The following is a 1,153,433-nucleotide window of genomic DNA, read 5'->3' as shown; positions in this document are numbered from 1 at the left end:
AAAGTAAAACTGGAAGAGTGAACTTCCACAGTATTGAGAGACTTTAATTGTATTAGCTGCTGACACGAGGATAATATTTTTAAGTAACATAAAATCAGCTCACTGATTGACAGAGCACATGTACAATAAAGTAAATGTAAGAGAAAATCAAAGTTTAGGAAGTCATAACATTCAAGCATGCTAAAAAGAATTTTTTTTTTTTTCTGAATAATCATCAAAAATACAGTCAACTAGAAGGCTAAAAAGCAAAACTATAGCAAGGAAAGCACTATGGAACATATTTTAATGGGGATTTTTTTTCATCTCTTCATTCTTTTCATTGGTAGTATCAGAGTTATCCTTAAGACTTTCTCCCCTAGGAGAAAAGGAATAGAAGTATTCTATTTTCTGTCAGTTTGTCTCGCTTTGTCCTCACAGGAGGTAACAAGTATGAATGGCCAATAACTTGTAATCTTTGTTTCAGAAATAGATTTAGTTTCAATATAGTTCTGAAATACATGCCTTGTGCTCATAAGCATATCAGACCCCCAAAAGTATAAGGCTACCTTGAAATTATATAGTGCAGGAATATTTTTGCTTTTCTTATTTGCCATCTCTTTTTTTCAGCCTCTAAAACTGAAATCTGGAAAGATAATTACATGTAAATGAAAGAAAAACTAAAATGTCATTATGATCACAAATCTGTAGGTCATAAATACAATGCCAGGTGTCGCCAACCTAATTAAAATTGAGAGAGTTGAAAGTTCTGATTTAAAGCAGTCAAAGCAACAACATATTTTGTCATTTTTAACCAAGAAAAGCTTCCTCCTTGAACTGGATGCTTAAGAAGGATTCCCCCAGTCATTATGGTACACTAATCCAAAGGCTATTTACAGTCTGTATCAGCTCAATAAAATGCTGAAATTGCGTTTTCTATGCATAGAACTGAAGTTTCCATTCAGGATGATCAGCTCAGCAGGCTGAGAGTGGTGCATCCTGCAGCATCTTAGGAATGGCAATATCCATGCTTTTCCTTTGTCTATGTTGCTTTCTGTATGCACTTCAGCACACAGAGCAGGGTTGAATTCATAGAAATGAACTGGTGCAGGTAATTTCCCAAGCAACATAAGAATAGGGTTTTGTTAGGGGAACACTTTCACTTACTGAAGATAATATGATTTGTGTATTGCCTTTGTCTATCTTTTGGCCTCATTTAATATAACAAACAATGTTATACACTGACATAGTAAAGTGGAATATGGAGACTAGATTTGTGAACAAGAGCTTAACAGTTTTGGTACAGAGAAATGATGTTGGACAGTACTGTGAGGAGATACTGACTCAGGCCATGAACATCTGGCCTGACTGCAGCTGGAACAGCTGGATGACTGCAGAAGCCCACGCCAGCTCACGAAGTTTAATGTAGGTTTTCAGCTTCCAGGTTTGAAGTCTGCTAAAATAAGCCCATGGACAAGTGGAGACAAAAGGGAAGAGTACAGCCTTAAACTAGGGAGAGTATTTTCAATATTTTTATAGTACAAGCCAGCAGTTGGGATTTTTTTTTGTGCCAGTGCATATGATTTCTTGACCAAGAAAAAGGAGAATTCTTTACGCCCTGTGTCTGAGAGACCCTGACCCTGACCCTGAGCAAGTCACAAAACTTGAAATTTCAAGGGACTAATCTGTTTACTTAACTCCTACTTTTGCTTGTCCTGGCTTAGGTAAATCATACTTGTACTACTTCAGTTGTATTTGGAAAGGGCAAAAATGACTAGGAACTGTAGAAAATGCCTATCCCATTCTCTCAAATCAATACAAACACTTTGGTAAAGAGCAGGGATTGGTAGTTTACATTAGGTCACTGGAACCTTGCTGACTTTTTTGGAATTTAAGCAGTTTCAAGAAACTGTTGGTTAAAATAAAGCAATATTATAGATCTTGCTTGTGTGACACTTCATGGCCATGAATGGAGAACTGGGATTAAAATAGTTTCCACACTGAGTCAGCCCTAAAATAAGTGGGAACCTTTCAACAAATTGATTTGGGGTTGCCAATAATTCTCCTTAGTCCATTCTATTTTTGCAACTATATGTGTTTGAATAAGACCTTTTCCAGCACAGATTTTGCTTTGACTTTATCCTCCTTGATCCTTCCACACACTATATTGATTAGCATAGCTTTTTCAGCCTCTGCTTTGCACTGCTGTTTTTGTGCATCTTGTTACCTTAGCATATACTTTTGACAGTACTTCGAATTAGTTTATCTATCTCTTGCTTTTTACTTTGTATCGAAAAAGTTATCATTTACCTTATGATTAGTTTTGGACACAGTGTTCATAGGAATGCATTGACTAGAAATAAATAACTGACATTTCTGTTTCTTAAGAATCTGCATTTCCTTATTTACCGTGTTATTTTAAGGTATTTTCAGAAGCCAGTGATTTTTTTCATATATTGTTTTGGTTCATAGAGCATAGCATTTGGCGGAACTGGATGAGAAGAGAAAGCTATTTGACTTCTTAAGTTTCCAAAAGGAATTGTACATGACTTTTTATTCTGTGTAAGCATAGTTTGCTAGTCTCTGGGGAAATATTTTTTGGGTGTGTGCTCTTGAAAATTGTTGCTATCTTGATTGTGATTCATCATATAAGCTCCTACTGTTTCTGCTTTCTTAAGCAGCTTTGACTTCCTTCCTTGGCTGGAAGGTGCTTGCCACCTTTACTTCAAGGTGTGGACATACTTGGTGGATGCCATTCCTAGGCAGTCAGGGAAGACAACATCTCTGTGCTAAAGTATCTCCTATTGATTGCAGATATGAATTCTCAAACAAAAAGATCAAAAAACAAGACTTTCACAGTTACAGAGAAAAAGAATTTTACTTATAATTTTAAATGTGTAATGCAAAGAGGAAATAAAAAACAGTTAAGTGCAGCCGAGGCATGAAGAGTGAGTTGCAGTTTCAGATTAAGATATCCATATTTATTGTGTATGTGTTGACATGTGAATAGGGTAACTGATGCCACTTTGTACTATCTTGACCAAATGTGCTATGGCAAAAGAGAACATTGTACGACACGTAGCCAACAGTGACCTGGGTTACTGGGGGTGGGGGGTGGGGGAGGGAGGAGGAGAAATTAAAAAACCAAAAATTTAAGTGATTTGATAGAGTCTTTCATGAAATGAATGCAGTCTGTTTTCTCGGGATGGCATATAAGTGCATTAACGAAGAAACCATCCCTTTTGCTCCTGCAATTTGCTCTCTCTTTTATTTACTCATATGCCTCTGCTTCTGCTCCAAATGAAGTATGAGTCCAACAGATTCCTTCCCTTTGTAATCCTGATTAAGCCTCAGGATAAACTGGGAGATTGCTGGATGTAGTGGAACAGTTAAGTAACGGACTCCATACATAGCACCTTCATGCATAGTATGAGAAGGAAGAGATGAAAGGGATAGGGATTAAGGTTGTATGTATAACATTATTTCTGGTATTCTGTACATGCTGTATCCTCACTAGTATTTTAACTTAGTTTGGCTCATTGCAGTTAATCAGTGGAAAAAAATACACTGTGAAACAGTACTCTGCAATATGTGAGTGGCAGCAAAATATCCACACGAGGTTAGCAGAAGATCCCTTGCCAGATCCCTGCCACTTCAAATAAATTAGTAGCAACAGCAGCAGGATGTCACCTACTACATGAGTCAGGCTTTTCTTGGGCTCTACAGGTGGTTGTTACTCGTGGAGGAAGTAAAGAAAGGCAGAAATCATTGGGTTTGTTCCTGACTCTTGAATGAATGTGATTTTGTTGACAAAGACACTTCTGTCCATTCTCTTCAAGCTTGATCCTTTCTTTGTGTATGCCTTTTACTTGTCTAGATACCACCGGGTCTTTCTTATATCATGAGCCCTTGGGTGTTTCCCTAGTTTCTTTTCCAGTTATTACATACCTGTCTCACATTTATTTCCATTTTTATCCCCAGTTGTTTTACTTCTGGTTCTACTGATGCCTTCATTTTGCCATTTCTTTTTCTCCTGACTGTCCCTTTTAGTTTATTTGCTGTCAGGCTCATTCTGCCCTACAATCTGATTTGTCTTCAGAGCTGTCTTTGCATCTCCATATTTTCCCTGCTCTACTCCATTCTGGTCCATTTTCAAATCTCGTTCAGTTCTCATCATTCCCACCTGATTATTGTCAATCACTGCGCTGTTTATCTTATTCCATATCACGTCCTTGGGATCACAAAGCCCCAGTTTCCACTTCCTTATGCAGCCTTTTTTCTCCATAGTCATTTGCAACACCTCCAGGTACTTTTATAACATACCTTTGGTTTTCTCACATGTCTTTTCCCACTGCCATTTTGTCATTGTGTCTCTGCCCTTCAGGTACGGTCTTGTTCCATCTGTTCCATTTCCACTTAATAACAAAGTTTATTTTTTGTTATTTAAGCAAAGCAAATCAGTGCCACTTTGCTTCAAATAATGTCAACATTGGAAGACCACAAAAAACATCACCACCATGTTGCAATAAGAATAAATCAACCTATTTTCTGAAGCCTCATTCATTGGAATAGTTGTTTCAGCTGACACTTTCAGACAGAGATAATATTCAGAGGAAAATTTAAGATAAAATTGCATGTTTGGCAAAGTTATAAGCAAACTTTTTTTTTTTTAACTAGGTAAAGCAGACTTACATGTAAAAGTTATAATTTCTTCCACATTTGCTCAGTCATATATTTCCCAGGGGTTCTTTACCCGCATAGTGTAGGGGTCCTGACCCCAGCTCCATCATCACAACACTGAGAAGTGATGAGTTCCCAGCAGGACGCTGTCAGCTTTCTTGTGTTCCACAGCGCATCATGACAGATGTGGGAATCTGGAGAAGAAATCGCAGTAATGTGGTAAGGGAGACACTGTAGTAACAGTGTGGTTATGCCTGTGCTTGAAGTAGTTGCAGAAAAAAAGGACAGCTCTGGATATAATAAAATAAAGTATGAGTGTTAATAGTAAGCAGCAAATATGAAATATTTTATTCACTGATTAAGTTTTCTTATCTTAGAGAAGGTTGTTATACTAATGCCACTGTATCATTTCCATGGAATCTGTACACAGTGTGATTCTTGGATATGTATCTTTGGTTAAGTTTGTTTTGCAGCACTTGGTTTTATTTTATTTCAGAGGTTTTATTTGAATGTGTTTGTTAGTACCTTATACTACACTAACAGATGTTATGAGACATTGTTTTTCACCATCTCTTTCATTAGAATTAAGCAGACTCTTCTTTGTTTCTGCAATTTCAGTTAATCCTGTACAGTTTCTGTGGATAAACTAGCAATATAATAATATCTGTGTATGAGTGCTATACAAGCGACAGTGTCTCTCCAGAATCCTCATCTGTTACTCATTTTCTTTTTGCATCTCAACACTTCACTGCTGGTAGGTGGGCCACCTTCTTTGTATCTCTGGTGGACTGGAAAAACCTTCTACTCCTTTTAGCTTATTTTTCCCTCTGCTTTTCAAATATAAATTGGAAATAAAGTTTTCTTCTTTCCTGTACTTATATTTTCATTCCCTTAATTCTGACAGTGGACATGGTAATTGTCTTATTACCTCAGGGATGCTTTTGGTTTTTGGGGGTTTTTTGGGGTTTGGGTTTCGGTTGGGGTTTATTTTGGTCAGGTTTTTTCTATGAAACCCAAAGAGAGAGAAGAAACGGTTACTGTAATAACAATATTAAAATTTTATATCCAATGACTGGAGACTTTTCTTAACAGCTGTGCTACTATATCCAGGTTTTTGATTAACTGCTCTGTTTTTTTTAATTCATCTGCCTCCATATTTCATAAAAATAATTTGCAAGGTTCTATTGACTCTCCCCACAGTGTCCATGAGCACTCTGTCCATGAGAAAATTATTCTCAGCTTGATCTTCTGCTCTGTTTTTGTTTATCCCTCAGAAGCAAGCTTCATACACAACAGAATGGCAGATAGAGCATGTGGCAGACAGCTAATGACTCATAATGACAGACTCATAAACAAGCTAATGCATGCTAGGGACGGGTTTTTTTCTTCCAGAACACCCTACCAGAGGCATGCCCTTCCCTGTCCTTTTTGTTTTGTTGGGGTTATGTGTACAAAGTAGAGGAAAGATACTTTCACGGTTACTTAGTTTTTGAAATGTTTCCTTCAATTTTAAATTAACATGATACCTGGCATATTTGATCAAGAAAACAAAAAAGCGCTTTTGAGGTGTGAAGCCTCCCCTCCATCTGGAGTTTTGGTTGGTGGTGGAATAAACCAGCAGGAGAAATGGATCTCAGCCCTGCACAGACAGATCTGTGACAACCGCAGACTCCCTTTGAATCTCTTTTGGAAAGAAGAGCATAGCTGCAAGAACACCTCACAGCTGTTGCACAAATATACATTATAGAATGATCTGCAGCTAACAAGTCCCAGTAATTCATGGACCTATAGATGCACTGAACCAGCACTGCTCTGCATAGTGGATGGAAGAACTGCTGAATATGTTTGTTTTCCAGGCACTGACTATATCATTATATATCATGAAGTATTAAATAGTTTGTGGCTGAGCACCAGGCAGGAAGGCTGCCTCTTTGCTTTGTTGTGCCTGCTGCAATCTGGAGTCCTCAGGAGGAAGGAAAAATTGCACCTCCCTAGGGTGTGATCACTTTGGTACAAGCTGAACGGGCACTGGAAAGCAGCAGCAGAGGAAAAAGTGTGCCCAGCACAGGTAGAGTCATTAGCAAGAGAGATTTGTTTTCTTTTCTTTTAATCTGTCTCCTCAGCAGAATTGATTGCTCCGTCTTTAAAGGCTTACTTTATTCTTTTGTGCTTGTGTTCTAGTAAAACATAAGTTGAGATATTGAGAAGATGATTTTGTTAGCTTTAGTGTGTTCACTTTAATGAGAAACTGCAGGTATATCCACCTCAAAGCTTTGGCTCATTCAGGGTCCTCTCAAAGAAAGTTGTCTGGGTACCAAGAGCGGGGAAGCTTTTAATCAGTGATACAGGGACTTGTTTTTTCTGATAAAGAAAAGTGTTAGATACTGATAACTGGATCGATGGGCTTTCTTGGCATGTTGTTTCCTTCAGTAGAGCTAATATCTGTAGCTGTCATTCAAAGGAACAGATGGAAGTTTGAGGATGATATTGGAATTAAAACCCTCACTAAATTAATCACGTTGAGACTTAACATCAAGTAACATAAATTCATGAGATTTGAGGTGAAAACATCCATGATTATACAAAAATATAACTTAATAAAGAGAACCAAATGGCACAAATGATTAATATAACTGTGCCCAAATACCTTTTTATCTCTTTGAACAAGAGGTATTATAGAATACACAGCCAGCTTTCCAATTCTTTGTATGTGGAATATACAAGAGAGAGCCAGATGCTTTATCATGTTCTTTTGCTGAGAGCCAAAGCTTTACAGAATTAAGCATTCAATGTCATGACAATAACCTTTGAGCTACTCTTTTTTTTTTTTTTTTTTTTTTTTTTTCTGAATGGAGCAGTTGATCCTGCCTAAATAGTATCAGTTCTGTCTTCCTTCGTTGGTGTTCTGACTGCAAATAAAAGATACTGAACTTCCTAGCAAAAGCCTTGAAGATTAAAATGTGCTAAGCTAGTGAAAAAAACAATTTGGAAGAATAAGAAAATTGAATGAGGGCTACAGACAAGGGGAAAGAGGATGTTGTTTCTGGCTAAGCATGCAGGGAAGTCAAATTCATTGGAGATGAATGTGAAAGACAGTAGAGGAAGAAGGAAGAGCTGTATAGGGGATAGAGGACTGTAATAGAAAATGGGAGAGGAAACAACTGTGCATAGTGCTGTTCAGCAGAGAAGGAATGTGTGGGCAGAAATTAAAAGTAGAAAAAAACAGCGGAAATGGGAGACAAATATCCTAAAACCTACAGCCAAAATTATGATCCAGGTAGCATCAGAAAAAGAGCAGGCTTGGTAAGGAACGTTAGCTGAAGAGACAAGCAAAAGTACCAAAATATTTGGAGGCCACAAGACAGGAGGGAACAAGACAGAATGTGGTGATGGTGGGCATGTGATGGCCATTTTAGACACATAAAGAAAAAAGGAGAGGAAGGACAGAGACATGGGGATGAGGTTCTGAGTCGTGAAGAGAGGGAGGAGGTAATATGACGTGTGTGGATGATACACAGGATGGGGAAAGAACAGAGCATCACAGTTGTGACAGATGTCACCAGAAGTATGAAAAGGATGTCAGACTTGTTTATGGAAGTCAAAATGTGTGTGCATGGGGTGGGGAGAAAGGGGCTAGACCTGGGAAAGTAAGAAAGCAAAGCTGGAAACAGTCCAACATGGAAGAGCAAACAATCAAGTTAGACAGTAGGAAGGAAGGAAGTATAAGGATACATGCAGAAAAGAGTTGTGCTGAGTGGCAAGTGACATGAGATGGAAAACCAAAGGAAGTATGTGAAAAGTGCTGTGAAAATACAGCTGTAGAGCTTTGCCACACAAGCTTGCACTATCTCAACCTGCCATGGACAGGGAAAAAGATGACAAGTTAAGTTGGAGAACAGGAACATGGGCAGGGGTGTGCCCTGCTGCTCTCTCAGTTACCACCACACAACTCAAGAGACAAACAAATCCCATTCCACCATCTCAGCTACCAATATCCTTAATCTCAGAGGACATTTCATGGTTGAATGGCCTTATTTGCCTTAGAAAAGCCAATATAGAAGTCAATAAGTATGGCAAGACTTTTTCTGCCAGTGATGGACAGATTTTTCCTTCGTGTCAGTTTGCATTTTTAAAAGAATAGGAGACATTAAGCCTCTGTCTACTTGTTTTTCTGTAAAGAGAAAAATGATGTGCTTTAAAAGGACACCTTAGAACACCACACATTTGAACTCCCATCTGTGTTTTGAAGTAGGTATTTGCAACCCTCACTCTTCCACCTACCCTACCTCTGTCGCTTTCCGCTCAATCATATTAGCATTTTAACAATGTACATTGACATTTAGAAAAATGCAGCTTTCATGCTGCTCTTTAATTTACACAGAGCGGACAGGGACAGGGATTAAACTGCAGTATGCATTCTCACACAGTTTTCTTTCCGATGAAACAGTCTACACAGGAAGCAATACAAATCAAACCCCCAATAAACCAGAAAACCATCTTTGGAGTTGGTAGTGCTATTCTCTCCCAGGGCTTACTTGATTAGTGCTAATATCTGGGTATGTCTGGGTGTAGCTATAAAAATACCTATATATCACAACCTCTATGATATATTTTAAAGAAAGAATTAGCATAGCACTGGCCTCATATTGTATACAAATCAGCACACTGTGAGACTAAGTATCACCTTATATTATCTTGATTACTCTGTAGGATCTAAAGTCAGAAAAATAAGCACCAGCAAATGTGATTAAACATAAAATATTATCGCTATCCTCACTTTATTTAAAACTCCGTTTGCATAGCAGATCAGGTGAAACATAGTGTAAAGTCAGATCCAAATAGCATGTGTTCAGCATGTAGAAGGATCAGAACCACCCACATTACCCTAGTGAAATCCTGAATAAAAATATTTTTCACCATTAAGCTAAACACACAATATTAAATAAATATAAAGACAGAAGAAAAAATTAGACCTGTCTAGCTATTCAAATTCTGCTTGCTATTACACTGAAAATCTAAATACTGTCTCTTAGGAAACAGTCCCACAGTTTTCCATTTATGAGCATAAAACTGCTTTAGCAAGTTCGTTGCTTATTCAGAATTTGAGGCTGCTGAGGCAGCAGGGGCTTGTGCACCTGGGGAGGCAGTTCTGCGGGATATTAGTCAAGTCTGTTACTACCTGTGACAATAGCACTATGTGAAGTGAGGCAGGGAGACTGCCTTTTCTGTACTTTTGGTGTATGCACCCATACCTCTAACAAACAGAGATGAGAGGAACCTTCTTTCTCCCACAGAATAATAGGATTTGAAAAACATTCAGAACAAAAAAACTTCTAAGGAACGGCAAGCTCAGGCTTTGAAATACTGGTTTCCTTGTGAACATGCATGTGCTGACATTCTCTACCTGTGTTTATGGGTGAATGACCCAAACATATAGACTGTTTCAGATACAGAAACATCAGGGTTTCCTTAGTTCAATCTAAGCATGTATTAGCAAGTCCTAAAGCAGATCAGGTGTGAGTTTGAGCACAGTCACTTTGTAAGTATTAATAATGCTATTACCATTAAGTTATACAACCAAAGATGAAAAAAGCCATACGCACACAAAAGAACCAACACAAGCCCCTTAGTGGATTTAGATTATCCTCTCAGAAACAACTGAAATCTTTGAATTAATTCTCAGGAATTGAAGCCTGATACTCATATACCATTTTGTCCAAAACTTTGTCTAGTTCAAGGATAAAAGAGCTCATTAGAACACATGAGACTTTTGCATTGGCTTTGGATTGGTTCCAAGGAATGAATTTTGTTGTCCTGGGCTATTTATGTGCAGCTGTTCACAAATGCTAGATATGGTTAAAAAAGCTATGCCTAAACAAGGATATCACAGAATCACAGAATCACAGGAAGGTATGGGTTGGAAGGGACCTCTGGAGATCATCTAGTCCAACCCCCCTGCCAAAGGAGGTTCACCTAAAGCAGGTTGCACAGGATTGTGTCCTGGTTGGTTTTTAATATCTCCAGAGAAGGAGACTCCACAACCTCTCTGGGCAGCCTGTTCCAGTGCTCTGCCACACTCAAAGTAAGGAATTTTTTCCTCATGTTCAGACAGAATTTCCTGTGTTCCAGTTTGTGCCCATTGCCCCTTGTCCTGTTGCTGGACATTTCTGAAAAGAGTCTGGCCCCATCCTCTTGACATCCTCCCGTTAGACATTTATAAGCATTGATGAGATCCCCTCTTGGTCTTCTCTTCTCCAGGCTAAAGAGACCCAGGTCTCTCAGCTTTTCCTCATAAGCAAAATGCTCCTGTCCCTTGATCATCTGCTGGACACTCTCCAGTAGTTCCTTGTCTTTCTTGGACTGGGTAGCCCAGAATTGGACACAATACTCCAGATGCAGCCTCACCAGGGCAGAGTAGAGGGGGAGGATGACCTTCCTTGAAGTGCTGGCCACACTTGTTTTAGTGCACCCCAGGAGACCATTGGCCTTCATGGCAACAAGGGTGCATTGCTGCCTCATGATCAACTTGTTGTCCACCAGGACTCCCATGTCCTTCTCTGCAGAGCGTCTTTCCAGCAGGTCAACCCCTAACCTTTACTGATGCATGGGGTTATTCCTCCCCACGTGCAGGACCCTACACTTGCCCTTATCGAACCTCATTATTTACCTCCCTGCCCAACTCTCCAGCCTGTCCAGGTCTTGTTGAATGGCAGCACAGCCTTCTGGTGTGTCGGCCACTCCTCCCAGCTTTGTTTCACCAGCAAACTTGCTGAGGGTATACTGTGTCCCCCCATCCAGGTTGCTGATGAATATGTTGAACACGACTGGGCCCAGTACTGACCCCTGGGGAGCACCACTAGTTACAGGCCTCCAGCTAGACTCTGTGCTGCTGATTACAACCGTCTGAGCTCTGCCATTCAGCCAGCTCTCAATCCACCTCACTGTCCAGTCATCTAGCCCACACTTCCTAAGCTTACCTATAAGAATGTTATGGGAGACAATGTCAAAAGCCTTTCTGAAATCAAGGTAGACAACATCCACTGCTCTCCTCTCATCTACCCAGCCAGTCATGCCATCACAGAAGGTTATCAGATTGGCCAAGCATGATTTCCCCTTGGTGAATCCATGTTGATCGCTCCCAATAACCTTCTTTTCCTCTACATGCTTAGAGATGACATCCAGAATGAACTGTTCCATCACCTTTCCAGGGATGGATGTGAAGCTGACTGGTTTGTAGTTTCCTGGGTCCTCGTTCTTGCTCTTTTAAAGCCTGGAGTGACATTGGCTTTCCTCCAGTCCTCAGGCACCTCTCCTGTTCTCCATGACCTTTCAAAGATGATGGAGAGTGGCTTAGCAATAACACCTCCAAGACCCTCAGCACTTCTGGGCGTGTCCCATTGGTACCCATAGATTTGTGGGTGTTGAGTTTGCCTAAATGATTTCTAACCAAATCCTCCTCAACCGAGGGAAAGACTTCCTTTCTCCAGACTTTTTCTCTTACCTCCAGAGTCTGTGATTCCTGAGGGCTGGCCTTAGCAGTAGACTGAAGCAAAGAAGGCATTGGTTAACCCCACCTTATCTGCATCCTCCATCACCAGGGCACCCACTTCATTCAGCAGCGGGCCCACATTTTCCATAGTCTTCTTTTCTCTACTGATGTACTTGAAGAAGCTCCTCTTGCCCTTGACATCCCTTGCCAGATTTAATTCCAAGTGGCCCTTAACCCTCGCTGTTGTGTTCCTGCATACTCAGACTTTCTTATGCTCCTCCCAAGTGGCCAGTCCCTTTTTGCACATTCTATAAACTTCTTTCTTCCATTTTAATTTTTCCAGAAGCTCCTTGCTCATCCATGCACGTCTCCTGCTTTCTTTGCTTGTTTTCATACTTATAGGGGTACACCAACCGAGCTTGGAGGAGGTGGTGCTCGAATATTAACCAGCTGTCTTGAACCCCACTACCTTCTAGACCCCTAACCCATGGGATTCCTCCAGGCAGGTCTTTGAAGAGCCTCAGTGCCCTTTAACAGTCACCCACTCCTAGTATTCATCTTTTCTTTTTACGGTTCCCACTGACTGGAAAAGGGGAAACATAACCCCCATTTTTGAAAACAGGAAAAAATAAGACCCAGGGAACAACAGGTTGATCAGTCTCACAAATTGTGCCTGACAGCTTTGGTGGCCTTCTATGACAGTGTTATAGCGTTAGTGGATAAGGGTAGAGCAACAAACATCATCTAACTCGACTTGTGCAAAACATTTGACATTGTTCCACATGACATCCTGGTCTCTAAATTGGAGACACATGAATATGACCAATGGACCACTCAGTAGATAAGGAACTGGCTGGATGATTGTGCTGAAAGAGCTACAGTCAATGGCTCCATGTCCAAGTGGCAATCACTGACAAGTAGTGTTCCTCCGGAGTTGGTACTGAGACCGGTCCTATTTAACATCTTTCTTGGCGACATGGATGTTGGGATTGAGTGCACCTTCAGCAAGTTCGCTGACCATACCAAACTGTATGGAGAGCTCAACATGCTGGAGGGAAGGGATAGGGATTCCATCCAGAGGGACCTGGACAGGCTTGAGAGGTAGGACTATGAAAACCTAATGAAGTTCAACAAAGCCAAGTGCAAGGTCCTGCACATGGGTCAGGGAAATCTGAAGCACAAATACAGGCTGGGCAGAGAATTGATTGAGAACAGCCCTGAGGAGAAGGACTTGGGGTGTTGAAGGATGAGAAGCTCAACATGAGCTGGCAGTGTATGCTCACAGCCCAGAAGGTTAATCACATCCTGGGCTGCATCAAAAGAAGCGTGGCCAGCAGGTCAAGAGAGGTGATTCTCTCCCTCCACTCTGCTCTGGTGAGACCCCACCTGGAATATTGCATCCAGCTCTGGACTCTTCAACATAAGAAAGACATGGACCTGTTGGAGCAAGTCCAGAGGAGGGCCACAAAGATGATCAGAGGGCTGGAGCACCTCTCCTATGAAGACAGGCTGACAGAGTTGGGATGTTTCAGCCTGGAGAAGAGAAGGCTCTCGGGGAGACCTTATAGCAGCTTTCCAGTATCTGAAGGGCACCTACAAGAAAGCTGGAGAGGGACTTTTTACAAGGGCATGTAGTGATAGGATGGGGGGTAATGGTTTGAAACTGGAAGAGCGCAGATATAGAACAGGTAATAGGAAGAAATTTTTTGCTCTGAGGGTGATGAGGCACTGGCAGAGGTTACCCAGAGAAGTAGTGGAGGCCCCCTCCCTGGAAGTGTTCAAGGCCAGGCTGGATGGGGCTTTGAGCAACCTGGTCTAGTGGGAGATGTCCCCGCCCATGTCACGGGGTTGGAACTCCATGATCTTTAAGGTCCCTTCCAACCTAAACCATTCTATGATTCTATGATTCTATTCACTGTGTGCTCTTGGCACAGTTTCCCCTTGCAGATCTTGCTTGTGGACGTCTATAGCTGTTAAAACTTCCTATCTGTTTTTGGCTGTGATGCTGGAGGGTGGAGACTAAAGCGGATTCCTGCTTTTGTGGGTCACCAGGGTCCAAGGTGTCTCATTCTTTGTGGTGTCTGCTATAGGAACATGGTTATGAAACCACATATCTATCTCTGTTCTGTGTAGTGGAATCCAGCTGGTAGCCAGGCCTGAACCAATTCCTTTGTCTTTTTTTCTTTCCATATCTGCCACTGGTCATGGTGTCATAGCTGTTACTCTTTTTTTTTATTATTATTGTTTTTTTCATATCTTACTCACTTGATGTTTGTAGTAGAGCTCAAGCAAAACAGGTGCAGTTCATGGAAAAAAAATGAGGTTTCAGCATTTGTTTTCATTCTACACTGGAGGAAAAAACTTCTGGACCTTTTTAAATTTTTCCTGCTAAGGGGGATCTAGTCTATCTCAGAGTAGCTAATAACTTCATAGCTGGGGAATCACTTGTCTTGCTGACTCACAGCATTCTCTGATACTGAACAGAGATATAAACCTCATTTTTTTTTTCTGTAAAGCACTCATCAAATGGCTAATTTCAGTAGATTTTGTCCTTGACCAGAACTCTCATCTTTGACTTCAGAAGCCTGATGAAAGAATCTTTCAACAATATCAACGGTTTTCCAAGAAACGTTCCTATTTCAATCAATTGTAATTTCCAATTTCATGGGGGAAAAATAAAGAGGGTTTTCCTACAAGACATGATGCAGAAGTAAAGAAGGTTTTGCTAGGGATAAAATGTAAGAAGTATTGCATTATTCTTTAAAATCTTATTCAAGATTTTAATAGTACTCCATCCTTCAATACACTGAGCCTTTGAAAGAATATAAAATGTTACTTTACATTCTTCATTTGTTCTTCTAATAAAATGCATAGTTGCATAGCAAGATATTTCAGCTTCAAAATACTTGCCTGAATTTTTCATGAACTTTTCTACTGATGCAACCTCAACAGCAACTTCCTTGTCATATTCCTTTGCGTTCAGCAGCCTCCTCTCCAGTTTAGTTTTGCCTTCAGCCCTATACCTCTTACCCATCTTTGGTTGTTCTTAAATATACCTCCATCGCATTTAAACTGTTTTCCCAAAGGATAAATTTCAGGTTCTGAATATTTCCTCTTTGTATATGAACTTGTTAGATAACTCTAATCTTTTCACAGCTTTCATCTCTAACCGTGTTTTTTCCTTCTCTTTCTGCTTGTCTCTTTTATCGTTACCTTTTCCCTGTGAAAGGCCGTCATTCTATACAGTATTCCAGGGGTGCCTTAGCAGTGCTGAAAGCAGATGGCTTCAAACACATCTAATCTCACATTCAGTACTTTTCTTTAGATTATTTTTCTTGTCATCACTATATGCTAAAACCCAAAGGACCAAAACCTTAGTGGGTGCAAAGTGGACATTGAAATGAATGTAGCTTTATGAATTACACTAGCTGTAGCACTATTGCCGTGTCATTGCCGTTTTGCTGAATAGAGTTAAAAGCCCAATATTCATAACTAATGGGAAATTGTATCTAAGAATATGAGCTCAGTTAATGCAGAGTGGTGTCATCAATATTTTTTATCTGCTGAGAGACTGACCCTCAGCTAACAGAAAGTGTGTGATGTAGAGAATTTAGGGCTTTCACATGGTTGTTCATTGAAAACTTATTCCTGTGAAGTGTCCTGAGTGAAGGGGACACTTGTTGATGGGGCATGTTGAGATCCTGATCAATAACTCTGCTGTATGAAGGTAAATGAAGAAGCTGCTGAAGGTAACTTCACAGCTTTGAGAATGAGGAGATAGGATTACAACTCAAAGGCACATTCTGCTTAATAGGACAATGACAAAAGAATGAATTAAAGGATTTTTGCAGCTTTTGTGCTAGAAACAGTCTACAAAGTGACTGAATTTCCAGAAATTTAAAGCTTTTCCAGAAATTTAAAGCTGCTCCGGAATATTTTGTGCTGAGCAAGTCTTTCACTCTTTACACGTTGTGACCTATCAAAGTGCAGAAGTTAAAAGGAACAAAATTTGAGAACTTCTATTTTTTGCATTGCAGCTGCAGCACTATCAAAAGGCAAATTGTGGGTGATACAGGCAAGAAATTAATAGCATGTTTGTATTGCATGGATTCTCACACTACTGCATTCTGTCTGTCTCTGGCTCTCTCTCCCTTATGTATCATGAGAAAAATCTCCTCGATACATCAGCTATTACACTTCATAACCATGCAGAAACTGACAGTAAAAGGGTCAGCAGCATTTTCTCCAGGTACTCTAAAAACAAAGGGAAAATCGGAGTGAAAATACTCCCCGTTTTCTTTGAATTGTTGACATAGTATAACAAAGAGCTTTCAAGCTGTGCAGCCAAATGCTTGATACTGAGAAAAATAACGCAGGAGTGAGCCTAGGTACTGACTGGATTTTGCACCTTATGACTGACAGCTTTCCTGTAATACTCGTACTAATCACTCAGCTTGTTGCCTTTTGTATTTGAATAAGTCAGTGGTAATGCTCTAAAAGAAATATTCAAGTAATACCTTGCAAACGTTCCCATCAAAAGTGTCCAAACTTTTTCAAAGGTTAGAAATAAGCTGAATGTTAGAAACTCATAAAATACAAAAGCTGTAATTCAGTGTAAGAGTGAGAATGAACTGAGTTCACTCAGTGTGGAATTTTTATCAATACTATTTTCCTTTCTAGGAGATTTTTTTTCTTTAAGGCTTTTTAACTATCAAAGAACAAAAAGCTTCAAATTGGTTATCCTTGAACGAACATGGTTGGATCTAAATATACCTTTCAAACAAAATCCACAAAAACACCCCCAGGCCACTTGAAGCAGTCATGGTCTGCATCTTTAGAACTCAGTATTCTTGGAACTCTCCTGAATCCTCATAAAAAATGGAATATGATGGCCAAATTTCAAGCTGTAGGAGCACAGATACTAGAAGATCATTATTCTCCAAAACTTTAGTGTCAGGCTGCTGCAACACTTTGTGAGATTTTTAGAACCTCTGGGTTTTATCAGCAGCAGTGGAGTATCTCCCATGGCTTCTTCCAAAATGTACCTGAGTGATTAGGCATCCTGGAGAAAAGAAAGATCAGAGAAAGAAAATTTGCCCTCCAGAAGAAGGTGCAATGTAAGATCCATGGCGTTATGGATCTGTTGCATAAACCATGAAGGAAACCGAGGAACTGAGTTGGTTCAAGGGAGATATAAAAGAACTAATGGGCTTGCAGGATATGAAATAGGGTTGAACCCCTGTAATACTTCACACCTAAAGAAATCACAGTGTTCAGAAACATCCATTCATGTCCACACGTAGGAAACCTGTTAATATATGTTATCTGAGAAATAATTGGATCTGAGTAGGACACAACTAAGATCACATTTATCTTAGAAACAAGTATCTGAAAATCTTTTAATCCTTAAGGTATTCTTGGTCCCAATATCCTTTTCACAAGGGATAGCCAATGTTTCATACTTGATTTTGTAAAGTAAATGAGAGAGGGGGAGATTATAGCCTAAAACAAGCTTGCTGAACTATACCTATTTTAAATTTAATTTGTAGTTTTAGAACTGACTTTCACTTTCATCAAGTCAGTGAAAAGTGACTATTTTAAGAAGGTATGAATTATGCTCTACATTTAGCTATCCATCTCTTGAACTGTAGGCAGAGCCAAGATGGTCCCTCTAGCTTGGATGGGATATCTAACTTTTAGACAAACTAAAGTTAAGTGACATGACTCAAAACCATAGCTGATTTACTCGTGGTCATAAAAGAAGTCTGAAATTGAGCTCTCTCCCACAGCCATAAAAATGTTTCCTAAGCATAAGATCATTTTTCTCCCTAACAACTCAAGAAAATGTTATCTCTGGCATTACCTGAAGTTTGAGAGCTTAACCTGAAGTTAACATCTCTCTTACAATAAATGTTGCGTAGGATTTTGCATGCATTTAAAGACAGAAAAAAGAAACACCAAACAAAAAAAGGTGGATCTGTACTCCCCAGGATCTGAAGCTTTTCTAGCTTTTGCAGCTCCTTAAGAGGAAGGATCCTTAGGAGGGATCCATTCTTTGAAGTTCCGAAGAAACTGTGAAGGTAGCCCTCCCAAAGCCTTTGTAGAGTAGAGAATTCATGCTATATTTTGCACTACAAAGCTGAGATAGACCACACACCGTATACTCTAGCCTTCTCTGTGATTACCTCATATATTTTTAGTCTCATATAGCCATACCATTCACTATGCATTTGCTATACCTGTGGAAAAAAAAAAAAAAAAAAAGCTATCTTAGGCCAATTTCTTTCATGGGAATATTTTTGAGATGTCATGCACGTTCAAGTCCCTTTCTTGTGGTGTAGTACATTGACTCTAAGGATTTGTACAAATCTCCAGTGGAGAGAAACCTTACCACAAATTTAACAACTGGAACAAAGACATGTATTCTAGATAATTAAACAGAGCGTTCTGTATGTTTTTGAGACGTGTTATCTTTCTGTGCAAAAATGAAAACCAAGAAAGTTTTGTTTGTTTTGCTGGCTGTTTTAAATATTTATTTTTTTACATATAATTTTTTTTTCCTCTCCACCTCTACCTAAAATGTATGGAAAATGTTTTTCATTACCTTTCTGCAAGAAATTTCTTGCATATACTATGTGCTTATAATCAATCAAACAGATTATTTTTCTAGAATGGTCCTTTTTTAAGATTATATTGAATTAATCTTCAAAAGAAAATAAATCATTTTTGTCAGAGACAAGATCTGTAATGATGAAACTTGGTATGTGCTCTAACTGCTAAATTGATTCAGAAAGAGTTATGCTGTTTCAGTTATAACTATTGCAATCTTTCCTGCCGTACAGCAATTAACAATTGACAAATCTTTCCTGAAGAAAGTTGAATGTCTTTATTTCTATCTTAGAGTCGAGGAGGTAAATCCAAAGATGCACAGCAAGTTTTGCATGGTGAGGAAAAGGACTAAAATATTACGAGGCCATGTCCTGTTTTTCATCGCTAGACTATCCCTAAAAAGGAAACAATTATAAACAGTAATATTAATTCTCTCTCTGGACATACTTTGAAGACGGAAAAAGGGGCCAGATCCAGAATGCAAGGGCAATGGAGGCATTATGCAAAGGGCAGTGGGTCATGGCTCAAGACCCCAATGGAGAGGGTGGTCCTGTGCAGAGGTAGAGGAGTGTTTAGTGGCTCTGTCTGTGTTCCTGAGCTCAGATGTGCCAGAACTGATTTGTTTTACCAGCAAAACAGATCATTCTCATTCTGTGGTAGCTGAAATTTTTAATAGACAAACATGCTTTCAGCATCTTCAGTTCTAATCCGAAGAGATTGTGATGAATTTTCACTATACTTTGCAAACTCCAGGGAGGAGATGGGGACGTGCTAAGAGTTTAGGAACTCAGATATTCAACAGGTGTCTGTAACTCTCACTTAACATTTGTACATTCATTTTTTAATTACACGTGTCTTAGAGATAAACAAAAGAATTCTAAGATACAACATCTGTCTGCTTAGACTTTAACTTTATGATGAATGAGCCTACCTGGAATCTAACAGTTAGGTGAAATTTTATTGAAAAATAAGTCTTTATCAGAACCTGTCATGTGATCGCCCCAGTGGATTTGAGTAGTAATAGGATAAATCCCTTTGCAACTAAATCTGTTAGCATTACCTTACTGGTTTGATCCCTTTCATTACCAGTGCTGTGTCTGACTCTCCGTCACAGCTGAGGTAAACCAGAAACAATTGTATTTACATCATCAAAGTAATTAAGCATCAACCCATGCCAATGGAATGAAACGGGCTTTCTTTTTTTTAAAAAAAAGGCCTTTGAACTTTAAGAAAAAACACTTTTGCTTTGAAAATCTTTTGGTTTACTCATTGATTCATAGAATTTTCTTTACATCGTAGAAGTGATTCCAGCACTGCTGCAGGATACGTTGTGAATGAGCAGTGGTGGATATATTTGTCCCAAATGAGTCATCTGTCTTCTTTGCCTCACATTGGCAGAAGGCTGTTCTGTCTTGACTTACTCTGTACTAGGGCTTACTCTTTCCCTTGATTCTTCAGTTGGAAAAGATGCATGATAAAAGTGAATCAGACCTACAAAGTCATGTCATCCTACGGATGGACAATCAGTTGTAGTGAGGTTTTGTGCTGCTTCTGCCCTGGCAGCTGTATCTGTATGGTTTTCATTTAATATAGATATACTAGGAAAAAAACTGCTAGAATTCACTGGATCTTTCTCATTTCTCTCTTCTCAGAGAAAACCTGAATGTCTAAGGAAAACCCCACAATCTTTTAGTTCCAGGGAAAACCAAACCTCTGTCTTACACTGTCAGCATTCATTAGGAGAAAACCATCAAATCTGCTGCGCTGTGAAACACTTTTCACTGTCTCCTTCTTAAGGATCCTGTTGTGATCTTTTCTTTCCTCATTAAAATGATACCATCTCCTTTCTTAAGTGTGACCCGTTTCAATCTTGCAAATGTTGCTCGTATTGATCTATTTCTGTCTTGGAGATAATAAGGCTTTTGCATCCAATCTTGTGAGATTTTGAAAGCATCCTGCAAATTTTGATCTTCAGCTGGAGTTGAGTGACCTCTGCCTGTACTGCTGTTTCTCCCAAGTGTTTTTGTCAATTGCTGCTTTCAGACACTTTCACTGCTTTTAAGAAGTCCCTTTAGTTTATTGGTACTTTATTCCTAATTATATGACCAAGCTGTATACCTTTGCTTTTAAAGCACATATATTGGCATCCTGTCAGGCAACACAATGATATTTATACTTGAATTGCTTAGTTTAATGTATGACTTGGCCTTGACTCCAGTTATCTAGAAGAAATATTGATTCCTTTTGAACCCCATTTTACTCTGCAGTCTTCAGATACAAGCCTGTTAACTGCCCCATATCTTAGATCAACAACTTTGACAGAATTTGCCTTAGGGGAAAAAGGAGGGTGTTACAATCCTCATGTCTTGAACATGGTGCCTTTGCAGGTTACAGAAGCCTTGATGGTAGTACTAGCTGTTTCTAAATTGCTGTAAAGACAGCTCGGTTCACTGACATACTGAGTTGTATTAAGAAAAAAAGAAAGCAAATCTCTGCATTACCTTGGATAATTGCAGTATGTTTTTTCTGATCTTTACTGCATTAGTTACTGGGGATCATACCTATAATCAAACAATACCAGATCAAGTATTTCAATCTGTTCTGCCTAAATCAAAGTTATTTCAGGCTTTGCACTACAGAGTCATTCTTTTTCAGCTCTGATGGTTCCCCCAGTAGGTTCTGTAAGACTATTCAGGACCTGTAAAGGATGGAGAAGGTGAGAGTGTCTGCTCCACTAAGATGATCTGATGGGGACCTTTCCAATGCAAATGCAGATAATAATTAAGGGGGAAGCAACAAAAAAATCACACAGACACAGAGACCTGACAGAAAAAATAACAACGACAAAGACAAGACCAAAACCTCATCAGTCACACTAATTGATGGGCTATCAAGAAACTGCAGGCAAACTAAGGATTTGTGACCAATAAGGTTGCAAACCTGAGGGTCCGGGATGTTGGAGGTTGGAGGGTGGTGTTCAGTGGGACTAAGCAAACTGATGAAGGAACGTGCAGGGGAAAATAACAGCAGGAACAAAGGAGGAATAGACAGAAAAGGTTTTTTAAAAGGGCCCATTGCATGTAAAACAGATCCAGTCAGTATGCTTGTCTAGCTGAGCCCTGTGCCTGATCACCGTAGTCTGTCCTGTTTTACTAAATCTTTTAACTCTGTGTAATCTCACTGTCTATTCTATGTGTGTGAGTGCTGCAAGGACTAGTGCCAGCTACTGGGGGGACCAATGTGAATGAACTGCGTGCCAACAACTGGAGTCAGATCAGGGATGTTGAGTGAGTGAGGCAAATGAGGGGCTCAGCGCCGGTGGCTGGAGCAGGACCATGTGTCACACAGCCCATGTGGCCAGGGCCAGCTGCGGGGAGAGGAAGTGTCTATATCTTCCCCAAACCATGTGCGCCCGGGTTTGTGTGTGTGTCATTCACCAACAAACTTCAGGCTGGACCAGCTGGTGAGTAGGTTACCCGTGGCACAGCTAAGAGGGCTTGGGATCTGTGCAGGGGTATCAGACTGGCTGAGGGGACTTCCCAATACTCAGAGGACCACAAATGTCCATCTGAACCAGGAGAGTGTCATGTGTGTGCCTTCACTAGGGAACTTCATTCCTGATCAGCTGAAAATGAGGAGGGAACTTGGCTATCTATGTTTATATTTTGTGTGAGTCCTGTATGTAGGTGCTGTTGAAGGCAGCTCTGTGCCTACGTTTGTGTCCGTGTGTGTCTGGGATATGTGCTCAGCTGGTTCAACCTGCAAATGGGAAAGCAGCAGCCACATCCCTCAGCCTGGGACAAGACTTCAGGCCCCTAGGTGCCCCAGGCTGGGCTCCAGTGTCTGGCCAGGAGTAGCACTGGTCACCAGAGCTACTGGAAGTGGCATCCCACCCCTTAACGGGAACTGTATAGGAACGAGATCCCATTCTTGTGCATTTGTTTAGTAAGGAAAAAACTCTCCAACCATTGCTATGCTGCTGTTAACAATGAACCGCAGAATTTTCTGAATCCATGGACTTATTTTTTGTTTTGCATGTTTGAGTTCCCTATTTTAGTGTCATTTTAATGTTATATAAAAAATAGAGCCTGAAAGCTCAGATAATGTACAAGGTACTGTAAGTCTACATGCAAATTTACATTATTCTGAACAGGTCCATGAATATATATTATACTGTCATAAACTACAAGATATTAGCCAAAGATTGATTATTTTCCATGTTTCCACTCCTGTGATTTTTGGCAGATCCACCTTCTAACTGTACAGGATTGTTGAATGTCAGGGTTGTTGAACCAGTAACACTATAAAATTGGCAGACTCTCAGCTGTGCTTTAAAAATATACATATGTTACAAACTCACATTCAAGGATGTATAGAGGTCTTGATTTTTGAAGGGTTTCTCTTGAATCATCATTATTTTAATGCTTTCTTGGATATGGCAATTTATTTTTTAATACATTGATCCTAGTAAAGCATGCTAAATTCTTTGTAGTTGCCAGATGATTGTCATTTCAGAGAAGGAGGAAAAAGAATAATAGGCAAATCTCTCTAAAAATGCCACTTGAGAAGAAGATATTGTCTTTGTGTAAAAAGAGAGCTGTACAAGAGAGGATAAGCATGAAGGTGAGAGATAATTGGAAATCACTGGCAGTTATTTCTCTGCTGCCCATTACCTGTTTCTACTCTGTCTTGTTTACTCTTTGCAAGAATTAAATACACTTATTATCCTCTAGTTTCTTTTCCTCAACTAGGATTTTCTACATAGAATCATAGAATGGTTTAGGTTGGAAGGGACCTTAAAGATCATCGAGTTCCAACCCCCGTGACATGGGCGGGGACATCTCCCACTAGACCAGGTTTCTCAAAGCCCCATCCAGCCTGGCCTTGAACACTTCCAGGGAGGGGGCCTCCACTACTTCTCTGGGTAACCTGTGCCAGTGCCTCATCACCCTCAGAGCAAAAAATTTCTTCCTATTACCTGTTCTATATCTGCGCTCTTCCAGTTTCAAACCATTACCCCCCATCCTATCACTACATGCCCTTGTAAAAAGTCCCTCTCCAGCTTTCTTGTAGGTGCCCTTCAGATACTGGAAAGCTGCTATAAGGTCTCCCCGAGAGCCTTCTCTTCTCCAGGCTGAAACATCCCAACTCTGTCAGCCTGTCTTCATAGGAGAGGTGCTCCAGTCCTCTGATCATCTTTGTGGCCCTCCTCTGGACTTGCTCCAACAGGTCTGTGTCCTTCTTATGTTGAAGGCTCCAGAGCTGGACGCAGTATTCCACATGTATGCTTAATTAAAAGGTTATTACAATGAAATGAACACATTAAGATCAGATTCTGGCCATGCATGCCCAGTGATATGTGTACTGTAAAGCACATTTCCAGTACAGAAGCAAGGAACAAGGGTGAACTGTTTCATTGACCAGCATGAGAACACCAAATGAATATTCCAGTTATATTTATTATACTGTTCTGTCTTAGAAAAAATAGATAGTTGCTACCAGAGGACAGGATAAATATCTTACACTGAAGCAGACATATTAACAGTAATGTTCATTTAGCCAAAATGGATTTTACTTGTGAATTGCAAATTGACATTTTAAAACTTAGTCTTCATGCCTTTTTACAGGTTAAATACTAAGGCCGGGAACTGGCACAGTCCAGTTTGTGCAAAACACCCACTGAAGTTTCTATGTGACTTTAATAGAGACAAAAAATACATGTTATAAATACAGTCTTGACCATGGATAATTTGAAGGGAATTCTCTGGGTTGTTGGGAAAAGCCAGGATTTTCTCTGTCTGCACCTGAATTGCAAGACTCATGGGAAGAGATTGGCATCAGAAGGAAAACAGTCTTCCTCATTCTGAAAATATGTGGGAAATTAAAGTTTTTGGCAGACCCAGAACTCTCTAGCTAGCAGTTAGGCACCTGGAGGGGCAGGCAATATTTGAGAACCAGTATATTGTATGATGGTGATGCTGAAGTTCCAGGTTAAGTGAGATTTAGATTTTCCAGATCCTGTCCTAGTTTCCATCACCTTTTTTCTGCTTTTTTATTTTGTAGCTGAATTTCATAGAAGTCCTTTTCTGCATTCAAACATGTAGATGCAACATCTACAGAATTTTGAACATATTTAAATAAAAATAGACACTTGTTAAATGTCTACAAGTGCCACATGCAATGTCAGTGTGATAATAGTCTGATATAGTACTGAAAATTGGGAATATATGTTGGAATTTGAAGCAGATAAAGAGTGAGAACATGATAGCAAGGCAGCAAATATATTCTGAATTCTGGCTGGGAAGATTAAGCAGGAAGACTGGGGGAATGAACAGCAGTGGATAAAATAGTATGCTTCTAGACGTGAGAAAAATACTTATGGTAGCGATCTGGTATGTGGGAGTATGAGCGAAGTTATTTCTGCAATACCTCTGGGATTATGGACAAAGGGATCATTAGCTGAGAAATATCCTAGCATTACGTTATGATGAAATATAATATTTGAGAGAGGTAAACTAAGTAATTAGGCTCATATGGCTAACATTAGAATAGAGCTTCCAGTTTTTCTTTTGTCAAGAAAATCTCAAGAAAATGACTGCTGCTTCACTGCTATGAGATGTTGAGGCCTAAATTTCAAATTTGGTTTATATATTTTTTATATCTCTCTCCTATTTTATAGCATAATCCTGTGGCTTGATCTTTACAATTCCAACAAACCTAATTTAAAATTATCTTGTTTGAAAAAGAAATTCAGGGAACTGATTTCATTTTGAATACATGTTTTCATAAAATACAAAGAGAGCAAAGGTGAGACAAGTTCTAAAGGCCAATTGTATTAGAGTAAAATTAATAACCATATTCCTATTGACTTTAGTGATGTAGAATCAACTACAGTTGACTAAAGTGATATTATTTTGTTTTTATTTTTTATCTATTTCTAGATTTAAAATAATCTTTTTAGTCTGTAAATGGAAATAACAGAAGCATCAGTGACAAACTACATAGAGAATAAGTTGTTAGTCTGCAGAAGGAAGTGTTGTCAACACTGTCTATGAAAGCAACGTAGGTCAAGTCATTCTCTCCCCTCTTCCACAGGGAGTTATCTAACAATTTTACACAGGAAAGTGTTTCTGGCTCACTTTTGTTACATTGCAGATAAAGCAGGAAACTATTAAGAAAGAAGTTGAGGAATTTACTTTATTTGCAAAAAGTAATAAAAAAGGAGTTTGAAGGAAAAAGACATGATCTTCTGAAGACTGAAGAGATATAGTGTCCTCCATAGTGCGTCAATGATTGGTTGCTATAGGCGCAGGGTAAGCAAAATGACCTTTGATGGAATGAGAGAACGATGGTACCTGCAAGAATGAACCATCTCGCTAAGAGGATTGGCGCTGATAACTGCAGGTGAATTTCTGGTCTCAGTCAAAAAAAATACTGTCTCAGTTTAGCCAGAATTTCAGCCAGTGGCATTCCACTCAAGTATTTGCAAATTTTCTTCTCAAACTGTCTCTCAGGCAAAGATACAATCTTAAACCTCTAGGCTGTGTGATTATTTTGGGATGAGGGACAGCTCTATCTTGAGGATATGAAAATGGGAAAAGATATAACTGTCATTGTGTAATTAACAGTACAGCTACAGACTTTCTGTCACTGCAGACTCTAGGCAAGGTAGGACAGAAAAATTTCAATCATCACCTTTAAGGTCCTTCCCAGCCCAGCTGTTTTTCATGTACAGAGGTCTTGTAGGTGTGTTCTATCTTCATATAATAAGGCATATTACATTTTTGTATATGTTAACTAGAAAGAAAACTGTTAGACATTATTAATCTGTTAACACGTTTTCTCTGAGATTTAGAAATATCTTTTTGCCACTGTGTTACCAACTACTTAAAAGAGTAGAAATAATTGCTCAAATGTTGAATGTAATTGACAAGGCAAATTATCAGTGAGAGGAAATATCATAAATACATAGAAATATAATTGATTTTTTATTACTTAACCATGCACAGTCATTAATTAGAGGCATAAAATTGTTTGTAGGACATGTAATGGCAATAGCATTTTGAAGTAAGGCATTTTCAAGATGAAAGAAAATAAAAGTGTCATCAAAACAGAGAAAGAAAACAATAACGCATATAAAACATGAAAAGAAAGTTTTAAGAAACTGAAAATAAGGTAGAAATTGAGAAATAAGATAAAGAGAAGAGAAAAGGTGTAGGACCGCTCTGTATTTCACGTTTACTGATGGCTTATTCATCAATAAAAGATAGGGCCTAAGTTTCACATTTGGATTCCAGTGATACTAATTCCCCCCAACCCACAGCTGATCTATAGCATCCTATGGCTCATCTGATGTCTTTAAATTACATTAAAAAATATTTTTTTATAGTCTTAATTTTTTCCCATAGTCTCAGGCCCTTGATCATTCTTTTCAATTTTTTTTTTTTTTTTTTAAATTTAATTCAAGACAAACATTCAAAGAATGAGTGTGTTACTGCCTTTAGCTGTGCATCTTTCATCCCAAATGACATTGAAGTACTCTCCAAATTGTGTTTAGAGGGTTGAAATTACAGTACAGTTCAACATTTTGGAGTTGAATATGGGAATTTTCTCAACAGTTTGGGTAAAGAGGAATACTGTATTTCCCTTGCAACCAGGTATACTCACCATTTGCTCACCTTTCCACAAATAGACATTCTGGACCTATGGCAGCCAGAGTGCAATGGTGTGTAGGAAGCGTTCCTGGAAATCATCCCTCAAGCCCTACAGGATGAGCAGGGTAACTCTGCTAAGGGACTCTTATCTTCTCCAGGAAGAAGTCTTTATTGTGCCCAGACATAATGCTTAGTGCAGCCGATGTCCAGGCCACCTGAATAACTAGGTGCTTATTGACACCTTGCTCAGTCACAAGGGCTTTGATTTTGAAGATCAGATGGAAGATTGAATTTGTGCTTCTCATACCACTAAACAGTTCCCAAGAAGAGAGGAAAAGTATAACTCCTGAATCCTGTTAGCTACTGTGTTACAACACAGACTGTGCCATGAAGAAACTGCCCGAATAAATCCTAACTCCTCCCTCTTTCTGTTCATCAAGATATTTATAGCTGTCGTGTAAAACAATTGAAATGTCAGCTGACAATATCTGCTGATGACAGTAAGATATTCAGTGTAGAGTACATCAGGGGTCACTGTAAAGAGTAGTGGAAAGTTTGTACAAGCAATAAAATGAAAGCTACAATTCAGTATAAATAAATGTGATATATGTGAAAACATGCTAACTTTACTCCTATTATGTACACAATGATGGGCAAGTCATCTTAGAAAAGAAAAAGGAAAAAAAACAATCACTATGTTGCTCTATAAATTCATTGAGGGATTGCATCTTGAATGTTCTGTCTAAAACAAAAAGGGCATAGAAGAAATAGAAAAGGTATAGAGAAGAGCAGGAAGGACAACTGTAATTAGGGATGAACAGTCTTCAGTCTGCAGAGGAGAAAATGAAGAGGATCATTGGTAGCAGCATTTAGAAACAGAAGGGTTTTGAGGCAATCGGCTTCAGCTGTTCACTGTCTCGTGCGGTACAGAATAAGGAGCTCCAGTGAAACTAGCAGGTCACGGACAAAACACAAACTTCTTTCTATGTAGCCAAGTTGGAACTTCTTTGCACAGGATGCTGCAGAGGTCAAATGATTACATGAATTCAAAAAGAACTGGGTAAATTTGTGTAAGAAAAATCCTACCAACAGTTGTTAAATACCATCAAGCCCTCTGAGCGCAAAGAGCCGCTGAACATTAAATCGTGGGAAGTGAAGTGAGTGTTTTGGGGACATATGACTATAGTATTGCATTGTTCATATTTGCTTTTTTAAGTATTTGTCACTAGACAATGTTGGAATAGGTTGACCTTTGATTTGACCCCCTATGGTCCTTATTATAGTCTTATGTTCAAGCTATTACTTTTATCAACTGGAGATAAAGATATTTCCACGACCATAAAGAAACAAAACGGAGTTGATCAGTGAGAACAGCTGAGGCTGTGTTATGGTGACAAACTGAAAACACATCAGAAGAAATTAAAGCACTTTATCCTAATTGAGTTTACAAATATATCCAGTTCTTAAGCATAAGTCTCATATTCTGGATAGCTGAGGTCTAATTCAATTGGAAAAGTTCTTTTTTGCAAGTTCTCGTTCTGAATTTCTACAGTGATTAAAACTTGCATAGATTGACATATTAAAAAAACCCCAAACAACAGAATCTACATGTCAACATGCCTTTAAAATTCTTTATCTCATGGATAGTTTAATGGCCAGCAATATAGGAAGAATTGAATACATAATGATACAATGAACAAAACATGAAGAAGGCAAAGGACAAATACTTCCTCGGACCAGTACAGCTGTTGGGTAATACCCATTTTATGGTGCTGCACTGTAGTTCACCAAATTCTTCACAAACAAAACTTTTAGTTCCTGCCTAGTAAAAAATTGCTAGGACATATTAATCAACTAACACTCATATCTTAAACTTCAGTTTAGGATTTTTCCCTCCAAAACTGGATAGACTATTGCAATAGTAGTGTACACTTTTCAGATTTACAAATGATTATCAAATACAAACACATAAATCTCCTCCAAAATATTAATAAAAGTGCTGTAAACACCTACAAAACCTGTCAAAACTCATTTAAACTTTCATAAATGTTTTGGTGCTCCCTTGAAATGTATGACCTTGAGTTAGTTGTAGCAATAAATAAAATGTACTGAACCAACTTCCACCTTAAAATATCTTCAGAAGATACTTTCAGATTATATTTTTCATTAGGCTCATAAATATGTGGTGCACATGTGGCTAATGATTATATATTTTTTGCCTCAGTCTTCACCAGCAAGGGCTCTAGCCACACCGCCCATGCTGCAGAGGGAGAATGAGGAACCACCCATTGTAGGAGAAGATCAGGTTTGAGACCATCTAAGGAACGTGAAGGTGCCTGATGAGATGCATCTGCGGGTCCTGAGGGAACTGGCGGATGAGGTTGCCAAGCCACTATCCATTGTATTTGAGAAGCCATGGCAGTCCACGAAAAGAAACCCTTCTTTCTTTTGATCACATTTCAGATAAAACTGAGGAAGTTAAAAAAAATGAAAGAATATGTCTCGTGCTTCTTTATAGCCTTACACCATTTCACAGGGAGATACATGTTTTTATAAAGGTTTATTGGGTTTATATGGCCAGCCACTGGCAGTGGAGGCTGTGGGGCAGCCACTGTGAGGAGGGACTGGGGTTGTCCCATGCCAGACACAGCCAGTTCCAGCCGGATCCAACTGACCCACCCCAGGGCACAGCTGAGCCCCCCACAAAAGATGGTGGCTCCTCTGGGAAAAGATTTAAGTAAGGGCAAAAATGCCCGACAGAGAGGAGGAGAGAACAGAAAGGAGTGAGAAACAGCCCTGCAGACTGCCAGGTCAGTGAAGAAGGGAGGAAGTGCTCCAGATGCCAGAGCAGACATTCCCCTGCCGATCATGGTGAAGATCGTGGTGAAACCAGTTGTCCCTCTGTAGCCCATGGAGGATCACACAGGAGCAGGCTCCTGGCAGGAGCTGTGGCCTGTGGGGGATCCATGCTGGAGCAGTCTGCTCCTGAAGGACTGCACCCCACGGGAGGGACACCGTGCTGGGGCAGGGGAACAGCATGAGGAGGAAGGAGAACCAGAGACAAAGAGCTATGGACTGACCACAACCCCAGTGTCCCATCCCCCTGTGCCGCTTGAAGGAGGAGAAGGTGGAGGAGTCAGAAACGAAGGAGTGACGTTGAGCCTGGGAAGAAGGGAAAAGGTTTGGTTTTTTTTTTTTTTTGTTTGTTTTGTTTTCCTCTAGTTTTAGGTTGCTTATTATCCTACTCTATTTTTAATTGGCAATAAATTAATTTTCCCTGTTGAGTCTGTTTTGCCCATGACAGCAATTGGTAACTAATGTCCCTGTCTTCATCTTGACCCATGTGCTTTTCCATTTTATTTTCTCCCCCATCCTGTGGAGGAGAGGGAATGAGAGAGTGGCTGGATGAGGGTCTGGCAGGCAGCCAAAGCCAGCCCACCACACAAGTGTAACCATAAATTGGAAACTTTAGCCTTCATTCCCCAGGAAGATACGATTTGCAGCGGTTATCTTTACTTCCAGAGAAAATTTATAGAGATGTTGGAGCAAATATAGTGTGATTTTCATTTCACTTTTCATGGGCTCACATTGAGTTTTCGCAAGAAACCTCTAGTAAAATACTTGGAGCGCTGCAAATGTGAAAGAGTAAAATGTCATTCTGGAAATAAGTGTGAGAATGCCAAGTTTTCCTGTATTCCCATTGTGTAAGGTGCCCAAGTAAGTTTTTAATTCTTGCTATCCTGTGAAGAGAGCCAGGAAGCATGTGGGTGTGTGGGTGTGTACAGTATCATAAAAGGCCTGATTCATCTAAAACACTCAAGGGAGAGTTATGAGCTTTTGCTCTGCACCTTTTCAAAGGGATTAAGTTAAAACGATGTGTTACATGGATGCTGACCAGGAGCTGGACTTGTCAAGTACACAATTCTGCACATTCAGCAATGAAGGCAAAGGGAACTTTTCTACTACTGATTACATATACATGATTTTTACCTTACTAATAAAATAATAAAATAGTTGTTTGAAGTAGCTTGAATGTTATTAACAATGCTACAACTAGTGGCACAACAGAAAATAGAATATTAAAATGAAACATTTTTTTTTGCATTACTGATGTTTTCCGCTTGCAAATATTGGTATAAAAAGCAGACAAGGCAATATATGCATTATAGTTATTCAAACATGGATTGCAAATAAATTTAGATACTATTAGGAAACTCTAAGATGGATTCTTTATTCATTGTATTAGCCAGTATGCAGTGGGTGTGAAGAATGTAGTGATTACAAAGCAAGTACTTTTATTGCTGTGAAATAACATATAGCTGTTTTAAGCACAGGGAGATATTATACTATGTCCCATTGTACGTTATAAAGTTTTTTCTATAGTAGTTATCTTGATTAAATAAGCAACCAGGAATACAAAGGAAATGTATCCTACGCTATCTTAAAATGTTCCTTACTGACAGCTATTCAGGGTGACCAATGCTTTAATACCATTCCATTCAGCAGTCATGAGGTGGTTGAGTGCAAAGTAGCAGTGCTTTAAATAGTAGCAAAATCTATAAATGTAAGGATGAGTTGAAAATCAGGCCAAGGAAAAGACTGTTCTGGGAGGTTAGAACAGAATGATAGATTTTCCAGTACCAGTGTTTTAAGATCTGATGTTTTATTGAATAGTGCCACTTGCCCTAGTAAAAATGGTGCTTATTTTCGATGTGAGTAATACTAGGTCACTGGGCAGGCCCTCCTCACATGGAAAAAATTTGCATAGCATTGTCAAACCTGTCAAATGAAATATTTTTTTTTTCCTAGAGCTATGAAAATCTGTGTGTTGACAAAACTCACGTCTCAGAATTAGAAACATACTAACCTTTGTGCATAATCTTAAGGAAGAAATTTAAACTTGAACAGAAACAGGGCCATTATTTATCGAAAATGTGATATATTCATCTGAGGATGCTTTGGCTCTGTTGGTCTCCCTGTATATTAAAGGGAAGGTGTGGGTGTGGCACTTGGAGGTGCATATTACAGGTTGCTTTAGCCGGCAACTACAGCAGCTCCGGACATGGTGTCAAAGAATTCAGCAGACTAAAGCAACACAGAACCATGAATACTTTCTCTGATTATTGGCACGAAATGAAGCATGTGATGCTGCACCTTCACTGCGTTTACTATTTGTGACACTGTGTTAAAGATGTGCCAAACTACTGGAGGGACGAAACAAGTATAAAAATATTTGTACAAAAAGAAAACAAAACTTTTAAATGTTTCCATTATTTACAGGATGACCAAGAATTGTAGAGCATTGCATTTTTATTCTAAAATGTCAAGTTAAATTAGCAATATATACCTTTAAGCAATTAAATTCAGAGAATCATAGAATGGTTTAGGTTGGAAGGGATCTTAAAGATCATCGAGTTCCAATGCCCCTGACATGGGCAGGGACACCTCCCACTAGATCAGGTTGCTCAAAGCCCCATCCAGCCTGGCCTTGAACACCTCCAGAGATGGGGCCTCCACTACTTCTCTGGGTAACCTGTGCCAGTGCCTCACCACCCTCAGAGCAAAAAATTTCTTCCTATTACCTGTTCTATATCTGCGCTCTTCCAGTTTCAAACCATTACCCCCCACCCTATCACTACATGCCCTTGTAAAAAGTCCCTCTCCAGCTTTCTTGTAGGTGCCCTTCAGATACTGGAAAGCTGCTATAAGGTCTCCCCGAGAGCCTTCTCTTCTCCAGGCTGAAACATCCCAACTCTGTCAGCCTGTCTTCATAGGAGAGGTGCTCCAGCCCTCTGATCATCTTTGTGGCCCTCCTCTGGACTCGCTCCAACAGGTCCATGTCCTTATGTTGAGGGCTCCAGAGACGGACACAGTACTCCAGGTGGGGTCTCACCAGAGCATAGTGGAGGGGGAGAATCACCTCTCTTGACCTGCTGGCCACGCTTCTTTTGATGCAGCCCAGGATGCAATTAGCCTTCTGGGCTGTGAGCATACATTGCTGGCTCATATTGAGCTTCTCACCCCTCAACACCTCCAAGTCCTTCTCCTCAGGGCTGTTCTCAATCCATTCTCTGCCCAGCCTGTATTTGTGCTTCAGATTTCCCTGACCCATGTGCAGGACCTTGCACTTGGCCTTGTTGAACTAAATTAGGCTTGCATAGGCCTACCTCTCAAGCCTGTCAATGTCCCTCTGAAATTCTTTAGAGGTAATTAAAAGAGCACATTAGTGTAAAACATCCAGTACTAAGACATTTTCTACAAAGGTATAAATATGCAAAATTTCTTTTCTTGAGGCAAGTGACCAGTTTAACAACATTATAAAGGCACTTATAAAATCCCTTTATAAATCAGTGAATCAAACTTCCAGTCTTTTTCCAGACAGGGTAAATATTTGATTTCATAGAAATTTTGTTTGATTAAGTGGCATAGGATTGGAGCGCATTTCATTGACTGTTTCATGCAAAGAGTAGTTAAAGAGATGTTAAACACTGATGCAAGCTGAAATCACTGAAGACATGACTCTGCAATTGACTGAAGAAATTAATGTATCTAATCTTAAGTGCAGATCAACCTTTCTATGGATTTACTAGTAATATGAATTTAACAATACACAAACCAAGTTCAACACTAGTTGGCTGATAACCATGATTCATTTTCATGCATATTGAGTAACATCTTCCATATTATTTATTGATCTTATTTTACATATTATTTTATTGCAGAAAGAATTTTTATTAGAGACTTTTCCTGATCTACCGCTAGCAAATTAATATATTCACAGTACAGCACCCAGTTTGTCAATCTTTGTTTTTGTTTCTAGTGATAAATTATTTAGTTCAAGCAAATCATTGACACCATTCATGCTTGAAATCGGGGCATAAACTACATCTACAGATTTTAGAGAACCATAATAAATCACTATATTATCTGTATAAATCTCCACTAATGATCTGGTATGTAGAGATGGCAGGTCATTCATACAAATTAGAAATAAAAACTGAGTCCAGTCAAGGGCTCATAAAATTCGTAATCATTATTTAGAGCATCAAAGTCATTATAGATTATAGTATTTAATCTACACATATTTAAATTACATCACTGTCTAAAATGTAATAGTCAAAACAGAAGTAACTTCTTATACAATGAGCTTTTATCAGCATTTTTTACTATTATTCAAATTTATTATTCACTCTTTCTCTGATTAGAAAGAAAATGTTAAGTGATTTTTTTAACAATGTACTTGTTTGGAAGTTGTTATACCTCTGGACAGGAGTGACTAAAATTGCTACAGACGATATCTGTAAGAACTGATGAGAAATGGAAAGCACTGCAAAGCACAAGGCATGGACAAGGAAGTGGGAGGAAAATCAATGGATCAGTCTCTGCTCCGATTTATACCCTGTGCAATCACACGATGCTGGATTTCAATGGTTATAAATCATTATGTCTCTATTGGAACCAATGGAACGATCCATGTTTAGGCTATTGGAAAGTCTGTCCAACATCTAGAAGTAGAGAGTGTCAAGAACTAGTGGACAGAGACGAATTTGGCTCTCTCTATTTTATTGAAGGCCCTGGACATTAACGGAAGTACTGCCTGAAAAAAAACAAGCCTATGTTTATTTTTATTCCTTTTCGTTGATGACCATAAGTGGATGTAAATGAAAGGCTTGTCTTTTTTCTCCCAGGGGTTTAATATTACCTTATTTGTAAACTCTAGTGTAGTCACTCACAGTAGAAATAGAAATTAATTGCTTAATACCATTTGTTCATGGACAATGTTAATTCTGCTCTGTCAGCAGTCTCCTTCATTCAATATGTACTAGCCAATACATAATGTCACCCCCTTTCTTAAAAACTGGAAGGATTAAAAATAAAAGAGGAAAACAAGAAGTTATCACTACAGGGTGACAGTTCGGAGCTGTCCCCATCAATAGCAGACATTGTCTCTTTGGTTCATTGCTGTTTTACATCTTTTCTATTACTTTGCAACACAAACATCTCTCCCACTGGAAAGGTTAGAAAGGTTTCTTTTCTTCTTTCTACATCTCTATGGTGAAAATAGGGAAAATAGCATGTTTTCGGATTCTGACTGAATAGCAATTTGTTCTGGAGAACTGTGATCAAGCTACAAACTGAAGCGAGGGCGGGCTTTTCTTTGCAGGATGTGGCAGTCCATGTAAAGAATGCTGATGCTTTAACACAGTGGCAGCCTAAAGGAAGAGACCTGTATGCGAGGCCTGAAGGAGAACCTGTGATTTCTAAGGCGATTCAAATCTAGGGTTCAGAGGCGGCTTTAGGAGCAATACATACTGAGATCTTTTAGGCTAAATACAGTAACAACAGAAGTTCATACCCTCAGGGAAAGACACTGAGCTGATCGGGGGTCATGCAAAAATCCTCATCTGCAGATTCCTGGCTTAATTTAGTTTTCTTCTTGTAAAACATAATCAAAAAGCCAATAGGTAGCATTTTTTGTGACAATAGTGTTGTATGTTCTGGTCTCCCCTCATAGGAACCAGTATTTTACCTAGGGCAGATTAAAGGCCAAATAAACAAGCAGTGTTTGTGGGCTGCTCCTTGTTTTGGGAGTATTCAGACAAAAAGTCCACCCTGAACTACACTAAGAAGGGAACAGCAAAAGAATATACAGGTGTTACAGACAGCAAAGGAATAGTAATGCAAATGCAGCTGGCCAACCCTGACTAGTGGCTAAACAAAGATGACAGCAACATGAGAAATGGCAGAAATGAAAAACTATGTATAAAGAGAGGCATTACCTTACAGAACTGCTGACCAAGGTAGATTTTTCCAGGGCAACCACATCATGAATAACAAATAAGTGTGAAAAGTCAGCAAAACTGAGACCCCTGGGGAAACAGTAAATAGGACTAGCTGGCTTATTTTGGAGGGGATGGCAGTGGTAAAGATGAAGAAACTGGACTGTGAAAAGAGCTGTAGAAGGGGTAATAAATCATGTGATTAGGTCTGATCAGGAATACATGTCACACAGTCCAGTGCTTGATCATCACAGTTTGGAGCAGGACACTGGAACCGCTCTTTACACTGTACTTACGTCTGACTTACCTCCATGACCAGGAGGAACACGGGGTGATTTTCCCTATCACCAGTGAGGGAATATCAGGAGATCTCTTCCTAACATCAACAAGGGGATGCCGGGATGGTACCACTTACCAAAGCGTTTTCCTTCCCATAGCACTCTTAACTGAGTGTCCCATTACAACGTGGTTTTTTTATTATTTATTTTTTTTTAATGACTCAATATTATAAACTGTAGAGGTGAAGAATCCCCCTCCTTCCACCATTCTCGTGCTGTCTTTACTTTGGGGAGGGTGTTCATCCTCAATGTGAGACCAATAATTCAAATCTGTTTATACAGAGAAAACTAACTGCCAGGTTACAGGGTTTATCTTTAAAAAGTCTCTATGTATTTTGCCATGGAAATGGCAGTGATCAGTGAGCTGTGTACTGTATTTAAAGCCCTTCTTGATAATTTCTAAATCATGATAGAGATATTTGAAATTCTTTGTATGTCCTTGTCCTCTAATGCAGACTGTTTACATTTTTTTTTAATAAAGGTGTTCTTTATTCTCGGCCATAGGAGAGGATCACTCTCCTATTGCTCTTACAGATAAAACCTGATGGTCCAAGCAGAGGAGCTGAAGAGAAAATTCTGGGGGGAAAAAAAGCAAACTGTGTTTTTAAATGTGGTAATGATGTAGCAAAGGGAATTTAAGTGGTCGAATCCAACAGTTTAGCTTGGAATGTGTAACATCAATAGTTGAATGTTATTTTTTTAACCTGTCATTTTAAAATATGCTTGTTCGCACTCTGACATATTGTAGCATCTAAAAAAAGCTGGGTATTTTTCAGATTAACAGCATACATCTTTAATTATGCTCTCTTTAGTTTATAGTTTTGAGAATTTGGCTGTATTAAAGAGCTCTAGCCCATCAAAAAGGTTTTCCTGAGCTTCTCTGACTCTACATCATAGCAGACACCAATGTCACACCAGTCGCCAGGGGATTCTCAGATGCATATACCCTAAATGTCCTCCCACAGACATTTAAAGAATTACTGCTTAGTACTTACATTCAAGCTTTGTTCTCCATGTAAAATATTCAGCTCTGTACTACTCTGTGTGGCTGTACATCAGTTGATGGCCAGCAGGGCTAGGGTTTCAGATTAAATAGTATTATCTCTGATTAAAAGCAGCAGTATCCAGAAGAAGTAATTGCTATCAAAGCTGAGCTTCAAATAAATTTCTCTCTATAACTAACTATTGTTCATACCATGATAACCATGCTTTATTGCTAAGGTTCTCCATTATCAAGTGATAATAAATTCAAAAGCTATAAAAAAAGAAAACAAAACACGAGATTAATCCTTGTTCCACATCAGACAATAAAGACAGAGAAACACATTTATCTTCTCCTAATAGTGCTAGGCAGAAGAAAGGTCAGAAGTTGCATACAACATGTTTATTCATTTCTGCTGTTCTCACCATTTCTTGACATACCCACATACATTCAGAGACTTTAAGAATAAGCTCTTTGCTCACCAGGTACACACATGGAGGCATGGCCAAAAATCACAAGTACGAGATGGCAGACAGTTTGCTAATTGAAGCTGGACTTTGGGGTCTCAGCGTTCAAGAATGACCTTGGCAATTCAGAACAGATTCCGGATGGGGATTAGGTTTGTTTTATGATTTGGGGTGGAAGGGATTTCTAAGGTACTCCAATTCAAACACCTACTGAAAGCAGGCATAAGTGAAGCTAGATCAGGCTGCTCATGGCATGTCTTGCTAAGTTTTTAAAATCTCCATTAATGCAGATTCTATAATCTTCATGGGCATATTTTATCAATGCTTCTAGTGCTTATAATGATTAACACTTTTTTTCCCCTAATATGTTGTCAAAAATTCTGTTGCAGCAGTTTGTGACTGTTCCTCTCATTCTTTCAACATGCAGCTGTGATAACAGTCTGGCTCCTATTCTTTACAGATCCCTTAGGCTATTGAAGACATCAATAAAACCCTCTCTTTTCCAACTCTTCTCCAAGTGAACAAACCGAGCTTCCTCAGCTTTTCCTCGTATGTTGGCTTTTGAGGTATACCACTTTAAAGAAGCTGACCATTAGACTTACAGCTGTGACTTCCATTCACAGGTCAAGCCAGATTTTCAATGACCTTTAAGATTGTCCATTCAGTCCATATCTTCTTAATTCAGCTACAAGGATGCCAGCAGAGTTCAAGTATTCTGCCCTCACCCAAAGATCTAGTCATCATGAAACTGCTGATTAGGCACAATTTTAACCTTGGCACATCTGTGCTGGCTGTTCCCTGTCACCTTCTTGCCCTTTATGCATCTGGACATGTCTTCCAAGAGCATTCAATTCATAGAATTGCCTGGTAGTAGGGTGAAGCAGAGAACCCACAGCTCCCCAGCCTTCCTCCTTGCCTTTTTGAAGATGGAAATGGTATTTGCTTTTTCCCAGTCACCAGGAATGTCTTCATCAGGGACCTCCCCCAAGTACTATCACTTTTCAAAGGTGAGAGTGGCTCTGCAAAAACATTGTCCATCCTGGATATTAACCAACTTTCCCTTCCCCTTCCCTTCCCTTCCCTTCCCTTCCCTTCCCTTCCCTTCCCTTCCCTTCCCTCCCTTCCCTTCCCTTCCCTTCCCTTCCCTTCCCTTCCCTTCCCTTCCCTTCCTTCCCTTCCCTTCCCTTCCCTTCCCTTCCCTTCCCTTCCCTTCCCTTCCCTTCCCTTCCCTTCCCTTCCCTTCCCTTCCCTTCCCTTCCCTTCCCTTCCCTTCCCTTCCCTTCCCTTCCCTTCCCTTCCCTTCCCTTCCCTTCCCTTCCCTTCCCTTCCCTTCCCTTCCCTTCCCTTCCCTTCCCTTCCCTTCCCTTCCCTTCCCTTCCCTTCCCTTCCCTTCCCTTCCCTTCCTTCCCTTCCCTTCCCTTCCCTTCCCTTCCCTTCCCTTCCCTTTCCCTTTTCTAAAGTCTACTAAAGCAGTGAAGAGGAGATTCATTTTTATACTTAAAAAGATGGAAAGAAGCCATAGAATTTGCCAGCCTAGTTGCTGAAATAAAGATTTTCTATTATCACCACAGATGTTAGATAAAGTTTGCCACAACTGACCTCTTTTAACTCTGTATAATACAGACAGAAAACTTAAAAGTCATCTACTTAGAAATGAAGGCATTTGTTCACTTGTACCAGGTACCTTTGCCGTTTATGTCATCATTAATTGTACCACTGTTATCCTAAGCAGATGTCTATTTTTATGTGCATGTGTTTGAAGACCATAGAAACCATTCTTTCTCAAATGTTGACCGCTGATATAATGATTCACTTCTGTCCAAAAATGCGTGCACTATAATGAGCTGCAGAACCGAGGCATGCAGTAGACCTGCATAATTGGATCTCATCTTGATAATTTGGCATAAAATGCCAGTGACAAAAAATGTGATCATAATTATCTGGTTAACCGACATGCTGGTCAACTGGTGAAATGGATGGGTACTTGTGTTATAATAAATATTTTATGTATCAAAGTGTAAAAAAAAAAGGTTGATGAGATTTTTATTATATCTTACAGTAGAAGTTTCATACTGCAGTAATTCTACTGTACTGTATACCATACTGCATTGCATTTGTCTAAAAAAACCCAAACAAACCAACCGGAAATTTTTCCAGGCTGACATTAAACGATACCAGAACAATGGAAAGCAAGATTCAAAATCAGTGTGCAATGTGAAGTATGTTGTCATCCCCATATGAGAGCTTTCAATAGATTCCAGTTTACTCCATTAAAAAAAAACCCAAACATTTCTATTCATATTCTTTATATTCAAGTGGCTATATTTTTTAACTTGTCTTGTAAATCAATAAACTAACATGATAAAGACCAATCCTGGTTCTATTGATGTCAATTGAAAAAATTCTCTTGGCTTCATTACCAACAACTGCACTTTACACATATCTTAATATGAAATAAATCAGCTGCACACTATGTTGATAAACAAGAGAAGTATGACCAAAAACAATTAAGAGGCCACAAGGTCCATGTTCTGAAGCTTGTACTTGACATTTTAGGTGAGCAAACACAGGGTTACTTTTTTGTGGGAGATACATAATCATCAAAGAGATAATTCACTCACTGAAAAACAGTTCAACGTTTGTACAATGCAGTATTTCATTTTCTGAGAGCAGAAGGTAAACATGAGTGAGTCCCAATAGAAAAATCACAGTTCTTAGTTAAACTCTTGAAAAGTCCTCTGCATGTTGCAAGTCCTAAGCTTTTTCTCAATGAGGTATGAATTAGTTAGAAGGAAGATATAACCTGCACAGTTTTTTGTCTTTGAGAAAGCAAATCTGCAAACATGAATAGTTTGGTAAACTTAGCTTTATGCAGAAAGTAGCCGGTTTATGGCTGGACCATAATGCAGAGACACTGCAGAGCTATGGGATTCCCAAATGGACTGGAGGATGCATGCTTACAGCCTGCCTGCCTGTACTCTCTGAAGGATGACCAAGCCAGTATAAGTGAAATCAGGTGCTTTGGACCAAATTTCTGGAGCAGGAAAGCCACTACTTTATTCGGGAGTGAATTGTAAGACATGATGCTCCTTCCTTTTCATGACTTACACGAGTCTGATAGACCAGGCAGCTGACAAGGAAGTATATAGGGTTGATTGCATATATGTTGCGCTTACTGGCAAGGTGTACTACGCCCAGATTCAACGCTTTGTTATCATGCCTCTGTTGACAACAACATATAATTGGGACAATGATTAATGGGATGAAATTTAACAAAACCAAATGCCGGATTCTGCACCTAGGACAGAGTAATGCCAGGCACACGTATAGATTGGGAGGGAAGTGGCTGGAGAACAACCCCACAGAAAAGGATCAGCTATCAACAGGGGAAGGGATCGGCTTGTCATCAGCAGGCTCACTATGAGTCAGCAGTGTGCCCTGGCAGCCAAGAGGGCAAACCATGTCCTGGGGTGCATCAAAGACAGTGTAACCAGCTGGTCAAAAGAGGTGATTGTCCCGCTGTATTCAGGATTGGTGTGGCCTCACCTTGAGTGCTGTGTGCAGTTCTGGGCACCTTAATTTAGGAAGGATGTGAAGGTCCTTGAATGCATCCAGAGGAGGGCAACATAGCTGGTGAAAGGGCTGGAAGGCATATCCTATGAGGAGCAGTTGAGGACTTTGAGCTTGTCTAGTTTGGAGAAAAACAACGCTGACGAGCGACCTCATTGCTCTCTACAGCTTCCTGAGGAGGGGAAGGGAGACGGAGGTGCTGAACTCTTCTCCCTGGTATCCAGTGATAGGATGCGTGGGAATGGTTCAAAGCTGTGCCAGGGGAGGTTTAGACTGGACATTAGGAAGCATTCTTTACCAAGAGGGTGGTCAAACACTGGAACAGGCTTCTTAGAGAGGTGGTTGATGCCCCAAGCCTGTCAATGTTGAAGAGGCATTTGGACAATGCTCTTAACATGCTTTAACTTTTGGTTAGTCCTGAAGTGGCCAGGCAGTTGGACTACATGATCATTGCAGGTCCCTTCCAACTGAACATATTCCATTCCATTCCGTTCCATTCCGTTCCGTTCTATTCCATTCGCTCCATTCAGTTCTGTTCCATTTCTGTTCCATTCCATTCTGTTCTGTTCTATTTTATTATAGAATATAGAATTCTGTTCTGTTCAATCCTCTCCTCTCCTCTCCTCTCCTCTCCTCTCCTCTCCTCTCCTCTCCTCTCCTCTCTCCTCTCCTCTCCTCTCCTCTCCTCTCCTCTCCTCTCCTCTCCTCTCCTCTCCTCTCCTCTCCTCTCCTCTCCTCTCCTCTCCTCTCCTCTCCTCTCCTCTCCTCTCCTCTCTCTCCTCTCCTCTCCTCTCCTCTCCTCTCCTCTCCTCTCCTCTCCTCTCCTCTCCTCTCCTCTCCTCTCTCTCCTCTCCTCTCCTCTTCTCTCCTCTCCTCTCCTCTCCTCTTCTCTCCTCTCCTCTCCTCTCCTCTCCTCCTTAAGTATATGAAACCAAAAACACAAGTGAGTTTTATCTGTTTTGGCAAGGTTGTTTTGTCTTCCTGTTGGATCTCAGTTCCAGTAGTGTCTTCCATAACAGGAAAGCAATGAATAATTTCTCTGGACTCAGGGAAGTGCTGCATGTGCCACCAGGGGTCTTAAAACAAGCAAGTGTATGCTCAGTCTTTTTTACTATTTTCTGTTAGTGAAGTGCCACACTGTTAAGCAGAATATATACCATTGGTTCTTCAAATCATTATCATAAGTCAGTATATTTGGTGTAGACTAAATAAAATTGCATTGATGACATAAATACTCGCAGAACCTTGCTTTATTTGTATGAATAGACTATCACAGTTTACAAAATACTGCCCAGCTTATTCAACATAACAAACTGAACTATACCCATCTCTGTCTAGGAGAGCTATAGGCAGTTAGACTTGGATAATATAGACTTGGATATTACATTGCACTGAGAAGAAGAGGCAACTCTGTGGTGATGCTAATACTAATCCTGATTCTTAAGAGGGTTGTGCAGGGTAAGAAAATATGATTAAATGATATGTGAAGCCAATGGAAGCCTGTTACTAAATTTGGTGCAGGCAGGAGTTCACTTTGATGTTTTAGGTCTTTTAAACTAGTGCACAAATTAAACTGCAGTAACTACTACAGCTGTTCAATGATGAGCAGCTAGCAATCAGCTTTTAGATTTGAACAGAATAGTAGATTTTTTAAAAATCTAATATTTACTTCACTAGCCAAACTTATTCAGAAAGCCAAAGGGTTCCAATGACACTTTGTGCACTTTCTTTAAAAAAAAACCCCCAAACCAACCAAACAATAATCTTCCCCTAGAAAAAAATTAGCCAAATTCTGCTTCATTCTTTTATTTTCATTGTAGCTTCTGCTACACAAACTTCATCCCTCTTGCTCCAAGCTCACTGAGAATATCAGTGGGATAAACTGTGGTTGTGTGTTTATGTCTGGTTTACCACCTCTAAAGTGCTGCTCTTGCTTCTCGCACCTAATATTTTCAAAGTGCTGTGAATACAGTAAGGGGTAGACTGCTGCCTCCTGTTCCGGTTGTGTAGTGTTACTCAGACGATGGAAATTCTTTCGTAATTAATATGTTCAGACGTGTAGAAGATGTGAACAGATTTACAGCTGATATAAAAGTCAAGCATAAACAACTTCTATCTTGTAGGTTTTCTAAATAGCCCCTAGTAGTGGGGATTCGGACATGGGATACAGTCCTCTGTGGAGTGAATCAGCTTATTTTGCAGAACAGAGTTTTAACACATTTTGCAAGGTTGGTTAAGAGCTATTTTGTTATCAGCATATTATTCTGCTGATATTGCAGGTTATTCAACAAAGGGACACTATCATGCTCCAGCGAAGCCAAAGGCTACTTCTTAGAACACAAGTCTACCTCTATGGAATATCCAGCAGAACGAAGGCTTCAGACCTTATTCCTCAATAAATTGGAAACTGCTCAGCAGAATTCTCCATGCAGACTGAATCTGTACCTTTGTTCTGTCTCATTCCTGACTGATCATAAAGATGAATATATCCTTACACAGCAACAATGTGAGCTTTGCCCGCTTAAGAATGACCTCATAAAACCCAAAAAAGAATCCTTTATATTATGGAAATTTTTAGGATAATACTACCTCTATTAATATACCACATAGTTACTTCTTACATCTATAATTTCACTTCCTTTAAATATAATATTCTGATGTCATAAAATCTAGTGTATTGTTTAAAACGGTAATAAATTCTAATGATTTTAAGTATTTTTTAAATTAATTATTAACATTTTAAAAATATATAATTGGAATTATCTTTAATTTGAAGATTATAGTAGATATCAGTAAGTAGCAAGTTTCTCTAATTTGTCCAGATCTGTTTACACACACAAAAAATATTTTTTTCTTTGCTGTTTCTGAGATGGGAACAAGCATAAATTCTAAAACTGTCAAGAAATTTAGCCAACCAGGATTTCAAGACCTAATACAAGACTCCTGATGTGTGTGTGTACAATCTGTTAAATCTTTGACTACACAGTGTTTCAGCTAAGAATTTATACTTCATCTATTTTCATTTCCATAAATGGTTGCCATTTCCCTTTTTTGGACTACCTAACTCAATAGGTTAAGTTGCTTCTGTTAGCTGACATTATCACAGAATCACAGAATCACAGAATTTTCAGAGTTGGAAGGGACCTCTAGAGATCATCTAGTCCAACTCCCCTACCAAAGCAGGATTGTCCAGAGCACATTACTCAGGACTGCATCCAGGCGGGTCTCGAAAATCTCCAGGGAAGGGGACTCCACAACCCCCCTGGGCAGCCTGTGCCACTGCTCTGCCACCCTCACCGTAAAGAAGTGTTTCCGTGTATTTGAACGGAACTTCCTGTGTTCTAACTTGTGCCCATTGCCCCTCGTCCTGTCACTGGGAACTACTGAAAAGAGCCTGGCTCCATCCTCCTTCAACCCACCCTTTAGATACTTGTACGCCATAATAAGGTCTCCCCTCAGCCTTCTCTTCTCCAGGCTCAAGAGTCCCAGCTCTCTCAGCCTTTCCTCATAAGGGAGATGACCTCCCTTGACCTACTGGCCACACTCTTCCCTATGCAGCCCAGGATTCCATTGGCCTTTTTGGCAACAAGGGCACATTGCTGGGCCATGGATAATTTACTGTCTACCACCACCCCCAGATCCTTCTCCTCCGAGCTACTTCCCAGCAGGTCCGCCCCTAACCTGTACTGGTGCCTAGCATTCTTCCTCCCCAGGTGCAGGACCTTGCACTTGCTTTTGTTGAACCTCATTAGGTTCTTCTCTGCCCAGCTCTCCAGCCTGTCCAGGTCACGCTGGATGGCAGCACGGCCCTCTGGGGTGTCAGCCACCCCACCCAGTTTGGTATCATCAGCAAACTTGCTGAGGATACACTCTGTCCCCTCATCCAGGTCATTAATGAATATATTAAACAAGATTGGACCAAGTATTGACCCCTGGGGGACACCACTGGTTACAGGCCTCCAACTAGACTCTGTGCCGCTGATCACAACCCTCTGAGTTCTGTCCCGCAGCCAACTCTCAATCCACCTCACTGTCACCTCATCTAGCCCATACTTCCTCAGCTTCCTAATGAGGATGTCATGGGAGACAGTGTCAAAAGCCTTGCCTGTCAAGGTAGATGACATCCACGACTTTCCCCTCATCCAGCCAACCAGTTATAACATCATAGAAAGCTATCAGATTGGTCAAGCACGATTTACCCTTGGTAAATCCATGTTGACCACTTCCAATAACTTCCTGTTCCTCAACGTGTTTGGAGATGACATCCAGAATGAGTCGCTCCATTACCTTCCCAGGGACAGAGGTGAGACTAACCGGTCTGTAGTTCCCTGGGTCCTCCTTCTTGCCTTTTTTGAAGATCGGAGTGATGTCGGCCTTCCTCCAGTCCTCAGGCACCTCTCCTGTTCTCCATGACCGTTCAAAGACGATGGAGAGTGGTCTAGCAATAACATCCGCCAGCTCTCTCAGCACTCACGGATGCATGCCATCAGGGCCCATGGACTTGTGAATGTCCAGCTTGGCCAAGTGTTCTCTGACACGGTCCTCCTCAACTGAGGGAAAGTCTTCCTCTCTCCAGACCTTCCCCTTTGCCTTCAGAGGGTGGGATTCATGAGGGACAGCTTTAGCAGTGAAGACCGAAGAAAAGAAGGCATTCAGTAACTCTGCCTTCTCTGTGTCTTCCACCACTAGGGCACCTGTCTCATTCACCAGTGGGCCTACATTTTCCCTAGTCTTTCCCTAGTCTGATTTCAAATCAGGCATTTGAAATCTAATGCATTTCACAGAATGAAATTCCTTTTGACATATTTTGTTCGTCATGATGCAATTTTATGACCAAGAATTGTACCAAATTCTTTCTTTGTATATTAATATGCACCAATGCACCATGTCACAAACATCAGCACATGCAAAACCAGATTGTTATAAAGACTACATCAAGAAAAACTACTTGTGAAAAAATATTAGTATTTCATCATTATGAGGATGACTCCAACATTCCTAACCTTATCATACATATCACAAAAAAAGCAATTATGTAATTCTGATTAATGTAACTAAAAGTAATTTCTATAACTAAATAATATTTTAAGATCCTTGCAACTGGAGAATATTGAGGTAGCTATCTTATGGGGGCATGCCTGACCATTTCCATGTATTCACATCTGACAAATTAAATCTCTCCTGTAATTCTAAAACTTTTTTGGCAAATGAATAATAGTGATCAGTGACTTGTGTCTGCAAGATTAAATTATGGCTCACCTAAAGCTTACTTTTCGGTATTATGCAGTATATGAACTGGATAATTAACTGGAAATGTATTTATTCTCATTTCCCATTAATTTGGGGATAGAATTATGTCTCCCAAGTTTAGCAGCAGAGTTATCATCCACAAATAATGACACTTCATCGATGTTTAAATCATTTGACTGCAGTATACTTCCTATATTTTCAGAGTTCCAGCACTGCTTCATTACTGCCTTGAAAATCATCAAGCAAAGAATGGACTATTACACTTCCAAGTGGGCAGTGATTAAGAAACTTTTAAACATTTTGATATTTGCATGTATTTAAAGCATCAGTGGTTACAGAGACAATGATGTCCTTTTCATCTAAGTTTTAGTCTAAAAAGATGACCATTTCAACTAAGAGCTTATACATTGTTGGCAATACAGGATACTCTAGTCCTGTCAAGGTGTATCATTTCAGCAATGGGCAAATCTTAGAACATGACAGCACCATTAAGTGATTCATGTGAATGTCTATGGGTGATATTGCAGTAAGTTTTTCCTCCATTTTATGCCACCAGTTTGCCTTTTCTTTTTGGTATTTTGGTGATTTTTTAGAAATACAAAATATTTCAGTAATTTTGTTCTCAGAAGCTATGCTAGAATTATTTTAATAGTCCTATCCATTTACATGCTGTCTTGCGTCTGACAGTCCATTATAAGTAGTTGAGTAACTTCTACTTCATAAACTATAGCTTATAATAATTATTTCTATTGTTACTGAGCCGTGCAAAATAATTTTTCTACTTATTCCAGGAATTTCCTCCTCCTTTAGCAACACTGCCATGACAGTCTCTTTCAGGGGCACAGTGTATGTGGGATGCAATCAATCAACTAAAAGCACACAAATGATATTATATGCAACCCTTGATCGGGATCATTTTCCTGCTTCCCATCCTGTGTTTATTGTATTGAAAGGCTATAGTCACTGCATCTTTTTTAGTCTTTCATCAGTATACTGTAAAAATAATCAGAATATTGAAAGAGTGATCATAAAAATGAACTTGGCTCAAATACTTTAGGACAAATTTGAGCTGTTCTGGAAATATATTTCAAAATTGTATGTTTATTTCAATGATGGTTAATTTTTTTTATAAGTGAAACTGTAAAGATATTTGATATGTCGGTTATACATTCTTATTTGTAAAAGATTTTTCTTGAAATTGAGTGTACGGGACTTTACAAAGAAACAGGTACGTGGGAAATAAATGCCTTCAGCAAAGACACCACAGATTCACATAAGAGGATTTGCAGTTTCTGTCTTGGTCATTCCCAGTTCTTTGCTTGACTAACAAATTTCATGCAGACGTCTCAGTGTATGATTCGATAAGTTTGGGGGAATTTGTTTGTCTTCATTTCAGATCTCTTTTGAAACTCTCATCAAGTTGAGGTACTAAACTCAGTACTACGAAGTCCACCTTCCATAATCTCATAGGAGTACAAAGCGCCCACGTTACACAGTGTAATGGAAGTCTATGAGAAGGCAGCTCTCATCCATATGTGTGTTGTCGCATCTGGATAAATAGTTCTGGAGAGCTGTCGAAGTCCTTCCCACACTGTGTCTGAAGAAGCTGGTGAGACACTATTATTTAAAGCCCAACCCTACATAAGTATTTAACAAGTCTTTCCAATAAAGCATATTAGTGTTCATAAAAGCCAAGCTTTTATTATTCACATTTATGTACCTTTCCAGCTGGAAATTACTATAATAATTACCATATTTTACTTTCTTATCTAGCTTTACAGTACAAAACGAGAAGTATTGGATTTTAATAGAAAAACTCTCTGTTACAAAGCTACATCCGTGGTTTTTATTTCAGATATGCTATGCAGAACAATTTTAGGACAACATGAAGACTGGGTTATTTTTTTGGACTCTATGGCTAGTTTTCATCTAAATATTAAATACATCTAAATATGTATTATAAGATATGTGGCATTATGAAATGAAACACTCTAAACTTGGACATTCTTACCTTCAGTTAATGAGTCTTTCACAAAGTTTATGATGTTCAATTTAGAAAGCTTTGGAGGGGGTTGATAATTTTTTGGTCTTCTAAATCTTACAAGCCTTTTCAAATTCAAAGAGAGAAGTTATGTCACTCATCTCAATTTAGTAACCTTCAGCAGATTGTGGCAAAATCAGGATGTTTTAGTTAAAACGTTGTTGCTCTTTATTTCAACAGCTTCTGAAAAGCATAATAATATTTTTTTCTAGGTAACTGAGCAGCATCTGGGATGCTCACTATAAGCAGGTAGGTTGAAACAGAAACAAAAATAAATCAAGACAAAACTTTTCCTGCGGGTCATGAAGTGTAAGTGGAGATTCTGTACCTCTTTAGTAGCAGCTATTTTTCCTCTGTACAAAACATAATGGCTTTTAAAGTGACATTTATTTCTCTGCTACCTTTTCCCTGAATAATTCTATCCATTTTTTTGCTCATCCTAAGAAGCCTTATGTTGTTGTGCTCTGTTCTCATTGGAGAATGAACTGGCAGTGCAGGTCCAGTTAATCTCCACAGCTGCCAGATGATATCAGTTTCATCACATCAATGGCACTTCATTCACACAGGTCAGCTTTGGCTTTTGGTTAATGACCCTTCTTAAATTACATGAGGATTTTCATGGACTATTGAAATACTGACTTTGGAAAAAGAAAAAGAAAGATGCTGGTTGTTTGCAAACATTTTCCATTCATTGATTGTGATGCCAAAATACTTGTAAGATTGCAGTCTCCGTAGAAGACCTGTGATTAAAGGACAAAATAATAACAATTTCTCAAGAAGCTGAAACCTTTAATCTTCAAATGGCTACTTCTAGAGTCTTGCCAAGAGTCATCTGGAAGGGATAAAGTTAAAAATATAATTACAGGAAAAAGCAATCTTAGGACTGTTTTACTGTTAATAGACAACACGATGTTAAGCTGTGTTACCAGTCAGAGTGAAGATGTGGCAGCTTGGGGATCAGCTGGTTTAACAAATGAGGAAAATTGTTTATCTCAAAGAACAGGATTAAAGAATGTGAGCTTTGAAGTGGGAATCCAAGTCTCAAACTCAAGCCTTTGACGGTATTTATATGCAGTAATAAAAGGTACATGAAGTGGTTCTCAATCTACAGTCTGGTGACTAACTACTAGGCAGGTACTAGTAGTACCTTAGTGGTGAGCCAGTATTCTGCACCCAAAATATGGCCTCATAAACTAGTTCTAGAAAATTTTTCTTTGGGTCATTGGAGTAGGTGTCTCATGTTTTTTAATGTAGAAATGAATAGTCACCTGTGGGTATTGTATCCGTGGTGTGAAAACACTGGACTAAAAAATAGTTCCATACTTCTTATTTAGAAAAATGTTCATAGAACAAGATTGATTTGGTGCAACTGGAGCTTAGATATGTCAGAGAGAATTAAAGTAAAAAAGAGTGGTAGAAGATCAGAGGAATATTAATATGCCTTCGGGAAGTTACTGTCCCACACTCAAAGATTGCTCATATTCATTTGAGCTGCAGTAACGCCTCCTGTTCACATCTTAGCTTGCTGCAAATGCAAAGCAAAATGGAGTTGTTTAAAAAACAGTTGTTTCCATTCACATATGAAGGTGCAAATACAAGGTCCCTCACTGTGGCTTAGCTAAGGACTAAAGCTTCCAGTAAAAGATCTATAACCTCTTAAGGACACCTTAACCTGAACAAGCCCTACCTTATGATCATGCCCATCTGTTCAAAATTTTGGCAATTTTGAACTTTGAAGCTTTACTTGAGAACTGTTTTTTCGTTCCTAGAAGTCTCAAGATAGGGAGCGCTGTGAGTATATGTCCTTCCATGACAGGGAAGTGTATTCATAAAATAAGCAAGATTTACCATATCAAGAAGCAGATTGGATAAGTAATCTTAATTGCTTTTCAGCATTCACATTTGTGATGATTAGTACAGTGAGAAGACAAATATATTAAAACAAAGGCAAAGAGTGAGTCTTCAAAACAGAGCCAGGCCTATTTGCAGAGAGCATTAAAACTGGAACAAATTACTAATTTGTGAGGGCTGAAGGGAAAGGGGGACAACATCCTGGAAAGAATGGCTTAAATCCTGAGAGCAGCCTGTTAAAAAAATAACTTGTTTTCCTGGATGTAATTGTTGTATCTGTTACTGTTACAAGATCAGTTAATGAGATTGGATAAAAAGCCATCTACTTCATTGGTTATTGTTATCTACATATAATTTCTAGAAAACCTAGACATTTCAAATGAGGCCTAGAACTCTTGACTTAAATACAAATGATCACAGTATGTATTTTGGTAAGGAAAGCCGCTTTAGTTCTTGCAGGCACAAACACTACTGAGAACATTAAAGACAGACATTTCCTATTTTTACTTTAGTGACTCCAAACTTAACAGGAAAAAAATGAGACTTGCATTTATTTTCATCGAATAGATTAATATAAACACACAAATAATAATAAAACATTGTAACCAGAAATGGAACTGGCAATATTTAATAGCACTACACATTCTCAAATTTTGTTTGTGGCTTGACAACCCTATTATTTGCATGCATGGTCTATTTCCACATAAAATGATTTTCTGAAAAATTAAAATAATTATTTCAGGTAAAATAAAATATTGTTCACAAATTATGTATAATAACCTGAGTAAAAATGAAAATAAAGCAAAACACCCCAGATCAGTCAATTCAACTAAATCTGAAATAAAAGATGTCCTTGGTTTCTCTTCAAGTTCTCAACAAACCTTTCTTTTCCCTCTCCTTCAGCTCCCATACATGCTTCTCTCAGCTCTGGTGTAGTGATTTCCTTGACAGGATTTCCTTAGAATATGGAGAAAAAGTAAGAAAGAAGTAAGCATCAGTATGAACAGTGGAAAATTAAAATCTGGGAAAAAGGAAAAGCGAAGACAGAGACAACACCGACTCTTGAAAGTAACCTCTTTTGAACACCTTTCAAAAATATTTGACATTATCTTGATCAGTATTTTGCAAGTCATATCAGCAGTGATAAAATTACATTTGATTTTAATATGAATGAACTGCATTCATTGGCAAGAGGCTGGAATCTTGCTTAAAAAGACAGCTCATGAAATTACAGTGTTTCAGTTCTGCTTTAGTCTGATCAAGGACTGCATTTGGGCTCTTCAGTTATTTAATAAATGCAGCCGTTATTATTGACTGAGCGGATTTAGGAAGACAGCTTCTATAAATCTTGCATGCAAAGATGATAAATTAAGGAAGTGTTTGAATATGAAGGTAATTACTATTTTACCATTTTTTATACTGTAACTATGTGCATATATATTACCTGACTTTTGTTGTGATATTTGAAATGAATACGCACTACAAAGCCACAGAATAAGTGGTTCTAGAAATTGCTGAAGAAAAACATATACAAAGCAGCTCATTTTAGCACTGTTCCTTTTTGTGAATAACAAGGACCATGATGTTGCAAAGGTTCATTTCAAATCCTCAAGTCACATAAAATACTAATCATGACTGTGATCAAGTCTCACCTGATGAAATATATATTTGGAAAACTTTACATGAGTTACAAGTGAAGAAACAGTTCTCTTTTTAAAAAAAAAAAAAGAAATTTGTATGTTTTATTCCTTATTTTCTAATGTTTCGTGAGTTTTAAAAGATAGTCTTATAATTTTATACTATTTTAAACCTGGTAGCTGTAGTTCATATTTCTTCTTGCTCTTGAAGTAATGTGGGGTTACTGATGTTGATCCTGGAAGCTCTACACCTAGCTCAGATTTCTGCTTATAACAAAGTCTGTTCTGCAATCATATGTGGAACAATCTGTGCTGATTTCTCTTCCCAAGGGAGGCAGCTATAACTGTGACTAGAGTTCATGGGCTCTCCTCTGAGTAAAAGACTTTTTAGAGCCATACCACTCCCCCACCATTTTACTGTGTGCTGTACCTACTGCCCACACATACTCAGAAGACATTGTAAGATCAGTTTTTCTCATAAAATGGTTTTCTTAGTGAATTTTGACCAGTGATCTCTGATATTTTCATGCACTGCTAGCTCTATCTCCTTTTCCTTCTACATTCATTGAGAAACAACCATGGTCAAATAGGTTTTACGTTATTTGAATTTCTATTCTTTTTGGATGAATTGTTTTGACAGGAAGGAATAATACCATCCTAGGACAACTGACACTGAAAAGATATACAATCATTCCTCGTTTTACAAACAGCCTATTTTATGAAAAAAATGATGATATCAATAAGATGTGTATTTATGGGTTACCATATATTTTGTTTCCACTAAAAATCTGATTAGAGAAGTTAACTAGCGTTGGACAGAATGTTCAATTTTACAGAATAATAGAAAGAGCTTAGTGAAATAGTCCTCTACAAAGGAATGGACTATATAGAACTGTGAGTCTAAAACCCCATTCTGCTGAGGTGAAAATATTGTTTGTGTTTTGATCAATATAAACCAACATGTTGTTTAACTGGCTTATTTTATTTTCATCCTAGACAGATTCTTGTACTTGAACCACATAACTGCCAATTAACTGATAGAGTGATTGTCAATGTCTGTATTTGTAGGACATGAACTTCATAAAAGCAGCATCAAAGCAGTTTTAGTTTAGGGATAACCTGTAATGCAGTAATTTGTCCTTCACTGCACCAGCCCGGAGAAGGAGCTTCACTTCTTCTAGCTGTGACAGCTCCCAGTTGCAAACATCTGTTCTGAAAAGCTGCAGCACAAACAGAATGGTGACAGCAGATGAAGAGGTTGTAGGCTTCTTTGAAAAACTTTAGAGGCATTAAAAGAAACAGCAGAGAGAGCCAGAGAGCATGTAAACCCAGCTATATTGATTTAGGTCAAAGATACATGTGGCTTGTCTGTATGAGCAGCTAAAAAATGACAAAGGTAGGAGACTGGATTCAGCACGTACAGTCATTTTCATGCACAGTCAATCCACAACCATTTATGTCTTGGAGGCTTTCTGAGCTATATACCTCTTCTTTGTATCATTGGAGTTTTCGTCCTTAAACACATCTGGTCCATTCTTGAACTAGTTTAAACTCTTGGCTTTCCAGAGTGGCAAAGCACTCCGAATCATTACTGCATGTTGTAGGAGGAATGATTACTTTTTACTTTTTATTTTCAGTTATGTCTGATAATGTCATTTGATGCTCTTACTTTTTTCCACTTTGTTCAACCTTCTGCAACCCCCTTGACTTTGTAGACCATGTATCATATCTCCCTTGACTGCTTTTTTTTCCCAGACTAAATATCCTAGTTTATTTAGATGTTTCCTGGATGCAAGAAGGTGCATCCTTGTGACCGATGTAAAGACCTTCTTGAACCTTACCTTTCAACCTGCCATTATATCCCTGAGATAGGGAACCAATATTTAAGTAGCAGATGAACCATAAATTTATTCAATGACACAGTAATTTTCTATGTTTTGCACTTCATTTCTTTCCTAATAATTCCTGACATATAATTTACATTTTTGTTTTACTTAATTTGCTTTCTCTAGGACCACTTGAGGAAAGGTTGAAAAAGACTAAAGTTACTGAAAAAAATGTGGAAGAGAAGAGAAGAGAATAAAGTCTTTGTTGCCTAACAAAGTTATCTTTATCTGGAAGACAGTGAGATGTATAAATCTATAATGTTTAGGCGTCCTGGCAGAAAAGGAACTGGTGGTTCTGAACACATCACATCATATTTGAGCTTCCAGATTATGGGTTGTAACTATGTTGCATATTGCTGTAGAAATGATGAGTTGCTGCAGCATTTGAGTCTAGAAACAAAAAGGCTGCTGTATCTGGCCTGACCATGGGTCAGTTGTAGATCAGGACCTTTAATGTTTTCTTGCTATATGCTGTTATTGCTTCAGAAGCTGTCCCACACTAACAAATTAGAAAGTAGTCTAGTCACAATACTGAAATGCCATTGCATTCTACGGAGTTCAAGCCTGTTGACAACCTGATGTTATCCAAACTTTGGAGCTGAGTCAGTAGTAATCCACTGTCTTAAAAACGATGCTGCAGTATTTATACCAGTCGTTTTGAAAAATGCTCCAACAAGTCATTATAGTAGTTAAGCTTCAACCGATAATTACAGGTAGTTCCCTTCCCTCTCCAGTAAAGAGGGCGCATGACTTAATAATCTTTTGTTCAATAGATTATAAATGCTCTTTTCTTGCCTTAAAATTGATCAGCCAATGTAAGCAAAATTTAAAATGTTGTCCCTGGAATACAGTGTTTCTAACGCTGTTGGTCTTGGGACAATTGTCTGAAGCTTGCTGTATAGAGCTCTCTCCACTGGTATTGCTCCTAAGGTAAGTCTCAGTAGATGGCCAAAAAGGTACCTGAAAAATGCATGGATTGAGAAACGTGATGCATAAGACAATACTAAAGCAAGAGTTCAAGTAGTTTACCGTGCTGGTTCTGTTACCATAACTTCTGCAGATCTGAAAATTCAATTTAAAGTATGATCTGGTAATGACTAATAACTTAGCCCTGACTGCTGGAGAACGGGTATTATTTAGGGTCTTCTTGTCAGTGTATTACACATCTGTAGACCCAACCGGACTTGGTTACAAGAACTGCCTATACAAAGTTGACTGTAGAAGTCAAGCGGTACTTAGAAACTCAGCCCCTGGGTTTGTGTAGGTACTTAACACACAATGACTGTTTGTGTCAAATTATATATACACTGCTTTGGAACTCCTCTAATGCAGTACTATATGGCCTGAGTGCAGCATTTTGCCTTTGTACACTTCCAATCACCGATTAAAAAGGTACGTTGGCAATAGACAGTAAAAAAAAATAATCTCTAAAGGGATTCAAAGAAGCACTAGAAGATTTTCGTCTTCTAAAAATTTGAAGTGTTATTGTTTCTTAAATTATTGCAAACAAATATGATTGGAGAAATACTGATCAAAACATTTTGTTATGGCTTCTGCTTAAGTAAACTTTTTGGTATATATTGCCTTCATGATGTTGTTTGAGGGGGTTAATAATGTCAGAAGATTCAGATGAAGTTGGATAGTTCAAGGTAGTTTTTTTAGTCCTACATTAGGAGTTGTATTCTGGGTACTTAGAATTCTGGGAAGGTCAGGCAGTGGGGATGTCTGACATGAACCTGCCTGTGAAAGAAGGGACTGTCTTCATGGGGGCACCAGCCGTTTGAGCTGATGACAAATTCATGTGAATGAACTACAGTAAATGGATACGCCACTGGCTCTCCCCAGGAGCAATCTGACTTGATTAGCTGGAATACTGAACACAGGACTCTCTGCTTCTTTCAGAGCTATGTGTGGTAGACTACTCCCAGGTCAATCAGAAGGGCACTGAGCCTGGTGGGGAGCTTTCAGAAGAGTCATCTTTCTACATGGTAAATTGCTTTTTTGAGGGAAATAATTAATAGCAATCACTTCAACAACATTGGAAAATTACTTTTAAAAACCTGATTTGTTTAGAATTATATTTTATTTAGCCTTATGAGGTTGGGAAACCATTTATAATTTGATATGAAAATCAGGGTTCTTTGGGGAGAGGGAGAAATAAGGATTTTTTTCAGACTACAACTTAACATTTAGCTCCTGCTGCTGTTTTGTATTTTGTTAGGCTCTCTGGGAAACTGATGTATGAGAAAATACTTTAGCATTTCACATTTAAACAAACATTACTTCACAGAACATTCAGACATTATGCATTTGTAGGATTTTTCCCCCTTCCTTATTTCTCAGTCTGCCCTGGGAGAGGATATCAGTGTCTGTTAATAAAATAACCATGCTAAGTAGAATACACAGTTGACACTGGCATCAGATTGTTTTTCTTATTGGCACTACAGAGGTATTCTCGTATAACAGAAATATTTTAAAATAGGAAGGGTTATATTACTGAAGTGCTCTAGTTTTCTTTTATCCTAGTGAGAATTTCATTGGTGTTCCCTGGGACTGTAGAGGCAATTATTTATTCAAGGTGTCATAAACTAGGTATTGCTGATCCAAACGAAATAATTTGTGACTTGGCTTTACACAGGGAATTGTGCAAAAGCTTCACTGCTGCTGCCACCCCATTTTGAGGAATGAAATTGGGGCTGTGTACACAGTATCTAACACATACTCATTATCTGGGTTCGTATACTGAGGATTTTGAGGAACTGTCTAGCTCTATACATTGACCTGTGTTAGTAATCACAGCAACTTTTGGTGTAATCTTTTTACTAGTATTTTCACAATTATCTTCTAAACCAGCTCAAAAGATTCAGAACAATGGGAATTCAGGCCCTTTAGCTAAGAAGAAGTGAGCTCAACACGGAATTATTTGGGATTAATACACCTTCCTAATTAGCTCAGCAGAGGATCTATTTTAAACTAGCATACTTCATCAAAAGAAAAGACAAGCTTGGTGGCTATGGTATTATAAACAATGCACAGTCTTTAGCTGAGCTTGTTAGTGGCATGAAACAAAACTTCTGCTTTGCAAAAATATTAACCAACTAAGCCTCACAACCCTGTTATTTGACTTTGTTGGGAAAATAGAAACTAATACAGTCATCAATCTAGAACAATTAAAACGATTTCTCTTAAAAGCAACTGCCACTACTTACACTATTTTGAAATACGCTATGAGAGTGAAGCTGTGTGTGATGATTTGCGTAGTTTTGATTAAATTACATTAAGATACTGGAATCAACAGCTACTAGTATTTGCTGTGAAGTCCTGCACTTTGTGAGAGACATTCATTCCCACAGTAGAAGGTTCAACACCGTGTAGCTCTGTAGGAATTGTGCTGTTCCCATTGTTATTAACAGGCCACAACCTTGTAGTAGCTATGCTGTATAAGGCCTAAGGACTGGCCTGGCCTTGTCTAGACTTGTCCATTCTTATTTCAGCCGAATCTTATTTCTTAGCTGAAACAGAGAATTGTGCAATAGTTAGGTGACTAGAGTTTAACTTGCTTTAACTAGCCTTACTTTAGCTGGAAATCACTAGATATTTTTAGCCTGAAGAAATTATACCATATACTGAAATATCGAAAAAGGCCAAAGTTTTGAGTCTAAAACCCGTTAGACACAGCCTTCAGAATGGCCATCACAGTTCTTCTCTGAGCAGATACCTTTGAGCCAACAGATATTTCTCCTGTACACAGGAATAACTTTGCTTTACAGGACAGTTTGCTGGGAAAGGTGCACAGTTGAAGCTGTTGTGATGGTCGAATTTTTCCAGAGCACATGTGCTCACCAGATATGGTTGATAATGCTTGAAACCGTGAATGTTGCTGAAATAAAATTGCAAAACTGCACAGCTGCTGATGTGTCCTGCCAAAAACACCGCAGAGTGGGAACAGTGGGTCTTCTGGGCAGATCTTCTGACTTTTTTGGCTCCAATCCCTCCTCTTCCTCACCTGATCTTTGAGGCATTTTTTTTTCTGTGTTTTTGAGGCAGCTGCTAGTGGCTAAACATACTGGAATTCCCTGATACTGGAGAGAGAAATAGAGGAAGACAGGGTTCCTGTGGGAGAAGGGCAGGTGTCAATGGGCAAAGCTAGAGTTTACTTTAATAGATTTTCACAGCCATGAAGGACTGAGTGGGAGAGAAGGAAATAATTGCCTTTGCTCAGAGCAGATGGGTTAAATCACATTGCCTTGCTCCCACATTTCTCAGACAGGAAAACAAAATCCTGGGTAGCACTGACAGCCTTGTAGTGCCAGCTCCAGCCAAAACACACACTGAGGGATATTTGCTGCATGCACAGGAGCGCACTGTGCCCGGAGCAAAATACATCCATCCCCCCTGCCCCAGGCACACCCAGCAATGACTCTCTTCTGGTGAGATGTAAGAGGAAGGAGTGGTGAGGGAGGACACCTGAGGCAGATTAAATGGCAGAGCAGGAAGGAGGTTATAGGCATATTCTGACCTCTTTTCTTAAAAAAAATAAATAAACAAACCACACTTATTTTGAACAAGGTTATTTCAGCTTTCATGCGATTTCCCTGCACAGCTCTCCCCAAAGCACTGTAAGCCAGCCAGTAATCCAGGACTGACACAGATGTGTTGGCAAGCAACCTGAGCTAGTAGACCAGACATTCTCATGCAGGCTCCTTCCTCTACCCTTGGACAGCTGTTACCCACATCAGGCAATCCTGTACCACTGCTGCAGCCTGAAAAGTGAACAGCTGCCTGCACTCTGGCTGCAGAGGACTTGGGAGAAGCCAGCTGTCCCCTTTAGTTCTCATTAATTCTTGGTTCATAACAAATTGATAAGGAATGTAAATAAAACAGGTGTAGAACAGACTGTCCACCAAGAGATCGGTTTTGCAGTGTCTGAGAACTTCACCTGCAGACAAGGTTCCCTATCTTTCGGTCATCAGAGAGACAAATACATGTTACATCTTTTATTTGTTTTTTTCCTGACTTAATTCATTTAAGAGATGCACATTACACCACTCATTCAGGACAGGTTACCTACATCACAGAATCATAGAATTGTCTAGGTTGGAAGGGACCTTTAAGATCATCAAGTCCAACCATCAACCTAACACTGCCAAAACCACCACTAAACCATATCTCTAAGCAATACGTCCACCTGTCTTTTAAATACCTCCAGAAATGGCAATTCCACCACTTTCCTGGGCAGCCCGTTCCAATGTTTGATAAACCTTTTGGTGAACAAGTTTTTACTAATATCCAATCTAAACCTCCCATGGCACAACTTGAGGCTATTTCCTCTTATACCACTTGTTACTTGGGAGAAGAGACCAACCCCCACCTCTCTACAACTTCTTGTCAGGTAGTTGCAGAGAGCTATAAGGTCTCCCCTCAGCCTCCTTTTCTCCAGGCTGAACAACCCCAGTTCCCTCAGCCGCTCCTCATAACACTTGTGCTCGAGACCCCTCACTAGACTCATTGCCCTTCTTTGGACACCCTTCAGAATCTCAATGTCTTTCCTGTAGTGAGGGGAGCAAAACTGAACACAGTATTCAAGGTGCAGCCTCACCAGTGCCGAGTACAGGGAGACAATCACTTCCCTAGTCCTGCTCAACACATTTCTCCTGATACAGTTCAAGAAGCTATTGTCCTTCTTGACTAATTGGGCACACTGGTGGCTCATATTCAGCTGGCTGCCAGCCAGCACCCTCAGGTCCTTTTCATCCAGGCAGCTTTCCAGCCATTCTCCACATCTGTAGTGCTGCATGACCCAAGTTCAGGACCGGCCACTTGGCCGTGTTGAACCTCATACCATTGGCCTCAGCCAATCAATCCAGCCTGTCCAGATTCCTCTGAAGAGCCTTCCTTCCCTCAAGTAGATCAAGACTCCTGCCTAATATGGTGTGATCTGCAAATTTACTAAGGGTGCACTCAATCCTCTCGTCTAGGTTGTTGATAAAGGTATTAAAGAGAACAGGCCCCAATACTGAGCCCTGGGGAACACCGTTTGTGACCAGCTGTCAACTGGATTTAACTCCCTTCACCACCACTGTCTGGGCATGGCCATCCAGACAGTTTTTTATGCAGTGAAGAGTATACCCATCCAGGCCATGAGCAGCCAGTTTCTCCAGGAGAATGCTGTGGGAAATGGTGTTGAAGGCTTTACTGAAGTCCAGCTAAACCACATCCACAGCCTTTCCCTCATCGACTAAGCAGGTCACCTTGTCACTGAAGGAGATCAGGTTTGTGAAGCAGGACCTGCCTTTCAGGAACCCTGTTGACTGGGCCTGATCACCTGATTGTTCTGCATGTGACGCAGAATGGCACCCAGGATGACCTGCTTCATAACTTTCCCCAGCACTGGGGTCAGACTGACAGCCTTGTAGCTCCCCACAGATCCTTCTTCTGGCTCTTCTTGTAGATAGGCATCACATTTGCTAACCTCCACGCTACTGGGACCTCCTCGGTTAGCCAGGACTGCTGATAAATGATGGAAAGTGGCTTGGTGAGCACTTCTGCCAACTCCTTCAGTACCCCCAGGTAGATCCCATTTGGCCCCATAGACTTGTGTGTGTCTAAGTGCTGTAGCAGGTCCCCCACTATTTCCCTTGGATTATGGGGGCTTTGTTCTGCTCCCCACTCCTATCTACTAGCTCAGGGGGCTGGGTACTCGGGGAACAACTGCTCTTATTGTTAAAGACTGAGGCAAAGAAGGCATTAAGTACCTCAGTTTTTTCCTCATCCTTTGTCACAACATTTCTGCCCCCGTCTACTAGAGGACAGAGATTATCCTTAGTCCTCCTTTTATTGTTAATGTATTTATAGAAACTTTTTTTTGCTGTCCTTAACAGCAGTAGCCAGGTTAAGTTCTAGTTGTGCTTTGACCCTTCCATATTTCTGCTTATGTAGCCTCACTACATCTTTGAAGTTCTCATGAGTGGCCTGCCCTTTCTTCCACAGGTCATAAATTCTCCCTTTTTTCCCTGAGTTGCAACCATAGCTCTCTGTCCAGACAGAATGGTCTTGTTCCGTGGCAGCTCATTTTTCAGCACATGGGGATGGCCTGCTCCTGCACCTTCAAGACTTCCTTCTTGAGAAACATCCAGCCTTCCTGGACTCTTTTGCCCTTCAGGATGACTTCCCAAGGGACTCTGTCGACCAGGCTCATAAAAAGACCAAAGTCCACCTTCTGGAAGTCCAAGGTAGCGGTTCTGTTGACCCTCCTCCTTGCTTCTCCAAGAATCGAAAACTCTATCATTTCATGATTGTTATGCCCAAGACGGCCTCAAACCTTCACATCCCCCACATGTCCTCCTCTGTTTACAAAAAACAGGTCCAGCGAGACACCTTCCCTAGTCAGCTCCCTCACCAGGAGTGTCAGGAATTTATCCACAACACACTCCAGAAGCCCCGTAGGCTGTTGTTTCTCTGCTCTTTTGTATTCCCAGCAGATATCTGGTAAGTTGAAGTCCCCCATGAAGACAAGGGCCAGCGATCTGGAGACTTCTCCCAGCTGTTTATAGAATATTTCATCTGCCTCTTCATCCTGGTTGGGCGGTCTGTAACGGATTCTGCCTCTTCATCCTGGTTGGGCAGTCTGTAACGGATATCTGCCTTGTTGGCCCTCCCCCTGATTCTTACCTACAAACACTCAACTCTACTGTCACCATCATTAAGTTCTAGGCATGCATAACACTCCCTAACATACAGGGCCACCCCACCACCTCTCTCTCCTTGTCTATCCCTTCTGAAGAGTTTATAGCGATCCATTACAGCATTCCAGTCTTGTGAGTTGTCCCACCATGTTTCTGTGATGGTGACTACATCATAGTTTTTCTGCTGCACAATGGCTTCCAGCTCCTCTTGTTTGTTGCCCATGCTGCTTGCATCAGTATAGCAGCACTTCAGTTGGGCTATTGGTCCTACCACCTTTTTACTAGGAGAAGCCCGAATAGCTTCTAACCCATCAATGACCCTCACATCTCTGCTGCTGCCTGAATCTCCATCCCCTACCTTCACATCTCCCTGAAGCACAAGGATACAGAGTATTTGGACCCTGTCCTAGCTATAGCAGGGCTTTAAGGAAGTGCAGCATCTCACAAAGTATATCACAGGCCAGGTCTTCAAATCTGCAGAAACCATCTCCTTTGGCAGGAACAACTCACCAGTTCTTTCAAATTATATTTCTGGCCTTAATAATGGATAACTGGATATCCCACAATAAGTTGATGGCGTCTTGTTTTGTAGAGAAGAGTTTTCTTAGACTTTTTCCATTTTAAGAATTGATCTCAAACAGTAATTGCCATTAACCACTAACATATGGACCCCTTCCTATTTCCTTCTATATCTTGCATTCTGAAAAAAACAAAAACAAAACCAAACCCAAAAAAAAACAACAAAAGAAAAACTTGTAGTAAAATTTTTTATCATTTACCTTGATACTTTCTTTCTGTCTTTGTAATGTAATGAACAGCACGGGAACTCTAGCACTGAGAGACAGGTGATTTCTCTAGCTTTACAGAACTGAACTCTGCCCCAGTGTGGTGAGCAGGTAACAAAACCCTCCAGGACCTGCAGCTACAACATTGGGGCTTTTACACAATTCTCAACCTTATCTTTAGGAAGTCTGTTTTACCCCTTGTACTTCTGCATGAGGCCTTTCGATCAAGGTGAGCCATGATTCAAAGCTATCCAGTTCACAGTAGGGCATCCTGGGACAATGCCTGTATGTGGCTGTCTTGTGGTATATTGTCATGAGATAAAGAACCACTCAAACCACATTTTCTTGACACCAGTAAATTTATGGCTATGACTACATCTCCCTTTATGTTCTTTCATTAGGTGAGCTGTGAAGATAAAGCATATTACAGGTAGAACAGGTATCTTCAGCTTTCTCACCAGACAAGTGAACCTGGGAGTACATAAGTGGTGGACAGTATCTATAAGTTTTGCATGCCAAGCATCTCAGAAGACATCCTTCTGTTAAGTATATTCGAACCTGACTTTAAATTGACTGTAGGAGCTGTGAATTAAGCTCTTACTTGTTCTGGCTATGTCATCTCTTCACATAATCAGAAGCTTATGTGAACTGCCCTGAAAGAATGCCTAAACTGAAATGGGTAATGACAGTCAGGAACTTTGACACACAACTCGTACATAAGCTGGTAGTTTGGGGATGATCTTACCTGAGGAGGTCCTTTTTACAAAATTCTTTAAAAATAATACACTTTCATGATCTCAAGCCTTGTTATTCTCATCTGTAGTGTTTTTTACGATGCAGAATGCACATCCCAGTAATACTAGTTTCAACGAATCATTCTTATCTTTTGTTTCCTGACAACAGGGAGGAAAGGACTCCTACAGAAATCAACAGTTTTAGGATGGTGAATATGATTGTCTATACGTGGTCCCAAAGTATGGACCATGGTTTTGAACTTTGTTGTGGTGTAGAAAGAAAACCTTTCAAAACCACTGGAACTACTTTTGAAAATGCAGCTTGGTTATGAGAGCAACTGAAAAACTCTTAAACTATCAAAGCAGTATTTTTTCTGTGATAAGAAGTGCATAGAGGTACCCTGGATACACTTGGAGTTTGATTTGAGTAAAGGGTAGCAAAGGCATTCCTTTCTCCTCTGGGAAGGAAACAAACTACGTCTATCTGCCACAGAAGTAACACAGCATTGACCTGCGTTTTGCGCTGTTTCTGTCAGCAGCTGAGTCTCTTTTCCTGTTGCTGGAGTTGTTTCTTGTCTCCTTTCCTAATATCAATTATAGTAACTTCCTGCACTCCAACATGTTGTCAAATTGCCTAATGCTTTTCTGAGTAGCTGCCCAGTAGAGATACCTATTTTGAACATCTTAGATCCTAAAGTTCTCTGAATCACTCTCAAAATGAAGATGGACTTGGTAGCCTTGCTATTGTCCTAAATAAAGACATTGGAATAGAATGCAATCTGAAATGTATGTGAGTGAACAAAAGAAGATAAGGTGAAATTCTCCAGATACTCATACTGCACAGGCTGTATTAGATTACATGTATGCTGTGAATTACAATATTTACATGCATATCACACTAAATTAAAATATTCAGCTTTCATAATTTTAAGTGTTTGTTTCTGCCATGAAGAAAAACAGTAGACAAATATGAAAAGACTTTAATTTCATTTAGAAGTGTCATCGTTCTCTTGATGTGTATGTGGCAATAAACCAGAACTTATTCCGATGGCATTATCAGCCGTAAGCATTACAAATTGACACATTTCCTAGTACGCTCAGCATTTTAATGAACTTTAACGTACTGCACATTGACATTCAACCACCACAAGAATACTTCCATTACAGGACATTTTGTTGTGCCTTCAGTCAAGTAGAAATCTAACAAAGAACAATTTACAGGCTTAGGTTTTATTTTGAAATGTCAGTTTCTATTCATAATCATCAGTAAAATGTGTTTGTCCCAATAGCATTTGGAGGCAACAGAAAAATAAGCCAATCTGCTTCAGGATGTTATCATCAAGAAATGATTACTTAAAGAACACACTGAACACACTATATACTGTAGGTTTGCTCTTTATTTTAAGAGATGCTTAGTATACTTTGAGCCCAACTCTTGATGGTTCTCAAAACTCATAAAAATTGTTCAAATAAAAAAAAATATATTGCATTATTTAGGTTCTTTGATATAGCAAAGCTCTAAGCAGACCTCACAGTCTTGGTTTTATTTCCCCTCATGTAATAAAGAGTCCTGTTTCATCTTTCACGATGGCATGGTAAGTTCAGTTTTTATAAACTTTATGGTGGAAGAAGAGTTTGGAAACAAAACAGAGATTTCTTTGTTCAGTCTTAATGGTGGGTTTTATTCTACAGCCAGATGTCTTGAACTGGTGTAGTAACAAGCTGAGCTGTGTAGGGAGTTTATGCCCTAAATACAAGGCTTTTTTGAAACAATGGGCTGATGACTATGTCTAAGTTTGACACTTACTAAAGTAATAACTGTTGTTAAATTGAACGACTTTTTTTTTTATTATTTATTAGTTGATCCTCTAAAATAAGCTTGAAGTTTAACCAAGATAAAATAAGAGTAACCATTTTACATAGCCACCTTCTTGATAACACTAACAACTGACAAGTACAATCAAATTCCCTGAAATAGAAGGGGTTTGCCTTTAAAAATTTTTAATTACTACTTACAAACAAACACTGATTTCGCAGACATCTAGAAGGTTATGTCAAGAATACAGATCATGAAATTATTGTACTAGCACAACGTACAGTGAGAAATTGAACAACATGATGTTAACCAGAAGACTGTCCTGTAACAAACCTCTGTAAAGAACCAGGTTCCTGTGTAGGGAATGTGCATGAAAGTAAGAACCGGGACAGTAGTTCAGCTGAGTAGGCCAGAAAGAATTGTGCTGAGAGTGAATATGTGGAGGACAGAAACAAAGAGGAATGGGTTTAGCACTGTATCTTCTCTAAATCATTATTCTTTTACTGTCAACAGTTTGTTTCAAAGCACCTCCTTTTCTCATGCTGCTGCTTCAAAGGGAGATGCTAAAGATCTACTGCTGTTACCTGTTCCTATAGTTCAGACAGCAGAAATCCCTGCAATGGGTCACAAGCAGAGAGAATTTTTAGCAATAAAAAGAGTGCCTCATATGGGGCTAACCCTTGCAGCATCTAAATGTATTAATAGAACCAGAAGCAGAATCCCTGACGCCCAGTGGGCTGTCTTCACTACAGACACACATATTTTTGCTTGCTTGTCTAGCCCCAGTAGTTCTGTAAATGTTTCTCTCTGAGACATAGAGTAGAAGGTACTGTGATAACTTCATGATGAAGATATTCTGCTGGCTTGGGAGACATACAAGTTTGAAATCCCACAAGATAAAGAAGGCCAAGAGCTGAAGTCTGCCTGAATGCCAAGCTCCTTTATAAATAATAGACAGCACTGTTGTCTTTATCACCATTTTCACTACAAAGGATTTGGTGCTGCTCAAATCCATCCAAGAATATTAGTCTTTCCCTGCCTTCAGGACATGATGAAGAGGAACCTCGACAGACTGACAGATCTCCCTCACATTCCTGCTGGAGGCAGGAAGAAAGCTGGAAGTTAAGCCAGACCACCATATTAATCCTTTTTTTTTTTTTTTTTTTTTAATTGCTTTTATGATCATGGGAGTTTTAGCATTTTTTTTCCAGATGCTTAGTTCTGTGTCCACTGTGGGGGAAGTTCAGGATTTGAACCCTGAGCCTAGATTCCTGTGTGAAAGTCATGCTGGGTTCCTTAGACTGAGGTTTTGTAGTGCCTTACTTAGCACTAAATGCCCAGTAAAGCTCCTAAATAGATAACTTTCAAAGAATATTAGAATTAAACAATTTTGCGTGCTAAGAAGAGACATAGAAATCTACTACAATAAAGGAAAACTACATAGATATTAATAAAATAGTTACAATGAAAGTTAGAAAGAAACTGAGGAGAGTTAATATGACTAAACTCTCTCAGGCAGGCAGTACAGAAAATTAAGAACCAAATGTGAGGCAAAGTGTCTGTATAATATCTATCTAAAAGGCTAAAAAGAGCTAATGAAGAGCTAAGCATAGGGAATTGTTTAAAAAAAAAAAAGTCATTCAAAAGACAAAAGTTGGGTCCAAATGAAGAAAGTAGGGGAAAAGAGGATATATGCTGGTGAGTTAAACATTGCAGGTTTGAAAAAGTGTTTAGGAGTGACTTACTAACAGCATTAAAACTTCTAACAGTTTTTTTTAAGCACAGTGAAGTCAGGAAGACTGTCAAAGAATTGACAAGGGTCCAAAGATGATGCAGGTGCTAAAGAAACCCTTAAGGAAGAAATGACCATAGTACAATAGCTAAAAATGTATTCCATTTGTGTTCTCCTAATGCATCTCCATAATGTGTTGGTTTATTTTTTTTCTTTAATGAAGGAAAAAGTCTACGGAACTGTCTCAAATTGAAGTGTCAGTAAATGACTATTAAGATAAACCAATAAAGAGATTAATAAGAAATTGACATGAAGGGATTATATTCAGCCAGAAACTCTAAAGGTAATCAAATATGAAATTGCTAAAATAAGAAGGATGGAAAGGATCAAATAGGACATTAATTTTAAAAATAGTCTAGGAGAGAACTAGAAAATGAACTGGTAAATCTGATCTAACTTCAGGCAAACTGTAGAGATTGGAACTGGCAGAGGGAAAAGAAAAGAGAGAGAAAAAGAGAGAGAGAGGGGAAAGGAGGAAGAATCAGTGCAGACTCTATAGAGAGCAGTCTTTCCATCCAAAATCAATACAGTACTGCAAAAAAGTCAATGGCTACTTTGGGAATATTCCCAGGTAGTGGAACTTGATTTTCTTTACCAATAAACTAAGAGAATACTCTATGGTAGGCTTTTGACTCATGCCAACTGTCATTGTCCTGCTTACAATTTAGGAGCTAATGCAGTCCAGAGATGATTCTCAACATGAAGCCACCTGTTTTGGAGAATATGAAACATAGAGTGGGCCTTGCTGGTGACTTCAAGTGCCAGAGAACTGTTGTAGGCACATTAAATGTTTTGGTATTCATGCATCCTTAGAGTTTGAGGATAATGAAGATCCAATTGCTGGAATGTACATGCATTTCCAGGGTTTTAATAAGACCTACCATCAAAGGTACCTAAAGAAATGGAGCCATTTTAGGGGAATCCAAAAATGAAAATCTGCGCATGGAGGCAGTAGAAAGGATGGGAGAAGGGAACTGATCCTAGCTGTACATATATGCTGACAGAATTTCACTGCAGTTGATGTAGAAAATATTTGATGTTGTTGGGCACAGTTTAATGGGAGAAAATAAATTCTTAGTCCCTGAGAGCAGCCAAGAATGCAGGAAAATGCTTTGGTGTTACTGTAAACCATAGAATCATAGAATCATTTATGTTGGAAAAGACCCTTAAAATCATTGAGTCCAACTATCAATGTAAAACTGCCAAAACCACCACTAAACTATGTTCCTAAGCACCACATCTACACATCTTTTAAATACCTCCAGGGAAGGCAATTCCACCAGTTTCCTGGGCAGCCTATTCCAATGTTTGATAACCCTTTTGGTGGTTGTGTTTTACAAGCTACCAGAAAGTACTTTATAGATATGTCAGGATAATTCAGAATGAAGCTAAAATAGTGACACCCTTTTACCTCATAATAGTAACAAGAGAAATGAGGCAAAATCACTAAGTTTTCATAATCATGGCCAGCAGGACTAGAGAAGTGATTGTCCCTCTCTGTACTCAGCACTGTTGAGGCCCTACCTCAAATACTGTGTTCAATTTTGGCCTTCTCTCTACAAGAAAGACATTGAGGTGCTGGAGCGTGTTCAGAGAAGGGCATCAAAACTAGTGGGCAGTCTGAAGAACATGTCTTATGAGGAGCGGCTGAGCGAAGCGGGGTTGTTTATCCTGGAGAAAAGAAGGCTCAGGGGAGACCTTATTGCTCTCTATAACTACCTAAAAGGAAGTTGTATCAAGGTGGGGGTCGGTCTCTTCTCCCAAGTAACAAGTGGTATAAGAGGAAATAGCCTCAAGTTGCGCCATGGGAGGTTTAGATTGGATATTAGGAAAAACTTCTTCACTAAAAGGGTTGTCAAGCATTGGAACAGGCTGCCCAGGGAAGTGGTTGAGTCACCATCCCTGGAGGTATTTAAAAGATGTGTAGATGTGGTGTTTAGGCACATGGTTTAGTGGTGGACTTGACAGTGTTAAGTTTACTGTTGGACTCGATGATCTTAAGGGTCTTTTCCAACCTAAATGATTCTACGATTCTATGACTCTATAATTGGTTTTCTGTGACGATAGTAGCAGTCATACAAAATATGCCTAGTTTCTTTAAAAAAGTTATCAACATATATTGTCCTGGCTTAATTAAAAGCACAAACACCAGATAATTGTTTATTTTGCTGCTTTTTAAAATAAGAAATCTAGTGTCAGACCCACGCAGCCAGTTGCGTTCCCTTACTTACCTGATCTATCAGCCACTTTTTGCGTAGGTGCGTAGGAATATTTTAATCTTTATAATTTCTGTCACCCTTCAGATGATGAGCAAAATGTCACAGTCAGTGCTGGAGGTTAATAACCCCAGGATAGAAAAAAATTCATTTGTAACACTTACACAAATAGTATTTTGTTTTCCTGTTTCCTTTTATCACTTTTCTGAACCCAAGGGTAGTTTCATTGACTTCCTTCCTTCTGTTTTCATCTTACTGCAACTATGACTTTCTTGCTTCACTACTGCATCTTTAACTGATCAGAGCATAGCGAATCTTTAATCCAATTCAAAAGTGAGGCTTGATCTCAGTAATATTTTATCATCATTAGACCTTTTGTCTAATTAGTTGATGGTAGCACTCCTCCTCCTCCAGCACATAAGTTGCCTTCACTTCATTGTCCTGGAAACAGCTTCTGACTTTTATCCAGTATGGCACCGAAATAAAGGAAAAGTGGTTTCAAAAAATCAGAGGTAAAAGTGAGAAAAATGGAAACTAAATAAACTAAATGGTAACATCTCTCAAGCATGAAAGACAATGCAAGACTTGTCTAAGGGTGTATTTCACATCATTACCTTCATCTCACCATATCCATCTGTCACGTGTTCCTCAAGAATTCACTTTAAAGCTTTCAAATATTAACAATTCAACTTAGTCTTTAATGATACGCAATGAAATTGCCTGAAACTATTTCACAGCTAAGAAGCTTTGGGCCAATATCCTCTCTACTAATAACTTCTGCCTTCTGGAGACATTGCATAAATATCATATTTGGCACATTCTGGTTTTCTTGTCCTGGACACGACACCTATAATTTTACTAGAATTCAGTGAATCTAGCTAAGGCACCTACAAACTGCCTTGTAACAACAGCTCTTATAATGAGAATAGGAACATATTTTGCAGTGATAAAAAATGACAGACCAATTACAGTAAGCCTTAAATGTTATAGGTAAATTATACACAACAGATTTTATTAGTTCTAAACTAATGATTATTATCACCTGGTACTTTTATTATCTCATGTCTGCTAAACTAGCATTCTTCAGTTGATTAACACATCCCAACTTTCATAGACAACTATATATAAAGCATAACAGCAGTAACAGCAATTGTACTATAAATGCAAATCTAGTACTAATACAAGATGCTAAACTCATTACTTATACAATGTTTCAGTATTGAGGGAAACAAAGACTCTATGGTACAATAAATTACTAGAGCAAATGTTATTTTATTGCTGATGTAATAGTAAATTAAGCTTATAAATTATTTCATAGGTCACAAAGTCCAACGTCTGGCAATGAAATATTGTTTTCCACAGGAAATTAGAATCATAGAATCATAGAATCATGGAATGGTTAGAGCTGGAAGGGACCTTAAAGATCATCTAGTTCCAACCCCCATGCCATGGCCAGGGACACACACCACTACATCAAAGCCCTGTCCAACCTGGCCTTGAACACTTCCAGGGATGGAGCCTTGTCCTGGTGTGTGTAGATTTGATAGATAAAAGTAAGTGATCTGAGCAAGATGCAAATGGTGTGGAATAAGGAGTGGAATGTCCTGGTTTGAGGTAAAATGGAATCTGCAGTCCCTAACCAAGTGTAGTTCAACTGGGAATAAGAAAATATTCATTCTCTAGTAATGCTTCATTTGGCTCAGTTCAAAAAGACCACTAAATATCAAGATCACAGAATCAAAGAATAGTTGAGGTTGGAAGATGCATCTGTACACCATGTAGTCCAACTCCTTTGCTCAGAGTAGGATCAACTAAAGCAGGTTGCCCAGGTCTGTGTCCTCTCAGGTTCTTAATATCTTGAGACATGCAAGGTCCACAACCTCTGTAGGCAACTTCCAGTGTTTGACTGTTTTTTCAATTTATGCCCATTGCCTCTTGTTCTGTCAGTGGGCATCTCTGAGAAGAATCTGGCTCCCATTTCTTCATTCCCTACCATCACATATTTATAAACATCACATATTTATTGCTAAGACCTGCACCCCCTTGCCAGGCCCTTGAACCTTCTCTTCTCCAGACTGAACTGTCCCAGCTCTCTCAGACTCTCCTTGTATGAAAGGTGCTCCAGTCCCTTAATCATCTTTGTGGTCCTAGACTGGACTCTCTCCAGTATGTTCATGACGCTTTTGTGCTGCAGAGCCCAGAACTGGACATGCTCATTAGTGCTGAGCAGAGAAGAATCACTTCCCTCAACCTGCTGGCAATATTTTTCTTATTGCTGCCTAGGATGTTGTTGCCCTTCTTTCCTGTTGTGGTACACTTCTGGTTCATGGTCAAATTGTTGTCCACCAGGACCACTAGATTCTTTTTTGCAAAGCTGCTTTACTGACAGTCAGCCTCCAGCATTTACTGGTGTGCGGGTTTATTCCTCTCCAGGTACAGGACTTGGTATTTCCCATTATTTAACTTCATAAAGTTCCTCTTGGGTCATTTCGTCAGCCTGTTCAGGTCCTTCTAAATGGCAGCACAACCCTTTGGTCTTTTAGCCACTCCTTGCCATTTTGTATTATCTGTAAACTTGCTGAAGCTAAATAAAAAGATAGATTTTTGAAAATGAGGAACACTTAGTTATTTACAAAGGGCCTGCTGAAAGTTTACACTCTTTTTGATTTAAGTCTTAATGGGGTAGGCATGATTTGAGCATATCTGTTCCTGGGGGCCTAGATCTTTGGATAACTGTAATCAAAATGATCCACTGCTTAACAAAGATCAGGACGTAACTTTAAACTCCTACTAATACAACTTCATGTGCACAGAGGAATCTATCCTAAAAGTAGTATTCAGTTTCCCAGACAAATATTCATCTCCCATTTTCAGATCTCCAATTGTCCAACATGTTCTCATAGGACTGGCAGATATGATATGCAATATGAGCTGCAAGACAGCAGTACGCTTCTAGAAAGGCAAAAAAGTCAATTGGGACACTCTAAAATGGCACTAAATAGAAATACACAGGCAATAAAATCCCATTTCAGGCATCCAAAGTATCTCAGACTCCATGGTAGGTTAGCTGGTGTTTTCTCAAATCAGTCTTGAACTAAGTTTCTAAGCTCTGCTCAACTGATTTGATGAATGCCAGTCTTGTATTTTGGAATGGAGTCTAAAACCCCTACATTTCCTGTAGAAAAGATAAAATAAATTTAGGAATCTCAACATGTCGTTGAGGATTCTTCAATGAATACAACCTTCAGCATGGAAAAAAGGCTCTGAGTTCTAATCTCCAAATATCTTCAGGTAAAATGGATTACACAGAAACTAGTTGAGTTCTTCAGTTACTGGGTTGTAGAGGCATGTTACCTTTTGTGATTTGTCTCTTACTCAGTGAATCCCAAATTCTGTTCTGGGACCCTGGTGTAAGACGAAATAGATAAGTATTGAGTGCTCTGAATCAAATTTGTTTGTATGGTTGTACACAAGACTTCTAGGAAGTTAAACATGTAAACAGAGCTTCCTTTATGGTAAGGAAGATATTAAAGCCAAGTCTGTCCCACTCTCTGGATAAATGTATGTGACTAGAAATGCAAGGCCTAGGGCTTTCTGAAGGAGAACGAGGGAGCTTTCCTTTGTGTGGTGGGTTGTTCCTGGCTTGCCACTAGGTGTCCACTAAGCTGCTCTAGCAGTCCTCCTCGATCAACAGGACTGGGGGAAAAGATACAATTATAAGCTCGTGGGTTGAGATACCAGTTACTGTCATGGGCAAAACAAATCTGACTTGGGAAAATGAATTTAATTTATTGCTACTTATTTGTAAACAGAGTATAATAGTGAGAAACAAGAACAAAACTAAAAACACCTTCCCATCATCCTTCCCCTTTTCCTGAGCTCATCTTCATTCCTAACTCTTCTACCTCCTTACCCTGAGCAGTGCAGGGGATTGGGAAAAGGGGGTTGTGGTCAGTTCATAACACTTTGTCTCTTCTGCTCCTTCCTCCTAATGTTTTTCCCTTGCTCCAACATGGGGCATCTCCCACAGGATAAAGTCCTGCATGAACTGCTCCAACATTGGTCCTTTTTCAAGAACAGCCCCAGCACGGGTCCTTCCCATGGGGTACAGTCCTTCAGGAACAAACTGCTCCAGTGTGAGTCCCTCTCAGGACACAGGTCCTGCCAGAAAACCTGCTCCTGCGTGGGCTCCTCTCCACGGGCCACAGTTCCTACCATGAGTCTACTCTGGCATGGACTCTCCACGGGGTCACAGCCTTCTTCAGGTGCATCCACCTGTTCCAGCGTGGTGTCCTCTGTGGGCTGCAGGGTGACAACCTGCCTCACCATGGTCTTCACCACAGGCTGCAGGGGAATCTCTGCTCCAGTACCTGGAGCACCTCCTCCTTCTTCACTGACTTGGGTGTCTGCAGGGCTGTTTCTCTCACATATTCTCAATTCTCTCTCTCAGCTGCTGTGCAACGTATTTTACCCTTTCTTAAGTATGTTAGCACAGAGGAACTACCAACGTCACTAATAGGCTCAGCTTTGGCCAGCAGTGGGTCCGTCTTGGAGCCAGCTGGAGCTGTGTCTGTCCGACAAGTGGGGCAGCTTCTGGTGTCTTCTCAGAGAAGCTACCCCTTCAACCTGTCCTGCTACCAAAACCTTGTCACGTAAACCCGATACACTTTGTTTATTCAAGTCCCTATGCAGAAGTGGGTGCCTGCTTGTATATTAAAGATCTTAAAACACTCCGGTTAAGAAAATAGTAGTAATTTTCATAGTATAGGTCATATATTTAGCCTAACCTACACCTTCCTCTAATGCCCTTGTAGGAACAGAAATTCAGCTTTTGACATAAATTAGGCCCAAATGTATCTGATCTTACCAAAGTAATAGAATTTTGTTAGCACTGGCAAAGAAACATTGAATCAAGTGAGATGAGTCCTATGATACAAGCTTGGACAGTGTTCATAAATGAATACTTGCCCCTAGGGCAAATTATCTATTGATTTTCACTGGGAAACAAACCATATTTGAAGACAGATGAGCCTCAGCGTTCTAGTCTTATACAAGCTATCTCCTCTGTTCATACAGAGCCCGTTCTTCCTCATACCTTGCAAGCTGCAGGACGTGGTCTGTCATATTTATTACACACCTCAACAATAAAAATGTTTGTTATTAAAGCAAACCATAAAGCAGATGTATGAAGCCTAGAGAGAGAGCAAGCACATTTTATGGTATTACTTTGAACACATTCTCTGCCAATGAATCAAGTTGGAAAGCCATTTGAATACTGTTCATACTAAGTCTCTAAACCAGCAACATGAAAATGCATCTTATTTTCATTTCAGTTGTAATAGCTTCAGTGTAATTCTGTTAACCTTGCTGTATTTCAGGATAACTACATTAGAAGTTCATTTATGTACATAATTAATTTGTTTATATTTGAATACTGGTCTTGTCACATTATATATTAATGAAATAGTAAGCTAGGCAGGAGCTTAAGGATTTTGCCGACTGTACACATTTCTTGCAGAGCAAAAAATTGCCTTATTAATACTATGTGTGTATCAGAGCCATATGTTTACCTTAGTTTGAAATTCAGCCCTGGTAGTCTCCAAACCTTGAGGGAAACCATGTTTGAGTGGTAACCATAAGCAAAGTGTCAGGACAATTGCAAATGCAAGTGCAGCTGCAAATATGTCTAGTTAAAATGTCTGAAGTTCTAATGTGTTTTTGCTTACGTGATACATGTCTTCTAGCTATATACCTTAATAGAATATTTCTGAATTTTACTTGCATGAGGTCAATTGAAGAAATAAATTTCTGTCCTTGAGTTCAAAGCGAATGAGATTTAAACCTGAATATAGGAGTAGAGGGACCAGCAGTATAAAACGTCGGGAACAGAACACCTTTTTGCCCCAGAAAGGGACATGAAATCCTCAGGCCATTTACCCATGTCTGAGCTTAGAAATAAACAAGGCAGAAAGGTGAACAGAACAGATCCAGCTAACACCTGCTGTGCAGTTGCTTTGTCAGTGACGTGATGATGACAAAGAAATTACACAGAAGTAAATTAAATAGAATTTTATTGTTTCTTGGACATAGCCACTGCTTGTGGAAGTAGTCAGATGTGATTAGTCACTCCATCAAAGAGGCAATTAAATGAGCCAAATAGAGACTTGACTGGTCATTTACAATCAGGACGCCTTTAACGATACTAAAACCCACCCAAATAAAAACCCTCATACAATCAGAAGCCAAATTACGCAACCAGTGAAGATAAAAAGCAAGATATTTGATTGAAACCATTTGCCTTACATATGGTGATGGAAGTATTGAATGTACGTGAAGAGTTCACTCAGAATGGAAATTAACTGAGTCAGAGGAAGAAGAGGAAGAATTAATATTCATATTTACAACCCTTTGGAGCTAAAAAGAGCACTGCTTCTGCTTTTGTTGTCTCTTGTGGACTGAAAAATGCCTCCCAAACCTGGTCAGAGGATCTCTTTAACAATATACACGAGTTCTGCTTTGGAGATTCCAAACACTATCGAAGCTACAATCTTCACTGACACGCTATATCAGCATCAATTATCTTCACTACTAGGAATTATCTCCTTTAAAATTGAATTTTCTATAATTCCCTTTCCAACTACTGACTTTTTATTCCTTTCTCAGTAATGTCGAAAGTCTTCCTCTTTCCATCTTAGCTTTTGCTCCACATTCAAGGTCTCACAGTCTTTGATCCAGTCAACTTCTTCAATCTTTTTTCTCATAAATTACTCTATTAGCTTGTTAAGCTATGAAGCAAAAGTCTTTCTTGCAGCTCCCTGATTTGTTGAGGAGTGGATACCATAAGAGTACATGATATTCCACCAAAAGGCTTACACTGTGGAGCAAGATAATTTCACTTTTGTAGGATTTTCAGTGGCAAATTTTACCAAGCATTGCACTAAGATTACACAGTAAGACAATCATCTGGCATAATCACTAAATCCTTCTTTGATTCACTCCTTTTCAAGACTAAACATCCAGTTATGTAAATATACACTCTTTTATTTGCTCCCAGGTACAACGTAACAGGGCACTCTTTAATAGAAAGGGAAGTAACCATTTCTTCAAGATCTTCAAGCGCTTTTGTAGCTGTGTTGCACCTTATTATTTATTGAACCTGCAATCTGTTATCTATACATTTGACTATAATGATTTCAGTATCATTGTCTAGTTTATTTATGAAAAAAAATTCATTGAATATAGTAGAGGGCACTTAACTGGAAGTACTTATGAAAAGCTCCCTTGTAACACCTGCAGCTTTAGATCCTTCAGTAAGTCATTTTAAAGCTATATTATTTATATCCTCTTAATTTCGAATACTGTAAGGACTGGAGGAAGGCTGACATCAGTCCAATCTTCAAAAAAGGCAAGAAGGAGGACCCAGGGAACTACAGACCGGTTAGTCCCACCTCTGTTCCTGGGAAGGTAATGGAGCGACTCATTCTGGATGTCATCTCCAAACACGTTGAGGAACAGGAAGTTATTGGAAGTGGTCAACATGGATTTACCAAGGGTAAATCATGCTTGACCAATCTGATAGCTTTCTATGATGTTATAACTGGTTGGCTGGATGAGGGGAAAGTCGTGGATGTCATCTACCTTGACTTCAGCAAGGCTTTTGACACTGTCTCCCATGACATCCTCATTAGGAAGCTGAGGAAGTATGGGCTAGATGAGGTGACAGTGAGGTGGATTGAGAGTTGGCTGCGGGACAGAACTCAGAGGGTTGTGATCAGCAGCACAGAGTCTAGTTGGAGGCCTGTAACCAGTGGTGTCCCCCAGGGGTCAATACTTGGTCCAATCTTGTTTAATATATTCATTAATGACCTGGATGAGGGGACAGAGTGTATCCTCAGCAAGTTTGCTGATGATACCAAACTGGGTGGGGTGGCTGACACCCCAGAGGGCCGTGCTGCCATCCAGCGTGACCTGGACAGGCTGGAGAGCTGGGCAGAGAAGAACCTAATGAGGTTCAACAAAAGCAAGTGCAAGGTCCTGCACCTGGGGAGGAAGAATGCTAGGCACCAGTACAGGTTAGGGGCGGACCTGCTGGGAAGTAGCTCGGAGGAGAAGGATCTGGGGGTTGTGGTAGATAGTAAATTATCCATGGCCCAGCAATGTGCCCTTGTCACCAAAAAAGCCAATGGAATCCTGGGCTGCATAGGGAAGAGTGTGGCCAGTAGGTCGAGGGAGGTCATTCTCCCCCTCTACTCTGTACTGGTGAGGCCACAACTGGAATACTGTGTCCAGTTTTGGGCTCCCCAGTTCAAGAGGGACAGGGAACTGCTGGAGCGAGTCCAACGAAGAGCAACTAAGATGATTAAGGGATTGGAGCATCTGCCTTATGAGGAAAGGCTGCGAGAGCTGGGACTCTTTAGCCTGGAGAAGAGGAGGTTGAGGGGAGACCTTATTATGGTGTACAAGTATCTAAAGGGTGGGTTGAAGGAGGATGGAGCCAGGCTCTTTTCAATGGTTCCCAGTGACAGGACGAGGGGCAATGGGCACAAGTTAGAACACAGGAAGTTCCGTTCAAATACACGGAAACACTTCTTTACGGTGAGGGTGACAGAGCACTGGCACAGGCTGCCCAGGGGGGTTGTGGAGTCCCCTTCCCTGGAGATTTTCGAGACCCGCCTGGATGCAGTCCTGAGTAATGTGCTCTGGGCAATCCTGCTTTGGCAGGGGAGTTGGACTAGATGATCTCTAGAGGTCCCTTCCAACTCTGAAAATTCCGTGATGCCGTGATTCCGTGAAATCCAGTGCTATTTTGTGCTAGGTCAGAAGCTCTACAGATGCTGAAATATTCTACACCAGAATAGCAGCCTTTATTAACCAGACCTATATTGCTTAGAAAATAGACAGCAAATATCTTGGATGGTGTTTAAACCTTCCAGAAATTGCAGAGTAGATGGTAATTTTAATCTCTAGATATTTTTGGCAGAGCTTCAGATTAATCATCATGAAATTCCTTGGGCTTGACATCAGGCTATCCCCACTCTTTAATTAACGTTGTTTCCAATATTTTTTCAATACTGGAGAAACTTACTAGTGCCCTAATCCTTTGAATTTCTCTTTGTTTTTTTTTTTTTCAAGTCTTAACAAAACCAATAAAAATTATTTGAATAATTTCCAGGCTAAAACTTTTAGGACTTTGGGGAATACATTTTCTGGGATCACTAAATTTTAAAATTATTGTAATGTGGCTGTGTTCCCTTACACTCTTTTTTTCAAGGTACAATACTTTGAGGTAGGCTTCTGCAGCCCAGGAAGTTCAATATTTTCTAAAGTACCTTATCTTGATTATTTGATCCTCTATGATTTACACCTGGAAAAAACCTTGAAAAATCCAATGGTGTTGATAATCAAACATGAATTAACGTGTAACAGTATGGATTCCAGATGTGATGAACTCAAAGAAAAAAAAAACAAAAAAAAAAAAAACAAAAAAAACCCCAATAAAACGTCCTGATACTGTCTCATACTGCAAACTCACCACAGGATGTTCTCATTGGTGGAAACTTATGCTCCAAAATCACCTTTAATCAGAGAATATGTTTTCTTCTTATTCTGGAGCATTATAAATTATTGGTTTTGAGCTCTGGATTTTTTGGGTCCTTTTTCCAAGAGGCCCAACCTGAAGACTATCTCTTGAAATTATGTCTTGTTTGACTTCAGAGCCCTCTTCTGCCATAGTGCTTGTCATAGGGAAAAGTAGATTAAAGGAGGGAAGAAAGAAACCAGTGTGGTGGTCAATGTCATGGGTTTGTCTTTGCAAGCTAGCTGCTGCCTGAAGCAGCATAATTACATAGACTGCACTTCCAGCTCCCTGGTTTTTGGTTTCAAGCTCGTGTGCATTTCTGACCCCTGCCTGCTTTGCAGAGGAAACAACATACTGTAATCCAGCTGCTTTTCTCTTGTGAGAGGATACAAGGGGAGACAGGGAGAAAAGCGACAACAGTCATATCACTTCAGGGTAGAGAGAGGCAAAACCAAGAGTGAAGTTCCCAGCTGCTGCAAGTATGTTCCTTGCTCCAGTAACTTCAGGGGTGAGCAAGCAATTCAGACAAGTTATTACACTTTAATGAATTGTATGAGCTGCAGGAGTCATCCATGCATGCTGCTATCTTATCCTACTTGTGAAGTGAAATGTATGAGCTTAGGCTACCCTCACCATGTTTCAAAAGGTGTTAAAGGCTGGAGTCAACTCATGCACTATAGTTTATCAGGCCAGGAATACATGCATGATCAATGGATTGAGAAAAACTCAGTCTTTGGGTCATGTGAACATGCTTTTCAAAAAGCAGCATTTTTAAACGGTAGTGAAACATTTCACTATTTCAGAAGCATCTACTCTTTCGATACCTCTATACTGTACCTGATGTACAAGTACCCCCCCAGGGGGATGGGAACAGTCTTTTTTCAGTGGTGCCCAGTGATAGGACAAGAGGTAACGGGCACAAACTGGAACATAGGAAGTTCCATCTTAACATGAGGAGGAACTTCTTTACTTTGAGGGTGGCAAAGCACTGGAACAGGCTGCCCAGAGAAGTGGTGGAGTCTCCCACTCTGGAGACATTCAAAACCCGCCTGGACACCATCCTGGGAAACCTGCTGTAGGTGACCCTGCTCGGGCAGGGGGGTTGGACTAGATGATCTCCAGAGGTTTTTTCCAACACTGACCATTCTGTGATTCTGTGATTCTGTAATGGGAAGACTTCAGTTTTGCTGTGAGTGAGAGGGTGTTGTACATATTTGGCTTCCATTATATCTTTTCTCTACAACCTAAACTAAGGTTGCCAGAAATCCCTTTTGCCCTTAAGACAGCAAACATTTTAAGTCGTCTTAGGAAGAACCTGAGGGCACCTTGAAGGAATAACCTGCAGACTCTTTTCTTTTTTCCCTACTTGATGTCACTGAAATGGCAAATCGAATAGCTGAAGGCTACACAAAAACGTTGTTGCCTATGGATCGGGTACATTGCAAATTCCCGTTACCATCCAGGAATACCAGCAGGTTTGCCCCAGAGCTAGCCTTTGGGGCGATTCAACAAGCAAACAAGGTAGATGGGCAGCTCTGCTGGCCTCGAGGCTACCCTGAGGGTTGCTCTACATAGTAACATAGACACAGCAGCTGGGACTCTGCACGCAATCACTGAAGCAGCCTGTACTTTCAGAGTCGATGCTTCAGGCTCTTGGCACACAACTTATGACTTGCTAAACAGTCAGTTCACACTTTCAAAGTCTTTAGAAACTGTATACCAATAAGCCTGTTCAGTTATGAGCTATAATGGAGACGTGAATGTGTTGGGTGCAAGTGGGATAGGATTGATGAGTATTTTAAAGAAAAAAACCCAAAACACTAATGCAGTGACAGCATTTGGGAGGCTTTGCCACAGAGTATAAGGCTAAATGGGAAAGGGTCTGATCCCCTTGTCCTGTACCAGTGCTATGAATACCTGGCATTGTCTTTGATTTTGACTTGTACTTTTTTTGTGTTCTTTTACTTCCTAACCATTAGAAGGAGATGTCCAGTTTATTCAGGTCTTAAACAGCACAACTAGTGTCTCAATATTTTTCTTACATATTTAACTTTAAGAAGATACGGAAATGAAAAAAATAATTATTGTTTTGTCCCAGTAGATATCACCATTTAATAACATCTTCTCTAGTTGGTCTTATTTGCATGCAATATATGTAAAAGAAAAGTACGGCTATACTAGCTTACGGACTTATAAGTACAGCATCATTTGTTGGATAGTGCTGGAGAACAAGTTTATCAGCTCATTAAAATCTTGCCAATATAAACTGCAGTTAGTGAAAGAGAAGGCATTGTATTATACACCTCGTCATTCAGCTAAAGGTTTCTACCCATTTGCAATAATTTAAAATGCCACATTACAGGAGTTTAATTAGTTTAATTGTAGTTCTTGGTGTTCTAGATGAGTTCAGACTTGGATAGTACTCTGAATACTTAAAATTCTCCTGAAGTTTGTCTCATCACAAGTTGGATGGCATCAAGTTGCTGCTGGAAAGCGAGAAGGAGTAACAATGTTATGCAGTGGCACATGATGGGAGATTTAAAAAATCAGAGAAAGTAACACCCACACACTTTAAATTAAAAATTCACGTTTGGCAAATCTCAGAGCAGGATCTCTTGAATAACATTTCCCATTAATCCACTATGAAGGGTCACAGAAGTGTATTAGGCTAAATCATTTCCCATATAATTATCCTGTTTAAACAAGACTATTGTTTAAAATCCTTGGCAGGTATATAATATCATAAATACAAACCCCCTTTGAATTCTGTGTTAGGGTTTATGAATTTGTGAAGCAAAACAATTAAATTCTTAGGGCCTATCAGGCCATACAGAAGCACGAGACACAAATGCAAGGATGACTAGAAAGCATCAGACCACAACTTTTAAATATCTAACTTAATAGGAGTGAACACTACCTTCCCTAGCCTCACGTCACAATACCATATCTATACAAGATATCACATAGCCTTATTCCAAAAAGCTAGTATTAATGGCTGGTTTCTTTCAGTCTAAACACTGGATTCTATGTGCTTGTGAGTTCTAATCTTTCTCACCTGTGAAGAATAACAAGTTTACACAGGAACTTACTTCAATTTGTGAAGCCTGAAAGTCTTCTCTTCCTCTTGCAGATTTGTTTACTACTGAATCTTGTTCCTACCTATACTAAAGAGTTAGACATAGTAAGTATTTTTTTTTTCAATTTGTATCCAATCAGAAACTCTTTTTTTTTTCTTTTTTCTTTTTTTGGAAAAAGAATGCTCCATGTAAATCTGTTTCCTCCCTAATAGGACTGTTGAAATACAAGTTACAACAATGAAGTAATGAATTGGGATTGATTATGGTGAGTAATTTCAAATATTGTATGCATTCAAACAGTTTTATGATCTGTGAGGAGATCACAGAAAGCAATATATTGTCAGTTAGATTGTTATATTTAGCTGTAATTAGTAAATTTTTTTTCTCCAGAACAAAAAGCAACCGGTATCCTACAGAAAACAAACACATATTTCCTTTTCCTAAGGGTATTTTATACAATTTAAAAGCAAGCTGACTTTTTTAGTACTACAATACCTAGAAAATTCTGTTGCTATCAACTGTTAAGTTGATATTGCCTATAGCTCAAGTAAGTCTAGTCTTTATTCTGAGAAAAATGCTTGGAGTCACATGTGAGATTTTTAAGTTCATATGAAATAGACATTTTTCTTTTCTCACTGTCTGCAATAAAGCCTGTGTAAATTAATGAATTTCTAACCGATGAGTGTGTTTCATTTTTTAATATCTTTGACTCATGTGTCAAGATCTTTCTTCAAAATGCTGATCTCTGACTTTTTGTAACAAAGTGAATAGCGAAATGAGAAACAGAAGGAAATTGAAAGGATAAAGTGAAAGAGAGTTACATTTTTGAATAAGGAGGTAGATCTTTAAACTATCAGTGGTGTAAGTTCAGACAAAAGTGATGAGTGGGTAGAAGGGACTTATATGGACTTTTTAGTGCAGTTTGACAGGAAATTAAGCACCTTTTTATCTGCTCATCTATCATGCATTCACCTTTATCTCATGGCATGTCCTTAGTAAATGGTGACATTTGCAAACGGTTCAATTAAAGTAACTGTGTTCCGGGTAATGCTGCAATCTCTGTGTATGAAATAAATAACAGTTAAATTACATTGCATGAGTATCACTTCTTCTCAAACAGCAAGTAATATCATAGCGATGGGTGTGTACAACAAAGTTGAATGAATACTGATTAGTCACTTATTTTACAATTTTTCTATGGTCAAAAGTCACTGTAATTTTGCAATTCAAGACTCATAAAATGTATGTCTATATTAGAAAGAAGACTGGAAAGATTAAACTTTTCTGTTTCCTGAAATCTGTTGAGAGCAAAATGAATACATGCTTTTCTCAGTTTAATCTCTTCGCTAAAGGCAGAATTTTTCTTTCTTTGTTTTAGTGTTAATATTTTTAAAGGTAAAGTCTATCCTAGGGGAAAGTGTTCCACTCCCTTTTCCTCCTTTTTTCCAAATCTGGCCTTTAAAATATAATTAGAGCAATAGTGGAGGAGGAGGGAATTTTTAGATGTTAGTATTAGTAAGTGCATTCTACTCCTCCACCTGATTTCCTTTCCTGTGATATAGGTAAGGTCTTGGCACCTGTTACACTCTATGAAGAGAAAACACGGAAGAGCATTATAGACAGTAGTCTGACTAAGGGAGTGAAACAGAAATTAAAACATGAGGCACATCATACTAAAAGTCCAAGGAGACACAGCGATGGAGTTTCTACATCAAACTATTAGTTTTCAGTTCTTTATAAAAGACTTGGAAAGCCTTCCCTGGGGGAGAGGAGGGGGGAAAGAGAGAGATAGAAACTTTCTTTAAGATATTAAAAAGTGGGAAGCAACATTTTCAAACTGGCTTACACTGTAAGAATGCATGCAAATACATGAACAAGACTTTATTTTGTTTTTTTTTAATATTCTTCAGGGGACACATAACAAGATATTTTAGTAAAAGAGGAGTCCATAGTATAGGATTGCTGGTATATTTATTGCAGAATCTTTATAACTTTCTCTGACGTGCTTGATTCTTGAAGAAGCTTCCGGTCAGATCAAAACCACTAAATTAAGAGAGATTTTGAACTGAGTTATGTATTCTGTGAGAAAACAATACTAAAAAGATGATTTTTATCACAGTCTGTAAAACTACTTTTGAAAAAGACCAAGGTGTAGTAAAGTAGACAAATCTCTGCCATTGAGAGAGTGAGAGCGAGTGAGCTGACCGTCAGGGTCGCACCTCCTCCACTACAAAAAACAAGAACTGTCCAGTGACTGGTACTGACTACATCATTGCAGCAACTGAGTGCATTGAACGCTGAGTGTAAGGGATTACACTCACAAAATCTTGCTACATTTTCTACGTCTTTGTAATAGATTTAGTAAACCATCTGTGTCCCAGTACCTGTCCTTGTGGCCAGCTTTTGCTCTGGTAGTATGATGATGCCCATTGTAGTGCTTCTTATCAATGCAGTAAATAATAGAAAGCTATTAATTAGAAAAAAGGACAATACATTTTTATGGGTTTGTGTATGTTTTCAGTAAGGGTTTCTTATTAAGCTGGTTTTGCCATTTGTTAAGGAATTCAAACTAAGATAAACAACCAGTATTTTTCCCTGTATGGCTTCTGTATGGCATGTTCCTTCCTTAGTATGTCTCCTTATACACACATCAGATTGCTTTTCAAGTGAACGGTTTTTGTGAAGATATGTAAGTAGGGACTGATAGGTTGTTATTTTGGATAACTGCCCAAAAGGGAGCGAAATGCCAATTTGGGATGCCATAAAAATGTGGATGAAGATAATACAGAGGGCACTTTTTTAACCTTCAGCCTGGAGGAAAGTATTTGGAAGGTAAACTACAACAAAACCTGTGAGCAGATTTCTTACAGGAGAATTTCAAACCATGGGTCTTTTCATTTTTTAATATTAGTGTAACATTTTTCCTCACTCACTCCTTCAGTTCTCATAACTTGCAGTGAGGTTAAAATTAGACTATCTTCTGAAGTCAGAGAAAGTGTCATTGCATTTGATCTACAAAGCATCCAGCATGCTTCAGAGTGCTGTATAAATAACACGGAGGTCTAATTCTGTGCTCAACCTTTTGAGAGGTGTCAGAAGGAGGAGAAAGATGATTTTAAAGTTATTTTTATCCTGCACAGATTTTGCTTTGACTGAGAACAAATGACATGCTGTAACTATTTTTTCTAATATGGCGAATGTCTACATGTTTGAAAGTTTATGGTAAATCTCCTTGCTGTACTCTACATGAAGGCGTGCTATAGAAAGAACTGTGGAAGTACAGAGTAGTTTCTTCACCAGGTGAATCCTCTGCTGCGGTGTTAAAACATCTGTACTCCACCAGAAAGATTTACACAGGGAAGACGATAAGAGGCCAGGTAGTCCTTTAAAGACCCAGAAGGGCAGCCGGCCCTGTTTGCCAAGACAAATAGGTGCCAGAGATGAGAAACCACATGGGAGCCTGTTTTCCAGTTGGCAGATTTAAAAAGCTTTCAGCTCAGACAGAGGACTCATGCAGAGAGTAGCTTATTAGCTAAAGGACTAAGAGACTAGCTGCCTGATTTGAAAGATTCTAGAAATGGTTTCCTTTTTCCCTTCTCTAGAGTGGATGGGATTGCTCTCTGTGTTAGCTTGATGGCTAACAAAAGTCATGCGTGAATTCTGCAGCTGAATTTCTCTGGTAGTCATATCAGGCTTTCACCAGTGAACAAACACTACACCACAAAGTTTTGAATCAATATGTTTTAACTCAAAAGAGATTAGTGACAGAGGCCATTTTTTTTGGTTCTCTACTCTCACCGTTTTCTTCACAGTCAACAGAGAAACAATGCCTCTTCCAGGCAGGGCTTAGAATATCAATGTTAGGCTGGTATAGCCACCCCTGAAGGACTTTCTTTTTTTTTCTAAAGGAGGTAATTAGATGTCTTGTCACCTTCAGCAGAAATATGTCCTTTTCAATAGTTTTCTCTGTGTAAACTGCTCTAACAAATGTGATGCTAAATATTCGGTCAAGATTAAAAGGGTCATTGAAGCAAAATGCTGTGTGCTAAGCTTAGGCCTTCCAAACTGCTGTCTGTATCTTTGTGTTCAAATGCTTAGAAAATCTTCAATTTTGCTAAAGAAAAATAGAATGTAAACGAATCAACAGCATCCAGTGTAGGATTATGAATATGAAAAGGAATATCTACAGTCTTGAGAGACTAGTTCTTGTGTGCTTGAATTGCTTTCAGCAGGCTTTTCCAGAGACCCATAAAAGTCAATGCATGACCATCTGAACTTCTGCATGTTTTTTGTATGTTTGTATAATTGGTTTCAGCGGAATTCATTGCCCCCAACCACTAAAAATCTATGGTGTATGCCTCTATGCATACTTCACTCTACTAAACTTCTGCATTGAAGAAGTGCATTTGAACACATGAACTTCACTCTTTTCACTCATTTCAATAGGAATCTGCCAGGGATGATAGTTCCGATGTGAAATATGTCATTAGCATTGTCTTCTAGCATTTGAACCAAAGTTTTGTAAAAGAGAATACTGTCTGAGAGCCATTTTGTTCTGACTGAACTGTTCTCTTCTCAGATACCATATGACAGACAGCAACACTCTTCTGTTCCCTGAATTTGCTTTGGCAATATTCCTTTTGATTTTCTTCCTTTGTGGTCACACGTCTGCTGCTTCCTATCTGCGTGGAGCTCAATTATCTCTCATCTCTTTCTCATTCTGTCTGCAAATGATTCTGTCTTTTGATCTTTCCTTACTATGCTCTGATTCCTTATTGTCTCCATTATCTCTTTTCTCCACTGGGCTTTTGTTGTTTTGGGGTTTTTTTCTTTTCTTTTTTTTTTTTTTTTCTAGTCACATCACTTCAGTCCAGCAAATTTGCTCTTGAACTGTTAGTCTTGTAACTATCTCTTCCTCTGTTATGCATTCATGGTCAATATCTAAGTTCAAAAGTCTGTGCTCTAGACATTTTTCTGCAGCCTCGTATCCTGTATATCTTTAAATATCAATGAGGTCCACAATCATTTTTAGTTTAATCTTTACTTCCTGAAACTTTACTTTGCTAAGCTCTGCCAGATGATACTAAAAATACCAAAAGCTTATATGTTGTCTCTGAATAGAAACTGTAATATCATGCTGATTTTTTTTACATCAATGCATTTCTGTTGCTTTTTCTCCCTCCTTAGGTCATTGCTAGCCTTGCCTGTGGACATCATCACCTTCTGTTTCTAGCAGATATCTTTGAAGAAGAAAGATACCAATTTGAAAAACTATCCTCTAACTCCCTGTTTGAAGTACTTTTTTCACCACTTCACATACCTGTATAACTGCACTGTTGTACTAAAGCAGAAATTTTCTTCTTAACTTTACTTGTAGACATTTGATGGTCAAAACTCTGAGCTAAATTCTTTTTATGTGAGCAATTTTAATTGCTTGTATTCATCTTATTCACCAAAAAATATTTATGAAAACTCAAAGTAACTTTAAAAAAAAATATCCTGAGGGTTTCACTATTCTTCACCTAAAGAGTTCTAATGCAGTAATTTTGACATATAATTTGAGGTCAATGGTGCGGAATCAGTGGAAGAGGTTTCACACACCAACTTTTAGGACTGCAGTCTTATTTTTCTATGTATCCAGCTTAGTTTAAACACCTTAGAAAAATTTAGTTTCAGAGCTTTAGCCATCTTTTTTTTTTTTTTTTTTTCCATTTGATTAACCTTCAAACATGGTAGATATCTTGCAAAATAAGTAAGAGTCCAGCAACCAACAGTTTTTGTCCACAATGCTAATATTAGGAGCATTCTCCTAATGCTCCTAATACATGGCATTCTCCAATGTGTTATTTATAATGTTCTGTTAATATTGGCAGTTCTGATTAATGAACAAACTTTTAACAATGGTACACAAAGCATTACAAATGAAGTTCAATACAAATGAAATCATTGTACATACATAAATATATGTATATATATGTACTTATGCATATTTTTATATACGTAAGAGACATTTGTTTCTCTGTGGTGGGTTTTTGGTCAGCAAAATTTCAGTAACACTTGGGATGTGTTAAAAAACTAATCTCATTTATGTAAAATGTAAAAGAGGGAGAAATTGAAATCACTGAAAATATTACACTTACTAAGAATGTTAATAGATTGGGGTTTGAGTTTTTATCAGTTTTCCTCTCTTTCAAAAAAATCTGTCTGGGATGTCATCCTTTTCGAAGAGGAGGAGTAGACTAATTGGGTGATAAAAACCCAATTTTTTTTCTTTTATAAAGAATGTGTTATATACAAAGGGCCACATCCCAAATCTACTAAATCAAAGTGTATATTTCCATTGATCTTCCACTTGCTGAAGTGTTACTAGGTATCCACAGTAGAGGACGTAAGATATCAAAATAAAAACACAGAATGCTTTCTTTTTTTTTTCTGTTACTTAAGTGCAACATGCAACATTTACAGGTATAAAGCTTTTCTGGGGAGGGGAAGATAGTGCTGAAGTTGTCAGAGGCACTTTAATCTCAGCTGCTCCTCTTGCTTTTCCCTTACGATAGTTCTAAAAACATTAATAAAATCTGAGAAAAATGTCATACATTTATAGAAAGAAAATAGTTCTCAGTGAAGGCAATTTTCAGTAGGAATACAGTTATGAGAGATTATACTTCGAAATAACTCTCAGAAGCGTTGGAACTCAAGCATGACTTAGTTCAGGTAAGTTCTGCTTTTGAAGAGCTAATTTTGAAGCAAGTATGCTGTACGCTACTAACCCAATATATTCAGGTACAATCAGTGAAGCAAGACTACTTCCTGTCTTGTAATTAATCTGGTTTTACCTTTTGACTCCTTCTTATTCTGATGGAAAGTAAACAGAAACAGAAATCTGATTAACAGATTGTTTATACAGAACTATATTTTACATTTGATCTAATACCTGTGAAGACCTATTAATTTCAGAAGCATTATGCAAGGCTGTAACTCACCTCAGGATCCGATTCATACATTCTCTAGCCTTCGGTGTATGTCTTGTTATGCTAGTTAGAAACAAGATAGAAATATTTGGAAGTCTTTTTGGAAATTTGAAGAACTCATTCTCAACAAACGTGCTTAGAAGAATCAGTAAGCAGCTTTCTGTACGATATTTAATTAGAAATTATTCTTCCACACCAGAAGAATATGTTAAGTAAGGAATCCTGTTTCAGACTTTTTTTTGCCAGTGACACTGAAATCTTTTGGCATGAAAAGCTACAATAGTTTTACCTCTCCTCTCAGACACACACTGTTATTTCCTTTGCAATTACAGTGTGCTTGGCCTCATTGTTCAGTAGCAACTCTCTTAGCTCATGCTGAGGTGAAAGAGGACTGACATCACAGGAAAGACGCCAAACAGTGTGCCAGAGTTCAGTGATATTCACATGCTAGTACTCACCTGAGTTGTTAAACGGAGTTGTTAAAGTTGTTAAATCCTCAAATATAGAAAAAACAAAAAATCCCCAAATTAGTTAAAATTTGAGAAATAACAGCACTTCATACTGAGAATCATCATGCCACTTTTCACAAACAGTGTGTTTAACGTTTTTATTTGTCTGTGCAACTCCTTTGGCAGCATATGTTTTCCAACACTTTCATGTCCATTGGTCTGTTCTGTTCTAAGAGCACATTCATACCAACACAGAGCAAAGTTGAGGACAAAAAGACATACCATAACACCAAATCAGACATCTTGACTACCACCAAGTGGTTTAGTACCTGTAATAACAGCCTGAAAACAGACCTTCTGAACATGGAAATAGAGCAAAGAATTACTATTTTACAGGCTGTCAAGCAAAAAAAAAAAAAAAAGATTTTAAAAATTATTGCCTTTGTATCTATTTCAGCTGGAGAGCCTCATCTGAGTTTCATTAACTGTCCTAGACAAAGTCATCCCAAAAAGTCAAAGATCCAACTTTCTGCCTGATTTGGAGCTAAAAAACCACCCATATTTTCACATGGTATTTGCTTAACATTTTTTCAAATGTTCTTTCTTCCACTGAGAGAGAAGGTCAGAGCTGAAATGTTGAGATGGATTTGTTAAAACTTTCATGGAGGAAACCTTGGTCCTATGCAAGGTCAAAATCAGAATTTCATTTGCAAAATCCTAGTGAACCTAGGCAAAACTGTGGGGTTTGAAGAGATATCTATGAAATGTCTTATTATTGATGTACAAGAGAACTTTAATCCTGTCTGATTTGGACAACGAGTTTATTGACCTGATATTAACTTTACAAAATACCAAATGAAAAAATTCCAGTGTTGTAATTAAGGAAACAGCACTGTAGCCCTGCTCGTCTCACTATAGAAGGAAAGCAAGATTTGTAAGCAAACTGACAAAAGATTTGTCCAAACAATGAAAGCAGAATACTAAAATCTCAAATTACATAATAGGTCTTTAAATACAACTGCAGAAAATGTCACTTCTTTATCATAGACTTCACTATAGGGCAAATCCCATCTACATCTAAACTCGCCTCGAAAAATTTTGTCTTTTCTGTGCTATAAAAAAACAATTCCATGGGATTAAGTATGATTAAGAAGCATATAAGTAAATCTGACTCAATCTTGAGTCTAATATCATATTTAAATTGTTCATTGGGAAAAGCCCAGGAGAGAAAATTAGGAAAAAAAAAACAAACCAAACAACTTTTTAAACTTTGATTTAGTAATTAAGTCAGTTTCCTATAGACTAGACTATCATGAACCTGATTCTCACAGGACTTCTCAAACAATCTAAAAATTTGTTTGCTGTATCATCTCACAGGAACCACGATCCTCCTGTCAGCATCTTGTTTTCTTATCACTGTCTGTGAAGAATAATGCATTATTATCGCCCATCCATAAGAAGGGCCGGAAGGAGGATCCAGGGAACTACAGGCCAGTCAGTCTGACATCGGTGCCTGGGAAGGTCATGGAGCAGATCATCCTCAGTGCCATCACACGGCACATGCAAGAGAACAGGGTGATCAGGCCCAGTCAGCATGGCTTTGTGAAAGGCAGGTCATGCCTGTCAAACCTGATCTCCTTCTATGACAAGGTGACCCACTTGCTGGACAAGGGAAAAGCTGTGGATGTTGTCTACCTGGATTTTTGCAAGGCTTTTGACACCGTTTCCCATAGCATTCTCCTGGAGAAACTGGCTGCTCATGGCCTGGACAGGTATACTCTTCGTTGGGTAAAAAACTGGCTGGATGGCCGTGTCCAGAGAGTGGTGGTAAATGGAGTTAAATCCAGTTGGTGTCCAGTGACGAGTGGTGTCCCCCAGGGATCGGTGCTGGGGCCCGTTCTCTTTAATATCTTTATCAACGATCTGGATGAGGGGATCGAGTGCTCCCTCAGTAAGTTCGCAGACGACACTAAACTGGGGGGGCGTGTTGATCTGCTTGAGGGTAGATTGGCTCTGCAGAGGGATCTGGACAGGCTGGACAGATGGGCTGAGGCCAATGGTATGAGGTTCAACAAGGCCAAGTGTCGGGTCCTGCACTTGGGTCACAACAACCCCATGCAGCGCTACAGACTGGGGGCGGAGTGGCTCGAAAGCTGCCTGGCAGAAAAGGACCTGGGGGTGTTGGTGGACAACCGGCTGAGCATGAGCCAGCAGTGTGCCCAGGCAGCCAAGAAGGCCAACACCATCCTGGCCTGCATCAGGAATAGTGTGGTGAGCCGGACTAGGGAAGTAATCATCCCCCTGTACTCGGCACTGGTGAGGCCTCACCTCGAGTACTGTGTTCAGTTTTGGGCCCCTCACTACAAGAAGGACATTGAGGTGTTGGAGCGTGTCCAGAGAAGGGCTACAAAGCTGGTGAAGGGTCTGGAGGACAAACCTTATGAGGAACGACTGAGGGATCTGGGGTTGTTTAGCCTGGAGAAGAGGAGGCTGAGGGGAGACCTTATCACCCTCTACAACTACCTGAAAGGAGGTTTTAGAGAGATGGGAGCTGACCTCTTCTCCCTGGCGACAAGTGATAGGACAAGAGGAAATGGGTTCAAGTTATGTCAGGGCAGGTTTAGATTAGATGTTAGGAAGCATTTTTTCACTGAAAGGGTTATTAAACATTGGAATAAGCTGCCCAGAGAGGTGGTGGATTCACCATCCCTGGAGGTGTTTAAGAAAAGGATAGATGAGGTGCTTAGGGACATGGTTTAGGAGTGGTGGTGTTTTTATCAGGGTAGGTTAATGGTTGGACTTGATGATCTTAAAGGTCCCTTCCAACCTCACTGATTCTATGATTCTATGATTCTATGATTATTTTCTTAGTGAAGATTCCACACCACCTAATTGTAGGTTTTTACATTGTAGAGTAGCTGTGGACTAATTTCCCAAAATTCCTATTAAAAAAGGGATTCCTGCTGCAAAGGAGTATTTTGAGGTCATAAATTAGGTTCCTCTGGGAGACCGTCTTTTATTTTGTTACCTCTATAAGACAATAAACCTAGGTTAAGACATGCTGTGCCTGTTGGTAGAAAGTATAAGTACCTCTCCTAACACTATGGGTGCATAAAACCAAAAATTGCCATAGGCCCCCCCTGGACTCTCAGGTCCAGCTCTTTCCCATCAGTTGCAACCATGTCATGCAATGCTTTTGATATAATGATCAGCTCCATTTTATAACTAATTTGTATTTTGACTTTGTTACTTATAGAACCTCACTACTAAAATGGTAAGAAACCTTTTTTCTTACTTCCAGAACAAGTTTAAGGCATTGAAAATGTGGAAAAACTGACTGGTAGACAGCAAAAGAAAAATATACCTCATCTAAAACATTCATGGAGCGAGTGTTGAGACATGTGGAAAGTAGAACACTAAAGCTGTAGGGAAAGGTTCTCCTTCATGTAACAAACCATTGACAGAAGGTAACATTTATTGAGCAATCTGATAGAGCATTCTCCTTACTGGGATGGGACTCTGTTCAGCTAACTTTAGCCACCTAAAAATCAGACATTTAATCTAAACTAGCCAGTATGTTCCTTGAGTGGCTACAAAAGTTAGGTACAGCAGAGTTAGGTTGCATTTTTGTCTTTCTTTTAAACATCTCCCTCAGAATGTGCTTATATGGAAAGTTTCACTCTATAAAAGAACATTGATGCACCATCCCTGGAAACATTCAAGGTCAGGTTGGATGGGGCTCTGAGCGACCTGATCTAGTTGAAGATGTCCCCGCTTAGTGCAGGGGAGGTTGGACTAGACGGCCTTTAAAGGTCCCTTCCAACACAAACTGTTCTGTGATATATCTCTCTATATAACAGATATGCAGAGGGTCTTGTAGGCTCTCTGAGACTTGAAAACTTCTTTCAAACAGTTTCAGATAGACAAAATTAATCCTATTATCATATATACACAAGGCAGCTTGTGGTGGAGGAAAGAGAGGCAAATATAACGTATCTATCCATGGTAAAGAGATTTCTCACCACAGCTACTATTCTGCTACATAGGTTCCCATAGAAAGCAGAAATTTGGTCCTATCTTCTGGAGGCCAACTAATTACTCCATGACACATAATTTCAATTAATTCCAATGTTTCTTTAGATTTCAAAACCTCTAGAAGTTTATCAATGAGTGTTGCTATATATAATTGAGTATTGCTCCAGTATACCAGAGCCAGAACTCCCCTCTTTAGGTGTATATATACATTTATATACATTAAGGTTTGAGGTGTCAGGGCTTTGAGAGCACCAAGAGGCCCCAGTGACCCTGATCAGACTCCCTTGGACACCCCCACCCACACCTTTTCCCAGCAAGGGCTGCTGGCTACCAACTCACCTACCCACAAGGGGCTGCCCCTGTGCCCTACCCCTGGGATCCTAAAATATTGATTTCTTTTGCTTGTTTCTCCGAAATATTTGGGTAAAACACTTTAAATGGGTAAGTTCTGTGGCCAGACTGTGTTTATTTATATGATACTCATTTCCTTAGTCTAGAGTAAAATGTAGCATTCCTGTAGTCACCAAGATGTTTTGAGATTTAAATCGCCCACGAGCGTCACTCTACTCTGAACTCCGTTCTGCACCTGAATCCCTTGGACAGTAGTATAATATCTCACAGAATTGTTTTATTTCTTTGCTTCTTAATATAGAAGTACTTAGTAATGTAAGGTAGATATAAACGCCTTTGTGGTGAAAAGTCCATAAAATGTCCCTGGCTGCTTAATAATGATTACAATTGGAAAAAAAAAGGCTGAATTGGGGATGGTGTGGCAGGTGGCAAGGGCCTTATGAGCTTCACCTTGCATCTGGCTACCGTTTTCATTCTGCAAGGGCATGTGAGTGAGAATGCGTGCTCCTGGGAACCCTGCGTAATGAAATAATCCTCCACAGAAATGAACGAAGTGTAATGAGGCTAGCCACTGGCAGCTGAAGTACCAGGGGCTGGCTGATAGTCTGGGAGTTCACCTGCCAAGATCATTCACCGGTTTTGGACCTCCATGATGCCCAGTAAATAGGGTTATGGAAGAATTCCCTTCTGTATCACATTTCCTTACCTAAAGACATTCCTGTCTCAGGATACACAGATCTCTGCTTGCTTGTCAGTCCCTACTGACTTCACTGAAGCCACATAAAAACAGTACATAGTGAAGCAGCATCAGACTCTGTGCAAGCAGAAATAAGTAAATGCTTTAGCTGGTGTCAGGCCATATGCACATCGGTTTAAGATGCATTAGTGATCACAAACAGTCCTGAAGGGCTACATCTATGTTAGTGAATAAAATATGATGAGTCTTTGACACTAGAACAAGGAGCAGCACACATCCCATGTCTATGTCATTAAAATCTCATAACCTACAGCGCAGAATGGTCATGTGCAAAAGAGCCTCATCAGTGGTAATTCCTGAACAGTGCTGAGGAACTGTGCAGAAACATGCAAGTTAGCCTGAATCAGAGCTATTCTGGAGGTAATCCTAAGAAAATCCAAATGGTAAATAAGCAGCCTATTGGAAGAGGTGCTCCTAGTCAGGAACAAGATGCGAAAGTAGCTCTGTCAGTTGCATCATTCATTAGTTGTAGAAAGTGAGAGTGAGCTTGTGGGTGGGTGTGGATTAAAAGGAAGAGCGGAGGACTTGACCCTGTGAAATGGCACATATCAACACATCCTAATTCATGGCCATGGCCTGGAAAGGCAGTTCTGCAGCGGTTCCTGTCCAATGACCTATGACTATATGCTCATTTCTTAAGGTGGACCACCAGAGCATGTGTGAACTCTGCTGGCATAGGTACTACTAGTGTTACTGAGATTTTCATGACAGCTGCCAAATATCAAGAGGTAACATCTGCAGCACTACTATGAGTTCAGGAGGTGATATTACACCTATTGACGGGGCCAGTTAAACATCAAAATGGCAAGTTCCCATGGGTTTTCCTAGGTTACAAAGCATTTGGGAATAAATTTCCACTCATTTTCATGCAGTGACCATTAAAATCCATTTTTTCATGAAATACAGAGTAAATATTTTCAAAACTGTAAAGATATGTTTAAAATGCTTTATTTTGTATTTCTTCCATGTACAGATTTTTTACTAAATTGTTTATTTTTTAATTATTTCAATATGTTCCTTGAATTATCAGACTTTTTAAGATCTCTCTGTTTTTTTTTTTTTAATTAACGGCAGTAAACTAACCACTCTAAGTAGAACATTTTTCACCTTTCTCTCCAGTGAGGGCAAACAATACAGCAAGTAATTAAATTTCCTTTTCTACAATATACTATTATCTGCAAATTCAGTATGTGGGTTACTTCTACCCAGTAATTGAGAAGGGATAAATTCTTTTTTGATTTTATGGATGAAGTTAAAAATCCCAGAATTTACGGTGAGAAATTGCAATTACTTCAAAAGAAATAAAGATTAGCTTTCATCTCTTTAAGAATGTGTAATATGGACTATTTGCTAGAACCCAATCTTGTACATGAGTCTTGACTTACTACATTATTTCCAATAAAAATGCTAATCACTTAATATATGTAGTTTTCAGATACTGAAGATTATTGGGATTTTAAACAAGAAATAAAAATGCAATATTTATACCCTTAGAGGAGAAAAATAGAACCAATTTGTCATCCCCTTAATTTACAAATTGTATACCTGACTTCTAGCAAGACTGTTCAATTACTTCTAATTTATTTAAACATTATTCTGAACTGATTATATGTTAGTTACTAAACAAATATAAGTTAGGTTTAATTGAATAAAAAAGCAAATTCTGTGTGGAATTTGGTTTCTTTTCAACAAATGTCATTTTTACCACCATTGAAACAATAGTTCTCTCGCACTAATATTTCATAGGTGGAATTTAAACTTAAGATGTTAACATAAGATTTAGTCTTCCACCTTGCTGAAATCAGTTACAAGGTTCCCAATGAATCCCGGGGCTTATGCTTCAGGCCTAAGTCTCATACAAGCATAAAATTGGTTTATCTTGTGGGATATGACCTCTGATTATCTCAGTTTTCTTTCAACATAACAAGAAGAGGCAACATTGTCTCTTTGGTATGCTTTATCTAGCTATCTAGATCCTAAATCTCATCCATATTCTTTCCTTGAGATCAACTATAATCAAACAAACCTTGAGCACAGAGCTAAGGCTGGGTTGAGTCACCTTTATGCTATTCTGAAAACACTGACTGTATTTAAAGCTGCGTCTTTTTTCATGAATGATTCGCTTGTCCTCTACCAGCTCCCTGCGTAACACTCGGAGGAATGCACAGCCGGAGAAGCAGGAAAGTAATTTGGATTGTGCTTGTGAACCAGACAATAGCAGCGCTGTGGTATAAGTATCAATCACGTTTTCTATTTAGTGATCTCCGTAGAAATTAATTTAAGATTATTAAACAACAGAACATGGGTCACAGTCAAAATTCTTCCCTATTCCATGCTGTGCAAGGTGCTGTGCAAACACAGAAGCAGACATAATTCCTGATCTGGAGATCTTGTTTCACTGAGAGAGACTTTTTAATTTATTTTTGTATAATGATGTAAATTACACTATAGACAAAGCAAATTATATCATCAATTGACAGTACATTTTTTGTGAAATACCAAACTGTCAACCTGCACCTAGGGAGGAATATCCCCATGCACCGGTACAGGTTAGGGGTTGACCTGCTGCAAAGCAGCTCGGCTGAGAGGGACCCGGGAATGCTGGTGGACAACGAGTTGACCATGACCCAGCAATGTGCCCTTGTGGCCAAGAAAGCCAATGGTCTCCTGGGGTGGATTAAAAAGAGCATGGGCAGCAGGATGAGGGAAGTCATCCTCCCCCTCTACTCTGCCCTGGTGAGGCCGCATCTGGAGTATGGTGTCCAGTTCTGGGCCCCCCAGTTCAAGAAAGACAGGGAACTACTGGAAAGAGTCCAGCAGAAGGCTATGAAGATGATCAAGGGAATGGAGTACCTCTCTTATAAGGAAAGGCTGAGAGACCTCAGTCTGTTTAGCCTGAAGAAGAGAAGATTGAGAGGGGATCTCATCAATGCTTGTAAATATCTAAAGGGTGAGCGTCAAGAGGATGGCACCAGACTCTTTTCGGTGGCACCCAGTGACAACACAAGAGGCAACGGGCACAAACTGGAACACAGGAAATTCCGTCTGAACATGAGGAAAAACTTCTTTACTTTGAGTGTGGCAGAGCCTGGAACAGGCTGCCCAGAGAGGTTGTGGAGTCTCCTTCTCCGGAGATATTAAAAACCTTCCTGGATGCATTCCTGTCCAACCTGCTTTGGCAGGGGGTTTGGACTAGATGATCTCCAGAGGTCCCTTCCAACCGCTGCCTTTCTGTGATTCTGTGATTGTATGTGATTTGCTGCTGGTTTTCCTGGATGTTTTTATATGTTTTGGTTAGCACAAAATGGAAAGGCATTTTCTGTGTACAAAACATGTTCTTCAAAATGATGCCTATGCCCATCTGTATCCTTTGGCGCTTTCTAATACCTTTGGTGAATAAATTCAGTATGGGCACAGAATTTTGGTACGAAATTCTAAGTAACCATAAAGTGTAGTTTAAAGCTGAGCAGAAATTTTCTGCCAAACCCTAATTTTTCAAAAAATACTAATTAACCCTAAAATGTATTCTTTAAAAGAGTGATCTGGGCAGACGCCTGAAAGAACCACCATAGACTCTGTACTGGATCTGAGGAACCTAAAATCTGCAATGAAGCCTTGGGCCAGCAGTAAATCAGGTTGATACATGAAAGCCCAGAAGTATCCAGCCCCAGGAGAGACCGGACTGGCTGCTTTTGCAGGTCATGGGGATCCTGGACATTGTGACTCGATGAGCTGGATAGCCAACCTTTCTTCAGCCATCAGTGATATTTGGAAATTCACAGGGAAATCAAATCAAAACAAAACAAAACAAAACAAAACAAAACAAAAAGGAGTTTGTTTGATCAAGTTTGGTTTAAAATCAACAACTGGAGGAGATGGTCTTTTCATCTATTTTTTTTCCTGTTTTGATGTTATTAACACAGAATTTAACCTTATAACAAAAGGCCTACTTCGTGGTAGTGTTTTAACTTGTATGATGATACCACCTGGAAAAACTAACAAAAAATTAGTTTGCACTGTGCTGTTTAGCACAAACACAGGATGCAGCTCATGCTCTTCACGATAGATAGACAGGCATAGTGATCAGGAGGAAAAAATACTCTAGGAAGTTATATTACACTCACACTTTAGTAAGTAATTGTGTGGAGTTAAGCTGAGCTAAGAGTTACACACAAGTCAATGACTGCTCACAGTTCTTTTTATGTTATTATGTACAGCAGCATGTGTGAGAGACTATTGGAAGCCTCTTATACTTCTTGAGATATATCACGACTTCATTGAATCTCTAGCTATCAGTAGTAAGTACTAGCAAACTTTCTTGCAAAACTTTTGAGAATCAACATGTAGGGTTTTACAAGACTGATGTACTTCATACATTTTGAATTTGTGAATTGTTTCACATCAACTTCTAGTAGGCATTTCTTGATATGCCATGGGCACAAAAGCAGCTGCCAGACACAATATATGATGTTTAACTTGTCATTAATGAATGCAAAATTATTATAGACATCTAATGCAGGGCATGCACTCCCATTGCCCAGGTTTGAGGTAAAACAGAACCAATTTTGTTCAGTAACTTCGCTTCTTAGCTGGGCCTCTTCTAACTACGGAAATTAACTGCACATTGTGCAGACAGTGTTCACTCTCTCAGAGTGATAAGACCAATGTTTATAGCTGATGCCCAGGCATGGGATGCAGAGAGGCTCCTGCTTACACTTATTGCCATAACAGCCAAAGGCAACCAACTTTGCTATTTGCCCCGTTGGAGGGTTGGAAGCAGAAAAGCATAGTGGGGTCCCACCTGCAGGGAGGAGCAGACAGGACAGGTGACCCAAAACTGACCAACATGGTATTCCATCCCATCTGCCTCATGCTCAATATAAAAGCTGAGGGATCAAAGGGTCAGCTCTCTTCCTTCAATGGCCAACGTCTGAGGAGGACTCCGTTCGCCTGCCTGTGATCCCGATCCTTAATCCAGATCTGGAATCCAGTTCCCATCTGTCACTGAATCCAGCCTGGGACTGCCCCAGTGCCAGCTGGTGTCGTGATTGTCATCTTGGGAGCTTGATGCGGTTTTGTATATTTTTTTCATGATTTCTTTTTATTTTATTATTAATATTTCATTAAAGTAGTTTAGTTCGTTCTAAACTCATAAGTCTCTTTTTCCTCCTCTGCCTCTCTCTTTGAAGAGGGGTAGAGGGGAGCATCTGTTGGTCCCATCTGGGGTCCCCCAGGTCCCCAGTAGCGGATTTCGGCCTAAACCACAACACCCATCCAGGTGACAGTCACCTAAAGTTAGGTGTTACAATGTTAAATTTTAAGGAGGCCAAGTCCTGTACTGGAGCATGTCCTAAAGGATCTTTGACATTTTAATATTTAACTGAGCTTACCAGCCTAGGATCCAACTCACCCTGTGCATGAGATAGGCTTCAAGTCACTTTTAGTACAATTAAAACCAAGAGATCTTTGGCATGTTTCCACAATCTTGGTGAGTTTTGGCCTGCTGGTAACTTAGGAATTTCATGTCTGGAGATAATTAGGTGTACTCAACATAAGCAGTAGTTTTCAAGGGTATTGACTGCAGATACAAGCACTTAATGTTGCAGCTGGGCTCCTAATATGTATAGATCCGATTTTAATTTGGGCATCTAGTCTTAAACTGTTGCTGGAAGAGGTTTGGTAAATTCTATAATAACCAAGAAGAAGTAGACTTTCAAAATGAAGAGCTTTCTCATTGCTCCAAAATCAAACCAATTACTATGTTTCACTGTGTGGTCCTGAAGTAAAGTTCCATTGAATATTCATGTGCTTGTTTGAAATTAAAAATATTAAAAAACCCTAACATATAGTAATTATTTTTTCTCCACATGAACTTATAGCAACCACTTTTGAATTATCTTTTTTAGTTATCAGAACTGTTTAACTGCTATAACTTCCAATCTGCAGGTCAAAATATAGCTACATAAGGCACTAATTTAGTATTTATAGTCCTATATATATGTAAATTCCAAATAGCACTGAAATTAGAAAAATGTTAGGAGGGTCTTAATTTGAGTATACCCCCTTTCAAAGGGTATTCTATATTTCCACCAAGTTAAATATCTATCTTCCTTTTAAAACTTCCCCCAAATTACTTTCCTTGGTTTAGTGTAGTTAGAAAATGCATAATACAATTAAAATAAATACAGATATAATTTATTTATCTTTTTACGGTATCAGTATGCTTTGGATTGATGGCTTGAGGAGAGTTTAGGGAGGTGGAGGAAAAAGTTCTAACTCGATGAAGTTATTTATGCAGGCAATTAGGATTTGGTCTTAAGTCTATACTTTCCTTAACCACATTCTCGAATTCTGAGCTTTCTAAAAGATGACATTAACTTTTTCCCTGACCTACATCTCTGTCAAAAATTAATTTGATTGTAACATTGCTTTTGTGCATAGCTAAACCCAATGATTGTCCTAAATTGTATCCTGTTATACCCTTCTTGCTTGCTTGCCTTTGTGCCATACTGGAGGAAGTTTCTCTGTGACTGTCAGCTTTGTTGATAAATTATTCTTATAGATTTTACCTCCAAGGAGTAAAACAAACTAAACCAGCACAGGTATCACCATGGTCACAGTAATAAAGAAATATTCTCGAAATACCTTGAAACATCAAAAATGTGTAATCCAGATTTTTTTCCTAACATTATAAAGAAAATGTAGTACAAGAAGCTTTTTCAAATTTTTTATTGCTGTATTTATAGCAATCTACATATGAATCTTCCCATTTGTTGATGAGTATTCTGATAATTCAAGAGACTAAATTCTATGCACTTTATTGCTCTGTTAATGAGAAGCCTACAAATAAATTCATTGTTCCAGTCACAATTATCCTAGACTATTTAGAAGGAACAATTGATATTTTTTTTTTTGCAAAGTAATCCAACCACTTATGGAACTTAATATCGCATTGTGGGTTTTATTGTTTATTCTTGACATTTTACAGTAAAAACAAAAGTTTAATTTAATGTAAGTTTAAATGCTACTGACAGGAATGATTTCCAGGGTTCCCTTTCTTACTGAAAATATCTTTCTAATTAGCTTTCCCTTGTGTCAGCTTTTGATTTTCCTGAAGTCAGTCTTTCCTGTCTGATTCATGAGCATGTTTTCAACATCTTTTCTCACTTTTTATGCTCATCTGTCATTGTTAGGTCTCCCACTGTAATGTTGTTTAAGCTTATGTGCTGTAGGGTGTATACTCCTTTACTTAAAATTAAAAAAAAAAAAAAAAAAGAAATTATACTGGAAAGATGTGGAGACATGGAATGGACCATACTTACCATCTGGCACCTCCTTTGATTCCAGTGCATGCATTAGGGGACAAGGTGCAGAGATGCTCCCTATATTGCAACCTATACCATGTTCTCCTGCATTACTGAGTAGTGGACCATCTTTTGTAATATTCTCTCTGTTGGCATCGAAGGATGTTCTGCCTCATTTGCAGGAGTAAATCTTATCTCTTAAACCACAGTTCATCATGAAGTGGGAAGTAGCTCTTTTGCTCTAATGAATGTCACTGAAGTCCACAAAGAAGATACTAAGTTCTATCTTTGGAGGCAGAACAGGAATATACGTACAATGTTCAGCAACTCTAAGAGTTGGACATCTTAGCCAGGACGCTGCAGAGCCCAGAATGACATATAAGATCTTCTAAGGTTGTATTTTTTCACTGGCCGCTATGTAGACCCAGCTCTGCATTAGATTTGCATTATACTTGAAAATTGAACTCTTCTACTAGTAAAAAAAGATATATCTAAATCTGAAGATATCCAAGTTTACCAATTTGCAACCAACCTGCTTCTTAATGTTCATTTGTGCTCAGGGGAAGTCTACTTCAAATGTATGAAAGACGTGTATATGAACATATTTATTTTTGCATGTCCAGTTTGTGAGATCATGTGTGTTGGTAGGAGTACGAAAATGCAATAATAAGTTTGAGCTACTGTGTGGGAGTGGAAAGGGAAATTATCAGTAAAACGTTGCTCTCTTTGCCCTTCCACTCAAATATGTATTTCTGTATCACTTATAATTTCATGTTAGGAACTATATCACTGTTTCTGTCTTTGAATTAAAAAGACTTTTCTAAATGTAGTGTAGTAAATGGACTCTGAAAAGACCTGAAAAAATACAGTTAGAAAAAAAAAAACAACAAAACCACCTCTCCGACATCTGTCTTGTTTTCTGCTGTGACGGTGCACATTTCTGTTTGGACCAGAAAAATGTCATGTTAAGGAGCATTTCCATGTAACGTTTATTTATGCTATTTGGAAACTAGCCCCAATTGACCCAATCAGAAGATTAATACCAAAAAAGCATTACTCCTGTCGTGGTCCTCAAACCAGGACAACTCCCAACACTTATGAATGTGCAGGGCTGGGCAAAGAATATGTTGGAATGATTATTTGTGAAGAATACATGTTTGAAAAACAGTCTATAATCTTTCCCACTCCTCCACCCCAAACCTTGCTAATTCAAACCCCTTAATTTTGTTTGCCAAACAGCAGTGTCAACAAAGAGCCTAAAAGCAGATAGAGTAAATTCCTTCCTTTTAAGGAATGCTTCTAAGACTTTAAGTCTTAAAGACTTTTAAGTCTTTATCAGAAGCTGCATGCTGTGGGTCAGCTGTGAGCATGCTGAACTGCAGTCCAAAAACACTCACAGCACTCGGCTGGTTTCTGTTGTATGCTACACTGCAAACATCTGACAGGAAGTCAAACTAAGTATGTTTAAATAAACCAGAAGGAATGTCTCAAAAACCGGCATGCACGTTAAACCAAAACAGCTGGTTGTCCAAATTATCGCTAATTCACTTTTCATAATGACTCTCTTTTTTTGTCAACTGAAACATTTTTTTAATAATGCTTATATAGAACCACAGGGGAGATAGAGGAATTGTATATTGTGGAAAATTCTATTACCATACCCAGTCCACTTCTGTTATGCTGTTCCCTCTAGAAAACAACAAAATGCTTTCTTGTGTTATAATTTTCTTCTCTTTTACAGTAAAAATTAGATGCTTATCTGGAGAAATAAGATTATAGTGTAAGTTTCATATTTTTTAAAAAAGCATATCTTAATCCTGCTGATGACAAATGCTCTGCTGTTCTGGAGGAAGGAAATCAGTATGAAAGCATTATCACCCAGTTTTCTGATTAGTTGAATATCAGAGATGATGCTCTTATCAACTATAAGCTTTATTTTGAAAGCATCAGTAAGTGAGCTGGTTGAATACAAACAGATAGAACGGCACCTGCCTGTCAGATAAGGATGAAAGGTAAGCTTGATTATCACAGGGCATGAGGGGTGCTTTGTTGCACCCAGTTCACTGGCTTGTGTGTTAATGCAAAGACTGGTGACAAATTCCTAAGACTAAATAGCCTTTCACCCAAAGCCATGCATGGGACTGTGTTTAGAGAAGATATCTTCTCCAGTATGACTAGAGACTGTTCTTCCTGCAAATGTTCTGTCTTTCCCTCCCTAATTTTGTTAATATAGACATTTAGAATTGCACACCAAACACCATGCCCTCCCTTTTCTATTGTCGATTCTACTAATATTTCTATAATCATTCCCCAGCCATGGACCCACTCTGCTCACCTGTGGGTAGTGTAGTGGAGAAGATGAGTGATTTTGTCTTCTTTCCAGACTATTTTGACCAAGTACCAGTGCAATTCTCTGCTACAGTGGTACAGATAGATCATGAATAGCTGTCCCCTGATCTCCTGAGCATTTCTGACCAATACAATGGGTCTAAAGTTGGTCAAGAGACACATTGGTTGGAAATGGGGGTACAGTTGATTCACTGAGTCTATGTCTACCAGAATAACTTTTGCAGTTGTAGGTATCTAACCCTGATTTGCCTTGTTGGACAGAATGGGTTCCCAGCCCGCACCAGGATGAGGCAGGCACAAATGTAGCATTTGGCTACATAAGTACCTCATGGCCATTGGACTTATACCAAACAAGACACCTGGAAGACCTCTATTCTTTGGGACATCACTCCCAGAAAGGGGAGCAGTACACAACAAGGAAGCATATTCCAAACCAATCCAGACTTCTTTCTTCTTCCTTCCTGAAGGACTACTAGGTAGGCATACTCTGGAATGCACCATTTTTAAAAAAAACAATCTTCCTCAGAAAAAAAGAAAAACAGAATAAAGGAAGAAAAAAATGCATCATTGCTGATGCCAGTCTCATATCAGTAAAATATATAAGCATGTGCTCGATATCGTCTCTGTTCAGAAATTTGCCCTCACCTACATGCTTCCCCTGAAAGGAGTGTGGTTCTGTTTCATCGTTCACCTGTGTTTTTTCCTAGTTAAGGATGAGTCACTGAACTGGCGTTTCAGAGACAACAGTATGAAGGAAGGTGATTATCTGGAGCAAAAACGAGGACTCTAAAGAGAGAAACTATTCAAACATCTCTGCATAATGTCAGTGCAGTACATTACCGGGAAAATTCCTTACGCTGGCCAAGACTCAATTCAGCATGACAAGCAATAAACCCTATGTAATATTTGAGCTCTAACCTTCTGCTAAAGCCCCCTTCTAATTACCTAGATATGTCAGGTGGTAAATCTTGCCACTCTGAATAAATCTGACATCAACAGATTTCTCCTCCTAATTTTTATTTTAATAAGTAAGCCATACAGCAGCTGTGAAGTTACTGATAATGAATGTTAGGAAATAGGATTACTCAAGTGAGTTAAATCCTTCTGCCTTTTCATTATACACTATATAATACTCAAAACTCATGTCCTGAATAGACAGAGAACAAGTAACGGGAACAAACATATTTGATCCCTATGCCTCTAGCTGAGTCACTAAACAATTCTCAGGCAGTATGGGCTTTCCAAGAGCCATGTTCACGAGAAAACCTGGGACAGCAGTATCTAAATGTGTTCATCTGCATTGCTGTGTTCAGAAACTCTCCAGCAGGTTGTGGGTGTTTGTGTGTGTACGTGTTTGTGTGTGTAAGATTATTAAGGGTATGCTGATCTTGTTTTGACTTGAGGTAGGTTATTTTTTAGTATCTAGTCACCAATAGTTTGGCACTTAAAAATCCATGAGACATTTTTGGCTACAGTCCTGCAGAATTTTCATGGGGCCACTTCATACACTTTCTGAACTGCCAAGGTGGCTGACCTGTGGCTCTGGCATACTTTCTCCTGTTAGAGATATGCTGCTATTGGCCTTTTCTTCCCAAATCTGTTTGACAATGACACTGGACTGGATCCACGACAACTTCACTTCAATTTTGACTGCACAGATAAATGAATTTACATTTACATTTACAAAATCTTGTTCTAGTAACACCAGTAACCTCTTTTCCCTGTTAAGTTCTACGGAGTTAAGTTATCTTTTTATCAACAAAGAGATCAGACAAATATGATGCAAAGTCTGCAGTCTTATCAGTAACTAAAAGTAGAGTAGACATTCAACAAATTACACTGGATTCTGTTTCATAACAATTCCAGTGTTATTTATTTATTTATTATCAATAATAAAGCTCAGGCTGGTAAAAATTTCTGCCTTGATAAAGTGATCTTTGATTTAGTATCGCATCATGTCTTAATTAAAACCTTGTAGCAAATTAACATAGCACATAACAAATGGCTTAAAACAGCTTATAGACTGACTGTACAGGGTGTTTTTAGGTGGATAGAGAGCAGTAAGTGGTGCTGTTTCTACTGGCCTTCCATACACAGAACATTTTTATTAATTGCCTATATTAGACAATGTTATGAACCCTATGATAGATATATTTGGAGTGGAATTGTAACTAATGAGGAGGACAAGTGATTGGCTATCTGAATTACTCTGAAACAAATAGTTACAACCTAACAAAAAGTATTTTAACACACTTCAGTAAGGGCAACACCAAAGGGAACAAAGAACTACATCTATATCTACAGAGGAGACTACTGAGGAGACTACCTCATAAAACAGTGATTCAGAAAATGACTTGAAATCATCACAGAACCTCCTTAGTGTGACCTTTCAGTCTCATACTGGAGTAAAAGGGCCAATACTGTCCATGAATGCATAAAAGAAGACTGTCAAGTTAAAGTAGGGAAATGATTTTGACTTAGTATGCAAGAAACAGAAAGACCTCTGCAAAGATGTGTCTACTTCCCGTGTCCACATCCAGAGCAATATGGAAATACCGAAGATAGTTCAAAGGGACACAACAATGCTCTGGGAGTCAGAAACCCCATCTTATTATTTGAGGCTTAAAGAGCTCAATCAACCCAGCATATCTGCAGAGACGGTTAAAAGGTGATTTAGTCAGAATACAGGAGCTCATTCAAGTAAGAGAGATGTGAGTGGGGTTGCTCAGTCTTGCAGACAAAGACATAAAAATCTCCAACACATAGAAGCTGAACTTGGATGAATTCAAGCTTGGAAAAGAAATGAATTTAAAATCAGTAAGAGTAATTAATATAAAAATAGATGTGAGTGAGACACAGTCCAGCACATGGCATCCAGCTTCTAGGAAAACTGAGCAAGAGAACTTACTCATGACAGTGTTTTTCCTTCCTGGGTTTTAAATCTAAGGTACTTCATTACTACTAAAGGAAAGGGGAGAAAGTCTGTATTTTGTAAGAGATACAGGCCAAAAAATGCAGCATTTTGACAACTTGTTTCTTTAAAATATACTTAATTTAAAAAAAAAAAAAAAGAGAGAGAAAAATTCTTCTTTCTAATATTGATGCTGAGTCAAGGGAAAATATGGGCTGTTTGAAGTAAGAATATTCTCCTTGTACTTCAGTCACAGATCTCAGGGGAGAAGAGGAAGTGGCTATCCACCTTCTACAGTGCATTTTATCACCATCTAGAAATGTCAAGCTTACATTTAAGAATCTAGTTCACTGTTTCTGTTCAATTCCACATTCCAGCCCTGGGAATTGGGAAGGCAACCTCCTAAACATGAAGTGAGTATGAACTGATGCTGTGTTCAGTCTGCTGAAAGTAACCACACAGCAGTAAGAGATGAAAGATCATGCTGGGGTGTTAACTCTTGAAATGTTTTCAATGGCAGACAACTGAAATGTCACCTCTTTGTTTCAGAGCATGGTTTATATATCATTGTTACCAACAGAGTTTTTTCCATGCAGAGTTTCATGTGGGAGAAGCAGACAGATAGTCTTCGGTCTGACACAGGAATTTGTAACTTTCCTTAAGCTTCACATTTACTGGAATTTTTAGCTCTGATTTGATTTATTTTATTTGCTATTTCACTCAAAAAGACTGATGTGAGTTTGCCCACTTTGTTAGTAGACTTAGGATACTCCAGAGTTAGGTGAGTTCTCATGAGGAAGCAGTGATGCAATTGAGAGAAATATGGGTTAGCAGAATTTATGTAACTTGAGCATTTACCCATGTCCCTTATGTACAAAACAGATGATTTTATCTGGTTTACTTTATTTGCATTACACTCCAGTTTTTATGATATGGGACAAATTATTTTGTTGTATAAATCAAATATGGCCACAGGTCATTAGACTTCCCTTAGATATCTCCAAATTCTCTCAATGTAAAGAAGCAATATCCAGCAATGAATAATGGAAAAACAAAAGTAGGGGAAAAAGTAAAGTCTGGGAAAAAAGTTTGTTCTTGGTTAAAAAAGAACCATAGGGAGAAAAAGTATCTCCTGAGACTGTTGAACTCCTCAACCTTTAGTAGGAGGTAGTTCTTATACTCCTATATGTCATTGCAGAAGAAGATGAAGACCAACTCTAGTTCCTCCTGTTTCTCAAGCAGAACTCAGCTTGAAAAAGGTAATTGTTCCATTTCTCTGACATCCCATCTCTGCAGACTCCTGAAGGCATATATGTTCTTTCTTGAAGAGTTTCTCACTCATGTGAAAAACCATATGTGAAATACCATGTACTTAGCTGGATCCTGCTATGTATCTGATTCTCATCTGATGAATCACTATTACTACCACAGTAAAGCCACACAGCCCTCTGGTTATCAGTCTGGTAAAAGAAGCTTCAAGACAACCTACTGACTATTATAATCTCCAGAAAGACCTGTTTTGTTGAAGCATATTTGGAAACTTTTTTTGTTCTTCCTGGACAGAAGCTAAGCCAGAATCTTTTTTTTCCTTGTACATCTTTCCTGTGGAAAAAGATAAGCAATTTTTGGGTTGGGATTTTTTTTTTTCCAGTTGGTTATTAAACAGCAGAGGCAGGTAACAAGCGTCAAAGGTGACCACTAACTCAAAGAAAGAGTGAAAAATTTAAGCACAAGATCACGCGATAAAACTAAAAAATGCAGTAAAATAAATGATCTCCTGATCTCCAAGAAGTTTGATTTCCAGCACTGCTGTGGCTTATGATTGAATGGAACAGACTGGTATCTGGTATGGGAGTGTTTCCCTTTGCTGAAGAATTTATCCTGTATATGGATTCTGTCATGCTGAAGAGGGTACAAAATCTTCCTGTGGGTACAAAATCTTTGTACCCTCTTGAAGAGAGTACAAAATCTTTGTCGGTCTTAGTTGCTGTTCTCTATCCCTCTATTCCTTTTGGTTGAAATGTGCAAAAGTTTTCAGTGGTTATTGTTGAAGGTTAGGACACATTAAAAGGGATGGTAGGAGAAAGAATTAGAACACAACAATATTTTCAGGTTTTTTAGAGACTGTGTTGACAGCAATCTAAGAAAAAGGTTTTGCTCTCACCATGTTTACCGAAGTCTTTATTATATCTTCAATTTGTGGTTGCATTACTCCTGTAGCAAAATGACAGATTTGGAGCTTACAATAAAATTGTACCCAGTTTTATTGCTGTGCTGACAGTGTATTTCAGCTATGTCAACTCCAGTAGGTTGAATAATAATTTAAGAATTATTTACCTTATTTAGTTATGATAAACATTAGATTTTTGTTGAATATCTGCAACAGAGAAGATACTGGCAAGAAAAGTAAATTTACAGTTACACCGTTATTGAAACTAACTATTGCTCATCTGAAAATTAGAGGCCTTCTCCAGCAACTGAGGATTATCTAAATGATCTTGCTGTTAATGTTTATTGATTTAAATTGAACCCAACACTAACAGTTGGATAGAAATTAAAGTTGGCTTCTCTATGCAACAGCAGATATCTCACCTATTGTCTGCTTAAAGTATTACAATTACAATTTTGGAATTCTTCCAAAAGACAGTTAATTAACATTACTTCCATTTACATAATGTTGCTTTCTGTCGTATTGCTTGCTTACACTGCTCTGTTATAACTGCAAAACTCTACCTGAATGTATTCAACTTCTGCCTTTTAGCATATGAATTCTGGCCAACCGTTTGCTTCAGTCATTTACTGCTCATTTTTCATACGATGTGGTTAGTCACGTGACTCACATGATGTTGTTTCTGCTTAGTAACTCAGGGAATTTTTCAGAACACTGAATTATGGATTTTTACTACAGGATTTTCATAAGAAAAGCTACCATATTTTCCAAATTAATGAATAATTTTAGAATCACCTGGTTAGGTATCCAAGGAATTAGAGAGCATGACTGACAATTCCAGGAATATAATACATGCTAAGTTTTAATTCACAGATATATATTTATACTATGATTAACTTATTCATACATCATAAGCTTAGTAAATGCAACAACTTATTCATCAGTAAAAGATTAACCTGAAAAGCTTTTTAAATTCACACAGTACTAGACACAATCCTTTATGCTTTGCCTAGACAACATTTGGGAAATGCCTAGCTGAGATCCTCTTGTTTTTCTTTACAGGGGCAAGAAGGTGTTAAAGACTGAATGACATTCTTCTTTTTGTACTGCACTTGCAGTTCATTTATTTCTTTTAACCATGAAAAGCAATTATGAGTTCCAAGTATTAAAACTGTGCAGATCTACAGTAATTACTGTCAGTGGGTCTAAGTTCTTTAGAAAGATCAAAGTGACAATATGTAATTTCCTGATTAAAAAAAAATCATTTCTGCTTTCAGTGAAAATAAACATTGTGTTAGTGCCAAATGAGTATTGAAATAATTATTCATAAAGGAAGCATTTTAAAAGAGTTCAGACTCAGTGAAGAAAACTAGCATTTTTCCTGAAAATTCAAAACCAATCTCACACAAACAGGTGAAAAAGAAAATAATACACTTTTAAATTCATGCTTTTTTTACCTTGACATTGTGTATGCTAGAAATTATAATAGTGAGTTATGAAATATGTGTATATTCCTCCCTTCAAAAGCATTAATTTTACTCCAATGTACATTCAAATGAATCTCTGGGAATTGAAATTGTCCCAATAGACCACTGAGCCTTTCAAAAATAATTGTAAAGGAAAGGTGTTTCAGAACATGTTAACATGTTCTACTTCTGCTCTCAAATATTCAACAGGTTGATGCAAACTATTGTTGCAAGACAAATATTTATATATATAGATATTTTTTGCAGCAAAGATGAGTCAAGATCAAAATGCATTTCTAGCTGTGCAGCTATATACTTGCAAAAAATAAGAGAAAAGTTAGTGTCCAGTACTAAGATTCTGATTTGTTAGCATTTTATGTCAGTTTAAGATAAGGCCAAAAAATTAAGTCACAGTCAGAGAATATTGGACCCAATGCCAAATTTAGTTGGTACACGTACATTTTTTATGTACATAACCTGAAAGAGTTGTGTATTTATAAATAAAACTGGATGCTGAGCTGCTAAATATAGCCTCTAGAGAAGTGAAGGAGGAAAATAAGTTTCCTTAGAGATATAAGCTGGTCCAACATAGAATAAGATTTTACAAGATTACCCGCTGTTACATGTCACATCTTTTTTCTGAAAAATGTGACATTGTAAAGATTAATTTTAGAATCCAAAGAAAATAAGGGTTATGCAGCTGTAATTATTATGTATCGGAATACAAAGATGCATTCCTATCCATTTGCTCCCTTCCTTTTCTCACCTCCAGATTTTGGAATGCTATTGAACATTTACCAGATTTGTCAGAGGAGGACATCTGGAAAAATATTAAATTTCCACAGAAAGCCTGTACAGGGCCACAGTCCTTGGTTTGACAAACCAGCAGCTGAAAGGTGAAGTGTTTTGGAGGGTTCACAAAGAGGCCAAGAGCAGAGGTCAGACAGGCAATCAGCACTTCCTATTAAGTGGCCAAATGAGTACGTGCAAAACTGGCAGAATCCCAGAAAGGACTGCAGAAGAAAGTTTAAAATGCTGTAATAGGAGAATATAGAAAACTTGACAGAGGAAAATGTAACATCACAGTTCAGATATTAAATGCTCAGCCAAACGAAGCCATGCTTCATTAGTGTTTCTATTGAAAAACTTTCTTGTTCAGGTTACAAACCCTTGGAATACAGGAAAGTTACATATGAAAAGCTTTTCTGTCAGCTATCAGTGTTTAGAAAAAGAGGCATCTTTCTGGATCTTTATAACATTACTTATTCCTAAAACTACAATAAACTGTTTAACAGTCGGTTGTGACTTAATATTTGTAAAGAAATGATTATATGAGAGATGTTTAAAGTGGAGTTTTAGCCATAAAGAGAGACAGAAAAGTATGAGGCAGCTAATACAGAAGAATGTGAATGCAACTTGTGCAGATTCTGTCCAACACTGACATACTTTTCAATAACAGTCAAAAAGACCTCCTTGGAACTACGCGGTAGCACAATGAGGTAACGATTGGAAGGAATCAGGTTTGAGAGGAAAGATAATATGTAGATAAGAAAGTTCAATGAGAACAGCTCTGCCTTAAGGAAGATTTCATGGCGATTAATCACCATAAATTTTACTTTTCCACTTAGTGTGCTATCATCAGAAGAACATTCTGTAGAGGTGGAAATGGAGTTCCCTGTTTGATGAATGTGTTGTTTATATAGTCATTTTTCTAATCAAGAAATTACTTGCTCTCTTCTATCCTGCTTGCCCGAGCTCAAAACTGCAGAAGAGCAATACAATTAATTAGGATTTAAATGTTGTCTGAAAAAAATGCAGATTCTTTTTTTTCAGCCTTTGGAATATGAAAAAGGCAAGACAACACTCAGCATATTGACTTCTTTCTGTATGAAAGTAGAGTTCAGTTATTATATTTAAGAGAAATATCTTTGTCAAAAGCAGCTCATGGCCTTGTGTAGTCATTCTACTGACCTCGGTTTAGGCTGAAAGTTCAGGAATTTGAGACACCATACTCTATTTAGTAGTATAATGAATAGGGTGAGAGATATAGATGACCATTGAAAGAAGAAAATTTCTTTCAGGCTTGATGAAAGGGGGCCTGGATGTAATCCCATAAGACAGCCACGCTGGGTATGGGGCTTCTAAGTTTGAAGAAACAATCACTTATAGATTAAAAAAAAAAAAAAAGTAATTACCTTTATTTCAAAAGGTTCTTATCTGTAGATATCAAGAGATCTGATATGCTGAATCAGCAGTTAGAAAGTCAGCATTCTGAATAGTATTTTATGAAAGCAATCCCTTTTCAGCTAAACCAGAAGCTAACTCTACAAATCTGGAAAAGGAGTTGATGTTTGGGCAGAGGCAATCTTTATCCGCTACTGTCTATTCCTTTGAATAGCTATTTGGGCTCCAAAACATTTTGTGTGATTTTATATCATTTGTTCTCAATTGATAGATCTGATGATCAAACACATTCTGGAGTTTAAGAAAAACAATCCTGAACTAACTGAAATACGAGGCGAAACAACTTTGACCTTAAGAAAGAGGAATCAGTTCCTATGTGTGACATGAAATTGAGGTGTTCATGTGAGGTTGTTTGCACATGGGCTCACTGTTCAAACTCTCTCTACATTAGGGAGAGACCTAGGAACTTAATTTACCTGTTGTCATCTAAAGATATGTGAAATGCCCTACGATATCTGAGTTACTCACGCAGGACTGGTGGAAGAAGGACAGGACCTCTGGCAGGCCCACGCCTTTATGGAAAGACTGTTACAGGCCAGACTCATGTGAAGGCAACAGATTTGAGCCTACATTTCCATTTACTGAAATGGGAACTTTGACATATTGCCCTGTAGAGTGAGCCAAAATTAGGTAATTTAATCTGGGGCTGGATCCCACTCTGCTTGTTTACAGAAGAAGGAGTTGCTCTGTCTCAAAAAAACGTAAATATTCAAATTTGGCTTCTCTTGAGTTAAGAAAATATGAAGCACATATAAAACAGGTAAACACCAGCAAGATAAAGGTAAACTGAGTGCAGTTTAATTGATTGTTCTGATTTCAATGTGACAAAGCCAGCACTGGATTTTCATTAAAATTTACAAAAGAATGGCAAAGGTTGAAACAGTTCAGAGCAATAATACACCCTCATTACCAAATTCCTTTTATATGTCTAACCATATTCATTTAGCATTCAGTTAAAAAGAACTGCAGGGTTCTCTTGAACCTGTCACTAGTGATTTATTAAGTTCATTTTATATTCATTTGTTTATAGATCAAACATGGGAAAGAAAGGCTCAGCAGTATTGAACACATTTAACATAAAACAGGAGGACTGGGTATTTAACTTTGCATCGTGCTAGGTTATACATTTTTAGGAGGAAGACAATAATTAAATTTAAGCAACTGGTTTGATCAAGGATAAATGCTCTCTGCCTTTTAAATGCCTCTGAAATCAATATGCCTATTCAGAGTGAGATAATAGCTCCTGAAAAAACATGGCATCGTCTTGGTGGTGGACTGAGGTTTCACTGTGTGTGGCTTGCAGTAGTGAAAAGTTGAAATCAGTTCTGTTGCAAACTTATTTCCTACACGCAGGTTACACACATCAGTGAATCAGACATTGTGCATGCTGGAATCATCCCTTGGCTAAAAAAACACAAAGTAGAGCCTAGAAATGTTGAGTCTCGCAGCTACTACCAAAGCACTTTCTCTTACCGGAATTATTCTTCACTTCAGAGCAGCAACTGGAAAAATTCCTAAACTACCATTTAAACACCAACAGCAAACCTTATGAAAATTCATTAAAAGATTTTCTCAATTTTACAAAGATTTGCATGGTAATGAAAAATACAGTTCTTGAGGAATTTCAGATTTTCATGATTATGAAAGTATTTTCAGTTGGAAAAATATTTTCAGCTTAAAAGAACCTATAGATTTTTATTTGAAATGTTGTAAAATCTGGACATTGTATAAACTTTTCATAAGAAAAAATATTTAAGATTTTTTTTTTTTTTCATTTTCTCATATGCCCAGTTTCCCAGTGCTGCATCTGATAATGACTCCTGGAGGGAAAATGAACTTACAGCTACAAAGAACCAACCCCTCCAGAAGGAAAAGTTGACAATGTGGACACACCATTACAGAAACATGCCTGTGAACATTTCAATTTAACAATTGGATACTAACACACTGTATTTCTTTTCCTGGTCATGGGTAAATTTTGGGTTCTTTGGTTTGATCTTGGATATATTCTTCCTGGTAAACTGGGACAATAACGACAATAGGACATCAGAGCAGGTGTTGGCATTATGAGATTATTGTGCCTGTTTGGACTATGCATACAGTTTTCACATGATGTATCCTCTGAGACATTATAGAAAAGCAATACTTTCAGCAATGACCGAAGAACACTTTAAAATAAATACTATTTGTAAGCTAGATAGTTTTAACATATTGCCTTTATTATTGTTCCGTCTTTACTACTGCATAGATTTAATCCTGTATTCAATTAGAAAATAAGTAGGTATTCTGGTATTAATATATGGATATTATAAAACTAATATAATAATATGCTTCATAATAGGCTGAATTAAAATGTGAGCATGTGGGAACCTTGTTAAAAAAAATACAACCTATTTTTGGTTGGAGGCAAGATTTGACATGGGGGTAAACCAACCATTTCCTGGCTAGCAAAAGTGATCTTCAGGCTATATGTAGGAAACTCAAAATATGGTTACAAATTCATATTAAGATATTAGAGAAAGAATATCTTTGAACTAACTGGAAAGAAAACACTGCATTAATTTAACAATGGATACCAGTATATAGCTAGACTTTTCTCCTGTATCATGTAATATAACAGTGAGAGAGCAAAATCACCTTGGAGTCAGTCTCTAAAAGAAATTCCAGATCACTGATACACGATTGTCTAGCGTATCCTCATGAAACTTTGGATATTATTACTAACCCACTAACACACATCTCCTCTACCCCTCCTGAAAACTTCCCCTCCCTTTACAGCAATACTGAAACTAATGTTAAATACCTAACCTTGATGTTTTTTTCTCTCTCCGTCATCCCGAATGAGAGAAAAGCAAAAAAGAAAACATCCTTTCCGGCTTCCACAATTCTGGACAACAATTTACAGCAGCACGTGCTTGGGAGTGTGGCTTTATTTTAAAGAATAGTCTGAGTCACCATGTTGCTATCTCAAATACACTTTAAGTTGTTTCTAGAATTTTTCATATATGTCCTTGTTTGAATGTATACCTGTGGCTTTTATCTCTCTATTTCAGTGGGACTCATAGCTCACAGTACAGTCATATGTAGTGTAATGCTTTATTAGTGTCATTGATTTTACAAACGGGAAAACACTTCAAAGGGCAACTGCTAACAGCACAGAAGTATAAAAAAATATTATATGTTCTTGCTGTTTATCTCAGTTTGAATCGCACTGTGACAGAAAAGAACATTCAGTGATTAATTTGAACAGAACGAGACCTGCTAGGGAAAATATATTTTACTCACCCAATGGCAAAATGTAAAAAATAAAAAAAAAGAAGAATGTGAAAGTAAATACAAATGTAAAATATATGCTCTTCAAAATATACAAAAATACATTGTGCAATGTTGTGAAAGCATAAAAGCATTTTAAAAAAGAGATCATAAGAACAAGTGCTCGCTTCATGAAAAATGAACAATGGATGCATCATTTCGTAACAGCTCATTTAAATAAAGGCTCAAGTTAAACACAGAGAGAATGGAGAATATGCTCTTATTACAGGCATTATGCAGTTCAGTCATTAGAAATAACATCAGCAACAACAGATTATAAACTCAAACCCAACAGGGAGTAGTCACATAAGAACCAAGGTAAGACTAGTTAAAAATTTAAAATATAAAGAAACATGAGATTCGCATCTGGTGTCTGAATGAAATGAGGAGCATGGTTACAGCTTCTTGGACTGTCACGTATAAAGGATGTATGGAACTTGGAAGGTTAGAAAAATCTTTTGTCATTTTTAAGGATGCTGCTGAAGTCAGTCAAATGATGTGTTCATCAGCTTCTGAAAAAGAAGATTAAAAGTTTCAGGGTAACAGCATTGGTCTTTACACCTCTCGCTGATGGAGAGGTGCCAGTGGTGGAACAGACACCTTCATATTCAGCAAGTTTTGTTTGACTTCTCACAGTACTTATAGCAAAGTTTCTTTTACTTGAGGAGTTCATAGTTTTTGGTTAATACTTCAGCAGCTTCTGACCACACAGTCATAAACAATTATCTTTGAAATATGACTTAACTCCCATAATGATATTTCCCATGGTGCACAGTCCCCTTCCATACTTTCTAAATTGTCAATGGGTAGTTAGTAAAATTTGGGATTGCATTAATTTGCCTTCTTTATTTTAATAACTAAGCATTAATGATGGGATAATGTTGAGAGAAATTTCAGCTAAAATCTTCAAGACTGTGCATGGTTTATAATAATTTGTTTCACCCAAGGAATTCTCTGTTTCTTTGAATGTGTCATTGTATATTTTGGGAAGTTTTGTCCATCCAATTTAAATTGCTATCTTAGAAATATTTATGACAGTTAAAAATGGGAAGCCAGACCTCTGCTCAGTTTCAAGCTTGCATTTATGCAGTAGGATTTAGCCTGAACAGTTTAGCAACTGTTAATTATATTTTGTTAATGATTTTATGTTACCTACACTCAACTTCATTGCATAGGTAGTCTGGGTCATCGACACTTGACACTGAAATGCAGAATAGCTTAACTCCTGACCAAACATTCCTGTAAGAAACCATATTATTAGGTTGTCTTCTGTAATTATGCACTCAACATCCATTTTTCACTTGTGCTGAGGTGTTCTTCATTGCCATTGTTGTGTGAACAAGTTTAGAATTCTGCCAGTTCTTAGGTGAATTTGCTTTTGTCTTTGCATTCAAAAAGTTAAATTCTAGCCCAAATTAAACAGTGTATAGATGCAAAATGATATACCCAACATGTTAATCTTGTTTGAACTTGAAATAAACCCAAAATCAGACTCAGGGGATTTAAAAAAAAAAAAACAACAAAACCACAAAACAACCAAACAACAACCAAACAACCAAACAAAAAGTTCCAAACCATTTGGTCTCTGTCCTAAATGACAGCTTAACTATACATTGAAAGGTAAGTTCTGTTCAAAATATTGGCTAATTCATGCTGTCCTCAAATTTTCTAACCCAGTCTACGTGAGGTCTAATCTCTCTCTCCTTCCTCACATCCCTGCATAAATAATGAGATCTTGCCATTTCATGTGGGCAGAAGAAAAATAGCTGGTTCTTCTCATTCCCCTTTTTCCTTTTTTTTTTTTTTTTCCTCTCAAGAAAGAAAATTTCAGAAGCCCAGCAAAGAGAAACTCAAGTCTTTTCCCTTCTTAATTGGAGATAACTGAGGTCGGACAACATATGGACCATAGTACATAAAACAATGAACAGTACTAAAATTGTGTTACCTGCTGCTAACCTGATGCCAGTAGTGGCCAGGCACTCTCTGCTTAATGAACAGATTTATTTGGAATTCATGCCTGTAGCATTAGGAAACCTTCATTCCTTTTTCCAAAGCATTAACCAAGATAACAAGGACAGAGGTAGTACAGAGTGTCATTAAAAAGAGGCATGGACATAGATGAATAGATGATGGCTTACGTGGAACCTAATCTGCTGATTTTCTAAATTACTTTCGGAATTTGTCACCCATTTCTTGGGTTATTTTTAGTTTGTCTGCAAAAATGCTTTTCAGTTATAATATCACAGAGTCATTCTGGTTGGAAGGCAACACAGGAGCTCTCTAGTACAACCTCTTGATCAAATCAGGATGACCATTGAATTCAGACCAGATTGCTTAGGACTTTCTCTAGCCAGGTTTTGAAAACCCCCACGGACAGTTACCACACAACCTCCCAGGGCACTCTGCTACAACACTTAATTAACCTCAGAGAGATATTCTTTTTTTTTTTTTTTTTTTTTTTTTAATAGACAGTTGGAACCTTTTCTGTTGTAATTTATGATCAGTGTTTTGTTTCTCTGCTTCACTAGGTCTGTGGTGTCTGGTCCTGCCTTCTTAATAAGGTCCCCATGCGTGCTGGCAGACTGCTGTCATGTAACCCTGAAGCTGCCTCTTTCCATGCTGAGCAGGACTAAATCTCAGCCTCTCCTCTCTGGGTGAATGCTCCAGCTCCCAAACAGCTTGGGGGCCTCCACTAAAATTGCTCTAGTTTGTTGGTATCTTTCACGGAATCACGGAATTTTCAGAGTTGGAAGGGACCTCTAGAGATCATCTAGTCCAACTCCCCTGCCAAAGCAGGATTGCCCAGAGCACATTACTCAGGACTGCATCCAGGCGGGGCTTGAAAATCTCCACAGAAGGGGACTCCACAACCTCCCTGGGCAGCCTGTGCCACTGCTCTGTCACCCTCACCATAAAGAAGTTTTTCCATGTATTTGAACGGAACTTCCTATGTTCTAACTTGTGCCCATTGCCCCTCGTCCTGTTACTGGGAACCATTGAAAAGAGCCTGGCTCCATCCTCCTTCAACCCACCCTTTAGATACTTGTACGCCATAATAAGGTCTCTTTCTTGAATTTTTGGGCCCCAAGCTGGAGACAATATTCCAGATGTAAGTGTCAAGTAAAGTGTCAAGTAATTAGCATCAAGCCCGTCCTGCTTCCACCTCCTCTATACTGCCTCTTTCCATCAGACTTTGGTCACTTATTTTCCTGAGCATCAAGGTGGACAGTATCTGTGCTTGGAGGAGTTTGCTCTTTAAGATCTATCTGTTGTGTTGAGCTCCTTTGTCCCTCAGAGCTGCCACCACATGACTACACCTGTCAGTTCCTTGAGAAAACTGAGGTCTGACACCATCCTGGCAAGTAGAAACGGCTCTCCAACTTATCCAATCTACTGTTTGGGGAATCTGTTAAATACTTATGTCAAAAAAGTGACATACTTCCTTTGTGAAAGTATTTTAAATATTTATTGGCTTTAAAGAAGTCTTGAGTCATGAAGCATTTAAGCCGTGAGGTTTATCCTTCTGATCATCTAAGTTACTCATAGCTGGATATGCAGGAATGTGTATGCAACTGAGACCGATCTCCTCAGGCAAGACAAGATAGTGTGGAGTTCATGACTGGCACAGCAAGATCCTCCTCCCACCTCCACTATGAAAATCAAACTCCATTCACAGGTCATTTAATATCTGTGTGCAGAGATAAATATATTTTAAGCATCACTGAGCCAAAATCTTAAGTAACAAAATTTCCTTTCCATTTCAGACAGCCTCAATCTCTTGAAACTTGCATTATGCACATTTTATTCTGGTTAATAACTGCAGCTGCAGGTCACAAACGATTAAAATAAGCCTCAGTAACTTCCAGTTCATTAAGGCAACCAAAGTACCAGAAAAATATTTGGCTTCTTCACAAGGCTTAGACATTCCTATTTTTTTTTTTTTTTGCTTTGAACTCCAGTTAGTATTAAGAAACTGTAAAATAACCCTGTTTATTGTTCATTACTGTGTTTTAAATAATAAAATATGCATATATGTTCTGAAATATATGTATACACATGGACACAAACACACACATTTATCTTGGTAACCCTCTTTTTAATTGAACAGCTGGTCGATTGGAAGACAGGTTTCCTTGTAATCTGTTATTTGAATTTCTAGAAGAAGGGATCTCTTTTTAGCATTTAAGTAATCAAACAGTGCTGTAGGAAAAAAGACAGTAATATGATGTTGCGCGCTGTATTTTGGTCTACTGCTAATTAATGCTGATCAGTATCCTTCATTAAGAAGTTTGCAACCTGTAATGGAAAGAACAGAAACTGTTCTGAAGTACTCATAGTAATGTTAGAACTTGCAGCACTATGAAAATTAAGGTGCTAGAACAAGCAACACTTTCTTTTTATGTCCCATAAAAGATGAGTTTTCATATTTAGAAATGATCAGATTACCATCAGATGGTCCCAGTACACACACGCACAAGACGTCTGCTGCTTGGGTTTTGTACTGTAGCGAAAAATAGAACACAAATTTCAAGTTACATTTTTTACTAGACTTTTAAAATATTAGAAGAATTGTTGAATGCAGTATTCTTTTTATTCTTATAATGAATATAAAAGTTGCTTCAGTTGCACATTGTTCAGTAGTCTTTTTGTTGAACACAAGTCGAGTAGTTAGGTGCATCCACACTACATTAAAGCCTTCTTCAGCTGTAGCTTCAGGCTTCCTAGGGTTATCCTAGCAAGGGTAATGATGTTTTATTTCCCTGTTTAACTTCTTCTTGTGTATTATAGATCTTTCACCTATTTTCTCACTTCTTTATTTATTATCTTAAAACATTTTCAGAAGCTTACAAGCCAAGTGTCTCTCTCTCCCTGTCTCTCTCTTTTTTGAGAAATGTTATGTAGCAACAGAAGCCTAAAAAAGCTATTTAACGGGGTGTTTCTATATAACCGAATGACAGTATGTCTCTCTACACCAGACAGGATGTTCATCTTTGAGTGAATTTGTTAAGTTAAATGCAATTTCCAGCTCTACTAACATTTATCAAACCAGGCATGTTTATCGAATCTGGATCTCCTAAGTAACTGGACAGCTGCACTAAGTACTTTGTCTGAATCAGACCTGAATCTGGTGGTTGAGGAAAGGGCTAAGAGGGCTTTACCCTTCCCCATCCACCGCCATCTGCTGCTTCCCTGCTGCGGCACTGTGAACTCATGCGTTCTCCATACAGTGTGCGGCTGCTAGCCAACTCCTTAGCGCTGTCTGCTGTTGACAGACTAAGAGAAAAGATGTGGCACTGTGCAGCACACACTTCATCCCCTTTGTAGCTCTGTCAGACAACGGGACAACAGTTCTTTCATTCTGCTGCATGCAGCCACCTTGGTACTGAACACCTGGCAACTGGAACACCTAGCTACATTTTTGTCATCAGTCTCTTTTGTTATGTCATTAAAACACTCATTTTTAGTAAAACACTCATTTTTAGTCTGTGCATTTTTTGAATGGTTCTTTTTACTTTCGGAATGATTTTCCTTTTTCCAAGACCCCCTTTTTATCTCTAGATGAGAAATTAGTTCTCTGTCTTTTCTCACTTTAATTTCTCCTTCAGATAAAATTGCTGGAAGATTGTTAATAACATATAATAATAAATAACTAATAATGATTGACTTTTAATAATAACACAGTGTTTTCCAGTAACTTAAAATGTCCAGTTTATCCAATGCGTATTTTCTTTAGTTGTGTTATGGAGTGATTTTTCAGGTATTCTTTATCTCCACTAAAGTTCATTGTGAGCTACGTGTACTGGTGTGTATATTCTTGTTTCCTGAATAATCACCAACCTTCTCATCCTGTAAGCTGCAGTTGTCATGTGTATCTTCTCTGTGGTCCACCACCTTTACTCGTGGCAGCTGTGGTGGGGAAGGCAATAGTAGCTGGCACTCACACATAGGCAGAACCCTACAGTTTGTGAGACCCTCTGTTAGGGACCCTCTGATTTGATGACAAGTGTATCATGGCTGATAGGCTACTTAAACTTCTTTTACTAGTTTGATTAGAAAAATTTTATTCTCTCTTTTTTTTTTCAAAAGTGGCTGATACTAAACTATTTGTTTTAACTGTAAGAGGGAAAATGTGATCTCCTTTCTCTTCCCTTAAGTTTTATCATACATTTAAATAGACTTCCAAAGTCCTACAATTTGAATTTTCATTGTGCTAATAATAATAAAAATAATAATGAAAATAATAAAAGAAATAGAAACTCAGTAATGTAGTGTTAATTTTTGTGGAATTAATGGTTAATCTGACAAAAGATTCAAAGCAGTAGGTTACATTTTGAAGAAAAATCTAAATTTTTATGAAAAAAAAAAAAAATCTCGATGCCGGAAATAGGTTTTCAGTTATAGATGTTTCATTTTTGCAGCAATCTTCATATACAGTGAGGTTTGTCAAAATAGTAAGATTAATAAAACACCCTGCGATGTCTCTTCAAGTTTTTTCTATTCCAAAGTAAAACAATTTCCTCAGAACTGTCACTGAACAACAGGAACGAGCTATGCTGCATGTCAAAAGGAGTAAAAGATTTTGTTCTAATGTCATCCAGTAGAAACCTTGGCCCATATGTTTTCATTTGAACACACTGTGAATTAAATTCTGCACACAGCAGTAAGCATGTATAGCAACCATCATTAATAGTTTCTATGTGATTGTAAAATATTGTAAATTGTATATGTAAATACTAGTAGATTGAATACATAAATTGTATTTCGTCTTAGAGGTAAACTGTCCTGATATTTTAATGTACGCTATATGGCATGTTTTCTAGGTTTAATACTCATCTTATGCTACTCTATACCATGGCAATAACACTTTAGGAGAGATTTCTGGCTTAATGTGACCTTGAGCTTAGATCAGAGGAAAATCAGAACCAGTCTAAATACTAAACATATGTTTTTTCAATGTATTGGACAGAAGGAAACAGATATTTACAAACTGAGTACTTCTGAGGTCAAACAATGCCTTTATAAATCAATTAAATCATTGTAGCTTACTTGTTTCTTATATGTTTTCTTTCCAAGCTTAGTCCAATATTCTTTTAAATTTCCTAAAACAGTCCTGTGTCCATCAGTCTTTTTTTCTCTACCAATGGTTGACAGATTTCATGATTTATTACTGCTATTGCTTTTATCATGGATTGCTCTGCCAATGACACGTATCAGTCTAGAGCACAATGTGAAGGTTCGTATTTTTACTTTTTTTGGAAACAAAGTGTGAAAGAAAATTAAGGTTGCTTTTTGTCCACAAAATATGTTTAAGTTTTGAAATTTGTACAGTCATCATAAATCTTAGATTAATAAATTCTTCTGCCTGTTGTCTCTTTCTCCAGATAAAAAAAGATTATAAAATCTTAACTCTGGTGGTTTGGGCTTTCTAATAGGAATTTAGCTAAGAACTTTAAAAAAACTTAATTTTAACCTTCCCTCAAAATTATGAACAGGCCCAAGTTCAGTGTTAATTTCAGCTACACTGTAATTTCTTTTTATCAGTTGTAAAAATCTGAAAATATAAATATTGTCTGTTAGAGGAAAGAACCTGGACAATCTAATTGCCTAACATATCCTAGAAATGTAATCCATACTTCATTTCTATGGTGACATTTATGATGCTAGCTTTCATCTCACTGCAGTACACCTCATTTAAAAAAAAAAAAAAATCAACCCAAATAAAGATATCACCCATTAAAACAAAGGAGCAAAGCACTTATTCATTCAATTATACACAGAAGCAAGTTAAAAATGCTTGAACACACTTCTTCAACAGGACCTGGAGCACTGCATAAGCAAGTCACGAGCAGAAGTAAATCTAACCTTATTTTATAATTTACAGCATTTTTGAGATATTTGCTTACAACCTTCTCTGGGGCCTCCCTCCACCTCTGCCCATAGTCCAGAACCCCATTTCAGTCCAGGCTGGGGCCATCAGTCCCTGTCTGTGGGTGGACAGGGCAGATCCTCCTGTCCCACCACCCCCCCGACCCAGCCAAGGAGGACCTGCCTTGCCCACCCCACAGGCAGCCCCCATCCTGAGAATTCACTGATTATTTCAGGAGTATTTTTAAATATTGAAGACATTCAAATCTCATTAAAGATTTAACTGCCACATACCAGAAGTATTCAGCGTGTGTATTTCTGCCTGACAAATCAATACGATTAAACTGTGGACTTCTGACAGAAGCACGGTTGTAGGAGTTATATCACGAGTCAGCAATGAGATGAAAAAGGGAACACGGAGTTCTCCTGTTAAAAGATTTGACCTTCTAATTGTGCGATCCTTTTGTCATAAGGGCTAGATTTGGCAGTGACGAAGGCAATCTAGGCAAGAAGGTCTTGTAAGATTTCCAGCATAAAATTCCTTAAGGGTAAAAAGACAAAATATGTAATGTGATGTGGTAAAACAAACAATCTGTTTCTTATGGTAAGCGGAATAGCCAGGAGGTTTCTATATGCTGCTTACTGCCACTGCATCCAGACTATTTTCTGTGGCTTGTTGTGATGTTGTTTAACCTGTAGCAGGGTGCTGGAGGCACCATTCTATCAAATTAAATACAAAAAGGAAGAAAAGCAGAAAAGCACTGTCACCTTCTTTTAGTCTTGCACCAAGCTAGATAGAGGTCCAGAAATTATATTCTTTCTCTTCTTCTCTTTTCACTGTGAAGGTGTTCTTCGAAACATGCATCAGGAATGACCACCAAGAAATATGCATCAGGATTAATGTGAGATTTGAGATGAACACGTAGGTACATAAAGCTTAACATCTGTATCCAGGGTATTGAGAAATTTCCCCGTTAGGTAAATGAGATGGATAGGCAAGAATGCATCTTTCTCCAAATCTTGAGTCTGATTTATAGGTGAAAGAAGAAAAAAAATAATCAAAAAGATCACAACTGGCACTTTAAGTACTTCACCTCACTGTAGATGAACCTGTGCATTAGTGACAAAAGGGTCTTCCTCTTGAATAGGTAACACGCACTTTCTAGCGTGCAAGTTTCTCTCTACATCCCTCCCTGTAACCCTTGGTAAGAGGAAAACCTGAAAAGCTGGCAAAGGCCAAGCTGCTGCTGCCCACCCAATGGCTCTTTTCTGTGTTCACCCCATTTCATTCCAGGAAGAGCTGTGTGGGCCCACCCAAAACCCACGCTTGAAATAGGTGAAGACCAAATATATAGCAGACAGTTTTCACACTGTATTCCTAAGTGAGAAATAAGAAAATGAATAAGCCCAAACCTTAAGGGGAAGCAAGCGATTAAAAACTGAAATCCTGAACTACAGTCAGAACTGGGAAGCAGTCTCCAGGTTTAATCAGGGATTAATCAAAGAATCTGAACACTTGCACAGCTGTTCAAAATCCAGATCCAAATGCCATGGTCAGTCCCAGCTGATTATTATATACGGTGGCTGGTCTGCCCACCTTCTTGCAAACTTTATGAGCTAAAATATTGGTCGGAACAATAGTCATTGCCAATCCCATCTCATGAAAATACCAAGAGCATAAATATCTTTACGCCCTTTTATTTGCAGTCTATAAAACCAAAGAGCATTATAATACAAATGAAAATTAATTGCACAATTACCTTTCTCCTGGGTATGTTCCAAAAAAAAAAAAAAAAAAAAAGCCCAAGAAAAAACATACAACAACAACAACAAAGCCCTAATGTCATTTAAATGTTTTTCTCTCAGGTTCTGTATTGCCTTTCTGCTTGCCTCATAGCCAAGTTGGATGAAAACAAAAGATGTAGCAAAACCTTTTCTTTCCAATTCACGTTGCCAGTAGTCCCTTCTGAATCTCACCACTGAGATTTCTCAGCCAACCTTATTTTTCTTGTGACAAAATTTGCCTGAAATCTTCTGTAAACAATAATAGTAACAAAGGTGTGGTCCAAAGACTTCCGTTTACTCTTGTAAAAGTCATAAGCTTTATAGGTATATACTAGCTGCGGCTGTTTCTTTCACCTTGAAAAAGTTAGTATGTCCTGCAAATTTCATTTTCTTTACTTTTCAAAGAAAAATAATAATAATAAAAAATACTATTTCAGTGATGTTGTGTCAGGGAGCAGCAAGGGAAGGCTGCTCCATACAACCTTCCTCAGAGAGCGAGGCTGGCAGGGGCAGTGCTGCACTAACCAGGGTGCAGTCGCAGAGCACGCAAAGCAGCAGGGCACAGCCAGCCCAGGGGTCTCCTGGCAGGTCTGGGGTCATGCTGGGAAGTCAGGTCAACAGGTCAGGTCCAGATCAGCAGGTAGCCAGGTAGGCACATGCACAGTTATATCACAGCTGACACAAGGACTAGTATTCAAAGCAGCTCCCGAGCAACGGTGGGGAGTCTGTGCCTCCCACAGCTCTTTCTCATGAAAGATCCAAGATCATAGAGCTGCATCATTTGTTTATCTACGACATTGTGGTTCCGAGTGCACCTTTTTTAAAATCTCCACCTTCTGTAAATGTACTCAACAGAAGTTGAAGTTTATGTATATTGAATATTTTCAGCACCATAAACCATCACTTGTCCACTTATTTTCACTGGTTTCTCTAAATATGTTTGTTTTGGGGGAGATAGAGCTTACTTTGAAACCTTGTGTATCATAGGGTTCTGTATTTACTGGAAAAGTTGCTGAAAGATCTAGAAAGATTATGTTGCATATCTATTACTTGTTCTTACCTAACAGATAACATTTAAAGTATAAGCTGAACAATCTATAAATGTATTGACATTTGCATGACCAGTTTCATGGAAACGAAGTCACACTGCATTGCAATAGTTTTACCTCCCACTAAAAGAATTATGTGCTTATTTTTTGCATGTTTACTTGTACTTTGTGGCTGTGTGTAGCACTTAAAAACAATGGTAAAACTATAAAACAAACCCAGCTGGTTCTTAGGGCTTAAAACCACCCAGTAATAATATTATCAAAGATTAATTCCATCAACATAGTCACTGGAATTCCTGGAAACTTCATGAAACAGATATGTACCAGGGCCAGTCTTAAGATGGGGTCTTAAAGTTCACTTTTAGTGGTAATATAAAGAGGAACAATACAGCATTATTAAAGCATTAAAGCTTTTACATAGCTATTAGGCTCAGTGTAAACATCCTTCACCCAGCTGGGGCCAAAAGATGAACAAGGATTTAGAGTGAGTAGCAAATGGGATGGAAAATAATATAGACAATTTTTTTTATTTGAATCAGCATGCCATTTTTATAAGTATGAAATACGTAAACTATTACATGATATATAGAACATAAAATTCTCCATGAATACTGGAGAAACTGCTGGGGGGTGAAACTGCTGGGGAGAGAAACTGAACTTTAAAAAAATATAGGAAGAGTCGTGTTAAATGTATGCAAAATAATTATATGGAGAACAAAAAGTATTTTTGTTCATCCCAGGTGCTTCAAACAAAATCAGGGATAGGAAAATTAGAAATATGTATTAATAAAGCATTTCTTCACATAGTAGATAACATTCCTTTGCCTGACGGAGATGTTATGCCATTTTAAATGGCTGAGTGCATTTTGTCTACCCTCTAGTTATTTCTCCAGAAGAGTGCACCCCTTTTGTGGATCCCAGTCCCAAATGTTTGTCTTCAGTACACTAAGGTGCTAGAAATGTCATTAAACACCTGAGACCCATGTTTCCCAGGTCACAGCAAGTGGTAATCAGGGGAAAGTCTAAAAAAAATATTGAAAGAATTGAAAATAATGAAATAAAGCCAACTAAACCTCCTATTCAGTATTCAGTCCTATTTTTTATCTTTAGATACAAGGTTATCACTAAGAATTGTAGTCAATTTTTACTTATAAAACTGTTGCTTTTTTTTTTATAACTTCCCTTGAGGTGTTGGAACACACAGCTAGATGGAGCTCAGATCAGATCCAGTGCAAACATTTCCATATTCAGGTCCTGTTTTCTGCTTCCACTCCTCAAAATGTGTTTTCTAATTCCTTAGGCTATGATTGCAAGCAAAAGATCTTACTTACCATCAGGGAGGGAGTTAACAGAAGTAGTTCTTCATCTTTCCAGATGACAGCAGAGAAGACTGGAGAAAAATTCTACGTCTGGGCTTGGAATCTGATACAGGCAGTATACCCCTACGCTGAGTATCCAGCTGAAGAGTGACATTAATCATGTGCACTCTTATCTAAACTCGGCCAAATCTCTGGAAAGTCTCTCATGGATGTCAGTAGCTAAAACAAGATTTACTCCAGTGAGAACAAAAAGATGTATAGAATGACTTGGGAAAAATACTTTTTTTCAGCTTCTTTTTCTGTTACAATTGGTCACGTGCTTTGAAATGATATACCAGCATAAACTTCATTATATCTGTTGGGGAAAAGCAGAGCTAGATAAAGAATACAATCAATCATTTTAAAATGCCATATTACTTTGCTCTAAGAATACCCTTTATATTGAAATGTTGTCAATTCCCAGCACAAAATACCCTGGAATTTGCATCAGAATGGTGCTCTATGATATTTTCCGGTAAATTGCCCTACGATGTGGATAAATTGCTGCCTCTAAGATTAAATCACGAGATATCTTAGGATATTCTGCACCTTTATTTCTTGTAGCAACCTCAGAAGTGATAATCCTATTGGACCTCAAGTAAACCTATGCCCACAGGTCTCATTCAATGATTTTTCCGTTATGCTATATTCACATGCTGCTGAATTGGTTTTCCAAGAGGAAGGGTCTCAGGTACCAACTGACTGGCTGTTTTTATTTACAGAAATCATTTGATTAGCAATACATCATCTCCACATGATCTACTGTAATGCCTTGTAGATAATCTGAATGTGAGTGGTTTTTTGATATGTACCTTTTATTAGTTTCTTCCCATAAATATATTACATACAGTGGAAAGGGACTAATGTGTGCACTTTTAAAGATAACACATTTTCTGTTATTGTCAAGTCTCCTTTTTTATTCTATACTATTCCATGGGTAGAAACTGTACTCCTAAGAAACTATATATATATTCCATCTTTCAGGATCATCCAAGAGAACACCCTTTACTGTATCGAAGCACAAGAAATTAGCAAACCCTTGCTTTCAGAGCATGTCTTAATAGTAACATGAAGCATAAAAAAAGAATTTTTATGCAGTGTCCTATTTCTATATTGACAGCTTGATAAAATCAGCTACTATTTATTTCAGTTCTGTTTTACTGTTTTGGAGTTTACTATCTGTAGTGACATTCTCATTCTAGATCTCTCACCATTTATATATCACTTTCTGTATTTGACTTTTCCAAGCAGTGATCTGCAAAGTCTGTCCAGATTCCACCGAGAGAAAGCAATCAGGTATTTGCTGGCTTTCCTTGAACGTAGGTTTGTGTGTTCAAACACTGATACGAAAGAGCGTGCAGTGTCAAGGTGAATTATGTCAAAATAATTTAAAGTTTATTTATGTGAAACCAACATTTAGATGAATAGATACTGACATTAATTATGTTAGTTGTCAAAGAGATATGAAACATTTTATCTAGCATAGAGATGTTGACTTGTACTTTAGGATACTATCAAACGGAATGGTATTGTTGCATTATTTAACAAGTAACTATTCATAACAGAAACAGAAAGTTCTCATGGTAGAGTTTTTAAATAGCCTTTATTGAGTAGGACTGCATAGGTGAAATCCATTGGAACACATGTGTATATACGTACATACGTAATACCAGTATCTTAGTCTGAACTAGTCACTGACGGTTCCCTTTAGAAGCAGCAGAGAGGTATGAACACTTATCAGGTACAATACATCTCATTATAAAACTACAGTTTAAAACACGCGAGACGAATTGCCAATACATTTTTATACTTCAGGACTGAAAAGGATGAGTAGCTCAAATGTAGGTAAGTATTGCAGGTCAGCAGTTGGTGAGGGGAATTGCAGTTGTACTGATTTACTGATTTGCAGCCCTTCTGGGGAGGCTACAGATATTGGCATGGAAAAATTATGTTAAATGAACCCAAAACCCATTCCACATGCTTGACTTTTCATGTAAGTGCAGTCAGTTGGAGTCACTAAGATCACTTGTGCATAAAATTAGGGAGATGTTGCAGAAGTTAGTAGCCCGGTAACGTACATTGTAGCATAAGATTCATTTATAAAGAGGGAAAGTATTAACTTTGTTGTATCAGGTTAAACATTGTAAGTTTGTTCCTAGACAAATTTCTAGACACAAAAAGACAAAGACGTGCTAGATCATAGAATGATTAGAGTTGGAAGGGACCTTGAAGATAATCTAGTTCCAACCCTCCTGACATGGCCAGGGAGACCTTCCACTGTACTAGGCTGCTCAAAGCCCCATCCAGCCTGGCCTTGAACACCTCCAGGGATGGGACATCAATAACTTCCCTGGGCAACCTGTTCCAGTGTCTCAACACCCTCACAGTAGAGAATTTCTTCCTAGTATCTAATCTAAATCCACCCTCTTCCAGTTTAAAACCATTACCCTTCGTCTTATCACTACAATCCCTGATAAAAAGTACCTCTCCAGCTTTCCTGTAGGCCCCCTTTAGGTACTGGAAGGTCACTATAAGGTCTCCCTGGAGCTTTCTCTTCTCCAGGTTGAACAATGCCAACTCTCTCGGCCTGTCCTCATAGGAGAGGTGCTCCAGCCCTCTGATCATCTTTGTGGCCTTCCTCTGGACTCACTCCAACAGGTCTATGTCCTTGTTATGTTGGAGGACCCAGACCTCGACTCAGTACTCCAGGTGGGGTCTCATGAGAGTGTAGTAGAGGGGCAGAATCACCTCCCTTGACCTGTTGGCCATGCTTCTTTCAATGCAGCCCAGGACACGGTTGGATTTCTGGGCTGTGAGTACATGTTGCTGCATGAGGTTGAACTTCTCATCAACCAACATTCCCAAGTCCTTCTGCTTAGGGCTGCTGTCAATCCATTCTCTGCTCAGCCTGTGTTTGTGCTCGGGATTGCCCCGACCCATGTGCAGCACCTTGCATTTGGCCTTGTTGAACTTCACGAAGTTCACCTGGGCCCACCTCTCAAGCCTGTCCAGGTGCATCTGGATGGCAAAGTTTTGAAGTCTAGATGTTTTGTTTTGTTCTGGTTTTACGCACTGCATCACAAGGAACATGAGTTAGATACAGCTGTGACAAAAGTTCAGTATCTTTTTCACACCTCTCCTTATACAAGTCATCCATTCTTAATATGAATTCTGTCTTAAAATGCATCAGATAAAGTATGTTTTCTGTCACATAACATTAAACTCACAGGTGTTCAAATCCACAGCAGATTCTGAAATCTAAAAATATTACACATACAGTTTCAAAATCTAGTTTCCAGAATCTGAGAAAGTGATGTGCGATGGGATTCAGTTTAAGATTCTGACATCTAAACTTTCACATCTAAATTTGAGTGTCTAGGAGTAAGTTAGGTGACAACACACTCCTGTAATAGTCAGTGATGATACATTCAGTGAAACATTGAGAGATGCTGAGTTGACTGGTCACCAGGTGTTTCCTTTAGGATGACGTAAATCTTAGCTGAATTGATGGCATTGACTAAGGAAGCAATTTGGCTGCCTAAGATAGACGTCTAGCAATTTTTAAGATTACATGATATATTCTTCCCAGCCTTCAGCTGCCATATCAGAAAACCACAAGTCTCCTTTTAGTCCTGTTTCCTATCTGCCAACTCCATGCAGATATCTGTGGAGGCCTATATTCATGAAAACAAGAGATGTTCTAGATCTCCACTGACCACAATAGGAATTTAGACACTACTTCATATGTTGACATCTACAATACAACTAAGTTGACTAGATATAGGTAATTAACAATATCTAATACATCGTCAGATATCTGAGACACCTAACTGTAGCTGTCAAATATGACAAAAGACCTAAAAAAAGAGCTCTACTATTCTGTAGTGGTTGGTAGAGGCCAGATACGATGCTCTGAAGATTCTCAAGTGCCACTAGATACTGATAGCTACATGAGAACTTACTCGTGTTCTCAGGTTTAGATAACTTAAATTTGTATTTCATTGTATCTTTCTTTAGAGTAACTGTTTTTCACCTCTAAATGTCCAGTAAAGTCAGTCAGTCAGTCAGTCATTTCAGGATTGAGATGACATGAGATGGTACAAACTATACCAGCATTGTTTCAATTATGAATCACACAAATCTGGATAATATAGTAAGAGGAGGAGGGAACACACTGCCCAAACAGTTGTGACCAAGGATAAACTACAATTGAAAACACAGCTTCAAATGCTGGAGATCCACTAAGCATAAATATGACTAACTAAATATATAGGATCTGCAGTAATAAGATGAAATCTTCTCCACTGTTTTGTTATATTCTTAGCTTAACAGATGTCAGCTGTAATTCCAGCCTGAGAGTCCTGTATGGCCACAAACAAATGTAATACCACATATTAGAAAATGAGATATCATATCAAGAGTGATAGGATTGCCATGATGATTGGATATGAAACAATGGTTCATAAGGTATATAACTGGGCAAACAAAGGCATCTTAGGATGGGGACATGAAAGAAGAAGGAAAGCCAGATGGAAAAGAAGAAGACCTACAATAATCTGGCACTACCAGTTACTCCATTCTGATATCATGGGCACCAGCTGAAATGGTAAAGGTATAAGCCTGGCCAGCTTTGTAGTAATTATCTCTTCACGTTATTCCAACCTATCACCTGTTCACAACAAAGCACACTAACCCAAAATATCTGATATGCTATAATATTTTCTTCTGTCAAAAAACAGTGAATCAAGTTTTCTGAAAGTCAAGGCCATAATAGAGTCTGTGGGAGTACCAAGAAACATGCTACAACTTGAGTATTTACACCTACAACTTCACTCTTTCACTCAACGCAAACCTCTCACAAAAAAACAGGGAAGTTTGTGGTTTTACTGATTTAGGATTCAGAATTCTCAAGTGAAACAGAAAACATCATAGCATCTTAGGTGTGTGTGTATATTACAAGTAAGCTAGTATGTAGGTGGTTGCATAGCTTGCTTACTTTACTGAATAAAAGCTCAGAAGGTAAAATTCCCACTAGCAATAGATTTCAGTGATACCAAAAACTTCTTCACACAAAAAAGAACTGCAGCTTCTCAGGGAGTTACAGTACAAATTGTGTGGTTACTCATAGCCCTGGAAATTATAAAGTCAAACGAGAAATTGACACAGATGCAGAGCTAACAGTTGGTCAAGAAACAATATATTAGAAAACTAAAGTTAATTCTCTTTAGAATTCAATCAGGAAAATTTGAAGCTTTTGCAGAATATATTAGAGGTAGAACTGTTCATAAATGCCTTTAAAGCAAAGGAGATTTTTTAAATAAGATAAGACGCATATGTTGTATAAAAACTCTGCCAGACATTCTTGGTTATTCTGGCAATGAAGAGCTAGCCTTTATCCCTGGGGTGGAAGTCATTGGCTTACAGAAAAATCAAAGATTTTGTTCCAAAAAATCTTCAAGAATTTATAAAGAAGAGATGAGGGAATACAAACAAACAATAGCCAGATGCCAAGCCATATGCCAGAAATACTCCCTGGAAGATCTCAATCCCATATACTCATAAGAGGTGAAAAGTATAACTGATCTGGAAGATATGAACTGATACTGTTTAAAAAAGAGGAAAAGACGGTCTTCAGTGATGTCCTTAATCCTTAATATTGATTAACATTGAAGAAAAATTATATTCACAGAAAATCATGCTATTACTAATATATTGATATAATTTCTTTCCCAAGTGTACTCCCTACTGTATCGGTTAATTGATACATTTAACTTAAGTTACCTCCTAATTAAAATACAATATCTGTTATTTGATTCTGACAACTAGAAATTACTGACTCTGTTCAGGTTTGCAACTGAAGAGAAGAATGCAGTCCATTGTTCTGATGCTGGTATTATTCCTGATATTTACATAATCTCAAAATATGTTAGGAAAAAAATATTCTATAACAAGATAATACTCTTTTTTTACTGTTTTAGGAGTACATATTTGAAGAGTATTGTGGCTGTTATACATTTGTAACTTTATACTAACCAATTCAAAACTACTTAGGCAAAATTCACACTGATTTATAATATTTAATTTGTATTTTCGTTGTTCCTGTCAGTGGAACTCAGCTCCTCTCAGGTTAAAATGTATAAGCTTTACAGTTCTAATCAAGGGAAGTAGCAATTTTTGTTGAATAGTCTAGTTTATGGTTAGTAGTGCATTCACTGAAATTGTAGTTTTAGTCAATTCAAAATAATTTGCAAATGTGGATGAAATTCAGAAAAGATTTTAGCTAAAAAAAAAAATAATTAAAATTCTGTGGTAAGTAAGTAGCTTATTTTTTCCTTTCCTTTTTTTGCTCTTCCCCCATCTCCCTCCCAACTTCAAGGAAAACTGAGAAAAGTAGAAGAGGTATCACTTCTGCACCAGGTACAGGTTACATCATAAGCCACACTTAGGCAGAATGTACGAGATCAAAGGTCAAAACCCCTACGTTGTTAGGGAAAGGGAATAACAAATTATCTCACTTCCCAGGAGAATTTTCTATGCTTCAGGGTGTGTAGAGGTGGTTTTCATTCCTATGTTGTTGGCTTCCATTTAAAATAATTAAATACTATGTGGAGAAGGGATGGGAATCAAAATATGCCACTTATCAGCAGATTGGTTATGGAAGAATTAAATTTTCTTCTTTCCAGTCTGGCAAAGATGAAGGTATTCTGAATTACGTAGTAGTATTTATTTAGTATTTATTTAGCAAGGATTTGTTTCCCCTAGTATTTATTTAGTAAGCAAGTAATAAAGTATTTCAACATCTCTGACTGGTAATTCTTATCCCAGAACATTAGTCTTTGGCTTGTATACCTTTTTGGATAAAGACAATTCAATTCTATTTCTGCCTTAACTGATGGAAAATAGAGGGTCTTGACCCTGAATTTTGCTAAGAGCTTGTTTCAGTTCAGTTGTTCCCACTGCAAGGGAAACAGCTTTGTTTTTCGTTTGAGGAAGCCAGCAGGAAAGAAATCAGTTCTCTGTGATAATTCATTTCAAAGCAGAAGAGAGAGGCATTTACAACCGGGCTAGCAATGTTAATTTCTGTACAAGGTATTAGTGTCTTCAAAGTTTATAGAACCTTTTAATAAATGCCTGACTGACAGATAAATGGGAAATCCATTGAAAATTGTTGTTATTCATACTCCAAGCCTTAATGCAACTGTGTTTGTACAGCATCTTTAGACTGGAAGATTGTATCCACATGTTAAAGGTGAGTTCCTAAAAAAAGAGCTCAGGGATTTATAAATTATTTTGAGGAAAGTACATTCTCAAAGATACAACCTAAACATTTTCAAAAGTCCTGATTTTCAATAAGTGATGAGAATTTTCTTCAACATTCATCATTTGAGCACCAGAAATCTCAGGGAGGCCCTTAAGTTTTTCACACAGGGTACAGAAAACACAACTGAACTGCTTATAAGAGATTAAGTTTTCAGCATTTTTTTTTAAATTACAGATGATACTACACTTGTCCAAAAATGCTACAAGGAACACAGAACTGGACAGGATCTCCTGGGTCAGCCAGTCTTTTGCTTTTACATGAAGTTATATCATTTTGTCACGATCCATTTAAAAATCAGATAATTTCCTCGCTTACTTTTTTGGTTGAAAAGCTATTCCAGTATTTTGTGCTCTGACAGAGCTTTGCCACAGATAAAGAAGGAACTATTTGTAGAAAGCACTGGGTATTGTGAATGACAGGAAAGCAACCCTCATTTGACTGCTGCTTTTCTTATCAGGTGTGACAACTTTCAGCTTGTCTTAACTTAAAAGTTTATTTTATTGTATACCTTCAAAAGACCTAGAAATCTAATGGCTTGTTTTCTATGAACATCTGCAAGAAAAAAAGATAAACTGGCTAACTGAAGCATTTTAATAAAACTTACCAGGGGGTGAAGAAGGTTGTTGCTGTTTTGGATAGTGTCAAATGTAATAATATCCGATTAACAAAATGGATTATGCTTTTATGTTAAGACATTGGAAAACACTTTAAATTTAAACTTCTGTGTTTCCTGGTTAGAAGGTTGTGAAGCTTATTTTGCTGTTATTACTCTTGTATTTAGATCTCTGTCCTTGACAACAAAATAAGATTATTCTTTGATGCTTAAGAAAACAAACACAAAAAAACCCACTCTGCAGAATCTGAGTCCAACAAAAATGTGGGGCAGGAACAACTTAGAGTATAGTCCAAGAAACAAATCCCTTAAAATATCTTGTTTGTAATTAAAGACTGAGAACCATGGAAAAAAAAAATCTCTAAAAATTTACATAAATTCAACTTTGTTTGTGTTAAGCCTGGATAAATGGAAAATTCATATGATATTAATGTTTTGAGAAAGAGTTATCTTCTATTCTGGCATCAGTGAAAATGAGAAATTCAGTAAGGCAAAAGATAGTGTATGCCTTTACTGTTGGTTTTACCAGGCAGAGTGACCCTGGCACTGTGCTTCTTTGAGGTGAGTTGCTTTGGCAGATTGAAGCCCAGTGAAACAGGAAAGACTACACTGGGGTAGATCATGCCGCAGGTTCTCAGGGCTGTCATACTCAGATTTGGCTGTTGAACCATAAAAACGTGCAGAGAGACCATAAAAGGAAGTCTGTGACCAACAGTATTCCATCATTTACAAATTTTTAAAAGTCTTTAATGTAAAAAAATGTTGTATAATTTCATTTGTATGCCATTAAGAACTAGGGATTGGGTTTTCTCTGTTACAGACTTGAGATATTACAGAAATAAAAATGAAAAAATAAAAATAGTTATAGCTGAATTTTCAGAACAGCTATACCAGAGCTGATGATGTAACAAGGGCGTGCCTACTCTAATATAAACATAAGAAATAATAAATATTTATTTCGCTGTAGTGATATTAAAATGTACAAATCCTATAGTCATAAGGGCTAGAAAAGATATATTGTGTTGTCATCATAGATGCTGCCTGAGAAGCTGCAAAGGAAAATATGCCTTTTAATTTCTATAATGGCAGTATAATATTGTCGGCAGTGCTTTCTATTCATTTCCCAATAAATCCTAGCATTTTCTTTCTTCTTTTTGACAGACATTGTGCATTAAGCAGTCATTTTCACTGTGCTAACTAAATGACACTCATTTCTTTCTCCTCACAGGTTGCAATGCATTTATTTCAGCATTTATTCTATTTATATATGGTGAGACTTCTTCTGATGAAACCACGTATAATCAGAAAATGCCAATTCATTCAGCCAAATTTTAAGCACAAATACTATCGCTAAGGTCCATGGGAGTTAAGTAAATGCTTAATAAAAATAGTATTATCCATACATTTAATTTCCCTGCCAAAACAGGACTTCTCAAGTGCTTTTTCTTTGAAGTTCATATTCCTATATTTATTATTTGAAAAATGCAATGGATCATCATATTAGAAGTTCCAATTAAATATTCAGCCAAAGCAGTAATATAGTTTCCCTTAATTGTTTTTATTCTACTTAGCTGTTGGGTTTTTTTCATACCTGAATCTTTCACATAAGTGTGTGTCTGTGTCTGTGTCCATATATGTAATAGTTGTTCTCTTTTGACAACAGCTAAATATATTAAATTCTATTAAGTCCAGTTGACCCACCTCCTACAGTCCTGAGTAGGACTATCACAATTATGCCTTTGAAAGCAGATTTATTTCTCTTCTTCTGTGTTTTCCTTTTCCTCTTTTTCTATAGTACATAATTTATGTTATTTTCTTTTTCTTTTTTTTTTTTTTTCACAAGGTTGTGCATTTTGTTTCCTGAAAAATACTTCTTTGGCATGTCACACTAAACCGATTGCAGTTCTGAAGGTGCATAAGAAGATTGAAGAAATTATTGATAATCTAATAACAATTCTTAGTCCAATTAAACTGATGCTAATACCAGTAGTCTAAAATATAAATTTATTACAGCTAATTCACATTAATAAGTAGCTAATTATTATAACTGATTTTATTCTCACTCTTCCAGTGTGTTGATAAAGCCAAACGCCAGTGTGCAAGTACAAAAAGATAATGGAAGGTTTGGACTTGCCTTTGCTTTTGGGTCCACATGCAACTATTTTTATGTGCTTGCCAAAACCATCAGCTTACTTGTTTTTTCTACACTTGTCCTCAATTGTATTATGTAATTATTAGTTATTTTCTGTTGAATATTTCTTCTTTGTTCTCTTTGATCTCCTAAAGCTGGCTTTACCAGCTGCTAAGTGACAGGCGGTTGACTGTTTGTGATTAGCGTCTACAGTCGAGGGCCTGGGCCTGCACTTTGAAGGCCCCTGTGGTTACCCCGTGGCTCCACCCCTCTATGCTTCCATCCTTTCCTAGTGTCATAGATAGCTCTTTCCTCTGCACACCATAGCTACTAGGTATTTTTAGCTTTGTGCTGACTTTGCCTGGGACATAGTAGCCTGTTGGGGCTATGTTTTGGAATTGTGACCAAAACAGCATTGATAACACAGAGATGTTTTAGCTATTGCTGAGCAGCACTTATACAGTGTCAAGGCCTTTTCTGCTCCTAACACCACCTCGACGGTGAGTAAGCTGGAGGTGGGCAAGAAGCTGGGAGGGGACACAGCTGGGACAGCTGACTCCAACTGACCAAAGGGATATCACAGAACACAGCAATAAAAGCTGTGGGGAAGAAGGAGAAAGGGTGGACATTTGGAGTTATGGTGTTTGTCTTCCCAAGTAACCGTTACCCACGATGGAGCCCTGCTTTCCTGGAGATGGCTGAGGACCTTGCCTGCCTATTGGAAGCAGTGAATAAATTCCTTATTTTGCTTTGCTTTTATGCACGGCTTTTGTTTTACCTATTAAACTGTCTTTATATCAACCCATGAGTTTCTTCTCACTTTTACTTGTCTGATTCTCTCCCCTGTCCCACCTCAGGGGGAAGTGAGCAAACGGCTGCATGGGGCTGAGCTGCCCACAGGGGTTAAACTGCAACAAGCCATTATTTACACAAATATATCAACACTATGGTAACGGTAGGCATCACCCCATACCATTGGACAAAGGTGATCTAAACCTAAACTAAATATCTAATGACCATCTGGTCATTCTCCAAGTGGATCAAAGAGTGCCGAGAAAACCTGATAGGTCCTGAGGCCTTTGCTGTTTATACAAAGACTGTGACCTCATACTAGGCGTTGCAAGACCATGTTTACTGGGTTATGGGGCTACAAATGCTTCTAGAGCTTTGTGACGTTATTATCGATTTCAAAGTTCCTTTTTCTTTGGAGTTGAGATGTTTTATGGGACTATGTTATGGCATTTAGTTCAATTATCAATCTTCTTATTATATCAATTTTGATTTTAGGATATTATGAAATAATTTTCTTTGATTTTTCTTCCAGTTTCTAGAACTTTCATACATAATTGGCCGTAGTACCTGGGCAGGTAATGCAGTTCCCTATAAAACTCACATTTAATTTTTGTTTATACTTGGATTTAATAGTAAACCCATTACCAGTTCTAAGGCTCTTAAATATTATGCTGATCACTGCCAATTGTAGTCCTAGGGACATACTTACATAGCAGGTGGAGAGATGCCTGGGTTTATTTTGTGTACTATGGCCAAAAGCAAATTCAAACTGACTCCTTAGGCTGTAAAAGCAATGCAAAGGTCTCACATTCTCCTTGGACACGATTACACTGTTAAAATGTTTAAAGACCTCTCAGATAAAAGAGAAATTTGAAATAAGCCCGAGAGATGCATGGAATCAGGATAAGCCTAGTACAATATGTAACTATAAAATGCATTGAGAAAATAGAAAGTATCATTGGCGTTTAGGAAACATTTTTGAAATAAGTTCCTGAAGAAATATGAAAGTAAAAATATATTTATAAGAAGTCTGGAAGACAGTGTATTTCAGTTATACAAAAGATTAATAAAACCCAGAAAACTTTACTGGAAGCATATCCTTCTATGAAAACATACATGATGCAGGTCTTTTTATTACCCACTATAGTTTGGCACATCAGAAACACCAGATTGTCTTATTAGGCATTTACTAATATGTCAAATTACACAATTTTATCCTTTCAACACATGAAAAATGTAATAGGAAGAGGACAAAGGGATCATTAAAATAGCTAATATTGCTAAAAGGAACTGAAACATGTTCATATAAGCAGTGATGACAAAATACTATATTGCACTTCAAACAAAAAAGTGCACAGTAACATGCAACTTTTGACCACTTTGTCATCTTGAATTCATTGGTTATAAATGCAGTGCTTAGTGGAACCTGTTCATGTTAAACGTGATTTCTGATTAATTTTTTTGATGTTACCATTAGCATGTAATGGATCAACAATCCATTAATGGCAGGCATTACACACCTGTGGCTATATTAGACTAATCAAAATTAATTAATTTTGGAAAACATTTCCTAGCTGGATATGATGAAAAACAATAGAAAATTTAACACTGTCAAACTTCAAGGACAATGCAGATGCCCCAAAAGAAAAAGAGGAAAAAAAAAACATGGTAGAATCTGTTGTTAAAAATTTGCTGTCTGTGCTCAAGAGAACCTCTTCAGTTCCAGGTTTGAATAATCCAAATTGAGCTGGTCACAGTTCTAAGCAGAGAGAACCAAAGAGGTAAGCAGAAGAGAATAGGTTTTAGAGGTCCTAAAAGATCTAATAAAACTCTAAACAGTTCTTAGATCAATAATTACGCTCCAGAGGTATATTGGGATTTTTTTTTCTTTTTCTTTTTTATTTGGATCTATAAATATCTTTTTTTTTTTTTATGAATAAAGAGTTTTACTTTATAAATTTACTTTCTTGTATGTAGACATTCCTTAACACACTTGCCATGAGAAACTTGAAGCTTTGGTAGCCAAAAAGGTGGAATAATGGCAACGTAAGTTCTGCAGCTCTCAGTGGCACTTTTGAAAGCGTATTTCATGTTTACATGCTGTTGGATCTCAGGATATTATTTCATTAAAGGACTGGTATACAAGTAGTGTGATTTATTTTGCAAAATTTCAGAGGTCCACAACATAGGTATGGAATCTTAAGCTAATTACTTCCACCTCCTACTCTAACCAATTGACCAAAGTAGACACCTCTAGATAATGATTCATCAAAATTAGACAAATATCTAAGAACTGAAAGGGATCACATTTGTAGGTGTTTCATTCTCTCTATTTAATAAAAAAAGGGCATCTGGGGATTTTTAGTTGCTTGAAAATAGAGAAGTAAATTAATTCTATCAAAAGACCTCTTTCTGAAGGGCCAAATTCTATATCTGGTTGTCGTGCTTTTCAGATTCAGTCGCACACCTTCAATGTTTATCTCCAAACACAAGACATTTTCCTGAGACACTGCTAACAACTTGTCTGTTTCTGGTTCCACACAGAAACACAAAACCATTTTTCTGCTCTCCTTTAGCTATACCAAAACTTAACATTGCTGAAGCTCTTTGTATGGCCTGGAAGATGAGGGGACTCTCTGGCCACAGCCATACAGCTGAATTATCTTATCATCTGAAGAAGGGTGGCCTACTTCCAGGTTGCCTATTGAAATGAACCCAGTCACAGTCACTCAGGCCGTAACTTCCAACACTCACAAGCCAACAGCGTGATGGAGCACATTGTCCCGTCAACCATCCCAGGAAGATTTTTTACAAATCAGCAGGAGGACTCTTTCTGGTGTTGTCTCTTCCTTGGACCTCAAGTATTGTAGTCTTGTCTTTGGTCCTGTCTCAGGCATCATCTCCTTTCTGCTCATCTGTGGAGTCCTTGGATGGACCCCAGACATGGTTCATCTGTTGCTGTGGCTTTGACTGTTAACGGATTCCACTACCACCACAGGGTTCAGACAGTGTCTTTTGGTCAAGGCATCACCTATGCTGGGGTCATCCTTGATTTCTAGCTTGTCCCCATGCATGAAGCAACCTTGTTCTTGCTGCTGCCTGATGTTTGATGTCTGTATCAACTTGACTACTGTGAAAATGGATTAAATAGATGAACTGGGAATGATACTAAAGTGATGAACTGGTGTTTTTAAGGAACAAGTCTTCTCAGAAGTAGAATCTAGGCTTTATTACTTCTCTCTAGGGTAGTAATTCTCATGTGCGCCTACAGTGATAATTTTCATGTTCTCTTTGCCTACATGACAAAAGTAGATGACTCAGTGTATCATTGATTTGATGAGTATGTAAACAGGTTAAGTTATGGGAATATTGACCTGTTTTCCTTTTGCTTCTAGTGAATTCTTTCATAGATAATTGGGCTGCTTTAGAGAGAACATAAATTACCGAGGAACTTCTATATCCATGAAGCTTGCTTATCTTTTCTTTTAAAATTGATTCCCAAGTAAAAATTAGTCTAGTTTTGCATTCCCATATATTTCTTTTGATCAAAGGAGGATGCATTGTTTTAAGTCAGAAGAGTGTTGCTGCCAGCAACTCAAAAATAAGGATCACCCTACATTCAAAGTTCCACAGGTGATATTGATGCTTGCAGGGGAGGCAGTCTTAAGTGTTAAGTCTCTTATGGTGAACAGCTTTCTTTTATTACGGCAAGTCCTCATCTTGTTTCAGCAAGAAACTTCATGATCTCTTCAAAGAGGTGTTTCTTCAGCCAAAGACTGGAAACAAAACTGTTAGATGTAAATTAAAAAAAAAAAAAAAAAAAAAATAAAGACAAGCCCTCCTATACTTCTGTCATAATGAAACTTTAACCATATGAGGTTTTCTTCCTTTGGCACTGTCACTGACACTAGACAGAACATTTCTAAAGATCAAGTTAATCAGAACAGAGAGAGTTTGTGGATGCCTTTAACCCTAATCCATCAATTTGACAGCATTTAGCATGCCTGTCAATCACATTTATTCTGCAAAAGTCACAATATAATGTTCAAGGAAATAAAAAGTAGTATAAAAAGCAACTTGACAATTAAAGCATTTGGGAAGCTTTGGCTCACCTGAACAATTTTTATATGTATGTACATATCTATAGATTTATAAAAGTCTATGCATTGATTAACGGAGAAATTATTGAATGTGTTTTTTTTTTTTTTAATTTTGTGATATCTAAATATTTTGTGTTATCTAAATATTTTAAAGGTGAACTTTCTAAAGAACAATCATACTTACTTATCTGAATTATAAGTCTGGATTTCCGATACTGACCAGTGCTTTCATATGTAAATATCACCAAAAGACAAAAAACTTCTCTCTTGCAAAAGTCTGCAAATACCAGAGTTTGTGCTAAAATGTAAGGTGAAAACGTACATGTTCAATCACTGATAGCTCACCATGCGTGAGCACCTCAGTTTAAAAGAGGAAGACATACAGAAAGTTTATTTTCCCCAAGGCTGCTTTGGCTTCCTGTGCACACACCTTAATCTGTTCACTCAAACAATACTGTTTCATATTTAGGGGATACAGAAAGACACCTATGTCTGTAGGTCTTGAAAATGGGCTTACTGTTCTGTAATTGGAGGAGTTGTACAATATGCCCAAACAATGAAAACTGCATTGAAATTAAGAGTTTATTTATGATTGGTAAATTTCTGTTGCAGGACTTCTTTTACTAGTGTTCTAGTATTTTTAAATTTGGTTTGACATATAAGTCTCATGACATGAGTTATTGTTCTAATTTTGGCTCTGCCATTATTCAAATCAGAAGAAATAAAGGAAAAATCAGAAAACAATTTTGCATTATCTTGAGGGAGGATTTTGTGAAAGCATCCTTATTGTGAGATAGAAAATTGTGCAAGATTCTACAGATACAGCATAAAACATTTGAAAAACTCTTATCTAAAAACTGTCTCTGTTTTATAAAAGATTCCTTACCTAAATAAAATATTGTCACTACATGCTTTGATGTAGCTATTGGCTTGTGTTCCAGTTTCTGAGAAAAACGAGGGCTTTTTGTTTTCTGTTGTATTTGGATGCAAAAAAGTAACATAGTCTTGAAACTAATAGCAAATTATTTTTGCACTCATACTTGAAAGACATGCTGATATTGTGAATATAATATTATTAAGATTCATTATGAAATTACCATGACAATTAAAGTCAGCTGTGAAACACCAGTTCAGGAGTAACTCTCTCATTTTAAAATAATATCATTAGTCCTTGTCATGCAGAGAAATGTAATTAATGTAAATTTAATTTGCATATTCCCTGCTTAATTTCTTTTCTTTCTTTAATCTTGTAATCACCGCAAGTAGTTTTTCAAAAAGGTGACCTTACTAAGTGATTAACATTTTTCTTAAACTCAACCTAACAATTGCTATTTTATTATTATTAGTGTTACTGTAAACAAACAAAAAAGAGATGCTCAAAAGAGCAGAGAACCTTGAGATAATGGTAAAAGGTGCATTCTTTCATTTAGAAGAGTTGAGATAATAATAAACACATCAGAACATATATATGTGCAAATACAGCCACACAGTTCACACCTACTGTGAACCTCCTTAAATGGTTCTCATTGACCAACAATTACTATCATGCTGCCTTAGATAATTTTTCTAAGCAGGCAGAAAACTTTCAGTCTGGGATCAATTATTTGTAATAGACATATGGGCTAATTTATCTTCCTTCTTCTGTATGAATTATTCACAATTGTATTTTTCAAATATAGTAATTATTCAAAGATTATTTTCTGCAGGCATTGGTGAATTGCACATTCACAAAATATTTATTGTGAGTGTATTTTAAAGGTAAAATCTCTGTTCTGTTCTAATTTCCATGGGTACAAATCCACAGAAATACATCTCCTTACATCAGTGAATAGAAGACCAAAGCAACTGAAGCAATTGGAACACACTAGGAGTTCTCTGAAATACAAAGAATTTGCAGGGCCAGAGGAAACCCAGTCTCGAAAGCATAAATATTTAAAGTTGCTGAATTCATTATTCATTTTATTTGAATATTCTGTGATTGCTGTAGAAAATTATTCTCATTGGCACATCTTCCTTCCAACAACTCATTCGCTAGAATATTCACAAAAAGGAGAACATAAAGCAGTGAGTACAAGTGAAAGGATTCATCGAAAAGTGAATATTCACAGGGAATTATTTGCCCAGCTGGCAGAAACAACCGTGGCAGCTAGAAGTAATTATTGGATATCTGGACTGCATAGTTTTAGCCAAGACCCAAAAGCTTTTCTCTGCAAAAGGGAATCATGGAGCTTGGGATATTTTAAATGAGCTTTTGATATTTCTTCAGTCATAGGTACATGTGACATGTGGCTCCATTGCTAAAATAAAAGAAAAATTCACTGTCTGGATCTGATTCTGCTCTGAGATACATTAACATTGAATTCATCAATGTAGTACAGTACAATCACAAGTAGCTACTAATCATAGAATCATAGAATCATAGAATCATAGAATCATAGAATCATAGAATGGTTTAGGTTGGAAAGGACCTTGAAGATCATTGAGTTCCAACCCCCCTGCCATAGGCAGGGACACCTCCTACTAATGTTGACATCACTCCCAGGTACTGTATTTCAATAAGAAATATTAATACACTTGAGACGTCTGAAATCAAATGCTGCAGTCATGAATTTATACTTTGGTCATAATTTTTTAAAATTTATGATGTGATACATGATGTCAATAATTTGCTAGTAAGAAGTTAGGTTTAACTAACCTATGCAAGTTAGGTTTAACTAACTAAGCAAGCTTCATCATACTCATAGTCAGTGTAAGTAAGGGGTTATTTTTGACTTTCTAAAGTGTCATAAATATTTTCTTGTTTGATTCCTTTTTTTCCCCAAAAGATCTAGGATGTTTCTTGTAGTCTTTCATGCTGTGGATTTGGACTTTAACGTTCTAAAGTTGTATGATCCTCCTATAGCATTCCTCTCAAATTGCATGACTATTCTAAGGTTGTTTTAACTTGTTCAGGCAGATTTCAATAACAAGACTTACAATTATTCAGTGGCAACCTGTTTTCTGCAACAGCATCAGGTCATTTCATAACAAAATTAGCTGAAGCATTAACAAAAAAAAATGAGCAAAAGTTTTTGAATGGTTTGGCACAAATTACTTTAATGGAAAAGTAAAAAGCAACTGTTTCCATGTTTTATAATGAGACTTTAGAATCATTATATTATATCCAGCACATTAAATTAAGAAATGTAAGGTTTTCTTTTGTCTCATGTTCCTATCTTTCAAAATGTCATTCTGTAATCATGTCAACATTGCTTTACCATTTTACAGAACCTGCCTATCTACACAAAAATTGGTTCTTATCAGCCAGTACTGCAGGTAGGTCATGTTTAAAACAACAACAACAAAATAATTGGAGTAATATGACTTGTTTAAATTGATACTCAGTTGAAGAAGACTGTCCCACAGCTCCTGCTGGTTTAGTGTAACAGATGTTACTAAGTTGCCTCCGACTCAAACAGGTAAAGACTTACCTACTGATTTGCCCAGTACCTAGACACTTTTTTCCTGAGTTTTTAAATCAGGATTTGATATCTTCTAGAAGACGGTCTTTAAACTAATGAGAAGGGAACAATTCTGGCATTAAGGCATAAGATCTGTGTTATTCAAGATATCACAGTTTAGAGAACCAAAACAGTTATATTTAGTCATAGGCAAGATAAGTAAAATATTTCATTCTGAACTTGAAGTAAGTCAATCTGAAGCTCTTTTAAGTGCTGAGGTATTCAATTCTCAATCCACTAATGTTTTTTCAGTGTTATAACAAAATACATTGTTTACTAAAAATACTTGACACAGCTACCAAGGGCTCTGTATACACATTTCCTTCTTCCTATTTAAATGCAGTCCTGTGCCTTTTGTATCAGATGTAGTTGATGGGTACAATGACCCATAAGTAATTTTGCAATAAGGTCTGTAATAAGATCTGGTTCTGTAATATGCTTATGGGTAATATCTTGATCAGGCATCTCTCTGGGAAATAAAAAGGAAAGGCAATATTAATGGTTGTTGCCAGTTATGTTTTGTATGTCTAGTCAAAAGTCTAACAGTGAGAAAGAGGTAAGTGAAAGTCAGATAGATGCGGGGAGAAGAGGGTGACCTTACTTAAGAAGGAAAGAAATCAGTTTGAAAAGCTTGAGTAATTCAGACTAGTAAGAGTTTATCAGTTCTTTCCTTTATCACTATTTTTATTTTGAAATCTTGTCGACAGAAGAATCTTAATTGTCATCCAGATGACATTGGTTAATTGACTGTTATTTCCAGTATTTATGTAATGACATCACTGGGTGTCATACATAAAGGCCTCTACAGGCATTTGAGAAACAGTTTCTCTTAAGTGTATTAGCAGAAAAAGAGAGATTAATTATCTTAACCAAGGTGAGTGCTAGAGAGAGGTAAGCTACTGCATGCTACCTACCTTAATGCTCTGGCTGATGCAAAGCTGCCTACTATGAAAACGACGTTTCCCTTGAAATTGAAAATGTGATGACATGCTCTTAACCAAAATAAATTAGGTACAAGACGCTATGTGTGATGCTTCTCATAAGGTGGGGGGAAATAAGCTAGACAAATTCTAACTATGAATGCTGTGAAATTTCCAATTTCTTGGTGTGATTCCACACTGTGGAGCTGGGCTTTAAAGTTCTATTTCTATATTATAATCTTATTTTTGTTGTCTACCCTCCATAACTAAATGGCCCACTGGCCAGTTCATGCCTTAAATACAGAACCTGTGACAGAAGTTCACTCACAGCTAAGGAAAAAGTCATAATAACATAAACTGTTATCAACACATCAGGTACTCTATTGTGTTCACCCCAGAATTCACAGAGGAATTCTTTCTCTCCAGTTTAACCAGCAGCAGGATCAGTCCTCAGCCTCTGTGAAATATGTTTGAGCATTTACTAGACAACCTCACTGTTTATTAGAAGGTAAGCTTCTGCCTCAAAGCAGTTTTTTTTTTTTTTTTTTTTTTTTAAGAATTGTAACTGCAAAGTATGAGAATTTCCCTGATACATATTTTAGTAATAGTACTTACAGGACAAATTTCTAAACTTATTGAGCGAGATTTTTATTCCTGTCTACAGAGGACACTGTCAGTTTTTATGTAGAAAACTGTAAAAAATCTACTTTACTTTCAACTAATTCAACATGGTTAATGATTAATAGCTGTGAATAATATAATTTTTTTCGTTATGTTTCAGTACACAAGCACATTAAGCATTTAAGAAAATGATTCTTTACTCTTCTAAAAGAACAGAAGTTCTTTTTCATGTTCACATTTCATTTTCACCTGACACTGTACAAGCTGTATTAAGAAGCATCATTGAAAAATTATTCTTTCTGCAATGATCAGGTATCTCAGATACAGATTCAGCCATATGTTCACTAATGAAGCAGTTAACTAATCACAATTTGAAATGAGTTCTGGTGTTTTGGGAGGAAGAAGGGAAGGGAAGGGAAGGGAAGGGAAGGGAAGGGAAGGGAAGGGAAGGGAAGGGAAGGGAAGGGAAGGGAAGGGAAGGGAAGGGAAGGGAAGGGAAGGGAAGGGAAGGGAAGGGAAGGGAAGGGAAGGGAAGGGAAGGGAAGGGAAGGGAAGGGAAGGGAAGGGAAGGGAAGGGAAGGGAAGGGAAGGGAAGGGAAGGGAAGGGAAGGGAAGGGAAGGGAAGGGAAGGGAAGGGAAGGGAAGGGAAGGGAAGGGAAGGGACAAAATATTCAATAATCAAAATAATACAGAACTTTAATGTCACTAGGTTCTCAGAACAACAACAATGCTTCAATATTCCAGACTTTCAGTGAAGTATTTCATATACGGCTGTCAAATGTAGGCTGTCAGGATGCTGTTACATTTTGGTATGAGTAGTCTGAGTTGCCAGGCAAGTCAGGAGCCTTTCCTCAGGCTCAAATTTACACTAGAAGTTGTAAAAGGAACAGTAATAACAATACAGTACATAAGACCCCAAACTATTCCACTCATACAGAATATACCGATTTATTGCCAAACTAAAAAAAAAAAAAAAAAGAAACAACAGTAAAAACCCAATTAGATTTTACATTTAGATTTTACATTCCATTAGATATGGAATGAGTAGGTTCTTGTCCATTACTTCACTGCCCAGGTTTCCTGCTGCAAGGCCAGAGGACTTCTGTAGCTTACAAAAGAGTCTAGTTCCCACTTTGCCTACCCTCCACCTCTGTTTTATGTATCCATACTATGCTTCCGTTTACATGGACCTGACTGTATTTAAATGTCCTGTCATACATTAACCTGAATAAATCCAGTACCTGTTTACTTTTTAACTTGTTACCCAAGGAATTTTACATCTGCCATGCCTTTGACTCATTTTTCATAGTATCAGTTACGTCTTTCTCTTATACTGTCTCACACCAATTGGGGTACAATATCACATCCATGATGATCAAGCATCTGAGCTTGATCTGAACAATACATCTCTTTGTATTGCTATTGCAGAGTAAGAAAGAAATAAAGAAGATGCAATCCATGTCCTAGTCATTTAAGTAAAATACATGCATAACCAACATTATTTCTCCCATAGTCTGGCTCGAAGAAATTACTGTTTCCTTACAGGTGTAGAAAGTAGCTTTATAGATATGTGCCAATCTCATATTCAATTTCAAATGTTAGCAGATAAAAGTTTGAAGCTGAGGATTCCTGAGAGAAAATTCAGGGATTCCTTTATCACTAGTTATAAGGAGATTCATATTATTCCTTTTGTTCCTCTCTTGGAACAAGGTCTGTTGATGTAGATACACGTAAACTCCTTTGTCTCCTACATATTATGCATGCAGTGATTGGTCACTCCCAATGGTTCATTTTGTGGAAATTTTAGCAGATTCACTATAAAAAAAAATTTCCAAGAAACTCAGACATGATGTAGAAGAGCATTGTATAAAAAGCTAGAGGGAGCTGAGTCTACAAAATGTATATTAAGATATCATTTATCACTTCCCTTGTTCTTCATTTTACTTTATATCTGCTATGCTGCAACTATATTACTATTCCAGGCTGTGGCTATGTTCCTGCATTCTTAATGGTATATCAACATTTGTTTGCATTTTCAGGTAGTTATTTTTTGGGTGATTAATTTGGGTGTCAAAAACCAAACTGCCGTCTTCCAGATACTATTCTGATCAGATTAACTGTGTCATTATCTACAGGTATGAGATATTTCAATTCGAGCCCATTGCTCAGTCTAGATAATTAAGTTGTCACTCCTTTAAGCAATTTATTACAATATAGTATGCAACTGTTTTATTATACATGAAAGCCTGTAAAGGGCAGGTTCCCATCAGTGGTTTGCAACTTGATTATGTGCATGAGTGTCCAAAAAACAAAATAAAATGCATGTCACTAGGAAAAAGGAATGAGAAGAAAAAGTTACAAAACAATGTTTTATAGTATTTCCAGGGTTTTTTTTTTTATGTTTTCTTGGAATTACAAAGTCTTCAAATAATCCAATTTACAAAGATTTGTTAATTTACCTCTGAGCAGGTAATTCTACACAATAATTGTGTACTTAATAAGTTAACATGTATTGATTAAATAAACAATGAATGATAGAATATTCAAAACCACATCTATTTGTATTGAGATCTCCTTCCTTCGGCTAATCATGCATAAGAGAAGAAAGAGACAGAAGTTTTGCATGACAGAAACCATTGTCTGAACATACTGAATTCAAGAATTCAAGATTGTCTTTTTCATTAAGTATGTGAGCAAAGAACACTTTGGATCCTATCACTGGTCTAAACACGCATTCAGTTGCATTTGACTGTCATCTCCTTCGACTTCTTTGGCCAGTGGTATTTTAGTATGATCTAGACATTTTTCTAGCTGGCTTTCTGGAAGATAATTTTATAGCTGCCAATTTCAGAGTTGTGGGTTTTTTTTTTTCCTTAGAGCAGATGCATGTTGTCATTGCTGCAGTCAAAATGTTAGCCACTTCAGTTCTAACCTCTTTACTTTGTAAAGCTATGTTAAAGTGTTTTTTGATTCGTTGGGTGAGCAGGTGCATGGGTTCTTTTGTGCAAGACTGCAAGTAATTTTTTTATTACAAGAAACATTAAAGAATGCTTTATTGTGCCTAGGAATTCAAAGATAATCAGTTTAATGGATTACTTCAAATCCTATCACAAAAGCATATTTGTGTATGTTAGACTGTTTCCTAAGTTTTCTGGCACTATCACCCACATAAAGGGTGACATTCATTTATATCACTTCAGAGGTTAATCCCTGTCCTACATAATGGTCTCCAACACCTGCACAGCTTTTCAATGGGAGAGAACATCAAGGATGAAATACTTGAAATGTGCACTACTTTACTGACCTAAGTACTCCACTATGTCTACCAGGAATAGACTCACATGTTTTGAATAAATATTTGGTACAATATAAATCTGTGTACCTATGCCACTCTGTATATGTATGATACAGATAAACACGCACCGTATTTGTCATAGCACCCACCTAGAACTGTGACCTTTGGATGACCTCCAGAGTCTCAAAAAGCTTTTAAATCAGTAAGGAGTCATATAAAAGTGGAGAGAAGTAGCGAATGCACCAGAAAAGAGTGCAGTCTGAAAAGACAAAATCAAAAGAGGCCAGGAATGAAAACAAGTTAAAACTACCATGGGACCAAATAAAGCGACATATTTAGTTCCACGTCCACATTGGAACTAAGAGGAAGGCTAAGAGTTCTTAGTGTTATTATTTGTTTATTTGTTTATTTGTTTAAGGGAAAAATAAACATAATAGACGGTGCAGGGAAAGCTGCAGGGAAAGCTGAAGTAGTCAATGCTGTCTCACTTCACTCTTCCAAAAAAGAAAAAGAAAAGAAGACAAAAAAAGATTTATTGTAACCAGACTACAAGGAAAATTAATTTTAACATGGAGACAGGCATAGGCAGAATGTGTAAAAAATAGCTATAAAAGTGTACATAGATCAGACACATTCAAATCTACAGGCTCAGGTAAAATTATCCCCTAAGTACTTAAAGAACTAGCTAATACAATCTTGTAATCATTAGTCATTCTCTTTAAGAAACTATTGAGCATGTGGAAAGTCCCAGGATATTGAATAAGGCCAAACGTAGTATTTATTCTTAAAAGGAAGGTGAAAGAAGAACCAGGAAATTATAGATATCAGTCTGATTTCAGTACATGAAAAGAGTCTGATTTTTTTTGAACAAAATATTTTGTAAGCTCGTAGAAAATAATAAGATCTGAAACAAACAGCCAGCATAGTTATGTCAATAACTATATAATTTTCTTCTTTATCAGAGTGACTGCTCCGGTAGAAAATGGGAAATAGCACATGATTTATTGTTTGACTTTTTACATATAGATCATATAGGATATTCTCATAAGAAAATGAGGAAAACAGTTTAAATGAAAAGAAACTATTTCTGGAAAAAAACAGGGCTTTTCCTCAATCTTTACTAGCAGCAAGTTGATCCAAAAGGAATCTTATATGGGGCTGTTTCAGCATGGTTTTATTTCATACTTACACTAACTTAGATAAGGGAATAAAGAGTATGTGCATGAAAATTGTTAGTCACCCCAAAACAGGAGAAATCGAAAATATCCTTGGAGTGAGGATCAGACTTCAGGATGACCTATGTATACTGGAGCTATAGCAAAAATCACCAGAAGGAAATTCAGTCAAGAAAAGTGTAAAGTACCATTCACAGGAAGAAAAAAATCAAAGTCATCAATGCAGCATAGAGACAAACCAGCTACAGTCAGTCGTATGGCAGGAAAAGGTTATGTAGGACAAAGCTAATAGGAGTTAAGGCTATCGTACAGTTTTGGAATTATTCTCTGAGAAGTATTCTGTATAAAACTCAAGAAATTATTCCTCTCAGTGCTGGAAAAGCTTCATCTACAGTAATATAACCAATTTTGGGAATGACACTGATGCAGACACTGAAGACAGTAGATAGAAATTTAGAAGATATGGTCTAAGATATGTTTTGCACAGATTTTTAAATTCTAAAACAGGAGGCTGTGTAGAGAACTTGGTAATTGCCTTTTGCTTTGTTGTATGAACAAGATTATGATGAAGGGTTTTCCACGTATACTTGGGCAAGGACAAAAGAATGAACTATTTCATTAACAGTAAAAAGATATCGCTGGATGTCACAAAAATCTTTGTAATACTGTGACAAGCACTGAAATTGACAAACTAGGGGAAATTTTGGAAATTTACTTCTTTGAAGATTTTTAGCAGAGGCTTAAGGGATATATCATTGTTTAACCCCAACCCTCTTACTCTCCCATGGCAGGATGGGGAAAATAATCAGAAGAGTAAAAGGGAGAAGAAACTCATGGGTTGAGATAAGTCCAGTTTAATATGTAAAGTAAAAGCTACATGTGCAAGCAAAGCAAACCAAGAAATTCACTCACTGCTCCCCATTGGCAGGCAAGTGTTCAGCCATCTCCAGGAAAGCAGGACTCCATCACTTGTAATGATTGTTTGGGAAGACAAATGCCATAGCTCAGAATGTCCCCCCTTTCCTTCTTCTTCCTCCAGCTTTATATACTGAGCATGATGTCATGTGGTATGGAAAATGCCTTTGGTCAGTTGGGGTCAGCTGTCCTGGCTGTGTCCCCTCCCGATTTCTTGTGCCCTCCCAGCCTACATGTTGGTAGGGTGGTGTGAGGAGCAGAGAAGGCCTTGACTGCTTAGCAACAACCAAAACCATTAGTGCGCTATCAACAGCATTCCCATCCCAAATCCAAAACACAGCACTACACCAGCTGCTAGCAAGAAAGTCAACTTCATCCCAGCCGAAACCATGACAAGATATAAGAGCATAAGCATGGCTGAAACAGGTTACTCAACAGCTACAGCTATCCAGGACTTCAAGGGAGACAGCACGATCAGTTAGATGGTTTTCCTGGGGTGAGTGGGGCCCTGTTTTCCTACTGTCCCAGAGGCGTAGGGGAAAGTGAGCGTGTGACAGTGGGTATAAGTGTCTCCTCTAGAATACACACTGAGCCTCCAGTAATTTTTGACTCAGAAAATCATAAACCAGGACAATTTTGCTTGTGTTTAATAGTCTTAGATTTTTGTTCTCTGGATTTTTCTTTTGAACCCATTTAAATTTTTTATTTTGTACAACATCCAGTACAAACACTTTTCACAGCTTTATGTGAACTATCTCCTAACAATCATTTTAAGCCTTCCACCCAGCACCTCCATTTAATGCCTATAGGTTATTCTCCTGAAAAAGGCAGTGAACTATGTTTCCTTATTCACCATCCCAGTGCCAGTCTCAGTCCTCTCTTAACATCACCTCTTAGTCATTTCTTTAGCCTGAAAAGGCCGATCACGTTGAATAAATGTTTGCTAAGGGTAGCCTAAGTTGCAGTGAAACATCTCACAGGGCAGAAGGTTACAGTAGATGGATGAGCTGCCTGAAACCCCTTTAAATATCATGAAATAGACTGATGACCTGTATAATTATTGTCGAAATTTCATGCATGTTCTCCTTTCTGCAATCCAAACAATCTCTTAACTGGGATGTAAATAATCGGTTTACTAGGATGTGATTAATAAAACTAGAGTGTTACAGAGCAGCAAAATAGTGTAAATGGCCCACAAATGCCTATATTTTAATCAAACGCATAAGGATTACATTTTTTTGGACAGTCATCCAGTTTTCCATTCTGCAGAAAATAACCTCAGTTTGAGATATGATTTTATAGTAAGTTGGCAAAAAAATCACATATCATTTCAACAAGAGTTTTGATTTTTTTTGACAGATATTAAATTTTCCTTTCTAGTTTTTCCATCAAATATTTTCTTAGAAATCCTTTTATACTAAAAACCACTGAACTTCAAACAAAGCTTCTGAGTTATTACCAAATTTCAAGGGGTCTTGTAAATTGCCACCTAGAAGGTGAATGTAAGCAAAGGGTTGCTTTCGCATAGAAAAATATCTTGTTCAGCCTGTATTTCCTGCTTGTGGGTTTGCAATAGCAACTGTTATGCATCTGAAGTTGAGTATTCTTAACTGTTTAATAAGATATATGACACTAGAACCCTCTTTTTCTCCTTTTTCCATGTTCTTTTATTGCTAAGATGCAGGTTTTACACACAATACATGTAATGAATTCTGACATATGTCATTATAGTAACCTTTATTCAATTATATTAATGGCTTTTGAACAGGTTATTGTCAATAGTAGAATGATAGTACTACTTTTTTGTCTTAGGAAGTGCAGAAAAAAAATGAAACACTAAAGTACAAGGCTGAGCAAGAAAACCCCTCTATTAATAATTTATCTAGGAAGTAATTGGTCTTAGCTGGTATAATGTAGATTTGACAATAACATTGAGAGTGTCCAATTGGTCTTCAAAAGACCCAACACATAACATGTTTTTCTCTTGAAGAAAATAATGTAAATCATGGATCAGCCCCAGAAAGTCTTTCCTATGACCTGTGAATCTTGTGATTCCAGAAAAAGTAATGTCGTCTTGTTAGAAGCCTTTAGTTCACAGACATGGAGAGAGGTACAGAAGCAAAGCCTGTAAGCGCTACGTACTCAAAACTGGGCTACAGTGATTTTCATCTGAGCTTTGAAGCCATATGAGTATCTATGGACAAAGCTATACTTAAGGAGAATGCTAAAGGATAAGTGTTTTTATTATTATAACATCGGACATCAGTGAGGTTAAGGCAACACTGCAGATCAGGTTGTTCATGCTTTCACACAAAAAAAAAAAAACAGAAAAAAATGAAAGAAATGTTCCTCAATAAACAGGTTTCAAAATAGTTGCTACCTTCTTAAAAAGCAAAGCTTGCTTTCTGTAAAAACAAACAATTTTTATATAGTCTTTAAAAATTTCACAGGTCCTTTATATCCCTAGAGACAAAACATCGCAACTTGTCTCATTAACTCTTCAGCAGGTCTGGAGTATTGCTGCAATGATTTTGATGCGTCATTCATTTGTTAAATTTACTGCATGTTTTATTGTGCATTTGTGAGAGAAATCATAAGGCTTACATACAGGGATTGAACTTTGTTGCTGATAGTCTGAATTAGTTTTTACTAGGTCTATCCTTTTATACTTTTCCTTTAGTAGCATCTTAATAGTCTTCTAATAAACTATTTAAAAAAATACTTTAAAAGTATTTAAAAAAATACTTTAAAAGACTAAGCACCTCATAGTCATTAGATTTTTAGTAACACACCTATTTGCTAGCATATCAAATCATAATAAAAGTTAATTTACATGAATCTGCAATAAGAATTATTTTTAAAACCCTGTTAGGAAAATGTGTGCAATAATTTTAATTCCTTCCATTGCATTCATTATTTAAATTACAGATATAAATGTTTGTTTTTATTGGAAAACTGTATTCCTGCAAACTGAGAATGAATTTTAAACACTTTTTCTCTCTTGCTGTTTCTCTTTTAAGAAATTCAGCCGGTTTGCCATTTATATTTTCATTTAAGCAATTCTATTCTCATTTATTTTGTGTGAAACCTCAGCTTTGAAACAATGTAAATGAGATCAGAATGTGACCCAGTGAAAATGGTTTGCCATCAAAGGATTTGCACTTCAAGCTGTGTTATGTAGCTTTCCAAAAGTGACATCTGGCCTCTTGGCAGGTTCCTCAGGCAGCTGTGCTGGTGGCTCAGAAATCGCTGATGGGTCTGCCATATGCAGTACCTGCAGTTTGGCTGCTTCAGGCTTGCTCCGATTCATTGCCCTACTGAATAAAATTTGCTTTGAATTATCTTCTATCTGAAAGTATTGGCATACTGTTCCTTTTTTTTTTTTTTTTTTTTTTTTTAATCAGTGATGTGGTGCTACATTAGCTTAGCTAGAGAAAACAACTCTGTGATCTAAGAATACCCCCACAGTGCCAGATGCTATTAAACAGGTCTCCAGAACCTGACCAACAGGTCTGCATAACTCACCTAGTGCTCTTGACTATCCAGATTAATGTGTTGATCTGTACAGCCTATATAGCTCTGGAGTGGCCTGGAATCAGCTAATTTTGTTTCCTACGATAGAATTTGGTGTATCTATTCATTATTTCATGAAACTTTGAAAGTGATGAAATGTCAATAACGCTGACAGTATTTATAAACATGGGTTGCATTCAGAGAATATTTGACTGTTTGGGATGTTAATAAGATGAAAAAAGGGACAAAAGTTCCAAAGACTGACAGGCTTGAGACCACACAAAAAGGTTTGTGTTCCTTAATGCTTTTCCTTGATGCTTTAATCAAACTCTTTTTCCTCTTTGTCTGCACATTTGTACACAGAAACATTATTTAACAGTTGTATTGCCTGAGCACCTAGAGACCCATAATTATATTAAGGCATCAGTTGTGCTAAACTCTGTACACTCGTAGAAATGAATAATAACAGCAGTGCCTGGCAACAGTTTGCAGTGTGTTAAGATCCTCTCCCCTCCTGCTCCACTTTAAGAACTAGATACCATACCCAGATTAGCACAGCAGAGGCACAGGAAGCAATATGCAACTGCTTTGCAACTGTTCTCAAAGTCAGTAGTATAAACTCTGAAATAATCTTTCTAATCATCAAGTTCTTGAAAGATTTTACTCGCTATTATAAATCTAGCAGTAAACGTATGAAACACAAAACCACAGAGAGAGATTGCTTTCAAAAATGATTTTAAAGTCAGCATGTACTCAGATACACACTTTTTGGAAATATCCATAAAGCAGAGTAGCTAAGCACACATGAGCCAGGAAACAAAAAAATTTAGATCATATATAAATTATAAGCTCTGCCACTCTGAATGAGGATGACAGTACAGGCTATTACAAGTAAGCCATGCAACACAATGCTTTCCATGCATCAGTGTGACGGATGGAGTGTAGTGCTTTGACCCTGGCTCGCAGCTGAGCCCCCACTCAGGCACTCGTTCACTCTCCCCTAGTGGGATGGGGGGAGACCTGGAAGGACAAAACCAAGAAAAGCTTGTGGGTTCAGATAAAGATAGTTTAATAAGTAAAGGGGAAAAAAAAAGAAAAGAGATACAAAGACAATCACTCAACACCTCCCACCAGCAGACTGATGCCCACCCATTCTCTAAGCAATGGCTACCTTGGAGAAGTTAGCACAAATTTACAATGGTCATGCCTGACCAACCTGATTACCTTAATTGGATCTGAAGATTGGGAAAGACAGAGGATGTTTGACTCCTGATTTTAGCAATGCTTTTAAGATGATCTACTTGTATTCTTGCATTCAAGTTGGAGGGTTACAGTATAGATGGGTGCACAAGTAGGTGGCTGAAAAACTGGTTTGGTGATTGAGTTCAGAAGTTACTAATTAATGAAATTTACTGTACTCAGAGACAAGCAGTGTACTGCAAGAGTCTATCCTGGGATCTGTCCTGTTTAATGTCTTTGTCAATGATCTGGAGGAGGTAAGAGAGTGCACACTCATCAGGGCTGCAGATGACAACAAATTGAAGAGTGCAGTTAATATGCTTGAGGGCAGGATTGATAATCCGTGCTGGAACAAGACACCTTCCCAGCAGGGCTGCCCTCGGGTTATTGCTAGGGGTCCTGCCTCTATCCCTGAGCTAGTGGGGGGACACGCTCAGCTTTTTCAACACCTAAACCCATCCAGCTGTTCATCCCCAGCAGTTATAAATGCACATGCAGCCATGCAGCCCCCACCGCAGCCACCAAGTGTGGTGGTGGGAAGGATGTTGGGCACAGGAAAGCAGTTCAGTAAATCCTTCAGATCAAGCCACGTACCAGGGCAAGTAAGGACTGACTGATGCCAAAATACAGCTGTGCTCCTGGAAAGTCCCTGCCTCTGCAGGGTAAAATTTAATACAAGTTTTGGGTTGGTTTGGTTGGTTTTTTTCTATGAAGGTAGTGAAACCTGACTGCATTGAGAGTTGTTAGATGACCTTCACAATCACATCTTCTACCTGAAAGGAGGTTGTAGCGAGGTGGGGGTCTGTCTCTTCTCCCAAGTAACAAGTGATAGGACAAGAGGAAGTGTCCTCAAGTTGGCACCAGTGGCAGTGTTTGGTTAACAGTTGGACTTGATGATCTTAAAGGCCTTTTTCAACCTAAGCGATTCTATGATTCTATAAATTATCCAACAGAGACCCATTTTGAAAATCAGCAAAGGCAAATTCAAATTCCTACCTCCAATATGGACTAATCCCCCACAACAGTACAGGATAAGGACTGACTGACTGACTGAGGAGCAGCTCTGCTGAAAAGGACCTGGGATCCTGGTGGGGAGTGAACTGAATGTGAGCCAGAGGTGTGCACTGGCAGTGGAAAAGGCCAACAGCCTCCTGTGCTGTATGAAGGGGAGTACAGCCAGTAGACTGGGGAAGATGACTATCCCCTTTTACTCAGCACTTGTTACAATGCATCTAGAGTACTATGCCCAGTTTTGTGTCTCTAGTATGAGAAAGACATTGATAACCCGGAGTGAGTACAGCAGAGGGCCTCTGAGCTGGTTGGGGCTGGAGCACCTGCCCTTTGAGGAGGTGCTGAGGGAGGTGGGCTTGTTCAGCCTGGAAGAGAGGTGGCTTTGGGTGTGACCTGGCAGATGCCTCCCCAGTACCTATGGGGAAGTTAGCAAGAAGACAGAGGTTTGGTGCATGGAGGGATGATGAGAGGTAAGGGACATATTTTGAAATGAGACATTCAGACTGGATGTAAGGAGAAATGGTTTGCCATGAGGAGAGTCAGGCAGTGGAACAGGCTGCCCATGGCGGTCTCTGTCCTTGGAGATTGCCAAGACCTGACTGCATAAAACTCTGAGCAACCTGGTAATTAACCCTGTTCTGAGCAGGAAGTCGGACTTGAGATCTCCTGAGGCCCTTTCCAGCCTGAATTATCTGGTGAACTTGTTATTCTCTACAGACTGTCACAACTGAAGGAGCCATTGAAAGTTACTGTATAGAAAAGCAAAACAACCAGCAAAAGCTCAGTGGATTAGAAGGGACATACCTCTCCTTTTAACTTTTCTTACTTACTAAACCTGAGTCTTCTCTTTAAAAACTCTTTTTTTCCTATTTTATGTTACAGTAGAATTTACCATTAATGACAGAACACCCTTTTGATGGTTTTGGTGTGATCATTTCAAGAAATCACAGGTAGATCCACCTCAAGGAACTGAATGTGAACAGGTTCTACAACATCCTGACAGAGGTATAATTACTTACAATATTTTTCATTCCTGTATGTTAATGAGGGTCAGTTACAGGGAGCTTGAGTCCTCCGTTCTGCTCCTGCAATTGTGCAAGGCAATTATTACCAATAAAATGTTCCTTTACAAAACAGCTATGAGATTGCCTATGCCAAAGAGGGGAGAACACACCATTTTCCTGAAACTGAGAGTGAAAGACAGAAGCTTTCTTGTAGTTTCACCGGTTCAATACACACGCCCATTAGCGTACTAGTCTTGCCAGGAATGAAACTGTGCATCAGAGCTTGTTATTTTCCTTCACGTACCCAAGCAGACCGTTTGTCTTACATTTCACTTTTTGTGTAAGGTCCTCTGAGTGTTTAAATTAACTTTTTCTATCTGCAGAGACTTATTATGCATTTTATTTTTACTGATAATACAGCTTTCTCTTAGTACAATACAGGAGATGACGAGAACCTTAATACATGTATCCGTGGGACTGTATAACCTGATTGCTTGTGATTACAGGGAACTGGACCTAATGGATCTGACAGCCCCTAGCAGCATTATGGTCTGTGTTCTTGCTTCCTCACCTCAATGACATACACACTACATGCATGCCTAAAACATAATCTTTTTTCCTTAAGTCACAGGCAGCCTATAGGACAAAACTTTCTGTTGGATAAGGTAATAATACATTTCATTATATTTTATTTTATATTACTCAGAGTTAAAATACTACTCATGTTATTGGTAAAATATATCCATTTTAAATATGTGTAGGTAAAATGCACACTGTGGATAAACTTTCATATGACTGCCTTTCCTGTTCGCAGTTTGCTCCGATATCATGCCACAGTATTCAGCATCTGAATATGTTATGCTTTTATCTAATGATCTGGAAAAATGATGAGCTAATACATTATTTTGAATTATTTATTAGTAATAACTGTTATGCAAAAAATGTGAATCTAAATGTGTATCCTTGTTATTAATACATAACACATGTAAGAGAGTTTCCCTTTGTGTTTAACTCACTCTTGTCCCATTCAAGATAATAGGCTTAGGTTTTGCTGGAGTTATCACAGAATCATAGATTCAGTCACGTAATTATGCAGCTAGTATAAGTAGTCAAAAAGGCTCAAACTGCAGTAATGGGAGAGCAGGAGATAGGAAGAAAATTGTTAATTAATTTAATTATTTATCAGTTTATATAATGTGTAAGATATATAACCAATAAAAATATACATTATGCTATGTTTTATATATTCTGTATCTTACATTGTATATAATGTGTATATATAGTTGCATATGTATGTGTGGATATGCAGCAATACGGACAGGAAGAGACAGTATGTTGTCTGGAACACCCTCACATTAACTCCCTATCTGCAGAGAAGATGGTTTGCCTCCTCAAGGGGACTACCTCACCAGCCATTGTCTCATTGACTATAAAGAAAACCTGTATGCCTAACTTGTACAAGATGAACCTCAACATTATTATTCTGCTTATTCACATGCAACGTTTGTTTTCTAGGAGGTCTGCCTTAAGGAGTGGAAATTCATACTTCTGACTGAAGTGATCATTTGCTCTGGCCGTAACCTGGTGCCAATGTAGAGGCACAATTGATTGTCTCAGTGTGAAGTATAACATATGATGGATATACAGAACTGTTCTTTCTTTAAATGATAAATTTCTAGTTTGCAAGCAACATCTCAGAAGCAAACGTGACAGATGGTAATAAATGTAAGTAGCCACTCTGAACCTGGAGTCTCATTATTTTTAAACTAATCTAGCAATGGCATACTGAGGAACTGTTTTAAGGCAGCTCTTGCAATACAAGAGAAAACCAAGTTCTTAAGACAGAAGAATTCTTTCTTAGCTATGAACTTTGCATTTGTTACTGAGATTTTTTAGTTTTCTTTCCTGAAGAAGCTGATCCCACACTGAAGAACAACTGTCTGTCAACAGAAGTATGATAACTTGAGCTTTCTGATGACCCTTCTGGATGCTAGTAAACACCTATGTTTCAGGAAGAGTTTTCAATTACAGTAAACATGTCTTTGGCCCAGAATATTGTTGCCAAAATTAAACAGTTCTCATGGACAATTATCAAACATTTTACAGAAAGCACAGTGGATTTTATTATTTTGTTTGGTTCCATGGATCAACTGCAAACCTCTTACGATAACCCTGACTACTCAATAGTCTTTTCTTTCTCTCTATAACTTCCCTGAAGCAAATACTCATATCAAGTTAATATAACTGGTTAATACTGACAGCAAAGAGAAAGCTGCTCTGGGGTCATATTTTGTCAGCCAAGACCTAACCAACACATCCTAACCATAGCTATAGCCACATCAGTCATACATGAAACTTTTCTGTGAGACAGTGTTATCATTAGCTGAGCACCCTGAGGATAAAAATGGTATTGAATAATCTTATATTGGATTTTACAGAACAGACTAACGAGATAACTATGTAAATACTGAAGATGTAAAATGATGGAATAACACTACAGACCCACAACCCTGCTCATGAATACCACCCCTCATTAATTTTTACTTTCTTGTGAGGTTGGTTCAAGTCTCATAATAGACTTTAAGTTCTTACTTGAAAAAAAAAAAAAAAAAACCAAAAAAAAACAGGATAAAGAAAGCTTTACAGAACTCCCAAGGAAGCTGCTCTAGCCACCTGAGGCAACTCTGCAAAAGAGCTTCCAGTTCAAGAGACTAAATTGGAAAATGGGAAGAGAAAGATAGGGGCCTGGGCTTTAGCCAGTGAGTTGTACCCACACTGCACTCTTGATATTGCATAGAATTGTAGAATAATATAATGTTTGCTTTGGAAGGGACTTTAAAGGTCATCCAGTCCAACCTCCTGTGAGCAACAAGGACATCTTCAATTAAATCAGGTTGCTCAGAGCCCAGTCCAACCTGATCTTGAATGTTTCCAGGGATGGGGCATTTACTACCTCTCTGGGCAGTGCTTCACCACCCTCATTGTAAAATAATTTTTTCATATATCTAGCCTGAATCTACCTTCTTTTAGTTTAAAATCATTACCCCTTGTCCTATCATTACAGACCCTGGTAAAAAATCCCCATCTTTCTTGTAAGCCCCTTTTAAGTACTGAGAGGCCACAATAAGTTCTCCCTGGAGCCTTCTGTTCTCCAGGCTGAACAACCCCAGGTCTCTCAGACTTTCCTCATAGGAGAGGTGCTCCAGCCCTCTGATCATTTTTGTGGCCCTCCTCTGGACCTGTTCCAACAATTCCATGTCTTTCTTGCACTGAGAACTCCAGAGTTGGACACAGTACTCCAGGTGGGATCTCACCAGAGTGGAGTTGATGGGCAGAATTACATCCCTTGACCTGCTGGACATACTTTTCATTCAGCCCAGGATACAACTGGCTTTCTGTGTTGCAAGAGCTCATTGCCGGCTCACATCCAGCTTTTCATCCACCATTACCCCCAAGCCCTTCTCCACATAGCTGCTTTCAATCCCTTCATCCCCCAGCCTGTATTGATACCCAGCGTTGCCCCAACAAATGGGCCCACTTCTCAAGCTTGTCCAGGATGGCATCCTGTCCCTCACATGTGTCAACCACACCGCTCAGCTTGGTATCACCCTCAAATTTTTGAGGGTGCACTCAATCCCGCTGTGCATGTTGTCGAACTCTACTGGTCCTAATATGGCCCCCTGAGGGACACCCCTTGTCACTGATCTCCATCCGAACATCAGGCCACTGACCACTACTCTCTGGATGTGACCATCCAGCCAGTTCTTTATCCACCAAACAGTCTGTCCATGAAATCCATATCTTTCCAATTTAGAGATAAATAGCACCTCCCATTCAGCCTGGAGAGAAACATTTCATACCAGAACCAGTGTACCTATATTTCCTAGAAAAGAGTATCAGATATCTTGCTTGTCATCTTAGTCAGCTTTCTCTGACAAAGAGTTTCAACTGCTATTCCCATATTAGGCAATCATATGCACAATATATTCTGCCTTTATGAAGTAGCTAAACGGTATGCCATCTCTTTGCAGATCTCCTATCTGAGATGTCTGAAATAGTGATGAGGCTATCTGTTTTCTCTAACCTTACCTTAAAAGATCTGGTTTTTTCTTCAGTGTACTTGCAATGGAGAAGTTATATTCAAGCTACAGTGTTCTGTGATACCAAAATCCTACTATAATCTAATAGGAATTGGACAAAGGAATCCTTTACAGTATTTTATGTATGCCATCCATGTATATATTTGCTGCCTCAATATCTCCTCATTTGCTACTATTACTTTTATATTCCCTCCCAATACAATTGTACATTGGGTTCACATTTTTCCTTGTTAAGAAAACATGTAAAAATTTCAACTCATTACTCTGTACTAGCACATTTAAATCATATGATACTTCTCTGATAAAAACACTACACTGAATCTTCAGCCAGGGTAATTCAGTATAACTCTATAAAATCAGAGGGAAGTTACAGTGATTGAGATATTTTCAGAATCTGGACAGCTATTCATTTATCTTCAGACTTTTCTTTGAGAACATGCAATATTGAATGCTGATAAATAATCTCCAAAATATTTCAGTTATAATATATTTGATTTAAAATGTAATATTATTGTATAAGTTACTGGATATATTAAGGTTTAGATTCTAGTATAATTCTCATGAGGCAAGGAAAATTAGAACAAATATTATATTCTTTATTTTAACTTTGGTGTGTATACTTCCTTTACATTTGCACAAATTATTAGAAACATTTTTTTAAAAAGGGTTAGTTGTCCCAGTATAGACTTACATGGATTGTTGTTAACTCCTGTATAGCTGCAAATTCTAAAATATAAGCTTTCATAAAAATTATTTGTCATTTCCCTTCTCCTTTTCACAAGTCGGAAAAGAAGCATAGCAATATCTCATTCCTTCCTACAGAAAATAAACATGAGTGAATCAGAAATATTAAGCAAATACTGGAAAACTTACGATCTACGTGTCAGATAACAAACAATGAATGACTAATGCGAACGCACTGGAGAAAAGAGACTGGCAATGGCTAGTAGGAATGAGAAATTAAAAAACAATCAACCAACCAAACCAAACCAAACCAAACCAAACCAAACCAAACCAAACCAAACCAAACCAAAAAGCTACAAAAAAAAACCCCAAAGCCTGACTTTAGATTAGGAAGTGGTGCAGATGCTGATACCATCAGGCCTACAAGATGGTGACACCAGTGTGCTCAATCCACCAGTCCAGGATCCCTCCATCCCACCACCGCTGTCTTCTTGACTACAGAAGTGAGTTCATCTCATATGGTATGATCAGAAAAAAAGGCTGTTTTTTTCCCCTGGTTTAGGCTTCAGTGATCAAGACAGTTTCTTGACTGCTTTTCACCCTTCCTTTCTTTGCCCTGTTGATCCCCATTTTTACATCTGTTCCAAAATTTTATGTTTCTGTTCCAGTTATCCTCTGTAATGTGAGATAATGTCACTGATAATGTTATCTAGGTTGAGTTGGTCTTGCAAGATTTTACTCTTCAGAAAGCACCCAGTATGCCCCTCCAATCATCCATGAAGTTCAGCCATTTATCATGTAGCTCCCTCTTAATCATCCCAGTAGTTTTTCACAGCCTTTTCAGTTAGGTTAACCTCAGACCAGGTCCTAGTCATTGGCCTGGACAATTTCTTGCAGCCCTGACAGTATTAAGAGAACAGAAAATATCTTTCAAGACAGCTTGAGGATGTTTAAATTCAGCAGTGACACTGCAGTTTCCTTCAACAAGTTATCGTGTTTCTTCCATGCAAAGCATCATCCTGGAAAAAACTAACAGTGGGTGGATAACAGTTATCAAGCCTGGACATGGAAAAGAAGTAGTATGAATAGGACTCAGATAGAGTCTGATATTATATTTCATGTCACACCCAGAGCTGAAGAGGCATTGATTCTTCAGATATGGCATCACCGTTCCTAGGACTACCTTAAGTCAGAAAATGAGACTATATGATCCAGAAACTGTAAACTATGAATCTTGGAGAGTACGAATGTGACAAGCCTGTTTTCCTAAATGGCTTCCATTCTTATTGCTAACACACCTGTTACCCAAAGTAAATCTTAGTCAGGATGTGCATGCACACATAATGACTTTAATTTCTATGGTAGCCGAGTGTCCTTTTTCAGCCCAATTTCAGGAAAAGAGAAATACTACAAAGTTTAGGCTCCGTGGAAAGGAGATAATAAAAAACTAATGACACATTAGATCAAAAAGGATGTTTCTAATTTCTATGAATTGATATAGAGAGAGGCCCAAGGAGACAGTAATACCATGAGAGAGATTAATTTCTGTAGCTTCCAATAACTTCTGAAAAATTAACATTCCTAAATATAGAACCATGAACATCAAAGAAGAATCTTTCATCCTTTCAACTGTGAGAAAAAAAAAATAAATTAAAAATAGACATCTGAGTGCCAAGAGAAAAAAATAAGAATCAAATAGTTACAGTGCATGTACACACCTCCATGTTTGATATACAAGTGCTTTCAGATAGGTGCAAAATTCTATTTTTAATAAAGATGTTTATAGTGACGTTAATTGGGAGATTTTCTTTCCAAGAGTTGTACAGTTATTGCAACAAAAATCTACAAGCTGAGGTCTGTTTGAAAACGTTGTGGCAGCCACTTTTAACCTGATTTAAGGCTCTTTAATATAAGACTAGTTGTAATATCTTCTACCGATCTGAACAAATACTCTCACACAAGCAGTCTAGTCATTGATAAACTTCAAATTGCTAATTCTAGCAAGAACTAGAACACACAATTTACCATACATATGATGAAAAAATATACGCCTTTGAACATCTGAAATTTTGGTTGGCGCCAAAAAAAAGGAAGTAACTGAGCTCCATTGAGCACTCCAGGCAGTGCACAGAAACATACAGCAGTAAGGTATCATAGTGCCACATCACTTATTTTGTTTACCCGGTGACTGTTCCCGTTGGTACAATCAAGAGACAGAAAGGATGCTCAAGCTGTGCAGTACGCATGTCTCTTTCAGGAACAGCAAGAAGGATCTACCTCACCAATCTTGCCCTCACAGGTGCGTTACCCGAAAGCCTTCATATATGAAAGGATCTTCCAGTTCTTCCCCACCTCATGTTTCTTCCCTTCTCTTTTCCTTCTCACTGCCTCAACAGGAGGAAGATTTGGTCCCTGTGGGTGACTCTGGATCCCAGGATGGCAAATGGTGTTGTTGACCTGGAGAAAATGAGGGGCGAGAGGCACCCAAGAAAATTGTCAGAAACAACTGCCTTTCCCCTGATCTCCAAATGCCCTGATCACAAGCCATCAGAGAAAATCCTCCATAGATGTCAGTCTCCAGTCTGGAGAAGCATTTGAGTTCAAATCTCATCTTCTAGACAGGTGCACCTATCGTGACTTTTAAATTGGAAAGGAGTAACAGCAAAACCACTGCTTGTTCTTCATCTAGACAATGGGACCCTCCATACCAGCTATCACCCCTAAGATGATTGACTCCTTATTCTTCATAGACAGGACTTCTAACATGTAGTTCTGAACGAGGCATGTCAGTCCCAGGGAAGGATGCTACTGTTCTCTCTCACTCATTCTCAAAACACATCACAGAAGATGTGTTTTTTTCTGCATTGTTCTTCAGGGGTACCTTTCTTTCTGCATTGACTGCAGTCAGATGTATTAAAAAATGTTTTTATATTTTCACCCTTTAACAAGCTTTTCTCCAAATCTTTTTTTTTTTTTTTTTTCTCTGCATTTATACTGGTTTTGTGATTACCTTGCCAGGATACCTGCTCTATCATGTTTTCTTCATTTGAGCACAACTTCCATTTGTTGAAGGATGTCTTTTTGCCTCTATTAACCTCTTTTACTGAGACATTTAATCATTCTGACTGTTTATTTGTCCCTTTTGGACCTTTGGCATTTGATGATTTCTGCTTGCTAATATTACCTTTATTTTAAGCAGTCTCCAGTGCACATATGTTGCCAGTTCAACTTACCCTTTACATTTCCTTTTAACTAGCCTCCTCATTTATGTGTAGTCCCCATTTTCTACAGTTCAAAGAAATAGTAAAGGTTGTTCCCTCCTGTAATGGTTTTTGAAATTGAATAAATCTGCATTAAGACTAAGTCTATTGTTGACTTTTTTGGTTCTCAGAAATGTTCAGTCTGGAAACAACATATTGGAGAAGGGTATGTAAATGATTCAAAGTCCTTTAAAATGCAGAGTTTTAGCAACAAGTCTTTTCATATTACTTTAAACTTTATTGTTCCACTCTTCCTGTTTAAACGTAGGAATTTGACTGTGGTGCCTAGAGTAGAATATGGTTTCCTCTGCAAGCCACAGTTTCCTCTGTGATCAATAGACACCAAGTGCCAGCTTCTGAGAAAATTAACATCTTAAGTGGGCTGCATAGTCTTCTGAAGATGGTAAGGCTTTTTTGTTGACTGTGTAAGGACACTAGAGAGAGGATGTTCTTAATTTAGTCACTATGGTTAAGTATATAAGCTTATGTGGCATGAATCCAGGCCTAAGACAGCAGATTTTAGATAGATAAAAAGCAAACACAGAAAGTGGCTCCAGCTGCCAAAAGTATTTTATTAATTTTAGCCATTTTAAACTATTAGTTTGAACATATAACATAACCAAAATACAAATAAGTTAGAATAATATGTAAACTAGATTTCGATATAATTTATGTTAGTACTTTTACAGTCAAATGATCAGTGTTTAGGTGATGCATATTAAATTTATTTAGTCACATTTAATATCATAATCCTTTTCTGTATTTATTTAAGATATACCATGACAGTTCAAGTAAGGTTCAAAATACTGCAACAATAACACCTTCTGAATCAACCCTATATATAGCTTGAATAGATTTGTGGAACATTCTGTTCAGAAAAATAGTTTTACATTAAAAAATATTGAACTTGTCAGACATAAAATATTACAAAAAAAAATGTAGCAGTTGTGATGAAATGGCAGAATGAACAATGAAAAATTTTCATACCTGAGGAAAATTGCTGAAGGAAGTAGGTACTGTTGCACAAGTCCTACCTGCCTGTAATTATTACATTTATTGCATCACTACTTGTAGTCAGTTTGGAATCAATAAGAGCACGTTTCCAGATATTGGGTTTTCTTTAGATTTATTTTCATGCCTCTTTAGAGAAGCACAGGTAGAAAAAAGATGCTAAATATTTGCTATGGAAAGTCCAGCTCACAAAACATTTTGACACAAGGCAAAACACTTCAGGATGTTCAGATCCTATTTTGCAAAAAATAAGAAAGATTATGTTCAGGTTGGCTTGATGTTCCAAAAGATAGATGGAGAGCAAGCTGGATGAATTTTCACTAGAAGGAAGCCCAGCTAGAAGACTGCAATTTGTTTTAAACCACTTTGAACTTTTATAGGTTGTTCATGGCTTATCCTGCTCAATGCAGAATGGAATAGCACTGAACATAGTGGGTCTGCACTGGTGCTCTCAAAATGTGTTCGCTCCTGGCAGGTCCATGGTGGAAGTTACACACTGAGAAGCCACCAAGACAACCCCAAACACAGCCCCTGTGTCAGGCCCTCAGCAGTTACTCCCCAAAGCATGTGCAGTGCATGCTTAGTGCCAGGAACAGCTGTGAGCTTGCTTACTAGCAAATACGAAATGTACACCCATGGCCCTGAGACCACACAGGAGCACAATAATTAAACCCCAGTTCTTTCTTCTTTACAACCGGACTGATCACCAGCATTGAGTCAACTGCAAGACTTTCTTCTTGCTGCAGTGTTTTGAAGTATAAATACTAGCGGACTGAATTTATTGTTAATTTTTCAAATAGAGATGTATGCATAATTTAATGTCAAGGTCTTTGTCTTAATATTTAACATTGCTTTCTCTGTCTTTTAACATTTTCTTTTTCATTAATTCTTGGAGCAAGTGGAGATCTCCAAAAAGAAAGGGAATTTTTTTATTTAGTCCTCAGTAGTTCACATTTCATTATTTCAGAATAGTCACTTTATAATAGAGTAATCACAGTGTAAATGTCAACAGAGAAACTGTTTAAACATTTCAAGATGGAGGACACATTTCAAGTTGGAGGACAAGGACAAAGATGTACAATTACACAAAGATTTGCAAAGGTTCAACAAAAAAATCCAGCACAGATAAAAATATAGACTAAAACACGCAAATACAATTTAAAAGAAATAAAAAATATTTAAAAAAACTTTCACTATTCAAACAAGAAAAATAGGAATTACTGTGCAATCTAGGGCAAATGAAATACTAGAACATGTCAAAAATTCTTTAGGGAGCAACTAAAAGCAAAAGGTTACCCACTACACTTTTAAAATAAAATACAGTTTAAAACACACTGATTAAGGGGAAAAAGGAGATCCTAAGGAAAAGTCAGCTGTAAGTCCTCTTTTTCTTCTTTTCTTAACTGAAGTATTTGTAAATCGTAGAATCATAGAATTATATAACGGTTTGGGTTGGAAGTGACCTTAAAGATCATCTAGTTCCAACACACCTGACACGGCCAGGGACACCTCCCACTAGACCAGGTTGCTCAAAGTCCCATCCAGCCTGGCCTTGAACACCTCCAGGGATGGGGCATCCACAGCTTCTCTGGGCAGCCTGTTCCAGTGTCTCAACACCCTCACAGTTCTTTAGACGGTCTTGAACCTGATCTTCTACAGTGGGTGGTTCTTCTTTCTCACAGCCCCTGCTTTTGCCTTCTGCAACTTGGGTGGTGTGGTTAGAGCCCTTACTGGTGAAGAATGAGGCAAAGAAGTCATTGAGTACCCCAGACTTCTCCATATCCTAGGTATCCATATCCATATCCATATCTCCATAATGCAGCTTTCTCCATATCTGTTGTCATCAGAGAGGACGCACATCTTCCCTAGTCTTCCTTTTATCACTGACATACGTATTGAAGTGTTTTCTTGTTTGTTTCCTGTGATATGCCTGGCCAGATTTAACTCTATCTGGTCTTTAGTTTTCCTAACCTCATCTCTGTCTGCTTCCACCCTCTGTAGGCATCCTTTTTGGTTTTGAGTGTGTCCAGGAGCTCCTTGTTCATTCTTGCAGGCCTCCTGGCTTTTTTGCCTGACTTTTTCTTTGTTGGGATGTATCACTCCTGAGCTTGGAGGTGATCCTTGAAGATTATTAGCCAGCTTCCTTGAACCCCTCTTCCCTCCAGGGCTTTGTACTATGGTACTCCACCAAACAGATCCCTGCAGAGGCAAAATTCTGCTCTCCTGAAGTCCAGGGTAGTGAGCTTGCTGTGTGCACTCACATATGGTTTTTAAGTCCTCCATGAGGACTTGTGAATATGAGCCTGCTCCATTGTGTCTATAGTAGGCATCATCCACCTTTTTTTTTATACAGAAATTGCCATTCTTGTATGCAGAAAAATCAGGCTAAATGGACCTTTAACCAGGCCCATTGTGGTATTTTTGAAACTTACAGCTGGATTATATCTATATGTGGCAAAGTTCTTACGACAGACTGAAATCTCTGCACCAGGAAAAAAGCTAGATCTCTATTTCTCATCTGAATCAAGAAAAACAAAGCAAGCAAACAGAAACCTCAGAATAGAGTGTCTCAATGTTAATAAGCTTAGTGAAAACAAACAAAAAAAAAGAAAATAAAAGAAAAAGATGTACTAATCAGAGTGAGAAACAGGCGAATTGGAGGGCTGTGCATCCCAGCACCAGCTTGAGCACCCAGCAAACCAAATCACCCTAACTCAGAGAAGTGGCTCTGGCCTTGCAACATCTTAATAACTTTACTGAGAGCACAACAAATTGTGTTTATAGCACAACAGAGCCAGCCAGCAAAACATTTTCTGGAGTTCCTCAGTGAGGAACTAGCCTTTATCATCATACAGTTGTTAAATCGATCTCCAAGTCAAAAAGCGCATTTGCTTAAGAAACCAGTTTGCGTGCATTATCATAAAAACAATGCCTCTGCTTCTAGAATATGCTCATTTTGACTGAGGAGTTGAATGGCTCAAAGGGTTTTGAATACTTAACTGAATGAATATTTCATACAAATTCCCTGTGGTACAATAATTTTCCCTGATAGCTACCAAATCTCCAAAGCAAATGCTCAGTTTTTACAGATGTGAAGAGCAGGTAAAATACACTATTGATATGTTTTAAAAAATGTTTACCTCATGCCTCTTTCAGGACTTCTCTTTATTACTTCTTCATATAAAATGCTTTCAGATAATCTGATTAAACACATTGATTATTGCATATTGAGTATTTTTTTCTGCTAAAACATGCTTTTGTGTAAGAATTCTGGTTTAGAATAATCATTAAAACTTTACACCTATTGGAATCATTCAGATATCCAATCCATTAAATTCATCACAGTTGTTATGGTAATCTATTTTTTTAAGGAAGCAGTGAGTATAGTAGAGTTTAAACATTATGTACATTAAATTGATAAAAAGCACTGAGATGAGTTCCTTATCTTATGTTGCAGAAAACATGACCTTTTATCTCATTTGGTCAAGTTCTTATTGCAGCAGTTAGCAGACTATGTGTTTGACATTGCTCCTTTAAGCAAAAGCACACTTTTAAGTTTTATTTCAGGCCCTTTATGCTCAAATATGTACATTTATACATGTTTGTGAGTTCACTGAAGCTATCACTTACCTCTTCTTCTGCCAAATAAGGGCAATATAGAACATATTTGGTAAACCAGTATCATCATCTTGATACATTGTAACACCCACTGCACTGTTTCAGACTATTCTCATGAAAAGTTAAATGCCACATTTCAATTTTGTTCCTTAATCAGTTCTGGAAACAGTTAATGGCAGTACAATTCATTGCTATAAATAATGTATTCACATTTACATTAATACAAGAGAAATTTGTTGAGGTTTACTTATGTCATACGAAGATATCAGTACCAAGATTACGTTCAGAAATTGTTTTCATGTGAACGTTGTGTTTCCAAAAGCTCAGGTGTTAGAAAGGTGTAGTGGAAGCTAAGTTCAGGAACTCAGATAGAAATTAGGTGTTATCTAGTTATGTTTTTCATAGTTCTTTTTCAGTGAAATTGATTAGGGTTGTGCAGTATTTGTCAGGACAGTGCTGGTTCTTGGAGCTGACATAGAAAACAAATGTTTTGATCACAACACGTGACTGTAGTACAGTTAGTGCCAAAGGAAATCATGGATTGACATAGAGAGTGTGGTTTTAGGAAACCAAGAACAAGAAGCTTCCAGGATCAGCGATCTGACATCCTTGGCTCTTCTGTTTGAGGTAATTGAATGTTGTACGTCGACTTCTTCAACAGCATTTTCTTCATGGAGGTTTCTGTCTATCAGAGAGGGAAGTGTTTCTGGGATGTAACCAAATCTGTGCTCTGTCACTTTGGGTAAGATGTGCTAGCATACTTCTCTGTCTTTTAAATACTGGTGAATTCAAGCCCTCATCAAAGTAAAAGAGTGTGAATGCACAGAAATTTCATCTGTATTTTCACTGTATTTTATACAAGAAAATATGGGAAAAGTGAGGAGACGAAGTTAATGTATGTATTTGCATGCTTGTATATCCATATATATGTGTGTTTGATTGTGTAACTTGCTTATACAAATCAAAGTTACCTTTTTTCTCACTTGAACATAACCTTCATTTAAAGGGCATTCTGTCTTTTAAACTTACAAATGTTCTTACATGCTATGAAGACACTTAGCTGTAAAAAAACCAAACAACCATAAATGAAAGAAATTGTCTTTTTGGTGCATCAGATTTCAGCTTTAATCTGATGGTTTAAGCTTTAAGATTTAAAGGAAATATGAAATAAAACTTTTGACGAGGTCAGAGTGTTTGACAGGGAATGTAGTACACTTAAACTAAAGATGTAAGTTGGAGCAAGATATAATAATACAACCACCTTCATTTAGGAAGCCAAAGAAATGAAAGTGTATATAAAATAGCTAAACATCTGAAAAAAGATTTGAAATCTGCAGTCCAGCTAAGAACTGAGCTTAAACTGTTGATGACATTATGTAGAGGCTGAAAATAGTGACAATGCTATAGAGCTTCTCTGAATTCCTGTCACAAAAGGATTGCCTGATAAGACTGGAGCAGGGAGATAAGTGCATGAAACTGAATAAGACATGGCAGTGACAGAAAAGCAGAAACTAGAACTTAGTAGTTAATGCCTGAGGGACAGTGCAATCGTTATTTGGATTTGTCCTTACCTACAAGGAAGGGCTAGAGGGGAATGTCAAGCTTAAGGGTATCCGTGGCCTCAGTGATCGTGAAACGGTAGACTTCAAAATCCTTAGGGTAGTGAGGAGGGTGCACAGCAAGCTCACTATCATGAACTTCAGGAGAACAGAATTTGGCCTCCTAGAGCATCTGCTTGGTAAGGTACCATGGTATAAAGCCCTGGAGGGGAGAGGGGCTCAAGGAAGCTCAAGGACCACCTCCTCCAAACTCAGGAGTGATGCATCCCAACAAAGAAAAAGTCAGGCAAAAAAGCCAGGAGGCCTGCATGAATGAACAAGGAGCTCCTGGACACACTCAAAACCAAAAAGGATGCCTACAGAGGGTGGAAGCAAGGAAGGTAGCCTAAGAGGGATACAGAGAATCTGTCTAAGCAGCCAGGGATGAGGTTAGGAAAGTCAAAGATCAGATAGAGTTAAATCTGGCCAGCCACATCAAGGGCAACAAGAAAACTTCAATAAGTATGTCAGTGATAAAAGGAAGACTAGGGAAGATGTAGGTCCTCTCTGGAAGGAAACAGGGGATCTGGTTACCTGGGATATGGAGAAGGCTGAGGTACTCAACGACTTTTTTGCCTCATTCTTCACCAGCAAGGGCTCTAACCACACCACCCAAGTTGCAGAAGGCAAAAGCAGGGGCTGTGAGAATGAAGAACCACCCACTGTAGGAGAAGATCAAGTATGAGACCATCTAAGGAACCATAAGGTACACAAGTCCATGGGGCCAGATGAGGTACATCCATGGGTCCTGAGGGAACAGGTGGATGAAGTTGCTAAGCCACTAGCCATCATATTTGGAAAGCAGTGGCAGTCTGGTAGAGTTCCCCCTGACTGGAAAGGCGGAAAAATAACCCTCATTTTTAAAAAGGGAAAAAAAGGAAGACCCAGGGAACTACAGGCTAGTCAGTCTCAGCTCTTTGCCTGGCAAGATGATGGAGCATATCATCCTGGAAACTCTGCTAAGGCACATGGAAAATAAGGAGGTGATTGGTGACAGCCAACATGGCTTCACCGAACGCAAATTGTGTCTAATGAATTTGGTGGCCTTCTATGATGGGTTTACAGCGTTGGTGGATATGGGAAGAACAACTGATATCATCTACCTGAACTTGTGGTCAACGGCTCGAATTCCACGTGGAGACCGAGTGGTGAACGAGTGTCATTCCTCAGGGGTCGGTATTGGGACTGGTGCTGTTCAACATCTTTGTCGGTGACATAGACAGTGGGGCTGAGTGCACATTCAGCAAGTTTGCTGATGACACCAAGCTGTGTGACACGGTCCACACACTGGAGGGAAGGGATGCCATCCAGAGGGACCAGGACAGGCTGGAGAGGTGGGCCCATGCCAACCTCATGAAGTTCAACAAAGCCAAGTGCAAGGTTGGGGCAATCCCATGCACACATACAGGCTGTGCAGAAAATGGATTAAGAGCGGCCCTGAGGAGAAGGACTTGGGGGTGCTGGTTGATGAGAAGCTCAACATCAGCCGGCAATGCGTGCATGCAGCCCAGAAGGCCAACCACATTATGGGCTGCATCAAAAGAAGTGTGGCCAGCAGGTCGAGGAAGGTGGTTCTGTCTCTCTACTCCAGTCTCATGAGACCCCACCTGGAGTACTGTGTCCAGCTTTGAAGTCCTCAGCACAAGAAGGACATGGACCTGTTGGAGCGAGTCCAGAGGAGGGCCAGAAAAATGATCAGAGAGCTTGAGTACCTCTCCTATGAAGACAGGCTGAGAGATTTGGGGTTGTTGAGACTGGAGAAGAGAAAGCTCCAGGGAGACCTTATAGCAACTTTCCAGTATCTAAAGGGGGCATTCAGGAAAGCCAGGGTGGGAGTTTTTACAAGGACAGGTAGTGATAGGATGAGAGGCAACGGCTTCAAACTGAAAGAGGGTAGGTTTAGATTTGATATTAGCAAGAAATTTTTCACTCTGAGGATGGTAAAGTGCTGGAACTGGTTTCCCAGATAAGTTGTGGCTGCCCCATCCCTGGAAGTGTGTAAGGCCAGGCTGGAATGTGCTTTGAGCAACCTAGTCTAGTGGGAAGTGTCCCTGGCCATGTCAGGGGTTTGTAACTATATGATCTTCAAGGTCCCTTCCAGCCTAAACCATTCTATGATTAATTATCTGAAGAGAAAGACTGAATGAGTATGCAGACACCCCAAAGCAGGCACTAACAAAGAAGAAAGAGCGAGAAGGTAGTGCCACACTGATCAGCTTTGTAGAAGAGGGTTCCCTGTGTAAGAAAGTTTCAAGAAAATAAGTAAATTTAATTTGTATGAAATACTGTTGTGCACTTTTTTCTCCACATCCTCATGACTGTTTTACAGAACAACATTTAAGTGCCCAGCAAAGATTTTTTCATTGCATTCATGGTGCAGTTCTAAGGCATTCCTTGTGTGGTACTAAGTGACAATAGGTATCACCACAAACCTCTATGTGGCAGAAGCAAGCAGATGGGTGTTAATAGCAGCATATCAGCATCTGATCTGTAATGAGAAGTTCCCTTGTGTACCCACTTCCCAGCACTGTAAATGCAGCAATTTGCATGTCGCTCAATTAATATGTCATTCCTTATTTATGTTTGCAGGCTTTACTTATTTTACATCCATGACTGATGATGTAGATACAACAGCACAATAAACACATTAGAAATACCAGATGGGTGGGTGGATGAAATTAGATTACTGTTGCTGTCATCGCCATCACAGATCAACCAGATACAGCCTGATCAAACAAGAAATCCACTTCCACTTAATTAGCATATTCTCACTGTTCTATAGTTTATTGGGAGGTACTGTCCCCTGGCACAATTTATTAAGATTGAATGCTACGATGAAACACTATGAGAGCAGGCTTCTACTCTCTCTTAGTATGCTTCCTAGAACAGTCAGCCAGACATCAGTAATGTTTTTTGTTTGTCCCCACAATCTGTGTCTGAATCAAAATCCATCAAACTCCTGATCTGCCTCAGTGATTGCTTCCATCAATAGAACGTCCCCCCCCAAAAAACAACCCATAAAACCACACCAATCCAAAAACTAAATAGGCAAACACACTCTAGGTTCATCTAAGACACTTAGAGATGTGAAAGCCCTTTCTTGGCCCATTAGAAGGAAGACTTCAACATTTAAGTTGTATAGTGTCTTTCTGGCAGAGATAATGACTCAAGCTTTGCATGATTATGTTAGGTAGCACGTTAAATATTTTTTTGGGTCCTACAAAGAAGCCAGTAATTTTGGTACCTGTGCTTCTCGTTATAAAGAAAGTGTCTTCTGCTAGCTTCCTGCTGGATGACTAACCAGATCAAAGGAGAGCATGTTAACATGCAACGCTGTGTATGAAAGCCTTAATAAAATCATATCAGGCTCTAGCACCAGGGTATGCCATACTTGCTAACCTAAATCTTGCAAATGTTCTGAAAAATTGGCCATAATATACAATCATTTCTTAGGATATGTCATAATTTTTTCCCCGTGCAACCTGCTTGTTTGTTTTGTTGGGGTTTTTTTGGTTTGTGTTTTTTTTTTTTTACTCTCTGGCTAGTGGTATAAGCTAGACATAGAGATTTCTTTAATAGAGATTTATGTGGTTTCTCTAATGCTTTAATGTTTGCTTCCATGGTTTCCTCTCTATCACATCTTCCCGTTAGAAACCTGTCAACCCACCTCATTAATTTCATTCTCACATTGCCTATGATGTGCTATGATCCTATGTATGTTTAATAAATTGGATGTATGGGAGTGAGATATCTCCTCAGAAGGGTTTGAAGAGAGCTTTCCTATCAGGCAGAGGATTATTTCTGTCTCTCTCTGTGGTTACAAATATATACCCTCAATTTTCTACTAGTACATCTCGGTAATGTATCTGGTTCATACTAAATGATGCAGTAAATTTTCCTCAAATATTCCAAGAAACATTCCAATTTTGTCCCTTTCCCTTTCTATCATAAATATTGATGTATTAACTTGTGTAAACCACAGACCTACCTTGAGCTAAAATTGTCAGCCCACGTGAGTCCATTTAATTGAGGATTTCTGCATCAAGAGGTGTAATTTTTTGCTTTGTACTTGTTCTGTGGTTATTATTATGCTTTTAATACTGTGTGTGTATTTGAGTAAATACATTGTTTAGATATATTTCAGAACTGTCTACCTCTTCACCAGACATCTATATATGACCCATTTTTCTGTTAGCAAATATTGAGAAGGTGAGGGGTTGATTCTTTGAACACTGACCATGTGCCAAGCTAGCAATTTAATGCTAGGTGCAGTGGACTCAACCAGAGCATCAGCTGTATGCTATTCAACTGATTAAGCAGAGGTTGCACCCGTCTCACAAGAAATCAATAGAGAGAACAATGTGTGGAGAAAGGCAGCACTATTATGTCCGTAGCAATGTGAAATGTACAGGGAAACATCACTAGAAAAAGCAATCATATTTTTAACTTTATAGGGAAAATACTTTCTTTTTGCTGTAGTTCTAGAGCACTGAAGGTGTTGAGGCTCTAATAAAAAAGTAGAGCTTTTAGGTTTTCTAGGAAAGATGTAGTGCCAAAATATCTTCAATATTTTCATCAGCAAAGCCAGCAAGAGAGCTCTACTGTAAAACTATTTCAGGTAACTTTTCCACTGTGCACACAACTGCTCATAGGCTTAAAGAGACAGATGTGTAACTACCATGTGTTAAAGCTGTTACAAGTGACCGCTAATAAAATAAATATCAGCTCCTACAAAGTAAAGTAAGTTCCTGCTGTAGTTACAAAACAAAAGTATACTTATACTTACTGAGTAAAGGTACTTCTTCAGCAGTTCAGCATAATACGCCTTGGCTTTGCTAAGTACAGAAACCTCCTAAGGCTGCTGAGTGAAGTGACATGACACTCCTTAGCACTGCTGAAAGGGGACCGAAGGGGTAATTAGCAGTTCCACCTACACACTACATTGATGGCGCTTGCCTAGTCCAGGACATGTGTTTATTCCCCTAACTGGATGCCCAATTTTCAAAACTCAGATGTAATAAGATCTGATTTTTCTTCCTGTGAGATCTAGACACCTGAGGGTTTGAGAAAAAGTTGAGGATGCGAGCTAGAAAAATGTGTCTTCTGTTTCTCCCTAATGCATTTTCAGTCATACTCAGGTATCCAGTCCTCTTTTCACCCACAGCAATTGGTAACTGTTGTGCTACGGCTCATATTTTAGTTAAGTTAGTAGGTTGAGAGCCTCAGGTTTCTTCAATATAAATATTGATTAGAAGCTGAGATAACCACATATAATAAGGTTTGGAGCCTTTCTAGAACTTCTTCATTACTGAAAAAAAAAAAAAAATAGTACCAGCTACAACTCAAGACAATAAACTACAGCTTTTCTGTGTCTCTGTCTTTCCAAGTTAATGGTTCTGCTTTCCCGGCATCTTTTGGTCAGTTGTGCAAATATGTCTTTTTCTTAGATTTTCCATGGTAGTTTTTACAATAAATACGTGAAACTACCGCAGTGAAGTCCTCTTTTTCTCGCTTTCTTTTCACAGATACTTTTTTTCTCACCCAATGCAGACAATAAACGTAGGAAAACATGTACTGAATGTGTTGTCTCTCTTTTCTCATTCCAAAATGCAAAAAGTATGGAATAAAATTAGGCTATGAATTCCTTTTAATGCTCTTTTTTGGTTACACATTTCCTTCAGATAAATCTTTTTCTCCATGCCAACTATATACAAGTGTATAAAATTTTTAACAGATTTGATAACGACCTTAATTTCAATAACATAAATAAATATATTCATGATAAGGCAGCAGATACTACCCTACCACTTGCTAACTCAGCATAGAAAAATGCAATCATAGATAAGAAACCAAACTTTATCCTATCCACAGTGGCACACTACACAAATGCTCATTAAATAAATAAATAAATAAATAACCCCTCTTAACAAAATAGACTAGAAATAATCTCTCTGAATTCCACAAATGCTTTTCTGGAGTTATTAGAAAGTAATATACACTGCATGAAGATAACACACTTATCTCACTTTCTCCCCAAACTCCTGCTTTTTGAGTAAATCTTTCAACTAGATGACATAAGCTGGGTTTCAAACAGGAGACTCATAAGTTTTTCTGGGAATAAAATCTACTAATTTTGAACATAAGATGATGAGAGCAGTATATTTAATTGCATTTATTTTGAAAATTATAAGTGAGCTGTTAGAACAGTACTGGAGTTTAAATCCAGCAATCTGTCATAAGCTTTAGTGAGATGGTTATGGGGGTTGTATTGCTTTTTTTTTTTTTATACACAATGTCCTGAATTGTAGGGAGTATTAAATTACTTTTCTTAGCTGTACCTCTCCCATCCTCATTTCATGCTGGATTTATATGCTTTCACCTTACAAAAAGGTGAGCTAAAAGCTCCTGTCTTTATTTGTTAGTTGCAGTCCAAAAAGATTCAAAACATTTTGAATTCTTAGTTTCCTTTAAGATAAATCCCTGTAAACCATCTTCAACATTACAACAAAAGAACAGTGTGACGAAATACATCAGAGCACTTCTACTGCACTTTGTGCCCAGTTTGTAGGGACAGTGCACTAAGTCAAAAGGCAGAGAATTGGGCTGTTCAACATGGGTAATAACATTGGACCCAGGCTATGATTTTGCCATCTTGACCCCCAGCATAAGCAAGTAATTACAGAACACAATCAGAAGTGGCAGTATTAGGTTTTTAATGTCTGTAGACCTCTTTGAAGATGTGTTCACCATGGCTGATTGCAAGAGTCCTATTAAAGCACAACCAGAGATTGAAAACAGTTTGGGCGTTATTGCCTCTGGTTAAGTAGTGCAATAGTGCTGAGGAGAGAAATGTCTAATGTCTTTCAAATATTAGCCTGGAAGTAGTAGCACTTCCGTTAACTTATTCATTTTATTAGTTAAGCGTGGGCTTTCCACAACTCAGTAAGACAGACTTTTTGCATAGTGTTTAAAATAAAGATCTGCCTGCAACTCCTCATGTAGAGAATTGATTTTTCAAGTTGGAATTCTCACTAATACTCTGTAAACATATTTCTCTCATCCTCCCACTTTCCCAGCTGTTTCATCTGCAAGTAGAAGTCCATGATTCCCAGCAGCAGCACTTGGACAGCAAGCTGATTTAACAGCTTGACACTACCTAGACCAGGAGATTTTACTCTTTCTCCTCCTTTTTTCCTCCCTTTTCTTCTCTCTGTTCCACACCCCCGGTCTTATTTTATGAGTCTTGTGCTTGACAGACTCCTCTAAGACCTAATCTATTGAAAAAGGGAAGAAGGGAAGGCGAGGGGCCAGAGATGAATAAGGTCATGGAGGCTTCTAGTACTTTTGAAGTTGACTTCAGGGAGCTGACAGGACAGCATGAAAGCAACTTGTTGGGGTGCAGGAAGGAAGGGCTTGTGAACAGAAAAGATGCAAAATCTCCCCTCTTGGTGGCAGAGTCGTTACGTTGTTTTGGCTGTTTGTGAAAACACAGCTTTTGATTTCTATGACCTATTTCTGCGGCCTGACGCAACCCCCTTCCTGCGAATGGGGAAATTTCTAAATATCTCTATAACAGGCATGTATTCAGCCAGACACTGACCTATAGTAAAAGTATGCTTTTTCCAGCTTTCTAACTATGATAGAATAAATATACGGTCTTTCATAGAAACATGTATGCACCTAGGTATAAGTCTTTTTACGCCAATACAAACACTTTGTCAATCCACAGTTCTGGCTCTTAGGACCAAAAAAAGAAAAATTCCTTGCTTACCATATAATTAGTTGTCTTTTGGAACCTACAAGTCATTGAAGTCAATGATAAGACTAAATCAAACTCATGTCCTCCATTTGGGAGTCAGACATCGGATGTGTCATGACAGCTAGGTCATTATTCTCCCTCTGTATTAAATGGGATGAAGTGTCTTCAGACTATGATTTGTTCTCTGAGTCTTTGGGAAAAAATACTCTGTGAAAAAGCTCATCACTTCCCAATCAACACAGAAGAATTCTACATGGTATGTTCAGGTAAGATGTCTAGTTTTTACAAAACTGAGGTAATTATATGTGGCTTCCCCAACTTCTTAGGGCAACTAAGATGATTAAGGGATTGGAGCATCTGCCTTATGAGGAAAGGCTGAGAGAGCTGGGACTCTTTAGCCTGGAGAAGAGAAGGCTGAGGGGAGACCTTATTATGGCGTACAAGTATCTAAAGGGTGGGTTGAAGGAGGATGGAGCCAGGCTCTTTTCAATGGTTCCAAGTAACAGGACGAGGGGCAATGGGCACAAGTTAGAACACAGGAAGTTCTGTTCAAATACACGGAAAAACTTCTTTACGGTGAGGGTGACAGAGTAGTGGCACAGGCTGCCCAGGGGGGTTGTGGAGTCCCCTTCTCTGGAGATTTTCAAGCCCCGCCTGGATGCAGTCCTGAGTAATGTGCTCTGGGCAATTCTGCTTTGGCAGGGGAGTTGGACTAGATGATCTCTAGAGGTCCCTTCCAACTCTGAAAATTCTGTGATTCTGTGATTCCTGTCTATCTCAGATTCCCTGTGTGATATTCAAATGACTTCAACATCTTCAACATTTTCTTAATATTAGCTGGAATCCATAAGCAAAAAACTGACATTTCCTCAAATTTCCACACCTTACTCCAATTCTCCAGCCTTTCTCACGCTCACTAACCACTACAGACTTTGGGTCAGGCCCAGAAAATAAGATATGATTGGAGTAAACATGAATGAGTCTCTAATGATGAAAGATAAAAATATCTTCCTTGAAAAAGACTTTTACTAAAGGTTTATATGTGTGCCAATAACTGTTACTTTCTTTTATTTACATTATTTTCCTTTCCTTGCTTTTGTTTTATTTCAGAGACTATATCAAAATAAATCGCTTGGCATCAAGTGTCTTCATTGTGTGTGTATCTTTTCTTTCCGTTTAAGAACTATATGGCAAAGTGACTGTTCACATTAAAGAGTGTGTGTCATAAACCTCAAACACTACTGCATATCAATTCATACTAAACACAAATGTTAAAAAAGTACTTTGAATGATATTGTCAAAGTTTTTAGCTGAAACATGGGCTACAGGACACATTTAAAGAATACAAGATGCTGGCAAATACAGCGGAAACCTGGAAGTTCCCAATGATTTAGGATTTAAGTAAAGCTCTAGTGTGTGCTTTAGGACAATTAACATTATGCAGCAGTAGAAACAAATATATCTGACACATTAAAATAAAAGTGGTTTATGCTCCAAGGGGTATTTGAAAGTTATCTACACATGGTTTCTCAACTCTCTTTCTGTATTTCTGAAAAGGTAAATAATTAATTAAACATAATGGTAAACAAGACCAATAACTGATATTATTATGTAGTGGCTAGTAAGGTGTGATTAAAATTATAGATTCCAAGTTTCAGTTCTTGGCTAGGTCACTAACTTTGTATGAGATGTTGTTTGCTTTGGTCCTGCTTATTTAACCCTAAAGCAGGATAATAATGGTTCCCAGGGCATAGTGCTTCAGAGCACAGTTTGGAGAATTAACTAATTGACATGTGTGTGGTGTGTTGCACTCATTGAAAGTGTACAACGTGCTGTTAATGTGATATATTATTATTCTACTGAGAGATTCTATTGACTGATGGCAGGATGCACAGCCATTGAGAGCTCTTCAAATCAGTGTCTCTCCTGAGCAATTAAGTGTCAGCAGTGATCATAAATATCTTTTTTTTAATCACCATTTGGCAAAATAATTATGCATTTTCTTTTTGCATGTAGATCAAATCATTACGATTGAGGTCTTTATTATTTTTAGAGTGGGTGGCTCCAAAAGATATGGTATAATAGGCAAAGTCAGCACTGTGGTGTTCAGCACGCAGGAGAGCAGAGACTGATTATGAGAATGTTCAACTTGTCCCCTGAATTACAGTCAAGAATATTAAGATCAAGTAAAATTTTAGGCATGTAGACAGTCTGCTACTTTAAAAAATGTACTTAATACTATGGTACAAAGTCTATTAATAAAATCCTAATATTAACTTTCAATAGCTGTTTACTTATAATTTTCAATATTATGATGTTATGCTGAATGTAACCCTTCATACTCTAACCAGGTAGATGGCCTCATTTTTCAACACGGGAGCCCTTTTATTAATTCATCTCATTTCAATTGAAGAGGAGAAATAAAAAAAAAAATCTCTATTATTCATTTCCTACGTAATCACAGCTTTGCACAGGCCATTTCAAAGCCACATTGGCCAGAGTCAAAAGAAAATGTTTGGGTTAAGGACAGGACTCCTACAAAACCGAGATAAGTCCATTCACACTGTGAGCCTGAGAACCTCCCAGCTGCGGCGTGCCTCCAGATTCTGTTGTATTACATCCTGAGGGGACTCAGTCATCACCTTCTCTTTACCATCACTGCTCCACCTTCTGGACTGTAGTCTACCCTTTCTGTCCTTCCAGTGCCACGTTGTTTGAAAATGCCCAAGGCTACCAGAGAGTAATAACATTTTTCTAAGGTAGCAAAGTAATGGAGTCAGGTTTGCTATCCACACACATTCTCTCTTCTTTGCCTAATGGGATACAGAGTACTTTCAGCACACCAGCTAGAGCAAGAAGGACAAAGGGCACTCCCTGCTTTCCCCAGAAAAGCCTGGAAGAAAGGACACAGCAGAACCAACGTGCAGATGTGCAGGTGCCAAAAGGGGTCAGTACCTGAGAACTCCTCAGCAGGAGACCATCCCACCAATGGGTGCACAATTGATTTAAGGATGTGTGTTTCACTTCTTTACATTACAGCAAGAGTGCAGAGGCTGAGAAAACGATGTTTGGTCCTTTCAAAAGGTGACCATCACAGAGGCTTTTATGCATTCATAATTATCGTACCTCTAGGAGAGAGAAAAAAAAATGAAAACTCAAGTTTTCCCATTGCACTTTAAATTTACCTCATTCAGGACACAGGCCAATGTCATACATACTTGTTACTTCTTCTGTATTATTGTTGCAGTTACTTTACTTACATGATTTTACTGAAATAGGAGGTAACATGCACAGAATATGAGTGTGAGATGCGGTCCACAGATTAAATTAAGATTTTTTTTCTTAAAGAAACCACTTCCCTGTTAACAAGTCTGTTATGGTTGCTTTATACTAGGGGGAGAGGGGGAACAGAAAATATTTGAAAAGTATTATTTTTTTAAAAAAGACATGTATACACAGGAAAAAACTTTTGGCATGAAGTTTTATCCAAAAATCTACGAAATTGGCAGGGATTTTCTCATTGATTTCCCTGGTCATTGGTTCAGGCCCTGGATGAACAAATAACAGAATTAAAAAAAAAAATAAATTGAGAGGAATCAATCTAAATAACAAGACACAGACTTACAGTTCTAACCACATAATGCGGCTACCGTTTCTTACCATCATTATGTTTATATGTAATACTGATGCAAAACATAATTAAAAGAATGCTTTGATCTGTAAAGAAAAACATAAAAATTAGCTTACCGCTTATTCAACTACTTACTAAAAATATCAGAGAGAAGGGCTTTTAGACAATTCATCTCTAGAAAATTGGCTGTCAGTGAATGCAATAATCTCTTTCAACAAGAACAATGTACTTATTAAAAAGTGTAAATTGCTTCTACATCATGCAATTTTATCCATGTCGGTTTGAAAATACTAATGTTTCATGAGCACTTTTCTAACAATTACAAAATTACCTTTACATAATATATTCAAGAATATAAAGACTTTTAAAAGAAGCATTTTAGAATTTTTTTTTAATTGAAAATATATATTGAACTTATAGAAGACAGTATTTCCTCCAAGATGTAGAACTCACAACATGCATTAATCCTTTCTGTCTGTGGTCCCTGCCTTCTGATTTGCAAGATCTTTACTTAATTATTCAAAATCTGCATGAAAACAAAATTACCTGTATAAAATGGTAATCTCTTCCAGTGTAAATTGACTCCCAGGAGGAAAATAAGATTCCACTTCAAAAGGCAGAAAGACACAAAATAATAAAAATTCCCCCTTCACATTTTCCCCTAGTCCTACGGGGTAGGAAAGGCCGACTCTAGCACAGATGAAGCCAGCACTTAGGAGTGGGGAGATGGTCTCCAGTGGTGGATGAAACTAACAGGAGCAGCAGGGATGATCCAGACTCATCTGGGATCCTATGCTCCCTCCACAGCTGCCACCCACAAACGAAAGCAGTAGCTTGTTGTTGGCAACTGAATCTGCAAATTAGTTTCCTTCCACTGCTTTCTTACCACGTCCCAATTCCTCCTTCACCTCCTTGATTAGTCTGTCCCTTCCTTAGGATGGCCTTTGTGTTGCTCCCTATTGCATGCATAATTAGTTGTGATTCACAAAGCATTCATAAGATACTCCACTCCTACCCCAGAGATAAAACCACTTCTGAAGTAGAGGTACAGTCTTGCCATATATCTCTTTGTAAAGAAAAAAATAGCTTTTAATTGCAGCTGTAGTTAAGACTGATTGTGTTTATAGTTCATGGACCCGGTTGGGACGCAAGGATCTGGCATGATGCTAAGCTGCTCACTCCATGGTATCTCCTTTTTTTGGGGGCAGTCTAATCTTTCCAGTAGTGGTACCTCTAGTAAGACGGTACTAGTTATAGCTCTGTACAGCACCTGTTCCTAGGGTAGATCTGCACTTCCCTGGGCAGACTACTATGGCCCTTACAATTTCTGCTTTTGTCAGTGAAACCCCTTGTACCCACACAGATAAATTAAGGTTTGGTCACTATATATTCATCGCATTATCTTGTCTTCCATCTTTTGGCTTCTTTCTTATCATGCTAAATTTGAACTTTTAGTATTATGTTCATGTGCTTAATAGCCAGCACATTACGTGAGATTTCTATGCACTACAAGAATAAAAATGAAAGTGAAAGGAATATTCTACAATCCTGTACAGAAACCTTTATGTTCTTTAAGATTCATGACCATTCGAAGTCAGATGTCTGGTTCCCTTAGGCACATCTGGAAATCCTTGTCTTAAAGGATTTCTGGATCAAAGGACCTTGCTTGGCAAGCAGCTAAATGTATACCCTGAGCAAGCTATTGATAAGAAACTGGTAATTAAACAGTACGGGTGAAACAAAATGATTATGTAAAACATTTAGTGGTTGATCAGACTTCAAACTAATGTGTTCAATTTGCATTAAACCCCACACTTCTAATAGTTTTAGCTTCAAGTTCCAAGCTTATTTCACCTTAAAAGATTTGCTGGCAAGATTCCCACTTTGGTTTTAAGTTAATGTGCTTGTGTCAAACGAAAAAAAAAAAAAAGAAAAAAAAAAAGAGGAGGCAATTTGACAGGGCTTTACAAACCAGTTTTACACAGGAACTTAGCAAAGGACTGGATCACGGTGCTCCTTCCTTAGAATTGCTAAGTAACTTTCTGTTTTGGGGAGTATTTTTGTGTGATGACTGAGATAATGCAATAATTTTAATGGAAAAGATGCTCGAGCCTCTTAGTCCTTGCGTTGGCTGCTTCCCAGCAGGGTTCATTCAGGTACTGTTGTAGTAATTTCTTGATGTTGTCTGAAGCTCTGTGCGACTTAAATCTTAAATTTTGCATCTAAATTACAGGAGCATTTTAGATTGAGGAAGTCTCCTATTGCTCTTTGCTGAATGTACGTATGTGATGAAGAAGTTGATCTTTTACAGAAAAAAAGGCTGGAATCCCTTCTGTAGATTACTAGCAAACTAAAACTGGTGAATAGTATAGTAATATCAAATGAAAGAAGCAGATATAATCTGCTTCAGGAAGACTGAAGTGTGCTAAAATCTACAAGTTGAGAAGAGAAAGTAAAGAAAAATATTGCCACTCTTTCTCAAGGTCCTGCCCAAAACTATGGAAAGACTGGTGTCATAATTTGGTTTTGTTTCAAAGCCTGCGAACGGTCAGTGTCACAACTTCACAATGAAGTGCAAAATTGAGGCTTTTGCTTGTAGTACTATTTTTCTACAAGGTTTAACTTGAGTCGTGTCCTGCTACTGCAAACACCATGACAGGAAGGGCGTTTCTGAAGAATTTTGCCACGTCAGGTCCTTGAGCCGCATGAAAGACATTGCACAGAACCCGTATTGCCGTTTTGCGTCTTTGCACATCCAAATGGTCTAAAAGAAGGTGAGAAGAGGGAACAGACTAACAAGTTAGGTGCATGGAGATCAAGTCTTGCAGACAGTTGCCCATTGTTTCCCTCAAGCATTGTTTCCCAGAGGATTTAGAGGGGTAGTATTTGGAGGGAGTCTGGACTCTCCCTCTTTTTGCATTCCTTTACAACGTTCTGTGATCCCACGGCTACCCCTGTGTGTCAGCTGCCTCAGTGAAAGCTATGTAAAATTCTGGTCAACCAGAAAGAGAAATCTGAACTGGAACAGACATTAAATAGAGTTATTAAGATGATCAAGGGACCAAAAAGCCCCCTGAGGGAAGCCAAAAGAATGGTTTGTTTACTTTAGCCAAATATGGAGAGACATAAAGTATGTTATACATATTTGAGTGTGATCACTATGTAAATTAAACAACAGGGCAGAAAGCTGGGAGCAGAATGACCATATGCAATTTAAAAGAAAGGTTCTAAACCTCAGAGGAAAGTGGTTTTCCTTTGAAAGAACCTAACAGTAGTAGCAAAGGGAACAAAAAGAAAACCACGTGAGGGATTTTAAGGTGGAGTTTGTGACCAGGTCATTAAAATGCCTCTGATACTAGAAGACTGCTTTTGCCAGTCCTGATCTAATCCTCTGCCTCATGTTCCATTCATCCTAAGAAAAAGGTTTCACAGAGACTGGAGGAGACCACGATGCAAAGAGCTGCTCTCACTGCAATCAGAAAGTCTACCTGGCACTGTCTCTGCTACGGAGAAGAAAAGTATTGGTGGCACTGAGGGACTGCTCAGTCACCAGGTCAGGCGAAGTGAGCACACAGGCTCAGGTAATTGGCAATAATGGACATGGCAAAAGCACCTCTCCTCCTCCCTTAGAGATTATAGGCTCCATGGCATTTTTAAGAAGCAACAAGAAATTCCAGTTACTTAACATTTCATCAAATGAAGGGAGACTTTTTTTTTTAAAATAGATACACTTTTAAAGTGCTGGCTGTGTATAATAGTCCACACATCAGAGGTAGCAACTTGTTAGCACAGCCAACAGCAGACTAATCGCTTTCTGGTAGTAAAGGGAAAGCAAAAGCCCTTCAAACAGACCTTTCATGAGAAGACTTAATACGGTAATCAATAAAGACAGAAGAAAATATAGCAAATTAGACAGTAACTTTTAAGTGTAAACATGTGCAAATTGGAAGTCTTTTGCTCTGCTCTAAAAAGCTCCCAGCAAATGTACATTTCTACTGGCTAGGAGGGATGAATCTTAAGGGATAATCAGGCTTATATGAGATCCAGATTCCCAGTAAAGTAGGTGATAGAAATTTCTGGTTATTGTAAAGAAAAAGGGTACAAGGGGAAGGTTCCTTTTGTGGAAATCATGCGTCTTACTCTCTCTTCATAGTCTTTCATTATTAGTCACTCTTGGTATTAGGTCATTTAACAAGGTGGAACCAGTCTCACTGTATATGGATCAATTACATAAATTATTAAGTAAAAAGCTATATAATTAATAAATTGTAAAAATTATGGACAATTTTTCAAGACATATTTTCTGAAGCATCCTGGGCATTCAAAAGTGTATTTTTCTATGGTCTTGTTTCTGTTTTGTTTTGAATGCGGTTGTTACAGATTTTCAGTCCCAGGTGGAGGCAGCTCCAGCTTCTAAATCGACATTTGCCTAGATTTCCCAGTCTTTACTCATTGTCCCCTTATTGTTCTCTGTTTTACACTGATAATTCTGTTTTGAAAGTTATCTTTGTCTGCATTTAATGTGCCTGCACTGCAGGGAGTACTTATCGTATTTATCATACAACTGGAATCAAAGATTATAAGGGTAAATGCCTGTAAGGGACATGTTAGGATTTAAATGTTGACTGTCCTGTTATTTCATGCCAAGCTTAGGAGCATCGTGTGCTGCCTTGCTTAGGTGCCTTAATCATCCCTGTTCTAACAATGTGAAACTGCCTCCTAAATAGGCATAAACTGTTCCCACTTGGAGGCTTCTCTTTACAGTCATCCAAATCAGTGCCAAAGTCTAGTAGATTCAGGGGAATACAAATACAACCTTGAATTTTTTTGTGAAGATTGAAAGCGGAAATAATAAATATCCAGTAGATGCAAACACGCATAAATTAAAACAGAAGAAAGTATTTGCAGTTCTCAGAAAGATAACAGAAGCCTAGAGTCAATCTGGTATTAAGGACTAGGAAGCCCTTAGACTTTGCCCTACAGCTGGAACATATAAGCCATCCTGATGGCTCTGACTGGTTCATGTGGAATAATTTTCAATTAAGATTTTTTATCCTTATCACAATGGAGCCACTTACCCTGCTACGTGCTTTTACTGAAATACAAAACCAAACATTTATTTTGAAAACTAATGTAAACTTTTGCAAAATTATTTTTTCTGAATAGAAAAACAGATTAATTCAATGTTTCTAAAAACATATTCAGACAATATAATTAAAGGAAGCTATTCAGAGTAAGAGTGGGAACTGGAGATGAAGGGTGGCCCATGACATACTGCACAAAAAATGAAACACAAAACTTTTTCAAGTTTCAATTTTCCTCACAATGCAACATAATTGAGTCCTGCAAGATTTTCCAAGCTGTAGTCTACTGGGTGTTGCTATCTGCCACTTGCTGAAATATTTCAATAGAAGTACTTCAGGAAAGCTTTTTCAATAAGTATTAAATTGTAACATGAGGGTACCTGGACATATTGCCATCAGCAAAATGTTTTTTAGTTTATTAAAAAATATAATGGGCTGCAAACACAACAAATTTCAGTGATGCCTTTAATTTTGGACTTCGCTGTTATGGACTCTCTCAGACTTTCAGTCTGTCACTGAAAATAATGTAAAGTCTATTATTTTTGTCTGAGAAATGCAGCAGTAACTGAAATCTGACATTCATAAGTCAGACCACCAGAAAAACATTGGGAACTTTGTTGATTTTCTTTGTTGAAAAACACAAAACAGACCAAAATCGAATTACAAAAATGTATTACTAACCATACTGTTTTTTAAAAAACTGTCTCATTTAAAAAAATCTCATTTAAATAAAAAAATTCTAGAGTGAAGATTTGTTCTTCTAAAAGTGAAAAAAATCTATCTTTAGTTTACAGGAAGGACACTTAAAGGAACACATGAAAAAGAAACATTTTGCTGCTGAAAAATGACAGTCAATAGTTTCTTCTGCACGTGCAATAGGCTCTGCATGTTTGATTTGTTGTCTTGCACTGGCAGTGCATGCATTTGCACCTGCTTAAGGAGGATGTTAGACTATAACCTTGCACAGGAGAGAATTTCTACAGTCATAGTAGCTATTTGGCAATATCAGGAAAATGACATCTTAGTCTTTCTCACATTGTGTACAGCGTTTCCATCTCCTTTTGGGTTCCAAACAGCGTCAATCCTTTGGGCACTGTCCCTTGCTCCAGCAATCATCAGTTCCTTCCTATTTCTGCTAACACCACCACTTCTGCTGGCAGATTGTCACAGTTAGCAGAAATCCAGCAGACTTCCAGACATCTAGGAATCCCAGGCAAATGGCCAGGACACACATTCCTGCCAATGCTGGCAGCTGTATGTACCCCTTCCCCGCATTCCTCGGGCTTCCAAGGACTGGAGTCCTAAAGATTCTGCTGCTATGAGAAAGCCATTTCTTCCTTTTAGGCACAAGGCCACATCTTCTCTTATTTGTACATACTTTTTAACTTTTTCTATGTTCCCCTCTCTCTTCCTGCTGCCCGCCTCCCCAGGCGCATTGGGAATTAATTATGTGAACTGGAGGTGTTCCCACCTTAGTTTTCATTCTCCTTGCAGTCTAAGCATAACTGGTCAGGGAGCAGAAGTGCTGATGCAACCTATGCTCGCTTGGAAAGGGAGAGAGCAGCCAAGTGTTTCAGTCCGTGTTAGCTGCAAAGAGGCACTGGAGCTACTCAGCAGCCAAAATTTGAGGGAACAGCTAGCCATGAGGGGAAAAGCAAATTAACCAAACGTGTCTTGTGTACTGCTCCCCCCCCCCCCCCCCCCCCCCAAAAAAAAAAAAAAGAAAAAGAAAGAAATAGCCTCTCTAATGGCAAACTAGAGACATTACACAGTCAGTCCTCCAAGCCTAAATATTTCTTTAGCTATTCAGAATTACAAAGCAACTCAAGGAAAACAACAGATAATTTGTTCTTTCACCAAGAATTACCCTCTTTTTTTTTTCTTTTTTTTTTTCTCTTACCTTTATTCTCTTTGTTAACCTGCAACTATATATTTGCAGACTGTTCCATTCTCCTTTTCTATTCCTTTATTTTATGTCCTGACAATCCCAGGTGCCCAAAGAGATGTCAGTACTGTAATGCTCAGAATCCAACCCCTAAGCCTTAGGCACCCAAATGCTGCGGGGGAACATACAGGGTCCATATATGAGTTGTGTATCTGAGAACAGGGTTAAAAAACCCCTGTATCGTGGATACAGAGGGGCCTAAATGAACACATCACAATACTGAGAACATTAGCATGGCTTAAATCCCGCCCATCTCTAAAGCTTAGGTAGTGAAAGTACTGTCCCTTTCCTTCAACATTTTCCATCCCAAAGCCTCTAGAAAAGAAGGCTCTGCTCCATATGACCTTGTGGTTTTTTTTTTTTTCAAAACATGAGCAGATCTTGCTTCTGACTTTCAAAAGGACAGAAAAAAAGTCCCCAGTGCCTGATGCATTATTTGACGTATTTGGTCCAAGTTTAGAGCAGTCCTTCAGGAACATTTCATTTCTGCTTTTATTTAGGACTGAATGTATTTCAGTCTTCCTCATTGCCATGTAAACACTTGTAAGTGTGTTTGGGGTTTTCTCAGTCACCACTGCTGGAGGTGGTTACTCTTGCTGGTGCAAGTAGGGGAAAGATGAAGGAGAGAAGAATAAAAGATGTATGTATATATCTAGGGGAGAAAGGATATTGTTTCAGGTGCAGAACAGCTTTTCTGCAGCCCTGCTGCCAAGGCAAAATATCCACTGGAGCAAGACTATTTCCTGGTGGCTAGGACGCTTACTTTGGGGTAGATAAACCTGTAGTCTAGTCTCAATTCAATGATTCAACGGTCATGTCTGCATTTCACAAGACTTAGATTAAATTTAAGATTAAGCATCATGGACATTAGAGGCAGAGGAGACTATGTTACAAAATTCTTACGTGTTGTGAGATAAAGGTGACATTTCTCTGCTTGGGTGGTTTTGAGCAAATCAAATACATATCTTCAGGTAAATAGCAAAAAAATGGGTTGCTATGGAATTTAAATTCTTCAGGGAATATATGTGAGCTGTGCAAAACTTTTGAGAATCACCTTTTCAAATTAGATACCTGATGGAGATGTTAGGTAGAGTCTAACCTTGTCCCCATGCATGGATCACACCTTTTTCATCCTTTCTCTTTGTTAGAGCTGTTTTTTCCCATCTCCCACGGCTGTTTTTCTACAGGAGCTGGTTTAGAAGGAGGAATCAGATAATGGTTCCACTCCCACCAGAAACTGATGAAAATGGCTGCTGTGAGAACCATTGACTAGGGCTGTTCCATCCTTTTTTTTGATGTCTATTGTCCATAGATACCCTGGTTTCCTGTCAAAAAAACAAGAAACAAGGATTATTCAGCATGATACGAGTAATTAAGCTTTCTCCTACCATATGACAGGCATCTCAGTTCTAAATCTAGATCTCTTACAACGTGTATGAGAAATCCTAATTTTCTCACTAAGCCAATCTTCCATTAAAAAAATACCCTAAACCATTCTATAGTAATAAATTACATTCCCGAAAAAAAACCCAAACAACCGCTATCTGAAATGAAGCTGGACAAAAATACATCTATCAATATTTAATGTGTGTGGGGAGGTGCAAGAAATAAATGTTATATCGCTTCATTTGTGATAGGCAAACAAAACTAAGGTTAAATCAAACTGCCAAGAATTAAAACCCTCCTAAAAGATGCTTGTATGCATCCTTTATACTGTCAACATCTAAGTGGGATTTCACCTCTTCTGTGTAAGAAGAAAAAGAGAGGAACAAACCCAGCAAACTACCAATTTAACGATTGCTTTTATGTAAATATATCAGCATGTGCACTCATGCACAAGAACGTACACACACTGGGTGATAACAGCATCTATGCCTGTCACATAAACAAAGATGGTGTCATTACTATCCATCTGCACTTAAATGCATTTTCCATTAATACATAGAAGCTCCCCCAGGACTGACAGTTACAGTACAGCCCTTCCAACAACACTCTGATTATGTCTAAAGGTTTATAAGAAGCCAGGCCTCGTAGGAAGTTGTGTTCACAATTTCTGATTTTTTAAAATCTTCCTATAATTAAGGCTATCTTGTGAACTTAAAAGAGGTAAAAGTGTGTTTGGTTAAAGTAGTATTATTTACAGTCTTGTTTAAGTTTTATTTCTGAGTATCACCTAGATCTGATAGGATTCTTTTTTTTTAATCTTCAGTGGTGTTAGGGAGTTTAATAAGGATTCAAGAAAAGATTGTCTAAATCCCAATGAATTTGACAGGAGCAAGCTGAGACATCCTATTGCTTCTTGATATTCACCACTTTGTCTTCATATATTTCAAACCAATAATTGTAGGTGAAAAAAAAAATATAATAATTGCAAACCAAAGTCAGGAGAGTTATTGTAAACGTAAATGTTATATCATATTAAGTCAATTTACATGGCAAAAGGTATACAGGAACTATCACAAAGTCAGAAGTAGGGCTCTAAATATTACAAAATGTTATCTCTGAATATTAATTGATTTTTAAAATTAATCCACAGAGTTTCATATCTTTTTCAAGTATTCTTCCCATTAATATTCTAGCAATGATGTTTGCTGCAGGTTAGAAACTCTTTGTTTCCTATTCAAGGTCTGAATAAATAAATTATACTGGGTGAAATATTCATGGGCAGACTTTCAGGATTCTATTATAAAAATCAGAGTTTTTAATTCTGAACAGTCATAGAGGAAAATCTAGATCTCAAACTTTTATTGTTATGCCGATCACCCTATACCATTCAACCTATATAAATGTAGTGAACAGACAGTGCTGAATTGCAAAAGCGTAACATCCAGGAACATCACTATTGATGCATCCACCTGCAGATTTTTTTTTTTTTCCACCTGAGGAAGTGCAGCCATCACACAGGCTCTGAGTGAATCCCCATGACAGTACCCAAAAGCCCACCCACCTGGACAAAGGAGACCTCACTGCATGTTCCCAGCTGGAACTGAATACCTGAATGCATTAGGAGCTAGATAATAAGTTAACACCTAATTCAGAAGTCAATAAATATCTGCCTTCAGGAGGAACATGATGCTTAGACCTCCAACACTTCATAGAAGCTGCAGTTTGAGGAGAGGAATCGACATGTGTAGGATCTGAGTTGTCGGCCACAGTCACAGTGAGCCTCCCCTTCCCAGGGATCATCTGGACTGGCTGTGTAAACTGCACCAGCGGGGCTGAGCTGTGATTTGTGTGAGGTCTCTGTTTGCAGGCCAGGCACCACTGTCCACCTGCTGTATTTATCCTGCCAAGCAAATCAACTTCAGGTTTTGTGTCAGTGACTGCTCTTATTCTGCTTGAGCAGCTACCATGCCAGTCTGTCCATGAGATCCAGAAAAGTATTTCATGGCTGAAGAGCAGGTAAAACACAGATGAGACCTGCAATTTCTGGAGTCACTGACTCAGTCCACAAGACTTAGGAGAGCTTTCTCGCTCCTGAGTCAATAGAGACCCAGAGCCAAGACACTGGAAGATCCCAGGAGGGATCTTCTCATAGGAGAAGGGATCTGCTCATAGGAGACTGAACATAGGAGACTGAAACCAAGACTAAGGAGTCACGGGGGACCTAATCCAACACTACAATGTATTACATGTTGCTTAATTGACAGTGTCTCCCTTAGTTACTTTAGAAAATATGTGGCCTCAAACTTGTCATGTAGCACAAGCACTCAGGAAATCCAGTCTTACAACCTTGCTCAACTACATGCTCTGAACAGTTTTTGGCATTTCAATTGAGGTAAATGCCCAAAACAACAGCTTAGGTGCCCAAACCTTGTCTATCTTCCCCTGTAGGCCCATCAGTTCAGACCTCGGTATCCTTAACAGCCCAGCTTAACTGGTGAGGACTTTGTCAGACTACAACTAGGTATTTACACATTAATTGTCCACATCTGAGCTAGTCCCCTTTACAATCACTGGAAAGAAACAGAGTGAAGTAGACATCTTCTTTTGGTCCAGTGAAGCATGTTTTGAAAGTGTCTATTTCCCCTCGGTGACTACCATAGGATGTCTAACTAACTGAGGCCAATAAGCCCTGGTAAACAGCTAAGTTACAAGCACTAAAATCTCTTAATGTTTCTACTGGCCGCTTTAAGTGGCTTTCTGTTGAATATGCATCTGTTGAAAACGTTGTTCTTTAGTGCCAAGCAAACTACAAAGGCAGGCAACAAATGCTGAATGTGGGGTTGAAGATGACAAACTAGCTCTGTATCATAAAGGCAGGTGTTAAAACATTGCTGCTGAAATGTTTAGGTTTGCCTCTTTGTCTCTATACTCCTCAGTTCCTGATCTGTAAAACAGTGACAATGCACTCCTCTACCTTTCAGGAAACTTGTGAGTATAAATATTATATAAACCCTCAGCAAGTTTGCCAATGATACCAAGTTGTGTGGCAAGGTAGACATGCTGGAGGGGAGGGAATGCCATCCAGAGGGACCTGGACAGGCTGGAGAGGTGGGCCCGAGCCAACCTCACACAGTTCAACAAGGCCAAGTGCAAGGTCCTACATCTGGGTCGGGGCAATCCCAAGCACAAATAGAGGCTCGGTGGGGAATGGCTGGAGAGCAGCTCTGAGGAGAAGGACCTGGGTGTGCTGATTGACAAGAAGCTCAACATGAGCTGGCAAAGTGCAATCACAGCCCAGAAGGCCAACCATGTCCTGGGCTGCATCAGAAGAAGTGTGGCCAGCAGGTCAAGGGAGGTGATTCTGCCCCTTTACTCCGCTCTTGTGAGACCCCACCTGGAGTACTGCGTCCAGTTTTGAAGTCCTCAGCACAGGAAGGACATAGAGCTGTTGGAATCAGTCCAGAGGAGGGCTACGAAGACGATCAGAGGGACAGAGCACCTCTCCTAGGAAGGCAGGCTGAGAGAGTTGGGGTTGTTCAGCATGGAGGAGAGAAGGCTCTGGGGATACCGTATAGGGGTATTACAGTACCTAAAGGGGGCCTACAGGAGACTTGGGGAAGGACTTTTTAAAAGGACATGTAGTGGTAGGACAAGGGGGAATGGCTTCAAACTGGAAGATTTAGATTTGATGTTAGGAAGAAATGCACTGGCACAGGTTGCCTAGAGAAGTTGTGGAAGCTCCATCTCTGGAAGTGTTCAAAGCCAGGCTGGATGGGGCTTTGAGCAACATGGTCTGGTGGAAGGTGTCCCGGTACATGGCAGAGGGGTTGGAACTAGATGATCTTCCAGGTTCCCCTAAAACATTCTATGATGATTCTATGATTATAAAGAGACAAAAATCAAATATTGTTAAGACAGTAAAAATGCAAGAAAAACTCCACTACTAAGTACAGATAGAGTGATGGTAACAAGCCATTCTCTATTGATAAGTCTGTCTTGTTTTTTTATAAATTAAAATCAAAACTCCTTTCAGTCTTCAGTACTTAGAATGGTCTTTAAGAGGATGACAAAACAGATATTTTTTTTATTTTTTTTTGCTATATTTTCACTATAATGAGTTAAATCTGAAAAAGCATTCCACCCCAGATCCTCAGAGGTATTGAGATGCATAATAAGTCCCGAATTCAGCCAGAGTTTCCTTTGTAGATCCAGGTCCAAGGTATTTTTTAGACATGTTCAGCAGAAAAGCAAATGAATAATTAGTAATGCTTGACTTATCTCACTGAAATGCACCGAAAACAAGAAAATGTTTGCCATTTTGCAGTTCACCATTTTCCTGTGTGTGATTAGATTCACTGATATGATTGTATTAAATGATGCAAAGTATTCATATTTACCAAGTCCACATGTACCCATACTTTCAAGGGTTGCTGCAACATTAGTTATGTAATGCTCCCAACATCTTCTCCAAAGCCTGTAATAGAGATAGAGAGACAGAGCGATCTGCCCAAGGTCATAGCGCAGAATTTCTACTTTGGGTTCTTACGCCACCATATTTTTTTAAGAGGCACAAAGGCAGTTTTCTTGAAATACACATTATTTTCCCAATTTGGTAGCAATGTGTCAGAAATCACAATCAAATGAACAAATTTTGCCTAATTGTAAAAAATGACTAAAGGAAATGAAGATGATGTGTTACCCAGGAACTGAGTAGCTGTGTGGCACTGTGGGCATAGGAAGGGAGAAGACTCGAGCCACAGAGATCAGGTCAGTAGCTAGTGCCAGGGAGAGAGAAGGGAAGAACTCAGGACAAGGGTGAGAGCATGCTGCCACCAAAGAAGATCACATCTCAGGCAACAGGAGGATAAGACCTACATCTGTGTGTGAGTCTAGTCTTAATGGAGAGAATGGAGAGCCCAGAAGGCCAACCATATAGCCCAGAAGGCCAACCGCATCCTGGGCTGCATCAAAAGTGTGGCCAGCAGGTCAAAGGAGGTGATTCTGCCCTTCTACTCCACTCTCGTGAGACCCCACCTGGAGTACTGCATCCAGCTCTGGAGTCCCCAACATAAGAAGGACATGGACCTGCTGGAGTGGGTCCAGAGGAGAGCCACGAGGATGATCTGAGGGCTGGAGCACCTCTCCTATGAGGAGAGGCTGAAAGAGTTGGGGCTGTTCAGCCTGGAGAAGAGAAGGCTCTGGGGAGATCTTATTACACCCTTTCAGTACCTAAAGGGGGCCTACAGGAGAGCTGGGGAAGGACTTTTTACTGGGGCATGTAGTGATAGGACAAGGGGGAATGGCTTTAAACTAGAAGAGGGCAGGTTCAGATTGGACATTAGGAAGAAGTTTTTCACTTTAAGGGTGGCAAGGCACTGGAACAGGCTGCCTAGAGAAGTTGTTGAGGCCCCATCCCTGGAGGTGTTCAAGGCCAGGCTGGATGCGGCCTTGGGTAACCTGGTCTAGTGAGAGGTGTCCCTGCCTATGGCAGGGGGGTTGGAACTCGATGATCTTCAAGGTCCTTTCCAACCTAAACCATTCTATGATTCTATGAATAACAGTATACACTCTGTTTTTTCCCCCTTAAATTTCCAGCACTCTTTCAGCAAGAGCATCTTGGATCTACAAGTTTTCGAGATGTTGTCTTCCTACCTACTCTCAATTGCCCTGTTAATTTCAAGTTCTAGGGGTGATTTCACTGTCTGGCATTTATGTTTCCTTTTCAGAAGACTTCTGGAATATAACCTGTCCTCTGGAGCTACCAGCACAGCAGACTTCAAAGGAAAAGGTGAGTGCCTCTGACCCTCTCCAGAATAAGATCAAACACAGCTTGTCTAAGAAAAAAGCAAAGAGAAAACTTCAAGAGAGAAAGAAGCAAGGCAAAATAAATTCAGAAAACGATTTGCATATTTTGCAGAACTTCACAAATAATTCAGAAATTTCTACAGTCACAAGGAGTTCTGATTCACCTGAAGCATTGTGGCAAGTTCTCTTAAATTTATGGGTTTTAATTTTGCACCAATTTTCTCCAGGATTCTGGTAAATTTACTACCTTATAGATTTAAGAAATGAAAAGGCCTTTCTGTGCTTTTGAGGTCTTTCTCTCCTCTGTGTCTCAAAGAGAATTGGGAGTACCAGTATTTTTCAACTTTTTCTCAGAGGTTTCCTTGACTTGACAGGGATAATGGATTGGCCTCACAGGTCAACTTCATTCTCACCCACAGTTTAGGAACCCTGAAGACTGAAGATAATAAGAAAAAGAAAAACAGCACTCTTTAATCCTGTGGTATCACACAGAAATCACAGTTTCATGTTCAGACATAACTAGGTCATTTTCTTCCAAAAGAAAGATAGGTTTGGCATACCGTACTTTCCAAAATAAGTCCACTGCTTTATCCACTAGTAACTGTCCTTTTTGTTTTATTATTGGCAGTCACAAGGTCAAATGATTTCAAAAGTGACCAAGCACCAATGCGTTAGCAGAAAACACAGGATGGCCTCTTCATTTGGTCCAAATGCAAAAGGTCTGCTTTGAAATGGCATTACTTTTACAACTTCTTCAATAAAGGAAATTGAAACCAGCTTGTAATGTATCCATTACATTTACCAGCAATTCCTGTCCTAAATTACTTCCTTTCAATCTCGGTTACATTCTAACTCACGACATTAAGTCAGTTATAATGCTAACCCGAGATTCTTGCTTTCAATAGTGCAATTGATTCTGCAAAACATTGGAAAGCTCTCCAAAAACTCCTAAGATCTTTTCTGGCAGCTGTACCTACTGCAGCAAATGACTCTTGACCCTTTTATAAATACACTGCATGTGTGTGTGTGTGTGTGTGTGTGTGTGTGTGTGTGTGTGTGTGTGTTTGTTGTAAATTCCCCTTTTCATGGTAGGGAAATAAGTTGGGGGGATATACAGATGGTAGTAATATTTATTGTAATATATTTTATTAGGCTGTTATTATTAAAGGAATCAATCCATTATTATTAAAAGCCGGTAATAATTTGCACGGTACATTTGCTTATTCCCGAGGGATTATTCCTGGGGTTTCTGCAGCAACAAGTGCAGTCCTGGTACCTCTGCCGGCGCACAGATGCCTCTGCCACCTCAGATGTGGTCTGAGTTGCACAGTCCTTCATTGGTGCTAGCGTGTGCGTGCGGGTAGCCTTATACATGCTCAGCAGACCGAGTCTTCTTTCATTTCTTCAAAATGCAACAGGGCTACAAGTCTCCAGAGCTGGTCAGCATTTGGGACACTTTCACACATTTCCTCTCAGCTCATGCTTTTCCTCCCTTCAGCCTGCTCTGTTCTCAGCCATGGGTGTAGGTAGGACCCATTCACACCCACTTGTGCAGAAGATGCCTTTATGACACATGAACGCGTGTTTGAGTCCTGACTTCAATCTACTCTCGTCCACCTATCAGAACAATCCCACCAAAGAAGCTGTGTCTCTGGTGGACCCTGTTAATATATTGAAACAGAACACCTAACATGGATGAATTATACTTTGGGGGTTGGAGGGTGGTGGGGCAGGACTGGCAGACTTACTCTTATTCACACCTGAAAGACATGTCGGTAAATAAACCCCAAAACGTTGGTGGCAAGTATTGTATTGTAACAGACACAAAAATGTCTCTATTGCTACATACAGAGCCAATTGCACTGTTTGTGATTAAGAAAAACTGAGCCCAAGCCCCAGCTGGTGTTTGACACAGTTGCCAAAGTGGAGTGTCTGGCGCATTGAAAAATAAATATTGCTTATAGGTCCCCATACAGTAATCTGAAATTATTGCCCTGAAAATTGTGGAGTTGCTAATGTGAAATGAGCAAAATTGCTTGGCTGAAACCAAGACAGAGTGCATTTTCTTGGGAGGGGATGTGAGAAAAGGGGCCACAGCTCTGTTCTTTAATCTGACGACACCTAGACACTTGGTATGGTCACAGCCAAGCTGGGTCCTCAGTCTTTTCCTTCTCTCTCCCCTTCCCACCCATGTAACTTGTAGAGTTTCATATCCAGAGAAGTAGATTGGAGAATGAGCAATGAAATGAGTAATATAATTTGGTGCTTATTGTCACAGAAGAGACAGCATGGTGTTGGCTTCTTCCATGTTGACAGCAAACAAAATTCAATTACTGTTTGGGTATGATCAATTATTGCCAAACTACCTGCCAAGTCTATTTGCTCTGTTGGCACAAAAAGAGCAGCTCCTCCAGAAAGGATGTCAAGTATTCCCGTGGTAAAGAGAGAAGGCAGGGAGAGGAGAAACAGAACATAAAGAAGAGGTACTGAATGACAATAAGACCATTTTGTGTCGTAGTTTTGCTCTGTAAAGCCCCTAAAGTGTGACAAGGAAAGTAGTGTCAGAACAGATCCCAGATGGAGCTGAGAAGGCTATCAGCTGCACTTCACAGGCGCTCCACAGTGCCTGGAGAAAAAAAAATGCCTTGCAGCTGGTCAGTGGAAAAAATCACTGCCATGCTCAGTGTAAAAATGTCACTGATATTCTATCACTACCACCACAATTTGCAGACACAACAAACTTTCTCTGAGCCTTTTCAATTAAACCTGAGAAGAAAAGCCAACTGCCTGTGGAAAAAGGTATTCATGTGTACTGATGTTTTTTAGCATCTGACTAGTTGTTTGTTCAAACAGGGCTGCGAGACTACTCTACTTACCTATGCAAATATGTTTACTCTTTATTTGTTAATTGACGTAAAGTAACAAATATCCAGTATGTTATAAATGGTTATATTTTAGTAATTTTGCAAGTGGTGATTGCCATGTAGACTCTGAACTCTGGAAGTTTGAGGTAATTACTTTGTTATGGGAATGATGAATCAAGAAAATAGTGAGACTCCAGAAAAAGATGGAAAAAATCAGGTGCTTGTCACTTTCTTAATTTGAGAACGGAGAAGGGATTGGATTGTATATTATTTAAGGGTAATAAAACCTGGAATACATAGGCAAATCTATACTTAGTTCCGTCATTATATGCAAGCGCATCATACTAGAAGGTCTCAATTTTGAGAATGTTTTTTGAAAGTTACTGCAGTTGATACTCACCTTCGTTTTCTGTGTGCATACTGAGGATGGGCGCATATGAAAATTGTAGGTGTATGAGCATACTACTTTATCTGACTTCAACCTATATAACATGTGAATTTTAGAAAGTGACAAGGGTTGTAACTCAGAATCCAGAAAAAAAAAAATTATTTACTGTAATGAAATTCTGCAGAGAGCAATGCTAGAAAAATGAGCTGAAGGCATCATTAAGCAAGTGGTAAATAAAAAGGCAATTTAGCAAGATCATTTATTTAACAAGTGGAAGTAGACCTACTGTTCCCTCCACTTTCTTCTTCCCATCGGCCTCAAAGAGGTTTTTCCTGAATACTTAACTATTTACTTCTATTAGGCAATTATTGGGAAGATACTGATGCTGCCAGAACTCAAACAGGCATTGATGCAGTGATATCGGGTCGCATGATCTATCAAGTCCAGGTTTTCTCTTGCAAGCCAGGGACACCATTTTCATTCTCCTGATTGCAGAAACAGGTTTGACACTCCTGGTGTGGCCATAGCAGCAGGTTGATTTATTTTCCTAATTTAGGCTGCAGTGGCCAAAAGTACAGTACCCGCAAACAGTACCAATTACGTGACGTGCAAACCTTGTTCTCTCTTTTCCTGTTTTTTCACCGCCTTTGTACTTTCCTTTTTCCACCCCCAGTCCAAAAAACAAACCACTCGCTGATGATTAGTTTATCCCCCTTTGGTTCCAGTTTCGGTATGCCTGTTTCCTAGGCAATGTCTGCTTATGTGTTATCACTGATACCTTTACACTAGGTGCTGCTGGGCTTTGAGGATTTTAATCTCCAAAAGATCACTGGACCACCATTACCTGTGAAGTCTGGCCATCTCTCCCACAACTCTCTCTTTAACACCCGTGGACACAGACAGCCTCGTAGCACTACCATAATTTTTTCAACTCTTTGCCATGCTGCTGCCACATCCAGTGGTTTCGCACATTGTGTCCAGTGATTTTCTGCATTCCATTCAGTTACCTCAGCCATTAGGCCCAGCCAGTGGCCTAATCTGCAACCCCAGTGTCTTCAAGCAGTAGGTACAGAATTACCTGTGAATGATGTATAGTCTGTATTGTGTTGCATATACATACTGCATAACACATTTCTATCTGCAGAGGACCTCAAACTCCCGTGTGGAGCAATGAACTCCTTGCTGCTATTAAACTTCTAGGTTGGGCTTTACATCAGCGACAAGAAAATATAGGATATTTCAGAATACAGGGGCTACTGAGATTTCATTCAATTGTACAGAAGTTTATGCTTTTGCCAAGAAAGTTTGGACTAGATGATCCAACTGGTATTCGATGAGTCTATGATTCCACGGTATCTTTGTCCACCAATGTTACTATGACTATAGTACATGAGTTAATTATATTCATATAAGGTAATAAAGAAAACAAGCTAATGTTCTAAAAAAGAAATTGCTTTTAAGGAAACATGCTTCAGAGAACCACACTCCACTGCAAATCTTGTAAGGGTGAAATAATTCCATTTCTACTGCCTTACCTTGCAAAAGAAAATGGCAGTACATGACAATGTAACGCACTTACCAAGACAGCAGAACATCCATGCTGGGCCAGACTGAAAATCTGTTCAGACCAGTTTTTTAATAGTAGACAAATGATGGCTGCTTTTGCAAAATAAGTAAGAAAACAGCACAAACAAATGACAATTCCAGTGTACTGTCCTCATTTTCAGCAATTTAAAGCTTAGGGACTTCCTGGGTCCAAGCTTGTATCTTTGTTGCTGTGTATGTTTATATCAAGTGGCACTGATGGATTCTTTTTTTCCCCCATGAAATAGCTCTTTAGGGGGTGGAATCAAATACAATCACCATTCCAGCCTATGCAAAATATGATAATGTCATGTTTCCGAACTTCTGCAGAGAGTAAAGTGATCCTAAAATAATGATACTTCGTAAATGAATCAGGGGAAAAATGGTAAGAATCTCCTGCATATAGTAAGTCATTTTAAAAGAAAAGGCTTTAGAACAATACCACCAGGGAAGGTTTTTTTTTTCAATTGCCGTTTTTTATTCCCAAACCTTTGTTTGCTGAATTTTAGTTGTATAACTGAATACACACAATGTAATGTATAATTTTGTGCTACTTACACAATATAACAACTCTTTTCATTATCTTTATTAATACAACATACCGTGACAAAAGGAAAAAAAATATTAATTTGAAGTTATTTTTAAAATTATTACAGTGATAGTAGTAATTTCCCCCCAACAACCCAAGAGTGTATTGAGCATACTCACAAAATGAAAAATTCTTATCCCAGAGATTTTAGATTTGAAAATAAATATGCACATAAATAGCACAGAAGAAGAGAACAGATCCTTTGATAGTATAGAAAAGAGGAACAGAAAATAAGTGAACAGGAGATATTGGGCCCCATCTTGATGACAGAGATATAATCCCATGATTTATGGGTCAAAGGTCATTATATACACTCATCCCCCTACTCCCTGCACACATGCAAAGATGTATATAGAGAGAGATGCTGAAATAATGTTATTAAGATTATAAAGGCAAACACTCAGATATGAAGATATTTAGAATATTACGAAGAGTTTTACTTTGCTTGCATGTCTTGTTTTTCTGAAATAATAGAAAAAAAAATCTCTGGAGATGAATCAGAGCTAAATGTGTATTTGTAGGATCCTTACCTGCTCATCACAAAATGATAACTGTGCAGTTAGAAAGGCAGCGGCCTGTACTGTAGTGATAAGAAAGATCTCTCCACAATTATGGCAGCTGAATAGCTCTTGCTAAACTTTTAGCAGGTAGACAGTAATTATCAAGTCCTCTTTTCAGGTTTGACTTGAAAATTGGATCCAAAGTGCTCAGGTATCACAACTGTGACAAAGTCAATGGTAACCCTGCTCTGTGTGAAGAGCTCAGACGAGCCAGGTCCAATTTGGTATCCGAGATGACTTGCTTAGAGAAGAGCTTGATGTTGCCCTGTGCACAACAGCAAAGCTGGTTAATTGAGGTCCCTGACCTACCCTCTCTTTGGCTGTTTGAAACCTCCCCCATAACACATTTTACTACCCACTCAGTTAAGCTGATTCAACTGTGTATGTGTATTCATGCTGTGAGCCAGACCAATGAAATCATCAGTATTAAAAAATAATAATACCTTTTTGGCGGGTATTCAGTATATTCTATTTGTTTCTCAGCCTCCTAATTCCCAGGGGCTGCCTTGCAGCACAGCTTCACAAGCAGCTGAGGGTGTGACAAACTCGGTCGGGGGCTAGGAACGACTGATTGCGTCGGGAAGGGAGGCAAGCTGGTGTAATAATAGTTTAGCCACTAGAGAAACTGCGCAGCATGGCTACACCTTACAGGCTGGCAGGGCTGGTGTCGACACTGAAGCCAATTAGCCCTGCTGAGCTCCGAGCAGTCAGATGTGGAGCTGGGTCAGTCACTTCTCCATTGAACCTACCGGTGCCCCACTTCCAAGGAAAGAGTGCAAAAGCACCTGTGCTGACAGATCGCACCGCTCGCACGGGTACCGTGGGGTCGACTTTCGTGGCTTTCGCTGCTTGCAAGAGCAGCTGTGCTGCTGAGCCTGAGCTAGCCTTGGAGTCAGCACTGGCTGGGGAGTGCTCTGCCTGCCCCAAAGTCCATCTGGACCCACGCTGGCTCTGCACAGGGTTAGTTTACGCATCTGTACATCCCTGCCACACTTAATCTGCAACCCAGATAATCCACCTGTGGAGAACTGAGAGCTGACAGTTACTCAATTCATTTTTTTGACGCATTTAGTAAGATTGTACAGATGGATGCCATGAAAAACTCAAGAGGAAATTAATGGTTCCGTCTTCAGAGCATAATTTGTATGTTTTGCTGTAAACAAGATGTCCAAACATGTAGGAGAAAACACAGTGGTGGGGACTTACTCTTTTAGTTAGTACTCTGTCCTGTGCTCTGAATGAGGCAGGTGGAAAAAAAACAAACAATCAAACAATCAAACCCCCCATATTAATTAAGATTATTTACTTTTCTATGGCATGGGAACAAACCAAGGCAAGTATATATTTGCAAGCAACCTTAATTGCAGCATCCTTTAACTTTTAAGGCATTACCATGGCAACCATGATGAAGTTCTTTATATATGCTGCTTCCTGTTTTTTATATGTTCATATAGACGGCCTCAGATTCTGCCACGATCCTGTCATTATGTGTGTAGCTACCTGGCTAAGACTGTGTTATCGAGAAGAATTTTGAAGCATGGAAGATTGTGGTCTGCCACCCTAGAAGTAAATTAAAGAGTCATAGAATGGTCAGGGTTGGAAGGAACCTCTGGAGATCATCTAGTCCAAACCCCCTGCCTGAGCAGGGTCACCTACAGCAGGTTGCACAGGACAGTGTCCAGGTGGGTTTTGAGTGTCTCCAGAGTCAGAGACTCCACAACCACTCTTAGCAGTCTGTTCCAGTGCTCTGCCACCCTCAGAGTAAAGAAGTTCCTCCTCCTTAAAGTTAAGAAAGAGTTACAAAAGCAATATGGAAGAGAAAACAGAAATCTTTATTTACAGTGTGCATGAAGAGCATGTTAGGGTGCTTTGTGCTAGCTGAACAGAGAATGAGTGAAACATTAAAAGAAAGCATTTCTAAGCACATAAGGACAGAAATATATGGCCTTGAATAAATCATATGATGGGGATGACTTAAGTCATAATGACAGATAAAAAAGATATTCGCCCTGAAGGACATGTACTCTGCTAATAAGGAGATGGCAGAAGGGCAAGATATAAGGACTTCGTTAAAAATTTAAGGTCATAGAGAAAACATGAGAATGTTTTGAGGCAGAGACAGGAGGATTTGGCAATGGGTCACTTTTGAAGGGGACAACGGTATACACCCATGAGACAGTGAGATCAGCAAAAGAGAACAGGACAGCAGAATTGGTGAGGCTGGCAGTTTCTAAACTAGCTTACTCAAATTTAGCTATTGTGCCTCTAAGTAGCCTTTTAAATCAAAACAGCCTGATACTGGAAGGTAGTGAGCAGCTGGCGTTCCTACTGATTCTGAATGAATGAATGGGTATCTGTAATTTTGGAATCTCGGGGCTAGGACGGGAACTTAGAAAAAAATCAGTTGATATAGCCTTCAAAGCAGTAGTCTGAAAGACAGACAGTGAGCTAGAAAAGGAAGCCAGTGTGGTTTGTAGACTTGCATCCAATAGACACTAGAGGGAGAGGAATGAGTCTCCTCCACTGTGATTTCTGTGTCAGAATATTACCCTAACAATAAGAAGTACAAAAAAAGAGGGGTATGACATACAAAAAGCACAAGAAAAGGGGGAGAGAGGGCTTCCAATATGATGTAACATAGCAAAGATCAGTCAGGAGTACAGCTAAGCACTTTTATGAAATTAGGATGTGAAGCTTCATGCTGTATTTATATGAGGATAAAAGAATTAAATCTTGTTTTTTCCTTACCTTTAGTGAGTGTGCTAACTTCCAAAATAGCTCAAGTGTTACACTATCATTTCTTTCAATCAATGTTTACTGAGAGAAAAAACTTTCCACCACCCTTGGGGGGAAAGTTGTACCGGTGGCTGGCCACTGTGCTCCACCCTGATCCCAGCTCAGCCCAGTTAATAATCAAAGGATGATAAGCTCAGCATCAGAGGTCCTGAAAATGGCTAAGGCCAGTGAATCCTGATGAAAGTGGTTTTTTTTTTTCCTGGTAGTTTGAAGTAAGATCCATACATACTCCTCCTTTGTAACTTGCATAGTTCTTTATTTTGACTACTGTTTTTTGCAGATGCTGCTCCTGGGTACCACAGTTTACCTGTGACTGACTCGTTGTTGTCAAGGATTTTGAAGCCTTCCTCAGATTTACATGTATTTGTTGCTAAGCTTTAGTCATGTTTGCTTGTAGAAAATTTTCTGGTTTATGACAGGTTCTGCTATACGGTAGGCAGCCAGCACTTCTCTTTCCAGTAACTATTTCCAGTACAGTGCCTATATTTATGATTTTTATAACTATAATAAGTTCATCAGCTGTTGTGCCACATGTTAAAAACTATGGGTTACCATTACCAGGAGATATGTTATTCTTGCACTTAAGTATCCTGTCAACCAACCAGTGTATATCTGGTATATCTTTTCTTGGATATCTGTTTTAAATCTGCTTAAAGTTAATTTAGTGTTGTACTTTGAAAAAAGATACAAGTTACTGAATGATTAAATGGTACTATCACCTGAAATAATGAAGTATTGTGCTAAGTACTTCCGAAATGCCCCACAATATATTCTGGTCCCATGTACATTCACCCTACCATCACTGGCACAAAAAGTCATCATATATGATGAGTCGTTGTAAGTCTGTGATCACAGAGAACATTTTCTACAGATATTCAATAACCTTCCAAATTACATATTTCACAGAAGTAGGTCAAATTAAGCAGTGATTGAAGACTAACATTTCTGCAAGTACCCAGTTATTCAGATTTTATCAAGATAATATCAGAGAGAAGTGCTCTGCATATTAAGAATGGGTTATCCTTTTGTAAAAGAGATCTAAAACTGCTGCGGGTAATGTAAAGGTCTTTTTTTTTCGTGCCCTCTTTTTAAGTTTCTGCTCTTCGTCTCTTCAGATGCTATTAACTCATGTTGTACAAGATCAGGGTAAGATCTTCTGAGTCACTGAAGATGTTCCTCAGTTCTGCATTAGGGTGAGAGGAAAACAGTGGGAGCGCTGAACACAGAGACTCCTGTGCATGTGGAATCTTCTGCACATGTCACAGAAATGTACTGACATTACACAGCTAGGCAGTATCAAAGAGTCTACTAGTGCATGTCTTTGGATAACAGATCGGCATCTAGTCTGTATTTCTTAGTTCTCTTAAGGGACTTAATTTTCAGACTGTTTTTTCCCAGTGCACGAGATCACAGGAATGCATACTGTAGATTTAAATTGCCCTTTACAGTATTTGTCGGCCATTTCATTCCACAATTCTGTTTCCTTCTAGAGCTAAACAGGTCAATAGTTGCCACCTGAACCACAGTGCTTATGCCAGCAGAAGCCTGTAGAGTAAATACTGTTAACAACAGACCTCAACTGGATGCACCCACCTTGGGATGATGATGCTTCTGTCTCCAAACAGATGTCACTGACCAACAGTGACATCTTATGTCTGAAAAAGAATTTGGTATCACAAGAAGATATAGCTGTGGCCACCATTGCTTGACTGAGACACAGCAATTGCAGACAAAGTCTCTGGTGTGTGAAAAGCTATATACTAAAAAAATAAAACAAACGAAAATCCCTGTGAGCTTTCCGTAAGAATGCCATACAAGGAGAAAGAGAGGATCTAAAACAGTACAGCAGAATGATCACAAGGTAACAATATGGCACTGCTATTCAGCAAAAGAAGGAGAAATTACACATTAGCCACTGAACCATTACCATATTTTTTGTAGGCATATTAGAGGTGTTCAAGAAGAGAATTCCCATTCTGTATGAATTTCTGACATTTTGGAATCTGTTCTTATTATGATTAAAATGAAAAATCCAAATGTCAACATTTTCTAAGATACAGTCCCAGGGAAATTTGGTTTTGGAAATGTCAGAATTTCAGTACAAGTTTCTTGTTAAGAATGTTGAATCATTAAACTATAAGAGATTGTATTTGTGTATCTATATCTGCTATTACTTACGACACATGAAATAGTAAAACATTATTGAGAACAATCAAAATAAAACTGTGATCCACAGTATAAATGAAAGATGATGAAATCATAATGAGATAGTCTTATCATACTGAAGTGAGAAGTCTTCCTGTGACAATACTTCAACTAGTTTCAGTAATTATGATAAACATAATAATATTACGTTTAACAGTATTGTCATTATTGTCATGACAATTATTGTCACGACAATTATTGTCACGATGGTTCAAATTTGTCAGTCCATTTTATACAAACAAGACCACAAGCACAATGATTGCCTTATGTTATTTATTGTTAACTTTATGGCATTCAGATTGTTTCATAATCAGTGTTTCATAACGCACCCAGATATGTTTTGCATTAAAAAAGCCAGCAATTTGTCTATTGACAGGTGCTCGGCTAGCAATGAAAATAAGTTTTGATTCCAATACAATAACCTCGCAACTTAAATGGAATTACTGTCAAATTAATTACAATTTTATTACAAAAGTGATTACACACTTGTTTTTATATGTTCTTGCATTTTAATTTTCACAGCTGCGCTTACACGAATTTAGCTATACAACTCTCATGACTACAGTGAAAATTTATTCCTTGGTGTATTATTTTGTAGTCTTCCATAAATAACAACCCTGAGGTTTATGGGTTAAGTATATTTTTTTTTTTGTCAGCTATGTATCCGGGTTTCTTTGGCTGCTGGGAATTAATTTATAAAAGAAACATTCATAGACAATTCTTCTTGTGCCCTGTAGCATGCTTAGATGTTGAAAGAGTCTTTTACTGTGGATTTCATTGCTTCGGTGGGTTTTAAAAAGTGTTTATTAAATTTGCTGTTTCATTGAAGGAAAATCACAAGACACAAGAGACAGAAATCTCACTCCCCTAAAAAGCTGATCAGTATAATTTGTTAAGGTCCCCCAGTGCCCTCACCAGGGATTTTCCCTGATCTGATAAAGTGGGGAGGATCCATCAGACTCCAGAGGAATTGGTTTAGAGCAGTGTGTGTGTGTGTGTGTACGTGGGGGGATATAATTTACTCTATTGCTGGGTGCTGGGCAGTGCCCTCGTTGGGTCTGTGCATGACCAGCATCCCACAGGCAAGCCTTCACACAGTCTGGGACACCTGGATGTAAGGTCTCAGGCACAGTCCTTGGATATTATGGCCTCATGTGGACAGTCTGCTGTTTATTCAGAAAAGAAAAAAAATACACTCAAGGCTTCAGTTAAATTCAATATAGAAATGAATAAAATCGTCAACACAGCAGCCTCCACAGTATTTGTTTTGTTAATAAATTCCATTTATTTTATTCCATTCCTCTCATTTTTAGCTATGGTATAGCACTGACTGCCATTTGTTAGGTCGCACTTGTGACCTCACCCATTTAATTTCCTGAATAAGCCACCAAATGAGATGCCTCGGGCAGCTAACCCCATGAGATCTATTTTTACCAGCCTGTCTAGAGATGCCCACACACGCACACAGGGAGCGCTGCCCAAGTTACGTTCCAGTGGCAATTTCAGAAATTTTTTTTGAAACAGAAAGGCCATGTGTAATTCAATTTTAAAAAGACTTCTGAACACCGATCGTGTCATGAGCATCCAAGACGCAGGCAAGTGTCTCTTGTAACTACACCTTGAGCCAGCTCGGCTTCCTTCGTACCTGTCTCACCTGTTTTTTCCTTGTAGTGCTTCTTTGGATCTCTGGAAAGGAACTCCGTTGTAAATCCGTCACTGAATCCCCCTTCTCCTCTCCATGCCGAACGATGAGGAGAAGCAGCCAGGCTGTGCCTGCCCCTACTTGTGGCCTTTTCTCTCTCCTGTCTCTGCTCTGACCTCTCAGCCTCCTCCGTGTACTTCAGCACTGGCCCTCGCATTTACATGCGTGTTTCACGGCAGCTCGGTATAACCCTTACGTTTCTCCCGGTTGCAGAGCACAAACATTTACATTGAGGCTCTTGTCCTCCACACGGGTTCAGGTATTCCTCGTTAGAGTCAGGGAGGTAATAAAGCTCCCGCTGGTTCCCTGTCCCGCACAAATACGTGCTTACCTTGATACTGTCATACACTGTTTGGTGCAGTAAATTTTCTCCACAGTTCTCTTGAAAATGTGTTTCCATTGATTGATTTTAGCCAGTTATATGACACATTTTTACAGATTTTCTCAGTCAAGGCTTACCTGAGAGCAGAAGTCCTGTCCTAACTGTTCCTACTACTAGTCCCGATTGTTTTATGATAAGTAAACAATATAGTACTAAATTAATCTTTTGGGTCAGTATCTCCATTTTCCTGAAATCCTACTTAGTGCAGCCTGGATAATAAAATCAGTTTATGCTACTGCACAATTCAGTACTGCAACATTTAATAAGCCCAGATATTAATTTGACTATTGTAATACTAGATATCAGTAATTACACCTGAATTTTTAAAGTCTTTTTTTTTTTTTCAGACAACGTAATTATTTTCAGGTTATTACACAGCACAGAGGATTTGTCTTTGTCAAATACATTTTTTATTTGCTAGCTTTAACCAATCTCGATAGATCTGACTGTTACCATACAGAAAAGTGGAAAAAAGTAGATAAGTGAATGAATTTCCATTTCATCCTAAGCTTGAAAATTCTTCAGGCAAAGCTATTTAAAGTACAGATAAATTAAAATGTAATTTACTCTTTTCTTACACTTCAGAAATTAATGCCTGTGTTCTTTGTTTAGCCCCTATTATTCATATAATGGCAAGTTCTAGGTCACTGAATACAGGCAGCTGATATTTAGCAACTGATCGTAGTGGGGCTTAATTGGTTTTCTTGTGACAATTGTATATTTCCTAAATAAAGATCAAAATGCATTCCTACTAGCAAACCCTTGTTTTCCAGAAAAAGATCTATGAAGGAGCACTTCAACAAACAACTGCTATGAACACTGGTATTGTTTCCGAGTTTAATTTTTCTCCAGCTGTAATCCAAGTTTTATTAGAAATTATGGAAATGGCTGCTGTGGATTTCAGGGCTAAGTGCATAAAATCTTGTTCCTTTATTTGGAATTTATTTGTCAGAATTCTTTTTACAGAGTTAGGACCTCTATCACAATGTGATCATTTCAAGATTTCAGTGTAAAACTGGTACGACAAAGAGACAAAATTTCTATACAAAGCAGAGGGTGGTTTAATTGCAAAAAGCTAGCATAAAAATGTTTAAATATTCATCTACCCTGATACCATCTTCTGGAATGTGTCTGGATAGTGGCTTCATAAGTTAGTCTTTTTGAAGCGGGCAGAGGGGTACTATTCATTTCTCCACTTTCTCTTTTTTTGTCCAGACCATAATATTAGAGATGTCTCCAACTTTATTTTAGAAATGTCTAACCATTATAGCTAAATTGACTTATTTCATTTCTATTGAAAAATATTTCTTGTTACTTCTTTATTGAGAACTGCAGGTCAGGATCCTCACCCTGTATATCATCTTTGGCTGAAACCATTCTCTCATTCTATATAAAGGATTTTCTTAAGACCTGGAGCCTGAATGACAGATCTAAGAGACAGCCTGTCCTGTCCATTCACAAAGATAAAACTCTCACTACCTTGCATCCCAGCAGTTGAAAGGATTATTTATTTTTTTTTTTTAATTCCAGATTAGAAAAGACAGTCCTCCCTACTAATAACCATAGAGACGCTGCTACAAAGATTTTGTTTCTGGTCCATCGAATCTTAAACATTATCCGTCTCTTCCTTTATTTTCCCTCTGTCTCCCCTTCAGTATTGTGTTCAATATATTTCTATTCTCTGCATCCAGTCTGCATCCAGTCTTGCCAGTACTTTGTCCTTGACTCGACCACAATTATATTCTCTGTCACCAACCTGGGAAAATTTTCAAGCAAACACCTCTGTGCTTGACACTCCCCTGTGCCACTTGGGAGGAGCTACTTGTACTTGTACTTGTATTTGTCTTTTAGTAAGTCCATTTTTTTATTAAATTGCCTGGGGGAAAAAAAATGGCGAAAGTTGGGCAACAGAGAAGGTAACAGGACTGCCTGTCATATTGACGTGCATGGTCTTTATTTGGAGCTTGTACCTATCTGATGTTTCATCTTTCACATTTAGAATGCTGATTCTTTGCAGAAGAGACCTTTTGTTATTTTTATTAGCTTCTAATACAGTGGCATGCTAGCCCCTGAGAAAGACTGATGCTAATATAGATGATGACTATAACAACATCAGCAAGTTACTCTGGGAAAGGATCGTGCACAGATTGCTCTTATGACTGAAGAACTGCAAAAAATGAACTTTTTGCTCTCTTTTCCTTTACAGTGAACTCCAACCTGTCATCAGTTTGTAACTTATGCACCACAAAATTAGTTAAGATTCTGGTCCAGTGCAAGGTATTACATGCTGCCTACAGTCACTTTATGAAAATTTTAACATTTAACTTTCTGCCATTTACTCTAATGCAATGAAACCAGTATGAGTTACGTACAGTCTTTGGGCATTCTCTGATGAGAATCTCTCACACTGATCTTGTGTACAGTAACGAGACACTGCCACCGGTCACCTGTGCTGTGACTGAATGATGAGCTGATGAGCCTTTACACTACAACGCAAACTACAGCAAAAAATACATAGCTCCAGAGGAATAGTATGCCACAAGGAGCAGCCAATGGACTCTTAGTGTATGCCTGGAATTATTTCAGATGACTCTAAAGTAATGTGAAATGTGTCATTTGTCACATAACAAGGTGCAAGCATGACAGTGAAGTGCTTCTGTATGGTGTGTTTGTTACCACTTTTACTTATGGCATTGGTGCATCTGACTGTGAACAAAGTAATAAGAATGAGGGAAATCTGTAGTCCCAGGTTGATTTCTGGGATTGTTAAACCCAGGACAGGAAGAAGGTGTTAGATCCGCGAGGTGGACTAAAATCATAAATTTAACTTAAGCACCGAGGTGCTTGAGGCAGGCAAAGATTTAGAAACGTAGGCAGCATTGAACTTCTAGAAATACAAAGAGCATTTTACCACATAAAGCTCCCTTTTAATATGGGCAAATTTCATATTTTTAAAATGTTAATTTTAACCAGAAGGACAACCTTCAAGAAGCTACTCTTATTTCACATTCAACTTATGTTGAAGAATGCAAGCAGTGAGATAAGCAGGCCATTTAAGGGTTAGATTTTACCTTCAGTGAGATTTGCAATATATATTTTTTTTTTCCACGTCCCATAGAATATAGTTCAATTCCTTCTCTCAATATAATGAAGACAGTGAATTTTAAATCAAGGTATGGGAGGGCTTCCAAAACCCATTTTCTCACAGTGTCACCACTCTCCATTGCTTAGTATAAGGTTTCTCAGGAGCAATTCCCCTATAGTCTTTAATGGCAAGTTATAAAAAAAAGAATTGCAATATCTACAGTACATTTCAAGTAGAATTTAGAAACCTAAATCCAAAGGAGACATCTGAAAGAACATTGATTAACCTAAGAACTGCTTAAATCTCCACAAGACTATATGGGATTCATGATCTAGATACCTAGATATCTACAGTGTCCATAAGGGTTTCATCTCACTTAATTTAGATCCATAGTGTCAGCATTTAAGTCTGAGCTGGTCTTACAAACCTGTATAATAAATGACCAAAAATACAAAGGGTACCATTCAGTCCTACTATTTTAGGCATTAACATTAACATGGATCTATTACACCACAGAAGTATCCACTTCACTGACCACAAGAAGAGTCTACTTTGTATGCATACATATCTGCTCAGATGACTCAGAGTCTGATGGGTCTACATTTTTATTACGAAACTTAATTTGATGCCTACTGCATATGCCCAGATTCACCTTCATGGAGTGGTTCAAGAGCAGCTTTTAAGTGCCTCACTTGTACATAAGACTGTTTCTAATTCATCACTAGACCTAGATCTCTTGAGGTGAGGAATCTAATAGGCATTGTCTGAAACTATCTATGCCAGAGTGACAACAAAGAGCAGATTGCTGAGGATAGGAATCTGTGTTGGATAATGCAAATTCCAAGACATGAATGAAGTACATAAGAAGACAAAACTGGTTTAGACTGAAATTTTGTGAAACATACGAAAAAATTTCCTGCAGGATCAGAGGATTGCTTCTTCAGCATGAGGACTGATGTAAACACCCTCTGGACCACTGCATTTATTCTGGATAATCACATATTTCATGCTGACTTGTGACTTCCGTACCCTGAGCCTGGCATAAAGGGTTGGTAATATTTAGATCAATACCTGTTGTGGCTTTTACAGCTTAAATCTCAGAGCTTGATGTTTCGTGAAGGGAGGGTTCATCTACTACAAACAAACCCACTCCTGTTCAGAACAGATGAAATTCTTTAAGAGAGGAGAAAGACCTTGATGTGAAACTAGCATAAGGCTGTACACTTCTTGGACCTATTAGAAAAAGAAAAATCTGTGGTGTCATGTGCCCATACGTCTATAAATACATAAATACATCTGTGTAGATTTATCTTTGTTTTGAAATCATTTGTCTGACAGAATGGTTCCTATTCCGATAAGCCCACCTTCTCTCTCTGGAGTCCCATGGCTGTAGTACTTACTTGGCATAATGGTTTGAAACTACAGATGTTCTAATAGCAACAATATACTTCTGGGACAACAGAAAGTGGATACAAAGCCAAACATGAAGGGATACATTTCCTTTTTAAAACTGAAATTGTCTCCTGTGAAAATTAGAAGAATTTTAATGTATTTGAAATTATTTTTTAAATATCTCAACAATAGAGAGATAATAGGACAGACACTACAACCACAAAGCAAACAACATGTATCTTATCTCTAGGAGTGCAAATATATGTAGTATTTACGTTCCCACTTTCTGAGGCAACTTTTGACTGAGAGATGTTTTCAATTATTTTAGCTGTACCAGCTCCAAGGATCTAAACTAAAATGAGAATAGGGGTAGCATAAGAAAGAAGTCTATACTACTTCTTCCTGTGCCAGCAATGGTAGTGTGGTAATACTTATGGTATTGTTAATTCTAAACACTTTCTTGGCACCACTAACTGGTTTTCTATGAAATGACCGTGAAAGATACATTTCTCTTTATCATCACATTTCATCAACACAAATAAATATCAACAGATCATTCTGCCTAGGGAAATACTCATCGTTATCATTTACTTGCTTGAATTTTTTTTTCCATTTAGAGGAATGTGAAATAACCCGCTCATGTTCACTTTTCAAAAAACTGGATCAAACATTTGGAGGTGTATAGAGTATGTCGTTCACTATATCTCACCTGTTGTTTTAGGATCTGATCATTCCCCTAGTGAATTAATGTTACTTTACAGAGTGGAATCTCAAAGATAACGTTCAACGTTTCCCTGGGAAATTTCTACTCTAAGAGCGATACTTTCTCCTGGTCAATTGAAATATAAATTCCAGTGGGAAAATGATGTCAAAAATGAAGCCTCTACATTGCCTATCCAAAATATCAGATTGCTATTAAGCTACAGGGGAAAAAGAACCCTGAAAAAAAAAAAGACTTTGGAATCAAAAATAAAGAAGGGAAACTAGGGACAGGGGCTGGCCAAATCATCTAAGACACTCCTTCTGTCACTGTGCTTTGCAGACACAAAATGGTCCATGATGTCCAGGTGTACCCATGAAGTTGCTCAGGAAATATTTAGTTACTCCACAGTCCAAAATTTCTGTGGAGGATATTCCATGCTGGGGAGGTTTTGGATCATGCTATGAATGTAAAATAGAAAGAAAAAAAAAAAAAAAAAAAAAACAACAAACAAACAACAAAACAACCAAACAACCAAAACCAAAACAGACAAGGAGAAATATAAAACTGAGCAGAAGATTGACTGTGGAGATGTGATCATTTGAGAAGAAGTGAAAATTCAAAAGCTGCTAGATACTCCCCATTACAACAAACTTGCAAGCGTCCTCCACCTACCACAAAATTCCCAAGGAAAACATCTCGTTATAGCATATACTCATTGATTTTCCCCTCCACACAGGATTATCAGACTAAATCAGACCAATTTCTTAGTGGCACAGTGAACTGGCTAATGAAGGAAGAATCTCATTAATCACTAGGGAAATACTCTTCAGCAAGGTGATTTTCTAAATCATTCATTTAGGTGAAAGTACTGAAAAATTTAGATTGAAAGCCTGTCAAAACACAATCATGGTTTATCTGGGAATATTACTAAAAAAGTTGTCTACAAAAAGAATGGGGGAGGGGGGTGAGGAGGAATTAACTGTATTTGTGCCTTTGTTCATTTCTGTGGGATATTCAATAGATCTTACTGTTTAGTCATTTTATCACCTCACAATGGTCTTCCTTAAGACATTTGGTCTTCTCTAGTTTTGCCAGAGGAGAAGTTGACATTTATGTCTGGAGACCTGGATGATCACGTCTCTGATGCTTACCATTTATTCTCACAGCCAGAACAACTATTTTCTGAATGCATTTTTTCACTTTTTTTTTAACTCACTTGACACTTGCATATATATGGTCTCTGACATGGAGGTGGGCTGTGTGGTCCCTGTCATTCGTTTTCAGCTGAAAGAAATAAATGAAATAGAGCAATGAATTCTGTAATAGACTCTCTGACAGCTATAATCTAATTTCAGCAGCTCATAGCCTTTGCATTTTACTCACAAGGTCCTATTTGAATTCTCTAGTGAACAGTCATGCATTGAAGTATAATTTGTTGTCTAAGACATATAATTTCTTGAAGCTCCTACTGAGATCATTTTCTATTCTGGTAGACCTCAGAGGGTATAACGTCTGGATGGGAAGCTTGCCTTAAGAACGACATTGTGCTTATGCCCACAGGAAACAAATATTGCAAGTTGTTCTCTGAACTGAATAGCTAGGGTACAGTCCTGCTTTTCACTACAAAATCTTGACTTTTAATGTTTAAAAATTTCTGTCTTATATGCATCTGTTCACTGTATGCGGGGATTCAGCCATAGAGTCATCCTGTCCTTCAATAGTCGTTTTCCAAAAAGCTCAGTAACAACGACAGGCAGGAAACATTAAAAAAAAAAATAATATTCTATTACAAAGATTGAATTTAGTTCAGACTAGGAAGAGCTGGGTGATGCACAGTTTCAAATGTTTAACATCCAGAATCCTATAATATCCTAAAATCCCGCATTTTATATGTACCTGGAGTGTATATCAATATGAACCTCTTGGATCGTTCAGTTCAGTAATGTACTACTGCAGACAATTATGTCATGCCATATACTCTAGTTATCTAAATGCAACATGACATTACTGCATCCATTAGGGATGCAAAATCCAGGGGCTATTTTAGATTTGCCCATTAGGAAGTTATCCTGAAATGGTAAATTGCAGCTCAGCTGTACTCTGCTCAGAGGCCACTTGCAGCTGATCCGCTGATGCTCTGCAGTAAATGAGAGGCAGCTAACCCCTCTTCCACTAAATGAAAAGCTGTCTCACTTTATCTTGATTCTACCGAGGGAGTGACCCTACATGTGGGCAGGCAATGTGAGTGAGTGAGCGAGCGAGTGAATGACCGACCGACCTAATGTATAAGTGGGGTGATAAAAACTTAGTTACTTTCCGTGGAAGTAGAGAAAATTAGCTTACATTTACCACTGGAAAGGAGGAGCTTATTATCACAGTAAGTGTATCCATGCTTTTATACCTCATTAACTTAGAATGATTCAAAGTAGCTTATTCTTAACTTATTTAAAATACTTTAACTAACCTGACTTTTTGAATTTTAGCTTTGTGTCCTTTTCAGTTGGCTTAAACACAATAGTAAGACATCTACCTTAAAATAGTGATATGTTTTCCTTTATGGGGAAGTCCTTTCAGAAACCAACTCTCTGAGGGTTAGACATTTGTTTTTGAATTTCCACTTAAATTTATTCATGATGAGTTATCCTTGTTTGTTCTTGGGCTAGCATTTCCCTTCAGTTTATGTAACATTTATTCCACAGTGCTTTTACAGATAGTAGTCTTGTCCCTTCACAACTTCGGGTTTGCTAAATAAGATGAAGCTCATTTGTCTCACCCTGTGTGTTAGATTCCCTTCTCTGATACGCTTTCTTCACTTCTGCATTCCAAATTCATCTGCCTTGAGCATGTGTACAGTGAGTACATTGTTACTAGTGAGGTGTCAATGGGGTCTTTTAAAAAAGAATTATGATTCTCATGTGCAAGAATATCCTTCCTAAAGCAACTTCTGATAAATTAAGTTTTTCTGAATCACATTATATTAGTAATTAATAAGTATCTTGTGAATATCCAGTACACTTCTGTGACTGTCTCCCTGTGTTGCTTCTCCTTACTGATCTCACAGCTCAATGCAAAAAGTCAAGGGCTATAATTTTTCCTTTTGAATTTCTGCTAATTTCTATTATCTCAAGAATATCTAACTTCTGCCATACAGCACCCCAGTCCTTCTATATTGGCAATGTCTTTGCACTTGTGCCATTTTCAAAAGTCAGTAACACAAACCAGTTTTCATGCCAACATCATGAGCTGAGGAATGCACTACTCACACTTTCCCACTTTATATCATAACCTGTTACCTTCTTGTCTTTAACTAGTTTCATACTCATTCAGCAATTTTTCTATATCATCTGTAATTTAACTGTTTTTCCACAACACTGCAAAATTTATGGTTGTGTTTGTTGTTTTTTTGTTTTGTTTTGTTTTTTAATCCTGTAAGACCAGGTGCTTTATCAAAGAAATATAGATTAGTTTGGCATTCCTACCCTGGGATTTTAACTGCTCTTATTAACCCATTTTCCATTATGGAATGGCTTTAGTAAATTCCTCCTTCAATACCTGTTCTGTAGCCTGGCACAGTATAACATCATACTAATGAAGCTGTGTCCTTCATGGCCATATCTGGTGACAATAAGATCTTTTTTTTTCTTGAAGGTGTAATGCTTGTTTATATATATTTTCCTATTTATAAATGATAAGAAAATGGAGTTTGGTCTCTTGGCTTTGCAAGAATATCATATTAAATGTCTCAAAAATGTTTGGAATCTTTCTTTACCTGAAGAAGCTCCATTGTTGACATTTTAACAAAGATTTAATGTCAGACAAGTGTGTGTAGAGTACTAGAACTAAATAGATGTTAACTAAACTCCAAACAGTTTAGTCAATATGACTTTTCCTTTCTCAGTCATGCAGGACCCTTTTGTCTCGTGATTAGAAAGATAACTCCAAGACTTACAAGATCTGAATATATAACAAGAAAAAATCCAATAAAATTGATTACATCTGGGCTGTATACCCATTTATAGTGCATAAAAAAAAATCTACTGTATCTTTTTCATATCACCTGTAGTAATAAATCTGAACAATACATAATGAGATAATATTAGGTATCAACATAAATGATTCCTTCATAAATTCCATGACCAGTCAAGCAATACTGTGACAACATTCCATCTAAGTACTCTAGGATTCATTAGATCTTTTAAACTTTGGAGACGCATTTGCGATAACAGGTCTATTTTAAATTCATAAACCATATTTTTAAAGTGAGGTAAATAATTACAAAATACTTGGATGGCCTGACTTGTTATCTAACAGAAACCAGTTATAGTCATTGGTCTAACTCCATCAGGCTATACTTGGTTTCTACACTCACATGCAGAATCAAAATCAGACTCAGGCAAGGCCACTCCACCAGTGCTGAATGGCCCAGGTGGTTTTAAGGATAAAATGAAATCACAAGGGGTCAAGAAATCACTCAGTGAAAAGCAAAGTGTAGAAGAGCCTGGAAAAAAGATAAAGATGAGGATCTGTGCTTTATCTTTTTGCTGATTGGACGTATTAAACGCGAACTTAGTGTCTATGATAAAAGCTATGGTGATACCACTGGTAGAAACCGATGAGGCAACTTTAAAGAGTGTTTTAAAGGAATAGGCTGAGTTTACACTGTGTGCTACAATTCAAAGAAATGAAGTAACTTCACATCTATTATAGAAAAACCTCTAATGGGGTCATGGCAACAAAATCATCATTTCTTTTGTCATATGAATCCCACAGACTGTCACAAAAGATATTGACTCCGATCAGCCTCTTCATTTAACTTGGTTTGCATCAGGTCAGTAAAGCAAAGAATTTTAGTGTTAACCTGCTCAGCACAATCTGTTCAGCCCCAAGTGGAGGCTGCTTATTGCTTGTACAGAGCTACTTTAGTATTACTGACATCGAGAATATAAACAAGAAGGCAGATATGCCAGGAAAGCTGCTGTATGCTTCATTTGTCCCCAGAAAATGGAGCAATGTTTCAGTATCAGTCCGAGATGCCCTATAAACTGTGGAGCAGCCATGATCTTCCTCCAGCCACATTATCAGGCTGATGTCCTGTCTTTGCTCTGTCTTCCCATGCGGCATGTCCTGCTTTCACTCTGTGCCCCTTGGCTACGCCATGTCAGAGAATATCTTTGCAGCGTTTTCATACATCAAGCAAAAGGTTATTTATGAACTTCCGTTAGGTCGTTTCCCTTTATAAGTAAATGACCACAATGTTTTGTAGGCCAAATGGTATATTTTATACAGTCCTCAACAGCATCCCAGGAAAAGCTTTTGTCAGTTAAAGGAGCCAAAGTACCCAGTACAGATAAATACTTCAATTTCTTGAAAGTTATATATCAGAAAATATTTTCCAGAAGAATAAAAACATCATTCTCGAGGCAGATAGAAAAGAAATAAGATCATTTCCTTTCCATCAAATAATAAGAGTATAAAAATGCATTAAATTATTTATGTCTGGAAAGACATTTCAATATAAAAAATTTACCCATTTTGGAAAATCTATAGGCGTGGAATATATGAAACACGAAAGAATTACACTGTCTTGAACATCAAATTTAACTTTCCATTAGCTTATGTTGATGATTAAATTATGCTGATGTGAGGGTTATTGTGCCCTTGAGCCAAAGTTTAACAGTCCACTTACAGTTTAGTAATAGAGATTATAAGGAATGATGATTCTGTCATACTGCTGGTGTTATAACTGATATATTTGGATGGCTGTTCACATAGAAATGTATTTAAATGAAACGAGCATCACATCAATCATGATATGCAACACATCTTGGATTTTTTCTGGCACTTTATCTATTTAAGTTACATATAAATTACAAATACTGTGAATATCAGCAGTTAAAGTAATATTAGCCTAACAACAAAGGAGATAGATAGCAGAAATATTTTGTTACTTCACTGTGACCTACAACATCATTGCCTTTTGTGAGATTATTTCCAGAACTTGCCTCACCATTTTCACTTTGTAGAGACTTCTGCATCATTCTTAAAACTCATTATACTGTAGAAGCACAGACCTTTGTTGAGAGATGACATATCACGTGCCTCAAAATGTATACTTACTGACTGCATGGTCTATAAGGCCCTGAAATAAGGTGTTCAATGTTAATAATTGCCATATAATAATAATAATAATAATAATCCAATTTTAACATTACAAAGCTTTTAAATGTTTTTTTTTTTTAACGTCACAGACGAGAGGTATTTCGTTCACTCCATTTGGTTTGAGACCTTACCTCTTGTATCCTACCCTAGTGATGTGTCCTTAAACAAATTTTTCTGTGGCAAAGTGGATGACTAAACTTCAAAACTATATCCAGTAGCAGGTATATGCCTTGAAATAAAAGCTCCTCTTTTCCTAGGGATGTTTTCTGCTTTTTCCTATTTCCAAAATCATGACAAAAAAGAAAAAAAAAGTCCATCAAATCACAAAGTCTTTATTATCAAAAGCTGTAGATAAGTAAAAACAATTCTGGAAGCTTCTGGAAAATCTGCCAGACTAAATATAAGTGTTTCAGCATAAGAAAAATTGCAAAGTTTTTGGAGTAAGCCAAGCTCTTCCTCTTATAAAGTATAACATGATCTGTGCAACTCTGCAGGGCCAATTGCATATTCTAGGTGTGTTGAACGACAAAGAATACCCATGGAAAACAGTATATGTGGGTCTTACTTGCACATGTCCCTGATCTGAGAATAAATACATGTATGGAAGGATAGCTGTGGGTCCCAAAGCCCAGCAATTAGTTAAAACAACCATAGGAGCACAAGAGCAAAATATCAGTCTGTCTCAATATTCTCCCTCCACCAGAGGCTAAAAGAGGGTTCCTCAGGAAGAGTACAGGAAGCATGACCTGTACAAAGTGATCGTTTCTAGAAAAGAGTAATTTAGTACCTTGAGACAGAGGTTATGGTTGAACCATAACGTTAACTGTTCTCCAATGGAGCTCAACTTTATGAATTTATTTTTGAACCCGTTTATACTTTGACCTCCGTGAGACCTGTGGCAATGAGATCCACAGTTTAATAATGGAGAAATAGTGACAAAGTGTTCCCAGTTTACCTTCTCCACACTGTATATGCTTTTATGAACTTCCATTGTCTTTCCCTTCAGCTGTCTCTTTCCAGTCTGAAGACTCATAGGCTGTTCTGTCTTTACACTTTTGCTTTTACAGCACCCTGTGGCAATGAGTTACACAGTTAAATAAACGAGGAAACGAAATAAAATAATTCCTGTCTCTCTTCTCCACACTATTTACAATGGTACAAACCCTTCTGTTATCTTTCTTTAAATTGCCTTTTTGAATCTGAAAGGTTCGGGTCCATTTTGTAGGTAAGATTCACTTTTTAATAGGAGGTTGCTTTAAATCTTTCATAATCTTTGCTACACGTCTCTGCGCCTTTCTTAGTTCTTTGATTCTTTTTGATAAAGGAAGACTAGAACTTGCAGAACTTTTTAAGTTAAAGGTACGGCATGGATTCTTAGTAGCATAATGATTGGTCTATTTACTTTTCATTCCTTTTCAAATAATCCTAAACAGTCTATTTGCTTTTCTGACCATTGTGGAGCATGTGATGAGCTTTTCAGAGAACTATCTAATAAGATCTTTTTTTCTGAGTGTTTTTAAGCAATTTCAAGTCTCTCATTATGCATATTTTTTATATACATTTTAATGTACATTATATACATTTTAATGTGCATTGCTTTTCACTTACTGAATTTCTTTTGTCATTTTTCCACTGAATCATTCAGTATTGTGAGACTGTGGTGTCTTTATAGTTTCAGTTGTAGTTTCTACTATAAGAATATTGTTTCAGAGGCAGATAACAAAGGTAAATCACACAGACCTGTTGTCGTGTGAGAGAAGCTAGTTACTGTCTTTTCTGACCTGTATTCGAGAACCAATGACTAGGTAACTACGTTTATCCACTTTAGATCTTTATATGTTTCTTCATGGCCAAACTGATATAAAATACAGATTGATATAAACCATACATTTTTAACACTTTATAAGGAAATGTACACAGTGAGTTAACAAAGCCAGGGTGAGGAGGGAGGATTGACTTCTCACTAAGGCAAAAGTTGTTTATTAGCTAGCAAAGTAGACAAAATGACATCTGATTTAACAAAGACACATTAGCATTTCCAAGGATGTGGATTAATCCACTTCTTTGGATTAAGAGACATGACAAGATGTCTGTCTCTTGCAGAAGGAAGACATAAAAAATTTTGGGGGAAAGAGATTATAAATCTGGAATCTTAGAGGATTTCAAAGGAGAGATTGGCTATAAAAGCCAACGTACCTCACCAAGACAGGGTGCTCTCTAATAATGCAACATGAGGAGTGTGATAAGCAAAAATAGAAAATCCCTGACAATGACCTTGTCTGGACAACTTATCACACATCAACTAAATACGAGAAAAAGGAAGAAAAATATAGCTGTTTCTCACCTTAACGTTGAAGCAAGCAAGTCAAGCATAGTTTTTTCCCTCCCACCCCGTTCTTTCTTTTGTAAACTTTTGTAGCTGTTTTTCCTCTTATGTATGTTGTAAACAAAATAATTTATTCTGCATTTTACTTACCATGGTTTGAGTTAGAGGTATGGTAGAGCAAAATACTACTGGTTAGTGAGTAACAATAAGGCATTCCTCACACAAAAGTGAAATAAATCTGTTAAATAACTTCCTAAGATGTCCATGGCAGAACTCAGACTCCCAGGATATTATTCAGAGTATCCAAAGCATAAAAGGGTGTGCCCATTTGCATCTACCTAATGCAGATAGAGGAGTGGCAACCAGCGGGAGGGGCAGGGCGATCAGGAGAGTGATTAGTGTTTCCTGTAACTACTGGGAATCAGGATGGTTTTCTACACTGGGGATTCTGAGTGGACCCTGTAAATGCCTTGTAAGTTTTCTTCAGCTGCTCTTTATGATAAGATATGTGAATTTTTGACTTCATTATTCTTCACCTTTGTGACTATTTAATGAGGTACTGAACAGCAGAGACCTAAGCACAAATTCTCGGATGATAACCGAGAAAAATGTTCCCCTATCCCCATCTTATGTTTCTTATTCTTCAGTTATTTTCTAATCCTTACAAAGAGGACCTTCCTTCCCTCTTATGCTTTTTGAGGTTTGTTTAGACCCAAGTTGAGTATCTCACATGCATCTATTGCCCACACACTCACTGATTCCTTCTGGTACACCTGTGTAATGCATCTTACTTCCAAGTCACCTGTTCCACAGTGTAGATCATTTTTCCATGTGTTTATTCATCCTGTTCTTTATTATAGTTTTTAACAAGCTGCCTGATATGGATTATGGTCTATAATCCTGAATTAATTCTCCAAACTCTTTTTGAGTTTTAAATCCTATTTTTCTCCTCCATTCCTTGAATCAGATTTGTTATAACTAGTAGATTATACCCCAATTAGAAATTTATCAGCTTCATTTTTGAGTGTCTCATGAACTTTTGGGTAAATGTAATTAAATCCATCTTTCTCTATTTCTGTTTTCATCAGCTTCATGGAGTCTTAAACATCCAAGACAACAGTCACAATGCTGGTCAGAGTAGAGATCTAATGACCTTTCATTTTGACCACATCTTTCAGGCTAGTTCCTGGCTAGATGCATTCAGTAACCAGAATATTTTTGTGCTGAAGTATATTTTATATTATACACCACTTCACATGAATAAACCACAAATCTTTTCAAATGAATTAAAATTTTATCTTAGTATAAATTAAAGGAACCTCCCTTTTAAGCTAAGTGGAGAGTAGAAAGTAAAGAGAAAAAATCTTGATCAAGAGCAGAGGTGAATTAAATTCTTCACTAACTGTTTCTATATATTCATTATTCAAAGTTGTTAAATCAACCACTGGCCACCTAAGCAACAAGCTTAGAGTGCTGTACTCTCTCATGTTCTAAAGCATCACCAAAAGATGATCAGCCAAAAATTTGAATTCACAAAAATATCAGCCTCCATTCTGAAAGCCTAGCAAGTTTTATCATTTTGTCTTTTGCTACAGAAAGATATAGATGCTTCTGTATGGTAAGTCATTCTTTTTCTTGCTGTAGTATGTCTGTTTCCTGTGAGAGGACATAGTCCTCTAATTTCTGCATCTTTTTATTGCTATCCTGAGGTGAGACAGTGGGGTTGTTTGTGAAATTCAAGGAAAGGGTTAATTTTGCTCCAAGCTTGAATACTGAAGAATATTTTTGTTTCACCATGTCTCAGTCTTCCTAGACAGCAGAGAAGACTTTGACATTCTTTTACTTTAGTCAGAATGACAGAGTTACAAAAAAATAATGTGGTTTGGAGATAAGTATATGAGGGTGAGACACCTTTCCTGAAATGGATGTCTCTGATGAATCAAGCTTTGGAGGTCTATATCTCTCCAGTGAGAGCTACGTTCTCTTGAAGAAGTCCTCAACTGGCTTTGTCCAGTCACTGAACTTCTGACTGAAGTGAGATGTATGGAGTTCTACTCACACAGTGCTGATGGATAAAATGACCACTTTTTCACTTTAACTCCTCTAAAGTATACAACAAGAGAATTCTCTTCTGGCCATACTTCTTACCTCCAAAAAATAATTTAAAGACAGATAAGGTGAACTGTAGATTGCATAGATGTCTCTCTATTGACTCATAGAAAAAGAAATCGTAATATATTCATGAAGATTTGATGACATTTTTACAAAATTAATTCAAACATTAATCCTTTCACTGATTGCTAACCATGGATAGTGGCATAAACTGAAAGAGATTTTAGAATTAGTATAAAGAGAACATTTGTATATCAGCTTCTTGCCAGGTAAATGGGGAGAAGTAAAATGGCACAGCAAATTGGCAAAGAAACAGGCAGATTAACTGTGAAAATTAAAGCTTTGTAGAACAGTCCTTAGAAGAGAAGTTATTTTCTCTTTTTTATGAAAAATGTTAATGAATTTCTAAGCATTTGCGTAAAATACAAATATAATGATTAAATACACAAAGCAACCCCTCAGATTAAAAGCATTTTAGCAGCCAGCTGAGACAGCTATAAACAGAGGCATTATAACCACTGATGTACTGAAGAAAAAAGTATTCAGTTTCTACTTTTAAGAAGGTTATATGATGACATACAAAGCTGGTTGATGTGGTGCATAGGAAGCAATGTATCATCCTTCTAAGCAGAAGGATTTTTAAGCATGTTCATGTGTTATTTTACAACACAATCCATCCAGAGCCATTGCAATACTAATTTCTGTATGAATTTTTTACTGTAAGGTCTCACATAATTTTCTGGAAATTGAAAATTATCTGAGTAAATAATTTCTAGCTGATCTTCCTCTCATCTCAAAATTCAAAGGGCAGTTACTATACTAGTGGAGTTTTGGGTTTTTTTCTTATGTGAAAGAGATAAAATAGAAAAAAATAGGAACCAGTATGGACATAAGGTAGCATTCCTTGCTATAATGTCTGTATGTAATACAACTGGATCCAAGCTAGTAACGTTGCTGGTCAAGGAGAGAAACAGGAATTATCAGGGAGCAATTCTCTTGGCTGAGGTGGGTGTCTGACAAAGGGCAGCTCAATCTCACTTTGTGGTATCCATTTCTCTCCAACAATTATACCGGTAGCCCAAGGAAATTACCTGTATCTAGCTTTTAGATATCTGAATTTAGGTGAGATGAAGCATGTCTTTATTGACTGTTACAAAAAGCCATTGTAGTTAAATGAAGCAAAGAGATGAAAGTGGGTCAATGGGGACAGAGAAGATAACAAGAGTCTCTAATTCTTTCTAGGGTCATTTTACAAATTAAAGCACACCAAAAAAAGCACCAATGACTACACTCCCATCACGGGATCATGTTCCCCTCTACACATTTCGCACCCATACACTTCATGGTCTGCTTTGGTATTACTGGCATTGCGCTATGACAAAAGCATGCTGCCCTTCCCTTTTCCCCATCAGCAGGTGAACAGTAACCTCTTCATGCAGAGATTATGTGTTGCCTGTATTGTACTGGGTATGTGTTTTTAGCACTGACTGCCCTCCCAGGTCACAAGCAGGGAAGTAACAGTGCTTGCTTACGGCACATCATCACTGCTTTGCTTCTTGGTGGAGAATGTTATTTATCATTGCACCCTCAGAACAAATTTCTGTAACATGGGGAATATTACAAAGCAATTTCTTTATAAAATAACCTTCCTGTCTCTTCTCATGTAATTGCATACTTCCTCTCTCTAAAGAAGAAATTGTGTATAAATAGATACTACTGGTTTAGCCACTGATCTTCATTTTACCCAACACCATGCGAATCTCATTCTTCCAGCTGCAAAGCTGCCCTTTTCTTTTGATCCTTGCACTTTGTCTTTGGTCACTTATCTCCAGAAGCTTGCCCCCTCTGCCCTCCCAGGTTCCCTCAATCTCTTACCATTACAGCTGCAAAGAGATGGAGACTGCAGATGGAGAGGGGATAGGAACACAGATTTATACTAAACATTCAGTACAACTGGTATTTAGACACAGAATTTGCCTGCAGCCAAGTAGGAGAATGAGGTAAATTAAATTGGTTTGATGTTGTAAAGTGAATGACATTTTTATATTTTAATTAAGTGAGACTAGCAACTAGGAGAAGATAGGAATGCAAGAGCAGAGAGGAGAGAAAAAAGAAAGGAAATAAAAAAGCAGCTTGCAGGAAAATATGAATAAGTAAGATTACTTTTAGATTCTGTATTCTAAAGCAGGGGATTATAACAAGATGGATATGAGAATTTGAAGCTAACAGGAAACGTAAGCAGGACTTCAATTATAATATGTTTTAAATGACCCTTTTATCCTAAAGTTTGTGACAGAGAATAATCTGTCAATCAACAAAGCTAATATTAAAAGGATATACTGGGTATTACTGTTATTTAATGTACCTTGTTTAATATCCTGGTTTTTCACCAGAAGTGATATATCATGGGTCAGATTCCATTTCGCTGCACATGCTGAGTAGTCATTCCTACTCATTGAGTAGTCACAGTGATTTCAAGGAGACAATTTAGCAAGTAAGATGTTACTCAGTAAAGCTCAGACCCTGGGTTTTTGCACATCCGTCCAGTCAAGGTATTAAATGCAATACAGGAAAATATTTATGAATTATGCCCCAAAACCTTCCAGTACTCTGGCTGTTTTATAGAAAGAGGCACTGGTCTACTTTGAGGCTAAATCATTGAGATCATAGACCAGATAATTTCTAACCAGATTTGGACATGTAAAGGAGATCATTGAGCAAAAAACTCTAAACAACCAGAGCTTCTACATTACTCATGGAGGGATGAAGGTTTCAAAAGACGCTGATTCAGATCCAGTGTAGTTGGACCTCTCCATTTTTTTCAGCATAATAGTACAAGTTACCAACTATGCCAAACGGTGTCTTTTAAACGTTCACAAAGGTAAATTCTTTCTTTTTAGTGTATTACGGTTCTGTGTTCCTTTTAATATAAACTTTTCTCAAATATCTTTGACATTTTTAATATCATAAGCTAATGCTAAACTTTATCCATTAAGTATCCATAACATTAATGTGGAAATATTCTAGTTACCTAACTAGTTTGTTAAAAGAAGATCTACTACATTGAATTGATATTATTAGAATACTCTCCACCCAGAAAGTATGAAAGAAAAAATTACCTTCCAGAAGTGCCTGTCACTTTCACTACTTGAAGAATAAACTTAGATGACTCATTTAAATTAAGTACCTAACCTGCTGAAGTTTAAGTGTGCATTGAGTCTTGCGTTACAAGGGTTTTGAAGCATTTGACTTTGACAGCCATACTGAAGAAGCAAACGTATACAACATTTAATAATATCTGACAGATTTGTCAGTGGACCTACCTACAACACGGAAGCTTGGGAACTTGTGTAACGTGGAATGCACTGTTTGCAAGAACGGACAACTTCTACTCTTTATTTCATGCCTTTTTACCAATGTCAATGCAAAGACAAATTAATTTAACCAAAGAGGTACTGCAAGTGCCAACCTTGCACTTTAACTGATCTGCCTTTTGTCACTCCTTCTTCTTCTCTAAAATGCGTTTACATTCTGTAATTCTTATTGCAAGTCATATCTCCAAATGATTTCTTGTGGTTGGAATCTAAAATTCAGACATTATTCTTTAGTCAGAAGGTGTGTTAACTTTGACTCAAAGTGAAATTATCATCGTGTTTTCAATTTAAGCACCACTAGCTAGACCGTAAACACCACAAACTTTTCTTTGTACCTTTATTGTCTATGTTAGGTGCAGAGACAGAAAGTAATCTTTATTTTGCAATGCTCAAGTGTTTCAAGGACTTTTTATCTGAATACTTTCTGCAGCCAGAATAGGCATTCTTATTAACAAGATTACCAGTCCTTCTTCTACAAATGATCTTTAATATTAGTGTCTGGAGGTAAAAGAAATGGCAAATGTGCAGGTGCAACTATTTATCATGCCCTACCACTACATGTTTGAAAATTTCTCAGCTAGCAAATCAACATAGATTAAACTATATAAAGCAGAGTGTATTTATGAAGACTTGACCTTGACACATTGATTCCAGTTTCCTAAGGCAATGAAACATAATACTGTTTTAATGGACTTAAATAAAGACATAGAGCGGATGTTCATATGTGTAAAAGAATTTGTGACAACTGACTAATGGTGGCAATATTTTTCAAGCTAACATTGTTCATTTCCCTAGCTAGTGTATTTTTATTTTTGTAATCTTCTCAGTCACATATTTTGTCTGTGTGCCTGTCTTGTCCTCACAAGCAGATTTCTGTAGAAATCAGACAGTGTGAAGTGCTAGTGGCTTTCCGATTGACTGGACTTGTTTGAAACGAACTTTTGAAGTAATAGTGTTCTTCCACCTCTGTAAGGTAGCATTAGTGCTTTTTGCTGGGTCAAAAGCATGTGATTATCTCAATATTTCTCAGTAAATTTGTAAGCTCTTTGTTCCAGAATTGTCCTTCTTTGTTTGTGTATATCTGCACAAACAAGCAAATCATCATAGCCATTTGTTATGGAGGGTTTTTTTCCCCACACTCTTTTCTAATTACAAAGTGATGGCAATTGGTTTTGAGTGGTGAAACGTATTAGTTCAAGTAGCAGCAATAACAAAGGTGTTAAAAGTATTCTTCTGTATGCTCAAATGGGGGTAAAGCATAATGTTTTACGACTCTGTAGGGAGTTATAACAAGTGTTTTAAATGTAAAGCTGCATCGAGCAGTTTAGCAACTATCTGAACTCTGGAGAACAATAAAGTGCTTGTAAACTCACTTGAATAAGTTCACAATCTAAAGGGAAATAGCGAAAGCAAGAAAAAATTTTGAAACATTACTCCAATTATTACAATTCCTAAATGCTCACAGATGTTACTCGTGTTTAGAAAGTCAGTTCACCTTACCCATGCCATCTAATACACTTTCTAGCCCTTTACTTTTAGAATCAAATGAATGCAGACAAATGTTTGCAAACACTTGCACAATTGGAAATGTAATTTGATACATCATGTTACAATCCTCTGGGAGAATTCAGTGATAGAAAAGTCCTACTACAGTGCATAACCTGACCGGTTTTCCCCTTCCGATCAATGTGTTTCCACCTGTGTTCACATATAGGACAAGAAATAATTGTGTTGTGCAGGCATGCAGAGAGTTTGTTAAAAACTAAAAAACTAATTGCTATGGGTTAACTCCAGTAGGCAACCAAACACCACAGTCTGACTATGTCTTTCTTGAATTGTGGGTACCAGAGCTGGACAAGTACTCCAGGTGTGGCCTGACAAGCACTGAGTAGAGTGAGATGATCACATGTCTCTCTCTGCTAGTAATGCCCCTGTGGATACAGCCCAGCATTCAATTTGCCTTTATAGCTGCAGCAGCACACTGCTGACATATGTTCGCCTCGTTGCCCACCAGGACCCCCCAGCCACACATATCCCAGCCTGTACTGGGCTCTTTGGTTATGCTGACTCAGGTGCAGGACCTTGCACTTGTCTTTGCTGCACTTCATACAGTTCTTGCTTTTCCGCTCTTCCAAGCTGTCCAGGTCTCTCTGTAAGATGGCTTTCCCTTCTTTATACATCCACCTCACCACTCAGTTTAGTGTCATCAGTAAACTTGCCACACATCTCCAGTGGCCAGTTGGGCCTAAACCACGACACTTGGTGAGGGCTCAACTTGGTGAGGGTTTCAACTCGTAGTAGAACTGCCCTCCAGTGGTATCATCTACAAACTCATTAACATCCCATCTTCCAGGCCACTAACAAACATATTAAATAACATCAAATACAATATCAACCCTTGAGGGATGCCACTCATCGTGACCAGGTGGACTTCGGATCCCCTATCTCAATGTTTTGATCCCAGAAGTCCAACCAGTTTTCCACCCTGTTATCCAGTCAATATTTCATCAATATGGCTCCAAAGATACAGTGGGAGAACATGTTGAATGCCTTGCTAAATGCAAGGTAAACAGCATCCACTGCTCTCCCCATGTCCAGCCACCTATTTTGTCACAGAAAGCTGTCATCTTCATCAAGCTTGTTCTGCTCCTTGAAAAGCCACAAATCCACAAAACCACAAAGAAGTCTTCTGTTATATCTTAGAACTAATTTTCCCGTGTTCTTCAAACTGATAGGCAAAATCTGATGGAAAAAACACTAATTTCTTTTAGTTTCCAGTCACTTTGTTTTAGTTAATTGCCTTTTTATGCATAGGCTTCTACTATGATATCGGCAATTATGTGATTAGAAAGATGTAAGTAAATTATAATATGTGAACTATTTATTTAAAGCTCCTAATTGAAAAATATTGCCATTATTTCTACTAATTACAAAACATGCAATTAATCCTGTAAAACTGATTAGTACTACACCAAGAAAGATTAATATCTTGCAGTATTGAAACAGATGTGACATTCCTATATTCAGCAAATTTAGTTAAATACTTGCTACCATCTTGGAAATAGTTCACACCAACCATTATTGTGTTATCACACTTTAATGGATAAAACAACTTTAGTTTTTCTGTCTCTGTGTGCAATAGCATATTCTCATCTTTTCATTAAGTTTTTAATCAATTGTAAAAAGCTAGTTTTGGAAGTCTGGACTATTATTCAACCAACGGGATTAAAATTGAAAAGCTTCCACTATACCTCCATTAAGAGAAAAAGGCTTTTGTAAATAGTCACCTTGCTAAATGTTATCTTGGACAGCCCAATGTCTTATAATTTGCATTGCCTAGTGTAAGAAAAAATGCATAGGTGTGTCTTGGAAAGACAGCCAACCAGGCAACTGACAAATGGCTAATGGCAGCCTTTGTTAATTTCCCGTAATTTGTTTGAAAACTTGCAGCAGTGTTGTCTGATAACTTCAGTAATGTCACAGGTCACTGTAACAGTTTTCCTTACATATATTTTATATAGCATAGATTTAAAAATCCCACTATCAGTTATTTGAAACTCTGAAGATACATTCAACATCTACTGCTTTTATTTTCCATTAATTTGTGTTGTCATAGGTATATGTCCAGTTTTGTGGTTTATAAATCACGTCCAACGCACAAAATTTCTCATTCATATGATGTCTCTAAAAGCCTACAAGATCTTTTTGATTGAAAGTTTTGCCATTTTCTGAAAATTAGATTTTGGTAACAGCTCACTGTAGTGTACAAATGTTTAACACATTTACTATAGAGTTGTAGAATTTCTTTCACAGTAGATAAATTTGCTGTTATTGTTCTTTCTCTCCTTCACAGAATGAAAGTTATATTCCTCAAACCAGGACACAGCCATACAGAATTCCTTATCTTTATATACAGGACACCTGTTCTTTGATGTAGAAGTTGATTTTCATCTCACAGCTACTTCTTATTTAATCTGTTGCACTTTACAGAGCTCTTAAAAAATGTGTTTCTGACCCATGTTATACATTTTCAGGTGAAATTATTTTTCACCTACCGGCTATGAGAATTCATAAAAGAGAGAGAGCTTCGTAATGCCATAAATCCATAAATACATGTACATGGTTTAGCTGTTCAGATTGCTTGAAAGGAACAGGCAAAAGCTATTGTTTGCTGGGCAAAGATGGAAGAGGTTAAAGCACATCACATTTCATTGAGGAAACAGATGTGTTTGCAAACACATTTACACTAATGATGGAACCAGGTTTTGAGAATTTTTGTGTACACTTGAACTTTACGAGCTTGAGATTTCCTAAAGGAGTTTAACTACAAAGGCCCGAAATACATCAACAGTAGGTTCTTTTTAGCTCTGTAGTGGTACTCAGTGAACACCAGGGGGATAGGAGAGCAAAGGCAAAAAGGGAAAACTTGTAAACAGAGTAAATTTCTGTTCTTACATATTTGTTCAAAATAATTCTATAGATTTGTATGGAATAACTGTTTATGAGGTGAACACTAGTAAGCTCTTTTAAAAATTTCCTCCCCTTTCATAATATTTTTCCTAACATTTCTGCCTCTAAATTTTGTATACATAGTTAAAAGAGAAAATATGCACACTCATTCTTTCTCTCTAAATGCACATACAGACACACACACTCACAAATAGAATATATATATACACATACACGTGTGTGTGCAGAGAGATAATCAGGGAGAGCCAGACAAAAACTATATTGAGTTATAAGTGAAATTAGTAAAACCACCTATTATCAGAATTGCTCAGCTTTCTGCAATATGATCTGAATCAGTGTACAGCTTTTAGCAGGGCCAAAATTTAACCCTCAAGGTAAATTTTCACAATAAGCCAGGAGTTTTGCTTAAGTTTCTTTATTTTACTTTTGATCATGAAACTGGACTTTTCAAAGAATCTAGGGGAAATATGCATTTTTATACTGTAAAAAAAAAAACCTTGAGAGTTTTACTCAACCTTATTTTCTACTCAGTTTGAAGAAACAACTTGAAGATGAAAGGATAGTTTTGTTATTGGGGATGTTGTGTCTTTTGTTTATTCTGTGAAAATATTCTCCAGGCTGGTTAAACATGAGGACTTCACTATATACTACATGACCATCCAAACCAGAAATCCATTTTGGAAAAATAGGGCAACCTTCCTCGATCTTTGTTTATCTAAAATGTTGTTATCTAAAAATTTTTACAGAATATTCTGACGACTATTTATTGTCCATCATTCCACAGATACAACAGTCTGTGACTTCCAAGTATCCATGTTGTTAAAGAAAAGGCACCAATCATACATGATTTTGTAGCATCAGAAGGAATTGATAACAGCACTCTCTGAGGTACCTAGTTAATTATCCTTCTACATTTCTAACTGATTCTGTTACAAGAACTTGCATCTTTAGCTCCAAACCAGTTCCACTTTATTCCCAGGTGGCAAGATTATCTGCTATGGGGAACTATAAACTTTGCCCTTTATTTCTTCTTCCTGATGATTTTATTTGAGGAAAAAGAATTAAAAAAAAAAAAAAGGAAAGAAAAAAAAAAGGAAAAAACCTAAAAAACCTACAAAGAACAACAATTAATGAACATTGCATGTCAAATATTGAGAAGTTTAAATTAGTTTTGGACAGGACAGTATCTCACACTGATACACGTAAACTACTTTAAAAAGTGTTTTCCAGAAATACATATCAATATACATCAAAGATCTTTAGTAATTATATTTCTTTAAAGATTATTATTGTTGTGGCTTTCCATTTCTACCAAAACAAGTGTCTGTAATGGATAGTTCCCAATAAAATACACCTATTTGGAGTCACCTGTACTTCTTACAAAAAAATTAGCAGATAAGGAAAAAATTACTCTCCTCAAGCAAATAAATTCAAATGTCTACTGGTAAATGCTCATTATGTACCCCATATCCCAGATGGACTCTCCAGTTCCTTCTCTGTTTCCAGCAGCATATTTCCATAAACTATGACTTTAACTGTACTTGATTTTTACAGTCTTCTAGGAAATATGATAGCTTAACGACCTCTAATTTTCCACTGTTGGGAATAAGAAGACAGTAAATTCAGAATAGGAGATCTAAATTTAGATATCCCTGTCGGGTGTCCTATAGAGACAATAGAGGTTTAAGATCCCATTATAATCAGCGATGATCTAGTCAATATATTTAGTAGAGCCTAAAGGTTCAGTTCCTGCTAAGACGTCTATAGTGTGAAAAAATAAAGACATCTAGTGATGTCTGAGATATCCCAACACAACTGAGGCACCCACAAGATACCTACATCCTTCTGGCACATCAGCTGGCAGGCAGGCAGGGTGCCCTGAGCCATAACAAAGGAAGCCAGAGACCTGCATTTGGTCAGTTGAACCCAATCTCACTGGCTGATAGGATCTATCCATTTTCTAGAGTCTCTATTCAGTGGCCTAAACATTGGTAGGATTCAGTTCTCTAAACACACAGCCATGTTGGTTTCCCTAGGTTATCCTACTTGGCTTACAGTTGTGTCTCTAGAAGCACCACGTGTCACCCATAAATCCATTATTATATCTACCAATCCAATGTGGTTCTTTCAGTCAACATGGGGTCTCAAAAATGTTTCTGCTTAGTGAAATTTATCTCGTCTCCCAGCTTGTTTGTAGACCTTTTATTTCTTAATATATTTCTATGTTTAGTTTAGAAGTCACCCTCACATAGGCATCTAGAGACAGTATATTCTTATGAGACATTTACACGGAGCATACAGGAGACCTGTGCCACTATGGACAGTAGCTGAAGACCAGGTAAAATTTTATAGAGTATGAAAAATGACACTAAATTTGTATCTATGAGCAAATGAATTTTGCTCATGGGGAATTATACCCAAGAAGATTATTCATCTCACCTACATTAGTCTCCTGCTCTGAATACTCCATGTTGGCAAAACATGGAAATTAAATGACTATATATGTCCTCCACTGACCACTGGGAGACCTCAAATTCTTTTAAGTGGCTCTAACTAGATGATGCAGACAGTATTAATCCATCCTCAATAAATGGAATGCGTATTTTGGGCCAGCAACTATGTCATGCTAGGGCTCCACTGTATATAACATTGGGGTTCAGAATAGTTCTCCTGTTGCAAATGCGGAGTTTCTCCCAGTTCTGTGTGGAAAACATGGTAACAGCATTGATATTGTGGGCTGATTTCTAAGTAACCATTACCAAACACCCAGGAGAAATATCCTGGAGGTACTAGTCCCATCCTCATTACTGTCTGTTTTGGTGATGTGGAAAGATATCCAGCTAAGTTAAAACTCTTTTTATCTACCATATATTTTTCTCCCTCAGTAATCAAGAGCAACAAAAAAGCTCAGAAAACTCAAAATGATACATCTTTTATATTAACTAACTGATGTTTTAGATCAGTCATACAACTTCTCACTCTTGCTCCAATGAGATGATAGTCAGGAGTCTACTTTATGTCAAGGTACATACTGTTTGATATCTAGAGTCCTATAATAATCAATAAGCGTATATCAGCCATGGAAACTGCAAGATATTATCATCTGGATTTTTTGTTTCTATATTTTGTTTCTTATTCCTATATTCGATCATTTATTCTATAATAATATTTGGTTTGTTGAGCTGATAGTGTTACTGATGTTTTTCTGTAAACCACAATAATCAATAAAAAGATACAAGGAGACAACTGAGACTTTGGCAAACTCAGAAAAATCTAAAGGGCAAAATAAGTATTATATAAGAAAGATAAATTCTTTGAAGTTGTCATACATATACATATACACATACCAGAGTTTTGTACATGAAAGATAACACTGCAAAGAAAAGTTAAATTATACTAATAACATAGCTTTACTGTAAGCTAAGAGTTATTTGGGGAAAAAAAGCCATAAAAATATTGATTAGTTTTCTAGGCATGTTTTGATACGGATCCTCTTCAGTCTGCTTTCTATTGAGTTACAGCACTTTCGAAAGATGGGAAGATACATGAAGAAATGCAATACCATTGACACTGAGCATCAGCAGAGTTAGAACACTGATCGGGGACTTAAGTTATCATCTATGGGATTGACTGAGTCACTAACTGTAGTATCATTAAGTGTAGGATGTGCTTCTAGAAGTACCAAAAATCTCTTCGTGCTGGCTGAAGAGACTTAGATGTCTAGCAGTCACACTTGGCAATGCAAACTAAACATAACTTGAATGACAAAAAGAAAGGTATCTTTTCATTTTGGAAGTGTGAAATGCAATATACTACTAGGTACAGTGCACTAGCAGGCACATTTGTGTGAGTTTTGTACTGCTCCTGAGATGTAGACTAAAAATGCATCTAAGGAATGTATTAAGTATGTAGAAAAAATATTAAAAGACCATTACTTAACTTCTACGCAACTTCTACTCAAGGTCATTCAAAGCATATGCTGAGATATTCAACTGTCTCAAAGACTTCTTTGAAATCAGCCCTTGATTATGCTATAAACACTTCTTTTACTATCAAAGTTATGTTAGAAAGTAGAAAATCTAATGAAGAAATTTGTTTCTTCATTTAGAATATTCTTCTCAGAGGGTCCGAGATTAAAGACAAATTGTGCGCTCTTTTGTCTCTATAATACACTTTCCACAAAACCAATACATGCAGTGCAAGCTTCAGTATCATTTGTAGGGTGTTTGTGTGTAATATATTTTATTTTTGCCAAATAATGCTTTAACATTTGAAAAGAGTAAGTATTTTTCAAGTTCTTTGAGTTGCTGAATGTATCTGAAGGATTCTTTGGGAAAATAGTCCCTCCTTCTCATGCCACGCAGCAATAAAATTCATTGGAGAAAACCAAACACATTGATGTTGTAATGAAATGCGAATGCTGTGTGAGCCACATGAGGAAGCAGTCTTGAAAATACATTCTGAATTATCCTATGTAGCACTCATACAGTTGCATAGTCCATCAGGAGAATTTATCTGGGAAAGACAGGAGCTGAAGATATTAAAATTTAAAAGGCACATTTGCAGAGAATGTGTAATGAGTTCAGGAAAGATGATTGCAGTCAACTATTGTACAGAACACGTGTAATGAAAAAATCAGAACATATTTCAGGAAGAGACAGAAAGAGTAAAATCTTTATTAATACTCATAAAATCTAAGTGTCAGAAAGCAGCATAGAAATCAATGAGATTAAGCAAAAGTCAAAAGGCAGATGTCAGGGATTTCAAATGCAGATATTACAGCATAAATGGAAGAATGTCCAGATTTTTTAAAGCAAGCAGAGCAAGTGAAGCAAAAATGTGTATAGTGAGAATAGTTGGCAGTTGTAAGTTCACAAGGACAGGAAGAAAAGAACTAAATACTGTTCTTCCCACACGTAAACTAATTAAGAACTTCTTATAGGGATTAACTTTGGAATAAGGGGTAGGAAAAACATTGAGGTAATTAATAAAAAGATATATTTAAATAGAAATAAAAATTAAATAAATTTCTAAAATGAGGAGCAAATTTCTACAGTAGACTTAATGTATTAAACTAGACCTTTAGTATGGCAATGTAGTTCTACTACCTACAGGACCTAGGCCCTGATATGGAAACAGTGTGGCTGAAGAAAATAAGCAGCTCTCTCCCCACGAAGTGATGTACAGCACCTGCCAATGTGCAGTACAGGTATAGAATGACTTTTCCATTTCCCTCTCTTTAAATTCCTATCTGAAAAGATGTATTGCTTATATCTAAGGATCTATTCAAAATAGAAAATCTTGAAAATAATAAAAGGAAGATCATTTCCTTTGCATATGCAAAAAGATTTCTGGCAGAACATTAAAAACAAAACAAAACAAAATCAATAAAAAATGATCCAGATAGTAATGTCAGGAAAAGCAAATTCTTCCTTGTCCAGAATTGGCAAGAACAGACTAAATAACATCAGCTTTAAGATTCTTTACCTAATATATAGCATAGAGAAACTCAAAATTTTACCTCAAAGTACAAAGATTTGAGAAAGGGAAGAATTTTAGAGGGCCAATGTTAATATATGTAAATATAAACTTATTATAAAGAACACTATATTAAAAAGAATACTGTATTAAAAAAGAATACTGTATTAAAAAAGAAAACAGCAAATACATGAAAAAAAAAAAATGTTACAAATCAATATCAGTGGATAATACTGCTTTTGACCAGGAAAATATCCCAAGGGCTCTGCCTAGTCATAAATACTTCAGCTACTTTTGTTTTGTATGATACTTGATACAGCAGAATAAGTGCATTGGCTGCATGCTGTTCAACGGTAACAACATAGGCAATCCATAATATTCATCCAGAGGACCTGTCAGACCATATACTCAAGGGTAGATTTTAAGTATGGACAGGCAAGCTAGGCCCTCCATTTTACTATGGATATTTGTGCAAGTGATAGACTGGCTCAGACCCTGTTTTAATGAAATGAAAGGATAAAAGTCCCTAGTGTTTAATAGACATGAGATCAGGTTTCATAGAATCATAGAATCATAGAATTGTCTAGGTTGGAAGAGACCCTTGGGATCATCAAGTCCAACCATCTACCCTACTCTACAAAGTTCTCCCCTACACCATATCCCCCAAGACCACATCTAAACGTCTCTTAAACACATCCAGAGATGGTGACTCAACCACCTCCCTGGGCAGCCTATTCCAATGCCTGACCACCCTTTCTGTGAAAAATTCTTTCCTAATGTTCAGTCTAAACCTACCCTGTTGGAGCTTGAAGCCATTCCCTCTTGTTCTGTCATTAATTACCTGTGAGAAGAGACCAGCACCAACCTCTCTACAGTGTCCTTTCAAATAGTTGTAGAGAGTGATGAGGTCTCCCTTCAGCCTCCTCCTCCTCAAACTAAACAGTCCCAGCTCCTTTAACTGCTCTTCATATGATTTGTCTGCTAGGCCCTTCACCAGCTTCGTTCCCCTCCTCTGCACTGGCTCCAGCACCTCGATATCTCTCTTGTATTGAGGTGCCCAAAACTGGACACAATACTCGAGGTGTGGCCTCACCAGTGCTGAGTACAGGGGCACAATCACCTCCCTACTTCTGCTGGCCACGCTGTTTCTAATACAAGCCAGGATGCTGTTGGCTTTCTTGGCCACCTGCGCACACTGCCGGCTCATATTCAGCTGCTTATCAATTAGAACCCCCAGGTCTCTTTCTGCCAGGCAGCTTTCCAGCCACACCTCCCGAAGCCTGTAGCGCTGCATGGGGTTATTGTGGCCCAAGCGCAGAACCTGGCACTTGCCCTTGTTGAAACTCATACCATTGATGTTGGCCCAATGATCCAATCTATCTAAGTCTCTCTATAGAGCTTCCCTATCCTCCTGGGAATCAATATTCCTGCTTAACTTGGTTTCATCTGCAAACTTGCTGATGATACACCCTGTGTCCTTATCAAGATCATCAATAAAGACATTGAACAGAAATGGTCCCAACACTGAGCCCTGAGGCACACCACTTGTGACCGGCCGCCAGCTGGATTTAAATCCATTGAGCACCACTCTTTGGGACCTTCCAGTCAGCCAGTGCTTGATCCAGTGGATCGTATGCTCATCCAGGCCGTGCGAAGCCAGTTTTTCCAGGAGAATTGTATGGGGGACGGTATCGAATGCTTTTCAAAAGTCCAGGTATACAATATCAATAGCCTTTCCCTTGTCCAATATTCTGGTTATCTTGTCATAGAAGGAGATCAGGTTCATCTGGCAGGACCTGCCTTCCATAAACCCATGCTGACTAGGCCTGATCCCCTGGTTGCCCATTATGTGGGTTTTGATGGCACTCAAGATGACCTGCTCCACGACCTTCCCTGGTATCGAGGTTAGACTGACAGGTCTATAGTTACCTGGATCCTCCTTTTTGCCTTTCTTGTAGATGGGTGTTACATTTGCCACCCTCAAGTCCATTGGGACCTCCCCAGTTAGCCATGATTTCCTGTAAATGATGGAAAGCGCTTTGGCAAGCACGTCTGCCAACTCTTTCAGCACTCTTGGGTGTAGCCCATCCGGTCCCATAGACTTGTGTGCATCCAAATGGCATAGCAGGTCACTGATCTCTTCCTCTTTAATCGTGATGCTCTCATTCTGCTTCCCCTCCCTGTCTCCTAGCTCTTGAGGCTGGGTGTCCAGGGAACAGCTGGTTCCACTGCTAAAGACTGACGCAAAGTAGGCATTGAGCACCTCATCCTTTTCCTCATCCTTTGTAACTATGTTTCGCTCAGCATCCAATAAAGGAGGAAGATTTTCCCTAATCCTCTTTTTGTTATTAATGAATTTATAGAAACATTTTTTATTATCCTTAACAGCTGCAGCTAGGTTGAGCTCTAGCTGCGCTTTGGCTCTCCTTATTTTCTCCCTGCATAGCTTCACTACATCTTTATAGTCTTCATGAGAGACTTGCCCCCTCTTCCAAAGGTCATAGACTCTCTTTTCTTTTTTGAGATCCAGCAAGAGATCCCTATTTAGCCAGGCTGGCCTCCTTCCCTGCCTACGTGTTTTTCGGCACATGGGAACAGCCTGCTCCTGTGCCTTTAAGACTTCTTTCTTGAAGTATGTCCATCCTTCCTGGACTCCTGTATCCATAAGGGCATCCTCCCAAGTGATTCTGTCTAGCAGTCTTCTGAACAGATTAAAATTTGCCCTCCGGAAGTCTAAGGTGGCAGTTTTGGTAACCCTTCTCCTTGTTTCTCCAAGGATCGAGAACTCAATCATCTCATGATCACTGCTCCCTAGAGGGCCTCCAACCTTTACTTCCCCCACAAGTTCTTCCCTGTTCACAAGGAGCAGGTCTAGGAGGGCACTTTCCCTGGTCAGCTCACTTATCAGCTGCATGAGGAAGTTATCCTCCACACATTCCAGGAACCTCCTGGATTGTTCCCTGTCTGCCGTGTTGTATTCCCAGCAGATATCGGGGAGGTTAAAGTCCCCCACAAGTACAATGGCAAACGACTGCGATATTTCTCCCAGATGCTTATAGAAGGCTTCATCCACCTCACTGCTTTGGTTGGGAGGTCTATAGCAGACTCCCACAATGATATCACCTTTATTTACCCTTATCCTAATCCAAACACTCTCGACCTTGTTATCACTATACTTAATTTCTGAGCTCTCATAGCATTCTCTGACATACACAGCCACTCCACCTCTTCTCCTTTCCTGTCTATCCCTCCTGAAGAGTTTGTAGCCTTCAGTTGTGGCACTCCAGTCATGTGAGGCATCCCACCACACTTCCCTGATAGCCACTATGTCAGTTTTCCTGGTGCATCATGGCTTCAAGCTCCCCCTGTTTGTTGTTCATACTGCCTGCATTGGTATAGATGTACTTCAGACGAGCTAATGGTTTGAACATCTTTTTGTGAGTGTGGGCCCCACACTCAGCAAACTCACAGGTTTGCTGATCAGAAGAGCCACGAAGATCAGCATATGAGTCTTTTCTGTAGAAAGTGTACTGCTGAAAAATGGTGTCACACAAAGTTCTCCAGTTCACAGCTTCCCCACCAAAGACTGCTCTCTGTCTATATCAGTGATATGATGCCAAGGAATGAAGGACATGACTATGTCTTTTGAAAACATATTTCCAAAAACATCAAGATGAATGCATAAAGATCACCTTTAGATCTGCTTAGAAAGGGCACTGGAAGGAGAAGATCAGCTTGAATTTATCCCATTATCATACTGGCAGCATCATAGGGAATGCCACTCAGTAGAGAGGCGATGTGGAAGCAGTAAATTCACACTTGTAAGTCACTTCAGGATCTAATACTGTAAGACTAAGAGATAACGTAAATTGTTGAGTTTCACTAAGTTCAGGGCTGCAGAAAAGGAAATTTTAAAAAAGTATGCTCTGACCCAAATGGTATTTTGATTTTAACATATTCTGAGTTTCTTGTTTCAGTGGGAGGTGAGCTGCCTAATATCATAAGAAACTGAGATCTGGGGAAACAAAGTGAACGCATGGCTTGACTTGGTTTGAGTGAAATAAAATTCATGTAGCCGTTTTTAGAGAATAAAAGGCTCATTTCCAAAATCTTGGTGTATGGAGATAATCTTTAATAGAATGGAATTCTATTAGCTCCGAAATGTCTGCTCACTTTAGTAACAGCCTGTCATCAGCTTTCCCTCAGAGATTAAAATCAATGGAAAAAGCTCAGGCTTTGGTGCCCAGCCTATAGGGGTAAAGATTGCAAAGGTTGCAGGCCTTCACCTTTTTCCTTCACCTTTTTTTTTTTTTTTTTTTTGGTGAATTTAATTTTTAGTTGGAAGATAACTTCACTGATATGTTTTGGTTCTTTCATGCTTCTGCAGTGACACAAAGCAACTTTGAAATCATCTGCATTGACAAACAGCCATGAACTTAGTTTAAGTGGCAAGTTGTGTGTCCTGGTTTGAGGCCTAAACCACGACATTGTGGCAGGCTCGCAGCTGCTTTTGTACTGCTGAAGGACAGTGCTAAACCTGCCCCTGTGTTTCCAGTCATTGTGTCAGCCCCAGGAATTGTATAACGAAGGCTGAAGTGTATATATCCAACTATACCACAACCTATTAGATTGTGATAAATGTCAGAAATAAGAGAATCTGAAAAAAGAAAAAAGTAATCGTGTTTCTGAAAAGCATAAAGAAATATTCTTTCTATTTATTATGAAACATGCACAGACTTTCCTCCTTGCTTCTCCAGTTTTATCAGCACAGCTACCTGATGAGTTTCTGTTTCTTCAGAATGTAAGCTAAGTGGTAAAAAAATATGCTCCACGAAACTGGCAATGGGGATAATTCTTATCCTGATGTCTTTCACAGGAAAACCTATCAGAAATTTTAAATTTTTTTTCTATGAATCAGCGCTACTTCATCAATAAATGAAGAAGGTGCTGCTCAGTAGCAACTTGTAAAGTACCTTTTTCATTATGATTCCTTAAACTAAGATAACATTTATAAGCATTGCATTAATAACAATTCCTAAATGTAGGCTTCTGAATAAATTGCCTCTGTTATAACATGTTGCAGAGAAAATGACTCTGAAATACTCAATAAATTATTTAGTGGCAACCTTTAACAATGTGTTTGAAGTAATGACTTTTAAACAGTTTTCAATCAGGAAAAATTCCTTTGAAAGAGGAAATGCCATCTTTTGCAAAGATCCAGCCTTTGCCTATAGGTTTACGGTATATATTGTGGGTGTGCACAACTAACATCTGCACACGCTCAAAGCTGGAAAAAAAGTGGTCTACCCAGGCTAGCGTGGCACCATGCCCGCACCAGCTGAGACCAGATGCAGTGCCATATTACTGCCATATGAACAAGTTTTTCAAACCCAAGTGCTGTCAGGCTGAACTAATACATCTCTACTACATAGAATAAAAAATATGCATTTTGTTAAACAGAAACCATATGAGATATGCTACTACATATCCCTACTACTTTTTTTTAGTATTATTTAAAAGCATACCCATTAATTAGTGTATGATTTAAAACCAATTAAAACTTGGGGCCTTTTAAGAATTTTAGCATGTGTCAGTCCTTATTTTGTCCCAAATTATCACAGAAATGGAATAAAACAGATGTTTAGAATTTCTGTCGTTAACACTCATTGAAATTTTGTGCATAAGCTATATTTGAGGAAATTAGGTTGTAATTTAGCTTCTCTGTAATTGTTATGATTACCTAAACTATAGACAGGTCAGGCTAACAGCACATGTAACTCATCAGTGTGACTACTGCGACAACAGAGGTAGTAGCTAGTCAACCTTACCCTCTCTTAAAACTAATTTGCATGAAGTAATTCAATTTGCTTCAATGAATGACTGCTATTAATGTGCCAAGAATTCTGATTTGTAGGCTTTTCATTCAACTGTTGCTGCTTTTTACAGGTTCTGCGGCCAATTGCTTTTTGGGCACTTGGGCATGAATAACACTTTACAGCACCGCTGCCTTGTCAATACTGCTTAAATTACTCGACATCAGGGAAGAAACTAAAACAGGAACACAGGGGAAATCCTTCAGTGCAGGAGACAATAAAACTGTCTGCAGAGACATTAGAACTCTCTTTGCCCTCTCTTTAGACTACTGATTACCCTAAAAGCCTGGAGAAATAATACAAGAACAATTAAAATGAAAAATCAGATTAATCCCACTTGGGACTACAAACAGTAAAATAAATTGGTGGCTTTTTTTGCCAGTACCACAGGAATTAGTTAAGTGAGGACTTCCAGCTTATAACATGCTCGATTTCTGCTAAAGGTCATTAGGTTTGACATAATCATTAAATTTATGATGACCATTTCCATTCTAAACCAAATCTTTATTAAGTTTTGTTTCTTGAATGATATAGAGTAACAAAGTATGTTAGATTCACCATGCTACACGATTTCATATTATTTTGTGTTTTTTTCATGAAATACTCGTTTTATATATAGACTTATGCATTATATATAGCCATTTCTATTATGCATGTGTGAATCCATATATAATATTTATATATTAGGTAAATTCAAGCTGCAGACAAAAAAATAGTTTAAGATTCGTCTTTTATTCAGTATATATATATTTTCTTTGAGGAAATTTTTACATGTAATTACATTTTGAAAACTTAGAGTTAATGAAAAAGCTATCTGGGAGACTCAGATGAAAAGGCTGATGATTATATAGTTGTTACTGCTTGATAGTCCAGATGGTACTATTAATTATTATTAACTATCTATATAGGACTATGAACAAGTGCCATTGTATGAAAGATAATTTCTCTGTGCTGTGGAGATCACAATAACAAGCCACACAAAAGAAACAAAGACAAAGCATAGGACGCGTGGGAAACTGTGGAGAGAGAATAGTGATGAGTAATATAGGGAAGACTGCCTAGAAAAACGAGTTCTCGGAAAGGGTTTGAAGAAAGAGATGAAGGTATATGGTCTGTTCATAGGGCTGCCAGAGACCTCTTGGGTCAGCTCCCTGCAGACAAATCAAACATGAAATCACTTTCATAAACTCTCCAAGTTCTGTCTTTAAAGCTTTGGGGGTGAATTGCCCTCAGTACTTGTGCCTGGAAGACTGACCCAGAACTGTGCTCTGAGAGTTAGAACCCGTCTTCTCATTCCAGCTTCAACTTACCATAGCCAGTTGATAGCCACCTCTTCCCATGCCAGGCTGATCTTTTATCTTAAAAAATAGTTCTCTCTCACATGCTTGCCCCCATGACATACTCATATACAGTAACAATATCTTCACTCATGTTTCATTTTGCTGGATTAATCTCTTAAAGTCTTTTCCTGAGAGATATGCTCTTCATTCCCCTAAAAAATCCTACATCCCTTCTCTGCAGCTGTTGTGATTCAGTTCATCTTTCCTTAATATGTTGACCAAAGTGGAACATGATAGTAGAGTTGAGATCTCATCAGGGCCTTTAAAATGACAGAGAGGTTTCACCTCGTCAGTTCAGCTCCTGGGAGCCCCTCTCTAGATACTCTATAGAATCATCACTGGATTTTCATGGTCATTTCTCTGTGCTAGGAGATAGCCATTCTGTAATCCTGTCACCAGCTAGTACAACCAGTCATTTCCCAGAGGAAGTATCTCCTAGCACAAATTCTTGTAGTTACTCCATACATCAGGATGCTTCAGCAAGCAGACAAAATCAGCCTACAAGAATGCTGTCAGATGCCAGTGAGGCCATAGTCCCCCAAAACGCCCTAAGATCTGGCTGACTCCTCTACGTACTGCACACAACTGCAAGAAGATGGATGATTCTGCTACCTTGTCCAAAAACATCATTGTCAAAAGGCAATAGGAACTCAGAACTAAAAAGAAGAATCGTCATATGCAAATTTCTGTTAGCACGATACAATACTGATCTGGTTTTCCTGACATTTTAGTGTTAAGTTTTCGTTGTTTGCTGGGGTCGAAGCATTGCTTTCACCAACATGAGTCCTGCCTTTCCATTGCAGGACTCTTTACTTTCTCTTCTTTCTTAAAGAAATGTTTATTTCCTCTACTGGATCTGCATTCCTTCTTTACAAAGTTGTTGCTCCTATTCCTTAAAGAAAGAGGCTCACATATCCCTTATCCAGTTCACTTCAATAACCAGTTTCCCTCGGTGTATCATCTCTGTTTAATATTGAATCTCAGTTACTGGCATGCTCCTCTGAGTCTTTCATTTGATTTGCACTCAAATCCGAATCTCATTGTAGGTGCTTTTAGCAGTCACAGCTTTATCACAGTAAAACCTCTATTAGATTTTTACACTGGTTATTTCCACTGCTGGTTTCTCAGATTTTAAGCCTGTTACCTAAATCAGCTCAGTTGCCTTGTTCAAGGGCAGCAGTTAACTGCTGCCTGCACTCCCTCACACACTTAACTGCTGCTGTGCTACTCACAGCACGGGATCCATAAAGGCCTCGGTAAGCTCTGAGCTACAGCCACACTATCCTTGCTAAACACAACCAAGTCCTTGAGTCTCATCCTTACAATGGAAGACAGAGGAAGAGACTGGACACAGAGAGCAAAGGTGTGTATAAAGTTCATCACAGTTCCATGTTCATACATCAAGTTGCTAATGACGTTGTCACCTACACGAAATAAAGGAAGGAAATGAGATTGGGAGGGGAAATTCTGTGTGGCTAAAGAAAACATATCTAAGAGAACACCTAGAGAAATAAAACTGGAAACAATTTGAAGATCCCACACAGAATGTGGTCCTTGCACATAAAATTCAAACTGTGATAAGAAGTAAAATGATATGGAGTATGTCTGTTTATAACTATCAGCGATCACTACCTTACCATCTTGTCTAGTCTGTCATTACGTACATATCTAAGAGGTGCTTACATGTGCAAATATAGAATCCATCTATAAATAAATTATTAACCCTCTAACAAGGTTTTGATTTAGGCAGAACATCGCAGGAAGTCATTCCAAGAAACCTCATAGTTGTAAGCTACCTTTACACTTATTTATCGAGCTTCATCTCTGGTGTATCAGAGCATTTCTCAAACATTAATCAACTAACTTTTTATTGTAAAGACTCTCAGGTCCAGCACAGTGCCTTAACCACAAAGCCTTCCATAAATCAGGTTGGATTATGAAGAGCTCTCTCAGTCATAGAATCATAGAATAGTTTGGGCTGGAAGGGACCTTTAAATGTCATCTATTCCACCCCCTTCCATTGAGCAGGAACATCTTCAACTAGACCAGGTTGCTCAGAGCCCCATCCAACCTGACCTTAAATGTTTCCAGGGATGGGGCATCTACCACCTCTCTGGGCAACCTGTGCCAGTGCTTCATCACCCTCATTGTAAAAAATCACTTCCTTCTATCTAGTCTAAATCTACTGTCTTTCAGTTTAAAACCATTACCACTTGTCCTATCATAACAGGCTCTGTTAAAATGTTTGTCCCCATCTTTCCTGTAGGCCCCCTTTGAAGTACTAAAAGGCTGCAATAAGGTCTCCCTGGAGCCTTCTCTTCTCCAGGCTGAAGCACCTCAACTCTCTCAGCCTGTCCTCGTAGAATAGGTGCTCCATCCCTTTGATCATTCTTGTGGCCCTCCTCTGGACCGTCTCCAACAGGTCCATGTCCTTCTCGTGCTGCTGGCTCTAGAGCTGGACGTAGTACTCCAGGTGGGATCTCACAAGAGTGGAGTAGAGGGGCAGAATCACCTCCCTCAACCTGCTGGACATGCTTTATTTGATGCAGCCCAGGATATGGTTGGCTTTCTGGGCTGTGAGCACACATCGTCAGCTCATGTCCAGCTTTTCATCCAGCAAACCCCTTTCACCAACCCTTTGATTACAATTCAAATTAAATGGGTCATTTAAAAAGCATAAAAAATATCAGTTAATTTAAATGCTTGATTCTTTGTTTTCTTGTTTCAATTAAGGTCAAAACCAGAAGCATCAAATTCCCGAAAGAAACTGATATTTTAGTCATTATTTGATTATTTAATAAGTTCCTGACATGCTATGTATATAGTGTTCAGTGTTTCCTATTAGAAACAAGCTAGTGGTATATGCAGATGCTGCTACCGATTTTAAAGGCTAACCCTTGCTATTAGATTTATCTGTGGCTTCCACTGTGCCATCTAAAAGTTATAGCTATATCTTTCAGAAATTTCTACTGGCCATCTTTGAGACCAGTGCAGTAAGATGCTCTAAATTTCTGCTTTACGAACAGAACAGTACCAAATATTGGCTCCAAAAAACTGGCTTTGTTTTAAAAGTGTGAAACTGATATGGAAGAGTATTTCTTTTCCTTACCAATCACAAATGTATGTGCGTGTATATATCTCTCTCTATATATACCTACTTTCATAACTAGATCATACTGGCGCGACTCTAGACAGTGGAGAAATTAAATTAGGCCTCTCTCTAAGGACCAGTCAAGGGACACTAGTAGGGAACCTGCTCTCTGAAGAATGCCTTGGTCTATCAGTTCTTGTTTATCTTTAAGGCAAGAGATTTATTCTTCCAGAGTATTTGGGAAGAAGACAAGCTTATTGTTTAGACCACTGTATGCAGAAATTTGGTCTGCTTTGCATTTGTTTATTTCACCTTGTCATGTGTACTTCTTTAAAAGTAGCTTGTGTTTGATCCTTACTAAGACAAGCAGGAGCTAAAATACAACCGCTTCTATGAAGATTATGCTTTCATTCATTCATGAAGATTGGGCTTTGTTTGATTCTATATTCATGGTACTGAGACAAATGTAGAGATTATGTTGTCTCTGCTTCCTCCATGGAGTGAAATGTCAGGTATTAGCATGGATCACTGGCAATAATCCTTCTGTACCTAATCTTAGCTGTTATGCACAGTAGTCCAAGGAAGTAGCAATACAGCTGTTAAAGCAAATCAACATGCTTTTAGCGTTATGGCCCAGAAATCTGCAAACTTCTAAATTTTTTGTGTGTTTTAGCATTGGTGAAAATGTTAATGAAATTCTCCTGGCGGAAGAGAAATACCATAGATAGTACAGCTAAAGCATCACCAATACTGACCTAAGAGTTTGGTGCGGCTTGGCCTTTATGTTTGAGGGCTTTCCTGGTCTAGCAGCTAGTGATCTGTGTTTCCATAGAAAGCAGAAGAAATGTTGCCACTGTGAATAACATGGCTGTAAACGAATGCCAGTAAAACCTTTATCACATCAGCTTGTATTTTCTTTCTCTTTGTTTTGAAATACATAAATACATTTGGATGGGTGCATATAGTCATGCAATTTTAAAACCTTAAAAGAAATGTTTACACTCTCAATAAAGGCAAAAAGTGTGGTATTAATTAAATTCCTTGTTGCTATGTTACAAAAACTGGACTATTTTTATCATGGTGTTAATACATAGCATCGTGGTGTTACAGTGGCTTACATATAGTTATCAGGTATTAATTGCCATCTGTGTAAAAGTAATTTTATTTTGTAGAAAAAAACAGTTAGTGTATCATGTCACACCCTGTTTTCATTTCTGCAATACATCGTTGCCACCAACTTTCAAGCTGAAATAAAAGTTCAGTAGGAATTTTCTGTACCTCAGAAGTAGTGATGACCTTGCATTGTTCAACATCAAGTTATTAGGATTCAGCTATCCAGATGAACTGGAGGTTTCAGTTTGGAGACATGTTCGGGAGTAGTCACACAACATATATTGGTATTACAATAAACCAACATCAGTATGACTTTGTAACTCAAAAATGAGTGCACAGTCCATGAACTTCACAGCCATGCAGGTGCTATATGATCATAATAAAAATGTAATTACTTCTTCTAGAAATGGTGTGTTGTTATACATTTTTACAGTAGGATTTTAAGAAAAAAAAATACTGTATCTATTATACAGTACCATTCAGTATAAAAATGACTCTCAAAATTTATAGTTATATTTTATCATCAATAGTTAAAAATGAAAAAAATGAATATATTTTTTGTCTGTAGAAATAGAACACAATGTTTTCCTACTCTTACTCTTTCCTCACCATCATTTTTCACATAAGACCTGCCGTTTTTAAATCAAGCTCTGTAATAGAATGGCTTTACATTTGACATAAAACTGCTTTTCATGATTTTACACTTTTTTTTTTTTTTTTTTTTTGAGAAAAGGACAAAGCAGGTTAAAGCTCAACAGTCGGAAATTCATTTTGTCATTGTAACTTAAACAAAGAAAGTCATCAGATGTTACCAAAATAGTGCAGGTAAAATTTGCATTCCAGTACTATGTTCTTCATACATTCATGGTCATAATTATTAAGCAAGGTTTTAGAGATGTCTGGACTTCACCTCGATGTCTGTGTTTGTCCAAATAACTATATTACACAGGGATGCCACCCAACGTTTTCAGTAACTCCGGTCAAAGCAGCTGTGTATAAAATGTCAAACTGTTTTGTACGTGCACAGGTTAACAGTACATGTATGATTTATCTGCATGTGGGCAGTAACCCTTCTTGGTGCATTTCTCATGTTGGACAAAACCTCCAAATTTAGCTATATAGGAGAGGAAATACCATACCATTCAGGGTATTTAGCAATTGTAGCACCAGCTGGGAATCTTGGGGATCTAGAACATCAAATTTGACCTATAAGTAGAAAGTATCATATTCAGTACCATAAAATGTCATGCTGAAATTCAGACCCTTTCATTCAACTTAACCCATTTACCTTTCTCAAATTTCTCCCTCCCTCAATGCATTTTTCAAATTTTCATGTAAGACGTTTACTAGGGGGAAAAAAGTGGCAAAGATGAAGCTTTTGGCTTGAAGACAAATTAGCAGGTTCTATAATTTGCTGACCTAAAAGCAATTTTTTTTTTTTTTGATCATACAATTGCACTTTGGTGAAGTTCCTTGTTGTTATGTCCTAAAATGGAAATTCAGCTTGTATGAGTTAAATTTCTTACTTTTTTCCAGACTTCCTGTGCAAATCATTGAATTTGAGTAATCTTCTGTCAAATCTTTAATATATGTATTTGAAAGTTGGGACATTAAGGTTTGCACATTTTTGTACTGATAGATACTAAATATTGCAGATATGAATGTAGGAACCTAACATAAAACTAACATTTTATGCTTCTTGCTATTTTCTATTAGCTGTGACAGTTATTTTTCAGTAAAGAAATGTATTGATTCAAAATTGCCATCTTTCTCTAAATCATTTTTCTTCTAAAGGAGATGCCTGTTTTGAATCACATCCTTCCATCATCCCTCACTTCCCTGTTACTGTAAAACAAAAATAATATGAGATTGGGGAACAAACCAACCAAGGATCCTTTGCACCACAGCCCTTCCAAGCAACACTGGAGGGTGACCAAAGAAATTTTGATAAGGCTGTGTTCCAGGCTGCTTGATCTCTCAATTCAAACAAACAAAAATATAGGTCGTTTTCAGACAAAACAGTAGCCCAAATTTTTTTCACCGCCATTTAGGACTGCTCTGTGGACCTGTTTGTATGGAGTGGTGCAGCCTGATTCAAGATAACCCAGTAAACTGCCCGTGAAACTGCTGTGGGAACAGGTCCACGTTTGCGTGACATAAGCCTGCTCAGGCTCACGGTGGTGCAGCTACATGAGGTACGCCACAGCCAATAAGCCCTCCTCAGAACAGTGTTTTCCTTGTTCACTTAAGGGCCCTCTCAAGAAGAACAGATCTTTCTCAATAACCATGTGTGTTAAAATTAATTTTTGGAGTAATATTTTTACTTTTGGAATTCTATTTTACAATAATGTCATTACTTATGCAATTTCCAAGTTGGCAAGAAGAGAAAACATTCCTTCTGTAGGAATGATTGTTCAGCTGATGTAAATGGTATTTCTCCACTGCTTCAAAGAAACTGCATCGGTTTACAACAGTAACACTCTACCTGGTATGGTCAGCCACTTCTGCCCATTTCCTTTCTTTATTTGCATACTTCTAATTGCAACTAATCAATGTGTCTTCATTATTTCTCCAGGCAGTTCAAATTATAAATTTCACTGGTCCTGAAGCCTTTCTTTTAACTACAACTTGGCTGTATTCCTCTTTATTTTTAGCCTATACCTTTCAGTCTGATCATAATAATTCTTAAATTTATGATTTTTACACAATGATGTTCTGTACGACTTTTTGGTTCAGTTTGATCTAAAGACAACAAACATAGTTTCCACCCAATGAAAAAATACCTTTCTTGGCATCCCTTGTGTTAAATTATTTAATAAAAATGCGGTTTTAAATACAATCTTTTGAGAATTATTCTAATTTTTTCTTGTGTCCCTGCAAGTGTTTGTACAAATCAGACCCTCTATAGTTTGTAACATTATTTAGAGTGGAAAATGGCTAACATCTGCATTTTTACCTCATTTTCACTGAGAAATATCTTCAGTCCCTCAGAAACAAATGAAAAAATTATGGTTAATGTAGATCATTAACCATAAAACTGATTCTTCAGAAAAGCCATGTGCTTTCAAAGTCAAGCCACTAAAATGTTTTATCAGCCAATGTCTCCTGTCCAAGTTGTCTGAGTAATAATTTTGCTAAGTACACTGCTGCTCCTCCTCCACAAGGCTTCAAAGCCTCCTTCCATGAACCCCATGGGGGCAATCGGGACATTTTATTGGTGGCTACCAAAGAGCAAGGCCCTATTGCTTCATTCTTTGTGGGATCGCACCAGAACTTCTGAATTCCTCAATTCTTTAGATACAATTTTATTACAATGGGAACTGAACAAATCAAGGGACCCCACACTATCTAAAAATCCAATGAATTTTAAAGTGGTCTGAGCTTTCCCCGGATATGTCCTGGTCCTCCTAGAACTCAATGATGGGTACAGCCCACTTCTCTAAACACTGTAAACTTTCCATCCTCATGATCTCTTGCAAACCAAAGCAGTTTACAATACAATCACAAAGATGAAGCCCATTATATAAGATAGCAAAGCTGGAAAAAATTATCAAATTTACACTATTTCTACTTAGTATCAGTACAACAGCCCTGCATCTGTTCATTGCTTGTCTGATGAAAAAATGACTATGTTTTCTTGAATGCTTTTCTCTAAAGAGATCCATAATGCTCAGACCGCACTTTTGTTTGGAGCATTTTCCAGCAAATCAATTTCATCTTCATCGTTAGTGATTTTCTTGTTGCATCTTCAGATCCAATTAAACCAATCATGCCTTTTCAATTAACTACAATTACCTTAATTAGATGTGAATAACAACAAGAAAGAAAGGAAAACAACTTCCAAAGTTAATCAAGTTAGTGTATCCTTATTTACAGACTGCAATCAAGCCTCTGCATGTTTCAGTCCAGTTTCCATCTTCAGCACAAACCAACCTCAAAGAGCTTTAAAAGAACAGTAGCAATATACAGTCAGCTCAACTCAGAGAGGGAAATCATGTGGCTTTTCTTAAACTGAGAAACGAAATAGTGTTCCCTGACAGGCAGATGTAAAGCAGGTAGCCTTCCCTACCCAGTCAGTGACAAGTACCCAACTCCAGAGCTACGGTCTAGTCTCTGGAACCTGCTATTTATCCCTTTGGTGAAGGTGAATGGCATATCCAGGAGGATGCCTCATACCATTTTAGGCTCAGGTTAAAGTTACTTAAGTCCTCTGCAACCATGAGAATAAAACTTATTTTAAATGAAAGACAAGAAGTCAATCACACTCAAACCCTCCCATATCTTGGTTGTTTTCTCCAAGATTATAACTTGCATCACACAAGTCTTCTGTCAACCTTGCTCTGTGAACCTGCCACTTCCTTCCCCCTTTTTTTTGCTTTCTAGAGTGCATGACTCTCTCATTCATATCCCAGTATTCTTTCATGTAAAATACGGCAATTTTCTGAGATGTCTTTTCTTTCTGCTTTTCAAAAACCCAAAGCACTCTTTTGGCTTCTCTTGATAACAGCTTCCCATGGAATATATTATCTGTCTTCTACTGAGTTTCCCAGATCAAGTTCCCTGGAGCAAAAATTGCTTCCTAAACATCTTCCATGACTGCTATTGATGACTCCTGTGTTTTGTAACAATAAAAAAAAATTAACACAGAGAGAATTTGCCACAGTAGAAGACAGAATCACAAGATATACTACACTCATACAGGCAGTACATAAATTCATGCAAGATAAAAAACTGCAGGCTTTCCAGCCCCTCTCTTACTACATCTATGTAGGAACTCTGTGAACTTTTACCACTGAGAAGACACTTCTCTGCAGTTTGAGACAGAAGTAAGATGGGTGTGAATTTCTATGAAAACTGAAAAGTTCTTTGATGCTGATGAAAATGATTCAGAAGAAAGACACTGTAACAAAGATATCAGAGACAGACAAGTGCAGCTAATATAAAGGAAAACATTCACTGTTCTTTCAAAGATAGGCAGTACACTTTAAATGAGAAATCTGGATTCTCTGAGCAAGTCAAATATCTCTAACACTTAAGCTAGCATGTTAAAAAAAGATTAAGCAAGGACAAACTGATGGTTTTGTATAAAATTTAACATTTACATGTGTTGTTATAAATTGGTATTGTATGATTTTAATCTTTATTTTAAAAATAGAATTGGACTCTTTTTCCCTTTATAGGTTTCACATTACTGTGAACTCACTGAGACAATGGAAAATAATGGGTACTTTGTAATTTTGGAAAACCTGTACAGTTTTGATAGAATAAGACTAAAGAACCAATATTGATCCTGATAGCAATATAAAATATACAAGGATTATACTCAGCCAATTCTGTCCGTGGAAAGATGTGCACTCCCAGCAGTGGACAGCAAATGTGGGACACTGCGAGCGCTACAGCTTCAGGAGGAAGGGAAGGCACTGGAGGTCCAGCACCAGGGCAAGAACTCCTCAGGATCACAGCCATCATAGAAGATGGTAAACTCCTCAGCAAACTTTCTAATTTATATTGAATGTGACTTTCATTGAATGAAATAATTCTGTTGGCCAGGTTGGGTCAAGTGCCCGGGTCTCACTCCTCCTCGTCCCCACACCTGGCTCGAGAACGCTGAGACCTTGAAACCCGCATACCATAGCTGGCTATAAAGTAAATATTTTCACATATTCAGACATTAGAGTCTTCTAAAAATGCATGTTGGTCTAGCATTAGAAGAGACCTTACTGAAAAGTAAAATTACTGAAAGATAAATTAATCCTGTGTCACTCAAACCAGGACAACCTGCAACATATTGCTGTGGCAATGATGAGGTGTACTGATGTTTGTACGTATCATCTTCTTTCAGATTACCCAATTCTCATGTGTGGCCTTTGTTTCTTTTCTTTCCTGGAGAACATAAGCAATTTCCTTTGCCGGCACTGAAGCTGCCTGAAATCAAACCGACAATGTTTCTCCACATCTTTTCACCCAGGATCATGTTGTTACAGCATGTTCCATTAACCAGTATTGGGCAGATTTTATAGCACAGCTGGTAGGATAATAAAGCTGCAGAATTTTCAAAAGATTAATTTGTTACACTTGAAATTAAAACAATTGACTTCATACTACTACAGGCCCAACTAATATCCTGCAAGCATGTAATTTCCCTCCATCAAACATAATTCTTGACAAAAAAGTGGATGCAAGATTAAAAATATATGCATACCTTTATGAACACTACTAAGTGGCGAGAATGCCTATGAAAAATGTGTTCTGTATTCCTGAAATACTTCCTTCATTTGTGTGTGTAGAGAAGTTTTACCTGCCTTTCAAACATCTATAGCTCACTACCAATGTATAGCAATTTATAGCCCAATACTAAGCACCAATTTTTTAAATAACTCAAATTAAATACAGTTATGTTCAGGAATTTCTACCACATTAGTGTATGCTTTACTTGTAGGCATTGCTTGTAGAATGGGAGGAGGAGGATGAAAATTGGTCCCTAGCCTGATTTGAAGCAATTTAAAGCAATTTCAAGAAGCCCGTTCTTTATAACTTTCTTAGAGCTAGCTTATTGGAATTACTTTTATGCACTTATACTTCATTGAAGGAAGAAACTTCATTAACTTTCAGGCAATTTTTACTTTTCTATGTAGCTAGGACTCCTTACAAGAATGGCTAGGAGCTCATTTACCAACTCACCACTCCCACAACATAAATATAGGTAAAATGAAGATCTGGGGAGGGGGGGTGGGAAAGGAAAATTGACGTAGATACCTGTATTCTAGGAATGGAAGGAACGAATTTCTAGATACTTTCTGACCTACAAGGGTGGATGCTAAACCAAATTTATTTTGCAATTTTTTTTTTTTTCATTATTTTTTCTTCAGTTCAGGTTATTCTATTAAACATGACAATGAAGAATTAATAGCACTAGCTAAAGTCATTGTAAAATTCATGCCCAAATCTCTGCCACCAGCATTCAACACTGAATTGTTTTTCATTTTTATTTTAGTTCTTGGCTTCATCTGAGCAAAGATGAGTAAACTCTGCCAAATTTTATGTCGATATTGGATGGAAGGCAGATGTTCATGGGAAACTAAGTTGAGACTTCCAGATTTATTTCAATAGAGAATAAATTTCATTTTCATTGTTTCCCTAGAATAATGGTGCACTGCAAGAGTTCATTCTATAAGGCTTCCCTTTCTGTTTTATAAAATATAGCTCTTGATGGTGATACTTCAATATAGAAGTATAAAATATACCTTAGTGATGACTCACACCATCAAAACTGAGTAAAGAAATTTGGACTAAGCTACATATCAAGTAGGTATGCATGTTTATCTGACAGCATAGTTTATCACAGAGCTGTGGAAGTGAACTTGATTTTCCCAGTTTATTTACAGCCTCTAAGAAAAGAGAATGTACCACATTGGTTGGTTGGTTGGTTGGTTGGTTGGTTGGTTTTCTCCAAATACACTGCTTCCATAGATCTATTTTGTGATACCACATGCCTTGCGTTGCATTAGTGGAACCTATTTTAAATACATTGAAGGAGCACAGAATCACTTTATCTTCTGTTGCCCAGTAAGCAGCAGTGTAAAATCCCCTGACCTGTGAATGCTACTTCCATAGCATCTATCTAAATTCTCAGACCATAAAACAAATGCTCATTCCTCATACTGATTCCAAAAGCAGAGGTCAAAAACCTGAACTATTTTTTTTTTGTCTATCAAAATAGAGGAACCCACACAGTGAGGCAAGCATTTGAGCAAAATAAACAAGGAAAAATAATTAAATGCCCAATGCCATGAAAAAGACTTATCTACAATTTGTGTAGTACAGGTTTGTGTACTTTACATATTATCATTATGTCAGCTATTATATAGCTATATTAATATTACATAGCTATTATTATATTACGCTTTGTGTAGTACACATTTGTGCACTGCACAAAGACTAGTGGAATGAAGGAAAAGTGTAAGTTCTAAATAATACAGGAACACACTCAAATATTTTTATGTAAAAAAATATTGGGTTTCCAATATAATCCCTGGTGAAGTTTTACATTCCCACATCCATTTAAGCTGACAGAAACAGACAGCTCAAAAAAGAGGGAGACACTATGATTTCAGGTTAGGACATACATATGTAAATGCAAAAACACATCTCTCAAACTAATAAGCAGTGTGACTTCTCATCAACAACAACAGGAATCAGAGGAATACTTCCCCACTGCGTATGTGCTTTAAAAGGTAACAAAACCTCCCAGGTGCCTATAAGAGTCTGGACAGAAAGAATCAGTAACTCAGAGATTTGGCAGAATTAGCTCCTTGCATCTGCAAAGCAATGAGTTATTGATCACTCAAAATTAATGCCCTCCTTTCCACTCATCCTTAGTTAGATCTGAAACAAAGAGGTCCAGTAAGTGCCTCAGTGAAGGAAAAGAGCCAATGAGATCACCAATTCTAGTTTTTGGCTCAGTCAGACACGCTATCTGAAAAATGTCTCTGCCTCTAGGTAGATTTAATAATTCTAGTATGTACACTTTTCTTTTCTTTCCCCGTATAGATGAAATGCATGGACTATTTTCCTCCGAGGACATGCATATCATAGTTTCCATGGCACTGTTTGTTTAAAGTATAAAATGCATTTGGCCACACTTCAAACATGTCATGTATTTCATCTTTCAACCATTCTGAAAAATGAAGTGCACGAGGTCTGGTAATGATGAGGATGTTTTTGTATATCACTCATTCAGGTGAAAACTGAAAAGGTGCAATCAAGTGTACAGCGATTAGGAAATGCTGCAGTGAGTAGATGTAATCAGGCTGACAAAATGTCACACCTCAGACCTGGTTTTGGGTCATTTAGAGATCAAAGAATGGTCCAGTGCAAGACGTGACAGATAATAAACTAAAGCACTTTGACCAGTTTTGACTGGTTTGCAATAGCTAAAGATTAGAAATCAATTTGTCATTGTATTCTCTTTTCTTTTAATTCTAATATTTTTTTTCTCAGCGTCTGCTGTTTAATGCAGGCTGTGTGCCAAAACCATCTTAGAAAGTCTGCTGTGCCAGATGTCACCCTTTTGCCCTTTTGCTCCGTCTGCAGATTTTCTTTTAACAGCATTTGAAACTAAGTTAGTGAGCATACATTTTCCAGTAAAAGAGGCATTATGAATAACACCTTTTGTGTTTCTGAATAACACCCACAAAGTGCAGAACACATTATACATCAACTACATCAACTATAACCTAAAAAAAATGTTATTCTTAACTCTTAGCTATATGGAGCGTATCTTAATGCTGTCATTCTTTTAAATATATATAACAGCTATGATGGAAGCTAATAAGAAGGGTTAATAAAACCCCATAGAAATGGACTTTACAACATTAATTTGACCGGTGCAGGGTAAAGATGAGCTATTTCATTTTCCATACTTCTTGTAAGTTTTTGAGCTTCTTGTATGCAAGAGGTCTATTCTATTATTTCCAAATGAGAAAACCGTTCTTGATTTAATTCCTTATATAGGAATCAGACTGATTTTCTAAGGTCTTGGCCCTCAAATTGTGAATTTCTAGAAAGCAGAAGCGTCCACTGCTTCTCAACTTGCAGGCATCAATAAAAATGTTTTATTTTCATTAAAAGAAAACGAGTCACATATAAGCTCTCATTTTCTCAGGCCTCTCCCATTCTTCAAGTACCAAATATTAATCAAAGAGTTAAAGACTCTCTAAAGATTGGGGAGGGGTGGGTGAGTGGGGTGGTGTCTCTCTTTCTAGAAGAGAGAATTCTAAGATTTTGTTTGAATTCTTAAAAAATCTCTAAATATTACTGTGTGTCTGTTTACAAAGTAGACCCAAACTTGGTCTGGCCACTGGAGATGACCGTTATGTGTTGTCATGAGGAAATGCGGGGGGTATTTTTGATTCTTTTTTTTTTTTTTTTCAGTAAAGTTTAGGCAGAGTTTGAGTGCTGTGGGTCACTCCTTCTTTACAATTAACCATGCAACAAACCAAAATGAAACAAACCAACACAAACAAACAAACAAACAAAATCACACCACCCTGCCAACATATCTACAGGCTGGCTCACAAAGATGAAGGGACTTTAATTTTAATAAAATATTGGTGAACAAGAGGCTGGAGATCACCCCCTGGAGATCTGAGAGTTTGGGTTGATGGCAAGTTGAATAGGAGGCAACAGTGTGCTCTGGCAGTCAAAAGGGCCAACTGTGTCTTCAGGTGCATCAAGCACAGCAGAGTTAGCCAGTCGAGAGAGGTGATAGTCCCACTTGATACTGCACTGGTGTGGCCCCATCTTGAGTACTGTGTGCAGTTTCAGGCATCTCCGTATAAGAATCAAAGAATGGTTTAGGCTGGAAAGGACCTTGAAGATCATCAAGTTCCAACCCCCTGCCATAGGCAGGGACACCTCTCACCAGACCAGGTTGCCCAAGGCCACGTCCAGCCTGGCCTTGAACACCTCCAGGGATGGGGCCTCAACAACTTCTCTGTTGTACATCAAGCTATTAGAGTGTCTCCAAAGGAGGGCAACCAAGATGGCGAAAGGTCTCAAGGGCAAGACTTGTAAGTGGCTGATGTTATTTGGCTTGTTCAGCTTGTATAAGTTGAGGGGTGACATCATCACCGTCTTCTCCTTGCTCAAGGGGGGCAGTGGAGGAGGAGGTGTTGATCTCCTCTCTCTGGTGAAGGGAGTTAGGACACAGGAAGTGGAAGGAAGCTGCGTCGGAGTAAGTTCAGATTGCACATTAGGAAAAGGTTCTTCACTGTGAGGGTGGCCAGTCACTGGAACAGGCTCCCCAGGCAAGTGGTCATGGCACCAACCCTATCAGAGTCCAAGGAGTATCTGGATGACACTCTTTGTGATATGATTTAGTTTTAGGCAGTCCTGTGAGGACCAGGGAGCTGTACTCAATGATTCTTATGGGTCCCTTCCAACTCAAGATATTCTATGTTTTTATGAAAATATTGGAATACTTAGATAAATTAAGGTCACTGAACTGTAACTATGGTATCATTCACACCACGTTATGGAACCAGGAGTCTGAGCTAGCTGTCCAGGCTCCCTTTACACTCACTAGGGAGAAATAGACACTTTAAGGACATGCATTATCTTATCTTAAAATCATGTTAAAAGACAGAGAGAAAAAATTATTTGTAAACCTGTTTATGTCTGTTGACTAAAATGAAACCTATCCTGGCTAGTTCAGATGAAGCCATCTACATGGTAAGGTCCAAAGCTACGTGTGAAGACATTCATTTCTGCCCTGGGAATCCCATCAGGGGAGCACAAGTCAGGACCACCATTGACACATTCACCAATATCAGAATTGAGGTACAAGGGAAACACATATATGTACCTGGGGAATTTAGGACACCAGAGGGTTAAAAATGGTTTTGCACAGGTAAATTTCTGGGTAAGTGCTGGAAAAAACAAATCACCACCTATTCCTCTCTATGGAAACAATATCTATTACCCTCCATTGACATAAAAAGGTGACTTTCCACTGACTAATTTCAGACAGAACCATCTATACTGCAGGTGTCTATAGATTAGATGACTCCAACACTTGATCGAGTTAAACACAATGAACTACCTCAGGAAATCTTTCTGTATTGACAAAAGCAGGAACTTTATTCTACTGAATAATAAGATGTGTGCTGTTCAACCCCTGTTAAAGAAATAAGAACTAGTGCAGAACGATGTCCAATGTAAGGCCCTCCAGAGTATAACTGTAAGGTTTCCATACATGCATATGCAACTCTCATGTTGTTATTTCTGTTATTTTGATATATTTAATTTTTTTTCTATATGGATTTAAGAGAGCAGCGACAAATAGAATAGATATGAAAAAATATGTAATTTACACAAGGTTTAAAGACTGGGCCTACTTCAGGGAAATAAAGCCAAATTTAAGTTCTAAATAGACAGAATGCCAATGTTATTATGTAAACTAAAAGGACATGTTATCAATGAAATTAGCTGTAAAACAGTTTCCTTTCTACAACAACCTATGATAAAACTTATCCTTAAGTAAACATGTAGAATCACTGACAGGTAAATTTGTATTTGTCTGTATATCAGTGCTCTGTTTTCATAGCCACATGCACCCTTCTTCATCTTGAAATTGTTCAAAAATGTCTGTGAAAAGCTTTTGAAAGTTTTCAGTGAACACTGCTTTGAAAATAGATGTGATAATTAGCTCTTGGAATTCATGTTTAGGATCGTGAAAAGCAGTTTAATAGAGCAACAAGTAGTTAAAAACATTTTTTGAAATGTCAGATGATTTCCATGTCTGCTTTGTCTTTCTTTTTGCAAGGATAGCCTAAAAAATGAAAGACATTCAAACATTATTTACCTTGCTAAGAATAAATGTCAAAGTCATATCTAAAGGAAGAACACTAAACTTTTTACTGAAGACCAGCTGCTAAAATGCAAATTAACACCTACAAAGAAATATTGGACAATTCCTTTTAATAGTAACAAGACAAATATGAACTTAAAGGTTGATGTCACACGGAATATTCATTAATATAAGCTGATAGGTGTTACGTGGTAGGGCACAGAATTTTGATTTTGATCTTCATGAATGGGAAAATTGTCCCTTGCGACTCTTAGTGTTATTCATTTCTTTTAACACTTTACTAAGTTTTAACACCAGTGCTTTGTTTTCTGTAAACCTGTCATATTCTAGACATCTAATACCGGCCAGCTGCCAGAATGCAAATTAACACCTGCAAAGAAAGATTGGATAATTTCTTCTTCCCTTGTAATTTTGCATTATCACTATTGAACAATGTTGAATTTTTGTCTGTCCATTAAATTTCAGGTCATTATTCTGAAAGATTGTTTTCAACACAGTCCTTTCCACATATCTTTCAGGATTTTTTTCCACATCAGCTGTAAGTGAAAACATACTATTATATCATTTTAAGGATTAAGACTTTTACACATGTATAAAAATCTTGTTCTCTTACAAACTCAATAACAGATTAAGAAACACTACTCTCTAATTATGACTGAAAAGAATTATGTCTGAACCCAATCTTGCTTGAAAAATGTAGTCATTCCCAAAGTTCAGACAATTTAAAAATCTTTCTCAGGTTTATAACCACAGTAGTTTAATTTGTGGTTTCTTGTGAGAGTTAGTGAAGGAGGCTATCTTTAAAATGCAATCAAATTTTGTGGTTCCAATGGGTACTTGTGTGACATGCTCTGCTGCAGAATGGAAGATGGTTCCCTTTGATAACCAAATCTCTTAGTTCAGTATATTACGGCCTTACCAAAAAGCTAGCAAAAAGAGAAAAGCATAAGTACTAACATTGGAGTGCAGTTTAGCAGAGACATACCCATGTGAAGTCATGGAGCTAATCATTCCACGTGTTACTGGGATGTGTCTGAAAAGAAATTCAGTGATTATTTCATGGGATAATTTAATTGTTTTGATACTTTTTTTTTTCTTTTCAGTCAGTAAAATTTAACTGCAAGCATTGAATTACCTAAACTTGTATTTTTGTCATATAATAAGTAAATCTGGTATAGGCTGTGTTTTCTTTTTTTTTTCCTTGTTGTTTAAAAGCACCTGTGATATTAAATTCCTTGTAATAGGGAAGATCACACTAAACTTTCATAGACAGGGTAGCATCCTCACAAGGCCTGCTTTATATCTTTTATCCATTACTATTAGTCTCAGTCAAAAATCTGTAATTTGGCAGTCAGTTAGAATTTCTTTCTATCCAGTCCATACAAAAGAAAAATATCTGAATATTTAAATCTTTTTTTTTTTTGGGGGGGGGGGGTGGGGGGTGGGGGGGTGACTGGTGAATTGATGCTACATTTTTAAAATTCATTATTTTAATTACCAAAAAAGGTTTAATTCTGAATTATTTTTTTAGGGCCCTGATGTATAGATGCATTTCAAGGAAGCAAGTATCAGAATTTAGCTCACCTAAGACTATATTTCAGGAAAATTCTTATTGTACCTACTAAAATAAAGTTGTATTGTCACACCATTCCTTATTTCTCATTATGTTATCACCTTTGTATATAACATTAATAATTTTTAGCCTAAAATATTGTTCCAATTTTAGAAAACCGTAACTGAAGTTTAATTAAGGTTATGCCTCCCCTATAATATGACACAAATAGAAAATAAAACGCACACATGCAAAAAAAACCCTACAGCAGTTGTGAAGTGAAAGAGAAGTAGGTGCCTTGGGAGATTTGGAGGAAAATAAACTTATTCAGCCATTTGACTATTTGATTAATTATTTAATAGTCAGCTCCAGTACATTAAATTTATAGTGTTTTCACAGTATGATGTATCCAGTTATACATAATTAAAAAAAAAAAAACAACAACAAAAAAAACACCCGAAACAAACCTCTTAAAATTGACTGAAGACAATAAGATTAATTATAAGACTAGAATGTAATGTAATCAAGCATTGGTTTATGAGGGAAATGTAAAAGGGTTACTTTAACATTACACATATACACAAACACCTATTCAAGCACACACAGCTGAAAGATACCAAAAAATACTATTCTCCAAATAAAAATAAAAGCTGAAATTAAGAACGTTTCATCATACTGTGTTGTTGTTTTGGTTTTTTTTTTGCCAAAGCTGCAGATGCAGCATTTAGGCTGAAGCTTGTCAGTGATCCACCTTCAGTATATGAGTTTTTAAGCTTAATCTCTATGAGATGTCATAGCATTACAGAAGCAATCTAAATTAGAACACAAGCCATCAGGACATTGACTGATTGGCAGGCTAAAAGTATGATAATCTCACTCCATAAGAAAAGGTTCTAAAGTTTCAATGTTAGTAAAAAATTAGCACTGTGAAGCAGAGTTGAAAGCCAACTGCAATTCTTTTGCATTCAGAGACACAATTTGTTCTGCACATTCTTTTGTTTTCCTTTTGGCTTTCTTTATCTCTCTTTTTCTTCTTCTTTCTTTTTTCCTTTTTCTTCTTTTTTTTTTTTCTTTATTTCTCTTTTCTTTTTTCTTTTTTCTTTTTTCTTTTTTCTTTTTTCTTTTTTCTTTTTTCTTTTTTCTTTGGTCTTTTGTCTTTTTTCTTTTGTCTATTGTCTTTTTTTCCTTTTTTCTTCTTTCTTCTTTCTTTTTTCCCTTTTCCTTTTTTTCTTTTTTCTCTTTTTTTTCTCTTTTTTCTTTATAGCCATATCTGGTAAAATTCCAGGCATCTAATTGGACAGTAAATACAAATACTAAGAAGATATCTCTTCCAGAGTACCAACTAATATGTTGAAGCTAGGTTTAACAATGTTTTCTAAAATTCTTTCAGATGGAATGACTAGCAGAATGTGAAAGATGAGATTAATTATTTAACAAATCAGTGGGCGTTCTTTATTAATTAACTTCTGGACATCTACCAAAGTCTTCATTTCCAACCTATACTCCCATAATACATATGTTCATTTGCATAAAACACTGCAAAGAAACAAAAGCTACCCCAAATAATAACCTTGCATTTGTTATTCATGTTGTTATTGAAGAAATCATGTTATGGAAAGTTATAATCACATCAGTGACTTTTGACATCAGTGACTTTTGACATCAGTGATATTCTCAAACTCCCTGCCTCATTTTGTAGATATCTACTCTTCCATTTGAAAATTCCTACAGAATTTATAGGTCTCACAAATGAACTCTATCCCATCATCCCAACTGCACTCACCTGCTGAGCACTCGTCTTCTGCCGAACCGTCTATAGTATAATGAAGGGCTTCATTTACTCATATCACTTCCTGGCAGAAATCACTGGAACACATATCTAGAAAAGGTGGAGTTGGCAGTGGTACCTGCGATGCTCCAATCTCCCTTAATCCATGAATGTAAAGTTTATAGAACTCATCACAAATGTGTCCAAATCACCGCTGTCAAAGAACTCCAGTCCAAGGAATGGCCTCATCAGCAACCATGTGACCTGCATAAGCAGGACTCCTTCTGTCCTTCTTGTTGTGGGTGTTCCACTTTACAAGGAGGATACATCAAAATACAAGGAGACATCATGAAAGAATGATTTCATAGCTTGGTGGTAATAGCTTTTCTGGGAAGAACAGACCTAACTCAAAGTCACTGCATTGGTCAATATGGTGTATGTCATTCCAAACCGCCAGCTGGCTGCATTTCCCTATGCAATAAAAGTATCTTGGCTTGAGTCACATCATTTTCCTTGTCACTTCCAACCAGTTAATTCCTCTCAACATAACAGTTTTTGAGAATTTTCTGCACTTACTGCAGACCTAAAAACCTAAAGACCTAACTTTTCTACTGTCAGCATAAAGGAAATATAAATTCCTAACACTATGGGATAAAAACAGTTGAATGAATTTAAAATATTTTCATTCATAAATTTTTATGTTGGTTAAATACACCACACTAAACCAAATGAGTTTTACCTAGCAGATGTGTTCTATTTATAGTATAAAGATGAATATTTCTGATACATTTAGACTTTTAAAAATATTTTTACTTCTACATTTTATGTTAAATATCATCATCAATATCACTAATGTGATAGAGGTTGCTCATTACAAGCATTCATATATTCCTTTGGTAAATATCAACAACAGTTATGGGAGATATTAACAGAAATTTAAAGAGGAACTACAATATTTATTGTATGCCTACCAGTGAATAAATCTGACTGCAACACTGAGCTCTGGGCAGGCTACCCTGCCGTCTGTCCCACCTCAAACGCTGTGTTCAGTTTTGGGCCCCTCACTACAAGAAAGACATAGAGGTGCTGGAGCCTGTCCAAGGAAGAGCAAGGAAGCTGGCGAAGGGTCTAGACCACAAGTCTTATGAGGAGCAGCTGAGAGAACTGGGGTTGTTTAGCCCAGAGGAAAGGAGGCTGAAGGGAAACGCTATTGCTCTCCACAGCCACTTGAAAGGAGGTTGTTGCGGGGTGGCTGTCAGTCTCTTCTACCAAGTAACAAGGAGGAAATGGCCTCAGGTCGTGCTACAGGAGATTTAGCTTGGATATTAGGAAAAATTTCTTCACCAAAAGGATTGTAAAGCATTGGAACAGGCTGCTCAGGGAAGTGGTTGAGTCACCATCCCTTGGAGGTATTTAAAAGATGTGTATATGGTACTTGGGAACATGGTTTAGTGGTAGACTTGGCAGCACTAGGTTAACAGTTGGACTCAACCTTAAAGATCCTTTCCACTAGAAAACAGCTTTGGCTCTCTCTTCATAATAAACATGGATTTACTCAATCACAATCTTCTTGTCAGTAATCGGAACTCAGACTGAGTTCAGGCAGCCTGAAAATCCCAGATACAAACTAATGTCCAGGGCGTTTTTTAGGAAGGAGCTAGTAAAGTTGGGAATCCTCTGAAAGAGTTATAGCTGGCTTTTCTGCCTGACTTGGACTTTGCCATTCGGTTAAGTGAGCTTCACAGAAGGAGCTAAGCCAGGCTCAAAGTGATTGATGCAATCTTCAAGTGCAGATAACGTCATGCCAGAAATTCTCTCTCCTCTCCTCTGGCATTACTAGTGAATTCATCTTCAGACCAACACTGAAGGTTTGCCAACATGGTGTGCAGTTGGATTAATTTATCACTGAACATGGTCCGAAAGCAATTCTTATGCTATGTTATACCTAAAAGATGAAAAAGCAGCAGCATCTGTCATCACTGGAGATGCAGAGGTTTTCAGAGAACTGCATGTCAGGAGGGAATTAAGAAAATCCAAGATTTCCCATGAGATACACTGCAGAAGACTGCAAGCTATTCGTTTATAACTGTAATATGAGATCAAAGGTGAATTGGAGTGTAGCTGTGATGGATTTTAAACTGCTTACTAACTATAACCAAGGAAATCAGACCAAATTTATTCAGAGTAAATGCATTAATGACTTCAAATGCCAAGAACATGTTAAATGGAGTAGTCAAATAAATATGTGGACAAAAGTGGGACTATTGTATCCAGACAGTAAGAATCTTCCAGGAATCAAAATTGCTGATGGCATTTTTGTTATAATAGAAACAGAAGTCAAGGAAGAAGCAATACAGAACCACAATAACAAACTGAAATGACTACTAAGCATGTTCCAGTAACAGCCTGCATGCTGACAAGCTGAAAGTGAGGACACCCGAACTCTTCTGTTTTGGTTATATTGACACCTACAGAAACTGAAAGACTGAGGGCTGAGACACGTCACAAGAAATAAATACAATTCAATTACTTACCGGAATGGTAAATTATTTTTCCACGGTTTGCCTATCCATCATATTAAAAAGCACCAGGATAAAGCCACTCAGCCTGCAACGATACAATGAAAAGGTAAGTCAAAGAAAAGTGTTGTGAACAGACGGCGCTTTGCTGACCAAAACACAAGCACTTTCCAAACAGCAGTTCTGTAGCACAGGACACAAGATTTATCCATGTGGAACAGTTGCTGTGTGTCCCTCCAGAAGGCCTCAAACAACCCAAAAAGACTTCTATGTGAAGCTGCTCCATCCGTTAAAATAATACATACTCTAGAATTTAGGATCCAAGGCTAAAGGCAGTTATCATGTACTGACAGCTTATTTGCGGATGAGCTGTGAATGCAAGATAGCCCTAACCAGTAATGTAGGAGCTGATAGTGAGTCCAGCAAATGTTTCATACTTAATGTAAAGCAATACGCACAGAGCAAGCCAAAAGTCATGACTACAGGCCATGAATTTGTTGAACACGTATACTGAACAGCACGAAATGCACAACTGTTCAGACAATCATAAAACTCTCCAACCTCATTAAATCACAACTTGGTGCTGAAATGACTAAGGCAGATATCATTTTTACAAGCAGGAGTTCCACTATATTTTTAGTAAACTCTCTCATTCCTAAAAGGTTCTTGTGGACTCCAAGTTGGGAACCGATTGAGAAACGTCAGGCACATTTTTCAAGTTTTTGGCATAGACATCAACAACAGAAGGAAACAGAAATTTGTAGCCACCATGTGTGCTTTGAGATAGCCACACAAGCACTCCCACAAAGCAATGATGAAAGATTAATCCTGGCCATATAATATAACTAGAACTCAGGGCAGCAGAAATGAAATCAAGTCTGCCTGCAGAGCAAAGGCTAGCCAAAAGCCAGAGTGAAGTCAGCGATTATAGCTCAAACAGCAAGTTTTAGGAAATAACAGTAAGTTGTTCAGTAAATACAAAGAACTGGTGGGCATGCCAAAATGGGCTGCTGATAAAGGCCATGACCATACGATACCATATTTATGAATCACTTCTTGCCCCATCAAAAGTCAGGCAACACAGAACATACAAGGCAACTACAGACATTGCTAAAATGAGGAGTAGCTAACTGTATGTAACTGGAAGAAGGAATCCAGGATGAAAGGCAGCACCAAGGAATTAGCCTTGTATGCACATAGCCTGAGTGGTACCTGGAGTTTTCACCTCTCTGTGGAAGGTTCTTTTATAAAGCGCATATCTAATTGTAAAAATAGCGTAGAAACATGAGGCAGGAGACAGGTTAGTACTGACTGTCTGTTAAGAAGTAAACAAACAAACAAACAAAAAAACCCCAAATAAACCCCAAACCTTAAAGGAATTCTGAATATATTCTGATAAATGATATGAATATAAACACAACATGAATCAAGCTTAACTCAGTTTGTAGGTAAGCTATTATTGCAGCATAATAAACATTGCTATTTATTGTTATGCCACAAAAATACTTACTGATTCCTGTGGAGATCAGAGAAAGGAACCGCATCATTCCCAGAATGTTGAAATTTACACGGTCTAACAGCAAAGTATTTTAACATGCATTTCAGGTAAAGTCAGCAACTAGTCCCCGCTTTTATATTTCTACATTAGGCACAGTCATAGGGGAGGATTACATCATCTGTGACCAAAACTGTTACTGTAATCAATGAGCATTTGGATATTCCCTGGCATCTGCACTGTGCATGTCTCAAGACACTCCCATTTGTTTAAGATAATGTGTGTGAAATTACGGTGAGGAGATAGTCATGCTTAAATTTTCCTTTTTAAGCGAGGTTCATTAAGGATTGAGTAGACGAATGTGAAAGTATAAACTTGTGGGTGTTAGACAATAAAAATTATTTGCAGTCTCTCAGCAGCAGCTTGGAAATGACAATTTCTGCAATACCAAGTCATGTCAAATAATCTACCATCCATAAAAGACACAGCACTGAATGCAAACTAATGAGGAATGCTGAATCTGGGAACAATTAAACCTGTCAACTAAACCTCACACCGCAGACATGAAACGTACAATGCTCTCCAACACAGAGAAAATGGTCTGTAGCTTTTAATGTGCTCCCTCCAGATGGATTTGGTCAATTAAGTAGAAGAAATGGTCAAAGGCTTTCACAAATTTTATTGGTTCCTGGAATGTAGCCTTCCCAGTGAAAAGTTCAAATAGTCACTGTTTGCTACTTGTTCATCAGATAACTGAGCCCTATAAAAGTGCCTTTGTCAACAAAACATGCTTAAATCTGGCAGCAGTCCCTGGGTCTAGGAAATGGAAGTGAAGAAAAAAACAGTTCTGAGTAACCATGTCTAGAAACCATGCCTCAACATGTGGAGAGGATGACCACCAGCTGGACAGAAAAGGTTCACAAGGATTTAGCAAGACTTATTTAAAACCTTATGTAAGGTCCTAATGAATCTCCTACGGATTTCCACAACTGCACAGTAAAAGAACCGTTCTTTTTGAAGAAGGTATTATTTTCACTATGTTACCAGGCTAAATGGGCTGCTTATCAGCTCTAATCAAGTTTATTTGACAAGGAAAAATGTTTATGAGGTTGTAAGCTACCGAGAAATTTTCTACTGGAAAGAATGTTTCTGAAAGGGTGTACCTGTAGCTTATGGAAATAATAGGTTACCTGCTAGTTTATAATAGCAGGAGTCTAGAAAAAACAACCCAGAGGAAACTTTGAAAGCCTAAAATCTGTTTTCCTATTTTGCCTGACTCTACACAATGTTCCCCATGGGAACAAATGTGATTTGAAGACACAGAGGCTGGCTGAGAGCTGGGAAAGAAGTTATTCTCTCTGGCTTTGTCTCTTTACACAAAGAATTCATTCCTAAAGAAGAATTGTATGAGGGAGTATCAAATCATGCCCTGCATTTTCAGAATAAGCCATAGCACAGTTTAAAACAAAATATATATAAAATATATATAACCTACCTTGGGCCTGTTCCCTTCCTAAAAAATTCCTACATGCATGAAAATGGAGGATTTTTGGAAAATTGTCATCTGCTCCTCCTTTGCCTAGGCAAGAATAATGAGAAGATGAATATTCAAAGCCTGTCCTTGTCTAAGCCTATGAGTGTCATTGTGAATGGGTACAACTTGAGCCTTTCTAACTACATCAGACAGCAAAGCAACCCGAGGCAAGCAGATCTGGCTCTCCCAGCTTGTGCTGAGGGGAGGCTGCAGCACTGAAGAAGCCAGATATGCCAGTAGAAAGATGCGTCCTTATTGGAATGGAATTAGTTGATTGGCCCTGTTAAGCCCGTTCAAAGCCATTTCCAATTGCAGTGTTTTAACCACTTTGTGTAATGAAGGAAATAACAAACATTTCTGCCTAGCCCCTGGACTGAATCAAGCCATTCTTCTGTGAGTCTTTCAGATCTACAGAGCAACTTCATCTCATGCACAAGAACATTATTAAAATTGCTTTCACATAGCCTTTTCATTTCTGGGAGTGGAGAGTAGGTTAGGAAAACACTATGAGAAAGGCTGCGTGTAAGGTCCGTCTTGATTTTACCAGAGGAAGGAAGTATTCCAAAACAGGCAAAACCAGACCTCTGTTGAGTTTTCCTAGTTTTGCATATTACCATTGAACTCAGATCGTCGTGTCCTGTGATGCAAAAGATACAGAATTCAATCAAATAAGCATGAAAGGAATTAACTAGCTTCAATCTCGCATGGCTATACTGTGGTGATTTCTGCCTACTGAGCTTCCCAGTTGAGGAACAGTCAGCTGTTTGATGCCCTCAAGGAGGCTTGGCAATCGTGGATCATACATTAGGCTATGTTATGGAGATGAGAGTGGCACGTTTCAAATAAATGCCTGTGTGCTTAACTGCTGCTCAGACTACTATGAAATGCTTGCAATACAAATGAAGTCATTAAAACTTCTGGGTTCCTTAAGGAAGGGCATGACCTGTAGAAAACTTATTTATTGTTTATAATTTTGAGTGAACTTAGAACAATTCATTTTCATCCATTGACAGCATTTGATATGTGTAGTTTCACACCATTCTGTTACGAAGCTGGATAGTACCTGACTGAGGTGATTTTCAAAATTTTCCTTCCATTTAAATAAGAGCACCTGAAGGACATGAATTGATGTGGGAGAATACTGATACCAGGGAAGAGTAATATAAACCCTTGGAAGGCAAAACCGCTGGCTCTCTCCCTGCTCAACATCTTGATCAGCTTGAAATGATGCTTTGAAGATAACGCATCGGTCATGTTAAGATTTAGTTAGATTTATGAAATTCAAGCTTTCTTTATTCCACAAGAATAAATTCCCTTTTCTTAACATTTGAGATGCAGAATTATTGTACAAGCTCTAAAACTTCATTTCTATTTAGGAGAACCACGATAGCATTTAGCATGGCATGAAAACATCATTTATGGTAGACTAAAAGGTATTACATCACAGATGTGTTAGTGCCAATGAAACAACATAATAGAACTTGGCAAAATGAACACAGTCATAACACACATCTTCCACAACAGTTTCCAGGTAACAGAAGAAATAAATCTACTTTAGGAGCCTTACTAAACACATATACTAAGTAGGTAAATAAAATAAGCAAGAGTAAATTTTTTCCGGAGGCAATGTCTTCATGTATTCAAAGGAAACACTGCATAGGATACTACAGTGAAGAAAGAGAAATAAGACAGGTGTGGAAACAAGCCATGAGAACCTCATATTATTAACATTTATGGCTAGGAAAAACATTTCTAAAGGACAGCTTTACTTAATCAGCTACCTGTATATCTTTTCATGCTGCACATAACATTTCCACCAGAAAGACGCATCAGGACAAGTCAGGAAAACATCCTGAGAACTATCACAGATAACATTTCCTGAACAGCTCTAATCCTTTTTGTTTTATGCAGAAAGAGTTCTCAGCAACCTTAGGACCACTGCAAATATTATACAGGGTACAATGTAAAGAGGCAATATGCAAGGGATCTATTTCAATTAGATCCCGATTATTACAGTCTAAGTACTATCAGGAATGAGTCTTCATTTAAATGATTCTTTTATTTGCATTCATCTGAAGTGCCCTCTGTTGATGTTGTCTTAGCATTTTCCCATTCATACATTTACTTTATCCAAGGTATCCATGACTGTCCGATGCAAAGGGGAACCCTGCAAAGTGATCTTATTGATGCTGTATGTTTAATTTTATCACTTCTACAACTCAAACTCTAACAGCCCTTCAGTTTCAACTGAGACCTAAGTGAAGGCTGTACTCGTGTTCACCAGCCCCCACTCTAATTTCTGGGTTTTGATCCAAATTTCCCATTTATTAGCCATTTTTAATGGCTAAATAGGTATATTTTCTAATAGAAAATCAAAAGGGCTGGAGAACCTGCCCTATGAAGTTAGGTCCCTTCTTCCTGGAGAAGAGAAGGCTTATCACAGTATTCCAGTACTTGAAGGACAGTTAGAAAGAGGACAGAGGCTCTTTCATCACAAGACCTACATGGAGAAGACAAGGGGTGACAGGTACAAATTGTACCAGGAGAGGTTTCATCTCGATATAAGGAAGATATTTTTAACAGTGAAAACAATCATTCCCTGGAACAGCCTGCACAGGGACATGGTAGAGTCCCCATTACTGGAGGTTTTCAACGTGTGATTGGACCAGGTGGTAGACAATCTCATCCAGGCTCCCTTTCCCACAAAAGGTTGGACCAGATAATCTTTTGAGGTCCCTTCCAACCTGGGTTCTTCTGTGATCCTGTGATTCTACGGTCTTCAATACAGGTTTAAAATGGAATGAGTTTTTGAAAACACAGGAAGAGTAACAGACACTTTATACTAATACCACAAGTAAATATTATTGCTTTAGGCTTCTTATGTTAAAAAAAAACCACCAACATATTTTGTTTGTGGTATGGGAGGTCCCTTTCCTTTCCTTAGTGTTTCACAACTAAACAATAACATTAAGGGCATCATGTAGCACTGAATCACTTCAGAAGAAAACTCACAACAAGTATGGTAATTCCTAAATGTAATGGAGGTAGCAGAATTTTTTCAAGCAGTTCTGTAAGATCACAATTTAATCCATCATCTTCTTAGATGACAATAAGTGACAATTAATGCCATCATTTTCACTAAATAGTTTTAAAACATATGCATAGACATTCTATTGCCAATTTAGAAAAAACAACTTCACAGTTCACTCAATATTTTCTGCCTTTTTTTTTTTTTTCTTACATTTTGTAACTTGTAAAATGCATGTGATGGCCTTCCAAAAGTTTCCATCTGTTACTGATGGGAAGGTTTTTCGTATATATCTGAATATATATACATTATTCAGCAGATAATTTAATACATAATTATTTTAAATTTAAAGAAGGAAAAGCTCAACAAGAACAAGAAAATAGATTTTTGTCAGACGTCTGTTATAAATGTCTGTAAGTCTACAGTATGGGATAAACAGTAGAGGAGACCAACTTCAAACAGAATAGGTGCACTATTATAGGATTTATAAGTGACAGAGAGTGATGAAACATAATACTTTTTCCCCAAACCAGCTACAAATCACCTTATAAAAGATAAAAACATCTTCTGACTTTTGCAATTTAGGTTGCATTTTTTATAACTCTGATGAGTTATTTCAATGTGTTTGTATAATTCACCGTACAGTTAATGGAGTTCACATATAATTTAATAATAATAAAAAAAAGTACATGTAAGACATTGGAGAAAATGAACTACAAAGGAAATTTTGACAAGAATTTCGGGAGTTGCTGCCTTTGGGACAGAATAAAAGAAATTCCTGGCGATATTAATATCGGAATTGGCAGCATAATTCTGCAATATGGAAGTTATTAAGCAACCTTTCGAAGGCTTGTTTTTTTCACTGGAAGCTGCATGAAAATCCACAAAGTAAGCCTAGCAAAGAGCAAGAAGAGAATATAATCTAATTTGAGTGAATAGATCTCAATGAAAGCTGAAGGAAATCAGCATGGACTACATGACAGTTAACAATGAATATTAACATCACCTTGATTTTCAAAAGGAACATGACATAAACAACTTTGGGATAGATTAATATACTCACAATGTATTTTATATCCTTGTGTTTTGAAACCTTCTATAATACTACATACTTTAGCCAATGGGAAAATACAACCAAAATATAAGACAATCTGATTCAAGGGAGAGACCAGACTGAGTGTATGTCATTTCTATATAATAGTATCCCATGGACCATGAAAATGCTTCAGGAGGTCTAATTTAGATGACACAACTGGTTTCACATCAGGAAACAAGATATCAAGTAAAAACAAAAAGTTAACTCTATTGCTAACATAATTCATATATAAAAATTGTAAGAGTAGAGTAATGGACATTGTTGAAACTACATAAACAGGACATATTGAACAATCATTTATCAGCATTTTTTCACTAAAATAAACAGTAACAACAGCCTCAGACAATATGTTTTAACAGACAAACTTAGTACTCAGGAGATGTCACCAATTTCAAAGGTTAGCCAGAAAGAAGTAAAGATTAAAAGAGGGAAGAAATGTATTGCACATGGAATTTTAGAGATTATAAATCATAGTGAATGGGGTTCTCCTTGTTCTTTGCTTATCAGATGTCAATCAACTACCAGGTCAGACTGTGTAAATGCATACAGAACGATAAGAATAAGGCTATAAGTTGTCTTCTTCAAATAAGGTAGCTATTGCAAGAAAGGGAGAATTTGCATCTTATATTATATTCAATAACACCTGCAAACTCAGAAAGGACCACAAAAACTGTATTTTCTTAAGAATCAGGTCCCACAGGCTTGTACTTTATCAGTGTCTTTAATCGTTCCGCAGCCTGAGCCTTCCTCTGTCATGGGTAAGGCTTTCTTTCTCCACACTTTCCATCTAGTCTCAGGGACCTGGGATTTCTGAAAACAAATCATGCTAGTAAAGACTGAGTAGAAGAAAGCATTGAGTAACTCAGCCTTTTCCATGTCCTTTCTTACCAGATCCTATGCAGCACTGTGCTCCCATTTCCCTGTGACTTCATTTTCTGCTTATACACCCAAAGAAGTCCTTCTTATTTATCTTCATGTCTGTCACCATATTCAATTCTAGATGAGCTTTCGCTTTGCTAACTCCATCCCTTCTCTCTTGGACAGTATCTCTATATACCTGGGGTACCTGACCCTTCCACTTCTCATATGGTGCTACTTGATAGTAGGAGATGTCAAAGAAAACGTTGGGTCTAGGATTTCTACTTCCAAGGCAAAGATTAAAATATTCCCTCTAGTAAGGCTTCACAACCCTGAGTGAGGAATCAAATGGGATGCTTATTCCATGAAAAAAAATATGGTGTAAAGGCCCTTGAGCTAGTTCTAGTTAGGCTGGCATGAATATATGGTGGAGTGCAATGCCATACAGAGATAACAGCTTGAGTCCCAAGAGCATCATAAACAATTAAAGTCGCAGCAAATGAAAGCTTGAAAACCCTGCTTCTAAATACAATTAAGTAGCTCAGGTGCCACATTACCTTCATCTGCATATATTGTTTCAACTTTGGGAACTAGCTCCATTGGCGCTAGCTTTGCACATATGCTGTGTTTTGGTATAAATATAATATAAGGCAATAACTTATTTTTTTTTCCTTACATAAAACAAAAGCAGAATTCTCTCTGCTTAGAGAATTCATTTGGGAAAAACTCAAGCTCAAAACTTCTGACTTAAGTGATTTGGAATGAGAATTTGATCCCACATCCTTTTAGCATGCCCTAAATGCTAGATTCAAAGAGACAACAGCGTTGGGGTTTTTTCTAAGTTTTTCAGCTACTGCTATGTCAGAAGAAAAAGAAGTAGCTCAAGCCTGGTTTTGAGGGTCTTCTAATATCACATCAGATCACTTTAAACAGCTTGAAATCTGGCCGCTGAAAAAGTGGTCCCATAATAAAAATCCATGTTAAATTCTGCTTTCCTGATGCTTCTGTTCTCCTCCCACTTATCATACCACTGTGTGAGTGTCTGACCAAGGAAAAAGTAGAATACTGCTTTTAAGGACAGACAGTTCCATCATTAAACCCACTGTCTACGCATAGTTACAGTCACTGCAATCTGGCATAAATCGATCCTTCTGCCAAGTATAGACATAGAATCATAGAATCAAAGAATGGTTTAGGTTAGAAAGGACCTTGAAGATCATCGAGTTCCAACCCCCCTGCCACAGGCAGGGACACCTCCCACTAGACCAGGTTGCCCAAGGCCGCATCCAGCCTGGCCTTAAACACCTCCAGGGATGGGGCCTCAACAACCTCTCTGGGCAACCTGTTCCAGTGCCTTACGACCCTTAAAGTGAAAAACTTCTTCCTAATGTTCAATCTGAACCTGCCCTCTTCCAGTTTAAAGCCATTCCCCCTCATCCTATCACTACATGCCATAGTAAAAAGTCCTTCCCCAGCTCTCCTGTAGGCCCCCGCTAGGTACTGGAAGGGCACAAGAAGATCTCCTCGGAGCCTTCTCTTCTCCAGGCTGAACAGCCCCAACTCTTTCAGCCTCTCCTCATAGGATAGGTGCTCCAGCCCTCGGATCATCGTCAAGGCTCTCCTCTGGAGAGGAGGCTCTCCTCCTGCTTCAGCAGGTCCTTGTCCTTCTTATGTTGGGGACTCCAGAGCTGGATGCAGTACTCCAGGTGGGGTCTCATGAGAGTGGATAGAGGGGCAGAATCACCTCCTTTGGCCTGCTGGCCACACTTCTTCTGATGCAGCCCAGGATACGGTTGGCCTTCTAGGCTGCAATCATACATTGCTGGCTCATGTTGAGCTTCTTGTCAATCAGCACTCCCAGGTCATTCTCCTCAGGGCTGCTCTCCAGCCATTCCCCACCGAGCCTCTATTTGTGCTTGGGATTGACCCGACCCAGTTGTAGGACCTTGCACTTGGACCTGTTGAACTGGATGAGGTTGGCTTGGGCCCACCTCTCCAGCCTGTCCAGGTCCCTCTGGATGGCATCCCTCCACCCCAGCGGGTCTACCTCGCCAAACAGCTTGGTATCATCGGCAAACTTGCTGAGGGTGCACTCAACCCCACTGTCCATGTCGCCGACAAAGATGTCGAACAGTACAGGCCCCAGTACCAATCCCTGAGGAATGCCACTCGTCACTACTCTCCACTTGGACATTGAGCCATTGACCACAACTCTTTGAGTGCGACCGTCCAGCCAGTTCTTTATCCACCGAGTGGTCCATCTATCGAATCCGTGTGTCTTCAATTTAGAGACCAGGATTTTGTGTGGGACAGTGTCAATCGCTTTGCACAAGTGCAAGTAGAGGACATCAGTTGGTCTTCCCTTGTCCACTGTCACTGTAACCCCTTCATAGAAGGCTACCAAATTTGTCAGGCATGACTTGCCCTTGGGGAAGCTATGCTGGGTGTCACCAATCACCTCCTTGATTTCTACGTGCCTCAGCAGAGTTTCCAGGAGGATCTGCTCCATAATCTTGCCAGACACAGAGGTGAGACTGACTGGCCTGTAGTTCCCTGGGTCTTCCTTGTTTCCCTTTCTGAAAATAGGGGTTATGTTTCCCCTTTTCCAGTCAGCAGGAACCTTGCCAGATCACCACAACTTCTCAAATATGATGGCTAGTAGCTTAGCGACTTGATCTGCCAGTTCCCTCAGGACCTGCGGATGTATCTCATCAGGTCCCACGGACTTGTGCACCTTCAGATTCCTCAGGTGGTCTCGCACTTGATCTTCACCTACAGTAGGCAGTTGTCCATTTTCCCAGTCCTCGCCTTTGTATTCTGCGTCATGGGCAGTGCGGCTGCAGTCCTTGTCAGTGAAGACTGAGGCAAAAAAGTCATTGAGTACCTCAGCTCTGTCTCTGTCCTGGGTAACCAGGTCTTGCGTTTCCTTCTGGAGAGGGCCCACATTTTCCCTAATCTTTCTTTTCTCGCTGACATACTTAAAGAAGGATTTTTTTGTTTATCTTGGTGTCCCTGGCCAGATTTAGTTCTATCTGGGCTTTAGCTTGTCTAACCCGATCCCTGGCTGCTCGAACTATTCCTCTGTATTCCTCCCAGGCTCCCCGCCTCTGTTTCCACTCCCTATAGGCCTCCTTTTTCCTTTTGGTCATGTCCAGGAGCTGCTTATTCATCCATGCAGGCCTCCTGGCTTTTCTGCCTGCCTTCCTCTTTGTAGGGATGCATCGCTCCTGAGCTTGGAGGAGGTCATCCTTGAATATTAACCAACTTTCTTGGGCCCCTCTTCCCTCCAGCACCTCATCCCATGGCACCATACCAAGCAGATTCTTCAAGAGGCCAAAGTCAGACAATCCCAGCATGGTCTTATGTAGCTGTTGCAGCCAAGACAAGGAGGAACTAACACAGAACATCTACTAGGGTGACACCACAGTGTGTATGTTTTTTTATCTTCCATGGGATAGTCAGACTTTCAGCTGACTATCAGGAAGAGGACTACAGACTAGAACATACCCTGCCTCACAGTGAATGGAAAAGAAATCCACAGTCTCACCCACACGAAGGGAACAGGAACTCAGGAAACCAACATGGGCAGCTGCTCCTGAACTAACAGCAAGTTAGATTTACATAGAAAGCTCACAAACCTAAGCACTTCTTATTGGCTTAAGACCAATGTTCAAGACCTTGGCAAAGCATCCTTTGCACATCCTAATTTGATGGTTGTCCACATTCCTCTGTTGTATTGCCTCCATGTAATTTCTGCTGCTGCCCATTCACCTACATATCATTAACCAGCTAGACACGTAGCTTACTTGAAATGTGAATCCATGGGCTTGGATTTTTTTCTCCCTTCCTCTTTTAAGTCTGCAGGGTCTGATCTGGTAACTCCACAAAATATATTATGAGGGGAGGGAAACTCATTCATATACAAAGTAAACACCATTGAGGGATTCAGCTGAAAGCGAAAGGCTTTCAACCTGCTCCAACAGGTATTTAATACTCATGTGTGAAGCAGAACTTCAACAGACGAGATCCATATTGATATGCTTCACCTACACAATACTCGCTAGTTAGATGGAAAACCTGGAGTCTAAACGTTGCTACAAAACAAATAGAGCAGGGAGTTGCACTGGGTCCTCTGCATTTCATGGTACTCTAACCACAAGGAAGAAAATATGCTCTATAAATACATGCAGTTGCTAGTTCTGTGTGTGAAAGATAAAATATAGCTTTAAAACAGTTTTGTAAGCACTTCTAATGCAAACACTCTCACTGGAATTTTTTACTGCTTTGCTCTCCATGAACATTTGTTGGAGCACACATTTACCTCCCTAAATGATTGCAAATAAAAGTGGTAGTGAACACCACCTCCAGCAAAGCAAATTACCAGCCTGCATGTGGAAGAATCACTCCGCTGTTGCATTTCCCAGCCCTCTTCCCCTTCTGCTTTTAAAGACATCACTGTTCTCACTCTGCTGGCAATAAGATATTATTGTAGACTGTACACCATAGTGAGGAGGACTGCTTGAGTAGAAAGTGCTGGAGAGCAGAACTTACCAACAGGCAGCTGTGACTGTGCCAGTTACCTGACCGCTTTTGAAGTCTGTTAATCTTTTCATGTAATGGGAAAAAATGTTAGCAAAGTACTGATAGTGCATATACACAATTTCCTTCTCTTTCTCAGTCTCAGTCAGCCACATACAGGTGTGCATGCATATGTGCACACACACATAGCATTCCTTTCCACGTTCAGCTTTGATTAATACAGCTCCCAGATGAAATTCTCCAAAGTATTTTTCCAGTTAAAGTCTTTTCAGGAGGAATTTCATTTGTATGGGCTGAAAACTGGCAGAAACTTGTCAGTTGACATCCACAGAGTTTCCTGATCTTATATTATTCATTTTTAAGTGAATCAGTTAAAGGGCTTTGAAATGGAAAATCCCAGTCTTTACAGTTCTTCACTAGTTTTTATCTAGTCATTGGTCTCATCGGCATTTTCTACTTAGAAATAAATGCTTTCATTAAGAGGGAATAGAATTTTTTAGCTGACTAGAATCTTTCAGACAGTAATTTTAATGTACACCTTTATTCTAAGAAATGAGTTTCTTAAATAACGTCTATTTGCTCTCTGAAAGCATGCTAACAGTCTTATACAACACATTCTATTAGCATGGAAATGGATTTTTTGTGTGTAATTTACTTTTCTACCACTGTATTACATTATAGCTGCAGTTATCAAAAAGAGACTGGAAAACTCTTGTTGTACTTTAAAGTGTGTAAGATTCCAGCTGTTTTTTTATTGTACTTCTAACGTGTGCTCTAACAACATACTTTGTAATAAATATAAGTGTATATGTATATCAATAGACAAATATATTTAATTTTTTCACATTTTAGAAACATTTTCAGAAATATAAAGTCAAAATTTTGCAAGCAGCATGTAAATATACGAACACATCTGACATATTCATTAGCATAACATGTAAACATTAAGAATTAATGTTCCAGGAATGATGACAGAGTAAAACAAGAGTAGGTAGGAATAAGAACATCATTGTGTTCACCTGGAGCTATTTATTACTAATATGAGTCTTTAAAAATATACATCATAGGAAACAATTGGCAGTAAGTATATAGCTACATGACTGAAGGAGGTTGCTGAAAATAATTCCTAATGCAAATGAAACTTCATATTGCACAATACTTGGTTCTAACCCAAGCAAAGAATCACACTAAACTGGAAAAAAGCAAATGTGTTGAGGAAAAAAGCACTGAACAACTGAGCTTTTCTAGCACTGACCCTTGATACTATGATAAAATTCTAAAAGCTAAAGGTGACTTAGAAGCAGTTTTGGACACTCTAGAGCTTTCAGAACAGAGCAGCATTCCAATTCAGTCCTTTTTGTGGCAGTTTTTCTATGTCACAGACATCAGATAAGTCTACCATGGCTTGATGACATCAAAGGAGTTCCTACCTATCGTATTATTCCACTTCAAGGCTTATACAATCAGCCTTGCTGGGACCTTATTGAGGCCCAGGAGTCATAGAGATAAACTGGACATATTCAGAAAGCCAACCAGATCATGAATTTATATGCAGAGCATTCACTATATGTCTAAACAAAACAAAACATGTTTCTACTACTGAAAAAAAAAAATAAATAAAAAGGATGATTTTTTCCCCACAGTGCTGGTTGAATCAGCTTAATGCTCTTTGGGCATGAATAAGGTTTATTGCACCGGGCCCTCAGTAGGCAAAATGTGTGACTATACCAGGATTCATGAGCAAAAAGCACCTGGGTTTCTGCTCTCCTGTGATGACAGCACATCCAGGTGCTGGAAGTTGCAAATGATGTTCAATCACTTTCTTCCCAGTCTATACTGCCACGTGGTGCATGCTCTGCTCCAGGTGCCGAGTTCTACGTTTCTCCCCACTGACTTTCCTGGTGCTATTGTTGGCTGTCCTCAGATTTATAGAGGCACCTCTAAACTACAGCTATTCTCTATGTCAATGACTGTCTCTAATTTAGAACCACCTACAAATTTGCTGATGTTTGCTTGATGTCGCTTGACGTTGTTTGATGTTATCAAACTGGTCATCAATGAAGATACTGAACAACATGGGGCCCAGCACTGACCTCAAGCTGCAGTGCTCATTCACAGCTATGGGGTGGTTGATTGGAATGTCCAAGCCCTTTTGAGCCTGTGTACAATATTCAAGCCACTTAAGAGTTTATTCTTCTAGTCCAGTACATTGCTTCCAGCTTAGCCATTCTAGCCCAGTTTCCATGCCATCCTTATATTGCTTTTTCAGATTTAAGCATCTAAATTTCACACCTACGTGTGTAAACATTATTTTGGATTTTACTAACACAGTCAACTTGCTTTTTAGGACTTTCAAATTCTTATGCCATTTCTCTCTGACTCATAGTAATCTCTGATCCTTAAATTTGTGACAGAAAATTGAGGTTATGGGATGTCCATGTGAAATACTGTCGAAATAACTGTAGAAAAAAAATATTGTATCCCTATTCTAAGACATTACCCTCACTGAAGAGCTATGGGTATAAACAGTTTACTGCTTTAACCTGCCTTGAACTAAGGGGGGCATACCTACCACACTTCATGCAGCAATTATGGTAAAATACGTTGCTTCTGATTTTACAGTAGCTAAGGCATTAGATAGACATATGAGGACTAAAGTTCATGAGATACATCTACTACCTGCGGATGTGTGAAATAAAAAAATACCTAAGACAGAAGAGACTTCCAAGTATCTTGTCTAACTGTAAACAAATATTTCAGTGTTGGGGTTTCTTACAGTAAACAAGGCTTCAAGAATTTCCCCACTCTTCACCTTTAAGGAGGACAAGGTACTGCATAATGTCTGCTGAGAACTTTGCATAGGATTTAATAAAAGCAGAGTCAGGCTTCATCTGTATGAAATGTTCAGCGGCTGGTAGGAGGAACATGTTCCAGAATGGTCTCCTTTTGTTGACATTCCTGATATTTCTATTTCTGATACTTATAAAGTTGCTATGTATACATCATGTTCGTGCCACAAGCACTCGTAGGAGATGGAGCCAGAAGCACACTCTCAAGTTTCATATGCCAAGATGAGAAAAATCAACTCACTTGCCAGCACCTTGTAAAGCTGCCAAGGTCAGGAAGACCTCGAGTTATATGCTGCTGTAAGTGACAGTTGCATACGTTAAAGGCATTTGTTATGGCAATACATATTTTTCATTTTCTGTTCATAGAGAATAGATTGTTCATATAAACAGAAGGTGAAAACATATTAAGTTAGCATTCCTACTGATCAATATTTTTCTTTGCCGCTTCTGCACCTTTAAAATTTAATTACCCCTGAGCTTGTTCACTTTCAACCATACGCAAATTAATAAGGGACAGAGGCAAATGTAACTATTGTTTGTTGTTCTCTAACCAGTGCAGAGTTGTGTACAAGCCATGGCACACACCTTTTCAGTTCAATTCTCTATGCAGCTGCAGACTCCTCAGTGCAATGTGTTTTGAGACTTAGAAGCAGAATAAATATTATTTTCAGTGGAGCATCCCCTTTAGCAACTTCAGAGAGTGGGAGCTCTGTTAAAAAGGAGAATGTGAGTTTTCTTCTGATGTAGACGAAGAGCAGAAACATCATCCCAAGAAAAGTCAGAAGTCGGGGTTTGGGTGGGATGAAGTTATCTTTATCAACAGGTCAAAAAAAAAAAAAAAAAGAAAACAGAGAATGTCTCAAACTCCTCTGGATCCAATTGCCTCATCCCTGTTTCCTCTCCTTCCAGCTCCAAGGTGGGTCTCTTCTCCTGTGTCTCTACCCCTATTGAGACAGCCTGGAAGGGCTCAGTATCTTGGGTTCAGCTTTTCATGTGTGCTGCTTTGTCTTATCACATAGCTCATTGCAAGCCTCTGCTTTAGGCAGCAGTGATTCACCCCCAGAGACACCAACTTCTGCCCCACCAGCACAGTCCCAGCCAGAATCCAGAGCAGACCCATGCCTGTGCACATGGGTCTCATGAGTGGGTTTGTGAGTGAGAAGCTCAGTAGGAGTTCGGGAAGAGCCATCCCTCATCCACGCCTTTTCTCTGGAGGTTAGACGCTGCAGAATCAAAAGGCAGAATCTCTTCAGCCTTTCGGCATACTCTCCATACCATGTCCCAAAGGTGGAGCTGTGCAGCCTGTTTAGAAAAGGGTTGCAAACAGACCCATAAAGTTGAGGCACTTCACAACCCAACCCAAAGATACTGAGACTTTTCTTGAATATAACCTTACAGGCTAACTGTAAGGGTGGCTGCAATGATTAAAACACATCTTTACTGTTTCAGTGTACGGCACTGTAGTACTCTACAAATTCTAATATGGCTTCAAAGACTTTTTTTGCCACGTACTCCTTTGACTGAGTCCTGTGATATGCCTGACAAAGGCAAAAGGCTTCACCTTGCAGTTCATGCCAGACCTGAGTTTGTGTTTACAGCACAGTCTTGCCCAGGGACTGAGGAGCCAGGCGACAGCAGCCTTTTGGCAAAGGCAGAAATTCACAGCAAGCAATGGAAGAAACCTCCAGCCTGGAAGGCGGTGACCTTCTCAGTGGTGAAGTGGTGACAGTCAAAGAAGGTACGGAGACTCACGCTTTGGAAATGCTACTGCAGAAAGACATGTAGCAAAGAGAGAAAAAAACTAATTTGTAACATAAAGACTTCATAAGTAGATGAAGACAATATCAGCAAAAAGAGCGCATTCATTTGCGAAAGGCTTGAGGGCCAGGTCTCTCGCTTCTTTAAATCAGCACGTCTAAACAGATTTCAATGAAACGACATTGATTTACCTCTGTTGGGTACCTAGTTATTTCTACAGTAGAAGAAAGGCTTAATAAATATTATGGATTGTATTCTCACCCTGTATAAATTGTTACAGTTCCCTTGATATCAGTGGAACTACACTGGATTACAAAAGACAAAGGTCAGGCTCAACTATACCAGAGAACATTCACTGAGTGCTTACTGAGCTTTTGTGGTTCGGTTTCCCTGCGTAGGCACTCTCACTGTGTAAAGTGCTTTGAGGAGCTGGGGTCCCTACATGAAAAGGGGCTAAGGTAGTCTGCAAAAGGCATTTCAGCATCTTTATGGAAGTTTGATGCAGAATAGATGTTGTCATTTACACATGCAAATGTAAACGTATCTGTTCCAAGTAGAACAACCTGATGACTGAAAAAGACATTATTTGCATTTAGTCCATTGTGCCTGATGTAGAATTAAAGAAAAGAAAAAAGGTAACATCCAGTTTGTGAAAGTCAAACTTGGTTACAGCTGTCAAAGTTTGTAAGCTACATCACCTGCTCAGTTTGAAAAAGCAGCAAATGGCTATTTGCAGATGTGCCTGCACTCAAGCATTCATCCTTTCTGACCTTACGTGAGCCTGAACTGTACTGACACAATAACATTTCTCCATCTCACTTCACAGATACATCTGTAAGAGTTAGGATCATTTTTCTAAACTTATGAAAACTGTGTGTTCTGCCTTGAGATATTACTTGAGGAAGTCACTCGTATATCGATACCTCATGTTGCTGGTTTTAGCAAGATAAGACTTCTAATCCATCTGCTGAATGCCAAAGATTAAACAGCTTTCATGCCCAGACCCCCAAAATTAAAATAGAGAAAATAGAGGAAAAAGAAAAAAAAAGATTAGTGTGTTGATGGATTAAGGAAGGTCTATTTTCAGAAATACGCGAAGAGACACAAGAAGTCCTGTTTTCTATGACAGTGCCAACTTCTGAAACTTTAAAGACCTCTTCTGTCTACAAAGAACAGAATGGAAAAAACCCAAGTGTGTGGCATCACTACCTATAAGACCAGCAAAATTTCACTGAAAAGAAGAGCTTTATGCACTCTGCTCAGAGGTGCAGGCTGTTAGCCTACTATCCTTATCCTCCTCTGTTCTGAAAACAAGAATGCTACTGTGAATTTGAAAGTTCAGTTTGCTCTAACTAACAGCTGTGAAAATCCAGAATGGTCTCTGAGAACAGTGAGGTTGGGTCAGCCTGAAACTAGTATCAGTAAGCACAATTTTGCTTGTTCTTTCAAAAGGCACTGAAGAAAGGAATGTATTTTAGAAGGGACAGTGGGATCTCAGGAAGAGAAGAAAAAGGCAAAAGTGTTGCTTGGGAACCTGGGAAAAGTAAGAAAACATCTTCAGCAAGGAATGTCAGAAATTTAAAGGATCCAAGGTAGGGAAGAATGCTCATTATCTTTGTCATATTTGTTAGTTTCCTCAGTGATTATGGAATGAAAAGTAATGTTATCAGATTTCTCCATCTAATTAAGTAAGCAGCTGAAATGACCTTGTATGATTAATTTGCAGTAACGGATATTTATATACATAATACACTAATATGTGTTTTATGCACATAGATTTCTTGTTTGCTTACACTAGTTGGACAGAAGTGAAATAAAAACTGCATGATTGGTGAAAATGACAATTATACACAATATATAAAATAAAGAAATACAAAATATCTGGAGTTTCACATCTGTTTTAAAACATTGAAGCCCTTTATCTTCCTTGGTCACAAGTACTTGTAACTATTGATATTTAGAGATATAAACTTTGCCATTTAAATACAACTGGCTTCATTTATAACAAAAGTATATGTGCCCAGAAATCATAGAATCAAAGAATCAGAGAACCAGAGAATCATGGAATGGTTTAGGTTGGAAGGGACCTTGAAGATCATCTAGTTCTAACCCCCCTGCCATAGACAGGGACACCTCCCACTAGACCAGGTTGCTCAGACCCCCATCCAACCTGGCCTTGAACACCTCCAGGGATGGAGCTTCCACAACTTCTCTGGGCAACCTGTGCCAGTGCCTTACCACCCTCAGAGTGAAAAATTTCTTCCTAATATGTAATCTAAATCTTCCCGCTTCCAGTTTGAAGCCATTCCCACTCATCCTATCACCACATGCCCTTGTAAAATGTCCCTCCCCAGCTTTCCTGTAGGTCCCCTTTAGGTGCTGGAAGGCCGCAATAAGGTGGGATGGATCCATATTGTGTGTGCATGAGAAGCCTAGCAAGGTCTTCCAAAACTTAAAATGGGTATTGCTAACCCATTCTAGCCTTTTCCTCACTTTGTTTTTTGACTTGTAAGACATTCTGAAACTGGTATTTTCTTGGTATCAAAGTCTGATCAATCATAGAAATTCTGATCTAAACTAAGATATTACTGTGGATTCAGGGGAAGGACCAGCATTTCTCCTGTTTCTGAGGATATCTCAATTATTAATGGGCTTTTACATCCATATTTTACCCTGGGTCAGTAAGGAAATATTTCACAAAGTTTGACACTAAGACAGTAAATTGAGGAGCTTGTTCAAAAAAAATATCTGAGTGAAGCGAATCCAAGTGTCCTGATCATCTGGCCAATGTCCAGTGCATTATCTGGGTGCTACCTCCTAGATTCCAGAAGTAGATTTGCCATCTGAATACTGAACAAAACTTAAGGAATTTCAGGCCGAGATGGAGCTTTGATTGTTTTATAAGACCACAGTCTGAGAAATAGCACCTTTAGCCTCCAGGATCAGACACTGAAGAATAGAAAAGAAATGCATTTATTACATCTATGTTTTATTTCAAAGATATATGTTCCATTTTCTACAAGTTCTTCTGGGTATAAAAGAAATAGTAGTTAACAGGATATGTGAGCATAAGTAGCTATGCGATTATACATTAATGTTTTAGAAAGACTGTATGTGAAGTCATTGCAGTAATAACATCATTTAACCTGAACATGTTTCATTCTCCTACTTTAACCTTCAGATGTGTAGATTTAATACATCCAACTTTTTCAACTATCTCTGAGGTCCTACTATAGGTTTCTTGTAGACACTGGGGAAATTGTTATGACCCCTTTCAGTCATAAGATAATTTTCTTCAGACCAGATTATGCTGAACAAATTATTCTCTGTTTTAACATGAATAAGTTTAATAATTTCAGTGGTACTGCACTGAAACTAGAGTGTAGCTTTTAAAATTTAAACTACAATTACAATTTCTTTAACATAAACTGAGATAAAATCCAAGGAAAGGTGAAATCCTTACGTCTTTTGATTTTTACTTTTTTCCCCATTGGTTCAAGCCTAGGGGAACACTTCAGACAGTAATTATTTTGTAGGGCACTTAAACGTTTCTATTGCTTGAAAAGACAGCAACTCATCTTTCCTAACTATAGAAAGCAATGCTGTAGTTTGCGTTAATTAAAGACTGCTGTAGTTATGCATTTTATAATTAGCTGTATTATGGTTCATAGAGTTTAAATTTCCAGGTTTTGTTCTGAATCCAAATGTAAAAAGCTCTCAAATAACACAATACTCTAGTAAATTCTCTTTAGATACTATCATCCGCTTGCCAACAAACTAAATCTGGCCTTAACCACATTCATATTCAAAGCAAGTAGACAATGAACAAACAACAGACAATACACCCTCTGGAGCAGTCAAGAGTGATCTAAGAGGGACTTGTGGCAAACGCCCTATTTCATACTATTTGTCATGGTTTTGGCTGGGATGGGGTTGACTTTCTTGCTAGCAGTTGGTGTAGTGCTATATTTTGGGTTTGGGATGGGAATACAGTAGACAGTGTGTTAATGTTTTTGGTTGTTGCTAAGCAGTCAAGGCCTTTTCTGCTCCTCATACCGCCCCACCAGCGAGTAGGCTGGGACTACACAAAAATTTGGGAGATGACACAGCCAGGACAGGTGACCACAACTGACCAAAGGGATATTCCACGCCATGTGATGTCATGCTTAGCAATATAAAGCTGGGGGAAGAAGAAGGAAGGCGGGGACGTTCAGAATTACGGCATTTGTCTTCCCAAGTAACCATTATGTGTGATGGAGCCCTGCTTTCCTGGAGATGGCTGAACAACTGCCTGCTGATGGGAAGCAGTGAACGAATTCCTTGGTTTGCGTTGCTTGTGTACACAGCTTTTGCTCTACCTTTCATACTGTCTGTATCTCAACCCATGAGTTTCTTCTCACTTTTTTTTTCCCCCATCCCGGCTTGGGGGAGTGAGTGAATAGCTGCATGGTCCTAGTTGCTGCCTGGAGTTAAACCACAACACTCTTACAGGGGAAAAAACTTTCACTTGTCATCAACAAATGAAAACCTGCCCCAGTCTTCCAAAGTTCACTTGTGGATTCTAGGATGAGTCCAGTGTGAAGGCACAGTAGCCTGTGGATTTGTCACAGGCAAAACCTGAGACAGCCTGAAGGCATATGTGAATTGTATGTTTTCTGATCTTATTTTTTTGTTGTGTTCTTATTTTCTTCTGCTCCACACTGAGGATTTTTAAGCTCAGTGTACAAGCAGCAATATATATGTCCATCAGGTTCATTAGAATTACAGAAATTATTGACATCAAAGTTTGTCTTGAGCTATAAGTTTACTTTACATGGTTTAAGATTAGCTTTGAGATCATCTTCCTAATATTTCAGCCAACCAGATCTGCACCGTTGTCTTTCTATCAGAAAAAAACAGGATGCTCCCCACAGGCACATGAACTACATGACTTTGCTGTCTCATCTGAGATATGATAATTGCAGTGTCAGTGTCAGTACTTTTCCAGACCTACAAAGCTTCAGTACTAGTTATCATATTTTGCCACTTGACACTAGGTATTTGCTGAAAACAGCATAGGTGGAAATGAATGAGGCATTTACATAGCAATCTGTCCAAATCTTGAAGCCGTAAAACTATGACAACAGCAGCATAATATTCCCATTCAAAAACTAATTTTGAGTTCAGTCAGTGGCTGGCAACGTAATTTACTGAAGTATTGCTACCCGTGCTGATATACTTTGTGATATCATCAGCAATCACCGCATTTCATTACCAAGATAACAAAACATGTTGGCAACCTGAGTCACACATTATCAGTGGACACTAAGGGGACTGTTGCAAAGCTATCCTGTCCTGTGGGAAGCATAAATTCAGGGCCTTGGGGTTTTGTGACAGACCATGAAATCACTACGCTTTGTAGCAAAGCAATCAGTGGTCAATAGGATATCTACAGGACACGGGCCATGGTTTTGCATTTACAGGCTTTGAGAGTATGCTGATAGCTGTCCTTAAATTTGGCCATCAACACTGCATCACACACAGTGCTGATATGAAGTTAATTTAACTTTTTTGAAGAAGAAATAAAGATTTCAGAAAACATCTTTGCTTAATAAGATAAAACTTTCTTTCTCATATAACGGAACCGGATAATGTTGATCTAATTAGGGCAGCCAAGTGGACTGTCCACAAATCAGAACAACTCATAGCATCAAAGGCTTTAGAAGGATTATGAAAATCACGTAAAAGTTTTGGTTTTCCTCAAGGTGCTTCATTTGAAAGAACCATGTAGCAAAAAAAGTCTGTCATGGCTGTTAGAATGGAATCCATAGTGACTTCTACATATCTTTTGACTTCTCTGCAAATTCACTAAGCAAACAATTTATCAGAACTGGCATGCATCATTCCAGCAGCTGCTGAATTCTACCACTCATCTGAGACTGATAATCTCCCTTTTTCATAAGCCAACCAGCTGGATAGACCCTTTTTTGGAAAAGGTCAAGGAAGGGACAGAATGGGCATCTGTTTATTCATTCCAGACTAGTCCAGTTTAATTTCTGTCAAAACAGTGGCTTTATTTTGCTACCAGTGTTCCAAAATGTGTCACGAGCTGGTGTATTTACAGGGCCTAGATCCTTTGTTTAGAGTCATACTGCCCTTAGTCTTGAGTCATCTGTACTGTAATGTGAGAGGCCATTAATCTATCATATTTGTATAAAAACAAACACATATAGATTAAAAGCTACAAGATCAATATATTCAGATCGTTTCAAAAGTAAAGGGATATTTGCAAAAGCTATTGTTTGCAAGCCTTCTATCAAATTAACAGATTTGAAATCAGAAAATGAAGTAGACACTGAGCCTACAGAGTCATCTGACCTGGTGGAAATCTGTCTGGATTGGGGTCTCTTCTGGTAGGTTGTAAGCAAGCCATGGCTTCATGACCACTTGCAGGGCACTGATTAACAAGACTCCAATGGGAAGCCAGCTATATATACCCAGCATCAATGTTCAGAACTGCTATTTCTACAAAGAATGGGGAAAAAACAGGTTTCTGGGTTGGGGTTTGTAACAGCTATAATAGTGGAAAACACATGAGAGAGTAAATAGAAACCCCGGACCTTTTCTGCAGAACGTTGGCTTTTAGGCTTTTACTTCCAAATTTTGTAAAACTGGGGTACAGAGTCTGATACTCTCTTTATGGCTAAGGCAAGAAAAAAGCACAAAAGAAGAACTTTGATTAATTTTACAGAATTTTACATCAAATGTTCACTAGGTATAAATCTGAAATAATTTACAGAGCAAATCCCTACGATTCCTGTTTTGGAACTGAGTCTTCTGCAGACAGTCTGCAAATTTTTTGTTCCTCTTGGTCCTGTCCAAAATTCTAACTCAAAATTCTAATTTTATGTTCTTGGCTAAATGGTAGGCTAATGAAAAGGGTTGTTATCTTACTTTGAATATCTTATAGTCTGGTACGAATGCAACAGTCTTGATGCAGAAAGAAGTCAGGTCACCCCCTACCATTTCTATTGAGCTTTCTGAGCTTTTTAGCTTTCTGAGCCAAGAGTTATATTTATTATAATAAGTAGCACAGGTTTAGGTACCTAGGAAAATCATTGCTTGAAATATCAAGCAGTGAATGTGTCTCAAACACCTAGGCATTTTAGGCATGATTTTCCTGCATTGCTCTCATCCTAATTTTCATCTGTCAACTCCAAGATCCTTGGGATTTTCTTGAATAAGTCTCCTGAGCTCCCTATTATCATCTTTATAAAAGATGTCAGTAAGCAACTTTAAAAGATAGTTAAGCTTATGGTGATCGTATTTATCTAGAAATGAAAATAAAAGTGTCCTAATATTAAAGGATGAAAGAACTGCTCACTGGAAAACCAAGACTTATCTAAAAAGTCTCTGCAGCCTCATTTGAAAAGATGGTAAATTCAATCATATTTACTTCTTAAGCCTACTATGAAATATAAGTTTGAGAACAGCACACTTGTTCAGCCTGGAGAAGAGAAGGCTCCAGGGACACCTTATTGCAGCCTTTCAATACTCAAAGGGGGCTTATAAGAAAGATGGAGAGAGACTTTTTACCAGAACCCATAGCAGTAAGGCAAAGAGTAATCGTTTTAAACTAAAAAAGGGTAGATTTAGATTACGTACAAGGAAGATATTCTTTACTAGGAGGGTGGTGAGACACTGGAACAAGTTTCCCAGAGAGGCTGTAGATGCCCCATCCTTGGAAGTGTTCAAGGTCAGGTTGGACGATGCTTTGAACAGTCTGATCTAGTGGAAGGTGTTCCCGCACATGGCAGGGATGTTGGACTAGATGATCTTTAAAGGTCCCTTCCAATCCAAACTATTCTATGAATCTATGATTTAGCTTTATCCTATAGGATTCAAGCACTAGAACTAAAGGAATGATTTCCTGTTCTGCTGAAATAGGGTGAAATGGTGTTCAGAGGAAGATCACCGTGCCTTAATCACATTCTGGACATGATGTTTTTTCTCCCTGTGCATGAACGTCAATGGGACTGTAAGCTTACAGTTTCTTGTGTTCTAAGTAAAACGCCGTTGTATAACAGAGTGCTTTCAGAAAGCTACTTAATTTAAAAAATATACATTTCACTTTAAAATAAATATGTCATTAATAACTTTTTTTTGGCTTTTAATCTCACAGCAAGGCAAACATTTTCAAACGATTAATGTTAAAATGTGGAAATTACAGGCTCACAGTTTTGTTTCTAAAACCAGTGCCATAGGGTAGTGACAGTTCAATTTAAGGAGACAGCTGTAGTGACATACTGTAGGAGGAAACAGCTCTAGCACACTTACTTGATAAGCAAATTTTATATTGTTTATATTTATATTTATAGATCATTTCACTTTATTTGACCAAAAGTGCTCTAGGGCAATAGAGATTCGGTAAACTAAAAACCATAATAGACAAGTGCTTTGCTTATTTTTCTTAATCTTGTGCTTGTCTATTCTTATATCAACTCACCATCCAAGTCTGTAAATCCCAGATAAGCACTAGTAGCAGATGTTCAACATCTTGCAGGTCAAATTCCCAATACAGGAAGAAATATTGACAGGGTTTCAGTATTTTTTCATGTGTAACCCTTTTATAAAAGTCCTGGAACAGAGGTGGAAAGAAACAGCACTCAAGTAATCCTTTTTCACAAATCAAAGCAAAACACTTCTAGCTGACTTGGCCTCAATGGACAAATTATGGCTTGGGAACAGGCTCTACCTAGCAATCAAAGTACAGTGCAAACTCTTACACTGATCATACAGTTTCCTCTATTCAGAAATTTGTATGATTCTAGTAACAAGAACACAACATGTCTATAAAGGGTGTACACACCTACAAATACCAACTCAGACACCATCTTGTAATGTCTCCCAGAACATGTATTTTCACAATGTTTCCTAAGAATGAATTGGGTGAACTGCAGTTTCTTGGGGAAATAAATATGGATACACATTCTGAGTATCTGTTACTCTCTTTTGACGTGTAATACAGGAATCCCAACAAAATTTGAATATGGACATTCAGCTGGTAGTTGCATGATGAGCTCTGGAATAAAAGGATTCACAGATGTTTGCAAATAGTTTGGTTATTTTGCCTAATGGCTCTGTATCTAAACCATTAGACTTCATACAGTCTAAATGAAAAAAAAAAAAAAAAAAGAATCCTGAAGCATTGCAAAGGAAAAGAAAAAGCCATACGTCTTTTATGTACTAGTATTCTTCCAGATAAACATTAATATGAGCAGTCCCTTTACTCATAGTAATAAAAGAATCATTTAAGCAAATACTGGTTAGTAGAGTCTGACTGAAGAAGAAAATATGTATTGATAAAAATTTATTTCTACATGCAGTTAATCAAGGGGTACATCCATTTGCTTATGCAGATATATTGCCTGTTCATTAACCTCCATCTCCGCTTCTCTGAACTTTAGCCTGCAGGGACTCCATATAGAAATCATTCTCAACATTGTTTTTGTGAGAAGTTCCTGTATAGAGTGGTCTCTGGGACATAACTCTGCTTGTGCATTGTTTACCTGCAAATATTTGCATATGCCTAACTTAGCTAGGCTTTTTTTTTTTTTTTCCTGAATGCTTATTTCATGGAATGATCCTGAATAATAAGATAATTTTTTTTTTTTAATTTCAATAATTATTCTTCAGTAGAATTTGTAACTCATAAAATAGTCATTCCATATGCAGAGTTGCTTTCTTATAGCTTTCTTTAAATACACTAATACATACAGAAATATCATTGTTCAATATACCAGATATAATTTCTCCATAGAGACATTTCTAAAATAAATACACATAGGTTTCCAGTTATTCATGTTGACAATCCAGTGACATTTCAGTGACAAAGGAAGTTAACATCATGAATATTTTTTGTATGCCTCGCAATATTGTCCACCATCCGTAATAGAACACTGAGCATTGATTTTGAGCACTTGTAGCCCAGGGATACATATTTTTCAAAGAAACTACTTGGTCATGTTGAATAATTTCCATTCTACCTACAATATCTGATTTGCTTTAGAGGCACTTACAGCTCTGTCAGTAAAACTGAGATTGATTAGGACCACAGCATAGGAATACGTAAGGCATAAAACCATGTAATATACTAAGTCTTAACCCTTTTATCCTTTAGATTGTTTTCTTTCACTTAATTTGTTTTCATCTAGACAAAAATCAAACCAATCCATACAAGACCTCTCTTAACCTCAAAATCTCATTCTGCCCTCCAATTAATTCCGTCTTTAACAATTTATCCAGTTGACTTGTCAGTTAATTTAAACTTCCTGTTAGAGTTCAAATCTTTGACACGTCCCATGTTTCAACAATGCATTTATAGACTGGCTTACAGGTCAATGTCCTATTTAACTACATTCTATGACCTTTTAGTTCTGACCTAGTCACTGAATCGAACTCTGCTTTTCTGACCAGTCTGTTCTCTTACTCTCAGAATTTAAAACATTTTATGACATTCCAATTAGCCACTGTTTAATTCTAACCATTAGGGCAAAATCTGTCAAACAAGATAATTTACCTCCAAACAATACCCCAAACCTGATGCAGTTTTTGCAATTTTCTTGAATCATTTTGGCAAGGAAAGGGCAAAAAATGGTGACATTTTTTAAAAGCAAAAATTCCTTAGTAGATACGCTTAAAGACACAGTTTACCATGTTTATGTGAGGTATTCATCAATGGATTTGTTTCCCCCCCATCATGTTCTAGCTGTGCTCTAAATGTCACCTTGCTTTGCTGCAAGTACCACGTGGCTTATAACTTTGCAGCATTTGACTTTACAATACATTAATATTGAGATGAATGATGTCAGGTTAGATCCATCATGTAACTAGATAATTATGTTTTCTTACATGGATACACAAAAATTAAATTTAAAAATTCAGTAATATCCAAAGGTACCGACATTGTGAGAGAAAAGAAAAGGAAACAATGCTTTATATTTTTATTTTGTTAATGAAGTTTATTATTATTTTCCAAAAGCTGAATTGCATAATAACATTCTTGGGAAACTCAAAAAAATGTTTTGAAGACTATGAAAAAACCACTCATGGAAAAGGAAATAATCTGGATGAGTAGCTACGGAACAGAGTGAAAACTAGGAACACTGAGAATAAAATCTAAAAAAAAGTGAGAAAGGATTTTTCACCAGTGCCGCTGAGAGGGAAAGTTTATCATGATCAAACTGATCAGTAAGGTGAAAATAAGAATTATGGACTGTGACTAATAAAGAAAAACTAGCAGAAAGATTACTAAAATAAAACAAGTAGAAGGTAAATATGGGTAAGGAGTTCATAAACTTTAAGTTGTTGAAAAGCATTTACTGATTGAATTGCCATGTTGTTTTGTTTCCAAATAGGTGATAGAATTATTTAAAATATGTATTCCAAATAATCATAGATGAACCAGTCATAATAAAAGTCACTCTCACAACTCTCATGCTTCTTGGCACACTTCCACAAACTCTTTCCTTACCAATTTTCACAAGATGAACTTGTTCCGTCTGAATTAAAATGAAGTGTTCCCACCTGAATTGAGAACCACTTCCATCCATAACTGCTGCCTCAGCTCTGGTTCCCCAAGCTTAGGGAAGGTGCCAGGTACTATTACCAGTTTAAATTTGTATTGTGCAGTGTCAGCCTTGCTTATTTGCATTTTTTGTTTCCATTCTGCAGGGAATCATAGCTCTCCAACAACCTGTCCTCAGTCAAGTGAGCAGCCAGATGAGCGAGAGTAGCTGAAGTCCAGCTTGGCTGAAGAGTTAGCTTCTGACTGAGCCTGAAGGCAAAAACAAAGTATAGATAATATGGAAGTGGGACTAGGCTATGCACAAAACCATAAATTATTCTACCTCTTCTTTTGCTGGGGTTTTTTTGGTCCTCCTACTTATTACTTGTATCAGTATTCATTAACTGTGTTTTTCAGAAATTTCCCCATTCCTGTCCACATGGACAACTGCAGCTTCCTTTGCCTACATCCTCAAATCCTGGCTATTTTTAAGTCTTAATTTTATTTTGTTTTTAATGTCAAACCACTCTATACTGGACCCAGAACTGCATCCTATGTCTTTACTAGTCTAGTTGAAATCAAATTTTGTTAAATGCAGATGGGACCTGTGCTCAGTGAAATACGATTTCTCATATGCCATAATTAATTTAACTCTTCTAATCATTGTTAACTAGAATTTTACCTGAAGTTAGCAAAAGCTGTTTCCCTGTGAATTGTCAACATGATAATATTTGGAAAATCAGAGAAAAGCTAAAAAAATGAAGTCCATCAAAACTAATTAACTTAAATAAAATTATAAATATCCATTTATGCAATTTTCTTTTTTCTTCTGAATGACCTAAGTTTCAAAATTTAATAACCTGTGTTTTCCCTTCAAAAATATTTTTGTCTGAAATCCTCAATGAAAAAATAACACCAGAATGGCTTTTCTATTAACTGCTTCAGTGTCTGGGTTTGTTTGACCTGAGCAGAGGAAAGGCTTCCATACTGTTCTCTGAGCTTGGGTATTAACCTATTCTTATTGATTCCATTTTCAAGAAAAGGCACTTCAGAATTGAAGGCCAAATAAAAAAATGTTATTTATTAATTTAGCAGCTGCTCTGCACTGTCAGGTACCCTACATTTAGCATTACAATCATGCATGCTAGGGATAAAACTTGTTCATAATCTTTATCTACGCTTCTCTCAGATTCTATTTCAGTATCTAGAATTTGTTTTTCCTTTACAGTTCTCTTGAAATGTCACATAGCATAATGTAAAACTCAGCCTTAATTCAGCAAGATAAACTGAATATAAAGAAAATAATCTTAAAAACAACAGCAACATTGTGTAACACTTAATCAAGATCAATACTGCAAACTGTGTCTGCTATTACAGACAGACAATCCTTCAGCTTTATGTAATCCACTGTCTATTCTTTTTTTGGTTTTTTTTTTTTTGTTGTTGTTTTTTTGTTTGTTTGTTTGTTTTGTTTTGTTTTTTTTGTAAGCTATTAGCATGGCAAAATTCCAGAAAGTCCATTTCTTGTTGCAGATGCTTCATGTCACTTTCTCTTCATACTTGATTTACATTTACAATACCTTCATCTGCTGTACAGGCTTCTCTGTTACTATTGTGAGTTACTATATCCACTGCTATTTCTTTCTATTGCAACATTTATCAAGATAGAATTTTATGGGAACTAAATTTTGCTCTCCAACATTCCACAGTAATTTTCTCCTGGCTCACCCACTTCCTAAAACTAGCCTTCAGTATAGATGGAATATTTTGTCTCTTTCAAGTTAATCTGTCCAAGCATTTACGTTTGTCAAGACTATAAAGTTTTCTGAGACCCACTGGAACAGGAGATATACATTCACTCCTGAACTGTTGTACAATATGCCCAAATGAAAAGGAGATAAGGGATCTGGATATCTCTTCATTATTTTCTCTCTTTTTTCCTGCTGATTTCTTATGTACTTCTTTTACACAGTGGTGGGATTTAAAATTGCTTTTCTTTTAAACATGAGATATGCTTCTGTCTTGAAGAGTGATGGCTACAGTAGGAATATGAAAAATATGACAAATGAAGGACAGGGAACCTAATACAAAACAACATATCTGATATGTCGATATACCACAGTCCACTATGTAACTGTCCCAGTTTGAGGCAAAACAGAACCAATTTTCTGATCAGTAATTTGACTTTGCAGCTAAGATGCTTCTAACTACTGAAATTAGCAGCATATTTTACAGACACTGTTCACTCTCAGATGGATAAGACCTATGTTTATAGCTGATGCCCAGGCATGGTATGCAGAGAGGCTCTTGCTTATACTTATTGCAATAACAGCCAAGGGCAACCAACTTTGTTATTTGCCCCGTTGGAGGGTCAGAAGCAAAAAAACATAGAGGGGTCACACCTGCGGGGAGGAACTGACAGGACAGGTGACCCAACAGGGTATTCCATCCCATCTGCCTCATGGTCAGTATAAAAGCTGAGGGAACAAAGGGTCAGCCTCTTTCTTCAATGGCTGACATCCGAGGAGGACCCTGTCGTTCATCTGCTTTTGATCCCGATCCGTGCACCCTGAATCCAGGTCTGGAAACCCGTTCCTGTCTTCCACTGAGTCCAGTCTGGGACTTCCCCAGAGCCAGCCGGTGATGTGATCGTCATCCCGGGAGTTTGAGTTGGTTTTCTACATATTTTATTATTTTATTATTATTATTTTATTATTAATATCTCATTAGAGTAGTTCAGTTCCTTCTAAACTCATAAGTCTCTTTTCTCTCTCTCCCTCCTCTTTGTGGAGAGAGAGGTGGGGGAGACCATGTGTCGTTTCGCCTCAGTGGCCAGTCTGGCCTAAACCACAACAGTTACAAAGACAGAGACATCATAGTAGAAAGTTAATGAGCTAACAAGTGCATCTTGTATTGGCATCTCAAACAAAAGCGTTAGTTTGAATCAAACTTTTCTCCTAAGGTTTTAAGGAAATAAACTTTAAGTGCAGTTTTCTGTGAGAGCATTAATTCTTCCAGAATGAACTATCTTTTTTTCCACAGATTTAAGCAAGGGCTGGGATCTGACCAATAAAATATTAACATTCCTTATAAAAGGATGGGTTTACAGGTAATTAAAACTAATAAATTCATATTATTTCTCAAATATATTTCAGTGGGATCATATTAGATATAATATGTGGAACAGAACAGAAGAAAATAATGTGTAGTACATTAGTTAGCCAGGGACATGCCTGAACTTGAAAACCTGTTGACTTCGATGATATTCAATAGCATGTTTGCCAGTGGTGAAAATTGACAGCACATAGCCAGTCTAAAAATGCAGAAAACAGCTCACTCAAAAAAGTTGCTATGAAAAATCAGAAACAACAGCTATCAAACATTGACTGAGTATTACAGACTCAGAAATTAGTGTTTCACAGTCTTCTGAGCTTTTCTTTCCCACTAGGCACCCTGCAGATCTGATGGAAGATGATCTCTTCATTTCTAATTTGTAACCTTTCCTCTCCGTGTTTCTAATTGCAATAAAACTCTGCAGTCTTTTGCAGAAGAATAAACTTCAAGTATTTGTATACGATTACATTCATTTGTTAGAATTTTCTCTCTACTCTATTAATTATGTGATTAAAAAAATAAGGTGGGTTTCAGTGGATAAAAAGACATTGTTAAATGACCCCCATCATTTTCTTGGCTAAATAATAGACATACAAATTAGGGGGGTTGTAACATTTCATTTATTCAGACTCTCACAGCTCTTTCTAAATAGAATTTTACAAAATACTTAGTTTTATATATTCCCAAACAAATCCTTGGAGAAAATTTAATTGCTCAAAGTCATTAACGATTTGAAAATAGGACTCAAATTAAGTAATAAACCAGAACAAAGTAAACAGAGGGCAAACTTTTATTAAGAAATATGTGTCTATAGTTTTCAGAAAATTCATATATAAAATGCATTCTGCCAGGTAATATCGCAATACCATCCTGAGCAAGAGAACTTTTTATATGTAACTTGTTACATTAGAGTTATGAGCTATGGGACTGTCAACATCTTTACATAATTGATCATGCGAGCTGTGCTTGGGTTCCCAGTGACTATCTGTTAAGTTTTTTCCTTCAACACTGTGATGTGGAGAAAGTTAAAAATGACAGCAGAAGACACAGTTGCTTTAGGGTGAAAGATTTGAGAAGCAACAGGATAAATTTTTCTTGAAGTTAGAGATGAGCATATAAAAGAATTGTTTTTCTTACATTATCATTGTACTGTATAATTTTCATTTCACTGATCACTTGTATAGAAAAAATTAAATAATATGTCAATAGAATTAGATAGTTTAGATTTGCGTTTGGAAAATGGCTCGTACTTTTCAAAATATATTTTAAAAGATTTCATTATCATCACAAAAGCTACAACTCAAACCCCTTATCAGAGTTATTTCACATGAGCAGACTGGGATAACATTATTTGTTTAACTGGTTTGCGCTGGTTGTTTCTTCAGCTGGAATAATGAGATCAGGGCAGTGGGAAATGTTATCATCCACCCGATCTCACCTCTTTCAGTTGTTATTGCATTGAAATTTGGACTCTCTTGCCACCAAGGCTGCAATATCCAAATTTAAAATCAGACCTAATGCAGATTGTTAGGTTGTTTTTGCAAATGTAAATGTGTATTCAACAAAGGTTGGACTGAGATAACAATGTGATTTGTCCTGTCATTCACAAAGTGCCATAGCAAAGTTTAAATCAAGATTTAGCACTAATTTAACTTTCTGTGTCCTGTGAACCCCTGTGAGAAGACAGATTTGGTAGTGAAGACGGTAGTAAACACATAATTTCCAAAATCACTGTTAAATACAAAGAAAAAGGAATAGTTGGAGGAACACATGCAAAAAGCATAAAATTTTAAGACGTTGCCTGTAGTTTACATGGTAGATATAGCTAATTATTGCCAGAGGTTACAGACTGGTAAAATTACAGAAGAGATACGGTAAATGGAGAAGACAAAATGAGAAGCTGTACGTTGGTAATGAAGAGACAGTGGTAAGCCAAGCCAAGGGATGAGGCAGTGAAACAACTCCCCTCCTACACACGAACTTCAGCTGCTCTGGGAGGTAAGTCATTCTTCTTGACATGTTATTACTGTTGCCAACAAGTAAAAGAAACCTTCTGTGTGTATCTACCCTCCAAGTGCATCATATACTGCCCTGGGCAAGGGGGTAGTGCTGGGTGAGGACAGGGGCACGGGGCCTCGGGGGCAGTTACTCACCCCCTACGGGCCATGAACAAGCTTCAAGCAGAAGCGGTGAGGATTTTTATTTATTTCTGGGGGTTTTTGCAAGCAGCCATAGCTCCCCTTATGATTCCAGGAAGTTTAAAAGGTTTTTACATTTTCAAGACACTTCCATTGAACAAGGTGCGCTATTCGCCAGCCCGTGCTTCTAATACTGCACTTATCCTGCCCCTAAACATTTCAACATAACAGGACAAGGCAGTCATCATGTTCAGTAAATAGCAAGTATTTAGATGAGTTACCTAAATACGACTGCATTTGTAGTACTATTACCTTATGATAAAGTTAAATGAGCTAAATATATGAAATTTCTACTGTTTATCTCCCTGGGGGATATAGACATAGGAATATCTAAATGAAATTCAAAATAAACATGAATTCTTACCTGGTTTATATTTTGTGGCTACGAAATAATGCTTTCTTGAATATGCATAAGAGAATTCCTAAGAATTCTGTAACGCTGGAATCTTTAAAACTAAATACTGAAATTAGGTCAAAAGACATGTCTGTGACTTGTCATAAATATCTATATTTTCTTTATGTCAGGAAAAGAAAGCTTCTCTTTTCTATGATTGCAGCATTTTCTCTCTAAATAGAATACTAACTATCTGCATTAATTAAAGGAATTATTCTATTCCTCTTCAAGCATTGGCTGCTCTTGTAATATGTTAAACCTTTGATGAGGCCCATCAGTTTTGATTGCCATGTAACAGTGTAGATTTTCCCTTGGTAACTAATTAGTTTTATTCATATAGACACCTTTCATCCATGCAGAGAGAAATGAGTAAAATGTGTATTTGAACCCATTCATAGGCTCAAGGGCAGATTATTGTAAATAAACACTGCTCATCAGTTCAGTTTCTTCGATTTCCTTAATTGGCTGATGTTTAAAGAGCTGGAGCAGCATCAGTGCTGAACATGTGCTTTCTTAATTAATTATCTATAATTTTAAACTTTGCTGTCTAGAATTAAAGAGTTTAAATCTATATGCTAATTTAAATTACATATATTTTTATATTTCTATTCTTAAAGGATGTGTTTATGTTTCAGACATCAACTAGGCAGCACACAATAAGTTGTAGGAAACCTTATATAAAAAATTAGGAATGCCTAAACACTGACATGTTTCATACAGTATTTACTTCAGGGAGATGCCCCCCAAAAAGCATGGCAAGCCTTCCACCATGGAGCACTGTCAAGGAACAAAGGACTCTGATCTGTTACTCAGGTACCAGCAATTCACCAATCTGTGGGACAGATGAGTCTTGCATTTCACCAGCACCCACTGGAAAAATGTGGCATTGCTCCCTTGGCCAAGGAAAAGATTCTCCCAGCAGGTCAGCAAAACCTGCAAACACGGATCAGAGAGTAGAAATGACTTTGCCTTTGCAAACCTGAGGAAGGACTTTCTGAAAGGAAGTTGTGCAGAAAAAGTAAGGACAATGTCAAAGAATCTCTGAGGAAATACTCATGGGAAAATATTCCATATTGATTTGTAGAAGTGCCGAGATTAAGGAGATTCTCAGAAAAAGATACTTTTATTAAATAACAGAGGGGCAAGACATTGCAAGGACAAAAAAGGTGGTATGAAGAAGACAGGATCAAATGCTCAGATCATCTAGATCAAGATCCAAGAGCCCTGTGAAAGCCATAAAGAAAGTTTCTGCTAAAATGCAAAATCCTTCCTGTGGAGCAGATACTGTCTTTTCTGCAAACTAGACAAAGAATCTAACAAAGGAAAACTGGAGTAGGAGGAGGAAGCATGGAAAATAGATGTGTTTAGCAACTAATTCCAGCAGACAGTGCAACAGAGAGGTGTCTACATCCCAAAAGAGCAATGGCTACCAGCTGCCTTATGTTATACATATATACGTAAATGAAGTGTGTCTAGGACCATTCATTCTCTGGCATTGATACCAATGGCCTACATTCACACTATAAAATAAGTTATTATTCTCCAAAGTAGGGTCACGGCATTCAAACTGTCTATAAGAATAGTCACAGGCCCATGTAAACTCCTGAACTCTGGGTGTTGTTTGAATAAGTAGTAATTTTCCTGAAACAAGACTATGCCTGAGACTCTTCCCTAGGCTCTTTTAATTTACTAGGATTGATGTGATCATAGACACTAACTTTCCTGCCTTTGGACAATTTGGACATCTCCTTGTTCAGCACACTTTGGCAATCTCCTTCTTCGATAGTCAATTCTTCTTCCCTTATTTGTTGTATAGGGAGCCTGGGTATTCAGATTGAAGATGTTAATTAACTAAAGTAGTGTAGCACCTGAAACCTTTGGTCACTGTAGCTTTTTGTACTTTAGAAAGGATTAAGTAACATCTGTGATTGTGTAAGAGAGAGAGAGAAGAAGAGAGAAACAAATATGCAGCAGAGACTAGACTCACTGTTCCTAAATTATAGCCCAAAAAACCTGTGCTGACTGCTAAATGCCTGAATTACTCTTTGGATTTATCCCAAAATGACTGAGGGTAAAAAGTTCCATTACCTTTCAATAAAGGTAATGCATTTACTTGTGTTAGTATTTTTAGAAAATCCCATCAGAAGTTTTCAGTGTTTTTTAAAAACTTTCATATGCTTATATCTGAAAAGGGTCTGTTTCATGTACAGCTTATTAATAGAGAAAAGGTAGAGGAAATTTCTTTTTTTATCGTTAGTAAAAGAGCAAATATGTTCAAACTTAGGATCACATCCTTGCAGTGATTTTCACTGGTGGTTAGTGATTTGGCAAGTCAGTCATTTCATTTCAGATGCCTTAAAAGGAGAAAAACCTGATTTTCAAAAAGAATTAAAAAGCCAGCCCCCCAATAACAGACCCTTTTGTTCTTGGCACCCAGTTATTGAGGACTCAATGTCAAATTTGGAGTTGGGGCACAAGGCAATCCAAATAAATTTAACCAACTGAGAAACCTATTTTTGTTGAACTTGCTAGGTACTACTGTCTTTAGCACGGATTAAAAAAGACTTCACTTACTTATATAATTAATTTTGGATTTAGTTGCTAAGATCTAGAAAAAAAAACTATTTTTTTCTGTGAACATTAAAAAAATTAGAAAAATACATATTGTTCCATTTGCTCACAAAAAACTCCCTTTAATTTCAAGAGTAGGCAACATGAATGGGATGTCTTAATGAAAAGCTAACAGTAAGCTACAAAAGAGTTAACACAAAGCACAAGTTGCCTGGACTGGGAACTTTTTAACACAGCTGTAGAGTGATGTTACTCAGATGTTTTCCTTGTGTGAAATCGGATGTAATCAACAGAATTCTGTATAATCCTGCTGATACATGTGAGTTAAAGCAAAACATTTCTGTGAAAAAAATAGAATTTGTTTTGGTGGAAATCATTTTTTAAAATCTCAAAGACATTGCTGTGAACAATCTATCAAGAAAGAAATCAGCACCTGGGGAAACCTGCATCTACATAATTTTGTGGGATCAAAGGGAAGTTCAAGATTAGTCTGTGTAATAAAATTCAAGCAGAACTTGGAGATAATTTGGCCTTGATTTTGACTTATCTAAGTTTTTTAATAGCAATCTGCTCAGCAAAGAATTAAAACATATAAAAAAATCCAGGCTTAGATTCATGGAACTTAACTGAGGCAACCAAAAGCTCTTTTAGAGTCACTGAAAAGAGACTAACACCTTCAGAGGGTGACTGACTCAACCCCCAAAAGTCCTCTGGCATGCTCTGAAGGGACCTCTTTAAAAGTCTCTTAAGCAGGGCCCTGAGTATGAGTACAGCCTCGTTAAATGGCTGACGTTTGGTACGTGAATCTGGGCTTAGAATTTCTATGGAGGATTTGGTATTCCTTCTTCATGAAGTACCCCTAAAAAGTCCTTTTAGATTCTGAATCCTACTGTAAGCACTGAGGTCTTTCCTGTTTGTAGGGTAGAACCATCTCCAAGGGACAATTATTGTTACTTTTCAGTAGAGGAAACACACATTTTTATTGTCAGAGAGTGTTAGTCTGCTGTTTACTCAACACTTTATGTCAGCTAACACCTGATATGGATCGTTAAAAGAAAAGCAAAGAAAAAATGAGAGATGAAAAATTAATTTTATCCCAACTGTTGTCCAAACTTCAGGCTCACAAGATATCTTTTTATCATTATTATAACAGTACTACACATGGTTTTCATGAAGACGTACTTGAAAGATCGTGATATAGCTTTTCCATTTACCCTCTATCACTCTAGACCTCTGGCAGGAGGAAAAAAACATCCTGATACTTGCTGAAATAAAGTCCAAGGCATTTTGTTTAAAGCCTAAAATTGGAGGTTTCCATCTTAGTCATAATTTTTGTCAGTACTTGTGAGCTTCTCTATTTCAAGCTTCACCTTGCTTCTATTTTTAGGCATAATTGTTCTTTGCCTTTGGAGACTTAACAACCTTCTTTTCACTGAAAATAAAGCCTCAAGAATCAGCTGGCCTCACTTGTAGGAATCTGCTGTTACAGATTCTGCCAGGCATTTACAGAAATTAATTACCCATTGTGGATATTCTTTAAAAATGTTTATATCTTATCTTGGTCACAAGTTAAAAGATTCTGAAGTTGAGAGTTCCGTGGCAAAAGATATTTCACCTTTCCTCTAGGACTTTGTTCCTCACAGTTTTGTATTTCCCTGAATATTCTTTCTGTGTACAATATCCAGTGCTCTTCCCTTATCTACCAAATCAGTCATTTCTTTGCAGAAGGTCAGCCAGTTGGGGTCGGCTCTTCAGGCTGAGGAAAGCCTTGAGCCTGAACGCTGCTATTTTGTAGGTGAAGATATTACCCATTCAGCTCTCATGTAGAAGATGGTCAGTCTCAGCACCTTTCTCTCAAGATGTGTTTTAAAATGAAACACATCCTTGGGAGCCAGGCGACAGATTCCAGTCAGCGGTCCTTCCTGGAACTGTTGTAACCCCACAGAAAGTTGCAGGTGTGGTTTCAATTTTGTCTCTGTGGGCTTAAGCACAATAATTAAATATTGCTTTTCTCAGCCTGCCCCTGTGTTGTCTGGCACTCCAGAGCATGAGTCTTCCTGTGCCCCTTTCCAGGAGTCTGGCTGGCATAGATGACTGAGACTATTTCAGAGCCCAAGCACCCTAAACATTAGGTCTTCATGTATGTTGACCATAGTCACTAACTTTGTACACACATGTACACAATCTGCCACCTAAATCTTTGTAATCTTTAACAGTGATGCTCATGAAGTGTAAAACAACATACTAATAAATGTTAACATTGATATCAGTATTAATAGGTACTTCTTACAGTGTTTTATGAGGGTAATGGTTTTTTTTCCTCTTTAGAGTAAGAAAACTGAAAGAAAAACATTTCCATGTACCAGATTTTTCCAACAGATACTGTGGGCCAAGCATCCCACAGACAGAAGTAGCCAGCAAAGAAATAAGTGCTCCCAGCCTAACATAGCAGATAGCAAAAGTAATCAGAAGTTAAGGCTAAAAATTTCAGACTTTAGTTAGCTGTTTGTTGTTTACAAACGGAGACTTTTCAGATGTTGCTGTTGAAGTGAGCATTAAATATTTGTATAAATAATAAGAACATTCAGTTACATTAGAAAGAATGTAAGATAAGTAAGGCATTTAAACTTCCATGCCTCAGGGCATAACACTAACATTAATTGCCTGGGGTTAGAAAGTAATTTCCCTCATGGCAGGTTATTCCAAGCTCTTCATTATAGGAAGTATAATTTACTGACCCCTGTCAGGAGCAGGTTACTGGACATATGGACTACTTATCTGAGCCCTGAAGATATTTCATGTCAGATTCAGAACTATACATTCACAATGAGGGGAGAATGTAGGAGAATAAAGGAAATTAATTTCTTTAATTGCAGGCTCACCAAAAGCAGGCTAAAAAGTTAAGTACTATAGCCCGATCTTAGTTCCTGATGCATCACAGTCCTGCAGAAAACTCAGGATCATTTGTATGATTACCCCTCGTAATCAAATGGGTAAAACCATAGGGAGTCCTAAAAAAATGCCATTATATGTTTCATTTATTAATTGAAAAGTGTACAAGAAAAAATATGAGGGTGGTACATTTTAGTTCCCAAAGGATGTAAAATTTAATTTTGACATTTAATAGAAGGATATGAGAAAAGGTTAGATGTTAAATAAAATGCTGAGACATTTGTGAGTGGGATGAGGAAGATAGTACATGATGTGGTGGGTTAATATAGTTCCAACAAGTTATCACAAATTAAACGTTTTTTTAAATTAAAGTTTTTGTCTGTGTGATCAGGATAACCTGATATTCAGATATAGCTGCTGCATTTTTTAAATATTCTACACCTTCAGGTTTTTAGTTAATAAATCATCCAAAGGTCAGCTACTCATCCAATAACACTTTTAATAAATTCCAATCAAGAAGATATTTGGATGGTGACATAATTTGAGTATTGGCAATATTTTCAGTGTAATGTTCTGCTTAAAAGAGGTGCAGCTACATAAACCAGCTTCTCGCTTATCTTTTATTTCACAAATGAAAAAACAAACAAATAAACCCACAGCAAAACAGATAATGCTAGAACTTCCACAATACACTACACAATATTTTTTTAAATTTAAAAATACCCGAAAGTTTGTAGTTGTGGAACCAGATTTAATAATCTGCTCATTTACTTCACACAAATTATTGAAAAGGAGTACAGACGCAGAGATGAGGACTTCAGCTCTGCTATCTCTGGGGTTCCCAATCTATCCCCCAAGCCACCACCATGTGGTTTTCTTGCAGCCTTTGTCCTTTAGTTTTCTTCAAGAACTTTAATTTATGTCGGCGAAAAAGCATAGCTTCAATAGGGTGGTTAGAAGGTGCTGCTACATGTCATCTACACAAATCCAGCCTCTTTGGGTGAAATTAGATATTTATGGAAGAAGGACATTTTCTACAGTATTTGCCATTAGTATGGCCTCATTACATTATTTACAAGCCTAAACGGCCACAGGAAGCCATAGCTCTAAAAAGACTCACCTTTCCTTTCAGTTCCTTTCAGAACTCAGCTTGGCCACTGCAGTTAAAGACAATAAGAAGAGATTCTTTCAGTACATCAATAGAAAAAGGAAGACTAGGGAAAATGTAGGCCCACTGGTGAATGAGACAGGTGCCCTAGTGGTGGAGGACACAGAGAAGGCAGAGTTACTAAATGCTTTCTTTTCTTCAGTCTTCACTGCTAAAGCTGTCCCTCATGAATCCCATACTCTGGAGGCAAAGGGGAAGGTCTGGAGAGAGGAAGATTTTCCCTCAGTTGAGGAGGACCGGTTAAGAGACCACTTGGCCAAGCTGGACATTCATAAGTCCACGGGCCCTGATGGCATGCACCTGTGAGTGCTGAGAGAGCTGGCGGATGTTATTGCTAGACCACTCTCCATCGTCTTTGAACGGTCATGGAGAACAGGAGAGGTGCCTGAGGACTGGAGGAAGGCTGACATCACTCCGATCTTCAAAAAAGGCAAGAAGGAGGACCCAGGGAACTACAGACCGGTTAGTCTCACCTCTGTCCCTGGGAAGGTAATGGAGCGACTCATTCTGGATGTCATCTCCAAACACGTTAAGGAACAGGAAGTTATTGGAAGTGGTCAACATGGATTTACCAAGGGTAAATCGTGCTTGACCAATCTGATAGCTTTCTATGATGTTATAACTGGTTGGCTGGATGAGGGGAGAGTCGTGGGTGTCATCTACCTTGACTTTAGCAAGGCTTTTGAGACTGTCTCCCATGACATCCTCATTAGGAAGCTGAGGAAGTATGGGCTAGATGAGGTGACAGTGAGGTGGATTGAGAGTTGGCTGCGGGACAGAACTCAGAGGGTTGTGATCAGTGGCACAGAGTCTAGTTGGAGGCCTGTAACCAGTGGTGTCCCCCAGGGGTCAATACTTGGTCCAATTTTGTTTAATATATTCATTAAGGACCTGGATGAGGGGACAGAGTGTATCCTCAGCAAGTTTGCTGATAATACCAAACTGGGTGGGGTGGCTGACACCCCAGAGGGCCGTGCTGCCATCCAGCATGACCTGGACAGGCTGGAGAGCTGGGCAGAGAAGAACCTAATGAGGTTCAACAAAAGCAAGTGCAAGGTCCTGCACCTGGGGAGGAAGAATGCAAAGCACCAGTACAGGTTAGGGGCGGACCTGCTGGGAAGTAGCTCAGAGGAGAAGGATCTGGGGGTCCTAGTAGACAGTAAATTATCCATGGCCCAGCAATGTGCCCTTGTTGCCAAAAAGGCCAATGGAATCCTGTGCTGCATAGGGAAGAGTGCGGCCAGTAGGTCGAGGGAGGTCATTCTCCCCCTCTACTCTGCACTGGTGAGGCCACAACTGGAATACTGTGTCCAGTTTTGGGCTCCCCAGTTCAAGAGGGACAGGGAACTGCTGGAGCGAGTCCAGCAAAGGGCAACTAAGATGATTAAGGGCTTGGAGCATCTGCCTTATGAGGAAAGGCTGCGAGAGCTGGGACTCTTTAGCCTGGAGAAGAGGAGGCTGAGGGGAGACCTTATTATGGCGTACAAGTATCTAAAGGGTGGGTTGAAGGAGGATGGAGCCAGGCTCTTTTCAATGGTTCCCAGTGACAGGACGAGGGGTAATGGGCACAAGTTAGAACACAGGAAGTTCCCTTCAAATACACGGAAAAACTTCTTTACGGTGAGGGTGACAGAGCAGTGGCACAGGCTGCCCAGGGAGGTTGTGGAGTCCCTTTCTCTGGAGACCAGCCTGGATGCAGTCCTGAGTGATGTGCTCTAGGCAATCCTGTTTTGGCAGGGGAGTTGGACTAGTTGATCTCTAGAGGTCCCTTCCAACTCTGAAGATTCCGTGATTCCGTGATTCCGTTATTCCTTCTCACCATACAATGATGGATGGATAAGCTGTCTACTGGGAATTTTGGTTTTCATTGATCTTTTTCTTTCATTTAGATTTGTATTTTATATCACAAATGGTTCATTTGTGCATTAATTGTGCAAGACAATGAATGACAGTGAACGGCACGGTCTTGCCACTGAAAAGGGAGACTTCTTGAAGGAGAAATCCTGTTTTTTTTTGAAACTTCTCACGATTATTTTATATGACCTTGAACAAGATGCTTAATAGCCCATGATAAGAATAGACCATGTTGGTGTGGGGATGAAGAAAGTAATAATTTTCTTGATCATAATAGTAATGATAGTAAAATATTCCAAAGAGAGAGGATTATTCCATATTATAGCAAAATACCAAAGGATCACCAAAGTTGCCCAAAAGCATGAAGGTTCATCAGCTGCTAGACTCCTGAGCAATATGCCTACAGAATGATGCCTCTGACAGCTATTTTACTTGTAATATGCTAAAAGCATTCAGACCTCTTTCTGATTTTAATGTCGTGAACAAATCTAAAGAAATGAAAAAAAAAATGTGAAAATCAAAATTCTGCATAGCAAGAGCTGATATATGTCATCACTTGAATTTATGATGTTACTTTGAGTTTGTATGTGATCTTTGACTTCCAGTAAGTGTTATTTCATTAGTATTAATACTTAAGGAGCCAGGTAGTGTAAATGTTTACTAAAGCACAATCTATTTCCTTGGGTTTACCTTCTTTTCTTTGAATAGTTATGCACTAAATTATCCATTTTGTAATGGCTTCAGACCTGAACAGCTAGTGCTTTGTGCATGCCATGACAGATTGCTAGTCTTCACGTTGCATCATCTAGGTACTTTATCCTAAAGGATTGAATAGTTGTAAGAAATGAAACTCAGCACATCTCCTGCTGCTGTGTCTCCTTATCACAGGGAACACTGAACACCTAAGTGAGGATCCTCATATGCATCAGATGACCATTCATTCTTTGCAACAGCTTTCCACTTTCTCAACTGGCATTTTGGTTTTCTGTAAGAGGCTGTGATGCTTAGACATTGCTGAGGTACATAGCTTTGCTCTGTCACTCTCTCAGATGCAGCTGCTGATGTCTGGTAAGAGTACCAATTCCTGATCAACTTGCAACATCTCTCCTCGCTCTACAAGCACAGTCTGGCATCCACCTAAGATAATTCTATGTCTTTGGGCTATAAGAAAGGTATTTATGTGACTCATCATACATAAAAAAATCAAGGTTTAAAATATTCTATCATCCTTTTCTCAATGTCCTACGTCTCGCTTGTGCTTATTCTAATTTAACTCCCCTGAAACCAATTCCTTATTGCATTGCCGATGTGAGCCAGCACCAAAACACCAGCAGGCCTGTGGTTGGAGAGGAAGGTGCTGACTTAGAAAGCTAATCATGATAGCTTGAGTCCATGAGAATTTTGCCACTGATTTCATTACAGCCAGAACAGGCTTCTCATTATGTGTTTCACATCTGAAGGCTGAAAATCAAATATATTATTATATCAACAAAATAATAACAGCTTTAAATATGCGGTTGTGTGTTATTGCTGCTGCTTGCTCCTTTCTGATTTGGCAATGTGGGTTTGCTTTTCATGCTCTGCACACCGAATGATCCATTACGTTATCTTACTCAAACGCTTATTATGATCTCACTGAGCTATTTCCATTCACTAAGCTATGTGATGATGTAAAATGTTATGCACATTAATCTGATGACAACATGTAGCAAAATAGCTTCTTTTACAGGAATTGGGTTCCTTAGATGCTTATTACAAGAAAGTAGCACATAAAGCTACTGTAATACTGTTAGGCTTGCATATAATGAATCTTGTAAGTCTAAAGGAAGTAGATACTGATGTAACTGCCTCCTAGCCCAGCATCAAAGGCAACACCAAGTTTACCAATCACAGAATACCTAGCCAGAGAACGTATAAAACAGCTGATGTGGATCTCCAGGTCTAGCCAATCCATGCTCCTATCTCAAAGTATAAACAGGCCCAAGAAAAAATTTTAAAACCTTGCAATGAAAAATAATCTATTCCAACGTTTCATTATTTTTAAAATTTTAATTTCTCTTTCTCCATGCCTAACCTAAAAGTCTTATTGTTGCGTCGTAAGTCTGTTAGTTCTCCTCCTGTACACGATGGACTTGGAGAACCAATGATTCTTTTTACTTCACAGCAACTTTTCATGATTTTGAAGACCGTGCCTCAGACTCTCCAGACTAAATGGTAAACCCAAGTTCTTCCGACATTTCTCATAGGTCATGTTTTTCCGGTTTCTCTTCTTTTTTGTTGTTTCTCTCTAAAGACTCCAGTTGTCCCTCATTTTTTTTTTTTCTGAATCTGGTGCCTAAATTCATACCTCTGAATGATGAATGAAGCAGGAATATAGTTTTCGGTGTTCTGTCTGTACTGCTGTTCACAAAGTGTGGTATTTTTCTTATTCACAACAGCATATTTTTGTTCAGTTTAGACTACAATCCACTTTAATCTCCAAATTTTCTTTTAACTTAATCCAGCATGTGTATGGGTAATTATTCCACCAGACTCTCTCCTCATCATTATTGAATTAAGGTCACAGCAGTCTAATACCATTCTTCAAAATGATGGCAATCTTTACAACCATTGTAACGTCTTCAAACTTAATAGGCGTATTCTCTAGTCTATCATTCCATCATGTATATTTATATACATAAATATTTATAAATATATGTATGCAAATATAGATGTATAAATATTTCCTGAGCCATATCACAGTTGAATACTTGGGACATTTAAACGTTCATAGTTTTTATAAGGTTGTGTGATAAAATCTGAACTAGTGGAAAGAAGGGAAATGAAGACCTGAACAACCAAAAGAAATAAAGCTGATCTAATCTGGGGTTTTTTTTCCACTTCTTTTTATGTTTGTCTCTTTCTTTCCCCTTTCCTTGATGTGTGTTTGTATCTTTGTCACCAAAATTAATTATGACTGCAGTAAATTTCTTGAACTCATTTCAGTTTTCTTAATTAATTTGAAGAAAAAAGATTGCAAAATACTGTTTTCAATCACCCTATGCCAATCAAAATAATTGTGAATTTACTGCAATTAACACCCAGACAAACTGCATTAGTTTTAACTAAGGTGAGTTCAGAAACCTATGCAACAGCTTTTTGGAACAAGGAAAGATCATGGCACACACAGACAGTACAGTGTTCAGAGCGCCTACAGAGCTGAAGCACTTAAGAAGAAGGTTAGATGGTAATAGAGACTTTTCATGGTGATTGAACCTACCGTCTCACTGATACACAGATGTGTGTCTTCAAAGAACTATAGGCATATTTTCATCTTGCCTGAAGTTCTGATAATTGCATGATTTTAGCTGACATGTTTAAAAATCTTTTGTGTGATATGTTAAATTTTTAAAGTACTATTCTATATCTGAAGTAAAATTCAATAAATATGAAAATAAGCTGGCTCATATTAATCTGCAGCTGAAATGTGTCATTTTTCAAGTTCTTTTTTCTTACAATGTGTGCAGAAGATTTATTTCATATTCACAGTGTATTTATAATATTAATTATATATTTATAGCATTAATTGTATACTGTCTATAATTTAATTACATACTTTGAAAGAAATGTGGCAATCAATACTAACAATGATTTACTATACTTGAGAAATGAAAGAAACATTGCTTTCATATACTGCAATATAATTTGTATATTTTGACTGAATATCTACTTCAGCAAGACATACAAGGAATGTTTATATAAAACACTCCTGAAAGAGAAATTAAAAATAAGTAATAAGTACTCGGTTCAATAATAAACACAAGCTGCATTAAAAGAAAAAACTCTCATTAGCTTTTTGAAAAAAAATTATGACATGTATTATTAAGTTTTCAGCTACAGAAGTAATGATTCTTCAGTATTAGGAATTATAGGACAATCCAAAGCATATTATGTGTTTGTTTCTTTTTTTCATATGCAGTCGATGATAATAATAAAGGTTCCATTTAGTTACTAAAGAAACAAGGTGAATGTAAAAGATTAAAATATTTTATTGAAGGTTTTAATAATTTCTTATCCAGGGAAGCACAGGTACAGACATAACAAGTCAAGCATTTTACTGCTCACAGAAAAATTGAACATTCCAACCTTATACAACCAATTATTTCAAAGCAAAATAATGCACTATGCGCTGCGCTGCTGTTTGAGATTTAAAAAACAAACAAACAAACAAAAACCGCCAAACAAGAAAACAAACAAAAAAAACCACAAAAAATTTACACTTAAAGTGGCATTTTAACATGAAGACGTCGCATGTATTTGCTGATGTACCTGATGTTAAAGCACACTTGGCAAAGTTCTTACAGGTGATGGTATAATCACTGCAACTCTTCCTGGTTAAACTTCACTTCAGTGTTTTTCCATCTGAACAGGCAGATCACTCTTGCTCTCTCTGGAGTGGTTTGCGCTCCGGCGGTAGCATTGGCTGTAACTTCTGCCAGCGCTGCGGAGGCCAGAGGATATGAGTAGCTCGAGCATGCAAAAGTCCAAGAGAAACCTATAACCAAAATATAAACCCGAGAGATTATTAAATGCTGCAAATAAAATAACATGTGGAAAGTACAAAGTACGTGATGATTTGTAACAACAACGAGAGAATACAAAGCAGAGAACTTTGCGTGCATGAGGAGTGTCTCATGCATGTGGTGAGAGGAAAAGTAAAACTGCTTCAGTGACAATTTGGGTTTTGTTGATAAAACTCAAACAGCTTGCTGAAATGCACTGGCTGTGACAAACGTGAACAAGGAACATTTTTTCAGATTCAAGAAAAACAGTTGATTAAATCAGGTGAGACATTCTCTAATCCACCAAAACCTTTGGTTATTAGTTATTCTGGGTACAGCAGAACAAGGTTCAAGTATCCATTCTGAATATGTTAAACAGAAGCTGTGTCTCGGATTTGAGCTATGTACACTAACCACACCAGGATAGTTGCCTTTTGAAACTTGCTGTGCTTTCTATTTAGCATTGTCCTTCAAAATTTCATTTTTTCTCCAACCAGAAATGGAAATTACTGTCAGTCATAAATATTTGCACGAGGATGAAAATGTATTTCTGATAGAATTATTTGAAACACATCTACAGAGCACATATCTTTGAAGTTCTAGGACTACTTACACTTCATTCATATGTTTTGTAAACATGTTTTAGCATCTTATTATTTATTATTGTTTGGTTTTACTTCAATAATTTTACTTTATTAATGTTTTACTTCAATAAATCAAAACAATAGTCAATCCTGATATTCCTTACAGATGAAGCGCTTCTAGGTGTCATGGTTTAGATAACTGTACTGCTTAGATAACCTTAAGAAAATTACAAACAAGGCTTTTTTCCAAATATGGTATGAAATGGCTAGACTAAGAAGAACTGAGACTAGAACAGTCACATTTTCAGACTGAGATAACAAGACAGGCCTTCAATGTCTGCACATAACATTGAAATTAAGTAATTCGGTATGTAGTTAATCTCACTTCATTTGAAAAACTGCAGGATAGACTGCTGCATCTTAAACTATTTGTTTAGACTTCTGGAGATGATAGCAAGTTATAAGCTTCCCACCAACTATAAAGAATCCAATACCAATAAAAAAGTTGCAACCAGGACAAAACCATGGTTAGAAATACTAAAATATGTGGGAAAAGATTAAATAATTCAGACTTCTAAAGAGACAACAGGGTCAGAAGTCTATAAAATTATGAACAAGATGGATAAAGAACACATAGGTTTTATGTGCCTATTATGTCATCATTTCTCATAAGAATGAGGAAACATCAGATGACATTATCTTCAAAAAACTTTAAAGCCAACAAAAAGGAAATGCTTCTTCAGAATATGCATGATTACATCATACTTGCATACATTATACAGGACACTGAAGACACCAGAAAAGACTAACAAACTGGTTCAGAACATAATAATAAAAGCAAAATCCATTACACATAATTGAACATAAACAAAGTAACAGTGTAGTCTCTATACTCTGCATCAGGAAACGCTGAGGGAAAAATTATATACTTGTTTGTTATTATGCTGTAATGATCTGGTATTGGCTATTGTCAGAGACAGGACTTAAATGTATTTCTGGTTTGAACCCGTCCATTCCTGCTTAAATTTTTATGTAAACTCTGTTCTTCAGTTCCATTACTCATCACAACAAAAGTGATTTCAGTAAGCAGGTAATTCAGCTTTTTATGCAAATAGACACCAAATAGGCCCCTAGGAATATCTTCAGCTAATTTTCTTGATTTAATTTCATAGGATTAATGTATATTCACCAGTCTCTCTCTACTACATAATCAAATCAGTGAAGCTGAAGTGGTCTATATCTAATTCCATATTCTGTACCTTGATGAAGCAGGTGCTGAATTGAATATAATTTGGTTACTTAATAACCCACAATATGTAAAAGAATCTGAAGTAGATCACTGAAATTGCAGTCTAGCGGCATATTTCACTTCCTCGATCCCTTGCAGGGATCACTTGTTTCCCTGATCCATTGCAGCTTTTTTCCTACGTTTAAGCAAAGGACAGGCTGTAAGTGACAACTCCGTTTTGATAGGATTTAGCTACATTTTTTTAAGTTTTTACATACTTCCGTGTAGTTTGTTGGCTATTTATGGAATTCATAATATCTTTTATCTTAATTATCCCATAAAGGGGTCTGCAAATGTAGTATTGCCACGCGGATTTGTTCCCTGAGGATACAGCATGATGGTACACACATTACAGGCTGGTGCCAAAACATAAAACCACAGCGAACCCCACCACTGCATATAAAATGTGACAGCATTAGTACAGAGAAAAATGTTAAGATACTCTTCTCAAAGACAAATAACATCCCATTTTCAAAGCTCTGTGTTTTTCTCAGTGCATTGCTTGTTACTGATGTCAGTAGGAGGTCTGCACGCAGACTGAGAATATCATAAATGAATCAAAACTTGTTTGAAGCTAAGGCTGGGAATAATTTTGCCCAGAGGATTACTTCTACTGACCATCATCTGACTTGAAACTAATAAAGAAATATCCTTCCTATAAACCTGATTTACAGGACAACATGACTAGTGTTAAAAAGGAAAAACGGGTATTGTTGAGGGATAGAAGTCTCTGCTAAATAACAAATGACACCGATGCTACAGGGCTTCTTTTATAATAACTTAAAGGCTCACTTTAAAAGCACCTTGATGTTTGACTTCTGCAAACAACCTCAATAACTTTGCCCGTTGCCTATTATTATTCTGTAGTTACCGCAGCAGCCATGAATTTCACTGAGGAAGAACAGAATTGTTTGCAGAGAATAACCTGCCCTTGTTAATGGGTTTACCCTCATCAAGGTTAGATAAGGACAAAGGGTGAACGGAGAGGCTACACCTTCTGTTGCAACAGTGAAATGCTGAAATAATCTATTAGAAAAGAGTCTAATCAATTCCCTTACAGACATTATTTACTCTCTTTACTTAAGAAAATAAGTTTACCCCCTGTAAACACTATCTTAACCATAAGAAAAATCAGTATTTTACAGGCACAAATTCTTTGAGGAACATACTTCATTTACCGACATGAGTAAGAGATGCCAGCAATCTAAATAGTTGTTTTTTATTTCTACATTATGTTCTATTTATTATTCTTGCTGTAGCAACAACAGACGCTATGTTGAATTGAATCCACATTATTCTCCCTAACCTAAGCTGTTTAGGAATTAATTCTTTTTTTTTTTTTTTAATCTTTGAATATTTAATTGAACAACTGAGAAGTCATTCTGTTGACGTAGCAATTTTATCTGCAAAATAAGTTTTGAATGAATAATACTGTTTTGACACTGTTACTGTGATAAAAGCATATTCCCTCAGAGTCTGCTCGTTGTTAGTATGTTAGTTGTATGGAGACTGATTAGTTTTGGCACTGCATTAGGGAAAGATAAGCCTAAGCTTGATAGTGCTATCTGCAGTGGTATTTACAACCATCTATCTTGCTCATTCCGTCCTAACAGACTGGGGTAAATGCACCTTTATTAGTATAGAGACTTATATTACTCTTGCTTCTCCTGGTTCCAAAATATGTCATTTTAAAATACTCATCGATTTACAGACTGTACTCCCCACCTCTTCTTGTCTGTTTGCCATTTGACACCTTCACTGTCTCTTACCATGATGCCTTTTCTAATCCCAGATCACAGTGGTAAAAGCAGCATTCAGACTGTGCAAGAATCCAGTACGGATGTAGCCTGCAGGGGTGCACACCAAAATTTCTATGGAAATCCAAGTCTTCAGTTTGGATTTCAAGAAAAGGAAAAGTCCAGATAAGGATGCAACCCTAACAAGGCTATTCTCTGCTTTCTCAGGATATGTAAAGTCTACCCAACCTGCTAAATTCAGGTACCGCTGCTCCCAGTTGTGAGTTCACTTTACTTTAGGTGCATTCCCCACAGATCCCTCTTTGCTTCTTTTTTCCTTGAAACTTTGGTGATTTTGCTCTAGCTTAAACAGCCAAGACTTCAAATTCTGTAGCAACATCAAAACAAGAAAGTACAGCACCACTGAATATAACCTGAAAAACCGCAATGAAGAAGCAAAAAAAACCCAAGCCTTTACAACCTTCTCTAACGCTAGACTTCCTAACTAGTCAATTTGCCAATTAGAAGTAATAATAAGACAAAGAGACAAAAACCAATGCAAAGATGTTTGTTCAGCTGTTATTGTAGCCCTGTAAGCTGGTATTGCCATTGCTAGTAACAAGCTGTAGACCTTGTACCATCTCTGCAAGGCATCAAGATTAATTTCTCAGGCTTTGTCTGAATTTTCTTCGCCTGCCTGGAGTTTTGATTTAGCTTCTTTAGCTGCAACATTTTTTCTAATGATCAGGTGCCTATTGCCTAATTTGTTACAGTTTTCCTTATATCCCTTATGTTTGTTTATATTTGCATAATCTTATGGTATAATCGAAGTTCTTACATATACAGTAAAAAGCAATTATTCTGTGTAGAGTGATATATTTATGACTTTAACATAATAATGTGGTTTACAAGACTATAGAAAAGGGATAATGAAGACTGCAGGCCTATAAGCAACTTAGCAATGGTCATTAAAAAAACAAAAAAACAACTGGCTGGGGAGTTGGACGAAAAGATTTTAAGGCTAACACAGAGAAAAAAAGTTCAGAAGAACACAGTATGTACTAACATACATAAAACAAAATATGTAATAAATACAGATAAAAAGTTATGTTGTCAATCAACGAACAAAAAATAAGGAAAAAAGTATGTTAGGATATGTACTAAATTAGCCTCAAGCAGAACTTGAGAACTCACTAAACCACCCGTTTCCCTTCTTTTTGAGGAGGACGGGTGCTGACAACCTTAGGACCTAAAGGAGCAGCATAAACACTGAGAAAAGGGTAGATACTTGAAAGTGTGTGACAGTTTAAAACTATACTATTACTGAGACTTGTTGTGCATTAATTTGATAATTTGGAGTGTGAATAGTAATATCATTGTAACTGGACTAACCATATTAACAATCTAAGTAAAATACAGTTAAGAGTCACAATCTTAATGCAACTAACCATGAATTGGTGGCTTTCTGTATTAGGTGTGTTCGCCTTTTTGCTCTTAACATACTTTTGACTTTAACATTACTTTACTACTGGTCTTCTAATTAAGACTACATAAATTCTCATTACGTGGTGCAAAATACAGAAAGATTGTCTTATTTTTCCTTACTCAGTATTTCTTTTCTTGATTTTCCTAAACAAAAATGGCAATTTTGATGAAATCTTAATAAACATACTTTGGATTCACTATTTCTTCTGCCTCAAAAAAAAAATAAAATTCAAAATCAGAAAAAGAAAATTAAATAGACTATTTTTATTATTTTCTAACAATGTATTTGGATTGAGCAGCATTGTGACTGAAATTTAACTTAGTTATTTCAATAAAAACATGAAATATACGTGAAACATTTACATCTTTGTGACAGAAGGTCCTGTAATAATCATATTACAAAGTATAAAATAACATAAGGAATCTGGGAATATCTCAGCGACAGAAGATAATAATAAGCAAAGGTAACAGAAAGATAATAATAAAGCACAGCAGTAATCAACATCGGCTCAAAACAACGATCCTCTCTGAAGGTGTACTTGAGTAAGTGCTTGAATACAAATATACTTCTTCTGAAGAAGAAATACTAAAATATACTATCTAAAGAATTATCTTGTTTCATCATGTTTAAGTCTAGAAGAATTTCAATATTAATTTGTATTTTGCCTCCTGGTCTCATTAACGCATATTCAAATTGTGCAAATCCCCTAAAATACCACTGGAAGAGTACAATAATAGCTAGCGTACAAACTAGAAACAGAACTACACTACAAGTGCCACAGATTATAACCTGTGTACCTGAGAAATTCCATTGAGAGACAGAAAATCACCATTTTAAAGGCATGTATCAGCCTCTGGTTTTGAAGAGTCACTGTTGCTTTATTCTCCTAAGCTGAGTTATATTCTAGCAATATTGCACAGGCCTTCCAAATGCCATGGCCAATGATAAACACGTAAACACAAAAGATTAAAATTCTCTCAAATCAAAAAGAGATAAAACAATACGAACAATCACAATGTTTCAAATTACGCTTTCTTTTCTTTGAAGCAATATATTCTCATTATATGTTTTTTGTTCATATGCAGTTTAGTAAATCACAGAATCACAGAATGGTCAGAGTTGGAAGGGACCTCTGGAAACCATCTAGTCCAACCCCCCTGCCCGAGCAGGGTCGCCTACAGCAGGTTGCACAGGACGGCATCCAGGTGGGGTTTGAATGTCTCCAGAGTGGAAGACTCCACAACCTCTCTGGGCAGCCTGTTTCAGTGCTCTGCCACCCTCAGAGTAAACAAGTTCCTCCTTCTTAATGTTAAGATGGAACTTCCTACGCTCAAGTTTGTACCCGTTACCTCTTGTCCTGTCACCGGGCACCAGTGAAAAAAGACTGTTCCCATCTACCTGGCACCCTCCCTTTAAGTATTTATAAGTATTGATAAGATCCCCCTCATTCTTCTTTTCTCTAGAGTAAAAAGACCCAAATGCCTAAGCCTTTCCTCGTAAGAAAGATGCTCCAATCCCCTAATCAACTTAGCAGCCCTTTGCTGGACCCTCTCCAGCAGTTCCCTGTCCTTCTTGAACCAGGAAGCTTTATTTACAGCCTTTCACATGCTCAGCACTATGGAATACCAGCTGTATTCCAAATTTTCCTCTCAAATTTTCTATTTCATAACACAAAGTCATTGGGGATGGTGGGGAGTAATTCTGTAGCAGTAGAGGTCTATTCAGACTATATTTTGCTGGCTGGATACTTGCTACTCCCCACAGAGTTTCTGAAAGGTGCCAATACATTAGGTGAAAACCCCCCTAATATGGAGAAATCTTGGGTGATTTATAGATGGCACCATTTGAGCAGACATATGTCTTTAATGAATTTTTCCAGAACTGGTAGTTCACATCTCTGTTACCTATATCCTAGCTGTAGTTTGACTATACTGAAATTATGGAAGATTGGGAATGCCAAATTTGTGTGGAAGTTGAAAAGTGTGTGTAAAGGGAGCAGGCTAATGAGAGAGGAGAGAAAAAAGTTCTAGAATATTTCAGCCCCCAAAATCTCAAAGAAAAGCTCAGGATAGAAACACTTAGACAACTATGTAGTACTTCAGCTATAATACTAACAAAAATATATAGCCTGGGACAGCTAGCTGTGTCAAATTAGATTGCTTGTCTTTAAGAAAGGTTGTTGCACTGGGTTTTGATATTAGATTGTAGGTGTAAAATGGTCTCACAGAGAATTCTCCCAGTAAATTAGTCTCTTCAAAAAATCCATACTTTAATAGAAAGTAAACATGATTGCTATTACATTTCATTTTCTGTACATGGTTGAACTTTGAAACAACTACTATCAAGTGCAGTTGCAGGAAAAAGGCTCAATAAAAATAAAATCCTGTGGATTACAGTAAAATCCCAAAGAAACCACTTCCTCTAGTAGAAATATCTGGGATAATGAACAATGGCAGAAGAAACAAATATCCTTGACCTCCTTCTTGTATGAATGTAAGAATAACACAAAGATAAGAATCAATAAATTATTTTGTAAACAAAACCATACCACAACAGATGTTCTTTAACTCACTGAAAGCTGGCATAACAAGATGTTAACTAGCTCACGAATACAAAAAAGTGATAGATTCCTTTCAACAGCACAGCAAAATACTAGTGTCTTCATCATTCCTTCCTCTCCTCCTTGAACAAATCAGACCTAATGGAGCCATACAGATCTCGTGACAAAGAAAAGAATGCAGCCCATTAATTTTGTTAGTAAGTGTTCCATTACGGTTCCATTAGTCTGATAGCTGAAGCAGCAGCTCCAGATAAAACATCCATATGTGTTTTCTTTCACAGAGCTACTTTATAATCCATAAAGGTCCTTATTAAAGTTATCAAATTCAGAAATATTAATTTAGATAGAAAATATATTATAAAAAAATCTGAAAACTTATAAATGACATTTTATTTTAAGAAAGCTTTAAACAGTGAAAGTAGACACTCGAGGGATGCACATATACTAAACATATACGCACAGACATAATCACAAATTAAGATGTAAAACAAAGAAATATATTTCAAATGCAATGGATGATTCCCAGAATGAATAAAATTTGCATGTTAGCATTAGAGTAGCTGTCTGAAATTAGTATAACAATTGTGACTGCTCCAATCCAATATGGTTTTGCAATTTAAGCTATTCATATCAGAAGAGGTGAGCACAGCCGCTGCATTGTAATAAAAACTCAGGTTATTGATTGAATTGAAAAAATGTAATGTACTAAATGTCAAAATAATTGGGCTGCATTCTCTTTTGTTCTATCATATCTACATGTCTATGTTAAACCTGAAGTTACAAAAGAGGTAAACGAAGGAAATAGTCACTGAAAACTGAATATATTTCACATATGAGATTTTTCTACTGTTAGATGTGCAGACAGAGACGAGTTGACGTTGAAGTATAATTTACATTCATAAAAGTAGTGCAGATTTAAAGCAATTCAGTATAAAGTAGTGTATTGTTCATTCAGTTCATGAAGAAATCTGCTGTCATTGCCAGTGGCTAAATTAAACACTGTAACAAGCTTGGTATAAGTATTCTATGAGCTGAATGCATTTTCTTGAAATTATCAAGGATACATTATTGAAATGGACACTATAGCTAATTAACTTCTTCCCTCCTTCCCAGTTTCTTCTTCTATGTCTTCTAAAGACATCTTTTTAAAATCGAGGTTAACATATATAGCATTACTACTCTTTTATCTTCAGGAAGCTTGGCATTCTTAGAAATTATGTTTTGTTGCTTACAATTAACAGAACCATTATGCTAAATAGGCCTACAAAAAGATTTACAAACCAATCTATTATTTATTTTGGATTTCTAGTAATAAAAATGGTGAAATAATTTGTTTAGTGCACAGTATGATGTGCTTTGCATGATGCATATACATAAATATCATTTAATAGTTAAAAGCTTTTTAATATTTCACTGGGTGATGCACAAAATTCCTAGACTAAATAGGATTGTCACCAAGTCATGTAACTCAACAGAAGAACAAAATCTACTAATAGCTTTCATGAAAGAGCCCTACATTAAAAAGCAGTAATATATTTGCAATTCAGTATTTTAAGAATTAATAAATCAAGTGGCAGGAAACAATTATTAAAAATCATTCATTATCTTCACCTAGATAGTATCCCAAATCCATGCATATTAATTATTCAGGAATACATAAAAGCCTCCAGTGTGAATTCCTGTTCAGCAACGTATTGTGCCAGTGCCAACAGAGTCAGAAGAATGTCAGGCTTAGTGACATTTTTCAGCTTACTACACTGATATTGATTATGTGCATTGTCTTTCTTGGCTTAGGCCACTATGCAGAAATGCTGTACGTTACAAATTAAGTTGATTTCCGTCTTTGCTCTGTTGCATGTCATTCATTAATTGAGAGTTTCATTCTAAGGCTTTGGCAAACACAGCGGTACAGTGCAATGAATACAGGGGAAGGAGTCACAAGAGTAGCTCCGAGAGCTCGTGCACTGCCCAGGGATCGCACTCATCCTCTCTCTACGCCGCTCCTCCGCACACCCAATTCATCCCCACAGACTGGTACTGAAGCAGATGGAACCATGCCCTCCGCTTCGTCACCCCTCTCTGCGGTGCTCTGTGCTTCCAGGAGCGCTGGACAGAGGGATCCTGCCACCGCTCTGGCCGTGGAGATTTACTGCAACGGAGGAGAGCCCTGGCGTATTCCTGCCCTGCTTCCACCGCACATTCACAGATAAAGCAAGCCCCAATGATGAGCGGCTGGGACTGCAAAGCTGAGCAAACAAGCCAGGAAGATAGGGCAAATTCCACAAAATTTCCAGAAGTATGACTGTGCCAGAGATCATACGCAGGTAAGCTGGGAGAGATGACATTTCAGATTAATTCAGGATAAACAAAAGGAAAGGAAGAAGTCCTACTGCCAGAAGGAAACAGTAAGCTTTGCTTCCTGGATACACTGAAATTCTTCAAGACAAGTGATGTGAAAAAACCCCACATACTAGCTACCTCTTGCATCTAATTTATATTCTTCATACGTTTTCCAAAAGCTCAGAAAAGTACCTGATCTCATAGGTTAAAAATCAGGGCTATTTATGAACTTAGAGAAGTGTCGACACTAAGGGATGTCATGGAGAACATCCCATCCTGCTGCTGCTTCATCTGCTCTTTTAGGAGCAGCTCCAGGCTGAGTGGCTCCATCAGTGAGCACTATGATGGGACAGCACTGGGAGCAGCAGACCCCAGACGTCTGGGAAAGTTCATTAACTTAAATTTTACTTGGCAGATATGTGGCAGTCAGGCCAGATCACGTTACAGTAATTATCAAACGCTGAAGTAAGGAAAAAAAAAAAAAAAGACAAAGTAAAGAAGGCCAGCAGTAGCAAGAAAAGTTAATTCAAAAGAACAGGTGAGAAAATACCTCTTAATTAATGCAGAATGGTGCAACACCTTATGATATTACACCTGTGATTGGGCAAAGTAATCCTTTTCTTAAGCTAGGAGAACTGTTCAGAAATTTTCAGTGACAATTGCTTGTATGTTCAGCAAATAGACCTGTCAACCTACTCACAGCTTCTCCATTCTTCTATCACACATTTCAACAGTTTTAGTCTGATACAAATGAGGTTGTTGCACTACTGCTATTAAAATAATTTTTATTTTCTCTTACGTTAAAAAGACAAGTGTTCAACAGACTATTCCACTTAACTAAATATTTCAAAAAATCCTACTGTGAGGCTTGCTTATATTTTTTTCTAAAACGGCATACAGAAACAGTTTGACTTACAGAAAACATGCTGTTGGCAATACGAGCTATGAAAAGCAATGGGGAGTAAATATTCAATGAGCAGCTAGGATATCAAAATGTCATTAAATAGCTGCATGATATGTTATTAAAATTATAAAAGACTTTTTAATAGAGGTCTTTGTGTGAGGATGGCTAGAGCTCATCTAAACCAGTAAATTTCATCAAGTTAATTGTGTATATGTAATCTCCCCAAGCTGATTTACCAGAAAAAAACCCACATAAATACTTTAAATATATACAAATATTTTTCTCTCCCTTATAGCTATAATAATAGCTATGCATTTAAGAATGCTCAAATATTTCTTCTCGTCTTTATCTGATTTATTCTGTATTTTTGTTAAAACTATGGAGAAGAGATTAAATGTACTAAACGCAGCTTTTACATTACTTGGAAAATCTTTTTTTCCCTAGTCAATCTCACTGTTATTTTGCATTCTGTGATTTTATGATACTGTGACATTTGTCAAAATACAAGGTTTCTTGGTATAATTCAAATCATATAGCTATCCTTTCACTTTGTAACAGAAATTATCATTAAATAATTGACACTATATTGTTATGAATATAATTTCCACATCCTACATAACTAATTGTCATGGTTTAGGCCAAACCGGCTACTGGGGACCTGGGGGACCCCAGATGGGACCGACAGATGCTCCCCTCTACCCCTCTTCAAAGAGAGAGGCAGAGGAGGAAAAAGAGACTTATGAGTTTAGAAGGAACTAAACTACTTTAATGAAATATTAATAATAAAATAAAAAGAAATAATGAAATATATACAGAAATGTATCAAGCTCCTGAGATGACAATCATGACACCGGCTGGCACTGGGGCAGTCCCAGGCTGGACTCAGTGACGGACGGGAACTGGATCCTGGATCTGGATTCAGGATCGGGATCACAGGCAGACAAACAGAGTCCTCCTCAGACGTCGGCCATTGAAGGAAGAGAGCTGACCCTTTGATCCCTCAGCTTTTATACTGAGCATGTGGCAGATGGGATGGAATACCCTGTTGGTCAGTTTTGGGCCACCTGTCCTGTCCGCTCCTCCCCGCAGGTGGGACCCCACTATGCTTTTCCGCTTCCGACCCTCCAACGGGGCAAATAACAAAGTTGGTTGGCCTTGGGGGTTATGGCAATAAGTATAAGCAAGAGCCTCTCTGCATCCCATGCCTGGGCATCAGCTATAAACATTGGCCTTATCACTCTGAGAGAGTGAACACTGTCTGCACAATATGCAGTTAATTTCAGTAGTTAGAGGAGGCCCAGCTAAGAAGCGAAGTTACTGAATAAAATTGGTCCTGTTTTACCTCAAACCAGGACACTAATCCTCCTCATATTCATATTTTTTTCTTTAGTTCACTCCTGATCAGTGTAAGAAAATGGCATAACAGGTTTTGCTGAGGAAAAAAGCTTAAAAAAAAATCAGAAATATAATAAGATTAGTATCCTTAATCAAATACAGTTCTTCTATGCAATCCTGAGTCTACAAGGTTGGATCTCACATGTGAGAAGATTGTTTAATTCTCCACAGAAAAATCCCTCAGTGAGGAAGGATGCATGTTTATGGAGAAGGCAATTTTATAGAGAAGTGGCATGATGGGTGGAGTCTCCAGGCCTGGCCTGTGTGCCTGCAGCCCAGGCAGAGCCGACTGATCCAGAGGAGGGGCATGGGACAGCAGTCAGGGTGATGCCAGCTCCCCATCATTATGGGGACATCAAAAAAACTAGAAAGGACAGGAGAAGCCCACATATGAACTTCCTGACTATGACATTAGAGATCCAGTTAATCAGCCTAAATGGAGGTACCTTCTGCCATTGGAGATGTCCCAGGAAACCTCTACTGGCCACAGTGCCTCCTCATTCAGAAGGGCACAGGCTTCTTCATAGTCCTGTGCTATATCTTCCAAAAGCATATAAATGTCCCAGATTCACTAGGACACAGGAAAAACAGTTTGTAGGCAGCCAGTTCTCCCATTGCTCTCTTCAAAAGCTTTGTTATTCTTCTTGGTAAAAACTCCCCATTTTTTTTTTTCTGTTTTTCCCTTGCTCTCTAGCCTTCTTTAACGTACCCTTACATAATGAGACAGGATACGATAAACCAAATAACTGAGTCACAGACCGCATACTTTCAAAATAAAAAGTTACCTTCCTCATTAGCCAAATACAGTAACCAGATTTAATCCACTACTTTACTTTACCATCAAAAGCTATATTTATATCAAGGAAATATTGACTTGCTCTTAAGCTATACAGCATGAGCAAGAAAGTAGTGGAAGACTAATGAATTCAGTTGTCTGCATATTTAATAAAATATTCTCTCATAGTCGTAATCAAGCCATAGTTCAGCAAACCGTATGCTGAACTTAAAATATTCAAGTAAAACACTTGAGCACATCATTAAAATTAAGTAAAATAAAACAAAATTAATACAATTTCCAGTGCGCTGATGATCCAGATTTATTAACTCTTTAAATTACTCGAATTTTCAGATTACATGTAGCTATTAATTAGGCTATTTTAGCAACCTGTAACCACACAGGACTGCCAGGTCATCAGTACAGGAAAAGGACTAGCACATTAGGATGTGAAAGATCTAAATGTTAAAACTTAACACCACTGAAACTAATTCATTCCATGGAGCTTTTTCATTCCCAGTAAGAAAATTAGCGAAAATAGAATTCCATTAAGCGCTTACCTTTATAACATAACCTCATTCAAAATATGCTGTAAATCCAACATTTTGTACCTTTGTGTTTTGGGGGACAGAAATCGCACTTTTGGTCAGCAGCAGACTGCGTATCCGTCATTATTGCTACAATGCCTGGAGATCCAAGTACTGTCTCTGAAATTAGCTGAGGAGACAGCAGCAGTGACATGTGCAGACAGCACAATCTGATACGTTTTCATCAGTCTGCTCTGCAGAAAATATAGTTCTGTATGTTTACCGAGTTGTTTTTTTCTGCTTCAGGATCTTAGCACTCAAAGCAGGTGAAAAAAGTGATCCATATTTTAATGAGACCATTATGAATAGTTCATCTTCTAGCTTGCTTTAGACTACTGAATTTCTGTCAGCTATAGGTAAAGGCTACCGAAAGATAGCTGTTGCAATTGCTTTGCAATAGAGGTCTGGCAACCTCCCTGTATCGTCTTTGTTCTCCCGCTACTGTACAGCTTAAGCAACCCAGGCTGAGCTTGGTAAGGACGATACAGTATTGTTTCCAAAATGATATTTCGTGTACTTTCTTGTTCAATGCCTCTAACGCTTATTATTATTGAATAGACAAACGCCACCCCAAAATCTGCAAAGAAAGGCTTCCACGCTTTGTTCCAAATTTCCCACAGTAACCTAAGTCCCCATGCTGTCTGGAGTCACATACAGCCAGAGGCGAATCTGAAGCTGCCTTGTCCTCAGAAGTCTCACCATCTGTTGGTATGCACCATTTACCCATTTGAAGAGTGAATCAATCTCAAACTGGAGGATGCCACACTGCATGTTTGTAGGCATGAGGATGGCATTTTAACCATGAGTCAAATACATATCATGAGTCAAAATCATGATACTCTAAGTGCAGCAAGTAAGAAGATGGAAGTTACTAACTAATGGTAAGGCAAAGTGCGGTTCTTATTAAAAGTGAACAAATACAGGACCAGGTTCTCAAGGGAATTGGGAAAAACAACAAAAAAAGGAACATGGAGATAGCACTGAAACATCGGATGGGAATTTACAGTTGCTTGAAGGACATGCATCCTGAAATTAGAAGAAAGACTTTGTCCCTAAGCTTCAGTAATGTTTCAGATTCAGTGAACGTTAGCTGCAACTGGAAAACATTCCCAGTTAGTACTAACACATTAAGAGGGAAAAAGTTTCAAACTTCTACTGAGAAAGAATAACGTTTAGCTTTCATTGCAACAGGAGAGCCCAATGCAGCACTTTCTATGTTCTACGGCAAGGCAGCTCTTACTGCAATCTCAGAATACTTTTACATCACACTTCTTCATAGTCTCTGCCAGATCTCTGCAGAAATTAATTCACAGCTATTGCATAGCACTCTAATACACATCTGTGTAAGGAACTTCTTATATACAGATCATATCTGGATAGGATCCTGATGCTTTCTTCCCTGATAAGTCTGGCTACAACTCCTGAATTACTTCTCCTTTTATGCTGTTCTGGCAGTCCTGTTACCCTCCCCATGTGTATGCCAAGAAATGGAGAAATGCCCAGCTGCGTTTAATTATTCATCTTCAAAGCTTCCTAGTTGCTGGCTGGTAGCATTCCCCAGACAGAAGATCCCACCAACCTTCCTCCACTGCTGGGCAGAGCAGCACCCAGCTCTGGTTCCCAGACTCTGCTGCTTAGCTCCGTTATACGCCATAAATCCCCAAACACTGTTTTATGAGGAAGACTAGAGAGCTGGGTGACAAACGACACAGAAATAATTTCCAAGACAGATTAATTTCCAAGTTCAGCCAAAAGGTGAATTCTCCAACAAAAAAGCTAAATTCTATGGCACCTGAACAAATATTTAATTCTCTGGCCACAGAACACCACCCTAGATTAAACCTTGATTGAGATGAATGGGGCATGTCCTATCTCCCTTATAACTTTTTTAAACCTCATCTAGATTCAGGAAAGCCATCTCACCTGTCCGATTGCAGTGAAAGCAAATTGCTATGGTCATCTTTTCAAAGCTTTTTAAAAAGAACTTGCGATTCTCCTCAAAAGCGAGATGAAATAAACACGGAACTTGTAGAATATATATTGTATACGCTACAGTAACTATCCGGAATATATATCAGAAAATAGAAAATAATAAAAGTGGTTTACTCTCAGGGGTAATATTTCAGCTGGCCTCAGTTATTAGCTTTAGTGCTTAAAGAAGCTTTAACGCTTCTTTGGTTTTCAAATGTTGAGGCTATAATACATTCAATTTCTGCTAAGTAAAACTTACTCTTGCCTTGCCCCTATGACTGTGTTCATTTAGTTCTTACTACCCGGTACTATGTATGGCTTTACTATCAACACTTCTTAATCACTAACATTCATTTCTGAAAATGCTAAACCAAGCCCTTGAGCAGGTGAAAATGCTAGACAGGGTTTACATCGAAATGTATGTACACAGAAATCAACGCTTTCTTTTAAAAGTCAACATCTCCTCAAAGCTATGACAATCAAAAAAAAGTTCATTCTCCACTTACCATTCTTTAGCACGTTATGCATACTCATTTGCATTAGTACAAAACACATAAAATGTTCCTTTTGTTGAGCCTTATAGACACGGAGCTACTAAGAAAGAGATATCAGAATATCTATTGTGTCAAAGTGCATCTTACTTTAACTAAATGTATTGCTGCAACACAAACAAGGTTGAGCCTATTTGATGATCATCATCTGAGATTTCTTACTTAGAACCACGTCAAAATTAATCCCTATTTAATGAGGTTTTTTGAAAGGGTTTTAAAATATCAAAATTCTGAAGCATGCTTATTAGAACTATTTGTAAGTAATTAAAAATGATAGCTTATAAATAAGTTGCCATTGGATCCTAAAGCCATGTCAGAAATAGTACTCAGACGACAGCTTGTCAGATAATTTTATGCTTGATATATGGGCCCTGTGACATTTTTATTATTCTCTTGAAAAACGAAAGTTAAAATTTCTGCCATCACAGCTACTTTTTCCTTCCTTTTCTGTCCTAGATCATGACACGTTGACATCATGCACCTGAACACTAGAAAATCATTAATTACTCTGTGTCCCGCAACTTCTTCATTAGCAAATGAGAAATAAATTGAACAGAAAAGGTAACCAACATGCTCATGAAGCCTTAATTTCTTTCTTTGACAGAGATGCTAACATGATGAGCTATGGCATTTCTGTGTAAAATTCTTTTTGGTTTTGGAGCGTGTCACATTGTATCAGTCAGGAGTCAACAAGTTTCTCGTGACATCTCACCCATAGGGAAAGCTTGGGTGTTAGTTTTGTTTTGATTTGCTATTTTAAGAGCATGGCAAGGATTACAGTAAAGGTTCTGAAAACTCCTCAGACTTAAAAGTGTAGTATAAAAACTGCCTTCAAAATAGTTGTTCAGAAATACGAAGTGCCCTTTATTTTTCATAAGCCACTTAAAGCACGCAGTGTTTAAAAATATGCTTGCTAACAAAAACATCAAGTTATTTTTGTTAATAATATTTATTTGTAATTCTACAAAAAGTCAATTAGACGACAATAAAACAAATCAATATAAAATGTCAAAATAAAAATAAGAGTATCTTTGTTAAACAAACCAGGGACAGTGATAGAAAAATAAACAAATAAAACCTGGTAGTTTTTTCATAATTTCTTGACAATGTTTATAATGTTAAGGCTTTTTAACAGACTAATTCTTGACATTGGTGTTTCCTAGAGAAAAGCAAGCTACCCAAAGCTGATAATATATATCTCTGTTCTTTTTAAATAATGATACATGTTGCATATAAATAGCCACCCTGAGCTGTGAATTTCTTAATGTCTTAGTTTCATATGTAATTTGAACATTGACTGGAGTCTGGAACCTTTCCTCAAACTGATTAGCAACTTATTTGAAAGCTAGTTGCAGTAAATTTGAGAAGACCGTTCCTGTAAACCAGTGCTATTCTTCATGTATTAGGACACATGAATCTGACCCTAAGATTTATTTCATTTCCTCTGTAAAATGAGAGATTTAAAAAAACCCAAACATATTTACAGAAGATTGTAAAATATGTATATGCCAACCTTCACCTCTTGAATCTTCCTGGTTTCAACTATTAATTTATAGAGCAGTGGGAGCAGCAAGGCTTAACAGTATTATTACTCTTACATAAGTAGATGACAGCCTAGTATTGCACTGCATTTTGCTTTTGATGAGGACTATTATTTCCAATAGGCATAATATGTAACAATACCACAGCTTGTCATGACTTACCTGAGAAACATGAGAGCTTGCAGCAAATACATGAGATTTATGAATGTCACTAGTACACAGGCACTGTTTTTAATGGTACTTACTGAAGTGCTAGGTAAACATACTCCTTTCCATAGGAAAAAAATGTAGAAGGAAAATATTTAGTGGAATTCTAGGTCTTCCAAGGAAAAAAAAAAAAAAAGACAACAACAAAACCCTTCAAATATTTTGATTTCTGTTACAGAAAAGTGAATGCCACTAAAAATTCTTTTCAGCATTAAGAAGTGTTGATGACCTGAGGGACTTGTTTAGAGAGCTTGTTTATCTACCAGAACAAAGCCTTATGCAAACGAGGAGGAACATTTGTTCCCTCTGAAATTTCTGAATCTCCTGTCCATTTATATAAGATAAGATATGAGTAGTGAGCAGCCAATTGCCTCACAGGCATTAGACTCAGACAGCTATTAGAATATAGTGCAGACTACTGTAAAATTTACAAGCCTGACACAGAGCTTATTGGATTTAAGGGATATAATTTCATTTGTTTCAGTGGACACTGGATTTAACCCTATTGGTATGATCCAATGTCTGCTGAAGCATATGGAAAAATACCCACAAAATTAATCATGTGCAGTCCCTATTCAGAGCTCTTTGGGTGGATGAAGAGAAAGATTCAAAGATTTTCCTTACCGTTATCCTTGGCTTGTACTGTTTTATTTTTTCCTAATTCAAGGATACTTGGTTTTACACAGGAAAAGTTCCCTAGCAATCACCGGAGAACAATTTCAAATAATTTCTCTGTATTTGGAACGCATGTTGCAATCTCGCCTTCTTTAGAGAGACTGCCTACATTAACATCTCTTTGACCCAAAAAAAAGGGTGCTTGCATGCTTCAGGGACAATAAATCGAATACTTTAGGGTTTTTGATAGCCCAAAATTAACATAATTCAAGTTCTGAAGTGAGACATAAGAAAAAGACTGATTTAACTTGGCAATTAATACTTTGTGCTAAAGTGCTCTGATTTCCAAAACACAAATGCGAGACAGCAGTGATTACTGATCAAGGTATTAACATTATTTGGAGAAGATTAAAATACGTATTAAATTTAGGAAATTAAGGTTAGAAAATTGACTTTGAGAAAACATCTAGGTGCAAGATTTGAGGTTAAATGAAGACTGATTGAATTTTGTTTACCAGACCCTCCCTCTACATGCTCTTGAAATCCTGGGAGAAATTCAGCAAGCTTGGATTCTCCCACCTAACTCAATAGCCTAAACTGAAAAACACGTAGACGACCAGTGCAAAGAGAGGACCTTGACATAGTGATGTAGACCTGTAGTAAGTTGTATTAGTCTTCCCCATTTGTCTCCATTGACTGCAGAAGGAGGCTATGCAACTGTGCTATTAAATTGGGTGTCTCTGTTCAAGGCTTACAATTAGATTAAAGGAATCTGGGCTTTTATATTGACTTAAAAATCATGTAATGTTCTCCATTAAAATCCATCTGTTCAAAAGATATGCTCGAAATAACTGCAAGACATCATCTGACATTAAATTAGCTTCCTAAATGACTTGATACTAAAATTAGAGAGGACAATGGCAAAGTTCCCTTTGGACTTCACTGACCCAGAACCAGTATACGGTAACTGATATTGCTTTTCCCAGTTTCATGAACCATTTGTGATTTGTTTTTTTTTTTCTCAGAAAATTCTCAGAAGTCATTCTTTTTATACTGCAGTGTTAAAGGAGGGCAGTAATAACTGCAGGTGGATTACTGAGCATAGGTTATGGGGTTCAAAATCTTAGTGACCTTGAGTAGAATCAGTTTCCAAATGCAATTCGTTAAATACCATTATATTACATGACAGCCCTGGGAGTGAGGGAATATGAGAATAGTAAAGCCAAAGTCCCTTGGGGTAGTTAGATAAAATGTAGTAGAACCTGTCTAAATAACACATTTGTTATATCTAGTTTTGTTGCTTCAAAATGCTTTGCTCAGAAAGCTGCTAAGCTCAGTGGAAGAAATCACCTCATCTCAGCCATCACAAAGGCATTGTTATATACTGCCTCTGTTCTAATCATGGCAACATACTGCCACCAAAAATATAAATTAAAAAAAAAAAATAAAAATCAGTGATGCAAAGCTAGATTAAAAATACTAATTTCAGAATTAAAACAGCACATTAAAAAAAAAAAAAGAGTTCTTGACTGTCATTAAATCACCCATTTTTCTCTTTTTTAAAAATGTCCATTTAACCTCAGTTCCCAGGTTTTCTTCTTTAGATTCCATTTCCAGTGCAGTAGAGATGCCATTTTTTCTCTATGGGACCACATCTGAAATGAGTCAGTCACTCTATACTACTCACAGTCAAAAGAACTTCATCTAAAAGTACTTTAAGATTGGATCTTTTGTGTGAAGCCCAAGCAATCTGCAGCCAGTGAAGAATAAAAACATTGAGGATTCACTGCCAGAGATGCAATCGTGAGATGCAGAAATAATTGCTGGAAAATACCAGAAGTTGGTGTGCCAGGGAAAGTTTGGGTTTCTTCTGCCTTTAGAGGATTCTGTGTCCAGCCTACATACTAATTTTATATGCCAGGGTACATAGATGGTAAAAAAGTATCATACACAAAATTCATCAAGAACTGTTCCAACATAAGAAATGGCTGATTTTAGATGAACAAAAGCAGGGCTAATAAAGATATATTTTTATTTCATTTTTAGATACACAAAAAAGACACTGTTGACTTCCTAGTTGACAATGGAGCCCAGTTTTACTCCAGAGATTCATCAACACGTAATGCTTGCAGTCATCTACAGTTATAATAGCTATTTGTTGTTATATTAAGCTAATAGGGGCTCTAAGTTTCATTTTTCATAGTATTTGTTAGGTTTAAGTAAACTAGAGGTTTCTATTTTCAGTTTGAAATAGGAAAAAAAAACAACAAACAAGAAAAACTTAGGAAAAAGAAGTGGTTATACTTAAAGATTTATGCTGGAACTCTGTTTCTGCAGGTAGTGCATGAATATTTTCTCTGAAATGAAGTGTCCTTGATATACTCTTCTTGCACTTTGTACTGTTCTATGAATTATAGAAGAATCCACACTGTCTGTGTATATTATTTTGGAACAGTCACAACTCTCCTTAGAAGCAGTCTGAATCATCCTATCAGTAGTCAGCTGGTACCATCACAGACTTGCCCAAGGGAAAAACGAAAGTTCAACTTGAAAATTATCTTGAGAAATAAGCCTTCAGAAAAAGATGTTAAGCCAGGTTAAAAAGGATCAGCACACTATTTCTATGAAAACAACAATGATCAAGCAGACCAACAACTGAGACTTTTACAGCTAATTGGAACAAGTGACAAAGATACAGTTCCTAGAATACTGTAGCCTTTCCAACTGAAGATCAAAGAAAGGCTTGTGTGGGCATGTACTAAAAGTAGCTTCAGATTTTCAGATGATTTACTATTTTTTCACTAAGTCATCAATGTACCCTAAAATTCACCCACCCCCAAAAAAGAGCCAATTAAAAAGAACCAGTAGGCCACTAACCCTGATATCTACATGAGTCATAATGTTTTTAAAAGAGTAGTAAGAGCTAAGAACTTAAAGACTGTAGAAAGGCCTGCACTGTCCAGAGGATCCAGCGCAGATCCTCAGAGTTCCTCAGCTGGGGAGGCCTCAACTTTCTGCAAAGAGCAGACTGCACAGCAAGGCAGCTATCACGTCTCATCCATCAGGGAGTTCTCTGTTTAACAGTGCTGCTCATGCCTTCAAGGAGGCACTAATTTTAGGATAATTTGGAAATGCTGTTCCACCTGCAAATTAAATTGCGCTTCCTATTTCACAAATACCAAGAACTAAGTAGAAGTCACCTTCACTTTTTCTCATTCTATTTAACGTTACTTTTGCTGCAAGAGGCACAAAATCCACAGCTTTCTTGTTGTGCCTGACTGTTTTTATTCTTGATCCTTTTTAATACACTGTAATAATCAGTCTATAAAAACCAATTTCTTAGGGTAAAGATGACTGGCATCTCTAGACTTAAGAAACCTCAGCCTAATGAATTGCATGACTGCAAACTCTGTCATTTCCTACGTACCTCCATGTCTCCCACTTTCACGTTGTCCCAGCTTGTGTCTTCATTGGGAACACAGCTTTGCTCTTTTACAGAAGAATATGTAACAATAAATTCAGTAGCACATGAATGTATGAATCATTGCATCCATAGTGAAATAGAAGTGGATGTAATCTGCTGTCTGGGGAAAAATATGATTAAATACTTTTAGCTATCATTTCTCCAAGAACAATCTTGGGAACTATTGTGTCTCTCTGGACTAAACAAACCTTCAGTTTCACAGAAATTCCCAATGTCCCTGGAGACCCTAATAAAAATCATCTTTTCTACTAAGCAAAGACAAGGCTTAAGTGATATCATTCCTTAAGATAAAAACTAAAGCTAGAATTAAAAAAGAAAATTACTGGATTCTCCTTTTGTCTAATCTAGTGGTTTTCTTTGAGTTATTGAACTATGCACCCTTCCAAACCAATTTTAAGTTTTAAAATTAAAGCACTGTTTCAGTAGATTTGCTACATTCAGAGTCAATGCTTTTACGGCAAGGTGATGAAGAAGGTCTATGTGTAAAAAGAGGTTCCATTAGAAAATTTTTCTTACAAACATTTAGAATATTACATCTCACATGTCTATACCTAGAGGGAAGAAACAATAGCCAATACAATGGCTAAGTCATAAAGTATTATGAAATGTACTATATTAAGAACTATAGCAAACATTAATAATTTCTTTTTTATTTTAAACTATCATGCAAAGTTAAAAGCTCGTTTTTTTTTTTTCTGAAGTGCAAGAGGGAAACCTTTCCCTTGTCAAAGCAAAGCTCCTTTAAATAGTAGTGTAATATTGAAATCCTAATGCCAGTGTTGCTAGTTTATATGCAACTGGTGGCCATCTGACTGCTCATATGAAGGCAGTTGCAATATGCCTAATAAGGACTGACCAAAGTTCATTACAGTTTCCTGAATTATTTTTATAGAAACTGCAGAAAAAGAAAGTATTAAAGATAAATTTCCAGAATATCTGAAAACATTAATAATATGTTTAAAAAAAACAACACCACAAAGGCATGCAATAGGTCCAATACATCCAACACCCTCTCATTTGTTTTATTCCACATAGGATACAGCAAATAAATAAAATTGCTTCTAAAAAGCCATTTTCCATTGTTATCATTTACGCCTTGAGGAAAAGAATCTTAAAAGTCCTTTAGCTTATGAGCAAACCCACTTACTCTCATCCATTCCTCCCTGTTCTCATTCTTCACAACAAATTCAACAAATTTTTGTGATGTCACAGGTGTTCTAAAGAAAAGTAGTATTAACAGGCTTATTGTGACACACATTTAGATGTTTAAGATGCTTTAATTCATTAAAGCTGGGGCATTTGGACAACAATACAATAGCTATTTCTCCTAGTTGGGGGCATACTTTCTTGTCCTGTTCAATTTGGAAATAAGTCCTGTGGATCCTGGAAAGCAGGATCAATTCAAAAGCATTTAAAAAAAACCTTGGAAGTTATTTAAAATGTAAACAATTAGCAACTCGTATATAATTCAAATGATATAAGGTTAATCAGCAGAATCCAAATGTAGAGCTATTTCCAGAGCGACTCATTGCATGCTAATTAACAAGGTTGAATATTTGGTATTTTATTTTAGGAGCATCACAACAAAGCATAAGCAGTGCAACCTGGCACAACAGTCTAAATCCAATTAAAGCATTCAGGAATATAGTTTTATAATATGACAAAAATAAATACAAGAATGAGTGTGTGTTGTAGCTAACTCTAGGCACTAACCACTTGGTCTTGACTCCCTTTACTGTTAATTGCGGCAGAGATTAGGACCTCTTTCTCTTTTTCCATTGACCATGCACCCTAAAGAGATTATCCTAAAGTTAGCCTTTGGGAATACCCACCAATGACTTTCTTAGCCAATTTTCCAAGCAGGTGATTACAGCCAGAGCTTCAGGTGTTCCTGACATTGTTATGCAAATGTAGAAAAGATAAAAATATATGTATTGCTGAAAGATAAGGTAGACAACTGCCTAAAAAATGTACTATTCCTAAAGACTGGCTATGGTCATAAGGGAGTAGATATCCAGTAGTAAGTAAAGCAGACCCGCTGATTTCAGAACAAATTATGTTACTGTTTGATGACTGCAGCTATTCAGAAACGAAATTGTTGATCTTAATCTACTTATGGTTAATATACATCCCCACAAACCCTCTGTGAAGGTTCTGCTACATTCAGTCGTTCTTCTTTGTCAGTTTTCCCTAAAGCTGATTATTTCCCAAGTATTGTTCACATACTCTTCTATATCTGGCTATTATCATTAACCATGTTTAAGCCAGTTCTTGAAGATCATTCAGAAGCTAAAACATGCAGAAACCATACATGACCCTTATACATAGCAGTAGACTACTCTGAAGTAAGTACATGCTATTTTCATCCTGCGTTATCCTTGGGATCCTATTCATCTATCAGTGCAGTTAAAAGTCTGGGTTAGTGTTCATAAACCTAGAAACGATCTTGGGGTGCAGCAATTTTAGCTGCCGCCTCTTCCTGCACTTCTCACAACTGTTGCAATTCATTGATGATTTTACCATCTGCCTCAAAAACTAAAATACTTGGTTTAAATATATAAAAGCCAGACAGGCAACTCCGTTATTACATGCAAAGGCATCTCTAGCACTGTAAACACAAGCTTAAAATTTCCCACCGCCTTTACAGTTCTACCTGTGTTACAATTGTGACACTAGAACACTCTTGGCACCAGAATAGCTTAACCCAGGCTTTGCCATGGCAGTGCAAATTCCTACAAAATGCCTCCTGGACTATGTTAAGGTGCTTTCCAAAGGAACTGCCTTGCTGGTTGGTACATCCCATTGAGACATTTTAAAGAAAAGCTGGGAATTAAATCCTCAGCTGCTATCCACTTACTGCTGATTAATCTTTGGCTGAAATAAAAAAAAAGGTTCTGTATATGTGAACCTCTTTGCTGCTGTCCCATCTGTGTAGGGATTTGTCTTGTTAATCCAGTCCTGCAGGTTCCTTAAGTTAAATGAGCCCTTATCATTACATTCTTATTCCTATATGTTGTAGACAAGATTTGGTCAGCACAATACCTTACAGCCAATTTATATACTGAATTTCTTTACTACTGGATACTTCAGATAAAGTCAGTTTATCCTTTGTTCCTCCTCCTTTTCTTTTTTGGTGGTGCCATTTCATTTTCTGCTATAATGTTCATCATTCCCAAATTTTATCCCTAATTCCTTTAATTCAGTTAGTTATAAATATTAAGGAATAGGCATATTGAATTTGATTACATTAGCACATTTAACTGTATTGTGTTGTCTGTGTGACTCCGACATATTTAATTCTTCTCTATTATCTAAAACATGACTATCATGCTTTAAGTCAGGTAAGTATAATCAGAAAAAAAATCAAAGGAACGTGCTAAGCTGCAAGACCCCTGATATATCATTTCTCTTAACGACTCTCTTGTACGGATTTTCAGTGTAACACTAATCATTAAAGCATACATAACTTTTATAAATCATATTACCACATGATGGGTAGTTGTTATGTAGTATGCCAAAAAAGGAGGGATAACACTGTGTAGAAAATGTCTGTAGCATTTTTTAGCGATCTTGTTCTAGCAGCGCAGAAATGCAATCTAAACTCCTACATCACAACTTGACAAAAATATATTCAATTCAATTTTAGACCAAATTGTTTCTGGAATAAGATTATCTGCCACATTTCAGCTCAGAAACATTTCTTGATATCCAAATTCCACCTTTTCACAAACAGGCATTCTGAGTAAGTTTGGCAGGCTTTTAATTACAGAAGCACAGATATACCTCTAAAATAAAAGTTTTCAGTATTCAAACTTTGCAGGGACCACTTCATTTAAGACTCTGAGGGCGATATCAAATCTGAAATGACAGTTATGATTTTCAGGCATATTTCCCTCTATAACACATACATTCTTCACACTTTAAAAAGATGAAGGCAGAGTTACAGCTGCTGCCTACTGATCTGTGTGCATTGAGCAGCACATCAACATATTCAGCTTATCGGAACCGTTTGCAAGAGCATGTTTGTCAAGCAAAACTATCTCAGAGCATTAGGGAACTGACGTCTCAGTTGGATTACTTCACTAACTCTTCTGTAATAGCGTAGAAGGGTTATTTTAACTGAGACTATGCAAACAAAACCAAAAAAATTCTCACAGATTGTTAAGCAACTCAGAAACCTCAACACTGTGAAACCTAAAATCGTTTCAGGCTTGAGGTTCAATATGCAAATAAAATCCAGAGCTAGTCAGAATACAACAGCAGGAACAAAATTGTAAGCTTTGATACTGGCTTGTTTCCAAAGTACAGGCCATATCTCATACTACAAATGGGCATTTTAATGCAGCATAAATACAATAAACTACTAATAATTCCTATGTTTTTACAGTGATATTCCTCAGTGAGTCACAGCAAACTTCATAAGATGGCATCATTATGCTCACGTTGTAGGTGTGGAAATGGGCACAACAGAGCTCTCCAAAGCTTTAAGCAAATGCATCTAATAATCAGAAAACACTGATTGTCATGTAGAGACCGGGTCTGTTCATTTGTCACACTAGCTTGGCTCCAGACAACGATGTCTCCTCATATACGGCTTTCAGCTTGAGGGCAGCGAGAGAACAAATACATTATAACAGTGATCTCTCTGTTGGTCAACCTTTTAGACCTCTGATGCCTGAACCTACAATCCAGTGTGCTAAGGGCTCTGCTTGCCTAAGGAAAAGACAACTTTTCCTGAATTGCTTTGAAATGTCATATAAGCACAAGCAAAACCAATAGACTGGTAATTTCACTTTTTACTGTGCATTGTTAAATGAACTTAAAGCATTTCCATGGTCTGCACAAGAAAAGAACGAGTGACGCATCTATGAAATGTTTTATATTAGGCTTGTCTAGCCCTTCCTGACTAAGCTCTGTCTAGCGGATCAACTCCTTTCCTCAAATTCAGTAGTCAAGCAAGATTATGAGACCTTGAGAAAACAAGATGAGACATCCAGAAAAATAAAAATAGATTATTGGAAGTAGAGAATCTAATACACTTGGCAATTATATGATCATAAAATTCATCGTTGTACACTGGAATATTCCTAGCACATTGCACAATGCAATGCATTATAAATATATTTGTATACAATGCATTATATTTATGTTTATATATAAATATATGTAAGTGATATATAATCAGATCTTTATCATAGAGCAAACCAAGGACAGAAAGCTTCTCAGAATGCTTTATTAAAAGCACAGCAGTGTGAATACTTTTTCCTGTGGTGTTTGCGGAAAAACTGAGCAATTTCAGTAAGGCCAGAGTTTTGCCAAGGTTCAGAGGAGACAATTGTTGTGACTGGGCTGTGACCGAGTAAAGAGTCTTGCTAACTTGTATGGCACCAGCCAATTTTATGAGGGGTAAAGCAATTGACATCACCCATTTAAGGAATATAAAATGTGAGGACAAGGACCCATATGAGTTCACCTTTTTCCATGACTGCCAAGTTATTCTGATCAGAAGGTATCTCAGCAAAAGCTTCTGCATTTTTTTAAGTATTTGAAGCCCCTCAGCTGTGGCTCTGGTTGGCCTTCACTTAGCACAAATTACTCAAACTGTTGTACTGCCATGTAGAAAAGATTGGCTCCAAATTAGTCTCTTCTGACACGAGATACCAGCAAAATCAATTGCTCAGTGCATTCATAATGCCCTCCCACTCCTTTGAGCTTTAAAATTCCAAAACTGCCATGAATACCTGAAGGGTTTTTACATACATAAAGAATGCATTCAACTATCCCATCACACACATACATAATTCCCAGTCAAATTGGAGAATTGTATCATGCGTGTTATTAAGAAAATAATCTCACGAATATTTCAAAGGGCCTGATTCTCTTCTCAGAGTAGGCAGCAAATCAAGATAGCCACCAGAAATCGCTAAGCCCAGGAGCCCCTGTACCCCTGTAGTAATGAGAGACCTACATATATGGGGAGAAACTCAGACAGCTGACGTCATAAATAAAGATACCTAAAAAGAGATGAAGAGAGCCGAATAGACATGCCTTGTACATAACCTCTGTGCATGATGAGAGCACTGGCCTGGGAAGCAAGATGCCTCCACGCAGTCAGAGGAGATTCAAGCTGCATCAAGCACTTCTGGAGACACTTTCTCCAAAGGGCTACAACTGCACTGTGCTAACCCACTGAAAGTGAGCATCATAGGTTCCCATGGCCACAGGAAGAAGGTCCTGTGACCCTGCCGCTGAAAAAGAGACAGTTAACTGAAGATTGGCTACACAAAGCAGAAATATTGCGTAAAGCAGAATGCAGCAGCCAGGCTTATGTGGGAGCTCTGAGTCACCAGGTTATGTACAGGCATGCAGATGGGAACATCCACATGCCCCCCCTCCCCCCCCAGCCCCCAAGAAGTTTTTGGAAGAAATCTGCTACAGCTATCTCTGACACAGAGTCTGACCCTGTGGAACATGTCTACCACGTGATATTCTTGATCCGTGTTGTGGATTCCAAGAGGACTTGAGCTGAGTGGTGGCACTGAACTTCCTAAAGCAGAGTACTCATAAGATCACTTACAAGTGGCAGGGCAGGAAACTAGGGACTTTTGGTGTCAGAAGGGGAGACTCTTTGAAAGCTTAGGGACTTGGAGAGTTAGGTAAGCATTAGCCAGTTGTTTTTAAATTAAAATTTGAGTTTTAGATGCCTGAAGGTCATTTAATTTTCACCTTAGGGATCTTTTTTAGGATCTGTACCGCAACGAGTGTACACATTTTGCACTTGCTGTGCATCTGATAAATACACAGCAATTTCATTTTCCCAATAAAATTATCAGCTGGGAAAAAGAAAAAAAAAAAAAAGAAATTGTTTCTGAATTTTTTAACTAAAACCAGGAAACAACAGTGTGATTTGTGCAGATCTGCACCAATTTCACTAGGGCTTTCCATAGCAGCAGTTATCCTCCTGCTTAGGGTAAACCACAGAGCCAAGGTCTAACAGTCTAAATAACTTCACAGATTACACACACATTGCAAGCATAAGCACAAACAAAAAAGTGGGAGAAAATAAGCTACCTATTTTTTTTCCTACTAATCTTAAGGACAGACTACGACTAGCATTTTCAGGGAGAGATTTCATTTCCAGACTATAGTGAGCTATTAATGAAGTTTCCATAATGATTTTAGGCAGCTCTTTTCCAATTCACATCATATAATAATGTGGACTATAAATGCTTTTATTAACAAGCAGATGAGCCTGTCATTCCCATGCCAAGTAAGGATACTCTCATAATTAGAAATTGCACGTTCCCTAGAAGCAAAACTCTTACTGAATATGCAGCTGCAGGGAGCCTCTGTTGTGGCTGCACCCTGCTTCCCTCAGAAGAGGTCCCCACGGTGTGGAAATTATTTCCAGCAGTGTTATAGAAATAAATGCAGAGTGGATTTTAAATATATTTCTCACTTTTATTTTGAAACAAGTTATGTACTGAGAGTGCGGTTACAAACAGATTCCACCCATCCCTTCTTCTTTGGCCCTAAGTTTATCAGCAGCATGTGCGATTGAAACTTAAAGGGGCAATTGATGGAAAAAAATGAACAAAGCATAAAACAATGAAAACATGTTTGAATTAAAGTGGATGCAAAGCACTTTCAAGGACAAGGATAAGTTTTGTAAAAGATATCTCAGCGTACAGCAATGGCCTTATAATTAATGGAAGGACCTCAGGCAAAAGCAGCCCTCCCTTCAGGAGGGTTCTCCTGAACTTTCTGTCCTCCCCCTCTACCAAACCTAGCAATAACTCTTTCATAATGTCTGCTTAAACAAATTCCCTTGTATGTGTCTTATCTAACAAGAGCTACAGTTTCTTTTTTTTTTTTTTTTGCTTTTGCTTTTTTTAATACAACCTTGCTCCCAAACTGGTATGCAAAGGGGGCTTAATAGCCCACAAACATTGCAACAACTTTTGGGGCAAATGGTCTGCCTAAACTCTTCTAATATGCTTCAGGCCAGACAGACCACCCTGGCTTGTAGCTAGAGATTTCTGCTTTTTGCACCCTTCCGTGTTTGCAGCTCTCCAACACCTTATCCAACTCCCACTCAGCCAAGTGGCAACAAAATGCTCCATGTTGAGACAATCTGGAGATTTTCCCTTGCTTGTCACAAAGTTTTTTTTGAATTTTAAAGTGTAAATCCTTCTTTCCAAACACTTGGGAAACTCATCTGATTTGCTGCCCACTAGGGTCTATCTCATTATACACAAATGTCTATTTCTAGAATCTAATGTGAGCACATTTGCAAGGTAACATGTGAATCACACAGAATCTACAGCTATACTTTTCTATTCACAATGCTGTCAACTTGGGGTTTATATCAAGGAAGCATGCTGTGAATACGATCAAGAAGGTCATCCGAGGGCTGTTCTAACATTTATTTTAAGGCTAACAGAATTTGGGGTAGTGCGCAAAGAAAAAGATAAAGACAGACAAACTAGTAGCTTAAAACTAGTAGTTTATTTACCTAGATATTTAGCTCCCAAGTGCTTTTTTCAGAATGCACAGCGTTGATTCATAATCTTTGTTAAAGATAGTTTGGTCTTATATATTACCTTCTCCAGAACATGTCACTCTGAGGAGTAGAGTAATCCTTTTCGTATCAGCAGACCAGGATAGGCAAATGAAAACTTCTAAACTATCATGTACTCAATTTTTCCTCAAAAATTGCTCGGCTTTTTACATCCAAATCAATTTTCCTGTAACAAGTAATGCTGGCCCAAACACCAAGGTTATCATCTGCCTTCTGAATCTGTCGTGGCAACAACCGCTTCTACCTGTACTGTCATCAGTGGCTGCAAAGGTTTCTCACACAAGTCTTCCTTTAGAGTTCTATTAGATAAAGGAAATGTTTTCTTCTGAAAATGCTGAGAAACAATCCTCAAGTTTTTTGCAGGCACAGATGGTCAGTGAATAGAAATATCTGGGTGAAACGCTACTATATTTTACTCTAATATTTGAAGTAGAGGTGCAGTTCTAAACACTGGGAATATCTTGATTCTTCACTGAATGTCATAATGAATGCCTATGATAAAATTACACCTACAAAGGTAGTTTATGAATATCATTTGTATTGACTAGGTTAAGATACCTGATTAACATTTATAATTTTATTCAAATAGTTTATACAGACCTTTTTCTCTAAAACTCTTTATAGAAACTTAAAAAAAAATCAGTTGACTCATAGCATCCCACATTTTTGCAGACTCCAGTGGGTACACTTCCATTTTCAATACAGACAGCTACATATTCAGCAGTAAGAATGAAAATTTAAGAAATGACTGAAAATTAAAACCTCTCTTTTTCAGTGGTATTAGAAAACAAACTACCATCAAGGAAGGAAGTTTGATTTACAGCTAGAACACAAACACATGGCAGTTGTAGGCTTTCACTCTATCCAAACAAAAGGCTGAAAAGCTGTGAGTAACATAATTAATGGAGCTTAGCAGCAAGTGAGAATTCTGGACTCTCTTTGGCGTCTATTGGTATTCTTGTCAGCACGTTAGTTAGATATATACAGTTTTGTTGTGACATGCTGACAGATTTGGACTGTATATATCGCTCCCAGTGGTTATGGGCTCAGTTTGCTGAACATATGCCTTCACAAACTGGGTTTCCTCTAAGGAATAAATGAAGGGCATCCAGTATACACTGTTGTCATTATTTCATTACTTTTCCAGTCGTCCTAGTACTCATAACAGTTACTCAAACGTTATTACTGTAAACATATAAAGCAAAAGATGGAGAATTCCTGGCAAAAGGGATTCTTTTTTTCCAGGATGTATGAAGGATTCCAGTAGTAAGTATTCAATCAATAAGAGATTCAATTATAAGGACCTTCTACATGTAGTCGTCATCATTCTAGCAACCTTCTACCATGTTTTTCTTTGGGTTTCTATCAAGGACAGCCATGTGTGCTTCTCTCGGTGACAATTCTGCACTTTCTGACCTCCTGCAGCATGGCCATGGAACATTTCCCAACTGCAGTATTTTGGAGGGCTCACAAGAGCTGACCCACGGTCCTGATAAGTCTAGGACACACCAACATTACATGAAAGGTGAAAAGAATTCAAAGAAACTACTGAAAATATTCAAAAGCATTTAATCTTGATTTATGTAGCAAGCTCAATTCAGTCCTTTCAAGACACTTTGTTTATCTCACCTGTCTTTTATACTGAAAGACAGTCAAAGCAAGGAATATTTTATGGCCTGATTCAACAAGATATTTAAGAATATAAATTGTCACACTTGCATGAGGGTTTTTTTTTAATACTTTCTGAATCACAGTGTATTTGTCTTTTACAGTGCTGAGAAAGACATTGGAGTTTTCTTCAATAATAATAATGATTCAAAATGACAAAAGATCAGTCCTGTAGAGCTGGACATAGATTTATAACATAGTGTGCTTGCAAGTATACACTTAAGACCACTATGTAGTACTAAAAAAATAATTGAAAATTGCGTGCCAACAAAATCAACTACCAATTAAACTGAAAGGAGCATTCTGAAAAGTGTGTTTAAAAATACACAAAATACATGTCAGATTCTGTAAGTAAAATAATTCTGAAAACAATTTTTTTCCTCCTATCTCAAATATGAAGCAAAATCACTTTGAGTCTCATACTTTCCAGGTCCATTTGCCAGGTGCTATACAATGGTAGTAGAAATATAATCTTAAATATAGTCTAGTAGTCAGACTGCTATAAATCTGTGTTGGATCATTATTTATTTAGCTACTCAATTAAGATTATTTCATTCTAAATCCAGTAAAAAGTATCTTTCCTACAATAAAGAACAATGAAAGAGAAGAAATCTAAAGCAGAACATTTGAACAATTACGTGACCAAAGATTATTTTATTAGCTAAATCATATTTGATTTTCTTCTATTTTTCCCTTCCAATTATTGGATATGAAGATTTTTTTGCAACCATTTTAATCAACACTCTTATCCTACTTGATTGTATGCAATGGAGCAACCATCCTGTGTGTATGGCAATATCTCCATGGTAACAGGTTATAAAACATAAGCACAGGATTGTGATCACTATTTAGAAAAGAAGGTGGTTGAACATGAGGAAATTACACTCCCAAGTAATTTCATTTCCTTGGGACTTCAGCAACGACACTCAAGGATTGGAATGCACTGGCAATTCCCAAGTTTCAATTAAAAGAATATTAATTAGGCAATCTATATAAATTTATACTATAGAAATAAACCAGAAAGTATCATACTCGTTATTCTGTCTTTGAGGTAAGAACAACCTTACTTATGTTTCACTTTGAACAAAATTATGCAAATAATTTACTATTCCCATTGATGTCAACTTGTCTGCGGGATAATTTATGCTCTTAAGGGGCAGCACCTATTCCACAGGACATATGCCTTTAAAGTGTGCTGCATATTGTATTTTTGATCTAAAGTATAGCCACACAAAAGAAAGCTGCAGAGGTACCTGAATCCACTTAGCTTTTTAAGAATGCATGATCAAGGAAAAGGAGACGATCAGACATTCTCTTAGTTACAGTTATGAGCTATTAATAGGATGAGACCAAGCACAATATGACTTCATTGGACTTATAGGAAAATTGCCTTTATGTATTTTACTTAGCTCTTTGGAGCATACTTAAGCAGGAAGAAAGAAAGGTGTCAAAGACTTCAATTCATTGCCTCTCATCTTCTCCTGTGAGGAAAGGACCTACCATCTTTTCCTACCTACACACTAAAAAACTGGCGATGTTTTGATCAGTGATATCTAGTCCCCTTGATCCTGCAGAGAACAGATTACAAGAATTACAAAAGGAATTATTTAGACGGGTTCGCAGGAGGAACCTATGTGTTATGGCAGTTCAGTTGACTTTTAGGCAAAACGTATTTAGATATATTATTTACATTGAATGAAATCGTCTGAGTGAGAAGTTTAGACTAAATACCTAACTTTTAGATGCATACGGCCAGATGAGAGACTTTGTCATCAGAAGTCAATTCGTACTGTTCCAGGATGTGTCCAAGGGAAGTGGGATGATTTACCTTCAGGAGTGACTATTTCCCTCCACTGGCTGTAGAGGGAGCCGACACAACGAGCTCACTCTACAAAGCTTCGAGTTACGTGACATAAATTCCAGCCCCGATTGCACTCTAGTGTTTTAGTTATTTACAAACCGAAGGGACTAGCTTGCAGAAGATGCATTCCTCTCTCAGCACTTTGTGACTGAATGAGTTTGTATCTAAATATCTGCTATTTTGTTCCTGCTCTATCTGCTTCCCCACAGACCCAGAAGTATATGATCATTGACCAAAGAGCAGACAGCCCACCTACATTACATTTTTCTTGCTGTAGCCTGCTTGAATTAGAAGCAGTATGAAAGATGCACCGTTTCAAAAGGTAGTTTATTTGCATTATTCGTGAAAGTCCTCCAGCTAAATTTCCACACAGCACGCTGATTATGTCCATGCAAGTGTGTCTGTGGAGCTTTTAAGCTTATTGAGACAAATAGTGAAAGTAACAGACAGCGAGAGCTTCCTGTACTGTGCAGAACTAGATTTCCATCTTAGCTTATTCTGAGCTCCCTCAGTCAATGATCCTTTTAGCCATTTTCATATCATCCTAAAATCCATGTGTCAAAGGCTGGAGGGCATCACTGCACTGCTTTAAAAGCTCTAGTTACCAAAAAAAAGGCCAACATTTTAATTACACTTCTTGTAAAATTATATTATCAGTTGTAATCTTAGAATGAGGAATGCTTTGAGCTCAACAAACAGTAGAAACGTTACCACAATCTGCATTGTGTACATGTCGCGTTTTCCATATAATGACATAACTTTTCTTCTCTCTAAAAAGCATCTCTGATCTAGGAAATAACCTATCTAAATGAAAAAAAGATTCTCGGGCAAAATTCTATGGACTTCATTACTCGAGAGATCAGACTAAATGATCCAATGACCCCTTCTGCCTCCATGGAACTTACAGAAACTATATGACCTTAATGAATGAAAGCGTACATATTTAAAACTCTTTAATAGATTCACAGATTTTAAATATCATTATGATAATCTGCTATGACCTTCTACAGTAACCACTTCTCAAAACATTAATGATCAAAAGTAATTTCCTATGAGGCACAGAAAAATTCCTTACTAAAAGACAATATTGATTTTAAGACACTCGCCAGTGATAAGAATCCAGTACCATCCGGCAAGCTGTGCTGGAGGTTACTGCCCTTCATCATCATTAATTTTCTTTACTTTTTTATTTTAATTTTCCCAAATTCAGCTTCCCATCACTTGATCTCATTAAGCCATGTTTGTTAAACCCTCTCTTTTATCAAAAACCTGTAAATAAAAATCTATTGTAAACAAAACCCTTCCACATTCATATTGTTTAATGAGATTACACACTAATATTTTGCTACTAGACAGTAATTCCTCAGTCTTCCACTACAAACGAAACCCAAATCATGCCTGGTATTTTTCTGAAAAAATCCAAGTCAACATGGTTCTTCTTAAAAACAAAGTTACTAATTCAACTCACTATTCACGGGGTGTTTCTATTTGCAATGGTTCATTCATTTACATAGGTGAGTTTCCTTTTACTTTGTTCTATACACCATGAACACGCATACAGATACAATATATATGTGCATGCATACATATATATACTTGTACATATTCTGCTTGCAGGGTCTCTTTACATACATTTAAAGATGTGTAAATAAATAAATCCAAAAAGGGGCCACGTGATTACTTTCAGATGAAAATAAACTGCAAGATGTATCTAAAGTTCTCCAGCTGCGAACGGTCTGTGGGATCAGACTAGAGATAATTCTGAGATAAAAACCACTGCAGTGTGTATGGTGTGAGTAACAGACCATTTAGGGCTTTCTGTGTCACTGTTCAGATCAGCTCCTGTTGGTCCACATTACTTTCTAAAGTAGACATAGTAACTAATTCCACCATAACCAACATTGTTCATAAACCTCCCAAAGTCTAGCTGAAGACCTTTTGGTTTCCCAGATTACATGCATTGTTGTTTTTCAGACACACTGGGAGGTTTACAATGTTCCGCTGTCTTATTACGTTGGCTGCCTTTACTCTTACATCTCTCACAAAGGAAAATTACTTTTGAAATTGTACTGATATCCTATGGATCTAACATATATTTCTTTTTGCAAGATCCATTAAAATACATTTTGTTAATATTCACGGTCATCAATTAGCCCATATTGCAACTTAATCCCATCTTGTCATCCTTTGCCTCCATGAATAGGATTACACCTTCACAGGCTAGGTGACGGGAAGATAGAGCAGAGACCTCAGCAACTCAGAGTGGTTCTTGTACTGTGTAAGATCTCGAAGCTGTAACAAAAAGTTCTTTCACTTTCAGGTTTTGTAGAGCTGAGTACATAAAAGCATATTTTTCCTGGAGGCTGTTGCTTGTTTTAAATATTTCAAAGACCTTTACTTTTGTATTTTTTCATTCACAACAGAAAACTACTCTACTTGTTTGACACGTTACGTCAATTACCACCAAAAGGTGAGTTATGGCTCAAATTCGGGAATGAGCAGTACAAATATGGAAAAGTCACCACATCACTGATCAGGAGGAAACCAAAACTGTTGTTTCTCCACTAGGCTTTTGAGGTACTAAGTGACAACAGCTTAAATTCAGGCTTACTTGTAAGGAAGATTTATTTTAGTTTTCCTCTTTATTTCTCATTCTCTTTATAACAACTACTTCCCACCTTTAGATTGTTATCAAAGCTGCCCACACAAGGAAACTCGCTGTCGGTCTCTCTTCAAATTCAAACATCCATCTGGGCTGAGCGATGCACTGTAAAAAGAATCTGGCATTGCTTCGTTACTTTTTTGCTTTGTTTTTAAATAAAAAGCTTGACAGAATTGAAGGTTTCGAAGCTGGGTGATATACCTTTTAAGGAAAACTTTATGCTTTGCTTTTGAAGCAAAAGCTATGCAGACTCCCAAGTGCAGAGGATCACATCGCTAAAAAGTCTCATTGTACTGTCACTATCTGCAGCCATACAAGAAATAGGTGATGCATCCAGATTGGCAAAAAGAGACAAAGAAGAAGAAGAGACCAATAATGAAAAGAAACAAAGTGTTGATAAAATAAGAGCTTTTTACTATTGGGAAAGTGGGAATCCTTACTAGCTGTATTCATTTTCAAAGATGGTATGTGTAAGTGCAGATAAAGCTTCTGGCCACTGCTAATTAGCAAGGAGAAGAAACAAAATGTAATTTGCATCTGTAAACACAGGAACATAGAAGTTGCCATGCTAAGTCAGTCTTGAGGTCTGTTTAGGTTCAACTGTCTGTGAGGGTGTCTCAGATACTTGAAAGGAGGAGGATGCTTACTGTGTACTGATCGGGAGCTGTGCTGACTGCGGACCTCTGAGACCAGCTACAGATGAAGAAAAATCTATAATGAATAACTTTGCATGGGTAGTTGCAATACAGGGAATCAAAACCTTTATTATGTGGCCTCATTTCCTAGTAGAAGCATTGTTCACATACTTTTCCAGCACATCTGAGTGCAGCAGTTAACAGGAGTCAGGCCTGGTTAGCATAACTGTCAGCGTAACCCCGTGAACTTTAGCCAGCTTTTAGTTTCAATAAAAGCAGAAAAATTTAGGAAATATGTTGTGTAAGTAAAAGTAGATCAATCACCTGTCCCAAATAACAGCTTGCACCTTGAATAGTTTTTGTGTGCGCAAGTAAGTGGATAGCCAAAGTATGCCAACAGTCTGCTGACCATCAAGAAGTGCAAAAGCACAAAAGAAATGTCCAGATTGTGAACACCACCAAATCACAAAACAACAGCACAATTTGAACAGATAAATCCCCAACAAGTTATTCTCTACTCAGTCCTATAACTAAGAACACTTAGTTGGGGAATGTCGAGGTTAGACAAGTTTCTCAAAAGACTCCAGGGAGGGAAAACCTCATGACCTTGCGCCAGCATCTGGGACCACCGGGGAACAAAGAAGAGCCCAGGCGACCCCACAGCTAGGTCCCAGGACCGTGCACAGCCTGACTGGCACTACTCACATACCGGCTGCTCTGCAGGACTGCAACGTCTCTCCTGTGGAACGGGGAAGTCGTGTACAAAACCGCTCCGCAAACTCGGCCAACTTCTCGGCCTCACTGCACCACCTCCCTCACGGCACAGGGAAGTTGTGCAATTTGTAAAATTGCATACACCTGTGATTAAAGTGCTGTGGTAACAAAATCCATTTAGCCTCCACTTTTTCATTTGGTCTTCAACCACGACACTATGATGGCAGATCAAAATATTTTCCTCCTAAAGCTCCAAACCTCTTGTTTATTTTTTGTAATTCTAATAACAATATATGAACAGGGGCATATTGGCTTGACTTTAAAAGTCATGTGTGCTCCTATATCACACAAATCTAAAGACCTTGTCATTATACATATATTTATGCACATTGATGAGAACCAGTGTTATCTTTTCTCATTTCCCTAATACTTCATGGGAGGGCACCGGCATTTATGTAAACTCATTACTGAATGAACACATTCCTTCAAGTGCAATATGTCCCTCAAAGTAGTGCCACTTGTTACTGCATATGCAAATACTCCTATGAATGTTAATGTCATTGAGGATAATTAGGGGCTTTTTTGTAATTGAAAACAACAGTGGTAAAATATTTAACATGTGAATCAAGTTCATAATTTTTTTCATAAACAATCTGGTGCTATCATAATACTCTGCTGCTTACACAATAGGGATAATCAAAATTACAAGTGAAGGACTGTATTAAAAAAGAGAGTGAAAACTTACTACCCAGTGTTGTCTAAAAATTAGCAATACCTATTATTTTTTGCTAGATAGGCGACCAAAGTTTTCCAATTTGCATAAGCTTTTGAAAAATCCAGCTGTATCCAACACAATCAACATTTCACACCAATAACAAAATTAATAAAATATTCAGTAAAAGAAAATTATCTCAAGTTCAGATAAATAGGTATACACATCTCTATATACACCTACCTATGTAGAATGAGCTTGATTTCAACCAAGCAAAATCAACGCTGTCTGGAAACAACCAATTAATTTTTAAGTAAGATGATTTAGGCTATGTCTGTTACCAGAACTAAAGTTGCATCCCAGTTTCATTTCAGGTCTGTGTGTACACCTGGTCATCTCCTGACTTCTTTGTAAGGTAAGATCTAACCAACCATCAGTCTTGCCCCTACCCTGGAAGACCTTGACAAGGTAATCTTGATGCAGCAGGAAATGGTTCTGAAACTTTCTAATTGTACGTATGTGTCATTTTAGAGTATACTCAGCTCCAATTTTAACATCTTCTATAACTAAAATGTTTCAGTAGTTTTGGGGGTTTGTTTATCTTTTTTCCTGAACAATTACTTTCAGTGCAGTGGGCTGAGATTTCTTCGCTGATCAATCAGAATGGATAAGAACCAGGACCCACGCTGCTGGAGGGCAACACAACAGTGATTCAAAACACCTCACTGACCTCAGCTTAGAAAAAGTTGTTTGGGAGCACAGGATGATAGAGCGTATTCTGAACATGGGGAGCTAGCCCACAGCACTGCAACATTTGTTAAAAAACATGTTTGGGGGCTTTGTCTGTCCCAAATAAAAAGTTTGGTTTCTTATCAAATTAAATGTTTCATGTTGACCTAAATTACATTGCTGTATTTTTACTATAATGAAAACAAATATAAAAACTTAAATTATATTCATTTTTCCTACGTAATTTTTTGGTTCATCAGCTGAACTAAAAATCAGTTATTCATACAGTCCTACTTGCAAGTTCATTAAAAATATTGGATTCCATGAAATCCATTATATTTTGAATAATCCCCAAATGACTGGCATTATTTTAGGCAGACTAGTTTAAGTCTTTGTTTATCAAGTTTTGAATTGCTATTCCATTATTTTGACTGGGATCAAAGTTAGGCCGATGGGACTAGGTTTAATGGAAGTAGCAAGGTATACTGAGTAGTGCTGTATTTGGTTTTTTAATCAAGTTTATTTTTTACTTCATTTGATGCTAAAATAAATAAAAATACATGAATATAGCATTTTTCAGTGAAACCAAGGATAAAATTGTAGACAATTCAGATGAATTGGGAATAAAAAGGACAACATTTCTATGCAAGATTTGGTAGCCTACCATTGGGAATTTGGTAAAACTCTTAGAAAATCTGAGGACTTTGTTTAGGCTGGAAGGGACCTTAAAGATCATCTAGTTCCAACCCCCCTGCCATGGCCAGGGACACCTCCCACTAGACCAGGTTGCTCAAAGCCCCATCCAGCCTGGCCTTGAACACCTCCAGGGATGGAGCTTCCATAGCTTCCTGGGGCAACCTGTTCCAGTGCCCCACCACCCCCAGCGTGACAAATTTCTTCCTAATATCTAATCTAAATCTACCTGCTTCCAGTTTGAAGCCATTCCCCCTCATCCTATCACTATATGCCCTTGTAAAAAGTCCCTCCCCAGCTTTCCTGTAGGCCCCCTTTAGGCACTGGAAGGCTGCTATAAGGTCTCCCTGGAGCCTTCTCTTCTTCAGGCTGAAAAACTCCAACTCTCTCAGCCTGAAATGAATTAAGTTATGCTTAATGATTCTACTCATCCATCATTTTATTGTTTAAAAGTTGGACTTAAAGGACTGAGACACATATTTCTGGCTTCCTTTCTAGTTACTCAGCCAAACCAAAAGTTATTTTATCCTCAAACGTGTCATTCCGCTCCCAATATGAATTTTCACGTAGGATGCCTCTCTTCCTCATTGATTGTACAGACAGCCTTCCGCCACTAACTGACATACATGTCTGATTTTTAGGTAAGATTAAACTTAACCTAGGAGCTTACTTTTTTTTTTATTTTTCCCTAAACTAATTTACAACTTTATTTGTTCCGGTCCAAAGAAAAAGAAGGGCATTCAGGCCAGCATGCCTACAAGAAACACACATGATCATGGAATCACGGAATTTTCAGAGTTGGAAGGGACCTCTAGAGATCATCTAGTCCAACTCCCCTGCCAAAACAGGATTGCCCAGAGCACATTACTCAGGACTGCATCCAGGCGGGTCTTGAAAATCTCCAGAGAAGGGGACTCCACAACCTCCCTGGGCAGCCTGTGCCAGTGCTCTGTCACCCTCACCGTAAAGAAGTTTTTCCGTGTATTTGAACGGAACTTCCTGTGTTCTAACTTGTGCCCATTACCCCTCGTCCTGTCACTGGGAACCATTGACAAGAGCCTGGCTCCATCCTCCTTTAACCCACCCTTTAGATACTTGTATGCCATAATAAGGTCTCCCCTCAGCCTCCTCTTCTCCAGGCTAAAGAGTCCCAGCTCTTGCAGCCTTTCCTCATAAGGGAGGTGCTCCAATCCCTTAATCATCTTAGTTGCTCTTCGCTGGACTCGCTCCAGCAGTTCCCTGTCCCTCTTGAACTGGGGAGCCCAAAACTGGACACAGTATTCCAGTTGTGGCCTCACCAGTGCAGGGTAGAGGGGGAGAATGACCTCCCTCGACCTACTGGCCACACTGTTCCCTATGCAGCCCAGGATTCCATTGGCCTTTTTGGCGACAAGGGCACATTGCTGGGCCATGGATAATTTACTGTCTACATGATGATGATGTCCAAAATTTTATCAGTTTACATATTATACTGTTTGTGCAATAACGGTTTTGAAAATATAGATTCCAAATGCAATCCTTTAGGTATTGTTTGCAGTTTTGCATCTCTTTATGGAAAACTGCAGACAATTTTATGTAAATGTATTACCTGTAACATTAATAAGAATAAGCCAGAAAGACTGATTTTTCCATAGTAATGTATTTCATTTTATATTCCTAAGCCAATCAAGGAATACATTTACTAAATTGACAGCTAAAGAAAAAAAAAAATCACAGATCCCTTTTTCTAAGAGCATAGGACTTCTATATTCATTTGAAGTATCAATGTGGGTGAAAATTCTTTGCATACTCTCATGTATGTTTCTTCAATGTTTAGGCATTATTAAATTTTAAGTGTACAATGTGTTCCTTACCAGTTTTTTCAAAAAATATAAAAGCTTACTTACTACATCAGACTACAAATTCTGAACGTATTCATATTGATTTTTGCCTTTGAGACATGTTTGAAAATAATGAAAAGAAGGGCAAAAAAATATTCTGTGAGGTTATGTGCATTAAAGGTAGTTTATATGTAATACTGCTCCTGCAAAGGGAACTTCTTGCAAACATCCTACTTGTACATATCTATTTAATGAAAACTCTGGTCTTTTTAAAGGAAAAGTGAAAAACGTAGTTGGCAGAGCAGATTGATTTGCGATATTGGAAATCAGGGTTCAAAACTGAGTTGCCTGTATATAATACTATTATTTTTCTTAATTACGTATGCTTAAAATAAAGTAAAAAGGGGAAGACTTACAAGAGCAGCTTTTACTTAAAGAGCTATACAGTGGTATGTGTTAACACAAGCAAATAATGGGAGAAACAATACTCCTTACACCCCTCAGAAGTTCATTGAACCTTGTATATGGGCAGAGAGGTGCGTATAAATCAGTATCCTTGGAGGGTCATTTTCACATTAATGACAAGTAACAACAGCAAGTTTGTAGCTGTGTAATTGCAATCTCACAACAATGAACTGTGGAATCAAAGCTGAACGCTGCCAGTAAACACACCTCTTGGGGGATGGGGTGGTAAAAAATGGTCATTATATACTTATAATCCACTTTCCATAGGAATAATTCTTTTACATTTAATTAAAATACTGCTTTCAGTTCTTCCATCTTTTTCCTTCTTTGCTTCTTTTTCTCCGCCTGGCATTTTTTTCCTAAAATTGTTCTGTTTCTGTATTCCACCTTCCTTTCATCTGAGCTCTGCTTATTTGTGTCTCAAATAAACAAAACAGAAGAAGATCAAAGAAATCAGCAAAGTTCTTAGCAAAGCTGGAAAAATTAATTTATAAGAGAGAGATTCAGTTTCAAAAGCATACAACCAGCAGGATTTGGAGATAAGAGTTAACAGTGCATGAATTTTTAAACAGGAAACACTAAAGAATTAAGGAGTAAGACTCAGCAAGCACATGGATACGTGAAGCATGACTACAGCTAGCACAGAGCTCAGGAAGACAATCTTTTTGGAGAACAGAATAAAGGGGATCTGCTCGGTATCATGCTCTGTATTCTAGTCTAGCTGTTCCTCCCCTTCCACTCACAGACTGTTCCACTTCTTAACCGCATCTAGTTCATGCTTCCATTCAGGCCAGACTGTGTGAGCCACTATTCCATCCTTCTGTCAGTTTACTATCTGTCGACAGCAGTAATCTCGCTGCCATTTCTTTCACCTAAGGCTGACTTTTTCACACTCAAAGTTAAGAGAACGAAGGAGGTAGCTCTGAGCAAAATTCTGGAAAGCTTTGGCATCACTGTCTTTTTTCGATGTAGTGCAATAAGGATGGCACGTATAAGGGAAGAAATTGGGGCATGATGACGGAAAATTCTTTATGACAGTGATAGGGTTGGATATGAAAAGGTTTCAAAAAAAGATCATAGATGACTTTGAAACAAATTATTTCACGGGTTTCGTGCTTGAAAAGAAATGTGTCAAATCATTTTCAAAGTATATAGCTTGTGTATCAATGAAAAGACAGTAGGAGTCAGCCTACATTCAAAAACAAGACAATGATTTTAAGTACTTCAGTTCTAAACTGCTCAGCAATAAAGGGAATTGCATTCAAGTAAACACTAAACATCGAAACATTGAGCTACAATTACTTTATATTCTTTAATTGGGTTTTCAAAAACAGAAATACCAAAACTCAGTTACTTCCTGGAATACCGTCTAAAGTTTACGTAAAAATATAAGATCTAATGTCCTAAATGCATATATGAGCTTTACTCATATTTTTTTTTTTACATCATTACTATTATGTGTAAATATAACTCTTCAGAAAGCAACTATTGTCATGGTTTAACCCCAGCCAGCAGCTCGGGCCACGCAGCAGCTCACAGAGTTCTCCCTCTTTCCCCCAGAAGGGCAGAGTGAAGAGGGAGAAAAGGAGGGGAAAGGGAAAAGGAAAAAAACCCTCCTGGGCTGAGATAAAGACTGTTTAATAGAAACAATAACAGAAAAGGAAAATAACAATGCTAATAACAATAATAACTGTAATAATAATGACACCGGTCACTCCCCTCACCTGGTGAACTAGCACCGTCCCAAGCAGTGATCATGAGTACCCGCCCCCTGGCCAATCCCTGTTTATATACTGAGCATGACAGCCTTGGTACAGAATATTCCATTGGCCATTCCATCATTCTGTCTGTGCTCCTTCTCAGCTTCTACTGGAAGCTGAAACAAGTCCTTGAAAAAATATAAACATCACCTGGCCACAACTAAAACAATACACATTATTGACATTCCTTTCATACCAAATCTGAAACACAGCAACCACTAGAAAGGAAATTAACTCTGTCCCAGCTGAAACAGAATCACAGAATCACAGAATGGTCAGGGTTATAAGGGACCTCTGGAGACCATCTAGTCCAACCCCCCTGCCCGAGCAGGGTCACCTACAGCAGGTTGCACAGGACAGCATCCAGGCGGGTTTTGAATGTCTCCAGAGAGGAAGACTCCATCACCTCTGTGGGCAGCCTGTTCCAGTGCTCTGCCACCCTCAGAGTAAAGAAGTCCCTCCTCCTTAATGTTAAGATGGAACTTCCTATGTTCAAGTTTGTGCCTGTTACCTCTTGTCCTATCACTGGGCACCACTGAAAAAAGACTGTTCCCATCTACCTGGCACCCTCCCTTTAAGTATTTATAAGTACTGATAAGATCCCTCCTTAGTCTTCTTTACTCTAGACTAAAAAGACCCAAGTCCTTCAGCCCTTCCTCGTAAGAAAGATGCTCCTGTCCCCTAATCATCTTTGTAGCCCTTTGCTGGACCTTCTCCAGCAGTTCCCTGTCCTTTCTGAACCGGGGAGCCCAGAACTGCACACAATACTCCAGACATGGCCTCTCCAGGGCAGAGTAGAGGGGGAGGATGACCTCCCTCAACCTGCTGGCCACGGTCTTCTTGATGCACCCCAGGATGCCATTGGCCTTCTTGGCCACCAGGACACATTGCTGGCTCATGGACAGCCAGGACAACTATTACATAACTAAAGCTTGTAATTAATTTTTCTTAAACTTTGTTAGGTTTTTTTAATGTATTTAACTATAAAGCTGATGAGTTGTAATGAAACTGTAGGGCTGTTTTTAGTTCAACATTATTTGCCTGATATGTATCTTGTAAGTTAACTTAGATCTTAATATGGGCTGATAATGAAAAAATGGATCACAATAATAATTACAGGAAAGTCATTATGATAACATTAATTATTATAATCATCATGTCTGTCAGTATTAAAATCATGCAATGGTATTAAAGTGCTACCATATTAAGGTCAGCTTTATTCTCTTGTAGAAGTCTTCGTAACATGAAATTTAAAGTGGCAGAAAGAAAGTAACAGTGAAAGAGCATGTCTTGTGCACATAAAATGTTTGTCAACTATCGGGGAGCTGGAGATGAAAAAGCATCTGATACATATTTCCTGAGAATTTTAATACTTATTTAATTACTCTACAAAAGAAAATGTAAGAGAGAAACTCTTCCAAGCTGCAGTTGTCCTGTCCAGAGTCTCTGAGATGCTCAGATTAATTTAAGTGTCATTATGCAACATATTTGTTTAGGAAATAAGAGTACTAAGGTGCTCTTTAAACTAATTGCTTTTACAGAACACAGAAATTTTCTCTGAGTAACATAATGAAGCTTTATGAGGTAAATCAAACCGAGACAGCAACAGAGGAAAAAAAACCTAGTTACGAGAAATGTCAGAGGGAACTGGTTGAAGTGGTAGGCATGATCTAAACTGCTCCAAATGGAAATGTTGCAGCATTACCTGAATGTCTGGAACAGGATAAAGAGAGGAGAGCACGTAACTTGACTCTCACTATGGCTTTTGAGCCAAACTACTTTCTACGTGTTGTTGTTACTATTTCTTTTCCTAAATAGCCCTCTAACAGGTCAGTTCTAGTTCAAGCAAATCTATACAGAGCACAAAAGCAAGTAGGCGTTCAACCTGGAACTAAAATTTCTTCCTTTTTGGATGCTGGGTGCCGTATCAGAGTCAGTATCAGAATCCTTCCCAATCCTGGGCCCTTCATTTTGTAGGCAATGGAATCCATGCATTCCTCGAGTTTATTAGACCTATAGATGATGGAGACATAACATCGGTATACATCTTTTTCCCTTCAATATGAACCGATGGAGCTGATGGGGTGCAAAGGAGAGAGCATACTATGTCCTTCCTGGGGGTCCTCAAATACAACTGCCATGTGGAGATTCACCAGTAAGCCACAGGTGAGCCCCTGCTGAATGTAGTTAGAGTAAAAATGTGACTTTGAAAGATTTTTTTTTTTTAAAAAGGTTTTTTTTTTGCCACCTAACGATTCAGTAACCACTAGATACTCACAGTGCAATAACGAATTCAACTTTTAGCATATACATGTAGTATAATTACCATTTACACAATATTATGAAAAAAAGCTACATAGTATATGAGTAAGGTATATAAATTTTCACATTTCACATAGGTTAACAGTACAACAAAAGCAAAGTGGTCGTAAAATAATACTACAAATTAGCAATCTGTGAAGATCTCTCCTTTAAGTCTCAGCTTAAAGAAACAGAAGATATTGCTTTCTTATTCCAGTTAAAAAGGACACAGTATTGCTCTAAGATTTTTTGTTATGAAATGATTCTGGTCCTTTATTGCTTTTAGTTAAACTCAGTGTTAAGTACAATTTAAATATATGATGTTCCATTGTACTTGCATTACAGTACGCAAATATAAATAAAATTAGCACAAATTGGTGAACAATTAATGAGATTCATTTCAGGGAGCTTTCATCACTAAATGCTGTTTCCCTGCCAACCTAGACATGAAGTATTTAATTCTAAATGACACCACCTGCTCCTACCTATAAGTGAAATGAAAGAGCTGCCAAGGAGCATGTTGGGAATTAACTTGCAGCCTTCCCTTTAATCAGGCATTCCTCCATAACATTGGAAGCCAGCAATCTCATGGAATGAAAAATACGATTGTAGTATATGTCTGCAATTCAATTTTGAACCCTCATTGCGACGTCTGACTTAACACATTTTTTCTTTACTATTTTTCTTTAGCTGCCAGGTGGGTCACCATCTACTTGAAGCAAAGACATACTAGATAAATGCCAACACCCCATTCTGACAAGGACAGTACAGTTAAACAAACATTTATAAATGAAGGCTTCTCTGATTTTAGCCATTTCTAATTTCAAGGCCTATACTCAAACTTTCCCTTTCAGAAATATGAGACTGCAGGGACACCAATGAAAGAGGAAAGACATTTTAAGAGTTAAAAAAAAAATACAGTTCAAAAAAAAACAACATAGGAACTTTCTCATGCAAATGACTTCTGCTATGCATGGCAAATGTAGCTTTGGGCAACGATGTGTAAGGCTGGTTTTGGGGGACATTTGTGTTATCCTAGTGCTTGGATGTTCCCTTTTCCTCTATCAAACTGCTAATAAAGAAGTACAACCCAGTACATTGTCGTACGTTTTTTTCTGTGTCCTTAATGTCACATTTGACAGAGTAAGTTTTATCATCATATATAGAACTGACTTAGCAAATGAAAAAGTCATCATACGAGCATTTTGCGTGATAGAAAATAGCAAGATAACAACACATTCACCTTATGATTACTGGCAAGAAAAGTCATAGTGATGTTTTGCAATACGCCTTCAAAGCCTATTTCAATCTGGCTCTCCTCCCTAAGGTGGCTACGAATACTTTAACAGCTACAACAAAGTCATTTGCACTGCTAAAGTTCCTCATCCAAACAACCGCAACGAGTTTAGCAGGTGTGCTGCATGTTCAACCAGCACGCAACCCAGGTTTTATGCCCAGTATTTGTTCATGTACACAGTATGTGTTTCTGATATACTCATACCCCTTTGTGTCATAAACATCACGCTGTTCTGCACTGAAGTGAAAGGGAAGAAGGGCAAAAAGTGTTACCCACTGAGGAATTAGAAGAACGGGAATACAACCTTCCTCTTTGCCTGAAACAAAACACAGTCTCCTCTGCGAAGGTTGGGTTCGCTCCCTACGCATGCTGTGTTTTCAAATTCCTGCCACTAAAAGTGTGATCTGCTAGCTCAGCACAGTCTCCCGATAAAATATTTGCTAAAGTCAACGGCTGTTTTCCCCAAGAGCACTAGTAGTAGACAGAGTCAAACAGTCTTAAACCTCACCATTTAGATGCTGCACAATGTTATCCTATGTGAATATCTCCATAGTTAGACAGACTGCTCAGTTGGGTATATAGCAATGATCCTTTCTTTTGCTGCTCTGTAACTGAAAACTAATAAAAGGCCAAATTCTGGATATCTCAGTGCTTATTCAGAAAACATTATGCATAACAAAGTAGTAACAAAAGTGGGACAAACAATTTCACTTTGCAACTGCACTCCAAAACCATCGGATTGTTTTTTCATGTATATGCAGGCATTCATAAATACGACTTAAATGCATAGGGCTCTCCCAGCAGAATTCACAGTACTGACTCACTCACCTCAAGTACCTCCGAAAGATACAGAAGAGAGATGGGTTCCGAGACTGTGATTCCCAAGGGTCAACATGCTGAGCACAGAAAGTCTAAATCACAAGCATGAAAAGGAAAAGAAGGTATGCTGGGAGTTCTGCCTCCTGCATGAAATAGGGCAGCCATTCCACGGTCGCACGTCTCAGACTCCACACCTGAATTCCTCTGTTCTAAAGCTCAATTTTAACCCGCTTCCCATACTTTAATGCCAACTTTAACTTTTCCGGCTGCACAGAGGCCCAGCTTCAACAGGTGGTGGGAGCCTTTGCCCAGAGAAGCTCATAGCGCAGCCATTAAGATGCTCACAAGGTGTGGAAACGAAGTATTCATATCTACCCAGGCTGAAGAGAGCCTCAAAACCATTGATAAGTGTTTATCCTAAGTTAGACATGCTCTGAGCATTTAGAATATCAGGAAAATCAGAAATTCTTGAAGCCCTAGATGAAGGGAGCACAGCTCTGTGTATCCAAGGAAGCTGTTGCCTGAAAAAAACAGGAACCAGTAGTGTCTTAGGCATCCAAGCAATTTAATGACAAGTCTCTTAAATCTTCCTCCTCCACTCTTATGGCATCTAAACACACTGAATATCTGGTGATGTCTAGAAAATATCCCCAGGAAAAGCCTAATGTTCACCGTTGTGTCACACAAACAGTAAATGATTTTAGCATTCAGCTTGTCAAGGGGACAGATGCTGCTATAAACAAATAAGCACTGAAGTGCCACCACAATTGTAGAACATATTGGGATTAGGAATAATTCAGGGATTTTCACTGGTAGAAACATTCTATCATTAAGCAGAAGTTGCATGGTCTCTTGAGATGGTGCATATGCATTGACTATATCACTCCCTTAACAATCACTGACAAAGAATGTGTGCTGGTGCCTTATATAGAGCTCATCTACAGTAGCAAGAGGCAAAAAAAGCACAAGGAAGTCAAATACTGAAATCACAGAAAAATGGTATTAGGTTTGAAGATGTGGGGGAGTTGAAAACTGATAGCTCATAATTCAGGGTCAAGCACTTCTTATTTTTAACCTACAGGCTGAAATTCTACTTTATGTCATGGAAAAGATGAATAGTTCCTTCAGGGGGTACCTAAAAATTGTTTACTGTTCTCATCACTTTGCCACAGTTAATACAGCACATAATATATTACCTAGCAGTCTAGAATTATTGCTTTGCAGCAATTTCATAGTGCTTACTTCAAAAGAAAACATGATACATGCCACATAGAGAATGAATGATGACAACGACAAATAGAAGATATATTAGCGGTATTTTGAATTGCAAGAAGTTGGAGTCTACTCTCTTTCGTCCTGCACTTGTCAATAATATATTAAGGACACTTTAGTAATTTCTATTTCTAACTATAGAAAGTATTTAAAAGGACCTCTCACCATACTTTAAAGCATTTCAATATTTTAAATATACTTATGCTGAAGACGTGAGAAATGGACATATAGACCCATAAACTGACCTTCCAATGGTCAAGTAGAGAATCTGTAACAAACCAGGACACCGAGTGCAGCTTTTCCAACTCCTATTTTGGAGCTTTCTTTCATCTAGCTTTACTGTTTGTTACTTGTCTCATTTTCTCACTTCTTACATTTCAGCTTAGAATTTACCTTTCTCCAAAAGCAATTATAAAAAGATGCAATTGCATGAAATGATTGCAACCAGCTTCACAACTTAGAAATTCAAATACTGAAGTTCTCCCAGTGAACTTGACACACTAAAAGGTACCTGCAACACTTAATACTAAAACTCTGTTTAGAAGAGCTGAAGTCTTTTATCTCTCTCAACTCTTTTTTTAAAAGAGCAGTCAAAAAGCAGCCAAAATTCAATGTCTTACCAAATTTGAATCTTCATCAACATGCTATGGCATGCTTTGTGCAAAATAACACTTCATAGAAAGAATTTCATGTTGATATTAAGAAAAGAAAAGCAATTAATCATCCCCTGTATGAAACGTTCTGCAGTCACTGTCATATGCAATTTTATCAGCTGTACTGAAGCCAAAGTACATTCTAAATTTCATACTTCAGGGCAGGAAATGGAGAACCTATAGGGCTGTCTGGATTGCGATGAGCTGTATTCTGATCCTTTGTGTTCCAGTAAAGGTTTTAAAACCAATATATTTTTATAATCCAATTATTCCTGATTATCAGTTTCATCAATTATTGCAATTTCAAACATGTGTGTTGACAAAGTACTGGAAAATCTGGAAGGGGATTTTCTGATGGCAGGTATAGTCAGATTTCCCACCTTTCTGATACCTGTAGTTTATAGGCTCAGTTTCCATTAGGAACAACATCCAGAAACTGCAAATAAGTAGGGTAGGATATTTTCAGACTTGACAGGAAAATCCATATAATGTCAGATAACCTACAGGCCGTGTTAACCAATATCTCTGAATCACCACTTTTTACATATCTTCTGTCGTAGGTGTTATATAAGAATAGGCTTAAATAACATTTGAACAAGTGAAAACTATATAGATAAGTATAGCTAAAGCACATGCTCAGATGTCCTGTTAAGACTCTTTTTTTTTTGTTTCTAAGTAGAAAAAGAGTTCATTGTATTAACTCTTTTTTTTTTCCTGAAAGACATATACAGACCTGTGAACAGAAATGGCCAGCTTTTTAAAATATCTATCGGTTCATGAGCCTAAATGAAACACCATCATCTAAAGTAACTGCATTGCTGTGAGTACACCAAGTTCGTTAGCTAATTCACAGTTAGAAAACTCCAGTAGAAAGCTGTGCTTGGAAACCGGGAGTTCACAACAGACAGAAAAATTATTGATTTTTTAGGAACTAAAGGCTTAATTTAGGGATACAATATTCAGGGAAATAAGGAGTCAAACCTTACCTTCATTCAAGTAATTTACACAGACTTAAACTCCTACACTGCCTGTCCGAGAGGGGTATTGAAAACATACTACCCAGCCAAGAGAAGGTGGCAAAATACCCCTGAAACAGAGGTCATGGAGCTGAGAGTGAGAGGACATACTGGTTTGACAGCATTGAAAGGAGATTTTGACTACAGCTGTGATAAGACAGGCAGGCAGGAGAGACACCACAAGTGGGACAGGTCTCCCAGGACTGTAATTACATCAAGGACCTCAGAGTAACTTGGGACTGGGGAATATGAAATGTCTTAGAACTTGTCATTTCCTAAAGCCTTGTATTTTGTGTTGTGCCTTCTAGTTCTGCAGTACAAATTTCTGCCTGCCTGTTTCATGCAGGCAATTATACTGTATATGAAGAATTTGCATCCAGAGATGCACAATCCATATGCATGTATTTCACAGAGACAACTTTAACAAAATATCTGATTATGAACTAAAACTGTTTTTGAAGTATGCTGGGAAGACAGACAGCATTCACAGTGAGAGGTTTTTCCCCAAAATATTGGGGTTGGCCCTACTTTGCCAACTACTTTGCTGTTGCTTTCTTAGTAGCCACAGTGCAACCACTGGTCCTTACAAAATACTAAAGACACTTCATGAATGCGGCCATTGTAGATGCTTGGAAGTCCCAGGTTTTACAGTGGCAAAGGAGATCGGGGGACTGGACTTGGAGAAGACCGTGACTTCTTTCTAGCCCATTTGCCACGCTTTTTTTCTACAGAAGACAGGGTAGGAGGGCTGAGGATGATGTACGGGCAGATCTCATCCAAACATCCTGTTGGGATGTGGCTGGGCACGTGCCCAACCCTATGATCTGGAAAGAGCTGGCACCCCACATTCATTAAGCGACGGACAGCATTCAGCCCTTCTGTTGCCTAAACCTGTCCAGATTATATGTGTCTCACATGGTGTTTAAAATGCCAGTGGCATCAGGAGTGAGGATATGCTGGTGCTAATTCTAGTGAGCTGCTTCAGAACTATGGACAATATGAAACTGAGAATGATTAGGAAGATTAGGAAAAGAAAAATAAGGGTAGGTGAACAAGAAGCACGGTGACAGATAAAATTCAATTTCGACACAGGCACAATATTGCCCATTAGAAGGAACAATGTAAACTACTTATATATAGTGCCTAGTTCTAGCAACTGTAATTACTCACAGAAAAGACAATACAATTGTAATGTAATAAAAAAGTAAAAAAATCGGCCTGCTGAACTCTTTGTACTGACAAGGACATAGAACCAAACCAACCTCTATGTCCTCAGAGAATAGTCTAAGTCACTGTACTAAGAAATAAACTATATTTTTAATGTACTAGGTGAATGTATTTGATTTCAAAATCACTATACAGCAACAAGTACAAAAAGACACAATTTTACAGGTCTATATCTACACCACAATAAAATCTGCCCTTAGCTCAAGTATCAGCTAATCCATGTTGAAATGTTACTGGTGTAAGTTATAAAAATAATTGCATTGTGAAAGGATGAATCCTGCCTAATTTAGAACGGTGTCATCTCCTGTCTGCTCTGCTTACCAGGTAGCCACCATTTCCATTTAAGTACAATGACGTTATGAAAGACTAGGAAAGGGCCTATTGATTTCCAAAAAATAGGATAATGATAATCTACTGGGAGATGCGTGGTTTTATTCAGTAATTAAAGTTAAAATGAAGATAGATACATAATTACATACCTGCTGAGAATGAAAAATTGCTCATAGGATTAACAAAATCACCTGTCAGTTGTAAAGAAGTAAAAAAAAAAAGAAAAACAACACAAGAAGGCAGGAAACCAGTAGCGTATCATTTTCATAATGCTTTCAAAATCTATTTCCTTTGTCTCATAGATACTTCTGACTAGGTTTTAAAATAACATCCGCATGTCCTAAGCAAAACATTCTGAATACACATTACATGTTTTGGACGTACTTTTTATCAAAACTTATCTAAGCACCTTTTCTGCCTCTGGGCTAGGTCTGAAATAAAGAGATGTTACAGGACCTTCTTCTTATATAACGTTTTCAACTTACTATAACATTTTTTTGTTTTCTAATAGAGGAAAAAATATTGGTAAAGTCCACAGGGCACTTCCTAAATCCAAACTACTACACTCCCAAATCCCCAGTGAAATTACACAGCTTCTAGAGCGAGACATATCTTTCATCTAACAAATGCAAGTTTGCCGAATGTGCAGTCATAAAATCTGAAGATGTGCAGAGTTTCTGTGCACTACCGTAGACTACCTATAAATTTCATCATTTTTTTCAAGCTTAATCACTCTTCTAGACTTGTGACTCTGTTTATGCATTTCTTCAAACATTATTCTCCTTTTAATCTCTTTAATTGAGACAATATTTGATTATTTCATACTCTTTCATATAGCTAACTGCTAGTCATCCAGGCAAAAATATTTCACTACCTATTTCCCATGAGCTGTTATAGGAGCATAAGATGCCATGTCACTGTAATTGCTATTAAAACACAGTAGAGCGCACTCTGATAGAAAAAAATGACAACAAGAACAACAATAACAACAAAGGTTTATTAACTTAAGCACGACTTCCTGCTCAATATTGCAGGGACATCAGTGTGTAGTGTTTTCCTGCAGCCAGATAAATATAAGCAAGGAATCCTCAGCTGTGCCTGGACAACATAACTATGGCAGAAAAATCTATTCCACTGTGTTCAGCAGGGTGTACTATAAGAAAGAATTTGAAATAGGAAAAATTCCGATTTTAGAGGTTTGGATTGTGTCACATGCGTATACAAGTTCAGTGCTGCCCTGAAACTTAACCAATTAAATGAGTCTATGGAACCTACTTCTGGAGTGGAAATTTCACAAGGACAGGTAGCTTTTCAAGGCTGTATGAGTTGGCTTCTTGCAGTACAGCCATAAAAGCTGGGAACAGTCTCTCAAGCAGGACACTTTAGAACTTTTGGTATTAGTTAGAACTGAGACTGTGAATCAGAAAATGTGAAAAAAAATAATTTGAATGCTTCTGAACTCTATTCGGCTACACAGAAGATTCCTTGAAATTTTATTTTGCATTTGGGGAAAGTTTCATGTAGTTGCTGTTCTCAACATATTGGTATATACTTGGAGAACTAAATTTCAGTTTTGGAATAAATTCTGACAAACAAAACTGAGTTTTTAGATCTATTGTACATTAGTAGTAGTGGTTAATAAATATCTTTCATTTATTCAACAGTCTAAAACCCAAATCTTTCTATCTTTGTGATTTCTAACTCTCACTTAATGCAACAAGAATTCTATATTGATGAGAATACAAAATGCTCTTGTGAAATTGAAAGATTACAGCAATTCCAGCCTGACTATGACAGTATTGCCAACATGCCCAAAACTCATGATTCAGATCCTGAAAATCAATTATTAGTTCTTATATAACATAGTACTTTGTATTTGCCTTCTGGCTTTTCAACTGTATTTCCAACTCCTTCATTGTAATTATGAGTGCTATAGCTTTGCTCTTGATAAATTTTATTGCAGATCTGTGAATCCCTTCTTATTTGTCAATATCTCTCTAGTAATATATAGACTGAAGTAAAGAAAACAGTATTAAAGTAATATAGATTAGGTTATATGATGTTGTACATAGTATATGTAGCCTCAAAATGAAAATTAGTCTGTGGTAATAAATTGGATACTATATTCAACAAAAAATGCAGACCTATTTTGTTTATCAGCTTCACTTCTAATTCTTTTCCTATAACTTCTATTTGACATATTTATATCTGGCAATGTATATTTACTCAATGGTTATATATCCTTTTCTGCTTCCATTTTACAATTGAGTTTAATTTTTCATTTTCTGACTATTATTCATCTACCTTTGCAGTTTGTCTTTCGTGATGCAATTTTGGGGAACCAAGTATCTTCTGCAGTGTAATTGATGCCCCCTATAATTTCACTCCCATACATTTAATGAAGTAAACAGAAATAGTTTGGGGGTGGGGGGATGGTGTTTCAAGTCTTGTTTTCTTCAAAATCTTGTTACCTTTTAGAAATGCAATAAAGAAATACATGACAGGATCTAGAACACTGATTAAATGAAAACTTTGACAAAATTACGTATCGGAAGCTTATTTTTTCCTTTCAATCTCTATTTAATCCTTTACCATTCACTTAGTAGTTTTATGTGGATTCTACACAGTACAGCGATGTCAGCAACACAGACCATTTCAATGAATCTCCCTAAATGCCCTGTAACTATGAGCTATTTCCAGTTTTAAATTGCAATGCACTCTCAGGATGTGCCTGTTATTATATTCAAGTACAGGTCTCTTTAGCAGCCCCTCAAAGGTCAGTTCTCATGCCCATGGAAACAAATTAAATGAAAATATTAAAATGAATTAATATGTATTAATTTTAATGGGTAAGCCTACTGTTAAAAATCAGAATTGTTACATTGCCTATGCTTTTTGAAAGTTATTATCTGTGAATTATATTTCTTTATGGCATTTCCCTTTATGACACTGATACTTTTTTGCCATTTGTGGATATAGTTCACTATTTTCTGTCAGCTAATACTTTGAGGTAACCATCAGAAATTGATGGGAAAAAAATATCTGGAACGTGAGAAGTTGTGTGGCTACATGTTTTGAACCCCACAGTGCTGAGACAATGAAAAGCAGTAACAGAGAGGGGACAATGATCCAGCTACACCATGAGAAATAATTACAGTTAGCCTAGAGTCACATAGCATTCTATCTTTAAGAAATGTGGCTATGTCAATCCCCAGTGGATGACTAAGAATATCCTATACTAAAGAATATTCTTCCTGGACAATGGGACTAAGAAAAAAAATCATTAAAAGACAAGACGGAACATATCAAGGCAATGACTCCTGACCCTCTTTGGACTACAAAATTCAGGCCTTCGGTATTTTCGTTTGTGGTAAATGAGTTTTATCACACAGATTCTGTTGGCTCTATATAAAATTACTTTGCCAATAATAAACCACAGGTTGTTGCTAACATTTGAATAGAAATGTTCTAGGTTGCTATGTAGTCTTCAGTTATACAGAGTGTAAAGTACAAAATTTCTTTGACATGCTATATTAGTTGTCTTAGTAAGTCCCTACGTATAGGAAGTAGATGATTGAGTGGCCCCTTGCAAGTGTATGAGAAGTATTTGCAGGACCTAAAATGTGGAGTTCAGCAAAAGCACTAGGATTACAACACAGGTTAAACACCTGACACTTTCAAGATGTGTGTATATGGCTGCATGTCGTCTTGAATTAGGCTATCCTCCTGGCATCTGCGGCTAATTCAGGCCTTCTTGGGTTGTTTCAGAAATATCTATAAAAAGTATCCTTACTGATGTGGTGATTGAGAAGATAATCTCTTCCAGTGTCCTAACTGGGATGGGTATATCAGGATCGACTCCTCACACAGAACACATGCTATGAGAAGCACACAGATTTCAAACATATTTGTTTGCGTCTCAGACAAAGCCAATAGTCCCAGGTGCATTTATTTCACTCTGGTGGCATCTGATCTTAGGCCACTTGCAAAAAACTGGAGAAAAGCTGTTTCATACCAGGCGGGCTCCTGCCAGCTGGGTATTGACCATACGTCCAGTTAAGCAGCTGCCATGCTGGGGGAACTATTATATGTAGTTCACGTATGTCCTTGTAATTGTCACTGAGATAATAGAAAGGAGGCAATGTGAAGCTATCTCAGTCTTCTTTCAAGACTGATTCAGGTAGACATTGACTCCTTCATTCACCAAAAGTGGTGACAACACTGCCATGCCACTATTCATAGGCATCCATCAGCTGGCTTCTTCTACAAGTTGGCTGAATAACTCAAGGTTGGAATGCAAGTCCTGCAACTCAACAGCCATAAAACTCTTGAGGAGATTGTTTACAGATGCAACATTGAAGAAAATTGCCATCATTTTCTATCTGAAACAGATCTTTATTAAGACTCTTTCAGGGCTCCCCTTATTGTTAAGAATAAAGAAATCACTGAGAATAAAGAAACCTCTTCCCCTGAAGTTTAATAAAATCTCTTCTATCAAACCTAAAGGAAAAACAACATTCACATCTTTAAAAGGCTTTCATGAAAGCAAAGATGATGTCAGATGTAGTGAGATAAAGAGCATTGCTGGGTTGCTACCATACATAACTTTGGCTATTCCATCTAAGCACTGATTGAAATGTACTCAGCTCTTTTGACCCCTATTTCATTTCCTCAGTAAAGCCCCTTAAGCTCTACTTTGCTCAAAAAAAGGTATTATAAGCTTCAATATGATGGAGGTCTGGAGGACTGGCCCATTGCTAGATGGGCAGAGCTTAAAACAGGCAGAACACAGCAGTAAGATCCATGTTGAAAGGGGACTTTTAGCTAAAAGCATTCATTTCAAAGAGCTGGAACTTTCGATTGTGACTAACATACAAAGAAGAAGTTGTGATTTTTTTTTTTCTTTGATGCGTTAAGGCTTAGCTTCAATTAACGTTCTTAATGTGCAGGGCAATTAACATTACACTGCCACATAAACAAATAAGAAACTAATGTTTCCATTACTGTATTGATAAATGGATCCAGTTTTAGATCTTAACACCAGCTCTCAGATCAAGTTAAAAATTTAATTTTCTTGAAATCAAAATAATTTTAATAAGACTTCTTTTAAAGTTTTTAGTTTTCAAGAAAAGTTCCAGGATCTGACCAGAAAATTACACTTCAATAAATACTGCAAGAAACACATGACTGATTTTAAAACATTCAAAAGAAGCACAGCTACTAGATATTGAACCGTATTCCCCCTGATTATTTTAACCAAAGCATCTATTCCATACACGAGTTTTGTTTTCCAAAATGCAAACAACCCTCCCTGTGCTACTCATAGCTGTCTAAGAGTCTAATTTTCAATTTGTCATTTGATAAGATGCAGTTGTTCATTTTCACTTTAACAATTTACAACCTTTTGGAGGTTAAACCAAAGGCAGTATAAAATGTTCTATTTCAGTTAAATATCAAGTGATATTACGCTCATTCAATTATGATGATATTCAGCAGAGCCTTCTGTTTGTCTGGATCTTCAGTATGCTGCACTGCAATGACACGGATTCAAAGGACCTTCATAAATTCAGCTGCAACCGGGCAAGTCACACAAAGGGGCTGATGGAAGGGGAATCCTGCTCTATATCACTCTGTGTGTCTGTCCTAAAAGTGTTAACTAGTTGCAATACTGAATACGGACAGGAAGCTCTTCCTTGGGAGAGAAAGCAAATAAGGTGCATTGGTATTCTGAAATGGTTTGTGACACAGAGCCTGTTCAGACACCTCAGAAGATCAGGTTCACACTGGGAATGCTCTCAGTCTTCAAGAAACCAGTCACTCCAGTACAGTTCTTGTTCCTCTCAAAAGCAATAAATGCATGCGTCTTCTTATTAGTAAAGTTATACTGCAGTAAATGATGTCTTTCAAAACTATTGGCTTTTACCTTAAAGGTTATGCTCACCTGTTTGCTTGATATCTTTTATATTAATAGTTCTATGCAGTCAGCACAGGATAGCTGAAATCCCAATAAACAAGAGTGGTGACCTTTCGTTACTTGTAAACATAAGGCAAACTCTATCAAATATTCAACAAATTCTCTTACAATAGCACCTGTTTTCTAAGCCCAAGAGGGAATTTCAGAGCAAGCAGATGGATGAGGTACTCATATCAAAATACAATCCCAAGAAAGAGATCAGTGCAGAAATGCCAACTGAGATTTTATTTACTGTTCACTCAGTGAGATGCACAGAGAATAGGAAATTGAAAATACAGATGTGATGGGAATTATACATGAAAGCATCCAGTAAAATGCAATATGTGATGTACTCAATACCACTTCTGTGTATGCTTATAATATACTGAGGTATCAGCAACTTCAGCTTTCTTAAGATACTCTGCCTATCAAGGATGGCTTATACATTGGCTTCATCATCAGACCTCCTCTTTGAAAATGTCTCTTTTCCAATAAAACAAGGTAGAACTGATGTAGCCATATCTGCAAGCAGTAGTGTTTTCATTCTCTTGGCCGCCTGTCATTCTAAACCATTCTAAATGGAGAGAAGTAAGAAACTTCCTCTAAGGTTCCTTTTCAAGCTCCTGAATTTTACCAGGGACCTTCTGAACTAAAATGGGTATGGTTGATTTTGGGTAGCATATTTATAGGCCTTTATCAAGAACAGAATTAAGAAAGAGCAACCTTTTAAAATACATTGTTTTACTGGAAAACCTCCTCTGCCTTTGCGCTTCAAGTCTTGCTCTAGACAGCTCCTGCGTGGTAGATGCCTCAGGATTTTTTCACAGCCAGTTGCGGAACACTGAGAATCCAGCAGCCACTGGAGTTAAAAACAGCCTCATCGAATTTGATATCAATCAGAGTTTGTGCATGCAAATACAGGTTTTTTCCTTAGACATTAACTACATAAAAAAAAAAAAAAAGGTGCCTTGTGATAAGGAAAAAAAAATATAAAACTTTCCATCTAATAATTATATTTGATTCCTTGTCTGCTAATCAATGTCTTCAAAGAACAAAGGCAGACAAAAAAGGTTTTAAAAGAAACCCCATTCAAGAAAAAAGAAGTTTACAAACAAAAATTTCACAACATTAGAATGACAGCTCCAATGTATTTTAAGTTTCTTATATTAATTCTAAAATATTGTTTCATTTTCTTCTGAAGCATTATGGGCAAACTCACTTTTAGAACCATGTAGTCAAGAGACTACACGGGTTTCTGTCCTAACTCCGGTGATTATGGTGAAACTTGTAACTGGAAAAAATTTTATATGAGTAATTTTTGCTTTTGCATTTCTCTAGATACACCTTTAGAAAATATTTTGATGTACTAAGATGCTTCTCATATCTGAACATAAAGAAGAGGTTGAGGCCCTGTGGGGGAAACCTCATAATTTATACAGTGCATATAAATAAATACTTTCTTATAACAGGCTCGAGAAGATCATGCGACATTCTGTCTGTTTTGTTCACTTAATGTGATGAAGAGCATCTTCAATTTGGCAATTTTAATTAACAGCTCAATCCTGAAGATATTTTCTACTTTAAGAACCCTCACTAAAGACAGTGGAAACACCTGAGATAATTTCAATACTTCCTGGAGATTAATACTTGTGGGGAAAAAAAAACCAAACACCACCACCATCCCCCCCAAAAACAGTGCTTTCTCACAACAACTCCAACATTTCTGATAAATGTTGGTTATAATACTCCATTAGCATTAACATAGCATAAAGTGAAGTACATTTATAATATTTTGGGGCTGCTAAACATTCTCCAGTACTTTTGTAATGTGTAACTGATCTTTCAATTATTAGCAGAGATGCAATCACGAAGGCAGAAGATGGAGAGAGGATTAAAGCCAGCACAGAACTTACATTCTTGAGTTGTTTCACTTAAATAAAGTGCAGATTTTATAACTTCTGCTTTTCTTAGCACTCATCAAACCCTAAATCATTACAAAAGAAGGAAAAAGATAAATACACAGATACATTAGATTTCCTGATGGAGAGCAAATGTAAAGGCAGTGTCATTGCAGCTGCAGTACAGTGCTTTTTCTTACACTATTTTACTGAATACTAAACAGATACTCAAAATGTTTGAAAGCATAGTAAACAAACAACTGAGTCTAAAAACCCTCTGCATTTATCAGACAGACACATTCAGAATATCTGGATGCCTACCAGATTTAAATGTCGAAAAAACAATAAAGCTATAGTCAGGAAAAGACTGAAAATAATGAATTTGAAATTACACATAATTACATATTTACATTCTTACTATGATTAATAAAAAAGGCAAGAGTCTGGTGGAAACCACTGGGGGAGAAAAATGGAAAGAACACAATCACTTGTATATACTAGTAAAAGAGTTTCCTAGACTGTGCAGAACAAAACGAAACAGGGAACCTACCTTCAAAAATGGGCAAGTCTTGTATTTACTCATATGTCAGAGAGAAAAGAACTTACATCAGAATTCACACTAGAATAAACAGATTTAACTGGTGTGAATAGTTTGATGAGAGCTCATCGTCTGAGCTAGGACTGTGGTATCTCCTTCCTCCAGTTAGCATCAATGCTTCCAAAAAGTGGAAAGTTTGCAATTTAAGTGGCCTATCATTTGGACAACAGTTAGGTATGGCATCAGACTTACTCAGTTACAGATCTTTAACATGGTGTGATACTGCGACTCGAAGGCAGCACATGGAGGCATACAAAAATGCAATGGGGTGACATATGCTCTTTTGACTTCTCATGACCTTTTAAAGCTTTTCAAGTACACCGACATCCGGTTACAAGCATTCACTTATAACAAAAACCTGATCCAAATTCCACTCGGCCCACTGCGGCTGTCAGAAAGAACGGACTATGGAACCACAAGTTACTCAAAATTTCTCATTCAAACTCAGCACATACGACATGACAGAAACTCGCAACAAAGTGTATATTAACAAGTGTGGTTCTATGCTCCTGGCGTACCAGCATCTACAACACTACACATGGTAGCTCAGGCATGACAATTAGTTATCTTGTAATGCATTTCAGCTTTTCAAATTTAACTCTTTCTTGAACTTTACTTTTCAATGTTCAGAAGCAATCAAATCATGCTGCATTTTATCAGATGTAAATGATTTCCGTTGAAGGAAAAAATATTCTCTCTCTCAATAAATTAGTGGATTGTTAGTTATCCCTGTAAATAGTTTTGGTTTTCTTTAATGCTACTTTGATATAATTTCTTCAAATAATAGTTGTAGTTACTATATTTTTAAACAATCTTCTGATGTATTATTCCTTCTTTTCCCTGGGAAATTATGCATTTTATGCACATGGATTATCTTAAAGTATTTAGAATCTTTTAGCCACTAAGGTAAGGAAGCTTTAATTTCTTTTGGGATTCTAACTCTCACAAGGAGTTGCAACTCCAGAGCAAATTGAACGGGCATAATTTCTTGTCATGGGAATTAATGACCATCCCGTTCTTGAACAGTGCTGGCATCTTGCTGGTGCTTTGATAGAAGACAGATTGCTTTTTTACTGCTCCTTGTTCTTAAAGGCTTTGCACAGCTAACAGCCTTTCACTTGCAGCCAGTGTTAGGGGCACAGGAAAGTCTGAAGATTATTATCACAACCCTGTTCCACATTTTGTAAACAACTGCTAGAAAACTCACAGTGCCTCTACTGTCTTCTTAAAAATATGGCTTTAAGCCTGCAGAGGAGGGCAGATTTTTCCATGGGCATAAATTTACACAGAAAAGAAAAATGTAAAATTTGCCAGATAAACTTGTAAATAATTTTCTATTCTGAAAAATGTTTATCATGAGCCATATAGATAAAATACAGAAGAATCTAAGGACAAGGAGCCAGCCTAAGTAGAAATGAAAAAACTTGAGTAAAAGGGAGTGGGCAGCCACTCTGTCCCAGAGCAGATTAGGAATCAAAGATTGACAAAGGGAAACCCTTTAATGCCTCTTACCCCTGGCATCAAGGCAGATTTAACCTGCCTCAACCCTGTACTAAATAGAATTTACTTCCCTCTCTGTTCTATCGTGGTTATACTCACAGTTGCCCTGAACAAGGCTGAACCAGGTTCACACACGGTCTACGCATCTGCACGAGAAGATTACCTGATACCAGAGGGACTCCTGAACTACTACTGACTATGAATGAAGCATCCAGTACAGCAAAGTTAAAAGGCCCTAATCAACACTGACTTTCCTGTACAGGCAGAAAATGGCCTTCAAATGTACCCAAGGTCATGGGTGATGCTGCAGAGGCCTTTTTCTCTGAAACATCTTTCCAAAAGCAGTGCTCTGGCAGATCTCAGGTGTGCTCATGATATATATTCCATCTGCTAATAATACGTGGAGCCCTTTTACTCCTATTACTTTCATTCATACTGTATAAATAACTAGGAAATATGCTTGAGGAAATAATTGTATAATAAAAAGGGAAAGAATATCTGCAGTTGTTCCTTTTCTAATCCCTAAATTATTTTAAATTATCACGACCTTTACATTTTATCTACATATTTCCCTTTCACATTTCTGTTCAAACAAGACTTCTCTTTTCTTGAACGTGGAGCATCCTTATACACTGTTAACAACTAGGGACAGGAAAAAATGAGCTTCACAGCATGACATAATAACTAAAATTACTCACTTCAGATATGTGAATTGCACAGTGTTTCTAAAATACAGAGGAAAATACTAGAAATTCTCCCTGGACCTTCTACAAATGCAGTAAGGCTCTGTAAACATCAATTGTCATTTTGCAAATATTGGAATGGCCTTAATGGCTAATAAAGAAAGTGTCACAGAAAAACCTGGAACTTGACTCTACAGGGTTTAATTGTGAAGTATTATATTTTTGTGAGAGATGTGGTAGAGCATAATATATTCATAAATTAAACTAAGAGGTAACAAATTGTAAGAAACAGTTTTTTGCCGTTTTAAGCAGAGTTTTCTTTCACTGTTTACTGCAACACTTGACCTTGTTTGCTTACTTCTGTAGAACTGCAATGTATGTTGTTTTTTATTTGCTGTGGTATTTTTACTTGCTTTTACTACTTTTAAAAATTTACAAGAATACAATTTACATATAAACCACTAGAGCATTCTACCATGATTTGAGAGTAGTCTTGGCATTAGCATTACTTTGAAGCCCTACAAATTGGCTGAGTGGCGTAAATGGTCCTTCACATACTCAGACTCAAAACAGTTGAAGAATTTCTTTACATTACTATTTATTTACAAAAAGAAATCTTCAAATGCAGAAGACATTCATCACCTTATAGGAGAATGTTGTTATTTAAAGACAGAAAGAAGCTACAAAACTTATAGAATTAAAAACGAAACTGGTAATTTTTTTCATTATTTCAATTTTGCGAATAATAAAGGAGACTTTAAGCAAAGCCCATATAATTCAATTAAGATCCTCAAAAGGCCCTTTCTCCTCCCTGAAGATCCAAGAAAATATGAAGAAGCACAATAAGCAGGTTGCATCCTTACTAGCTATTATGAGTTGCATTACACTAGACCTGGACTGAAGGCACCCACACTGAGCAATCATTTCCTCTCTGTGCCCAAAACAAAACTGAAACCTACCAGTTACCCCTGAGGTTTTCAAATTCCAAACATGCATGTAAAATTATGTCCCTTTAAACTACTATTCCATGTTTTTCCTCTCTCTATTCAGCTTAATAAGTCTCTTATTAGCTCTAACAGAATAAAAAAATAATTGGGGAGATTTCCATGAAGTAAATTATTTCAAAATTCTCCCAATATTTCACATCTGTCCATGTTTTTGAGGCAACTGCACTACAAGAGAAATATACAACCAAAGAACAGTTGGGGTAGAGACAGACTTATGCAGAAGCTGAAGCAATTTCTGAAAAATGAGTCCTTGACAATGTGATCAGGACTGCCTGCGTTGCATCGGCAAGTCATGTGTCTATCTGGACAGATAAGCTGTGGCCTGCCTTAGGATACTCCAATCATCCAGATCATGCAATTAACTCTTGGAGAGCGATATAAATCCCATTTTGTGTGTATGCTTCAGATTTTTTTCTATAAATGACACGGAGGGAAAGGAATCTGAACCTCACCTTAATACAATGCTTTTGTATTGTACAGCCAAGGTATATTCCTTGACCTAAGAACTGGAAAGTAGTCCAGGGCTCCATCATTTACCAGGACTGAAATAATTTTCAGGACTTCATGTCATTGATTTTCAAACAATAGGTAAAGGCTACAGCAATGACATTATCACCTTGTATAAAATCTCGTACTCTGAAGTCTTTTAGAATATCAAAGTTGAGTGCATTCGTAGTTGTCATTGTTTCTCATAAAAAGCACTAGTAAATGGAAGTCCCAGTTGTTTTGAAATAGCCTGTCTTGAACTCTACCTCCACACACTTTTGAAGCCCATCAGGTTTGCGTATGTTGCTAGGGAGGAAAAGGAAGGAAAATTCAATGCTCAAAGTGTTTTATTTTATATAATTCTGAAAGAAGAATATCTACAGGATAAATATGACATCCACCATCACCAATGCTACAGGAGTAAGTATCAATTAGAATATTCTGTTCCCTTTCAATTTTGATCACTAACTAGCTGAAATTCAAGATAATGGAATTACTTGTGAATTCCCTCTAAGCAATAATTTTCTGGTTAAAGTATAGGACTGTATCTCCTAAAATCTAAGTAGTAGTCAGGCAAAACCTGTAGGTCACAGCAGCTCCAAGTTTCAAAATAAGATGAGGGTAGCAAAGCTGTCGTGTTCCAAAGCACTACTGTGCACAACCTACATCCTTGTTTTGAAAGTCATGGTAAAGAAGACAATGCCCTATGAGTATTTATAATAAATTACTAAATATATCATCAATTATTTTTCTTTCCAATGGAAGTTATTTTATAAATGTGTACATAAGAAGCCTAGTATTCCCTGGAATTTTATAAAAGTTAGAAATTATGAGTTGTTTCTAAAACTGGAAAAGATAATTTAAAGAATTCTAGTTAAAAATGTTAGTGCAAATGTCTGTACTCTCCAACCATTGTGTGAACTCTGGCAAATATTCCCTCTTCTAGTTTAAAAAAGCAAGCCACTGAGAGAAAGTTTTGGCTGTAATTTTACACACAAAGAATCAAACTCAAGCCAACAAGACTTAAGAAAGACGAGCCTGATAATCCTGTCACCCTGAACTAATTTGACATTTATCTTAAGCTTTTTTATATATGTCTACAGGAACAGTATTTTTAGCCTACTTTTTTTTTTTTAATTATGGGTTTGCTTACTGTTGTTTTGATTGATAATAAAAGATCACTGCTTTACACCTAGACTGCTGTGTATTTGTAATGCCCTCCCCCACAAAACACAATAAGAAGAGAAAGAAAGAGTTTTGTTCTTCCCTTTAATAGTAGTCACACAAAGATAAGCCCACAAATTTGTACTGAACTTCATAAAGCCCTGGAAATAGAACTTTTTTACCACATCTATTGTTTCAAACAATCATGCTTTCTATATTACAGGGAGAGGGATTCTGTGACTTCTCTTCTATAACATACCTTACAGATCTTTTCTTTGTCTCTTGTATTTTCTCTGCTCATTAGACAAGAGTATGAGTGACCCAGTGAGGCAGTATAATAATTAGGGTACGGTCTAAAAAGGCAAGCGCAACCCAGGGACACTCCACTTGTCCTACTGCAAGAATACAAGCAGCTTCTGATGCAGCCCAATATCATCATTCTTCCAGTCACTGCAACAATTGATTGTTTCCCTTTGGCGACTAGATTAATTCATTTGTTCACATATTATCAATTAACTTTATGTCATCCTCCATTACTTATCTTTCCCTCCTGTGTTCACCTATTTTATTTTTTTCTCCTTGCCTGTGCCTTGCTTTTCAGGTGCCCAGGAGTACTCAACAGTCTTCTATGTTATCTATTTTCCTCCTGCTGACATCTTGCACTTCTTTTTTCTACCTTGAATTTACACTTCAAAAATGTACCCACATAGTACAAACAAAGGGCCTGAAAACAGGATACAAGCTATATTTTTATAGGCAGACTTTTAAAAAATAGAATGATTATGAAAGTTGAGATAGCCAAACCATGTAATTACAAGGCACTATCGTTGCATATTTCCTTCGCCTATTCACCCTGCACGAACTTATGCTGTCACAAGTAAAATCAGACTGCCAGCTGTCCCTTTTTTTTTTTTTTTTGCCTGAGAAGAGCCCAGTGACTATATCTGGTGCTGTATAAATGCAAACAATTAAAAAGATAGGATGTCTGCCTTGAAGATTATACAGCAAGGAATAGAAAAGAACAGAAATGAAAGCAAGACGAGGGGTAAGAGGAGGCAAAACAAGCATTAAACACAAAATATGGGACACGTCTTAGTAGCAGCTGAATAGTACTGATAGTACTTTGAAACTAGAACAAATGGGGGAGTAAATAAGACTGAGCTGGAAGTGTGCACTAGAAAGAGAGAAAAGGAAGCGGATTTTGCAGGAAGAGATTGATGATGTTCTAAGTGTTTTATGAGTATGGACTATGAAGTTTAAAGAGGATTTTCTACAATAACATAACTCCCAGCTGGACCAATTTTCTAAATTCATGAAGGACATTCCTGTCAGTTTGACTGTGTTGGTCTCAATGAAAGCTTATTTCATCAAAGCATCCCCCACTACACTGTGTGTCGCCCCCCCCCCCCCCCTCAAACCATGACCACTAAAAAAAGGCTATGAATATTTCAAAGAAATAAATAAATGGCATGGATGGATTAATATTTTAATTCGAGTTATGCTTGCCTTTTATCGAGATGTAACTTTGAACATAATAAATTCTGTTTAAAGCACCAAAGGCTTTCATATTCTATATTTTGCATCCTTTTTAATTATTTATTTTAAGTTCTTTATAAACACTGGAATGTTTATGGACATAGCCAATGGCATGCCAAAACAAGAGAATAAAACTACGATTGTATCCAGCCTACTCCTCTGATAAATTTTCAATCTAAAACAAAGAAGAAATGTTTTCCATTGCCTACTGTAAACACTTGTGCCATAACTTTCTTAACTTCAATTGACAGATCCACAAAAAGAGCACTGTACAGTATTTACCACAAAAAAATGCGAAGAACTATTTTTTGAGATTGGCTGCAGGCGATAGCAGAATTATAGCAGTCTGGCCAGTGGATGCTACTGGGAGCGTTCACAAGACTAGAATTCAACAGGACTGAGTGATTCACTCACCTCTTTGATCACATTTATTTCAAGGAACTCATTGATAATAAAGTGCAGGCATGCCATCATATAAAAACATAACAAATGTAAAAGGTTACCGGCCAACAAAGACTTTGGACTTCAAATCAGTTTGGATACACAGCTAAAATCTCCTAAACTTAACAAAGGCATAATTGAACTACAGGGGCACGAATTTTGCATTCCTATCTCAGAAAGTTAATATTTCTGATAATAACCTTCAGATAATTTCTCAATACTTTTCTCAATTAGTAACTCTTTCAGTTTTTATTGGGTTCAATTCATTACATCGTATTAGATTCAGTTCATTCAATTCATTCATTGGTTACCTGGGCTGCATTAGACCAGTATTGCCAGCATGTCAAGGGAGGTGATGCTTTCCCTGTACTCAGCACTAGTGAGACATGTGGAGTGCTGGGCCCACTGCTGGGCTCCTCAGTACAAGAGAGATATTGACATACTGGAAAGGGTCAAATGAAGGGCCAAGAGTATGATTAAGGGGCCAGGGCATCTCTCCTATGAGGAAAGGCTGACAGAGCTGGGACTGTTTGGCCTGGAGAAGAGAAGGCTCAGGGGGAATCCATCAATGTATATAAATACCTGAAGGGAGGGTGCAAAGAGGACAGTGCCAGGCTCTTTTCAGTGGTACCCACTGACGGGACCAGAAGCAATGAGTACAAGATGAAACACAGGAGGTTCCCTCAGAACACTTTCACTGTGAGGGTGACCGAGCACTGGCATAGGTTGCCCAGGAGACTGTGGAGTCTCCGTCCTCAGAGATATTCAAAAGCCATGTGGACAGCATCCTGGGAAACTGGCTGTAGGAGGCCCTGCTTGTTGGACCAGATGAACTCCACAGGTTCCTTCCAACCTCAACCATTCTGTGATTCTGGGACTACTTCCTTTACCAGTGGTACCAACCTAATCCCACTTATCCAAAAATCATTTGGTATTTCCTATACTTTCCCACCTATGCCTTTCTATCCTTCTCTACATGGCTACACACACTCACATCAAATGCCCTCTCATAAGGCAATGCCCATAATGTAATATCTACAGAAAACTGAGGGTTAGCATTCAGCAGTTAACAAAGGTTAGCGTTCAAGCAAGCAAAGACTTTATCTTTTCTTTCTTCAAGCAAAAAAAAATTAATTCTTCTTTCTCGCCTGTCATTTTTCTTGTACTTCCAATCTGTGAGCCTCTCAAGGTAGAGAGGATGCACCTTGAGGGTACATCTCTATTTGATTTGAGCAATGGTTAGTATTTTGGCAACCTCCCATAGTTTAGACACTACTGTGTCAAAGAGTTTTCAGAATATGCTAAAGGAAAGCTATCAGCAGTCATGTTGGTTTTGTTTTTTTTTTTTTCATTTTTTAAAAATCACATTATACTAGCAATATGAAATACACACTGTCTCATGCTAATGAGAGCTACGGTGAAATTGGGGCCTTGCTGGTTATAACTTGGAAAGTAGAGCAAAGCAAAATAGTTCAGCTAACAATAGAATCTGTCCCAAACTCTTGGCCTGTCTCTGAAGCTGAAATAATAGTAAGCTTATAATAAAACAGCAATATTCTTTTAGTATTCAGGATTGCTATTGAGGCAGGATATTCTAAAGTGGCTGTTGTAAATATTGCATCTGTGCTCAAGCAGGGCTACCTAGAGCCAGTTGCCCAGGACTGTGTCCGGATGTTTTTCGGATATCTCCAGGGATGGCGACTCTGCAGCCTCCCTGGGCAACCTCTTGCTCCCTTTGGAAGCACACCAGCAAACCTCGTAAATGTCCAGACTTAGTTTCTACTCTCCCACGTTATATACTTTCCCCCTTTAGTTAAGTTGCAATGTTCTCTAAAAACTAGGTATTTTTTTGTCTTTCAACCCAAATTCTTACATCAGGTAGAGGTAATGACGAGACAAATGTGAAGCAGCACAGACTTCAATAGGGCTGTGGAGATTTGTCGGCAAAGAAGTTTCTGATCATACTTTTGAGACCAAGTATTATACTATCACAACATTGTATTTCATCTTCTCCTCAGCTCTTTTTAACTGTGAAGTCCATGTTGGAAATACTACTTTTTGTTGTTTTTTTTTATATATTTCCAAGCTAATTTGATACATAAAACCTCCTGTATTAAAGAAGATATATCAATGACTTCTTGTTTGCAACAGTGAATAATAGATATTTAAAAGTAATAGATATTTTTAAAGTACTTTTAAAATAAAAAGAGAGAAAAAAAGATAACCTATTTTATTTTACAATGGTAGATTTCTATGCTTATATGTCATATATGCTTGTACACACTTAGAAACGTAAATTGTAACTGATTCATTTATCCTTTGTCTTTTCATATTTCTTTGCATAGCAACAGAAACAGACATTCTGGCTTTGCTAGTTATCATGGTTCTGTTCCACAAAGTATAAAAAAATCCATTTAAGACACCACTGTGTTTCAGCAGTCTGAGAAACTGAGTTTAGGTACTTGCTACACGGTATGAATTAGTGCAGTAAGGTGGGTTGCAATTTGGTTTTAGTTTCTTCTGTCTTCCTTTTGTTTTGCTCAGGCCTCACAAGTCATCAGACTCACAGAATAAAATGTCTTGAATAACTGGGTCCATGACAGACACATCTACACATCGGCATGTGCAGCAATATGCCCCAGTTGTGCCAAACTGTATGACAGAAGAGCTTTTATAGTATTTGAGGCTTTCAGGGAATATGCTATCACAAGACATATTCCCCAGCTTCAGTGCATTGTTGCCGCCTTCTTCCTACTCTGGTGTAGTCCTCTGATGAAAACTATGGGTAGGACCTACAGTGGGAGTAAAAGTATGCATCTCATACCTCAGTTAGCTTTAGAAATCAGAAAGATTTTAAGATCCCCATTTTGTTTTGCTGTTATTTAGAAGTAGAAGCAGCACTTTCTCCCATTAAACTTTATTCAAGCTGATTGTAAATTCCATCTTTCTAAATACAAAGTAGCAATATAACCATTAATATCTACTATTTCTGTGAAATACCTTGCCACTGGATTGCTCACAGGGCACAATGCTGACTAACTCTTCTATTACAGCTCTTAATCATAAACTATTGTCTGAAGAACAGACTAAAAGTAAAAAGTTATGTTCTCATGTTTCCCCTTCTGTTATACTTCTTCCTGCACTAATCAGATATTTAGAATCATAAAATCATAAAATAGTTTAGGTTGGAAAAGACCTTTAAGATTATCAAGTCCAACTGTTAATCTAGAACTGTGAAGTCCACCACTAAACCAAGTCCCTAAGCATCACATCTACATATCCTTTAAATACCTCCAGGGATGGTGACTCCACCGCTTCCCTGGGCAGCATGTTCCAATGTTTGATAACCCTTTTGGTGAACAAATTTTTCCTAATATCCAAGCCAAACCTCCCCTGGCACAACTTGAGGCCGTTTCTTTCTTGTTACTTGAAACAACAGCCACCTCTCTACAACCTCCTTTCAGGTAGTTGTAGAGAGCAATAAGGTCTCCCCTCAGCCTCCTCTTCTCCAGGCTAAACAACCCCAGTTCCCTCAGTGCTCCGCATAAGACTTGCGCTCTCAACCCTTCAGCCAGCTTCCTTGCTCTTCTTTGGACATGCTCCAGCATGTCAATGTCTTTCTTGTAGTGAGGGGCCCAAAACTGTATGCAGTATTCGAGGTGCAGCCTCATCAGTGACAAGTACAGCAGACAATCACTTCTCTAGTCCTACTGGCCACACTATTTCTAATACAAGCCAGGATGCTATTGGCCTTCTTGGCCACCTAGGCACACTGCCGGATCATATTCAGCTGGCTGCCGACCAACACCCTCAGGTCCTTTTCCTCCAGGCAGCTTTCCAGTCATGCTTTCCTTTGTTACTGTAGTGCTGTATAGGGTTGTTTTGACCTAAGTACAGGACCCAGCACTTGGCCTCGTTGAACCTCATGCCATTGGCCTCGGCCTATCAATCCAGCCTGTCCAGATCCCTCTGTAGAGCCTTCCTTCCCTCGAGCAGATCAACACTCCCACCCAATATGGTGTCATCTGCAAACTTACTGAGAGTGTACTCAATCCCCTCATCCACATCATTGATAAAAATATTAAACAGAACTGGCCCAAATACTGAGCCCTGGGGAACACCACTTATGACCAGCTGCCAACTGGACTTAACTCCATTCACCACCACTCTTTAGGCCCAACCATCCAGACGGTTTTTACCCACCAAAGAGTAAGCCTGTTCAAGCCATGAGGAGCCAGTTTCTCCAGGAGAATGCTGTCAAAAGCTTTATTAAAGTCTAGGTAGACGACATCCACAGCCTTTTCCTCATTCACTGAGTGGGTGACCTTGTCACAGAAAGACATCAGGTTTGTCAAGCAGGACCTACCTTTCGTAAATCCATGTTGACTGTTCCTGATTGCCCAGTTGTTCTGTACATGCCGTGTAATGGCATTTAAGGTGATTTGCTCCATAACCTTCCCTGGCACTGAGGTCAGACTGACAGGCCTGTAGTTCCCCAGATCGTCCTTCTGGCCCTTCTTGTGGATGGGCATCACATTTGCTAACCTCCAGTCAACTGGGACCTCCCTGGTTAGCCAGGACTGCTGATAAATGATGAATAGTGCACTTCTGCCAGCTCCCTCAGTACCGTTTGGTGGATCCCATCTGGCCTCATAAACTTGTGTGTGTCTAAGTGATGAGCAGCCCACTAACTGTTCCCTCTTGGATTACAGGGGGAGTTCATTCTGCTCCCCATCCCTGTCTTCCAGCTCAGGGGGTTGGGTACCTGGAGGACACCTGGTCTGACTATTCCAGGCTGAGGCAAAGAAGGTATTAAGTACCTCAGCCTTTGTCACGGTGTTTCCTCCCACATCCAATAAAGGATGGAGATTCTCCTTAGCCCTCCTTTTGATGTTTATGTATTTACAGAAACCTTTTTTATTGTCTTTTACAGCAGTAGCCAGATTAAGTTCTAGTTAAGTTTTGGCCCTTCTAATTTTCTCCCTGCATAAACCTATGACCTCCTTGTAGTCTTCCCGAGGTGCCTGCCCCTTCTTCCAAAGGTCATAGTCTCTCCGTTTTTATCCTGAGTTCCAGCCAAAGCTGTGTTCAGCCAGGCCGGTCTTCTCCACCAACTAGTGTTTTAGCACATGGCAACAGCCTGCTCCTGTGCCTTTAGGATTTCCTTCTTGAAGAATGTCCAGCCTTCCTGGACTCCTTTGCCCTTCAGGACTGCTTCCCAAGCAACTCTGTCATCAAGTCTCCTAAACAGGCCAAGGTCTGCCCTTCAGAAGTCCAAGGTAGCAGTTCTGCTGAACCCCCTCCTTTACTTCTCCGAGAATCGAAAACTCCATCATTTCATGATCGTTATGCCCAAGACAATCTCCAACTGCCACATCACATACAAGTCCTTTTCTGTTCACAGACCAACAGGTCCAGCGAGGCGCCTTCCCTACTATGCTACTGAAAGGTCATTTGGGATTAGTACCGTACTTGGAAATAGCTCCTCAGCTACTTCAGCTTATGCAGAATTGGGCATGATCTCAGGCAGTCATGGCCAGACTCCTGCCAACCCTGTTTTCGCCCCCATCAGGAGCCCAGTGCAAAGGACACTTCCACACCCTTCAGTGTGGAATCACTGCACAAGTATTGCTTAGATGCCAAAAGAAGGAGAGCTTAGCTTAAGTATCAGTTGGTCACAGCTGTTGTATGTTTATTTCAACAAACTTAATTAAATAATTAATATTGTTTACTACTTGTATACAAATCTTTCTCACCATATTTCAAACAAACACAGGGTGCATTAGCTTCTCCCACAGTCATTTGAAAACAGGTGAGCAATAACTGCACTTGAAAGTGGACCGTGGAAACAAGTTTGAGAAGCACAAGGCTTAACACTAGGTTTTCAGGTTTATCTCAATTAAATAGCTAAGCTGTGTTTAAAATTAAACACAAAATGTACAAAACATTTCAGATTTTCTTGTGCTTTGCTAATTTAGAATAAATAAATGAATACAATAAATTTAAAATATTATTGGAGTGCAGCCCTCATTCATATTTCAGATGTAGCACATGAAATATCAGGTAAAATGGGAAAACCCTGTATTTTTATCTGCATTACAAGTATTTCCTCCATATTCATCAGAGATCTTTCCTGCATAGTCTGAACTTAAATGATAGACATGTCTTTAATGTACATGGACATGTACATTAAAGTTGACTTTTCAAGAAAAAATCATTAAAATCCCCAGGAAAGGGTCTGAGGGTGGCAGTCATCGATAAGTTAACACTGTAACACTTACAAAACACCAGATCTCATTCTTGTCTGTTTTAAAAATGGAATTGTGTGTGAAACACAGAAGACAGGAATTTTTCTCTACGCAGCATTCATGAGGCTTCTCCTGGAGAAGGGTGCATGGTTATGTGTGATTCTAAGAAAGAAGGACATCAGTTGGGAAGCAAGTATAGAGTAGATGACCACAAATGATAATTTCTTCAGGACTTATGAGGAAGTTTTGAAGGAACCGTGTTTGTTCAATTTAGGAAAAAAAAAAAAAAAAAAAAAGAAATCAAGAAACTTGAGGGAAATGTAGCAATTCTCTTTTAGTAAGTAAAATCACACACAAAAAGGCAATGATTAACTGTCCATCTCCACTAGAGGAAGGATTAGAAGAAATCAGAACTGCAACAAACATGATGTCGGTTTGTAAAGAAAATCTAACTCTAAAAATAGTGAGGGTCTTGAAAAGACAAGGAAATTGTTAGATCTTCACATAACAGGTTAGACAAGTGTTCAAGGAGGTCTGGGTATACTTGGTCCTGTCTCCATGCAGGCAGTGGCCCAGGTTGTCACTGAGCTTTCAAACAGCCCTGCATCTCTGCGCTTCTTTGATATCACAAATTCAAAGCGGAAATATATACCCACACTTCAGCTTTTTAAAGAGAACTACATATTGGTTGGGAAAGAAGAAAAAGGAACTTATCAGAAACAAAATATTAGAAATTGTAACACAAACAGCAACTTCAGCTCAAAGAAGTAATAAACTTTGACTCACAAATATAAATTCTGTTTTGCAGTATGCAATTTTATCTGTGGTATTTCTAAAAGAACACATTAGCCTTGTGTAGTTTGATTTGAAAAGAAAGAAAAATAAAAATTTATAGAGCAAACAAGCATTTGTGTAGAGTATTTACAAAAATAGCAAATGAACTGTTTTACCTGGGAAACTCACTATGAAACCTCACAGCCAAAACTGAAACTCAACCACTACAGGACTACATTAAAGCACTTGCTGTGAAATCCTCTGTAAATGAACCATACCCAAGATATTATGAGTTCTTGCCCATCTAAAATCCCCAAAGGATATATGGAGAAATCAGTTATGCTGTATGTGCTAAATAGTCTTTTCAATGCTTTTCAAACCACTCTTTATGCACATTGTCCTATATCTTTGAATCAGTTGAATAGGGACTTGCTGGAGAAAATATTTCCACAATTAATTTCTTGTTTGTTTGGGTATAATAGCATGTCATGAAACACTCGCTGAACATAATTAGCTCCTTTACACTACTAATTCAAACCTTTTTGGATGAAAAACTGGCTTGCCAGATGGTGAGAAACAGCAGGATATCTCACCAACTGGGAAATTTGAGTTCAGGTTCGCAGGCCACGGGACAGCGATGGCTGTGTATGACGGAATGGATGCAGGAAGCCCCCAAGGGTAGGGAGTGAAGACTGCCAGTTAGATGGTTTTTGCTAAACAAGATGCAGTTCTTGCCTCTTTCACAGTAAAGAGGTATAACAACATGAAGAGTGCAGTCAAGTCAGAGACAAAGGCATCCTGTAAAAGGAGAGGGTCAGATTAAACTTTTCTCAGCTCACAAAAGTGATCACTAGGAGACTACCACAAGTTGCTTATCCTTGACTTTTTCCTCTTCCCCACTCTTCCTTCCCTCCCTTCGCTCCCCATCTGTCCTCTGCCTAGTCCACCTCACTGGTGCTACCATGGACAACCAAGAGAATAAGCAATAAATGAAGAACTGTTCACCTAGATGTACACAAAACAAAACACACACACACAAAAAAAAAAAAACAAACCCAAAAGACGCAGAGAATTCCCACTAGACTAAAATGGCAATGATCAACAGAAGAATATATATTGCACTGCATATTTGTTCATTTTGAATTTTGCACTAGGCTTTTTAAACAAAGGAAAAACTTTCTGTGAGTCGTTTCATTGTTGTGCAGTTTCATAGCTGAGGTTCTATGCAGTGCTTAAGGGAAGGCAGCTTTAACTGAGGCAGGTGGGGGAACAAAACTATAACTGAAAATCATTATGTTCATCCTGAAAATGAAAACTCCTGGCCAAAGCAGGACACTGAACTTCAGATGTCTTAACCAGATTCTGCAGCCAGAAATTAGAAAATCTAAACCAGAAGGGCTGAGTCAGATTGCAACTTTCTCTGACAATCCTTCTACCAATATTTTCTGTTTCTGTATTATCTGCATGTTATTTTTTAATTCCGGTAGGAATAAAACCGCTTCTTTAAGAAAGGCAAGACAGCTCTGTGAGGGAACGGAGATGCTGGCTGCTTCCAAAGGGCAGGTGAGCTGGAAGCCAAGGAAGGCAGCACTGTTTGGCAGGGAGCTCTGGTGAGGGTGCTCTGGGCCAGTAAGTGCATTCAGGGAACTGGCAAACCCAAAAATATAAATGCCAGCATAAGACCTACATATGCCACCCCATTTAAACACAACTTTAATCACAGATGGAAACCAGCAAACATATTGTTTCAAGTCATTGCAAGTCCTTTCAGACAACTAGAAAAAGAGATCTCAAAGGGTTTCTTTTTATCAATATAATCTAAAAAAATAAGTTCAGAAAAACTGGTGGTGCAATGAGCTACCAAAATTCTGAACAGAAAGTCTGCATAGCTCCTGGCCCAGGCCCAGTTCTGGTGTCCCCTATGAGATGATGAAGTCCAGGTCTGCACCACAGTCCACACAGATGCACCTTTGCATCCTTGACTACAGGTCTACTGCCCAATACTGGCACTCCCAATGGTGGGCACCTGTCATAATCCTGGACCAAATCACGGCCTTACTATTTCTGTCTGTGAAGGGCTTATTACAACTTGTGGTACTATAATCATAAGAACAATAACAACAACAATAATAATAAAAATATGGTTTTCTATAGGCCAATCTTTGTTTTATCTATCATAAAACTTCAAAACTCTTGCTAGAGCATTACATTTTGCTAGTAGACAGCAGTATTTCATCTGTTTTCTACACAGTGACACCGTTTAACTCACTTCCACATTTAATCCTTTATCTTTTCCTACTATTTTGTATTCTCTCACTGAAAATGTTTTTTCTCCAGCAAACCTGTGGTCAAGAAGAATGTAAATTCTGCAGCAGCAGTAGCAGCAGCAAGTAAATTAAAACTTGGAAAGTTTTATGAATTAAATATGAAACTGGCTAATGCAATCAGTTCTGTACTATGTACATTATTTATTTTATTAAATTAATTTGACTCTAGCTCAGTTTCCAGGGTGCTAAGGTTTTCATATCAAAGACACAGTAGGGCACTGTAAGAGAAATGGGAGAGAAGCTGATGGCTTTGGAGCTGAGCAGAGTGCCTTTGGGAATCTCACAAAGGAGACTGCTTGGAATTTTGGGATACACACACTCTGGAAATTTTGGCTACTTTGATAAGCAGAACGATAGTTTACAGTGTTGACATTTAATCTGTGAGCATTGGGCTACAAAACTAACACCTCAGAGAAGAGGAGGAGCAATTCACACTTTCTCATGTCAGGATTTCAGTCTTTCTGTGAACTAAGACACCATTGCAATGGTCACAGAGCATTTTCATTTTGAAATCTCCTTTTGATGTATTATCCCCAAGGGATACTGTAACAGATGGCTATTCAACAAACGTGCAGTCTTCCAAACCATATGCCTTTATCCCCAGCTATACTTCAGAAACCAGTAAGGGAAAGTGTAAAAAATTACTGTCAGTCCTACACCAGCAAAGGTTGTAAAATTCTGCTCCTAAATTAATACAAAACCCCTTCAAGTTATTTTTAAAAGCATTATACTCCGTATATACGCATTGCTTTTTCAAGATTATCTTGCAGCTGATATTATTCTGTTCTTTGGAGACCGGCTATTTCTAAAAAAGCTACTTACATAATTAATCTGCTGCCTGTCTATCCATCCTTCTCCCCCAAACATGAGCTTTTCAAAGCGTATTATACAGAAAATATAAAAGTCCTGTTTCCTGTTAAATAAGTGTTGCTAATAGGTTGTTCATATTTCTTGTAAGGATTAATGGGACTATCACAGCATTTCTCCTTCCAAACAGAGGTCAGCTTCTTTTAGCAATTTTCAAGGAATTGTAATCAGGATAAAAGGTTTCCCAGCAGGAAACAGACTGGCACAGAAATATTTGAAAAGAACTCCACTGTGGGGAATAGAAGCTAAAGAATAGATGGACGCAAATTGGTACATTTTTAATGTGTAATATATATGAATGCACTTATTTCTAAAGAATAAGGATCCTTTTGGGTTACCACAGCATGCAGAGTATTTGAACACTCTTCAGAGAAATGCATCAACGACGTTAAATTTTCTGGGATTCTGGATAGCTATTTATGGAGATTTGGATAAGTTTATCCCAATATATGATATAGAAGTGTATTTCTTTTACAATCAATTAAATAGAAATTGTCTTGAAGAGGACAATGATTTTCTTTATATTTTTACAGCATGTAGTATAGCAATGACATAAACATACGTTGCTCAATACGACAGAATTAAAAGCGGGTGGATAAAGTGAAAGAGCTAGCCCTAAGATGGTCGCAAACCATGAAAACAGCATACTAAAACTATTTCAGTTTGTCTTAAAAACATGACTTGAAATCTGTCTGAAAAATCACAGACAAACTGTATTATTTGATGGCAGCATGTCCCAGTAGGGGAGCCAGGAGAAGCTTCTGCGGGACAGTTCTCCGGCTCCTGCTGCTGGGAGCTTCAGTGAAATTTTTGTGTGAGAACTGAGCACCTCTGCCTTGTACACCGACTGCCATTCTATTTACATTTACAATCCTTCATTTTTAATAACATCATCTGTAATTGCTTGTTTGTGTATAATTTATGTACTTCTATAATAATTCCTTAATAAACAATAACAATAACTATTCAGCAAAAATAAATCATGTCCCAGGTTAGAACATTCCTCCAAAATAACAGCTAAGATTCTTACCAAGGAGGAGCCCCTCAGCTGGCTGCTGAGAATATGGAAAATTATCAAACCTGAGATCAAAGGACATCTGATCTTTTAAAAGGTCTGCCCTTCAAAGGGAAAAGGGGAAGCTGTCAGCCGCAACCGGCAGGCACAGGCTGAAAAAAGCATCTGCATACAGTGAAGAAATGGAGAGCACTTGGAAATTACTGAGAAATCCTAAGCACGGTTAGAGCAGGATTCATGCATGTCTTTGTTGTTTGACTGCTGTGGCTGTAATAGTAAAAACTGACAAATTGTTACTAATAAATCCTAGCTAGTTAAGAAGAAGCTGTTTCTGTGTCCCCACACTGCTATCAATCACATGCCAAACAATAGGAGTGAACTCAAGGGACTGAAAGATAATTTTGAGTCTATGTCTCAGCTGGGCGACCTGGGGACTTTCCAACCTACTGTTTCAAGGCGAGTCTAAGATACGCAACAGCCCATTCTTATGGCCATGGGTGTATAGACCTCAAGGAAACTGCAACACATCCACACCAGATGATCAGGAGACCAGGAGTACTGGGATGTCCCAAATTCCAGCACCAACCTCAGGTTACAGCACATCTAAAAGCCTGAAGAGTCATGCGTAAAATCAGCTCTCAAACTATTTTGTGCTTTATTGATTATAAAGAATTCCCAAGTGTGGTCGCTGCTTATAAAAGATGGCAGAGGCCTCGAACCAAAGTTCTGTCATCCAAACTACATGCTGGTATTAGAATTCATGCCTAATATCAGTTATTTTAAGTTTTATAAAGTATAGAAGATGTATAGAGTTCATAAAAGATGCCATCATCTTAATTTTTTTGTTTTCTATTTTGTTCTTTCCTAGTCAAAAAACCATGCTGTTTTTTTGTAAGGCTGAGCATAAGATAACATAATCTGATCAGGAGTCTGAACAGGCAAGGCAAAGATTTTGCCAGAGTGAAAAGAAATCCAAGGCAGAAAAGAAGGCATAGCAGTACCTAGGAATAAACAAAATCAAAGACTGGAGCTGCACAACTGTGAAAAGCAGAGTTAGCTAAAGCTCAGCAGCATGCAGCAAGAGCAGAGCCTGTACAGAGAGTTTTGCACTGGAAGATGAGGAGTCCTGTCTTGACAAAGGGAAAAACACATACAAGTAGAGATCAAGAGTATTCACTACATGTGATGTAGGCTTCAGTTATTATTTTGTAATATTTGTTAAACCACAGCAGTGGTTTAACCAGACTCAGGATAAGATATTTGTCCTGACCTTTGACATCTGCAATTACAGAAAAGGTTAACTGTTGTCGAGACTGCAAACGATATTAACTGCATGAGTTCAGCTAAGTTTTGCAAGGGCAAATGGATAGTTCAGAGCCCTGCATAACCTAGGAAAATGGGGCAAATACAAGAAAATGTGAAATCAGCCTTAAAAGTGTATCACATTTCCTTTGAAAAATACTTCCTGAGAATAATCAGGAGAGTGGTAATATAGAAAGGAATCTAGAATTTGTTTCTGTTAGCAAATTATATTGGGTTTATCTGCAATGCAACAATGCCAATACTATTTATGTGTACATAAATATCCACTTTTGCAGCACTTAACAGGGAGGTTATTTCCTGCCTTACTTCGCTGTAGTATAAGAACTGCTAGAAAACTGTTTGCAGGTGTAAACAACTTGCCAGTGGAAAGGCTGAAAGTGCCACAGAGACTGGATCCCTCTCATCTGACAGGAGCTGTCTACCCCATGTTAGTCACTGAGTGTCCTGTTCATGGCGCTTCTGGAGGATGATTCAGCCATCCATCTAAAATCCCTGCTTTTCGATGGGATGAATCACCGTCTAGAGGTGTCATACATTAAAAGGGGATCCTAGACACCTAGTTGAAATTAGTGCCCAGCCTTTAAACAGCCAAAGTAATGTAGACAAAGCCTGACACCTAAAAATTATAAAATATAAAAAATAAACTAGGATATAATTAATATCCTTTGCCTTGAACCCAAAAGTAATCCAACTAAAATAGTGTAGCCAGCAACAGCATATAAAACTTTTGTGACTCTGAGAACGCATAGCCAGAAACAATGTGCACACATTTCACATCAGTATGTGAGCAATGTGGCTATCAAAGGGGCAAACAGTGGACACAGGACATAGGAGATACCCAAGTGATGCTAGACAGAACAAAACAAGAGCAAAGGACTGCAACCAGGCATCCAGCTAAACACACAAGAAAGATGAACGGCAAAATCAAAAGTAAGACAAGCCTGATGGAATCTCCCTTTTGGGAGCAGGACAAATGTTTCATGCAAGGAGAAAGGCAAAAAATTATTAAAAATAGTGTTAATATTTACTTGGACTAATAGAATGTTGTGCAACATCACCTGAATTAAAATCAAGATTGTAATTAGAATAGAATAGAATAGAATAGAATAGAATAGAATAGAATAGAATAGAATAGAATATTTCAGTTGGAAGGGACCTAAACCATCATCTAGTCCAACTGCCTAACCAATTCAGGGCTGACCAAAAGTTAAAGTATGTTGTTAAGGGCCTTGCTCAAATGCCTATTCAACATTGACAGGCTTGGGGCATTGACCACCTCTCTAGCAAGCCTGTTCCAGTGTTTGACCACCCTCTTGCTTAAGAAATGCTTCCTAATGTCCAGTCTAAACCTCCCCTGGCACAGCTTTGAACCATTCCCACACATCCTATCACTGGAAACCAGGGAGAAGAGCTCAGCACCTCCCTCTCCACTTCCCTCTTCTGGAAGCTGTAGAGAGCAATGAGGTCACCCCCCAGCTTTCTTTTCTCCAAACTAGACAAGCTCAAAGTCCTCAACCACTCCTTGTAGGACATGCCTTCCAGCCCTTTCACCAGCTTTGTTGCCCTCCCCCCTTGATGCATTCAAGGACCTTTACATCCTTCTTAAATTGTGGTGCCCAGAACTGCGTACAGCACTCGAGGTGAGGCCACACCAATGCTGAATACAGTGGGACAGTCACCTCTTTTGACCAGCTGTCAAAATGCACCTCAGGATGCAGTTTGCCCTCTTGGCTGCCAGGGCACACGGCTGTCTCATAGTGAGCCTGTTGTCAACCAGCACCCCCAGATGCCTTTCTGTGGGGCTGCTCTCCAGCCACTCCTCTCCCAAATTATACTTGTGCCCGTCATTATTGCATCCTAGGTGCAGAACCTGGCATTTTGACTTGTTAAATTTCATCGCATTAATCATTGCCGACTCCTCCAATCTATCTAGATCCCTCTGCAAGGCAACTTGTCCCTCAAGAGAGTCACCAGCACCTCCCAGTTTGGTATCACCAGCAAACTTGCTACTGGTGCATTCAATTCCTGCATCCAGATTGTTGATAAATGTAGTGAACAGAACTGTCCGCAGAATTCAACCCTGAGGAACACCACTGATGACCAGTCGCCAGCCAGATGTAGACCCCAAATAGCATAAAAGCATCAAGCATAAGGAGGAAAGATGGTGAAGAAGGAAGATAAGCCCACTAAGTAAGTGTAAGTATATATACTAACAGTTTTGTATACTTAGTGCTGATGATTAATAATGTATAAACATGAACAATTAGCATGAAGTGTGATGTTAATGAATGAGTTTAGTAAAGTTTTGGTTTAGAGTTTAAAATTGGCCTGATGTGTCAGTCTTAAAAATACAGCAACCTCTAATGCCCTCAAAAATATAGAGACACATACCTATACTTGACTCTGGACACATATTCAGTTGTAGCAGTAATGTGCATAATGCTAGATGACTAACTAAACTAAACACTCCAGTTCTTCTCAGCAAAAGTTGCACACAGGCTTACCTTACTGAAGGACTTGATATTTTTAAAAATATCAATGTATCACTATAAGTATCCAAAACACTTTCAAACTCACAGTCTAAGATATCACACCTTCCTTACCTTTGTAATTTTTATACAGTAGGAATTGTAGCAGTCAGATTAGATCAGTGTACAAAATTTCACTGTTTGCCAAAAAAACCTCCATAGAATCATAGAACATTCTCAGTTGGAAGGGACCCACGAAGATCATTGAGTCCAACTCCTGACTCCACAAAAGGCAATGTCAAAGTTAAACCATATATCAAAGAGCATTATCCAAACACTTCTTCAACACTGACAGGACTTGGAGCCATGACCACTTTCTTTGGGTGAGTGTTCCAGTGCTTGACCACCCTCCTAGTGAAGAACTTTTCCCTAATACCCAATCTGAACTTCACTTGATGCAGCATTAAGCCATTCCCTCACATCCTATCACTGAACACCACAGACGGGAGATCAGCATCCCCGTCTGCTCCCCATCACGAGGTAGTTGTAGACACCAATGACATCACCCCTCAATCTCCTCTTCTCTAAGGTGAAGAAACCAAGTATCATCAGCTGCTCCTCAGAAGTTATGTCCTCTAGTCCTTTCACCGTCTTTGTTGCTCTCCTTTGGACACATTCTAATATCTTTATAACCTCCTTATATTATCGAGCCCAAAACTGCACACAGTAGTCGAGGTGATGCCGTACCAATGCTGCATAAATTAACTTTGCTATGAATTTGTAAATATAAGAAAATGTTAAGGTTTGAAAAACATGACCAAAATTATTACTAAGGTAGATAATTTTTACAAGACTGTATCTCCCATCTCCTCTTTTTCCAGTGCGTACTATTGAGTATTTTTATTTGTGCTTGGAAGCTTGCTAAACAGAATGGAGAAAATGAGGTATGGTACACTTCTCCTTTGAAATCTCATCTTACTCAAAGGTCTAAGCAAATCTAGACAAAATTGTTTATTTGCAAACATCTGCGAACTCTATTGAATTTGGAAAAATCTCAAAAAAATCTCAGAAGAGATTCACACGCTCCTAGATAAAATGTCTTTTCTATCAGAACTTACTTATTCTGATATATATAGCTAAAATATACGTAAATTAACAATATTGTAATACAATTTACAACACTGTTATAAGATCTTTCTTTTTAAAATTTTAAAAGATAAACAAAAAACAAGAAGTTGGAAATTTAACATTTGATATTTTACTAAAATGTGACTACTACATATCTCCAAATAACAGAATTTTTGCAAAGCTTCTTAATATTTATATCAAGAAACATTGCCTCTCATGTTTTCATTCTGCTAGAAAACACACTTTTTAATTCTAAACGGAATTTAAATAGGACACATTTTCCAATATATGCAAATCCAGCATTATCACACTGTGCCTTGTTAAACAATGTTTGAGTAGATCTTGTAAAACTGCAGCAATGGCAGTATAAACCTCTTCTATACAACCAAGATAAATAAATCTCTGGAGAAGGCAGAATATTCTTTTCTATTGCTGTAAATATGGAAGTGTATTAAACTTCTGAACTGAGATTTGGTTTAGGAAAATACTAAGCGCTTACTTTCACTATCAGCTGAGATAAAGGTTTAGTATGAATCATGTGCACTTTAAACAGTACTGACAAGAACAATGTATTATTAAGCATTGAACTCTGCCACGGCAAATAATATTTATCTGACAAAATATAACTAGTGACTGACATTTTCTATATTAATGTCATGTTTCATCATTTTAGAAAATGTATTTTCTTAATTCCTACAGAGTGCTCAAGGTGTATGAAGCTTTAGCAGATGTGTGAACATACACTCTCTGTTCCGAATATCTCACAGACTGACTCACATTGGAGAACATAACATTTAGGCAGTCAAATGTAAGTGATGATACAAAAAAGGGGAAATGAAAAAGTAGTAAATACCTGTAATGTAAAGTCACAATGTAAAGCCAAAAAAGTTACTCTTGATAGAGAATTTAGTGGAACAAACTGAGAACCATAGGCAATATTTGAAAATTAGTCCACAACCTCTAACAGCCCAAATTGAATTCCTAATCTCAAGGTCTGAAAACTCATACTTCCATTAGGAAGAACGAGAAATGTTCCTCAAGGGACAGTTAGACAACTGAGTTCCCTTTCTTCCTGTGGTTCAAGACATGTGACTGATAACTGGCTGTACTTCCATTTCAGCAATTCAAAGTATTGGGGGGGGGAATAAAATGGCTGGTGGATTCAGAAAGCTGCTTACTGATTAAAAAGTCAACTAATGCAATTCATATGATTTAACAAAATAAAACAAGATCCATCTCTGTTAAGAAGATAAGAAATACATGAAGTTCCTTGTAAAGAAATGCATTTTGTTTTGTACTCGGAAAAAAAGGCAGGGAGAAAAAAGTGAAGGGAAGGAGACAGAAAGACAGGGAAAAAAAATATAAAATGGGTTAGGTTTTTTTATGAATGCAGGACTTAAGACTAAGTCTTAGGTTCAGAGTTCACCAGACTTCAATAAATGTCCTGATTTTCTTTGGAAGATGCATCAATGAAAAGAAACAGGTGTGCAGCCTTACTGAAAGTTAGACCTCTTAAGTGCTTTCTTATAAATATAAATTTAAATGAACACCTTACCTTATTATATACTGTTATTTATAAAATCTTTTTTCACAATATTTTTTTGAAATGGCGTTTTTCAGCTTTTGGGTAAGCATTCTCAAGCATTTTTAGTTTAGCAAGATTTCCATCCCTACTACTAAAATAGTACATATACATTTCAGATGCACTGATGACCACCGTGCTTGCCTTGGGACAGTCTATTAGCCTGCACTTGAAAGCAAACATTAGGAATTTGACAAACGTGTCAGAAAAAACAAGAGTGAAAGCATTAAATGTATAGTTAGCCATATATTTAATGCAAGATTAATGCAGAGGAAAGGTGCTAATTTGACAGCTGACAAGTGTCAGCTCCACAAAAAGGGAGAGAACGCGCATTAGCAATGCCAAATCTATATGGAGCTTATACTCTATAGAGCATACAGAAATTGCCACATTCAGTAGTGAAAAACAGTTCAATATCTGCAGTGCTTTACTTCATTGTCTTCTCTGCTGAGATGGCTAAGAGAAAAACATGGTACTAGTTTTATATTTTCAGTGATCTTAAAAGTTTTGAACAAAGTTGAGAGAGCAGGGGTTATTTAAACAAGAAAATGTCTTAAGCACGAAACATCTTGCTATCATATAATCTTTTACATCTTTTATACATGAGGAAAATGTTTTAAAACATGATACGTCTCTCACATAGTTTTTGATGGTTTTGTCTGTTTGCTTGTTTTCCCACAGTGAAATCCTTTGCACATGTTTTCACAATCCTTTCAACATACCTTCTATCGTTACACTCGCTGAAATGTCTTTGTGCTGCTACTAAATATGCAGTCCTGAAGGGCTGCTGCAGCTGCCTACTCACACACTGCACCAGCATTGAACTCAGTCAGGATGTTTTTTCAAGTGCTTTGAAACTCCTTGAAATAGAGAAGGTATTATAGAAAAGCAAACTCTTTTCTATTTCATCCATGTAAACAGAAATCTATAGTGTCTTCTGCTGTGAACTAACAAAGGCTGCTGGGTGTGAGAGATGAAATGCCTTTCGGGAGACCCATCACGAGAGTGAAACCTTTCAAATGTAGCTAGGGTTGCTCAGATGCTCGGAAAAAAAAATGTGGCCATGAGTATTCATACAGCTTATTTCAAAAAAAAAAAGAAGAAAGCTAGGATAAGACATCAAACTAGATGAGATCGCACATAGCCTGAAAGACACTTTTTTACTTAATATCAAATGATTCTGTAATCCTTACCTCAGCCTGTGACTAAGTGTGAAAGAGTGTATACTGATAGGATTGAATTAGGAGTAAAAATATAAAAGAAAGCCATAATCAAGCTGAAAAAATTTATAATGGATTTTTTTTTTTAATAATGACAAATAAACTTTTGAAAATAAAAAATAAAAAACCCCTTTATTCTAAGAGGCTCTCCGTGCGTTTTATTCAGGTAGCCTAATATAAGCTGTTACTATTAGCAAATATTTTTTCCCTTTATATAGCTGCATTAGCAATGCCACACTAAGTGTATTTCTGATTAATTACCCAGAACCCTAAGGGACTTTCAGTTTACTGTTTCATGGTTGATATTGTACCTATAATCAACCAAACCAACACCAAATGTATTTGCAATTTGCCGTTTGTTTTCATTTTTTAGCTTGCCATTCTCAGAGGCCATGTGATATAACAAACAGTTCAGAAACTACAAGCATCAGTGACATACGCAGCTGAAAGGATGCTAGGGAATGTATGCCATTTGTGGTATGTAATCCTTTTTCGTACTGTAAAAACACATGCAATCAATTGTGAGTCTTAGAATGAGCCCTAAGTACTGGGAGATGTTCCTCACTGGCAAAGTGCTACCTCTGACTATGGTAGTTTGTTCTTACTATACAAACAGGAAGATTACCTCTTCATCTATGTGTTTAGCACTTATGTGCCCCAAATCAACCTCAGAATAAAACAGGAAATCTTTAAATATCGAGCAAGAACAAGATTCTTCTGGTGCACGATTGTGTGACAAAGATACGATCTCTTTCTCCGCAGACCGTGCCAGCCCTGGGCAGATGGAGCGTGGCAGGGGCTGGAGGAAGGCATGGCAGGGTGAGCTGCGTGCCATCCCTTGCCGGGGACAGTTTGCGGTGATATAAGCCTGCAGCACAGCGTCAGCAGGTAAAACCTGCTGGGGGATGAAGTCCTGACCTCGCCGAGTTCTCTGGCAAAACTCCCAGTTAGTCTGACAGAGGTAAGATTTTGCCCAAGTTTTCACTACTTTAACATGCTGTACAAACCAGACACAAGATCAACCCATTCTAGCTTACAAAAGGATTTTTGTTTTCCTGACTTAGGTAATAAAGCTATTGTAAATGTCCCAGACCTCGGCGGAGGTAATAAATTATTTTAAAAGTGGAATATATCTTTATATTGATATAGGATAGAAAAATGCAATGCAAAAATCTAAGAGTTTGCTCAATGTCATGAATATGCTGTCACTGAAAGTTCATTTAATGCTGGAGCTTAATTTGCACTTTTACTGAAACTTCAAGACAATGACAATACTGTGAAAAGGGCGTATCTTTTGTTCAGTTCCAAACAAATCCTGAGTTTTCCTTTGGTTGCAGATAAGACATGAGATCTAAAGCTACCAGTCGTTAATGCTATGTAACACTTATTCTATGAAAAGTTTAAATTAGTCTCCAGAAAGCTGGCACCATTCCATTTTAAAGACATCATTTAATTTTTTATTTCAAAACCTATAAGCAGCATCTCTGTATTCTTTTTTTTTCATATAAAACTTTGATAGTTTTAGTCCCTTATGAATCTCATTTTAAAATACATGCATTTAAATGCCGATAGGGACTTTCTCTAGAGGGCTAGGAAGAAAGGCTTTAAAGTGGAATTTTGATAGAAGAATACACTTAATTTTTTTATTCCCAAGATACCTGAATGTTTTCCAGATATTACTGGTATCTGCTACTGTCTGTACTGGTAGACAGAACTACTTCTCCTCAGATTATATAGTTTTCTTTTCAGAAAAAGCACCTACCTCTTCTGACAAAAAAAAAAAAGTCTCTGAAAAATAATCAAAACCATTTTTATCAAATGCATCAATGCTTTGTTTCACCTAAAGGTGTTATACTATTGTTAGTTTTGTATCATTACTGTTTGTTTCTGCAGCAAGACACTATCAAGAACACAAGATCAAAATGATCAATAATGAAACCATCATGTGCTACAGAAGGCAGTATATTACTAAGTTCTGCTGAAAAAAGGAACATAATTTGAATTAGACACAGATTTATAATGTTGATGTTTGCTAAGTTTATTTTACTTAGATATTTGTCATTAGTTGGAAGAATTTGTTCACTGTTTTTTTTAGATGGTAAGTATACTAGTTCTTTAATTGTGCATAATAAAGTCAAGTCAGATTTTCAGCAGATCAGTCACCCCCTTTGAATCTTGGATTCTGTTAAAATAAGATGTCTGCTCTGATCTCACATATTTTGACAAGAAACGCAAAAAATCAAGATTTTCAAAAGTAGAAGAGATTGTATTTTTTCTTTCTGAGCTTACAAATAAGAGTTACTTTAACACTGGACCAACCTGGATGTAACAGTACTCAAGGAACATTTGCTATTTTTTTAACAACTACTTTATAACGTTATCACCTGTCTAGCTCAGGTCAGCTCAACTTTTCTGTCTCTGTAGAACTCATGACAGGAAAAGATTCAAAATTCCAATTATTTTCTGATTTATTTTTTTCTTTTTTCAAAATCTTTGTGCAAAACCTCATTGAATAAGGTAAGTGGATGTCCTCTTTTCCTGTGTAACCCTGGGAACATGTTAGATTCCTTCAGAGTACTGAGAAGATATCCTCTTAAGAAACACAGATTTATGCTAGTAGGATAAAAGATAGCTGTAGAGGTTAAGTTTGGTTTCATAGGATTTGTCTCAGGTTACAATTTCAATGGTCCAGTGTGCTGTTTGGGCCAGAGCTCCTTTTGATGGATAAAACCTTAATAACTTGAGACATGGCAACAAGGGTAAAGCTAAGGTTACTGTGCTGTTCTAGTTCAGGTAGTGTGAGATTCACTAAAAATTTGCAAGTCAGGGAGGATGTGAAGGCTCGGCTGGCAGTCGATAATTTCTTTTTTTTTCTTCTCTGTGAAGTATGCAGGTTTTTTCTATATATAAGCAATCTATTGCAATGTGATGAAGAGCTAAGATTTCACACACTTAAAGACAAGAAGTGATAAATTGAAATGACATGGTTCTGTTGCTAGTTTACTGCTGAAGTAATCCAAATACCTTCTTAGGTTTTGTTACTGTCAAATTAATTTGTGTAAAATGTGCCAGAAGAGAACTCTGAAAGCAAAACAGGGAAGATAGAGATCCTATTATATTTTTCTACTTTTTTAGTGCATTACTTATTTCAGGCTGCTGCATTTCCTAAAACTTCAAACTAAAAAACGGATGTGAAATAAGGCTTTCCATACAACCCACGCTGCATGTAAATGCAAATATAAATGATCAAAACAATATCTTTATTATTTCCTTTTTTTAAAGATATAGTTCAAGCGTGAGATGAATACTACAACAGAAATGCAAGCTTTGCTTCTGCTATCATGTGAACTGTACCTTATTCTACTTGATGAATTTAACTTCAAAAAACAATTTTTGATTTGGCATAAAGAATAATGCTAGAATCTTTCTTGAAATTAGTGTCTAGTTTTCTTAGCCACAGCAATCCTTTCCTATCAACATGAATAAAATCGTTCTTTGGTATAACGAGGAAAGGAATTATAATGACTTCTGTGTTTATGGGTATGTGAGAACGTCAGTTTATCAGTTCAATGCCATCCTGGATGAATTGTTTGTTCTAAAACTCAAACAGAGGAAAACAGAGAATGAGACTGTGATAACGAGAACTATCCAGGAGAGTGAACATATCCTCAAATCCGTAGTAAATATGTCTGGGATACCAAAGGAGCTTTTCCAGGTCCTGGTCTTCCACAAAAAAACAGCCTTAGAAATCATAAGGCCCACACAGAGTTAAAGATACTGCCTACAGGAGGATATACAGAAGGACCCTGATAGTCCATTGGCAGCAGCATCTCTGAAAGAGAAAGGTGGCCGAAAAGCCTACTGATACAGCGCAATCTGCTTTGGCCTATGAGCAGTGGAAAGTAATTCAGAAATACTTACACGCACAATGGAATTATAAAAACGGAGCTTTACACTGATGCAGTAGGGTAACAGATTTTGGAAATCTTGCTGGAATATTAAACGGATTACAAGGCCACAAATTCTAGCTCTGAGAGCGCAGACTCCAAATGTCACAGCCATGGAGACGCTAGGGCCCAGCCTGGGCAAGCGCTGAGTACCATCCCTCCTGAGGCTCACAGCCTCGGACTGTGGTCAGCATGACAAGGAAGGTGATTTTTTACCTGGCAGATATGACTTGCATTGTTTAAGAACATTAAAAAAAAGGCTTTACTTTAAAGTTAGGCTTGTTTCTGATTAGACCGTTACAGAACTTTATTTCTAGCTTACACACTAACATCCATTTCTTGGACAAGAAGGTTCTATTGTACAAACATAACTGGTTTGCGTTGGTACATATACAACTTAATGGGGCTAACAGTGTTGCTGACTTCAATGATACCAGTAACTCTTAGGACTCAGCAGTATAAGGAAAGAATGAACTACAGATTTTAAATAAACACATTTACCAGTGCTGCTACTTGAAAGTGAGATACTGTGACTTATGAAATATTCACAGTAGATGGTACACAGAAAGATGCAAGACAGTCCTGAGTGGGATCCAAAGATGTATAAAAGACATTTTTTCCTAACTTGCATCATTCAATGTGAGTATGAAGAATGAATTCCTCATTAGTATTTTTTGTCTTGTTTAATCTAAATATTTGTCATTTAACAGTTAAGTGCTTCATAATAATACCAAACTCGAACTTAATTCAAAATACAATAGATACTTTGAAAATTTATATGAACAAAAATTCATTCTGATAGTACAAACATTTTAATAGTTATCAATAACTAGGAAGAGTAGAATTACTCTCTACATGACTCCCTTTCCTAACTATAATCAGATCTTATGTTAATTAGGGAACGTTTTGAGTTGTGACCTTACATCTTCGTTGAAACAAAATTGTGAGGGCCTCCAAAATTAACTGACAATAAGTAACAGCTAAAAATGTATAAAAGCAAGCAGCATATTTAAGTACAGATCTCATTTAGATGAAGCAGTTTCTCAAGTCTGGTATTAAAGGACTTATCAAAAAACAACACATATCTGAGTGACAACATCCTTTGAGCTTGGCAAAGGGGGGGTGTTTCATTTGTTTGCAGTTTGAGGATACAGAGAACAGAGCGGCTGCAATGATATCAGGAACCTTTGGGGGAGTGTGTATACTTTCACTCCAAAGTGCATGTCCATTTTGGTACTATTCAGTCTGGAAGAGTAATGCAGGAATGTCTGTTTTATCCTATATGTGGAAACCTACTTTAGCAACATTTTAAAGAACAAGTTTGAATCAGTGGCCCGTGGTTGTGACACCATTATAAGAATCCTAAAAAAAACAACAAAACAAAAAAAGGGATTCTGGAATGCCTCTATCTAATCAATAGAATTGTAAAAAACACCCTCTGGTGTGTTCTTTCTTCCTGTCAAAGTCTCTGAAACGTAAAGGTAGCTATTCCACAACAGGTGGAGCCATAACCTGTCAAGCAGCAGTCACGGAGAATTTTGTAGGCAGTTACTTCTTCTGATCCCTCTCCCTTTTCAGCATAGTACACCTGGGTTTGGTCATAGGCATCCCCTGGCTTTCATTAGATATAGCGTGTATATGGCCAAAATTCAGTGTTGGATACCAGTTTCACATCTGTTACGGAGTAGTCCAAGAGTCTGGTATTTTGGCTTCTAAATTATAGAAGTCCTGGTTTTTAATAAGTTGCAAATTAAACCTGAATTTTATTTTGTATAATAGGAAAATATGTGAACATAAGCAGGCATAATACAGAAAACATTAAACTGCTGGCAAGTTAGGTTTTTTAGACTTTGTGTTATTTCTTTTGTGCATTTTTAGTGATAGGAAGTTGAGCTTCTGGATTTAGAACTTCTGACTGGCTTAACCACAAAAAAAACCCTGAGGGCTTAACCACAAAAAAAACTGAGTCCCACTAGGGTGATCCAAAAGTAAAATTGGGAAGGAATGTAGCTCTTCAGTTTCCTCTCTTTGTGAACCAAGTCAAAGCTATATTCTACAAACAATAGCTCTGGCAACATTGACTAAAAGTTTAAATAAGTTCTAATAATGTGCAATATTGCATAAGTTCCACTTAATATTTATTAATACAACGTCTGTAAAGCAGTGATCGGAACGCTTACTATGCTCTTAAGAAACACAATGGAGTGTCTCTTTAAGAAAATAGCCAACAACTCACTTTACCATCATAAAACCTGAAAGATATTTTTTCTCATTTGTTTGACTGATGCTGCACACATTTTCATTATTAAAATTGCATGACTTCCACCAGAAGTGAAAGTGTTATTTTGTGGAACAGTAGATTTTTCTTTCTTTTTTCCTCTTTCTTTCTGATTATTGATTCATTATTGATCCAAGATCCATGCTTGTAAAATGCAAATTATTCATCATCTTCAGATTTCTAGCTTTGGTAGGAAAGAAATACCAGACCTAACTATCATGTCATGTTAACCACTACCTTGGTTCCCTTCCACCCTTATATCAGCAACCGATATCTCCCAAATGTTAGGCTTACAAGTTAACATTTCCTAAAACTTGTAATCTGATCTCTCAGTTTCACGAAGATATATTTCAAAGAAGAAGAGAGAACATTGGTATATGCTGTAATACATACAAGTTTTAGAAGAGGATTCATTAAAATCATATTGGGATAGATGCACTGGGGGGAAAAAGGCAATTCTGCAATTAGAAAATGTGATATTGAGTTACAGATCTTGCAGCTTGCAGGTATTGTTATGTATCAGTGGTTTTCAAAGGTTTACACAGGACTTGTCCTCATAACCACAGAGACCTGCTGGTCACCTGATGGGAGATTCCTGTTCTACATCAAATGTAGTTAAACATATTTTCAATAATTACTTGAGAACAATTATCATAGTTATATAAATGCTACATAAGTATAAGTGGAAGAGGAAGTAGTATATATTAAATAACTACAGAGGAAGTACCACGGAGTTATAGCTATTTCATGCTGTTACTAATATCAGTTTTCATATTATATACAACTTTTTTCAAAGAAGTTTACAAGAGAAGAATTAAAACAATTGTACTGGTTCTTAGATCCGACATTGAGTTGCAGTAGCTCTTAATTGAAACCAACATAAAATTTCAAACCTTAATAAAAACTAATCTGCAGTGCCCAAATCCTCAGAGCAAGTAAATTAAAATAACTATACCCAACTTTAATTAAGTGACATTGTCTCAAATAACAATCAAGGGAAAAGGAATATATTCTACAATTTATTTTGTAAACATATTTACTCTTCTGTTAGTTGGAATTATTCGTCTCAGTAAATGTAACATTCTGTGGGATTTACCTCTCAAGAATTATTCTTACTTGTCTCTCCTGCAGCAAAATGGAGAACAACTAACTTTAAAATTCCACTCTGGGGAGACCCCACCTGGAATACTGTGTCCGGCTCTGGAGCCCCCAACATAGGAAAGACATGGACCTGTCGGAGCGGGTCCAGAGGAGGGTCACAAAGATGGTCAGAGGGTTGGAGCACCCCTCCTATGAGGACATGATGACAGAGTTGGGGTTATTCAGCCTGGAGAAGAGAAGGCTCCGGGGAGACCTTACAGTACCTTTCCTGTATCTGAAAGGCGCCTATAAGAAAGCTTGAGAGGGGCTCTTTACAAGGGCATGTAGTAATAGGACGAGGGGGAATGGCTTCAAACTGAAAAAGGGGAGATTTAGAATAGATATTAAGGAGAAATTTTTCACTATGAGGGTTGTGAGGCACTGGAACAGGTTGCTCAGGGAAGCTGTGGAGGCCCCATCCCTGGAGGTGTTCAAGGCCAGGCTGGATGGGGCTTTGAGCAACCTGGTCTAGTGGGAGGTGTCCCTGTCCATGGCAGGGGGGTTGGAACTCGATGACCTTCAAGGTCCCTTCCAACCTAAACCATTCTATGATTCTATGAAAATTCTGCTATCAATCTGAAAGTTCTTCTTGTCAATACCATGATTATTTTTATCAGAAAACTATTTCTATACTATTATAGTCTGACTTCTTTAAAAAAAAAAAAACAAAACCAAACATAAATAAATTTTTCCATTCTGTGCTATTTTTATAAGAAAATATACAGTTTGGAAAATGCTTTGATAAGAATGAGGAACATGGTTATTGCCACAAAAAGTTATGACTATTTAAAAATTTAAGATATTACTGAACTAGCTTTCATCCTAATGAACTAGCAAAATCAGTAAAATTATTCAGTTTAAACTAGGATGCTTTATTCATTAAGTATTTCAAAATCAGAGAGAAAGAAAAGAAACAAAGTAAACAAAAAGGAGCAATATGAATCATGCAGTCCCTCGACTTTAGTAAGAAGTACTTGTAGACTTAAAACTATATATACAGACATTTGCAAGATCAGGATCCTACTGATTTAGCTCTAATTAAATATTTCTATTTGAAATTTGAAGTGCTGCTTCCAAAAAAAAAAAAGTGTGTGCTGTTAATATATTAATATAGTATTTGAGGAAAATCTTTCTTCTTTGCCCAGGCTGAACTTTAAACATGGCCAAGTTAAGAAGATTCATGCTAACTAGTATACTTTCCAAACTAATCCTTTTAGAACAGTGAGAATACTGATAAAGGTTTGCAAAAAATGTTTGCACAATCTGAAATTAAATTTTATACACTTTGTAATCCTGTGAGAGAACGCAATGGTAGAAAAGTAGTACTATAGTAGATAAATTTACCACTTTTCCTCTCTTGATAAATGTGGCTCTGTCAGTGTTAACACACAGGACAGTAAACTGACAAAAGTTTGCTGTCCTATGTCCTAAATAGGACAGTATGCTGACAAAATAAAAATTGCTTTCATAGACGCACAGAATCATATATGTAGGAAGGTCATCCAGTCCAACCTCCAATGCTGAGCATGGCCAACGCAGGTTGCTCAGGGACTTGTCCAGTCAGATGTTTTTTACTATTTCCAAGAACAGAGCTCTTACAAGCTTTCTGGGCAATGAACACATGACTTCCACCAAAATAATGAAAAAAAAAAAAAGATATCCTAATACCTATTCAGAATTTCCCATGTTGTGACTTGGGTCTATCGTCTCTTGTCCTACTACTCTGCATATCTGAGAAGAGCCTGGCCCTGCCTTCCCTGTACGCTGTACTGTGGCTGAGGACAGCCATGAGCTCTCCTCGCAGCACTTTCTGCTCAAGGCTGAACCAGCCCTGTTCTTGAAGCCTCTTCTCTACGTCGTGTGCTAGAGCTCTGTCGCGGGGCGCCTTTCATGGGTCTCATTTCCCTACATCATTGCAAGTCTTGTGCAGAGAACCCCCAAAGCACAGTGCTTCTGATCACACATGCGCCAAGAAGATGGAAAAAATCACTCGCCTCAAATAATTTACAGAAGTATTGGTATTTCTATTAGTATTACTCATCATATTTCAATAACATTTTGCTCCTAAAATAAATAAACATACACTTGTAAATAAATAAATGTGTATGGGTTTGCACCTTTACTACCATACAAATATACCTTTCTAACCTCCCAATATGATGTGCAATCATGTAAACAAGGTGCTACAGTGCAATAGTCTCATTTTAGGATTGGGAGATCTAATGACATGAGTATTTATTACACCAATGCATTTATATTATCCAAAAATGGAATCAGGTAGATAACAATTTCCTTTAATTCTGAAAACTAAAATTTAGAACTTTATTTTGATAATCAGTGACTCAGCTTTGACAATGTTCCATGTCCAAGGAAGTAAAAATAGAAAGAAACAAAAACATTCAATGGATTAAAAAAAAAAAAATCTTAATATGAATGCCAGCACGAATCAAAATTCCCCATACAGTTAAACCATAGAAAAGTCACCAAAGATTCCTTTGTGCCTCATTTCCATTAAAACAAGTAATTGATGAGATCCTATGTAGGGAATATAATGCTATAAATTCTGCAGAGTGGTTATCCAATATAAGGGTATTTCAACCTGAGAGAAACAGAATTGTAAGGAAACTGATGAAGAGGTATACAGGGTTCAGCAAAAGATTATATTGGAATGCAAATGTTTCAAATTAGTTAATTACAAATGATGGTATGAATCTGACAGCTCTCTGGTCTCTTCTAATGTTTCATTAAATCAATCTACTATTGTTTCGACTTCCTTTTTTACTGGTTTATTTCAATGCAAGTGATGTCAAAACCAGGTGTAGGCCGTTCAGCCTACCATTCTTTCCAATGTGGTTGGAAAATCCTTTAAAGGTACTTGCATTTAGAAATATTGACCAAATATTTGGATTAATAATTTATTGTGCTTGAGTTTATTCCATAAAACCTGTTCTGTAAGCAGGATGACTGACGCTTTATTAATGTTAAATAACAGCAACACCTCCAAGTACAGTAATAGAGAAAATTAGCTAGAATGCAGAGAATGATTAAGATTTGACATATCTACGACAAAAAAACCCAAACTTTCTGCTGCTTTACAAGTCCTCATGAGCATTCCATTGCTAAGAAGTAGAGTAGACTTGAGAGCTTTTAGTCACGTGATGATAGCCAGGCTGCTTGAAAGATTCATTTTTATGCATTGGTTTGGACTACAGTCAGGCTAAATATTTTACTTTCCAAAAGAATTAGGACAGCCACAGAGGACTTTTTATTCTCTATGCTGCAAATTCAGTTAGTCATGATAATTTAATGGACAGTGAGGCCACACAACCTCATAATCAAGGCTCCCCTTCAGCAGCTCCTGGAGTGAATTGTCATTCTCAATAGACAAGCCACCATCCCAATCTGCATCTCACATACAATATTCTCTCAAAAGAGACAAGCATATTTACCCTTCGAGGTTTATTTATCATCAGCCATAACACATAATATCCTATCTGTTTTATTCATCATAGACTTTTACAAGTTCAAGCTGTGCATGCATGCTATTTACTACCAGAAACTTCATCATCCATATTTTTCTGATTGTAAACAATTTTACCTATTTCATTTTTGCCAGTGGCCAGGGATAAATAATATGGAATGCCATTGATTGCATATTTGCATTGCACATCCTGTTTAAGCACAGCTTCATTTCTTCTTTAATACCCAAGAGAAAAAGTAGAAATGTCACCGATCCCATAAGAGTCGTGCCACTCTCCAAGGCTACTTTCGTACAGCAACGTGGAGATGCAAGTACTGTCACAGCAGTAGCAAAAAGAAAGCGGAAGAAACTGCAATACCAGCTAGAAAATGGATGCACCCAAGCCCCCATGCTTCACTGACTACATTGCCATCCCTGTTATCCTCACCTACATTAACTTTGTAAGCACAGACAGGTGTTTTCTTGCTAAAATCACAGTTTCGTTTCACGGCGTTTGACCATCTCCTCTTGACTTCAGTCTAAACTAAGAAAAAAAGGGTTGCTATTGAAACTATTTGTCTTAAGTCTCTCCGGATGGCTGGTTGGAGTACAGGGACACAAACGGTGTCACCGGGTATTTTGAGACCTGGCAGAAGTCTCTGTGGGAAGAGTGAGCCCTGCCTACATACCCTTACTGTGCAATTTTAACATGGTGCTGCTCAGCGCACAGCTGCGAGCTGTTAAAGTTTTCCCACCGTTTGCCTTAGAGGCTGCTCCGTTTCAGGGGCATATGTGACTCTTGTACTACTTTATAGTTCAGAAATGAAAGCTTCAGCAGATGGCAAGATCATCATCAAGATGATGTGCACTTGTAGGACACGTGGCATTCTTTGTTTGCTATTACACAAGAAATCCAGAACCGCAGAAAGATATCTGCTTCTTCCTTCAACCGTCCTCCGAACCTCTCTTAGAAGAAGACAGAGCGTATGAAGCAGGGCTGTTCTCACAGACTCAGACCTCTTGGCTCAAATATTTTCTTTACCATTGGACATGCGCTGCACTTCACTACAAGCGTCTTATTTCATTTCACCTTACTGTCTAACAAACTTTTCATATTGTCTGGTTTTGTCTACTTGTATTCACTAACAGTAGTTACAGAGAGGAATACTGGATCAGTTTAAGAAAATAATTATGATAGGCCACGCTCCGTTACTGTTATTAATTGAATTTGCCCATTGAGGGTTAACAGTTAAACCATTTCTATCTTATATCTGACAGAGATGATGATAGCCTTTGAAAAGCAAATTAAAATAACTAACAAACTCAGCATATTCACTTATTTTGAATGTCATTCCAGTGTATAGAGCTTTCTAGTCACAGTCTACAGCTTTGGGCTGCTGAACGAAAAAATAGTTAAAGAGTCAAAAATGTTTTTCAGATAGTTTGTTGCATGAACTTACAGTACAGAATTGCTTACATGGACAAGCATAAATATGGCCTCTACAGGAACGCTAACTAAAAGCAATTTACTCATTTGAAGCTTACGAATGTAAAACTTCTGTTAAACAAAACGCCAGGCTCAGGTTCAACAGGATTCAGTTTTGAGAGTAAACACTTTAAAAGACAGATGCATTTTTAGTAAGAGGACTAGGATAGGGCCCTGGCTGAGCCAAAAAGTTGTTTTATGGCAAGGTACTCAACCTACCTGTGTCTCAGGTTTCCCAGGAAGATAAGGAAGATAATAGCCTTTTTGCCCTTAACACTGGATTGTGAGGCTTAACTCATAAAGAGTCTTATCCAAAGCCATTAAAGCCAATAGAAAACTCTTATTGACTTTAATGAGCTTTTGTTCAGCCCCTTTACAAGACAGCTGAAAGACTGCCATTGACTTCAAGCCCTAATTTTATAAAGCTCTTTCATATCCTCAGCTTGGAGGCATTTGGAAACATACAAATGTAGTAATAAGAGTATTATATTTACCAAACAAATCCTCATAAGATAAAATTGAACTTTTTTTTTTTTAACTCTGAGAGTGCTATTCAGTGCATGCGTATATGTATATACTCCTATATATATATATATATCAGTTATTGCTTGCACTTGTTAATAACTGTTTCTCCGATACCCTTACATATTGGTTGCATAATCATGTCTGCGCTGCTGGAAACTAACTCTACACATTTGATCTGGACGAACTACAGTTTATAACGACTTTTTCCTTGATTTAGCCAGACTGTCGGATCCAGAATATAAACTGCCACTTTGTTTTTATGCTGGTATTATCCTGGCTGTGTAAACAGACAATAACTGATCTGGCATAAAGTTAACCATAAAGTTAACCCTTTAAAATCTTCAAGAAATTTGAAGCAGCTGAGTCTTATGCTTGACTTATAATGTGTCTCCTGCATTTCTGACCTAAGAAAGAAGCAGCATTGCCAGGAACAGTAATGTTATCTATCCTGTGCTGTCAAAGTACATAGCATAAAGGCCCCCCAAAACAGGAAAATTACCAGAATCGAAAACAAAAAGGAAAAACTTTAAAAAGTGGTATCATAATTATATAAGCTATTCATTATTGTATTCCTGTAGTACGCCAATTAAGGAATGCTAAGCTAATATCACAAGAGCTTGACGTCATTCTATAAGAATCTGAAAACAGTAACAGCTAATTGAGTAGAAATCTCTATTCTAGTCCAGGTAATTGAAATAAATTTCCAGCGATATGCAATTTTTTATCCCCTTAAATAATAGTAAAAAGATACAAGTTCTCTGAATATTTATTGGCATCTATTCAAAACACCTTCTTTCAGCATTATGAATGGCTGACATGACATATTTCCAAACCTGAAGCACAGCGGTATCAAAGCAATAGCGTTATATAACACCTGCCATTCTGTATTGCACAAAGTAGGGTTTTTTTTTTAAAGATAACGTACAATAACCACACACTACTTCATGTAGTCTAATACGCTGGAAAGAAAATTAATATTTAAATTTTGATCATATAGAGACTTAACAGCCTTTCTAATTCAGCACTACCCACAGATGTTCTGTTATTTTTGTTATATCAGTTAAGGTACTAATTTTATTCAAAGACACAACTAGGCAGAAAGAAAATAGTAAATCTTTACAAATTATAGTTAAAACATTTTCATCTTATTTACACATTTCAGGAAAATGTCTCTCTATGCCTTAACATTCCAATTTCAGTCCTATAAAAACCATGCAATAACAAGAGATAATATAATTTATTTTATAATATTTTTATGAACTAAGTAAAGATAATTAAATCTGCCAAGGTTTTAAATTTTAGAAATTCATATTTCTCCAAAGGTGCATCTAATTTAGAACTTAATTGGTACCAGGGTTTTTGCTTTATCAACCTAACCCATTAGGCCATTACACATATTGTTATTCTCCAAGAGAAAAAATGATTCTAACATCTGTTCTCAATCTGTTTTTCCATAATTTCCTTTTATGCCCCATGTAACTCATTAAGCTCATCTACGAAACATTACTGTGTCTGACTGTCTACACTATATATGCCTTTGTACTACAAGATTGCATGAAAATTGAGAAAATGGTAGCCTACAACAAAATCCACTTTAAAGATACACTATTTTTCCTGAATCTTTTGATCTAAGAAAATATATCTGGTTTTACAAGTAAGAATTGTGACACACATAACATTTAACCTAATCTCTTAAGTGACCTATATTCTAACAAAATGAGAAAAAGGGGTTAATGTCTTACCATTGTGCAGTCTCTTCTTTGTGACTGCCGCAGTCTTATGAGACCAAAAGTGTTTAAGTTAAGAACATACCTTCTGGTTTGAAGAGAGTGAAGAGAGTGATTTCAGTATTTTAATTCACTTGTGCAAGTGATTTCAAGAGTACAGCAGACAGAGGGACAGAAAGCATCCCAGTAACCTAAAATCTTACATGTGTGTAAAATGGAAAAGAACCTGGAGTCCAGCGGGTCATTCTAAATATACTTTCCATTTTCTTTTGCAGATGAAGATTTTCAGTATTTTATTATTAGCAAGCTAGTTTCCAGCCCTGTGATCTCTTCTGCCCCCTTTTGCCCTTACTCAATCATTGCTGCTCTAATTTAATTTCAGAGGAAAATACCTCTTTACACCTGACCCGCCCATAATGTATTCATCAGCACAATACAAAAGTCATTCTTCCTGCAGAAGCTAAAGAATTCACTGTCAAAAACTGTCTTACTAGCTCTCAGAAAGGGCCACTTCCGTAAGAAAAGTGACATACAATTCGATGTTAGCTAGCAGCTGATGACTAATGTGAAGTCAAAGCCTCGTGAAGGTGATTTTCTACTATTTATAAACATCAGTGAATCGAGTAAAAAACTGATTTACCCCAACACGCTGTCTTGTATGAAAGCTGCATGGTGCCAACCTTGAGGATTTTACCTGGTATCAATTTCTGCGTGAGCTGCTGTAAATCTGAAACCAATGCCCAACTGCCAAAGTTCCCTTATGCTCTGAGTCTGCATTGGCAATATATTTGTAAGTGAAAAGAAGATTAGTGGCTTTATGACTAAGATTTACCTTGGGAACAGAGAGTGAGACAGAAAAGTCTTCTAAGGGACTAAAGATATACCTGCACAGGACAGACTGAATTAAATCCTGCTGGAAAGAACCTCTAAAACTAGATGTTAGGAACCTTTAGAAGATAGTAGCAGGAAAATAATAATGAAAAAATGCAAGAAATACAAGCACAAAAAAAGGGAGACAAAGCAAAAGAGAGGCAATGGCATCACATACTCTAAACCAGACAATAGGCCTTTTTTTTTGCATTTTTTACTAAGAACAAATTATTTCAAGTTAATAACTGGTCTAAACTTCCAGGAGGCAGATAAACTCATAAGGTCCTTGCTGTCATTGATTCAATGAGTCAGTGGGGCAACTTCTATATGAAGTAGATATGAAATCTGTAAGGGTAGAAAAATCTATCCTCGACAACTTCCTTGTAACAACCAGAGGGTTTTTGATAATATTAGAAGAGCATTCTTTCTTAAAGACACATGTCAAAAAACTGCATATGGAATAGGGCAAAAAGGATTTGTATTTGCACAGCAGGATGCACAGCTTATACAATTATTTGCTGCATGCTAGATTAAGTTAAAACAAGAACAGGAGTCCGCACAAAGTGTAGCAAAACCAAAACAGAACCAAAACTGGAGTGCAGAGATAGTGTTTACTGTCTTCCTGATGAACAGATGCACACTTTTACCAGTCAAGAAGCAGATGTTTCAGGTTACATTTTCTCATTATTCAATGTGAAAATGGCCCTATATAAAGAAAGTGTAAAAATTTTGGGGGGAAAGTTTTGAAATATCCCTACTGCCGTCCACAGACCAATTTAACAGCACAGTTATGGCTTCCTAATTCTTTATCCCAGCACTGGCTCTAAAGCAAGACCGAGCTCCTCGGAGGGAACCATTCCAAATTACATCAGCTGGCAACGTGTCCTCAGGGAGCATCTGTCAGCTACAGGGAGTTGGCTCGCCCTCCGGCTACTCCTCCAGTACATCCCTCCAAATTTAAAATCTCCACCACTTCTCCTTCCATGTGGGGGAATTAAAAGGAGTCTTTATTCTTTTTATAACAGCTAAGAGCAAACTCAATCTCTGCTGACCAAGATATTTTATAAAATCTAATCATTCTCACAAAAATAATAAAAATACAATCACAATCAATTCATACTTGCTGTGTTGCACAAATGACCCAGGATACGTGTGCTGCTTTTTAGTTGCAAAGTGTAAATGATACACAGTGAACTGACTTACCGGGCCAAAAGCATTGCTGTCAAAGCTGTGTCCATGGTGGTCACCTTCCACCCAAATATGCCCATGTGGAACTTTCACGTACTTCTTTTTGTATCCGATGGTTCTGCAAAGAATTGCAAAAATGGCTAATCAGTTAAAAAAAAAAAATCTACAATGTTTTGTTAGGAAAATTCACATTGTTTTGGAATTTGGCCATCCAACACTTGGTTAAAAAAATGCACTGAAGTCCTTTAGACTTCACAAAGCTACTCAAGTGAAAATACACGACAATTTTGTATGAGTTAGTTGCACTATCAGGGCAAGATTACTATGTTATTTTGGCACAAATCACATGACAACAGGGAACAAGAGACCTTTTAGCTAAATATAATTAAGGGATTCTTATTTCCATCTCTGTGGTAAAAATTCTTTGAACCAGCAGATTTTATCTTGGGTAAACGCCAGTGGACATGAATGCAGGTAAATGCAGTCACATAAAGACACTGTACTGAGAATGCTTTTCTTCTGGGGAAGTGTTAGGTGCTCATCAAAAATAGCCTGGCATATCTGAACTGGCCTCAGATTCAGAGCTTGGATTCCTGTAATGCTTAAGTCCTGGGGGTAGGATTTCTTCAGCTGTAACAAGCCAAAAAGGATAAACTTAAAGGAAACCCCTAAGAGAAGGCCAAGTACTGCAAAAAATGACACTGATGATTCAAGCCATTCTCCACAGAAATTCCCACTGAAGCGGTGCCTCAGCATGCCCTGATATTACAAAAATTTCAAACTACAGATGAGTCCTAAAGCTGAGGTGCACGGTATGCAAAATTCCTGTATTTAGTTGCTGAGTAGCTGTCTTTTTCACAATTCCAGTCTGCCTTCTACTATACAGTTTTGCTTTCTTTCAGGTGGGATCTGTTACTCTGCAATCATTCATGCAGAGAGGTGATTTTATCACGCACAACAAATTATTACCATGATGAAGCATTTACAGACGGGATTACAGATAGTGATACCTCTTATTTTGTTTTGGATAACCAAGTCTGTCCATAGACAAAAAGAGACTTTTGATCTATCTTGTTGCCTCCAGCTGCTCATCACTTTTCACCATCTGGAAGACATGTTCCGAAAACAGGAGGCAGAAGGAGACTAAGGAAACTAAGGAAAACCAACTGAAGAGAGAAAATCACCTTCACCAGGATATTCAGCTGAACTGTGCAACAGCACTGATCAGGGATGTTCACAAGTCAAGACGGGAAAATTGTTTTTGGTGAGGTTTGTTTGGCTTGGGGGGTGTGTGGATGTGAGGCTGTTATAAGGACAAGCTAATTAATCTGTAGTACATGAAATATTAGATGAATAATGAATCCTCAAAAGTGCATTTTATTAACTTTATTTGACTTTGTTAGTCAAATAAAATTAATAATTATTTAATTTCCAAGTCACAAACCAACCAGAGCTTTTTCAAACAGCTTTAGGGGCAGCTGAAAGGATGAGGGTGCAAGAATTATATTCTAATGGAAGTTCTACCTGTGTTTTCATTGGAAGCAGAAAAAAAGACTCTGATTTTCATCTTTCTTTAGAAAAGTTTCATATCACATGGTATTCAAGGCTGAGTTTCTAAACCATTCCGAACAAAAATGCAAAACTGACCTGAGCTGGTAAATATATGATTTCTTAAACACAAATAATATATAATTTCTGTAATAATTTAATTATGCTAAAAGAGCAATTTATTACTATGCAATTCCTTTGTCTTTTTCTTTTTTTTAGAAACATGGCATACAGTTGGGCAAATACAATTATTTATGGTTTGAGATTCCATAATGCTTTGTCTCACTGATAATTTCTTTTATAAAGTACCATCTGAGACTACATTTTACTAGGCACATGTTTTAAGATATAGGTTCAGAGAAGCTGGCCATTAATTCTGTTCTGCCTGATTAGACACTCTGAAAATTATTAAATTAATATCTTCCATCAGTGATAAAGGCAAACAATAGCTCAAAAAATATTTAATTTTCTCTTCCATTCATCTTCCTGAATATAGAAGAGTAGATTGTCATAAAGTTTTGTACCTTTACAGACTTCATGCCGAAGACTGAATTTCACCCAGAAGGGTGAAAGGATTTGAAAGTTAATTCCGCTGACATGTTTACCTCATAAATGTCAGGAAAATAATATGGCAAATGTCAGTCAGTGACTTCATCTCAGACCAGACACAATCTCCTACCCCTAAATAATCTCCTCCTTTATTATGATTAGGAAATCACTAACAGGAAGGAAAAAAAAAAAAAAAAAAAAGAAGCTTTTGTAGTAAGTACTTGGAAAAAAAAAAAAAAACAACAGAAAGAATTTGGTCTGCACAGACAATTTTTACAGTGGTTTGCAGAGACCATGTGAATATAGAAAGGCTTAACACAGGTGTATAGTGTGTTTTTTAAGGGCTAGCAACAAGAAGATTACAGAGCGCAGTAGTTATCATTGATTCTTTTTATTATTTCTACAACATAGGAAAATTCATATTTCTTTTCTCCTCTTGAAATAACTATCATAAACCAGAAAAATTTGCTGCAATTATGCAAAAAAAAAAAAGTATCTTACAGTGATTAAAGAACAATTATGTACAAATTCTCCTATTGAAAAAAGCAGATGACTGTACACAAGAATTTCTGACTTAGAGGAAATAGACTTAAAATGGATGATGCTAATAAATGTATTAAGGGAATAGGGGAGAGAAAAAGAAATGGGAAAGAAACAGAAGCAGCAGTTGTAATTATCTACTTTAGTAGATAGGACTGATACTGCAGGAATAAATCCCTCTGTAAGCTCAGTAGATAAATGTAAAACTTTCTGCCATTTCATGTAAGTGGTATATAAATAATCAGATTTTTCCCACATGTAGGTCCAATAGAAAATAAAACAAGTTGTATTGTAAACAATAAGTACCAATAAATATCTGTGAACAAAGGAGAGGCAAGAGATTATATTTTTCTAAGACAATTCCTTCAAAATGTTAGGGTAGTATTTACATCGGACAGTACGTAGGGACTTTGCATCACTTTCACAAACCTTCTGCAAAATCTGTCCTGTGGAACGCAGGTGAAATTTGAAAACAAAGTTTTACTTGAGGTTTTCACTGCATGAATTAGTAACAAAGTGTGGCAATAAGCTCATGTTACAGTAAATTGGATCATCCATTACTTAATATTGTTTTTAATTTTCAAGATAATTTCATTGTTGAATTACTCCACAACAGATCAATAAACCATGCATGCAAGCAAACCAGGCTACAGGCTTCAGAAAGTCATATTCGGTTAATGACAGTAGGTTATTTTTAATTACTGTTGCAAAGACTATGCTGACTTTTTTAAGAACAAACTCCCCAAACCTGTAGTTTCCTCTCCTATGAAGAAAGCACAAATTGTTTCATAATCAAAATTAGTCAGTTAGTAACACTGCCCCTCTCTCACATGAATCTTGCAGAAATTAAACACTTTAATCTCTGGCCTAAATTGCAAGGAGGAGACCATGTGCGTGCGCTACATTGACAACATGGCTCTTGCTTTAAATGGACAAACTACCATTCATTCATTACACTAGCTAACCGTTTTAGATAGATGTGCTCAAAGAAAACTATTACCCATCTTTTTGTGCAATCCTCCAAGGCCAAATCACTAACTCCAATTGGAAAACAACATTCTGAGAAGAAGTGTTGACTCAACCCTTTTTCTTAAGGATAGCTTTGCAGGCAACTGGCATCCAATTTTCAGATTCAGGACCATGTAAATAAATAACAATTATATCGATCAATATTTCTTTGAAAAAATAATACACTATAAAGTGAAAAATTACTTTGGAATGCTTCTAGCACCCTTCAACAACAACAGAAACAAAACCTAAAATCCTCAGGCCAAATATCAATTAAAAGCACAATTAGCTCGTCAGGAATTTTACATCAAGTCTTTGTGAGAGGCCTTTGCTACAAAAGAAATGCAGTCAATAAAGTACTGCATATTTTGAAAGTAACGTAAAAACCTATTTTTCTTTCTTAGTTGAGTATTCTTAGTAGTATCATTTCTCTGACTTCACCTGTAATCTTGACCTCTCTGTTAGCTCTCATACATGAAGTATTTAATTAAATTTTGACGATGTCTGAATGAATTCTTAGGAGAACAATTGGTGTAACTAATAATTAACTTAGTATTTGTTAATTTCATATCCAGTTCATTAGCATGAGTTATAATTACTGAACGATCTTTTAAAATCAGAAAACCTCTACTAATAAAGAGTAGTCTTTCACTTTCAGAAATCTACTATCTATGAAATAAATATAAATAAAGACTGTTTAAAACCTCATAGCCTTCCCATTTTAAAGGTTTACTTTAGGAATAGCACAGGCAAAGATATTAAAATACCCAGATTTTGGTACAGAATATTCAAGCATCTGTTAAAAACCATACTCATGTGTGCAAAAAAAAATACTTCAGGTTTTACTGAAGTCTTTGACAGGTTGGTAATAACCACCTATGCTACTGTTGCTCAAACTGTAGATATACTCTCACTGGCTTAAGAAGAGTCTGTGAGAGCTGCTGTAATTTTCTTGATCACAATGTAATGGAATAACATTTATCTTTTTAGTCATTTTTACAGAAAACGGTCTGGAATTCTGACTTTTTTTCCTTACATCTGAGGTACATTTTGAACCTTTGCAAAGGTTTTTTCTCCATGATTTAATAGTTAACAGATGTACTTATATCTATCCTTGGCTGAGAAATAATTTCAATCTTGACAGTCAAAAATGAGCTCTATATGGTATTCTAACCACCTGCCCACAAGCAAGAAAAATCTGCTTTTTTCGGATGTGGTACCAGTGCCAAAGCAAGCAACTTGGCTCAGCTAAGCTGGATGAGGAATGATTGCCTTCAGTTTGATTTGACCTTGAGAAATCAGAAGGTCTCAGCAATCTGCATAACTTTGGGTGTCATCAGGGAACAGACACTGTAGACGATTTCCTCTCTTTCCACAGGAGATAATAAACAGACACAAACTCTTTTGTAAAATTGGTAGCCTCCATCTTACTTAAGAGCAACTTTTTCCAAACAACATAAATTGCTGTATACGGAAGTTTTCCACATACATCCATCTTCATCAAATGCACAGAATGAAAAAAATAGTAAGACAGTCAATTTCAGGTGACACCCAGATCCCAAGACACGAACCTTATTGTAATATATCTTGAAATCGTACTAGTATCACCACAGGGAATCTTCCACATGACACTAAACACCTTCCAGCTCCTAAGAAATCTTTTTCCCTTCCAACACACACCTACAGCCATCTGTGTCTTTTTATTTTAACCCTTCCCTTATACGTACTATATTCCTTTGACCACAAGCTGTTACTTAAGACAGGGTTATGTGTGTGAAGCAACAAAATATTTTTTTTCTGAAGGCCAGGTTACCAGACTATGAACGAGAGTATGCCAATAGGTTAGGGAATATTCTCTGGTTGTGTGCAGCTATTAACCTTTGCCTCAGAGCTGCAATGTGTTTTCCTTAAAAGCTGCAGATCAGTCAGTTATTGAGAGTCCTGACTTTAAAATGTGGATCCAAGCTGAGAACTGGGAAAGCGCTGGAGGAGACCCCCTGCTTGGGATACTGCTTCTGGACAATTGCCAGATCTGCTATATTGAGATGGGAACCCCCAAAAGAAGACACGCCCCAATGACAGAAACGACAGAATCTGAAACAAGAGACTCTGATTTGGTGGGATTGGGAGCAGCCATTAAGGAGCCTGAAATTTCTTTGCCTATACTTGGGCAAATTTTTGAGTGTCTAAACCCTCTAGGTTTCACCTTTTGCAATGAAAGATTTTGAAGTTTCAAGAAAAATGAAGCCTAATTTACTGGTTTCCTCATTCGGAACAGAAATATGATAAAACCACAACCTTTTGTAATAAATAAGCTAAGTAGTTAAAGCAAGCAAGATGCTGAACCGCAAATGGGATCTCTTTTCTTCCCAGCTAAAGCATCCCTACCAAAGTGATGCACCAGTGCAGGTTCCTATGACTCAGCAGTGCTAAGAATAAGTAGAAATCTGATACGTAAAGTACGCGAGATGCTTGTAGCTGTTTTATTAATTAGATAATTTCTCACAAAGCATATCGTTCTAAACAAAATAATTATTTAGCCATTACTTTCTTCACCAGCTTCTTCAAAATAGCAGTTAATCACTTTTAAAATATACACTATTCATAAAAATTGCTGGATTTCAACTTAAAAAGCAGTTTAATTAGATACTGATATTTACTCTTTTTGCCAATTACCTGCTGTGCGAAAGTTAGTTAAATTTTCAAATGGGTGCATCGTGTATTGCATCAGATAGCTTTTAAAATGTTTTTGTATCAGATGGCTATACCACACTGAGTGAGGTATACAAACACGATTATAACACTACGTTGCAGGAAAGTGCTATGCAGCCAATTAGAGAATAACATTTCGAAACCAGAACAAATGTAGTCATGCAAAATTTTGTATTACTACTGCAGCTGTCCTTTATATGGGTTAATAGAACTAAGATCTCATTTTCACCAGGGCTTTCTTTATACTATATTGGAAGAGCAATGAGAACTGGGGATATTAATTCTAAGGGCAGAGGATACCAATGTGATAACCCAGTTTGAAATCCGCATAAGTACAACCCTCCGACTTTCAGGCAGTAATTCATGCAGTGATTATTGAATAACTCACTACTAATTGATATCTTAAGCATGCACTGTTATTTCCATTATTGTATGTCAAGATGTGCTTTATAAATAATACTTGCATGACAAAATAGTTTATATTTTTATTATGTATTATAACTAGGGAAATAATAATTATATAATAAGAAACATGGCATACGGTTGGGCATATGTATATATGGGCGTATGTATATATAATGTATATACATATATAATGTATATATATATAATGTATATATAATATAGGGAAAGTTAGAAAAATACAAAAATATATCCTGTACATCCATTTGTATATTAACAGATTTTGCTTTACATATGACCTGATGAACCACTTATTCTCTGCAAGCTTTATTCTGACCCGTCTATTTTTCAACTACCTATTTTATACATACAGTTAAATAGATATATGGAAATACACGACCCACATCACATATACATCAAAATAAAATCCGGTTTCTTAAGCCATATTACTTTAACTTCTGACCCCTGGCCCCATATATTCTTCCTCAAGGCACTCCTCTGCTACCTTAAAATCTGTCTGGTTATTATGAACACTAGTTTGGTCATCTCACTTTTTCTTAAGGCACACAAAACTACCGCTCAATTAATCCACAACAAATAGATTAAACATGTTTGTCTGAACAGCAACTAGCTATAGAAACAAAAATTGAATGAAAAAAACTTCTAAACACTTTATACAATAAAGTTGATAGTTCGTATAACAATATTTTTAAGTCAACGCTATTTACAAGTCCAGACCACATCATATTATTTATACTTGTTTCATTTTTCAGTATATGGCAGCATTGTTGTTACCGTATTTGGATGAAAGTACTGCAAATAATACAGATGAATATACAAGACTGCCTACAAAACCTTCTATTTAATTAAAGAGATTCATCAGATATTGCCCTCAAGTCTTTCTGTAACTGAGGATTTATTCTATTGTAAAATAACCGGTCTTTTGTCATTCCTAAATATGTCAACAATGTTAAAGGGTTTTCTACAAAATTTCTTCCACTTATTCTAGCAGTCTAATCAAATAAATGTACTGTTGTGCATATTTATCTAAAGTGATAAAATGGTTGAAAGGACATAAAATGATTGAAAGGACAATGAACAGGACAGCTCATCCGGTAGAGATATTGGCCTCACTACAGGCCTGAAGTTCACTTGATAACACCCCATTTTGTACCAGACAGGCACTGTAACAGAGAAGAGACTAGAAATAATTATGAGAGAAAAGATAAGAGAACATTGCTTATGAGAATCACAGAATTTATGGGATCATTGCTATGAGCAAAGGTATCCTTGACAGATCAGTTTCCCAGCAAAGGATGGTAATCATACTCCTGAATCCAGATATATTTGACCAAAACATATGAAAGACTTTGACTGCAAAAAGGAGGAATCATTGTCTCTATTTGTCTTAACATCACATAATTTCCCAGATAATTGCTCAAATTTCTGTTCAAGGCTAATTTCAATGCCATTTTTTTTTCCGGTTTTGTTTCTTTCTTCCTTTCTTTCGTGGATTTTCAAAATATCCTCAAAACATTCTTAAGCTTTTTAATGAGCAAGCAGCTATGGAGCTGCTGTTTTCTATGTTGTCCTGGTTTGAGCAACACAAGACTAATTTCTCTTCTAATACTTGGGAAAACTGCACTTTTAGAAGACTCTAGCATCTGAATTTGTGAAAATATTTACTTTATATATGTGTGGGTTTCAAGGTCTCAGTGGCCAGGTGCAGGGGTGAGGAGGAGCGAGGCATGAGCACTTGACCCAAGCTGGCCAACAGGATTATTTCATGCCATCAGTGTCATATTCCCTATAAATTAGAAAGTTTGCTGTGAAGTTGGCTCCCTCCCTTGATGGCTGCCATCCTGAGAACTTTGTGCCCAGTGCCAGAACCCTGAGTCCTTCCCTTCCTCTTGAAGCCGTAGCGCTCGCAGTGTCCGACGCTTACTGTCCGCTGCTGGGAGTGCACAGCTTCCTGTGGATAGAATTGGCTGAGTATAATCTTTGCATATTCTGTATTGGTATTGCAATCAGTGTTGGTTCTTTAGTGGTATCAATGTTAATTATCTAATCTTATTCTATTAAATCTGCTTATACTTGAGCCTCTGGTTTCCTTGGTTTTTTCCCGATTCCCCTTCCCAGGTGGGGAGGGGTCATCGGGTGACAGAATGATTGTCTAAATAAATTGTTATGGGTTTCTCAAACTATAACATATACGATCAATGTTCCCGACACAATATAACCTTTATCTCAATGCCCTTCTCCTTCATGTATCTCTTTCCAGAGAAGTTTTTCACAATTTCCACCACTCACTAAGAATTCTTCCCACAGCTATAATTTCATTTAATCTTGGACGATAACTATATGAGTTGATAACATTTCTGCATTGTATTTTATTTTCTGTACACATTCTACTCTGTCCTTTAAAGACATGCTGCATTTCTAGGGCCTAGATTTTGCCCCAATCGATACTTTTATCAATATGCATCACAATGGTCTGTTCCATAGGTGCTGGCAAGCACTCTGGGCATTGATTTAGGAGAGCTACAGCTACAACAAGTTGTTTTCTAGGTCTTGTGAACAGTAGAGCTGTCTGTAGCAGCAGTGTCAACCAGCAATGCCAGGGGATCTGGATTTTAAGGGAATAATTTGTCCTTGGGTAAAATTTCTTAGAATTCATTTGCAGTGACTTTTCATGATTCTCATTTCCAGCCTCACATTGCCTTTCTGTATTTTTTTCAACACATCCTACCTTCCTTCAGAAACTATGTACAAGACCACTGCAGGTCACCATGCACGTAACAGTTAGCAGCACAGGAACTTGTATCTGTTTCTGAGAGTTTTGCTTACATAGTCAGGAGGCATAATATTGCTTGTCCTGCAAAGCAGAGCTCATTTTGCTCCCACTGCTAAGAACGATCGACTAACAGTAGCTTCCCTCCCACAGATGGCTTTATCCCTTTTTCCTGTAACATCTGTGTGTGGTTTTGTTCTCGTGCCTTCTACACTATTGCCTTCATATGCTGTGCCACTTTCTTTTCCCTGCGTGTGTTTCATCTGTTCTAGCACTAATAGGATTCTCATTTTAAGATCCCTTCCGCAGCAGCTCTCCTCAACCCTTTCAGGAAAGTATAATTTTGGTGAATTTTTAATTAAAATATGGATGATTTCTGCTAACCTGTATTTGAAATCACACAGATGAGCTCAGAATCTTTTTTTGTTGTTGTTTTTTTCCAAATTAATTAAACCTATAGCAAAATACTGCTGAGGCGATGCTGTGGAATACCTGCACAAGGACCATATTCCTTTCAAGGTCCATATATAACTTGCATTACCACCTCCAACTGTATTGAGCATATTATTATTTAAAATGAGCATTAGAAAATTCCATATTTGATATCAATATGTATTTTGCAATTTGTTCAACATTGGATACTATCTAAAGATAACTGCATATACTATATGTATGTGAATATAAATATTCCTACACACTCTTACACAAATCTGTCACTCCCATTTGTGTTACTTAAACTACTTCATTCTTCTGCTCAGCACATTCTTTTAATCAGAACCATAACTACTTTCAGGACAAATTAAAACAAAAACAAAACAGTAATTTTGTGTTGAAAAAAAGACTAACATTGCATCTGTTTCATTCACTTCATTTAAATGGCTAACCAGCTTACTGATTCAGCAAAAAGAAAACATACAATATCTCATTTTTCCCTACTACAGTCTTTCACTTGTGAATCTGATTCCAACTGCCAACTCTGTGCCCTTTCAAGTTGGTTATGAAAATTATTCAGTTTGTTTCTTTTGATAAAAGTCCCGTTAACAAAATCAGTGTATCATTTCATTACCTTCTCACATTTCTCTACTAAATTATATTGATAATTAACATGACAGATATTTGTTAATATCATTAACAGCTATTAACAATATCATATTATATCATATATTTGACAGGAATCATTTGTTAGATTCATTGTCATTAGCTTCATCATTTTACCAAGATAAAAACTTACTAGTTATTCTAGGTCATCTAAGTAAAATTATCAAACCCTATCATCGCTGTCAAATTGGAAATTTTATACCTGTAAGAATGGGAGGATAAATAGAGACTAAAAAAAAAGGTACTGCTATCAAAAAGATTAATTCTTGCACACCACATCCACTTTTTATTAATATTGAATCATCTGGGAAAATCGCTGGATAAAATTTTAGCTTCAGACACATTTGAAGGAATTGAAGACAATTGTTTTGAAGTACATAGTTAAGATTTACAGTACTGTAAGCAAGACCAAGATTTCACCTGATACAAACTTAATGGTTTGGACTTAATGACATACTGCTGCAATACCTTCCTTCTTCTCTCCTTCAATAACAGATGTAGAAATCTTCCTCTACATAATGCCTATGCCAACCTAAGAAAAGAGATGGTCCAACTTTTTTTTTTCTAAATTAAAAGTTGTGGAATTTAAAAGTTGACTCAGCAGTTAACTTCCAGCCTGTAGAATCTGCAACTCTTAAATAAAGCTCTCTATAGAGCTCTTCTTGCCTGAAGTCACTTTTTCTCCTCACCCAACTCCTCTCCCTTAGCAGTTCTTCTGTCATTTCTACTGCCACAGCAACTGTCAAGGTAGAGGCTGTAGCCTGATCTTTAGCTACCTGTCCTGTGTCCTCCTCAGGGTGGAGGTTGCTGGCCATGCCAGCGTTCCAACAAATGTGCTCTGTAAGAGGAGGAGGTGAGGAAACAAAAAAAGTTTTAAAAAAATCTTCATAAGCCAGAAGGGGAAATCTTGGCATCCACTGCCTTGGACAACCCCAGTGGTCTATTCCTCTTCTGAGGAACTGGCACTTGGCCTTGTTGAACCTCATGCCATTGCCCTTGGCCCATCAATCCAGCCCGATGGGCTCGCTGCAGTCAAGGAGAAAAAAACTTTCTTGCATAGAGGTGTCATTCCAGATTTCTGATGTAAGTATCCCTTTTATAATATGATATTACTGCATTAAAACACAGACAAACCATTCTGGGTGATCATAAATCAGGTCTTTTCTCCTCTCAGAAAGAGCGGACAAACAACTGGACTAGAACCAGTCTCTCTGTTGCCTGCTCTCTTTTTGAATTTCTTCCAATTAAATTTCAACCAGCTCTTTCAATCCTTGATTCACCTCCTGGAGGTTGGCATGGGAACACAAAATCACCACGAGCATGCTTATTGCTTGGTGATTATGGCATTCTCCAGCAATAAGAGTGCGGTCAAACCAGATTTTACAAGATGTTAGTTGTGCTCTTGATTGCATCTAATTTGGTGTCTAGGCGTTGTCTGTCCATGTGTAGCTGCTTGTAACAAAGTACCAAGGAACCACTGGAGTACCCAACCTCTGTATGGGCCAGATGTGGGACTGATGGCAGCAAGTCTGCGTTTAGCTGAGATTCAGATGGTCTGGATTTTACTAAACCCGTGGAGCCTGAAACAGGGCATACAAATGAAAGTTATACAAATGAAAGTACTATTGAAGCACCAGATGTATATATTTAACATTGAGCACAATCTAACCAGTCCTTCTGAGGATGACAACATACTTGCTCACTGATGTAAAAGGGCCTTTCAAAATATCTTTTTAAGTTATCTACTCCACAAAGACTCTAGAACAACTTACTCAGGACTGAGAAAAAGTAAGATACATGACTCTGCAGAGCTTAATTAATAAACAGTGAAGAGAGATTCTGCAGAGCTTCTCATGTCAGAATAGCATTTGCAACTGCTAAAAGAAGTTTTAACACATCACAAAAAACAATATCCCATCTGGTTTTTTGGAACCTTGTAAGAACAGCAGCATTGTGAATAGCTGTCTCAGTTAAAATCAAATTCCTGTAGACCTGGAACTTCTAAAAGAGTCAGGCAATATCTCTGACTAGCTCCCACTGTAAGAAATAATCCCCCACCCACACACCTCTCACACAGAAGCTAATTGTTATACTTTCTTTATTGCTTAGCACTAACTAAAGGCATTCAAATTTCCTAATCTGCTTTAGGCAGCACATACAAAATGTGGAACCTCAATAAGTGCCTTCAAGTGGTATTTTTTTTTATTTATGGAAAGGGGAGAGTTCTTATTCTCTGCACAACGGAAGCCTGAAACTTTACGTGTTTCCTTCTATTAATATTTGTTAGGAAAAAATATGAAAAGATGACTTTTATTACTTTTCCTTTGAAAGTGTATTTTCTTTTGTAAAGGACAATACTATCAAAAAGATAATTGAGAAGCTTGCCAGTAAGCCATAAAATATATTAACTCTGTATTATTAAATACATGTATATTTTTATGACACAACTTATGATTATGAGTTTTAAAACTCCCAAATATTTCAATCATGTTAAAAATCATAATGATGCTTTTTGCAGAGAAAAAATCTGAAATAACTGATCTAAAATTAAGGAAAAAAAGTTACACAGTGACACTGGTCATAATTTGGGAAAAATAATGGAATCTTAGAACATCTTGAAATTTCACATAACATTCATCACCAGCTTTCCTGACATTTCAAAAATAGACTAAATGCAAGAAAGACGTGGGTTAATTTTTTTTTTTTTCCAATCTTTATCTCCTTCAAGAAAAGCTGTTTTCATAAAAGCTTGGTTTGGATTTAGACTTGCCTGATTTTAACCTGAAAACCTTGCTGCAAAAAAATCTAAAACCCAACATATGGCTTTTGTTAAAAGATATGAGCACATATATGTAGAACAGACTCCAGAAGACACCTACATTTGAACTGGTGATGCGCCTTAAGATTGAATATTCAAATTATAGTTTTGAAAGATTCTCCATCCTTTGAGGTTTCCCATCCCTTCTATATACACAATGAAATTCAACCTAGGCTTATACATCAACTGTATTTTAAAGGATATTTATATTCATGGAAAGTTCAAGTGACCTATAACATAATCTGCAATTGCCAACAAATATTTTTAAAAAGAAATTTCCAGGTGTAAATTTTTTTGAACATTATTAGTGTGTAATGTAGATTACTACTACTGAAATGCCTTGAAACATGGTGAAAGTAGTGCAAATCAATATGCAAACAAAAACCAAAAAACCCCGAACTATAATAAACCAGTTGTGATACAGACTTCTCTGAATCAGCGTTTGAATAATTCTGAAGCAAGCTTTCAGTAGAAAAAATGTGTCACTTTCAGGAGCCTTTATCAGGGAACACTTCTCCAAAATTGCATTTTGGTTTGTATAATATTTCAGTTATTTTTTTTTATTGACCAGCCGTATAAAATCATGTGATTGGAGATAGGTTTCCTTTTCATTTTCATTGGGAAACATCCAGTGAAAGTTACAGATTACTTTATAAAATATGAAGAATGTTTAGCATCTTCTCCATCACAGCTACATTAACTGAATTTTAAAAAAAAATAATTCTGAACTGTATGATACAAGAAAATGTATGTAACCAGGGATGGATTACTGCCTGTCCATAATATGAGCTGAAAATACGTAATTGTTGCTGGACTAAATATTATAAAGCAACGTAATCGGTTCCCATCCATCTTGTCTTCAGCTCACCGTGTTACCTGACATAGATCCCTGTGTCCCTACTGACACTTCACAGTGCCTCAGGTTCTCACTGAAAATGCCCACAGAGCGCGTGGCAGACTGACCTTGACTTCCTGGACATCTTACTTGCCCTTGGGTAGGGAGCCTCCGAACCTCCCAAGAAGGATCGCAGAACCACATAGCAAAAAGCCGAAGTTAGATAATAACACCTATCTGGGTTCCAGTATGCCCACCTTGCTCACATCTTGCATGCAGATGTGTACCTGGGCCCACCTGGAGAGCAGTGAGGCACTGTATTTTCTTTCCCTATTGTCCCCAAACGTCACTGCAGTGTCACATCCCAGGTAGTTTTGGTCTAGAATAAAAAACTATTACCCTCGACAAATTGAAGCATTGAAGGATTCATGTATTCAAGAATTATCCAAGTTGGATTCAAAGTGTGTCTATTCAAGACATTTTGTTCAAAAGTTCAAGCAAGGCAAGTTGGATAAAAGAGTTTTGCTTGAAATGAAACTCTGTCAATTTTTTTGTGTCTGGTACACACTGCTCCAAAGAGACCCCTGAAATAATTTCATGCAGTAGACATAAATTACTGAATAAAAGGACTGAAATCATACCAGTAACTTCAGTTTTCGATTTTTAAAAAGAGGTATCTCTAAACACTTTTTTATAACTAAAGTCACAGGTGCCTAATTCCATGATTTCTTCACAATTCTAATTAAACTCATTAAATAAATTATGTTGGTGCCTTCATGCCTGACAGTTAGTACAAGCAAAGATTGTAGAGATCATAGCACACAACAGCTGGTTTTAATTTCTAGCCAACTGTCTAAATATTAACGCAAGATTCAGGTTCTTCCCCCTATTTTTAATCTTAGCTGAAATAGAAAAATGTGAGAAAAAAAAACTTTTTCATATTTCAAGATATTTCAACTTAAGTACAGCTGTGCGCATGAACATCTGAACATATACACGTTTATTCAGAGGGCAAGCAGAGCCACCTTGAGCAATCTATGTGCTGGATAATTTTTCTCATATTTCCTTCCACTGAAGAATATTCTTGTCTCACACTGCAATCCTGTAAAGCACTCAGCAACTGAGTAATCAGCCAGAGTGACTGGTGATTTCTCTCCCTTACTGCAACCATATATTTACTTTGAGGGAAAAAAAGCGATAAGCATGAATGAAACAAATAGTCAAGATTTTTATTCTTAAAAGGAGACATTTTCTAGGAGGTTTCTACAAAGAATTATTACTACAGAAATAAACAAATATAATTTGAAGTAAGCACCATGCAAACTCTTTTCCTCATATTAGATCTATATCTAAACATAGATACTAATATTTCTTGATATTTATGATTCCAGTATATCCAAAAAGCATACTCATCATTAATCTTTTATGAAAAGTATAAGAAATGCCTTATTTTGGAGTCTGAGCAGCAGTCCATGTAGCCCTATAGTCTGTCTCCAAACAATTGCAAAAGCAGACAGTGCCCAGGAAAAGCATCTTAGCCTGGCTACTCTCCATGAGCATTGAGATTTACTGTATCAGAGATATTTGATCATACATCGTTGTCTACTTCTTTTAGTATCCGCTTATTGATCTGTTATCCATGAATTTGTCTAACCCGTTTTTGAACCTGCTAATACTGTCTGCCTCCACAGTCTGCTGGGGCAACAAATTCCAGAGGTTCACTATCTGTTGTGTAAAGAAATACTTTCTTTTGTCTGTTATAGACCAATCTCCCACCAGTCTCGTCAAGTGCCCCCAGCTTCTGTATTGTGGGATTTGATGTACAATTCAGTCCATGCACTGCCTTCGCAATTTTTTAGACCTTTTGTATTTCTCCCCTCAGCCTCTGCAAACTGAAGATTTCTTGTGTTTTCAGTTGCCAATGTTAGGCAACTGCTCCATCAACATTGTTTTTGTTGTTTTTTCTCTTTAACCTCTCTCTACGTCCGTCTTTAAAATCATGTCTCAAGAAGCAAGAATTGACAGTATCCTTTAGGGGGTTTATATTCCTAGCCTGTTAAGGCAGACGTATATTTGCTGAATATTTTGTTAGGTTTTCAGCCTTGGTATTACAATTCAGACCAACAGTGGAAACCTAATAAACAGAAACGATCAATTTAGGAATAGTGTAGTATTTTTTAGAGCAGCCTACTGTTTGCCACATGCGCCCATCTTCAAATATTTTTTCTGAAAGAGCTCAATTACACATAGTCCAGTATTGGACAATAGTGAAGAAGTGCTTCATGGAGCCTAAAAAGATTTAGAAAGCTGATCTTTGCTCTTAGGACTAGATGTTAATAATAGCTTCTTTTTTTTCTCACAACACTGGAATTTCATATTGCTTTGTTAACAGGAAAACCCTGCAAAGCAGTAAAAATTTCAAACCAAAGATCCTCAAAGAAATAATCTGAATCACCTACAAAAGGAAAGGGCATTGTCCTCATTAATACTTCCACAGCATTCGGTAACCTCACAGCACTGAGTCAACTGATGTCTCATTTAACTGGTGTATTTCTTCCATTCTTCTTCTCCCCAAGTATGTTTTCCCATTTCATGTTACTAAAACAAGAAAATGTTCATTCAATATTAATTCTTGAAAAACCTTTCAGAATTATTCTTTGACCATTTTAAATACCAACAGAGAACCTAATCTTGTGTCTGATCATAGCAGCAACTTCTTTGTCATTGCCTTGTATGTTAGCAGGAACACAAGTATGCTGAACACTTTATTGAGCCATGTATCATTAAGAAATACTTGGCAAGTAGGAGAATTTTTGTATTTCTTTTTGAGCCACAAAGTGTTACACAGGAAGTATTTCTGATTTTGCTTTACATAATCTTGCAATATCAGAGTAGGAAAAAAATAGATATTTTTTTTGTAACAATGGAGAATCTCAGCATGTTGGTATTTCTGGAAAAAAAAAAAGTGCTATCAGCATGATCAAATGGTTCCAAAGAAGTGAGAGTACAGTGACAGGAAGCTACAGAAAAGACTTCTAATCACAATAGCCTGTGACAGACACAAAACTGCAAATTCTTATTTACAAACCACAGAAAAGAAGAAAAAAAAAAAATCAATCAAAATCAAAACCGTTTCTATTTATGATGGCCAGAAGAAATGCATAATTTAGGATCAAAACACAACAAAGTATATGTTCCTAAACATACTTTGAAATGATGGATATCAGGCTCTGCCTGCTTTACCAAAGTGTGAACAGTCAGTCATCACCAAAAGCTGAATCTGAGGTACGTGAAAGAAGAAAAAAGGATCAACATGGAATGTATCACTCCTTGAACATTACTTTGAACATTGACATTACCTTTGTCAATATACACGTTAAAATTGAAATCATGAAAAGCAAAAGGTTCATGAATAAGACTTCCAGTCTAATGACTTGTAGAATTAATCTATTTAAAGATTACAAATTTCAATTTTAGATTGTTAACATCCGATTCCACAGTTTGGTGACTCAACCCAGTGGAAAATGTTTTCAAGTACCCCCAGAAATTCTACTATTTCAATTGCCTTCCTATTTGCATAAGGATGAAACAGATGTCTTTCACCACACTGAGAGAGGAGAACGTTAGCCATGAATAACACGCATAATTAAAATTTCAACAAAGACAATATATATTTTTACGAGCAAATCATGTAGAAAGTTTGCATTTTCTGATTAAAAAAAATATATATCCAAAAATAGCCTGAGTACCCCCAGTGATTTCAGACGGGAAAAAAAATGGAGACCCAGCAGTCTGAATAGTCTGCACTTCAAAAGGATATTTTTTTGAATAAAAAAAATTGCCTGGGACAAGAAAAAATGTTTCCTCCTGATAAGTTTCTAGGCTTATTCAGGGAGAGACTTTGAACCACTTATTTTGGACTAGCACTGTGCCAATCAATCACGATCGAGTGGAAAAAAGTGACATTACAAAAAGGACTCATGACCTGAACCAGTTCTTGCGTTCAGAGAAAATGTCCATCAGCCACAAACACCTACAAGGTAAAGGTGACAGACAAGAATAAACATATTAGCTATAAAGGGAGATGTAAAACTAGTACTGATAAAGCAGTGAGTTCAGTAAGTCACAGCTGCCCATTACACTATTCTGTGTATTTCCCCTGGCACTTTTCTTGGAAAGCATTTGAAAGGGCCTTGATGTGAAATAGGAAAATCACTTGAAGGTTTGGGTTACTCCTTCTTTTCATTCTGCATGTGGCAAGAATGGTAATGCTTGTTCGCTTTACAGAGTGAAGTGGTCTTAACCAAAATGACGGTCCTCATACGCTTGTCATTTTCTTCTGGAAACAATATATTTAGTCTTCTGCATAGAAGACTTTACTATCCATATAGAGAAACTCGCAAAAGGTAAGGAAGAACGAGCATTATTATTCACATTTAAGAGTCTGATCTGAAACAAAGAATCTGTGGTTTGTGCAAGGCTGTTCAACAAATCTCAAATTTCCTAAGTGTGAGACAAGACCCTATCTTCCTTATTTGACCACTTGTATGGTCCTATTTATAAAGATAGTTTTGAACTGTAATTTTTCTCTTGAGTTTTTCCATCAGTAGTTGTAACTATAATACATTAAGAGAAAATAGTTTGTATACACTCTTCTAATAACTTAGCTGTACAATGCCCAGTCCCTTCTGTCCATGTTTGTTCTTAAACACTGGGAAAAAATCAGTTTTGTCAGAACCAGGGGCAATGGACCCAAACAGAAATACTATTATTAACATATTTCCATAGGCTTCTTTCTTCAAGGCCATAGACGAGTTGGATTTGCAGGGGTTTCTCCCACAAGAATGAAGGTACATCACAACAGAACAGGAGGTAGGAGAATAATTCTGTGGTTTTGGTGCCACGCACACCACCCATCAGCAACAAGATCTTCTGTCTCGGATGTTGGCCCTTGCTCTTCTCTCCATTGCCCAGACAGAGATGCATAATGACCACTGGGAATGGATCTGTGTGAAGGACAAAGCTATGACATATACCAGAGGAGCCATCAAGGGTCTGCATATGTTGCTGGAGGGTAGGGCTGGGATGGGAAGACTCCTATCCCAGTTGCCATTTAAAAACACATACCTCCACTCCCCAGCAGTGCAAAGAGAGCCAAGGGAACCAACCTTCCCTGCCTTTCCTTCAGATGAGCTGCTCCAGCACAACTCCCCATCAGTCATAATCTGTCACTTCCCCTGAGCATTAAGACTATAATTAATTCCTCATGCCTAGCTATGCAAGGAAGTGGCACTGTATAATTCCCCAGCGAGTCATTCTCCCTGTCATAGCACGGAATCTTTACAAGAGAAAGAGAAATAATCTGACAGACACGTGACAGCTCAAAAAACCCTGTAAACATTTGCTTCAAAGCAGAAAAGTGCACATGTGAATTTCTTTAGAGGACAGCTTTAGAGCTCTATTATATTGCACGGGTGTCCTGGTTTGAGGTAAAGCAGGATCAATTTTCTGTTCAGTAACTTCACTTTTTAGCTAAGCCTCTTCTAACTGCTGAAATTAAGAGCATATTGTGCAGAAACTGTTCGCTCTCAGAGTGATAAGGCCAATTGTTTATAGCTGATGCCCAGGCATGGTATGCAGAGAAGCTCTTGCTTATACTTGTTATAACAGCCAAGGGCAGCTCACTTTGTTATGTGCCCCGTCGGAGGGTCGGAAGCAGAAAAGCGTAGAGGGGTCCCACCTGTGGGGAGGAGCGGACAGGACAGGTGACCCAAAACTGACCAACAGGGTATTCCATCCCATCTGCCTCATGCTCAGTATAAAAGCTGAGAGATCAAAGGGTCAGCGCTCTTCCTTCAATGGCCGATGTCTGAGGACTCTGTCTGTTCACCTGCCTGTGATCCCGATCTTGAATCCAGATCCAGAATCCAGTTCTCAACCATCACTAAGTTCAGTCTGGGACTGCCCCAGTGCCAGCCGGTGATGTGATTGTTATCCTGGGAGCTTGATACGGTTTCGTATATATTTCATTATTTCCTTTTTATTTTATTATTCATATTTCATTAGTTTAGTTCCTTCTAAACTCATAACTCCTTCTCTCTCTCCTGCCTCTCTTCGGAAAGAGGTAGGGGAAAGCATCTGTTATTCTGCTTGAGTGGCCAATCCGGCCCCAACCACTACTATGGGCCTTTGAGAGAGAGCAATCAGTGAAGCTTTGCATAGGAAGGTGTAACAGAGTACCAGGTAATTGCCACCTCTTCTTCCTATTCAATTAATTAGTTTATATCTATTTTAGGACAGGGACAATCATACTTTGTTACCTCCCACTGAGAAAACTCCTAAGACATAAAAGCACGTTATGTGCCTTTCTCCTGCAGTGCATACCCAGTTCATCCTTCAGCTTCTTACCTCATGAGCTGCAACAAGCACCTCACCACGGAAAGCCAGTAGAAAGCAATGAGCACCAACACTGGTATGTCTGAAATAATCCTCATATCTAAAAACTACCTGCTATATAACTGTGGAAATATTACAGCACTTGCTGTACGAAGGAAAGGCAAAGTATTAGCAACATCAAAAGCACCTAACAGGGGAGCTACTGAGGAGGAAGAAGGAAGCGGGATTTCTGCTGCTAGTGCAAAGGGGTTTCCCAGTTATACCAATAACAGCTTTAAAACAGCTGTTGGGAAACCTGGAAATAAACCAGATCAAATTCACAGCAGTCAAACCAGTCATTTCTATTTCAGACCTTTGTTGCCTTTCAGGTATGCCATAGTGCTTTCTTCTTTATTTTCTTTCTTTTTTTTTTCCTTTCTATTTTTCTTATTTTCCTCCAGGCCTTGATATTTCCTTTCATATGCTTCTCCCCTTCCCTTGCACCTCCTTAAGAGAAAGGCTAATAAATGTTAGACCTGTTCCACAATGGCTTTTAGGTTTCTCAACAACCCTAAGAAATACCTTTAGAGACAGTATGCACCTACTAAGGGTTGAGTGGTGCCATTTCAATAAATTCTTAGTGCCCATTCAGATCGAACACACCAAAAAACCTTGTGCGCTGTTTCCCTGTGATATAGCCCTTCTGTAGAGCCATACTCTTAAGTTCCATGTCATCTCTTCTCTCTTCATCAGGTGTCATTTAGTCACAAAAGCCAGCAAAAGATTCCTCCATACCTCAGAGATGCAGCCATTCCATACACTGGGTTGCAAAGATTTGCTTTGTGAAAAGCACATTAAAGAATGTTCTTTATCTGCAAATTCCTGTCAACACAGCTCTCTACTGCTCTGCATACCTGTTTCTGTGGAACGACAACCTTGCAAATAATAAATATAGTGGATCTGAGAGGACATTAGTAGAGGGACCAACAACGAAAAGGCAGGTGATAAGCCATAAAATTGTCAAGAGCATTGGATTTTTCAGGCTGAAGATATTAGGAAAATGGAAATTTTGGGCAGGAAGGTATAACTCCAGACTTGCTTGATATTTCTGTGGTCAGAGACTATTAGGAAACAATACATAAATGTGCATGACACACATATCATAAGTAGACTTAAACTGGAAAGAAATGGATGGCAGCTTTTGAACACTGTGATCAAAATAATGAAAACACTATTAAAAGTCCAGAATGGGTAATTCACAGCATAAGCTACCAGTAAAGGAACATTTGCTGTGTGCATCACATTAGCATTAGCATTTATTACCACCACTATATCACATAAAAAAAAGAAAGTACAAAACATAAGGAAGGCAGACAGCAGCAAAGAAAACCAAGTACGTCAGAGTGAACTTTCTAACTCTAGATTAATTGTAAGGGACGTGATATTTTATAGACTGGTCAATAATAGGAATGGACAAATAGATAATGTTCTGATGTACAGAACATTCAGTTGATACTTAGATGATACACAAGGTACAATTATAATTCTTAGTTTTCTGTAGATTTCCGTGGGATCAAGTTTCTTAATATAATGAATCACCTCAGTGTCATATTTCAATTTAAATCATTTACGGCATTTATGAAACTCAGTACTCAGTCTGTGAGTCTGACTGCTGCAGGTTTTGAAGATGGATCACATAAAAGTCTTCAGCTCCTATTCAGGAAATACAACAAATGGAATGAAGACTATACATTGCTTTAGCTTTGCAAAAAATGTGGAATTAAAAGAAGGGGAAAATAATTTGCTCCATAACAACCAGGAAGTATTTGGGAACTATTTACCTCCGTCCCTTATGAACCAGCAAGCAAACAAACAAACTGCTCTGTTGTATACTGCTGCTACAGGAGTCCCAAGAGGTGCATTCCTATGAACCATGGTGTTATTACAGCTATCCCTTTATGAACAAATTCGAAGTTCAACAACACTGAATTCCGTAAGAAGTTTTCCTCTCTTATCAAATTTCTAGCATGTGACAATGTTTCCTGTAAGTTTTTGGAAGTCCAGATAAGGGTTCTTCAGGATTTGGTTTGACCCACTAACCTGCCAGAAGCAGAAGTGGCAGAGCTAAAGAAGAATATCTCATTAGTCTTTGTGTGTTTTCTGCACAGATAACACTTCACTAAAAAAAAAAATCAGACAAATATTTGACTAGTCTGATTATTAATAGTTAATAAATCTTCGGTGAGAAAACCTCAAGAAAAGTCTGATTTTCATATTTCATCACCTCTCATACCAGCTCTACATTTTTAAGCCTGTTTGATGCATATTATTAATCAAAGGATTATAAGAGAGAAATGACAGAAAAAGGTAAAAATATAAACTGAAGAAATACCAAGAATATAAACAGCACAGTCACATGTTCAACGAGATATCATATTTATTTTCAGTATTGTCATTACAGCTCAGCAATGTACAGATATGAAGACAATACCCTTACCGCAAAGGGCTTAAATCTTGTACAATAATGTAACTTCCTTGCAAAGTTGGATGGCTCAGAATAGAGAATCTTCTCCTTTCTAAATCACTGATTCATATTCTTCCTGACTTTACAGATTTAAATCTGGTCTACTATCTGGTCAGAAAATATTTTTGGATATTTTGTTCTCCTCAAAAACGTCACTACCATGAGATGCACTCTTATCAAATCCTTATCAGCTACCAAAACCTGAATATGCATAAAGCCTAAAACATTCTTCAGATTATTGTTTTACCTTCAGGGCACTAATGGTCATGGGATACGGGATATGAAATGTAAATAAGAGAGTGATTACTCAACCTTAAGAAAAATATTTAAATACACTTAAGGATTTAAATACACCAAAATAAAGAAATTCAAAGTTATAGACCACATGGCTCCTTCTTCTAATACATCATATGTTGAATACTTTTTTATTGCGTTACATGCTTATAAAGAACTGACACCTTATTAGAAACGTGCAATGTGGCACAGTTATTGTTGCTATGGGAACTATAATATTAAACTTTCTGATTTATGTACATACATTCTCAGAATGCTGCTTTCATGTAATATTTTGTAATAAATTTTCTCTTTCCCAACAGTCTTCTATGGACCACTTCCTCACAAGAGTAAATTGCTCTCCCTGGGTGAACTTTTGCCTTTTTTTAATCCAATGGGAGTTCTACTGTCAGCTTCAGTGGGGGCCATCATTTCATCCTAAACCGCAGCACCAAACACAGCTGCTTAGGAATACGCCCTGAAGATCTGATTCTGATTTCACTTATGCTGAACAGAAAAGGAGAGAGAGAGAAACAGAAAAAGCATGAACACAAGAAAGCAAGACAAAGCAAGAAAGCAAGAGAGAGCCACAAAGCAAGCAGCCAAGCAAGTCTTCTGTTCCATTTCAGATTTATATTCTTTATATGATTTCTTTGGCGATTTTCCCATCATTCAGCTTAACAATATAAATCCAAATGTAATACAATCAGCACAGTTCTTATGTCTCAAGAACTAACTGGCCTGGTCTCTGTCAATGACCCCTTGTCTGTTCTTTTTAAAAACGAAGTCAGACATTTATTAAAGCTCTAAATATAAATTCAGATGTGATGTGATAGCTGGGCATATCTAGAGGAAATAGTGTCCAACGAGAGAGCATTAATGGCAAACATTTTGACATCAAAATTTATGGGCCTGTCTGCTTTATTTTGCCATTTACAGACTCTGACATGGAATTTCTCTACTTCAACTGAGCATTTTAAGGGGCTTAGTCACCTTCCAATTATCTGTGAGTGCTGTACAAATGCAGTTGCACTCAAGCTTCATGAAGGCCTGCTTAGGTCTGATAGAAATGCTCTATCTAGCCCTATAAATGTGCGCGCACCCATATATTCCTGTATATGCACTCCTGTGTGAGATGCACAAGAATTATCTACTCCTTGGCTATCACAGTCCCAAATAAGCCCAACCGACAGATAGTTCCCTACACATTAAGAAAGGAGACAGAGGTCTCCAAATTTGGTAGGATTTAAAAAAAAAAACAGTGATTTTTCAACGTGAATTAATAAGAATATTCAATGCTTAAATGCCTGTGAATGACTCTCAGAAGACTTGACTATGCCTACTTTGCAATCAGCCGGAGCTCTAGATATTCATCACCTTTGAAAATTGAAGGCTATGCCACTCTCCAAATGTCAGGCTTCTTTTTCATTTATTTGTTTTTTATATACCTTTTAAGAGGAGGAAGATGAGTGTTAGGGTTAAAGTAATGGATAAATGAGAATGATAAAACTCCTACACTCTCAGCCTTATCTGACATACATAAGAAATAGCCTTTCAGTAAACAACCTCCTGCAAGACTGGTGTGCCTGCAAAACACAAAGTGGAGCAGAGGACCTTAGGCGGTAAACTCTTTGGTGAACTCTCCAACATATAATTGAGCAAGTATCTGGTGAAAGAGATACTTTTAATATAATCAGTGGAACGCATACAATAAAAGAATAAGAATAAAACTAGGATGGTTTCAAGGAAATAAGTTTAAACATGATATTGATTTTATTCTCCCATAATGTTTGCAATACTTAAAACCTTTAGAAAACAAAAAGCAGATGAGAAACACTGAAAATTTAAAAATTGAACCTGTTGTAAAATCTATAATGCAAGTCATCTTTTTTTTAACTTTGTGCCTTCTAACAATACAAATCTTTCAGCCTTCAAATATCCACTCCTTTTACACATAAATCACTAAAATTTAAACTGCTTGAAAACAGATAAACACATCAAAGGCTCAAAAAGTTGACAAGACTACATTATCTAATGTATGTCATACTTACTGGTATTTTAAAATCTCAGTGTCTGCAGTTTCTATTGTACACTCAATAAACTGGTCAAATACAGCTTTTAGCACAGTTCCAGCTGACACTTTTGTTAGATCATGCTGCTTTCTAAATAAACCCAGATGATTCTTTATTAAAATTCCTTAAATTTTACTTTTAAAACTCAAGTATTTTAACTGCCTTTTTTTTGTTATCCACTTAAGCATTTACTCCTGATGTACAGTAATGGATTCTTTCTTCATTTGCCTGACCTCTCTGTGTCCGTGTCTGACTTTTGTGTCTGAACCACATGGTATGGTTTTCTTTTGATTATATGCATATGATATTTAACACATCTCTAGGTCAACATTCTAAGAACTAATTAAGATCTAGTATACAACAGTGAGATATACTTGCACGTAAGCAAATTACAGCATATCAACACCCCACTGTACTGATACATTAAATTCATTCTCACCATTACTTTACCCTTCATAACCATTAAACGTGAGATTTTTCTTTCCTTTTTTGTGTATGAGTTTGGCCCCCATACCTCATCTCATCACCATTACAGATACATACGTATACAGCTTTCACAGACCCAAACTCCCCCTTATTGCACAATCTATGCCTACTCATCCAGACCACCGAAGTCCTTGTATTTTATGCACCAGCAAAGCAAACGCTGAGCTGCCTCCCACCAGGCAGCGTCACGGAGCCTGTGCTGGACCTCTCTGCTGAGCTTTGACCCTGCACCTGTTTTGTTCCTCTGCCAGATAGTAAGACAAAAGGGAACAGACAAAAGATTTTTACTGGTACTTCTTGAGTCCCTTCAGCCACCCATACCACCCTGCGGACTTCAAATCCCCACCTAGGATAAGTTGATCTTCTCCTCCCTTTGCTGGAAGAGAGATTGGGTCCTACAGCAGGGAGAACTGGTTTGGTTCTTGAACCCAGTTTATGAGCCACTGGATGAAGGTTCATAGTACAGCTTTCAGTAGAAACAGATTTGTGCATAGCTTGTGTCTGAATTAGAAAGTTTTTGCAATTAGAGAGTCAATGTTTAATTGTGTAACACTGGTTAGGGATTTGTATACAGCCATTAGAAATCCTGTAGGTATCCAGACTACTATTTTCTGCACACCGCTGAAGTTTACTATAAGAAAGTGCACTGGTGATCTCTGTCTACATTCAAATTTTTGCAAACTAATGACCTCCTCTGAATTTATATTGTGTCTTGAAAAACTGGGAGATAAGTGGTGTAGGCTGACTGCAGATGTACATCTCCGCCGATACAATTTATTCTATTATGGTCCAGCTCATCTTGTCACATTGCAACAGTATCTCTGATTTTTGCAGCACATGCCTGGCTCTTTCTCAGACGTTATCGCACTTCATATGCCAGCAAATTTTGTAACAACTGACTGAAAGGTGAATAGTATGTATTTGGCATGTACAAAATATATGCTAACACGTTTACTTTTCGTTACACCACGAGGCTTAACATGCATTTTATTTAATCAAAATCCACAATCATTAATTTTTTTTTAAATTCTTTTCTGTATTTAGTCAGGGTTATTTCCTTCATTGTATTCATAGTATTAGTAGTAGCATCAATTGCTAGCCAGCAGATCAAATACTAACGGAATCTTTTCCCATTGCTATGTATTTTATAAAGATTATAGCCTTACAGTACATTTTTAAACCTTTAATTTTTTTAAAAAGGCTTATGTAAATATTCTCCCCAAAAACCTTTATTATTGCAGAGATTATTATTAGGTAGCATCTTACAGGAAGGGTCATCACCCTCACAGTGATTAGATTCCACTGTGATTACTTTAAACTTATTGTACTATGAAATTAAATAAGGCTATATTTTAAATAGCTGTATGAAAGAGGAATTTTCCTTCTAAGATTATAAATGGTGATATCTTTTACCAATTATCTGCTCAGACCCACAGTCGATGACCCTTAAACCCAAGATTTTCTATCCACTGTATGTTAAAATAAAATTTATGCATTTTACAATTCTTGTTCTCTAAGATGTTTAAAGCAGCAATCAAGATTGGAGTCCCATTGTTAGATACTATATAAGCCCATTAACTGGGATTCCACTTAGCTAAGTTTAAAGGTTACAAACCTATTCTAAACTCATTGCTATCAAAGGAGACACATTCAGATGAATTATCATTCATTGCCTCTATCTTAGCAACCTATTTTATGCAATATTATTTTACATATCAAAAACAGGAGGCAGACTTGTGATTTTTAGAAGCAACTCTCAATAGAAAGCACAATTGGAACAGGAAATTTTAACTCCTCAGTCAATGTTTATGACAGGAACAGGGTATCTCACACACATTCTACCAAAGTCTCAGAATATATTTTTTTTTTCTCTGCATAGAAGAAATTAGGAAGGGAGCACAACACTTCATTTAATTCTGCCTTTCAAGGAGCAACTCATGGTAAAATTGAAAATGAAATGTGCCTCTATGAAAGCAATCAAAAAAACAACAGAAGATGCTTTAAAGATGGGGGGAAAGCATCCCTTTTTTACAGAAAGTGGAAAAAAAGGTGTAGAAAAAAGAATAATTACAAAGGAATAGCATAAACTTGTAGGCTTAAAATCAGTAAAGGTAAAGAAGTAAATGAGCTGAAAGAAGAAAGGAGCCTAAAAGGCATAAGGAAATAGTCCAATTTAAAAATGGGGAAAGAAAGCAAAGGAAAGAGTACTTCAGTTACTTAACAGTATACTTACATAGAAAAAAAAAAAAAAAAAGCTATGATTTTTTGTCATACGACAGAGAGAAGGCTGAAGGGCTCAATACCTTATTTGCACCGGCCTTCACAAGAAAGGATAATTCATGACCAAATGCTTAATTAAAGACATCTTAATTATGGGCTAGGGCGGCAAACCAGAATACAGGAAGGACATTATATAAGATATATTGACAGAGCACTGGAACAGGCTGCCCAGGGAGGTTGTGGAGTCTCCTTCTCTGGAGACATTCAAAACTCGCCTGGACGCTTTCCTGTGCAACCTCATCTAGGTGTTCCTGCTCCGACAGGGGGATTGGACTAGATGATCTTTTGAGGTCCCTTCCAATCCCTAGCATACTGTGATACTGTGTGATACTGTGATACTGTGATATAGATGGTGGATGTGTGCAAGAAGGTAATGTAGAATGAAGTTCCCTTAGACTAATCAAGACAGTCTGTGAACCAACAGTGACTATCTTCATGAACTCATTCATACAGGGCAGAAGAAATCTCAGTAGCCTAAGAAAAGTAAGCATACACCTATGTTTATATCTGATAAAAAGAAGGATCCAGCAATTGTTGAGCACTTGGTCTAATTTCCACAGCCAAAATAATGCCAGAGGAAATTATGATAGATTCACTTTGAAACCATCTATACAATGATAAACATCTAGCTGGGATTTTAAAGAGTAAATTTTGTTAGATTGATCCATGTGGGGTTTTTTTTTGACAAAATGCCTGACCTACCAGCCATGGGAAAAGTAACAGAAGTGTTATATCTTCATTTTATTGAGGTTTTTGATGCACTCTCAAAAACAGTCTCATAATGCTCAGCTAGGAAATACAGTCTACATCAACGATATCTGATTGGCATCCCATGAGTCAGATGCATTTTCCCAAAGCAATGTATCCATTCATCAGCAGGTTTTCTAAGGAACGTGTGATTTTGGGGTTTGGGGTTGTTTTTTTTTGCAGGCATGAGAATAAATCTGCCACATTGATGTGTAGCAGGAATGCAGCAGTACTTAGGTCAGTTTATTACAGCACACCATATCATGGCATACACTTTTTTAGATTCTGTGAGGGGCAAGAAAAATGGGGCCGCACTGGGATTACTAACCCTTCCAGAGCACCAAAGAATACGGTTTATATTCCCTGGGGTGGCTCTGCAGAAATTAGCCTCCACTGGAGCAGCTTAGTGCCAACTGGATGATCACTAAGTTGTAGGAAGACCCAGAGATATTGTCCGGTTGTATAAAGCTCCCTAATGCATTCCATAGTATCTGGGTTACCTGTTGTTCCAGTATCTTTAATATTTCAGCTAATGTAAAGTGCTCTTTGGAGTTATTCTCAGCCCATAGGAAAACTGGATGGGTAAAAGACTCTGAGTGCTGGCTTAGTTCTTAGCATTTTTACTCTGAAAACAGGAGAAGGAATAGAGAGCACTCTAATGACATTTGCTGAGGAAACAAAATTGTGATGGGTTGTAAACACTTTGAAGAGAAATATCAGAATTTTAAATTATTCTATTAAATTTTAAAGATGGTCTAAAAAACATCACCATGAGATTTACTGAAAAATACTGTCTTTAGGAAGGAGTACTTGAATAACATTTCTGCAACCATTTTGCAGCAAAGATTTCGGTCATATAGCCGATCACAAACAAACCATAAGATAATGTTGATCAAAAAAAAGACAAATGTATTTGAGAGACGTAATACAGAGATGTGTTAAGCGATAGGAAACGGAAAAATCATTTCTTCTTCTATCAGTTGCTGAGGTCCCAGCTGTAGTATCACATCGAACTGAAGAAAAAGAGAAATCTCCTCGAGAGAATCCGTGAAAGAGCAAACAAGTGATAGTAGCTTTCAAAAACAGATGTAGATCTCAGTGCAGGTAAAGCAATGCTGCTGGGAGAGGGAAAAAAACACGACAACCTGTCCTAATTTTATGCACATGAGGATGGGCTCCGATCTAACTGTAACCTCACAATAAAGGTATAATTGCGAAAATTATTGGTAGTTTGCACAAAGGTCAGCTCAATGTCTATTAGCAGTCAAATCCAATGTCGCTTATTGTAAGGAATAGAGGAGAAAAAACAGGAATAGTCATTCAGTTATTATATAAAACTGTGGTGTATCTCCTCTTGAATACTTTGTGCAGTTTTAATATAGTTGCCTAATACGACAGAACTTGATAGAGAATGAAAATTGTACAGTAAAACTGACAAAGGTTTCGAGAAAAGCAATACATTTGTTAAGCAGACTTGGATTATTCAGCCTGGGAAAGAGATAATTGGGCAGAAGAGTGTGATGAAGAGCAAAAAATTATGAACAGAACAGAGAAGAGAAATAGGGAACTACTTTTCCAATGGACAATGTAAGAAACATCAAATAAAAAGTGATTGGTAAGTTCAAAACTAACCAGTTCTTTAAACAGTGCACGAGGAAGCTTCAGAACTGCTTTCACAGGGTGTTGCGGATGCTACAAGTTTCAGTGGGTTTGAAAAGTGATAAAACTCACGGAAGAAAAGTCTAGTGAAAAACATATTCAAAGACATCATCAAACTCAAGATGCTGCTCAAGCTAAGAGAATATTCTGGAGAAGTGTCCCTATGCACCTGTCTTCTCTTCAGATTCCCCTCTGATGTGGTAGAGTAATCCTGTGATAAATAAGATCTGTCAAGAAAAATAGAAGGCCTTTAGCTTTTTTAGTCTGGAAAAATTAGACATAAAAAGTGCAGTACTGTATGAAGTTCTTTAGAAGGAACAATGATCAATTTTTCCAATAACTTTAGAAGCAAAAGAAAATAATTGCTTAATTTTCAGTAACATAATTTACTATAATGAATTATTATGACAAATATTCTGGCCATATAGATAGCAAGACACTGGAATAGTTTTTCTAGAGAGGTTGTAGGATAGCTTTCAGCAAGGCTTAGAAGAATAAGACAGACAAACACTTGTAAGAATATAGTTGATTTTTCTTCTTGGCAGGAAAACTGATTAGACCATTCGCTTCATTTCTACAATTTCCACCAGAGTAGACAAAAAAATTAAAGATGTATTTCAAGAAAAGGTGCCCCTTTAACGAAAAAACAATTTGAAGTTAATTAAATTAATTAAGTAAAGGTTTAAGACAACACATAATTGTGCTTCATTCTTTCAAAGGATGTGATGAACCTAAGTTTTATAAGTAACATCTGGCAGTTTTTTATTATTTAAAATCTATTAGACAGGAAGAGAAAGGTAGCCTGAGTGATGGAAAATTAAATATGAGCATAAAACTGTGCCTTAATGGATGAGTATTAGCAGAAGGTCACCTCTCGAATAAAGAGAGAATAAGCCCATATATAAACTCCTGTTAACTTAAACAAAGTCCATTTTGTGAATAAATATAGCATGCCTCAGGTTCCAAGACTACTCAGGCAGTGCTTTTCACTCAACAAGAACTCCAAACAACACCAAAAAAATTAACCAAGAAAGCATTTTCGGCATTAATCTAGTCTAATTTTTTAATGGGAGAAAACAAAGAAATACCAGTTTTGTTAATCAAGATGCTAAGCTCAAAGCCTTCCACTTTGTTTAGAATAAAGCTTCAAAACATGAGGCTATGTGAGGTCCCTCCAGAAGTACTGTTCTTTTTTCAGAGTGGGAACAGATGCACTTCCAACAACTTCCTGCTATAACCCAATTGTTATCGGAAGGTTTGTCCATTAACTGAATCCCTCTTTATCTTCCTTTTTTATCTGACTTTGTCTTCTCTGTATGGAGTGGGATGAGGGATAAATAGCTGGCTGCTGCTGTAGCAGACTAGTGAAGCACGATGCCAGGGTATGTTAAACCACTACTTTTATCCTGTTTATCCTTGGATAACTGTTTTCAAAAAGGATGCAGTGCAAAGGAAAAAATGTACAAAAATAACTTTTACAAAGAGTAATTCTCTTTCTCATCATCGCTGGGTTGGTCTTACAAGTTTTCAAATCACTAAATTAGAAGTAGAGCTTGGTGAGAGCTAAAACACATACACACACAAAAGGTAACTGAGTAGATTAACCTGTACAGCAATGAAATCGAGGTCAGGCTTAATAACCTTCAAACTGCAGCTGACACAATGAATATTAAGCTAGTCAACCATGAGAAATGCCTTCATAAAGCCAAAACAATTCAGTTTTTTGAGAAGATACATTACAACACAGTGACATTTATGTGATCTTTCCCTGTACAAATGTGTTTTACTGTTTCTAGCCGACTTGTTACAGATAATTAACAGTTGCTCTCTAGCAGCAATACTTGTAAATACTAAAATAATCTATCAAGAAGGCCTAAGTTAGGTATTTTTTCCAGCACAGATTTTTACCAAAAGATGAGGAGAGGAGGAATGAAAGGAAGGAAGGTAATTGCTTTTCCTCTAAAATGTAATCGGAAGAAGACTTCTAGTAAACTGAGAGTTAAAGAGAATTATCTTCTGAAAGTACTATTGAGTAAAATTTCCCACAGAAAACAGTAATCAAGGAACGGTCTTCATTAACTATTTCTAAATTCAACACATTTTAATCATGTTTTCTTTATCCTATGTAGACAATATATGTAACATAGGTACACAGTACTCCTTACAAAAAAGTAAAATAAAAAGGAGCACTGAACTTTTTCTGGGAGGAGAACTGGCTTGACAATCTGTGGTTTACACAGTTCAGTCATACCATGCCAAGAAATTTGTTGGAAAAAGACGCAGAAAGATGATGACTATTCTCTCTGCTGGCACCTTGTATAATAAATATTCAAGAAATATAACACCTGAGAAAAAGTTGCTTCACATAAAATTGCTTCAAACAGTAACTACTTAAACCCAGATAAATGAGCCTTGGGGGGGGGGGGAGGGGGGCAGTCCATCCTCCCCACCCCCTCATAACACATCACACTCTGGGATTTCTACTTTGGATTTCATACCCCAACAGACTGTGCCCACCTGATAATTTTTGTAGAGATTTCATAGAATTATTCATTCTCACAGGATACTGCGACTGCTCCACAAATATTTCTCTGCTCCACAAATATTTCTCTACCTGCTGTAGCTGACCCTGCTTGGGCAGGGAAGCTGGACTAGATGATCTCCACAGATCCCTTCCAACCTCACGCATCATTGTGATCCTCTGATAATTCGGTTCTATGAGGTCGTGAATAGGCTCAGAAGAGATTTATTAAAAATATTCAGATTTTAAAAAATGTCCCAATCTTTGGTTCCCTTAAAGACCAGACAGAAGACATGCTATTTTTCTAACCATACTCCCTCTTCTCCTCCCCTAGGAATTTTAGGAAAAGGAAATTATATTAAACAAAACAAGAACAACAAAAAAATCCACTGTTCAAAATGGATTAAAGCCTCATTAAGTAGCATCCGGGACTGATGATTTCAGTCAGAATGATTTATGAATTTTGTTTGCTTTGTGCTGTACACCAGCAAACAAAAGAACTGCTCTGGAGCCATTCCCTGTGGCAAAAAATGTATGCAGAATGAATTCAATTTTAAGACTCTCAGGCTGCATTTAACAACAAAACTATGTAAAAATATTAGTTAATTTTCATTGCATCTTAATTGAAATAGTATGATGTAGTTATTCATACTTACTGAAGTATGTATGTTCTGCCCAACATTATCTTCACTAGTGTTTGATGTTTTGCCAGACTGATAAATTTGAAAGCAAAGAATTTTCAGAAAGCTCGTTAACTAAGCAAGTGGTTTCATAAATAAATCTGGGTTTTACATACAGGGATATGCATCAGATCTATCTGATGTCTACTATTCCAGCATTGCCTGTGAATTGATAAAGGTAATGCTAGCTCTTTAAATATTTTTACGCTTTTTATATAGAAGGAGTTCTTATGTCATCCAGAAACCAACTTCAAAATCAAAATATTGTCCTCAGCTTCTCTCCTACATGCAATGCTAAAATAAACAAAGTGCTAAAGGAGTACTTGTCTTAATTGTAAAAAATACCACCTACTCTACAAAGAATCAGTACTGTGTATCTTAACAAAAATAATTCACACGTGAATATGCACTTCTTAAAAGTCTATACTTTTACTTGAACACCACAAGTATGTTCTGTTAATGTGAACAACGTGCATGATGTGCAAGTATACAGAAATCTCTTTTGGAAGACTGATCAAAGAAATGGCTATCCAAAGGGATATTTGCTATTTAGAATCCAATTTATCTGGTCATTAATATACAAAAATTCAGCTTAAAAACATCCCTGAAGCAACCTTTAATTCTGATTGTTCTGATAACTCTAATATTCTTTACCAGAAGTCTCATGTCTTATAAGCCAACAATTAAATACAAAAACAATGGTATTGTTATCATCTCATGCAAAATGTACCTACTCATTTGAAAAAGGTCTAAGAAACTGGTGACATGATTCATATACATATGCTGGTGACATGATTCATCGCGTTCTACCTTTTGCAATTAGACTGGATCTACATTGTTTCAGAGATAATTGTCTATCCCCTTTCTTAAAAACCTCTAAGTATTCCTGTTATGGGGAGGTTAAACTTCTTTCTATAAATGATTACCTTGAAAGACTGTATGAGTTTGGAACCAGGTTTAAAGAGGTAGCTGAAAGAGTAATTATAAAAGTACTAACTAGATATCTGCTAGGCATTATACAAGGAAACACAGTTTCTATTCTGTTGTTTATAGTGAGGAAAGTTTTTGGTTTTTTTTTGTTAAGAAATGCTGCAATAATAAACACTTCTGTATAGTGTTTGATGGACAGCTTTTCTGGGAAGTAGACGAATGCACCTTAAATTAATATAAAGATTTTATATTTTGCATATGTAAACATCACAATTATATGTCTAATTAGGCATGCAACCATGCTTTTAAACTATAACAGGTGATACCGAACAGCAATAGAATAGTTGCATACTTAAATAACACCCTAAAGAGAACTGGATGAGCCAGAGGCATCGGCATCTATTTAAATATGCTATGCCGTTTTCGACATAATTAGTTATCTAATTGCAAACACAAACTTAGTCATTGCATTTGCACATGTAATTAATTACAGTTTGTTTAAAAGCACTTCATTGGTAGTGCTTTATTTTCATTTCCTGCAAATCACATTACCAATGGATAGATTTGATTTTCAAAAACAACAGAGAGAAATATATAAAGTGAAGAAAAGCATTAAATATAACAAGGCACTATAGGGTAATATACCATTAGTGCTATCTAAAACTTCAGAAACGCACTTTTTTTTTCTGAAACTATTTTAACTATTTCAAGCTGCAATACATCTAAATGCTAACAGTTATTTGTTAAAAGACTCTTTAAGCTTTCTATGTAAACAGAGCATCAATTATACAGGTCACACTGACATTGTAAACTTAGAATCATAGAATCATAGAATCATAGAATCATAGAATCAGTGAGGTTGGAAGGGACCTTTAAGATCATCAAGTCCAACCATTAACCTACCCTGATAAAAACACCACCACTCCTAAACCATGTCCCTAAGCACCTCATCTACCCTTTTCTTAAACACCTCCAGGGATGGTGAATCCACCACCTCTCTGGGCAGCTTATTCCAATGTTTAATAACCCTTTCAGTGAAAAAATGTTTCCTAACATCTAATCTAAACCTGCCCTGACATAACTTGAACCCATTTCCTCTTGTCCTATCACTTGTCACCAGGGAGAAGAGGTCAGCTCCCATCTCTCTAAAACCTCCTTTCAGGTAGTTGTAGAGGGTGATAAGGTCTCCCCTCAGCCTCCTCTTCTCCAGGCTAAACAACCCCAGATCCCTCAGTCGTTCCTCATAAGGTTTGTCCTCCAGACCCTTCACCAGCTTTGTAGCCCTTCTCTGGACACGAACTTCATGCAGGCAGGTAATCCTGACCAAATAAAACCCTTATTTATTGGTATTTATTATTTGTGTCATACTAGCATCCAGAATCTCTACCAGCAGATCTGGAATTACTATGATAGTTTTTCTATCATTATGTCCCAGGAGGTTTACAATCAAAGTATAAAAGTTGCACTGGATGCAAATCAGTATGCAGGCATACAAAGAAACAAGGAGTAATACAAAAGTATCTTCTGTAGAGTTGCAAATATTATAAAGATTGTCACAAGTGGATAAGCAAATGGATTTACAGAGGTTTATCTTTTTTCTTTCTTTTTTTTTTTTTTTGTGGGAAACATCAAAGCAACTAGACAGTATTTACTCGAATTATTAAATAACTGGTCAGGGAAATTCTTCCTTAGGCTGAGAAGAGGCAGAAGCCAAGTTCTGTGTACTACAAAACAATGCAGAAAATAATAAATGACTGAAAACGAAGAAAGAACTGAGTCTTGAGAATGATCATTTGCAACCTGTGCATGACAAGACGATTTATGGGTGGACCCAAAGAAATGGAGATGACAAAATAAATCTATAAGCAAGAAGAGTCCAAGCCCCCTCTCTAAGAAGCCCCCAAGAAAAAGTGTATTTGAGTTTGTAAAGACCAGAGAAGTCAGAGCTACAGTAGTCAAGTCTAAAGCCTTTACTAGACTTCTGAAGAGACACAGAACCCAGACACACATTGTAGAGCTATGAAATATCTTTTGTGATGAGAGCCTAGAAGGCATAACTGTAGCCTGATATGAGGACTGACAAAATCATGCAGTGGATTTTGGCACATTGACCTGAGTGAGATGAAACACTAGCAGAGACAGTGTGAAAGGAAAGGAAACTGCGAGATCAGTCTGAATGTAGGGCAAATAAGAGCCCTGGAATCACAGAATCACACAATGGTTGGGGTTGGAAGGGACCTCTGGAGATCATCTAGTCCAACCCCCCTGCCAGAGCAGGTTCACCTATAGCAGGTCGCACATGATGGCATGCAGGTGGGTTTTGAATGTCTCCAGAGCCAGAGATTCTGTGAATAGATGTCAAATCTTGAATTGGTATTAAAAGAGAGCTGCTCATTACACAACCGCAAGAAGGTGACAGGGAGGCAGAACAAGATTTTACTTTGGGCAGTTGGAAGAAGATCTAGAATACAGAAAACTCTGTCCTGAAACGATGCAAATGACCTCATCTTAGCTAAACTTAATGATGGCAACAGCACAATATATACCCAGAACCCCGGATAAATGTTTAAGAAAACTTACTTACGAAGAGCATCAGGTCACAACTTAAAGCTGATTCAGTGATGGGGGGACACCCACAAAACGCTCAAAAAACTTGGATTTTATACTAGACATAAGCTTTGAATGCATGGAAGAAAATAAACTGCAGCTGATAGATCAAGGAAGATAAGAACAGAATAATGGTCTTGAAATTTGGCTAGGGAGACTTTGGTGAGAAAAGTTGCAGGTAAATGGGCAAATCAAACCGAGGAGTGCCTATGACAGAAGTGTAGGCCAGGAACATGAGACACTGATCATAAAAAAAAAAAAAAGTTCAGTTGTTTTATAGGTCCAAAAAGAGATTAAGCAAAATGAGACATGTTAAAAAGACAATTGGGATCAAGGACAAGTTTCTTTAAGACAGACAAGAATAATGAGTCAGACTGAGGGTAAAGAGCCAGGTAAACAGGATTAAAAATTCAGAAGATTAAATAAAAGAGGATGAAGAATAAAAATTCATGAAAGAGCAAAGACAACAGAGAAATACAATTGACAAAAAAACCTGTTGCACCTGTGACTAGAGGAAGAAGGAGAAAAAGTTGTAGGAGAAGAATAGGAGGTAGTAAGAGGGAAAAGGAGGGAACCAGGAATCACCTTTATCCCGTGGAAACCACTGTATTTGCACAAAAACTAAGAGAGTTGAGAGAAGAATCATATACATGTATAGAATTAATGGAAATGTTTATATTTTATTTTGTGAAACCTTAAAAGACAGAAAAATCTTGAAATGTGTTTATCTTCTGATGGTTTATCATTGTCTCTTTTATAAGTGGTGTAGAGACTGGGGGGAGTGTAGAGCTGCTAGGAGCTACTAACAGCATAAAAGAAGGGATATTACGAGACAGATGTGATGCGATTGCATGGTCAATTAGACCTTGTGTTCAGTGCACAACGTGCCCTTTCCCATTAACACTATTACTTATTACAACGATTATTGTCCAGAAGGAATTTTCCCTGAGCTCCTTCTCCAACAGCACCCAGGACAAAGGAAGAAAAGTGGCAGTGCCCAGTGAAACAATTGGCACACAAAATCTCTAGGGAAACAGGGAAAGTAAGAGATACACAGGTTCAGAAAATGTTCAAATAGCTTAAATTTTTCTCTTTTCTCCCTAGCCTGGAGAAGTGCTTTTCATGTATGCATGTAAAAGCACTGAAACTCTTCTAAATAGCTGTGCTCCCTCCTCCTCCTCCTCCCAGGTAGGAAGAGAAAATAAAATTTATTGGCTGCAGCAGACTTTAATTCCATTCTATCTTGTCGTTTTCACTGTAAGAGTTGCTGCAGCTTTGTCTTCAGTGAGACTGGACTCCTTTTGAACTCTCCTTAAAATGGCAGTTACGGCAGCAGATAACCCTGCTCTTCCAGCCATGGGTACCACCAGGCAACCGTGAACACAATTTTATGTACATATATATACACTTATATATAAAATTACACACATGTAATTACATACATATAAAAGCTTATCTAATAATAAAATATATATTATATATTTTATATTTACACATAGAATATACGCCTCTGTGTATATACATATGCTTTTATACAACAAAAACTCCATATATTTGGGGGACAAAATAAATAAGGGAAATTTAAGTTAGTAACTTGCTTCCCAAGATTATATCTAGACCCTCTTCAAATGGCTATCTCTGCACTGCCAACTGCAATCACTGAAAACTGATGAAAATGACTTTAAATACCATGACATTGTGAAAGTCTGTGATTGTGGAAAGAAATTACCTTATACTTGAGCCTTCTGGTCTCACTTTATTACCTTACTATGGGAGCTTATAACTGATGCAGCTCTGTATCCCCAAGTTTCAGTTTCCTCTGTGGTACATAGTATTTTAAGTTTTGGGCTTCTAACTACCCCATTAGTCTATTAAAATGAGATTCAGCCCAGTGCCAAACTATAGGTCTCAGGAACACTTCTTAGCTTCCAGATCACCCCTGGTCCATCCTAGTCCTATGTTAGTACAAGACTCACAAGTATATCCTACCATCTCCTTCCCTTCTTACCTTGGAAAAGAAAACCGAGTATACAGAGGCTGGAAAGGAAGCACAGCAGAAACTACGCAGAATCAAAGACAAGGGGTGCATTATGGTACATGCATGCCAGGTACATTAGACACCATTTCGTTTCTAACTCTATATGCATTTCCGGAGCTCTGATCATTTTAATGGAGTCATGAGTTTCTTTCTAGAGAATAATTGTTAGGTCAAGCCATCTTGAAAATACAGTCACAAGCAACATATCCATATTTTTTCTTGCCCAAAACCAGCACAGGATGGGACTAATCTCTCCACGTTAAACATCTATGCTATGGGCATTCACATTTAATCTAACAAACAAAAGTCTAATGAAATTTAATCATGTCTTCAAAAGTTTGTTTAACCTGTTATTGCAGTCTTCCAGTGGCAGAAATACCACAACCTTCTTGCATAAAACAATATGTAGTACATAACAATCATTTAGTTATCAAAATATTCCTAATATTTAATGCATAACCTTTAACAGTTTAACCCAATCATTTCTTCTAATCTCATGTCTTCTAAAGCTATGGGAAGTTGTTAATCATATCAATTTACATATTGAAAATTGTTATCAGATGTCCTCTATCAAGCTTGTATTTTCTAAATGTTCCTGTTCCTTCAGCCTTCGCTCATCTATCCAGTTTGTGTGCACCTTTCAGGTGCACTCAATCAACCTGCTGTTCTGGCTGAGGCTTCTCCATTTCTTACTGAGCAGAATAATTATCTACTATGTTCTAAAATCATGGTTTTGTTAAGTAATTAAATTTAGTTTCTGCAGAGCTATCACATTCCTGCTTGTTATTCACTTTATGTTGCACAAATTCCCCCCACTACAATCTCTTTTCTTTTCTTACAACTCCTAGCCAATTATCTTATACCTTACGATTTTCATGAAAAATGTGAAGTAAAAAGCACATGACAAACTATCTTATCATCTCCGATAGGCTACCTATATTGGTGCCTCAGTACAGGAAAGACTTGGTCTACTCTAAATTTGTATTTCTTTATTTGTTTATTTTAAGTGAAGCTGGATTCTTTGACTGGATATTTTTTTAGGGAGGTTCCTTGGAGAAAAGATTTGCCCCATTCCATACAACATACTGGGGAAAAAAATTATATTCGTACTTTTTGTATTGTCAGATTCTGTTATACTTTGTTTTGTTTTGAATACCAAGTCAGTGAGATGATATTGAATTTAGCATCTCCAGCTCCAGGAGGATTACTGATAACCGCACTGCAAGGAAAAAAAGCTTTGTCTTATACAGATGTCAGTGCCATACATTCATCAGCTTACTGACAAGAAGTCCCCTAGTTTGAGGATCAAATCTATTTAATGTTCCCAGTGCAAAATCTTGCATCTGGATCTTTCATGTCGACAAACAATGCGTGAAATCACATACAGATTGGCAGTTCCCTATTGAACTAACATCTGGGAAGACTGATTTAAAATGATTATACCAACAAATATATGGAATATATCACAGTCATATAAATTAAGTGATTATCTAGTTCTTAACAGGATACAGGTGGTTGAGAGATGTGTGGAACTAAAAACTTTTCCAATACATTTGGTCAAATGTTCTTATAGTTATTGTCATAGGCTATAGCATATTAGACATTAATAACGACATTAATTCACTTCTAGAAGTCAGTAGAAGCTGGTGCAAGAGCAATCTCAGACAGATATTACTACTAGCCTCTCAAACATACATTTTATCTCCCAGCACAATGCAGTATAAATCTCAGGAAAAAAAAAACATAGTTCTAAATGAAGTGAAATAAACATAAATTAACTACTTAACATATACTTCCCCCAGGCTAGAAACCCTAGAACTCTCTGGTTTAATTTATTTTTGTGCAGTTCCACTGTAATAAAATAGACAAGACGTGTAAAAAAATTACTTAACTTGAATATTATATCAGGGAAGAGTCGCTGATGTATCTGCAGATTTGTTACCAGGTTTTTCAAGATTACTGCTCAACATTTTTTTAAAGCAATGACCACAGAAAGTAGAAGGTATTAAACCAGCTATGAATTATTTACAGCCATATTAACTGTCTATTATACAATCATATATTCAGTAACATATCAAAATCCTGAAACTACTATTTCATAATATCTATATAAATCAAAGTATGTTGTCAAGACTCTCGAGAAAATTGTATTTGCTATTGCTTCTGCTACAGGCATTGCCCAAAACATGTCATACAGTGGTTGTGGAGATGCTCCATACTGTGACAAATCCCCAGAGCCTCTTCCAAAGAAGAGCAGAAAAATTACATCTGCACCTATTATTTTTAGTGAGTTGTGGAAATGTGTCAGGTTTTCAGTCCCTTATACTCTCACTGTTGTTGAGCTTTTCCATTTTCACAAGGACAAAATTACAAGTACTGTTCCTGGAGCAGAGAAGAAACTGTGTTTGCAGCAGGACTGAGACAACACCAGCAGAGTTTTTTCACTTAAATTTTACTGACTGGATGTAGTACTTGCTTAAATTTCTGTGTCTCAGAATAGCCTTATGTCAGTATAATACATGTCATCATTTCTAAGATAACTGGGCCATAATTTTTAAAAGGTAAAAGTGAGATTTTTCAAACCTGTACTGACATATCCTGATCAAATAACCTATGAAAGCCAATGACACCTCTCATCCAGGTGCCTATTCAGTAAGTGTCATTCAGAAATTCCAGTGCATTCAGTAATACAGAAATCTGATCCACAATTCACTCAACACAATGGAAAGACTTCCATTGATGTCATTTCAGATCAGTTTTTGATTAATATTTATATCAATAGCACTGAGAGATATCCTTAGAAATGTTACGCTCACTCCTTGGCTTCCCATGATCTGTGCATAACCCCATTTTTAGTTACGTGGAGATTCTTTTCAGAAAATATACTGATGACAATGGCACTGACGAGCTTGAAAGAATTTTGTAAGGTGTTTTGTTTTCCAGAGCTGACAAATAAAAGGAAGAGTTAATTATTTCTTTGCTGAAATGAGGAGAAACTGTCTTCTGCAAAACTAGACAGCTTATTTGCTTTCCTAAATTTGTGGGCCAGAGCATTTGTTATACAAAACCCTGACTGGGTGATCAGAAATCCACTGAAGGTTTTAAAATTAAAAAAAAAAACAAACAAACAAACAAAAAAAAAAAAACCAAAAACCAACAGACAACCACCTACTACATCATGTGTTCATCGAAAATCAGTGTGATTGTTACTATTAAATAGCTTGGAGAAAATTACAAAACACAAGGTTATTAATTTGGGGACTTAAGAGCTTTCCTAATTTTCTATCAGCCAATGTTCTCAGGAATTCTATTAGCATCAAGCGCATTAAATATTGCAACTTAAGGATAATTTCTTGGTATTTATGTCTGTATATATTTGGTTTTCTTTAATTTTTGGTGATGGGTCCCCTTCTTCCTTTTGACAGTCTGAATGTCTGGGTTACAGCACAGACAGACAGAGCTTCATGATAATGTAGTTCTTAACTGGATTTTGCATGTCTGAAGTCAGCTGGTTTTAAACTCACCCAGGGCCTTGATCTGCTGTCGCCAATAATGCGGTACTAACGGGATTCTGATATTATGCTGATGTGAGCGCGGTGCGGTGACTCATGTAGTCAAGACTTAAGGAAACTTTTAAAACAACATTAAAAGTAACTGACGGTGATTTGGTTAAAAACTGAGACTCATTTTATTTTAAATATCCAAAGATGAGGATAATCAGAACACAGCTGAGATGGAGCGGAGACACATGTGTGTGAAACTGGAACTCCATTCTATTTTGCAAACATGATTTCTTTTGTGAAGCTCCAGTTTGTACCACAGCTTTTATTTTGGAATTAGAGATTCACAGTGTATTGTGTCTTTCTTTGGGGACTAGACACCATTCGGTAGTAAGATCTTTATACCTAACTTAATTACAGTATCTGAAATGCTGACAGGGAATAAACATGACTAATGATTCTGATTATCCCTCAACTGCTGACCTATCCAACAATCTCTCTGCACAGCACCTTGCAGGGTGATCGCAATTGATGATGTTTACATGTCTGACATTAGAAATAACTATTGTAGAAAATCACACTTGTACCTGTGCAATACTTGAAAATTGAGGTAAAAACTGAAAATAAAATAACTATGTCCAATTTAATCTGAATTTCATGGGCAATTTCTGTGAAATGTCCCATTTTCAGAATAAGTGACACATTTCATTCTTTCTGCAGATCTTGAGGGATGCAAATCCTGTTTTCAGAAATGTCCTGTTCATGACAGTACCTTTGTTGTATAATTTTACCAAACAAAGCCCAACAAGAGTGAAAGCAAAACAACTCGAGTTGTTCAACTTAATTTGGTTTCAAATTTGCATTCATTGCCAGCCGCTGTGACTGTCAGATAGAGAGTTTCAGGTACTTCAGAACACCAGCTTAGCAATCTCTCCTTGTTTTGAGAGACACGAAGTTTATCTGGTTCTATTTAATATAAGCAGAATTTGTCTCCAGTGAGTAACGGATGTTTTGAATTTCTTGTAATTAAAGTCAATGTGTTTAAGCATATATTATACACTTAATTTATATTTAGACTCAAAGCTTCAGTTGCCTGTAAAGTGACAACACAGAATCTAAGTTGGAATAGCTGAATCATGATTCATTTCAATGTATTTTTCAGTTCTGTTCCTCACAGACCTATCTTATACCTCTTGATTCTTGACAAATTTGGCAGGGTTTTTTTTCTCATTCATATATACAACACTTTTACACATATACATAAAAACATTTATATGAGTAGATAAGTCTTTATATGTATATATGTATGAGTAGATATGTCTTTATATGTATTCTCTATCCAAATTGAAAATCCATGTACACTATATAAAATATTTAGAAGGGCTTATAAATTTAGCAAAAACAGAGCCTTCACAGTTTCTGTCCTTACTGTAGACTGTCACAGCCAGTGTTCTATACACATTACTTTTCCAGAGCAAAGCAGCTCTCCCAGCATCACATGTTAAATAATGTCTACAAGACAATTATACTGGAAGCTGGCCACACACCTCGACATCAGGGATACTCTTCGACCATTAACCATTCTTCAAATATCAACTGGTAAGGATATTTAGGTGACAAGGAATAATTCAAATAGGTAATAAGGAATAATTCAAATATAAATAGCTGTTAAAAGGTGTACTCCTTACACTCTGAAGATGTACACCATCCTTAAGCTAATTTCACATACATACAAGAAAATTCAAAGAACAATTTGTATACAGTAAATGATTCAAAGATTTAAACCCCCAAAGATTGCTGGATGTTTGCCAGAACTTCAGCATGATATCCTTAATTGCTGCTTATGAACCAGCTAATTTGTTATGAAGAGTGACTCGTGTGCCCACACATAAGTGACTGGTGCTATTTTAGGTAGTCTACTGAGACATCCTCATGACAAGTTCAAGACAACTGTGCCTTTCTGAAACTGTAGCTTATAAGACCAGACAGGATAACTAGGACATCTAAAATGCCACTAGACAGGTATGTTTAAGCAACTGAATCTATAAAGCCTGTAAAACTTACAGTTTTCCTTTGGAAATTAAAGGTTGTACAGAATGGCTTTTTTAATTCATCACTCAACTTCAATGGTCTAGTATAGAAGACCTTGGATTCAAAAATTTCAAATACAAATTACATTATTTTCTTTCAGCACTGAATACACAACATGGAAAGTGCTCATAGCAGGAAACACTTTATTTCAACACCTAAAGAAATAGCCACTAAGAGAAGAAGGAAAAAACATCCTTCGGCAACATATGCTAATCTCTTGCCCTTGTCCTGGCAACAAGTCAGCATCTAACAGTTCAGTACAGCAGAAAACAATTGAGCAGCTAAAAGATGAAGCTTGACAGAAATTTCTTAAATTCTGGTAAAAGACAACCTTGGGCCAAAGAGTAGATGTCTAACATATTTTGGCATGTTCAAAATGATCTTCACATGCCTGTGTATGAAGGGGTAGTGTATACAGATCTGTAAATATTTCTAAAAGACTCCTCAAAATCTGTTATGTACCTCAAAGGATACACAGGAACAGAACACAATTACCTATGCAGAGGCTCTTACAGACTGACTTTAGCACTGGTACAAAGATGTATAGAGGATACATGAGCATGGGGGGGTGAGGGCCAGCAGGAGAGAACAGAAACATAATTTCCTAAAACATTTCCTAAAAATCAGAAGAAAAGAAGGGGGGTTACAGGATGAGTTACACTATACTGCACTATACTAGCTGATTAACTGTTGATGCAGGTATTTCTACTGTAAATGGTTAGTTCTGTCCATGCAAAATTTTTAAGTCTTCACGCTAAATAATGAGTCCCAAATAACCTACGCAATGGTCTGGCTTTTCTTTTTCATCGCCATCATAAAAATTCACATTAGCCACGGAGAAATGAAAGGTACAGATGTTGCCCTGTGTTTTAAGGTTTGTAACACGGGGCTTTCCCTTTACAGTCCTGTAACCTTTCACTTGTCGCACTGAAGTCTGCTTTTGACTCTTGTCTTTCACTTACATGCCCCAAGGCTGCTGTGGCAATACTTTTACCTTGTTCTCCCAAATGTTCTTGTCCTCATGGCCTCGTGTCACTGAATTGCAAGACTTTGATATGTCTCTGATTTTGGGTTTCTCATGGGAACAGATTATGACTGATGTTTAAGTCACCCTTTCTCCTCCTGCCCCTCTTTAACCTCTCACTTCGTATCTTTTGGTTTATAACTTTGTGGTCAGGAATATGCAGAGTTTAGTAGATAACATCAGTACATAATTATTATTTAAATAGCCCAGAAGCTATATCCAGAAATACACATGCACAGAGCTTCACAACCAATTAAAGGAGTGCAACATCTGCACCCAATCAGTGTGCTGCAGTCAGCACCATCAGTGGTAACGTGTACGAGAAACCATCAGGGAGACCAAGGTGGTCCCACTGTAACTGTATAGTCACTGTGGGAAGTGTTCAGGGGAATAACTTTGGCGCCGGAGAAAATGATGGGAAGAGGAGTCTTGCCTGGAGATATCCCAGTCTCTTCCTTTCCAGCTGGCCACTGGTGCAGCTTTCTCTTCTCTTTCTTTTTCTCACTCTCGTTTTTATTTCTTTTTTCTTTTTAATTTCAAAGAAAGTTATTTTTTTTCATTAGGAGTATGTATACCATCAGGTATGGACCTCACAGCTAAGTCTGTCTGCTTAGCCTTTGAGCAACAGAGAGAATAATCCAGATGTTAAGAAGCCTTTTACAAAAATCTCTACACGTTTGCAACACTTGATATATCTGCAGTTTTTGCCTATGTTTGGACAATCTCAAGCATGAATGATGGAAAGAAGATTAAGGATGCTACTGTCAAACAGTTTAAGTCTATATGGCCCAGCCAGAAGGAAAGTAATTATGAAAAATTCAATATCAACTATACTTTTATATTCTCTGAAAAAAGGAGTATTTGAATTGACTGAGGGAAACAGTTTGGTTTAAAAGTCATCAGGCATTTGTAATTACTTCAAAAATTGACTCAAATTTTCAGATTCTGTGTAGCTGAGATCCCAAGAGAACATATCTAAAGCTGATCTAACTGAACCTGTTCAAACATCATCAAAATTTCCCAGCAGAAGACAATATTTAGTGATCTCTCAGTAATCTGTCAGGAAACTAAAGCTTTCTTTAGTTTAGGAAATACAGAAACTCAACCAAAGAAGCAACTTCCTAACAGGTTTATCACATCTCTCAAATAATTCAAAATGTTCAAGATTTTCTAGATAAATAGTTTGAGGAAACGTAGAAGCGAAAACAAACACTGCAGCCACACATCAGAAAGTGCTTTCAACTAACTATCAAAATCTGACAATGTAAAAACATGTCGTTGAATTTTGTCTTCATATGGAAGGAAATATAGCAGCTCAGTAATTCCCATAATTGCTTTCCATACAAAGACAAAATTGAGTCCTCTTCTATCCCATGTGAGAGAGCACTTGATAGAGTCCAGCAAGCACTCCATATTAACCTCTGTCTCCTTGCAAAGAAACTAGAATTAACACCAGCTGCATAAAACTTACAGGAGTGAAAAATATTCTGGTACCTAAAAATTCCTTTCTGTCATTTTTGCCCTTTTCTTTTCATAAATTGGGCTCAAAGAGTTAACTGTGCTGAAATAAACATTAGCATAATGCCGAAGGACACAATTTTTTACCTGGCTATGGAGTGTTGGCAGCATACATGCTGAACCTAAACTGTAGAATAACTCATTAGGAAATATGCAATAGCTGTGGCAAGATTTACTACAAATATGCTTGAAGTGTTTTTAAAAATTAATATTATGCTGCTATGCTTGGCTTAATTAGCTTTCTTCTTCAGTTACAAAGCATATCTGTCTGGTTTATGAACTTAGTCTCTATTCCCCATTCTTGAAAACCTGTTTAATTAAAGTTTTAACTACTGCATAAGCTTTAGAAACAGTAGAAGGACTTTCATTACTAGAAATCTAAATCCTTCTTTTAAATATGGTCATACCTACATATACTATATCGGAAATATGACAAGACACGCTCCATAATATTCCTGAATAGACCCATGATACTGCTACTTTTAATTATACATGCCATCCATTTCCACAAGGTTGCATGTAGGCAATTTTGGGCTTTTTGCACAGAAAGTTGCACTAGCAGTGGAACTGTGATTAATTTAGCCAATCACCAAGTCAGTCCCCTGAAATCCATTAAAGGTCACCTTTCTTTTTTAGGTACGTACCTATTTCTAATCTGTTCATTGATTTCCTCATCCATTATTCTATTCTATCTCTTTTAGAGGTCCATCACTTATTAGACTCCCACTTCTACTAGTAGGGCACTGTGCTTTGGTTTTCAATTACAGGAAATCCTATCAGAATCTTTTTCAGCATTTATCACTTGCTCCCATTCATGTTATAATAAATGATTAAATAGTAATTTATTTTTGCTATATATACAAAATTGAAAACTAGTCATTAGAAATGCTATCTGGGATATACCTGAAGTTCTAGAAATACATGACATACAGTTTATCATAATACATTTTTGGCTGCATATTAAAAAGCTTGTGGCATAATGGTCAGCAAGCAGAAATTATTTGTGCAATCACTGCCAACAAACCACAGTAAAGCAGAAAATATTTTTGGCTCCCCTATGCACAGATGCTGGAGACCCCTCTTAATGATTTGTTACCCATTATACCCAAAATACACTACAGTTTCATCACACAATTTACTTCACAGAAGCAGAATGTCAACAATAGTCAGTTCTATAATAATGAAAAAAGATAATAGTCATTTTCCCTCCTATTCTCATTTGAATCTCATAACCACTGGAGTGATCAATTTCCAAACCTTATTAGTTCTGCTACTGTGAACTATTCAGGCCCTCATTTCAAGATCAGTTTGCAGTGCACAACTACGCAGGCAATCTTTTTAAATGAGCAACTTACAATTAATATTTCTGCCAACATATATTTGCAAGCTTTACATAATAGCAAGCACAATAATTTCAAAATTTTCAAATTAAAACACGGGCAGTTATTGCTTATGGCTGACAGACAGTGCTATAAAATATGCACTGGCACTAAAGAACTTTGTCAGGCTGTAAACCTAGTGAGGAAAAGCAGGAAACAAATAGGAAACTTTACACTATTTTTCTAAATAAATAAATAAATAAATACATAAAACATCATCCGTTCATCCTATATATATTTTTTTATCCATTACTCCACTCGACAGAAAAATATGACATGTATAAAATCAACTACAAATCTTTGAAGAGGTGACATTTTTTTCTATTCTTTACATATGTTCTTATTCCAAAAAGTGTTTTAACCAGATATGTATTTAGACGAAATTGGCCTATTTCCTTTAATGTTAACAGAGCTAAGATGATCCTATGAGAGTACGTTCAGATGATCGCAAATGGCAGTGGCGGTGCGTTTTAAGAAGTTACTGTGCTTCAGCAGGAGTTGGTAAGCAGACACGTGGGCCCTGTCCGCTCACCGCACTGCCAAGTACATGGTGTTCATTTAAGCTGCCTTCAGCAGTTCCAAAAGGGAGCCCAGGTGAAAGCATTGGCAAGATGAGCATTTAGGAAGAGCGCTTTGGAGGCCGGCTATGCTTTTTTTCATATACAGCATCAAAAACGATGCGACTGCTGTTGTTTCCTTACACGTGAGTGCAGATGGAAATTATTCTTCTTCATTAGACTGGAGTAGTATCATGCATGTGGTCAGTTTAATTGAATCACATGAGGGAGCAGCATCTCCAGCTGTGGGGGATGGAAGGAAGGAGGGACGAGTGCACGTGTGTGTAGGAATGGAAGGAGAGCAGAGAAAAGTAATACCTTTAAAAACCACCAACTCAGTTCCTTGCAGTTACCTGACCATTACTTGATTTGAAACGAACAGAGAGACTGCTTAATTCTTCATTCAAAGGAGACAAAGGAATACAGGGGAAAATAATAAAAAAATAAAATAAAAAAAAAAAAGTAATCATTTGGAACTCCGAAGCCAGGATAATGATGCAGGTAATGAAACAACCCCATACTGAGTCTAGTTCGCAAGATAGTTTTCTACTTATTATTGGTAGGTGGATACAACTCTTTCACTGTGTCATCAGCTGACTGCAGCACCCTATATATATTCAATTAAGATAGAGAGAGGACACTTGCACTGCTGTAAAATAAAATGACCAGTAAGATTTATTTACATTATTCACAGTAGACCCTTCTGATTCAGTATGCGTTCCTTCAATTTGCAAACATAACGATATCCCTGATCCTAATACTGCTCAAGCCAATAAAACTTGTCCTTTCAGTATACAGGAGGAAAGCGCACAGAATTACTGGGTCCTGAACCTTGTTTGCCTTCCAGTACATCTATAAAAATACGCTGCTGACAACCACATGAACTTATTGTTCATTTTCTGAGAAAAGGAACGCAGGGAGTTCAGTTAATGGCTGTCCCACACAGTTCTTATATGAGCATAACCCTACGACATAGTCTTTCATCCTGACTTCCTCTTCTATAAAATGGGTTTAATACCATATCCTTCCTCCTACCCCCATCTTTCTTCTTGTCATACTGAGCTTTTAATGCAATACATACAGATGAGCATCAGAGTTCACATGCAGCTCAACTTCTATGCAGAAACTACTTAAGCAGCCATCTAAACATTGAGAAGATGAAGTCCTAAACTGCTCAAACTGCTCAGGACAAAGACCATTTTTACTAAATACATCTTTTTATTCCTAAGTATGGATTTCAGTGCCAAATTTCAGGCCACCAATGACATTTGTATCCATAGCTTAGAAAGGAAAAAGTCTGTGAAAATTAAAATACATGAAAGCACTTTATTAACTATTGGATTTTTCAAGTGTTAGTGCATTTTATTTACTTGCTGCTCACTTATTTTTAAAATCTTCATAAAGACAACCTATTGAGCTTCCCATTGAGATGATTATATTGTATGCATGTCTTTTCTAACCATCTGATGTCTTGGCAGCAAATCAACTTCCAGTGAAACAGAAATCAAATGTGTTTCTTTAAAGAAAAATGCCTACAAAAGACATTCTCTCTTAAATGAGATGAATACACGGCATTCGTTTAAGCTTCTAACAAAGACAACATTCCTCTGAATGTGGCGTAACGCATTTGAAATTCTGTATCAGATTGTCCTGGTTTCAGCTAAAACAGAACCAATTTTCTTTTCAGTAATTTTACTTTTCAGTAAAGCCTCTTCTAACCCTCTGAAATTAATGGCATATTCATAGAATCATAGCATAATTCAGGTTGGAAGGGCCCTCAGTGGGTCTCTAGTCCAACCTCCTGCTGAAACCAGGGTTAGATACATGACCAAGTGAGGTTGTTGAGGGGTTTATCCGGTCAGGCCTTGAACACCTCCAAGGATGGAGACCACCACTTCTCTGGCAACTGCCCCACAGCCTGACCATCCTCATGGAGAAAATTCTTCTGAGGTCTGAACCTCTCTTGTTTCAAGTTATGCCCACTGCACCACTATGCTTGGTTCCACCTTCTTGCTAACTTCCCCATAGGTACTGGGGGTTTGCTGTTAGGTGACCTCAAAGCGTCCTCTTCTCCAGGCTGAACAAGTCCCATTTCCCCAGCCCCTCCTGACCGGGCAAGTGCTGCAGCCCCTGACCAGCCTGAGGGCTTGGGGCCCCCCGCTGAACTTGTTCCAGATTACTGATGTCTTTCCTGCCCAAAACTGGACACAGAAGTCTATGTGTGGTCTATGACACAACGGTATTTTTCTTTTCCTAAAACAGCATTTGTGTGTATCACAGCCCTGTTCATAATGTTTGTGTTCAAAACCTATCAAAAGGCCTCAACATCCTAGAATATAATTTCATAGAAAAAAAAAGACCTGCCTATTAGTAGTATTATCCATTCTTGCATTGGTCTCTACTCAGCGTCTGGCACATGGAAGCCAGTCAGAAGCGAACTGGTGACCGCAAGTCTGCTGGATATTTGCACTGCAAAAGTCACGTGCTCTCAGGTGCTGGAGTAAGCACAGTCCAGACGGGCCATGGTAATTCAACAGTACTTTTCCCGACTCCTCTCCCAGATTTCTCTTCTCCACCCTTGTAGTTTTCAATGATAAAGACATAAAGTGCATCTGCCTCTTTTCTCTTAATTCTATAATATATATTAGCACAAGATAGAACGGTACTTCACACAGTTACAGCTAATGCTGGCAATAAGTGTCTGCAGATAGACTTCCTGCATATACTGGTGTATACTTCATGATAACCATGGGCTGTGTGAGCACAGGGATCTACTGAACGCCATGAGAAATGTTACTCCAAGGTGCCTACAGAGCATTTTAAAAACCTCCCCACTGTTTATTACACTGGCAGATTAAAATAGTCTTTGAACACTACTGAGACTCGTTATGCACAGTGTTCACAGATATGCCATCTTAAAAGACATGCTGCTTTTTGCATTTTAGAGTGCCGCTTCTCTAATTAAAGCAAAAATAAAAAAAAAAAAAGAAGAAAAAAATGAAGAAATAATAACCCCCCCCTTTCTCCCTACTGTAGATGCAGCTGTCATTTGTGTCTTGGTTCAGATGCATACTAGTAGAGAGTAGTCGAGTATGTATTGCAATTGCAATTACATATTCAATTTTTAGTTCTTTTGGGTTTAGTCTGAATAGTAACTGTGAAAACTACTGTTATTGATGGTCCCTCTTTTATTGTCTCTTTGTGTTGTGCAAATCAAACCTCTTCGCTTCAGAGGTAATACGGTAAGTTGTTTCTTTTTTCGACAAGCCAACACTGCAAATTCTGTACAATCTCAGAGAATCGTATTACATTGTCTTTTTTCCTTTATTATTAAGAGTTGCAGAGGTCACACTGGGTCTACATTATAACTCCATTCTTTTCAGTGAATTTGGACAGATGAAACCAACTGAAATATCAAAGAAATGGTATTGAACTACGCGACCTTTTAGCAATCTTACTGTTGCTATCTGTACTCTTAAGAAGAAAATAGGTCTTTAAAATCTTATGGATATTAAAGGAATTAAGACATTACTGCATGGAACAATAAGTAAATACTGCTATAATATTAACATTCACACTTTCCAATGTGGGGAAAAAAAAGTAAAAAAATTAGTCTGGAAAACCATGTCTTTTAACTTTTTGCATTTTCCTATCTTTTGCCTTCATGAAAAATTATTTTACCCTATATTTTCTGAAAAGATAGCACGTTTGTACATTTTTTCCTGAAATTCAACTATCTATTCTTATTCTTTCTGTCTCTTCATGCACCTTCCTCAAATATTAGGCAACCAAAATCTAATGCAAAGCAAAAACGTTTCTCCATATTTTGTAATGAGAATGAAGAATGCCCAGTTTTAGAAATCCAGCTTTGCAGACCTTCACTACTGGGCCTAAAGATCTACAGAACCTTAGAAATTCATTATGGATACAGAAAATCTTCATCCTGGGTTTGTCAGATTGTTTTTATAGCTTAAAGACTCTGTACCAATATACATTCCCATCATTTGCATTTACAGAAATGGAGTCCAGTCATGCAAAGATTCTGCATGTGGAAATGGAATCAAAATCAATGGAAACTCTATTTAGGAGACTGGAAAGGATACGGTCAATGCTGAAGAGTCATGATAGAGCAGTATAACTGTAACCTAACAAAAGGCTTCATTGGCTTAATAAAATCCCATGTGTACCCAACAAAAAGTAGTAAATAGCCTAACAATGTCCTTGGACAAAACTTCTTAAAATTACTTTTCCAAGGGGTCACAAATCATTCTTAAATCAGGTACAGTATTAAGAAGCAAACAATTAGATGAAAGAAATAGAATTATCACACCAAGCTCCTGCAGACCTGTGCAACTGTGACAGACAAAAGGAAAACAAATTAGTTCGGCAAGTTACTGAACAGACTTAATTTTAAATATTACTACTTTAATCCCAATTTTGGTTTACTTTGCATAAACCTTCATTTATTTGTGTTACTGAAAACATACCATAACTCATCTGTGATAGATTACTATAGATTTTTGAATTTCCACTCGTGCATTTAAGATAAATGAGTTTTTATAAGTTTAATTTCAAGTTATTCAAAGTGTTTTATAATACCAACATTATTTTTTAACAAATTAGATTATATTGACTTTAACAGAAGGCCTCTTTTGGAAGAATTATAATTTAAACAGTCTTCACAAACCGTTGTAATGATTTCTTACTTAAAGCTAATTCTCCTGTGAATCCATGGAAGACAAAACAAAACCTGATCTACAGGAGCTACACTTTGCAATATTGTCTATATACATGTTGACCTACAGATTCATTCTCCAGGGCTAAATGGTGATTTTCTGTCTATTCTTTAAATCCTTTTGAGGAGGACATTTTACTAGCTTCTCCAAATTAAATTGCCTGTTATAGGTTTGTGGAATGTACTACATGCTTCCAGGGATTTACAAGACACTACCAAAATCACTTCACCAGGACCACCACCTAGACTGGAAACAATAACAGAAAGTTGAAATGCCAGAATTTTTATTCAGTGAGTTCGTAGCGTTTTTCAATCCCTCAAAGCATATTTTAAAAGGTGAAGTACTGTGTAGTCTATAATGTCTGACCTGAAAAATGCAAAATAAAAGGTTGAAATGGACCCATTATAGATCTCTCACCTACATTCCTTTTCACAAATTAGAAGTCAGTCATTATTATTTTCAAAAGTCACAATTTTTATCTTATTTAATGCTTTTAGAAATGAAGAACTGAAAACCAGGATTTTGCTGCTGTGGAGCCATAACACCTGAACTCAATTCAAAATATAAGGAACGTTTCCTGTGGTACTAATGGCTCTGCCTATTTGATCTTTCATTACCTTCGGTAATTAATAAATAGTAAAATGCTAACTAAGTTATTTTAATTGATAACATGAGAAAACACAGCAGTCTTGTGACTAATCATCCCTAATCATGCAGCAAATAGATCGACTAAAGATAACTCATTCATCTGTGAAAGCATAACTACAGCTCGCAGATCATATCGTCTATGACCTATCTCATGGAGCACTCAATGAAAATACCTTCCAGCCCACAATTATTTGCAAACCTTTCTTCACAACAGAAACTGGAGGACTCACCATTGAAAGCATGTATGAATTAATTCTGCCACATGACATGGAGCAAAATTTGCAGAGCAACAGATAGACTTTGTACATGGCACTGATCTTCCAGATAAAATGTTCAACACAACACAGCTCTCTGTATAACCACCACCTCTCCGCAAAACCACTCTACCCACAAACAGCCCCGTAAGTGCTAGAACCCCACCATATCTAACTCATGACTCCCACTTTTCTGTACCCTGGAACTGAAATAACTGCTCTGTAGTGCAACCGGATCTTTTCTCAGCAAGAAGGAAGTCTTATTGATCTATGGAGCAGCAAAGGCTTAAAGAAGTGGGGGGTTTAGCATACAGGCATATATACTCCGCTTCAAAGACTTGATATTAGGAATGAGGATGTTCAAATGTTCCTTAAAGGTCAGTGTATATTAGCTTTGCATCATGTTTCACCTATACCAAAAAAGAGTCAGAACAATAGGGAAGTGTCCCACACTTTCAGATGCATTGTTGTACATGACCCGTGTTACTTTCAATGTAATTTAGAGCATCATTGTATGCTGATCAGGAATAATTCAATATATAGAAATATACAGACATAAAACCTTAAGATATCAAAACCGATTCTTTTTGGCTTGTAATAAAGACCGTCTTCAGACATCAAGCAGGAGTCAAATCTTCTATTTATGTTTTCTATACATGCTTTCAGTTACCAGTTGTCTGTTTCAGTCACAAATATCCCAATCACATACCTGCTTGCAGGTAAAAAAATCTTGCCAACTTTGCTGGTTTATCTTATTATCTAAGCTTTTGCTTTACCCTCGTGCTATCTCCTATACAGACACAACTAAGGGACAATAATATGTAATAAAAACTTAACAAGTTATAAGAGTCCAATAATCTATTCTTTAGCTAAAAACTACTTTCTACAGTTAAAACAAATGGCTCTGGGACAATTTTCATGTGTTCAAATAGAAAAAAATGCACATCTGAATTACTGAGATTAATATTTCTATCAATAAATTAATCTAACCTGTTTTACTAAAGACAAATGAGGATCACTGTACAGTCTTCTGTACCCATGAGTGATTCACTAACCTACAGGCTCATCAGTATTCTGCACACACTCTCACAGCTATTATGCCCCACACCTTCGTCCATTTGCCCAAGAACACCCACAGAAGTTAATGAAAATTTCAAAGTCTTAAGGCATTTGAATGTATAGCATAATTAATTTCCTACAGCTGGAATTTAAGTTATTAAATGTCTTTCATATTATCAAAAACTACATCCAGTTTCAAAAATTCAGACAAATATGATAATAATATAGAACAGTGAAAAGTAGCCCTTGAAGTTGCCTTATATTGCTGTCTCTTTTTGACATTGCTACAGAAATGAGTGAGAAATACTGAATCATGAACATTAGTCTTATCACTTATATGAATTACAGCACTAATATCAACTATAACAAGGAATAAGTACCTTCTTAAGGATGTAGATCTATAAAAGGAATAACTCAGTAGCACACACTACTCCTATGTTTTTAGTTCTTTAAAGTGATAGCTAGTTTTAGCTGTAGATGTCCACAGTTTTTGGCCATCAAATTATCTTCTTCATGACTGTTATTTTGCTTCAACAGAAAATTCAGAATTTATTTTCATTTCTCAAACTGAGATGATTTGGAATTTTTCAGTAAAACAGAATTTATATCAACTGCAAGAGCAAAAAGAAAAAAAGACAGAGACATATTCCATAGTGCCCAAAAGCCCACGAGTGCTGCTCTTAACTAGGGCTTACTGAGACCACACTCAAATCCTTGATTTGAATTGCAGCTGCCAAGAACTTCTTCTGTATTCACTACACCAGAGCAAGAATCATTATCTAAATGAATTGAGCCTCAGTCTGCCATATTGTCTGAGAGCTCCCAGGGTCATTCATATCTTAGCGTGGGAAACTGGGGATTTACCCTCCCGGCTCTATGCCAATTCCATTCTGTACCTGGGAAAAAGAAACCCTTTCAAACAAGCATTTTCATCAAAATGCGTTCCAACAAAAACTTTTGATTTACATCTACTAGTGATTTATTTCCAACCAGCCCCAGAAGGAAGGTCTATCTGTCAGAATAAACCAAGTCTTGAAGCACTCTAGAGTCTGTTCTTGCTACAATTTTATTTTTTTTTTAGAATAATTTACTCCAAATCAGTTCCACCATATTCCCTTCAGAGTCCTATACACTGCAATGAACACAGTCATCTGAGGGTTCTTTGTCTCAAAAATAAATAAAATAAAATAGAATAAAATAAAATAAAGTTTTAAAATCCCCCAAATCTGAAACAAATTTTAAAAACTCAACCTCTAAAACACTCCTACTTTTATTTGCCAACCACAGTATGAAACAGCAGCTGGACTCCCTAAATGAAAACTCACAGCCCTATATTCGTATATAAAATATCCTGTACAATTACCTGCCTTGATGCATGAAAGAGATATTCTAAGAAACAAGCATTATTTGCACCCATGTACCTTTCATGAGAGAGTGAGCAGTTTTGTGTAGCATTTCTCCTCTCATTAAAAAGGAGACAAGTACAATGCTGACATCCCTGTTAAGAATAGATAGAAAGAAAATACTAGAAAGTTCTCGTTGTCTAGGATACTGATTTAAAATCCACTGAAATGCTGCACTATTCTTATAAAGACTCAGAGACTAAGGCTTAAAATACTTACTTGATAATGTCTCCTTCAAGAGCAATCACTCGTTTAATGATCTTCTGTTCAGGGTTTCTAGGAGACCTGAGACAGGGGATAAGGTTATACAGTCAGTAATGTTCCCGTTGTTTTAAGAAAATGAAAAGAAATTCCAGAAAGAAATAGACACTATTAAAGTCATTAGGAGATTCCATGTTCTCCTTGACATAGCATCAATCATGATGTTCCACCCTGATGTGAAGCTACTGTAATCATTCTTATTGCAAACCATCATTGAAAAGCAGATGCTGAAAAACAACCTGCTTACAAACACCACAATAATCAACATACCTTTCATGAAAAATACACTCCACAACTTTCAAAGTAGAATGTCCCACTACCAATGAAAAGGGTACCTTTGCAAATAGATTAATGTATTAAAACCTGAATTCCCCATCAAACTTATCATATTGTGTTTAAACATTTATGTCATTCACTCACTTTGTGAAAAAAAAAAATCTCCCTACGCTATATTAATATCTGTCACTAATTTAGGTAAATCTTGCCTAGGGAATTGTGAAAGTTTAAAAAAAGTTGTAAACTTTTCTGAAAGTTTCAGCTTTATCCAAAGCTTCTTAATGCAATATTATTATATGTTCTTTTCCTATAGGCATGTTTTATTGAGTGGATTCTGATCATGCATTACATAGTATTATGAGAAAGTAAAGGTGAACTTGCATATCTAGCCTGAGTACTCTAATTTCCTGGATGCATATTAATAGATAGGATGATTAGAAGTGTTATTCTACCACAGTTTTCACTGGTTAATGTAGACACGTGCACCATAAAATTTCATTCCTTTCTATATATTTTACTGCTTTTTTTTTTTCATTCTTCACTTTTAGTCAATTAACTATGCTAACTTAGTAGAGTGTTTTCACATCATTTAAAAAATATTTTTATTTGCTGTTTGTATATAGGAAAGTCAGTGAATGAACAAATAGTTTTGATTTTCTGCTGATGCTGGGTTCTGTATATTAGACTCCAAGTACAGACTGCTAGACACGCAATAGCAAAAGCTTTGGATTACAGTTTTCATGCCTAAAAACGTCAGCCATGCCATCCTCAAAACAGAGCAGTACCTTTGAGCTCATCTCTGGTCAACTGGTAGCACACCAGGATTACATTTCCTTAAAAAGCAAAGCTGAGATGAGTCTGGATGAAAAACTTCGCAGTGCTGCATGACTAAAGGCATTTGCAGTTCACTTTCAGTTCCAAAAGTTAAAAAGAAAAATAGTTCCAGGCTTATTCAATATTTTTTTTAATATGAAGCCAAAAAAAGTATTCCAAACATTTTAAAATTGCTTTGGGCTTTTTTGTGTGGTACAATATATTTTGAAAATGTTGCTATTTCAATGTAATGAAACAAAATTCAAGAACCATAATTGTGAATTTAAAAATATCAAATAGTTTCACTTTGCAGATTACCAAACCTGAGAATCCTCTTTTCACAAAGCGGTGTAGAGCAGTGAACATCAACAAGGACCATACTTTGATTCCTTAGTCATCACTGGAATTTTCAAATCATCATCTCATTCACAGTAATAATTTATTTAGCGTTAATTTTACCCAAAGAGTTGCACAATCCAGTTCAGGCTTGTCTTTCATGCTCTTTATCAGGCTGAGAATGCACATTTTTATAATATTTACATGTCAGTCTTGGGAGGAAATAATCGAGTTTTAGATGCTCATATGATTCAAATATCCAGACTATCCACAGCACTTTCTGATGCTGCTCCCTAGCAGACTTCAATGCACACTCAGTCGAACACTGACCACCTCTCTTTCTCAATCAGAGCACAGTCTAAGAAAGAACAACATGCCCTAATCATTACAAGCCATTATAAATAAAAAAAATTTGCAAAAATTACTTTACTGTTAATCGATTTCATTTTGAATTCATTTAGGCTCGGATTGCAATATTTTCATGTAAAATTTGAGTCACGGAAATACTAATATGCAATGTATGTGACAAACTGCATTTCTCAAAGACTGAATGAAAACAAATTTTAAGTTTACTCTTTCAAAATTGTGTTCTGGTTTAACACCTTACTTTCAAAGGTTTCTTTGAAATTCCCCATGTAAGCAAATTTGCACTTGATTAGTGTGTATACCTTGTAATGTAATTACTGACCTCTCCCTTAATTTGCCCTCCTTGTGAAAAAACCTCTAATGACCTCGACTAAATATCGCTCTAAATCTGAAAGATGAGTATTTGTTCTAAGAGTGGTTTCTTTTCTACCAATAAGGACATATTTTACCTAAATACCTAATTTAGCAGAAAGACGTCAAGGAAACCCTTATAGATAGTTATCATAAATATATTATAAATATATTTTGAATGTTTGAAGCCAGAATAGTTTAAAAATAAACTTTATCCTAATGTTCTGATTGTAATTCATGAAAATGGCAAAGGACTGGTAAGAGAGGGAGCAGCAGACTCAAACTGGCCAATAACACGGGCAATTTTAAAACAAGGATTTTCAAGAGAAGAGCAGAATGATTCATTCAAGAGCCACAGTGACTGAATAGGAGGTAAGAGACTAGTTCTGAAGTGAGGGATAGTGATGCCTTCTTGAAAGGTTTTTAGTGTAACACTGGGATTTCATCGATTATGGAAATCACAAAACCACACAGATATAGGCAATTTCTGTCTTTGAAATTTTGCAGCAGGTATAGAACAAATTAAACAATGAAGGACAAAAAAAACCCCAAAACATTGTAACCAGTAATTGTTTAGTACTTCTCTCTCCCTGATATCAGTGAGGGAACAAACGATAATCTTTGAAAATGGGATTTGCTCAAAACAGGACGAAAAAGAAAAACAAAAGAAACTGTTGATTTAACAGTTTGCACCTCTCCTAAATTACACTGTGTTTTTTCACTCTCCTTTTATGAAAGGTCCTATTCAGGCATGTCAATTTTAAGTGCTATTGTGTGGGAAAAGATGAGATTTCTTACACACAATGAAAATATTTTGTCTTCCAAAGATGTCACTCAGAAAATATAAAGATCATTAATATGAATTAATAATAACCATCTATACATTTGCCAGCTGGACCCATATCTGATGTTTCGTAGGGCATCCACCAGTCTGACGATTTTCTAAATTGGCCTCTCAAAAAGTTAAGATTACATTTTGCTCAGTAAAAATACCTTCTTGCCTACATACAACCGTTTTTCACTATGCATGAATTAGAGACATCAGTGCAAGTAGAAACAGAATGACTACGAAAATCTCAAGCACATTACAAATATTAATGCACAAGTAGCAGCTAGCAGCACATCAGGAACGCATTAGGAAAAACATCTCTGGGAAATAAATCCACTTCTTAAATGCAGACTGAATTCTACTCCACTCGTAGTCATTTTTCCTTTTTCCATGAAGAAAAATGGAGAACACACAAATCTAGCAGTGCGTCCCTCAAGCCATCAAGTTTGAGGATAACTCATTGTTACCAATTTCTCTTTAAACAGCAGTATTCTTTGTTCAAGCACCTCGGGAGAATGACCATTGTATAATACAAAAAGCAATGGCCTGTGTAGCATCCAAAACTGATAAATATTTTTGATTTTATCTGTCAAAACAATTCTTTAAACTTCACCTACAGATCACTTGATGGCTGGCTGAACAAAAGAGCAATTTCCTCTCCGTCTGAAATAACTTCTGATAATGGGACATTTCACTCTGCCTTAGCAACAATTTCTAATTTGTTCCAAAATTTAAGCTTATGCACAGTGCAATGCAGAAATCCCAGCCTCACATACAAAGACATGAATTATGTCGTTGAAATCCAGATTCAGAGTTTTAAGACAAACAACTTACAAAGGGAAAATTAGACATTTGGTATGTATTTGTTTGTGGCTTTCCAGATGCAGCCTTAGCAACTCAGCATAAGCAACCTGCCACAATTAGCTGCTGGTTCCTTCTCCAAAACCTATATGTTTGTCTTATTCTCTATTGACTTTCAGCTCTCTAGTCCTCATCCACACACAGCTGTCATTAAAAAACAGTGAGCAATTCAACCACAGTAAAAGAAGAGAAACAAATGCTTGTATTATCAGGACATCGTTAACTTTGGATTAAAGCCTCTCACGTTTGGTCATTTGTTGGAAAAGGAATCGAGACAGTTAGGTTAAGTAGAGGTGAAGGTATGGGATTGCAGTACTACAAAACATGTTTGCCAGGAAAGACAGGAGGAACCAGCCAGCCAGCAGGAAAATCCACTGTTTAGCAAGTTACTGTCAGATAAAAATGGTGACAATTCTCTGAAGGCTCTCTCCTTTGTTAAGCAAACGAGTCACAATATTGCTCCTAAACTTTTCCATCATTTCAATTATTTATTTACTCTAATGGATATTGCTTAGCACAGTTTTAGATAACTGCTCCATATGCTAACTACCATTTGATCGATCATGAAATTTTCATATTATTCCCAATTGTTTTTATGTGTGATTTGACCCTTCTTTCATTTTTGAGTTGTCTAACTGTATTCTGCTCAAGAGTGCCCACCGCAAATCATGCTTAAGAGCTTGAAACTGAAGATTCTACAGGCTTTTCTAGAGAGAGAGGGCTTTTTAGGCTATATCCTAAGATCCCAGCAGGATAAGTGAAGGAAGACAGTTGATTCTCCAACAGGATATATTAACATGCATCCCCAAACGCTATGCGATATCATTCCCTGCTGAGCACACAGTCTCTATAATAAATAAAAAAAAAGTAACCTACCGATCCTGGATAATGATCAAACAAATGTTTGATGCTCAGACACACAGCAGACACACCAAAAGCAATTATATTTTTCAACAGATATTATCACAATAGCTATCACGAAAAGAAGAAAGAAATTAGACCTGAATAACAGTGAAGTCCAACTAAATAAACACTGCAACATATAATAATTTTTATTTTCTTTTTCCTTGCATGAGCACTCAGATTTTCTGGGTGCATGCATTAGAGAAAGACGGTAAGACCTTACACTGTGAACTCATAATGAATAAGCCACTAATATGTTTCAAACAGATAGCTTGAATTAGATACTTTGATGATCTACATAGCTTAATGCTATCCATCCATTATCCTAGTCAACCTGCATGGGCTTTGTGCTCACTTTTGAAAATTACTGCAATTTTGATACTAACCGAGCATTTTCTGGAACAGGACAAATACAAATAATAAGCTGCAGTGAAAAGTGCAAGCGAAAAGTTTTCACTGTTTATATGTATATATCTATATATACTGTATATATAGTACATTACTGCTTGCACAGAGCTTCACTTTTCATGAGACAGAAGCAAGATGTTTAGGCGCAGCTGGAAGTTTGCATTCAGATTATTCTCAGTTTACTTCAGATTGGGTTTTCTGCGATTCGATGGTCACCTACAACTGCAGCAATGAACACTGTTGTTACAGCATGAACAGACTGAAATAATGAAGGCCATCTTTTTTACAAACATTATTTCTGCTTTTATTTATGCTGTTAATGCCAGATACTGAGGATTTAGCTCCATAAAACAAGATAAGGGGGAGCTTCTGAGATCTTAGTCTAACACTATGATCCAAAGCCATTCAATCAGTGACCTCTTCATTTCCCGAAACTAATTTCTGTCTGATCGAAAATTACAATGTAGTTACGTAGTTACAGTTTACACTTCTGGGAATTCCCAGAATTGCTACAGGATGAAAAATTAGTTGTTTATCTCCTTCTTGAGCCTTTTGGGGATCCAGAAAATAGCCACAGCAGTAACTAAAATGTAGATGGAGTCCAGAATAAATGGCATTAATATACCTACAGAATTGGGAAGGTCAAAGTACAGTTTTGGTGGCTTTACTTTTAAAACATTCTTGGAGGAAGAGGAAACAGAGAGGCAATGGAGATATCTCATCCTTATTTTCTGCCTTGCCTTATCAGATAAACAAGGAGTTTTACATGGCTGCATCATACACCAGATAAAGATGTTGACCCTCAAAAAAAGTTTTGTGCCCTTGGCCTATGATGAAGGAGCTTCCTGTTGCCAGCATAGTAGTTGATGCTCAAACTCTGTACAGTGGGAGCTATGTAGCAATATCCATTCTTTCCCCCCTCCCAGTACTATAGCTATAGTAAAACAGATCCAATATATCCAACTCTAAATGTTGTACAAGAATGCAAATTTACTTAATATACGCATGCATTTTCTAAACCAAACCATTTTTAATCTGTTCATTTCACCTTTTTCTCAGTCCATAATTTCTATCTAAATCCCACACTTCTGTATGCAGAAAATGAATCTCATAGTAAACATAACATTTATCTAATCACATCACAGGTTCCGAGACAATTTCTATGATGTTGTGGAAAATAACTCACAATATAATAGTGGAGGAAAAAAAAATGACCACACTTATTTTATTCTTTTTTGCTGTCATTGCTGTTGTAAATTTCTATTGTATAGAATTTCTGCATTAAATGTATCCAGTAACCAGGTCCATTATTTGTGTTCATTTTGGATCCACCAGTACAAGAAAGGTATTTACAATTGGAAAAAAATGATGGACCACTAAAATAATAGTAACAGAAGAGTAACGTAACAGAAGTGGCTAAGGAAAGTGGGTTTGTGCAGATAAGAGATGAGACAAAGACTTCAATTGCTATTCTTATCTAACTGGTGATTAGGGATTCAGACTTTTCAGAGAGGTGCACAGCAGAAGGAGGGAAGGAAAAAGCATCAGTTGCAGTAAGAGAAACTCCACTTGGATACCAGAAATATTTTCAAACTGCATGAGGTTAAGCAGTGGTGCAGATTGCCCAGAAAGACTGGGAATCACAGAAATACTCAAAGCTCAACTGGACAAGGCTCTGAGCAGCCTAACCCCACTTCAGAGTTGACCCTGCCTTGAGTTGAGTGCTCGGTAGGACTAAATAATCACCAGAGGTGCCTTACAACTTAAATTATTTTTCACTTCTAACTACGCACAGCCTTTAGTCTTATTGAGATATATGAAGAATTATGATCTTGATACCTTAAAAACAACATATTTCATCTGGGATGCAGGCTCCGATGCCAGAAGAGACCGTACTGTTCACCTTAATTAAATGCTGCAGCCCACAGATATTTTTTTTTTTCTTTTCATTCTGAGTGACAATGAGTCTAAGATCCGGAGAAATTACTCCAAAGTTTAATTATCCTTGCTATTAGGAATGCATCTGCATTCAAAATTGAATTTAACCAACTTCAATTTCATGCCTTCTCCTCCAAGGCAGAAAAACTCTCAACGTCTTATTTCTTCTTCATGCAGAAATATTTAGACACAACAGTTCTTCTTAAATTTCTCTTGGATTCATCAGCCAGAAGTCCTTAAACTTCTCACTGTACAGTTAGTTTTCCAATTCCAGGTCCACTTTTGTGACCTTACTTCAAACTTCCTCCAATGCTTCCATTTTCTTCTTGGCACAAAGACATGCGAAACCAGTACTATTCAGCTTGGATTATCATTACACTTAATAATAAATTAAGTAGAGTAACCTGGTATTATTACGGTGGCTTAATGCAAAATCTCTTTCCTATTTCCCAATATTCCATTTATTTTATATATTCAGGCAAAACCCTCATCCTTTTCATCCTAGGAGCTGATGTTGAAAGGATACAAAAAGTGACATCTAAACTGTTACTCTGAGTAAACTGCTTGCTAAAACAGTCGACCAATATAGTTTTGACTACTACTTGAACTTCACTTTCTGTAAAGCATGTTTTTGGACAGTAACCATGTGATTCAGGTCATGCTGTAATGACTTGGCCACCTTATTATTTATTGCCCTGTCTATCTCTGTCTTGTTTGCAAGCTTAACAAACGATTATGAAGGCAATTGACAAAATCCAAATTGCTTTGGATTACAAAGCAATCTGCTGGAAATATTACCATTCACAGATGTCTCTCCAACCATATCTACATCTTGACCGTTGAAATGAACTGTTTATAATCTGTCCCACATTAATTCCATAACAGGCAAGTTTCTAGGTCAGGATATTATGTGGCAGCAAAAAGAATTCTTGAGGAAACAAAATATGCTATATTATGGCCTTTATCAAAATTATATTGATACAGTTGTTTTGTAATTTTATTGATAAAACCTACCAGAGTTGCCTCACAAAACCTATTTTTGAATTGATTGACCTTAACCATATTTTAGCTTCTACTGACAGAATGAGAAATAAACTATGTGATCATTTTGCTCAGATAAGACGTTCCTAAGGCCTTTCTCTTTGTTTTAAATCCTGGAAATTTATTCCAAGTCTTGAAGTAATTTGCATTTTCTCCTTTGTCTTTCTTCCCCTTCAACTACTACAGGCATTTTCCAAATGGTATTCCGTACTGCAAAACCTGTTTGACTCCATGCTCGCCTGTCAATAGCAATGTTTGACCCAGTTTTGAACCTTAAATAGTGTTATAACTTTAAAGAAAGTGGCATAGATTAGCTCTTGTTGTTTTTCTTTTCAAACAGAAATATTATGCAGAAATTATATGTAATTATTATAATGTTAGCAGATAATGAGAGCAACAGAAAACATTCTTCAGTTGCTCCTGGATTCCCTCTGGGCTACGTTTGAGGAAGCAGGCCTCGGTCCTAATACTGGTTTAGTGAACCATTCTGAACATTCACCATTTTTCATCCATAATTTACAAAATAAGTACTTGAAGACAGCAGTTGCACCAACTGGTTAGGCATAAGTTCCAGTGATGCTTGATTTGCTCAGCAGCGCCAGTGGAAAATATGTACAAAGATATAATTAAACATATGAGGAAAACAGTATTTCTAATAACATCCTGTAATTCTTAATTTAACTCCACATTACATTAGCATTTCTTAGTGATACCTCTGTTAAAAAGCAAAATCACGCACTGCCAAAAAACTTCTTTGTTTTTACTGAAAGTAGTGTTTTATAATAATTACAGATTGTGAGCATGCACTGCTGGAAAGGTAGTATTTTATTTTTATTAAATTTTAAACTGTTTGCGCATAACCTGAAACAATGCTTCGCTTAAACTTAAAGGGGAATTCTATACAAAAATAACAATCTGAATATATCACCTGCATAAAACCTCAGTAAGAGTCTTACACTTTGCTATATAGACATCGAATAATTAGAACATGTAAACAGTTTTCTCAAACTCTGCAATTCTTGGATATCCGTGCTTGTTCCTTCTCTCCCTTTCTCATAGGCCACCATTCCTTTGCTCTGCTCTACATTCTCATTTAGTGGAGTTTTCAAACAGAGCAGGAACATATCTCTCCAGGATAACACGTTCAGAAAAAAAAAAACCTAGCTTCCATGGTAAATACCCATCCATAATGTATCTGCTGGTACCAGATGCTATTTAGCAGAGATCTCCTACACAAAGATGAAGGAGTTGAAGCAAAAATAAAGATCTGCATACTTTCAAAGCAACTGAGCTTTCCCTGGTCTATTTACAGCATGCTATATAGTTGCAGCCTCTTTGTTAGATGAAACATCAGTAGTAGCAGATTTTCGGCATTTTTCACAGATGTTGAAAGGTTATCGCAAATAATTTGGATCTTTGTCAGTGGGTAACTATGGACTCTCCACAGTGGAAACTAGATGTATGATCCCTGTGGGAAAAAATTAAGCAAGCCTTTCTAGACTTTGGAATCACCAATTAAAATTGTGCATCTGAAAAAATTTCAGAATTACATACAAGACAAAGTCAAGAAAAAGACAAAAAGAAAAAAAAAAAAAGCAAAACACAAATATATCTCCATAAGAAGAATTTTAAAATTTCAGCCAATTAGCTAAAGTGAGGCAAAGAAAAAATAATTTTTTTTTAAAAAAGAGGAAAATTGAAAACTCTAATTAAAATGTTTCACTGTAGTAAAACTAATTGGTACTGCAAAAATGTATTTCAAGTCACCCTGAAAAACCTCAAAATGCTATAGTAACTCACAAGCACAACTACTATTTTGAAGTAAAATCTCATTTAATTGGTTCTCAGCCTTCCAATCTAACCACTTTGAGGTTAAACGACTCAGCCGCTTGTAATGCAGACTGTGTAATCACAATAGTTATGTGCACTTGACCTTCTTCCTGTTAACAGAGAGACTCAATTAATTACTTGCTGTTTTAACTGGCCATTTCACCTTATCTTCACCTTTTCCAAAAGGGTTGAAACACTCTATACCTTAACCTTTGACTTTGAAAGCATACATAGAAATACTTATCTAGTATCTGGGCTTCTATGCTTAAGTCAACAACAGTAACATATTCACTGTCTCATTAACCATTATGCTGTAGCGTAGGAACCATATTTCATCTTTACTATAGCTGCCCAAATATTCTACTCTGTAATGGAAATAAAATATGATTGACTTCTGTTGCAACAGACAACAGAGGGAAAGGCACAGAAAACTGCAAAATGTAGTCAAATGCTTGAAAATCATTCTCAGGTTGCCATATGGAATACTAGATGATAGAAATAATCTACTTAATATGTTAGTATGATTCTTAAAATTATGCTTATTTTTGAAAGAATCTTACATGCTGCAAGATGCACTTCTATACGTTCTTTGATTCTGGGATTAGACCTGTGTTCAGTGGCAACTCCTCTAAGCATACAAAATTAAATAATCAGTTGCTGTCCTAAGATCCTAAATGTGACTACACACTGCACATTGTGCAGCAATTTTCAATCATTTTACCTTTCTGATGGGGTTCCAGAAAACTTTTCCAGTTATATGACACTACCACAATTATTGAAAACGTATTGATTGCATATTCAGATGTTAAAAATATCAGTGTCTTTGGAACCAAAATATTATCTCAAAAGAAATTTAGAAGTTAAGAAGCCTGAGACTCACATTGTCTCTATTGGAGACCAAGTTTAGCATCTCAGACAGGAACACCATAATATTTATGAAACAAAATTGTGAATCAGAAGATTCCAAAGTATTTGTCTATCTTTGAAACCACCTAAACTCTGTAAGCATATTGGGGTTTATTTTTTTCTAAATGCTACTTCAAGCACATCTTGAGAAAAATCTCTTTTTTAGTATTTCTGAGTAGCTTGATACTTTCTCAAATTTAACCTCTACTACGGTCAAGAACCTCAGCCTTCTGGAGGAGTTAAGTCTTTTATAGTCAGTGCAGAGAAGGTAACAGAAAATTAAAGTGGGATGAATGACCTTTTGGAGGAGAATCTCTCTCCTCCTTGACTACAAAGGAAGCCAGACATCAGCTTAGTCTAGCCATCTTAATAATAAATGATTAAAGACAAACTGCTTAAAGATATTGTTTCGTCTACCTTATAATTGTCTGTAGCAGGATTTTTTAAATAATGCAGGAAAGCAAGTAAAGTACTAATGGTGAGGTAAAGGGCAGAGGAATAACAATATAATGTATGCTTTTAAAATCTTTGTAGTGCACTCTTAGTAAAAAATTATTTAAGAATAGAGACATTATGTCAATGTAAATTCACAGAAAAACAAACCAACCAACCATTTAAAAGATCTCTACAGAGGCCAAGAGAAGTCTTGGCTTCAGGATTATTTTTAATTATTTTTATAAAACAGTGTCACATGTAATAGAAATACTTTTTCCATGTTTACGACATAGAAAATGAAAACAACTATCTTTCAACTAATAAAAGGTAAAGACAGAGGCTCAACTAAGAAACAATTTTGCATCTCTATTCATGGCTATTAAAAAAAACTGTCCATAGGTCATAATCCTAAAGATCTCTATGTGTTCAGTAAGCCCATAAAGAAATAAATTATTCCCAGACTGTATAACATTAAATTCACCGGACCTTGTATACAGTTATATGATAAAATAACTTTTCAGAAATAGAGAGTAATGCTAAAGAGAACTTACTTATGTAGTTTAAAACTTAGTATTTGTTATCATAGAGTACAGAAAAAAACTGAGAACTAACATTAGCAAAACAAAAAATGGGAAAGTTACCCACATGTTTTAAACTGACGGTTACGAAATGCCATTTGCAAAAGTTATGAGATACGATTAAAAAAAAGAACAGCCATAAGACAATTGGACACAGCTAAAAACTCTCACAATGAAAAGAAACCAACCTAAGTAGTTGGGGTTTTTTTCTTCACAACTTCTGCTTTTAGCTTAGATAGCATTTGGGGGAAAATGCCGATAATTAACTGCAGGTGTCCACCCTGCAGAGGAAGTCAAGCTGAATTAACCATAGACTGGCTATTGTAACAGAAATCCTTGTAATAATAGGAGTTATGACCTGCTTATGAGGATTTGGCAAAGAGCAGCAAAGGGAAATTTAATAGGGAGTATTTTTCCACATGATATTCTTTCTCAAAACCCGATCATCTATGTCAGCAGGTCATCAAGCATTGTGCTCCATTTGATACTAATTGCATTATCCTCTACTTGTGTGCTTTCACAGACAGCAGAAGGGACCCTGCACAACAACTGAGGATATTGCTCTAAGAGACTTTGATCACTTGAGCAGGCGTGAAAGAACTTTGAGGAGTTTGTCAAGAATAAAATGGTGTCCCATGTTGGGTTTTGCCATGAGATTTTTAGGATTCTGAGCTGCAAGACACTTCCTCTCTTGTATGATGACAAATATATTTGTTTAAAAAATTAAAAAGGGAAGATGAAATAAATCAGAAGTGTCACCAACAGTGAACAGCATGAATGAGTAAAATAGCTATACTTACAGATGATTTTTCCCTTCACACAAAGCAGTTTACAAGCTTTTTAGGTAGTGTTCCCCTTCTCTGTGAAGACCAATCTGCTCTCCCTTTCTTCCCCAACTGCATACACAGCCTCAGGGTTTGGTCTGCACACTTGCTTCCCAGCTCTTCCCACGCTACAGTCCGCTCTGGTTATTCCACTCAAAATGAATTCCTCAGTCTCAGGCAGCAGCAAAACCATCCTTAGCCCCATCCAGCTTGTCAAACCCAATCCTGTATGACAGTTTCCCCCAGAAGGTCCCTGTCACCTTTTTCTCCAAGTAAATGATATGCTGCTCAGAATATTGCTAGAAAAGGGAGAGACTGGCAGAAGAGGTGAGAAGGGAGGGGAAAAGGCTGAGTTAAACTTTACAGACACTTTTTACATATTCCGAGGATGCATTCCTCACTCTCCTCCCTCTATCCACAAGGCAAAAGTTCAAACAAGTTAGTTATGATTTTTGTATCTTTGTGTTTTGTTTTTTTTTTTTTCAGAGTGGATCCATGTTAGAACAAAAGGAATTCTAGATTTATTATATCTCAAAATGTTTGTGCCAGTCTTATGTTACTTTTAACCCATCGATCCATTATTTTATTTTTAAAAAGCTTTTTTTCTGAAAATTTTCCAGAAAAAAAAATAAATAAGAAAGTCCTCTCACACAAAAAAGTCAGCAGGACAGCAAAAAGAAAAGGCAAGCCAGAAGGATCGATGTGTTCAGTTTTGGGTGCCGCAGCATAAGAAGGACATTGAGGTGCTGGAGAGGGTCCAGAGAAGGGCAATGAAAATTGTCTTGAGAATATATCTTATGAGGAGTGGCTGAGGGACTTGGGGTTGTTTAGTCTGAAGAAAATGAGGCTGAGGGGAAACCTTATTGCTCTCTACAACTACCTGAAAGGAGACTGTAGAAAGGTCGGTCTCTTCTCACAAGTTACAACCGATAGGACAAGAGAAAATGGCTTCAAGTTGCACCAGGGGAGGTTTGGGTTAGACATTAGGACAAACTTCTACACTGAAAAGGTTATCAAAGACTGGAACAGGCTGCCCAGGGAAGTGGTTGAATCACCATCCTTGCATGTATTTAAAAGCCATCTAGATATGGTGCTCAGGGACTTGGTTTAGAAGTGGGCCTGGTAGAGTTAGATAACGGTTGGACTTGATGATCTTAAAGGTCTTTTCCAGCCATAACGATTCTAGGATTCTACGATACAGGCTTGTGTCAGAAACTAATATGGAAGAAAGCAATTCTTTACTTTTTAGTGGCTGGAAATGTTTGCAGCGTTAGCAGCATGAAAACCTGGAATGAAGAAATGCAAGATACTGAGTTGGATTAGAAAACTTTTAAGAAATTCTACTGGCTTTACTATTGAATCTTTTAAATATGTGGTTCACATATTATTCTGTATATTTTGGGCAGTACTGACAAATTCTGAAATGTGTTGACACTCACTGTATGTACAGGGCCTTGTTGACACACAATATCGATTAGAAGCACAGAAAGATTAACTCAGCTCAGTCAAATTTGGCATTATTGTCTGTGCCATTCTAAACTTAAGCCTTTATATTTTCATGAGAAATGCACATCTGAAACAGGTTTGAAACACAAACTTTAATGCAGCTGGGTTTGAGAGAAACACTTTCACACCTTTACCTTAAGAAAACAAGAGCAATACTGCAAATGACTGTGATTATGAAGAGCTGAATATCAAGAGCAAAAATTGTGGGAAGTCATACAGATCTTTGCAACACTGCTGCCTACTGCATCACAAATTTAATTACTTAGAACAATCTAACCTTTTCATTTTGATTCTCTTATTAATATTCTACTATCCATTCCTGATAGCTATTTATGGCAGACAAAGGTCATAGGATATATACTGGTACATATTTAAGATGTATGGTGTATTGTTTTGAGATACTAACTGTATACTTCCGGCTTAAAATCTAAAGATAACTTTTGCATATACACTCCAAATGACGCATCACTACAGAAACGGTTACGAACACAGTTCCTTAAAACTCAAAGCTGTTCAGTAAGTGGTATGGTAGTAGGGCTGTTGGAGTCATGATGGTGCATGTACTTCTCTTAAAGAAAATGTACAAGATTATAAAAAGTTGTCTATAAGTTTTTGTTAAAGGATTAGGCTGTTTCTTTTTAACCAAAAAATAGCAATACTAAGACTTAGCACTTCTGTAACTCTGTACATTTAAAGCACTGGGTGACAATACTACTAACATTTCTGATTTATAGCATTTGATAGAAAGCTACCAGTGTACTCGTCTCTGCTATTCAAGTCTGCTGTGCAGACAGCATGCAATGGGACTAGTCTTTACAAATGGATAATTGGAATGTAATCAAAATGTTATTTAAAATAAAAATAGTTGTCACATTTGGAAGAGAAGATGTTTCCCTGCTTTAAGTTGTGATCAGTTCAAGTTGGCAACATGAGTCACCAGCAGCAAAACAACCAGCGACAGGCAAGGAGTGCTCAGCAGGCAAGGATGTTTGTGATATAAATGTGTTGTATAGGAACAAACTGGGAATCCCTCAAATTCCTGCCTGTTTATCTGCTCGGAAGAGGGAAAAAAAAAAAAAAAAAAAAAAGCTGTTCTTCCTTTAGATTTTCGCAAGCTTGTCTTTGATAGGATTAACTCTTTGGACACAGTGAATAGCAAGTACCCCTGACCCCTAACGCCCCGCAAGAGGCATTCCAATTCTTTCACAAGGGCGAGGAAGGTCTGCACTGCTGGTACACTCACAGATGTGGTGGTACACTCACAGATGTCTCTCCACAAAGGGCAGCACCTGCTACCACAACAGCTGGGTTAGTCCAGCCAACACATCCACTATCTGAAATAATAAATATTTTTTTTGAACTTTCTTTTTTATACTTTGATTTCATAAAGAAAATATGGGGAAATATACATAAAGGGAATAATTGAAATCCCTCCCCGATATCATTATATGTTGTCTTCAATTGAGAGAGGAATGTACATTACACAACATTTTATACAGACCTCTTTAACCCATTGATAATTAGTTTATACATTAACTATGAGTGCCACAAAATCATTGCTGGTTGAAAAACCTTGGGAATGCTGAGGCTAATCTGTGCTCTTTTGCATTTCCTACGTTTTATAAAGATAACTCTGCATCATTTCAGGAAGGATTTTCTTTATGTGGTCTCTACCATGAAAAAAATATAGCCTGCGTACCTGTCCTGAATCTGAAGGCAAGAATCTAAAGTAGATTCAAGGTTAGGCATCTCAGAGACACTTGACACAGTCCAGACTCAGCTTCTGTGATGCAAGCAAGCTTTTAGTGGCTAAACTTCCACCTTATGAAAATACATAGGCCATTGTCTTGGCACATTTGGGTGAATTCATCGCTTATTCACCAGAATTCGTTCTTTGTTTGTTTTATATGCTTTATGGTCAATAAGAAAGGGAAATAATCTTGAGTCTGACTTTTTACACGTGCCAAGGTTCATGTATACATGCTAGCAATGCCATCATCACCAGAAGTTTCTCCTTACAGCTCTACAAAACTGCAAGATATGCTAGCTGGTTGATGGTAATTATCCTCATGATTGCTACTAGTCAGCACCAAATACAAGACAAAGTTACTCCAACTTCCAGTAAAAGAAGGATCAAATTATTTTTTCTCTGTCACGAGCTAAAAAGGAAAACATGGGCAGCTGCCATGAAACAATTATGTTTGGTAGGGCACCTCTAGGCCTGACACTTCAGGTCACAACGTTTCACTCTGTCATACAAAAGACTTTTCAACAGCACATGACCCAAATAAACAATAAAGCTTATAAAGTAAAAAAAGCATAAACCAAGAACTATTAATTCATTTGAACAGTCATAAGAAAGAAAACACATAAAAGAAGTTTTCAGACCCCTAACATTTCACTCACTTCAGCTCGTAACATTTCACAACTTGATATTGAGCCTAATAAGTTGCGTTTGACTAAATCACAACTTGGCATTCGACCTTCATTTGAAGGTTCTAATGAACGGTCGCTTTCTCTTGCTTGCTTTTTTTTTACCGTTGTTTAATCACAATTATCCTTAAAGTGTAAATATTATTTTCACATTTGAAGTTGTCCAACAGCTTTTAAACTTTTCCTTCAGACCAAGTTCGATGTACAGAATAGGGCCAAATGGAAAAACTTCCACTGCCCATATTTAAGCATGACTAATTGTTGGTATAACTGTGGAAGAGCTTCCCTCTCTCAAGACATGGATGACAAACACTTAAATTCATTTTACATCCTTAGAGTCATTAGCTAATCCAAAGACAGATGCAAGATCTTTTTTCTTTTATACGCTTGCATACTGCTGTCACCATGACTACTTTCTGAATAATTTAATGCTGTCTATTTGAAAAAAAATTGAACAGGGGAAAAAAACCCTTGCACTCCCCTCACATCATCTCCAGTAGTCATTCTTCATTTCTTTAAACTTTCTCCCCGCTTCTGCTCCACTAGCTTACATTTGCTGGTCTAGACCATGGATGAACTGGAAGAAGTGGTTGTTTTTTAACAGGAAAACCTGACTTAAAAAAAAAAAAGAAAAAAAAAGTGTAAAAAAAACTAGAAGAGTTCTGTAACTATTGTTTGTGTTAGTGAGAGTGTGAAATTAGGAAATTAATAACAGATTTCTCTCTTATTGACTTTCTTATTGTGGTGCATTGAAATCATTAACTTGTTTGAATTTAAAAGATAGGAGTCTAAGTAAAAAGTTTTAAAAAGGTCAGATAGACTACCAGGAAGCCTGTTTAACAGCATATGACACAAATAAACAATGCAGCTTATGAAGTAAAAAAAGCATAAACCAAGAACTATGAATTCATTTGAACAGGCACAAGAAAGAAAACGCATTAAAAGTTTTCAGACCCCTAATAGGTCAGTGCTGGTCCATCCAGAGGACAGTTGGCTGAGTAAACAAACTTCTACAAACACCTCAGTTTGTAGATCTCAGATCACATTTGTTCTTTTAAATATTTTCTCAACTTTGACAAGATGGTCTGTAGTCCGGTCTTTGCAAAAGTCAATAGAGTGGTAACTATACTCATGAAAGTAAAAAATATTTCACAGCTTATGGAAAATCCCAACCTACCTTGATAAAATGCTAAATATAAATAAGTAGAAAGTATATGGGTTACATTTAACAGTACTTGGAACAGTATTCACTCAAGAACAAGTTTCTAAGCTACAGTAACAGTGCATAATCATATTATGAACATAAATGTATTTTTTCTTTTCTTAAAATATTAACGACATCAAGAGATTGGTTTTGTAGGTAAGGTGGAAAGAGAGAATAAAACCTTGTATAAACTAGAATTTTTACTGCCAAGTTCAGTCGTGAATAAATGAGTTTTAGATTGCTGGCAGCAGTTCACTGAGACATCACGTACCTTCCAGAAAAAATTTTAGACCGTAAGTATCTTAATGAGACAGATGCAGTCTTCTCCACAACTGCTGAATCACAATTTCATCATTCATGTAGTGGAGCAGAAAATGTAAGAATGAAATTATAAAGACCTTCTCCATTTCAATACAAATCCTAAAAAGCGTAATAAATTTTGGAAAGAAAATTAGCTATACAAACATTAGTGCATACTGTGTATTTAATGTTTTCTATTATGTGTGGAAATGCAGCTCTGTACTCAACTGATCAGGTTATAATCATACGTAGTTTAGAAAGTACTACATAGTTCAAATGAAATTTTATAAAATGAGCAGTGGTACTGGATGCCCAACTTAAGACACCTGAGGGCCTCATTATTTCCTTGGTTGAAAGCTTCTTTTCTACTTAGTTTAAAGTGGGTACAAAAGTCATTAAGTATATAGAAATAATTTGAGCTTGTCAACCAATATCTGAAGGAGCCTTAACGGTGAGCCATACATAAGCTGCAGGTGCTTATATCACTCAGTCTTGCATTTGTGAATTGGCATGATCTGTGAATGTGCGCGTTTAGCAGCAAAGACAAGGATGAGATAATTATTACATCTCTGATTAGCCAGAGATATCATCTCCTTTGCCCTCAGGAAATGCTGTAGGACCATTTTAGAATGCTTTACAGGCAAATACATTATTTTCTTTCTTATGTTGCTAGTCCTGACCCACAAATTTGACTCCCTGGCTTGACCTTGTACCTGCCTCACCCCTGGAGACTGGTCTGGCAAGCTGGACTCTCAGTTGCCCCAACCACATCCCTGGCCTGGTCTCACACTGCTTTTCATAGAATCATAGAGTATCTCAAGTTAGAAGGGACCCATGAGGATCATTGAGTCCAACTCCCTGCTCCTTACAGGACTACCTAAAATTAAATCATATGACTAAGAGTGTTGTCCAGATGCTTCTTGTATTCTGACAGGGTTGGTGCCGTGACCACTTGCCTAGGGAGCCCGTTCCAGTGACTGACCACCCTCTCAGTGAAGAACCTTTTCCTCACGTGCAATCTGAACTCACCCTGGTGCAGCTCCATTCCATTTCCTCATGTCCCGTCCCTGCTCACCAGAGAGAGGAGATAAGCACCTCCCCCTCTGCTGCTGCCCCTGAGGAAGACTGCCATGAGGTCATGCCTCAGCCTTCTCTTCTTCAGGCTGAACAAACCAAGTGATATTATCCACTTCCCATGTCTTGCCCTCGAGGCTTTTCACCATCTTGGCTGCCCTCTTCTGGACACATCCTAATAGTTCAATGTCCTTTTTATATTGAGGCACTCAAAACTGCACACAGTAGTCAAGCTGGGGCCACACCAATGCAGTGTCGAGTGGGACAATCACCTCCCTCGACCGGCTAGCTATGCTGCACTTGATGCACCCCACGATAGTTGGTCCTTTTGGCTGCCAGGGCACACTGTTGACTCTTGTTCAACTTGCCGTCAACCCAAAACCCCAGATCTCTTTTCAGGGGCTGCTCTGTTTGTACATATAACCAGGACTACCCCATCCCAGGTGGAGGATCTGGCACTTGCTCTTGTTAAATTTCATACGTTTGGTGATTGCCCAGCTTTCTAGTCTATCCAGATCTTTCTATAAGGCCTCTGTTCCCTCAAGGGTGTCCAAAGCTCTTCCATGTTGCAGTACAACATATTCACATACAGGAAACGCATGCACTCGTTTGAGGGGACAGAGCAGGGCCTCACATACTCTTTTCAAAGGACTATTTATGACACAAAATATTTTTTTCCAGGGGCTGTGGGCCTGTCCCCCGGGGGGACTCTGCCCTGCCACCTCGCTGCCTCTGGCTCCCTGTGCCCCTTCTCTTCTTGCCTGCTCCTGTTACTCCCTGAGGGTTTTCAGTTGTGACTCTGAGCAGTCAGGCCACCCACTAAGCCAGAACGCCTTTGTCTTAATTCATATAGCACTAAAGCACTACAAGGACCTAATTAGCATTGACAAAGTGGCTTCAACATAACTAAAATAATTTTTTAATTACTTTAATTAAACAAATGCAAATTCCCAAATGTAGATGAGTTTAAACCAGTTTAACAAAGCTCCGGTTCATTTCCATGCACGTTCTTGATTCTTCGCTGTGTCACAGAAACAGGTATCCCTTGAGGATGGCAAATAAATGAAAGCTTCTGGGTGCTGAGTAAAACAATTGCATCTGCCAGCTGGTAAGATTATTCCAAAAACTAGATGAGCAACTCAGGGCAAGAAAGGAAATTGCTACTTTGAGCAGGAAAGAGGAAGCTTCACCGATTTTGACTCCTGTGCTGGACAATGAGCAACATGCTGAAAACTGTACAATCCTGTGGCAGGAAACTAAGCTTCACTAAACTGTGGGATGGAACAGATGGACAAACAGGACTGAAAGGCAGAACTCGTTTTATCTTGCAGAAACTGGCAATGCTGGCATGGGTAGACAATTACAACTGGGGTTTGAGAAGTCACCAAACTTCAGGAGAATCTACCAGCTTTGGCTGGAAGTCAGTAATTAACAGCACTCAAAAAACTAGACTCAAAAGTGGGGCGCTTTTTTTGTTTTGTTTTGAGCAGTTTTTTTTCATTAACATTGAGAACAGCAACTTCTGTAGAGTGATGGTAACTTTTTTAATTACTGTAACTCAATTCCTTGTAACGTCCTGATTGCATTCAGTCAAACACAGTCCTTGGTTAAGTCGCTTTAAGCAAACCTGAGGTTTGGTTTACTCGAGTTGGTAAGCAAAGTTAAAAGTGAACAACTTGACTAAAAAACAGAGCCTGTTATCTACCAAGTGTAGTTTCCCATTTGGCCATCGTGAGGCATGATAATTACGGTAACAGCAGGGGAAGGAATGGGTCCTGATAGCCTCCTGCATCGATGCCTCTGTGTTCATCATCATTTGTGTAGAGCTTAACAACACTCTGTCTCAGATCACCAACCCACTCACTCACCCAGCTACATTCCTGCTATTTTCAAGTACTTTGCTTCATTAAACCTTAAAAGGACTGTGATTGCAGGCCACAGTTGGGAAGTGGTTATGCACTTTTTTCTTCTCTGTAATTAATACAAGGAAGTCTTTAGAGTCTTACTCTCACACTTCCAAAGTAGTTTCATTTCAGTTTACTGTCTTCTGTGAGGAAGGGCAACTCTTGCTTTCTCTAACTTGGGTAGAGGTTTGGACTAACAGTTCTCTCTGCCCTTAAATGTAGGAGTGGGGATATTTTTACATTATTTACTGTAACAATAAATGGCCAGTGTGGCCATAGGTGATTTAGCAGACTACACCAGGCAATGAGACACTTCTAAATAGATTTTCTCCCTTTGAATAATACTTAATACTTGCTGAAGTCGAAACCTGTAGGAATAAACAGATTTGACAGATAACGTATATATAATATGCTAGTGCACAAACCTATTGTCTACACACATAACTTCATATTGGATTTTTTGACAGTTGAAAAATCGCGTAAAGATATTTACTGTTTTCAAGTTTTTGTAAAATAGAGAATATCAAGCTGCATTTAAATGCTTAAGGAAACAAAGTAATCACACCATTAAAATTTTTACATAAATTATCGAGTAAAAGTGAGGGTTAGCATAATAGTAGATTTCATTGAAATGGAAATTTCAGAGATCTCTGCAATTAACCACTATTTATATATAAGCTCACTTGTCAAAGTCACTCGCTAGGTATTATGGACCAAATACACTTTTCACTATGAATTCAACTGTGCAAGTGCTAGTAACTCTGCCTCTTTTCCAGTAAAGGTAGAATCACACAAATAGGCCCACTGACATCTAGGGCCAAGGAATGACCTCCATATTTAAGAATAATTTATCTGCCCAGCCCTGTTCCCCGTGCACAAAAGGCAGCAGAAATGATTCTGTCCTGCCAGCTGTCTTTCTGGGAATTTCCCACGTGACCCCTAAATCAAAGCAGAAAGCTGGAGTACAAGCACACAGTATCACAGTATCACAGTATGCTAGGGATTGGAAGGGACCTCAAAAGATCATCTAGTCCAATCCCCCTGTCGGAGCAGGAACACCTAGATGAGGTTGCACAGGAAGGCGTCCAGGCGAGTTTTGAATGTCTCCAGAGAAGGAGACTCCACAACCTCCCTGGGCAGCCTGTTCCAGTGCTCTGTCACCCTCACTGAGAAGAAGTTTCTTCTCAAATTTAAGTGGAACCTCTTGTGTTCCAGCTTGAATCCATTACCCCTTGTCCTATCACACCAACCCACTCCGCCTCTGGAGCGAGGAAAGAGCTCAAATGCAATATGTTCTCTGCCTCAGGTGGAAGGCAATCTCTATAGGCCTCCTATCAGTACACACATACCACCTCCAAAGATAGGCAAAAAGTAGGGAGGATGTTAGCGGGAGCTATATCTTCTCTTCATCAAGTAGAACCTCATGTACATGGAATATGACCACATATTTTATATCTTCTAACATAAAAAGAGTAGAGGAAGGATTCTGTTCTCTCTTGTTCTTATTTTATTCCCGACAAAAGATACTATTCAAAACTACTTATTTACTCACAGATAGTATTCTGCTGAATACTATCTCCCAAAAATATCAGTTGTGATTCCTTTCAGAAGTCTCTCTCTGCTAATTCCTTCACCATCTTCTTCAGTACCCCAGGCTGTTTGGTAAAATTTAATATCAAGCATTTTAGCAAGAGCTGCACAAAAATTAATTGCAACTGAAAATGGGCATGTGATTTATAAATGAAATTCTTGTTAAATAATAGCAGCTTGACTGCATTGAATCTGCACTGCAGATAGAGCGCAGTATTTTCACATACTCAAAGTAAGTAAGTCTTTAAAGTGAAAGGATGAAATGATCTCTCAAAAGAAGTCATACTACCTAACCTTGCTTGAATCATTTAAGACTGTACTTTCTCACCAGGATTTATCACAAGGCTGCTGATGAAAATATTTTCTTTTGCAATGTAATTTTTCTTGCCTTTGTTTCAGTGAATATCTTTTTTTCCTCATATGACCAACTGCCTGTACTTTTACCTCTTCTAAAGATGCTACTTACTGAGAACTTGCATTCAAATCAGCTTGTTTCTAATTTTGAGGTACGGTGGGATTCTGCTAGGTAGAGTGTGAAACAAAAGGACATGCTAGAAACTGACAGACACAGAAAAAATTATTTTGTAATACCGAAAATATTTGAAATTGAATTTGCAACTTGAAAAGCTTTTCAACAGCATATGAGATCAGCAGAATGCACAGAAAAACCTAATTAGCAATGATACAAAGAAAAATGAATAAGTCTTTTGTTTTGCTAATTATAAAGGGATCAGAGAAGACTGACAATGGGAATGATGCCTCTATTCCTGAGAAATTATCTCCTCTTTAAGAAATAGAAGTCAAACAACATGAAATTACACAGGCCCATTACACATGTGAACTTCATCTCTTCAACTCCAAATAAGCAGGTTTTTACTGTTAATGGTAAAAGTCGAGGTCAATTTGCTTGCTTCTGCAAAAAATCAAACCATTCTTTGGTATTCATTACTTGGTATTTGGTATATCAAACCATTTCTACGGTATTCTTTTCTAGGATATATCAAGCTAATACAAACTAAGTTAAAGTACTTGGATTATCTCCCATAGAAATAAATGGTAGAAAAGCTTCCCCTGACAAAGCTAAGCCAACACCATGACTGTAACTCTCATTTGAAATCCTTACACTAGAATAAGGAAACTTGTAAATAACTATTGAACTATAACCTATAACCTTTTCTTCAAATGCAGCTCAAGATTTAAAGTTTAACCAACCAACTCAAATTTTAAAGAGTATGGTATAGTCTTTTTTTCTCCTAGGATGCTTACCTTTCCATTCAGAAACTGAAAGACAATTTTCAAGGCAAACTTTGACAAAAATAAATCATATGAGTCCTGAAGCAGACTTCTTTGAAAGGAAATAAAGATACTTTTAATTGCTGCCTTTTCCAAAGAAGAGAGTTTTAGACCTCCTGGGGATTTACCTGAGCAATCCACAGACAAGCAAATGACACTTGATTAATTTTGGCAACAGAATGGGAATACAGCAATATGTTAAAGTATTTGAAACCACAGACTTGCCAGTTGGTAATAAGCAGGGGAAATATTCTTTCACTATTATTTCAAGTATGACACAGATGTTTTATTCTCATCCAACAACAAACCGCAGTAAAGCATCTTTAAGGCAACCAGCCACCACCAATGCCTTTAAGAATGAAATCTGAATAAAACAAATATATTGTTGTTCTGTGAAAATAACTTCTGTCATTACACTTTTACTTAATTGCATTTCTAAATGTCTTGGCAATAATTTCATAGTATACAGCAGATTCATTAGGCAGCTTTAATAAGATCATTAAAGCATTTGTTCATATTAAAAGTTCATCCAAAAGCATCAAAATTCTAAGCCAATATCAGGATACTTATGATTAAGGCATACACGCAGGCATATTACTAGGTTTTATATTTATTCAGATTGCCAACTTCACAGTGAATACACTAATGTTGTCCTTGTATGTCACTTGCATTCAATCCCTGGAGTTAAACTAATTTGGCCAACATCCAGCTACAAATCACTTACTTAAAATTATCATTCTCTTGGTGAATATTCATTGGATCAGAAAGTAAATATAAAATGAAAGATGATTACAGGCAACTTGTCGCTACTTGAGCTTTAACCTAACCTTGTTGTTATCCACAAATGACTGGTTATTTTCCATTCATGGGCAATAATCTCTGCACTATTAGTAATTAATATATACATAAACATTCTACATAAACCAAACAACTACTGAATGATACTTTGCAGGCCACACCCACTAATAGCTGTGAGTGAATGAATTTTAAAAGCAATCAAAAAAATAGCTGAAAACACTGTGACTAGCAAGGAGAAAGTGAGGAGGAAGTAACAGGCTCTCGTAAAACCCTCAAGGAAAACAAAAAACATTTTTAGTAAATACTTCATCCATTAAATGTGTAATCTATGTAATAGCAACTGAAGAAAACCACTGTAAACTCTGTTAGCCCACTCTGTTCTTAACTCAAATTGTTGAAGTGTCTTCATGTCTGAACTTACTAAATCATGTATTCTATTGTGCTCAGAAAGGACAAATATTAGTGACATTCAGGCAGGGGAGTACAAGAAATTTAGCTTCATATTTGTCCTTTGGATGCCCCTGAGAGTGAGTACATTGCAGAGGCAATGTGCTAGATCTCTGAATATAACAATGTCAAATATACTGTCTATTTCAGATAAAATTGCAGGAATGGGTGGGATGGAATACTACCATCACTACTGGTAAGATGTTTGATTCTTGCAACATATTAATGCAAGGCTTCTTCACATCCAGGCTTAAAACCATCTCCTAGATAATACATCCCAATAAAGGAGACTGTTATCAACTTTTAAAAAGTTTTAGCTACATTTAAACTTCTTAGACAAAGGGTTCAGAAACATTTTTTATCCTGAAAAAAGTCTGATTACTTTTACATGCAGCACTATTCTGGTGAAAGACATTTAAGGGGCTGCTATGAACAATAGCTAGAAATAAGAAACAGTGCCAGTGTATGTTTCACCAACTTTAAGAGATCATCTTTAGCACACAAAAACTCTATAGATATATTCCTTTATTGATTATAGTTACTACTTGTGTGTTGTTGCTTGTGGTTTTTTTTTTTTTACTTTTTGTTATTTTAATAACAATGTATATTTCTGAAGGATTGAGGAAAATATATGACTTCTTTAGTTTACACATGTAATTTCTGATAATGAATTTAATGTAGGTCTCTGTACTGATCATACTGGTGATTTTGGATTAAAGACTTAAAGATAATAAATAAAGAAAACAAATCTAAATCTTTCACTACAGGGTAGATAACATGTCTGGATAAGTTTTCAAAGGTTTGTATTTAATACAGTGAAAATAAGTGAAAAAACAAAATGGCAGTATCTATTCACAGCTCCAACATCTTCATCAAAACAGGTCAGTGATGACTCAAGGATTAACTCCCACACAATTTAATTCAATTTGATCAAGCAATTACATCTAGGTAATATTCTTCCCCTTCCCTTTCTCAGCATCTCTTTTCCTTCCAAAAGAAGAGGAAAAGCTTATGTCCTAAATACTACCTCTGTAAGTGTTGTGAGTGATCTAAAAAGATTAGCAAAACGTGGAAAACAATTAGCATGACAGTGAATTCAGATCTTTGCCAAAGGAAGGTATTATGTGGGTTACAAAGGTGATAAGGATAAGACAAACCTGTCAAAATTAGCAAAGCTAAAATTCTATGGCTCTAGCAGAATCTGGTTAATACACAGATTAAATCCCACAGTTTTGAACTTTTCTGCCCTTCTTGCAAGCCATTATTGGATAGATATTCTGGATGGGACATTATTAAGTGTTACATCAATAAATGCTTGCAAGCAGCAACTTGATATACATTGAAAAGTTTCCAAAAAGCATTAGATTTGTCATTTCAAAACACTAACATTTTAATTAGAAAATCAGACAGCCCATCCTTGTAATATGGAGATGTTCAAGAGAACAAAGATGTTGTCTGAACATGTTTTGTCATAAGCATTTCTAACAATAAAGATCTACTTGGCTTGAGACTCAGCATTTATCATTATTATAATTTTGTAAAGGAAGAATTATTGTGACTCTTTTCATCTTGCTTTCCTCATTTATTATTTTTTCTTCCATTTGTGACTCTTTAGTGACTTTTATCATTAATACCATCTTTCTATGTTAGCTATTACAATGTCATTTATTGCCTGAACTGCTCACCACAATAAGTAAACACATCATTTCACAATGGCAGCATTGACCTACTCCAATTCTGATATAGGCTTATCATTTAATACTACACATTTCATACGGTAGAACCGTCAAATCACAGGCCACTCAGAAGTGGAAATCACACAGTTCACAAAGTGATTCTAGCAGTACTATTTAGGCTGTAGCCTTCATAAGGAGAGTCCAAATATACCACAATGTATCTATTTATAACAATTTTGGGGGTTTAACATTTGCTAAGTATAACTCTGTCATTTAGAGGTGATTACAGGTTTAAATATATTTTTGTTAATTTCTCTGATGGTTAATTAAAGAAATGGAGTTGGTCACATCTCATTTGGGTTCAATCAGTTTGGCTTCACGTCTTACTGAGTCTTCAGTCTATTTATTTACATAGAAATTGCATTTTATTCCAGTATCTAAAATCTTCTTGTCTAACTCTTCCATTCTAGCTTCTTATGCGACTGAAGGCGTATCTCATGTGGATACAGCCATCTGTCTTTTCCATGCCACCTGCAGGGCGAGGAGCTAGCCTGAGTGCCCACTTGAATCTCTGTCAGAGAGGGGGCAGAAGTTACAATATACTGATTTATAACACAAAAAATAACATTTTTTTTACATAATTCCATGGAAATGCCACCTTCTACTTAAATCCTGTTGATCAGAATTAAATTACTCTGCTTGTGCTGCTAACAAAATTATGATGGAGGAGAATCTTCCATCTTATTCTCCACCATACCCTGATTGCTACATATTTCTCAGGATATATATATTTTGAGAAGAATGAAAATTGAAAGATGGAGGCATTCATAAATGTTTTGACCCACTAACTTGTTATAGATCTTGCTCTTGCAGGGCTTTGCAAAAGTATCATGAATGAATACAAAAGAATAACACTTAATACTGACCAAAGGTAAGAATGCAATTATAAAACCAGGAATATTGCAAATAGGTTTGCTTAAAATAAAGCAAGCTTTATTTTCAGTTTTGGAAAACTTTATTCAGAGGACTTGACTTCTTAAGGAATTTGCCCAAACTAGTTTGAATATCTATTGTCTTTAGCAAAAACGACTTATTTCCAGGGCTCAAAATAAAGGCAGTTTTCATAGGGCAATGGAAAAGGTTCACATAATTAAAACCAATCAATGCATAGCTCCCAACTTACATGTTTTTCAAACCTTACATTATTATGTTCAATCATGTATGAAAATATGATGAAATATCACTGCTTTCTGGAAACTTCTAAATATCCACAGGTTTATTGTTAAACAACAGAAAATATACCTCCTCACCAACAGCACTCACCACACGCCTTTGCTGATGCTTACTTTGCTCTCACTTTCTCCTTTATGCTCTCCTTTCTCCCCACTCACCCCGTTTCTCCCTAAAATACCTTCGTAAGTCCAGAGTTTCCACTTTTCTAATCCTCTTCATCCTGATCCATTCTCTTAATCTTCTTTCAGAACACAGCTAGATCTCTTATTGTCCTTCAAACTCCATTAATATCTGCTCCAAAACTGCCTTTCTGCTCCAAACCTTTTCCTGATACAATGTCTACTCTTGACAATACCCCTACTCTGGTTGTGCCAGCTGATAGCCACCTAAAGACTCTATAAACTTCATTCTTTCCAAATTCTTGCCCATGCCAGACACCTGGACCTTTCAGCATGATACAACCAATTTACTTGCCTTAGCTTATAGAGGCCTCCCTCCTGAAACAGACCTGATCTGTTGAGTTTCTCCTTCTCCAAATCAGCTCTTGCCTCCATTATCTCTTCCTTCTGGAACTACCCAGCAAACAGTGATTTCCCTTTCTTTTCCTCTCTGTCTCTGCCATGTACTTATGTTCAACTGTTCGCTACGAGCTTCCTCTTGTTTTCAGTTCTTCTTTTTACATATTCTTCTTCTCATGTCTTTTCTAACTTTAATTTCTACGGTAATGAATCATTTTCTCCCTAACATCCCTTGCGGACCCACTTCAGCTCTTCTCCAAATACCCGACTTCCCCATAAAAAGTTCAACATACTTGATCTTCTCAAAACGCTGTTCATTCTCCAGTTATTCTGCTGCTGTACCCTGGTTGCTTGCTTCCACACAAACTCTTACACCTTACATGGCCCTTACATTACCTCCTTCACCACTAAATAGGATAAAGTTTGGGTCTCTTCTTCAAAAACCTTCTTTTAAGAGGTGGTTGGTTGTTTTTTTTCCTCTTCTTTATTTCTGTTACCTCTAGAAACTCCCGACTGCACACTCAGCATCGCATGTCTCATTTGCTGCAACATCAGTTTCTCTGCCCTTAGCAAATGCAATCTTGTTCCACTCATACCCACTCAGAATGCTGCTACAAAAATGATTCTCCTAATTTGTCGCTTAGATCATGTCAATACTGCCCCTGCTGTATCGCATCAAGCAAGCTATTACTCTACATTTTACAGGTCCCCAAAAGAGATACAAGAACTACATGTTTTCAGTTTAGCATGTATGCTAAACTAAGGGATATGGATGGACAGCAGGGGAAAAAAATGCTGGTTTTGGTGCTGCACACTGACTCAGTTTGAACTCCCTGGAAGGAGAAGGTTTTCTCTCCCTAAAAACAACTGGGTATGAGAGGAGAGAGAAATCTCTGAAGTGCTGGAAGAGGTCCTTCCTGCAGCAGGTCTCTCCTCAGCACAGACCTCAGGTGTGAAAAATAACAGATTACGCTTTTTAAAGATACATGACAATGGGAGATGCAAGTCTTTTGTGAAACCTCGGGGCCTAACTGCGGTAGGGGAGGGGGAACAGATGGGGAGAGAGAGAGGAGTGTGCGCTGCAGACTGTTTTAAGAAGCCCGTGCGAGGTGACGGTGAAAGGCAGGCCTATTTTTGATAGACCAGAAGCACTATTCCAGGGTCTACATTTCATCCGAAAATTATAAAATGCTTGTAAATTTTTAAAAAGCAGGAAATGACCGAGCTAACCAATTGCAAGATGAGCGTTACGGGTTCCAGGACACGTGCAACCAGCACATGGAGATGTGTTACTTAAGCTACTTAAGAGCCTAACAGGGTCCGAATGAACATTAAAAGGCAAATAGCATTGTTCAGCGAGTCAAGTAAACAGCATAAATAAGTTAAGGAAAATCTATTTTACATACATATAAGACCCGCAGTGCAAATTGAAAATTACGTGGTTTGTGAGCAATGCAACAGGCACTGAAGAGAAATTAAAAATAAGTCCTGAACTTCATTTGTGTCCTGTGTCACTGCTTTAAGGCAACACTTATTTTTTAAAAATATTCTTTCACTTGCATAGGAAATTAAGAAATAAAATCTCTATATCATCATGCCCTTTATTAAACCAACCTAGCCATAGGCTGACTGGCAATTTACCTCTAATTGGACAGGTACAGATTGAACCGTATCATCATGTCTCCAGCTTCCGTAGATAAGTATTCAAGACATTTGCCACAGTTGTGAGTGGCAAAAAGAGAGAGGAACTATATGTATTTTTGATGAAGGCTAGATCCAGCACAGCATAAAATATCTCAATTCATATAAAAACAGAAGCCTACCACAAAATCATACAATTACTGTTCCTTAGTTTATTAACAGCTCTTTCAACAGAACAAAAAAAAATCTTACAGGTGTGCTTTTAAGGATTTTTCAATAGAAAAATTACTACCCTTAAAAGTCCACACTGTTAAAAAAGACGTACCTAATAATAGTAGACAAGTTATAAAAAATGTTGGTTTTAAAAACTCACCAGTAACCACCGGTCTGTTTGCAGTTAGAGACTCACAGGCTTTTTTATTACAGTTTATGAATTAACATGTTTATAGTCTTATCCTATAAAACACAGCAAAGAAACAAAATTCTTACTTTCATACCTATGCAGGATAAACATACATCCCAAAAGTACAAAACAGCAGAAGAATAAAACGTGGCATAATTGTCTGTCACGGTGATCACAAGGCGTCACCACGATGCAGCTGGGAAAGAGACCCGGGTAACCTATACGCAGTAAAGAACAGAAAGCATCACTTTGATACCAAATACAGTCCCAGTCACCCATTCTGAGGCAATTCAGAACACAGGACGAGGAGAGGTAACAGTGAGACCAGAAGTCACGCTATTTCACAAAAATTACAAACGGAATTTGGTTTGACTGACAAAGCAAAGACAGAAGACTATACCATATTTCTCTATATATACTAGGGGGCAGAAATTGGAGCAAAAAGTGGAAAGAAATGTTTATTAATCTTTTTAAATACTACGAGGATAGAAAATGTTGACACAGGACCGATGACCATAAAGTTACCACGAATAAACTTATCCTGGGATTAAACAAATGCTATAATGATTCCCAAAGAAAAGCCCCCAGAAAGCAAAAGAAGACTAATAATAATAAGGACAAAACTTGAGATTTTTTTTAAAGTATATGATATTGATGCAGGAGATAGCCAGAGGCAGATCTTCACGAAGCAAAGGGTCTATTTTAGCCTCCTTTTCCCAAATGTGCAGGGAGATAACTTTGTACTATTGCCCTGGAAATGCCAGTACATTACTGATCAACACACTTTGTGATAGTACCAAATTGCATTCATTCGCGTCACTTCCTTGGAAATGCAGATACTATGTTATTTGATGAGCACGATTTCAGCTTCCCTAAATGCTCTATTCAGACAGGAACTTAAGGAAGAATATCCAGTTATTTCATCAAATAGTAGTTCTTCTGCTGGATTCTCAGATAAGCGAAAATCAGCTGAAATATTCTCCATTTTAAGAAATGGAAGCAAGTTTTGTACAGCTGGCATCTCACGTAGCAAACACACAAATAATGAACTAGATACAACTGTCACTCCTGAGTCACCACTGTACACTTCCCACATATTTTTAGACACCGCTGATTTACGACAGAGTAGACTAACATACTTGCAAGTCACAGAGGTAGCTGTAGTATCTTCCTGTAATCTAATCACATTGGCAAACTGCAAAACCTTTATCAGTGTTGATGAGCAATTATACTTGTCTGCCCAGTGAAATCAATCTCCTCCGAGAATAAAGACTCGCCAGGAGCATGAGCACTGTACAGCTGAACGTAGTGCTGCAACTGCAGTACTAATCTGTCACATGCTTTTGAGCAAACAGCAATATAACATAGCTCTCTAATCATGTTCATCAAACTCTCCACGTTTTTTCCTCTTTTTTTTTTTTTTCCCCCTTTAATTAACATCAACTAAAGAAAAAAAAGAAAAACATATGGTGTGTGACAACAGTGGTGCTCTTCTGGTCCTGACTTTGAACCTAAGATTTTTGGGGAAAAAATAGTATCTAGTAGTACGTATTGTGAAAACAGATTGTTGACCCACTACTTTCATTATTGAACATTTCCTCTCCCGAGCAGTCATTTTTAAATATGTGAGAGCATCCCTGGGAGTTTACCAAGGGAAGTCATGATTCCTACTTGTTTCTTGGCAAGTAAGCATGTATGATTAATACGGCCCTACAAAAGGAAACCAGTAACATTGTTTAAAATAATGCTTTTTAGGAGCTTAACAGAGGTAATTTCTACACAAAAATGACCTTGATGTTAACAGTTTGTTTTTACTGATACCATCTTCAGTATGATTTGACTGGATATTGAAGTTGTTACTTTTCAATATTTATGCTGAAACGTCCATATTTTATCATCTGCCATTTCAGTTTTCAATCTGAAGGAAATGGACATGAATTATACAAACGCAATATATGCAGACATCAATCTCGCAACACAGATTGTTTATTTTAATCAGTGTCACCGAGTGATATGCCCACACTTGTCAGCGTGGCTCTTTTTTACCTGCTTCAACCCTACTCCAGCCACCTCTTGATTACATCCTTGCTCTTTTCCTACAGTATATACCCTGATTAGCACCATTTTGTTTCCAGGGTTAGGAACATGTAGCATATGTCATATGGGGTCACGCATGAGGAATAACTGGTGCTACAACAGGTCAGCTATTTTAATTCAGTCTATCACGAATGAATGAATGTGACATGCAAGACTGACAGCAATTTTATTCCTCGGCCACAGTCACACAAGGGTTACAAAAGCTTAAATCCCACGACAGTGGGATGACACGTGAACACTATGTCTGCTATTACGGTCACTTTGGCAAGTCATTACTAACAGAAAGATGTCTACTGATAGCATAAGGGAGTAAAGTCAATATTTATTCATACAGTTCCTCTACGACAAGTTCATATAACAAAGCAGTATTTGGTGCTCTTTGCTCTATCAGAGAGGCTACCAATAAAGTACTTGCAAAAACTAAACCACCCTCAAGGATGGACCCAATCATCAAGGCCAACATACGCCCAGTCCAGCATTAGCGATGCTGTAAATAGAGTAATACAGCTTCCAGTAACGTCAATTTTCTTTTACAAATTTTACATTTACATACACACGGAAATTATGAAAAAATGCATATATAGATAGTCAAAGTGCACAATCTGAGTTACTCCTTTCAACTAGACTAATGCAAGAAATTGAAGGGCTAGCCAACCTCAACATATAAAAGTGACTACAATTATTACAAGACTACTTTGCATCAGAATATAAAATAAGAGACAACCTTTCCCACTTATAGATTTAATTTATTTTTACGCTTGTCAGATTCAAGTTTGATCAAAATTGCCGCAAACAAAAGACTAGTAAATCCATGCTCCATTGGACAGTTATTGAAATGTCAATTTATTTCACTTGCTTAGTTCTATTAATTACATTCACAATACTAATGAGGAACACTAAGCTCTTTTCCTGGGATAACTCTTTATGTATTTCTAAGTGAATGCCTATGCAAGATAAAAATAAAATCACCTCATTTAAACTTATTTAAATTTTCCTACATTTTAAAGAAAGAGAAATAAAAAAACCTGACACATCTACATGTGAACTACTCTTCCCAAAGCTTTAGGAAATATGGATAAAGCGTAATATTACCCCATAGCATCATTATAGCACTACAATAATTTTAGTAGCTTGAAGCATTAAGGTAAAAATAACATATTCCAGTGGTGATGGCATTTGAGTTGTTTCCAGGATGATTCCTCTATTTATAAACATATCTTGTCGAGGACTTGCAGGACTTTTTATTTGACATGATAGACTCGATACGTAACTATACTTAAATCAATGGTTCTCTGTCGCATTCCCCTTTTCTCTAAACATTCACGAAGTCATGGATCCAGCTTGCTCTCTGATATAAGAGGTCAACCTATCTGCTTTTGTAACCTACAGAGATTTCTAAGTGGGCCTTTAGATGCCAATTAGCAAAAAAAAAAGCAGCATGCTGGTGCTCTCTGGTCAGCTCTTAACAGACTTCCTTTGCTAAGAGAAAGGGAGAAATGATACCGGTCTCATCTCTCTGGAAGGTTATCTCTGGCCTCGGTGAATTCTGAGCTGCCCTCTTTATCCAACTTTAAGCTGCGCTGTGCAAAACCAGAGTGAGCTGAGACATATAACCCACTATCACTACAATTGGTCAGTAAACGTGTTCACGCTGTTTTACATTTATATATATATATATACACACATTACATTAATTTTAAGAAATATATAGATACAGAGATAATGACTATTGCATTTCAGAGTTTCTGTGTGATTTCCTTGTGAGATGGCAAACTTGCATATGAAAGAAGCTGCTGCTCAGGCTTATGTAAAGCTCCTATTAAATCTTAAAATCTAAACTGAATAGCTTGCATGTAAACGAAAATACATAATACTCTAAGCTTAAAGATGCTTTGAGAGTCTCACATGACAAGGAAAAGGAAAGGGAAAGGGAAAAAAGAAGAAAGAAAAAAAAAGAAAAAGAAGAAAAAAGAAAAAAGAAAAAAGGAAAGAAAATTGGGAATTTGCTGCAGACATGTAAACAGACTACCAGATGAAAAGCTGATGATTCACGAAGACCAGCTCATGCAAGTGTTGAGCCAAACAAGAGATGACAACTAACTTCAAATCTCACTAGGCCAAAATTGGTGGGCTTTTTTCCTCTCATCTTAGTTATGAATAAGAGTTAAGTTTTAAAATCCTAATAATAATTTATAATAAAAGCATCATAGCTGGTGACTGTTTTGCTTGACTTTAATTGCAGTGTTCCCAAGACATATCAAAGACTTCATAAGACTAAAATAGAAGAAATCTTATTCATCAGAGAGCTTGAAAATAAATTATTAAGATTTGGTTTCTATCACTTCTGTGGTTTATAATTTTGTTATCTTTAAACTACCTACATATTTTTACTTCTTTAGTATTATTCTAAAGAAAAAAATCATTTGCTTCTCTTTACTCTGACAGACCCTTTCTAAATTTTCTCTATTTGAATGACATACATCCAGTTAGCCACTCCTGTATTGCCAATGTAAAATGAAATTACCCCCACAATCCATTCGTTTCGTGCATTGTACAGTTAGTCCTTATTTGTAACTTTTGCCAATACTGTATAAACCATTCAACGCACACAAGAAAAGGCTTTTTCTTGCTCGAAGGGCTTGTAGTCTCAGAAGAAACTGGGATGATTTGAGTAAGAAGAAACTAGGATGATTTGACTAAGAAGAAACTAGGATGATTTGACTATGAAGGCCATTAAAGGAAAACTGAACAATGATTAATACCACCAGCACCCCAACACAGACATACACACACACACACACTTCTTGCGGACATTACAAAAACAATTTTTTTTAGTGCCACTGAAGTAGAAAAAGGACAGACTTTTCTTTTACTTAAAGATACCGCTGGGAAAATACTTTCTGCCTCAGGCAGAGTAGCTACGCCTACTCCAATACAGGATTGCAGACAATGCTGGAAGATGTAATCAAGGGCATCTTTGAGCATATGAATCTGCTTTCTTTTTTCCTAAAATCAGGCAGGGAAACAATCTTCTCAGCCTACACTACAGATGTAGATCCATATGTATCTTTCTTCAGTATTTGGGGAGTTTATTATTATTATCAGACACTGAGACAGGCATATTTGGCATGCTCGTTATGCCTTCCGGTGTTCTGATCAAGACTGACAGGCCTTGACCTCCAGGTCTAGAGCAGGAGAGGTGCCCTCCGCAATGGTCCTGAAGTTCGGGTCTCCTGGTCGTCTACAGCTGTTGACACGCGGATGTCCCCTCCGGCACAGTCACCCAGGTTTCCTTTCCAGGAAAATCAGGACATGTCTAAAATAGAACGGGGATGTGGCTGGGGTGCACTCCTGTGTTTCACAGTTGGAGATAGTCCCCATGACTCTACTTTAAGAACAAGATCGGACTAAGCAGCACAGCGCATTGAAAGTAGAACAGATTGTGACTATGCAAATAGTAAGCTGTTGAGTCTTCAGCAAGAAATCAATGTTGGAGGATGATTTTGGCCCTGAGAAAAATTGTGCTTATTGGCATTAAGAGTGGCACAGGACAGAAACTGTGGCAAATGAAAGGGTAAAAATATTTCACTAGGAAGAAGAAGAAAATATTTCCATGTGGTGAAGGCTTCTAAAGATAGTTTTATGGGTTTGCTTGCATTGTAACATTCAAGGCACCAAATGCATTTATTTTAAGGCACTAATGAAAACATTTATTTCAGCACACTGAAAGAGCAATCTCATACTATTACTGTACTGTAGTAAAGTTTAATCCATACCATCCTCAGCTGTGGCAGTTCCGATAATACATAGAAGTATGTTATCAATGCCTGGAAAACGGCAGGGAAGCAGCTAGTCAAAATAAAGCATGTCAGTTCTGCAGTTTACATACAAATATGATTGAATTTCTTTTCCTATGTTATCATAACTGCTCTGCTACAGCAATTGCTTGGGTCTCATAATGACGACATGGGCAAGAAAAATGAAAAGAAAATTAAATAATAGCAGGATGACCTGGTAACAAGAAACATAAACCTCCTTCTCCCTGTGAATAAAAGATGATATTTAATCAACAACCATGTGCTTTGAATTTGAGTCAAACTACCTCAAAAGGCCATTGACCAAAGACAATTACAGCTAGTGAATGGCAGTTATTTTATGCAGTTTAGTATTTTCAAATTTGAATCACTCTTTTCTATTCATGTAGAGTCCAATAACTCTATATTAAAATAAAGTGGTACTAATATCATGTCAAGTACACTGGGTTAGGGCCAGAGAAGTTCAAGAGTAAGAAAACTTGCTGCCTCCTATTTACCTGGCACTTCAGTTTAAAGCTCTGCATTGTGCACGCTATTCATCTCAGACAACATATTACAACTGTACGCTAAACTAAAATTTTGTTCTGAAGTACCACTAAAATTCTCTGCTATAAAGAGGTTCAAAATTCTCCCATGAAAATATAGTCCTTGGGAGGTACTGGGTCTCATCTCAAGAACGGATATTTTGATTTTTTCCACAGGAAGTATCTGAGGAAGAAATTAAAAAAAACATCTCTGAAAACACAAAGTGAACTTAGCAGTGACTTGAAGAACGTTGGTCTGACAAAGGAGCCCTCGGTGTGGTGCAGAACCTTCACTCACTCCAAGCACTCGCTGGGAGGTGGCTGGAGTCCCTGACAGCAGCAGCAGCCTTGGCTCCTGCCCAGTGCAGTTACAGAGCCCCAACAACACGTCTGCACGGCAGTACAGATGGATTCCCTTCAAGCATATGTCCCTAATGTGAAAGGCTGCAGTCCTTTTACACTCTAACATAAGCTTTCCACATCCTGTTCCGTTCTACAAAGAGGAACCAGATTTATTTTGCTTCCTTCTGCCATATGTGCTTCAGTAGAGAAAAGAGGATTTGTCCTAGTAAATGTGCACATCATACAAAAGGAAAAATATTAGTCTCATTTCTCTCTCTGTCTCTCAGACACAGACTTGACAGAGAAAAAAAAAATCATTAAATATCAAGTGTTTAATGTGGAATCCTGCTTCTGATTTTTTTAATACATACTCATGCTTAAACTTCCAAAGCATTTAACACAATCAATAGGATTTTGTAATGTTTTGGGTTTTTTTTGTCCATTTTCTAGATGTCTTAGAAAACACAGTGAAGGAAAAGCAAAATATTTCCGATCCATGTTCCAAAGCCATGTTCTTGCAGCTTTTTCTCCAAGGTACCATTTGAAGCCACGTTGTCATTTCTGTTTAAGGTTTATCAAGCATTGCAAGTCCCCCTTTGGAACATAAACATTGTTGGAGAATAAGCAATTACAGAAAATGGCTCCAACTGCTGCTGTAACGAACAAAATTTTCCTAGTCAGAATAATGTTTTCAAGTTTGCATTAGTAAATAATTGCATATGAACTGCTGCTATAATGAAGCATCTTTGAGACAAGTGATTTTGATAGATTCTCATAACAATCCCACCGCAATAATCTGTATGTAAACTCAAGTTATTTCCTTACTTTTTTGTAGAAAGGGTAGGCTAAAATGTGAATGCACTGAAATGCACAAAATTATCTTTGCCTTATCTTCATCTGCCCATGCTTGAAGGCAGCTTTAATTTATCTTGTATTACAAAAGTACCCAAAGTCAAAATTGGTGTCAAAGAGCACTTTCTAGTCTTCTTCATGGCACTGCTTTCTCATTAAATGAAGAATAGTGACAATGTCAGGGCAACAAGTTGGCTTTATACTATGGGAAAATCACTTCTTCACCTAAAAGAAGTCTGTTTGGACTGATTAAACTAGCTTTAAGGCCAGATTGTACAGGTGTTTGGCACAAAACAGCTACTCCACAGGATCTAGCTAAGAAAGGCTTCTGTGGGAGAAAGAACAGAAGGTAGTTACCAGATTGATGACAGAATAGAAAAATGTCTCCCATGGATAAAAGTCTAGTGAAATTTTGGCTGTGCACTATTCAGAGAGGACCGCGCATGCTTCTGCGTTTGAAACGCCAAGCATCTATCTAGCCTCCAGACTTTTGTGCAGTCTCTCTGACTGCCAAATCTGACACAATTTGTTTCACAAGTACAGGAGCTGGAATGTGAAACACCAATTACCAGAACAGGAAGATACCCTTGGGAGCAGTTATTAAATATGCATGTATATTCATGAATACTTCACACTTCTCCACTGACCACACTACATGAACATTCACTAAAATATGTAAGAGTTCATGAAAACTGCATGAATGACAATGAACATCAAATGAGACATTTTGTATCACTTTTTGATATGTGACATCTAGACCTTCAGGGATATTATCTCACTGTCAGACTCTTCAATATCTAGCTTAGAAGCTCTGAAATAGCCTCTCCAGGAATCTGCATTGTGCCTTAAGAGGCTGTAGAGACAACATGCAACACCTAAGTTACAAGCTTGCAATACGTTAACATAAACACACGTGAATCTACGTGCACCAGCACGAGGTATCATCCTTGCAGTCAATGTTCAGGCGATCATTTCTCCAAAAACTTCCCATTCTTCCCCATGCTTTTTTCATCAAAGAATACTCTCAATATATTCTGGGCAAAACTCAACTTTCCCACTTTTCAAAATGTATGTACGGCTCTGCTGTTAACAGTAACATGGCATTTCCAGCCTGTTATAGCATATACACGAAGTGCTTACTCATAACTCTGCCTCTTCCTTGCTGCTGGCTTCGCAGACTGCTCTTGGAGCTCCTCTCTCAACCCAGCACTCCCTGCTCTTAGGACACCGAAAGGCACCAAATCCACTAACAGTTCTAAAAGAGAGTTCTTGGACATGACCCGTAAAATGACTTGAAGTGACTCAACAAAATGTCTCTTTGCATGGTACCATCTGGAAATACAGTTCTCCTTAACTGGTCTACTTTTATGTCTATTCTGAGACCTGAAATTGTTTTCTTGTTACATCAATCTTTCCTCCATCTGCCCTCTCGAAGTCATTTTTCAGGCCTTCTACACCCAATGCTCTTCCTGGAGGAATATAATTGTCTAGTCCATAACTTCCCAACTGTACATACAAAATCGCACTGCAGTTATCTATAGATAAATCACACAAATTGTGTGGACAGGCAACTGACCACATTGTAAACTTATTTGCTATAGATCAGTTGCAATAGATTCAAATGCGTACATGGAGAAACTTGTACGGTCCTAACTAAATTGATTGAAACATCAATGTAATTGATCAGCATCACTTCTTTTTGAGGGAGGGCCTTAAATAAGCATTTCTTCCCATTCAATGTAGGCATTCCCTGGATGTAACATATGACTTTCCTGTTTATAGCAGCACAAATATTCTTTACATAGGTTTGATTTAACTCCACCAAAGCGGGTGAAAGCTCTCCGCTGACTCTGAATAGCTTTGAACTAGCTTTGTGGTGGAAGATATGCCATTATAAACTAAATACAAAAATATTACATTGCAAAGTTATTTCTCTGTCTGATGTACAATATACTGTTCTTGGTCTCTCATCTCAAACAAATCCCAATTATCTTTCTTTCCTCTTCCTATGCCTGTTTGAAGCAAACAATTTAAATCCTTTCTTTCTTTGCATTTAAAAGCTTATTTTCTGCTCCCTACTCAGTTGTTGGGCCATATCTAACACTGTGTGCTATTAAAAAGTAGCTGTATTTAATCCTCAAAACAAAGTTTCTCTTCTTCTCTATTATTACATCGGAAAGCGATGTTGACAGATGGATCAAACTGTCTGCCCCCAAATGCCATTATGAGTGGATAATGAAGAAAAAAATGTGCAACTTAGATTAGATTACTAGGCTGAAAGCAGGCTATTCTAGCAGCAATTACAGAAAACTTACTTATTTACATATAAATAGCTAAGAAATTTCAACACAAAATGTACCTTAAGACATAAAATACGAAGTTCAGTAAAACAAGGCTTAGGTGCATCTCAGTGCTTGGTGAGGTGGTTACAACTACCATGTATCTCACAAATAAAAGATAGATCAAAAGCCACTATAAAGTCTTTATTGGAAGAGAAAGAACCATGGATTATTTTTTTTTTTTTAAATGTACTCCCACAACAATCAGAGCTCCAATATCATGAATGCCTGACTTTTCATTCAACTATTTTTGGAAAGGTTCAGTTCTAGTATCAGCCAATCATGCTTATACAGAGAACAATATTGAGAATATAGTTTGAACACACTGTATCTCTACTTCTGCCTAGAAAGACTTTAATTACAGCCCAAGGCTCAGTCAGCTGGGTACCTGCGAGTTAAGTTAGCAGTCCCTAGCTTTTTGTAGACTCGCTTGAGAAAGATGGCAATCATCTGAGTCTCAGAAGTTCAGCTTCTTCGCTCTGTCGAGACAGTTGCTTCTGCCACCGCGGCTCCTGTCCACCCCAACCTGAGGAGCACAGTGCACAGAGCCAGGGTAGATCTGGCAGTGTTTATACATATGGATTCCATGCTGTTTTGTGCATTTATTCCATGCCATTGAGATGACCTCACCAATTACAAATTACTGAGGTAAGCTGTATGTACTGTATGTAAATACTAAACATATTTAACGACGCTACGTAAGGCAGGGCAAAGAGATGATATGTTGCTCTGCATATGACAGGTAACAAAGATATTCATCTCAATCAGAAATAAAACACTAATGCTGCCATTATGGTATTTCTGTTTGCCTATTTTCTTTTAATTTTATTAAAACTGGACTAATTTTTCAAGATAGAAATTGTATTATTCCTTTTGTTTTGTTTGGTAAGTCCTTAGATTTGTGGTTTAAGAAATAAAACTACTGCCTTCCTTTAAGAAATATTCCCAAAATGCTTTTTCCTTGTCTTGGGCCTATGTTCTGTGAACACCTGGATTGAACATTTCCTTTCAAAACCAGTAAGAAAATATTTTCAAGGTGAGTGAATTTGGAGAAAACACTTCATATCCTGCCCTTCAGTTTCATACAGTTCGTAATTCTACCATGGCTATTAGTGGAATAACATCACTCGTATTGTTCCTGAAGCCATTGTGGTAGCAATAGGAAAATAGGAAAAAAGGTACTGAAAGGTCCTGCAACATCCCACTATATCTGGATGTCTTTAACCAACTTCTGGAATGCATAAAATAGCAACAACTCTTATGCACATGTTATTTTCTGTTACATCTTGCTGTCAAAAGAAACAAGTCCTATTGGCAATAGGGAATAATGTCATCAAAAATGCTATCCTTTAGCAGCAAGGATTTGATCAACAGTTACCTATACTAAATCATTCCCTCACTCACTGATCAAGAGCACTCGGTTGTCAGAGATGTACGTGGGCTTTGCGGACAACCCAGACTGCAGACATGACCAGATGCCAACTCATACCTGTTGTTCAGTTACTTTGAACAAGAGTCTTTAAAGGATGCTGAATTCTGTCTTCTTCAGGACTGGGGTGACCTGTCTTTGGAAGGCATAAATACACTAACAGTGACTTGACAAAATAATCTAAAAATTAATAACAACAGAGGAGGTCACAAATGTAAAGAAGTGGAACATAAGGAAGAAAAAGAAAGGTTGAGTCCCTTGAAAGAAAAGGTTTCTACAACTAAACTGCCTAAAAAGAAAGTCAGAAAAGAAACAGAAAAAAAAGATTTTCTGGAAATGTAAGGTATTTTTATTCACTGTAACTAAACTCTAGGGAGATCTATCTAGATGAGCTTCTCAGAGTGCCAGGCTAGATATGCTATGCAAAACATTTCTTCTAATCTTGAGCAGCTTCTGTGCTGTTAATAAATCCTGTTTTTAATTAGACCACTTGAGTCTCAGACTTTTATGAAGAAAATTTCATACAGGTTGTCCCAGAGAGACAAAACTTTCCGTCACTAAAAGGTAGTGGAAGAAAAGTGGCCGACAGGGATTCCCAGTCAAAGAGAACAATTTTGCACTTCTTTTAGAGAGGTATATGACTGCTACAGGCCTAAGGTCATAGGCATTCTTCTTCCACTGACCAAGAACAAGAAGCAAATTCAAAAGAAACAGTGAAGAACAGAACATTTATACCCTTTTTTCTTTCCCCAAACTTTAAATAGCTAGGCAGACAAAAGGAATGGTAAGTACTTGCACCACTACCAAATGACAAAATCCTAATACAAGATTGCAATTTCAGAGCCTAGAATTGCAAAGAATTTCAAATGCAACTTCTGATTTCATGAGCCATTTTTTTTTGTCCCAATATGAAATGAATTAAAGGAATAAGCTTTTTTGAAAGCATTGAGAATGCTTATTTAGATTATATTAAAATTAACAGTGTCAGTTCAAATAACAGACCTGCAACAAATAGGAAAAGTACAGAGAGATCTGCAGTCTATAGAATGGTTAAAAACATCTGCTTTAATAGCCGATCAAATTTAAAGAAAAAAAAAAAAACAAACTTGAAAGGTCAGGAATTTTAAAACTTTGACAAAATGTGTGACAAGTAGCTAGAAAGCTGATGAAAGTATTCTGTACATCCACTCTCTAATCTCCTACAATCTTCTTTACTGCATAATTGTACAAGACTCCCAAAGGAAAAAAAATGTTTAATATTGTTTGATAATAAATTACTGAATGCGACTCTTGAAGTACATCTTGTAAACACACAAAAAAATACTTTGCCAGCTATAATACATGTGTTATTTCTACTATTATAATAGTTGCTTTCTAGTCAGTCCCTATTTGCCTACAGTTCTGAAATAACAAACACTTGCAGCAAGTAATATTACAGCAAGCAAACTGTCACAATATTTTTAGGACATATTTGATCTGCAAATTCCACAAACTATCTGTTGCAATCAGCATAGAGGCATTGCAGCTGTCACCACCTTTGAATCTGCTTAATAACTATCCTTGAAAGAATACACAAATAAACCAATGCTGGTAATTAACCACAAAATCCCCATGCAAAGAGAGAATTTCAAAATTCGTCTACAGTATTCTGCATTGCTGTAACTACTGACTGCATAGAGTGTCTTCCGAAAGGAAAAAAGCATTAAATACTTATCTCAAATTTCCCACATGCATCTCATTCTCTTAGGAAATCTTCCTCAGCTTTTTTTTTTTCCTTTGTAAGATTGTAAGATCATGTGTATCATTAATATAATTCTTTCTTTTTCTCAATTTAGAAATATCTTTTTTCTTTACTTCTGTACTGTACCTGTTATTTGACACACTGCTGTGGCAAAAGCTGTGCAGAGAAAGGTTGTAAAAAGCATGCCCAACATGAAAGACAAAGAATGGCCTAAAATGGGAAGTCAATGACAATAGCGTGACTCAGTAAAAAATAACTTGGGGTTGAGGCGGGGAAGGATGGAGGAAAATCAAAGCTTTTCATGTATTTTTCTCTTGACCTGAGAAAGAACAGGTGGGACGCTTAAAGAATCTTATTATAGCTAATGAAGACCTCCATGAAGACTCAGGTTCAACGGAAATAGCAATCTGCTTGAAAAAAAAAAGGATTTGTGCCCGTTTTTCCCCATTCTATACATACTATGCAGATCTGAATACTCTTTCTTCTGTACCTGTTTAACCAGGAAAGAATTATATGTAAAATATATTCAGCAAGTGATAATGCAGAAACTAAAAAGAAAAAGTAGGGTATGATGTTACAGAGATATCATATCACAACTTTAGATCAGAAAATGACTGAGGTTATGAACTGAAAGTCATTGACGTGCTCATGATATTCTGGCAAATTTCAACATTTCAAAGGGAATTATGTAGAAAAGTTTAAATTATCTTACCTGACAGTTTCAGGGTCTAGCCCAACATATTTTTTTTAAATTCAGTAATGTATGTGAGAGAGAGTCCACGTGCAATGAATACATAGCTTGAAAAAACACTGACACAGTAAATGTCAATATTCAAATAATAATGCCTCCAGCTACTCAGGCAATACACCTCTAAAATAGAAGTGTTAATCATGTGTGAAAATACCCGAATTCACAGGTAAGACTACTAGTTTGAAGTTATGATTTTGCGCCCATATGAACATTATTTGTCATAGAAATAAACGAGATTTGAGTGGTTTTATTTTCACATTTGAACACCTATGATAGCTATGTTTTTTATATATTTACCATGTATTTGATTATTCTTTTTGATACCATGAGGCTTACCACACAATATGATTCCACTAAAGATTTCCACTGTATTAAATCAGCCACTTCATTACTTATAGAGACCAAACCACTTTATTTTTCTATTTGTACTGCAACATCAAACATTTAAAGTGTATTTTCAATTGTGTTTATATTATGAGACATACAAAGCACATGAGGAAATACATTGTAAATAAATTATTATTACGTTACTAGATAGCCATAAAGGTTGAAGGCATGGAAGAAAAAACAAAAAGCGCATTACTCTCTGATGGTGAGACTGCAGCAAACGGCAAACTGCTTAATCTACAGAGACAGGACAAATGTCAAAGTAAATTCCTGAGCAGGACTATAAAGCTCCAGGGAAAGATAATGGCACACCGTCAGCTTCTAGGTCACAGCCTGGCACCAGGCTCAGATCATTCCTCTTTTATGCAATGATCCACCACTTGCACACGCAGACATCAGAGTTGTTGGTTACAGGCACGTGAGGAACACTGGTAATAAAACTCACCACTTTCCTTTCTCATAGCATTGTTGGTAACTCACGGGGCCAGCCAAATGGTTTCTATCGTGTTTGAAAAGCAACCACTAGCTAATGGTACGGGCACAAACTATAAAGTTTTGAGCAGGTATGAAACCGCTACCGAAGAGAGGAATGCAGATTCACCCAGGACACCTGATGGCTGTCTAGTGGCCCATGTGAAATGAGCACTTGACATACTTTTTCCTGGTTCCCGGTGGACAGATAAGAAGTAATACCCATGGAAATCAGTAACCTTGGCAGTAAAGCCAAAAAGAATGAAATATTCTGTCTTTCTCATAGCACCTAAGACTTGAAACATGTTATTGAATACAGAATAGAAACATGCACTATCGCCAAAGACAACGCTATCGCGATATCCCAACTTCAATCAGTGGATGCGACAGGCACACCACCTTCACATTCAAATTAGAGGGGGGAAGCTGCTCATTTTTGCTGCTGCTTAAAGTACAGCTCAGTACCAAGAATTTTCACAAAAGCGTCTACTGATTTCAACACTAAAGTATGCTCCTGAGAGGCACTACAAAGAAGTATTTATCTGCTAGCGAGACCTCTACAAAATATGTTATATACGCCAATGAAAATAACTTTTCCGCAACTATCAAAATTCTTGAAAGATCATTTCTGGTAGTTTCTAAACACAGTTATACTGGCCAGAGTTTCATAAAATAGGAATCATGACCCAACACCTGACAGCTGTCATTACCACCGCTGCTGCTAAGGCTGTTAACTGCTGTCATTTTCAATGGTGGTAAATCCGTAATTAGGAGAATCCCTGATAGGAAACTGTATAGGCCTGATCTCAGGACACAGCAATAGACTTTGAACAAGTCATGATAGTAAAAATTAAAAAAAGAAATGAGCATGAGCACTGGTGTAATGAAGTGGAGGAAGATTTCTGCCAGCCAGCAAACCAAGCAAACCACAAGATTTGGTGGAAAGGACACGTGCTAACTAACAGGCCAGATGTTGGGAAAGGAACACAGGAAAAGACATGTAGGCCAGCACAGTCTTCAAAACCATCGGTGGCTTCGAAAAACTACTATATATTTTTTCAGGACTATATAGTATCACATATATTTTGTATCTATAGCTGAATAAAGCTAGAAAAAAGGAACTGGAAGAAGGGATCCTCTAGATGTTAACCCCAAGGAACAAGCTGGTTGAGAACGTGGTGGTGGGTGAAAAGCAACTTGGATGAGACTGATGATTAATTTACAGAATTCACATTTCTTTAAAAGGGGGGAGAGAAACAGCAAAATAAAACAATGAACTTCAAGAAGGCAAACAAATTTGGATGAATCAGTGGAAAGACAGAACAAAGAAGTTAAGAGAAGGTCAAAGAGTAATTTTTCCCAATGGAGACAAAGGCTGGAATTCCACTAAATCAGAGTTTTCACTGATCTTAAAGAATAATAAAGTAAGACAAGTAGAAAAGAACATACAGTGACAAAATAAGAAAAGCCAACACACATTATTGGAATACAAATAAGAAAAACAAACAAGATTAACACAAGAAAAAATCCACCCTGTAAATACACTAGCAGGGAGAGAAGACAAAGAATATCGACCTGTCGTTCAATAGAGAAGAAAGGCTATTGAAAGAGAGAGTGCTGCAAAAGGGCCACAGTATTTAATAACCTTTTCGGCCAGTTGTCACTAAAACAGTCAATCGCAAGCCAATGGCCAACTCAGTTTCCACGAAGGAAAAAAAGAGAGCTCAACTCTTATCACTGGTCAAGTTGATCTGAAGATGTGGGCTAGAATCATGACTGTCTTGACAACCTTTGCAATTGTTCAACATCCTAAGAAAGGAAGCTTAGGAATATAAAGCCTATTGGTAAATTTGAAACTGAGAATTGAGTGGGAAGTGCAATTGGGATTTGAGTGTGAATATTTGCGGAGACCTTTTTTTTTGCTTTACGTAGTAGGGTATAAACAATCTTTATTAATAAGAGACCAGTGTCCAAAACAAGAATAAGGCAGTGAAGAAGAGTTGAGCCATTCTAAAACTTCAGTGAGGAACATCTGTTTACAAAAAAAAAACCCCATATTTGCTATTACAGAAGCTGCCAACTGAACTGAACCAGATTAATCTAACCTATAATTTAAAAAAAAAAAAACAAAACCACACTTTCAAAACGGTTATGTTTCTTCTCATCAGAACCCAGTAGATGCTATAATGAAAGAAAAAAAAAATATTATTTATCTCCCTCAAATCCATAATGTAAGCAGAAAAATTCTTTATGGAGCAATCATTCAGATTCACTATTTAATTTTTACCACCATTTCTCTTCCTTGTTCCTTCATGGTTCTTTATCACAGGTTGTCCATATACAAATTAGTGGTGATAACACAACTGACATAGTCAAGACAAAATTAAATCAATCTTAAGATAACAGGGATCATGGGATCTGCTGAATAAATAATACTCCAAGTAGAGGTCTAAATCTTCACTTCTTTTTTACTCTTCAGTGAAAAAAATATTGCGGGGAGAAGACATGCAACACATGACTTCAGAGGTAAACATACACCCAACTAAACACAAGAGTTCAGACCTGATTCTGAAATCTGACAGAATAATAAAGCCTGAGGACTCTAACTCCAGGACAACAAGAGCTCTGTCTCCTCAGGAAGAAGCTACAAACATGAACACTGCACACATGAGATTTGCCAGGAATTCTTAAATGAAAAAAATGCCTTTATGTTATGACGTCATAATCAGAGATCTATCATGTTGGAAGCTGCAAACTGTTTGTTTGCATAGTGAATGAAATTACACTATAAATATCACCCTCATTTTTTTTTAATTACTGAAAATAATAAATTTTAAATCAGAAGAAACAGAACATTTTTCCATAAATTTAATAATGAATAAAGTTAAAAAAATAAACTTGTGATGAATTTACAATCTATATAAATGAACAGTCTGCTGTATACATTACTTACATCATTCTCAGATCAGAAATACACTGTGTGGATTTTGCAGTTAGAAAGAAACACCCATTTCTAAATTTTACTTGTGTGACACAGTGTTTTGCGGTAGATAAAGTATGCATGTAGACTAAGTAAAAGGGACCGTTAATGAGTACTTACAGGTAGGAAGACAGTATTTAGCTTTCAGCTAATAGCACTGTTGTCCAGGTTGAGTCAGACTGAAAATGATTTTTATTTTTTTTTTAACATTGGAAGGTTTAATTAATATTTTGCAGTCATTACACTGTTCTGCTGTAAGTTGGTTTTCTTGATCAAGCTGTTAGTTGCTTTAAAAGACTAAGATATCCTCAACTACTACACACAGCACAGAACATTAATCACATTCCTGACATTTTCAAATCTGGGTGGGTCTGTTTTGTTTTGTAAATATGCGCTGTATCAGATGCATGTGATTCAGATTGATTTAGAATATCACCAGAAGGATACTGAAAAATCGCAGAAGAAAGAAAAGGAAAACCATACGAAATTGGAGAATCATAAGATGTAATTGAGGCCAAAAGCAGAAGCCATTAATTTCACAAGAGAGCCTTGGATGGTATAAAAAAAACACTTCAGATGCATTAGTTGGATATCATTTTCTGTTTCAGTAAGGGTAAGATCAAATCAAGGCAGCTTCATAGTAAAAGGAATCCTACAGTTACACTCTGCAAAGAGGGGTCATTTTAATTTCAGGGTCTTTTATTACACAGCAAGATAACTGACTGAACTGTGAAATAACGTTTACAGCATAAATAAATTCTGATGTCCTCTCTTTAATGCATTTAGAAACTACAGAAGTATTTTTGTATTTGCAGAAATTATGATGAGTCTTCAATTACTTTTGCATAACTTCAAACTATTTATATGAAGACTGTACTATTGCTAAATTTTCTGCCACTGCTAAATTTTGCACTAATTGTCAAATTAACTTTATTAAGGTCTGTGATGATTTAATAGTTTCAGGGGTTCAAAGCTCTTGACCAAGAATGAACTTATTTGCAATAAACCCATTGCTTTTTTCTGACCTCTAGAAGCCTTTTTCTGGAACAAAATATTGTTGGAATTTGAAGGAAGCGAGTGAAATATGACAGGCATTTCTATTACAGTAAAAATTATGCAAAATAGGAAACTATACTTCTTCCAACCTTCAGAGGATCAACTGTCAACAGAAAGACAGTTTGATACCTGCAGAAGAATAGTGTTTCCAAAAATCAGGCAAGCAGCTTTGACTTAACATGCAACTTGTACTAATACATCTACAACGGTGGTTTCAGTAAGCACAGACGTTTTAGCGTTTATAATATGTAAAGATTCTGAAGAGCTGAAGCTCAGATGTTTTTTGAATGCACATTCCTTTAACAGAAGATGCTACTTTTTCAGTTAAATTTTCAGAGTTCCCTTTTTGCCAAGGACATAAAATTTAACTAATAGATGGCAAATGTTTCAAGGGCAACAGGTACTTGTATTATTTCTATTCTAAATACACAAAACCACTCTTTTTAAAAATAACAAATGCAAGAGCCTACTTAAACTGGTGAAGAAAGACAATACCACCAGGAAAATTTCAGACTTAAATGACAAATAATCAGCATCATCTGTGCTTTCTTCTCCTTACGGGCTGGTTGAAATCCTGTTCCTATCAGCTATAAACCCATTGGGTATTAGCTATCCGTCTGATTAACCAAGGCCTAAGTTTTTAAAAAAATGTTTTCTTTAGACAGATACCTTAAAAATAAAATGACAAATCAAGTTACACCTAGTGTAAATCAGCATCTCTCAGCATCTCCGCGATGTTGCTGACTTGGCAGGTCTGTATTAATATACATCAGTGGACATCTAGCCTAAATAGTATAATTTTACTAAAATAGTTTAATTTTTTTTTTCCAAAATAGTAAAATTTTACGGAGCTACATAAACTGTTAACAAGGTTAGCTAAATTGTATATTAGCACACAGCTTGTAAATTAATTAAACTGTAAATTAAAACACAGCTTCAGTTCAACTAAACTAGCATTCATTCAGAGAAAATCTGAAGTGTGTGTTGATGATACTCTCATTCTGGCTTAATTGTGTATTACATCCAGGCCCTTTTATGAAATTTTTGGGAAGATGAGACTGCATAGGCAAGTGATATTTATTCATACTCAAGGAAGATGAAACTGAATTGCTTTTATCCCAAGACATGAGTTCCTGCCTGTAAATTTATAACTCACCTGAAGACAATACACAGGATTTTTTTTGGATGGAAAAACTCCCAAGTTTGTCTGACGATCGTAACGATAGACATCAGTGTGTACTATAATGTTTTAGCGTTAGTGAGACTTCATCCCTCCCCAGCTACACCCCCACTAGTCTGCGCTAGAATACTGATCCCAGATATTTTTGGCAGGTATTACACTTTTTTTAGAAACTTTGCTAAAAACCTCAATGCATAAGACAGACTCTGTCGGTTTTATTTTAAGGTCTTAGTCAAGTACGTGGAACACCTCTCACAAAAGATTATCTATCAATTCATGAATATCTGCTGAAATACTACACTGTACGCCAGCAGCTTAACAGTCTTGAATGTACTTAGCCAGAAACGTCTTGACACTTTTATTTACATGCTACCAAAAATACCTTCAGGAAAATACATAAACATTAAATGAAATGCAAATTTGGCATCTGTCAGTTCAGACTTACCCACTGCAACTTTGAGTCACATGAGTTGGCTGAACTGAATATTCCGAATCCAAGTAACCTCATCTTTAGTCATAGACTCATTCACACCTCACCCTCAGTGCCAAACCACCACTGACTAAGGGACAGATTTGTCTACCAGAAGAACAGCAGATTGTAGGAATGAGGTTAAATATATTTTGCTGTTACCATAAGTACTTACAACTTACAACTTACTAACAGAACAAGGAATACATTTATTTTGCAGTTGAGAGGAGTATTTCTGCACTATAGCAGTCAGTTACTATCCAGGTGAGTGAAGTAAAAGTAAAATACTGTGAACACAAGAGTTAGTAGATAAATTATTTTTAATTTGGCAAAGAAGACCAAAAAGGCGCTTCAAAACTTTCAGTGCAGACATAACGCTGCAGTATGTAGATCAGGTATTGTGTTTCAGTCACAAGACTAGCAATAATCGTAAATATGTTTAGATTTTAATCAAACTTTGCATAGACCTGAGCATATATCACTAACAGTATTTAAATTTCTTAAGACTCATAATATTTATACATCTTCACCACTCTTCCTTAAAGCCATAACGAACTATGTATAAACAGTGCTTTTCCCCCAAGGAAAGAACTATCTGTATTATAAACCACTTTGATTATATTCCACATATAATTACCATCTACCCTTCAAGATTCCTGTGGCCAGTCTGGATCAAATTATTAACCTCCTCGAGCTCTGAAGTCTTTATTAACTTCAAACTTATTACCAAACTTTGAAAAAAGAATTCCGGTTTCCTGCTTTAACACAACTTGTTTTCGTCATGTTTCTGTAGTAATACTCATATGTCTTAATTTGAAATTGCCCAATTATATTTTAACATTACCCTAAGGACTCTTTAATCTTTTCAGTTCTCTGGGTGATGATTAACTATTTCACTGGGTTATAATATTTTTCCAATGTTTTCACTGTAGATTTTTAAGTGAAAATGCTACTCTAGTCCAGTTTTAATTCTCGTGTAGAAATAAGTACTCCTTCAATAACACCCAAATAACAGAAAGAACTATTTATGTTTTTATATTATATTTTTAAGATAATGCATCCATTATCTTTAAAAAAAACTCCCTCTTATCAGGAGCACTACACTCTTCTTTTCTAGTGTTTTTATCTCAGGATCACCTAGCTATGCATGCCCAGAAATTAATCGTGATTTATGCTCTGGAATTCTCAGAGTCATTTCATTTGGCTATAGGAAAACACACGGCAATTCTCAGTATTGTTTTCCCTACTGCCTCTTTCAGCCTGGGAGGGGGGGTTGGGTGGCGAGCAACACAAAAGCAGCATTGGCAAGAACAGCCACATTTGCTAATATGGAATTATTTTTAGTCAAATAAATTTTTGAATCAGGATAGCTGCATTTGCAATTCTTGACATTCAAGGACTCAGATGTGTTATCCACTTGTTAAACCACTTGTGCTTAAGAGTATCATAATTAAGCCCAAACTTAAAAAAAAAGCAACTCATCAATGACAGAACAGTCACTAAGCAGAAGAGAATATGATAATCTCCTCTGCTATTTTATTTATGCAGCAGAAAAAAGGATGAAACTCAGTACTAACCTTTTTATTTGTAGTTCCTAGTCGACCGTTAATTACTACTTCTGTTAATTAAGCTGTAGCAAGCGAGCAAAATAAAACTTTTTTTTTTTTTTTTCCAAACAGATAAATTCTTAAACTTAGAGATCCAGGTTCAACAGCACCTTTGTGATTTCTCAAGGAAGATTTGATTAGATATTATTGCTGAATTAAGGAGGAAGACCTGCCAAGCAAACCCAATATTTAGGAAGTGTTACTTCTAGATGAAACTGCAGTAGACACAGAATCAACTCTGTTGAGCAGCATAAAGAAATGCCCTCTGAGGTTCAGAAGCTGAACCTAACGCAGTTACTCACGTGGAACTCTATTAGGAGCAAAAGACATCTAAAATTTCCCAATATGATTCTTCTCCTTTCATTTTCTAAGGAAGTTACTCACTGACCGGCCATTTTAAAATACGTCATGAAGCCATTCTCTACAGAGATTGAGTTTTTTGATCAAATGGCAAAACCAAATTATGTGTCAAATACAATTGGACTATACTTCTGTTGAAGATACCTGTACTCTGACTTGAAGCTTTAGTTTTCCTCTAAACTGTAATGTACCAGATAGCACAGCTGGGGACTGGGATCTAAAAGGAAAACCAAAAGGCAAAGGTTGAACTGATTTATCAGGGTAAATGCAACAAAGAGGAATACCACTCCTACTGCAAATAACTATGAAGACAGTCTTCTGAAAAGGAAGACGGGATCCCTGCTCCAAACACATTTTTGCATCTTTCCCAAGTATAAAGAAGGTACCAGTACTATATTATGCTGTTAGGCAAACATCTTACTAGATCTCAACAATAGCTAGTGGGCCTCTGTGTACCCAAATACTTACCTTACATCAACAACTTATTGACCTACTGAAGTCAATTAAAATTCTCGTGTGCTTAAGGGTAGATAAATTGGTTTAATCTCTTACTGAATCATAACTTTAATTAAGATATTCTTTATACAATCCCCGTAGCATCTTTTTTCATGTGCCATCCCAGTGACTTCCATTAGCTAATATTAAAATATCTGTATAAAATCCACAGTGGAATTCTTCCTAAGGATCTAACTCCATTTAAAGCAAAGCAACGCATTGTGTTCATAAATCGTTTTTTTCCTATTCCCCATTTTATAATCTTTGCCTCTGTGTAGGGAGGCAAGAGCGTTTTTCACTGTTGGGAAAGTACTACCGCACTGGGCGTGTATTTGCTTAATGCACCTGAAATGAATGCTGTCTTTTTTCTACCTTACTTCCTTTTCCCAGTACACCCTTTTAGAACAGTGTCTATAGAACTGGCCTTTTTCAAAAGAGCTGCTTAAAATCTGAATAGAAAAAATGGAATCATATGTATTACAGATAAAAACGCCTAGTAGGCCAACTATTCTGTCTCTGCACTAGAGCAAGATTGTTCTCCATGGTACATTTTCTTGTATTTTACCAGTGAGGTTTTTAATGTGCTAAACAATAGGACTTTTACCATTCCTCTTGGGAGATTATTTGCACTTAATATATATTTCTGAAGAAGCTTTTTACAAGATTCTACCTACATTTTCTGTCTTTTACAATACAAGTCCTATTGAACACCCTACATATCCTTTCCTGTGTTTGGTCTCTATATATACACAACATTTCACAGGTAACCTTCCTCAGTCCTCTCCTAATCGCTTACCCGATACATAAACATTCACTTTGTTTAAAAAAAAAAAAAAAAAAAGTTCATATATAAATATAATTAGAACATATGTATAATTGGAACATACATAATTTGAATGTTATATAGACACACACACACAAATATTTGTACGTATAATATAAACACGTATTTAATGTTTTCCTCTTCAAACACAACTTCCGTCATCCTCACTTCTGTTCATCACATAATCATCCTCAACAGCCTTCTGGGTTATTGATTTGTGTATGCTTGGATGCCTTTGAATCTACAGTCTGATACAAAATGTCTTGATTTCTACCAAGCAAAGTGAAAATTTGTGTTTAATAGATCCACATAGCAATACAGCATCTACAAAATACTAAATTATAAACTGTCTTCACTATGTAGTCGTCTGGAATCATAACAGATTTTGCCACAAAAGACAACTCTTTCTTTTTTTTTTTTTTTAATTCTCATTATGGAATGATTATAATCTCAATCTTAAGTATTAACAGCACCATTAAAAAAAATATCTTAATGAATTTAGACTTTTGGTACTGAGTTCTGTGCTATCACATAGGCAAATTCAGGAAACACAGTCTAGCTTAAACTACTCAGTCACTGAAAGCTATTAAGAGTAGTTTAGGCAGAAAACTGACAGATATAATTTAGATAAAGCTGATTCTACAGTGATGAGAGGTAGCTATATTAGAAGCAATCTCAGGAGGTCAGGTAGTTCTGTTTTCTATGGTTCATTTAATGAAATTGTAACTGTAGCAATTAATTCTAAATCATTAAAAAGCTGATGACCTAGTCTCATCAAATATCAGCAACTATATACATATATATGCTAATCTAAAGAATAAGCACCAAATTAGACATACAAACACAGAAATCAAGATCCACATCTCCCATATACACATACAAAGTGATACCTGGTACTATCCAGGAATATTTGTTTTGGAAATAACACAAGGACAAGCACTTTATGCAATTTCTAAGTATTCTTACTACATATCTTAGCCAAAACCAGATGATGTGAATTCATACAAAATAATTAGGTAAGAGTTCTTAGAGACATCCTCTTCAAGAAACATTTACTATTGATGGTTACATTAGACCACATTAGGGCATTCTTTTCTTTCCTTAAAAAAATATTCTACCTTACAATTGTTTGTCAGTCAAACTGTTGAAATTGCCATTTCACAGTTCTGCCTGCTAGAAGTTAGTGTCAGATATATTTCTAATCCTGTACAGAATTCTGGAGAATTCTCATATCACGTAGGAGTAAAAAAATGCACAACAGCAACTACCTGTGAAACAGACCCTGTCCAGTATTAGCCTCACAGCAGATAAATTGCAAATTACCTGCTACAAAGCCAAGCTCAAACAACACAATCTTTAGCAGACAGAAAACACATGGCTTATTCAAATATGAAAATTACCATATATTGATCCACTATATGACTGATCTTATGTCTAGATAATATTTCTAGATTCCAGACAGTAAGGAAAGTGAATAATTACATTATCACAATCTATGGAGACTTAAAACACTTAACTTCTACTTAATAATGTCACATTTGGTATCCAAAACTTAAAGTCTTCACAGCTTCCGATGTAAAGTGATCTAAAGGCATTTCAATTTTAGAGTGAAATGAGATGTCATCCATGGATCTTTAATATCAGCAAGAATCAATGAAGTGGCAATTTGCAGTAATAGGCAAAGCCTAAATATGGCACACCTGGGAAAGGAGCAGCTCCGAGGACTACAGCACACTCAGCCCAACTGTCTTTATTCCAATCAAGACTGCACTAAGTCAAGCTCTCTCTCACTCTGTTAAAGTTTCAACATGCAATAAAATTAACGTTCCTCTACATATTGATTTTTCACTTCATAAAAATGTAACACTCTGCGAAAGAAAATTTCATCTCATTGCAAGTTTTTCTATTTGTTTCTTTCTTTGGCTTAATTTCAACTGGCAGCCAAAGGGCCCCGTTCCCAAGGCTGTCCCAATGACACTGATCCCTCTGCCATGATAAAGTAACACACTGCAGCTGCCATCTTATTTGCCTATGCAAAACCCAACCGCAAAACTCCTACTAAATGAAGTCAATCCGAATGCACTTTTAACAAAGTACAAAGGATAGCTTCACTGGGGTACAGTAAAACAGCTTTAAGCCTGGGATTCCCCACTCCAGTTTAACACCAATGAAATGTTATCTTTTGCAAAAGGTATAAATCATAACTTAGACAGAAGAGATAGTTCTTGCCAGTTTTCTGCCTTTTGAACAATATTGAATTATTGTATGCATTTTGGAGAATTTTGGAATGCAAAACAGAGTAAGAGAGGAAAAACAGGGTATTAAGCCTGGAATATCAGCAAAGGGATCAAATAACTACAATAAATTAAAAAATGCTGCCTTAGGATGAAAGACATCTCACCATTAAACGTAAGTAGTGAGATTATTCTTAGAAAGATTCCTTCAACAGAGGGTACATCTAGGAACAAAATAAAACACAGTGATCTCTGCCTTTATTGTAAGAGACATGGGAGGATTATCAATCCAAGCTAACCTAACTGTTGCTTTATAATGAAACTCAGGCACTACATAAAAATGTAAAAAATATATATATATATAGCTGGTTTGAATTTTATCATATTTGGCAAAAAATATGTGCCAAGTTTGACCCAAAGAAAGCAGTACAAATTATTTCTTCTGTCTCTCTTAATTTTCCACATAATTATTTTTATGGTATAAATATTTGTCTTAAGAAATCCATTGTATAGTTTCTACTACCATCTTTGAAAAACATTTTTTTGAGAGTTTGCTTGCCTTCTACAGAGTTTTTATGGCCTGGTTTTTCCATTTGAATCTTAGTGAAAGGTGAACCTTAGAACTACATTGTTTACATTTCATATTTTCCTTCCTCTAGATAATTATAATTGTTTATGACAATTCATTTAGCATTGATTTTAACAAAAGCTAGACCAGTAATAATATAATTAGGAATGCTTAAAATTATACACATCTTAGAAACCAATTTGCAGAGAAATAAAACTGAAAGAAAAGATTATTTCTGTGTTACAGATTAAAAATTCAAAGGTCCGAGTTGATTAAGAGACAAACAATAGCTTACACATCTCACGGTGTGCGTAAGGACACGTGACCAGTGCTCTAAGTCTGCTGAGCATGGCAGCAATAACGCAGGTGGTCACTGAAGTCTTATTCCCAATGGTTCAGCCTCTGTTACTACCACTGCTGGAAACACAAAATCGAAATAGTAGGACACGACCTTTAAACAAGTAGACAAGGCTTTTCACCGCTTCCATAAAGCAAAGTACGCTTCTCAGTGGTACATCCGTATTTGCCAGTGTTACCAACCTTAGGAATTTTTTTTCAGTTACCGCGGAACAAAATTTATTGTTTTACGGTCGTGGTAATGTGGCACTGTGTTTTGCAATTCAATCACTCAGCACCATCTGAAGTGAAATCTTTCTTCGTTTAGTACAAAATTATTTTGTCAGAAGCTTCTTCTCATCAGCCAGTTGTTTAATTGCTTTTGTCTTTAGCAACCAGAGCATTCACAGTTTTTTAATTATTTGTTTGCGTAGGCCCTAAATCGTTGCAACAGACATGGACAGGACAACCATCATTTCCTTCCATGGTAAAGAAGAACTGACTGTGGCTAAACACTGTAATCTGTAGAATTTACATAAACACATTAATTAGCCTTCCTTTGTTTCTCTCCAAAAGCATATTAAAATACCAGACACAGCTGCCTTTATGAGAGATTAAATTCATGTCCTTTCTAATTCATGATGTCACCCCAGTCACAAGCAATTTCCACTAGTTTTAGTTTCAAAAGAAAGAGAACTAATGAAAACATCACTATAAAATTTTACATGTGTAAGTTGTGCAGACATTCTACAAAAAGTTTAGTATTCATTTGAGATCCCTTTCTCACACCGCTGGGCAAAGATATATAGGCCAGCATTCCTGAAGCTAAATCAAACTTCACTTCCAATAAAATAAGCAGCTATTATGACACAAACTGAGAGCTTCAGCTTTTACTTCTATTAGAATATTGCCTTCTCACATACACATACCATAATTATTTGACAGAGTGTAATGCTTAAGGATGAGCCAAATCATTGGGGTTTTACTTGTGCTGATAGGGGTGATCAGTACTAGCAGAACACTTTATGGAAACGTATCATATGCAAAGTACCAGATGAATTTATAGAATAAAGTAGATGTGATGGCCAAAAAGGCCTTTCTAGTGTTTTACAGGAGACTGAGACTGAGAAGTCCTCAATCTGAAGAGTAATAGTAACATTAGGATAAAAATGAGTAAAATTAGAAGACCCTATGCTAGGAAACATTGATACAAAGAAGGCCCAGGACTGCAGCAGCAAGATCATGGAAAACTGTGTGAGTGTCTGGGAGCAGAATGAAAGGAGGAATGAGGAAGAGAGATTTACAGAAGTAAGCAGCTCTGAAGACTGCTGTGTAATATAGACAAATTGTGGCTTCTGCATGAGTCCCACTTTTTGACTCTCCAACACATAGATTGGGTTTGTGGACTGCTTCTGACAAATGAAGACAAAATTCAATTATTTTTACTGTTACTGTTATGATGTCTGAAACATCACAGTCAACAAGCTTATATCTGCAGTGCTTCAATAGATGAGGACTGAGGGAAAAGGAAGGAGACCTCATAGAACGTCCACCGTCAAGAGACTGAAGTGAGTCAGACCTCACTCTGGAACAGACCTACCTCTCTGTCTAACCTCCAGAGACACAACACTGGCCAGCATTGACGTTTAATTAAACCATTAGCTCAGAGGTTTTGAACGCTTATCATAAACTAAGGCTCATCATAAACTAACTTCACTGTGCTTCCTAAATATATTTTAAATACAGAAAGATAGCTCTAATAAAATATTAATTTTACAAATCTAAATGCACTGCAGCAAGGAAAAAAAAAAATTAAACAGCCTTGGTCACCCAGCCACATTATACCTAAACACTTTGAAGATATTTTAAATCACTAGCTAGATTACTATTATTTTGTAAACATAGAGGTCCAAAATGAGGCCTGGGGCCCCCGAACTAAACAGAGAAAGCATGCAGTGCTCTAAACAGCTTATGAGTTAAAGGAGCTGCTTTGTAAAAGACTCGTAAGTGCATGCTAGATTTGTAGCAGTAACTGCATTAAGCAAACCTATCAACTGCAGTGAAGGTAGATGAATGTAAGTAAGAGTAGACAATTGCTCATGACATGAAATGTTGGCAATCTGCTCCAACTGGCCATGCTTCAGCAAAGCATTTAAGCATGTGCTAAAAGGCTCTCCTGGCTAGGAATACTTTCTTGAATTGAGCCTAAGTGCTCTGTGGAGTTAGGGCCAGATAAAAAACATGCATTATTCCTTTTTGAGCACAAAAATGTTCAAATACAGAGTGCTTAGAGAACTGATGCATTCAACTTCTCTATCATTTAAGAGAGAAAAGAACAGGACGTACTTAGCAACTATAGGAATTCATGATTTTCATATGCATCGACAGTCACACCTGAAGTCAACTATGAACTTTCTTGGTACTGACTGTTCTCTGCAAGGCTGGACTGATGAAGATGCAATGATGCACATTGGAATGAGCTTATATTTACAAAAAAAAGAATGTGAGAAGCATATTTTTATTATAAAAAAAACCTACTCTAGTATGTATGGTTTGGTGGAAACTTTGAAGTGAAGAAAACCATGCAAAGGTATCTTTGCCTTTCTAAGGAAGTTTGTAGAGGAATTTATGTATTTCATATATATATTCTTTATGCTGGTCTCCTCTCTGAAACCAACAGTCCACATACCTATCTTAGGAAGGAAGCTGTTCAGTGGTCACTACTATCTCATCTTTTTTCTAATAGAAAAATGCAATCTCTAGCACCAATGCAAAAATATTCTCTAATACACCATAAAAAAAGACTTTTTTGGTGTTGTTTTTTTTTTCTTTGTGTAGAGGTGTAATTCAAAATTCAAAAAAGCAGAAGATATCAAAGGTAACATGCATTTCCATCTTTCCATCTATGTTCTTTAGTGTAACGTAATTATTACTTGAAAATAGATATATTGTTTATCTTATCAGTTCTATAGATGCTATGAGCTACTGAACAAATTGAATCTTTTTATTTGTTTAGAGCCCTTAAAGAAGACTACATTTCTCATTATACGTACCCTTATATAGCCTGACTTTTTGTGCTTTGAATGCTTAAGAGAGGAATTACTGCAATAGACAACGTTCACTCAGAAAATCTGTCTTTCACATCTTAGGAAATAAACCTCAGCCTTACTAAATGGAAAGATTAGAAGAAGTATAACCAATTGCTTTCCTCTAATGAAAGAGATAGGTTCCTAGTTCCTCCCACTTTACCTCTACCCTCCAGCATTTCTGGTACTGTGGTGGGAAAAAGATTAAAAAAAATTAATTTAGAAAGAAAGAAAGAAAGAGCCTTTTGGTTTCTAAGTCTAGATTCCATCTTTTGCAATTATGTATTTTATATATTCCATGTAACAAAATGGTCAAGTTGCTTCCTACTACTAGGACAAAGAACCGACCCAGACCATTTATTGACTAATCTAGAATCTCACTCCCAGATGGTTATTGTCTCTCATTTCTACAAAATAAGCCATCACTGCCAGCATATACACATTTGTTCTTCTGCTAACATTGTTCTACAGCTTAAACAGACATTCTCACTCTGCCAGTGCTTTTCTCTCTGAGGAGAATGAAAAAAACAGTGCAATTTCTTTATTCTGCAACGATTAATATCGAGAAGGTTTTCTAATACCTGTGTAAGCCAGAGTCTCTATTTCCCCAACTGTAGCTACCCATCTTGCAACTCTTCCTTTTAGAATTCATGTTTCGATCATAAGTGACCAGAACTACAAACAGAATTCCAGATGAAATCCTGCTAGTACCATGTACATTGCCTTTAATATTTTCTTTTCACTCCTAAAAAAGCTGTAATACATCCTGATATAGCTTTACACTTGTCTTTTTTCATTGCCATGTCACATTTGTGACTTTAGTCACCCTGAGACTAATAAAGCCAGCTCTCTCTCTTCCTCTGACACTTTCAATTATAACTCCCAGCTTATAACAGAAAAATCTTATTAGTTCCTAATTAGACTTTGTACTACACAATTTTGTTTCACTCACCCTTGCTTCTCTGACTTTCCTGATCTGATTTTCACATTTTCTTCTATCAGCCAGTTACGCAGCCTTTATTTTTATACTCAGGCAAATATTTCCAGTTGCCTTCAAGTTAAGCCACAGTTCAGTACAAATTTCTTTCATCACTAGCACTGATCTGAATTAAACTAATCCAATAGGGGGAAAAAATGCCTTTTTTTTTTTTTTTTTCAGCCATATTGGCTCCCCTATCCAGTTTCTCATACAAGTTCTTCTGCCAACAGTCAACATCAGGGTGAAAACAAACCGAGGAAAGGAGAATGAGTTTCTTTCAACAGCCGTGCAACCTGCAGACACGTCAGCCTGCTCCAGAGGCGTTACCCTGTAGTTCTTCACTGGGCTCAGCCTGTCTAGCGGCTGATTGCCATGATCTTCTTTCGGCTATTAGCCTTTACCTTTTCCTGGCTCCAGCACTTGCTGGATCCATCACTCATTGCATTGATTCAGGGTGCTAAGAAAGATGACCACCATTCACCTGTTGCCAGTATCAAATATCAGCACCCCCCCAGGGCTGAGCAAAGGGTCAGAGGAGGAGGAGGAGAGCCCGCGGAGGGGCTGGGGAATGCAGCTGCTGATGGCAGAAGGCTGGAACGACTGCAGCCAGCAGGTTAATCTGCAAAGGCCATTTTACAGCCCAGTACTGGACTGGTAAGAGCTTGCTGCTCCCAGAGGACCAGATCTTTTTCTTCTTGTCCCTTTCTCTACTATTACTGTTTCTCTTCCCCACTGCCAGCCAGGGACTCCTATTCTGGGCACGGTTCAGCCCCTTTGGGAGCTGCTTGCACCCACCCCAGAGCGAGCAAATGGCCTGAAACACACTGAGCGACTGAATGCACGGCTGCTGTGTGACGGGAACACTCCGCAAAGAGGAGAGAGGCATGAAGGCAGAACCACGCAGCTCTTTTCTTTTGCATCGCTGCTTCTTTTCAGCTGTTTCGTCTATAGACTTTTAATACAAACTAATAATTAGTAGTATTAATAATGAATAACTAAAAAATGTTGCTGAATATAAACCAAGTGGAATGCTACTCATTATTAAAAACAACATGCCAATTTAAACGTTTGAAAGGTATTTAGAAGTTGAGAAGATTTAAATCATTAACTCAGCCACATTCCACTGTGTGGGCTCACGGTAATTTTGATTGCCCAGTGGGTCAATTAGGAAAGTCTGGGGAAAATGATGCCTTTTCTTTAGAAGAAGCCCAAAAGAGAAGAAGATATATACTGGGACACCACCCTGCAGCACTGAAATAGACATTCACCATCTTGTCATATTAGAGTGTAGGCATACTTGCTGAGAAACTTTAAGAGTTCATGAAACTTTAATGAGGACAAAAGGCAGTAGAGTGAGATTTGTGAAATGAACTCTATGTTTATCTCCAGGGTAGCAGCTGAGAAAACGTCCCATAGTTATTATATGACTTAAGAATGGAGAACAGGTTCTGACACAATTAACCTTTTGGCCATATAGAAAAGTTATTTAAAAAGGTGAGTGGTGTTCTCTTGAAGGCCAGAATTTATACACCTTGCAAACTCCACTCCAATCAGCACTTTAAAACTGATAAACACACAAAGAGTAGCAGTTACAATGAACTTTTCTTTTCAAAATAAGTATTAGAAGTACCCAAACAAATTCTTAGTCTGCATATAAATTTTCTCTATTTGGAAGAAATGACAAGAACAGACAATATGTGTCAAATACTAATACTGGAACAGACAACAGATAAAACAGTAATAGGGGGAAGGTAAGGGGTGGAACTTCTCAAAGAAACAAAGTTAGTTTAATCAATGTGGCAGACACATTTTTTGTGCTCTTAACTGAGTCTTCTGTTACATGCAAAGTATTGTTGTGAATCTGTGAAATTGATTTCAGGATTAAAACTTAACAAATTTATGTCCTCCTGAGGCACCTAACAACCTTATGAAAAGATTTTTATTTCTATTTTAATGGCAGCATTCTACCTTTGTGGAGCACAGGCACTACAATTGCTGTTGCAGGTAATTGTGCAAATAGCAATCACGGGAAGATTTGCCAATGAAAATGTTGTTGTTCTATTGCAATTTAAAATATTTTCAGTGCTTTTGCTATTTTAAAACTCCAGTTAAGTACTGCAACTTTTCTGTTCTATTCCGAGGTGCTTTCTCCTCATGGTTACTTGTTTGTTTTATGAAAATAACCAAAATCATTTTATTCACTTTAAAAAATAACTCATTACGGGGAGGAGATCAAGCAAGCAAAGTTTCAGACCTGAAGTTTAAGTGCTGACAATGCATAAATACTAACTGAAGACAGAAGTTAATTAAAACATACTAAAACTCTCAGCTAGGGTTACTTCATGTGCCTCAGCACACTTTTCATCTTTTACGTTCCCTAACTACTCACCTGCTTTATGCATTCTCAGCAGTGCTACCCATTGTTCATCTTAGTTGTGAACTCCAAGTAGGGTCAGAAAGAAGAAAAGTTTTGCTACCCTATTTATTTGTCCATTGTTCTAGGAAAATAAGCACAAGGCTGTTCTCTAATATGATAACACACTTTGAGCGTTTGATTCTGTAAATTCAAAATTATTTGTCTACATTGAATGTGTTCCTGGTTTAGAAATCAGATTATCTTTTTTATAAATGTATCTTACTCAATAAACATTCTGAGCTCATACCGTAGCTCCATCTTTAATTTCTTTTTGAAAGAAATTTGATAAGTTGCACAATAAGAACTCTGGAATAAACTCTAGCATTAGCTAGAAAATATATTGCATAATTTTGTTGCCTTTATCCATCTTGCCATTTTTTACTAGCTTTTTCACATTTTTGTAAATAATTAAGACATTAGTATGCAACTTACCCCTTGGAACACTTTATTACAACCTGTTATTTCAATGTAAATTAAATCTTTCCATAAAGTTATTTTTTAAGGCATCAAAAATGTAGTACTAAAACCAGTGCTATAGATTACATGTTGACATGTTAACCAGAAGACACTTCTAGGATTAGAAATCAAAATATATCAGAAATTAAATATCTGATATGCCGTGACTATTATATCATTATAAAATATTGTTATTTCACATAAAAGATTGACTTTATCTGCTTAAAGATTTTGTATAATAACCAACAGTATACAACCTACCTGAATACATTCCCCTGTAATGGTACTTTGTGTCTTTCACTTTTAACTGTATCTGTTTAACAAGACATTCATCAGACCTTCAGTAAATTCCTGGCTGCATGTAGCATTTACTTTTTGTGCACAAGGTATAGAGTAACAAAGAGAGGTAGGGAGATAAATTATATAAATCTCTTTAAAGCAAAGCAAGTGCATTGTAAGAAATCTTCAGAATAGTCCTGGAAAAAACATTTTCTACATATGTTTAGCCACGTTTATTGAATTGTTTGGACAAAATTTTGTAATGCATATTTAAAAATATGGCCATGTTTCAAATACATGAACAAAACAGAAAGGACACAAAAAGACTACTCTCATAATGCATCTCATAATACAGAAAATTTGAGACTCAGGTATAGGATAATAAAGTATCAAATTTTACATAAGGGAATGCACTGCAATAAGAAACATAAGTGAAATGAGGACAGTTTCAAAACCGTCTGCATTAGGTGAAGGTAGACTTTTCTTCACTGCACTAAAAATTACAGAAAGGCTTAACAGACCAGATTGGCAAAGAATGTTACCCTGAATCACCCCTTTTCAATAAATCTTCCAAGTCTGAGGAATAGCCTTTTTACCATACTGAATGTAGCATCTCAGTGTTCTGACATAAAAGGTTAGAAATGGAAAGACAGCTAGAACATATCTGCCCCAAACAAATTCTTTCCAGTGGAATTTTGTATTTCAAAAGAAAATTCACAAAATAAAAGGAAAAAAGGAAAAACCTGTAATTGCTTGAATGTTATAAACAGGGTGAAGACTATAAAAAAATTACATGGAATAAACGAAACACGGATTTTAAATACACAAGCAGGTGGATGCTAATGGTCACGAGCCTGATACTTAAGCTACTTGGGTTTGTGCAAAGGTGGCATATTTGTGCTCTACTTGGGGCATAGTGTCTTTTGTTCTATAATATATTTTAAAACAAATCTGAAAACATCGTTATTATCCAACAATGTAAGCAGCACAACAGATGGACTGAAATCCTAAACTTAAAGCAAGTATTTAATGGGCCAAACTTTCAAAATAAAAAGATTCAGAATCAAGAGAAAGAATCATACATCATGCAAAACAATATAATTTTCTTTTGCCCATTAAGCCAGTGGCTCTTTTCATAATCTGATAAGTGAACAGCAACATGAAACAGCTGGAAAAATTGAGAGTTCACATGCCAAGGAAAAAGAAGTTCGTATCACATTGGAACGTAATTGAAAAACACCTTGTACAATGTAGAGAGCCATGATTGAAACTCAGAGCCATACTGTAGTGCTGGATCAGTATGGCCTTCCTTTCAAGCTAATTAGAATTAGGCAAATTAAGTGTTTTCAAAACCCTCGTTTGGATGTAAGGTTGTACCGTCACATCGTGTTGCATTGTGTCGTGTGCATTTACCACTGCTTGGAACCAACTTAGAGACCTGCCTTCTGGGGAATGAAGACATGCTCTAATATGCATACATCTACAATTCACTTATGTTCATTTATATATATATATGTATTGTACTACATAAAATTTGTTTACATGTGGATATATAAAAGTGTGAGGATGACTAACAAAGTCTAGTATCTGACTCAAGTTCCCAAGTCACTGGAAAGAAGCTCGTGTGATAACAAGGTAGACCGTGGAAGCAGAAAACAGTAAATAGCAGAATATCTTAGCCATAAGGAACTAAATTCTTAAGGTGGAATAAAAACAGATGGCAAAAGAATTTGAAACTAGATTCAGGCCAAAGGTTCATCTAATGTCTTTAGTCCGACACAAGCTAAAAGCAGACGGAAGGCAGGATCACCATCTGCAGATACTCTTGTGTTATCTATAACCAAATTCACTAGAAATCATAGAATCATAGAATGGTTTAGGTTGGAAGGGACCTTGAAGATCGTCTAGTTCCAACCCCCCTGCCATGGGCAGGGACACCTCCCACTAGACCAGGTTGCCCAAGGCCCCATCCAGCCTGACCTTGAACACCTCCAGGGATGGGGCCTCAACAACTTCTCTGGGCAGCCTGTTCCAGTGCCAAATGCATATGTGCACACTCACACAGAGAAAGCAGGGCAGAGGGGGATGCAAAAACAGCGTTACAGCAAATTCCATGCAGGAACATTTTTGGAAATTAACTGTTATTGAGCTGCATATCTCAAAAATAACTTCTTTCTTCCCATCCTCTTTCTGGACTAGCTTTGTACTAATATGGCTAAAACCAAGATGTGAAATTCTGATTACACTGGAATCAGTAATCCACACTCTTCAACAAAACCAACACTTTACCCAGGATTTCACCAATATACATTGCACACTATTACTTATTTAAGATTATGGGTAATTTGCTTTCCAAGTGTATAAAAGTAGAGTTTACAATAGGCCTTGGAAAAGTGACCGTGGCAGATGCCAAGTGTATAAAAGTAGAGTTTACAATAGGCCTTGGAAAAGTGACCATGGCAGATGCAGTAATCGCTACCATGAAAGCCACCATTTCACAGTTTTCATGACTTCAAGAAAACCAGTAGCAAATTTTTCTTCATAAAACTTTAATTCTGAACCCCATAATGTAAAACATTTTATTACAACATCTATCTCATTCCCTACAAGTATGTTTAGGAATGATTTGTCATTAAAAGTGAGAACGATTCCTTGCTTCCTTGAGATATCAATAAATTACTGCAAATTAGCTACCAAATAAGCCCCACGTTGCTGTTGCTAAATGTTTCATTTCCACAAGCTCTTTAGAGAGCCAGTGCATTATCCCACCGAACTATTGAAACACGGAATTATGTGGTATTAAAGGTGAGGTATGTGTTTATAGAGCCTATTGAATGCCTTCAAAAATAAAGACCTATAGCCTTTCATTGTTTGAAAGCAGTTTCTCTCTTTCTTTAAACCACTTTAAAAGCCTATGAAGATTTTAATATTCACAGGATTTACACACAGGTAAAATAATAGAAGTACGGTTCTCAGAACAAAAAGATTTGCCATGTATTATAGAGCTCTCTAATACTGGAGCTCTTCTGAAAGGGTTGATTAATCATACTATTTAAAGGTTGTGACACATTTATGCTCCACCTAATACAGGCAAAGCTAGTAATTCACAGTTACAAACCTGTGCAAGAGACAGCTCGCATGTTGGGACACTTGGTTTTAAATTCTGGACCTTTTTGGACGCTGCCTGTTGTTTTGTGTGGAAGCCAGTCAATTAGCATATCTTAACTCTTTAGTGATTTTTGCGCTAAGAAAAAAAAAAAAAAGAGGCTTGATTTGTTGTTATTTGGATACGCACTGAAAAGACTTTGTCATTTAGGTTGACTCAGAAGAACCATAAAAACTGTAAAGAATAAGGATAGTAATTCATATTGTAGTTCCCCTTAGCCAAGATCATAAAATCTTAGACTCCCTTAAAAAAAAAAAAAAAAGCAATCTGCAGAGCATTTATTTAAAACACAGAAATAGGTGTTGACCATAAATATACTGAAGATGTCAGCCTAATTTATAAATAAATATTTAAATGGGTTTTAGTAAATTCTGAACATAGATCTTGAAGCTTTATAGAGCCAAAATTTATTCAAGGCAGAGCAGTATGAAAATTTGCATAGAGAGACGCTGGATATTTGGTGCCATCAACACCCTAGAACCCCTGGAGTACAGTTGTGCTGATCGTGGGCAAGGAAAAGGTCATACTGGCATATGCCAAGTAAAAGCTTCTCTCACCAGTTCATCCAAGCCAGAATACTGACCTTTCAATTTATTTGTCTTACAAGCTTTTTAAGCACTTACCCATGAAATATATGCCTTGCTGCATCTCTTTCTGCCCCTCCCTTCCACCAAAAAGAATTAAAATGGGCTGCACCCATGATTTCACCTTCCCACGTTTTAAACTGGGAAATAAGGTTGCAGCAGCTGACTCCAGGAGCATTGCAGGGTGGAAGGAGGAAGATGTTGATCAGGCAGCACTTCTCCTATCCGTAAGCGTGTCCCCTGCCCGCCTCATGCACACTCTCTACGGAAAGAAGGGAAATCTATATAAGCGGAGTCTATGAACCAGATCTTGGGCTGTGTCCTGAGGTTGGATGGGCCATGTGTTGAGCCTTACTAAAGAAGACCGCTTCAGAGAGGACTTTAAACCCAGAATACAGGAGTCTTTCTGCAACAGCCAAAGGAAGAAATAGATCCCACATAAGCAGCGAGGGCCAGCCCTCCCTCTGACATCCCTGAAAGTGGTTGATGCACAAGATGCCTTGAAAAGGAAGCAGAGGACTGAAGTCTCCATCCCTCTGGGCAGAAGCTAGCAAGGCCAAAGACCTGAGCAGTCAGTAGTGAAGACTTCAGAGAAAAGAAAGGTGAAATGCTTTCGTTTCAAAATTAGGAGCAAGGTGGGAGAAAGCAATTGTGTGTTCTTTGCACAACCACAAAGAGGAGGGGAAGACTGGGCACCGGGAAGATGAATCAGTGTAAAGTGAGATTCAAAGCCTAAGGTAATTTGCAGTTAGCTCAGTTAGGAATATTCAATTAAAGGCTTTGAAATGCAGCGTAGGCAGCAATGAAGAGTTTGGCTCCTCTCCAAAAGTAGCTGCACTCACAGCCAGGACCAGGACAGTCTCAGGAGGGGTTAGTGGAATTAATGGAACCACTAGAATCTCCTCTCCTGGTCAAAAGTTAGTGCTCCTGCCTGACATACCAAATTATTCACCATTTAGGTTACTCTTGAGGCACATTTGTAAATGGCAATATTGAGTCTCCTTTATGTTCAGTTCAATATTCTCCATTTGACATAACAGCAGCCACGATAAAAATATGTGGCCTGAGAGTACAGTTAGGAAAATATGAGAATGAATCAGCAGTTTGATTTCTCCCTCTTCGACCCACGCATTTTAACTTGTTGGGTTTCCAGTTTGAATGTTATTACTATTTAATTAAGGCCATAACTATCTGTGTTCCGGTTCCTGAAAGCCTATTTGGCATAACATTCGAATTAGCGGTAATGAGAAAAATATGCTCTTCCATCATCAAGTTTGTTACCTTGATGAATATCTCTCTATAGGAAAATATGAAATGAGTTAATGTACCTGCCTATTAAAGCCACTTCAGGAGATGGCTGAACTTAGAGGTGGTCTATTAGCTAAAGAGAAATTCAATCTAAGGCCCAAGGAAGAAATACAGATGTATCTAAAAAGTGAATTTATTACAGCTATTTCTTACAGCTAGTCACAGAAAAAGTAGATGTCAGCAAAATTAAGTGTGCTAAAAGATCACACTAAAAAAAAAAAAAGTTAGGCAATTTCAGGGCATTTGGATTTTGTATGTAAGATGATAGGGAGGCTTATATGCATTTTTTGTGCATATAAAGCTTTTTGTGACTTCCTTGTAGCTGAACTTAAGATTATCTGTCACAGTAACCAAAAAAAAAAAAAAACAACCCCAGCAGAAGATACTGAAAACATTACCCGAACAACAAACTGAGGTTTCTATTTAGTGATCAAAGTCGCAGGTGGGTTCAAAACCTTGGGTAAAATCTAAGGCCTATGGATGACTGTTTTAGAAAATATTATGAAGGGGATTACTGTTTCCAGAACCATCTAGAGAAGTGGAAATCAAAGACTATAATATGGATATTAGTTTCCTTTTTTCTTCTGAACTTTTTGCAGTGCCACTCAAACTATTAGCATGTAGAGATAGCTAAACCACTATTTTATAATGGTAAGTAAATGTAAATTACTAAACCTATATTTTCTTTACTTGTCTTGCTGGGAAAAATACCGAGAAAAGCTGTTTTACCACTGAAAAATCAGTATTCCCACCAGTTGGGGAGTTAGAAATTCCCATGCACACAAATATTCAAGAGTATCAAAACCAGTTTAACAGAATTTAGAACACAGAGATAGGGACTGGATTTATACAGAAATCTGCTAAGTAGGTTTTATCCTTGATAAGCCAAAAAGGACTGGAAAGATATTCCTAAAATGTTAAGTCCAGCTTCTTCTTCTGTAGGCATAAGGTCAGCTGCTTGTAAACATACCTCTTTTATGAATATACCAATCAGTACCTGTGGAGAGTTGTTGGGTTTTATTTATTAGTGGTTGGTCTTATCTGGGTTGTAGTTGTTTTGGTTTGTTCTTGGTTTTGTTTTTCTACCCAAATTATTTCCACTGAAAACTTGTCCCGGGATGTGGTGACTTGACTCAAACAAGAAGAAAACCAAAATTTTTTTCTGATTTCCAGACTTAAATTTAATCACAGTGACTTACACATTTTGTTCTTCTGCTGGCTTTACCTCATTGTGTACCAGCAGGATGTACTTATCACCAGGAATCTTATTTTCTCCCTGACTCTCCTACACTATACAAGGCAGGGTTTTATAAACCCTCTGTAATGTGGGCTTTGTGTGTCATTAATTGCATGTGTTTCAGTTTGAGTTCACTTTTTTTTTCCCCAGCACAAAACCACAACTGATTGAATTATTCTAAATGAGGTGATCAAAGTGCTACTAATTCCTTACTGCTACTGGAATAACTTTCCTGTGCACCCTAGGACCGTATTTGCTTTTTTTCACAGCTGTGCCACGTGGTCAGCTCACACTTCTTGATTGAACAAGTAATACAAAGATAGGTTCTCCTCCTCAGTTATTTCTAAGTAATAAGCCCACAACTTACAGCAGAATTGCATGTTATTGGCTCCGAATGACCTTTCATCATAGCCTACTTAGAGTGTAATCCCATTTCTATTATTAAAGTTCAAATAGCCTTTCTGAATGATATTCCTATGTTCCTCTCAGCTGCTTATCATGGGAAAACCTCCCTCCTTCTCCTATTCTCCTTGTCCTTTGCCTCCTCCTCGCAGTGATGTCATCATAAAATTTACTTGGCACTAAACTATTATTTATCTACTTCATTTTATATTATACTTTTACCCAAATATTTACATTAAGTTATTAAAAAATGTTGGTTCCTCTTCTCTGGTAACTAGAATTACAAATTCAATTATTAACTCTTAATTGTCTCCCAATATCAAATGGTCCTGGTCCTCATCAGGTAAATTGACACTCTTGTATCAAAACAGATGTTAGCTTTTTCTGAGAGTACCTATCCCAGTTACTTTATAAGAAAATATTGATTTAATCTCTTTTGTGATAATACTGATGGGAGTTGGAGGCTGAATGCACTCTTTTGGAAACACACCAGTTACACTGTAAAGGAAATTGTCAGTATTACCAAACACTGAAGATCTTATTTCTTGGTGCATGCATAACTTTAAGGATAATGAATAGCAATGCTTTTAGTGTACCTTGAGACATGTTGTGAATCCTTGCAATAAGGCAGTAGAAAGCAAACAGAACCCGTACAGGATTGAAACAAAACAAATATTCTGGAATATTAAAAATTGATATTTCTCAGCTGAGACAAATGAGTTCTGATATCTCTATGTAATCTAAATACATTTATTTTATTTCACCCAAAAGTATTTAACTAAGTCAAGACAAGGACATGCCAGCTTTACCACAGCTGTCATTCTCCCTCTCATTTAACAGTCAAGGAATTAAAGAAGAAAATCTATATGGGACTGGCTGCTCATTAATTGTGCACACAAACACATGCATGTATCTCTTTGAAACATATTAGCTTTAAAAGTAATCCCTTGTCACCCAAAACGGCACATGAACTACGCAACGTATATTAAGAACAATTGTTCATCAGACAGATATCAACTGCTGATGACTTAATGCTAATCATTTCAAAATAAACTGGCATTAAACCACACACAAAACATAGATCTTGTAGGCCTTAAAAATGGGAATTTCCATTTTTGTCTCTGCTTTTCTATCCTGTTTGACAGAAAAACTAACTGATAAACTAATTCATATATTGGACATGCTGAATAAGAACACTTATTGGACACATATTTAATTTCTCCACAGCTCTCTGGCAACCTGGCTGGATGGCTGGGCCCAAAGATTTGTGGTGAATGGAGTTAAATCCAGTTAGCGGCAGGTCAAAAGTGGTGTTCCCCAGGGCTCAGTATGGGGGCCAGTTCTGTTCACTGTCTCTTGTCGCTCTCTACAACTACCTGAAAGGAGGTTGTAGTGAGGTAGGGGTCGATGTCTTCTCCCAACTAACAAGCGATAGGGCAAGAGGAAATGGCCTCAAGTTGTACCAGGGGTGGTTTAAATTGGATATTAGGAAAAAGTTCTTCACAGAAAGGTTTGTCAAGCATTGGAACAAGTTGCCCAGGGAAGTGGTGGAGTCACCATCCCTGGAGGTATTTAAAAGACATGTAGATGTGGTGCTGAGAGACATGGTTTAGTGGTGGACTTGCAGTGTTAGGTTAACGGTTGGACTCGATGATCTTAAAGGTCTTTTCCAACCTAAATGATGCTATGATTTCTACATCTCTCTGACACTTCCAGCTTCTTTGTGAACAATTCTGATCTTTAAGGAATCAGTTTCAAGTTATTTAAATACTTATACTTTAGAAACATAGCCTGTCAAACCAGATTGGTCTAGCTGTACTAAGGCAACCTTTTGTTTCTGAGCATATCGGTTGACCACACACAATTGCTAATAGTGGGGATTTTAATTCAGTTGGTAATATAAGTGTTTGGTCAGCACAGAATAAATGTGCTATTCACGTAGGGAAAATGTGCTGGCCCCAATATAATGTAAGTATGTTTGGGTGTGCATTTGCAGCCATGTCTTTAACTTAAGCGAGAAATTTTGCCAAAACAGACTCGCTTTCCAAGCAAAGGTTTGGTCAACTGTTGAATACATAGCCATCCTCATAGTCTTCTTTTAGCTGTTATCATTGGATAGGCAATTCTTTCTACCTCAATCTAATGCAACGTTTCATTTCAGCAAATAAAAATCAGAAATCATATTTGATAATACCTAAATGGTACACCGGATTTCTCAAGTGTCCTTATACTAGAGGCATGCAAACTGCAGGACAAAACAACATCTGCTTTCCCTGTTTTACTTATTAATATTTTCTTTTTTTTTTTAGTAGGAACAAAACAATCAAAATGCATATATATACATCCCTCAAATATAAACAGATGTGTACATTTTCATAAGCATGTAATACAATACCCTTAGTCTGTATTCCATAAAGATGTGTGGTTTTAAGCCTCTTTTGTTTCCTTTGCCTCTTTCTCAGTGCTATAATGCAATCCTCAGTGTTTGAGCACCAGACTTCAAATGAGAGATCTATTCAAAACATGCACAGACAAAATAAGTGGTTTCCTTAGTAATGGGAACTACACGAAAGCCTCTGAAACAACTCCTCCTCCAGTAAGTCATTATGTACATGATCCTTTCTACCCCCGACTTATTAATGTAAAGAACCTCACATTTAAAGAAAAATGCCTAATGTGCACCCACGATTTTTGGCAGTCAAATTACAGAGGAGAGGGGAAAAATTCACTGTATTCCTCATTAAATAGTTTGGTTTTTAATCAGTAAGGATGTTGCATGTTCCAGTGACCTTTTAATTAATTTTCTATATCTGCAAGTTGAAAAAAATGAACTTCTGTAACTAAATTACTAAGAACTTCACTTTGGTACCCTTTACTCCAATAGTTTAGTGTATTTGATTTAAATTATCATTAGGTAACCATATTCTGAACATAAGCTGCACACAGCCGTGCTGTTCCTTGTCACCACCAAGACAGCTTCATAGCCATTACCCATGACCACAGTTTGAGAATGCTATTGATGGCATGGGAAAATTACTATGACACTTCTCTTAATCTCAGAGTAAAAGTAACTAAAAGCAAATTGACGTTCTAGTTCTAATAGTTGTCTTAGTGAGTGTTTGTACAGATTTCTAAATCAGCAATATAACGTGCAAATAGTTATGAAAAGCTAGAATTACTATCGTTGTCCACCCATTTTTAATATTAAACCACAATAAAATGTTACAAAATAGTATTTGCTTAGTTTCATTGAAAAAGGTAAGAAATTCAAGTCTGAAGTTCTGCCCTTGAGAAACATATTGAGGCTTGCCATATCTACTTTAAAAAATAAATATGACATTATCAGGGAAAGTGCCTACATTAAAAAAATTGATTAGTGGAAGAAGGCGGTTTCCTTTCACTGACCATGTACTATTTGCCACACCACACAGTCTTAACAGAAAAAGGGTAAATCTGTTTCAGATAAAAATTCAGGCAATTCTTCATAAAAAGGAAAACAGATACGAACAAAGAAATGGTGAAAGTCCTCTCTATAAGGACAGAAAGTTCAAGTTTTACCACCACCCATAAGAATTACAAGACGTCACAGTCAGGATGAAAATTCTAGGCCCTATATTCAAATTATTACTGCCACAATTTTCTTCATCAACCTCAGATACAGGTTAACTCAAAGACCCATGACACTAAAAGGTATATCCCATGTGCATACCGGGTCCCATAAACAACAGGCAGATCCTTTTGAAATCAACAAGGGCATCTCAGTTTTAAAGTTCTACCGTTGAGAAGATCCCAATAAATTATATCCAATTATTATAGGTTACAAAAACTGAGATGTCACCACATGACGGACACAAACATACTGAGATTAAATCAGTTTTGAAATGGAATACAGACACTGAGCTTGAAAACCTCTTTACAGATCACATATTTCCTCTACCTAATCCAGCTGCCCATAAGGATTCTCTAGCTGCTTTTCACTACTCCGTCTTCATTAGGTTTCCCACGTGGCATAGCTGTGGTTGCTATGTGTGACTCACCTCCAGCCTTCAGCAGATGCTGGTATGCCAGAGATACTTGCCTATTAAAATAGAGCCAGCAATGAAAATTAGAAGAACTCGGATATCACTCTGAGTTAGACCTAATAGGTATAAACCTTGTTAAGAGTTTTCAGACCTCAGGCCATTCTGGAAGGCTGACTATAGCTCTGGGACTTATAATGAGGAAAGAGACTATAGCTCTTGCCTGGGATCTTGTCCTTTCTGTTTTCGCAGAACACAGTTGCTGCATGAACAGGCAAATTTGCTGGAACATCCCCTTGATCACCGAGATAAACATCAGCTCATCACCACTGCTTTCATTCATCCCCATCACATGTGACTGATGCTGTCTGTACTATATGACTCCTTTTACTACACAGTTCCAGATTTTGCTAAGTCATATAGCACCTACTACCTACATAGCTTTTAATGAAGTAACTGGTGCTTTGTGTAGAAGAGAACATTTCCTTATGTGAAATTCTTCACAGGTTCATGGCCTAGATTTGTTTCCATCTGCTTTATCTGTATCCTATCAACACTAATTCTGAGATCTGATAAAAGAAAGTTGGTAGCAGGTTAAGTAATCTGAGCATAACACTTTCCATTATGAAGTACAACTGTACTTAGAAACTTGAACTCATTGTTGGCAACAAGCCTTTCATCTTCAAAAAAGACAAAGAACTAGAGCTAGAAACATTGCTTTTGCTTATCATTGAAAAAATGATTCCATTTCAGAAGGATACGCATTAATAAAAGTTACTCCTTGTCTGTCTGGAAGCATAGCCCTCAGAAAACTGTCAATAGTTAGTTGCCATAATATCTAAAAATGCACATGACAGTGTCAGGTTGACGACGTTGCACTGAAAATGCTGAAAGAATGGGGTTACACGAAGTGGTGGCACTTTTTCATCTCTTCCAGGCGAATCACTCAATGACAACTGCCTATAATTAATAAGTCAATTAATAACTGATGAAGCCACAAGACAGTTTTCCTTGAATCTGAGCAATTCTGGACCTTCATTCAGACAGGAGTACCTCCCTGCACCTCACATGGAAGGTACACTAAGGCTGTGCTTTGCAGAGCTGGTGAGAATTGGTCTGTCAAACACCAGCTCCGTTCTTTTTTTACTCTAAGGACTACAAGAAGAAAGTGCAAAGAGCCGCCACTCAGCCCTCCTCCTTGTAGCTATGGTGCCTCAGAAACCAAGATAGGGGCACATGTAGTCATAAGCGATAAAGCTATTCAAAGTGTGTCTGCTCTTTGACACTCTGACATAATCTGTATGGATATGCACTTAGAAAGAACTTTTTAATTGCTAATTTCTGATACAAAGTCTGTCATTTTAGGATTAAAACCAAATAGTTATGGGTTTTTTACTTTACCTGCATGGTATTTATTTCAGTTTTTAACAATCCTTGCTGCAGTCTAAACACAGCTGTGCTATCAGACCCTAAAAATACTAGAACTGGTCACCATTTACTCCCTGAACCACAACAATCCTACAGGAGATTAACGCCCAAGGACGCACCGCCTTTCTATGTAATGAAAAAGGAAGAAGTTTTGAAATCCTCTTCCAATTTTGAGAAAAATGCAGGCACAGAACCACTGTACTTTAATAACTAAGGTTTTTAAGCATCGTATTAATTGTCCATTACAAACAAATAATTACTTAGTTTGTTTTCATGCGCACTCGCTAATCAGATAAAATGCAGGCTTAATAAATACCTGGAGTTAGCCTACATTACTTTCATCATCTCTCTATCAGTCTGAGATATGTTTTTTTCTACCCTGTAACCTAATAAGCTATATATATAATTCTGGTGAAATAGATTACATTGCTATTTTAAAACCACCAAGCATCATGGTGAAATCAGCAGGAAAATAACTTAATGAACCTTAATCATCATAATTGTATTGGTTATAAAAGATATTTTTCTCCTGCAGATAGTTTGAAAAAAAAATTATTCCTTAGCATTAGCTAAATTAAAAAAATTCAATTATTTCACTTTTTATGAAACAGAACTTTATTATGATATAATAACGTTTTAACTAATATGTAAATGTATGCCTATCAAGGAGGTACTTTAATTGCATATATAGTCTATCATAAGAACTCGCTTTCTTTATGCAAGTATACTTTAGCTGATTTAATTATTTAGCCCTCTAATTACACAGTCCATACCAATCAACCAAAATGAAGCACTTCTATAATCTTAATTTCACATGTCAAATCACTGAATGTGTTTTTGCATGATTCTCATGTTAACTAGAAAGCCAGATTTTGAATGAACCACAGTGAGTACGCGAGGTTAGGGGCAAAACCCAAGAAAGCTTTCATGTAGGGCAACGGCAGTCCCTATCTATTCCCTTTTCCCAACATCTTCTGTTTCCACATTGGTTGAGATAAAAGAAATAGCAGTATTTAGTTGGCTTTAACAGAACGTTTTCCTATTTTTAATTTTGCCCAAACTTTTTGAAATTTTCTTCTCTCTTACTCCACCCACCACCACACCCCCCCCCCCATAGCACAAGTTTACATGTTTTGTTTGTGATAGGTGTGACTACCCACACAGCTGAGATCAGGATCTACATTTTTCCTGGGGGGGCTAGCATGGGAAGAAGTCTTATTTTTCTGGCTTTGGGTTGTGCATCCTTAACGCGTCCTGAGCACCGTCCCATCAAACACGGGCTGTTAAGCTGTGCAGCAGGGACGGCTCCGAGGTTCAGTTTCCAACGGTTTCTATTTGCAGGTCATGGTGGTGAACATTAAGTACTATTAGAGGCTCCAAGAGCCACCTCGTGGGCACAAAGGAGAGACGAGGTTTCACCAATGAACCCTGAGGCTACGGAAAGGTGATGTGACATCTTTCCGTCCTGAGGTGTTCCCTGTCCTAACCCCCGGCAAAAAGACCTGAAAGGTAACCAAAGATGGGTCGGCCCCAACTGGTTTTGTTATAGCTCTTTAACTCACACTAGGAAAAATTGTAATGCCCACAATAAGAGAATAGGAGAAAATAGAATGGCCGCATGGCCTTCACCCCACCCTAGAGTATCATCTCATGTATTTGCAGCCTGTCCCTCAAATGCCATTATTTCATATATGAGACAGTTCTACTCAGTTGTATGAAAACTGAACAGCAGACATCTTTAAAAAATTTAAAAGTTGCTCCCTCTACTTAGTTTAAATGCAGCATTCATAAATCTGAGGCAGAAGGCAAAAACGATGCTTTATTACAGCCACAACAATGTAAGTACCAGTGAGTCAAACAGGACTAGTTTTGCAAAATTTGTCCTAACTAACTATAACAAACTGAAACTTACTCAAGAAGTTGGCATTACTTTAATTTACTTTTCATAATGAGTGATTTTATGAATTTAAAAACATTTTCTTACAGAATAAAAACAAAAATAATGCAGTCCACGATATCAAAGTGAATCAAAATGATATATAATTTTCATAAAATAGTAACCATTTTATAATAGAATTCCGGTGCTATTGCTGTTGCAAAAAGTACATTAATTTACACTGTTTCCTTATCTTCAGAAATTTTTTATACTATTATTAGACAGGATTGTGAGCTTTTCTTCAAACAAAGCAGAAGTGTGAAATGAGAACCACATCTCACTTCAATCCACTAGAGGGTGGCCTGCCTCAATCAGGGCTGTAGTACTGAATTCATGCAAGATATCCAACATTTACTTCATTTTGACCTGTTGATAACCAACTCTTTGTATTTCACTATTGTTCATCTTCTATTACAAAGTAATTTCCTTTAAGTAAAACAGTATTTATGACAAAAAAAAAACCAAAAACTTTTTCTAAAAACATCTATCTCATTTCTTCTTTTGTATATGGAGAAGGGATGATATATTTCAGTGTACGCTTTCCTTAAATTGAAAAAAAAAAAAAATCAGGAATTATTTTACAAGTTTTAAAACCTTCATAGTTTGTATGCCCTTTGTTCACAGATAAAGAATAAATAGAAGAAAAAAATTCTTCAGCAAAGAGTGGGGTACAAAGGGAGAAGGGAGAAAGAAAGGAAAAAGGAAGGGAGGAAAGGAAAAATCTGTGCAGCCTGTTTTTTGTATAATTAGATGGCCATAAAAGAGAGAGTCAAGTAGACAGAGACTGAAAGAAACTGACTTCATTTAACTATCCCCTTCCACAGTTTATTCTGAATTTTTATTTCTCATAAAGATGATTTACTGCTCTTATTTTCTACTGAGAAACCTATGTAATAAAATTTTATATTTTATAAAATTTGGAAAAGGAGGTGCATGAAAAATCCTTTACTTTCTTAACTAACTAAAAAAAAAAAAAAGCAGAAAAACTGGGGGAGAGGGAGAATTTTTCCTGAATGGTTTCAACATGCAGTATCCCCTGAACTACAGCAGCCCTTGCAGAACTTCAGTGATCTCTAACCAGTTGTTCTGAACACAGATAACATCCTTATACAGCTTTAAAACAAACAAACAAACAAACAAACAAAAAGAGGGATTTAAACCTCCCAAGCCGTTCCGTACAAGCACAAAGCATGCCCTGTAACTCCCACAAATCGGAAGAGATCTCTGGAAGCGCGTAAAGGCTTGTTTCGTGTATCCGTACCCGAAGCAGCAGTGTCACGTAACAGACAGCTTCCCACGGCCAACCAGGCTGGCGCAGCCGCGCGTACTACGCGGCATCTGGGCACGCCGAAGCATTGGCTCCTCTCTGGGGAGTGGAAGGGGCTCAGTTATTAACGACCGCTGAGCAGGCAGCACCATGTCAGTGTGACAACCGAGCGGGTGAACGATGCACCACTAACCGCCATGGAAACAAGGAGAAATAAGAAGAGCTAGCGAGCATCTCTCTCTCTCTCTCTCTCTCTCTCTCCCCCCCGCCCCTCTTCTCCACTGGATTGCGAGCCTCAGCCAGGCAAGCAGCAACAGCGCTCCGGCAAATGTAAGGGATCTCAGCTGGCAGCACAGACAGTCTCTCATGTTGTAGGATATCAATAGATACATCTTTGTATTATATACCGTTAGACACACGCACGCACACCGACTCACACACACACACACACACACACACACACACACGTATGCACAGCTATTCAGACTCTGGCTTTAATACAAGTATGTGGCTCCCTGAACTAAGGAAACAAAATCGCCGAGATGCAAGAACTCCTCCAGCTCTGAAACTACTCCTATTATAGGGTAAGTTCCTCTTCATTTTCATTTTTATCTTGACTTTTATCTTAACGTGTAAACTCCTTCCCTTTTCTTCTTTTTGTAAAGTTATTTTATTAGCGAATTTCCACATGTTACTTTCTGAACGGAAATGCAAATACAATTTGGTTTTTGTGCCAGAGATAATCTAAATATGCTCGCGAGAGTATCAGATTTGTGCGTTTGTTAGCTTGAAAAAACATCAAAGGATATAAAATTATAAAGGGGGAACGTTTCCTCTGATGTTTCAGATGCAAAATTAAATTACACAGTTGCTCTGTGTTTTGAAACCAATAAAACAAGACACAGGACAGCCTCCTTTCTTCTCTCCAGTGCTAGGATTAAGGGAAATGCTGTTTATGTCGGGACCTTAAAACCACTGAGCAGCAAGGCTGAATGAGCATATCACAAACAGTTATTGAATTTCTGCCAGGCTACATCTTAAGGACTGTGGCAAATGACTTCGCTTAAAAACATCCCCTTTCCAGTCAGAAGGGACACTGTGAATGTCTGATTACTGATGCAGCTGGAACGGACGCGTTAGGTAAAAAGGATCGCATTAAGCAGAAGAGTTCTAATCTTCTTTGGTAATTAACAGGACCGCAGCAGGGTGCCTCTAAAGTATATTTTCATGTAAGGAGACTGTTCAAATCCATCACTATAAAAGCTTTGCCTCCTTTAGTATAGGAAGGCTCAGAACTGTTTGTCTTTGCTTTCCATGTCTTTGTTTTCACATGTCTAGTTGGAGTTTTTGCCCAGCACTGCTGTTCAGAAAGAGAAGAACCCAACACAGGGGGATGAAGGGGGCAGCAAATGCAGGGAGCTAGAAAAAAAGACGGTGATTTTCTATTTGACCAATTTAATCTACATAAAATTCCATGCCAGCACTACTGTTGCCTGCTGTGTTTGTGTTTATGCATGTGTATGTCGTTTCTTTCATGCAGCTTAAGAGTACCTCAGGTGAAAACACATTCAGTAAAGTCCATCAGCATGGATCTGTGATTCATGCACCAGTGAAAGCCAGGGAGAGATTTTACTTTACACCATAAAATAGACAGGATAGCTATATAATGAATGCTTCAAAGTGAAAAAATACAACCTAAATCTTCCCGCATGTTTTTGTTTTAGAATACCATGTCTGTATTAAAACCAGCTCAGTATTCAGATTATTTCTCCTACCCCTTTTTCTCCCCCCACCCCCTCACTCCTGTACACCTTGGAGAACAGCATAAAGAATCTGCTCCTTTGCAGCAATGCAATTATTTGCTTGTAATTTTAGAGTTAGTGTGTTTCGAAAAACAAACACTGTGAAACAAGCATCAACAGATAGCCAATGGCTGTGAGCCTGCCACCTTTCCATAAATGTCAGGAAACGGGTAGCTTAACAATATGTATGGTAAGAAGTCAATTAATTCAGGTGACCTTTGTAAATGGTGACAATAAAGCAGCTCTGACAATACGCCACAGCATTCAATATTCCCTCTGGAAAATGAATGAGCTTAAGAAGAGGTTTCCTTTTCAAGAGTGCAAAATGAAAGGTATCGAAGCATTAGCTCCTGCTATTGGCAAGCTTGTTTCCTCTATTTCAGACGGTCTATGAAATCTGTTTAAAGCAAGCTGGCTTATTTTATTATGTGAACCGCAATGTCTGGTTCAATTAATTAAATATCCTGGTTTTACCTACACCGCATGCGTATTTTAGTTGTTAAAACAAGAATTTCAAGCTCCTGGTTCGTTTTTTTACAGAATGTGCAACACAATAAGGAGAGAAAGCCTGATTCTGACCTCTTCATGCTATATGCAAAGGACTACTCAGATGAAACTTTTTCTATTATGTACACACTCAGCATTTCTGAATCTTTATCCTCACTCATTTTTAATGTAAAAATTAAGTAAATATGAGCAACTTTACACTAATGCATATTGGGTTTTGCCACATGTACTCTAATGCGCTACTTTAAAATATTATACAGATACACCGAAGAGATTCAGAAAAATGTGGTCATTCCAATCATACATGTACAGAGAAAATAAGCTGTAGATGCATTGTCCAAGTACACAGCACAGACATTCTTAACTAGCAAACCAGTCAAAATGTATGGTGACTGTATTTTGCTTAATATTCCCTCAAAGCTCCTGCAACAATGTTGTAGTGTCAGACAATGACTGGCTGATGTTGTTATGGCAACCCCTAAGTACCGCCTTTCAGGGTGGTAGATCTGAGCATGACATCACAGCATGCCTCTTTGGAGTACCCAGAAGTAGGTGGATATTTCTCTTTTGCACCAGAATTAGACCAGATCAACTAGGCAATGTTGCTACCTGTAATGCAGATCAAAAATATATTAAGTGTTGGCAAGTGAGAGCAAACCCTTTAGCAGCGTTGGGGACGCTTTCTTTGACTCTTAGCCCTAATCTTTGTCATATCAATAATGACTCTACAAGCGACCCAAAAGCTTTGCTGCTTGGTGACAACCATTCTAACTTTAAATGGCTGGTGTTCAATAGCCGAATTTTAGAGCATCTAAAGCAACAGAACAAGCTCTACCTTACTTCGGAAAGAAAAGTGACCACAGAGAAACAATTAAACCTTTTCTTAAAACTATGTTTTCAGTGAGTTGTGGTACGTCAACCTTTTAGTTAATTGATGTCTCCTTCCTTCAGGTAGTACCATTAAAAGCTGAAGGAAAAGAAAACTCTTGAGAGAGACATTGTCAGAAACTATCTTAGTAAACCTTTCCACTTTAAATTCCACAAACTCTACTTAATATCAACTAGCAAAAACTGACAATGAAAAACCAATTTCACATATAGTGCTCAAGGAACTATTTTCTGAACACCAAAAAACAGACAGCTTCTAAACCACAAATTTTGATGTTGTTTGGTTTTTTTTTTTTTAACAGTATACATCTTCAAGCACTCATATTACTTCAAAAAGAATATTAATTCTCATTGTAACAATACAACGAGCAATTAAAATCCTTTACTCTACTGAAGGGAAAATGCCAGCAGAATTTGAGAAGAAACAGTAGTGACAGATGTCATTAGAAAGGTCATTAAACACATTAGTATTAAGCGAAAAATCAATCCTTCCCATTACAACTGTAATGTAACTGTAAAAACGAATTACTGTGCCTTTTACTTTTTCAATTGACCAGTCCACAAACTGTTAACTGCCATTATTGTGAAATGACTTTTTTCATAAAGAACTTTTCTTGATGACAAAAACTTCATTTAAACAAACAGATGATCTTCAGTTATACACAACATTTATAAATGATATCATCAATGTTTCTCCAATACATTCATATTCTCAGCTGACCTGAACTGATAAAGTTTTATTAGCACAGCACAAGGAGCTATACTCATCTGTGCCAGAGAAATATTCAATATGGATGTCAATCAGATTATTACACTTTGGGTTCTTTGTGGAGTAGTTGAGTGTGCTGCCCGGGGACAGAAAAGCATGTTCATGGGGGCAAAATACAAACGACTTTCACAATTTTTCTTGATCCAATTACCCTCTCCTGACAGAATTTCCTATTCTTTATACGTGGAAGATCATGCTACATAGTAAATCAGCCACAATAAATAGCAAAGAACTAAAAAAAAGACAGTCATTGTGCACATTTTCTTCTCTTGATATTTAAAGACATGTTCTAATCATACAAGCCAAAGGAAATATCATTTGATAAATAGGATTATATTTATCACGCTCATTTACTTATATTGTATGATTTCTTAGCTTTAATTTACAAATTGCTTGGAAGAAAAAGCTACAGATATGCTCTGACTCCCAGAATTCCCCAAACTTCCTTACTGGTCTTCTGCAAAGCAGAAACAAATGCAAAGAAACGAAAATGAAGGGAAAGTTTAATTTCATAAACACAAATTTATGCGGCATATCCTTGAAATAATTATCCTTCATTTAGAAATACTTCTTCTTCACAAAAAAATTATCTCAATAAAGCTCTCTTACAGCCTATTCGCTGTAACTGCTTGGCCACAAGCAGTAACACTCTAATTTAAAGGAAACGAGAAGTAGGATCTCTGTATTCCCATTATTTCTATTCAGCTGCTGCATTTCTGGAATTCATTAAAATACCTGCCCCAAATTTAATGGTAGCTTAACTCTACTGACCTCTGAATTAGAGCAGAAAAGAATTTTTGCCTCTTTCTGCTCTCAACTCCCACAATCTCAGTCAAACTGGGAAATGCTTCTTGAAAACATTGGCACAAAAGAAATCATTTAGCAATTCCCTTTCCTGCATAAGCATCTGTATTTAGAGGTAAACACTGCAAAGCTGAATAAAATGCTACAGGGAATATTTTTTCAAAATATCTACTGATTATTAGTATTACCCCAAGAGTCTCTTACTAGAGGGTTCTTGTCATGCAAATAACAACCACTCTGCCAGAAAATACTTTAAAGTCTAAAACATTTGGTATAAGAAAGGTAAAAATCTTAAGTTTAGCTGTACGAAAAATTCCCTGGACATCCAGCTACCAGTATGAAAGAAAAAAAAAAAGACTTTTTATACAATTCTCTGTCTAGGGATCAGACAGTTTCAGAAATTGTCTGTTGAAAAGATTACAGAATAATAATCCAGAATAAATAGCAGGTGATAGAAGACACAACAAAGAGCAAAGTTGTGCACTCAGACATTTATAAATTCATCATACAATAGCCATCATCCTGGATGACAGAAGATGACTCTCCTAATAGTCTTTACAAAGGCAATGTGGTGGTCAGACATTACTAGAGCTCTTCTAGTGTAGTCTTGAGAGGTCAAAGGAAACTACAGCTGACAATCAGGTTGGTTAGGTTTGTCATTGTGGTGCTAAAATAAGAAGTCATCCTTATTTGAGAAATATATCCCTGACTTGGGAGGCATTTAAGTAAGCACAAATGTTTAACTTGTTCCCTGAATAAGGATAAACACAAATGTCTCCTACTTCTGCTTTACAATGGTGGCACATCTCTGTTGAAAACAGAGATATATACATGTCGTTATTTATATCATATTTATGTGATTTATTCTGTACCTTAAGTCCTAATAAAATTGTTCAGCTTGACAAAAATAATTTTGACATGGAAACAGAAACTTTTCACAACGTTTTTAGCAAGTGTCACGGTAGCTATAAATCAAAGGACTAGAGACATTCCGTTCTTCACCCCAAGCTCATTTCTGTTGCCAAGTTTTCTCAAGTCCCTGAACTTCCCCTCTCCTCTGGAAAGCAGCTTTCTTTAGAGGTCATGTCAAGCATCAGCAATTTTTGCAGATGACACTTAACAGTGAGCTAATTCACAGAGTTTCTACCAAAGTGCAGAATTACCTGCTGAGTTCCCCACACCAGCTGGCTTCAAGTTGCAGGCCGCAGATGGAGAGGAAGGAGAGCCCACTCCAGCGGAGTCTCATGTAGGGGCTAAGCCTTCCCGAAAAACCTCTTCCCTGGGCAACAACAACTCCAAACCTACTGCACAACACGAAACTGCTCTTCTTCACGTGTCCCATGTGGAAATCAGGCAGTGCTTTAAAAATTCTTTGTCCCTACCCCATGTGAAAGTATGTTTCAGAAACAATACAATTATGAAGTACAATATTTTCTCTTATCAAATGTTAAACAAATAAAAAAAGCCTTTCGCTATGAAAAATAAAACTACGGTTAAGTGGCGCCTCATTACCACTCTAGCTTGAGGGAAATAGCTGCACAACTCCCATTTAATACCAGTTTATAACAACACAGAGCTACTTAGGTTATCCTCTAAGCATAACATTGCAAGTTTATCCTATATATATTCCTTGTATTACACCTTTTTGAATATATATTTCTTTTCACACAGGACGCACCACGTTAACTTTGAAAAAAGATAGCTGAGGCTGTAGAGCAGCTATTTCATGACACTCCCAGAATACAGCAATTTCACTACTTACTTCATTTTAATTTGTTTGCCCAGTTACTTGCTGGTAAGCCCGAATACAAGGCTAAAAGTCTACAGCACTTGAGAGAAACTGAATGATTAATGACCATTATGCCAGTTTATAGAAGTATCCTTACGAAGTGAGAGAAGAAAAAATGAGGTAATTGCAAATACAATGATCTGAAAAGCTAGAAATGTTTGTCTGAATAGCAATTTCACCCAGCTTGTATAATTCAGGAAACATATTCTTCTGAGTGTTGCTTTGATATAGATCATCCAGTCATCGATATTGTGTCAGACATACACATTTTTGGTCATTTCATTTTTAGTGTGCAATAAGAGACAAAAGGGGTATTCAGCATATTGCTTTAGGGTTAGACTCTAAACTCCAAAAACACATACGGAAAAGTACTTTGCCCTCCAAGAGCAGCAGCTGAGCTCCTGAACTCTATCTCTACTGGGCAGAAAGAACAGCCAGTGAACCTGTGGAACTGCACAACAATAGTCCTACATTTTTCAGTTCAGCAGACCCAAGAATTTGCATGTTTGGACACACATCATATGAACCCTATAGTCACTGTGCTAGGAAGCGATCCCCTTAGATATTAGTGCAGAGAGTAATTTTAACACAATGAACGTAGCTCTGTATTTCAGTGGTGTAATCTGTAAAACAGTACATTTTCATTCCTAAACTTGCTACCAAGAACCCACGGTTCAGAAGAAGTCCTAGTACGCTTGGAGCATACCCTCACCACTGCTCTATTTCAGCAGCAGTCGGGGGAGCCAATGTGTTTGTGTTCACACTGGTACAGACGCTTCCATGACTTTAAAGCATCATAAAAACCAAATACCAGTTTTCATTCTGTAACATTTTGTTCATTCTGTTTCATTTATAACACACATTACAACTTTAAGATACAAACCAAAGAAAAACTGACTAACTACAACTCACACGATATCTATAATTTTGCCTCATTGGCCACAGATACTAAAGCATAAATTGCCCTCTCTTGTACCTCTAAAGCTGGTGCTCCCGTATATTGCTGGGGATTTCTGATGTGTTCAAACACCTCAGTAGAACCAGGCTGGATCAAAACCATTGTGGGAGCCTCAACCGAAATTGTTATCTTTTATTCCTTCTTGATTTTTTGCTAATTGTCTTTGTTTCCGCTTTCCCATTAACATTGTTTTAACAGAATTCTGTGTAAAAGTAATTATAAGAGAACTATCTGCTAAAAACAAACAAATGAAACTATTACCATCGAAATTTCCATACTAGATAGAACAATCCAGAAACCTTTCACAGATGGTCTTCAGAATTGCCATCTTTGAGTGTAATTTTACTCCCATTTGTGGTAAATAGCAAAATTCCCATTGATGTCAACAGATGCAGAAGGGATTCGTAAATGCTTTTTCTCTTTGCTTTTTGGCATTTTCATCATATTTCTATCTAGATATACAAAATTCATCATGTTGCTTCATTTCCACTCATGCCACAAAGTAAAAGACAAAAATAACTCCTTGAGAACTTTTCTTCTTGTTTAGAATAATCCTATTACACATGTTATGGTACAGCCTCTTTATCTAAAACACCTAGATGATGATCCACAACTTTCTGAAAAACAAGATTTCCAATAAAAGGAAATCTACCTAGTCAGTTACAAAAAATACTTGAAATCACAGTCCATATGGGCTAGAAAGATTGGCTAGGTACTTTTTCAAGTACTACACCCTGAGAGACCCTGGAAAAAAACCCAGTTTTTGACTTCTGGTCAAATGGAGTTTAATAAGCAGAATTATACCAAATCTTTGGCAATTACTGTGCATCCTGGTTTGACTGTGTGAGGAAACAGTAATATTCAGAAACAATGAATAGCATATCACCAGTCTTGATGAGGAGAAGCAAATCTCTTCAATATTTAATATGCACCTTACCTTGAAATATAACTCCTAGACATTAAAATGATGTTTCAAAATGGAATCATGGTCCATTCCAGTAAATGGAACAAGATTAGGCGTATTTTGCTTTTAAGAGCTGCCATAATTAATTTACTTAGTTAAAAAAAAGAAAAAAAATCCAACCACAACCACCGACAACAAAACCTAAATTTATTTTGTATTTCTATGGCTATTTGGCAAATGAATGAGGGAAGTAAAAAGTTTTGTCCAAATAGCATGGACATCAAAGATGTATTCCCATTCCTGCCAATAGTAGCAGTAAGAGTTTAACTCAATTCTCCCAAACATTCAGAGGAGGGACTTACCATAAAACTTTGGCTTTTTACTGTTTAGCCGTAACCATTAACTTGCAACTTAGAATTTTTTGCAACTGTTCATGATTTGTGTCCTATTTTCTCCAGTTCCATTCTAGACCCATGCACCTTTCTCTTGTCCATTAATGAGTTATATCTCTTGGAAAAGAAAAGAATAGATTGTGATCCTCTGACACTCAGATCTTCATGTTTGTTGTATAAATGTCTCTAGACTATCAAAAAGATGTCTAACATTGGAATTTGGCTATTCTTAAAGAATGCTCCATTCACCTACAGTTGCCATGTCTCAATAATTCTGTTCTGTTCATGATCGTTACTGTCACAGTGAGGAATAAAAAGAAAATGAGAAAAGAAAACAAAAAACAACAAAAAAAACCCAGAATTATTTCATTTATGTATTTTGACTTATGGTCTCAAGCTACTAGCCCAGATGTCACTCATGTTATGGAGAAAATACAGTATATTTTACTAAATTTTTAAAAAAGGTATCTGAAAGAAATAGGCAGACTTTAATGTCTACATTACAGGACATTAGGACGTTTTCAGTGTTAATTGCAGTAATGCTAGATTCTTTGTTGCTCCATTTTAATGTACTTATTCCTATACATCCTTCTATGATTTGGAGTAATTTCTAAGTTTTATACCCATTACTAATCCTGTTCACAGTTATATTTAGAAGCTGCTCTAAAAGGGATTGTATTATTTCTATGGTTTACCAATTAAAACATGTGTGATTTCATTGGAAAATTATTGATTCAAATAGAATAGAATGCATTCTCTTTTAACTGTGTATTTGCCTAAAGGGTTTTGAAAGTGGAAGTCAGAGAAAGGCTTTTCAATTTATATTAAGTTACTTGCATAAAAGAACTTCCTCTAACAAAGTCTATATTTTAAAGTTGCTGATTGCCAGTGCTTCCACTGCTCTCAAGAGGCTTCTCAATGCAATCCAGGTCTTGGTGCCTTTTTTAGGCACTTAAATATTGCCTTCAGTAGGTGTCATTTAACAATAAACTACAACTAGAATAGAGAAGTATAATTACATGCAATTTCAAAGATTTAATTGCTGAAATGTTAGATTAACCATACATTGTACAAATTCTCAAGTACATTTAGGGTCCTTGGTCACAATCTCAGTAGAGGTACAGTATATAGATCCACATAGGAGTTGGCATACTTGGAGTTATGCCAACACAGGTCCTGGCCTTCTTTTCCAACCTGAAATACCTTTTGCTTTTTTACGGGTTGGAAAACCCATAAACTTTCTGATTTTCAAGTGTTATTTTTCATCACTGCTCTGACAGCCTCTGAGTTTTACCAAAAGTTCACAGAAAGCACAAAAAACCCCTTTCCATTTACCTCAAGTGAATGTGGATTAAGTCTTTGTAGTCTTTACTTTCTTTTAGATTTGTTTTATGTATCAATTCTTCAAGCAATGTCTTGTGTTGGTATGTCATTATATCAGCCCTAGCAACAGCACAGAGACATAGAAAACACTACAAAAAATGAAGACAAATTGATAAATGGTTTATATAAACACACACCATACATGCCTGACACAAATATGGCACAGAAATGGTAAGTTATGTTGAGATTGTAGAATATCTATCTACAACTACTTAACAGTAAACATATAAAAGTTGTGGTATAAACCTGCTATACTGCTATTTAATCTCTCATGCAAAACTTAGCCAAACTTTCAAAAAGTCTGAGTAAACCTGAAGTTATCTACTCCATCATTAATTGAAATGTGGATATTTTAATAGAAGTGATATGGAGTATTCAACACTCAAGGCTCAGGAAAATGTCCAATTCCATAAAAAATAAATTTGTGTTAGCATTGCTTAAGATTAAATTTTGCTTGGCACATCAAAGTACAGCATTGAATCCACATGGACCAAAATCGGACATGATCTGCGTGAAATGGGAAGGTCAAAGGACAAGATTAATAAGTCCTGCATAGCAACTAGTAAGAAACTCCAAAGTGCGATTTTACTTTCCATAAACTGGTCTGACATAACAGTTGACAGTTTTGAGCAGGAGGTTAGACTAGAGACTTACTGAGGTCCCTTCCAACTTGACTTTCCCATGATGCTATGATCCTCTCAGTAGAGGGGCTTGCTCCCTTGCCAGCATTGTCATAGGTAACGATCTACAGCACCACTGTCCTCATCAGAGCCTACTTAGATGTCTTAGTATGACTGCATCGGACGAGAGCAATTTAGATGTTAGCAGAGGTGAAAGGCACAGTCCAAACTGTCTTGCTACATGTTTTGAGTTTGGCCTCTGAGCCAGTGGCACGGAGTTGAAAATTTTGAGAAGGCAGGCAGTATGACAGACTGCTAACAGCTATAAAGGCAACAAAACTCCATTGAGTCACGAGGCGATATTTGCTTTGTTGTTACCTACCAAGAGAAAGGTAATTTGACCACATCCCTGCAGGATACTAAAAATAGTTTAAATGCCCTCCTATCTTGTTTAAAATTTTAGAAAGAATGCACTATATTTATTCAGACAACAGAAAAAAAAAGTATTTTCTAGTAGGCGAGGAGAACAATTCCCTGAAACATTACCATCTTAATTTTTAATCTGTGCGTTTCTGTTCAGCAAGGTGTTCAGTGTGTTCCAGACATCTGGGGCTGAATATACTACAGTTCTACATAGTCTTGAAAATACAGCATTAGCAATCGTGAATTAGAATTAGCATAATGACCACTTCATATTAAGTTCTAAACTTTGGCTTTTACTTCATGTAGCGAATATACTAAAACTGTTTCACTCTTTCTACATGATATAAACCTGCAGCGAGTTTCATGAGGAGTGATTCTGCTGAGAAATCTTACCAGTTCGGAGCTATTATTTGTGCTGAGTTTCTCATAGTTATCTCCAATATCAAGATTCATCCAGTAATTACTTCTACCAGAGTAATTTAAGAAACATGAACCGGTCAATTACAGTTGCCTAAAATTTAGAGTACCCTTATACAGATGATTAAATGAACACGACTTCTATTCCTAATCTTTGAAAAAAGACAGCAATGTGCAAAGGATGACAAACTAGAACCATGCTATAATATTATATGTAACTTCATCGAAGCCATGGAGTGTAAATCAGGGCAGAAATAAACTGCAGCACTAAATTCGAGCATTTGCTCTAATGTTATTGGTGGATAACATAAGACAGCCTTTTCAGTTCTAAGTTCTGAACGTGCATAAAATCATTGTCATGAGATTAGAGGGAGGGTTGGGAAGCCTTTAAAGGATTTTTCTCATATTAGAAACCACCTTGTGCAGACAGTTTGCATTTCTGTTCTTTAGCACGAGTAAAAGCTATAATTTGATAATGTTTTTTTAAGAAAAATGTTTCTGAAAAACATAAATTATATTGCTGATATTAATCACTGGTACTATATCAACTCTCTAAATCAATATTCCAACACAAGCATACTCTAAACTCAAAAGTATGAAGTAGAAAGAAGTTTTAGAAGTACCAAGCATTTCACCAAAATAGTTACAGCATAGTCTCACAGACTTGTTTAGCTATAATCTTTACATTTGCCTGACAAAGTCTGCTTGTTGCCATTCACTGGGGTTAAGTATCTGAATGTAATTAAAATAAAAACCTTAATGTTATCTTATAAAATTATTTCTTCTTATAACAAGTGCATTTCTCTTTATGCAACAAGTCACAGAATTCATTACTAAACCTTTTCCAAAACAAGCACAAAAAACATTTGATTTAATAAGAACTCCTGTTCAGGCCCTAAAGTGGACTCTCATCTGAACAACGAAATCTGGTCTTTCTAAATGCCCGCAGACGCTCATATTCAAGATAGACGCTTAGTGGAATGTGACCAATTAGAGGAAGTCATATTTAAGCGCACAAGACAACTTTTACAATTCTATTTCATTTCTGCTTACATGGCCTGATAATCACACCCAGCGAACATGATCAGTACTTAAAGCAACCACAGCTCTGTCTTATTGACAGTAAATATAGATAGTTTGACTGGGCAAAAACCAGTTTAAGCTTAGTAGCTGCATGCTTAAATGCCTTCTTAAGCCATGCAAAATACAAGTGTATGGAGAGATTCAAGGTAAAAGCTGAAGCAAATTTAATTCATTGTTATGTAAATACTATAGAGGAAAACCCATAAAAAACCAAATTGAGAATATGAGACTGTATATGATACTGCTTTCCACACTGCAAATTTACATGTGTTTTATTCTTGGACTTTTCCTGCAAAATGCAAAAAAATGGTTACCCTAGCAACTGCCACATGTTACTCAGTTTATTTCTGAGATACAGAGCAGCCTATAACAGAATAATACTGTGCACTTTTATCAGGATCTCTCAGCACCGCAGAGAATTAGGAACTAAGTGTCACAACATCTACATGTATTTTCTCAAAGTTTTAAGAAGGCATATTAAAGAAAGAGTAGTTGTATATATTTTGCATATATCTTTTTGCATCTCCTTTTCTTTACTGCTTTATGTGTAAATTAAAAACAAAGATTAAGAATTGTATGGAGAAAAATGTATACTCTGTCCAACCTGCCAGTTGCTTTCTGCATTCTTCTTTCATTACAGTTCTAGTCGACTTCTATACCAAACAAGTAAAGCTTTCTAAACTTCTTTAACAATGTAGGAGATATCATCTTCCAAAGCATAATCATAAGGCAGATCTCCATTTCCCATCATCCGTCAAAGGTTAAGGTTTTGTTCAAAGTAAGAATTAAAGCATTTCACAGTTAATCATTAATTATCTGCCCTCCCTCGCCAAATGAAGTGAACTCTTTGTCACATGCTTAGGCCCCATATAATTTATAAGGACATGTCTTGCAATAGTAGCAAAAAAAAAAATCATCACACTAAAAAGGCAGCCAACTGAAGTTGGTCATTAATGAACACACCTTAAGGAAAACTGTCATTCTTTTGTACTTTGAAGGCTAAAAAGAGGCTTCTCTCTCCATCTGAGATCTGCAGCCCAGGTCCTAGAGACAGACTTTTTTTCCAAGCTCTCAGCACATGAATCAAGCCAGGACTCGTGATTTATAGTTCGTAGGCCAAGCTAGGAATGTTAAGCTTTTTTTCCCATCTCCCAGAGCATTTTTTTTTCTGTTTTTTACATGAAAACGGTTTTTGATAGAATAGAGGAAAAGACTTGGTTAAATCCTGACTCCTCATTCCAAACACGTGATTGTGCCCATTCAAATAATAAAAATAATTCAAAATTTGTACTTGAAACAGAATAATCAAAATGAAAAAGTCTTTGGATTTAAATAGAATTTGTACATTTGAATATTCTTCCCACTAGCTAGTATCACAAGCTCTAACCAGTACATGCTGCTTGTCTCTGCTGATTTCTTCTATGTCATCATGTACCTTAGGAAAGAATATAAAAGTTGAGGGACGGGTCAACAGAAGAAAATGGAAGCCCTGATACATTTTTACTGCAGTTATCAGAGAAGGAGATTTTGTAAAACTTAGGAAGACTGGCATTTGACTAAAACTGCAAATGACAGTATTAGATTAACGAGAAAAAGAGCAGCGCTTGTAAAAGTCCTGAACAGGTCAGAAGTTTTGAGAAGCCTAGGCGTGTAGGAAGCTCTTGGATTGGGAGTATAAACAAATAGAGGCTAATTCTGTACTTAGGCTACAGGAAGAATTCAAGCTAAAAGTGCCTCAGACATTAATAAAGGTTTATGAGACAACTGTGAATTGGGCTAAGACTAACACATTAATTTCGCATATACCACATATACCTACACGTTGAGCACTCCAAACGCTAAAAGCATGTGCTTCCCTTTGGAAGAATATAAACTTCAAAAATTTATTACAGATATATAAAAACAAACACAATAAATTCAGGTGCAATGTTATGTTAGTCCAGAACACACACACACACACACACACACACACACAAGTAAGTGATTAGATTTTTACAATTCAAAATTACCTTTAGTAATACATCAAATAAATTATTCTTTTGATGCTTAGTTTAATCAATCTACAGAAACAGAATAGCAGGGGACATATAAACAGACTTTTTTTTTGCATTCCCGTGGGGCACAATATAGAGTAATCAATTGTAAATTAATTGGGGAAAATTTGTTTTGCATAGCATAGAGAGGCAAAACATTAATTCAGAATCATTTGCTTAATGGCATTTCTAATATGTTATGCATGTATTCAGCCTACTTTTTCATAGTGAGATGCAAAACAATTACCAAGGATGTAAATACCAATAAACCATAATCTACATCTCTATTGAACAAGTAAAACTGGAGTCCAAATATTAGATAATCTTTCATTTCTACCAAGGAATATTCAGAGTAGTTATGTGAGTGTATCAAAACCTTCATCAATTAAGGAGAATTTAGAATGATTTTATTACATTTAGGTCCACTCAGTACAGATATGCAAAGCCACTCATGACAGCACACAGGCTGTATGTTGTACAATCTATCTGTACGCAAGCATCCAAGTCAGTGCTAGCTCTGCATATGTTACTTTCTTTAGTTCCTATATAAACTTAATACTGCTCTAAGCACACTTTCAGTAGAAAACAATACTGGTTTTAAGGGTATAAATAGATATGTCTAGAAATTGTTCTCTTTATTTTTAAACAAAATCCTGCGTTTGGCTTGACTTGTATTGGTATAGCTAGAAAAACAGATAAAATAAATATATGAAATATATAAGATAGAGAAACAGAGAGAGAAAGAAATTTTTTAAAAAGTCACTTGATAAAGTCACCAAGCACATGTCTTCAAGGGAAAGCACAAGCACATAAGGTAATAAAAGAAAAATATGAAGAAAAATAACAAGCATTTTGCATTTTAGTGGCCTTAAGAAAACTAATTTTAATTGGTGACTTACTAAATATGAGATTGAATAAATGCCATTCTTGTTCTGATCAAATGTCAAGGCCATAGACATTTGTTGTTTCAAAGTGAGTGAGCAATAATTTGGTGTGTATAATGAACCTTCCAGATGATTTATCTGTGCAATACTTTTCTATTCTTATCAATGAAACTTCACGATCAGGTGTCTAAAACTGTAGCTTCTTTATTATATGTTTTTTGTTAATAAAATTTCGTTTTTATTTTAACAACAGAAGCAAACTGATGCAAACCTAACCTGATTGTGACTAGATCTCTGTCAGTAGGCAGAGAGGAAGGAGCAGTCAGAAATCTTATTGCTTATCTGGAAAAGAGTCGCTTGTGATGATTTTCGCTTTTCATATCATTAATGAGATTTGAGAACCCCATATTCAAGTTCTTGTCCTCAAATCCAGCATTTCCACAGCCAGAGGCATTCTAGGTCAATGTGGTTATCTTAGAAAGATAAGTTTTTTGTGACTCTGTACAAGTCTAAGCTCCAGAGGCACTCTAGGTCCATGTGGTTATCTTAGAAAATGGAGCTCATCACCAGCCTATTCTATAATCTATGCCTAACCAGACACAATTGAGCCTTTAGGAATTAATAGACTTTTCTAAGTGGCATAAAAAGAATCTCTCAGCAGAAAAAAAAAAAAAAACCAAAAAACCACCATGCACCGGACCATTCTGTTCAAGTTCCTTGCATAAAAGAATTCAGGAAATGGTTTACAAGTATTTCTAAAAGTATTTCTGGTATTTTTAGAACTTATGTCTATAACATAGGGAGATAAACCTGGGAAAAAATGCAAAAACTATTTGCAAAGGTTACTGAGACATTCTGAATGATATTTCAGGACAATATTTGCATCCTCTTTTTGCTTTTCAAATTTGTTTGTATGAATAAATCTGTGTTCACACAAAATGCTGTGCAAAATGAATTTTGCGTCTATTGTTCATCTGCAAAGCAAATTCTGGTTTGGATTCAACAAAGTTCGCGAGCAATAGTTTATGAAAAATGAGTCATTCACTTAGAAAGTAGCTCCAACAGAAAGTATTACACAGAGTAAACAGTAAAGTCAGAATATCAAACAACAAATATGAATTATTGTGTTTATTCAAATTGCTTAAATGCAAAAAAAGATCCCTCAAAGTATTAAAAAGAACATGCAGTTAAATTCTGTAATCTGGAACTGGTAAGTGAAATCTAATACATATGACAGGACACTGCAGAAAGTAGGAAACATTGATAACCCGAAGAGACACGGAGCTTGGGCTAGAATTTGAGATCTTTCAGATTACGTGTGATAAAAGCTGAGCTCTTGTAGCAGGCTGATGGTATGGTAATTGCTGGTTTCACTTGTCTCTTTTGAGCCTAGAAAGGACTGAGAAGTCTAATTGTTAGCACATGGATCCCCAAACAGCCATAAGACAGATAGCCTTAGCCTGAGCAACAAAATGCCCTCAAAGGACCAAGCAATGAAATCTCTTTTTTTTTTTTTTTTTTTTTTCTTCTGAGAAGTGCTGGAATTCACTGAGTGGAGCAGAAGTAGAATTAAGTTAACATCAGTTCAGTTTTACTTCGAACTCAGTTAATTGCCAAAGATGATGAGCAAGAGAATGACAAAAAAAAAAAAAAAAAAAAATTCTTTCTCTTTCCCTTCATCTTACTCTCTCCTGCCTGCCTCTAGCAGACAAGAACTGCTACAACTGTTTCTACCTACAATTTTCAGAATAAATCAACATTTTAACTTATTACAATGTTATCACTTTAAATTGTTCTCAGGATTCTAGACATAAAGGTGGAAGTTAACAAATTCCTTGTAATTCCACAGCTTCTTTACAAAGCTAAGCTGCAACGGAGATGACCAAACTAAAAAAAAAAGAAAAAAGAAAAAAAAAAAAAGAAAAATGATAGTCCTGCTGATAGTTTGACAACTTTTCTAACCAAATACTTTTCTTTTAAACTCTGAAGCTGAGTGGCAGGGAGACTATGAATGCTCCATATCACCACCCCCCAAATTAGGACTTGCAAGGCCGGGAGATATGGATGGAGCTACTTTAGGTTGATTTCCAATCAATAGGTATTCTGAATATTGAATGAGACCGCAATTAATCTCAGCTGGATTCTAACACACGTTCAAACTGCAGAATACTCTATCTGTATCCTCCTTCCCTATGGTCAATCTCTGCAACTTTATTTTTAACGCTGCTGACATCTGTTTTATGAAGAAATAGATGTGATATTGCAGTGTCAGTGCCCCGATTAATATTGTCACATCAGACAGAAGTCACTGAAAACTGATTATAATAATTTTGAACACAAAAAAGGATATTTCATAAAGACTGTATTATAACTGTTGCTTTAAAAGTATGTTGCCTGATAGAGCCAAATAATTACCTGCATTTGTCTGATACCTATTTGTAAAATCCATCTAACCCTGCAAGATGCAGAATGGAAGCCTACCACTTCTAAACATTAAAATATGAAACTAGCATGTGTAGCCTCTGGAATTAAGGATTTTTTCCAGTGAAACAAATTTTGTTTCATGCTTCTTAGCTATTGTTATTTTTAAAAGAGAAAGCAATTAAAGCGATGGTGAAAAATTCTTTGAGAATGACTTTTGTAACAAAAATATGATAGACTCAGTAGCAGTATGACAGGAATGAGCCTGTTCCAAAACAATCTGCCTAAACTAATTACCAAACTAATGAAGGCTAATCATTTCAAACCTTAATAACAGCTTGAAAAATATGCTATTGCACAATTAAGCAAATGAAGTGGAAAGATTTTTTCACTAGAATGTGCAGATTTATCTTTCCATTTGACTTCAAGGATTACATTTGTACATAATCTACTATTTTACCTATACAGTAAAGCAAAATAAAACAAACCTAATGTCCTGGTTTGAGGTAAAACAGTACCAATTTTGTTCAGTAACTTCGCTTCTGGTTCTGTTTTACCTCAAACCAGGACACCTTCCCATTCAACAAAAACAGTTAGTGGGATATAGGGTTCTTTTACGTTCTATAACTAGTTCAGAGGAGAGAAGTGTTGCCTCTCTCTCCTTAAAAGTTCTAGAAATTGAGTTCATATATAAGGAATAAGTATTTGGGAGCCTTTCTGCTTTAACAGAATGGAATTCTTACTTCTCTGACACAGTACAGCAATTCCGGAAAAAAATTAAACCCCTGAAAATACCTTGGAAGACCAGAAAGAGGAACAAATGAAACTCATCAAGACTGATTCACCTTAGCATTTCCCAGGTTATCAGATTGGCAGGTACAAAGTATTCAAATGAGATTATTCAGCCTAAGAAAAAACAATTAGGAGTGCTTATCAGCTGAGCATAGTTAATAGTTAACTTTTTGATCTGCAAATATTAAGTGACATTGCCTGTACTCAAAACATCCTTCATACGGCCTTATTTATTAGATCGTCATCCTGGATAGCCATGATAAGGAAAAGGATGCACAATCCGTCTGGAGATACATTCAAAAGATTTGTTAACTCTAAACAAAACAACAATCCCTTTCAAAGCAAGAATTTCCTTGACAAAAAAAAGTTTGGTAATAGATCAAGTTACCAATAACACAACCTGCTCAACCTGATGTGAAACCTTTTTGGACTGTTGCAGATCACTACATGACATTTTCAAAGGAACACCAAGCTTTGCTTTATCTTCATCAATATGTAACTGCAATCTTCCATTTTTATTTCTTTCAAGGTAATGCTAGTTTTTGTGTAATTAAATATTTGTGTCTCCACCTGCAGTAGATTCCCCATCTTTCACTAAAACATTAGACTAGTGAATATCAGTTTTCTGTGTCCATATGACTCTATAAACCACAAGGACATTAAAAGGTATTTAGACATCCTGACTGTAAAGAGAACACATGTCAATATTTCATCAGTATTTTGTTCCAAGATAGGCTTTCATTAACTAACTAAAAATGTTTTAAATGTTTTAAAAGTTGACCCTTGAAGAATAATTATTGGTAGGAGAAAAGCAGCTCCACAGCAAGTTTATTTGTAACTTATCAATTATCATTCAATTCTAATGTTTAGCAGCAACATGGGAAATATAATGAAATTGAAACCCAATTTTCAAGCCAAACATTTTTATGGCCTTTAGGATATTTTCCACACTGCTTGTAATGCAAGCCTTGATCAATCCTCAAAACCTGCTCCTGAAGGACTGCCATACAAAGCTATTTCACCTCATAACTGCTATAGGTTTCTACTCCTTACTTCTATAACTTTCATATGCTCCTTCACCTTCCCTGGATGTGGCTCACATTATCTCTCTCATGAATGACGGGAGACAGAAAAGAGCATTCTATCACCTTCAGGGAAATGTTTTCAGGGCTTTTCAAGTTCTCAGCCATTCAAATGTCCTGCTTTGCCTATTCATTTAATTCCAGAATAATCTCAACCTTTAACCAACCAAAAGTTACTGGATGGCACTTCAGAACTGGAATTTCAGGAATCCATCATGATCATTCTCCAGAACCAGCAGTGGAAACTGAACCTGATCAGTCAGAGTTTGAAAATATAGGAGTTAGAATGTTTGTGATCTGCACTCCCTGTTCCAAATGATAAATGTTAAATCTGTATTTACTTTCAAAATTTGCATTTCCCACATACAATAGGATACCATGATAAGGACAGTTTAAAGCATACTAACACAGGCTTAATAACTGGTATGGATTTTGAACTTCAAATGCTTTTCATGCTTTGTTTTCTTTGTATTAAGAATGTTAAAGCAATTCAAAGTGACATTTCCATGCTCATTAACAGAGGACAGGGAGTCATTTGCAAGGAGACAGACAGGTGGTTTATAACTTCCATCATTGTAATATTGAACAAGGTGACAACCATGGCCTGAAGGAAGGATAATGATACTACAAGAGAACTTAAACTACATACTCAGTTCACATTTATAAGAACTGGTAGAAAAAGCCACACACCACAGCTAAGTTATCCTCGGTTACCTGTTTAAATTGTGGTTAACCAAATTAATCCCCAATGCACATTTATCGGTATTGGTTTGTTTATTGCATCAGCTAACTCTATCAGGTGAATTGGCTATTGGTCTTCAAAAATATCTGCACTACCTACACAAGCAAGTAGACCTACTTACATTTTTAGAGAATCACCTCGTCACCTGAATCTCTTTTTTGAGATGGTGGATACTAACGCTCTTGATACAGTGCCTGGTTTTAACATACTAGCTGAGGAAGGACCAGTTAAGAGGTAAATCAACCCTTCCAAATGTCAGAAAGTTGATACGTGCCCTCTGCTTTAAACTCTCCCATGGTATATGTGTACTTTTCTTCTCTGAACTACCACAACATGTATAGCTTTAAATATCGCAAATTACATGGATGACTTTAAAGAAACTCAGGCAACTTTGGTATCCCAACTGCTTTTGTTCCTTATGGAGAATAGTGGAAAATTCTAAAACCCCAAGAACAATTTCTGAGGAGGTTATTGAAATATTCTACCCTTCTCTTTCTACTTTCTTCTGTTACTTCATGGGATGTACTCTAGATCTTATGACGTGTATCCAGAAATCTTTTTCTCTTCAAATGCTTCATAACCACTGACATAGGACACAAAATGTTCTTCCATTTATGTTTGCCTGTTGCCTTTTTTCCAGACACACTCCTAGTTATTTTCCATACATGCTAGGATATATTTTCCATTACTTCTAGTTAGTTTCTATACATACGCCTAGTTAACTGGGGAGAACAGTTTATTAATTCAGTTAAGACCAGCAGCAATATGATGAACAATTTCTGAGAATATTTTTAAGAACTGGAAGAACATTTTTGCAATTAAATCTTCATATGGCCCTTCTTAGTTGACATGTTTTCATGTCCCTGACTATGGCAGGGGGGTTGGAACTCGATGATCTTCAAGGTCCTTTCTAACCTAAACCATTCTATGATACATGTAGAGAAACAACTCCAGGTTTTTCAGCATATATAATCACTCCTCATCTACCTGTAAAGGATATATCACTGTACTTAATAATTGTACAAACAACTAACAGCTATTTCTCCTCTTTTGTCAACAAATCTAAAATTGTTCTGCAGAGGAAGCAGTATTTTTGTCCTAGTTTCCTTTCACAAAGATTTATTATCTTTTTCCTCATACTAACTAATTCTGCCCTAATTCCAATTTATTTTAATGAACCCGGGTGACCAGAACCATACACAGTGTTTCATTAGCGTCCTCACCTGTAGCTAATAAAACTAATGGCTTTTGGCATTCTAGTGCCAGTGGTCCTCCTATGAGTGAGCAAGCATACCCTGCCTTTCTCCTTACTCCTGATATTTATTCTGATGTCTTCCAAATCTGAAGCAGAAATTACTACTAGGCCCTGAAAGCATAATTTGTCATTTCATACTATGAAATGTCACACTATTGAAATATCTATCTTTCTTTACTTATTCAAGTTGTTTTACTGCTGTAAAAGAGAACCATGCCATTGTCTGAAAGCAGAAAGGCTGAAGTCAGACTTAAAAATAAATGTTTTACAATAAAAAAATGCTTTGACTTAACATTATTATTATTAAAAAATTATGCCTAATCCATCTTTGGAAGGACAACAGAAAGGACAATTCGAAATGGTTCATCTATCCCACTTCAACACCCGTGAGGAACAAACCTGTTCATTCTATCATTCCATAATCGCCACTAATAGGATCTTTTCAGTATCTTAAATCAAACTTATCTTTTGTTCAGTTTGAACAGCCATTTTCCCATAGCAAGGTGCATTTCATTGCACAAACATATCTGTGCATCTCTAACACTCTTATCGTAATAGGTGAGGTAGTGTTCCTACGTGTCTTTACATATGCACCTACAGCAGATATCTATGCCTAGTCTTTGAATCGTAAGTAGGTATCACAAAAAAATGCAAGAGAAATTATGCTTGTCAAGGAAAATCTAGCACATGCTTTGAGTACAGTGATCACAATCTGGTTAATTGACTTGAATACTTGAACAAATAGTGGTGAAAACTCTCTGGGAGATCAGAATGTTAATTTTAACACTGCAGTCAGATTTGGCATCCAAAATGAAGAAAGGTGATGTAAAAGGATGACAGATGCTGGCGAGCTAAGAAATAAATAAAAAATCAAGATGTGGCTATATCATGTAATTTTCATAATTGAACGCTAATGAGCCAAATCACCTAACATTAAGGAATTGAGTGAATTTTTCACTTTAGACAAAATGCAAAAAATTCTTTTAAAATAATAGGAAACACTAGAAGGACTGTACATTGGGAAAAAATGGAGTGGGGGAGATGGCTATGAATCTATCCATACTGGAGACATACAAGGGTTTAAATAAATTCGCAATTTTAAAAGAAAAAGAAAAAGAAAAACACTTGAAAGAGGATTCAGGTACTGTTCCAGGAACTATATGATTATTTAGCTGTAGTGCCAGACACAGTAGAAGGGACACTGTACTTAACTATAAGTGTTGCTATTTATTTATCTTGTATTTATCCTCTTTCTAATGGTCTTATTCTAAAAAGCAAGTCATAAAGAGAAAATAAGATCTGCATTTTAATGTATTCACTTCTGGGGAAATAAGAAATGAACCATGATAATCCTATAGTGTGGGTTAGAGCTGACGAATGGGTCATAAAAGCAGAAAAAGAAATAATTTCAGGTCTGAAAATAACATTAGTTTTGCAAATCTTATAAAAAAATTAACATGTAATGTTATTAATGAGATGCTCAGCTGAGCAAAAACTGTAATTAAAACTAAATATGAATCAAAATACTTTCTGCAATCAGAAATGACAGTATCTCTATGAGCTGGTAATTTATGAGTATGCATAAATCACTCCAACTGATATAAAACACAGCAGAAAACAGAACTTCTATTTCCTAATCTTTACAATAACATTCTGGTTTATGCATTGTCAGTTTTTGCATCCTGAAATTGTTTTTTCATCAATCCATTTCTCTACACTGCCTCAAGCAAGATTAAAAAAAAATATCTATTTCTGTTGAACAATACGTGGTGAACCTGATTCCCCAGGTAGCTCAGAATGAAAGTAATCACGTAACATATTCACAATTATAAAGTTAAAGCAATTCAGCCTAATTTGCTAGGAAAATTCATGATATAGAAAATATTATCCACTACTGGCACCTCAAAAATAAATTCTTTCTGTTTTTTGGTAAGGAATTTCTGCTTACTATAATGACAAGCAATAATCCTTTTTCTCTTCATGGATTTTAAACCACATTCAATGTAGTATGTCATAAGTATACCTCAAGTTGTTGTGGTTTGGGCTGGACTGGCCACTGAATGGGGAGTACTGGCTGGGATTGTAGCAGGATGTTCCTGATATAACTGCATTCATTAAGCCCTTTTACATCTTTAGATTATTATAGTTGATAATTAATACAGTGCACACTGGAAATTATTTTTTTTTAATTGTTATAAGGCCATTTACCTTGACATGACCATTTCCCAAAACAGATTACAAATATAGCAAAAACTAAAAGGTGAATTCTCTAAACATTAGGAGTCTGCCATTAAAGACTGATGGTTTAACTGAATTTAGGTCTTTCAAGCCGAAATATTTGTTATTGAAAAAACTACAGACTAGAAATTGTAACTCCTAAAATTATCATGTTTATTATTATGCTACTATTACAGTGACCTTTTCCCTATGATAAATCAAAAAAAAAAAAGATAAATTAATAAATTCCCAAGGAAAATATTATATGCTAAGTACAGACACTGTCTTTTGCTGTCTTTATTACAACTACCCAAACACGCTTATTTCTATGTTTTAGGCACATTTAATATTTACATTTCAAGACCCACAAAGGAAAAAAAAAATCACAAAATGCAGATTTTGCCAATAGCTCTGCTGGATTTTGGCTAGGCTTCTTTACCAGTCAAATGTAGTGCAGACCCCCAGAATCAGTATGGTAGCTTTCTAGAAAGTGAAGCCAAAACTGGTCTCACTCATCTTTAGTTCTGGCCATCTGCTCGAAGCATCTGGTAACTGGGTACATTCACCCACATCCAGAACGTGACTGCTCTCTTGCCAACTATGTGCCTAGGTAACTGCCAATATGTGCTTCTCCACTACTAACACGACAACTGTCAAAAAGAAGTTGAACATGTACGAATAAATCTAAATTAAACTAACACATTACTTCCCAATTTACAGCACTATTTATTTTTTTTTTACATAATTGCTTGCTAATGGCAACGATAAATAAGTCACACAGTGAAACCTTTCTAAAGTTAACTATAGCAAGGACACCAAAGATCTAAGTACTTTGAAACTTTAGTTTTAACATTTAATCCTTGCCATTTTCTCTGACAACTAGAAAAAAATATGTGCAGTTATTTTTTAAGAAAAAATCAAAATAAGTGTACTAGCAATGAGTTAAAGTTTTAGATAAAACCATCAGAATTATAAATTCAATATCTGATTTATGAAGAAATAAAATAAGAAATCAGTTCATATTCTTTTCAAAGTTTCTTTTACAATTAATTCAAGTATATGAAATTATTAGATGTAGTCTAACTGCCACACATGAAAAATATTGCAAGAGGATTTGGAACACCATATTAGAAATTAATACATAAATGACAGATTAGAACACAAATGGTAAAGAAATGTGCAACTTCCACTGAAATTCATCCTCTTGTCATTTAAATATAATTTTCTAACATCCCTGCTCATTCAAAAAGAATACCTAAAAATTATTTTATGCACTTCATATTAGGAGAAGTAAAAACAATGAGGTAACTGTAATTAATGAAATTATTAACTCCTTTTTTAAGTATCACCAAACAAACCTTTCGTCTTCTTTTGCTATGACATTTGTGAAAAGGTCAGATGTATTCAATGGCTAGGGAGTGTGTGATAAAAATTTAAAAGCATATGAGAGAGAGATCTACAGACAGAAAATCTCAAATCAAGCCTGGAAAAGTAATCCAGGATCAGGATAGTAGACTACAGGTAGAGGAAAAGAATAAACCTGAGGATATTCGTTGATTTTCATAGTGACTTCTTTTTTTTTTTTTCTTGTCCTGACTCATCAATTATCCCTCTTCTTGTATTTAAATTTCAAGATCTGTGGAGTAAAGCTCACAGTTTTGTTTTGCAGCAAGTTAGCACACAAGATGGTGTGGTCCTGTCCACCACTATGGCTTCAATGCACAATGCTGCTGCTGTGACCAAATTAATAATAATAACAAAATTATATACTACTTCTATTAAGCACTGTGGTTATGACTGACAAACACCTTACTTTACATGCAGGTGGTCCCAGAGTTATCGGCTGTTCCATGGTCAGTCATGGTAATCCAGTTTAAAATAGGTTAGGAAATAAGTGCTATATCTTTTCCATCCTCTCATTTTTAAAAGATTTTACCAGATTTTCATTTAAGTCCATTGAAAAGTTATTCTAAAATGGCATATGCAATAAATTATCACATACCATGTGTAAATATACCTTTGGCTTCCATTTTACTTTTTTGTTTTCATCACATCTATTTTAAATACTGTATTTTCAAAGCTTTAAGATTTAGTATATTGCAATGTTTTCCAGAATACTGTAATGTAATTTTTGATTGCTACAAGAAATAGAACTACAGTAAGTTCTCCATGAATTGTACCTGGTGATACTCCGGTATCTGCTAAATTGCATTAAGATACAGTAAACAAGAGCACAAGGACAGTAGACCAGACTCAATTAGTGAAAGAGAAAGAGTAAATCTCATGTTTTTTTGAATCTATCTTTATTTGTAAATTAAAGTAACCTCAAAGCGCACGATGACCATGGATATAAAGAACTTTTAATGATGTATAAAATTGTGTCATTCTTATATTGTAGTGGTCTAAGGTGTGAGGATTTGTCCTGTTTTACAGTCCTATTAAACATTTTAAGCTTGTGGCTTTCCCTCAGGCAAATTTATTTCAAGTAAGGAAAAAAATGAAAAGGAGGTGTAACAAGTTCACGAAACAAATATAAACACATATGCTGAAATAATTATTCAGACACTGCAAATTGCTACTAGGGTTAAATACAAGTAGCTTTGTCATTTCCTTTACATCTTGCACTTACTGCTATTCAAGTTATAAAAATCAATCATTAGAAAGAAAGTAAAGTAGATTTCCAAAATTAGTCAACATCCCAACAGGAAGCCCTAATCAAATTTTTCAAACATATCCATATATCTCAGATACTCATTTCTGAGGTTTTCAACCAAAGACTTAAAATCCAATATTATCAGTGGTCCAAGTTGAACACCTCAGAATTGAGATTGTCAGAAACACACTAATTTCAAAAAATCCTCATTCATGTTTTAATTTGAGACTATATGGTAGCTATATGGAAGAATAGAAAACAGTAAAAGAATATTACAGCAAATTCTTAGTTTGTATTTGTAAAGAGAAACAGGATTCTGCATGAAACTCTTTGCTCCAGAGAGTGGAATGAAAGCAAGGCTACATATGCTAGCAGAAATTCTTTCCATTTTTACAACGCCTATAGAATTTCCAGCAACTGTATCAGACCAGCTAGTAGACCTTACTTCCAGACATATTTTGTTTCAAGACTAGTTCTGTTATGAAAATCTATTGTTATCTTTTTGTGCTTTAAGCTAAACTTGCACTCCTGCCTCAGCCACTTTCTGTATATATTTCAACAAAAACAACCTAGTTAGATTTATATATATATAAAAAGCAAACAGATTATTGTGCCAATTCTTGAAATAAGTCAAACAAATAAGTTGTTGCATCTTTTTATCAATCGTGCTGTAATAAAAAATTCTCCAAGGAAAGATTTTTTTTTTTTTATTTTGATGATACAACAAAGAAGGAAGAATTATCTTTTAAAATGATCAGAAAGATAACTAAATATGCAAACTTAAGTCTGTATATTTGACAAGTAACACATAAAAAACAAATTTAAAAAAAAACCCTATGTGCTGTAACTACAGTCAGGTGAGGTATGAAATGTCCCGTGCCTGATTTTTGGTTGGTGATATTTCCAGATTCCTGTCCCTAGAACTGCTCAAAGTGGTTATAATGACAAGAATTGAGAAGTGGCTCTTTCAGTTGATGTGTTTGAAAGGTAGCTTTGTATGAACAGCTGTGTTTTCAAAATGCTTGCCACCTCTAAATTGGTCCTTGTGAAGTGAACTGTTTGCCTTATTGCCAGCAGGGCACATTGCAGTGTAACTGCTGCATTTTTAGATTTTATCACTGTCTCTCTAACTGCTGAAGTGGAAAAGAAAGATTGCCAAAACCTGACGTGTTTCTTTTCCTTTCTGCCCACTCTGACTTGGTTCTTAGCTGTCTGTTGCTCCAGTGATAAGAAACGTTGCTCAGTTTATTCATTCACTGGATGTCTTTTCCAGCTCAAATAATGGTGATACCCTCTTGTAAACCGAGGCTCCAGCTGTCAATAGCAGTAAATGAAACAAACCTAATTAAGACATACCAATCATTGCCTACACAAGAGATAATTAGGCTGCAAAAAGTCACACACATCAGGGTGCATTTTTCTGAAAGCAAGAGATAATACCTTAAAAGCAAGAGGCACACCATATTTAGTAGGATAGTAAGTATGGATTGCAATAGGGATGGATTTCCAGAAGAAATTAAATAATCCATCCACAAAGATTTAAACGGTTTTAGGACAGAAGTTCTAGTACAGGAAAACAATAATAAAAATACTGAATATCATTACTAATAAGTAATACTAACTTTTTAGATGCAGACTCTATTTAGAATTTTTAGACATTAGGAAGCAAACTGTACTATTTTATCTGGATGAGGAAATATACGCACAAACAGAGTGCATCTAAAGATTTATAAATGCAGCTAGGTAAAGAATCACATCAAAGACTCTAAACCAGCTCCTGCTGCTGCTTGCGTGAAAATACTTATCCCACAGCTCAGCTTACTGGTGACAATTTTCTGCTGAGCCTCATCTCTACAAGCTTTTCTATTGTGCCCATAGTAGGTACAAGTTTTAAGAATCACTTGCATCACACCAAAAATCATGAGAGGTCATCAAATCCCACGAACATGATAAAAATAGTATTTTTGTTTAACAGAAAACGGTGACACTACCTGAATTATCTAATTTTTTTTTTTAAGAAAATATCTACCTTTGCACAGAAATCTCTGTGCATGTAAATCTCAGATACCTTAAATAGTACTTAAAGGAACAGGACAAATAACCTTCAGGTTCTCTTTGTCCTTCTTATTAGTACCTTCAAAACTGGACATTTGAAATGCAAAACTTTCACATAAAACTCCAGATGGTACAAAGCACTGAGCTTTAAAGTACTGGAACCCATTAATAAGAATTCTGAAAGTCACTGTTACTAAGAGTATTTCAATTTAACCTTTATTTAGTGTTATCAGTACATATTTACTATCACCAGTACATTAATGAAGAAAGGGAATCAATGCATTCCTAAAGTTCAAAGTATCACAAAGTTAAATGCTTATTTTCCAATGCAAACATTTATCTCTGTGATGCTACATTCTTCAAGGAAATTGAACTTAAATTACAGTTTATAGTGTTGAGTGCAACATATAAATCTACATGAAGGTTTTTTTTGTTACTGTAAACTGCAGCTCACTTCTCAGTTCAAAATGGTTTACACATATCTCAAGGTTAGAAATTAATTACATACACACAGACACACACACTTAATCAATACAACCAGTTGGCATAAGCAAAGTCATGCTGCATAACTTGATTTTGGGTTTTCATCTCTTGAAGTGGGACCAGAAAACTTAACATCAGTAATCCCTGTTTTCTTACCTTCTCTGTCAACATTGTGTAGCAGAGTCACACAAAAATACTATTATAAACAAAAAGACTAACAAAAATATTTTGCCACTCAAATGATTCCATACAATTTTTGCTGTGCATTTCACTACTTCACTTTTTGGTGTACTGTGGCGTATGATGTGTACTACAGAGATATGATTTAGTTTTAGGTTATCCTGTGAGGAGCAGGGAGTTGGACTCGATGATCCTTATGGGTCCTTTCCAACCTGAGATATTCTAGTCTATCATTCTGTGATTTCATAAGCCACCACGGATGTCTGTACTACTCCAGAAAAATTCTTTTATTCCACACTTTGAATGATAGTTAATACCAAATATTTTTCGTGTAAAATAATACACAGATATGGCATTATTTAAATCAAAAATCTTTCTGAAGTGAAACAATGTATTTTGGAACGATGACTGTGCAGGCTGGGAGAGAGTGTGAAAATTATTCTACAATCTGTTATTCAAGGCACTCAACCCCAGTGAATATTTTATACAAGGCAGAAGCACTTTAACTGGAGAAATAAGAAAGATTTATGCTAGAACACCATATGAGCTTGAGCTGGTGGCTTATTAGCTGAAGTGTTCACCAGAAAGAGAAAAGACATCAGATTCAATTATAAAGAAGAAGAATTTCAACCTGGATCTCCAACCTCTTCTTTTTTTGCTGCCCACTCTAATATATATGACATGAAAATGTCCACTGGTGCCCTTGTTTTTGGCTTGAGAATCCCATAGAAGCTTAAGTATAATTTCAGGAGGAGTATAAACTACAAAACTGCAGTAGTTTACATGCTTTAACTGCTACAGAGTCTCGGGTACCTGGGACACACATCTTGGTCCACATTCTATTTTTTGCAGTGGCCAACAGCAAATGTCCAGGGAGGAAAAGAAAACCAGGTCAGCTATGTAGTTATATTTCCCCAGAATACTTTCCCAGTACCTCTACTAAGCAGAAGTCCCTGAGCATCCAAGTGGGATCAAAATGCTGAGATTTGATAGCTGCAATAGCAGTTTGTTGAACCTCAATTAATTTATTATTCAGGTAAGATTTTCAATGACCTTTCAATTATTAGAAGCCTACATATTGCATTTGCCACACCTACAGATACATTTTTAAGATACAATCCAAACAAAATTCCAGAAGTCAATGGGACACGTGCTTTAGAAAGTGCATCAAGAACACAACTCAAAAAATTCCCCCCCCCACAGCCATCCGCTTTTCTCCCTACATAGTATATTACATCTGTGCATTTGGGATAGAATGATTTCTACCGAGATCTTTAGTGAATGGGACAGTACTCCACAGAGGTGTATCACCTTGCCTCCTGGTGCCAAAATTAAGAGCAAGTTATAGGCATTAACTGTCCACTGCAAACCTTTATTTTTCTGCAAGCCTCAAGTTTATCTTATTTCCCAGAACAAAGGAACAGATTAGATTTTTACTATTTCAGTCAGCATATATTTGCATTTCAGTATAAACTGGGCCATTTGCATAAAAACATATTATTAATCCTCAAAACAGCAGAATGTTTTCTGTATGTTTATCTCACACATTGTCTGTTCACTTTATTAATACACTTACACGTTAAAATAAAATACTAAATGTCCTTAAACGTACATAACACAAACAGCAGCCTCAAAGACTTGCCAAACGTACTTCAGATTGGCCTGACGCTTATGTCACGACACCTTTCCGCTCAGCTGACACGGAATATCTACATTGTCGACATGCCCAATCTTCCTGGGCCTGGAAAGGAAACCTAAAATCCAAATCCTTGACACCTGACTTTTGTCATTCTCTCTATCTACACCAGCAACACCTCAAAAGTTATTTATCAATGTCATGAAGCATTGATCTTATCTCATAGTTTGTAAACAATGTCACTACGAATTTTAACACTAGAGGCAAGGGGAGAAAGGGCATAAATGTGTATCATATGACAGTCCTGAGACAAAGCCCATTTAAAGTTAGTACAAAGTATATATCCTGAAGCAAATGAAGCAGTTAATGTATACTTCTGAATTACATGGCTTGGAAAACAATGTACACTCATAGTAGGATTTTTTTCCCCCAGAAAAAGCAAGTACATACCAAAAATCTGGAGAGGACACATTCAGTCTTTACTGTAATTTGGGACATTAAGACAATCTGCAACTTCATAGCAAATTTGAGATTCTTGCAGAGCTACAGACCAAAGAAGCAATTGCTAGTGTAGATTATTTTTTCCTTCTTATCACTCTAAAGACACTTTTCTGTTATTATTATTCCTTGCAATTGAAGTTATTGAAGCCAAAGTAAGCAAGCCAGTAACGAGCCTGAATTTGCCAAGATGACAAGCTATTTATTATAAGATACATATTTCTTTCTAATTATCGCTTTAAAGAAAAACACAAGTTTTCTTCCTAAACAGCAGCTACAAAAAGAATTAGAAAATGATAAAACCTGTGGATTATCAATTTTGTATATTTATGTATAAATATCTCACAGGCTTGCCTAAGAATGTCATCATTATGAATGTGTATTAATCCAACAATTCCTTTTTCCTTTGATTACACATAAATTATGTTCTTTATATTTATAAACTTCATGTTCAAAAGTTAAATATTTATGCTCTGTAGGATTTTGCTCAGTGTTTACATTTTCAAAGCCAACAGAACTCAGTCTGCTTCTAGTGATAACTGAAAGAAGAAAGAAAATCTTTTTAAGGAGCATAAAATATGTAGAAACATCTCACTCATATATTTTGCTTTATACTTTGTGGATCTTCATCTTTCTGTAGAGCAATGCTCCACTGGATGTATGACAAGCTACAAGTCTAAAGATATATTACTGTATTAACTTCATTTATGCTATCTGGACACTGCTACAATACTCTAGGCACCACAGTCATTTTCTTTTCTTACTTGCAATAATTAACATTAGAGAGCAAAAGATGGCTAAATTAATTTGCGACTTTATAGTTTCTTATACTAATTATTTCCTCTTCTTATATTTTAGGTCATCCTGTCATTCCTGCAAACACTAATCAATCATGGGATTTGAAGTTAATACTACTAAATAAATGAATTGCTTAATCTCCTATGACCATCCATACATACTTCATCTCCACAAAGCTTATCAATTTTATGTCATCAAGGACAGAGTGACCTTCATTTCCACAAAATGCCTCTTACTACTGGACAAGTCGGTTACAAATTTATCACTTATCCTCAGGAAGAAAGTCCTTCGCGACCATCATTTGACAAATGCAAGTGTGTGTATTATCAATTGACCAGGTCGTACTGAGTTCCAAAACTATAGCTGTGGAATACTAAAGGGTCTGTTACTTTCCTGAACATTTGAGCTAAGATGAAGGACATGCAACTCAAAATTAATTTTCTACTTGGCCTAGTTATCACTGCACTAGTACAAGCTGTAGAAAAAAAAGCGGACTGCCCAGAGTCATGTATATGTGAGATCAGACCATGGTTCACCCCCAGGTCTGTGTACATGGAGGCTCCAACAGTGGACTGTAATGATTTAGGCCTTTTTAATTTTCCAGCCAGACTGCCTGCCGACACACAGGTTCTACTTCTACAGACAAATAATATTGCAAAAATTGAACATTCAGTAGATTTCCCAGTGAATTTAACTGGTCTAGATTTATCTCAGAACAATTTATCCTCAGTGACCAGTATTAATCTTAGAAAGATACCGCAGTTGCTTTCAGTGTACCTTGAGGAAAACAAACTTACTGAACTCCCTGAAGAATGTCTCTCTGGACTGCACAATTTACAAGAGCTTTATATTAATCATAACCTGCTTTCTGTGATTGCACCGGGAGCTTTCATAGGCCTCAATAATCTTCTCAGACTTCATCTCAATTCAAACGGTCTGCAAATGATCAACAGGAAGTGGTTTGAAGCTACTCCTAATCTTGAAATTCTCATGATCGGAGAAAACCCAATAATGAGAATTGAAGATATGAACTTTAAGCCTCTCATTAACCTGCGCAGCCTAGTTTTAGCGGGAATAAATCTCACTGAAATACCAGATAATGCTTTGGTTGGTCTTGACAATTTAGAAAGCATCTCCTTTTATGACAACAGATTTGCCAGAGTGCCCCACATTGCTCTTCAAAAGGCTACAAATCTCAAATTTCTGGATCTAAATAAGAATCCCATTAACAGAATACGACGAGGAGATTTTAGCAATATGCTGCACCTAAAAGAGTTAGGGATTAATAACATGCCTGAACTGATTTCTATAGATAGTCTTGCTGTTGATAATTTGCCAGATTTAAGAAAAATAGAAGCTACCAATAACCCCAGATTATCATACATTCATCCAAATGCATTCTACAGACTTCCCAAGCTGGAGTCGCTCATGCTCAACAGCAACGCGCTGAGTGCCCTGTACCGCAGTACAATAGAATCCTTGCCTAACCTCAAAGAAGTTAGTATACACAGCAATCCCATTAGATGTGATTGTGTCATCCGCTGGATTAACATGAATAAAACAAACATTCGCTTCATGGAGCCGGAGTCCCTGTTTTGTGTGGATCCTCCTGAATTCCAAGGCCAGAATGTGAGACAGATACATTTCCGGGAAATGATGGAAATCTGTCTCCCCCTGATAGCTCCTGAAAGTTTTCCATCTACTCTGGATTTAAAAACTGGCAGCCATATTTCCTTACACTGCAGAGCAACAGCAGAACCAGAACCCGAAATCTACTGGATAACACCATCAGGACACAAACTTTTGCCTAATACTATTTCTAACAAATACTACATTCATTCCGAAGGAACGTTAGACATAAGTGATGTAACACAAAAAGAAAGTGGCTTATATACATGTATAGCAACCAATTTAGTTGGGGCAGACCTAAAATCAGTCATGATTAAAGTGGACGGCTCTTTCCCTCAGGACAGCAATGGATCTTTGAATATTAAAATAAAAGATATAAAATCTAATTCCGTTTTGGTTTCATGGAAAGCAAATTCTAAAATTCTGAAGTCCAGTGTTAGATGGACAGCCTTTCTGAAAGCTGAAAACTCTCAGGCTGCACAGAGCGCTCGAATACCATCTGATATAAAGGTATATAATCTTACACATCTAAATCCATCAACTGAATACAAAATTTGTATAGATATTCCCACTCTCCATTCACAGAATAAGAAACAATGTGTCAATGTAACCACAAAAGGACTGGACCTGGCAATGAAAGGCTATGAAAAGAACAACATAATAGGATTCCTTGCCTGCCTTGGTGTTCTTTTGGGAATCATCTCTGTGATATATCTCTACAGCTGCATCTCACAAGAGATGAACTATGGCATTGGACACAGCTATCTAAAGAATTACCTGAAGAAACAATCCTTTTCACTCAATGAGCTTTATCCTCCTCTAATCAGTCTTTGGGACACGGGCAAAGGAAAAAGCACAGCAATGGAAGTAAAAGCAACTGTAATAGGTGTACCAACCAATATGTCATAAATACGTCGGTATATCACTTAAATTCTGAAATAAAGAGCACATGACTGCATTTGTGCTGAATAAAATGGCAACAAGAAAAAGTACTTCTTTTAGGAACTGGATGCCTGAACTTTGCTGCTGCCAACAAATGGGAACATGTGCTGACTCAGCATAAGAGAAGAATTTTAACTAACTGGCTTCTAAGGATATTCTACCAACCAAATACAATTACCTTCATTTTCTAGAACTTTCATGGGACTTTTAAGTCTGGAATACAGTGCAAGTAGCCAAGAACATTTTCTGTATTTTTTTTTAATTATTATATAAAAGTAGTGGAACTGAGCAATACCTCCTCCTGTGCTGTATTACACACACTAGCCACGAGTTTTTGCAGTGAACAGATATACTAGGATTGACACATGGTGTAATGAAATGGACAAATTCTGTAGAGTAGACACAGTGAGTATGTGAATTTTTTTTATGAGGAAAATACATTTTTGATTAAAATCAAAACAGTTTTTGGCTTGTTTGTTTCTAAAAAAAAAAAACAGTCTGGGAGCTCTTGTCTGACAATAAACAAACTCATTCTAACATCTGATAAAATATGTCCTTACATATTCACTTGCTAAAACGCCAATCTGAGCACATAGGATATTTTTGCTGGTTTTAGGCTGTATAACTGCAATAAAACACAATAAATATTTTTATAAAGTATTTACCCATAATAATAACCATATTTTACACGTTACTTATTGTGGGAGGAAGAAGAGAGAAGGGCGGGAAGGAGACATAAGACTGATAGGGAAATAGATTGTTAGCTACTGATAACAGCAAGTTTTGAGCTGCTTTAGTATTTTCCCAGAAGCCTGCAAACTTAATGCAATGTTTAGACTCAGATAATATAAATCCAATATTTTGTATTCAGTCAAAAGGGTAATTTAGTTATTATTAATGTCTAAACTTTAGGGTGGCCATACAGGGAACTCAGATAGCTTGAACAGTTTAAATGATATTAAGGTTTTCTTTCTGGACCTACACGCTTCTGTTCGACAATAACAACAACTGACTAGTTTATAAGCCTCCTCAGCTTTCACAATGTAACAAGCAATAAATGACTGACAGAAATGTTATTAGCAGAAATGAATTGAAACAAAATGAAAAGAGAACAATAAATACCTGACTACTCATATTGAAGCTAAAGTTCTCATGGGAGTAGGATTGGGCCCATAAGCAGCAAATGTGCACAAGAAACTGCTGATCAGAATGTTGATTACAAGCTAAAACCAATTCTGTTAGGATGGAAAAAGTGACTACTCCTAAGCCCAGTAGAGAAAAGACATCTGACCACTATAATATCTGATGAAAAGATGTGGTAGCTCCTGACAAAGAAAGTAACAGCAAAATTCTTATGTTACTTTGGTTCATATGTATGAAAAGAAATAGGAAGAATGAAGAAAAAAACCTGGTTATCTCTGAATATTGTGCTTAAGGAAGTAAATATTCACAGAATGCACAGGTAGCCTGAATTACAAAGTGAAAATAACAAATATTTCTTCTATGTCTTTAGTAGACTTTAACATTTTTAAAACTTTATAATAAGATCCATTTTATCTTTCTAGATTTGGTTGAATTAAACATTTATGTGCAATCACTGACATAATTTTTGTAGGTAGAAGAAGGGAAGTTACTTCTGTATTTGAACATTGACAGAAGAGTTATTTCTTGTATTTAGACACGAACTTTTTCAACTTATTTATAGTTCGCTGCATACTTTCAAAATACTACTGGTCTATAAACATTTATGTCATGGAAAATTAATTTCATTTTACCTAGTACTAATGAATAACTTGCTTTCATGTTAAAGATATCCTTTACTAGTAAAATCCCAGGATTTTTACATTATGTAAAGGTAATTTTCAAGTTGTTAAAGGCAGAAAGAAAATCCTGATAATAATTTTAAACTACCAAAACTTAGGATATTCAGAGAGTCGGTATGTTTCACTGAAGAAGGAAGTTTACAAACCTGATGAATCTCTATCGCACATAAAGGCGTATTGAAATTGAGCAGAGAAACGCTGAGAGTGCATGACAGGTTTCAGCACCATGGACAGCGCTGCCGCAGCTCAAACGGGACCCATCACCAAGCAGCAATTGCACTTGTCAGCAAGAACTTGTAGGTATATCTCGTACGTTCATCTTTGGAATCAAGCTGCATTCAGAACTTACAACCCTCAGAGCTTAGAAATGAGAATCTAATTTTTTTCAGGCAAAAACATCTCTGCGCAATGTTATAAAAGAGCACAGGACTACAAGTCTAATAGGGAGCACTGATAAGAAGACTTTTTCCCCTCACGGAATAAGTACAGGCTTTATTTAGTTTATTTAAATATCTCATTCAAAGGTTTTATTGATAGATAAAATGCATTCTTATATAGAAGAATTTTCATACTAAACTTTTGAGAGCTGAAATGTAACTAGATATATCTCATAAATATTTGAATTTTCTACACTTTATACTGATATCAAATGAAAATATACTTTACATTTTAAGAAGAAATGGATTATCCCGTTTCTGATTCTTAAATGTGAATTATTACCTTTATATCCCCCCCCCAAAAAAAAAATATAATTGCATTTTCTTAAAGTAGCTTTGCAATCCTCCTCTCACATGACATCAAGTGATTTTGCAACTTTATACCTTCCTTTCTCTGAAATAATATGCTGGGCTTTTGCTTTCAGCACACCAACAAGATGCATCGTCTGTAACTAACCACCATTGAGCAATATTCTTTATTTGTGCAAATGTGCCTTCACTGCTATCACTCAAAAGTGAAACTTTAAGAAATACTACGAAAATTTCCATAAGAACAGGGTGAATGGTGTCTCTAGAATAGGTTATGAGATCACAGAATTTTTAGTGACTCATAGAATAAAACGCTTGTGATTTGGTAAAGGTGCTTAACTGATGAGGTACCAGTTATAACTGCAATAACGAGAACAGGGATATCCTTTCAAAGAGTTCTCACTCTTACGAAAGGATCTGCAGAAAGAAATGCTTGCAGATTTAGATTAAAACTTTAAAAAGATATACTTACACATGGCAATGTTTTCAATTGCAGTACTGTGAACCACCTACTATCCATACAAACATAACATCTTTAATATCTACACAGAAACATCACCATGATATTAGCCTAAAAATCTCCAAAAGGATTATTATTACTCCATGACCAAAGACATTCTTCATGTTAAAATCCCCACAGAAGCTACAGGTGAGCAGTGGGATTCTTGTGTAGCTGTGTGTAAAAAAGGATAGCTGTTCCTTCCACAGAAACTACTCTATAAACCTGAGGGTCCTTAGGAAGTAATAAATCCACCTTTTAGCTTTAATAGCTTAGTGTATATTTAATTTACATCACAGATATATGCCAAAAAAATCTAACAACAATTTTTTCAGCAAAGTAGCATCTGTTAGAAAAGTGTAGAAAGGACTTCCTAAGAGCAGTATAGTATACTGTTTAATAAGGTTGTTTTTTCCACACAAGGCATAGGGCTAAAGTTTTTCAGTCTTTTATTAATTGGGATGTTTAGTCTCTTTAATGGAGGTAGGAACTGACAACGAGCTGTACTGAATTTCCTCAGAAACAGAAAAGCATTGTTACACGCCGTTGTTTCCCTTTATTTAATAGTTTTTTCTCAGGAATCCAATGCATTAAAAGCAGTACTTACTTATTATTCAAACCAGAAAACAGTAGCTCAGACATAGATTAACTTTATCTTGCCATATGACAGCAAACCTCATTCTGAAATACGCTACTAGTGAAAGAGAGAAGGCAAACATGAGTGTTTGAAGTGTCTGGCTAGGCAATACCCAAAACATAAGACTGAAAAGACTTTTTAATTCAGTTTTTTAATTCAGTTACCTTACTTCTTTCTATCAGCTACTAGACTGAAAGGTAGCGTTCTATTCAGAAAAAGATTAAGTATTTACTTCTTGGTAAAACATTTACAAAAATGAATTCCAATATTCCATCAGCTAACATAGCCAAATGTTAACTTACATATGCATATTTAAGTTTCTGGTTTAGCTACAATGATGTGAAATCATAACTCCAAATAGTAGCAAAAAAGCTTAGATAAAAGATCACAAAATAAATGTTGATTTACATCCTAAATGGAAATTTCCATTTCCAAAATTCACGAATAAAATTCATTCTACTTGCGTAACCTCAAGCAGTGACCTCCAGATAACTTAAAAAAGAAATGGAGATTCTTTCCTCAATCTTTTGCTGGCCAGTAATAGAATAAACACAATGATCAACAATAATCTTATATTATTTGCTATCTGAAAGCAGAAGAGATATTTCAGAAAAAGGTGCCTATATAGTCTAGAAAATAAGGTTACATACTAGACAGTACCAGAAGAATTGAGGTTTTAGAAAGAAAAAAATGAAAAGTATCACTCTGTGAGACTTCAGAAAGCAGTTCTTATTAATGAACTGAATGGAGTAAAACCAGAGTGGAAGTGTGGCACTGACAAGACAAGAAACTTTACATAGCAGAAAATGTACAGTAAGTATGAAAAGTTCAATATGAAAACTACAGGAGCACAAAGATGATCAGAGGGCTGGAGCACCTCTCCTCCATAGACAGGCTGAGAAGGTTGGGGTTGTTCAGCCTGGAGAAGAGAAGGCTACGGGGAGATCTTATTGCAGCCTTCCAGTTGGAGAGGGACTTTTTACAAGGGCATGTAGTAATAGCACAAGGGGTAAGGGCTTCAAACTGGAAGAGGGTAGACTTACATTAGATATTAGGAAGAAATTTTTCACTCTGAGGGTGGTGAGGCACTGGAACAGGTTGTCCCGGGAAGTTGTGGAAGCTCCATCCCTGGAGGTGTTCAAGGCCAGGCTGGATGAGGCTTTGAGCAACCTGGTCCAGAGGGAGGTATCCCTGCCTATGGCAGGGGGGTTGGAACAAGATGATCTTCAAGGTCCCTTCCAACCTAAACCCTTTTATGTTTCTATGAGTCTATGTTTTTGAATGATATAGTTAAATGGAATAGAGAAGATACCCATTGAACAAAAACCTCTAGAGACAAACCAAGACTAACAATTAACCTCATGCTAAAGATGAGAAAATGTGCTTGGAAACAGATTAACAATTGCATGCAGTTTTTGTAGAGGTAAGTCCAGAGTAAAAAATTACTGGTGTTGCTTACTGAAGACCATGAGACTTCATCACAATATAGCTTACAGAAGGACAGCCTGAATAAAATTGTTGGGGAAGTAATAGATACAAATGAACTTTTTAGAACACCTTTGGATCCCACAAGCGACAGTAGAAAGATGTTGGAATAAACTGCTAGGCAGTAAAAAAAAAAAAAAAAAAAGGATCTTTCTGAAATATTGGTTTGGTGGTAGGTCAGCTGATTAATATATCAAATGTGTAATTTTAATAGCTTCCAGTTTAATACCATTGGAAATAATTGGAACCAATCTTCTTAGGAAAAGGCTAAATAGATACTCAGGGAAAATGCTAAGCTACAACAGAAAGAGAGAAGGATTATCAAAACAAGAGAAAGATTATGTAAACACTCAGTAAACATAAAATCAAGATACTGAGAACAAAAATTAACCTAGATGCCAAAGTTTGTGAAGATAAAAAAAAAAAAAAAAACACAACCAAACTTCATTTGCCCATATGACAACTCTAGAAGTTGGATATTAAACAAGATAATTGCAATTACTCACTTATATATATAAATTCAATTTGAGATATTACTGAACCTTGGCAAGATTTGTATGATTGGAATGTTAAAATACATGACCATAACCCAGCTAGTGAGAACTGTGCTTTGAAACAGAGAACTAAGCTACTCCCTTCAGGTCCAATAAAAATTCTGAAGGAGTTGAGTCCTCTTCAATGTTTCTATTACAGGACAGCGTGAAAATAATATAAGGTGTCAGATTAAACTCTGTCTATGATTAGCTGCACTTCCGAGACACAACATACAAGCATCATTTGTACATAGTGTAAATATAGGGTAGAACTAGTAATGAATAATGAAAACTGACCCTATGATATGTGACTGACTATGGTTATGTTATTGTTCTGATTAGATGGAGTAGTGTTTTATTTCTATAGCCAGGGTTTTCAAAAAGAGATATAAGGTTAAGCCAATTGGACAACATGTTTAAAAGACTTGTTATTTTGAACACTCAAGAAAAACTTGAATGAAACAACCATATTCAGTTTCATTTTGAAAGGTTTTCAGGGCGTCCCTCCTGACTTTCTGTTGTTGCTCCAAAGGACACATGTCCTATCTCACATAGGTCCTGTCAACCCTGTATGTATATCTCTGGTATCCCAGAGGCATCAAAAAAGAACTCTAGATGCTTATGCTTAGAAACATAACTACAAAAGAAAAATAAAAGAATACTAAAAGAAATTCCATTATATTCCAAAGAAAATTAGCTATTTGATTGGAACTGATTTACACAACATGAATTAATAAAAAAACCTGAAATGAAATGCTGATATAAAATGTTGACATTCTTGGAGAACATTTGATATTCATTGAACCAACAATTTCAGATTTTAAAAAGTTCCATTAGAAAAGGTTTGATTCTTTCTGAAGCTCATCCCACAAAGACATTCAAGTATAATGCTCATCCCACAAAGACATTCAAGACTATAAATCAACAGTCTTCAGAGCAAATGAATCTTTTATTAAGTCATTTCTCCCTCAGACGAAGCTGAAAACTACAAACGAAATTCCTCTGGCAGCTAAAAAATGCTTTTTACAAATCGCTCTCACTTGCTTTTTTTTTTTTTTTTGTCTCTCAGCTACAATTATTTTTAGACTTTTTTTCCCAAAGTCCTTTTCTTTGCCTTGATGCAAATGCTCTGTTCCTCTCCCTTCCGTGTTCCCTGTGGGTCCTCTGCTTATTTCCTGCTACTATTATTGCCAGACTGTCACACCATTTCCAACACTGCCAGTAAGGACAGATGTTGTCTGACTTAATAAAAAAATTATCAAGCAAACATCATATTTGGAGGCAAAAATATTTGAATAGCATAATGTAAATGTTAAAGAAAGACATGGAATTCTTAAAGAAAATGCTGGTGTAAAACTAATCAGCTAATGAGATGAAGTGTCTTTCAAGGAAACAAAGCATAAAAATGTAATGACATTCAGATGAAAATAATAACAGTAATATGGGAGTAAGATAAAGCTGAAAGGGCAGGCAATTTGGGCAGATGGCCTATTCCTGATCCTAAAATAACCGATGTTCTTTTTAACATTACAGTTCAGAAGAGTGGAAAACAACTCCATCTGCCTTACCCTTACGTAGCTATTGTTCGTTATTCGTGTTGATGACAATTTCATGCCGTGCTCCAAATAGCCATAAAGCTTTTGGGAAACACAAAGCTCCATGCTGTACATACTCAGGTGTAGAGAGCAATTTAGAATAAATGGCCAAACGAACAAGATATTAAATAACATAACAAGTGTAGCTTCTTGATCCAAGACATTTACATTCATTTTTCTACTAAATATACCCCCCTAATATAGAAATCTGGGATTTCCCTCACAAGTTGAATACACTGATTCTCTCCCGCCCATTCAAAGTATACAGTCAGGTAACACCTCAGTCACAGAACAGTATTTCCTTTAGTAGGAATTCTCTACTAAAATAGAGAAAGGAAAGTAAGCAAAGTATATGAAAAAATACTTCCATAGTGAAATATCTTCTTAGAATAATGTAACAGCCACGGTAAATAAGCATATTCTTCCTTCCAAGAATTATCCATTAAAGAGACTGCCAAAATCTACAGATGATTGAGTTCTAAGCACTACTCTTAATACAGAACTGTTCTCATTGTGCATCCTGGCTACAGCTCAAGTGAAAACAGAAGTGCTGAGGACAGCTGTACATACAGGAGGTAGTCTTCCACAGCTCAGTGATAAATTAAGAGTCAAAGAAGGCTATAGCTCCTGTGCTACGTGCTGCTTTCTGCTACAAAATGTCCACACATGAGACAAAACTTTCCAAGCCATCACCATGAAATATACAGGTTGATTCCTTTTGACAGTCCAACTCAACTTTACTCTTTATCTCCTTATGTCACGCAGATTTACGCTCTTTCCCAGGACCAATGCAAGGATAGGATCCCTCCGTGATATCTGGCGTCATATATCACCCTGAGACTGCCTGTCAGTACTTGCACAGTGTGGATTTGATCAGATAACATTGTTGCTAGCCAGATAGACAGCTCTCCGGTTCACACAGATAAGGAAGCAAACATGAAGAGTCCCACGTTAATAACAAGGTATTCACAGGCAATCCTTTCAGTTCAGACTACTGCTGCAAATGAAAAAGCAAATAAGAATTGGACTCCTATGGAAGCACGTACTTATTTCACTCTCCAGCACTTAGGATGACCTGAGAGCTAGGTACCACAACAAGGGCCAGTAGGGCAATATCAGTCTATCAATATCAGCCTATCTTCTATCAATAGAAGACAGAAGACAAGGAACAAACCAAGATGCAAACCCAAACCTATTTATGTTCCTTTTTAAGGACTAAACTCACTAAATATGGTTTCTAGTGACATCACTGCAGTGCAAGAATTACTTTGTTCATCTTTTTAAGCCAAGCAAACACACAATCTGGATCAGTAGACCTTGAAGGATAGATAAATAAATGGGAGGAATATCTCTACAAGACAAAGAAAAAAGAGCGGCATGCCCGAACTGAGGTGTGTAACAGCATGGACAACAGAACACTGAGTAGAAAGTGAATGCTGCTTTGCAAGCTAACTGAATAATTAGGAAACACAAAAACAAATCTCAAAGCTTTCCTGATAGTTAATTAGCTGTGCTTCAGAACCTCAACAGAGAAGAAGGCGCGTGCTTGTTTTCAAACTAGAATAAACATGGGCTTTTCACTGATGAAAGACAGGCAAACCTGCTGCTGCCCTGTGGAAAAGTACCTGGGGGGGTTGGCTGACAGCCAGCTGAATATGAGCCAGCAGTGTGCCCAGAAGGCCAAGGTGGCCAACAGCATCCTGGCCTGTACCAGGAATAGTGTGGCCAGCAGGGCCCCTGTACTCAGCACTGGTGAGTCTGCACCTCAAATGCTGTGTTCAGTTTTGGGCCACTCACTACGAGAAAGACATTGAGTTGCTAGAGTGTGTCCAGGGAAGGGCAACAAAGCTGGGGAAGGTTCTCAAGAACACGTCTTATGAGGCAGCTGAGGGAACTGAGGTTGTTTAGGTTGGAGAAAAGGAGGCTGAGGGGAGACCTTATTGCTTTATATACAACTACTTGTAAGGAGGTTGTAGCCGGGTGGGGGTCGGTCTCTTCTCCCAAGTAACAAGCAATAAGACAAGAGGAAATAGCCTCAAGTTGTGCCAAGGGAGGTTTAGGATGGATATGAGGAAAAATTTCTTCACACAAAGGGTTATCAAACATTGGAATAGGCTGCCAGGGAAGTGGTTGAATTGCCACCCCTGGAGGTATTTAAAAGACAGTTAGACATGGTGCTTAGGGACATGGTTTAGTGGTGGACTTGGCCGTGTTAGTTTAATGGTTGGACTCAATGATCTTAAAGGTTCCTTCCAACCTAGACAACTCTATGATTCTATAAAACCTCAAAGAGAAGTATCTAATAACATTTTTGAAAAAAGCAGTGATGATAGTCTTCACCTATACACACTTCTTCCAGTCCAGACCTAAATTCTATAATGAAAGCATTTTAGCAGTCATATACTACACTTTACAGGTCAAAAGGTTTACAGTTTTGTCATTTAGCATGTTAGGACAAGTCAGATTCCTCAAGATAGCTGTTGGAAATAATATTTGAGGGCAGAATTTTGTCAGAAATTCTTATTTTTTTTGTATGAAATTGTACGCTGTGCTGTTAACTTTTATAATGTCTTTTGGTTTCTGTCTCTAGCACGAATTTCAGCTAAACTTAAAAACAAACAGCTGAATACTTCATAGCACCAAAGAAACTGGGTTACTGTCTGAAGACTACTAAAGACAGCTAAAAGGCAATGCTCTGACATAATGTTGGAATGATTTTATAGGACACAGAACCATATGATGAAAAGCATCTATTTCTATATATTCTATAATTCAAAGGAAGGATAAAAGGGCTGCAGATAGTGTTACAAGTATCACTTTTAAATTAAGTGCAAAGAGTTCAATAACTATGCAAAATAAAAAACAACCATTTAGTCTCACTATAGTAAAGCAACTATCACCATTAAACTACAGGTAATCAGCTCTGTCTTTCTTTACATACCAAGTAATAAAAGGATAAAATTAAATAAAACTGTTACTATCAATTATACTTGCTTAGATTAATCTAATCTTACCTTAACATTTACTATAAAACAGGATAGGTAAATATATATTACTTAGGTATCTTTTTAAAAAAAAGCATTTTTGTCTAGCTAGTCAGACTATTGTGTAAATGGAAATACAATGACAGCTCCTGAGAAAAATTAAGTTATATAAATCCATTTTATATGACCTTGACTCAACATGCAAAATGTAGTCATATGCATTTTACCAATTCACTACTGGTTTTGTGCTTTACAAAAATTAAAGTGTTTACCAATCATAAGTGTTAGTCTTACATAATTTATTTCATAAATGCTCTGCAGGTATTTATGAGAAGTACATGCCCATTTTTAGCAAACTAAGTGCTATATTGAATATTCATGTGCTACACAATGTATTCCAAAATAGGAAACAATGCTTTGTCCTAAAATACCTGCTTGCACAAGTTCGCCTATCTGTACCTAAATTCTATAACAGATGCACGGAACTATCTCAATTATGTTTCTTCTATAGCCATGTAAGTACTCAAGTCAGTACTCAAGCTAGGGTGAACTGTATCCCCATGACTTCCAGACTCTTAGTTTGACAAGAATAGCACTGTCCACTGTCAAAACATTTCTAAATGTATATTTGCATTATTATGTCCAAATCATCCTGTTGCCTTTCAGGCTGTTAGAGTCCAATTCAAAATTACTTCCTTTTCTTCCTTTCAGGAACTTCAGCCTCTCTCACACTCTTCACATTTCTTCCATCAATCTACTGTTTGCTCTTACAGAAAATCACACCAGCGTGGGCATGCAGCCCTCCTTTTTAACTTCTTTCTATTTCATTAATGCTTCACCTTTTTCTCAGTCTCCCATGAAATGTATTTCCAGAGTATCCTTCTCTGTGCTACTTGTTATAACTTTATAATTTTCAATTACATGAAAAAAAAGAATAGAAAAAAGTTGAATTGTTCTGTGGATTTGAATGCAAATTTCAAGTGTAGCCAGAGGAAAATTGCAACCCTGAAAACTTTGCAGGCTGTTCCCCTACCCACTTTCAGCAGTTAACTCTTCTTAAATGATATTATGTAAACAAAAGCTCACTTTCTCTTCCTTGATCTTAGAAAAGTTGATTAAAATGGAGGGTGTCCACTACAGCTAGAGTAATTTTGAGTTATTTCTCGCTTGTGTAATGTCTGGATTATTAGAAAGAAAAAAAACCAAAGAGAATAATCCTATTATTCACCGAGGGTTTCAAAGGCATATTACAATTTATAAGCGTACACCAATAAACATATTACACCAAAGCACATACTCCAAAGAGATAAGCCTCCTGCCACCCTGAACATCAGTTAACTAAATATTTTCAAATAAAAGAAACAAAAAACATATTTTCAAAGTGTTGTTCTTTTTCTCTACCACATCAATAGGTAGATGAGTGCCCACCACTTTTGCACATTACTAAGCACGCCCCTGAACTATCAAAAGCCTGGCCCCAGGAACCTAATAACCTGACTCACAGCGCTCAAAAATTTTCATATGCACGGCTCTACTAAAGCAACGTACATCATTCATTTAATTGAAAACATTACATATATTTTTAATTAAGACAAAATGGGAAAAGAACAATATTATTTATTTAAAATGCTTAGAATAGAATACTTTGTGGAGAGCATCTGTTTCAGGATTAAATAATTCAATATCCATCAAAGAAATACTGGATAGTCTAGAATTTTAAGTACCAGCAAAGGAAACTTCTGTACGTTCAGATATTATCTCATTATAAACAAAAGTAATACGTCATACTATATATTCTAAATGACTTTATTTTAAGATACTGCAAATAATATAAGTTTCCCTCAGATTCTTACTCCTCCTGAACTAAAAAGTTTCTAAAAGCCTGCTCCTGTTATTCATCTCTAACTATCAATTATCTTCCTACAGCATTTCTTAGGCTTCACTTTGTCTTCCTCCTCCTTTTGTCTCCTTCATTTGAAAATTTCTTTTTGCTTCAATTATCTCACACGTGAAAGTTCCCAGTCTTTGTATGTCATGCAACATCATTCTCCCACTAACAGCATTTCTTCTTTTGTTTAACATTCTGGCACAGAATTCTACTTTTCCCAAAATTAATATTCCATCACACTGGATGTGTATAAAATAATCTTGCTAGAACCCTTACATTAAACATGCCAAACTGTATGTATAATGAGATGACTTTCCAGTGAGTAGGACTTTACTTTAATCAAGAGTGTGGAAACTATCTCATAAATATTCAAAAAGTCTAAGGAAAGAAAAAAATATTTAAAACAAAAAATGGTAGATTACAAACCTTATCATGTGGTGCTAACAAATCAAGTGCAGATGATGTAAGTATTACAAATAAAAGTGAGGGAAAAATCAGAAACTGTAGATACTCAATGGTAGATAAATCAACGGTAAAAAACAAATTGTAACATAGGATGATAGAAATATTTTAGAACACACCATAAAAGAAGAGAGCTGGAAAAACGTGGCCAAAGAGGACAAAATTGCTAAAAGATCAAGTCTGCAACAGCATCAAATCAATAAATATGAGGGAAAAAAAAGTTGAATGAACAAAGAGGTGCTACAAAGAGGTGTTTTAATGATGGTGAAGGAGAAAAGTAGGGTAGAGGGAAGTTATAGGGAAAAGATATAGGAAAGATTGTTGAAGAGGAAAGAGTGAAGACACTGAGTGTAACAACTGGTAACACAAGAATTACAGCTAGCAAGAGACGAATTGGTAGCTGGAAGCAAATTTTGGACAATAGGAAGTGTCTGTATTATCAAAACCTGAGAAAAATTAATTATAAAGAGAAGAAAGAACAGTCAGGGAAAATAAGTGAGCTTGAAGACACCCTGAAATATATGTATCCAGAAGTTTCAAATGAAGACAAAACTTAACAAGAATGGGGGAGAAGGACAAGACAGGAGGAGTATATGCTTTGATTTCATGAAAATATTGAGTACAGAAAAAAGTTGTAAGAAGCGTGACCTTATAAGTATTCTGAAATCGAGAGGAAACAATCATGCTTAGGAGACAATTATAATTTCTGTACCTTGTGAGTCATAATTCACCAAGTGTCTAGGAATAAGTTACAATACTAATTGTAAAATGAGGAGTACAAAAATATTTATTAGAAAGTGAAAAGAAGTAAATGCTTAAGCCATGAAGAAGAGCATGACTGGAAATTCCGGCTAAAATGAGGAAGGCATATATAACAGATAGTGTCATTTGGGAAGTTTCATCCAGAAGACAATTGAAAGCTGATAACCCTGTGTTATTAAGCAAAATACTTTCATAAAGAAATCTCAGAGGGAAGGAGACACTACTGTCTCTAATTAAAGACAGAGCTCAAGGTCCAGGAGCTGCTTAACAGTATCAATTATAATGCCCACTAATAACCAATTAAGGTTTGTGATTTTTCTAAACATTACCAGAGCCACAATAATTTTTATTGTTGCTTTTAAGAAGCCTCAAAATTCTTTAAAAATAATTAATTCTAAAGGATTTACTCAAAAAATCCATTTAAAGACAATAACAAAAGACACTGGAATGTATTCAAGTTTGTTCTAAATCGTATCCAAAGCAAGTGTATTCCCCTAAAAAGAAGCCAATCTTTGTCACACAGAATAAAAGCTTGAAGAAAAACAAAAGGGAAGAGCAGGAATATAGGGAAGAAAAAAAGAAACCAAAACCAATAAAATTAAGAGGAAAAACGGAAGACAAGAGTTATTCAATTTAATAATAAGTTATACAAGTTAATATATTTGTTATATATGAAAATATTGATGCAAAAGAGGCAGAATACAGTAACTTTTTTTTAACAGTTTTTTTTTAAAAAAGCATTTTAAAACTGTTAGTAAATGAACTGAAAACTCGGTGATAACTTGGAAGTAAGAGAGACTGAATAAGCCAACTAGGTGTCTGTATGTAAAAACAGAGCTGATCTGTCAAGCGTCTGCGGATATATCAACACTTAAAGATTCCTCTCAGATGCAATTTGGACAGATCTGAATTAGCAAGTCCATAAAGTGCTGTGCAGCACTTCAAGCCTTTTACTAGCTTGGGTCCAAGTGCATTGGAATATTATTAGCCTGACAGAAAGGCACATTAGATTAATATCACTCCTGCCAGCCCCGATTAGCTTGGAAAGACCCCACATTCATACACCTAAACTGTATACACAAAGGCGCTAAAATACGCAGTACTACCCATGGTAGTTTGGACAACAACAGTCCACACCCAAAGGATAGAGGTTAATGTTTTGCATTCTTTAGAGATCAGTCACAAGTGGTGTTCTTCAGGGGTTTATTCTGGGATTTACACCGCTTAGCATCTTTATCAATGACCTGGAGGAGGAGACAAAATCCTTATCAATCTGATAACACTAACATGAAGGATGCAGTCAATATGAGGACAGGGCTGCCATTTAGAGGGACCAGCTTCTCTAGAAGCTGGAGAATTAGGCCAATGGGCTGTCATGAAATTCAGCAAGGAGACATGTAAAGTCCTGCACCTAGGATGGACGAACCCCTGAATGAGTGCAAACTGTGAGTGGCTCACTGGGGAGCAGCTCTGCTGGAAAAGACTCAGGAGTCCTAAGGACAGTCATCTAAATGTCCCTGGTAACGATGTAGGCTAACAGTATACTAGGCCGTATTAATACAAGAGTAGCCAGTAGATTGAGGAAAACAACTATTTCCCTTTACTCAGCACTTGTTAGACCACGTCTGTAACACTGTGTCCCATTTTGGATCTCCACCCGCCCCCATACAAGGAAGACATTGATCAACAAGTGTGTTCAGCAGGAGGCTCCCAAGCTGTCAGGGGCTGGAGGGCTTGCCCTAAGAAGAGAGTCTGAGGCAGCTGCGCTTGTTCAGCCTTGAAAAAAGAAGGATTAGGAGTAATAGGTAGCAGCCTTTCAGTATCTAAGAGGTGTCTACTAAGAAGACAGGGCCAGGCACCTTACTGAGGTGCACATCAGAAAAATGAGCAACAACCAACATAAATTGAAATTGGAGGGGAGGGACACACGACTTGAACTAGATATAGGAAAAAAAATTAATTATGAGGAAAATAATCTTGGGAACAAGTCACACAGATGTGTATGAGATTTCCGTTCCTGGAGGGTTTCAAGACCCAACTGGACAAAATCATAAGCAACATGATCTGATTCATAGTTGACCCTGTTTCCCTGTTTTGAGCAGGAGGTTGAACTAGATGACTTATCTTCCAACCTGAATAATTCTACAGAGGAACGATGTCCCCAGAGATTATACATGTGATGTAACCTGCTCAGAGAAGCAGAAATATTTAGCTGACATGACTCCAAAGTTCTGATCAGGAACAACCTCTTATTCCTTTTCAAATGATTCAAAGAGTTCTTCTTGCAGACACACTACAGTTTGTGTAGGTTGTTAGGCCTTTTAACTTTCTAAATTTTAAAACTGTGTTTATATAATGCAGACAGATATTTCCATACTTTTTCAATATGCGGCCATACTTTATTTCAAATATTCTACTTTTTTGGAAAATTCTCAGGAATTTCTTACATGCCTTTTCTCATATTCTACCATTTTCATTATGATGCTCCTTCTACATAGCTAAATGGCATGATTTTTTATAAATGTAGAGCAACAGACTGTGAAACTGAATGTAAGAATGTTTCCTTCTTTTTTTCCAATGCAGATATGAGTAACTAGCTATAACTAGCACATATTTTCCTGGAATATAAAAAACTTAGAATGAATCCATCAACATGAAAAAAAGATTCAAATTACCTTCCTCCTTCAAAAAAAAAGTATGAAACTTATGATCCATAAAATTTTTCCTCTTGTACTGCTAATTATTTTAAAATTGGATTTTGGGGGGCATGGTTTTGTTCTATACCTTCAGTCCTTCCTCCTTAATATTGAATTAATATTAAGCTTGAAATTTCAGTTTGATCAAGGATAATTCTCTTACAAGTAAGGTAACATCCTAGACTGTATGCCTAAACGTGCAGTTTCACCACTATGATGAAACAGTGCCACAAAATGTAAGAACTTGGAAAAGCACAGACTACTTTACAATATCAAAATATTTCCAAAGTGGTCCAGAGGAAAAATTCAGCCCAAACAATATCTTGCTCAGCACTTTAGATAGTCCACTGGAAATACTGCAATTAAAAACAGAAAAATGGACAAGTGGAAAGAGTAGGTGGAAAAAGAAAAAAAAAATAAAAGGAAACAAACAAGAACAAAAAATGGAGACAGAATACATCTATTCCTTCAGGAAAATTGCTGGAAATGTACATGGAAAATGCAGCAGAAATCAAGACATTCAGTCACAAAGGAGAAAGCTGATAATAAGTAGAGCTTATAAATGGATATGAGATAACACCATTGGCTAGTGGGAATAAGGCTTTGCGGCCTTCCAGTACCTAAAGGGGACCTACAGAAAAGCTGGGGAAGGACTTTTTACTAGGGCATGTAGCAATAGGACGAGAGGGAATGGCTTTCAACTGGAAGAGGGCAGGTTTAGATTAAACATTAGGAAGAAATTTTTCACTTTGAGGGTTGTAAGGCCTGTAGGGTTGTAACTGGAACAGGTTGCCCAGAGAGGTTGTTGAGGCCCCACCCCTGGAGACGTTCAAGGCCAGGCCGGACGTGGCCTTGGGCAACCTGGTCTAGTGGGAGGTGTCCCTCCCTATGGCAGGGGGGTTGAAACTCGATGATCTTCAAGGTCTTTTCCAACCTAAACCATTCTATGATTAGAAAAAAAAATTCTGATAAGCTAAGCTACAGATATATTAAGTTCTGATTATTAAGCAATCAATTAACAACCAAGTATATACATAGGAATGCAATGATAGTTATATTGAAATCACATGCTTTCCTAGCTTGGTATTCTGTCTCTGACAACATTGAACAGAAGATGCCTAGGGAACAGCATAGGACCAGGGCGACTTTCCATAACACCTTCCCATAATTCACCCTACCATCTCCTCGAATTTCCAGACCTCAGGGTCTTTCTCACCCAGGTGAACCTTCATGTTAAACAGCCTAATATGGACTCTTCTCTCATGAATTCATCTGAACAGTTTTTTAATCTATGTAAATGTTTAGCATTCAAAGAATCCTCTTGATGTGCCAATGAGTTCTAATGACATTTTAACAACATACTAAGCAGATACATGATTTTTTTTTCAGCCAGATGCAATTACAAAGGCTTTTATTTTTTAGTAAACATGGAGGGGTAAAAACACTTTTTCTTTTAACTAAAGAGTCAACTTTCTCAAATATTTGGTAAAACTTAGGTTAGAATGTTAATGTAGCCAACATCCTAATAGGCATAGGTGGAGGAACCCTAATAAACTAATCTATGAAAACAAAGCACACTAAATCAACACTCTTGAGACCATTACAGAATGATTAGACTGTTGTCCCTGGTCTGAAACCCACCCAGGTGACACAAGGAAAGAAACTGTCTCCCCAAACACTTTGCAATCTAAAGGTGATTATTACCTAAAGAGGTGTTAAGATCTATTCTGGGACAGAGACAAAAAAGTATTTGGGTTTGGTGTAAAATTTATTATGGGATTTTTAAGTAGAATAAGGAAAGGCAGGAAGAAAGAATGGATTGGTGGATTTGGTAGATGAAAACTTGGATATGAACCAGCAATGTGTGATCACAGCCCAGAAAGCTAACCATATCCTGGGCTGCATCAAAAGCAGCATGGCCAGCAGGTCTAGGGAAGCGATTCTCCGCCTCTACTCTGCTCTCCTGAGACCCCACCTGGAGTACCACACCCAGCTCTTGGGCCCCCCGCACAAGAAAGACATGGACCTGCTCGAGCAGTCCCCAGAGAAGGGCCACAAAAATGACCTGAGGTCTGGAACACTTCTATGAAGAAACACTGAGAGAGTTGGGGTTGTTCCATCTGGAGAAGAGAAGGTTCCCAAAAGGTCTTATTGCAGCCTTTCAATATATAAAAGGGGCTTATAAGAAAGACGGAGAGAGACTTTTTACCACAGCCTGTAGTGACATGACAAGGGGCAATAGTTTTAAACTGAAAGAGAGTAGATTTAGATTGGACATAAGGAAGAAATATTTTATGATGAGGGTGGTGAGACACTGGAACAGCTTGGCCAGAGAAGTTGTGGATGCCCCGTCACTGGAAGTGTTCAAGGTCAGGTTGAACAGAGCTTTGGACAACCTAATCTAGTGAAAGATGTCCCTGCTCATGGCAGGAGGGGTTGGACTAGGTGATCTTTAAAGGTCCCTTTTGTCCCTAACCATTCTATGATTCTAAGTAAGGAAAACCTAAGGGGAAAAAGGGCCACTCATGTGCAAGCCAGTGGCTGGTCAGTCCATTTGTCTGGCCAAGTGTTGTTCCTGTTCACCACAGTCTGTCCTGTCTCAAACTCTAGTCCTAACTTCCATGTAAGTATGCTTGTCAGTCTGTGTGTGTATGTGCATGATCTGCTAGAGAACACCAAGCTGAACCAGAACCTCTGTTGGATGAGACATTTCAGTGCCACTCACTCAAGAGGGACTACAGGTCTTGGGGGACCATAGGTCTGGGTGCCAGTAACTGTAGGAAACGGGGGCCTGGGGCACAGTTCTGTGTGGAACGACTGAATGTTTAAAACCCATGTGTTGTGGATGGGTTTGGATGTGAAAAATAGCAAACTCCAATCCCAATCAGCTGGATGGGGGGAACAAGATCAGGCTATCCATGCTGTTCATGTTTGTGTGCTTATGTTGGTGCTGGTAAGGAAACTGTTTTCCATCCGTGTTGATCTGTGTGCCCAGCCAAGTGTGTGTACTGCATGGTGTGTGCATCTGCCCATGTGGGATTTGTGCTTAGCCTCACCACTGGCTGGACCCCTGGGAAACGGCAACCTCACATTTATCGCTGCAGGACAGGAGGCCCTGGGTCTTACAATGCTCCAAAGTTAGCTCTAGCAGACTACAAAAGAAAACTTCCCGGCATCCTGAAGTTCATAGGATCCAGTGTCTCTAACACCATTTCTAAGGTTACCCTATCAATAAAAGTATTTATCATAAGTAATAATACCTGAGGTGATGACTGGCTTAATCTCACAATCACTATATATGTAAATAAGTGTGCTTTTCTAGCTTAAAAAATAAGCTTCTAGTTTAAAAAATATTTAACTACAAAACTTTCCCAAACTATTTTCACATTTTATTTTCCCTCTACAGCACAAAATAAACTCTTACTGCAACGTCACCACCACAGGCAATAATAATTGATCAGGGGTAGGCTTATAGGTACCACTGTATGCTGACAAACACTTTTACTACTTTTCTCTAAGACTTCAAACACACTACACCACAGAAATCATTCGCTTTCTGTCCACAGGCAAAAGAACTGCCTGTTACTAAAGCAAACAACCTTTGCTTCTACCTTCGAGATTCTAATAACTAACAGCACCAACCAGGGTCAAAATCTCATTATGTCCTGAGGAACACACTTAGGACAGCCACGCCTTAATTAGTCATGCTACCTTTGGTGAGAGAACGTTCAAAAAAAGAGCAACTGCTTGCATTTTACCTTCTGATATTATTGTGCTCTTTCATTTAAAACAATAACTAATTACATCAATTTGAGTTTTGTATCCTTGTCTCACAAAAAGCCGGTTTAGTAATTGTTTGACTACTAGTTCTTACTTCTGTTACGGCTGATGCCCACGACCTTGACATTCTCTCCTAAGCACTTGCTAAATTTTAACTCAGTTACACTCTAAGCTATATCTTTATCCCCATCCCTGATATTTTCTTAGCTTCCCTCAGAAACTCAGTGAAAAATACTAGATCCAGGGACCTAAGCTGTATTTAGAGCAGCTTTTTCTTAAAATCTTGAGTCATATTGGTCTCTGTTAATCCTTGTTCCTCAAACTAACAAGTCAATCATGCTACAGCAGCAATAATTGCTTTGTTTTGTCAAGTTGCTAACGATGGAAGAAATTCGAAGTCCATGTATGTTCAAAATTTTCTACTTGTGTAGAGTCCTCCACAGAATCTACTTTTTAATTCCATACTAAAGTATCACATAGATATGTGACAAGGAAACCTCCATTCTCTTTGCAGCTTCAGGTTCTTCCCGTTCCATGCTAGTAAGACCAGCAAATGCAACTTGTTTAATCTAAGTGCATACTAATCATGCATTTAACTGCATCATTACCTTGATGTCTTTCCTTGATTCAAATTTCACATTCATCTCAACTGCAAACAAGCCACCATTTCTTATTTGAGAGCAGCCCTGCTGAGAAGGACTTGAGGGTACTGGTGGATGAAAAGTTGGACATAAGCTGGCAATGCGTGCTCGCAACCCAGAAAGCCAACCATATCTTGGGCGGCATCAAAAGCAGCGTGGCCAGCAGGTTGAGGGAGGTGATCTTCCCCCTCTACTCTGCTCTCGTGAGACGCCACCTGGAGTACTGTGTCCAGCTCTGGAGTCCTCAGTACAGGAAAATCATGGACCTGTTGGACCCCTCCAGAGGAGGGCCACAAAAATGATCAGAGGGATGGAGGACCCCTCCTGTGAGGAGAGGCTGAGAGAGTTGGGGTTGTTCAGCCTGGAGAAGAGAAGGCTCCAGGGAGACCCTGTTGTGGCCTTTCCATACTTAAAGGGGGCTTACAGGAAAGACAGGGAGAAACTTTTTAGTAGGGCCTGTTGTGACATGACAAGGGCTAATTGTTTTAAACTAAATGAGGGTAGATTCAGACTAGGTATAAGGAAGAAGTTTTTTATAATGAGGGTGGTAAAGCACTGGCACAGGTTGACCAGAGAGGTGGTAGATGCCCTATCCCTGGAAACATTCAAGGTGCAGTTGGATCACGCTCTGAGCAACCTGATCTATTTGAAGATGTCCCTGATCATTGCAATGGGGGTTTGGACTAGATGACCTTTAAAAGTCCCTTCCAACCAAAAATATTCTATGATTTTTTTATTTTTTTATTTTTTTTTAATACTGTGAAAGCTTGGGACTTTGATATTAGAGTCAAAATAATATCTACAAGAAGTACTGACTAAATGCTTCACAACACTCTAGGAAATATCAAAAATCTTAAAGATTTTTCATCATTATTAAGAATTTATTTAAAAACAGTAAGGCAAAATATTTAGTAATTTCTAATATTTTATTCTATTTACTTCACCTTTGTAGAGATTTCACACTTCAATTGATTTGGAGATACTGGTAAAAAATCCTCTTCTTCAGTTAAGATGGTCAAGTTTCACTTTTCAAATATTTTCCTGTTAAAGCAGCCACTTTAATGTGAACTTTATATATAAATTTTAATAGCGTATAGTGCAATGAATACACAAGTTGCCAACCCAGTCTACAACACTGTAAAATCAATTGTTCTCTGAATGACTGCTCATATCCACTCAGCATGAATTACTGCTTTATAAAGTGCACGGATATTTTTCCCTTGTGTGCAACACAATATAATATATCTAGTTAGAAAAAGAAGAGAAAGATTCATATTTTCTACTGCTTATTCAAATTTTATGTACTAGAAATCTCATTTTTCTAATTGTCTCAAGATGTTATACTGAACAATTCTCCCAGACAATTTTTGTGAGCTACTAGTTAGCTCACACACCCGTGCTTTCTTCCTTTTATTTAAAAACAAAGGATTCCCAGTAATATTGCAGAATGAGTCATTCCTAGTCTTTAGCCTACTTATTCAGTCCTGTAGCATGCATTATTGTTACTTATAATAACCAGCAACCACTACAAACAGCAGCGAAATTACTAAAAACGAAATTACAAGGTTGATTCCCACCTTAAAAACAACAAAACCAGCACAGATCAGCATTTAGGTTACCGTTATATTGCGAATTCATATAAGGACATGTTCCCAATTTTCTAATCTTGCAATCACTGACTTTAAGACTAGATACTAGAACAAAATTTAGTACACACTTAGGCATATAAGTGCCTATAAACTCAGACCCAGAGTACTGCGGTGGTTGCACCATTTGCCCTATCAACTTGTGTTCAGAGCAGAAATCAAGCACCACTATATTCAACATGAAATATTCAAGTGTTCTAAAGATTCTGAGTTCCTAAATTCACATGCAGTGTTATCAACGGAAAACCTTACTAAATAAATTTCTCATTCCTAAAAATCAGGAAACGCTGATTTACTTCAGATGAAAGCTTCTTATGAACTATATGCAACTTGGAAAAGCATTCTAGGTAATATGCAATTACAAAATCTATTCCACATGTCTTGCTAGATTCAACATTAACATTGAAGAAATAATAGCTCTTACATTTACAGTCAGTTAAGCTACGATGAAACACCATCCTACATACCAATATCATAGCGTAACATTTCTGTATAAGCAAAGGACAAAAAGCAGGAAAGAAAAAAATGTCCATACTAGAAATTAATTAACTGTAATTACATTAGAGAATGGAGATTTTTTTTCCTAGATTAGAGAGTCTGAAAAGGTTAGTAACTTGGCTAACAATAATAATTATAAAATTAACTGCCTTAATTACTAGTCTATAATGGAATGCTCAAAAAAAACTTCTACAGCACCTAAGTGGATGCTACAAAAATTGAACGAGCCTTTGGAAACTGTTTCACTGAAATTTAACTCCAGAAAGGTATGAATTCAGTGGTATCAGTTTAGCTATCAATATGCAAGCTAAACAACACACATTAAAAAATGAAATCCACAAAAGAAGCAATTTCATGAGGTTCAAACCCAGCAGAGTTTTATAAATCTCCCTCAATGTTTTCTCTGTTGTTCTGATATAGTGACATGCAATGGCTGCATAACACAAGAGAGGTTTAGAAGAACAGCATTGCAAAAAAAACCCAGTGTCTATTATTATCAAGATAACACAAAAAGATGATATTATTTCTATGTTCTTGGGGAGGGGTCTCAATTACCCCTCTGCATCTTTAGCATGTGTTTCATTTATTCACAAAATGATTACTTTATTGCAGAATCACTATACAGACACTACCCATATCATGAAACCAGATTACCACCTTTTGTATAACAAGGAAAACTAACAGGAATTTCCGGCTAATCAGAGTTTTTCTTTTATTTTAAATCACTTTGTTAAAGAAAATAACTCAAACACTTGCTAAGGACTTTATAGTAATAAATAGCGCATTTATTACACAGCAGATGTGCTGAGAAAACACCCCCATATTTACCACCTAGTATACATTTAATTTATTCTTGCTTTCCTCTGATGATTGGCATTTATGATATATCAAATGTATTTTTATTCATTCTTTCTGTGTATGTTTAAGTACACATTAGACTCAGATGCAGCTTCGAGTCGACAAGGGAGCTACACAGGCGTAACATGTCTGCGAAAGGCCCCGTACTTTACAGTTCCCAGTGTATCTGCACTTGATGCAATTTGTCCTGGAAAAGGAGGCATGAAGAATAAGCAAATAAAGACAGTATTTTATATCTGCGTAATTCTCCTCAGTATCAGCGATAGCCTGTGTTCCAGAAGTTAAGCATACATACTGTGAAAAGAAAGACAAATTTCATCCCCACAGTGTTTATAGTTTTGTGGCTTTTGAATTTCTTAAAGGTATCTTTGCTCTTGTGTTTCCAGAAGCAGCAATCGGCACAATTCCATTACCTTCCTTGTACCAATCATTATTTTTTACACTTCTCCAGAGAACATTTTTATTCATCTACTGGCCAAATGAAATAGTTGCAGTTTTTAAACCCTCTCTTCTCAAGAAAATCTCTCCCTGTATTCATCCTTCTACCTGACAATATGGTAATAGTAAATTTAATGAATTCACTTAGGAACTCTTAGGGTAACTCAGCTTAGTACTTCTTCTGTTCATCTGTTACTAATGAATTTTACATTCCATTACACTGCCTATTCACCTTGCCTGTTTTTCTGGAGTTCCTCAGTCTTCCATGGTACTACCTCATTCAAATAATTTGTATTACATACGGAATTTATCTCCTCTTCAATAGCCCCGCTCCTAAACAGCCCACACATTAGAAAAAGATAATAATTTACTAGATTTCCATACTAAAAAAGGACCCCTCAACCTTACTCCTTCATTTATCTGAACTCTCCAGTCTCATCTTGGAATTACTATCACAGTACCTGAGTACCATCTGTATAAAATCAATAGCAATAAGGCTATTTTAATGGACTCTGTCACATTTACTTGGGAATACTTAAGGTGTCACTTAGTTTTGAGAAATCTTACTATAGGGATGAGCCTGCCATTTCTCTCAAATAATGTCAAAATTTAGATCTAGTCCGTCTCTTCTGGAAGATTAAAATCTGCATTATTCCTTTTTTCTTAATTTGTAGTAATTTGTAGTTTTCTGCTCCAGCTACAACTATAGTTATTCAAAGAACATTTTTTTTTAACAAGGAAGAAAAGGGGTTTAGAGTATCAAAAGCAGAAAAGTTTTTGACAAAGAAATAAGGAATTATGACAGAAACTATCCTGCAACAGTAACTAAGATGAAATTAGTACTCTCATCATAAACTAAAGCCATCACTACTGTTCTATTCTGTCACTACTCTGCACGGCAATTTATAATACAAAATAAGATGCAGTATGTCATATACCAGTGTCATGATTAGAGCAATAAATTTTAGAGCTGCAAATGATGTATACATCTCTTTTACTGTATAGAACCACTAAATGAGAAAAAGCATCTGATGAAGGAAATAAATCATGTGTGAAATTCTTGTGAGAAAACAATCTACTTGCTTCCATAATGTATGTTATTACTAAGCAGCCTAACCAATTACAGAAGCAAAAGGTGACCCCAGTTTACAGCTGTCATATTTTGATTAAGGCAAAATATGAGAAAAACACTTTCTAGGTGATATTAAATCTCAACTGTAGCAGATATTTTCTAGCTTAATTGCCTGCAAACCTTTCTTGAATCACCCATTTTTCTTATGGGCTTATATATGATTAAATTAACCCAATATAAATATTTTAATTCAATCACTAAAATGGATGCTGCCTCAGTAGAAAAAAAGAATATGAATTTTTTCTTTTGATCTAAATTTACTGGAAATGAATAATGGAATAATTTTGATTGGTAGGGACCTGTGGAGATCACCCCACTCAAATTAATGCTAACTTCATACTTTGATCAGGCTGCTCATGGCCTTCCTTAGACAAACTCTGAAAAAAATTATCAATTTATCGTATCAGACGTCTTCTTTGAATCCTTTATTCTGATTTTTAAATTCTTCAGGCTACCTTGGACCATAGGACTTTCTATATCATACCAGAGCACAACTTGCTTTTTTTGTATATATTTTTCTGAAGGAAACAACTATAGATACACCAAACTGCTAGTCACCCTAATTCATCTTCCTGTGCACGGGAAAAAAGAGCCTCCTTCTGTTTAAAAGTACCAGAAAATTCAGAATTCAGCTTACATTTTTCCAAAGTGTATTGCTAGTTGCCAATTTTTATAGAAAGCAAAAAAGAATTCTCTGTGATGCTGAGAATATAAAAATACTACAGAGCATTGTCTAGCTTAAAAAAAAAAAAAAAAGAAAACAGCTGTGGATTTACTTATTTAGGTCATCAAGTGGTAAAACCGAAATAGCAATGTGGTTATTTTTATAATAAATTTCACAATATCTCATGGAAAGTTTTCTCTCCAAAAAGTCATTTTAGCCAAATAGATTCCGCTCCAGTACAGGTATTTTTGTTACTGAATTAGGTAACCCTTCTCAGTTCGTAGTAATTAAAACACTAAAGCCAACGTAATGTTTATGTGCTCCACTTTTGCTTCATGAGTGAAGACAAGCCAGCAGTAACAAAGAAGGAAATGTTCGTGGGGTGGGAATAAAACAAGCTAAATCTAAGGCATAACTTCCACATTTATAATGCCCAGGATCCAAGAGTGTTTGGAATAACTTTTAAGAGACAAGACTTTCTCAAGCATAGTCAGTTCTCAATCATCCATGGGGAAAAAGCAAATAACCTGGAGAACCTATAACCTAACCTGGATAATCTGCTGAGGTTCCCCAATTATTTGTTCTGTCTTCTTCACAAGGAAATCTAGGCATTGAAGAGGGCAGTGACCACTACCTGCAGCGAGGACGCTGTAGGATACACGAGGGACAGATGTCGTGCCTTTTGACTCCATGCCGCACGAAAGCAGCCCGTTTTCAGATCTGAGCAGAACTTTAAAGCAATATGGACATGTTTTTGCAGCACTGCATATCACCTAATTTTGCCCTATAGTCCTGAGCTGTTTGTGCATGGAATGAGCTCGGTGATTATCTTACAACAGTACTAACAGATTTTCAAAGTGACATTAAGTTACTGACATGATTTAGTCTAACCTCCCACAAATCACACAACTTCAGTCCCTGAGCTCGACTTACTGTTGAACCAGAGCATGTAGTTCAAACAGTTTAATTTTTTTAATTAGAAAATGAAAATATGGAGAACCTTCTGTTGTAATGTTATAAGGCAGAGACGAAAGGCCACAATAAAAAAAGGGGTTGCATTTTTAGTTTAACTGATCGATGCATATGTTATGAAGAAAAAAATAACGCAAATGACCTCCAAACAATGTCTGCCACTATCTGTGACTTGAAACTCAGCAAAACCTCTCATTGAGTAACTTTTAAAAAATAAGACAGTATATCTTTTGAAGAGAACAAATTGAGATTTGTATCTATGAGGGCGTTTTAGAAAAAAGACTCACCAAAACTTTAGATTTCAATTGTCTTAAAGTATTACCTCCCCATATATAAAGAATTGATTTGTGTTTTGATTTATATCTAAGACATCACCTAAGACACCACATAAAATGTTGAAAGACATTTTTCCTTTTTTTAATTTAGTGGGCAAGCTCATAGAAAACCTTTATTAGACAGCAGTTTTCTTGAAAGACTGACAAACAGAATCAAGGACATCCATTATGAGCTTATTTCTGCCAGGCGTTTTGTTTTGTCTCACTCACTTTACTTTCAAATGCTCTTTCAGTCCAAGACAACTTCATTACACAAAAACTTGGGAGGGGAATAAAAAAAGAAAACATTTAGACTTTAAGATAATAAAATCAACTGAAGTTTACCTCCTTACCATTACAGTAAGAAATTGTTTTACTATATCTAGAAAGCAAGTGACATGAGAAGTAGGAAGGAACTGTTTCTGTGCAAAACCCATGCCATTTCACGATTCTGCCAGAGAAGATGCTTTCTTCTCTTCATTTTTCCTCTACCTGAACAGTTGGTCTTCCTCTTCAGCATTCTACACTCATTTACCTGTAAGTCTAAATTCCCTACGGGTCCATTAAGTATGTTGCTAGGCAAACAGTCCAGTAGCAACTGTGTAACAGGAGGTTTGGATGGGAGCCAGTTTTATAGGTCACTACACTGTAAACCTTCACATCATTAGAGAAGAAACTAGTCTTGCTAACTACAACTATTAGGATTGGTACTCTCATTCTCTGAAAAGACTGGGAGTCATTCATACTACACTAAGTTTTCATTAATGGGTATTTCTAAATCAAAGGCATCAATAAGTATAGTATTTTTTCTATATACTAGAAGAGTATAATTCTCTGCTCATTGAAAGTTTTAGTACTATCTATCAAGTGTTTAGAATTAATACAGTCACAGCCAGGTTAAACATGTACAATTACCCTGCAATGGACTTCTAGCTCATTAACTTGAAAAGCACGTATGACATAACAGAGGACTTAACTCTACGTAAGCAGGATGTATTGTGTTTTCTTCCTTTTCTTTATTTTAATGACAATAAGTCAAAAAAGACCTAGTCACACAAAATCAGCCAGCTACCACATTACCTGATTCAGGAACACGCTGTCTCTTACACTGAAGCGTTGTTTCTTTGCTGTAATGTATCGTTATCTTGAAACTGAGCGCATAAACTCTTCAGAGTGATCCTTACATTAATTCAAACACAGAACGCTATCTGAGAATAGCAAACTGCACATCCTGCTGATGCGACCGACCACACTGCACTACCATGTGGAAGAACTGCTGCTCCAATTGCTAAGTTCAGAAATACATAAATATGGTCCCAGAAATGAAAAGATTTCAGTATCATTGTTCTTACAGGCGGGAAATGCAGCAGTGAAAGAAAGCAGCATGCAAAATTGAAATATCAAGGCAGATCCACGAGAAAAATCTAGGACTTGGGCAGGTATATGTTAAGGTTTCCTTAGTTACTAGTTTGACATTGGAGCACTTCTGAGCTGAAGAAACAATGTGAAGCAGAGCAAAATAAAAAATTTCCTCTGTGAACTTTATACATTTAGGGGAAAAAATATGTGTTAAAATATATATTATTAGAACTGTGTCATCGCAAAAGAAAAGTCATTCAGAAAGCCAAGCATCAACTAGTTCTCCAGATTTCTCTGTCCTTGTCTGTTGTTTATCAGTAACGTTTTAACTTTTATGGCAGTAAAAGTGCACCAATAATCTCCAACCTTTATGTTTTCAGGTACAAGAAAAAGAAAAACGGTTTCGGATATAAGAAATGGAAATGCATAAGCTGAAAGATCACCGCTGTCAAAGGTACAGAGATTTAAGCAATGACAGTAATGCCAGGGATTTCTCATCGCTGTCAATTGCAGGGAAAATAGTGGCAACATTTTTCCCAATTAAGCCCTAGATAATCTTCTGTACCCCCCAATTTGTTGGTCCTTGTATGATTTTTTCAGTCTTAACACAATACTCTGTATATATTTACTTCTCCACAAGTGCAAAAAAAATTCAAGCAACGAAATAGATTTTTATAACATTCCTATAATCTTGAAAGAAGGTTTAGAATTTGTCTACTTATCCTGTCAATTCTTGAGGAAAAAATACTATCAGACAAAGCTATCAGAATAATTTAAAATCTCTGATGTATATACGTTTGGGCTTGAACAGGCAAGATGGTAACTTATGCTTCTAGTTTTACAAACAACAACTTCCTTGTGTTATGGGCTTTTTTTGAAGCAAGATTAGCAGAAGTAACTCATGATCTCTCACTGATTCTACTCAAGCAAATTCTTAAATCCATCTAATCTATGTACATAAACAAAGATGCCAGAAGGGCTCATTAAAGAACCGCCTTTTACAAAACCCTAAGTGCTTTAAAAAGCCTGCTGGTACTAACATCATGTTTTTCAACTGCTCTTAAAAACTTGGCATTATAATTTGCATTCAAAAGACAAAGATTAGGTACAAGATAGTAAACCCTACGTTGATAGAAGCCTCAGAACTACTAGCAAATTAAACTGAAGGAAGAAGGCTGGTACCTGACCTTTCCTAGTTTTACGGGAATTCTGTTAAGAAACTTGATTTACATGTTGTGATGAAAAAGCAACATGGCATTTCTCTCTTAAAGCACACTTAAACACAAGCATCAGACTGTTAGCGGTGCACTGCTTTTTATTCATAGACAAATGTCTGGGGCCTGAGGGCACCCAGAGGCTTTAATGTCCCTGCTTGCCTCCCCGTGAATGGACTTTGGACCCTCACTGTGGCCTGTCTCCAGCCCTGTCTCTGGTCCCATCAGCTTTTGCTGCTGACAGGACTCTGTGATGGACCCTGGTCCTGGCTCATCACTCGCTGGAGCTGAGGGCGGAGGGGAACCATCGATAGACCCCGATACCAGATCCTCGCTCTGCTCCCGTGTTTGCACTCCTTGGTGAGGGCACAGGGTCGCCCGGGCTTGTCCCTCTCGCAGACCTGCCCTGCTCTTGCTGCTCCCTAACAGCAGATACAGGAATACGCTTGTGTTAATTCATGATTTCACATGAACAATGAAGGCTTTGCTCTTCAGCCTGGACCCAAATGGGGTAGATCTTCCCTAGTCACAGCAGAAGCTTAGAAAGGTCATATGCAAACAGCAAACAGGCACCCGCCTTGAGCTCAACCAGATGCTATTTTCTTATTCGTGCATTCAGGCACCAGTACAACTTTTTAAACCTGGCCATCAATTATTTCCTAATTCATGTTTTTTAACTGACTAAATAACATTAAACACTCTACTTGCCTGAGTTTTCCTGATAATGTTTTTAAGTTCACAGAGACACTTTCTTGTTTCATTAATATTCTTGTTTCTACTGTTGCTGCGTCAAGAAAATACCAAACAAAATATTTCATAAAAATGAATTCATGAACAGAAGTTAGAAGTTGTAATGAAGCAGTCCATTTCGTCAGAACTTGAATAGCCTGAGAAATCCATGGAGTATGTCCTCATTGAAAATCATACCATTAACGAAGGAATTAAACAACTCATTTATGCAGCTATTCAGTCTACTTTTTTGGTACACTCTTAATATGCATAGACAAAATCCATATCATGAATTTTTTGCAAGCGGTTTTCTGCTGTCAGTGCATCACAGAAATGCTTAAACTAGTTCTAAATGGGCTACTCGGTTGCTGAGATAGTATAGTCATGTTAGCACAGGCACTGCATAATGTACTCAGACCATTAGTTGCAATACATTTTTGAAGATAGTGGTATATTTAGGAATTATTTTTGATAAGCCACATGAACGTAAAGAATCTCAGTTGCCTCAGAAAGGCAATCCCATTTTGGAACACAACAGGACGGGACAATTTGGACTTGCGTAAAGAAATAACCTAATACCTTCTCTAGACAAAAAGATAGTAAGTAAAATATACTTTAATAAAGTATAATAGATGAGAACCTTTGCATGCTGCAACAGTAAATGGAGTGCACTGCTACTGTCTAGGGTATGCTGCCTACATCACTAGAATTTAAAGGAAAAACAGCTTTCTAACAACAAATACTCAAACACACTCATCTAATCAATAACAGAAGTAATGAATTTACCATGCATCTCATATTTCTAAAATGGCCTTCATGGAAGTTTAGAATTATATTACTCAATTTAAATCAAACCACAACCTAGCATTTAACAAAAAAAAAAAAAAAAAAAAGTAGATAATGGATGGAAAGACTGAAGACCCATTAAAACAAAAATCATGCACTTAAAATGTTCAAACCAAACACAATAGTTTATACTACACAATTACATCAATGGCCCTATCATTTTAAAAAAGTACGTAAAGATATTACAAAGAAATTTAATGGAAATTTACAGAAAAACAATCCTATACCACACACACTGTTGCTGGAAGTTAAGAACTACATTAACATTGCGCTTCCGTCGTAAAGAATACAAAAGTCTCTCTTCCTTAATTGCATTTGTAGGTATTTCCTCTATCAATCACAATCAAATAAGAAAAAGCACAACTTTGTTTACGTGTCCACCAAAAATGTATACTTCACTATGTACACACTACTCACTGCTGATTAAACAGCTGAATTTTATCTTGCTCCTTTTCATAACAGGCCAAATTAAAATCTTCATCTCGCAAATGGTGGCCATGCGGTAACATGAGGGGATAACCCCATCACTAAGTGCTTTTACTTATAGGTGCAGTTCTGAAAATCACAGATTAAGCTGAGTTAAAAGTTGGAGACCTGTAGCCATGTTTTATAAGTTTGAAATCTCACCATAAATGAGATTTTTAAAAAATTATGTTTTCTACATAAAATGATAAAGTTGACATATTAGACAGAAGTTATTTTTAATTTGTGATTGTCTTCATTTTGGGACATATTTGGGGTTTTGTTTGTTGTTTTTTTTTTAAAGACTACTTTTATGTTTACCAATTTCCACATTTAGTAAAATGAAAACATAGCAAACATATTTATTTGCAAAGCCTTGAGGTCATCCTGACTTTGCCAGCTGCAAGAGAAACTTAATCCAAGCAAAAACTGAAGTGCTTTTAGATGTAAAATGTGCTTGCTTTCACATGAGCAAGCAGCCCGCAGGTAAAAAATGCCTGCCATGGATTCAAACGATAATGGTGGGATTTCAAGCTCTCTTTTCAGAATATTTGTAACTAAATTCGCTGATCAGAAGTCCACTGAATATCATAATGAACCATATTATACTATGTGATAGGCACAGATGTGAGATCTGACAACAGGATGCCATTTTCCTGCTCACATTTTTTTTAAATTAAAAAATGTAACCATTTCCTCCCACAGCTGACGTTGTGCTGGATAATTTATATTTTGTGAAAATGCAGAAAAAAGAGGAGGGGGAGGGGAATGACAGAATAATGATATCACATTGCCTAAAGAATGTTTTTGGCCTGAAAATATTAAGATATTTTACAAGAGTTGCCACCATCACCGTGAGCATTGCTGGCTTGGACTGAGCACTTCCGAAAACGAAAGCTGCTACCACGTAGATTTTAGCCTACTTAAAATTAGACTGAGTGGCACCATCAGTGAGGAGACAGTGTAGATAAACAGTGTAGATAAAAGCCTACAAAACTTCTAATTTAATTAAGAATATCCAAAAGCACCTAATCTTTCTGGCAAAGAGATGGAGGCAGAGGGGTAGCAGAGAGCATATACAGCCATCGGATACTGACAGGCATTCCTGGTTTTCTGTGCTCAAGACCTGAACATCATGTAATATTGCATTTCCAGTCCTGCACCACTGAAAGACTTCCGTCCATACAGAGGTAAGTATAACTTTCATGCCATTAAAAGCCCTTTTAAGCGGTCAGCATAGCACAGACATTTTTAGTGTACACATATATTAGGCTCCACAGATTTGGACTATCTGAGGTGCTTGGGGATTTTTTTCTTGAGCTCCAGCAAGAAGATACTCTAAGGTTTTCTTAGGCATTTACTACAGTTATCTGAATTTTTTCATTTGTTAATTTGCATTTTAACATCTATATAGTTGGCTGAATAAAACTGGAGCCTTTGATATTTATTGTGTCATATTATTTTTGTCCCGTTAAACTGGGACAGCCACCAAGTCCTGTTAAATGCAATTGCTAGACTTATGTCACCCATAGTTCTTTGACTTCTGTTATTTAGCAGATGTTAAAAAATTCAAGAAACCCTAATCACTGACTGAAAACTTAATGAATAGTAATTAATGATTACTAAATTCAAGAATTTATAAAGTTCCTTTAAAACTATCGGGATAAAGAATGAAAACACACGTTCAAAGAAGTAGTCCATAAGTAAACTACTAAAAATATTTAAGAATGTTGTTAAATTAATTAACAGTTTGAAATACATGCCTTCATTTCTGGATACCGACCCTTCTCCTACTCATTTGTTCCACCAAGTCAAAACTAATGCTGGGAAACAGATCAGTAAGTAATGATGCACCCAGGTAGAAACATGCTACATGGATGAGTGTGTATTTCACTACACTAAAGTCGGGGTTAGTTACATGTAACTGAGGCATGAATTCCACAAGAGATGAAATTTTTCTCACCATTGACAAGAAGGAGGATAGCATGTAATTTTATTCAGGATCCTCTCTATGCACTTACACTATTCAAAGCAGTATATTTAATTCTTGCACGGTTGAGAAAGCCAGAGACACAGAGGGAAATGAGGCAGCTGGACAGAAACAGTAAAATATCAAAGGTATACTCAGGTTAGACCACAGTATTCTATGGAAGATCTTTACAATACGTAAGAAGAAAAATCTCTCTACAACGTCAACATTTTCATTTACCTCAGTGGGATAGCATTTCATCCTGAAAAATTATTATTAGAGGAATATACAGTTCCCTGGTTAGGTGGCCCCAGTTCTACACACAGATCAATTTTGCCTTGGCTACCATTCCTTGTTAGTCATGCCTCCTAGTCGAGCCATCAGTAAAAACGTCAGAAACATTTCCCTTACTCTGCCAAAATCCTTCTAAACTGGATCTCTCTTCCCCAACCTGTCCAATTCTTCACACTCTCCAGCCTCACTCTTCCCAGCCCTAACAGGCCTCAGCCTCCAAATCCAGCCAATCCACACAAATAAATTTACATTTACATTTGTCTTTAAAAAGCTAATTTCATGCAAACATTAGGTCATATGAAAAATGAATTGTTTAACCTTTTGGTGGTAGGTATTGGCAGCACAGTAAGAAAGTTTATTCTGCTTGACATATGCTTACTATGACTTTACCAGAAATCAATTTTCAAGCAAGACTTCAAAAAACTGCTGCTACATAGGTATGCATAAGGGAAAATTGCTATCACTTGGATAGCGTAGTCTTATTCTGTTCACTCACTAAGATTTTCTTCTATGGCTACGCTGAGCAGGAACGCAACTAATTTTCTAGGAATCTGGATATTCAGAAACTTCATATGAAGACAGATATGAGTTCAGATTACAAAGTTCAATTTTTTTTCAAAACATTATTAAACATACTGAGTATTTCTGCATTAGAGTCTACAAAATTGATTCTAATCTAAATCTAGTATAGAAAAAGTAAAATAGGAATATGTCTAGTCAGAGTGAAATTTGTCTGACTTAAGGTACCAGAAAATTATCTACGTAGCTATGAACATCATTGTCCAGGTAAACTTAAAACTGTTTTGTTGGGTTTTTTTTTGTTAATGCATTCCAGAATGAGGATCCACAGTTGCTGTTTTCAATAAATTCCAAAGGAATCAGAATTTCAAACCAAACATTTTCCAAGTGTTTGCAATCCAATCCTTGCACGACAAGGAAAAAAGGACTATGAAATTAAAGCCTCATAGCCAGGAAAAAGAAACTCCAGTACTCTGTTTTCATTTTCCAATCTGAAATAAATCATAGAATCGTTTAGGTTGGAAGGGACCATCTAGTTCCAACCCCCCTGCCCTGGCCAAGGACGCCTCCCACTAGACCAGGTTGCTCAAAGCCCCATCCAGCCTGGCCTTAAACACCTCCAGGGATGGGGCTTACACAGCTTCTCTGGGAAACCTATTCCAGTGCCTCACCACCCTCACAGTGAAAAATTTCTTTCTGATATCTAATCTAAATCTACCCTCTTCCAGTTTGAAGCCATTATATAAATATAAATAGGAAAAAGCAATAAATAATTAATAAAGAACAAAACGTATCCTTGGCTTTTAAAACTATTTTACCTCCAGTGCTTTAATTGTCTTCTTAAAATGGAAGAACCATAAAAATATTTTAATATTATCTTGTGAGATACGATGTACTGTATCAGGTACTGCAATACACCTGCTGACAGAAATGAGACTCCAGGGGTCACCAGTAAAGAGAAAATTTGCAGTATGTGCTATCTATAAAAGTCTAATCAAAGAGAATATTTCATACAGTCAGAAATAACTTCTTAACATTTTGCACTCAAGCAAAACAGTCTAAGCCTATATCTTCTAACCTTATAATGATTCTTGACCGGTGCAGGTAATTTTATGAAAATATGTTAAATCTGCTGCATTAAGTCACTTTAGTAGAAGTAGGAAAGACCACAATCAGAGTTACGGTTAAGGGTAGCAAACTAAGAATATTTTTATTAGGTTAGCTCTTCTTGTATTCTTTTATAGGGTGCTATAACATTACAATAAAATAGGAAACTTAAAGAGTCCCTGGATGAAATTTTCTCGTGATACCTCTTCTACTACTGTCATTTAATATTCCCTCCCTGTGACTGATAGAATCAGCAGATTTGAGCCCATATAAATGATTAGCGTAAGTGATATAAACTATTTTCACTTTTTTCTATACAGTGCTCCAATATGATTCTCATTAATCTATTTGACTAAAAACAAATACTTGAAAAAACTGAAACCACCACCTGAAAAAAAAGTATTTTTGCATTTGAGATGCAGCACGCTTGCTAAAGCTGCCAATTCCACCTCTGCATCACTAAAGAGCTGTTCTATTCTTAAAGACTTTTCTTTCCTTTAAATGAGGCCTTCCAGTCTGAAGTAACCTCGAGAACAAAAGACACAGGTGAAGATCCCAAGAATAAACTACTTTCTCCAAATTGTTTCAAGTCCTCTCACGATTTCTGTCCTGACTCAGTTATCACGCTGTTAATATTAAAATGTATCTCAACTTCCAATGAGAGAATTTCTGAGGTGACTTTTATAATAAACCAGGATAGTTTCTGGAAAGTTTATATTATCAGGTTCCCAAGAGCAGAAAACAGCAGTGAACTAGATCTGCAGTTTAAGAATAAATTTCAGATGAACTTGAGTAGTTCTTTCATGGCAGATAGGATGATAAAGCCCAACAGGCCTTTCTGCCATAGATCAAGATCATTAGCTTTATAACGAATGCCAAGTAAAATTAGCTAAGTCAGATATCAAAAGATGAGGAATCTAAGATTTCTTTATTATGTTTCAAATATGTCTTGGGAACTGTACTTGCAACTTCTTTTCTAACCTGGCTAGACTAACTGGAGGTCAGATGACAAGACAGCTACATGAATATCACTAATATTATTTAACCAAGAGAAAGATGATACCTTAAAACATATTACTTCAACAATAGCAGGAATTGACTTTTTAGCAAGGGAAAAAGGTGAACACTAAATATTCAATTGTCTCTCTGATTTTTTTTTCTAGCAACTGCCATTCTTTGGGAGAAGGAGATCCCAAATTTCAAAACAACGTGAAGGAAACGTGCTAAAGACAGTTAAGTACGCCTCATTAAGAACTTTCTGGTTTTCAAAGATCTTCCTGGAAAAAATATCAAAGAAAATAATACAGTTAAAGTGAAGTTATTGGAGAAAAGTTTAGTCAGCCAAGAGCCAGCAATTTTTCAGTATTTCACATTTGTGGAATACAGAATTTGAATAAAGAAAATAAACATTTTAAGGCCTCGGTTCCCTTGGGCTACCATATGTATCTGTTCCTTTACACTGAAGAGTATAGCCTTCCTTAGAAACTGCTTTTGTTTAGAACTAAGCAAAAAGGAATTTTGCTTCAAGACTGGGATAATAGGTTACAGCACAATATTAATATCAATACAAACACTACAGGCTGATCAATCAGCCTTCCAACATGTCCTGATTTTGGTGGCTTGGGGAAAGAAAATATAGGATACACAGGTGCTTTGCAGATTAGCTAATATAAAAACCAGATAATTATCTATTCACAGTTAATATCTCTTTCTACTTACAGCATTGATAACTCAATATTCATTTTATTATGTGTAATCCAGTTTTTAGAAGACAAATTATTTAACGTAAATAATGAAATTAGAATCTCACCTGAATTAAAAAAATATCCATTCCTCATTAAAAAAAAACAACCAACCAATAAAAAAAAAAAACCTAAACCAAACCAAACACAACTTTTCAGGGAAAAAAAGAAAAAAAGCATCCTGTATCCTTCAGGAAGCTAATTTCATGCTTGTCCAGGAGCATTCTCATGATTTTTGAATGGTTGGGGCATACAGTATTCTCTCAGTCAGCAGAAAGGCACAACAGATTTGGATTTATGGCTTGTTATTACTGATTGTATTGACTCTAACAAATAGAAAATGAAATAATCACCTGCATAAACACACTGTATAGATGTTTAATCTCTGTATGTTAGAGAGCTGCTAAAGACAAAACACAGTCCAATAATCCAAAGCATTAAAACTCCCTAAAATCCTTTTTAAACAGGACAATTGATTATTTATTATCATCAAGTTATTGTTGGTTTGTTGTTTGTTTTTTTTTGTTGTTTTTTTTTTTTTTTTTTATTAAATCACAATCCGTACGATTTCCATCTGGTTTGTATCCTCTATTTGAATTATCATCCAGATTTGCTACTTAGATTGCCAAAGAAAGTACAACATTTTAAAGACCTAGATAAAGTCATGGTGTTGTCTGAGATGGAGAGGGAAAGGCTACGAAGTCTCTTCCTGCCTTGTCATGTAAAGCCGGTGTGAGCTAGAGCAGAAATAGCATGGAGCAACTTCTCCCTCTCTCTGCATACTAGTAAGCCCACCCTGCAAATACAGCTGTTTCAAGACATACAAAGTGGACATTTGCAAAGCTAAGAACACTGCCAATGTAATGAGGTAATGAAAGAATTTTTGGTTTTCCTTACCTATAGCTATGCAAAGTATTTCAGAGGATCTTTAAAAAAAAAAGAAGAAAAAGCCATGCTACCAAGGATGAACCACCTTTTAAAAAGCAGAGCTGAAAAAAAGTTTATTATTTTTCTGTCTTTATCTCCAAAGTAATGGTCTCTTCCATCCATTAGGACTTAAATGCATCCACAACCTCTCATTACAGACAATCAGGAAAAAGGAACATATGAGTCAGTAAAAAACTTGACAAGGTTAAGAAAACATTAGGAAAAAAACAATTATGGAAAAAATGCAAGCTGATATAAAGATTCCATGCCAACTTAAGTATCTGGATGACTCAGTATTAGTTGAACATCACACTGCAATTTGCTCATCACTCATAGTTTTGGCTCCCTACATTACTAGTACAAAATAATAGACAATCACGCAGCAACAAACATGCACATACCTATTCAAAATCTACACCAGCAATCTGGCTGTATGGTGTTTTTTTCCCACTTAGTGAAATTTATTTCTAAAACATCCACTTAATACTTGAATCAGATGCTTAAACTGCTGTATTTTCACATATGTCTCACCAGAGTTATATTTAGCCGTCATCAAAGGTGGCCGTTACTTGGGCCACCAAGTTAGTAAAGGCAACAAAATATGGCAGGAAGAGAGCAGATCTGAAGCATCACCCTCCCTAAGGAGGGCACGGTGCTGACAGTAAGGAAACTAGCTGGCAGTTTATGGGGCACATGCTTATGTAGTTGCTCTCATCTAGTTCTTCCACAGCCAAAGGAGAGAGATGCTGAGCAGACAGTGAGTTGCCCAGTGGTCGCAGGGACAGAGTGAAGCCCCTCTTACATCCCCTTCTAATTAACGTCCCTCCATCATTCAAAGGCATGGGGTACAAACATCTGTCATTTCTGTGCAGAGGCTGGGATAAAGGCAAGCACAGCTGGCTTGCTGCTGGGGCAGTGAGTTCACTTAAGAGAGGCCATCATGCCAATGGGTAGGGGAGGGAGGACAGAGAACAGCAGCTGTTCTGCTTCAGCAAAATTTTACTATTCATTAGATGAGGGCAAAATAAAGCATTTTATTTTTCCTCTCAAGGGGGAAAACTTTAATTTTTCCAACACTGCTGAGTAGCACCAAGATGTGACACACCTAAACTAACGAAGCCAAGAACTGTTGCATTTTTAAAACACAACATTATCTACACTTGGCTAATAGCCTATTCAGCAATACTTTGTACCATTGTATAATTACAAACCTATAAAATCTCCATTAAATTCACACCAGTAAACATTTCTTTGAATTGGATGAAATAAAGTATTTTGATGTATGCTACTCTCAGCATTTATCATAGATATTAGAAATACATTCAGTAGACCAGATTACAGAAAGTCATAATTCCACAAGAATCAAAGTAACAGAGCACTTAATTGCCTCAGACCAATAAAGGAAAAATGATGGCAGAATCAATTAAAAATATATTAAACAAATGTATTTTAGGTGGCAGCACCCCTCCTTCATTTTAGTGCGTATTTCCTTGGGTTTTATGAGCTTGCTAGCTTTACATCAGAAACTGGGGGATATAAAAAGATAAACTACAGTCATTGCCTTATGGATTCCAATATAGCCTCGAATATAAATCCAGCAAGAAAAAACACCATAAAATATATCATACACTTTTTGGAAGGGATTAGAATTTTTCTTCAAAATTACTTTCCATTTTTTCTCTACTCAGAAAACTTTTGATTTTTAAAAAGTCTTCTCTAGATGAGAAGCACCCAAATGGCTAAAGCACTGAATAATTAAAATGTTCCTGGAAAGTCGTGAGAAATGACAGGGATCATTTGTGAGTGCCGTATCTTTCTCAGATTCTTCTGCTTTAGAGACCCTGGAACCTGATCTTTTAATCACTGGATGCCAAAAAAAGGTCCCTATGACAACCACAATGATCCACCCAGACTTCAGCTTGCTGTAAATTAGTTAAGAACAAAGAGGAGTGAAGGACTTAGGAAACTTGCCTCAGTCTTTTTGTGGGGGTTGTACTTTTCTTGAACAGATACAGAGAGATGTTGTAATTTCCCACAGGATGTCAAGTCCAGGGACCCATCTTCATTGTATCACAGTCACAAGCTACAAAATTTCAAAAGTTCTGGCAGATCTTTCTCTGATATGCTCTCTCCATCGAAATATTCAAGACATACAAGATGGAACATTAAGAGTTGGTGCAAAGGAAATACCTGGAATCAAAAGACTCCTCACATCCATCTTCGTGCTGTCAACAACAGATGGCAACTTCTAGCTTCCAAACTCTCACTTGTATTAAAATAGAGGAATTATTTTCCTTTTTTTCTTTTTAAGCCACATAAAGTTATGTTTAAAAACCAGAGCAAAAATCATATGTGAGAATATTATGTGTAATTGTATAAACATACATAATTATTTGCAGATATAGACGCACATTCAATCAATAAAGAAACCTATAACTTTATCCAGTAACAATATATCTGCAAATTCACAATTCAGTAGCTCAGCACAAATATTGAACACTGAATACTCAACCTTCAAAAGGAAATATTCACAATTTGATTATGTTTTTTTATTAAATAATTGATTGTTTTCCTGACATGTAAATAATTGGTATACGTCACACTGAGGAAAAGAGGCCGCATTTGAGGCAAACACAATATTACTGAACTATTCAGGCAGACATCATTAGAATTTAAAACAGAAAATGGCAACAGGTAAACAAAGAAAAAGCATGAATGAGCCCCAAAAGCGCAAGGAATCAAACTCATCCATCTTGTTTAAGACCTTAGATTTAAACTAAGGGGAGTCAACACAAGACTTTCCAGTTTTTTTTTCCAGGTTTCTTGAGAAGAAACACAACCATCTCCAAGCACATAGCAGTCTGCCCCCTTCCTTCCCTCACAAAAAAAAAAAAAAAATCCTATCCAAAAAGTCCAAATACATTCTAGTAGTAAATCCGTTTAAAAGATAAGATGAGGTTTGAAATCGGTAGTATGTTATGCTGCAGAGGTTTTCAGCAGCCTATGTGAAAAGTTCTGGCTGGTGTAGTGGCGTGACAGCTCCAGGCTCAGCTGCCAACTACAGCTTCCTAGTTCATGAACGAACACGCTGGGTGTCGATCACCGAAGACGGATGCCTTCAGCGTAACGTGTATCCAAATACTGCTGAAGTGCTGTTGACTATTTTATAGAGCAACAATGCTATCACTTCTAGTACAAGAAGGCCATTTTGCTCTTCCAGCCAAACATCAAGGAATGCAACTGCAAGGCAGAAGGGGGCAGACGCCACATAGTAGACAGCAATCCAAAGCATTATGGTATGTAATGAAGAATATGGTCTCCTTGCCCTTTACTGCAAGGACTGCTTCTACCAAGCTCAAGATCAGAGCATCCCGACACGTAGGAAGTCAAGGAAGGGAGCCAGGAGACCTGTGTGGCTAAACAGGGAACTGCTTGGCAAGCTCAAGTGGAAGAAGAGAGTTTATAGATCATGGAAGGAGGGGCTGACCACTTGGGAGGAGTACAGGGCTGCTGTCAGGGGATGTAGAGAGGCAACTAGGAAAGCTAAGGCCTCCTTAGAGTTAAACCTGGCAAGAGGGGTCAAGGACAACAGGAAGAGCTTTTTCAAATACATGGCAGATAAAACTAACACCAGAGGCAATGTAGGCCCACTACTGAATGGGGTGGGTGCCCTGGTGACAGAAGATACAGAGAAGGCAGAACTACTGAATGCCTTCTTTGTCTCTGTCTACTCTGTCGGGGGCTGTCCTGAGGAGTCCTGTTCCGCTGAGACCCCAGATGAAGATGAAGTCAAGTCAATGGATGAGTTTGCCTTAGTTGATGAGGACTGGGTCAAAGACCAGTTAAGCAACCTGGACATCCATAAATCAATGGGTCCAGATGGGATGCACCCGCGGGTGCTGAAGGAGCTGTCTGAAGTCATTGCTGGACCACTCTCCACCATCTTTACCAAGTCTTGGGAAACGGGCGAGGTGCCTGAGGACTGGAGGAAAGCAAATGTCACTCCAGTCTTCAAAAAGGGCAAGAAGGAGGACCCAGGTAACTATAGACCGGTCAGCCTCACCTCCATCCCTGGGAAACTGATGGAACAGCTTATCCTTGGTGCCCTCTCAAGGCATATCAAGGATAAGAGGGTTATTAGGGGCAGTCAGCATGGCTTTTCCAAGGGGAAGTCATGCTTGACCAACCTCATAGCCTTTTATGAGGAAATAACGAGGTGGATGGATGATGGCAGAGCGGTAGATGTGGTCTACCTTGACTTCAGTAAAGCATTTGACACGGTCTCCCACAGCATCCTCATGGCTAAACTGAGGAAGTGTGGACTGGATGACCGGATAATTAGGTGGACTGCGAACTGGCTGAAGGAGAGAAGCCAGAGAGTCGTAGTCAATGGGGCAGAGTCCAGTTGGAGGCCGGTAACCAGCGGAGTGCCTCAAGCGTCGGTACTGGGGCCCATATTATTCAATATATTCATCAATGATTTAGATGAGGGAATTGAGTGTACTATCAGCAAGTTTGCTGATGACACTAAGCTAGGAGGAGTGGCTGACACGCCAGAGGGCTGTGCTGCCATCCAGAGAGACTTGGACAGGCTGGAGATTTGGGCAGGGAATAACTTCATGAAATACAACAAGGGAAAGTGTAGGGTCCTACATCTGGGCAGAAACAACCCCAGGTTCCAGTATAGGATGGGGAGCTACCTGTTAGAGAGCAGTGTAGAGGAAAGGGACCTGGGGGTCCTGGTGGACAGCAGGATGACCATGAGCCAGCACTGTGCCCTTGTGGCCAAGAAGGCCAATGGCATCCTGGGCTGTATTAGAAGGGGGGTGGTTAGCAGATCGAGAGAGGTCCTCCTTCCCCTCTACTCTGCCCTGGTGAGACCGCATCTGGAATATTGTGTCCAGTTCTGGGCCCCTCAGTTCAAGAAGGACAGAGAGCTGCTGGAGAGAGTCCAGCGTAGGGCAACTAAGATGATTAAGGGAGTGGAGCATCTCCCTTATGAGGAAAGACTGAGGGAGCTGGGTCTCTTTAGTTTGGAGAAGAGGAGACTGAGGGGTGATCTTATTAGCGTTTATAAATATATAAAGGGGGAATGTCATGAGGATGGAGCCAGGCTCTTCTCAGTAGCGACCAGTGATAGGACAAGGGGTAATGGATTCAAGCTGGAACACAAGAGGTTCCACTTAAATTTGAGAAGAAATTTCTTCTCAGTGAGGGTGACAGAGCACTGGAACAGGCTGCCCAGGGAGGTTGTGGAGTCTCCTTCTCTGGAGACATTCAAAACTCGCCTGGACGCCTTCCTGTGCAACCTCATCTAGGTGTTCCTGCTCCGACAGGGGGATTGGACTAGATGATCTTTTGAGGTCCCTTCCAATCCCTAGCATACTGTGATACTGTGATACTGTGATATTGAACCACTGAATTGCACAAAATTACCCTTAAGTATCTACAAGAAGTAGTAGCATTAGATTTGGATGAATACCTTCATAAGAACATACAAAATTCATACTATAGCTGAAAAAATAACTCTGCTATAAAATATATATATCCATTGTACATATATAATTTAGCTTTCTAAGTGTAAATATTGCAACAAGAAGTTTTATCGCTGATTGCTGCTCTAATAATGTACCAAACGCCAGCTTGAAAATTAAACATTCACAAGAATACAATTAAAATGAAACCTCCGCTCCCAAAATAATAAAAAAAAAATCTGTGATAAATAAATGAATCAAAGAAGTATTCCTTCTGCCTTTGTCCAGTTCTTTTTTCCCATATGGTATCTTATTTGTCATACGGAGGCTGCAAAAATACCCTTTTAGAGAATAAATGAGAAAAATGAAGCATAAACAATAAAGCGTGCTCAGCGGTCATGTTTTCCACTGCTCTGTAGGGTAGCTGCAGGAATTTTCCATGCTGTGAGTGTTAATGAGACCCTCCATAGGCACCATTAATACATAAAAGCAATCACCTATAACTCACCTTTTCGAATTTGTACTTGAATTTAGTAACTGGAAGCAAAATAGGAAGCATCATGCAAATACCATCCTCATTTACTGACATGCAACCATTAGCCAAAAAAGGGGTTGACAACAGAAAAGTTACTATGATACATAAATGCTTCAATAATCGAGCACAGAGTCCAGAAGCGCCTGGAGAACATATACAGTTTTGAAGAGTACAAAACTGTCCCTAAACATATGGTTTTCCTGATGGAAGAAAACATACTTATAAGAATTACTAATTAGCTAAAACTGGCTGGATTCAAGATACTTAGGTACTTAGAACAGAATGGTATCTGACCAAACTCTGTAATGACAGTAATCTGGCATGAAGAAAACTCATACAAATTTTACAGAGTTTAATTCCAAGTTGTGGTTTACTTTTATAATATTTATTTAAGTGAGAGGCGGGGAAAATTCAAATTTTCCACATGGATGCCATGGAAGTTCTGGCTAACAGTTGCCAACATGAGGCAATTGTCACTAACCAGTACCTCACCAGAGCAAGTTTCTAAACCAGGTGCTGGACTTCAGCCAAAGACAGCTCCACCAACCTGTGAAGGACCTCAGGCTTTTGGTAGGAACTCCCTCATCTCTACTCCATTTCTGAACTGTCAGCCCTCTGGGCAAAGACATGTGTGGGGTCCATCAGTCCCCAAACACTTGAAAAATTTTAAAGTGAAAGAATATTAGTTCCTTCTGCCAAAAATGCACAGCTTAGGATATTACTTGCTATATTTAGTGACAGAAACGTGAAACAATAACACGCCTGATAGCTATCTTGCACTCTTGTTTGGGTTCAAAGTGATTTCTCTGTTTCAGTTACTGGCCAGTTTCTACATAATTTGAGAAGATACCCAGAAATGAGATGCATTTTAAACAAGACCCACCTCTTCCACAAAATGGACGTTGACTTGTGGTAAAAGCTTGCTTCAGGTCACCCTTACTCAGCTGCATTTCTGCTTCTGATGATGTAAATTGACCTTTGGGTTTCCCACACTTCTCATTACTGATTCAGGTAGGCCATCCTGTATCTATGCAGTCCTTTTTGGTACAGTACTATCCATTGCCAGGTAAAGATACGTTTTTGAATAGTACTACCTGCTGGATGAGCCCAGGCATGTAACCTGGGCCGCAGTTCTAACCTGAACATACCACATACATATCAAAGATATCCCTCAAAGGCAGCTGTGCTAGAGGTTAGTTCTGGCCCTTCCCTACCCTTTCCCTGGCTTTGATGCCCATTACGCCCATCACTGAGTAATTTCAGCACGCTAAGTTATCAAAGGCACTTTAGTTTTGGTGGCCAGGCTAGCTTCCTGATGCCTCAGTGTGCTGCAGGAGCTCAGTCAGCATCTGATCTGAACTGAAGCATTTGAACGAGAGAGTAAGTGAATAGGGTGAAGGAAGATGGCAGCCAGCGGTTAAAGGGGCTTGGTTGCTACCACACTTATTTACACAATGAAGTGTACTTCCCGAGTGAATTTCACTTCCATGGAAGTGAAAAATCAATGTGGCTGTACATGAGATTTTCATCCTTCAATAAAATATGACTTTGGAAATACTCATTATGCAAACACATAACTGAAAATAAGAAACGTACCTCATTGCTAGCTCTCCACAGAGCCAAAACAAGATAATGGACAACCTTGAGAATGGTAATTTATTTGAGATAAATGATCTACGAATGGGACTTGCTAGAATGGGGGGCACCGCGACAGCAGCCATTTTCATCTAAGACTAAAATTTCTTTTGCTTCCAGTTTTAGACTGGAATATCACCAGGAAGGAGTCACATATTGATATTTGGTAGTTTCAGTGAGTGGTTCATATAACTGAAATACCATTTCCTCTCATCTGGATTCCATCAAATAACTTAGAAAAAAGTAAATTCCATCACTGTTCATGTTCCCAAACAGCAGTAGCTGAACTGCAGTTTTCAAAGACAGAAGGCTTTACACAGCATCCCAGTGGCATGTTAAACCACTGTGTCAATTACTGTTGTAATCTACATCATCTACTACATCTCCTTCACTTTCTTTTTTTTTTCCCTCTCCCCCTCTCTCTCTATTTTTAATGAAAAAGAGAAATACTGCTACTGCCTGCCAGACAGGAAATTAGCTCAACATTAAGGGCAAGTAAAATTGCACTAACACTCACTAAAAAGAGCATAGCTATTTTCTGAGTTGTTCTTATTGCTTTTCTGCTATGCAGCACAGACATTTTACTAAACCAATAAATAAGCAAAGTTCAAAACGGCCTGATCCAGAGCACAGCAAAGTCAAGGGAAAATGTCTTGACATATTTAAATTTAGACGTCTTCCACAAACTCCCATTTCAAAGCAACTTTGAATTACTGTCAACATCAGTGGCACAACTGTTATTACCATGAGAAGCTCATTGCCACAGGATGTTTTACAGACCAAAAGTCTGAAGAAGTACAAAAAGGGTCACCAGAATTAATGGAAGGTGGATATTAAATTAGATCAGAGGTAATAAACAACACAATACAAATGCAAGGTGTGGCTCACAGGCTCCCTGAGATCCTATCTGTTGGAAGCCAGATTCACCGAGTGAAGAAACACGTGATTCTTCTTCCATATGTTATAGTTTGGGCAGATTTATGGGAGCTTGTTTTGTTTTTAAATATTGTTGATGTCTTCATTCTGTCAAGAAAGTTCCTTATTTCTTAAAACCTACTTACTGCAGGGAAAAAATAAAAGTAACTGAGACTGACAAAAATAAACATGTGAACACCATAAAATGCAACATTTGTGATGCTTTTTTAGTTATGTTGAGTTTCCTTGATTGTTAGTGATATGGTACAAATAAATGGGGCATTCTGCTAGTAGTACATTTTTTTCCCCTGTAACAGATTCAGTAAATAATGTTCCACATATTGTGACACCAAAAGCGATGGTGCTCTTCATCTGTTCTAACAATGTTTCAAAGAATTACACTCAAACATCAAAAGCTGTTTTTCACGACCCAAATTTTGCACAGATATAAACTGCTACGGTAGATTAAGCTCCGCATGTCAAGTTATATACATGAATCATTAGGTTTTATTTAGTGGACATTTCTAAATATCAGCTTTCAGTGAGGTCTGTGCTGATAATTTTTTTTCCCCCTGTAATTACCCACTGAATTTATTTGAACTCATTTATTGCTAATTTGTCAAAATAAAGAATGACACTAGAATCAGCAACTTTTTGCAAAATTGTACATCCATTTAACGCCTACGAATGCTGACCATGGAATCATATTTCTTGTCTTCCAAGAAACTTTATTGGAATGTGTTGCTCAGGACTTCAGTTTTAAAAGGTCCATCGAGAGCAATGTATGTTTAATCTCCCTCCATTCACAGGTCCATAATATAAAGTCTACAGATCAGAAAATACTTTCACTTATGGCTTCTGTGATGGGTGTGACCTACTGTATTGTGTGGTTTTAATTGTCTATTTTGTCTATTTAAGTAGACTGAGTCGGATAAAACCATCTGGAGCCAGGAGAAGATTGTGTCTTCATAGTGACCAACTGAGCACCAAGGGACAGAAGGTCCCAAAGACAGCAAGGGATGGCAGAGCAGAGGGCGCATGCAACCAGGCATCAGAGAAAGAAAATTAGTAAGAATCAGAAGTGATGATTCAGAATTTTCTTCATCCCAGAAACCGATGTAGTAGTTGAAACCAAGCATGGGATGAATGAAGGACCTACTTGCAAGGACTCACTGTACATGGAAAGAGTAAAATTGAAACCCTGTTTATTGTGTTTTGCCTAACCTAGGCATGTGGGTTTTTTTTCTCTCTATTTAAAAATAATTATCCAGTATAAACTGGTTTTATTTGTTTAAAAATCTTTTGGTGTTTTTCAGGAGCTCCCTATAAAGAGAGGTCAAGGCAGACTCTCTTCAAAGCTCTGGCCTTCTCAGGGAACCAAGAGAGCTTGTTAGAATTCTGCTATCAAATCTCATTGCATTAACATATCAAGATTATATTTTTATACATTGTGTAGATTTACAATTTATAGTTGTACACAATTTATGGAGGGGTGCTTTATCTAGAGATTTAGAAAACTTATGAAGATAATTTTATAGATCTATAAAATCTACAGACAAAATCTTCATGAGGTAAATGAGAGAAGACTTTTTTTATTCAATACCTAACACTTATGTCAGCTGTATGTACCAGGTAAAATGAATTTCAGTTTCTATCAAATTTTCCCTTTGTGCAGAATTTGCCCATTAGGGATTATATTATATCTGACTTAATGGATGAATGCTGAATGACATGAAAAGAAAAAGATATAGTCATACAATTTTCTATTATATTCAAATTAGATATTATTAAAAAGTTATTATTATGATTAAGATTATGATTACTATTTCTAGACAAGATATCACTCAGAGAAGAACTAACATGAATGCCTCCTGAAAGCTGAACAGAGGGGCAACAATAGTCTACACATACCACTCAAAAATACATAGCAAACATACAGCCTTTAAAAATGACAAACGTATATAGAGTGAGCTATACGTGGTGTTCATTGAATAACCAGAGCAAAGTATGAGTGCAGGTCAGCTTTCTGGCTCTAGAGGAAGAGTTTAGATACTCAAGGAATCTTCAAAGTGAATCTGAATCTACAAGGGCAACATGAGGGAAAATAGGTTAAGAACAGGAAGTATTACTATTTTTAGGCACAAAGGAAATCTAAGAATATGCGTACATGTGAATCCCAACAGAGAGAGAGTGATGTCAAAAAAATAAAATAAAAAGGCTGAACACACAGATAGAATAAATGCTTTTGCCAATATGTGAAATGACTGAGAACAATGCTCAAAAAGCTCTAAAAAAAAATACTCCCATAAAAGAAAAAAACTACCCCACAAGCCAGAAGAACAAATAATCTAATATTATTCTTTCCATAATTTCCATTAACGATAGAAAGTGCTGATAGGGAGCAATTTACCTATCACACTGGGGTTTTCTGAACAGTGTTTAATGTTCATGAAGTGCTCCAAAGTCAAACCAGCTGCTCAGACACCCATACTGTTATTAAAATATTTCTAATAGATTGAAACAACAAAATGGTTTTGAAGGCTCTCAATCAGATCACCAGACCTCCTAGTTTTGGGGTCAGTCTCAGAGTCAAATCATGTATTTATTTGTAGGTTTTAGTACTAGTTAATGTACAATCTACTCATCCTGTTCTGTTTTCATCCCTCTTTTCCTTGTATTTCACTCATAGTTCTTTCTATGAAATTCTGATGATTTAGCGCCCGGTTCTAAGACAGTAAGTTACCACACAATTACACCATTTTTCCTATCTGTCCACCAGCCTCCTCTCCAATTTGTAACAAAATAAAATCTCTGACTTATCAATCTCACTGTAGTTTAGTTTAAGGAAGTAAGGACAGTCCACTTAAACCAGTATCCTGTCTGACGACAACCAAAAATGAACGTTTAGGGAAAAGCATAACAACAGAGTAGTTGTGTATTCAAACTATTTGTCTCTCCAGAGAATCTTGAGCCAAAAGCAATCTCTTTATATGTTGGACTTTCTTCATGAAGTAAAAAAGGAATCAACTCTGATATGACTGCACTGCCTATCTCCACAGATCCGCCCCTTTCAAAATTCTCTTTTAATTTGTTGAATAATTTTCACCTAATTTAGCACAGGAGTTTTTGCAACTGTAAGGAAAATCAACAGTGGGGGAAAGGAGACACTTTAATTAATGACTCTCATGGGAAAAGACTATAGAGTGACTATAATCATTCTCTGCTCCACATGGCTGGTGCCGTGGCCAGAGGAGCCATGGCATCGTTCTGCCCCTTCCACAACCCTAGGTAGGAATTCACAACACAGTGCTGGGTATTATACAACGTGTTAGATGGAAACTAGAAGTACTATGGGGTGACAAAGCAGTGGCAACCTGGTGAAGACATGGAGTTATTGCTGTAGTAGACAGTAGAGGAAAGAACTGAGTGTACCACAGTGGGAAGGACAGTGTGGGGGCCATGGGGAGGAAGCTGAGATGTCTAGTGGGATATTTCATAACTTTGCAGGAAACTTGGCTTCTAGCTCTGTGAGACACCTGAGCACAACAAAGACAAAGGTCTTCCACTCAGTCTACAGTGGAAAAAGTAGAATACATCAGTGTTGAAATGAGAAGGGAAGGAAATCAAAATAAAATGTAGTAGTGGCATCATGGAAAAGACAAGCAGTCTGTATAGTAAGACAGTTCTAGAGATACGTTTCAATACTATTTGAACAAAAAGCTTGCGAATTTAGGCAGATGGAAAAGTACTTAAAAGCCAAATTCTTCATGTTTTTCTGTCTGTTGCAAGGCTTTAGCGCTGCTTTGTGACAATTTTTAGAATAACAACAAAAACTAAAATACTAACTAAAATAATCCTTCCTCTCATTTTGTTGTTCAACAGTTATCTGTACAAATGGCTTCCCCAGCATAAAACATAACCTTAGATTGACAGCACAGAGGACAATAAAAGCTAAATCATCTCTCAGGATCAACTTCCAGCTAGCCACCAGAATTTATTAGGAAAAAAAACAATCCTATTGAAAAGACATTTTTAACATTTCATAACTTGTTTTCATTCAAACAGGAATGAATAAAAATTCTCACAGAAAAGAAATTCCAAAACTATTTCAGTTAGAAATCTAAAAACTTAAACATTTTGAATTATTTTGATAAAGAAATAAAATTAGCCCAGAATGAGGTAGGATCAGCAAACTGATTCTAATCTGAAATTGCTATTTTTCGATATAAATTACATTTTTCCTTTTTTTAAACCTTCTCTTAGGTTTTAGAAAATAACCTCAGATCTGTATGCCATGAGGGAGTTCTAAAGAGCCTCCAGATACTCTACGCCAATAGCTTTTCTTATTAATAAACAGTTCTTTCATTGCATAGAAATGTTAACACTTTTCATTAAAGAGCACAGTACAAAAATTTACATTTGTACAAGTACGTACAGAAATTTGTGCTTTTTACACATAGGCTGCACTTGTCAAGCTTCTGTACTGCAGATGTTTGCAAATAGGCCAGTCATCTACTGAACCACCGCTTATCACAGGTAAACAAAGTGTTTGGGCAGAGGAAGAGCCTCAGACTGCCAAGACAAGCGAGAACTCAATCTTGTTGCCTAACCGGCTCCCCTGCCTGCTCCTGAAAACTCTGTGTGGCTCCTACATATTGCCAGACCATGCTGGAACATATATATTGCCAGTACTACAGAGAACCTGGAAAGCACAAGGCTGAAGAGGAGGCAAGAAACGTTGTACACTGTAGAAGGTAGAATTTGCATAGAAACTCCTTGATGGCCATTGCCTGTCAAAGGCATGAAAGGTTGGCAGCTGAAGTAAGAGAGCACAGACCCTCTGCCTTGACACATAAAAAGCTATGCATGTCACAGTGCTTTTTCTAGAGCATTCAGAAAAAAACAGGCTAAGAAATGGACAATTAATTACTAGAAAAAGGAGCTTGGAGGAAAGGATATGCATCCTATCTCTCAAGACATTGAGAATCATATTTTGCTATCATTACCATAGGAAGTCTTGTCCCTTAGATGTGGACAGAATTCCTGACATCACGCGATACTTACTGTCTTTTTAAACTCCACTAATACCTAAGTTACTCCTCCTTATATTATTTTTCACTGCTGTAGATACTACTACCCTGTCACTATTTTTATTGTAGTAAGTGATAGCTTTCTTTTTTTTTAACTTCTAATAAACTATATTTTAACACATTCACAATGTCATACTCAATTTACTAAAGGAAATTAGCTGCAGTCACAAAGTCGTGTGTTCCAATAAGAAGTGACACAAATTTGGAATATAAGCTAATGAAAATAGTAGAGAATTTCACATAACACCATATAGTCACTGATTTCATGTTAAAGCAGCTAACGATCCACATTAGGAAATGAAATCTAAGAGCAGACTTTAGTCACAAATTTTTTGAGGTTCAATAGATATAGCTGATAAATTTTGGATATCTTCCTTTTCTCTTTAATGAACCACGAGTATTGGTGTACTGAAATGTTCTAAACATAAATTTTCTTTTATCTGAAAGAGGCTATTTACCTAGCCAGTACCTGTTAAAACAAATCAGTATTTAATATGTCATATGTTAGAATATTTTTAATTTTATTTTACCTGCGTAAATAATTCAAAGTTTTACTCTTTACACTTACTATGATGTACATATCAAAGGCGCTTTTGTTACAACTGTCTGAGCTTATTTACTGTAATTTTAAGTGACACAGACAGGAGGAAGTGAAATCCCATTATTACCTATGGAATATCTGATGCATTTTGGAACCTTGTCTGTATTTCATCTGACAGCTGCTAATGCTCATCTTGTACAAACTGGGCTGGCAGAAAATCATCTGATTCTTAAGACTAATTTCATGATATCAAGTTTCTATAAATGTTAAAAGACACGGCAGATAGTTTCTAAGATCTTCTGACGAAAGAAAATGAGCACTATACTAGTTAACGATAATAGAGTCAACAATTTACCAGATTTTTGATCAAATTTTCTTCACCTTTGTTCACATGAAAATGCACCTCTACATTATGTAATCCATTATTTAATTGGTTTTAAATGACAGATTGCTTGTTTACATCATGTTGAATTAAAAAAAAGGCAATTTTATTCAAAAAAGTACGTAGAACATATCCAGTTATTTGCTGAATTTCATAAAGAACAGCAAAGCAATTCAATATAGACCAGTTACTAGTCAAAGCTTTTGGCTTCTTTGTAAGTGGTGCCCCTTTGTGACAGATAGTTTTCTTTGGATTTTTGTTCCTATATTGCTCTTTATAGATAATAAGTCTTTACAAGAATGTGCTTGTTGTAAGCTTTATAGTCATAAATACCATAAGCAAAGGTCCTGATGCATCATAACTGGTGATGCGGTTCTACTCACTGGAAAAATGGACTCTTTCTGCTTTTTATGTTACATGGTGAACATGCAGACCAAAAAGAATTTTGCATTTTTTCTTAAATACCTTTTTTCTTTGGCCATTTTATATACATGAAAATATTTTAAATTGTGCGGCTTTTAATGACATTACTTGAATGCCTTAAAGGGAAGGCTTCTGACTACTTAAGTGGTAGATGTCCGATAACTGACAGGGAAAAGAACCTTTACTACCATTGGCGCATACATACTTTCATTCTTAACCTTCTGTGCTGTTATCTCTTTCAAACCAAGAAACAAGTTTGTCCTCTGGACCTCATTCTTCTTCCTTTCATACCAATAAAGGGTTGTTTGCACACAGTGGTTGACTCTTTTTCATTATCTGTTCCATCTAAATCCGTCTCCTCCTGCCCATCGCTATGCTCTGGTTTCTTTCTTTCCTTGTCTGTCATTGTAACTTCATTATAGCTCAGTCAAGGTGTGTGGATAATCAAAGGGTTAAAAACATTCAATGGATTAGTTCAGCTAGTCACGTTCATGACTAGAGACACCAGTGCTGTACTTACCAATTATTGAGATGGTACAATGCACTTCATTAAACATGGACGGCAAAATACTGGTGTGGATTTGACATATACAAAATATTTTCACATGTGCAATCAGCTTCCCCTTTTTTAATGTGACCTGACATTTATCTGTTATATAGATACAAAAAGGGTGTCAGGAAAACTATATTGCAAAATTACAAATTTTATTAATGTTAAGATCCCTTATGTTAAACTTGAACTAGCTTTGGTGGTAACTTTTGAAAGACTGATATATTATAAACAAGAAAATATCATGGATTATGAAGCCACATGGATATCAAATAAGAACTGCTCTATATGTGATCCAGAGACTTAATAAACAAAGTGCTAATATATTATTTCCAAAAAGCAAGTCCTTTCTCATTCATTAATCAAGAGACAAAAACAATTCTGTGCCAATACAAACAGAGGCGGGATGATGTTATAAAAAGAAGGTGCTCGTGTTAAACTGGGAATTGTGATCTTACGACATAAAACCCCATCCATTAGGATTCCCATTAAAACCATCAACCTAATTTCAGGAGACCTCACTTAGACATAAAACCCATTGCAAGACACAGAATGTCACTGGTTTATCCTCTAAGTAATCTGGCTCCATCAGGAAACTGGATAGTAGTTTTAATAAAATAGGACTCATAAGTTTTTATTACTTTTATAATGAATGCTTTTCAGTTTTATTGGCTCTTGGAAGGAGTAATTTAGCTTCTCTATTTAAACATGACTTTTTATCCTTCACAACTTGCAGGTTTCAATGTTATGTTTCTAACATTATAAATATAAATGCAGATACTGAGGTTTTAATAAAGGCATGAAGTTCTTTTCACTGATATATACAATGTATGATTTTGAAAATCACAGGAAAATGAAAAAAGATTTAATCACTTTTCTAGGCTGATACAGCTAACACCATTTTTGAGAATATAAGAATATAAGCTTTACAAAGTCGTTATCAGTGATCACATTGAGTTAGGTAATGTATACTGTTATACATCAATTTCGATGCTTCTCTCGCTCTTCAAATTTTCCTGGAAAAAGCATTCTAATACATTTCCCACATATTAATATCATGGCCCTTACTGACACCAGTGAGAGTTTTACCATCAATTTCTCAGATCACAAAATGGAAAGATGGGACATCAACATTTTTCTATAAAGTGAACAGGGAGACTGATACTGATATCAAGGGGAAGAAAAAAATTAATTTCTGTTCTGTTCTTTTTTTCCTTTCACCACGGTTTAAATAGTTAAGCATCAGAAATTTAAAATTACTGCTCCTGAAGTGCTGTCTACATTTCTTTTTAGAGTTTTGCAATAGACAGGAAAGACGTGCTCTGATATTATAAAAGTGTGTTTTGTTCTTTTCTGATTTTGTTTGTTACAGAGGAAATGAGAAAAGAACAATATGTTTGTACAGTCTGTTTTTAAAATCGTGAGAAATCTTTAATAACTAGTGAAATTCTGGCACTAGACATATCCTAGTAAACAATTGACTGAAGTACATTGGCAACCTGAAATTCTACTAATTAATTTATAGAAGACAAAGCTGTCAAAGCTGTCAGGTGTAGTCTTTTGGTAGAAAACCCATGAAAATTTATTTTTCCCCTTGCTCTTTCCTGTATATGAGTGAGGTGATGTCAGTAAAGTGTTTACAATAAGCTGAAGAAATGTTTACAAACAGCTTCAGCTTTAGCTTTTTTTTATCTTGTGTGCGACACAAAGAAACAGCAATTTTCAACATCAGCATCCCGCTACTTTGTCCATAGACTGGCTAGTTAAAAACAGAAATTGGAGAATTCACAGCTACACAAGTTGTGACAGGAGTTGGCAATGGAAGCTGATGCATCGATGCCTGCCACCTCTAAAATAACGATGAACAGCTGCATGTGCAACTTCCGTACAACACATCAGAATACTCTGGCACTCACGTATGACATGAGAGTAGAGGGTCATTTATAAAGTACTCATTAGCTGGCTATGGAATTTCTAAGACTATAGAGTGAAAAAGTACATAAGAAAGAAAATTATTAAAATCAAAATTTAGTAAAGTTTCACCCTGTTGGACTTCACGAGGAAATCCCAAATTTCATACTTTTTTTTTTTTTTTAATTGTAGCTGGCTGTAACTGAAATTTGGAGGTTGTTAATATGTTATCATTACTCAAATAATTAAGCTTGGGAGCAATAGATTTTTTTTAATTAGCTATCTTGAAGCAAGTACTATTATAATCATCTAATTATCCTTTGAGGCAGCTTTATGCATAAATGCTTTAAACATTCATTGCCTTACTACTGGGGGCTATGCCTCAATTTATATAATCTACAAGAAAATAAAATTAGTGTTATTCACTGAAGAACATGCATGAACAGAAAATGTCAGAATGCTGAATGCTGCAATTTTATGTTTTTCTTTCAAGACTTTCTAAGACTTGTAGTAATAAACCAACTTTTCCACTGAAATTAAATTGAATGCCTTCTTTGTGTCGGTCTTTACTACCCAGCCGAGCCCTCAGGAGTCCCAGGCCTTGGAGAAAGTAACGGGGAAAGAGGAAGACTTCCCCTGGGTTGAGGAGGATCAAGTGAGGGACCAGTTAGGTCAATGAGATATTCACAAGTCCATGGGCCCTGACAGGATGCACCCGAGAGTGCTGAGGGAGCTGGCAGAGGTCATTGCTGGGCCACTCTCCACCATCTTTGAAAGGTCCTGGAGAACAGGCGAGGTGCCTGAGGACTGGAGAAAAGCCAATGTCACTCCGGTCTTCAAAAAGGGCAAGGAGGACCTGGGGAACTACAGGCTGGTCAGCCTCACCTCCATCCCTGGAAAGATGGTGGAACAGCTTGTTATGGGCATCATCTCAAGGCATGTGGAGGAAGAGAAGGCTATCAGAAGTACTCAGCATGGATTCACCAAGGGGAAATCATGCCTGACTAATCTGGTAGCCTTCTATGATGGTGTGACGGGATGGATAGATGAGGGAAAAGCGGTAGATGTGGTCTACCTTGACTTCAGCAAGGCGTTCGACACAATCTCCCACAGCATCCTCATAGGGAAGCTTAGGAAGAGTGGGTTAGATGAATGGACAGTAAGGTGGACAGAAAACTGGTTGCAATACTGAGCTCAGAGGGTTGTGGTTAGGGGCGCAGAGTCTAGTTGGAGGTCAGCAACGAGTGGTGTTCCCCAGGGGACAGTACTGGGTCCAGTCCTGTTCAATATATTCATCAACGACTTGGATGAGGGCATAGAGTGCACCCTCAGCAAATTTGCTGATGATATAAAGCTGGGAGGGGTGGCCGACACACCAGAAGGCTGTGCCGCCATACAGAGAGACCTGGACAGGCTGGAGAGTTGGGCGGAGAGGAATCTTATGAAATTCAATAAGGGCAAGTGTAGGGTGCCGCACCTGGGGAGGAATAACCCCATGCAGCAGTACAGGTTGGGGGCTGACCTGCTGGAGAGCAGCTCTGTAGAAAGAGACCTGGGAGTCCTGGTGGACAACAGCATGACCATGAGCCAGCAATGTGCCCTTGTGGCCAAGAAGGCCAATGGCATCCTGGGGTGCATCAAGAAGAGTGTGGCCAGCAGGTCAAGGGAGGTCATCCTCCCCCTCTACTCTGCCTTGGTGAGGCCGCACCTGGAGTACTGTGTCCAGTTCTGGGCTCCCCAGCTCAAGAAGGACAGGGAACTGATGGAGAGGGTGCAGCATAGGGCTACCAAGATGATTAGGGGACTGGAACACCTCTCTTATGAAGAAAGACTGAGGGAATTGGGTCTCTTTAGTCTGGAAAAAAGACGGTTGAGGGGGGACCTGATCAATGCTTATAAATACTTAAAGGGTGGGTGCCAGGAGGATGAGGCCAGGCTCTTTTCGGTGGTGCCCAGTGACAGGACAAGAGGTAACGGGCACAAACTTGAGTATAGGAAGTTCCACCTAAACATGAGGAGGAACTTCTTTACCTTGAGGGTGGCAGAGCACTGGAACAGGCTGCCCAGGGAGGTGGTGGAGTCTCCATCTCTGGAGACATTCAAAACCCGCCTGGACGTGTTCCTGTGCAACCTGCTCTAAGGTGGCCCTGCTCTGGCGGGGGGGTTGGACTAGATGATCTCCAGAGGTCCCTTCCAACCCCATGATTCTATGATTCTTTGAATCAAAGAACAACACAAATTAAAAAAAAAAAAAGGCCTATCAGAAAAAAATTACTCAGAAGAGAGATCGTTCAACTTCCAAATGTTTAATTTAAAAATGTGATACTGAACCACTTAAAAAAGAAATTTGAAAGTACATATGGAGTCCCTCAAGTAATGCAGTTTTCTGGTTTGTTATTTTTATAGAGAAAAATATATTTTTACTTAATAGAGAGCAATATTCTGCTGTTGTTATTTATATCAAGTCTTTATAATATTGATAAACAGGTGTACAGAAATCACATTTGAGAGACAACTAAAGCAAATCAAAACTACAAAAGATACTTATTAAATGTGATTCTTGTATGATAATTATGTAATTTCTGTACTGAGTTAGAGCAATAAGATGGACAAACGTGCACAGCATTTCAAAGTATTAGATCGATGAAAGCATTTCCTCACCAATTTACCATAGCACCAGAGAAACTGATCTGGATCTATTCCATGAACGTACATGTCTTCTTTTGATTCAATTTGACAATATCTTAAAAAAAGCAGTTTGGATGTAACAGGAACATGTTGACATGTGCTATCTCTGGATTTTCAAACAGAATAACAAAATAAAATCAATAATAAACTGCATTTTGTGCAAGACCCTAGGTTGTAGACAATTTTGCTAGGAAAAAAAAAAAAAAACAACCAAGGGAAATAATTCATACCCAATTAAATTTAATTCTAAAAGATTTGTAAAACAAAAATAACGATCAAAATCATATATCAGCATCTGCAGCTGCCTTTTTTTTTTTTAATTTAACTATACTCAGGTGATATTTACTTCAAATATGTAAGCAACCCAAGTATTCTTAGTTTTTGTCTCCATAGTTTCATCTCTTAATGAAATAAATGTCCAAAAGCAACCATTTGTCAATGTTCTGTCACTTCTCTATTTTAATAAAAAATTTAAAAATTCAATACTCTGTCTTATGCTTTAATTACCCAGCAGAGACACAAAAGCTTATATGCACATCCATTTACATTCAATCCATATAACTGTCAAAGTACTTCATGAAAATAAATGTATTCCTCATGAGAAAAATGCAGATCTGTTGAGGCTGTGTCTGTAAGGCTTATATGCTTTACTGTATTTCCTAAATTCTGAGAAACAATAGAGGGGTGGTTCTTCTACTAAATATGTATAAATAGCAGAACTTGAAAAGTAACTCCTTTTTGAAAAAAAAAAAAAAAAAAAAAAGAAATGTTTTTCTTACATCTTACAACAATTTTACAAAACACTGTATCTCTACTCAGTTAAATTCCAATATATGTCTCAACCCATGAATGAGGACCAATATCTAATTAAATAACTTCATTTGGGAGTTAAAATCTGCTACACACAAATGCCTGAGAACTATCAAGACTGGTTGGCCAAGGTGCATAGAACAGGAAATAAAAGTCCTTTTTCGGTTGTATGAGATGCGGATGCAAGATTTCATTTGGTTTTCTAGGTAGCTGTCGTATAGAGAGAGACAGAACGTATATTGAAGATTAAGAAATATCTTTTTAACTTCTTACTTCTAAATAAGTATTTAAAATACACACAAATATGAAAAATAATTTCCTGATTTTTTTTAAACTAATTGTATGATGTCCACACAATACATACTTAAGAGATTATTTTGTTGCTAAAGGTCAAATACAGGTAACAAACAGCTGGAAAGAACAGAAATGCTGTAATTTATCATGCCTGGACTGAAGAGCTTCTTGTGACTAAAAGCTAGCTCTTTTTATAGCTAAGTGTGGTTTTCTTCTTGATTAATGGAACTGGGAAAGACAGTATATCAGAGGGGGTTTAAAACCACCTGCCTTAGATATCTATTCCAGGATGGGACAAACTGCCCTTTGGGTGAATCCTTCCTCTTCATACAGCAAACCTGGATGATTTTCTTAGACTACATTGGTCACAAATAAGTATTCAACTGGCTAAGGAATACATGTCAGAACACTATTTTTGTTAAAATGCAAAAGCCAGCTACCTCTTTCCTCCTCATACAAATTTGGTGGCCCAGAAGCATGTCCATGGACATGGCCAGCTCTGACGGAACACAGCTGTGTCACAGTAGCTGTGGGAAGCCTTGTGGGGTCCCCCTTGTCTGCTCCTGCCAGGGGCTGGCTGCAGCTTAGCCTTGTGCCTCACGACTACCAACTCGCCCAGCTCCATGGAGCTCTCTTTGGACTGCTGCAGTGGCCTCCTTTGATCTTTAATCAACACAATAGTATCTGCTTTTAATGGGATTCCTCACATGCTCACATTTATTCATATGTTAAGAATTATACTGGATAAGCACTCTCTGACTAAGTCCAAGCAAGGTTTGAGGTTGTAGCATAACCCACAAATCATTAAAATGCAAAACAAATAGTTGATTTGGGGTTTTTAGTATTTTTATCAATTTTCCTCCTTTAATAATTTTCAGTGTTAAGAACTTCATACAAACCTGCCATTGTACTTCAGTGATTTGTTCCATTTTCATTAAATTGATATGAATCATCCAATTACTCCACTCCCTACTATTAGACAAAGTAGTCCCAGCTAATTGACAGCTTTTTTCCAGGCTGTACGTGCTTCTGGAAGCTTTGCTCTCATGAAGTGGAGATGGCCTTTATCTGCCTCACTAAGATTATCTACAAGCTGTGGGCTATTTGTGACACCAGCACACCATAGGTTAACAATGACAACCACCACTAACACTCTCCTGATGGATTGTCCTGATGGATCATTTGGGACCTCCTTGAGAGAGCCAAGGGCAAGCTGACAGATAAAAATCAGCAGCAATTGATTTCTAGCAGAATCTTGAAAATCGGAGACATACATCTCACTTGTCTCTTCAGATGCACAGACTACGTTTCTCCTAGTATGCACTGCAAAAGAAAATACCCATGAAGGACTGGTGGATTCACTCAATACTTAAAGAAGCATGAACTACTATATTTTGTCTTTGAAAAAAATAGCATGTTGTGTTACCAGCTGTTTCAATCCACCAGTATGCACCCAGACTAACTGAAAGTAGTAACATATTAAAGGTTTGACCTTTGGAAACCAAGTATTTGGTTATATATATCCCCGAATAATCGGGGATTATTCACACCAACTACTTTATATGCTTCAGTTGCATACGTATCCCAGGCTTCCTATATAGCCATTGAAGCACAGTTGCTTCTGTCTTTAAGCAGTACAACCACATTTATTATCAAGTCAAATGTATTTGACCCTTACATGGGTGTTGAGGGAGAACAGGAAGAACTTTAAAAGTGAACACAATGGCCAAATGGTATTGCCTTGAAGACAGTAAAGTTACAGCAGAAGATGGCAAACTCGCAGCAGTATCTCCTCACACAGTGACAAGCAGCACGGCGAGACAGAAGACATACACTTCATAAAGGAGTATTCAGCAAAAATTAATTTTTAGAAACTGAAGTGCCAGAGAATGTTCCCAATACGATGTTGCCTTGTACTAACTACATTGTACCACGTGCTTCATTGGCATAACTTAGACATTAAAAATCAGACTGTTAATTATTTCAAAAACAGAAAGACTGCCAGCAAAGAGATATTAAGCCCTGCCTATACGCTTGTAATTTTTCTAAGTAATCTGGACCGTTTTACAGCTTGTTTCATAGTAACTGTAGGAGTCTAACAAGCAATTACTTTTCTATGGCATTAAAACATCTTCTCTAGTAACTGTTGAGGTTGTTAAAAATACTAATAACACCCACTCAGCAGAGAAAACTCAACCTACTTGTAAAGCCTAGAAAGGAGTTCACTCCTGTTCTTCAAAACTAAAAGTTCTAATAACACAGACAAGACAGAAGCTTCTTGCATTTTTTCTATCTTGAAATGTACACTCTAAATTCATGTTATGCTTCCCAACATGCAAAAAGGAAACTAAGTTATTAAAAAGGAAAAGGGTCTATGAAAACTCAAGATAAAAATCTGGAATTGGAACTCTTAAAGACATTTCTATATAAAAGTTATATTCTTCCAAAATATTAATTCTTAAAGAGAAAAAAATTCTTCAAGATGTAGACAGTTATCTTTGTATCCAAGTATGCATTTCTTCTGCAATAGCTGTTCCAGTATGTGACATCATTCTCTTATTTCAGTCTAAATCCTAAAGTTTATAAAAATATAATAATAAAAATAAATTCAGAAATCCACGTGAGTACAGGCACAACATAAACATTCCTCTGTTGTTTTCTGTTTAATAATGATTTTAATAATGTCATCAAAAGACATGAATTCAACTAAATGTGCGTGACGTTCACATGGTATAATACTTTCTGTTAGAAACAGAAAGCACACGTGAACAACTGTAAGAGCTCTAGATGAAAAAATTAAGCCAAATTGGTCCCCCAAGAAGGGCAGAAATAAGCACTAGCTGAAGTTACACAAGATGAGGAGCCGTATGTGGAGGCTCAGCCAGAAAGCTGAATAGAGATGTTCCTAACATAAATATACTATTGGTGTGATCTTTAAGCTTTATAATTATGGGATCCAGCAGATTAGTTTATATATATATACACACACACATGCACACAGTGTCAAGGGATTTGAGGAAGATAAGAAATAGTCAACATTAAGAGGTCTCATAGATCAATTTCTCCTGTGCTTGTAGAAGTCTAACAGTTATGACCCTGCGTAAAGTTTCACAGTAACTAAGGGAATTAAGCAAAAGGCTCTTAATAACATTCAGCACATTTGAATAATGTAGCCAGGTTAGGTGCCTAATTCAGAAATAGGCATACAAGGCTTTAAAGAGCCATGTGAGAGCATAAGCTTTAATTCAAAGATATACCCAAAGTCAAATGCCTACACAAACACATATTTTCAGAAACTCTTGCTTGCCATGCCCAGTAAAATATGTCACGACTGCAGTGACAGGTGTGTGTTATATACCAAGGTAGCCTCCAAAAGGCTGAGCAGCTGAAGCATTTTCAGTGCTGATGTTGAGTTTAGCTAATGAACAACCGTTCGTGTATTGAGAGGTTTGGTTACCAGGGCAGTGAGAAGCCTTCATGATGGTGATATCTCAGTGGGAACTGCCCAGAACTGACTGTTTTTGTCACTGGGTTTAGGAAATTAGACGGATAATGAGGTTTCCATAATTGTGGCCCCACTGCAGATATTAAACAAATTCAAAAATGTGAGTTTAAATTTGTACTATAGAAAAGAATGCAGATCACTACGTAAAGAACATTGTTCATACCTAAAATATAATGTAATACACTACATTACAGTTCAAGAACGTATTTAAGCCAATAAATAAATATGCGAATGCTATTAATGTCAACATAAGCTTATTCACTAACACATACAGTGTGAAAAATCAACAAAATTATTGTAACTGTTTCCGGGTTTCTTAACACAGCTGCACTAAGAAAAATCCTACCATTAAAATAGCATTATTGCTTAAAGGACCACAGGTCTACCCTTCGTATTCTTACACAATTATTAGAATATTAAATCCCCATAATAAAATATATCCACACAATATGAAACTGTCATCTATCAAGTCACTATTTATTTCAACACCGTATAGGAGCCTAGGAAAAAACAGAAAAACTAAAATGATGGGGAAATCACAGAGGATTTTAAAAAGATGTTTAAACTTACCTAATATAAAATGGCCAGAGAACTATACAGCAGAAAGTCAGGGTGGCCAGCCAACATGCAAGATACACTCCGTGGTACAAGCAAAATAGAATTCTAAAGAAATCACTCTAAAAATCTTCATAATTAAATTTTGCATTTTTTCATTTTGCTTGATATTTGAACTCTACATTTTACCTGTACAGTAGGAAGTTTACATTTGTAGAATGTTGTAATAAACCTAAACTTCCATCAATACAATGGGTAGAAAACATCAGAAGAAAAGGTCAAACAGAAATAAATCTCCTTGTAACATGTTGCTCCTTTTGGTGTAGTTGGTCATTAATCTTTTAAAGATCTTTGTGTTCAACGAGTTTACATTTTGATACACTACATTACATTGATACAACTTTTTATACAGAAAGGGATTAAAATATTACCAAATATACAGTTTACACAGACATTCTCTAAAGCACAGAATGAGATGTAGGTATGAATTGCATTCTAGAATAGTGGCAGGAAAAGATGAACACATATCACCTAGAAACACAAAACCAATGACATTAGATAGAAAAGCCTGGTCCTTAACAGGTCAATATTTACATTGCATTAGTTTCAAGTGACAGAGGTAAAGAAATGCAGGCCGAGTAATCTTGGTCTACTATGGAGGAAGAAATGTTGATAGAAATAAAGCATAATTGCCAAAGCTACTTGTTCTGCTCAAAAGGGTTGAGAACTTTCAGCAAATTCCTGCGAGACACCCAGGCAATCCAAGGGAAAAATATCACAGTCTCACCGTGATGGCATGATAAGTATCAACAAAAGAATTTTCAGAGTTTGCTTAAGTTTGAATAAATTAAATAACATATCTTACGGTTTGACTCCTAAGGCAATCTTCTTTTCTCACTCATTAATAGGTGAAACTGAAAGAAGTGATTCCAGTCATATTTCTTTTCTGAAAATAAGGTATTGTTCGGTTTCCAGGTACTTTCCAAGAGAGACATACGATAACAGAGAGCAATAATCACACCAGAGCCCCATATCACAGTAGGACAAATAAATACAGCCACTGTTCTTTTTTTAACCTCTTGTAAACTGAACAAAATATAATAACATGAACATATCTGAAAAAGACAGTAAGCTTTTCACATTGATTGACTCAAAGGCCTATTGAAATGAATTTGTTCTTAGTCAGCTGTCCCTATCCAGGCGAAGAAATTGAAGCAAAATATTAGTTGTCTACGGAGCTTCGTAACGACGTTAAGGCAGCAAGGAAAACCAACGCTCAGAACTTGCTAACCTCAAGCCCTACTCCTCCAGAGTATCCTGCCCATCTCGTCTTACCACACAGAAGGGTTGAAGACCTTTACTGCATATTAAAATACATTTAAAAATTATGTGCCTAAGAAAAGTCTGATAACTAAATATCATGGATATTTTATATCTATGATATTCAGTACAAAGTAAGTAATTGTCATTACCTTCAGTGAGCACTGTAAGAATTATAGGCTGCATGAAGAAAATAGGAGCATATAACGTTCAGAACAAATTTCTGGTTTCTTTTTTATATACAGAATGATTATTCATAACTACACATAACAATTTTGCAAGTACTAATTAATTTTATTAATACTAATTTTATTAGTACTAATACTAATAAAATTAAAATAATGTCTGCAATGGGTAATTGAAACAGGAAAAATACCCTTTTTGTACCACATGAATAATATAGCAATCCCTTTTAAAAAGTTCACAGGGGATTTTTTAAAACCATCCTGCTTTTTTAACAATAATAGATTTTTCCTTTATGTAATGTATTTACCTAATTAATACTATGTACTGCAGAGCGTTTTAGGAGCCTATGAAAAACTCACTACACAATTCCTCTGAAATCCTCTACCTTGGATTCTATATTTTCTATTTCAATTTAACATCACACTGTGAACAAAATGGACATCTGCTTGCCAATTACACGAAAGCACCCTGACTAGTACACATCATTACATTAAGTCCACTTTTCAGGGAGGAATAATTCCATCATTTCATATTTTCTAGAGCTCTGGATCAATTCAAACATGTAATAAGAACAGTTTTGAAAGGCATTCTTCCTTCAATTAGGAAGAAAGAAACTTTGTTTACAACATTTCTTACACTACCACTGAAGCAATAGAACTGTGTGTGAACTTAAATTAGACAAAACAGAAATTCCCACCTGTTTCCTCTCGTGCTTCAAACTAGAAGACACAAGCTTTACTAAGGGAGCCATAAATACGAAAAAGTTATTGGCACTCTGCTAAAAAAATATTTTTTCTTCTGATAGGATGATGATGATAAAGCAGAGCCTGGGTCTCAACCCCTGCTCTTCTCACTTTGCAGTGACTGTGAACACTTTCCTCCACTCACACAGCTTATAAAGCTATCTACTGACGACTCAAAAACCTGCCTGTCTCACCAACTTATCTCCAATGCCTGGTTAATATCTCTTCTTGGGCATGCCACTGTCACTTTAAACAGATGATTCTCCCATCTTCACTTTTAAACTTTTTCTGCCCCTTTTTCCATCACTATTATGACTATCATTCTCTTAATCTTTCAAAAGACTACAGGCTATACCTTTTGCCTTGTTCTTTCTTCTCTATCTCCTCATCAGTTATCCTAAGTATCTCTCTAGTACTTATCATTTTATTTCCATACACGTTTCAGCAAGCACTGCCATTCAGCAACTCATCGCTTCCCTTTTATTAATATGGTCTTGTGCTGGCCCTGAGCTCTTCTCTTGCCAATCCTTTCTGCCTCAGTGACAATCTTTGTGCAACAGCCTGGTTGCTAAACCACATGGCTTTGACTCCGTCTGGTGAGTCCCTCTCTGCTGCCATTTCAAAGTTTAAATTTATATCGCTGTCCTAACATTTTCGAAAACACCATGTTTAGCCTACGTGCTGTGCCCAATTCCTCCCCATCCAATCCCCCACAGACTGGCCACATATACTTCAAATACCTTTTGTTAAGCTCCTCCATCAACAGCTGCTGCTTCTTTGCCTTCAGGGTGCTCTTTTGTTAATACCTACCTTCAGCCTACATACAAAACAGACGGCTGATTCATTCTGACAAGTATAGGCACTTATATCCAACTCTGCTTACTTACACCCATGTGCAACCTGACACAGTTGGTCAGGCGGTTTATATCAGAAATGCAACCTGAGCTATACAAAGTTTAACATGGCAGAAGAAGGAAAAATGACTATATGTACTGGATATATACTGCTTTTTAGCTCATTTACAGTACATACCGTCTGCAGTGATGAGAGTATTTGTGCACTCTTGCACCCATGTTCACACATTCATATATGATCCATGACAGAATTTCATTACTTCTGAACTACTGAAATACTATATTATAAACTAGGTGCAGCTGATATGTAATGTCTGTGATCACTGCCTAATGTGGGAAAAGTACCATTTCATCTGATTAGCGGCCACACTACCTCTTACATCTGGTACTCACCCTCAGCCTATCAATTGGATTTATATTAACGGCTGTCTTGGTTATTTTTTCCTAAATGGTATTCTGCAGTGAAGAGACGATATTGTCAATTAAAAGACCACACTTGCATCTCTTCAACAACACATCATACACCTGATCAAATTTGAGACAGAGAGAAACTGTCTCATTAGTTTTCTAAATGAGCTCATATACATTGTACACATCAAAGATTAGCTCATTCATCAAAAAATGTTATTTTAGTATTTTACATAAGAATTAGACAGTATACTATTCTTCGCTGCCCTATACATTGGGTTTTTTTTTCAGGTGAGAAATAGATCAAATGCAAAGATACTCAAAATACGAATATGCCACCTAGCTAACATGCACAATCCCCTATTTATATGTAAAGATTTAAAGCTCACTACATCGCGGGAATCATTCACTTCAATTTTTATCATTGGGACAGTTATGTAATCCCATCTAAACAAAGTATAATTCAGACTGCTCAGCATGATTGGCCGTGTGCAGAAATGGCTAGATCAGAACTATCACACTTTTGCAGACGTTGCTCAACCCGTTACACAACCTGCAGAAGGTACCTTGGGAAAAGGCAGAGATTACGTTATCACGCCGCCAGCACCCCAGCCATCTCAGCCGCAGAGCTAAGCACTTTCTGTTTGCTTTTGAGAAAGAAAAGGAAAAGGGCACACTGAAATGGAGAGCAAACTTCTATAACAAAGCAGAAGAAATAACTGTAAAATTTATAAATGAAAATGTAAAGGACATTTCCTGCAGCTGATAAAGACATGCTGTGAAATTTCAAAGTGGCCTACTGCTGAATGTGAAATACGAGTATTAGATAACCTGACCATGGAAAATGCCCTTAACCAATCTATGAAATGGCTTTTCTCTCCAGATCATGAAGAAATATGTGCCGAAAGAGCTGTGCATCATGAACTTGAATAAGAAAAGATTGGGACAAAGAATGAAAAAAAAATCCTAGAAAATGGACTAGTAGTTCCTTTTACCATCAACTTTGTTGAATATTCTTTAGGGAAATAGAGATGGCTACAACACAGGAGAACAAGGACAGGTGCATGCTGCTCAGTGATCATTCAGCCGAGCAATAACTCAGTGCCTTTAAGAAGCTATGAGTTTAACGTACAGCTGAAGTACATCAGCAAGGAGAGAAATCCAATCTCCTCAGAGATTATTTATGACAAAGTGCACCTAACTGAGGCCCAATTTGTTTGTGGAATTGCAGTCATTCCATTTCAACTAAACAACAAATGAATCTGCCTTGCAGAGGATTGGTTCAGAGTATAAAAGAAAACAAGGGAGAGAAAAGATACAACACTTCATTTACACACCAATTTGCAGGCTCACTTACAGAAATGATTGATAAAGCAGTTTTTTGGAAGCAGAGAACTATTTGAAAGAGAAGGCTTCTGAATCACATCTAAATTTTTTCCTCTGTAGAGCGAGCACTTCTTATTTCAAATTTCTTAATGTATATTCATTGGCTTAAAATTCATACATCGTCTCATTATTTTACTGTTTCCCCAATTTACTTTCCATGGCTAACTTGCAAGTTTTGTCGAACTAAGAAAACTAACATAATTCTTCTTTTATATAAAAGTAAAACACACTCGGAGGTTAAATTTTAAAAAGGAAAAAAAAAGTCAGGGGGCGGTGTGGGCTGGCAGCTCCCCGCGGGCAGGGGCAGGAGAGAGGTGGGGGCTCCCCCGGGCACAGCCTCCAAGCCAGGGCTCTTCCCACTGCCTCCAGCAAGGCAGCAGGGCAGTCGGGGGGCAGCTGGGGGCAGCCCCAGGCATCAGGCACCTCCCTGGGGACGTGTTTTGCTAATTAACAATATTTAAATTTTATTATATATGCTATTTGAAAGCACACTGTTTGAAAAAGCTCACATCTTACATTGGATCACGTACCAGCTAACATATCAATCAATACTTTATCACTTGGCTTGATTTTATTCAAAACTAACATCAAGTATGTCCGCTAAAAATTAAAAATTGAAAAGGAATTTTGGTTGTCAATTACAATTTTGGGTCGATTTCTGCTCCTTTTCTTATCATTATCATCCACAGCAAGACTCTTCATTTCTCCATGCCAAAGCTCATACGAACATGTCTCCAGTCACTGAAAACAATCACACACCAAACAGAAAACAAAAATATTCAGGGATTGACTGCGCAACATGACTGGAGGGGCACTGCTGCCGTCTTCAGAAATAATAATCGGTGGGTCCAGAAAAACCCCACAGGTCCACAGAAGAAAGGCAAATAGTCAGTGTCCATCAATTAAAAGCAAAGCTATAATTTTTCACGCACTTAAAATGAATTCTCACATCCCAGGTCTTAAAAACCACCAAAAATGGCAAAGCAGCAGAGCACATGAGATCTACTTTTCAAAAGAAGTACTGAAAAAATATTTCTTAAATAAAAAAATGTACTGAAAATGCAATTCAATATATATTTCCAAACAGAAGAGGAAACAGTTATAGCAAACATTCAAATAGAAGAAAGGCAAAAGGTCAAAAACAGAGAACTAGACAATTTAGACAATCTGTATTTGAAATGGGATAAATTAGCACCTACTGAAGAGTAGTGCCCAATCATTTACAAAAAAACTATACAAAAAAAAACCCCAGTAATCAGACTGTGCTTGTCCAAAAGCTGAACATGAAAAGAAGAACCTCCATTAACCATTAAAAAATTTGTTTTACTCTCCGGCTGAATGAAAGCAAAAATATAAAGGAGGGAGAGTCTTCTCTCAGCTTCTAAAATGTGTTACAGAACAGAAGTCGAAGAGGTGTATGCTATTTTTCATTGAGAACGTCCAAACTTTAAAAGACATACAATGTTAACTGAACTTTGGCAAAAAAGAAGGGAATCTGTTAATGGAACAACAATGGAAATGGAAAGTTGTATGGAAAGAACACAGAGTTCAATGAAGCCAAAGTAGAGAGACAGGGCTCCCAAGACTGACCTGAATATGAGAAATGTATATGTATGTTTGTAACTAGCTCCCCAATGCCCCATTTCTAACATTGTAACGATTATCAAAATATCTGCTCTATACACAACACAAAATTAATATTACTAACACCACCAAACTTAAAACAGTGTAAAAGTAGGTAAAAATGAAGCAGCTGATGTCAGGAAAGGTAAAGGAGCAAAGAACTTGACCATCAACTTAAATAATACTATCAAAGATGGTTTAACTTAATACTTCCTTTTTTTTGCCAATTATGCAAAATCTTTTGACTGTGCGATTATGAAATATTGTGAGAAGTGATGTGTGAAATGGGATTTCCTAGACACTCCATAGACTGATAAGCAATATATGTTAGCTGTGGGGAAAATATCAATAGATGTGACAGGTCAGTTTAAACTGAGGAATATATTTGCCAAATATGTGTACAATTGCCTTTGGCTTAAATATACTTAACGTCTACTTAATAATGTGAGACTCACTGGAGGATTCTGGTTAAAGAATGAAACTTAGAGTTGTCATATAATCAAATTACAGTATATAAATTACATCAACACAGAAGAAACGAAACATTACTGAATAAAAACTAACTTTTAAATGAAAATATTAGCAATTAACGATGAACATAGCTCCAATATAATGCAGTTACCAAGCCATTAAGGGAGGAGCATTAACAACAGGAGATAAATTTGGAATATTTTGGATACGTCATAAATACTAAGGACAGGGGTAAATTTGAATGCTGGATAATGTCCCGAGGAGGAGGCTGGTTGATTCTGTATATGTTCTTTACATGTCTTTCTATAAAGCTCTGTGAAGCATGCCGTCTGTGAACTCAAGTTCGGAAACTATTCGTTCCTTTTGAAGCTGACAGCATTCTTCTGAGTAACTTCTAGTTTTGAATGCGGGTTTGAAAATCTCATTGATGGGGTAGAGGCATTCAGGATTTGATGTTATCAAAAACTGCTATAGATATCTCAGCACATAAAGAGAATCTCTTAATGTTTATTTCTGAATATTACTGTAACCTTACTTTACAAAACTTACTCTAAAAAGGAAACCATACTTGCTGAGAAATGGGAGTTCTTTGAGGCTATCTTTGTCTTCAGAAAAGGTAACTAGAAACATTTCGAGACTTTGTGTTCACTGTATACATGACATCTAGCTCAATGGTAGAAAACGAAGAGCCATCCTGAGTGGCATTAGTTGTCATCCTACAACATCTGTAACTATCTGGTTCAAAAAGTCACATGCAAATGTCATGATCTCCACTAAGCAGCAGATCAAAATCTAATGTCTACTTAAAATAAAATTAGCTGATAACTTCTTTGTGAAGCTGCACATTTGGCATCTTTGGAAAAGTACATCGCATACTGCTAAGGAAATTCAGCTGAATAACCTGGTAAACATATGCAGTGTTGTTTCGTATTTTTCTAATGCTGTTAACATCACATTGTTGAATTTCAATGTCATAATTCAAGTTTGCAGTAGCAAGTATTTTCAATATGGGATAACTCTACAAGGAATCTATTATCTCTCCATTGCAATTACAAGTAATTCCAAAACCTGCGCAATGAAACCCAGTTTTAAATACAGTTATGACCTGAGATTTCTACAGTAATTTAACTTCTGTGCTAGTCCATATAAAGCTTATTGGTTTTATATCATTATAGTGAAAAATTATGTCTGGGGAAGTGGTGGTGGTGTGCCTACATATTCCTAGTGTAGTTACGACTTTTCAGGAACAACTTTGGCTTTATAACTCCCTTAAAAATCTAAAATGTGTTAATGAAGGAAAACTAAATACGATCATGCCTATATCAATAACAGAAAGTGAATTTAACAATTAACATCCTGGATGTTTTTAAATACAGTGTTGTATAGTATTGTATTATCAACACATGCTTACAAGCGCACGCACAGAATTCATGAACATATAAAAATCTTTTGAAACAAAGAATAGCAAAAATACATACTCTTTTGCTGTTACTGAACCCTGTTTACAGGGTTATCCATATCAGGATGCTGTTTCAAAAATGGTCTGTTTTTTAACAGGTAAGAACTTAATGTATATTGTTGTCCTGGTTTGAGTGACACAGGACTAATTTCTCTTCTAATTCTTGGGAAAACTGCATTTTTAGAAGACTCTAGTGTCTGTATTTGTGAAAATATTTACTCTATGTAAAGTAGAGTAAAGTAGAGCCAGCTATGGTATGTGGGTTTCAAAGTCTCAATGTTTTCAAGCTTGCCAGGCACAGGAATGAGGGGGAGCAAGACCTGGACACTTGACCCAAGCTGGTCTACAGGATTATTTCATACCATAATATCATATTAACTATAGCTTAGAAAGTTTGATTAGGAGTTTTTCCTCTTCTATGATGGCTGCAATCCCGAGAACTTCTTGCCCCGGCGCCAGACCCCTGAGGCCTTCCCTTCCTCCTGAAGCCGTAGCACTCACAGTGTCCAACGTTTGCTGTCCACTGCTGGGAGTGCACAGCTTCCTATGGATAGAATTGGCTGAGTATAATCCTTGTATATTTTATATTGCCATAGGGATCAATATTGGCTCTTTAGTGTTATTAATGTCAGTTATCTAGTCTTATTCTATTAAATCTGTTTGTATTTCAGCCCCTGGGTTTCCTTGTTTTTTCCCTATTCCCCTTCCCAGGTGGGGAGGGGCCATCAGGTGATAGAATAATTGTCTAAACAACAATAAATTGTTGTGGGTTTCTCAAACTTTAACAGTTCTGATATTTCTTATTACACACATTGATTTTAACGCATACTATCACCAAGATCCTCTCAATGATTCAGTCTTACATGTATGTAGGTTCTTAAAGTTTGCAGGATCTGAGCTCCCTAGTGTTTGGTCTTGAAAAAGTCTTGTAGAATATGACTGATTTAGCATGCTTTCCTTCAGTTGTTGTTATATATTATTTGCTTCTACCACCGTCAATCAAATTTACCTTTCAAGTAATGAAAATCCCCAAGAAAGAGGACTCTTACCTCTGCTAGTAACCTGTCCTTTTGCCTGAGGTCTACATTAGAGGAGTAAAAGGGCTTCCCAAATGTCCTTTTGTCAGAGCTCTGAATGCATCCTCCCCAGGAATATACGTTTCCTCCAATTATTTCCTGCCTCTACAGTCACTCTATTCTACTTTTGAGCCATGTTTATCTAACTCAGAACAACCTTTCACTTCACTTGCCACTTACTCTTCACCAGGACTCTTTGCTCTTTGGCTGCATTTATGACACACCTAATTCATTGTCCTTTGCGCTTGTTTTTTTCCTTGGTGCCTCACATGTCAGTTATTTCATGTCAGGTATTTCCCAAAAGGCTTCATTTCAAGCCATAAGCTGTGCAGACTGTAGTCAGTCTCTGGACTGCTAATCCCAAGATTCATTTTAGTTTTGGTAGCGCTCATACTGCTGACATGATATGACAGAAAAATGTGAAGGATAGCACAGATAAAATTTTTGTTAAATAAAAAAATACAGTACATGGCATCTTTGATAGACCCTAACTTAAAAAAAAAAAAAAACAACAACAACAAAAAAAACACAACATGGAATACCCCCAAACAATTAGCCCCCACAAAGAGCTTTTTTTAGTATTTCTTCCTATTCAAAGCACAGCAGCAATTAACAGATCAGGAATAATTTACACCAAATAATATGACCAAATATACTTGTTTGCCAGATTTATGTCTCCTGCCTCTCTCTAACTATCTTTAACTATAAAGCTATCTTTTCTTGTAGAATTATTATTTCAGATCAATAACAAATATTTTTAACCTGAAATAGTATTTAACAAAGGGTGGTTTTTTTTAAAGGTTAATTCTAAATCTTTTGGGTTTAGTTCATATTTGTATTCATTTCTGCAGAACCAAATGCATGTACACATGAAATGTACTGCAGGACAGCATTTAGCAGGATATTGTTGAATCAGTATTTCACTGAACTTTGTGATAGACTGCTTTTAATGTCTCTCCAGGTTACAGCATTTAAAGGCCTCATAACATTCAACTACAAGATACAAAATATTCTTTTTGGAAACTACAACTTAAAAGACTTTTAATCATCTGATTTTCTTCTTGATATATATTCAGCTTTAACTACTATTACTAATCATTTCTTCGATGCAGTTTGAGTAAGGAAATATACAGCAAAAACTACATGAAAAAGCTATTTCACAGATGACAAAATTCTTTGAGGTAACAGTTATAGAAACAACTTATTGTATGCAAAGTAAAACAAATCTGTCTTCATGGAGGACTGTCAGAATACACAATAAATTACTGATTAGATAAGTGATGAGTCTAACATATTGACATTTTCTAGCAACCACGCAAATCACTTACTGCACTCATCTAGAAATTGGCTAGTTCTGTATCAATGAAGAGTTCTCATCTCATCTGGTGTGTTCTAAATTGGTTGTGGATTCTTCAAATACACATTTTCCATTCAATGAAAAGTAAAAATAATCTAAGAGGCATTTTTTCAACAGTTTTGTTAAAGAAATGTGCTCTAATTATCTACAAACATATGAAAGTTTAAAATTATTCAATATATCTGCTTTTCCTAAGACTACCTCTTCCCTAAGCCGTTCTTCCCTAGACAGCTCCTCTTGGACAGATTAATTATAGTGTAAGAAATAGTTATGGTGTAAGAAAATGGCTTCATTATGGCGAAAACTGTAGCCCCACATTGTAGAGTAGGCATCAATAAATGAGGAGAGCACTGAGTGATGCGAGTCCTGAAACATCACTATGGTTATGATCATGGCTTTTCTGACAAATTCAGGAATTACGTCAAATATATTCCTTCCGGCACTCCTGGCCGAGGACAACACATAATACTGCTGCTGCTCTGACAACCGGAATACTATTAACTGGGCTTGCTTAACCTAGGACGAGACAAAAGTTCTCTGGAATAAAACGAGATGGAGCAGACACAGCCCATCCTGCATTAAGCAAGCCTTTGATTAGGAGTATGTTTGACAGCTGTTGGACAACTGTAGGAAGTATCTCTGGCAAGCACAAGTCTCTGAGATGATGACGTGCTACCACCTAAAAGCATAAGTTAGTCACTGATTTCACAGCCTTAAGACAAAAAAAAAAAAAAGCATAATCTTCTTGATTTAACTTCCCTTTACATCCTCTGAATCATCAGCACTTGGTACTTAAATAGTAATTAATGAAACAAACGCTCACAATAACACTAAGCTTCATCCTTCCAGCAAACCTGAGAGAGAGATTTTTCCTTTTTTTTTTTTTTTTCTCACAAGGTATAAGGCAACCTATTAGTAGTCAAACATACAAAGTCTATTTCAAAGGGTAAAATAAGTATGTACTGCTGAAAATTCCACAACAGAATGCACAGACAACAGTAAAACAAAATTGATTTTAAATATTAGAAAACGTAAGTTATTGTTATATATATAGTAATTTGCATTTTCTTGGAACTTGTTTGCAATTAGCCTATGAACTCTCAAAATGAAAAAATCAGACTTAAATGATTTAGCATGAGAAATTGCCTAACACATTGATCAGAGTCCTTTAAGTGGAAAAAAATATTGTAAGATTGGCAATTACTCCCCCAAGGATTTCCAAGTTCAAATCTTCAAAGAGAAAAAAAAATCATCTTTAAATGATAAAACCTTACACTTTGAACTTACAGTAAATCTCTGTTTTCATTTGGAAAAATCTGGGTTACATTTGATTTCTTGTTCATTCGAGAATAAGGCTGCATGCAAACATAAAATATTGTCTTTCTTGAAGAATTCCCATCCTTTATTTTAAAATTCTGAGTCCAAATACAAGAATAAAAGCTTTGATTCAAAATACTTTCTTCTACTCTGCATCTTATCAAAATAATGAAAGGCCAGCACCGTAAATGGGATACAGAGTTCACAGATAGCTGAAGAGTACCATGGATGAGAACAAAAGATGAAGAACGTAAAGTACTGAAATCTGTGACCAGATCCAATGGAGATCTATGGTCAGAAAGGCCTAAGAAAATGTAAACTGCCAGTCACAAAATGTAATCAGTCAATAAAATAACTAAACAAAGAGGAAAAAGTGACAGAGTACACGTACACTAGGAGATTGTACCATGCATCAAGAATATGGTCGAAAGTATCAAACACATCACTGAATCCGCACAGATGAGAACCAGAAGCACAGGTTGGACCACATGAAAATAGAGCTTCACATTTACAGAAGAGACAGTGCAGTCATCATGAAAGTCTTTTCAATAAGGTGAAGACAGTGCAGTGGTCATGAAAGTCTTTTGGATGAGGTGATTATTGCTTACCCTCTTTGATTTCAATTCTAAAGTAATTCTATCTGGTTCGCAAGTACATAGAATAACATTCCTTAACCCATTTGAACTGAGTAATTTATTATTATAATATTAACTGAGTAATTTACCCACTTTTCTGCCTATGATTCAGTATTCTTTCATTAGTGCTAACTTCTCCGCTTGTAGTGGTTATACTTTTTTTCAGGTAATGCATAAGTTAACTAAATGGAAAGCTAAACCTATTCATTCTGAAGTTATTAGAAAAGTTTCCAGAGACTAAATCAAAGTTTAAAAACTCTGCTTATGATTACATGAGCATGATCTACCAAATCAAACTGATACCCACTGAGATGTACCGCTTTTTCATTGAACAGAAACAAAGTAAAAGGAATTTGTTTGCTATAGTAACTATTAAATTATTTTAAAGTAAAAAATAATTAAAAAGGCATGTCATTCTGCAAAATAGACTGATGTAGGTCAGTATAAATTACACATTGCCACTTTCACAGCATCTCACTACATACGATAATGCATTTTTTTTTCTTTATTGGAACAGTCACCCGTTTTGTTACTGTTCGTAGCAACCTAATTTGATACACAATAGTTCTGGCAGCACAGATTTCAAATTGTGCAGAAATATTCAATTTTAATACAATCAAAATCTTTTGTCAAACAAAAGCTTGTTCTTTGGGGATATTACTGAAGCAATTCTGAAGTTATTCTATGAGGCAAATTCTTTCAAGTTTTGCATCTCTTTTTCACCCCACTGATTTACTTCTTCCTAAATTAAAACCTCATTATCTTTTTATATCAGTTTATATGTTTCAATAACAGACTGAATGAGTACACTGAGAAAAAAATGCATGAATACTGACTTTTTTTAACATCATCTTCCTGCTGATGAAACCACACTTTCCCTCCATTTTTCTAACACTTTAAAAATGCTTCAAATTTTTAAAAGAATGTGGATAAATGGGTCACTTCAGCTGTAATACGCTTCAAATCCAAACAAACCTAACAGAAGCATTCTTTAGAAATCTGGAACAGAAACTACTACTAAGTTGTTTTCCCCTCCTCTTTGTAGGCAGGATTACATAGACTTTTACTGTAAAAAAAAAAAAAAAAAAAAAGAATTGAAAAAGAACACTAGATCTCCAGAACTTCCATTTCTTAAAAATTCTTCAGTTGCTCATAGGGCTTTTTAGACACTTTAAAAAAAACTACAAACAAATAAACAAACAAAACCCCTCAAACCAAAATAACACAAAGCAAAACAAATACAACTGTGTTTCCTGACATTTTGCATGACTTCCCTTCCTTGTTGTTTCTTCTGCTGGTTTAAAAACTTTGAAATCTGCATGGCCTACTTTCACCACCATTTCGGGCAGGATTCATGTCAGAGAGATGTCTCTGTCTCACCTCATCCCCCTACGCTCTGCAGCAAATACAGAGAAAATGGTCACTTTTAGGACCCAATTTGAGTAACTTATTTTAGATGTCTGTTTCAAAATGAAATGGTTTACTTGCCTGGGAGTGCCCATTTCCCTCCACTGACCATAAGAGAACTCTAAACAATAAGTTTAGATTTAGACACCTCCATTTGGCCAGATGAATCTCAGGCTTCCAGTCCTTCCAAACAGACTCTCTAATTCACATGCCCAATGGGCTTTTGGGCTTTTTTTTTTTTTTTTTTCCTCCCCAAATCCTGTATAACAGAAGCCAGTTTCCTGACAGAGTTCCACTGTGCTACTCACTGAGCTGGTCTTTGTGGTAATTTGCTTCTAAACTCTGTAAAAGATGGTCTTATTCCAACAGCAGCATGGTATGCTTTGTCTTGTCTATATATTTTTGGTTTTGATATTACAGCATTGCATAGCTTAACTTTCACCAAAATTTGGACAGACTTAGGGCTAGCACTTTCCCCTCCTTATTTTTTCGGTTTCCAAAATTTGTGTAGAAGTTGGTGTACTATTGATTTGGTGCCTAATTTTGACACCCTCTTTAAAGGGCAACCAGTTTGGTTTTATTTCCCTTTTAATTAGTTCCATCCTCTGAGCAATACTGCACTTAGGATAATTTTAGTATCTTCAACTAAAGGAAGCTGGTGAAGGGTCTAGAGAAGAAGCCTTATGAGGAGTGTCTGAGGGAACCGGGGTTGTTTAGCCTGGAGAAAAGGAGGCTCAGGGGAGACCTTATCACTCTCTACAACTCCTCAAAAGGAGGTTGTAGTGAAGTGGCTGTCGGTCTCTTCTACCAAGTAACAAGTGATAGGGCAAGAGGAAACAGCCCCAAGTTGTGCCAGGGAGGTTTATATTGGATGTTAGGAAAAATATCTTCACCGAAAGGGTTATCAAACATTGGAACAGGCTGCCCAGGGAAGTGGTTGAATTCCTGTCCCTGGAGGTATTTAAAAGACGGGTAGAAGTGGTGCTTAGGGACATGGTTTAGTGGTGGACTTGGCAGTGCTAGGTTAACAGTTGCACTTAATGATCTTAAAGGTCTTTTCCAACCTAAACGATTCTATGATTCTGTGAATGTCATTCTGAACCACATTCTCCTCTGCACTTTGCAGCTTTCTTACAGCTCCTCAATTTAAAAACCTTCTTGCAAGCTTCTTGATGTTAAGTGTCAACAACTTGGTTTCCTTATAGTTTAGATGAGGTGACTCTCTCTTACATAGACGTCCTTTATTTACAAGTCCTTCACATAATGTTTCCTCCACAGAATATTAAGAAGCCCTATATGTGAGTTTATGAGTTTAAACATTGGGTTGATGAGAAGAGCTAATAGCCAAAAGCAATGGCCTTATATTTCTTTCCAAATTTCTAACCTATTTTGGGTTTTGGACAAGCTGCTTTTGGACTCATTTACACTAAAATAATTATTTAATTCCAAGAGTAGCATTTGCTAATCCCTTTGCAGGACACGGAAGGTTATCTACTATCCCTCAAAGGACAGTCAAACTGTTACTAACAAGCACTTCAAATTAAACTTGCTGTTATTTTGCAATTAACAAACAGGAATAAATCACTGATATAGCTAAATCGCAGGAACCGGAGATGAGGATGTTCAAGTACACGACAGCTCGTTTTCTTAACAACTGTTCAACAACACTGGACTCAAAAACAGTTTTAAAGTAAACAAATATTTCTTCCAAGGGTTAGGAACAAAAATAGAACAGCTTTTCTTGCTTGATTCCCAATAGAAACTTTACAGCTATTATTATTTAAAGCATTAATGCTTCACAGACATTAAAGGCACCAGCTTCTCCCCATCTACATGTAAAGCACTTGCACTCTATCATTTGCAGCTTTGTCTGCTTGACATCTAGTTTCATAAACCAAAAACACAAAACCAAGGGACAAAATCATTCCTCATTTGCGCTGATACTCTAAATTTGAGGTGCATCAGAAATAAACCTGGCATTCTTCCAGTTTATTTCAATCTGATCACACTAGGGAAAATGTGCTTGGTTTTTAGCATCCTAATAATTCTCAGAAGAATCACAGAAATCTCTCCAAATGAATAGTTAGCAACAAAACTCACTATGCAAGGTCAAAAAACATTGCGGACAGCATATGAAATCTTGGTAAGGAAGCTCACGGACAAAGACAGTAACCTTGATATTTTTCACTTGCCTGCTTTGAGAAATCCCTTTTGGAGGATCAGGCACTTAGTATTTAAAAGTATACTATCTGCACACTAAGACATACATAGTAAACAAACTGCATTGATTTCAGCCAAGTTACGCGGAGCAAATGATCTGTTAGTTTCTTTCTACAATTATGCCACCGTATTTCAAGCCTAGTTTATCTACATTAAGCCCAGTTTATCTACATTAATTCTAGTGTTACGCTTTTCCTGACAAAAAGTGGCAATAAGCGACAAGGAAGGGACTATATTATTTTCTTCCTGAGTAAGTTCCTATTATGGAGTTTCCTGGTGAGAAACCTTAGATTCCCTGGAAAGAAAGCTCAGCTTCACTGTAGGGACACCCAACACTACAGACTCAGAACACACGTAATCCTTGCATGCGGAAGCGAACCTAACGGAATGACTATGATGACATATTCATGGCGGTATAGTTTCAGCAGCTTTAACTTCCATTATTACCCACGTCTAATCCTTTGATTTATACATGAATCTTTTAGGGTTTCTTCCAACCAGAGGTTAGAAAGAACTTGGCTATTTATACAATCACTGTTCCTCTGTCATACACAATTTTGAAACAAGAGAATGAATGCCCATGAGTGATGGTGCCAGGTGTGCTGGGGTTCCACTTGAAGTTTGAGAGCTGTCTCAAACTTGTCTCCCTTGTAACCCAGGAAAAGCCTTTCTTTTTTTAATTCTTTTTTTTCAGTGCCTCAGCACCACTTGTGCAAAAACAAACAGTGCTTCATGGCCTGAAAAAGTTATTTGGAAAACATTCACAAGTTTTAGTGAATTTAAGCTCATTTTACTGGAATGATGTTGGCTATATGTGCATTTAGATGGAACACAAGGTGAAACGGGACATATAGGAAATAGGACAATTGACCATGCTTAAAGATAGATGACTATGGAAATTATGAGACAGAAAAAGAGGATGTGGGCCCTCCTGCAGCCATTAGCCGAACCCTTGGTAGATTACAAGCATCAAAATAAAGCTGGCATTGGAAGCTGCAACTTCCCACTTATCCATTGGCAGTTGTGGAAAAAAAGTATGTATCCAGCACAACCGTGCTCACCTCAAAGGCTGCCATCCCTTCTTGAGAAGCTAATGGAGGGTACCTGTGATTTTTTTTTCCAGAACTGCCAGAGATCTTTCAGAAACTCACAGTACATGCAAAAGTATTCAAGGAGCATCATACTGTTTCTTTATTTTCCAAGGAACAGACTTGCCCATGGCCATACAGTCCTGCTAAGAAACTTCTAAAAAGGAAACTTACGGTCCCAGCCCTGCTGAGATGGCAGTATGTTGAGAAAGCAGCAAAAGCTCACTTTTATGTAAGTAATGCGACTGTCCAGTGAGCAAAATATGTAAAAGGCTGTTGCCGGAGAACAATTGCTCTTCTAATTTAACACTAAAAAGGCTTTCGAGAGAATCTAAAGACTATGCAGTGTCTTATGTTACATTAACTGGTGCCCCTTGATCTTAACAATAGCTCATGACCTGTTGTGATGGCTGGTTATGATTTGGTCATGCATTTTAGGTTCATCTTCTTTACTTAATTTAGATTCTATGTGTTAATACATGGTGTTCTATCCTCTAGTTCAATTTCTTTACACTGCTTCATAATTTAGTTGCTTCACATGCTGTGGAAAATTCAACAGGATGGAAAAAACGTCACGAATATTTCTAGGCTACAGTGCAATGTGCCTAATGAGAAACTTAAATTTCAGTTTCACAAAAACTAACATATGTAGTACTAAAAGTCCTTGTCAGTGTGTAACTATAATTGTACTCTGCTCACTTATAGGACTGTCTAATTAGTCATTAGTCACATTGAAAGAATGCATCCCCTATCTCCCGGAATCAAATATGACACAGCAAAATATTTTAGGCTTGTGCTGTTAACTATATATTTTTGACATACTGAATATTCCAGGAACACAGCCATCAGAGACCAAGAGATTCTGGTCTAATTTGAAATTGTCTGGCAAGATGGAAAACTTTAGAATTAATCTTTTTATTGTCTTACATCCAGATTAACCAATAAAAATCTACAGCAATGTCGAGCTCAGACTATTCACAATTAGAAACAAGATTTCTACCCATTATTTCTTTTCTTTGGATAGTAAATAGCATAATGAAAAAATTAGCATGAATGCTTATGTCTGGCATCTAGCAGGGCTGAGTAATTTGGGGAGTGCAGGAAAGTGGAAACTGGCTGATGGGTTTAATTTGGACTTGTTTTTACAATAATTTAAAGTAAATTTAGCTAAATTGTTTGGACACAAAAATCTGAATGTTTCATTTTCAAAATGTTTAGTTTTTCCAGAAGCTCTTACTCTTTTGGTATAAACTGTTACACAAATAAAGATTCACACATAATATCATTTTCTTAAAAGATGCAAATCTAATGACTAAACTATTTGTCCGTTAGTAAACTTTGCTTTGAGACAATATGATTTACAGTCTAAGATTGTGAAGTACTGAATAATTTAGATAGATCTATGACAGAAACCAAGTTCACGGTAAAATGTGGCCAAGAAGCTCTTTGCCATGAGATGTAAATCATACTACTGTACTTACAACTGTCTTCCCAATAATTTCAGCGTTCCATGTATATTTGGGACTTCACACAACTGTATTAGGCACAAGAGATATAAAAATCTTTGCAAAACGTGTGGTTCCTTGTAGTTTTTGTAGACAACAAAGACTGTCCTACTCCCCAAACTTTCCCTCAACTTCAAACAGAATTCTCCTAAAGACCTGTAGCAGGCATTTACAACAAGCTTTCACTCCCTTTAGACCACCTAATTGGTTCAGTTCGCTAACAGCCTAAGCCTGAAGATTTCCCGCCGGGTCTAACTCCCTTCACACAGCTTGACTAGCATAAAAAGATATCTCTAGCATCTAGTTTCCCTAGATGCTTATGGAAAACTGTAAGAACAGAGGAAACATGATTCATACCAATATGCTTTTGGCCACTGGTCTAACCCAATACGAGCATTTTGACATGTTTTACTAAATCCTTTTGAAATACAGTACCTAGAAGTGCAGGCAGTCATCAAGATGCAGGAAAACCATGGATTTATATAATCTTACAATTATGTTCTCTGTTTTGTTCTCTGTTCTTTTGCACTTGCTTTGCTTTTTTGTCTCCTGATGAGTACCTAGTTTTCAAAGAATTACAAGTCATAATCCCATGCTTTCATTACCATGTGAAATGGTCAATTCAGATCCCAGAATTTTATATATGGAGCTCAGATTCTTCCCCCCGCCCCGTATACCACCTTACATTTACCTATAAATATTTTCATTTGTCATTTTATTTGCCAATCACTCAACTCAATAAAGTCCCCTGGCAAATTTTTCATTGTTGGTGCTACCTTAACTACCCTGAATAAGTAAGTGAGTCAACAGCAAATTGACTCTTATCACTGCTTACTTTTTCTTCCCCGCCCCCATATTATTTATGAATATATTGAAAAGCCTGTGTTCAATAAAGGTCTTGCAAACTTCACTGGAAACCATCCCTCACTGACCAAAACATCATGCATTTTAATCAAGCATTTATCCTTGCAACCCTTTCCACTTACACAATAACTAGTTTCCTTTATAGCCTCTGGTAAAGAACCGGAGTGAACAACTTTTAGAAATCCCAGTCAAATGTTTTAATTAACAGGATCCACATAACACTGATTCTCTCAAAGCAGCACTGTATACCAAGATTTCCTTTCAGAACAGCCATGCTTGCTCTTCCAAAGGCACATCATATTCATCCATTCATTCATTAATTCTATTATCCATTCAGTTTTCACTAATTTGGTCATGTCTGTAGTTCTCCTGGTCACCTCTGAAACTCATTTTTTGTTTAAATTGCAATCACATTTACTACTTCTAGACCTCAAATTCTAAAGTAGTTTTAACCAAGAATAATCCTTACTGAAGGCCATCAGAAAAACAAGTTCAGTGCATTCTAATCCCAACTTCAAATGCATTCTTATGGTAACACGAAGAGGTTTTGTTTTGCAATCATAAATTACACAAAACAACTGAGGTGATTGAATGTTTTCCTTGGAATAACAGAAACAGCACAGACATATCCATAAAGTGTTTTATTTTCACACTCAATTTCCTCAGTCAGTATTTCTGCATAAAGATTATGTCAGACATTTGTAACAACTGCGTAAATGCTCTGCATTAACTAACAGACATTTCAGTCATTTATAGGACTGCTAATATTTTAGCCTACGAAATCATTATGTAAATTAAACTAATTTCCACGGCAGCCATTTGACTTCAAACAGCTGCACAAACCAGGATTCCTCATTTTCTAAAGGAATCTGCATAACATTGCATTTTGTACCACAGTTATACAGCACAGTATTGTCCTTTACTGGAACAAAACAGACCTTCAAGCCATGGTCTATATTTTAGGCGCTGCTGTGATGCTCACCTTACCATCTGTTCACATTAATCTCATGAACAAAGCTGCTCAGAAGCATGCCAAATACAGTCAGGTTTACAGTAAAAAAAAAAATATTCGTAATTAGGGGCAGAAAGAAGCACTTGATCACTAGAAATGGTGCTGTTCTGTATATATCTAGAGTCAGTCACCTTTAAGCTTGTATTACCATAACTGAGAATCTTTCTTCTTTCGAAAACACCCACTTAACAAAGTGGACAAGATAATCGTGCTACTCCATTAGCTCAGTGGCTATTCTGGCCAAGTTCCCCTACAGAGGCAGAGCCAGTCTTGGCCTCTCGGTTTCCCTCTCCTTCCCACCACCCTCTGCAACAGACTAGCAGAACAAGCTACATCTTTGGAAGGAAAATTAAAATGCTATTACTTAATGGAACTGGTTGAAATAAACATAAGGAGTCTGGTGGATTCTCAACACCAAAACGGTGCAGAAAGACAAAGGGATTTGAGCAGCAGGGAAGACAGGAAGTGAGAAAAAAAGAAGGCTCCTATGCTCCCGGCCCTCTAGAAGCAACAACTCCTCTTGTCCTCTTAACACCATTAAATTCTCCTTCCTAGCTCTCTCTCTCTCCTGTCCAAAATGCAGTCTGTAATCATTATGAAACTGAATTTTATCTGTCTCACAAGTCTTGACTCACTTCTAATTATATGTATTCTGAGATTATACAAATTTTGGTTACAGATGAAAAAATTGGGAGAAATAGATGATTTGTTGAATATACAGAAATTGAAAGATAATCAGGAAGCAAAAAGCTTGGTGAGAGAAGGCTCGTTCTTCATGTAACAGTTACCAAAGTTATTAGTCTATTATCTGTTTTTAAAAAAGCAAAAAAAAATATTAATTTTTAATTGAAGAATAAAACATATGGTAGAAAAATATGACTAAGCAGAGACCTATATATGGGCATAAGCATGTGTTAAGCATTGGCTATATTTGGCAGAAGCATAGATTTCAGCACCTCACACTTAGTCAGATGGATGAACACAAGAAGGTGCAGATTAGAAAGCAGGACCATGTAATACCAAAGTCACATTCAGAGATTACACAAACACAAATAGGCATAATGGAAATTTCCTGCCTTTAGATGAAAAAGCAGCTCCCAGTGTTTACTAAAACTTCTGACATGTGGTATTGCTTCTGATGGATTCTCAAAGCCATGTACCACCATAATTTTCCAATTACAAAACAATGGAATGGTAAGCGTATCTGACAGGAAAATTACTTTCAAAATAGAATGTTTACATACAAAGGGGCTAAATCTATATACAATATCATAATTAGAAATAATTTTAATATTGTAATACATGTGCAAGTTATCTTATTCTTTAGAACAGAAATTTATCTGACCATCAGCACAAACAGTATGCCCAGCTCGTAATTTTTGAAAATACTTAATAGTAATCAAACGCAGATACCCAGAGAATTCACCTGTTCTCTTTAAAAACCTATGTAGATGGTACGTATGTCTCCCCACCAAAAGAAAAAAAAAAAAACAAACAAAACACAAACAACTCCACCCCCCCCCCAAAAAAAAAAAAAAAAAACCAAAAAAAACCCCAAAATAAACCAAAACTAAAATACCTCAATCTTAGCACCTTTACTTAGTGTCCTGCGGGATTTCACAAAGACTTTCTGGAGAGATGTCCTCAGTTTCCAGCAACCCATTGCAGAAACCAGCCAGCTCTTGAAACTCAGAGTTATGAAAAAGCATCTTAAGAAGTAGAATGCAAATAAATGGCTTCTGCACAAGCTTATAGTTAGTTTCACACAACACAGCAAACGCATGCAATAAAAAGCATAATAAGATGTAAATGCTAAGGACTCACTCATTCTATTAGGTACCATATTAAAACAAATCATTCAAAACCAATAATTGGCATTTAGGAAATACAGCTATTAAAATGGATTTAACAATCAGAAACTCTCTGGATTATTACCCTAAATTAAAGTAATGAGAAGGTAAAGATAGCGTTAACAGAAGTAGTCGTTTTCCTTAGATGCACATCTACTATTTCAGTCATGGGATCAGATATTAATGGTTCATACTAAAATTCATTTGATGGAGACAAACAGGGCAGGAACAATTTTTAAGAATGGAAAATAACCCTAAAACAGATCACAGCACTTTCTTCCAACCCAGACATTAAACTTCTCCACCTATTGTGGCCTATACAAAGTACTGATTTAAAAAAAAAAAATAAAATAAAAAATCTGTTATTGCTGTGATGATATTTTCTGCCTATATATTGCAGGTACTTTTGACAACTGTCTTTCAAAAGTCAGTTTTGGCTTTTGGCCTTATTAAGTGATAAACACTTATCAATAAAAAATGTGCAGAAAAGTTATGCATTAAAGTCATCAACTGAACATTAACCTTCCTATTACACTCATGCCATTTTGTTTCAAACCTCTGTTAAGCAGTGAATTACCAAATGGTAAGAAGATGGATGCTTAATCATTGACTAACTCCCTCAGTCCACTCATATAGATGTGTAATTAATGCCAAATATGTTGATTCTTTTTGGAACTTAAAGGTTTATACTGCAGCAACCAACAAGCTACAAATGAATTCCATGTACAATATTAACTAACTATGAATTGTTGATTTGGCCAATTTTAAATCCTTATCAAGGCACCACGTGCTGTACAGATCTATGTATAACTCATGCAGTAGGATTCCTCTATTTGGCAGAAGCCCTACTACAGTCAGACCGCTTCAATTAGCTTTAAGGCAAGATACAGTACAATCTCCCATCTTGCTTTTAATGTTACAGCTGAATTTGAGACTATTTCACATACCCACAAATGTGCAACAGATTATTCAATTAATAGTACACTACACAGCTCACCAAGAAAATCTGCAGGTGATGATGCACCTAGGTTAATTTTAATTTTGCACTGTAAGGAAAATCCTTTAGTTTTGGAAAAGATAATACTATTTGTAACTACTAATCAAGAAACTAACAAGACACACTACCACAGGAAAAAAGAAGCCTCCGCTTCAATAATTTACTACAGTAAAACCACAGTAAATTAAGCAAATTATGTGTAATAAAAAGAACATTGTACTTGGTACGTGTTATTGTTTTTCTTGAGATCTTGTGTAGAGACAAGATTTGAACTCTGACTGTTACCTGAGAAGAAACAAGAAGTGCCTGTCACCTTCCCATTTCATCCTGTTTTGGAAAACAGGAAAGTTTCTCATCCAACATCTCAACACATTTTACAGCAAACTGCACATCTGCCTTTATGAACAGAGAAAATGGTAAGACAAAAATCACCCTAACGGTTATGAGGTGGAAAAGGTTAAAAAGTGCTGACATCTTAAAATACTGCACTTGGGCTTTACAGACACATTTTAAACTGCAATGGCGCCAAGTGGAAAACTAAGCAACATCACAAACACTGAGTTTATGTTCATCTATTTCTCCCTCTCAATTAACAGACTAGCCTACACTACAATCAACAGGTTTAAACATTTTATTTGTAAAAAAAGAAATTCTTAGAATTCACAGCACAGCTATACAGCCACACCAAAAAAGGATGACATATTTGTGGCAGGTTTTTAAGGCACCATCCTGTCCTGAACAGAGCTCTGTAATCTGTGTTCATGAAATGAATGCTGCATAACATATTACTAAACTGGGCCTATACCTATTTCAGGGGCCTCAAATAGGTCAACAGACAAGGCCATATTAAAACTACTTCCACATCATCTATCTTTATCCATTTGCCCAGCAAAGTCAAATGCAATTCAGAAGGATGATGACTCAAAATATTTCGTTTAGAAATAGTACTCACTCCAAACCATTTTAGAAAGTAATCTATACAACAAAATAAAGGTCAAGCACCAATTAGTATTACATGCAATTTATAATGTTATATTTTAAGAGAAGGGACTAAAATAAGACTTGATTTATTTGTGATAACTTTTTTCAATATGTCAAATTGCATGAATAGAAGGATGATTATAACAAGCAGGACCAGGCCCCAAAGGGTCACTGTGCAAAGCCCTCTACAATGGCAGGCCTGTCTCTGCCCAGAGAGCTTACCATGCTGATGCTATTATTCTTTGTGAATGACATAGAGAGAAGAAGGGGTGGGGTGGGGGGGCTAGACTGCTGAAAAGAATTCTTGGCTAAAGGTGCTTTAAATATCCTGTGGCAATTTCCAGAAATGCTAAGCTCAAACTGATTCAAGGTAGCACATGTCAGTGAAGGTATTTCACTCCTAAGTCAGTCTATAGAACAGACTACAATGATTCAAATATTTGTTTGAACTGTGTCCCAAACTATGTCCATACATATGTGTGGTTGATAGCTTTTTACTTTTCAAGCCTTGCAAGCAGCATATGAGTGATTAACTGAAGTTATTAATCTAGATTTCCCGCTGTCTCTTTTAAATATCCTGCTCCAAACCAATGAGAGAAATTATCTGAAGCGCAAAGACAGTACCATTTCCTGCTGCAAAGGGACTATAATTAGCTTGTAAATTATGTTAATTTGTTTGATTAGCCTCAACAAAAAGCAGGTGATCTGAAATATTTCTTCCCTGCTTTGATACCTAAATCGCTTTCTCCTTAGGATCATTACAGACAGCATATACAGTGACACCCTTTGCCTAATTGTAAGATACATCTTTTATAACCTCCGCTATTCAGACTAGAATCTTCCATGCTGGGTGTCTATTAAAAGCTGATTTTTTTTTTCTAAAATTTCCAATTAAATTTTAGCTCAACTACTATTGGAAACCAGGTAGAGGTAGAATATATTATTCTTCCAATACTATGAAGTTCTTACAATGATTTCATTGAGATATTTTAATGATCCTTTCTTTTGAACCAGGATGTGTCCAGAGATTAAATTTCTATGAAGTTATAGTTTTTTCTGAGCCCACAAAAACCTATTTAAATCCTGCAAAGTGGCAAACCTTTGAAGACTGCTTTTTGCTTGTACTCTGTTGAGGTCACCTACTTTACCCTACGACAATGTTGTTTATATTGAGCATATTCATTCCTCCCATAGAGCCAGCACAGTTTATCTACCCCGAAAGGAAAACTGGGCATGCTTAGCAGCTTGAGTCATTCTCCTAATTAAACTAATCATGCCAGAAACTGAACTTCTAGTCCTTGATTCAACATTTTCTGTGAATCCTACGCTGAAGACTATGTATGTCATGCTAGGCAATTAGTATCATCATCTGCTTCAGGGGTATCAAGCATCTTTCTGCAATTGCTCCCCATGCCTGGTATTAGATGATGCAGAGGTTCAGCATAGGAACCAAACCCAAGCAGAATGTCTCACCTGTACTTTTCATAGCTCTACCAAAGGCACCTAGGGAAGCCAGAGAAAATTACACTAGCTGATCTTGCTGGGAGCTGAAAAGAGAAGCAGACTAGATAATAACCTAGGGCAAAGGAGGGAAGACAACAGAAAACCAGGATAAGACAGACACACAGAAAATCATCTTTGCAACTCTACATATTCCATTTCAGAACAGAACTTGTGTTTGCCGAATATAAAAACTAGTCTTATGTCACCAATTACCAGCAAAAGCCGCTAGCAAAGTTGGTGTCTCATCCCTCTGTGCTGTTGCTTATATAAAGCCTAACACTAGCTTGCTATTACTAAATAGCCCGATATTCTTTCCACCCAATAAAAAATAGGAACTAAAACACACACTTGTATTTGCAGGTATTTCCTATTTTTCCATAATACTTTCATACAAAATAACATTTCTTTTTTGTGAGAAAAGTCAACTGGTTTCATTTCAATGGTTATAGCTCTCCTTGTTAATTAACTGTGGTCTGTAAAAAAATAAGAGACATCACTGTATCCCCTATTATTTCAAACACTAATGTAGATTTAACTGATTAGCCCATTTGTTTAAACAGTTATGGTATTAAAATTATTCTTTTAAAAGAATGTATTTTTCATGTGTGTCTTAAATAATGAAACATTGCTATTCTGAGTCTCTTTCTTAACCATGTTCAGTTTATTTTAATCTCAGATACCGTCCAATTGTGCTAAAATGTCAGTTTCCGGATCAGACTTCATCCGTCTTTCTTCCCCAGACCAATTTGAAGCTTATGCCTTTCCAAAATACCTTATATCTTTCCATCACTTCAGAGGTTTCTGTTTATTGAAAAATACATTGCCCCAGTAGTTTCATGCTGTTTTGAGGGAGTTTTCCCACATCTCTAACCATTTCCTTTAACATTCATTCCTGGGCTGTTCTTCAGACCTACATTTTCAGGTTGTATCTGTACAGGATGATGGCATGTCAAGATTAATCCAGAGCTGTAATACTAAGCACACATACCATCTGTAAAGGATTTTGTTATCCTTTGAAAAGATCACACTTTCTGGCTCACAGGTTTGATTGATGGGAGGTTGTTTCCTTTTACAAGGGAAACAGTAATCAGATCTCAGACTAGCAACAGCCACTGATCATACCAGAGGCACTTCATTTGGCAGTGTTCCAGAAACTCGAGATGAAAATTAATTTATGCTGGGCAATACTGAGACAGTGTGATCAAATCAGAGCATTTTAGTGTTTTCACTGTTCCATCAAAAAATTATTTAAATCACAGAATCATAGAATCATCTAGGTTGGAAGGTCATCAAGTCTAACCATCAACCTAACACTGCCAAAACCACCACTAAACCATGTCCCTCAGCACCACATCTACACGTCTTTTAAACACCTCCAGGGATGACAATTCAACCACTTCCCTGGGCAGCCTGTTCCAATGCTTGACAACCTTCTCAGTGAAGAAATTTTTCCTTATATCCAATCTAACACCCCCAGGTCCTTTTCTGCCAGGCAGCTTTCCAGCCACTCATCCCCAAGCCTGTAGTGCTGTATGGGGTTGTTGTGACCCAAGCACAGGACCCGACACTTGGCCTTTTTGGAACTTATACCATTGGCCTCTGTAGATCCCTCTGTAGACCCTTCCTACCCTCAAACAGATCAACGTTCCTGCCCAACTTGCAGTCATCTGCAAACTTACTGAGGGTGCACTCAATCCCCTTGTCCAGGTCATTGATAAAATGCACTTACTTTTACTGTTACCATCCCATATTACAATCAACAAAAAGAAAAACAGAAGAGATTTCTTCTGGAGCTAAAACAGTCTTCGTCCCTGGAAGTTTTTTGAGGACAGGTTAAACCATTCCTGACAATGTCTTAATTCTACTTGGACAAACATCTGAGTGACATGAGGGTAAGAGCCTATCTATCATTGTAGACAAGAAGTCAAAATCCAGCACCCAGAAGTACATGCCTCTATAACACCATTAATGTATGGGTATGTGCGTGTGCTTAATCCACATGACTGACTGAAGTCTAGAAACATCCAGAGAACAAGGAGTTTTGCTTCCCCTGCTTATCCCACCGCACACAAAGCTGCAGACCGCTCATCCTTCCTTCTGCAGGCAGGAATCTTGCACTGAGTACCCAACAGCCCAGTTTCACAGGTTGGATGAAGGATTCTTCTTCCCACAATGGTGGTTAGAGAGCTGGCGTGAACTACACAAAACCACTTTGGCTAAAATAAAGCAGAGTTTGCCTCCTGGGCAACTGTGCTAAATAAGCAGCTGCAATGCTGAAGCAGGTACTGTCTGATCCTCCAGCTACATACTATCACGGATTTCAGGATCTTTGCAAAGTAAGGTTATATCATCAGTTATAGTGATCTCCACATGAAGTAAACATACTCAACATTTCAAATACTTTTAAGCCTTCTGTAATTTCATGCCACTCTCTAAACTCTCTGTCTTTCTTATGATAAGTTAATTTTTTAACTTATTTTTAGAGTCACCTACCACTTTGTGCTGCAGTTGTTGCTTCTTTTTGGGGGGGGAAGTGGTGGTGGGGGAGGGGGGAGAAGAGAGATCCTTATTGTCAGTGCTGTGGTCCTAATTTTGATTGCTTTTAGTATTCCTCATTGTTCACCATCAGTGAGTGTTATATCATACGTTTTCTTTTTTTTTTTTTAAGAACTGGAGATTGGCTCACAGAAGCGTACGAGAAAAAACTGCAACAAGATGTATTCAGCTACACAACACAGTGTAATTGTATAGCTAGCTAGTTTTATGTATTAGTTCCCATTCTTGATGCTGGTCCAATTGCTCTTGTGATTCAACCATATTTTGTTTGAGTGGTTGTAATTTTAGGACTTAGAGACATTTCTAATAATTATTTAGGTTGTCTTGCCTTGCAGCTACCCAGATGAATTTCTATTGCAATCATGCCACTCAACTCACTAAGTCAGTCTTGCTAGAGTACTTCACAACCTTCCCAATTTAAGGAGTTGAAATGGTGTTGTGTCTCCTGCAAAGTTTTCTACCTCTGCATCCAGCCTCCATTTTCTGGCTAATAATAGCACATTAAGTAACACGAGTCTTAGTAAAGAGCTGAAGCGCATTGCACCACTAATATAAAACTCGAACATACAGTCTTACTGCCTACTTTCCTTCTGTCAGAGACTGTCCATTTGAGAAACCTTGCTTCTCTGCTAACATCTTCGGTTCTACCTAGGCTCTTCTCCAGAAAAAGCTAGAAAATTGCTAAAGAAAAGTAACAGATATCCTTTGTATAAATTTCCTCATCTCCCTTCCAGTTAATTTTGGAACAGATCAAATATTTTCTTTCTGATATTTTTTCCACCTACTATAGCAGTCAGTATGAGAAATACTATTGACAGCTTAATTATTACAGAACAGCTTGATTTTTTCAGAATAGCTGCTAAGATAAGCCTTTCTCCTTATCACAGCCTTTCGCACCACTCAAGCCTTCTCATAGCAAAAGAATTCTCCTGCTTAGACTGTTCCTACAATGAGTCAATATAGTATGCAAGTTTAAAACGGCACAAAAAGTTCAAGAGAAGTCCTGAAGTTTCAGAATCTTCCCAAAGTTCCAGAATTTAAGGAAAGACTGAATATTTTTAACAATGCTTTGCAAGCCATAGAAAAGCAATTTAACTCTCCCCAGGACAAAGACTGTAGTCTTATCAGGGATATTACGTAAGTTGTTAATATATTCTTTATTATTTTGTATGCTTAGGTAAAGCTCTCAATTTTCACAACTGAAAACAGAATCTGATAAATATAATAATATGCACCACCACCTTTATAGAGTTTACTCTGTGTGCCAGACTAATGCTAGTAAAGTCAAAAGTCATGGTAAGGTAATAGCTGTGAGGACTTAAGGATATAAGCAAGTCAGGGTTTGGAGGGAGAAGTACTATCTTTTATTAAACAAAATCATAAAGCTCGTCTGCTTGCATTTAGGATCCAGGTTTGTGTGCCCAAAAGCCTGTGCTTTTTTCCTAACTGACAAAAATCATTACCCCTCTCTATAAGTCTTGCCTTCTTGATAGGGAGAAAAAGATCAAAACAAGGCTTGGAGCGCAGTTCTGAAGAGCAGCTTAGTTTTGGAAATCTCAACAAACCAGTAGCACACAGCTGAATGTGTTTCCTGGATGCTGTTTAGAAATAATAAAATAGTACTCTTGTTAAATGAACACTGAAAATCAGGAAAAAGAGGTCCTTTTTTACAAATCATGGGGGAAGTAGAAAATCTTTCAACATTTCACCACATAAACTTATGAAATAATTATCTTTTAAAAATATTATTGGTATACTAGGTGTTTTACAGGCTGAAAAAGACCTCAGGAAACTGCCAGTCTAATAACTGACAGTGTTCAGGGTGGAAGAAAGAATACCAAGGTAAGTTAACTCAGATGTGCAAATGGACTTAAAATTTATACCCACAGGTGACAATTTAGTAAATTATTTATATGCATCAGAAAATTTACAGTAGGGATCTGAAAGCACAGAACAAAAATGCTTTGCAGATAGACTGAAAAAGGTATGTACAAGGGAGTAGGAGGGAAGATATGGAACATTAGGACTAATAAATGCTAACCTTGAAGATGAATGCCTAGAAATTGATGGCACTCAGAAGAGCTAGTACTGAGGGCTGCTTGCCTTTGCTAAAAAATAAGCTACAAAACAAAACGGAGAACACGTAACTGAAATAAAGAAACTGGTATGAAATATTTTTGCAGGCATAGAAGAAAAAAAGAAAAAAATCAGTTAAAATTGTCTGAGGCAATGTGTTTTTCAGATACAATATACCCATGGCATTTTTTCACTCAGTATAATTTACTGTTGCAAAAATTATATTTTTAAAGTAATTATTTTGTAATTTCATGTATTTTGAATCCCTTATTTATTGCCGGAAAGAGTTTACTTTGCTATAAAAAAAACATTATTATGGGTGCTTAGCTTTAGTGCCAAGCAAACAGATGAGTAAAACCTGACAAAACTGTTTTACAGATCTGGTTTCTACAGCATTGTAAGCAGTCATGTCCCTTTATAGCATGTAGAGTAGGAATGGGCTCTAGTGACATACAAAAGGAACTCTTACTTTGATTATGCTGGTATTAATTATACAATACGATAGCTCCTCTGAGATCAATAGAATTGTTCTAGCTTGGTGAAATATTTGAATATCTTTTACCACTGAGAAGCGTTGCAGGAGTGTAATAATTAAATTAACAAATTAGAAGGACTGCCAAGCACTTAGCATGATCTATGTTTATGGATAAGAGTGAGAGAAATGATAAGATTAAAAAGTAATTTCCCTTTTTAATCTTAGACCTTCTGTCATATATGGAAACAAGCACTCTACATGTTTGAAAATTCAGTCCCGAATTGAGCAAATCGCGATGTTGCAGTTTTTCCTGTTGTAAAAAGTTAACAACAAGGTAATTACTACCTGCCAACTTTCCCTATTTCATTATTGTCTATGTCTTATTGCGGACATAGTTTACTTCACATTGCTGTCAGAAACTAAATCACTTTTTCAAAACTATAATTCCTGTATTTTTTAAAATAATGTAATCCTAAAATATTGCACAGGCTGAGAGAGTTGGGGTTATTCCACCTGGAGAAAAGAAGGCTCCGGGGACACCTTATTGCGGCGTTGCAATACTTCAAAGGGGCCTACGGAAAAGATGGGGAAAGACTTTTTAGCAGGGTCAGTTATGACAGGACAAGGGATAATGGCTTTAAATTAAGAGAGCGCAGATTTAGACCAGATAGAAGGAAGACATTTTTTTACAATGTGGGCGGTGAAACACTGGCACAGGTTTCCCAGAGAGGTGGTAGATGCCCCATCCCTGGAAACATTCAAGGTGCAGTTGGACGGGGCTCTGAGCAACATGATCTATTAAAGCTGTCCCTGATCATTGCAGGGGGAATTGGACTAGATGACCTTGAAAGGTGCCTTCCAATGCAAGCTATTCTATGATTCTATAATACTGCTGAAAATAAATTTGTTCTTGAAAATACCATGTTTGACTGCAACGCTTTTTTGTGTAATTTCATTTTGTAGTTACACATTTGTTTTGGCCACACAGTTTTTAACTTCTTTGTTTCTTCTCCTGTTTTCATAAATTATTAAAATGCAGCAATGGTGAACTATATTCAATGTTGCCTTTAATAGTTCAATTAATCAGGATATTTAAACTTTTATTCACATGTTTTAAAATGAGAAGATGCAAAGTGTGAACCGATTTATTTTTTTTTTTAATAGAGAATCCAAATAAAGAATATATGCTTTTGGGCAATTTGTCCTATAATCTTTCCTATCTCTTCTGCCGAATTTTCTGGGACACGTTCTCATCCTCAGTCTATGAATATAGAGCAAGTATAGCACTCACATAGCAAGTAACATCTCGGTTACGTAACACGATGTGACATTTTAAATAAAAGCAAAAGTTTGCACAGCAAGATGAACGTGCAGTGGAAACACCTCAAGAAGCTAAAGCAGAATCTACTCACTAGTGATTGGAGAGACATGTGATGATCGGGCCTTTCTGAAAATAGCTTTTTGATCCAGATCATAGAGAATAGACTGAGCTCACTTGAGATTATTCATGAGAAAAGTTAAGGTGATTAAAGTAATTTGATGAAGATGGAACATATTTACCATTACCTTTTAGAAGTGAAAAACCACTCATATAGTTGGGGCATAGGCTGACGGACATAGGGGAAATACATGTTGCATCCTCTATTCTCATATTTCTCCTTTGAGCAAATTGTTTCCATCCTACCTGCGTTTTCGGTGGATGAGCTACAAACAGTGTATTCCTGGAAATTATGCTTCCACGAAGTTGTGATGGCTAGTTACTTAAAAATTCTTGAAAAATTACACCCATAACAGGCACTTCTCTCATTTTTCCCTGTTTTATACAGCATAACCATTCTGCTACATTGTGCCTGTTTCTGTCCCCAAAGATCAGTTCCTGAGCCCTCATATATAGAGCATGAATAACTTACAGGGCCAGGGAATAACTTATGAACCATCTTTCTGTCAAAAAAGCAAACCATAACTGTGCAGTGGTTTGTCTCCGTCACAGCTCTAATGAGAACACGAAGACCTCTGATTCCAAAGAGTCACTCTTTGACCTGGTTCAGCAGCCTCTTCCCTAGTGCCTCGACCTTGCATTGGACAACGATGAACCATCTGGGTCTGTTCTGAAGTTGGGAAAAGCAGAGCTTTTCCTTCCTTCTCTTTCCTATATTTTCCAGGGCAGAATAATGTGGGGTTTGCAATATCAATTATGGTCAAGTTTCTGATAATCTTTTGCCTCTGTTTTTAATACTCTTTCCCAGAGAACAGGTCCAGTGTACATTATCATTGTCATAGTTACATTTGCTGATAGAGCTTTAATTCTAATTTAATTTCACCAATTACCAAAGACCTTTGCAGAGACGAAACGGTGACATCAGCTGTTATATCAACGCTCATTGAGTAGATATTCTTTGCCAGAATAAAGAAATTATTACATAAGCAAAAGAACTGCTTAAGTAGCACTTGTTGAACAAGTTCTACTCACCAGGGAGCAAATCAGCGGACTTTTCCATTTTAATTACGTGTAAAGTTACTTAGTTCTTAGCTGTGTATCTAATATACTGTGTAATTGTTTCTTATGTTAAATTGCTCAAAAATTACTGTCTTTCAAGTAAAATTCCATTATTGCAATCAATTCTCCCAGAAAGAAGAAACAAAGCTGTAAAACTAGAACTTCTGCAGGTCATACTAGAAAATTCCCTGTTGGCTCCTGACTTTAAGAGACAGTACTTCATTTCACAAATGAAGATACAACTGCAGAACAAAAATAGCCTTTATCTTTTTAGGGTGTAGAACACCGAAATCCACAAGGAATGACCACAGCTATTTCATCGAATCATGTTCTAAATTAAAAAGAAAAATCTGAATGAAATTATAGGTTATTTTTCTATCTCAAAATACTTCCCTGTATTGAGAGTTACTAGCATAAGGTAGCAATTACAAAAGCATCAATAAAAGTAGTAAACAAGGAGTCATCCGGTCCTGGTTTTGAATAATCTTGAAATATTGACCTAATAGAAAAGGATGAAGTTAAATCTGCATAAAGGGTTTGATGTTTTGAGACGGACAAGATAAAGTGTTATCATAGAATCATAGAATTGCTGAGGTTGGAAGGGACCTATAAGATCATCAAGTCCAACTATTAACCTACCCTGACAAAACCACTTCTAAACCATGTCCCCAAGTACCACATCTACCCTTAAACCTCTGGGGATGGCGAATCCACCACCCCCCTGGGCAGCCTATTCCAATGTTTAATAACCATTTCCATGAAAAAATGTTTCCTAATATCCAATCTAAACCTCCCCTGACATAACTTGAACCCATTTCCTCTCGTCCTATCACTTGTCACCAGGGAGAAGAGGTCAGCCCCCACCTCTCTACAACCTCCTTTCAGGTAGTTGTAGAGAGTGATAAGGTCTCTCTTATAGAGAGGCTGACAAGCCTCCTCTTCTCCAGGCTAAACAACCCCAGTTCCCTCAGTCGTTCCTCATAAGATTTGTCCTCCAGATCCCTCACGAGCTTTGTAGCCCTTTTATGTTGTTATCTGCATACATGGAGATGAAGTATGTAAATATATGGAGGCTATTCCAGTTGGCTGCTCATTGTAATTCTTGAAGTGACAAGTTGTATTTCAGAGAGCAAAAGGGAGTAAAGGAAAAGGCTGCCTACCACCCTGGAAGCATTTTCATACCTGCATTGCTCTTTTCTACCAACTTCAATGAATTTGGGCAGTAGTTACTGTAAATTATATCCTTCTTATCCAAACCACCACAAAGACAGCTTAAGGTATTTCCCCTTTTACAAGGGCATTTCTTACTTTGATATCTATGTGATTAGCATGACCATTTCTGTATTTCAATATCTCTGCAAAACACATTCTGCATATAAAAAGTTATTCAGAATACCTGAAGATAACAATCTCCGATATTTCAGTCTGAATTATTTTATGAACCCACCTCAGGTAACAGGTATTATATTTCAACATCAGTATTATCTTAGAAATGTGGACTAAAAACTAAATTTTTTTTTTTTTTTTTTTTTTTTTCAGAAAAGCCTAACAAACTATTATTTGTGGTGGGACCAGATTAACACAGAAGCTGACCTTACCTTCTTCAGTCTTTCAAAAAATAAACCACCCCACAGTTCATGTGACAAAGCAGCTGGGTAAATGCAGATTTAGCTGTCAGGCAGAAATCTGGATACAACTGAGCTCAAACCAAGAAGTGGAAAATAAATCTTTAGCAAAGTTTTCCATCACAATTGATTCATTTTAAGAAATGAAAAAGCAGCAATTTCTGGTGATCGTATAGATGCATATCGTTAATTTTCGCCCCACTATATTTAAAAAGAATGCAAACAAAGTCAGCCTCTTTGTGAGCAGACAAAGACATTTTTTATTTCTAGTTTTGACAGGCTTTAGCTAAATTTGAGATTGGCACTAAGCCCAAGAAATTGCACTGATGTTTCTATACTGCTAACAGCTGTTAACTGATTTAAGACTTCTACAATATTCAGGTAAATGGAAGTGTCAAAATGCATCACATAGTAGAATTAAAATGTAAGACTAACAAAGAGCTTTGTATGATTCACATATAATGAAGACTGGGAAGGATATCACTGCTTTTTCAAATGTATTAGGAAGCAAGATATGGAAAGACAGTAATAAAAGAACAAATAAATATAAACTTAATAGAAACATACTCTCTGTATGTATGTATAATAATCAATTGATCATCAATAAATTTAGGCTAAAATTATAGTAACTGATGCTACAAGAAGAGATTCTGGAACAATTTCCATTTAAAGCACTGGATACACAAAGTTATAAAAAATACTATATGGTGTGATCGTTTGTAATGGGAAGGTATTGGCTGGTGTGATGCAGGAATTATTAATTTCTTCTATCCTCTTTTACTATCTACATATTCTACATCAGAAAACTAAGAGAAAACTCTTTGAATTCTAAATCTCATCAGGATAAGTCAAGAAAAAGGTCTAATAGTGTGAACTATTAAAAAATAAAAAGATTAATAGTACTTTTCAATAAAGTCAGCTTTCAAGTAAAAAAATAAATCCTCAAAAATACATTGGAAATGTTGACTATAAATTGACTACACTCTAAATTAAGGGAACTTCAAAGAAAATACCAAGTGAAATCAGAGATCCAGCTTCAGAAGAAGGAGAATTTCTTTCCTGGAGGAAAGGAGTAATCAACAGAAAAAGTACACCTTACAGAAGAAGTGCCTGTCGAAATAAGCTATATTTATTTCATTGAGGAAGTGCACATCCATCCTTAGATCAACTCCAAACTTATGGGACTCAAAATGCAAAAATATTTTAAAGTGTTAGAACTAAGCCAAATACCATACATTCCTCCAGCTTAAAACATCAAGGAAACATAGTATGTCAGTCTGAAAGGTTTCTATTGTATTTGCAGAATAAAACATTTCTGTATAATTTTTTTAAAAATGTCAATTAAAAATATTAAGTAATAGCAAAAATCAATGTCAAGGTCCTATACTCAGACAACACCTATTCTGGCTACTGATTACAAGAATATTTTTTAAATTATCATAGCATTTGAATCAGTAAATTGGTATAGGGCAGCAATGCTGACACTTCTGTTCTAAGTTCACAGTCTAAATAGGATCACATAAAAAAATTTGCTTCTCACTGCAAGAACAACTTACACACACTTGAACCACTCAGTATGATGTTTTATACTATTTGTGGTACCACTGCCATTCCAAAACTGCATATAAAAAAAAATCTGAAACATAACTCATAGGCCAGTCAATGTCCTCTCCGGAGCCAGAAAAATGCCTTACACTTAGGTTCTAAATTCTTGCCTTCTGTTTTACATTCAACAGAATATTTTTCCAAATTTAGACCAAAAGGAAAGCAAATGGATTATAGGTCAAGATTTCTATAAATCAGTATTGATTTCCTTTTAGTATCTAATTATCAACTTTTCTATATTTACACTGTCATTCCACTTGAAGATATATTTTTCTAGAATCTAATTATGTTTTTGGCAGGAACATTGCCCAGAGCGTTCTGGAGTTCTGCAGATTCTCAACACCAGAACTCCTGGCAGAATCCCTAAATAGCAGATAAAATTCTAGTAGAAAAGGCAAAAAAGAAAAAGCAGTAAAAATGAAAAATCTCTCCTCATCTCTTTCATAGCCAGTGTTCTTTGAGCTTACTTTGTCCCATTTGGCCACAAGTGAAAGGCTCTAACAGGGCTCAAAGGCACAATTTTGGATGGGTACACTTTTCATTGAAAGCAATCTCAAGTTTCAGCAGTCAATTGTTTCAATTATTTTTTTCATAAAATAAGGAGGATCCTTTGAGAGAAAAAATGCACTTAAAGAAAAACTTAAAAAGTCATTAAAAAGTTTTAGTATTTCATTACTCTTGTATATAAATTCTATGAGAAGGAAACTTTACTTATAACCCCCTTTTCCCCAAACTCAACTCTGACACATGGAAATCTAACAAGCGTTGCAGAAAATTAAACACTAGAGGCAGGAAATAGAAAAGTTAAACTGCAAAGAAATGCAAAGGATTTGTTAAAGAACATATGAAAAGAATTTGAAATATTCTCTCTCTTGATATCACTTCCACTGTACAAAAGAAAACTATTATGAATCACCAGCACGGAGAATGAGCCAATGAATGAACTACTTCTGATTTCTCCCAACTAATCTTCTTACAATATTGCCCCACAAAAAGAGAAAATTACTTAGTATTCATGAGAAAAGAACATCATAAACACTGTACATCATATTATAATACAACTTCATAAAAGAACTTTACAAAGCAAATATAAGTTCTTCAATAATAATACAAAGTATTCTTAAGATACATAATCTTCATTTTTGCAAATTGTTTTCCAGGGACTATGGAACACCATTCCAGAGAAAGCCTAATTCTTAAACAGAATCAGAGAGAGTAAGGGACTTTAAGAAGTCTCCAAATTCATCCTTATGCTCCAAAGCAGGTACATCTTTACCTACAGCATTCCTGACAGACGCTTTCTGGTCTCTTTTTATGCATCGCCAAAGTCAGAAGACCTACAACTTCCTTAGGCAATCTAATCAAGTGCTTTTACTTTACTGTCAAAAATGGTCACCTCGTGTGTTGTTTTTTCTCCCTAATATCCAACCTAAAAAGCCCTCACTCTTATCTAAATATACCATTTGAAAAGCAAGTCAGCATTCCACAGCTGGGATCATTAGGCTTGAGTTAAGTGATTATAAATCGGTGCGTTGTTAATTTAACAGCTGATTCTAAAAGTTCTATCAGCAAATTATCCTAGATGGTAACTTCAAATTTCTTTGTGAGGTTTTCTTAAATTTAGCACAGAAATATTCAAGGAGAACATTATAAATAATTCCCTACTTATAATATTCACTATGTATATATACACATCTAATGCATGTACCTTTAATAATCCACTACATACCAAAATTACAGAATTAACACCTTAAAAAAAGCACAAATATTTAACTTCTAAAGAAACTATAGTTAACAGAAAAGATAGTTAACCTCTTGAATGGGAAAAAAAAAATAATTTAAAAAAAAAAAAATCAGAACTCATTTGCTCTGAGTGTCCAAATTACATATTCTGTGGCTCAAGAACATTTTAAAAAGTACTATTTAAAATCACAATGAATGTAATTTAACACAGTTACCACAGAGAAAGTTATACTGGATGCAGGGAAGAGATTCATAGGATGTAATTATTCCTAGAAACACCATGGGCATTTTGGACACCAGCACAGGACTGAATTAAGAGCTTGTGGAGGTCACAGGAGCGCATAAGAAAGAATATAATATGATCCCTAATGAGGCTGCCGTGGTTTACCTGCAGCGGCAGCTCAGACCATGCAGCCACTCACGCAGTTCCCCCCCTTTCCCCAAGAAGGTGAGAGAGAAGAGGGAGAAAAGGAGGGGAAAGGGAAAAGGAAAAAAATTGTGGGTTGAGATAAAGACAGTTTAATAGAACAATAACAGAAAAGGAAAATAACAATAACAATAATGATAATGACAGAAGTCACTCTCACCATCCAATGAATTGATACCTTCTGGAGCAGTGATCGTGGATTCCCCTCCCCCAGCTAATCTGCATTTCTATACTGAGCATGACATCTATGGTATGGAATATTCCATTGGCCATTCCATTGTTCTGTCTATGCTCCTTCTCAGCTTCTGTGGGAAGGTGAAGAGTTCTTGAAAAGTATAAACATCACTTAGCAACAACCAACACAATATGCATTATTAGCATTCCTTTCACAGCAATCACTAGAAAGGAAATTAACTCTTTCCCGGCTGAAATCAGTACAGAGGGCAAGGAACACATTGAAAAGATGAAGTCCTATTCAGACCTAGGTTCCTTGACGCAAAGAAGGAGTAAAGCAAAGCAGAGATCCTGCAGAAGACGCTTGATGAAAAAAGGCATTTAGATGTCAGAAGGAGTATATTTGCTGTTTATTGTTCCTATATTCAAAGAAGGAAGACTTGGAATACAGAATTTACAAATAAACATGAGGGCACACAAGATATACATAGCTGATTTGATCAATTCCTCTACCTTCTGGAAAGAAGCCAAAAAGGCTTGGAATATCATCTCGCGTCTGTAGGAGAATAATATATTTAAATAATCTAAAACCTTGCAAGAATAAGTTTTTCCTCAAGAGCCTTTGAGTAAGCTTTAAATACCACAAAATACTTTTTTAATGAATGGCCCTTCCTGCTGGATTCAGTTGGATGAGCATTTATTGATGCACTAATTGTCACCACTACTTTCAGATCTCCATCAGTTCTCATAAATGTCCATATGTTCTCTGGTTAAGAAGTGCAGCTTAATGACACAGGAAAGTGGAAGCCAATTTATCATCCTTCCTTAACCTTTTGAAAAATAAATTCATTTTTATGAGAAACAATCACTGTAAATAAAGTAAAAAGCATTTCAATTCTATCATAATACAGTGTTATTTTGCATTAAATCTTGATGCCATTGCTTAACTTTAAAATTATTTACATCAATCATTTTTTTTTCCTGACCTAAGTGTTTAGTATCTATAGAAGGGCAGAGACACAAACTAACTTCACAAATAGCTATATGTTTAAGATGTGACTACCCACTAGGTGTTTATACATGCCTCTCAGCTGAGCCACATTTCTACAGTACAACCTCTACTTTCAACTTATTTATGCTAGTATAAAATTCTTTGTGCTATAAGAATTTACTGTCCCTTTAAACACCTACACTTAAGTAAAGGACTTGAACCAGTATAACTGAATCCACACTAGAGGGTGCTACTATTTTAATTGTAAAAGGTTTTTACAGTTAACATTGCAGTTTTAGAGCAGTACATTTTATGATGTTTCAGAAATACTTTGTTGCTATCTGGGACAGCAGATTGCTACCAAATGAGGACTAAACTTAGGACCAAAAACATGCTTTTGTTCTGAAGTTCAAGTTTTGTCATTTGTTGCCATAGCCAACGGCACATGAAACAGAAGAAACCTGCTGCCAACCTCATGCAGTACACTGGAACCGGCTCTTAATCCTTCAGCTGAAATACTTTATATTCAAAGCAACAAAGCTCATAAGAAACACTGGAGAGCCTTTCTTCCCTATCCACCTCACTATAGACTGTCAGACACACCACTGGTACACATCAAGTCTCCTTCCAAATCTAGAAGTTGTTTATTTTTTGCTATCATAATTGCACATCAGTACTTGTATCACGCATTTGAATAAATTAGCTAAGAAGAGGATGAAGAGTTTTTAGCATCAGAAGAACAATTTATAAAATGAATACTGATAGACTTGAAACTGCCCAAAATTATACCAACACTTCCAAAACAAGAATATGTACTATTCCCACATTGCATTTTTGGTGAAATAGGAATAATTAGCTTCTATTAAATAAAAAAGTGAGGTTTGAGTCTTCAGCAGCTTCTGAGAAACAGCAATCAGTATCTTAAGCACATCTATCTACCCCTTTATAAACAGATAATGAGTGTTATGGAGTGTAAAATATGGTTCCTCTCACAAGGAAAAAGAATTACCTAAACGAATATCATTTGGACCTATTATAAAGCTCTTTCTCAAAAAAACTTTTTTGCACTTTGCAGTTCCCCTTCCTATGCGGTGGTCGCTGTTACTCCAATAAAAGTGTTAAGTACATTCTCACAAGTTCCCTTCACTTCTGAGAGTTTTGTCATGTTTAGTAGTAAATCACTGAAGTACAAAGAAATGAAAGAGAAAGAACAGCGCAATGTGGAGGAAAAAAAAGATTATAAAGGAAAACCCACTTTACAAAATACATGCAACTTGAAAGCTTCAAACAGAATTTTGCCTCAGGCTGCAGAATAGCCTTTGCAGGAGCTGGCTTCCGTACCAATAATTCTCCATCTTTCTTGATCCATAGGAAGCAACATTAAGTAATGTGCTGCCTCATATCTGTTCTCTTTACCCACACTTTGAACTTTCTGTGAACGTGGGCGTTACTGGAAGGTCTTAAGTGTATCGTGTCAGGGCCCATTTGCCTTGGTCCACATTTTTGGATTATAAAAAATTTTACTGTTGTCCATTTCCATCATTCATCCAATACCAAACCCACTCCAGAATGCATATTATCGGTCAAGAAAGAGCTTGAAGAAATATTATATTTTTTATGTAGCTTTTACTTCCTCAGAGATTTCTGTTTCTCTTACCTGCAGGTTCTATCCAAGGAATAAGGGGAGAAGAGAAGATATTAGTCTATCTTTTCTCTTCTACCTTTTCCACAGACAAAAGGAAAAGATTCATAAATGCAATAAAGTGATGGGAAAGATACTGGCCTACAACATGACAAATAACAAGCATTATGCCACAGAGGATCCTGTGAGAAAATCTTCTGCAAGCTAGGGGGTATAAATCCAGGTGATCTGAGCTGGACTGAAAGAATAGAAAGATTTTACTCTAAAACCAGTTATTCTGCTAAAGATGGGGAAAAAAAAAAGTCAAATCACAACATGGGAAACTAAAGAGGACAACACCATCTCAGCTGAATGAAATGCATAAATGAGTAAACCTCAGAAAACTATAACGAACGTACGCTCTGATTAAGGGGTACAATGCACACTGCACAGTGAAACAGTACAGATTTAAAACAAAACAAAACAAAAACCCCACAACCAACAAAACAAAACCACACAATAAAAAACCCCACATCAAGTAAAAAAAAAAAAAAAAAAAAAAAAACAACCAAACAAAAACCAAATAGGTAAAGTTTTAAGACTTTGAAACATTTTCTATGTCTGCTTGATTTCTGATCTCTCCCCCTGCTCTCTTTCTCCCTCTTCCTTCCATTCCTTCCCCTCTTCTCTCACTCCCTGCCTCCTTCTGTCTGTTCTTCTAGGAAAAAACAGACAATGAAAGTGCGTCATGAAGTTGTCAGAAGGATATAAACACTATTTAAATTTTTCAGGTGGATCTCCACTTTGAAAATTTTAACTTATTCATCCAAGGAAGGCATTAGATAAAACTTGCAAATAACAAAATAGCAAACATGCATAGAATCATAGAATGGTTTGGGTTGCAAGATACCTTTAAAGGTCATCTAGTCCAATCTCCCCTGCAATGATCAGGGACATCTTCAACTAGACCAGGTTGCTCAGAGCCCCATCCAACCACACCTTGAATGTTTCCAGGGATGGGGCATCTACCACCTCTCTGGGAAACCTGTGCCAGTGCTTCACCACCCTCACTGTAAAAAATGTCTTCCTTCTATCTGGTCTATATGTACCTCTTTTCATTTAGAGCCATTACCACTTGTCCTATCATAACAGGCCCTGCTAAAAAGTTTGTCCCCATCTTTCCTATAGGCCCCCTTTGAAGTATTAGAAGGCCACAATAAGGTGTCCCCGGAGCCTTCTCTTCTCCAGGCTGAACAACCCCAACTCTCTCAGCCTGTCCTCATAGGAGAGGTGTTCCAGCCCTCTGATCATTTTTGTGACCCTCCCCTGGACCTGCTCCAACAGGTCCATGTCTTTCCTGTGCTGAGGGCACCAGAGCTGGACACAGTACTCCAGGTGGGGTCTCACCAGAGCAGAGTAGAGTGGCAGAATCACCTATTCATATCAGAATAGTTAGCAAATCATTTACACTAGAAACAACTCATTACAAAGATGTATTAAAGATTTAAAAACAATATGTTTATTTATAAATAATGTGCTCTGTTTGCTCATAATTCTGTAAATCTAATATCAACTTTCTACAAATATATATTGGGATTTGCTTGCACAGCTGCAGGAACACCTGAAATGGTTAAAAATTCTTTATTTTTTTCTGAGAATATTTCAAGAAAAGATTTTCATATCTCATATAAAGATCATCAGGATAACTTTGATAATCAAAACTAGCCACACACTTAACTGCTACTAGGCTTCAAAGTCTTCTAAACATCCCATAAAGCAACCCATTTCTGGGCAAACGGATGCAAGGGAGGACCAACAATACAGACTCCCTAAGATCCTATTTCTTGCCTGCTTTCACTATTCAACAACATGGGTTGAATGAACATGGGAATGGGCAGGTTATGAAAATCATTGTTTGAGGCAATTAAAACAATTGTTTCAAAACAATTATTTTTAAGATTATCTCAAAAATGAGGTAACTTCAAATAAGTGCTTTCCTTTAACATTGTATTGTCTCTCACAAAGTTCACGGTAAGGTTCTTGTCTTATTCCATGTACAAGTTGAAACCCTGATTTTTAGAAACTCTGTCACTGAATATGGATTTGTTATTTAACTATCTACAAGATAAGCAAATACATTTTACCATTTCATAGAAATGCAAATGATATTCCTAACAAAGATTTTAGAACAATATGTCACTTAGCAATTCTCTCCACCACTTAACCAGAAGCCGCTTAATAATACTATAAAATGTTATCAATTAATTATTAAATGTTATTAATTAATTTACTATGCATGATATTGCTAACACATATAATCTGGACCACCCAAGGCATTCTCTCTTTCCTGCAAGAGTAACATTAGATATCAGAAGAGCTGTGTAATACACGTTTGCACGGAGAAATGCACAATTGCATGACTAAGGTGAGAACAGCCTTATAAATGTACCATTTAATTACTGAAATCTTTTCCTCAGAATGTACTTTTGATGCAGTAGGAAAAATTATGTCCTTCAAAACTTGCTCTTTTTATGAGCGTTTGTGACTGCTATTTATTTTCTTCTAGTCTGTTTCACTTAAATTTGCCCTTAACTTCTCCCCCAAACACCTGAAACTTTTATACGCCGAAAATTTTATCAAGTTTGATTAATTCAGACAGCCTTCTGTGAGCAAGTAATTTGCTCTTTTTATTTGGTCTGTTTGCACAGCTTCATATATACTGATGTCATCTGGGAAAATAAGGGGAAGTTTCCAAATGGCTCATATAGAATCAACTAGTATGGATAAGTCAACCATTTTACAGCTGTAAATATAGATTCTGGTACAGTTTGTGTTTCACCATTGATTTATACAATGTAAATTTAATGAAAGAAGAAAGATATTCCATGTCTATAATAACGGAAAGAGCACAACACAAAGACTAGATAATATGCCTGGGAAGGGGACGCTGGGCTAGCAGACCGTCACCTGAGCCAGCACAGTCATTGCTGTACTCTTAGTTAATGTCACTTCAGAAAAATGCCAGTTCCACACATACACGGAAAAGTACAGTAATGATAAAGTAAGCAAGCACGTTTGGAAAGAAAAAAAAGATTTAAAAATGAAGCTATGTGCAGTACAAAGGGGTAATAGAAGCATGAAGCCTGGATTTTATCTTCCTTTCACTAGTCATTACAGCCATTTCCAAGCTCATTTTAAATAATTCTGTACATAATATTTCTCAAATAAGCCACAAATTTTGACAAAGGCTGTAATAATTCAAATACTATTATCAGATTACAGCCGCATTACAATGCTACGCTCCTCGCCACATTGCAAACCTCGTTTCCACTGAAAAAGGGCACGCTCAAGAAAAAACATTTGTAGGTGTATTGTCACAAGATTTCACTTTCTGTTCCCATCGCTACTGGTCTTAGCAGGGAGTCATTCCGAGCATTCAGAAGATACAGCTAAAAGCATTCCACTCTTTTAAAAATACACTGAAATACATAAAGTGTCTTTAGATTTGGTGAGCCTCTGACTCTTCATTTCCAAAACCAAGAAACTGCAGCCATTCCTAAGACACGAGGATCAGAGTTGTACTACACACGCTGCGCTGAAGAGGATGCAGCAGTATTTAGAGACGTAGTTCCCCTGCCGCGAGACAGGTTCAAGGACCCACGAAGCACAAGGCTGGGCGCTGGTTGAGCTACAAAACCAGAAGAGGAATTTATTGCCAGGAAATCAAAGAGGTCAGAAAAACGTGGAAAAAGCCACCTCACTGTTTCTTTCTAGCCCTTTAGAAAGAAAAAGAAATCTAACTTGGAAATGCTTTCTTACCTAAAATTTGTCTAATTTACATCTTAATGCACATATGGCACTGAACCGAGATTTTGTTTAGCTTGGAAATTGCTAAAAATGTTTTGTAAGTGTAGGCAATTACAGCTAGTGAAAGATGCAACAACCAGCTAACAACCATCCCACTCGAATATATACAGGTTGGCTCTCTACACAACTACATGAAGCTGAGACCGTGCCTTCTGGGCAGCCAGGAATGGGTAATACCTGTAAACAACTAGCACAGGTAGGAGCCGGAGTAGGCAGTAGATACTCTTTGTTTCCAAAACACAACCTGATGCATTGCATTTAACAACTTCGTTAAAGCACTTTGGTTTGTATCAGTATTGCAGCATTATTAAATAGTCACACTGAAGTTTGTCTAATATATTCCTTCACCTAAAAACTTTCAAAAAATATAGCTTTTCATTTTATTTCATTTCAACCTAGACATGAAAATTCTCCAATATTTCTTTTTTGAAGTTCTAAATTCAAAGTCAATAATAAAATATAGCACAGAATAATGCAAATGATATGTAGTAAAAAGAAATGAGAAATTAAGTCTTCTGAGATTCCAGGGAGAGAAGTTTATTGCCAGAATTAAAAGAAAGAAAATTTAAAAATCCCAAGCATGATATTTTGTATACAAGTATACAGATAGAGACATTGTAGCTTCTTCCTTGACAGCATTGATGCTAAACACATTCTCACTAACCCCACTTACCCTGTCAACAGCAGACATTTTTTGGAATGTTTTTCCCACAAAAGGCTCACAACTCTACATGAGCAGGACGTTTCTTTTCTAGCATCTAGGCTTACATGTCATTAAGTATTTAATTAGTCACGTAATGCTAATACTCCCATTAAGAAAAGAAAGTAATATTGATTTCAAAGTTATCCGATATTTAGGTACCGTTTAAATTAACAACACGTATAGTTTTTTTAACCTGTTAGAAGTTTTTGAGATTTTCTAGAGACCTTGCATGTGACTTTACCCACCACTTAGCTAGTGCAGTACTACAGCTTCCAAAAACAGTATTTCCTCCATCCACACTATATTCACTTCTGCACTGTCACTCAATCAGAGGGGAAGCAAAGACAACAAATATAAGAAAAGTCTTTTGATAAGAGACCTGAGTTCTGGAGTAGGTTACTACAGCTGCAGGGACATGGTCTATCTTCAGCTTGCTAGCACATCCTGCCACAGCATGTTCTTTCCCACATTTGTAGGATCCATAAAAAAAAAAAGAAACATTCCATATCAAAGTAGGGATTATGTAGGGACTATAGTATGGAATGAAAGCATACAAAATCCATTGAAAATTATATTTACATCTGCGTTAACTTAAATAAGTACATCTTGTACACACAGAAATGTGTGTTTCACATTAGTGTCCAACTCCACAAAGCCAACTTTACTTTCTATTTATTGGTATTGTCATAATATGAAAAATAAATACCATTTGTTAGGAAAGCAGCCGTTACACAAAATTAACAGACATATTCTGCTTCAGGGCATGAATACAAGAAAATTGTCAGACATTAATAATGTAGACAGAGCATTTTCCTGGGAAAATGAGGATCCAATGGAACAACAGATAAATCATACCCAACTGCTCACTGTTTGTTGTTTCACAATCTGTTGTATTTTATCGAATATGACTAGTACAAGTCTGTTACAGCCATAAAAAAACATTAGCAGAAATTAATATGTAAATTACTGTAGTGCTTGTGTGGGATGCCATTTCATTAATTTGAATTCAATGACATGACTGTGTAATCTAAATTTATGAGTTTTTCAACTGCCTCTCCATGGAGAATTCTGCATTTATTGAATTTTGCTGTAGAAGTATTTTATGCATTAAATAATATTTGCATGGCAGTAATGTACATGAATGGCTTGGAATTTAATATATATATAATATATATACTAGACATTTTGCTTGTGAGAAAACACATAACCTAAAGTGCAAAAAATGTGTGTAATATGAAAACAAATTATTGGAACAGGGAACAAAAGCAGGTTTTGAAGTTCTCAGGAAAGTAAATATTGCTCGTAATTATTTTGTTGCAACAAATGCAAATCATCTCCTTGTTAATATAAGGGGACTATGACACATAGAACTTCTTGTGTCACCCATCAGAGTCTAAGAAGAAAGTCCAAAAGGCACCTACATTTGAACAAGAAGCTTTATTAATACATAGGGCAGCTTGGAGGTTAAAGTCTCAATATCAAGTTTTGGAAAAAGCCATCAAGAAAAGAAATTATAAAATTCTTTACCATTCAATACTTTTATTTAACTAACATCTGGACACAAAGGTAGTAAATGCTTTGCATAATCTTGGCTTTAATATCCTCTCATTTCCTAGATGTAAAATGAGGTACCCAAATAAAACGTATCAAAACGTTTCTGAAGCAAATACTGCAAATATAATGTTTGCTTTCTGAAGAAAACACAGCACATGCTAAAGACAAGACATAAAACCTACTAAAAATACAACAGAACATTTACTCAATTATGAAGATGTAATTTTAGAAGTATGTAAATTTCAGGGTTAAAAAACATTTCTGTGATCACAAAGTTTTATTTTTACTTATTGATAGCATTGAAAAGTGTTCTTTTCCCACTGTGATTCTAAATGTTTTGATATCACCTATTTGTCGGTAGGACATGCTACTGGGTTAATTATCTTGCAAATACACAATTTTTTTTTTAAGCAACAGGAATGTTTAATTATTATGCCTCATCAAATCATTTATCTAGGAGTGTCTATGGTGCAGTTTTACCCCTAGACACTTCAGTCTCTTTCACATTGAGACTTGTATGCATAAACAAAATGGGGTTTTATGTATCATCTAACCTTTGAATGTAGAAACTCACTTTGGAACAGGGCTTTTGGGGGTGAGGAAAGGGAGGATTTGATATCAGATTTGTTTAACCATGACACAATGAGGAATATATTCCCAGCCAGCGGTGAATGTCTCTCACTTGTCAAATCCTCCTGTCAGCATCCTCTACAGCTCTGCTGACTACCAGGAACACCTGTCTGCTCCAAGGTCACTCTGATTCAATGTCACCTTGCAGTGAACACGCTCACACACAATTGGGATTTCAGTATCATCTTGCAAGGAATTCTGATATCTCTGTCGTTTTACTTATAATTGATTACTGGGTAATTATACTTTGTGAATTGATATGATCTTATAAATCAGAACCTTGAATTAGTTTGTCTGGATGGCAAAAAAGCATGCATAGATGTGACAAAAAGAAGCATGTACAGACACAAGTGTCTGTTAGATGCAATAGATACAGTTCATTTATTTATATCAATTCTATGTAGATAGCATTTTCATATGTTTCATCCATTTGCTACTAAAGGAATCTTTTTTTTTCAAATTGAGGTAGAGATATGTTTTATAGTTTTTGCCTCCTAAAACATTTCCACCAACTTGCTATTTAGGAAGCTACCTATTTCACGGTAAATAGTGCAGAGTCTTAAAAAAAATGCTGTATTCCCTACTATTGAATACACAGATAAATTAAACAACCATTACATGTTCACAGATCTGCATTCAGGTGTAAATTATAACAGCAGTTAAGAACTACAACAGGAGTCTCTGTTTTGACTTGACCTTGGCATTAAAATGAGCGTAATACATAACTTCGTTCTGTTCCCCTGAGTATCTGTAACTTTTATTAGAATCGTATCCTCCAGTTACTCTGAGATTGAAACCTTCTCTTCATGCCTGTAACTATCATTATCTATCCTAAGTTTTGCAAAACATAGCAAGTAATTGTCAGGAGACACACATTCCTCAGCAGCACTCAACCTATTTACCAGCCACCTCCTCCCACTCTCAAGCCTTCCAGAGAAACATTTCCTTCATGCTATCTCATGTTAAACTGTTCTTTCCTCCTATCCACAAATGGAACGACAGATTTCATAGGTCAGAAAAGCAAAGGAAAATGATTCAACTCCTCAAATAACCAGAGGAATATCAATGCCATTGCTGTCCCTCGTGAAAATTTCCATTTGTCACTGCAGAAGTCAGTGCAGAAGTTTTAAAGACCCACTCGTCGCGGATCTTGTAAAACTATCTTCTCTGAAATTCTGTAAGCATTGCCTGGTTATGCACATGCAAAGACAAGTATTTTTCTACTGAAAAACGACAAGGCTTTCTACTGGAAAAGAAATAAACACATGCATCCTAGTCTCAATCCAAATGCAGCTAAAAAGATACCACAAACAAAAATCTGCTAAACCTTCCCCATGCATTGTCTGGACTTTTGACTGTTTTCATAGCATTGGCTAGCAGCTCATTGACTCTAGGCTGTTTAACTACTGATAGTCATTACCAATCAGACCTATTAAGAGTGCGGATATTCAAAGTCATTACAGAGGACCAATCATGGTGGGTATTGGCTGCTGTGACTCTAAGATGCCTTCCAGGTAGACCTCTAGAAAGCATCATCTGAAGTTTTGCTGCCATGGCTGGATGTCTTAGGTCTACTGCACGGACCTATCAGGGATACCTAGGTACAGGCTCTGCAGAGTGCAGTTATTTCAATAAAAAGTGATCAAGTAGAGGGATGTTTAATGGCAACTCTTTCTCAAATACCCTTATAATCCTCATTCTGTAGTCACCACCCAATTTTGCTCTTGGCAATCTGTATATACTTTCATTTAAAAGTATCACAGCTTGTTAAAGTTTCCACTATAAATATGTGAAATGTACTTCAAAAGTTATTCTCGTTCCTAGAAAGTAAAGGGGTAAGGAGAGGAAAGAAAATAAAATCAATCCCAGGACTTACTTATTTTGCCCATGTTTCACAGTTTCTTTCCCTCTCGGTTGGAATCTTATAATGTGAAGAGCTGAACAGCTAATCTTTCAGATACACAAGTCCATCTTCATATCTGATTCCTCTCCTTCTAAGCTTGTCTTTTGTCTGCTGATTTAAGAACCACAGCCAAGACTTTATAGATTTTCTTCAGAGGGAGAAAAGTTGTGGTGATGGCTGGTTTTGCTCGTGACTTCAACACTCATTCTTCTGCTGAAGTCAACAGAAATTTATGATATTATAATTAAAACCTGCAGCAACAACCGATTGACCCCACCTGCTACCAGGTCTTAACAGAGACTCTGCATCCTGCTTCACATTATTGACAATGGCATCAAATCCCATCCTTACCAGCTCCTAGAAAAATTGTAAAATCCATACTGTCACTCACAGACCCATCATATTTAAAAATCACAAGGAATGAAATCCTACCGCATTTGTATTACATGCAAGAGAATACTCTCACTGAAGAATCAGTAGAATTCACAGAAATTGTCATCAAGCCTCCAATTGCTCAACAGTTTAGTTTTCTGGAAAACACAACAGATTTCTTCCACACACGCGCACACACAAAAAAGTAAAAACAACGCCATCTTGGCGAATCCCACAACAGCAAATCATGATCCATCTTCAGTAAGAACAAAGCAAACAATCAGATTTCCAGCCTAAACATAAATTGATTCCATTCTCATACAGAACTACTTCAACCAGCTAATAGTGACTAATCCAAAGTATGCCAAGTTACAAAGGAGACACTAAATGTAGCACCATTTTATTATTCACACAAAAGACACAGATAACATTCTTATCTTCCAGACTTCCTCAGATTTCTATGAGAAGATTCAATAACCACTACTTCTCCATCAAACTGAATCTCAAATACACCTACAGCAGTATCAATTTCTTAGCCACTGTACTCAACATTAAAAAGAAAACCTACAAACATAAAAAACATGCAAACTATCATATTTATCATTATAAAACCAGGTGCTTCTTGAAACACCCCAAGAAAGCTATAAAGTACAGTAAGCCCTCAGACACCGCTAACATTCACAGTGTAATCGTACTCTCACAAAGCCCAGCTCAGCAATCTCAGACCCTTAACTAAATAAACACACCACTCTAGAGAAATCCTTCAAATCTTTCACTGAGTCTTCTAAACCTCTCAGTTCTGACTCTGAGGGAAACTCAGAAAACCCAGATGATTCTGGGAGCTAAAACGTAAACTCCAAAGGATGCTAAAAACACAGCAGAGAACATTAGGATTGTGATGCTTTATAATTCTCACTCATCCCTAACACAATGCTTTGTATTCATCTCTATCTCCCTGCCTGAAAGGACTTAATGACACTATTGTCTCTTCTCTGGATAATATCCTTTCTCCGTCCTCCACCCCCGCTCCACAAATATCCACTATTTTTTTCTTTCAGATGATGCAGCTCAGTAAACAGATTAAACTTGTAACAACTTACAGTTGCACTTCAAGACCTCTCCTGCTATTTCAGACTTAAAGAGGCTCATGTGCTCAAAAGGAGGTCTATTTTCCAGTTATTGCAATTAGTCTAGAACATTACCACCTCCTTACAAAACCTGTAAAGCTTTTATTCTTAGAAAATCATGGTTACAATGCTGTGAGTGCATTAAAGTATTTGTTGTTAGCATAAAGACTTTTCAGTGCTAATGTCTAGGGGAGATAAATAAAACAAAACCATGTAGGGCTTCAAGAAGCCTGATTACAATGTTCTTTTGTCTACAGCAGAAAAAGTATTTCTACACAGCACATAAAATTCACATAATTATCTGGTAGTTTGATTTAAGGAAGAGCATACAGGCCTCTTACTGCAGTAACGAGCAATTACCTTTGTGGTAAGTTAAATATTAGATTTGGAATGTTTTCAAACTAAGCATAATAATGTTTTAGCAGCAGTTTACGCTATAAAAAATTCAAGCAGTGTCCTTTTATGTGTCTGCAAATTTAATTTTTAACGTGCTAAAACTTTACAGGTACCGCAGTATAGAAATGATGTTAACCAGTATTTAACAGGTACAGTAAGTATGCTAAGAGTTATATTACCATCTATGCAATTATTATATAATTATATAATTTACTTACACATGTAAATTACATGGTATAGAGGTATAAAAACAGTCTATATAGTGTATCAGTTAGAGGGAGAACTGCTTTTTTGAAATATGATCTGTTACCAGTTTCTATACTTGTTTTCATTAAGCCAAAGATACTGCAAGTATGGTAACAAACCATTGATTAGCTTCTTAATAATGTTTGTAATTTTGCGTAAGACTATTGAACTCACATTGTATTTATTTTATTATGCAAGCAAACAATGTTTCTTATACTTTAATAATTTTCATTTTATTGGTTACAAGGACAGAACCAATTAAAAACCAATCTTACTAAACTGTCCAGTTTTCATGTAAAAGATCTCAACACATGAGAAATGCCAAAGCACATAAGCAATACTAGTTGAGCTGAATACTATCATGAGACATCTGACCTACACACCCACCACATCCTTTGAAATACCGCTTCTTCCCTCGAAAATAAAGCAAGCAACATTAATTCAGTCACATGACAACTCTGTCTGTATGAAGTTTGTGCTACACATGAAGTGTTTGTGTGCTACACACGAAGTGTAGAGCTATGCAGTCCTATGAAGATTTCATTTAAATTTACACAAGTTACACAAAGTTAAAAAAATGTAGCGTTATACATATAATACTAAAATTAAAATTATTTAAAGTGGAAAAATTAAGAGATCTTCTGATATTAGACTACCTCCTCAGATAAATTGTTTATTGCTTAATCCAGAATATTAAAAAAAAAAAAAAAAACAAAAAAACAGCAGGCTCTAGTTATTTCAGATATCTTAGTCATCAGTTACTAGTCAGTATTATTTCCTCATTTTACTTTCCATGTTTTGGACACACCAATTCTCTTCAGGCTGATGTTTGGCATACTGTTCAAAACCTTAATCTTGGAGAGCTATAGCAAATTAAAGTTTGAAGGGGAGGAATCGGATTGATTTTTATGCTCATTTAATTTAAAAACAAAAAAAATCCTGAAGTTACTGTTTTCAAAGTCCTTGTTATGCCTTCCAAAATTCTTCACAGGCCATTAAGTCCATAATGTGGATTATTGCCTTTGGGCATTAAAACCAAACTATTAAAAAATGCTATTTTATTTACCAAGGTAGAACCCACACTAATTTTCTTCAATTAAGATTTCACAAGATTTTGGTATGTCATCTTAATATTTCTTAAAGTAGCTAGATTATCCTGATAAACCCAACAGCCCAGAGACAGCCACCACACTCCAGCACTTCAATAATAATCCATGAAATGAAACATACTGATTCAATGGAATACAACTCATTACGATCTGTTAAATTCAACAGGGGGATAATACAGAGAGGAATATAGTATGACTTCCCTAAAAAGAAAGATAATGTTGATACACAGATTTTCAAAGGAAAGGTACATACATTTAACAAGCTAAAAAACTAATTTGGTCTTCCAAGATAAATATTCTTCCAGCAGCATTATTTTAAAATTGCCAGGAAAAAAGGTGATTTCTCTGATAATTTCTACCTCTATTTTATACATTATTCAAGACTATTTAACCTCATTTAACCATACACGTTTGAATTAGATTACAGATTTAAAAAAATCTTCTATCAGGGATGATGCACTTCTAATGTGGTTTTCTTAAGGTGGTCTACAAATAAAAGAACTATTTCAATGAATTGTATTAATTATGTATGGCAATACTGTATTACAAGATATTATGCATTTTCAAACAAAGGTCTACAAAGCTTTTCTAATTATGTGGATTAAAAAAACATTTTTCTTAGTAAATAGAGTATTTATAAATACAAAACATAGGCAGTTTTCAACAGGAATAAAAGTAAGACAATATACAATTCTTAAATGTATTTCCTCCATCATCTGAAAACATACCCAGTGAACTGAAAAGACATTTTCAAGTACTGATCAATACCTCAAAGATAAAAACTGCTGGAATTTCTCATTTCTCAGTCATTTCCTTTAGCTACTTCAGCACAAATGTATCGAAAGCAAGCTACAGCGAAAGTAACCCCCCTTATGTTATTTAAAAATACTATATTTATATTGTAAATATTTTTAAACTTTTTTCCCCAATGTGTTACATTCATGATGAAAAGATTCTTATTTCTAAAAGAGGAAGAGAAGGTAAAAAAAAAAAAGTTTAGAGGAAACTACAAGACAAGTTTTTTTAACAATTGGGAACATTCGGATAAAATTTTTTGCATCGTATTTAATATGACCACCTCTTTCAGGTAATTTCTGGCTAAAGCAAGAGGAAGAAAATGAAGGAACTATTACTTGAAAGGCTTTTCAGACAGAAGTTAGTTTTCTTGAATAGAGAGGACAAAAGGATCTCTTTTCCTCCAATCAGAGGGAGCGCTAACCCTTTCTAGCTAGCGGGGATCTCAACAGTGAGTATAACATGATATTGTACCTGTGACTTTCTGACTCTAAATGTTATTTAAAAAGAACATTCATCAAATCGAAAAGGAAATTCATGTTCAGGAATATAGTTCAAAAAGAACTACCTACTCCATCAGCAATTTGGACAAGAAAAAGTGAGCATTTTTGGACACAGTTATCATCATCCTCAATATACCTGGAAGCAATAAACCAAATCTACAGCTTGTACGAATCAGTACAGCTCCACTAATTTCAGTGATAACAGGCCAATTTGCATGACCTCAGAATCTGGCAGAAATCTGTTAAAAGTTTTTCAAGCTTTAGTTTTTGACATATAACCAGCTCTCAGAAGAGATGACATGTGAGTTGATTCAAACAGCATTTATAATGGTAGATGTCCATTAAAAGTACACAGATTTGAAAAATTAGTTTGAGTGTTAGGGTCCTAAAATCTACAGCTTAAAGTTAATACACTAACTACTTACAAAATATAAGAAACACCAAAATGGAACAGTTAAAAAAAAAAAAAAAAAAAAAAAAAAAAAGCAGGCATTTTTTTTAACTAACAGCAATTTGTACATATGTAACTTTGTATTTCCTTGTGTACTCACAGGGAGAAAAATTTAAAGCAAGTCCATGGGAGACAAGGCACCTCATTGATTTTAAGTCCAACATTTAAACATTTCTGATGTTCACAAACCCCTGCAGGCACCTCAGTTCACTCAGTGCCTCAGATTATGTTGCTAAAGCTTGCAGAAGAAAAGAAACCTTTCTCCCAGAATACCCTATGGCACCGTAGTCATGGCATGCTCCTGGGTGTCAAATCTCCTCTGCCAGAGAAAGCGTGAGCCACAGCCCCCCGCAAGGCAGAGGGCCATTAGGGAAAGAGGGAAGTGGTGCTACTTCACTCCCTCTTTACCCATCCTTCTTCCATTTTTGAAAAGTGGACTTTTCTTTAAAAAAATGAAAAGTATAAGGCCAAATGTAAGGATCTTGAGAAGACACAGGCGCTACCTTGCTGTTTAGACTAGATGCTCTAATTCCCAGAAGTTAAAGGCTTATGCCATTACCGACCAATTTAAATCCTTGTCTACTGACTGTGCCAGAATTTCATATCTCAATCCTGGCCTTTCTTCACATACGCTGTATGTAAAAATTGGGTATTTCATTTCACTTGGCAAAAGGTATCTAAAGATTATAATTTAAATGCACATTATAATGCTTCAATCATTGTCTGAATCTAAGTTAAGTCTTGCAAAGATCTGAATATAGACTTGAACATTCTGGAATATATTCTTTTTCTTCCTTGACATGCTCCCCTGGCCTTTTTAAAAAACTGTATCTGAAATTGTCGATTGAAACGGAATTTAATCACAATGCATACTTATATGCCTTACACTGCTGACCAGATTATTAACCTAAAATATTAATCAGAAAGCAATACCTCATAGTTCTTCTGACATTTCAGAATCCCAGATAGAGCCTCCTATCTCACACAGGAATTGGAAAATTGACAAAGCATTTACATGTCTCAAAAGTAATTCAAAACTCAAGGACAAGGCAAAGCTTTCCCAACACCCCAGCCCATCCCTGAAAACCCCAAGCAAACAAAAAGCCCAAAGAAAACTACAAGCAGTATTGCATGTATCTATAACCTGTGTCTTGAATCAATACAGATAAATTAGAAGTGTATCGCTTCTTGAATCAGGTAACAGTTGGAATTTGGGCAGAATTAATCTGTGTCTGTGGGTGGGTTCTATATAACACTGAAAGGCCAGAACAAGATGTATAGCTCAGGAAGTGATGTGCATAACTGTTTATCACTAAACAATGGAGAAATTACTGCAACAAATTCCCATGTAGCTTTCATATGGAACTTTAACATGCCCTTCAACTCGCTTTACTTATATATTTATCCAAGATTAACTCTCCATACCAAAAAATCAGTGTGCAAAAACTTAACCATTGAGTCTGCCCAACAGATTCAGAGGTGTCCCAAGTGGCAGTGTATGCTACAGCTCAACTAGAGGGCAGAATGAACTATCCGGATTTATCTATTTTAGAAATAGACAGAAATCAGAGATCATCATCAAAGTGAGCCAGCAGCAGTTACAAGTTTCCTTAATTTCCTGTGGCAACAAGGCATGTTACATTTTTAGAGCCTGTTTTAATCAGCAGAAACCTGTATTTTTTCTAGTAATTTGATGTGCATAATTTGTTTTATGTCCTGCTTATGAGGCAGCACAAATCCAGTCAAAACTATAACCCAGGTGTCACTTTAAATAGAATCACAGGAAGGTTTTGTTGTGTTGGCCAGAAGTAGAACTCCAAAATATACTGATTCACATCCAGCCTCCAGTAAACACTTAGCTATGACTTATTTCATTTTCTGTGATTTCCATTTCATTATACATATAAGATAATGATGACATGGCATTTATAATAGGACTAATGTACTGGTTCTATCTGAAATCTTTCATCCTCACACCTTTCAGGGTATGCAGTAAGTCCTTGGAAAAAAAAAGAAACCAAAAAAAAAAAAAAATCAGCCTTCATTATCACTCCTTACTGGCAAGCAAAGCAGCAGCAGAAGATAAAAGATATCATCATGCCAGGAGCAATAGTAAACAAGTATCAGCTCCTTAGAAGTTCTCTTGAGTCCAGGTTCCTATTTCTTTCATTCTTCATTACACGTGAGAAGTTTTCAGTAATGAGCAAGCACTGGCTGCAAAATGAGCCTGACTGAATATCTGAAATTTTCTTTTATGAACCTACTTGCTATTTTAATTATTAGAAGCATACCTGAAGAACAGTTTATTTAGGATCCATCATTGTTTCTTGTTCACCACAACAAATTTCTGAAAAATAGTACCAGTTAAAGTGAATTTAAAATGGGAGATAATAATGTTCTTTAATTGTGTGAACTTTCTGAACAAATATTTAAAGCTCTCATGATCAGAATATTACTCAAATATATAGAGAAGATACTCAAAATGTCCTTAAACTGGAATGCACAACATGGCATGTTCTTTAGAAGTTCACATTTTAATATCAATAAACAAAAATATTTAGAGAATCTGTTTGCACGTGGCGTTACTATGCACAGATAAATTTTTTTAATAAATTAATTTTAATAAATTTTTAAAAATAAATGAAGACAAAATTCATCACAATAGAGATATTTATACTATAGTTACTTTGGCTTCACAGATGTTTTGTAAACAATTTCTAAACTACACCATGATTTACCTCAACTGACCTTAAGCATCTGAAGTCGACACATGGTTTATGCTAGAGATCTAAATCCCCTCTTCAGTCACTGAAGAAAAAGAGAAACACCTTTGAAATGATTCATGCAGCTTTACTTAGCAAACTTGCAGGGTGATGAATTAACCCTTGAAGGTCGTATTTCCTCTCTGTTGAGTATTACAGAAGTCTAGATGACTACTTCTAGATGTCTAGAGATGTCTCAAGATGGATCCCATCTTTAATGATCTGAATGTCATTGCCTCTAATACATCAGCTAAGAAAAACTTCTAATTATTTGAATACTGATTGCCACTGGCAAAACTTGCCCTGAAAAGGCTCAGCAAATAAAATAACATAGAATGATTTATCTTGTGTTCCAATAATGCCTGGAAACACACAATTTATATTGTAAGAAAGGTGTTTATGTCTTTGTTTCTTTCAGACCATGCTTTCAAGATCTTTGATATCTAGTCTCTCCTTCAGTACGGTATTGCGCAAAGTATAAATTCTCTTTTACCAATGAGTGGGTGCCTACCATCAGAGATTAGAACTGCCACCTTGCATTTGCGTAGAGATACTATTCCTCTCTGCAATGGGAAAAACAAAGTATTTGGGGCAAAAGAGTTTTATAAACTGAGCGTGAGTCAGCACTGTAATGTTCTGTTAAAAAAGAAATATGTTTGATCCCTTAACAGGGATATTTTGGGACGCACTGTGGAAAAACAAGAAGATCCTGGGATCTAATTGCTCACAAAGTTGACAGACATAAATAAAAGGGTAAACCATGTGATACATCAAGGAAGATAGTAACAATCAAAGAAAGAAGTGAAGAAAACTCTGCAGAAAGCACATCACAACGTACTTGTTAGACATCGTGTCATGCTTGTTAAAATGAAGGAGCCATCCTTGTCTAAACTCAGGAAAGTAGTATATTACTAGCTAAAATTATTCCTATCAATAGCAAGCCTGAGTATGATGACCAATTATTTGTCTTACCAATAGCAATAGACAGTCTCAGATTACATATAATCTGTTCAAGGCCAGGCTGGATGTGGCTTTGAGCAACCTGATCTAGTGGAAGGAGTCCCTGCCCATGGCAGGGGGGTTGGAACGAGATGATCTTTAAGATCCCTTCAAACTCAAACCATTCTATGATTCTATAATGCATGGAGGAATTTTTCCATTGTATTCAGTACTAAGTTCTTAAGTGAAATATTGTGTCCTATTTTGGACAGTACAATTCCAGAAAAATTTGGACAAAGTGCAGAAAATCCAGAAGTCCAGAGAAGAGTAGTAAGAACAATCAGAGGACCATAGATACGATCTACAGGAAAAATATAGAATAAATTGACTTTGTTTAATATAACAAGATGATTGAAGTGAAGTCTTGAAGTCTTCAAATAAACACAAAGGCACTGTAAAGAGGAGGGTAATAAACAGTTCTTAATTTCCATTGCAGATGGGATAAAAAGCAATGGGCTGAAATGGCACCAGTTGTCATTAAGACAAGAAAATGAGAAAAAAAAAATTTAGATTTCTAGTGATAAGTAAAGCTTGAAACAGCACGCCTAGGAAGCTAAGTGACCATTAAAACAGCATGTTTTTAAAAGTAATTTAAAACAGTATTTTACAAACCAGCATAAGCACTGGCCAGGACAGATCATCTTATATCATCCCATCACCTCACATCACCTCGCATTACTTCCTGCTTCCTCCGCCACCCAGTGAGAAATTCCTGCTTCTATTTCACTGATTTCATTCCAGATCCTTTTTCCAGATACTGTGTCAGGCACCATAGCTTCTAGAGCCCCCTCTGTCCCTAGTTTCTTGACTTTTTTCTTCTCCCATCCCTCATACAAAAAGAATTAGTGTCTGTTATGCCTCAGGAGTGTATGCAGCTGAATATATAAGGAGCCTTTGGAGCTGCTGAGGCACACCTCACAGTTTCAGCAACCCTTAATTATGTGTTCTCTCACAGTCTCTCCAGATATATTTTGCTACAAATCTATGAATGCAATTCCACCGATGGGGTGACCTTTCTTTCCAAAGCCTCCTTGTGGCTGGAAGTTGAAAGAAACAGATTTTCCTCAAACCTGCATCAACATATTTGATTTGGCAGCTGATCTACTGCATTTTATATCCAAACCTTCCGTACAAAAACTGAAAGCATCTGTAATATGTCATACAAAATTGCAGGCCTCTTCAGGCCACCAGTATACAAAAGTCTGTTTAGATTTCCAAGCCTTTTAATAACTGCCAGAGCTTCCTATATTTGAGTTAATTGAATTAATTCTTTCATATTAAGATCAGGAAGCCTTCAGAGCCATTCTTTATCTTCATTATGTGCTTGTCTTCACTCATGTATATCCTCAGTTGTGAACCAACTGATTATACGAAGCAAATACCTAACTCCATATTTATGTTTTTCTTTGTCATGAGACTGTTTATTTGGGGAATGTCATTACTAAACCACTTGCAGACATAATTCATTCCAAATAACACACAATGCTAGTAACAGTTGTTCAGATAAGAATCAGACTTGGAGTTTTAGTAAGACATCCTTCTGGGTATTACAAGAAACACAAAGTGTTTCAACTGTGAAAAAAGTAATCCTTCTTTGGAGAACATAGCTCTAAGGAAGTGACCAATGATTAGAATTAAGTTTCTCTTTTTTGCAGCAGGGTATGGAAGCTCCACCCACAAAGTAAATCAGAGTCAGAAGTATCCTCCTGTTCTTGGCTATTGTCTCAAACAAAGGCACATGGACAATTTCCAAAAGAAATACTCCTAGGACGTTGCCTCAAACACCCTCAAGTTGAGGAGTGCCTATGACGCCCAAACTGAGTAGATCATCAACTTCCAAGCTACTATACAAAAGATCATCTCTGCTTATGTTTTGGATGCAATGACTTTCCACTGGACTTCAGAACAAAGATGCATGCTTTCCTAAATACCATCAGATGGAAGACCAGCACACTGTAAGTGAAGAACTATGGCATTGCTAGACATGTCTGATATTATGTGCTCGTGAAATAGGTTTTGCCCATAACTTTTTAAGCATCTCAGATCATTGCATATGATCTCCAGAATTTAGTGCTTAATCCTGCTTCAGGATTTTTGGCCACCAAATCCTTTCTTGAATTTGGCTCTTGTCTCTTAGCCCCAATAAAATACCACTGCGAAAGGCCATGTATTGCACTTTATTTTTTAACAAAATGAAGTATCAAGTAGCAGCACATTATTAAAAGCTCAAATAATAACTTTTTTCTTTCATTTCTGTGTTTATTGTTCACATATGGTAGCATAAATTTAAAATCCATGACATTCCAAAACTCAATTGGATTAAATAATTTATGCACAAATGTGTTATAGAAATGCTGTTATTTTCCCCAAACCAAGCTTACTGAAAGGAGAATGTTGCAATTAGACAAATAATTCCATTCATTTTATAATGCATCAATAACATTTATTATTCTGGAGTAATTCCCAGTTATTAGCATTACTTTTATGGAAAATTTATTTATAATCGCAAGAAATTTATACAACCACTGTACGTCAATCAATTCAACACCTGCTAAAATCTAACAGTGCATTGTTGAATTGGATTAGCACTAAAATATAAAAACATTATGGTATAAATTTGTGAAATTAATATAAGGTATCATACAGTTTCCAAGATGAAGAACATCTTGCAGGATTAGTCAAGTAAAATCTTACCAGATAGCTAGGAAGATCTGCCACCTTTATCAATGCTTAGCAGGCAATGATGATGACGACAAAACAGATAATCTTACTAATCTGTCATAAGTATAGAAATGCTTCTTTTATTAAAACTGAATTACTGTGTGCTATATATTCACAACATTGCCTACTTCTTATTGCAGATTGAGCTTTACATAATGCTACTCGTGCTACACATGGCTCAAATATGAAAGAAAGTAAGATTCCTGCTTCAAAGAACTAATACAGAGGCTCTATCACTTCATCTCATTTCTGTAGTGTACTGTGGTGATACTGAGCAACTAATTTATTTTCCTGGAGATTCTTTGAAGTTGAGAAGTGGTAACAGTTCATGCAGTAATCAGTCCTCAAATTCAAAACTTCCTGCACTCAGCATCACAAATTCAAAAGTTTCCTGTATCTTCGACCAGTCCTACTTGGCTCCAGTTCAGTAAGGATAAAATTGGTTGTATTGCCCGCACTGCAACCCTCTTCAAGGCGATCAGTTTACAGTGTGTTAAGAGCTTACGGGTATCTTAGCAAACAGAATCCAAGACTTGATGATGGGCAACTGCAGATTACCAGCTAAGCTACAAACTCAGATTTAAAACATAAAAAAAAAAAAAAAGTTGCTCTTTGTGGACACAATTCACCTAGTGGATTGGAAAGGGGGGAAAATGTCATCCCCCTCCTGGAGTCAAGTCACAGAAGCCTGCACCTTTTCATGCAGACATTTCATCAGGCAGTGTGTTCAATCTAGTTGAAAACACAAATGTTATTTTTTTCAACTTCTTGTCTCCATTTAAAATTAAAAAACACAAAGAGACATACGTGATACAGTTAATATTAAAATAGATATACTAAAACACAGAAGTTTGATACTTTCCACAATTAATACTTTATGATACCTTTTATAAAAGAGAATAGATAGACTCTGATTCACTGATTAAAAAGAAATTAGCAGCGATTGCTGTTCTGACTTGAAATCACTTCAGTTTTGTCTAAAAGACGAAAAAGCAACCGAAAAGGCATTCTCCTGCCTTCCACATCCATGACATCTGTCAGGCTGAAAAAGTGCTGCAGAGATTCAGCATATGTCTGCGTTAGCACACTCCTATAGAAAAACCCAGGATCTACCTTCAGGTACCGAACTGCTGCCTCGCCTTCACCCTAGCCTGTTGTTTCTATATGCAGACAACACAGCCAGCTGCATAAGATTACCATGAAACAATACTTCACAGCACAGCTATTCCTTTGAGGTCCCATTCAATGGCCACCCAAGACAGAGGGAGATGGTTTTAAGATGCTTCAGGAATCCCTAGATGTGGCTGCTGCCTCCTGGGGCCATTGACAACCAAACTAATTTTGTCTTTCCAACAGTCTTACTGATCCTAGAGGATTAGTTCCATACATTGCCAGAAGCAGGAAAAAAAAAAAAAAAAAGGTTCAAAGATTCAGTGTATCTTTGCATGCCAATGGAGACCCAAAGTCTCATAACGGATTAAAACAAGTTCATTACAGTTAAAAAAAAGGCCATTTTTAGTAACATTCTTAAGTTGATGTGCCATTATATTACACACCTTTTTTGGGGGACAGGGGAATAGTTTTCTTCTATCTTTTGTTCCTCATCATTCTAGTGATTTTACAGGTACCAGTGATCCAAAATATTGGCCTTGGATAAAATATCACATTAATTGACCCAGTATGGCAGCATTTCACTTATATTAACAGCTGAGACATTTACCACTAGCTGCAATGGCATTCTCTAAGTTCCAGTATCCTGGTTGGTTTACAGGTACAGAAGTCTAAAAATAAAGAATACACTAAGAGAAACATAGAGCCGTGGAGATTTGTAATAAAAATGTTAATACTGATATGAATGGAGAATTAATGGAATGAAGTGGGAGGAAATAACAAGAAGGAATGACAAAAGAAGGCCTATATGAATGCATGTATTGGTGAAATGACATTAATAGGCTTTAAAACCCTCCACATGCAACCTCATAGCACACACCAATTAGAAAAACAAACAACAGGCTAAAAAGAGGAACAGTCTACTGTAGATTAAAGATCTACAGATTCAAACCATTAAAAGATGATGTTGGCAGGTAAAGAACGAGGTTGGAGTCACCCAGGTATGGAAACAAGAGATAGTGAGTACATCCTAAGGACTCAGAGAAGTGAGATAGGATAAAGCGACAAAAGATTGCAATCCCTGTCAGCTCCTACAAAAGGTACAAAAGGCAAATCCCAAACCAGTACATGGTCACCAACCTAAAAAGCAGGCATGATGAGAACTCAGTAGTTATGGTCAGGGTTAGTATAAATACGACTACAGTACAGGTGTACCAAAACTAAATTGAAAAGTGTTAAAGCAAAATCAAAGAATACTTATAGCTTTAAATATTTTTTTCACTTCTTCTATCAGAGTGACTGATGGCTCGTGAATCCACATGTGTGATATTCATCTTTATTTTTTTCCTGTCTCTTTATATCTGACCTTTTAAAACATCATGTAGCACTTACTCCTTTCAAAGAGGTATACAGATATTGTATGCTAGTGTACAGACCGTATATAAATCATTTAACTTGAAACAAAGCCTTTCAGTTGAATTTCAAAGTCTCAAACTCCTTCTATGTTACCACATTGTACTAATAAAAATTACTTTTTATATACCTATTAGCATATCTCTGGCCAACTCCCTTATTAATTTTTAAACCTATAACGTCAAGGTATGCTTACAGCAAGAGATACCAGGTTTTATGTTTTAAATCATTTAAAATTGTCATCTGAAACTTGGCAGATGGGTGGGTAGAAGCAGGGAAAGGAACACAGTGCCCAGTCAGTCCTGGGCTTTGCTTCTGAGTTGGCAGTTGTTACAGTTCCAAAGCAACCCACACCCCCAGTTCTCTGTTCAGTCTTTCCGTGGGAACCATTTTGCTCCATCCTTCCTTGCAGGAGGTCTGAATTCCCACCCCTGTTCAATAAATGAATGCTCAGTAGATCCAACAGCATTCCACATTCTGCTAGAGGTTTCCATTCCAGGGCACATCAATGCTTTCAAGTGGCTATGACAGAGAACAGGTTGTGGATTAAAAACAAAAAAAAAACAAAACAAAAAAAAAACACAACACAAACAAAAAAAAAACAAAACAAAACAAAAAAAAACAACAAAAAACAACACTTCTGTATTTTCTAACACAGCAAAGAGAAAAAGGATTAAGATACCAGATGATATTTAACCTTAACTTTTGCACTTCTTTACAAGTTTTGTAGATCACTTTTCTCCTGGCTTATCATGCCGTGCAGCTCTAGAGAAGACAGACTGCACTTTGCCTGTCACTCTCAGACATCATTTCCAGTTTGCAAATCAGTCTCTCAAAAGATACTTTGTGCTGTTACGCCTGCACTTCATAAAGCTGTTTGATTCCTATCTCCAGGAATGCCAGTGGTAGACTTTCAGCAGTACATTTACATTTCAAATCAGGAAGTGAACACAAGCCATTTTTTCACCCTTTTCATTTGCATTTCCTCTGACAGGAATTACCCCACCAGAACAAGGGGACCCCATTGAACCAGTTGTCTTGCCATGCTCCAACGAACGACAAGAGAAAAACAAAAACTGAGTAGCAGCAACAACACAGATTTTTTTTTTTTTTCAATACCTGATTAGACGTAGAAACTCAGTTCCACAGACAAATTTTGAAAGGATACTTTCCCTAAATGCAAAATCAGATAAGAAATTTTCGTACCGGGAACATAACTGTTTCAGTGCACCAGTTGTCCAGAATGTTTAAAAGACACAAAAGGAAAAGGAAACCTTTTTTGCAACTAAGCAAAATGAAGAAGGTATGACTGTTCAAACAACTATTTCACACCATTTTTATCTTAAATATTTCAAAATATAAGAGCAGCCATACTGAACCTGATCAAAGATCTCATCTAGCTTGGTACTGCAGGGTTTAAGACAATTAAAGCTTATATCATACTTCCCTCCAGCTTGACTCCATATTCTCCCAGCCTCCAACTAGTTTTTATGTCAATGAATTTCAGAGCCAGGTGTTGCTTTCCTAAAACTCCATTCAATCTGTAAAACATAGACCAAGTGTGGTATTTCATCACACTGATGTCTTGTCATACTGATTTCATTCTCGATCTCAGAAAATGGAGTACTTTCACTGTCTTAAACCAAACAACCATCCAAAGGAAAAGAAAAACCATTTACTGGTGGTTTTTTGTATATTCACAACAGCAATTTTCATGTAATGAGAAAGGATTTCAGTTGTCAGAATTAACAGCTTTATTTAGCATTAACTTGACAGAAAATTAGCAGTTTCCACCTGAAAAAAACCCTGAAGTAGTTATATTTTTCAACAGGTGATCAAAATAAATACAAAAGTTAAGGATCACTCAGGATCTAATCACCCCCTTTGCACAGCTGACAGTAATCATAGCCATAATATAAATAATTTGCGTATACCGGCATATAAAGAAAGCACTGATGAGATCCACTATTAAGTAAAGTATTTTGGTTGCACTTCATTTAAAGTCAAATCTAGACTGAAGCACGTTTCAGCCTATACAGGATCATTTTATATCTGGACATCTGAAGCATATTCTGCGGTCCACTGCTCTGCAATGACCAGATGTTTGAATACACCCTATGCTACCGATAACATTAAATTTTCCTCCTGGGATTTACAGGACATTGGTTCCCAATGAGCAAATTTAATACTATGGCAAAATATACAATGTGTGAGGTAACACACACAGAAAATAATGCAAAAGACTATGATTATCCATGCATCTTTGACTGTACTTAACATTTGCTATGGACTAAAACTATACCAAGAAGCAAGTATTATACAGGAAGTGTATCTCACTATTATGCATTGTAGAGCACTAGTTATGTATATAAAAAAAAATATGTTGGCTACTCTAAAATTGATATTTTCTTCAGAGAAAAAAATATATACATGAAATTCACTTTATAATCATAAAGTTAAAGTCAATATAGGTAAGAGGATCAGGAATATGAAGATTATGCTTTTCAGCAGGAAGAGATGAGAACAGGGTCCTGTTAGACTGTGTATGGTAAGAAAATAAGTGAAACTCTGAACTTGGAGTAATGTTCACAGCCCACCTGAGACACTGGCAAGACGCAGAGGTTTAATCTGGCCGTCCTCGACATCCTGCTCAAACAGTCCCTCAGCCTTTGTCCACTGTGCAAAATCGGGGATATAACCAGAAGTGATTTTTGTGTGTTTTTGCATGCATCTTAAAACAGTATTTGGAGAGGTTTTATGGGTTTTCCACAATAGCATGAATGCCAGTTTTAGTGTTTGTTTATCTACAATAGAATTAGTACAGGAATCTAATGTTATTGTTTAAGATTTATAAACAATTTTTTCAAAGCCACACCACTAAATATATGGCTTAAGAAGTGTTTCATATTATTCTAGACTGCAATCAACAGGTAAGTATTACTCAGAATAATATACATATATAGACTGCACGACAGATCCAGAAAACATAGCTAGCATCCAATATCATAAAAATAACACTTTTTCAACTTTGGGTTTCCACATAAAATTGTCATTTACAGAACCTATATATTCTTATTTGTTAAATGGGTTTATGAAATTCAAATATTAAAGCAAGTGATTTCTATAAATAAAGAATGAAAACATTTCAGTCTAACATATAGTTATGTCAACAATATTTTACCTGTCTTTGATTCTTTCAATATTTTATTATGTTTTTGCTATATAGTCTAAGCGAGTGAAGAATGACAACTCTACCTCATATTTGGCAGAATTGTATCATACATCCATTATACACCATTTCGCACTTTGCAGGTTTATGTCTTTTGAAAAAGCTGTTACACAGCTCCTCAGTATATCCCATTTGATTTATTAATATAAAGCAGAATGTGATTAGTCTACCACATCACAGTGAAATAATGTTCAGCTACATTAGCATTAGATTAATTTCAATAAAATGAAAGTTGACATGACAGCTTTCCTTCCGTCATGTCAAAAAATGTCTTTCATATCTGCACATATTACTGTTTTATGCTCTCGCCTACTACATCTGTAAAGCACTCTTTGTATCACTTTTCTGCATGGATCCAAGCCTTTGCAAGTGTGATTAATGTGAATGCAGCATGCAAAACTGACTACAGTCATTTGTGTGCCAGTGTCATTGCTGGTATATTGCTCTGTATTCTAGATCTCCCAGGACGCTGTGATTAGATTTGAGTTCAGAAAATCTGTTGTTAAAATCTGTGCTTATTTAGCATTTCTTCACCTAGATAATACTCAGAAACTTCACAGGGTCCTAAACAATGAGGACTACTGTAACATAAATATCCTACAATGGGAGTTTAGGAAACAACATCATTGCATTGATACAGTTAAGTTGTAAACTAGAGTGTAGGATTTCAGTGGAAAGCTAAAAGTGAAAATGAGGACACTTGTCAACTTATTTCTACTTAACTACAATTCAAAATTCATATCGAGGCCCTCCTGATAGGCAAAGAATATACCAATATTCAGTCTATTCAGGAAAGTCCTAATAACCATCCACAGGGAGAAAAGTCCTTTTGCCATCAGATTTGCTGTGTTAGACTGCAGTCAATTAGACTCAGTGTCCAGGTAGGAATACAAGACACTTCATTTACTTGGGAAATACTTCTAGTGGATTGCCAAATGAATATTCATTGCTACATTATTGTCCTGAACTTAAAATTTTACAACACATGAAAGCAAGAGGAAATATCCAGTACAGATCACCAAAAAGGACCGAGTGATCTGTGGCCAAATAGAATCACTATAGGATGTCACAGAGTACTGTTAATCATATGAGAAGAACACTTAAAAAAAAAAAAAAAAAACAGAAACAAACAAACAGAAGAAACCCCAACAAAACAAAACAGCATAGTTATATCATTTACATGTGATGGACAGAAAACATTTTAAAATATATCAGGATGACTACAGCAAACAGATGAGGGGTAACATAACAGCTGAGGCTGATGAGAAGCATTCTTTTTATAGGTGCGTTTACTGCATCCGCAGGTAACAAAACCCTTTGTTTCTACTGTATTTTCTGGTTCAGGCAATATCCTGGTGCAGTTCAGTAGTCTATCTATTGCCTCCTGAACTGGAGCTTTCAATGAGAGATTAGTCCTGAAAAAGAGCAAAACAATACTAGGAAAAGTAGTTAGATAAAATGGCAGTTTTGAGAGCTGTATGCCTGTTCCTTGTTACTCCTCCTGCCAATGTAGATGACTTTCTGTATCCAAGATATCTCCTGGCTCTCTGGTAAGTATTCAGGACCAAATTGTTTTAACTATTTCCATGGAACAATGCTACTGAAAATCAGATATGGACAATTTCACCCACCCACTCACCCACCCTCTTTGTCACCTCAAGGTTGCACTGTCTGTATTTTAGAGCCATGAAGAATTTACAGCTGACTTACAAACTACAGAACACATTAAAATGCTGTTTTCTAACTAAGGGTAAACTATTTCTTTAAACTGATGGTTAAATATGTCCTTCTGAACTGCTTTTAGCTAACCCTCTAGGGCTTTTATGAGATTTTGGTCAAACCAGAGCCATCTGCTGCAATTGTCTTATTGAATGGGACCTTTAAACCTCATCTGATGAGAAATCCCAGTCATGAGCAGTTTCTGACTTGTTACCAACTTTCCAAAGTATCCCAAAGGCTGCTTACAGTTCAACATATTAAACAGAAGTACAGAAGAGAAAAAAATATTAAAATAAATTAATTGCATATACCATAATGGAACATAACATTACAACAGACTTCTCTGTATTAGAAGAAAGGGCAGGTTGTGTTACTAAAATGGTTAAGTAGAAAATTTCTTGTATTAAACACTGTGCTTCTGTTTGGGTAGACTACTCCTTTTTGTCTTTCCAAGGGCACATATTTTATATAGATTTTCTTTTATTTATCAAAAAACTGCACAATTAAAAGCTACATTGATGCTTTATTTGCTATTCAATTCCTTCCAAGGCTGTTAGTTTGATCAGTTTTTAACAAGTGTTAATTACCTTTCTCCTGATCAAGTCACTTTGTTCCTGGCTTCCTTAGCCTAGCCTAGTGCAGCCTACCCTTGCCTAGCCTTAGTAACTACAAATCATTCGCCCTGATCTGGTACTTCATCCAGAACACAAACCCAATATGTATTTCTCATAGAAAAATGGTAAGAAAATCATTAGGATTAAGTATACTTGAGTTTAAACTCTGTATACAAACATTTTCATGGTACAGGTCTTATGGTAGAAATATTAGGTTCACAGCAGCTTTGCATACATTCGTATTTGTATTGTCCTTGTGTAATCTTTCAAGCCATAAAACTCAAGGTATTTTAGAATCGTAGAATGATAGCGGTTGGAAGGGACATCAGTAAGTCTCTGCTCAAAGTAGGCTCAGCCAGATTGGTCAGGTTGTTCAGGGCTTTATCCAGTAGGAAACTTCCAAAGATGGAGTCTGCACAGCCTCTCTGGGCAAGCTGTTCCAACACTCAGCTCTTCTACAAACAAAATGTTTCTTGTTTCTGTGTTTTCAGGTCAGCATAGCCCATTTCACTTCTCTCAATAAAAGCTACTTCTCTTCATTCTAATGAACCTCAGAGACTCTTAATAAATCCTCGATTCCTGGAGCTCTCTCTCAGACATGTATATAAATTAATCTCCCAAATTTACAGCAGCTGATTATCTTGGCAGAGCCTCCTACTAAGCCTACCCTGAGGGAGAACATAATACAGCATCTGTGCCCTCTGAGGTTCACCTAAAGCTCCTACTAGCTCTTTGCATTTGCTATTGATTTATTTTGCAGGTACCCCATATAGCTTGTTGAGAAAGAATGCTGCTGAGTTATTAATTGTTTAAGAAAGAGTCAAAAATAAAAACAACAACAACAAAAAACCCAATGTACAACAGAAAATCCACCTTGATTTAACTTACTAGAAAATTGCCACGATGGTAGTTGTGACTACTGCAAAAGAGTTTTGTTCTTACCTACTTTAAGAGAGACCCATCTTCACATAATACTTCTATAATACTTCTATAAGTTTTGATGCCTTTCTATAATTGAACTATGACAAGTTTAAAAGAGAGAGGACTGGAAGTGTAATGCTTTCACTAAAGTCTTCACTTTTGAAATGCTACTGCAAACTCAGATAATGTGTATAGTTAAGCACACTAGTGTGAAAAGATGTTTTTTAAAGAAGAGGGCTAAATTAACTGACTTTTGGCATAGAACCTAAAGATAATATGATATGCACTTGAATAAACCTATTTTCAAATTTTCTGCATTAAAGTGAGGAATAAAATAACAGATCTTAATAAGGGATAAGATGTCCACCTAGAAATGGAAAACATACCAATTTTAGCACATCACGCATTTGACAAAATAATGTGAAAAGACACTAGAAAATGACTCCATTCTCAGGCTTAGCATATATAGTACCTTGATAGAACACTGAAAATTACTAAAAATGTTTAATATTTGTGGAAAACTGATCTATGACAAATAAGGTCTATATATTTTTTAACTCTGTCCTGCACAGAGACTACTTGGGACACTGTCCGTGAAGAAGCTCTGACACTGGTTTGCAGTATCTTTAGTGAATTCTTCCATTCATTCCAGCAAAACCTGACACAGCACAAAGCATCATTTTCTAGTAACCAACAATACAACTATCTATCCATAACTGACAGTGAAATTCAGTCCACCATATCAAATTGTGATGACCATAAATGACATTAAAAACTAATTCATGTAGCTTCTAACCATATTTATTTGCAACATTAGAACAGTAAAGTGCATTCAGCTGGATTGCAGAACATGAAATAACCAACTTGCCTGTTTAAGTCCATTTTCTCAAAACGTGTTTTTCAACTTCACTTTATCTGTGTGAGAGGTAAACTGGTACCAGAGGCTCATTTGTATCCTTGCACTACAAAATTTAAATCAATTAGCATAATCAACCCTACTAAGTGTTTGCCACCAAGATGAATTATGTCTTTTCTTTCAGTTTACCCTTGAGCTATTGTGATGAATAAACTAAACATAGTGGTGCTAGGTAAAATTTAGAGTTCTTAAAACTATTCCACTAAATTAGGAATGACCATAGTTGCAACTTACAAAGCTGTCATACTTCTGCATATCAACCTTTTTATTAGGATTCACTTAGTGTCAATATATATCTCAAATGAACACTTGTATATTTTATGGGAAGAGTGTCTTATAGGCAGCACTTAAGTAGTTGTACCAGGTCTAGCTCAAATCCTGTCTCAGACCAGGCAGTCAGAGAAAAAAGTGAGACATCTCAGCTGAATTCTATTTGCTTGTAACTGTAGATGGCTTCATCACTTTGTACTATTTTGAATCTTAATAAATAATTAGTTTTACTTCAGTACTGTTCATCCTCATGTTTTTATACATGGCTGGCAAATATATGTATCCTAAGAAAGATACATAGTCAATCCTAACTTTGGTAATAAAAGGAATGAAAGCTTAAGTTAGTATTGTTATACTCACCACCATCAACAGTTTCATACAGGGTATAAAATGTTTTCTGAGAGAGATGATGTGCATGACATACTTGGTGCCTTCTCGCATACCCAGATTATATAAATAACCTCCCTCCCTTGTTTGTCCACCAGATAATGTTGTCTTTGAACTCATATTTTTCCAGATGTCTTTAAATTTCAAAGCAAGATATTCACTATACCTTTTACTTTCCTACTACATTGGCACAGAGAGCAGAAATGTTCCTAATGAAAATGAGTAGTATCTACTGCAGGTTGTAAGAAGCATGTAAAAAGTCTTCTCTTTCCCAAAGAATATGTCATGGCCACTAGGAATTTATGCTGATTGCTACTGGCCATGAGACAGGGTGATTAGTCATGATCCAAGAGAAAGAGAAGCTAAGTGCATGAGCTCTTCAGTACATGAATGTAAAAAAAAAAAAAAAAAAAATTATCAGGAAAGACTGACAAAACCTTAAGTGACAATAAGGCAAAAAAAATATTGCCAAAAAAATAAAAGCTGGTTTTCTGACAAGGGAAGTTTCAAAAACTGAATGCAACATGATACAAAAGTAAAAATCAAATTCAGTGAGTCTAAAGTAAAATTATACTGAGAGCCGAAACCTTGACATTTCAGTGGGAGACATACATTTCAAAGGATCAAATTGTTCTTATAAATTGAAGGTAAAACAGCAAATTAAATAAATCTGATGGAGGAAATCCATAAGATAGTAAAGTTCAAAATATCAGAAACAGACTATCCAACTTTCCCGAAATGAATTGTTTACAGAAAGCATTAGAGATTCTTTATTAATTTTGTTAGTGCACTTTTCATTTCTATATTAATAATAGGGGGGAAATTAGTATTTTTACAGCTCATTTTATAATTAATTTTTTAATATTCTGTAAATCAGAGACTCAAAAAGGAAAGAGTTTATAATTGAGAAATACAGTAAACTGATGTTTTTAAAGGAAAAACTTTCAAAAACTTTATTGAAAACATAAATCAAGGTGGAAATTTTTAGCTACTGATTCATATGAACCGTGTCTAAACTGCAGAACATATTCTCTAGAAGAAAGATTAAATACTAATCCACATTAATTGAATGGGAAAATAAGAATATGCAACATTTTCTGGAAGATAATCAATTGCATTTCTTGTAACCAATATCAACAAATCTTGAGGAAGAAATCTAGTGTCGACTACACCAAAACCTTTTGTCAGTGGACTTATGTGTAACCAATGCCTAGCAGACCTACGGCTTAAAATTCAAACCGAAAAAAAATACATGAAGCTGAAGATTTCACTACAAAATTAAAATCCACTGTGTTGGAAAAGCCTATACAGAAATGCATGTGCTTACATTGCATACAGGAAACTCCACATTCTCAGCAAGTATTGAACCTCCTACATACACACACACACGTACGCGTACATGCATGTGTCAAACACCTATTCCATTTGAAATGCAGCAGACTTGTACTGACTAAACTAACATCACCCAGCACTGCATCAAACAAAGAAGGTATTCTTCTCACCCTGCAGCTCCTTGCCTTCACCTTCTTCTCCTTCAACACCCTGTTCCAACTGTGACGGAGCATTTGTAGAGCTCCCCAAAGACCTGAATTATGGAATCGATCTGCTTTACAATGTTCTCAGAAAACAAATTAAAAAAAAAAAAGAAAAAAAAACAAATAAACAGAACAAAACATTCCAAATGGCTGCCTGTTATCCAGTTCATCAGTATGATTTACTGGATGGTTACATCTACAGTCAGCCAAGCAAGGAGGATGCCTCTTGCAGCTGCAATGTTGACTGCTTGGGAAACTGCAGTGTTATATGTATGTAGAGAGCTCCCACACATGCAACAGAGCTGACACTTCTGGAAAGTCCTGACCTACAGCACAGGTGTGACATGACTATGTATCACGTGCTACAAGTCCCTGCTTCACTCATCACGTCCTACCTAAACACAGAAAATTAACAGTCCTGTCTGCAAACTGTTGCAGATGTGTATGGGAAAACCAGATATACAGAAGTCTAAACAGATTAAAACAAATAAAAATTGTTTCTGAATAAAAATGTTTGAAGTATATGAATTTTTAAGAGATTTTAACTGAAAAAGTGTTTTAGACAGTTTTGAAAAAAAAAATTACATCTATTTTTACACAAGAAAACACTAGCAACAATGCAAATTAAGGAAATTGGTTTTAATTATGAGGCTTTCAAAAATAGTATGGATCCCTTGCAGGAAAAGTGAGAAAACTGAAAGCTGTGCAGAAGTTTTCTCCACTCTTAACACACCAAAGCAAGAAAAAATAGCGATGTTTTAATAAGAGTCAGCCCACTCAAATTAAAATCCTGGTCAAATCTGGAACACTGTTTTGAACACAAATATTCTGTCAGATTACCAAATTTTTGAAGCACATCCCCAGAGAACCACTTAATTCAACAGTCCTTATATTTGACATAATTCCCATTCTTGCACACTTCACATTCTGAAACAATGTTTCTTTCATTGATGTTGAGCTCAACAGATATAAATGAAAATTGTTTGACTAAGCTACTAGAGATGTTCTCTCTTCAGCTTGTTCACTGCTCATTTTGGACTACAATTGCATAAATGGAAAGCGTTACAGAAAACTCAAACAACCTCTCTTGAAACAAAGCTGTCAAAATACATTTTTGAAATTAGCTACTTTTTAAATACCCCAATAAGAGTAGAAGGTTCACTTCCCTCTCTCAAACACAAATTCAATTACATACATACATGGCTTTTCAACAAAAGAATAATAATGTTTGGCACAGGCCTTTTCTAAGAGAGAGACTAAGACACTTCAGTTCTGAGCTCAGAAACCCAAATTCAAGTGTCTACATGTAAGCATCCATTGCTTTCTAGCCTGTACTGATGGGCTTCACTAGATCTCCACTGTATATCACAGGACACCTAACTTCCTACATACCTAGAACTAAGTACTTACATTCAAGAATCAATCTCCCAATAGAATTGAAACCTTTAACTACTGAGCAAAACTAAGTTTTCCTTAAGCTACAAATAATTGCCAGCAGAGAACAGACTTTTTTTAAAGGTGAAAAATATGCAATAACAAACACTTGCAGTGATATTTTCTACTGTATTCTGGCACCAGTGGTAACTCTGAGATAAAAGCCTGCTGCTCCAGAGTCCTTAAAGGGAAGATACCTGAGGATTTCTTTGAAGTTACCCAAGGAATTTCATAAGGTGTACAAAATGGACTACCATCAGAAAAGTCTGATTTGCCTAACCATATTTATTAGTTCTCTTGACTATCATTGTCACTGTTACAGTACAACAGTCACTTCAGTGAGTATCATTTGTATGATTAAATCAACACAGCATGGAAATTAGAAAGGCCTAGAGACCAGTTCCTGAAGCAATATGCATAACAATTATATTTTAGCAGCAGATACCACTAACAATATTGCAAGAACAAGTAACCAAAATATAAAGAAAGAAACCCATGCAATTATAGAAGCTGACATTTGTCTCTCGGCAACACAGATGACTATGTTAAAACAAAGTCATTTGAGGAAGGCTTTATATGGAGGTGGGCCACTTCTACCTATTTCTGTACCCTACTTTGCCAAACAGACTTATAATTAGTCTTCTGAACAAACACCTGCGTTTCTCTCGTACATTCCTGCATCCTTTTCCTCCTAAATTCAATCATCACCTTACATTTGTGTCACTTTAAAAGGATGTTGCCAATGAAAGTAAAAAAAAAGATCTGTGATGTATTTTGTGGTCTTTGCCATGTACCCAGCTCAGAAAGCTCATGCATCACCTGTCTAAAGCCCATGCTTGCTTTCTCATGAAGAATTTATGTTCTAAAAATATCCTTCAAGATATCTCACTCTATTAATACGTTTCCACTTCTTACAAGAAAACAAGCAAACTGTTTTGCTAACTAGGAGCTCTGTCTTACTTTCAGCCTAAGGAAATGGTGTTAACTATTTTTAGGTTTTTCACCCAATGATCTTACTTGCACAAATAGGAAAGTTTAATGTTGACAATAGCCGAAGTGCTGGGTCAGCTCCCAAGAAGGCTGTAAGTTTTTCTTAACGTTAATAGAAGACAATAAAAAGTTTAAACAGCTGAAAACGTCTGGTCAAAATTAATGCAGACATCAATATGAGATATTTATAGCATTCTTATACAGACAAGCCAACAGCCAAACTATTGAACTAATATGGAAGGAAAAAAATTGGACATTTTAAAGTGGACAGTTCATACAAACTTTCAGACAGTAGACTGCATATATCCCAGCACTAGTCTCTCCCAAACTGGTCCTTCTTGATCTCCATGATTTTTATCAATAGGCAGGGGCAACAATACACAGCATGAAGACTTGAACTTGAAAGGAAGGTGGGTGGGCTCTGGAGAGTGTCTTGGATACCACAGACAACCTGAAAAGATCTGATGGTCATTAAATATAGTGATTTTAATCCCACATAAAAAGAAGGTATTTTCTAAGAAATAAAGGTCATAATATTATGAAAAAATAGTCAACATCCTCCCTCACACTTGAACTGGTACAGTTGCAGATTGCTTCATAATCCTCCAGCTTTCCATCTGAGAATGACAGCAGAAGCCTCACAGGCTTTCTCTTCATTTTTCTGGACTAAGCACATAGTCCAATCAGGAAGCACATAGTGCTCAGAGGGATGGAACACCTGAGGGCTGAGAGAGTTGGGGTTGTTTAGCCTGGAGAAGTGAAGGCTCTGGGGAGACCTTATTGTGGCCTTTCAATATTTAAAGGGGACCTACAGGAAAGATGGAGAAAGACTTTTTAGCAGGGCCTGTTGTGATAGGACAAGGGGAAATGGCTTCAAAGTAAAAGAGGGAAGATTTAGACCAGATAGAAGGAAGACATTTTTTACAGTGAGAGTGGTGAAACACTGGCACAGGTTGCCCAGAGAGGTGGTAGGTGCCCCATCCCTGGAAACATTCATGGTCAGGTTGGATGGGGCTCTGAGAAACCTGATCTAGTTGAAGATGTCCCTGCTCATTGCAGGGGAGATTGGACTAGATGACTTTTAAAGGTCCCTTCCAACCCCATGTATTCTATGATTCCTAAAGCCTTCCACCTCTTACATAACCTTACAGCAGAACTAAGATACTCCTCTCTGAAGCCACCACTATCAAATGATTTTCAAAAAGGGCAAGAGCAGAAGAGCAACTGTGGGAGGGGGTTTCTGATAACAATGATTTATTGTTATAAATGTGAAAATCCATAGAAAGGGACACTCTGGATGAAACAAACCAAACCAATATGTCTGGTTTAATTGGCAAGACCTTGTAAAATGGAATACACAGACAGCACAACGCCATTTGAAGGATGAAGAGGTTCAATGCAATAGGATTTCTGATGTCACAAACATGAAACACTGATATATCTCTCTAAAAATTTAAGCTCCCCCCTCCCCAAAAAAGAGAATTTGAAACTATGGGAGCTTTAAAAAGAGTTCAACAGAAGAGTACTGTTTTAGTGAACTAAGCTAAAGTTACAAACTTGTAAGTGAATGAAATTAGTAGCTCTTTAAAGTACAAGGAAATAATGTGTATTCATTTCTAAATACTAAGCAAATCTTTATAAGTAAAATATTTAACCTACTGCAAAGATTTCTATGCTTATAATCTTCAGCAATCATACCTAATACTGCTTTGTTATGTACACTTTGAAGGTTAACACCTTTCCCATAAAGTTACTCATTTCACACTACACTACAGATACTACTGGATTTCAAGGACCTTAATAGCCAGGCCTAATCTAAAAATAACAGAAGGACATGCATAAGATTGAAGGGAGACAGTCAGGCAATACAGAAATGACATATCATGTTCTAAACTGTATCTTATTAAATCCAAATGAAGACTCAACTACTTGAATACTTTTGCAAATAGGAACTTAAGGCAAATCACTTATAACTCCTTTATTAAAAAATAACGGACAACAAAGAAAGAGAATATGAACCAAAATCTATAGGCAAAAGATAAGTGAAAGACACTTATTTCAACCATGAGGTATGGGGATTTTCTGGGGGGAGAAGAATAGCAAACTAGGTTAGTATCAGGATTAAAAGGAACATTATCAATGGACGTAAATCTAAGTTAAAGCAGGAAATTCAAAGAATTATTTATAAAAATGCAGAACAGGCAGAATCATGCAACATGTATGGTCCTCTGCTATTGACACGTAACTGTCTAGATGCAAGACAGCTGAAGTAATCTAAAATATTTATTACTTAAGATTTAAAATAGAAGTTATTTTGTCTCCTATCATTTTCATGTCACTGAAAAACGAGCCACTGTGTGTTGCAAGCCTTGGAAATCTAAATTGGGGATAACCACAAACATAAGAAAAAACAAAATCAGCTCATGTCCCTGATCTTACACACAGATGGTGGAAAGGAGGTAATTAAAGGCAACACTTCAGAAACTCTCTAGCCACTTATGCAAAACAATTTTTTTTTTGAGAGGGGGGAGGGGGTGGTTGGTTTTTCTTTTTACTATATGCATAACTGAGTTGGAGAAATACATATGATCTTAAACAAAGCACATGAAATTGAGGGGTCAGTGAGAGGGCCAGAAAAATTCATAGAATTGTCTAGGTTGGAAGAGACCCTTGGGATCATCGAGTCCAACCATCTACCCTACTCTACAAAGTTCTCCCCTACACCATATCCCCCAACACCACATCTAAACGTCTCTCAAACACATCCAGGAATGGTGACTCAACCACCTCCCTGGGCAGTCTATTCCAATGCCCGACCACTCTTTCTGTGAAAAATTCTTTCCTAATGTTCAGTCTAAACCTACCCTGTTGGAGCTTGAAGCCATTCCCTCTTGTTCTGTCATTAATCACCTGTGAGAAGAGACCAGCACCAACCTCTCTACAGTGTCCTTTCAAATAGTTGTAGAGAGTGATGAGGTCTCCTCTCAGCCTCCTCCTCCTCAAACTAAACAGTCCCAGCTCCTTCAACCGCTCTTCATATGATTTGTTTGTTTGATTCATACCCAAGAAAGAAGATTACAGGTCATGAAAACAAAACGCAAAATACCTCTAGACGTAAAATATAAGACAAGTTTTAAGAGACTAAATATAGCCAAAGACTAAAAATGGATGCCACCTGCAGAGTATTCTGCTCTTTCTGATGGTCTTTCTGAAATGATCTGAAAACATGAAGCAGGAAACAGTGAAAGCATGCAGGATTTCTGACCCTAAATACACACATTTATGTTGGTGGGACCAACATAAGTAGATATTAGTGAAATACCTAAGAAGACAGCATGCTAAGTAAAATACAGTGGAGGGAATGACAGGTCTCATCTCCTCAAATTCCAGACCATGGATAGATGTGTTACTGAAAAGTAAGTGTTGTATATTTTCTAAGTGTGTGACACTCTGCAGACTAAAGTTATTTAATATTCTATGAAATAATTTGAGGTGTCATATACCTGATGAGTAAAGAGTAAGCTAACACTTTCCAGGGCACAAACTTCTATTAGCCCACTTTAGGGTTCCTCATTCAAGCAAGGTTTTTGAAAAGTATATGTATATAAGAAATCTAGACAAAGAGTCATGTATACCCAGGGAACTACAGGCCAATCAGTCTCACCTCTATGCCTGGCAAGATCATGGAACAGATCCTCCTGGAGACTCTGCTGAGGCACATAGAAAACAAGAAGGCAATTGGTGACGGCCAACATGGTGTCACCAAGGGCTAGTCATGCCTGATAAATTTGGTGGCCTTCTACGAAGGGGTTACAGTGGCAGTGGACAAGGGAAGACCAACTTATGTCATCTACTTGGATTTGTGCAAAGTGTTTGACACTGTTCCACATGATATCCTGGTCTCTAAATTGACGAGACATGGATTTGACAAATGGACCACTTGGTGGATAAAGAACTGGCTGGACGGTCGCACTCAAAGAGTTGCGGTAAATGTCTCGATGTCCAAGAGGCATTCCTCAGGGGTCGGTACTGGGGCCTGTACTGTTCAACATCTTTGTCGGCAACATGGACAGTAGGGTCCGCAAGTTTGCTGATGATACCAAGCTGTTTGGCGAGGTAGACATGCTGGAGGGGAGGGATGCCATCCAGAGGAACCTGGACAGGCTGGAGAGGTGGGCCCAAGCCAACCTCATGCAGTTCAACAAGGCCAAGTGCAAGGTCTTACATCTGGGTCGGGGTAATCTCAAGCACAAATACAGGCTCGGCAGGGAATGGCTGGAGAGCAGCCCTGAGGAGACGGACCTGGGGGTGCTGATTGACGAGAAGCTCAACATGAGCCAGCAATGTGCGATTGCAGCCCAGAAGGCCAACCATATCCTGGGCTGCATCAAAAGAAGTGTGGCCAGCAGGTCAAGGGAAGTGATTCTGCCCCTCTACTTCACTCTCATGAGACCCCCACCTGGAGTACTGCATCCAGCTCTGGAGCCTCCAACACAAGAAGGATGTGGACCTGCTGGAGCATGTCCAGAGGAGAGCCACAAAAATGATCCGAGGGCTGGAGCACCTCTCCTATGAGGAGAGGCTGAAAGAGTTGGGGTTGTTCAGCCTGGAGAAGAGAAGGCTCCACGGAGATCTTATTGCACCCTTCCAGTACCTAAAGGGGGCCTACAGGAGAGCTGGGGAAGGACTTTTTACTAGGGCATGTAGTGATAGGATGAGGGGGAATGGCTTTAAACTGGAAGAGGGTAGGTTCAGATTAAACATTAGGAAGAAGTTTTTCACTTTGAGGGTGGTAAGGCACTGGAACAGGTTGCCCAGAGAGGTTGTTGAGGCCCCACCCCTGGCGGTGTTCAAGGCCAGGCTGGACATGGCCTTGGGCAACGTGGTCTAGTGAGAGGTGTCCCTGCCTATGGCAGGGGGGTTGGAAATTGATGATCTTCAAGGTCCTTTCCAACCTAAACCATTCTATGATTCTATGATCTATACTTTCCTCCCACCTGTTTAATATTTCTTTGTATAAAGCCAAGGCATAGCCTTATGTACTAATTACCAAGTCTTCTCTATGTACACCTTAGAGATCATTAAAGTAAACAATGAAAACATTAATAGAAACTCTGCATCACCAAAACCCAATCTGTGTAATGGAAGGATTGTAATCATTGCCTTCTCCCATCAATATAAGTTCCATTCTCATACAGCTCCACTACCCTTTTTCCCCCCACTTTTTATTTTGCCTCCTCACCTTCTATTTTTATTGTCCATCTGCTTCTCCTTTCCCTTGCATAACTCCCCATCTTACTCCTTAGCAGTAAGATATGGGGCAAAAACATATCTTCTCACAGGCCGCTACGAAGATATTAAGCCATTCCAGCACACCACAATCAATACCGCAGTAAAAGCAGAATACTGCACAAAATACAAGGATTACTGGACACAGAAATATTGATAGAAACCAGGAATCATCACAACAATGAACCTCCCACAGTCTTGTTTCATTTTGCCCATTTTTATTATTATATTATTTGGATTTATTTGGAATATGAAGTCTGCAGATACCAAAGGACTGACTGTTAATGCTGCAAAGTTATTAATGGATCAATTTTTATGGAAATGTATGCATCCTCTCATTTCTTGATCTTCCCAGCTGTTACATACGGAAGCAAATTATCAACTATCTGGAAGAGGAAAATGAAGGGGAAAGCAATATGTAAACATATAACGTATGCTTGAAATAAAGCAAGAAAAAAAAAAAAAAAAAAAACACAAACACATCTAACTCTACTCCTTTCCCTCAGTCCTCTGCCCTATGGGCCTATGGGTCTATAAATTGAATAGACCTGACTCATTGCACAAAACTCAAACCAATGTATCAATAAAACCAACCAAAGATTGTGCACTATGAAACAGAAAGAAATATTTGCCAACCTGTTAACCCAATCAGCTAGTACTTAACCAGGCTAAATCACTGAATCACTGAAAAAAGTAACACAGAAATAGATGATCTGTATACTATTGCAGTTGCTTGTAAACTGGTATTTGGCTCAAGTCCATGCAAATATAACGGATTAAAAAGTTCTGTTGCAATAATATTGCTGGATTTAACTATTTCTGCGATTCATTCACAGGAAAATTTTGTCTTCAACAGTAACTAAAAACACTGTAAACTAGCATGAGGTGAACTGCTTTCTTTGAAATTCTCATCCCTACTCTTAAAAACCAAATCAGGGTTTAAAATTTCCCGATTCTACTCTCCAGGAGTCCCTCATCAGCTTTAATTACTTACATTCTACATAGTAATATTATTCCTGCAAACACTCAAACCTACTTTAAGTTACTGTTCCAGAAATAAATAGAAGCTATGATCCAGGAGAGACTCATTTTCCTTTGCCACACCCAACAATTCAAACATTCCTTCTTTGTGTGCCTTACTATGAATAGAAATCAACAAGTCCCTTCAAATTAATGTTTTTCTTGCATCTTAGTGAAATTTTCTGAAATGCCTAATCTATTCTACACGATTGTCTTTGTGGGATTTACATACAACTGCCTACATGCAGCTCAGTCCTATTTTCAGACTGATAATAGAATTCACTATTTTGTTTACAAAAACTTATACATGGTGCAATTATTATCCCTCATAATAACTTGCAGTTATTCACTGTAAGTATGTCTGCTTATACAGTACCCTACATGTCAAATTCATCATGCTTAATTTCACCTAAAACATAGGTTTGTCTAATCTAATTACCCAGATCCTCCATGCAATTCATTGGGACAGACAAGCACAAAAAGGCGACAATTCATCCCATCTACTTCACCCATCTTTTAAAATGGGGTAAACTGCTCTCCTGGGGCGCCTGCTTGCCTAGTTAATTATAAGGGAAGTCTAGGTGACTAAATTTTATTAAAAATCTCATTTCTAGATAGATACATTTAAATAAGATATAAGCCAGCCATTACATGACAACAGAAGTATTTCTGATAGCATAGTTACATCACCTCCTCAGAATGACATGAACTAAGCAGACAAAAGGTATTTGCTGTCAGCAGAGCTGAATTCAAACTGAGTTGTGTGCACAGCACCTTTAGCTGGTTTGCTCTTCTCCTACCATGCCCCAGCATAGCTACGCTAGCAAAATTCCCACACAACAAGCTTGGCCTGGAATGCAACTATAAGAAAGCTGAGTCAATAAATTAATAAACATATTAGCTGAATATTATAAAAGTTCACAGCTAAAGTATGATTGCTGAGATACAAAAGAATCCTGCTAGATATTAGTGCTTATTCTGCACATCCACAGCTTATAACCTTCTTTAAATGAGAACTAGAAGTACAGTTCACAGCAAACATTAAAAAGTGTTCTAAGAAATATACGGAAACACAGAGCAGTGTGTGTTGGTACAAAATGTTTCTTAGAGTTGTATACAAGCATCATCCCCTTGGTCTGAGTAGTGTGGTGGTAGGGCAGCAAAGAACAGCACAAGTGAATTTTCTTGTGAATTTAAAGATCTCACTTTGTAAAGCCAGACCTTTGAATCTGTAGTCAAAGTAAGTAAAACAGATTCTGATGTTGGCTTAACCACATGTTTTCACGTTAGAAGTTTTGTCCTTACCAAATGTAGTTAGAATAAAAATCATAACAGGTATATTTAAAAGGAAACTAATCTTTTCATATCAAAACAACAAAAGCTTTACTTAAAGCTGATACTTATCAGGCAAACATAGCATGAAAAGACAATAATAAACTTATGCTCTGCTATGCCTACTGGACTCAAATATTGCTTTTTCTTGCCTCCTCTCAAGTCTGTGATCAAAAGACGGAACACTCTTGGCAACAATACGTTTAAGATTAAAGAAGAAAAACAAAAGAAGCCTGGAACAAAAGAAATTTGTTGCTGTGTAGTCAGTATCATCAGTTTTATTAAAACTTTTTTAAGGAATATATATGACCCTGAATGGAAAATAAAGGTCCACAAGAAAGTAAAATATTGTGGAATGGTATTCAAAATTAAAATACAGCTATAGAATCATAGAATCATTTTGGTTGGAAAAGACCTTCAAGATCATCAAGTTCAACCATTAACCTAACACTACCAAAACCACCACTAAACCATGTACCTAAGCACTACATCTACAGGTCTTTTAAATACCTCCAGAGATGGGGACTTAACCACTTCCCTGGGCAGCATGTTCCAATTTTTTATAACCCTTTAGATGAATAAATTTTTCTAATTTCCAATCTAAACCTCCCTGGCACAACTTGAGGCCATTTCCTCTTGTCCTATCTATTGCTTGTTACTTGGGAGAAGAGAGAGACCCCCACCTCGCTACAACCTCCTGTCAGGTAGTTGTAGAGGGTGATGAGGTCTCCCCTCAGCCTCCTTTTCTCCAGACTAAACAATCCCAGCTCCCTCAGCCGCTCCTCAGAAGACGTGTTCTCAAGACCCTTCACCAGCTTTGTTGCCCTTCTCTGGACATGCTCCAGCACCTCAGCGTCCTTCCTGAACACTGAACACAGTAGTCAGATGAGGTGCAGCCTCACCAGTGTCAAGTACAAGGGGGACAATCACTTCCCTAGTTCTGCTCACCACATTATTAAGACAGGATGCTATTAGCCTTCTTGGCCACCTGGGCATACCGTCATTTCATAGTCAGCTGGCTGTCAACCAACACCCCAGGTCCTTCTCTGCTGGGCAGCTTTCGAGCCACTCCTCCCCAAGCCTGTAGTGCTGCATGGGGTTGTTGTGACCCAAGTGCAGGACCTCGGCCCATCGGTCCAGCCTGTCCAGATCCTTCTGTAGAGCTTTCCTACCCTCAAGCAGATCAACACTACCGCCCAACTTGATGTTGTCTGCTAACTTACTGAGGGTGCACTTGATGATACCCTCGTCCACACATTGATAAAGATATTAAACACAACCGGTCCAAATGCTGAGCCCTGGGGAACACGACTTATGACCAGCCACCAACTGGATTTAACTCTATTCACCACTGTTCTTTAGGCCCGACTATCCAGACAACTATCCAGACAGTTTTTACCCAATGAAGACTATGCCCATCCAAGCCATGAGCAGCCAGTTTCTCCAGAACGCTGTGAAAAACTGTGTGGAAGGCTTTACTGAAGTCTAGGTAGACAACATCCACAGCCTCATCCACTAAGCAGGTCACCTCGTCATAGAAGGAGATCAGGTTAGTCAAGCAGGACCTGCCTTTCATAAACCCATGCTGACTGGGCCCGATTGCCTAATTGCCCTGTAAGTGTGTGATGGCACTCAATGTGAGCTGCTCCATCACCTTCCCCGGCACTGAGGTCACACTGACATATTTCCCCAGATCCTCCTTCCTGACCTTCTTGTAGATGGGCATTACATTTGCTAACCTCCAGTCAACTGAGACCTCCCTGGTTAGCCAGGACTGCTGATAAATAATGGAAAGTGTCTTGGTGAGCACTTCTGCCAGCTGGATCCCACCCGGCCCCACAGACCTGTGTGTGTCTAAGTGGTATAGCAGCTCACTAACCCTTTCCTCTTGGATTATGTTTTTTTTTTTCTGCTCCCCATCCCTGTCATTCAGCTCAGGGGGTTGGGTACCCAGACAACAACTCATCTTACTATGAAAGACTGAGGCAAAGAATGCACTAAGTACCTCATCCTTGGTGACTATGTTTCCCCCCACATCCAACAGATTCTCCTTAGTCCTCCTTTTGCTGTTAATGTATTTATAGGAACATTATTTATTGTCTTTTACGGCATTAAGTTTAAGATTAAGATTAAGTAAGATTAAGTTGCAGTTGGGCTTTGGCCCTTCTGATTTTGTCCCTGCATAGCCTGTAACAACTACATGCAACACTCGAGCCATGTTCATGCCATATCGTAGCAAGTCTTCAAAAAGCTTCCTTTGCTTAACTCACATTAAGGTGACAAACTACTGTTTAACTTTCCATGCCTCTTCTAAACATTTTACTTACTTTTTACAGAAACACACTTTTTTTCCTGTGTTTTTGAACTTCTGTTTTCTGCTGTTTACAAAGACTTATACATAGTTTGAGTTAGAGGAATTAGAAATATTTCTAACATGTATACCATTTCCAGAAAGACAATACGAACACCCAGTTCCTTCCACTAGTTCATACACAACAGTTTAGATTATTTGTTTTGTACAGAGCTGTTTCTCACATCACATATATAAATCAAGCACAGCTTTAAAGGATACAAATTCTAGAATGGATTTATTAACCTTGTTTTGATAATTAACTTTCTTAAAGCAGGCCTAAAAAACACACACTACTAAGAACTTAATTAAAATATGTATACTGAAAATTCAGATTTTGCTCAGTAGAAATGATAATAGCTTGTTCTGCCTGTGGCCAAAGAATTTACACAATTCCTGCTTTGGTACCATTAGGACTTGTATACATACCTCAAATACTAATGAAGATGAAAAACTTTTCTTCTTTTTCTGTCAGCTACACTAATAGATCATAGTTTTACAAATAATGTAAGATGAAGTGAATAAAATATTAAAAGAGTTTCCTCTATAGCAGTGACAAGAACTGTAGGTTGAGATTAAGATGCATCAAGACACGTAAAACAGTTGAACAAGGATTGGTATTAATATATAAATGTATTCTTCACATCCAATGTGAAATACTTTAAGCCAATTAAGCATCAGAGACACAGCTAATATATGTAGTTGATTTTTAAATCGGTATACTATTTATCGGAATCACTGTAGCTTTCCACAGTTACACAGTTGAACACGAGCAGTTCTGTACATCTGCAGTCACCATACAGCCTAAACATTTTGGTTTTCACTTCATTTTATTACGCTGCTCCAAGCACGCAGATTTCTATTAAGCCACAAAGATTATGTGGTTTAAAGATTATTTCTAAGAGCAAAGAACTCAAGATGACATATGCCATGTCTTCTATTGGAAAAATTATTTTAACCACAAAATCTGACAATGAAGATTCACCTTGCTCCATATATTGAGTAGTAACAGAAACCTATCAACCAGCAATCAACATGCACCTGTGCCCCATTTCAACTCTTCAGGTTAACTAAGGGGAACTACCATCATTAACAAGACCAGGGCTTATGTCTCTGTTGTCAAAAATCAGTTTTGATCTCAGACAATTATGCAGTTCCTTTGGATGGAAAACCAAGGCAATGAGTTAAGATCAAAGAAAATTAGGCCTGGAAAAGAGGGAGATGATCCAGTCAAACCTTCTCATACTGAGATTGAATCAATAATACTTGATTTATGCCTGGCAGAACTTCATCCAATTTGCTCTTTACATCAAGAATTCTATGTTTCCTTCTCATCTTCTTTCTTCCCTAGTATAATTAAACTCAGCTTTTGTCTTCCTTTGCAAAACTTAAAAAAAAAAAAAAAAATACAGACTTTGGTAGGTTTTTTTGTTCCTCCAGAACCTCTCCAGTCTACCAATGTTACATAGTATGAGTTTCCAACATTCTCACTGGAACATGTGCAAGGATAATAAAACAAGTAAATCAGTCCTCCATTACTTGAAAACACTTCTGTAGTAATAGGAGGTCACTTGGTTTCTTTAATTTTTGTTTTTTCCACAGAACAACAGAATGATTGGAAGGGACCTCTGGAAGTCATCTGGTCCAACCCCCCTGTTCAAGCAGGGACACCTACAACCAATTGCCCAGGACCATGTCTAGATGGCTTTCTGTAATTCAAAATCATCTTCTCCTTTACTTCACTTGTTTTTTACATTCACACATTTCTTTCAAATTCAATGTAAATAATAAATCAATTCTTTCTAAATCAGCACAATGACATCCTAAATCTGATTTTTACAACACTTATGTGCAAAATTACAGAATTGATTTCTTCACTGCTACAGCAAAGGTAAATCCAATCTATTTGGGCTAGCAGGTTGATAGACTTGAGATCTTAAAAAACACATCAATACAATGGTGTGGATTTGTATTGTATTTTGAGGGTTTTGCTGTTGACAGATTTATGTCCATCCCCCACTGTAGAAAGAATATGATCACATTAATGTGATAGTGCAGTAATATTATGGCTCAATTTCACTTTAATTTACACTATTGCTTAAGAAACGGCTAATAAAGCAGTTTTCAATATGGGCACTAAAATAGTATAATACACATTACACAATAATAGATAGCAAATTACCACCAGGGGAAAAATGTATGGCAAATTATATAATTTTTAATAAATTAAATTTTCAAAACTCCAGCAGAATATTTTTATAGGACACTTGTACGAACACAACCTCCCCAGTCAGCTTAAGTAACATAGCATACTGGCCACGAAGAGGAGCTTTGGATTTTGAAGAAAACCTCATTTGCACTCTTTAACAAGGTATGCATCCCTCTTTCTTTGAGTCACTTTGTTCAAGTATAGGACTATCAAGATATAACAAACAAAGCTATGTAGGGGGAAAATGAGAAGGGCCAAAGCTCAATCAGAACTCAGCTTGGCCACTGCAGTTAAAGACAATAAGAAGAGATTCTTTCAGTACATCAATAGAAAAAGGAAGACTAGGGAAAATGTAGGCCCACTGGTGAATGAGACAGGTGCCCTAGTGGTGGAGGACGCAGAGAAGGCAGAGTTACTGAATGCCTTCTTTTCTTCGGTCTTCACTGCTAAAGCTGTCCCTCATGAATCCCATACTCTGAAGGCAAAGGGGAAGGTCTGGAGAGTGGAAGATTTTCCCTCAGTTGAGGAGGACCGTGTCAGAGACCACTTGGCCAAGCTGGACATTCACAAGTCCATGGGCCCTGATGGCATGCATCCGTGAGTACTGAGAGAGCTGGCAGGTGTTATTGCTAGACCACTCTCCATCGTCTTTGAACGGTCATGGAGAACAGGAGAGGTGCCTGAGGACTGGAGGAAGGCTGACATCACTCCAATCTTCAAAAAAGGCAAGAAGGAGGACCCAGGGAACTACAGACCGGTTAGTCTCACCTCTGTCCCTGGGAAGGTAATGGAGTGACTCATTCTGGATGTCATCTCCAAACACGTTGAGGAACAGGAAGTTATTGGAAGTGGTCAACATGGATTTACCAAGGGTAAATCATGCTTGACCAATCTGATAGCTTTCTATGATGTTATAACTGGTTGGCTGGATGAGGGGAGAGTCGTGGATGTCATCTACCTTGACTTTAGCAAGGCTTTTGAGACTGTCTCCCGTGACATCCTCATCAGGAAGCTGAGGAAGTATGGGCTAGATGAGGTGACAGTGAGGTGGATTGAGAGTTGGCTGCGGGACAGAACTCAGAGGGTTGTGATCAGCGGCACAGAGTCTAGTTGGAGGCCTGTAACCGGTGGTGTCCCCCAGGGGTCAATACTCAGACCAATTTTGTTTAATATATTCATTAATGACCTGGATGAGGGGACAGAGTGTATCCTCAGCAAGTTTGCTGATGATACTAAACTGGGTGGGGTGGCTGACACCCCAGAGGGCCGTGCTGCCATCCAGCGTGACCTGGACAGGCTGGAGAGCTGGGCAGAGAAGAACCTAATGAGGTTCAACAAAACCAAGTGCAAGGTCCTGCACCTGGGGAGGAAGAATGCTAGGCACCAGTACAGGTTAGGGGCAGACCTGCTGGGAGGTAGCTTGGAGGAGAAGGATCTGGGGGTGGTGGTAGACAGTAAATTATCCATGGCCCAGCAATGTGTCCTTGTTGCCAAAAAGGCCAATGGAATCCTGGGCTGCATAGGGAAGAGTGCGGCCAGTAGGTCGAGGGAGGTCATTCTCCCCCTCTACTCTGCACTGGTGAGGCCACAACTGGAATACTGTGTCCAGTTTTGGGCTCCCCAGTTCAAGAGGGACAGGGAACTGCTGGAGCGAGTCCAGCAAAGAGCAACTAAGATGATTAAGGGCTTGGAGCATCTCCCTTATGAGGAAAGGCTGAGAGAGCTGGGACTCTTTAGCCTGGAGAAGAGAAGGCTGAGGGGAGACCTTATTATGGCGTACAAGTATCTAAAGGGTGGGTTGAAGGAGGATGGAGCCAGGCTCTTTTCAATGGTTCCAAGTGACAGGACGAGGGGTAATGGGCACAAGTTAGAACACAGGAAGTTCCGTTCAAATACACAGAAACACTTCTTTACGGTGAGGGTGACAGAGCACTGGCACAGGCTGCCCAGGGGGGTTGTGGAGTCCCCTTCTCTGGAGATTTAAGACCCGCCTGGATGCAGTCCTGAGTAATGTGCTCTGGGCAGTCCTGCTTTGGCAGGGGAGTTGGACTAGATGATCTCTAGAGGTCCTTTCCAACTCTGATAATTCTGTGATTCTGTGAAGTATCATTAGCTGTAGGTAAAAAGTCACTGCAAGCAGAATAAACCTTGAATTGCCATTAAAACACAACACTTACTTAACAATAAATATATTTAAAACTATTTATTGCCTAATGCACACAAAACATACCTACAATTTCACGAGGTGACTAAGCATTACTATTATCACCACCCAGGGAAGACACACAGAGCCCTTCCCCTTAACTGCTATTATTCATGTTGGAAAGAGCCATCCTTCACTGCTACCTGGCAATGATCCTTAATGGTGATGACCCGACATCTCTTGCTGACTCCATTTTTGCCTTTAGGTTTGTGTACCTTTACATGCTGGGGTTTTCCAACTCACATTACTGCTGATACCTATCTCAACAATATAACCCACATCTCTCATTTTACTTTCCTTATATTATTCTACTCTGCAGAGATTTTCTCGGCACTCTCAACTTAGCATTCTCCTCAGAAACCTAAGCCATGGTTATACATGCTGTATCAGGGATGGGACTTGGATGTTTGATCATGGCTGAAAACAGGAGAGAGGAAGAGGGGAGAAAGAGTTTTGGCAAGGTGCTTTTTTGTCATGTAGAACATGCCTCTGGATCCACTTTTGTGTTTCTATAAAAAGGATGAGAATAAATTGAGGGAAGTGGAGCACTGGAACAGGCCGCCCAGAGAGGTTGTGGAGTCTCCCACTCTGGAGACATTCAAAACCCACCTGGACGCTGTCCTGTGCAACCTGTTGTAGGTGACCCTGCTCTGGCAGGGGGGTTGGACTAGATGATCTCCAGAGGTCCCTTCCAACCCTGACTATTCTGTAATTCTGTAATAAATTTTGGGCTTTCAGCCAAGGAGTGCACTCCAAGTGTCTAACACTCAGAAGAAATGCTGTACCTAGAAAACCTGAAACAACCACACTGCAAAACCTCATCTGCTCAGATGAATGAAGGCAGGGACCAAAAAAGGTCAGCAAGCCCAGCGCTCTATCCTTCAAGCAGAATTCAAAGGATCCAAGTGATTTAAGGACAAATCTTGATGAAAATGCAGACTTTGAACATGTTTCCTACCCACAGATGAAAATCCTAGTATCATAACACATGCCAAAAAGTAGTTTCAGGCTAAAATGTATAAACAACAAAGAATTGGACAAATAGAGAAAACATTAAAAATGTCTGAAAAAGACAGCTAAATTGCCTCTTCATGTAGAATGCTAATCAAAATTACTTTAACTATGAAAGGGTTCATTGTTCATGTAATTAAATATTTTAAAATTTATTACTTGACAAACATTAAAGTACATTTACTTGACAAATGTTTAAATATATTTAAGGAAAGAATAGAGAAAGCACATCCTTCTATTGAACCATGTCATAACATTTGCTCATATTAGGACTAAGAATCATCATCAGCTGCCTGATGGACATAAATGCTTAATTCCAGAGAAAGTCTTAGTTGTTTGTTTTTTGGTTTGTTTTTTTTTGTGTGTGTGTCATTTAATTGTTACCTTATTATCAACAGTGCAATTATTTGTTTTAATGCTTACCTTCTTTCCCCAACCAGTATTCTAACTTCACAACACTTGGAAAAAAAAAAAAAAAAAAAAAAGGATTTACATACCTAATCACAAAAGTCTACTATATTTCAAAAGCAAATGCACTCATGATGCTAATACTTCCATTTAAATCAAGTGGGTATGAAAGAAACCTGTTCGACAAAAATCTATGGGAGCTAAAACTAATTTGTGGTTACTGGTAGAATTTAACAGGGACACACAAGTGACAAAGGCAACTAGAATGCTACAAAACATACATGGTTTTGTTCCTTGTCTGCAGGGTGTTACACTTTTTTTTTCCCAGTAACTGAACTCTTTCACTTGAGATAGAAAATTGAAATACTTAAAGTGTTTTCTATTCGTATTGCAAATGAAACTTTACTGACTCACTTCATAAAAAAAAAAATCAATACCTTTTCTCATAATTGAGTTAGTGACTAAGCTTAAATAGTCATTTCGCTGATATAGCAAAATAAGGATATGAGATGTGATAATTTACAAGTGTACCAACAGGGTGATAGCCTTCTATTTGTTAAATACTAACCTTTATAAACATATCATAAGGAAAGTAACAATATAAGAATGACCTAAACTATTAGGCAAATTAGGCCTTTGATTTCTGATGTAAGTTTGCAGCTAAGGAATGACCATGTGTTAGGCTGCAACCTAACTGTTTTTGTGAACTCCTACCGAACAACATACGAACCTCATGACGTTCAACAAGGCCAAGTGCAAGGTCCTGCACGCGGGTCAAGGCAATCCCAAGCACAAACACAGGCTCAGTCGAGAATGTGTTGAGAGCAGCCCTGAGGAGGACTTGGGGGTGTTGGTCGATAAAAAGCTCAATATGAGCCAACAACATGCACTTGCAGCCCAGAAAGCCAACTGCATCCTGGGCTGTATCAAAAGAAGTGTGGCCAGCTGGTCAAGGGAGGTGATTCTGCCCCTCTACTCTGCTCTCGTGAGACCCCACTTGGAATACTGTGTCCAGCTCTGGAGTCCCCAACATAAGAAGGACATGGACTTGTTGGAGCAAGTCCAGAGGAAGGCCACAAAGATGATCAGAGGGATGGAACACCTCCCCTACAAAGACAGGCTGAGAGAGTTGAGATTGTTTAGCCTAGAGAGCTCAGGGGAGACCTTATAGCGGCCTTCCAGTACCTAAAGGAGGCCTACAGGAAAGAAGGGAAGTGACTCTTTATCAGGGAGTGTAGTGATAGCACAAGGGGTAACAGTTTTAAACTGAAATAGGATAGATTTAGAGCAGATATTAGGCAGAAATTCTTTACTATGAGGGTGGTAAGGCACTGGCACAGGTTGCCCAGAGAAGTTGTGTATGCCCTATCCCTGGAAGTGTTCAAGGCCAGGCTGATCTAGTGGAAGGTGTCCCTGCCCACAGCAGGGGGGTTGGAACCAGAGGATCCTCAAGATCCCTTCCAACTCAAACCATTCTATGATTCTATGACAGGATTATATGCTGAAGAGATTAAATTAGAATCCTGTTACAAAAAAATAAAAATAGCTAAGAGTGAAACATTGTTCAATAAGGGTTTTTCCCCTTTTTTAAAAATCTGAGTTTAATGAAATGTAATTTCTTTAACTGCTTTTCAGCTACACAGCTAAGTATTAGCAGAATACTTGCCATTGTTACCATTGCAAACAGATGTTTATATGCCTTTTTTAAACCTAAGTACGGAAAGCCAATAAAGAGGAATTAAGCCTGTTGATATTCAGCAGCATAATGGCTACCTTTAAGGGGCCTAAGTCAGAGAACAGAATCCAAAGCACAAAGGCAGAAATACAAAGTCAGGCAAAGAAATTCCTTTCATATTAGTTTTCACAAATAAAAGCAGGTGTTTCAGAAAGGTAGTTCAAAAAAATGCATTTCTTATTTGTTACAGTGATAAAGCATATAAAGGAAAATACCCAATTAATTGGATAATCAGGTGATCTCCTGGAACAATTTATCTTCAATATCTACTGAATATTTTAACAATATATATGTCAGTATATATGAGCCTAAGAGAGAAACGTTATGGTTTTAATGATAGTAATCAAATCTAGAAAACAGGTCTGCCTTTTGCCTGTGGTAAACTATTATATTAATAATTTCTAGAAGAAGTAAGGAAGTACAGGACAGAAAGGAAACTCAAATTGAGAAGACAGTTATAAGTCTTCAAATTTTTCTTTAATAATCATAATGTTTATCTGCATAAGTGTTTTTCCCGTTTCCCAATTTAATAGAACAGAATAAGCTATAAACTGACAAAAGTATTTCTGAAGTGCCAGCAGAAACAAAAAACGTTTAGTCTTAATTAACATAATATTTGCAAACCTCCAATAAATTTCATCCTTTTCAGTTTGTTATGATTTCTGTCCCAAAATTCCATCTGTACTGAAATGTTTCATATAACTAAAAAAGAAAGGAAAGCATCAAGAAAATAAATTTACTAACCTTTCAGTTCCAAAGCTATATGCAGAAGCAAAGCTTGAAGAAGAGAAATAATCAGATAATCCATTCAGTAGTTTCACACACATGTAATCTAGCCACTGAAAAGAATCTGGCTGTATATTTGTTTTTAAAATTTCAGTGAAAACTACAAACAAGTCAGGTTAACTGGACACACATACTAAATCTGGAATATTGATTACTAGATCAAATCAGTCCTAAACCTCTTTTCATTATTTTGAAACGGAAGTATCATCACCTTGATTTGGTTCTATGTTATAGATGGACAGAGGCCTCAGATTTCCATATATTTCATGAATTAGTAATAAAGAAATAGCAAGTCACTCTTGTGACCAAACAACGTGACTAGGGGAAGAAGGGTAAAAGGGATAGAGGTGTGATATTTTGAAATACGGAAAACCAAACTTTCAGGAAAATGCTATTAAGACTGTGGAAGTAACCAACTGTTGACAAATTGTTAAAACTCAGACAAAAACCTTGAAGCCAATCTGCCAATAAGTCTGAAGTACAGTACAGGCTGAAACTTTGTACCAGTGAGACCCCTTAGTCACAATACACCTCATGAATTAGACCAGATACTGTGAGAGTTAATGTTATCTGTCAACAGCTTTCAAAATGAATGCCAGCAAGTGAAATATATATGCATATTTTAAAGTAAGTTACAGCTGACTTGGTTTAAAATGTGCATCACCTCAGTATTAAAATAATAATACAAAATGAAAAATAGTACATAAACAAACACAAACACCCGAAAAAACCCTGTGAACTCCACAGGTAAAAGCATCCCGTGTATGCTACTTCTCATGGTCTACTTTACATTAAGAGACAGATTAAGTGTGTGTGCCTGCAAACCGCTACCATAAAGTAAGTTTCTATACACAATAAGGTTTTCACAAACAGTATTTATCCAAAAAGTTCAAGACTATCCCTCATAACACAAAGTATTTTGAAGATAGATACAAAAGCAATCACACTGAAAAGGCTTTCATTCAAGCATTTTTTTTTCATATCACCACCAAATGCACACATTTTGTTTCTTCACAATAGAAGGAGGAAATTACAGCATATTCTAGTATGCAAAGCTGCATAATGATAAGCATGACTTTTTAAGAAGCTGTCCCAAATTTAAAAAAGCTTTTATGTGTTTGTTAACAAACTTATCAGATTAGAAATACCTTGATAATTTTACAGCACTTCATAATATTATGACACTACTAATAGTTTTTACATATATATACACACATTTATCTACACATGTACACATACACATCACAAAAGTCACTTTTTCTTGCAGTTGAGTGAAAAAAAAAAAAAACACCTATGAAAGGTGTGGAAGGAAGGATGACAAATATTGAGTTCCTTGAAGCTGTCTCAGGCTCAAAAAGATAAAGAGCTGAACACAGTGTAGTTGATTGAATAAGTTTGATTTTTTTTTTTTCTCTGATGAATAGTACACACAGACACAAAAGCCTTTAAAAAGCAAAAGAACCTCTATTACTTATAAAGTGTATTTGGAAGTTGCACAACACTTCCCAAAGCTATACGATATATACAATCAAAAGTTACATCGAGACCCAAAACCTCAGGTTTTCTTTTAGGCCCAGGATAACACGGGCTAACTACACTCTAAAATGATTTAGTATTCCCATTTGGATTTTCTTGCCCAGAACAGTCATTTTCCCCCTCTGGTGTCTCTCTTGTAACAAAACAGGAGGCAAAATGTACCAAGTTGCAACTTCCGTAATTTACCGAAACAGAGAGAAGCCCTATGTCATCCTCATGATGCTGGGACCTAAAGGAAGAAAACACCGTTTTTTCCATAATACGAGTGTAATTTTCCAACACTTGTCACTACCACTCCCTAACCTGAGAACTCCAGGTGTTATTTAGTAGTGCAAGAGCTACCTGATGCACCACTGCCTTGAAGTAACAGTCCTTTTTCAGTTACACTGGCAAACGATGATTTTTTTTGCGATGTAGTAGGTAATGCATAAAATCCCAGACTACACCAAGCAGAATGATATTTTTCTAAGTTTTAAGTTGTATGCACGATCAGCAAAGTGCCAGCGTTCAGATTTTGCAACATTATACAAAATGAATTCTACACCTTCTCCTAATGTAGTCCTCAGCATTTTCTCCACAGAGGAGAGAACCAATCAAGCCACAAAATCATGCTACCTCCTACAATAGTTCCATCTGATGGGGAAAAGGAAAAAAAAAAAAAAAAAAACACACAAAAACCCAGCCAACCCACAAACAAAAAACACAACAAACAACCTTCTAACAATCATACAAACATGCATCCTAATGCAATGATTTGATTCTGTCTTCCTCATGCGCTAGAAAAAAAAAACCCTACATAACTAATTTACTTTATGTTATATAGAGTCCAGTGTTCTACTCACATTAAAACCAGCAAAGACCATTACAGATACTTATTACTGGCTTTTAAGTAGAATAGACCACTGTTCTCAATTTAGAAAATCAAATTGCAGTAACCACACTATTATACTACATACTGGTTACCAGTCATTCAAGTTTTCTTTATAGATCAACACTTCATTTTAAATAAACGTATTTTTCAGTTTGGGTTTTTGCCAGGTCATCTGCAGGCATTCAATTTGGATAACGCTGTTTTTAAAAATCTTCTGCTAAGACTTAGAAATTTAAGCAAAGAACTACAAATAACAAAAAAAAAAAAAAAACCACACACATAATCACAAGTATCTCCAAGTCAAAGCAATAGTCATCCTCTATTTGACTTTACTGAATTTAGGTTAATGACCTGTAACTTAGTCATCTACAAAGGAGAGCTATTTTAATTGCACTACAAAAATATATTGTTACCATGTTACACCTGAAAGTCTTACTACAACAATATTACTTGAAATTTTTCTAACTCTAAAAAAGAACATGAAAGTAAATAATGATCATTCAATTTTTCCTGTCTCTCACAACACTCGTGTCAAAGTCAGGATGTTGCAGTCTGGATGGGTGGAAAACCAGATATTAGAAAAAAAAAAATGGTTGGATGATCAGGTCCAGAGGGTAGTGGTTCATGGGTGATAGTCTGCCTGGGAGCCAGTAAAAAATGATGTACTGCAGATGTCTATCCGGTCCTGTTCAACTTCTTTATCGGTCACCTGGAGGTGACAGAGTGCATTCTCATCAACTTTGCAGATGACACCAAATTGTGGGGATCAGTTGATACACTCACAGACGGGGAATCTAAAAATTCTATCTCCAGTTTTGAGACCCCAAGAAAAGGAAAGACATTGATAAAGTGAAGCATGTTCAGCAGAGGGCCACCAAGCTGGTCAGGGGCTGGTGCACTAGCCCTGAGAGAAGCAGCTAAGAGAACCAGCTTGCTCAGCCTGGAGAAGAGATGGCTCCAGGTGGACTTAGTAGCATGCTAATACCTACAAGCTTATCAGAAAGACACAGCCAGGGTCTTCACACTGGTACATGGTGAGTGGACAAGAGACAATGGACATAAATTGAAAAAAGACAGGTTCAGACTGGGTATAAGGAGAAACTTTTTCCAAGTGAGGACAGACAGGCAGTGGAAGAGGCTGCCCAGAGAGGTTGTATAGTCTCCATCTTCAGAAGTCTTTAAGACCCAACTGGTGTCCTGATTTGAGGTAAAACAGAACCAATTTTCTGTTCAGTAATTTTACTTTGCAGCTAAGCCTCTTCTACCTAACTGAACTCTCTGAAGCTCTCTGAAATTAACAGCATATTGTGGAGACACTGTTTGTTCTCAGAATGATAAAACCTGATTAGCTGTAATTTATGCCAAGGAATGGTTTGCAGAGAGTCTCTTGCTGGTATGGGCTGCAGAAGGGCTTGTGCTGGTACAGGCAGGGGAGTGGCTTGTGCCAGTACTGGCTGCAGAGGGGCTTATGCCATGAGACCATATTGTGTTTTGATCGAATGAGTCTGGCTGACAAAAGTAAATGCGTAGATTAATCTGCGCAGACGGGTGCCTTTCTGGAAGACAGAAATATAACTGCCTATGTTCCGTTCCTCTCTCCTCTAAACACTCATCAACGTTCATAAGTCTCTTTCCCTCTCTCTTGCCCCTCTCCTTGGAGAGAGAGGTGGGGGAGAGTACCTGTCCTTTGTCTCAGTGGCCAGCGTGGCCCAAACCATGACAACTAGATAAAGCCCAGCAGAACCTGGTCTGACATCACAGTTGGCCCTGCTTTGAGTAAGAGGTTGGACCTCAAGTGGTCCATTCCAACCCGAATCACCCTATGATCAAGGATGTGATCTTATGATCTACGTCTTCAAGTTTAGTGAAGATACAAAGACATGGATACTTGCCTTAACAAAATGTCCAACTTTTTTAGGTTTCTTATACATAGGCAGGCTTATGCTCAGAGTATGGTGTGTTTTGAGTAACTTCTACTAACTACAGTAAAAGGGATGGTGAAAGACGTGGCTGCTCTCCCCACTTCTTTGCCTCAACCTCACCTCTAGTACAAGTCAAAGCTGTCTGCAGAATTGTTCTTTACTTTCAACAGCTGGACAAGCTGTCTGAAATATATGGCAAGTAAGTCTCAAGGCATCATTCTGCAGACATAAAAGGCAGATCCATCCTTTTAAGCCAGTATCTCAAAAGAAGAAAGATAAAGAAGCCAGTCCAAAAAATTTGCATCTGTGGGGAATTCATTCAGAGTAGGCATATCACCAAGAATGCTGATAAAATTCTCATGTAAATTCACTGTGCAGTCTGAACAATACAAAGAAAGCATTTCCCTCCCTCCCTCTTCTTCCCTCAACTGGTGTTAGCTTTTAACCCATCATTAACCATGTAACCCAAAAAGACATATAAAACAGTTTTTAAAGTTTAGCATAAAGTAGTTTATGATATCTTGACATGCTATGGTGCCATTAAAAGCTTCACATGCAGATAAAAGCTACAAATTCAAACTCTAAAAAAAAAAATCGAATCATCTCTGACAAAAAATGTAAGTTAAGATGACAGAGGCATTATTAATATAAACTCTCACTGGAGAATGCCAGAAAGAATTCTACTTATCCAAGGACACGATCATACAAATTAGAGATGTGAACTGGAAAATGACCAAATATACTAGAAAGTCTTTCTTCCTGCTGTCAAAAAAAAATATTCTATAACATGTGTTACCCAGTGTTTTATCCTAGATAGTTAAAAGTAGATTAACTGTTTTCTTAGTGTGTTTCCTGTCACTAAGGTGAGGATTCCCAATTGAAGAGTCATGGCCCAACAGCATCACAGGCAAGTTACAGAGGGTCACAATCACTCTGCCATGGTAAGCGGAAAAGGTCCTACTGCAAGCAGAGAAGCATACCAACAGGAAAAAAATATTTATATTAAAAAGATGAGAACGATATGCTGGCATACAGTTGTGCTTGTAGAAGCTCACAGCATTTTCACAATAAGTGATTTGTTAATTCTGGTAACTTCTGTATTAGTCCCAAACAAGTTGTAATTTTCAGGTGGACGAGATGATGTTAGAGAATTGCTATAGTGGAGGATAGGCCAAAGAGAGCAACCCTGCTTTCAGATTCATAAACTTAATATGACATTTCACTATTCTACAAAATAAAAATTACCATTTTTATAAACCTCAGAGCACAAGGAACACAGAGCACTTGCTAACAAGCCATTAAGTGCAGCGTTGCTACTGCCTACTTTATTGGTTCATTATCGTCTCTCATCTACAGTGCTCTATTTTTGACTATTTGACGGAAACAGAATGCATGCCATATGTCATCAGGATATAACAAATACCAGTACCATCCCATAGATCTTCCCAATCAACAATCACTCACACAAATAGCTCTGGATAGCTTCTCTTCAGCTATTTCTCTTTGTACATTTAGCGTCCTTATGTCTGGCCTGAACTAAGCTGTATTCATTATTAGTACTTTAACTCCCATTTTTGGTTATGCAAAATATAACAATCAACTGCAATTGTGAAGTTTGTTGCCAGAAGCAAGTACACCAATCCCAATTTTCTCCCGTGAGTTAAACATCTCTAGGAAGTCTGCCTATTTCCATCTATTAGAATTTAAATGCTAGAAAAGCATCGTCTGATTCATGTTTAGCTCTTTCAATACTACAAATACTTTCCCTTCTAAAACACTGAATTTCCACATTTGTGCTGGAACATAATATAAGGCTGCAACTTACAACTCCCTAAGGGAATCATGTCAATTGGCATTTTATGAATTAATTCAGTGACCTACAATAATACGAGTTTCTTATGCACAATATTTGTTGGTAGGCAACATGGGAAGTTCAGAACTCATTTAGAGAGCCCAAGCTTTATAAAGGCAAGCAAAAAATATTCTTGAAATGCTTCCTCTAACTTGTTAAGTGTCTTCTGGTGAATGTCTAATATAAGAACAAGGAAAAACTGAATATAAGAAAGGGATCTGCATGCAGTATAGTTAATATTTGAAACAGGAAGGAAAAAGGAAAAAAAAATCCTGGCAGTATATGCCCGTCCAGCTACATTATTGACCCGGTAAGACATTCAGAGCTCGTGGAAATTTTGCAAATCTTCTGGAAACTATAGCATGGTAGATCTCATACGTGCTTGCACAGCTCATTTTTAGTCACTATAAAGAAAATTTGCAACTATAAGCAGGTCTTTGGGGACAGAAGGCCCCATCTAAAAAGGCTTAATATCTAATTATATCAGCATTCCTTCTGGTCTTGCATTTCACTGAAATGTCAGAGGCAGCACTTCACTGAATGGCTTGTGTAAACGAACCAAGCACCAAGAGTTGCCTATAGTTTCCCAGGGTTTGCTGTAGTAAGGAGAAGTTATCTTTAGAAATAGATTTTTTAAAGCTATTCCCACTGTTTCATGAAGCATGTTATACTGTGCACTTGAGTTTGGTTTATCAATAATACAGAGTTAAAGTGGGATGGAGTTATCAAAATTAGGGTTTAGGTATAAATGTATATGAAAACTGAACATGTTCTAAGCAAGGATGAGATACTCAAAATTATAATGCATTCAAATATTGAAATATTTAATATACTCAACATTTATGATGAAACCAAAACATTAAAGTCACATGAAGACAGAAGCAGCCTAGTCACTACTGAAACCTTAAGGAAAAAACTTACAACTTTTAACTTCAAAATCCTGCTTATAAAGGTACTCTCAAACATATAAATGACGCAGGCAAGAACCAATGTTTTTTGTTATGAAAACATAATAGCTTACATCTGAACTATTTATGTAAAATGAAATACCTATAGAAGCAACCTGCAAGTAGTGATTATTATTCCAAGAAAAGATAATACAGTAAATATTGTCAACTTTCCTATTTTACCATAGAGCCTGAGGCAGCAAACAGTTCAGAAAGTGCTTCATATGCAATTGCCATCTGTCCTTCAAGGATAGTCTTCATTTCCAAACAGTACTATAAATATTTGAAATGGTAGATAGGAATCAAAAATAATTCCTACACAGCATTTATTAACTCTCCATACTTATCACTGGGCAAATATAACACTTTCTTCCTCGAGGAGGTAAGTACAAAGCTTTCCCACTCACACTATTCTCCACTTTTTCTGGACTATACATATATATTTAAATCAAGGAGTCTTTGCCATATCTTTGCATAACACCAATTTTCATCCGAATGATACTCTGAAAATTAAGATTCCCAGTAACATTAAGATATTTGAATTGAATACATTAGTTCAAATACAAAAAGGCCACTACCACAGAACAAAGAACTCAAAGAAAAATCTAATACTATAGTAAAGAAAGAATAGAAAGGGATTGATTTCCTACCTAAGATTAGCTATTTGGGTTTTTTAATATGTTCTTCACATAATGGTCAGGTTTTGGCCATTCCATGACTGGAATACTGTCATGGATGGCTATGTCCTTTTCAGGAAAGACAGGCCAACGAGACGTGGTGGTAGAGTTGCGCTCTATGTGAGAGAGCAACTGGAATGCATCGAGCTCTCACTGGGGGCGGATGTAGAGAGGGTTGAAAGCTTATGGGTAAGGAATAAGGGACAGGCAAGTATGAGGGACACTGTTGTGGAAGTTTATTACAGACCACCTGATCAGGATGAGGTAGCTGACGAGGCCTTCTACAGACAGCTAAAGATAGCCTCCCAATCGCAGGCCTTGGTTCTTATGGGGGACATCAATCACCCAGATATCTGCTGGGTAGACCACACGGCCCATCACGCACAGTCCAGGAGGCTCCTCCAGTGTATTGATGATAACTTTTTAACACAGGTGGCGCAGGAGCCAACAAGGAGAGGAGCACTCCTGGACCTAGTATTAACCAACACAGAGGGACTGGTGGAGGACATTAAGGTTGGGGGCACCCTAGGCTGTAGCGATCATGAAAAGATAGAGTTCAGGATCATGGGCACTACACACAAAACAAGAAGAAGCAAAATCACAACCTTAGACTTCAGGAGGGCTAACTTTGATCTCTTCAAGAAACTGCTTGGGGAGATCCCATGGACTAGAGCTCTGGAAGGCAAAGGGGCTCAAGAAAGCTGGTTGGTATTCAAAGACCACTTCCTCCAGGCTCAGGATCGGTGCATCCCGAAGAGCAAGGAATCGGCCAAGGGACACAGGAGGCCTGCCTGGTTGAGCAGGGAGCTTCTGAACAAGCTCAAGTGGAAGAAGGAAGTTTACACTCAGTGGAAGAATGGCCTAACCCCTTGGGAAGATTACAAGAATGCTGCCAGAGTGTGCAGGGATGAAACAAGGAAAGCCAAGGCCGCCTTGGAACTAAACCTGGCAAGGGATGTCAAGCTCAACAGGAAGGGCTTCTTCAAGTATATTGGAGGCAAAAGGATGACCAGAGAAGCTGTGGGCTCACTGTTGAATGAGACAGGAGCCATGGTGACGAAGGATGCGGAGAAGGCGGAGTTATTGAATGCTTTCTTTGCGTTGGTCTTTACTACCGGGCCGAGCCCTCAGGAGTCCCAGGCCTTGGAGAAAGTAACAGGGAAAGTGGAAGACTTCACTTGGGTTGAGGAGGATCAAGTGAGGGACCAGTTAGGTCAATTAGATATTCACAAGTCCATGGGCCCTGACAGGATGCACCTGAGAGTGCTGAGGTAGCTGGCAGAAGTCATTGCTGGGACACTCTCCACCATCTTTGAAAGGTCCTGGAGAACAGGCGAGGTGCCCGAGGACTGGAGGAAAGCCAATGTCACTCTGGTCTTCAAAAAGGGCAAGAAAGAGGACCTAGGGAACTAAAGGCCGGTCAGCCTTACCTCCGTCCCTGGAAAGATGACGGAACAGGTTGTTCTGGGCGTCATCTCAAGGCATGTGGAGGAAGAGAAGGCTATCAGAAGTACTCAGCATGGATTCACCAGGGGGAAATCATGCCTGACTAATCTGATATCCATCCAGTCACACCATCATAGAAGGCTAAATGAGGGAAGAGCGGTAGATGTGGTCTACCGTGACTTCAGCAAGGCGTTCGACACGGTCTCCCACAGCATCCTCATAGGGAAGCTTAGGAAGAGTGGGTTAGATGAATGGACAGTAAGGTGGATAGAAAACTGGTTGCAAGACAGAGCTCAGAGGGTTGTGGTTAGGGGTGCAGAGTCTAGTTGGAGGTCAGTGACGAGTGGTGTTCCCCAGGGGACAGTACTGGGTCCAGTCCTGTTCAATATATTCATCAACGACTTGGATGAGGGCATAGAGTGCACCATCAGCAAATTTGCTGATGATATAAAGCTGGGAGGGGTGGCTGACACACCAGAAGGCTGTGCTGCCATACAGAGAGACCTGGACAGGCTGGAGAGTTGGGCAGAGAGGAATCTTATGAAATTCAGTAAGGGCAAGTGTAGGGTGCTGCACCTGGGGAGGAATAACCCCATGCAGCAGTACAGGTTGGGGGCTGACCTGCTGGAGAGTAGCTCTGTAGAAAGAGACCTGGGAGTCCTGGTGGACAACAGGATGACCATGAGCCAGCAATGTGCCCTTGTGGCCAAGAAGGCCAATGGCATCCTGGGGTGCATCAAGAAGAGTGTGGCCAGCAGGTCGAGGGAGGTCATCCTCCCCCTCTACTCTGCCTTGGTGAGGCCGCACCTGGAGTACTGTGTCCAGTTCTGGGCTCCCCAGCTCAAGAAGGACAGGGAACTGATGGAGAGGGTGCAGCATAGGGCTACCAAGATGATTAGGGGACTGGAACACCTCTCTTATGAAGAAAGACTGAGGGAATTGGGTCTCTTTAGTCTGGAAAAAAGACGGTTGAGGGGGGACCTGATCCATGCTTATAAATACTTAAAGGGTGGGTGCCAGGAGGATGGGGCCAGGCTTTTTTCGGTGGTGACCAGTGACAGGACAAGAGGTAACAGGCACAAAGTTGAGTATAGGAAGTTCCACCTAAACATGAGGAGGAACTTCTTTACCTTGAGGGTGGCAGAGCACTGGAACAGGCTGCCCAGGGAGGTGGTGGAGTCTCCATCTCTGGAGACATTCAAAACCCACCTGGATGCGTTCCTGTGCAACCTGCTCTAAGGTGGCCCTGCTCTGGCAGGGGGATTGGACTAGATGATCTCCAGAGGTCCCTTCCAACCCTATGATTCTATACAGTCCATTTCAGTCAGGGAGAGTTGTAGTCTATCCTACAACTTATCCTAGTTGTAGTCTATTCCTACAGTTCCAGCAGAATTAGTCACTTTCTACAAAGTCACATAAATGTAAGCATCTTCAGGAATAGGCGCTGATCCTTCTTGAGCAACTAGCTCAAAAAATTAGGATATGGTCAGGTGCAGCATCTTCCCTACATCACAGACTCTTAAAACAGGGGGCTTGAACTTCAATAACACTTGCTATTTTAATACTTCTTCTGTTCTCCTCCTAAATAAACAAACATCACAGTGCTACATAATACCAAATTGAAACTCACACAAGACTATGTGATCTTCATTACTGGAGATACTCAAAATGCCTGGTTAAGTCCCTGCACAACCTGATCTAATATTAGCTCTTCTTTAAGCATGTGTTTGGACCACAGAACTCCAAAGTTGTAAATCCATAACTCCATAGTTCGGAACTAAACTATTTTATGATTATCAGAGAAGTAAGGAAGCCAGACCCCTAAGAATGAGAGAGAGGGAAAAATAGTAGTGCAGGAACTAAAGGCCACTAACAAGCCAAAACTAGTGTTACATTGATGAATGGTAGGAAGAAAATCAGATAAGTATCTGACATCCGTATGGGAAAAGCTGGAATCCACCTGAAGTAAAAAATAAATTTCACTGGTAACTACTTTTTTTTTTTTATTTATTTTTGCTGAACCTGTACCTCCTGATGACTTAACCGGTTTCCAAACAGAGCCAGATTGGAAGTGTTAGCTCTGAACTGAAATTGCAATAATACTGAAACCCCCAAAACAGATACTTTTGAAAGATTGCAAATGAAACTGCAAAAGTGAAAGAACTCCTTGAAGAATCTTTTATTCATTTTAAACTAATAAGTCAGAATTATAATTAAGGCACTTGGCAGATTTCATTAGAACAGATCAGATATTAATTCAGTTCAGATATTCAAAGCTGTGGGGTGGAGGTTGAGGGGCAAGGAACTAACAAAAGGTATGATTTCACATTTGGAAAAGAGTGATATATGGTATAGCAGGCTGCAGAAATCACTGAGGATAAAAAGAAAATGCCCAAAAAGAGAAAAACAGAACAAAACACACGAACATACTTACTTTGGGTACAGAAGAAAATACAAAAAAAATGTAAGAATACAAAGTAAAAATTGAGAAGAACCCTCCCAAAGAAAATACAGCTAGAAATAGCACAAGACAAGAAGCATATGGGATGTGGGACCATGAATGGCATTTGCAAAACCATGTACAACTGCAAGTGATGCAGCCAAAAGCTGCCAACTCAGAGCAAGGAGGAAAAAAAAGTCACATCTAGCAACCACACATATGTACAGTGCATCAAAAAAATAGTAGATACAGCACTGCAAATCTGCTTAGAGGTGATGCCTGCAGGATCCAACCTGGAAACAGTTACTTCTTAGAAATAAAAGAAAGCTTTTGTGAATTGAAAGCTGAATTTAGACGGGTAAACGTTATTTCTGGAAAAATGCTTTAAAAACATAACTGGAATCAAAGCACTGATATAGAAGACAAGAGCTTAGAATAAAGAATTAACGTTAAGGGTTATTTGACTCCAGACTATGGTGGCTAACACAGAACTTGGTGAGCTTTTTTTTTTTCCTGTCATGATGAACAGAGATAATACAATCTTTTAGAAATTCTAAAGCTTTAAATCTTGTTCAGTAAATACCAGTACTGAAAAATATAAAAGTAAAAAATTGTATTGATATATCAAGATTCTATTGACCCTTTATTTTTAAAATATATTTTCTCAAAACTAGCATTATACCCTCTACTACTTCTACCTTTGGAAGATAAGGGCAAATTAGGATGAAATGTATCAAAATGAGTTGAAGGGTATGAGAAGCTCCAGAAAAAAAAAAAAAAAAAAAAATTCTGTCTTTTCTTTCCAGGAGAGTAATGTAGTATTTCAACCAACATATAGCATGCAAGTAAGACTAAAGGCTGCAACCCGTACTCCCACTGTTCATCTCATTAAAGCTTGGCTGAGTTGTCCTGACGCACGTCCTTGCTCTGGGAAATGGAGAGCTGAGAAAGGCCTGAGCAATGCATCACAAAAGCTGCACCACAGACAGTCCTTCCTTCTCCTTGCAGATCATGCTCACAGGCTAGCACAAGGAGCATTCGGGCTACAAGGATGAAGGCTGTCAGGAAAGGAGGAGGAAAACACTTCAGGAATTTCTATAAGGAACCAGTAGAAAAAAGAGGAAGGTTCTTCCTTCTGCACTTCAGGTGCCAGAGACGAAGCTATTATCTGCTCACAGAAACAAAGTAGTGGCTAGGAAAAAGGAGAGAACTGGAAGCTCCTGCTGAAAAGACAGATACATCGTTAGGAGAAGGGAAAAAAGGTGCATGGGCTAGAGAGGATCACAGGGAGGTGGATTTCCTGGAGTATGAGATACAAAGGTTACTGTGAGGAAGAGGAAAAACACTAAATTGGTTTCAGAGCAAAACATCCATAAACAAGGCAGGACAGCACATTCAAATTCTCTAAACTTTTGATGGGTGTTTCAAGAAAGCCTAATGAGTACGACCCCACAGGAAGGAAATGGACCCCACAGGAAAGTGGGAGAGTATCTAACTCATTGATCTTGAGTAGGTTTAATTATGTGCAATGAGCCTTTCAGCACACTAGTTCCAGGTGCTAGGGAGCTTTGGGCATTCTACCAAATGTGGGCATACCCAGGGAAGCTTAACTGATACTAAATACCAAGGAAATTTATATACCGCCAAGATTAGATGGATTTTCAGAAGATACATTCTGGACATAAGCACTACAACAGAAATAATCAGATACATTGGCAGTTCTATATGATCCACTGGCAACCTAAATGATTCTATAATTCTAGATAACTCTGTTAACATGACAGCTCCAGTAGCACAGTGTAATCATTTAATATCATACTGATTTCTCAACAAAGGACTTTGGTTTTTAACTTTCATTGATTCTACCGACTTAACAGCAATTCACTTTTTGTTCTTGTTTACACTCTGCATTATAGGACAGCGTATTATTCTTCAGGTTTTATTTTAAGACATAAGGGTACTGCCAAATAAAAGGTAATATGCAAAATTTGAGAACTTCTTGACAGTTTTGAAGACTGATTTGCATAAGAGTAGGAAAAGAGTAGCATCATCTCAAATCTCACCAACTTGGATATTCTCTTCTAACAGAGAGGGTTTTTTATTTGATTTGGTGATTCTCATAACTGACTGTGGATGAGTAAAGCTACTGCATATGATGTTTGATACTACGAACTTCTACACTTGCAATTGTTTCCCAACTGAAATACATTTCTTCCAAGTTTACCAAACCTTTCAATGTAGAAGTATGGCACTTGAATCTTCCATCCTTCTCAAAGCTCAAATTCTTGGAGACATTGTAAATCCTGTTTCACACAATGGTTGCAAACATCCGAGAATCAAAGAATTACACTTAATTTCAGTGCCATCATATAAAGGTGCCACATGATGAAAGAAATAATAGGGCTACATTTACACGTGGTGTTCCTTTGAATTCTGTGTTTAGAAGCATATTTGAGCCACTGCATAATGGCGTCTGTCCTCTTTTATAAATCCTCCTATCTGGCTGGTGGACCAGAGCCAACTTGTCCATCATATGTATCAAATTAGATGGCATGGCAAGAAAAATGCTCTGGAAAAGCTTAAAATCTCAGCAAAGCAGTAGGAAAGTATGGAGAGGACCACATTTGAATATCTAAAGTATTCAGCATGCACTCCCAAATCTACGCAGTTTTAGCCTGGCTATCACCCAGACAGAATTCTTTGGTGAATTTGATTACTTCTCTGGGGCACAAAATCTCATCTTCCGAATTTCTGTAAAACACTACATCCCCTGCAGTAAACTGTAAAAAATTATGCTATTCTTTAGAAGAGAGGTCTTTCTATCTTCAGCAGTTAGTACTTATGTTCAGAACATTCATTACGTACACATACAATATTTCTGATACCATCCAAATAAATTGTTTAGTAGAGTTCTGTAGCCACAGGTATCTTGAGTAATTTAAAAAGCTATTAGGAAGGAGGTTCTTCCCCAAGAACGGAAAATCCAAGTTATGGCACATATTTTCTAGCACTTGCTAGAGAAACAATGGACATGTAGCTTTAACCACATAGTTTAAAATACCATAAGATGGCAACTGCTTCCTTTACTTCAGAGTAAATATACATGTATGCAGTAAGAAACCAACTAAATGAAAAATTCACATGGAAAATAAAAACTAGATGGATGGGGTGTTTCTTCTAGACAGCAACACAGGTTTGGCACAAAATCAGACTACAACTGGGAAATAATATTTAAAGAAAAATGTTTCCTTTATCCTCAAGAAGGATACACATTATTTCATGTCAACTGAAAAAGTTTATAACAAACAGTTCTAAAGAAAAAACGTGGCTTGAAATACTCCAGGATAAATCTCCCTCTGATGAGGAATGATCTAAGTTCATTAAACTTTACACAGAGCATTCTTCACTACAAAAACAACACAGAGAAAGAGGAGAGAAAAAAAAAAAAAAAAAGAGAGAAAAGAGAGTGCACAAGGGAGAGAAGAGGGAAGGGGAGATTGAAAGGTTTTTTTAATTCCAAACCAGGATGTAATTCCAAATATAAATTAAGCGAAAATAACACAGCAAAGTTTTCCTTATTCTGGCAGCAGAGGTACTTTCTTTCCTCCTTTACTTGTTATATCAGTATCACAAAAATGCTAAAACAGCAGCTGCTTTTCACAGGGTGGAAGTGAAATTAAGCAGGCTTGCTTGGCAGCTTAACTGCTGATTAGAAAAGAAGTGCTTCAGTTCGTAAAAGATTTTGCTCTGTGTCTTAGTGAATCAGCCTCATTCCAAATTTCACAAAGACCCTCACTGGCACATAGCTGATAAGCAATCACCGCTTAATTTGTTTTTTTCCAGAAAGCATTTTTTTTTTTTTGGTTACGGTACTTATGAGCATATGAGACTGCTAACTCATGCAATATTCACCTCAGTACTTAATACAAGCTAAAACGAAGCTAAAAGTATATTCTGATAGTATGGCATATTGTCAGAATAGAGATGTAACCACAGCAGTCAAAGATATGTTAGCAGAAATGTTTCTATCAATCAAAATTCAAATGGTAAAAAGATTATAGATACTGTTTTCATTCAGAAAGTATCTTTCCACATCTACATGCAAATCTATAATTATAAAAAGCCATTTTTTGTACATGCAATATTTACAACAAATATCTACTTTCGTATAGAGACTCCAGTTTCCATTTATTATACTTTAAACCGAAATGTGTCTTATTTCGCAGGAAATCAATTCTCGCCCTTAATTCCATCAGAGAGTACGAGTTGTCTGCCTAGAAAGCAATATATCAACTGTAAATTTATGGCTCAATATGGATACCAGCCCACAGCTAAAAATTTGCAGATCTATATAACCAAGCACATTAAACAGTCCTCCTGGGTAACGTATAACCAGAGTAACTCTCATAATTCAGCACACACTATGGGAAGAGCTATTACGACCACGTCTGTTCACCTTTTTCGGTCCAATCCATTTTCAAAAGAAGCTGTGCATATTGTCAACATAATGAATGAAATCACAAGACTCCTCATAAATTTTAAATGTCCTAAGGGGTTTCTTCACCTTCACGTGAAATCTGAGTACTGTATGCTTAAACTGGTGTGGCTTTTTTTTTTTTTAAATTAAATTATGCATTTTGATGAATGTGCCCTTTTATTGGCTACATCAGCATTCTGTAAAATGCCCAAAAGTGAAAACATTCAGCAATATTATAGCTGTGTTTTCTTAGATTAGTCCTGTTTTACTGTATAATCCCTTCAAACTGCACCGGTTTTCATTACAATAGAAGCTCTTGCTATATATCTTCCATCATGCCTTAGAGATTCTATTATTTATTTTAGTATGAAGAACACTATAAAAAGAAAATATTTTTGAAATGTACCATGAAATTCCTTAAGGAAGAGGTTTTTATATCATTCTAAGAAAATAATCTCTGAATTCTAGTAATAGAGAAAGAGCACCACTTCATTGTAAATACAGGATAAGAATACCGCAAGTCTTCTGTTCTGTCAAATGTAGTAACACAGAATATATTTTATTCTTTGTAAAGCAAATGTTCCCTGGAATAATCCTTTTATGGAAGGAAGCTTTGCTGAGTTATTTTTATAACTGAACTAGAAAGCAATAAAGTGAGTACGTCAGTGTTGGTCAGAGTTTGGTATATTTAGTAAAACAAAATCTTTGTTCCTATTGTATAGCAGCCTTCAATATTGTCAAGAAAGACATTCTTTTATCAGTAAAAGGAAAATATTTGAGAGGCTGTGAATTTCGAAAGTTAAACCAGTAACTGTAAAAAAAGAATCCATTCTATGATGAAAAGTCCAAAACCAGATTTACTTAAGTGTAAAGACTACCATTTTCTTCAACACACCTTGCTCCTCTCCCTGAACCATTACTATTTCCACTAATTTTAAGACACAGCAGAAATGTACCACATCAGGATTTTGTAAACAACAAATAAAAGTATTAGATACGTTATGAATCATTAGTATGAGAAATAAAAAGAGAGCAGCAGAGGCATGGAGTTCTTGGAGTTTTTTGTTCTGTCACTTGGGAAAAAGTATTTTTTGTAGGATTCATAATAAACTTTGAAGTTTGATAGCAGAATTTGAAACCATTATTAAAAAAAAACTACATAGAACCAATACAGCTGGCTACAGGCACGTTTTTCACTATAATAGAGCAACGAAGTTTCATTTTGAAAGTACATGTACCTTTCTCCTGCTTTCTTATTTTGCATAGATTTCACAATGATGATCTTCACAGATGCAAATTGGGAGTATAAAAAAAGTGGCAGAAGTAACTAAAAATCAAATAAATATACCTCATCCCAAAAGCACCATCACTAATCCCCCAGTCATGGATATGAAGAAAAATTATCATAGCATTCATCTTCCTATTCCAGAACTACTTCTTTAAATATATTTTGACATCACTAAGATATAAACTTAATACTAGATACAAACTACATACCTTGGAGCTAATGATAACGGAATACTCAATGTTAATTCAATGTCTGGTCTATGGATACCTTCCTACACTACATGAAGTACAGAAACTGGAGATCATCTTTGAGTACTTCTCATTTTGCTACAATGTCTACGCAAAGGAAGGTGAAGTCTAAACAAGAAATACACACTCTTCTCAACTGGCAAGTTCTTATGTTTGAGAAAAGTGAATGTGGAGAGATCCTTCAATGCTAACTTACTCTCTGAAGACTGTACTCAGACTCCAAAACATCCCAACCTGGATTCTTCATAAAGAACTACTGAGCTATACAACACTGGCACGATTTTCAGCTAAATCTGAAATCCAAATTTGAAACCTAATACTCAGATGCATGGATTTGTGATATTCCCTGGACAAAACCAAGAAATACTGATAATTTTTGCAGTCTGTTGCCACAGGAAGTTGTAGAGGGAGGTACCATTTAGCAGTTTATGGATCAGCCGTCCCTGAGTTTGTTCAGTTTTAAAAAGATGCTGGACAGATTCAGGAACTATATTAATAGAAAGAAGAATATCTAATGGGTGTCAGTGCTGAGGAACTACAAGGGGAACTGACCACAGATAGGGAATCACATGATACTTGCCACCTTCTTTTGCCAGTTTTGGAAATAGATGCTGGAGTAAACGTTTTCTTTGTCAGAGATTTCCAATAATTTCCACATACTAGTTTCTGACTTTCCATCTTAGTTTTGCAATTGCTGTGCCAGCAAATTAGTTTATAAATATGTGCTTTAAAAGATCTCCCAGCTACCCTTCTACCAGAGCCCTCACCAAATGAGTTCATTTCAAGATTTACTTTGGCTCACAATAAGTTGGGGTTAGGCCAGCTTTCACGTATTTGTTCCTAGTTGACGGTACTGATCCTTTTAAACCTTCCATGCTTAACAAGAATCAAAATTATTTTGTGCTTTAAAAGCATTATGAATTTTTACTTTAATTTTATAATCTCATTCTAGTGCAAAATGAAATGAAATACAAACATTTTTCTACATGATAAATGCTATTTCTTGGTAATGTTATTTCAAGTAAAATCTCTGTCAGGTACTGTTTAAGATGCATAGAACACAACGTCCTTACAACCATTTACCATATTTAATGGAATACAAGCCTTATGTAACACTGACATCTCCACAAATTTGTATCAGTAATTTCATGAAGATTTTTCAACTTTCTTGCATCAATTGGCATTCAATTTATTATTCCTTATGCTCACTTCACAGGTCTATACTGCACTTTCCAATAGCCTGCCCTATTTAAATGTCCAAAAGCTTTAGCTTAAAAATCTCAGAGATTATTATTGCTTGTTATTGTCAGTAAAGCTTATCAAAGAGGAAAGATTTATAATACAGTGCTTAGATTTACAACCAGGTTGGTTATTAATGGGGACAGGTAACCTGAGAAAGGAAAAGAACAGGAAGAAACCAGGAAAGAAGAAATTAACAGGCATTGTCTGCTCTGACACATTCAGAGATAACTGATTATCCAAATAGCTTCACTCACTCCCGAAACTGTTCCATACACCATGTTAAATGTAGGTATCAATAAATGAACTAAGGGTCTGAAGTTCCCAGTTTAGTCAATACCATCAATGGAGCCTGGATTTTGATGTCCCACTTCTAATGTGTCTATTTGAGTAGAGCTGAATATCTCTCTGTTATGCTAATACACACAGTGTTAATGCAGTATAGTATTATTCAAAGATGGAGTTTGGGATTGTACACTGCTGAATCCCCTGTACAAAGCACTGTATGCTGTTTCGAAGTGCAAGAGCCTAAACAAGAAGTATTTAGTTAAATACATATATATTTAAATGAAAATATTCTTTCATCACCTGTGTGAGAACTTCAGCATTCTCTTTTAAACGCTTGTCATAAAACACTGCTTGAAAATCCTCTTAGATCAATGTGGTGAGAATCTAATTAAATCAAGTTACTGAACTGTATCCATAAACAGTGGTTTTAATTCTGTCAACTTAGTATCACTAATGCCATCCATAAATTTTGTCATGTTTACAAAGAAACCATGAAAAAGTCACAGTTTTGCTACATAATAAGTTATGCTTTCTTGTGTGACTTTAATGGGCTCCGTTAGGATAACAGCAGCCAGCCAATTTAAAATTTTCAGGCTTCATTTTGTTGGCATCTGCGATCCAAGGGGTCATTCATTAAATTATGACCTTTTTTTCTTTTGTGTCCTTTAAGAGACAGAGAGGAAGGAAGGGGAAAAAAATAAAGAAAATTTTGATGTAAATACAAGAACAATATGGAAGACCCCCAATATTATTTAATTACCTGCAAGTATAACTCATTAACAGGTGTTTTATCACAACAGGATGAAAATTTGACTGTAACATTGAAGACCCTTGTTGGTCAGCTATTACAATCTGACAAAAAGAGGCTCCAAGAAACGTACAGTGAAAAGTAAGAAATTGAAGCTCTAACATGAAAAATATTTTTTTCTGAACATAAGTAAATTGCATGTAAATAATCCTTACAATTTTAGGAGGAAATAAATTCAAATCATTTCATTACTATTTGGTCACCGAGTTTAGGGACAGCAGTGGAAAACTCACATAGAAATATTTTTTTAATCTAAATTAAAATCCATGGCATTTATTTGGCCTCGCATTTAAAACAATATGTCTAAGGATAACTGATAAAAACTCGTTTCTGGAAGCACTCATTTTTCTCCATTGACTACAGAGAAATTCTGGTGAGTAGGCTTGATTTATGACATCTAACTATTAAAACAATAGAGATAATTGGAGTAAATTTAACACAGAAACCCCCCTTGAGGCAACAAAGAAATCTAAGTGGAGTTTCTCGAACAATGATGCTCTTGTCCAAAGTCAGCATCCTTAGGCATGACAAAATATAAATAAGAATAAAATAATAGTCTAGAGGCTTCATCCTTAAGGCTTCATTAGAGGCTCTTCAAATGAGGGAAAAAAAAAAAGTCAAAAGATGCTATGAAGAGAAGAAACAGATTTGCTTACTGTCCAAACTTGAACAGATGAACTAGTCTGTTGCAAGCACTGAAAAAGCATTAATGTAACCTGTTTGATCAAGGAAGTCTGCAATGATAAGATAAAACAAACCAAAACCAAATTAGAAGTAAAATAAAGATGTCACAACTCCTCTAGAATTTCTACTGACTAGAGACTCCATCAAAATGCAGGTAGGATCAAAACCAGAACAATCTCACGGGGTGTCAGTCATATAACTTTGTTCTCCATCACAGGCCTGTTCTCAGCTTCCTTGTTTTCCCTCTGATATTTCTGTATGTGTTTATTAGGAATGGTTGCATGCGGCAGGATTGACTTCCCAAGATTTACACACTTAAATGGAGTGGGGGTTGAAAAGCAGTTCATTGCCCAGCAGTATACCATCTGTGGCTTGGGTACAACAATCATTAACTGGAGACAAACCTAAGTACGTGTTTCTTTAGCATCCCTCTATATAAATCTCGTAATCATATTGGTTGGACTGCTGTAAATTCCTTTCAACTTATTAGTATCCTCCTGCATATAACAATCCAAACACAGCCAGAAAACAACTTTAGAAAGAGATCTCATTTGCCTGTAAATACACAAGTCAGAATGATTTTTTTTTTTTTTAAATGGGCCCTGAATTGGAAAAACCTTCATATATATTCCCTATTCATCACAATGATGTCTAAGGATCAAGGACACTTGTCTCGATGGAGACTGAATAATCCTCCTATCTGACTAGAAGCTTACCATTCTATGGGGAGGACCTTCAGCTGCTGCATGCACACTCTGTATAATCTGATGAACAGGGATTTTGTTTTCAAATACAACACTGTCATTCTGAGATCCAAAAATTTTGTATACAACACAGACCATAAACACATCTATAAATCAACACATTAGAAGACTGTAAATACCATATTTTAATCTTTGATCTTTTTTATAAACTGTAAAATAAATACATTTAACATTTTCCCCTTTACTATTTTTTAAGTCTTACAATTTTCTGAACTAGTTTAAAATATATATTGGATTTGGACCCTAAGGAGAAAAAGTTGAAAGTAATCTTCTGGGCTGTGGGTTAGAAGAGCAAGAAAGGGATTACAGTCTCTCTTCTCATGGGCAATATGAACCTCATATGCTCTAAGGAATTACAACAGGCATTCCAAATCCTTTCACAGTCTGGGTTCTCAGCAGCACCAACCATTGCTTTTGTTCCAAGTCACCCAGGGAAACGAGAAAACGACTTACTTTCCTAAAGAGCATACACATTTAAGAACTTTTGCAACGGATGTGAGTGATATGTTCCAGCCATTCTGCTACTGCCTGCCAACTGTTTCAAAGTATGACCTCTGTGCATCCATAATTAATATTTCCCAAACGGATTATGCAATCTGAAATTAGTCTACAAATATTACACACGCATAATAAGCATTAATAAATTATTATGCAAGCCTCTTATTTGCCAGCATGTCTATCATAGATATTTTTTTAAATTATATCCCCCCCAATTTACATCCATTAATAATTTTGCTATTACAGTTCATGAATTCCTAGTGTGGCTAATTTTCTTCCTAAGTTAAAGATCATTTTGAATATGAGCTATTCATACTAGTCTGTGTTTGTTCACCTTTTGTACTTGGATGAAACTTCTGTAGTAATCTCCAAAATCAGTTTATTCTTAGATAACGTGAGAGACCCATCAAGAATATATGAATACAGGAATCATAAACCTATTCTGTTCAAAGTGCACATTCAAAAAAAAAAAAAAAGGTTCTTCGTGAGATAACATTAAAAATTGTATGACTTTTATCTTCATGTAGATGAAGCTCATGACAAAAGCAGTATCAACGTGTTTTATTTGTTCACTTGGTCAACTGTAAGTACGAGACAAAGAGAAAAATAGTAGAATGTTTACTGAGCCCATTCCAGTATCAGTCACGTTACTATTAATATATCCTAAAGCAGAAGTATAACTGGTAGATTAGAGATACCAAAAATGGATTATTTCTAGCCTGAAGTAATGCTTTGTGCTAATAAAACCAAATGCTCTGTACATTCTGTTTGAACACCAGGGGCTGACACGGGTTTGCTAGCCCTGCTGCTACCATCTAGCGAATGTACTTGTTGCTGCAATGTAATACCTCATGAGCTTTAACAAACAGTATACAGCTGCACACAGGAATTGAAACAAGCCACACAGTAGAGCTAAATGTAGTTGCCAGCAGAAATTTCTAGAATAGCCCAGGAGGGCTTTTACAAATCAGGACATGAAGAGTCCCTTCAAATTTAAATTTCCCTTGGCGGTTAACTGCTGCTGCATTAGCAAATCTTGTGAACTGAAAAACCCTGCTGAGTTGCCTTGCATGCAGTTGTAACACTGCTGAAATCCTAAGCACAACTGTTGGAGTGTTTGCAACTAACTATTTTCAAATGTGTTGATTCATTCACATATAGACTAGGGAGATATATTATGTTGTACCTGACCACTATTCACAGGTAAAAGCTAATTAAAACATATATAAAAACACACAAAAAATGTTAAGTGTTATAAAGGAGAAAAGTAGAAACTATTTAGAATAACACAGCTGAAATAATGGTGGCAGATTTTAGAAAAGTGGGAGACAACAGCTCCTAATCTGCAGACCACCGTCCTCCAATTTTAAGGTAACACAACACAGAATCAACTATCACACTGGCAAAATACTTACATAAACCTCAACCTACTTTATGCATTCACAAATTCTGTAAACTCTTCAGCATCAGTAATGGCCGTAGGATTACAAATGAGAATTTACCAGAAGAATTGGAAGGCCAGCTACTCAAACTCTATCAAAGATGACCACTGAGATAATGCCTCAAAAAGGATCAATGAAAGAGGCCATAAAGTGGAGGCAACGGTCTATGTGAACGTGCTCAACTGTTTCAATTATCAAATCTAAGAAGCATCTAGATAAAGTTTCAGATATGAAGATGCAGTTTTTTGATAAATTTGGGTTCAGACATTGAGGTCCTTTGTTTTGCTAAATCAGGTTTAACTTAACGTTAGCTAACACATTTTCACAACATCATAAATTTCTCCCAGTAAAGATTCATCCTAACATCACACCTTCTCATCACTGTCAGTTTTAAAACCTATGGAATGAGGTGCCCTCTTTCTCAGTTAAGCAGTAGTAGTGTAGCCCTGCTGATGCATGAAAAGCACTGTCTGACCACAGGAAAACAAAGTTTCATGTAGTACAGGTGACAAGTGTTAAGCCAACTTATTTAAAAATTCTAGCTAACATTCAGTATCACAGTCCAGATATCATGGGATAATGTAAAGATGAAACATTATCTTACAAGGTCACAAGAGGCCCATGAAAGACTATTGCTCTTATGATTTCCTGGCTTTGCAAGGTCTTTTAAACATGTTACGATAAACATGTGTCAACTGTACCAAAAAAACCCTTCAATTCTCAAAGGTGTGCATGCTGTTCCTATGGAGTAGTGGTTATACTGACCCAGAACAATCTATATTCTTCACAAGTTTTACAAAGAAATCACAGCTCACAGCAAGCAAAACGTAGTTAACAACAAAGTTAGCATTTCACATTCTATGGACGCTGTTACTATTTTAATCAGAGATCTGAAACCATCTCATCATAAGCTGTTTGGAACAATGAAGCTAATTCTCTAATTCTGTCTCATGGATTCAGCTAAGCTATTATCAATTAAGGATACGGAATATAATTTGTAATTAAGTTTTCCCCTTTAATGTTAAACAGATAAGCCTTTGAACTCAAGGAAAGTGCAAACTAATATAAACCTGCTGTAGAAAAAAATACTACTGTTAGTGCACTATAGGACTGAGGAACACACTGTGCATGATCATGCATTTAAGTATCTTCCAACAGTATCTCTTTACTAAGGTCAAACTCAGCACCAGTTTAAAAATAGACTGTTCTGAGGGCGAAGGGGATCTTATGCAGACGCAAACATCACAGCAGGCCTTCTGGGTGTACAGGATGCTATTATCTTTTGCTTGCTGACAATATACTTCCCTTTATATGGCAAGGCCACACTTCTCTCATTACAGTTGCCCTAGTTCTTAAAACATCAAAGTTTTGTTCTGAGAATGCCACTAATTTGTCCCTTAAAGCAAACATATAAACCAACACATAACACAAAAAATAAGCTCACGAGGTATCTCTTTTTTACCTTAAGAATACACTATTAATTACCAAAACCCTGAATGGCATTATGCTATGGATCTGGGTTTTAAGTGAAATAATACAATTTTAAGGTTTTACTTCTACCTTTTTCCCTAGCCCAAATTTCTGTTTATATACTACTTTTTTACATTTTACAAAGGTAGCCATGAGAGAAGATATGTGCACTACTGAGGAAAAGCTGAGCTGAGTGACTAGAGAGTAGCAGGCTAGATTGTTCTGCTCCATGTTGCCGGAGGAGACAGGTCACGTTCAAATCAATTCAAGTTCTATTTACGAAATAAATAAAAAGATTCGTGTAGATTTTTCCTCCATCAAGTCACTAAATTACAGCCACGACACTAAAATTTGTCGGTAAACCTTCTCTTTGCTTTCAGTTTTCTATTACATTACATCTTTTGCCTTCATTCTAGGTCTTTTATACTATATTCCTGACTCACTTTTCTCTGATTTACAGTCAAAATGTTGACCCTGTCCCTTATGAATGAATCCGGTCAGACTTAATTGAAAATTTAACAAGTGAGCAAACAATTACTTGTGTGCTTTTCTGGGCTCCTCTTCTCACTTGGGAACTGCTCTCCACATACATTTGCAAAGCAATTCCCTTTACTATAGCACGTTAAACATGACCCAGTGTTCAGCCATCTGCATGCAGACTGCCACCCACCCCACTGATTGTTTCACCATACGCAACTGCCTGAATCTACTCATTGTTTCTCCTTTAGAGAATTTACAATCTAGTTATAAAACCCAAATGCAATCTTGCCAGTCTCTGTACGTTCAGCTATTAACACAACGGGCTCCAAATGCATGGCTGGGTCTTTTAGAAGCTGCTAGAAGACAAATATCATAACCACATCTACAGAATAAGAGGCTTTTAGAAACTCCACTTCCATGCTATAAAGCAAATTAAAACCACTATATGCATATTGTAAACACTAACTGGTAATGCTGACTTCTAACTTTGAAAGGATATAGCAATTATGTCTCATATCTTAAAAGTTCCATTGCTGAAATTCCATTTGATGTAGACAAACAGAATAATTCAGGTTGGAAGGGACCTCTGGGAGTCATCTGCTTCAACTGCTGGCCAAAACAGACGCAACTTCAAAGGCAGATCAGAGTGCTCAGGCTTCTGCTAGTCAGGTTTTAAGTACCTCCAAGGATGGAGTTTTCATAGTTTCTCTGGCTAATGACTTAGCCATTCTAGTTGTGGATTTTTTTCCCCTTATATCTGGTCAGGATGCCCCTTGCAATTGTAACCATTGTCTCTCTTCTCTTTGCTGTGCACCTCCGAGAAAAGTTTGACTCCATTTCTCTGTAGCTAATCAACACATAGACAGTTGACAACAGCAGTAAGGTCCCCTCTAAGCTGAACAAATATAAAAGCGTGTATTTAAAGATAAATTCTGTTCAATTGTACTTTCCAGGAGCAGCTGATTGCACATAAAAAACTAATGTTACATTCATGAATACAGCCTAATATAATTTCCCAGAAAATACAGTGATGATAAGGTTAATTATAATTTTAAACCTGATAATTTGCCATTCCCTTGTTTTTGCCTTTGCTAACAGGCTGAAAAAAAAAAAAAAAAAAAAAACAACCCAAAACAAAACAGAAAACAAGGCCAAGACTCTGCTTATTACATGCAAAAATATTCATGTCCACAATATACTCAGCACAGGTCAAGACCCATGGTTTTTCTTCTAACTTCACCAATTAGATTGGAAATAAATATTTTTGATGTGTAAGCAGAATTCACTTTGTCAGCATACGTAAAGTTCATTGAAAGATTCCTAGAAGTAACATTCTGCAGCTAATATTTATAGTTGCTCATAATACAACTGACTAAACTGGCTTAGGGGAAGTTATTACTAAAAGATATGAAGTCAGCTGTGGCAGTATTTAAACTATAATTTGTCCAAGAACACACTGTATGAAATGCCCCATATAATAAAATATCACCTCAGTATTTCCTAGACTGTACACAAAATAAAAGCAGCCTAACTGCACAAAAGGCTAAAATGTATTTAGATATCTTTTTGTGTACGCAAAAACTACAGAACCAATTTCATTTGTTTAATAGCTTATATCCAGGACAAAAAAAAAAAAAAAAATTATCAAGCTTCACTGCTTAGGAAAAATTACCGCATTCTAGGTTTCAAGCATTGCGGAACCATATTACAACATCCTACACACATTTCTCTGTTAAAGCTTTCATACTGTTACAGGTAATAGAACTTGGCATTGGAACATGCAAGCCTTGATGTTAAGGAACTGTATATCTTTGAAAGAGAATGGTTTCATACGGAGAAGAAAGGGTAAGCTGATCTCCAGAGTTGTTCTACAAAAAAAAGTTTTCTTTACTCCCTCTCTTTCTTAGTATAGAACCACTTCTTCAGAATAGAAGTTGATACAGCATCTTTAGAGACAAAATGTGTATTACTCTTGAATCATTCACAATTCAAGTAAAGCAATATGAAAGGTAAGATCTTAATCTAGTGAGTTTATCTTAAACTGAATCTAGTATTTCATCAACTCAGCACTCTGAATTTCATCAGTTCGGTGGAACCTAAGTTTAAGTACTTTGATACACATCTTCTTTAGGAATCATAGGAGGAAGCCAATGCACCAACTAAGTCCTTTACCTTCAAGGGAAGGAAATTACTTTCAACAAATTATCAGTTTACTTTCAGTTTAACAATCCTCTAAAGCTTCAAGCTATCAGCAGATGAAGTACACATTAAAAAATTATGGTCCATCCATACTTATAATAATCAAAAATACACTTGATATTTTTGTGCAAGAATAACCATATGAATGCCCATGATTTTTTTTATCCTATACCATCACAGATATTCAGTCTGAATTCATTTAAGAAGGAGGCATCTAATCTGAATACCCTATAGAGAACAAGCATTGGAATTCCCCATTACTTGATGAAACAACTGTATTTCCTGCCTCTTCCAGCAACAAGAATGTGTAGATATTTCACTGACTTGTAAAAACTTCCCTAGCTCTAGGTACCTACAAGCAATGCCAGTGATAAATAACCAGTAATTACTTCTCAGCAGCTGGAAATGTACTGAGAAAAAATATATCAAATATTTCCTCATCAGAGTTGTGAATTTTCTTAAGGTTAAAGAAAAAAAGTTTAGGAAAAATATGCTGTTACCGTTCTGTACATACATCGTAGCAGGCATTTATATCACCAGGTTCTGCTGAAAGCAAAGCAAGTTCCTAGCATCTAAATTATAAATATTTCAAAAGGCAAAAGTGACATTTTTCTAAGCCAAGGCAGGTTTCAAGCTCCTTTGCTCAACATGACCTTCACAGGGCAGTCAGCCATCACAGTGTAAGGCAGAGTTACAGGATCACAGACAGCTTTCCAGCCAATCAAATCATGGCTGTAATTTCTGCAATATTTCAAGCAGCTGTCCACTTAGACCCAGGATCTCCAACAGACCATGATTGCCCATCATCAAGAACAGTAGGAAAACCTATTCTATGCTGCTCCCTTTTCTATCGAATAGAGGCAGGTTGAAGTCATTTCATTTGTTAGAATAGGGTTTTTTCCCCCTTCTCGTCTTCATATGCCTGATCACTAAAAACTGAAGGAAAAATAAATGAATTAATAAATAAATAAATCTTTTTTTGAGATTTAAAATTACTCTTAACAGTCCTCCTTCAGCAGAATACAGGTCCTCCTTATGTATTAATTATCTGCTAACACCTTATCTGATCATCTTACAATCTAAAGATCACAACAGTAACAGTTTTTCCCGCATCCCTCTTGTTTTTTCAATGAATCAGACATATACATATTTGGATGAAACATCAAATATAACTTGTTTTTACTGTTCACATCCTAATTTGGCTGAGTTGCAACATAACCATAACTTGCAGTTATTCCAGTGTAAATACAGACGGGCCAAGAAGAAAAATACTTAGGGAGTACTGATCAGTAGATGATCAAGAAAGCACAATTTCCCTCCACTTTCACTAGAATGTGTCTCAGTGAAATTTTATGCTACTTATCTCAGCAGTAAATTCATTCAAATATCACAGACTGTGCATCTTATTTTAATTATTTTTGTCAAATCCCTCAATGCTGCATTTTAAATGAAAAGCAAAGGCTATATGCGAGGGACAGGGAGCGACACCAAACAAAACTAACAGAAAAAGACATGGTAATAGTGATTGATAGTTTTTCCAAGTTGCACCCTTCAGCCACTATAAGAGCAATACCTCAGATGAAAACTGATAGAATTATCTTATGAATACTCATTAAGATTAAACTATGTTCTAACTAATAGTAATTCACATTTTAAACAGAATTTCTGACAACCACACTGGTGTTCATAAATTTATTCATTCAAGGGATGCTAACTAGAATAAATAAAAAAAAAAATTATTCAGGTAATGGCCTTCTGTTAATAAATCTCAACATTTGCTTTTAAGAGCCAAATTTACTGATCTTATAGCAAGGTTCCAGACACTTATACCTATCAAGTACCTGATGTAGATTTAATAATTCTATCTGACATATGTTGCTATGACATAGAATGACAAGTTCTTCTTTTTTAATTACCAGTTGGCCATGTTCTGGTTTATGTTAGCTTAATATATCTAAGCTTATTGTTTGCTTCTGTCCGATAAGCTTAACTTGGTAATCAATGAAGCGTTTTTTAGTAAACTTGCAATGCAGTATTCTAATGGATACTCTAATAAATACTCAACAAGCAACAATCTGTTTCTTAATTCAATAGTAAGGTACTTAATTCAATAGCAAAGCCAATAAAATCAAAATCAACCAGAATATGCAATTGTCACTAGCACCACTTATAACAGTACAGTGCTCTTCACGATCAGCTAACACCTCTTTCACAAATGGCCTAGGCCATCTAACTGACTTTCACATCATTAACTTTACAGAAAATAAAATATATTTATTTTTAATTCTCCAAACTGAAATTTGACAAATCTTGTAAACTTCCTACTCATATCCATAGACTGTAAATTAGATAACCATAACTTTAACTACAACAACTTCTTTCTTCCACCAACTGCTCAGTTTCCACAGTATTACAATAACTGCCTACTTAAACCCATCCACAGCACTTCATAATATAACTGGGGATGATGCATGGTATCTGAAAACTTTCTTTAGAAAATGGATTTTACTTAGTTTATAAATACAAGATGCAAGTCTTTCTTTCATCAACAGTATTAACACACTCTTAAATAGTATGATATCTACTCTAAGAACAGATTGTAACACAGATAATGAAAGTAGAACTACATATTTGATTTTTATCAGGAAAAGACATAAGGTGTTTTTTTTTTCCTGGCTAAAAGAACAGAATAGGAAAAGATTTTCTGAGGTCACTGAGGCACAGAAAGTAAAGTGATTATTTAGCTTCTATGTCAGCACAACCTCCTTTGCAGTGTCCTACCCGCCAGAAGACAGATGACTTGGTACAGGGACCTAAGTACAAACAAAAATAGAATAGAAATTGGAAGACTTAAGAAGGTCAGGCAGAGGTATTCCTAAAACGTTGTACAGTACTTTAGTCAGAAAGAAGCTTTCTTAAAAATAATGCAAGAACCATTAAATATCTATTCACGTTACATCTACCAGAATTTAGTAGCAAGTCTTTTCATAATTACAACCACTGATTCAAATTCAAGGAAATTCTTTCAATAAGTATCTTCTTACCTATTTTTATTTTACTAGGCTAGTCTTATTAATAAAGTTCCAATTAATGATGTTTTATGAGTAGTATGTATTTACTTTGCACCATTTGAGAACTCTTGTGTCCATCAATTGAACAGGACTGCACTACTTCAAAATTTGGATTACTCAGATTTGTGTGAATAGGCTGAAACTTGTTGAAGCATCACGTAAAATCATCACAGCAACTACCTTTTTCAGTTCTTATTTCTGAACAGATATCATTGAGGGATACAGCAGGAGAGACAACCTCACATGCGGTACTTTGATTGTTCCGCCAGAGTGTTGATTTACATTGGATTTTTCAGAGCTCAAATACATACGTAACCTTACACAAAAATATGTAGCAGTTACCAAAAGTGAGTGAGTCTGCTGCAAGGCCTGAACATAATCTTACAGTCAGAGAAAATAGTGACAGAAGCTACTTAACATCCTTTATAGATAGGAAGTAAGCTTTTTAAAAAAAAAATATCAAGGAAGTTTCTATGTAAAAAGTTTTTTTATACTTAAAGCAATTATGCTTTTATATAAGAACTCACAAGTAGCTGACAAAATAAACAACATTTATTTCCTTATTATTATAGCTGACCTTTAAAAAGAGGTTTTTTAAATATACTGTACATTTTCATTTAGCTATTATAGTTCAAAACTTTAGAAGAGCATTACCATTTGGAATGTATGAAACAAAGAGCATTGGTTCTCAATCTTTTTCCAGATTACATTAGCATAGCTATTTTTATTTAATGCAGAAGTGCACATTCTAAATTAGTAATGGAGAGACACCTGGCAACCTACCCAGCAAGTAGGTTGCCGCTCTCAGTCACACCTTGTAGAAGGTTTTCTCTCTATTACTGAAGTAACATAACCTCCAAAGGCTAAAATTAGTATCTGTGAATATTTACAGCCTTGAAATGTCATCATTCGAAATCTAACAACCCTTTTTATACAGCAGTCATTGTTAAGTCCTTTGTTAAAAACCTATTAAACAAATAAAGAACAAGATTAGGTGCAAACTTTTATTTATCTTAAAACATTTTAAATGTCTGAATTAATACTGTTGTGTCTTCATTTCAAAAGCTTACTTAAATTTTGTCATGTAGATAAAATACTCATTCTACATACGCACGCTGATTTTGCAATCTTCTACATGTTGCAACAACTTTTTTCTACATTAAGACAGGAGTTTTGGAATAAAAAGAGGGCAAGATTTTACATTCAGGATATAAGGTTTTCAGTAAAGATAAGTAAAATGAATTCTAGAGCTATAAATCACTCTTTGGCAACATCTTTTTACACCACCACCCACATTTGTACACTGTAGACATCAAATTACGTAGAGGTAAGTTGCCAAAAATGTCCATTAATACGCAAGAGAAGAGCACTATCTCAATTAGTACCAGGAAGTGCTGTTGCGGCATATATTCCCAAGGACCTGCATGAGCTGTACAGCCCACACTGTGATGCATACTGCTGCAGGTACAATGCTGTTGGCATTTCAACTTTAGAGAGTAAAACCAGATGACAGAAGTCTACACATCCTATAACTCATTCTGCAGTATCTAATAAAGTTCTACATAACCGTTGGGATATACCTTAGCAGAGCTGTTACAAAACAAAATGCCTGTTTTGACACAAAAGTTTTTGAAAGATCAAGGTCTGCCTGGCAAAAATATGCATTCATTTATCTTTTAAAGATAACCTCCTTTGCCACATGACTACATTCTCTCTTTGAAGATAAATAAATGCATTTTCAAACGAAAGAAAATAACACACTTCTTTTTTGCATCTGTTTAAGAGATGCAAAGGTAGTACTCTGGAACACATAATAATGGAAGTTATTTAATTAATTGAAAAAATATTACTGTTTTGATTTTTAATTTATTAAGTCCTAGTAATATAGCAGTATCTAAATTAAGCACTCAAGCAAGTGACCAAATTAAGGATGATATTAATTTCCCTTAGTTCTGAACCAACTTAAAATTGTGAGTTCAAAAGTTATAATATGTAACACTGAGCTCTCTTAATTCTGTTATAAATAAGGATGAGTTCAAGTTAAAAGGAAAAACATTACCTTAAAATATCTTCTAAAAAGCTGAGGTAAAATTTAACTATTTATAAAACACTAAACTGTGAGTACACAAATCATTCTTTGCTACCAACGTATTCTCTCCATTGGTTTTATCTGACTCTAATATTATACTTTTAAGGGCTAATGCCATTCTAAATATTATGTCTAAAAACAGGTATATGTACACGTGTGCACACACGGTGGCTGATTTCACAGCTGTAGTTGTGATGCATAGCTACTTCTATATCAGATGCAGAGTCAAGAATGACAGACATGACACAGGTTTCCATAAAGATGCAGGCTACATTTAATACCTTAACCAGGCATAAACACCCCCAAGTGCTTGGGGACAGGGTGCTCATTTGTTATCAAAGTCAGCAAATAACAAAAATATACATTCATCAAGAATTAGACCGAACGAGAGAGGAAAAACTTTTGGATCACAAGAATAATCAAAGGCTGATTGAGCCTCTCTTGGGGTGTCCAGGGCCATCAAGACTAACTCATCTCATTGCTACAAGGTTTGGTTATTGGCCATCTAATGACACTGGACTTTGCCAGTTGGGACCTCAATAATCCCTTTTAGGAGCTGTGGTAGAAACAGCGCTCATCCAGAATCACACAGTATTTCTGATGGTATGAAGAAAGCAAAGAGCTTAGATGTCCCTGATCAAGCTGCCATGAAGGAACATTTGACCTCAGGTCTCGATCTGCAAAATACCACCCTTCCACAACCTCATAGCTATTTTCTACTGTGACTGGCAAAAAGGAGACAATGGAGAAATGTGAAGCACCCAAGAAGGATATGAAAGAAGGTTTACATGTCCATCTGCCTATTTCAGTCACACCAACACTTTCTCACCCGAATTTCTGACAGGAACAGAAAAAGCAGCTGATGCGAGACTGGTCTTCCCTGTTCATGTCTTGCCTAAATCAGCCACATCCTCTGAGGACCACTGAGTAGAACTCATGGATATACATAGGATATCTATTCACTAGTGAGTTATAGAAATCATAGGCAAACAATTGAAATGAAAATTATAAAAATATTAACCTGTTTACAAAATAAAAGCCTAATGTACCAAAAGTTAAGTCTCAAACAACTCACATGGGTACAAAATCACATCCAGGTACAATATCCTGCAAGTCTTTACAACACAATTTAAAACTTTACATTACAATAAGCTAGTAGGCCAAAGCTGCTTCTAACAAACCCATACCATGAAGTACTTAACGACTTAAAAGTTGTTACTGATATATAAAATATTCTTCAATATTTTCATATCAAAACTTTTCCGTAGATTATTTTTACATTGTTTAACTCCCTTTGTATTGTTCTTAAAGTGCTTTTTGAATTTTTTAGTCTGATTATTCAGTGTACTTCCCCAAAGATTAAGAAAAACCTCAGTACAGTGCATAAATACAATGTGACTTCTTCCATGAGTGTGTACGTAAGCTCCACCAATAACAGGCACAATTTTCAAAACATACCAAAAACCCCATAGCATCTAAAATATTAGTTATCATGCCCAAACGTACAGCAAAGTGAAAGCAATCAATGCAGATGGCTCAGATGGTACCACAAACCTTCAAGAAATATAGTAAGAATGTAACTATTCATTCTGTTTTCTGATCAGACAACATGCTCATCTTCTGTTCAGTCTATTAATTACTAATCAGTTACATTCACTGTTTTAAACAATCACCAGAGCATGACTTGGACAGAGGGATGAACACACAGACAGAATCAAATTTTACAAGCAGTCATTGACTGACCCGAAATTGGAGTCCTTTTGCAATATTAGGTGTTGCAAACATGAATAAATTCATATTTGTAGCTAGACCATTTACATAAAATCTTACATGCCAGACTAAAACAGACTATAAAGTATATTTTTAAGTTTCTAACAAAAGTAGACTACATGAGAGAGTTTGCTTTAAGAGCTGGTAATGAAAATTGTCATATAAATTACCACTACAGTGAAGAGGCAAGCAAAAAAATGGGACAATTAGAAGAGATATATGACAAAAAGGAAGCCAGATAATATAGCTTCCAAAGACAGTTCTGTTATAATCTACATATTGTGCATTTCACTTACAAAACTAAAACCTTAAGCTTAAACTATCCAAGCATGTACTAGGAGTATGTATTATATCATTGTGTCAGTTATGCACACTTTGACATTCCATTTCTATATTACATTAAGGCTGAAATGGAGTTTCTGTGCTGTTAGTCGTGAATATTTTCAACAGCAAAACACTGCCACCTTTTGGCTTGATACATAGACCTTCCCATTATAACTGTTTTGGGGGGGGTTTTGCTACATTTGTCCTTTATGGACACAGCTGAATTCTTGTGATCTCATTTAAAATTTTATTCAGTAGTCAAATTTCTCCAGGAAAAAAAAAAAAAAGTTAGTATTAATTGGTAAAGAAACACTACTTTTCTCACAAATATGAGCACATAGCCAAACAACTTAAAAAGTATACTCGATTAAGCCACATCACGTTTTATCTATTTTCTCTCTTTATCTCATAGCTCCTTTTTCATGGCAGTTTTCATACATGTATATAGTGTATCACATAATATCTCACACTGCATTTCTTTCAAGTAAAAACTTGGCAATACATTCTTTGAACATCTTAGTCTTTAAAACTGATGATAGGGATAACAATAATAAATTATTAAAAATTTATGTTCCCTGTTCATATATATACTTACAGTATTCTAGATTAAATATTAAATACTGATGGTTCAATATTTATATAAGCACGTATTGAAATATATGCGAAATTACTTACACCAATGACACAATGTCCCCACGTTGTACATCATAATTTCGAATGCTCCAGTGGTTTAAGAGCACTACATCAGACGCATGTCTTCCCCCAGGATTCAAAGAAGGCTGAGAAAGGGGGGAAAAAACAGCTTTAGACCTACATTTCCTCTATGAATCTTCCAGCTAACTCTCGTTCAATCAACAGGTGCAATCCATTAAAATCAGTAGAAACGGACCCATCAAAGAATCTGTTGTACACACACAGAATCTGTTGTACTCTGGGAAATATATGTCTTTATTAAATGCCATGTTTAATGTCATTAATTTATGACAAAACTGTAGTTTATATCTTTCAATGCGCTACTGTGTGCAAATTAAATTACACACACTTACGACAAGCCTGATGAAAAGAAGTGATTGCCTTTACTGCATATCATTTAATATTAAACACAAAGGAGAACCAAGAACACTAATTCCCAGAAAAAGCCAACTTTCTGTAGGCACCTTACTGCTTATACAAGCACAATGCACTAAAAACGAAATACGTACTTGTAACAATACTAATCTCAGCATCCTTTGCAAAGGGAAAAAACAAACCCTATACCTACAGCATATAGGTGTGTGTATATATATGTATATAGCTATACTGCCAGTAAATGAGGGCCTTCCATAACAGGATACAAAAGCAGCATGAACTCTCACAGAACCATACAGTGAAATGAGACTGTTTACTAACCTCAACATTAAAATAACTGAGTAATTCATTAGAACACAGTATAGGAGGTACACAGAACTGCACATAATTATTTTTTGTCACGTGGTACAAAACCAGGGTACTTGGTCAATGCTGGCTCTGAGCTAACCAATCAGAAAGAACAGAGGAAGGAAGTAGCCCATCACAGTACTGCCTTCATTGATTTTTGCAAGGGTTATTTCAAAACAAATACTCCTTTTACTAGACAGGAATTATTTAAGAGTAATATGGGCTAAAAACTATGCTCCCAAAGAATGATGGCTATTTAGTATTTATTTTTAACTTCAAAAGCGATTTAAAAATGCTTATTTCTCTTTACTACAGTTTCCTCATTCATCTTTTCTTTGCTAACCAGGTTGGTTGATAAAGACCTATTTCACATGGGACTTGTGAAGAACCAGCCTTTCAATGTGCAAGAAGAAGTAATGTGCTGGGGTCCTGAGTAGGTGTAATTCACACAAACTGTAAGGAATATGATAGGTCAAAAGAATAAATATGTCAGGGTGGCAGAAGGGAAATGACACAGTATGTTTAGTTAAACAGCAAACAACGCTAGTTACATTTTGAGCTGTGGACTACAGGGCAAATTTCTAGTCTGCGGATCAAAGCAGATCACCTTAACATCCACAGAAATATGGCCCAAGTCTAAGCTATAAATATTTTAACACTCATTGCTATTTTATCTACTAGAGTCTTTGCATTGCAAGAGCCAGACAAATGAAAACCAGAAGCTAATTAGCAGATATTCGATAATTATTTTTTTAATTGGGATTTTCCAGAACTATTTTCCACCTTCATAGCCTTTTTCACCAAAGGGTAGTATCTTTACATACAAATTATTTACACAGAAATTCACAATTAATTCACAGTCATACTCAATTTACCAAATGCAGGCACATGTGAGCCACAACCTAACAATGATATTAAATATAAGGCAAAGAGGCCGATCTTACAAAGCAGGAATCATACATATGGCATGTTCTCACCAAGTAAACTGCTTGGTACTCAGAAGTATCTACCTTAAAGGGCCAAAAAAGAAGGTCAAAAAAAAAAAAGGAAATTTTAAACCCATAGCTCCAAAAGAGAATGTATTTCACAGCTGATACTTTGAAAAGATTTACATGAGTGTTCACAAACTTTGCCTCTCAACTAAATCTGTATCAACTTCATCTTACAGAGAAATACAGCAGGTAGTGATAGGATTGCCCTAGTTGCATGATCCCAGTTGACTCCTACTGTTTTCTGTATTTAAACAAAGGAAATGCTTTAGAGTTTAAATACATTTAGATATTGCATAACCTTTTTAACTTAAAGCACTCTAAATGTAATACCATATTGCCTCCTATTTTTAACAATACATTGCTCACGTGGTTATGACATACAGAGTGGATATCTAACTCATTATACATTATAATTATGTTCGAGAGCAATATGTAGAATATTTTTTTCTTTCCCACAAAACAACCTGACATACTCAAAATGCACAGACAAAAATACTATTTTACTATAGTAGAAGAAATGTAAGGAAAATTAGGTGACAATTTTCATTTTACATCAACAATTACATTTTTCCATTAAAAAAAATCTAAATCCTTCAGCAAGTCTTTCTCTAATGTAAATAACATAAATTGTGATTCCACAACAAAAAGCACAGAAAGAATTTAATGCAGTGTGTTCAGAGACAACTTATTCCCCATGACTTTTTTACTAGTAGTAAGGTCTCAGGTCTAGCAAAACAAAAATATAGCTACTGAAAAAGTAGTCAACAGATAGGCTCAACAAGGGCTCTTTATTTTTATAAGAAACAAAATAATACAGGGGCTTCTTCCTTCCTCTAGGTTGAAGCATTATAACTTGTTTGCCCAAGTTCTTGGCATAATAGCCTGCTACAAATGAGACACAGAGGTCTTAATTTAGAACTGTGGCGCAGAAGTCACAAAACATTCACTCTTTCCAATTACTAACTAATCTAATGCTAAAAGCATGCAAATTGAGATCCCCAGCCATATGATGAAGCCTCACAGGACATGAGGTTCTGTAAGTAGGAGGGTAAAAGCATGCCCTTTTACTATAAATAATGATTAACTTGATAGTTGTTATGCTGCTAGTGAATACCAGAAGGTCACAACTTATTTGCTTATAGCTTGGGGAACAGAACATGAGCTCACAGGCTTAGGTACAGTAATCCTAATAATAAAGTTAGGAGAAACTGCCACAGAATAATTACAACTGCTATTATGCATAATGGAATAGAACATTCAATAATGTTTGCTGCTGAAACAAGCGTGCCTCATCAGAGATCGCTGGTCTTGCTATAATCCTTGGTACTGAGCTGTATGCAATACACTTGCATGTAAAGTTGCACATACCCTGTCATCTTCCATCTCACTTGAAAACAGTCCATTTGATTTAATGAATTTACAAATTTATATATCCATGCGGGGGCTCCCTTTTCCACATCAGTATGTATAAAGAGTTCATAATACCAGACAAGGAATGAAACTCAACAGAAAAAAAAACATAAATGGGTATCAAGACATCCATGTGATAACAAACATTTTAAAGTACACATCTAGCACTACAAGAGGAGTCACAAAAAATCCACCACAGCCAATTAAGAATTGTATTACCGGTTATTTGTGTCACTTACATTCAATGTTGTAAACAGATTGCAACTCACTTGAAACCCACTATTAACAAAATGCTAGAAGAGCACAACAATCTGTAAAATCCTAAGCAGCAAAACCACCTCATGTGAGGATTAAAAAAAGACCAGTAATTTTGGAAACCAAAAAGAAGGTATTGGAACAATTAAAAAATGTTAAAATTATAAACTGCAACAGTTCACTGTTATTCCCTATAGGTTAAAGTATACACACTCGTATACACTGAAGTCAGCACAAGTGAAAGAATTATGACAGGTGGCTGAAAGCACTGTAGAAACACAAAATCAGCTTGAGACAATGAAACGCATAAAGTGTGTCTTAATTGATTGGGAATAAATCAGAAAATTTGTATTTTCATTAGAATCTTTATTCAGCATGCTTGCCAGGGTGTCAAAAAATATTACCATCGTCCATAACTATGAAGCAGCAGTAAGGCTGGTCCAAAACAAAAATCGAAAGGGGGGGGGAGAGAGAGTGCACAACAGAGAACGAGAGCAGGAAAGCGAGCATGACGGAAAGATTTATTCCTGGCTTCTTGTCAGAACTTTTAATTTCAGGCTCAGCAGGAGCCACAATGATGAGTACCCAAAGCCAGCTAGACATTTTAAAGGTCTATTATAAACAAATTCTTGGGACTCATACCATGGTATCTTCAAATTGAGACAATAAGATATCATTGGAAGCATGCAATTGATGGATATATGACTACATGCTGACTTAACTTCACTATCCCTCATACCCATGGCTTTCAGACACATTCAACATAGATCACTCTTCAGAGAACACAGTAAACAGATGGAAATGCAACGCGATGACCAGTAGTCCTTCAAGCTACTCTGCAAGAGAGGGATATATTCCTTATAATTATGTCCCTGTCAGACTTAGTTAGGTGTCTAATAAATCTTGGCAAGGAAGTTAGTATCTTACTAAAAGCACTAGGAGGTCTGAAAAACATCCATATCCATAGAAGTTTAAAACAAACTTCTATCTCACTGTTACAATCCAGGATAAAACCAGAGAAAGAATTTTACAGACACTGTGATGTCAGTAAAATTAGAAATGTCATCTTTCAAGTTACCCGTACTTCAATCAACAGAGGGAAAGTTTAGTCAACAGATAGATCAAGGGAAGAGCTTAGATTTTAATCTCCCAGTGAATATATATTGCTTTCCCTAGTCACTACGAAGAGCTCATATCCTCCTTTGTCAGGTTGAATAAATCTGAGCAAATAACCGTAGTGGTTTTCCAAATCTTCCATGGATAAACCACAGTTAACTATATGCCCTTCAAATGAGTACAGAAGCAACACTCCAGAACAATATCAGAGCACTGACTTCAAAGGAAACAGAAAACTGAGCTCTTGGCCTGAGGAGCTCAACAGATTTGTGGAGTAGGGAAACCTGGAAAATTTCTTTCCAGCTGGCTAGGTAAAACTATACAAACAACAATGGATGTCAAACAGAACATTATGTCAGAGACAGAAAAGACCGAACAATGAAAGGCAATGTGGCATGCTAAAAAAAAACAACCCCTCAGAAACTAAAACAAAAAAGAACAAACAATAAAAAGGAACAACATAAAATTCAAGACGCATCTGCATCTTGAATGCTGCATGTGGCTCTAAATCCCAATACAGGCAAAACCGGGGAGATGGAAAATGGGGGAGTTGTATTTGTCTGATTTTGTACTTATCTAGATGCTATGTTATACATTTTAATTTATCCTGTCTGAAGCTAGTAAAAAGAAAATGAAACTGTTTTTCCCAGTTTCCCACTCCTTTCTAGAGCAAATGTCTAGCTCTGCAACTGCAATGCCTAAGATTCTCCTACCTTTGATTGGTCAACAATGATATTCAGAACAACATTAATGAAAAGTACAAAGGTGTCTTATGTTATACCTAACTTCTGGCCCTGGATTATAGAATTACTGGAGTACAATGATTTTACTTTGGTCCCTGTTCTTGAGGTGAGAGCTGCTTTTTAGACCAGTTGAGGTTACTTGACAGTAGTTAAACACCAGATTACAGACTGCCACAAAAGGCACAACGCCACCTTGTTATTTCCTCCTCCCCACTCTATGCTTTTCTATAGCATTAAAAACAAATCAGCCAAGCCCAGATTCTAGCCCAAGTTTTGTTTCCGTGAACGCTGCACAATTCAAATCCCTGCAGCTGGTCTTGATTGCTGTGAAACCTCTCTTCAAGGTTCTGAGCTTACTTAGATAATCAGAAAATAGGGCTGGGCATCTGAGAATCAAATCCTTAGTCTCTGCTACTTGGAATGTTGCAACATTGGAAGAAAATAAATTATAGTTATCAGTGGTGATGCACAACAATATGCAGTGCATATGATTCAAAATGTAAAGTAACAACGCAAAATTGGCTAACTACATTACAACATACATTTTTCAAGTCCCAATAACAGAAGAAACAAAGTAGCTGTTCATTATCATAAGTATTTATTTATCTTCTAAATGTTACACAGCATATTTATATTTATTTACTTGCACTATATAAACATTCAGTATAACCAAAGTGAAAACAGTGAACTGATACTTATGTCCTGATAAGCATAGATATTAATATTAGGGTCGGGCCATTTTCAGTATTCTTCACTGAAATGGTGCCATATTTGTCCATTAGTAACAGCAAGTGTAGCAAGAACCAGGTTTGCCATACAATTACTATAATACAGATATTAAAAATTAATAAAGACTCTTTGTAAATTATCATTTCAATCCCAAGAGACAAAAAGTAGTACTCAAAAAAGAAATCTTTATTTCTAAATGACTAGGGAGATATAAAAACCCCATCACTTTATCACTACTTATCTATGTATTTTTCTTTTACTAAGACAGAATTTTGGAAAGTTTTGTTCTCAGAAGCTTTTATTTTCACATCATAAAGGTGTTTGTTTAACAAAGTTGAAATTAAACTATTCCATACTACAGCGGGTCATTTAATACCAATTAAGAAAAATAATTTCTCTTCCACCTTGCTATTGTCAGTGGACAGTCACTTTTTAATTTCCTTACACACCAAAGATATTTCCAGCAATACCTGCATTGATGCTCCTTCCACCCTTGCTACACAGGCAACTCTATCCAGGAAAGTCACCGTTACCGGAACAGCAACAAAGAAACCTTTAAAAAAGGCTTTAAGGTACCTCTTCCCCAAACCTTGAACCTGTGCCATAATCTGAAAGATATGAAGAACATGGGAAAAAAAGCTGTTATAAAACAAATTTTAAGTAACAACATTGTAGCAATGCAAAAAGGAGCAGCTAGAAATAAATTAATTTTATTATCTGTTAGGAACTCCCAATATCCAGTGAAAAAAACATGAATATGCACGAGAATGAAAAAGAACAGAAATATTAATCAGAATTTAAGTCTACTCTACAGACGAGAGCTTGATACTTCACATTCATCTTTTAGCTAACTTAACCATTTCTGTGATCCTGTGCTAGCAGATGTACTTGATAAAAATGACCTCATGATAACAATTCAGCTAAGCAAGAAGCAAACTGATATAACCAGACAAAATCTAATTATGTATTTCTGAAAAAAAAAAAAACTAAACAAAGAAAAAAAAAACCATAAAATGCAACAAACCATCAACTAGATTGAAATAACCAATTACAGAGCATTCAGTTGGGAGTTGACAACCAAAATTCTGTAAATAATTTTCTCTCCATACACTGGTAATTATTAATTTGTGACCCCCAAAGATGGACTGTGCTATGTAAAGGAAAAGGTGGCAATTTGCAACACACTACCATTTCTTTATGAGATATTTTCACATATAAAAGTGCACAAATGCACACTTGTGGTAACTGCAAATACATAAAATCAATTCAAATTGTCACTTATGTCACAGGGACACATAGTAACACAATGACTCCACACAATTCACTACCACATCAGAAAGTCAAAAGCATATTGGCAAACTGGGCAGCTAAGTAATGACATGTGGGACTATTCCACTCCAACTCACCAGCTATTATGCTATCTCCCATCTATTTAGCCCCAAACCACTAAACATTCTTGAAAAATACCTACAAAGCACACTGAAACACAAAGTTTTATGATCGAATTACTGACACCTCTGAAAAGCAAGCTGAGTACCCAGGTACTGCTGAAAACGTGTAAGGCTATTTTACATAACTGCAGTTTCATCATAAAAAGTGCTGCCCTTCAACTATTGGCAAATCCAATTTAAGCTCTTGTTTCCTCCTGACGCACAAGACCCCGGCACAAGATCAGTTTGTGGAGTCCCTGCTCTCTCTTTCACACCTTAACTCCAACAGAGAGTAATAGGAGAAAACAGACTACGCCCTGAACTTTCGAGTCTTTCAGTTTGATTATATTCAAGAACACAGAATTATTTTTCAATCAAAAAAATGGAAAAGTACGTGCAGTTTGGTTCAATCACCTTACAAACAGAACATATAGAATTTCACAATATAATCATTTTTTCTTTGTTGCATTTGCAGAAATATGGAAGTGATGAACTATTTGTATGCAAAATACAAGTTCAATTCACTCTGATGAAATAGTAATGAAAGCAGTATTTCTGTCACACATATGGCTACATAATTCTATAAAGCTCCTTACACTTAAGAGAGGACACCCAGTTCTATAAAGTAAGCCATCAGCATATTCTTCACTAAAATTCTTTACAGATATTAATAGCTTTGCAATGACAAGATGTGCCTGCTAAAAGACAGGAACATTTTTACTATTACTTCTGACATTCACCTTCACAAGGCTTTAAATCTCTTTTATAATTTTTTTTAAGTGGAAATACCTCACCATCATCTATAACTTCCACTCATAACACAAGTTTAACTAGTAAAATGTCTAAATGTATTTAATGCTTGTAATTTGATTATATTTTCATTCTGCACATTTCACGAAAACGTTTTCAATTTGCATCAACAACTTTCACAAAGAATGTAAAATAGGTTGTGAAACAGAACAAAAACCGCATCAATTCAAGACAAATGTTTAAACGCTTTACTTTCAGCTTATCATTTAAGAACTCCTTATTGGAACCAATCCAGCAAAAGACACTATTGCCACAATCAGCACAGATTTACTTTTTATTCCACATGAATATGGAATCTCTAAAAATCAGGTACTTGTCTACCGTTTAACAAACCGTACCATTTTATACACCTTAACACCCTCCCCTCAACCCAGATTGCGACCTTTGCCTCTCAAGTTTTCTGGCTGGAATTCTGCTCCTCTGCTATGAGGTCTAGCATATCTCAGACCTCCTCCAGTCTAACAGCAATGTCAGCCTCAAAACACAATTTCAAGACCTTGCCCACAAATGTATCCACCATGTTCTATGTACAGTCACTCTTTGAGCTGAAAGACATTGCCTGACAGATGTATCACAATATGATGGATTTACAAGTATTTTTAAAAAACTTTAAGAAATTAGACAAATTTACTTACCCTTTAAACTCCTCATAGCCAAACTTATTTTTCATTAATAACGAAGCATGAATGTTGACCCCCATTCCTTCTACTAAAATCATTCACAGGTTTTGGTGTGAACTTCTTGCAAAAGACCCGTGCTAGTATCTACAGAAAAGTCTAATATCCGAAGAAAAGTAATTGGTCAGACAATGCACTGGAGACCAACCATATGCTCTTGGAACTACAAGCTAATTGATAGTGACATTCAACATAACAGCCAGGTTAAAACAGTTCAGACAAAATGCTACAGTACGCCACTGGGCTGAGGAAACACCAGCAACATTAAGCAGATGTGGACAAAGTCGAGAGTTCAGGTCCTACTTTTGTGTTTTCGGACACATGCCGTATTACAACACACAGCATGAATAAAGATGAGGTAAAAAACACAAACAGCACCCCCATAAGAAACTGATTTACAAAGCCACCAAAAGCTGTTGCGCTGAAAGACTTCTCTACTTGTCCTGAATTTTCCTTCTTTCCTTCCTTCCTTCCTTCCTTCCTTCCTTCCTTCCTTCCTTCCTCCCTCCCTCCCTCTACTAGGCAACGGATCAAACCACTGGTTTTATCTTCCATCCACACCAAGATAAATCCTTCACTTCCAATCACGCGCTATATTCTCAAAGTTTCCTGGTTCCCCACCTCCCGCAGTAAAGGTCAGCTTTTCCCCAGGACATTAACTGAGCAGGCCTGTAGATTACTCTACTGTGGAACTCATTCTTCCCAAAAATACGCATAGGAAACATACGCATGCACCTTTTAAACAGTTTGAGAAAAACTACCTAAAAACAAATTCATCTTTAACCTTAAGTCCTTTCATATAACAAAACATTTTAGCACAAGAGTAAGCAGTTACTACATGTGTCTCACTGAACAGTGTGCAATTTTTGCCAGGTCTATTTCATAAGCTTTCCCCTCCAAAAAACACAGACAAGCCTTTACCATAGGGTAAAGGTCATGCACATGCAGAGTTGCCATGATCCAACTGTCAGTAAAGGGAAGGTTACCCATCCCTCTTTACTGAAAGAGGGGCTTCAAGTTGTCTTGCACTGCCACAGGGGAAGAGCTTGAATGTAGGCAGCAAAAAGACAGTTCGCAGCATTATCTTCTACCAGTAAATGTACATGTGAATGGATAAACCTCAACTGATAAATACTGTTTGATGAAAATGTTCAGTGTTTTCTTTTCTTCTACTTAGGTGGTTTTAGGAGAAAAGAAGGGGAAAAAGTAATGATAAGCATTTACTGCAGTCACAAGAAAGAATTTAGGGTAGTAAAGGGTAGACACAACAAAGATCCTTAGAAATTAAAAAAAAAAAAACAACAAACAAACAAATAATTTTCTGGTTGGAGTATTTGTTTAAAAATAAAGAAAACATTAGATAGCTATCACTCCTGGAGACAATATTCTGCTCTTACACATTATATTTTAGAACCTCAATGTGCTCTAATTAACTATTTTCTCAGAAAACATATTCCATTTAAGAAAATTTGTGAAAATTACTGAAGAATAGCCATAAGTTCCTGCCATAACTTTTCTAATATTCCAATTTGATAGATTTTTCTCTATATTATAGAGAAATTTTGTATTTGTCATATTGAATTTTTCTAGTTTCCATTATAGAGATATAGCTATTATTTTATATTTATATTTTTCTATATCAAATTAATGAATGGGTTCATTAAAAAAATGCAAAATCTCACGTGTGCCTGCCATATATATATACACAAATTTTGATGTCCCACGTTCAAACGGAATTACAAATTTTAGTGAATTTACACATTTGAAATTAAGTATTTCCAAATCTCTAATCTACTTTAATTTTAGAATCTGAAACGAAGTTACTTCTAATGCTCCTTTAAATTACGGTTTACTTATTTTTTAAAGAAGGATACCCTCCAGAACGGATAGCCAACTTTTTAACAGCTTTAAAACCAATTATATAGAAATTGAAGACATGTTGGACAGTAACAGCCAACAAAAATGTTAAGGACAAGAGGCTGATTATTTCATAGGTTTATAATGGTATGCACATAAGTTTGAAAGACATAATTTCCTAATATACAAGCAATAAAAGATGGTAATCTTATATACTACTTTAAAATTTTTAATTCATCCAAGTAATAAATCAGTAAGTAACAGTTGGTTCAAGTGCTTTCTAAAAATAAGATTTCTGTGAAGTATCAATGTTTAATGATACTGAGTGGAACTCTCTGGTATATAAAGCTTAAAAGATTTCTAAAGTATTTGTAGATTTTAAGAGCATCACATTTCTAGAGTAAAATTCTGAAATCCAGAGCTGTACCGGTTTTATGCTGACAGTTAAATATACAGCAGGTTCAAATGTATGTCAGTGGAGCAACCAAAGAATCATTGCTGAAAAAAATAATTTCACCACCACATATTTCTGGATGTCTGCCCAGTCAGTGACACCTTGAATAAAATAAACAAATCACAACACTTAAAAGATGGCACAACAAAATCAAACACATAAAACTTAGTAAAAATAATTTAGAGATGCATACACTTATAAGCATTTATAAATTATCCTTGGTTTAGGAAAAAAAAACAAACCACAGAACAATTCAGTAGAACTGACAAACTTCAAAGCAACAACCTTGAAAACTTGTTTGAAATGGCAACATGGACAAGAAAAATCCAAGATCAAAAATGCTAGCATATAGCAGGTCAAAGCATTAAGAATTTCACATTGTGCAGCTCAGAGATTAAGGCAGATGGAGCACAGCATTATCTGGACTGAAGTATCTGGTGCACAAAAGGTCCAGGGATTATAATGAGCCTCTCGTGGGCACTACAACATATGGAGCAGAGATGCTATTTAGATAGCTCTTTACATATAAAATGTTTATTTTTTCTTACACTTGCCTGCACATTAGAAGACACTGTTTATCAAACAGCCTGCAGAAACTCATCAAGTAACATTCAGAAAGCCCCAGGTTACAATATATTTGCAAATCTAGGTACTTAAAAATTACCCACAGAAGTATGATAGGAAAAATAGCTGTAAAAACAAGGCATTAGCAGTCATCCACAAAAGAAATAAAATGGCCCCTGATGTGCTTCTACAAGAAGACATGTGAGGGAACAGGAAGGAGGCAACTGCAACCTATATGTAAAACAACTACCCAGCCAAGACTGCTAGGTAAATTTGAAATTACCTACTTGATCTAGCTCAGAAATTAGTAACTATACTATATAGTTCCATAATCCATTGAAATAACCAAGTTCTCTGTCAATCACAATATGCATTTTTCTATAAATCAATGGCATCCAACTAGAATTCAGACATATACAGTTTGAAAACAAGGAAGACTTTCACAACAGAAAATACCAAAACACATGAATGAGCCCAATTCTATTGCATCCTATGAAATATAAAATTGAGCACAAAAGCTTTTAAGTAAGACTGGTACAACTTGAAGACAAGGTTATACCTGGTCTAACAAGTGTGATGAACAGGATGCTGCTCAGTATCAGAATTTGTGCCATCTTTTTAACATGTGCCTTTTCTACAATCTTTCATGATACAAGGCCAGAACAAACTACTGCCACGCAGCCTGACCCTCATTTCTCATTTTCACTAACTTTTAAATTATATTAATTTTTATAAGGGTACAAGTATGCAGACTTTTTAGTAGGCTCATTTAATTAATATAAATTTATATAAGTACAAGCTGATGAACACAGATATCATGGTGATGACTGCCACAGAAGAATCAAAATAGATTAGTCCATGTAAGTTTTCAGTTAAAAATAATCAAAATAGATCAGTCCGTTTAAGTTTTCATTTTAAAATATTGTCTAGTTCCAGAAGCTACTCTCATTTATCTTTCAATAAAGACAACACCATCCTGGTATTTTTCCACCATGGTGGTGAAATTTCTATTCCATTAATGCATTTATACTCTACACACAGGTTTTCCTCACAGTATTCCTCCATCATATTAATCTCCCTGTATCCTCAGCACACAGTCATTAAAGAATACCACTCTAATGTGAGTTTGGAAATGTCACAGATCACAGAAATGAATGTTGTATTGCTGAAGCAGCAAATCCTAACCTAATCAGCATTTTCAGTAACTATGCATGTATGCTCTGTAACGCTCTGCAGTTCTGTTGCTCCTAGGTTAGTCATTTTGTCCTGATACCTAGATGTTTTGCTTGTTACAAATACAAAGCAGCAGATTTTGTCAGGCACGACTCCATTACATACCATTTTCTTATGCCCTAGCTTGAATTAAAGCAATTACTATTTCCATGTAATAGCTCCCATCACAATGAAATATGTAAAATTCTTTCCAGTATAACACAATATAGAAAAGCAACAGTAAAAATCCAGTTTTGTAACCTTCTCAGAGCTATAACGTACATAGAAGTTCCCAGAAGCAGACAAAAATAGATCAAGACAATGAACTTTCAGCTTACAAACTACATCAAAACAAAAAAGCTTAAACCACAACAATCAGCAACCTAATCTGTCACGGAATTATTACTGAGGGGAGGGGAAAAAAAAAAAAAAAAAAAAACAAACAAAAAAACCAACAGTTTAATGAGGAACTCATTCTTTTTTTAAGCTAATATTACTACATCCCACCACTGGGATCTATCCCATGTACAAAGGTTCAGTCCACATGTTGCATGCAACTGGAAAGAAATCCATATTGCTTATTCTTACCAATCAATTTTGTGTCTCAAGGACATGAATGTTACCTTCATGGACAATCTTGTATTTCCAAACAAAACATTTCACTCTTCAAATACAAAGCAAAAGCAAAAGCAAAAGAAAAGCAACAGAGAGCTCAGAGGGTTGTGGTTAGGGGTGCAGAGTCTAGTTGGAGGTCAGTGACGAGTGGTGTTCCCCAGGGGACAGTACTGGGTCCAGTCCTGTTCAGTATATTCATCAACGACTTGGATGAGGGGATAGAGTGCACCCTCAGCAAATTTGCTGATGATATAAAGCTGGGAGGGGTGGCTGACACACCAGAAGGCTGTGCTGCCATACAGAGAGACCTGGACAGGCTGGAGAGTTGGGCGGAGAGGAATCTTATGAAATTCAATAAGGGCAAGTGTAGGGTGCTGCACCTGGGGAGGAATAACCCCATGCAGCAGTACAGGTTGGGGCCTGACCTGCTGGAGAGCAGCTCTGTAGAAAGAGACCTGGGAGTCCTGGTGGTCAACAGGATGACCATGAGCCAGCAATGTGCCCTTGTGGCCAAGAAGGCCAATGGCATCCTGGGGTGCATCAAGAAGAGTGTGGCCAGCAGGTCGAGGGAGGTCATCCTCCCCCTCTACTCTGCCTTGGTGAGGCCGCACCTGCAGTACTGTGTCCAGTTCTGGGCTCCCCAGCTCAAGAAGGACAGGGAACTGATGGAGAGGGTGCAGCATCGGGCTACCAAGATGATTAGGGGACTGGAACACCTCTCTTATGAAGAAAGACTGAGGGAATTGGGTCTCTTTAGTCTGGAAAAAAGACGGTTGAGGGGGGACCTGATCCATGCTTATAAATACTTAAAGGGTGCGTGCCAGGAGGATGGGGCCAGGTTCTGTTCGGTGGTGACCAGTGACAGGACAAGAGGTAACGGGCACAAACTTGAATATAGGAAGTTGCACCTAAACATGAGGAGGAACTTCTTTACCTTGAGGGTGGCAGAGCACTGGAACAGGCTGCCCAGGAAGGTGGAGGAGTCTCCATCTCTGGAGACATTCAAAATCCACCTGGACGTGTTCCTGTGCAACCTGCTCTAAGGTGGCCCTGCTCTGGCAGGGGGATTGGACTAGATGATCTCCAGAGGTCCCTTACAACCCTATGATTCTATGATTCTATGATTCTATGATTCTATGAAAATACAACTGTAGGTGAAAGTTACTCTCAGCAATTAAAGTAGGCTTAGAATGGAGAATAAACAGCCACACCTCAGTTCTGACAAGTTATTCAGTATTCCATTTTACACGTGTAAGCAATCAAGAAAAGGAACAGCAATAAGATCACTTTTCTATGCGTGTTGCAATACAGAAAAAGATCAGGAATTGTTATAAATTAGATCTTTTCAGAGCATTTAAATTTAAGATGTACTGCAAAGTCTTCAAGTACTATCCCACAGGTGACTGGCAGAGTACCACTTGTTCTAACATAAAAGACACAATAATTGTTTCTACTCATGTTTCTGTATATTCAAAGAAAGTAATAATCATTCATATATATTGTACATAAAGGAGAGTACTAAATTACATCAATTTTGGAACACACAAGTGAACAACATAACAGCTTCTTGCAACTGAAAGTTCTGTGTTGCCTTTCAGCTTAACGATTCAATGCATGCAAAATAAGTTAATTTTATAAATTGATTTGAAGTGCCCTTTACAAACAATTACCAGCTGCTGTTATGTTTCAGTCTCAAGTAGACTGCATATTTACAGTAAACAATATCATAACCTTTGATTTTTAATTCATTTGCACATTTATCTAGTCAACTCTCTGGATTATTTCAAGTACCATGAAACTGTCATGTTAGTTGTGGCGTTCCGGAATCAAACTTAGGCAAAACCAATTAAAAAGGGAATATTCAGTTTTAACCAAAATATATAATGTTAAGTATTCATATAACACTGAATAAGCGGCCTAAGAATAACAGCATTGAACTCAAAACTCAGAAACAAACTCTTCTATACGTTTTTGCATTTGGATTAAGAACAAGTAAGTTCAGTACAGAACAGAGAAGTGTCTTCTAGCCTAGTGGAAAATAAAATGAGTAAATATAAGAAACAAATTCCTCAGGTACAAATCTTTAATGTATGCAAGTGTGCATTGAGTATATAAAGACAGAATAATAACTGAAAATAATATTTATTATGGTATGAATAAATAATTCCAAAAGAAAGACTAGAGAGAATGTATTTAATTTTTGAAAAGTGTTTTTCCATTTTCAGTGTACTTTACAAAAATAACTCTCTCTCCCACAACTAGTGTAAAGAAGGCTTTGTGCCTATAGCTCAAAACAGGGGGGAATTAGAACAGACTCCCCAACATAACATCCCTGTGAAAACAAGCAGCAAGACCTGATGAACCAACTACTTATGACCTACTGTCTGTGCCGTGTTTATAAACTATATGTACAAATTAATACGCAAAATTGTGTGCCTTTAAAAAATAACTTGCTTCATTTTAACAACTCCGGTTTTATCCTTGAACATTAGAGGTCACTGTGGGACTTCCTAAGAGCGTACCTAGTGCACTCTGTAATACCCATTCACCACCATATTGATTTTGAGTCTGGGATTTGGGGCAACTTCAACTGCATTTTAACTTCTCGGGTTTGAGGAATAAACAAAACAACTAAACCCAAATACTCTGAGGACTACATAATTAATAATTTTATTGAAAAATTAACAGTAAAAGCATCCATAGCTACATTATTAAAGCAAAAAGTTATTTTAAGTATTTGCAGATTAATTAATTTCTAGCATAAACTGATAACTTTTTCACAAAGCAAGAGAGAGATTCTCCAAGGGGCCATTCGCCCTTGTATCTGAGACTCTTAAATAATAGTTTAGGAACACACCAGTTAAAAGTACGAAATCCCTTTGATAAAGAGAGCAGCATGCTATTTATACAACTCAGGACCTGGTTTCTCCAGCAGTTCAGGACTTAAGAGTATACATTTCAGGCAATTACAATTGGTATTTTTCCCTTGAAATAGAATCATATTTCTAATTTTTAAAGACTAAATAATTTCAGTTGAAAAACAAACAAAAGATCACCACACTTCTGCAAAACTATAAATGTTCATTCTGCACTCACTGATACTAGTTTTAGATTTAAAACTAGAACTTTTGGATTTCAGCTTGTCCAATCTTTGTAATTCATATGACATGACCACTAAAGGATACGTTTTTCAACTGAACTTGGTTCTAGAATTTCAGTGAATCATTTTCAAGAGTGAAAATAAATTTATTTTCAACAGAAATTCTAATACATAGGAAATAGGATTTGTTTATTCTTGCCAAGATTTAAACAAGGATGAGAAACCTCCAAAAAATTTTTACCAATTAATAGAAAAAATGTATGGTTTGGCCACTATTTAGAACTGCAGCTAAATTTAATTGGTCCAGAAAGATCTTAAAATCATGCAGAGGAGATCATGCAGAATATAGAGTCATTGTTTTAAAATGATAATGTAGTGTTGAACTAAAAGCAACACATAAGGATCCAGGTATTCCAGAAATAGTTGTGATCTGTGACACACTGGTCAACTTATAGAGGTCTCAAGACAAAATTCCAACTGAGACTGTGAAACCTATTTGAATCTTAAAATTATTGTTCAGCTCAATTCAAATATTATCCTCAAGGATCTGGATACCACACCCCACTATACAATGTGTACAGCTATTTCCCATCAATTCCAGGAGCAAATTTCTTTCGGTAACCAAATAAAAGTTACACAGAAGAAATTGTAATTTTAAAAGTAAAAGAAATTAAAGATTCCTAGAAATCTCCCAATCACAGTAGTTTAAAATGTTACATTTTTTACAAAATGCATGTGGATTCAGTTACAAAGCTAGATATTGGAAAAAACAAGCCTAATTCTAAAGTTGTCTAAAGAAATCATTTCACATAACCTGAAAATCCCTGAGACATCTTGTCTTCCAAGCGTATTCAGTTGACAATTAATTGCTATTTTCTTACTAACTGAACAATGAACATGTATGTGCATATGCTTTTTGGGGAGAAAAAGAAAAGAAAAATGTCCCAGTAAAAGAAAGTTACCTAGAGAGGTGGTGAGCAGCTTTCCTAGATCACCTATCTATTTTTTTGGTATCTCAATGAACTCAATTAATTCCAGTTCAATGGAACAGCAACGATACGATACAAAAAAAAAAAAAAATCACCATGGAATATGGGCTAATTAAAAGATATTATGAGGTTAGAGTCTACTCAGTGTTCAGCTGCAGTTTTTCTATCTAAGCTTTTCGCTGACTTCCAAAAAAATTAATTTTCCTTAAAAAAGGTAAGAACACCACAGAGACATGTCTAGGAACTGGCTGAATCTCTTCAGCTACAAGCATTGAGGCCTTTATACAGCGATGCATTAAACTAAGAACAGGTCTAAGGACAAGTAGCAGACATGGAAAAGCAGCCACTTTAAGATAAATTACATCATTATAAACCGAAATAATAATTTCTCTCTCAAATGTCCAGGATGTAGGGTACCAGGAATGCCACTCCATCAGGATATCAGAGAACTGCCATTAACTGTAGTCTTCATAGGACAAACACAAGATCTGACAGAAATTTAATGAAGCAGGAAAATACATTAAATAAGAACTGCGCTCAGTCCAGGACCAAGAACAGTGCACACCGCACAACTCCCAACTGCAGACAAAATGCAAGTGAAGCGGGAAGCACAACCACGAAGCCATTTTCAACCCTCTGTTCCCTCCTACACAAGCAAACGCTGCTCATACTGCTTCACCTCTGCCTTGCAGGGCGGCCACGACTTCCTCCCCTTAATTATCACTAGAAGTCAGAATGTACAGACAAGAACAGTGCTTCCTTCCAGTACCTAAAGGGGGCTACAGGTGAGCTGGGGAAGGACCTTTTACAAGGGCATGTAGTGATAGGACAAGGGGGAATGGCTTTAAACTGGAAGACGGGAGACTTAGATTAGATATCAGGAAGAAATTTTTTCTTCGGAGGGTGGTGAGGCACTGGAACAGGTTGCTCAGGGAAGCTGTGGATGCCCCATCCCTGGAGGTATTCAAGGCCAGGCTGGATGGGGCTCTGAGCAACCTGGTCTAGTGGGAGGTGTCCCTGCCCATGGCAGGGGGGTTGGAACTCGATGATCTTCCAAGGACCCTTCCAACCTAAACCATTCTATGATTCTAGGATTCACACCATTCGCTTTGCCACTTCTTTTTAACCCAGCCCCTTCCCACTGGGAATTAATAGATGGGTAACTTAAAAGAGGGAGGGACAAGGGAGGAATCCGACACCAAAGGAGGGGCAGGGAGCCCGCGGCACGGCAGGGCCTCGGGAGCGGCCGTGTGTCCCTCAGCCGCTCCCGACCGCCCCGCGTGGGACCGCCCACAGAAGCCCGCCCCCGCCGTGCCGCTCTCATTACGCCACACGTCCGCCGGTTTCCTCACGCACTGGGCGGCTCCCGAAGCCAGTCCCGCCCGTCTCCCCCCACCCAGGGGAGCGGCTTCTGCAACCGGCGGGGAGGCGGCTGCCGGGGGCGGAATCCCCCCCGCGGCCTACAGCCCGCCCCCCTCCCCTCCGCGGCCCAGAGGAGGCGGCTCTCGGCCCCGCCCAACGGCACCAAGGGGCGGCACCGAGCGCCTGGCGTGTGTCGTTCCCCCCCCCCCTTCTCCTCAGGCCCGTCCCCGCTCCCTCCTCCACCATGAGACTTCTTCCCCTCTTCCCCCCCCCCCCCCGCGTTCTCCCGTCACATCCGAGCTCCGCTACGCGCTGCCCGCCCCGACTCTCCGCGCTCTGAGCCCGCCCGGCTTCCGTCGCGCTCCACCCGCCTCCCGCCGCCTCTGCCCGCTTACCTTCTCCCTTCACCGGGGGAGGGACGGACCGGTAGCGCCTCCGCCGCGTGCCGGTTGCCCGCCCGCGGTCACGTGGGCTAACTGCTGCGGCGGCGCTTGGGCGCGGCGTGAGGTGGCTGCGGGCCCCGCCGGGGCAGGGACGCCGGGCGTTCGCCCCCGGAACGGCGGCCTACGGTCCGGCCTGGCAGCGGCCCCGGGGCGGCGGCTGGGCCGTGAGCGTGCGGGGAAGCTGCCGGCGCGGTGTGAGGGGTGCCGGGCTGCAGCTGGTTGCACCGACCGTGGGGCTGCGGCCTGCTCGGTGCAGTACGCTGTGCTGCACTGCAGGCGGTAGGGCCTGGGTGGTTTGCCTTGTGTCTGACTAGGCCCTTACAAAGTAATAATAATAATAATAATAATAATGTGCTCGGTCTGGTCTTTTTTAACGGTCTGTGTTTACAGTTTGTGCAAGAGTCCCTGAAAACTTGAGGCTGTTGGATTGCAGCAGCCGTGACTCACTCCTGTGATGACAGAGATCCAAATGCGCCAGGGCTCTACTGTTGCGGCCACTTTTTTGGCAATTGGAAAAATATAAACCGGTTTGACTATAAATGTGTAATATTGGGAGGTTTTACAGAGTATTTCAGTATAAACCAGTTCTGTAAGTTGTGTATATCACAGTCCCCACAGGAAAAAGCAGGGGTTTTGTTCAGCGGATGAGATTGCTAGTGCGTACCAGATTTCAGCTGGACTGATGGCAACCACGTCTGCTGCACGTCAGAACTGGCTGCTTCGTGCTCCCAGTCCCATGTTTGTGAATGGAGGTTGATTTTTCCTGTCTATTGCAAATGGATACACTAGGGTTTGTGATTTCACAGTCAGAGTGATCGGTTGTTTTCTTTGTTTTTTCAGCTGCCATAACAAGTGCAGGTGCCAGTGTAGTCTGAAGCAAGAGGTTTTTGCAGATAGTTCATGTACCTTCAAGAGTCGATGAGCAAGTTGATGGCAGAGAAAGTCACCGAGGGTTATTGTGCATGTAGAAACTACCTCTGGCTCAGGGAGTCCCTAACTAGATGCTGGGAGGTACTTCTACTAGTCAGGCCACTGTCAGAAACAATGTAAAATGATGGCTCTGCCTGACTGCAGTCAGTTATTTGTAACTTATTATTAAACTGTTATATTTAAGTTCAAATATAAAATTGTTTATGTTTGTAATTGAAATGATCTTGACTGAAGCTCAGCTATGACATTGTGAATGTGTAGTTGTCTGTAGTCTGACCACGTCTTTTACAGACATAAAATATTCTTTGCAGTTTTTGAGATAGGAGTCAACTTTCTAAGAAGACAATACCAGAGAGTATTTATTAATGAACTGAATTGGAAGACACGCTTTTAAAACCGTTTTTTAGTACAAGGCTCTTGAATTATGTATACATAATCTCGTTACACACTATTCCAAACACAACATGCCCAGCCTCTTGTCAAATCTGAGCCTTTCACCAAAGCTTACAGCTTTTAATGCTTAAAATAAAATTTTCACAAAAAATAGAATTAGCTTCGGTGTGATTTTGTTTGCTGAAATAACAATGTGATGCCAACCTAGTTGTTACCTAGTGTAAACCAGTGATTGTTACCCTATTTCATTTTTGTTTTCCCTTGACATGTTTTTAAATAAGCATTATTTTTACAATCAAATAATTCTTACTAAATTTGTTGTCAATTATCCTTTATTTAATGCATTATTTCCTTAACACATTTGAGTTGTGTGCTCACTCTAGGATTCTACAATAAGCTTTTGGGTGCACTGTGCAGGAATAAATACAGTATTCGGCCGCTAGTATCCACCATCTTAATTTTCATCACCCATAGTGTAAAAATTTTAACTGGTAAATCTTCACAAAATGTTAAAAAATATTGCTGCAAAACACAATACTATACTTTCAATTGTAACATTAGAGAAGCATCATGGGAATGTGCCCCAAAGTTTCCAAGCATTCGAAGCTGACAATATTAAATGTTTCCCACTGAAGCTCTTCTGTGATTAAAGACTTTTGCTGTAAATTTCTCAAGATCCAATGATGGCTTATCAGCAGTTTTCTTCATTTTTAAACTATGCATGTACTAAACAACTAGCAGGAAATACCCATTCTTCATTTATTTGTAGATAAAATTATATTTATCAAAGCCGATAGTAAAGTTGTCAGCTGCAAATGATGCATTACCAATGTTCACACCATTTTATTTTCCTTCTCTTTTTTATAAGTATTCCTACTGCAGCTGCATTGCTAGCAGCAGAGAATAGTTTATTTTGCTTTCAGCTCTAACAAATAGCTACTGAAAATGTTTTGCTGCTTCCATGCTTTGATGCATCAGTGGCTGAAATAAAGCAAGCATGCCCTTTTCACACACCTCTTCAATTGCTTTTCAGCTGAGAGTGCCATTAAAGCGTTCTTGTCAATCCATAAAACTTTTGTACCGCAGTATTCATTTAAAAGACTCTCAGCAGACTGTGGCAAGCTTTCTGCTAAAACACATTTAACTCGCTTTCCCCTAGCTTAATTTCGTTTTGCATTTTAAGAGTGTGGAAAACCTATAGGAGATACCCAAGACTTGCGTTGAGTTAAAATAAAGTACCATACATTTGCAAAAACAACTATCTGTAGGGTATTTAAGGCCTGTTTATCTTCCTCCATATAGCAAAGGAATGAATGTTTGAGCGGTGTTGAGTATACTGTTCTGAAGAGGTGTGTGTTGGAGGAGGATATTGGTCTGACAGCCGAAGAGTGCAGAAAAGGTGCAGTGGAAAAAGGGCATGGGCACTGGAGGCACGAGATCAAGAAACCCGATTGCTTAAATGGATATTGCAGGTGAACACTTCATATCAGCCAGCTGTGGCTTGAAGGCCCCGTGGCCCAAGGACAGCAATGAATGGTGTGGCACAAAAGAGGGCAATAAAATCTTAAACCTGCTGTTGCACTGGAAACAAAGTGATCGTGGCATCTTCAGTGTTATTATACTGTTACACATCTCCATGTTATTACACGTCTAGGCACCCAACCCCTGCTAGCTTCTGGGCTCTGATAACGGCTTGTGAGAAAGGATTACACAAGAATTTTTGTGAGTGGTTTTTTTTTCAAATGGAAGTTTATATTCAGTGGGAGTTTTCTCCCCACACATATATAATGTAGCTATCAATATACGAATTATTTGTCTAACTTTCATGTATGTCAAGGAGGTGATATAGGGCCTCATTCAGAGGTCGATGTTGCAAAGAAATGAGATAGATAGTTAAATTGCATTTTAGAAGAGCCTGTTTCTCTTCAGTTGCTCACATACCAGACAATCGCTATGGGAGGAGAAGCATCCCACCTTGCCTGTGCCAGAGTTCCCTGGGACCCAGCTGAAGGCCGGTACCAAATACTGGAGGGAGCACAGGCCAAAACTCCCTGACTGACGTGAGTACCTGTGCACTTACCTGTGGTTCAGTGCTCTTAGAGAAAGAAAAAAACCTGTTGGGTTGATTATGATGCTGTATGGGAGTTGCCATACAAAGATCTTGGGACAAACATTTTCTGTTCCTCGGTGCTGGTGCTCTTTTGACCATCACCTGTTGTATATGTTATGCCTCGTACATACTGAAACACCACCTGGGCAGAATAAAGTAGATTTTGCTTCCAGTTGGTCAGGCAGGCAGCAGAACATAAAACTCTGTAGTGACCTCTTCATCGGGGAAAAAGAGAAGAATTGAAACACAAGAAAATGTCTCCTGAAATCCTATCATTGGTCTGTGAAGCTGGTGTAATCTTTGAAGCGCAGAAAATACATAAATAGTTACAACAGTTAACTTCATTGTGTGGGTTTTCCTCAAGGAGCGGTTATTACTCTTAAATTCTTGTCATAGGAAAAAAGGAGAGAAACATGATTTGCAAAGGCAAGAGTTTATTGTCAGTGTAGGTGAAATCTTGACAGGCTAATGAAAGTATTATCAGTCTACATCTAATAAGGTACAGAAAAAAGAAAACAGTACTATTACAGGGGAAAAAAAATCTCAGTAATGATTAAAATTCTTACACAAACTTCCTAACATCCACCTCTCTGTCTCTGGTGTTACGCTTACCCTTCTGTTGCCTCCATGGTTGCTAAGGTGGTCTGGTTCAGTGTGGTGGGAGGTGTTTGTTCCCTTTATTACCCATAGAAATGGCTTTCCCCGAGACTCTCAGGTCTGTGTATTTTTAACTGGCCGCCAGTGACTTGTTTATAGCTGTGGAGTTTCCAGTGTCATCTTGCTCCTCCCCCCCCCCCCCCCCCATCATACCATGACTGTAATCCCCTGCGTTGCATTATTACAGTAGGGGCATAAACATTCCGTTGTAACAATTAACTGCTTATTAGCAGTGTCTATACAAAAAATATTATGGTTGTATCACAATAATTATATGAAATTACACAAAAGTAAAAGATATTAGACAGTAACCACCTGACCGTTAGAAAACTGCTGTTACAGGTTACAAAAAAGCTAAAACAGAGCTGCAGGCATGCTAAAGCAAGCTTGGCCAAGCCTGACAAACCCTGAGAATTTGCGGACTCTGTATGAAGCTCATGTTCTGCTACCAGTCATAGCAATACTGTATTTACTGAGCTACCGGGCTAGATGGGTCCTACATATTCAGAAATGTGAAAGTAACTCAGCCTGATATTACTTATCACTTGATAGTCTTCAATATATTTAATCAACAGTAACTAACTTAGCATCCAATTCTTATGTGTAATGTGTAAACCCTTATCTTCCTTTTAAGTGAGGAGTAAAGGCTACAAAGGTTGGTAGCAATAAACCAATGTAGAGCCATCATTGTGCATTACTGGTTGTTAAATGCTTAGCCTGAAGCAGACAACAGTTACTTTGCTATTACATACAGCGCATTCTTTCAGCACTGTCAAATGCAAAGGGTTATGTTTCCCTGAGTGGAGCCAGTATTTCTGAGCTGTCCTTTCCCATTATAGAAGCTTATTTCTGGATCATTTCTCCTGCACGTGCAGTTTAAAGGTGTGTAATTAACTGGTTGCAAGTTGTTATGCAGTTGATGAAGTGTGAATGGGGCACTGATTTGCTTTCTTTACCTGTTTCCCATAATACTCTGATAAAAGCAGGAACGTTGAGGCTTTTTTACCCTTTGTATTATTCCTTGCTTGTTTCATCAGATTAAGAAGTGATTTGTGGAGTCATTAGCAATTCCTCAAATTCCATTACAACTTAGCGTCCGGGGAAGCCTTAATGAAAAACATACTAAAATTCCTACAATACCAACACAAACAGCGCTCCTGTCCCTACCTCAAATGAGCAGGTTGAGGAGGTGCCTGCTTTTGTCTGAGGAGCAGCCAGTACCTCTGACCGCGCTCAGCTTGTTGTTTGACAATAGGCTGGTTTTGAAGACCAAGACACTTTAGGAACATTCTCTTGTTCATTTCTCAGTCTGCCCCCACGTAATAATTGTGTGGGGCAACCCCCCCTCTTCAACCAAGCGGTAGGGAGGGAGAAATTTTAAGACGGCTTCATCACTGCTTTCTCACAAAGGCCACCCTTGAGTGTCTACCCTTGTCAAAGGTGTCTGCCCTTGAGTGTTTGTAGCCACCTTTATTTTAGCATTGTTGCTAGCAAGCATAATAAATAGCTCGCAGCCTGAAAAGTCCATCTTCTTACACATGTACATTCCTTGCTTTTACTGGTCCTAGTTCTCCTCATGAGAATTGTTCTCTGGGGGTTAGCAGAGCAACATGTTTGCATCCAGGTCGCCCCCCACACTTTTTGTCTGCCATGAAATGGGTTCTGATGATACTTCTTCTGAGTCTGGTCACTGATCCCACAGGACAGCTGACCTGATAGGAAATCAGAGTGCCAGGAGTCCTTCTTAACCTGTAGTGCTGGTGCCTCCCATCAGAAAATATTACCATTTATTTTACACTTGTCTGTTATTTTTACCGTCATCAGTGCATCAAATATTAACTTCCAATTTGCAATGGAAAAAACAAAACCAAAAGCAAAAACAAAAGCAAAAACAAAAACAAAACAAACCCTTCCTGTCACATTTTTTTCTATATTGTACCTCAGAAGAATGTCAGTATGCAGTCACACTGGCTGTATTAACCCTGATGAAGGGGAATGAGAAAGTGGCTTGGTGAACATCTGGCAGCCAGTCAAGGTTGACCCACCACAGTCCCACCAGCAGCCCCAGTGAGGGCATTGTGGGAGGGAGTGCTCTGTTTGTGTTCACACAGTAGGCTCCTGGTACACGGCCCAACTGCCCATGTCTGCACTCCATCAAGGATGCAGCGTCCTCAGGTGTGAAACATAGCCTCCATGCCCTCTGGTACCCCGCAACACGGCTCCCCCAGGTGTGTCGTTGAGCCCCGCTGCCTTCTTTACGTTCAGACCCAAGATCCCCCTTGTAGCCCTTCACAGAAGAGTGGCTTCGTGGCTGATGGCATTAACGATGGAAAGACATAGGTACAGACCTGCTGCCTGGAAGGTGGCTATTCCAGGTTCATACAGACGTGCAGCAGAGATGCTAAAAAAAAGCAGCTTCTGCAGTTTCTGTAACATTCACGCAAGGCCATGAACTGGCTAGTTTATACCAAAAAGCCGGCCCAGCTAGCTTAGCGGGGTGGGCAGGTCCCACGTTCTTTCCCTGCATTTACTGAGGGGGCAGTAGTGACTGCTGTGACCATCACTCCGAGTCTTGCTGATCGCTGTGGGTGATTCATGCCTGCTGAGAGGTCACACTAAGCCTGGGAGTGACAGCCAGGGTTTCAGAGTACTCGTTTACCTTGTTTCAGCCTGCTAATGTTTGCCTCGCTGGGTAAGCAGGCACTCTCTCTACCCCACACAGTATTTCCAGGTCCAGGGTGAGGACTGCCACGTTGTTAGTTCTGTGCTGGAGGAACGTGTCTTCTCGAGGGGAGAGATGGATGCGGGACGATGTACGTGTACACAGACAGACTTGCCTTCTCCTCCCTCCCTCCTAGGTCAGTGACTGCTGCCACATCTCTCCTGGAACTAGTTTCTTTTCTTTCTCTCTCCCACCTGTCTTCAGTCTTTCAGACAAATTTCTCGACCCTTTCTTCTTACAGCAGACATCTCCCTCTGTTGCCCTAACAACAGGAGCAGCTCAGCTGCGCAAGGCAGCCAGGGCTGGAGTTTTTCCTGTCTCCTCTCACTGAAAACAGTCTCTCACGCTTTGCACCTATATTCTTTACCATCAGCCTAAAATGCTGATGGCAAAATGCATGAGTCTGAACTATACCTCATGCTCCTGTCCTGACAGGAGGCCCGTACTCGGGGAGATGAGCTGCCTTGTAGGTGCACACTAATGTGTACACTGCCATGTCTGCTCAGTCTTTTTTCCAGTACTCAAACCACAGCAATGGTGATGAAAAAAGGACAGAACAGAGAGCTGATACTATGCGTAGTAGCTAGTGTAAAGGAAAGGGGAACAGCTGTCCATGTACTGAGCCACTAAAGTTGCTCAATGACTGCTAATCATGTATTTCCCAGCTTTCCTTCCCACGCATCTCTCCTGACTTCAAAGCTAGATTTTACCACGTGCCCTGAATTCTGGCATTATTTCTGTGCATGTGACTTGAAGATGCTTTTTATCTTTTGAGAGGTTATCATCAGCTTGCTACAAGTTGAACAGATGTCACTGCCCATATCTTCATATCTAGGGATGTGACACAAGCAGGCGGTACTTGAGCCTCTCAGGGATTGCTAATAGGAAAGGGAACAATGGGACCAAGAACCCCCTGATGACCATCAAGACTTTTTTTCTAGAGAAAAGGTATATATTGCAATATGTATCTTGCAAGCTAAAGTCTTCAGAGCCACCAGCAAGAAAATATTTGCAGATAGGCACCTTCTGTTCACTGGTGCAAACACAGGTTAAGAACAAGCACGCATTCCTGACACACAGACTGTTTTGCTTCACATGGACATTTGCAGTCCCATAGAGTCTATTCAGACTACGTGTGTCTAAAATTCCTCCAAGGGTCATGTACAGCTGCAAAATACTTGGGGCTGTAGTCTGGGCTAGATTTATAACAGCAACATGTGAACATAAAAAACTGCATGGTGAAGAATTGCTGGGTCTAATCGCCTTAAAATTTTTGGCCTGGAGTTCGGACTTGAGCTGTTGACCTCTGCCCTCAGTAAAATCTGTGTGTTGGCACAGATTGAAAAAGCCCCTTCTGCAAAATGATAAGTCTAAAGAAGACAGTTAAACCAAAAAGGCAGCCCTGCATACCTTCCTTATGCAGAATCTTGCTTGTTGGCCACTTGACACACAGGTCTTTCACTGCACCACCCTCACTGACTGCTGCCAGAGCAGCTGCCTTTGACCGAGGGAACAACCACAGATGCTCCCCACAGACCAGACCAGACCAGCAAAGTTATTTCTCTGAGAAGATTCCGTTCTAAATTAAGGAGTCTGTGTAGGAAACCTTGCAAGAGCTGATACCCGTGCTGTACATGTCAAGCCTATTCTGGGAGAGAGTCAGGTCCAGGGACTAGTCAGTCTGAACTGTTTTGATGAATAACTGCGGTTTGAGAGGATTCACTTCCTTGATGTTATGGAGTAGGACACATGTAAATCACAAAGGAAAGCAGATGTAACAGTAAGGAAGAGTTATGAGTCTTGAGCTTTGGGGTATGGAAGTAGGGGACAGACTTGAGCAAGCTGCTGTTGTTCTTTGGTGTAGATGATCCTGTGAGGAAAGCGTGAGACAAAGTTGATGTAGCTTGTGTACTCTGGTTGGAAGGAGGGTCATGGCAGGCAGTTGCTGGGTGCATCTGGTGTGTTTTCAAGGTCCCAGGTTGGCAGTGCAGTGCTGAAGGCCACATTACGTTGCTGCTGCTTTAGTTAGCCCATTAAGTTTGGTGAAGGTACTAACATAAGGTTGGAAACATGGAGTGTGCTTGATTTCCATTATGGAGCAAGTGAGTCAAAGGCAACTATGTTACCTCATCTCGAAATACGTCAGCAAGACCTTCCCAGCCACCACTCAAACTGAGAAGATCCAAAAATAGACATACCAGCTCTCTGCACCTGCTCTCCCTGAGAACTCCAGTGTCAACACCTAGAGCAGATCATCTGGGAAGTGCAAATTCCCCTCCTCCATCAACCAGGAAATTTGGGGATGCAGCTGCTTCTAGGGGAAAGGCAGCCCAGCGTTTCACACGGAGCCTGGCCAGTGGTAATGGTATGTTTGTGCTAAGAGGCAGCCCACAAACATTCTGGCAGCCCATGCCAGAAGTTTCAGAGACAAATTCACTGATGGTATTTCCAAGGCCCAAAGCCTGAATATTCTGATTTTCCCCTCTGTTCTCTTCTCCTGGAAAATGAAGGAGTTTTTATCACTCCACAACCACTGGCAAACATTAACATGGCAAATTCATATTGGTTTGCTTCATTATCAGAATCTTCTTGTGATTCCTCACCTGCAAAGCAGGAGTGCCTCTGCTATCATCACAAGTGGATGGCACAGGCATCCTTAATTTCCTTTCTTTTAGTGCAGAACAAGATGGCAGATTACCTGTGAACATCCTGGGATGCCCAAGCAGTGGTTTCTCCATAAAGAGGCTGGATTCAGAAGAAGGCCTTAGTGAGGTTGGATGATTCATATATGACATCTGTGCTGAGAGGAAGGAGTAAGCTTCTGGACAGGAACAGGTGGAGCACTAGGTTACACACCTTATAGCTTAGCTGTCACAGTGGACTGGGTGTAGAACCACCATGGAGTGCCACCACATGAGGCTCCGTGCACATTGGTTGTGCCACAGTTAATGAAGACTGATGCCATGTATGATAATCTAAGGATAACAGAAGAACATGGCAGCCCAAGTCAAGTTGCACAGACACGCAGGAGCCATATTAGCAGATCCCAACAGATCCAGGGGACCCTGCAGGTTGGTCCAGCCAATTGCATAGCAAGGAGGTGGCCTGCAGAGCTGAGTGCTTCCAGGATTCTGTCCTTCCCTTTGCAGCTGCCAGTCAGGATGCCACGGGAGGTGGTCCAAGAGCTAATCAGTGTCAGGACAGGAAGTTTGCCTCAAGGATGCACTAGAAGCAGTGGAGGGGCAGCCACTATCAAAAAAAAAAAGGTAATAGTTTTATATTTTTTGTATACAAATAGTTACAAAGTGCAGGGTTTTTTTAAGTAATCATACTGAGCAAGACAAAGCCAAATGCTTCGCTCAGTGCTAGTCGTCTGTCTCTGCAGTTTTGTTTTTTTTTAAAGACAAATTTGTAGGTGATACTGGCTTTCAGGATGGTCCTCAAGCAAGTGCAAAAATGGTCCACACTAATAAAAAAAGCCAACCCCCAAACCCACAGAAACCCCAAGTGAATGGACATTGTTTGACTCATCATCAGGCTCTTAAAGTCTGTTCACAAGATTTGGTATCATCCTGTCAAATTTTCCATTCTGGTCTATGAAAAGTGGCATTTTTCCCTCTGAAAAACCCTACTCTTAATTATACTGCATTAAGTAAAATCAGCACGAGCAGTTTTCAATGAGAGAGTGGGAGCAGAGATGGAAGTAGGGGAGCAGGCTGAGAGCTACGGAGACAGAAACACTGAGCAGCAGAGGCACGAGGAAATTGAACCGAGGCGTGCACGGAGAAGTGTATTGAAATGGCAAACGGGAAGCTGAGGAATTGGTAGGGGACAAGCGGGGGACAAGCAAGCAGAAATATAATAGAGAGTGTGGGTGAATATGAAAGACAAATGGCAGCAACAAAGAGCCATTTATAATAGGCAGGAACAATTAAGCTGTGTAATTACAAAATCCTGCTGCGACTGAATTCCCGTGCAATTACTGAATGGACACGTACCCAGAGTGCAGCACTTTGAAGAGGATGGCAACAGTCTCTCTGTCTTTTGTTTCCGATTCATCCCCCACCCCCCCACCACCTCAGTCAGCAGCAGCATATGTGATACCATTGTTTTCTGCGCGAGCAGCAGCATTGCTGGCCATGGACAGCCACTGCAGCGCAATGCTGGTTAATCAAAACCTTCCTGTGAGCAAACACAAGGCTGGAGGGGCAGTTATAATTAGTTCCTAGTCAGCAGCATGGCACTGGTGGTGGCGGCATCAAATTGGTCTCAAAAGGTTTTCTTTAATAATGCTACGTGGAACTTCATTTATTTTCTTCCATTTATTGTTAACTTAGAAAACATAATATGTTCTTTACTAATATATTTAAAACAAGTATGTGACACAGTGTTACAGGAGAACAGCGGGTGTCACTGTTAAGAGCAATTGGCATCTCCGTTTGCCTCTATTTGTTATGTATTTGGGGGGCCTTATTACAGGTTGTCAGGTCACCGTGTTCTGAGTACATCTTGTTTGCTGAATCAATTTTTACTTCTAATTGTATAGGCTGGGCAGAGTTAAAATGTTTTTTAAATTAGATCAGCACCTTCTGAATCCAAAAATCTTCAAAGAACAGCTAGCTGCAGTCTTTTAGAGCTGCATTTCTAAACTTCCCATGGGAAAAATCCCTTCCAAACACATGAAGTTAGAGCCAATAAAGGACTAAGTCATCAGACATGGAACTGAGACACTTAAATCCAGAGTTATGGTCCAAACCCTACTGCTCAGCTGTTGTATAACCTTGTCGATAATTCCTCATTTGACCTGCAAGTTCTTTATGAAATCCTGCTTTCCTGCAAGCGTACAGCTACAGTTGCACATACCTAAATCAAGGCACTGAACAGAGCAGGCTTTTCAATCTGATATGAATTATCAGAGCGTGACTTAGACATACCCCAAACAATCAAGATTCTTGAAAGATCTAAATATGGCTACTTGTTTTTAGATTGCAGCATTTAGTGTACAAGCACCACATAGTTAGAGAAGTCTGTTGGGAAGCAGAAGAGCTTGATCCCAGTTTCCTGCTCACCTTTTGGTTTCAGTTTCTGGAGCTCAGGATTTCCTAGGGCTGATCCACACAGGCCAGATGGTGTGTGCTGTCTGGCCCCATACGCTAGAAAGACACTGACGGCTGTTGCTGAGATGTAAAAGATAATGGTGACTTACTCCTGCAATTTCTACAGCTCCAACTTCATCTAGAGTGCTCAGTGCATATCCTAAAATTCCCTGCTAGACCTCAAGGGCTGCAGACAAAACGAGTAGTTTCCAAAACCTGATCAGGCTGGCATACAGTTTAGGCACTGAACAACCTGCTCCTGTAAAATTCATGCTGTGGTACTTTGTAAGAGGCAATTCTCAACTTTATAGTCTAAGCTCATGCCTCTGAGGCACATCGTATGTTCTTTGGAAAGAAATTTTGAGCCCTTAGGGATCGTGTTTTTGTACAACACCCAATTCTGAAGGTTAGTGAGTTTAGATGGGGGCACCTGAGATAACAATGGTTATATGCCTGAGTGGGTTTTGGTCTCTTCTTGCTGTCTGCTCCCTCAGTATCTTTACACATACACACACACAAAAGTAAAATTTCTGGGTGTAAATTACCTGGCCGTTCATCTGTCTGACCTCTTTTGTCCACCCAACACACCCTAGTCCATCCATTCTGCATGGGTTGTGTACTCTGGACAGCCAACAAGCTCCTTTGTGCCAACCCTACCCATGCCAGAGGGCAGTAACAGGCAAAGGAGACGTGATGGAGTTCAGACTTTGGCTCACTTTTCACTCTCTGGCTGCTGGTCACACCTGCATACTGAACTGCATTCTTTCATAAACTCACCAGTAATACTCACTTTATGTAGTTTCCGAGGGCACGTAAATTAGTCAAATCTAATGCAGCCACCTATTACTACACCACGTTTCAGTTCCCATCACTCAACCTTGAAGCCACCTGCTCAAGACGCGATGCCAGAGTTTTCTTTCAATACTGAGAAAAGGTCTCTTTTTCCTTGCATACTTGATCATTTTAAAACATTTTATAAACTCATTTTTTCAGGCTCTAATCCTTACATTACTGCATGAGCCACTGAAGCTGAATCTCACAACAAATAGCCCCGTCGAGCTAAAAATACAAAATTTAGTGGTAGCAATTAGGGAAATCAATGGAAAGTATTCTAAAGCTTTTCCCAGACTTCAATTACACATATGCATATATCCTCTTGCCTGGACAAATGAAGGTACTACGCTGCAGGTTTTTGGGTCTCTCATTAAAATGAACCTCAGTGATAACATTCATTTAAAAAAAGCCATGGTTTTGATTTGCTTATATTGGTATGTTCACAGGTAAGCTTACAGAGCTATTTTTCTCCCTCAAAACTCTTCTCAGACCTCCAGGAAAGTTTGTACACGATGAAACTTTTAAGGCTTAGCAAAAAATAATTCAGAACTTCAAGATCAAAAGATCATTATCTGAACATAATGTCTGTCAATAAGTGTCTTAGAAAACTGTGTGAAAAATATTATGGCCAGGTGAATTCTTCAGCAAGCTGCTCAATAAAAGAATATATATAACCCTTGCAGGGAAACAAATGTTGTAATACTCTGGGTTTATATACTTATAAACTGTCTGTAATGTTTATATTCTTATAAATTGTCTCTAATGCCACCTATAAGTAGCTAGACTGTATAGTACCTGTAGCCTATATAGTACCTGTTTCTACCTTTCTCTGTCTCCTTGCCACCCCCGGGAATGCATTTCCCTGAGGGAAGCACCCAGGAGCAGCTGGTCCTCAGGGCGGCCACCTGAAGCTGGCCGGTTTCCTTAGTCAATAATAAAACTGCAGGGACAGCTATGGTTGGAGCTCCACCTTTGCTAAGGCTTGTGTACCTCAGTGTACTCAGGTGAGAGGGTCCCAAGCGCTGCCCCAAATCCCGCGCCGAGGACAGGAACCTGCATTAGCTCTTCTAGAGAGCTGTGTGCTGTGGTACTTTGCCGCTGCTGGTGATATATGCCATGTCTTATTCACTGAAATGTTTACCCAGGGAGCTAAACAAGTTGTGAGAGCTGCTCTCTGACTCTGCTTCAGCAGGTGACTGTTAAACGAAAAATGAAATGAGCTAGGCAGACTGGAGGCAGGTATGTAATCACGCCTTCCCGCTCCCCCCAGAAATGCATGAATGGAGTCATGCTGTCTTTGACAATACAGCAAATTGCTGATTATGTCACCCAAACTGGGAGAGCTTTACCAGGAGAGCTTTACCCTGGGCTGGTAGCCTATTAAGGAGAGCATTTTCGTGATCTGGGGGAGCTGTAGATGGCAGAACGCTGCAGAGTATTTTACAATGGAGAGCAACTAACGTACCACATGTACAACAACTAACTATTGAGACAGAACAAGACATGCGAAAATAAGGAATATATGCACCTCTTCATTCTGGTGGGTTTGGCATTCCTCTGGGTTTAATTTGGGAATCTGGGTCCCAGGCTCGCCAATTAATATTTACCATAATTAAAGTATATTACATATAACATTGATACATGCACACTAACATTAATATAATTAATTTTACATAATATTTAACATAAAATTTGGGAAGGGAATACCAATATAGTGCAGGTTTGCCCCAAGCTGTGGTATGGTCTGCACAACCACACGGTGGTAATCTCCACGATGGTCAAAGATTTACCTGGAAAGTAAATATGGATCAACCACATACCGTCTGAGCACTTTAATCATAGTACTGTGGGGTGAAAGAGGAGGTGCTGCCTCTTCTGGTCATATTTTGTTGGTGTCTCCCTTTCTAGGAGGAAAGCCATGGGAACTATCAGGTTGAGTACTGCAGACTTGCTCAGCGACTCGGCACCGTTGTGATATAGGCATGCCTTGGCCATGGCAGTTTGCGAACCTAGAAAATGTTAAATGCAAAGATATATGTTAATACAGACTTTTAAGTATCAGCAAAGAAGAGCATGTGAGGTCAGGCCTTGTACTTTTGGATCCCGTATTGGAAGGCTTTGGATGAGTGCATACGCCAGGTGTCAGTTGGATATGTACATCAATTTGAACGCATTGTATTCAATGTATTGTACATATTCAGTTAAATTCAAAAGCTCTCTCCAGGTCACACTCTGTTCCGTTCCAAGTTACATTGTTGTAAATCCAAAGTAACTGCACTGAATCTACTTGTTAGACCTTTTTTTTTTTTTTTATCAGATCTGGATGACTGACTTCAGGTTTGTAATTAAGCCATAGTACAAACTGTTTCTCCTGAAAAGAAAGAGGTAGTTTGCATTAAGAATTCATAATTTTACTTTTTTTCCAGGTGCCTGAGACCTAGGATTTAAGAACAAAGGGAAAAAACCAACCTCTGAAACATTACATGTGAACCTTCAAGCTTTTAACATACAGCAAAATATTTGTTCTTAATAAAGAACAGTGCATCTATTGTGACTTAAACTAATTCGCAAATGCTGAGCAAGTCAAAAGCCTGGAAAAACATCCAATAACATATCTTCCATGAATACTAGTCCAGTTGTGTCAAAGTATCATGAATATTTTGTGCAGTTAGTACAACGATGGCAAACTTTCATTACACATCTTGGCTGAAAAGTGAGGCAAGAACAGCTGTTTGGTTTGCATCCGTTAGCAAGCACACTTCCATGTGATGCACAGATTATAGCATGAACTAAGATGAAATATCAGATTAAAATTCCTGTATTTTCTGGGGAGTACTGTAAATCACATACACTGAGCCCCACTACATCTTCGATTAGGGGACGACTTAGGGCGTAAGCCATCAACTCTGCCAGGGCAAATTCTGTGTGTGAGGACAACTATAAATTAAAGGTAATAATTCTAAAATGCTTTTTCTCTATGTTTAGAGATCAGAGTACATGGATTTAAATTGGGGTGTGTGTGTTTGTTTGGGGTGGGCTTTTTCATCCCTTTATATGTAGTTTGGTGTGAAATCAGCATGGGAAGGTGAACAGTTTTCTGAATTCAGGACTGGAGAGGTAAAGGGGAAACTATTTTCATTATTTATTTGGCTCTTGTAAATTGGGAATAAATACTCTGAAATCTGTGGAACAGCATCTGGATGACATTGTAATCCAAACTTTTGTTTTCAAAAAGTTACTCTGGTAATCATTTAGTGGCATAAACCATATTTTTTCTGGTAATATGTGTAATACTTCTTTGGTAATTATTGAATCTGTAGGATTTAATACACTAACTGTGCTTTTAGACTTCTCACTTGTCTTTGTGTTTTACATTTGACAGGTTTTGTCCAAAGACACGCAAAAAAAAATGAAGTTTGTAACATACCACATTTCTATCAATTATTTCTGGCATCTTAGAAAGAATATGAAGTCTTGTATTTTACATTTTTATTAATTGTGTGCTGTATATCAAAAAGGATTTTTTAAGTTCCAATGCGCAGCATCACTTGATTTCAAAACACATTACAGAAATAAACCACAACTATGTAGTAATTGCAATTTTATTGCTTCAATTCTGCACCACATCAGTGCATTTCAAGAACAGTCTATTGAAGATGATTGCCTCTGAACCATCTGATTGTCAATGTTTTAAAGAGCTTCCACTTTCACCCTGAGTATGTACCAGATCATTTATACATTTTTCATACTCCTATTGTATACAATGATCTTTGAGGAAGGAAAATTATGTAGGTTGCAATCTGCCTAAAGCAAAAATATTTTAGTGAGCCAGTCTTGAAGTTTAAATACTTTTGTTCCGATTGTATGAAGAATTCCATTTATGCATAGAAATGAGGGGCTAGTCCCAAGTGCCTAATGCAAAAGCCTGCAAAACACCTCTTACTAATAAACCACTAAATTTTAAAAGAGTTTTTGGTCTGAAGAGACAAACCAATGCAAAAAGTGAAAATACAAGCACTGGAAAATTGTTTTTGCTTAAATAATTTTATAAGGTCATTATAATAATAATAAACTATTCTTCAATACATCCTCTTAACACCATTATCCGCCACCAGTCTCTGCTATTTATTCCAAACACGTTTAGAAGAAAAATCGGAAACTAGAGCACCTTCACAACCTATTTGTGCAAAAGCGCATCCCTTTTGAAGAACTCCACATCTTTTTTGACCCGAATATTACCTGCGACATCTTTCTTTGGGTGCTGAGCCCTCTTACAGCAATGTACGCAACTGAAGAACTGGATCACCCAGGACCAGCCTCCCCCGTGGAGTCAGTATTTCAGTTGTTCTGATCTGCTGTTTATCCACCTCTTTGCTGGCTCCGCTGTGCTGTGTTTTCCCACTGGAAAGCCCGCCTGAGGATGGGAGCCTGCCCTTTTGCTTGCCTTGAGCTATTCTGACTCTGCTGTGCAGAAGCATCGTTTAATAGGCGCTTACTCAAATGCGGGCAAAGCGGCTGAGGCAGATCGCTCATTCTTCCCATGGCTGCTGGATGGCCTTGTCAATGCGTTGCTCTCCAGGCCTGGCACGCAAAATGAGGCACCGACAGCAGACCTGAGGAGGAACCACAGCAATTTGTCTGCTCCAGATAAAAAGAAAACCAACTGTAGCAATAGCCGGTGCAAAGCGCTGCCGACTGCGCCGCAGCCAGGCTCGGTCTTCAGCAGTGAGATTAAAAAACTCTCATTCTCCGTCACTATTAATTAGGTTTTATTTTAGTGCTGCTAAATACGTTGTGCAAGGACAGCACGGCAGGAAGCGTTCTTGCCCCCGAGATCCTGCCTCACTGCAAGTAGTCCCACATATTTCAGAGCACCAGTTTTAAACTGGCCCCTCCAAATAAAGATGGGGGGGGGAGGGAGGGCAGGCAAAGCTGGGCTGCTGGGGGAGCGTGATGGTCCTTCCAGAGCGCAGCACGGATAAGTCCATATAAGCTTAATTTATTATTTGAAATTTGTCGGTATGATGTATACAATAACTTCATAACATGGTTTAAACCAAGTCTCTTGTTTTTTTATTTTGGGTCGTAGACTCCTGTCTATTGCCTTTTTCTTTAGAGACCGAGGTACAAGTCAGGCATAAAGGTGTGTGGTTTTCAGAGCGAATCCAGGTTAATCTAGCCACAGTATTTATTCATTTATGCATAACGAGTGTTTTGGAAATAAAAAAAAGTGTTACACCCCTGTGTTCAGCAACACACAAATTATCAAAGAAAGACCAAACCAGCAAACTAGCCAGATGTTTTGTCAGCCCAGTAAACCCTCACAAAACAGCTCTCTGTTCTGCCAACAGCAGCCATGGCTTTGGTTCCTTTCGTCACCCAACCAAAGCAACTCATCTCAGCAACCGTCGATTGCTAATTAGCTTGAGTTACACGATTATATCTGAGATTTTGGCAGCCTGTTCTGGAACAGATTTATTAATGATCAATTATGACCAGGTGGAATTTCTGGCATGATTTTTTTTATCGTTACCTGACAATATATGGGAAGGCTTTAATTGGATAAATGCAGTTAATGAGCTGACCCTGCCATCTGCCATCATTTCTGCTGCTGCTTCCATGTTTTAGTGCCTGCTCAGAGCATCCCAGGTCAGCCCCTTTCCTTCAGCTCAGTGTGGAATACAAATCCCTCTAATGAGCCAATGCAGTATTGAAGACCTGTCATTCAAGCTGCGCCTGGTTTCATCTAGCACAACTGCTGAAAGCTTCACTTGCAAGATGGGCTGGTGATGCCTTCAATAAAAATAGCACTGAACCAGAAAAGGCTCACTAAGAGAATTTGCAAAATCACCTAAGATTCACAGTTCTCAAGTTAAATAAATGGAGGATTGAGTTTTGTTTGGTTTGGTTTGTTTTTTTTTTTTTCCCCCAGACCACAGGAACAGTAATACAAAAGGAGAACAATAAATAGCAATTTTGTTTTAGAATTTGACATTTTAACTGTTTCTGTGCTCTTTACAGCACAGCAGCTCATCACAGTTTTTCATTCATACAGTGCAGCAAAGCTCACCAGCACCGATGAACAAACATAAAGGTATGGCAGATATTTTGAAACCTAACTGTAATTTCATGATGAGAAATGAAGCTGAGCAGGGGGAGGAAGTAAAGCTGCAGGAGGTCAGAGCTTGGCTTGCAGTAGAAGACAACTGCCTGCAACATTGTGCTCTGCCAGAGCACTGGGAAGCTGCTTAATCCAGGTCCATTGGACTGGCTCTGGAAGCCCTGCTCCTTCTGTGTCAGATTCTTCTCCCTGCTAACTCCTCTCCCCTCAGCCACACCAGCCATGAAGCCTCCAGGGGCATCAGCAGGTATGGCCAGCACAGGTACGCCATGGGATTCGCTCTGAAAAAGGAGACTGTTGCCAAAGTAGTACTTTTTCTCTCTAATCCATCTTGTGATTACAAGATGCTTCACAGAGAGATCAGTAAAAGAGAGACGTGGTGATACTGGAGAAAGTTCAATGAAGGGCCATGAAGATGAAGAGACTGGAAGATCTCTCCTATGAGGAAAGGCTGAGAGAACTGGGACTGTTTAGCCTGGAGAAGAGAAGGCGCAGGGGGATCTCATCAATGTCCATAAATACCTGAAGGGAGGGTGCAGAGAGGACGGAACCAGGCTTTTTTCCATGGTCCCCAGTGATAGGACCAGAGGCAATGTGCACAAACGGAAGCACAGGAGGTTCCCTCTGAACATCAGGAAACACTTTTTCACTGTGAGGCTGACCAAGCACTGGCACAGGTTGCTCAGTGAGATTGTGGAGTCTCCATCCATGGAGATACTCAAAAGCCATCTGTACATGGTCCTGTGCTCTAGGTGGCCCTGCGTGAGTTGGGGGGATGGACTAGATGACCTCCAGAGGTCCATTCTAACCTCAACCATTCTGTGATTTCTTGAAATGATTCTTTGTGCCTTCAGCCGGGCAGATTTGAGCATGGGGAGAAGAGGAGCAGAAAGTAAATACTCCTCTTAAGGAACAACATGTGAACCTGTGTCTCTCAGTGGCTATCCTTTCCCATTCAGACATTTTAGGGGTGTTCCGGTGAACGTTGGAGGTGCTTGCAGGCTTGGTTCATTCATAAACACAATCCACTCCCTGGCGTGCTGTTGGTTTTTCTAGCCTTGGGAAGCTGTTTTTAATCTACATTCAAACAAGCAGTAAATTCACATTGCAGAACTGATCTTTACCCTTTGAAGGTTTGGGATCAAGGGCCGGCCAGAGAACTCTGAACACGACCACCTTTGAGGTAAGAGATCACATAGCAGTGACCACAATCTTTTCTGTTTTCCTCTTTTTTCTGTGCTTGCCTTTCTCTGCACTTGACTGAGAAAATCCCCATCTTCTGCAGGCACGAGAAGAATAACATTATTCAAACCTACATGGACACCAGGGAAAGCCAAACCCCAGCGTTCTCTTGGACAGAGGTGAAAAACCAAGTAAAGTGTGGGGTAAAAATCCAGCACTTCTCAAAAAGTGGCAAATATTGCAGAAGTCAAAACAGAACTTTATGACCCGAAAAACAATTTTCTCTCTTTTTCTCCCTGCTTGCTCTCCCATAGACCATGTCTGCGTGTTCGAAGTAGCAGATTACGACTTGCTTTGATTTTGCTTGCTTATCATCATGCAGCTCAGGTTTTACAGCTATAAAAACTCCACTGAATTATAGCTTTAGGGGTATTGACAGGATGTGCTTCAGTTCTGAGACAGAACTTGGATGGGGGACTGCAGAGGCAGGAAAACTCTCCTTGGCAACATAAAAAGCCTCTGTCCAGTGTGCACAATATTCCTTTGCTGCACTTAATGGCCTGAGAAGAGCGCAGCACAGTAATATTTGTTGCTTCATCTCCTAATGCACTAGCTGAAAAAAAAAAAAAAAGCCGAATTTATTGATGTGTTTTGTTCATTGTAAAGTGTATTGTGGTCAGTGTTAGACAGCTTTATTTTCTTCAGGTGGGACTAAATTCATTAGGTATTGGCTGCTTTTGCCCAGCTCCTCTTGGACACGTGCCAGTTTCTAACAATGTCGATATGAACCTTTGCGTTCATTTTACTGGGTGTTGCATCACACCCTTGGATTTACAGAATCACGGAATCACGGAATCATGGAATCACGGAATTTTCAGAGTTGGAAGGGATCTCTAGAGATCATCTAGTCCAACTCCCCTGCCAAAGCAGGATTGCCCAGAGCACATTACTCAGGACTGCATCCAGGTGGGTCTTGAAAATCTCCAGAGAAGGGGACTCCACAACCTCCCTGGGCAGCCTGTGCCACTGCTCTGTCACCCTCACCATAAAGAAGTTTTTCCGTGTATTTGAACGGAACTTCCTGTGTTCTAACTTGTGCCCATTGCCCCTCGTCCTGTCACTGGGAACCATTGAAAAGAGCCTGGCTCCATCCTCCTTCAACCCACCCTTTAGATACTTCTACACCATAATAAGGTCTCCCCTCAGCCTTCTCTTCTCCAGGCTAAAGAGTCCCAGCTCTCGCAGCCTTTCCTCATAAGGGAGATGTTCCAATCCCTTAATCATCTTAGTTGCTCTTCGCTGGACTCGCTCCAGCAGTTCCCTGTCGCTCTTGAACTGGGGAGCCCAAAACTGGACACAGTATTCCAGTTGTGGCCTCACCAGTGCCGAGTAGAGGGGGAGAATGACCTCCCTCGACCTACTTGCCACACTCTTCCCTATGCAGCCCAGGATTCCATTGGCCTTTTTGGCAACAAGGGCACATTGCTGGGCCATGGGTAATTTACTGTCTACCACCACCCCCAGATCCTTCTCCTCAGAGCTACTTCCCAGCAGGTCCACCCCTAACCTATACTGGTGCCTAGCATTCTTCCTCCCCAGGTGCAGGACCTTGCACTTGCTTTTGTTGAACCTCATTAGGTTCTTCTCTGCCCAGCTCTCCAGCCTGTCCAGGTCACGCTGGATGGCAGCACGGCCCTCTGGGGTGTCAGCCACCCCACCCAGTTTGGTATTATCAGCAAACTTGCTGAGGATACACTCTGTCCCCTCATCCAGGTCATTAATGAATATATTAAACAAAATAGGACCAAGTATTGACCCCTGGGGGACACCACTGGTTACAGGCCTCCAACTAGACTCTGTGCCGCTGATCACAACCCTCTGAGTTCTGTCCTGCAGCCAACTCTCAATCCACCTCACTGTCACCTCATCTAGCCCATACTTCCTCAGCTTCCTAATGAGGATGTCATGGGAGACAGTCTCAAAAGCCTTGCTAAAGTCAAGGTAGATGACATCCACGACTCTCCCCTCATCCAGCCAACCAGTTATAACATCATAGAAAGCTATCAGATTGGTCAAGCACGATTTACCCTTGGTAAATCCATGTTGACCACTTCCAATAACTTCCCGTTCCTCAATGTGTTTGGAGATGGCATCCAGAATGAGTCGCTCCATTACCTTCCCAGGGACAGAGGTGAGACTAACCGGTCTGTAGTTCCCTGGGTCCTCCTTCTTGCCTTTTTTGAAGATCGGAGTGATGTCAGCCTTCCTCCAGTCCTCAGGCACCTCTCCTGTTCTCCATGACCGTTCAAAGACGATGGAGAGTGGTCTAGCAATAACATCCGCCAGCTCTCTCAGCACTCGCAGATGCATGCCATCAGGGCCCATGGACTTGTGAATGTCCAGCTTGGCCAAGTGGTCTCTGACACGGTCCTCCTCAACTGAGGGAAAATCTTCCTCTCTCCAGAACTTCCCCTTTGCCTTCAGAGTGTGGGATTCATGAGGGACAGCTTTAGCAGTGAAGACCGAAGAAAAGAAGGCATTCAGTAACTCTGCCTTCTCTGTGTCTTCCACCACTAGGGCACCTGTCTCATTCACCAGTGGGCCTACATTTTCCCTAGTCTTCCTTTTTCTATTGATGTACTGAAAGAATCTCTTCTTATTGTCTTTAACTGCAGTGGCCAAGCTGAGTTCCGATTGAGCTTTGGCCCTTCTAATTTTCCCCCTACATAGCTTTGTTATATCTTGATAGTCCTCATAAGTTGCCAACCCCCTTTTCCAGAGAATGTAAACTTTCCTTTTTTTCCTGAGGTGCAGCCAAAGTTCTCTATTTAGCCAGGCTGGTCGTCTTCCCCGTCTGCTCGTTTTTCGAGACAAGGGGATGGCCTTCTCCTGCGCTTTTAAGAGCACCTGCTTGAAGTATGCCCAGACTTCTGGGCACCTTTGCTCTTCAAAACTGCCTCCCAAGGGACACTCTCAACCATGCTCCTAAACAGGCTGAAGTCTGCCCTTCGGAAATCCAAGGTGGCAGTTCTGCTGGCTCCCTGCCTTACTTGATCAAGAATTGAAAATTCTATCATTTCGTGATCACTCTGCCCAAGGCGACCTCCAACCTTTACATCCCCCACAAGACCTTCTCTGTTAACAAACAGTAGGTCCAGTAGGGCACTTCCCCTAGTTGGTTCCTTCACCAGCTGTGTTAGGAAGTTGTCTTCCACACACTCTGGGAACCTCCATGACCGTTCCCTCTCTGCTGCGTAGTATTTCCAGCAGATGTCTGGGAAGTTGAAGTCCCCCACAAGAACAAGGGCAGATGATCGTGAGACCTCTGCCAGCTGCTTATAGAATACTTCGTCGGCTTCTACATCCTGATTGGGAGGTCTATAACAAACTCCCATCATGATGTCTGCCTTATTGGCCTTCCCCTTAATTCTTATCCATACACACTCAGTGTTGTCATCCACACTGTTAAGTTCCAGACATTCAAAACTGCCCCTAACATAGAGGGCGACCCCACCACCTCTCCTTCCTCACCTATCCTTTTTGAAGAGTTGGTAGCCATCGATTACAGCACTCCACTTGTGTATGTCCTCCCACCACGTTTCTGTGATGGCAACTATATCATAGTTTCCTTGCTGTACAATGGCCTCCAGCTCCTCCTGTTTATTCCCCATGCTGCGTGCATTAGTATAGATGCACTTCAGCTGGGCTAATTGCCCTGCCACTTTCTTGGGGGGACAAGCCCTAATTCGCACCTGATCATGCTCAGGCACTACTGTAGCTACCAAATTATCACTACCCCTCGTGTCTTTGCTGTCACACAATTCACCATCCCCCACCATCACTGGGACAGGCTGCAAGACCTTGCTAACACTTTTACCCAGAAGCACTGGTACGCTTCTCCCAGGCACCACTTTTGTAATCCTGGTTTCATCCCCATCCCCCTTCAAACCTAGTTTAAAGCCCTATAGATGAGCCCTGTTAGCTCTTGTCCCAGCACCGTATTTATAAAGGTCAAGAAAGTATCTCAAAAACAAGCACAGCGGTTAGGCTGCAGCAGACCCTGCCCCAGACAGCACCCCTGCAGCAAGCCCTCCTCTGGCAACAGATGGCAAAAATGAGACTGGCACGGGAGCTCAAAGAGTGCGGGCAGCTGGATCCACAGAGTTCTTTGCTTTGGCTCTACCAGACTGTATTCAGAGTGTAAGGACAAAGCATTGCACAAGATACACCCCTTGAATAGCAGCCGGCCCAGAGATCCAGAGCGGTGGTCTCTCAAGTCATCTTAGGCTTAAAGTATGGATTCAACACTTCTCTGCTCCTGTACGGGAGTTGTTTGTTACCCCTTAGCCCATGCACAATGACTCTCTTAAAAAAAAAAAGAAAAAAAAAAAGGTGTGTCTACCTATTTTTTCTGTGAAAAGAGGAGGATCAGGAAACAAGGCAAAGGATTTCCATATACAGGGTGTGCTGGGACAGAGTTACACTCTTTGGCAAGGCTTAGTCCCTGCAGGACATTACCTACACCCCACCCCCTGGTTTTAGTAAATTAGTTCAGTCCCTGTCCTTGAACTATCACTATGTCTGTGAACACAAAATCCTACAGGTGCTCTACAGGTAAACTCCCGCCCCAGTTTTTGTTCTGAAGGTCCCTGTGATGCTCCCCCGGGAGCGGATGCGGATTCGTGCCTGTGTTGTGTCCCCTTCGGGCTGCGCTTCTGAAATATTCCCCATGGAAAAGGCTGAAGCAGCTCCTCACTGATGACCTTTCTTTTGAAAAGCAAGAGGAAACACTTCAAGGGAAGTCGGTGAGGTCAAGGAAAACCAGCAGCAATAGCAGCCTGTCACAAATAAGCAAGAATGTAATGCAGAGAATCCCTCTGCAAAATAATTTCTTAGGAAATGGAACAAATTGAAATACACTACTGAATCTAATACCAATAGCAAATCAATGATGTAAAACATTTAAATACATAACCAAAATTCCAGCAGCTTATGAGCTATCAGAGCAGCTATTTCCTACGAAATTTGGACATGCATTTGCTCCCTCAAATACTGAGATGTTCATTGCAAAATACACTATCAATTATGCACCACAGGGTAAGAAAAAAAACATCTAGCAAAACCAGGGAAATATTTTAACACTTTAAGATTTAGAAACTCTTTGTCCTTGTGATTCATGGGGATGCTTCTCTGTCATCTGGCATCTTACCTTTGGTAAGCCATAGCAAAAGAGGAAAAAAAAGCCCAAACTCCAGAGCATTTGTAAAATAAAATAAGAAACTCCATTATTTTGTCAGGACTTCCAACTTCCCTTCTGCCCTCTTTAGCTCAACCAGTTAAAGTGGTAAAAAATGATGCTACGCTAGCTTAAAGAAATAGATTTGATGCTTCAATTTCAGCTAATATTTTAATTTCTCCCACTATTATTTTTCCTGGGTGGGTGAAAACACACTTGAATTAACTACCTAGGCATCAAGGGGGTTGCCTAGTTTTAACTGCGCTCCTCTCCTTTTTTTCCAACTGTTCACCTCCATCTCCCTTGTTCTAACACAATCTTCCTGAAATAAATACAAACCCAGCACCAGTCAATTAGAGAGGAGCTATGAACTGTATCCTTAACACGAGTTCTAACCTGGGTGAACTTGCCCAGCTGTGCCTGCGAGGCTCATGGCATAGGCTCTGTCCCCACTGAAGTCTGCAAAGCCATCAGCCTGTCATGACAAGCACACCGAGTTCCTTAATGAACAACCCAATTTAAAAAAAAAAAAAATTGAACGTTCTTTCTTCAGCAGTCTTATTTTACCACCCAGGAAGAGTCATTCCATCCTGACGCTTAGCGCACTCGTGAGGTATGCAGCTCTAAACCTTTCGTATTCCCAAGGCTTGCATATTTTAGCCGTTTAATGACAAGATTTTTTGTTAGTGTCATCTAAAGCAACTAATCATCCTAGTTTCCTACATGAAATATATGTCAAAAGCTGAATTAAAACGACAGGGAAAAGATAAAGACAAATGAAATTAATATGGAAAAGGCTTTCTCCTACAGGATCTGCTTGAGGGTCAGAATCAAGGGCTCCAGTAGTGAACATCCTTTCACACTGTCCCAGCAGATGGGGCTTTGCCCTTTGGCTAGCGTATGTCGAGGCTCTACACCTGGATCATCAGAGTGTTGTGGGCTACCAACAGAGCTCTGGAGCAAAGAGCTGTGTCTGTCAGCACCTGGGGTCACTGATCCCGTGCTGCTGCATGCCTCACTGACCACCGTTACACTCAAAACAAGATGCTTGTCATCATTTATACCTCAGGCATTGACTCCTGCCTATTGGTAACGTTTTGCTCGGTCACCGTGCTTTTTACAGATGTTGTTGGACAATCTGTCACCAAGAAGAATGGTCAGGCAGGAGGCCAAAGTGCCACGTTCATACAGAAGAGCAGATTTACGCGTAACTACACCCCATTCCAGGGCCATATCTGCATTACCCTGAAACCTTTACTGTCAAGGGGTAACTTCAGCTTTGTGCTTCTTTCAGGACACAGGCTCGGGGCTGTGATCTGACTTGAGGTATCATGATAATTGAGTTCACTCACACTACAGAGGTATTAGCCCGTCATGAGAACTGGTCTGAATTGCACCACTTCAAAGCCAGCCAGCTGAGTTTGCAGTTGCTTCTGTGGCATCCCGGAGGTACCAGCATCTCAAACGCAGTATTTGAATAGAAGATCATCTCACCAATTATGCAGACGTTGGCTAACATTCAAGCTATTGAGTAGTAACACCAACTTGTTCTCATAGGTCCTCTTATATGAGCTTCTGAATTACTTACTGTCATCCAGAAAGTGATAAAACTACGTTTATGAGTAATACATAAAATTCAAACGAGACCTTTATTTACATTAGGTTTTCAAGCGCTGGGTGTTGCAACATACATAACAAAATTTCATACTACATTTGTTATAGGAAATCAGGTTGAAAAGCTGATCTACAGAATCAATTTGTCAAAACTGGCTAAGCAGAAAATGTGTCAGCTCGGTCTTAGAGTACTCTGTCAATTTTACACCGTCTGCTATGGTTCAGAGTATTCCCGATGTCACGGTTATAAAAACAGAGCGCTCATGCAGGTTAATTTACAGTGAACTCTCCTAGTAAATTTTACATTCTTCACTTGTTCAGAAGAGCAGGTCAATACTCTCCACATCGTCTCACAAAGCAATTACGGATCCAAATAGGGAGAAAACCAGATCCATCAGGAGACTTTTAACAGAAAGAAAAGTGGATTTAGCAAGACAAGGAGTCAGAACTTTAATTCCATGACAAACTGAATTATCATGTCTCATTCTGTAGAAAACAAGTTGTACTATAAAGATTAATCAAGTCCTTTTATTCCATATTAAGATTATGCAGCAACTAATATGAGTGTTTAGGTAAACAGAAACTTCATGAAGTGTTTTGCTGCAAAGCTGACTTCAGTAATGCACGCAAATGATAAAAGTCATCAACTCTGCTCGCTGCCAGAAATAAAAATGGCTTCAGGAGCAAATAACACTGATTCATACTGTGCTCAAGCACTAGTCAACAAAATCTATTAAACTGCACAAGGGTGAAAAAAAAAAAAAATCAAAGCAGCTTTGTTATCTTACTTGTGACACCTTATTTAAATCTCAGGCATTACCTCTTTATATCAGCATAAATATGTAGCCTTCTACACCTTTTATGATGTGATTACAGACACAAAAATGTTATAGTAGAAAGCGAGAGCTAGTTCAAGGAATTTCAGACTTTGAAATCGGCAAGATACAAAGCTAAAATTCATATGTTCCTTTTCAAGTTATGAATACTTTCACTAAAACATAAATATTTTAACATATATTAATTTTTTCTGACATTCAAAATTGTAAAGTCAATATGGCAGAATTATTGTTAAAAGCACATATTTACAAATATTCTTTTTTCCATACATAAAGTATTTGGCATAATTATAACAATCTTACTGCATACACAACTGTTTGCTTCTTTTTCACATAATGGTACACTCCTTATTAAAATTTACCAGTTATGTACAAAAATACTTGAACATTTATTATAGAAAACCTCTATAACTACCGCCAACAGCTTGTAACTGCTGAAGGTTTAATTGAGAGAATATAAAAAGTGGTCACTTTCTTCCAGTTAAACTATCAACAAATCAAACACACAGCTAAAATCAACATGAGCTTCCCAAAAAAAGAGGGAGAATATTTTTTAACAACATGATTTAAAATGCAGTTCACACACCTGTTCCCAAGCACATGTTAAAACAGTCAGTAAAAGAAAGAGGATACAAAAAATACATACAGAAGGTGCTTTTTTTTTTTCTTCTTTCCCCTCCACATTCCTACGGCTTGGCATTAGCTTTCCAGAGCTCTTCAGACGCCAGTCACTAAAATACAACCTAAGGCCAAACACCATTCTCCTACAATAAAGATGATGGCGATGAACTCAAGTTAAAAAGCAAATCCAAAACCCGACTCCACTGGTACGTACACATCCAAAGAGCTGTTCAGAATTTTTGCTAGGTTTTTACAGATTTATTAATGACCTTTGTAATTAGGTTTTGAAATTTATTGATCGATATCCAGTAATTTGTGTTTTTAAAAATTTGTTCATTTAGCGTATTGCCTTGGTGCTATGCAGTACTGATTCCTGTACACAAGTTAAATGAACAATTCATTTGTACCTATTTTGCACACAGATTGTATTTTAGGGTGAACTTTCAAAAACATCAGAGAACCTGCGCTAGCAAACTGCTAGCTTTTTAAAAAATAAAACCAAAACAACAACAAAAACATTAACTGGAAGAAGAATAAAAGTAAATTGCACCTCAAAAGAAAAAGGATGCGTCAGGTACAGTAATAGACTAATGGCACAAAACCTTATCAGGATCCGCCAGGGCGGTGCTGTACGCTGAACGAAACTCAGGGATTTTTTCCATAAAAAAAAATAAGACAAACCAAGTGTGTGTTTCAAATATTCCAAACCACATTCTTACAACAGTTCTCTGCAGTATAACTTGCATTATATCTCAGGTTTTCCACAGACATTTGAAATGACCAACCTGTTCATCGGATAAGAGAAACAACTTTCAGCCTACTTGCAGAAACATCCTAGTCTACAGACTACTTTGTTAGAAAGCGTGCACTTATCTCTAGTAGTAAAGATCCAGTCAGTATATTCTGTATTTTGTAAGAAGCCTTCGGCTAACTCAGATGAGAGTTGTATGGTTTTAGATTTAATTTTTTAAATAAAAATAAAGTACAAATAAAAGCATTTATCAGTATTCACCACCACGAAATTAAAAAAAAAAAAAAAAGTCCTCTCATTCATGCTTCCTGTAATACCTGGCAACCTAAATTAGTAATTTCATTTCAAAATGTGCAACATAATATTAATAAGCATTTCAAAATTACTCAAAAGAAAAAGGCGGGCGAAACATTAAAGTGCCTAACTAAACGCGTTTTACCATTCTTAAAAAATATTATTTCTTAAACGGTAAAGAATTGGTTGCAATTAAATATAAAAGTGGCTTCTCATAGCTGAGAGACTTTGCGGGGCAGAGGCCTGGGCCGGGGCACCTGCTCAGTCCTCCTGCTGCTGCTGCTGCTGCTGCTGCTGCTGCTGTTTTCCAGGTTGTTCGGCCGGACCAGCTGTGGCTTGGGCGGCAGCGCCGGCGGGTCGGCGGCGGGCGGGATGGAAAGGCTGTGAGGTAGAGGAACGGGGCGTTTCAGAGTCCGCTCGTACACGCTGTAAGGCGGCGGGGTTTTACTTTCTTTTCTCACAGGCTCCTCAGAAACGCCGTAGCTGGGGACAGTCCCGGTCGGTTCGCTGCCTTGGGCTTTCAAAGCCCGACGTCTCCGACGTGCTACATCGGCTGAGCGAAGAGATGCCGCTGCTGTAACTTCCCGACAGCACCGGGGAGTTGGATATGAGCCCCGAGGAATGATACTCCACTGGAGACGGTGTGAAGGACTGCACAGACCCCTGCAAGGAGGAAGGAAAGGGAGGGAGGAAGGAAAGGAAGGGAGGGAGGAAGGAAAGGAAGGGAGGGAGGAAGGAAAGGAAGGAAGGAAAGGAAGGAAGGAAAGGAAGGAAGGAAAGGAAGGAAGGAAAGGAAGGAAGGAAAGGAAGGAAGGAAAGGAAGGAAGGAAAGGAAGGAAGGAAAGGAAGGAAGGAAAGGAAGGAAGGAAAGGAAGGAAGGAAAGGAAGGAAGGAAAGGAAGGAAGGAAAGGAAGGAAGGAAAGGAAGGAAGGAAAGGAAGGAAGGAAAGGAAGGAAGGAAAGGAAGGAAGGAAAGGAAGGAAGGAAAGGAAGGAAGGAAGGAAAGGAAGGAAGGAAAGGAAGGAAGGAAAGGAAGGAAGGAAAGGAAGGAAGGAAAGGAAGGAAGGAAAGGAAAGGAAGGAAGGAAAGGAAGGAAGGAAAGGAAGGAAGGAAAGGAAGGGAAGGAAAGGAAGGAAGGAAGGAAAGGAAGGAAGGAAAGGGCAGAAGAACAATTTACCTGGAGTAAACGAGGGAGAGCACTTCTGTGCTCAGACTGAAAACACACAGCTTACACAGGGATATAGATTCTAAAGCTTGATCAACATAAATGGTTGCGTTGCTGTTTAATTAAGAACCAGTAAGAACCCAATACAAAACTCATTTCAGGAGTGCCTAGGTGTGCCTTAAACAGTGCTCATGCCAGTAATTCATGTAAGTGGAAGTAAAACCATATTTAAACGTTATCTTACTATCCTAATACTCTGGAAAAATCTGGAAGCCTTTAAAATGAACCCTCAATTTTCCTAGCTTTAAGTGAAATGCATAACCCCGCGCAGCGCATACCTAGTGGTGTCCTGCCCCCTAACGCCAAAGCGCAGGACCTGCATCCCCGTCACCGCTGCTACCTCAGTCTCTCACGTTCCGATTTCATTTCCCAAAGCTTTTCCTCACGGTTTTAGTGCACCGTCACGCAACAAAAAGTGCATTCGCGTGGTGGGCATCATTTCCGAGCGTGCCATGATGCCAACGCCGGAGGTGGAGCACAGAGCGGATGCCAAGCTGACTGCTGCTGCTGCAGATGGCATTTTGAACTGCAGTTGCTCCACACCTCCTCTCCCCCATCTCCCGGGTGTTTCTTGGCTGCACCGTGCTGCTTGGACGAAACACAAAACACCACTGCAGGCCCTGGGGATGAGGGTCCAATGGAGGACTAAGGTTGCAAATGGCTGCACTAGCGGCCTTGCAGGTCTGTGCGGGAAGGTGAAGGACAGGGAGCTGAGGGCCGAAGCAGCAACAGTGCTGACAACAAATAGAAGGCAGGGACAGTAAAGCCCTACCTAAAAACATCGAGCAGTCCTACTCTAGTGAAGCAGCTTCAACTGAAAACTGTAAGAGGTTAGACCCCGCTTTGCAAGTCGAGAAGTTGTTGCGACACATCTAATTTTGACTAGAGCCATCTGAGATGATCTAGACTTAATGGTCTCCAGCACAGGCTAGAGGAGGGATGAAGAAATCATGTCAAAGACAAATTTCTCATCCCAAATCTTGTTACACTGGCTGGCGCTCAGCTGCTCAGCGTGAGGTGAGAGTGTAAGCCATGCAACAAGTGGTGGGGAGGGGGGGAAAGGAGAGGGGCACGGGTGCATAGAGCTGGCTGCACTGACTTTCTGCTGTTGAGATAATCTTAGTTATCCGTCTAGGACTGGATCCATAGCGCACTGAAAGCAACGGAAAAAAAACTTCATTTGCATCAGTGGGTTTTGTACTAAGATTGCCTTCTCTGGCAGCACGCAGCAGTTGGAACAAAGACTAAAAACTGAGCTCTATATACGGCTAGGGAAAAGCAGACCAAGTGTTATTTAAAGCTCAATACACGTTGAAGACATTTCAGGCATTGCGAGGAGCCTGTTTAACTACTTGTTTCAGGTTCCATTCGTCTGCCCGCGAGGAGGCTGCAAGCTGCGCTCCTGCTCCAACAAGCATCCAGGGTCAAGGTTTTCAAATAAATGATGTAATTGGTTCAAGTTCCAAGAACACTTAACACTTGGATTAAGTGCCCCTAGATAAGATTTAGGACTTTTGTTTTTGTCATTCAGAACAAGAGCAGATATGTGTAAATACTGCCTGCCTCAATTTAGGAGCTGAGCAGGGGTAGGCATTTGGTTCCCGACAGCAGTGCAGACCGCTTGTACCAGTAGTCAGTAACAGTCTAGACACCAAAACAGTCTGGAAATTCATGGATGCTCAGAGTGAGATCCAGCAATTCTCAGAATTATTCTGGCCAGCATTCCTCTCCCAAGCGGCGATCCAGGCTCTGGCTGTAAAATGCTTAAATTCTGTCCAGGCCTTTAGAAGAAAATGTTAGGACGAGCTTGAAACACCCCTAAGAATCATCAGTACAGAGTCCGTTCAGGAAAAAAGGCAGAGTCTCTCATCTTTTGTATAAGATCCTAATGCTCTGAAGAGCTTCCTAATAAGCAGCTAGTGTGAAATCTGGGATCGGTGCTCCCTTCAGCAGAAGGTATACTATGGTAATAGGATTACGGGGCACTCTGAGGGCCAGCACAATTGCTCTGTGTTGAACCCGGACCACTGTGCAGCCACAAGTGGAAACGTTACAGGCTCTTGGGATCACAGGAGAATGACTGTGGACTTGTGATTAGGGACCTCAAGGGGACAGGAAGCATTTTGGGGTGCCGCTTTTCTCCTCCTCAAGAGATGTGTAGCTCTGCAGGGTTAGTTAGGCATCGGGTAGCTGAGGGACCACTTCAGCAGGGCTGCCTCCCCCTGCCCTCTGCCCTCGCACCCAAGTTCCTGAAGCCCCGGTCGCACTCCTTTCTATTTGCTCTCCTTCCAGATTGTTGACTCTCATATTTCTAACTGCAGAATTATCTCAGCTTCAATGGGGTGGTAGAGTCTCTCCCTGTGACTAACGTTGTGCGGTCTGTCAGTACCGGGGTTTGCCTGGAACATGCAGGCTGCGCGTGCCTGTCCTCCAGTGCTGCGAAAGACACAGATTTCCTGGTCAAGTTTTCTAACCAATATGCTGTTGTGCAACAAGCGGGTACTGACACATTCAAGTATCTTGAAATAGAAATGAAACCTGCTCGGTTTAGCCTGGATCCTAAATTGCTATGGGTGTTTAGCTGCCAGAGAAGAAGCAATGCTTATTCACAGCCTGTGCTTAATGCTTCCTACTGTCAGGCTTCAAACTACATCCACCTTCTTACACAATCTCGCTGGATCGTTCTGCAGAGAAAATGAATACTAAAATGCCTGAGCAGGGGTGACTTTCTAACACACCCTCTAACCTAACAGCTCTGGGTGCTAGAGGAGCAAAAGCAATGGCTCGCAAAACAGGTTCTCCTTAGCTGGCATCTCCCCTATTGCCACTGTTGGAGACAGAATTCGGGACCATGTGGACCATTGGGCAGCTCTTATATTTCTTTCTCACATTCCCTTCTGTCCACTGACTCAGGTGAGCTTGATGTATCCATGTAGGTGAGAAGCCTAATATTGAGAGGCTAAACAGTCTGAAGATTAGGTTTCTTGCCTGCAGTTCACACAATGTTCAGAGCCTTCAGAGTAATTGTTATGGCTACTCACTCTTGTGAATGGTTTTTGTATAGGGTTTTGTATATTTGATAATAAAAGGAAAACATAATATAACCCCAAATAATGCATATTAAATATATACTATCTACCCGACAACACATATGACCTGTCCCACAAAGGCGATTCACTGCGATAAGACAGTACCTTCATTGGTGATCTGCCAGCAGGAGAAGGGGAAACGGAGGCTATGTGTCTTGCTGGTGATGCTGTAAAGTTAGAAAGATTTCAGTACACTCTTGGCATTACAATTTTCACTAAGAAATCTTTTTAAGTGAATAGGAGGTCACTCTATACACAAGCATTATCTCTGGTTCCCTCTAGGTACTTGTCTGATGGCTGCAAATAGTTTTAGAGATTTTGTTTATTTTACTTTGTTCTCAGAATTATCTTGCAGTATAACCAATGAAGTATAAGGAATTTCTGCATCATCTTCTCTGACAAATTTTATACTACTGTAACTTGATTTATATCCTACCAAACGATAACAGGATTCAAAAAAAGTCAGTATACTAACTTTTCCCCTCCTCTTTTTGTTCTTCTCTTAAGAAATACATTATGTATTTGTATGTCAAATAAGAAAAAAAGACAATATATAGCGTACTTACATCAAACGTTTACCTGTAAATATATTGCAAACATGCCTGGACATACTTTGAGGCACAAGTCTAAAACACAAAAAGCATCTTCGCTCCCTTGAGAACAATTATATTTATAGGATTGCTTAAGCAGCCTTTCCTTTAAATGGAAATCAATCTTTTGAAAGGCAAATTGGTTATAGCAACAGAACTCATGTACTTCCATGATTTCTGTGCATTTTCTGGCCAGTAATATTCTTTGCGGTTAACGATCATTTCTGATTGCTAACGTCCAATTGTCATAAGCTCAAAAGATTAAATTTGATCATCCTCCCTAGTACCAGCATGAACAGTCTGAAACTACTTAGTTATTAAGTGAAGGGGCAGAGTATTGAAAACAGAATGCTAGAGGAAACATATAAGGAGATGAAAATACCTGCAGAGGCAGTTCTACAGCCTTCCCTGTAAGTAATCAAATAATAAATTAACCTGACCAAGAAGTTAAACATTAATCAGAATGGAAAGAATCTAAGAAGCCCTCAAGCAAATTATTTTTTTACTGGAGCTTAGCCTGAAATGTCCCTTAACTCACCAGTCTGTGCAGGTCTTGGTGGTACAGGAGGAGATATAAGCTTTCCACTTTCTGATGTGTTTCTGGCTTCCTTCCCACTGTCCAGGCTCCAGCTGCTGGGGGTGGTGTTTACAGCTGGAAGATAATGAAAAAACTGATATAGGCGTCAACACTTCTAACTCTCTGACTTGCCTTTACCCATGAGGGTAAAATAACACAGAGTGAAAATGTTAAACAACTTAACAAGCATGCTTGAAAAGCTCTCATGATTACATCAGCATTTGAAAAGCTCTTAAATAATGCCTGTCGATCTTCTGGTTGCCTGATGTATGCATCTGGCCCTCAGGTCAGTTTGGAACTGTGTAGCAGTTGGGACCCTCCACAACAGCAGGAGCTGAGATAGCACTCTGGTGCACTGCAAATCCATCCACAAAGGGAGATAAGCTTGAAGCCTGTTAATATAATCAGTTTATCTTTGCACCAGACTCCTATTTAAAGGTTTCTAGGCAGAGAGGAACAGACTAGTCATAAACCGTTTCCATTAACTCATTTTATATACAGAAGGGACTAGTGAAAGGAACTCGCCAAATTCCAATCAACCTCCCTCAGAAAGCTTTCAGTCTTTTGTTGCCTGCACAGGCCACAAATTCAGAACTGAAAAAAGGGGGAAAGAAGGGCACAAAATGGAGAGTAAAAATTTAAAGAAATGAAGATGGCTGGGGAAAAAAGAAAAAATTATTGTGGAGTAGGAAAATGTATATACACTGTTTGTAGCCACGGTCGAGGATCTCTACTTGATCACGTAAACTGACAATCACCTTGACATGTATAAAATTGGCTGTTGTATTTGTCTATGTGACTTGTACCAAATTCTATGACTTTATAATTGAACAATCCCATAAGGCCTGGAACAGCTTCCTTAATAAAACTGGATTATCTCATGTTATCAAGTAACCACCAGTATTGGAAAGAAGTCAGACAGCGCATTTGACATGGACAGGACAAAATCTAACTTAAGCCCCACAATTTTTCTTACACATCCTGTAAAAAAAATGGAAAAACACCTGCTTCAAACCTCCCCTCTCCTCACCCCCCCCCCCCCAAAGCCCACCAACCCCCCATCCCCCCCACTTTCAAAGCCTCAAACCTCTTGCCTTGTCATGACAATGTGTGCTTATTTCATAGTTGTGAGTAGCGAACCACATACAAAGACTCTGTGCTCATTTACGAAAGATGAAGTGAAAAGCAAAGTATTGTTGCTAAACTGATGGTATCACTTATTGCTATTATAGCAACATCAAGGCCTTTCAGGACAGGAATCCCACTACACCAATATATACCAGACTTAATACAAAAAGTACAGTACAAATAATATTTGTTTCATAACTGTAACAACTTTGTTATAGTATAATTGCACATTAGTTGACCCCCAAGAACAGTGCACAGAATAATCTATTTTCTAGAGGATCATTTTGCTTTTTTATTGCCAAAATACGCAATACATGGTTTGCTTTTTATTGTAGGCTGTCATCTAGCAGCATGGTTTTGCCCTCATCCTAAAAATGGCTTGGCACCAGACCTGGGTATTTGAAATGCCTGAATCTCTCGACAAGCCATTTTTTCTTATAAGTCATCCAAGCAGTCAGTTCTTTGGACTGCTAAAGTCTCCAGGAGAGCATATTTAATTTTAACAACTCTGTAGCGTACTTGGCTGCACAGGCCAGTGGAAAAGTTTTGCCATTTCTATATTAAATTATTTCATATGTTTTTCAGCCCTGTGAAAAATTCCACACTTGAGCTTTCATAAAAACTTGGACACAAAAATACTTACAAAAATCAGCTCTTCTTGATGAAAATCTGATTCCTGGTCAGTTCTTGTTACAGTATATTCTTAAAAAAAATATTTACAATACACCTGTTTTACTGTATCCATTATTCAGGATACCACAAAGGGCAGCGTACCGTGAAATGATGAAGCATATAATGGATGTGGAGCATATAATGAAAACTTGGCAAAATAACTGTGCCAACAATATTGAACTTCCCCATGTGCAAAATTATAAAAGGCAATATTTTGTCTATGGAAATTCATCGGTTTCTTATTTACTTTAATTAAAAAATAAACAAACAAACAAAAAACGAACACCAAAACACAAATTGATCTTTTCCATCAAAGTGTAACCAAAACCACAGTGACTTATATTTGGTGAAGAGGATTTGCAGGTACCAGACTTCAGGAGTCTACCCATCTCTTTAGCTTCTCTCTGCCCCACTCTCCAGAAGTTCATCTCCAGGTTTCATTCACCCCTCATGTCTCTCTTGAGGAGCAGAAAGGACAGGTCTCACAGGCAGCTGGCTGCAACCTGCTGTTCCATCACCCCTTCCTGCAAACTTCTGGGCCCTTCTGAGTGCAACACTCAGTTCAAACAAACACCATGTTCCCCCCCCTTTTTAGCGAAGTGTTTTGAAACTTAGAGTGTTAGCATAGTTTAGATAGTTTGAATGTTTTGAAAAAGTGAGATGACAATATAAGCTCTAAAGAATTAGCATTCTACGGGAATACGACAAATTAATTATATTTTCATTGCTTCCAAGTTTGGTATGGTGCATCATTTCCACTCACCTTTGTCCGGGCCGGGCAGATTGGAATCACTTCGTGGCAAAGCACCATCTCCAATATGATTAAACAGCATTCTCTGTAAATTGAGAACAGCATGGTTTAGACCTAACTGCTGTTGTATCTCAGTAGCCTTTAAGAAAACAAATATCTTTTTGTTATTATCCCCCACCACACAGATCTACTTTGGAGGTAGAGTGATAAACACCACCTAAGAACATGAATAGTTTAATAACAATATGCGTATACAAATAGGGAGTAGACTAGTTTTCTGAAAACTGTACACATTGGAATCAGAGGGAGGATTATTATGTACTGAGTTCTGACAGTTTCCAGCTCCCTAAAAAACAAAATAAGGCTCATTCCTCAAGGGGTATCTTGGTAGATTACTAAACAAGTGCAGGGACAGATCTGCAATAATTTCATTGCAGAATCAGGATCTGAACAAGGTGTAATGTTTGACAATATTCAAGTGACGGCTGTTATCTTAAAAGAGCATTGTGTATTATTTCCAACCCTGACTTTTTTTGGTAGCAGTGTTCTTACTTCTCTTGTGGATACGAACTGAGCCATAAATTTTAAAAATTACACTAGTTATTTCTTTTGGCAGCAGTCAAATAATCCATGGGTCACTGGTTTGTCTTGATAACAGACGTAAACAGCATACGAGTAATGCTACGAGTAATTCAGATGTACTTCCCAAAGAAAATAAGAACAGATAAACTTTACTTTTTTTTTTTTTCTGCCTTTTTTTAAAAAAGCAAGATCAGGCAATCAGTGAAATCCAAATCAAATCAAATCTCATTCTTGTATCTCCTTCCAGTGTTCACAGACGACCATGTGGAGTCAGCGAGGCACTATGCTGCGCTTCCACAAGATGGCAAACTCAGATGCAAAGTGATCATCACTGATCTAACACGTTGCAGCTCCGTGTTACAAACTGAGGAACAAATACTTGGCCAATTCAACTTGACTTAAAACATCTCATAGAGAGAATGCTTTGGTAGACTTTGAGCTACACTAGGTTTGCCTGTCTGTGCTGCACTAGAGGCATACTGGATCAGATAATATCTGTTTTCCTGGAGCTACCATTCAACTGAGGTGGTGTAACTACGCATGTGGCTCTAGTGTGACAGAAAGTGTAACCCTATGTTCCTGCCTGGTCTGGATTGAATGTTCACTGCCCGGTGAGCCTGCAGTGCCCTAGGATCTAGGGGGCAAGCGCTGAAGTCTGTTTTCTGTTGTGAAGTTAAAGAGCAAAGGCTGAAAAAGCAACTGAAATTGGAGGAGATAAAGAGACAAAAGCTGAACGAAATACAGAGAAACGAGGACATACTAAAATAACGAAATATAAAACCATATGGAAGAACAAGAGCAATCACAGGATGTTTAATGAGATGCAAAAAAAACCCCCAAAAGCTCCATTAGGAAGAACAATAGTGCAAAAACTGAGGAGGCTTGTTGGACAGTCAATGATAGGCATTCCTCTTCAGAGCATGGGAAGAGCTGGAGAGACACCGTACAATCGCTCAGCCAGAGATCATAAAGCAAGCACAAATGGATGTTGACTGAAAACAGCTGTACATAGATAATCTTGAGCATCAATTTCAATGAGGGAAGCAGATGCAATATTGCTGTGGTCTTGTTCTATGAAGTCCATCAAACTTCCTTAAATGAGGTAGCTATGGCCTGAAAGGACTTGATTTGGACTTGAAGTGCAGGAATTTGCCCGTGCATCTCATCTTTCCCAGTTGAAAAAAATTATTGTGAAAATTGCATTCATTAAGACATAACAAAGACATTCATAAATGGGTGGGCCTTTCCTCATTAACTTAATGTGAAGCTCCAACCAAGAGTGTTGAAGATAACTGGTGTTAGAATAAAAATAGAACGGACAAGGAACAGTTTGAGCACCTAAATTCTAATGAAAGTTGCAGGTATCTCTAAGATATCTCCTTACAATTGTCCTGAGGATTTCTTTTTCCCTTCTTAATCAGAAGGCAGAGAATCAGAATTTTGTTTCCAATTACAGTCCATTTTTACTGCTTGCAGAATAGAGCAAGAGCAAGAAATTGCACCTCTCCCCAGAAAGATATATCCTCATTTATGGTTATAAGGGCAGAAAGAAACTGTCAGACCTTCTCACCTTTGAAACATACTTCACTGTACGAGCAAGTTCATTTTTTACTTACCCTCTCTTGGGACACTGAGGGTAGAGACAGATTGGGAGATTTTCCTGCCGGGCGAGTCTCAGAGAGAGTGGAGACTGGGCCTACGAGCTCCTCAGCCTCCCTTATCGAATCTCGGGTAGAGTGGGGGATAGAAGTCGCATTCCACTTGGCAAAGCAAGAGTTTGTAGTCTGGGAGCAAAAATGGGATAATTTTTTTCTTTGGGGCAAACTGTAAAACAGCTTTATTTAAAGAACATCTCCTGGTCTTTCCTCTGTGTCGGTTTGGCTCCACTGCCAGTGAGAAAGTGCCCAGTAGATATATCAGTAAGTAGTTCCCAAGAATTGCCCTTAAGTCTGGCTAAGCTTCAGTATTACTTCTTAAGCCCTCCAGTAACAGCATGAGGGCTTAAACAGAAAAGAGGAAAAAATTAAATTAAGAGCCAATTCAATAACTGAAGAAGCGAGGGACAAGAATACAACTAATGAGAAACCAGCAAATCATTTCTAAAACAAAGGATCCTGGACTACCAAGTTGGGTTTTTTTAATCATAGGCAAAATTTCTGGTGGAAATGAGAGTGTTGAGAGGAGGGCCTTTCATGCTGCACTTATTTTCTCGTCTTTCTCAGCTTCAGCAAGAGGTGCATTGTGCGGTGGCATGGATTAAAATGGCAACTGTGTTAAAGGAAAGTGCTTTAGGAAAGTAGGTCCATTAAGAAGAAAAGATGAAATAAGGATTCAAAATTGGCCAGCTCACCAAGCTTATTTTGCATTTCAGGTAACTCAAAAGATACAAATTTCATACAGACCTATGTAACAGTAATTTAAAGGTAAAAACTGAAGTAATTCTTTTATCTGGAGTAACAAAATGTCTATCTTTCTTTCCTGAAACCACATTGAAAAACAGGAATTGCCACATGGAGTGGGTTATTATCTCACAGTGGCTAGGACTAGCTATTTCAGAAGAAATAAAGGGGAGGTCAACACGGACAACCGCCGTGATAATAGTTTTTCTTTCTTTCTTTCTTCTTCCCTAGATTGAACAAACGCTGCTGTTTCACACAAGTAGGCTGTATCATCTGGTAAGTCTTTGCATCTATCTCTCACTGCAGTGAGTAAATACTGAAAACCAGCTCTAGGCAAAGGAAGTGGAAATGTGACCACACACTGTGTATTCTATTCGCCTCTCTTTCATGTAAAATATTTTAGAATATTGTGCTTATAAAAACAAAACAAAAACATCCTTGAAAATGAACAGCAGTGAGCAGACGCTGAATCTGCTCGAAGTTCAACAAACGCCTTTATCATCTTCTTAGCTACTTAGGACTCCCAACAAGGTTCCTACCTGCGAGGTTTCTGAAGGAGTAGGGTAGATGGCACTGCAGGGCCTCTCTCTTGGGGACAGGCAAGAGTTTTCTCGGGAATGCTTATGTTTGTCAGACAACAGAGGAGAGGCTAGAATATAAATGTGTCAAGTGATTAAATTAATGCAGTGAAACTCTGACATTTCAATTTTATGCTTATGACCAAGAAATCCTCTGTCCCCAATAATTCATACTCCTCAAACAATTGGCTAAATTTGATGTCTGACCAGTGATATCATGCAGAAATTCAGCCATGTAATGTATCAGGAATCATTTAATATGGTTTACCACAGCAGACAAGCACTGACCTCTGGCACTGGATGGAGCAGAACTGGTCACATTAGGTGAAGCAGAATGAGTAGAACTCAGGCTTGAGGTAGACGGACTAGGCTATGGATAGAAAAGATGCTGTTGTTACCACATCGCACTTACTGGTTTGGAAAACAAACATGTATAACATACTTTTCACTAAAACAAAGAACTTGTAGACTAGTTAGACTAGTTTCTCAGTATTTCGGTAATTAATATATTAAAACAATTACATCACAACTGTAACAACTGGACAGAAAAGTCTATGTAAGGTCAGATGACTTTGCATCATAGTGCATTGCTGCTTACTACTTTTGTAAAAATAATCATACTCTAAGTTAAAGAAGAAGGAACAGCTACATAAAAAACTGTTCTTTCTAAGTTAAGGAGGTTAACAGCCCATTTAAAGATTTGGCTTTTAAAAGTAGTATCAGCAATAACTTTGAGATTTCTGAATGAAATAACAGAAGCATTAATTTAGTAAATAGAAAGATTCTTTTTAGTTTGAAGAATGACAATAATTTGTACCTGCATGTTAAAAACTTCATCGGAGCTTTCTGATTGCCCAGTGATATTGCTGACTTCAGCAGAAGCTTGGGATGACAGCGATGAGGATGAATACCGATTGACAGCTGGGTAACTCAAGGGACTATTATAAGAATAATGAAACACAAAATGGTTAACTCTAGTTTCCAGTCATATTTTTTCATGTGAAAACAGCCCATGTTTATTAATCTCCACAGTTTGATTTAGATTTATTGGGGCGGGAGGGGGGGTCTGGGCAGGAAGAGAGAGAGAGAATGTATATATATGGTATTCATGACTGAAGATACTTCAGGTGGACCATATGAGGGAGCACACACACACTAAAAGTATTTTATGGGTCATCTTCCGTGAGTAACAAAATCTATCAATTTCTAGTATTTTAACTTGCCTGCGTCGTGGTATTACCCTGGCACCATCAGGGCTCATAGAAACAGGTATGGAATTTCGGCATACACGAGGACTTCCATTTGGGAAATGAACAGGGCTAGCTTGTACACAGGCAGAAAATTCCTGGTGAGTTGTTAAAAGAAGGTTAATTAAAACGGACATCATATCATTAGGCATTTTGTTCATTTCAATAGTAACACCTCCATTTTGGACCAGCTTCATCATTAATAAGAAAAATATTTTAACTTTTTGCTGATGATACTTTCTCTTTAGTAAAATGTGCCTATTCTTCTCTGCACGGCATGGAAAGTTTATTAACTTTGTCTGCGCTACATGGTACTGTTAAGAATCCTACAAGATGTAATGTGGACAAACAACCAGAAGATGTCACTATTTATTGCTTAGGAAAATTAAACAACCCTTACTGCACCTAAATGGTCTCCTTGTTTATCCAGGCACCTGCTCATGTACCTGTATTCCCAAGCTCGACTTCATCACAAAGAACTGATCCACCAGCTTTTTGTGCAACGGCCTCATGTCCTGTGGCACTACCTTCTCGTGCACCGCCAAGCCAAATTCTAGAATCTGGGCCTGCAGAAGAGACAGGAGGAAAAAGGGAAAAAGTACCTTTTTGATCCATTTTCTTTAAGCTTTCATCATTAATTAGGATACTCATTAAAAAAAAAAAAAAAAAGCCAACCAAATGCACCTAAAAGCATCTATCTAAATCCCTGACAGACCTGCGATCAAACAAGACCTAAGACCAAACCCAGTAATATACAAGAGAATTTATGCCTCTTCCCATTTTACTATTCAACTTTCCCAAAGATTTGGCCGATGTGAATTTAATTCTAGTATAAAACCCACTGTGGATAGCATAATGAAAAATCTGGCTAAATAACAACTTTATAAAGGAGCAGTCCTAAACCCTAAATAAAAGCACTTTTCTTCAAGAACAGTTATAAAAATCATAAAACAACAGTAACGGCCACATCCACCAGAGACCCTGTAATATATTTTCAATGAAGTCCATAGTTTCTTATCCTATTCCAACTCCCCAGAGACCCCAGTAAGTGGTGGCTTTATGTATATTCTTGATGCAAGGCGTGACAGGCTTCAGAATAACATTGCTAAAACTCTAATCTTGCTCAAATTTGGTCACAGGCATTTAAAAGACTGAATTGGTTACACGAGGAATCAGATCAACTCGAAAACAAAATAGCTACACCATGCTGTAATAGCTTTGGATGGGAGCTCCTCGCTGATGTTTTCAGGCAGCCTGCGAGCGGGCACGCAGCTGCGCAGCATCGCTGAGCCGAGGTCAGGACCTGCAGCACATCCGTCCGCACACACGGCCACCCCGGCCCTCCTGAATGCTCCGTGTTGTCTGCTAAATCAGCTGTGGGTGCCAGACAGGGTTTAACTGCTCTCACTTGGAATTCACGTTTTTGTCATAGGAATTTAACTCCGGTTTTAAATTGTAAGGGTTAAGCTTGAAAAAACCAAAAATGCAGTGTAAATTACTATACGTTATCTAGATGAAATTAAAGTGAGCTCAGTGAACCTATTCTGATTTGTACTGTCTGATGACCTCTTCGGCTGATCTGACCAAAAGATACCACAATGCTGACAAAAAATGGAATTTCCATCTTGTCAAATTCCAATACTCTGACCTCTTTATCCCAAGCTGGCAATAAAGTTTGAAATTTCAACATGCTGCATAGAACAAAGATAGGTAAATGTCAGTTAAAAAAGCTGAAATACTTAGTAAGGTCATTTGATCAAATTATTTTTTTTCAGCATTTCCAAATAGAGGCACTTCATATTTGAGGCTAGTAGGTCATTGTCTTATAAATAAATGAAAAAATAATACAAAAATAATATAATGCATAGAATACTCACCTGTTTAATTTAATAACTTGGTGTTTATTTTACTGCCTACCTTCTTAGGCAATTATTATTAGATATCTTCCATTAATAAGATTTTTCTGTCTTTTTTCCTCTTATGCTAGACCTTGTAGTGAAAATGTTTGTTCTGTAGTAGTGGTAAAATATGTTACACAAATATTTGCTGAAGCCATCAAATGTTTCAAATGAGATAGTGTTTTTCTGTAGTAGTGGTAAAATTCGTTGTGCAAATATTTGCATATGATCATCACAAGACAAAACCTTGCCTCTCATTCAACATTTAATTTAGAATAGTTTGAAGTGATTAAGATGATGATGATGAAAAGGACTAGGGAAAAAAAATATTAATGTGACCCAGAAACCTGCTTGTATAGGAAGTTGCTGTTTATTTGGAATCTTAATTCAGAAAATACTGAAGACTACTGGGCAATTATTAACCTCTAAAATTTTATATTTTATTTTGGGACACTTTTAACTAGAACATCTGAGCAAGACACCTAGTCAGTCTTGTCCCCACTTTACCTGTTCGAGCATCAGCTCTCTCAAGCGTGTGATCTTCTCTCCATCCTCTGGATGGTTCAAGATATATTCTTTGACAAAGAATGCCTGAGCAGAATAAAATCACAAAGTAACATAAAGTGAGTAAAAACATATCACTTCTTTTTAAACAAGTTCCTAGATGATATTTTTGAGAAAAAAAGGTGCCTTTCTACTGCAACAGAGGATAATACATGCTAAATAATTAATTATTCACATATGCATCGGTGGAGACTATGGGAAAATAAAATGTAGCCAGTCTTGAGTGGATTTACCAGTTGTTCAATATCCAGCACAGATCCCAAATCAAATTTGGAAACTTGCAAATCAGAGTTGAAACCAAACACAGGTCACCTGAACTAAGTATCTCTTCCCCGATAATTGTGACTTAGGAGTTTCAAATAATTACAGAGTTAGATTTTCGTCTTTTTTCATACTGGGAGTTTCATTATCCCTTAAAAATAAAGACATCTTTAGAATAGTGTAGAACCGTATGCTATTTCACGTATTGGAGCTGTGACATTATCTTCTTATTCACTCTTAATATAAATAACGCTTTAAAGAACTCTGTGACATTGATGTCAAAAAGCCATGCTTTTCACTTCAGGAGCATCTGACCAACATCCAGGCGTGTTCATGAACTTATATAACTTTCCACCCCATTTCCAATGCTCAAATTGTACCGGTCATAGTACCCCAAAGTCATTTGACCCGCCAGCAATGGTCTGGACATAGCAGTCCCCTGTTCGTTCACAATTGCATCTTTCTTAACGTAGTACCTATCCTACTCTGCAAGGGGATTATATTGAATTTACAACAATTCTCGACACTATTCTGTAAAGAAAATGCCCAGCTGCTCAGTTGAGAGATTTCTAGACCTTCTTAAAAGTGTATTTGTCACAAAAAGCCTCTGTACGCATACCTATACATGCACATGGTTTTCTATCCATAGAGTTGAGAGGATAACAGTGGCTGCTCTGTGCTGTGTTTTCCTTTTGCACCTGTCTTAGCATTTCCATCACATACTTCTCACAAGGTTTTCCATCCAACTTTAGCTCTTAAAATCTTTGCTATGCAGAATCAGCAGTAAATATGGGGAGCAGTGGAGCTGGAGATAAATATATCCCTTCTCTGATTCAGTTCCAAAATTTCATGCTATGACAACCCATAACAAGGAAGCACTGAGACCTGTCTAGAAAATGCTGATACTGTAATGAAGAACATTTATTTCACATGGTACTTTCCCTGCAGATAAGTAGAATTATAAGAATTCATGTTTAAATTGTTAAAAGGAACCCTTTGATACTTGCTAAAATCCCAAATCACAAACTTCTGCCAGCTGATGTTTTTTTTTTCCCTCAGCTACAAGCTTAATGTTCTTTCAATATCAAGCAGGTGGTGTCCCAGTGGTTTTGGGCTGAGATTTATACAGATCTGTAATATGAGTCAGAGATGTAACAATCTAACCGCAAACAAAATCACCAGTACTTTAGAAAAAAAAAAAAACTAATCAGAATTTGACTAAATCCAGTAGCATTCTTGGAACTGGTGGTTTCCAATAATTAATCATGAAAGTGCCTCTACTCTTCTAGCACATATAAAGGAGCTAAAAGAAATCTAAGTTATAGTACAAATTGCAGTTTGAGAGTTGTTAGGGGGCACAAAACACGCTCATCCAGCAGTGTTCAGAAAATTTTTTTTTAAAAAATCAGTGGTTCAGTCTACCGCCATTTTGGCACACAGTAAGGTGCTGCATAATAACTATTACTTCTGTAGATTTTCCTGGAATCTGTTCCTGTATTGAAACCAGTGAAAGCACAGCTTTAACATCTGCAATACTGGCTGAAGTGCAGAATAATTAGAGATAGCTGCTTTTTATCCCGTCAGGGGAAAAGGGAGGCAGATTCAAGAAGGCAGCAGCTGGCCAGAGGTGGTTGTTTGCTGGGTCCTAGCGCTTCTTAAAGCTTGGAAGTTGCCTGAAGGGGAGGAGGGTATCTGTAAAGACATGGTCACGCTCACCTCAAGACCACATGCTCCAGGACTGACTAAGTTTTGAGCTTTGTGTAGGGCGTAAGCCAAAAGCAGGTGAAATAGATAGGCAGAGAAACGCATTTACAGAAGAGAGGAAAAGAAGGAAGGCAGAAGATAAGAAGTGGCAAAACAGTAGGCAGACATATAAAGACTGAAAAAGGGACATGCAAAGAGAAGGAGGATGATATAGAAAAAAACAGCCACCAGATCTCACAGCTATTGCTATCAGTTTTGGTCTTTACAACATAAATTGGTGAAAAGTCCTATTTTAAACATATAGCGAGAGGCAGGCAGAGGGCATGAAGACTGTCTAGGAGATCAAGAATCGCAGCTAAGAACAACAGTAAGAAAGGAGCAAGTTAGAACATTTAATACGCTCGTGAAGAATGGAAAGCTATGCAGAGACACCGAGCTAGCTCTGACACCGCTAATTCAAACCAGACATAGCTCTGCCATGACTGTATTTCTCAAGGGATTCCCTTCCTGGGGCTTTACTATGCTCAACAGTTTTGTTGATGTTGTTTAAGGCAGCTGGGAAACATCAAACGTGGTACTGCTTTGGTTTAGTCTCACAATTTTCATAACTTGCAGTTTTGATGACAGATTTAACACTATAGGGGACTCAATTTCTTCTAGTTTAATTTAGGTGCAGTTTTATCAAATTTAAGACTGTTGAGTGAACACCGAATCTTGCAGCCTTTGAGACAAGTGGACAGAATGTTACTCAACTTGACATTTCCAATGGAAAAGGAACAACCAGCAGATTAAAGTATTTCATAAGACTATTAGGAGAAAGAAGAAGATCAAGCCGGGACGAAAAAAAAAATATCATTTCTTTCTTTTTACTGCAGTTTCAAAATTCCACAGAACTTTTGTGGAAATACAGTATTCCAAACATTTAAGGTTCTCCTAAGGTGATTCAAAGATGATAATAACGAGGAACAACTTTTAGGAACTAATCCAGTGTTAGATAATTCTTAATTATATGTATTATTTCTTACTAGATTTTTCCAGAAAAATAGCTTTCCTTGAAAACTTGGAGAAGAGAAAGAAGAAGGATCTAGAAAAATATGATTCTTCAAGATAATAAATATTTTGTTAAGAATTTTGTGTATATATATATCTTAAAATTAGAATGTCAGCACCAAAAGTAAATTTGCTGGTCGGCCAGAAGTAGCTCCTGACCTAGAAGGGCAAGAGGGAGGGAATATATTAGAATAATATAGTTACAATTAATTATTTCATTAAAAATCCCCAAACAAAACACTAAAAAATGCAAGGTAATTGTGAATCAACTGAAGTTTATGGGACTATCTTCAGCAAAATGGTTGTTTCAATAAACCCATACATATTTAACGTCACGTCACCCAAAACTGCAATATAGGTATAATTAAAACTAATATTGTTATAGTTCTTTCTGTCCTCAATTCATACAGAGGAGCTCTATCTGTACAGGGAAAGAAATCAGTAAGAAACTGTCTTATGACAGATTTTTAATAATCAGAAAATAGATTGCTTACCTCTTGGTATCTCGCAACTCCACCATTAACTGCTGCATCAATAACCCCATTTAGACACATTGTGAGAGGGTTAATATTTTGCATCTGTCGAGTTTGACACTGACTAATCAGGGTTCTCAGCTGCTGGTTCTTATTTTCTAAGACTTCAATAGCATTCTCAAGGGGACTCATTTCCACCTGAAAGGGAAGTGAGGAACATTGCAAAAGTACTTAATCTTCAGTTGAAAGATGAAATATATTAAAGGTAATTTTTGATATCTTAAAAGAAAACAATATTATTCTATGTTCTAGAGCATTGGGGCAGAAAAAGTTGTTCTCACCTGGGCTAAGCTCTCTGAGTGTACACCCTGAACAGAGAGAATTAATTTTATCAGGTAATCAAGGATCAAAATAAACAACTGTCCCTCTCTTGTAGATTCATTATTTGACCTTGAGAGATACTCAGCCCTTGCTGCAGAACACTCACACACTTCAGCCTGTTGTGGAACTCTTGGAATTCAGAGCTAAACTGTCCTTGGTAACTTTACCTAAATTGGGCTTGAGGTCAGGGAGAGCTTAAGGGCACAGAGCAGAGCTTAAGTAAGGGTGAGATAGTTCCCCCACCCAAAGGGAAGTCAACGACTAGACATTATGGATGAGGAGTTTGAATGTAAGCTTTGAGCTAAGCTGATAATCAAGTTATAGTCAAGGGCAGCCCTTCAGCGGGATGTGCCTGTCCTCAGTAGAGAGTGAGGAAGCTTTTCTCATGGGTAGTATGAACTGCAGGAAAAGGGCAAAGCTAAGTGATGGGAAGAGTATAGGCCTGCAGTTGCCAGAATTTACGAAAATATTCAATCTGGGTCGTGGTCTAGTAAGTACATGCCCAGGAAAAATCATTACAATTAACTTTTGGAAATGGTGACTATGATGGTAACAAAATATTAATCTGAGAAACTTCATATTAAGGGTCATATTAACCTAGTAAGGACTCAGTAGGAGTCAACTAACAATTTCTCATGTCACACACAATTTTTTGAATTTTAATAAATTCCATTTTTGGTTTTCTACAGAAGAACATGAGGACAGTGAATAAATGACATTTTGTTGCTATTATAGAAGAAAAACACAATAGAGTTTTAGAGAAAATCAGGTGCACAATGGTATCCCTATATTTAATGGGACTATTATAAGACTGACTTTGATCGGAAGGAAAATGGTTACAGATGCTATACTCCTGGGCTCAACAATAGACCAATTATTTAGAGATCTTTACACGAGGAGCACTGCTCCAAATACATTTGAAAAGTATTTAAGGATTTTCTAAGAAATATAACAACAAGGAAGGAGAAGAAATTACAATGTGTCAGTACCAGATTGCTACATTAGACCCTATTCCTACAGGTTCTGCGTAGGCATGCTTCCCTGCCCATGCTGAGAACTGGGAACTTCAACAGAACTCTAGGCAGACACAGAGATATACCCACATGGCGTTTATTATAGTACAGGAACTTGGAGAATGTTTACTTTTCTAGAATACTGAAAGATATGTTAAGCTATAGATATTCTAAGTATTAAACATTACATCATGCTGAGTTTTAAGAAAGTAATTTGCCGACATTAAGTGTTGCCTTTGGCTGCTCATTATTGTTCTCAGCTTCTTTCTTTTATGACTCGTGATGGGTGGTTCTTAGTAATACTTTTCAAGATAAGAGAAACCAGACAACTCAAAATACTTTATAAATAATTTTGTTGTAGCCAGCTTGAAAGCCTGATCAAAGAAATTAGATATGGTAATAAATCTTAAAGTAGATCAGCAAGTAACATATGGATAAGGAAGTAAGACAACCCACAATATGTATTGCAATCAGTCTCATACTCACTACTTCACGTTTTTCTACTTCAAACCAACGAGATATTCCAGGCAAACTCTGCACCAAGATCAGTGTGGTTCTCTCCACCCATAGACTCTACAATATATAAAAGAAATTTATTTCCCTAATTTGCCTTTATAGTTTTCTTAATTATTCCCAGTCTTCTTTATGAATACCTTCATTTAAGCAACAGTATACATGAAAAAAAGTATTAACGTCCAAATTTCACCTGAAATGTCTATCCCAGAAGCCTACGACATTCACCTTTCTCCTTACTTTCTAGGACCTACTACTAAGCAGTAATTTCTGCTGATTCCTTACTCTTAAACATAGTATTATTCTATACTATATGTTGTCCCCTAATCTCCAAAAGTCACTCACAACTAAATTAGCATTTTAATATTTCCTTTCTGAGATAACATCTGAGAAGAGGGAGAGTTCTGAAGCAGAACAACTTACAGCTCTCCTCTATGAAGTCCTGTTTGAGATTCCACAATGCATGGCTGATGGGATACTCAAATGTACTACTGTTAAACACTTTGTGCAAGAGGTTTGTAAAATGACAAATCAACATATAGGATAGCACTTACTCAAAATATATATGATGTACAATTAAAATAAAGCCCTAAGCTTTAATTAGAGGACAACAGTGACTTAATTTAGCTGATTTATTACCCTTACAATTCTTTCCTCTAACTTTATGACAAAACTGTTATGGGATAATTCTCTCTGTGTGTCTGAATACCAGAATATATCCTGTGTCAGGGTGTAAGTGTTTCTAGTGGGTCAGAATTAAAATTACACCAGAAGAACATAAGATGAATTTTCAGTGTGACATTTTTATTAGGAGGACCAGAAGTCATTTACATATTAGGGAAGGACCTAGTGCTCTTCCCTGAGACAATCTCTAAGTTCAGAGGTAGTTTTTAGTCCTGATATCATGGGAACAGAACATTATGCTGCAGTTTAGTCAAAACTGTCTCTCCCTTGCTGTAGGGAGACATAACTTTTGACAATCTTATCCATACCCCAGTTTACTTACTTAACAATGTTTTCCCATCTGCCTTATAAACTTCTCCGGAGGCTGCTCTGCTGTCTCCAGTTCTGCCTTCTATATATCACTGATGCAAAATCAAATGGGTACTTTTTTCTCTCCTATTCCCATATACAACAAGACTTTTCCATCTTCCATATATTTTTCGTATTATTTTAGTTAAAATGAGAAGTGAAATAGTCAAACCTGAGCTACTGTCTCCTCTAGAGAATTTGTTATACCACACAGTTGAATAACACAACTGTAGATGATGTTTGAATAACACAACTATCCTTAATGTTACAAATAAACCCATAGGTCCAGTACCTTGAGAAAGTGCATGGTAATTTACCTTGAATTCATTTTCCTTGTCCTTAGTCCCTTTGTGAAATGGCCTGTCATATCGGAATCGCCAGATGTGATTTACTTTGTAAAAGCTCTTGATGTTATCAGGAATACCGTCTCTCTGCAGGACTTCCTGATTTTCTGGAATTGGTGTCACTGCATAAATCTGCAAATCTATATGTAAAGAGTTAAGGCTATCCCGCCTCATTCAAATTAGCAAAGCATATTGACTTTTGAAGCATGACAGAGGAAAAACTCTTTAAAAAGTGTGTATCATGAATGCTTCTAGACTATTGATGGCTTGGGAAAGGAACCTGAGAGATTTTTTGATGGTTTAGGATTTCTTTGTACTGTTTTTTTTTTTTTTTTTAAGTTTCATATTTATTTTTGAAATAGAGCTACTTACACAGAATAGTACATGGAGTAGAGGGATTTAATTAAATATATTCTTACAAACAATATGTCATACCATGCTAACATTATGTTGTATTGTAAGAACTTGAACTACTATAACTTGAACTGATACACCATTATCACAGCGGTGATAGTTCTACAAGTATTTTTGGCTAAAGTAAGAATCTTAATAACCTGTCAAGGAATTTTAAAATAAAATCAACAGTTACCAAAAAAAAATTTCCAAACGTAATGGAACGACTGGGACAAATTGCAGAGGAATTCTAACCTACCATTTATTTCAGTGGAGGCACATTGTGATTGAAATCGGCTATAGGTGTACCTACATTTTTTAAAACCATGAAAGAGGTAACTGCAGTGTATGGGTTTGTGATTATGTGGATACACTGTGCTTCTGCCTGAAAGATGGTCTCATCTGGCTGATTAGCATGTTGCATAGCAATGGCGTGTGGGAACTCATTCAACATTCGCTGCTGGAAGGCCTCCAGCCTTTCATAGTCATGTCCTCGGCAAACAAATTCCTTATTCTGAGCAGAAAAAGAAAAAAAAAAAAAAAAAACCACCACAAGAGCAAGTTATGTGAAAATAATTGGGTACCATTAGATAGATCCAAACATATGCTCTTAAATATAGACATTCCAGGCAATTTTTATATCGTTTTGAGAAGGAAAAGATAAGAAACAAAAGGCAAGAATGAAAATAAGAAATCTAGAAAGAACAGGTTACTCAGAAGAAGGAAATTTTACCATATAAAATATGTTTTTTTCAAAAGTCTGGAAAAACTGAATTATTATACTTAAAGCTTTAACAAAAATCTGAAGGGAGAAATTGTTCGTATTGGATTAATGTATGTAACTCACATAACATATCAGATTGTATAAAACATGTAACAAAAATATAATGCAACAGACAGATAAGACAATGAAATGGGTCGAAAGCCCTTTCCATGAGGAACTAGGAAACTTTGCTTTGAAGTTATACAATTCTGAAAAAAAACAATGCATAAGAAAACGGTAGAATACATTCAATTTGCCTTATCCTCTAAATGACCATGAATTATCAACCTGGTAAATTAAAATTATCCCGTTTTTTGCAAGATGAAGTAAACTCCAACACAATTTCTTTTACCTGGATGCCCACTATGAAGTTACACCATTATTTTCCTGGGATTGTACAACATCAATACAGATACAACACACAACATACATTAAACATGAGATGCAGGATTTGAAGTAACTGTTGGAACCAGCCACTGACTGTGGTGGTTCTGAGGGCTTCCTGTAGCTGCAGACAGCACTTTTTGGTTTAATTCTGATTGCACGCATGTTTGAAATACAGAAATATCTTAACCATTTTTCTGAAAACACTGTTAAATGAATTTTCTTTTAAAATCTATATTAGAAAATTCTGAAGAGTCATTACTAATGTGTTCCTTTTGAAGCAGGTTTAGACAGAAACAGATATTGTCTTTATAATATCTTGACAAGAGAGGAAGCATTGAATTCTGAGAGTCTGGACTTTCATGGGAACTGCTATAAGAAATGAACTGCAACAGTGGTATTGTGCAACTATAAGTTAAAATGCGAAAGCTTTGTTCTGAAGCTTTATTCTTTATTACTTCTATAGCAAACATGGCCAGGCTGTTTAAAAGAGTTACAAACTGCTTTGCCATAAAAAAAATAATAATCAAATACAGTAAGTTTTGCGGTGTTGCTTCTTGGTGCTACAAGCATACATATGTGCTATGTACATTTAACTTGGAAAATGCATAAATACTTCCCCGGCAGATGTGTAAGCAGTGAAAGACCTGCAGGACTGAAGGTACTGCACTATTGCACAACTCTTCCCTGTAGTTTTACTTCATAATTGGATGTCTTTTTAGTAATCTAAATTTCAAATTCTTTCTAATTAACATTTTCAAATTGATTTATACAGATGTTATATTCAGATGATTACTAGGTAATATCAAAACCTATGTGCCCATCAGACTCTTTTTGTGCATTGCTTTTAAAGGGGAGAGTTCCATGCTATATTTACCATTTGGAATTTGTCATTTTCCCCTCCACAAAGGCAAAGAAAACTTAGGCTTTTTAGACCTCCACCATACAGAGGAAATTCCTTCGTCACTTATTTGAAGTACCATAGGAAGAGGAGCTTGGATTACAATTGCAGCAGCCCCATGAATAAGATGGATTCTGTTCTCTTCCCAAGGTGACAGTCAATGCAGCTAACCCACTGCAGGCTGTGGAAGAGGGGAATGGGATAAACACAGCTGACATTTTCAAAGGCACTTCCGTAACTTCGGAATCCAAGATTAACGTTCAAGGGTAACTTTCTGTATCTTGTCAGCTTTAGTACACTGATAATCAATGAAACTCAGCATGTTGAGTTTCTAAGTCATTAAAAAAACGGCGCTTGGGAATCTAATTACTTAAGTGCTAAATTACTGATGTCCCGCCGCCAAGGGATACCTCTTCGGACAGCGTTCTGAGGGACCACCACAAGTGGAACAGCATAAATGGAACAAACTACCATGAAAAGAAGACGTTGGTTTGTGGAACAGTATAGGTGCATGTTTTCCAACATAAACATGAATATTAAGTTTATGTGGGACTCTGGAAGCCTAGCATTTGTCTTTCAATTAGATACCTTTTCTTAACGCTGAAAACATGAGGATATTTCATTAATTACCGAAAAGAATTCCCTGTTTCTCATAGGATAAAAACTTGTACTTTGTATGATCAAATTCTCACATAAAGTGATTATGAATGACAGCATGAATTCCACAATTACTCCGTTCTGTTTATTTTCAATTCACTTACTCTCAAGAAGAATGGGAACTTTTTCCCATAAAATCCAACTCTGAAAAATTCTGGCTCCAAACGCTGTTGATCCATAATTTTATCATACAATGACGCTTCCATCATCTGGGTGAGATTGACAAGAAATGCAATTAGTCTTTTTGGAAAACATATTTTTACCTTAAGCTATCACAAAAGGGAGGGTCTTTCAGCACACTGTTCTGGAGTACTGGAATTGCAGTGCAACTCTGAGCAACAATAATGACAACCGGAAGTCTCTGAATGTACCAGATTAAATAATTATACCTCTTAATGACCTGAACATTTCTAAGAGTTAAAAAAATGCTTTAAAATATGAACTACCTATATCAAAGGGGTAAAATATTTGATTAATGACAATGTCCATAGCTCTTTAATGAAAAATGGAAGCAACAGAAACGCAGTTTGAAACATATGACCCAGTAATCTGCTAATCTTCCAAACACATGGCAGTGATGCGGTCAGTTTAGTCAGCAAAGTCCAGTTTCCATATTCAGAAGAGTTGTGTCCAAATCATACCTGATTCCAATGATTTAAGTGTCTGATGTGAGTTCCTTTGAAAATCTCACAATAGCAATTAACATCACTTTTGATACATAGAGTCTGCTTTTATTTCACTCAAAACACTGACACAAAGTGATCTTAACATCAAAGCCCCGTTTTCTGATGATATTTCAGCAAAGCATTCTCTGTTCATAAGTTTTTAATACTGTGAAAAACCCTTCAGCATTAGCCCTATTTTAGGTAATGCAGACAGCTGTTTAATGTGTATTTATGATATTAATAGGTGCCTAGTTATACTGCTGTGAGAAATCACTGCACTTCCATTTTTGGATTAACATAGGTGGCACAGATATAGTAGAAGGATATTTCCTGATTCAAACACAAAACACATTAAATACAATTAATTAAACATGCAAAAAGTAATTATTTTATTCACATGAGGATAGTCAGTTTGCTTTTGCTTATAGGATTCTGCCATTGGCATATATAAAGATATATGGAATGAGCAGATCACAGGGAGTACTGCCACATAGCTCTGTGTTGAGAATTTTGCATCATGCTGTTGAGCAGCTCTGGATTAAGTATACTTCAGTCACTCCCAGCAGCAAGAATACTGCATGTAAAGAAAATTTAAAAAGGAAGCTGCAATATAAAATTGAATCCATCAGAAGCAGACAAGAAACGGGAAGACTGAATAATCTTTAAAATACTGTATCAGAAAGAATGAAGACAAACAATGCTTAGAGTTCTAAGAAAAATGAGAGAAAGCAGGAAGGCTGTGCCAGGAAAGATTCAATTTGGTTATACAATATTAAACAGACCATATTTTTAAGCAGTAAATAAAAAAAATTGCAAATGCGTACATTGCTTGTTGCAACCTCTTTGCTTGCAATTAGAACTGCAAAGATGTGTTGCTGCTCCTAACAAAGGACTGCATAGAGCACATTCCCTGGATAAATCATAGGAAATCCACGAAAGTGAATTTGTAATGTAATTTTTCTGCATAAGCATGCACACAAAAGGGGTACTGTACAGGTACAAACATTGCAAGATCATTTATTTCCCCCCCCTTTTTTTTTTTTTTTTTTTTTTTTTCAAAAAGCTCACACTCCTTTTTTATAATCTTTATCATGGAAAGAAAACACAAGCTAAAAAATAAAGTTTGAAAACCAAACCTAAGGACCATCCCACAGCAAATTTAATTTTCTAAGTAATATTTTATAATCCAAAATGAAAAGCTTTTGGATCTCTGACTGATGAAAAGTACTCAGGTACATTACCCTCATCTTGCTGAGGTTTCTGTAGTCATAGTAGCTCTCATACTGTTCTGCAATTTTCCTGCATAAGATAATGCCATTTTCCCAACACTGCAAGCAAGTAAAAGATGTTCAGTAATTTCAAAGCAACTGTTTGATAGGTCATGATTTATTACTGATTTGTTCTTTCTATACTAAGTCATTCTTCCAGTAACTGAAAAAACTTGAACATATTGTCCACTAGAAATACTGATAAATTCTTTGAAGGACCGAAAATATATTTAGAGACCTATTTAATAAATGATTCTTACAGGAATATCACTGCAAAAGGTACAAGTCATTGCAAGAGTGATAGACATCTGTTTTGATTTTACACATGAGACTGATTCAACACAGTATGATTTTTACATTTTAAATTTGTATTCTTAACATATCCTCCTTAATTTTTGTAGATTGGAAAATAATTTATTGCACCACATAAGTTAAACTCTATAAGGTGATTACAGAGTTTTTTGTAAAAACTGACGATCGGCAACAGTTTGATTACATTTACTCAGCTTACATAAATATTACACTAGCTACACAAAATTGCAATGAATTCCTTGTTTATCAGCAAGAGAAATCATCACACAAAGTGTATATAAAATTTTAGACTACGGGATAATTACTCTTGCTTAATTCAGAATAAGCATTCTCAATAATGACGATGAAGTGTGATCCCAAACCCCATTCCATTTTAGAGACTCTGTAATTGCTCTTCTAAAAGATGCAACATGATTTAGAAAGTGTAAACATAGCTTTTATTATCCAGACCCCTGATTTTTTTTCCCTCACTTAGTCACTAACTGAATTTCATCAGCTTTATAAGGCTCATTTTCAAGACCTTTAAAATAGGGGGAAATTATGTTATCTTTTATAAAGTGCAAGTTACAAAGCAAATTGCTACACAAGTGCAAATTATTGTCACATGTAAGGGTGGGATTTCTAGGATACAAACACAGGATTAGAAGAAACCTCCCGTGTCGCTAAGTAACTGCTTAATCAGGCAGTGACAAACACTTCCCCCCTATATGAGAAAAGACCGCAGCCCTGGAAGTAACGTCCAAAAATAAATAAACTGTCCTCTCCACTCACTAAAACAGGACTATTTTACCTTTCCTCTATCAAAGTTTTGAATGATGGTCAGATGGAGACACTCTTTACGTTGCCACTCTGTTTGCATGGGGTAGTTGAGAAATTCTCTCAGGGGACGATCAGACCACTCCAACAGCTCGTCGTACAGCAGGAGTGTGTAGGCAGCCTCTGCAAGACAAATTATAGCGTGGTACTTACAAACACCAAATAAATAAAACAGCCGAACCAAGTACACAGATATGTGAATGCTCCTGATGAGATGCACCTTTTTAATGCGTAATATTTATTTCAAGTATAAGACTTGGTGGTTCTGGTTTTGGACTATCTACAGTTATAATATAACAATTTACACACACTATTTAAAGTGGAATCACTGGAACAGTTTTCCTGGAGTCTGACAATACAAAGGGGACAGAGAAATTAAGAAACAATTTCCTGCTTAGCCCTAGTTTTCCCTACCGCTAAGGAGAAACTTTCAATGGCTCTGCTGTCTGAACAAGGGAACAAGGACCGGAGGATGAGGAACATCAGTAGGGAAAGAGGAAAGAAGATAGATAGGACTGTGGACGCAGTCCAAAAGAGATCAGGACTGGGAGGGAAATGGAGAAGCAGATGTCTGCTTAATAGACTCCATTCTTTCATTAATAGAAATAAATACCTTATAGCTGAGCCTTAACACTCTACCATAACAAATAATTTAGAAGTGCACACACAGTATTTTTTTAAACTATTTATTTATTCAGTTGTTAGTTTTAGGTTTGGAAGGAATGAAACCTATTGTCGCTCTCTGGTCAGAGAACTGTGTAGTAATCTTTAGATCACGGTTGGTAGAAATTATCTCCCACATACAAAAATTATTTCTTTTGTTTACTTTGATTTAAAGAATTCCTCAGAAACAGTACAATAAAACTAACATTAAACGAATCTCTATATTGCAAAGTGAGACTTCGGTCAATTATGAAATACCAGAATTACTACTGGCTATGGCAATTCAATTTGGTTTAACTGTGCATATGCATTGCTGTCTTCCAAGTTAGTGTTTCACAGTCTATTTTTCCACTCACAGGACCACTTTGCATCAGTCAGTGCAAAGATGGGCCACGTTCTGGAGATGTACTGCACTGGAGAAAGAAGTTCCCCACTGGACTTATTTTATTGCAGATTTTATAAGTTGTGCATAAAGCAAAAAATAACTATAAAAGTACTAAAATACTTTTTATGCTAAGCTAAGTTTGCCCCAGACAACCACATCCTACTTCTCCCTCTGCCATATGAGTTCCCATGAGACAGGCGACTTAAACCAAACCCTACAGAGATTTTTCTGAGAGTAGTGATCCTCTCATACACCCAGCTTCAGAACCTGTGGATGAAAAACCATCACTGCAGCAGATGTTTGTGGGAGAGTGTGCTTTGAATCCCAGTGTTGTAAAATGCTACGCATGGTGCAAAACGATGCTGCACTGCACTACATATGTGCAAAGGAGACGGCTGAAGTGGCACAAACAATCTTAATTCTGGCATTACACAGCTTTCAGGCTGCTTGACTGGTAACATCCTTTGTCATAGTTTCAAGCTACAGTTTGGTACTCAAAATATGCAGCATATTTAGATACCAATTTAAAAAAATCCATGAAGTTGATAACAACAAATCACTCAAAATCATAAGGAAGGAAAGAATAGCAGAGCATAAATATATATCAGGATAGCTCACTATGACCCTTTCTTTCTAACTTGGCATGCAAGTCCTTCATTTTAACAGATTTTTGTCTGCCATACCAATATTTTTTTTTAAGTTATCATAAACGTATATAGAAGGTTTCCAAAATAAGAATGATGATACTGGACAAAAGGTCCAAAGGGTGCCTCTGCCCAGCATCCTGGCAGTAGCCAGCATAACAAATAACATATTGGTACCTTTGGAAGAGGTTCGTAACTACAGGCTGTGCACCAAAACAGTAAGAAGAGATAAACAGGGTTGACTCATGACGTGGGTAATTCAATTTATACACAAAAGATTCAAAAACCTAAACATGTCTAAGATGGATAGATACAAAGACAATCTCATTACACTTCTCAGGTGACTGAGGGGACACAAGAGGAATCTGTGCATTTATGTGCTTCAGCCTCAGGAGAGTTATATTTATAGCTGTAACTGAGCGCTGGCTAAAGAAAGATTTGGAACTACCTTTTATATTAAACATAACTTTTTTTTTTTTTTTAACAGAGGATTATTAGAGACAGTTCTGTAAATGATACTATGAAAGGAGAGAAAAATTATTTTAAGGGCAAGCTGGCTTTATTCCTGGAATGAAACTATGCAGTTAGCAAACTAATGGTGCGACATGTAGGAATGCTGCTGAAGTAGCAAACTTCTTTTCCTTCTCCCATGTACTTTAGATCAGCTGATTTCCAAAAGGTCTGTGTGTTGTCACTGATTGATAAGGGAAGGCAATCCTTCTACGTAAGTCTGATTTCTAGTGGAAAGACTGTCTCTATCTCAATGCCATGGGTGTGAGACAATCCTTCCTTAAGGCTCTCAAGGCAAAAAAAAAAAAAATCAGTCTTACGGAATCTACCACGGCAAAGAATGCAAAAATCACACGTGTTAATACACACAGGAAATACAACAAAGTCCTGGAAATAAATTTTGAGCAAAATACTGTTTAAAATAAGAATGGATGGCAAAACAATTAAAAAAAATTAGGTTCATATCACTGTTGAAAGTAAACTGGACACATATTAGCAGCCAATGGGTAAAGAGAACTCAACATTGCTTAAAGAGTTACTGACATCTGTTATGTAAAATCAGGAAATGAATAGTTTGGCAAAAAAAGCCAGCTGTGGCAAAGATACTGCTTGATAATCAAAACTCTCTTGTGACTCACTACTGCCAGGTCACATGAGGAAATTAAAATCTCTCCTTAATGTATCTTGCTACCTAGTTACTTTAAATCCATGAACTACAAAGAGATTGTGGAAATTCCAAGAGAAGGATCTTTCTTATGGATAGCAAAAAAGCACAAGGAAATTTGCTGTGGCAGAAGGTACCTGTAGCCTGTTTACAAGTGACCCCCAGCCAACTAATCTGCTTTTAAGAAGAAAAAAAATCTGGAGAGATTCTGAACATGTGCAGTAGAAATTGCAAAACACTGGGGAAAGATGGAGGTATTATAAGGTCAGTTAAATATTTTGGCAACCAAAGACTCTTTAATTTAAAGAGACACTGATTTTATCTTCTCCAGCTATTACTGATGGCATGTAGTTACCTAAATGAAGTGCATTTTATGTTGTACAAGCAACAACCAAGCACATAATCTTATTTCTCCATTTAAAAAAATAACAGCCAGCCCTGGCACTAAATTTGTGTTGAGAAATCCTGGATAATAGCACTGCAAATGTGATATGTGAAGATTCAGAAAGGCACCAGCAAAATGCTATACTTGTTACAGGTTTTAGGGTGTCTGCCTCATTGTTAGTAAGCAATATGTGTCTTCCTTTCTTTTCTTTTTTTAACTTAAATGTTAGTTCTGAAACACAGCTGTGTAGAAACACCACACCAAACAGCTAACCAGCAGCACTACGAAAAAGTACATAGGCTCAGATAGTACCAAATGGACTCATAAAAACTTCCTCTAAACTTGACTCCTCTTGGGTGAAGAATGACTGTATCACAGATTTATTGCTAGCGCTTATCAATCGCAATCATTTATATTCAATGTGGCACTGCAAGTAGAGTTCTGGGGCTGAAAAAAAGTCGTATTTTGAGAGAGATTAATTGGGCAAGGAAACTCAGTTGTTGCCTGGGTTCTGCACTGAGGATACAGCTTACGGGTTTGCAAAAGACTGCAAATCATGGACCAGTCCTAAATATCTTTTTCTAGTTTGTACTCAATTACCTGTGAAGTTTTGTGCTTTCAGATGTAGGTCATAGAGCTTATGAATATAGCGAATATACATCTCTTCCTTGTTCAGTTCAGTCTTGTAAAAATTCTGTAATAAAATTGAATTTTGTAATGAAATGTAGTAGTTAATAAATATGTGACAGTGGTTACAAACAAAAGACTTCAAACGTAATGCTCTAGAAATAAATGCATTCATTTGAAAGTTTCACATGTACAAATTCATTACACAGCACTGCAGTAATATAGTAAAAAATAGTAAATAGAATAGTAAATTTTCAGTAGACAAGTCAACGTGTTCCTGAATGTTTTTTTTTATTTAAATTCCCATAGAACATAAGACAAGGAAACTTATAGAACTGAAATCTGATGGTTCTTTGTTTATAAATACTAATCTATCCAAAAAGTGCACCCATATAACCTTACTTAGGCTATTTAACATCCTGCTGAACGCTGTATGTTGATTTTAAAACACTGACAACACTCTAACTTTCATATTCATATTTTAACAAATCTAGTGCCTGGTAAACCTACTCTTCTTTCTGTCATAGCAAAATGCCAAAAGGACTTTGGTAGTTTCACAAAGAACTATTCAGTATTGTAAACAGCATAATCCTGAAAGAAAAACGTGTCTTCTTCAGCCTTAATTGAGGCTGGGAACCGGTAACTGATGCATAAATATTGCACTGTATGATTGATTGAAATATACAAAGTTGCACTCTAAAGCAGGACAAAATTTCTAGAAGAGGCTAAAGATTTCAGGATGTATAACTGCTATTTGTTGATACATAGATAAAATATGGAATGCGACATCAAAACTCTTAGTTCAAAACATTCATTATGTACTTGCAAACCCTAACAAAGTATGAAAAAGTTATAGGGAGAGGAGCATAACCCTATAGCACTGTTCACAAGTATTGCCATACTCACTATGGACATGTAGCTACAGTCCCACTGCTAGCCATACTTAAAGTTCAGGATAACTGCTTTGGTTAATAAAAAATTGTAGGATAGAAGGATCTAGCATCAGTCCTCATTAGCAATTACCAATTTCTGTTCTATTATTCAAGTTACTTATTATTTTGAACTCTAAGCAAGTGGCCCAATTTTTTCCCCTATTCTACAGTATTTTTATTCTGTGCTGCTGTTTCCTAAAGTGTGTTATTATCAAAGAGAAAGGTGGGAGGAACATTATGAAAATATCAAAATAAAAACTTTACAGAGAAAGTATTTTTTTAACTGACTTGAGAAAATGACTAGATATCAATAGCTCTGTAATGACATGCCCACTTTAGGCCACCATATGCCTTTATCATTCAAAGACATCTCTTTTCCTCCTACAAGGTATAGATCAGGAACATATGCTTCACTTTGAGCAGCCTGATCTAGTGGAAGGTATCCCTGCCCACAGCAGGGGGGTTGGAACCAAATGATCTTTAAGGTCCCTTCCAACTCTAACCATTCTATGATTCTATGATTCTAGCAAACCCCAATGAGGACCAGAGAAAAACTCCTTGGTGAGTTACCAAGTGTTGTTCAATATACTTTCACAGAATCATAGAATGGTTTGGGTGGGAAGGTCATCTAGTCTAATGCCCCCTGCAATGAACAGGGACATCTTCAACTAGATCAGGTTGCTCAGAGCCCCAAGCAACCTGACCTCGAATGCTTCCAGGGATGGGGCATATACCACCTCTCTGGGCAACTGTGGCAGTGTTTCACCACCCTCATTGTAAAAAATTTCTTCCTTCTATCTAGTCTGAATCTACCCTTTTTTAGTTTAAAGCCATTACCCCTTGTCCTATTGCAACAGGCCCTGCTAAAAAGTTTATCCCCATCTTTTTTTATAAGCCCCCTTTAAGTACTGAAAGGCCACAATAAGGTCTTCTTGGAGCCTTCTCCTTCCAGGCTGAACAATTCCAACTCTCTCAGCCCTTTCCTTATTGTAGAGGTGTTCCATCCCTCTGGCCATTTTTTTGGCCCTCCTCTGGACCCACTCCAACAGGTCCATGTCTTTCCTGTGCCGAGGGCTCCAGAGCTGGCTTCAGTACTAGGTCTTACCAGAGCAGTGTAGAGGGGCAGAATCACCTCTCTTCACCTGCTGGCCACGCATCTTTTGATGCAGCCCAGAGTATGGTTGGCTTTCTGGGCTGCGAGCGCACATTGTTGGCTCAAGACCAGCTTTTCATCCACCAGTACCCCCAAGTCCTTCTCTGCAGGGCTGCTCTCAATCCCTTCATCCCCCAGCCTGTATTGATACTGGATGGTTGCCCTGACCCAGGTGTACGACCTTGCACTTGGCCTTATTTAACCTCATGAGCTTCACAGAGGTGCCATTTCTTGAGCTTGTCCAGGTCCCTCTGAATGGCATCCCGTCCCTCGGGCATGTCAACCACACCACTCAGCTTGATGTCATCGACAAACTTGCTGACGTTACACTCGATCCCACTGTCTATGGCATTGATGAAGATATTGAACAGTACTGGTCCCAACATGGGCCCCTGAGGGACACCCTTGTCACCGATCTCCACCTGGGCATTGAGCCGTTGACCACTACCCTCCGGATTTGACCATTCCTCATGCACCAAACAGTCCACCCATCAGATCCATACCTCTCCAATTTAGAGAGAAGGATGTTGTGGGGGGACCGTGTCAAAGGCCTTACAGAAATCCAGATAGACGACATCTATAGCTCTTCCCCTCTCCACTGATGTAGTCACTCCATCATAAAAGGCCACGAGGTTGGTCAGGCAGGACTTGCCCTTGGTGAAGCCATGTTGGCTGTCTTGAATCATCTCCCTGTCCTCCATGTGCCTTAGCATAGCTTCTAGGAGGATCTGTTCCATGATCTTCCCAGGCACAGAGGTGAGGCTGACAGGTCTCTCTATGTTTTTGTACAACTCTGTGATGACAGAGTTCTTTCATTAGAAATTCAACTTTCAAATTGGAGTTAGGTGATTCTTATGCATAAGGAACTAGCTCCATAAGACACCTCTTAAACCAGCTTTTCCAAACAAGCATTCCTAATGTGAAACCCACTCCAGATGATCCAGAGGGTGGGGAGAGTAGGAAAAAATTTCCTACCTTCTCCTTTCATCTGAGTTATTACTGCTGGTACATACCCCTTCTGCATTTTTCATGATGTGGCATAATTCCAATTAATTTGATAACTTGGTTAACTTGGACAATTCTGTTTTCTTGAAGAACAGCATATAACTCTATGGCAAAACAACGTAAAAATTCAGATCATGCCAGATATTCTGACAGAAAGCCAGCTGCTCTATGGCTACATAGTTAACATCATCTCTATTTACAGAGCACTATTTTCCTACTGAAGGAATCCTTTATTCTCTTATGTGTAACTGCTACTTAGAAGTGATACCAAATTGTTTCACTGACGTCAAAAATGCAGAATTACAAGTCAGCTTATTCTTTTTTTTTTTTCCCCTGGCTAAAAATACAGCTTTCCAAAACATTCACCATGAAAATGGAAACTTTCCAAGGTTAACGGAAGTCAACAAACTTGTCAGTGGAAACTGGCCTAGAACCAAAATGCGTCTTGTAAATAAAAATGAAATCTTTTTCATACTACGATTTTGTGCTGCTGGTTTGTTTTAATTATGATAACATGAAAAGAGGAGGTCTTGAGCAGCATTTCTGGCTCTTCTGTTGGGAAGAGAATAGATAGTCTGCAGTCTTCAGAAGATATCCCATATTATAGGTCATAAGAACAGGAGAAATCATCTAAGTTTTGTTGGGTTTGGGGAAGGAGGAAAGGCTTGTTTGTTTCTATGACCTCAGAGACCAATTAAATTTGAGAAATACTTAGGTGAAGTTTATCCAGCAGGAAGAGACTGAAAACTGAATAAAGCAGTATTAAAGAGCTCTAAGAGCCCAACTATAAAATGCCAAGGAAGACTAAATCCCCACTGTATCAATTTCACCCTGAAAAAAAAAATCAGTGATCCTAAGTTCAGTATTATTCTGTCAACTTTCACTCAAACTGCATTAAGAACCAAGGAACCTCCTATTCAAATGTGTAGCTGTATATTAGAAAATGCTCAACTGAAATCAAAAAGGGAAAGAAAAGGTATTATACAAACCAAAAGGCTAACAGTGCAGCCAATTTTTTTGCCATCCACTTCTCCCATTTTCATGCAGTCCCTAAAACAAAAAGTAATGAAAGTCAAAAGGAATGACGTTTATCACAGAACCACAGAATGGTCGGGGTGGAAGGGACCTCTGGAGATCATCTAGTCCAACCCCCCCGCCAGAGCAGGGCCACCTACAGCAAGTTGCACAGGACAGCGTCCAGGTGGGTTTTGAATGTCTCCAGAGTGGGAGACTCCACAACCTCTCTGGGCAGCCTTATCCTCTTATAGCGAAGCACACCTCAGAAAAGCAGACATATTTGGCTCAGCACGCTGACTGAAATGGTGCAACCCAAAGACATTTGGGTGAACAGCTGACCCAGGTGCGTAAGGGACTTCATGTCTCCTTTTCTAGGACATGGAATACCTCAATCATCAAGAAAGTCAATGTTTTTTTCTAGTTCTGTCATTGATTTGATGGGTGACTGCTGGAGATCATTTGGTTTCTTCACACCTTGTGCTCAAATCATGCCAGCAGAAGCCAGCGGGGCTGCCAGAAGAGGCAGTCCTGCTCCCCTCCTGCTCTCAGGCACTCATTCCCAGTCCCGCACTGCTGCCTGCACAAAACTCAGGAAGAGATACAGATTAGGGCTATCTTTTGCTGGGTTAGTATTAGCCCACCTCAGTCATATCACCAAAGTGCTGCACAAAACACTTGTGTTGGCACAAGGAAGAGGGTGACGTGAATGAAAGAATGAGCAGGGATGAGTCTGCTTTTGTCAGAGACTGTACATCTAATCGGTCATGGAATTAGAGCATTAGTTCCTCCTCTGTGAAAAAACAGAATGACACTGACCTCCTCTGTAAAATGCTCCAAGAGCCACCAAATTTTCCTCAATACCACTTTATAACGAGTATAATTTTTTGTTTGGGGGGGCAACAGATCTGACCCCCAAGTCACAAGTTAAAATGAAACCACACTGAGTTTTGTTATCACAAAGTGAAAAATAGTGTCAGTGTAACCCCACTGGCAGACATCACCATGGAGTCACCAAAAGAAATTTAACGTAATTTTAAAACATTCTTGCATACACAAGCTAAACAATCATCCCAAATGCTCTCATAAACACGAGCATGCACAATTGTTTTGAAAAATGTTGCACTGAGAGCCCTGGAGGTTGTAATCCAACCAATCCCAGAAGAGGAATAGCACTGCCAGGCTTCTAGAAATTAAGTATTCAGTCTCTCTGTTGACAAAATAGCTTTGTTTTCAAACTATCAGTGAGGATAACAAGTGGAGTACCAGGTCTTATCATGTGCCCCCCATGGAACTGGGGAAAAGAAATAACACTTAGTGTCTACAAAGTGCTACAACTGGTGGCAATAATGAGGACTAAGCTGAAATCTGAAGTTTCTACACAGACTTCACAAGTGACTGAGAAAATCCCTCTTAGTCTCCCACTCCTAAAAGGGAGTATATGTCTCTTATTTCTTTCTCCTTTGTTCATGTGGTACAGTGAGATGTGAGCTTCTCACCCAGAGATCATATCTTTGTATACATACTTACTGTGCTGGCTGACACTACAACTAAGCATGATTGACATAGTGATAAGAATTTTACATATTCTGTAAAACAACTGTCATGTGATTAGTATTGAGCTTTGTGTCTTCAGACAGACTTGAGTCACTAACCTACTACAAAAAGTTCCTATATTTCTTGATAGGAAACTCATGCAAGCCGGTGGTTTTTCATACCATGGGGAGGGTGCTTGGTTGGTTTGCAGCCAGGTTGTCTCATTTTCCTGTGGGCTAAGCAGCTGCTGTCGGAGACCCTGAACACGTACAATTGATGTATCCATGTGCAGTCACCGTTTGCGCAAGATCACCATATTTGCCTCCTAATATATTGAAGGTGACACCCCTACTTATCAATTGTCATAGTCACTCACCTGTAGTCCAGTAACCTCTCCATGAGGCGAGTCACAGTGGCGATTAATGAAACACCACTTTCCCTCCATGTTTCCCGCTCAATTTTCTTCAGTAGACTGAAAAAAAAAAAAGCCAGAACAATTTTACCGTTTATTTTTAACTGTCACTATGACAACCATTCTGCTTTTACCAGTACCTTAATACCTTAGCAACATCTTTGATAGTTAGGTTTTCTTTTACAAACACCCTCCCAAGAAGCACAATTTGCAAACAATGTCTTACCTAGGATAAGGACCAAAAAGTGGAATTCTAGTCCAGGAAGCATTGACAAAACAAATGATTTTTACATTAGCTGCATCAGGTTAAAAAATATATCAAATACCTAATTTTCAGAATATATTAATAACCCAAAGACTTAACAGAACCGTCACATACAATTTATATATTAATTTCATGCTGATATGTCAGAAAATGGGGAGTTTTAAGATGTACCTAGAAAAGAATATTTATCAACTCAATATACTTTCTCAATCAGACCTCAATTTTTTTAACAAAGATTTTTCTTTCTCTCCTCTCTAATATTTCAGTATGCATGAAATTTAAGAATGGGGAAGGGATTTGAATAAGATGATTCACTTGATATTTCCCTCTAAGAACATACTATCATGCACATGTAAAATTCCATTAGCTTAAATTATAAGATTCTTTATTAAAAACTGTTGCATTGAGTTCTTACACTAATGTAAATGCAGACTACAAATTGAAGTGCAAAGATTTCAAAATGGTGTTGTAAGTGGAGCTGTCACGGAATCACGGAGTTCCAGAGTTGGAAGGGACCTCTAGAGATCATCTAGTCCAACTCCCCTGCCAAAGCAGGATTGCCCAGAGCACATTACTCAGGACTGCATCCAGGCGGGTCTTGAAAATCTCCAGAGAAGGGGACTCCACACCCTCCCCGGGCAGCCTGTGCCACTGCTCTGTCACCCTCACCGTAAAGAAGTGTTTCCGTGTATTTGAACGGAACTTCCTGTGTTCTAACTTGTGCCCATTACCCCTCGTCCTGTCACTGGGAACCATTGAAAAGAGCCTGGCTCCATCCTCCTTCAACCCACCCTTTAGATACTTGTACGCCATAATAAGGTCTCCCCTCAGCCTTCTCTTCTCCAGGCTCAAGAGTCCCGGCTCTCTCAGCCTTTCCTCATAAGGGAGATGCTCCAATCCCGCAATCATCTTAGTTGCCCTTCGCTGGACTCGCTCCAGCAGTTCCCTGTCCCTCTTGAACTGGGGAGCCCAAAACTGGACACAGTATTCCAGTTGTGGCCTCACCAGTGCAGAGTAGAGGGGGAGAATGACCTCCCTCGACCTACTGGCCACACTCTTCCCTATGCAGCCCAGGATTCCATTGGCCTTTTTGGCAACAAGGGCACATTGCTGGGCCATGGATAATTTACTCTCTACCATGACCCCCAGATCCTTCTCCTCCAAGCTGCTTCTCAGCAGGTCCGCCCCTAACCTATACTGGTGCCTAGCATTCTTCCTCCCCAGGTGCAGGGCCTTGCACTTGGTTTTGTTGAACCTCATTAGGTTCTTCTCTGCCCAGCTCTCCAGCCTGTACAGGTCACGCTGGATGGCAGCACGGCCCTCTGGGGTGTCAGCCACCCCACCCAGTTTGGTATCATCAGCGAACTTGCTGAGGATACACTCTGTCCCCTCATCCAGGTCATTAATGAATATATTGAACAAAATTGGACTGAGAGTCAGTAAAATTATACTTATTATTTCTTCCTGTTATAGGCCTCAGATTTTCTTTGCTTAAGGTTATCAACTATTAATCATTTGGGCATAAATTTCCACCATTTCCTCTCTGAGAATGAACAAGGAAATATTTATCTACAGAGTTGTGTTACTTTTATTCTTTGGTGCAGGATCTCAGATGGATGACATGTCCATGGAAAAACTTTAGCAGTCTGCCTGAAAAAGCACTCAGGTATGGTTTACTTAAAAGTCTCTGAAAATTGCCACATCCATATACCCAGAGCTTTTTAGAGAGTTGTTAATAGCATCTCCAAACCTTCTGTCTGCAGTGGGCAAGCTGTCAGCTCCACTGACCTTCATCTATACTGAGCATGTTCAGTGCCATAAAACTCCTACGTCCAAATTTCACCAAACACATAACAGCGCCCAATAACTCCTACATGCCAACTGCACCAGCTACACACTCCAGCTCTGTTCAGCTCCTTCAATACAGCGGGATGTCACAGATGCAATTCTCCAAACTAATTTGACCTAAATGAAGCTGTGCTCTGCTGGAAGCAAGGAGGAAACATTGATCTTCATTCTGCACCCTTATATCAATCTTCGTCTCACTTCTCTTTAGGAGGCAACCAGATGTCTTTCCCTCACATTTAGAGACTGGCTACCTGTCATTGCCAGCAGAAAGAGATGACAAGGCCATCCTTAACCAGAAAAGGCCGAAGCACTAATCTGGCATCTCTGCTTTCCATACAGAATACACAGGCTAACTTAATTTGCTTTTAAACCCCTTATATTCCTTTCAATACAAGTTTTTGTGTCTAACAAGAAATAAAAGTAGAGCCTGTTACATTATTAGGCACTGATTACTGCACTGATTTTTCCATTCTATTGCCTTTCAACTCTGTACTAAACAGGAACATTTCAACCTAAATTCATCAAAATAATTACCTACAGTTCCTGTAGAAAAACAGCAAAAGTCTGACTTCTCTTTTAAAACAGACTGTTTTCATCTTTATTTGACTTATTCGTGTTCTTTATAAACGTATTGGCATATTCATTATAAATATACAATTTCTACAAATGTGTTGCGTAGATACATTCAAAGTACTTATTCAAACTGACATCAATGTCGTCAGTTGAACAATTTTACGACTTGCTTTCTGATGCATGCCTCCCCCTCACCACCATACATCTTTCACCACAATGCACAGAACAAACACTGAGAACGAAAGAGCTACTCAAATATACCCCTTGGCTTCCTCGTGGCTACATCTAGGTAGAATTAAATTCCTGTTGCTTACAGGTCCCAAAGCATAGCCAAGATGCTATGTTCTACAAAGCCCTAAGGGGGATAAACAACACGGAAACAATGAAAACACTTCTGCCTACCGATGCTACATCTGGAGTCACCTAAACAATTGTGGTTTGGGGTCCTTTTTTATGGTTTGTTGGTTTGTGGGTTTTTTGTTTTTTTTTTTTTTGTTTGTTTGTTTGTTTTTTTGTTTTTTTTGTTTTGTTTTGTTTGTTTTTGTTTTTTTCTAATCTTGTGTTCCCAAGAGTAAAAGAGTGGAGGAGTGGAGTGGGGACCCAGAGGCTCAGAGCTCTCCAGGGATGAACACCAGGCTTAGAACCATGTTCAGGCTAGCTCAATCATGTCGCAAGTGGATTTTATATGCCTAAGCCACAGACTTATTCAGACCACTAACTCACAGGCATCTAGCCATAGAGGTGCCTTAAAACATCTGCATATCTATTTTAGAGTACAAAGTCCCCCAGGTACTTTGCTATAGGTTCCTTCATCTAGCCTGATGGCTCAAAGTCGAACCTTGCTGCAAAAGCTCAGAGATCAATGAGGAACTACCCAAACCCCACAAAAATATTCAGGAGGGTTCTAAAAGACTCAGTCCAGACAGAGTCTAACAGACCGGGCAGTGCTGAATTCAGTCATGCAATTGGGTGAAGAAATTAAGGAGCCTGAAGGCAGCACGGGAGTGGTAGCAGCCATCACCTTTTATATAATAGCTTTGTGGTGAGAGAAATCACCCACAAACTGGCATGGCTCAGTATTAAATGCCTGCTCAGCTTGAATGTTAGCTCTAGTTTCTTCAAGGAGAAGCCTCGTCGTCAGACCCACAGTGGAGCTCACTAGCCCAGGGTTTGTGCTTCGATAATGTGGCCATCTAACCTCCAAACCTGAAATGGCTTGTGTTAGGCCAAACTGGAATACAGCTACAGCAGTAATGACCAGGCAGCATCCATTGGATTCAGAACAAAAGAGCTACTTGAGTATGTCCCTTGGCTTCCGAGGATTTTGTTCTAACCACCAACTGCTTAATAAAGTGAAATCATTCTTTTCCCTGTGCTAATTAACTCAGGAATTAAATTGTAGTGTTACAGTGTAAATGTAAATCTGGACACCTTTCATAACGCAATTACACTGGGTAGCAATTACAACATCTAGTTTCTCGTGATAGCAAAATATTCACTACTCGGTGCTTTGCAGCTCTTCAAATGCCATCAGGACCTAATCACTGAGTGGTCACATTCAAGTCCCCAGAAAGACACTGATTCAAAACAGCAGTCGTCTTCCCCCTACTTTCACTATATCTTTTCATTTGACAAAGATAATTCCATTATTAGCAGTGAATTCTAAGCACAATATTTTGGATATGTCCAGAGATGCTTATAATTTGTCCTTGAAAATAGAAGATGTTCAAAGAAAAGTTGCAGTGACTGTCTCCGGAAAAAAAAAAAAAAAGCAGTCAACGTGGGAGTTGAGAGATTTAAATTCATTTTCTGATTCAGGCAAAATAAACAAAAACCATGACAAAACCTGAAAGCGTCACACCCTCTGCAGTTACTAGACTGTACCCAAAGTAGGTGTATGCACACACCCCATGGCTCCCAACTGTACCTATCAAAACCAACCAAGCTGAATCTTCAGAAAGATCAGGTAATATTGCAGCATTTGCTTTCATTAGAGACCACAAAACCACTGCTTGCTGCAAAACTATATTCTTGTTTCACATTCCTTGGGTACATACCATATCTCTGTCACTTTAGAAGAAAGTCTGCTTTCTTGCACTGTCTAAAGACACTCTAATATTACTTAATTAGCCATGGAAGATATAAAAAAAAAATATCTCAGGCTAACTGACCCCTTCTCTTGCATTCAGCTCCCTAAACTGTCCATCTGAATTTAATTGCTTTCCTTCACATACCCTAGAACACTGTTATCCTCCATTTTAGATTAGTATCTTCTCAAGCTCACCTCTTTAGAGGTGTTAACGGATGGAGTCAAATCAAACTCAGATAAAAAACTAATGATAAACACTATTTTTTGCTTAAGCTGGAAGTGAACTTGAGCAGTTACTCTGAAATTTCCCAGAGTTTAGCTTTAACTTCTGTTATACCAGAACAGAAACAACAAGTATACTGATGCTGTGAGACATTTTGCAATTTAAATGACTATGACTATGTCTTCAGCATTTAGATTTATAAAAGGCTCTCACCATTTTTCACTGTATCTTCTTTAACATCCCCCAGTTTAAATCTAACTCAAAACTGTAAAAAAAATTAGGAACAGTACTTCATACCAATATGCTTTCTTATAGAATTTTAAGTTATTTCAGTGACAGAAATCCTGATGTATTTTGCACATGAGAATGCATTTAGACTTCATTTTATAATTAGAGCTTTTCCCTTAATGACTTGATTTTGAAGTAGAATACTGTGTTACTAAAATACTGAAATAATCTTACCTTTTATTATCTTTATTCAGATTATGAAAAATTTCATGAATAATTACAAGAAAGTTCTGCTTTAGCATACTGTACTGTTGTTTACAATTATTCATCAATTTCTATAATATTCTGCCTAATATCTCTGCCCACTTTTGCTCTGTAAATGATAAATACTTAGAAACTATTTTTTTCAACTCAATACAATTACAGATTATTATATGTTTGCTACTCAGACAGTGAGATCTGAGTGTTGTTATTTAAGGAAAAACGACAGAGCTCGAACTAATACTCGAAGAAGGAGGAATGGTTAAGAAGCCATATAAACAGGAAAAGATCATGTGTTTAATACTACTGAAGAATACACGGCTTGGAATCCTGAAGAGGAAAAATACATCTCCTGCTAAGCACACCACAAATAAGTGAAATCTTCCACTTAGGTGGAGCTGAGTTCCGAGGAACAACAGAGGCAGAGTTCAGTTAGTTATTTGTACCTGTGGTCTGTGACAATCATTTATTTCAGTCAATGGGATAATTTATGGGCAACCTTAGGGACTGCAGCATTATTATTAGCTTTTCCTATTAGATTTCAGCGATATGTCTTTTATTAAAATATGCTAAAAGCTTAACAAGTAATTTATAAAAGAAAAGAATTAGAAATAAACTTATCAGAATAAATAACATTGTTTAAATCAATCAAGAAATCAACAAGTGACATTACACAGATGAGTACAAGTTTCTGGCAATAACAAATTACTTATTAAACAGCTTTTTGTTGAATTCTTATGCCTTGTTTTCAAAATGCTCCATTTGAGCTCTACCTGCACCCTATGCAATTATGAAGCATTTCTTGCTTTTCTGATTTTAAAATTGGTAGGTAGAGAAAGCGAATGTTCTGTGATATAACAGATTTAGCCTTTCCCAATTATAGCTGTATGCAAGAAGTACAGCCAGACTTTACAGATGCCATACAACACCATAAAATGTTTTATTCCTCAGATTTTCAGGAAAAAAAAGGAAGAAAAAAAGGGGATTTACAACTGTTTTAAGCATTATTTCTCTACAATGACATTAGCATCTGATACAACCAACTGAACTCGAGGAATTAGCGTAAGATAAACATATTACTCACATACTGTTGAAGAGCTCTCGGTATGTTTCGTCACCTTTACCTTCCGACATTAGGCTGTCCAGTTTGTCAATCAGTTTTGCTTCCACCTGCAACATATAAGTGTGATGTAAACAGCTTCTTTTTCCTTTAGTGAGATTAGGGAAAACTGTTTTTATGCAAGGGACTTTGCTAAATGCATATCTTAGAATTATTGGTCAATCATGTAAATCTGATGATAAGTCACTTCATCTCTTTGAAGCTGTTATCATTCCCAAGGTTTGTGGGGTTTTCTTTTTTTGGTGGTGTGTTTTTTTTTTTTTTTTGAGGGAGGGAGCTAATTTAAATTGAACAACGTGACTTTAAAACTACAGGCTGAGTAGCATTTGCTGCTGCTGCTAAGGCAGCTATCTATTTATGGAGTCAGACAAAAAGCACACAGCCCAAATAAATTGCCTGAATTCTCACTGCAGGGCTGTAAGCACAAGCCATTTTCTTAGACTTCAATAAAAATATCATCTTTTCTGACCTGCACCCCATTCTTTATAAATTATTTTTTATAAATGTTTATACTGTTCAGAACACTTGGGGGCTCAGACTTACCTTCCCAACCTTCCTTACCTGACAGCGTATTTGGTTAGAAATCCAATTTGCTGGTTTTAGGTATTAGCTATCAAAGAAACTTACAGAACATATCTGGTGGCTAATGAGTCCTTCAATGCATATTTTTAAAAAATAGAGAGGTGAGGCTACACTGTGCATTAATATTTCGGTATATCAGCAACCACAAATCTAGGGGAGAAACTGGGCTGTCATCAAGATATTTTATTAGAGAATAAATCTATTACAATTTACATTTGAACCCAAGCTGAAAACACAGAGAAGCAGAACAAGTGGATTTTTTTCCTTCTCACTCCTTGTTAACATTTCTATGGTGATTTTTAACAATAAGCTTATCTATCGATAGTGAAAAGCTACCTACTTACATCACATGTGCTCCTCTGTTCTCAATAGTTTGTTTTGTGTTTCAGATACAGCTCCCACCGCAGGCATTATGATTGCCTGGGAGTAATTCAAATCCTTCTGCTTTCCTTCATTTGAAGCAGCAGGAAGGAGGGCACTGAGAAATGGTTTGAAGCAGTCTGAAAGAACTGAGTGGGAGCTGTGGGAGCAGATGGCACACTTACTCGTTCCTTCCTAGCCTGTTAAGAAGGTGTTTGAGCAGCAAGAATACTTGGATTCTTGCAGAAGAACATTCTTCAGAAGGATCATCTGATTTTTTTTTTCATACTAACCGGAAGGGAAGCTGGTGGAATCCTACCTAACCAGTAGTCTGTACTGCTGTAAAGCAGAGCTGAAAAACCACCACAACAAAATCCGCCTTGTTGAAGACAGCTCAAGTTTTGTTCTTCTCTTCAGCAGGCCTTGGATTTTATCCCTCATCTTACGTTACGAACATGATCGCCTTAATTGGAGAATTGTACTATCCCTGCAGAGAGTAAAAAGGGGAAACCCTGGTAATCCCTCTCCAACAGGCAGAACGTTGTGGCTGCTTCCTCCACCCTGAACCACCAACGGTTGGGACCCCCACTCTCTGAAGTGCTTGAATTTCAGCCCTGTTTTATAAACAGCTTCACATACAGTACCTGTTTAAAGTTGCCACTTCGCCTTTGCTCCCAGTCCATCATGTCATGGAAAATGGGAATCATTACATTCCTCAGGTCTGGCTGAGGGATCAAGGTGACTTCCAGAAAGGGGCCAATCAATGCTGGAATAAAGTGAAGCTTGTGTTCCCCTAAAATGAAAATGAACATGAACTTGAATGTGAATTGTGTGTCCTGTGAGCTATCAAGCAATCCAAATACGATCCGAAATATTAAAAAATAGCACTCTAAATGTCTATAGATTTTTTTTATCTCATGTCCAGCACAGCATGGGCAATATCTTAAGCCCCAAAAATGCAGAGAAAAGCTGTAGCAATAGAAGAATATAAGGCCAACATAATTTATCGGATTTTTTTATGCAATACTGATGTCAGAAGTGACAGTAGGTTATCTGTATCCCAAGTTAGTCTTCCAGGAGAACAAAGAGAGACAAAGCCCTCTCTGAGCATTTAATTTCTTTTTCGCAGGAATGATTTGGTTTCGAAGTTCTACACTGTTGTGTTTACAAAATGGTTAACCGTCTGATATTACATGCTCATCAAAAAGAGGTGAGTACTTTGATTTTTACCTATCTTCAGTTTTGTAGGTACAGAAATGGAAGTACATGTTTTGACTGCAGGAAAGGGAAGATGTGACTCAGCTGTTCTCTTTAAAATCAGCACTAAAACATCTTCCATTAACTCACCATATTCTACTTAGCAGAAACTACAAAACTAAGTTCTTGTCAGGAAAGCTAGAAATGGCATACAGTAAGGATTGACCATTTAGTTTCAGTTCTCCAGGCATAAGACTTCTGATATCTTCAGAATAGGGGGATTATGAATCACGATGCACTGACTTTCCAAGCTGGGAATTCATTTCCATCCCAGCCTACCTTTGGATACTCCAGTGGGCAGTAACGCCTGCCCGCTGCTCTGTTTGGTGTTGATGTTTATGCAAAGGAAATCCAGAATTCCCTCTGCTGGAAACATCCTGGGATGCATATCCATATGAAAGCAAGGGGACTGTACAAGGATCAAGACTTATGATAACTCTTACTGCTAAGAGAACTGTAAAATGCTGACTAGCACAACACCAGTTATATGAAATATCCTGACTACAGTATTTAATTGGACACATTACCAGATGAACTCTGTATTGTACCCCACAGAACTCGCCCCTACTGATAGGCATTACGATCCCCTCCTTCTCTGCATACTGGGTTTCTGTTCAGCAGAAAACAATGTGAGTGGGGAGATGTTGTAAACTAAGGTCTTATCCCAGCATGCAGCAGGGAGATGGGACCCAGGAGTGGATCCCTGATATACCAGTTTAGAAATATGCATCACTTATCCAAATAATTTCGAGGGATGCTTTAGAGTGAGTATGCAATACTAAATGCTGTAAATAAGTAAGACGTGCTATACAACAAATGTTAACAAGATATTAATAAGCAAATATTTCTTATTTTGTACATTTCTCTCTCTCATACAGGATGATCAGAAAGACCTTTTTTTTACAACTACATATCTTGCTGGGGAAAAGCTTTATAGAATTGAGGTGACAGTATCTCAGTAACCACCACTGGTCTTAATTTCCTTAATAAGCCCTTTAATGATGTGAACTATTGAGTAATTGAAATATAAATATGAAAAACGTAGTGTCCAAATCTTCTACTCGGTTTTGATTTTCTTCCCAAACATTTAGTTACATTTCTCTGAGGCTCATACTTTCAAACAGTTTGCACAGTTATTGCTTATAAATATAAAAAATGTTCCTAAGTTTATATCCAGGTATATATTTTTCTCGTGTTGTCCAATGTGTCGTTTATACATCAGTCACTGATTTGTTTATGCCTTTATATTTTAGTACAACTAGGACTTAGGGGAAGATTTGATGCAAATCCAGCACCCCAAGAGAGCTTTAGAATTAAGATGTATGTCTGCTCCTGAAACTGTTTGGCAACAGAATTAAAATCGTGAACATAAGTATATTTCCAGGCATAATAATTCTGCCCAAAAAGCGCAGTACTTTCTTTTCTAATTTTCTCTGATGGTATTCTTTCAGTTCTCTTTGAAGAAATAGGGATAGGTCAGATACAGTATCAAGGCTTAGAAAGCTGAATTTAGCTACAAAGAAGGGAACTGCAGATGACTGGGGTTTTCCTAAGCTTGAATCAAGGCTTCATGTGAACTTAATTATCAACAGCTCCTCTATGACTGGCAAGTGTATTTAATAGGTGAAGAAATAATAATTGTTTTTCATTTTGTAAGCTACTGATGATGTGTTTAATTACTTACCCAAATTTTGCCACATGCTGAAGATTTCACATCCCATCGTTACCCGCATGTCACCATATCTGCAATGTATTAAAAAATAAAGAAAAACAGTGAAAGATCATTTAAGAAAATCAAGTTTATATGCCATTCTGTGACATTGTTAAATGAACTCTCATGTGTAGTCCATGAGAAACTACTTTAAAAGTAAAGACTTCTTCCAAGTTTTTTGCTCCTTCCATTGTACCCAGCTAAAACTGGATTCCTAAACCCAGGTTTATTTGCAATATTGTCAAAAGTACCTTTTTTTTTCTAAATGCTGTACATCAGTAATACAGCTGTGAAGCAAAAGCTATTTTATGCAGTATATGAGAACAAATAGTTTTGCTCTGGCTTAAAGAAATACAATCAATTCATACAGACAACAGTGCAGTGCCTGGCAGAAACACCCAAACCAGTGTGAATCAACTTAGCATAAACTGGAAATTAGAGTTGGCACAGCTACAACATGGCTATTTTGCCCCCAATATCTGAACCAATTTGGACACTTCTTCATAGGCTGCTATCAGCTCTGAAGACCTACACAAACTCTTACTGTAGTTAGCGGAAACACTGTTATCATTAACTTTTTGGTAGACCTTTTTGCAACCTCCCATGCCTTGCATTTTGAGAGGTGTTTGATCTATTACAGTTTTGTAGAAGCTGACAGCAGTACTTACTTTTCTAAAACCTTTTTCTTCTTGGAAGGTGTGAACATCTCCAGTTGCAGACATAATTGATTTATAAAAATGACAGCAAGAAAAAAGTAGGAATCCCATATCTACAATAAGCATATGGCATTGGGTTATTTCATTTTCTCAGTACCACCATTTTATGACCACTCAAGATGCAAATTTTCAAATCACATCCCTTGTTTCAGTCTCAACTAATAAATTACTGAAACTGTTTTTGACTAAATTTCCTTGCATCCAAATATACTTTTCACCAACCCCAAAATGTTCAGCAGAAATACTTTTCACCAACCCCAAAATGTTCAGCAGAAATACATCTATTTTACATATTCTATATCTCTTAAATGTAAAATTTTCAGAGTTGCATCCCATGGGCAAGGACACCACTAGTCGAGGTTGCTCAAAGCCCCATCCAGCCTGGCCTTGAACACTTGCAGGGATGGGGCCTCCACAACTTCCCTGGGCAATTTGTTCCAGTGCCTCACCACCCTCAGAGTGAAAAATTTCTTCCTAATACCTAATCTAAATCTACCTCCTTCCAGTTTGAAGCCATTCCCCCTCATCCTATCACTACATGACCTTGTAAAATGTCCCTCTCCTGGAAAGCTGCTATAAGGTCTCCCTGGAGTCTTCTCTTCTCCAGGCTGAGCAACCCCAACTCTCTCAGCCTGTCTTCATAGGAGAGGTGCTCTAACCCTCTGATCATCTTTGTGGCCCTCTGTGGATAGCAATAACATTGCTAAGCAAGTTTAAGGAACATAGATGCCTAGTCTACAGGCAATTCTTTTATCAGCTTTAGCGTCTGAACTTGTGGAACTTCATAAAGGATAGGCTTCCTCACGTCCTGTTATGTCAAGTAGATAAATCTGCATTCTTGCCAGCTTCTCCAACAGGAGTCTCTATTTTCAGAGAAGCACCCACAACTCTGCTGGAAGTCAACAGGAGCTCATGGTCTTCTCTAGGAAGGAAATTCTGCACTTTTTAAGATGAAGCAATTGGACTAATGTCTCTTGGTTGGGCAGAATATTCATTCAGGTTTCCATGGGAATGGGTCTTTTCAGACGCACTCCCAGGTCTTCTCATCTGAATCCTAAAAGCATCATTCTGTAATTCATGGTTTATCATAGGTGCTATATCTCACCATATGAGATACTCACTAACATCTTTAACTACATTCGCCACGCAGTGTCATAATTTTCTAATTTTAATTATACAGCATGTTAATTGGCCTTGAGAGAAATTACAGAAATGCAAACCCACTTTTTTGATAAATTTGCATAAATTACAAAATGGAATAATTTTCCTTTCTGCGATAACTCCAAAATAACAGACAAACAATAAAATTAGTTTCTATCATCCAAGAAATTGCTATGCAAAAATCCCAAATAAGTAGTCTAACATAGAGACGAATAGTAATATGAAAAATAAAATGAAATTTAAAAAATGTACAGCACTCCTGATTTTTAAGATAGTCCTGTATTGAAGAAAAAACTTAATCTCTAAGCACTTGATATAGCTGATTTATTATATGTTCTAGCTGTTTAGATGCTGGAGCTAAGTTTAATAACAAACAAGCAAGCCACAGGATGATGAAGACCTGTTGCATCTATTGTATGCTAGATATGTTTACTCTACCTTGTAATCAAAGTTTTCATTTAAGAAGTTTTTACGAAGGGCATCTGAAAGGTACAAGACTGTAGTAATGATGACACTGGGAAGAAAAGAATGGAAAATACAGTAGATTTCATTAAGTCGAAATTCATATTTAATACTCAGGGTCAGACAATTATCCAATCAAGAAATAGATGTAGCATGTACAGCGGCATCAAATACATTTTAAACACATACAAATATCTGATGACTAACAGCACCTATCGGCAGAAAACATACACATAAAGAAAAAAAATATAAAAATAGGTGTGATGTAAGAATGTGTGCTGAAAACAGATGTTCTGTATAAAAGAATATAATTGATCAAAAAGACAAACCATAAATTTTGTTCTGCAAATAATGCTAGTATCAGACTTTATACGCACTTTGTCCTACTAGCATTAATATATACAGTTGGACAATTTGCTTTCAGCTTTCTTGGTACTGAAAATATGTGTGCATAGATTATAAAATATCTAGTAATTACCAATATACAATACTGACAGCCCTATGGACAAAGAGTCTTTCTAATGACAACAGATAAATGCAAAACTGCACGAGCTCTGTGAGAACAATAAAGATCTCAATTCTGTATGTGTCAAACATTGCCCTACATCAACACTTGCCTGAATTATATTAATCTGTCTTAGATAAATATATATGACCAAAATCCTTTCACAGTGGTTGTCACCAGAGGTCAATGACAGCTTTGTTCATTGTAGCAACCCAGTTTGGTAATATACCAAAACAGGACATCCTAAAAGATTATTTAAATATAATTCATTTCAGTGATTCAACCCTTCAGCTAACCTCTGCAGCACTGGTGTCTATCAACATATTTAGTCAAACTAAAAAGCCACAGAAACCATTAAATTATTTTTGAAAGTAGTCAGTAGTGAATGCTTATGGGGGAGGAAAAAAAGATAAACATAGCATGTTCTTTTCACTGTTACACTCGTATTTTACAACAATCAACTTTTTAAAGACCTTCTAAGAAAAAGGTTTCATCTACACATTTCACATAATTAGCATCTAGCTACTATTCATACATCTAGTACTTCTTTGAAGATGGTTCTTGACCTTTATGCTGTTACAGTGCTAAAATTTGTTTCCCTTTCCATTCTTTGGACTTCTTTTTTTATTATTTTTGCAATGCATTCAAGACAAAATAGGTTTTATTAAATATAATAACAGCAATATATATTTTTTTAATGGTATAATATTTTTCATCTTCACAACACTGAAGAATTATACGTTAACCAACCCACTTAGGAGATAAATTGTATTTTTCTTCTGGCACTTTTGACAGATTTCAAGTTTATAAATGCTAAATGGCTATGTATCATTTAGCTTATTACTAGTGCAAATGTTTGCTTCCATTTTTCTACTTTTAAAATGACTGTCCCTGCCAAACTTTACCTTCTGGTTTGATGTGTCTGAACACCTGTAGCAGCCACGTCTGAGACTGCTTTGAGAACACTGCTTGAGTCTCAAGATTCATTTGTTCCTAGTTCCATTGCTCAAACATCATTTTCATACATATTATTGCCTCAACAATTATATTGTGTTTTTTTCTATCCAAGTAGTGTTCCATGTTTAACACTCATCTGTATGGTTTACCCCACTTTTCCCCCAACGGGGAGTTACAGTGTGTGAACAGCACTCCCTGTTGCAGCACGGAAGACAAAGTCAAATGTTAACAAATTGTAATATAAGCAAAGCAAAGAATCAAGGCACAGATAAGAAAAGAGAGTCCTGTCATTCTTGTTATTGTGCATGATTTAATTTACGGCCCATATGTTCCACACAATGTAAATAGTTTGCATACTTCAGGAAGATGTTCTGACGGAAAAGGTCAGTTCATCAGAACTATTGCTATGTAACATTTCAACCTAAGTCCAAAGTAATAAAACCCTGAAAAATTGTACGCCAGAGAAAATTCCAGAAGATCTCAGGAACTGCAACCATATTGCCAAGTTTACATTACATGATTCTATTTATGTCTGAGACAATTCCTTTCTTGCCACATTCCTTCCAAGGCAGGTGAAACTGAAGAGAAAGATCTGATTCAATTCTTATGAGAAGAAAATTAGACTAGAAATCTTAAATGCAATTTTTAGAAGATTTTTTTCAGAATTTTCCGGAGGTTATACAATAACTGCAATGCAAGTATTTCTTGCTACAGGCAACATAGCTCGGTTTTGATTTATTTGGTAAACCAAAGATATGATATGGATTAGTTCGTAAAATGTGGGTCTGCAGAGTGAGTGTGTATGCAATGTAGATAAAAAACTGCAAAACTGAACTTAGAAAGATGAAGCCGTTGTTTTCGACCCACTCACCGTTATTCTGAATCCACAAGAGAAACTAAAATCAGGTAGGACAGAAAATACTGGGGGTTCTCTTTATAATGTAGGTTCTATAAAAAAAGCAAAACTGCAGAATGCAGAGCCAGCAGCCAGAGGACAGATGGACAGCTGCCTGATCCCGTACAATATTCACATTCCAAGTTGCTTCCCAGCCAACGATTTCAAAACAACAACAACGTTTATTTAAAATCCATTTGAGCATCACACTAGAAAACACTGAGTTTGTGACAAGACTTGCTTTTCTTCCTCTTACCACCTGCCACAAATTTGTTCAGAACCACTGTTTTGCAGGGGAAAAAACTCTTCTTTTAGCTACTAAATTATTCTGGGGTCATACCCAAAATGCTAACCCTAGGTTCAGGCAGGGCATTTTTGACAGAGTGGCTTTTCCATCAGATTTTCACAGCAAACCCTCCTGCACTATGCTGCTTGAAAAATTCAAAGCAGCCCCCAGAAATTCAACAACTGGTTTGCTGCCCGGACTGTGCTCTGGCAACCTGGCTTTTGCCCGGGCAGCCAATGATAGAAAATGAAACCTTTCTTTTTCCATTCTGATACGGGACAAATCTACAACATTAGCTTCTCATGTCATCCTTTGATATTTCAGAGTGAAATCTTCCCGAGCACAGAGGTGTTGGAACGGAAAAAAAGTTTCTTGCATATTTCATAAATAAATGAAATAAACCTAGGGTCACATATATTTGTTTATTTGTATATAAACTTATTCATACATGCATACCTATGTATATGTATGCTTTTTGTGACAGACTGAATGTCAGGCTCCGTTGTTAGCAACATTTTGTATTACATAAAAGCAAGAACGTTGTTAGCAACACTGTGTATTACATAAAAGCAAGAATTTTTGTTCATTGTAGGAGTCTCAGACTCCCACACTATGGGAGCTAATAGGATTCTTTAAAGCAACCATAATGATGAAACTAATGCTAATTCGATGTCTTCCTTTACCGTATATTCCATTTGAGTTGCTTTTAAAAAAATAATAATAATGTCTTTCAGTCATTACTCAATTAGATAACCAAAAGGATTCTCTGTTTAAAGTCCCTATGCCCAACTGTCAGTAGATAAATTTGGAATTTTAGTATAAGCATCTTATTTTACAGATCAATTATTTTACTATAAATAATAACACTAATACATCTGGTTTTTATGCTTAAAAAATTCAGATTGGGAATTGTATTATCTAGCATCTCTACCATTCAAAAAAATGTTGAAAGGATAGTTAATCATACAGAGATCTTTAATATTAAAGGTTCTTGCACTCTGAGAGCGATGGAAAATTAGTTCATTGTTTAATACATAGGCACAGAACGTTATAAATATCAAACCTTTGCTCAACGAGTAATAGAAACTCACTTTGCTCTCCAACAGCCTCCTCAACTGTTAATGAAACATGACATACCTGGAGTTCAGCTGAGTCTGTCAAATGCTCTCAAAAGATACCACTCAATTAAAGCATTAGATAAGTGATTCTTTTCCTGACCTTAGGGTAACTTAAGCAAGTGACCATTACACAGTGACTTCCAGTTGAGAGAGACATTATGAAGATGTTATCCAGAAGTTTCAATTTTAGTCTGGCATATTTTATTATGGAATTTTGGACTCCTCTCTGGCGCTAAGCAACTGATTCAGACACCTTCCTGTATTGCGTGGTGTTCATTTGCAGTTACAAATAGAAGCTTTGCTTAGAGGGCCAGCAAACTAGCTTGCTACCTGGTTGATGTAGAAAGTAAGTCTATCCCTATAATGAAAGAAATTAAAACTATATTTTCCATAGTAAATATAAAACCATATTTTGTCACTCAGTAGTAACCCCATGTTAGAAATATTAGGTAACCATAAGTAATTATTTGGCTTTGCTGAATGTATGCTGATTAGCTCACTACAGATATTACATGGTTATGGAGTTTTAAACAGAGTTAATTTCTGTCTCAAGGCTCGACTGCTAGAGGCTAATAAACATTAAGGATTTTTTTGCATGTTCTTCTCCTTCCATCACAGAACACAATTCAAAAAAGATCTAATTCTCTGGTTTAGTGCTAAGTCTGCCATTTTAAATGTTACTTTATTTCCCAAATTTTGGAAGTCACTTGGTAGTTTTGTAATGCTAGCCATGAATATTTTTTCCTGTTGGGCATCCAGACATTCAGAATTAGAGATTGTGCATGCATCATCATGAACTATCTTAATTTCTGGATAGTTACAGATTTGTCTTCTTGAGGTCACAGTATCTTCTGGGTTTTTTGATCCCAGACAGCATTCAAGTATCAGATACTACATAATTACTGAAAACACTGCAACAAGAAAGAAAAAATCTAGAAACCAGGGGGCATTTTTTTTTTATATATAAATATTAGCTATTGAAGTAATTATGGCATTTTAAAACCTAAAAATCCTTCAGGTAATTGAAATTCTGCATATATAAATAAGAGGAAAAAAATGATTTTTTTTTTCCCCCTCAGGAAAGCTTGTTACCTGATAACATCCTTGCTAGGACTCATTTCTTCCTAGGCTCAGACAGGCTAAATGTCTCTTCCCGTAAATACTAGTCAGTTTGAATTTTTATATCACTCTAGGGACAGGGGAGAAAAAAGACAGTGCTGCTGGTGATGTGCCTGCAGTGATGGGTGAAGTTCCCAAGACACACACTGCCTTCAGATTAGGTACTGTTTCTCAGGCTGAAGCCCAGACAGCCGAGAAGGTGGCCATCTGACACAGCAAACATGACAGTCATTTTATTCCTAGGAAGCAGGAGTTAGAAAAAATCCAGACTGTTAATGGATTACTTGATTATGCCCTTAAAAAGATGGGCTAGACCTTCTAGTTCTTCCTTTTAGTCATGACCGGAGAAGCAAGCAGTTCAAGAAGTTTCGCCTTCAATCCTGAAGAGTCTCAGGCCATTGGAAGCTCCCCGGCTCATCAAGTGAAGCTCAGGGAGAACAGCTCACAGCCACTTCTGTCTGTGGTGCAGGCAGTGCCCTAATTTCTCAACCTGCCTCTAGGCTCTTCTCTTTGCACTTAAAGATTTTGGGTTGGGATAATTCTAGCAAAGCTACTGCTCTGCGGCTCTGTGCTTTTGAACACCCCAGAGAAACTGAAGGTTGGCGGACACTGCAATGGCAATGGGGACACAAGTGAAAGGAAGGAGCTCCCATTCAGAAACAGTTCCAGAAAACTAATGCTCTGCAGCTGAGGAGAGAATAGAAGTGTTTCTGTTGCTTCAAAAAGGAAGAGAAACTAAGCCATAGATATATAACATAGGAACGATGAGTCTTCAGTTCACACCACGCTTCTAAGTACACCTGGCCAACCCCCTGTTTCATAGCAAACCAGCGTTTCCTCCACAAAGCAAGGAATGCCTAGCAAAGCAATTATTGAATGCTGAATTGGTAAAGATGTGTTTACATCCCATTTGCTGGCAGTAATGCTTATGCAATTGCGTGTTATCAGGTTCAGTTAGCCAATCTGATTGGCTTCTCATGGCCAATTCCCACCAGCAATTATTGTCAACTTCTGCCTATCTTCTTTGCCTGACAGAACCGGACATAGAATCACCTCCTAGAAGGTCAGAAACAACGTGACATGGATTAATAAAAGGAGATGTGTGATGCTAACTAAAATACTGGAACAAGTAAATATTCCTTTTGCAGAATTTAGTATTATCATCTTTAGCATATCTGACCACCAGCCTGAGAAACATGTGCCAAGGTCATTCCTAAATCTTAGTTTTGTACGTGTCAGCTGTTGCAAAGCCATCTGCCAAGCCAGCTGTTTCTGGAATATATAACAATTTCTTAGATTATATGTGTAGTCTAAAAGTTCCTATGTTTTTTTTCCATCTTTCCTGTGTTTCTTAATTTATTTCTTAAGGATGATTACCAGATGCAGGCTGGTATCAGCCTTATTTTCTTTAATGTCATACAGAGAAACAAATCATAATATCCATTCTTTGATTATTAACAATTTTTTTTTTTGCTGTAATTCAAAATTGGCAAGATTACTAACACTAAATGAGGTAATAAAAATGAGAAAAAAATTGTTATTTTGTTCAAGTCATGGCAAAGTTTGAACAAATAGCATGAGGCTTGCATATACACATACGCACACAGCAACTATATATCATGAACACAAGTTGTGACAAATTTAATTGTAACAATAATATTGTTACTAGTAGTCTGTACAGCACCATGAATTTAAATTCTCCTGGGAGCTGGCAGGCACAACGCAGAATAAAAAACAATTTCCATCAGGCATTGCAATATGTACCATGAAAGTTTAAGTCAATCCTAAATTCTGGATTCCTAGGTCCGCCCAACACAATCCCCCCTCCTCTGCTGACATTGGTGTTCGTATAATTGTGTTGGCTGGTCAGCTGGCTTATCTGATCAAAAGCTAAGCCTACAAAAAAGTATGCTGGTGATATAGGTGGAATAATGTCCAATACTTTTAGATCTGTTGTAATGACTTCTCAGAAACGCTGGGAACCTGTTTCTCTAAAAATAAGGCCCAAGCAGAGAAAGCCATTGCTCAAAGGCAGGTTACAGCTCAAAATAATGCTTAGAGCCCTATGTTACTATTGCCTGTGCTGTACCTCATTTCCTGATTTGTGATTTTTAATTTGTGATTTTTCTGACAAGCACTAAATTAACAAACATGCAAAAACATTGTTAATGATAGTATAGCAGATAATTTCTTCTTGAGAGCAAACAGTCCTTTACCAATTCAGCATTTCAACAAACAGATTTGAAATGAAGTTCTGTTGAGACTTGTCATTTGCTACTTGGAAAACAAAGCTGCTGATGCTTAGCATCTTCATTCTGTAAAAGTGTTTCTGAGTTTCCGGTTATATGTGCTTACTGTAGTTCAGAAGAGAAAGAGGTACAGATTATATTATGAATTTGTTGCGTAAAATAAATAGAGATTTGAAATCTTAAATTCAAAAATGAAAAACTGCAGCCAGCATTATAAGAGATATTTTGCATTTTTATTACATACAACTTTATTTATTTATACCATGATCTTTTCATACTACCCATATTTTTTATTAACATTAAAAATGCCTTACTTGTTTGCAACCAAACGCATCACTGTCCAGTCTTTCGGAAACATCTCTGGTCGTATTAGTATCCGAAATACAGTGAAAATCTGCAGCAGGAAATCCTTTGGAAGAAAAAGAAGTAGTCATCTGTCTTTATTGCTTTAAAAAGAGCAGTGAGCTTTAAAAATATTTTAATCAGAGACAAAAAATCAATATAGAAATAGCAGAATTGCATTTATTTTCAACATAGATACACCTCATATTTTTTTTCATTTTTTTGATTCCCCAGGAAAGCTTCAAATAGTCATTTAATTCATTTTTCTTAAAAGGAGGAAAATAATTAAATGTGTCATTTGATTGACAGCAGCTTATAAGAGAAATGTCAAAGATGCATTTGGTTTCCACCCATACACTTCCACAAATGCGATCCCGAGAACAATTTGCAAATCAAAAAAGCACTTTACAAACACTACAGAGTTCTGAATATCTCCTTAATGATGCCAGGTTTTCATCACTTTCAAGATTTATTCTAAAAGTGGCATTATTTGGTGGGAAAGAGAGAGAGCATAAGGACAATTTTATCATTGGGTTTGCAAAGACCAGTGAATTCAATAGCGATGCCCAGGCCCCTGCACTGCTATGGTGGCTGGCTGTATGCAGGTCAATTAACCATTCTGCCTCATTTGCTGAATCTATAGAAACAGTGAACACATGTGAGCTACTTTGAATGTAGAAAGCACTGCTTAAGAGTTTTAAGCATTATCATCTCCTATGTCATTTAACTCACTAATAAATAACTAAATCAAACTTCCTCTCAGCACAGGGGTTTTCAGATTTTCTTCTCACAAATAAAACTACCAACAAGGGTAATATTTCTAACAGCCCCTGTTGATTGTGCAAGTACTGCCGGTATTTTTTTAGTAAGAAAAATGGAGCTTTTGACATCATGAAGCGCATGAGGCAAGTGATATAACACGCCTAACAGAATCAGTGTGGTACCTGACCTTGAAATGTTTTCTATTGATTCTGCCCACACCACTGGTAAAGAGTTCGCCTGAAACACAGACGACATGAAGATACAACCAAAGGATACCAAATAATTTTGAGCACCAAAATACATTCTCAAGTGCATTTACCAAAGTGTAGATGACGGGCATTGCACAACAGATGTCTTTCATTAGAGAATCACTGTAAAGGGGGACGAATGCAGGCGCTGGGAAAGGCAGCTGAGATCCCTGCACCCACCCACCAGAGAAGATTACATAAAAGAAACAACCTGTTTTCTGAGCAAGATGCCAAAAAAGTCTCTGTATTAGAGTATAAACGACACTCATTGCAGATAACATAGTGTTTGGATGCAGGTGACCAGCTTTACAGATAAACAAGTAACTCTACGAGCAACACATTTATTCCAGACTGCTTTCCTATAGCTTTGCACCTTGTAGTTAGTCAAATTTGAACATTCCTGCCTGTTCCTGTTTTTTTCTTTAGGGGTCACCTCCCTTCCCTGTGCTGTAATCCCAACAATACAACAATGACTCAAATGCTGCTGTATGTCACTTCACGATAATGTCCCAAATTCTCCCATGTCACATTTTTATCCCTTCTGTTGTCCATACACAATACACGTTGCCGCTGAACCGAAGAGACCAAATGGCTGCTGTTGGGAAACCAAGCAATGGTTTAAGGAGTTAAAACCCAAGGGCTGCGTGAGGTGTAAATTAGTGCCTTTGAGGCCCACGGGCCACTGCTAAAGCCTGCTGAAATTCATCAGCTTGTTCAAAAGTCATTAAGAAAAGAATGACAGGCAGAGAGGTAGATCATATACACTTCATTTCTTTAGGTAACTAGGCTAAAAACAGAATAAATCTTTTATTCCAAGCAAGCTTTAAAACCAAGCAAATGTAGACACTGGCATTGAATTTTGAATCATTAACACCAGGCTAATAATTTCTAATTTTAACAGAAAAAAATAGAAAATTGTGTAATCAATTAAGTGATAAATAATCTTAGATACAAAATGTGGATTTGAAAAACCCGAGTAAGACTGAAAACCTCTTTCTTATGGTACATGCTAAAAAGATATAAACAAAATGCAATCTGTGGATGCACAAATGCAGCTGTGGATGTTATCTACTTGGATTTTTGCAAAGCTTTTGGTACCGTTTCCCACAGCATTCTGCTGGAGAAACTGGCTGCTCACGGCCTGGACAGCTGTATTCTTCGCTGGGTAAAAAACTGGCTGGCTGGCTGTGCCCAGAGAGTGGTGGTGAATGGAGTTAAATCCAGTTGGTGTCCAGTCACAAGTGGTGTCCCCCAGGGCTCGGTGCTGGGGCCAGTTCTCTTTAATATCTTTATCAATTATCTGATGAGGGGATCGAATGCACCCTCAGTAAATTCGCAGATGACACTAAGCTAGGTGAGCGTGTTGATCTGCTTGAGGGTAGGAAGGCCCTGCAGAGGGATCTGGAGTGGCTGGACCGATAGGCTGAGGCCAATGGTATGAGGTTTAACAAGGCCAAGTGCCGACTCCTGCACTTGGGTCACAACAACCCCATGCAGCGCTACAGGCTTGGGGCAGAGTGGCTCAAAAGCTGCCTGGCAGAAAAGGACCTGGGGGTGTTGGTGGACAGCCTGCTGAATATGAGCCGGCAGTGTGCCCAGGTGGCCAAGAAGGCCAACAGCATCCTGGCCTGCATCAGGAATGGTGTGGTGAACAGGACTAGGAAGTGATCATTCCCCTGTATTCAGCGCTAGTGAGGCCCCACCTCGATTACTGTGTTCAGTTTTGGGCCCCTCACTACAAGAAGGACATTGAGGTGAGGGAACTGGGATTGTTTAGCCTGGAGAAGAGGAGGCTGAGGGGAGACCTTATCACTCTTTCAACTACCTGAAAGGAGGTTGTAGAGAGGTGGGGGCTGACCTCTTCTCCCTGGTGACAAGTGATAGGACAAGAGGAAATGGGTTCAAGTTAGGTCGGGGAGGTTCAGATTGGATATTAGGAAACATTTTTTTCACTGAAAGGGTTATTAAACATTGGAATAGGCTGCCCAGGGAGGTGGTGGATTTGCCATCCCTGGAAGTGTTTAAAAAAAGGGTAGATGTGGTAATTGGGGACATGGTTTAGAAGTGGTTTTGTCAGGGTAGGTTAATGGTTGAACTTGATGATCTTAAAGGTCCTTCCAACCTCAGCAATTCTATGATTCTATAATTCAAAGCTGAAATACAACTGAAAGAAACAGATAGCTCATAAAAAACTTCAGAAAAACTACTCAGTTGTACGATTTTCAAGACACGACTATTAAGCTTCTATTAACAGTATTAATCTGTAGTGAACTTTTATTTTTCATTATTCAGTTTTTGTATATTTGGTAATACATTTTCCTAGGAATCCACTATAAGCGTGAAAATAACCAAAGGGTAAAATGCCAGTTGACTTTGCCATCGATGTGCTGGGATCCTTCATGTGTCAGTACTGCTCATTGATATTCAATGGCGGTGCTCACTCCCAAGGGACCCACCTCCATGTAGCAATTTCGTAAAATGTTTTGAGCAGCATTACAATGCCTGGCATTTTGCATGATGCAATTACTCAGTTTTGTTTCACGGTCCAAACATCACAAGGCATTGCTATGAAGTACCGTTCATGGAAGATCAATTTTGTAACTATATATTGAACTGTTTCCTTTGCACTAAACTATTATCTTTCATAGTTGTATCTGCTCTGCTGAACACATCATAATGATTTAGTAACAGATTTTAACATTTAAAAAACATTTTTCCCGGCAGTAAAAGTGAACCAACATTTGGTTGGTTGAGTACAGATATAATTAATGTCTCATATGCCTTCTATCTTAAGAGACAGCAAGGGAGTAATTTTGCCCCTTTACATACTCTAAATACCATCTCTTAATATTCCTACCTAGTGTACATAAGCTCTAGTACTACCTTACACCACCTAAATAATACCACAATATCACAGTTCAGTTTCAGCTAGCTGCAATATTTGCTTCATGAAATTAACAAACAGTGATTAAGAGAGAAGCATGGCCTTCTGCAAGACTGAAAACCATCTATTCATTTAATAAAAAACTGCCTTGGAATTTCTTTCACATTTCCCTCTATGCATGTAAAATCCTCTGTAAAGCAGGTCAGACTTCACTGGATCTCCCAGGGTGCATCTATATGAACATTTTAGTTGGGGTCAACAGTCCACTTTGAAACTAATTGATTGATCACCCATTGCTTTGGCTCACACTGCAGAGTTATCAAGCTGCTTGTTATCAGGTCTTTGTAGAGCATCCTAGCGCTTTTTTGCAGCATGCCAAGGTGTCCACAAGACAGAGGATGGTTTGACAGTGAGTTGTCTCTCCCCAGATAACATCCATCCTGTGGCCAACTCCTTTCCCAGATCTTATTTCCTTCACTGCTTCTTAAATCTACATCAGAAGCCATCCAAATATTTAGTTTAGAGCAATTCCTCTGCCCCAGCACTTATCCTTTCAGAAGTCCCATATGTGAGCAGATGTCCTGGCATAGCAGGGGAAGGATGGTGGCTAGAACTGAGCTTCTTCTCCAGAGACATTTCTCATGCCTACAGACCTCACACAGCCTGTGTACCAGGGGTCATTAGAGAAGAGAACAGTGGAATAAATTGTACTTGGTGGTAGGATTCAGCACCCATCTTACCCTGCTCAGGCTCCTTCAGCTGGAAGAGAGGGATCAGAGAACTAGTAAGGTTTAGACCTATCCCGATGAAATATTATCTTTTTCTCCATCAGATCTCTCCTGTATATCTATTCTGCCCCATTATGTAGGGTACACTGCCAATGGATAAAAACTAGGCCTTCTGGCAGATGCTTATTTGTTTGTTTTGTCTTCTTTTAATCTATTAATTAAAAACCCCACACATATCAACCAAAACCACCTTGCTGTGGTCAAAGCTGCATTGTGCTAACATCCCACTTTTACTATTTATAACTTCCACTGTTACCTTTTGTCATAAATTATATCTGAGCTTTCTTGTGACAGCAAATATCTGCCTACAAGGGTGTCTCTGTTCAACAAATTGCTATAAAATATATTTACTAGAAGAAGATGGCATTTTGTGGTAAGCAAAAGGAGCATATCTTTAAAATAATATTGAAAGATAAAAGGAAGCATTTAAAATTATTGCCTCATTAAATTCAATGTTTCAAAAAGTGAGTGAAGTATAGTCTCTGGTGCTACCACTCAGCCATGAATCCCCTGTCATTTCTTTCTTACTTCATTTGCATGTTTTCAAATATAAAATGCTTTTTCTATCTTCTGCTTTGTGTGGAAAAAGTCTGACTGTGGTAAGGAACTGACTAAAATAAAAACAGTCACCATGTCAATTACTTAAACTAAATATATTTACAAAATAGAGGAAATATTTCCGTAAACAACCACTTCTTTAAAGCATCACTCAGATGCATGTCATATAAAAATGTGTAGATGTCATTCCTTCAAAGTCTCCATTTTGCTATACTGTAATTAACAAGCTGGAAACAACCTTTAATAATTTTGGTATAGACTGTTAAAAAAGAAAAAAAAAAGAGTAAGAGCTGCAAGGATATTTTGATAAAATGAATGACAACCTTCGCTCCCTTTTTACAAGTATTTGCATGAGTGAATTTTTGTTTGAAGAGGTTAGGTGGAGGTGTTTTTAATAGTATCACAAATGCCGTGCAAACTTGCAGTCATGCAAGCACATGACATAATCGCCTTAAGAATTAGTCTGGAATAAAGAAGAAATACCTTGTGATATCAGTGCCTAATCATTCAGTATAGATGGTTAATTATAAACAGAGGTAGGCAAAGCAAAATCACAGCAGATAGCAATTCAAAGGCCTGGCTTACACTCAGATAAATCCCTGGAAACCCTGTATCAGATTTGTAACTTGTAATATGGCTTAAGAAAGACCAAATCCACTTTGACATCACTGACCAGGGGGCAAAAAGGGGATTAAAAAAATACAGCAAGCTGATGCTAGTTGCCACTGAAGCTTAAATCCCAAAGTACTTACGAGCCACAAGATTAACTATGGCTACTAGTTCAACCTCGCAAAGCACCTCACACTAAAAAAAGTCTTATCACACATATTTACACCTTCTGAATCTTCCTTTACTCATACTGATGTCATTTCCTAAGAAGCATATCTTAAAGCAGTATAAAATATCAAGGAAGTTCCACACTTGGCAAACAAAGTAGAAAAATACAGAGGTAAGTGGCAAGACAGTTTGGATAGCCTAAGTCATACACAATCACCTCATGATTAACAGCAGTGTCAGCCTCACACACTGGCTCTCATCTTCCTCTCTTGCTCTCAGTTATACATATTTCAGTGACATTTGATATTTCCAAGTGAGGGGAAAAAAACAATATCTTATATTATTTAAGATTCAGAAGAGAAGGAATGCTGCATTAATTATGATCAACCTACTGCCACTGAATCACTGATGGAGCTTATGCTGATTTGATGAGATCTGAATGGAAATAACAAACTCTGGACTTGAGTTCTTAAGACCTCTATTTTGATCGCTGATGGCACTGGCTACAGCTGCTTTCCATATGTCTGTGTATAATAGTAGGGTATGTGCGTGGGGGGAATATAAATGTGTCAAATCAAACACCATTCAAGGATTAATTCTAGAGATTTTTCGTCTTCTAGAAGCAAGAAAGTCTGAATAAACGCAACAGTATTTCATAGATACATCAAACAGAAATCAAGCTTGAAACCTCTAGGAAATATATAAATCTAAATCTAGGAATAGAGACCTGCTCAGAACACAAACAAAAGGGAAAATATTTTCAGTGAAAAATGCCTATGTTCCACAACATGTACTAAAAATTGCCAAAGGATAGCAACTATGCTGGGTGAAAACACATGCTGTAACACTAGTATAAAAATTGTCCACCCTGTGTAACTCCTAGGTAGCACTCTTGTTTCATGATAGAGAGAACTTCTTAGCATGTTCTATCTTTCAAGCTCAATATGACCATCCCACTACAAAGAAAAGGCACTCAGGCACTCATGAATGGTATGGTCTCTTCAGAACAGCTCTAAACACTTATCAGGAATTTAAGGAAATCTGGAATGGCACCATGGCTAGACTCCCCTTTTCAGGGCAGTACTTAAGTTTATCAAATGATAATTTAAGAGTAACATCTAAAAACAGTCTATCACACTAGGACATGATTACTCTCCTATTTAGGACCACTGGCTGAATAATGGGCGTAAGTTATTACTCAAGATTTTTTGTGTGGATCAAATTTGCTATTATGTAAGTTTGTCAAGGGCTAGCGGAATGGAAGTCTTAATATATACCTCTATGCAGGAAATCATAATTTCTTTATAAATCAATCCCCCTTCTCCAAAAAGGAATTAAAAATGCTGTATCTCCATGAACCTGGCAACTCCATCAATGAAATTGGTAGAACCTGCCCTGAAAGAGCTCTGCAGCTGCTCTCTTCCATGATCAAACCGAGCAGACAGACATTAGAAGTCTGACAAGTCCTCCTGCCAATGGACTTGCTGCACAGTTAAGAAAAATGGAGTTAGTTGAATATGCATTTCTCAAGTTGAGTGTTTGTCATTGCCATATATAATTTCATCAATGAATAAATTAAAAAATATAAAAAAACAAACAAAAACCCTACTGCCTGACAGGAAGAATCAAGCAGAACTGTGTAACCTTAGATTGACACCATCTTTAAAACAGTCTTGGAGGCTAAGTTTATGGCTCTAAAGCTATTACATAGTCCCTTGCATCTCTATTATATCTGCTGTCATTATAGAAGCAACAGAATCCTAGCCCCACCGTAAGAGCGGACCTGAGTATGCATGAAAGCCTGTGCCAAAGTTAGCTAATCTGAAAAAGAGATTGCATTTAAATACTGCAGTGTTTCATCAAAGCACAGCAACATCTTAAAGGGAGATAAATCAAAATACAAAGAGACCTGAACAAATGGAAAGACAATTCTGTTACTTACCCTAAGATCCTCCTTTGTGTTGAAGCTATCAAGAAGCTGTTGATAATGTCTATCAGTCATTTGTCGCAAGAGTGACAACAAACAGGAGACAAATTCCCCCTGTTCAGATAAGTCAAGAATAGAAAAATTATAGATTGTAATGTCTTCTGTACTTGAGCTTAAACTGTCATATTATAAGCACTTAAAAATAATTAACAAATGCAAGGGAAATTAATCCACAATTAGTCTTAGATTCCATATTTTGTGAAAATACATTAATTTAGGTATGAAATTCCTTCCCATTTAAAGAATTACTTTTCCCCCAAAGCAGTTAGCTTGCTTAGCAAAATCAATTTGAAACGGTTCTAGAAGGGCTAAACCAGTAAAATTTTGATTTGTAATTTGTTTCCCTTGTATCTGTTTTTAAACAGATTATTTAGATTGCTAAAATTACAACCTCTTAGTCAACTCAGTTTTGAAACAAATATAAACAAAAATATTTTGCAACAATTCTGGGAAGAATGCTATTGTTTTCCTTTAGGGAAGGAATTAATGGAGTTAGCTGGGAATTTTTTCAAAATATTTTTTCATCACAAAACCCCATATTTGTCAAAAAGAAAAAATCAGTTATAGGACTGATCAAACTTTGAAAATGTTTTGATCAGAAGTTACCTTGGACCTGCAGAGGAATTTCTCATTAACACATAAATCTAGAAGTTGAACTTAATCATAGGGCAAGACCACTCTCTCCCAGGGTGCCAATTCCCGGATTCACACTCCACACTGCAGAAAAGGGATGCTCCAGTCAGCAGCTGACGGACTTAGTGGACTGCTGTGTGGATTCCTCCCTGCCTCTACTGATGCACATTCACCAGCCTGTCCTTCAAACAGCATGGGATTCGGAAACGCAGAACCCAGAGAACAGCACTGGGTATCTCCAGTGAGCGATCAAATGAACAAGGCATTATGTGAAGGAATAGGTTCTCCCTCTCTCCCTTTCCTGTCCACTTGTTCATTTTTGGAACTGGGAAGAAACACTGAATGGTATCGATCTGGTCTGACTGCAAAATGGATGAGGACAGGAAAGACTGAAAGGTCTGGATTTCATCACAGTGCTTAAAAAGGACAATTCTGAAATCGCCCAAGCTTTTTAAAAAATGGGAAATACACTTCTGGCCTGTACCTGCCAGCAATAGGGAATAAGACCGGGAAAACAGACAGCTTTGAGAACAGTACTTCAAAATGGTGTCTTTCGTTAGATTGTCAAGTCAAATTTTGGGAAGATTTTTCCCTGTCTTTCATTAAAAACAGGAAATAAGATTTAAAAAAGGAGTATGTTTTCACAGGAATGGCTGTTCTGGATTTTACAATGGGAGGCCCAACTGACTTGTGATTATAGCTTGTATACTTGGTGGTTTGTGAGCTGATGGCTTTCACTGGCAACATGGTGGTAAAATGGTAATTGTCTTGACCATAATAAGATTCTACACTGCAGTAATGATCCCAAATCAATTACCTCCCTGTAAAACCATTGTTTTTACAGTGAACATAGCATTCTTAAAACAATATCCTAAGGCTACAAAGTCTCTTAATCTTCATGCTCTGGGCATAACCATCAAAGTTACAGCTGCTGTCTTGTAAATATCTGAAAATTAATTTCCAATCCTATCAGGTTCTCTTCAGAAAACCTTCTGGTCTTCTATCATTTTTAATATTTTCAATTTCATTGTATCTAGCCTCAATATGATTTTATCATGCCATATAGTATAATGTAGGTTCATCTAAATAGGCATAAGCTTTAGAGAATTTTATTCCAGTTATAAAATTTGAGACCACTCAGGTTTGGCTAATTAGCCGAAATAAGCAGAGTAAATAAATAAGGGTGTAAGTTTACCTGATTGCTAGCTTGAGTGACAAAATTTGAGCATGAACCTTTTGAATAGTTCCCTTCTTGTTTAAGCATTTTAAGCAGTCCTTTCTAGTCACCTTCCTTCTATGTTCCCACATTTACTTTGACTTATAGTAGTATATTAAAAATCAGTTTATTATAGAAAGCTGTACTATTACAGTTGACAGACAGATTAGCTATAAAAGGGTACCAGCTTTAGCTAATTGTTAACTGACTTCTAAATTTGAGCTTTTAATTCAAATGTAGGTAGCTATACAGGCAGCTGGTTTTTAAAATAACAATGAATATTCAGCTGCACTTGTTGAACACCACACAAAAATGTATGCTGTAAGATTTCTACCAGCTTCAGACACAGACTAAATGGTCAGGGTACCTGTGTACTGTGCACAAAAGCAAACTCCACACACATAATGACCTTGATAAAAACCATTTAGGATCCATTTCTAGTATCCTAAGTCACGCCAAGCAGTATATCAAATTCACTTAGGTAGAATCCTTAAGTAATTTTTTGTGTCTTACTTAAGGAGCACAATTATTAAAATACATGGAGCTCATAATTAAATTGCAATTCATTTAGGTTCTGAGGTACTGAACTTGCAAGATCTGAAACCAATAAAGGTTTGCTTTGATTGGATTGCTTTCTGCTAACTCTTCATATGCAAACACATTTTTCTTAAGGAAATCCAAAGGTCTAAATCACTGACATCCTAAAGCAGAAGTTTCACCTTCACCATTGCATTAAATTCAATGTTTGTTAACGCAACATCGGTAACACTGACACCCTGAAGCCATGTCTTCCTTGTGCTCAGCTTAAAGCATCACATCCGTCTTGCAGGTTACCATCTCACAAGATTCCTCACTGCAAATTGAAGTGGTACCAAAACTACTTGAGACGAAAGAAATGGTGCGGTCATGGCAGCACACAGCCAGATGCTGCCTACTTTTATGCTACTTCTTTGTGCAGAAAAACAGTGACACGTGGGCCTAGAAGATCACACTGAGATGAGGTTGAGAGTACTTCCACAGGGAAGACTATATCTGATGCAAAATTATGACAGAATTTTATCCAGCGTGCTGCCATGAAACATCTCACAACGAATATTTTATGATACGTGCAGCTTGAAATAATGGTAACATACTGGAACAGACTCTACTGCTGTACTCACATTGAGTACTTTATCATACTTGCTCTACAAATAGTTCCAAGAATCTGGCTCCATGTGTTGCCATAAGCCCGTACTGCATGATGTTTCTACATAAATGTATATAATTGCCTTATGCTGTGCTCTGAGTCACTTCCACATTAAGTATTCTTTGAGAGCCTGTGGTGACAATGACATGGCTTTTCTGATGCATAAAAAGAAAATTTTGCAACTTGAAAGCACTTTCAGAGTCTAATTTTTGACGGTGTGAAAGAATTAGGCTGTCATGGTGTTTTGTGAAAACTTAATCTGCAAGCAAGTGGGTATCTTAGAAGAAACCAATAAGCTCAGAGCTTTGCTACGCTAAGTCTAATACCATAACCCTTAGTTCAGCTTGGATTTTCTCGTCATGGCCCAATATGCCACACAGCGTACATTTGTAATTTTGTAATTTAAAGAAAAAAAAAACCAAAATCTTACATATATGGTCCTGCTGAATCACAGTGATTAAAGCATGGTGTTATCTTATTACAGAGCTTGGTCAGCTCCATAAAACACTTCATATAATGTTTTTTCTCTGTGGGATAAAGTAAAACAAACAAACAAAAACCCCAACAACACATTTCTTCCACAGCTATTAAATGCTTTTGAAATGTTTGATCTCCGATGAAATTCTGGTTTGAAAAACAACCATCTATTCACTAATGAAAACTGTCACAGTGTAAAAACTGGGCAATTAATTAATTAATGAAGTGTACAATGAGACGGTAAATAACACACCATCTTATGTTCTCTGCACAAAGTGTTACCCCCCTCACCTCATATTGGGGTCATGTCCCTTGTTATATTAAAATGATTTGCCCTTCAAAAGCAAACTGGGAAGCTTGCTGAAAACAAAGCAAAATAAAACTTCATTTTGTTTCATCAATGCTCATCATAGGCTTTTCTGTAAATGCCTGTATTTCAACCTTCTAATTTGTATGAGTTGTTATAGCAGGTTGACCAAAATATCATTTGTCAATCTCCTAAATCTGTCCTCTGTGCTCTACTTCATGTGATAGAAATGAAGCTCGAACGCCCAGCCCAGAGAATAACAAAATGCCTTTCAATTAATAAATTTGGATTTGTACAAGTTAGCATCACAGATTCCGCAGGCATTTTTAGAGCTGTTCCATCATGTAAAAATCTATGCATTTTAGGAAGTAAAATGTTATTGATTGATAATCTTCTGTTTTCAGGAATTCAAACTCCAAGAGTTTCCGAAAGCTATTAAATTTGTCAACAAAAGAAATATAATGAAGTAATTATTGACCTGAAACAGTCTCAAAAAGAAATTTTATCTTTTGAGGGTTTTTTTGGTCACAATTATAAATAAATTTGATGAAAAAATTTACTGTTTGCACTGAAAATTAATAAAATGTAAGAACAGTTTTCTTTGTTATCTTCATTTTCTGTTTTATACACAAAATCTTAACACCGTGAATTGCAATATAAAGACAATATTGTCACAAGTGTAGTAGTCCAACCAGTGACAATTGTGAGCTATTTCATTATAAGAAACTTACAGTTACATCTTGAAACTGGAGGCGCATAGCAGAGCCTGATGGTTGTGGTCGGCTGGTGATCTCTAGTATGGTCCTTAACAGAATATCTAGCAGGCTGTTTACAATCACATCGATTTCTTCCAGGACAGATTTTTCCTTAAATAATAAATAAAACATTTAAGATTTTAAAATGGAAAGATGACCACAGGCATATTTCCTTTGATGTCGTCTTAGAAACAAATGACAGTTTTACTATCAATGTCACATTCGAGAAACAAGGACTATTCTCTAATTAAGATATTGTTTAATTCTATTCATTTTTTCCTCATAGTTTTAAATTAATTAAATTGTACTGAAATATAGAGAACAGTTATGGGGATGATTTTGAATATGTAAGCATTCATCAAATTAGCATAGCTCTATTTTCAATTAATGTTTAGAAGAAGGCAGTAAATAATATATGAGAAGTCTTGGGGCAAGATTTTTATAGGTAACGCCCATATACTTTCTGGGGAAATTGCCAAGAGAGGCTTAAATTCCAAAAAGTAGAGTTCTGTTTTCACACTTTGAAACTATCACCAGAAACAAGCAGATGGTGCTCAACCTTCAAGACCTTCTTCAGCAGTAAGGACCAGATACATTGCTTCCCATCAACTGAGTAGCACAAACAAATTAGTCATTTATGTAAGCCTACAACTGCTTGTACGCAACATCAATACAAAGGAACTAAAGCATTCACCGCCAAAAGAGACCATGATACCTTATCTATATGTGTGAAAACACTCGATGAAGTCAAGTTGTAGTTACTTTTCCTTTTTAATTCAGATGGAAATATGTTTTCCCTGCTTCAACAATGTTTTCTGTCTCCGCTGCAGCAGCCAACACCATCTTAATCTGAGCAATTTATCCACAATTTAAGATGACACTTCTTTGCAGAAACACTTCATAATTAAATGCACACAACCAAGCTAAAACTCAGCTGATAAACAGATCATTCAACTTTGCTGACATTGAGGTGTAGGAGTGATTTTTTTTTTCTTTTCTTCCTACACACCCAAAGCATATGATTTGTAACAAACCTCAAAATTCCTGTTTGGACTCAAGATGAGTCTAGTGTCACGGCCATCTTCTGTCAGTTCGTCTAGTATCAAACAACTGTTAACTTTGCTGCTTATGAAGGCAGACAGTATACAGTGTATTTAAGAACTGTATCAACTCTGAGGACTCATGTACAAACTACTATTAGAATGGCCAACAATCTTACTTTTCAAAGCTGCCTGACTGTAAATTCACTTGTTCCCTCAAACTCGAAATTATCTTGATTACCATGGAATGAATGAAGTTCTGAACTGATCCACAAAAATCATATCAAAGTCACCAGTACTCTCAATGACTCAAAGACTACTAAAAATAGTAGCTGCATATCTTGACACTGGAGTGAGTTTTATGCAGATATCCACTTATTGTGTACATCTCTGCCTTGGTGACTCCAAATGAAAGGTCTCCTGAAATTAAGACCAGACATGTAAGCCTTTCCCCCAGTCCAAAACCACAGCTATGCTTTGTCATCTATCACTTTGTCTTGTGACGAGGTATTATACTCATCCCGCAGCAGCTGCGATGAAAATGTTGTTAAAGTGCCAAAGTTGCAAGCCGCGTCCATATCAAATTACTGATAGAGCAACTTTAATTGCTGACAGTGGTATGAAATGAAGAAATACATAAAACCGTTTTCACTAATGCACTACAATGTAATGTACGCTGGTCTTGATATATATGTACTGCACTAACTACAGGCAATGTTTGGTTTTAATTGTCTTATATCCCTTTGCCTGTCAGAACTTATCATCATCTTCACATTTGCAATACGCCTATTTAAGCTAGCTCTCATATGCAGCTGTCACACATTAATTTGCAAACACAATCGTCAGAAATTGGCCACAAACTTTATCAACTAACAACCAAGGGCAATCCCCCTTGCAATAGTCATATCAATCCGTTTACCTATATGACCCCTGTGTCCCCTGTGACTAAACAGCCCACAAGAGAAAATGCCTCTAAAAGAAAATGGACATTTCTTTCTGTCCAACTCAACACTCAAAAAGAGTCAAAGCTTGGCAGAACCCTTTGTGCTACAATTAAAATATTCTTGCATGGGGAGAAAGGGCTCATGAGAAATTAAAATGACTTGTTTATGCAGAATCATTACACAGAGAACTCTTTAAAATGGTCTTGGTCAAGGTCCAGTTTGTGTCATTAAATGTCATTGAGCCATATAAAGCAGTTCAACACCTTGTGGATGTCATGATGTTTACTTACTGAGCTGTTCTTCTTGATGAGGCAAAAGATGTTGCTAAGGATACGTGCACACATTATAAGGTCCTTCTGCTCTTGTAAATGCATGTGGAGATGATGTAAAACTACTGGAAGAAGAATACATCGAGAATCTGGAAAAAATAAAAAATTTTGTGAGTAGGAGCTTCTCGTAGAATGATTTAATTTTAATACAGACATAAAACGTGGTTTTAGTCCAAGACAGTATTTTTGATAAGCAGAAGCTTTTGCTTGCTTTAGCCAACATTTTTGATAAGCAGAAGCTTTGCTTCATAATCATAATATCCTAAAGCAAATATCTGAAGAATAAACAATATTCTGAAAGTCAGTATGTCATATCATGGATGGAGAAAAACACTACTGTGTGGAATATACTATATATAGCAGAAAATTCAAAGTAATTATTGAACTGTCATGCCAAAAACCTTAGCACAGTAATACTTCTATTCATCATAATGTGAAATTATCTCTAGAGTTCCCTGTCATGTGACAGGATCCCTTTGTAAGTCAACGTCACAACAGACTTCATCTTAAATTTATGTTATTCTACAAACGAGTTCTACTTTACAAACAAGCAGTACTTTCAGATTTCTTTCAGGACTTTCACTTTTCCAAATTCCTCACTCCTACTGAGTACAAGCAATTTAGATTACTGGTGTCTACATAAAATGATTTGGCTTTCCTCTACTTCATTTTCTAAACACAGCTCTTTGGTGCTATTTTCAGTCCTGAATTCTCTCAAAATTATGCAAGAACTTCATTAACATGCTACTTTTTCTTGCTTCTTTTTCTTATAATTAAAGAAAATGTTAAATGGGAAAAGCCCTAATACTTACACTTGTGATAACACATTAAACACTTATTTACAACTAGATAAAATGAATGGGTGTTATCTGTATTCATTTTGTTGTTGTTTTTAGATCTTTTCCATAATTGAGAAATGATGTTCTCATAGAAGTGTACTTGAATCACTTCCTCTATTAAAATTTTAATGATGATTATATACTACATTATCTAAATATATTCATCTACTCAGTTCCTTTGTTCATTAATCCAATTATTTCCTAAAAATTGTGTTTATCTAGCTGGAAGATTACTCCTTTAAAATAATTTTGGCAAGCAGGTACTGTTAGTGGATTAGTCTTTCTATAAACACTTTTTCCCCCCTCAAATATTCCCTCTATTTTTTCCAGGAAGGAGAAAAAGGGACATTTTATTTGTTGAATGCTTCTTTCACTTGCTGAAATACAGCACTAATCTTGTTTTCCTCTATTATTCCCTTGTTTTCATTGTCTAGTTATCTGTATAACACAAGACAAATCATATGGACAAGTTGATTTGTACACACTATTTAAGTATATTCTTGTTTTCAAAAAAAAGCTTGCCTGCTCTTTTTAAATGTGTCTTTCATGCTTATTATTTATTCAGGTGTTCCACTATATCTTCATATTGAAGAAAAATATAAACAAAGACTGTACGGCAATAGGCAAAAGGCCATGAATGAATCTAAAATCAGTGGCACTGAGACCCAAAATTAGGAAACAAATAGCCTATGCCCAGTGACTGCTAACTCCTGCCAGTGCCTCAGCAGGTTTTCATCAGGACTGGCCTGGGAGTGCGTATCTGCCTGTAGCACTGCAGCTGGGCAGAAGTGTCTCAACCAAACCAACAAGGCATTTTCCTCTTGCCTACCTAAAAACCAAAAGCTCAGCAAAGTGTTGCCCCAAGGTAATCTGAGATACCAAGTGTGTGCAACTGCCACTGACCCACCCAGTGCAAGATCTATAGGGTGAAAAGAAAAGCAGGCAGGAAGATGGCTAATGTGCAGACCTCTGGTTAGGAAAGTGCCAGCTTCTGATCCTCACCCCCAAATCTGCTTATTGATTAGTGATAGATGAAAAAGCAGAGTTAATGTCTTCAGCTGAAGCGAAAAAGCAGGACTCGCCATTCCTATAAAAAAAGACCTAACCTCTAGGTTACAGGGCACGGCTCCCTTTTCCCTGCTTTCCGTTAGGCCTTACACGTATTGAATTCTTGACTATCTGGTGACCCATCTTCAAGAGAAGAGATGAAGGGTTCACTGCGTAAAGCTGCCAGTGGCTCTGTGGTTGGGGTAATCTCTTCCTCTTCAGAAGCTCAAACCCGGCTGACAGGGCACTGAACCTGCTCTCCCATTCCCAAGCAAATGCTCAAATCACTACTCAAGTCCACAACTGTCACACAGCGGTTATAGTAGCTCTTTCACGAATTACTGGTGTAAGCAGTATCCTTTGGGCCATAGGTCCTCTGAGGACAGCAGGTCCTCTTTTGCAGCTACGACTCAAATCCCTCAGCCCAGAAGGTGAGGAGGAAACAGGAGCAGCCCTGTGCCAAGGTGTTTCTTCTTGGTTAACTCTAGGCAGCTTCCTGAGGAGCACTCAGAGGATTTGGTACCTTTTCTGAGGTGCCCACTACTCTGTGCACTGCTTACATGTAAGCGCAGCATTATGAACTCCATTTTGAAGACCAGAGAATCTACGAGTAGCAACACTTGACTTGTAAAGAGTCAACTCCTACAGACAATCATGGCCTGAACCACCTCAGACAAAACTGAGCATCCTCATTCAACTGTTTCAAGTATCCCATTCTGCAAAAGCTCCATAAAATGATCGGGAACTTCGTTTTACCAAGACGAAATGGATTAGCAAAAAGCATCTTATACTGACTTGCAACTATATGTGGGAGGGAATAGTACCAGCTACTGAATTGACCACCACATATAACACAGCTTTAGATATATTCCTTGTAAGCTCATAATCTGAATAACTCTCTGTCTTGAACCGTTTAGGTGGAGAGATATAGTGGTATTACAGAAGAGGAGAGCTGGCATATTCACCCCTGAGCCAAATCAAGGACGATGTGAGAAAGTTTGGAGAACGTAGTGTACAACATTTGTCTCAGGTTACTCTTTTTCTTAAAAATTGTCAGCTGCGATATCAGCCATTGTATATATAAAAATTAACGAGCGCAAGGAACGGTGCAATAATCAGAACTCTTAGCCATCACTCACTGTCCTAATTTTTCTTCTGTGTAGGAAGCCAAATTAGCTGACTGTTTAAAATGCTAATACTTGCCCTTTACAAATATTATACAGAAAGAGAGGAAAAAAATCATGACATAGAGCTTTTCAAGCACATGCTTGGCATAATTAGAAAGAGTGACTACTTGGGGCAATCCTTGTAACTTTCTTATGCGAGCTACATTAGCGTTTAATATTTAACCCACAGCACAACTTTTCCCCTTGCTTTTCAGTTAGTGGTAAAGCACCTGCACAGACATAAAAAACTTTCTTTATTCTGGTGTATTTTAAAGATGAATTTCAGAAAGATGATACTCATTTCAATGACTATATCTGAACAGATGGGCAAAACTTCAGGCTGCTTGGAAAAAGAATTAGTGTAATTGAACATTTTAAACAAATAAGCAGTATTCTCCTTGAACAGTGAGAAGCAAGGAAGTTGCTCTTGGTTTTGATAGTTTTACTTGGACCAATTCAATTTATGCCTCCTTGTTTGGAAGAACTTTCAAAACTTTTATAAGGAACTGTTTTCAGTTGAAAGAAAAAAATTGCCTGCAGTCCAGAAGAAAAACACAGGTACGGCTGGGAAAGTCCTCCCTTGGCCTAAAACCCAGCCACAGATACAAAGCATCATTTGCAAAGCTTTTGCAGAATATTTTGTGCTCTCCACTACAAAGGTACTAATACAGGTTGAATTTTTGTGTGCAATACACATATGTACATCCCCCAACAGGTGTGTATAGAAGTACATGTACACAAACAACTCCAAAGAATAGTATATTGCTGTAGAACAGAAATTAAGTAATTAATCTGAAAAAGATATTGGAGTACTTGAAAGCAGAACTATGGATCAATGTGCAAAACCATTACGTTTTGAAAAAATCGACTTTTTTTTTCAAATCTGTGTTAATATGTAAAGTTTATTGCATTTTAACTAAATTTAATTCAGGATTTGTATTAACAATTTCAATAATGGCAAGCTTTTTGCATTTTTATAGCAATCAATTAGCTTGCAGTGATTACTAAGATATCTTACAAGTCTCATTCAAGAGAATTTTGAGTCTTTTGAAAAAATGATGGAATAAGAGGGAAATTGTAATACCTAGCTTCTAGAAAAAAAAAAACCACCCTTATCAGTTAATAGTATCTTTTCCTGAACTTGCTAACAACTTTTTTTTATTTCCATACAAAGTTTAAATTGTAACAACCTCCTTTCTGCAAGGCATTTCAAAGATATTAAATTATTCTCGCTGATTGTCAGATATTCATCTCTAAATGACTATTGAAACATATAGTTTCCTACATGTACATTCTCCTATGATATACAGGATGCAATTCTTAGATGAACTCATTCACAAAGACAGACTGAGGGAAGCAGTCAATCTCAGAAAGATAACAAATAAACTTTTCTAACCTATTAATAGGGGGTTTCAGTGTAAAATAAGGAAAACAATAAAAAAAAAACAGATAAGGGATAAGTTATGTATAAAATAAAAACATAAAACTTTACATAATGAAATAAACTAAATAAAATAAACACATGAAGATGTCTCAAACATCAACTCAGGATTTTTCCTAGCTTCATAATATGTATATATCATATACCATATGATATCTAAAGTGTAAATGGTCAGAGAATTAAACACCTCTTCTATTTGTTTTGAACAGTTTGCCTCGCTAAAAGGAAAAGTCCTGCTCAGACACTCTTGCACAGGAGTCCAAATTCTCGTATTTTGGGAAGACACAAAGATTCTTGCCTTATAAGAACATTCTTCATGTAGTAAAGAGCTGCACCACAGATTATAACTGGGTTAAGATACAGGCTTTATCAACATGGGAATTTTTTTTTTTTTAAGAATTTACCTACTAATGCAATCTCTCTTCTGGTAACTGACATGTGTGACTGGTGGTGATTCCAAGAAAACCCATCCTCTTTGGAGGAAGAAACATAGGCGTTCCACTTATACACCTCACGTTTTCATAACTATTGAAGTTGCAATCTCAAAGCAGTACCCTTAGAGTAAAAAAAATATTGGTCTTCTGCTAATTCCTGTTTAACCATGCCGAGAAGGACATGGTTCAGGATGTTATTTGCCTTAACTCTTCCCAGCAAAACAGATTTAACTCTTCACCAAAGCAAGCTATAATAATATTTAATGCAAAAAAGACAACAAACGAGTGCTAGACTACTGACGTATCAGAAATGACAAAGGTAGAAAATCGTGTCGGTACAGGCATATGTAGGTCATCAATTTGGCCATTCTGCAAGCATCAGTAGGGATGAGTCCAAAGAGTTACACCCAAAATACCAGGAGACTGGAAGAAAGGCCAAGAGGAAAAAAACAAGATACTGCTAGCCTTTATCCGCAGGAAAACTGTCATCCGTTTCTTTTTAGGCACTCAATGTAGTGTACTACAGAGACACAGAAGTAAATATGGAAAAAGAGAAGTAAAGTAAGGCCTTGACACCCACTAACTTTTCACAGGAGCTAGGCAGATAACTGCTGTTGATGCCTTTTAACATCTCTGTAGTTGTTACCTATGGGAAGAGCCTAAGTTTAAAATCACTGAAATAGAAAAAGGTTACAAGCAAGCTATACCAAAGCCTTAATACCATATCAGACATTCTATCCACAAATGATCAGTAAATATACTATGTAACCTGCACTCTCTAGAGAGGCAGGTAGAGACCAGGTGCATCAAATATATGTAAAATTGTACGAAACATCTGTGCTTGGGCACCTTAAATCAAGCCCTCCTTGTCTGATGTTTCTATTTGCACCGATTCGGCTTTAGTGTCAGTTGATTTCCGCAGCAGTGAGAGCTAAGATGTTAGTTGTTCAGGCCCTTGCAGCACAAAATGCATAAAACTCCCATGCTAAACTACTCTCACGTGTTTCCAAGCAAGCTCCAGATAACAGAAAATGTTGTCTAATAAGTGCCCTCCTCATTTCTAGACATGTGAATAACTATTTACTTCCGGCATTTCATCTAGTTCTACTGTGTTAGCCAGCACTGCAACTTGCAGTGTTCAGCATCTTTATCTGGGAGATGGAAATCAATTATTTTCACAGCAGCAAGCGTCAACTTCACATTAGGATGCACAGTTTACTCGGCACATTAACATAGTCTAGTGCAATATTTATTTTCCCAAGAGGATTTTAAAAGGACTTCCTTCTTGGGATTGACTGAGGGAAAGTCTACTTATATTTTCTTTATTTTAAAGAGATAAAACATTAGGGGCAAATAAACCAAGATGCTTATCTCCACAAGACCCTTCAACTTAAAGACAACTGAAATTATACTGTGCAAATGTTTGCCTGAGCTTCCTATCACGGACATTGGGAGCTTATACTACTGCCTGATGTCTCTCCCATCAGCTTCCCTGTGGTCTAAGAAATTTATATTCTAATTGTGTATAACTCACACCCCTGTAAAATTTAACATGTAATTTTCATTGCTTTTATAACCAAACCAACTCATATGACTTCTTAATAATGAAACTGGATTTGAATAAAAACCTAACACTTTTGTAAAAGCAAGCAAACAAAAAAAAATGTTGTAAGGTTGAAAGCAGATTTACAGTTCCAAGAAAGTCCTCAAGAGTCCCTTACATGTCATTAAATAACTCTCTTTAATTACATTAATTCATTTGGATCTTCCGGTTAGGCTGACATAACTGAGATAATGGGAGGAAAATGGAAACGATGCTACCTGGTCCCTTAGTAGTTTGAAAAATGAAAAATGTAGTTTAGAGTGTTCTTAAGATTGCTCCATGAATATGTCATCATCCACCCAGAGCATCAAAGGTCTGATCAATCAGCTGTAGGGAGAGCTAACTCTTCTGGAAAGGACCTCTGTGGAGGCTCACAAGGGAAAGGGTTTCGCAACCAGAATGAAGCGAAGTAGCCGGGATCCGATACATCTCACCCATTTCTTTGAGCTCATACTTGTAAAGTACAATCACTGAAAGCATTTAAAATAAAAAACGTTCTAAGATCGCTTCCTTTATTTTGCAACATCTCAAAATATTTATGCATATCCTGGTGTTTTTTGCAGAGCCTCCATCATTGTAATGTGTTTATCTTGAATGCCTGAGATGGTAAAAGTTACTGTTTATACTGAACTCCATCAGCCAATACCCAAACAGCTCTCTAGAGGGATTTTCGTAAGCAAATTAACACTTAGTAGAATTCCTTAAAGCTCTATTTTAATCCTTTTATTTCAAAATTAGTTCATCTCAAATTTAATATTTGGTCACTTCTATGGGTTTCACTTGGAATAGAAATAAATGTCAGGCTTACCACCACACAGCATTTTTTTCTTCTGCATAGCAACTAACAATGCTGTTATATACTTTATGCACCGACTATCACTTGCATTTGTGCAGACTTTTTATGCTACTTTAAGAAGTGGAGGATTGAAAAAATGCTGAACTAGCAAGAGTTACACAAATAAGACTTAACGGATGAGTGACAATCTGCTTGCTGAACTGCCCCCAAAGGAGAAAAAAAAAAAAAAAAAAAAGAAAAAGAAATCAGTTTAGTAAAGCTTTTTCCTTTACAATTACTTGAAAACTATAAGGTGAACTTCCTTCACAGACATACTGCCAGCAGTAGATCAAAACTAAACTGTATTTTGAGAGTCTTTGTCTCTTAAAAGCAAATCCCTAAATTTAATCAACTGTATTATTGTAAATGAGCAGCTTGCACAGAGCAAGTGCTTCGAGAATTGTTCCTTAGGAAGCACTACTGTGAGCAACACTATTCCCTTTAGCACCTGCTGGCCCGGGTACCAAGCACGTAATTTCAGATCCTTATCTGCAGGCAGCCCGGGGTAACCTTACCTGGGTTAGTGTACAGGTGACTCTCTACAGTTTTCCCAATACTCTGCAGTTTAACAGCTTGAAGGGACTCATCCCCATGCATGACTGTTGGCAAGCTGCCCAGAGCATCGTGAACCAAATTTGCCACTTCTCTTACATCAAAGAGCTTCAAAAGTTCAGAGTACACCGATGGGAATGAGCTGAGAAACACAGCCTAGAGGAAAAGGGCAACAATGGACAGTCAGATATTGCAGCGCAGTTTTGACATAGAATTTAAAGAACTATAGAAATGTAAGTAACTGCAGAAAAATGCCTCGTTTTAGATTTCAAGGCGAGTTAGTAGCTATAAAAATGGTTATATTTTCAGAAGAAATATCCTCACATTCATTAATGGGCTTACACTTGTGACTAGTTTTCTTTAAGCATTATCTAATGGCTGTTCATTTCTCCCACGACAAAGTGAAAGTAAAAAGTTCAACTTAGAACAAAAATATTTACGCTTTACAAATTCCTTACTATCTATTTGAGAGGAAATTTTTAAAAGGATAACAGGAGCCAGCAGATATTAGGGCAAAAATATTTGAGTGGAGTTGTTTTGGTTTGTTTTGCTTTAGATAAATAATATAACGGCCTCCATATCTTCCGTTTTTCAAATAATGAACATTTTTATTCTGGAATGAGACAGCACTGGCAGTCTTGGTTCACTTCAACAATCCGAAAATAGGGTTAGAAATTCATTGGTGAGTATAATGAATATGGAATCAAAACACTGGAAAAGAAAGGAGAGCAACTCCAGAGAAAGGAAGCTAGAACTGACATTCCCTTCTTCCTCTCCAAATCCTACTGACTGAGAAAAGCTACTCATACCTCAGACCATCTTCACACTGGTGTCAGAAAAGATGACATACAAGGTTAAAGATACTGAAGAAGAATTCCAAATGTGGTTATTCATGTAATTTTGCTATTATCTTTTCACTCCACCTGCTTACATGCTGTAAGATGGAATAACCACCTCTCCGCTCTGTTCTCTCTGATTCGCCATTTTCTTGGAAGAATAATTTTCTACACAGCTTAAGAAATTAACAATTCTTAACAGGTCTTAAACACCTTTGGTTACAGAAACAGGGGAAGAGGATGCCATTTCTATGAGCTGTAGAAGTTGGTAAATCTATGGCACTTAATGTAGACAGCTGTCTCCCATATCTTTTGCCTCTGCACTTTACCATAAGTCAATTTTAGTAGTCTTAATTGAAATAAAGATACCAGCTGAGCATTAAACCATATAGTTCATCAAGACTTAAAAGTTTTCTGTAAAGCATGAAAACTCTGATAGTCTTTTGTATGGCTCAAATTATTCAGTTCCAACATGGTTAAACTAAGCTATAAAATGCCCAAACCAGAGAAATTACTTTATTTGGATCCAGGAATATATTTATTATAATTATAATATAATTATAATTCAAAATTAAATATTAGATTTAGGATTATCTACACCAAGCATATTTAGAAGCTGCTACTATGAAAATTTCACGCTTTAGGACAAAAGGGACAAGGATGAGCTGAGAATGCCATTTTGCTCTAGCAAAACCACTTTTTCTTTCCTGGGCATAGAGGTAAGGACATGATACATTTTCTATATTGGACGTGGAAAGTGGCAATAAGCAAGGCACGCTTGAAAACTTACTTGTAGTTGGGATAAAGCACTAGCTCCTTTGCTCTCTTGGGAAAGGAAGAAGCGTACTGACATAAGAAGCTCTTGAATACAGCAGCGAAATTCCTCCTCATTTTGTCCACCAGTGGCAATAGAGAATAACCTTCGAGACTGAACTATATATTTAAAGATATATTCCTGTGCCTACAAATGTCAAAATCAGAGATAACTTGTAAAAATGAACCAGCTCATCTTTAAATAGAACACATGCAATGATTATATCATTCAAATAATGATATTAAAAGGGTCTGAAACAGGATACCATGTTATTTAATCCTAGCAAATCTTTCTATTGAAACACTAACATTTCAAAAACACATACGCAGAAACGCTCTTCCCTTGCCTTAATGTCTACAAACCAGGAAACACAAATGGAAAACTGCAGAATCTCAACACTGCCCCATTCCCCTGTCCCTTGCTACAGAAACACATAATGCATAAACATACAATGTAAGAAATAGGCTCAAAATTTTAAGCTGTTCTTGGAATTTCTCTGCTTGTTAAAAGTTGTTTTCCTGTCAACTGTTAACCAGTTAATATATATATATATAAGAAGCTTAAATTAATTTGCAAAACCATTGGAATATAAATTAAAAATACAGCCCTTTCTTATTAGCAAGATGCCTAATTACCAGCAGCATAGAAAAGCACAGAAGGGTACCACACTGATATTTTATTTCCAGATTGTAGCACCTGTCCCAAATGGGATTCTTGTGTTGTACAACTCAGCCCGACTCCACGCTGTGCTCTGTTGATGGTAGAAAACGGGACAAGAGCAACCCAAACCACCATTTTCAGTAGAATTCCCCGGGGTCAGGACTGAACCATTAAGTCAGCATTAAGTTAGATTCAGACCACCAATCTGTATTTGATTTCTTAGCTCTAATTCCTACTCATGTATATCCTCATTCAGTAAGCAACGTAGAGCTCCAGAGTCTAGCGGTAGGAAGCTCCATTGATCAACTTAGTGACAAAGAGAGCGACGAATAAACTGACTGCACTGAAAAAGTCCACAACTCCCTAGAATTAGTACTACCGTGCCATCATTTATACATACTCTGCTTCATTTCCTAAGTTAAATCTGTTGGTACTGTATGAATACATCATTCAAATATATAATTGCCTTTGATGATTTTTATTACCTTTAGTACTTCCTGTATGTGCTCGTGCAGCTCCACTTCAGTGACTCGATCAATATGCCACTTTAGTACTTTTATAAGATCTCTGGAACACCACATCAGAAAGAATTATGACACAGAAGTGGGAGAAGGGTTAACTTTGTGTTTAAAATGTGAACCAATAGCTGTCATATGAGAAACACTGACAAAATAAAAAAGATATGACCAGATTTCACTAATCACTACAGGCCCAATATTACACTTAGTTTTTAGTCTGCTGAAAGCCACCTAGCAGATCTCTGACGAACAGGAAATAATACCAGCATTACATATGCAGTAGAAAGATTTTGACAGGGATACACAAGCTCAGTTAAGCCAGAAGAGCCCCTGCCAGCATGGACTACCCCTGCTATTCCATACACTGGTTTGCAGTCTCATTAAACTGCACTGGTTTTAGTGGAAGTCTAGGGAGCAAATAAATACAGAGAGTAGAGCAGAGGAAGTGATAGCGCACTGCTCTACACAGGCAGTGAACACAGTTGCAGCTGGATGATGCTAAGGCTCTTATGTTTTCCAAAGTAATTCAAATAAAGAAATCCACTGAAGAAAAAGATGTAAAAATGAAGCCAATGTTACAGCATTAACAAGTAAGGTTTCTGGGAATTTAAATGTATTTTACTCTGCTTTAACGGCCTAAATCTGGGCATTCATACAAGTATTGCATTTTATTTCTAGTGATACCGTTTAATTTAGCCTAATGATTGATTCTGCTTAGTTTACCAACAACTGTCAGTATTCAAATCGGATAGAAAAAGTACAGACTTCACCTGTATGCAAGTGCTCCTGCAAAATGACTTTCAATGTAAGTGTCCATTACTGGCTTAAAGTGGTGAAACTTGCTGTCCTGCAGCAAATTTATTATGTGAACCTAAATGTGAGGGGGAAAAAGAAAAAAAAAAAAAGCAGCTTTTTTCTTTTTACTTTGTTCTTAAATAGAGTTAAGCATCATCACAAAATGAAACTTACCAAACAATCAAATACTTTTGATCCATATTTTTGAGAGTTTTCATCTAAAATCCCAAATAAAGTGTCTAGTGTATCTTGAAGAAACTGATTGGAGAGAATAAGAGACAATTTGTTGCTAAATAGGTATTTTTGTGACATGCAAATACATTATTTTCCTCGTGTTATATAAAAGGATAGAAAGGCATATACCTTCACTATTTCTGAACCATCAATCTCTTTTAATTTTGAGAGGCAGCCTGCAATTTTGTCTGGGTGGGTTCTCCATTTCAGAAGGTCAAGCATATCTCCTGCATAAACAAAATGCAAGATTAATGTTGGAAGCAAAGCAGCATTTCAGATTTTAAATTCTACTATTACAGTCCACTCAGCAAAACTTGGCATCATTAAAAAAAAAGAAAACATCTCAAGATTTGCTATAATATGATCTACCCAACAACAAATATTCATTCCATCCCATTGTCGCTCCACCAATAGAAACACAAGAACACAGTACTGGGCCATTAAAAACAGTCTCCTGTGGCACCTGTATCATGCAATCTTGTCAGATATTTGTCAACTACAATCTTAAGAAAAGGAATTATTTTGCTGGCTCTTGTCCCATTGAATGATGCCTTCCAGAGCCATCCTCTGACAGCTAGAAATAGTCTCCTAATTATTAGTTTGAATATATTTAATATACTCATCTTCCCATGTCTTTTTAGAGAACGAAGACAATGCCTCTAAGATTTATTAGTAAGCAACACAATCTCTTCTGAAAAACTCTTCTAACCTAAAACATACCTGAGTGTCTTTGCACTTTCTCCAGTTTTAATTCATTCTCCTTCCACTTTCTTGACCGAAATGGTAACTACAGTTTAATGGTTGGACTCGATGATCTTAAAGGTCCCTTTCAACCTCAGCAATTCTATGATTCTATGATTCTACATTACAGACGAGATTACATCACTGTTTTCTATATCATTAGCAAGCTCATATGTCTGCTGTAAACACCTGACATGTTCTAGAATTTGAGGGTTTTCCTAGATACTTCACATTGGTGACACAAATACGCCTTTCTCCTGTTTAATACTGTTCAGCTCCCTGGTTACAGCAGAATCCCCCAGAGTCTCCATTCAGGTATGATCCTGCCTTTTGTACCATTAGATTTGATCTAATTTCTACTCTTTCTCACTAATTATTTAAATCAAAGTTACCTTGTTTTGCCTGTATCATATTTTGATTTTGTCCCTCTCAACCGATGAGCCCTTTCAACTACATTTTAGCAGCAAATTTCATTAACAGGCTCTCTAATGTCTCAGGTTTTAGTGAAGTCACTCTCATCCCCACCCCATTCCACCCCTTTAAAAGAGATCAACCCCAGGCCTAATTCTTCAGATCTAGTAGTACTTTCCTTCCAGTCAGGAAGGAAATTCCTTCTGCTATAGTGCAACCTGCTAGTTCCCTTTTAGCTTTTATTTACCAGTTTTAAAATTCTTATTCTAATCCCTGTCTTTTCTAATCTCCCATGTGGTGTGTTATTGAAGTCCAGATGGTTTAGATCTGCCATGTTTCCTCTGAAAAATAATAATAATAATAATAAAACTTTCAAAAGAAAGATTAATAAGTTTATCCTGGCACGATATGCTTTGGTAAAGTCATCTTACAGCACATTCCATTTAGCTACATGTTCATTTTTTCATCTATGATTTCTTGTAAATACTTGCATAAAATTCATCAGAAGGTGATGGTCCAGTTAACATATCTGCTCTTCCACCTGTCTCAAATGTAAGTACTATATTTATTACTCTTCAGCCATACATTATTGCTTTCAGCTTCAGAGGTACTAAAAAAAACCACCTTGCTATGAGATTGGGAATTTCGTGTCCCATACCATTCAATATCCTAAAATAGAGCTTTGCAAACTTGGCCTGGCTTTTCAGCAGTTTTCACTTGATCCTGACCCTTGCTGAACTCTGACACATTGCTGTCATTTTTCTCCCTCTGTTGCAGGTTCTCTGCTTACTCCTCGCATTTTCTGCCCGTGATTCACTCGTTCAGGTCCACAGCACTCCTTTCAAGTTGTATTCAGTAAAAGTTCCACATATTTTTGAGCAGTTGAATCAAATACATCCCAAAGCTCCTTTACATTCAAGCTTACTACTTCCACATGTCACTAACCAGCTTTTCAGAATTTCTCAAAGCCTGCCCGTTTGAAGCAGAAAACCTCAAGCACAGTCCAATCATTCTACCAGTTTAAGCTGAACTACTGTCTAGTCGATCACTGTCCAGCATTGTCTTAGATGGATCCAGTTCTTCTGAAATGTTCTCACTACTTATCAAACTAAGAAGCTAATAGCAAGTTTTCTTGGTTCAGCAACTATTTGGGTGCTTTCTACCACAGGCTGTTTTCACACTCCAGTAACATTTGAGCCACATCCATCTTTGTGTCATTCTTTCCTGGTTTGCTCCTGGGAAGCTCCTCTCTCCCACAACAAAAAATGAAGTAATATTTCTGGTTTTCGGAATATTAAATCAATCTCCACCTACATTCAAACTTTGCCAGAGGTGCTAATGGCAAACACCCTACATGCTATTCCACTAATATTTTTCTGCTTTAATTGATTGTGGTGGGCACTAATTGTTTTTATGCATTTGTACATTTTTTTTTTGTTTTGCTTCATGCTGTGCTAGTATGGAATGGTTTGGATTAAAAGAGACACTTGAGTTGCACGAAGAGGTCCTGCACATGCATCAGAGGCACATCCCAAAGATCAAGGACCCATGATAGGTCTTATCATTCCTTCTGTCAGGAATTTTCAAGAAACAAGCATTGCAAATCCAGTGAACAACATTTGTCTTTTGGATAATTAAATGGACTTCTAGACTTTATTCTGTTTAAACCTCAACCTAAGTTGAGGAGCAATGAGACTAGCTGAAGCTGTCTGTTCATAGCCAGAAAAAACACTGCTTTACACGTTTGCCGGAGGAACTTGGTGGAAGATAGTTGACACTCAAAATTAGGGATTTGTTGGGGGATTTAAAAAGAAAGAGAAAGCAAATGTAAGACACTCACTTCAAAGCACTTATTTCAAGGGAAACGCTAAGGAGGAAAGACATTGCTGAGATAACATTAGCAAATAGCCCAAGCATAAATGACACGAATACAAAATCTGACATGTGAATCACAAGGGGAAGGGATAGCAATGTGTCATGTATTAAGAGAAATGAGAATATAAAATTGTCCCCCAAAATAGGCCCACTAGGAAAGCACAGTTTTGGAAAAGGGAAAAAGTCAATGCTGCTGACAAATTTTGCTGAAGAAGAAAAACATCTCCAATGCCTTCTCTTAATCATGATCGGATTTGTACATTTAAAATAGGCTACACCCGACCTACCATTCCTACCAATTCCTTCCCTTCTCAATGTCTGTAATTCAAATCCAAAGCGCTAGATTTAATAAAAGGGTTAGAATCATGTGTATAAGAAAGCGGTTTGGGATGATCTTTCCATCTCTCTCCTATAAATCCTGAGACATCAGAAATTGGCCTGGTGTAGCACTACTGCACCTCAAAATGAAAAAGCCGAATCCCAGAACTGGCAATCTGCATTCCTTTTCCAACAGGCTGTTTCTCTGGTTTCCAATACTCCCTCCAAACTGGGGTCATTCTGGAAAGCTGCCCCCTCTTACTTTTGTTTTATTAATCACCAGTTTGGCTTTTTTTAAAAGCAGATAGATGGATCACACCTCTGCTTGGCAATAGACATGCGGTATGGCATGTTGCTCTGCTGATGAACAGCTGCTTACTGGGGATGTGCCGATCAGCGCTGAGAAATGAGAGGATGCCAACTTGCTAAAATATTCTGACTTGCTGGATGGATCCTGAGTCTCTGGCAGGCAGAGATCCCTCCTATATGTCAAAAACTAAGTAAGACCGTATTGATAACTACTCGGTAGAAAAATATTATGTTCTCTCTCGCTCTTTTGGTTTTTTTAGAATAATGAACTATAACTATCCAGCTAAGAATGTGGTATATAAAAGCTGGTATACTTTTTTGCTAACATAAACTGATTAACTATCCAGGATCAAAAGTCAAGCTAAGGAAAAAGCTAATGGGCAGACAGATTAGATAGGCACGTGTTCTTATGAGATACGTTGATGAACGCACGGGCTCCACTGGTTAGAAGGTCTCTGAAAATTGTTTGGAAATAACCCTAAAACCCCCTCCAAAGTACCCAGGGTAAGGAAGTTACGGATCCCAAGAACTGGTAGTCAGCCTCCTTCCCCCAGTCCCCATAATTTTAAAATGCATGAGAGCTGATGGCATGTGGGAACAATCAATGAGAGAATGACAGCTGAGTAAAATTTCCCAGCAAGCTACTAAAGTTGTGGCCTCATGCAGTCACACCCTTTACAAGTCTGGGTTCGGGGTTCTCCCCCACCCCGTGACCACACCAATAGCATAATTTTTAATTCATTTCCAGGCTGGACATTGTTGTTTGTAGACACAGGCAGATCTCTGAGAACTTCAGAAAAATCTCCAAACTTAAAAATAGATTAAAAAATAATCAGCAATTTTCAAAAATACTAATACAAATGTTTACTAAAAAAAGGAAATACACAGATCTTTTTAATCCTGTATTTTTTAATAAATACGCTACATTCTCTCAGGGATAACTGAAGTAATGCTCACATGACCAAATATCCACATGCTTTGCTCTATGTTCATTTTCTGAGCATGCAATAGGTTTTGGCAAATTTTTGTTTAGAAGAATGGGGATTTGGAAACTCACCAAGATGAACTTCCCAAAGAAGATCCTTGGAGAAAATATGAGCCTGTCTATTGAAAATATTTCCACCCTCTGAAGTACTGCTGAAATAATTGTTAACTCTTTCAGAGCTGAAAAGGGGATCAATATTATTCAGATATTCTACACCCTCTTACTCAGAATATGGTTAAAAAAAAAAAGAAGGAAATTTTATGCCCTATGTCACACATCTATTTAGATTACGTACAAAATAACTCCTGTACTGTGAACGTAAATTAGTATTACAACCCCCGACAACAGTGCAACTATTTATCAGTGAGATACTTAAGTTCTGGGCAGCACTTCCATGCATGTGTAAGTACTAGTGGATTCATGTGATTTCCTAAATCAAGGCCTTTAACTGAAGCAAATTTAGTCTCTGATTGCCTATTAGCAACCTTTGGGAAAATCTTTTATTGGCTAACTTTTATTACTTTGAAGCTAATTGCTGTGAGAATACAGAATGGATGTGCACAGTGAAACAGACCACTTACTATTTGCACATAGTTCTATTTTGGACACTTGCTACTAAATGGTGGAAATTAAGACAATTATTTCAATTTAAAAAGCTACTCTAGTTGTTGTTAAACACCTATAATCAATTTGTAAGCAATTAGCAATTTTACCATCGTACATATAAGAAGGGTAAAGACAGTCATTCACACACAAGAGAGAGCTAAGCAAGATCTTAAAACTGTGATAAACAGCTTAGAAAAAAATAATATAAAACTGTGGGGATATCAAAGAAAGGTCAGAAACACATTACCAAGCAAATACACACTATGTAGAAATCTCTGAAAAGCTGTCTTAGTTACAAATGGTAGTTAACATGGCAAAAAAACAAAAATCTTAAGAATTTTATAAATAACAATGGTAAAGAGTGCAAACACATTTTCAAACATATTTCTATCTGCTGCTCCTTATATCCAGTTAATAAGATTGTTTTAAGTAGTAGTAAATGTTTGTTGGCTTAAAGGAAGAGAAGTGATACAACAAAAAAGCAATATGTGCCTAAATAAAACCAAACTGCCACAGCCTCAAGCGTACAATAAGTATTTAATAAAAACTCTACAACAAACAGAATAAGAGGTTTTGTAAAGCAGCTGGGTTTTGATAGTCGATTCCAAGAGTGCTGCATTTGATTCCAATAATTCCATGTTAATCTAAAAAGCATTCTTGAACTACTTAAAATCAGTGGTTTATCATGCTGCATTGGTTTCCATCTGGATGTAAAAAATTATGAAGAAAACCAGTTTGTAAAATGGGATAGAACATAAGCTATTTTTGAGTACATCCATGCTTGCTTGGCATGGAAAAGGCTAGCTATCACACTCATTTGAATTCATCATGTTTTAAATAATCAACATATCCTACCATTTTGTGTGAGTTTAGTGGAGCAGAGAAAGGACGTAATCCAGAAGGACTCTTTAGTGGTTTTTACTGCTTGGCTGTTGTTTCCTAGGAAAAGTCCCTTTGAAAATGGGAGTTTGAGGTAGCGACCAGAATCCTGAAGGTTTGTGTTTTCTTCACACTGTGAAAACAAACCAGTTAAAATAACCATACTGAATAGAAACAAAGGACCAAATCCTTAAATTACATGAATTATTGTTGTTTCTCCACCAGAAATTGAAGAATTTTCACTATGCCTGTTGCAACTTTGGTTGTAGATCATATCTGACATTGAAGTATAACAAATTTGCAGAGGTTATGTCAAATGAATCGGTACAAGTTTTGGTGTTAAAATGTAAAAGTTTTCTGGGAGCATATAAATTCCTCTGAACGAAGAGGTAACTGTAAAACCTGGAAACAAATATTCCACAAAACTGAAAAATCTCTAAAAATGATATAATTGAGTGGATCTGCATAAATGACCTTGCTTGATTTTCCAAATACTGCAATTCAGTAAGAGAGTATTATGGGGTTTGCTTTGGGTGTTTTAATTGAACTTACCTTTGTGAAATCCATTATAAATTCAATGTCATAGAATGGTAAGATTTAGTAAACTCAGTGCACTGAAACGTATACCTAGGTTAAATTGCAGTTTGTAACAGGAAGCTTAATATTAAACAATTGGCAATGGATATTTTAATGGTGACAAGATTATCACTCATTTGTTAATGAATATAGACTTTCTCAACCAAATGTTTCTGGGCATTTAAAATATGTTCCAGAGGACTCATTACAGCTAATGATTACTAATTCAAATTACCTTGTGTACAATGAGTTCATGGGTGCCATCTGGCAGAGTCCTCCCATTTTCCTGCATCAGGGGCACGAAAGAAAAGCCAAACAACTTCTTCTCACCCTTTTCTTTCGCTGAAATACATATGCAAATAGCAGCACTTAAAGTTAATATTATATATTTTAGACAAAATAAATGGATATAATACAGCATAAGAAGGTATACTGGAAGCTATTTGCAGCTAGTCAGACTAAGATTATCTTAAATTTCCTTTCAGATTTGCACATTATCTCCTGTAATGATTTCTTTTATCTCACTGTAAATCAGAAAAAAGTATTCTGGAATTATTTGGTATTTTTTAACAACAAATAATGGAAGCCACCAAGTGTGCAGTCTTAGCAATATATAGAATGCCAGGAAACCCAAATGAGTGTGACCTAGCCAGTCCAACAGGAAGAGAAAGGGGTTCTTCTGTTACAATTATCCCCTAGAGTAGCTTCTCCCTACTGGTCTCTATTTTAGGTCAGCCTCAGGCTACATTGCACTTCTATTTTCAAATAAGGCATCTGCCTCTACAGATATGACTGAAGATGTCACTGTTTCTTACATGAATGTTAGACAGCAGGTAACATTTTTAAATGTGGATGCCTAAGCTCAAATTCCAAAACTCATCTATCCCCTAAATACAAAGCAGACTACAAAACTCTGAGATGACACAGATTTGACTGAAGCCAATGAGTACAGATGCTGAACACTATTGAAAATCAACCAATTTTTCATCAGGTGTGTGTATATATGACTTCTGAGTCCAGCTTTAGCACAGCTGGGGTGGTGTAGGCAAACATAACAAAAATATCCAACTTGTACTGCACAGGAAAGATTATGAAAAAATGTATCACCTGTTTGAAACATAGCACTGATGTTTTTCCTTTATTACTTCATAGCTTATAAAAGATATCTTAAAAAGAAATTAATGCAAATTTCTTCCTATATTACCTGTCCCTTACATTTTGAAGTTTATGTACCCAAAATCTAATTATACTATCACTTAATGTGTGTGCTACTTTCCACAAAGGCAATCTAAATAATCAAATCTTGCTATATCTACATCACCAAAATGAGCCAAACAACAGCAGCAGTTTAAAAGATGTACAATTTATCCACTTTTCTCTGCAAGCTTGACAGTAGTCAGCACCATAGCTATGAAACCTGTCTCACATAAGTTGGTATGCAAAACATGGACCCAGACCTCAATTTTTACCTCAAAATAAACTCTAAAATTCTTTAGAATGTTTAGAGAATTTTGGAATCTTATAAGTAAAAAAAAAAAAAAAGCAATACAAATGTGATGTTGATTGACCATGATGTATCTACGCACACTTCCCGTTGGTTGGATTGCTAAACATGTACTAAGGAAAAGGTATAATTTTGGATAATTCACCAGGTAGATTCTAAATTTGCATTTTGAGTTTCCCTGAAATTTTGTTTATATTTGCAGCTGCAATGCTGCCTGTTTCTATTTAATAAAACTAGACTGGTTTCTCCTGGTATTTAGGCTTTACCAAAGCACTGAGCTCCACCAAGTAGAGCTGCGTCATGAAAGCAGTACAGAGAAAGTTCATGCAGCTGTCTTTTTCCTGAGGTTTTATGGAAACTCATGTGCTGACTGTAGCTGTAATGGAGAGGACTAGCAGAAGTCGGGAACAGTGCTTACTGGAACAGTGCCGGAATTCACAACGGATGTGTGCTCCTCTGAATTTATCCACAGGAATAGGAAGTTTCAGCAGCTCAGCCCATCTGGGACCATTGTTATGATAAAGCACAAAGGAATGGTATTCGCTGGCTGGTGGCTCTCCAGAGCCGAAGGAGATAAAATCCTATTGAAGAAAAAGTATTGATTAGAGATTAAAGGCAGATTAGTTCACTGGTAAAATGCCATCAAGGACTGTTCTTGCAAGGAAGACTATTTGACATTTATATTCATGTCATGAATGTCACATGGTATAATGCTCAATACCTTAAACCCCACAAAAATAGTGGGGTTAATATTGTTAGTATGTTAATATTTGCTGATTAGAAAACAAGGCAGGAATCATCCACACCACTGAGAATCAAAGTATTATATAGGAGGACTGGGGTTATTAGGAAGGCTTCAGCAATAAACGTGGTGTGGAGTCCCACGACACAGCATGATCCATGCAGTGTTATGCCCAAGCAACAATCAAGAATTTAACTGAGACAAGAACAGCCCAGGCTTAAGATCTTTAGTCCTCTGAAATAAGCCTGTAACCCTGACATTATCAGTGATATGTTCCAGCATGAAAAAAGAAAGAAATACGGATTCCCTGGGTAGGAATAAGCAAAACATCGGTTGCCTTTGCAAAACCCACGATAGTCTCTCCATAGTATCTCCAAGTCCTGACTTGGGGATACCCAGTAATTCCCTGTGGGAAAGGTAAACTACAGCTTTTCTCCTCAGCAGTTAAGAAGGATCACCTTTGCATGTCAATATCCTATATTTTTTTATGGGGATAAAAATATATACAAAATGATATATACACACACATATGTGTATATATATATATTTATATATATAAACATACATACATTGCATGACACACATTTATACGCACAATCTCACTTCACATATATACAAACACACATACAATTTGCACCAGACTATTTGTGTCAGCCTTTCTTCATTTTCTCAACCCCACAGCCCTCAACATCATGGAGAACATGTGAAAAAAGTACTTTCAAATAAAAGGAAAAAAAAATTATGCTAAACATGTATGGAAAAGGTTGAAGGTGAACAGAAATCTTTTGGTACAGAAAAAAAATCTGAGAAACAGTCACCTATTAATAATTAAAATATAAAACAGTGCCTGTTTGTAAGCTATCACCAGTAGCATGCAATCAAATCTGAAGAAAAGAAGGAACATTAATTTATTATTTTATTGATACACGGTGGTGATTTTCGCATCAAGGATCTCTGATTTATGACAAAATATTGAAAATTCTTGAAATATATTCTGTGTAACATGAGGAAATGCATAACAATTAAGAAGAAATATTATGAAATAAAAAATTCTCCAAAACTTGATCTTGCTTCAACATTTACCAGCATCTTAATGGAATCATTAGTTATTTAGTTGGCACTTAGAGGTGTTTATCTGAATCACATAATTGATCACAGAAATAAAACAAACATTCATTTTATAAAGGTTTTAAGCAAAGTGGAAATACTCTGAATACAGCAAAAGATAAACTTTTCCAAAGCAATTTTGTACTCTTCAAATAATACCACAGATTATTTACATCTCAAAAAGTGTATCAAAATTCACGACAGCAAGGAAAAACATACAACAAAGATACCTTCAAAATTTGACCACTGCTGTCCACGACGTGCATTGTCACTTCTACATTTCTGGCCACACTTTTCCCTCCTTTCTCAAATTCTCCTCTTTCTACAGTGATATATAAATCATTCCTCATTTCACCTATAAAAAAACCAAACCAAACACAAAGTATGCAAAAGTCAGTTAAACTTGCTTACTTTTTGCTGTTAGTACTTCAGTAGACTTCTCTTCCAAACAAAGGATAGTATCACACCCACAATGTATCAGTAGTTTTGGATTTTAAGTAATAACAATTGTTTTCATAAACCAAGAAAATCAACAAAGCTTCCTCTCCCTAAAAAGCCAACAGATTATCTGCCGTACTGAACAAACTATAGATGCTTTTACTTAGCTGTTACCTCTTTTTGGTCTTTACAGTGGCATCTCCAGCTAGTCCGGAGCTGGTGTCTAGCTTCATCTCATTTAATTGCTCTTTTAGTCTAAGGCAATATTAATGTTTGGGGATTTTTTGTGATTTGTTAGCTTTACATTTCTCTGTTTAATGTCTCCTTGAGGAACTGATTACAAGTTTTTTACACTTAATCTCAAAAGAAAGGGTATTACTTTGAAGAAGCAAAACCCAAGAGGTTGGTGTTCTTTCCATTAGAAGGGCAGGCTTCCCAGATTGCTAGCATTCAAATCTGTCTTTCTGATCTAAAAGATCTCAATATATTTTACATTGAAAGGGTGTTCTGAAGTTTTCTAGCAAAAAGTTATCTTAGTTAGCTTATTTTTTGCTTGTTGGGAAGGCTTCTGAGAAATTAAAATCTTCATCAACACATTCAAACTACAAATCCAATAAAGGCACTACCTGTGTTACGCAGTATGTACGAGTTATTAAATACTGCTAGCGTGTTTAAATTCAAATTCTTTGCACATTTGTACATTAACATGCTAAGTATTCTGTCAGATGGTAACCAGATCTTCTGGATGAGATCAATGATAATTTTGGTTTAGTTTCAATTGATACAGACTCCAAAATTTATCATTGATGAAAGGAAGAAAGATTGTTTGGAAGTTGGGAAGGGGGTGTGGGGGGAGAAGCAGTACTGGTGGTGACTGGAGTGGCATGGAAGGGAAGCCCCTGTTCTGTTTGAAGATGCCACATTGTTTTCTAAAAAGCGTAAACTAATCTAGCTGTGTACAAATATTACTAGAAACACTTGGAAGCAGTTGGACTTTCCTTGTGAAACACTAGAAAAATGAAGGAGGAACAGCATCATATTGAGGAACATCTAAAATTCTAATTTCTAGGTAGGAAAAGAAATTGCGATTATATTCTTTAATCTAGTGAAATGCGAGTTTAGCATAATGGGACTATCCTTTTTTAATGAAGCAGAGTTTCACTGAGCACAGGTGAAAAGAAACCAAGTATGACAGTTTTGTGTATTTATAGGTGTACCACTTGGAAGTCAAACATGAGATGGATAACTGTACTGTGAGTAAAATTAATTAAAAGATATGTAACTGATAAATAATCAGTGCATCTTCAATTTCTGGCTTCATTTTAATGTGTAAGCAGAATTTGACCCATTTGAACTTTCCAGGATACTCTCGGCTCACATTTCTTGCATTAATTTTACCGCATGCAGCTCTCCAGTGATTTTTAAATACCAGAAACAATGATCTTGCTACAGTCTTCTAATATTTTTATAACATTATTACATCAGTGCATGAAAAATAATTAAATGATTCCTCCAAAGCACAATCTAAACCATTGCCAAATGGAAGAAAACAAAAGGCAAAAGAGCAAAACTGCTATATTATCAAGCCCTCAAGAACCGTGCCCATAAAACAAAAAAAAGCGGAAAATCTGCTATCGCATTACCTTATTATCAATTATCTTCTGCAACAACTATGGACAGAAGCTAGAGTGCAGCTCTACAGAATGAACAGAAACAAATACCAGGACCAGATGGTATTCACTTAAGAGTTTTGTGTGAAGTCAAGGATGAAAGAGCTGAATAAGCGTGTGCAATCATTGAATCAATCTCTCGTTCCTGGTGGAAACCAGGTTCAAAATAAGCAAAAGGTGGTGGTTATGCAGGTAACAGACAGCAAGATTTGTGTAAAAAAACCCCAACAAACAACAAAATCCACAAAAGCAATCCCAAAACAAGAACCCCAAAACCAAACACAAACCAGAACCTTTCTGAAGAATGCTGTGAATGTGAGAAACATATAAGTGTTCAAGGAAAGAATGGAGAAGTCGTGGAAGGAAGAACCACTAAAGGATATGAAACAGACGATCACAAGCAGCTCAGGAAATCCCTTGAGCTGAAAATAGCTGGAGTCTGGGAGAGCATCAGGGAGGTAATTACCATACATGCATATGTGCATGCTCAGTTCTTACTCTTCCTTAGGTGTCTGTTTACAACATTCAGCTAGATGGGCCCTTGATCTGAATCAGTAAAGCTGTTGGTATGTTTATTCAGGTCACAAAATTACCCTTAAAAATTACTAGCTTCTGATTATTTTCACATTGCAGTAATATTTAATGATGAAAGTTTTAGAAGCTAGTACTGTATGGTTACTAAAAAGCATGCAATATGTTGAGTCCTTGCTTAGCATATGCTTATTTTAGGATCGGTTCTAGTTAGTGCTGGCAGTTGGTCACTTTCAAGAGTCTTACATTCAGAAAAAATGACAACACAATAATCAAAATGAGAAGCTTTTTTATGTAACTGATTTTATCATGCAACTTGTAGTTGCAGCATTTTCTCTTTAAAGATTAACTTGAATTCTACAAGCATTTGTGCTACATTCAATCATTATTTTTATTTATCAGCGAGGAATTATTGCAGTTTTCCACGGGGTCTTCACAGAAACATAACCAAACAACCATTTCCACTGCAAATTTCACTACCTGGCCCAGACGAAGCTCAGTGAAAACTATATTTTTTCCTTTTTAAATAGAGTAAACTGTACAGGATTTAAATGAAAATGGCTGTAGAAGAGGTTGACTAGAGAAGTTGTGGATGCCCTATCATTGGAAGTGTTCAAGGCCAGGTTGGATATGGCTTTGAGCAACCTGATCTAGTTAAAGATGTCCCTGCCCATGGCAGGGCAGGGATGATGATCATGATCTTTAAAGTTTATATTTAAAGGCACCTTTCAACCCAAACCATTCTATATGCTTTTATGTAATAATAAGAAAACTTTTCTAAAAGAAGTAATCAGAGCCTCACAGAAGTTAAGTAGGCTTTTAGAAACAGTGCCTGAATTTTAAAAAATTGTTTTTTAAAAAATCCAAACCCATCGAGTTTCACCTTTTTAACTGCCAGAAGAAATCAAATCACAGGGAAAAAAGACACAGGAGCAGGATGTACTGTCACGAATACTGTCCTGTTCTCCTCTTACAAAACCTTGGCAGAGGTGTCAGTGTCATGAGAGTATAGTTCAGATGAATTTTGTCCTGGTCTACATCCATTCAGGAAGCTCTACTCTGTTTTCAATGTCTCAGTGCAAATCAAAACACATGGCTCATGTTATTAAAAGAAAATGCCAGATCTTCTTCATTATCATGCAAGGCAAATTAAATCTAAGAAGAGACTATCACACTATATAAAGAATAACAATTTTTTATATGGAAGGGAGATAACTGAGACTGGAAAATTAATCAAAAAGAATATAAACTATAGGCTATACAGCAAGGTTCCAATCTACATCAGGCAGATATAACAGCAGCTTCCTTTTCTCAAAGTACATGACATATCCGACATTTTATAATCTTTAGAAAAATGTAGAGCTTGGTTTAAATTTGGCCATGTGTCTGGATTAGTACTCACATGTATTTCATTTTGGTTTAAAAAATGTCATTACTTGCAACCGAAACAGAAGAAAACCAACTATATTGAATTTGCACAGTTCAGATAACTCTACTGGAACATTAAGAACTTAAAGACATGTTCCTGACAAATAGTTAGCACAATATTTGTATGAACATATTACAAATAAAAGCTCGTAAGATCAAAAAGTCAATGGGGTTGTAAAAATCAAGCACAAAGCCTTATCAGAAAATAGCTGACCGTAAAAATGAAAATTGATTTGGAAAGTAAACTTTACTCTGGAAAGGAAAAAGAAAAGAAAATCATAAAAACCACTTAGACAAATATACTTGGACCCAAATTTAAAAATTATTTCACTCTCAGTGTATTGCTCTGGAGAGATCTTAATCACGTTTACTCCCTCAATGTAGAAATGCCATTGCTTCAATCTTCCTTAACAGAAATTCTCTCTCCAAAACCTGAGATTGTCTGTGTAAAACTAAGTTAGGGCATTCATTTGTGGCCTCTCTTGCAGTAAAAAGAATTCCAACTTCCTCTATAAAGTATTCAAACATCATCAAATTATTGGATTTATCTACATTCCTTTAACTGATCTTTTTAATTTATGGCAACTGCGACTACACAATTGATTACAAGAATATGCACCACTTTTCTATGGGATCTTTGCCTTAACCAGTGTACCAGACAGATAATTCTGACAGATTAAATTATCTTGTTTTCACTTAGAGGGGCAATTACAGCCACAAGTTGCACTGAAAGGGAAAGTCGTGCTGAATATCTGAGTTTTGAGGTAGACTTCAGTGAGTACAAATGGTATCTCAGCTAAAGTATTTGAATGACTCAAATAAATCTCTCCTAGGTGTATGTGTACTGAGATTTTTACACAGTCTTATACTTGACCAAATGCCAGGAGTTTGTGCAAAAACAGGAGAGGCACATCTTAGATAGTACTGTACATCAGATTTGAATTACTGGTTGAAAACATGCCTATAGGATTGAATCTCAACCAGATACGATGAGACTTTAAACATGATGAAAATAAGTAACAGACTTATTCCAGCTTATATCCATATTGAGAAATACAAAGTTCTCTTCTTTAAGTGTGTTTCAGTGGAAACATCCAACAGTTGTTTTCTGTGTGAAGTTTGGTACAGGAATAAGCAACTGAAAACACTACAAAAAATTATGCTCAACTTTAAGGTGACAAAGCTACCTCTATCTATAATGAAGTTGTGTGGTATGAAAGATCTAGATCACTTGAAAGCATTTCTTTCAAAATAAAAGGCAGCTCATTTTTCTCCGATCTTATGGAGCATCTCCATCCCCTGACTCCTGTTGTAACAGTTTCTTTAAGCTTTCTGCATTTACCAGAGCTTCTGGACTGTGCAATGAACATGTGGATGCCAACACATCCAGTTAGTCACTGTTAACCTTTATAGGATCAAACCCTTTTACAAGTCAAGGACTGACATATAGTTTTCTAGGTAAAAAAAAAGACTATAGAATGGTGAACCACACCAACTAAGATAACTAAACATGTTTTGTGAAGCTAAATCATGTAGGTCTCCTTAGATGTGAAGTACTCTTCTAGACATGTGGGCTGAGACAACAGAAGCTGGAGAAAAGCAAATTAAAGAAACAATGTGTTACGTTTCTCTGTTGTCTGAATTATTTCACTGCTTAAAAAGCTGCCTATCTTGACACAGCTACTTTCTAGCCACTATCCCAATAGAAAATGAGGTTAACATGGTACAACCAACCATAGGTAAGGTGGAATATTGTTGTACATTGAGTATGAGATGGCAACAACAAAGCAGAAAAAAAAAAAAGTTGAAGTTGGTCCCCATGAGTGTAGGAAGTAATAAGCCATCTTTTGGAAAAATGGAAGAACTGTGAGGATCAAAGAGTGTGTCTAGGAAAGCTGTTGATCTTACTTCAGACAATAATGCAATGTGTTAAAAAGTGTATCAATATATTCTGTCCTAATTACAAAAGTGACCATTAACCCCAACACTTCAGCAATACTTAGAATCATAGAATCATAGAATTGTCTAGGTTGGAAGAGACCCTTGGGATCATCAAGTCCAACCATCTACCCTACTCTACAAAGTTCTCCCCTACACCGTATCCTCCAACACCACATCTAAACATCTCTTAAAACACATCCAGGGATGGTGACTCAACCACCTCCCTGGGCAGTCTATTCCAATGCCCGACCACACTTTCTGTGAAAAATTCTTTCCTAATGTTCAGTCTAAATCTACTCTGTTGGAGCTTGAAGCCATTCCCTCTTGTTCTGTCATTAATTACCTGTGAGAAGAGACCAGCACCGACCTCTCTACAGTGTCCTTTCAAATAGCTGCATAGAGTGATGAGGTCTCCTCTCAGCCTCCTCCTCAAACTAAACAGTCCCAGCTCCTTCAACCGCTCTTCATATGATTTGTTTGCTAGGCCCTTCACCAGCTTCGTTGCCCTCATCTGCACTCGCTCCAGCTTAGTTAGCACCCTATTATTCCATCTATTTGGCTAACCATAGAATGGTTTGGGTTGGAAGGGACCTTAAAGATCATCTAGTTCCAACTCCCCTGCCACAGGCGGGGACACCTCCCACTACACCAGGTTACTCACAGCCCCATCCAGCCTGGCCTTGAACACTCCCAGAGATGGGGTCTCCACAACTTCCCTGGGCAACCTGTGCCAGTGTCTCACCACCCTCACAGTAAAGAATTTCTTCCTAATATCTGATTTAAACCTACCCTCTTTCAGTTTAAAATCATTACCCTTCATCCTATCACTACACTCTCTGACAAAGAGCCCCTCCATATCTTACCTGTAGGCCCTCTTTAGGTACTGGAAGGCTGCTATAAGGTGTCCCCGGAGCCTTCTCTTCTCCAGGCTGAACAACCACAACTCTCTCAGCCTGTCTTCATAGGAGAGGTGTTCCAGCCCTCTGGATCATCTTTGTGGCCCTTCTCTGGACCCGCTCCAACAGGTCCATGTCCTTCTTATGCTGGGGGTCCCAGAGCTGGACATAGCACTCCAGTTGGGGTCTCACGAGAGCAGAGTATAGGGGCAAAATCACCTCCCTTGACCTGCTGGCCACGCTGCTTTTGATGCAGCCCAGGATATGGTCGGCTTTCTGGGCTGCAAGTGTGCATAGCGGACTCATGTTGAGCTTCTCATAGACCCACACCCCCAAGTCCTTCTCCTCAGGGCTGCTCTCAATTCATTCTCTGCCCTGCTTGTATTTATGCTTGGGGTTGCCCCAAACCACATGCAGGCCTTGGCCTTGTTGAACTTCATGAGGTTCGCATAGGCCCACCTCTCAGAACTGTCAAAGTCCCTCTGGATGGCATCCCTTCCCTCCAGTGTGTCAACTGCACCACACAGCTTGGTGTCATCAGCAAACTTGCTGAAGGTGCACTCAATCCCACTGTCCATGTCACTGACCAGATTTTTAAATATTAAATATTTTTTAAATATTAAAAGGTACAGACTGAAGCACTCCTACAAGAGCTTCTACTATGAACTCAGGGCTAGAGCTGTATGAAAATTGAAGTTCTATAAAATTCAACGAAAAAAGGTAAAGCTGCAGTGATGTGGATGATTATACAGCCTTAACTTTCCCATGCAGCAGAAGTGTTAAGTGCATATTTTGCAGGGACATTTACTATAGTAGGTGAATTTAATTGTATGTGAAAAGTGCTGAATTGAAATGTCTGGGTTGCTAAATCAAAATATGTACAGCACAGCATTGGCAGTACCTGCCTCTTCATATGGTCCTGCCAATACATTTCAGCTTTCACCTGGCAAAAATATCTTGAAAGCGATATTTACAGGCTGAGAGAGGAAAAACTCCAAACATTTCTTGCCCCAGATGTAGGTGCTAACCAGGCATATTACAGCTCAGGGTTTCTGACCTAAGAATAAACAGAAGAAGCTTCATGGCTTCATTCCAGCTAGCAATGAAGTGTCCAAGGGCTGAGTGGGAGCAGAGAACACAGACCTGATCAGCATCAATTACGTGAAAGAGGCAATTTCAAGGAGCAGGAAGAAAGGCCAATTAAAGTTGCAAAACAAACGCAAGACAGACTGCTGAAGGACACGCTTAGCTAATGGAGGTCAGCCTTCCCGAACCTGGCAACTATAAACCAGAGATTTTAAGTAACCAGTAAAAAGAAAAGAGCCAGGAGTAATTTTCAGGTTGGAGATGACAATGCATGCTCAGGGGTCCCATTACCTCCACCGCGCAGTTTCAGTATGGGCTGGCTCAGCAGGCTCCCTTTCCTTTATAGATAGGAGGCTGTATCATCACTCTTCAGGACCCATGTACAAGGACTGGTCTGCTGCTGCTCACAGGGTGTACCCCCAGCTATGGGACCTACGTGAAAGCTGCCCACAGCTCAGAGAGGTTTGAATGCTCCCAGTGAAGCTCAGATGACAGGAGCAACACAGGTAATCACTAGTGAGGAGAAGGTCAGATCAGGGCATCAGGAGAACATTTGTGTGAATGTACTGTTTGTTCTTCTATTTTTCTAGCAATGCTTTTACCTAAGTGTCAAACTAGTGATCCTTCATCACAAAACTGTTTTTAAACTTACACTGAGGAAGTTATGAGTTACAACTGCAACAAAAATATTAAAACAACAAGACTTTTCTCATATTTCAACTACATTTAGAACTGTAGAATTTCTTGTAGTATATTAATATTGAACGAGGTTTTCAAGCTGAAGATAAATGTCAAGGATCAAAGGTAGCTCTCTTTGTCAGAAACAAAAAAGAGTTTAGTTTGCCAGCTATAAGCCTTCTAGCGAAATAAATTCCAGTTTGATTATTTAGTACTGTAACAAAACACAGTGTGATTGTATTTGAATGAGACAGCATCTCTGATAGTTATAGCTTTCAGTGTGCAAATTTAAACTGTCCTGACAGCAGCCACTAATTTAAAAATAATTACACAGAACTCTCTAGGAGCTTTTGTTAGAAACTGCTTTTTTGAAAGCTTTGCTCAGAATTATAGATCCTTTAGTACCATGAATTGAAAAAGAGCAGAAAACATATTTTGTTTAGAGAAACTTCCTGTCCATTTACATTTCTGTAAAATACAAGCTAATGAGTTGCTTTGTTTTATACCCTAAACATGATTCAAACAACACTTAAAACAATATCAGTTGTAGAGACTGAAAATCTCTGGATGTGGCACAGACAAAATGGTATTGTCCAGCATGTAAATCTTGTGGATGCAAAATGTTACTGCAAAAAGCTCCTTAGAATACTTTGTAGAGTGGGACAAAAGCTGTGTAGCTCCTGCCACAGTGAGAGGATTTTAACTTGAAGTTAGGAACCCTTAGTCCATCTCGCCTCCTGCCCTTTGAGTCAATCCATGCTCTGCCTTTTAGCGCTAGGATGTTCTATGCTGTTACTATCCATGCTTATATATAACAATAACAAGCAAAACTGGAAGATAAAAGACAAGGGCAGGAAATCTTTCACTCCCTTTTTAGCCCAGTAAACTTGGAACTGGCACAGCTAAAGTTATGATAAGAACAAGCAGTTTACAGAAACACAGGGAACAAGACAGAAGAGCTCAGTTTGAAAGTAGGTGGCCCCGTGTCTGGGTGATGCAGTACTGACCACCAGAACGTAGCCTAATTTCAAAAAGTTACACTGCAAGCTGATCATATTTGCAGCAGCCACAATCTGGAGGTTGTAAATACTTTAACCATCAAAATGTATGTGTTTATTAATATATTCACATTAAGGGATGGGGAGGCTGAAGAGATTAAGTCCTGGAAAACTATAGCAATACTAACTTCTTGATAATGCCTTTCTGGCAGTTGAACTTCGATGATTTCATAGAATCATAGAATAGTTTGGGTGGGAAGGGACCTTTAAAGGTTATCTAATCCAATGCCTCCTGCAATGAGCAGGGACATCTTCAACTAGATCAGGTTGTTCAGAGCGCCAACCAACCTGACCTCGAATGTTTCCAGGGATGGGGCATCTACCACCTCTGTGGGAAACCTGTGGCAGTGTTTCACCACCCTCATTGTAAAAAATTTCTTCCTTCTATCTAGTCTGAATCCACCCTCTTTTAGTTTAAAGCCATTACCCCTTGTCCTATCGCAACAAGCCCTACTAAAAAGTCTGTCCCCATCTTTCTTATAAGCCCCCTTAAAGTATTGAAAGGCCACAATAAGGTCTCCCCAGAGACTCCTCGTCTCCAGGCTGAACAATTCCAACTTTCTCAGCCCTTTCCTTATTGTAGAGGTGTTCCATCCCTCTGATCATTTTTGTGGCCCTCCTCTGGACCCACTCCAACAGGTCCATGTCTTTCTTAAGTTGGGGGACTCAGAGCTGGATGCAGTACTCCAGGTGAGGTCTCACCAGAGTGGAGTAGAGGAGCAGAATCACCTCCCTCAACCTGCTGGCCACACATCTTTTGATGCAGCCCAGGGGTACAATTGGCTTTCTAGGCTGTGAGAGCACATTTTTGACTCAAGTCCAGCTTTTCATCCACCGGCACCCCCAAGTCCTTGTCCGCAGGACTGCTATCAATCCCTTCATCCCCAAGCCTGTATTGATGCCCAGGGTTGCCCCGACTCACATGCAGAACCCTGCACTTGGCCTTGTTGAACCTCATGAGGTTCACAAGTGCACACTTCTTGAGCTTGTCGAGGACCCTCTGGACGGCATCCTGTCCCTCAGGCATGACATGCACACCACTCAGCTTTGTGTCATGTGCAAACTTGCTGAGGTTACACTTGATCCCACTGTCTATGGCATCGATGAAGATATTGAGCAGTACTGGTCCCAATGCAGACCCCTAAGGGACACCACTCGCCACTGATCTCTATCCAGCCATTGACATTGAGCTGTTGACCACGACTCTCTGGATGAAACAATCCAACCAATTCCATATCCACTGAATAGTTGACCCATCAAATATCTCTCCAATTTAGAGAAGGATGTTCTGGGGGGAAGTGCCAAAGGCCTTACAGAAATCCAGATAGATGACATCTGTAGCTCTTCGATTGTCCACTGATTTCGTCACTGTATCATAGAAGCCCATGAGATTGGTCAGGCAGGACTTGCCCTTGTTGAAGCCATGCTGGCTGTCTTGAATCACCTCCCTGTCCTCCATGTGCCTTAGCATAGCTTCTAGGAGGATCTGTTCCATGATCTTCTCAGGCACAGAGGTGAAGCTAACAGGTTGGTAGTTCCCAAGGTCCTCCTTTCTGCCCATTTTAAAAATGGGTGTAATGCTTCCCTTTTTCCTGTCCCCGGGGACTTCACTTGACTGCCATGACTTTTCATATACGAGTGGTTTGGCAAATACAAGCCACACATACACAAGAGTGGCTTGGCAAATACATCAGCCAATTCCCTCAGAAGTCTGGGATGCATCTTGTTGGGTCCCACAGACTTCTGTACGTTCATGTTCCTCAGCTGGTCTCAAACCTGATCTCTTAGAGTGGGAGGGATTTTTCTCCCCCAGTCCCTGCCTTGCTGTTAATCCACTTGAGAGATGTGAGAAGAGAGATTGCCAGTGAAGACTGAGGCAAAAAAGTTGAGTACCTCAGCCTTCTCCTTGTCTGTTGTTACCAGTTTGCCAGTCTTGCTCATCGGGCGGAAGTATGATTTCTTTGACCTTCCTTTTCTGGCTGACATACCTGTAGAAGCCCTTATTGTTATTCTTTGTGTCCCTTGCCAAGTTCAGCTCCAGCTGCACCTTGGCCTTCCTGACCGCATCCCTACACAACTAGGCAACACCCCTACGCTCTTTCCCAGGATACCCGTCCCTGCTTCCACTGCCTATGCATTTCCTTCTTGCCCTTTAGTTTGACCAGCAAGTCTTTACTCAGCCATGCCCATCTCTTGCCTTCCCTTCCTGATTTCTTACACGAGTCAGAGTTGAATTTAATTTAAAAAAAAAAAAAAATCAATTAAAAAAATTCAAGTTAAGCAATCTGGCATCATTTGTTAAAATTGTAGTACAGAAGGGTGTTTTCTGAGAGAAGGGTATCCTTCAGGAGATCATCTCAGGAAGATACAGGCACACTGCATTTCACAAAAAAAATTCATTGGTGTAGGAAGTGAAATCCCATTATCAAAACAATTTCTTTTTTGTTTTGCAATGTAGAAGGTACCAAAAGAGTGGCTAGCTGCTTATAAGCCAATGTATTCAACACTTTTAAGAAACGGGGCAAATCTTATTGACATGCTTGAAGCTGCCAGTAAATGTGTCAGATTTACTGGCACGGACTGCTGACTGTGACAACCACCACTCTGCTCAGTGTTTTCACCCCATATACCTATACCTTGACTTCTCTATTATTGTGGCAAAAAAATGCTTTGCTATTTGCAATAAGCTTTTGCTTAGACTCACAGTAATTACTATTCATGAGTAATATTCACATATGACTCAAGAATGAGAAAATGTTGCACTCAGTGCTTAAGTATATACATACAAAGGAAAGGTCTGAGATTGGGATCCTCTGGGTGATACCTGACAAAAACTTATTTGGGGTGGGCGTGCGCCTGCACTGAAGTATGCGACAGGGGATGGACAGAAAGAAATAAGACCGTTTCTATTAATTATATACTATTAGTTAATTTATATATTATCACTGATATTCTTGTTTATATGAGGCAAATATTAAAACAACTCTGCATGTGTTAGAATTTCAGAAGCATTGGTGACTTTGGTAACAATACTGCCTTTTTACTATTGGATTAAGCAAGCTTTGGCATTTAAATCAAAGGCAAAGACAAATAAACTGATTCCTTTTCTCAGTTACCCTACTGTCCCCTTTTCAACAGAACATTATCTGCTTTTTCAGCTTTAATACAAACTCCCAACAAGCCCTAAGAAACACTCATCAGAAAATAGCTGATTGAGCAAACAAAATGCTCTTTACAAGGGATTCTCAAGCAGATTTCAAATGGACTGCAGATCTACCACGTAAGACCCAATTGCACTGTGACTTCTTTTTTTGCTCTTCCTTTTGAGCTGTAAAACAAGTTACTTTCAACAAGTGGGGAATAAAAGACTTAAAAGCTTTTTTAACAGAAAACTTTTGACTTGTTGATTTTGTATAGCTACAAGATAAAGAAAATACTTCCAACAGAATTTTGAAAGACCATTTATTTTTACAGACCTAAAGCATTCACTTGTTAGTTTGCTAGTGCTCCTTACCTGGTTTATTGAAGAAAGACTTCCAAGCCATAACTATCCTTGTATATGCTTCACATGCAGCACTGCTACTTAATCTATGCTCAAAAGAAAGCCAGTTTACTCTTCCAAATACTATGAACTGCAGAAGAACCTTTTCTCTCTTTTTTCACTTGCAGAGATTTTAAATCAAGGGAAGTCCAATTAAATTCTGTTTTTTTCTTCCCTTTCCATAGTTCTGCTCTATTTTTCCTTCAGTTCCTAATGAACCAAGAAAATAAGACAGAGGAGACGGGAAGGAGAAGGAAAACAACATAAAAGTTCCTTGTACTCATCTAACCAAGTATGTAGTCATGTATTAGTATCTTTGTTTCCTCCAGTGACTTCTAGAAATGAGAATTCCTTTAATAGATAGGAGCAAAGTTTAAAAAAGTATTAAAATAGGATTTGGAAAGCAGAGGATATTCCCCATAGAGTATTACAGTTTTGTGAAAGGTCAAAATTCAGGGTGCCTTTACTCCACAATATTGCTTAAACATATTTTGTGTAACTAATATATCCAGGCAATATTACTTTCAGTAATTAAAAATACATATCTCTGGATTCTTGGAAATCAGAACAGCAAATAATGGCAGGTGTTAAATTTAAGCTGTTTGTCCTCCATACAGGATAAAGAAGATTGGAAAAATTCATACCGCTGCTCGTGGGAGAAAACGCTTAGTGTGTCAGACGTATTTCTTTCCCTAGAATCAACAGCTCTTTACTAAGTCCAAGCTCACTGACAGATACAGACACTTACTATGACAAAGAGAACAGATTCCATAGCTTCCTTTACATTTTTGCTCTCCAGACTCTTATTCTAAGCTTTGAAGGAAGGAATATGCTTCTAGTCAAAATCACGTCATTGAAAAATTCATGTTATCACAAGGATAGCATTTTGTGAGATCATTTGTATAAAAAGACAAAGATTTTAGTTCTAGTTTCATTTTAAAAGCTTCTGAAAATAGAAAGTAAGAAAGATTGGAGAGCGTGTACTTCCACACGAAAAGAATAAAAGACCTTTTAATAATCCAGACGAAGGAGTAATGAGTATATTCAGTAGCTTTCAAAGGATTCTGATGAGATTTAACTGGACAGCTAAAGAACATCTAACAAAGTTCAAAGTTGAGAAATGCAAAGCAATGAAGATGTGATGGTAAAATATCAAAGTTATTTTTCATAAATTAAGCATATGAAAGTTTAATATGGGAAGCTTAAAAGCTCTGCAACATCCTGGGCAGCTGATTCTATCTGCTTAATGAGCAGAAATTATATATAAAAAAAGACATAACATTGAGAGAAACAAAATGTTACTTTTATTGTTTGACAAATAATTCTGAAAGTATGAAATTCCATTACAGAAATAAATACGGCAGCTTCATGTAGTCTTTAACTATGTTATTTGCAAAATTATATCACAGGATTAGAAGAGGACCAAAAAAATCAGAGTGAGGGATTACAAGCTAAGAACTTTGCAGTCAGGACTGACTAGCTCAACTATAGATATCAGCATTATAGACCCCTCAAGGAAAACAGCGGTCAATGTAATACCATTGTACTGACTCATCAATTCTTTAACCTCTTCTAATATCATAAGAGTTTAATAATTTGGATGGACAGGAAGAAACATAAACTCTGATCTTAACTCAGAGCAAGAGGTGGTCAGATCTCAGCAGTGGTAATGACATCAGTTCAGATCATAAGCTGAAAAAGGGTGTCTATAGCTAATTGACATCCATCTATGAAAATCTGTTGAGATGTCAGCCAACAGGTCAATTGTTTATATATTGCAGTACATTTTACGGACTAAGACATTTGGAAGTGAGCTACTGCCCTCTATAAGACAGAACCTTTTAAAATCACATCTATAGCTGTTTAAAATCAGAATTATCTTTGATATTGTAGACAAAGCTGCATACAGTAAGTTTGTAGGTAACGTTTCAGGAAGCAAAGCTTGGACCTAACTGAACTGCTTAGTGAAAAAAGGATTCTACAGAAACATGTGAGATTACTTCATGTGCTACTGTAGCCTGCTGAATGGGTTTTGGCTTTGAATGTACCAAATAGTCAAGACAACTACTACCAGTAACAGACTTAGCACTATTAAGAACAGTATAATTTAAATAAAGTAAATCAGATGCAGCTCTGTAGCACAGGAAAGGAAGATGTGCAACTATATGGATGCTTACCACATGGTAGTTTAATGTCTGTTTACAACTGGCAGTCCTAGCATGGAGCTATGGCTCCTCCAGTAAGTCCTCATTTAGACAAACAGCTGTGCTAGGGTTTATTCCAACTCTAAAAAACCCAGACAACACACGCTAATGATCAGGCTTCTTTATGAAATCAGATATTCTCCACAAAGACGAGAAAGAATATGTACATGCATATGCGCTAGAACACATGAGCATATGCAGCACTGAAGTTATGCACTGATACAGATGCTGTAAGTCAAATTTGGAAACAGATTCCATAAGAGTGAACTACATAAACCAGCAAAAAAGCTGGTAAAAGTATGTATAGAAAAATACAAATGGGCTTTGGCATTCCATCACCGATTATGTACAGTAATCTAACTTAAAGTACTACTCAAAAAGTATAGTATGTTCATAAGTCTTAAATGCTAAATTTTATATACTAAGTAATGATGTGGTTGTCTATCCTTTCAGGAAATGATGGACACAGAACGGTGTAAGCACAGTTGTCCTTAGATGCTGTACAAAGCTCTCTGAGAATACTGGCTTGTGCCTCTGCAGACTGCCACACTTTCCTGCTGGAAAGGAGTTTACTAGTGGTTGCATAGAATCTGCCCTTAAATCCTGGTTAAACCTAGAAAATGCATGGTGATTAGACTCACAAGATGATACTTTCACTGCCTGTCCTTCTTCTGTCAGCTAGAATAGAGTGAGTTACTTATTTCACAGCCTTTTTGAATCATATATGCTTTTTTTCTACCCATGTACTTCATTTCCTAAACCACTTGGAGATCTTCATTAAAAAATTCCAGAGGTCCCTGAAAGAGCATTCTCTGGCTTCACCCTGTCAGGCCCCAGTGACAAAAAAAGCATTGCTCTATAAAAACATGCATTGTTACTGTCAACGCAATTCTGGTTTGGCACGTATGCTGATCCAAGTTACTTTTAACGGCAAAAACTCCAAAGAAAAGGATTGATATGATAAATGAAGGTCAGAGAGAGTTCAAATACACCAGAATAGGAGAGAGACTTAAAATGCAGCATTTATAAAAGAGATACTGTAGTTTAGCAGCATGAAGTATTTCTTATTGAATAATTCAAGAGAGTCTGGTTCAGAAGCCTAACCTGAGTGCTAATTAGCCACAGCAATATACTTACTTCTAACAAAAATATAAAATCAGGCCTAATTAATGACCATTTCCAGTGGCAAAAGATGAAGTTCTCTAATTTATCTCTGAAAAAAGACACTAGAAGAGAAACAAAATGAAAGTGGAGCTTTAAAAGAAAAAAGCATTTCAAAGGCTAGGTTCCTGCGGGCATTTCAGTGCCTAGGGCATACTGCTCTGGTTAGCCCTTGGAACTTGTCATTGCAAGAGCCAGGCCATTATTTCTCTTTAGGAGAAACCTCTTCTACGCCAGTAAACATAGAATAAAAGTTGTACCTTTTCTAAACTGAGGTATGCATACATTTGGACTGAGAAAGCAGCACACCAGAACCCATATATATATATTTTTTTTTTTTAACTAAACAAGGGATAAACTGAGCCTGCGCAATTCTTTGGAACTGAGTTGAGAAACTCCTCCAGCAGCTGATTACACAGTACTCTGCTATAACATGGTTTTCGCAGTTTGGTACATCACATTATTTCACAGCTGGAAAGTGAGGGGATACGAGAACTATTTACAGAGCCTAGAAAATTTGATAACACAGAGCAGAAGGTCACTAAATCATAGATAAATGGAGAAAGGTTTCTTAATGGGAGTCAGTGTGCTCAGAAACACTGCTTCCACTGTTATCAGCCATATTATCTACAGTGCTCATTTGATTCAAATTACAAATCCAGCAGTAATACAACAAATAAGCCCTAGCTAATAAGCCATAAGATTTCAATTGAATGCTTCCATTATACGTATATAATTTATCTTTACATAAAATGGCACCCAACTCACGCATTTTATTTTATTGTTCCAAATATTACAGTGACAGCAGCAGAGTATTTTCATAATCATGCTAAAACTGTTTTATTAACTTGTTCTGTGCATGTTTTAAGTGATTAGGAGTACTGATCAAGGATGTAGAAGGACAGATGTTTAATTGGCAGTGAGAACACAAGAGTGAATTCTCAGTTGTCAAGCGTCAGGCAGAAGTTCAAGAGAAATACATGCCCATAGCTAAAGCTGAGTCTCATTACTGAGTTTTAAATGCCTATTTAAGACCTCCTTGCTTAGTGAAGTACTGAAGCTTATTTATTCTTGCCTCAGAACCTGAGTTTACTTCTGATTTAGGTACATGGGAATGCAAAGACAGATCGTTATAAGAAGGTAGTCTCTATTAAAAATATGCAAGTCATGAGGATGATTTACATTTGAGAAAGTCAAGGCATTGTGTGTGTACTCAGCTGAAACTGATGTGAGCTCCTCCCCGCAATATTTCTCAGCAACAACACAACATCATAATTGTGCCAAACTAGTCTGCTTGCAAATAAGCTTTTCCTTTAAAGAGACATTAGCCTTGTAATTTCCAGCAACCCATTAAACTTTTTTAAAAATTTCATTTCAGGGATGGAACTATAGATACTACTGCCATCTTCTTCCTGTATTTGCTTTTTCACGTTCATATTGACACATTCTTTCTACCTTCCATAGCATTTGTTTAAGTATTTGCATACATTGTAATACAATATGATCAAAATAAAGTTTCTACATCCCTATTATTATCAATTTCCAGTATCTTCATTTCCAGTATTTGAGACACAAACCCGGTGAAACCAGAAGTTGTACAGTGTCAGTGAAATTCTGTGAATCCTTATTTAGAAAGCTACCGACTTCTAAGAACATAATGTTCTGCTGGTTATCTTTTTCTCTGCATAGAGCTCAGCAGTCTTGCATTCAGTCATCTTCACTTCTATAAACGGGGCTTGCATCTTTCAAAAAAGGCTGCTCTGGCTGTATGGCCTTTTGACATTGACATAATAAATGTACAAGGTATAATGCAATGGGGCCAATGCGACACAGTTTTCTTCTAACTATCAGAAAAAAATTAACATAAAAGTCCCTGGAAAAGTTTAAGAATACAGTATTTCTTTGGAAAGCAGCTGAAAACTTAGTAATTTCTCATTAGTTCTTCCTTCTGCTGCTTATTAAGAGTTTTTTCTTTTTAACTTACCGGGCATGATAATATTGGAAAAACCTAGTTTCCTGGTTATGGATACTCCATGGGTAAACATGGATGTATACTCTCTCCTAATTTGTTCTATGTCTCCATGAAGCAACTGAAGAGAAACTGCCAGTCCTGCAAATGAAGAGAAAAACAAGGAAAAATAAGACATTCAAACAGATTACGGTCATCGCTACTTTTTAAAAATTTTATATACTTGCAAGTATGTATGTGTTTCTGAGAACTCAGAAAATTCAGAGGGAGTTCAATACTACATTTGCATGCAAGAAAAGGTGCAAACACAATGGTCCCTATCTATAGGAGAAATGTGGGAGTCTCATTACACTGCATCACTTAACCTGATACAAAGTTATACATGTCATTAAGTCAAAATCTGAAGAAATAAACTCTAATAAACCAATAGGCATAATCAGTATTTTTTACTTAGGCACAGTAATTTCATAATGACTGCAATTACAACTTTTATTCAATAATCATCAGATTTAATCAATCATGGTCTTTCCTATGTTTGCTACAAGACACACAAAATGCAAGGGTGCCCATATAATCATTTTCCAATATTTCTTCCTCTAGAACTAAGGAAGAATAACTTCATTTACTATATCTGCAATACACTAATAAATTGCAAACAGTATACTTCATTACTGGGGGTTGGACGAGATGATCTTGAAAGGTCCCTTCCAACCCATTCTATAATTCTATGATTACAGCTAAGATTAACAAAAACAACATTTATGCCTTTGGTTATTTCAAATCTAATCACCGAGGCAAGTGTCAGGATGATACAGCTTGTAAAGATTTATCTCCCTTGACCTTCAACATTACTACAGCATATCACGTGTCAACACACAGATCAAGGAGAAGATAAGAGCAAACTCTTCATACGGACTGAACAACTGGAGATAAACAGACAACTCAGAAGAGTCATAATTAATTTTAGATTAAGCTGAAGTAAATAGCGTGTACACACAGACTGAACAAGGTCATTGGTCCTTTGGGCTTTGGAAGAAATTTTCCCTACAACCATGTTACTATTTAACCGAATAAATTTACTTGAAGTTTGACAGTTCTTAAATCAGAGATTGGCAAAATCTGTCCTAAGTACTGCCAGTCCAGGCTATTGTACTAAAGAGATCAGAGATCTAATTAGCATGACAACTTTTATCTTTTTCCTCTTACCTACGCTCACATTTTATTATTTTGGCAACTCCAGAGAATGTGATAATCTGACCAGACTTCCTTTCTCTTATGAAAAACAGCTTACCTACACGTCTCCAACTGAGTACCTAAACAAATCTTACAATTGAAAACTTTCAGTGAAGTCTATTCTACCTTACAGACTGTATTTAATGCTATGGACATTAATTATTTTGGTAGTGGGAATTTGTTCTGTGATTATCTAGTTAACAACTTTTAGGAAGTAGTGACAATTATTATTGGTATACACAAGAAAACAAATTACACTGTGGCCAGCTGATGGTACAGGACATTGGTAAGAAGTCATACAGGCAAAATTCAGACTCTGTTAGAGCATGTGAAAAGTTTTTCATTGCTGGATGGGAAAAGTAAGGCTAGGTATAGCTCTCTTACAAATATGGATATTTAGCCAACCTCCAATCTTGTTTCTTTTATATTTTAAGAAATTGTTATACATACATATACATATGCCCATATACCCCTATTGCACTGTTTTCTTGGAAAATTAAAAAAACATTTACCATTGCTCCAGATTACATCAACCATAACACTGCTAATCAGACATTGTACACCTCCTGGTGCTGAGTAAAATTATTGTGTTTTCTAGACAAAAAGTTGAAGACCTTAAATCCAATTAGTGCTACAGATTTCTTTCTGTAAAAATTTCACAGATTTCATTGAAGAACTTTATTTAGCTCAAAAATTAGATGTGTCAAAAAAACTCATCAATGGCAAAATAGTTTTAACTTGAGAAATAAGCTGCCTGTCAAGGATTTGAAGTACTTGCTCATGCAAGGCGAGAAGGGTATTAGAGCTCCGTATTTCACAGCATTCATTGCTAGAATATGAAGAGTCATTTTTTTATATCCAAAAGAATCAAGAAAATCTCAGTGAACATGCTTAAAACATGGTTTAGTCATTTTACCTGTTGTTTAAATATATCTTTGAAATATAAATGTTACGCATCCCCCAACTCTTCAGAATAAGGAACAACATTGGATTATAGACAGCAAAATTACTTTAAAATGTTATATGGTGTAAACAGTCCTGTACAATAAGAAAGAGTGAAAATGAACCAGAATGGAAATAGAGGAAAGATGCACAGAGAAGGAAGCCTGAAGAACCTCCAAAACCCAAGGTTTCAAGTTAACAATCTTGCCACTGAGGATCCAGCTGCCAAATGAAAAGGGAATTGAAAAGAATGAAAGCAGAAGAGCTGATAAATCTGGTAAAAATGCTTAAGTTAGAAGCATACAAACTTTATATAATTAATGAAAAGAAGGCAATCCCCAGTTAAGTGTTCCGATTGCTCTCTCAAAGCTCTCACTAATTTTGCAAGGAAACTATCCTCCTTTCCATTAAGCACCTAAAATCAGAAGATGCCTACAGTTACTGAGGTGTGACACCCAAGTTACAGAATAGGTTGCTTGAATTCCCACAGATTTGTTACATTCAGGATCTTGTGATGGGCAAAAGGAACACACTGTATATGAAAAGCCAGGACCTAATTTTTAGTCCTAAAGAAAGTTATAAAAGTCTAATCAAAAGTCTAATCAAAGAGTTATTTTTAGTCCATTTACTAACACACTCCAAACAAAATACTGTTTAAATGACATATATACACCCAATTTCTCTGCTATCCACCCCTTGCTCACCCTTCCACTGCCCCTCTGGGGTCTAAAGGTCAATGGTTTCAACATGGGAAGGTGGTGTAGGGTGACCGAGCAATCCCATATTTGTGGGTCTATAAAAATACAATACACTTGCCAAAGAAACTAGACACCCACCGAGACTGAGGAACCACGCATCTGAAATAAGAGTCATGGGGAAGAGGTACTTTAAAAAGATGGAATAATTGCCATTTTACAAGGGACTAAACTTTGTATCCTTATTATAAATCAAGTTACGCGACTATCAGTTAGAGTTAACTAACATCATTTTAAACATACTGACACATCACAGAGCCATTCAGATTTTCAGAAGGTTGCACATTCCATTGAAGTGAAGAGGGACTGCCTCAGACACACTGCAAAACACAGTGGAACGAAGACGAACCGAACAGTTGAAAGATACCACCTCTCTCACCAAAATGTAACCAGAATTTTGCATACATAATGGCCAGAAAGCCAATGAAGTCAATTTACAAGTGATTAAAGCTATCTCTATAGAGAAGAAAGGAAGGGGTGGAGAGGAAATGTTACCACTGCTAGAAAGGAAGGTTTAATCACCAGACAGTAATTATACAGGGTCAAGGTGAAGCAGGTTTCCAAAGAATTTGGTCAGCAGCCAACCTGGGAGAGAACACTTCTGGGAAAAGACACTCAAGGAAGAAGGAATGCATCAAAAGAATGCAGAGATATTCTTTTTGTATATGGAGACAGAAAGTTAATTCATTGACATTTCTCCTCGGGAAACATGAATACCTTTTCTGTCATATAACAAAGGTAATACCTTTTAGTTTTACTTTATTCCATTCTGATGATGTATGTCAACATCAGTTCTTTCTCATCTCTTTTCATGCACTAGACAATAAAATTATCAGCTTTAGAAAAAAAATAAGGACATTCCTGCTGAAACAGCTGTGCACAGACAAAGCAAAATAGAAAACCGCAACATGCCACCAAACGCTGCATCTGACTGAGGTTAATATGATCATTACACCATCTATGAGAACTAGAGTCTATCCAAAACTTCGTAACTGTGAATTTTCCATTTCTAGAACATTAGGAGCTAAAACATGACAATGCAAATGATTATTCAGTCTCTGAAGGACTGGCACATTTTCTTTAATTAGGTACATAGTGTAGCTTTGTCCCCTCAGAAAAAATTCCATTACCTCCCTAGTGTTAATTAAAACCTCTTGTGTTAGCTATTATTCTTTATTTACTCCAGTTTTGAAAATATTGCTGCAAAACTCTGTGTGGTACGGCACACAGATCTGCTTTTATTTCTTTTGCAACACATGAAATTTCTCACAATTAATTTATACCATAATTCACCACAGATTATTTTTATCATTCAGATGAAAGAGAAGACAGAAAATTGACAAGTTGCTGAGTAAGCATTCTGGATTTTTGTTAGATCTGTCATTTTACCTTAATACAGCTTTTATACCGCATTATTGATTTCTGCATTTAGTTATGACAAAAGGCAACTGTTCATTATGCCTACAGACCACTTATTTGCATTTGAGCTTCTGGGGGAAGGGGAAAGCATTTACATTCAGCTTCTGTCTACTGGCGGCAGAGGATCTTAGATCATATTAAGAAGAAAACGCCTAGCAGCTGCTCAGGAAGCTGATAGAAAAAAAACTCGGACATAATGATATTCAGCACTGTTTGTGTTATAGGAAAGGTAATAAAATAAGGCATCTGTCCAAATAATGCTGCCTAAGGGTGTTAAAGGTGTTCTGAAAACATACAGGTGTTCCCATTTCTGATGGTATTTAAACTGTCCGAATTACCACTGCAAAGATTATACCAGTAGATTTCCACAGTGTTAATGGGAAAGAAATGATTTATTGATATAATGTTATCTGGGAAAAATAATTGTATAAATCTCATGCACTTTGGCCGCAGCAAAATCTACGTAGTAAATCCCACAAATTACAGTCTAGGAACAGAGAGAAAAAAAGGAGAGGCAGATTCAACCCTCGCTGGCCTTATTAAAGACTTGATTGTGATTACCGTGAATTATCAAAGGAAACTCCAAACTCTTACTCTTTTCCTCAGCTTTAAAATCTGGTTTTAGCTCAGTAAAAAAGAACTCAAGAAAAATAGTCCACATAGCAAAATTTTGACAACTTTCTTGGAGATTATGAATTAAATGAGTTCTTGTACCTAAGGCTTTTGTCAGAAATGCCTTAAGTATGGAAAGTTGGGGTGTTTTTCTTGTTCACATGGAACATAAACACTTAAATGCAAATGGCATCATGTTATTACAAGAAAATTGGCTTGCAATTTCTTTACAGGGGGGATGGTAGAGCCTCAAGTATTTCTTGCCAGAATCACCATAGGATGAAGGTTAAAGGACCGGAAGGCTAAATGACTATTATAAGCATGCAGTTAGCCTCCTTATACAGACAATAGAGATCTCAGCAATAATTTCTCCAATTCTTACCCTAGCAAGGCCACTGATGCCCTTTTCTATTAACAATACACACAGCACGTCAATACCCATTTCCACACTACATTGTTATGTTGCAAAAGTGAATCACCTCGCTCCAAAATTTTTATGACTACATTTTTTAAATACTGTTTTGTTAACTAGACTATTAGGCAATGCACAAAATACACAATTTTACAATTATAAGTGTTTTATATTGCTTCTAGTGAAAAAAAACAGACAAAAGATGCCAGTGAAACACCTGTTATTTTCTCCTTCGTGAAGTGTGGCTCTGCCATGCAAACAGTTTTCCCACCATTGTATTAGATATTTAGCGACTTGCATTCCACTTATGTGTCTTATTTCAAAGAATGAAACAGTCGATGTTTAATTGGGACCTAAATAAAGTGTTAAAAAACATATCCCCACCGCCATAAAAGCCCAGGTAATGTTTGTAATGAATTTGTAAATATAACACTTGAAGAAGCTAAATTTTTGCTTGTATGTTCTACAATTTGTCATGTGAAGTATTCTTAAGACTTTTTATTCTTTCAGTAGATAAAGAAAGACAACGCTATTGAATAGTAACAAGCAGAACAAATTTTTGGAAAAGGCTTATAAAAACCTCACTGCTAAGACATAATCCAACTCCAAGGTGGAAATATGAGTCAGCTATTCGCATTATGTAGACTTAGCTAGGACGTTCCGGGTTTAAATTGGGTGCCGTTTCAATCACACGCATAATCGCAGTACTGCGATAAACGGCAAGTCATTAGCTTCTGCTGGATAGATGTTCCTGACAGTATCACAACTGCATATTTTTCATTCTTCTCTAAAACCAAGTCTTTTGACAACACCCAGGAGGACAGTATGAATTTAACTTTATTAGAGCCCTTATCTCCAGCACAGTCTACAAGTCAAGCCATAGGAAGGATACTTACAGATAACTACACCAAAAACCTACCTTGAACTTGATTTTTTAAGCCTCATGGTAAAGCCAGAACTTTCACAGACAACAACACAAGCTTGAACTGGTGTAAAAATGTACAAAATTACATCTGATTGGTCTATAACTCTGCCACATTTAAGGATTAATATCTTTTCCCCAAACTACCGTGATTAATACTACATGCTAGATCAGGCTACAAATTTAAAAGATTTGGTTACCCCTGAATTTGGGAAAAGGGTTAAACATTACACTGCTGAACAATATCATCCATCCTGTAAAAAGTACTTGAAAAAGTAAAGTTCCACAAATCCTTGACTAAAAACCTGCTCTTAAACTGTTTTTTTTATATGTCAGCATTGTCATTCAGGGCCAAATGATCTTGAGAAACAATTTATGTGCAAAATTCTCTTTACATTTAAACTTTCAGCTTTAGCATTTATTGAGAACAAAAAGGAATGCTGTAATTCCTTGTATACTTAGTGAAGCACATATGAGCACTATTCTTATTTTAAATGTATTTCAAATAGCAGGCTTCAGTGACAACTAACTCTCAAACACATCAAAATGCAATACATATAACCTCCTTGTCAGAAAACATAACGGAGATTAAAACTGACAGATTAATAAATTGTCATAGAACTAGAGTAATTAAACAAATGCGCTTGCTGTTTAAATGTTAGCGATGTATAGATACAAAACACATTTTAGTGCACCAGTGACACATCTGTGAACCCTGCTGAGAACCCACAAACACAAGAGATCTTCTCTTCTTAGCTGAGCACAGATGCAGGGGGTAGTTTGATGTGATTAACCGTGTGCCCAGGAGTTACCTAAAAGTTATGTACTTTGTTCTATCTTCTCTGTCGAGTGTGTTACCACTCCTGCCCTCATTCTTCCTCATTTTCCACCAGCCATTGCTCCACTCATCTCCGCACTGTGAGCCTACACCTCCTTTTCACGGCCAACAGTTATAGCTGCTCCCAGCAGGGAACGCACATTTTGTTTCCCATCTGACATTTCTCACGCTGACTCACAGGAAGAAGCTCTCCTTGCAACGACTCTGAGTGGGGTAACTCTGTGAACTACTGGGGTAGTGTCACACAAACATAGTCACACTACTTCTTCTATCTGGAAAATACTGTAAGTTACCACAGAAACGCTGCACTGGGTAAACTTATAAGCTACCAATTCCCTGCTGTATTTGACCTCTTGCAGACATTCATCATATAAAGTATGGAAAAGTAATGGTCCTCAGTCACATCACTTCACGGGGCCTCTGCAGTTTCTCCACTGGAAGGTAAATAAGAATTTTAACATGCTTCCCCCTCCATATCAAGGAATTTGTCAGCCAAAGGTTGCTTTTTGTGAAACAGGAGTTGAAACAGCCAAAGTATATGGTTTTCTGCCTGTTTTTTAAATTTCTCGCTGTTTGACAATAACCATAGAGAAACAACAATTATTAGAGTGCCAAGAGGCTGTTGAACACAGGTAAATAGGAGTGGGAAGATATATAGTGCCCCAAAGTATATACCACTGTTTCTATCCAACTGCCTCCATTGCCATACTTGTCTTAGAACTTGTGTTTTTGCAGATGAGCTCATGCATTGGGCTACTCCACACCTTTTCCGACTGAGTCTTATACAACCACTGAGCTACACTGAGATTTAGTACCAACTGACATGTGCACAAGGCAAAGAAAAAGAACACCTATGAGGTAGCAATAGTTCCCTAAAAACAAGTATGTTTGCTTTATGAAACTTACTTTGGTCTGGTTGAATTAAAATGATAGCAATGTAATGAAATTCACCTTTGACTGAGCAAAGTCAAAACGAACTTCAAAAAAGTTAGATCCCACTTGAAGTTGGTTCCTCTTTGAATTGGTGTTAGACCACATAACCTACAGAGGACCCTTCCAAACCAACTTACTTTAGGTAATTTAAATTACCTAAATTTAAATTACACTAATTTAATGAATAATTTTCCTTTTAAGATGACAGTTTGTCCTTTCTTATGATGGGATACTTAGCAAACATCCATGAACAATATGAGCTTCGAGTCCTCCGTGCTTCAATCAGGGCATTATGCAATTGCTCAATTATTAATCAGTCTCTTTTTGTTAGGCAACATCACTTTGGAAAACCCTCTGCCCGCAGACTTTTGCACAGGTACATGGAAACAAGTTTAATTTTATTACTGACAGTAAACTATTAATTTGAAAAAACTACTTGTGCATCTTTCTCTTTTGAAGAAAGAAATTGACAGATTGTGGCTGACAGACTTAAGACAATCTTTAGAAATCAAACCACAACCTGGATTTGTCTTAGGAACAACCTCCCTATTCAGTGCTTCCCTCCATCGTATTTAAAAATTCATGTTCCTGCCAACTACTAGATACAATATAGTAATTTCTGATTTTATTCTTTTTATTACCAAAACTGTATGCATGAGGATATGATTTATGTAGATTTTTCAAGAGCTGTATTTTAACCCCCTATGCATCTATTAAAAAATTAACACTGCCATCATATTAAAAAAAAAAAAAAAGAAAAAGAAGAAATCATGCTTGAGCCAAGAGTGGCAAGATGAATCGTGCCATTTTGAATGTGTTTCCTCTAAATCTTAAGGCCATCCCATCAATTAAAGTTAATGTATAATTAACAGCGTTTCCAGTGGAGTTGCAATGTAGGTTTGGCATTGCTACGACAGAATACACCACACTGCATTCAGTAAACATGCAATTAGGTTACATCACTCTTGTCTAGTTCAGCAGAGCATTCCAAGATAATGGCACAGAAAAGACCTTCCCACTACATTTGCTGTTTTCGTGGAATCCACGGAAGAGTTCAAAGCTAAAAAGCAGCTAGATGCATTTATAATTTCTTACACCAGTAATTTAATCTCTATGGGATTTAAAAGGATTTTCACCTTCTTTGCTGTAATAACTGAAAAGCGTGTGTCTCCTTGTCTTAGCTCTTAAGAATTACTGCATCAGGCCCGTGCAGTTTTTCAAGACTTATTATAAGGGAATGTAAATCGGCATTTACAGAGGAGCTTACACATGAGAATGTTAGGAACCTAAAATAAAAAGCAGAGCAAAAATGAATATCTTGCATCCCCTTAAAACTAAGCTATCTAGTCTTTCTTCTCAAAGGAGGGCAAAGAAAGAGGAAGTTGTAGTGCGTTTTTCATCCATTTTTAATATGCTTTTCATAAGGTAACTCACTGGGGAGAATATTCACACGTAACATGAGACCAAGGTTTAAATCACTCCTCTATAGGGTTTGCTAAGAGGACATGAATACATATCACACTTAGGAAAATGATGCGTTGCTTGGCAGGCTTTAGAACCACTTTCACTTTCCCCATGGTATAATGAATATTTTCTGATTGTATACAAAGTTGAACAGTTGCTGCAGGGAAGTCTAAGAAGCCAAGTGATTAGCATGCTCATCTGGGACACGTGAGACACACTGAAAATCATTTTCCAAATCAGAGCCTGAACCAAGACATTTTCTTTCTTTGAAGAACGCTGGAGTAAATAATTTCTACACTAAACCCAGTGAATATTTATATATATTCCCTGAAATAGCGTAGGCATGAGAGTCAGCAATCATAGAATCATAGAATTGTCTAGGTTGGAAGGGACCTTTAAGATCATCAAGTCCAACCATCAACCTAACACTGCCAAAACCACCACTAAATCATGTTCCTAAGCACCATGTCTACTCATCTTTTAAATACCTCCAGGGATGGCAACTCCACCACTTCCCTGGGCAGCCTCTTCCAACGCTTGATAACCCTTTTGGTGAAGAAGTTTTTTCTAATATCCGATCTAAACCTCCCCTGGTGCAACTTAAGGCCATTTCCTCTTGTCCTATCACTTGTTACTTGGGAGAAGAGTTCAAACCCCACCTCTCTACAACCTCTTTTCAGATAGTTGTAGAGAGCGATAAGGTCTCCCCTTAGCTGCCTTTTCTCCAGACTAAATGATCCCAGTTCCTTCAGCTGTTCCTCATAAGACTTGTGCTCGAGACCCTTCGCCAGGTTCGTTGCCCTTCTCTGGACATGCTCCAGCACCTCTGTCTTTCTTGTGGTGAGAGGCGCAAAACTGAACACAATACTTGAGGTGGGGCCTCACCAGTGCTGAGTACAGGGGGACAATCACTTCCCTAGTCCTGCTGGCCACACTGTTCCTGATACAAGCCAGGATGCCATTGGCCTTCTTGGCCATGTGGGCACACTGCTGGCTCATGTTGGCTGTCAGCCAACACCCCCGGTCCTTCTCTGTTGGGCAGCTTTCCAGCTATTCTTCCCAAGCCTGTAGCGCTGCATGGGGTTGTTATATCCAGCATATTTTTTTTTCAGCCTAGTACTCAGAAAGCCGAAGCTAGCCCACCCACATCCTGACAGTGCAAGTGTCCTGGGTGCACTCAGCTACCCACCTGTTCTCAACTTTAAGCAGTGGCAGAAATGCTACTTTAGCTTTAAGTGCCTACAGGAAGATCTTGTCCCTAAGGAGGTACTTTGAAGGTGCTGGTGGTATTTAAGTAGGGATTACAGTAAGAACCGTCACTGTTTAAGTGCGTAACTGGCTCACAGTTCTAAGTGGGTAATTTTTGTGGGCAAGAACCCTCTATCTTCAGATCCCAAAGGACTCTCCAAACACTAGACATAAAAGACTACTCCAATTACTAGACATCCCGTCCATGATCACATGCTGTATTAAAAAAAAAAATCACATTTCAACTTCTGAAAGTCTAAAGAACTGGAGAGAAAAAAAAAAAAAAGAAATCCATGACTGCATAAGTATGTACAATTGGAGTTGTATTCTCTGGTCTTTATTTATTTATTTTTATATAAAACTGTGTTTAACGACAACCAGATTTGGCCTTGTTGTCTTGCCCCTTGTCCTAAAATGCACTTCAAACCATTTTAAAAATCAACAGGTTCACTCATGGCACAGTAATTCTGTGGGCAAACGAAGCAGCTATTACATGATCAATAACAGTTTATAAGGCACTTTGTGCATTACTGCCTGCTTTACTAAAGAGAAAAGCAGCCCACATCCAATACTGTCTGTTTATCGTAGTCCCAAGAAAGGTCCAGAGTATAGTTTCACAGTTATACCCAAAAAACAAAGTAACTAGCTTCTAATTCTAAGAAAAAAATACCATAGGAAATATAGTATTTCTAGCCAGCTCCACTCCAGATATTAATGAAACCTGATTTGCTTAATAATAATTAAGAAATCATGTAGATCTAATAGTACTTATTCAACAAATACTACAAACTCAATATAAGAAATAACAATGCCACTAAATGCAGCAAATGCTGTACAATTTGGTCTTTGGGTTAACGGTTTGATCTGCTACACTATGCAACCAGATGTCTTCCAGTAAGTTGATACCTGACACCAGCTACAAAGATTAGTGGTGAACAGGAATTTGATCCACTACCTGCTATTCTAGCCTTTGTTATGCTGGAAATTAATACAGAAAATACATTCCAGTTCCCACTCCAGCAAATGATGCTAAATTATCCATAAGACTGAGTCCTTTCATTCCTGCATCCACTGAGAAGAGGAAAGAGGGTGAACCTCTGTCCCCTGCTCCTTTCTGGGCTGTATTGAGAAGTGACGGTCACACAGAATCACAGAATGGTCAGAGTTGGAAGGGACCTCTGGAGATCATCTAGTCCAACCCCTCCGCCAGAGCAGGGTCGCCTACAGCAGGTTGCACAGGACAGTGTCCAGGCGGGTTTTGAATGTCTCCAGAGTAGTAGACTCCACCACCTCTCTGGGCAGCCTGTTCCAGTGCTCTGCCACCCTCAGAGTAAAGAAGTCCCTCCTCATGTTTAGATGGAACTTCCTATGCTCAAGTTTGTGCCCATTACCTCCTGTCCTGTCACCGAGCACCACTGAAAAAAGACTGTTCCTATCTACCTGGCACCCTCCCTTTAAGTATTTATAAGCATTGATAAGATCCCCCCTCAGTCTTCTTTTCTCTAGACTAAAAAGACCCAAGTGCCTAAGCCTTTCTTCATAAGAAAGATGCTCCAATCCCCTAATCACCTTAATAGCCCTTTGCTGGACCCTCTCCAGCAGTTCCCTGTCCTTCTTGAACTGGGGAGCCCAGAACTAGACACAATACTCCAGACGCAGCCTCACCAGGGCAGAGTAGAGGGGGAGGATGACCTCCCTCGACCTGCTGGCCACACTCATTTGCCTTTATTTGATCTTTTTTAGACACAAGTTGAGAGTAAGACTCAAGAGAATTCTGTACTTAAGAACAGAACAGTTGAAGTAGAAAACGTTCTTTTGTGGGGAGTGGGGGTTTGAATGCTAAATACAAATGCTGTAGACTGGTAACAGATGTTGTACATGAAAGACACTGAAAGTACGTTTTGCATTCCTTTTTAGTTTTCCCCAGAAAACTGGAAGAGGTTTTTTTTTTTTTCTGAAGAATATTATGAATTATCTTATAAACTATTTCATCAGTGGGAGATAACAATTTGTAGAAACTAAAGACTTTGCGTAAAAATCTCCTGAGCTGAAAGAAACTGTCCAGGACAGAATCTGAAGAGGGAGCAAGCCTAGAGGATAGACTATAGTCTGAGAGATCCTTGCTGTTGTTTTACTGCGTTTCCTTTCTTAAGTGTTTTTAACATGATTTGAAAAGGGCAAGTGCAATATAAACCAAAAATTCAAGTTTTTCTACATTTGGCTTATACCTACAATGGTTCCTAAGAGAGAGAAAAGACCCGTGCCTCCTGTAATGCAAGATTTTCTCATTTTTTGACTACTATAACATGGCAGACAAGGCTAATGAGGCTTCAGAACCAGCCATCCAATACTGTTACAGAAAAAGACAGCAGAGGAAAAAATAGAATGCAGTGTAACAACAATATTTTCCATGAGGTGTCAGCAGAAGTATCTGAACTTATTGCTAAAGCCTTGCAAGTGCTTTTTCAGGCTGCTAAGCAGTCGCAGAGGAAAACATTTCATGTGTGCAATGTAAAAAAACCTTTCATAGTTTATCTTTTAGTTGGTCAGTACTCCAAGGGTCCTGCTTATTTCCTCCCTCCCTTTCCAACCTTCACATGCATTACTGGAATTCTGTACTGCTCTTCTCTCTTTGCCTCCTTCCCCCCGACAGCCCTTTTAAAAATGTAACTGATCTTCAATTTGCTAGCTTTAGTTTCCAGCCCCCTCTAAGCTGGAAAAAAACTCACGTCCCACATGTCTTTCATGTTGAATTTTCACATAATTAAGAGTATTCAAATTTATCCAATGTCTCCTAGGACAACTGGGTATTTAACTGTGAACTTTTATTTCATGAGAATGAAATAGGACAGGCAATGTATCACAGAGTAAGCAGGTATTACGTGGACAGTCAGAACGACCAAGACTAAGTTGTTCTTCATTAATATGGTTAACGTATTTAAGAAGCCCGACATTATACTTACTCAGTAATGTGCTTTTGTATTTTCACTACATGCTTTTTATATTTATTGTCCAATAAGATGGATGATATTCTAAACCTTAAATACAAGTATAAATGTGGCTAGATTCTATATGAGAAAATAATGGGATTAGAAATGGTTAAATATGTAACTTCAGTTCTGACAAATACATGAGCTTTTATGTGTTTCCTGCTCATCCACTAAAAGTTGTTGAACATGCATTTTCAAGATAATCATTATGCTTGAAATCAAGTTAAAGCAGCACAAAGTCTACTACATGAAAGGTATTGCAATTACAGTAAAACCTGGAAAATTAGTTCATATAAGATTTTTCTATAGTCATATTTCAACTAATTAATGTTTCACAGGGAAAACAATATTTAAATACAAGGACAATAGACTCATTTTGGGTTATTTCATTTCAAGTTTGACTGTGTCTCTGGATGACAGCATTCAGAAAAATTAAGTTGGTATTTAAAAAAAAAAAAAAAAGCAAATTCTACATCTCCTATGGGTTAAATCACCATCTCACAATAACAAAGGTCAGTTGTCTCCCATTTCTTAAGTCTTACACTGGAATTTATTTTGATGACAGTTACAGTAACATATAGCTGACTATGGAGGACTATTGGTAAGTTCTTAAATACCAGCTCTGCATCTTGCTCAGCTGGAATGCAGAGCTACCAGTAGGAAAGCAGATCAGACTGGTAGCTTCCAGTTTTTTTTTTTTTTTTTCTTAAGTTTAATACACAATAGCAATGGCAAATTCCTGATGAAAATACAAAACAGAAACGTCAAGCAACATGGGTCAATAATTTGGTCAGTCCCACATATGAACAAAACTCCAAAGCAAACTGTAGCTCGTCAGCACAGAATAGGAGTTTGTATTACGCAATTCCTTGAATAAAATTCAGTGACATTTTTTCTTAAATGTGGCCATGAATGGCAATATCATACACTTTCATCTAATATGAGTATTTTTCTCAATGGGAAAAAATATTTCTTTCATAGACATTAGTTCTTCTAAAATAGAGCCGCTTCATTTGCAAACTAAGAAAACCCGAACAATGCAAAAAGAAACATTGCAACTTACTCACCTGCATTGGAGCCTGTCAAGTTGTAACGTGCATTCAGCTTTTTAATGATATTTTCATGGATCTGATACCAGTCACTCTCTGTGTTGCACCTAGAAAAATGATAACTTTCTTAACTCTGAAATAGGAACACAAGTTTTTCAGACCGGCTTCACCATATATCCCTGAACAAATCCTCTTTTGTTCATGAAACTAATAACACAATAGGAGTTAATAAAGCCTCACAAAACTGCCTGCCTCATTGGAAAGTGTGAGAGTGCTCTTACCATTTGAGAAAGGCACCACGAAAATATCTGCTTCGTGTGGCAAAGGGTGGGAGAAAGATATGAGCAATTACACTCAGGAATTCAACCGTGACCAAGTTCATAATCTGTATAGATCTATTCTTCAGCGCTAAACCACACAGAAATCTATCTTGTGACACTCAAGAGGAGGCACAGGACTCAGAGTTGGTCTTGGCAAACAGAAAAATCTGTGCCATACACTTCAATGTTATTTAAAACAGGATGCGATCTTCAGGAGGCAGTCGGTGAAAAAGCTAATTACATTTCAGTGTACATTTAGAAAATAGCTGTTTTCCATACGGAAAAACTGACCATGTTCTAATGATCACTTTTCATGGTTTAGACCAACCAGAGTTAGTCTTAGCATCAAATCTAGTTTTGAGCGATGTTTCTTCTTCCATTGTTTTTGTTATTTTAAGACAAACAGGCACGATTAAAAAAAAAAAAAATATAATTAGCAGACAAATCTAACAATTTGTTAACCGTCAGCAAACACTTATTTTACTTTCATGTCCTGGGACTCTAAATAAGCACCAGCCCATGTGTCCACTGTCACACTAAATTGCTTTTCTGCAGCACTGATTCCAGCAGCTCTTAATTCAGCACAGAGGGATACAGAGGAGAGGAGAAAGGCTGCCTGAAAGGCTTCCATGCCTTCAAGATTTGAGTGCCAACCCTGGGAGGGGCAGAACTTCCTCCTGTGCGTGACAATGTGTGTCCCAGGTTTATGTACTTAGAATAGACCACTCCACAAAATGGTTCTTACTATAACATCCAAGATCAGCAGGACATAACGCACACTGTGTTGCTACAACCAGAAAACTGAACTTTCTTCCAATTACTATCAGCCCAAATCCGCTGTTTAATCAACCATTCATTTTTAAACCTACTTTTGATTTTTCATTCTCCAGCACTAACTGCCTTTTACGCTTTTGTTATTCCTATTATATAATTGCTTCATTTCACAAAAAGATACTCTGCCTGCTTTTTTCTGTAGTTATAAAGTACTTCTACTAGCTGCCTAGGCAGCACAAGGTGTTTAAACAAGTCCTAAAAGCACTTCATGTTCCCATAAAAAGAGAGCTCCAGAGCTCTTAAAAGGATGTGAATAATGCTAACATACACAAAGATCTAAAAGTATGTAACCTTTATCTTTAATATTATCCCACTTTATAAATATGTCTATAGAACTAGCTAAAATTTCCAAACTGTGGCCAAAAAAAATAATAAAAAATTAGTTACTACACTTTTTTAGAACAGAAAGGAGCTACAGCTGTTTACTTGTACTGCATTTAACATCATTGCTTCTGATGCAAACTGACTCTAAGACACTTCTAAAAATTAAGAAAAGCGCATTCCTTACATGTATACTTTTAAGACGAGGTCATCCTTTGAATCTCCTGCCAGCAAATCTGCAATGCTAAGGACTGCACAGCCAAAGGGACGTCTATACTGTACGTTGCAGGCATTTTTCTTTTCTCCAGCTCCCATTCGTCCTGCCAAACAAAATACACATTTGATGCATAATCCATGGAACTGTCTCTCTCAAAACCACAGAAGGGAGGCAGAGAGCAATCCAGCTCAGTATGGTGACAGGTCTGAGTAGACAATGCTAAATGTACTCTTTGCAAATCTGGTCCATCTTTATACTACTTTATGATAACAGGAATTCCACTACAAATGTGGAGATCTTGAAAGGTCTCCGATCAGAGGTACTGCTCATCCTTTCATGACCTCCACGCAACAAACTACACTTTCTGATACCCAGTGATAGCACACTCACGACACCATCAAATTAAATTTAGAGTTCAGACATGACAGCATTCAACACTTGCTGTCCAATAAGAATTATTTTACCGTGGTTGTTGCTACCTGTGATTTATATGAGAGGTGTGGTGACTGAGCCATTAAAATTTAGTAATCAAATGCTGCTTCCAAATAGGAAACTGGCTAGCAAGGAGATAATCAACCAGCTGCAGAAAATCAAGTAGATATGAAACACGGGGAGGAAAGATGACAAAGGGCAGAAGAACAATTTATGATAAGGAAAGAAAGAAGGCAGCCAAGGAAAACAGATTTGAAACAAAAAATGTTTCCTAGCCTTTTCTATTTCATTTAAATACAATTGATCAATCTTCTTGATGTGTTCCTGGCATTTGAAACTGCCCTCTTTCTAACGATTTTATTCAATTGTGCACTGGCAGCTATCTATCTTTCCCACCAAGTCTTAATTTCTGAAAAGAAAAGCCTATGGTTGTAGTTGCTGCAGGGTAATGCCTCCTCCAAATATTCTTATGCATCACAGCAGCTAGAAGAGTAATTGTTCATTTTCACACTATGCAGCATATAAATCTTATTTTAACTTTTTAATATTTCAGTGGTTCATTTATAAACTTGACTGAGAATGTATTTGAAAAACATACAATAGGAAAAATTCTACTCTTTATTCTTCTTTACAACATTTATTCTTACCAAATATACTTACATTACATTAGAGCTTACCATACCTTTTCCCAATCCTTGCCAATAAAACCAAAACATGATATTTTGATATCTGAATGAAATACTAAACCAGCATGAAAATGCAAGGAAAAAATATTCCTCAAAGCTGTAAAATAGTGTTTACTTTGTAACAAGTTTTTTCTGAACTCAGCACAAGTTACAGTGACTATATTTCAAATTAAACTATCTTTCAAATAAAGTTATATTTAGTGCTGCACTGATGCAACTACAGAGACAGTTTACAAATAAAACAATATTTTGGTTTTTTGAAAAACAAAGAGGTCAGAAGCAGACCCGAAGATTATTGTTTCACATCAGTACAGCCCAGGGGATAACTTCTTAAAATAAATACCTAACACAAATGTACACTTTTCTTGTCTTCCACCTTGTTCTAGAGAAGAATATTCTATTCTTGATATCTGTCTATAACATCAGGGATTAAAATTATTAGGAGACTTTCTCCACTTCTTTCCCTCTCGCCCTTTTTAAAAGGGTCAGGGAGAAGACAAAATTCATCTGAACAATTTCAGATATACATCAAATATTATATACTAATTAGGTGCATTAAATTTCCATGCAAGTTTTTCTATGAACAAAGGATGTTTGAAATTACTCTCTTTGGAACACGAATGGACTCCCCAATGACAACTCCATCATCTTAACACAGTTCATATTTGACGCTTTCATTTTGTTTTGTGATAGTAACAAAATATCCTGCATCTAAGCTCAATTAGCAGTACACTTGAAAATTAATACAAAATAATGCTGAGAAATTCAAAGCAATTTTTCCATCAAAACCCAGGCGTTTTTCTTTCCCCAAAACTTATTCAAAGGCCTAGGTAATCTAACAAATCCCAAAGCAGTTTTCTTTTATTTATTGTTGTATGTCTAACAAATGTAAGATGTCTACTCACAATTATACCTACCTATTCGGATAATGTGCACAGTGATATAGATGTCCTTCCTGAGTTCACTGCTACCCAAATCCTGCGCAAGATCAGAAACTCATTATTTCCGACTCCTGACTCAAATGTGACATTTAAAGAGATCTTTACACAGTGCTTTCACTGCCAGTGAAAGTGATAAATGAGCAGTGAGTTCATTTATACAGCATTAACAAATTATCCCTTTAACACTTTAAATTGGCTGTCATGCACTCAAAACAACTGTCCTAAGATATCATGGGCTAGAATATGCTGTAATGCAGCAAAAGCAGTGGGAGGACACAGGAGACTCACTGTGTGTCTTGAACAGCAGTGATGCATTTGTGCGATTCCTAATATTCTGAAAGTACAGAGAGTGCTGCACAAACAACATTTTTGGGTGTAAAATGCAGAAGAGGACCTTGTTGCAGGGAGAAAGACTGATACATATGTCCAAGTGGAAGCTTAGATAAGTGTCCACATATTGCCAGAAAATATTCAACTTGGGAGGTCAGCAATACACTTGAACCAGCCTTTAGAGTTGATGTTCATGACAATGCAAAAGCTTAGGGAGCGACACCGAGTCAACCACAGAATAACAATTTAATCCAACTTCTATTTTCAATACCCAGGACAACAAAGACTGACAATAGGAAGAACTCACCACAAAGAGAGAACAGTGTCTTTCAGGCTTTTCTGGACATTTTGGCAAACCATTTCTATTCAGTCTTAAAAAAAATCTTTCACTGTAAGAAAACAAATATGACAGATATATTGAACAACACTACAGTAAAGTAGATCTCATTTTGATCTTATTTCCAAATGCAACTTTCCTCAAGATATAAAAGAACGAAATAATTATTTCTAAAAGTCTCAGCTGCATCGATAAAAAAAAAAAAGGGGGAGAGGGGGAGAGACTAGTGAAGGGTGATGATTTACTTAATCATCTAACAAAATTACTAAAAACTCAATACAAAATAGAAGACTGATTGTCATTTGGAAGAATGATATTGTATATCCTAGTACACAGAGAAACACAAGCAATAAAATCCATTTATCCTAGAACTGAAATTAGATGTGTGCAGTATGCTGGTATTGATTCTTGCTAAACAAATGTCAACATTGCCACGCTTGTATTCAACCAATTTTCTTTTTCATAGATAGGAAGATGATCCAAGGGGATATTATTCCTACTTAACTCTATCAAAATCTCTCACTAGGGTACACTGATTTTAGAGGTGCTGGAAGTTCCAGCAGGGCAAATTTCCTTTTCGGAATTCTGTTTTGCAATCTACAGTGGGGTGTTAAATGCTGCAGCTGATATAAGTACTAACACTTCTAGTAGGGAGATGCAGAGAATTCTTATTTCAGAATAGAAGAGAGCATAAGACCCCACTGGAAGAGAAATTACTTTTTGAAACATTCCTATTTGATAGTAGGTCCATTGTGGATAATTTCTGAGCAAACTTGGAAATTCATGCATGGGAATTTTATGAAAAACCAAACTTTCCATGCTTTGGATAACTTTCCCCCAGATCACAGCCTCACAGAAAATTTAACAATCATAGTTCTGCAGTGAGAGATGTGGAAGATGAGAAAAGCAAAGTCAGAAGTGTTTCTCTCCAGTCTCTCACCCTCAGCCCCAGCTGGCCAGACATTTGAGTCTGGATGCCCTGTAATGCTCAAATCAGGAACAAAATTCCAAACTGCAACTAGTTTTTTTCCCAGCTGTACCCACCTCTTCTGCTTATCCTGGAGGCTAAACATGGTTTACCACTGCTCTATACCATCCACAGCTTTTCAAAATGCAGCTAGAAAATCACTAGGAATATGTTGGATAAGATCCAACTCAATAGAGACTAATTAAATCTTTATTGCACCAGCATTTGCCTTGTAGAAAATCTGCATCGATCATTCACAGAATCAGTCATTCACATTGAAAAGGACCTCAAAAGGCCTCTACCTACAACCTCCTGCTCAAAGCAGGGTCATCTCTAAGGTCAGATTATCCTGCTCAGAGCTTTAGCCAGGCGGATCTTGAAAACCTTCAGTTAAGGAGAACACACAGCCACTCTGGAAAACCCGTTCTGGTGTCTGACTGTCCTCAGTTTTTCCTTTATATCCAGATGGACCTTCTCTTGTTTCTATTTATACCCCTTGTCCCTCATTATCCCACCATTGATGTTATTGATCTTCCTGTAGGTACAGGCAGGTGGCTTAGCTCCCCTCGAAACTGCTTCCTCTCCAGCCTGAACAAGCCCCACTGCCTCAGCCTGATGTCCCAGGGCAGGAGCAACCAATGCGAGGCCTTCTGCTGAACTCACTTCAGTTCATTAATATCTGTCTTGTAGTGGAGGACCCAAAACTGGCATGGTCTAACCAACGCTGAGCAGGGGATGATCACTTCCCTTGAGCAACGAGCTGTGTTCTTGTTGACACAGCCCAGGATGCTGTTACACTCAAGAGCACATTTCTTAAGAGCTATGTCTGGAGAATGCTTAATCTTTTTATGCAGCAGCTATCCAGGCTGAACCTACAAACATGCAGGCTTTTTCATTTGCTTATTTGAAAACATTTGTGCAATCCTCAGCTATGCAGCTTTTTTATCAGACGGCATAAAAGGCAGACCCTAAGAATAGTAGAGTTGAACTCAAATACCTCAAGCTGCATGAAAATGTTATTTTCTCAGAAACATTCATGTTTTATGATACAGCCAACTTCTGCAGCTTACGTCTCCATGGAAACTTTAAAAATAAGTTTTAAAGACTGTTTATGTGAGTATATTTTTACAGAGAAACAGGTTGGTATTTTGTTGTGGATTTAAAAATGGTTTTCAAAATAATTCTGCCCTTTCATTTAGATGTAGCTCATTTGCAAACTGGAAAATACAGTAAAAAATGTGCAGAGCTTTGTTTATAGGTCTCACACAAAGTTATTGTACACTGAGCAAGTATTATTATTTATATTACCAAAGCAGCAGGACTCCATTAAGTTTGGGCACTATGAAAAACAAAATAAAAAGAAAAAAGTTTCTGTTCCAGCAGTAACAATACAAATTTGGCCAATACAAGGTGATTCTGAATTTCACCACCTTATCTTCAATCTGTAGAACTATTTAAAAGTAATACATACACACACACCACATTTCACTACATTTTTGGTCTTTAAAACAACCACTAGAAGTGTTGGTTCAAAGAAAAATACCATTCGGCAAGAAATTGTCTTGCTGTGGATAAGCCGTCTTCATAGTTTACCTATGAACTGGTAAATACTGAATTTAACTGGGATTGTATTCTATATTTATTGAAGCTTACATTCTGCAGAAACAAAGGCCATCTTTTGAAAGCTTCCTACTCACTATCCACTATGATATGAAATTTTCAAGCTCCGCTTATACTCACAGACCATGAGATTATGATTCACAACACAGTTAAAAGCCAAGGACTTTTGTTATGCCATAAAGAAATGCACTGATTGCAACGGACATGTAATGGTTATGCAGATCTAATTTCCTCATTTGAATTTGAAATTTTGTTTCACTGAAACATAGGACCTAGTGGTGATGATGAAAAGAGCAAACTGAAAACAAAAAATAAAAAAAATAAGAATCTTAATCCTTGTCCAGTGCTTTGATACTTTTTTTTTTTTTTTTTTGCTTGAAGCATACCACAGTACCAGCTACAGCTCGGATTAAAACAGTTATCTTTGAACATTACCAGAGAGCAAATGCAAGCAGTTAGACTTGTAAAATTTTGAGAAACAAATGGCAACGTTATATCTAAGTACAGAGAGCGTGTGCTCTTATATACCTTTTTGAAGGATTTCTAGAGAGACAAACATGTTAAAAAATGGTTGAGGAAAGTAAACAACCTTCCTAAAAAGAAATAACGACAAAATTCCCAAGATCTGAAAGCTTGGCTTCTAACAGCAGCAAAAACTCCAGTGGGTTGAATCTAGGGCTAGTATCTTGATGCACAGCAGTTTTCTCAGCAGTCAGTTCCACATACATATATACGGCAAATACACACAGCAATACCCTATACGATTTGATTCTAGTTTACACTGCAATTAATTTTTTATGAGCACCAATCTCACCACTTAAACATACTGTACACATTTAAACTCTGCTGTCTTCCCACTGAAAATAAGGAAATAACTAATGCTGGAGAGATTAATTTAAGAAGGTCAACAAGGGATTTTTGTACTGTAACTTCCCATGTATTAAGTGAAGTAACAATGTGTTCCAAATCTGCAGGCTTAATGCACGCATTTAAAAGAAACACGGCCACAAACTGTTCTATTTTCCTAAATGACCCCTGTTTCCTTAGTATTAGCAGGAAAATGTTACCAGTCACATGTTACCAGTCTAGACAGATTGCTTCTTCGATGATTTATAAACACACTATCAAAAAAAGAACCAGCCAGATTTATAGCACATGGCATATTCTTGTGGTAAAGCTATGTCATCAAATAGTCATAGTTCTCCGTATAGCTTCACTTTCAGACATCTTTATTAATGCTCTCTACTTAAATATAGGTTACAGTGATTTCTAAAGCAAGTAATGAGAGACAATAAGACAATACTGCCGCATAATTCACCAGCTCAAGTTTGTCACATTCCAGAACACCGTTAGTGGACATTCATTAAGAACTTGAATCTGAATTGATTTAATTTACAGCTAAAGGCTCATTGACTTCATAAAGCCAAGATCAGATGGAAAATGTTATCCTCAAACTTCGTGGTGAAATGTAGAGAAATGTGGTACAACACGTCATATGTTACTGAATTAAAGATAATAAAGCCTTAGAAGTATATTCTTAATCAGAGAATAACTGAATGATAAATGTGCCAACATGACTTAGCAGTACAATTTGTTCAACAGTAAATCAGCCCCTGTATTTTAACTCTGTTATGCACTTATGAAAACCATACCCAAATTTCTACCAGTAAAATAAGTAGCAATGAGCAAAGGGGGAGAGAAAAAGAAGAATGAGTACTATAAAAATAAGATTTCAGCCAATTTCAGATAAAGATCAAAGCATTAACACTAACAAAAATGAATCAAAAAACACCTATAAGATGATGTTATATTGAAGCTTATCTTCATGTCTTCTAGCCATGCTGACAACATGGGGGAAGGAGAAGAAAAACATTTTCAAACGCTAGCTTTATGCTGTGGAGCCCAGTTTCCCTTGGTTAGCTGCACAGTCAATGAGGAAAAAAGGAAAAGGGAAAGAAAGAAAAAAGTGAGATGGAAGGGGAGATGTGTGGGAAAGAAAAACAGATAGATGTAGTTAAATGAAGCTCCTGCTCTCACCTTCTATCTCTTTAAGAATTGAAGGCAACCTTAAGAAATTAGTTTTTATCAACATACCCTACATTATTTTAGATATTTGCACCTGTATTTTAACTGAGAGGTGCCATTACACATTTCTTGAAGAGTAACAAGTTATTTAGGAAACAGTAATTTTGAATTATTTTTCATGAGGTACCAGGAGTAAAAAGACAACGAGACAGTTTTACAACACAGACAGCACGCTGGAATCCATCAGCAGGTATTTACAACTAAAGAAACAACATACACCAGAAGCTGGAGCTCTCAGTAAGCTTAGTCTGCCACCACGGATAAACATTTTGCAGCACAGCATTATCAGAGCACAGACCTACAGATCCTTTAAGCTGAATTACAGTCCTGATTATTATCCTAGTCACTGACTGAGGTAACAGCATGGATACAAGCAGATTTGCTGTATCTTTCCCCAAAGATGGAAATTAAACTTGAAGACAGCAGAAGGAACTGATAAAAGTGGAGGGAAACAAAAGCATTTAAGAAAATCCCCTCCCTCCAACAACACCTGGGCTCCTATCTGAGGAGGAGGCTTCACAAATCTGAGGCTTTACAAATCGCCAGTCTGTATTCTTTTGTGCCAGTAGCCAGTGCAAATGCAACATATTCTCGATAAGATGATCTGTAAACCTACCAGAATACCACTAGCGTTGAATGTATCTCATCATTACCTAAATCCGTCGCAAATATATCATGGCTGGTGAATATACCTCTATTCTAATACTGCATTTATTTCTGAATATAACTTGCAGTGCTTTCATCATTGCAATTAAAAGCAATTATTTCTCCTGTTACTTTTCAATTTTTACAATACAAACAGTAAGAGAGTTATTCATACGAGAGACTTGATTGATACCACAAGTTCCTCTTCCTTGGGTTGGCTTGTCTGCTTTAAAAAGCATCTATCTACACAAGATCAGATCAAAGATCTATATAATCTAGCAAACACAGCAAGCAGAAAATATTGGAAAAAGAATCTTTAACCAGTAGATAGGTAGGTACATTTGTTTCATTGAATATGGATATTCATGAGAGCAACTGAACTCCGTCATGAAATACAACTAATTTCTAACACGCTCTCACACCTGGGAACAATACATCTGTACTTGTTGATCTGAGGACATATGAAAGGTATGAGTGAAACCAGGCTCTGTCTCTCCATAAAATACAAATCCAAACCCTTTCAAAAGCATTTTCTTGCTAGACTACACTCTTGCCTTTTTTTAGACACTCATTCCCACCATATCCACCTCATTTTGCTTATCCACAAATTTTGCTGCAAATTTGCTGCAAAATCACACGCAACAGCTCCCGCACAACTGCTGAATAGGACAGCCTGGGCAGTCAGGCCAAGGCAAATGGGCTTGCTGAAATGCCAACTCCACAAAAAATGCTTGGAACACCACCCTCAAGTAAAATGTTATTCTCTTGCAATTCAAGAATGGTCAGTATTTAAAGTGCAATTTATCAAAAATGTCTCATTAATGACACCAAATTACACAGCATGGCACAGAGTCATATTAAATGAATGATTTGTAAAATGAAGTATTATTAAAACATCTAGAACCTGTTAAAGCAGGGCGAACCCTTTTGATCTCCTGGCAATGAAGGGCAATATAAATTTGTAGAAAAGACATTTATTACAGAAACCACTACGTGGCCAAAACATTTGGAGGATGCAGCTGTGCCAAACATTCCTTTCATACACGTTCTTTCTGCTACATAAATCATATCTGCTTATACTATTGCTCTTGATGAGTATGTAAAATTGAACTACCAAAAAAATTTACTTACTTGCGAGGGATAAATAAAATATATTTTTGCTATTGATATATGAAAGCTAAAAAAAAATAAATTTAAACATTAATAGATACAAGGGAGAAAGAGGACAGACCTACAGAAATCTTTGTAAGATGCCAACCCACTGATTTTGAAATTTCTCATTGGTCAGGGTACATTCCTGTGAAGAGTTTCTAAATTCAGAGCAGTTTTCAGGTCAAAACCAGACTAGGGAAAGTAAAAAAAAAAAAAAAATCCTCCTCAAACCGTAAGGTAAGTAGCCTAAATACTCATGGGGTACCCAAGCGGCTCAAGTTTCAATGTTTGATTATTGTATGTTGAGTATTTTATGGGTCCGCCTATTAGTTACAGTGAGTGTGTCTTTTACTCTACTTCTGGAGCTGTTTTGCTTTGTAAAACAGCAAATGAAAACGTAATTAATAGGGCACACTGACTGACTGGACTGGCACTTTGGTGTTCTTGCCTCTGATGCGGAGGAACTCCACAGCAGGCAGAGTTCAAGTCAGTATTCTTAAGCAAAAAATACGATTCACTTGAGGCACATCCTTCACATTTCCAGTGTGACCGGGACCAAGAAACAACTTTTTTGCTAAACTCCTCTGATGCCTCCTACCCCAGAATTTCTCCTCATCTAGGATCCAAGCAGAGGAGAAGCCCTATGACTTTTCTCACTTCACTACTCCTGCCATGAAAAGGCTGACTGAGTATATATGTCCTGACTATATTCCTGCATGTAGAAATCTCTCTGCTCGCAATCAATAACTGGAAAAAATGAGGCACATTTTCTGAAGGGAAGCTTTTGAAGTTTCTGGAACTTCAGGCTTCTTTTTAAAGCTTCTTTTTATAACTCTGCATTTACTTCCAATTACAGTCACACAAAATACATTCTTGTCCACAAGGGAAAATTATCAGGTGTTTTGTCTTAAACAAAGCCAATAATAATTAATTAACCCTGCTTATATATTGAGTGTATATATATATCAATACAAAGGATGATTTTTTTTTTTTTAAAATTAGCAACCACATTCACAAATGTCCATACCAAGTTACACATCTAAAGAGATTTTTTTTTTTTTCCAAATGCATAGAGGATTGTTAATAGAGCAGTGGCTGCTCTCTTGCCAGAGACCTTTACGCTTCCTTCTAGGTGGTTCAACCCTCCTGCTAAAATCAGTGTTACCTCCTGAATGAGCAGGAGGTAAATAAAACCAGGCTGGGTTTTGTTTTTCTGGTTTCTGAGGAGGGACAAAACTGAGTAATAAGTGACTAAACTAGAATGGAGGACTCTTAAAAAAAAAAAGTCTACTAGCCAGAAAAGCCAAGATGCTTCATCTCTCCTGGATCTATGAGGTATAAATATATATGCACTGATTTTGTGTAATTTGCTGTAACACAGTTTTAATAGTGTGCAAGATGAGATATTTTTGTGCACACTGCACAGGAAATTGAAAATAACAGTGAGCTATCCTACGCTGTGATCCAGTAAAAGTGTAGATTATGCTTTTGCGGAAATACTAAAAAGGAAAAGTAGCCCTGAGCTAGTTCACTGCTTCTGGGTCCCGCGGGTTGCTCCCTCTACCAGAAACCCTGTTAGCTCCTTTAGCTCAAATCCCTGCTCTGAGCAGCAGGCACATTTGCATGGAGAAAGTCAGGATCCAAGACTACTTCAAGACAAAAAGCATCCATGGATAATGTAGATAATGTGGAGGTATCCAAATAATAATTTCCAAAGAACAGTATTAATGAATGAACGTTATGCAAGTTAAAAAATAGTATTTTAAGGGGAAAAGGCCTTAAATCTATCATTAGCCTATCACTTAATGATAGATTAAAAATTATAAGGAGCACCTAGATTGTGTATAGCATACCATATGGCATTGTACTGAGCACACTTTCATGTACATACATTTTTTCTTCACAAAAATCCTATGTTGCTGAGAAACTACAACAAAGCCCAGTCCAAACTCTGCCTCTCCAGTCGGTGTTCACTAGAAGGGAAGTGCAAAGTCCTGCACCTGGAGAGGAACAATCCCATGCACCAGTACATGCTAGGGGCTACCTAGCTGCAAAGCAGCTTGGCAGAAAAGGACCTGGGGTCCTGGTGGACACCAAGTTGAACATGAGCCAACAATATGACATTGTGGCAAAGGAGGCCAATGGTATCTTGGGCAGCATTAGACAAATTACTGCCAGGAGGTTGATACTTCTCCCCTCTACTCAGTGCTGGTGATGCCACACCTAGAATCATAGATTGTCTAGGTTGGAAGGGACCTTTAAGATCATCAAGTCCAACCACCAACCTAGCACTGCAAAAAACACCACTAAACCATGCCCCTAAGCACCACATCTACACGTCTTTTAAATATCTCCAGGGATGGTGATTCCATCACTTCCCTGGACAGCCGGTTTGATAACCCTTTCTGTGAAGAAATTTTTCCTAATATTCAGTTTAAACCTCCCCCGGCGTAACTTGAGGCCATTTCTTGTCCTATCGCTTGTTGCTTGGGAGAAGAGATCGACACCCACCTCTCTACAACCTCCTTTCAAGTAGTTGTAAAGAGCGATGTCTTCCCTGACAGTACTGTGTTCTGTTCTGGGCTCCCCAGGACAAGACAGACATGAATATACTGGAAAGAGTCCAAGAAGGGCCATGAGGATCATTAAGGGACTGGAGGGATAGGCTGAGAGAGCTGGGACTGTTTAGCCTCGAGAAGAGAAGGCTCAGAGGGGGTCTTATTAATATATATAAACGCATAAAGGGAGGGTGAAAAGAGGACAGAGCCAGGCCCTTTTCAGTGGTGCCCAGTGACAGGACAAGAGCCAACGGGCACAAACTGAAGCGCAGGAGGGTCCCTCCATTTTGTGATTATGTGTAAGTACCACATAAAAGCAGCACAGACAGACAGTTGAGTCATTTGGGTCTTTACAGTAATATGGTTCTTTACACATTATTCTCCACCTTCCACCTCTGTGAGTTAATAACTGCCATACTACAACACTTTACCACTGTCTTTACTTACCCCGAAGTTCCAAATAACTATAATTAATGAACTCTTCCTCACAACAATATGCATCATATTCTTCATTAGCCAGAGGGCCATCCATAGAGGATTTTTCTCCTGTACTTTTTTAATAACTCCCGTAGCCTTGCACTGAGTACACACTCTACAGCCTCACAAACATATTCTCCATCTCCTTTGTGGTCTAGTGTTCAACATTGTTTAGAAGCAGCAAAGAATTTAACTATTCAAGTCTCCTGCATTTAGAGTGCTGGTGTCTGAAGCGCTGATCCTAAATAAACTAGATATTGAAACTCAAGTGTAACCCACTTATATGCTTTAAGCAATATTGAATCTTTGAGCTCTTGTTCAAGAGATGCCACAGGGATATCTTCTCAGTCTGTAAAGAAGAAAGATATCTCGGGTTCTCAATAGTAAGCCTTCTGGGTAATGGAAATGTATTATCAGCTTGATTCAAGAGGTATCCAAGTCCTTCCTTGCTATTGTTCTGACTTTTAACAACAGTCAGTTATGTAAACTTTATTCAGAGGGATGGTTAAAAGTTGGGTTCTTTGAGCTGTGCTACAACAGAGCAGATCTCAGTTTTGAAGATGCTGATGGAGTTTGCAAAAAAAAAAAACCCACACCTTTTAAACATTTTCTTACTATACCAAAATCCCTTAAGATTTTCATAGAATAAAGGGGGAGGGGAATATTTGTTTCTTAAAGAGAGAAAAAACCAACATTATGGCTTTTTTCTGAATAAATAAATAAATAAATAAATTAGAACACATGGTAGTAAATATTTTGACCAACAAAATATGGATTTCAGCTTTCAGCAAGTGATTTAACTGATTTAAAGTAATAGCAGAACCGAAAGAAGAAAGGCATAAAAAGATTAATGATGTATATGAATGTCACTAAAAAGGTGAGGATGAGAGTACAAAAAAGCAAGGGGAATTGTCTTATTCTTTGATATGGTCTGGAGTCTACACGATCATTGAACATATGATTAAAAGCTCACAAAATACAAAATGCAGTGCGCTTTCATGGGCCTTGAATAAACAGACTATTCCTCTTTGCACTGCTTAAGAATCTGTGCTCGTTTGAGGGCAACATGACAGTTACAAACAAGGTTGTTCAAGGTGATAGGAAAAGGAGGATTAGCATGCCAACTTATCTCTGCTCCTCACACAGATGGGGCCAGAGGCATCAATCATTTGTGATAAGACGTTCATATCATATTGACACAGACACAAAGTGTATATCAATGAAAGAAAATCTTACTGCACTCCATCCTTCTGAAGTGCAGCCTTAAAATTGTCCTATTAATAGCAGTGTTATTTGGAAAAAATTTAAACATTAAGGAAATGGTTTAGACACAGCTACACAAGAACTGCGTGTCGCATTGCCGATTTAAGAAAAATAATTTCTACAGCACTATGTTGGCATAACACAGAGGTACAAACTACATAAATGTAAAGGTCAGCAAAGCAACTGGGACTTTGGGCAGGAGATGGTGCAGCATTCTTATACGTACTCATCAATGCCAAGAACAGGGTCTGCAGTCTGAATTGAACATATGTGGGCAGCAGGCTTAATACCCTCCATTCTTGTTTTCATAGTACACTGCCCAGATGATGGTTGCTGGTGTCTTCAAAAATCTCTTAGAAAAACAGGCAAGATTTCTGCATAGCAATATGCTATAAACATAGATATGGTCTTAGAGCACCTACACTGGAAAGGGTAGGTATTTCAGAGGACATTGGGATATTTGATTTTTTGAACACAGCCATCTGGTAAATATTTTCTTTGGGGTTTTGGTTTTTGGGGGGTTGTTGTTTGTAACAGCAGAATGTTTTTGTGGCAAGAAATAAAGTCTCCGTGAATTATGCATATTGTCTGGAAAACAGCTAAGTTGTTACTTTGTCCCTTGCAACTTGTTAAACTGATTCTATTAAAAGCTGATAAGTGACATCTTGCCAGGACCTGATAAAAAAAAAAAAATCAATATATTTTTGCTTAAAGAATTGGTCTTCTTAGAGCTCCAGTGTAAATGGCCCTCTGGGTACATTAAGGTCATCGCTGTTGCAACAAACTGCAGGAACAGAGGTTCATTTGATTAACTCTTGTGCTGGTTAAAGAAGATATCCCCAAAGCGAACAATCATCACCACACTTTTCATTACTTTAAATCTTGATAATCTAAGCATCTTCATATTCCAGTTTTACAGAACAGAAGCTACTGATAATTTTTTAGGAATAGAAAACCTCAAAAATTTCACAAATCTCATAAATGACCACATACTGCAATAGATTTATAAAGCAGCTAATAAAAACCATCAGAAGACAGGATCATTGCATTCTGCTGAAATGTTGAAAACAAGCATCTTCATCTTTGGACCTCTAACAATGTCCTACCTTTTACCTAAAGTTAAAACCTAGTTGTTTTCTCGTAAGTGCATCTTCCATTAAATCAACTGCATTCAGGTGTCTATAATCCCTTTTAACTATGTCTATGTCTATAATCCCTTTTAAAATTGTTTTTGTAATGTGATTGTAATGGCTAAAAAAACCCAGCTAACTCCCAAAGTAAAAAACTACCTAAGTACAGCTGTGTTACTCCGTGTTTTACAGGATTTTCCCCCATTCAAACCATGATCCTCTAATATCCTTCTTACATACACTATTTTATATACATTATTTTATGATCTATACGTTCAGGCTAGTTTGAATCAGGTGTTCACTTTTGAAGAAAGTCCTCTGATTGTCTCCACATAACACATTTTGGTTCACAACCCAGAACAGTATTTCTTCTGCATAAATCTAAACGGGAACATATGCTCTTGCCACTCAGTCCACACACCCTCAAAGTTAGCCCAAAGTAAAATCCTTAAAATATTTACACATGATAACATTGGGTTCTCAGTGTGAACTGCAGCTCTACAAATCCAGTCCTACTGGCTGGCACTACTTGCTGAAGTAGACAGCAGTCTTAGGCTTTCAAACTGTTCATCTAGTTATAAAAAAATTAGATGATATAAAAACAAACCATCAAAGCTCAGTAGTAAATCGATAAGTCCTTCTGATTTTCCTTTATTCAAGCATTTGTTGAGCAGGCCAGATTCAAGGAACAGATTTTATAAAACATTTCTTAACAACGCTAATTAACTACCGTCTGGACTCTCACTAGATCTAGAGAGTATGTTTAAGATAATACACTTTATAAACAGACTAAGATGTTGTACAACCCTAAGTAGCCAGTGAAAGCTCAGCAGTGGGCAGGAAATCAGGACTGAACTGAAAGATGAAAAAAGCGTTGAGAGAAGATGCGATCATGGACCTCTTTAAATTTTCCAAATACAGTAACAACACTACTCTACAACTGTGCATGCTAAAAATGTTGCCTGCATATTAGGATTCCAATAGTGTAATTAGTTGTACAAATTAAAGTGTCATCAAGATAGCTTTTTACTTTCTTAAGGAACAAAATACTGAACGATACACAAACAGGGCTTGTGGCCTTAACAGAAATAAAAGAGGAAGAGGAATGCAAGGTTAGAAGACATAATAGCGCATATAACAAAGAATTTTCCTGGGACAAGCCATATGGCTGCACCATGTTAAAGCAGTGCCATTCACACACTTATCCCATCCCACTCAGGGGCTGTTACTGTTCTAAGAAAGAAAACTGCAAAGCAGAAAGAAGGGAAGGCAAATGGAACAAGATACAGGAACACACAAGGGAAAATTCGAGGAATCATCAGGGACTGACTTCAGCTGTTTACTGTTAATTTAGGATATAGCAAAAAATATTCCTAGCAGCTAGTTTAGCTTGAAAATATGGATATATACATATGCATACACAGTCAAGTGAAATTAGTATGTACCAATTAAGTAGAAAATTAATGACTTGCAACTGTAGTCTTAATGCATCAAGGGCATAAGCATGTCATCACTCAGATTTAAATACTTGACTATCAAGAGTAACCTTCTACAGTTTTCTTTCTTCCATACAGGAAGCAGAATATGTATGTCCAAAAGAAGCCTTTTAAAGTGTGAAGACACACATTGGACAATTATATCAATATAGAAACAGTCAGCAAAGTAATATACATTATTACTGTTATTAACAACAATAATAAAGTCATAAATAAATCTGTATTTTATTATTACATAACACAACAGAACTGATGTGGACACCAACACAATTAGAAAAAGTTATTTTTAACAGCCATTTCCAGCAACAAAAAGTGCCTGGCGAAAAGTATAGTCCCATACTGTCACAAACAAATGGCAAGTGAGAACAAAAGAACATTTCTCTCTAGCTTACTAAATCTGACAGAAAACATCCCTGTTGCCCAAAATGGGTGCTGATCGCACCAGGTTAGGTGCAAGTGATACATAACAGCTGCTACCAATCTAGAGAAATCTTTAGCTAGGAAGTCTGAAGATCAAACAGAACCCCAAGCTGATTTTTGTGTCACTATCTGACATCAGATTTCTTCTCTGGGCAAGTGACTAATTCATTTTCACGTCATGGATTCTCACCTCTCACCTAAAATATGTATTATTATCTAATTTTTAGTACACATTGGGAGAATTATGAGCATTTATCCATGCTCCTAAATTGAAAAATTATTTAATTGAGAATAATGTAGTTATAAATTTACCTAATTTTCCTTTTATTCAAAACACTAAAGGAATACTAAGACACATTATAAAAGCCACGACAATGGTTTAATGGTTTTATGGCTTTAAATTTCCATCTTTTAGTTATTTTAAAAGGTGCTATCCTAGAAATGCACTGGTAGGTCACACAATGAGAACACCAATTTACACTTTATATTAGAATAATATTCCTTAAACATGTACATTGCCTACCACAACATAATAACAAGAGACACACATCCCATGCTTGCTTTATTAACGATTAATTTCAATATATACTGAAGCAACAGTACTGAATTTGTAAATACATATATCACTTATTTTTGATCCATATACTCTAAATCCTTTGCAAGTATTTTAAGAGCAAATTCAAAGTGCTTTTCCTAATGGATTCCACTCTCAGGTGCTAATGTCAAGAAGTCAGATAATTGATATTGAGTATCTATATCCTTTATGAATTCAGCATTCTGAACTTCGAAGGCTCAAGTTTTACTGAGATCTAAAGTAGTGAAATAGAAAACAGAAAAGAAATAGGATGGATTCAGCTCAAAATTACTTCCAGGTATGCTGAGCAGCTCTTTAATCAATACAGTCTATGGATTCTAAGGAGCTAGCCAACATGCCCTGAAGAAGATGCAAACATTTCATCAGCTGAATCGCTTTCTAGTTTTCAATGAATATAACTAAATCTCTGTAGACTGTAATAGGAGCCTAGAGGTGCAATTCACACAAAGATCTTAAGTTTAGATGTCTTTGGAGCTGGATTCCAACCCTAAAGTCCATTTATTCATCAGGAAACCTAAAATTACCCAGAAAAGAAATGCTAAGCATTTCTTAATCTTGGCGTATTACTCGTGACTACAGAAAGATACCTCCATCTACTCAGATTCCAGAGTCTTATGGCATGTTCCCCCTGCCCTGAAGATATACTTGCACGCTCTTTCAGAACCAAATCCTTCCTAATGAAGCACAACTAATCAAAGAAAGAAAAGGTGACGGAGAGGACCAAATGCTCAATTTAAATATAAAGCATGCAGTGACCGCTTTGGATTTTTATTTTTTTTTTGGTCTACTGGACCACAAGACAATGGCTTAGCAAACCGCCAGACAAATGACACAGCTAGGTCGTGACAGACCTTAAAGTGTTGCCACACACAGCTTTTGACCTGCACTTTCATCAGAAATGAGCAGAAGAGTCTGAGTATCCAGGCTCCACAACGCTGTTGTTGCCAGTAGGCTTCGGCATCATGGCAGGGTGTGAACTGCTGTAGCTGAGGAGCACAGACATTGTCTCCTCTTATATGTCATCTTTCTGAGGGAAGCTGTTCTTTCATGTATGCACCAGCCAGGGCCTAAAGACCACTGAAATATCCCACCCATTGGTAGTGAATAAAATTTATACATCATACTGTACTGATGTGCACCAAGACCACCTAGCTTTGGTTTAACTCTGTGATAACCTGGTTATGTCACTTCCAGGTCTCGTTCAGGAAAACCATCTAAACCTCCAGCTTGGAGACCTCTGTATTCCACAGGTCATTCTGTGATACAGATATACCCTGGATTTAATTTGTTCCTGTGAAAACTCTCTTGGTTTCAGCTTTTTCAACACGTTGAGAGGTTTCTACTTGTTTCTTGTGAGGGTTTTTTGTTGTGGTTTTTTTTTTTTTTTTGGGGGGGTGGTGGTGGTGGTGATTGTTTTGCAGATGGTTGTAAAACACCTTCACAAAGTTCATCTTGTCATTCCCCCCATGCCCTAGAAGGCAGTTTGGATTCATGGCAACACGCTTCTTCAAGGTTTGCCAGGAACGGGAGGAGGAAGTTTACACATAATAAAGCAGCCGCAAACAGACACTGGAGTCAGCAATCAATAACTAAAGGTCAGATCACAGCAAGCATGTGACAAACAGCTCTAGAATTTGTGCTTTCATGTGAACATGAAATCCAATCCATTTGCTTTCATACCACCACTACAGCCATAACCTTGTTTTCACCAATCCATAACACCCAAATTGTTTTCTGTCAAGGTCTGAAGCTCTCTCCTAAATCTATCACCTGCTGTGCCATTCACTGGAGTGAACACAAAAGATGTGCCCTGATGCATGTTTAATTCTCAGAAATGACAGTAAACTGTGTTTTGGTGACTAATGTCCATAGTGCAGGCCAGAATTAAGTGTTGGTATTTAGCATATATAATACTGTAACAATATTTGCTTGTATATGATTTCATTACCAATAAAAATCAATTTACTCAGTATAATCTTCCTTCAAAGCACTGGTTAGTTATCTTGGCCAACTACAAAGCACAGACATAATTTTGTCAAATTCAGCCCAAATTCCACATGGCTACTTAAATTCCTATTGCCATATTTAAAACAATAACTAGTACACAGACACAGCTTTGTACCCATTTTGCGTAACATTTTTTACCCTATTAACAGGCTTAGGGCAGTAGCTTATATTTCTTTTTGTGTATTTGTGAGCTGTCTTATTTAAAGCGTTTATTGTTTTGAAGACTATTTTTCATTTCTCTAGTGGCCAGTCGTAAAGCACGTGATGTTTGTTGCCTCCAGAAGAAGTTCTTTCTATGGTGAGGAGAGCAGAGAAGAATACAGTGGGCAAAAACCGGCAGCAAATTATGAACAGGAGCCTTCTGACCTATTGCCCACTGCACAATCATTTAGTGGTTCAACCTTCCTTCAAACAGAACTTATAAGGCTCTCGCAATAACTCTGTTCCCCTCCTGTGCTTGTATTTATTAAGTGCATTGTGGTTCCGCTACTGTTCATTCCCACTGTCTCTCTCTTGGCCAGAAATGTGCCGGGAGTAGAAATAACTACTGAATATTTAAAAATTAAAAGCTTATCAGGGCTCTCACAGAATTTAAGCTCTAGGACAAATAGAAAAAGAATGAATCCAGGATCACCTCCTAGATGAAAGAAGAGACCAAACAAACCCTAAAAGCATGTGAGATTGGGTTTGACTGTTTCACTGAAGAACAGCACTTCCTCATTGAAATACAGGCTCCTTTTATAAAAAAGGCTCTTAATTCACTGACTAAGGGCAGCCCTCCAGTCTCATGTACCTAGGAGAATTCATCTCATAAATATTACAGAGCAAGCAACAGTTCTAAGTTTTGAATGTGCACTGATTAGGAGAGAGGCAAATAGAGATACTGAAAAATGACCTTTAGGTCACAGAACGAATATTCACTCTGTATGCATACGTGCATATATGTTCCTACACAAACAAAACCAACAGAAAACTGAAATAGGTAAACAAGACCGAGAAATATACATTATTTAAAACTAAAATGATACTACAAACTATTAAGTATAGAAACTGAATTTCAAAAGGAAGCAAAAAATTATACTGAATCAAGATCATCTTCTACATGTTTCTAAATGTGAAATTTGCTACCTGGATCAAAATATACAGCGCATATTGACAAAACTTATGTAAAATCAGTATTCAAGTGAAAAATCATGTGGTACCTGATGGGACGATTTTCTTTACTATCAAAGAGTGAGAAGATTACTTCCAGTTCCTCTCCCAGATTGGAGCACATTAGACTCTTCATCTGAACAAAAAGATGGTGGCTGCTGGCTGGTACTGGTGTGTCTTTTTTTCGATGACGATGCTCCATCTAAAAATACCACAAACAACACAGCAGCCAGTTTGAATTAATGGTAAAAATCTCAAAACAAAAAGAGGTAAAAAATGTGATACTGAACTACTTTGTTAATCACAGTTTTCAAATTTTTAATTTAATATTAAGTTGTAATAGTTTGGGGTTTTTTTTATTTTTATTTTGTATCTGAGAAGAACACAAAGAAGTGACTTTTCCAGTGTTGCACTGCATCATCATTATCTCTAGGAGAAAAACAGTAACCTCTAGAAATTTAACTTTTTTTCTACTCAGAAAATTCTAAGCTACTTTAAAGCTTTGTGCTGTGACAATACAGTATTTCATAGCTGGTTTAAATACTTAATGATCTTATAATCTAGTGTGCAAACGTACAAAATGCTTTTACAGAAGACTAAATATCAGCATTTTAAAATGGGAAAAAATCATGTCCAGAATCTTTGGCAGACTGCTATATAGAAGCTACTAAATTCTCTTGATTTGACTGCACAGTTTATACCTTCACCATTTTAATCACCTATTATGGGTAGGACAATATTAAGGTGTACTATTTCTCCTACACTGTACCAAAAATAGTTTTAAACAGCAATCTTTCTAAGCTACTTAGCCTTCAAACTGAGGTTATCTAGGGATTTTTTTTTTCCCCCTCTATATTTTTGAAAGTGCACTCCAGGTGTTCCATCATTAGTTTTCTGGGTTATTCTTCTTCTGTATGTTTCTCTTATGATTAATGGTTCCTCGCAGTATTTCATCTAGTGCTTCAACAGGATTCCACAAGATTACATATGACCTTGAAACTGCCCAAAGGTATACTGATTCTAGCATGAAGAAATTACTATTAGGCTTGATGTTACAAGTTATCAACATAAGTAGTTAAAAATTATAAAAAATATATTACAATTTCAGCTCCACAGCAAATTGTGGCAATTATATTTTTGCTTTATTCTATATTTAAATACATAAGTTAACATAAATAAAATTAGGTTAAACAAAAGCTTACTCTTAAGCAAGTAAGGCTCAGAACTGTGTATCTGTAACAGCTGCAGCACTTAAATTTAAGCCAAAGCCCACATAAATGAACTGGCAAGTTTTCTTAAACCTCACTGGAGATTAACTTGGAATAAGAAATATCAGTGCTGGCTTTAGTAAATCAGGATGGGCTTTCAATACCAAAAGGAGAGCTTTTCTATGCAGCTGAACTGCTAGTTACATTAATATATTAGAAAAGACCAATAGCCCAGTATGATTAATTATGGCAATACTTGTACCATGAGTATATCTAATGAAAAAGGGTCTTATAAGATTTTATTGATTATTAAAATCATGTTAACAGCCACAATTTTAATGATATATCAGTAAACAAAACTTTTTACAAATAACATGTAAAACGAGCATGTGTGCACACACAAATTTGGTATCAAATCAAAGCATCTCATACAGATGTAGAGATGACATAACTGTTCAAAAGAAAACTTCTTTCCTCATAGTAAAACTCATGTAATCAAATACCAGTTTCTTTGATCAAAAAAAGTACTTCTGGTTAAGTAGGACAAAGCTGCCATCAAATATCACTATGCAATTTCATAGCAAAAGTACTATTACATTCACATACCAGCCTGTACAGCTCTGTAATGCTGATCTCTTCAGGATCCACCATAGCATATTCTTTTCTTGGAACTAAGTCAAGTCCTAGTTGTCTGTATGACAAATGGAATAACAGTAAGTAGTTTCTACATACAAAGGAAATAAATTAATGCATTGCTTCTATTTACGTTTAACAGAAGCATTCCAACAAACAATGTCGATGTTAATTGGTACTCTACAGCTGGTTTTGGTTTTGTCTTAATGTATTTCGGGTGTATTCACCATTCACAGATGATTGCTCCCCTTTCTTCACTTTGTAACACTAATGGAATATGGTTTTCCACAATTTTTAAATCTGTTTCACATAGTGGACAATGTACAATAGATATTGTCCTTTGTACTACTATGGACATTGTACAATGTGACTTGCACTAGTGTTGTCAATTTGAATGACAACGGGGGAAAAGAAGATAAAAAGAAAATCCATCAAATGCCAAAACATCAGCTTATTTTTAATTTGGACTGGATGGCACCAAAGCTGCTTGGCTGTATCCCCTGAACAAAATACGAAATGAACTTGAATCAAGAGTAATAAAACTTATTTTCAGCACAGCAACAAGCAATAAATGTTAAGAACACATATGAGGAAGTCACACTGAATTTAGAAGAATCTGAAAAATTAGAAATTTTTTTAAAAATATGTTTTTTAGGAGTAGGAACTGACCACTTCAGAAACCATCACAATTTCGTTCGGTTAGCACAAAATTCTAAGTAGACAGTTAATCATACACAGTTAAGTACAGTTCTTCCTCTATGTTAGGTATTTAGGCTTTCAGATAGCAGTAGTTGCAGAAAACCCTGAAATTAAGTTAATTCTACTATTGGATATTGCTGCATTTAGTCAGGATTTAACTGAATAAATATAGGCTAAAGAAAAGACTTTGGAAACAGCATAAAAACACCAAGAGGTTTTTTAAACTTTTTCTTGTTTGTTTGTTTGTTTTTTTAAAGTATGATAATACAATTTGCATCAGCTCTTATTAGTTATTCGATAAAAGAAAGATGCAGAGCATAGTAGGGAAACATATGTTAAAGATGGTCAAGTAGGAACTGAATTGTGTGACACAAGTCAAAAAGGAAGCAATGTCAGCCCATACAGTTTCAGTTAAGACAACAGAGCTATGCTAACTGCATCACATAGGAATCTGTCTGGGTGAGTTTTAAAAAGACGTGAAAACACAGTGCAGCTATTCCAATGCAATTCTCTTGTAGACAGTAACACTACTATGTAAAACAAACCGAGAGAAAAAAGCAAAATAAAAGATATTTTTCACTCAAAGCATAGTGGACAGAAAAATAACGAAGGAGAAAAGTCCTTGAAAAAAGGTAACACCTGTAAGAAATTTGTTCCTTACTGCAACATTCTACAAGGATCCTAAAGTTGTGGCATTATAATCCGATTACACTATTTGCATTTATTATTATATTTACTCACTCATTGCCCCAGTCCAGACGAGCAGTGATGTGTCGCTTGACATCCTTCATTCGATCATGGGTGAGGTGGCCGACAAGGACCTGCCTTCGCAGGTCTAGGATTTCATTCATTATGTGCCACAGTCGGTGAAAGAGATCCCCCTCATTCCTCTGTGAGATAAAAATGTAAGTGCCTCTACATCAACTGCATAAGCTGAGAATCCTAATAAATACAGATATGGTGGGGAAATCAAGAAAACTCATTCCTTATTCCCCTACTTAGGCATGATCTTTTTTCTCCCCATCATACTGTGACCATTTTACCTGCATGCATGTGTATGCGTGTGCATATAAAAACATTTCAGAGCTTACCACAGAATCTGTCTTTGCACCCCGCTCCAAAATTTCACTCCAACTCCTTATGCCTCATGTTAACACAGTGTAATTTATGTGATAGATATGACAAAAATTTAATAAAAAATTGTTTCATGCCATAGCACTGCTTTATTCCAAGAACATGTTCATTCTGTGCTGCTGTCCCATCCAAACTGAATATGTGATCATCTAATTCAAGACTATTTGAACTCGTACACATAAGAGATCTAAAGGCAACAGCTCCCAGAATTCAAACTCTGAACCATAGACTGTTAATGTTCTTTTGTGGATATAACTGTACACTCTACCCTAACCATAAATAAATAGTATCACGTAGACAGAATCTTGTCCAGACAGTTTTTCTTCATCTAACTGTGAAGTGGGAGAAATTATGTGAATATAATTGCTTTTTAAACCACATCCTCCTACTCTAATTATATACCAGTTAAGGACATAAACTATTTCCCATAACAGTTTCCTCCCAAACAGAAGTCCTTTTAACTCTTCCTTCACCAATTTTAAGTGGTTTTACTTGATACAGTTTTTCTGAGAAACTTTAGCTAGAGGAAATTATTGCAATCTCCATTTAAGTGATGCATCACACAAAGTTGAAAAACATTCCTATTCAGGTTTGTTCTGCTAATTCTTGCCAAAAACCCTAAGCCCATTTCCCTCTTCCTTCTTCCTACGAACAAATGGCATAAAACCAAAGTTCAGCTACTTCTCCTGCGTAACTGCTGTGAAAAACTAAAATTCACTTACAAGCATCATTACTCTCCATCAATAACTTTTGTATTCCAAGGGCTCTGACAAACTGCAGTTTGATAAATCTACTCTTTCTATTTCATATTCATTCACTTCATAAGCTCACTAAAATGGGCATTAATTTATTGTTTGTCTTGGCTTTCTGTCTGAAAAAAAAGAAAGCCAGTGTATTTTAAACATGCAGGAACAAGGGCATTGAAGAAAAAAGTTGACAAAATGAAGCAACTTCAGTAAGAACAATAGGAATATATGAACTTTATAAGCAAAAGAAAACAAAAAAAAGGTCATACTAATAGCTTTTGAATTAGGAGCAAGAGACAAAAAAGACTTTATAGGAACGTTATAGAGAAGTAGGCTGACAGTATGTTTTCACAGTTTTACATCAGACACTAGTGTATAGATTTCATTTCTATAGTTAAAAAAAAATGAATTTGATTCAAACACTAATTCAAGTGCATCTTTGTTTTCGCTAACTGATGATAAGCTCTACTGAAGTAAATTATTCATATGAATACAGGAGACATGCTAATGTTTAACAACACTATTAAGCTCAAATTAACATTTTCAGGTATCCTTCTTTTTCCAAAGCTCTAGAATTTGTCTATGAGTTGCTTGTACCTCAAAGTGTTGAGTGGATCCACAAACAATTGTGCTTGCTTTACAGATTTATGTCTGTACGCCAAAGAATCATATTTTCGCTTCTCCTGTTCCAGGAGAAGCCCGTGTACTAATGTACTTGCTAACATACACAAAGCAACCACACTTAGATATGCTTCAGACATTTGAGAAAACTACTTCCCATTATAATCTGGAGAAATTTCAAACAAGCTTTCTTTGAAGAAACAGTTTCTTGTTTCTCCAGAAACAGTTCATACTGCTTAATTACTACTTCCCTGTCGTGTTTAAAATGATACTGCATTACTTAGAATCCAACAGAAAGACAGACTTGATTTTGTAGGTTCTTGTATAAAAACTTTCACTAAGCAAATTAGCAACTGCCCCAATTGCAGGTTTCAGAAAGGTCATGTGGTTTGGAACAGTCTCTCTGAACACCATCCATACAATCATCTCAAAAAGGCATCAGACTGGCTACTTTTGTACCATCCTGACTTGTAGATCATATGATCTTCTTATCAACTCAGCATTGAGTTAAGATGAAGGACCGGATACTATGCAGTGAATAGGTTTTGGTTACGTTTGATGTGTGCACATGTTGTCAAGTCCGAACCATGGTTTGGTTTTAATGTAGTAGATTAGAAGATCAAATGTTAAAAATGGAAGACAATCATGATACAAATCACAATTTCAAACTAAAATATTTCAGTTAAACCTTTAAAGACATAACTCTACAGTCAAGGGAAAGTAAAAAAAAATAATCAGTTAACAGAGGAAATAGAAGTAGGCGTGGAAAAAGGAAATTCTAGCAATTATTATGGCTTAGATTATGATGTGCAAAAAAAATGTTAAAAGATGCAGAACAGTCAATGAAGGCTGCACTTCAGTCAGAATAGAGAGAGATACTGAACAGATTGCTTTCTGTGTGTTGTAAGCACACTGAAACAGAACAATTTCTACCAATGGTGGTAGCCAATTAAGAGAAGGAAAGGTAGGATTTCTTACAGTTAAAAGGTAAGTGACTGGTCCGAAACCTCTCCAAAGAATGGGAGGCTAAAGCAGGTTCATAGGAGACATGGCAGTGAAAAGCAGTTTAGGTAGCTTGTATCCAAGATCCTATTGATACTGTACAACATTTACATAAATAAGGTAGAATATTCCCACATCTGTATGATTTATATAATGGAGTAAGAGCTGCTTAAATGACTGGTGACTCAAAACAAGACTACAAATAGGAAACCATCAGACGGCTGAGTCTGGAGGAGTTTTCTCTATGCAAAATTATTTACCTACCCTAATTAAAAAAAAGAAATACCCACAAAAAATTTTATTGATATAATCTTTGTTCAGCTGAAGTTTTCAAAGGAGTTAATTACAGAATTGAAGAGGCCACATTTAGAGAGTGAGCACAATAGAGTGCTGGAGTGATAAATGGAAATTATAGAAATAATACAAACCATGGGTATTCTTTGAGAAAGAAAGAATAGTTGCTTATTGTTACTTTGCGTTTGGTGCTCAACAACTGCTACTGGAATACTACATCCAGTTCTTAGTCCAGAAATGCAACAGAAAATACAACATAAGTTCAGAAAACAGGAATGGTTAAAGCTAAAAAACATGATTTAAAGTTAAATTTGAGAAGATAAGTCTACTAAGATAGTTAAACAGAAAGCTAAGACTGTAAGTATCTATTAAAGTGAAACAATTTCATAGAGCAGCATTCTGGAGGGAGTTGAAATAGAATTATGTCCTGGTTTCAGCTGGAAGAGTTAATTTTCTTCTTAGTAGCTGGTATAGTGCTGTGTCTTGGGTTTAGGATGAGAATAATGCTGATACACTGATCTTAGTTGTTGCCAAGCAGTGTCTACACTAAGTCCAGGACTTTTCAGCTTCTCACGCTGTCCTGGCCAGCGAGGAGGCTGGGGGAGGGACGGGGGGGGGGGACATGAAGGCACAAGAAGCTGGGAGGGGACACAGCCAGGACAGCTGACCCAAACTGGCCAAAGGAATATACCATACCACATGATGTCATGCTCAGTACATAAACTAGGAGGAAAGCTGGCCGGGGGCTGCTGCCTGGGAAATGGCCGGGCATCAGTCAGCAGGTGGTGAGAAACTACATTGTGCATCACTGGTTTTGTATTTTCTACTACTACTACTATTATTATTTTCCCCTCGTTTTCTGTCCTATTAAACTGTCTTTATCTCAACCCACAAATTTTACTTTTTTTTTTTTTCTAATTCTCTCCCCCATCCCACTGGGGGCGGGAGGAGTGAGAATGGCTGTGGTGTTTAGCTGTCTGCTGGGAAAAACAACAAATTGCTACGACTGGTATGAATGAAATATGAAAATGTACACATAAATACAAGAAGAAATGACCAAGCAAGGAAAGGTAGGGGCTAATAGCCATAGAACACCATAAGTGTGATTTCATTCAAACAAGGAGGGAAACAACCTGACCTGAAGATGTCAGAGAGAGGGAGAAAAAGACCAGAGCCACAAAATGGGCAGATAAGGAAAACAAGAGAGCTGTGAAACATGGGACTTTTACTTAAGACTTATGAAGTGTGAGATAAGAAAGAAGTTCAAAACCAGAATCCAATTCTTTAATGTGTGGTAGGTAAATGCAAAATCAGTTCACTATTGCCAATAAAGAAACACTCCCCAGACTCCCTCAACAATGAGGACTCAACAGCTGGCATCTTTTCATCTCTGTCACACACAAGAGATCCTGGTCAAAAAACATGTACACATCTCAGCACTTGTGAGTGTGTGGATGTGAGAGGAAATAAAAATCTATGAGAAAATGAGTATAAAGCAAATCAATTGTCTGAGAGATTTTCAATAAAATACTATATTTCTGTATTTCAATAAAATACCAATATTGTTTGTTACACTTATTTCCAGTTTAGCAGGCAAAGGAATCCTTAGATCTAATGGCTACACGATGAAGCTGGATAAGATTCAACCAATAAGTTTCTAAAGTTTAGCAGCAGCAGTAGTGAATGGTTGCAACAAATTAAGAGATGTATTTAGTCCATAATTTGAACAGTTAAACCCCAAACGGTATGTTTTTTTTCTGAAATACATACTTAAACTAAACTATAGCACCTAAACAACACTGTGTGTTTTGAGTTGACATTAAATTAAAGCAACACTATTCAGGGTACTTGCCACATAGAGTTGTTTCCACATTGTTCCCCAGTCTCTTAAAGTCGATGTCATTTCTGTAATAACAGAATCTTCTGTTGGAATAACCATTTCAAATTGTCTGTAACATGCAGAAGAACACATGATATTACACAAGCATTACAAATCCCATTACAGTTACTAATATAAAACTTCCTCTTGCCAACAATTATATCTATCAACCTATATGGGTGCTCCTTCAGCCTGTGACACTTTTTATTTGTATATTTAATTTAACGCCCACAGAAAAGTCTTGGGTGAAAATAATTTAAGCCCAATGGAAAGACTTGGTCCTAGAGAAGTCAAGGTGAGTTTTTAACTATGCATGTCAAAAACTGCTTTCATAGCAGAGTAATTCCCAGTTTTCAAATGGATCTTGCTTTAGCTTAGACTCTAAACCAGTGATTATTAACACTCTTTTTTACATCTCTGTTTATAGAAATAAGACAGAAAATGTCATTCCTTCAACTGAAAGAAGATATAAAATAATCAAAAGAAAACTAGCACAGTGTGAGTGAGTTCTTGCCTATTTGATGCTGATGAAGAAAAAGCTGAGTTGGCTTGGTCAACACCAAACTCTCTCCCACACCATCACTTTACACAACATCATTACTGCCACTTAATTCTCACAGTGCATTTCAATCATTTGCATTCATGTCTAGATTACTTTTCTCATGTTATCATTTCTCTCTTATCAAGTTAACATAACGATGTGACAGCCCCTGGCTGTCATGTGTTGTAGGGCACACGGACTGGATGGGAAACAGAAAAATGAAGAAAAAAGAGGCAACAAAGATTGAACTCCCTGCAAGTACTGCCATGGTGTCTGCTAACAAAAATTATTCCCTCTTTAAGCTTTGTTTTATTGTGATGGTTTACAACAATTTTATTTCACTGAACCTTCAGTTTTATCTACAAGCATTTTGAAAGGAGAAAGGACCCTAGGGCATGATAAAGCACACGTGCCTTGAACTTCATAGTAAATATACAGACTGTTTAATAGTAATGTGGAGCCATTTTCACCTGTGGGAATGAGATTTATTTTTTTTTTTAGTATGATTGCAGTCTTCATGATTATTTTTGCCCATCATGAAACATGGACCTTCTGCTCACTCATTCATGCTCCCAAAATAAACGTCACTTATACCTGATGCTTAGGCCTCCATCTATTATGATGAGAAACATCTTTACCTAAACAGGTTTCAAACTGTTATGTATCAGGTCTATTAATACATCTAAATATATGATACAATGTGAATGCTCCCAAATTAAGTAAAACTTTGGAAAAAAACTGTGCTGAACTAAGATCACTGAAAATCAGAATTTTTTTTAGTGTCAAATATTACATCTAAAAAAATAATGTTTCTTTTAGTCAGAACATTTGAGTTTCAAACCAAAATTTTTTTAACTAATTTTAACCCATTGTTCTGGTTTTTATTAACTCTTCTAAAAATTAAAAGAGATCAGTTGTTGTACAAAACAAATATTGGCTCTTTACCACCTGAAGAAAAGATATAAAGGAAAAAAATCCCTATTCATTTACAGTTTTGGTGAAATTTTTCACCATTGAGCTGATACATTATTTGATCTGTTGTTTTTTTTTTTTTTATAAAATGCCAGCTGTCTGCCATGGTGCAGCTGCTGTCCTCAAAGAAAACAACCAATCTTAAGCAGGAGGTCAATAGCCAGCTTCTGTACAGAATAACTTCTTCTAATTGAGGCAATACCTTTTTCAAGCCAAATTTAACATCAGGAAGCAAAAACGTGCAATCTTTTTCTCTTTCCTCTAGACAATATAGACTGATATTTCCAATTGTACTCTATATCTTTTCAGAATAGCTCACTCCAATTTTACAACCATGTAGAAGTATCAGATTAGCTAAGGACAACCATTTCAACTCCTATGGCAGTAAGATGAAGTTAAGATATTATAACATAATGAAATCACCAGTTTATCTTATAAGCAAAAGGTCTTTGGTACAAGTAACTGATCGCTTATGCTTAAATATTTGAATCCAGAACATTTCACCTACCCTTTGTTCTTAACACACGCATTTTTCAAGTGAATGTAGTTGGATGGAAATATGCCCTGAAAAATAAAATAGTTCAGGTAAAACCAAAAAAACTTCCCTTACATAAGTTTGGACTACCATTTAGTACCATTTAATATGCAAAGTTGTGTTGAATTAAAAGTCCTCCAAATAATTACCAACAAACATGCATAAAAAAAGAATGCAATACATACTCAGTATAGATCTAAAGGAAACTAAGATGCCATATTCAGTAGAGTTTTAATCCTTCAATACTTCAGAAAATTAGAAGATAAACATGCATAGAACATGCAGAAGATTGCCTGAGAGCCGACTTATCCTAGATGTTTTTATTAATTATTCCCATCTTGACAAGAAATGTGAGGGGTAACGTCTTACCAACAGCATCATAAAAATAGTATCTTCAGATAGGGATTTTCAAAATAAACAAAGTTAACAAGGTTCAATAAAAATAAAGTTAAGTTAACGCAGAAAGTCAAAAAAAAAGTTTGATTTGGTGGCTACTATGCCCTGCAGCGCATGTGAAAGCTGTGGCAGATGCCTACCCAAGAGCCTCAGTGTCCTGACAGGAGCGGTCCTTTTCTAATTATTTAACGTCTCTCCACTGTTCTTTTGAATAGACAGCATTGCTGCAACAGTCACACTGCTCTTACAGCGCACTAACCTTCATAAATCAGAACAATGAGCAAAATGAAGCAACTCAGCTTCAAGCGTCTGGCTGGGAATGTAATACGCTACGGCTCGTTACTTAATGCAAGGAAGGGAAATACATATCTGTTCTCCTTTATGCGCACAGCTGCTTACAGCTTTCCTTTGCGACGATGGTGCCCCCTTTTCTTTTAACACAGACAGACTTTTGACAAAAGTGCATCTACTATGTAGGGGGAACTGCCCTTGTGAATGCTCCTACTCCTCAGTAAAGTAAAGTAGTTCAGGAGAGCATCTCCCAAGGACAGTAAGATGCACTTGTAACACCGTGCCAAAAAGCAGGATGGCTGCATATGCACACTTACTGCAGACCAGCTGCCACAGATAATTTCTTTGGGTATCAAACCTGTCAGAATAACAAGGGAAGAATCTTGACAGAGCAATACCAATAACAAGCAGAGTTACAAGGTGCTCTTATTATTTTACTTTTGGAGAGACTCCCTGCAAAAATCCAATTCAGAAAACTGTTTGCATTCACACTAGGAAAGCAGAAAATATATATCTCATTTCTTCACACATCAAGTCATGTTTAGAAAACCTATTCATAACTTCTGTCAACACATTTGACAGACCACAAAGCAAGACTGACAGCAAGCATGTGCTGAGAATTGCAACAAAAGACGCAGAAGATGCAATAACAAATCCCAACTGCTCGTGTCTTATAAATCAAATTGCAATATATATCAATGAGGTCAAAGCAGTAAACATCAGATTAGACTCTGTGGATAAATTTATCGTTCGCATTGACCCTACATACAAATCAAAGGAAATTTATGTGAGCAGAGACTGGAGCCCTAGGCACAAAATGCCAATGACTTATGATATGAGCCCCTAGAAACTTTTGAAATTAACATATATGTGCCCTATTTTGCAGCAGAAAAGGCTTGGAAATGAAGAGAGAAAAAAAAAGAGCAAAGCTTACAATGCAGGTTAAAGGAGTAACAGATGAGTTAAGATCTTTCTTCAATGGCTTTAATGAGACTAAAAACCTTAGTACTGTACGGACAAAAAAATCTTGAAATAGTTTACATATGAAAAAGCAAAATCTTTATAGTCACAGAGGCTCGTCAACAGGAGAGATGAAGAAAATAGAAAGACAATTAAGATCGGTTACACAAACATATTCAACATGAGCAAATGCTGAAATACGAATTTCATAATATTTCATGTATGAATGCAGAAAAAAATAATCAGTGAAGTCTGGATTAGAGTACTATCAGCTATACTATAACGGAAATCACTGACTACACACAAAAGAAAAATAAAACAAACCATATATTTTACATAAAAATACATATTTTTTATTCAATTGACACAATGCGTGTGGCTCCTATAAACTGTTTCCACTGGCTGCTCTAAATTAATTCATAACATCAAGAAATATAGGCACAGTCTAACCAACTTTTTCAATAGTGTTTACAATTTGTATTCTCAGTAGTCTTTTTCCTTCATCTTTACTTTCTCTGAGTTCACAATCTAAAAATCAGAAATAAAAGATAATTCACCAGAGCCTCGGATTTGTAAAGTGTATCATCCTAATACATAGGGGCATTTCAGAAATGTAATCCATGTCCAAATCTAATTAAAGCAATATCAATAATATACTTAACACTAAGCTCTAGTTTTCTTTTAAGAGTAAATATCACATACTTACATGGAAACTATAAACTTTTAAAAAGTAAATACACATTTTTGCCAAAGAATGCAAAACTGCAGTTGACCTTTACCTTAGCATTGGGGTTTTTTAAGGCAAATCCTCTGTACCATCCTGTAAAGAAAGAATATTTTGCTTTTTAAAGTATGCAAATCATTTCCATATGTAAAATAGATTTCATCTTTCCCTTTTGGACAGATATGACAATTACAGTGTTGTCAGACTGCACTCATTTAAAAGACTTTCCATACCATGAAATGTATTATGTTTAAATCAGCTCATATTCAGATGACTTAATTCACACATTTTGGGGAATTACTCTTTAACCCTGTATCCCCAAATATTTCTAACAATGTAAACCAGGTTTATTTTGCACTAGACACCACACCAGATAAAAGCAAAATATTTTCATATTCACTGTAAATATTTACAAATCATTTTTGGACATCATGCTTTAAATCTATCAATCACATTACTATACAAAATTCATAATATACCTGATTCAGAAGAAGAGATCCTATCCCTTCTGTAAGAAAATTTCTTACAAGATTAAGAGTATATAATCCTGATATGAAACCAAAAAACGCCTACACAATCCTAAATGATAAAAAACCATGTTGACAGATAAGCCTTAGGTAATGTATTAAGAAGGCAGATTATGAAAAAATTGCAACTTTATTTCTCTTACACTAGTAACGGACATTTGCTAAAATCATATTAGTATTCTCTACCTCAGAACAGAGGCAGAAGAGAATGTTTACACTGCTTTAAGATATAAACTTCTGACTCTGAATTCATTTGAAACAGTCTTGATGGCAGCCAGCCTTCCCTTGGAAATACCAAGAAAGCAGGAGAATCAAAACGAGAAATGTTATCATCTGTGAACGCTTATTAAACTGAGGGATTAAATAAAAAGAATGATCGGCAAATTAATTATTAAAGGGATTAAAGCCCATTGGAATTGTGAAAAAAAATCAAGAGGCCAGAAAGTGTCATATTATTGACTTCAAAAATGTGTTAATTTAAGAAAATAAATGAATAGTAAAGTGGTTCAAATCAACAGTATACAATAGTTCATTATCACTGGAATTCCAATCTGTGAACTTACCATCACATTTCTCTAATATCTGAACGGTGTCTCCAATCTCCAGTGATAGGCCATGTGGGACTGTCCCTCGAAAACCAGCTATTACTGAAAAAGATAGTAAGTTTCAATTATTTACACTATTAAAATATAAATTAGTATTCCTCTTGTTAATAAAAATAGTATATTAACAGGGGAAGTTAAGTGTTAGAATGAATGGGCTCACTGGAATTTAACAAGCTGTAGAAAGGATCAGAGGTTAAGCCACTTTTATAAGCAAAAAATTTAAAACACAGGACTCGGAAAAAAACCGAATCACTTACAGACTTACTATACATGAATGGAAAGCTTGTACTTGAAAGCACTGTTAGCTAGACTGTAACTACCCTGGCAGGACAGAAACTGTTCTATTCCAAATGCTCACACTAACACATACCGGACCTCAGAAGTCTGCAAGCTGAAAGCGCCAATATTTTTATTGCCATCTATACCATCCACACACCACAAAAGGAAAACGCTATTTCACATTCGCTTAATGGATGCTGTAGACCCAACACGCCATATACTCCCAAAGGTGAGGAAATGGTTAGGAGGTGAAGACCAGTAAAGCATGCTGCTCACTGAAATTCATTAAGCGCACGCGCAGTCTCCCCCGCAGCCTCCCTGAAGCCAGTGAAGCCCAGGTCATGAGACCAGGCTGGGACAAAAGCTACAGAAATGGGGTTCCCTCGCTGGAGATAAACCATGCCTCAGAAACTAAAGCAGTGATGTTCCCAAATACTTACAATGGTCAATTTTTAAGTCTTATACTGTTAGTGCTAAAAAAAATAGCCAGCTATTTTTTTCACTCGGAACCAAAATATAATACTCAAAGCTGAGAATTCTCAGGCTGAGAGGGTTGGGGGCATTCAGCCTGGAGAAGAGAAGGCTCCAGGGAGACCTTATTGTGGCCTTTCAGTACTTACAGGAGGCCTCCAGGAAAGATGGGGACAAACTTTTTAGCAGGGCCTGTTGCAATAGAGCAAGGTAATGGATTTTAATTAAAAAGGAAAGATTTAGACTAGATAGAAGGAAAATTTTTTTTATGTAAGGGTGGTGAAATACTGGAACAGGTTGTGCAGAAAGGTGGTAGATGTCCCATCCCTGGAAACATCCCTCTCAGCAACCTGATCTAGTTGAAGATGTCCCTGCTTATTGCAGGGGGGGAATAGGACTAGATAACCTTTAAAGGTTCCTTCCAACTCAAACTATTCTATGATTCTATGAAAACGCTCATTCCTACAAATTGTAAAAGATCCATTAATATTCTAGGCAACCATTCAGCTATTCAACTCTGTGCTCGCTGTTTTTCAAATTCTGAATTAAAATATTGCCTAATTCAGGCCATGAGGCCAAGCAGCAGTAATTTTGATTCTCTGTACTCTGTATTGTAATATTCTTTTGGAGCTTAATTTTGAAGTTGAAGAGGAAAACAGCCTTCTACCACTATCAGCAGGGCATGATGCACAAAATTACGTAGTGGCCTAACAGCAGTCTTGCTGCTACCAAATATCTATCCATCTAGGTAGGAAACCCCACGGCAAAGTAAAGAAAACCACCAACTCAGAGGCACGAGAACAAATCTTCACATGTAAAAGCCAAAAGGAAACCCCATGAGTGCAGATATGCCCATGAAGTAACTACTCTTCCACCAAAGGACCTGCAAGGCTTTGCATCACAAAAATCAATTTGAGTGGCTCTTCCCTGCTGTTGGGGAGGTCTCCCCGCCAGAGGCAGAGAATACGCTCAAACACAATATAACCTGTCATCCGCCACCTGTGCTTGTCACATTGTTCATCAAAGGCAGCAGGAGAGATTAGCTGTCAGCAACCATGAAAACTGAAAATTCATTTGTGAACCTTTGCCAGTAAGTTCCAGATTTTTAGAGCAAACCAATAGGATATGCTTTATACTACAGGATGGAATGTACAAAAATGTACAAAAATGTACAAAAAGTACATTTTTGCCAAATCTTTCTTCGGAATCTGAAGACTCCAAAAGTCACTGAATTCAATCATCACTTCAATCGTCTCAATCATCACTGTGCATAACCCACGGTCTTTATTTATCCCTTTGAAAAAAGCGCGCAAGATCATGTGCCTCGTCAGTCCTTAAGAGCTTGATATAACTGTCACCAGTATTTGTAGCATTGAGCTTTTTTTTTTTTTTTTTTTTTTTTTTACACCCCCCCCAAGGTATATGTATTGAATTAACATCTACTCAGTTTCATCCTACTAATACTCTCCAAGGTATTTATATGGAAATAAAATACACTGCATTAAGCACACTGAAATAAAAAGAGCTACTTCGGTTTCCCAACAATGATCAAGTACACAATTTTTAAAGAGGGTTAGTTGCAAGACAGCATTTTTACATTCAAAAGTGTGTCTAAGAGTTGAAAAAGTAGAATTTTTCATCTAATTGTTATAGAAAGATCTAAAAATGAAAACAGCTTATAGATTATGAAGAGATTAAAATAAAAACACACCCCACCCCAAATATCAATACAATGTATATTTAAAATGCTCTGTAACATCGGAATGACAGATGTCATTCTGGTCCCCTTTCTAGCTTGCAAGAAAGAAAAGTAAATTTTGAAGCCTGCCAAAATAGCACTTGCATACAACTACTGAAAAAAAATTTCAAGAATTAACAGAACTAGCATGCAAAACCAAACCAAACCCTTGTATGTTATTACACTTGTGAGATGTCTCATTTTTAAACTCCATACGATAAAGCAAATGACAGTAATTTTCTCCTTAAGAGCCAATATATCCTGTCACATTGTTATGATCCGACTTTGCTGTGACATTCCGTTTTTACTACTTAGTTACTAGATCTGTTAAAGATCTTTTTTAAGAGAAGTTTCAAAAAAAACTTTTAGGACAAAAAAAGATTGAAATCTGATACAGTGTAGAAAATAGCTAGAATTCGTTTTAGAGCACGTACAGAAGAAGAAAAAAAATGTATACCTTGAAATATCTTCTAGAAGGATGGCCTGCAGAGTACCAGAAAAAGAAAGAAAAAAATGAGGGCATCACCTGTACCACTGAGCCAGCACATTCACCTGATCAACTTGCAAAACTCTGGCTGGGTTCTCACAAAGGTCTTGCGGTGAGGTCAGGCTCAAAACAGACAGCCCGTGGTCTTTAGCGATACCACTCAAAAGAAAAGAAAGTGCACTACAGAGCGGCAGAGAATATAATGCAAAGCACAGGAATCCACGGATGAACTTATCACACAAATGTTTACTCAGCTAATTTTCTACCAAACAAGCCATGTTACAGATTTGGGACTGAGACAGTAGGTGGCTATTCATCTTTTTAGTTTATCTGTGGGGTATAAACATAAGTTTATATCCTCCCAACAGGGAGGATAATAACAAAGTTGTGGAAGGAGGTAGTTACAGTTCCACCAGAGAAGATCCCAGGGTTCACCAGAGAAGATCCCAGGGTTCAGCGAGCTAGGACAAAGGCTTCCTAACCAAGCTGTGACACAAACCGCATTGTTCGGCAGCACTTTGCAGATGCTGCTTAATTCTTTCTCCTTGTAGTAGTAAGTATATAATTAATCACTCTGTGGTGACTGTGGCTTAAGGTGTTCTCAGCCTAACTCCAGGGCAGTACACATCTATCATACCCACAGAACTGGAATTTTTATATATACAGCATTCACTGAGGCATGTGCAGCAAGTATGCACCATTTTCATATTTTCATTCTTATAACGACAGTAGCTGGCGTGGTTATCACCTCTCACTTCCATTGCAACTGGATAGCGGAGACCTTAGAATAAAAGTAGGGACAGGAGAAGAGAAATCCACTCTGAATATAGCTCACCTACCAGTACCTGCAGTCTTTGCAAATGTGATGTCTGTGTACAAATGTGATGTCCCCAGGAAGACAGATATCAAAAGCACTGACATCTAGATACGTTTTTTCATCACTGTAGTCCCTGAAGGTCATATAAATGTCCTGTTTGTGTTTCAAGCACAGGCATAGCGATAGATGCCCTCTTCAATCACCTCAACCATAGGGAGAAATGTGGAACTCCACAATAAAAGTTTGTAGGATTATTTATTTTCAGAAGTGGTTTAGAAACTGAGTTCGAATACAGCAGCTGGCTGGCGATATTAAATATTCTCTTGCTGCCAAAGGCTACTCAGAGGATACGAAAGCAAGACAACAACACAGGACACAAAAACCTAATCCATACAGAAGGTGAAATCACATGGCAAGAACTACAGTGACATGAGATATTAAAGCAGCTTTGGGTTTAATGCCAACCTTAAAATCTCTAGGGTATTGCAGGTGCAATGCATCCCAAGATATGAAAAAAAAACATTTCCGTGAGAACTATGGAGAGATAATCAGAAAGAGAAAACTGGTTATCTCATACAGGTTCAAGTTACCTCTCTGTGATTAACTGCTAAAATTAAGCAAAAGCGGTAACATTTTCATAATGTTGTTCTTCTATATTTCAATAGAACAAAGTCAGTTCTATCAGGAATGTGACATAAGACCTTACAAGACATCCTTTCTATGTGTTTCACAGTTTTTCACTACAAGGACCTATGTGAATAATTGGAAAGAGGTTTCCAATCCTTAACTTCCTATCAGATCACCATTGCAATTAGCAAAAAGAAGAGAAGGCATAATCTGATGGAGCTCTTACGTTCAGCTTCTCAAAAGAAATTTAATCTTTCTACTCTCATCTAAATCACTGCCTGTCTGTGCTCACTGTCGGGCAGTTTTACATACTCAAGTGCCTGGCCTAGAAAAAGATCAATCCAAGAACAAGGTCTTAATTAAAGCCTAAAGTAAGTTTTTTGGTGCAGGAACTCACCTTCTGCTCATCTACAGCACAGATAGCATTGCTGTTCTAAAAAATAAAACAAGACTCTTTTTCTACCTGCAATTAATGCATTCAAATCCTACACATGAGTTAGTGTTATAAAGATGCATTTGAGCCTCACCAAGAGCATGCTGGGTTTCATGGCTGGCTTGACGTTTTGTTTACGAGATGAAAACATCTCCCCACAAAGGGTGTGATGCTATATGATAGTCAACAAGCCCAACATTACAAAGGGAGACATGCACTGCACCACAGCTCCCGGCTGAGCAGCAGGACATGCACCCCCACATATAAAGGAACGAATAGCAGTAGGGGCAACATCTACAGCAACTATTAATACCTCAAAAATGAGCATTTGTAATACAAGAGCATTCTCAGGTTTCACATAATAAAAAACAGTCCTTCAACCGAAGAAAGAGGAGAGAGAAAGGATGGGGGTTAGAAAAATGTAAATTATTTTAATAATTACTTTAGTAATTACTTGGCCATATTGTGCATGCTAAATGCTGGAGTAAAAAACAGACTGCAGTTCAGTGCTCTAAGTCATGGTGCCCCAACTATCAGAGACGGCATATGAATCACACAGAAATGTAGTAAAACCACAGTGAAAAATAACAGATTTTGAGGGTGGGAATGCTGTGTCAGAGGGACCGATTTTGACAGGGAGCAAGATGCTCTGATAGAAAAGGAATTGATTAACTGGTAACAGGGGTGGGTGGCCCACTTCAAAGTTTTGCTCAGGGTTAAATTCTTAAAATTTTTATGCCCGAAATAACTGGAGATCTGCACATAAGAACTAATGAGGCAGACATTGTTGTTCCTTTCCTCCTAATAGATGACCAGAAGCTATTATTGATTCCAGATATTATCTGCTATAACTGAAATCAGGTCTTGGTGGCAAAAGCAATTTTTAAAGTTTTTATTCTGGACTTGAAGTGCCATTCTTTCACCAGATTGAGATTTTCAGGTACAACCATCTCAAGGAGTTTCTTTTCTGTTCAACAGTTGAAAAAAATAATCAGAAAAGCAGTAATAAATGAAGTTGGGGAGCTTCTAATGTTAAGAAGACAGCTTTGAGTTTAGTTAAAGTAATAATTTACTGTTGCATATTTTCTTTATGATGGAAAATTGAGCTTGGTTGTATGCAGTTTTTTAGCCGATAAGTGATCATGTATATATATAACGTTTGAGGAAGACTCTGATTCAGTGGTCTTTATTGCAGAAACGCAAAAAGCTATTCTTTCATATGTAGTCATGGATAGTAAACGTAACAGACAACTGGCACTGTAAGCTGCTGCAGAAAATGCAACATAAGAGAGAGCACATCAGGACAGACACTGCAAAAAAAATATTCATAATCCGACCAACAACTCTACCCAGGGTACTGATTGCAAACTCATTTCTGAAGCTACTGACCACTGGTAAGTAATGCAAGTATCCAGTGGTACAGCTCTTAGTATTTTGTGGCACGGGGAACTCCTGAGTCAGACATGGTATCTCTGTGTTAAACAACCATTAAGGGATTTTTTTCTATGGATTTGCCTAACCAGGCTTTACATGCATCATAATGGTAGTGTCCACAAACTCTCAGTGAGCTTTCCAGTTTAAATATGCTTCATGGAAAAAAAGTCTTCCTTTTGTTTTACAGTGCCACTTAAAATTTCATTTTATACCCCCTCGTTCTTCTGGGAAAGTTTGAATAACCGATCTCTTGTCACCCTTCCTGCACCTTAGCTGTACCTTTCCAGGATGAAGCTTTTTCTCCTCAAAAGAAGCTGAAGAACCTTTTCAGATTTCTAAATGGGCAGAGTTTTTAGAAGCATAAACACACACAGGCATACAACTTTGCTAATGCCGAATGGCCAAAGCTTACTGTACAAGGCCACCACGTGCCCTGAGCTTTGCCTACGTATGAATTGATCTGCATGGAGAGGCATGAGAGCACAGCTACACACTCGTGCTTCCAATACATGAGCTAATTCGGGCATCTGTTCAGTAATGCATTGTGCTGCCTACAGATACCCTAGGAGGCTCGCTGCAAACCAAAAACAAGCTAACGAAGACAGTGACAGAAAAGTAGGGGAAGGGGGGATCAATCTAATCTCCTTTCAATAAACACAATATATATGAATGTTAGTTTCAATAACAGAAACGATTCTTAAATCTCTCGCAGATTACTGAGGATAACCACTCTCAAATTTATATTGAAATTAAAGAATGTGAGTTCTCTCACTTGTATATGCATGCATACATACACCACAACTAAAAGGATCAAACGCATAGCTCAGATGATGACAGTCCAGGACTCCTGAGCCACATGTGGCTTTTGAACCTCTCAAGTGCTGCTCACGTGCGGCAGTCAATAGTTCTTAACAGATGACTGCTCATGTCGAATTTACCTAATAAGAACATTTATCGAACAGCTATTAATGAAAATACCTCAAGGCACTTCAAAAATCATCAAAAAAGTGTGTACCAATGTCCAAGCTTTGAAAATAGTATATAAAGTAGAATACTTATATACAACTGTTCTTCAGTCGTCTGAAAAACAAAACAAAACCATCTGGAATTCCTACTGCTAACAGAACTAACTACAGATAAGGCAAATACCAAGTCTGAAATACACAAAGGACACAGAACTGCAGCAGAATGTATTCCCTCCTGTGCTGGTCTCAACATTTGAATTCAGCAAGGTAATCGCTTTCAAATCCCCGATTACAATGCTGCCAAAAACCATAGGGCTATTCTAACATAGATAATCAGTTTAGTGTGACTGTCTGAACATTTGTCAAAACTCCCCTCATCCTGCATCTCAGCTACAAGCAGGAACCTTAGCATCCCTTTGATAATAGCCTGATCGGTTCCCCCAATGCCTATGAACATTTTTGCCAACTCTTTCCTTTGGATACCCCAGCTATTAAGCAGTGTATCTTAGGAAAGAGCATTAGATTAACAAGTGATGGCTTCCTGGGGCACCTATTCACGGTTGAGAATGGCCGCCAATCTGGAACACCAAAACTGGAATAATTCAGCATGTATCACCAGGGTCCCTGTCCTTGCAGGTATGAGATTTCACTAATTGTATTGCATCTTCTGTCAATTAGCTAGCTAAGCCCTTTCTATTTCTTGAACTCCTGCTGCACATTGTTATGTCTACATCTTGTCCCTGCTAAGAGCATTTTCTTGATTTGTGTTAGTTCTGGAACCAGGGATTTAAAAGTAAAAAGAAAATAAACAAGTCATTACAAGTCTAGAAAATCTAGTACCCCTTAGAGTCTATGAACAGATGATACAGCTCCTCCCTATGAATTTGCTCAGGAGTCTCCTTCTCTACAGAGAAGGAATGTCAGTGTAAAACCTGTCAGAGACATCACGGTAGAAGTTGAGGTGGAATCAGTACAAACAGGTACAGATTTCATGCATTCGATCAAAATATAATAAAGGAACTCATCTACATGCAGTTCAACCAGCTGGCCTCACTTACAATTCTCTAATGGAGAGCTACAGATGCAGTATCGATGCACTAAGACTGCCATCTTGAACAGTAAAAGTGGATTAAGTGTCGTTTTCCTTCTTTACTTGGAAACAGAAACAGCTTAAAAATCCAGCTAGTGGAAAGGCGTAAGTGGAAAAAGTAGATTATGTTAAGATGACATTATCTATGAGAACAACCTTCTTTAGCTAAAAATAACTGTTACTCACTATGACTTTTATTAGGACTAAGTATCTCCAAAGTTCTAAGCATATTCAAACTTTGTTAAGTAATTGCCTTAATTTTTAATAGCATAACAAAGGAAAAGAGTTATTGCTGTTTAACTCTAACTTGAAAAAAAATCCTCCTATTTCTTTCACAGCATTTGGAGAACTGAAGTTTCTGATTAAAATCAAACAAACCACCAGAGGTTTTTGTAACTTCCCGTAAGTGTCACGTATGGTAAAGAAGGCAGGTTAATGTATTCAGTGTACAAGTGCATCATCTGAGGTCCACTGAAGCCAAATGTCCCAGTTTGAGGTCAAATGGGGTATCCGTCGCTCACCCAGTGGCCGGTTCAGCCTAAACTACGACACCACCAAAGCCCTGTGATCACAGGTGCCAGATATCATGACAATTCTCCAGTGCATTTTGGACCTCATTAAAGCATGAAGTGGTGCTCACCAAAACCTCCAAAAAGTTAAATTTAAGAGACACAAAGTTCTGCATGATTTCAAATCCAGATCCATGGTGATACTTTTGTATATGCCAGAAGGTTTGGTGGCTACCTGTCATATCCCTGCAGAAACTGAATGGGAAAACTAGATGCCTCACAGAACTATAGACACAGGAGATATCTCCCAGAAAACACTTAACTGTTTTCAGAATAACAAGAAGGTGATTATTTTAAAGCAGGCCCTGAATAGATGAATATGTCCTTACAATTTAATGCTGATTTATTGCGAGAAGACCGGCTATGGTCCAAAGTGTAATGACCACACATTTCCCCATTCTTCTCTTTTCTCCCCAAAAGCATTATTACACCGCATGCTGCTCCGAATTTGGGGGGTATAATTTCACAGCCTTTAACAAACTGCAAGTATCGTTGCACAAACCTAAGCTGTAGTCTTGCGAACTGTAAAGAAAACAAGACCACTGTGCAAGCTGCAGCATTACTCTTCACCAACTACATGAGCCACCCAAGGGGAACACAGTTAGACAACAGTACCGTAGCTGAGAAACTCCATGTGTTTGGTATGAGACTGGTTTCCCCTTAGTATTTCACTGTTTACTTCCATTCAAGTAATAAACAGCATTCAAGGAAGCTAAGAAAAGCAGAGCACAAACATGCTTCACTAATACAAAAGAGACAGAGCACCCATCTCCTACAGTAAAATTTTTCTAACAGACAGGTCCATCAAATGACCTGTTTCATCAATATATGAAACACTGTACAGTTTTCTTCTATTTCCTTTGGAAGGAAACCTGTCATCTGTGGAAGACAATGAAAAAACATCACTGGAAAACCAGTGGAACTCAAAAACACATACAAAAATGAAAAAAAAAAAAAAAAAGACACATTCTGCAATTTTCAATGTCATTACTTTTCAGCTTGTCTGGCAACATTATATTTCAGATGAGTTTTAGTCTGGTAATCTGTATTTCTCTGACATTCAACCATTTAATTATAAATTTAATTTTAAATATTTTCATTTTACCACTAAGAGTTCTGTTTATTTTGACTTTAACCTACCTGCAACGTTCTCTCTAGCATTTTATAACTCAAGAAATTATTATGCCTTTGTAAGCTATGTGCCTTAACCACATTGCTACTTATAATGGATATTTATTAAATGTCAATTTTTTGCTGCACATCAAAGATTTTTGGAACGTGGTTTTAATCATGAGTAATCATTTCTTCAGTAATGAAACAAAAACCTTACCAACTTATGCAACAAGCAAATTGTGCAATTTATCTAACATTAAAAATAAACTGCAACTGTGAGCTTCTGCAGCCTGTCCTACAGGTCAGCCAATTCTCTGTAGATATGACGTTAGTATCAGAAAACCTCTTGAAAGACAGGACAGTTCGGCAAGGTGTGGAATTAAGTGAAACTAAGGAAGACAATGATTACAAATCACTTGCAAGTACCCTGGCACATGTTTTTTTAATCTTAAATGAGGCAGAACTTTGTTCATCTGGCATAATTGAGAGGCATTTCAAGTACACTGAAATACAGCTATCAGGACTTAGTAAAGCAAGACTACTTTCTCCCATGAAAATCCTCAGAGACTGCTGAACCCAAGTTTACACATCCCACTCTGGCTATAAGCTGGTTTATTGGTTGGAAATAACCACTGCACTTTTCAGCCTGATTTCAATAGTTGAGCCAGCAGGATTGAGTGTATTTAGTCCTGCAGTTTTATCACTCATCCATAATGTCCGTAAAGTTAAAACTCCAGGGATATTTAACATAATCCCACAAGTATCTTAAAATGTATAGCCAAACAGAAATGTAACAAGTGCATACACTTTTTTTTTTCCTAATCAAAGCTCTGAAAAATAAAAAAACCTACCAGGATGTATACTTTTAATGGTATCTCTGTGATGTTACACTGCACTTTCAGAAGTAGGATCCTCTTGAAAAATCAGAACCTTCACATTCTGCTCATGCTTGCTTAGGAACTGTGCCTGTTACTCCAAAATCAATGGTGAAGAGAGTTTAGGTTCTGTTGGCGGCTGCTTATAAGAGCGCACAAAAGCATGAGAAAAATGTACCCGAAAAGTATATGCAACCAATTAAGATAATGAAAATTGCTGACAAGGGGGCCATTGTTTTGTTTGATGTGATGGGGGGAAGGAAGTGTATGAGCAAACCATCCTCTTTAAATGTTTGTATTACAATTCATTGCTGCATCTGAACATTTATCTTTTTATGTATGAGTACTTCAAGAGACAAGATGATTCTTTTGGGTTTTACCACATTGGGAGAGTCCCTAAAAATAACTGCCATTGTAACAGTTTTCTCCTTACCCCTTCCTCTAGACTGGGCACAGAAGCCTAGGAATACATTTGGGAGACCACAGCTCCAAGAAAGCGTGGAAAATAGTGATGTATTTCTAAGAAATCAGTACTGGGAGATGCACATTATCATCCTGCACCCTGAAATACTTCCTGAGTGAACCTGCTCAAGGTCTTGACAAGCAAATGGGCAGTCCCAGCCAACTGGACACAGGCACTTCTTTTCTTTTAGTATTAAGGAGTTTTCCCATCATTCTCCAGATGAAAGAACTTACAGGACTCTCCTGAAACTCTTAAAAAACCCACAAGCTATAAAAACTCCATATTGTAAATAAGAAAAATGAGCAGAGATGGGTAAAAAGACTTGTGTCAGCCCAGTGTCTGCCAGCAGGTTAGGAACAAAGCTGAAATAAGCTAACCCAAATCAAGCAGATTTGCAATCTACCCTCTTAGCCCCTGTCCACGTCATTAAGTCACATTATGGACTTTTTTTGTACTGAACCGAAGTACGAAACTCACAGACTTAAAGGAAAGAAAACTGCCCAACTTCACTTGAAAGGGTCATGGACAAAGTAGGGAATGAAGGGAAATGAAAGTCACGGCAAAACCACCAGTAAAGCAGAACAGAGCCTCCTTCCGGGAGGCTGCTGCTCTGGAAGGGACTGCTCGCAGGGAGGGACTGCAAGCAAACAGCAACTCCAAGGACTAGGCTTGGCCACAGCGCCACAATTCATCAAGAGGCCCATGCCGTCACATCACATACAGCTGATATAATTATTACACTAAGTTAAAATAATTCATTTTCTTAATCCACCCCACCCCCCCCCCCAATTAATAGCCTCCTGGGGATAGAGTAACAGAGGCCTCATGGGATTTATCCAGCATCTGCGGTAAGGATAGGACAAAGTGGTCTTTTCCTCCTATACTTGAAAAGCCCTTCTGAAACAAGAGTATGAAACTCGAGCCGAAGATCCCTTGCAAAAAGAGATTCTAGAAATCAGTAAATTTTATGCAAATGAACGTTCTTTAAGTGATAAACCATGCTGATCATACCTTTGGTTATTATGCATGTGGTTAAACAAATTATTTGGTCGGGCAGTGGAGTGTGAATGAATTTTTTCCATTGCACAGCCGTTAAAGCTTTTATTTTTAACATCTGCCTTCGGAAATTGGTTCCAAATTTATTGGGCTTTTTGCTTTTTATTTGAACATTCTTAGAAAGGGCATATTAATTCAGAAACTAATTGGCAGGAATAAATAATTTGGACCTTACCATCGTCGATCATAAAAACCAAAACAATAATCAGATATGTGACTGTAGCATAAAGTATCTTGTTAGTGTCCTGCAGTAATGCACAAAATTGCACTGTCCACAGAGAAAGTAAAAACAAATTGTTGCTAATTACCTTGAGAATTCCTTATATGAGGTTTTCCTCTCTGCTATGAATCCTAACATCTCAGAAAGCAATTTATTCCTTAAATAAATGTTGATAAAAATCATTTAGCACAATTAAATAGCCAGTTTTCTTCTTTCAAAGATCAAGTCGTAACTGTAGACGCTGCAGGAAGAAAGCAGTATTGTCCAACAGCAATCACTGCTCGGGATTCCACTAGGCAAGAAGAAACCACGTTACCCATCATTCTAGCCTAAGAAAAAATTTCTTTCAGAGTCTGACAGTAATGTTACCCATAGAAGCAGAAAGAAGACACACCAAGCAGGTAAGTCAGAGTCTTTATCTGCATCAAGAGGACCACCTCTACCCTATTCTGCTGTTTATTTCAAGGGTCAGTGCTTCAGATAATGGCTGTAGCTGCCTCCATGACAATAAACAAGCAAACAAAAAAAATACAGCTAGGAATAAGCAAAACTCTGCTTAATTGGAGTTGGCTTGTGGCAAGTGGCACATGAAAACCAACGTGTAGGATGTTCAAAGCTCCAAAGCGTATATAAAACCAATTGCTGCAGAACTCAGAAGTTCTACCACTACCAAATTCCATGGTGAAGCCCCTGCTTGCACAAAATTCTCTTCTACATTTCTGAAATAAATGGAACAAGACCCAGAACAGGTCTGGTTAGAGCAAGATGGTGAGCATAATCGCTCATCATAGGCTAGCATCACCTTCCAGTGCAGTAAAGAACTGAGCTTGGAAAAGAGATCTAACCAACAAGATATTACAGAGGTATGCAAATCACAAAAGATATGGTAAAATGAATATGGAATTATTACCCCTGTCTCCTCAAAGCATAACAACTTCAAGGAATGAATGGTCTGGCAGCAGGTTTGAAATGAACCAAATAATATTTTCACAAAGGCTCAATTGAGTTACAGAGTAACATTGCCACAAAACACTCCGAAGGTCAAAAATAGGAGAAGTTTTCAAAAGGGGTTACAGACATAGGAGGACTTAAGTACAACAGTCCTAATGCACCCTTTGGCTTTGGAAGTCTCAAAAAACAATGGTTAAATCTATACTTTCCTTATTTCTTACATGCTTTCCCAATAGAGGATTAATGGACAGGTAAGAGACATATGTAGTTTGATCCAGCTTGGCAGTTGTTCAGCTCCACAAAGCAGTTTCTGATATCAACTTCAGCTTAAGTAGTAATATACAGGTGTTGAAAATTAGTAAATTAGACAATCAGTAGACTGCAAGGATGTTTTTAAAATTGAGCAAAACAAGCCCTTAGGACTGAGAAGATCAATAATATATGGAGGTTTCTTCTTTTTAAACGAAAGATTTTCAAAACCACTGAAAAGAATCAGCTGCCGAATCGCCAAATGCTGAATCCAAAGATGGCTAAGCACAGACATACTTTAAAAACAGCAACTTTCCTTAGACTTACCTGGCTTTAAAACAACTCTATGACTTCTGCATTATTTCCCTTCCCTCTCTCAAAAAATCATTTGCCTGAATTTAAGTAGTTGACATATCTACTCAAGTATAGTATCGCTGGGGGTACCACACATGAATAAACACTGGTTTGGATTTGATTCAGCAGCAGGTCTTGATCCACATCACAATCCTATACGCTACTTAAAATTATTACAGGTGTGTAAATGATCAATAACACATCTAGCCTGTAATGGGTTTATTCTTCCTAACAATGAATTGAAGAGACCAAATCAGAGAAGAATGACTTTTTATGGAGCAGGAAAGTATTTGCAACCCAATACCCAGTTAAACCTGGGGAGGAAGAGGAAAGTAAGAGGCATACCAAGGCTTGCAACATTGCTTCTAACTTTCTTCAACAATTTAAACGCAGTCTACTCAACTCACTTATAGAAAATATGCAGTTTATTAACTCTAAATTTACCATCCCAATTAAAAGGAATCCCTTTTCCACTTCACTAAGATTATCTGAAAGGTCAGTCAACAATCAACTGCTGGGCTAGCACTGAAATTCTTTAGTTCCGACCAGCAGCACTGCTAATGGCTAGGATAATTACACTCATTGGTGGTTTGGTTACTTCTTGTGCCAGAAAAAGATATCATTATGTGACCAACATAATCCTACCTAATCCTTGAAGGCTTGCATGTAAACCCTTCAAGTGTCACAAAAAGGAAATTACATATGAGCAAAATCACTGAAGTAGTGTGTTATGACTTTTCATACTTGTTTTCTGAAATGTACGGAAATTAGATGATTTTATGCTTTTGTTGTCCAAAAGAACTCGAAGAGCCAGGTGAACAGAAATAGAATATTCTTGTTCAAGTACATCTGTGGAATTTGCAGACTTTATGTTTCAGCTGGATTAGACACGAGAAGAGACAAACTACGAATTTTACTTGGAAATACCCCTACCAACACTCCACCTTTTCTGAAAAAAAGTTAGTGTACCGATTGTAAAATCATATGTGTTTATTTTCATCTGCCCTATCATTTCTATTTTACTGTTTCAATTCATACCCCTCCTTTTTTCTTTTTAAGGACTGAAATAACCACCAACGTTGGCACATGGCAAGCAAGAGCTGGTAAAAGGAGTGATCAAACAGCGATAGATGAATTAGAATTAAAAGTTAAACTCAAGAGATCTTTAATTTGTGGCTCTGTAAAAGCAGTGTAGTAGCATTCAGGACACAGAAAGGACCTGATCATAAGTGTGGACATTGGTTTCTGTTACACCAAAATACTAAACTGATTAATGGAATTATTGTAATGTAGGGTAAGTGCATGCCAAATCAAGACTAAAATATCATCTTAATGATTCAACCTTGCAACTTGCTTTGCCCAGGTAGGCTTTTGAGCTATGAAATTACTCCATCAGGACTAGAGATTTACATAAAATATTCAGGGTTGACCTGGTTTCATCAATATTAGTCCTATTTAAAACTTGTACAGCTAGAAATGGCAAGCAGAATTAGGTGGCAGGACAACGGTGTTCTGGCTTTTATGTTTTAGGGTAGGGTTTTTTTTTCCTTTAATAATTCTTAAACCATATTTCATTTATTCCAAAGTTAATGAAAAAATTAAAGGTTTCTGGTTTTAGCAACACAAAAGCTAATGAAAATATGGTAGAACAAAAACCAGGACAATTCAGATGCATGTATTTTAACTCATCCCTCCTGAATTTAAGGTAGTAGTGAATGACAAAGATGCTTTCCAGTTTTGACTCTTTTCCTTAAAAAAATAAACAAAACAAACACCTTTCCATCTTTGGAAGTATAATTTCTGCAATTTAGAATTTCATACATAACTCCAGATTTTTAAACTATAAAATTATTAATGCACAGGACCTGATAATTTATGCTTTTCAAAACTATGGATTATTCATAAATTACAACACAGGGCCCACGTAGAATTACCTATGCTGATTTCTATTGAAGTAGTTTGAAGGAGCAGCACAAGTGGCAGAATAGCTGCTAATATACCCATTTCTCAGCAGACTCACTCACTTATGCCTACTCACTATAAAAAGGTATCTAATCTTAATTTTGGTATCCAAGAGAGGTCTTTCAGAGCCACTTTGGTATCTCTGCACGCCACTACATTGTGCCATACAGCCATGAGTACCCAAATGTCAGATTGCCTTTGGTTTCTGTAATTGGGGTTTGCTTGTCTCATTTTCTAGTATAACCGAGACGGGAAAAGCAAAGACACTACCAGACTTTGTCATAGCTGTGGTGACAAAAAACAGTACTCTGGCAACGACTTACAAAATTTTGGCGCATGACAAATGTTTCCAGAAGGGTTCGCCCTGGAATTCATAATGTAAAGCTGACTGACATAATGGACAGTGTGAACCTACAGCTGTAATATTTTGCCTGATATATAACTTAGAAATATAAAGTCACTAAAACAAGACAGTATTCTCTTAAATAATAAAAACCAAACAATCTCAAAACCAACCCACCAAACCAAACCAAACCAAACCAAAAAAAAACAAAACCAAAACACCCCAACAACAACCCACAATCAAAAAATCCCCAACAAACAAAGAAAAAACAAGAATCAGTAGAGGAAACAGAATCAAAGGCTTAATCAAAGGCTTACAATGAGAAACTGTGTATTATTCCCAGAAAGACAGAAGTGGTAATGTAAACTTAAGTGCTACAACTACTGTAGCTTGCAACATAGAATTCACTGGAATTCTTAATCTCATCATAAGACTCTAAAGTAGGTCACAGCAAGCTTAACAAAATTTGACAGAGAGCAAAGACTAAGGGGTAATAGTATGCAAATCACCTTCCTTGCAAGGTTGATACATCTTTCCCCGCCCCCACCACGATTTTGACCAAGCCTCAACTAAAAAAGGATCCATGGTCTCTGCAAACAGAGGAATATTTATGTACACATCTTTAAAAATAAGTCTTAAATGACAAACCATTTGCTTTTAGACCACTTCTAATTGATCTAGAATTCTTTCAGTATTTATTTTTTCTTAAGTAGCCATTTACAGCTGCTCAGTACTATCTTAAATGCTATGATTAGAAGGTATTAAAGAGATTGAATACATTATATAGAAATCCTAGTTCAAAATATACACATATTTATAAATTTCTTTTAAAAAAATTATATTCTCAGAAATCAGGCTTAATGGATAATTTAATCTAACTTTTACACAGAAGTATTTTAGAACAAATTTCAATTAAATTATGTACTTGTGCAAGGTAAGGAGGAAGATACCAGCGCTATTTCTTTGTGAGCAACTTTTGTTAGTAAAATTTATTTAACCACGTTTGTCTTAGGGTTCAGCACATCCTGAAAGTTATGTTTACTGGTAAAACAGAGAAAAAATTACCCAAGAACGAAAAAAGTCTGCAAAGTGCCTGGCTTCCTTACATTACAAACTGTAATCATGAGTTTCAGTACTTAATATGCTTAACACTTAGTAAGTTAAGTAACTGAGTGAAATTTGCCCCTTCCCTATATTCAATGAGTTAACTTGGACATTTAGGATATTAGAACTTCAAAACAGTTTTGTTTTGTCCAAGGGAAGGCCAACTCTTGAGGACAAAATTCTTCATTTACCTCCTGTATGCGACTCCCAAACCACATTCTTAAATCTGAAAGGTACATTCTGATAAAACAGTTGTTGTATCTAGAGATTTTGTTTCTAGCTCAATGTTTCAGATTTCACCCTGGAAATAGAGCACTGCACTCATGATATGATCAGTTAAAAGTGAGATGCTGCTGCAGCAACACTGCACTCAACGTAGCATGTTGATCTTATTCTAGATTATTATACCCAGGAAATAATCTAGCTAACTCCTGTCAAGCAGCTTTTATTTTGTTCTTTAAATACAATGGATATTGCTTCTTTTATTTCTTTACAATCTATTCAAAAACAACATTTCAGACTTAAGCACTGTACGCTTGCAGGGCTTTGATACAAAAAGGAAACCCAAAAATGGTTACGAAGGGAAAATTATACTGGATATAATACAGTGACTAGGTGAAACCATGCGTCTTAAAAGTTTGTGCTTTGTTCTCTGCATTATAAGAGCCACAGTACTAGTCTCACCTTTATTGTCAATATACAGTCATGTTTTCAGATGTCTGCTTTGTAATCAAGGTAGCTGTATGTAAAAGAATCTTCCAAACTCAAATGTTCCTTAAGGTGCCAGAACAGAACTTTCTAACACTGTTTAATGAAGCTTTAAATATTCAGTAAGTCAAGTGCAACACTTAAAGAGTATCTGTCTATCCATAGCCAGGTTTTTTCAGGAGTTCTTTCTCCATTGCTAAGTTGGTGATGTGTGTCAGCCAACTGGCGTTTGGGTGGGGAATGAGAATCAAGGATCATTAAACTTTAATGACTTCTATTTGTGGAAACCAGACCAAACTTGTTGTAACGGGAAAAAACTCCAAGACAGAATCATTTTTTGTCAATTATCAATGCAGATTCTTGCAAATCTTGGTTTCAGGTAGGTGGAGGTGGAGAGATTTGGAAGAAGCAGCAAAAGGAAGCAGAAGACTTGAGGAATCTGAGGAAGTCGCAGAAAGGTTCTGCAGGGGAGAGAAAGACAGGAGCTTATTCCCATACCAGGGAACTCCTAGGAGGAGGACAAAGGGAGTGTGTCAACAATTTAAAGTTGATGCAATGTGAGGTTAGGGGAAACAAAAGAAGGAGCCTTTCAAAGACTCTAATGTAAGCAAAAAAAAGCAAGTACCGGAGAAGTCAGGAAACCGAAGCAGGGAGGAAATGTAGAAACTGTTTAACCATGAGGAATGGAACAATTAAATAGAGAAATCTTTTGGAAACATACGTATTCTTAAATATTTTGAATATCCTCTTAATATAACATTTACCTAGGCAGGTAACTTAACACTCAGTCCCAACAAGAGCAGAACAGATCCTTTTCGGGATAGAGTTCTGAGATCGCAAGCGGTCCCGCCAAATCAGAGATAGCTCCAGGACCATACATTCACAAAAGGATAGCATACAAGTAACCCTCACCGGGCAAGTGCAGCTGAAACACAAGATGAGTCTGCCATAACCTAAAGAACACTAAGGCACAGTCATACTGATGTGACACCCAATAATGATAACACAAGCCTAGCAGCTCTCACCCAGCTCGATTTTGATATTTATCCAGACAGAACTTTAACTGTTGGCATAAAGGAAATGACAAAAAACTTTAAATCTTAAAAGAAAGGAGGGGTGCTGAATTCAGATTCTGAAAAAAGCATTTGGTTATCGGCTTCTCAGAATTCTTTATTCAAAGGACAACAGCGAGCGTTAATGTTTGTGGGTTTTTTTAAGATGTGGTCATTTGTCCTCAGAGAATGGGACTAAGACCAGAAGAATCATTCTGTGTAAACTATTAAACAAGTAGCAGTTTGCTATGATTTCTGGATTACATGGACCATTTCAAAAGTGAGTGCTCTTTCTAACAAGCCATCAGCTACCTTTCCTATTTTAGAGTATTGTTTATGTCTCTTACTTAGGCACAGGCCAAAAAAAGACAGTCAGCATTTCACATTTGACAGTTAAGGACTTCAGTATGAAGTTACTTGATTCTAATTACTGTGCATGAAAGCCTCAGTGTTGTGATTTGTCACAACAAAAGCAAAACCAAAAAACTGGTGATAGAGGGACACCACAAATGTTTGCAACTGCTGACAATCAATGAAGCGGCTAGTTTACAGTTGGACAAAGCCAAAAATTAATAGGAAAAAACACAGCAGACTACAGGACCTGTATTTACACAAGTATGAATTAAGAAGATTAATTAACGTTCTGATGTGTCAGAGAAAGTAAAGTGTCAGGACAAGTGCAGGGTAGAAAAAAAAAATTAAAAGGTAAGAACTAATGTTTCTAGAAAAAACTAATTAGCAGCCAATTTATCATATTGCAACTACCAACCAATTTAACATCCTGAGGGGGTTTCTGAAAAGCTAGAAGGGGAAAATTAAAGAAATCCTCTGAAACAGATCTAGGACACTATTCTAGGTCAGTATGCCGAGAGAAGTGGTGCTGCAGAGGGCTGGGCAGCAGTGGCACTGCAATCTCACAGCTGCCAATGGGTGTTGCTATGGGCACAAATCCCACAAAGGAAGCGAGATAGGAAACCAGCTCTTTCAGCACACTGACCTCAGTGGCAGAACAACCCATCCTGTCTTCTGGGTTTGCTCACGCTGACCACGAGGCATTAGATTCCTCCACAGACTCATTTTCCCAACCACGGCTGTAATGCAAGTGTTATTGTTGGAGGAAAACTTATGTAATCACAGAGATACCGTGATAAACACGGACTTCTATTCTTCAACTTGAAGAAAAGTCGTAACTGAGTTTCTCTTCCCCACGAGCAAGAAAGCGCTTGTTAATTTTTGTGAAGTACAGTTTTTTTATCACAGTCAACAGCCCCGAGGTGGGGCAAAGCTCCAATTTGATTACTTGAGCCCACCACCACGAACCTCCTGCTGTCATCCTCAGCAGTTATCAGGCTTCTCTGTGCTACCCTAACACTAGTGGTGGAACTTGGCCACTTCCCTTCAGAATAGGCAGTTACAAAAAAGCATTCCAGAAAGACAGCCAAGGTAACTGTAGTGTAACTGGCTGTTATGGAGTTTTAGGATACATGGAGGGGAGACAAAAAAAAAACAAAACAAAACAAAACAAAAAACAAACAAACAAAAAAACTAATGAAAAACCCCAGCAATCAACACAACCCACCACCTCAAGATTTGCATTAGTATCTTAGTCCCAAAGGATGACAATGTGTTTCTTCAATTACCTCCCCCGTACCATTTTCTAAGCATATGTTAAATACATTTGTCAGGTTACACTATATTTTAAACTCAAGATGACTGAACCAATTATGCTGCCATAAATAAAACTGTCAAAGTTAGCTAGGCAATCCCAAACTGTTTTTTCCAAACTAAAAAAAATTGCAATTTACCCTAGGGATCAGGCTAGACATGCCAGAGTAAATTACAAATATCTGTATCCCAGAATAAACATTCCAGCAACATCCAAACTAGCAATTACAAAATAATTAACTACTTCATTTTAAGGGACAGCCATCAACTAGTATCTACAAACGTATTTATTACTGCAACAAGCCTTCAGTTAAGACAAGCCCAAAGAAATGGTTCTGGAAGACACTAGTCAACAGCAAATATGCATAGCACAGAAGTTGAAAGAGTGTTTGGTTTTATTTTTATAAAAATATATCTGAACAGATTTAAAAGTTCAGGAAGGAGTAAGAGGAATCTGAATCAATCTCAGGAGTGGCTATTCATTCGTTTAAATGGAGCTCAAACTGCTTGCTTATTCAGAAATCCAGTGTTTGAACAGGTAGTCAAAAACACGAGTCTCTAAAATAACTATTTTTTTTTTTTTTAAGTCTGACGGACCTGCAACAAAGCATCATTCTTCTTTACTATACCTGGAACAAACAAAAGGCATGGTTACTACTGGTGGAATTCATGTCCACAGTCAAAGCAGCCTATGTGAGATCAAACTACTAAAAGTAACAAATGAATAAAGCATTTAATATTTTAAAATTAGTTTACCAGTATTTTTTGCTAGAACAACTATGACTTACATACATGTCATGCCTGTAGCACCCAGCTGTATTACTTTTGAACAAACCTCAAATGTTCTGGGAGTTTACCAACTAATTTAAAGTAAGAGACATAAACATGAGGATATGATAGACACAACTGATTCCTAATTTCCAGCTTTGGTATATTTGCCAGTCTTTCCATTTAATTTTGATACCGCACCCAGGACCAATCTTCCAAGTCTGAAGACCTAAGTGAAAGATGGAACGTGAGCCTACGCACAAATAAAGAGAAGTTTGAAAGTTACATGCTTGTATCTTTCAACAGAAACACAAGTGGATTACATATTTTGTATTTCACAGTGTATAAACAATAGGCACTAAATATAAGAATGCAGATGTGCATCTCTTCACCCTTGCGCTTGAAGATGGGAGCCCGAATGTCCATAGCCATTCCCTCCAAAAGGCCCAACTGCGTTATCTACTGCCTCTGTGCACATGCGGCATCACAGCCACTGGTGCTCACCTGTTGCAAAAGAAAAGCTCCCATAAAATGCAACTTAAAAAGCTTCTTTTAATTCTTCCTTGCTAAATTCACCAGGGTAATACATGGCAAGTTCCTATGTCGAACACCTCACATATCCTGTAGTTACTGGTAAACTAAGGTGTAGCTAGAGGCAACAATCCATTTAATACTCTGGAGACCAAAGAAACCGGGAATTCCTCACTTAATTACTACCTTATTCGCAAAACACAAAGTTCCTCCACTGCATAACAAAGGACCAGGAAATCACACATGGACAGAAACCTGAACTATTTCACTATATCAGTCTTCTCAGGTCTCAAAATCCTCCAACTTCCTCAAGAAAGCAGACAGAAATTTGAGGTCTGGCAAGAGAACACCATTAAGACCCACTAAGAAGCATCACAGTTGCTTAAAAATAGACAACTGTGATGTATCCTGTAAACCACACCCTTCATTATACATGCTATACATCTTCATTATAGCAAGACCTACACAAACACCTAGTACAAACACCTATCAAACATACTTTCAGCAACAGTCAAGAGAGAAAAACTGGGAGGTACAAAGCCGAGTCAACAAGTGGAAGACCAGTCTGAGCAATAAACATTAACAATTAACAAAGGAACAAAACCAGTCGTTGCCCACTGAAAATCCCAAAGTACAAGGAAGTACAAAGAGACTTTCTTCACTTATTAAAATTTATTAAAGGCTTCTGCAAAACAGCAATGAGGATAAGCATATTAACTTGAGCCTCAGCAATCACTGCACACACAGAACAATCTGTTACAAAACTAGAAATACATAGCGGCAAATGTTTACCTGCAGCTTAAACTTCTAGGTATCAGCCCTAGAACAAAAGATTTCTTTTTTAAACATTTTGACAAAATCTCTGTGATATACTATTTTATTAAGTATGTCTTGCATTGATAAGGACAGGGTTGCATGCATTGTCCACTCACTGCTCTGGCTTTCTGATAGCAAATTTTCCCTATTCTGGAGTTCAGTACTTTTTAATTCTGAAGTCTGTTGAACCTTGTTCCTTTCTGCATGCACTTCTAACCCCATAACATTATCCCTGAGATGTTTTGAGCGTAAATTTTGGTGTGAAAATTGTGAGAAAAGGAACAATATATATACTTCATATGCTAAGCATCAATAAAGCTGAAGGTATCTGCCTCATACTCCACTGCAAAGCTGCTCAGCTCAGGTTACTGCTGAAATTAAACATTTTCCAAGTTACTTCCAAAATTGTCTTCATATCCAGGAAAAGTTTTAGTTCCTTTTTTTTTTTTCTTCTAACTAGTAAGCAAGACATCCAAATGCACCAAAAGTAGACATTTATACAGTTTCCAATTGAGGATAACAAGCATTTTTACAAACATTTGGGCAATCGTGTGGTATGTTCCCTTGAATGAGATTAAGTACCCCTCTCACCACACAGAAAACCAGCAACATTTAATTTCCTATTCTGTTCTTCATAAGAAGTTTCCCTCAACCATCCATTGGTTTCCAGCAATCCATTATTGGTTGATTTGTGTTTTTGAAAAAGGTAAACAGACAGCATTCTAGATGCATGACTTCCTTGTTCCTTTTTCCTCAGCTAGAAAATTTAAGTTTCAATTCCAAGTTCGATGACTTACGTAACTAAATTGCCACAGTGCATTTAATTTGCATATTCCAGATGACAAGAAAAATGTATTGTTACTCCAGTTTTAATGAAGTTATACATCCTCAGAAAGAAAGATTTTCATCTGTATTAAATATTATTACTCAAAAAAAAGCCTGGAGCTCTCATCCACTTTCTGTAGGTCACATCTTATCAAGAAAAGCACATTCATTCCTAGAAATGACCTTTACTCAGGATAAAAATGTTGAAAGCAGCTATTCTTCACGCTGACAGATTTGTAGGAAAGAAAAAAGTAGAAAAGAAAAATTTATATTCATATAGCAAGTTTATTCATAATTTACTACACCACGAGGAGGACCACAGGTTACTTACTACATTTGCCTTTTATAAAACCAGATATGACAACTTCCCCAGTGTATTAAACTGTATTACATCACCTGTGTGCTGATTTGTTATAAATTACTACTAAAATCTTTTTAATGTATCCGACCACTTGTTACAAGAAATTCAAGTTATTTCTGGAGGTAAATGAGATTATATAAACTGATTCCCAATTTTTTTTATTTTTAGATTTCTGGACAGTCTCCAGATTTTCAAGTTAGATAAAATGCTTGCTGATCATGTTGTCTAAAGCACCATCTACACATTTGGGAAATGAAACTGCCGTTCAGTTTCAAATTAGTTCCTGGCTTGTCTGTCATTTCACATTGTCTCTCTAATATATCTGCAAATAACCATTTCAATTTGATTTCTGACCCAGAACGGATTAGATTCACTAATCTAGCCTGCTTCAGTTTTAGCTGCGACATCAGAATCAAACACTACAAATGTAGTGTTTGATTTGAGGGCAAATCACCATTTCAATGGATATATTTTCCACATTTTTCCTGTTTTCAAAACAGCTGAAGAACCCTATTTGCTTTAAATTCCTGAATCTTGAATAGGATCTGCTGTCACTGAACTGCCAAAATCTGCCAGTATCATTCTCCCAACCTGCAAATGAGGAATCTGTAAATCAGAAAAGCATACAAATAAGTTGTTTTTTTTTCTTAATCTAACTGACTAGTGCAAGTTAATATACGTGTTTTCTGCCTGGCTCTGCTGGTCTGAGATTCTAGCAGTACTTCACTGTGTTTTTATTAACATTAACAGCAGTGAGCCACCACCATGCTGGGACATATCTCCTTACTTGTACAGCCTTCCACTACATCACGGATGAAAGCATGTAGTAATACTGATTGCAGCATTGTTCCCTTGAGATATCAACTTATTGACTTTATGTCCAAAGGAACTCTGTCTTTATACCATACAATCAGTTTTTATATTCATTAGACTTTAGACATAAAATCCATGGTCACTTTTTTCAAGTCTTTCAAGGCAGATCTTAACCTTTTTATGTTCAAATAATTCACTAAATTCCATGTAATCATCTTTTGAAACCTCCTTCTGCATACTTTGGTATTGTTTTGTTAGACTCCTGATTTTACAACTATTACTCTAACAAAACCCAGTATCATTGCTATTAATTTCATAAACTATCCTCTAGGTGCAAAACTGAGGTTCAGCTCTGTGCTATTACAAGAAAAAATATATTTTAACAAAAACTTAACTTTAACCTACCAAAATTGGAAAAAAAAAATCAGAAAAAACTGTCTGCATGTTGTTACAGTTTTCCTACTGAAGCAGTTTGTAGACTATCATATTTTAACATCTCTGAAAAAAAAACATTCATTACATCATAGCTTCTGGTAGCATCATCTTTCAAATACCCTTTTAAAACATATTATGCTATTCTTAAACAGAAAAGGAAAACTGCAAAATCACTGTAGCATATCCCTTTGCTCACCATCTGTACCAGGCTTTGAGTGTCACAAATGCAATAAATTTTTAAATATAATGCTACCAGTAAAACATTCTTTGCCTTAGTTTCCTCTTGTGATTACTTTTGTCATCATCTTTGCAAAATTTTAAAGAGAAGCGCTTGTGGGATATTCAAAGGAGATGGGTGCATCAAATCAGTGACACTAGGAGAGGTAGAAGACCCGAGGTTAAAACAGAAGCTAAAGAGAAGGGTAAGAGGGAAAATGTTACAAATGAGAAGAATGGAGGTAGGAAACATAAGTGAGACAGATACCTTCCTCCTTCTCCTCCTTTTGAAGTCCTAGACTTTTCATATCTGGCTTCTGAGTGGATATAAGGAAAAACTTTGTTACCACGAGGCAAGTCCAGCAGTGCAAAAGGTTGCTCAGGAAGGTTGCGCAGTCTCCCTAACTATAAGTTTTCAAGGCTACCAACTGGATAAAGAGCTGAGTAATTTGGTCTCATCTCACAACTGACCCTGAATCAAGAAGAAAGTTGGACTAAAGACTTTCCGAGCTCCCTTCCACCCTGAATATGCTGTGATTTATTCTGAGTTCTCAAGCTCAGCTTGTGACTACAGTTCTGAACCATGCATGAAAAGAAAGGATAAAAAAAATACCCAAGACTATCAAGTAAATTCTGAAGAGCCCTTTTACTATGTTTACAGTCTTCCTGCCTGTTGTCATGTTCAGAAGCAATGTTAAGGGTAATCTTTGATCTTCAAAAGGAGGAAGAAAAATTATTATTCAGTATTCCCACGAAATTCTGTTTCCTCTAAAAGCTATGCAATTGTACATTTTGTACCCAGCTCAGATGAGACTACAGTGAATACAACTTCTATTTAAATGACGACAGGCTTGTCTAAATAAAGCCTGAAGCTCTTCTGTTCTTCAGAACAGAGCGCTTTGCCTGAGCCCTGCTCTCAGAGAAAGGGGGATTTTCTGATGAACCACTAGGATTAACAGCAGTCCCACGTCTTGCTCAAGTACATCTACCTAGGTTGTAGGCCCTACTGTTGGTGGCAGTATTGGTATCCAAAATTACAAGGATGTAATAACATTCTAATTACTGAGGGCTACATAAAGATATGATTCTCCCCAAAGTAAAATCAACATATAAATGGTAGAAAGGTATTCTGCAGAGAAAAAAAAAGTTCGAGATAAAATACAAGCTATTTGGATGTGCACATTCCCGCACATACTGCAACAAAAACCAGGTATACATTACTCATATCAAAGTAGGAAGACATAATCAAAAAATTATGTAATTACAATGAAAGAATAAATGATGACAACTACATTTGTCACCTAAAGCACAGTAGGATAGGCTGCAGGTAAAAAGAACATAATGAGTGTCTCCAGAAAATCTTTAAGCTGAATTTAAAGATGAAGATAAGTAGAAGTAAAAATTTCTACAAAGTGTAGGTATGCTCTGCATTAGCGCAAAACAAGCATAAACACAGCCTTATTGTGGAAAAAATAGCCCCTAAAAAACAGACAGGTGGATAAAATCATTGCTATTTTAAAAGCAGAATACTGAATGACAAACTCCAACAAGCAGCGTAGACAGAGCTAAACCCAGACATCTGGACTCCACATTTCAGCTTTGCATGACAACCAAACAGAAGCACCTTTCACCTCATTGCATTATAGTTAAAAGTGCACTCACATTCCTGCAAGACTAAAAATTAAAATAAAAGTAGCAGAAACCCTGTAACCAGTGGTGTCCCCCAGGGGTCAATACTCAGTCCAATCTTGTTTAATATATTCATTAATGACCTGGATGAGGGGACAGAGTGTATCCTCAGCAAGTTTGCTGATGATACCAAACTGGGTGGGGTGGCTGACACCCCAGAGGGCCGTGCTGCCATCCAGCGTGACCTGGACAGGCTGGAGAGCTGGGCAGAGAAGAACCTAATGAGGTTCAACAAAAGCAAGTGCAAGGTCCTGCACCTGGGGAGGAAGAATGCAAAGCACCAGTATAGGTTAGGGGCTGACCTGCTGGGAAGTAGCTCAGAGGAGAAGGATCTGGGGGTGGTGGTAGACAGTAAATTATCCATGGCCCAGAAATGTGCCCTTGTTGCCAAAAAGGCCAATGGAATCCTGGGCTGCATAGGGAAGAGTGTGGCCAGTAGGTCGAGGGAGGTCATTCTCCCCCTCTACTCAGCACTGGTGAGGCCACAACTGGAATACTGTGTCCAGTTTTGGGCTCCCCAGTTCAAGAGGGACAGGTAACTGCTGGAGCGAGTCCAGCGAAGAGCAACTAAGATGATTAAGGGATTGGAGCATCTCCCTTATGAGGAAAGGCTGAGAGAGCCGGGACTCTTGAGCCTGGAGAAGAGAAGGCTGAGGGGAGACCTTATTATGGCGTACAAGTATCTAAAGGGTGGGTTGAAGAAGGATGGAGCCAGGCTCTTTTCAGTGGTTCCCAGTGACAGGATGAGGGGCAATGGGCCCAAGTTAGAACACAGGAAGTTCCGTTCAAATACACGGAAAAACTTCTTTACGGTGAGGGTGACAGAGCAGTGGCACAGGCTGCCCAGGGAGGTTGTGGAGTCCCCTTCTCTGGAGATTTTCAAGACCCGCCTGGATGCAGTCCTGAGTAATGTGCTCTGGGCAATCCTGCTTTGGCAGGGGAGTTGGACTAGATGATCTCTAGAGGTCCCTTCCAACTCTGAAAATTCCGTGATTCCATGATTCCGTGAAAGAGGGACTGCACCTATTACCTTAAGGGGAGGATGGGAAAAAAACGCATGAAAAGAATATCTATCCCTTAAAAACCATCAACAGAACCAGAATATTAAACATATAGAGTGAATGGAAGGTATAAGGTCCTTCAGTTTTGCTATTATCAGATACGTGTAAATATTTGTACCATTTTGGCAATGGTCTGAGTCTGGGGAAGTTGAGAGATTAAAGTAACAAACCCATTCACTAGGAGACTAAACAAAAAACAGGCCCATTAAGTACTAAATTTCATTCAAGTTTAACTTCCTCTTTTTTAAAAAAAAAAACACAAACAAAAAAAAAGAAAGAAAAACCACTCAAAACCCCAACAACATCCCCCACCCCCAGCCCCGATCACACAATCAGTAAGTTGTACCTATGAAAAGGTAGGAATGACAAAAAAAAAAAATATCACAGGATGGTAACAAAAATGCTTCCCATAGAGCTGGGCACTGAGGAGCTGAACTTTTTGTTAGTATACAAAGAACTGTACGTTTTGAAATCCAACTGATACAGTTCTACAAAGCCTGAGCTGTTACACAGCCCAGCAGGCACAATCAAGTCAGGGGTAAAAAAAGAGAATAATCAAGTCTTGCTTTCTCTTCTACCCAAATTACTCCTCCGTGAAAAATTCTAGGTCTGCATTTTAAGTGAACAGTAGTTAGAAATAAAAGCCATTAGTGAATTCCTCTACCAATGCAAAATTACATCCTGCAGTACACGACAGTGTTTTAGTCAGTCTAGTTAAGATACCAGTCAATAGCACTTTCCATGGATGACTGCATACATCCCACTGGAAAGAGCCATGCTGTTTAGTTCAAATATTCTGTATTTGATTTCTAGCCATCAGTGGTAGGAAAAAAGTCTCATTAGAGAGTTTTGTTCTTTGTAGCACCTTAGAGGTTTCTTCTTGCTTCATGCTGCCAGCCATCTTCCAGCTACCTCCACAATCCCCCAGGTGAAATTCCTTCTCTCCATTTTTTTTTTTCTCTTACACAATGTATCTTGAGAGAGGCCTGACAAAAGCTGCGCAGCTCATGCAGCACTTTCCACTACAGCAGTTCTATCCAATATTGATTCGATACAGACCATCCAAAGCAAGAGACAATTCTAGAGGCCATCATTTCACAAGACTCAGGAGTGTTGGAGAGGCTGGTATCACTAGTTATAAGCAATTAACAGGGAGACAAATAGGACAAGAAACTGAAATAACAAATAGCTCAGGAGCCCTCAGAAACAAGAAAGAGACTAGGTGACAAAATAGAAGAGGGTTTGCAGACAGAGTTCACAACAAAACCTGAAAAGGCTCACTCATGTAAATACATCTCAGCTAAACCCTACTCAAACATTCTCCCTATCTTCAACTCCAAGGCTTTCATTACCTGTCCATCAAAACTTACATGGCTGTGCTGGGTTTTCAGCAGACTGTTCTTCACCATAATCCAAAGATATGTGTCAACCCATAAGCTCCAGACCTGCAGCAGACTCTGCCTTCAACCCATTTGATGGGGAAGGCGAGCCTCAATTTTAACTTGCATTTTTAGTGCTATAACATCACTTCTTTCAACTGAACATTCACTGCTGGCCCCCACACACCAGTGTGTTGTGAACAATAGTAGTTACATCAATTGGGTGCTTGGTGGCACCTCCTGAGCAAAGGGATTTCAGAGACAACTGCCACAGCACAAATTCCCTTCAGTGTCTAGAGCTTAAAAGAACTGTAAAAAATAAACCAGACAATGAAAACCCATATTGTCCAGTTGCTCAAAAAGAGCCCATGCCCTTGGGATCAAGGTGAGGCATAAGCAGAGTAATAGAGACTTGTCCCATCCCTATCTTACATTGAAACAATAAACCTAATTTACTAAGATTAACCTTCAGAACAAAACCACGCAGTTTAAACAAGATATGCAAACTACCGGGGAATACGCAAATTGATCCATTATGAAATTTGCATAAAAACTGTAGGAGAAAAGCTATGAAATATTTGGCACATGCTTTAATCCTCGTGCTGTCTCCCCTGGCAGGCAGAGAGAAGGCCCTCTCCAAATCATCAAAAAGCTCAGCATTATTAATGGCCACCCGCCTTAGAGACACTTCTGTGGAGAGGGTTTCCATAGCTAACATTAATATCTATGCAGCAAATCACTTTTATTTCATTTTTCTAGTGCAGTAAACCCCAATGCCTCAATTACGATTGCTTCACAATATTGCAAGTCTTACGTTCCCAGACATTATCTCATAGAAAAGAAATAAAAAAGGAAAGACAAGAGAGTGTAGGAGAGGAAAGATATTACTTACTGCAGTTACATATTTCTGTGTGCTGTTACAGCATTTAGCTGAGTGGAACCTGCATCTTTAACTGTTAATATAACACCAATACTGAAAGTTGTAAAAGCACTTGTGTTCCTCTTGGTCTTGTCTGAACAACCACCACAAGCAAAATACATTTCTAGTATTAGAAACAATTATTTTTGGACTACCTAGTCTACCTGGCCCAACCTACAAAGAAAAAGCATTCTTACCTCTAACTTTACTTCCTCATGCGGACACATATGATGGAAAAAGTTTTCCCTGAGAAGGAATATAAAGTCTACCAAAAAATTCCCTAGCACGGTAAGTCAAAGAAAAATAAATCAGTGTTTCTCTGAACAGAGAGTCCCTTTCTATCCCCATGACATTAAAACTTTAGTAACACAGCTTTCTTCAATGTTTAGGGGAGTGTGTGTGTCACTAAGAAATTCTGTGTTTTCATCCATTAAACATATGCAGATCAAGTAAGCTCTTTGCATTCCCAGGGAGCTTTCCCATGTCAGACAAGCCTAGCACGAAGGCCCGTATTATGGAGAGAGTATTTACTTGCCCTGTGCATAATGAAATAAAATTTTTAGTTATTTAAATCTTCAGCAAATAGAAATGCAGAGACTTGCATGATACCTAGGAAAATGATAAATACATACGTTGGCATAGCTTTTAAAAAAATGCATTGATTGGTAAGACCTAAATATGAAATTCTTCAGTTCGTATTAAAAATTAAGTAGAAGCATTCAACTGAAGAATCAGAGGAGATGATTTAAAAATTGTGACCCATATTGCTGAATGCCTACACTTTTAATTTTGAAAATAATGCAAATAGCATTCTTTCTAGTAAACATTCGAATGTTTCCTGCAGTTGAAGAATGGAAATCAAAATGAGTGTGGGAAATCTAGTGCTGAAATATAAGGCTACCGTTTTATTTCTCAAAGTATTGAACAAATCTTTGAGACCTCAGGTACTTTTCTGATTTGATAAATGGGCCTTAGACACTGCACACACATCTGATTTTGCTGAACGTGAAATTTCTCATGGAAGAGGCAGTGAATGCAGTCAATAACTCAGTGCGAGAAGTGATCTGCACAACTGAACTCTGTCCCACTTTCCAGCTGAATTAGGTTAGCTCAGCTGTCAGCCAAACAACCGAGCTCTTTCAGGGAGACTGCCTGGCACACAAAATGGTCCTCACCTGTCTTCGGCACACAACAGCCAAGCCAAAATTCCATAATTTAAAGAAACTGCTTCTATAAAAATAGTATTTTAGTACTTTTGGCTGATAGTGCTACTATTTTATGAAATACTTGAAAAGAATTTTTAATCATCCTCCTAACCAACAGTAGTTACACGTAATGCCAATGAGAAAGACAGTTGCACAAAACTCATGTATTATTTAATACATAATTTAAACAAATAGATTTCAGACACAAATAGAGAAATTATTTGTTTTTAAATTATAAATCTGGTTGTATTAGCAGAAAGCTTTTACTATAGGAGACAGTTGTAGACTCTTGGAATGCTGCTGAAGTGTTACACGCTACAAGGTACTGGTGATACCGAGCAGGTACAGCATTATCTGCAGGTTGTGTCAGCATTACTGTACCATCTTCAATCAATCTTCAAATCTCACCAGGACCGAAATACAATTTACAGTTCTGCTCACAAACAAACCAATCTGCATGTGTTTATATCAATCTCTAAAGGCAAGAATAAGACATGAAGTGCTTCATGTTGCACAACATTTGAGTCCTTCTAATAAGAGAAATCAATTTACTAATCCTAGGAAAATGGAAACAGCTGCAGTATAGACAGCACGTCTCTGCTATTTCCTAGTACATAGTAGAGCCCTATGGAAGATTTTTGTCAGTACATTGCTGTTTCCCACCCTGAATAGCTGGAAAAAATCACCTGGGTTAAGCATAATAATTCATTTCAAATCCTGTTCTTCAATGCAGAAACATATAAGCTTAAAAATAACTAATTCATGCTACAGTAGGTTTGACAGGCTTTAGGCAGTCATTTCTCTATTTAAGAATCTAAATAATTGCATATACCTTCTTTTCAACAATGCATGGCATAGGAAAGATAAGACTGGCAAACTATCTGATCCAAGCAGAAAACTGTTTGCTACACCACTTTTTAATATCAGGTGCACATAGCATGAGTCTTACTATTTGCAATTATTTATTCCACATCACCACTAGACTTTTCACTAGAGTTTGAGCAGCGTATAGCTTTCATAAAGTGTTTTCAGAGTGAAGGACATTACCATAAGTGATATAGCTTGTTTGGCCATAATATCACAATTCATGACATATTTAAAGTAAAACTAACATAGTAGTCTATTTTCAAGTAACAAATTAACATAAACTATTTGACAATAGTTTATAAGCAAGGTTTATGGAGCTCACACAATTTTGCAGGCCGATATTTTATCAGTCAAAAAACTTTTGGTAACAGTTAATCTACATGCTGTTCCACCTGCTTAGGCACTTATTTCATTATCATAGAATGGTTTAGGTTGGAAGGGACCTTGAAGATCATCGAGTTCCAACCCCCCTACCATGGGCAGGGACACTTTTCACTAGACCAGGTTGCTCAAAGCCCCATCCAGCCTGGCCTTGAACACCTCCAGGGATAGGGCATACACAACTTCTCTGGGCAACCTGTTCCAGTGCCTTACCACCCTCAGAGTGAAAAATTTCTTCCTGATATCTAATCTAAATCTACCCTCTTCCAGTTTGAACCCATTCCGCCTTGTCCTATCACTACATGCCCCTGTAAAACGTTCCTCCTCCTTTTTTCTTGTAGGCCCCCTTTAGATACTGGAAAGCTGATACAAGGTCTCCCTGGAGCCTTCTCTTCTCCAGCCTGAACAACCTCAACTCTTTCAGCCTGTCTTCGTAGAAGAGGTTCTCCAGCCCTCTGAACACCTTCATGGCCCTTGTCTTTCCTTACGTTATACACCAAGACGTTCAACAAAGAACGGGGCATCTAAAGGGAGTTCTGTTTTCCACTATGTGCTGATCTATCAGACTTTAGTAGTTAGAAAAGTTTCAAAGCAGCACTCAAAATTCTCTGATCAGTCTTGGAAGTCTTGAGAATTTTTTAAAATGTACCCATTACAACTTAAAATGGCTACTTCATCAAACAGTAGAAGATAAATACGTATAGAGCAAACTAAATTTGTTAATGGAAACTATTAAAATAGTAAAATTTTAATGTTTTTATATGTTTATTATAACAGTAAGTTTTGAGTGAATTACTTTCACTCAAAAGCATAGGTACGCATCAGTACAATTATTGTCTTCCTTCATTGAGATGTCTCCCTACAAAAACCTCCTTTTTTGATGTCCCAGTGCCTATTCGGTAATGCATGGTGATGCACTCCTTCCAGCCACCAGATCAGAAACTCAGAGCCCACTGTAGTACAGTACACCTGCACCAGCATGGGTTAACTGGGCTGCATTAGGGAGAGCATTGCCAGCAGGTCAAGGGAGGTGAGATACATCTGGAGTGCCAGGGCCAGTAAAAAGGGGAGAAGAGAGGGGAAAGACTGAAGCTGGAAGAGCCCTACAATGATCCTCTAGTCCAACTGCTGCTGGGCTTCTCCAGAGATATGGACCTACTGGAGTGAATCCAGCAGAGGGCCATGAAGGGCCTGGAGCACCTGACATATAAAGAGAGGCAGAGAGAGCTGGGACTGTTTAACCTGGAGAAGGAATGCTTGTAGGAAGATCTTATCTTATCTAAACACTGGAACCGCTGTTCAGAGTGGTTATGTAGTCTCCATGCCTGGAAACACTCAAACCCCTGAGCAACATGCTATGGTTGACCCTGCTTTGAGCAGAGGGATTGGACTAGATGATCTCCAGATTGGACTAGATGATCTCCAGAGGTGTCTTCCAGCCTCTGCTTTCCTGTGATTCTGTAATCTTTGAAGAAAGCACAGCTAGAAGTCAAAAAACTGTACGTTTCTGTACATACGGGTTCCTTTTACCAAATTGTATACCCCCTCAAAAACAGACAGAAACACAGATAAATATGCGTGACTTTGCCATGAGAGGAATGAATAATACACATCGAAAGGAAATGGTAGGCCACAATTTTATTTAATAACAGCCTAATAAGAATCCAGGTCAAAGCTACAGCATTCCCAGTATAGCGTCTCCTCAGGATACCATTCTTTTGATCCAGTCAGAGACCTAGCCACAAAGACAATCTCTGTCTGTTGACATAAGGTCTATTAACCTTAAGTACTAACCACAGTAGAATGCACAGGTATCACAGGTACAAGATGGGAATAAACCCAACTATTAATAAAGAAAACTTTTGAAACAAACAAAAAAGCTGCCCAGTCTCGATTTCCGTTATCAGGAAAATTTCTTAACCAAACGAAGCACATAGTTAACTAACCCACAGAATAAGCATGCATTCAGCTACACTGGCAAAAGCAGCGAGGCAGTCTTGCAAGATCTCTTCTTTTGTCCTGAAGAGGCATGGTATCTGAAGTGTAAGTTGGCAGAACATTTTTCAAGGGATGACCACTACTGGACACATTAATCAGTGCTCCTGGTTCTGGTGATACCAATAACCTACGTTGTCTCCTTTCCCTACTCCTTTTCTACAGTTACACTCGATCAGCAGTGTTGCTCCTCTCCTAAGTGTTTCAAAAGGACAGAAAGCCAAGCCAGAAATATCAAGGGAATATTCCTGCCATCTGTGGACAGTATATCACGGAGGCTTTCCCAAACCTTCTATGCTTTAAGCATCCAACCTATTGCTTTGAAAAGCTTTTTTACAGAAAGCTGTATTTTCTCTCTCTTACCACATTAAGACAGAAAGGCAAAGGAGAACAAAAGCAAGTAATCTGAATAAGTAACCAGAAGTTGCTGGGAGATTAATAAGTTTTTTATTAAGTTAACTTCAAACCCATTTGTTAAATGCATCCATTACTGCAGTGTGATGCACCTGCACTTTGAAATAGTCTTTTTAGCACCAGCCTCCACTGCCTAGTAACGTGAGTGACAGCAATTCTATTCAACTTATGACATTATATGGTCCCTATACAGCTAAAGACATTTATGTAGTTTCCAGAATTCTTGAAGATCTTCCCAACAGTAAAAAAGGTTGCCTGTCTTACATCAACCTCTTAATGTAAAAGAGGCTAATTTAAAGCAATCAGATTTGACAATCAGTGAATTCTGAGAACAAAGCGTATATGCTTTCAGTGTTAAACTACTACCATACTGAAAATATGCATACTGTAAGACTCCTGTACTCCCTTTACATACATATTTGACAAATATTAAAACAGCATCAGGTCTCCTACAAACATTTCTATACATTCATTATAAGCTTTGATAATATACAGCAGCAAAACATTACAGTCATGGCCTAAATACTATATATTCCTTCTGCTTTCTCAAACTGGTAGCCCTTTGAATTCCTTCAATGTTTAAGTCATCTGCAAAAAGAAACACAAAATTTAAGAAAAAACTTCTTTTGCAACACTGGTCAAAACAATGCTGTGTTTTCCTACCTTCCTTTATCCAAATTCCCGTTGACAGTTGAAGAGGGTAAGGTTTACATATGAAGACGCCCCAGCTTAAAAGACCTACTTTTTCATCTCTTGAACTGCCTGTACCTTACTGCTGCTTCATCCATACCAAAAGGCAGCTGGAACTCTGATCTGCTGTCTGTGGCCGGACAGGTGCATAGGAACCACTCCCTTCACAGTTAGTATTATTCTTAAAGTAACCTTTCACAATAGCTCACCAAGACTTCACGGAAGAGGCTCTCCAATCCCTCCTAATAATCAATTCTTGTTCATCAACTCTGTATCAGAAAACTCAGATTATTTCTCTAACTTTCTGTTTCAGAGTACAAAGAGAAGGTAGTATTTTATCAGAATCAAAGAAAAATTCTTGTATGCAAGAGTTGGAAGACATGCTCAAAACTCCATTTTATTAAATACCACACATAACCTAGCTGATAATACATTAGAAAGTAATTGGAATTTTCAAATGCAAAACAATAGTAATCTTTTGATACAAGGAGGAATTGGAAATATCAGCTACAACTCTCTTGGTAGCAGTCATTAAATTCTGTGCCTAAATATCTCAGACTGTTTGCATTCTTAATGCTGAGGGTTCATTTACAAAATAATCACAGAAAAAAAATCTAAGATTTCTAGGGGCCTGAAACTAAGCCCGCCAACAGGATACACAAACAACTAAGATACAGTTCAATTGAATGGATTTTTCAGCTCATTTCTTGTCATTCTCTGTAGAGAGGTTGGTGCTGGTCTCTTCTCACAGGTAATTAATGACAGAACAAGAGGGAATGGCTTCAAGCTCCAACAGGGAAGGTTTAGACTGAACATTAGATAAGAATTTTTCACAGAAAGGGTGGTCGGGCATTGGAATAGACTGCCCAGGGAGGTGGTTGAGTCACCATCCCTGGATGTGTTTAAGAGACGTTTAGATGTGGTGTTGGGGGATACGGTGTAGGGGAGAACTTTGTAAAGTAGGGTAGATGGTTGGACTCGATGATCCCAAGGGTCTCTTCCAACCTAGACAATTCTATGATTCTATGATTTGGGATTTTGAGTCATGGGAAGATAGTTACAATAATTTTTTTTTTCCACATAGGAAAAGAGAGGAGTTGGTTGGAAAAGTTGGGCAGAGGAGACAGCATACTTTTAAAAATCAGCAAAGAGCATTTAATTTTTGCTATCCCCTAATGGTCAGGGATGATTTCAAAGAAATCTGCATGAATGCGACAGACACCATGACCATAACTTTAATGAAGTATCAGAAAACGGTAGAAAGGGTAAAAAGACTGGCACGTGTCCTGCAGTGCTATTCTCCCATTCATTTTTTTCCACAGCAATCAAACGCTGTCCTTTACAACAGGGCACTAAGCTAGTTCAAACATCCCATTCACTTCCTACTCAATAGAAATAACATACTCCATCGCTTACTACCATTGATCTGTTGTAGATTAAATTAACAGCCATCATGCAATTAATGGAAGAACTGATAGATTAACACTAGAGCAGAGAGCAATGATGGCTTCCAATTGGACCTTTGATATAATCCAACGGTTCTAGGAAGTAATTTGTTGTAGGATTAGTGTGCCTTCGCTTGTCTTGAGAACCGGCAGTACAGTTTTATGTGAGAGATGCTCTACAAGCAGCAGGGCCTTTGTTTACATTAATAATTTGCTTCTACCATATTACAGTATATGATGCTTTCAAGATTTGCTTGAAACAAAAAGCATCCGTGCTCACCATTCCAAGAACTAAGGCAAGAGCAGCAAGTTGCTTTTGCGTAATTCTGCTGAGTTCTCATTTTGATTTATCTATTCTGCATGGAGATATGTAAAGCAGGGTATGCACTTCACATCTTTGATCTTCTCTCATCAGTGTTAATTACTCCCATGTGCTGGCAGTGAGAGTGGCCACAGCAATTAAATGATCATGACAGCAATGGTAGCAGCTGTGGTCAAGGCAGCAATCTCCTTTGCTTATTTTCCTCCTCTCCTTCCAGAAAGGAGCCAGGTAATGGGAAGGAAAAGCCCTTCGCTCCCATTTCAAACAGGAGGTTGATGATCCAGCTCTCATTGCTTTTTGTCCCCAGAGGATTCCACAGCGAGGATGGCTCCAGACCCTATCCTATGTAATTAAAAGCTCTACTAGGAAAGCAAAATGAGACACAATCCACAGAGCCAGAGAGCAAACGCATGCAAAATAGAAGAGTTAGTGAATATATGCGAACAAATGGAATGGGAGGGATAACAAGGGCAGTGGAGTCAAAGAATTTTGGTGTTGTTTGCTGTGTTGTTTTTATTAAAGAAAAACAAGAACCCCGAAGTTTAACAACAAGGGACACTGAGTGCTCCTGACAGCATCCACCAGTTTCTGAAGAAATACTGTGAGCTACTGCAGACTTCCAAAGCATATCCTACCCGGAGGCCTGATCAGTATTAGAGACCAGTCACAAGCCACGTGGTTACGGTGAGCCCCCTTTTCAAGTTCCCTGCTCCATCTGTAGAAGTCTGACTCAGTTGACAAAAAAATCTGCAATGTTTTGGAGTGTCAAATATTAGGCAAATGCAAAACTGCCACACTGAGTCCCGGGAGAGGGGGGGGCGCTCACTTGAGATAGCTGTGTGCTTTAGAGGACAAGGTCCCCACAGCACCTGATTTTGTAGCCTCAGGTATAAACTAAGGTACCCCACAGACAACAGAGCATCCTCTCTTTTCCCGCTGACTGTGATCAGACTGATTGGGGAGCAATGGCATCCTGATTACCTCCTGCCTTTACCCCACAACTCCAGGAACCTTTCAATCTTTTTACCCACAAACAATACTATTAAATTTAATAACTCAAGTGAGAAATACCAAATTACTAAACATTTGCACCTCAGGCAAAGAAAAGATGTAGATCACTTTATGGAAAGTAATTCTAAAAATAGGAAACGAGAAGGCCATTGGAAAGTATGTCTATTATGCTCAATTACAATCAATGGATGATTTCCACAAACTAAATTTATGATGAGCATTTAAGCATTACTTGGATGATTACCGTATTGCAGAAGTTACTTCAGTTTCTTTAAAGCAATAAATGATTTCAGGTTTTGGCAGCTTTTTTGTTTGGGTTTTTGGTTTTTTTTTTTTTTTTGAGGGGGATGTTCTGTTGTGGGTTGGTTGGTTTTGTTTTTTTTTTAAGTTTAGTTTAGCTACAGAAGAGTATCTAATCTTTACAGCTGCTGTGTTACTGGAAGTGTACTCTAGCATTCAACAATGTAATGCATTCTACCAGAGCAGGAAGTACCCAAGAGGAAGAAAGAAGCCTGTCCTCGGGTCTGACTAGAGAGCATGAAGAACTTCAAGAACTCAGCTGACTTCAGCTTAACTAAAGGGAATTACTTGCCGATTCCCAGATTGTATGACACAGCAGTGTAAATTCTCTGCAACTGATCTCACTTCTGATCTCTATCTCAATTGCTTAGTGTCCAAAGACTGAAAAATTCATGGCAGTAAATTTGCTTTCTTCAAGGATTTCTGGGATTTTATCCTGATGCTAAAGGAATCCCCTATCTACACTGCTCTGTAATTCTGTATTGACTGAAAAGCCTCATGATGCTCAGGGCTCTATCAGCTATACTAAGGACAGGAATGCTGAGCATTGCTTTAATAATGCAGTAGGAAGGGCAGCAAGCACACCTTCTACAGTATTTCCATTTTCTTTAATTAGTTATGTTACAGGCATATCCTGAAATATCTTGCAGAGTATAGTAATTAGGTGATATTTATGCATATTTTCCACATGGAACTTGCAGGGCTATACCTGATAGTTTTTTCCCTTTGGAACACTGAGTGAGGACTAAAAACATTAAGCAAGTTTTGCTTCCAGATATTTAACTGCAAGCAGAACAAGTGAAACAGTCACACCCACTATAAGAAAGACTTCATATAAGTATACATGCACACAAAGAACAAAGTGGGTTCAAAGTACAAGTAAACACATTAATGCAGAGTGCACAGCTTAGATATATTACAATATATTGAAATGTGTGTGTACCCAGTCTCTAAGTGCTGCACTACCATTTATTGGAATATTACTTCAGAAATGATTATTCCCTAAACACTCTAGTTAGAAGGTGAAATAAATTTCAAGGATTTTATTCTACACCTCTAGGCTCATGACCAATAAAAAGTGGCAAAGCAGTTCATATTAATGGATTCTTAATTAGTCTGGGATGCACAAAAGAAATTTAACATAAGAGTAACTTCTAATTCTAAACTTTAAAACACCAGAGAGCTTCTCAAACACAGCAGTAGCAATGTCTGTTCCAGTGTCACAGTAAATATGAAAGGTGGAGATTGAAAGTTGTAAATCTGGAGTTCTTTTTCAGAAAAGGAAAACTAACTTCAGAAAACAGAACACAGGTCCCATTTTACAAACCAAATGTAAAAATAAAACCATTTATATTGCTAGTATTTGCAACAAATTAAATTATATGAAATCAGATTTATACATGTATTTATTGATGTTTAAAAAAAATATAGAAAGATGAACCAAAAACTCCTTAAGTTTGTCCAGAAAAAGGATCCACCCGTCGTAAAGGAGGAACAGTGAGTCCCATTATTGCCCCATAAGCCAGCCAAATATAAGCACCGACTGTCTGCATGACTGCAACCATGTTCTGCAGAATAAACCAGAACTGACCTGCTTCTCATCGCAGCAGAAGAGAGGCAGAAGTACTATCACATGCCATATTTCATCCTGGGAGAGATGAGAGCACCTTCTCATAACTATTCATTTGATGACTTGCAGTCATTTGAGCATGTTCTAACATAAGGATATGAAATAAAACTTAGGATAGTTTACAAGCATATCCATGGCAAATTTTGGTGCACCAAAACATCACACAAAGATAAGTCTTCTCCACAAACCATACCATAGCCTTGAGAAGGGTACATGCTCTGCTACAAATCTGAATGATAGCAACCCTTTAACACTCTCTTGTGCTATGAGATTTTCTGTGATAACAAGTATGACCTTTTATACACCATGGTCCCAGCTTTAGCTTCCATCATGACCAAAACAGAGTACTATTATACCTAGCTACACTGTCATCAGTGTAGATCAGTGGCTACTAATGAGGCGGAGCACATAGGAGAATGAAGCAACATTTCCTCTCTAGGAATGAGCCAAGAAATAACAGAAGTCAGCACAATGCAGAACATTTTCTTGGTAAGCCCAAGAGGAACTGGCAAAACTGAAAAACACTGTGCTGCTTTAAAAGCCGAGAAGAAAGCACAGCAGTCATATGCAAGCTAACCTACTGCACCTGTGTAGCTCAGAGTTGCATCTCCCTCTGCAACAGTAGATTAAAAAAAAAAAAAAAAAAAAAAAAAAAACAAAAAAAGTCAGAGTAATCATAAAATCATAGAATGGTTTAGGTTGGAAGGGACCTTGAAGATCATCTAGTTCCAACCCCCCTACCATGGGCAGGGACACCTTTCACTAGACCAGATTGCTCAAAGCCCCATCCAGCCTGGCTTTAAATACTTCCAGGGATGGGGCTTCCACAACTTCCCTGAACAACCCGTTCCAGTGCATCACTACTCTCAAAGTGAATAACTTCTTCCTGATATCTGATCTAAATCTACCCTCTTCCAGTCTGAAGCCATTATATCATATCATTACATGCCCTTGTAAAAAGTCCCTCCCCAGCTTTCCTGTAGGCCCCCTTTAGGTACTGGAAGGCTGCAATAAGGTCTCCCCAGAGCCTTCTCTTCTCCAGCCTGAACATCCCCAACTCTCTCAGCATGTCCTCATAGGAGAGGTGCTCCAGCCCTCTGATCATCTTTGTGGCCCTCCTCTGGACCCATTCCAACAGATGCATGTCTTTCCTATGTTGGGGGGTCCACAGCTGGATGCAGTACTCTAGGTGGGGTCTTACCAAAGTAGTGGGGCAGAATCACTTCCCCGCTGGGCTTCAAATTAGACTGGTAACCTACATCGGCAAACAAAATTCATATGAAGCCTTTAAAGAAATCAGGAGGTACTAGTTTAATTAAAAGTGGATTTTTAAAAACTAATTCAAACAATGCAATAGAATTATTTTTACTACTGTATTTTGCTTAGCAGGAAATACCCTTTTCCCATATATGCCTTTTTCTTCCTTTATATCTACACTCCAAAAATGAAGATTTAGCATGTTCTATCAGTTAGAATGGTCTTCAAAGAAGGGGCAGAAACTACGTTACAGGCAGAGGTAATTAATTCTTAACAATTTTGATTACATTCAAACGTGAATAATTTAAGCTCTCCCCCATTAGCGGTTTAAATTACATGTGTGCATGTTTGTGTTTAAGGCAGCCCAATCAAAGTTATGAAATCCAAACTCAAACACAGGTTTTGTCTCGCATTTAAAGATGTTTTGGTAGATCCTCAGGACAGTTCAATCCTTACAATCCCAGCTAAACAGAAGTTTATTTATTGCTGGGAACCAAGAAAACTTAGTTTAGACGAGCTTTTACTTAGGCTGCTCATAGTATCCAAAGAAGCTGGCTTGAAGCTAGCCATCCACACAAAATCTCTAGAACAACAATGCAGCCACTAGCAAATTTAAACCCAAGGTTCTACCTCTCAATTGTAATTTTACCAAGTTCATTTTGTACTAAAATTGGAAACACCTTATTCAGTTCACAAATCTGGAAGTGTTATATTGAGCATTAATGGAATTCTTAAGGGATGGAGAAGAAAAAGTAAATTCTGCATACTTCACGAGAACTGAACTTGAGAAATTTCTGGGGATATAACAGAAAGGGACAACTTAGAAGATGAAAACAGCAAAAGCCCAGGGCAGAGCAAAACTGTGAAGGCGAACACAGAGAACACAGAAAACAGTAGACTGGTATGCATAAACAACTTAAAATTGTTAAAAAGTTCTTTAAAACAAATGTTATCACAAAATGCAGACTCTGATGTTATTTAAGGAGAACTGATCATTTTTCCTCAGACTGAAATAACTGAAGCTGAAATTACTAGAGAGGAAACAATAGTCTCGATTCTCATCAACTCCAGCAGGCTTTGAACAGCTGAAGAGCTACAGAGAGCTATGTTGAAAATTGCTGATGCAATTCTAAAGATAATTCAGGCAAAGATGTGGGCAGGTATTAAAAGCATTCCATGATAAAATTCAAAAGGCTGAAATGAAAAAAGGGACCCAATTCCTCTGAAATCTTTCCTTTAATAACTCAGAAACCTGTCTTCTACTGCTAGCTCAACATCCTATGGACAATAATAATTGTTTTAACTTCAAAGAAGTTATATCAACATATGACCATCAACATTTATCATGTAACAAATACTAGTCCCAACCATAGTGTTTAATCATTCACCTGAAAAAAAACACACGACAACAAGACATTTACATCAGCATTAACAGGAACAAGGGACCAGCACCACAACAATCATTTTTTCCTATGAATTCTCACAAGAGTTCAGATTTGTAAAATTAAGCTATCATCAGCTTTCAAAGAGACAACTAAGAGCAGATTTGTCATATTTAAAACTGTCATGGCCAGATCTCAAAATAAGCGATTACAATGGTAGCTCCAAAGTCTTCAGCACACAAGAAACAACCAGAAAAACCCACACCTTTATAGCAGTAGCCTTTGAAGTGGTATTTATTCCATGTATTTTCGTTACTGTTATTAAAGCTCCCCAAAACTGAACTAAAGCAGTAAAATTATTTAACAAAACCCACACAATTCTAGCAAAGGGTAAGATAGAAAATCTGATGTCCATATTGATTAACACTAATTATACAAGTCATCTTAGTCATGGATGCAAAATAGAACAATGCATTTCTTCCGTCTACAACCAATTTAACCTAGACCCTTCAAATTGGTTTGTGCTGTCAGACTTGCTAGAATTTCCTATAGACTGAAAACATAATCTGGATGTGCTGAACGCACTACTAAAGTATTGAGATATTTTAATATCTAGCATTTTTACTGAAACCTTTCAATCTTCAAAAATTTCCAAGCTACATCAAGTACAAATTCAGATACAAGAAACTGCATGAATCAAATCTTAAGTTCCTATTTACCTAGGAAAACATTGAAATAATTTAACATGAGTTTCACGAACACAAATCACATGCGAAATACATCAGCTAATGCAGATAATATCACCTTTCCTCTTCATAGAAACACAACAAATCACTACAGCAAGTCTCCCAACTATAACTAATACCAAATTTAACAGGATTTTTGCACCAGCAGCATGCACTAGACAGTTAAAGCACACAATCTGATGTTTTTAGTGCTCCTCCTAGATGACATACACTTTACTACTTTGCTTCTTATTCATCTTCACAGCAGTGAAGTTCACAGTAGGGATCACAGACTAGAATAACAATTCCACAAGCAAATGAGATCCAGATGACTCTCCCAAAATGTTTCATAGAAGTTTATAATATGCTGCAAGATACGTTTTTATCTGCATCATCACGCACAGGGAACAAACCCAGCTACAGCTGTGGTTATGGAAAACACGGACAATTCTTAAAAGAATTAATATACTTTATATGGTATTTTATTATTGGTAATACAGTCATATGTTTTATTGCCAACAAGACAGTAGCATAAGTGTTATCATAGAAGTGTTGGATTTACACCTAAGATACTACATCAACTGCTTATTCATTTCTAACAAAGAACTGACAATGGCAGAGGCTACTCCTCCAGCTCCCATGCAATTGGGAAAGGGAAAACATACAAATACATATCGATGAGACTGTAATTTGCCTTAGAAGAAACTGAAAAGCCTGTTTACTTAGACTTAGAACAGTAGCTGAAAGCTAGATAGTTTTCGAAAACATTATTATAATGGAAGAAGTGGCTTTACAGAGGCTGATTGCACTCAAGAAGCTACTTACCTGTCTAAAAAGAGATGGTTTTAGTGTCAGAAGCATACCTTCAAAACAAGCAGTAGTTGGTAAGTAGAAAAAACTGACCATGTCTAGTACAGCTCTGTCATATGTACTTGAATACATGCAACAGCCATCCCTCACAAAAAATGCTTTTTCAGGGAAAATAAAACACAACCCCAGACGAGTAGTTTTCCATGTCATCTTTCTATGTTTCAGAGGATGGAATTGCTGCTTTTCTCCCCCGTTCACTTGCATTTATGGTTCATGTTCCATCTCAAAATTCAGCAAAGCCCTTAAGAGTACAAGTACTATTTAAGCATTGTGCTGAATCATCTCTAAAAGCTGCAATTAGGGATGAAAGGACAGGGGTACAATCCACAACTTGCATAACTAACCATAAAAGTCAGACATCCTTAGATGTTAAGACCTGATGGAATACAATCAAGCCTGTAAGGAAGTACAATTCAGCGTCAAAACAAGAGTCCTTTTGATAGTCTATGAAACGAAATACTTTGCGAACCAAGCAAGGAGTAGGATGGGACAATGTGGAGAGAAGAGGCATGGAAAAGGCAAAAAAAAAAAAAAAAGGAAAAAAAAACAAAACAGTGAACAATGAGTTGCTAAAATAGGTAAAAAAATCCTGAAGAGTATTCTCTTACAATGGCAGTGATTAGGAAGCAGCAGGGATGAAAGAAAAGAGGTAGAACCAGCAACAATTTCTTACAAGTCTTCTTTTGATTTTGTTTGAGTTGCTTTGGTTTTTATTTTAAACACAAACCACCAAGGAAAGATTTGGAAAAAAAAAAAGACCTTATTTAATCTTATTGCCTTAGCTGTATATTAGGATGGCTATTTAATCATTGAGGTTTGAGGTTTCAGCTGCATACCTCTGTAGTATTTCTGTTGTATTTTCCCCCTTAATTTTTTTGTTACTCTAATATTGCAAAGCACTAAAGAGAGGAGAGTCTTAGCCTGCTGGGTACTGTACAAATAAGTAAAGAAAGTTGTTACCCACAATACTTTGCAATATAAATAAAGTACAAAAAAGAGACAAGACACCATTCAGTAAGGCTCACACCAGCACCAGCTGAACCAGAAGGATGCAGGTCTTCCGATTCTTGGCCACATGTCTTATTTAAAGTATAAATAACTCCATTTGACTCCATCATCAACACTAATATTCTTCCTGCAAATGAGACACTTAAAACTTCTCTGTTCTAGAAACATATACAAGGTTAGTATTCTCATCATCCTAATATTGAGCTGCTTTTACATTTTGCTTGAAATGAGAGCATCTTAATTATAATTGAATATTTACGTGCAATTCAGTATGCAAATAGTCCTATAACAAATACCACATGTGACAATGTTTTATAAGAGCTAGTCTGACTAGCTATCACAAGACACTTACTGGTAGCAGTTAAACCAATGGTAATACAAATTATGGAGAATGGCAGGACGCAAGTGTTAGTTTAAAGTTTTAATTTTTACTGTGTTCTGAATTCAGCACAGGAGAAGCTTCCCGTTTTAAATTCCATCTCAAATGCTGTGGACGTAGTGGGAAGCTCTAATGGGCTCTTGTGGCAGAACAGCCATTTACAGAAGTTACAGAAAGCAATTCTAATGATCTCAAATTTTAAGGGTAGCATAGAACCATAGAATAGTTTGTGTTGGAAAGGACCTTTAGAGTACATCTAGTCCAAACCCTCAACACGAGCAGTTCTTTTAAAGGAAAAACATTAGAAAGCAAGTCATAAAAAATAGGGCTGAACAATTTAGGATCCATCATGCAAAACTAAATAGCAAGCTGAGACATTTATGATTTCAACGTTTTCTTCCTAAATTTTGGAAGAAAGCTGATGAAAATGCTAGAGAACTACTTCAAAAACACAGTCAGCTTTCAAGCATCCACGATAAGTTTTCCTGTTACAAAGCAATAATGGCAAGAGAGGCAGAGACAAGAATGATCATAGGCCTGGTTGAACAGCTGTATCACTTCCAGCCCCAGCAAGGATCTAAAAAAGTTACTACCTACTTTGGCTATAAAGAAGAGCTTCTCACATTCTAGTTGAGTATAGCCAAGGCTTGTAAACTCCAAGGCAGAGAAGTTTCAACACAGCTTGGTGCTGCATCTCTCAGTTCTGTGGAATCTGGGAAGGTTCATGCAACGTGGCACTGTGCCAGGTCCCTACCAGCCCTCTACCCTTGCTGCACCGATGCAGAACCCGAGCACTGCAACACTTGTTTGGTTTTAGAGCCATTTCACGTCCTACGTGGCTAATGCTTAGCTGAGGTCAATAAATCCTGATAAAACCAAGGCAACTATTGCAGAGTCACTAAAGTGTTACTGTACTATGTTCCTAGCACCACCTAGGTTCTTCTCTTCTTTGGGGCATGCACAATTTACTTACTCCATTTAAAATAAACAGTTACAGAAAGATTTTCCAGCCTGGAGTCTTTACTTAAAGGAGAACAATACTATTTCAATGGAAGCTATGGGGTAGTCTCCTAAAGGTGTCATCTTTCCGCTGAAGTCACAACTAATTAGCCCAAGCCATTTCACAGCCTGCTCCTCAATGTCTAACAATTACCTCCTTGTTCTTATGAGCTGCAGAGCAGAAATCATCACGTGGCCACTGGCTACAACACACTACCTGCCTGAAAAATCAAGTGAAGGAAGAAGTTTAAAGAGCAGACTAGCACATTAATGAATTAGGTTTGGGGTTTTTAATTTTGTTTAATTTTTTTTAATCAAACACTGTCAATAACTTCATCTGACATTGAGAAAATGTGTTTCTTCATTAAGACATGTCTGAGATTCATATTAGAAGTTTCAGTTAGAAAAAGAAACTTAATACAGTTTAATTTTTCATATCTAATATATAAAAAGTGTAAGAACTTCCGTTTTTAAGATTTTCCTATCAGCTGTAGACGTGAATACATAAAAGAATTACTGTCCAAAAGGCCTAGACAGAATTAGGTTCCATTAGTCTATATCTATACAAGCATACCATAACATCTGCTCCAGATTTACACGTCATCAAAGCAAGAAAATGATTATGCAAATGATGAGAATGTAATACATACGCATTCAGGCAACTGGGGGGAAATATTTCTCCAGTAACTTCTGCTCTTCCATTAGTACATTCCTGAAGTAGAGTGTTTTACCATGTAACAATAAAGCCACAATCTTAAGTAGTATTGATTGTAACACAGTACATATATAAGCAGCTCAATAGTTAACCACAGAGTATCAACAGTCTGGATTCCCACAAGCATAGAGAGAATCAGCTTCGAGAAAAAAGGGTGATTTTTCTACCATAAGTTTCTCCTTCTTTCATATACTTATATGAGGAATGATAAATAGTAACCATTTTTGAGATCTTTTTCACAGTATACAAAGCACTCTACAATATTTTAAAAACTACCACATCCACCAAGTCCCACATTAATATTTTAAAGAAAGGGAAGGGACTCCATGTACCCAGATTGCTGGACAGCTAACTCCGACAGAAATTTAAGTAGCTGCAGTTAGATGACCTTCTTTGGAGGACCCCATGTTTTACACTACCTACCATGAATCTGTATTCTACTTTGAAAAGAAAAAAAAAAAAACAAACCAAAAAACCCCAACTTCCTTTTTTATATGGTAACTGAGTTTCTTCACCATCAAATCAGAAAAAGATTGGCATAAGAATTCAGGCACTGAATGCATACCATAAACATGGGGTGCACAGTTCCTCACCTGCATCCAGGCATCTACCTCAGGATAAAAATAAATTGCTCCTTACAGTCCATCAAGTAAACTGGCTCACACTCTTACTATCTTAAACCAAAGCTTCCGCAAAAGCCCTCAGGTGTTAATGGAAGCTTATCAGGCTTGTCCAATAAAGGCCGTTCCAAAAATTCATTCTATTTTTGATCAGCCATTTAGTATTAATAGTATATATTTTAAGGTGTCTCACTCAGATGTGACTGTAACTGTACACCATGCATTTAATCAGATTTCTAAATACACAGATGAAATCTACAAAAGCCCTTAATGCTTTTTGTAAAAGTTATTTCTGTGGGTTCCTATGGTTTATAGCTGCATGTTGCCCAGAGTGCTGAAACCTCTGCACATTTCTAGCCCCAAACCTGACTGGTATTGAGGGACTAGGGAGAAGAGCAGGTCACCCCACCAAGGGCTTAGTCCAACAAGCAGTCTCTAACAATTTATAATTTCACTGATGAGACTGAATGAAAGACAGTGCACATGAAGCATTTCTGGCTCTACTTGAGAGAGGATTTTCCAAGTTTTATTCCCAAACATGACTAACACAAAAAGCACAAATTCTTGGCATTCAGATCAAAATCTAGGACTTTCCTCATCTGTCTCCACAAAAGACACACTGCTCAGCAGAGCTGCTCGAGCTGAAACACTCACGCACAAGTAGAAGCTCACAGGCCTTTTTCTACGGAGTCTGATCCTGAATTAACGTCATTTTTGATCTGCAAGAGCCCAAATTTAATAACTCTCCAGACAGCCTACAAAGTCCAAATCCTATTTTGGGTGAGGATAAGAGTGCAGAATTGAACAGGGTTTTAAATTGGGGGCGGAGGGTGAGTGAGTTCCTTCACTTGGTGTTTGAAGTCCTATATATGTTTCACTAGAAAGAGACACTCACTTAACTGCAGTCTTTTGGCAAGGGCCAGGTAAGAGCTTAGAGATGTTTACATCAATATGAGATCGAGTATATGGCCACAAATATTCCACACTTTTTCAAGGCCTCTCTAAAATTGTTACTTATTAAATCACATTAGGCAAGCTTTTTCATCAAAGTTGAAAAAGCTAGATGAGAAACACCAAGCATACCAAGTTTTAAATCCATGTATATACTGACAGGATCAATATTCAGATTTCACTGTACCTTAATTCCGAGATGCCTGCTCTGCACAGCAAGTCATCCTGAAAAGCCCCAACAGGAAATCCACCATATAGGATTCATCAAACAGTGTTTCAACATACCATAGCCAGTTGCTTATTTGGGTTTTTCTTTACCCCCCAATAATTTGACAGTAGTTTTTCTGAGACAGCTGACAAACCTCTTATTGCACCGGGTGTCCGTGGCGAGGCACTGGCAGCAGAGGGACCTCTGTGAGGAGAAGCCATTGCTGCCCCATGCCAGACACAGCCAGATCCAACCCACCCACACCAGGGTAGGGCTGGGCCCCACAGAAAAGATGGCAGCACCTCAGGGAAAAGAGATTTAGAAAAAGGCAGAAGTGCTTAACAGAGAAGAGCAAAGAACAAAAAGGAGTGAGAAACAGCCCTGCAGACAGCCGGGTCAGTGAAGGAGGAGGTACTCCAGGCACTGGAACAGACATTCCCCTGCAACCTGTGGAGAAGAGTAGGGCAATGCAGGTTGTGGCCCTGCAGCCCATGGAGGACCCCACACTGGAGCAGGTAGATGTGTCCTGAAGAGAGCTGCTGCCCATGGAGAGCCCATGCAGGAGCAGGTTTTCTGTGGCCTGTGAAAAGGACCCACACTGAAGCAGTTCCTGAGGGACTGTACCTCATGGGGGACCCACGCTGGAGCAGAGGAAGGAGTGTGAGGAGGAAGGAGCAACAGAGAGGAGCTGTTACGGACTGACCACAATACCCAGTTCCTCATCCCCCTGCACTGCTTGGGTTGGTAGAGGAGTTGGGGATTAAGGAAAGAAGTTGAGCCCAAGGATGGCTGGCAGGAGTTTGTTTCTCACCATCCTACTCTATTTTTAACTGGCAATAAATTAATTTTCTCCAAGTCAAGCCTGTTTTGCCTATGCCAATAATTGCCTAGTGAACTCTCGTCTTTATCGCCATCCAGAGAAGTTTCCACCTTACTGTCTCCCCCTGTCCTGCTGAGGGAAGGGGAGTTATAGAGCAGCTGGGCTGACATCTGGCAGCTAGCCAAGGTCAACCCACTACACCAATATAGGTGCTTATCCTTAGTACCAGTTTTCATGAATCATAATCCTTCTATGACCCACCTAATCCAGTTATTAGCAGCTTCCATCTGCTATATAAGTAGAACAACTAAGGTTTTTGTTAATATCTTCCCCCTGCAGAGAATAACAGCCATTTTGAGTTGTAATGGACATATAATGTGATGGAAACATCACTTGGTTACAGGCTACATTTTTACTTCATGTTAATGGCACAAAGGACCCATCATTTAACTTTTTATATAACTTATATGTATGCTTAATATACTTTGAGGAGCCACTTATTTTAAATCTTTTAAATCACAGCTCAGAAAGCCAACCGTATCATGGGCTGCATCAGAAGTGTAGCCAGCAGGTCAAAGGAGGTGTTTCTGCCCCTCTACTCCACTCTCATGAGACGCCCACCTGGAGTACTGCATCCAGCTCTGGAGTCCCCAACATAAGAAGGACATGGGCCTGCTGGAGCATGTCCAGAGGAGAGCCACAAGGATGATCCGAGGGCTGGATCACCCCTCTTATGAGGAGAGGCTGAAAGAGTTGGGGCTGTTCAGCCTGGAGAAGAGAAGGCTACATGGAGATCTCATGACACCTTCCATACCTAAAGGGGACCTACAGGAGAGCTGGGGAAGGATTTTTTACTAGGGCATGTAGCGATAGGATGAGGGGTAATAGCTTCAAACTGGAAGAAGGTAGATTTAAATTAGATATTAGGAAGAAGTTTTTCACTGTGAGAGTGGTAAGGCACTGGAACAGGTTGCCCAGAGAGGTTGTTGAGGCCCCATCCCTGGAGGTGTTCAAAGCCAGGCTGGATGTGGCCTTGGGCAGGGGGGTTGGAACTAGATGATCTTCAAGGTCCTTTCCAACCTAAACCATTCTACGATTCTATGAAATTCCTTTTCCATTATGGAAATTACATTGAACAGTCAGTTTAGACATGTTAGACATGCCTAAATATTCATTTAACTCCTTTTAGCTAAAACTGGTACAGAACTTCATGATAAGCACCATGTCACACACACACAAGTCCAGAGACTTGTTTCATTTCTGTAAGTATTGTTTTAATGTCTCAGCAACCCTTTACACAAGTGCTTCCTGGCTTTTACCCTGCAGTAATCTGGCCAGCATTTTCCCCTGAGCATGCCTTGTGCTTGTGGATGCACAAGACAACCCTATTCCCACTCAAAGATAGAAGAGACAGGAGGACATCCTGGACAGCTTCTATGTACCTGTGTGCACACACACACGTGTGCGTCAAGTCACAGAAAATGCTTGTGCAGAATGTTGCTATAGTTAGAAAAGCCAAAATGCAGAAGGGGAATGAACTTAAGTCTACATAATGTGTGGAATTTAAAGGAGAAAGAGGCGTGTGCCCACAATGTTTCCATCATTTATTGAGTTTCTGCTTTGAAGCCAAGTTTCCGTCCAATACTTTCCTAATATTTTATTCCTTAATCTAGCAGGACAGCAGGAACAGGAAGATCTTTTCAAGTTTCAATTTAACAGATACATTTGATTGTAAACAAATTTAAGAGATATGCAATTTTTTCATAATGTCAGTAATGTGACAGAAAATGGAGGAAGCGCTGTTGGACAGCGTGTATCAAGCTTGTACAAACCTTTAGTTCGGATTTACAACAGCGTAGGAGTTTTCCACCAATGGCTGTTAGCATTTCCAAAACAATTATTTTAGGCATAATTAGATCTTCTAGTGAGGATCAAAATCATTGGTTTGAATCCATTTCTTCATAAGCAATAAGATACCAAGACAGTTCCTTAATAACTTTTTATAGGTAGCTGTGTGTATGTATGTTCCTGGTACACACACACACACTCCCCCCCAAGCAGACAAAGAACAAAGGAGATCAGCATGAGATACTGCAGTCTATTCCAAATCAAGATTCTAGGAGCGTAGATAAAACCTCTGAAATACAGTCAACTGCAATAAGCATTCAAGCATAGGAACTGTTATTGCACGGTTGCTATTTTTTTGTTCCTCCTTTTCAAGCACAACAGTTTCTATTTAGAATATCTTCCACTTAAAAATTACAGTTACATCATCAAGTGTGCAGTAGTGTGGGACTGATATCCTGATTTTCTTTTTCAAATGAAACCCTAAGCCAAGGAAAGACTTCCTGGTGTCTGTCAGCCTTAAGAAGTTTCTTTTAATTTCTAGAGCATACCTGGTAACTTTTGACATTTCTTTTGGAAAAAAGGTGCAAGTTCCTCACAGTTCTCATTCAACTCTTTGGTGCTTGTAAATAAGACATCACGAGTACTTTGTGATTTTTCTCTTTCCAAAACCTTTATTCAATTCTCTTCCCACATCCTTCCTTTGCATTTTGCTTTAGCTGAAGTGTTGTAAGAAACATGCAACTTCAAGCCAAAGTTCTGTCTATGCCTCGTCAATTATTTGAATCAGATTTCTTAGTTTTTCTGAAGGGCAATTTTTATTAATATGCTCATCTCCAACTCTTATGTCTCCAGTTAGCCACATGAGCAATTTTAACTCAATTCACATTTGCCAATAGTTAGGTTGGCCTTTCCCCCATTGCTGAATTAGCAGAAACTGTTTGGTCCAAAAGGACTGTAATTTCTAAAATACTTGAGATGCAATTACTACCCAAGGAGAAAAAATAAAGTTCATTTTCAGGGACTGAAACCAAGTATGTCAGAGAACATCCAACCAGATTTCTTAGATTGTGTCAATTTGTTTCCCCTTGTGCAATGTTAAGACCTGCTTTGAACTGCACATATTTGACCGTTCAGCAATTGGCACATCACCCAAGGCCATTGACACTCAAATACACAGCTCATCACCAACCTGTCTGAGAAAATACAGAAGAAACTGTTTCACGAGACTGGTATATCCTGCTCATACAGCCAGTTAGTGCACAGACGTTCTGTATTTTAAGTCTTACTATCATTCATTTGGTGAGTACTAGAACTATTTTGGTAACAGTAGCTCCATATTAAGTGAGAATATGAACATTTAAGGGGACAGAAGGCACAACGAGCACGAACAACCTCATTATTTCCTGTGTTTCCAGGTTGACTCTTCATGGAGGAGGAAGTAGCTGCATTCTTCAGAGATTTGCTTCAGACTCTAACCACTGACTCAAGCTGCAGACTGGCTCTAATCAAGTTGAGTGGTTTTGTGCTTATGTAAACAGTCTTCGCACATCTTGCCTTGTTTCTTTTTCATATGCACAGTTCTTCTAAATTTTTATATTCATGGAAGCCTTATTCTAAAAAGCAATGCTGGTAGTGGTAGAATGAGTTCTGTCCCAACAGCTTTAGCTTTTTCAGATTTCAGAGGCAGTCTTCTGCAGGAAGCAAAATGAAGACAGTAATAAAATAGAATAAAAAAATTAAGACAACCCGCTTGCTTTCTACTTCCCTCCCCCCCTTTTAAGGTTGTTTTCCACAGCTTTTTAAAAAAGCAAAGGACTCCAGTGCATATAAACAGTTACAGGTTCCAAAGTGGTTAGGCTATATTCACAAAAAATGCAAGAGAAAAGTGGTTTCTAAAAATATTTCTCTGGTTTCAAAACATGGCATGATGGAAAAAGAGGAACCAGCACTGTCAGTATCACTCCCTGTGAGGGAATAGGTAGACAGAAGAAATATTTCACAACCATTAGAGAAGCTCATTACAGCTGGGGGTTGAGCTGTTTCCCCCACTCCTCCTCTGCTCTCTTTTGTGGACCTATATTAAAATGACAGCCCTATAGTTGCATTCTCTACAGCATGAAATTCACATTTCACCTGATTTCAAACTAGATCTCTGCACTGTGACATCCTGTTTCTTAGCATCCTGTCACGATTATAGAGCAAATGATGACTTACACTGCCTTGCAATCTCACATACCATGATAGGTTTCCATTATGCCTACCTCTCTTCTCCCAAGGCGAGCTGCTCACCTTTATCATTCAGCATAGGCCCAGGACTGCAAAACTACTTAAAATATTAACGCACAGGCCTATGTATGAACTGGTGCAAATAACATGACTGCTACTCAGAAGCCACTAACAATTTCTGTTTGCGAAATACTCTTCTTCTAGGGCTTGCAACTACTGTATTGCTAATGTGGCCCCAAACAGCTGCTTCCAGATTGGTTTTCCATGCATTCACACAAGTGCTGCACCAGCAGAAAGCAAGAGACCTATGGTATGTCTGCCTCTCTCCATAGCTGTGGCTGTAACCATAGGCTAGAAGAGCCCAAGCTAGGCAGCTACCATGAACACAGGCAGGCATGCAGCGGACACTGCTGTGCATGGATGGTAGACACATCTTGCCTTTGTTGTCCTGCACTATCTCGTGCTCTGTTAACTCCTGAGTACTGCACTGTCTGCAGTTCCTTTACTTACATACATGTTGCTGTCTCAGAATACCTCTTCCAGGCAGCAATTCTGAATAGCCTAATACTCTTCTTGATCTTCGGCTTTGTGAAAATAAGACTACTTGGTGACTGCTTACAAGTAGTTCCCCTGTGAATAGCTTACCCATAGTTTCCTGGAAGGCACTCTAGACAGAAATATTTCAAAAATACCATCTTTGTTTATTTTCTTGAGCATCTCTTTTGATTTCATTTCACACATGCAGCCACCCAGAATATCATTAAGGAATTAAACTAAGGTACACTAGGTATCTCCCTCCTTCACCTCTCTAAATATTTGTGGAATATGGAAGTAATAGCCATTTCTTTCTTGTTTATGGACTGCCTTTTGGAAAGCAAGCAGCTTGGTTTTGTATGTAAATTCCATTTTTGAACTTTAAATCCAATTTAAGATCTATACTCTCTCGTGCGTACCTCCTCAAAAATTTGATGAAAGAATAGCAGGTCCAATCCATGATCAGGCAAAGATTGCGCACATGATTAGGTTTCCCAATACATGTGGAAACATGCAGGGAAGTCCCTTTCCCCAACTCTGTCCATACTTAATCCTATAAACATAACTAAATTTTGTCTGGAACAGTGAGTTTACACAAAAGCCAAAGAGAAATCCCACACTTTTCAAAGCTTTTCTCTTCCAGTACAGCATTATTCCCCACAACCAGCCCCCACTAAGTTATGTGCAGCAAAGAGTAACTACTGTCCACCACAAAGTAGTAACAGAAGGCAACTAAGTCAGGAGAATTTGAGATATCTAACAAACATACACTGAAACACTGTCTTAAATTAGAGTGAGTCAGTGACTGAATAAGATCTGTATATGCTAACCCATCTGCAGGAAAAAAAAAAATGGTAATTTTTCAACCAACCCAGTAGTCCCACAGCTCAGACAGCCACTGTCAAAACATAGTTTGTCTAGAGAACTGAAGTGGTAGTTGAAACAACATAGCAAGTAGTTGCTCTGGATGAACCAAATTGAACATTAGCCATTGCCTAGGACCAATCCAAGTGTCCCTTTCCCTAGTTGTAAACAGCTGTTTGAAAAAGCAGAAGAAAGTTTACGCTTCCTTAACCCATCTACTGCAGTGAAGTCATGAAATAAGGAAAATAGTTATAAAATTAGGGCATGCTGTGATTTTTAGGTATGATTGATCTTACCTTGAGGGCAAAAGGACAATGCCACACAGTAATTTAATATCTAAATACAGGAAAGCTCATTCCTCTGTCCTGGAAAAATCTTTATCTTGCCAGAGGGTGAGAGAAACAGTGGTAAAGTATCTGGAAGTAAGAGAATCCACCTACAGCAAGGTACTCCATCTCATAAAAGCAACATGTTTTGTCAGTGAACTATGAACAAGGCAGAAGAGAAAAATTTCCCTGGGGAAAATAACTCCTTGCAAAAGCTTTGTTACAAATACCAGAAGAAGGAAAAAATGTTCTCTTTGGTAACTGACAATATGGAGACCACAGCTTCTTAATTTTGCCAAAACAAATTTTAGATTAGAGCAGTAGAAATGCATCCTAATGAAGGGATATTAGAAGGAGTTGTTTCCCATGAAAAATAAAGTCCCTAAAGGGGCAACATGGTAGAGATACACAGTATAATGAACAGCACAGAGAAAGTAGGTCAGGAACAGCTATTCAACCTTCCTCATGAAATTACAAGTAGACAATGCAACCGAAAGGCTACTAAATTAAAACTGGTAACAAAAAAAAAACTTCATATAAAAATTCTTGCTTTATACAAGTAATTACTGTGTCTAATTATGTCTTGGTTTGGGCCAGACCGGCCACTGAAATGAACGACAGATGCTCTCTGAGCTCTCTCTCCCTTCAGAGAAAAGAGGAAGAGAAAAAAACCCTTGAGTTTCTTTTAAACGGAACTATTTTATTAATAATATTTCGTTAAAGTAAAAAGAAAATAATGAAATATATACAAAACTGTATCAAGCTCCCAGGATGACAATCACATCACCAGCTGGCACTGGGGAAGTCCCAGACTGGACTCAGCTACAGATAGGAACTGGATCCCGGATCAAAGGCGGATAAACAGAGTCCTCCAGCCATTGAAGAAAGAGCTGACCCTTTGATCTGATCTTTTATACTGAGCATGAGGCAGATGGGATGGAATACCCTGTTGGTCAGTTTTGGGTCATCTGTCCCGTCCACTCCTCCCTGCAGGTGGGATCCCTCTATGCTTTTCTGCTTCCGACCCTCCAACGGGGCAAATAAAGTGAGCTGCCCTTGGCAATAAGTATAAGCAAGACCCTCTCTGCATACCATGCCTTGGCATAAATTAGAAACAATCAGGTCTTATCACTCTGGAAGTGGACAGTGTATGTTAATTTCAGGGAGTTCAGTTAGGTAGAAGAGGCTTAGCTGCAAAGTAAAGTTACTGAACAGAAAATTGATTCTGTTTTACCTCAAACCCAGGACAAATTACAGCAAGAAGCAGAAGCCAAATGCTCTAGTAAAACTGCCAGAAAGAACTGGATATTTGCAAGGGTACCCAACACCATTAGAAACAATATTTAAAATAGGAACTAATTTGAAAGGGCACAAACCCACAAGGTCTAGGTGATATTCGTTACCCTCTAATCAAGAGGAGCCCTTTCCCATTGGCAGGTTCCATGGCTTTTGAGAAGCTCTTTTCACACCTCCCACTGAAACACAGACCCCAGCCTCTTGGAAATGAATCACTCCTCCAATTAAAAATGTGGTTTCCGTATTCTTACGAGAAAGGCTACATGATCCATCTGTAAGAGATAATTTTCCATTTTACAATTTTGTTGTGTGCAAAAAAGAAAAAAGCTCATTTGTTTTTAGGCACAGCTGAAACACTGGTAGTTCTATTCCAGCCCAATTTATTTACAGTTATTATTAGTACTATCAGTAATGCATAGCTTTGTCATATGCATATTTTACCTCAACTTCTCAATTCTCATTCCTTGTCAGCACACATAGGTAAAGAATTCAGTTTTAATTTGTGGCTATTGTGAAAAAGAATTATAATAATCTAATTTATCTTATTAAATTGGGGTGGGGTGTTAGATGTCACGGCTAAAACTAATCACTGGCCATTCCATTTATCTTTGTTTAATAGAAAAGTCTACATTAATCAAATATATAGGTATGGCAGTCTAACTTGCAATGTAGTTTCATTAATAGTCTTCTGCACTTTCAGGGAAGCTAAGAAATGGAATAAACTTGGTTGTACAAGACAATCCTCCTCGACTTTCAGCCTTATACTTTTGATGTTTTGGACAAATGCAAACATTTAGAGTTTTCTACATGTTTACATTTGGAAGTGAAGCAGTCTGTCCATAAAACACTGATAGATCATAAGTTTCCTGAACTCCTCCTAAATCCTGCTTGATCTTTCCCCAATTTTTGTTGATTTAAAACAATGTCCTGCTGGTCCAATACCCAAACCCTTAGCCCACCAATAGCACACAAAGGAGTTATGGTCAACAGTTGAAACTGATCAGAGACGATGATTTACTTACATGCAGGGAGTTAGTAGGAAAGGATTGTTGCAAATGAATAGTCAAGTTAAGCTCCTTGTATCAAACAAAAACTGAACAGTTGAAAGATATTAAACTGAGCAGCAGAATTGTAGAAAAAAAATTACTTTGGGAGAGTTACATGCTGAGATTCATTTATTATACATTACACTAAGTTTTAAACAGTTATTTTCATACAACACAGAATTGCATATTTCGAGTGACACAACTCAAAGCTTTCACTGGCAAAATCTGAAATAAACCCCCAGAAAACTACCTCCTCAATATATTTTACCATACATTATACCGCAGTCCAGTTTGTATTAGCCGCTGTTGTCATGGTTATCAGTCCCATCAGAATTCGTAAGTGCGTTTCTCATTTCCTATCTCCCCACACACCATGAATACCACCAGCTATCTATTCCCCAGAGTTCATACCTTACATTTTTATTGCCTGGCTTGGTCTTGTCACCTTGCAAAGTGTATTTGTGTATTTGTTTTTAAAACATTAAACATGCCCAATGTCATGGGAAATAATGCACACTAGAAGAGCTGCATTCAAAAACAGACACTCGGGGAAAAACTGTCAAGGAAGTAAAAAGAAAATTCTGCTCTCGTTCAAAAGTTTGATCCTTGTGGACGCTGGCTCTGTAGTTTCTACAGCATAAATAGTAAAATAGCCTTATAGTTCCCAGGTGACCTAATCATTCAGATAATTTGCTATCTTGGGGAGTGCCATTGAGAATGTCTCTCATTATTGCAGAATTTAGCTTGAATTTGCTCAGTTTGCCATGGGGACTCCATGCAGTTGGTAGAGAATTAGAAAACAACTGCCCACTGCTGTTTGGGGGACCTGAAATTCTCCAGCTTGTCGGCAGGAGGGAGGAATTTCTTTCCTTTTTTTTTTTTTTTTTGAGTGTAAATATCTGAATGTCCAAGTAAATATTTGAATGTCCTACCTGCATTTGCCCTTAGTAACATGTTTCTCAGGTTAATTTCTTCCTGCATCAGAGCCTTTAGATGATTATTTCTTTAAGCAGTACATTACATTAAGACTGGAGTGGCCACACACTTCCTACCAAGCTTGATCACAGCTCAGACAGAAACAGGTTCTGTTCCTCCAAGGAACTGAAAGCAGCAGCCATAGTAATTAGGTAGAGTTAGGACATCCAACTGCCCAGCCTGTGTGAATTGTTATCAGTAATTAGAGGCATTTAGCAATTCCCTGGCTGGAATAATATTTCCAACTAGCAACTGCAGTTATTTTGTGGTGTTTTTCTTCCTGAGCTGGAAAAAAGTTAAATACTTTTACTTACTCTTACTCAATGTCCTAGAAACTGCTCAGTGATAAAACCTGAAAATATCTTCTTTCCAATACTTAAATATTTGAGGATGGCAACAAGCTTTAAATAATCCATCTCAACTTTCTGCTACTGTTCATTGTCTTTGATTTTTGTTTTTTCCTTGTGTGCAGAGCATGTGAATGCAAAAGTAAAGCTAAATTAAAGCAGTTGTATGCTAAGTAATCGCTTAATCATGGATACATTTGAAAGAAATGTTGACCTTCAGCATAAGCTTAATGGGAAATAAAGAGTGACGTTTCACCCAGGAAAGTTATACAGAAACCTAGTGTAAAAAGTAGTGTATGAGATGTGTTACTTTCGAAGAGCTCTAGTCTGCTAAGTTACTTGCATTTAAGTTCGGCAGCTTTTGAAAAGGTGTATGTCAATTGACATAGTTGGAATGAAATCAGGTATTTAAGTCTTTCCTTTTAGTATTTGCTTCCATTCTTTAAATTGTTTCTCTTTGGGTTATGACATGGCAAAAGACTCAATGTTTTCTTCAACTCTTACTCAATGTCCTAGAAACTGCTTAGTGATAAAAGCTGAAAATATCTTCTTTCCAAGAAGATCTGCCACAGCAATTCTTCAAAAATAAATCACCAAGGGGTAGTATTTCCCTTCACATACATACTCAGGTCATTATCACCAAACATTGATGTTACAAAGAGGACAACAGATCTCTAAGACCACACCATAAAAAAAAGCACGCAATTTCTACAATTTAAAAAGATATCTTAACATTCTACAGCAATTCAGTATGTTATAAACCCAAGTAAATGTTTATCTAAAAGGCAAGTTCAGTATTTGAAACCAACTCCTTCCTAAGCAAAAGACATTTCTCATTTTCAAAAGAGAAAACTTAAATGGCTAGGTATGGTACCCATTATTTGTCAGCAAGTAGCACATGAAGATTCTTTAAAGTACAAAGCACAGGAATATAATGCAGTGTGCTTTTTCCTAATCTAATTAAAAAATTAAGTGTGGAAGCTATATTATGAATTCTACTGATATCAGCCTACTGACATCCTGACCTACATAACTCACTTGAACAACTAAAATTCTGCTGAATATCATGATTTTCTTACAGAAATAAGGAAAATGGCTCCCAGCACAGCTAACTAAAGGTAATTTGTGAGATTTCCTTTACCGTTCTTTAACTTGACAACTATTGCCGCTCTTTATTTCAGACACGAGTAGTCCAAGTATCAGTTTATTTAAATTTAAACAAAACCATTGACTTTAAGTGTTAAGAAATCATGATTCAAGAATTGCTTTGTTCAAAGAATAACACTAGGCACAATAAAAAGTGGGGGAAGTTTGTTAGACAGTTTAAGTATCATCACCTGAAGTTATATAGTGTTCAAAATAATCTCATTCCATCCTTTATTTCTTTTTGCTTTTCCTCGCAGAAGCAGGCTTAGAGGGTTGAGATACCCCTTTGAGCTGTACATTTATGATAAGAGTCAGCATATAGAAGTTATACCTAGTGAAATTTTTAAACATTTAATAGTGCATCATACCGCAACAGTGAATTATACTCCTCTCCCTCCCTGCTTTCTTCAGGCAGAAGTGCCCGATTTCATTGTCTGCATAAAATGTGTTTGTTTTAACATGGATAAACATTCAGGCACTGTTCAGTCAGACTTCAACAACCCTCAACCCTTTTGCCGAAATACCTGTTTTGCCTCAGTGGAGGCGAGGCAAGGCAAGCAAGCATTACCAACCTTCCTCCACCACATGAGGCGGTATGGACCTCTCACTCAGCCAAATCACAGACACTACCTGTTAGATCAAATTCAGAGGCACACGTTCCCTCCAACTCCACTTCTTGGGGAGGACTCAAGAAGACAGAAAAGACAGAGCTGTTGAGCATTGAGGAAAAAACAGTCTACTATTTCCTCACATTTAAGGGTACCACAGAAAAATGGAGGTTGACAGTGGAGTGAAGACTTGGTGACAAGGTCAGGCAGAATGTACTCAGCTAATAAATTTAAATGGGTTTTACCTGTGATGCAAGTGTTCACGTTAAGAATCCCCTCCTCCCCCCGTTCATCAAACATCGATCAAACAGCTTCAAATAAGAAAGAAAATCCCCAGTTCCATGCAAAGAAGCATCACTGTGCATGCTGAATCCTTTTAAAAAACAGAAAGCATTAGGGCCATAAATTTTTACGATAAAAGGATAAGTTTACCACAGGATAAGCTCAAGTTAATAGAGCTATGCCTGTATGCAGCAGCCAGGAGGTTGACCCCAATTAACTCCACTACTTCCAAATATGTCTTTAGGAAAAAGAATTACCATGTAAATACAATGACTTCTTGTTATCAACATACAGCTGGGGTCTACTCATGGCAATCATTTCAACACTATAGACTCCCTAGGTAAATATTAATATGGTGTATTTTATGCAGTGATCTGTGCTCTCTGTAAGTACTTTTGACAGATGACAGCCCCTCCCTGAGAGCCAGGCTCTGCAGCATCACAAGAAATCTCCTTCTCTTGTTCTGACCTAATAATTTGATTTCTTCTGAGCAAAAGTGCAATTAGAGCCTTACACTGGAGCAACTGAAGTATTCTTAAAGCAGGTCTGTACTGAAAGCTATGAATTCTTTTTTACTCCTTCCATTATGCCCAAGTCTTGTTTTATACTCCAAAATCCATAAAACAGAGAAAGCATTCAACTTAACACTTCATCTCCAAAGAATTACAACTGATCTTGGGAATACAACATATTTTACTGAATCTAATTTGTTTTTTAATTAATTATGATGCTAACAAGTTACCCCATTTCATATTTTTTGGGGAGGTGTGTTTCCATCTATTCCAAAAACAGCCCAAGAACTCCATGGATGCGAGTGCATACAGTTAAACAAACTTAATACCAGGATAAACTTTTTCCCCCCCAACTTCAATATTGTAAAAAATGGAAAAGAAGAATAGAACTAACAGGTACCAAACACTGTTTACTATTTTGATTGTTTAGCAAGCACAGCTACTTTCACACACAATTACATTTCAAAACTTTGTTCTACACATTATTTACACTTTACCTCAACCATGATATCCTGTAGCTCAGAAAATCCCTTTTACACAAAAATATAAAAGTTAAGAGAGTTTAATTTATGATTTCTATTGAAGTTCAGAGGAAAGTAAAGATACTAAACTATTTTAGAGGAGTAAAAAAAAATGCATACATTACATATCAATCAGTTGTCTAAAGTATCTTCAAATATTTCAAATATAAGAATATCATTTTCTTCCTAGGCTTTACAAATGAACATGCAAAGGCTTTTGGTGATTTGCTGCATGTCATAAGACAAAACTGAGAAACAGAACCCCATTTCCTTATTTCCAGCCCAGGCCCTGTACATTATTGCATAATTACTATGGCTAGAACTACACTGCAAGAAATTTGCAGCTGACAGCAGCCAGAAGGTAGTTAAAAGACATAAATGAACAATGCAAATCCTGCAATTGAAATTCTTAAAATAGCTAGTTTTAATTCCTAAAAAAGTTATTTGTGTTTTGTTAAAATTAAAAAGGCAACTAGAGTTTTTGCCTCCATTAAATATTGAAAGAATAAGCCTGTGATAGGGTTTAAGTATTGGTTATACATATCTGATTCTGCACTTGGTCTACAGTTATCAGAAGCCCCAGAGCAACTGCAAGTATCTCCCCCAAACCGGTCCTGTACAAACATTTTCTGTTTGTAAAGGGGAAAGATTTCAAACCATTCCAAGATCTGTGTTAAATATTTTATGGGTACTTTGGACATATACACACTAACCCTCTTCTTTCCTGGGGATTTGTTTCAACTACAATGATGTCTGACAGGATCCTGCCCGAGTCTTTTCCTCAGACCTGTCCTTTAGGAGTTCTGGTAACGGATATTTGAAGAAGTCATGCTCTTCTTAGCCCATTGCCCAGAACAGATGTAAGGACTCTGGAAGGAGCAAGTTGGTCAAGGCACTCCTGAGAGTCAGCTAACATCAGCTAAAGCAGAACTGAAGAAAGCATCTGTCCCATTGCATCTTCTGCACTGTGATTCCTGGGCTGCAGCATCTACTGAAGACATTATGGCAAGGACAAAGAGATACTCCCTCCCCCACACCATGAAAAATTAAAAAAAAAAAAAAAATCATTGTTTATAGTTATGGAAAATGCTTGTTCCCTTCTGCATCTGATGCTACAAAGGAGAGCTCCTTTACTGTACTAACGTTATATTTCCTGAATGTGCCATCAGAAAAAAAGAGTGCATTGAAATTCATGAGTGACTGAGGTAAAAAATTTGGTCTTTATTTCTTTGTGTAATCAAGGATACTAGATGTTCAGTGATGCATGCGTCACCTTCCAAGGACATGCTCAAAGCCTGATGACAAGACTGTGTGGTAAAAGATAAACTTGGTAGTCCTGTGTGCCTGATGACCACCTCTTGGGACCAAGCTTAGACAAATGTGGTTTCAGAGAGGTTCTGTATCTCTGCTGTGGAAGATGTCATCATGTGCCACAGACCAATATTTAGTTTGGCAAACTCACCTAAAACTGAAAAAGGCATTCATTTCTACATCATAATGTGAATATTCTGCAATAACCTAAATCGTTCTAGTTGTGCCTCACATGTCCTTCCACTTAACGTATAACTTCAGTAGCTCATTACTGCAGCAAAGATAAGATACACAACCTGGAACATTTTAAATTAAAAGTTCCTAGTTTAGCAAGTTCTCCTCAGTTTTACTGCTGCAAATTCAGAGACATACAAACTCTCTCAAATAAACAAAGCCCATAACATGAAATGGCTCAAGAAATTCACTGAATGCTCTACTGAACCTGGTATAATCTCAAAAAGGAGTAGAGCTTTTTTTTTTTTTGTTCATTTCTATAACTTTGGGAAAAGCAGGTTGCCAGACCCAGAGCAGAAACTCTTGTTCTATTTCACAGTTACACAGAATTTCAATGTAAAAACATCATTACACAAACTCTCTCATTGTAAAGATGTACACAAAGTGTGTTAGAGCAAGACATTTCTGGTTGTCTTCACATAGTTTATTTATCATTACTTTTGATGCAGTTGAACCAGTTCAAGTGTGTACATAAAACATACCCATTTCTGAAACAATGCCTTGGAAATTTAGTTTCCATGGCAACCTGGCAGTTGTGGGACACTTTGGGGGGGTTTATTTGTTTTTAACAGATGGGGAGAAAAATATCATAATGTTGTCCCAAGGCTTAAGTTTTACTGCAGAGTTACTTATATTAAGTCTTAAGGCAGAAATTTGTCGCAGAACTTCTTGTAATTTTATCTTTGAGTTGAACAGTGTTAAGGCTTGTTACAGTCAGATAAGTTAACCACATAAGATCAAACTTAGCAGGGGACTAATGATATGGCTACAGCAGATCCATCCTTAGTTACTTTTAGTGAAATATCTTTTAAAAAACATGTCTGGAAATAAGTTCCAAAGCTTTAAAGTTTAGCTTGAAGTATATCACTAAGGCGTTCCACAATTAATAAAATGTATTTATTTTCAATTAACATAGCCTTAGTCATTTATCTTAAACAGAAGAGTTCATGGCTTCAAGTGCAGAAACGTAGGAAGCAATTTACAGTCTAAAAAGTACAGATTCTGAAACAAACCCGTTCAGAGCAACGCTTACAAGTTACACACACATCTGTAACAAACACATACCTACATGATACCCTTCTACAGTGAAATGACTGGCTGTGTAGACAACAAGAGAGCAGTGGATAGTGTCTACCTGGACTTCAGTAAGGCCTTTGACACTGTCTCCCATAAGACTGTCCCAGAGAAGTTGATGAAGTTCAGGCTGGATGAGCAGATAGTGAAATGGTTGAAAGCTGGCTGAATAGCCAGGCCCAGAGGGTGGTCATCAGTGGCAAAGTCTAGTTGGAGGCCAGTAACTAGCATTGTCAATACTACATACAATCCCTGTTCAACATGGGCAGTGTACTCTTAGCAAGTTTGCTGATGACACAAAACTGGGAAGAGTGCTTGGTATGCCAGAGGGTCATGCTGCCATCCAGAGGGACCTCACCCAGTTAGACAAATGGGCTGACAGGAACCTCCTGAGGTTCAACCAGGGGAAGTGCAAAGTCCTGTACCTGAGGAGGAACAACCTCAGGCACCAGTGTATCTGGGTGGCCACCCAACTGGAAAGCAGCTTGGCTGAAAAGCACCTGGGGTCCTGGTGGACACCAAGTTGCACATGAGCCAACAACATGACATTGTGGCAAATGAGGTCAGTGGTATCCTGGACTACATTAATCAAAGTATTGTCAGGAAGGTGAGGGTGGTCATCCTTCCCCTCTACTCAGCACTAGAGAGGCCCCACTTGGAACGCAGTTCTGGGATCCCCACTTGCAGTAGGAGAGAGACATGGACATACTGGAGAGAGTCCAAAACATCAAAGATGAAGGGGCTGCAATGAAGAGCTAAAGAAAACCTGTGGCAAAAAACATTAGCAAGCAAGGTGTGGTAACTGCACGCTTTAACAGCCTTGCATAATGAAGTGCTTGACAGTATTCACTGAACATAAAGCTTTAAATAGATCATAGAATCATTTAGGTCGGAAAAGACCTTTAAAGATTATCAAGTCCAATTAATGACATGTATATGAAATGTAGTAAAGGAAAGAAAGTAAGAATTCCATTCAAGTCTAACTTAAGCTTGCACTTCTTTACAGAACTGGCAAGGTGGAAAAAAAAATTAAGATACTAGAAGTACTAAAGTTTCTTAAAGGATATACTTACTATATATTTACTGTGGTAAGTGGTTACTTTAAATATTTGAGTTCTGCTATGGTTCTGGAAAAGAACAAAGCACATCACTTTCCTACTGGAGTAGCTCGAAAATTTAGGACAGCTTCCATGTTTCATGAAGAAAAGTTATAGATCATTACATTGAGCACTGTCTACTGTAACAGAACAATTCTTCTCTGCAAAGACACTGTAAAAGAGACTGGCATTTATTCCTCCATAAGATAAAGGCTCTCTCATATCTTACAGAAATATTGGCACAGATTAATAAACCCAGACAGGGAAGATCTCTAACAGTGCTCATCTCTATCAGAGTTCCTGCTTCTAAAATACAAAGACTACTTCATTTTGTCAATCATTTGAATCATCACAGGCACAAACAAGACCAGTACAAGAAAAACGACAGTACTATATGTACATTGACACAGCAAGAAATGGTAGACCCATTGGAGAAACATTCATTACAACTGTTTTGAAAACTAGCACATAGCAGTTTATCCTGTGCATGGAGAGAAATGCAGGCACAATTTAATTTTAAAAACAAATCTCAAAGCTCTTTTTCCAGGAGTTTTAGAAGCAGTTATTAAAATTAACTGAGAATCCACAGTATTTTCCTAAGTCTTCAGAGCTCTCAGTAATTATTTCTTTTCACTAGCCTGCTTTTATGAGTTAAAGTGGTTTTGATTAACATTACATTCATTAATATAAAAAAAGGCAATTTATGCAGGAAAAAAATTGCCTGCTAGTTACCAGAGAAGCTGCCAATCATAACACTTTTTCAAAATGACTTGTTAAAAGAATATATCTACTTGAAGTAACACTAGTAAAATTTTTCCAAAAAATCCAGTTTTTATACAGTTGTTTCTATGAATTATTAATAAAATAAAGTTACATATATTTCTTTTTACAGCAAAAGACAAGTTCTCCCCTCTTTCTCTGGTTTAGGTAAGGTCAAGTATCTTTACTACTATCACTTCAGATTCACAAATCATTAAAGAACAAGATTCACTTCATTACATCCACTTCCAAAGCTATTTAGAATAGCTGAAAATTTTAAGTGTTCTGCATTATGTGAAACATGGAAAGCTGACCACTTCATCTACCTGGACTTATGCAAAGCGTTTGACACTGTCCCACACAATATCCTGGTCTCTAAATTGAAGAGACATGGATTCAAAAAATGGACCACTTGGCGGATAAAGAACTGGCTGGACAGTCACACAGAGTTGTGGTAAAGTACTCGAAGTCCAAGTGGAGACCAGTGACAAGTGATACTCCCCAGGGGTCAGTACTGGGACCCATGCTGTTCAAAATCTTTCTTGGTGACATGGACAGTGGGGTTGAGTGCACCTTCAGCAAGTTTGTCGATGATACCAAGTTGTGTGGCAAGGTAGACATGCTGGAGGGGAGGGATGCCATCCAGAGGGACCTGGATAGGCTGAAGAGGTAGGCTCATGCCGACCTCATGCAGTTCAACAAGGCCAAGTGCAAAGTCCTACATCTGGGTCGGGGCACTCCCAAGCACAAATACAGGCTGGGCAGAGAATGGATCGAGAGCAGCCCTGAGGAGAAGGACCTGGGGGTGTTGGTTGATGAGAAGCTCAACATGAGCCAGCAATGTGCGATCGCAGCCCAGAAGGCCAACCGTATCCTGGGCTGCATCAGAAGAAGTGTGGCCAGCAGGTCAAGGGAAGTGATTCTGCCCCTCTACTCTCCTGAGGCCCCAGCTGGAATACTACATCCAGCTCTGGAGCACCCAACATAGGAACGACATGGACCTGTCAAAGTGGGTCCAGGAGGGCCACAAAGATGATCAGAGGGCTGGAGCACCTCTCCTGTGAGGACAGGCTGAAAGAGTCAGGGTTGTTCAGCCTGGAGAAGAGAAGGCTCCAGGGAGACATTATTGCGGCCTTCCAGTACCTAAAGGGAACATACGAGAAAGATGGGGAAGGACTTTTCACAAGGGCGTGTAGTCATACGACAAGGGGGAATGGCTTCAAATTGGAAGAAGGTAAATTTAGATATTAGGAAGAAATTTTTCACTCTGAGGGTGGTGATGCACTGGAACAGGTTGTCCAGAGAAGTTGTAGAAGCTCTATCCCTGGAGGAGGATGGGGCTGGATGGGGCTTTGGGCAACCTGGTTTAGTGGGAAGTGTCCCTGCCTATGGCAGGGGGGTTGGGACTCCATGATCTTCAAGGTCTCTTCCAACCTAAACTATTATATGATTCTTACCAGAGTGAGATGGCCCATGGTAAATCTTGATTCTTCGTATGCCAGACTGCTATGAGACTTGACTAGGGCACTAACCTACTAAATTCCCACCTACTGCAGTATAACACTCTTCCAATATTTACATTGCATGACACACACGCAAATCTCAGCCTACATACTTGACTATACAATCTAATAAATGTGTATGCAGTGGAAGTTAATTTAGAACTAATTACACATAGCTTATACAAGTACGTTCACAGCATATTCAAAGCATTCTCAAGTTCAAGTCTTAAATTCTCTCACATGACTCAGATTTATTTATTTTTCTAAACTTTCTCCGCAATTACCTGTTGCGGCCTCAGGCCAGATGATCCACACTGACATTTGTCAATGGACAGAATTGAGGTAGCTCTCAAAGTACGCTTTACACCAATCTGATGTTTTGTGACTGCAGGTACAAAGAAATTGTACATAAGACATGTGGTCAGTTTAAGGCTTACGCACTGGGTGTGGATGAGGGTGGAGGTCTCTAGAGCACAATAGAGAACATTATTTCTATTACAATAGAACCTAAAGGCCTCAGTACTCCAGCATACTAAATACTAAATATATTTAATGATGACTTCCAAACCACTGCTGTTGACGTCCTCTGGGAACTCTAAAAACCATTACATTAAAATATGCTATATTTGAATTCATAATTTGAAGTCTTCCCCATACTTTTTGGATCAAAAGGTATTTCAAATGCTTTTCTTGGTACAAGCAGGTATTAGGAAGAACTGCCTTTGCAGCTGCTTTCCATCACCTTCCAAGCTGGTACAACGAGGGGTCTGAGGGAAGGCAGGCATGTGTACCTCAGTGTTCACTAGCCAAGACTGAACAGAAGCAACAGGATTATGTCTGCATTGGACCCCAGCTCTCATACATGCACCAGAGTAGCAAGACCATGCAAACAAAACAAAATAAACCAAGTTAGCACAAGCAGTCCTGGACAGGCATCTGCCTGTTAATCATCTGTCTGTTTTCACTTCTCCTCCTTCAGCTCCTGCCTGAGATACTTCCACTTTCACAACTTCAGGCTTTGGACTTCCCCAAATCGGTCCCATTGACTTTTTGTCACTAGCTTTCTCTGCAGTGGCCTGCTGCAAGGCATGCAAGAACTTAGAGGAGAGCTGGAAACAAGGACATTAGTCGGGGGTTAACTGAGGAAGAGGTTACAAGAGGGCTGAGCACACCTGCTCAGCTGAGGCTACAGAGTGCAATGGCAGCCCAGGACACCAGCAGTACGCAAAGTGCCTGCACAGAGCAAACCAGAGCACCTGCACTCCCAGTCAGTCAGGGCCATCTGGACAGACTGGATATTACTTCCCTCTCTAAAAAGGGGGAAACATCTCATCTCTGCTGCCCAGTACTTTGAGATAGCTCAAAGAGGCTGCTGCTAAACCACTGACAAGTGATATTCCAGATTCATTCATCTTTCCACATTCATGGCCTTAAGCAGAATTCAACACTGCCAGAGGCAGAAAGCTCCCCTTCTTCACAAATCTTCCTTTCTTTGCCTCCAAGTCTCCTCTCTCAAATATTCCCTTGACAGTTTCAAGCTCCCATTCCTAAATGTCTGATGTCTGGCTTCATCTTACCGATTTCAGATCATTCCACCACTTTTCCCTTCTAGTCTGTTTCTACTTTGTATCCTGAAACTATGTGCAGAGTACAACTAACAAGTCACAGATGTAGCTAATGAGGAAGTTTCAATGCAGGTAAAACACTTGAACAGTGGTGGACTTCAAGGTCTCCTTTTATTTGGTACATCACTGTCATGGTTTAACCCCAGCCAGGAACCAAGCATCACACAGCTACTTGCTCACTGCCCCCATGGCAGGATAGGGAAGACAATGAAAAGAGTAAAAGTGAGAACTCATGGGTTGAGATAAAGATGGTTTGATAAATAAAGGAGAAGTTGCACACAAGCAAAGCAAAACAAGGAATTCATTCACTACTTTTCCATCAGCGGGCAGGCGTTCAGCCATCTCCAGGAAAGCAGGGCTTCATGACGCGTAACAGTTACGTGAAAAGACAAATGCCATAACTCCAAAAACACCCCTTTTCCTCCTTCCCCCTTCCTTTATATGCCAAGCATGATGTCATGGCACAGAATATCCCTTTGGTCAGTTGGGGTCAGCTGTCCCAGCTCTGTCTCATCCCAACTCTTTGTTCCCTCCCAGCCTACTCACTGGCAGGGCAGTGTGAAGAACAGAAAAGGCCTTCGCTGCTCAGCAACAACCAAAACCATTAGTGTGCTATCAACAGTATTCCCATCCCAAACCCAAAACACCACACTACACCAGCTGCTAGCAAGAAAGTCAACTCCACCCCAGCTGAAACCATGACAATCACCATTAGAAATAACTTAAATACAAGAAGTAACTATCGAGTGTAGCTTAGAACCAACAGACCTTTTGTTTTCCTATAACTAGAGAACATCTAATTTTCAAGTCAACTGGTTTTCCACATGAACACTGAAAGACACAAAGAATTCCAGTGCTATCGGAAACATAGGGTAGTGCTGACATTCTAACAAACATGAGGAAAGTGAGCAATTTAAAGAAATTTGAATATTTAAGGCAAACTATTAATCTTACAAAAGCAGTTGTTTCTACAGAAGATATGTACATACTAGAGTCCAAAAAGTAAGTTTCCTAGACTTACCGTCATTTCTTTCTAGGTTTTCCACAGTATTGTTGTCAAAAAAATATTCTGGTCTTGTTGCAAGAGTTAATCCCACTCCTGCTTTAGAGATACTACCAAAATCTTCATCTCAAGCAGAAATATCAATAGGAAATAACAGCATTTCAGAAATACCTTAGGATAACTGGACATTTCTGAAGAAAGTCAAATTTTACCTTGTCCATTTCCCCTTCCTTTCTGCTTGCTCCTCTCCCAGCAGCTGACAAGCTTCTAGTCTGATTAACAGAAATGGGTAATCAGAGTTTGGTTTCATTTAGGTATTTCAGATCTGTCAGTCATGAAGTCTGGTTTTGATAACAAGGCCTTTCTGGTTCTAGACCTTAAAGAATCTTAAATAGTGATCCAAAATAAGTGGTTTGACAGCACTTTTTTTTTTTGCAGCAAGTATTTTCAAAACACCTTTGCTCGGTCCCCGTTTTCCCCCAACAAATCGCTGGCCATTCACAATGAATACAATTTGTCACAGCAAATTAATGCAATGATTATTTATTCATGCACTTTAGACTACCAGGCACAACAGCTTGAGAACCAAGACCACTATTTCCAGACAACACAAAAGTTATCAATATCATGTATAACACATTCACATCATGTTTAATGTGGCATAACAAAGTCAACTGTCAAACCGTTAAGCCAGAATAAGCCTAAGTTTCTCCAGGGGCAGTGTCTGGAGAATAGCAAAGAGAATATTGAACCTGTTTCTTCTTTCAATAACCTAACAAGACAGGGCAAAAAAAAAAATGGTCAGTTCTGTTACTACACATAACCACTTTTGACATTGACAGCATCTCTTGTCCAAATGCCTAAGACTGAATAGGTTAAAAGAAAATAAGACAAAACTATGTATTGCATGACAGAATTTCTAGTTTTCTGCATTTGCTTTGAGAAATAAGGCCTTAAATTTTAACCACAAAACCCATGTTGATTACTTACAATTAAAAATTGGAAACAAAATAGTAATTTTTCCCTTATCACCTTTTTAAACTCTTCCTAGCAGACATGTCAAAAATCTATCCAGGCTAAAGCCCAGATATGCTGAACACACAGCCAGTTAAAGGAGAAAGTAAATAAATGAATCTCTGGAGAGTTTGGATGCTCTAAAAACTCTTTAGGGTATATAAAGAAACCATTATTTGTTATCTTAATCCAGATACTACTATTTCAAACTTGCAGTGGCACATTGCTGGCATATAGCAATCCACCACTTGGTGACACAGTCCGTACAACACTGAACAAAAAAAAAAAAATCTCCATTTGACACTAAAAACCAGCTGACAGTACGTAATTTGCACAAGACACTACTAGCAAATGGTTCAAAGAGGTAATGTTTTCCTTAACTGATCTTTATATAAAGATAGATAATTATTAGATAAATAGATATTTATATAGATAAATAGATAATTATTACACAGTATTTTGCCTCTTGGGAAGTAGAAACTTTATAAACAGGACGCAACACCAGAAATCTTCCCCTGTATCAGACAACACCAAGCCAGACTTTTTTTCTCTACCACTTAACTCTGAATGCTTACAAATAACTAGCTTGAAAAAAATTGTTTTAATGTGCACTGTTTCATTTCAAGCAGAATACTAGGCACTAATTGGTAGAAGCTGGACTGTTTTGTATTTTGTTTCAGGGATCTTGTGTTGGTGTTCGTTGTTGTTGTTTTTTTTTTAAAAAAAAAAACACAACAAAAGATTTATCATCTTGTGTTGCAGGCTTGTTCTGTGGTAGATTCTTTTACAAAGCTGAGGAGGAAGAAAGAAATGAGTGAGGGAACACTGGCTCTAAAGTACACCTTTGGTACTCAATAGATGAAGATCAAAAGAGAACATAAATATTTACTGTAGAAAGCTTAGAGTGGGAGCTCAAGTATTCCACTTCTGTTAAATAAATTATCAAAACCAGTAAGCTATTCTTAAAGAATTTTTAATGTTTCTGTTGGAGCCTCTATATCATGACAGCACAGAGGAAGTTAAGTTTCTTGACAACATACACTGTCTCACCTTTAACTGGGAGCCTCATGACAATCCTCTAGGATGCCAGAGGGAAACCTTGGGACCTCCAGACACTACAAGGGTAATCCAGCAAACTTCTAATCCCCACAACTACATGAGCATCATGCAGCCCTCCCCACCGCCCCCCCATGCATCTCGGTGGATTCTGCAGAACCTTGTCCTGATGCCAGATCCCCTCATGCCAACACAACAAAATTACTTTTTCAAATGCTGGACCATGTAGGCATCCAACCCTCTTAATGGGCTCTGTGCCTCACGGGCCAAAGTTCCCACTTCAGCAATGCCAAGTCACTGTAATCTGTCTAACAAGCAATAGAGCCAGCTGACAACATTGCACTCCTCCAGCCGATGCTGGAAGTAAGCACATAGCTGACTGTCTACATCAAATCCACAGACAGTGCCTGCTCAGCCTACTTTCTTCACCTGCCCAAACAACCAGAAGACAGTACAGGTAGTCAAGTCACCTTTTGAATGATGCCATTTCTTGCAGGTATTACAGAACGCACTGGAAGCAAACACCAAAATAGAAGTGAGCATTCTTCAGCCATCTGCACAGCTTCTGCAGTAACTCCCTGTTCCATCCTATTCACTAGGGTAGACCAAACCTGTGAGAACACCAAATACATCCACTAGTTTCCAGAGACAGGTGGTGAAAGCTGGAAAGCTGAGACCCTCTTACTATGAGGTGATGGTGAGTCACACTAAGCACCACTGCTTAGTATATATGGACGGCAGTGCCAGGTTACAGATGCATTCTGAGCAGCACCATAGCCCAAGGCTTTTGCAGAGGTGAAAAGTGGCTTCATTCAACTGATGCTAGGAGCGCACCCACTGCAACATGGGTACTGTCAGGATGGGCTGGAAGCACACCATGGAGTCAAGGAGTGTTTCCACTAGATACGGCTTCTCCAGGGCAGTCTCAAGATGCAAGAGAAAAACCAAAGCAGCAGAGAAAACATTTTTGTCCACACAATTAATGCATTTTAAAAAGTACAAGATAAAAAACAATCCATTCATACTGATACCAGAAGTAATTTAAGTTTTTTCTATTTTAAAATTTAGTGCCTTAATATCCATGTGCACCCAAATCACTGTCATGGTTGTATCTGTGGACAAAAATGGGAAGAAACATTAGAAACCAAAAGCAGCATGTAAAACAGTGAGAAGTCACAGAACAGCCAACCCTTTTTTCTTTAGTTTTCATCAACCAACCACAGACGTAACTCCTGAACTATCTCAGCTATGTCAGAGGATACAAGTACACAGGCTCTCAGTCAGCAGCGACAGCCTGCTTTTCAGCACGCTGCTTTACAAACCAGGCACTGAGGTCATGTAATTTGGACATAGTCAATGAGCAGATTGGTAGTAGATGTGGGAATGTAACTCATTACTGGAGACTTCCCATTCAGCACTCCAACCACATCAGGCCGTTAAGGGATTCATGCTCAAAGGCATTTACCATTATGCCTCCAAGACAGATTTATGATCCATGTTTCCTTTTTCCTCAATTTTTCATGTTGAAAAGATATGAACGGAGACAAAGAACTTAAGCTGCATGTTTTGACAGTTTAAGGAATACCGTCACACCCCAATAGCAAGTCAGTGCTACCTGGACATTTCCCACTGGGGATAACTGCAAAGATCTCATGCGGAGAAGGAAAGCTACAGTGCAACTGAGCAGAACTACACAGCTGTTGTCTTACAGTCTGAAGTGTATGAACCTGGTTGGGGAAAGCAAGCATGGAGGTGCAGAAGCTGCCATCCTCTGTTCTTTCACAACAAACCCATGCTTGAATGGCTGATGAAAATTCAAATGACTACAAGAACCACAAAGACCCTGAAGCAGTCTACAGCATAGACCTTACCATGTGATTTAATTTAATTTTTTTTTTTTTAAACAAAAGGCCAGAATGAGATGCCAGAAAATGAACAAAACCTACATTTGCAAAGGGAATGGAAAAACAGAAGCAGGTGGTCAAGTAGCTAAGCTGGCAGAGCATTTGGACAGTAGCCGAATGGCCTGAATTCAGTCTTTAGTAAGGTCACCAGTGTCTCCCACAACACACACAGCTGCATTACTTGAGAACTTAAAATCATATTTGTGATAAGAAAACATCACTTTCAAATACATATTTAAGACTATCCTATTGTCTTCTGTAGTTCATTTCTGTAGTCTCAAAATGTTTAAATGCCTTTGTGATTTATCGGTAAAAAGGCCACTTCATGAGTGTTACAGGCATTCATTGTACGTCTGCTGCACACAGCTCATGATAATACAGATTCAACTCCTGTCACTCTCTGCAGCAGCCCTTTGGGATAGTATTTTGAGCAGTACTGGTACACGTGTGCTCTCACGCACACAGTCTCCCTCTTTTCTAACTCCAAGTGCCTGCAAGCAGACGGGGAATGCTCACTTTAAGCAGCAGCCTCAGAAAAAAAAGAGTCCCGCAGTGTGCGATCAACCTTAGTTCAACAAAATCACACTCATTCATCACTTTCCACACTTCTGAACAAATACATATTCTTCATTTTATTTAATAAATGTATTTTTGGTATATAAGTTCTACTAGTCTCTACATTTCACTGAAGTGAAATGAGGTGGCACAGACAATACAGGGAATGCTAATGTTTTGTACAGTGAACAAAGCATTTCTTTTAGAGCCAAGCAAACATGTCATTTAATCAAGATTGGGTTTGCCACTTGTAAGTTCACTTACAAGTGGTAAACCCAATCTTGATTCCCACAAGCAACAGGACACTAAACGGAATCCACTACCTTGGTAAAACAGCATTAACAATAATATCTTACAGATAAGATCTGAGCTGTCTACATCATTCAACATTAACCACTGCCTGTCATCTTTAGGTCACATAAGCAACCAAATCCTCAAGTTGTGACTAAATACTGTCTATTCCTAGCTAATGCACTAGCACCTCAATAGCTGGAGCCCAAAACCACAAGAAACAGCATTACCCTGGGAGATCTCAATTCAAACACTCCTCTTCGGTCACAATTAAACATTGAGTGAAAAGTTTCTAAGCAGCCTTCTGGAAGTGAGAAACTGTGTGTGTCCAGGAACAGCTCAGAGAGCAGCAAGCCCTTACTTAGCACCACAGGACAAGGACTTTTGATTAGCCCAAAGCTCATTAGCAACTTCAAGAATCTCTCAGAGTCGTTATCTAGCAAACTAAAACCTGCATGACCTACAAACTAAGATAAATACAACTGATTACAGAAAGCTGGAATCTGAGGTCCTTACCTAAAAGGACACAACTAAACAAAATACCATGAAAATTCAAGCATTTAAAAATCTTGACATGGTCTTGTTTCTGAGATGTGCTTTAGTAAGATCCAGCCAGCACCACAAGTAATGTTATACATCCTTTCCAAACCATAATCCCCAACAGCACATTGTCCAGAAATGACTGCCCAGAAGATCTGCTTCCCCCACCATCTTTATTCTGCAAGTTTTGCAGCAAACCTTAATTACAACTTCCCTGCTGGACAGGCAGGCAGCAGATGCCACAGAGAGGCCATCAGTGGAGCATGAAAGCTTCTCAAAGTTTCCCACACTTTCATATTTCTTTGTGCCTTTTGCTACAGTCATAACTCCTTCTGGCTCTCCCTGCCTATGAGCTTTCCCCTCTGCCAGTTCACTAGTAAAGCCTTTTGCAAGTCCCACTTCACAACCTGATAAAAGCACACAGCAATTCTGACCTCTTTGCCCCCGCCTGTCACTTAACTTAGGCTCCATAATCCCTCATCCAGTCTCTTCTTCTGAAGTCCGGTACTGACCATTATCTAGGCCCATCTCTGTCCAAGCTTCCATATTTAACAAAAAAGCCCCTCCAAAACATTACAAATAAAAATACATACTTGACAAGTGTTTTCAGTTCACTTCATGATCTATAGCCATTCACAAAATTAACAAAGCAAATATTTTCTAGGTTAAAACAATTCATAAGTAACCACAAAACAACTGGCATGAAATCTTTACCTATATCTCCACACTACTGTACAGATAAATTTCCTTTTCATATTACCAGAAAAATAAACTAATTTAGCCTGAAACTAATGTTGTACAGAAAGTACAGAAAGGGTCATGTTATTTGGGAGAAGCACACGGGTAATTTAAGTAGGGGGAAGGGTAGAAGTTCTGGTTCTAAATCATTATTGTAGGAGCTGTTAGAAGAGCCAAGTGCCAGAAGCGCCTGCCAAGCGCTATTCACCCACACACGCACGAGTGTATAAAGCTGGCTTGAAGAGAGCTCAGTAAGAGATTACAAAGCAAATTGTATGAAATCCTGCTCCATCTCTAAGCTTGGAGAATTTGGGGTATTTAAATGAGGTACGCTGTACTGTTTATGCGCTGCAACGTTTCATGCTAGCAGTGTCAGCGTTTCAGCGGGATGACATCTGAAGCCGCAGCATTCCTCTCACCTCCCCGGGGTCTGCACGACATACCACAGGCTGCAGGAATGCCTTCGCACATTCATTATGTCAACATCCATACAGAACACAGAAATTTCTTTTTAGCTAGTTCGTAATAACCAATACTAGGAAAGAGTCAAGGAATTTTACAGCTGAACTACACACTGATGAATTTCTGGAGCCAGAGTCCTCTGCAGAGGAAGAAAAGTGACCACGTGATAGTATTTGGTATCCAAACTTTGGAACTAAAAAGAAGCAAAGCCAGATCTGTCCACACAGCCTTCCTATTGAATATAGATCTGAGGAGGCCAAGCTATTATTTTCCAAATCGCTTATGTATTTTATCATTAAATTGCCTTTGTATTTATAAGATATCACCCATAAAGCACTTCCTTTTGCAAACAGAGATTGTGGATTTGTAAAAAATAACAAAAAAAACCCACCAAGTAGCATGTATACAGATGTGAAGGCTAAGGGTTATCTAAACTATCTTTGCAAAAAGCAACAGTAATACTGATGCCTGATAACAACTATCTGCCACTTAAAATTTAAGGTACTTCAAGGATTTGAGATTTTAGGGGGAAAAGTAAATATTGATATTTTCAGATAAGTCACATATTTTAAGACCATGCTATGGAACTCTTCATAAACAGAATCCTGGATCTGAGCCATCCCAATGATTATCAGAAATATGATAGCTGTGTTTTCCCCTCTCCCCTTCACTTCCCGGTTCATTGTGGTAAGGCGAAACAGCAGGGACACACAAATTCGAAACCTTGTGTGAAAGCTGGTTGAAAACACACTCAGCAATTGGAAGTGTCACAAGCAAAGCAACTGCCAACTTGAAGAAATTTGGAAAAAAAAACACCACACAAGTGTTACGTATCACATTCCACTCCTTATTCTCATACATTTCTATACATCAAGCACACCCACCACACACTCCCAGGGGGTGTTTTAGACTAAAAAACTGCTTTGAACACAGTAAAAGTCAGTTCATGGGTACTCTAAAATAAGGGGGGAAACACCCAAGAAAATGCCTCCAATGTGGTGAATATTATGTATGTATTCCCCTAGCTTTATAGCTACCCTACCAGAGAAGCTGCAAGGATGCTGTTTCACATTTAACAGAAATTGAAAAGTCTGGTTTCCCCATAGATCATAGGCAAATCAAACAACAACTCTTGTGCTAAAAGGTGCTTGTTATGTATCCAAAACCAATTTTGGTACAAACCAAACATTGCATAATCAACAAAGCATTTTCTCTGAGCTCGAATACCAGTTTTTAGGCCTAAAGTAATGACGGACAGAAATCAGAAGGAGGAGCTGGGTGACAGGGGACAAGAGGCAGCAGAATAGAATGTGATTGTGGTACTGCAGGATGCCCCAGGCACTTCACTGAGTATTTCCAGGAGGGCTGTCACAGAGATATCCACAGCAGAGAAGAAAACGGGAGAAGACTAGCAGCGATAGTTGTAAAAAATTGCCAAGGCTTTTTCCTCAGAATCATCCCCAGAACTATCCTGAAGAGGCAATGGCAATGCTGAAGAGCCATCATTTTATGAGAAGCAGCAGTTCTCATTAATCTAAGGGTATTCAAGTTCCCACATCAACCACATAATTACATGTTATCATTATAAAATATGTATTTTGATTATACCAGACAGAAGTATTTATTTTTCTTTCCCATATCACTATATTGAAAGGACTCAAAGTCTACCTGTTTCAGTTCTGGGTGCTGTAATGAGGCACAGACCCCTCAAAAGGATAAGTATTACATAAGTGCTCATTTTACTTTGTTAATTTGTTACTTTTGTTACCTACATCTCACTGAACTCCTGTTGTACATTTACCAGTTCTTGGTTCTGTCATTGCTCTACCTTTTTCCAAAAGTTTTGCTCCATGGTAAAATTAGACAAATTTTACATCCACAGAACTGAAGTTGCACCTTTAGAGTTTTTAAACTCTAATCTTGTGACACTCAAACTGGCAGCCTGCTCGGAATTGATAAGAATCAATCTCAACTTAATGTCCAAAATACGTACAGAGACAGTTCGAGACAGCAAGGACAGGCAATTTCTTGCCATGCAGGCTCCAAAATAGGGAAGCACTGCCTGCCATGCTAGTCAGAGGGCTCAAATTAAGACTATTTGAGCAGCACTAGCAAGTAGGTGTAACCTAAAACTTGTAAAAGAGTTTTAGAACTAACAGTGGGCTCAGTAAACAGCACGCTCATGAACCCAGACCAAACAGCTGGATGAGTAGACATACAATTCAACTACCTACTTCAGCTCGCTATTTGTTCCTGTCCCACAAAACAGCCATAAATTCTTGACAGGACAACTAAATTTCTCATTAGGCTGCAGCTTTCTATCGCACCTCACCTGATGCACCTGTGGGTTTGACCAAGCGAGGTGGGTCCCACCGCACCAGGGCTAGCAGCCACATAGCGCCAAGCTGGCCACCTCCCACCAGCCAAGGACCCCAGTGCCTTCAGAGCCACACAGGCTCACCCTGCTGCCGGGTCCCAGTCAAAGCTGATGAGTCCGGCCACTTGGCAGCACCAGCACAGCACCAGTTTGCTGCGGCAGCAAGGTGCTTCCAGCACCTGAGGAGGAACACTGGGGTTCTGCCACCTTTTGTATGCCCAACTGCACCTTCCCTCACCTCCCCCATGCTGGCACACATACTTTGGCAGACAACTTGAGCCCAGCTAGAGGTGCTGATCCAGTAGAAACCCCTCCCTACCAAAAAAAAAAAAAAAGTTATGAGTTTTCAGACAGAACAGCTCTTCTCAACTGTTCCTCACAGAAGCTGTTTGAAGGGGGTGGGAGGGAAAGTGCATGGCCAGAGCTGGGAGAGCACCAGGGCCGGCCTAGTCTGGGCATGGCTCTACTGGTCCCCAGACAATTACATTCTGCTCGCCAAAGTTCCCCCCCCACTCACATACTCAAGACAATATGCTATTCTGAGTTTCCTGAATTATTTTAACATATTGTTATATGTAAATATGTACTGTAGTTGTACATATTTCTGTCCTACAGCAACCCCATATTTTTGCATAAAACCTGCTATTTGTAGCCTGCAGAGTGCTTTTGAGGTTTTCATAAGGTACATAAAAACATTAGTGACCTCTGTAAAATGCCATTTAAAAGCCAAACTTGTGACAGTTTCTGCAAACAATAAATCCACTTTATAGATTAACCAGAAGATTCTAACTTGCTAGTTTAGAAAAGGTCAATTCAACACTTATCAGCTAAATAAGTTTGTTCTGGACCTCTGCTTCTCTAAAAGCACGCACCTCCCCAGCAGTCCAGTCCCTTCCTACTTGGTCATTATTTTGCTGAGGAACCCACAAAGAACACTGACAAAGATCACAGATCTCTTATCAGCTGTGCAACCACACTTATACCTCAATTATGATGCTGTTAATTGGCTGCTCAAAATGAGAGCTAGAAACAATATTTACCAATATAAATTCAAACAGATCTGTATAAGAATCATCATGAAAGCCTATGATTTCTCTAATGTTAGAGTTGCGGTTTTTGTTTACTAGGTGACATTTTTCTGATTAGATTGAGAAAAAGAGGGAACCACAATTTGTGCCTGTTTAATATGACAACTAACCTCTGTACTTAATCTCAGCCATCTTTAAAACTAGTGTTAAATAATATACCTATTAAACACACATTTTAGAGGCATTACTACGGAAGCCACAGCCTATTTAGTAGAAGGGCACCTTGGCAGAAGTGAAACAAAGAAACAGTTTCCTTGGCATGCAAATACATTGAAAACACAACAATTTTCAGTCTTAAAGGCTTCCCAGTGATTTTTCTGAATGTAAACAAGCATGACCACACTTAAGCTTGAAGATACAGGAGCAGCAGATGTGGTCTAACACTGAACAACAGACAGGTAGCAGCAGCCAAGGCTGACACCACTCATCCTTCACATGCTGCCAGGAAGCCAAGGCTTTTTATCAAGGGAGCCAGTTTTAAAATACTACTTCTTTAAGCGCATTATAATTGCTCGGGCTGAGATAGAGCTACTATTTATAGAAAAACAACCAAACAGAACAGTGTTTTCCAGAAGCAACCCCTGACAGCAGCTTAAAGAAATTCATGACAACTCTGCAGGTGACTCTGGAGTAAGCTATTTCCATATTACTCTGTCTCTGAAGTTAGAGAGCCCATTACCTCAGATTGCTCTGAATATTGTTTACCATGTTACATCTCCAAATACCGTCTCCAAAGACGACTAAACTCTAAAGCCAACAGTTGCCTCACATGCAAGAAAAACACACTTTCCTGGAAAAGTACACATATTTTACTTATTTGCAGCATCTTTTACTACGCTTTTTCAATTAATTGGTGGAAAGAAATTGTTCAGAGCCTTTGGATGATTAAATCATTACAAAAAGCCTAACTTGTATGCAGAAAACACAACAGACAAGTCTTTTGCCTTCCAATCTGATTTGCAAAGAAAAAATTAAAGCAGTTTAAGTTATTGAATTTAGCTTTCCAGTTATGTAAGCAACTGGAGAATCCATAATTTGAGATATTTACTATTATCACTGACATCTTCAAGACAAATACAATGGCAAAATATGTATGGGCAGATATCTCCACCCTTACTTTAGCTATTTACCCTGGCAAGCAGTAAGAATAAGCCCATTAGTTCAAAACAGCTGAGCACTCATAACTACGTCTGGCCCAATGAGAAGAATTTTAGCTTTTGGGTCTTGTTATTCCAAGTGGAAGAAAGGATATAATGAATATAACTTTAGCTTGAGCTATAATTAGCTACTCAATTTTTTTTCTGGTATGGATGGGTGGAGGAAGAGAAGTAAGTACAGCTACAGTAATCAACTCTGTACAGAACCGACACGTGCTCCCTCACACTGAAATACAAGAATAGGGATCTTCTGTTTTCCACCTTCGGATTTCCTCTTTTTTTGTCCAAAGTTTTACAGACAAAAAAAAAAAAAAAAAAAAGGAAGGAAGCTGGGGGCGGGGTGAAGGTAGAGGAATAGGGAAGAGACAGATAAGTGAAGAATGTTTAAGAAGTTTCCACTATTAACCATGAATAACAGCAGCTCTGCCAGCTGTTGTCTACTAAATTGTTTCAAGTATATGTGCTCAGATTTCTTTAACCTCGTCTCCCCTCTTATCATGATAAGACCAGAAGGAGCAATTCTGAATCCTACGCAAAGGCAGAAACTGCAAGTCAAGCTCTGTATCCTCATTGTACTAACAGACCTAGTACAGATCTTCGGAAAGGAACCACACAACCTAGGAAAGAGGCATATTCCTTCAAGGTACAACATATTAGCCAGCTTTATTCCTTATAAAAACTACCACTATCACTTACAGAAAAGTTAATATTTACAACCTGTGACCATGTTTCCAGTAGTGTACCTTACAGTTGTACTATGGAATCAGAGGTAACATTATGAACCACTGATGACATTTAAGTTTCCCAATGCTACTCTCTTCCCCCAAAATTAAGACAGTACACTGAAAAAAAAAAAAAAAAAAATGAAGCAGCCCTCTATATACAGGGCTTGTCCTCAGAAAAATAATATTCTGTATTTTATGTGTAACATTATCTACAAAAGCATGAACGCTATTTAAATGAAGTACAACCATTTCATACTTACATTGTCTACCACATATCTACAGCTTAATTAAAGATCAAGCTGCTACCCATTGCTGTTTGTATAATACAATAATGAAATAATACATTTTTTGCAAGCTAATTTGCATTTAACTTATGTAACAAAATAAAGCATCAGAAGTATGGGTTCCTCCCCAACATCTTATACCTGCTTTTCTCCAGAGTAGTGTAATGAGCCAAGTTAAAATAAGGCTCCATGGAGTAATCATTTGCTTTCTGCACTGCAACCCGCATTTCAGAGTTTCAAAAAATGAAACATTATCCTATTATATGTAGTCAATGATTTATGATAGTAAAAGAAAATGCTTTGTTTTAAAAAGAACTAAACAGAATTCAGTAACTTCTATTACAGCAGAGCCCCTATTGTGCAGTTGGTGCTCACTTCTTATCCACAGCATATATAGAGTCCCAAACACTCAATACAAATTATTCATGGAAATGTGCCAGTATGCACCTTTACAGTTAAGAACTTTGTATTGCTAAATAAAGCTCAGAAATCATAAGTTCAGTGCAAACAACAATAAAATTCAAATCAAGAAATCCCAAGCAATACATTTGAAAGGGCACTCCATTTCTTCTCTGCTGCAGAAAGAACTGTCCAAGCTCATCATTTAGCTACTGATTGCACAAGACCAGCCACCACCTGCTTCCAGAGCCCTGAAAGGACACACAACCACACTTGAAATCCACTAACACAGAAAGCAAAACCAAAATAAATTTAAGTTATTCCTCAAACACCTTATTGTAAGTTCTGTTAACTAACAACCTCCTTTTGTTGTTTACTGCCTCATCTACTGTTTGTGCTTTACAACACAAACAATCAAGAAAACAAAACTCAATGTACTAGAGAGCTGACTTTTGACACTTTACCTGCTTTCAGTTATAATAACTTCAGCTGTTACTATTAACAGCATAGATAAATAATTACATGTGAATCTGAAATAAATGGACTTCATTCCTTAATTGGAGAAGGATGAAAGGTGCAGTCAGTATCAGCTGGGGGTTTTTTGCTTTATATCAGCTCTCCTTCAAGAGCGCATTTTTGCCTGATGCCATAATAAGTCTGTGTTTTTTTTTTTTTAATCCTACAAAACTGATTTGATTTTATCCCATTTTCTTATTTGAAACAGCAACAACAAAAAAACAGCAAGCACAATGCATTACAAATTGCAAAATCCAAGCTTCTGTCTTTGTCTCTATAGCACAGGTGACTTTCAGAGCTGCACTGTTTGCAGCTCTCTTATCCACCCTTGAGCATCTGGAATTTAGATCAGCATTATTTTCAAATGAAACATTTCAGGTGCCCAAGAATGCAAAGTTGACAAGTTATCATATCATCTTTAAACTATATAACTGGGAACATGCATTCTGAATAACTAGAAGCATGCTTTCTGAAGAGAAACAGAAAACAGCTATTACTTCAGTCTCTTGTCATTGTAAAGATCTGAAAAACACATTCCTTTAAAGATACAAAAGCACACTACTGACAAATCATCATGACATGCAAGTGTCTTTATTTGTTCATCATGCATTGCTTCTCTTAACAAGCTCCACTTCTGTTAGCAAGTACAGTTCCTAAATTGCATCTCTCACCACAAAGCTGTCAGACAAGGTGCTTCCAATAGGCTTATGTGAGAAAGGAAATTGGGGAGCCACCGTGACTGACAAACGTGAGAAATGGTATGGAAAAAGAGGTGCTGTTCATTAACAACACATAAGCAGAAATATTCGGCTGACGAATACGTGATGGGAGAATGACTGTCTAGACACCAGTACTCTGGAGAAGGATCTGAAGGATTGATTAGCAGTTCCCGACTGAACATGAGTCAATGTGATGCTATTGCAAAAGGAACAAACATCACATCAGGAGTGGCAAGCAGACACACTGCCTAAAGCACACACTAAGATTCTCCTGCTTTACCTGACAAAGCTCTCCTGTCCAGTTTTGAACACAAATCAATTGGTTAAAGATAAGAACATCATCATCTACAAGGAAAGGATGAAATCACTGGAGCTATTTCATACAAGAAAAAAAGGAGAGTCTTGGCAAGTCTCCACATAGATATAAGAATACACACAAGAGGAAAACTATTCCAATGCTAAACACTTTCTAGTAGTAGGATTGCTAAGCACGGACTACAGAAGTCACAGATGCTCCATTATCAGCATTTTAAAGAACATGCTGGCAAATGTCCTTCAGAAGTGACAGAGTTGACTTGGCCTTTAGAAAGTGGTACAGATTAAGTATCAGAACCCTTTCTAAACATATTTTTTCCTATGTTTATACAGATAATTTGGAAAAGAAAAACAAAACTTTGTGTTGCATAATATTAGAGCCACCTACCACAAATTAAATGCATGCAACTACAATAAAAAGGGACATCTCCCTCCAGGTTACTGTCCTGGCTTCCAAACCACTGGGAAGGTAACAGTGGTCACCTCAAAAGCATTCTGCCCAGCTCCTCACAAAAGAGCAATAGCAAGAAAAAGTGGGAAACCAAAACAAAGTTACTCAATGATGTACATAGTTGCAAGCAAAAATAAACAGTAACAAAACAAATTCCAAGCTAACAAAGTGAGGCAAAACCTTCACATTTAAATCCTTCTGTGCAAAACCACAAGGACAAGCTTGAGAGGACTCTCAGGGGTTACCTAATTTGTTTCCTTGTACCTTTACAGAATCTACTACAAACCCAGTAGCAAAAAAAACCTGCACCAAAAACCACCCCCACACAACACTCAAAGTCTCTCAAAAGTAAAGAAATGAAGCAGCACGTCTCCCAGGGGTACAAACTCTCTGCTGAAAGTGCCTCGTCTCAGTTGCTGAACACATTCGAGTGTCACAAACTATCCAAGCAGTCAAAACACTCTCCTCAGGATATTCCCCAATCCCAGAACTCAGATTATGAGGAACTTTATAGACCAAAACCTACACAGTGAATTACACTCAGAAATTAACTGGAAACCATGGAATGCAGTAGATAACATGTCCACCTTGAACCAGGCCGAAACCCTAATTTATTCTGAAGGTTCGTTTCTGGGCTGCAGGTTAGGGAAGCAGAGAGATGCGTCAAAGGCAGACACTCTTGCAGTAGTGCAAAGAGTTGCCGATATGTGCGTGGTAGGAGTAAAATAACCAATTATAGCTTCTTTGACAGAGAAGTTAGTGACTTCATCACATGCTGCCTGAGCTCCCAGAAACAATCAGATTACATTAGCCTGGGCTAGATAACAAAAGAGCACTCTCTCTTGCAGCAGGGAGACCACATTCTCACCTTCAACCCTTATGTTATTTAATTCACCATTGTTGTATCATGGCTAGTAGCCACACAAGTCTAACACTAAGAATGGTAGCAAAAAACCTTCAATACAGTCAATGAGGAAGAAAAACAGTGTCATCAGTATACAGCTAGCCACAAAATAACATCAGTTTTTGAAAATAATCTTCCCTAGTAGATCCAGATACACACTGAATAGGAAAAATGAGATCTCTGGAGGGCACTACGTAAGGTGTTAATGAACCAACCAGCTCTGGGTTGTCCTTAGCAGATGATAAAGACATTCAAAACATCCCTCCTGTGTTAGAGACTCTAGATTTTTGGAGGCAGGTGTTAAAAAAAACATTTAGAAATCTTTATCTAGTCTTATTTTAAGGCAATTTCACCACTTTATCAACATTCATTTAAGTCAAGGCTAGTCTTGTGACCAAAATGACTTAAAAATCTCAACCTTCATATTCTGCTCTCCAGCAGAACATAGTCAGTGATTTAATTTTTTTTTTTTTTTGGTCCAAAAGCTGTGAGTTAACATCATTCCATTTTTGAAAGATACTGAAAGCTACTGCTTATACAGAAGAGCAGGAAAATGTATTCTTTATCTGACATCCTAAACTGATGCAAAAGCCTCCACAACAATGCACCATGTGTCAAAAGTGTTACTATAGAAAATGTGTGGGTCTTTGCTATCTCAGGTAGCTAGACGTCTGGGAGTATTTCATAAAGTGAGAATGGGCTCCCATTGCCTCAGTGAAGTGAAGGGAGCCCTGGTATCCAGCCAGCTTCACTCTCAGGGCCCCACCATACCTCATCTTCACCTACTCGCAGGTGACCAGCCCCACAAACAGTCACAAGAAAACAAAGATCATCCTCCAACTGTTCATTAGCCAAACTGTTCATGAGCCTCAAAACACACTATGTTTTGCCTCACCCTTAAACGCTTAAGGCAGCTTTACAGAAGTTTTGTATATAGCTCAATATTAGTGGTCATATGAGTGAATGCCACATAGAAACAGGAGGCAAAAATCAACATAGCAGAATGGAAGAAATAAGACTGAAGGCTCCATTTGTACTATTTGGGGATGGATGGATGGAAGAGAAGCTGATGAAATGTTTGTGTTAAACAAAACCACATTATACTAGAAGTCTAGCAGTTATTGACAGAGATACAATGTGACATTAATCACATCATAGTTTTTGTCTTTTTGTTGTGAGCTAAACAAACCGAGCGCATTCACAGTAAAGGGAGCTTGCAGTCAAAAAAGCGATTACAGCATGAAGATAGAGATGTCTTAGCTATCTTTCAAGAGGATTGCTAGCAAGACTAGTCTGGCTGCAACTCAGAAGAACAGGGCATGAGCCAATTGATTTGGCTTTTGTCTATGTGCAAGTCAATACTGCTCCTGTGATCAACTCATACACCCCTGTCTTTTTCCTCCTATAAACTCAGCTTACAGCACAAAGTCATTTGATCCTTCTGGTTCACCATCTATAAAATAGGACATGGCCACACTTCATACTCCCTTGGGAAGGCAGATTTATGGCTTAACCACAGTAAAATTACCAAGCACTATTTAAACTTGTCTGAGTTAAATTAGTATATTTTGCTGCACAGAATGACTTCAGGATCCAGACTGTCACTCTGCTTATGAATTAGATGATGCATTCAGCAACTGTTTTTAACTCTTCTCCTTAATTAATCTTTCCATCCTAATCCAAGAAATGCCTTCCTGAGCAATAGTGAGAAGCTTTGCTCTCAGTAGAAAAAGGCGAATCACCTATGTTCCAGAAAGCATAACTGCATCCTTACAGATTCAAGCAAATTAAAGAAATGAGATGATATGGCAGTATGCCGATCTGGTGAGACAAAAAGAAAAACTGATCCTCTGTATTCAGGCTATCTAACAGAACTTGTATCTTTACTCCAAACAGCAGCCACACAGTAATTAAGTAGTCCTCCAATTTATTATAGCTAAAAGTTTCCCATTTGCACCAACCTTTAAGAGTCCCCTTTGAAAGCTACACTTAACCATTTGCTGCCTGCAGAGCATCCACAGCTATGCAGTCTTGAATTACTCGTTTTAACAAAGGGTTTGGTTATTGTTCTAAACAATATTGTTCTGTTAGGTTCTAAATTCACACATAAATGCTGTGAGCTGTTCTATAACCCAGCTGCATTTGGCATCTACCGGATTTAGATATTATTAACAGCAAAAAAAAAAAAAATCTTACCTCTCTTATCCTTACATCAGCATACTTTGTGCTAAATACTCCACATAACTGACCACTGGGTCCTTTGTGCGATGCCATCACTAGTTTGACACAACAGCTGAAGGTGTGATTCAAAACATATGGAATTTCAAAGTGAAATACAGAAGTTTAACCTTCTGTTCTGAAAACAAAGATATCAAAACCCAGACAAAGCAAACTCTCAGAACCAGAAATATTTCAATGCCTATTTCACCTTTAGCATCCTGAGGGAGACATTGTGTAAGGGACAAAATCTATAGCCCTAGGAATACAAACATGCAACTGTAGTACAAAGAGTGTCACATGTAAGTGCAATAATGTTCTTCATTATGTCAGTATGTCTATCTACTAGGAAATGAACTGGCAGTGTGGCTACCTACTAGTAAATGTAAATAAACTCAGAGTAAAGCAACCTGCTCAGAAAAAGCAATTAGATACTGTCGGCAGCTAGCAGGCACAAGTTTAAAATCTTCGCGGAAGACTGTTACTTGTATTAACTGCCCCTCAAAGTGGGAATCAGTCAGGCTGTGCAAGTGAGCAACAGCCACCTGGTTACCAGCAACCCTTCAGTGCAACCAGGTGGCTGTTGCCTGGTTATTCATCCATTTTGGCATGTCACAGTGGAAATGTGCAGCACACAGCATGTGCTGCAAAATTCAGATTGAAAATGCAGATGAGGTCTGATGTGGATGCAAGCCCTGAGCTCTTTATACAAAGGATACATATGCTTGGTACAACTAATCGGGATTCTCAAAGGGGTTTTATAATGCACCCATTTTACCAGGGCAGATAAATACATCAGTATTAAAAAAACTGTACGGAAACATAGTAATCCCATGACTAAAAAAAGAAAATATATAAGCAGGTCTGTGGTGCAAAATGCAAGTTTGATCTATGAAATTCACTTCATATGAAGTTTAAAGAATTATACAGCAAGATGCTACTCTTTCTCCTGCCTCCTCTACCACTGCTATAGAGCACAATAGCTTATACGATAATTGGGTGTGAAGATTTTGCAGAGAGCACTTGTCATGCAGGTGAGTGAGCACACAGCATAAACCGCAGTCCAAGAGAAAAATTAAATTACTTCAGGTTAGTATTTCATCATTTTGCAATGGGGCATATGAACAAAGATATCACCCCCATCCTAGAGGTATAGAGGACCCAAATCAAACAGTGTCTTTTTGTTACTATCTTGAATAGCCTTTAGAAGGTAAACCACAGAAAACCATGGAGTGAATTTAAATAAGAATAAGCATCTTTTTGTGACTATATTATATTTACACAAATAAAGAGGATCTTTGTAGTGAACTACATTTTCTGGTTGATCAAAAGGAAGCTCACTATTGAGAAATCACAACTGCCTCTCCAACAGGCATAAGATTTCAGTGACACCAGCCCTGGTAAGTGAGGAAGAGCTGGACGCTGTAAGTACCTGAACAGGTTTAAGGGATATCACTTAATTGTTTAGCAACCAGGGAGTAGTTATTCAAGTAAGGGGAACGGTGTTTGGCTGCTTGTTTTCAGTATTAGAAAAGATGCTTCATAGTAATTTTTAGCTCATAAATCGGGAAAAAAATGCTTCAGTTGTGAAAGAGCATACTATGCTCAAAAATCAAAATAAATAAAAAAACCCAACAAATAGACGGAGAGGAAGGCTGCAGCTTGAAATACTTGACTGCTAATATCCAGCATGCCATTCCAGGGAGTCCCAGAGTGGTTTTTAAGCCTCTGCCCATCCTAGTAAAGAAAGGCGGGTGGCAGGACTAATCAATTTCTTGCAGCCCAGCTGTGACCTGGCAAATAAAGAAGTCAAGAAAATAAATCCCATCGATGATCTCTATAATTTAGCGTCCGGAGGACGGCAACATCTGGGCTCAACTCCAAATGGGACGGAGCGGCACCGCACGGGGCTGCCTCCCGCCCTTAATTGCCCTCCGGAGCGCCGCTACACACACACACACACACACACAAACAAACAAAGGAGTGCTCCGCGCTCCTCCTGCTTTTTGCCGTAATGTGCACAACTCCGCGGCCAAAACGCGACGTAAACAGACGGAAAGCTGCTTACTACGCTAGCGGGTCTGCGTAACAGTTCAGCAGCATCTGTGTCAGAGGGGGTCTATTGTGCGGGACGAGCCATCGGAGCGTTGGCGGTTTTAATAGGTGGTGTCACAAAAAATAATAATAATTAAAAAAAAAAATCACAGCGAGCCTTCCCTGATCACTTCGGAAGTCAAATCCACGGGCTTCGGAGCCCCGCACCGGGCAGACTTGAATAAATCGGCGAGGAAGCGCGACTCCCGCAAGCGACACTTTTGTCTGGTTCCCACTTGACGCCGCGACAAACCCCCCCGACGCGCCAACAATGCCCGCGGCGGCCCCGCTCCGGCTCCCCCCCCACCACCACCCCCGGAGACCGGCTCCCCGCCGGGCCGCCGCTCCCAGCGATATTTCTCAAGGCTGCTTTGTTCGGGAAGAAGCTGAGCGCCCGCCTCGGAGGCGGGGGACCGGCCCCCATCCCCGGGCAGCGGCGGGAGGCACCGGAGCCGCGGCTCGGGCATCATCGGCCGCCCTTTGTTGTGCCCCCCCCCCCACCCCCGGAGGAAGGGACCACTCCCCCCACACACACCGCCCCGGCGGGACCTCCAAGCCCCGCCGCAACGAGAGGGCGACGCGTCCGCTCCAGACAGGCGGGGCGCTGCCTCCGCTCCCACGGGAGACGCCAGCAGCCCACGCCGGCCCCGCGGGGAGAGTCCGCTCCGCCGCGGGATGCGCTCCCCACCGGCACCGCCGCTCCTCGCCCCCCTCCCCCGCCGCCCCGCTCGCTCCCTCTCACTCACCCACGCCGTACTTCTCGTGCTCCGTGGGTATCCACATGCTCGCGGCGTGCGTGTGCCCGCCCGTCCCGTGTCCCCCCACCCCCACCCCCTCCCCTCCCCGCCGCCGGCTGTGGCCGGCGAGCGCGTCCCCTGCCCGGCTGCTCCCGCCGCGCCTCAGCCGCGGCTGCCCGGCCCCGGCGGCGAAGGCATTGTTCGGCCGGGCAGGCGGACCGACCGACACACCGACGGACTGACTGACTGACTGAGTAAGGCGCGCTCGCCGCCAGCCACTTATATGCCCCGTCCCGCTGCACGCCGGGGAACGTAGTGCCTCGGCGCGGCCGCGCCCCTCGTCGCCGGCGGCCGGGGGAGAGACTACGAGCCCCGGCTGGCCCCGCGCTCCCCGACGGGGCGGGGCGGGGCGGAGCTCGGCTCCCGGAGGCCGCCTCACGCCGGGGCGGGAGGAGCGGCGCGGCGGCAGCATGGCAGCGTCCGGCGGGGCGCCGGCGCAGGGGGGTGAGTGTGCTGTCGGGGGGGACACCACTATCACACACACGACACCCCTTTCCACCCCCCCCGGTCCCCTCCTCCCAGCGGGTCCGCGGCGGGTCGGAACCGGCTCCGCGGGGCACCGGCGGGGGGAAGCGGGGGGGACACGTGTGGGACAGCCGGGAGCCGTCAGGGCCCGGCGCGGTGGGCGCCCGTCGGGGCGGGTTTTGCGGAGAGAGGCGCGGGCAGCCCCGTCCCCGCCTCCTGGTGGTTATAAGGGGCGTGAGTCCTTCGGGTCCTGCCGGTGCCGTTCCTCCAGGGAGCAAAGCCCCGCGTCTGGCACATGAAGCGGAGGGGACCGGGAGGGGTTTCAATAGCTGAGTTGTGCTGGGGAGGGGACTTCGCTGCCGGCAGTGTGCCAGAAGAGGTGGGACATCCGTCAAGCTGGTCCTCGGGGTGGCTTTTTGACTTCTCGCATAAACCCGTGTCTGAGCACACACAGGCACGGAGGTAAAGAAAAGCAGATGGTGTACGGCGAGGAGCAGAAATGGGCTATCGGGAGTGACAGCCAGGCATAAGTCCGACAACAGCAAGAACAGCGAGGTCTCTGCCATTGTCGAGAGTGGCCTGTCTGTGTCCTTCTAGAAGCAGCTTAGCTAGAGCTCACCTTAGGGACACTGCAAGAAATCCTTGGGCTGAACTGATCCTTGTTAGAGAAACCCAGGCGTTGTGAGGCAGGAGCAAGAGCTTGAGTTACATCTTCTGGTCCTGGGGGAAGGAAGAGATGGAAAAAAGGGGGGAAACCTCAGTGATACGATGCTGCTCTGCAGGCCTTGCCAGGTACACGCTGTCTCTGAGATGAGTACGTCTGCTTTTAAAAAAATATTCTCCAAACAAATCATTGCTCTGAACTGGTAACTGGAAATTTTAGGGGATGATTCAGGTTTGAGCCAAACAAAAAAAAAATCGTGTTTAATGTTTTCACATTTAAGAGAGCAAAGTGGCGCAATGTTTTTTCAGTTCGGATTGTCTTTCAGCTTCTATGGTCAAGTTATGTTGAATTTTTAAGTCGCTGATAGTGTGAAGGACACAAGGAAAAGTCATGTGCAAGCAGACCGTTTCAAACCTAGAGTTAGGACACACTTATGCCGTGTTCATCCTTTTAGCTGTCAAACTTTGGTAGTAAGTGATCTTTTGGTAGTGTGATCTTTTAAGCGACCTTTGTGTTGTTTCCCTAGTATGTACTCTGCTTCTGTTCACAAAAGTATTTTTATGCTAGTAGTTAAAGCAGTACTCTTACTTTATTTATGCGTTGCAGCGTGTTGGTGTGAGCCTCTCCTAGGTGAAAAGCCAGACCCTCCTAGAGTACTTCCACACTGGTGTAATTGCAGCCAGAGGCAAAGCTGTGCCATTTTAACTGTTGAAAAGGACACACACTTTTGTCTGTGCAAGAGCACTAGAGATGAGGAGGTTACCCGGAGGCTTTTCCAGGTAACTCTTATAAAGACATTGGCACCAGTACGAAAAAAGTTTGTTCCATTGGAATTGAGAGGCCTATGTCGTTTTGCTGTTTTCCTATTAGTGAGCTCAAACACTCGTTGAAAGGATTAATGAACTTTCGGTGTCTTTGTTCCCAAACTTGCTTTGCATCCCCTGGCAGATCCTTTGGAGTCTGTAGGTGACAAAATGTGTGAAAGTCACTACTGAAAATCAAAATAATAGGTGCCAGGCTAAATTAACTTCCACTCCAGCCTATAGACTTCCACGTACATCCAAGTTATCCTTGTCTCCCTAAGAGAGGGCTGCCAACATGCTGGCTGGGAGTCATGAAATTCTGCCACAGTCTTTTAACTGCTGTCCATCACGTTAACCATGACTGACTTCAGCATGTTTGGATTAGGCTCAGAGCCCGTCTTTCTTCTTCCCTTGAACAAAGACAAGACTACCCAATAGCTGAAATAGCCTTTTCAAAATTATTAATTTAAAGCCCAGTCATTTAGGGTAAACAGATCTTATACTATAAATCACGTTGTCTGTAGGCAAAGAAATAGCTCGCCCTAATATTTATCATTTTCCTGTCTCTGAGCAAAATATTTATTCTTTCAGAGGCTTCATTTCTACAAAGCTATTCACTCTAGCGACATCTTGTACTTGCCTGTGCACCTGAGAAGGCATATCACTTCTTTGGAGACAGTACATAGGAAAATTAAATAATATCTTTTTTTCCTCTCTTGTTGTATCCTATTTACAGACAAGCCTCTGCTTGTACATTCTAATCCAGGACTGCATTGCTTTCTAGTTAGTTCCCTCCAGCAGCCTTCACCAAGTGGCTTGTAATAAACATATCACCGTCCACAGTACAATTTGTTCAGTCTGCATTAATTATGCTACATATCAACATTTCTTACAGCATCTGTCAATAGATTTTAAAATGAGGTTTCTTCTGGAAGTGTGTCTTTCATAGCTTCATCGGCAGTCTGACAGTTACGATTTCCTACTCGGGGTCTTAATGTGCTCAAGTGCTTTTTAATACCAGGCTGCTGGAGTGCACCATGCCAGAGCACAGCAGGTTATTCTTATTCCTTGCACGTCTGTCTCTTGTGTCCCATTTTTACGGGAATTCAGCTTACTGTGGAAAACTAAAGTTTGACTGGTCTTGCACAAGTCTACCTTTTCTCATTGCTACCTAGAGGGTACTTTAGCGAAGTTGTTTTGTTCCCCATACTGTAAGGGTCACTTCTTTAGCTCAGCTCTGCATTCCCTCTGTTAAGGATTCTATGAGACCCGCTCAACCTGGTGGACTCTGGGATCCAGGGGTTCTGCTTTCCCGGTCACTGAAAGGCAGCCCCGTGTACTCTCAGACCCAAGAGGTTTCTCCATCTGGGTTGATGGATGCGGTAGCAAGGCTGAGCATGCACCCAGGAGAGGCCTGCACAAACACAAACCTGAGATGGTTGGCCACACAGGCACCCACAAAGCAGTGCCTTTATCATACCCTCATAAACACTGACAGCACTCGCATAAACAAGAGTAGGGAGAGCCTTGTGTTGTTCCTTCCTTCTGGCTGATCAGGGTTGACATTTAACAGGGAAAACACAATTCCTCTTTAGATCGGCAAGCACCGCTGTGTTCACGAGCCACTTGAATATCAACATGGACTCTAAGTCTGTTTAATACCCATTCCTGGACCTTGGGCCCCTTAGCCAGGCTCTGGCTCAGACACCAAGTTTTTCCAGGTGAGGGTCTCCTCCTACTCACCGACTGCTCCAGCTTGACAATTTCTACCTGACATGTAACCAAATCTGGTATTTCTGATGCTCTTACCTGGAGCATCTCAGCCTCACACAGTATCAGTGATACAGTTACCTTGGTCCTGTTGGCCTTGCAAGATTTCACTCCCCCAAAACTCCCAATACCACCACCCTCCAAGTTTTTGTGGAGCCTGGCCACCTTTCACATCACCCCCTCTTAACGACCTGAGAGCTCAGCCTTCCTCACCATGCTCTCAGCAACTTTTGCAGGCTCCTCACTCTGTTATTTATGTTCAGCTGTTTCTCGTGTCCTGTCCAGTAGTTTCTCGTGTTAGCTAAACCTTGGGCCAGGGCCCAGTCATCTGCCAGCGCAAGGCTTTGACAGGTGTTTTAGCTTCCAGTTAATTTTCCTCATAAACTTCTTTGTGATTGTCCCCACCTACTTGTATATCAGCAAAAAAAGGGCTTGATCTGGCTTTTCTCTTCACTTCTGCACCAAGCACTTTTGTCCTTTGTGGCTCTCTCCAGCCTTTCACACTGTCCTTTCAGCTGCTTTCAGCCTGCTTTTCATTTCTCACTCATTGCCTCTGTTCCTCAGCTGTCATCTGCCTCTAGAAGGTCCCACTGATGCTCTAATGACAGTTCCTCAGACAGTTACTCTCCAATATTAATTTGGTTTCTCCTGCCCCGCTCTCTCCCACAGCCAGTTTAGTTACTGCTTTTGCCCTTTCCCTTCCAAATCACCGGCCTCCGCTGCCCACAGCTCTTACTTTGATCCCACCACTCCTGCTGTGCTGCCAGGCATCTCAGCAGCTGTTGTCCACAAACTACTTCTGGATCCTGTTTTCACCCCTGCTCTCCACATTTCTTCTTTTTTAATTTTTTTTTATGTTTTTCCACCTCTAATTCCTGTTTGTCATCCCCTTTCGCCATACCACTCCTGGCTCTCCACATGTGTGATCTCTCTTCATAGTCCCTGCACCTTCTTCCCTAGGATTAAACTTCATTAGGCTTGAGGGAGTCACAACAGCAGGAAAGGTTGTAAGGCAAAGCATCAAAGCATGACTGTCACATGAGGTGCCTGGCTCTCAGCAGTGTCATAATCTCTGCTTTTAGGCAGGAGCAAATTAGGAGTCAGAAAGTTGAAGTTTCTCTGTAGCTCTCCTGCCTATTGAGCTTGGTAGCTAAAAGTCCAACCAAAAACTTTCAGGAGTGGGGAGCGAGGTACTCCATGGGTCCCATGTGCCAAAGCACAGATGGGATTTGGCTTCCATGTTGCTGCTTCACTTCGGTTTTGGAAGCTGGGAAGTGAGGAGGGGTTTGGACAAGCGTTTCCCTTTTCCCCCTCTTAAGTTACATCCCCAGGCTGTCGGTAACCCCTGATGATAGCATTGTAGTGACAGCGTCCTTCACATTTGCTCCTCCAAGCTATGACAGAGGGTACGGTGCTGCAGGGCACCTTGGACAAAGCTCATGCATGCACCAGGGTAGCCCTGCTGAAGGAGCCATTAAAGGGATTCTCCAGCAGTGGCCCCTGGGCACTTACGGCTCTTCCAGAAAGGGAAACTTCTCTTACTCTTTTTCTGATTGCCTTTCTCTGGGAGAGCCAGACAAGGAGGGAAATGGCAACAGCAGCAATGTATGTAGCTTTGCCCTGCCCTAAAGCCACTTCTCCAGCTGTGGAGGGTTAGTAGGGTGGTACTTTTGAGTCCTGTTTGGGGTGGCAAAGACTGATCAGGATTGAAGTGCACTAGTGAAAACACCATAGACACTGAGTAGACGCCCTCACTGTCCGATTCAGAAGCACATGCACATTCATGGATCCCTTGAACATTACCACGGCCTCTAAACCCGTCTGATAGGTACGCCTGGGCCCTCTTAGCCAGAGTGCAGGTTTCCTCCTGTTTGCTAGCAAATCCAACTGGTGTTGGCTGTCAAAATGGATACACACGCTCCCACTTGTCTCACATGTGCCCCACAGTCATGGATCCCTCTAATATTAGCCGAGTCTCTAAGTGCTTTGGCTGAACTGCCTTGCCAGGCGTTGACTCTGCCCATGTCTGGACCCTGGGCCCCTTGCCCAGCCACTGACTCAGACCTTGAGTCTTTCTAGGTACAGGTCTCCTTCTACTCACTAGCTACTCCGGTTTGAACCGTGCTAGCAAATTACACATACGCACACAATGCATGCAGGGTTAAATTCACTACGAAAACGTAGACACACCATGGTGTCTCTTGTTGCTGGTTCCTGGACCTGAAGGCCTTGTGACCTGCAGCTGCTGGCTCTTAGGCTTTGCAGCAGTATCACACATAGGATAGAGGGTGAATTACACAAAAAAGAAGTGTTAAAAGAAACAATTTAGTAAGAAGAAAGTGTAGACCTTGGTGATCCGGTGCAGGGTTTGACCAGAGAAGTGTACCCACCAGCAGGCTGTTTAAATGCAACTGGTCCTTTCTATTCCCTGTTTTCATTGTCTGATGTTTACTCCCCCCCATCGTTCCCTTTCTTCCTTTGGCCTTTGATTGCATCCTCAGTTGTTCCCCCACAGGGGCTTCCGTGTGTCTAGATCCAGCACAATCCGTTTCTTGGGTTAAATCTGTGTTCAGTGGAGGATTTCAAGACCTGGGGCTTCCACTGTACCACAGATTTTGGAGAAGGGAAGAAGAGATTCCTTCTAGCAGTAGATAATATAAGCTCCACAAAGAATCTTGGTTTGACAGAAGTTAATCATTGCGAACTAAATGACTAGCGATTACACCTGGGGGATAAGTTCACTGATTAACTTTGTAAGTGCAACACAATTTATTTTAATATGATTACAAGAATGAATCTCCTAAAACAGTGTTATTTAAAAATGTTTTAAGAACATTTGTTATGATTTTTAATTAAAAATGCAATCTCATAGTCATTTTGAATGGTTACCTGATAAGCACATGGATCTTACGGAGGGCTGCAAATTACTAAGTTACGGTTGGTAAAATAACCTTTTATGTGCTTCTCTGTTTGAAGAGTAAAAAGGCAAAATTCTTTAATGTAATGTTACAATAAGATTTTAGTGGTTTTAGCCTTCCACACGTTTCTTTAAAAAAAAAAAAAAAACATGATGGGAGAATATACAAGTGAAACTAAGTATTTCATTAAATGGTTAGTAATGGATTAATAAAATAAGTAATGGACTGTATTGCTTGGTAATACAGATCTGAACTGCCTGTGATTCTGCTGTATTTTTTCAAATAATTGTGTTACAAATGTGCAGTGTATTTTATCTGAAGACAAAGGGGTGTCCCCCACACCTCAGCATGAATGTGTAACTGCCGTTAGCACAAGACACAGGATATGTTCTGTTCTCCAAAAATACCCAATAAAGGCTTGTTGTTTGGTTTTCTCTGAAGTCAGGAAGCTTTTACAGCTTAAAAAGAGAAGATGGATGGCCTTTATTTTTTTTTTAGGTATATTTTAACTGTCTACTAGTGGACGTAGAGCTGCATTTAATTCCAGTAATCTAAGACAGTTCTTGCCTGCTCAGTAGCAGGTAAAGGCTTTGATACCCAAAGCTACCAAGTATCAGCTGCTCTATATACTCACTGGAGCTCTTGGAGAAGTAAGCTGCTTCAGGGTAGCTGGTGAGCACCTGCTTGTGGACCACAGAACAGGTTAAACATGATAACTTGTTTGCATGTTAAAGCCTTTAAGTTGTTTGAAATCTCTTCTCATGCCGCCTGTTACCTGCCGTGGAGCAACAGTGAGCGGTGGTTCGTCAGCCTACAGATTGAGACAGTTTAAAGGATTTCATCAGTATTAGCAAACACCCGCTTCTTACCTGAAAGGTTTTCTCATTGCCTGAACAAATAATAAATGCGGACATGCTTTATTTTGATGTAGAGGTGTGGACCCGGGAGGTATTACAAGTTTTTGGAATGTTCTAAGTGTGATGCAGATGCCAGGATATTTTGTTATGCCTCTTGAAGCAACCTGTTCACTGTTTTGTTTTGTTTTGTTTTGTTTTGTTTTGTTTTCACTGGGGAACACTGGTTTTCTGGAAGAGCACCAAAACTGTAAGACCTTGTAGCCAGTGATGTCTGCCATAAGGTGTGCCTCTCATATAAATGGGTGGTAGAGTTGTCGCTTTAAGACTTTAGCCAGCTTTCACAGTGAAGAGATACAGGACTTAAACTGTAATATGGCTGTGATAAGAGCAGATAGTAGGAAAGGAAGAAAAGGACTTAAATGTTACGAAATTACAAGCATTAAATATTTTAACTTCAGTATAGGTGAAATTCTTGTCTCTCCAAACAGCCTTCATAACCTTTCCCAGCACTGTGTGCTTCCTTCCACCATGTCCTGTCTTGCAACCCCTGCATCTTCCTGTGAACATCTGCATCCTAAAACTACAATTGCTCCCAGACTCTCTGAGGCTTCTGCTTTATGTTCTCATCCACAAACTCCCAGCAGGCTGAAGCCAGGAGAAGAGCCTGAAAGCATTTGGATGTCTTTCTATGGACCTTTTAAAATAGCTTTAAATATTGCATCAATAAAAGCCCTGCACAAAGTGGGAAAGAGCATGGTATTGAAGCACTGGGAGAGGAAAAAAATGGGGTTAGTTTTGTGCAGGTCTGTGCTTGTGAAGAGTTGGGCTTATCATCCTGACCTGTGTCTCACTGAAGTCAAGGGAATGTGTATGTGAAAGTGCAGGTTGTTGAATTGTTGTCTCGAGTCATCAGTAATTAATTACAGTCACTCGAGAGTAAAACACTAGTGTCCAGTGACCTAATAATTGTTGAATTAAATAATGTATTGGTCAGTACCTTTAAAACCGCATAACCAGACTGAAACTGTGCTGCTTTGCTTGTGATATAATGTACAAGTTTTTGAAAGATGCCAAACTGCTAAACAGTAGGGTTAGGTAATTTGGGGGTGTGCGAACAGTTTTCCTCAGTAAGAATATGCCAGATACTACGTAAGAGTACAAATGTGGCTGTGCGTGTGCGTGTGGCTATTTATCCAGTACAGTTTCATGTTAGGGAACTTCTCTGCCCCACTTGGTAGGGCAGTTGGTTTACGCCCTGTAGTATAAGCAATAATACTTTTTTGCTGTACAAATGTGGAGTGCTCAAACTACTTCACACAGAAATAGTACCCATATTTGGTGATTTGATTATGGTGTGGAGCCAGGAGTGCTCAACTTTATTGATTTTTCAAAACATGCTACATGTTATGGCAGTCAAATTGTAATTATGAAATAAATGAAAAGGGCGTTGTGTTTTGTTTGAGTTTATTCTCTGATTATAAAGGATTTTAGGTCATCGGTGTACAGCAGTAACTGACAACTTTTAATGTTTTGGCACTATAGGGAACAGTATAGTTGCAAGTCTGATGTCTGATCATTGATATCAAGGCCTGGTTTCCCAGCAGGTAGTTCCACGTTCACTGCTTGTTTGCCACTCTATCCTAATATTTTGCTATAGCACACCTGTAAATGAGAACTTATAGTAGATGTTTTGTCAGTGGCTTCGGGAGTCCAAAACTCTCAGACAGATACCTGTCTGTTCTTAGAAATATATTTCAACTGGGTTTCTTGAACTTTCCTTTTCATTTCATGGCCTCGTGTTTTCACTGAAACATCTCTTCCGAATGGTCTTTTGTCCACTTCCGTGTATTTTTCTCTGATTTTTATGACTGACAGACAGTGACCAGTGTGAAATGGCCCAGCTGCTTCTGTGTGATCTTTGCTGACTGAGTTGTCATCCTCCCATTTGTCAGTGGTGGCTCCGTCCCTGAGGAGTAGCTACTTCTGCTTCTTCCCCTGTGTAGCAGTAGCAGGTTAAAAGCCTTCTCTTTATCCCTTTGGTAGAAAAGCTTTATAACTGGATATGCCATCTGTTTCACCCTCACAAGCTGGTATGGTATGGTGTGGCTCTGTCCCCCTGAACAAATAATGAGGCACAGTAGATAAAAACAGTTGGTGCCGCAGTCCCTGCAACTGTATTTCAAGGTTTGGCATTTTTGCTTTGGATTATGTGTAGTCAGTCTTCCCACACCAAACAGCCTCAATGCACAGGAGTTTCAAAGCTGTCTGAAACAGTGCCCCTTGGTTTAGACGCAGATGTCTCTGCTAGAGGTTGGGATGTGTTTTGTACGTATCTTGACTCCAGACGAGTCTGGTTCACACGCTCCAAAACTGCTCTCCAAACCCAAGCCAACGTGCAAAGCAGCTGGAGGGTGATGAGGGACCGCAGGGCTCCTGTGTGGGTCAGACAGAGCTGTGCTGAGACGCAAGAAGAGGGACAGGGCTGGTGGGTCGTGCCGGGGAGCACGGCACAGCATGCCGCAGTTCAGGACCAGTGCCAAAGTTTGGAGCGTGTGCCCCGGGTCAGCCCTGGCAGTCCCACAGTGAGAGTGCAGAAGACTCACAACGTGAAAACAGGAATGCTTATGAAACGAATGTGCGCAGCAATAAGTGATACTGCTGTCACCAGAGCATTTTGCTAGCATTTGTCTTGACCAGTGTGCCAGCACTGAATTTTATTATGACTCAGTAAAGCATGAATAAATGAGATAGGGCTTTTTCTCTGAAGGCTGGTATGTAACAGAAAACATCCTGCTCGAGGTTTTAATTTGATTTTGTCTTACATGGGATGAAAACATGCAGCCTGTATTATTGCTGTGCTAATTTAATGTTCAGGAGTCTGCATGTATTTATACAGTTAGTAAAATGTTGCCTGAAAAACACAAACAACTTGTATCACTAATTCTAACATTCTAATTCTGTTTCTTGAGGAAATTAACTTCAATTATTTTACCATCCGTGTCCATGAGCTACATGAGCAGTATCAGTACATGTATATCATACTTAAGAAGTCAAGGTCTGTGCCATACGTTAAATGAATGTGTGAAGGACAAGAGAAATAAGTCCAGTATCACAAAAATATTTATTTCAAACTCTGGTACAAAGTCAGAATATGCTCATAGAAATTTGATATAGCCTGCTGTGAGATGTCCCTTTGATCTGTAAGACATCAATATTTGAGCTCTGACTTGAAAACATTTTCCTCAGAAATAATTTTCAAAAATTTGTTTATAAAGAGTATAAATAGTGGATTATTTGAAATACAGTCAAAGCTTTGTCTTCCTGAGCTAAGATATCAATTAGGCTGAACTATGTTGATCCACATCACTGCACGCTATTAATGAACTTTCCTTTTCAGCCATTGTTTTTTCCAGTTTGAATACCAATTTATGGAGTTTTGATTCTAAAAGTAGAAACAACTTATTTTGCTACTCTCCATCTGGAAAAACTCCAGTTCACTGAGAAAGCAGCAACAGACCACAGAGCTTCTAACACCATGGGGCCTCTTCCTCGTACTGATTCTTCATTAAGTACAAAATTTGGTGAAACAATCCAGCCTTGAAGGCTTTCTGAGTATCAGGAAGCTCAGTCAGAGCACCTGAGAGAGTTTTCAACCTGTTCTGTTGGTGTGAAACCCACAAACATCGGGATCCCAGAAATGGGACTTTTCACAATGCACTTTGAGGTTAGTTCTGATTTATATGAGTCTGAAAAAAATTAGTGACATTTCAAATGAAAATTTCACACTGTTTTTAGTTGTTGGTTTGTTTGTTTGTTTGTTTGTTTTCTCAAATAGTTGCCTTCTTCAAAGACTGTCTACCAGTGTTGAAGAGGAATAAACCCTGTGATGCAAACATTTTAGTCGGGAGCATGGTGAAAACTCCTGTCATAATGTCATGGGGGTGTCTCATAGGACTGGCTAAAGCAGGCTTTAGGTTTTTAAAGCAAAATTACACAGCCTTTCCTTTAGCTACAGAATCTAAAGCAATCATTTAAAAAGACCACTAGGCAATCCTTTTAACATGAAGAGGATAAATGTGCTTGGGAATTGAATCCTGTTAGAGGAAAAGGACAGGTGACAAGAGAAAAGATAAGGAAAATCCTTGTAATAAAGAATTATTGATCTCTACTAAATAATGGTAACAAGAAGTGGAGAGTAAACTAATTAACACGTTTGATGTAACAACGCTGGCATAAAAGATACTAGGCTTAGTACAGTAGTTGTTAAAGGCACCGCAAAGATAAATTGTAATGAAGAAGTCTTACTATGCTTATTAAACACACTGTTAAGACCTCTTCATTGTGGAAGAGCTAAGGTCACAATCACAGTAAATGGAATCTAAGAGGTGCCTATTTCCAGCTTGCTAATGTTTGCAGAGGAGTCAGCAGAATAATGGCAGTGGTATCATAGACAAATACTAAATTTACATATACATCTTTACTTGTGACACCTTCCAATGCTTATTTTTACAAGTTTGAAAGTGACAGTCTTGATTATCTTGGCACAGAATCATACTTCTTTTTTTTTTTAAATAGTTAGTTTTCACTTGAAAATAGCAGAAATTTAGTCTTTATGCTTCAACTTTAAACTGGCATTGTTTATGCTTTATTATGATGCCTTTGATATGCCTTTGTATTAAATAGCAAGTTAAACAGAAAAAAAGCTATTGCTTTTTATTAACTTGATTTGGGTGATAAGTACAAAAGAAGAACCTGAACCTGAACCTGATCACTTTTGTCCTTCCATTTCAAATTCTTGTGTTGGGTATTTTCTTCCTCTTCTTTGTAACTAAATAAGCTTCAGGCTACATAATTACCTTGTAATCTTTCCAGATAATAGGGTAAGGTTTAATCATTGCTTCTTAATCCCTGATTTTAATACATAACCTGGATTTCAGCTCTCCATGTCTACCATGTCATGTGATTGATCACACTAAACAAGAAAAGGTCAGTATTGTTTACTTCAAAAATACCTTTTTTGTTGAAGTGTCCTATTATTCTGGAGATCAGTATAATAATTCATACAAGCCAAAGCGATTCATAAATATCAATTTTTAAAATTAAACGTTTAAGTACAGAGAAAATGTCATGGCAGACACTGAGTATTGAGTGCCACTTCAGAGTCATCTTGATTTGCTTTATTGCTTTTCTAATTAAAAAAAAAAAAAAGTGTAGACGGATGTAGTTCTTTATAGATGTTCTTTAAGACCACCTCCATGTATTTATGATCTACAGTTCTCATCTTGCAAATACACTGAGGTGAATAACAAGTCAAATAGCCCGCTGAACAGAGTAAGATTGTTCATGTAAGTAAAATGTTTGCACAAATAAATGTTTGTAGAACTAACCATGGAGATTGCAAGGAAAGCTGCATCCAAAGCCAATATTTAGGAAGGGAAAAGCTTTGGGGAGATCGTATGACAAAAGCAAAGACAAACAAGTGTTCTTGGAAGGGCAGAGCTGGGGCATGAAGGGGGACTGATGGCTGGTGGTGTAACTCATATGCGTGCCACCTCTGTACTGCCAGGGGTTTGGGTAGCAGGCAGGGAAGGGAGGGAGGGGTAGAAGGAAATAAGAATTAAGTTTTATAGAAAATTGCATAAAGTAATTAAACTGAACTTGGTTTCCTGATTCCTGTCACTCCCATGAGGAGATTTGAGCGCTAAAGGCGTGCAGGAGAAAGACTCTGGAAAGGGCGTCCTGGAGGAACGGGCAGAGGGGGGTTAGAAAGGAAGATGTAGCCACAGGTGTGGCGGACCGGCGTGCTGAAACTCAAGAATGCATTTTGGCCATGGGAGTAATGAAAAACTGTGTACCGAACGCAGTGCAGCTCGTAGGGAATAGGCACGATCTGTCCTGCGGGAAGCTGAGGGAAGCAACACCAGTAAATCCTAAGGCACCTCCAAAGGGATCAGTAAGAATTTACTGACTGGCAAAAGTGGATGAGAGTGGATATGTTAGGACTTGAGAGATATTTTGAAGATGTTGCTAAAATCAAAGAAATACCTGCCTGTAGAGTCCAAATTACAGCCTTGACATTTTAAGGAAACAGCAAAGCAGAAGTGCTGCTATTAGTCATCACATGGGTTGTCACTTGTGGGAATTAAGGTTACTGTGCATTTTTTAATTCCAACTGTTGGACAGGGAAGGTGGGGGAAAAAAAGGGTAAACATACATTTGTTTAGTAATTAGGGTAAGACGCGTTTTCCTAGTTTGGCTAAGAGTAGGAATTGGCTTTGTATTTTGAGTATGAGACAGATGCTCCTGCAGTGCTACTGTTTCACCCTTTAGGTGTTCTGTAAACAGAAATAGTACTAGTTTCGCCTAACAACAGTTGCAAGAAATCAGAGCATCTGTAAAGGGTGTAATAAAATTATTTAAAATTTCATTCTGAAATAGATAAATATTGTTTCATGTTTCTGACCAAGATACCAAACCCTACATTTAGTTACGCTAATGTAAGTCTATGCCATTTACCGAGGAATGAGGTATTAGGTGGCTCTGCTCTCGCACAGGACCCGTCTGTAATGTGTTAAATATTTATAAATTGCACATTAACATCAGCACTTAAATATTGTTATGAATACTTATTAGGGTCACTTTCATTAGTGTGTGCATGTGTGTCCCTCTCAATGTGAGAACAGTGGGTTTGCTCTGGTCTTTCTTTTTATTGATGTAGGGGTTTGGGCTCAAGCAGAAAAATGGCAAGCAGCGGTGTACACCTGCTGGTGAACTGGGCAATAATGTAGTCTATTATTTAAACATGATCTTATTGGCAAGCACATTGCTTTTTTTTTTTTATATTAAAATTCCAACACTTCACATTTTTATTAATCACTTTCCCACTCCATCTATTCACTTGTATTCTGATGCCTGTGCTCTGGTACCCATAGCAACACTTGTTAATGCTAATGAAACTGCAACATCCTAAGCTCCCCGACAGAGCAGCCCTGTTAAATATGGCTATTAAGCACAGTTGTATTTCTGTTAGTTCCAGCTCCCAACAGACACCTGCTCTATAGAAACTCTGTCCTGAGATATTAGGATTTGGTAACTCACAGCTTTTCTTAAAACTGTCATTTGACTGGACTAAAATTCTCATATTCCCAGACAGCTGATGCTACAAAATATGTGCAGTTTCTGTAAAACTGACAAGGTTTAGCTGTAGGATTAAGTATTCTTTTGAAGTGCTCATTTGCATTCAATGAAAAACCGGGCAGGGTTGAGACTGACTGATCTTGGGGGAAGCTACAGGATGTGTTGTCTCATAGACCAAATGAACATTTTAACTAAATACCATTCATAGTGTGTTAACAAGCAGAAGTAATACCTAAATAATTCCTCATGAACTCAGACTCAGTGATAATTCAACTTAATAGAAGTACTGGAGTGCTTTAATATGTAGAGCTGGGAAATTGTTAGGTACATTGATTCTTCTTTCACCAGGAACATATTTGCATGTGGTATTGGTGAAGAAGATGACAGGGTGTTTTATGTCCATTATTCTGAGTTTTGTTTTTGAATACTGTTTATTTGGTGAGTCATTAGTCATCCATCTTTCATATTCTAGAAAACAAAGGAAAAATCCTGTAATCAGAATAAAATCTCTTCCAAGAATATGACCACAAATTAGGGAATGCTGCTGTGCCAACAAATAGATGCTGCCGTGCCAAGGCTGCAAAACAGGGAAGCTGTCATGTGTGTATTTCAAGTGTCAAGCTCATGCTTCTCGATACTCTTTTTCATTATAGCTCAAAAAACCTTGAATACTAGACAAAGCTTTAAAACTACTCATTTCCCAAAGAGTTTTAAGTGCAGCGCTGGTTTGTGCAAAATTACCTACAGGAATCCAGCTTGGTTCCCCAATGTACCATATCTGGGGGTTTGGTCATTTTGATAACTAAATGTTTTTGCCATGTAATCAGTGTGAGCGTGGGGGAGTGTATTCAACCTTTCCGTTTTCCAGTCAGCATCTGTTATGCTGTTAGTGTGGAGTGCCAGGTTTGCTAGGTGTCTTTTGTTTTCCTGTCACTCTTTCTCCCCTTTGTTCTTTACATGTCTAAAAACCTCAGTCTTTTACTCATTGTTTAGACTCCTTTATTTGCTTGTGTATCTTTGTTGCGTTCATTTTTGGGTTAGGATCATTTCAAGTTGTTGTGCTAATCTCCTCATAATATTAACCAGCTGTATTAATGAGATAATAAACCAGACTTGTTGGTAATGAATTGATTCATTCAACTACTGGATTTAATTAGAAAGACACTTAACATTCCAACAGATGTTCTTATTTTGTTTCATTATCCTTGTGTCACCAACAGTGGGCTTATAAATATATACTCTGCATGTCTATATTTACATAATACAGTCTTCAACCTAAAGCCTTATTGTTGTGCCATAAACTGCAAAAAATGACATGAAGCCTGTAGATGTGTCTTCAGCCAATTTGTATGAATTCCTCTTTCACCGTTTCATTCCTCAGTCTTGAATTTTCAGAGTATTCTTCATCTGATAATAAAATGCGTAATCTTTTTAAAATGAGTTAGATTTCTTCTTTCTTAGTGAAAGCCCCTTGTTTTTGGACTTACATTATCTCCTTTCCTTCTGGTCTCGTGACTCGTTCCTTTTTATCTGGTGGCAAAGCTTCAAAAAGAAGGGTACAAGTACCCCTCTCCTCAGCATTCCCTGCAGACTAATTTAGGGGCTTCCTCCCTCAGCTTGCTGGTTGCCTGCTTGGAGGGGTCTGCCTCCCCCTGAGCTCTGACACTTGGGTCATGGCTGCAAGTTCCACCCCAGGGCCAAGCCGTGCGATTTAGGAGTTGTAACAGTGAAGTTATTTCATTGATCTGTTCCCCAGTTCAACTTGTCCCCAGCTCTAATCAGAGCACATAGTTCAGGTGTGCAACCAAGAAGAATTAAGCACAACAGCTCTCACTGCATTTAGTGTGTTACATATGCCCACGTAGGTTTTGGGAACTGAAGCCAGTGCTAGAGGTCCTTGTTAGGGAGCTCAGTGATAAATCACAGAATGGTCAGGGTTGGAAGGGACGTCTGGAGTCCAACCCCTCTGCCAGAGCAGGGTCACCTACAGCAAGTTGCGCAGGACGGCGTCCAGGTGGGTTTTGAGTGTCTCCAGAGTGGCAGACTCCCCCACCTCTCTGGGCAGCCTGTTCCAGTGCTCTGCCACCTTCAAAGTAAAGAAGCCCCTCCTCATGTTTAGATGGAACTTCCTATGTTCAAGTTTGTGCCCGTTACCTGTTGTCCTATCACTGGGCACCACTGAAAAAAGACTATTCCCATCCCCCTGGTACCCTCCCTTTAAGTGTTTATAAGCGTTGATAAGATCCCCCCTCAGTCTTCTTTTCTCTAGACTGAAAAGACCCAAGTCCCTCAGGCTTTCTTCATAAAAATCTTAGTGCTTTATTTTCCTTTGTGTGTAATGCTTTTGAAGGAACCTTGCACACTTTATAAGGCATGATTATGCTAAAAGTACAAGAAACAGCTGTTAAGATGAGAAGAGAGGAGGAAGATGAGATGAGAAGGGGAAGGTCCTGTTTTATATTGCTGCTTCTCACCATGCACTCCTTAGTTTGCTCTTGCACTTGGTGGACTCTTCTGTGAGCCTTTTCAACATTACTGAGCAAAAAGAAAGAAGTGAGTAGTCCTGTCTGGTTGAAGAGTTGAATCGACTCATCAAAGGATTTGGCAAGCCTAGGAGCCAACACGAGCAGAAGGGCTATGGTAGATGGTTAGGAGTGGTAGGATAAGGTGGAGAAAGACAGGATAACAAGACATTCCTTCACTTCTTGGTGACAGCAAGCTGTTACGCTGGCTAAACCATCTCGGAGAACTTTGCCTTTCACGACTCACCTTCAAATGCTGAATCTTTCCTTCCTTTTTTTTTTAATGATAATCACGTCTATTGTATTGGCCATAAAATTACACAGCATATTGCTTTGCGATAATTGCATGTGTGATTGTGCAGGTAGAGAACATTGCTTGTACTGCTGTAGTTGGTATTATAACTGTGTGGGTGTAACGTTTACTTACTGTGCAAACATTAAGTTTTGAGTTGAGAACAATTGTATTTAAAACTAAAAATGTTCCAGTAAGGAAAATGAATCCATTTTGAGCGTGTTGCTTCATTAGCTGTGATTAACTAGTCTATATTATAACAACACTTAAAATAAAGTAAAACCATATAATTTCAATAACAGGCAGCCTTTTTTTCATTTTCTTTTTTCACTGTGGTAGTGTTGTGTAGAATCCTGTGCAGGGATCAGGATTCCATTGCACTAGGTATCCTATGGGTGCGTATAACAAAAAATAATGCTTATTCTAGTTTTGAAAGTAATTTGTGTATTCCAAATTGTTTTCTATACCATCTCGTTGTCAAATGTCTTCAAAGCATTCATTTTATTTTTCCCTGAAGAACTGGGTATGCTTCTTAGTCTTTGTTTTCAAATAATATATTCCTCTAGTATCTTCTTGCTACTAATCTACGTTGTTTAGCTCTGAATTAGCTGTAAAAGACCACAGTTTCATCTGTCCTATTAAAGGTTGAACAACATGGTGTCAACTGTCAATTTTGTGAATGAGAGAAGGATTTTCTTAGTTCCTGAGTCCAGTGGGCTTTCTGTGAAGCCTTTGGGATATGTGTTTGCATAACAGTCGTGCTGTTTTTCCGTTAGGCAGAGGAGGAAATCTCAGTGGTGACAGGATGATTTGGCAGAAACTTAATGGATGGATTTTATATAGTTCTCATAGGGAGCTAGGTCCTGTGCTGTTCACCGCAGACACAAATAGGAAGGGAGTTAGGTGATAAATTTTGCTGTTAATACACATTTTTTTTTTTTCCCAAGTGATAAGCAGGAGGGCCAACAAAAGAATCTCGTGGTATTTGAGTGGACTGGACAAAAAAAGTGCTATTCAGTGTTAACAAATGCACAGTCACACACGTGGGAGTGAACACAAAGAATATGTCCACTGTCTTGTACGTTAACACCTGATTCACGACTTCTCTGAGACTTTGAAATCACTGAAGATAAGTCAGTGGTTAATTCAATGGTCCTAAAAGCACGCAAAATACGAGGAATAAAAAAGAAATGGAGAAGAGATTGAGGAAAAACTGTGCTGATTTAGAAATTCATTTTCTTCCACTCTTGGGCATTTTCAAGCCACCCCTCACCCCAGCACGTGAAGAAGGGTGGAGTAGAACAAGCCAACAGCTGAACAAGGATAACAAGAAATGAAGGACAATTAGGAGAACGTGAAAGGTTGCTGCAGGTTTTTGTAGGTGTTGACAGACCAACAATTTCAAACAGTGCAGTGGAAGGAAAAAAAAAAAGCCATAAAGTGCTATTAAACTAAGGTACTCATATAGCCTGTGACTTAAACTCTCCACCCTCAGATTTCTGGAAGACTATGCTATTTGTGTGATTATTGTTTGTTTGTCCTATTTTTATATACTTCCCTAGGTAATTGCTTCTTGCCACTGTCAGCCGGGGCACTTGCAGTAGACGGATGTTTAATCTGACCCCGTGAAGTCATTCTTGTGAACTTTTAAGAGAGGATTGTGAAGATTTTAAGATAAAAGCTTGCTGCCTTTCCGTCATTTTCAAGTGTCTCTGCATGTGGGAGTCCTGGTGGAGTCCGGGAACTCAATCTGAATGGTTTTATTTCCCTGTTAGCCCTTAGCTGTGCTTTAGCTAGCAGCTTTTCTTCAGTACCTGTGGCCACTCTGCTCCAAATACAGAATCAAAATTAGCTGCTTTTGCAGAGAATTCAATAATATGCTTAGCTTCATTTGTACTATTTTGATGTTTGTGTTATGTGTTATTCCATTAAGTGCTATGCTAAAGGCTGTGCATCTTTGTTCAGGTCTGTGCATTTATTCTCTTGTTCACTGTTTTTTTCAGCAGATGAGTACAAAGACATTTTCATGGATTCTTTTTTCCCTCACCTCCTCCTTTAAGTGCCTTTGAAATAAATTGCATAAGCTTCTGCAGTTGCCACACTGGTCCAGTAGTCTCTTTTAGTATTAGCTACTTTCTTTGGGCAGCAAAAAAAATTTCACCCCAGTTTATTCCTTTCAGCAACTTGCCACTACAATTAAAAATTAACAGCTGTGTTCTTCAAGCCCAAACAATTGCTATTCCCAAGCACTCATACTAAATTACTGCATCATCTCCTTGTCTATGTTGACCAGCAGTTCCTGCCATACACACCTATCTTTTGAAAGTTAGTTTGTTGAGGCAGATAGGCAGTTGTTTATTTGGGCTTCTGAGTGTTTAAATAGGTCATTCCGAGAGACCTAAACCAAAAATGAACAAAAAGCAGTGTAGCTGCTTACTGGGCACAGCTGAACTGGCTGAGAGAGTATCTTCTTAGTTCTCTTGGCATCAGTGAGAGTCAGCAATTGCAAAGGAAATTAAGTTGTTCTACTTTTCTGTGTAAACACGTTTTAATGATTCTTCAGGCTACAAATTAATACTAGTGTAAGAATGTAAAAACCTAGAATCTTGCAGGTAGTATCAGTTTTGCTTGGGAGAGCTGACCCTTTCATGAGGATTGCTCTAGCATTTAGTGCAGCAGCTGCTTTTCTTAAAGTAGGAAAAAGTGGAACAATTTATACAATGCCAGTTTAAAAAAAGAAATGTCTGGGGGAAGGGAATGTGCTGAAATGCAGGTAAAACTGTAAGAGAAAAATGTTAAATTGTCAATAGCCATTGCATTGCTCTAGGTAACGCCATGCTCCGTGTGCTGCCATTTCTCCATGCTGTTTAGTTTTATTGGATAAACTGAATTCAGTGTAACCCGACCATCAGTCTTCAGCCAAGTCACTGCCTTTCCGGGAAGTTTTATTTTTCAAATGTTGTAAGTAAAGCCTGAAGAGTTGTGTGGGGCAGATATGTTGTTCCAGGAGCAGCATGGAACTGATGAAGCCGTATTTCCTATGGTTTTATACCTGTTCCCACCTGTGGCTCGCAGTAGCTCCAGCTTACCCTCTTCCCCTTGCAGCACCCACATTGGACAGCCATCAGCACAGTCCTGTGGCTGCTCTGGAGCAGTACATGCCCACAGTGGCTGGCCAGCTGCTGCCGAACAGCGTGTGCGATGGATGGCAGTCTCATTCCCCTCTCTGTGCCTCTTCCTTTACCTTTACCCGAAATTTGCCACAGAACTTGTAGGAACTTCCCATGTCCATCTCTGAAACTATAGCCCTTCTTTTGTTCTTTCAAAGTCTTGGCGGAGGATGGGGTGGAGCACTACTTCATTAGCTTGTTTTCCTAGGGAAAAAAAGCTAAATGGCTATGATTTTTAAAACTATTTTTCAAATTTTCCATGTGGACAAGTTATCAAATTATCAGATCCGGTGTACTTGCCAATATATAGTACATATATGTGAATTTTGATGGCTGAAAATTGTCATACATTGATCCTTCTTTCTGATAAATATTGATAATGAAACTTTAATCTAACATGTTTTAAAATGCTGGTGTGACAAAATAATAGGTTTGGGAGAAGGCCTTTTTCTTAATTCTTTAGATGTCTTCAGAAACCAAACCCCAGGAGGTTCTGTCTGAACATCAGGAAACACCTTTTTCACTGTGCAGGTAACCGAGCACTGGCGCAGGTTGCCCAGAGAGGCTTTGGAGTCTCCATCCTCGGAGGTACTCAAAAGCCATCTGGACATGATCCTGGGCAGCTGGATCTAGGTGGCCCTGCTTGAGCAGGGGGATTGGACCAGAAGAGCTCCAGTGGTCCCTTCCAACCTCAGCCATTCTGTGAAATTTCATTTCTTTACAGAGGTGTTTATGTCACTGCAGGAATCTGGAGGCATGGAGTTTGTTCTTCTGCTACACAAGTTAACTTCATATCACGAGAGCCAAGGAGACCCATGATATTTTCTTTTCAGTTTTCATCCTGAAAGTGCAGGAACTATTGGGGAGATTTTTCTATTTGCTTTTACTCTCCTTTTGCTATCCAAAATTGATGTAGCTAAAATGGAAGATACATACTGAAATTGGTATTATGCTTTCAAGATACCTTGGAATAGGATATGCTACCTTACTAAAGACTGAGATACGATTTGTTTGGAAAATGAACGCCATGGTTTATTTCCAGACAACTGGAATTTGGTGAGGCTAATGGGGACAGCTGATGAAATCTGTTGGTCACACTGTGCTTCTTAATGAATTACGCTAATTTATACCAATGGAAGACCCTATGAATTTACACTGCTACTGTTTAAATAGCGGGGACACTCATACACCCTGGGTCAGTCTGCTTATATGCAATGCTACTGCAGTTCTGTGCAATCCACCCACTTGTTGAACTACAAACAGCAGTGAACCTGGAGAACATGAGGTGGTGACTCACCTCTGGGTGCTGTCATTTGAGCAACCTGTGCCTGACTGGTGCAGTATAGTACCAACACAGTCCATTGACCTTTCCACACAGGGCATGGCTGACCCATCCTCAACATCTGTACAGTTAGGAAGTGTTTCAGTAGGCATAAGATTCCAGGTGGCAGTAATACTTACCAAGAATAGTCTTTTCTTTTGTCACAGAACAGTAAGTGAGATGCTAATGGGAAAAAAAAAAAGGCAAGACAAATGCATGCAGACCTTCAAGAGTCAATCAGAAAATGATAGAAGTATTGTGCAGTAAATAAAGTATAATTAGGAGAAATCAACGTACAAAACAGCTTGTGCTATACAGTCTAAAGCCTTCCTGAGCATGAGGAATGTGGCAAAGAGAGTAGCTTCATTCATATCAACAGGTAGACTAGGTAGCGAGAGGAAGAAAAGTCGGTTTCTCATTATGAAACTTCCTTTAGTAACAAGCAGAGCACTTGCATCTCTTTGACTTGGTGTCAGCTGGAAGTTGCAGTTGGAGCAGATGCTTGAGAACTGTCCTGTGGTAACCTCCTACCATCCTTCTTGGAAATATTGCAGTCAACTTGCTTCCAATCACCTTGTTGCTGGAGTGATCCATGCAACAAAAGGGGAGCCCAACAAAGCAGGTTTTACGTGTGCTGCCTAAAAATTCTCCAAGTGATGTAGATTTCTTCACTTAGCCAAAATTGATTATTCTTTTTATTTGTTTTAGATACAGAGTGTATTTTGGAGCCTCTGTCTCTGCCAGAAAGTCCAAGTGGTGTTGCTGCTGTAGAAAGTTCTCCCTATGTGCCCTGTATTTTCTGCAAAGAATGCTATCTCTTAGCAGAACAAAACCAGCTCCTGAAGCACATGATTATTGAACACAAGCTCGTCATAGCAGATGTGAAATTGGTTGCAGATTTTAGCAGGTAAGGGTTATATCATTTAAAATGAGCGTGTATGGGTGCAGATATTATAGAAAGCTTCAGAAACCTAGAGATCTTCTTTTGAAAATGCTTTAAAAAGCAGTGGGGTGTTGTGGGAGGATTTTTAGTACTTTTTTGATGAGCTTTTTGTTGCTGGGTTGTAAGGTTGTTTTCCTGTTCCCCTCCCACTCCACAGCCCCCAGATGTTCCTGGAACCAGAGGACTCGATATTAGACTACAGGGTAATTCCTGTGTTAGACATTATTGGACATATCCTAGGGACTTCTCAGGTCCTGTCACTAATCAACAAGTTGCATACAAACTAGAAAGCTGTTTATTTCATAAAGCGTATTCTAGACCATCAACTCTCCCAAATTTGGGTTTTATTTGTGTAGTACAAGACTATTTCTACCACTGTACAGTGTCCTAAAGCTGTATATTGTACGCAGAAGCTGTTCAGTACAGGATCTCTCACATTCTGGGGTGAAATTAATTTGCTCTATTTTAAGGATGCCAGTATTTCCCCACAGAAATCACATTTAATCCTTAACTATACTTTACAGTACTGTGATCTACATACAACTGTGACTCCTTCTACAGCTGTGCCATTGATCATCTCAGCAGGGTCACGTTTGGCTTTCTCTCTCTTAACTTCCTCCAGTAGCTGGCATGGTCCCAGCTGGCTTGTAACTTCAGAGACTAGGCGCTTGCTTGGCATTTTGCTTTCTCACACAGCAATGTATGGGCCAGGCGGCAGGCTAGACGGTACCTGCCAGTTTATAGGTAGTTCTGTTGCAGTTTTTAAATGTTAGCCGGATAATTTCTCAACTAAAACAAGTTTTCTGGTAGGTATTCTGTGATTAGTTGCTCAGCCAAAGCCAATAACTTGTGTTTGTCAAGGTGAAAAAAAATGAAATATTGAGATGAAATTTAGCAAGCGAAGTGTAAGCCACATAAATCCTTATTCAGATGTATGAGCTTAATGTTGCTTAAAATGGAAAACTGATGCTTGTTTTTGTTTGGGTTTATGCTGAAAGCAGGCAGAACAAGAATGCAATGTTCTTTGGAGATAATGCTAGTTTCTTCAGATGAATAAAGGGATCGGAGCTGCTCAGTCATGGGCTGCCAGTTTTAAGTATGCTTTGGGAGATTATTCTCTGTTAATAGAAATGTATTTTAAATTCACCTTTTCAAAAAAATGTCCATTTAGATTCTTTTTGCTGCTAATGCAATTGGAAGGTAGCCAAATCTTACAGAAAGTGGCCCCAGGATGTGAAATGATGGAGTTGTTACTCTGAAGTGTGCCTTCTCTTATTTGATGTACTGAGTATCAGTAAATAGTCTAATACTGTGTACCAAAATGGAAGTATAATCCGAGGTGTTAAACTTGTGTGGAATATTCAGGGAAGCAACTGTGAAAGCAAAGAGTTTCTTTTATACTTAGCAACGAGTTATGATCAGTCTTAGGAATATGTTTCTTGACAGAACTACAAGAAGTGGAGAATCCAGAGAAGAGCAATGCTAATGGAACTTTGTTGGTTTTTTATAACTTGGAAGAAATAAAGATAAGCTGGCATTAGGGCAGGGGGAAGAGATAAGGGGTATAAGATTCCACTGTATGACTGGACGTGATCACTCATGGACACTGATCACTCTTTCTCTCTCCCTGGAAGTATGACAAGACATTGGCTTTCTTTGTTCGTTGATTATTTGGGTTAAGTCTTATGATATGAAATCCATTTACAGTAAGCTTCATGGCACAGACGGTTATGGTTAGGTGAGTTTGTCTGAACAGTGTTCATTTATCTCAATGCAGGGAACAGACTAAATGACACCTTGAAATCCCTTCATTTGCACATTTATGTCCTAAAAGCTCGAGCATGACTTATTCTGGAAGACTTGCTGTTTTATGTGGCAGCAAGACTGTTTCATTGTGCATTATAAACAGCGGAGTAGGCAGGAGGACAACAAAACGCTCACCTCTCGCTTACTGACATCTAATGATGCCTCTGAATGAGCTTCAGCCACGCATGTTGGCTTCACTGTGCTTAGCTGTCTGCTGTACCAGAGGTTAATCCTCTCTATGTCAGAGTTAGCAGAAAAAAATATGTGCTGATTCCTTGGCTGCTGCAGTTGAAGTCCTTATATAGTAAGATAGATGGGAAAGAGGCAATAGGAACCACCATGAGATGTGATAGCTGTGGTGGGTAAACTTTTAGATTGCACAAGTCTTAAAAGCTACGACTATTCAGAAATGTCCTCGTAATAATGATATCTGTTTTTTTTATGATTCTTTTCCTAATTTGATGACATGTTGATAGGAAGCTGTCATTGAATACTTAGCCTTTATCTTAGCGACTTTCACATAATTTATATCACACACGAGTCGTAAGTATAAGCATGAACTCAAGTATTATCAGATATTTTCTTTTTTATAGTAAGATCCTGAGTAATTAGCTCAAGGACTGCTTGGTTCCCTTCATTGTATAATTGAAGGTGATGATTTCTTCTTGGTTAAACAGTAGATTCTAGTTCAGTGGGAACCTAATCACAGTTGGGGTCTGTTAATGCTGCTGTAATATAATGACAGTACAAGAATGTTTTTAAACAACTGTAGTTGATGTGTTAAACCTTCAAGATATGTTTAGGGCTTTCCTTATTCTGTCTGCTATCCCACCCCCAGGTGTTTGGGGACTTCATTTTTCTGTCTTTATAGTTGTCTGCCATGCTACAGCTTTCACTGTAACTCCACAGGAGACCTGCCAAAACCTCACTTGTGACAAGTTAGTGTTTTTACCTGGTTTCAGATTCCTGCCTGCATCTTGCAGAACACAGAGCACAATATTTTGGGAATTTGAGAGTACTCTGTAGTATATCTTTGCAGTAAAGATGCATCTGAGTGGCACTTCTGTCTGAAGATGTGAATAGGTCACAGTGTTTATATAAAGCTTAATGCAAATATGTCTTACAGAGTTGTTTACTTTGACAGGATAGTTAAACCCAGTTTTAATAAAGCTGAACGAATTTAATGAATTGGAAAACTAGATTAAAGGAAGAAAAGAATGAGACGGGAATTAAAAAAAAAAACAAACAAAGCACTTTTAAGATTTTAGAGGATGGAAAAAGCAAGAGCCAATCAACTGTTTATCAAACTTTTTTTGATGTTTCCTTTTTCACTAATCCTCTCCCCCTTATTTTTAAAGATATGTCTTGTATTGGAAGAAGAGGTTTGCAGAACAGCCCATCACAGACTTTTGTAGTGTTATAAGAACAAATTCAGAAGCTCCGTTAGGTAAGTATGCTGCTTGCTTACTCTGTGTTCGCCAGATCATGTGATAATTTCTGGCATATACTGCTGCTTTGATCAGTCAAGTGTGAAGTAATCTGACACTAGGTCAGAAAACCACAAGAGTCACGTTTAACTCTTAACCGCGTATTTAAACTTACCTTTTCCAAGGGTTGCAACACGGGCTTCAATATGTGATTCAATGCGCTGTCGAGTTGGAGCTTGTTGCAACTCAAGGCCGAGAAGCAGTGCTGCTTACATCGTGGCTGGGGAAGCTTTGGTACCCACTGCATAAATAAGTGGTGACAATCCTTCCAGAAATACGTAGAAACCTTCGCAGTGAGCTGTCTTTCCCGGCTTCACCCTTTCCACCGCCTCCACTGATGTAGTTTATCTGAAATCGGACAAGAGGACGTTAGGGCTTTCCTGTATCTTTAATTCTCTATGGAGAGCTTACAAGAGAGGAAGAAATGCATGCAGCCAGTGTCAGAGAGGGGTGGAAGGTGAAAAGAGAGTACAAAATGGATAAAAATAAATTGTTTTAATTATTCAAATTAATTATAAGAAAGATAGTCCTAGAAAACATAAAAATCACTCTAAAGACCATAGTTGCATTTCACTTACGTATGTATGGTTTTGCTTCTGAAATTTTAACACTTACCACTCAGTTTGAAAATTGCGAATCAAGTGCCTAAATGCCAGAGCTTGCCAGAATTATAAGCCATTTGTTAATTTTAATGGCTAGCTCCTTCAAATTTGATAGCTCAGAAATCAGGGAGGTTGTCTGTCTTCACACAAGCTTTTGTATGAAAAGATGGGAAAGGCTGAAATCTAGCAAGTTTGAAATGGTAAAAGACTTAATAATGGTCACTTCAGTTCACCAACCACATAACACTTTGATTAATAAATTACTTACTTTCAAATGCAAAATATTTTTGTAAGTGCTTTTACGTTTTCTTACATGCTGAGTAATTTTAAGGTAATTAATTTGAACAAGATTTGTTTTATCATTAATTCGGATATGAACATATATAGTAAAAAGATCAGTAAACATAAAATGTGGGTAAAACACGTAAGTGGAATGTAAATTAGGCAAGTCTCAATGTGTGTTAATAAGCAGTTGTGGTGCATATCTGCAGATGGAACAAGATCTGATGGTAAAAGGTGATGTGATTGTTCAGGGTGAGGGGAGGGTATACCAAATTACGATAACTACTGAAAACTGACAGTTACTTAGGGAAATAACTGATTTCCCACATGCAAGATAAAATTAAAGGTGATTTCATGTTTCTTTCATGCTGACTTTATACTGTGACCAATATAAATGAAAATAAATAATAAAATTGTTTTATGTCTCCAGAAGAACCATCATGAAAAAGAATAAAGCTGGTAGTGGGGAAAACCTATGCAAGACTTTTGTCTCTGTACTGCAATATAAATAATGTAAAGCTCTTATAAATATGTATATACAAATATTTAAGTATGTTTCATTAAATTATGAAATTAAAATAACTGACTTTTGTGGATTAAAAACCACATTCTCACATTATTAATGCATGCCAAAGGTTTAGCAAATTATGTGCCAGAAATATTCAAAGCAGCTGCAGCTTCCCATTCCTTACCCACACTTCCTAATATCTTAACAGAAGAACAGGACAATTATTTTCTCCTATGTGATGTTTTACCAGAAGACAGATTACTTAGAGAACAGCTTCAGCAAAAGAGACTGGTAAGGAATTACTGTTGTTTCATTTCCTGAGGCAAACAGTTCTGTAGTGTAATATATGGTAACTTAGTGGGCATTTTAAAGTGAAAGCATTTTTTGCTAGATTGCAAAATTCTGATTTTTTATATTTTTTTAAGCTCATTTCCCTAGCTGCTACACAAGCGTACACAAACTCCTTGTTTATAGATTTTTCCATGGAATAAATTTACAGGTTGTATGTCACTGTTCCACATGAGTGGAAAATACGCCCAGAGCACTGAAAAAGGCTGAGTATGCTGAAAGTTTTTCATCTTGCAAGAATCTGCAACGCATTGACACACTATCTTTTGTGTACTCATGTATGTGTAGGAAAATTAGCAACATAAAACTCAGCGTGAAAAGGGAAGGTGATAATTATTTACAAAATCTTCAAGCAATTTATTTTTGTGCATTCGCACTCTTTTTTCCCAGATTTCATCAATTCACGCTGGCACAGTCACACGCACCACGGTGCATGAGTGGAGGAGGTCTAGCCAGGATTGTTTCTGTGAGATGCAAAGGGCAAGAAATGGCAGCTTTTCAGTCCTCATGAACCTCTCTGGTTCTTCTTGCTTGGTGATGACAACCTTGTGCTTTGGACAGACCTCTCGTGTCTTTTCAGAGTTGTCAGTTCTGAATGGGTGGTCCTTCACATTAAGCTCTTGCTGACTTCAGCTTGCATAAGTCTTAGTCCATGTTGCTGACCAGTGGGTATTTTTTTTGTTTTGCTTTGTTTTCTTGTTTGAAATACACATCTTTAGTCTGTTTTTCCCATTGAGCTAACTTGAAAGTGAATGTTGTGGGATACATAGCAGCCTTTTTGTCAATCTCCTGGTCTTGACATAAATATGTTCCTCCGTTTACTGCTGGCAGCTCTGTCCTGGGGATCGACAATACAGGCCTTTTAACCTTTGTACGCTGTTTCTTCTCATACCTTATGTTTCCATTACAAGTCTGTACATACACAACATGCAACTAAAGACACCTTAAATCATAAGCATTCAGAATGAACGAGATGCTTACAAAACCCCAATTCTAGTCCCCAGGAAAATTGGGACTGGCAGGCAAAATCCTTTTGGTTCAACTGCCCTGTGAGTGCTGTTTCAGTTTGCTGGCTAAAGTAACGTTCTGCAGCTCGAGGCACAGGACTAACGAATTCCCAGAACCTGTGGAGTACGTACAGGTCTTACACAGCTCTCCATAGGATCCCAGCTCCTGCAAAGGAGAGTTGTGGTGATTCTGCCACTGAGGATTTCCCATAGAGTTGGGAGTTGCCTCAGCTGAAGTCTTCATTCCTGTGTAGGTCTATTGGATTGGCATGGGCTGAAACAAAAACAGCTGATGCACTCATGCCTAGCATGCCTCTCCTACAATTCATTGTAAGGAAAGCCATCCTGGATCAGTAAAACGGTTTGTCTAGATCAGTATCACATCCTTGCCAGCAGCAAAGTGTCTGTGGTATTTGCCCTCTTCTGATCTGGTGGTGATTCTTTCTGAAAATATACTCCTAGTCTCCAGAAATTGGCAGCTCAAGAATTTCTTAATTCAGCAACATTGTGTCTGTGTTTATTAACACAATAGATTTTTCTTTCATGAACCTCCAACTCTGAACCCACACAAACTTCCAGTATCCACAGGTTCCTGCAGCAGTGAGTTGCACAGCTTAACTACACACTGGGAGAGAACCATCTATTTAGCCTTTTTGATCCTGTCACCTCACACCTGGCTGTTTTTTTTTGTGTTAGAAGAGGTGGTGAACAATTAATCTTTTATCTTATCCAAACCGTTCATGATTTGTCTCCTGATTTGTCTACCTTACATTATCATATATAGATGATATAGATATCATAGACAGATAGAATCATAGAATGGTTAGTGTTGGAAGGGACCTTGAAGATCATCTGGTTCCAACCCCCATGCCGTTTTGTCTTTCATTATTCATGTGCTGCAGTGCACCCTCACAGCAAAGAAGGCCAAGGGCATCCTCGGCTGCATTGGGAAGAGTGTTGCCAGCAGGTCAAGGGACGTGATTCTTCTCCTCTATTCAGCACTAGTGAGACCACATGTGGAGTGCTGGGTCCAGTGCTGGGTTCCCCAGTACAAGAAAGATACATACTCACTTGAGCAAGTCCAGCGCAGGGTCACAAAGTTCATCAAAGGACTGGAACATCCTTCATACAAGGAAAGGCTGAGAATGCTGCGACTGTAAAGCCTGGAAGACAAGGCTCAGGGGGGATCTTATCAATGTGTATGTATACTTGATAGGAATAAGGAAGAGGGAGCCAGACTCTCCTCACTAATACCCACTAACAGGACAAGAAGCGATAGACACAAATTACAAATCAGGAAATTCCATCTGAAAACAAGAAAACAGTCTTGCTGTGAGGGTGGTCAAACACTGGAACAGGTTTCCTGGAGAGGTTATGGAGTCCTCATCTGTGGAGATACTCAAAACACAACTGTACACAGTCCTGGACAACCAGCTCTGTGACCCTGCTTGAGCAGCAGGGTTGGACTAGTTGATTGCAAAAGGTCCTTTGCAACCTCAGTGATTTAGTGATTTGAGGTTAAGAAAGCTGTCTATTTGATGGTTCGTCACTGTACATCATTGTTGCACTTCTTTGCACCTCTTCCAGTTTCCTGCAATGCCTTTGAGGTTATGAAAGACATCTTGAACATTGCATGTGTGCATGCAAGTGTCATAATGATGTTTGTTTCCCAAGCATACATCATGTTGTTTGTGGCTTTGAGGAAGGAAAGAGGGTTGTGATTGAGCACACAGCTAATGTTTCTATAGAACTGTCTACTGTAGCAGTACCTCCTGGCTGCTACACATCAGACTGTACATTTTTCTTTTTTTAAAGGACATTTGTTTCTGGTTTCGTGGTAGTTTGTGCTATGCAGTCCTATTTCAGCTGGGCCTTCTCTCCACTGCCAGTGTCAAGGGAGTGCAGAATCTGTTGGCAGGTGAGCTGTCTCATCTCCTCTGCAAGTAGATGTTTCCTTGGATTCAGAAAAAAAGTGCAGGATTTAGCCCAGCGCAAGTGCTGTTTTGGTTTAGAGAGTAATTAAGTTAGAAAGAGGTATGTGTTCTTATTTTGGTGTGAAATACCCTTTGCTATTAACACTGTTTTAAATATCAGAATTGTATCTCTAGTTTTTACAGAAGGATTTTGTGAAATCAAGCTGCAGCTGTAGTTGGGGCTGATGGAGTCACTGCTTTAGTTACAGCAATAAAGTCCGTTTAGTTTTTCATTTCCTTTTGCTGCAATCTGAGCGTTGACTTGCAAGTTAAATAGTTATTTTGCTTTGCAAAGTCTTTTACCTCCAGACAAGTCCAGCAATTAAGAGTGAGCTGGCAAATGGGCTCATGTGAGTTGCGCAAAATAAAGACCAGAACTATACAACTTTGGAGATTTTTCTGCAGCCTTTGAATCCTAACTGCTGTCTCCAACAGAAAGCCCAAACAAGGACAAATGGTGCCTTTAAAATGTGCTAGCTGAAGCATTTCATTTTGCAGTTTTGAAACTCCAGTTTAGGAATATTTCAGGCTGTATTGCAGCGGGGGATCTAGCCAAGGTGGATGTCGTGCAGAGACATTATGGTGACTGTGATGTATTGAGGGAGGCCGAGGAATGAGTCTGAACTAGGTTAGAGAGCACAGCTTGCTGAAATAGCTGACAAGGCTATGTAATACAAAACAGATACGGTCTTTTGGAAAAACACAGTCTTGAAAAAGAATTTGTAGTTGTGAAGCATTGGAACCAGACAGGGAAGTCCTTATACTCAAGATACTTGAGTCCTGAACTCAAGATACTAGGGGAGGCAGTGTCAGTATGAGCCACTTGGGCTTATCATTAAGATTCTTCTAGAAAAGGTAAAATCTCGAACATATTTTTTTGAAAATACATACTTCCTACCACTTCCTTGTCTTGCTGTCATTTTTACAGCTATTTTCCTGTTATGGGTGTCCTGGTTTGAGGTAAAACAGAACCAATTTTGTTCAGTAACTTCGCTTCTTAGCTGGGCCTCTTCTAACTACTGAAATTAACTGCACATTGTGCAGACAGTGTTCACTCTCTCAGAGTGATAAGACCAATTGTTTATAGCTGATGCCCAGGCATGGGATGCAGAGAGGCTCTTGCTTATACTTATTGCCATAACAGCCAAGGGCAACCAACTTTGTTATTTGCCCCATTGGAGGGTTGGAAGCAGAAAAGCATAGTGGGGTCCCACCTGCAGGGAGGAGCGGACAGGACAGGTGACCCAAAACTGACCAACAGGGTGTTCCATCCCATCTGACTCATGCTCAGTATAAAAGCTGAGGGATCAAAGGGTCAGCGCTCTTCCTTCAATGGCCGACGTCTGAGGAGGACTCTATTCATCTGCCTGTGATCCCAATCCTGAATGTAGATCCAGAATCCAGTTCCCATACGTCACTGAGTCCAGCCTGGGACTGCCCCAGTGCCAGCCGGTGTCGTGATTGTCATCTTGGGAGCTTGATACGGTTTTATATATATTTCATTATTTCTTTTTATTTTATTATTAATATTTCATTAAAGTAGTTTAGTTCCTTCTAAACTCATACATCTCTTTTTCCCTCCTCTGCCTCTCTCTTTGAAGAGGGGTAGAAGGGAGCCTCTGTCGGTCCCATCTGGGGTCCCCCAGGTCCCCAGTAGCCGATTTGGCCTAAGCCACAACAATGGGTCTGGTAGTTTTAGGTGAAGAGTCTACTACTGTTCCACCTAGGAGATAGACCTTGAAGAGAAGTCTTCACCAAAACTAGAAAAGGGACACAGAGTGGTTTAGACTACTCAGCTATACTTGTTTCCCAGGATGAGCTGTTTGTATGATCCCCAGTTTGGCACAGGCTTAAGCTGAGTCAAGGTTCAAGAAGCTAAAGCTGTGCCCTGGAAGGGGTCGAGATGCTAGCCTAATTTAACATAATGCAACATCTGAAATGCTTACAGTATAGCTTATAATGTTAACATTAACATGTTAATACCCACATCTGAAATTCTATAGATCCTTCTTTTCCTATGTTCACTATTGAATTGCTTTTCTTAAGCACTCTGGAACTTTGCCCACCCTCCATGGGCTTTTGAAGACTCATGTCACTATTGGTCAGAAATCGCTTTATTTGATTCCATAATAACTCTTGGGGAAATTCTGTCAGATTTGAATATGCATAATTTCCAACAGAACAAAACATTTTCCCTATTCCTAAGAGGCAACTTGCCATACAAAACAAGAGTCAGGAGAATGCAGCTCAGAGGTTTCATGGTAAATTTTTAACACTCATATTACAATCCTTATTTCCCAGGTAGACACTGATTTCATTATTATTACTTGATCATTATCATAACAGAAGTAATGTGGCCTGTGATCATGCACTCTTCACAACAGTGTGACTAAGTGCTCAGTCACACTATAACAGTCATAGAATCAATCATTTGGAAAAGACCTTTAAGATCGTCAAGTCCAACCATCAACCTAACTCTGCCAGGTCCACCACTAAACCATGTCCCTAAACACCACATCTACATGTCTTTTAAATGCTTCCAGGGACTGTGATTCAACCACTTCCCTGGGCAGCCTGTTCCAATGCTTGGCAACCCTTTTGGTGAAAAAAGTTGTGAAGTTTCCTCTTCAAAGGAACATCTTTAAGCAAACTACCTCCCCAGAGAATATAGCACCATTTATAAAAAGCTTTCATTGGAACTTCTCTTATGAGATCATTTGTATAACATACTGTCTTTCTAGTCTCTTGCCTAGAGAGGATGAGAGCAAAGGACCAGAACTGGAAAAGCAGATGCCAACAAGAACCCCAAACTACAATATGATCTTGCCCTAATCCAGCCCAGTACTGAAATACTTAAAGTTGAGATTACTTGTATGCTTAAGTCTTTGGATGGGAAACTTTGGACTTTGCCTTGTCAGGGCTTATGGCAGTAATATTTTTTTTTGGTCCCAAAGAAGACAAAAAGAAGACACATACTGCTGTTAGCTCTGTTTTAGAGACAGAACTGCAAAATCCATCCTCCACTGCACAAATGGGTTCCTGAATGGAGGAATAAATTCAGGTCTCACTGCATGATCTTGTCCCAAACTGCACTGTAATCTGCCTCTATCTTGAAGCTAGAGAAGTACTTTCTGCCTTACTTTCTTATGTATCAGAAGTGCTGTGACTATAGGAGACAGAGTTTGGAGAAAGAAATAATGTATTTTTGTTAGACCAATGGAGGTAGTTGGAAAAAAACAGGCAAAAATGTGACGACCAATTCTTTCCTCAGGTTGGAATCAAAAGCAGCAAAGCTTGTGCTGAGTCCTGGTTGTGAGAGGTTGTTCTATGTCAGTGATCCAAGCCATGCATTTAAATAGCTACATAAATTATTTATAAGAGTCTTCTTAGTAAAGGAGTTTATGATTAAAAAGGAAAAAAAAAAGGCAGTGATCTGACAGCAATAAAGACAGACGATATAGCATCTGGGATACAGTGTCTGTTGGAGGGAAAGACAGCAGGAGTTGCAATATCAGAAAAGTCTAATGTGCCATAAAAAGAACTGTCCTGAGTCCATAGCTTTTGGCACTCAACAGAGTTAGTTTTCAGTCTTACCTTTTGAAGGCATTTTGTATGTCTTGAACGTCTCTTGAACTATAGACCAGAGACGAAGTAATTGTTTAGGGAAAAGTGCTTACTAGCTGCAAGTATGCATTTTTCATCTTTTACTGATTATGAGTGTGAATTCTTGCTGATGCATAGTGCTTAAGCACTTCTGGGGAAAAAAAAGTGGGTAATTTCTTCCAAAATATTGCTTCCTAGGAGAGGAACAGGCACATTTTAAATTACCACCTCCTGGGTGAAAGTCTGAACTCCTCACAACCTCAAACTGAGCATTGTGAATGTGCAGGGCATTTCTCTAGACGCGCAGTTACAAATTGTCATGCAAATGATTAAATTTCTTTTGTATTAGCAGTTTAGTATGCTTGTGTATTTAAAGATGATCAACCTGGTATAAACAATTGCACATCCTTACCACGTCTATTCATTTTGTTAGTTAAAACACAGAATAGATAGTATTTTTTAATTTGTTTGGATTTTTTTATGTTAGATCACCCATATAGTAGAAATTGTACAACTAAGAGCTGTAGAAGAGTTTTTTTCCAGACAGAAGAAAAGGGGAATTGGATTAAAATTGAATTTGATTTTATTGAATACGTTAAGTACTTCTGCAAAGCAACTACACTTTTGTTGCATGTAAGTATGATCAGCTTCCATTTGCCGTGTTTGAAGGTGATGAACCACTTATGTCCTATAGAATTTTCCTAAAGGTATTCCATGGGAGGCTGCTAACTGCCACAGTCATATCTACTGCTTATTTGAGCTAGGCTCTGTCTAAAAATGTGCTTCCAAGAACTTGTCGTCTAGCAGTACTTATTTTTGACAGTGCCTGATTGATGTCATAAGCTTCACGTGGCTTGTGGGGACAAAGAGTTTAGACTAAAAGCCTCTGCAATTCAGGTTCTACTTTGGTCGTTTCACAACTAGTTTGACAGTCTTCAGTAAAGTAATGGATTTTGGACAGGAACAGTTAGCAAATCATTGAATGTGGCAGAAAGAATGGAGGACAAACAGCTGTCAGAACATCTCACAAAAGGTAAAAAGAGATGGGCGTCAGGAATTATTCAACGAACTGTATCAATATTGCAAACTATTTTCCTGATATCAAGCTATGGCATTTGATTAACTTACTTTTCTAGTGTTTTGGGTTGAGTGTCTGTGCTCAATTCTTTTATTCATTATGGAAAAAGAAAATTAATGTAAGTGTATTTTGTGATCTGTTTACTTTTACCTCACATGACTTTGCCCTCTCATTCTCTGACACCTTGATGTGACACAGTATCATAAAAAAGTTTTGGAAAATATTCATGGCTGAAATGTTTTGGGTTTTGTTGGGTTTTTTTTGTCATACTATCAAGCACAAATTAAGGCTAACAGCCCCAGCCCCAACCCCAGTAACCTCGTAACTTCAGCTTAAGCTTGACTTTCATTACCAGCTGAAAGTCTCCAATCAGAAAAACCCAAAAGTTTTATGTAAGTTATTGTAATTGCAATTCTCCCTTCAGAGTCCCAGCAATGGAGCGGAGGTAGAAGGGTGTTTGGGAGTGTCTGTAGGGAAGAAGAGCAGACCTGTTACTTTCACTGTATTTGACTTGAACCACTGCTTTTAATTCCTCACCTGTGCAAGTACCAAATTTGCTTGCTGGCTCAGAAAGTTTCCTGTAGCAATGAATGATGCCAACATTTGATAGAAGGAGTGTCTACCTTGGAAAGCATTTGTTAAACTCTGTTGAGTAAATCGACAAAGCTGAGATGCAGGGTTAGTCAAAGTTCCCCAGCTGCCAAGCGTGCTGGTGTAGGGGCACACGTGAAGGGTGAGAGAGCAGAGTAGCAGGAGCACCATCTGTCTGGAGGATCCAGTGCGCTTCTCCTTCCCCCCCAGGCATAACTGGGAGTAGCAGCTCACCAGGGCTCCAGTAAGCAATTTGTATAAAGTGGGAATCTAGAGGTACACAGCCAAGTATTGCAGAACGTTTTTTCCTCTCCTAGTAGAGTACAATCAGGAAGCTATGTTGGAATATCATTAATGGGAGGTTGGGGGTGTTTAAACCCTTGGTATCTTAATGTTTGAATTGTATGCGGTATCTTTTGATTTCCTTTTAGATTGTTTCTAGTGCATTTGACAAAGTATATAAACTACACACAGATGCCTTCAAATTCAAGGTTAGCCAAACAGGGTCAGACGTGATGCCGAGCGGAGAGAGGTGACAGCTACAAGTACCAGAGGAAGCCTCGGCTCCTACTGACGTGCTGTGGGATGTTCACTGCCTGTGTGGAGCAGACAGATATCCTCACTTAATTGGGTCTCTGCTGAAGGGCTCTCACAAGGTGTGTTACGCTCCATTTATCTCTTCCTGGAGTCAGCCCTCAAAACCAGGAATTTATATTTCTGTTAGTTGATGTTTTGCATAACGCAGCAGGACATGAGCGGATATGGCCCAGAATTCGAGTAGGCGCTGCTGAGCATGACTCCAACATAAAATATACACCTTGTAGTACAAAAAAAACCAAACAACAAATTCCCGGGATCTGCATTTTCAGCGTAAGAGACTCTTAGCTGGTGTGCAACAGCTACAGCTCCCAAACTGTGTGGTTGAATATGGGCCCTAGAAGGGGCTAAGGCATGGTGCGCTTGTCCCCCGCAGCAGCCCCCGGCCCTAGGCCAAATGCAACTCCTGCTCTCTCCAGCAGGTTTCCTTTTCATCCCACTGCCCCTCGCTGGACACAGCGTGCTGCTTTTGTGGTAAAGAAACCAACAGCACATTTATTTGCCCAATGTCAGCCTCCTGACACCTCTCAGTGGGCAATGAGATGTGGAGTGGTGGGCCCACACCAGCCTATCCACGCTGCAGGGCATGTTTAAGCCTGTAATGACAATAGCTCAAGCCTTCGTCTTTTTTCTTTTTTTTTTTTTTTTCCTTTCTTTTTTTCTTTTTTTTTTCTTTCCTTTCTGCTCTCTGTGGAACTTATCCAACTGAATGCCTAGCTGAATGTGAATGTAGATGTAGATTGTGGGCATGTTGATACTAAAGATACTAAAGATACTAAAGAGGTAGGTGAGAAGCACAAAGCTCCACTGTTGCAGGCTCTAAGGAGATAAAGAGATTGAGAAAATCCCCTAAGACATTCAGTCAGGATCCCAAATGTCAGAAAGCAGACAGCAGCTCCTCTGCATTGCACAGAAAAGAAATCCTTTACCAGTTATCAGTACTTAAAACACAAGTACAGGGTCATGTACTGCCAGGCTGAAAGTATGGTAATTTTTATTCCAAACACCGATTCTCCCATTTCCGGGATGATTATGGCCTTTCCATCTGAAGCGTATAGTAACTCCACAGTATAACGACAGACGTGGAGAAGGCTGAGGTACTCAACAACTTTTTTACCTGTCTTCACTGGCAGTTTCTCTTCCCACATCTCTCAAGCGGATGGACAGCAAGGCAGGAACTGAGAGAGAAAAGTCCCTCCCGTTGTAAGAAGTTATCAGGTTCAAGACCACCTAAGGAACCTGAACATACAGAATTCTGTGGAACCTGACAAGATGCATCCCAGACTTCTGAGGAAATGGGCTGATTTATTTGCCAAGCCATTCTCCATGATATTTGAAAAGTCATGATAGTTAGGTGAAGCCCCCAGCAACAGAAAAAGGGAAACATTGCACCCATTTTTAAAATGGGCAGAAAGGAGGACCCTGGGAACTACTGACCTGTCAGCCTTACCTCTGTACCTGGGAAGATCATGGAACAGATCCACCTAGAAGCTATGCTAAGGCACATGGAGGACAGGGAGGTGATTCAAGACAGCCAGCATGGCTTCACCAAGGGCAAATCCTGCCTGACCAACCTCGTGGCCTTCTGTGATAGAGTGACTACATTAGTGGACAAGGAAGAGCTATGGATGTTGTCTGTCTGGACTTCTGTAAGGCCTTTGACATGATCCCCCACAGCATCCTTCTCTGTAAACTGGAGAGGTATGGATTTGACGGGTGGACTGTTCGGTGGATTAGGACTTGGTTGGTTGGTTGGTTGCATCCAGAGGGTAGTGGTTGACAGCTCAATTTCCAGATGGAGATTGGTGACAAGGGTGCCCCTCAGGGGTCTGTACTGGGACCAGTACTGTTCAATATCTTCATCAATGCCATGAACAGTGGGATTGAGTGCACCCTCAGCAATTTTGCAGACAACACCAAGCTGAGTGGTACAGTTCACACGCCTGAGGGACGGGATGGCATCCAGAGGGACCTGGACAAGCTCAAGAAGTGGGCTCATGCGAACCTCATGAGGTTCAACAAGGCTAAGTGCAGGGCCCTGCACCTGGGTCAGGGTGACCCTCCAGTATCAATACAGGCTTGGGGATGAAGGGATTGATAGCAGCCCTGCAGAGAAGGACTCAGGGGTACTGGTGGATGAAAAGCTGGATGTGAGCCAACAATGTGTGCTCGCAGCCCAGAAAGCCAACCGTACCCTGGGAAAAAGAAGGGTGGCCAGCAGGTGAAGGGAGGTGATTCTGCCCCTCTACTCCACTGTTGTTAGACTCCACCTGGAGTACTGTGTCTGGCTCTGGAGCCCTCAACACAGGAAAGACATGGACCTGTTGGAGTAGGTCCAGTTCAAGATGTCCCTACTTATTGCAGGGGGGTTGGACTAGAAGACCTTTAAATGTCCCTTCCCACCCAAACTATTCTATCATAACTACCCTGCTGCTGTTACAGCACAAGAGAAAATCGCCTGATGCATGATTTTGTTGTTGTTAGGAAAATTATGGTCAAGTGTTGTGAAGTGTCTAGCCTAGCCTGTTGTTCTACATTAAACAGGACTAGTGGTAAAGGCAATCATCTTGTCCTTTTCCCTGAGTTTATTATGTGTCATAGCTCCTTGCAGAAACTTCCAGGGCTCTTGTCATCGGTCCTGTATTATGAAAAAGTCTTCTAGATTGCTTGTGTTAAGACGTGTAAAATTGAGTTTATCATGCCACTGGACATTATGTTGTTACCCATAAACTTGCTCACTGATACCAGAGGTAAATCTGAACCTATGTAGAAACAATAAAATGGTATGTTATATACAGAACCATTTAAATAGCTGTGTAAAATCTCAGTATGGATTGTATTTCTTTCCATGAACCTTGTATAGAATTTTAGTGGAACTTGACTGGAGCACATACTGTCTTTGAAAAAACGTGTAATTTTTGTGAGAACCCACCCTCAAAAAATTACTAACTTTTGGTTTGTGTCAGCAGCACATTTTAATTTTCTATGATGTTGATTGTTAGCAGTAAGGATAAAGAGGTATAATAAGCTTATGTGATGGAATGATTGTTATTTTTTATCTGAATAACTGTATCTCTTTCTCATCATAGAGAGAAATTCTAGAACAGCAACAGCGAGAGAGATACGACACAAGTTTTCGTAGTATGTGTATGTTCTGTGATCAAGAATTCACGGGAAACAGGTTTGCTTATTGACTTGTTTGCTTTTGTTTTATTTTTTCATATCTGCTCAGCATCTTCCTTTATGGTTTTAATGTCATTGAATGAGTTAGTGCCTAATGGTAGGACTCAGAAGATAGAATTCATTTTCAGGTATAGTTTAATTATTTCTTCCAACTGCAGTGCCAATTTAAATAGACCCCCTCCCACTTCTCAATCCTTTATTCCAGTACAACTTTTTATACTATACAGTAAGCAGGAGTTGGGAGCTGAACTATTTTAAAGAGAAACAGTTTTTTGGCAGTTGTTTTATTGGCCAGGAGAGCTGTTTAAGTCAGTACAAGCTGTTAAAAAAAAAATTCTATCCAGTTATACTTTTACCTGTTTAAATCTCACCAAACAAGTGCCAATTTGAAGATTGAATCAAAAAGAGGGGAGGAAAATTAGAGTGAAAATGGAGTGCTTTGCAGCATCGGTCAAGTGTGAGCGGGAATTGCATTCAAGTGCTCGCTTTGATGAAAATTTGGTTTTACACAGTAAATCCCTTTCAGCTGGAGAGATTGAGTCTTATCCCTGAGTGTCTCTTTGCATGGGTAGTTCTGGTTCTCTGGAAAGGTAGAAGAACCTGGGATTGTGTTCCTGCAGGTTATCCCAATGTTGTGTGAGTGTCCTATTCTCTTTACTGCCTGGTGTAGTGAAGTTCAAATCATTTAGCCCCCAAGAACTGCATCCTCTGCTTACTTTTGGGTCCCACAGAATATGTGATTTGAAAATCATGCCTGGACTGTGGTAAAAGCAAGGTTCATCAGGGTTAATGCTTGGATGTTTCTTTAGTCCCCAAATGCAGAAGTTGAGGCGTGTAGAGATGATAGGCCCCTAAGGAATTAACCGATATACCTCTATCAGAAAAATAACTTAGTTAAACATCCGTTTGATTTGTTCATGTGTATTTCTGAGTGCTCTTTGTGTTACTAGTGCTGTGTGAAGCAATATTCCTGTAAAAGCATATCCCACCCAAGAATCTCTGCTTTGTTAACCAGTGTAGAGAAAACTGACAAATGGCTTTTTAGAATATTTCTCAAGACGGTTGTTTGAAACATGTGATTTGCTTATTCTAGTTAAGAAATGAGCCTTGCTAACAGTGAGGGTCAAAATAAACTATACTGTAATTTTCGTTTAAAGGGTTATATTTCATGCACGCAGATTAAGCAGTTGAAATGTTGCTGAATGAACAGCAGAGCTGAAATGGAAAACTTCCTATTTCAATAAAGTTGTGTTCTTTTTTTCTAGCAGTGGCAGCAACACTATTATTGTTTATTTAATGTTGGCTTTTGTGCATTTTTCGAGTAACTGGTGTATTTTGAGTCAGTAATTTAATAATTCTCATACATATTTTTTAAAAATATGTAATTTTTTTAATGTCTTTTGTAGATCTGTCCTGCTCAATCATATGGCAAGAGAGCATGCTTTTAACATTGGGCTGCCAGATAACATTGTGAATTGCAGTGAGTTTTTGGCTGTATTACAGGAGAAGCTTGACAAGTAGGTTTTTGTTTTGTTTTGTTTTGTTTTTTAATGGACGTAGGTCATATTTCATTTAACCTTGGAAATATGTTGGGTTAAAATTAATTCAATATTTATGGTTAGTTAAGAAGAATGTAAGTTTACCATAAGTGCTCTTTGAAGGCTTTTTGTTGACTTGTTGAAATCTAATTCATAACAATTCATAGTATGTGTTTTCTGGAAAAATGCAGTCACACGGTGCTTCAGTTGTTATGCATTACACAGTTTCTGATGACAACAATAACAGCACGTCCCTTTTTCTCATAACTGTTAGAGTTAATGATGTTCTTCTTTCTCGTCATAACAATCTTCTTGCTAAACATCTCTTTAATCACTGAATACAGAGTTCTTATGCCAATCTTTGTTTGCCTATTTATATATAGATAATGTGGGATGTTTGGTCTCTCCCTTCTCTACTGCTTATAGAGTATATCCCAGAGCAGAAGGGGAAAGCCAGTGTATATGATGCCTCAGAAACATGTAAACCTGAGGTGGCTGAAGGCATTAAAAAGGGAATTTGGGAGAAGAACCAGGATAGCAAAGAGCAAGAAACTCTTCACGTTGAGTTTCCTTTGCAAGTATCTAAGTACCAACCTGGATAGCAAAGAGCAAGAAACTCTTCACGTTGAGTTTCCTTTGCAAGTATCTAAGTACCCTTTATGGATTTCACAAATGGGACAATATGCCGCAAATATAAATTGGGCTCTGACAGAAAATGTACTTCCTTAAGAATGAAGCTGTAGCTTTAACAAGTTTATTACATTTTAATACAATCTGTAATCAAAGACCGTAGGAGAAATTTGCTTAAATCTTAGGCTTAGTTATAAAAACCAACAAAACACTGGGATTTGTGAAAATTGGGATATAGAAATTAGAGTAAATATCCTTCCAAGTAAATTTAGGATGCATTGATTTGTACATCTGAAAAAAAAAAAAAAAAGATTCAAAGGATGGGAACATCAACAGTGCTCTCTGATTTAGTCTTTGGCCTGACAAAGAATGTGCAGTCACAGTAGATACAGGTTAACTTCCAGAAATGAGGATGTATTAAGAATGTCTTTTCTGTTTTTATAGGTGTTGACTAATGCAGTGAGGTACCTTGCTCGCTGATAAATTGAACCTTTACTATTTATCAGTAGGACCCGAGGGTTTCGTTTCGATGGAGGTTTCTCAAAGCCAGTCCTCTCTGTAGTTAATACGCTGAAATTGCTTCCAAAGCAATGAAAGGCCACTCCTCATACTGCTAAGAAAAGACTTAATAGCTATGCTAGTAGAATAGTACCCGAAAATATTATTAAGAGGAGAAAAATCTTGTTTCAGGGAAATAGTGTGACTACATTGTATATGCTGAGGAAAAGCATTAGGTACTCTTCCTGGGAATGCCTTTCACAAGCAGAGCAAACACTTTGCTGTTAGCAGGTGGAGCAAAGCAGATATTAAAATTCATAGCTGTATTCTCCATCAGACCTATGATTCACCAACAAGGCAATACTTACATTTCGAGGCTGCAAGCACAAGGAGAGCTCAAAACTTCTTTAACAGTAAGCCTAAATGATACAACAGTTCTTGGAAGGCAAAAAACCACTGAGAATCCTGAATTGCTGCTCCACAAACAAGAGCTGAGGGGAATCTGGATGCACCTTTGCTGAAGGAGCATGAGGGTTTTCAGGGTGTAAGTACATACCTTCCAGGCACAATATTAATGGTTTCTGTTGGGGGCAAATGCCTGAGTAAGAAAATAATTTTCTTCTTCAACATCTATATCTTAAAACCTGGGGAAATCGGAGAAGGGCCTGACCTAGACACTGTTAAAATTCCTTCTGACTGTACAGTCAAGCATGCTTTCATCTGTGAGCAAAGAAAAAAAAAAAGGTGATCATTTTAATTCAGAGCCACTGCAATTTTTTAATATCTGTGGGGTTTGTGTCTTAAAGTGCTGTCATTTTTCCCTCCCATCAAATTGTTTTTCCTGCTACCCAGCATCTCCAAAACAAAGATATAATGCCACACTTACAAAGTTTTTATTTCATGAGAAATTATTTTCTAGGAGTTTTCCTCATCCCCCTGAAGAGATCATTTTTCAAAGGGTCCAAGAAACAGTCTCCATCATGGTAGGATATGTAAGCCATCACTTATAAGAAAAATGTTTTAGCACTTCAGCTAACTAGAGGCTCAAGACCTACATCCATTAAACAAGAATGTTCCTGTAAGCCCAGGGCTCTGCTATGTTTCTACCAAAAAAAACCGACCATCATCCATTTCAGGGAGAATCGCCCATTTAGGCTGAAATGCAGATTACTGTCCTTATAGTCGCACTGAGTCAAGAGACTTGATTTAATGCTTTTTAGGCTCAACTTTCAATTGTCAGTTGATACTGCAGTGGAGAGAACAATTATTTTATAGTACTTATAATGGAGAATTTAAGACAGTGTGTATACCTCTGTTTTGCTTGAATTGCTCTGGAAGACATGTCGTGGTAAAATTCTCATTTGTTAATGAATGATTTCACCTTATCAAGTAATGTGTGTATATGTATAATCATTCATGTCTATATATGTGTATATATGTATGTACATATATGTATGTATGTATATACGTATACATTAATTATTATATATATACAAACATGTGTGTATGTGTGTATATGAATTTATTTACTAAATTTGATTTCTCCGTATTTCAAAACACATTTATCACCCTGGCAAACTCATTTTGCCTCTCTTTTGAGATAAAACTATAAAACTTTCTGTTCAGCTAATTTGAATTGTTTTTAAAGATTTGTAGCATATTCAGAGTTTGGGTTTTTTTCAATCTAAATTACAAAGAAACAGTTACTGGTGGATTGGATGCCAGTGTAAGTGCATGCTGAGTTAAGAGTTCACATGTTGACCAATTAGCAGCCCACCCATACCCTGGTAGGACAACTTTGGGTATTCATAGTTTTTTCCTACTTTGCATGTGGGCCAAACATTAAACTTTTTTATTATCTATATTTTCATGTCATTTTTGTCATCGTTGTGTTTGACTCTATTGTGATCTAAGATTACCTTGTTGTTGGTTTTTTTTTTTTAAATAAACTTTCTTTTTTGTTTAGCTTGCCCTCTTATGCTTAGGATCAATCTTTCTGTATATATCTCCAGCTTCTTTAAGGATATTATCTTGTACTATTCTTGTTTTCATGTGTTGACCTGTTTACCTTTTTGTCTTAGTTTGCAGTGTTTATACTGTGAAAAAGTCTTCAGAGACAAAAACACACTTAAAGATCACATGAGAAAGAAGCAGCATCGCAGAATCAATGCCAAAAACAAAGAATACGACAAATTTTATATCATTAATTATTTGGTAAGTGGTTCTATTAGCAAATTGACTAAAGAAATACAGAGAATATCTTGTTAAAAGTGAGTGAATCCAAACCAGCAATTAGTACAAAGGTCAAAAATCAAGTGAAGGACTCTTAAGAAATATGCTCATTTATGGTATGATATTCTGGATAATTGTTAAACTAAGGGATAGTAAACATCTGTTGTTGAGAATTGATTTTGAGAGATGCAAGAATGCAGCTTGAAGAGATGCTAATCATCATGTCATTAGTGCTCAGTCTCTGCTTTAATAACCAGAAGGGAAAATGAAATAGAGTAATGAAGTAAATGGAGGTCTAACTTGAATGCTATTGGCTTTGAGCTTGTTTTCTACAAACCTTAAGCTGGAAGTGCTCTTCAGAGTGTAAATTAAATGCAAAGAGGAGGAAAATGAAAGATACATAGATGAAAGAAAAAGTATTCGGTTTTAGCCTCCAGGTAGGTGTGTGTTGCCAGGTATTAATATTTTTTATCTCAAACCAGGACATAGACCTTTAAGAGTGTGTATGCATGTGTGTAACAGATTTTCACTTGGTGTCTTCAACTCATGAATATAGGAGCTGCTCCAAAAGCTGCTACATTCTGTCCCAGCAATAACTATATTTCACCTGAACTAGTCTTTGTGCTAGTGTTAATACATGTGTTAATATCCAGGTTATAAATAGGCATCCTTGACTGGTTTACCTACTCCTTCCCTTTAATTTCTCTCCCTGGGTTTTACTCTAATACTAAGAACAAAAAGTTGTATGTTTAATCCTCTGCCAAGTCCCTTCTACGCACAATGGAGTGAATACCCTCTATGATCCTGTATACTTTCCTTCCAAAGATCAATGATCTGAGGCCTATATTTTCTTTTCTAAATATTCAAATGCCACTGCTTTAAAAACTGACCTATACATGCTGCACAGTGGGGAAAAAGTTGCGAAGCTCTGCAGGGTAGATGTTCTCAGCTCCTCAACAGAACTGAGCATTCACTTCTTCCTTGCAAGTTAACGGACTTAAATTTAACATTGTAATTGTTTTAAGTGATTCTAATAGTTTCGTTCTTCTCTGCTAGTCCTGTAGGTATTCTTATGTTTTCAGAACTTGGCATCCTCTTTAAATTACCTTCTGTGTCTAATTTGCATTCATTGTTCGGATTTGAATCTGTCCCAGCTTTGATCAGGAAACTGAGCTAGATGACTGCCTAGAAGCACAAAGAACCATGTGATACTCCTTCAGCAATTTTAGAGACATGCAGGGAGGTCATAACATCAGTGCAGACACAGTGGCTGTGTCATGTTAATAAGCAGAATATGCCAAAGTAAATATAACAACAAGACTAATATTCATATATCTAACCTCTTTTCCCACTCTCTCCAGTTGCTCCAAAACTGGTGGCCTTATCCATGCTGTCTACTGAGAATGATCTGTGGCCTATATGCTTCCAGAACCATGTCCAAGCATTGTCCGGGTAGTGTTGCTGGCGTGGCCACGGTGCATGCAAACTAGTAAACACTATGGGCAATCACAGGACAGTGCTCAAGTCAGGGCCTTGGTCCTCTTTAGTTATTGCTGGTAATCTGGGCAAGACTTTGCAGTGTGACTTCTTATGCCAGCCTGAACCAATTCAGGTATTGATCACTTAGCAGCATCACTTACAGTTGTATTTTTCAGGCTCTTGCTATTACAGACGAAGGATGGGGAATATAATTCAAATAAGATATGTCAAACCACCAAAATGTTCAAAATTGGGCAGGGTGGTCTGCATGTGCAAGGTTTGTACCAGTATGCTGCCAGCGCTTCTTCTGGGACATACTTTGAATGATCACAATTCTTTTTCTGGATCTATAGGTTCTGCTACAGCCATGTTTTCTTTCCACAAATTTGCAATTGCCTTTCACTACGTTCTACCCAGTGGACTGTTTCTACTCAGTCTTTCTGATCCTTCAAACTGTAGTCATATCAGAACTTCTGACATTTCTTCTTTTAAAGAAAGGGTTTTTTTTGGAATAAAGGATTAAAACCAGACTTGAAACTCTGTCTTAAACACTTATAAAAATAGTTTGCTATAAAATGTGTATTTGCACACTGATGTTGCATGAGATTACGTTTTTCGTTAACATGAAATGTTTAGGATAGTTCCTATGTAGTACAAAGTGTTAGCTTTCAAAATAGCCTTTGGTAAAGCCTTTATTTTTGCACAAAGGAGAAGAAGATTAAAGGAAAGAACTTTAATTTGTTCACCAGGGGTTCAGTAGATTGGCCTTTACATGTAAGGAGAAATAATATTATTCTCTATTGCACATATGTAGACTACAGTAGATTATATTAATGTGAAAGTCTCAGCTTGAAGAAAAGAATCCTATATTCTGTGAATTCTAGATGTTATGCAAGGTCTGCTTTCTGTAATGACTTGATGTAGAGATTTAGCTTCCTCTCCCCCAGCACCTCACAATTTACTGAAGTATATTTTTTTTAATGTGTATTATCAGGCTTTACTGACTTACTAATGAGCCTTAAAGATCCATGTTTTGCATTGCTGTAAATGTCCAGGGGAATTATACAGTTTCACAGACACAGACATGGATTAGATATTTTATCTGAAATGATAGATGTACGGTTTCAAAATTTACTACTGAATTCATCTTGACCTAAAGATGTAGGTGTACAATTTATCTATTTTTTGTATGTTTTCACAGAAAGGTTTGAACTTTCAGAAGGTAATAAAGATCTTCCTATGCCAGTTTGATCAAGTTTCTTTTCATCATAAAGAGACTATAAGATTAAGTAGGTCTCTAATGATAAACATCAATATTATTACAGTCTTATCCACCTTGCTTTTAGGATGTGCGCCATAAAGCTTTTCTATCAGCAACTGGATCTTAAGCTACTTAATTGGATAGCTCTTTAGTACAACCATCTTACAGGCATTATTGTCCTTTTTTTATAGTTTTCCATTACATATTATCTTCACCAAGCACTGCGTAAAATAGTCTTATTAAGCTGCAACTGGCAGTTTCCTTTATTTTGTGGGTTTTGTACTGAGAGGCTTTAAGGTCTTTTTGTTCAGATGTCCTGAGAATGTCTGATGAATTGTCTCACGATCTTCTGGCCAGCTCTTACTGGTGTTTTTAAGCTGATGCCAAAGCTTCCATTGATTTCATTTAAAGCAATAGGCTTGCCTGCTGCCTTCCTTTCCCTCCATTCTGCCTTTGGCTTCGCTTGAGTTCTTAGTGCAGTTGTAAGAGTCTGTTTTCATAACGCAAATTACATTTTATGTCTGTGCGTTGGTAATTCGCTCCCCTAAATTTCCTATTTGGCATAGCAATAAGTGCAAATTCCTTTTGGTGTTCTGCGACTTTCTATGACTTCTGTCATGACCGACAAGCTGCTTTGATTTGTCTACCCCCATATTATTGACACGTTCTGTTGTTCACAGGTTAGCGTTAAGATAAGAGTATTACTTCTGGTCTTTAGTAGGAGTGGAAGCCTTTTTTGTCGTGTGCATGTATAATAGATTTCTTTCATATGCAAGTATCAAAAGTATATTATTAGATAGTTACATTGAATTAGAGTGGGCGTTTTGCAATTATGCAAATCACTTGAAAGGCAGTGGGGTCACTTCCCCTGTGGATTTGGAGGTCTTTTGTCAGTATTGTGTAAGTATGGAAGATGATACCAATCCTCTTTGGAAAGGCTTGAAGTATAAATTGAAAAAGACTGACTGATAGTAACGGGTGAAGAACTGAGCAACAATGCATCCAAGATACGTATGTGGGTTACCTTATTTTTCCTTTCTCTAAAAAAACCTTCCAACCTGATTTTCTTGTTTCTGTGTCAATGTTAGATTGTGGCCCCATGACTCACCTTGCACAAACCCAAGTGAAAATCGAGAGGGAAGAACTTTGTAGTCTGTGGCGCCTGCTGGAGGCCATAAAAGAACAGAAGGCAGTATTAAAACTCTCTTATTCTCAGCCCAAGGAACTGAGGTGGACCCAGACTGACAGGGCCTTTCCTTCTGTGTTCATCTGACTGTTACCAGCAGCACTTAAAGTCTAGAGTATCCGTTGTAGGAAGCACAGATATTTATTTTAAAATTGACTAATGGCATATATCTATAGTAATGTAACATCACTATAATGAATGCACTTATGACTAAGATAGATGGCTGAAAATGATACCTGTTACTAGAAAACTTGTTTCATAAAGCCTTCACTTTTCCTCAAAGATAAAAAGATGTTTTCTCCTTATTGTCAAGCCCTAAATCATTGTTATTATCTGTTGGGGGGCGGGGGAAGAATGTTTTGTTATTTATATTTAGCCTGTTTTGACTTATGCAGTGTATATTTTGTAAAACAGTGAAGGAAAATCCTTTATCTGTTGGTGATAGCTCAAGACTTAATAAAATCCACCAAGTCGGGGAACGCTTCGTATTTAAATTCATCCAATGTCTATTAACTAGTGTTTTGGTAAGACCATCTCTTCTATCTGATAAAGCATCTTGAGTTCTGCAGCAATATAAAACAATTCAGATGATGGCAGTAAGGCAGGTGAGAAGAAGGGCAAGAGCAAATTTGCAGGGGAAAGCAGCATCTGTTTGGAGTTTCTGAGCTCCACAGGCCTGGAACTACATTTGCATGTCGTTCAGTAACTGCTCTTTTGGGAAAACTGCTTGAGATACCAGCTGCCGTTTCTAGTTTCTCCCATCTCAGCACTTCTTCTCAAGTTGAGGTATGTTGCCTCAGTGAAGCACACAGACCTTCTCCCCATAGAACCCTTAAAACTGTGCTCAAGTTGAGAAGATAAATTGCCTGTGAGTCAATTAATCTCTGTGCATTTAGACTTCATATTGGCGGAGGAAACCAAACCACACACGTTTGCATGCTCTCCTCACTTTTCTGTAGGAACCTCCTGTCTGTGAGGTACACAGGAAGTATTTTTTTAAAAAAAGTTGGTTTTCCTCGGATATATAGCAAGGCTTGCATTTTTTTTAATTATTCGTTTTCTACTGTTTGAACTATTAAAAATGTCAAATCTATTTTTTTCCTCTGGTTTTGTTAAGAAATTCTTGGGAATCTCTAGAGATGATTGCTGGGAGCTCTTGCATCTTGGATGAAAGAGCAAGGGAAGCTGAATACTTAACAAAGGCACCCTTTGTCCCAAATGCCCATCAAGCTGTAGAATTGAAGAAGTGTTTTTAAAAAAAGAAAAAATTATAAAACCTGAAAGAGCTTTAAGAATGTTTCGAAGAACTCTTTCCCACCCAATTGCTCAGCTTCAGTCTCTTGGCACTTTCATCACAGTGTCCCTAGTTATCCATTCACCATGCAATTTTCCAGTGATACCAGACCTGATTAGCTTTTTCCTTTTCCCTTTTTTTTTTTCTCCACTGAATATAAGTAGATGAGGGAAACAGAGACCTCTTACAAGATCTTTCTCTGCCTTCTTCACAGAAACACCATAAAGAAACGGCAACAATAACAAAGCTTGTGCGTGGTTTTCCCCTTTCACCTTTAATTAAAAGGTGAAGCTTAGTATTGGCTGCTGTTTTTTACATTCTCTTTTGTGCACATATACTTCAAGCTGGTAAGGGGAAAAATTGTGAGCATTCGTCTTCATTTTGCAGTGGTTGTGAGCCGCTATCCTCTCATTGAGGTGTTAACATTAACAGCCATAGGAAACTAGTGTGCAGCTGGGAGAACATGTGGTGAGAGGTGTTAATGGCTTCATGTTATCTCACAGTAATGGTGACATTAATGAGTCTCCCCTGTAACTCAGAGAGTTTACTCACTACCATGTAGCATCACAGAATTAATTACTGAATTTTCATTCTGTAATATATGATGACATTATGTTTAGAGCTGTCTAGAGACATTTGTTTATCATTTACCTGATAGACACTAACAGCTTTGAAAATTGTCATTAAATTGTTAAATGGTGGATATCTTTTCCTTCTTTTTCCAAACAACCATAAAGGCAATAATAACACTTATTACTAAGGATGTTGTTAATTATATTTATCAGAGGTAGTATTTGAATGAAATAAATGAAAGAATGATCTTTTTACTAGCTGCCTTTTCTTTTTTGTAATGAAGAGAAGATCATCAATTATGATCTTTGTGAATCCTTCACAGCCATCAAAAATGAGTTCAAAAATACTATTTTGATTATTGGTTAGTTTGCTCTGGTTTATTTTTAAAGGCAGGAAGAATCAGAGGAAAGAAAAACACTATCTGAAGATCACTGCTGGTATTTCAGTAGAGTGCTCCAGCTCTTTATTGCCTGTTATTTATATCGCAGTCATGCTGAGAGTGCTTGCCATTGTGCTGAAAGCTGCACAAATGTTTTGTGATATACTTTGTGCTGAAGGTCTTTAAGATATAAATAAACAACACAAAAAGTAAAAGGAAGAGTAGAACACCGTGAATAGATGTGCTTACGTTCATGTCTGAGAAGAGGATGGAAGAGAAACTGGAGTCTAGCTCAGAGATCTATGCCCTGGCTCATACTGCCCTTCTGGAGTACTCTCAGCTGGGTTTACACCGTGTGTTTTACTGACATGACCTTGTACAAGGTACTGGCACTGACTGGTGTAGCTGTGCCAGCTAAAGTCTCAGGTGTGATAGCTGCAATCTATAAGCAGCATATGCTGCATGAAGAGCAAGGTAGGCAGATTGGATTGAGCAAGTGTGATGGCAAACTCGAGGCAGTGATAACGTACCCACCTCGGTAACATCTTGGTAGTGTTGCAACAGTCTAGTTTTACACAGAGCTTGGATCCTCTTCTTGAGAGCTCTGTGCCAAATCATCTTCTTTCCAGGTGTAGGGTGGGGAATGCCCTGTTAGAAGACAAAACAAATTGATTTTTTTTAAATTATTACTAAAGCAGTGTTGTGTGGCTACCTTTAACTCACAGAAATACCAAAGTAATCCAAAATAAGATGTTGATTGTGACTTCCCGACTGTTCATTCAGTTGATATTTAAAATGTGATGTGAATCAGGAAATGTTTTTTCTTTTTCTTTTCTTTTTTTATCCCCAGGAATTTGGGAAGTCCTGGGAGGAAGTGCAGTCAGAGGACGACCGGGAATTACTATATAATGTAGAAGAGTAAGAGTTACTTATGTACCCATTATAAAGACTTACAAGACCATTATTGTTGAAAGTAGTTACAGGGAAAATGCTGTGCATAGTTAGTACACAGTTAAAATTCATTTAAGCCAATCAAATCAATTCCAAATTGTTTTCATCAAAGAAACTTCACAACAAGAGCTGTAAATTTTATATTTCAACCACAAGCCTATTTTTTTTTTGCTTATAGCTCAAATAACAGCCTTTTGGGTTTGTAATGATGTAGGCAAAATGGAGGGGTTTTTTTTACTTTTGTACTAAAAAGACCCGGTTGCTCAAATTTCCTCAAATTTTTTTTTTGCTCAAATTTGAAAATCAAAAGTAAGCATCAAAAATGCCAGCATGAGACAGAAGTGGTATGAAAACATCCACCTCTGCTCTGCATTCTTCTGTGGTCCAGGCCTTCAAATCACTGCAGAGGTAGCTACCTTGGCCATAGAGAATTGAATAAGCAGGAAGAAATTTGTGGGTATCAGGGCCCCTGACCTTCCTGGTTCTATCTCTGTCTTGAACTTAATTTTACTTGATTATATGTGGTTGCAATAATATTTCTATCTCTCAGCAGTATTGGAGTTCTAAATAGATGTGTTCGTAAAGTATTCTTTGTGTGCGTGTCTAAAAGTAGCATAAATTAGTGTCTCTTTCAGGAATAATAATATTTGATAAGTAAATAACACTTAGAGTGAACTCTGCCTGATGATTATGTCTTTGGCTGGTGTATTGAGAGATTAGAAAGGTATAAGAATTTTAAAAGACCTTGTAAAAATAAACACTGAACACAGTATTTGATGAGTTGCCAAACTGGATAGAAATTCAAGTTAAGATTCCGTTTGTTAGTGCAGGCAAATTCAAGTCAGACTTACTGCCTGTCTGCACGGCAATTAAACAGTAACTTCTTAGTTACTCTTGAATTTGTAGGTTTTTTAGACTGCAGACCAGATTTTAATCAGGTATCCAGCTATAAATCTACACTGTCTCTTCCACCCCTTTAAATTATTCAGTTTCTCTGGATTTAGTTCTAGTGCTGTGAATGCAGAATCTAAAGTGCCCTTTCACAAAATGTCTCTTCTCTTTTCCACAATTAAATGAATCTTTTTGACTCTTAATCATAAGAGACTGGTCTGACTGGGAAGAGCATCCGGTGAGTGCAGTTTGCCTGTTCTGTGAACACCAAGCAGACACCACAGAAAAATTGTATCTTCACATGCAGGTAAGACTTGTTTTAAATGTCAGTTCTTCCATTACTTTGAAATTAAAAAGTGTGATTGTAGCATCTTTGTTAAGATCAGATCAGCTGCTGCATTAGAATGCCCTCTTTAGTGCAGGACTCAAGTACTGCATGCATCTCCAGCATCTGTTCTCTAAAATATGCAGAGGAGTCAAGTTTTACATCAAGAGTATGACTGTCTGATACTTGTGAGTGTACAAACTGGTACAGACAATAAAGAGGTAGCATCTTTAATATTATAGTGACTTGATGATTTAATATATTTGATGGTTAGCATCGGTGTTTCAGTTTTAATAAAGTATTTAACAGGAGTGTTGCAGTTTAACAGAATGTGAAAATTTCTTGTGAAACAAATCTTTTGGGTGTTTGCATGTCTATATGCATATGTCTGTGTCAGTCTATGAAAAGCTGAGCTGTTTTTAGCTTGGAATAGTAGAAGCAGTGGAAATAAGATATTTTATTCTTTCCTTTTTTTTTCTTCCTCCAGAAGTCACATGAATTTGACTTTCCCAAAATAAAGTCAGAGCATGGTGAGTAAGAGAAGCTGTAATTGTCAGCATTTGCCACTAGTGTGGAGAAAACCACATCACAGGAATAGTGGAAAACAACTGTATCAATTTGATGTTTGTTTGGACATTTAACTTTTCCATTATGGAAACTGTTTCTGTCAGCTTGCAAAAGAAAACCAAGAACACTTTATTTTTCTGGAACTGTTGTTAGTGCCAAGGATGTGTGATATTTTCTTTAAAACCATTGGATTCTTTTGCACAGTAGCTTCTACAAATACCCACTCTATGAGACCCAGGTCTGGCTGCTGGAGTCCTGGAAGAATAATAATAATTATCATTATTGTTGTTGTTGTTCCTGTTAAGACTTGCTTGCAAGGTAGAAGGCTGCACTCTAAGCTGTGTTTGGCCAATGTTTGCTTTCTCCTCAGTCTACACTGAGAGGAAGCACGGTGTTTGCAATTTTTACATCAAAAGAAGGGCTAATTCCCCTGCAGCTGGGAAAAAGCGTTTGTTCAGTTAATTTGCTAAGCTACAGCATTCGGGCAGTGCTGGTCTTCAGTAAACCCTTATCGATCCTTATGCTTAATCCAAGAAAGCATTTGTAAAGTAAGTGTCATGTTCAAGTGCTTGTTCGCTACCATCTCTCCTAGGTCTGAACTTTTATCAGCAAGTAAAGCTAGTGAACTTCATCAGAAGAGAAATCCATCATTGTCGCTGTTACAACTGCCAGGAGAAATTTCAGTCTAAAGGAGGGTTGATAAGTCATATGGAAGAGACCAAACACATTGCATTCCTGCCACCCAAGTCTACATGGGATCAACCACAGTAAGGGCACACATGTTTCTTCCAGCATTTATACTGTTATTTGATAATGTCAGTAAAACGGTAAGTTGAAACTTCTGGGGTTTGCCACTGCAACAGTGCCCTGAGCTCCCCAGCTCTACTGGCCCAGACAAAATAATAAGTGGTGTCAAAACTACTCAGGATTATAAATCCTTGTTCTGTCTGAAGCTAAAATGAACATGACATACTGCTCTTCTAGTTGCGTCCAGGATGTACTATCCCCATAACTAGTGTCTGCACTGTCAAGTCAGTATGCTAGAGAAGTTTATTGTTGCAAAATTGTCTTCTGCCTGCATTTGCAGTTGTGCAGTGAACAGTGAAAGGCATTCGTGGTGCACTCGGAGCACTTTCCCTCCTGGTGTAACCAAGGTTGAATCTGTGCACCAAAGTGACATCTTGAATGCCCCACTTGTAGGCACGAGATTCTTCCAGCCGTTAGCTTTCTACACAGAAGCAGACCATGTCTGGGATGCGCATCTGGCACATATTTCCTTGCTAGTAAAGATATAGCCTATAGCATATCTCTGGGCATATAGTTCTAGAAACAAACCAAACCCTTTATTTTGCATGTCTAATACACCTATATGCATAATATCTACCTAACTTTAGGCATCAAAACAAGTTGGTTTTTTACTCTTAGTTTTCTCCATAGCAAATAGAGAGCATAACATAACATTGATTCAGATTGTAAGTAGGCTGAATAGGTCTGGGCGATGATGCCATAGGTGGTAAAGCACCTATGTTCTAACTCAAACATCTCAGTTCAGCATATGCTGTGGGACAAATCTGGATCTCTGGACTCAGTTGTGACAACATACAGGTGAAGAAACAGGGGTAAGGACTTGTCTGTTGCCAGCTCCTCTGTATTACTCTTCTAAGATGTACATGTCAGTTGATATTTTGGGTTTGCTGTTTACTCTCATTCCGGACAACCAGACTTTCTCATTTTTCCTTTTTTAAAATCTGATTTCGTAAAATATGCTCTGCCGCTTTCAAACCAAATATGTGACTATCTAGTCATTATGCCTTGTTGCTTTCAGGTATTATTTTCCTACCTATGAAAATGATACACTCCTGTGCACACTGTCAGACAGTGAAGACCTGATAACTGAGGATCAAAGTGAAGATATCCCTGTTGTAAGCGAAGACATATCCAATCTAAAAGCTCTCAAACAGAGCAGTGTTTTAAACCAGCTCCTGTGTGAAGAGAACAAGAGTCAGGAGAAATTTTGACCTTGGATTATAGTTGCTGACCTTTGAGTGTTTCTTCTGCAAGACAAAAAAAATTACATTCTTTCACTAATATTGGAATACAGTTTAACTCATAAATGTTATCACTGGGAAATATTACATGAATGGGAATGCTAAATAAAATGTAAGTGTAAACTTTTTTGGTTTATTTTTCTTTAAATTCTAGCTTTATTTTAAAATTAAATGATGCATTTTCTGCTTGGCTCTCCAAATACTTTTAGTATTATTTACAAATCTTTTCATCTTTTTTTTTTTATTTTTTTCTGAATACATCAGGATCGGATTTCTATTTTAAGGCCATCTTGTGAAAGACATGAACAGTTGAGACAATGTGTCTTGATATATGAGCCAATGAGTGAATATTCTATGGGTTATTGCTGTTAGCACACAGAAAAGAGCCTGAATTTAATTCTTGGTCTGTTACGTAAAGCAAATTTTGCTATTTTTAACCTTAGACCTTCTTCAAAGTGAAAACAGATCTATTATTTGTCATCAATATGTAAGATATATGGTGCCTGTTCTGAAAACTGGCTCAGAACACCAGTAATGCCCATGGATATCTGACTGCATGGAAAGCTGCCAATCCAAAACCTAAAAAAGCATAGGAACAATCGCAATCCCAGTTGTATCAAAGATCCAAAGAATTTAAAGTAGACTTCTTGCATGGTCATGAACTGAGGTGCAAAAAAAATTACTTAAGAGATTGCAGACACATAAATCCAAATTAAATCCTCAAAATCTCAACTCAACTGTCAATTAAAGTTACCATATTTCTTTTAATATTGAACTTTAAAGTTCCCCAAGTAACGGGTCTTCA

The 1,153,433-nt window shown here is 37.8% G+C and overlaps 4 protein-coding genes across 4 annotated transcripts; 2 read left to right on the top strand and 2 right to left on the bottom strand.

Annotated features, from left to right (window-relative positions):
* Positions 1 to 318,970: 318,970 nt before the first annotated feature.
* On the bottom strand, positions 318,971 to 797,399 carry IMMP2L (inner mitochondrial membrane peptidase subunit 2; the record flags this gene model as incomplete). The annotated part of the gene is made up of 5 exons (XM_082492739.1): positions 318,971 to 319,522; positions 423,623 to 423,725; positions 481,489 to 481,554; positions 790,809 to 790,912; positions 797,265 to 797,399. 5 exons carry the CDS (start codon positions 797,397 to 797,399, stop codon positions 319,403 to 319,405), a joined length of 528 nt encoding a protein of 175 aa, XP_082348865.1. The 3' UTR covers positions 318,971 to 319,402.
* Positions 594,544 to 596,670, top strand: LRRN3 (leucine rich repeat neuronal 3; the record flags this gene model as incomplete). Its single annotated transcript, XM_082493776.1, has 1 exon — positions 594,544 to 596,670. One exon carries the CDS (start codon positions 594,544 to 594,546, stop codon positions 596,668 to 596,670), a length of 2,127 nt encoding a protein of 708 aa, XP_082349902.1.
* Positions 797,400 to 839,667: 42,268 nt separating the features above from the next.
* DOCK4 (dedicator of cytokinesis 4) lies at positions 839,668 to 1,096,835 on the bottom strand (the record flags this gene model as incomplete). The annotated part of the gene is given in 54 exon segments (XM_082489740.1): positions 839,668 to 840,219; positions 840,221 to 840,367; positions 844,123 to 844,184; positions 845,146 to 845,259; positions 847,748 to 847,820; positions 851,256 to 851,365; positions 851,583 to 851,664; positions 852,112 to 852,232; positions 852,518 to 852,639; positions 852,988 to 853,107; positions 854,947 to 855,030; positions 858,513 to 858,689; positions 860,372 to 860,458; positions 861,748 to 861,914; positions 862,540 to 862,681; positions 864,977 to 865,081; positions 866,779 to 866,865; positions 867,908 to 868,056; positions 871,785 to 871,878; positions 875,891 to 875,951; positions 877,828 to 877,923; positions 878,090 to 878,116; positions 884,435 to 884,520; positions 886,057 to 886,205; positions 888,354 to 888,412; positions 889,049 to 889,149; positions 890,696 to 890,771; positions 898,163 to 898,257; positions 906,150 to 906,248; positions 910,745 to 910,879; positions 913,043 to 913,170; positions 920,962 to 921,154; positions 922,625 to 922,795; positions 923,794 to 923,875; positions 924,597 to 924,697; positions 924,796 to 924,879; positions 924,985 to 925,082; positions 930,956 to 931,112; positions 931,791 to 931,897; positions 933,478 to 933,640; positions 935,139 to 935,263; positions 953,525 to 953,650; positions 968,345 to 968,433; positions 969,989 to 970,121; positions 972,054 to 972,114; positions 972,715 to 972,796; positions 990,362 to 990,513; positions 992,126 to 992,210; positions 993,593 to 993,741; positions 998,501 to 998,597; positions 1,000,549 to 1,000,604; positions 1,003,002 to 1,003,042; positions 1,004,037 to 1,004,120; positions 1,096,799 to 1,096,835. Coding segments are annotated over 54 exon segments (5,931 nt in total). The 3' UTR covers positions 839,668 to 839,916.
* A 408-nt stretch (positions 1,096,836 to 1,097,243) lies between these two features.
* ZNF277 (zinc finger protein 277) lies at positions 1,097,244 to 1,152,641 on the top strand. The gene is made up of 12 exons (XM_082490852.1): positions 1,097,244 to 1,097,293; positions 1,119,477 to 1,119,675; positions 1,122,876 to 1,122,964; positions 1,124,605 to 1,124,687; positions 1,136,683 to 1,136,774; positions 1,138,183 to 1,138,293; positions 1,141,524 to 1,141,656; positions 1,148,697 to 1,148,764; positions 1,149,899 to 1,149,995; positions 1,150,501 to 1,150,543; positions 1,151,173 to 1,151,347; positions 1,152,406 to 1,152,641. The coding sequence occupies exons 1-12, from the start codon at positions 1,097,260 to 1,097,262 to the stop codon at positions 1,152,596 to 1,152,598; spliced, it is 1,317 nt and encodes a 438-aa protein (XP_082346978.1). The 5' UTR covers positions 1,097,244 to 1,097,259; the 3' UTR covers positions 1,152,599 to 1,152,641.
* The last annotated feature ends 792 nt before the right edge of the window (positions 1,152,642 to 1,153,433 follow it).

This window comes from Vanellus vanellus (genome assembly GCF_965231255.1).
Source record: "Vanellus vanellus genome assembly, chromosome: 1".
NCBI lineage: Eukaryota > Metazoa > Chordata > Aves > Charadriiformes > Charadriidae > Vanellus > Vanellus vanellus.
The sequence above is the reverse complement of the archived record's forward strand: the minus strand, read 5'-3'. Positions and strand labels throughout refer to the sequence as shown.

What these genes read in the sequence shown, in the direction of transcription:
- ZNF277 (XM_082490852.1), top strand. Translation starts at nt 1,097,260, where the DNA reads ATGGCAGCGTCCGGCGGGGCGCCGGCGCAGGGGG. An exon ending in TTGGTTGCAGATTTTAGCAG is followed by an intron (nt 1,119,676 to 1,122,875) that starts GTAAGGGTTATA and finishes TTATTTTTAAAG; the next exon opens with ATATGTCTTGTATTGGAAGA. An exon ending in TTTATATCATTAATTATTTG is followed by an intron (nt 1,141,657 to 1,148,696) that starts GTAAGTGGTTCT and finishes TTTTATCCCCAG; the next exon opens with GAATTTGGGAAGTCCTGGGA.